The 1,058,255-nt window shown below is 38.9% G+C and overlaps 2 protein-coding genes across 23 annotated transcripts; one reads left to right on the top strand and one right to left on the bottom strand.

Moving 5' to 3' along the window:
- Positions 1-95,816: 95,816 nt before the first annotated feature.
- Positions 95,817-899,102, bottom strand: TRPM3 (transient receptor potential cation channel subfamily M member 3; the record flags this gene model as incomplete). 22 transcript variants are annotated; one of them, XM_082843093.1, is made up of 27 exons in its annotated part: positions 95,817-97,453; positions 107,479-107,611; positions 109,564-109,763; positions 109,884-110,034; positions 149,843-150,017; positions 156,085-156,336; positions 160,812-160,940; positions 167,579-167,719; positions 172,457-172,624; positions 174,789-175,017; positions 175,671-175,960; positions 176,751-176,780; positions 178,147-178,287; positions 178,446-178,481; positions 185,616-185,666; positions 191,508-191,642; positions 193,042-193,142; positions 215,606-215,678; positions 261,608-261,731; positions 282,052-282,226; positions 304,574-304,648; positions 322,344-322,515; positions 336,167-336,291; positions 339,409-339,622; positions 356,547-356,751; positions 358,146-358,225; positions 898,920-899,102. In XM_082843093.1, 27 exons carry the CDS (start codon positions 899,100-899,102, stop codon positions 96,001-96,003), a joined length of 5,241 nt encoding a protein of 1,746 aa, XP_082699219.1. In that variant the 3' UTR covers positions 95,817-96,000. The 22 variants fall into 22 exon arrangements, with proteins under 22 accessions (XP_082699219.1, XP_082699234.1, XP_082699220.1 ...); XM_082843108.1 differs by lacking the exon at positions 898,920-899,102 and adding an exon at positions 609,225-609,401; XM_082843094.1 differs by lacking the exon at positions 304,574-304,648.
- LOC309964275 (transcription and mRNA export factor ENY2-like) lies at positions 306,014-306,431 on the top strand. Its single transcript, XM_082843132.1, has one exon. It carries the CDS (start codon positions 306,079-306,081, stop codon positions 306,382-306,384), a length of 306 nt encoding a protein of 101 aa, XP_082699258.1. The 5' UTR covers positions 306,014-306,078; the 3' UTR covers positions 306,385-306,431.
- Positions 899,103-1,058,255: the final 159,153 nt, after the last annotated feature.

The following is a 1,058,255-nucleotide window of genomic DNA, read 5'->3' as shown; positions in this document are numbered from 1 at the left end:
TTCAAGGAAAAGAGTTTAATTAATTCCTTCTTAGTCTCCTTAGAGGGACTCTTTTTCAGCTCTTCTCCTGGCTCTCTAAGAACTGGGGCGCCCCAGGGCCCTATCCTTTGCCCTTTTCTACATCTATATTCTCTCTTGGTGACTTAATCCACCCTGAAGACATTAATACCTTCTATATGCCAGTGGCTGCCAAATCTTTATCTTCATTCCAGACCTGTCTCAAACGTCACACTTGACTAACCATCTATTCCTCACCTCCACTTGAAGATCTAACAGGCATCTCAAACTTAACATTTTAAAACTGAACTACTGAGTATAACACAGGGAACTATATACTGAATATCTTATAATAACCTATAATGGAAAATAATCTGAAAAAGTATATATATGTGTATAACTGAATCACTTTCCTGTACACTTGAAACTAACACAACATTGTAAGTTAACTATACTTCAATAAAAAGAAATAAAATTGAACTACTGATTATTTCCCCCCACAAAAGGCTCAATTCAAAGACCCCCCCCATCTTAGATAAAGGTACTCCTGTGATTCTGATTGCTCAGGCCAAAAACTAAGGAGTTATTCGGATGCCTCTCTTTAATCTATACCCCACAGCAGATCCATCAGGAGCTCTTGTTAGCTGTATTTTCCAAATACAGCCAGAATCTAGCACTGCTATCACCTTCATCTCTTGTATAGATAACTTCAGTGGTCTTCGGCTGGGCTTCCTGTGTCCACCCCTGCCCTGGTTCCTTTTCTCAACACAGCTGCTAGAGAGCTCTTTTAAAAACACACAACAGGTCACATCTCTCCTCTGCTCAAAACTCCACAGTGATTCCTGTCTTAGGGTGACTGCCGAAGTCCTCACCATGGGGACGGGGCCCATACCATCCACCTGAAAGGTGGCTGTCTGACCTTCTCTCCTTCTTGCACCCCCTGCCTCATTCCGCTCCAGCCACCCTGCCCACCTTGCTCAGCTGGGAACTTTCCAGCCACATTCCTGCCTTAAAACATTCGCAATGGCTCTCCCATCCACCTGGACCCTCTTCTCCAAGATCTCTGCCTGCCTCACTCCCTCACCTCCTCCAAGCCTTGGCGCCAATGTCCCCTTCTAAGCAAGGTCTGCCCTGGCTGTCCTATTTGTACTTGGAACTCCTGCAGTTGCCCTTTTCTTCATTGTCTTCCCATGGCACTTATCATTCCCACATGCTACATACTTTGCTTATTTGTTATATTTGTTGTTTATTATCTGTCTCCTACTAAATACAAGCTCTTTGTTCACTGATGTATTCTTAGTGTCTAGAACAGGGACTGGCAGATAATAAGCTCTCAGTAAATTCTGCTGAATGTAAACAGGGGATAAACAGCTGTAATTCTGTTTGAACCTTGCTATATACCAGGCACTCCAAAATACACTCTGTGTGGTCTTAGTACTCCTGGTTTATAGATGAGGAAATTAAGGTTAAGAGAGAATCAATGACAAATCCAGGCTCACACGGTGGCGAAGCTAGGATTTTAACTCAGTACTCTGAATCCAGAGCGCGTGCTCTTTAGCACTCTATTATCGTGCCCCTGAATATGTAGAAGCTGTAAGGCAACAGTGAGTTCTTTCAGCTGTGGCGAAGCACATTGTGACGTATGCAGATGTCACCTGAGTGTGTGGCAGCCAGGTGGGTCACACAGGCTCCTTCCCTTACTCTAGATGCTCGTGCTGAAGAAAGGGTGAGGGTGATGGGCAAGGACATGGCCATGTATTCAGCTTGCACTACAATATTTTGGCTACTTATGAAGATGCTGAGCATATTTGTAGAACAGAGGCAGCATGGTGCAATAGATTTGTTTCTTGTTCACCATGTATTTTCAACAAAGACTGACTGGAGTCTCTTAATTCAGGACCCAGGTTGCTGGAACAGCCACTATTTGGAATATTCAAGTCATAGTTTCTAATTACATCTCATTTGTCACATCTCATCCATAAAGGGAACAAGAAGAACCATAATCCTTCCATGTGCCCAGATGGCAGAGAGCTAGAAATAGTTGTTGGGCCCATGTCCAGTATTACTGACTATGCTTTTTGTTGGACCAACCCTCTTAATAGATACCAACTATAACTCTGGATAAAATATAACTGGATAAAATTACCTGAGGCTCCTGAAGAGTGAACAAAAGCAGGCAGATAGTGGAAGGGAGTTACATTTGGAAGAAGGGAATGACATGAGGAGAATTTCCTGTTTATTATGGCTTTTAGCTTGTGTGTAGGTCCCAAATTGTACCATTTACAGTGGCTAAAATACTGACAGAAAGGCAACAATCTTACTGGCTTAAAGAGCCAGGGGATAAGTTTTGGGGCACCCACAAATGCTGGTAAGTAAGGGAAGAAACTCCAGAAAAGAGAGAGCTAGAGAGGAGGAGCCCCAAATTCTAGGTATAAACTCTGCCCAAATCTCTGGCTGATCGCTGAATCATACATGCATGCGACAGACTACAAGCACCCCAGGTAAAAAGACACAAGTGACCTGAAATCTGAGCAGCCACTCACTGTAGGGGAAATGGAGTTTTGCCGTTTGAGTTCAGCCAAGTTAACTGTTCATTTAAATGAAAAAAATCAATACTCTTTAGAGGAATATAACAGAATCCACAGTGTTTACAACCTGTTATCCACAGTATCCAGGGCATATTCCAAAGTTACTTGACATATCAAGAAACAGAAAAATATGACCCACTCACATCATAAAAGACAGTCAATGGACAACAACCCCTGGATAACTCAGATGTTGCATATTGCAGATATGAATTTTAAAGCAGCCATTGTACTCATGCTCATGGGCAGAAAGAAAAATATGCTTGTAATGAATGGACAGGAGGTCTCAGTAGAGAAATTGAAACAAACAAAATAAATCAAGTGGAAATTTATAGAATTTAAAAACAGCAGGTAGAAATGAAAAGAGCCAGTGAACTTGATGATATCAATAGAAATTACCCAATCAGAAGACAGAGAGAAAAAAATGGGGAAAAAAAGAGCCTCATGGATGTGTGGGTCAATATCAGAATATCTAATACATGTGTCATTAGAGTCCCAGGAGAAGAGAGAGAGAGAATGGGACAGGCAATGTATTGGAAGAAATAATAGACGTAAAATGACATATTCAAAAAGGTCAGTGAACACTAAGCAGCATTAATACAAAGAAAACCACACCTAAGCACATCATAGTCAAGCTCCTGAAACATAAACACAAAGAGGAAATCATAAAAGCTGCCAGAAAAAAGTCATATTGTATAAAGAGAAATAATGATTTGAATGCCACTGACTTCTCATCAGAAGCAATAAAGACTGGAATACAATGAATGACATCTTTGAGGTACTGAAAGAAAAAACTCCAGTCAAACCAGATTTCTACATCTAGTGAAAATATCCTTCAAGAATGAAGGCAAAATAAAGATAATTTCAGATGAAAGAAAACCAAGAGAATTTGCCACCAGCAGGTCAGCACTACAAGAAATGCTAAAGGAAGTTCTTTGGGATGAAGGAAAATCAACTCTGATAGAGACTCAGCTCTTTAGGAAGGAATAAAGAAAATCAGAAATGGCAAATACGTGGGTAAATATGAAAGACTTAAAACATTTCTTTAAAATACATATTAACTATTTAAGGCAAAAATTATAACATTGTCTTGTGAAGTTCACCATAATGTATGTGTACTACATATAATAATTATAGCATAAAAGATGGGGGAGGGTAAGTGAAGCTCTATATTACAAGATTTTTAAATTTTATGTGAAGTGGTATAATATTAACTCTAAGTAGATATACTGATGTACAGGAAATTAATGACTACATGGTATACCTTCCCAAAGAGTTCACAGTATGGTGGAAGAAGATATATGTCCAAAAAATTACAACATTGTGTGGTATGTGCAAACAAAACAGGCTGTACAAAGACAAAGACCTCTGGGATTCCAAGGAATCAGTAATTAGCCCTCCTTGGGGGGTAGATAAGTAAAGGCTTCATGGTAGAAGTTATATTTGAGCTGGGTTGTGAAGGATGATTAAAAAATACAAGAGGAAGAAAGGCATCCCACACCTGGCATAGATGTGAGGGCAAGATGGTGCGGAATGTGTTTGGGGCACCAAGAGTCATCTAAATTCTTCCTCTGGGAGTGGCAGGAACTATGAACCTGTCAAGAAGGGCCTCAAAGAGAAAGATAACTGTAGGGTAAATATGGAGGATCAACTGAGGCAGAGAGAACCTGGAGGCAGGAAACTAACTGAGAGGTGATTACAAAGAGAGATGGTCACAAAATAGCATCGTCCAAGCTTAGTAACCAACTGAATATTAGGAGGAGTCCACAGTAAGCCCCAGGCTTATGAATGTGGGGACTGGTGCCATTAACTGAGATAGAAAGAAAACACTGGAGGAGTGAATTTGAACATGGGGGCAGAGACTGGAGTAATTAACTTAGTTTTGACACTTTGAGTGTGATGAGCCTGAGGGCCATTGGGTGTCCACCCAATATCAATGCTCCCATTTCTTGGGAGATGGCAGAGTCTGGAAGATCTTCATGCATTCTGTGGCCATGAGGGAAGCCAGCCACAGGGTGAGTTGGACAGACAGAAGTCAGATCAGAGAGTTGGAAAGGAACTGGGGTCTTTGATCCAGTGAGTTAATTACTCAAATTGACCCTAAAGCTTATACAACCTGCGAATTTTCATGGTACAAGAACAAATACGTACTCTATTTTATAAAGCCAGTTTTGTTATGGTGTTTGCAACACAAAGAGCCCAAATGATCTATTTAGACAGAGATGGCCAGTAGGCATTTGGAAAGATAGGACTGGATCTCAGAAGAGTCTCAGGGTTTAGAGAAGTCAATTATCCGTCTAGGTTGAGACTGGGGTTATGGTAGTGGATGAGATTGTCCAGGGAGCAAATGTCAAGGGAAAAGAGAAAATGATGGTGTGCATGCTGAAGTGGAGAAGAGGAGAAAAGGTGTGCCTCAAGAGCCAGAGGGGGGCTTCCCTGGTGGCGCAGTGGTTGAGAATCCACCTGCCGGTGCAGGGGACGTGCGTCCGACCCCTGGTCCAGGAAGACCCCACGTGCCACGGAGTAACTAAGCCCTTGCGCCACAACTACGGAGCCTGCGCTCTAGAGCCCGCGAGCCACAACTACTGAAGCCCGCGCACCTGGAGCCCATGCTCCGCAACAAGAGAAGCCACTGCAGTGAGAGGCCCACACAAAGCAACGAAGAGTAGACCCTGCTCGCCTCAACTAGAGAGAAAGCCCGCGCACAGCAACGAAGACCCAATGCAGCCAAAAATAAAAATAAATTAATTTAAAAAAAAAAAAGAGAGGAAAAGAGGGTCCAGAGAAAGGGAGTTGTTGCCCATGATTAAATAGGATGGGGACTGGATTTAAAAATTAAGAGGTGATGGGGCAGTTTGGTGAGTCACACAGTTCACTTCATAAACAAAAACTACCCCTCCCCTCTCCTTTCTGGCAGAGATCCCTTGATCTCAGAAAACAAAGGCTTATCTCTGCTCTGGAGGTGGGCATGTGACTCGGTTCTGACAACTGGGTATAAGGAGAAGAAATTCTGTTCATTGAGCCATTCAGATCCCCTCACACAGTTGTGTGAGGGTAGGATGTTTAGATCTGTTATGACCATGAGAAGAAGGCCAAGAGGATATCTGAGACCAACCCAGAGCCCTGTCATTGGTTAAGTGCTGAACTGCTAGCAGTGACCTACTTCTGGGCCTGTTTATGAGGAAAATCATAGTGTTTGTGTTTAAGCCACTGCCAGTTGGATGCTCTGTTATTTGCAGCCTAACAGACACATTTAGCAAGAAATGTTTCAATAGATTAGGGGCACATGAATCAAACTCAAATGAGCTGAGGTGTGAACTATAGGTAAACACATATCATCAGAGCCTATGGTGTGGTTTTGCAAGAAGTTGGAAGGTTAAGGGTAAAAGCAGATGTAGGGGTATATGGAGGGAAGGAAAGATGATCGATGATCGGAACATTTTTTCTAGATTGCAAATACTTGAATACGTTTCATCGAGAAGGAGAGAGTGGTTAGGCACAAATTTAAAATATATGAAGGAGGAGATCACCGATCAAACAAGGTACAGAGGGGAAAGTGTCTCGAGAGCCCAGAAGGAAAGTGTAAAGCTCTGTCTTCCTTTGAGGCAGAAAGAAGACTGTGAGCCTGGTTGAAATGCAGAAGTTTGGAGGTGGAAAGAGGAAAGCCCTGGGGAGTTCATGCCTGTTTTCTTTGTGAAGTAGAAACAAGGTAATCTGTGCAATCGAGATGATGGGGAATGTGACAGAGGCCACGGGGAAAGTGGCAAGGGTTTGGAACACCTGTCATCAGAATAAGCCACCTTACTTATATCTCCTTGCACCGTGCCTGGCACATGGCAGGTTCTGTCTGCTGGAAGAATGAATTGACTCAATATGAGTAATAGGATCGTTAAACAGCAACAGCTGCCCAGCTGAGATGGTAAACCATGCATTTGTGGGGCTTTCTTAATAACTTTTATTTCTTGTTACGCAATGAATGTATTTTCGTTGTAAAAGAGTTAAAAAATACAGATAAACTCAAAGAAAAGAAATAAAAATTAATCATACCCCACAAACCCAGAGGTAACCATGGTTAATATTTCAGTATATATTGGTTTTGTCCTCTTTATGCACAGCTATACATTAAAAAAAAATAAAAGCGAGATCAGGCCATACATATTTTTGTATAAACTGTTCTTCAGCTAACAAGTCAGCTGAACAATTTCAGCTAACAATTCTATGAATGTTTTCCACATTATTTTACATTCTTCTACCTTATTATTTAAAATAATTATCTTTTGAATAAGTAAGCATTCACATGGTTCAATTTAAAAAGTTTAAAGGGATATGTAATGAAAAAAACTCTTCCCCAACCCTGTCCTTCAGCTAACTAGTTACCCTTTCCAGAAGCAACTCAGTTTTTTTTTTTTTTAAATCCCTCCGGCGATATTTTATATATATCCAAGAAATACACATATCTTGCCCACATTTTTACACAAATGGTTATATCATAGCAGTGTTCTGCATCTTGCTTTACAAACTTAATAATATATCTTGACGATCACTACAGATCAATACATACAGTTTCCTCACATCTAAGGACTGCCATAGAATTCTAATACAGATGTACCTTAACGAGTCCCCTGCTGCTCAGCATTTAGGTTACTTTGGGTCTTTGGAATTTCAAAAAAGACTACTTTAAATAACCTTTTTTCACTTTCGAGCAATACACTAGAAGGATAAATTTCTTAAGAGTGTAATTCTGGGTTAAAAGCTACGTACGTGCATTTGTAATTTTGATAGATGTCAAACTGCTCTCCCTAGAGTTTGTACCATGTACATGTACAAACTCCGTACAGCAATGTATAAAAGTATAAACTAGCAATGTATAAAAGTGCCTGTTTCTCCACATCTTCATCAATGAGTTGGTTAAAAAGCTGTTTGACCTTTGCCATTCTGATTGATAAAAATGATATTTCAGCCTTTAAATTTTCATTCTCTCATTAGAGGTGAGGTTGAGAACTTTTTCATATGTTTGAGAGCTTTGGATGTTTCCTTTTTTAACCCATAGCTATTGTCTATTTTCTTTTGGACTGTAGGCTTCTTCCCTCTAGAGTCTTTTTATATTAGGATATTAGCCCTTTGTCTTTGGTATGAATCACAAATATTTTTGGCCAATTTGTCATTTGCCTTTTATCTTTGCTTATTGTGTTTTTGCCATGCAGAAGTGTTTTTTTTTGTTATTGTTGTTATATTTATCAGTTTCTTATACTTCTAGATGTTATTTCATAATTTTAAAGTCCTTCCCCATTCATATTATAAAATAATTGTCCCATGGCTTCCTCTAGAGCCCTTATGATTTCATTGATCAATTTTAAATGTTGTTTTTTTTTTTCTGGTGTACTTTGTGAAGTATGTACCCGATTAAAATTTTTCCAAATGATATCTAGCTATTCCAATCCTATGTTTTGATTTTATTTTTTTAAAGATATAATCATGTCATCTCTGAATAAAGAGTTTTTCTTCCTCTTTTTGAGCTTCATACCTTTTATTTCTTTCTCTTACCTCATTGTACTTGCTAAAAAGTCTAGTAAAATGTTGGCTGAAGTAGGGGGAGTGAGCATCTCTGCCTTGTTCTTGATCTTACCTGAGAGCAAACAGGTAAAGGACGAGCTGGCTCTGTGTTGCCAAACTGCTCTCCACAAAGTTTATGACAATTTGAAGTACTTTGCAGTATATGGAGTTGCCTAGGAAACCATAACCATTAAGTATGATGTTAGCTGTAGGTTGTAGATACACTTTATCAGATGGAGAAAGTACGCTTCTATTCCTAGTTTGTTGAGTTTTTATCACGAATTTTGAAAAGTGCTTTTTCTACATCTATGGTGATCGTGTGCTTTTTTTTTGGCCTTTATTCTGTTAATGTGGTGAATTATATTAATTTATTTTTGAATGTTAAGTCAACAGCATTTCTGGAATAAACCACAGTTGGTTATAATTTATTATCTTTTCATATACTGCTTGGTTGTATTTGCTAGTACTTTGTTAAGGATTTTCATATTATTTTCATGAGGGATATTGATCAGTATCCCTCCTACTGGTCTTTCCCTGTAATGTCCTTGCTATGTATTGATCTGAGATACCACTTTAGTCATATACTAAATTTCCATAAATGTTTGAGTCCATTTCTGGATTTTGCATTACATTTTGTTTCATTAATATTTGTCTTTCCTACCTCATTATCATTAATGGATGCATTGTTGGATATCTGGGAATTGGCTTTTTCCAGGTTTCTACTACTACAGACAATGCTGTAATAAAGAGTATTTTGGCTAGATCTTTTCCCACTCCATGATTATATACTTAGTATAAGTCCTTAGAGGTTGAATAGCTGGGTCAAGGAGTAGATATAATTTTAAGAATTTAGCTACTTTTCAACCAGTGTCCCATCAGGAAAATAAAAACCATGGTAATTGTTTCAATCAGGGTACCTAATTTAAGGAATAATTATTATTGTTGGAAGGACTGAAGAAGCAAAAAGCGGAAAGTGAGATAACCCCTACATTAGTAACTGCAAGAAGCCACTACCAACACCAGGATTACAGGAGCAAACAGGAGGAGGTAGTGTTGCGAGAACCCAGGACACTCTCACACCGGACACTGATGAAGACTTGTACTTAACTGTTGAAACCACTCACGCTACTGCTAGAATCACTGCAGGATGCAGGAACCACAGTCACCACCACTGCAGCTGCTGGAACCAAGGGATGCTCCACTGCTTCTGGAGATGGAGCCAGAAGCAGAGGGGGATACAAATGCCTTCTTCCTGCCTGCCTTTCAGGTGCCCCTCCCACCCTACCAATGCCTCCCATTGACTGAACCCAATCAGAAGCAAGATGGCAAAGAAGTCTGGAAAAATAGTTTACAGAGTCCAGCTCCATGTGATACAGAGACACAAGGCCAAGCAAGGTCAGCTTCATGGCCATTCCATCTGTGCAGCTGCACAGGGCTTCATCCTTAGAAGAGCCCCATGCTGTCACTCTTTTGAAATTTGTGTTGAACAAACAGTCTAGCATTTTTGTTTTGCACTGACCCTGCAAATTATGGATTTGGTTCTGCAGAGCCACAGATGGGCAAAAGTGGAGCTGACAGCAAAGAGGAAAATGCCAGGACTGCTACGTGTTGCCAAATTGCTCTCCACAAGTTTATATCAATTTGAACTTAGTACTGTAAAGAGGTGTCTGGGAAACCAACCATAAATTAGTTACAGCACTGATAGGCAAGTTCCTAAGTTTCCCCTGAGCAGTTCCTAACAGTTCCGAAAGCAGAAAAGTTGTCGAACTAGTTCTCTGGCCTCTCAATTCAGAGAGTCAGATTAGTAACCCTCTTTGAGATTTGGTATGTAATTTCCCTACCTCACCCCTTCAAGGAGGAAACAGATCTGACTGGGGAATGTGTTGACTGTGATAAAATTCATTACGTAATTGCTTTTGTATTTGCATATCTGGTCTATCATTACATTTACCTTTTATTGCTCTTCTTTCTATGTCTTGTTGGAGCAGAGAAAAGGGTGAGTCAGATACTTAGCCGCAGTTGGGGTTTTGTGAGGCTCAGCAGGCCGACTTCCAGATGCAGAGCCTCTGGACATGCTCCTGGATGCAGACAGCAGTCTGCACATTGGCCCTGAATAACCCAGCAACAGTATGGGAATGGGGGAGGTGGTCAGAGAAGGGCCTTGAGATTTTGGTATGGTGGTTACATTACAGCAATGACCAGAGCATGCCATGTCACTGAAGGAGGTGGGCAGGTGATGTGGAGAGGAAGTAGAGGGACCTCACAAGGAGCTCAGAACCAATGCTCCAGCCCTTTAGGGACCAAGAAGAGGCCACTCTGGGATAAGACACTTTCAGATATACGCCCCCTATAATCTCCCCTTGTCTGTAGGGGATACATTCTAAGATCCCAGTGGATGCCTGAAACTGTGGATAGTACTAGACACTATATATACTGTATTTTCCTGTACATACATACCTATGATAAAGTTTAATTTATAAATTAGGCACAGTAAGAGATTAACAATAACTAACAAATCAAGAGAAAAATGATAACAATATACTCTAATAAAACATATGTGAATGTGGCCTCCCTCTCAACCTATCTCACTATACAAATTTAATGCATTTTCTATCTGAACTAAGCACTTATCATGCACTGTGGCCGTAACTTTTGCAGTTTGAAGTGCAACAGCAAAACTAGTACAAATTTCTTTTTCCTTCTTCACAATTTCACGAATACAAGATTCGTTCTCAACCATAGACCTTAGCAACGTCAGCAAACGATTTTTAAAAATCGTTTATTTAACTATTAAATCACGAACTTCCACCTTTTCACTTAAAGGAAGCACTTCTGGCTTCTCTTTGGCATATCTGAATGGCCAGCATCACTACTCTTGTGCTTTGGGGCCATTATTAAGTAAAATAAGGGTGACTTGAACACAAGCACTCAGATACCACGTATGATAACCAAGATGGCAGGATACTCCGGACAAAGGCATGATTCATGAATCAGGTGGGATGGAGCGGGACAGCACAAGATTTCATCACGCTACTCAGAATGGCACAGAATTTAAAACTTATGAATTGTTTATTTCTGGAATTTTCCATTTAATATTTTTGGACCCCAGCTTACCGTGGGTAACTGAAACCATGAAAAGCAAAACCTTGGATAAGGGGGACTACCATACCTGCTACAGTTGTCTGAAATGTCCTCCTTAACAATCCATTTCCTGAGCTAGAGCGTGGAGCCCATAAGTAAGTTTTTACAGTTACTCATAAAGGAAGCAAGTCATTCACTCATCATTCATTCATTTTTCAATAGATTGGGCCTCCATATATGCCAGCATTGGCACAAGGGATATAATGGTGAACAGAACACACATGACTACTGTCTTCCCAATCCTATGTTCTAGAAGTGGCGGGGGTGGGAGAGGGGGATAATCAATTGCAATACAGTGTAATTAATGCTATGACAAGAGGATTAAAGGGTGCTACAAATAAAACATAATAGGGGTCCTTCACCTTGTCAGAGCATCAGAGAAGGACTGAGAGCTAAGCTGAGTAGGATTTAGGCAAGCAAGGAGGGGAACTGGGTGGAAGAACGTTCTAGGAAGAAGGAATAGCAAGTATGAAGGTCCTGAAGTGAGAGATCAGGCTACATATAAGGAACTGAAAGTAGTGTAGCCTGAGAAGGCAGGGGTGAAGAGAGGTGAGGCTGGGAAGGACGGCATGGGTCAGATCTTAAATGGCTGTGAATACCCATATGGCTTTTATCCTAAGGTCAATGGCAAGCCATTCAGGTCTCTATCCAGGAAAGAGACATAGACTTGTATTTTAGAAATACCACTCTGCCTGCAGTCTGAAGAATGAATCAAAAGGAGCCAAGATTAGAGGAACGGAAATGAGAGTCCAGGGAACAGATGGAAGTAGCGTGGAATAGGACCGTGGCAAAGGAATGGAGAGAAGTAAGCAGATTCTGGATACAGTTAGGATGAAAAACTGACAAGACTTGGGAATCAGGTTTGGTGGAGAAGGGCAAAGGAGAGGGTAAGGCTGTCTCCTAGGTTAACAGATTCAACAACTGTGGAAAGCAGATTTGTAGGTGAGGATAAAGAATTAGGTTTTGGGGGAACTGACTTTGCAGTGTCTGCGGGACAGTCCAGTGGACAAGCCTAGTAGACAGCTGGCTAATTATTAGCCACTAACTCCTCACCTTAAATTACTTTATTACAGATTAACAACCTAGTTAACTTAAAGTTCTAAAGGAATAGGATACAAGTACTTTTGTTTTGCTGAAGGAGAGAGGGCTAAGTAAAAGCCCTGAACTACCTCCTACCTCAAATTCATATGCCCTCCTAGAGTTCATCCTCCTACCTCTGGCTGACCTAAACTTTCTCCTTGAATCTCTAGTGTAGCACTCTCTCATTGCTTTCCAAGTTGTCTGTTGACTCACCAGTGTCCTTTATCAGATTATGAGTTTGAAGCAGGATCTCTGTTCAATTCATCTTTGGATTTCCAATGCCTTACAGGGTGCCCTGAACAGGGTATACCCATCTCTCACTCAATGACTTTAACTTGTACTGAAAATTCTGCTACTATGTGAAAAGCTATTACATGAAAAAAAATCTCTATTCATTTTAACGGGAAAAATTGTGTTGTATCCCATCCCAAGATACCAAACAACTTTACAGATAAAGAAAAATGTATCAGTTGAACAATGAAAATAAATTTAGTTAAGTAATAAACAGCAATTTGAAAGCTAAATCAATACAGTTTATACATAAAATAATGTATTAAAGGCTTACTGTACTTCTTTATCTTCTTTCTTGTTCAATTTTTCAACACTTTGGAGACTTTTGCACTTACACAGGGTTAAAAATAAAATTATAGCATAGAAAAATACCTCTATGGCAAAATAAAAGTTAAACATGAGAGTGCTTCGAAATATATGGAAATAGTGCATGCACTCAACAGGTAAAAGAGTCATAGATGCTGCGACCTCTTCAGTCCTCTCATTGGGCCCATGTACACAAAACAAAATGTTTGAAGTTTATATAAACATGGCTCACAATTTAAATTGGTTCCAAATAATATTCCCTACAATAAACCTGTGTCAAGAAAATTGCTGAGTGGGTTTTTTGCTTGAAACCCCAGTGAAGAAATATTACTTCTTGTTCATTATTTATTTAGTAAGGTTTTGAGTGAAAAAGTTGTTATATCAAAAATAAAGTGGTATGACCCAGCAATCCCACGGCTGGGCATATACCCAGAGAAAACCATAATTCAAAAAGACACATGCACTCCAATGTTCACTGCAGCACTATTTACAATAGCCAGGTCATGGAAGCAACCTAAATGCCCACTGACAGATGAATGGATAAAGAAGATGTGGTACATATATACAATGGAATATTACACAGCCATAAAAAGGAACGAAACTGGGCCATTTGTAGAGACATGGATGGACCTCGAGACTGTCATACAGAGTGAAGTAAGTCAGAAAGAGAAAAACAAATATCGTATATTAATGCATATATGTGGAATCTAGAAAAATGGTACAGATGAACTGGTTTGCAAGGCAGAAATAGAGACACAGATATACAGAACAAACGTATGGACACCAAGGGGTAAAATGGCGGGGGGTGGTGGTGGGATGAATTGGGAGACTGGGATTGACATATATACACTAATATGTATAAAACAGATAACTAATGAGAACCTGCTGTATAAAAAATACATTTAAAAAAGGAAAATAATAGGGCTTCCCTGGTGGCGCAGTGGTTGAGAGTCCGCCTGCCTATGCAGGGGACGCGGGTTCGTGCCCCGGTCCAGGAAGATCCCACATGCCGCGGAGCAGCTGGGCCCGTGAGCCATGGCCGCTGAGCCTGCGCGTCCGGAGCCTGTGCTCCGCAACGGTAGAGGCCACAACAGTGAGAGGCCCACATACCGGAAAAAAAAAAAAAAAAAAAAAAGGAAAATAATAAAGTGGTATAACTTTTCAAAGGCTGGGATGGTGAAAAGTTGTTAATATGTAAAAGAAAACATGGAAGTTGAATCAATAAACGAATAACTGTAAGGCTCTCTGTCAGTAGGAACCCTTGTTGTATGAGAGAAGCCTGAGAAGACTGGGGAGCAGACGATGGTGGAGGAGGTGAAGGTATGCCCAGAGGAACATGGAGAATTCCAGACACCATTTATTGACCATTTAGTACATGTTAGGTGTAGTGACAAGATGATCTCATTTGAGACTTCATTCTTCCATCTTGTCATTTTGTGGAAAGCTGTATACTGTTCAATCATTAGCCTTTTTCAGTAGTATAATTCCAATGAATCAAATATTTTCTAGGATAGTACTAATTTCAAATATTTTGTTCTATTGTCAGATCATGTGTTTCATACTTTGGAAAATATGGTGCTCACAGGGAGACTATAAAGACCTGGGACAGGGCAAAATAATTTTTTGGTGTGAATGAAAGAAAGGAAGGAAACAACTGTTGGCTGGTATACTTTGGGGTAGAATATTTAACTATGGGGTGTCCTTACTGCTATGCACACAGGTTTTTATGTCTGTTTTAGAATTAACTAGAAATATTTGAAGTAAAGAAGACTAAACTCTCAGGCTTTAAACAACATCCTAACCACTGACTCTTACCTTAAGTCCTGGCCTCCTTGGTTACAAAGTTGGGAAAACAGGAATCTGGGGTGAATGAATGAGTAAGGAATGGAGGGTTCATTCCATCTTATATTTTACTTCATTCATTTATGATGATTCTTCTCCAACTTTTCTACCAAAATATCCTAATAGGCCAGAAGAGTGAACCACTGAGATTCTAAGGGCTTGCCACAAAGAAAAACAGCAATTTCTTGTCATTTCTTTGAAGACTGGTGTTTTATTATAACGACTCAGGAACTTTGTATTGATGCTACATATCTATATGTATTTTAATATAAAAATATAAAAGTTTTTTTTTCTTACCCAAATGTAATGGTAAAATTGTCCCCCCAGAGAGACTGGTTGTATAGTACTTATTCAGTGGCTTTATGTGTAGTTCCCACCGCCATCACTGCCACATGACCACATACTCCTAATTAGGGTGCATATCCTTATGAGTTCAAGGGTAAATTGATCTTTGGAGTTTCGTTTTAATAATTTAAACATGTGTTTACTTACCAACAGTATGTAAACTCTTTCTTTGACTGGAAACCTCAGGGAGGATCTCTCTACCAAACAAAGGGATCGTTAGGCAGTGGGGCAGCTGGGGTAAACCCTGTGATGGCCACTATCACTTCTGATGTTGATCAGGAACACAATTACTGGCAAGGCTAAACAAATGCACTACCCACACACACAAATTTAGGGAGAATATGTGGGACAACACCGAAAGTTGTGAGCCTCCAATCATTAAAAACTCTACAAATAAAAAATGTTGGAGAGGATGTGGAGAAAAGGGAACCCTCCTACACTGTTGGTGGGAATGTAAACTGGTGCAGCCACTATGGTAAACAGTATGAGGTTCCTCAGAAAACTAAAAATAGAACTACCATATGATCCAGCAATCCCACTCCTGGGCATATATCCAGACAAAACTCTAATTCAAAAAGATACATGCACTTCTATGTTCATGGCAGCACTATTCACAATAGCCAAGACATGGAAACAAACTAAATGTTCATCGACAGATGAATGGATAAAGAATATGTGGTATATATATGCAATGGAATACTACTCAGACATAAAAAGGAATGAAATAATGCCATTTGCAGCAACATGGATGCAACTAGAGATTATCATACTAAGTGAAATAAGTCAGAAAGAGAAAGACAAATACCATATGATATCACTTATATGTGGAATCTAAAATATGACACGAACCTATCTACAAAACAGAAACAGATTCACAGACATAGAGAACAGACTTGTGGTTGCCAAGGGGGAGGGACACAATGGGGGACTGGGGTTATCAGATACAAACCATTATATATACGATGGATAAACAACAAAGTCCTACTGTATAGCACAGAGAACTATATTCAATATCCTATGATAAACCACAATGGAAAAGAATACTGAAAAAAAGAATGTATGTAAATGTATAACCGAATCACTTTGCTATACAGCAGAAATTAGCACAACATTGTAAATCAACTATACTTTGATTTAAAAAAATTTTTTAAAAAGAGCATACGGGATGGGGAAAAATAAAATAATATTCACAAAAAGAAAGCTGCAGGCCTCCAAACACAGATTTTGAATCAACATTTGGAACAACATCCCTGTCCCTTCCATAAGGGTTAAATTTTTCCATGTAGACAAAGGCTTTTGTGTTTTGAGGCTTGGTATAAGAATTAGCTGGAGAATTCTGTAAAGATTGTATTGTAAGTTCATCCTCCAATCAGCATCTTTGCTCCAATGATACCGATGATAGATAAAAAATAAAATGAGAAAGTAAAACTACATAGCAATGCTCAAAGGCAAGATAAACATTTGTTGATCAGAAATGGAGCAGAAAGACAAATAGTGAGTAGGCCTGAAGCAGCAGGCCCTGGGTCCAAATCAGGCAGAAGCAGTGAAGAAAGTTTTTGCTTGAAGTGGGGCATTCACACTTAATTAGATGTGAAGAAAGGCTCAAAATAAATATTGTACTTGAGTAGGTAAAGAGAAAATAACAGAGTAAATCCAAAGAAAGTAGAATCAAGAAAATAGTAATTATAAAACTGAAATTAAGTAAAACAGAAAACTAAGAAACAATATAGAGTCTCAACAAAGCCCAAAACTGATTTTTTTTTTTTTTTTTTTTTGGCCACACTGCATGGCATGTAGGATCTTAGTTCCCTGACCAGGGATTGAACCCACGTCCCGTGCATTGGAAGGTGGAGTCTTAACCACTGGACTGCCAGGGAAGTAACCCAAAACTGACTTTTTGAAGAGTTTAATAAAATAGTCAAATTACTGGCAAGATTAATCAAGGGATAAAAGAGAAATGTATAAATAAACAGTATTGTGATCATAGCTATAGACACAGATTTAAAAATTCACAGGTGATGAATATGAGCTAGGTTATGACACTGTATTTTAAAACTTAAATGGAATGGACAATATGCTGGAAAAATAGAATGCACCAAAAAGTGAATCAGGAAGAATTATCAGTAACTATTTAAGATATTGGCTTAGTAATTTTAAAAATCTTCACTTAAATGACACTAAACCCAGATAATTTTACAAACAGGTTTTACTAAATCTTTAAGAAACAGATAATTCCTCCTGTACAAATGTTTTACAGAACATCAAAAGACAGAAAACTGACTACTTCGTTCCTTAAAACCAGAAAAAATATCTTTAAACCTAATATCAGAAATGACATACCATCCCATCTGCCACATTACCATTAGAGGTACATCACTAGGTCCAGCCCACACTAACGGAAGGCATTACACAAAGGTGTGAATACCAGGAGGTGAGGATTACTGGGGGCATCTTGGAGGCTGGCTATCACAATCAGAATATAGGAGAAAATGTTCGTAATTATTCTAATAAATGAAACAAAAACATTAGTTAAAATTTAAAGTATGTTCATGATAAAAGACTTAAATTAGGAATAGAAGGAAAAGTTTTTACATTAATATAAAGTACATTCCAAAAATCGGTAAGAAACATGATACTTAGTGGTGAAATTCTATAAGTAGCAGGTATACTTTCAACAGACTTACAGAAATCAAATCCTATAAATCATTAGTAATCAGCTAAGATATGTAACACTAAAAGATTCCATTTAAAATATCAAACAAAATTGTAAGGTACTTAAGGTTCAATATATGCGCAAGACTGTTCTGGAGAAATATATAAAATGTGTCAAGAGACATAAAGGAAGATCTGAATAAAAGGAGAGATAAACTGGTTTCATGGATGGAATGACTAAATATTTTAAGGATGCCAATTAGTCTAAATTATTCTATAACTTTAAGCCATTCCAAATAAAATCCCTGAGGTAGCTTTGAACAGTGTCAATTTAGTTAGGCAGGAACTCTGTTACCCAGACTTACCTTCACTGAATGGTCCTAGGTTAGGATGAGCCATAGGAAAAGTCTGCGTGAAGATTGGAAGGTGGAGGTAAAGCAGTAGTAATTTTTTATGCTCTGAAGTTCTGTCTAGGGCCAGGCCCTGTTGCAACTCATGAGGTAGCAGCTGCACCAAGTCTGTTGACAATTCTATGGTGAAGGGTGCCAGCTTATCCTGAAAATCATCTGTATCACGGAGGTTGGGGGCAATGAGAGAGAAACAGGTTTGCCCTTGTGGTTTCCTACTTGTCTCTGCTCCGTCCTTTTTTTCTTGTTTCCCTACTACTGGCCTGGTTGACTTCAGGTCCAACACCAGACACAGCCCTAAAAAAAATCCCTATTCTGTATCATTCATAGTGGTTGTGTGTTTCTGATCAATTCCTAATTAATGCAACTCTTAACTAATGCAGTCCCAAAGAGGCATTTCATAGAAATTGACAGGCTGATCTGAAAATTAATTTGGAAGATGAAGAGGCCAAGAACAAGCTAAGAGAATTTTGAAAACTTAAAGAAGGTGGGTGGGGGGAGACTTGCTCTGGCAGATATCAAGACTTATTATACAGCTATTTAATCAAAACAGTATGATACTGGTGGAGTCTAGGCAAAAAGACTAATAGAACAGAACCGAGAGACCTTAAAGACACACAAACATACATGAAAACATAATATATGATAAAGGGGCATTACAAATCAATAGGGAAAATGAACTATTCAACGTTGCTGCTGTGGCATTTGGATATCTTATATGAGAAAGAATTAAAATATATCTCTACATTCCATCATACTAAAAAAATACATTCTAGAATATCTAAAGCTCTAAGTATAAAAAGCAAAACTTTAAAAAGAATTGTAGCAGACTATCATTTAGGATAAGGAAGAATTTCTTAAACAAAGCAAAAATTACAACCATAAATGAAAAATTAATAAACTTAACTATACTAAGAAAAAGAAGAAACTTAGTCTAAGTGATAAAAGACACCAAAAAAACAGAGTTAAAATATAATTATATTTTGGGAGAAGACTTTGCATTACACACAATATACAAAAGATAAGCAAAAAAAAAAAAAACAACAACCCCAAAACAAAAAAAAATCCCCAAAGGATTAGCATCCAGAATACACAAAGAACTCCCGTAAATACCCGAGAAAAAACCTACTAACAAAAGAAAATGGAAAACAAGAAAAGAATACAGACAGGAAATTCATAGAAGATGCTGACCTGAAGGGGAAGATGCTCAGTCTCACCAGTCATCATAGAAATAAAAAGTAAAATTAAAATGAGATATTATCTCATACCCATCAACGAAAATTAGAAGTCAACAATTATAGTGAGGGTGTGGAGAAAAAGGAAACCTCACACACTGTTGGTGAACATAAATTGGGAGGACTGTTACAGAATAATTTGGTAATATCTATGAAAGTTGGAGATATATATACTCTACCACCAAGCATATATCCTAGAGAAACTCTCACAAGGATTTTATTGCAGTGTTGTAGCAGCAAAAAATGAAAACCAAAAATCTATTAAAAGAAAAATGAATAAAAAAATTGAGGGCTATTCAGATAAGGGAATAGCATACAACAACTAACTGAATAAATTAGACCTGTAAGTAGCAATATAAATGAATCTCAAAAGCATAATGTTTAAATTTTAAAAAGCAAGTTTCAGGATCCTATGTACTATCTTTTATGCAAAATTTAAAAACACCCTCAAACAATGCCAGCTACTGTTTATGGACACGTATATATGTAGTAAAAAAATAAATAAAAAGATAGATTTAAAGGGTAAACACGATTTTCCTGATTGTGGTTACTTCTCAGGAAACAGGATCAGAGAAGGGTCCAGATAAGTTTCCAAGTGTAGCTGTAACATTTAGAATAAAGATTTAAAGCTAATACAGTAAAGTATTAACATTTATTAAGTCTGGGTGGTGGGTACTATGGCTTATATTATACTTTCCTACGGTGTGACATTTTTCATAATTAGAGAAAAACAAATACTAGTGGTGCTACAGACTGAATGTTTGTGTCCCCCCCAAATTCATATGTTGAAGCCTTATACTCAAGTGTGATGGTATTTGGAGTTAGGAGGCTTGGGGGGGTAATTAGGTCATGAGAGTGGAGCCTTCACAAATGTGATTAGTGCCCTTACAAGAAGAGAAACAACAGAGATGATCTATTTCTCTGTCAGGTTAAGGATACAGAGAAGGCAGCCATCTGTGAACCAGCAAGAGGGCTCTCACCAGGAATCAAATTGGCCAGCAGGGCAACTTGATCTTGGACTTGCCAGCCTCTAGAACTGTGAGGAAAAAAATGTGTGTTCTTTTTTTTAAACAGATTTTATTTTTATTTTTCAATTTTTAAAATTTTATTTATTTTTGGCTGTGTTGGGTCTTTGCTGCTGCACGCAGGCTTTCTCTAGTTGCAGTAAGCAGGGGCTAATCTTTGTTGCAGTGCATGGGCTTCTCATTGTTGTGGCTTCTCTTGCTGCGAAGCATGGGCTCTAGGCGCGCGGGCTTCAGTAGCTGTGGTTCGCAGGTTCTAGAGCGCAGGCTCAGTAGTTGTGGCGCACAGGCTCAGTTGCTCCGCGGCATGTGGGATCTTCCCAGACCAGGGATCGAACCTGTGTTCTCTGCATTGGCAGGCGGATTCTTAACCACTGCGCAACCAGGGAAGTCCAAAATGTCTGTTCTTTAAGCCACCCAGTCAGTGGTATTTTGTTATGGCAGCCCGAGCTGACTCAGACAAGTGGACAACCTGTGATTCCCCTAGACCTGACTTCTCCCAGAGACGTAGGCTCTGCAGAGAACCTTGGCAGGTGGTCTGATTTTACATCCTGAGGACTTGCTCTGCACACCAGTCCAGAAGGCCTTCATGTGATCTCCCTGTAGCTTCCTTGGCCCAGGGCTGTGTTGCTATGGTCAGCACACGGGCTGACATGACTTTCCTCTCCTTGTAGCCAACAAAACTGCTATCACATCCCATCTCTATTCCTACTGCCTCAGCTCAAAACAATCTGGAACAGAGAACTGTCTCCTTCTCCATGTACCATCTACCTGGCATGTGGATTCCTTGAAAGGTAGATATCTTATTCTCCCCTCTTTGCCTTTTCTTCTTCTCCCTTCTCTGTTTTTGCATTTGCTTCTCTAGTTTCCACACATGACCTTATTGTTTCACTGTGCATCCACTTTGCTCTCTCTGGTCTGTCCCGGTGCTCCATTTTTTTGGATCTGTTTCCTCTGTATTTCTGCCCATTTGTTCCCTCTGCAATTTCCCAATACATGTATGTGAAGACTGGTGAGAGTTTCCCATCCACAAACCAATGGGAAAACCATAGGAATCTCTGAGTATGAGCATTACATGGACAGAAGTAGATCACAATAAATTGCAAACCAACTTCAGCATTGTAGAGTCTTAAAACCCCCAAGACAGTAGCCACTGAAATTCCATATATCTAAGTGAAATTTTATTCAAGGCTTTCTTTCTTTTCTCTCTTTTTTTTATTTTGGCCACACCAGGTGACATGTGGGATCTTAGTTCCCCGACCAGGGATTGAACCTATGCCCTCTGCAACGGAAGCACAGAGTCTTAACCCCTGGACCACCAGAGAAGTCCCTCAAGGCTTTCTTAAGCTTTCAGTTCTATCCAAGGCATTCTACTGATCAGGCCTAAGTGTTTCTCTTCAGTTCATTAGATTAGTGAGAGTTGGGACAAAGATGGAGTAGAAGGCTAATACAGAGGTTCTCCCAGGGATCTACAATGATTATAGCAATCTTCTTTGGATCAGTAAGCAGTGGTCTTCAGTCAGCTCTTAGCCTCTAGCTCCTTGAGTCTAGTGTTTGCAATTGAAAGGTTTATGACTTTTGCCTTGGAGGCACCTTCCATACTGCAAGATCTATAATGGGGTTTTGGATTTGACTGGAGACTAAAAGAATCAACTGACCAGATAAAATTTTATCTTGGTGTTAGGCTGATTTCAATAAATTATAAATTGAAGTAGCCACAAGTAGGCCACCCATGCAGCCCAAGTTCTATGAACAGTGGTTTAAGATGTCAGTATTCTCATAGTTCATATTTCCATGCTGGATCTAATGGAAATTTTACTCAACACAGCCACTTAAGAGGGAATAGCATGTGAGTTATTTTAAAAAGACAGTCTGTCTTCCCTTAACACTTTTATCCTTTTGGTGTTTTATAAGCATCTCTGTCACCTGAAATAGAGGCAAGCATTACCACTCTCATGTCATGGATGAAGAAATGGTGCACAGACATTAATTGACTTTCACCTTGCAGGGCAATGGCTGAGTCATCCAGTGTCACAGGTCTCCTTTTTGCTGCTTATTCTATAGGACAGCATCACCTCGTGGTCAGTGAGTTAAAACTGCTGGGCTCTCCTACGGAGGCAGGCAGTCTGTTGGTGACCTTGAGTGACTTTCATTCTCTCTGGATGCTCATTTTCTTGCTAGAAGTCTGGACAATGAACCCACATTTCTGATTGTATCTTTCTTTTTTAAAATTAGGAATGACGGATTGCCAGTAAATCAGAGGTAAGGGATTCCATACAACATTTAAGCACAGAACCTCCAGGTTGGAAAGGACCTAGAAAGAGCAGCTGTCAGGGTGGCCCTGAAATTTTGCCTTACAGGGGAATTAGTGAAGGAGTTTAAAAACAAACAAACAAAACAGATTCTTGAGCCCATCCTACTGAAATGGAAAATACCAATATGAGGACCAGAATTCTATATTTAAAAAATCACTCCAGGTAGTCTGGTGCAAGTTTAGAAACCATGGCTTAAGTGGAAGCCCTCCAAGTGCACAGGAGAGGGGACATGGTCTGCAGCTGCTGGGGGTCAATGTGCACTGTAAATAAATAAGCAGGGGATCAGAAATGCAACCCATTTAAAAGCAATTGAGCAGATGAAAAGATGGACTGGGCAGAGGTGTGGAAAACCCTGCAGTCTGTTTTTGCCAGTAAGTCCTCCAACTTAAGTATGGAAGGATGCTGAAAAGAGCCCCAAATGGAGTGAGGCTCAGCGTTGACTGGCTGTGTGATACGGGCAAGCCATTCCCCCTCTCTGTGCCTCAGTTTCCTATATGTAAAATGAGACCATGGACTTGTTGATCTATAAGTTGCTCCTACGACATTTTGAGATTTACCTAATGTCCTTTTCGACGTGAACATGCTAATTCTAAATGTTGTCCAGTATCCTAATCTTTTAACATAATGCTTTGTGGACCCAGTGCTTGTCCCACTGTTTTCAAGTCCTCGGTGTCCCCGAGCAGCTGAATGAAAGCTGTGCTCAGCCTCTGAGTCAGTGCAATTGCCCACAGAACTCAAAGCATTCTAAGATGGCTTTCTGCCACCTTAGGCTGGAAAATCAACCTCCAAGAAGGCAAGTTCTAGGGAAGGGAGGCAGAAGCCTAGACTGCAAAGGCATTTGGAAGAAAAGGTGGTTTGGTCTGGAGGAAGGTAAGTATCCTGCCACACACCTCTGCCTCAGGTGAGGGTAATTCTATCTGCTGCTTGCTGATTCAGAAGGTGACCAGAGAAGGTTCCATCAACTGGCAAAGACTGAATGCTTTCCAGTGACCATGCTCATCTTACCCCTGGGCCATGGCTCCTCTTGGCAGGAAAAGCGTGTAATGGTTATAGTTGCTGGCACCAGTGTTAGCTGCTCAGGCCCAAGCTTGGCCAATGAGAGGAGGCTTAGTAGAGAGAGACTTGCATTAGGAGAAGCATCTTGGTAGGCCAGAAATGATCAAGTGTTCACCCTGACTGGAAAGGAACCAAAAGAGAGGAAAGGAACCAAAAGAGAACAGTTTAGGTAAGAGAGCTCAAGGCTGAGGAGGCAAGTGCTAGGTTTTATAGGGTTTTTGTTAGAGTCAATTAAATTCAATGGAGAAAACATCTGCTGAGCACCTACTATGTATCTCAAACTGTGCCAGGATTCAGGAATTCAAAGAGAAACAAGGCAAGGTCCCTTTCTTTAGGTGTTTATAACCTTGTAGAGAAGTTCTCCATAAGAACAGACACAACATATCATTCTAGTGGTGAAGCCATGGCAAGGGAGGAGCTTATAGGGTCTCAGGCAGCAGGAAATGAAGGCAGATAAGGTGACATCTGAGTAGGACTTTGCTTGGAGAAGGGAGTGGACAGCCTTCTAGGCAGAGGAGACAAAATTAGCAAAGGCAAGAAGGTACAGGGAGCAGGTTGGAGGTGCGGGGGCCCTAGGTACACTCGGGAAAGAGGAGGGTGGAGAGGTACAGCTGTAGACCCAGCTAAGGAGCTGGGCTGTGTGTGTGGAGGGGGACTTTAGCAAAGGGGGTCTCTTATCATAGTCATGTTTGTGTTTCAGAAATATTGTTCTGGAAGCAGTACAGAGGATGAGGGGGTGGAGGGCAAGAACAGAACCTGAACACGTATTAGGAGGTCAGGGAAGAAAGGCAGCAGTAGAGAGGCTGCGTCAATTTTGTCCTGGGTCACAGAATGGATCCGGTAGCTGTCTGGATGTGGGCGGTGCATGAGAGGGATGCACAAAGGCTCGTTCTTGGTTTTCTGGCTTGGATAATGGGTTCTGGAGAAACCACTTCTCTCCCTCCTTCCTTCCCTCCCCTAAGTCTGTATCTGTTGGGCTGGGTGGGATTCCACTTTCTGCTTTTATAACAATCATCTCATATAACTCAGAAGCAGGCAGTCGAGGGACACAGTTTAAGGTACAGGGAGTTCTTAGAGGCGCCCATAAGAAGGAAGTACTTAAAAATAAACTTTTGGGGCTTCCCTGGTGGCGCAGTGGTTGAGAGTCCGCCTGCCGATGCAGGGGACACGGGTTCGTGCCCCGGTCGGGGAAGATCCCACATGCCATGGAGCGGCTGGGCCCGTGAGCCATGGCCGCTGAGCCTGTGCGTCCGGAGCCTGTGCTCCACAACGGGAGAGGCCACAACAGTGAGAGGCCCACGTACCGCAAAAAAAAAAAAAAAAACTTTTGTAAACTGTTTTTAGGGACTGTGCATTATATGGACTGTCTATTAATCTTGAAAACAAAATACATAAATAATTGTGAAGCACTCTCACATACTAAGAAGCATACAACATAGGAATGAAAACTCTGTGACTGATCACAAAGCAAATTTTGATGCAGCCATCATGCTGGGCAACACTGCCAGCACCCCAGCAGCCCCTTTCATGTCCTCTTGTCCTGCCACCTACCACCCTCCCCTGCAAAGAGAACCACTCTCCTCATGAAAGTACTTTAAAAAAAACACACATTTGCAAATTAATATGACATAAAAGCAAATCTTATTTTCCCTTTTCCAATACAGGTTAATTCTTCTTCACCTTAGTCTGACTTTAGGGGTCCTGAAACAGTTATTTGGTTCAATACCTACAGTAGTTGCAAAATTGTGATCTGGGCTGCCTGTTGCCCTGTGTCTGTATAAGCTAAGCTGTGGTCTTGATCAATTAATCACCTCTGTAACTTTTTGTAGCTGATACAGCTGTGAGTTTACAGAAAGTCCATTTATCTTGAGAGAGGCATTTGCTTCTGTGTAAACAGTGGTGAGTACCAAACCATTTAAAGGGAGGGAGGAGAAAAGAAAAGAAGTCTGGAATCCTAACATTTACTTATTTAGGTCCTGAGTGTCTTTATAGGCTTGAGGAGCTGTTGTTTTGTTTTGTTTTGTTTTTTAACAGGCTCTTAGAATTACCGGCTCCAGCCACCGCTGATACATCTGACACTTTCATTCATCGCAGAGGGAGTTTTGTATGGAGAGAGGGTCTACCTAGAGGGAAAGGGTGGACGGCGCAGATCTTTGGTCCACTGGAGCAAGCCAGATCAGGAGAGGGGCAGGCAGTGGAGCAAGAGGCATTAGGAAGATTTGGAAAGACCCCAGAATTGGCAAGAAGGCAAGCAGCCCCTACCCCCTCTGCCATCCTGAAGGCAGGCTGGGCCATCCTCTCCAAGTTCATGTCAAGGTTTACGAAGGTCAGTGTGTTTGTGCTGGCCTGGACATTTTCACAAATTGCTCTGTAGTTGTTTTTATTAGTTTTATTCCAGCTGTTGCTCCAGGGCCCTTCTGGCAACCAGGCCTTCCAGGCTGGCTTGGAATGACTTGTTAATTGACTCAAGTCATGAAAAGGTGCCATCTGCTTTGAACTCTTGCCTGTTCCAAGGCTGGACAAATCCCAGGCATGCACCGTAGGAAAAGCCATAATGAGGCTCACACCTCCAAGTTTGCAGCGCCCAGCTCTGTCTGGTCAGGTGTTAAGTGCAGGGGTGAAATGCGAGCCCAGGGTGATGGGTTTGAAGAGTAAACAGGCCCTGAGAATGTGTTTCCTCCTGGGTCCTAAGCGACACCAGGCTTGGGAGGACATTTCACAGCATTCCTGTCAAAACCCTGCAGTTAATAGCATCATGATGTCCCAAATAAACTCACAGATATCAGTTACTCCCTGTGTTTTCACTTCACACCAACTCTCCACAGATGCGTCTCCACTTGGGAAAAACTTGGGAAGAGGCCTCAGTGAGATTTTTCCTGTGAAGCTATTCATTTTATCCCACTTCAGAGAAAATAAGAAAAATCTTAAGGAGGTTTAGAAGAAAGGCCACCTGATGTAAGTGATGTGTACTGCTGTTGAAATACTTTCCCATTTCATATATATTATTTAAAAGTTATGGCAAGGGCAGCATCAATGGACCAAAATAATTATTGACTTTTGTGAAATATCTCCCAATAGTAGCATTTTTTAAAAGTGTTACATCAACTGTAGTGTGAAATTGACTTCTATCTCCTCCAGTATGATGTGTAATCAGACGACCTCTCCTTGATAAATTTTGATGCTTTAAAATGGACCCAAGTTGAAGCATACCTCTTAAAGTTACACCTTAAAGAAGGGGGTCCAGTGTGCTGTTATTTGTGGATCAGGAGAGATGAGTCACTAGTGGAAATCAGAAAATAGAATGTTTTCTGTTAGAAAACATGTTAGAAAGACTGCCTCAAAATGCACCACTAGTGCAGGGTGTGGCAGGTGGGGAGCAGTGACAGACGGAGGAAGAATGAACAGATTTAGGAGACCTATCAACCAAATGCCGTGTGTAGACCCTGTGTGGATCCTCATTTGGACAAACCAAGTGTAAAACAAAACATGAGACAATTGGAGGAAATAAGACAGTGACTGGATACTTGATGACATTAAGGAATTCTTTAAAAAAAATTTTAGGCATGAGAATGGTATCATGATTATGTTAAACAAAAAGAGTTCTCAACTTCTCATCTTTTGGAGATATGTATTGAAGTGTATACAAATGAAATGATACGATGTCTGCAATTTGTTTTAAGATAACCCAAAGGGTCAGGGTGAGGGTTAAGTGTATGGTGAAGGAAGGGAGGCAAGCGATGAAATGCAGTTAGCCTTGAGTTGATAATTGTTGAAGATGAAAGATGGATGCAAGAGTTCTGGGTTTACTGTATTATTCTCTCTACTTCTCTATGTTGAACATTTCCATTATGCAAAGTTAAAAGTGAAAGAACTCAGTGGGCTCTTGGCCCTGTTAGCTTTCTTTGGTAGGGGAGGGAAAAGGTATTAAGGATTTCCTCTGTAATTGGGCATACAATTTTTACCTTTATTAAATTTAGAGTAAAGAAATCTCATTGGGGCTCTTCCTAATCTTATGATTCTTTGATGATACGATTCTGTGAGATTGTGATCAGCTGCTACACCGGTCACAGCCATCATCAGTGGTTGCTCCACACTAGGGTTGGTGGAGGCAGAAAAGGAAGGGATTACTTCCCACTGGGAAGCTGCTGGTTTTTTACTTACAGGAAGTCAGGGACCTTGTCTGAATATTCATGATGGGGTGGGGAGATGTGAAATAACAGAATGTTATGCTTTGGGGAACTTATATAAACGTGGGCCAGGAGAGTAGTTGCAGCTTGTGTAATAAAGCTCATTTTAAAGAAACACAATATTTTAGGCTCAAAAATAATTTGTACCTTGTAGTGGATTTCCAATGCTATCACAACTGTATCAGTTACCCATGTCACGTAACAAATTCCACCAAAGTTCAGTGGATGAAAGCCACAAACGTTTATTATCTCACAGTTTCTGAGGAATCAGGAATCTGGGCCCCAGAAGACACGCTCTTGTCCCCTAACAGCGCTCAAGCAATGGCTGGTAAGATTGGGTCTATAAATCCCCCAGTCCTCTCATCTCTCAAGTGTTCTAGTGCTCTACTTCTTGGGTTCAGCAGTCTTTCTGAATGAGTCCACCCTATTTCTCTACTTCCTGTTTTCCTTTCAGGGGTCAGCATGTAAGAACTTCTCTGCTTCTAGTCTCTGGTGGGGTATAAACATGCTAGTTACCGCTGGCCAGTCCCAAAGTCACTCTGTGCTTGTGGAAAGCTGGACAGACTGTGGCTTGATCTCTGGACATTCATTCATTCAATAAGCCCTCACTGGACACCTACTATGTGCCTATCTTCATGTTAGGCTTTGTAATAACAAAATGAATGAATGAGTAAATGGCCTCAAAAGTTTTGCTTATTAGAAAGCTATAAATAGCACCTGAGTTTCTGGCCATGAACTTTTTGGCTCTCTGCCCTTCATACACAGTTAAACTGAGACTAAAGGAAAGAAAGGCCTTTATTCTTTTACCTGCTGTGTTGTTTTAAAATTTTACCAAATGTACAATGCTCAGAAGAAACCCAGACAGAAAGATATCTATGGTGTCTAAAAATGTACAAATCCATCTCTCTAAGAGCCATGGTCAGGTCAGCAGTCACACCTCCGTCAAGGGTGGGATGCAGACTCTCAACCCTTTAAGGTTTTTAAAGCCACCACATATTATTTTTTAGAATGGTTTTACCTACCCAAGAGTAATGCTCACTAGCCCTTCTTCAGAAGTTGTGCAGTCTTCCACGAGAGACATTTAATTTTAGTTAACTGAATCAGCCATTTACTCTGTTTTTCTAAACCCTCCACCACTCTCAGGCAATCTGAAGAAATCTCTCCCCAAAGGAAACCGTACTTTTGGACACTTCATGTGAGCGCTTTCCGCTGCTGCATTCAGCAGGTCGGCGGGGGCAAATCTCAGGGGTTTGCTGAATGTCTGGCACAATGGGGTGCATAATAAATGCTCCTAAATTCTTATTTGACTAATGGATTGATATAAATCTCATTAGGGCTTGGACTGTGCCTGTGTCCCCCGTACCTGGTGCCTCATACCTTTTAGGTGCTCAACCAAAATGCTGAATGAACACATGAGTAAATCTTACTGGGAACTAACCAGCTTTGTAAATCCAAAAGTCTGCTCTTAGGTCGACTCATTTGATTCCTTTCTAGCTCTGGGCAGTAAAATAAAGCAAGGCTATGACTTTAGGGTAATTTTGCTTATGTTCTGCATCATTTTTGGGAAGAGGGGGAAAAGGTTATCAGGCAGAGGCACTGTTTACCAACCACCAATCTGACCTGCCGCCCATCCCCTATCCTCGGAAAGTGCCACTCCAGCCAAGTCACTGAAGAGAAAAACAAAAACAACCCCCCCCCCCCCAGGTTTCATTGTTACTCCTTTCCCTCATGCAAGAGCGCCATGACTCAAAATCCAGAGGAGTGGCCCAAGGGGCTGTAAACAAAGTGAAACTAGAAAGTTAGGACAGAAGATGACTCTGGAAGAAGAGCACCATTTCTGAGCCATTCTTGGGGACCTCCACTGTCACCTGAAGCCTGGCTTGTGTCTTGGCTCATGCTGGGGAATGCTTACTCCCTACTCATGATGTTCCTTCCATGTGGACAGCCTTTTATTACGGCAACATTCCTGGCCTTTCCATACCCTTTTACTCATCCCTCCCAGGAGAGGCTAGGTGACGTAAGAGAATGATGAGCTTGAGACAGCGAATTGAGTCCTGTGGCTCAGTTTCTCCCTATCCTTGGGACTGGCTGGTCGGCAGGCAGCCCCCATTCTGCTCTGCTCCTGCATCGTCTACATAGAGCAGCCTTCGCCTCGGTTGGGGTTTGTAATCACTCAGTGCTGCCTATGACTGGGTGAGTTAAGTCTGCCTAATTCTGGGATTCAGCATTAGAAAGCTCATTATTACTGCACACCCCAGACACATCTTCCCACCCAGCCTTTCTGAGTAATGTCTTAGTTTCGGCTGCTATAACCAATTATCATAGACATAAATATCAACATTTATTTCTCACAGTTCTGGCGGCTGGGAAGGTCCAAGATCATGGTCAGGTTCTGATGAGGGCCCTCTTCCTGGTTTGCAGGTGGCTGTCCTTTCTCTGTGTCCTCACATGGCATAGGGCAGAGAGAGGAAGCAAGCTCTACCATGTCTCTTCTTATAAGGACACTAATCCCATCTTATATCCCCCCCTCATAAGGCCCCGTCTTCAAATACCATCACATTGGGGATTAGGGTTTCAACATGTGAATTTGGGGGGCACACAGTCAGCCTATAGCAAGCAATAAAGATGGTATTTTCATCTCCATCTCCCTAACTCCTCTATTTCTTGATTGGTTCCAAACTTGGGTGAGGAAGGGATTCCCTCAAATAACAACAGCTGAGGTCTAGTATTTGGGTGTAGGGGTGCTGATGTGGTTGAAAGGACCAGGGACAAGCAGACAATGTTTCTTTGGTTCAGTCTTTAACCAGTTTGCATGGAACAAATCCCAGTTTCTTTCTTTGCGTGCCTGCATCCAAGACTGCTATAGCACATTCCTATAGTTGTCACTCCCTCCCCTACATGAGCTGTACCACTCCACTGTTGCTGTTTTGATGCAGCTGCTGCAGACATTTTTTCCCCAGCATCCACCATATGATAACACCATCAAAGAGAGGGGGGAACTGTAGAACACAGAGCAGGAAGAATGGGCAAAAGCACTCCAAGGAATAGCCCTCTAGGCATCCTTCTTTAAGGCAAACTGACTCTTCTTCAACAAAGCAGATACTCTGAGACTCATGTTTCATTAGGTTAAATTTTTCCAATAAGGCATCTTGGTTCTACATGCAAATAAAAATCTTCTGGAGCCAATCTCAATAGCTGAACGGGCCATGTCTGAATCTGACATATATATGCAATAATGCTATATATAATAATATACACTAATGCTATATATACACATATATCTTAGGATTTAACACTACAGGTGAACATACATATGCACAAAGAAATATGTGTGTACACATACATTTGCTACATATAATAGAACAACTCTTCCCCAATAGCCTTTAAAATTCAAAGTCAACAAAGGTAAGGAAGGGACTGTTTCCATATTTCTGCTGCCCTCCAGGTTAGCTCTCTGAATCAAGCCTCTCTCCCAAATTGGGATTTAATTTCCTTGGAAAGGGAGTATACGGAAGACAAGAAGTTACGGAGCCAGGTCCTTTTCCTGACCACATCACTGGCTGTATGACCTGGAGCATCACCCTCCTGCTTCACTACCTGAATTTCACTGCATAGTAAGCATGGTGGAGGCTGTGCTGTACTGGCTCCTTTAGCTCCAAATAGCCAGTGATTTATAGGTAGCCAGAGGAAGATATGATTGGAGGGAGAAGGTGATGAGGTTTGAAGAAATAGGAAATATGACAGTCCTCATTCACTGGAGAACTATGTGTTATACAATTGGCAAACGACAGGGGTTCAGACATTCCAACTGAATGCACTGCCCATCTCATCAATCAGCGCAAGAATGATATAAGAAACGATGGTCAGTTTTGCACCCTTCAAAAGAAAGGCCTTTATAGGTGTGACAGCTGTAAACAGACTTAGTACAGTGGGGGGTGGGGTGGCGGGAGGGAGGGAGGGAGGGAGGGAGAAGGGCGGGGGAGAGAAAGTGTGGGGGAGGGAGAGAGAGGAGAAAATATGCTGTGTGTGTGTGTTTGGCAGTCTTTTGCATACTGTGAGGGACACAGTGGTGGACCAGCCATGGACCCATCCCAATTGCTTGCCGTCTCTGGCAAGGGAGGTCAGCTATAGGCTCAGGAGAAACTGCTCCCTAAGAGTGGGACAGGTAAAGTGCTATGGAATTTGATAAACTAGAAGTGAAATATAAAACTTCCTTTTTTAGTCAACAAGCATCTACCGTCAGATTCCTTCAGGGGAGGGCCCCATGTAATTCATGTTTGGTTCTCTCACCTTGCTTATGCCACAGAAGCATGATGAATATTTACTGCATGTACTGGCAGCACACATTACTTACAAAACATTGCACTTGAATTGTGGTTAGGCAGGGACATACTTAGAGAACTTTCTTTTTTTGCGGTACGCGGGCCTCTCATTGTTGTGGCCTCTCCCGTTGAGGAGCACAGGCTCCGGACGTGCAGGCCCAGCGGCCATGGCTCACGGGCCCAGCCGCTCCACGGCATGTGGGATCTTCCCGGACCGGGGCATGAACCCGTGTCCCCCGCATCGGCAGGCGGACTCTCAACCACTGCGCCACCAGGGAAGTCCTTAGAGAAGCTTTTGTGCTCATCACAACTCTGTGCTAGAAAGATCTGATTTGAGATGCTTAAACTGCGTTTCTTATGTATTTACCTTGATCTTTTGTGCTTTCTGTTTTCCAGTTCCTAATCATCCAAGCTTTCTCTTTCTCCAAAAACATTCAGATGGCTTAGTCTGATGGAACTGTGACTGTCTTACTAGAAACACAGCACTTTGCAGAGCTTGCTTTGTATAAAATTTCTTTGCTGTCTACCAGTGGCAAACTGACTGTTTCCCAGATACAGGAGTCTAGGCCTTAAGGCTGGAAAGAACATTCTTAAAGTGGGAGAAGCAAAATGGCTCTAGGTTCCTGGTGCACATATTATGCTCTGAGCCATAGCTATTGCTGCTATTATTACTAATTAAAACTACTCATTTAATGTTCATGGCAAATCTCCAAGGTAGGAATTGTGACCTGTAATCTACAAAGGAAGGGACACCCAATTTGATGAAGGTTCTATCACTAATAAAAGGCAGAGCCAGTATTCAGACCAGACTCGAAGATCTTTTCCTTTGTTGGACGAATGATTTAATGAATGGATGACTGGTGATATCACGACATGCACCAGCTGGACTTTCACTAGGAGTTGACCTGATTGTTGATGTTCTGCAATTCTTTTGGTTTCCCCCAAATGTTGGCATGATTCATTATCTAAATTCAAGGTAAGTTATCTGATGGGTCTAAGCCACGGTACTCTGGTAAGTTCATGAAGTCGCTTCTTAACTAAGCATTTTAGTGAAAGAGGCACCATCAATCAATGAACAAATTTAACTCTTTGTATGTTGAGACCTAGGTGCCCACCAAGGTGAATTTATGGAAAGCTGGCATTCAGATACTCTCAAATGCTCATTTTCACTGTTCCTTTCCCCATTCTAACGTGGATAATATGGAGCAGCACTGAGTAAATTTAAGCTCTCCGGGCTCTCTCCTCACTCATGTGGAATGAATGAGCCCAAGGTGAGCACCCAGGAGGCCATGGGGAAGAAAAAAGGGACTGGGGTGGTTTATATCTTGCAAGTCAATGTTTGAAAAATGAGGAGTAACTTATGACTTTTATTTAGAATTTCCTCATTCTTCCTCTTCTTGTTCTGTCGATTTTAAAGTCCTAGGTGTACTTTGTTGTTTTTCCTGATAATACAGGCAGCTAAAATGTGTATCATCCTTAAGGACTTACAGATGAAACTCTGTGGGAGGTGTCATTACTGTCATTTACAGAGGTTCTAAGAGTCTCGGTGCCCAGTCTGGTCCACTGGCTCCAAGTTCAGGGCTTCTCTAGAGTCACAGGGTGTTCTCCTGGAAGCCTCTCCTCTCTTCCCTCCACCCCCACTTAGGGACTGTCACTTGCTTTGGAGGAGCTTTTTTGTGTGTGTGTGTGCTGGGTCTTCGTTTCTGTGCGAGGGCTTTCTCTAGTTGCGGCGAGCGGGGGTCACTCTTCATCGTGGTGCGCGGGCCTCTCACTGTCGCGGCCTCTCTTGTTGCGGAGCACAGGCTCCAGATGCGCAGGCTCAGTAGTTGTGGCTCACGGGCCCAGTTGCTCCGCGGCATGTGGGATCTTCCCAGACCAGGGCTCGAACCCGTGTTCCCTGCACTGGCAGGCAGATTCTCAACCACTGCGCCACCAGGGAAGCCCTGGAGGAGAATTCTTATGTAGAGTTCCTAAAGCTTTGGATTTTCCAGACTGTTCCACAGCCTCTCAGAGATCAGATCACAAGAGTTTGCCCTGAAACACACACAGTGATTTCTGTGCTAGATACTGACTTTTTGGTATTTCCTGCTGGAGCTCTGTCTGGGTGGAGTTCTTTTTGGAAGCACCAGAGTTTTCCTGTCTGTGCAGTTGATTTTGAAAGCCTTAAATAAACTCTGTTGTGATGTGTTCAGAATCATAACAACTCATCAACTATTTATTAAGCACCTACTATGAGCCTGCCACTGTTGTAGCAGCTGGGGATACACTGGTGACCTCAGCAGACCCTGCTTTCAAAGAGCTTTCAGTCGGGTCCAGGACACAGATTAGTAAACAGGCATTTGCCCTCCACGTGGTGAGTGCCATGAAGGACAAAGTCCAGGGTGCTGGAGGTGGGAGGTGCGGTGCAAATAGCAGGGGCTGCGAACCCAGCCTTGGGAGTGGCAGGGCTGGGAGGGGCGGGGGACGGGGTGGGGGGGTGCCAGAGGCTTCGCAGAGCCAGAGCTGGCTAAACTGTATCCTAAATATAAGAAATCAATTTTTATAGAATCTGTTCTCAATTATCGGCATGCAAATAGATGATTCCACTTGGTTTGCAAGAAAACTTTTTTCAAGCCTGCTCTTCAATGGCTTGAGTGTCCCAGCTCCCTCTAGGTACACTGCATGTTAACACAGAGGCACCAACTCTCACAAGGTAGAGGCACCCACTGAGAGAGAACTTGTCTGAAGGAAGGTTTGGGCCCAGGTGAAGCACTGCATTTCCTGCTTGGAATGAGAAGGGAGAAGGGAGGTCAGGCAGGGAAAGTGAAGGGCTTCCCAAGCTTCCAGCAATTCAGGTCTTTATAGGGAACTTCATTATTTCACCTGAATTGTATTTTCAGGAGGCCAAGCAGGCACATCTCTATTCAAATACCAGACAGGCAACAAAACACATTCTAGAGCCACCAGATGTAAATGGTTCGTGGATTATTCCCTTTTTAGATTCTCTGGGCCATTGTTCCCCTCCATTGGTGCAAATAATAATGACCAACTTCTTGCCAAAAGAAAAAAATGGGGGGGTGGCGGATGGGGAACAGTACAAAGGCATCTGCATGTCTGGCCACGTGGAGGTCCCTGAGACTGGTCTTGGATCTACTTCTGATCCCCTGGTCAGGCAATAAAACGCCTATTTGATTTTGAATAAACTTTACTAAGGTATAATTTACATGCAGTAAAACACCCATTTTAAGTAGACCACTCTGTGAGTTTTGACAAATGTATACACTGGTGTAATCAAGACATGGGACATTTTCAACTCCCAAAAGTTTCCTCACGCCTTTCTGCAGCTGCCCCAGCCCCTGCCCCAGGCAATCGCTGACTGGCTTTCTGTCACCACAGATTAATTTTGCCTATTACAGAATTTCCAACATACGAAATCATACCATACACATTCTTTTGCGTCTGCTTTTTTCACCCAGGATAATAGTTCTGAGATTCATTCTTGTTAGTGTATCCATAGTTCACTCCTTTTTATTTAAAATGCTGCTTTTTGAAGTAGCAAACAATTGTTCGGTGTACCACTTAGGAAGATGAGCAGAGCTAGGAAGTCCCTCTGGTATAAAAATTCTATCAACTTGTCCGGGTAACGCAGCCCTGAGAATTGCATCAGGCTGGTACAGATCTCAGTTAAGAAGTAGCCAGGCACGTAAATTTTCAGGAGTCCAGAAGGACAGGGAGAGATGCGGCCTCAGTGAATGATGGGACGTATTACAGAGGATGACGGGGCTATTTGTTCAGTTCTATTATGAGCTCAGCGAAATGTGACAATCCTGGGAAATATAAATATATACTGCTATATTTATACATGTGTTTGTCTCGGGAGACCTGGCGGGGAGTGGTGGGTGGTAGTGCTTCCTTCAGGATTGGAGCAGGCAGAGATGACTGGGCAGAGTAAGCCTGTTCCAGGCCACATCAATGCCTAGTCAATAAACAAGACTTACAAGGAGAGTATTTACTGAGCACTTACTATGTGTCAGGCACTAAGCTCTTATATGCGTTGCTTCCTTTAACCTGTCCCTGTATCCTGTGTGGCAAAGGCTGCCGGTGCTCTGCCCGCATCCCTTCACAGCCTTTCCCCGTATTCCTGCACACTTATCACCATGTGCTATGCTCCCAGCAGCCAGCACCCTGGCTCTGTGTTGGGGGACAGTCCTTGAGCTACTGGAGCCACTCTTGCTTCCCAGCCCAGAGAGCAGAAGTGCCTAGGATTTCACTGGTAACAAAACAGTGCAGGGGGACCAGTGCCCCAGCTCCCAGTGGCACCTATCTTGTCTCCAGTTCTCCCCTCCGTGGCATTTTGCTTCGTCTCAACCTTGCTTGGCCTCCTTCCCTTCATGTTCCCGTTCTTCAGCTTCTCTAGCAGTTTCCCCTGGGGACACTTCCCAATAAACCATGTTCACATGAGTCCTTATCTCAGGATCTGCTTTTGGGGACCCCAAACTTAGACTGTAAAACTTACTACCACTGTTTTACGATCCTTTCCTGCTCTCCCTCCTTGCCTCCCTCCCTTCCTCTCCCTCCCCTCCTCCCTTCCCCCCCTTCTCTCTCTCTCTCTCTCTCTCTCTCTCTCTCTCTCTCTCTCTCCCTCTCTCTCTCTCTCTCTCTCTCTCTCTCTCCCTCCCCTCCTCCCTTCCCCCCCTTCTCTCTCTCTCTCTCCCTCCCCTCCTCCCTTCCCCCCCTTCTCTCTCTCTCTCTCTCTCTCCCCCTCCCCTCCTCCCTTCCCCCCTTCTCTCTCTCTCTCTCTCTCTCTCTCTCTCTCTCTCTCTCTCCCTCCCCTCCTCCCTTCCCCCCCTTCTCTCTCTCTCTCTCTCTCTCTCTCTCTCTCCCTCCCCTCCTCCCTTCCCCCCCTTCTCTCTCTCTCTCTCTCTCTCTCTCTCTCTCCCCCTCCCCTCCTCCCTTCCCCCCCTTCTCTCTCTCTCTCTCTCTCTCTCCCTCCCCTCCTCCCTTCCCCCCCTTCTCTCTCTCTCTCTCTCTCTCTCTCTCTCTCTCCCTCCCCTCCTCCCTTCCCCCCCTTCTCTCTCTCTCTCTCTCTCTCTCTCCCTCCCCTCCTCCCTTCCCCCCCTTCTCTCTCTCTCTCTCTCTCTCTCTCTCTCTCTCTCTCTCTCTCTCTCTCTCGTAGCTATCTCCTACTTATCCTTGAGCTGAAGCCTTGAACTTCACTTTCTCAGGCAGCCTTCCTGGCTCCCCAGTCTCGGTGAACCTCCCTGCTTATGCTCTCAGAACCATCCTTTGTAGCACTTATCTTGATTCTCAGTTTACAATTATCTGTGTGATGATTTCACTAATGACCACCTCCCCTGCCAAACTGCTGGCTCCAGGTCAGGGGCCCTGTCTCTGGTGCTCTTAGTTTTATCTCCAGCACCCTAGCAGAGTTTCTAGAACATAATAATAGTCCAATGAATATTTACTGAATGAATGAATGAGTTGAAGTTCCTTTCAGATGCTACCTGGCCTCTCAGATACTGCTCATCCTCCTAATGGGCCAGAAAAGCATAACGTACAACGTTAAGAGTGACGAAGGTCTCCTGCCCAATTCTGTTCTATCCGGGTACTGAGGGAAGAGCCATATCCAGAGCAAGGTGAGAGTACTTTGCTCTAGGGGACCAAAATTTAGCACCAACTGCAGAGCTGAATCTGGAGGTGGGCCTGGAAGGCTAGGTAGAATTTGAATGGATTATTCAGAGGAAATTTGAATACTATTTTAAAGAAACACAATGTCATTTAAAAACACACACATTCTTGGATCTCTGTACTTCTTAACGAAAGTACAGTTAGTCCCGAGTTCTCATTAGGAAGCCGATAAGCATCTATTTCCTTCTACTCCAGCAGTGATGATTCCCCTGCTACATAAAATTTGCAAACTGCTTTGGAAGCATTTATGGAGAAAGGTGCCATATGAATGTATGAGATTATTGAAATAATTGCTGATTTAGAGATTTCCCATGTGGATACTTAAAATATACCCAGGCACACACATACACTCACACCCCACACTCAGGGTACTTTCTGCTCTGATCGGCAGGGATAAATTCTCCTACCTGCCAGGTGACTGTAAATCAAGAAGTGTGTTTTAACAGTCACCAGCTCTCTGCTTCTGTGTGCTGCTGTCTCAGGCAATCCTTCACCTCCTGGGACACAGGACCTGAAGGATCTTGGCACTTCTCTGCACTGCACATGGGGAGGGGGTGCTTAGCTGCCAGGTAAATATTGACATGCTGTACATGAGCAGTGAATATAAACAACTCAGGATATCCTTAGAAAAGTTCATCTCTGGATCCACCTTCTGTCTCACCAATAGGTAAGAAAATAGAAAATCATGAGTTCCCCAGTTTTTTTTGCCAAATTAAAACAAAATAGTTTTGCAACAATATAAAAGCTGGAAAGTATCTGAGAGTCAATAAATGCTGAAGAAATAGTTCTGACGGTAAACACATGTCCTTATTTCCACAAACACTGGCAACTGGATTAGATTACTGGACTTGCCCCCTCTCACCCTATCCCTCAAAATCCTACCCATCAATGTTTGCTCGGATTAGTGCCAATAAACCAGGCTGTTCTTGTCCAGTACCTTTGCACCTGCTGCTCTCTGTGACTGGACTGGAACGCTTTTCATTAATCCAGGTGGGCCGGGGACACTTTCTGATATTTCAACACCTGGCCCCAGATTAAAGGATCACCTTTAATCTCCTTTATGAAGCTCTTCTTGACAAACTCTCCCACAGCTAGAATTGCCACTTTATCCTGTACAAATGTGACTGCACATATCTATTTAACACAAACACGACTGGGCTCGCTTCAGAAGTTCTGGCTCACACTCTGCACGGTTTGAGGCCATAATCAACACTTCATTGCTACTCAATTGCCCCCTTGTGACCTCTCAAGTCACCTCCCAAAGTATTTTGAGTAATGTATATTTTACAGAAATGCTCACAAGGGAGAAAAGTGGAGGGCTTACATTGAACACAATATGGTGAAACTTCATAAATATCCCCATTAAAAATCTCCGTCATTCCCAAAGCCTTTTCTCGCGTTGCCAGCTGCCTTATCTATCCCCTCTATCTCCTCCACTTCCATGCTCCTCCCACTCCTGGATTCCTCACCACCACCCCAATTCCGGTTAGCAGACTAGCCATTTCAGCCCTTTCTGCTTCATAAATGCACATCCTTGAAATTTTAGATCCTATTCATCAAACAAAGTATCTCTTTGAGATGAATTCTCTTAAAAGGCAATGGTAAAAAACCAAACACATTTCTTCTTCCACTAAAGACTTACAGGTGGGAATCAAGCCTTATCTACCTTTGCAATTTCTATGCAAAATATTTAAAATATTTGTGAAATGAAAGAATATAGCCATAGATTAAAATCCAGAAAGTTCCACTGTAATCATGGTTTTTCTCCTGTTTAAAGATTTTTTTCATGGCTTCTCAAAGCAATGCTTTGGCCAACTGCCATTTCTCCTTGACTTGAGCACTCTGCCCAGCTGTGATGGGCCCTTTCCCCTCAAGCCCACCTGCATTCTCGCCTTCAGGCACTCATTCGGTGGTCTCTCCAGGCCTGGAATTACCTACGCAGTTCATGAGCGTGACTAGTGGTGCATTACCCTCACCCTATTGAAGGCCAAGGTGGATGCAACTGGTCTGCTCCTGTGGGTCCATCCAAGGCCTTCACTCTTCAAGGTTCAGTGCAGGCCTTCACTTCCTAAGGATACGTCACTGAGGTCTCTGGTCCAGGCATAATTCTCTCTCGAGTCCTTAGGGCATGGCTTGAATGCATCCGTGCCAATGGCACTTCATCTTTCAGGCTTTCATTGTTTGGAATTTGGGGCATGAAGCTTTAAGGCCATTCCTCTTCCTAGAATGTGGTCATTAATAGGTCTATATACCAGATTTTTCAGGTTTTTCTCCATTTCCAGACTCGTGGTAGGTTTGTATTTATCTAACCTCTGAAGTTATGTGTGGCTGTTTAATTTGCTTTGGCTAAAGAAATATGAGCAAAACTGACATGAGCCCCTTTAGGGAAGAAGCTCTCAGAGGAAGAAGCAGTAAGAGCTGGTGACTGGTCTTCCCCCCGACACTGGTGGCTGGCAATGCCTGAGATATCTAGTGGACTGTCATGGAAGTCTGATAGAGGACCCAGCTGATTCACAATGGGTATGTGGTGTAAGAACTAAACTGTGTTATGCCATTTAGATTCAGAGGTTGTTTGAATAATTAATAACATAAATAAAAATTAAATAATTGTGTGTTACTGCAGCACAATCTATCCTATCTAGACTATGAGTTCCTTGAAGGCAGCGCTCATGCATAACTCACCTTTCTATCCCCCAGAGAGCACAGCACAATGCCCGATGCATGTTCAATAATTATTGCTGACTGATTACATACACTGAGATAAAGTAAAATATCACAGGTTGGACAGTAGGACTTGGCGTCAGAACTTGGAGACTTCCGTCTCTGAAAAACCAAAATCAATGTACACGATGCTTCCAACAGTGTTCTAAAAAGATCCTTGCATACAGGGAGGCAGACTAGTATAATGAAGGGAGCCTGGGTTTTCAAGCTGGACAAACCTGGGTTCAAGTGCGAGCTCTACCATATACTTGGCTGCATGACCTTGGGCCAGTTATTTAAGCTCTTTGACTCTGGGATAACATCACTAACTACCACACAGGGTTATTATGGGGATTAAATGAGAGAATGTGTGTAAAGCACCTGGCATATAATAAATGGTCAACTAATGTCACTCTCTTAGGCTCTCCTCCCATCAAGTATGTGTGGGTGGGTATGAACTTGGAGCCACTTCCCTTCATTTCTTCTCTCTGAGATCTTGGTTACTTGCCTAAGTCCCTGGATTGATTTAGCTTGGTCTACCTCAGATCCTCAGGGTTTTGCTTTTGCTGTCCCATGCACACTCTGCCCTTTTGAGAAAGTCCATCTGCAGCTGGCTGGAGTTGGCAGGAGCCCTTGGCAAAGGAGGTCCAATGGGGGAAGTGTTTTTGGGACAGGCTGTCTGCTGCGAAAATGTTAAACAGGACCCTTGGTGAGGTGGGTATAGTCAGGGAGGTGATCTCTGTGGGGGAGAGAGAATTCAAGACGTCATGGTACGCAGTTCCAGGGAAGCCCCACCTTGGCCTGGGCCTGGCTCTAATGTCAGATGATTCTTCTACTGAGCCCTGGGATTGTTTCAGTGATGGCAGCAGGGAAGGCTGTGAAATGATCTGCCATGACTGACTCCTTCCCCATGCCAGGGCTTGCTGTGGTGCCCAAGGGCTTGCGTTTTCTTGAACTCCTGGCTCAGTGAGCCTTGTGTTTACAGGTTTATGCACTGCACCTGACTGAGTCCTTGAGGCCACCCCCTCCCCCGCATCGCCAAGTAGAAGCCGTGATGTGGCATGACCAACCACCCCAAAGGTGCTTGTGTAACTTGTTGTTCAAAGTCTTGGCAGGAGCTCTGGTCCTGAAGTGAGAAAGGGTGTTTACATTCTGGAAGAGCAGTCTCGAGAAATGTCTTACATGAAGGCTATTCCCGACCGATCCCTGCCCCCCAGCAGCTTTCTCTGTGGGATGGCTGTGACAGCCACAGAGGTGGTCTGGGACATGGAAGACATGAGCCTGAACATGAAGGAAGGTCGGCTGTGAGGAAGCATCATCAAGCCCCAGGGCGGCCACTGCCCTGTGTAAACTCCATCCCTGGTCAGGGGAGGAAGCTTCCTGAGGACAAGTCTTTTCTTGGCCCGGTGCCTGCTGCAGTGCCTAACACAGAGCACAGTGCTGGGTACAGGTGCTCAACAGACTCCCAGTAAGTCAATAAACTGTGAACTACGTGGGCAAGAAAACATTTGAGAGGACACATTGGTGGAAGTTCTCAACTGACACTCCAGTTAACAGCTTTCTCTGAACAGTACTTAAATTAATAATAACAATGGTTACTATTTATTAAATACCTACTCTATGCCAAGCAAAGGCATATATTGTTTCCTTAAATTCTACAATAGTTCTACAAAACAGGGATTTCTCTCCCCGGTTAACACCTGAGGGAGGGCACAGCGGAGGAGACTCACAGGCACAAAGTCTGAGAATCTCATCTGAGACCACAGAGACAGTAAGCCAGGATTCCAAATTCCTCACATGCACGGAAGCCCCTGCATTCCCACTTGCCATTTCTCTACGCTTCTCCCCCCTACCCCTGCCCAGTTCCCCATCTCTGGGTCCTGCAGCGTCTGCAGGCAAAGGTGACTTTAAAGGAGGCGTGGGGCAGTGATTCTACTCCCCTGCTGCGGGCAGTTGTGCATTCTCTGTTTCTTCCTCTAGCAAATAGGTTGAATCCAGCATGGAAGGAGCACTGGGTTAGCAGCCCCATTCCAGATGTCTGTTTCGTCATCCTGAAGAACACCCACCCACGTTCAGGGCCTTCTAGTACCTCAGTCCCTCAGCCCTCCTGGAGAACCCCCTCTCCTCCCCTCCCACCTTCCACTACTGACACATACAGCTTCTCTATCCTTCCTCCGCTGACTGGCTTCAAGGCCAGGTTTTCATTTCACGAGAACAACCTTGCTACAGGTGTAATTCTGTAGACAGTCCCTGGCACCAAATATGCACTCAATAAATATTTACTGAATTGCATGCTAAATTCTAGACAAAAGAAGAAATGGCTGCAGATCCAGAAAGAAAACTGAAAAGCTGAGGGGTGGGGCAGGGGTGCAAACACCAGCTTGACTCTTTCCTTTCATGGCCTCACTCCCCCTTAGTAGGGAAGCAGCCACGTTATTTAGTGTTAATGCTGTCATTTGATTACAGTAACATCCAAACAGATTGAAAAGCTCCAATCAATGCCAGAGCAGAAGTGCACACGCAGGGGGCTGTTTCCTTGGAAATGTTTCAGCTATAATAACTCTCCAAAGAGAAATATCCAAACAACTTTCCTGACCCTCTGGAGAGAAGAAATAACAATTGGACAGAAAGTCGTGTGTGTGCGTTTGGGGGGCGGGGGGCGCATGCGCGTGTGGCTGCACCTTCTGCGTGTCCTGTCCACGGGGTGCCTTTGACAGCCTGTCTATTCAAATGCTGGGGCCATAGGCTGGTGGCGCAGTGCCTGCTGCCGCGGTGGCTGAGATCACGCTGTTGATTTTGTTTTACAGAGAGCAGCCCAGCCTGTTGTGAAGAGTACAGAATGTTCTCTTCTGTGAACTGAGCTTGAACTTTTCCAACCCACTTTGTTTGAGGAATCATACAGACACAGAGGGGAAAAAACAGGGAAGATAACCCCCAAATTGTTGAAATCATTGTGTTCTCTCTGATTTTGGCCCTGATCATTTGCTTTTCACTGCTTGAAATGAAAAATCCCAAGCATTACAGTTCTCGGAAGAACAAGATGCCTGTGATGTCCTTTCTCTGAGTCAGTACTCCAGCTTCCACTTTGGAAAGGAACAAGCCTGTCACCATCTCTCCTAGATTTATTTATTTCTTTCTTTTTTTCCTCTTAGGCATTCAAGGGACAAAAACAATAAAAGATATTTTCCTGTAGGGAAAGGAAAGGCCTCCTATGCTTGTGACTTCTTTCAGGTGTTCAGGCTATCATGATGTTACAAACAGTGGTCCCCAATTTACTGTATGGCCTGAGAGAATTGATAGTAAGGGTTCTGAGTCATTTGCCTCCACATAAATCACCAACTTGAGACACAACCAATGCTTGGTAAGGTGGTCTGAAATTTCTCTTTGAAAACAATCTTTGCCTGGTCTTAGGGCCGAGCCTCAAATTTGGGGGCACATTGATAAATGGTTTAGGGGGTCTGCTTGGAGGATCTGAATGTGAGACCTCTATAGGATAGGCAGCAGTAGTTTTCCAACTTACTATTTTTTAATAGCAGTAGATTCCTTTCTTTATGCTATAATTAACCAAAACTCACTGGTAAAGCAGAAGAGTACAATTTTGTGAGAGCTGCGTGTCTGAGTCTTCTACTTATGCGTGCACATGTGATAGTGGTCAAGTCATGCCTTGTAAAACTCAGCTGGTGAAAGGGGCTTGTCTTGTATACTTACAGAGTCATTCCTAAGTGTCCAGTGCTACACTGCTATGCCAATCAAAGACATTCTCTCGCATTCACAGCTCCACCTCCTATGTCATAGCTGAGGGGCTGCTGTCTTGTAGATCTTACTCACTGCTCACTGCTGGCAACTGGGAGATTCCTACAAGAGTGTCTTTACTTCTGAAATGATGCTAGTTCCTGGAGGGTCCCTGTGATCTTTTTTTTTTAAAGTCAACATGCCATCAGAATTTTGGTTGATTAGTTCATACATTCTATAAACTCCCATTGAATACTTGGTATGTTTAAGTTATTAGATGGGACTTAGGGGTTGGGAGATGGATAAGATATGTTCACTGCCTTCAGAGAGTTTGTTGTCCACTGGAAGAGGCAGAAATACACACACACACACACACACACACACACAAATACATAATACTGTATACATATGTACTACAAAGGAGGTTGATGTTATGTCCAACGGAAGGACAAGGCTATAAACTGTGAATGTAGAGTATCACAGGAACAAGATGAGGATTCTAATAGGTGGAAGTTCGGTCATGTGCAGTCTAGACAGCAAAAGAATGAAATCATGGATTATCAAATAAGAAATGATGATAGGATACGGTTCAAGATGGCAGAGTAGGATGTGTGCTCACTCCTTCTTGCAAGAGCACCAGAATCACAACTAACTGCTGAACAATCATCGACAGGAAGACACTGGAACACATCAAAAAAGATACCCCACATCCAAAGACAAAGGAGAAGCCACAATGAGACGGTAGGAGGGGCGCAATCACAGTAAAATCAAATCCTATAACCGCTGGGTGGGTAACGCAAAACTTGGAGAACAATTATACCACAGAAATCCACCCACTGGAGGGAAGGTTCTGAGCGCCATGTCAGGCTTCCTAACCTGGGGATCCGGCAACAGGAGGAGGAATTCCCAGAGAATCAGACTTTGAAGGCTAGTGGAATTTGATTGCAGGACTTCGACAGGACTGGGGGAAACAGAGACTCCACTCTTGGAGGGCACACACAAAGTAGTGTGTGAATGAGGACCCAGGATGAAGGAGCAGTGGCCCCATAGGAGACTGAACCAGACCTACATGCTAGTGTTGAAGGGTCTCCTGCAGAGGTGGGGGGTGGCTGTGGTCACCGCAGGGACAAGGACACTGGCAGCAGAAGTTCTGGGAAGTACTCCTTGGTGTAAGCCCTCCAGGAGTCTGCCATTAGCCCCACCAAAGAGCCTGTAGGCTTCCAGTGCTGGGTCACCTCAGGCCAAACAACCAACAGAGAGGGAACCCAGCCCCACCCCATCAGCAGACAAGCAGATTAAAGTTTTACTGGGCTCTGCCCACCAGAGCAACACCCAGCTCTACCCACTACCAGTCCCTCCCATCAGGAAGCTTGCACAAGCCTCTTAGATAGCCTCATCCACCAGAGGACAGACAGCAGAAGCAAGAAGAACTACAATCCTGCAGCCTGTGGAACAAAAACCACATTCACAGAAAGATAGATAAGATGAAAAGACAGAGGGCTATGTACCACATGAAGGAACAAGATAAAGCCCCAGAAAAACAACTAAATGAAGTGGAGGTAGGCAACCTTCCAGAAAAAGAATTCAGAATAATGATAGTGAAGATGATCCAGGACCTTGGAAAAAGAATGGAGGCAAAGATCGAGAAGATGCAAGAAATGTTTAACAAAGACCTAGAAGAATTACGGAACAAACACCAAGAAGAATTTAAGAACAAACAAACAGAGATGAACAATACAATAACTGAAATGAAAAATACACAAGAAGTAATCAATAGCAGAATAACTGAGGCAGAAGAACGGATAAGTGACCCTGAAGACAGAATGGTGGAATTCACTGACACAGAACAAAATAAAGAAAAAGAATGAAAAGAAATGAAGACAGCCTAAGAGACCTCTGGGACAACATTAAACGCAACAACATTCACATTACAGGGGTCCCAGAAGAAGAAGAAAGAAAGGACCCGAGAAAATATTTGAAGAGATTATAGCTGAAAACTTCCCTAGCGTGGGAAAGGAAATAGCCACGCAAGTCCAGGAAGCACAGAGAGTCCCAGGCAAGATAAACCCAAGGATAGATATGCCAAGACACACAGTAATCAAATTGACAAAAATTAAAGACAAAGAAAAATTATTAAAAGCAACAAGGGAAAAATGACAAATAACATACAAGGGAACTCGCATAAGGTTAACAGCTGATTTCTCAGTAGAAACTCTACAAGCCAGAAAGGAGTGGCATGATATATTTAAAGTGATGAAAGGGAAGAACTTAGAACCAAGGTTACTCTACCTGGCAAGGATCTCATTCAGATTCAGCGGAGAAATCAAAAGCTTTACAGGGCTTCCCTGGTGGCGCAGTGGTTGAGAGTCCGTCTGCCGATGCAGGGGACATGGGTTCGTGCCCCGGTCCGGGAGGATCCCACATGCCGAGGAGTGGCTGGGCCCGTGAGCCATGGCTGCTGAGCCTGCGCATCCGGAGCCTGTGCTCCGCAGCGGGAGAGGCCACAACAGTGAGAGGCCCATGTACCACAAAATAAAAAAAAAAAGCTTTACAGACAAGCTAAAGCTAAGAGAATTCAGCACCACCAAACCAGCTCTACGACAAATGCTAAAGGAACTTCTCTAAGTGGGATACACAAGAGAAAAAAAGGACCTACAAGAACAAACCCAAAACAATTAAGAAAATGGTAATAGGAACATACCTATTGATAATTACCTTAAATGCGAATGGACTAAATGCTCCAACTAAAAGACACAGGCTGGCTGAATGGATACAAAAACAAGACCCATATATATGCTGTCTACAAGAGACCCACTTAAGACCTAGGGACCCATACAGACTGAAAGTGAGGGGATGGAAAAAGATATTCATGAAAATAGAAATCAAAAGAAAGCTGGAGTAGCAATACTCTTATCAGATAAAATGGACTTTAAAATAAAGAATGTCACAAGAGACAAGGAAGGTCACTACATAATGATCAAGGGATCAATCCAAGAAAAAGATATAACAATTATAAATATATATGCACCCAGCATAGGAGCACCTCACTACATATGGCAAATGCTAACAGCTATAAAAGAGGAAATAGACAGTAACACAATAATAGTTGGGGACTTTAACACCTCACTTACACCAATGGACAGATCATCCAGACAGAAAATTAATAAGGAAACACAAGCTTTAAATGACACAATAGATCAGATAGATTTAATTGATATTTATAGGACATTCCGTCCGAAAACAGATAATACTTTCTTCTCAAGTGCACACAGAACATTCTCCAGTATAGGTCACATCTTGGGTCACAAATCAAGCTGTGGTAAATTTAAGAAAACTGAAATCATATCAACCATCTTTCTTTTGACCACAACGTTATGAGATTAGAAATCAATTACAGGAAAAAAAATGTAAAATACACAAACACATGGAAGCTAAACAATACATTACTAAATAACCAAGAGATCACTGAAGAAATCAAAGAGGAAATCAAAAAATACCTAGAGTCTGTCATACAGAGTGAAGTAAGTCAGAAAGAGAAAAAATTACTGTATGCTAACACATATAAATGGAACCTAAAAAAAAAATGGTTCTGAAGAACCTAGGGGCAGGACAGGAATAAAGACGCATACGTACAGAATGGACTTAAGGACATGGGAAGGGAGAAGGGTAAGCAGGGACGAAGTGAGAGAGTGGCATGGACATATATACACTACCAAATGTAAAACAGATAGCTAGTGGGAAGCAGCCACATAGCACAGGGAGATCAGCTTGGTGCTTTGGGACCACTTAGAGCAGTGGATAGGGAGGGTGGGAGAGAAACACAAGAGGGAAGAGATATGAGGATATATGTATATGTATAGCTGATTCACTTTGTTATAAAGCTGAAACTAACACACTATTGTAAAGCAATTATACTCCAATAAAGATGTTAAAAAAAAATACCTAGAGACAAATGACAATGAAAAGACAACGATCCAAAACCTGTGGGATGCAGCAAAAGCAGTTCTAAGAGGGAAGTTTATAGCAATACAATCCTACCTCAAGAAACAAGAAACATCTCAAATAAACATCTAACCTTACATCTAAAGGAACTAGAGAAAGAAGAACAAACAAAACCCAAAGTTAGTAGAAGGAAAGAAATCATAAAGATCAGAGCAGAAATAAATGGAAACAATAGCAAAGATCAATAAAACTAAAACCTGGTTCTTTGATAAGATAAACAAAATTGATAAACCTTTAGCCAGACTCATCAAGAAAAAGAGGGAGGGACACAGTTTTTCGAGGCAGGATCCCTCTGTGTTCCCCTTTGCCTGGCAAAGCAGAAAAGCTATCCTTTTCTACTTCGCCCAAAACTCTGTCTCTTAGATTCAGTTTGGCACAGGTGTACAGAGAGGCTGAGCTTTTGGTATCAGGACTCCTGCAGGTCAAGACAGTCTTGAGGGCCATGGCTAGTGAGGGGCAGGGGTCATTAAAGAAATACCGACTCCCATCTTGTTCTGTGCTTTACCCAACCTGAAAAGAAAAAAAATCACCCCTCTGATAAATGCTTATTGAGGGTCTACTCTGGTCTGGGATGCAGGAGGTGGGGGGCTGGGGGGTCAGGCAGGTCAACGAATGATGCATTCTTATGACAAAAAGATGCAGTCGGGGGCGGGGCTGGGGGAACTGTGGCACATGAGAGGCAAGCCCCATCTAAAGGCATCCACTAATAAAAAACGTGTTAAACACGTCCCCTCTGTGTTTTAAACCCCAAGAGTGAATGACTTCTCCCTTTTGGGAGTTTACCATCTAGTGGGGAAAATCAGGTAAGCTACAGACAAATGAGGTGCTATGAGAATATACTGTTTCTCTCTCTAAGTATATATGTATATATACATATATAGAGAGAGGAAGAGAGGTACGGGGGAGGGAGAAATGGGGTGGGGGGAGGGAGAGGGAGACAGGGAGAGAGGAGAGGTGGGAAGTGATGTCTAAATTGAGACCTGAAAGGTGAGTAAGGCTGAAATAGGCACTGGGTGGTGAAGGTAACTGAGATTCCAAAAAAAAAAAAAAAAAGAAAAAGAGGGAGAGAACTCAGATCAATAAACTTAGAAGTGAAAAAGGAGAAGTTACAACAGACACCACAGAAATACAAAGCATCCTAAGAGACAACTACAAGCAACTCTATGCCAATAAAATGGACAACCTGGAAGAAATGGACAAATTCTTAGAGAGGTATAACCTTCCAAGACTGAACCAGGAAGAAATAGAAAATATGAACAGACAAATCATAAGTAATGAAATTGAAACTGTGATTAAATATCTTTCAACAAACAGAAGTCCAGGACCAGATAGCTTCACAGGTGAATTATATCAAACATTTAGGGAAGAGCTAACACCTATCCTTCTCAAACTCTTCCAAAAAATTGCAGAGGAAGGAACACTCCCAAACTCATTCTAGGAGGCCACCATCGCCCTGATACCAAAAGCAGTCAAAGGTACTACAAAAAAAGAAAATACAGACCGACATCACTGACGAAATAGATGCAAAAATCCTCAGCAAAATACTAGCAAACAGAATCCAACAACACATTAAAAGTATCATACACCATGATCAAGTGGGATTTATCCCAGGGATGCAAAGATTCTTCAATATACGCAAATCAATCAATGTGATACACCATATTAACAAATTGAAGAAGAAAAACCATATGATCATCTCAATAGATTCAGGAAAAGCTTTTGACAAAATTCAACACCCATTTATGATAAAAACTCTCCAGAAAGTGGGCACAGAGGGAACCTACCTCAACATAAGAAAGGCCATATACGACAAACCCAAAGCAAACATCATTCTCAATGGTGAAAAACAGAAAGCATTTCCTCTAAGATCAGGAACAAGATAAGGATGTCCACTCTCACCACTATTATTCAACATAGTTTTGGAACTCCTAGCCACAGCAATCAGAGAAGAAAAAGAAATAAAAGGAAAACAAATTGGAAAAGAAAAAGTAAAACTGTCACTGTTTGCAGATGACATGATACTATATATAGAGAATCCTAAAGATGCCACCAGAAAACTACTAGAGCTAATCAATGAATGTGGTAAAGTTTCAGGATACAAAATTAATGTACAGAAATCTCTTGCATTCCTCTACACTAATAACCAAAGATCAGAAAGAGAAATTAAGGAAACAATCCCATTCACCACTGCAACAAAAAGAATAAAATGCCTAGGAATAAACCTACCTCAGGAGGTAAAAGACCTGTACTCAGAAAACTATAAGACACTGATGAAAGAAGTCAAAGAAGACACAAACAGATGGAGAGATATACCATGTTCTCGGATTGGAAGAATCAATATTGTGAAAATGACTATACTACCCAAAGCAATCTACAGATTCAATGCAATCCCTATCAAATTACCAGGGGCAGTTTTTACAGAACTAGAACAAAGAATCTTAAAATTTGTATGGAGACACAAAAGACCCCGACTAGCCAAAGCAGTCTTGAGGGAAAAAAACGGAGCTGGAGGAATCAGACTCCCTAACTTCAGACTATACTACAAAGCTACAGTAATCAAGATAATATGGTACTGGCACAAAAAAAGAAATATAGATCAATGGAACAGGATCGAAAGCCCAGAGATAAACCCACACACCTATGGTCAAGTAATCTATGACAAAGGAGGCAAGGATATACAATGGAGAAAAGACAGTCTCTTCAATAAATGGTGCTGGGAAAACTGGACAGCTACACATAAAAGAATGAAATTAGAACACTCCCTAACACCATACACAAAAATTAACTCCAAATGGATTAAGACCTAAACGTAAGACTGAACACTATAAAACTCTTAGAGGAAAACATAGGAAGAACACTCTTTGACATAAATCACAGCGAGATCTTTTTGACCCACCTCCTAGAGTAATGGAAATAAAAACAAAAATAAACAAATGGGACCTAATCAAACCTAAAAGCTTTTGCACAGCAAAGGAAACTATAAACAAAATAAAAAGACAACCCTCAGAATGGGAGAAAATATTTTCAAATGAATCAATGGACAAAGGATTAATCTCCAAAATACATAAACAGCTCATGCAGCTCAATATTAAAAAAACAAACAACCCAATCCAAAAATGGGCAAAAGACTTAAATAGACATTTCTCCAAAGAAGACATACAGATGGCCAAGAGGCACAGGAAAAGCTGCTCAACATCACTAATTATTAGAGAAATGCAGAGCAAAACTACAATGAGGTATCACCTCACACCAGTTAGAATGGGCATCATCAGAAAATCTAACAATAAATGCTGGAGAGGGTGTGGAGAAAAGGGAACCCTCTTGCACTGTTGGTGGGAATGCAAATTGATACGGCCACTATGGAGCACAGCATAGTTTCCTTAAAAAACTAAAAACAGAATTACCATATGACTCAGCAATCCCACTACTGGCATATACCCGGAGAAAACCATAATTCAAAAAGACACATGCACCCCAATGTTCACTGCAGCACTATTTACAATAGCCAGGTCATGGAAGCAACCCAAATGCCCACTGACAGATGAATGGATAAAGAAGATGTGGTACATATATACAATGGAATATTACTCAGCCGCAAAAAGGAATGAAATTGTGTCATTTGTAGAGAGGTGGATGGACCTAGAGACTGTCATACAGAGTGAAGTAATTCAGAAAGAGAAAAACAAATATCGTATATTAATGCAAATATGTGGAATCTAGAAAAATGGTACAGATGAACTGGTTTTCAAGGCAGAAATAGAGACACAGATGTAGAGAACAAACATATGGACACCAAAGCGGGAAAGTGGGGCGTGGGGTGGTGGTGGTGGTAGGAGGAACTGGGAGATTGGGATTGACATATACATAATAATATGTATAAAATAGATAACTAATAAGATTCTGCTGTATAAAAAAACAAATTAATTAATTTTTAAAAAGAAACAAATCATGAAGAGGGAAGGTCTTTGTGGTTAATAGAACTGTGTACACTATTTGGGTAGTAATGAGTAGTTCTTGTGGCTGAGCAGTTATTGCTAGAGTATGTACGAAGAAGCAAAAAAAAAAAAATAGACTGAGCCTAGATTGGGGATGTCTACTTTTTCATCTCATGCCCACAGCTAGTCTTTTTTGCTGAGTTTGTAGGAAGCCTCAGAATCTTTCTCAACGCAATTCTCCAAAAAGCCACCACTAATCAGCTGGGATTGGCACTTGAGATAAAACCATCTGTCATTCTTTGCTTGGGCCTTAAATCCTATCCTTACACATTTGCATTTTATTTTGTTGTTCTTGGGAAGTTATTGCGTGTTTCTAAGAATCAAGATGATATGAGTGAATGACATGATTCAACCTGGGTTTTTGTAAGGTAGCTGATGGCCATGGGAAGGATCCATGGGAAAGGTGAGACTAGAAACCATGGAAGATCAGTAAGAAGACTACACAAATCATCTAGAATCGTGTGAGTGGGAGGGAAAAGTGGGTTGGACAGATGAAACACTGGGGAGGTAGAAGTGATAGGACTTGGTGATGATAGAGGAAGTAAAGAAGACTTGACAATACTGAGTTTTCTCATTTGGGTTACTGAGAGGCTAGAGGCTGCTATGGTCTGAATGTGTCCCCCAAGATCCATATGTTGAAGTACTAGCTTTCAAAAATGATGGTGTTAGGAGATGGGGTCTTAAGTCATGAGGGTGGAGCCCTCATGAATGAGATTAGTGCCTTAGAAAAGTGACCACCACCAAGAGGGCTCCCTAGTCCTTTCCATCGTATGAGGATACAAGAAGTCTGAGACTTGGAAGAGGGTCCTCACCCAATCATGCTGGCACCATGACCTTGGACTTCCAGCCTCCAGAGCTGTGAGAAATATATTTCTGTTATTTATAAACTATTCAACCTGTGATATTTTGTTATAGCAGCCTGAACAGACTAAGACTAAGACAGGGGCCAAGAGAAGGAATACAGGAAGAGCTTTTTACTTTTTTTTTTAAATAAAGGGAAGATGATACACTATGCTTCAGATAGGTTGAATTTGAGGGATATGGGACATCTTATGGAGAGAACTCGAGCCATCATTTGGAAATACATGTCTGGAGTTAAAAGCTAAAGAAGTAATTCAGGATTCAGCCACATTAAAGGAACCACTGAAAGCCTTGGGAGTTGATGTTATCACCTAGAAAAAGAGCTATGCAGGTCACTTACAGACCTGTGGAAAAGAGGGCCTGATTATACCTTGAGAGACGCTTACACCAGCAGAAAAGCATCCAAGAAATAACACAAGTTTTTTTTTTTTATTCCATTAGTCTTTTATTTTAAACATCTTTGTTGGAGTATAATTGCTTTACAATGGTGTGTTTAGTTTCTGCTTTATAACACAGGTTTTTAACAATATGGGGCACCATTCGTTTAATCTTCTACTCGTGTATCTGATTCTTCTTTAATATAGAAAAGTGACTCACCTGGATGTTACTTGTTTGGTGTCTGTGTGAGAATTAAAGAAAAAAGGTAGTTTTCTCTTGCATATCCTTTAAGGCAGTGTCTCTTATGCTACTGTTGGCTGATCATGTCCCACAATAAGAAATACATTTTACACATACATACTTAATTATGTAACTAAAACAAAGGGCTTTATGGAACAATATCTGCCTGAATCTTCTGCAATTAATGCCATTTTCAATTTTATTCTATTCCATTAAAAAAAAAAAGGCTGGTTGGGTCCCAGTAAGTTGATATCACAACTGCTAATATATGGCTAACTGCACTGTGAAAGACATGGGGATTAAGGGGCTGTGGTTTCTAGAAATCCACTCTCCCTCTAGTGGTTGGCATCTTTCAGGAGAGAACAGAGCTTACTAGTCTCAGCTCAGCCTGAAGACCCCTGGAGAAAAGCTTAACTCCATCTCCAAAGGCCTCCCTTTCCTGTAAGGATTTTTAACTTTGGGAGGAAGCCTAGGTGAATTCTACCAGCAGTGTTGCTTGTTTGGTTGCCAGATGCAAATACGACTATTACTACTGCTGCTCCTGCCGCTGTTGCTAATAATAATAATGACATTTAAAAAAAAACAAATTTATTTATTTTATTTATTTATTTTTGGCTGTGTTGGGTCTTCGTTGCTGCATGCAGACTTTCTCTAGTTGTGGCGAGCGGGGGCTATTCTTCCTTGTGGTGCATGGGCTTCTCTTGTTGCAGAGCATGGGCTCTAGGCGCGTGGGCTCCCGTAGTTGTGGCACGTGGCCTCAGTAGTTGTGGCTCATGGGCTCTAGAGCGCAGGCTCAGTAGTTGTTGCACACAGGCTTAGTTGCTCTGTGGCATGTGGGATCTTCCCAGACCAGGGCTTGAACCCGTGTCCCTTGCGTTGGCAGGCAGATTCTTAACCATTGTGCCACCAGGGAAGCCCAATAATGACATTTATTGAGTCAGGCACTTTACATAACATTGTTAACACAATTCTCATAATAAGTCTCTGAGGAAAGTACAATTGTTACCTCCATTTTACAGATGAGAAATACTGAGGCTAAGGGAGATATGCCCCAGATATGCCCCTGATCATCCAGCCAGTGAATGGTGAAGCTGAGATCCAAACTCAGCTTGCAGAATAGCGAGTGACAGTAAGCTATATTTTCTTTGGTCTACCTGGGCCTCCATGTCATCGCCATCAGTCCCTCGTGTGGCAGGGCTTGGTCTTTTCTCACAGCACTTGTTACTCCTTCTCTCGGTGGAGCCTCCATGCATTTAAAAATTTCTTGAATATAATCAAATATCTGACATGCATTCAGGAAGTGGAGGCAGGAAAGGTAGCAAGAGAGAAAGAGGAAGGGTGGAGCAGGTTGATGAATGGACTTTTGAGGCTGGGTTGCAAACAGCTATCTGAAAGGGTAGAGGCCAGACCTTCATCACCTTTACCTGGCGACAGTGTCTGGACTAATTCCCCGCTTCCATCTTCACCTCTGACAATCCCTCCACCCTCCCCATCTCCACCAGGCTTATCTTTCCAAAGCAGCACTGTCATCCTGCTTCATGCTTCCTGCTGACACTGCCAACTCATCCTGTCCCAAACTGAGTGCTTCCTCCCTCCCTTCAGTGCTACCCTTCAATGCTAACCCTTCTCACCCCACCCTGTGTCTACTCTGCAGATGGTCATTCCAGACTTGTACCTGGCCCCACCCACTATTTCCCCACACAAAGCTCAGTCTGGCAAGTTGTCTCTCTGTCCCTGGATGCGCGGGGCTTGTCTGATCTCAGTGGCTATGCCCTCATTGTGCCCCTGCCTGGAATGCACCTCTACCCCTCCCCTTCTCTATACCTATCCATCCTTCACAACCCAGTTCAGATCTTGCCTCTACCCCTGATCTCTTCTTTTATCTTTGCATCTTTGCTTTTGTATCATCCATTTAGGAACACCACTAAATACTGTAGACTATTTAAATGATTCATGTTTATACTGTTATCCAGATTCATTCATTTATTCATTTTAAAACTATTTATTATTGAATTGCCTATTAAGTTTCAGACACAGGAAATTCAATGACAATGAAGGGCAGAAGAGGTGTCATAACTCCAGCATCCACAAACAGGGCCAGCAGAGTATAGTCCAGAGTTGTTGTTTTTGATACTCAGCTTCCATTCACCTTCTAGGAAAATACTCCAATTATCTTTTGGGCACCTGCTTAAGTATTGGTCCATGTTGGATGAGCAGGGCTGACCTCCCCACCTTGAATGAGGAGTAGGCATATGACAGAGGCCAGTCCAGGCCAGTGAGAGAACTGCATTTCCCTGGTCATAGGTATTGGTTCAGAGATGGTATGTAACTCTGCCTAGGCCACTGGAAATTAACCCCAGGTTTTTGCTAGAACTATCCAAGGATGCTAAGCTGGTTGAACCTGAGCCAGGAACTTCAGGCAATTATTACTGTCACCACTTGTAGAGGGCCTGTCTGAAGATGAAGCCAACGTGGAGGAAATCAGAGTGGAGGGATGGAAAGCGACTGATTCTGGATGACATCTCTGAGGTGCTTAGATCCAGCCACTACTGTACCTTAACATAATAAATTATCTCATTTAGGTCGGTTTCTGTTAAGATTCTGTAATCTACAACTAAAAAGGTTTCCCTAATTAGCCTAGACTGATTCCCATTCCAGTTTAGGTTGGGTTGAGGGTCAGATCAAAGTGAATCTATTGATTTAGCGAGACTAAATGGGTATAGAGGAGCACTGCCTTTTTTCCTGTATAAATCCTTCCCTCATCCCAAGACAAAAGAAATAAAAGCAATAATAAGCAAATGGGACCTAATCAAATGTAGAAGCTTTTGCACAGGAAAGGAAACCATCAACAAAATGAAAAAACAACCTACGGAATGGGAGAAAATATTTGCCAACGACATGACCAACAAGTGGTTAATACGCAAACTATACAAATGTCTCATACATACACACATACATACACAGGAATATTACTGAGCCATAAAAAAGAATGAAATTCTGCCATTTGCAACAATGTGGATGGACCTAGAAGTTATATGCTTCGTAAAATAAGTCAGATAAAGACAAATACTCTATGTTATCACTTACATGTGGAATCTGAAAAATAAAACAAACGAATGTACATAACAAAACAGAAACAGCCTCACAGGTAAAGAGAACAAATTAGCAGTTACCCGCGGGGAGAGGGAATGGGGGAGGGACAAGATTGGGGTATGGGATTAAGAGATACAAACTACTGTGTATAAAATAAATAAGCAACAAGGATATATTGATAGCCATTATTTTGTAATAACTTTAAATGGAATATAATCTTAAAAAATTAAACACTATGCTGTATACCTGAAACTAATATAATACTGTAAACCAACTATACTTCCATTTTTAAGAAGCAAAAAAAAAAAAAACCAAACAACTTTCCAAGTATTTATAATGTGCTGTAGTTTGTATGATCTGACCAGGTCCAGGAAAAAAAAAAAAAAGCTAAATCCAGTCTGTTTAAACAGGTTATCATTGCTTAGAATTTACTTTCTATATGCCATAGAATATGATTTTATAATAAAGAAATTTAGAAAAACTTTGTTTTTTTGAACTGTCATGGGAGGGGGAACATCTTCACCTTGCCCGTTCCACAGGACTGCTGTGTAGCCTAAATGAGATTATGAAGCAGTGTCGGTGCAGGGAGCAGTGCTCTGTAAACCGGGATTTGCAACCTCACACACCTGCCTGGGGCTGGGGAAAGGCAGGTAAGTGCCGGCGAAGCGCAGGATACCAGGCAGCCAGGAGCACAGGCCTGGGCTGAGGCAGGAGTCCTTTCTCAAGGGAAACACTGACCCCACTCTGGCTGATTAATGACAAGTGAATCTGGTCTTAATGTTGCCACAACTTTGGGGGAGAATACACACATTAATATTTGTATGCAGAATCTCTTAGTGTTAAGAACACTGAATGCCAAAAAGCACATTTGAGGACCAGATCATCATTTTATGAACTCTGAAACTGTACAGAGGTGGGAATCTGTTTAAAATCAGGTTTCTTGTTTTTTAGTAAATCACTCCATTTCTACAACTTACTTTTATTCCCATCGTTTTATGGATTGACTCATCTATAGGCTGCTTTGCTAGGGGAAGAAGCATTCCCTATTTTCACAGGCACTAGAAAACATATTAGTTTGTTCTTTGGGAGTTTCCTAAGCTTTAAGGAGTTGACATGCTACGTGGGGAAGATGGCCTGGGCAAGAGCTCTGAGCTGGAAGGAATCATACCTGCTGTATTAAGTGGTTTTCAGTAGTCTGGCAAACCTCTGAACCAGGCTGGCTGGGCCAGGGTCAGGGTCCCTGGGATGGGTCTTGAGGCAAAAGGGAGGAGGGGAGTGTCATGGAGGAACACGGGTCCTGCTCACAATGGCCCTGCTTGTGTCCGGTAAACAGTATCAAGAGAGGCACGAGGGGGCTTCCCTGGTGGCACAGTTGTTGAGAATCCGCCTGCCAATGCAGGGGACACGGGTTCAATCCCTGGTCGGGGAAGATCCCACATGCCGCCGAGCAACTAAGCCCGGGCGCCACAACTACTGAGCCTGTGCTCTAGAACCTGCGAACCACAACTACTGAAGCCCACGCTCCTAGAGCCCGTGCTCCGCAACAAGAAAAGCCACCGCAATGAGAAGGCCGCGCACCGCAACAAGAGTGGCCCCCGCTCGCCACAACTAGAGAAAGCCCGCACACAGCAATGAAGACACAATGCAACCAAAAATAAATTAATTAATTTAAAAAAGAAAAGAGGGCTTCCCTGGTGGCACAGTGGTTGAGAGTCCGCCTGCCGATGCAGGGGACACGGGTTCGTGGCCCGGTCCGGGAAGATCCCACATGCCGCGGAGCGGCTGGGCCCGTGAGCCATGGCCGCTGAGCCTGCGCGTCCGGAGCCTGTGCTCCACAACGGGAGGGGCCACGGCAGTGAGAGGCCCACGTACCGCAAAAAAAAAAAAAAAGGAGAGGCACCAGGTAGAGTATTTAAAGTCAAAGGTAGGAGGTCACTGACAGGAGACTGGAGTTTTGTCACGGGAAAAGGAGGTGCTGAGAGTTAGATTTGAGTGAGACTCATTTGTCTTCATGCTTTTAGAAGCTGCTAGATTTTGAGATGAAATTTTGCCTGTGGGACCAGTTGATATACCCATGATGCTCCCTCATTCTTATGACTTTGGAGCATGCAGAGGGAAAGGAGAAAACCACTGTTTGGACATAAATGTCCTTAATAGAGTTCAGGAGTGATATGAGAAGCTACTAAAACATACAAATGTTAAGCTGATTTATACTGAACTGAATCACACCTTCTGAAGCTTGTTTTCCCACATTTTCTTTGAAAGTATCCTTAGTTCCTTCCCATACTCATTGCACAAGACTGCTTGTAAGCCCTCTTGAGTGTGGAGAAACAGCAGAACTCCTCAAATAAAAACCAAAGAAATATCAAAAGGTTGTAAAAGCAATTTCTTCAAGCTTAAGACATCATATCATCATAATATCTAGAAATAAACAGAAATCAGGGAAGAGGATTTACTGTGGTTAATCCCTTTGTAAAGCAAATGTATCAATAGCATGTGTAGTCTCACCTAAGTTTTTGTGTTTTGTGGATCTGATTTTGGGTTTGCTTAAGGTAGGACACACCTGTGTCCTATCAACACCTCTCCCCCAAAGTGAAGTGACTTTGAAATGAATGAACACGAGTAATTAATTACCACCATCATCAAATTTCCTTTCGACACCATACTATGTGGGTTTTCTATTTTGTGTTTGGAGTCAAATAGAGTCATAGCACATTAGAGTAGAAAGGGACTGTTGATATCCTTCATTCTGTCCTCTTCAACTTGCAGACAAGGACACGGAGGCCCAAAGAGTTAGAGAGATACGCCCAGGGTCACATGATCAAGTAGTGGCTATAATGACACTCTTGGTCTTACCCAACATCCAGTCCCTACTTCTTTCTTTTCAACAGAATTCCAGTTTTGGCATTTATCCTTCCCCAGTGTGATTCAGGGATCACCAACGTGACACCGTTTCCAGATCCAGGGTAGATCCTGGTTAGTCTAAACCAATCAATGCATGGCATGCTCCTGGCAACCACTACTAATCCAGAGGGGAGTACGTGACCTATGGTGCACCAGTAAGACTGAAGGAGAGAAATTATGTCCTTTGCTTGGGGGAGAAGACTCCTTCTCCTGCTTGGAGCCTCCATTACCATTGAGAGGCAACTTTTCACCATCAGGGATCAATCTGATGCAGGTGTCCAAGCACAATTAGAGCACTGCTCAACCTCTACTAAGTGAGTCTGTTCATTATACCACACAATTGCCTCACAATTACTAGTAGCTCAGAATACTCTGCTGGCATCTGGGCAAAAGGAATTTTTCCAACTTTTCCAGGCTGCTGAGTAGAGGTGGTGAGTAGCCAAAGAATGGCACTGAGGGAATTTCTGTAGTTCAGTCTTTGGCCACTGAAACGTTATGCTGGTCCCCAGTGCTGTGAATGGCACTGCCCGCATTTGCATATGGCTAAGGGACAAAAGAGGAAGAAACTACCTGACCTAGGCAAGATATTTTAGTTGCAAGTGACAGATAATGCAATTCAAGCTGTCTAAATAATAAAAGAAATACATGGGCTTAAGTAAAAAGGATCTTGGGCGTGTGACTCACCTACAGGCTCAAATGCTGCCACTAGGACCCTGCCTCTAGTCACTTTTTGGCTGTCCTATCACTCACAGTGTCTTTATTTATTCCCACATTCCACACGGGGGTAAGACTGCAGCCAAAACCCCCAGGCACACCTTCTCTCCTGCTCAGCACCAACAGAAAAGAGATGGGCCTTTCTCCAGTCTCAGGTGAGGCAAATGTCTTAAAAGTTGGAGTGCCCAGTGCGAGGTAGGAACCCTTCGCTCCTCAAGGAGAAGCTCCGGGTTTTGAGTTCCGTCCTGCGGCGGGTCGCGGCGCTAGGGGGTGGGGGTGGGATTTATGGCGAGATTGTGTTTCAGCGTTTCCTACCTGCTTCCAGGCGAGTTTCCTCTCATTTGCCCGATGTGAAGGAGTCGCTCCGCCAGTTTTTAAGTTTTTCTCAGAGGAAATCCTTCCAAACTTCGAATTTGGTGGGTCCCCGACGAGCTCAGGCCCTCCCGCTTCGCCATCTTAAGCCCAACCCCTATGCAAATATATTCTTGACTCTCATTGGCTCTGGTTGGATCACATGCCCTTCCTGAACCAATCACTAGGGCAGTGCCCTGAAGAGCCGGCCCTAAGTTACAAGTCTCTCCCTGGATTGAAGAAAGTGGACTGAGAATGGCAGCAGATACCCTGGGGGGAAATTACTGTTCTGTTTACCCAGAAGACATGCGAATAGGTTCTCGCTGAACAGCTCAATACCTAGAAGCTTTTCTAAATGTGCAGATTTTTTTTGGTTTATATTGTGCAAAGAGCGGAGAATTTGAAATCAGAAAAATGGAGATTTCAGTCCCGGCTCTCTGAGTCTTTCTGGTCTCCACAATTGTTAAATGGGAGAGAATACCTTTACCCAATTTGATCCCTGTGTTGTCCTGAGGCTTGAATGAGATCCTGTATAGGAAAGTACTTTTATAATAAATGTTAAGGGCTAAATCCAAACGAGGGATTGTCGTTGTTATTACTATTACCATCTTTTCTGAATTTTTCCCACTCATGCTCTGATTATGATGCAATGCTCTTTCAGGCAAGGCGTGGAAAGTAAATGCATCATCAGCAACTAGAAAGAATTTGGCCAGGGTTGCTATAAGCATATATAAAATCTCTGTGAGAATCAGAAATAGACCCTTTCCTCCACCTCTGAGTGGTGCAGTTTCCAGGGAACGTGGCTTGGCAGGGGAATAGGATCTTCATGCAGAGAAAAAGCCACCCCTTCCTCTAGGTAGACACCTGCATGCTAGGTTGCATGGCTTGGTGAGGGGAAAGCACACTGGATTTCAACTGTCCCTGCCCCGTTGACAGGAGGGCGGGCAGGCAAGGGTGGAGGGTTGTTCTGTGCAGTGCACAACCTGCACAACTGTACCCTGTGGACCTGACTTTGGTGATGAACCATTGAGGACGTTGAACTCTGAAAGCCTAACTCCTCATTTTCCTGGCAAAGTTCACCTAACCTTCTAAGACCATTTATCAATTTCCCCTTTTCTGCACATTTTCACTTCATGCTGAATGCAGCAGTCTGTGCTGTCTCTTTTAGTTAACTACCCACTAGCAATCCAGATTCTGCTGGCTTTTCAGATGTTCATCGCATCCCACTCCAACTGCAAAGAAGAGAATCCTTCCTTTTAAACCGTCCTGATGAGTGATGTTACAGAGGATAGCTAAGCCTTTAAAATGAGCACAGCACATTCTTTGCCCACAGTTGTCTGTTGCTGGAAAGTCAGATGCTGATTTCTCCGAATTGCTCAGGAAGACGGGATGCAAACACAGGCAGCTTCACCTAGATTGACCACCCGTTTGCTATTCTAAATCCTCCTGGTAACAGCAACTCCGGAAAGAAATTATTTGAACTAGATCCAGCCAGCCTCCAGGGAGCCGGGGAATGCCTTTGTGTTACTATGAGTGAAGGTCTTCCTATTCTAAAAGATTATCTTTCTCTTGTGTGAAAGATGGATAGTTAGAGCCAGCATGAGCTTGCAATGTTGTTGTGACCGTGTTGCCCCTTTCACTTCATCCTTGGTATCTTTTGGGGCACCTGAAATTACAGAAACTTTCCAACGCGATGTGAGCCAGGAGTAACTGGTCACCATGACATCGGTGGTGTGGTTTAGGTAAATTGGGTCTCAGTTTAAAGCATGCTCAGGTGTCTTTTGCCTAGAAAACACCTTTGCTTGACACTGCTGTTCCTCCCTCATCCCTCTTCTTCTTTACCCAGAAAATAGCCTGGTGTGCTATCTGCCATTTTCTCACTGTCTCCTTGCCTCTTTTACTTCCTCCTTCCTCCAAGTAGATGGTTTTTCCATTTGTCTCCCTCTCTCCACAGATCCATTCTCTGCCCCTCTTGGGCTCCTCTGCTCTGGGGTTTCTGGTTGGTTCACCCAATGTGAAGCATGGCAGGAAACTGGAGGGTGTGAGGGCTGTGGGATGAGGTGTGGGCTGCCTCTGACCCTCCATGGCAGCCTCATGAAGGCTCTGGTAGAGGCTGTGTCCCTCTGCAGCCCCAGTTCCTGGTGGGAGGGGTTCCTCCACGGCTCCAGTGTCACCACCCCCTCTCCTGCTCCTTCAGGCACAAGGATGGAAACAGCTTCCAGCAATCATGAGTCTCTGGGTGACTCATTATCTCTTTCTGGCTCCTTTAATCCTGCCTACACCTTATAAAGCCCCTTCGTGAAATTCTTTAGAGTCCAACTTTTTTGAGTGTCCATCTGTTTCCTGCCAGGACACTAACTATACAGCCTTTGTCCTCGCCACTCTTCCAGAAGAGCTCCCTGGCTGGTCACCAGGGACACTCAAAACAGGTACCCAAGAAAACCTCCCTGCTCTTCTTTTTAACCCCTCGTGCTTAGGTTATTTCTCCCTCTTTATCTTCTCCTCTCCTAGATGCTACCCTATCCTCCTTTTCTTCTACCTTTCCACTCATTCTCTGACAAGAACTACTCTAATTGTTTCTTAAGTGGTCCTCTAATTTCCATTCCATCCTGCCCTATCTGGAACATCACCCATTAAAAAATAATATTCCCCAAACCCCTGGAAACAATTTATGGAGCAGTCTCACTCGGGATGGAGACGTTCTGGAGAGCTTCCATCTGCCCCTCTTGATCAATTCCTCCTTCTCCATCATGCTCTGAGTCCTGGGAGACAGACCTTTAGGGAGGTAGCAAAGGGCTCCCTTGCCCTCTAGCCTTCCGCTGGGCTCAGCCAGTTAAGAATCGCTGGCAAGGACTCTAAGGGCAGGAGGAAGATAAGGTTGCGGTATTCATCTCCCAGGCTGCCTCCCAGATGGCCAGAGGGTCGGCAGTGGCTACAGTTCTCTCACATAGACCACAGCCCCCTGCTGGGTAGCCCTTTCTACAGCCACACCTACTTCCTCGCCTTTGGACCTCGGGATGCTAGCATCTCCCTGCTACTGCTAGGCTTAACTTGCCCACCACTTGTAAATAGTCCTGTCCTATTAAACTCTCTTAAATTACCTCCATTTGAAGGTACCATGTGCTTCCTGCTGGGACCCTGACTGGTCCTGAGGCCCCAGTCACTGCTGTCAGTCAAGCTCTGCAGACTTTCCCTCTCCTATCACTGAGGGAGCTCTCATTGTATCCTGGTCATTTCAATTTATCACCACTTAGGTCCAGTCTGGTTAGAAATTTAATCTCATCTCTGACTTAATTCTCATCTCTTCTCTTCCCCTCAGGAATAGGGACCTGAGGGGGAAGGCATGGTGTACTCTTTCCCTTCCTGCCGCCTCTACCAGGCCTCTCCTGTATGCAGGTGCTGGAGGAAGGATGAGGAAAAGGTACGGGTCTCTCTTTTCATAACCAGCTGCTGAGATAGTTTGGTCTTTCTGCCAGTGTCTCTGGCTAATGGAGGCTGTCTATGGAGCAAGAGTTCACATGCTGATTCTTGCAGGTTGGGCTAGGTTATGCTGTGGTAACACATCATTCCCAAATTTAGTAACTTACATCATTAACGACTTACTTCTCTTTCCTGCTACATGTCCACTGCAGGCCACGAGAAGCTCTGCTCACCGGATCACTCGGACGCAGGCTCATGGGACAGCCCTCACCTCCAACACTGTCAGAGCCTACGGCGTGAACAAGAGCTTGCAGAAGATCTTACACCAGGACTGAATCCGGAGGCCTGGAATGACTTCTACTTGCATCTCATTGGCCAGGACTGGTCATGTGGCCCCACCCAACCAGAATGGGAACAGGAAGTACAATCTTACCACGTGCCCAAAAGGAGTGCCCTGAACATTTGCACATTTGGGAGCAGCACTGATGATTACAACAGGGCACCTGTGTGAGTTCTCTAGAAGATTCAGCATGGCCTCCTTCTCTGGCAAGGAGGGTCAAACTCCTGGCTGAAGACCACTGTCCCTCCCCTCACATTACTGGAAGGATTACGTTCCATGGCATCTTCCTTCTGGATCTCCTCCCCTCACAGGCAGCCCTGGGTGATTGACAAGATGGCTGAAGCCCAGCTACTGTTTTTTAAAGAAAAGTATTGTGGTCAAATATACAACATGAAATATGCCAATTTATTTTAAAGTATACAAATGAGTGGTATTTAATACATTCATAGTGTCGTGCAACCATCACCACTATCTAGTTCCCAAACCTTTTTTTTTAAGCATCTTTATTGAAGTATAATTGCTTTACAATGTTGTGTTAGTTTCTGCTGTATAACAAAGCGAATCAGCTATATGTATACATATATCCCCATATCCCCTCCCTCTTGCGTCTCCCTCCCACCTTCCCTATCCCACCCCTCTAGGTGGTCACAAAGCACCGAGCTGATCTCCCTGTGCTATGCAGCTGCTTCCCACTAGCTATCTATTTCACATTTGGTAGTGTATATATGTCCATGCCACTCTCTCACTTCGTCCCAGCTTCCCCTTCCCTCCTCCCCCGTGTCCTCAAGTCCATTCTCTACATCTGCATCTTTATTCCTGTCCTGCCCCTGGGTTCTTCAGAATCATTTTTTTTAGATTCCATATATATGTGTTAGCATACAGTATTTGTTTCTCTCTTTCTGACTTACTTCACTCTGTATGACAGACTCTAGCTCCATCCACCTCACTACAAATAACTCAATTTCATTTATTTTTATGGCTGAGTAATATTCCATTGTATATATGTGCCACGTCTTCTTTATCCACTCATCTGTTGATGGACACTTAGGTTGCTTCCATGTCTTGGCTATTGTATATAGTGCAGTGAACATTGTGGTCCATGACTCTTTTTGAATTATGGTTTTCTCAGGCTATATGCCCAGTAGTGGGATTGCTGGGTCATATGGTAGTTCTATTTTTAGTTTTTTAGTTCCATACTGTTCTCCATAGTGGCTGTCAATTTACATTCCCACCAACAGTGCAAGAGGGTTCCCTTTTCTCCACACCCTCTCCAGCATTTATTATTCGTAGATTTTTTGATGATGGTCATTCTGACCAGTGTGAGGTGATACCTCACTGTAGTTTTGATTTGCATTTCTCTAATGACTAGTGATGTTGAGCATCCTTTCATGTGTTTGTTGGCAATCTGTATATCTTCTTTGGAGAAATGTCTATTTTGGTCTTCTGCCCATTTCTGGGTTGTTTTTTTGATATTGAGCTGCCTGAGCTGCCTGTATATTTTGGAGATGAATCCTTTGTCAGTTGCTTCGTTTACAAATATTTCCTCCCATTCTGAGTGTTGTCTTTTCATCTTGTTTATGATTTCTTTTGCCGTGGTTCCCGAACCTTTTAATCACCCCGAAAGTAGACCCTGTACCCATTAAGCAGTAACTCCCTATTTCTCATATCCTCTAGTTCTTGGTAACCACTAATCTGCTCTCTATGAATTTGCCTATTCTGGGTATTTCACATACATGGAACCATACACTACATGACCTTCTGTGTCTTAAGCACAGCTACTTTTTGAGGTGTCCTGGTGACCACGGGAAGCCCAGGCAGAACTGTGGTACCAAATGGTGGCTGTGCAGGTGCCCCACAGCTGCCTTCTCTCTCCACCTGCTGTCACTCAGATTTCCTTTTCCCTGGCTCAGAGGGAGAGCAGCACCCTGCTGCCTAAGTAGGCAAAGGATGGCTGCCTCCCTGTCTTCCAAGTGCCTCAGTCTCTATGGGAATCCCTCCCAGACACCGGTGGGAGGTGGGGTGGGGAAGAAGGCGTGTCCCTGCTACACGGAGGAGGCAAAGCCACTGTGTCCACATCCCTCCTGACCCCCAGCCCCTCCCCAGTGGAAGTTCTTATACAGCTCTTCAAAGTGGGGGGGATTAGAGTGGAGCCACAGTTAATCAGTTGCGGAAGAGTGTGGTATCTGGCCCATCTTTTTCCTTTATTTTTCACAATATGTGGTACTTAACTGCTGTTGTTTTCAGCTGTGGTCCGAGCGCCAATCCTGCTGCAACAAGAAAGGCCCTAGTTTGATATCTTCTTATACATCATTTTGATAATGTTCCTCTCGCTCCTCGAACTTCCATATCTCACTATTATGAATGGAGAAATTCCAAAGGCTTGTCTTGGCATTCAAGGCTCTCTTTACCCCCCCACCCTTGCCCCTCTGCCCCAGTTATCCTCAATAGGATAGGTCAAAAAGCAGCCCCAGCCCAGAATGTATTCCTCCTTGGCAAACTCCTCTGTGTGCTGTGCCCAGCTTTGTTTTTGTGTTTCTGGTTTAGTTTGTTTCAGTGGGAGGGACTGACTTGTGACTTGGAGGAATTATTCCCAGCCCTGGAGAAATGCCTAGCCCAGAGCTATGGCCACATCCCAGTGCAGTCTGACCTTTCTCAGGATGGCCTAGAGCCACCCTAGACCAGAAATTGCCCTTGGTCATGCAGGCACTTGGAAGTGGGCATGCCCAGTGCCTGCTGCCCCACAGCCTGCAGGGGCTGGGTGCACTCTGTCTCCTTTTAGGATTCCAACTAGCCAACTAGGTCTCCCTACGTCAGACCAGGCTGGCAGCATTCTGTGTTGAGGCAGTCTGACTTTTGCAAATCCCTTGCTCCCCTAAAAGTGAAGGCAGAGGCTAGAGGCACAAGGTGTTTCAAGAAAGTTCGCCACACTCCAGGCTTCCAGGCTTCCATAAGGCCTATGACTTGGCTTGCATCCAGGTGAGGGCGGCCCACTGCCCTCTGTTGTCTAAACATTATCTCTTCACTTCAATAATTCTAAACATTATTCCCCTTCACAAAGACTTCTCACCTAGACCTCTATGGCAACTCTCCAAGAAGCTCTCTTCCTCTAAATTCTCCCCTCCAATCCATTCTCTCTGTGGCTGCTAGATTCATTTTGCTAAAGCCCTGTTGTATCTTGTTATTCCTCCACTCAAAAACCATCAGTGGTTCTTATATCCTGTGGTATAAATAATTAGTTTGTGTAATCAAGGTATCCCGTGCTTAACTCCAGAATGTACAAACCCCATAAATTCTGCCACCCCTCCCTGAGTGCAGGCCTGGGAGCTGAGGAGAAGGAGGGACAATATGTCATATCCCACTCCCAGTTCTGAGGGGTGCCACTTGGGGTGCTGGTTCTGGGATGCTCCTGCCGGTGCCAAACACCCTTTACATTTGGGACCCCCTCTTATCCTAGACTTTCTATCAGGCCCTCTAACAACATGACTTATATGTACCAAAAAAGGGAAGTTCTAGATGAGATAAGAGTAAGCCGGTGATGGCTAGTTCTTGGCACACATGCGATCACATTTCTCCTCCCCTCCCGATAGCAGATGTGACTAATCCACATTTGCCCCGTGAGCCCAATGAAGGCCTCAAAAAACCTTTTCAACACTACTGTAGGCAGCCCCTACCAATCAACTGAACTCAGCAAGTGAGATGAAATCTGTTACCCCTACACCCAGCTCTTCCAGGGAGTGAAACTTTAAACCTTGTCAAGATGGATACAAAGACACGGACAGGCCGCTAAAGTGGACCCACAAGTGGCCAGGGGCTCACTATTGTGGGATAATTGTATTATTTGGAGGTTTAACCACAGTTTTCCCGCTCATTTCATTATGCCCCTAGTCCTTCCCTGAATTCAGGCTAATGACATTCTGCTTCTAGTCTCTTGGTGAATGAATGACTCTGAAAAGGCAGAGAGAGAGCTAAGAGTCTAAACAGACTTTTGAAACTCCTGGCAGAGACTGTACTTTGAGAAAAAAAAAAAGAGAAAAGCTTAAGTTTTGGAGTTTCAAAAGCATGTGTCATAAGGGGACTCAGAGCACAGAGAATATATGATGAGTAGAAAAAAAGAATGAAAACAGGCAAAAAGCAAAAAGCTCTTCAAGCGTGGAAGTCAGAGTGGGGAGAAGAAATATGGGGAGAGGTGGGCCTTTGGGAAGAATTTCTGTGCCCTGCATGGCCTTGGGCCAAGTCTGGGGGAGGAATGATGGCACCCCAGGTAGTTTTGAGAAACTGAGGCACAGGGCATGAAGGTTGAGCCCAAGGAAGTGCCCAGCAGAGTATGGAATATGAAGGTCCTCAGACAAACCCTCTGAGTTTCTTGAAGCCCAGGATAGTGTGAGAACTGCAGCCTGGACCCTGTGCTTCTGAGAGTAGCACAGACGAGGCTCAGGGAGCCAGTGAGCAGGGGGGACCAGAACAATATGGCAGAAGACGGTGGGGGTGGGGACCCCTCTCTGATGCCAGCATGGTGGATGACGACATGGAGGACCTGGCGACACCTTCCCCTGAAATCCTGGGAGCCCTAAAGGAATGCGGATCTCCAGGAATCCTGAACTTACTGAGATTAAAGTCCTGCCATTGAGCAGAGTGGGAGCTGAAAAGGGGAACTTAATCACAGAAAGGAGAGTTATTATACACTGTGGGCACAGTTTAGCTGCTATCTGTATGCGTTACATGTAGAAAGGCTCTCCTCAAACAATGAGGAGGAGGTGACATTCTCTGGCTCTTGACTGTGGCCTGGGAAACATGCCGGTGGTCTCTGGTGGGAAGCGTCCAGCTCACGGCAAGGCTCCCCTGTATCTGTAGCACTGGCTGTGGATCTGGTCCTGCACTCCAGGAAGGAACGGCTGTACGGCCTTGGAGAAGACGCAGGGATGGGCAGCGGTGAGAGAAGCAGGCAAGTTGGCGGGGACAGTGCTGACTCCCAATACAGCTGTGTAGTTATGACTGTGGCCTGGAATGCACGGCGCTGATAGGAGATTTAATCAGAGTCGGCAAGGTGAGGATTTAATCCATGAGGGCCCCATGGATTGTTCGTGAATTCCTGGAGCACTGCAGATATATAAACCAGGCCGACTAAATAAGATTGGAGGGAAGGAAAGATTTTATGGCTCACAGAAGGTAGTGTATTTCTGGGCCTGTTAGCCCTGTAAGAATAGGCAGGTTGGAAATATAAATATTTTAAAGAAGGGGCTAATTTAGGGCTTCTCAACCTTGGCATTATTGCCATTCTGAGTCAGGGAATTATTTGTTCGGAGTGGGGATTCTCGTCCTGAGCATTGGAAGATGTTCAGCAGCATATCTGGCCTCTGCCCATCAGAGGACAGGAGCTCCTCCCCCACCCACCCCTGTTCTGATAACCAGGAATGTGTTCAGATAGTGCCATATGTCTCCTAACATGCAAAATTGCCCCCAGTGGATTAGTTTAATGTTCTCCTCAAATGCAGCATAGACTAGGGGGTCATACAAAAAGAAAGTGGGGTCCATAGTCCAGTAAGTCTGGAAATGCTGAATGAAAACAAGCTAAACAGAGCATTTTATTTGTAGGGCTTCCCAGGTCTGCAATATGCTGTCGGATACATTAAATCTCCAAGAGGGAAGATGTGGCATTAGCGTGCATTCAATACATGCTGGGAATTGCTTTTAGGTACGTTCATGGGCTGTAAACACAAGGGTTAATAACAACAAACGTGTCATTAGTGCTTTACAAGTTAAGTGTTTGCCAAATAGATTTTGCATTTTCCTTATCACAATTCTCCAAGGTAGGTATAATCATCCCTTCTCAGAGGAGAGAGAATCGGGACTCTCTCGATTAAAGTATTTGCCCATGGCCACCCAGCCAAGAGATGGGGAGACTGGGGCTGGAACAGATTTAGATTCTCAGTTCCATATTCTTAACAGGGCTCTGTGCGGCCTCAGGGGCACGGCCCTGCGTTCCTGAAATGAATGTTTAGCCAGGGTCAAAGCACATCCTCACTCTTGGGGACACGGACTCCTTCATATTTACAGTTCTCCTGAGAGACACTGTTAGCTGCATCCACATTTATGCGGGCAAACAGGGGCTTGATGGAAAAATACTGGCTTATCTGTACGGTGAAGAAAGTTTCTTTTCATTACAATTCCTATGTAAAACTTTTTTCTCCTTTCTGAAAATGAGAATTATATAACTGTGTTGTTTTATTTTTCCTTGGTTGCCAGGAAGCTCAGATTCAAACTTTCCATCTTGTCTGACAGTCTTGTGCCCTTTGCCTTTGCTTCTATTAATCATGTATTGTATATACTTATTTATTTATTTATTTATGGCTGTGTTGGGTCTTCGTTTCTGTGCGTGGGCTTTCTCTAGTTGCGGTGAGCGGGGGCCACTCTTCATCGTGGTGCACGGGCCTCTCACTGTCGCCGCCTCTCTTGTTGCGGAGCACAAGCTCCACACGCGCAGGCTCAGTAGTTGTGGCTCACGGGCCCAGTTGCTCCGCGGCATGTGGGATCCTCCCAGACCAGGGCTCGAACCTGTGTCCCCTGCATCGGCAGGCAAACTCTCAACCACTGCGCCACCAGGGAAGCCCCTGTATGTACTTTTATATGGTATGAACACTGACTCAAAGGCTTTGTGGATAAGAAGGGATATAGTAATACATATAATTAATAAATGGAAACTTTTCAAAATATCCACCCCTTAAAAAAAACCCACATTCTTTAAAAATGGTTCCACCTGATTTTATTTTCCTATTATATTGGAAAGCCCATGTGTGGATTGCAGCTAGGAGCAGTTACACTTGAGTGAAAGATAAGTAGCCATCTATATGGGATGATTAGTTTTTTTAAAAAAAATCAAACTGATATTTGCATAGTGTTCTGGGTTTACAAAGCCTTTGCATAGACATTCTCTTATTTGATCTCATCACCTGGCTTCTCCGAGAGCTGCAGCAGTACCATTAATGACTACTCTCATTTGACTGCTGATGAATAAACCCTGGCTCAAATATTTTAGGTGACTTATTTTTGCTTTCTAATGTTACTGGCCCGGACCAGCTAGTGGAAGAGTTTAGGAGTAGATCTGGGTCTTTTGCCTCCAAATGTGCTGTTGGTCTTGAGCAGGGGTGGCAAATCTGTGTTATGTGTAACCCACACATCCCTCCCTTCCCTCTGTCCCCGCCCAGACACACTCCAGGGGCCGAGAGGTGGCAGTTGCAGCCCCAATTGATCTCAGCTCTCTTTTCCCATTGAGCTCAACCCTAACCAGAGTCCTCAATACAGTGCCCCAAACATACCACCAGTGACATGATACAATACATCCCAGGACTAGACATTTTTTTAGAATTTTGTTAAACTCAAAAAATTCTCCAATTGTATGATTGTATACTAGATTAGAAACCCAAGATCATCAAACATGATGGATTTATCTGTAGCATCTGCATGGCAACTTTAAAAGTAGCAGTGTGTTAGTCTGCTTGGGCTGCCATAACAAAATACCATAGACTGGGTGGTTTAAACAACAGAAATTTACCTCTCACAGTTCTGGAGACTAGAAGGCCAAACTCTGGGTATTGGCCAACTTGGTTTCTGGTAAGGGCCCTCTTCCTGACTGGCAGACAGCCCAGATTCTCGCTGTTCTCACGTGGCCTTTCCTTAGTGTGTGGGCATGGAGAGATAGAGAGAGATTTCCCTTTTCCTCTTCTTATAACTCCACAGTCCTATTGGATTAGGACCCTAACTTTATCACCTCTTTTAAACTTATCACCTCCTAAAAGCCCAATCTCCAAGCACAGTCACATTGGGGGTTACGGCTTCAACATACGAACATAGGCAGAAAGTTTAGTCCATAGCAAGCAGATATGTCATTTAGGAGTAATTTTTATTCCCAAGGTTCATTCCAGTCTGGATGTGCTAACTTTTAAATCAGCCATTACTAATGGACTAAAAATAGCATAACCAAACACCTAGAGCAAGTATTATACCTTAAAAAAAATCTGGTTGCTTCAGCTACATGGCACTGAATTCCCTTCTTAGCTGAGACTTGGAATCCTACACTCACAGTAACTGCAAGTCTCGCTCTGGGTCCAAGATTGTGACATAGGCCAATATTACAGGATAGTAGCTATAGAAGCTGTTTGGGAAGGAGGAAAAATGTCTTCTTAAAGGATCACTCAAGCAGAACCCAGTTCTCTGTCCTCATGTACTCCACAATGTCAGGGTTTTGGTTTAAAAACAAACCATTCATTTCTCCAAAGCCTTGCCTTGTGTCTGACTCGCAGAATAAATTAAGAACGATTAAAATCAACATCCTCCTCATTGCACTGTATTGTTCATCATAAATTTGCTTCCTTTACTCTGGTCATAGATGATATAAGATCTCTATTATCATTGATGAAATCACAGCCTAGTGTTCTTCATCTAAGGATTGTTATTTAAGGCCACGTTCTTATTCTTTTTGATCCCATTTTCTTAATTTCATATACATGTGCTAGAAAATGACCAAATGAAAAAGGAATCTTTGGACCACTGATTGACAATCATGGATCATCCTGTTTCCAACCTTTCTCTCCCTCTCTCTTTCTCTCTCTCTCTCTCTCTCTCCCTCTAAGTATAAGGGATCCTGAGCCTTGCACGATAAAGTCACAAATGGAACTAAATTATGCTGAGCAAAAATAACTTCTTTTACTGAGAATTTCCCAGGAGTTTTGATATTTTTGACTCTTACTCACTAAATATGGAAAACATTGAGACACCATGAGAAGCAGGGGAGCTGTTCTGCTTTTTTTAGTCCTTCTTTTAAGAAATCATTTCATCCCTTTAATGCTGTGTTCACAATATATCAGAAATCCCGTCCCTGTACAGAAGTCACAGCCCTTGGCATGGTCACAGTTTCTGGAGATGCTCTCTGAGCTTCCTTTTTTTTTTTTTTTTTTTTGCGGTACGCGGGCCTCTCACTGTTGTGGCCTCTCCCGTTGCGGAGCACAGGCTCCGGATGCGCAGGCTCAGCGGCCATGGCTCACGGGCCCAGCGGCTCCACGGCATGTGGGATCCTCCCGAACCCGTGTCCCCTGCATCGGCAGGTGGACTCTCAACCACTGCGCGACTAGGGAAGCCCTGAGCTTCCATTTTTATATAAAGAGTATATATTTTTATATATATTTTATACAAAGGATTTATATACTTTTATATAAAGAATATATATGAATTATAATTTATATTTTCTAATGGTCTGGGTGTTGTCCAACACATGGAAATGATAGAAATGGACATTTCACAGCATCTTTCATCTTTAAGGAATCAGGTCCCTTTAGACATAATCTCCTCTGTCTCCCATTCAACACAGGTTCAAAGTATTATCCAAATTCAGGGGGTGCATCAGTGGAAATATGGTGGAAAGTATATATATATATATATATATATATATATATATATATATATATATATATATATACACACACACACTTGTGTATAAGGGCTAGGGAGGGAATTTTGTCCTTCCTCATGCTTGTGTAAGATGCTTCCTTATGAAAGAAAGACATGATCAGAAACTTCAGGGTTTATTCTGAGGATATGATTGTGGAAGTCAAGAAGAGGTGGAGCAATGTGAGCAGTTAGGTGGCTCAGCTTCACTGAAAATGGACACATTGTCAATAATCCTTAGGACTCATTAAGAGTTTTAGCAGTTTGACAGAGATGTCAATCCAAGAGCAACCTAGTAACCTGCAATACTCCTGTTTCACATCTTCCCCTGGTGCCATTTAATGCATTTCTCTATCCCTTGTGGCGCATGGTGCGTGCAAATTTATAGTTAGACACAGACATTTGAGTAGATTCTCCTCCTGCCCCCTCCCCCACGGCCCCCACTCTTCCTCCTCTTCCTTTTCTTGGCTAAGACTTCAGAATTGTTCTTGTATTTCTGTTTGGTTATCTCTCCCTTAGGGTTTGAGCCATTGATATTGATTGCCTGGATGCATCAATTCATTGGGGTTGCAAGATGGTAGCAGTCTAATTTTATCCTTCTTTACTGGCTGGAACACATCTATGAAGAGAAACTTTCCCATGTCAACTATTTGGTTGCCTTGACATACAGCTCCTTTGGAAAGCAGAATAAATGCTTGATTCTTTCCTTCTATTTGTTATTTTTCAAGATAATGAGTTGGCTCATTAGCATCTTCCAAAAGTAATCAATGATGATGTTTAAAAAAAAGTCACTATGAAAATATAGATATAAACATATTTGTTGTGTTTTCAATCTCTTAGTATCTTTATCTTTATTGATTGCCAAGTTCTCCCATTTTTGACCAATAGGCTGGTCCTGAGTCTTTGGTATGATCCCAGTGATCTTTGGGAAACTCCTTGCTTTCAGGTATGACAAAATGTTCTAGGCTCATCTTGTACACTTTTGGCTTCAGACCAGAATCAGCAATTTCTCTAAGTCAGCCTGGTTCCTTATAGTGGAAAATGATCTTTAGACTTTACCGTCAGGGGTGCCAGAGGAGTTCGTTAACACTGGCCTGGTCATTGTTTCAAAGTTTTTTAAGAGACAGAGATAGGGAATTTTAATTTCTGTTTTAAAGACACATTATGAATTCAAAGTGAAATTTCAAATTTAAATTCAGTTCTACAGGGTTTTAATTTATCAGCCTTATGTCTGTATCTCCTTTCTCTCATGTTAAAAATTATGATTTCTAATGATACAATATAACTGCTAAATTGCTTTATTCTTGCCCCTCTCAGTCTAAAAATAAAAATACCAACACCACAACCAATAATTTAATGACTAAAATAGGGTCTTTCTTTTTTTTGCAGTTCTGTATCATGAAATGATTTAGATTAGTTCATCTCTATGTGGTTCTGCCACCAACTAGACATATGGTTAGGTTTATTTGCTTTATTCTGCTTCTTACTTCTCAGGTTCTTTCTGTATTATATTAACTTTGTTGTAATTATGCAAAATAGTAAATAGTTCCAAAGTTAAATCTACAAAACAAAGGTATATTCAAGGAAGTCTAGCCTTTTTCCTGTTCCCTCTACCTATTTCTTCCTCTGTCTACAGGTAACATTAAAAAATTGTTTTATTATTCCATTAAAAATTATAAGCAATGTGCATATATCTACTTATATCCTCCTACTTCTTAGATAAATGAAGTCTACCATACACACTTTTTCCCCTTCATGTTTTTTTTTTTTGTATTTAACAATCTATCTTGAAGATTATCCTGAGTAGCATATAGAGATATTCCACATTCCTAAAAGGGCATATTTTTCACTGTATTCATGTACTAACCAAATCTTAACAGTCTTCAGGACCACAAAGGAAAAAACAAGACCCTATTAGAAGAACCTTCCATACACAATTGCTGGAACTGTCAATTGTTGCAACCACTTTGAAAGGCAATTTGACAAAATCCGGAACAGACAAAAGTGTTCTGGCTATAACTCAGCAATTCTCTTTCTAGAGAAACTTAGTGTTGAAGGTGTACAACATCGTTCATACTAGTGTGAATAAAAAAAGAAAACCCTGGGCTTCCCTGGTGGTGCAGTGGTTGGGAGTCTGCCTGCCGATGCGGGGGACACGGGTTCGTGCCCCAGTCCGGGAAGATCCCACATGCCGCAGAGTGGCTGGACCTGTGAGCCATGGCCGCTGAGCCTGCGTGTCTGGAGCCTGTGCTCCGCAACGGGAGAGGCCACAACAGTGAGAGGTCCGCGTACCGCAAAAATAAATAAATAAATAAATAAATAAACTTATATAAAAAAGAAAACTATATAGCAATGAAAAGGAATGAATTAGTTCAATAACAACCATACAAAATCTATGGGATGCAGCAAAAGTAGTTCTTAGAGGGAAGTTCATAGTGATACAGGCCTTCCTCAAAAAACAAGAAAAACCTCAAATAAACAACCTAAACTACCACCTAAAAGAATTAGAAAAAGAACAACAAGCAAAACCTAAAGTCAGAAAAAGGAAGGAAATAATAAAGATCCGAGAGGAAATAAATAAAATAGAGGTTAAGAAAACAATAGAAAAAAATCCATAAAACCAAGAGCTAGTTCTTTGAAAGGGTAAACAAAATTGACAATCCTCTGGCCAGGCTCACCAAGAAGAAAAGAGAGAGGACCCAAATTAGGTCAATATATAACAACAAAGATTTCAAAAACATAATATTAAATTTAAAAAAAACATTATAGAGTCAATCCAGTAACATCATTTATGAAAAATTAAAATCTATGAAATAGTACTGTATGTCATGTATGGCTGCATAAATAGATAGTAACAGTATTAAAACATGAATAAACATCTTTTTTTTCATGAAAGAAGGGAACAGAGAGTTGTACTTTGTAAACTGAAGTGGTTTTATAGTGTTTTTCTCTCTGTTCCTCTGCTTATTGCTCTGCCTTGCCTTTCAGCTTTCCCTGATGATTTAGGATTGATTGATTGATATTTTCACTTTGACTCATCTGTGCCAATGGGTACCAAGAAAAAAGTATTGACCATGGTGGCCAGCAATGCACCCTGGGGGACCAGGGGGAGGAAACAGTGGTAGCTAAAGTAAGACAGAACCCCAAGGCCATAGTTACTTGGTTACCTCTGCAACTTTCCAGAAGGAAGAATATTCTTGTATCAACATGTCAGATCTGTCAAAAGTACACCAAATCAGCTCCTGAAATTGTGAAATATCAGTTACAGTGTTATGTGTTCTATGACAGTGTAAAGTGCAAATTTTTATCATCGTAGAAGACAGAAACAAAAACTGAGCCCTGGGCAATGTTAGGCAGGAGCCACAGTGTTTTGGGTTGGGGGAAACAGTCTTACACCATGAGAAATGAGATTCAGAGCTATAGGACACAAACTGGCAGCCCAGACATTTTTTGTTGAAACTGATTTCGAAAAAATAATTTGTTGAATTTTACTGAAAAATATAAAAAAATGTATTATTGAAAAATTTGTGAACATTTAAGTATTAGAGAAGTAGGTGAGGGAGATTAAGAGGCACAAACTTCCAGTTGCAAAATAAATGAGTCATGGGGATGAAATGTACAGGGTGGGGAATATCGTCAATAAGTATATAGTACCTTTGTATGGTGACAGATGGTAACTAGACTTATCATGGTGATCATTTTGAAATATTATATAGAAATATCAAATCACTATGTTGTGTACCAGGAACTAACACAATGTTGTAGGTCAATCATGCTTCAAAAACAAAGAAACAAGCTCATAGAAAAAGAGATCAAATTTGTGGTTACAAGAGGTAGGGGGTGAAAGAGGAAAGGGGGAATTGGATGAAGGTGGTCAAAAGGCACAAATTTACAGTTATAGGATAACTAAGTACTAGGAATGTAATGTACAACATGATAAACATAATTAATACTGTCGTATGTTATATATGAAAGTTGTTGAGTGTAAATCCTAAGAGGAAAAAATCATCACAAGGAAAAATATTTTTTTTCTATTTCTTTAATTTTGTATCTATATGAGATGATGGGTGTTCACTAAACTTACTGTGGTCATCATTTCATGATGTATGTAAGTCATATCATTATGCCATACACCTTAAACTTACACAGTGCTGTTTGGCAATTATATCTCAATAAAACTGAAAGAAAAAATGTATTATTCGAAAATGTATAAACATTTGTTTTGGAAGATTTCACATAAAAAAAAAATCCAGATTTCTAGAATTTATTGAAAAGAGAGATTTAAGAGAAAAGCTTTGATACCACGGGGCCCACGGTATAGTGAAGTGGAGAGCCGTTGCCTGGAGGTGCTGCCCCCTTTAGGTGGAACATGTGCTCTCCTGCTAACCACAGTCCCCACCTGACAGTGCCACTTATTTACATTACCTGCCTGATTATCAGATTGGTAATGCCTAGTTTAGGGCAGTAGACAATGGCATTTGTATTTTCCCCCTAACACCTTTTCCTCCCTCTTAACATTTTAGTCATGTGTTTCCAAACTAAATACAAACTGAAACTCAAAGGGTGTGCAAGACAGGGCACCTAGGGCCTCACCATCCTTCCTTAGGTCTTTGTGTTTTGGGGAGGGGGCATTGGACAGTGTGATTCAATTAAAATTACGATCGGAAGGTCCTAGAAACCCTGCTTCCTCAGTGGCAGGAATATGACCTTAGAGCTCATTCTTGGTCCTATGTGGCTGTGAAAGATGAGTAGGAATAGCAGAGTGCACCAGGCTGCCAAAAATAATTTTCACAATTCAGAATGCAGACCACTCTCTAATATTTATAACACCCACAGAAACAATTCCCAACGAACTAAGTCAAATTAAGGATTCCTGCTCATCTAGCGAGAAAATAGATTAGAATGCGTCCCAGACTCCGTCCATGCCTATGGCATGGGGATGGGGTGGTGGGAGGGTGAGGGCTCCCCAGATGGTCTCTGTCAGGAGAAAGGGAGGCCCAGCAATAGGCTCAGATAGGTCATTCAACCAAGGGACTCATTTCTGCAGGGCAATCTCTCAGAAGATTTCCTATTCTATGCTGTGGGCGGAGGTGGGTTCAGATGAGTCAGTGCAGACTGAAAGACCCAGATGTGGCTGGACTAAGTAGAACACATGTAACTATAGCTAGACTTTTTCCAAAAAGTGGTCGCATGCATTATGTGAACCTAAGGATGTCGGGAAGAGATGATCCAAGGAATATCCACCACCACCACCAGGTTTCAAATTTCACTTTCTATCTCTGCTTCCTTGCCTGCCCGACATCCCATCATTAGAGTCATTCTTTGTATTCAGGCACTATCCCTAGGCATATCTCTTCTTATATAAATATCTTTTGGAGAGGCATTTAAAAAGCTTAAAAAAAATTACTGCATGTGCCAGGCTGTTTCTTATGCATAAATCATGCTCAAGGTTACATAGCTAGTAAGCGGTCACCAGGATTGGAGCTCCTCTAACTCCAAGTTTATTGCTCCATGCAGTGATTTTCAGTGTATGATCCTGGGACATCTGGGGGTCCTGGAGACTATTTCTGTTGATCTGTGTAATCAGAACTATTTTCTCTTTTTAAATTATACTTTTTAAAATTTTTATTTAATTAATTTATTTTTTGGCTGCGTTGGGTCTTTGTTACTGTGCACGGGCTTTCTCTAGTCGCGGCGGGCGGGGGCTACTCTTCGCTGTGGTGCACGGGCTTCTCCTTGTGGTGCCTTCTCTTGTTGCGGAGCACGGGCTCTAGGCGCGTGGGCTTCAGTAGTTGTGGCACGCAGGCTCAGCAGTTGTGGCTTGCAGGCTCTAGAGCACAGGCTCAGTAGTTGTGGCTCACGGGCTTAGTTGCTCTGCAGCATGTGGGATCTTCCTGGACCAGGGCTAGAACCCGTGTCCCCTGCATTGGCAGGCGGATTCTTAACCACTGCACCACCAGGGAAGTCTCAGAACTATTTTCATAGTAATATTAAGACAGTATTTGCCTTTTTTACTCTCATTCTCTCATGATTGTATGGTGGAGTTTTCCAGAGGCTACATGATAGGTGATATCACAGTGAATCAAATGCAGAAGCAGATTTGAGAATCCAGTTGCCTTCTCTTAAGCCAGACATGAAAGAGGTTTGCAAACATAAAACAATGCTGTTTTTCTTTTTTTTTTTTTTGGTTTTTTTCACTTTGGAGCTTTTTGGAGTCCTCAGTAATTTTGAAGAGCATAAAGCATCCTGAGATCAAACTATCTGAGAACCACTGCTCTGTGGCATAGCTGGTGTGGTGCCTAGCCATCTTCATCAGAGCGTCGGCTGAATTCCTTTTTCACCAAGAAGAAAAGAGAGAGGACCCAAATTAGGTCAGTAAGAAAGGCACTGGGTGTGGGAGTGGGGTGGGGAGAAGGATGGCCTTTGTCCATGGAGGATGCAGACTTAGAAATGAGAAGATAGCATGAAGGTCTTCAGGAGAAGGAGCGGGCGCAGAGAGGGGAGTCAGGAAGAGCTAGGAACGAGACTTTGTCCTTGCGTGGGACTGATCGTTGGTTATTGTGATGTAGTGGCAGGAATCAAGACCTGGTTCAGAAGACTTGCTGGAGCAAAGCCACTTAGAAGTGGTGTGACCTGGGCAAATCACTTATCTTCACTGGGGCTTTAATTTGCTCGGCTGTTGGTTGAACTAAATCAGGATTTTCAACCCAGGATTACTATAGAATAATAGATAATAATATGTATAGCAGTAATTAAAGATAAAATAATAAAGTTGCAAAGTTTGTACACATTTACTTAATAAAAAAATGAAAGCAGATGTAGCACTGTCTCCTATCATAATGTCACTCAACTCACTGGAGTTCAGATGTGCTCTCTTGAATGAGACTACTGCTGGCACAGAATGGCTCAGCCCAGGGAGCAGAAGTCATCATAGCAGAGAAGAGAGGCAAAGAGCCATCGAAAGAGGATAGCTTAGTAAGTTTCTCTTTCAGCTCAAAGTCTCTAGAGGCTAAAACAGTGTTTGATGCCCATCCTGTTGACACATGTTCTTAAAGAACAGAAGAGGGACATACTTAGAAGGAGGGTCAGGAGTTATCAGACTAACCAGCCACACAGACCTGGGATTATTTCTCAACTCTTGTTATGTGATATCTGCGTGTCCTTGAGCAAGAGATATAATCTCTCTAAAAGGGGGATAATAATGCCCACCTCCTAGGGCTGTGGTAGCTGTTCAATGTGAACATGTGTCAAACTGGCTGGCTCAGAGCCAGCACTCAGTAAACACCGGCCCTCTTCTCTTTTATCGAAGTGGGCAAATAGAGAACTGAAAGACAGCACATGGAAAGTTTGTCTTTTTTCGGTGTCTCTTGATGAGAGGGGGTGCTGCCTCACAGGAGTGAGATTAGAGGACTCAGATGCTGAGTAAGAGGGGAAGCAATCTGGCAATGCTGTATCCTGAAGCTGCGCAGGTATGGAGATGCCATGTTGGTGGCCGCTTCCTTCCTGGTGGCCACATGGGAGGTCTCCTCACTCATATCTGCCCCCCTGAGTCTCACTTCCTGGGAGACATCATGGATGAACCACAGCCAGCAAAGACTCTGCTCCCCATTTATCATCTCTGGCTTGCTTAGTGGAGCCATTTGCTTTCCAACAGGTGAGTTGGATGAAATGGATTACATATTGTCAAAATAGAAAGCAATGAGATGTTGTGGTCATTCTTTTGTGATGTGGAAGTGGGAAACATTTAAGCATTTCACCTTAGCTTTACAGCAAGCTCAGGAAATAGATATTCATGACTCCAGGCCTCTCTCCCATTTTACTTATTGACTTTAACACAAAAAGTGCCTTATTCAGGTGTTTTAAAAGAACGACTTTCTTGGCACAAAAGTATTCGGAGAAGATAAACACTGACTAAAACTAAACATCATTTTACAGTACTTTATATAAATAAATATGGTAGGCAGCGATCTGAGAAGTGGTCTGATCTGGGCCAGACATTTGAGGCTGTGCAGGGCCAGTGTTCAACAGTGACACCCTGTGACAACAAGAAGTCATGGCAGCGGCAGACTGATCAGACCTAATTCTCACCTCACTTGAATGTGAAAGTAGGACTGATCCTTTGGATTGAGTAATTCTGGAGGGAGGGAGGGTGCATTTTGCAATCCGCTATGTAATAATTGATTCAGTCAAGGGCTGTATCAATGGTCACTAAAACCGTTAGGTGAAAGGTCGGTGGGGGAACAGCACATTCACGTGTTAGCTAAGTATCACCCCACAGGTTGCTCACGAATTGTGGAGGTAAAATATATCTTTACATTGGCGAGATCTGGTGGTCAAACTTAGCACTACTATTCCTAGCAGAAACACCTGGCATTATGCGTTTCCTGGTGTGGTGTGAAAGTATGTAAGATACTTGTGAAGTATTCCTGCCATAAATGTTTAACCTGAATCTGATAAAGTCTTTAGACCAAGCTTTCAGTTTCCAGGAAATAAAGGGGACAGAGGAGCGTGAACAGGACAAAAGGAAATAATCATACAAATTTAGAGTGTGGGGCGTTCTGTAAGACAATTGGCCAGGACTCTTTGAAAAGTCATTGTTGTGAAAAATTAGTGTTTGCTGGGGCCTTGCTCTAGGCTAAAAGGCTAAAGAGATATGTCAACCAAATGTTATGATTTGGGGAATAAAAATTAGCCACAGAAGTAATTTGGAAACAATTGGGGAAATTTGAATATGGACCAGATATTAGATGGCATTAAGGATTATTGCTTATTTTCTTAGGCATGATAATGGCATTGTGGTTATGGAGGAGAATATCAGTATTCTTAGGACATAAATTTTGAAGTGTGTGTAAGTAAAATGTTTCAATTATTGCAACTTACTTTCATACAGTTTTGGAAAATAATATATACAGAGAGAAAGCACATAGAGCAAAAGGTCAATAATCATTGAACATAGGTAGAGGGTATGAAAGTCTTCACTGTCCTGTACTTTCAACGTTTCTGTATGTTTGAAAATTTTCATAGTTAAGAGTTAGAGGGAAAAAAGAGGGAGTGGGAGACTCAAGAGTTGTAACTTGTCTCAGCTAACAAGATGTGAGGGTTCAAAGAGATATGACAATAGTTGTACTGCATGTTTGTGGGACAGCAGCTCATACCGCTTTAAAAAAAATAGCAGACGAAGCCTGTTCACTTAGAATACCCGACAGAGAGGAAATCTAGTTACGTGTCAACTCCATAAAGTCACGATGAGAAAGGCTGGGTGCTTAGATAGGGGTGGCTTTCTCATCAGCAGACAGTTCTTCATGAGGTGGCGGCAGGAAGCCTGATCTCAAGACATACTGAGGTAATTGAGGAGACCATTGGTGAACCCTCATTTGCAGGCACAGCTTCCAGTTGGAGGGCTGGGGAATCTGTGGTTTGCTGGAGACTTGAAAGTGCACAGATGGCTTGCACTGCCTTCATCGGGAATAGATTGACTGACTTAATTCGGGATCTTTCTGTATCGACTTCAGTGCATTTGTTCAGCAGCTGTGGGGGAGGACGGGTGAGCGTCTGACGCTTGCATGATGGCTCACCCAGCTGTCAGCCTGATTTCTTCTGCAGACAGATGTTTCAAAATGACCCTGTGCTCTCTGCTTTGCCAGGCTCCATGGAGTCTCAGAACTCTAGAGCTGGAGAGACATTTGGTTCTTAACCTGGGTTTCAGAGAGTCTTCCCTTGGTGACTCTGGGTGGCTTTCAGGGCTTCCAGGAGCCCCTTTAAACAGTCTCCCAAATCTAAGCTTTTTTCCCTAAGAAGGGTTCCTAGCTTTCAATAGATCCCATAAGTGGTTATAATTCAAGAAATTTAAGAGCCACTGATCTGGTCCAACTTCTAAGCTCCACATAACAGACAAAGAAACCAAGAGAACAAATTAGGAAAAGAAGCAGTTATTAAAATTTTTGGAAAGTCTGTATACTTTATAGGACTGACCTGGTTTTCTCCCACTGCAGACTGAGCTAATGGCCCGGTAAAACTGGTTGAATGAAACAGAGCCACTAGGGAGCTTTTGCTGTCAGCATAGAAACCCCAAATAGCAGAGACAAGTCTGGTCGAAAACCTTAAGAAGGCAACATAATTTAGGAGCAGCTCCTGCAGTCTCTGGAAGCCAGAGTCATGGGGGGAGACCAGTTAGGTTCTTTTGTGTGGATTACATTTGATCTCTGAGAGAAACTATCATTAAGAAAGATCTCTGTCAACAAATTCCATCCCTCCACCCACCTCCTTTCCCACATGACCCCTCCACCCACTGTCTTAAAAAAATGTGGGTCCCTTGGCAGGATTGACACAAAAGAGGCAAAAGAAAGCTTGATTTTCCTTTTCTTTTTTTGGCTGCACTGCCACGTGGCATGTGGGATCTTAGTTCCCCGACCAGGGATTGAACCTGTGCCCCTTGCAGTGGAAGGGCAGAGCCCTAACCACTGGACCGCCAGGGAAGTCCCTCAGTTTTCTTTCTGAAACAGAGACAGCACTCTATTTGATGAAGCACTGCTGTGCTTACCATATAAGACAGAAAGTTTCTTAATTAAACACTGAGAAGGATAGGGGTGTGTGTTGGGGGGGGATTATTGGAGAATAATTATAACTAAGAGCAATGTCATTTAAGTAATTTTTGAAAGGCTTCAAGCATCTGGGTCCTGGATAGAAGGGCCTGGTGGGTCCTGAGGCTGCCTCATCTCCCCGTCTCAAGATCCTTAACTTAATCACATCTGCAAAGCCTCTTTTGCCATATTAGGTAATATGCATAGGTTCTGGGGATTAGGACGTGAGCATCTTGGAGAGACCACTATTTAGCCTACCACACGAGGAATTTAAAGACACTGATGTTTCTAGACCCCAAAGGTGAACTACAGTCATGTCCCAGGAAGAGTCTAGAATTTTTCTGTTTTCCATAATTGCTTCTGTCTCTGTATTCCTTGTTTCTGTCTTTCTCCTCTGGCTGAGCTGCAGAGGAAGTCAGTCTAGAGGCTAAGATTTCAACGTATAAATTTTGGGGTGGCAAATAAACGTATAAATTTCAACGTATAAGATTTCAACGTATAAGATTTCAACGTATAAGATTTCAACGTATAAGATTTCAACGTATAAATTTTGGGGTGGTCTGTAAGTTATGGTTTCACTAGCCAGAGACTGTCCCCACCCCTACCTCTATTCCAAGTTCCTAAGGAAAAAGCTCTGATTGGCACTCTTGGGTCAATGTCACCTTTCGCCAAAGATGTAGCCAAAACTGTGGCTGAGGGAAAGGGTACAGCTCTTCCACATTGTATAAAACAACTGCCAGCAGGGAGGCATCTCAAAGGATGCTCAGCTGGGCACACAGTGAAAAAGAATCCTCTGGAAAGGATGACTGGTTACTCACCGGGGAATTAAGTTAGAGCTTGACATTTCAAACAGAATGTGCCAGCACTTGGTCAAGTGTTTTTCAAACAGTGAGTATCCATGAAATGTTTCTGGAATTAGGAAGAGTTGTGAAATTTCTTCAAAGTGTCTTTTTATCCAGGGGGTTTTATCTCCTTTTGCCTGGAATCCTGCAGTTCTTCTGACTGTACCTCTCCTTCCTCGGCCATAACATATCTTTACATGTCACATTTTCGCCCAGAATTCTTCAGTCACTTTCTTTTTTATCTCAGAATAAAGTCCAAACTCTAACCTGGCATTTATGTATAAAGTGCCGAGTCACCTTTTCCCCATTCGGGACAGGAGAATAATAATGCCAGATTCACTGATGTACTGAGAAGATTAAGTGAATATTAGGGATTGTTATCCTCTCCCACAAGTCTCCAGCGTGAACCCTCTGCCCTTTCAGGTTGGCTGCCCAGGGCTCTCCCAGTGAGTCTTATGTGTTCTCATGGCTATGCGTTTGTTTTGCCTGGGACTCCAGCCCTGGAAATATCTGACCCTCACCTCCTATCTTTTCAGTCCTGCATATTACTTGCTAGGCTACAAATACTCATTCTTACCTCTTACTTCTAAGGGCATCTCTGCTCTATTCTGTGCAGAGTGTCAGAGTACATTACATAGCCCAATAGCCCAATTTCCTGCCCAAATGTGAAAAACATCCACACGTTGCCTTCCTGGTGGCCATGGTGCTTCTACATGAACACTTTTAGTGTTGATGAGCTAAACTTGGGCTGCTCATCCCTTTTTTTCAGCAGCTCTAATTAAATAACTGCAATGTGTAATTATCTTTTTAGTCACGACAGTCTTGCCTTTTTAATAAAATTTTCAGTTCTTCCAGAGGAACAAAGTACCAGCTGGAAAGGCATTGATTGTACTTGTGCCTACAGTTTCATGACATTAGTAGTTAAACCATTGCTACCACTTTTCTTTTCTTTCACCTTCACCATTTCTTGGGGGGAGAGGACTTGCCATTACAGGGCTTGTGATTATTGTGACCATGCCTAGAGCAGAAATAAGGCAAAGAAAACCCTCTTGATTGATGTCTTTTTTTTTTTAGGCCACAGTGCACGGCATGTGGAATCTTACTTCCCTGACCAGGGATCGATCCCACTCCCCCTGCATTGGAAGCGTGGAGTCTTAACCACTGGACCACCAGGGAAGTCCCTGGTTGATGTCTATTGATACTTAAACCAACTTCACTTAGGCCACTTTAGATTAAACAGTATTTGAATTTTTGAAAAAAAAAAATCTACTGCAAAACTTTTACTCCTTTCTCTCCCTTTTGGTGTATTCTTCCAGTCTTTTTACTATTTATATACAAATATATCCATATCTATACACTTGGTTTAGTTTTTATAAAAATTGGGATTACACTCTATATGCTGCTTTGTATTTCCTTTTAAAAAGACTTAACAATATACCAATGACACTTTTTCATGTCAATGTACAAAGATTTAATTATTTTTAATGGCTCCATGCGGTGGCACAATTGATCTATATTTTTCTCCTATTGATCAACATATTTCCAATTGATTCTTGAATTCTGATCTCTTTACCTTAAAAGATATTAAAAAAGATAGGTGTGTGTGATAGTGTGACCATCACACTCCTATTCACAAATTCGGGTTAAATTTTGCCACCCCAAAATTTATACGTTGAAATCTTAGCCTCTAGCACCTCAGAATTTGACCTTATTAGGGAATAGGGTCATTGTGGACACAATTAGTTGAGATAAGGCCATACTGGGGCGGGATGGGCCCCATACTGGTGTCCTTCTAGAAAGGGAATATTTGAATACAGACCACAGGGAGAACATTCTGTGAGGATGAAGGTAAAGGTCAGGGTGATGCTTCTATCAGCCGAGGAATATGCCAAAGATTGCCAGAAACTCACCAGAAGCAGGAGAGAGGCCTGGAACAGATTCTCCCTCACAGCCCTCAGAAGGAACCTATTCTGCCAATACCAGATCTTGGACTTCCAGCCTCCAGGTCTAGAGTCAATACATTTCGGTTGTTTAAGCCACCCAGTTTGTGCTGTTCTGTTAGGGCAGTCCTAGCAGATTAATACAGTCTGTAAAAAAAAAAATTGTTTAGTGCCTGAGGTAAAGAATACTGGGGCAACAGTTCATGAATTTGAGTGAAGGCCTTTCTAGAGTGTCTGCATTGTGTCATCATGTCTATCCGATGATATATTGTAAGATAATGACTGTGACACAGCCCAAGGCTTCTGGGAAACGGTTCATACTATAAAAAAGTAATGTGCTGTACGTTAGGGCAGAGGCCAAGTTAACGACCAGGGATCAGCCATGGTGAAAAGGAAATAATTACTGAGAACTTTCCACAGACAAGGGTGTGGTAATCCAGGCCTTTCTATGGTAAGCTGTCTTCCGGCTTTTAATCAAATTGGGTAATGTAAAAAAGGAAATGATGATATATTATCTCTAGAGAATTTAGTCTTTCTCTACCTCCATTAACACATCCTTCAAGGAAGCCCCATGTTGGTCTAAATTTGAGATTTTGGCAGCAAATGATGGTTGACCTGATTTTACAGGAAATCTGAGGGCACATGATTGAATATTGTATGTGTTACATAAATGTGCAGAAAGCTATGCCAGCCATTCCATTTTCAAAAAATTGACCAGACAGAGCCAGTGGGAAATGTAAAGATAAAGGTGCTCACTGGAACAAAGCCTCATTCTCAACATCAGGGTCCACGCTGGAGATGCAGCCCGTGAAGCTGGGGCTGCTTAGAGGTTCTAACCAGGATGAAGCACTGTAACATTTGGGTGCTTATCAAATTAACGTTCCCCTTACCTTTAAAAATTATGAATCACTATATTGTACACCTGTAGCTTATACAATATTGTACAGTAACTATGCTTCAATTAAAAAAATAATGTCCCCCTTACGTGGAATATCCTCCTCCTATCGACTAGTTAAACTCCCCTTGTTTTTCAGGGCACATTCTGGTGTAGCCTACCCCATAGGGCCTTCCTTGCCCTGAGCCACAGAGCACTGTCACTCCTCTGAACCTATAGATTCTGACTTTTCATGCTCTATTTCTTAGGCGGCGAAATGGTAATTACAAAACAATATATGATTACACTTTATTACAGTTAGATTTAAAACTCCACAGGGGCAGGGCCTTTGCCTGCTTTATTCACCTTGGCACACTACTGGGCACAGAGTAGGTGCTCAGCAAATATTTTTTAAAATAAAAGACTGTACATATATGTGTTCTGCAATTTCTTTTCCCACTATTATTTGAAGTGAAAATATTCGTGCTGGACAACAACACCCCTTCTCTGCTGGCTAGATATGACCCACAGACCACCAGTTGCAGCCTCTGCTCTACAAGTAATTTATGGAGCCCAAGGCAATTGTCTCTCTGTACCCCAACAATTCTTGGCATGAGAATGGTAGAGATCACATGGTGGCAAATAAATGCACAAGGAAGTCCAAGTCATGTTTTGAACTACTGAGTTTTTTTTTTTATTGCAAAACATTTGTTACAGAAATTTCAGAAAGTTTCTCCCGTAGTATCTGCCAACCTTTGCTTTGAATTATATATCTAAATGAACAAGCTCAAAGTGCGCTGTGAATCCGATAAGAGACCTTTAAAAAAGAACAATTCCTCTAAGGATTTATATATATTTATAATGTCGATAGATATGCAAACCACTGTCTATCTATACACAAAGAACGAAAAGATGTATATATCTTTAAGAAACCCAACTGCAAAATTGTTTATAGGAGTTCATTTAAAAATGATATTTGAATAATTTTCCCCATTATAAACTATGGTTAGAACGTTTACAAATGAGAGTCTAAGTTCTGTGTTATGAAACGGCTGTGAGTACAGTACACTGCATGGACTGTTCTGCACAGCAGGAGCAGCAATAAAAACTCAGGTCAGACACTGTAGTGACAGGAAGCGGACAAGCCTCGATACAATGCTACGGTACTCTTCTTCTGAATCTCCCTCACAAAGATCCTGAGTTTAGGTACAGAATGATGCAGCTAGCAAATATACATGCACATATCATTTGGGAGAACAGAAAGAACCCTGAGTAGGGTGAGTTTCTTTCCCTCCCGCCTCCATTCTCAGTGTATTTTGTGTATATACTCACTAGGTTGGAATCAAGAATATGATCCTGGTTGGCTCTGATTCAGAGGTCCCAAACTATTGCCTCTGGGACTGAAAGCTGCTGGCAGACACGTTTGTTTGGCTACCACAGTGTTTGCACATCTGAAAGTGAATGTCTTTGCAGCAGGACACATGTTCTCTCGTGCCCTACAAACCCAACTCCTTCCTGTTGTCTTTCGCCAGCCCAGTTGACACATTTGTGTTCTGGATCCAGTCCCTCCACATATTTGAGTTTGCAACCCCACAATCTAGATGCAGATGGCCGGTGCTGATGACATGTGAGAAGCTGGGGTGAAGATGTGAGGGTTGGGATTCAGACAGGCAAAGAACTGATGAGGCTGATGCAAACACCAGCCAAGTTAGGAGCATGTGGGGTAGAGTTGCGGGGAGGATGAAAAGTCAGTGGGAAGGTGAGAGCTGGACAAAGTCTGAATGTTTGTAACCACTGTTTCAGTTTACTGTGCCAGTGTCCAGAGGGTATTGAGGTAATAGAAGCAAGAGTCAACTGGTCTGGCAAAAAACACCTTGTGCTGGGCCAAGAGAAAGGAAGAAAGTTAAGGGGGTGAAGAAGGCTATGCATCCAGGCACAAGGCTGGACACCCCTCTGTGTCCCACAGCTCTCAGCAGCCTGCCTGCTCCAGAGGAAGGCCTGGGTCAAGGTTGGCATTGATGCTCATCAGAAAGCCTATGGCCTTCTGGCCACACATGTCCTCTTCACTTCCCAGCACACAACACTGTGTAAATAGGCAATGGCCTGAAGGTTTAATGGGGCCAGCAGACTAGGTAAGTTAGGGGAGGGAAAATTCACCTCACTCTTACCGCCGTCGGGATTACTTGGCCACCGAATTCCTCTCTTAGATGACATGTAGAAACGGTCATGTGTTGATTTCATTATCAGCGATCAGTGCAAGGAATTCATCAGAGAAAAGGTAACACAACTACATTCTCAAACGAATTACAAAAGAAAAGGAAAAAAAATCTTGTTTTCCTTAAATCAGAACAACCCCTCCTTTGGTTGACTCTAATCTGAGAAAGAGACTGTTTGACAGGTAAAAAGAAGTGAAAGCTTAGGCCAGTGCAGGCTGAGAGAAAAGTTCTCTCTACTCGTTGAGAAGCCATCATTTATAAGATGTGTAAATTGTGCAGATTGGTCCCTCTCTTGTCCAGATGTTGAATGGCTTCTAACAATGAAATGGTGATTTCCTTACAAGGCAAACTCTTCAGAGTCACCCAGTGCTCAATCACACACCCAGTCACCCATCTCTCGCCCTCCCCTGGGCCAGGCTCACATAGAAGGTGAAAAAAGCCCCAAGGTAGGAGCGTGGTCATATGTTGTCCACTGGATTCATTCATACTGATATGTGGATTTCTACACTGTCGCGAATGGACTTCTCCCTCTCATCTCTGTTTTAGCAATTTGCACCTAATGGCCCTAAAGAATCAGAAACATGTCTTTCATATATCACAGATGCACCAACACCTAGACCTTGGTAAACCCAAGTGGTATTGGCTAGCTATATCCAGGTCTCGCATAGCTATAGGCCCTGTGGTTAATACTTTAGTCCATATTATTTGTTCAGAGCTTAAAAAAATAATAAAAAATCCTTGGTTGCTTTTTTGTTTTTAATTAAAAAAAACTGGACATAATTCCCAAACAGTGTAAGAAGCCCGACATTTTGAGTGAGTTCCTAAGTGGTTTAAGTGTCACAGCAGGCAACAGTAAAATGTTAAATGCCTTTAAAAAGTCAAAAGAAATGCATAAAGCAGTGCATGCATTTTGTTGCCACAAAATTAAGACTGGATTTGGAGCGGGATTATTTCATTTAAGTCACATTACTATTATTAAAGAATAGTGAGCTATAATGCAATATCTAGAACAAGGATATAACCACCTACACACTAGCATCACTTTATCTAGAAACAAACATATCAGTGTTACTACATGAACATATTTATAAAATACTGTACACTGCTTCCACGTTGGGTTAGCAGATGTAAACAAACACCTAATTCAACTGGAGCTTAAAATACTATTTTCAGTTCATTTGTCATATAGTCTTTTGTATAACATGCCAGTTTGTCTTTCACAGAATCACAACTTGCCTACCACAGCTCACAGGGCTGCTTAGAAGATGCACATCAGCTTATACAAATATTTTACAGTGGTCTACGGGAATGTGAAAAACACAAAGCAGATCAGGAACAAAAGTGCCCATTTCACGAGGATGCTAAATAACATGGAATTGGGAACATCATTAATCCTTGCAACATGTGCTTCTTTATTGAATGTTACAGATTTGTAAATGGTTATAAAGCTGTCCTGTAACGTTCATTAATACAACCACATGCTACAACTATGCTGAGTTAAACACGGGTTACATATATGTTTACATGTGTTTTATAATACAGCATTGCCCCCCACACACTGAATGGTATAGCCTATAGATATAGCATGATTGATGACTGGATAATATTTATTATCATTACAGAAGTTAAACAGCCTAAACATTCAGAAAGATTAGACTGTACAGCCTCAGAAACTAGAATAAATGTGCTATCCAGTTATCTACCATAATATTATCTATAGAAACCATCTTTTAGAATACATTTGAAACATTCAGAAGAAACACATTTTGTGTTCTTGCAAGTACATTTTTCTCATTCGATTATTCTGATATATATTTTTTAAAGGGGGAACTTTCAAAGTGCTATATAATATCCTAGACCTGGAAGCTTAGACTTAAAAAAAAAATCCAGTTCTGTAAAGTGCTGCATTCTGACCCCTAATACACCTTCTGGCTGGAGAAATACTCAAACTAGTCACGGCAATTACACTCAAGCTTTCCAGCTTCACTGAAATCCATTAAGCAGGAGGTTTCTAAGTATAAGTATAAAGTATGTTGGTTAATCAGGAATTTCCATGGTCATTTTCATTAAACATCCTTACTTCTTTTCTTTTTCAAAAGGACTGAGTAATTTAGAACAAATCATGACATATAGTAGTATACAAAAATTGGCACCTTAGAAGCACATGATTAAACCAAAGCTATTTACTTCCTTGAGCGCTCTATGACTTTATTTACATTCCTCAATAACTTGCTGCTCACGGGCTGCTTAATTCACAGAGACAGGTAATTAACGTCTCCTCGATCAGGGACATGGTGAAATAAATGAGCTGGACACAAGCTGACTGTACAAGGCCACAGAATCAATGCCACATCGGTGTGCAGAACACCCAGAAATGGAAAGAAATGGATGGAAACATAATACACATGTAAGTGCACAGGAAAGAAATGGCTCATGAAAGTTACACAGGTTGTGTTTAAAGTCACTTAAATTTGGCTTATATATTTCACACACTTCACAAAAGATGTAAGAACTTCATTTTCATGCACAACAAAAGGACCAGGTAGTCACAAGGTCAGGGCTGCTAAATACTTTGTTTCTCAGGTTCTGCTCGGTTCTCTCCAGAAATCACGATGAATGGAAACACTCATGCTCATAATTTCTTTCCCCTACTTTCAATCTGGTCCAGAATGAGGCCCTGGAGGTGCTGTGATATCCTGCTCTGTGGTCAAACAATAACGATTTCACCTCCTTCTTAGATTCCTCTACAGATTCAGAGAGGCTTCTGGCTTTGTAAATGTGCTCCATACGTAAAACCATCAAAGTGTTAGGATGTAAGTACATCAAACTAGCAAAAGCTAATCTAAGGAACAAAAATAACAAAATCTTGGTTCAAACTCTGGTGCTGAGACTTGGCCTTCCCGAGAGTCACCAAGGAATGGTCTTGAAATGTCAAGTGCCTATTACAACTGCGTTGATTATGAACAAACATGGTTCCTCCTCCTCATTATCAACCAATATGGAACCAGGGGTGCATGAACCCTTTAAGGTATATTGCAACTTTGCATGTATGTACATTTTTTTCTGGGAAGCGGGCCCAGAGCTTTCATTAGATCCTCATAGAGATTCGTGACTCAAGGAAGTTTAAGGGCAACTGATCTATTCTCAAATGTGTGTTCGCTGAGGGGGAAATAGCCAATATGGAGTTCAATAAAAATTTAAGTGTTTCTAGAGCAATTATATATGAGGGACTCTGGTGACTTATTTCTTATTCACTTAAATCCAAGGAGTGAAGAAGGAATTCTTTAATTCTTTATATGTGGCCACATCATTATCTCTACAACTGAAAAGCTTGTTCAGAAGGTTTTGGGTTTTGTTTAACTATTTAAAGGCTAGAGATTTTGTCCATGTACTTACTTGATTTCACATAATGAGACAATTTGGAGTTCATAACTACAGAGAAACAAAAGAGCCAGGTAGTATTTGGGGTCAGAGACATTAAGTCCTTTTCCTTAAAGATCTTTGTTCGCTTTGAAATCAGTGATCCAAATAGGAATCCGAAGATTTCTTTATCCCACTTTAAATCCAGATTCGGATCTAGAAACGTATGCCTATATTCTCGAGTCCATAATACTATCTGGCTTAGACTGGCTTGTCTATTCTGATTGTACTTGGCATAATCGCTTTGTGTAGGAGAAACCAGACTAAATGAGACGTCATGACAGCAAGTGCTTCCGCACAAAAAGGGGCAGAGGGAAGGTAGTGAGTCATGTTCTAGTTTGGTACAAGGAAAAGCTGAGGTCATAGGGATTTAAAAAATTCATAATTTCAACATCTGTCAAAATTTAACATAATGAACTCTTTCAATGGAACTCCTTGGATATTAAAAAATCCTGGTTATATCTCAAGGTGATAGAAAAGTCCAAGCCTTTTAAGAAAGCTCTATATGTCTGTTTATATACTATATATTAACATGTCTCCCTGGGTAAATGCATATATATGTATATAAGCAGCATATACTACAGAACTCTTTACATGTTTATTTGTTTTCTATTTTAGTCTACTGTATCTTTTTTATAACTCTGTGTATAAGAAAAATATTCACGGTAGGCGTACAACTGATGGCTTGGGTTGATACCAAACTCCCAGTCAATTCTAAGGTTATTTATGGTTTTGAAACTTCCTTAAAAAGTGCTTTGGAACATCCCATAAAAAAGATACCAGCCCTTGAAAAACTCCAATTAAATTTACGCTGAGCTCAGATTAAATGGCAAAGCTCTAGGTATGAAAATATCTACATGTAACCAGATATTCATATACAAAATGCTTACGTGATGAGTGGTGCGGAAAATTGGCAGTTACATCCTGGAGGTGTTCAGAAGACATGGTAGACTCATACAAATGATGAAGGTCACACAGCAGCATCACACATGACATGGATGGTGAGAAGATAACAGTATCCCATATGGCAGTTTTAGGTGAGTTCTGCCTACTATTTTTTTAAGTTCACTATTACATATTCAGTGAGTGGCTTCACTGATGACAGGTGAGATACAAAATAAATTAAAAAATATAAAATTATTTAATTACATTCATCCTGAGCTTGCTTGACTATACTTGAATGCCCACTGTTTATAATAAACCACTTGACATCTGTTTTTAACATCAATCCTTCTTTCATTTTGATTGCAATACAAAAAGGCATTTCTTTTCCCTTTATTTTCTTCAAAAAAGATAAAAGCTGTGGCACCAGAAACGAATATATAAGAGACAGGTGAACTATGACTGTTACCTTGTTTTTTCTTTATAATGATCAATTACAGAAGTGTTGGCATGAGAAGGATGTGGGACGTTAGGTAGAACTGCTTGCTGCCGGCTTATACTGAATAAAAAGGATGCTCTTCATCAGTCACCAGTGATGGAGCCAATGTGAAAAGAAAACAGAATTGAAAGTTTAGAATATCTCATTTGTATGCTGGCTATTCTATTTTATTTTTGCAATTTAGCCCTGCATCCTAAAACTCTCGATAACGGTCAGAAATGGAAAGATGACTCCTGGCACGGACAGTGCTTGAAGCCCCATTCATTCCCAGAACTCACGGCTTTCTGAAGTGACTAGTGATACACATTCATCTCAACCCTTCTTCTCCCTCTTTCTTTCCCCTCCCTGCCCATCAAGTGTGAACATGACTTAAATCCCATGTTTGGCACCGGGCCAGAACAAATGCTTTCTTGATCTCTGCCCAAAAGTCACCTTTGAATTAACACCTCCCAAAGCAATATTTGTTTTGCTCAGCTAAGAATAAAGCAGATAAGTTTCAAGAAACGGGAACAGGTGAATTTGGGGGAGAATTTTAGGGCTGGATTCTTGAGCCTCCTGCAAAGCTTACTGGAAGGTTTAGCTGTGTTTGCTTTCAAAGCTGTGGAAAGCGGAGGTTCTGGAGAGTCTCCTCATGGACAGACTGTCCCCTCGGCCCTCTGGCTTGGAGGACTTACTCCTCTGGAAGGGATTTCTCAGGCTTGCTGCGTTCCGCTGCCTGTCGAGCTTGTCACTGATGGAGAAGCTCTTCCTGGTGTGTGCATATGGCACACTTGGCTCCTCTGCTGAGTAGCTGCTGGCACGCTCTAGCTTGGGAACTGTGATGTTGTTGGACAGGGTTCTGTCTGAATTATCACCCTCCTGGGGGCGTATTGCAATGGCGGCTCTCCGGCCCTTGGCCTCATTCTCCTCACTGTCAGAGCTGGGGTGACTCAGTTCTGCTTCTCGTTCGGGATGGCAGCATGATGAGTCCTCCACTTTTCCTCCGAGATCTCCTGGGAAGGTGGCTCTGTCAGCAATCACTTGAGGGGCATTGACACACCTTGTGTCAATACAGTCTGTAATACTTGTGTATTCTGCTGTTTTCACAGGCACCCCAATGTTGGCATAATAGCTCCTCAAAGGAGAAAACATAAAGCTGTGAGATTTCACGATGGGGGCCTCTTCTAGAAGGAAGGGGGTGGTGGCTAGGTAGCGGCTACTTTTGGAACGCTCGATGGTGTGGTACATTGGAGGGTCAGTGTCCCACAGGTTTTGGCATTCCGGGTGGTGGGTATAGTCTGAAGAAAAAGATTTAGTGTCCATGGAGGTGATGTCCTCGAAATCAGTGTTCCGGCTTGGAGGTCTGTCTGTGGGTGCAAGAGTTGCATAGGCACTACTTGAAGGAGCTGTGGAAGATACTGGAGCCGAAAAGCTTGGCTCTCCCAGCCCAAGGATGTTCATGGAATTGTCCAGAGGGTCTATATCACAGTGGAGCTCATCCATGGCAGAGACATAGATGTCTATACATGAAGACGGTCTCCTGGAATCAGGAACAATGGCCAAGGTGTTTGCAGGGGCTGCAGGAGCTTTGGATTCTTTTGCTACAGAGTGGGAACTAGTAGCCCGGTGTAGGCTCAGGGACCTTTCTTTAAAAAGACTCTCCAACTTTTCTATCCCACCTTTGTCTTTCATACTGACTGAATAGAAAGAATGGCTTCGCACACGGGGCATTAGGGTTGGAGAAGTTGGGGACAAGGTCTCCTCACCTGCAGGATCTATACTCTCTTGGAGCTTGAAGGTGTTCCCCTCCTGGCTGTTGAAGCTGCTCTGGCGGACAATGTAGGCTGCGTCTGTGCAGTCTGAGGAGGTCCGCGAGCGGATTTTGTTGGACTCGGCCCGCTCCAGACCCGTCAGGCGCTCCAGGGCTGTAGCCATGCGCCCGATGAGGTCCTCGAGCTGCGCCAGCCGGATGTCCACGGTCTGGAGCGAGGCCCTCATGCAGTGTTCCCTCTCGTTGACTTCCTCCAGCCGCATGGACATGTTCTCCACCCTGGCAGGGAAAAGAGAGCCAGAGTCAGTTGGGGCTGGTTTCTCTGCGGGAGGCTGGAGAGCACAGAGGGGATCAGAGTTGCACCCGGACTCGGTGCCCTCGCTGTCCCACTGGAGGGAAACTAAGGGGGTGGGGACGAGAGGATGGCAGTGACCCTGTCACTGAGAATCACAGAATCTCCACCTTCTGGAGCTGGAAGAGGCTTTAGAGATTATTGAATCCAGCTGTTTTTAGCTACTAAACCCCTTTTCCCTCAGTGAAAATTAATGCTCAATCCTAATAAACAAACACCAAAGTTGAGTAGTTCTTCTTCAAGTAAAGTGGGCCGAAGTCCCACCTTTTCCCACCCTCCTGGCTTCGCTGTGGCTTGGGGCAGGGTTCAATGACCTAAATAAGTATTAGGGTGTTGGCTTATCAGTCACCAACAAAATGAGAATGTTACATTTGGATAACTTTACCCAGACTTTTGTAGTAGAATTGCAGAATGTAGCTATTCTTACTGCAGTGTACATTTAAATTTGTATTCTATGGACTGGGATTATGTTTATTTTGCGTTTATATAATAATCTTTTGTTGTTGTTGTTATTCAAAACAATCCTTTTAGAATGTAGTGCCTCCAAAGGAACTGATATAGCACTGTCACTGGGTCACCTGGAGCTGATCTAATTTAACCGAATCCTTTCATTAATAAAGGAAAATCAAACATCAAGAAATTCAGCCAAGATTACATAGAGTAATTTATGGTAAATTGCTCTGGAGTGGCTATCAATAAATAAATAGTCCTACTCCTCTGTCTCTGTCTCTCTGGGTAGCTGATCACAGATGCTTTATATTACAGTTATTTCTCCAGGTCTTGACCCTCCCCACTGGAAATTCTTAGGTGTGTGACCTGTCTCATATTCCTGTTCCCATTTCTGTGTTGCCAGCCCAATACATGCCAGGTGTCAATAAAGGTTCACTGAGTCAATCACCGTGATGAACTTGATTTCAACTGTCCAATAGGCTGCCTGGCCATTTATTTATAAAGACAGAGACCACACATTTAAAATAAAATTGTGACATATTTTCACCTGCTCAGATTAACTTGGAAGGGACAAACCAAAGCCAAGTTTTGGTTTGAGCTCAAACTTTCACTTTTAGATGCCCAAAGGCAAATCTTTTGGAGAATCTAAATAAGATCCATTCACAACTTTTTTGGGGAGCATAAAGATACTTTTCCAATACTTCCAATATGCACAGCTAATCACTGGCTGCTGACCCTTAAAAGGAACATGGCTGCATGCTTTATGAAGAGCGGTGGGCATCAGAGCTGGGTCCCTCCAGCTGGTGTAGTGGTGGTAGTGATGGCGATGGTGGGTTGACAGTAGCAGTGCCTCTATCAGAGAAGACTGTACATTTCAGTGCCAGAATGAAATGTGAGGCATGTGGTCCCCCTCGCTGAGGAACCTGAGGCCTTTTAAAAGCCTCCTCCTCTGCTGCTGCAGCCTTGGGGCCCATTTCTGCCTCTCTTAGCAACAACCTCCCAACTCATTCTACCTACTCTACTCTTTTACCTCTCAGCTTCCCTTCACTGGTCCAAGGTTCTGGACTGCTCTCGAGAGCCCTGCTTTGGGAACATTTTTTTCTTTTGCTCCTTCCTGCTGCTCCATAGCCAATCCAGAGCCTCCCGGGGTCCAGGCACACTCTGCCATCATGTCCAGGTGTATTTCCAGCAGACTTATAAATCGAGCAATTCTGTGTCTGGCAAACACAATGCTATTCATCCAGCTAACACAGATGATTCAGAAGGAAAATTCAACTTTCCTCTGTTTCACTTTGTTTTGTGGTATAAACATAGCCTGAGAAACAAATTACTTACAATAATAAGTTTGTGTGTCTTACAGACTTACAATTCACTTCTTCACCATCTAGCCTATGGAGTTTTCAAGTATTACAATTTCATTTTTTTTTGGTAATTCAATAAGCTTTGCGTAAGTGGACAAAAATACTTCTTCATTAAAGTCAGGAGAAGGACAGATGGTACATTTCTATAGAATGAGGAGTTTTGTTTGGCATACCCTAGGTACTGGGTCCACCTAGCTTTTTAGTGTTGGCAGAGTAACAAAAGGCAGTATAGTTTTCTTCCTCCCTCTCCTGCCCTTTCCTGGAGCCTGGTGTATACAAGGTCGGTATGGAAAGAGATAAAGATGCTCTCTGAGCATAAATGCATGCGATCATTAGTTTGAGCATGGTGAGCTATCTCCCTGCACTGTGGGGACCCTCCCCTCCCTGTGTCCCACCTCGCTTTAGCCCCAAGATCCAATACTGCAGAGAAAACTAGCAGGCGAGAGGCCAAGCTAAGGCACCAAGAGGCAATTGAAGACTAAGGACTTGGTTGTGGGGAATAAACGGAACCCAGAAACTAAGGAGCCCAAGAGGATGGGAGGAAGAGAGGGGAGGTACAAGGAGGAAGAGGGTCGTCCAGGAAAGCAAGGAGGTGCCCAGTGGAGCCTCAAGAGCAAAGATAAAGAAGCACAGCTCCAGGGGATGGAAGTAGGGGAGGAAAGCCTGCTAGAACAGGGCCAAGGAGCTATTCTTCACCAAATCTTAATTCTCCTGTGGGCTCTGAGGTGCTTTGGAATGTAAGATTTGAATTTAAAAAAAGAAAAAAAAAAAAGGACTGTTTGATCCATTTCCTTTCAGAATTCTAGATGTGTTTAACCACCTAATTATATCATCAATTAGAGCACGGATATAACTGATAGGGGTTTAATGTAGGAGTTATAAAAGAATAAACGTTCCCAGAGTCAAGTTTACATATGCTTGTTCCATAAATAGAGTACTTCTCTTAATCTTTAAAAAAGAATTCTTGAAAAGTTATTTGCAAATGGGCACGCATCACAGATAAAAATAGGTCTGAGGAACAAACCAAGAGTTTCGAGTCATGATTGCAGTTTCTAGGAGCTGACTCTGGTCAAATAAATCAGGAGATAAAATGGAGATAAGGATTATAAGAATTTAAGGATCAATAAGAATTCTTAAGGAGATAGATATGGGAAGTGACTAAGTAAGAAAAGAAAAAGGAACTGTGGAAAGGAAGATGTTGTATGAAGGAACACTTTATTTTTCTTTCTTTCTTTCAAATCTCCAGACCTTGCATGGCTTATTTCAGAATAACTCACAAGGCAATCACAATAGGGACCCAGCAGAACCCTGGAAAGATGTGAGGTGGCTCCTGTTCCCGGGAGGCCAAGAAAGTGACAGCCAGAAGCCCATTAGAGAGGACACAATAGGCTGGTGAAACAAACAAACAAACAAAAACCAGGTAGTAAAACAACCAGCCTCTAACAGCCAATGTGATAAGGAAAAGGGCATTCAAAAGAAGATTCTGGTGGCACAGAAAATTTCAACTTCAATATGTAATTTCTTAAGGATTATTGTATTACCTTCCAGAAATTCATCTTCTTTTCTGATAACCTCAAAATGTAGTTAAAGGAAATATGGTAAAAGGAAAAAGAGAACTGGCAGACCATGCCTGCTCTAAATTTCAAATATTCCCTGGAGTGCTAGCAGTAGAATGGGTGTAGGATGAAGAGCAAAAACAATCCCAGAACGCATGAGCCCAATTGTGGGGACTCTTGCGGGGGGGTGGGGGGGGCAGGGAGGGTATACTGACACAGGTTTTCAGATCAAAGGCAACGATGCAGAGCAGCTAAAGCGAACTCTTGCTTATCCACAGGCTTATCCACCTAATTTGTGAATTATTTAAGTGCTTTAGGCTTATCCACCTAATTTGTGAATTATTTAAGTCCTTTAGGGTCACCTACCCTTCCCTTTGGGCCAGTTATCCTTCTCACTAACTCTGGAACCAAAAAAAGGGAGAAAAGTTTAAACTTGGTTCTATCAATGGAGATATCAAAGATCAGTTTTAGAAAAGGTCATGGTGGCAAGTAGGTGAAGTTCATTTTTTTTGGCTTACATTATTTTTTGGATTATTTATAAATTTCATATATCCTAAGTTATTCCTCTCTCTTTGTTATGAAAAATTATAAGTTGTATATGCTATTAATAGTCATTGTCTAATACGTTTTAGATCCAGGTGAAGTGAAAAAAGGGCATAGAGCCCGTTGGTTTGGGAAAGATAATGTTAGATTAAAAGATGACAGCAAGGAATAATGTATATCCCAGTTGCTCCAATTGTTACTGTCAAGGAGAAAATTCAAACTGAAACTTCTGACAGGTGCGGCCCTGCGGGTGGGTGATGGTGAGGATAAACTGGAAGCTCTAAGTTAGGGGTCTGAGAATCAAATGCCTATAGAAGGGGAGATCAAGTGAGTAGGTGAAGCAGGCAAGGCATAAGAGAACAGAGTCAAGGAGTCTGTGTCAGCAGAGAGCACACGCAGTCCAAAGGCATTTGGAGTGAATTTTAACAGTCATTGCAAGCTCAACACAACAGCCCTCTGTGGGCAGATGCTGCCCATGAGCAACCAGTTTGCAAATTCTGCTTTAAATGAGTTAAAGGAACCAGAAAAGAACTTCCATCTCTGATCAACAGAAAATGTACGTGACCCTTAAAAACCAAAGGGAAGTAAAAAGAAATGCCAGGGACTTCCCTGGTGGTGCAGTGGTTAAGAATCCACCTGCCAATTCAGGGGACATGGGTTCGAGCCCTGGTCTGGGTAGATCCCACATGCCGTGGAGCAACTAAGCCCGTGGGCCACAACTACTGAGCCTGCACCCTAGAGCCCGCAAGCCACAACTACTGAGACCGTGTGCTACAACTACTAAAGCCTGTGTGCCTAGAGCCCATGCTCCATAACAAGAGAAGCCACTGCAATGAGAAACCTGCAAACTGCAACAAAGAGTAGACCCCTGCTCACAGCAACTAGAGAAAGCCCGCGTGCAGCAACAAAGACCCAACGTAGCCAAAATAAACAAATTAATAAAAAAAAAAAGAAGAGAAATTCCAGGAGACTGCAGATAGGAAATGTTTTTTCCTGACATTCAACATTCCTGGATTCTAGGAATTATGGGAGTTTGACATCAATTGTAGGCAGCATTACTGAATGGCTTAGTCGTAGGTAATTAAGCAGATGGTATCTTTTGAGTACTTTAAAGAGACAGGATTAGTTAACACGCAACTACATGGGCTCAATGTTAATCTTGTCTCTCTTTTGATAGTCTAGACTAATAGAGAGACACAGACGTATAATACTTTTGACGAAGTACATTGTGATTTTGGCAGGGAGGTTGACACACTGGAGTGACTAGAGAAATACGGACACCTGGCTGGCTGATTAACCGATGGGCCGATGTCATGAAGAGAGGTAGTTTTTGGAGTCATGCAATATCTTAGTTCTGTCTTGGTTCACCTGATCTGTGCTGGTGACATTTTGGTGGATTATGTTGAAGGCATAGTAGGTATGCTTATCAAGCAAACAATGATATAAAAAGAATAGGATGAAAAATTAATAGACTGATGATAAAATCAGGATCCAAAATTGTCCTTAAAATGTGAGAATAATGAGCCAAAGGGGGAACAACTTAAAGAAAAATTTCACAGCGATGAATGTTAAGTCTTGATTTTAGGTTAAAAACAAACATTTCACAAGAAGAGGTTTGAGGATATTTGAATTAGCTCACGTGAAAAAGCCCTGGTTTTAATTAACTGTAGTCTCACTCTGAACCAAAGACGTGACTTGGCTGCTATGATTGTAATGCAATCTCATAGCAAATAAAATGTATGGATCAAACAATAACTACCAGTTACTGAAAGCATAATACCTCATATATGTTATCTCAATAACTTTTAAGATTCTACAGTTAGGTATTAATACTTCATTTTACAGATGGGGACATAGGTTCAGAGGAGTTAAGTAACTTGTTCAAGGTCACACAGCTGGTTACTGCAGAACTAGTATTAAAATCTTTCCATTATACTGTGTTCTTTCTCTTGTAACATGAAAAGAACTGCTTGTTCTATTGTACTCTATGATTATTAGCCTAGCATATAGTAGATGACAAAAATAGTAAATGAATGAATAAAGGAATTGAATCTAGGCTCTAACTAAAACACAGAATTAAGTTCCATTTAGAGACCACATTTAAAGGGTGACGTTGACAATTTAAAGTGCATACTGAGAAAGTGAGCAGTTTAGTGGGAGACCTGCTGTATGCATGGTAAGTGGTTAAAAGATCTTGGGATATTTAGTTTAGAAAAGACAAAGCAAAGTGGGGAGATCATAGTGATCTTCACCTATGTAAAATACTTTCTCAGAGAGAAATGAATTTAATTTTTTTCTGTATTTATTCATAAGGCTGGTATCTAAGGCAATTTCTCCTCTTTCTAGGAGGTGCTCAAATAGAGGCTGAGTGTAACGACTATGCATTCTTTCAAAGCAAAGTCCTTATATCCCCACCCCAACCCAGGCCCTGCTCAGTACCTGCTTGTCGAAGTGCTGTTGGTCAGGTGTGGGGGAGAAACACTGCTTTGGGTACAAGTAATCTGTATTCACTGACCTCCCGAACTTATTCTGAATGTAAGGTGCCGAATTTTGTATGTTCCACAGTGAATAATTTTGCACCGTCCTCTCCTACTTTAACTTTTATCTTGTCCATCGTATTCTATTCGTGGTCCCCAAAGTGTGGTCCAGAACCAGCATCAGCATCACCTGGGAACTTGTTAGAAATGCAAATTCTCAGGCCCCACCTTAGACATAGTGAATCAGAAACCCGGAGTGGGGACGGATGCCCAGCAACCTATGTAGTAACAAGCCTTCCAGATGATTTTCAGGCCTTCTAAAGTTTGACAACACTGAGTTAGATGTTTCTGGTTGTTCCTGCCTTGGGTGTACACTGGAACTCAATGAGACTGTGTTTTTTGAGGACAGGGCCCTGCCTTATTGTCTGGTATACAGTAAAGATCCAGTATGCATGTACTGAAACAGAACTGAACTAGTTAAAGGATGATGAGCACAGAATTTGATGGAACAAACTCCAAGGATTGGTTATCTTCAGCCAATAGTCAAAAAATCCTCAGAAAAGAAGCCAGTCACCAATGTTGCTTAATAGTTCAGAAATTTGGTTATTTTAATATAATTATCACCAGCTAGATATTGTCCCAAATAAGTGAGGGCACTGGTTACAATCAATTAGCTCATTACATTCTGGAACTGTATTGCTTTAGATACATCATGGTCATTGCCATATAAAAATGGGAAAGTCGGGCTTCCCTGGTGGCGCAGTGGTTGAGAGTCCGCCTGCCGATGCAGGGGACACAGGTTCGTGTCCCAGTCCTGGAAGATCCCACATGCCGCGGAGCGGCTGGGCCCGTGAGCCATGGCCGCTGAGCCTGTGTGTCCGGAGCCTGTGCTCCGCAACAGGAGAGGCCACAACAGTGAGAGGCCCGCGTGCCACAAAAAAAAAAAAAAAAAAAAAGGGAAAGTCAAGGATTTTTCAGGATCAAGTTCCTCCAAGGTGTTAATGATCTCCTGAATATTGTATTGAACCCTATACATACCATTTGGTGACAAAAATATCATTTAATAATGATCCATTTAAATAGACAATTATGGAAGTATATTTGTATTTCTAAAAAGATTCATGCAAATAGAACACGTATAAATAAATTGTATTTTAAAGGTAGTAGCAGGAGGAGAAGCATGGGGCTCACTATGTGAAAAAACCCTTTTCCCAAGTTTTTAGTAGAGCAAAGAACCAGCTCTTAATTTTTCTGATTTCAAATCTCTGTATTGAGGTTATCTAATATGAAGAGAAAATTATAAAATATTTTATATACTATATAGAATGTGCACAGTTAACTTATGTAAATTTAACATATGTATTCAAATGTGTGTTTATACATATTTATCTATTTATCACTCTCTATCCATCTATCTATCCATCTAGCTAGCTAGCTAACGTACAACAGGACAGGTGATTTCACATGCCACTCCACTTAGAAAGGACATGGCCTAGAGAATGTGAGATTGGTAACATGGACCCACTCTTCCCTTGGTTGATTCCCTTATGCACCTCGTGGTGCTTCTATTGTGCTGAGTATAATCCTAGTGTTTAAAGATGTTATTTTCGGGTACAATTACAAATGCAAAACAAACCAAAACTACCACCACCACCAACAAAAGCAAAACCTCAAATAAACACAGACAGAAGCAACAGAAGCAGAATGAGGCCCGGGTTTAAGTTCACTTCTCTGGCACCTGGGCTTGGTCGAGAACTCGTCCTGGTCCTCTAGGCCAGTGTTACTCCAGGAGGTCAGCTAACGCCTGGGACACAGGGAGGGTGCGCCTGCACACTGTCCTGATTTCTGGGAATTGTTCATCTTGGCCATGCTCTGAAGGGTGGGGCTCTGTAACAACCCACAGAAGCATAGGGCCTTGGGGAAGAAGTCTCCTGGAAGCGTTTGTAGGTGTGGGGTGAGAGCCTCAGTTGGAGGTGCTATAGTTCCTTTATGTTTCCATCCAAAAGGAATTGGTGACAAGGTCACAGTTTACATGCCCTGGTGTCTGTAACTCTCATTCTAGTTCCCCAGAAAGAAAGACAAAGACTTCCTTGCATCTTAACACTCCTTCCCCTACCTTTCTTTCCTCCCAGGTCTGTGGTTTTCTGAATCCAAAAAGCATTTCAAACATATGCTTTGGAAATATGTCTGAGCAATGGACAATGTGTCCACAGGGCACAATTTTCTGGGAACCACATGGCTATATGTCCATTAATAAATAGCTGTTTCAAGGCCTCAGCATGAGAGAGATCTTTAGATTTGCAGCTCCTTCCTCTGTTTGCTGGAAAATTGCTTCACACCATATCATCATAAAATGCTCTATTTTGCAATGACAGATGTGTATAAAATCTGTGCATGGCTTTAAACTTTATTAATATTGGCTGAGTACCTATGGATACAATCACTCAATAGCATATGTGTATATATTCACTTATCTAGACTGCATTCTTTAAAGAAATAAAGGGCCAGGGACAGAAAAATGCCATTTGTGTAACTTCTACAGAGCCACTAGAGAAAATGTATGACATGGGTAAGCAGACAAAATGTCATTTCATGAAAACTAGAGGCAACTGACTCAAATCTTAGAAGTCTGAGTCATATATCATCTGAAGTCGTCAGTATATCATCCTTTTCCCATTATTTATAATTTGCTTCTGCCACTTTTATATTGAAAGTGCTTAAAATTTAAAGTTACACTAATGCTTTGTAACACTTGGGGTGTTCTTTAGAAGAGTAGTTCCTAAATGCTGGGTTTTGAGCGCCAGCCTGGAATGAAGTTTGTATTAGTCTACAGCAAAATGGGGAAAATAAGAAAATGTAAGTTCATTTACATAAACTTAGATTTATTAACCTTAAAGGATTCTCTTCTCTTCATTTTGAGATTTTTTTCTTACAGCCCTACTGGTCTACAAAACTATTTGGCCAATGAGATCTAAAATTATATAGTAAGTAAGTAAAAAATCTGCCTTTATTTCTTTGCTTTTATCTTGTTCTATAAGAAGAAAAAACAAAACAATTGGAAAAAAAAAAACCCTCAACCATTATTCTCTCTAATTCACAAGTCTCTTGCTATTGTTTATTCAGAAGGTATTGGGCACCCATATAAGCCAGGCACTAGGACCATCCTCACCTTTGGAGAAGATGCTCAGTGATCTACATGAAACACAAACTTGATGGAGAGCCTTGAGTTGGGCTGGGTCTCTCTTGGTTTATGTCTGGGTCAGAACTTTCCAATTTCTGGTCTGAGCCAGCAACTCTTGCCCTGTCCTGGACTCAACAATCTCTAGTGTCCAGGAAGGCGGCTGCTACTGCCTGCTGGAGAAGTCTAGGGTCTATAAGTCTGGGACTTTGATCTATAGACATTTCAGACAACATTCTGTTCTCTCATAAGCTCGATGATTTCTTGGACAATAAAAATAAGCACAACGGGGTCTCTGTTTTTTTGTGGCCCTGCAAACAAAATCAATTGATAAGGCATGCCATGGTATAAAACCACCCCAGGAGGCATGTACCCATGGGAACACACCTTTCTGAAGTCACTCGTATCCTCTCATCATTGGACGAGTTGAATCGGTCATCCTTTTCTCTGAAATATTCCTCTATGCACTGCTCTTCAAAATCATGTACTTTCTTGAGCTCATCATCAGTTATGAAGAGCTCTGTGGAAAAGAAATGAGAGATATGAGGCAGAGAAGTAAAAGCGATGGCACCTGACTTGTGGGTCGAATGACATTCCTAATCTAACTCAAGGTTAGGGAATGGGGCCCAGATTCTTCACTGAGTCTCAAACTAAATCCAAATCTGGTCAGGCAACTTGTGTCACTGTCCTCTTTCTCTGCGTTAGATTCATTATGGGTCTCTGAAGCTCACCTGAGTATACCTGGTTTACTGCAGAGACCGGTTAGAATTATATATATCGTAAGGACAAAAATGTAGCTAAATAAAGGAAAGGGAAGCTATGCAGAGAATGGAGGTTTCTTAAAAACTCAACTTCTGGGCTGAGGAGTGTGGCAGACAGACATTGTTCATTCACCTTACTAAAAGCCCTTTGCAACCCAAGTTCCCTCTTCCCTCTTCCCACTACTGAGACTGGAAAGCCAAATACACATTTCCAGTGTCCGTTCAAGCTAGCAACAACCATGAGACCCAGTTTGGCTCAAGGAACAAAAAAAACCTGCTGCAGGAAAGGGTTGTGTATTGAGAAGAGATTTTGCTTTCCTGATAAACTGTACGTATGTGGCTGCTTCTTTCTACCTTTTTTCCCCTTCATGCTTCTTTCTGCCCTGAACATGAATGTGATGACTGGAAGTGCAGCAGCTATTTTGCTACCATGAGACAAGACAGTGTGACAAGGAATAGCTGACTGGGGGTCTTTGACTTCAGTGAGTCATTGTTGAGCTCTGGGCTATTTATTTACCTTTTCACTTTTTGTTGTGTGAGAAAAGTAAAACCTTACATATTTGTGTTACTGTTAGTCTGGTTTTCTATTTATAGCTGGTAAACAAATTCATAACTGATTCAGTGGTAGAAAGAGCCCAGTGGAAATCTGAACCTTTTCTCCCCCTGAGCTTTCTACTTGCCTAAATGGGTGTTTCAAATGGAAATAGTGAATTTTGGAATCCTTAACCCCTCTCCAACTTTCCAATTTTAATGTCTCGAAAGAAGTCAGGCATTGCTGTGTCAGAGAAGTTGTTAAAAGCTTCAGACTTAGAGAAGCAGTTGATTATTAAGTGGCTTTGGTTTCAAGCTTTAGTTGCACTAGTGATCACCTGGAGGTAATTCTTGGGCCACAATCCTAGAGGTTCAGTAGATTTAGTGTAGGTGGTCTACCTGACACACTTTGAGAAACCACGGTAGGTTGCTTGTATGGGGGCTGGATTCCCAATGGTTCTTAACTGTGGGTGGTACCCAGGGGATATTTAGGAATCTGCAGGAGCTATTAGTATTCAATGTGTGGAGGCCTGATGTGCTAAATCTCCTGCAATATGTGGAACAATCCTATATAATGAAGAATTATTCCACCCCAATGTCAATCTAATTTCCTTCCAGAAACACTGGGCTAGAAGGTGGTTGGTGGAGGGTCTTTTTTTTTTTTTGTCCTTGGAATCATGGAAAGCAGGACTGGTTTCCTCATGAAGCCATATAGGCACAACTCTTAAGGCTTGGGAAATGTTTAAGACCTAAAAACATGATAGATCCAAAAATGACCATGGAAAATCAAACTTAGTCACCTACAACTCAACTCATGTCAGGATGCTTAAATTATATATACTGCAGCATTGGGAGCATATTAACATGGTTGATATATCTTGTGGTGGGATGTCTGTAAAGTAAGAAGCTTAGAACCTATGAAGGTGCTAAAACAGCCCTGCTGGAGCCTGGTTTTATCTCACTAAGAAAGGTGTGAGGCTAAGAGTGCTCGCTTTAAGCCTCTCCTGTCTCCCTTCCAGCACCATTTCTCATCATGCATACCCTCCCATCCCTCCCAAGTCTTCGGAGCTGTGGGTAGGAAGCAGGAGGACCCAGGTGCCCAGTGGTCCTGCACGACTGCGTATAGACGTGGTGGGGATTTCTGCTCTGTAGTTGCGGGGGGTTGTCACTCAAAGCTTACTCAGGCCATAGTCCCTTTCATCTGGGTCACTCTCGTGTTTTCTCCATCGGCAACACAGGTGCTGGAATATCATGGTCATGTGGCTGAATATGATCAGAGGTGGGGGCAGAACGGGCCTTTCATGGAAAGTCATGATGAGCTGATACCTCTGAAACTTCCACACTTGGTTGGATATTGATTTTACCTCAAAAAATGTATTGCTGAAATAGAGACCAGAGAGAATCAAGTGAGGAAAACCCCTGCTTTCTGGAGCGTCATGCCCCGCTCCTGCCTCAGTCTCCCTACTCCATTCCAAGGGCTCTGAAGAAGGACCCTCTTACTTAAAGACAGCGATGAGGAGGTTGACCAGCAGGATGTTTGCCACTAGGAGGTAGCAGGCCATGATGGCCGGCACGATCCAGGCTCCTGTCTTGCAGGGAGGCAGTTGGATTATTTTACCATCCTCTCGAGTCTCATTCTGTCCACAGGGAGCTGGAGGAAGCACAGGCAAGATGTCAGAAATCGTGTGGCTCTGTGATAGAAACCACAGACGGAGTTGAAGGAGGGGTTTTTACATGAAGGAAAAATACAGCCATCTCAAAACAAACAGAAAAAGGAATTCCAGAAAAGCCAAAACAAACAAACGAAAGCTTCATGAATATCTCTAGGGGCTGTCTCTGCAGAGGGGAGTTGGTTCTGCCAGTCTCCCAAGTTGTCATCTGACACGAAAGAGGTGGGTGGAGCCCCCTGCTGGCTTGCCGAGTCCCTGGGGCACTTAGTGTCCCCCCAAGGAAGCCTGGTGAAGGCTTTCCCAGGGAGCGCAGAAGGGGCAGAGTCTCACTGCCCCGTCAAGTTACTTTCAAAATGTGCTGTGGAGGCCAGAAGCCGACAGCTGTAAGAGCAGCAGCCTCGAGGGGCTATTGACTCGGAATTAACACGGGGCAGCTGTTAATTGCTTCAAGAAACAACCCAGGGACTCTGAGTTAAGGATTTGCTGTCTCAGTGTGGAAGGAACGAAACAGGGCAGCACCTTGGGAAGTATTTAGGGGGACTGTTGCTCAGTGCTCCTGATGGATGGCATTTCATGGGGAGGGGCAGTGAGGGGAGATGGGCCAGGACCCTGGAGCCTGTAGCCACCTGCTTTTTTTCCTGCAGCATTTCCATTCCAAAAATGTGCTTCCAGTGCACAGGGAACAAAACCCAACTGCACTGAATAAATGGGCAAATAGAGAAAAATAAAACATCTGACTGCACAGGGGACCATGTGGGGATCTTTAAAAACTGCCAATGCCCAGCTCCACCCCAGTCAATTGAACCAGAATCTTTGAGGGTGGCCCCGGCATCAACATTTCTTTCAAAATTTCCCAGGTAATTCTCAGGTGCCACTAACATGAGTCTACTGAACTAGAATTAGTCTAGAAACATTATGTGATTTTTGACATGCTCTGAAGTCCAACATACATCTTCTCAATTTATGAGGGTTTTAGTAATATCAGGACACCAAGACTGTTTTTATAGCCAGAAAAAGATGGCCAAAGTGCTTCCTTTGGACCAGCCTGTAAGATGATCAGGTGTTGATGGACTCAGATGTTCTCAAGGAGCCGGCATCTTTTTTGTTGTTGGCAGCTGTGGCACTATGCACCTAAGACAGCCCTGTGAGAGGTTCTGATCATTTCCTCCTTTGGAAGGAAAACCCAATGATAGAGCCCACATTGGCTCCAGGATGAAGTCCAAGCTCTGAGGGTAGCTAGCCTGGTGCCACCTCTTGCTACTTCCCACCTCTCCCTCTGAGCACAAACTGGACCAAGTTTCTTGCAGTTCCTAGAACTGTCATGCCCTCTCTTACTTCCTGAATTTTTTTTTTTTTTTTGCGGTACACGGGCCTCTCACTGCTGTGGCCTCTCCCGTTGCGGAGCACGGGCTCCGGACGCGCAGGCTCAGCGGCCATGGCTCACGGGCCCAGCCGCTCCGCGGCATGTGGGATCTTCCCGGACCGGGGCACAACTCGTGTCCCCTGCATCGGCAGGCGGACTCTCAACCACTGCACCACCAGGGAAGCCCTATTTCCTGATTTTGAGCCATGCTTCTTCTTTCGCTTCCCAAAGGCCCCCTGACACCTTGCTCCCCCCACTCCCATGCTTCACCTGGATGAATCCTATTCACTTTTCAGTGCTTACTTAGCTTTCAGCTAAATTTCTGCTCCTTTCCAGCTGGGACTGGGATAGGTATTGACAAAGATCCTCTGCTTGACCAAACTCCACTCAGGCAGGCTCTTCTGAGCTCTTTTGTGGCCTCAACTTGTGGACTTCCATGCTTGTCTCTGCATTTGTCCAATTTTAGCAAGAATCCTGCTGAGTACGTTTAGCCAGAATCCCCATCCTCAATTTCTAATCACCATCGATATCTAATCAGTTTCCTCATTCTCCACCATCCTCCATCTGAAGTCTGATCACACTGGTCTGTCTTCAGTAAGAATCCATTACGTCAGGTAAGCCAGAACCCCCCTTACTCCTGATGTTTCCTCTTAGTGAACTTCCATCCACTGACCCACACCCAGCTCATGGCTATAAATTTCCTTTTTTTTTATTTCTTCACTCAGAGTCGAGCCCAATCTCTCTCCCCTATTACAGAACACCACTGCAGTAGCCCCCCTTGAACAAAGTCTTCCTTACCATTTTTACCAAATGTCATGAATAATTTTTTCTTTAACAAATAATCTTTTCTTTAGTAATTTTGTCTTCCATATAATCCCAGAACTCCGTTTGCTTGCCCCTTTGGGGGGTTTCTCAGCACTGTATCACTGCTGCCAATTTACTGGGCTCTGTGTCCTACATAAGATTTCCAGTGGTAACATGTCTCTTCATGGTTTCCAATTACCTGGTTCAGTGCATACACACAGCACATCCACACATATCCACACATGAAAACTGTTGAGTGAATAAAGGTCACTAAACACAGTTTGGTTGTTGAGCACTAACATTCCCCACAGCTCTGCAAGCCTACTCATGATGGACAGTTCTAGCTCTAAGCAGTTGCTGGCTCCTTCCTTAGGTTCTTCCCAGAAATCCTGCCCTTGGTCTGGCAAGAAGGCTTCTCAGGCTCAACCAGATACCTGGGTCTCTGACACCCACTTGGCTGCAGGCCTCATGGAATGGCTCACTTTGCTTTTCTCTCCTCATGAAGCTTGCCCAGCCACCCTACCCCCTTCCTCCTGACTTGACCTCCCTTGGGGTTGTCACTCCTGTGCTGCCCTTTTCTTTGGTTCCTGCTCAGATCTCTATGGGGAAGCCGACAAAGAGCAGGAGAAAGAACTGCTTGGGGTAGGGTACAAAGTGCACACAGTTCTTACAGGTGTGATCCCTCATTTCCATTTAATGATGTCATTCTGAGATTTCTCTTTACATTCTGGGAGAACGTAAAATAAACTTGTGTGGCGCAGAGCTCATCCAGCTTTTGACCCCGTATTTAGTGAAGATGCAGACACTTCCTCCACTAGAGAAGAAACCTTCTTCTAGCCTAGAGAAAAACCCAGGGAGAAGAGTAGGTGCTCGCTAGTTTCAAGTGGCCGGTGCGCATTTCCATGGGTCTTCAGATAGTGTCATTAACATGTCTCTAGATCTCTGCTTTATTCCCCTACTAGTTGGAAAATTGGACCAACTCATTACCTTTATACAAGATTTGATTCGATGTCATCATGATTGGCTCTGGGAACTCTCTGCCAATTCTTTGGGTATTAATTTATTCCACCTTCCCCCACCTTTTTTTCATCCTGCCTTTATAGAAGTAGTATTACTTTAGTGGTTAGGAACATGCATTATAATCCGGCAGACCTGGGTTCAAATCCCAATTCCACCATTTTCAAATGATGCGACATTAGCTTACTCCATGAATTTCAGCCTCCTCATCTGTAAAATGGGGTAGTAATAGTATATATGGGGGGAGATTGTCAAAATCATTAAATGAGAATGCATGGAAAGCACTTGGCTCAGTATCTAGCATACAGCACTTAATTAACATTAGTTGGTGTCATGACTGGTATTGTTATTTTGTAATTAATAGACTTGAAGCGTCTCAAGGTTAGGGACTATGTCTTATTCCTCTTTACTTTACAATCACTAAGCATAGCACTTATTCTACAAACATTCATTGAGTGGTTATAATATGCTGGGTACGGGAGATGCTGGGGATTAAAGAGACAGTCCCTGTTGCTAAGGAACTCACAGTTTAGTAGGGGGCACAGAAAGGGAATAGAACGTTGCATTTAACGGGTGACGTGAGCTCTGCTGGGGGCTCTGAAGAAGCACAGCAGAACTGCTGCAGTCCTTCTAGCCTCGGTCACACTGAGCAGGCTGGTACTCAGGATTAGCCTTGAGGACTACCATCTAGACTCTACAGCAACACGTGTAGTATAAGTGAATTAGATGACCCTTGTGATAATGAAAATAAAAACGAACCAGTAAGAAACAGCCTTCATTTGGTAATATCAGCAAAGAGGCAGCGAACATTATATGCAGCAGTTAGTGCAAAACATTGCTTTGTAATGGCTCCTAGTCGTGTCCTTGCTCAGAGCATTTATCTGCACTAGAAAGTGCTATGACTCAAACTTACAGATGTCTACCCCTGATGAAGATGAACTGGGTGCCTGAAAGCCCTGACAAGCAGATTTTGGGATAAGTTATCTGTTATAACTTATATAAGTTATAGTACCAACCAGTATCTGGGGGTTCATATTCCCAGGGAAATACTCCAGGGCACACAAACCCAAGATGGCCCACGGGTGGATGTTTAGGAACGTGTGGGCTGGTGGCTGCCATTGCGCCTCCTCCTTCCCTGCTTTGGAACCTGACACGAGTGGTTTTTCTCCCAACCCTCTTGCAAGAAGTAAATGCACAGTCACCACCACCTCATACCAAGTGACATGTCGTCACCTCCCTCTTTGTTGATGACAGTCAGTGCAGGGTGCCTCTGGTGGATGTTTGGTGGTTCCACCTGCCTAGTATATACATTTCCCCTTCCTCTGCTAAGAGCATCCTGGTTTCCCTTTGTGGAGCTATTCCTCCCTACTCTCAGTCCATGAAGTTTGGGTGAAATGAGCTGCATGCAGTTCCATATTGAGGAAATTAATCAGTGTATTTTATCTCCTGATTGCAGTGATTAGTTCAGGGATGGACATGTGATCCTAGCCTGACCAATCAGAGCCAATGAGCATAAACCTTGGGACTTTTGCTAGAACTTGTATTAAAGAGAAGCTCTTTTTACAATGCGATATAAGTCTACCAAGCAAAGAGAGCCTGCCCAGGAGTGACTCCATCACAGAGAAGAGAAACAGATTCCTGATTCAGCCATGCCTAAAACCAGAATTCTTCAGTTATATGAACCATAAAATTCCTTTTTTCCTTAAGTCAATTTGAATTGGGTTTCTATCACTTGCAGTGAGTCCTGGCTAATACAGTCACCCTTGCCTCCTTGTCCCCTGTCCACGGTCATTAAGGATGTTGATATTTTGTTTCTACCACTCCTGGGAGGCAACATCTGGAGCCTTGGAGTAGCATGAAGAGATTGGAAGAGGCAAATGGCAATGTGAAATCTGACCTGACATCAAGGTTGAATCACAGTTTCAGGGTTTCAGGAGCCAGAGGCTCTGTTGCTCTTTTTTTTCTCCAAACATAGAAGAACTTAAGGGGTCTACACTGCTCAAAGCTCAATTGTCCTCTGACTCAGAAACTAATGATACAGATTTCACTTATTATCAAGTCAGTAGGGTAAACACACTTGGGAAACTGGCCAAAGTTTCCAGCTACTCCCAAAGTGAAGAAAACCTTGCTCTAGAAGCTGATCATAGATAGATTAGGCCAAAGAAGCCCTGGTGTGTGGGGGGGTGCGGGTACAGAGTGTAAAGCCTACATCTATGCAATTATGGTCAAATGAGAAGGGATCAAACATTTGGAAATGCAGATTCTCTACAGTTTATCTACGTGGGTCACAATGACACATCACAAGGCAGAAAGTTGGAAGTGTATTAACGAGTAGAAGTGAAATGGATGACTGGGCTCTAGAACAATGATAGGTTGTGCAGTTATAATCCAGCCAGGTTATGCAGGTCAGAGTAAGAAAGTCCTCCCTTTTCTGTACATGTTCTGGAGAGCAGCCTTCCAATGGCTGAAATTTTTTTTATGATAAATAAATTTTTATAAGAACTAAAATAAGGGTCAACAGAATCCCTCACTAGAACGTAAGCTTCATGTGGAAAAGCATTTTTGTGTGTTTTGTTCACTAAAGAAACAACAGCTATAACACTGCCTGGCACATAGCAGATGCTCAATAAATATTTGCCAAATGAATGCAGGCAGGAATATCACATACTGTACATCTGACCTGCAATGTCAGGCATTTCTGTAAGGGTTACATTCGATCAATTTCACTGGGTCAGTGTTTGTTTTCCTATTTACTTCAAGATCTTAAGTGCCACCATGACCTGCTAATATTAGATGGTTCCTGTAAGAGCAAAAATCTGAAAGAGGGGAAAAAATAGATTCTTGATTATTTGTTTTTGCAATTAACTTGCAAAGGAACATGCCTAGCTTCGGTAAAGGCTATAGAAAATCTCCCTTCTGAATGCTGTTGCATAAATCTCCACGGCACACCAGACATAACACCCCATCTTAAACTCACGGCAGACATTTGGTAATCAATCATTACACTCTTCTGTCAGGTTGTAGCCTTGGAATCCTTTTTACGACAAAACTCCCCAAAGCACGACTAATCAACTGAAGTTGACACAAGAGATGGAAACTTTCTCTTAGTTCTTTCAAAAATGAGAACATGAGGTCTCGGTGAAAGATAATTTCTATACCTCTTTTCAGGATCCTCCTTATGCCCACATGGCCTGGCCTTTGCCCAACCTATACTACCTTGAAGTTGCCCAGGAACAAAAATGGGTCAAATTAGACATCCTGCTTTTCTTAGACCCTGACACTTTTGATGAAGGGCCACCTACATAAGTCCTGGGCTCCTGGACACTGCCCACTGCCCATTTTAAAAGTTACCTTTTAAAATGGATACTTCTGGGACTTCCCTGGTGGTGCAGTGGTTAAGAATCCTCCTGCCAGGGATTCCCTGGTGGCGCAGTGGTTGGGAGTCCGCCTGCCGATGCGGGGGATGCGGGTTTGTGCCCCACTCTGGGAAGATCCCACATGCCGCGGAGCGGCTGAGCCCGTGAGCCGTGGCCGCTGGGCCTGAGCGTCCGGAGCCTGTGCTCCGTAGTGGGAAGGGCCCCAGCAGTGAGAGGCCCGCGTACCGCAAAAAAAAAAAGGCTCGAGAAGAATCCTCCTGCCAATGCAGTGAACATGGATTCAATCCCTGGTCCGGGAAGATCCCACATGCTGTGGGGCAACTAAGCCCATGTACCACAACCACTGAGCCTGCACTCTAGAGCCCACGAGACACAACAATTCAGCCTGTGGGCCACAACTACTGAAGCCCGTGTGCCTAGAGCCCGCGCACCGCAATGAAGAGTAGCCCCCGCTTGCTGCAACTAGAGAAAGCCCACGTGCAGCAACAGAGACCCAACACAGCCAAAAAAACAAAAAAACAAAACTAAATTAAAATGGATACTTCTAGTGGAACTGCTAATCCTAGTTTGTTATTTGGGATCCACTAAAGTGAAGGACAATAGAGATTTGGAATAAATAACTGTGGAAAGCATAGCGTGTGGCAGTCTCTGTGCTGTGTACTTCACATCAGCCATTGCACTTAAGCTTCCTTGCAACTCCATAACAAATGTATTATCCTTGCTACATAGTTGTAGAAACATGCACTGAGGGGTGCAATGCCTTATCTAAGATCACACAACTAATAAGGGAATATGCCAGAACCATTCATTCATCCATCCAAAAAATAATGAGTTCCTGCTACATGCCAGTGGGAATTGGCTCTGGAGATGCACTTATGAATGAAGCAGAAATGGGTCCTCCTCCCCTCTGACCCCAAAGCCTGTATGTATGCCTCTCTATCTCATACAGCCTTTCCAATGTAATATTGCTACTGACTACCTAGCGCAAGCTTCGGTGTAAGGCCCTGTGCTATGAGCCTTACCTATATCACCTTATTTTAATCTTTATAATACTTTGACATGGTGGATTTTATTGCCCCATTTAAAGGTGAAGAAGTGAGGCTCAGAAAATTTTAGTATCTCTGTCAGTTATTTCAGAGACAGTAAGAACAGAATCAGGATGTCCACACAAACCTGTTCAACTGTAAAGTATCTTTTCTCTCTGTGCCTCTGAAGGAAGAGCCAACATGGGGTTGAAAGGAATCTCAACTATGAACAAATGTAAAGACAGATTGATAGACATCTGCATTTTTCTTGTTTCCATCAACACGAATAAAGCCTGAGCTGTTCAGATCATGTACAAATGTATAGAACACTAAAATTCGAAGTGTGGAGAAAGAAATTTGATTCATATAATAGGTACCAGCTGTAGGCACCCACATCCCAAAGATTAGGACACTTGCCCTTTTGATTTTATCCTATAAGGCATGGGGAAAAGAAACATTTGTTTACTTAATACACATACCACACTGTTTCCAAAAAGCATGAGAGATTAAAAACGAAACACCAATATGTGATATAATGAGCATCATCTTTAAAAATATGAAGAAGAAGGATATTTCCAGAAGATCATCTCTTCCTCACCTGGCTGAAGAAACGTCTCAATAGCTTATTCCAAATCACAGGCAATGGAATAAAGAGCTCAGTTAAACATATGACTACATTTATCCTATTTTTTTTAAACAAAGGATTTTCAACTAAAAATCCATCCTGAAAAGCTAAGGAGACAAAGAGGATTTCCCCACCTCATTTTGAAAATCCATACAGTTTGCCATGGAGGATTTAGAATGCCATTACACAGCTCCTGTGGCTTACTCCAAGGAACCAGATAGCTCTGCCTTTTTGGCCTTTTTCCTGACACACTGCTTTCCTTGGCAAGAGAACTGGAGATGCCTCCTTTTGTATGGCTGTATCTATTTAGAAGCTCCTGATCTAAGAGTCCTTGATAACAGTACATCCAGGCAGAAGTCTTCTTTATGTAAGTAAGGGGCTCTTTCTGTTTCTTTTAATAGGCTATAGTCAATGTCCTCTAGAAATGGAGGTCAGGAAGAACAGAGGTAATTGAATACCAGGTAAGCTCCAACTTTGTAGAGTCAAAAGCACCACCCACCAGCTCTTTTACTTCTTTTGTGGTTCATTTCTTTTCCCTTCCCCTGCCCTAAGTGTTGGGCAAGATGCAAGTTGGTAGTGACATGGTACAAAGGCAACCATGAGAAAGGAGTAAGAGGTCTCAGTTCCTCCATCTGTGAATGGAGGGACTTGGACTATTGATATCCCCTACAGTGCACTGCCCACACAACTCAGGAAGTCCAAGATGATTGTGGGATACAGGAACAGCTCACTAAGCAGCACTGAATTGGATAGTGAGAAAGTGATGACCTTTTCAAGCCTCTTTCCATCTTCCTGACTCCATCAGAGAGAATGCGTCAGTTTGAGGATAATATTTCTTTAACACTTCCTTCACATCTGCTAAACTTCCTTTTTAGTAGAGACTGGGCAGGCTGAAGGCTCAAGCATCTGGACAGAATTTCCTAACAATGCGGTGTTTTCATTCTGTTTATTTTATGCTCATTTTCTATTACATCAAATCACACTGATTTTTCAACTTACGGCCATGATGTAAATATTTTTCTTTTCTTTTTCTTTTTTTTTTTTTTTTTTGCGGTACACAGGCCTCTCACTGTTGTGGCCTCTCCCGTTGTGGAGCAGAGGCTCCGGACGCGCAGTCTCAGTGGCCATGGCTCACGGGCCCAGCTGCTCCATGGCATGTGGGATCTTCCCGGACCGGGGCACGAACCCGTGTCCCCTGCATCAGCAGGTGGACTCTCAACCACTGAGCCACCAGGGAAGCCCAATGATGTAAATTTTTAAAAATAAATTAATTTAGGTTTTAAAATTGAGCCAATTGAACTAAAAACATTAAAGAGTGGACAGATGTTACAAAACAGTGAATGGTTTATGTGACTAACTAAAGGTTGGGAAATGCTAGATGATCTCTAAGCCCCATCTAGTCCAGACATTTTATTACTCTATGAATCTAAGAAGAGGAGCAGAAGACCAGAATAAGCCCCAGGCTGGATTATCTATCCCAGGAGCTAACTGTAGGGCACCTATAAAAGCTGTATTCTTTTTATTCCTGTCAGAAAAGCAAACAAATACCTAGCCCCCACTGCACAGCAGAGAACCCAGCCACCACCAAGGGGGAAAAAACTCACCAATGACAGAGCCTTTAACTCTTCACAGGGTTAGGGTTACACATGCTCAGCTTTCAGCTATTTAGGAAACACAATTAAATTAATAAGCTTTGTTTTTTAATCTGGTGAATCAGAAAGCAGGATGTGCAACTACTGAAGCCTGCATGCCTAGAGCCCGTGCTCTGCAACGAGAGAAGCCACCACAAGGAGAAGCCTGGCATTGCAACAAAGAGAAGCCCCTGCTCACCACAACTAGAGAAAGCCCGCACGCGGTAACAAAGACCCAATGCAGCCGCTCCCCACCCCCTAAAAAGAAATACATACATATATATATATATATATATATATATATATATATGAAGCAGGATGTTATAAGCCTAGGTATGTTGTGTGTGAATTGTGGGCGGGGGAGGGGGGAAGGGGAGAACATCCAATTCCCTCTGTTATCTTGGTTCTGTGTTTTAGTTATTCTTAACTTCTAGCTTTACCTAGAGACAAACATGTCATTTATTTGCTGTTATTTGAGAAGGATTCAAAATTCCAACCTTGGTAGTTCATTATTTGGGATCAGGAGTTAGTATCAGTAAGATCCTATACGAATTTTGCCGGCAAAGGATGTGTACCTATACTAGCCTGTTGTACGTGTCAGTGAATTTGTTGCCATGATGCAGCAGATTGATTGCATTAATAGCTCCAATTTCTCTCTCTGTATCCAACCTCCTTTGCCATGTGAGTTGAGAGTTTCATTTCTTTCAATAAACAGATAGGATCTATTTCCTTGCCCCTTGGTTCTGAGTTTAGCCATGTGAGTTTCTTTGGCAATGGGGATGTTAGCAAATGTGACCCATATAGAAGCCTGGAAAAAACCTTGAGTGTTTTTGTTTCCACTCTTCCACTTCAGCCATCACCACGAGGAACATGCTTGAGCTAGTCTTCTGGAGGATGAAACACGGGAACCTCTGCTCCCAGTCATTTCTGCTGTGGGAGCTAAGGTTGTTTTGGATCAGCTGACAGCCAGCTGACTCCCTGGCATATGCCCAAGCCCAGCCAAGACAGCAGAACCATCCAGGCAACCCACAGGCTCCTGAGCTCAATAAATGCTTACAGCGTTAAGCCACTGCCTTCTGGGGTGTGTGTCAAAGATATCTGATATACATGCTCCACTTCCCTTGACCTGCTCACAGCTAGAAGAGGTAGCCCTAGGTCACACAGGTTAACAAACCCTTTCCTAATTTCTTCATCCTCCCCCCTCAATTCAGGTCAAATCCCATCATTACCCAAGGAGCGAGGAGCAAATCCATTGAATGACCAACGGCGAATCAGACTTGGTTTTTAGAAATTAAACTGAGATGCAGAGACTTTTGTTAGGTGATGGCAGGTACTTAACTGAAGATCATATAGAATCAGACCAAGTTAGGTCATTTAAAAGTAAAGCCAGGGACTTCCTTGGTGGCGCAGTGCTTAGGAGTCCGCCTGCCAATGCAGGGGACACGGGTTCAATCCCTGGTCTAGGAAGATCCCACATGCCACGGAACAACTAAGTCCATGCGCCACAACTACTGAGCCTGCACTCTAGAGCCTGCAAACCACAACTACTGAGCCCACGTGCCACAACTACTGAAGCTCGCACGTCCTAGAGCCCATGCGCTGAAACTGAGCCCACATGCTGCAACTACTAAAGCCCGCTTGCTCTAGGGCCTGCGTGCCGCAACTACTGAGCCCGCATGCTGCAACTACTGAAGCCTGCACGCCTGGAGCCTGTGCTCCACAACAGGAGAAGCCACCGCAAGGAGCAGCCCACGTACCACAACGAAGAGTAGCCCCCACTTGCTGCAACTAGAGAAAGCCTGCAGGCAGCAACGAAGATCCAACACCGCCAAGAAAAAAAAAAAAAAAAGGAAAGCAAGCCATCTGAGAGAGGAGAGGGGAAGGAACGGAAGGAAAGCAGACAGAGAGCTAGAGAGCAAGAGAGAATGAGAGAGATGATTGATTGATTGAGCCTGGAAAGAAGTGGAAAGAAGAGCAGACGAGTGGTCATGTCTTCAGATTCTGGCTTCCCAAAACAACTTCCAGCTTCATTTCCAGTCAGTTTATGTCATGCTTTGTTTCCTGTCTTTGAATGTTTTTGAGGTTTCCTCTTAGACACTTACAGTCAATCTTTCTTTATTTAATCTAGTTTGAGTGGGTTTTGTTTTCTTGCAAGCAATGTTTCTCTAGTTGAGGGCACAGCCATTAACACCTTAGAGAGAATCAGCTTCTCAGGCTGGTAGTTTCATCAGAGCAGGCCAAGATCCAGCAGGCTGGGAACTTATGGCAATTAGGGAGGGGGCCGGGGCCGGGGGGGTGGGGGGCGGGAAAGAGGCCCAGGGAAGGGTCGGAAAGGTGGGAATAAAAAGCATTTAACTTACAATTTTACAGAGGGCTCATCTCATTCCTTTTGATATTTGCCTAAGCAAAAATAGGATTAGATAAGCTTTTTTCTGCTTCAAACCAAAAACAAAAACATTCAGAGAAGAAGTCAATAAATGATTTACTCTCCCAGATTTTGTGCTATGTCCACTTCCACTGTAACTCTTGACTGTGACGCTCTTGTACCAACTCCTCATGTTGGAAGAATACACTCTCCAGAGCTACAAGGGCAGAAACAGGTGTCCCTTCCATCCCAGGTGCAGGGAGCGTGATTCCCTTCTCATTGCCTTAACCGGGAAAGGCTTCCCCTGTGGGTCCATTCTACCTGAGCCACCACGCCTCACGTTAAGGAACACTCTTCTTGTTTTTGTTTAAAAAGGGACTGCATAATTTTTCAGAAACCCATATATCTGTCCTGCTGGCTGTATGAAGAGGGAGGAGCCAGGGCCTTCTTCGAGAGGGAGTGTCTTATGAAAAGAAACTAGCAAGCTGACCTCAGGGCTCTTTGCGCTGAGAAGGATCAGTCTAGCGAGCCAGGCTATGCATATCTCTGTGCGGATGTACATCAGGGAAACTAGGCTGGACCAGCTCCACGGAAATGATCCACAGCTCCTGCCAGCTCCCATCGGATTGCGCCCCCGGGATTACAGGACATAAAGGGAAACAATCAATGTGGCCCCTAATATTCAGGAATGTGCTTGTAAGCAAACACAAGCTCCTGCTGACATTATTTACAAATCCCCTGGTAAGTGACAGATAATGCAGGAAATCCATGTGTACTCAGAACTCACGCTCCTGGCTCAGCCTCCCGGCACACAGCCCTCTTGGGCTCCCTTTACTGCCCCCTCCAGACCCCAGGCTCTGTTCTCCCCGCCCTCTCTCTTTTTACTTCAAGGCCCCTCTGCCCACTTGTCTCTGTTTACTGCTAAAATGTGAGCTTTTCACACTTCAACTCCTGCTCTTCAAACAGCAAAGAATCCGGACCATAGTCAGTTTGTGTTCTACTTAAACCTCAACTGCTATGGGCGGGCTCAGATTCCAGGGTCCATCACTTGCTGTCCTGCTGTGAATAGGAGTCCAACTATATGCAGAATATAAACATTATTATTATTATAACAAAAGATTGGGTGACAGTACACCCTCGTACAGTGGACTACCAACTTTTTTCTTTCCCAGAGCAACGCTAGCACACATCAGTGAAAATAAAATAAACACTTTTATCTTGAAAGATTTATCTGTTAAAAATAAGAAACTCAGATGCCAATTAAGTGGAGAAGCAGGATGGGAGGAATAGAAAGGAGCAAGATGGGAAAGGCACTTCGCTGTTAATTGTCGTTTGAATATTTTAAATAATCTCCTTGTTGTACATTTCCTGTTTTGGGATCTATCCATAAGTGACCCATCTTATTAAATCACTCTTTGAAGTCACTAGACACAAGCTACTAATCTTAGTGAGCTCAGTTTGAGTCCTAGACCTGACATTTGCCATCTATGCACGTCATAGAGTACGTCAATTAAAATGTCTAAGCCGGAAAAAGTAACAGTAATGTTAATAGAATATAGTAGTAATAGAAATAATGTTAATAATGATGATGATACATGCCCAGACTCCCTCATCATTCATTCAACAAGTATTTATGAACCCCCTACGATGTGCCAGACACTGTTCTAAGTGTTTGGGATACACCAGTGAATGCTGCATCAGAGATTCCTGTCTTCTTCAGCCTGCATTGGGAGAGGTAGGTGGACAGAAAATAAACAGCAGCATCAAAAATAAGTAAACTAAGTGGTGTGTTAGAAGGTGATAAGTGCTGTAGAAGAAAAGAAAAGTAAGGCAGGGCAAAAAGGATCAGGCGGGTGTGTGGATGCCTGGGAACAGCCATGAGAAGGTGAGACAGGAACAGGCTCCAGTCTTGGATGAGGGAGTTAACCAAGCAGCAATCTGGGGAAAGGGTGTTTGAAGCTGCAGGCAGGGCTAAGGCAAAGGCCCTGGGGCAGAAGTGCTCCTGCTGTGTTCTGTGTCTGCCCTAATGCAGAGGAGAGCAGAGAAGAAAAAAGAGTGCTGAGGGGTGGAGGGAAGTCGAACTTCATGTGGGGCCTATGGAAGGACCTCCCAGGATCCAGTCAGATAATAAGGCATTGCTATTTATTGTAATCCTTATTGGCTGTATTAAAGAAGCTGAGTAATTCCCCTTCATCCATTCCGGCTCCTGCTGGACGGTTTTTTGATTTACTTAGTAAGCCCTCTCTTCGTTATTTCTGTTTTTCCCAATAGACTCCCGATGCCCTTAAATGAAATAGGGACCAACCCTCTGTCCCCAGATGGTGAACTGAAGGCAGCTGAATCCTGGCCCTCCACAATCTGCAATGAACGGTAGCTCTCAGACTCCCTCTGCGTCCACCTACCATAAAGGGATGGAAGGCTAATGCGAACAGGTGCCTGGGCTCACCCTTTCTCTCAATCCTACCCACGTCAACAGCTATCCTCCCTTTATTGGCCAAACAAGCAGCCTGCTGAGGGAAAGCTGATTTCTAATCTAATTTGAGCAAAATCAACTTTTATAAATAGAAGAAGTCCTCACAGTATGAGGCTTGGGGGAGGGAACAAGGTTCTCACTAATGACTTCCGAGCACAATCCAGCTTTTCTCATTGCTGCTAAACTCCTCAGTGGTTGCTGCTTAGTGCAAACTATTTGCTGTACCTGGTGTGTCAAAGAACAATAAGCTTAGGGACAGGCAAAGCCCCTTTGTTCCTTAAGTATCCTAACCTTTCCCCGAGGCAGGAAACCTAACCAAAGGCTGTAGTCAGCAGTTAGTCTGAAAAACTTCTAGGCAGTTTTATTCAACAGTGTGCCTACCCACCACAAAGTATATGCAGAGAAAGGGTGGATTTAAATTCTCATTTCTTTTCTTCATGAAGATACGAAGGTTGTTACTTCTTTTTAAAGTGAAATAGATGGTTTATATAAAATCTGTATTTTTCTCCTGTACCTGGACAAAACTCACACATACAAAGATGTTGCTTTTTTCCACAAATGATCAACTGAGTTGACCGTGTTGATTCATGTATTTGAAAATTGGATGGCTTCACTTTGTCACTGCACAAAGTACAAACTAGTGACATGTGAGAGCCGACATACACACATACACACACAAACACACACACACACACATTTTTTAAAAGTCTTTCCCAATTTTCATAAGCTTATGCCTCACGCAGCTCTACTCTAAGCAATGCTGTGCAGTGGCATTTCCTTTGGCCAAGTTGGTCTCAATAGACCTGTGGGAAAATCTGAAAACTAAACCAAAAAGCAGTATAAAATTGGCTAGTTTCTGGGTCCTACACAGAAAGGAAACAAGTTGGGCTTTTTCCACTGTATCCCTTGCCTAATTGTGAAACAAAGGCTGTTCTCTGGGCTCTGGTGGACCAGCTTGTGGGTTGCAAACTTGGGGAGTTTGTAAGGGAATGTTCTGTCTTTCTTTCTCCGTATCTCATACAACTATTTAGTAAAAAGAGGATAGTTAACATGCAGGCTCTGGGCTGCATGCTCAATGTTGACAGCAGGAGAGAGAGTGGAGAGAAAAGGAAGAAAAGCTAAAAGAAAGTTATGGGGTAAAATCCAGCTTGATTGCTAAGTTAGCTAACAAGATGTAAAGGAACAGTCTCCTACATGCATTTAATGTATGACCTGGCTACAATCAAGTCCAAGTGCAAGATGCAATTCTACTTAAGACGACGTAAAACCAATGTCCGGTGGATTGAGTGTGATCATTGTTCCTTGGGGCCACAACAGAACATGTGGACTTGGACAGACATAAGGCAGATGGCCAGGTTTTTCACTACAACTTTGCAAAGAACAGGGTTGATATGGATCTGATGAAACAAGTTTCAAACTCAAGTACAACAAGCATTTATAATTATACAGCAAACAACTGTGGTTACAAACACCCTAGAGATGGGTGTATCAGATTCTATGCCAGATGCCTTCATATATATTAGCTCATTTGTCATGATAACAAACACAGTTTTTAAAAGATTACTAAGATTATGGAGGCTGATCATAAGACAAAGTGGTGGAAACCCTGCAAGAAACACATTAGAATTTCCCGCCCATTCATTTATTTTTTAGAAATTTCATTTGACAATCAATGAATAAAACACTTGCTATATTTTAGGCATTATTCTGCATGCTTTATAACTTTCAGCTCACAAAAATATGAGAAAAAAAATAAGGTGGTGTCTTAGCTCAAACAGCCATAAAACAAAATACCATAAACTGGGTGGTTTATATAACAGACATTTCTCACAATTCTGGAGGCTAGGAAGTCCAAGATCAAACAGCCAGCTGATCTCTCAGTGATCCCCAGTAAGAGTCCTCAGCTTGGCTTCAGACGGCTGCCTTCTCACTGTGTCCTCATAAGGCAGAGAGAGAGGAAGAAAGCTCTCTGCTGTCTCTTCTTATAAGGGTCCCACCCTTGTGATCTCATCTTATTACCTTCCAAAGGCCCCATCACAGTCACACTGCAGGTTAGGGATTCAACACAAGAATTTTGGGGGGGACACAATTTAGTCCATAACAGGTGGATTCTATTATGTCCATTTTATAGGTGAGTAAACTGAGGCGCAAATAGGCAAGTAACTTGCCCAATGACACACAGCTAGTAAGAGAAAGAGACCTCAGAGCCTGGATTCAAACCTAAGATTCCATCATCTTTACCGCATTGTGCTATTTCTCACGGTGAGGGAGTTGAAAGTTACATTAGAGTCATGAAGGTTTGAATGTCCAGACATCTGTATTTAGACTATCCTTGTGTTTCATTCTTTTGTCTGGGTCAGTGGCTCTCAAGTGGTGATGTCCATAAGTAATACTCTTTCCATGTTATAAAGACTTTTGAGAGTAAGTTGGACCAGAAGTGACTTTTGGCCAACATGCTTACTTTAGAACCACATCTGTGTGGATAATACATTCAGTGTAAATGGAAAATGTATATTTATCACCACAAACATAATGAAAGAAATTTAAAAGCCCAGTTTTTATTTTATTTGTTGTCCAGTGGTGCCTTTGAAAATGAGTAAACTAATATTCTTTGGAAGGGGTATGAATAATTCCAGGCCAGGAAATATCATTTTGAGTGCCCTGGGCAAGGCGCTTCATCCCACAGGCTTGAAGACTCGATTTAAGCCCTTCTTGGGCCTCATTTATCCCAGTTAACTGTGTAAACAGTCTGTTTTTAACCCATGGAAACAGAGATTTCTCCATTTCACTAGAGTGTGTAGATGGGCCCAAGAATAAGCTGTTTGCCTAGGCATAGCTGTTTACACCCACCATGACTGACAGCTTCATTTAACATAGTAGTGTTGGGTTTGCAGTAGGATCTCTGTTGAGAAGAGGCTGAGGACCAAAATAGTGTACAATCAAGGAACAAAACCAAATCTTGTTTTGCTATGTGTTATAAAGAATAGACTATTATTTCATATTACTAGGTGAGTGAAGGAATTGGCTATACTGATGGTTGCCATGGATATACACTGCTCCAGCTGGTCCCACATTACAACAGGAATCAGTGATGTCGAGTCGAGGACTATCAAATGAAGGGATTTGGCTTTACTAACTGGTGGAAGTCTGTGTGTCAGCATCTGAGACCAACAGAGATGTTCACAGTCATGTTTATGTGCTTCAAAATGCAAGAGAATTGCCACTGTTATGGCAGGTACACAGGGCCAAGTGGGCAGAGTGGTGCCAATAATACAGTCCTTGCAGTCTCTTTCATTTAATTAATTAAATGTTCATATGAATTAGTTAATAATTTTTTTATACTTATGCCTTGTTTAGGCCTGGCTCTAGTCTAAGTTATATTTCTGCAGAACTGACCCAGAATATTGACCCACAAACAATGGTTCATGGGACTTAATTTACTCTATTTTGAGATTTAAAGAGATAAAGTTAAGGATGTTTCCATATTTTTGTAGATTTGGTGATCTGAATTATTTAATGCTCAAGATTTAAATTACTTTAGATTCTTAGACTCTTTATTCGTGTGGAATCGTCTTGCTAGGCAATCCATAGCTAGCCTAACTTAAGATATTGTACATGTAAAAATAATAAAACTGCATTTTAAAATATTCTGTAATTCAGATTTGTTGTTGTTTTTTTTTTTTTTTTGCTAATTTGATTCATCTGATAGTTAAACTTAGTAGAGTTGTAGGTCATATTATTAAACGATACTTTAAAAAGTTAACTTGCTGGGGCTTCCCTGGTGGCGCAGTGGTTGAGAGTCCGCCTGCCGATGCAGAGGACACGGGTTCGTGGCCCGGTCCGGGAAGATCCCACATGCCGCGGAGCGGCTGGGCCCGTGAGCCATGGCCGCTGAGCCTGTGCGTCCGGAGCCTGTGCTCCGCAACAGGAGAGACCACAACAGTGAGAGGCCCGTGTACCGCAAAAAAAAAAAAAAAAAAAGTTAATTTGCTGAAGAGCAACATTTGGGTACTTTTTTCTTCTCTGCCTAAGAGAATCTGGGTGTAAATTAAGTAGACTGAACATCGGGCCATTATGACATGACTACTAACTGTTCGATAGAGTAGATCCAAGCACCAAATGTCCACTGAATGGCCAGCCAATCATTTAAGAGTAGGAAGAAGCTAGCCACTTGCAAATAAAATACCTGATTCCAAATAGCTCCAGCATAGAAACATCTGAAATACTTTCTGTAGTCCATCTTCCAGTCCTTCACATTATGTTTCTCTCCTTCTGTTCCATTATCATTCATTCTCTCTTTTACTTCCTTATTTTTGAAGAGACTATGAGGTCAATTTTCTATTCCATCAGAATAACAATGTCATTCATTTTGAGCTGGCCAGAAAATACAATGTCCCCTTCTTGTGTGTCCTTCCAATGCAAAGCCCCTAGCAGCTGTACCGAGGTTTGACAGGAAAAGACTCTCCTCTCCAGATTATTGGGTGATTATCATACCTACCCTCAAGAGTATTGATGCAAAGATAAATGAGTTGTTGATACATGTAAGACTTTAGACAGTGCCAGGTACACAGTGTGCGTTCAGTAAGTGCTGGTCATGTCTATAAGAGGCCCTCTAGCTGGTAGTCTTCCAGTCTAGACTCCTGACCCAGCTGCCAGGGTTCAAAGTTCAGCTCTGCCTCTCAAAATAGCCATACACTTTAGGCAAGTTACTTATTAGGTCAGACCATATGAACTTTCTGAGAGTAGATCATTTTTGACTTACAAAAATGGCAGCTTCACAGGGCTGAACCTAACATGAACCTAATATTCTCTGTGCCTCAGTTTCCTCACCCATTAAAAACAGAGGCAATGGGCTTCCCTGGTGGCGCAGTGGTTAAGAATCCGCCTGCCAATGCAGGGGACATGGGTTCAATCCCTGGTCTGGGAAGATCCCACATGCCACGGAGCAACTAATCCCGTGTGCCACAACTACTGAGGCTGCACTCTAGAGCCTCCAAGCCACAGCTACTGAAGCCCCACATGTCACAACTACTGAAGCCCGCACGCCTAGAGCCCATGCTCCGCAACAAGAGAAGCCACCGCAATGAGAAGCCCGTGCACCGCAACGAAGAGTAGCCCCCGCTCGCCGCAACTAGAGAAAGCCCGTGCATAGCAACGAAGACCCAATGCAGCCATAAATTAATTAATTAATTAATTAATTTTAAAAAGAGGCAATAACCCTACCTCATAGGATTGTTATGGGGAATACATGAGTAAGCATTCATAAAACACGTGGGACAATGCCTGATTACAGAAAGTGCTATTTAAGTATTTACTACTATTATTTTTATTACCCTCACATCTCATTACTGCTTGACACAAACTTTTCTCAAGAATAGCCTGCTTCTGTCAATCAGCCTTTCTGTCTTGCCTGCAATGCCCCTCTCCCTCCTTCAAAGCTTGGTCTCAATTCATGTGATCGACCCCCCCACTCTATTCCATTTCTGTCATGTCTCTTCGCATTTGTTTATTCACTAAGGACAAGTTATTTTACATCAGCTGACAGTGGTTCCCATGTTGTCTTTGTCTTCTTCATATATTGACCCTGGAGTGTGAAGGTCCAGGAAGGTTATGACATTTCTCCTGTTTTAATTGTATCTTTTCATGTGAGGATTATTTTATATCTTTAGAAAAATTAAGTGATCTTTAAATGTGGGACCCCTAATGTCTTCCTATGTTTTTTAAAAAAGACTAAAAAAAAAAACCTTGAATAATGGACATCCACATGCCAAAAGAAATAAACATTGACCTAAATCTCACATCTTATGAAAAATTAATTCAAAATGGGTCACAGATCTAAATGTAAAATGTAAAACCATAAAACTTTTAGAAGAAAACACAGGAGAAAATCTCTGTGACCTTGGATTGGGCAAAGATTTCTTAGAAATGACACCAAAAGCACAACCCATAAAAGAAAAAAAACTGTTAAACTAAACTTCATAAAATGTAGAACTCTTCTCTAAGAAAGACATGGGTAGGAGAATGCAAAGACTACCCACAGACTGGGAGAAAATATTTGCAGAGATAGATCTGACAAAGGACCTGTGTCCAGAATATATAAAGAACTCTTACAACTCAACAACAAGAGAGCAAACAAGTCAATTTAAAATGGGCAAAAGATTTGCAGTCACTTCACCAAAGAAGACCTATGGGTGGCAAATAAGCACATGCAAAGATGCTCAACATCACTAGACACTAGTAAAATGCAAATTAAGACTATAACGAGATATCACCACAAGCCTATCAGAATGGCCAAAATAAAAATGAAACAAAGAGGAAGAAGAACAACAAAAGTGACAATACCAAAGAGGATGTAGAACAATCAGAACTCTCATACATTGCTGGTGGGAATGTAAAATGGTACGATCACTGGGAAAACAGTTTCGCAGTTACTCAAAAAGTTAAACATAGAATTACCACATGACCCAGAAATCTCGGTCCTAGGCATTTATCCCAGAGAAATAAAAATTTATGTTCACACAAAAACTTACACATGAATGTTTACAGCAGCGCTATTCATAACTGCCCCAAACTGGAAGCCACCAGAATATCCATCAACAGGTGAATAAGCAAACTGTGATACATCTATACAATGGAATCCTATTCAGCAATAAAAAGGAATGAACTAATAATACAAATTATTGATATGCAACACCATGGTTTTACTTTCAAGGGCATTTTGCTGAGTGAAAACAGCCAGTCTCAAAAGGTTACACACTATACAACTCCATTTATGTGATATTCTGGAATATAGCTGTCAGGGATTGGGGTCAGGGGGAGTCTGATACAAAGGAGTTTTTTGGGGGTAATGGAATGACTCTGTATCCTCATTGTGGTGCTGGTTACAGAAATCTATGCATGTATTAAGACCCACAGACCTGTATACAATCACCACTACCAAAAGCAGATTTTATTTATTATACGCAGATTAAAAAAATATAGCTCCTTGCTTATTTTGATCCCTAGATCTACCTTGGTCAATAAAGCAGAAACCTGAAAAAAAAAAAACTTGAATAATTTTAGGTTTATAGAAAAGTTGCAAAGGTAGTACAGAAAATTCTTGTGTACCCTTTACTCAGTCTCCTTTAATGTTAAGGTCTTACACAACTATTGTGCATTTGCTGAAATGAAGAAATTTATATACATTGGTATATTACTGTTAACTAAACTCCAGACTTGAGTCAATACTTTATCAGTTTTCCACTAATGTCCTTTTTCTCTTCCAGGACCCCATCCAAGATGCTACGTTGCATCTGGTCATCAAGTCTCCTTAGTCTCCTGGTTTGTGACAATTTCTCAGTCTTCCTTGTTTTTCATGATCTTGACAAAGTTTTGAGGAGTACTGGTCAGGTGTTTTGAAGAATATCACTCAATTTGTGTTTGTCGTATTTCTTTCCCCTCATGATTAGACTGGGGTTATGAAATTTAGGGAAGAATACCACAAAGGTCAAATGTCTGTCTCATCATATTCTACTGAGGGTAAATGACACCCACATGACTTCTCACTGGTGATGTCAACCTTGATATCTCCCTGGGTTATTTAATAAAGTAAAATTTTTACATAGAACTCTCGACATATTAAAGTTCCCAAGAGACTCTTCAAAGATAGTAAGTAGCAAAATTCCTAAAATCATAGTATTTTGAATTACCAAACATGCTTGTTCAGTTGTTATCAATCTTATCAGACCCAACACCTCTTTTTTATAATAAGTATTTTCTACTGCCTCCTTTACTGCTCTGAAATGAAATTTATTGATGGCATAATTTACCTGTATGCAAAATCAGAAAAACCAGAAAAATCAATATAATGTCCTAATTTTAAAATAAAGGGAAAATAAAAAGGCAAGTGAGTTATAATATAATAATAAATATTTCAATATATAAATGCTCAGGTCTGACTATTCCACAAGCCACAGTGAAGTAGTCAGATGTTTACACCTACATGAAGAATCTCCACGTATGAGACAGACACAAATGTAGACTGACAGATGACTCAAGTATAATGGGCAGGATTGTCACTGGTGAGTTGATTTTCTAAAAGGGTGAACAACCCTTGGGAAAGTTCCAAAGCAAACAAAATACCACTGCCGTCAATCTTCATGGTAGTTTCATTCCTGGAAAAATTTACTGCTTATTAAAAACATGCAAAAATATTGTATCTTTAAATGTAAAACAGAGCTAGGCTCAGATAATCATAACCAGGTTTTTCACCTACATGAATGCCTGCAGGAACTCTGGAAAACTGTGTGGGACAGAGAACAATGCTTGATTGTGGGAGTGTCCTGTATATTGCAGGACAGGGGCCCTCCCTGGACTCCACCTACTGAATGCCAGTGGTCCCTCCCAATCAGGGAGGGCAAACAAAAACACTCCTCGAGGGCTTCCTTGGTGGCGCAGTGGTTGAGAGTCCGCCTGCCAATGCAGAGGACACAGGTTCGTGCCCGGTCTGGGAAGATCCCACATGCCGCGGAGCGGCTGGGCCCGTGAGCCATGGCCGCTGAGCCTGCGTGTCCAGAGCCTGTGTTCCACAATGGGAGAGGCCACAACAGTGAGAGGCCCGCGTACTCCCCAAAAAAAACAACAACAAAAAGAAAATATGGAGGCCATGCTGCCCTGTCAAGACCACCACTCAACTAGTTTAAGTCCAATCAATTCAGTCCACAGCAAGGGGCTGGGTTTAGGTCCACGTAGCCAGCATACGAGGGCAAAACTTAGCCTGAAATTCAGGTCTGTGCTCCTGTTCTGCATGATCTGGTGCTTGCTGAGCCCTCAACAGTACCCATGGTAACCGCTGGATTGATGCTGATTGATCAAATCATGCAATTCACATCACATACACAAACACACACTTACATAAGCATGCACACATATATACACCACCACAACCACCACTATCATTACACTATAGCTAAATTCCTGTACCAAACCCTTCAAAGATTTTCCATTAAATGCAAGAGAAAACTCATATCCTTACACTGGCCTAGAAGGCCCTGGACAACTTGACCTTCATCTGCTCTTCAGTTTTTTTTCAAACTATATTTTCCCTTGAATGTTATGCTTCTACCATGCTGGTCTTCTCCCAGTTACTGACAAGAATGACCTCCTTCCTACCTCAGGGCCTTGGCACAGACTATTCCCCCTCCCTGGGTTCTTCTCCTACTCGTTGCTTGGCAAACTCCTACTTATTCTGCATAGCTTAGCTCAAAAAGTCACTTCCTCAGAAAGCCTTTCCCTGAGTCTCCGTGTCTGATGTTCTCATATTACCTCTATTTCTTGAACACACACTTAACAGAGCTTATGATTAAGTATCTGTGTGATTCTATGTTTGTTATCTGATGCCCCCACTCAGATTTTACTCATTACTGTACCCCCAGCACCCATCATAACGCCTGGAACAGAGTAGGTTCTAAACATTTGCTGAATCCACGAATGGATGAGAAATTGTGTTAGCTGTCCAAAATGACTTTTGGGTTGGCTAGAAGGCAGACACAATAGGGCAAACAAGATCGTGGTTTTTCATTATGATCAGTAACAACAGAACCTTGGTTCTATTTTGCTGTAAAGAGAGAGAGGCACACTATTATTTGAGACAGATTGTTTTGGCTTAACTGTTTCAATGGGCTTTGTTTGAAAAGAACACAGTGGAATAGAGGATGCTGGAAAGCACCTTGTTGTTTGGATGACTCAAGGCTCCTGCACCTATTTAGAGCTGGCTTCCCTGCTGGAAGGGAACAGATTTGCAAACTTTGGCTTTATAGGACTCAACCCTACAAGCAACCACACTTCATCCTTTCCCTGTTTACTACCAATAACACCTTATCTCTGATTAGTCCTTGGTATTGTGCCTTTTAAAGTACAAATTTTGGGACTTCCCTGGTGGCACAGTGGTTAAGAATCCACCTGCCAATGCAGGGGACATGGGTTCGAGCCCTGGTCCAGGAAGATCCCACATGCTGCGGAGCAATTAAGCCCATGCGCCACAACTACTGAGCCTGCACTCTAGAGCCCGCAGGCCACAACTACTGAAGCCCGTGCACCTAGAGCCCATGCTCCACAACAAAGAGAAGCCACCGCAATGAGAAGCCCGTGCACCGCAAGGAAGAGTAGCCCCCGCTCGCTTCAACTAGAGAAAGCCCAGGAGCAGCAACAAAGACCCAACGCAGCCAAAAATAAATAAGTAAATAAATAAATAAAGTGCAAATTTTGTTTCATTCTTTCCCAAACTTCCAGTCCTTTGGGTATCACTTGCATTAATTTGGCACATCTGCACATCACCAGGGTTATTATTCATTAATGTTTTCTTTGAACACACCACACCTTGACATTGATGCAGATTTTAGCTTCATCATAAACATTAATATGCATGAACTCCTGTATTTCTTGGGCATATTGTACTCATTGGGGAAAGACTGCTCTTTTTCTTAACAGTGTTCCTGGGGGGAGGTTTACCAAGCCAGACCTCCTTACTGTCCTTAATTTGTTAGGAATACTGAAGCATAGAGAGGTTCACTAACTTGCTCCAGGTCACAGAGTTATCAGAGGTGACAGAACTGGGATTCAGAGTGCCTGGTTCTTGGTTCCATCATGGGCTGTCCCTGCTACAGTAACTCACACCATTCTTAACTGAGTTCTACACGCATACCAGGCACTCATGTGTAAATGTGAACTGCTATGGGACTAATGATCACTCCCCAAAGCAAACTTTTCTGTAAGATTTTTTTTCACTGAGTATGTTATACCCAGTGCACAGTGCTGGTATCTCAGGGCTAACACTTTTAGCTGCCTCTTCCCAGTTTGTAATCTTCTGACCCATCTGTGAACACGTCTCATTTACAAGTGCTGTATTCTTGCTTACATTACTAAGATGTTCACAGTTCTGATGATGGATGCTGAGATGCTCATAGTGACAGGTCAATATCCTCTTGGGAGGTACAATGTGTTATTCACGTGGGTGTCTAACTCATCCATGATGGGTGCTTCTGAGAGCGTCCAAAGTATCACCATCCCGGTGTCGAAGCAACCCTTCAGTGAGGCCAAAGGATGGCTCCAACAGTGGAGGCAGCTCCCTTCCTGATCCTGGAAGCCACCAGCTTCTGGAAGATTCCCTACCCTCCTATCAGCACATGGTGGAGTGCTGTTTCCTGAGTGACTGCAGAGTTGCTGATCTGTTCTTAAATCCAGTCCCTAACTTAGAATTAAGCCACACATTTGAACCCAGGATTTCCAATATGGCATGTTATACCAAACTGAGCTGCTTTAGACCTTAAACTCTAGTCACACTGGCATTCTTTCTGATCCTAGTTAAGCACAACTAATAGATCATTTTTACCACATGGCTTTTGTCCTTGCTGTTCCCTCTGTCTGGAATGTTCTTTCTCCAGTTCTTGCCACACTTGTTTTCATCATTCATATTTCAATACAACCTTATCACTTCAAGGTCTTCCCCTGACCATTCTATGTAAAATTGTACCCTAATTCCTCGCCCCAATGACTCCCTAGCCTACTACTTGGCTTTATTCTCTTTAAGGAACCTATTACTATCCCAAAGTATCTTATTTGTTTACTAATTGTCTACCACCCTCCTGCCCCCAATAGACTATAACTCCCACTAAGGGAAAGATGAGGTCTCTCCTGTGTACCACTTTCTCTCCAGGGCCAAGTAGAGTACTTGATAAGTGGTTGCTAAGTAAATGAATGCATAACTGTGGTCCAGTCACTGGAGCAAGGTGCAGGGGAGAAAGGAGGCCTGTGGAATCAGATGGAAGCAGCCTTCTGTTACAATGTAGAAATGAGGGCACTGACTTAGCAGTTAGACAGGTCTGGGTTCCAATTCCGCCTCTGCAACCCTGGCTGTGTGCCGTAAGGAAGTTATTTAATCTCTGCTCTTTCTGTACATCAACAGTAAATCAGGATTAAGTGGGTTGCAGTATATCCTGTGCCTGGTCTGGTGCCAGCCACTGTAATAGGATCTCAACAAATGTTAATTGACTTCCCTTCACCTAGAAATGCCAGAAGAAACCCATGAAACTCAAGACACAGCCTTTGTAACACACCTGACAGCTAATAAAGCACTCAGGCATCCTTATATTTAGTACAATCTGCTTAAGTGCAACTGCCGTACATTTTTCAAAAAGCAGTGACATTTTCGACATTTGGTTATCTTATGTAGACTCCTGACAGGTTGTATAATCTTAAATCCACTGAAAAGAAGCTAGTCTTTTAGTGCCTGACCTGTTTGATGGAGACGTCCCCCACCCTGTATATTCAATTACTCGCTGTATAATAGAACCCATGCGCCATACACAGTTCCTCTGGTCATTGAACACTATGTTGCTCAGGTGGCATCTGTGACTTTGAAGTACTTGTCAGCAACTGGCTTTCCTGCAACTGTACTGCAACCACTTAGTTCACAGTGGCGTTTTACTTCTAAAGCCCTTGTTCAGAATATTAAAAAGGGCATGCCACACACTCTATTCCTTTGCTTCAAGGACTGTGATTTTGTAAAGCTGGATCCTGTGGTCTACTCAGGAGAGAGTCACTGGCTCCAGCACAATGTTTAAAAATGGTTTTGGGTTTGGTCCAGTGGTGTTAAGTTGGTCAGTAACTGTAACTATTGAGTCTGATCATGGGGAGTGTGGTTCTCCTTCCTGCTTCATCTCAGATGATGAGCTAGACTGATTGAACTGGACAATTTCACAGGACTTCTGAGGTCACTGAAGCCACTTTCTCTGGTCATGCAGGATGATCCTTTCCTATTAAAAAATCACTGACATCTCTCAGATAAAAACTTGGGAAGTGTTGAAGTTTGCTAGATTTTACCTGGATCAGCAAAACACGTGGTGAATTCTGAATGATAAGAACTCTGGGTTCTCCTCATTCTTCACTGCAATGGTAGCTGGATTTATTCCATCCAAAACTGGTCCCCAAGAACAGGTGATGGGACCTACTGGTGTTTGCTAAAAGTGGCTTGTCATGTTGACCATTCTGACACCATAATTGCATGATGTCCTAACTTGGTCTTTGGTCTGAAGATCAAATGAGTGAGCAGAGTGGAGAGAGGTGTGAAACTCTGTAAGCAATGGCAGATGGGGGCCTAGAACACTGTTCCTGGCATCAGGTTGTGAGGACTTGGGATCTTTTCAGATCTGTCCTTTAGGACTTTGCAGATGTTGACGGCAACTACCTTGTGCCATTTTTTTTTTGAGAAGCAACAATAAGTTGAATTTTGGATTCTAATAGACCAGGTTTTCTCAACCTCAGCACTACTGACATTTTGGGTTGCAAGACTTTTTTGCTTGGGAAGTTGTCCTGTGTAGTAGCATCCCTGGCCTCTACCACTAGATGCCAGTAGCATCTTTCAAGTTGTGGCAAACAAAAATACTTCTAAGCAGTGCTAAATGTCCCCTGGGGGTGGGGCTGGGGGGCAAAATTGCCCCCGGTTGAGAAGCAGTGAGGCAGACCTAACTGTGGGAGATCCTGCGGTCACAAGAAAACTTCTTTGAAGGTATTCCAGCTTCTGTTGGCTTTCCCGGGGCTTTTTTAGACATTTGAGTTTCCTGGGAAATAGATTTTTAATGGACCTGAAGATAAATAAAGGATGAACTAAAGGAAAAGGTGAGAGAGGGTGGTACCTGAATGCATGTGACTCCTCTCCTCTGTCTTCCTCTCTCTCTTTTGCATCTGTTAGTCTCTTAGCAGGGAGAGGTGGGGTGTAGGTGAGGAGAAACCTGGCTGAACTGGAGAAGCAGGAGTTGGGAACTCCAGCACCTGCAGCCTGAACTGGGGGGAGCCGGAGGCTTTTAGAACTTCAAGTAGTCCTGATATTTAAATTCAGGCATCAGCAATTTATTGCAGACAGCAGAGAAGATGGTTTTTGGAGGTAAGCCGGGCATCTGCCAGGGCCCTTGGCAAAACTGCAAGGTAGGCATAGCTGTTTCTGCCACCAGCTCTCTTTCCGAGCCTTCCACACACCCCGCCTCACTTTCCCTGCCCTCCAGGCACACAGTCGCCTCATGGTGCCCTCTGGGTGCTCAAAGTCTGCCTCGCCCTCCGTTGGAGCCATCTGCTTCCTTCCTTACCTGCCCCCATTTTAACTTTCCTTCCCTGAATGCTGATTTCAGCTTTTTTGGGGGGTTAAGATGAAAGATTCAAATACTTCACACTAAGGGGAGAAGAGTCAGTAGGTTTAACCCATTCAGGGGATGTTCTGACTCTTCGAAACTTGCTATTTCTCTTTTAAAAGACATTTTGGAACAAAGGGCTTTTCTACGGCTCACCGAGCTTCCCTGAAATGAGCATCATGGTTGTATACTTTCCAGCCACAATATCCCCACTGGCATTCACAACCTGCGAATTCCATAAACTACAGCCTTAACTTAGAAATGAGCTCCACACAAGGTAAGCTGTGCATTTCCCATAAGAAAAGATTCAAATTCCTTAGCCTGTCATACAAAGGCTTTACCATCTACCTTTCTAACCTCTTCTCCATTCATTCACTCAAATATGGTGAAAAAGATGGACACGAACCCCGGCCTTCACCCTCCCAAAATGCATATAGTCCAGTGGGGGATACACATTAAGAAACCAGAAAAAACCAATATGGTGCCATGTGTTAACCCAGGGTAGGTAAAGGAGGCTTGGGAGCACCTTGTAACGGGGATTAACCCTAACTGACCGGTCCAGGGAGGGAGTCTCACTTCTCTGCTGTCTCCACATGCCTACACCTGGCATACCTTGTCACCTCTCTCTAGCTGTGTGCATGATGGTCCCTCTGTCTAGAATGCCCTCTTATGATCTGTCTGGGAAACTCTTAATACCCTTTATGATCCAACTTAACTGTTACCTCCAGGAGAATTTTTCTGGCTGTACTTTGCCTTCTCTTGTTTTCCTGCTTCAACACGTCCCCCTCACCCCACCCCCCCTCAAATAAAAGTATGTTCTTTCCTTTGAGCTAAGTCCTTATACATCACATCTATGGAAATATATACCATACTGATTTGTTTACTTGTCAATCATCCCTATTAAACATTTTTCGAAGCCAAGGCAATAATGTATGTTTCTTTTTAATCCCCAGCTCCTCGCACAGTGCCTGGCACACAGAAGCGCTCAGTAAATGTCACTGAATGAATGAATCCATTCTAACTAGAATCTAGAAAATGTGATAGCAGCCTGTCTGTTTTAGTCCTTTTTATATTACATTGTGAGATATATCATATATACAGAAGAGTCCATAAAACATATATGCCAGTGTAAAATGAAAACCCATGTAATGACAACCCAGGTCAAGAAATAGCCCCTCAGGGCTTCCCTGGTGGCGCAGTGGTTGAGAGTCCGCCTGCCGATGCAGGGGACACGGGTTCGTGCCCCGGTCCGGGAAGATCCCACATGCCGTGGAGCGGCTGGGCCCGTGAGCCATGGCCGCTGAGCCTGCGCGTCTGGAGCCTGTGCTCTGCAACGGGAGAGGCCACAACAGTGAGAGGCCCACGTACCGCAAAAAAAAAAACAAACAAAAAAAACCAACAACAAAAAGAAATAGCCCCTCAGGTTTTAACTCATCAGTGGATGTCATCTACTTGAACTGGGTGTGTCACCATGGCAAGGACTCAAAATTCTATACCCGATCTGAAGTTACTGGGGTCTTCTGCCAAGCATGCCCTCATCTTGAACCTCAGGCCTGATACTCTAGACACCAAATATCTGGCTGAAGGCCAAGCGATTCAGTCAAATGTCACTTGCCAGACAGAGTCTGAAATCTAGCAGCAGGAAGCTCTTCACTCCACTGGACAGTATCTTGTAAAAGATCCTGAGCACCTAACTTCCCCTCCTCACTGAGGCTGCAGGCGTATTTGGATTCTCGTCACATTTGAGAAAAAACAATTAACGTGTAATCTTGCTGGCCCTGTCTGTTGATAGTTAACCTGTGTGGAGGTCAGTCTATTTTTTGGTTGTTGTTGATACAGATCAGTTAAAATCTTGCCACGTTATCAGAAGGGATGTACTCTGCTCTGCTTTGAGTGGAAATCAGCCATCTGCCTCGTTGCGTTTGGTCAGGACACTGTGCTTGTGGAAAGGCCCGTAGTTACAGGATGCATAGCAACCACCTCCAGTGTGGCACAATGTGGAGCTGGCAGGGCTCTCTGGGTCTCATCCAGCCCCACTGCTGGGCTCACACAGCTCTCTCTTCCTTCCTCAGCTGCCCTCAACAACCAAATGCCTACCCTCCCTCCCTCCCTTCTTTTCCTTCCTCTCTCCCTCCCTCCATCCCTCCTCCCTTCTCTCCCTCTCTTCCTTCCTCTCTTCTAGCTACCCAACAATCAATCTCTGCACAGAGTCTAGAATGATGACTTGTTCAATAAATATTTCTTGAATGTGGCTGTAATTCTTTTCTTGAATACAAATTCAGCTAAACTGCAGGAAGTTATCAACTCTAGGATCCCATTTGAGTTCACTTTTCTCTGTGTGTGTGTGTTTGAAGTATGAATCCATGATCACTACATTTAACTTAACCCAAATTTTAAATTCCTTTATAATAAACTTTTCATCCTCTCAATTGAAAATTTTCAAATTCCTTTATATGTATCATTGAAATCTTTTTTTAAATTATCTAAAGCAGGTAACAACCTTACTTTCTTTCTATTCCTTACGTCAAGGGGTTTATTTCATGCACCAACTATTTTCTGAGCACCTACTTTGTGCCAGACAGTTTGAGATGCTGAGGCTACAGTAGGGAACAAGGCAGATGTGTTTCCAGCTCTCACAGAGCTGCTGTTCTGAAGGATTTTTATATACTAGAACTGAGCTGTCCCATAGGGTAGCAATTAGCAATGTGCAGCCCTTTAAATTAAAACTTCAATTAATTAAAATTAAACAAAAATTCAGTTTCTCATTCACACCGGCCACATTTCAAGGGCCTGCTAGCCACGTGTGACTAAAAGTGCAGGACTAGATCAGTTCCACCATCACAGAAGATTCTACTGGACAGGGCTATTCTAGAAGAACTTGCAAGACCTACTACCATTCTGAGACTTTAGGAAATCCCTGCAGCAACACCATGAGATGATTTATTATGATTCCTACACATTTCCTTTGAAACACAGAGATTACATCTAGCATGCCTGGCGCCAATAAGTTTATTTTTATTTGGGGCATCCTGTTTTTACTTACAAGATGGTTAAATCAGTGTGGTGGGATAGCATTATGAAATACTCATTCACATTTCCCGCTTGTTTTGCAAGCAGGTAATGGCTCTGTATCAGGGAAGGAGGGGTTACAAGGCACAACCCAGAGACAGCCTTTGAGTCTCTGGCTGCTTCTGTGGTCCGGATGTACCAGCTCTCAGGACTTTCAAGCATTTGTAGAAGGGGTAACAGAGAGAGGAATTTGGGGAATAGATGAAATTACGCTGGCGGGAGCAAGACTGGAGGGGAGAGGAAAGAAATGTGTGTCTGTGTGTATGTGTGAGGGTGTCTGGGAGTGAACGCCAGCTTGCATGTGCTCTGTGGGCGCAGGCTGCGTGGTTTTCCTGGCAGTTCTTTTGTGGGTAGCAGGACCCCAGAGGGAGCAACTGTCTAGGATTTGGGACTGTGGGGAGACCTCATAAGTCAGCTACACTTGGAGGGTCACACTGACAGGCATAATGGACATTTTAGCAGCAAACTGTGTGGACAGATTACTCAAAACTACAACGTGCTCCCACCCCCAACATTAACCCACCTCAGGGAAGGTAGAGAGGGCTGAGCCTGAGGTCATGATTCTCCCCCAGCATAAGGGGTAGGTGTTCAAAAGAGAAATAAGCAGAATTATAATAAAAAATAAAGTTGATTTTCTGGCAGCCTCTCCATCTGTGATCTGGGAGCCACACCCATTCCTCAGGCACCAGAGCAATCTGTCCCCAACACAATCTTGGAAGCCTGAGCAATGGCCACTCTAGTCTGCCTCTGAGACCTAGATCTCATCAGCCTCATCTGGCCTCTTACGCTACTAGGGCTCCAGTCTCCAGCTGCCTCAAAACTAAGGAAAAGTTATTCCCACCATACCTTTCTTACCTATGATCCTCTATATCTGCAATGCAAACTCCCCTGGTTAACTATCCTGCCTTATGCTACTGTCCTCATGTGATGTTGTGCTTTCTGCCCACTGAATTTTCCCATTTCTCCCTTTCCTCCCTTTCCCCAGAGCCTTCTGGAAAACGCTTACCACTGAACACAAACTCCTCTGCTTTCTTACACTTATCGTAAGAGCAATGCCCCATATTCTTGGCTTAGCTAAACCCATTTTGTAGGAAGACACCACCTCCCTGTAACCTTCTCAAATGGAAATCCCACATTTCCGCTCATCTGCCAGTGTGGTTCCCATAAGTAACGTGTGCATTCTCGCTGACACTCTTTGCCTCTTCTAGACCACTGTTGTTCACTGCTGTGCAAAAAGCCCTTTCTCCTTTGGGTTTCAGATCATCCCGCTCAGTCTTCCCGTCCACCCCCTCTCTTGTCATTATCATGGACACTTCAATATCGGTAAGTGACAAACACAGAAGAACCTAGCTTCACGATGTGGGACCCTGATTCCAGCATATCCTAGAACCCATTCTTATAGCCACTCCTGGACCTTATCATTATCCTAAATTGTTCCACCTCTCCATTTTGAATGCCCGTCTACCATTCTCTGACCACAGCATGTTATCATCACTACTCTCAGGATCCTTAGTCCCCAGTGCCCTTGGTGTTCAGGTTAGAATTCTAGTCCTTTGATTATTCTTTTTTCCTCCTAGGTACTTACCAACATTGTACCTTTATTTTCTTCATCCTCCATCCTAGACCTTATAATGCATAACTTTAAGAACCCTTGCAAGCCTCTTCAAAATCCCTAGGCCCCTTTCTTTCTGCCGTAATGGCACAACAAATCTTCAATCTTGACTTAATCGAACTATTTGTCTTTCCTGATCTGGGCTGCTGAGTCTTGACTGAGAAAACAGACAACCTAACTATGCAAAGAGGCAGCCCTAAGCAATTCTTTGATATGTATGGGTCAGTGACTTTCCTGAGGGGTGATTACAAAACAATACTCTTCTTTTCCAAGCCTCACTGCATGGACACCCCCAGGCCATACATATACAACACTTCTCTCCCTCCCTTTTCCCTGGTAAATGCTTTGCCTTGCTACTCATTTACTCTTAAATCACTGTAATTGATTTTTGCACTCCCCACTGAAATGCAAATTCTCTGGCCAAAGTCACCAGTGACTTTCTAAAGGTCAAACTGAATGGACTCTTTCAAATATTCACCTAGCTGCACTCTTCTCTTGCATTTGATACTGCTGACTCCTCCATTCTCAGTGTTCTGCTCTGGCCTTCTCTTCTCTCTCTACTTGTGCTCTCTGGGAAGCTCACCCACTCCCATGGCTTTGACTGGTGGTAATATTCTTGAACCCCAAATCTGTATCTCCAGTCCAGCTTTTTCTACTTAGCTCCAGAGTTCTATATACAAAATAGTCTTCTTCATAATTTTTTTGGAATTCCAATGGAAACGTCAAGCTCCATCCAAGCCCAAGTGAACAAGTCCCCTTCCCCCCACAGTTCATCCTTCCTGCTCCTCTATCTCAGTAGATGACAGCACTGTTTAGACTGAGCCAGAAACCTTGGAGTGAACTTCATCTCCTCCATCTTAAATCCTCTTCCACTTCCCGCACTCCCACCTTCTGCACCATCTGACTTCCATCCAGGTCCTTCTGACTTTACCTTCCTGAAGTTTTATGCTGCCTATCTTCTCCATCCCAACTGCTACCGCATTAGCTAATGTCCTCCCACCTTCCATCTCCATCCCTTTTATGGACCCTTTACATTTTGCTTGATAGCTCCAACTAAAACATATATCATATCATGGTACTACTCTGAGCAGGGAGGATAACTCCGCTAAGATCTATACTCCTGTCTCTCTTCAGACCCATCTGTCCTGCTTCCTGCCTCCTGCCTCTCACCCTGCAGTCAGCCATATTAAACTACCTGCTGTGCCTGGAACTTTCCATGCTAAGTCTCGGTTTGGAATGTCATTCTTCTCCTTCACACCCCCCCTGCTCCCATCTGTCTAGCAAATATCTACTTAAATTTCAGGGCTCAGCTCAACCTTCCCACTCTTTGCAAGGCTTCATCTACTGTGCTCCTCCTTTCACCCCAGGAAGAACTGACTACTTTCTTTCTGGGGCTCCATCTCCACATATATGGACCACGTCAGTCTGTCGCTCCTGGACTGTAAATTCCTTGAAGACAGTCTCTGTCACATGCATCTCTGTACCTCGATGTTCAGCTCATAGTAGGAACAAAATAAATATTCATTGACTGAGAAATGAACAAATTAAAAATGGAGCCTAACCTGTGAGCAAGGGCTAAAATCAGCATGATGACAGTGGAACAAATGTTGGTTACAACAGTGAAATGAATCATCACAACGGCCTGTCTGCAGATAGTTCTGCTGTTTGTAAGCCCGCTAACCCTCAGGTTGCATTAGTAAACAAGTTGGGTGGGGATTCTCTAGAGTGTAAGCTGACTTTCAGGGACAGAAAATGGGGGTGGTGCCTCATATTGGCTTACTTCCTTAGCAATTTGCAAAAACAAAACCCAGCAAAACAATACCCCCTTTCCCAAAAGTTGGCACAGGCTCGAGTTTGTCTTTTCCAAAATACTTTCCTTCGTCAGGGAACACTCCCCACGCCACAGCTGTCAGGCATAGTGTGCTCTGAATCCATTAGAGAAGGTCAGTCCTGAATACCAAACAGATGCAGAGCCCTGAGTTTCCAGAACTGGAGTCTATGGCTTGAAATGCATAACAACAGTCATCTTCTGTGTTCTTGCTGTTCTAAGCTTCACCATAAGTAGGCATATTTTAGAGACCGGCCTTGAACTATCCTAATTTCCACACCTGAAGTGAGCAACAAATGATTTGAGACAGAAAAGTAATACAGGAGCATGTCTGAGCTTTACATGCCCATGCATGCTCCTTGTTTCCTGACAAAAACAACACTTTAAATCCAGTCAACATCACAGAGACAACAAGCCTATAGAGTTTTTGAACCGCAAAACTTCAGTACTAAATAAACAAATGAGCAAAACCAAATCAAACCAAACAACAACACAAATATCCCTCTTACTCCAGATAACCTATTAATTTCAGATGGAAAGGCCCTAGGCAATAAGGGAAATAAAATGTGATCCATGCATTAGGTAGGTTGGATAGTTAATTTAGGGAGAATAGAAACGGCTAAATAATAAGTTGTCATGGTAGAAAGTAAGTTTTGGACATTCTGCTTCCACATTACTAACCAAACTTGTGAAAATACTCAAGAGAGACAGAAAAAAGGACTAAATTTAGATGCTGATTTAATGTATTCAGTAGCATGATTCATTTTCCCCCTGCCCTGGTACAGCCTGGGGAATCTGTGTGTATGGCAGGCAACGCAAAGATGCCCTGTAAATAAAGGGAAGTCTCATTCATTCAGAGGCTCGAGGAAGCTAGAGACACCCCGTTTTCTCTGCCAACAGAGGTGAACTTCCAAGCACCTCACACACAAAAACGTAGAACCAGATTTCTCAGCTGGCGAAAATCCATCTAATTTTAGCTTTGCCCCCGCCTTGGCATGAATGTGCTGGAAATTTATTCTGCTGTTCCTCTACTCTGAAGTGGCTTTTTTCCCCTCAGGCTCCAGTGGGATCCTGACCAGCTCTCAGAAGCCATGCAACATGGGTCATTTAATGAGATGCCCAGAAGGATATCATCATTCGGTAGCAATGCTTTTAGCAACCTGGAGCCCAAGTCCCCTCACGGTAGCCCAGAGATTGGGTCTTAGAGAGCTAGTATATATAACATAAATACCTGAGATTATTTTGGGCTATGTGGAAAAAACAAAAACCAGAAACCCACCAATCAGACAATGACAGCAGGTTCAATTCCCATCCATTAATCAGAGTGTTAGGCAAAGTGTCTAGAAGAGCAGATCATCACTGTTTCTTCCTGAGTTTCATTATCTGCTGTTTCCAAACACATTCTTGCACTCACTTCTGCTCCCAACACCAAAGCAAATGCTTTAGCCTCTACAGATAATTAAGATTAAGGCTGGATTATCGTTTGTGTTAACCCAACTTGGCTTAGAGGTCAAAGTATATGTCATTTTGTAAATTTACATTCTTTTTTTTTTTCTTTTTTCCTTTTGCTTTTAGTCTTTAAGCACATTTGGAAAGTAACCTTAGAAGTCTCATTCTAGCTTTTTTGGCCTTATTGATAGTCTCTGGGTTTAGGACTAACTACAAGAAAAAAATGGAATGTATATTAAAAATCTGTAGTTGGGTAATATTGCCTCCCAGAAGTGAGGGCATTAAAGCTGTCCTCCCTTCTGAGGTGTGAGACAGATGTTAGTAACCCAGCCCGAGGGCCCCATTATACAGCCATATACACTCATCTTAATTAAGAAAGATTATTTCTGCAAACATGAAATGGGTTTGACAATTTTGCAGCTAAAAACAAGAAGAGTTAGACATGGAGCGCGTGCGTTATGTTAGCAATGAGCTGCTCTGAGAAGGTGTGCGAGGATGGGCAGCACTTGGAGAGGTCCCCACTGGGCACATCCACACGATGGGGCTGGTGGACCCTGGGCAGGGCTGTGGGTCCAGGGGGATATGAGATCCAATCAGCCTGAACACATGCTTCACAAACCAACCTGCACAAGGCACAGAAAGGAGGCAAGACACCGCAGGGCAGCATAAACGATTTGTACCTTTCTCAAATAGCTCGGTACTTGGGTCTCCAGGGCAGTTCTGAATGTCCGGGCAGGGCCATCACCCAATCCCCCTTTGGCCCACTCAGTGCCATGACATGAAGACCAAATCATTTAGAGGACAGGGATGTTCAATGACTTTGCCCAAGTGTAATGACAGGTTTTGGGGCAGCGTCCTATACCCATTTGAGAAAGGACAAATACTCTTTAACACTCTAGACAGAAAACTGGCTGATTTAGCTTAGAACAGTGGCCACCATTGCAGCCAATTTCAGAATATCAAAAAGGAAGGTAAGTGGTCGGGGGGAAGGGTGTCATGAAGGTTACATCCATCCAAGGCTGAGTTGGCTACATACTGGGATATGTGGGATATGGGGTAGAAATTTATTCTCACACACAAAGAGCACCACAGATCTAATTAACAATGTGGGAAATCTCTATTCATACTTCACTCACACAAAACACTGCACTTCCATCTCCAGGGTTTTTTCAAGTTCTAAACTACAATCAGCCCTTCTTTTAAAATAACAATAATAGAACCTCTGATTCAGCCAGATGGTGGTGTTTGTTGCACTAGGCTGGGTTCACAGTACAACATCAATAAATGGCCACTTGTAGACGGACGGACAGAATCCCACTCATAAAGTACACCTACACCTCCCTCCTTCTTCCATCCCAAAATGTTGCACTGTCAAAAGACCCATAGGGGCTTAATTTCATTTGGGGAAAGAAAGGAAAGATAGAAAAAGTAAAATAATGTAAGTGGAAAAGCAATTTCTTGGGGAAAAATAGTACATTTAATCTCTGAGGAGAATGATCATAGGTGGGCTTTTTAAGTGTTGCTTTGCCTTTAGGGACCATTTGAAAAAAGGAATTCAAAAGAGTTTTCCCCAGTCCCTGGAAAGCTGTCTTGGTGAAGGCTGCACATTGTCAAAGATATTCCAACTGGGAGATGGAGTTAAAATTCTTGCTCAGTGAGATGGCTAAGTCTCATGAAATGAGTATTTGTTCCAATTAGGTGTTCCAAAAAACCTTCTTGCCTCAGATAACTCACTGTGAGAAGGAAAGAGTATTTGTTCAAAACCCGTCATGGAAGGGAAAATGAGAGACTGGTGTGTTCTGTGGCCAGTGTACACATGCTCTTCACAGGCCTGTAGGACTCACACTTTTTGGTGCTTTGTCCTTACTTTCCTGGTCTCAGTCCTACCTGGGACTGGCAGGGAGGGGGTGGGGTGGGGGAGATGCTGACTAGTTTCTGTTCCTGTTCTTAATAAGCTATACTACCTAGTTATATAATCCTAATCCATGTCCATAGTCCAGAGCTCAGATGGCTGGCCTGTCAGCAAAAAATGTTAGAAAAATGTTAATTCAACAATGTTGGAAGGATGTTATTTCTAGAGCTAAACTCCTCAGGGAAAATGAGAAATGGTTGCTCCTGGGATTCAACTCCTCCACACTGAAAGATATTTCTTTCCTGATGCTTTCTTCCCAAATAATTTCCCAGTGCCTGGTGTGCCCTGACATTTGATCCAAATAAAATGCTGGAACAGACTCCTAGGACACAACTATCTTCAAACTCTATACAAGAAGGGTGTTTATTACAGAGAATCAGCATCTATTAGGGCATGAAACATCGGGGGCCTGCTGGCACGCGCTCCTCACAATGAATCACTTCATGATATAGATACTATTTTTTTTTCTGGCATTTACAAGCAAGCAACTCATTTTATAACCTAAGGCATTTCCCATACTTTCAGGCAATGAATACTAGCTTCTTTTGAGTCTCAATAGCACATAATTTAAGACACTGGGAAAAGGAGCTGGAGAATAGTTTCCAGTGCAAGGAAAACACCATGCAGATGTTTGCCCTCTTGAATTCTGATGGCGAAATTGAGAATTGTTTATTTGTTCTGAAGTCAAACCCAAGGAATTTATTTTTTAAAGGCTGGGGGCTGGGGTAGGGTGGGGAGTAGTGACATAATATACTCCTAATATTGAAATATTCAACACATGGCCCTAGGATTTTGAATCCCCAAAGAATTTAGACTTTTTTAAATGGTTCATTCTTGATCAAATTTGGCACAACAGATGTCACAGAAAGGACATACCTGAAAAAAACACCTGAGGACTACTTGGCTAAAATTGTATATTCACCTTCTGTAATTGTTTTTTTTCCTCCAAGATAGCAAGCTAGGAATCAGTCCTCTATCTTGAGCCATTTATTGAAAACAAACAAATAAACTTGGAAAAGATATGACCCAAATGAAGTTAAATACCTGACTTTGGTGTATGAGAATCATAAACTTGCTTACGGTCTATCTGGTCTGCAAACACTTCCCCATAAATCATCCAATAGGGCATGTAGAAGATGTTCTTGGCCAATTTCCATGATGGCTCCTCGTTGGGAAACAGGATGGCTTGCCTGGCGACCCCAAAACTCATCAGCACCACCAGCATAATGATGACAAAGTACATCATGTCTATCATCTGGAAGGGTGGGAAAGCAGAGGGAGAAACAAAAGAAAACCAGAATGACTGAGTATTCCTGTGGTGCTGACATTGAAGGAAACCTTTGAAGGAGGTGCACTTTTGAGACTGCTGATAAGGGATGTTGACATAGGGAGCTGTGTTCAGGTAAGAGAACACTTGGTCTATTGAAGCCAATGTCTATACAAGCTTGTCAGTAACTTAAAAATCATTTTTTAAAAAAAGAAAGCACATGCACAGTGGAACCCCTCCATCTTCCGTTGTTTTCTGTGGGACCTAGTCAAGACTAGGCATGAGAGTCATATAACACAGAGGCTTGAGTCTTTATATTAATGCAGTACTAACTTTTTTTCTGCTCCTGGGAAAGGCAAATGCCCTTGCTGGGTCTCTTTCTTCTTAGCAAAACTGGAATTGAGATAGTTGAACTATTTCAACAACTATTGCAATGCTGTAAATTCCCTAAATTCTGAAAGGCTTATGGAGAGCTGAAAAGCTCAAGAAAATAATCATTTGTTAACAAGGCTAGGACAACCCAAATATCCACCTTATACCATCTTATTCTTGTGGCCCCTCCCTCATTGCATGGTATTCTATCACAAACCAGTCTCTCAGAGAACCACTTCTTCTGTGCTTTCTTCTGCAGTGCATCCTATCAGTTATGGAGGGTGTTTTTGTAGGCATTAGAATCAGGTAGCCTAATGGCCCATTCCTGTGTTTGCTGCTGAAATGTTGGATTTTCATCTCGACAGGTTTATAAAATTCTCGACTCCATTCAAGTACAATGTTATCTCTTGTTCCTCTTTATTCCTTTCTTTTTTGCTTGTTTTCATGATACATGTTATCTGGGATCTGTTTCTCACATGCCAAATTACTTTCCTTTTATCACCGAAAGTAGATGAGGATGTACTAACTATTATTTTGCCTGGCCAGAACCCACTGCCTCCTTCTTTCAGAAACAGTTCCCACCCACTTTGGCCCTAAAGGTAGGTGTCTTTTCCAGGCTGGGTTAATCATGGTACCTTGCCCTCTGGCAACAGTGACAGGAGGTAGGCATGTGACACAGACATGCCAACCAGAATTCCTTCTTTGGATTTTTTTTTTTTTTTAACTGAAGCAGGAGAGAGAAGCTCCCTTACTCTCTCTGTAATGATGTGAATTCAGAGTGTCTGAGGCTGAGTCTCCCAATAGAGAAACTGACCAGAGTGAATGAAGCAGCTATTCCGGGGAGAAAGAGTGTGCTGTGATGGTAGTTGGGGGCCTGGCTGCAGTAGCTTTTAAGCCCAGTTCCATCATGCCCTGCTGTAAATCAATCTACCCCTCCTGGGCTTAAGCTAGTTGGAGATTGGTTTCTATCCCTTACATAAAACCACCTAATACAAAAGACTATCTTCCCTTGGATACCAAATTTCCTGAAGGAATGTCCATCCACAAAGAAAGACTGATGATAATTTTATCAATAGTAATGAAGGCTTTAAATTAGTTTTAAAATTTTATTTTGCAAGAATACGTGTCATGGTGCCAGTTATTGGAATTAAAACATTACAGCCTTCCTGTATGCCTTAGGACACTGGGGGCTCAATACATTTTAGGCCAATTAATCAACTTCCAAGGCAACTTAAAAATCTCTCAAGTATTGTCTGACTTTGAAACTAAATAAGAATCTCTCAAAATTTGATGTTCATTTGTATTTGTTCACTGTCCTTAAAAATACATGCTGGTTAATTATTCTTTTCACAACTTAGTGGCCTCCGAACTCTCTTAAAAGTAAACAAGCCAGCTGTGCTGAAACAGTTTTATAGGGAATGTGGGTCTATTTCTCAACCTCTCTCTAAAATTCTTTCATCATTTATTTACAAAAAGTTCTATTAGTGAGAAAACACAAATGGGTCCTTCATGTTATATTTATTTAGACTGATGAAAAGGTGGGTGGGGAGAGGAAGGTGTATACTTATGAGACTTAGGAACTAGTCTGACCCAAGAAAACTCAGCCAGTAAATACAGCAACTGTTCTACTTTCTCAGGACTGTTTTCATTCAGCTTGATTGTAATATCTATTCAAAGGGTCAAAACAACCAAAGAAACATTGTTCCCAAACACTCAACTTTCAACATTTCAAAAGAGTCTTAGCTTCCATACAAAAACTGATATCTGTTGGAGTGAACTGCAGAAACAGGACATTATTAGCGAGAACTGGGACTGGCTACCTCTGTTTTTATTTTTTATTTATTTTTTAATTTACTTATTTATTTATTTTTGGCTGTGTTGGGTCTTCATTGCTGCGTGCAGGCTTTTTCTAGTTGCAGTGAGCGGGGGCTACTCTTCGTTGCAATGCGTGGGCTTCTCATTGCGGTGGCTTCTCTTGTCATGGAGCACAGGCTCTAGGTGTGCGAGCTTCAGTAGTTGCAGCACACGGGCTCAGTAGTTGTGGCTCATGGGCTTTAGAGCACAGGCTCAGTAGTTGTTGTGCACGGGCTTAGTTGCTCCGTGGCATGTGGGATCTTCCCAGACCAGGGATCAAACCCGTGTCCCCTGCATTGGCAGGCGGATTCTCAACCACTGCGCCACCAGGGAAGCCCTGGCTACCTCTGTTTTTAAAGTTAAATTGTCCAATTGGTTCAATATGAAGAGAGCTGATTGTGTCTCATTCTTTCAAATATCCTTTGGTTGGTTTCTATAGAGGAGAGTATATACTATAGCGGTTAAGTATGTGTCCTCAGGTGTCAGAATACCTGAGTTTTCACCTTGACTCTGGTAGTAAAAACAACTAGGTGATCTTGGGCACGTTGCTTGGTCTTGTTTATTTGTAAAGTGGGGATAATAATAATAATGCATATTATTTTTGTAAGGATTAAATGAGATAATGTGTGAAACACTTGATGTGGGTAGTTCTCAGTAAAAGTTTATTATTAGAATTGAAAGGAGGTCAGGCTGTGGAGTCAGATAGATAGGAGTCTGAATCCTTCCTTTGTTCCTTGCCTAGTTTGTTTGTTCAATTATGAAATGAAGATACTAAAACCTATTTCATGGGGTTGTAATGATGATTGACAAGTCTGACATGGTATTTGGCACATAGTAAATGAAACCTATTATTGTTGTTTTTATTCCACATTATATAAGTGAGCTTAGTGCTAGGCTTAGAGACCCATTGAGAAGTGGAATATGAAGAAAAGGGGTTGGAATTCCATTAAGTGATTCTGGATCTGAAGATTAATTGGAATCATACTTGATCAGTATTGAGTCCAGGTACTTTAGCAGCCTGCAGTCCCTAGACCACAGGGCACAGTGAGTTACTTGGCTGTTTAGTACTTAACAGGGGCTCTCTAATGTTGGGGGCTTTCGGTATAAACACATCTGGGCATATTTTGTTAAGCTTCCATCCTGGCAGTCCATCCAGCTCACTGATAATTTCCATAGGCATAGTTTACCTACCTTCTGGATCAGTGACTCTATTACTGAACTAATTATCTTAAAAGCCCCACGAAAGCAAACAAAGCCCCCAAATATACTCATTTTCTACTTATGAATGACTTCACTAATCAGTCAAGAATAAGTTAGAATGTAGAAAAACTGCAGTACAATCTCTCTTGCTCACTCCACGGTAAGGTTTCATTCTCATCAAAACTGGGGATAATTATGCCATTATTAAAAAGATAGATATGAATTTGAAAATAATCTTACTGCATTAGTGTGACTAGTTATTTCAAGTATTTAAATGTGACTCAACCTCTTAAAACTAATATATCTGGCTTGTTTGGGTCTTTCCCAATTTTATTTATTGAAATAAGATAAGGTAATGATCAATTAAGAAAAACAACCAATCAGATAATATATTCACCTAATATACTGGTTCTCTACAGACGGCAATTTGCTCCACAGGGGACATACAGCAATATCTGGAGATGTTTTTGTTGTTGTGAGTGTGTGTGTGTGTGCGTGCGCTCATGCACACACTTTACCGGCACCCAGTGGGTAGAGGCCAGGGATGCTGCTAAACATCCTATGATGCACAGGACAGTCCCCCGCCCCCCAACGAAGAATTATCTAGTCCAAAATAGCAATAGTGTCAAGAATGAGAAAACTTGGCTTAATTTTGCAGCTGTTATAGTTCTTCACTTTCATTGGGTCCATTTGAGAATATATTTGAGAATTTCACATTTGAGAATCTCATAGATGTCTGTCCCCTCCGTCCAGAAAATTCATACATCTACACATTTTTATACATAAATTGTGTGGAAAGCCAACAGATCCTCTCTCCTAAACCTCTTCTATAGACTAAGTGGAGACTCTGCTTTTAGATGTGGAAATTTTCACCACCATCTCAAATTCATTACTAAAGTACAAAGATGATGTAAGAGGTAGTGTTATACAGTAAGATACACATTTGTTTCCTACTCAAAAACCCCCCAAATGAACTGGGATTCAGCTTTGGGTAAGTAACTCAAGCTTATTGAATTCAAGTTTTTCCACTCTAGAGTGGGCTTTGTGATATTTTCCCTAAACAATGCTGGTTTTATAAACACCAAGCTTTTGTACAAAAGGATTAGGAATAGAGCAAATAAGTATGCTCACCGATTTTTCCTTTTTCCATTGTACTTTAACAATGGTAACAGATATAATTTATCAACTACCTACTGTGAGCCAGACACTGTTGACCACTTAACCTGTGTTATTTCTAACTATCACCACAACCTGAAGAGATATGCATTTATTATTACTACTTGGAAATGAGTAAACTGCATCTCAAAGAGGTTAAATAAATTGCTCAAGGTATTATAACCCTTTCCTTTTAGATTCAAAGTCTCCCTCTCTTCGTATGAGTTTGCCAGTGCTTTTGTAGGAAGAGTTTTTGTTATTTAAGACTCATTTTAGTAGAGTTACATATATACACACACACAAAATAATAATAAATATTGATTTGCTGACTGAAAGGTAAGCAGTAATGATGTAAATAGTAAAACCTGAGTGAGAATGATGAAGGATATCTGTGGACCAACTGTTCAACTGTTTCAAGAGCTGATACAATGGGAGTGGAGTGGAGGACATTAGGAATGAGATTTTTCAGTAAGAGCTGTTTGCCATAGTAAAATGGATGTACTTGGCTTTTCCATATATGCCCTGTAAAGGTTAAGTAAGGGGACACACTTAGAAAAGTGGGGTAACTGATAAAAAGCACTGAGCATCAGACTCTGATTCTTCCTCTAGTAAGTTTGGAGAGGGGGCTGATTTACTTGTGCATTTCCCAGGGTTACACCGATGCTGTCCCGTGAGGGCTCAGTCTTTATGGAGAAAGTCTGGAAACTAGTGTATGGTCCAGGAATACCGGAACAAGTCCACAGCCATATGTGGGAAGCGTATTAACTTGGCACTTGGGATTCTTTTTTTAAAAGAATAAGATAAGTGGAAGCATCATTCTGGAACCTAGTTTTCAACAGATATCATTCTCCAGTAATGTAACAAAACACAAAATATATTGACAGAACTTAATGTTCAACTCAAACTCAACCTAACTCAACTCAAATAAACTATGTTTTTTTTCCCCTCTGTGTAGGGAAAGATGTTTTTCTAGAACTTCATTAAGAAAAAAGGAATCTGTTAAAAATTTACAGTGGAGATCCATACCTTCTCCGATATAAAATGTAACTTCTGTGTGAAGGCTTCCCTGACCAACCGTCTCTTTTCTATGCTCCTGAGGTATTTTATACACAACTCTTGTTACAGCAGTCTCACACTGTATGGTAATCACTTCTCTCTTTCTCTCATCATCTACCTTATTAAATGAGTGTCCTTATATACCCAACTCCTACCCAGGTGCCTGGCGCAAAATAGATGATGTTTATAAATATCTGTCAGTAAGTGAATGAGTAAGTGATAGTTAATCCTCCAGTTATGTATTAATAATATATAGATGTAATCAAACTTCTGAACACTCAAAAGGAATTAAAAAATAAAACACCCCCAAGGCCATCTCAGACATTGACAGCAGACCCAAATGAATTATTTCTCTCTTCCTATGATAACCACTCCTTCTCTGAGAACTTGTAACATGGAATCAGAGGACCCTGCTTACCATTTTTCCAATCATCATTACATATGGGCCCAAATACTTGTTCACGCCGAAGATGTCTAATAGACGAATGTACCAATAAATGATGTTCACACAATAGATGACCCTCCCGTCACTCCTGAAGGGCTGGTCTTGGAGACGAAGGATCATTCCAACAGAGAACAGAAGGATGGCTATGAGGTCTGTGACATTCCAGTACTCTTGCAGCCACACCTTTACTTTTTGTAGCAATTTCCCTGGCTCTGACATCAAAATCTAAAAGTCAGGAAAGAGAGTGGGGTTAGGTTTGATTTCTGTCTATATTTTCAGCCCAGTTGCAAAGTGCTTGGTCTGTTAGCTGACATCAGTAGCTTGTTTTGTCTACCTGTATCTACTCATCTGGATGGCCTAAGCTTAGCTCAGTTGTATATAAGCAATTAAGTTTGTTCCTTTGGGATGCCTTACAATTCTAAGACACGCATTAGGGTTTTGCTATAAAATTATTGATTCCTAATACCCTGCAAATCTCTAAAATCCTCCTTCATCTCAGTAAACGGTATCACCATATTGAGCTACTCAGGCCACTAACTTAGGAGGACTCCTTCATTCCTCTTTCATACCCATATCCTCTGCATCAACATGTCCTATTACCTATATTTCCAAATACGACCTAGTCCAACCACTTCTCACCACCTTCACTGTTGCCACTCTATCCTAAGCCCCATTACATTGCCCAGATGATTGCAACAGCCTTCTAACTGGTATCCCTGCCACCGCTGTTGCCTGACCAGCCTCAATGTATTCTCTGAGCAGCACACAGAAAGACCTTTAAAAGCCTAAGCCGTGAGCTGGGTGGTGATTACACAGTTGTATGGGTAGGTAAAAACTCATCAAGCTGTACCCTTATGAGTTGTTCGTTTTCTTACTGGTGAATTATACCTCAATTTAAAAAAGAGAGAGACTTGAGAGACATATGAACAACAGCAAAACTAAAGCAAATTGTGATAACTGAATATTTAAGCCTTCTGATGGCTTCCATTACGAATACAGAAAGATCCAAACTCCTTACGGTGGCCTCATTTCACATCCCACCATATCCTTCCCGTTCACTACCCTGAGGCCATAGTGGTTTGCTCTTAAGCATAACAAATCCATTCTATACTCAGGACATTTGCACTTGTTCCTTTTGTTGGGCATTTTCTTCTCCCAGATTTTTACATGTCTGGGTTCTCCTTATACTCAAGGTCTCCACTCAAATTTCCCCTTCTTAGGAAGAACTTCCTTGACCACCTCCCTGCAGTGGTCTCCACACGCCCAAGCCACTAATACATTATCCTACTCTATTTTTTGAAGATTTTTATCACTATATGGAAATCTTCTGCATGCACGTATACGTGTGCGTACACGTACGCATGCCAGTCTAGCTAGCTAGCTATCATCTATCCATGCATCCCTCTCAACATCCATCCATCTCTCCTCTCATCTATAACTGTAAACTCTGAGGACAGACCCTTTGTTTCCCAGGCCCTGCTACATAACAGACACTCAAGAAATATGTGTTGACTGATTGTTGCAGAGACACCTCATAGCAATTCCCCACTCCCTTGTATATCTTAACTGCTGGGTGGTACTCTGAATTATCTTAAATCTAGAGGGGCTTTTTGCTGCTCCACACTCTATGAAATGAACAGTTGGATAGCAGGAGTTGACACCCATTCTGCACCACAGGATGTGAGGAACCTGCTGAGGCTATACAGTAGGGCTACCTTCACGAATCACTTGTGTTTGCCTCTGAGACTTCCACCTCTTCAAGCCATGACCCACCCCTTTCCCGACTCAGGACCTCTCAAAGGAGAGGAGTGCAAAGACTGGGGCCAGGTCTAATCTACAGCTATTTATTTGAATCCTCACGGTGCCTTTAATAACTTGCCTTGGCCTGAAACATTAAGGAAGGGAGGTTTTAGTGAGTCAGGACTGGGGCTTGGAAGGCTGAGCAAGATACCAGGAGCCACGTGGCAGCCTCATTCTTCATCCTCTAGTGCCTCATTCCTAAACCCTAGCCCTTAGCATGCATCGGAATCACCTGGAGGGCTGGTGAAAACACAGTTGCCTGGGCCCCACCCCTGGAGTTTCTGCTTCAGTATGCCTGTGTGGGGCTTGAGGATTTACATTTCTAAAAGCTCCCAGGTCATGCTGGTGACCACAGGTTGGGAGCCACTGTCCTACCCATGAAGAATTCCTGCAGCAGCTATTGTCCTGATGGCTTCCCACCCAGGCTCCACCTTAACTAGGGGAAAAAACCTGTCTGTGCACAAGCGTACGTGCTGAGGTGGGGAATGCCTTAGAGTTTCTCTAACCCTTTGCCCACACTCGCCTAAGGTTTATAGTATATATGTATATGTATTTTAAATAGTTAAAGTATTTTTCTGAAATCTCAACGTAAAAAGAGATAAAAGCAGAGTGGCTGGGGTGAGGTCTCTCTTAGGATCCCAAGGATCCGGGGAGCGTCTCAGTTTGCAACCTCGCGGGGAGTGGAAAGAGCCGTGGGCCTAGGGCCGGGTCAGTCGGGTTTAAGACCCAGCTCTCCTCTCTAGCTGTGGGACGCAGAAAAATTGCTCAATCCCTCCTGGGTCTTGGTTCCCATACCTGTGCAGTGGAGATGTCTTCACAGCGCGCCACCTCCCTCACGAGTCGCGGGGAGGAGGCCCCACGTGAGAAGCTGCCTACCCGCAGCCGGGGGCAGTTACGCGCTATCACGTGATGACCGGGCTTGTTTGGCTGACTGCGCGAAGTACGTATGCCGGAAGGGGCGGGCCCCGGGAGAAACCACAGAGCCCGCCTATGTCCCCGGAGGCCCGGAAGCCTACAGACTTTCGCCTGTTTTCAGGCTCCTGCGTCTGAGGTCTGGAGGGCCCGCGTGCTGTGAGGAGGCAACAGGCGAGACGCTCGGCGCCTGAGCATGTCCTTAATGGGTTCAGGGACGTGGGGTGAGGGGCCAGGGCGCAACCTCACTGGGCCGAAGGGAAGGTCAGATACTTAGGTGGTCAGTGCCTCCCGCCCCACTGCTTCCTCGGAAACAAGGACTCTTGGTTGACCCCCCGCTGACCCCAGGCTCCAAAGCCTGCTCTCCCCGCTGTTATATGCCGCCTCAGGAGAAATGGATAGCCAGCCTGGAGATTCCTGGCAGCCCGCCGGCTTGGCAGCCTCTTCCAGAACAGTCCGTGGAGTACAGACTGCTCCCTGTCTTCTTCCAGTCTAGTCCCTGGAGAGATTCCAGTCTCCCTGCTCAAGTCTCTCCCTTTTCTGCTTGTCCTGGGGAAGGAATAGGCATCTGGGCTTTAAATCACAAAGCCAGTGAGCTGGCGCTGCACAGCAACAGAGCCCTCAGCAGTTGCGGCCTCAGTTCTCAGAGAGCTACACAAAGACCAAAGCGAATTTATTACTGTTTTCAGTTTACAAATGGGAAATGCACAACAGTGGTCAGGAAGTGGAAGACATTATGAATGGGAAAGCCTAAGAGTAGACAACTAGTTGGAATGAGGCAAAGGCAGCCACTTAAAAAAAAAAAAAAATCCAGTCCCTTATAAAATGGTACTCTCAGGATAGGGGCATGCTGGTTAGAATTTAAATATCCCCAAAGCAGTTAAAAAACCCAAGGAAGGGCTCTAAATATTTATACATGTTTGCTTTTTTAAAAAAAATGATCCCACTTTTTCTCTGGAGAAGAACATTCTAGAGCTAAGCCCTAAGATAGTAAGGCCCTTTTAACCTTAGTAATGAAGGCAAGGGTGAATTTGTGGGTTTGTAGGAATCCTTTTTTCTATGGAGCTCAATATATTTTCCTACTCACTGTAGTACAGCAAGTAGGGTTGTTCCAGAGCTCTCGAGAATGCAGTAGACTTGACAGGGAGTAAGAAATGCAGAGGAATCATTATAACTTACAAGCCTGCCTCCCCTGTGGGCTTGGGAATGGGCTTTGGGAGCTTGTTGGGCAGGGTTGCAGAGCCCTCTGGTGGATTATTGCTTGACTACATTTATTCTAATAGCTCTGAATCTGATGACCCGAGGCTAGCTTTGACTTCAAGTCACAGGAGGATGGCATTTTGATGGCTCCTTTTATGCGATGGCGTTGGGGGGAGAAGAGAGGGACCCAAATCCTCAACCTGAAGGACAAGAAATATGCTCAATTCACTTAGGGCTGGTAGAGAGGCTGGTGCCCAGCAGGGACATAATAAATGTTGAGAAGGAATAAACCAGGGAATAAATTAATGAATGAAAGCATAGTTCCTCCTAGAGCTGCTGAAATGCATTTGCAGAATCATAGGTATTGGTGGACTGTGTCCAAAGAGACACAGAGTAAGGGGTTGCAATGGGAGTTAAAAGTGGAAAATTTAAAGATTAAAAAAAACTTTCTTAAAGTAGAAAAAATTTTAAAGTCATGTTTATCAGGACGAGGAAAGAGAGGTGTAAACAGTGTTGAAGACAACTGGAGGGTTTCTTGGGGTAAGAGATAACTCTAGCAGAAAATAGACTAGATCCCAAGCACGCATAGACTGACAACCCTATAAACACACACTGAAGCCTCCCAGGTCTGTCAGCAGCTGTGGAAGCCAAGTCCTTTATTTCTGTGGCAGTGTTAGAGAAATAGTTTCTGGCTTAACTTGGATCCCGAGTGTTCCATGATCCCCTCTATCCACAGATGTAACTAACCACTGTCTTTCTCCTCTGTTCTCTTTTATGAAAGCAGTTACCTCTCTCATCTTTTCTATTCCCAGGGTGAAAATATAGGAAATGACGATCCATTCCTGGGTGGAAGGCCAGCGCTCCATCTTCACTAACACGATATAGTTGAAGAGCATCAAGTATCCGATGTACGCCAGCTGTAAGGAAACACAATACAGTGCTCTGGCTGCGAAGACCTGGGAGCCCTGCCCTTGCGCCAGGCCACTGTGAGTCAGGACACAACAAGGTCAGCAAGCAGGACTAGGAATTCACGACGAAATGAACTTCTAGGCTCTAAACGATCAAAAGAATTTTAAAAGACTGTGATTTTGAAATAATTTGATATACAATCTTCCTTTTGATCCTTGCGTGTCTCTGCGTCCCAGTACTTTGCTCGTACCTATGTGTCATGATGCACCATTTTGTTTTGCAATTCCCTGTTTCTCGTATTTTCTTGGCTAAAAATGGATCCTCTTTTCTCAGGGGCTGCTCTTGCTCATGCATGAGCCTTGGGTCCTTGAACTAGGACAGCACAGTGAATTTTTGCCTAATGAATGCCAGGTAGATTAAATGTCTGTAAGAAGGAAAGGCAGACACATGTTATACGTGTAAATTGGTCAAACCGACATAAATAATAGCCCGGAATTTCTTGGAGCCCCACTTTAATTCTCTTCTATGTTAATGTCTTCTTTTTTCTCCTATCTTAATGTGCTTGGTTTGGCGGTGCCCTGGGAAGGTTTTACCTCTTATCCCAGGCACTACTTTGCTGCCCTATCCAAGCTGGGATATTCCTTCCTGGTTTCTGCTTCTTTGAACAAAACAAGAGAAGACAAGCAATTTATAGGAAAGAATGAGTCTGTAAGGCCGACTGTGGCTTGGAGTAAGGTTTAATCCTCAGGAGGCACTAGCACTGCAGGTTGAGCCCTGATGGAACTAGCTGAGTTGCTGGATGTCCCAGGAAAACTCCTCAGGGTTCAGGTTTGGTGAATGCCACTGGACAACTCAGGGATGTCTAGATGAGTGGAGTATAGGAGGGCTAGTGAGGTTCTTACATAAGGGGCTGAGGAGCCTCTGGAGAAAAAAACTCATCCTAGGGGCAATGGCATAGAAGTTAAGCCTTTTCTAGGCAAGGCTTCAGGTCGAGTAAGGTACTTGCTGCCTTTAGGGGCCTCAGGGGCTGTGAATAGGAACTAAGAGTGAATTTATTGAACTCTGCACTCTTTGGAGCTTAGGTAGCAAAGAATAGGATATGGTGTGGGCAAAAGGATTGAGACCTTGAGAATTTTGGAGATACCGCATGATTCTGGAGCCCTGGAGGCAGCTTAGAAGGTGGAGAAAGATGCAGCCTGGCTGGGAGACAGGGGAACGGGCGGCCCTGCAGAGCTAGAGAAACACTGCTTTCTCTACTAACGGACCTCTTCCCTTCCCTTTTTCTTTTTTCTTCTGCTTTTTTTCCTTTTTCCTCTTCTTTTCTTTTTCTCTCCCCTTTTCTTTTTCTTCCTGTTTTTTAAATCCCTTTTTCTTTTCTTCTCTTTTTCTTCCTGTTTTATTCCCTTTTCCTTTTTTTATCCTCCCCCTTTCTTTTTACCCTCCCCTTTTCCTTTTTTCCTCCCTTTCCTTTTTTCTTCCTTTTCTCCCCCCTTTTCTTTTTTCCTCCCTTTCCTTCTTTTTTATCCCCCTTTTCTTTTTTCTCCCCCCTTTTCCTTTTTATCCTCCCCCCTTTTCTTTTTTTCTTCTTTTTCTTATTTCTTCCCTTTTCCTTTTTTCCCCCCTTCTCATTTAAAAAAATAAATGAATACATAGGTCCTTAATATGAGTCAAAGGTACTTTCTGAGACACTATTACACTGATGGATTTATAGACACAGAGATATAACTTTTCATCTCTTGAAGGGTGGGCATATATCAGAGTTGAATTGAGATCACGTATGAAAGTGAGACGGCAGCTGCATAGATGCTGGAGGATCAGCAGACCTCCTCCCCATCCTGAGAGATTCACTTTGGTATATGCCCTGCCCAAGGACCACCATTTATAACCATGCCTCAGTTCCTACCCCACCCTCTTCGGGACCATTAGCATGTTGTGAAAAACCTCACCTGAAAAGAGTCTACTCAATGTGAAAGCGTGTAGGATGGTGTTTAGAGTGTAAATCGTTTCATATGGTTCCTGTTTACCATTATACACTGGCATCCACTCTCTAGTCCCTGTGAGTTCTGTATTTTACAAAACACAAGGAAAGGACTTCAGTGGATAAACGGTGAAATATGCTCTTAGCCTCCTTCTGACCTGAAATCCTTCTCTCTTTCTAGTTGCTTCCTTCTCTTCGTTGGACCAAATTCCACTGCTTCCAGTGGGCCTTGTTAACTGCCCAGGTTTTGTCATTTTACTCAGTTCATTACAAAACATTCCAAAGCGTTATCTTCTCTTGTCACAGGTAGGCCCAGTGACACACACACAACTCTTCCAGAACCTCTTCATTTCAGTACTTAAATAACCCCTTCAATCTGCCTCTCTCCTCTGAACACAGGTCTAATGTACTTGTTTGGCAGAAGGACTAATGTTGGTGGAAGGAATGTAGACGCAAAGTCAGTGAAACTTGGATTTAAATCCTGGCTCAAGTACATCCCAGCTGTATCTTTTTGTGTAAAATCACTTCGCCTGCCTGGGCCTCCCTTCTGTGAAATGGAGATGTTTGCTACCGACCCTGCAGAGCTTTCAGAAGGATGGGGGAGGGGAATATGCATCTACCTCCTGATACAGTATAGAGGCCCAATGAATGGTGACTGATATTATTATACACCTCTTTTTTCAAGAAACTTCTATGCCTCTCGCCTCCTCTTACCTCAGTCCTTCCTTCCTTTTTTACCCCCCTTAACTACTCATACCTCTCTTCTTCTTTTTTCTTTTTTAAATTGACCTCATTGCTTATGCCTCCTCCACGAACATCCTTTTTAGCTCCTGCCTATTTTTTAAATCAGTTACTCTACAATGCTTTTCTTTCCATAAACAAGCTACAATATAATATTTTGGGACAACTCTCAAAATACGGACTTCCAAAAATAGGGCTTTAAACATGTTTCAGTGGTACAACAGAGGACTGGATGCTGCCTTGGAAGAAACCTATCTTAGAACTCGCTAACATTCATGGGGCCTTGCTGCAGATAACCCTAACATGAAATGCTTTAATGTGTGTGTGTGTGAATATATATTCACATATACACACACATATATATTCTGTAAGCTTTAACAAGCTGTGTGTAGAATGCCATAGCTTCGAAAAGAAACAGAACCTTGTGATTCTTAAGTTAGTGAGAATCCTATAAGAATTTGTATTTTATTTGCTTATATATTTTTATAAATTTACCATTAACCAAGGTGCCTGACTCCTAAAGTATGAAATGCAAGCACCAAAGCCTGCTGAATCTGCCTGGGGATCCCTGGTGGGGCCTGGCCATCCCCGCTTCTTCCCAGGCCTTTTCCTACTGCCACTAGAGTGTGGAGGGGCCCATCGTGTTAGCAGAGGAAGGAGTCTGTTCCTGCTGGAGAAGCCCAGAGCACACCCGGTGCCCTGTGACCTGGCACCACTTTGCACCTTGAACTGGCATCCTCTCCAGCTGGGCACTTGAAACAGGCCCTCACCACAAACTGGTCTGGGAGCCAGTTGGATCCCTGCCTCCTTTATTCTTGGAACAGAAGAGGACTCAACCTGCTCCTCTGGAAACTTGCTAAGACATGGAAGTGAGGTTATGTGGAAGTGAGGTGTGTCCTACCTTTCAGAACCTTGGGAGTGTAGAAGGGGACACTTTGGGAAATCAAGTTGGGAACTACTCTTACAGAAAAAAACACAACGAAAAGCAAATGAGCCCTTTGATCTAAAGCTGCATTTTACTGTTAAGCATCTCTGCGGACTTTAAAGATTGACACTCCGCATCTCCATTTACTTCTTTGAGGCTTTGTCAATACATATGGATTTCTGAAAATCATTGTGGAAACACAATCAGACATGACTGGAGCATCCAGTCTGATGGGTTTGTGGAGGGTAACCAGTCAGCCATACAGAAGGGAGCTGGACACGTGGGCCCCACTTCTCAAAGGGACAGCCTTACAACCTGCAGTATATGGTACAAGAAAAGCAGTATGCCCCAAGCTTCCCAGACCACAAGACTCACCTGGGAAGCTTGTTAAACAGAACCGCTCGGGCTCCTCCCTGGAGATTTCATTTAGTGGGTCTGTGATAGGGCCAGGAATTTGCATTTCTAACACAATCCCTTATCATCATGGAAGTTTTGGAAATACCAGGCTGAAAACTCAGCCCTTTGTCTAGGGCAGTGGTTCTCATCCCTGGCTACTCATTACAACCACTTGGGAGCTTTGAAATATCCTGATGTCCTGGCTGTGCCCCAGAACAATGTCAACAGAATCCCCAGGAGAAGAACCCAGGGCATCTTTTTAAGTAGATAAACCTATCGATTCAATAGAACTCAGGTTTGTTTTTTTTTAAGCACTCCAGGTGATTCTAATGCGTAGCCAAGGCTTAGAACCACTGGCAAGGCATCTGTGATTTAAAAACATTCTGGGCTAACAAATTGCCTCAGCTGAGTAAATGGGGACTAGAGGAATCAAGGAAGTAAAATTAATACTGAACTCAGACAAAGAAAAAAAGAGATGCCTTGGAAGGGTAAGAGATGCTAGTATTCTATTTGTAAAGGTGATAGATAATTCTTGATACTACTACTGGTTTCTTTCATGCTCTAGATCAGGAGTCTGTAAACATTTTCTGTAAAGGACCAGATTAATTTTTAAGGCTTTGTGGGCCAGATGGTCTCTATCGCAAGTAATCAACTCAACAGTTGTAGCACAAAAGCACCCACACTATAGGTAAATGAATGAGTTTGGCTGTATTCCAGGAAAACTTTTTTATGGACACATGAATTACATGTGAATTTCATGTAATTTTCACGTGTCACAAATTAGTCTTCAGTAGATTTTATTTCAACTCTTTAAAAATGTAAAAAACATTCTTAGCTCACAGGCCACAATAATGGGCAGTGGGCTGGGTCTGGCCTGTTAGCTGTAGTTTGCCAAGCTCTGTCCTAGACAATTAAAGCAGTCTAATATAAGAGAAAGGTAGGTATTCAATAAATGATAGTTTATCATTGTTGCCTGGGTGGATGAATAAAACACTGACCTTTGCTCTGCAATGGGACCAGCCTAGGAATAACAAGTTACATTTATATTGTGCTTACGTGTTCCAGGCCCTGTTCTAAGTGCTTTACATATTTTAACACAGTTAATCTTTACCAAACCTTATAAAGTAGGTACTATTACTATCCCCATCTTAAGAAAACTGGGAACGTAGTGCTAAAGTAACTTGCTTAAGATGACACAATAATAAAGAGGCCCAGACAGGATTTCTACTTAGGCTGTCTGACTGCAAAGTCCATGCTTGCCACCACTCTGTTGTTTTCTGCAAGGTAAAAATAGTGTATATCTGCATGCAATAGATAAATAGAAATGATTTCTGCATGCCTTAGTTATTTTTTGGGGGAGGGGGGAAGGATTTTTTTTAATGCTAATAAATTTAAACTTTAAATTTTTACTTCACTAAAAAGATCATATTTGTATTTTAATAATTTCCCATCCTCTTTGAAGACCAAACTTTAAAGTATTGGTTTTCAACTTGTGGCAGTTTTACCCCACAAGGAGACATTTGGCAATGTCTGGAGACATTTTGGTTTCCTACTTGGGGGCTGGAGACTGCTACTGGCATCTAGTGGACAGAGGCCGGGGATGCTGCTGCGCATGGACAGCCCTCCTCAACAAAGAATTATTCCGCCCCACATGTCAATCGTGCAGAGGCTAGGAAAGCCTGGCTTAGAGCCAGCGTTGAGTGTTAGCATACAGGACCACACAAAAAGGACCTCATCTGGTCATTTGCGTCATCTCGGCCTCAGACTCAGATTATCCTGTTGCTGACTCAAGTGACTGGTGTGGAGCTGGTTGTGAGAAAGGCCAAAAATACAGATGCACTATCTTTCATCTGGCACAGCTCCACCGTTGGCTGGAGAGCAGCAGAGACGACCTGGGTCAAAGCTCACCTTAAGCTTAAAACATCATGAAAAACGGGCAGACGGGCCATTTCTCCCATACGAGCAGGCTATTTCAGGGATAATCTTTTATCTTGTGGGCAGAAAATATTTGCAGGGTGTGCTTACTGGACAGTATTTGCTGTGATTGTAGGTTGCTTTGCATGTTTTTTGCTGCTTTGGTTTGCATGTCGTTTAACGGTGTCAGAGCAAGAAAGGTTGTTTGATGACATACCGGATTGGGAGTAATTACACACTTCTGATCCCCATCTTTAGTGGTTTTCCTTTTAACACTCTGCTCAGCCCTTACCCACCAAATGTCCCCCCAAACCCGGGGCTGGTGTCTAAAATGGGCAACTCTGATCCATTGCTCATCCATCCAGAAAAGGGAAGCGTTTTGTAGAAGGACCTCTACTTCCCTTCTAGACTAGACTCATATTCATCTCACCTCTATTCTGCTAGTTCTCACTTTTACCATTTCCTTTCTTTTCTGCAAGGAGGAGAAATGTAGAAGCTGTGGAAGCTGCCTCACAAACTCCACAAATCTTGCAAAGCTACAGGAAAAAGCAAGGTCACAGAGCCATTATTCCTGCCTGTATGGTCTTTATATAATGACTTGTAGAAGAAACCACCCAGGTGTGTGAGAAACTGACATTGGCTCTTTGTGGCCTTTTCTCCTTTAATAAAAGGAGAAAAGGAAAGATGCTTACAGTGTAGAACCAGAACTTCACGATGGGTGCATTGTAGAATTCATAGATTTTTCTGCCCAGGGGGATTAACCGGTGTCTGCTCTGAACTTCCTCTTCATCCTTCTTCCTGGAGGACTCCCCGTTGTTTCGTCCCAACATTGCCTACAGTGGAAGAGAACCAATACCATCACAGCAGGGTTCTGCAGAACATGTTTCAACGTGTATCTCATTTTATAGATGGGGAAAGTGTGTTCATAGAACCTAACAGCTTTGTTCAGGGCCCCCAGAGATTTAGAGATTGTGCCTTCCCTAAGTGTGCATTTGCATTATACATAGAATCTATGTATCCTTTCCCTGGGATGGAAGGCCTTAGGGATATTTCTTGACCATTCTCTTCTCTTCCAGCCTGGAACCTCTGGAAGATGAGCTGTTGGAAGACACCCAGAGTTCTGAGAGACACAAAGAGCGTAACCTGGAAAGGCCAGGAATCTATCATTCCTCCCAACCCCTCTCTCCCTTTATGTATCGTGAAACAGGCAGGTCTGGGTTCTCTACTCATGCTAACGACTCTTAAGTCAAGGGTAAATTGGACTAGTAATACCTTATTTATCCGAAGGTGTTGAATATTCAAGAGGTTAAGTTATCTGTAGTGCCTGAACTTAGGAATGTCTACCCAACTCCTAGGCATATGCCTCAGTTCCCTGATTTCAAACCCTGTAAAGCCTGAATTACTGCTGGTGCTAGTTTGGTGATTCCTGGGCACACTGCCTTCCTCTGCGTGGCAGAGTCAACCAGATGGGACTGGAAGTCAGGGCTGACCAGAAAAGGCCCTAATCTCCCAAGTTATTACAGGTCTCCTTAAGAATTCACTATTTCCTCCTCATTTCTGACAGGAGAAGCGGCAACAACAATTAAACATCACAAAAAAGGCAGAACTTGAGAAAAAGCGGACACAGAAAGGGACTGGGTCCTACCCTGGACACTTAGAATCTGTGGCACCTTGGGCAACTCTTTTAACCTCTCTGGCACCTTGGGCAACTATTTTAACCTCTCTGAGACTTAGTTTCTTTAACTGTAAAATAAGGGTAGTAACAGCACCTGATAGAGGGTAGGTTTACAAATCAATCGGCATCTGGAACGTAATAAGTGCTCGGTAAAGATTAGCTGGTCTTTAAAGTGAACTAAGACCTTCTCAGGTACTCGTGACTGAAATGATCTAGTTGGGATCTCTCACAAGAAAAAATAAGTATGATATTAGGCACCTATTACAGCACAATTTCTTGGCTTTAATTCTTTCCATATTGTTCTAAGCAAGGTTCCTTCTACAATGTTTGGGAAATGAAATTTTTATTAAGTGTGAGAACAGGGTAAAACCTTATAACTACTGAAGACAGATAAGGATTTGGGAGAAGAAAAAGTATAGGAATATGGGTTTAAAGTTGCAGATCTAATTACCAAAATAATTTACCTTGAAGTTGATAACAGAGACAACAACTAGATAATTCTGGTTTCAAACTACCTTACCCACAATATAGATATATTAGTTTCAACTATTTTTGTCATTGCCTCAAATATCCACTTTACTCAAATATGTAACAATCAACAAATGATTTACCTGTAACCATAGGATTTCGGGAAAGGGTAACTTCCATTCCTTTATGGACTCTCTGGCTGGAAAAGTACCTTGAACTAATGAATAGGTAAGATTCCATACTGTGGCCCATCTAAGAATTTATTTTGATCAGTGAGCTGAGTCAATCTTCGTGATGGATATAGCACACTAGACAGCAATAGGGTTCTATAAATATCGATCATCGACCTCAGGAAACTCTGAAGTTACATGATATTTCTCTTCTATAATTTATAATATATGTAACATAATTATCCTACTTCTATTCTGCTTATTTATATGCTCAATAATACAAGACCATTTGGGTACACAACTAGATGAGAGTAAAGGCAGCTTGGAGGGTTTTAGGCATCTTTGAGAATGGCATCTTGGGGTAACCTCTAGGGACGGTGGCTTTCCCAACAGAGTTGTAACAATGCCCTGGGTCCGTGGAGGCTTTATTAGGAAAAATTCAAGACACTTACCTAGCAAGGCAGGTAAAACAAAGTGAAAAACAGAACAATCTATTTTGCCTTTATTGTTCAAAAATATTTCAAAGTGAGTGCATTTTTAAGAGGCTTGTCTTTCATGGTTTAAGTAAAGCATTTTCGACATTTCATTAATTCCAGCTTAAGCAGCGTAACTTGCTGATTTTGTTGATTTCTTTTCCCAGTAGTCAAACATTTCCTTAGCCTACATTTCTTAAAGCAGATTGTAACAGGGTCAAATACAGACATGACTGCACGACATGGATTTCAGAATCTTTGCTGGCTAGACACAGATGTCAAGTCTGGGAAAGATCCTTTGAGGTGAACTAAGCTATTAAAGGCTACTAAAGTGAAGCAAACTGAGGCTGATATTTCATGTATAATTTTGGAAGGGCCAAGGGAAAATGTTCCATTCCAAGAGAGGATATATTGGTTTAACACAGAAGCTCAAATATCAACGCTATGAAGGGAGTGGAGTTGTCAACAAGCTGTATTCTCCAATCCTGTCTGGGGTGAGCTGAGACCAGTGGTCCAGCAGTAACAGAATTTGTCATTCGGGTGAAAGAAAATGCCACCTTAAAAACAAGTGCTGTCCAACCCTGACTTTGCCAGCCCATAAGTCCTTTCCTTCCTTTCCTTCTCCCTGTTTCAGCCTGTGGAGAATCAGCTCAGGCAGTAACGCTGTTGTGGTGTCTTCTACTTGGGTTCTAAGTAGACAACGGCGGGGGCTATTTGGGAAGTAGACTGCTCTTAGTCCAGAGATGCATCTTTTATTGTGGCTTCTTGAAAGATCAGATCCTCAAAACTCTGGACTGAGCAGGAGAGGCAGCTGCCTCTTTTGTTATCTTCCTTCAGACCCACCAGAAAGATACTGCTTTAGCTTCTGGCTACCTTCCTAGGTTCCTTCTTTGAGCCTTCCTAGGATGTACACCAATGTCAAGGCCATGTCATACTTGACACAGGAGGCCCATGCATCCCTACTGGATTCTTTCTACTACGTGGTGGACCAAACCAGCTGAGCTCCTACATTTGAGACTAGGAAGAAATTCTTTGCATCCCTTAGCTTTATCAGGTAAAAGCATGGCCAGTGGAGTCTGTATGCCTGGGTTCTAATCCTGGCTTTGCAACTAATTAGGTGGGTAACCTTGGACCATTTAACCTCTCTTGAGCCTCAGCTTCCTCATCTATAAAATGGTATAACAATAGTACCTACCTTGTGGGCTTGTTGTGAGGATTCCATGAGTAAGTGTATGGTTAAGCATTTAGCACCATTATAGCAATATTAGCAAACATCTACCATGTGCTAGGCACCAGTCTACATTAGTTACATGCACACTTGTTACATAGTGTACATGTACCTGTGAGCTAGTTATAATAATAATGTCATTGTTCCCATGTTAGAGGTTAAGAAACTGTGCCCAAGGTCCCACAGTGAGTAGGTGACAGGGCAGGATTCTGGCTCCAGAGCGCACACTCTTTACCCCTCTGCTGAAGCATTCAATGAAGATTTGGTATTACTACTACCAATGTTTCTGCTAATGATCAAAATATCATTTCCTATCCTTGAAGGGGTTCAGAGGCCAAAATTATGGTAAGTTCTTTAGGCAAGACAGTCATTTGATCCTGTCATAGAGGAAAGCAGACTCCTCCACTAATTTATACAAGGATCCTGAAACTGAAAGCAAACATAGGACTTGAACTCAGTGAGTCAAAAGCAGTGAATGATTAATCAATCCAAAGAGTGGCCCGATGCATAGCCCCTGTTGTACTTGGGTCTGGGAATGTGCCTGCAAATAGATCTTTAGGAAGGACCTACTGAAGGAAATAGTGTTTATCTGGAGGAAAATCAATTCACAGGGTGGTCCCACTTAGGATAATAATGCCAAGGCCTTTTGTCACCTGAGCAAAACCAATTTTTGTTTTTCCCCAAACAGCTTCTTCTGGCTCGTCACAGTAATTGGTCAGGGTGATGGGGAGGGTGGGGGGTATCCAGGAAGTCCTGTGGAGCTGTTGCCTTATGTCTCCAAAGCTCTGAAGCCTTGTTTGTCCCTTTAATAGCATGTGATGTTTTTAGACTTTGGATACAATCCAGTGGTAGTCATGCTGCTCCAGCAGGGGTTGCAGGAAGCTGTCCCATGCCCAGCTGCCCCATTCCCCCTACAGAACAAACCATCCATGCTCTATAATTATACCAGGAAGAGCTAATAAAAGCCTTCCATACAAACCCCAAAATTCAATTAGTGCTGTATTTGTGAGCCTGACCTCGAAGACAGATAAAGGCTTAGCTTCTGATCAGCACAACGGCTCCAGCTCAGTGGAGCCAGCTGCTCCCAAATCAGATTCCCTTTCCTTCTTCGTGTGCTAAGACTGCCACATCACCTGTTGTTTATAAAGTGTCACCTGTTTGGAAAATTCAGGGTGTCTTGCTTCTGAATTTCGTTGGGTTGTTGAGTGCCACTTACCTGGCTGAAGGATTAGAATCAGTCCCCTTAGTTATGTTATTTGTTCACAGAGAGGACACTTACTTTTTCTTGGCTGCACCATGCGGCATGTGGGACCTTATTAGTTCCCCGACCAGGGATCAAACCTGTGCCCCCTGCATTGGAAGCACAGAGTCTTAACCACTGGACCGCCAGGGAAGTCCCCGAGAGGACACTTTTGTAATAACCTGGTCTCAATACTTAAATGAAAGTACCTGGTGGGAAGCTGACCTCAAGAGTTATTAAATCTTAAGCCATATCCATGGGAGAGGTGGATTAGGGGTTCTCCCCTCTGACAATAACTGAATAGTTTTTTTCTTACTGTCAGTTCCATGTCCTCTTCGTCTTTTTCCTTCGTGGGCTTCTCCGGTTCTTCTTGCTCCTTCTCTTGGAGGTGAATTTCCTGGGCCTGAGTCATATAGGGCATGTCATCTTTGTTCTTGAACTCCAAGCTGAGAATTGAAGGAGGAAGTAGAATTCCCAGAATTACCTAAAGTAATAATAATGATAATAATAATAATCACATTTAAAGGATTCAGATAAGGGTGGTTGCTTAGAATCAGAGAGCCTGGGGGGTGGGGTCTGTGTGTGTGTGATGTGAGGGTGTATGAGTGTTGGGTGTGCCCACAGTGGGGACCTGCATATCGGAATAACTAAGAACATCCATGCTAAGAGGGTCACTTCTGCCCACATGACTGGGAACTGTTAACTGTTAACTCACAGTAGCTCAGTCTGATCTTGGAGAAACAAAGCATCTTACCCAAATACATCTTATCCAATTAACACCTACTTTGCATGAGGGAAACAGAGGAAAAAGATTCTACCCAAGGCAAAAATGGGAAAAAATCCAGATTTCCACTGAGTCACTTGATGGCACTTTGTGAAGTCAGTTCATACTTACATCCACTGGCATTTATTTATTAATATGCCAAGTGGAACTGATTGTGTGTCATCTGGTTATCTCTGTAAAAAATACTGTCCTAAGTTGACCTTGAGAAAGTCCATGTAGGAAAACTGTATTCATTTTAGAGCATCCTCCAGCATTTGCTACTATCCAGCAGAAACCCCCACACACACGTGGGCTCTGTATCACTATGAGAATCCCTCTGCACAAATGCCCCAGGAGGCTCAGCACTGTATTTCTCTCATTATAAACCATATGCTTAAATCTCCACGTGATGACACTAAATTCATTGGCTTTTCTCATGAGAGGGCAATAATTTCATTCTCTATTTCCAGGGACCAAGTTTCTGAATGATAATACTGACATCTGATTTGTGTTCCCTAAATCTTCTCTCACCTCTTCCCTCAGTCCTAAAATGGTTCTGTGTACAAGGCTTCTGAATACAACCCTCCCTGAAGAAAGTATACCAAGGTGAGGGGCTAAGAGAGGCCATGAAGGATAAGTAAAAATGATTCTCAAGTAATGAGGCAGGGACAGTCTGTGCTCGAGTGCCCAGGGACTTGAGAGCAGCTAAGGGAAAGGGGAGAGTGGTGACCCTGACTAAGGGTGCCTGGCAGGCCTGGGAACGCTCAGGTGGCATGCCTGGCAGTCTTCAGGGGACATGACACCCTGTCCTCAGAGCTGAGAGCCAGGCTTGGCATTGTTTGCAGTGTAGTGATGGAATGCCCATGACCCACTTCATGGAACCCTTCTGTGACTCTGGGCCAAGAGCCCACGGAAAGGGTGGAGTGGGGGAGGGTTGCTGGTTCAATCAGGGTGGCCTCAGCAGATTGCTCTGGTCTGGTGGCCCTTTTGTTTTGGGCTGATCTCAGAGTTACCTAGAGCAGGTAGTTCTAGGTAAGTATAAGCCTGGCTGGCTTCAGTTGTAACAGCCACAGACTCTAAACAGATAAAGCATTTTAAAACATTCTTTCCATCTTCCCTTCCCATTTTTTTGGTCTTTTAAAAAATTCTCTCAGTTTAATGTTTTGCTTGTAGAACACTGAAGAAAACAAAAAATCAAAAGCCACTTATTATCCTATTTCTTATACTTTCAACCCCAGGGGTAACCACTACAAACAATTTACTGTGTATCCTTTCTATTTTTTTTAATAAAAAAATGAAGTTGTACAAATAGAACTGTACATGCTTTAACAAAACCAAAGAAATGGACTCAGGCTCTACCTGTTGGTCTGCAACTTGTCTTCCTTCAATGAAGAATAGATCAGGATTATTTAGCAACATCTTTACATATAAATCTATCTCATTTTTATTTCATTTTAAAAATTTCTAAAGTACAGCTGATAAGAGCCAATGTCTCTTTATGGTGCCAAGGAGGGGCCAAGGCGTTCAGGCTCACATGGAGGTGAAAGGTTGCCTAAGTAAGTGTCTCCTGGTGCAGCATGGCTTGTGACAGAGCAAATGATACCTCCTATGGTAACTCTGTGTGACCATCACCTTGGATCTTCTGAGAATATTACTGTCTAGGCATGCCATCTCTAAAGGTTCTGATTTAGCAGAACTTGGGGTAGGCCCTCGTCTCTGTATTCAAAAAAACAACCCATTATACAGAAGATTCTGATGCACAGTTGGGGCTTAGAACCACCCTCCCGAGTTAAGAGAATGCCCACTACCACTGCAGATTTGGCTTGGAAAGCTCCCACCAGCCCTCTGGCCCTCATAGCCAACAGGGCCTTCTGGACTCACTGACCTTGAGGCCTGAGTTCTTGCGCATCCGGAGCCGACCCATCCACATGTCCGTGAGCAACATCTGGCTGCATGTGTGCGCGATGAAGTCACGGTGCTTGGCAGCTACTGCGAGCTGCAGGCATGTGGCGTTGCTCCAGTTCTTCAGCTCATACGTCAGCAGTTTCATGGCCAGCTGCTCATCCTGCTTGTAGGACTGGTCCAGGAGCTCCACGGCCAGTTGGCCAAAGTCCCTGAATGAGAGAATGTGAGGAACTGTCTTTTGGCCATCTTGCAGACTTAGATGATGAAAGTGGGGACCCACTGGCCAAGCCACAAAGGGTGGTTGCTGAGTGGTCTAGTTGTTCCTTATGGGGTCTAGTCTGTTCATTCATTCATTCAGCCAACACCCATTAAGCATCTACTGTGTGCCAGATACCATGTTTAGAACTGGGGGTGTAAGTCAAATGAAGCACAATCCCTGCACTCAAGGCCCCCAGTTCAAGGCATATGGATGTGGAAGGCAGACCCAAAACTCAGAGTGCAGTATGTCTTCTTAAATGTGACAGACCTCAGTTCAGAGCTGGGCCTTGTCAACCACAGGTGTGTGATCTTGGACAGGTTACTTAAATTCTCTGAGTCTCATTTTCTTCAGGTGTAAAGTATGCATCATAAGGGACCTACCTCTTGAGGCAGTTGAGAGGATGAAATGAAATCTATGTATCTGTATGTACCTCTGTATCTAGCACTGTGCACTGTAAATGTTAACTGTTTGTGTCCGCCCTCTGTGTGCACCATTGGGTTGATTCTGTCTCCCCTTGAAGTATTGGATAGCTCAAAAAACCTGTATCTGGGGACCACCTTCCCTTCTCCTCCCCTGACCACGCCATTTGCTAGGCCGTCCAACCTGGAGTTGTGGTTCAGCTCCTGGGAGATGTCATCAACCATGTCATTCTCGGAAGCCTCGTGGGCCATGGCTTTGCAGAGCTTACAGGCCACCAAGGCCTTGGCCATGGCCTCCTCGCCATGCTGCCAGAAGAACAGGGCCATCTTCTGCCGCTTCATCAGGACGGCCCACACCATCAGCTCATGAAAAGGGAAAGGGAAGTGGTTGATCTCAGGGTCATCCAAGTCAATGTCCACCTCTTCTTCACGCTTCTTGGTTGTCTTTCTTCCTCGCCTCAAGGGAACATCATCCTGTAATTTTAGGGAAAAAACACAGAGATGGAGTTAGAAATGAATCCACTCAATTCAGTAAATAGTTCTTGTATGTCTACTACTGGCCCAGCTCTGGAATAGATACAGAAAAAATGAAAAGTCTTTTCCTAGCTTCTATTCTAAAAGAACTCACAAGCCCCTGAATGCCTAACTTTAAAACAAGTTATAATAAATGCATAAGCACAGTCCTATGGGAACATGTCAGTGTTATACTTTAATTTTAGAACAGTATTTTTTAATGGGCTTTTTTTTTTAAACTTTTGTCCATTCTTTTCCTCTACAAGTAGGGTTATTTGTACCTCATGATGGACAGCACTACCCTTTCCACTGAAAGGACAAGGACATCCTATACTTGCAATTGGATATACGATAATAACCACATGAACAGAAGATGGGAGACAGATAATCTATCTTGAGGTTCTGAATACTTCATTAGATGCATTTGTGAAGAATTTCTGGTCTTTGGATCTGTTGCCATTTGTAAACATCCATGAATAGATTTCACTTACTGGAATTTATATGCTTTCTTGGTTTTCAAGTCAGTATTTCAAATAGGATTTATTTTTTTGTTTGCAATGCTAATATAACCCCATGATAGAATTTTCAAAGCTACTGTGACCTGCCCCCTCGACACTGGAAAAAATTTCACCTCCTTATTTTAGAATCATGTACTAAGCTCTACCACTGGAATGACCTTATATATATATATTTTGAAATGTGTAATAAAGAGAATAAACAATTGACACTAATAATTTGAGCAAACACTTACCTCCATTCCCAGCAGTTTCAAGGCTTTGGGCTGTTAAAAAAAATGTTATGCACAAAGTTACATTTCTTTATAGAGGTAAGAAAAGAATCCTAATGTATCTTAAACAGGTAATGGAACAAATCTATTGTACCATACAGCATGTATTCATTTCACTAAATAAAACACCACAGGGGAAACTCTTTATAGAAATTCTAAGAGAATTAGGGATTTAGTGATTTTGGTGAATTACAGAAAATTAGGAAACTGGAGAGGCATAATGAGATTGCCCGAGGGTAGAGCCTGCAGATTTATAATCTCTTTTGTGGACCAAGATTTCTTCCATCATCCTAAAACCATCCCGCTAGGCCGACCTCTCCATGACATCAAGCACTTGAGTGAACAATGAGACATTCAGTCAAACTATGAGATGTTTCCCAAACCTCTGAAAGACCTCTATTATCTGGAGACTTGGGATATTATTCAGAAATACTATATGTTGAGATGCTTCACGCTGGTTATCTCTCTTTGCTGCTGTCCAGTAGAGCAAGGGTGAGTGGGACCAGAGGGGCATGTGCTGACGGCAAAAGGCACTCATGGCATGGAAAGTGTAAGCACACACAGTAGCACCACTGGTGATGCTGGGGATGTGCAAAACAGGCACAGACCAAGACGGAAGAGAAGGCAACTCAGCAAATTATAGAACAAGATGGAACTCGTATAGATAAAAAGCTTTGGGGGGGTCCTCAATAATTTTTTATAAATAGATCCCAAGAGCAAAAACCTTGAAAAGTGATGTGGTAGATAATAAGATTATTTGAATATAATTACTATTCTCTGATCATTAAGGTTCACTTTTTTTTTTTTTGCGGTACGCGGGCCTCTCACTGCTGTGGCCTCTCCCATTGCGGAGCACAGGCTCCAGACGCACAGGCTCAGCGGCCGTGGCTCACGGGCCCAGCCGCTCCGTGGCATGTGGGATCTTCCCGGACCGGGGCACGAACCCGTGTCCCCTGCATCGGCAGGCAGACTCTCAACCACTGCACCACCAGGGAAGCCCAAGGTTCACTTTTTTTAAATGAGAAAAATTACTTTTTTAATATACAAAATGACTTATTTAGAAGTTGAGCATGTCATCTCAATTCATAGCATGTAGAAAAGCTAAAAAAGGTTCACTTTCAATGCCAGTTTCTGGTTTGAATTGGATCTAGTGAGGAAAAGAAAGAAGTGTAACACCCGGCATATTCCTTTTTTTCTTTTTTCTTTTTTCAACAGATTTGATGGCAGAGGGAAGAAGAGGCAGGGCAATTGCCTTGTCATCTGATCTCCCCCTTGGAGATGACAAAGCAGCCGCACTCCAAATCTACTGCACACTAGTCCTCCCCAGAGTCCAGGAAATGGGATTTGCTGCCAGCCTCACCCTCTTGGGGCCAAAGAGATTGTGGTAGAGCGTCCGGAAGCGCTTTCGCGTGTAGTTGCAGCGATAAGCCCCTCCCATCAGGTACTCGATCACCAGGCCGATGTCTATCAGGCTGATTCTGTAGTCTGGGGGCAGGTTCCCCTATCACGGAAGAATGGAACAAACAGACACATCCAAAAGACAGCATGGTTTACTAGGGATTCTATTCCATGTGTTCTGTAACTATTTTAGAGTAAAATAATAATAATAATTAAAAAAGAAACATATGAATGTATTATTATTCTGGTTAATCAATTCACCTTAAAATAGATCCAACCGAAACCTGGATATTCTCGCTTGGAAAGAAGACATAAGTTAAATAAGAAGATGCAGTAATCGTCGGCAATAACAGAAAATCAAAATATTTATTCAAGTCTTCAGCTGGGGAGAAAAAAACACCAGTGTAGCAGAAAGAAACACAAGGCTAGATATGGCAAATTCTACCACTCCCAGCCACTAGGAACTATGTCCCCCAGATACTCCCCCTGGACCCCCTTGCTGCTCTGCCTCTGACCCAGGCCTGTTACTGTCCTCTTGCTGATCATTTATTTCTTCACCCTCACTGAATGAAGACTCCTTCCAGAAGACAATTGTGATTACCAGGGACTGCATCAGGTGAAATATGCTGAGAGCTCAAATATCTTTTATACAAAACTTCTATTAAACTTTTTAAAAAATTGGCACCCTTTTAATAAAAGGACAGCAAGATGGATGTCATGACAAAGTCCTTTATGAACATCCCCTGTGTTTAAAGAGAAAGAGGGGTGAAATAAGAGAAGTTTTATCAACAGAATATTTATTTTCTCAGAATTAAAGAGGTTTTTCATATTTTCTTTCAGAGAATAGTGCTTCTTAAGGACCTAGAGCTATGGTATAAGTTTAATGTTGTACATATAGATGCAAAAACAAGCGTTTTTATTATTATCTGCTCATTACTGGTTTCTACTTCAAAAGGGAACTCTATAGGGTCTGAGAAAATCCTTATTTTGTTAGGTCAAGGAAGAATTAGTTCTGTTTGTGGGAAATTCTGAGCTCACAGTGAGTTCCAAGGGGTACAAATGATCAAGTCTCACTGTCTGGTTTAGTTCCCTGATGCAGAAGTGTGCTCTATACCATGAATGGCAGGGGTACCACACCGTGTTGGAAGCCTGGCACACTGCATTCTTAGATACATTTTGGAGGGGCCTGAGGGCTTTGTCCACTTTGGGGTTTGTCTTTAATGGAGGATCCATCCAGGATGCTGTGTGAGATTCCTGCCACTTCACAGAAGTGGCTCATAATAGTGGTGGTTTTCCAACTTTGTGGCATCTGAACCATCTGAGGAACTTGGTGACAATGCAAAGGTCTGGACCCTATCCTGCTTCGAGTATGAGACTCTATGCACTTTATGAGCTGTCCAGGTGATTCTGAGGTCTACTAAGTAAAGTTCAGGTGGGATTACACAGCAGAATTGGGAAATTCATAGTATATGAATATATCATTATCTCTAGGAAATTAGCTTATGTAGTTTTATTAACTGAAGGTAGGTTTTCAGTTATCCTTATCAGCTTTCCTATGGTCAACAGCAATCACTTGAAAGGGATTCAGGATTACAGGTGGCCCACTGTATCCTGCCATCAAACCTATAACTTCATATTTTTAATTGTTTTATTTATCTTTGTATTCCCAATGCCTGGTGTATGGTAGGCATTCAATTTTTTTTTTTTGGTCAAAAATGTGAATAAGTAAAACACTGAAATTAATCAATGTATTTGGGATCAAGCCTCAGTTTGGGGTTCTTCAGTATTATGTTCTCAGTAACAACTAACTAGTTATAGTTTATGAGTCACTCCTGGGTGGGAAAGCCCCAGCTATCCTCTGGTTATCAAGAAAGACCAATTGTCTGACTTCTTTAAAAGGGAACTTAGAGAAAGATTTATTTTAAGGTGGTAACTTTTTATGTATTGTCCTTTCCATAAACATTAAACTGAATCTAAAAATATTACCTGTGCAACACTTTTTCTCCATTATTTTGGGCAGGTTAACAAGACTGTGCTTTCTGTATTGTCTGGCTCTTACTGGACGGTTAGGCGAGGCTATTATTTCAAGAGTAGAAGAGCCCCAGAGCTTCTCTGGGCACATCTGGGTCAGCCTCATCTCCTGTGCATTTGGCTCCTACACGGATGACCTCCAGAGGAGGCTCACCCGATCGGTGCTATTTTCCTTGGCACTGTGAAGCTGGCAGGGGAAAGAGTACTGGCTGCGAGTCAGTTGCTCTGGACTCTCTCCATCCTTCACAAATCATCCACTTTCCCTCAAGGCCTCAGTTTTCTTCCCAGTAAAAGGGGCTAAACTCCATGCCCTTTACGGTTTGTATTGCTCAAGTACCAGGTTTCAGAAAAATCCCCAAAAGGTTTATTGTGATGCTACTGAACAACAATCATAGTGGGTCTATGAATTTGTGCCTATTTTTAGTCTTGTAACAATTTTCCAAATTTAAAACGTGGGTAATAGTGAGCCTAACACCTGTATATTCCCTTTTGAGAAACGTATGTGTGAACATCAGTTTGAATTCTAAGAACAAGAACCAATATTGCCTGAAGACCAATAGTGAATGGCAATATTTATGCTTTTGAGGTCTCTGTAAGCGTGGGTTGTCAGGAAAGTGGTAATAGTAAAATCCAAAATAAACAAAAATTTTAGAGGGGCAACACTTTTTACAAATGTTCTGCAAACACTGGCAACATTGTTTTGCAAGATTTTATGCAAATTCATAAAGGGCTGATAGGCTTACATACTACCAAAGAAGGTGTTAGAATCTTCTTTTCCTAGAAATTTCTTATATAAAGCTTGATTATTTTGGAGTGATTTTTGTATGATCTGGTCTGAAGTAGGAGAAAAGATTCTGTGACCATTCTGGGTTACTGAGCTTTGAGTGATGGCCTGAAAGGAACTGGCCTGATTTCTGTTTGACTACAAGGGGGGGGGGGCGATGGTCACCTAATACAAGGCAATGAGGGTTCTCTCTCTGTACTTCAATTCATGCTCTGAAAACAGGCAATGTGGACATAGTTACTTCTAAGGTCCTGTCTGTTTCTAAAGGTCCAGTTGTTTGATCACTACGTGGAAGGCTGCTCTTATTTCTATGCTACCAGGTCACTGGCCAAAGACCCCTGTCCAGAGCTTCCAGAGTTGATGCAGTTTCTAATAATCTGCTGGAATTTGGTTAGTAGAGATGGAGGCTTAGAGAAAAGAGAGGGTAAAGGGTTAGACAGGGATGGGCTTGTGCTCATAACATCCACCTCCTTTAAAAAAAAGCAGAGAAAAATGCCTCCTCATATTCCACAAGTAATGTCCAAAAGCCTCTGGAGGAGTCTTCCTTTGCTTGTCTCCTTTTCAAATAGGAAGTCAATATACTGCAGTAATATTCATTCTGCCTGCTGTTTCTGTTATTCCCTGCTCCCCGTTTTTGGTAATTACTTTGGTAACTGGTAAAATCTGGACACTTATTTCCCATTTCATGCCTTAACAACACATAGCAAGTCACAGGATTCAAATAATTTGATCCACAGAATAAAATAGAGAGGCTTGGATCCATGGGTAAGTAAATTTTACAACTTGAAAACATTGTCTCCTTTTTTTTCATGCCATGAGATACTACTCTGAGGCTAAATTTTAATCCATGCCATGCCTAAGGATGTCTTTTAATTAAAAGAATAACTTAAATTCACTTATTAGATCTGCTCTTCTAAATGCACTCTGTTTTTCAGATGTCAGCTCATGATATCACTATCAGATTTCAGCTGTTTAGGAAACTTTTTTTTTCTTTGAAACTCATAACAAGCCTTCAAAGAATACTGTTTCCTTCTGATGTATGCAAGGTATAAAATGATAGCTGGTTGTAAGATTTACCAAGGGAGAGTGGGGAAAAGACCAACCTGGTGAAAATTCATGGGAAAAGAGGACATTCCCTCAGTGTTTGGCATGGCAGTAGACTGGGCAACCAATCTTTTAAAAATTAAGAATTTTGAAAATTTGCATGAATTCAGCAGATGGAGTTATGAAAATGTCCTTTTTTTCCCCAAAGTGTGTCCGAAATGCTTTTTCTTTAAAATTCGGCAAAGCTCTGGGTCTTGATTCCCATATAACTGAATTTTAAGTTATCATAATTTCACCACTACTCTTACATAATACTCAAATATCACCCTTCTTTGGTGGGGAGGGATAATTGAGGCAATCTGAAGTATTAGTACATTTAAGAAAGAAAAACTACTACTTTAAAACATACAGAGGCACAAATTGAGCAGACAGTTAGCTACTAAAATGGCAAGTTAGATTTCATGGAAAAGCGGACAGACTCAGGCCACTCTGGTTTAATATGAGAGCATTGGTACATCCAATGGATTTATGCACAAGAAAGGTTCAGGGAACTGGGTTGGCTGATATTTTAAATTTCTGATTGATACTAACTCTACCTCATTGCTCCTAGATTGCTCCCTTCATATAAATAATTTAAGGTTTTGAAACTAGCTTGGGAGTAATTCTCCACGTTCAGTTCTGTTGGTTTCAAAGGATAGTTGGACTTGGAGATACGCTGGTTAACTTAATGATGGTCTGATAACTCCTAAATGCATTCTCTGGGTTCATTAGTTATTTACATTTTATTTTACAGACATATTATCAAACACTACATTTAAGGTCCCGAACTGTGTTTCTAATTTTTGAACAGCATTCGTTTCATACTAGGGCTTATCACTTACTGATTAATTTTTGTCAATAGATTAAATCAATTAACATGTACATAAAGTCCTATAACCATAAAGCACAAAGCAAGATTTTCTTAGCATTTTAAACCTAGATTTGTAGATTTTGCATATCTTATTGGCATAAACTGTGAGGAAGATGTTTACCAATATTAATTTCTCTCTCATTCACTTCTTAAAAAAAACACAAACAGAAAAACCTCATTTTTAGCTACTTTCATCCATAAAACATAGACACTTACAGCTCCTTTGGCTACCATTGTTATTCTTTCTTGCTCTCCAATAGTCAGACACTCACCTTTATCATAGAAATAAATGGAGTCTGCATTTCCTGCCCCTATTTCTTCCCAAAGGAAGAAACTAAACATAGGCTTTTGTTTCTCCCAACCATATTGGCAGTCTCTTTTCTCAAGAAAAAGGATAAATTTTTCCTAAGCCATTTCAGTACTATCCTGAATGATTTGTTATTTTTTTCCCGCTACTAAGTTAGTAAGTAGATGAATCCTCATATAACTATATTCTTGCTCTAGTATTTGGATCACACTTGAAAGAAAAATAAAACTGCTCCTAACTGATAGTCCTCCCAAATTCTTACCATCCTGTCCTGTCTTGTTAGTCTATATTATTTTTGAGGTATACCTTTAGCTAAGAAGTTAAAGAAAACCCTACCTTAAAAATACTCTAAATGCCTTCCACTAAATGTAAGCAAATGTAAGAGGCAGCTAATGGAACTTCAGAAAAAAGAAAATGATATGCAAAGCAAAGTCCTACGAGGAAGAGAACCTATTAGGAGGGATTTCAATCATTTATATTCATTAAAATCTAACTGCAAAAATCTCTTTGAAAATCAGGCAAGACATTGAGAAGCTTGGTGATGGAGGTAGATGAGTGACTTTATATGAAGGCTTGGCCTGCCCAGTGGCTGGGACTAAGGGACAAAGGCACACAGCTGTCTCTTCAGAAAGCCTCATAATTCCTTCAGTGACACAGACTAGATTAAGGTGAGGGGGATATTTTACTTATTATTTTAGAAAACCTCAAAACATTTTGAGTTTTGAACATGAGCAACAAGTACCTTGGCAAAGAATACATGCTTGGTGTGTACATCTAATCTTCTGAGATACTTCTGTTTAGTTACCAGGAAATTTTACGCCAAGATAAATTAAACAAAATAGGAAGACTTGAGGAAAAGAGAAGTGGGTTTGTTGAGGGCAGGTATGTTTATGGCTTGAAATGAGGCAGACCATGCAAAGGTGTGATCTTGGTAAAATATACAGATGGCATAGCATCTATTTCCCTTGCTTTGAAAGAACTACAGGCTTCACTCACTCACACGGATGAGAAATTTTTCAGTAAGGTTGTGCAGAGGTGGGAGTAAAGTTCCCAAGGCCCTACAGAAGGAGGTTTTTTAGTACTCTTTACTCATTATTAGCAAAGGTCCAGCTGGTTAATAGGTACATTATAATCAGCCCCAGGGCCTTTCGAAGGAAAAATTAGTAAGCGGCTACAGGACACCTAAAGGGTAGTTCTAGCCTATGACTTCCTATGAGATGAAGGAATGGCACTCTACTTTTTACCTCACTTTGTAGCTTTCTCCGAGTATGTCCTATGGAATTTGGCGAAGAATTGCTACCAACTGGTAGGTGGATATACCTGTGTATGTGTGTGCGTGTGTACATGTGTATGTGGTAGGGGAAGCGTCACCATTTATTTTATCCTTTGGTGTTAAAACATCACTTTCTGGGAACCCTGCCAAGCGTTCAGAACTGAAGCTACCTCGGAAAGAGATTTTATGGGGCAGAACAAGCACTTGGTTAAGATGAGATGTAACCTCCCTTTGCCTCATTTTTCTCATCTATAAATGGGAATAACACTATATAGTAAAAAAAAATAAAATAATAACTCTACTTCATATATTTGTTGTGAAGATGAAATGAGCTAAGACACATAGAAGGATTAGTGTCACATACCTAGTCATCACTAAATCCTAGGTACCATTACTTATGATTATGATCATTAAAGGATTTGAGTTCTAATTCTAGCTCCTTACCAACCACTCAGTACAGATCTCACCTCCTTGTGTTTCAACCTCCTCATTTTTAAATTGGGCATAAATCTACTAGATCCAAACCAACTGGCTTTTTCCCCCATCAAATTTGATGATGAATGTGAAAAAATATATTGGAGAAAATAAAGTGTTAGCAGAATGGAATGTATATATATGTTGTAGTCTCTGTTTCTCTGAGACTTTTTGAGCTACGCTTACTATATGCTCTGTGTCATGCTAGATGTGGCGGTGATACACTGTATCAGGAGCTAGTAAATAAATATACCTTTCATGGTCAGTTGGATAGCATGGAAACGAGTTCCCCAAATAGTGAGGAGCACATGAAAAAATACAGGTAATGGCATAAATCCACAAGGCATGGGGGGAAAGCCTAGGGTTCCACTACCCGAAAGCATTATGTCCAATGAAAGCATCTAAAACCATGGAGACTGGCGATAATACTGCAGCTGCATCATAAGCAGAGATGTCAAAGTTAAAAGACATACACGCACACTGTGTCCTGAAATGAGGGGGTCTGGCAGGGACAGGAATACTCTGGCAGCTCATGCAAAACAGGCACTTTCTAATCACAGGAAGCAGTCAAGACAGGGCCTCCGACCTGCAGTTGCGAGGGTTCTTACCTTTTTGACATCCCTGACCAAGTGGTACAATGTGTTTGAGGGCCCATGTCTCTGAAAACAATAAAGAAGAATCAAATGGTTTTGCTAGTCAGGGGCTCTCATTGGCAAGGCAACAAGGATCTGGAAGGAAGGGTTCTGGCTGGCGGAGGGGAAGTTCATTAAGATGAACCTTGTTCTAGTTGCTCAGTTGTACCTGTCTTTTCTAAACAAACACAGTGGCAGGTTTTTGGATTGTGGCTCCTCAAGAAAAAGCATTTGAGGTTCTAGATTCAAACTTTGCAAAGGAGGCCATCAACTCTGTTGACAGCTGGGCCAAAACATCATTCAAGAGGCTAGCTGTGCAGCAGGGGGAGACAAAAGGGCCAGTTTACTGCATTAGAAGTACAATTTGGCACACTGCCAATCACAACTTGTTTATTACCCATAATGAATGAGAAACTGGCTAAAGCAGGGTTTGGCAGACTTTTTCTGTAAATAGCTAGATGGTTAGCATCTTAGACTTCGTGCGCCATACAGTCTTCATTGCAACTGTTCAACTCTGCCATTGTGCAAAAGATCCTTACCGTTGCTTAAGGTAAGAATAAAGTGAAGTGGTTTGCCATTCTCTTGCCTTTCAGGAACAGGAATATCAGATGAAACACAGGATGCCTAGTTAAATCTGAATTCCAGACAGCCAATGAATAACTTCTTTTTTTGTTTTAATTTTCATTCATTTTATTAATTCTTAATGTTGAACTTTTATTTGTCATATTGATGGCCTTTTTTTTTTTTTTTAATCTGTTTTTATTTTTGGCTGTGTTGGGTCTTTGTTGCTGTGTGCAGGCTTTCTCTAGTTGCAGCGAGTGGTGGCTACTCTTTGTTGCGGTGCATGGGCTTCTCACTGTCGTGGCTTCTTTTGCTGCAGAGCATGGGCTCTAGGCACACTGGCTTCAGTACTTGTGGCATGCGGGCTCTAGAGCGCAGGCTCAGTAGTTGTGGTGCACGGGCTTAGTTGCTCCGCAGCATATGGGATCTTCCTGGGCCAGGGATCGAACCCCTGTCCCCTGCATTGGAAGGCGGATTCTTAACCACTGCGCCACCAGGGAAGCCCTGATGGCCTATTTTGTATTTCCTTTTAGTATTCATGTATTTTTTATGTATCAAATTAAAAGTTTTAAATGTAACTATATCTCTTAATCTTTTGATTTACAGCTTCTTTTGCTTTTATGTTTCCTCATCTTTTTTAAATTGAGGTATAATTGACATATATTAGTTCCAGGTGTACAACATAGTGATTCGATATTTGTATATATGGCAAAATGATCATTACAATAAGTCTATTTAATATCTGTCACCATACATAGTTCGTAGATTTTTTTCTTGTGATAAGACCTTAAAGATCTACTCTCTCAGCAACTTTCAAATATGCAATACAATATTATTAACTATAGTCACTGTGCTGTATATTACATCCTCATGACATTTATTTTATAAATAACTTTGGAATTTTGTACATTTTGACCAATAACAATGAATAATTTTGAGTATAAGTATGTCTTGTGCAATATGTGAGACATACTAAAAATTATTTGTTCTTTATCTGAAATTCAAACCTAACTGGGAATTCTGTATTTTTGTTTGCTAAATCTGGTGACTGTTTTGGAAGATCTTGAACAGTGATGGCAAATCCTTAAGCACTGTTGGAACACATTCAAGTATTCAAGACAATCCCTGTGTACCGCCTCAACTACTACTGGCCCCTTCAGGCGGACATACTCATCAGAACTCTTTTTCCACTGAGGGATGCAGTATTGTGTAGGGATTAAACATGCAAACTCTGGAGTCAGAATGCCTGGCTCCAAACCTGACCCTGCTGCTTACCAGCTGTGACCATGGGCAAGCTGCTTAACTGTGACTCAGTCTTGCTATCTATAAAATGAGGATAATACTACCACTTATCTGGTAGGGCTGTTGTGAGGATTAAAATATGAAATGTTTATAAAACTATTAAAATAGTGCTTAGAAAATGTTAGCTATTCTTATCACTGAGGCCATTCACTGTTCCATAATCCTTTTCAAGAGTACTCTAGGGAACGCTGATTAGACTTGACTGGAGTGATGAAATCTATTGGCCTTTCTTGATCTATAACTTTCCTACTTACTTCTTACCAATCATTGGAATAAATCACTCTACTCCCTTGATTCTCTAATTTATATGAAGGTCATTCAACTCTGTGTTTTCATTTATTTATTTTACTGAAAACCCCATTATTATTTTTCCCCAGTTTTATTGAGATAAAATTGACATGTAACATTGTGTAAGTTTAAGGTGTACAATGTGATGACTTGATGCTCGTATATATTGTGAAATGTCTACCACAATAAGGTTAGTTAACATATCCTTCACCTCACTTAATAATCATTTTGCTGTTGTTATGGTGAGAACATTAAAGCTCTGATCTCATAGTAACTTGCAAGTATACAATATAGTACTGTTAACTACAGTCACAATGCTGTATATTAGATCCCTGAAACATATTCATCTTATAACTGAAAGTTTGTATCCTTTGGCCAACATCTCCCCATTTCCCCCACCCCTCAGCCCCAATTTTTTTGAGGAACCTCCATATTGTTTCCTATATTTTGTTCCCTTGTCTAATATTAGTTAACTGTATATGCATGAGTTTATTGCTGGGCTCTTGATTCTGTTCCATTGGTCTATGTGTCTGTTTTTATGCTGATACCGTACTATTTCGATTACTGTATCTTTGTGATATAGTTTGAAATCAAGAAGTGTGATGTCTCCACCTTTGTTCTTCTTTCTCATGATTTCTTTGGCTATTCAGGGTCTTTGGTGTTTCAGTGCAAATTTTAGAAATGTTTTTTTCTATTTCTGTGAAAAATGCCACCAGAATTGCATTGAATCTATATAGATGGTTTTGGGTAGCATGAACATTTTAACAATATTAACACTTCCAGTTCATGAACATGAGATATCTTTCCATTTATTTGTGCCTTCTTCAATTTCTTTTATCAATGTCATAGTTTTTGATATATAGATCTTTCACTTCTTTGGTTAAGTTTATTCCTAAGTATTTTATTGTTTTTGGTGCTGTTGTAAATGGAACTGTTTTATTTCTTTTTCAGATAGTTCATTGTTAGCATACATAAATGCAATTCATTTTTGTATGCTGCTCCTGTATACTGAAACTTACTGAATTTATTAGTTCTAATAGATTTTTTGGTGGAGTCTTTAGGATTTTCTGTATACAAGATGCTGTTATCAGCAAACAGAGACAATTTTCTTTCTTCCTTTTCAATTTGGATAAAAAATTTTTATTGCTTTTTCTCCTTTTATTTTGGCCTAATTTCTCTGGCTACGACTTCCAGTACTATGTTGAATAGGAGTGGTAAGAGTGGGCACAATTTTCTTGTTCCTGATCTCAGAAGGAAAGCTTTCAATCTGTCACCATTGAGTATGACGTTAGCTATGGGTTTGTCATATATGGCCTTTATTACATTGAGGTGTGTTACTTTTATACTCAATTTGTTGAGAGTTTTTACCATGAAAGGATGTTGAATTTTGTCAAATATATTTTCTGCATCCACTGAGATGATCATGATTTTTGTCTTTCATTCTACTAATGTGATGAATCACATTTATTAATTTGTATATGCTGAACCATCCTTGCATCTAGGAAGACTCCCACTTGATCATGGTATACCATCTTTTTAATGTGCTTCAATTTGGTTTGCTAGTATTTTGTTGAGAATTTTTGCATCTATATTCATCAGGAATATTGACCTGTAGTTTTCTTTTCTTGCAGTGTCCTTATCTGGCTTTGCTATTATGGTAATTCTGGCCTCCTAAAATAAGTTTGGGAACATTCCTTCCTCTTCAATTTTTTTTGAAGAATTGGAAAAGAATTGGAGTTAATTCTTTAAATGTTTGGTAGAATTCACCTGTGAAGCCATCTGGTCCTGGGCTTTTCTTTGTTGGGAGGTTTTTGATTCCTGATTCAATCTCCTTACTTGCTATTGGTCCACATGCAGCCTTGGCTGATGGAGTGTACTCATGTAGCTGCAGGGTCTTGCAGTTCTAGGGTCTTGCATTTCCACAGCCGTGGCAGTGTGTGTCAGGCCAGCAGTGTACAGGTGCACAGCCAGAGGTGCTAGCTTTCAGAGTGTGCACAGCAGTGGAGGTCAGCCATGGGGGTCTAGGCTGGGTTCTTGCAATCGTGTAGCCACAGAGGCCTGGGCTGGCTGCTGGTGTGGACCCCAGGCGCCAGCAGGGGTGAGGGGAGAGGGAGTGGTGAGGGGCTTGGGTGACTGGTGTCTATGAATGCAAGTATCTGTAGAGCAAAAGCCAGTGAAATCTGCAGGGCTCTGTGGCAGCTGTGCTGGCTATTGGTTTCTTCACTGGTGAAAAATGCCGGGGTCCTCTGCAGAGCAGGTCCCTGGGAACCGTGGTTACTCAGCCTTCAGCCTGGCTCATACTGTGTTGCTAGCTATCACAGTACGTCTCAGCTTTGCAGGTCTCTGGGCGGGGTGAAACCGAAGTGTGTCCTTTGTGCAGTGCCCTGAAAGGCTCACTGGCTCTCTTTTCCAGTGAGGGGAACTATTTCTAGCTGAGGAGCTTCCTCTTGGCACAGAGCTGTGCTGGCCTCAGGGGACAGGGTGATACAGACACAATGAAGCTGTTCTTCCTCTCCTTTTTGTGTGGTTATTTTCAGATATTTTTTGTTCCACTGTTTTGCTGAAGTTTCTTAATTGAACTCCTGAGCTCTCCTAGAGCTGTCTTTGTCTGTGGATAGCTGTCTAATTGTTGATCTTTGTCGGGGGGGGGGGGGGGGGGGGCGGGGGCGGGGGCGGGGATAGAGGCTGGGTCTACCACTCTGCCATTCTGGCCTATTATTACTGAAAGTCTTAGTATGCGGAACTAAGAAAAATCTGCAAAGAAAACAGAAACGTGGGGTCATTCCGCTAACTTGTTTTCTACTTCCAGCAGTGGGAATGTTACAGAGCCAGGGTGGCACCAGCTAATACCTATCACTGGCTGGGGACAGGCCAACAAGCTCCATCTCATTAGTGCTGTGGGTGGTGGGACAAAGAGGCACTGTGACAAAAGAGGGGAAAACAGTTTCTGAGAAAGAAGCTTTGGTTCAGTACTGCCTTCTTTCTTTACTTAGAAATTTTGTTATCTTGAATAAGCCAATTCTCTTCTTGGCCTCAGTTTCCTCATCTGTAAAATGGGGGAAAACAATATCTACTCTTTAAACTTCATTGTATTTTAGTGAGTATCAGCTCAGAGCTGATGTACTTAACTCACTGGATACTCTCAACAACTTCATAAAGAGTAGGTTTTCTTTTGATTACTTCTTGGTATCCCTAGTGAATGAATTAACAAATCATTATAAAACAAAACAAAACAAATCTTTCTGGGTAACTCCAAACAAGAGGTTTTTACATTTTATCCTATTATAGGGGAATGAATGAACTTCATAGCTCTGAGGATAACAAGATGGTGCAGGATAGTTAATCAGCCTCCTTTGATGCTTGGAGTTAAATCAATCCTCCTCTGCTGATTGCCTCAAACACCCTCTGGGCTTACAGAATAAAGTGTGTTCTAATTTCCAGAGCCGTATGCTTTTGTGTAAGAACCTGAGAACATTACCTTTTGGTGATCACGTAACTTTCTGCTTCTTAGATGCTGACAACTGAGCAGTTAAAACAAGTGGATTCTTGGTGACTTGGTGTTTGTTGTCTATACAGGTCTAAGGGAGCATTTGTGGAAAATGATCCATGCATTTGGAGGGGAGGGCAGGGACTCACAGACGTGTGGGGGGCAGGAGAAGGTAAAACAAACACACACAAAAAGTAGAGAAAATAAAATGTGCCTTAGCTTGGTCCTACCGTATTGTACAATTCCTCTAGTCTGGAGATGGTGAGAAAACGGTGCATGCTTACTCCATTCTCTATGAGTAATTTCACAAAATCCACTCTGTCCAGAACTAGGGCATCCAACATGGCTTGCTCCAGAGACCCCACCTGCAAATCAAGTCAGAGTTAGTCTGACCCAGGGTCTAAGGATGTAGTTCTCTGGCATTCTCCTGAATGGTTTAGAAATGGATGCCTTTGACATCTGGTAAACCTTCAGCACCCCCAGGAACATGCTAGCAAGAGTTTCCCAAACCCACTTCTGGGACAGTCACACTCTCTCCTATGTTTTGGGGCTTGTCTTTGCAAACAGAACACAAGGATCTCTAGTTCCAAAAGCTAATTCTTCCTTGAATCTCTTTTTTTGTTCTAGATTCTGAGAAGGTGCAAGGGTTTACAAGGCTTTCCCTCTTCCAACTCTCTGACCAAACTTCTACAAAACCAGTGAAGTGCCAAAGTGAGTACTTTACTGTCTTCACTGTCATCTTCCTTAGGCTCTAAATTGGACTCCTGGCTGACCTGAGAGGAGGGATCCTAGTAAACAGACCAGAAAGAAGGCTGCTCTTTTTTTTTTTTTAGTTAAGTGATACTACCTTGTCTCCACCTCGCCCATTTCTACACAGAAGCCCAGTAACTATTTAGGTCATTTGGTCTGTTTACTAGGGTTTTATTTAACTTCTTTCACAAAAATTTCCCAGTGTCCAGATTTCTTGACAAATCTTTCCACACTAGCAATTCATTTGCACTAAATGAAGCCAGGGTTTCAATCCTAGGCAGAAGCTCTCTGGGGCAGAGGAAGGGTTAAAAAAGACCTGTACATGAAGGTGTTGCCCTGCAGTGATTCCAGGCACAGAAATCAAATCCCAGACTGTTGGCTGCCTCCTGGGCATACAAGCATACACCACCCAATGGCCAATTTTCCAAGTTTTTATTTTTGGTAGAGCCAGTTGACGGAAACAAACCAAGAACAGTTATATAAAGCTTTCGTTGACTCTGTAGTGTTCTTGGGTTCAGGGAGGACCTGTGCTCAGCCTCCAGGACCAGATGGCACTGGCACGTGGAAGCCTGCTAATTCTGTATCCTAAGGTGCGACCCAGCCCCACACCAGCATGGGGTGCCGCCACATGGCAGCAGAAACCTCCGGGACAACCAGAAACAAACTGCTAACTCTGCTCCTTACTTAGTTTTAATGAACACAATTTTGTCTTATATATATTTTTTCAGGCATATAAAAGAAATGGCATTAGTTGCAGCTAAACATAGCTATCAAAGGCCACTCAGAGAGATGGAAATGTTTGGAACATTTGGAGCTGTGCTTTGTCATATCTTCCACCAGATGACAGTGTTTTCCTAAATATAAGAAAGGAAGCTGAGAATGAGGACAGCTACAAAGGAACATTTCCACCCTAAAGAAAAAGCAGCGGTTTCCTGAGACGCTCTCAGAGATTCCTTAAACAAATACCCTTGCCCAAGCAAGTGGGCTTTTCAGGGGTGACAACATATACTCTACCGGCCACTGTTGCCCATAAATAAAGATCTGGCTGCGGGCGATGTCGACTCTGTTCCAGGCTAAAGCTAAGCTCAGTTGGTCTGGGGCCGAGGCATTGGCTCCTGTGTGTAGATAAGTAGGAGAGAAGAATGAGAGAGAGAAAACAGCACTCAGTTATTATACCAAGAAGACCCACTCCATCGCTCTCCCATCCACCCCCTCTTCCTGGAGAGCAGACTTGGCTGTACAGCAGGGGTTCTCATACTTGGCCCTACTGCCATTTTGAGCAGGATAATTACCATGTCCTATATATTGTAGAATATTTAGCAGCATCTCAGGACCCAGTAGATGCCAACAGCACCTCTCCCACCAAGCCATGACAACCAAAAATATCTCCAGACATTGCCAAACGCCCCCAGGAGTGAAGGGAGACAATATTAACCCAACTGCTGCTCTACAGCTTTGCTAGTCAAGGTGTGGTTCACAGGGCAGCAGCGGCAGCATCACCTGGGCACTTATTAGAAAGGCAGAATCCCAGGCCCCACCCCAGACCTACTAAATTAGAATCTGTATTGCAACAAGATCCCAGGTGATTCCTATACATGTTGAAGTTTGAGAAGCCTGCTCTACAACACATTTTGTTTCTGCTGGCCAATCACTGGTTTCAAGGCATCATTTGAATTATATATTGCATGGTGATGGTGCCCTTGTCAAGAAAGTGAGCCAGCTTTAACACTCTATTGAAAAAGAGTTAAGAAGATCTTTTAAGACAAAGGCAAACAAGTGGCTGAGGTTTACTTTGATTTGTGAGTAGAAACCACTGAACAATTTTTCTGTTTCCCATTATTCTCCAGACTCTGTCACTAGATCTGCACTGTCTACGTGTGGCTATTTAAATCTAAACTAATTAAAATTAAATTAAAACTTTAATTCCTCACTCACAGTAGCCACATTTCAAGTGCTCAATAGTCACATGTGGCTGGTGGCCTTTGAATTGGACAGTGCAAGTACAGAACAGTTCCATCATCACAGAGATGGTTTACTGGGACAGAGCTGGTCTAAATCAATGTATCCTGTCCATAAATGCAACCTGCCAAGCAGTGGGATGTGAGATTGAGAATGAAGAGAAAAATGGGCTACAGTCAGAGGATCTGAGTCTGCCGTTTCACTGCTGTGTGGCACTGGACCTCTCTAAGCCACTGTTTTATCATCTGTAAAATGGGGACAATAAAAGTTATCCTGTTGGGCTTCCCTGGTGGCGCAGTGGTTGAGAGTCCGCCTGCCAATGCAGGGGACAGGGCTTCGTGCCCTGGTCCGGGAGGATCCCACATGCCATGGAGCGGCTGGGCCCGTGAGCCATGGCCGCTGATCCTGCGCGTCCGGAGCCTGTGCTCTGCAACGGGAGAGGCCACAACAGTGAGAGGCCCGCGTACCACAAAAAAAAAAATAATAATAATAAAGTTATCCTGTTTACCCAGCTGAGATGTGAGACTGAAATGGGATTATGTAAATGAACTCACACGTGAACAGGGTTATTTCAATTCATCAATATCTTGGTGCACTGAGCAAGACACATCCCTAAATATTTGCCAGACTTCATGCTGCTGGATGTCCCACCTCCAGGGGAGCAGGATAAAGAGATGACACTCTTTCCTGCATCAGATGTTTTCGAATGGCAAAGTATTAGGCACATCCACATGTTATCATATGTAATGTCCCAAATAATCCTGGGAATCTGGTCTTACTGTCTCCATTTGACAGATGATACTGAGGTCCAGAGAGGTTAAAGATCAAACAGCTACTAACAGAGGGTAAACAGAATAAGCATTCATTATGCCAGAGGTGAGATTCAGACTCAGTGAGTTTTCCCTTCATTTTGTCCCTGCTGATTCCGATGTTTGTGAAGGAAGGAGGGATGGAAAATGCTGATGCTGCCCATTCCTCTGGGTTCTTCATCAGTGGAAGCCCAAAGCAAGGAGCTGGGGATATGGCTGCTGTATCAGTGATTCCCAATCTCTGCTGTACATTAGAATCACCTGGGAAGGTTTTACAATATCCCTGTGCCCTGGTTGCACCTCAAACCAATGGTATCAAGGTGCCTTGGGTGGCAAGCCAGGTGCAGATAGTGTTTAAGATCTCCAGGTGTTTTCAATGTGCAGCAGAGTTTGGGGACCACTGTGCCACATGTTTCTTTCCTCTGCTTACCCTTACCTCTTCTCTCTGGGCTTTGAGATAATGATGTGAAGAATTAGGTAAGTGAAGTGTTCTCTAGATGACCCCTTCTCAAATTTGAGCATGCATACGAATAATCTGGAGAGCTTTTTAAAACACAGATTCTTGGGCCCCACCTCCAAAGATTCTGATTAAGTACGTCTGGGGTGGGACCTGAGTCTCTGTATTTCTAACAAGCTCCCAGGCGATGCTGAGGCTGATGATCTAGGGCCACCCTTTGAATAACAAGGCCCTAGAGAGCTGCAGTGCTATGTTCCCTTCATAGGTCAAAGGGTCAAAGAGCATTTCTATTCTGGTGTCCAGATATTGATGGGTTCAGTATAAATCACATACTTGTAGTAAATTAATTAGGAATTAAATTAATTGGAATGATAAATATTAATTCAGTTTACATAGGGATTTTTCCATTAAGAAAAGTATTTCTTGTCTCCTCAGATAACAGCAGGGACTGCAAGCTCATACCAGGGTAACTGACATGCATAAGTGATAAATAGGAATGTGTCAGAACGTACTGTCAACATTTTGAAGGAGAATGAAAAGTGAAGGCTCAATGGAGTTGCATTTGGAAAGGTAGCACTTTATGCTAACTTCCAGCTAAGGAAGCTTAGCTGCCCTATTGGTCCTTGCTGACCTGCTGTGATGGTTTAATCGTTCCCTTGCCATTTGTATGCCACAAATTTGTATGTCACCCAAGTCAACAGTAGCCACACAAATCTGAACAAGAACACATAGCAGAAAGCAGTCATTGAGGTCAACGTGAGCTGCATGAATGTAATCAGGTAAGTGTCAAATGAAAGCATGAAACTGATGAGTCTTGACTTTTCAAAATATATCACTCAAGATTGGTGCTGGGTGACAGTTTGAATCACTGGTTCTCAGCTAGGGTAACCAACCATTCTAGTTTGCCTGGTATAGTCACAGTGTTAGCACTGAAATTTCTGAATCCTGGGAGACCCCTCAGTCCTGCACAAACCTGGATGGCTGGTCACCCTATGTCTCAACTGTGGATGAACACTGAAATTTCCTGGAGAGTTTAAAATGTACTCATGCCTGGGATGTATCCTCAGAGATTCTGATTTAACTGGTCCTGAGCACTGCAGTTTTAAAAGTTTCTTAACAGCTTTTAAGAACTAGAGGTTCTTAACAGCTTTTAAGAACTAGAGGTTCTTAACGTCATTTACACGTTAGAATTGTGAAGACAACGTTAAGAACCTCGAGTCTAGATATTATATGGTCATTCATTCACTCATTTATTTATTTATGTATCAATTCAAAGATATTGACCTTATGCCTTCTCATACGGCAGGCACTATGCCAGTATGAAGACCAAGGTGAATAAGACAAAATCCTTTGTCTTTTGAGAGCTTACATTCTAGAGAAGGAGAGAGGTCTGTAATTAAATACACTATTTCATGCAATCATTCATTTATCTGCTCAATAGATATTTACTGAATATCTTTGGTGCCAGGAACCGTTTTAGCACTGAATGTCTGGTGGTGAACAAGATATCTAAGGTCACTCTTTTCACATAGCTTACTACTTACTTCTAGTGGAGGAGTGGCACTCAGAAAATAAATGAATAAATGAATTAATAAACAGTGTGTGTAAATGCTATGAAAAAGCAGAACGTTCAGAACGTGTAAGTGCTATGAAGGAGCAGTGTCATTCCCAGGATATATGGGACCTGTGTCTATATAAAGAATTTGAGTCATTCCAAATCAAAGTGGCAGCAACATTCTGGCAACCCATTTCATATGATCCCAGGACAAAAGTATTGTGCCAGTCAGCTGGAGTGATCTGCTGGCCAGGCTGCCCTCCTGAAACCAAGGCTGGACATGGAGCCATTGGATAACCTCATAGCACAAGTCTGGGAGTACTTTGGGGCATCTGGTTGATCCTGTATGGGAAACAGAAGTTTCAAAAATGTCCTGAAGTATTGAAATGGGTCTGGGGTCTATGCAGGTCGTGGTGTCAGCTCAGTCCCTGCCCTCCCCACCGTATGGTACTACAGCCCTAGCTGGTGCGGGATCCCTGGTGGCCATGGAGAAGGCCCTTGAAAGCACAAGTCTAAGGATGGTACTGATAATGATCAGGGTGGTGGAGCTGCTCTGTTAAAATGAGTGAAGAGGAGACCCGCCCAAGAGTAACACTTGAACCGAGACCTAAATGATTAGAAAAAGCCATCATGTGAAGAATTGGGGGGAAAACATTTTGGGAAGAGGAAACATCAAGTGCAAAGGTCCTGACATAGAAATGAAAACAAGTAGGTATAAGACATTAAAATATGGTTTTATTATTTCCTCTTTCTGCAGGTAATCTTCCCTGCATAAGTAATGGCCACAGCTGGTTTTAAGGGATTAGTTCACTAGACAAATGAGAGGAAGAAAAGTGTTCTAGCAAAGGGAATCATGTATGCAAAGATTGGGGAGTTAAATAACTCAGTGAATTTGGAAAATTCATGGGAAGACATTGAAGATTCAATGCTTGGGGTATAGTGTGAGTTAGAAGCAGAGAGAGATGAAGCTAGAATAGAAAAACATAAATAATGTGGAGGAGTTTTGTTTTATCCTGAAGTCATGGAGAAACCACTGGAGGACTCTGTCTCAGAAACAACGCAGTCAGATCTATGACTTAGGAAAATCACTAGAGCAGTGTGAAGGATGGATTGGAAGAGCAGTGGACTGGGGAAGCAGTTAGGAAAGTTTTGCAGCATTCTAGGAAAGGGATAATGAGAACCTGAAGAAGCAGCTTTGATGGAGGGATATTTAGAAAGCAAAATTGATAGGCTTGGGTAAGATTTAAAGTGGGGAGCAAGAGAGAAAGAGAAGTCAAACGTGATCCCCTGTCTCCAGCTTGGGAACCCAACTGAGATTGGCAATGCAAGATAAAACAAACATTTGGGGGCAGAAAAATTTCATTCTTTAAGATGTTGAGCTTAAATGCCTGTGGTATGTCCAGGTGGGAATGACCAGAGGCCACTAGATATTGAGGTCTGCGGCAGGGGAGGGGTCAGGCCTGGAGATACAGATTTGGGAAACATTAGCATGAAGGTGACAAGAAGAAGACAGCAGAAGATGGGTAACTGAAAAACCAATACTTAAAAAGTATGAAAGTAAAGCAAATGTTTAGAAAGAAAGCACACACACACACACAAACAGAGAGATAGGAAGAGAACTGGAGATCATGGTGTCCTAAACTATGGAAAGAGAGGTTCTCAAGAAAGAGGGGACGGGCATTAGGGCAAATTCTGCAAAGAGAGCAAGTGAAAAGATTGGTCTTCCTTCTTCACAACTCTTCTCATTACTGAGCACTAGCTTATGCATCTATTAGTTTATTACTTATTTCCTTCACCAGAATGTAAACTGCAAGAGGTCAGGGACTGAGTCTTCTTTATTCACTGTTGTATTCTTAGAGTCCAAAACAGTGCTTGGCACATAATAGGTGTTTAATAACTATTTTTTGAATGAATAAATGAACCCAAAAGTGTGCACTGGATTTGGCAATTAAGAAGTCCTTGATGAAATCAGTGTGTGCACTGTCAGCAGAGTACGGGAATGGAAGCATGTCTCCGCATGTCTCCTAACTCTTCCCTCAAGGAAATTATGATCTAATAAGAATGGAGGTGGAATGGAATAAAAGGAGAGATATGACAAGTATACAAATCTCTGTATCAAAGAACAAAGTGGTAAGTTCTGTAAAAGCTATACAAATAAGTCTAGAGTACTTCTTGTCAGTTAAGTCAGAGCAACTTTAAGGAGGAAGTAGAATTTTCTGAGAGATGGGGAAGGATGAGGGAGACTTGAACAAACGGAGTTTGTGGTAGGCTGAGTGATGCCCCCATCTCTCAAAGATGTCAACGTCCTGATCCTGGGAACCAGTGAAGCTGTTACTTTATATGGCAGAAAAATTTTGTTGCTGTAATTAAGATTTTGAAATGGGGAGATTGTCCTGGATTATCTGATGGGCCTTATGCAATGCAATCACAAGAGTCCTTAGAAGAGGAACATAGGGGGATCATAGCAGTAGGACATGTGAAAATGAAAGCAACAGAGTGGATTGATGCAAGGTAAGAGCCACAGTCACGGAATGTAGGCAGCCTCTGGAAGCTGAAAATGGCAAGGACATGATTCTCCTCTGAAGCCTCTAGAAGGAATATAACCCTGCTAACACCTTAATTTTAGACTTCTGGCCTCCAGAATTACGAGTACATTTTTGTTATTTTAAGCCACTAAGTTTGTGGTAATTTGTTATGGTACCAATTCTCAAACTTTAATGTGCATATGATTTACCTGGGGATCTTGTTTAAATGGTGATTCTGATTCAGTTGGTCTGGGGTGGGCTCCTAATTATGTCTCTCTAGACAGCAAGCATTAATTAGTTTTCTATTGCAATCATGATAAAATTAGTGCATGGACCCTTTCTCCCTTTCCTTTCCTCCACCATTCAGTTTTAGAATATAAGATTGTATTTTTAGTGTTTTACTCTGTGCTGTCAAATACGCTTATATTTCTTTTACTAATACTTGAATTGTGTCTTAAATTATGTTCCTTAGGCAAAAGGCATAGATATAATAATGGGCAAAAAGCCTACCAACTTTACCTTCACCCTTTTTCCTCCTGTTTTTTTTTTTGTTATGTAAATGAAAGTAACATTTACATTCTGTTCTGTTACTCAAATTCCCATTTTTATTTTTAGTCTTAGTTCTATTAGATTCTAGTATCAATGCTCACAATTAGTGATTTTACCAACCAAGCATCTCTTGGTTGGTAGCTTGAATTCTCCAATAGTTTTTTTTAAGAGGAACTTAAGGGAACAATACTGCCAGGGTTCTAGACTGTTTTAAACTGTTTTGTTTTGCTTTTTCAGTAGTCATTGTAGTTGAATGACATTGGTTCAATATAAAATCTATTCCTCTATGGACTCCTGGCATTGAATGTTACTGTAAGAAGGTCTGAGGCCAGCTTGATTTTCACCTCATAAAAGACTTGATTACTTTTCCTGGTGGCCCAAAGTATCTTTTATTTTTCTTTGATGTTCAGTAACTTTACTAGGATTTTAAGTGTGGGTGTTGAGGATTCTGAATCCATTTTTTTCCTAGCATAACGCGGCCCTTTCAATATCCAGGTCAAAGTTTTAAAAATTTTGAATAAAAAAATTCTTAAATTATATTTTTAAATTAAGTAATTATATTTCAAAATATTTGTTCTGATCCGTTATTTTGGTTGTCTTCTTTGGAGTCACCAAGTATGTTTATGTTGGATCTCTTTTCTATCTTCTATAAATATTTTCCTCATTTCTATTCTTTGTGTCCTGCACTGGGGTTTTCACAATGTGTATTTGATCTTGTACCATTTTCCATTTCTTCTGCAATTCTGTGATAATTTTATTTTTTTCCCCCTTTACTTTATTCCTGAGTGCTATTCACATGTTATCTCCTCTTGCTGCCTCACCTACTCTTACCTGTATTTTGGTATTCCAACTCTGAAGTATTTCTTCATAGATAAGTGCTTCATTGAGATTTAAGTTTTTTAAAGTTCATGGTAAAGTATTTACTCATAATGTTCATCTGTTCCCTGGAAACATTTTTATAGAGTATTAGTCTTCTGTGAATACATTTTGCTCTTTTGTTATTTTTTTCTTAGAATAAATCTTATGCTAATTCCTTTTTTATTATTTATCATTCAGTGAGTTGGGTTATAATGGGCCCAGGGTAGCATTCCAGGCCAGTTATTACTCACAGCTGGAAGGTTTTCTTCCCAGCTACCATGAAGGAAAACTCTCTCCTGCAAACATGGCTTATCTGAATAATTCTGTATGTGGCTCACCTCCTCTACTTATATGTACTAAGTCAGGAACAAGAGGGTCTCCTGCCACCATCCAACTCCCTCTTGTTCTTGCACATGCTGTTCCTGACAAAGGAGAGAACTTTGTACCTTAGGGTGTTCCTCACATCTAGGAATTACATTTTTGTTGGTGCTTTCTGAGGACTGTCACTGCTGGTTTCTCTCTCCTCAGCTTTCACCCTTTCCTCCTACAAATGTCCCACATATACAAATATTTTGGAATTTTTCCTAGTTTACCAAAAATGGAGTTTGTTTGCTGTTGTCTTCCTTTTTCATTATTGATTTTTGAAGCTTTCTAGGAAGATAATGATAAATTTATGTTGGCAGGTCTATACTGGAAGTCCTGAAGGATTTTGTAGGTAGAAGAGTGTTTTGATCAGATCTTTGCACTAGTAGTATTCCTCTAACTGAAGCATAGAAGATGGATAGGAATATGTTCAACAAGAAGCAGGAAGATCCCTTAAGAGGCCATTGCAATAATTCAGATCAAAAGTCCTGAAGGCCTAACGATGCTGACTGAGCAAGGAGGGAAAAGAAGGGATAGACATAAAGGAAATTATGGTGGTAAAAATGTCCAGAATTAACAAGGATTTGCTCGAACAAAGGGAGGAAGAACTTGATGAAGGCTCTGAACCTCGATAGCCAAAAGGATGGCTGTTACATGAACATAAATGGTAGAAATTAGCTTTTTGGGCAAAGAATTTATTTTCATTTATTTATATTTATTTTTATGATAATTAATTTGATTGAATTTGACTACCTAGGGAGCAGGGAGGGAAGCTAGGGTTGGAGGTGAGTCTGGAGGTTATTCATGCACATGTGCTGTTTAAAGTTATGGTACTTTTAAAGTTTGACAGAGGCAGAGTGAAGAAGTAAGAGGGTTTAATGAAAGAAACAAAGGACTAGTCAGAAAGGCAGAATATTCAGTATCTCTGACACCAATGAAAAATAAAAATAACTACCATCATATATACAATTACACGCCAGGCATTTTATATGTATTATCTCATTTAACGCTCACAAAGATCTGTACAGTGAATATCTTTATCCCCAGTTTGCAGATCAGAAAACGGAGGCTCAAAAATTTTGTGAATAGAATATGTAGCTAAGCTTTTTGAGATTTTCAGAACTATAGTACTTACTTTTTAAGGAATTAAGAGGGCTCCTGGAAGTTGTAAAAAAAATGAGAAAGCAGAAAATGGCTATCTTCCCCATATAAAGAACTTTAGAAAACATCTTGTCAACATGTAGCTTCATGTCATGAAATGAACATATTTCCAACAAAATTGGAGTAGGGGCAGAACTGTGTTAGTATTTGTCCACTCTTTCTTACCTTGATTTTGAAGGATCTCTACTCACTAAATGTTATTCATAGTACTTACTACTAAAATCATTTTTAATTTATTTTTTAAAATAGATTTTCTTACTTTGGGGGATCAGAAACAAGATGACCTTGTTATATTTATGATATGACAGTGAAAAAAGCTTTTTAAAGTATACTCAGATTCTATTTTATTCAAATTTTTATCCCTAGTCCAAAACACTTTGTGAGCCCCTCTTATGGGTCAAGAACTGTTGGTTGAACTAAACTGAACACAATGTATTAACCCTCAAAAATTCCATCCCTCTTTCTTTAGGACATACCATATAAACCACCCGAGAAAATGAAGACATGATGCTGCTCAGCCTTTGGAATAATTTTGAATCTGTCAATGTCAGTATGAGCAGAAAACAAAACACTGTGTAACATGTTTTAAGATTTATTATAAGTCCTGTGTTAACAGTTTGTGTGTCTGCTGCTCTGATTTTGAAACACATATGTATATAGATAGAGAAGTTGGCATAAATTTTGTTAAATAAAGCAACTATAAAGTTAAAAAAAAAGAAAAGAAAATAGAGGCTCAGAGAGGTGGATTAACTTGTAGAACTAGGCTTTAAATTGAGGCCTTCCCTCAAAATAGAAAAGAGTTGCAGTAAGAAGAGGATAAAGACGACATCAAGTCACTGAAAGCTGTGTGAATAAATTGGCTGGGATAGAATAAGGAATGTAAGAATCTGCAGAGTGAGTAAGTCAAGAATTTAGAGTGAGTGGAGGGTGAGGAATGCTGGTAGAGAGGCAGGCTACCTTTCAGAGTTTGATGGTTAAATGAGAAAAGTAGGATGCTTCCTTGAGGGTCCTGGTGGAGAGGAGCCAGGTCTTCTTAGGTGACAAGTACCTGGAGCGTGTTTATAGCAGAAGGGAAAAAGCCACTGGTGAGGGAGGCATTGAAAATGTAAGAGGAAAGAGCAAGTGCGTGATGGTTGAGTTCCTGGAGAATGGATGCCAGGGAGTAGTTGGTTTTAGCAAAGAGAGGTCTTCAGGGAGAGGAGGAAAAGCAATGAGGCTGAGTGAAGAAACATATTCATGAGAGGAAAAGAAGGGAGCTTAGATGAACCTAAATACTGTAAGTTAAGTAAGAGGGATACCATCTGCTGTGAGTGAGAGGAAGTGGGGACTTGAAGAGAAGGAAGGAACATGGAGAATGTGTCTGAGGCTGAGGCTTGAAGAATGAAGCAGTTTTGGAGCAGAGTTAGAGCCCACCTGAGGTAAGGCATCCCAAATATGTCATGGCACCAATGGGTACATGTTGCAGGCAATATTTATTTAGGGACTTGAGCATCACTATTAGGGAAAGTTATGTTTTGTTTTGTTTTTTATTACCCTGAGGGTCACTAAACACTTCAGTGGGTTGTAAACAGAGCTGTGGACTCTCTTTGGGAGAGTTTCCAAATAAAAATGTTGGGTGAGTCATTTGACCTGGATAGTTAAGCATGGATAGCTGATGGACTGGGTGGTGGTGGGAGAGGGCAGGAGGTACTGACCTTGCAAGGTCTTAGTAGTGTATTGATTCTGTGATATATAGGATGATGCCGCCCATCCCTATATTAATTGAGGAACATTTCTTCTTGCTGGGATCTTTGGGCCTTTCCTTGTCTTATCTAAAGAATCTTGTCTGGATTAAATATTCTTCCTGGGAATTCTATTCATTTCTATCAATTTACTTTACTGGTAAGTTTTGCAACTAAATGCAGTAAGTCAGTGAAAACCCATCCATCCATTCATTTAAAGACTTCAGATTCTCTACCTACATGAAAACCACAAAGGTGGAAGGAAAGTAGTTGAAAGGCCCTGCCATGTGACTTGGTTGCTAGGATACACCTTCAGTTATCTCTCAGAGTAGAGACATGACCTAGCCTTGTGAGCCTCTCTTAGGAATGCAGCTGCTATATTGAGAAAAAACAAATTAAAGGCTTGAAACACACACATATAAAGTATGTGAGGTCTGTGGATAATTATTCTTTGCTCTATTTTCTTGCCTTGAATGAAAACTATCTCCTCTTGGTAAAAAAAACTTCAGGTAGACTCCCAGGAGAAAGTTAAAAGGAATCAGGAAAAATTGGATTAACTTTAGCTGAAGAAATTTGGATTTGGCTTGTAAGAGAAAACCCAGACAGCTGAGTGAAAGAGCCCTTTGTGGGGAGATGGAGTTTTCTTTCTTGGTTTATCTTTAGTAAATAAGAAAGATAATAATAACTAATATTTCTTTCATGCTTAGCTTGTGCCAGGCACTGTTTCTAAGTGTTAATGTACTGAATTCTCACAACAAGCTCTGAGGTGCCATTATCCTCATTTTACAGATGAGGAAGCTGAGGCACAGAAACTTGTCCAAGGTGAGATGGCTAAGAGGTTCAGAGATGAGATTCAAGCTCAGGCAATCTGGTTTTAAGAGCTGAACTTTTCTTTTTTCTGATTCATAGAAATTTAGAACATCATACCTACAACAAAAAGGGAAGTAGGCAAACAAGTTTTTGCTTCCTTTATCACAAAACAACCCACATTGCATTAATGAAGTAAGCCAGAATATTCTCTAATGCCCTATGATTAGGTTCAAAATTGACAGTAAAATGTTACTTAAAATTCACATATCAGCTTCTTTAATTATTATTATTATTAGTCAAGCCATTTGGGCTTGAGGTTTTATTTATTTATTAAAAACATCTTCCCCCAGTTTTACTGAGATATAATTGACATAAAATGTTGTACTAGTCTTAGGTGTACAATATAAATTTTGTTAACATCTATCACTTCACAGTTACAAATTTTTTTCTTGTGATGAGAACGTTTAAGATCTATTCTATTAGCAACTTTCAGATATAAAATACAGCATTGTTAACTAAAGTCACCATGCTATACATTACCTCCCAAGAACTTACTTATAACTGGAAGTTTGTACCTTTTGACCACATTCACCCATTTCACCTACCCCCACCTCCAACTCCTTGCTGAAATTCTTGATGTCTTCATTTCACTGCCTCTAAGGGCTGACTTTAGAGAAGAGAGCTGGATCCCCAGCTGTTTTCATTTACTCAACAGATTTTTATTGAATTCCAATTCTCCATCAGCCTTTCTTTTAGGCCCTGGGGAAAACAAGGTTGAACCAAAGTTTCTACTCTCAAAGGGAAAAAAAAAAAAAAAATATATATATATATATATATATATATATAAAAAATAAATATAAATAAAATAAATATATATGTAATCTCCTGAGTCCTCCTTTGGATTCTATTATTGAGTCTCTTATTTTGCATAGAGTCCTTAGAAGACTACCTAAGAGTCATGCCAGTTTTTGAAGTGACCCAAAATGAATTCAGTGTTCTTCATTTCCTTTGGAACAGAAAAGATTGGTCCGAAATTGGGCTCCATCCACTCTACCCTACCAGCTCCATTCATTTCAATTATCCCACCTCTACTGCCACCCCTTCCTGATAGTCATAAATAGGAGTTCTCCATTTGAAAGTCTCATGCTGAAACGGAGCAGGACCCTATGGTCCTTTCCCCACCATGTCCACTGCCTGCCTTTCATCTGTAGAAAAACTTTAGTCAAAGAATAAATTTAATCAGAGAAGTGAGAAAATGCAGAAGCAAAGGAAAACAGTCAAACAGGACAAAATAATAAAAGTTTAGTCATTAAGGGACTTCCCTGGTGGCGCAGTGGTTAAGAATCCGCCTGCCAATGCAGGGGACACGGGTTCGAGCCCTGGTCTGGGAAGATCCCACATGCCGTGGAGCAACTAAGCCCATGTGCCACAACTACTAAGCCTGCACTCTAGAGCCCGTGAGCCACAAATACTGAGCCCGCATGCCACAACTACTGAAGCCCACGCGCCTAGAGCCCATGTTCTGCAACAGAGAAGCCACCGCAATGAGAAGCCTGCACACCGCCACAAAGAGTAGACACCGCTCGCCGCAACTAGAGAAAGCCCACGCACAGCAACAAAGACCCAAAGTAGCCAAAAGTAAATAAATAAATTTATTAAAAAAAAAAAAAGTTTAGTCATTAAGCAAAGTCAAGGACCTTTATTTTAGTTCCTCCTCAAGGGCTATAAATAATATTCTGAGTCATATCCTGTGAGCTGTTTTGTAGATACTGAAACCCCCACCAGGTGGAAGAAGTGAACTACATGATGACCAGACTGTAGCCATGACATAAGCTGCCACAATTCTGAGAACTGGGCTCAAAGAAATGGAAACAAACTGACCGGGAACTGAAGACTAACTTTACTGAAAACATCAAGATGACACTGATCAGACCACAGCATGACCAACTTCAAGAGGACTGGCAGAACTGACTGTGCTGTTTCTGCATGTGGCCCCCTCCCTCCGCCTATAAAAGCTCTTGCCCCCTGATTGTCAGTTGCAGGGAGTCCGCCTTTGGGCAGGATTCCACCCTCCCCCACAGTTGCTGGCCTCTGAAATAAAGCAAACTTTCCTTTCCACCAGCCTTGCCTCTTTATCGGCTTCAGAGGGACAAGCAGCCTGACCCCACTTTTGGTAACAATATTGTAAAAATGAATACTTACAGAACAGTGACTTAGATGATATTTTTGTAAAAGGATTCTCTTTTGCAAAAGGGCTTAGTCTTTCCTTAATTAGGAATGTACAAGTGTGTCTAAAGTATGATACAGTTCAAAAGATACAATTTACAAATACATTGTAAGGAAGGTACTGATTGGCTAAAATGTTGCACACCTGTACAGGCAAAAGAAACCCTGTTTGGACATTCTTATATCCTGTTTATTTGGAGGCTCTGATTTTCAGTCTTAATAAGATTTTTAAAAAGTATCTTCTTCTTACAGACTCACAGACTTGGAGAGCAAACTTGTGGTTGCCACAGGGGAAGGGCGGGGAGTACGGATGATAGTTTGGCATTGACACATACACACTGCTATATTTAAAATAGATAGCCAACAGGGACCTACTGTATAGCACAGGGAACGCTGCTCAATGTTCTGTGATAACCTAAATGGGAAAATAATTTGAAAAAGAAAAAAATATATATCTTCTTCTTGATTTTAAATTCCTCTGAAAAAATAATTGGCATACTATTTATTTTGGATTTCTCTAGGCTGTTTATTCAATATAATAGGCTTAGTATTCTGAACTGCAGAGGTGCATTTCAAATGCTGCCTCTATAATAAAACTTCCCCTGAACCCGCAGTCTCTTTCATTTGCACTTTTTTAGCATTTTGTTTACATTTTACATTGGGGTGTGTACTCTACCATATTTTAAGACTTTGAAGACTTCGCAGCACTTAAGATAATGCCTTATAGTAGGTGCCCCAGTGATTAGGCTGTTTATCCCTGATATTACCTGGGGGGCTTGGAAATGTTACTTATCCTCCCAAGACCGAGTGTCTTCATGTTAAACAAGGTCAACAATATCTCCCTCAAGGGATTGAGGATTAAATAGAATAACAAATGAAAAAATTGTTTTGTTAAAGCACTGTGCAAATATTTTGAGTGTCTTACATGTTCCTGACAATAAATTTACCAGGTCAATAATAATATTTTAATAATTTTATCAGGTTAATAATGCCATTGCCGTGTAGACACTCCTGGATGGAGAACAATTACCACACAGAATACCAACTGTATAGTGAAACAGTAATTCTCAGTAACTACTGAGAACAGTAATTCTCAGAATTAAGTACTGATGTCCCTAAATTATCAAGGGCTTATATATATGTCAGAGTTGCCAATGGGTGTTAGGAGTGGTTTTACAAAAAAGGATCTTCCAGTCTCCTCACTGGAGGATGAAGACCCCAGCCACCAGCATGCTGGGAACCAAGTGGAGGGCGAAGGGCTGGGGTCTCAGCATCCAATATCTATTAATTTATTTAGCACCCCCATTGTCAGTTCTATAGCCTAGCCCTCACCTTGCACCTGGTGTCTCCTGGTGCAGAGAATATGTTTTACCCTCTTCGGAGAATAAATCTTTGCTTTTTGATTGGAGAGGGTTTTGGAGTGTACAGGAGTCTAGGGGAGCGGATATGGCATTCTGGCTACTTCTTTAAAAAGGCTCTGTGTGCCCCACTTTTCTGGGCCTTTTGAGCATTTTGAAGTGTAAGTCAGCTTGGTATTAGCTTAGTATTCAGTTTTCTTTGGTGTCTTATTTTCCATTCTTACATTGGCTTTTCATCTTCCAGGCCTAGAAATGGCTTACACCACTTCTGATCACATCCCTTTGGCTGAAGCACAGTCACATGGTCCCAACCTCTCTCGAAGGAAGGCTAGGATATTTAATCTTCAGTGTGCAAGAAGAGAAATCAGTGTGGTGAACACAAAATATTGTTCTGCTCCAATGCTTTTAATAAATAACCAGGGCTTCCCTGGTGGCGCAGTGGTTGAGAGTCCGCCTGCCGATGCAGGGGACACGGGTTCGTGCCCCGGTCCGGGAAGATCCCACATGCCGCGGAGCAGCTGGGCCTGTGAGCCATGGCCGCTGAGCCTGCGCGTCCAAAGCCTGTGCTCCACAACGCGAGAGGCCACAACAGTGAGAGGCTCGCGTACCGCAAAAATAAATAAATACCCTTTACTCTTGTTTTAGAGGGATTCAGTGGAGACTAATAATAGTAGATCCACGTATTCAGTGGACCATATTTAACTAGGAATCTGTATTTTTTTTATACATCAAGGAAAGTTTAGCCACCATTTATTGTTCAGAACATGTAAAAAATGGGGGTAGTCCTTAATATCTGATCCTGGCCATAGAGGTTTAGGATGCAGAGCAAGTGTTCTGGACTCAAATAACTTGAGTTCATGTCCAGACTCCATCAATTTCTAGCTGTGTGACCTTGGCCAAGGCAGCCTGCTTGTGCCTCAGTTTCCTCAAGTGTAAAATGGCTAATACTGACAGTACCTGCCCTACTGTAGTAGTGTGAGAATTAAATTAGTTAATGCTTGTACTATAGTAAGTGCCATATTAGTTGTTATTGTTACATGTTTTACTATTGTTATCACTATTACTTTTGTTATTAATGTAAACTATTCATTTTGGAATCATGCTCTTACCAATCTGCATGGTTATGTAATTCAGAATATTCAATAAGTGATTTAACTAATGGCTGATTCATTGCTCTCAGGCAAGTCAAGGAAGAAAAGGTATAATTCTACAGCACTGCTGGGCAGTCGGCAGTGATGATGTCTTCACAAGCTGAGAGCTGCTCAGGAGCTTTGGGTTTGCAATTAGCTTAACATGCACATGGCTTTGTTTCCGTGCCAATCCTGATGCATGAGGGAGCTGCAGAGTGAAAGGTGTTTACCTTTTGTGTAACAAGAGGCCAAGGATGACGACATGTGCCTCCAGAACTGGCTGCATGATGCAGGGAAGGAGTAACAGACCCGGACATCTGCAGACCTGGATCCCAGTTCCCCTTTGTCTGAACATCAGCAGAGGCCTCTCCCTATCCTAGACCTTTACAGTTCTATCCAGCTTTGTAGTTCTACAATGAGACAATATTACGGACACGGTCATAATCTTGAAAATCTGCTACAAATGGCCTGCCACAGCTGCAGACCTGGGGGCCGATATTCACAGTTCTTGCAAGCATCTGAGCCTACTACACATTGTAACTTGTACTGCTGGTGATTATGGCCCTGGAGCAAAGAACATGGTACTCTCATCTTCTGATTAGAGACATAAGTCCAAGCCCCACTCTCTCACTTACTACCTACATCAAAGGAGCTGAAGAAATCACTCTCTCCTATGAGTTGGCACCAGAACTCTGCTTAGGAAGGAGACTGTCTTTGTTTGTAAAAATACCCTGCATACCATTGTAAAGCAATTATACTCCAATAAAGATGTTTAAAAAAAAAAAAATACCCTGCAAAGCTGCTTAGGGTAGATGAGCCCTTCAGGGCCAGGGCCAAAATGTCAGAGAACAGGGATGAAATGCTCTGTTTGAAGGACTTTGTGTTACTCTTAGAAGGGAGCATGAAGAAGAGAACAGTGGGAGAAGAGGGGGAGAAGACTGTGAGACAGTGTGACATAGGGGAAGTCAAGGGTGAAGGATCCATGGAAAGTCCCTGTGTGAAACAGCCAAAGGACGTCAACATTGGAGCTGCCTGCTGTGCATTATTGAGAACTTCTCTTCCATCCCTACCTACTTTTTTAGAAAAGTCTACTATGTCTGTTAAAAGCTTTGTGTAAGTGAATTTTGCTTTTTGTTTTGAAACTGTGGCAAGGCTGAGTTTTACATTTTGCCTTCTGTGATGAGAAACAGAAATAACACATGTGGAATCAGGAACCTGAAGGCAGGGGTGACCAAGAGAACTTACATCTTCCAGGAATTTGCAGAAATCCTGGGGAGGAATTTTCATTTCTGTGGATCACTGAGTTGAAAGGTTGGAGTCCACCTCAACGAACTTTCAAGGGGTAAGGAGGCCCAGTTTATGGCTAGGTTGTTTATATGACTTTGGCCAGTGACTGATGGGCTTGGGACTAAACTTCACTTCTTTCAATCAGTGGACATTTATTGAATGCTTAGTGTATGTCAAGCATTCTTCCTGGTATTGGGATACGAAGGCAAAGAAGACATAATACTTTTCTTCTGGAAACTTCCTAATTGGAAGGTGGGTGTTGTAATCAGGATGATCACTCTTCCCAGTTTAACCTGGACATTCTTGGTTCATTCTGCTTGTTCTGTCATAATTATCTATACCTCCCACTTTCATGCCCCAGAAGGCCCAGTTTGGAGATAAATAAACTGGCAACCATTCCACAGAGTTGTTATAAAGATTAGATGATAAAACTTATGCGAAAATGCTTTGTGAATTGTAAAACGTTACACAAATAAAAAGATTAAGAGATTTAAGTTCTTTTATTGCATTCTCCTATTAGAGACAAACAGAAATGTCCAAAATTGCTATCTACCATGGTCTCTATCATTGCTCTGAGATCTACTTGGATATGCAAGAAAATAAACTTGCCAGAAAATTAACTTCATTTTAAGGCAGCTTAGCATGTGCTCAATCATTTTCAAGATTAAATTTCTTTTGTGGTCTGTTCTGGTTATTTACATGTATGCTCAAGGGTGTTGTTTTTTCAAATTTATGTGTCCTTTCAAAATTAACATTTTATGATTCTGTTGGATTTTGGACATGGGGGACATCCTAATCCCCTAGGAATTTTTAAAGCCTGTTTTAGAAGGGGAAGAGTATCAACGCACTAAGTGTTCAGTATTTACCATGAAGAAGGCAGAGTGCCTGCCCTCAAAGAGCTTCCACTATAACCATCTCATGCATCCCTTTTAAACCAACCCACATGAGAAAGGTACAATTTCCCTTTTCACAGTTAAGGGAACTGAGGCATACAGAGGTTAAATAATGTGGTCAATTCTACAGCCAGCAAAGAACTAGGATATATATATATATATATATATATATATATATATATATATATATATATATATATATAAACTTATCCCAAAGCCTGTTGATCATTTATTCACGCATCCAACAAATATAACATACTGAATACTGACGGTGTGCCAGGCCCTGTGTATATCGTCATGAGTAAAACAGATATGGTCCCTGTCCTCATTTCTAGTTTGGCATCACCGTCATCATGATCTGTCCAACCATCACTTATTAAACAGAACTTTCCAGGTACTGTTAAGTGCTTTACTTGCATTATTAATTACAACTGTTACAATGACTATAAGTGAGGTATGATAATTGTCTCAATTTTACAGATTGGGAAACCAAGCCTCAATGAAGTAAAGCAATTTGTTCAATCAGGGAGTAGCGATGCTTTGAGTATGGCTGTAATTCTTACCATTATAAGGCCCTTTACTGGTGGTCTCACTGTGGTAAGTACTATTCTGAGGGGTTGGGGTGGTAGTGGAGGATGGGGTGGATGGTGTCTAGTGGGGAAAGCCTGAGACGATTTGGTCTTCCCAGAATCATTTTTTCCTAAGGGATAGACTTTGGTCTTGGGGAAAAAGTGTTAAGAATGTAATCTCCTTTAAAATTTTTGGCAGAAATAATCAAGTACAGACAATTAAAACTGAAAAGGTTATAATGATTATAGTAATAAATAACAATATATAGTAAATAATATTCATAAATTGCATATTTAGGTCTACCTGAAGTGAACTGCATGAGAATGCCTTGGGAGAATGTCTGAACCCTGATTAGTATTCATTTGACCTAGTTTCCATTTTTGTCTACTGAGTGAAGAATTTATTCCACTAAGGTGCATGAGGTGCTTGCATGTGAGGTAAATCTGACACTCTTTGACCCTCAGTACTTCTTTTAATACAACTGCAGAGACGCGTATATTTTTTAGTTGCTTTTGGTCTTCTCAGCACTCTTTCCTCCTCTACTTTCTGGCTACAGAACCTCTTTATTGTGTTGTTGGGAATCTATAACTCTGAGACTCAGATGAAGCTGATCCCATCTTGTATTTCATGCTTACAGGGATTCTCCCATCTTATTTGCCACGGTGATGAATTCAGGGATGGGCACTGAACCAAGGCAAGCAAATCCAAATGCTCCCTGGGACTTCTCATTGTAAGTATGAGGAAAGATGGCTCTTTTGAATTGGGGTTTGCTCAGTGGATTGGATGTGAGCTTGGCACTACTGATCGCTATTTTGCATAACAAGTGTACAGACTAACGTCTAAGAAATGGAGTATAGACCCTGATGACACCGTTTGAGTCCTGCATGCTACTCTGCCTGAACTCACTTCACCCTCAGACTTCCTGGCTGTGTGAACTATTTTATTTCTTTTTGTTTGAACTAGGTTGAACTGTGTTTCTATCACATGTAACTAAAAAAATTTCTGGTTAAGTCAATATTTCACCAGAGGTCTAATCTTTAAAAAGAAAACAAGTGTCAGACTATACTTCTTCTTCCATTACATTAGGTTAAATTGTGTGCATTCTAGTTTCATCATTAAGATATTGTGCGTGCAGCTAAGATCATCTGGCAGCTGAGGGCCGTGGTAAGTGTTCTGAGAGTTTTAAGGAAGTAGAGGTCCTGATCTGTTATCACTCGGATACCCGTGGAGTCAAAGGGGCAAATGCCTGAAATCTCTGTGGCAGTGTAGAGCCAAGAAATCCTGGATGCCCCAAAGACTCATACATGTTTGTAAACAAAACAATAGAAGTGAGGAGACCTGAGTTTAAGGCTTGACTCTGCCACTGATTTGCCTAATGATCTTGAATGTCTTTTAGCCTCTTTGGCCTCAATTTCCAAGTTTGTAAAATGCAAGGGAGTAGCAAGGTGAAAGAGGGTATTGTGGCTTCAGGGTGGCTTTGGGATGAAGTAATAATAAGAGGCCAGTAGCAGACATAGGTCTGGGGGGCCCATGCTAAGGTTCTAATGCTCATGGCCAATCTGCTCCGTGACATCTAAGTTAAAGATTTGGCTAAAGAGGTAAAATGAACCATCAGGAAACAAGTCCATTTGGGGGAGCCTGATTTACAGTCAAAGGACACAAGGAAGATTAAAAGTGGTCTCATACAGAGAAGGGCTTAATAATACTTTTGTTAAGAATCTACGCTGTAAAAAATGCTGGTTGAACTTCATCTCTACCTGAAATATTTCACTGTTCTCCCACAGTTTACCCCCTATGCCCTTTTAAACCTAAAATAAATATGCCACACATTTTGACTTTGGAGATATCTTTGGGACAAAATTTCATCTATTTCCATTGCATAATATTTAATAACTTTGCATTGCATATAAATGATGAAAGTGTCAACATGAATGTCTTTTTTGGCCTTAATAAAGCTATCTAAACAGTTCTGGGTTAAAAAAAAACAATATTAAAAAGAAAGCAATCATGCATGTGTTGTATTAAGCTGCCTACACACAGAAAAAAGGGTGGGAAAGATGGAACACATAATTAGAAATAATTTTTTAATTTTCAAAGCAGAGCCACAGTAAATTCCCATAAAACCTATTCATTAATCATCCAATTTTAAGCAAAGACAGCTTCTCAGTAAACATTCTAGGGTGTTAGTTACTTACGAAATGTATCTGGTGCAGAGAATTATTGGACAGAAACTACTTTAGAATATATGTCAAAATTTTTGTTTTATCAAGGATTAATTAAGCCATTTAAAAATGAGTTATTTAGCAAGACTAATTGTGTATTTATATCAGTACTAGTTTGTGACAATAATTCTGCATTTTCTAGTTAATAGAGTTGGAGGGGCATGCATTCAGAAGTAGTTTAAAAACATTAGATTTTACCCACTTTTATTTCAAATTTAGAGTTTTTTTTTAAAGATACAGTTTTAAAGGAAAATGACTCTGAAAACAGTGATTTTCATTGTTTTGTATGATCTAATCTAATCAATAGCATTCTTACTAGAAATTTTTTCTAAAGTTAGAACATATTGACTATTTCTTTTGGCATTTGAATTTTTATTTTAAACTTTCTTCTTTATAGTCTGAACAAATTAACAAATACATACCTTAAAAAGAGTTCTTTCTCTGCTTAAGAATAGGTAAGTAATTAATTAGTTTATTAATTACTGATAGCATTAATTATGTCTGAAGAAGTGAACTGCAGAAAATAAAATGGTAATTATCTCTGAAATGATTGTATAAGTCCACAGGACATTTGATTTCCTACAAATTGTTTTCTGTTAGTTCTGTATTCATTACATGTCTTACTTAGATTCCCCAGTGGTATTTTGTTTTTTTTTTTTTTTTGCGGTACACGGGCCTCTCACCACTGTGGCCTCTCCCGTTGCGGAGCACAGGCTCCGGACACGCAGGCTCAGCGGCCATGGCTCACGGGCCCAGCCGCTCCACGGCATGTGGGATCTTCCCGGACCGGGGCACGAACCCGTGTCCCCCCCAGGCAGACTCTCAACCACTGTGCCACCAGGGAAGCCCTACATTAGCCTTTTAATTCATATATTTTTATGATTGAATGGACACGGATGAACTGTAGTACACTTAAATTTTATGAAATTGAGTCACACTGTAACAGGTCTATTATAGGGGAATTTAATAGCATTAAAAATGTCTTATAACAGAAGCCCTTATGTTATCAACAATTGGATGTGTCATGGTATCATTTGGAATTATATCCACTCTTAGGAGACATAAGGTTACTGTGTTAATCCATTTAAATTATTTTTGCACTCTCTGGACGTAGCAACTCTTTACCTTTAAGCAAAGCTGTCAGGATGGCTAAATCAATGTCCTGGTGTCCTTCTGATCCCATCCGAAATACTGTAATCTGAAATTTGAGACAAGGTGACCATTAGCAATGCATTTTTTCTCTCAAGAGAAATTAAATCAATGAGACCATATTTGAACACAGACTATCTTAATATCTATAAGGTAGATTCTTAACCACAGGAAAAGCATGCATACCAAGAATTCAATTAGAGGGGTCTGCAACTCATTAAGAGGGAATTGCCTCAGTAGCCTCCAAACAGAAACCAACTTAGATAATTCATTGATTATGGTTACAATCTCTGAAACCAGAGACCAAAGAAAATGTCCCCTTCTACCATTTCAGTTTTAGAATTAAAACTTTCCAGATGTGCAAAAATGTGTAAGCTATAATTTAAACTATGAGGTGAGAAATTAAGTGTTTAAAAATAGCTAGTTAGTATGCCCTTCAGTAAGTGGCCCCACTATGTATGCATGTGTGTGTGCCCCTGTGTGTTTTTGTGTATATGCACGTGTGCAATATAGCCATCACTACACTCTCTCTTCAGCAATAGTTATTCAAGGGTTTCAATATTGTGATGCCTCTAGATCCTTCAATCCTCTCAATAACCTTAAACCTTCTTGAGAATGACTTAGTATCCAGGTTGTAAGAATGAAAAAGCACACAATAAAATAACATTTTTTCCTCTTAATTCTGGTAAGAAAAGTATTCTCTGGGGATGAATGATGGGGAGGAGAGTACAGATGTAGCAGTGAAGGGTTAATACAAGTTGGATTAATATGAAGTCCCCACATCATGCTTAACAATAATGAAGATTTTTTTTCCAAGTCAGATGGAAGCTACTTAAGGAAGCCAAAAGGTTATTTGAATATATACATTGGTTGAATTACTACTGTGATCAACTGCTTTAGACTTCATTTCTTTATTTGTAAACTGGGAAAATAATAGGGCTTCCCTGTTTCTAACCACATAGGAAGTAAACTTTGTAGGATTTGCTAATGTATAATTCTAAGTTTTGCCACCATGATGAAGAGAACAGGTACCTAGAATCACAGTTAAACTGTCAGTTGCCTTAGAAATCCTCTAGTCCACTATCCAGAGACAGAGTATCAGCATCAAGTTAGAAGAACAGCTGTGACTGGAACCAAGATCAGAGATGAGAGGTAGTTCTTCTCTGTTCTGAACTCAGAAGTGCCTTAATTGGGAAGAAAACTTCAGGTCCACTGGAGAAAGAACCAAGGAGCAGAAGTGGAATTTTGGCTAAATCTTCAACTCTTTAAGCCAGGGCTGGTTAGGGTTTGAAAGGTATTACTGTGTGCTGAGCTGGTAGCAAGCTGTGGACTACCAGGATAACATCTCTCATTGTTTTAGAAGAATTCAGAAATTAGGCATCAAACGGAATTCCTTAAACATCTGACCTACTTGTTCTGCAGATGCCTATATTTCACTGCCCAATTAGAGATCCCATTTCAGATGCAAATTCTTCCAAGGTAGCAAATAGATAAATTTACCCTGAAATATAAGAGTATCAGGTTTTCTTAGGAACAGCTTTGAGGAGGGGAAAGGAAGGTTTACAGTGTGGAGCTGCTAAAGGATTTCAGGGTGGGGGTGGTGGAGATGCAGATATGTGTGCTGTTGTTTGTCCAGGGGCCTGAAATAGCATTGTACTCTGGGGCTTCACAGATTTTCTGGAAAACTGGTGTGGAGGGGATGGCTGTCCACCTGTCTGTGGCACCCCATCCCCATGGTGTGCTTAGACTGAAGTACCTAAGGATCCTAGAAAGAGGGAGAGGAAGCACCAAAGGGAGGCTGGAGGATCCAAAGATGAAATTTATTTCATAATTTTCCCTTGAGTTGACCTGAGATATTATGTCTCCATTACTCTAAACTTTTTTTTTTTTGCGGTACGTGGGCCTCTCACTGTTCTGGCCTCTCCCGTTGCAGAGCACAGGCTCCGGACGTGCAGGCTCAGTGGCCATGGCTCACGGGCCCAGCCACTCCGCGGCACGTGGGATCTTCCCGGACTGGGGCACGAACCCATGTCCCCTGCATCGGCAGGCGGACTCTCAACCACTGCGCCACCAGGGAAGCCCTACTCTAAACTTTTTAATTTGAAATTAAAATTTTAAAAATATCAATTACTCAATTTATATGTCTTTCTCAGGAAAAAAAGAAGTCAAACAAGAAAACCAGAGTCGTCTTCTCCTACCACCCCTGGTGTTGGCAAAGATTCAGAAAACCAGGTGTTCTTATTCTTGGTGGGGATGTGAATCGAAATAGTAGTTTTGGAGTATGATAGATTGCTTTAAAATTCCTTGGTTTTTATGTATTATTCTTTAACAGCAATTAGCAAAATATTATTTGCTAATATTTTATTTAGCATCTTTTCAACTATGTAAGTGAGGTTGGTACATGTCACCATTCTTGCCTAGTTTTGGTATTAGAGTTGCACTAACTTTTCAGTATGAATTGGTAATCTTTTAAAATTTACTTATGCCCTAGAACAGTTAGCATAGCAAAGGAATTCTCCTTCCGGTAGGTTTAGTAGGATGAAGCATTTTTAAGGATAGATCACTGATCATCTTTATAAATTTTTCAACAGTTACTAATCAGTTTAGATTTTCTGCTTCTCCTGGACTCAATTTCATATATTCTCCTATGTAATCAAACATTTCATCTAGATTTTCAAATTTATTGGTATACAGTTGTACACAGAATTCTCTTATTACTTAAAAAATCTCTTTTATGTATAGCATTATATGGCAGCTTTTTTGATTCCTCTTTTTCACTTCATCAAAATCATTGTCATATCAAAGAATCAGGTTTTCATTTATCTTTTTATGATCATAACATACTTTATCTACTGTTCTTTTTTGATTTGTATTTTATTTTTTATACAGCACTTTATTAGTTATCTATTTTATACATAGTAGTGTATACATGTCAATCCCAATCTCCCAGTTCATTCCCCCCCTCCCCCCCCCACTTTCCCCCCTTGGTGTCCGTACGTTTGCTCTCTACATCTGTGTCTCTATTTCTGTCTTGCAAATCGGTTCATCTGTTCCATTTTTCTAGATTCCACATATATGCGTTAATGTACAATATCTGCTTTTCTCTTTCTGACTTAACTTCACTCTGTATGACAGTCTCCAGGTCCATCCACGTTTCTACAAATGACCCAATTTCATTCCTTTTTATAGATGAGTAACATTCCATTGTATATATGTACCACAACTTGTTTATTCATTCATCTGTCAAGGGGCATTCAGGTTGCTTCTATGACCTGGCTATTTTAAATAGTGCTGCAATGAACACTGGGGTGCATGTGTCTTTTTCGATTATAGTTTTCTCTGGGTATATGCCCAGTAGTGGAATTGCTGGGTCATATGGTAATTCTATTTTTAGTTTTTTTAAGGAACCTCCATACTGTTCTCCATAGTTGCTGAATCAATTTACATTCCCACCAACAGTGCAAGAGGGTTCCCTTTCCTCCACTCTCTCCAGCATCTGTTTTTTGTAGATTTTCTGATGATGCCCATTCTAACCAGTGTGAGGTGATACCTCATTGTAGTTTTGATTTGCATTTCTCTAATAATTAGTGATGTTGAGCAGCTTTTCAAGTGCCTCTTGGCCATCTGTATGTCTTCTTTGGAGAAATGTCTATTTAGGTCTTCTGCCCATTTTTTGATTGGGTTGTTTTTTTAATATTGAGCTGTATGAGCTGTTTATATATTTTGGAGATTAATTCTTTGTCCATTGCAAATATTTTCTCCCGTTCTGAGGGTTGTCTTTTTGTCTTGTTTTCTTCTTCTTTCTTTAAAAATTTATTTTATTATCTTTGGCTGCCTTGGGTCTTCATTGCTTGAGCGGGCTTTCTCTAGTTGCAGCAAGGGGGAGTTCCCTGCACTGCAGTGCGCGGGCTTCTCATTGTGGTGGCTTCTCTTGTTGCAAAGCATGGGCTCTAAGCACTTGGGCTCAGTAGTTGTGGCACACAGGCTTCAGTAGTTGTGGCTCGCAGGCTCTAGAACACAGGCTCGGTAGTTGTGGCACACGGGATTAGTTGCTCCATGGCATTTGGGATTCTCCTGGACCAGGGCTCGAACCCATGTCCCCTGCATTGGCAGGCAGATTCTTAACCACTACGCCACCAGGGAAGCCCCTCGTCTTGTTTATAGTTTCCTTTGGTGTGCAAAAGCTTTTAAGTTTCATTAAGTCCCATTTGTTTATTTTTGTTTTTATTTCCTCTACTCTAGGAGGTGGGTCAAAAGGGTTTTCATTTTATTGACCAATATTATTATTTAAATTTGAAGTTACTATTCCCTGCTCATTCATTTCTTCTACTTTTGCTTCCTTAACTGCTCTTTTCCTAGAAGTTGACTTCTTGGTCAATTTATTTTCATTCTTTCTTATTTCTAACAAATACATTTAAGATTATGTATCTCACATGTTTTCATATGCATTATGTAGTTTTCATTCACTTTTAAATATATGTAATTTATTTTCTCTTACTTAAAATTGTTTTTAATATTAGAGTGTATATGTACATATATATGTAACATTTTGTAAATGTATTATTTTGTTTGAATAAAGTGTTTATTCTCTATTTGTTGGGTACAGAGTTCAATATTATATATAGATTACATACTAATTTTTGATTCAAATACTCTACATATTTACTTGTTTCTTATTTCTGAGAGGCATGTTAAAATCTCCTATTTTGATTATACATGTCACAATTATTCCTTGAAAGCAAACACTCTTTGCTTTGTATGTTTTGAAGCTTCTTATAAATGTATAAAAGGTTTGTGACAATCTGTTCTTGGTAGACTGAACTTTTAATCAGCATATAATATCTCCTCTTCCTATTTAATGCTGTTGCTTTGTATTATATTTTGTTTTATATTAATATTGTAATTGTCACACATACACTTATGGAGGATTAGGATTTGTCTGGTATATTATTCCATCTGGTTATTTGTCACTTTTCTGTGATCACTTTGTTTTAGGTGTGTATCTTATAAACAGCAAGGCTAGATGTTTTTTCTAAAATTCAAATAAAATCTCTCTCTGAAAGGCAGAAAAGAGTTCAGCTACGTTTAATATGATTATTGATTTTTTTGTCTTATTTCTTCCATCTTACTTTATGTTTTCTAGATTTTCTTATCATTCCCCTTCTACCCCTTTCTTTTCCTTTAAAAATATCATATATTGGGCTTCCCTGGTGGTGCAGTTTAAGCATTCGCCTGTCAATGCAGGGGACATGGGTTCGATCTCTGGTCTGGGAAGATCCTATGTGCTGCAGAGCAACTAAGCCCATGCGCCACAACTACTGAGCCTACATGCCACAACTACTGAAGCCCACGTGCCTAGAGCCCATGCTCCGCCAACAAGAGAAGCCACTGAAATGAGAAGCCCATGCACCACAATGAAGAGTAGCCCCTGCTGCGGCAACTAGAGAAAGCCCGTGTGCAGCTACGAACACTCAACGTAGCCAAAAATAAAAAAAAAATTAATTAATTAAAAAAATCATATATCTGCATAGATAATACATACACATGGCAAAAAAAAATCCCAAGAGTAGAAAGAGATATATGGTGAAAATTAAGTATATCACTTCTGTCTTCAGTTTTCCAGTACCCCTTGACAAAGGCAACCAGTATTATTAGCTGTAGAGATGCTCTACACATATACAGACAGAAATGCATATGCCTCCCTTTCAAACAAGTGGTGGCAAGCTTTACATAGTAGTTTATACTTTGCTCTTTTACACTTGACAATCTATCCTGGAGACCATTCTATTCAACCATGAAGAGATGTGCACCCTTATCTGCTTAGTGCCTAATGTTTCACTACATACCTGTATTTCTATTAATGAACATGTGGGTTGTTTCCAATCTGCTGTCATTATTAACACCACTGCAGGGGATACCCTTGTGCACACATGGCTGAGTATACCTGTAGGATAAAGTTTGTAGATATAGAATTTCTTGGCCCAGTTAATCTGAGAGAAGCTCTTTAATTCATTACCCTGATTCTGCTCCCAGGCCTCTCCTGTTTTCTACCTTTATTTTGATCCTGTATGGTAAGTGAAATAACTTTTAACTTCAAAGTATATATTTTTTCCTATAATTGGAAACTCTAGTTTCTATACCACCTTATTTTTAATTAGACTATAGAGTTTATTTGGATTTCACCAGTTTTTTTTAAACAGATTTATTGCAGTATAATTGCTTTAAAATGGTGTGTTAGTTTCTGCTTTATAAAAAACTGAATCAGCTATACATATACATATACCCCATATCTCCTCCCTCTTGCGTCTCCCTCCCACCCTCCCTATCCCAACACTCTAAGTGGTCACAAAGCACTGAGCTGATCTCCCTGTGCTATGCGGCTGCTTCGCACTAGCTATCTGTTTTACATTTGGTAGTATAAGTCCCTGCCACTCTCTCACTTCATCCCAGCTTAGCCTTTCCCCTCCCCTTGTCCTCAGGTCCATTCTCTACATTTGCGTCTTTATTCCTGCCCTGCCCCTAGGTTCTTCGTAACCATTTTTTTTTTTTTTTACATTCCATATATATGTGTTAGCATATGGTATTTGTTTTTCCCTTTCTGACTTACTTCACTCTGTATGACATACTCTAGGTCCATCCACCTCACTACAAATAACTTAATTTCGTTTCTTTTTATGGCTGAGTAATATTCCATTGTATATATGTGCCACATCTTCTTTATCCATTCATCTGTTCATGGACATTTAGGTTGCTTCCATGTCCTGCCTATTGTAAATAAAGCTGCAATGAACATTGTGGTACATGACTCTTTTTTTTTTTTTTTTTTTTGCGGTACGTGGGCCTCTCACTGTTCTGGCCTCTCCCGTCGCGGAGCACAGGCTCCGGACGCACAGGCCCAGCGGCCATGGCTCACGGGTCCACTTGCTCCGCGGCATGTGGGATCTTCCCGGACCGGGGCACGAACCCGTATCCCCTGCATCGGCAGGCGGACTCTCAACCACTGCGCCACCAGGGAAGCCCCATGACTCTTTTTGAATTATGGTTTACTGAGGGTATATGCCCAGGAGTGGGACTGCTGGGTTATATGGTAGTTCTATTTTAAGTTTTTCAAGGAACCTTCATACTGTTCTCCATAGTGGCTGTATCAATTTACATTCCCACCAACAGTGCAAGAGTGTTCCCTTTTCTCCACACCCTCTCCAGCATTTATTGTTTGTAGATTTTTTGATGATGGCCATTCTGACTGGTGTGAGGTGATAACTCATTGTAGTTTTGATTTGCATTTCTCTAATAATAAGTGATGTTGAGCAGCTTTTCATGTGTTTGTTAGCAATCTGTATATCTTCTTTGGAGAAATGACTATTTAGGTGTTCTGACCATTTTTGGACTGGGTTGGTTGTTTTATTGATATTGAGCTGCATGAGCTGCTTGTAAATTTTGGAGATTAATCCTTTGTCAGTTGCTTAATTTGCAAATATTTTCTCCCATTCTGAGGGTTGTCTTTTCGTCTTGTTTACGGTTTCCTCTGCTGTGCAAAAGGTTTTCACTTTCATTAGGTCACAATTGTTTATTTTTATTTCCATTTCTCTAGGAGGTGGGTCAAAAAGGATCTTTCTGTGATGTATGTCATAGAGTGTTCTGCCTATGTTTTCCTCTAAGAGTTTGATAGTGTCTGGCCTTACATTTAGGTCTTTCATCCATTTTGAGTTTATTTTTGTGTATGGTGTTAGCGAGTTAGGGAGTTCATTCTTTTACATGTAGCTGTGCAGTTTTCCCAGCACCACTTATTGAAGAGGCTGTATATTCTTCTCTCCTTTATCAAAAGTAAGGTGACCATATGTGCGTGGGTTTATCTGTGGGCTTTCTATACTGTTCCATTGTTCTGTATTTCTGTTTTGTGCCAGTACCATACTGTCTTGATTACTGTAGCTTTGTAGTATAATCTGAAGTCAGGGAGCCTGATTCCTCCAGCTCCGTTTTTCTTTCTCAAGATTGCTTTGGCTATTCAGGGTCTTTTGTGTTTCATTACAAATTGTTAAATTTTTTGTTCTAGCTCTGTGAAAAATGCCACTGGTAGTTTCATAGGGATTGCACTGAATCTGTAGATTGCTTTGGGTAGTACAGTCATTTTCACAATGTTGATTCTTCCAATCCAAGAACACGGTATATCTCTCCATCTGTTTGTATCATCTTTAATTTCTTTCATCAGTGTCTTATCGTTTTCTGCATACAGGTCTTTTTATGTCTTTAGGTAGGTTTATTCCTAGGTATTTTTTTCTTTTTGTTGCAGTGGTAAATGGGAGTGTTTCCTTAATTTCACTTTCAGATTTTTCATCATTAGTGTATAGGAATGCCAGAGATTTCTGTGCATTAATTTTGTACCCTGCTGCTTTACCAAATTCATTGATTACCTCTAGTAGTTTTCTGGTAGCATCTTTAGGATTCTCTATGTATAGTATCATGTCATCTGCAAACAGTGACAGTTTTACTTCTTCTTTTCCGATTTGGATTCCTTTTATTTCTTTTTCTTCTCTGACTGCTCTGGCTAAAACTTCCAAAACTATGTTGAATAAGAGTGGTGACAGTGGGCAACCTAGTCTTGTTTCTGATACTAGAGGAAATGGTTTCAGTTTTTCACCACTGAGAACAATGTTGGCTGTGGGTTTGTCATATATGGCCTTTATTATGTTGCGGTAAGTTCCTCTATGCCTGCTTTCTGGAGGGTTTTTATCATAAACTGGTGTTGAATTTTGTTGAAAGCTTTTTCTGCATCTATTGAGATGATAATATGGTTTTTCTCCTTCAAATTGTTAATATGGTGTATCACATTCCTTGCACTCCTGGGATAAACCCCACTTGATCATGGTGTATGGCCCTTTTAATGCACTCTCAGATTCTGTTTGCTAGTAATTTGTTGAGGATTTTTGCATCTATGTTCATCAGTGATATCGGCCTGTAGTTCTCCTTCTCTGTAACATCTTTGGTTTTGATATCAGGGTGATGGTGGCCTCATAGAATGAGTTTGGGAGTGTTCTTCCCTGTGCTATATTTTGGAAGAGTTAGAGAAGGACAGGTGTTAGCTCTTCCCAAAATGTTTAATAGAATTTGCCTGTGAAGCAATCTGGTCCTGGACTTTTGTTTGCTGGAAGACTTTTAACCACAGTCTTAATTTCAGTGCTTGTGACTGGTCTCTTTATATTTTCTATTTCTTTCTGGCTCAGTCTCGGAAGGTCGTGCTTTTCTAAGAATGTGTCCATTTCTTCCATTTTATTGGCATATAGCTGTTTGTAGTAATCTCTCATGATCCTTTGTACTTCTGCAGTGTCAGTTGTTACTCCTCCTTTTTCATTTCTAATTCTATTGATTTCAGTCTTCTCCCTTTTTTTCTTGATGAGTCTGGCTAATGGTTTATCAATTTTGTTTATCTTCTCAAAGAACCAGCTTATAGTTTTATTGATCTTTGTGACTGTTTCCACTGGTGAAAGTGGGGTGTGAAAGTCCCCTACTATGATTGTGTTGCTGCCGATTTCCCCTTTTATGGCTGTTAGCATCTGCCTTATGTATTGAGGTGCTCCTATGTTGGGTGCATATATATTTACAATTTTATATATTCTTCTTGGATTGATCCCTTGATCATTATGTAGTGTCCTTCTTTGTCTCTTGTAATAGTCTATATTCTAAAGTCTCTTTTGTCTGATATAAGAATTGCTACTCCAGCTTTCTTCTGATTTCCATTTGCATGGAATATCTTTCTCCATCCCCTCACTTTCAGTCTGTATGTGTCCCTAGGTCTGAAGTGGGTCTCTTGTAGACAGCATTTATATGGGTCTTGTTTTTGTATCCACTCAGCCAGTCTATGTCTTTTGTTGGAGCATTTAATCCATTTACATTTAACGTAATTATTGATATGTATGTTCCTATTACAATTTTCTTAATTGTTTCGGATTTGTTATTGTAAGTCTTTTCCTTCTCTTGTATTTCCTGCCCAGAGAAGTTCCTTTAGCATTTGCTGTAAAGTTGGTTTGGTGGTGCTGAACTTGCTCAGCTTTTGCTTGTCTGTTAAGGTTTTAATTTCTCTGTCGAATCTGAATGACATCCTTGCTGGGTAGACTAAACTTGGTTGTCGGTTTTTCCCTTTCATCAGTTTAAATATGTCCTGAGTTTCTGCTGAAAGATCAGCTGTTAACCTTATGGGGATTCCCTTGTGTGTTATTTGTTGTTCTTCACTTGCTGCTTTTAATATTTTTTCTTTGTATTTAATTTTTTAAAATTAATTAATTATTTATTTTTGGCTGTGTTGGGTCTTCGTTTCTATGCGAGGGCTTTCTCTAGTTGTGGCAAGCAGGGGCCACTCTTCATCGTGGTGCGTGGGCCTCTCACTATCGCAGCCTCACTTGTTGCAGAGCACAGGCTCCAGACGCGCAGGCTCAGTATTTGTGGCTCACGGGCCTAGTTGCTCCGCAGCATGTGTGATCTTCCCAGACCAGGGCTCGAACCTGTGTCCCCTGCATTAGCAGGCAGATTCTCAACCACTGCGCCACCAGGGATGCCCTGTATTTAATTTTTGATAGTTTGATTATTGTGTGTTGGTGTGTTTCTCCTTGGATTTATCCTGCATGGGACTCCCTGTGCTTCCTGTACTTGATTAACTATTTCCTTTCCCATATTAGGGAAGTTTTTAACTATAATTTCTTCAAATATTTTCTCAGTCCCTTTCTTTTTCTCTTCTTCTTCTGGGACCCCAATAATTTGAATGTTGGTGTGTTTAATGTTGTCCCTGAGGTCTCTGAGACTGTCCTCAATTCTTTTCATTCTTTTTTCTTTATTCTGCTCTGCAGTAGTTATTTCCACTATTTTATCTTCCAGGTCACTTACCTGTTCTTCTGCCTCAGTTATTCTGCTATTGATTCCTTCTAGAGAACTTTTAATTTCATTTATTGTGTTGTTCATTATTGTTTGTTTGCTCTTTAGTTCTTCTAGGTCCTAGCGAAAGCTCTCCCAGAGAACTCCATTTCAATGCTAAGACCTAGCTCCGCTCAGTGCCCAGCAAGCTACAGTGCTGGACACCCTATGCCAAACAACTAGCAAGACAGGAACACAACCCCACCCATTAGCAGAGAGGCTGCCTAAAATCATAATAAGGCCACAGACACCCCAAAACACAACACCAGACGTGGATCTGCCCACCAGAAAGACAAGATCCAGCCTCATCCACCAGAACACAGGCACTAGTCTCCTCCACCAGGAAACCTACACGACCCAGTGAACCAATGTTAGCCACTGGGGAGAGACACCAAAAACAGGGGAACTACAAACATGCAGCCTGCAAAAAGGAGACCCCAAACACAGTAAGATAAGTAAAATGAGAAGACAGAAAAACACACAGCAGATGAAGGAGCAAGATAAAAACCCACCAGACCTAACAAATAAAGAGGAAACAGGCAGTCTACCTGAAAAAGAATTCAGAATAATGATAGTAAAGATGATCCAAAATCTTGGAAATACAATAGAGAAAATGCAAGAAACATTTAACAAGGACCTAGAAGAACTAAAGATGAAACAAGCAACGATGAAAAACACAATAAATGAGATTAAAAATACTCTAGAAGGGATCAATAGCAGAATAACTGAGGCAGAAGAAGGGATAAGTGACCTGGAAGATAAAATAGTGGAAATAACTACTGCAGAGCAGAATAAAGAAAAAAGAATGAAAAGAACTGAGGACAGTCACAGACCTCTGGGACAACATTAAACGCACCAACATTCGAATTATAGGGGCTCCAGAAGAAGAAGAGAAAAAGAAAGGGACTGAGAAAATATTTGAAGAAATTATAGTTGAAAACTTCCCTAATATGGGAAAGGAAATAGTTAAGTCCAGGAAGCACAGAGAGTCCCATACAGGATAAATCCAAGGAGAAACACGCCAAGACACGTATTAATCTAACTGTCAAAAATTAAATACAAAGAAAACATATTAAAAGCAGCAAGGGAAAAACAACAAATAACACACAAGGGAATCCCCATAACGTTAACAGCTGACCTTTCAGCAGAAACTCTGCAAGCCAGAAGGGACAGGCAGGACATATTCAAAGTGATGAAGGAGAAAAACCTACAACCAAGATTACTCTACCCAGCAAGGATCTCATTCAGATTTGATGGAGAAATTAAAAACTACAGACAAGCAAAAGCTGAGAGAGTTCAGCACCACCAAACCAGCTCTACAAAACATGCTAAAGGATCTTCTCTAGGCAAGAAACACATGAGAAGGAAAAGACCTACAACAACAAACCCAGAACAATTAAGAAAACGGGAATAGGGATATACATATCAATAATTACCTTAAATGTAAATGGATTAAATGCTCCCACCAAAACACACAGATTGGCTGAATGGATACAAAAACAAGACCCATATATATGCTGTCTATAAGAGACCCGCTTCAGACCTAGAGACACATACAGACTGAAAGTGAGGGGATGGAAAAAAATATTCCATGCAAATGGAAACCAAAAGAAAGTGGAGTAGCAATTCTCATATCAGACAAAATAGACTTTAAAATAAAGACTATTAGAAGAGACAAAGGCGGCCACTACATAATGATCAAGGGATCGATCCAAGAAGAAGATATAACAATTGTAAATATTTATGCACCCAACATAGGAGCACCTCAATACATAAGGCAAATACTAACAGCCATAAAAGGGGAAATCGACAGTAACACATTCATAGTAGGGGACTTTAACACCCCACTTTCACCAATGGACAGATCATCCAAAATGAAAATAAATAAGGAAACACAAGCTTTAAATGATACATTAAACAAGATGGACTTAATTGACATTTATAGGACATTCCATCCAAAAACAAAAGCATACACATTTTTTTCAAGTGCTCATGGAACTTTCTCCAGGATAGATCATATCTTGGGTCACAAATCAAGCTTTGGTAAATTTAAGAAAATTGAAATTGTATCAAGTATCTTTTCCAACCACAACGCTATGAGACTAGGTATCAATTACAGGAAAAGATCTGTAAAAAATACAAACACATGGAGGCTAAACAATACACTACTTAATAACGAAGTGATCACTGAAGAAATCAAAGAGGAAATCAAAAACTACCTAGAAACAAATGACAATGGAGACACGACCACCCCCAACCTATGGGATGCAGCAAAAGCAGTTCTAAGAGGGAAGTTTATAGCAATACAACCCTACCTTAAGAAACAGGAAACATCTCAAATAAACAACCTAACCTTGCACGTAAAGCAATTACAGAAAGAAGAACAAAAAACCCCCAAAGTTAGCAGAAGGAAAGAAATCATAAAGATCAGATCAGAAATAAATGAAAAAGAAATGAAGGAAACGATAGCAAAGATCAACAAAACTAAAAGCTGTTTCTTTGAGAAGATAAACAAAATTGATAAACCATTAGCCAGACTCATCAAGAAAAAAAGGGAGAAGACTCAAATCAATAGAATTAGAAATGAAAAAGGAGAAGTAACAACTGACACTGCAGAAATACAAAAGATCATGAGAGATTACTACAAGCAACTCTATGCCAATAAAATGGACAACCTGGAAGAAATGGACAAATTCTTAGAAATGCACAACCTGCCAAGACTGAATCAGGAAGACACAGAAAATATGAACAGACCAATCACAAGCACTGAAATTAAACCTGTGATTAAAAATCTTCCAACAAACAAAAGCTCAGGACTAGATGGCTTCATAGGCTAATTCTATCAAACATTTAGAGAAGAGCTAACACGTATCCTTCTCAAACTCTTCCAAAATATAGCAGAGGGAGGAACACTCCCAAACTCATTCTACGAGGCCACCATCACCCTGATACCAAAAGCAGAAAAGGATGCCACAAAGAAAGAAAACTACAGGCCAATATCACTGATGAACATAGATGCAAAAATCCTCAACAAAATACTAGCAAACACAATCCAACAGCACATTAAGAGGATCATACACCATGATCAAGTGGGGTTTATTCCAGGAATGCAAGAATTCTTCCATATATGCAAATCAATCAATGTGATACACCATATTAACAAATTGAAGGAGAAAAACCATATGGTCATTTCAATAGATGCAGAGAAAGCTTTCGACAAAATTCAACACCCATTTATGATAAAAACCCTCCAGAAAGCAGGCATAGAGGGAACTCTCATTAACATAATAAAGGCCATATATGACAAACCCACAGCCAACATCATTCTCAATGGTGAAAAACTGAAAGCATTTCCACTAAGATCAGGAATAAGACAAGGTTGCCCACTCTCACCACTCTTATTCAACATAGTTTTGGAAGTTTTAGCCAGAGCAATCAGAGAAGAAAAAGAAATAAAAGGAATCCAAATCGGAAAAGAAGAAGTAAAGCTGTCACTGTTTGCAGATGACATGATACTATACATAGAGAATCCTAAAGATGCTACCAGAAAACTACTAGAGCTAATCAATGAATTTGGTAAAGCAGCAGGGTACAAAATTAATGCACAGAAATCTCTGGCATACCTATTACACTAGTGATGAAAAATCTGAAAGTGAAATCAAGAAAACACTCCCATTTACCACTGCAACAAAAGGAATAAAATATCTAGGAATAAACCTACCTAAGGAGACAAAAGACCTGTATGCAGAAAATTATAAGACACTGATGAAAAGAAATTAAAGATGATACAAATAGATGGAGAGATATACCATGTTCTTGGATTGGAAGAATCAACATTGTGAAAATGACTGTACTACCCAAAGCAATCTACAGATTCAATGCAATCCCTATCAAACTACCACTGGCATTTTTCACAGAACTAGAACAAAAAATTTCACAATTTGTATGGAAACACAAAAGACCCCGAATAGCCAAAGCAATCTGGAGAACGAAAAACGGAGCTGGATGTATCAGGCTCCCAGACTTCAGACTATACTACAAAGCTACAGTAATCAAGACAGTATGGTACTGGCACAGAAACAGAAATATAGATCAATGCAACAGGATAGAAAGCCCAGAGATAAACCCACGCACATATGGTCACCTTATCTTCGTTAAAGGAGGGAGGAATGTACAGTGGAGAAAGGACAACCTCTTCAATAAGTGGTGGTGGGAAAACTGGACAGGTACATGTAAAAGTATGAGATTAGAACACTCCCTAACACCATACACAAAAAATAAGCTCAAAATGGATTAAAGACCTAAATGTAAGGCCAGAAACTATCAAACTCTTAGAGGAAAATATAGACAGAACACTCTACGACATAAATCACAGCAAGATCCTTTTTGACCCACCTCCTAGAGAAATGGAAATAAAAACAAAAATAATCAAATGAGACCTAATGAAACTTCAAAGGTTTTGCACAGCAAAGGAAACCATAAACAAGACCAAAAGACAACCCTCAGATTGGGAGAAAATATTTTCAAATGAAGCAACTGACAAAGGATTAATCTCCAAAACTTACAAGCAACTCATGCAGCTCAATAACAAAAAAACAAATAACCAAATTCAAAAATGGGCAGAAAACCTAAATAGACATTTTTCCAAAGAAGATATACAGAGTGCCAACAAACACATGAAAGTATGCTCAACATCATTAATCATTAGAGAAATGCAAATCAAAACTACAATGAGATATCATCTCACACTGGTCAGAATGGCCATCATCAAAAATCTAGAAACAATAAATGCTGGAGAGGGTGTGGAGAAAAGGGAACACTCTTGCACTGCTGGTGGGAATGTGAATTGGTACAGCCACTATGGAGAACAATATGGAAGTTCCTTAAAAAACTACAAATAGAACTACCATATGACCCAGCAATCCCACTACTGGGCATATACCCTGAGAAAACCATAATTCAAAAAGAGTCATGTACCAAAATGTTCATTGCAGCTCTATTTACAATAGCCAGGAGATGGAAACAACGTAAGTGTCCATCATCGGATGAATGGATAAAGAAGATGTGGCACATATATACAATGGAATATTACTCAGCCATAAAAAGAAACGAAATTGAGTTATTTGTAGTGGGATGGATGGACCTAGAGTCTGTCATACAGAGTGAAGTAAGTCAGAAAGACAAATACCGTATGCTAACACATATATATGGAATCTAAGAAAAAAATATGTCATGAAGAACCTAGGGGTAAGAAAGGAATAAAGACACAGACCTACTAGAGAATGGACTTGAGGATATGGGGAGGGGGAAGGGTACGCTGTGACAAAGTGAGAGAGTCGCATGGACATATATACACTACCAAATGTAAAATAGATAGCTAGTAGGAAGCAGCTGCATAGCACAGGGAGATCAGCTTGGTGCTTTGTGACCACCTAGAGGGGTGGGATATGGACGGTGGGAGGGAGGGAGATGCAAGAGGGAAGAGATATGGGAACACATGTATATGTATAACTGATTCACTTTGTTATAAAGCAAAAACTAACACACCATTGTAAAGCAATCATACTCCAATAAAAATGTAAAAAAAATAAAAAATAAAAAATAAGAAAGAAAGAAAGAAAGGAAGGAAGGAAGAAAGAAAGAAAGAAAGAAAGAGATGGGGGAGGAAGCAAGGGAGGAAGGAAGAAATAAAATAAAATAAAATGAAATTATTAAAAGAAAAAAGAAAAAAAAAGAAAGAACAACCAAACCAAAAAACAAATGCACCAGTGATAAAAAGCACTCAAAACTATACTTAAAAAAAAAAAAATACGGACACACAGAACCCTAGGACTAATGGTGAAAGCAAAGCTATACAAACAAAATCACACAAAGAAGCATATACATACACACTCATAAAAAGACAAAAAGGAAAAAAAAATATATATCGTTGCTTCCAAAGTCCACCGCCTCAATTTTGGGATGATTTGTTGTCTATTCAGGTATTCCACAGATGCAGGGTACATCAAGTTGATTACGGAGATTTAATCTACTGCTCCTGAGGCTGTTGGGAGAAATATCCCTTTCTGTTCTTTGTTCAACAGCTCCTGGGGTTCACCTTTGCATTTGGCCCTGCCTCTGCATGTAGGTTGCCTGAGGGTGTCTGTACCCTGCCCAGACAGGATGTAGTTAAAGTAGCAGCTGATTAGGGGGCTCTGGCTCACTCAGGCTTGGGGGAGGGAATGGTACAGACTGCTGGAGAGCCTGCGGCGGCAGAGGCTGGCATGACGTTGCAACAGCCTGAGGCGTACCGTGTGCTCTCCTGGGGAAGTTGTCCCTGGATCATGGGACCCTGTCAGTGGCAGGCAGCACAGGGTCCCAGGAGGGGAGGTGTGGATAGTGACCTGTGCTTGCACACAGGCTTCTTGGTAGCTGCAGCAGCAGCCTTAGTGTCTCATGCCCGCCTCTGGTATCCACGCTGACAGCTGCGGCTTGCAGCCGTCTCTGGAGCTCGTTTACGTGGTGCTCTGAAACCCCTCTCCTCACGCACCCCGAAACAAAACAGAAATAGAAAATATAAACAGACCAATCACAAAGCAGTGAAATTGAAACTGTGACTAAAAATCTTCCAACAACCAAAAGCCCAGGACCAGATGGCTTCACAGGTGAATTCCATCAAACATTTAGAGAAGAGCTAATACCTATTCTTCTCAAAGTCTTCCAAAATATAGCAGAGGGAGGAACACTCCCAAACTCATTCTACGAGGCCACTATCACCCTGATACCAAAACAAGACAAAGATGTCACAAAAAAAGAAAACTACAGACCAATATCACTGATGAACATAGATACAAAAATTCTCAACGAAATACTAGCAAACAGAATCCAACAGCACATTAAAAGGACCATACACCATGATCAAGTGGGGTTTATCCCAGGAATGCAAGGATTCTTCCATATATGCAAATCAATCAATGTGATACACCATATTAACAAAATGAAGCATAAAAACCATACGATCACCTCAATAGATGCAGAAAAAGCTTTCAACAAAATTCAACACCAGTTTATGATAAAAACTCTCCAGAAAGTAGGCATAGAGGGAACTTACCGCAACATAATAAAGGCCATATATGACAAACCCACAGCCAACATCATTCTCAATGGTGAAAAACTGAAAGCATTTCCTCTAGTATCAGAAACAAGACTAGGCTGCCCACTGTCACCACTCTTATTCAACATAGTTTTGGAAGTTTTAGCCAGAGCAATCAGAGAAGAAAAAGAAATAAAAGGAATCCAAATCAGAAAAGAAGTAGTAAAACTGTCACTGTTTGCAGATGACATGATACTATATATAGAGAATCCTAAAGATGCTACCAGAAAACTACTAGAGGTAATCAATGAATTTGGTAAAGCAGCAGGGTACAAAATTAATGCACAGAAATCTCTGGCATTCCTATACACTAATGATGAAAAATCTGAAAGTGAAATTAAGGAATCACTCCCATTTACCACTGCAACAAAAAGAAAAAAATACCTAGGAATAAACCTACCTAAAGACATAAAAAGACCTGTATGCAGAAAACGATAAGACACTGATGAAAGAAATTAAAGATGATACAAACAGATGGAGAGATATACCATGTTCTTAGATTGGAAGAATCAACATTGTGAAAATGACTGTACTACCCAAAGCAATCTACAGATTCAGTGCAATCCCTATGAAACTACCAATGGCATTTTTCACAGAACTAGAACAAAAAGTTTCACAATTTGTATGGAAACACAAAAGACCCTGAATCGCCAATGTATTCTTGAGAAAGAAAAATGGAGCTGGAAGAATCAGGCTCCCTGACTTCAGACTATACTACAAAGCTACAGTAATCAAGACAGTATGATACTGGCACAAAAACAGAAATACAGATCAGTGGAACAGGAGAGAAAGCCCAGAGATAAACTCATGCACATATGGCTACTTTATCTTTGATAAAGGAGGCAAGAATATACAATGGAGAGAAAACAGCCTCTTCAATAAGTGGTGCTGGGAAAAATGGACAGCTAAATGTAAAGGAATGAACTCCCTAACTCCCTAACACCATACACAAAAATAAACTCAAAATGGATTAAAGAGTTAAATGTAAGGCCAGACACTATCAAACTCTTAGAGGAAAACATAGGCAGAACACTCTGACATAAATCACAGCACGTTCCTTTGGACCCACCTCCTAGAGAAACTGAAATAAAAACAAAAATAAACAATTGCGACCTAATGAAACCTAAAAGCTTTTGCACAGCAAAGGAAGCCATAAACAAGATGAAAAGACAACCCTCAGAATGGGAGAAAATATTTGCAAATTAAGCAACTGACAAAGGATTAATCTCCAAAATATAGAAGCAGCTCATGCAGCTCAATATCAAAAAAAGAAACCACCCAATCTAAAAATGGGCAGAACACCTAAACAGACGTATTTCCAAAGAAGATATACAGATTGCTAACAAACACATGAAAGGATGCTCAACGTCACTAATCATTAGAGAAATGCAAATCAAAACTCATGAGGTATCACCTCACACCAGTCAGAATGGCCATCATCAAAAAATCTACAAACAATAAATGCTGGAGAGGGTGTGGAGAAAAGGGAACCCTCTTGCACTGTTGGTGGGAATGTAAATTGATACAGCCACTATGGAGAACAGTATGGAGGTTCCTTAAAAAATTAAAAATAGAACTACCATATGACCAGCAATCCCACTCCTGGGCATATACCCTGAGAAAACCATAATTCACAAAGAGTCATGTACCACAATGTTCACTGCAGCACTATTTACAATAGCCAGGACATGGAAGCAACCTAAGTGTCCATGAACAGATGAATGGATAAAGAAGATGTGGCACATATATACTATGGAATATTACTCAGCTATGAAAAGAAACGAAATTGAGTTATTTGTAGTGAGGTAGATGGACCTAGAGTCTGTCATACAGAGTGAAGTAAGTCAGAAAGAGAAAAACAAATACCGTTTGCTAACACATATATATGGAATCAAAAAAAGAAAAACAGTTCTGATGAACCTAGGGGCAGGACAAGGATAACGACACAGACCTAGAAAATGGACTTGAGGATACGCGGAGGGGAGAGGGTAAGCTGGGACGAAGTGAGAGAGTAGCACTGACATAGCTAGTGGGAAGCAGCTGCATAATAGAGGTAGATCAGCTCAGTGCTGTGTGACCACCCAGAGGGGTAGGATAGGGATGGTGGGAGGGAGACGCAAGAAGGAGGGGATATGGGGATATATGTATATGTACAGTTGATTCACTTTGTTATACAACAGAAACTAGCACAACATTGTAAAGCAATTATACTCCAAAAAAGATATTAACTTTAAAAAAAAGAATCAAATGATATAAAATATGTATAAGCACTGTATAAATGTAGGTTATTGTTTTTCTTGCTACTCCTTTCTTTGAGGATAAATATTACATCCATCACCTGTTCTGAGCAAATTGACAAAGACAGTTTTCTTGCCAAGACTAAAAATAAGACACAAGAGAGACTTGGTGTTGCCCAGGAGAACACATATGGCTATTTAAGTTTGCACTTTCCGAGAAAGCTAATAAAATGAAATACTTAAAAAAAAATGAAAGCATTACATATTCATTTGGCTGGAGCACTGTAAAGGGAAGGTAACTAGTGAAGGAAGGTTGGGGCCGAGTTGTGAACCATCCTCAGTGTTAAGGAATTTGGACATAATTCACTATGTACTAGGCCTTGTGCCAAGCACTTTATATATATTACCTTGTGAATCTTCACATCAACGCTGTGAGGCTCTGTGAGATTAGATTAGTACCCAACAGCGCTTAGCTGGTAAATGGCAGAGTCAAGATCAGATCTCAGATCTGCTCAGCTCTAAAGGCTATGCTCTTAGCCTGCTAGGCTATCTTGCTGAAGTCAAATACTGCTGGATGCAAATTAATCTCAGGGTACAAACTGGAGGTGAGGCCCAGCTTCAGGGCTGTTGCAGCAGGTTTAAGGTGAAGTAACAAGGGCCTGGATTAGGATATGGCTGTGTGATGGAGAAGAGGCTCTGTGCGAGGAACATCAAGAAGGATCACAAGGTGGGTTGATTTTCAGGGGTCAAGAGACAGGAAGGAATCAAAGATGACTCTTAATTTTTCAGCCTTGGTGCTGAGAGCATGGGGCTGCTCTTAAGAGAAACGGAAAAGCCAGGAAAAGTGAAGAGTTTTCCATAACTTCTATTCTTTTTGATTCAGAAGTTGAGTATTGGCCAGGGCAGCACATTACAAGGTAGGGGGTGGTTTTCGACAGCGCTCTGCCGGGCAGTGAAACCAAAATGAGTGGAATCCCTGCTGCCCACACGCCCTCGAAATCTTCCCACTGTAAGCCAAAAGATGGGCTCTTTGTTAAAATGCCTTTGACTAGAGCTACACCAAAGCCCTGGGGAGATTCTGAAGAGTAGGGAAAGGGAAGGATTTGGCAAAACTTGAAGCTGTCAACAGCTTTTCAGGTTATAACTGCCACAGAGCAATGTGTATGTACGTGGAGATACCCAGGACTGAGAAAACAGAAGCTCTCATCAAGTTGCTCTCTTTAGAGAGCAAAATTGGAGGCATGTTTTACTTACATCCTATCACGACAATAAGGAGATATGTGCACGTGCACACACATACACACACACACAGTGGTTTTGTGAGTCACATGACTTGGCAATATTAAATATGCTAACTGCCGCCCCAGAAAACAACTCTGTACAATTTGAGTGTGGTTCTCTTGGATGGAAGAATGTACCTTTCAACCAGCATCACCTTTCCCACAAAGAACCCTCAGAAAAATGTTCAGCTTTACATTTACCACTTTCATCAAATGCTTGCAGTATTTACATATTCCTGTTACACTGATTGTACAGTTATATGATGATGTCTATCTTATTTGGAGATATTAAAGAATGATGAATTGTTCTATAGAGGTGAATTTTCTAGTTAAGTATGGGTGATTGCTTGACACCAAATGAAAACAAGTTAGTTCTCTTGGATGGAAACGTTTCTAAAATGAAACAGACACATTTGTCTTCTTAGACAACATTAAATAAAATGAAAATCCATTTATTTTTGGTGTGACTTTGTGATGTTCTCATTCACTGTCAGGAAGGTAGCACTACTTCGTCCTATCGAAATGACCTCAGACCGTTCATGTTCAGAGTTCATGTATCTGCTATTTATTGGTTCCTCACTCCACAGTTTAACTCTTCTCAGAACCATCCTTGAGGCATAAAGGGCAGGAGTACCAGACCAAAACTGAACCGAAGAATGGTGGTTTCTGTGGCATTTAGTGCTTTTGACTGTGTGGGACTTAGTGCAGATTGTCTGATATTAATGACAGCATTCAAATAACTCTCTTTTTTCATTTCTTATTTCCTGGTTCTGCATAGTTGAGGATTCTGTATAAGAGATCTTCAGATAAATTAGACATTGTCATACTTATAGCAGGAAATTTTTCTAATTAATTTTATTTGAACTATTTCTGCTAATCCCTACTAGGGAGTTAAGAATTGAACATGTCTAGCCTCTTAAGGAGAGCAGTTGCTAAGTGACATTAGCACATCTGCCTAAGGTAAGAATAGAAGAAAGCTCTTAATCATAATAACAGCAGCTGTAGTGTGCAAGCACTCCTCTAAACATTGTACATGTACAACTCACTAATCTTCCCAATGACCCTCAGTATTATTATTCTTGTTTTCCAGTAGAGATACCTGAAGCTTAGAAAGGTAAAGTAACTTATTCAAAGTCACATAGCTGGAATTCTCATGGGGTGTGCTCAAACACTACTGTTGAAGGCCTCGCCGCTCATTCTGCTGGACGATTCATCAGAGTTCCCTGGATTTTATGGAGGGACAGAAAGAGAATGAATGGAAGCTGCACTGAGGTCAGAGGTAGTGTCCATATTTGATGTTGATGAAAGAGACAGCATTACTATTCAGTCTTGAACCTCCTCTCTGTTGCTTCGGCGAGAACACTTACTGATTGTCAGCTATGCAAACAGATTTTTATCATTTATCATCAGCTCTTTTAGACTTTGCTTTTTAAATAGAGAATTTCCTAGATGCCCCAAAGTAGAAATAACATGGAATAAAGCAAGCTGCTAAAGAAAGTCAAGTTCCCAAAAATAGGCTTGATAGAACGGCATGGAAAGGCATATATTTTTAGCTAGCAATTATAAAGCTACTGCATTAAACTGAAGTAACAGTGGTGCAAAGTAGAATGTAATTATTTTCTGACCAGCACCTGTCTTTGAGTCTGTCACTTCGTTATTCATTTCTGGACATCAGTGAGAAATATTTCTCTCCTTTTTAATCTCTTCCTTATCAGTCAATTGCAGCGGAACATCCCTTAGCTTGAAAGTTATGTATGGCGAGATGCATGGGAACATTCAAGAAACATTCAAATGTTGAGTCCCTCTCTCATGCAAACACTGCATTTCTTTCAGTTATGTTTTTAGCCTCCCCTTCTCCTTTCTTCCTCATTCCTTCTCTCCTTTCCTTCTTTCCTTCCAAAAATATTAACTAGGAGCCTTTAAAGGGCCAGGCACTGTGCAGGGACACACACACACACACACACCCCACACACACATATTTTCTAGATATTTGTTTCTATGGAATAGGAACTGTAGCTAGGTGAAGCTCAGTTCAAAATTTATAACCTTAAAAACGGCATCATAAGAGTAATTTTATTAGTTAAAAGAGCAAATATCGTTCTTAGATGATGAGAAAAGTGCACCTGGGAGTTTTTCTGGCCATAGTTGTTTAAAATAAGAAACCATATAACATATTAGCAGCTAAATGAAGCTAAATTTAGATGTGTGAAAAAATTACACAATTATGTACTACTCAGTGGGTCCCTGAAATTGTGAATAAAAAGGAAATTAGTGGGTTTATACCAGGTACAATGGATAATTCTAATCCCTTGAAAGAAAGCAGGTTTTATTTTTATTCACCCTTCAGAAAAGAAAAACCTAGTTTTAACTAAATAGTAGAGTGTGTTTGAGGGAATGACACCATTAGTGGCTCTCCATAATTATGTCATCAATCTGAAAAAGCATGTAAGGCCAAGTTTACCCCATATACAGATACTATAATTCTAAGGGTCTAAGACTTGATAAAACTGTGGCAGCCCTAAAATAAATTGGGCAACAGGAAGAATTTTTTTTTCCAAAAGAAGAAATATAATGTGAATGACAAATCCTTTAGTTATTCAAGACAATATTTTATCAAGTATCTCACCATCTTTTAAAAAAGGCCACCAGAAACATGACCACCATGCTACCAGGAACTAATGAGGAAGACAGCCCACAGCCACCAGCATGCCTGATGTTGCAAAGGAGGGGCAGCTCAGGAACATTTCTCCAGGTTGCTTGGTTTTTTGAGTCTATCTGTCAGGCTAGTTCAATTCCTCCAAGAATTCCCAGATGTGACAGGCAGTCACCAGCTTTGCTGGGCATGACAAGTTCCATTTCAAGGAGTTCAGTGTGTATTTTTAAGTAGACTGGCTGCTGTTATGTGCCCAGTCAACTTCAGGTTTCAATTGCTTTTCAAGCACTGCTTCACTGAGCACACTCAGCAATCACAGAACCACCCAGACCAGTGTGACAAAGGCTGGCAGAGAACTGGAAAGTCCCTTAAAGGAAAAGCATATTTTAGCAGCTTTCTAAATCAAGCACCCTAAACATACCTTTTTACAGTGACTGATCCTATACCTTCTGATATGGACAAGGAAAGGAGGCATTTCTGGAACTGGGATAAAATCCAGGGAGAAGACGTCCTCCTTGTCTTTGGTGACTTACTTATGCTGATTTGTGAGAGAATATTAGACATTCCTGTTCTCTAACTCAAATTTTTATTAGGCTTTACCTACAGTTTCTAAAATAGCCAGGTTTTAAAAATTTACAAATGTTTTTACTCGGCATCAAACAAAAGAGGTTGAAAAATGGCATCCTACATTTTACACTCACACCAAGTACACATATTAAACACACACACTCACTATGCAAATGGAATTTTCCAGAACTGTCCCTATTTCAAATGTTCTGCCCAGTTTATAGCTCACATCCAAGGCCACCCTGTCTAGATTTTAGTTCTGAAAATATGGTTTCTGGACCCATATTACCCACTATTATGACTCCAAGAGAGAAAGTCAGATTTTGAGTCAACAGATATTTTCTGAACACCTTCTTCAGATGCAAGGTTGGTGTTTTAATTCAATATCTAGTGAAATCAGAAGACTTTTATTACGTGGGATATGGCATATTATTTTTTCCTGGTTTTCCTTACCAGCACATAATGGACTTATTGCAACCCTCTTTAGTGAAAAACAAAATGCATAGAACCTTTCAGGAAAATGGATTTTTGTAAGTTTCAACATATAATAACATTTATTATTATATAACATCATTGTATTGTGACATTTGACAGTTATATAAATAACGTTATAGACAATGTAATATAATGATATACACCCACATAATATATTAGGCCACTTAACTGGCTCTGCGGCTTCAAGCAAGTCATCTAACTTTTACAAAACAACAACACTAACAATATCATCTTCATAGGTTGTTGTGGGAAAAGTGAATTAACACGTGTAAAGCAGTCAGAAAAGAACTTGGCATATTCTTGGAGAAACTGAACTGGCTTTACAGGTGAGCTAAAAAAACCAAACCAATGAAAAGGTAAGTGCTCAGTAAATGCTGTTGCTATTATTGTTATTATTATTATTTTTGTTTTATTGTTATTACTTAAAGTCCTAGTTATTAGTTATTATTTAAGTTATTATTTAAAGTGCTAGTCCTATTATTTGTTTTATTGTTATTATTTTTGTTTTATTGTTATTATTGTTATTATTTAAAGTCCTAGTTTCCTCATCTGTAAACTGGATGGGTGGATTTAATCTTGACGATCCCTACAGTTTCTTTGTTTTGGTGACCTCTGTTAAAGTCCTTCAATTTTCTATGGAGGGACCAATATCCTAAATCAGTGGATCAGGTTAACATTTAACACAAATGAAAATTTACCCTGAGGTATTAAGAGCTCATGGCAGCAAATGGAAGCATAAGAATAACTGTTTTGTCTTGCTCCATGCAAATAACTTCTGTTTATTTTTTTATAATGCCAGAATGATGAAATGATATTAAGCAGGTAATTTCTCCTGGGGGCTTAAAAACTTGGCCTAGCTTTGAATGCTTTGGGATCCAGGAGGAGAGAGGCCCAGCTCAGCTTTAACAGGGAGTAGAACAGCTTGTCAACTGGTTGTTTTAGCTCCCTGGAGGCTCACTTGTGCTGATACGGTAATTTTATGTTATAAATCTGGGAGAATGTTTGGACAGGCTGATGGCCAGTTGTTCCAACAATTGCTACTGTAAATCCTTCATTCCCCCAAATGGTTGCTCTCTTTCTCAAATATCTTCCTAAGCAGAATAAATGCTAGTCATGGGGGCTATAAACTGCTTAAAATTAGGCTTTGAGCTAGTGAGTATGTCCTCTTTTGAAAAAGAGATTTTTTACCTTACATTACCCTGGATTTAGGCTCCACCAAAATCCAAGGGCTATATTTATTGCACCCAAATGCATTAAAAAAAAGTATTAAAAAATCCTGGTGAGAGACAAAACAGTCAGGAAGGTACAATTTTTCTAGGGAACAACAGTCCAGAGAAGAAAAAGAAAGTTGCTATTCATCAGTAGTTTGATTTCAATGGCATTTTACAAAATCAACCACTTCCGATCAGACATAGATTTACTGGAAATACCCCTTTCAAAAACAAAAGGAAAAGAAAGACAAAAAGATAAATAGAGCATATATGAGAGAAAGAATGAAAGAGGATTCTCTTTGGTGGTTCGAACTGGTTTCTAACATTGTCCCTGATACAGCTTTCGTTGAACATAAAGCATATACTGCACAGTGACCCAAGACCTCTTCAATAATAGGTCACTGTTTTGTTGGTCAATAGCTGGTATGTAAGTAAGCTTGCTGGCTGTATTATACCCAGGAAACAGGAAGCTTACAACGGAACTTTTACCAGGGCCAGCATTATAGCCACATTCATGGAGAATGCAAAATCAAACAAGGTAGGACTGGCAGGGGTACATCAGTGAAAGGCTGCATTCACCACAGATGTCAAGTACAAGCTGGGTCTTCATATTTCTTTTCGTCACGCCATTTCTTGTTATGCTGTGGCTCCTTCACATGGACTGTCTATTTAGGGGACAAAGGTTCTCTAGTAGGTTATATTCCATAATGTCTAAGAATCCATGACACTCACCAAGTCTGCAAATTGCCCAATAAACTGTTTGGACATTAAGTGGATTCAAATTAATTGTATTATATAAACTTCACAAGTGAAAAGGGACAAGTAGTAAAGGTCGTCTCTATATTATCCTCTGTTCAAATGCTGGAATATTCAGTACATGATCATAAACAGCATTCATGTGCAATGTTAATGCTTAGGAAGGGCTTTGTTAAGCAGAGGTGGGGTCGGCATGTTTCTTAATCCAAAGTTTTTTCAAGTGTTCTCAGCAGGGTCATAACACTGATTAACAGGATGACCCCAAAATTTATACTTGCCAAGGCGGATCCCCTACTCAAAGTAGTTTTGAGAATCATGGTGGAGAACCATGGTAGAAGAAGCTGCTAGTAGTACTGAGTCATGTATCCTTATAACCAGACACCTATTCTTTTCTAATAGCATGGCTGGGGGACTTAAGTGCACTATCCATATCTTTTCCCAATAAAACCCAACCTAATGTTTTCAGTGGGGAAATCTCACTGTAACATAATGAATAATTTAATCCTAAAAATGTATACTTACGAATGGTATGAAAAATGCCAATATTTTAATGTTAAATGAAAAATTTTACTTTAGAAATATATGCTTAATTACGTCTCTATTTGAAACAAAATAAATCTAAAAATTTACACATAGAAAAAACATAGAAGGAAACAATAAAAGTCACTGGTGCTTGTGGGGCTGTGGGTGATAGTTTTCCTCCTTTCATTTTTTGGTGGTCTCTAAATTTTCTATAAAAAACATATTTTCAATCAGCAGATATTACTTTCACAATGGAAGAAATAAACAAAATCAAAACTACATTAAAAATTAAAAACTACATTAAAAATTAAGTTTAAGATGATTGTTCACTGAGAGATGTAAAATTAATTTGTAAAAAATAAAAGAATTTGAAATATGAAAAAGTCTTTCTTTGTAAATGAGTCATAGAATAAAAGAAAAGCAGTGCCAGAGGGACTTAGAGATCATCTAGATTGTGTGTTCCATCTGATCAGGTCATTTTAAAGTGAGATTTTTAGGCTGGAGAGTTGAAAGTCTGTTCTTCTCACATTAGAAGAGAGAAGAAGAAAAAACACAAGATTTTTATTCAAACAAGTCTGGATTCAAATCTTAATGCTGTTCCATAACTCTGTGTGCCTTGGGCAAATTACTTAACCTCTCTCAACTTCAGAGAGGGAAGGTGCCAATAATGGCAACTTCTTACTGTGTTTTCAGATTTAAATGAGAGGGAAATATATATACACACATGTATATAACTGCTTAATCATTAAAGCACCCTCAAAATGGCAGCTTTTAACATTATCATTATTATTTGACTTCTTTGATTCCTCGGTGGCCCCCAGGCCAGAAGTATTTTGATGCCATTTCTCTTGGGTTTAGAGGAGAATGAAGATAAGTACTGAAATCTCTGTCCTGTGTCTCCGGTACTGGATAGGATAAATATTTAAGGTCATGGAATATTTTTTTAATGGACAAGTTATTGTGATATCATCTCTTGATCTCCATTGTCCTCCAGCTTCTTCCCCACTTTTTCTTTTCCTTTATTTCAAAATTCTTCACATAGCAGTTTCTACTCACTGTCTCATTCCTTTCAGTCTCATTCTCTTTTTTTTTTTTTTTTTTTTGCGGTAGGCGGGCCTCTCACTGTTGGGGTCTCTCCCGTTGCGGAGCACAGGCTCCGGACGCGCAGGCTCAGCGGCCATGGCTCACGGGCCCAGCCGCTCCGCGGCATGTGGGATCTTCCCGGACCAGGGCACGAACCCGTGTCCCCTGCATCGGCAGGCGGACTCTCAACCACTGCACCACCAGGGAAGCCCTCATTCTCTCTTGAATGTACCCTATTCATAGGATTTTTGCCCACAACGCCACCAAAACCATGCTCCTTAAGGCCACCAGTGTACTCCATCTTGCTAAATCTGGTGGCCGACTTTTAATACTTATAGTACTTGATGCGTTAAATGCACAAGATCATACATTTATTATAATATATATTTCCATGTATTTATTTTATTTTGTCACCAGCAAAGCCCATTAACAAGTCCCCGGAAATAAAAACAGAATCTGGGTAATAAAGTCTAACCTTTTTTCCTTTGTGCTTAGTCTAGTGTCACTTGCTCATAGGGTGCCGCCGGCAGAGGCCTTGCGCCTGGCCCTCCGGGCCAGAGTTCCTAGCACCGAACGTCTGTGCTGACGCCTCAGCTGGGCAGGCTGTGTGCAGAGGCGCTGCGCCCGACACTGCAATTCAAGATGGCGGCAGTGGGCTGTGTGCAGAGGTGCTGCGCCCGGCACTGCTATCTGGAGCCGAAACAGCACAGCCCCGCCAACCTACCAGAACTCCGCTCCCTCCCAGATGACACGATCCCTATAAAGGAGTTCCGCCCACAGCCTGTCAAAAGACCGTGTACTCTAGAGCGTGAGCTCACGCCTCTCCATTCTCTGATCAAAGAATAAAACTTTGCTTTGCTTCTGCACTGAACACGGTCTCGTTGTATTGGCTCAAATGACATTGGGCAGGAGGACCTTTGTTGGGGCCAGACTCGAAAGGGTCAGTACCAATTTCTTTACTATTTCTTCCCTACTGGAGTGTAGGCTGAAATGAGGACAGGTACTGTTGTATCCCTAGCCCCTAGAATAGTGCCTGGCATGTGGCAAGCATACAATAAAGGTTTGTGGAATGAATGAATGCAAAAGTAGTCTGTTCAGCAAAAATCTATTGCAGGTAACAACAGACCCTGAGGGGAATGTGAATGTATGTTCCAAGCTGAAGTCCACCCCATGGATGCCATGGGCAGTTCCTGAGCACATTCTGGACTTCTGTTCAGTGCTTATAATTTGGTGGTATGTGTAATGATTTGGCTTTAAGAGATGCATTTCCCACTTGGATTTTTCTGCAGTGAGCTTCAGTTGCAAATGCCCTTGTTTATGTGTATATGATGTATGCTGTGCCTGGCATCTGCTCTGCTTCCTGCCCCTCCGTGTGCCTGTGCCCACAGGGCATCTGGGAGCTGACTGGCATGTTACAAGGGTTAGAAATTCTCCTCTCTGAGCTCTCTGGTTTATTCTATTGGGAATGAGAAAGCTACCAAGTATTCCTAAGCTGGCAGAGTGACAGAATCAACCCACACAAGGAGATAAAACAGCTGTAGTGGAAATGGAGAGCTTCCGAGGACCAATGAAAGAGGAAGACAAAGAGCTTATGGCTCACGGATGGCAGATGGTTGAGGTCTGGTTAGGAAATGAGTTGTTGAGAAACATTTTATCTTAGGCTGAGTTGGAACATGGGCATTTAAAGCTATGCATAGGCTAGTGACAGTCCTAGCAATCTCAAACTTTATCTATGTCAGGATTGGGGTCCTCTCCTTCAACACCCTGATCCGTTTTTTTTTTTGTCCACAGTAGAACTTGCAAGTTGGTTCTTGCAAGTCCTGAGTTTTGGGGATGCTGGTGGGGGTGTTATCTGGGCCCTGTACCCTTTCCCCAGAGCACTCAGCCCTTCCAAGGGCATCTCTCTGAAGCTGCAGAGGCTGCGTATGGTGCGTTGAGGTCTGCTGCATTGAGGCTCTAGAAATATAAGTACTAAAAGAGGAGATTTCCATGACTGGAAAAGGAGCTTGCCATTCAAAGTGGCTTTCTGACTTCAGTGTTTCTAAAGGCACTATCTGGGACAGAGATTACTTCCCTGTGTCTCCTGCCAATGGATGTGCATGTTTTTGGCAATGTGAAATGGGGGCATGGGGGGAAGGAATGAACAAATAAAAGGAGAGGAAGAAAGATAAATGAGAAGCACTGTTGTTCAATTCTTTGGAAAGATTATTCATCCACCCCAATAATCCCTCTTTTTTCCTTAGAGATAGTGTCACAGAGTGAAAAGAGCAAAAGCTTTGGAATTAGATACATCTATGCTTGAATCCAGACTGTTTCATTATGATGCTGCCTTAGGCAAGAAACCTAATTTCTCAAACCTTAATTTCTTAATCTGTAAAATTGGAGAAATATCTATTACATAGGATTGTTTTGAGTCTTAAATGAAATGTGAGCAAAGTGCCTAGCATAGAGTTTGAAATAGAGCCCACCCTAAATAAGTTTAAAAAGTTATAAAAAAGGCTGGGGGGAGAAAATACGGCATGAGACATGGCAGATGTAGGCCTTGTTTGCTAATGTATTCAGCAAACATTTAAATGGAGCATCTACATTATATCTAAAAATGTGTGACTCGCTGGGCAAGATGGATATGCCTTCATCGAGGCTAAAGTTGCAGATAGACAAAAACACATGCAAACATAAATAAATGAGAGAACTGTCAAATGTGATAAATGCTAATAGGAAACAGCGGAATGAAAGGGGGAACTGCTTTAATAGGGTGTTCAGGGAAGGCTTCCTGGAGGAGGTGATGGTCAAGCTGAGAATGAAGAATAAGAAAGCACCAGCCACATGAAGACTGGAGGGAAAGGTTTCAGGCAAAAGGAAGGATATAAGCAAATGTCTTGAGACCAAAGAAGACACAGGGGTGTTTGACGTACTGAAAGAAGACCAGAGTGGCTGAGATGAGAGACCAGTGCTAGAGCAAGGAGAGAAAAACAGGGTGAAAATATTGGTAGTCATTCCTCCGGAAAATCTTTTTGGAGAGTTGGCCACCTCCTGCCCCTAAATGCTGTGTTGTTAGAGATTTCTCCCTTTGGTTATCATTCTGTCCTCTACAAGTATGGAAACAAAACGATGCCATTTGGTTGAAGTGCAAGTTTGCCCAAATGTTTGAATCATTAGTATTTGACTGTTTCTTGGTGTCGTTAGATGAGAGGATGGTGGGTTTTTGTTAATACTCTATGCTCTGCTGTTCTCCACAACAACCGAAACTGTCCCCCCATTAGCTCAGTAACAGAATTCCTCCAGCCCATTTCCTGGGGAAACCTGGCAAAAGGACTCATACTCCAGACTTTGCATTCATGTAGCGCCTGCTGGAACCTGCTTGGTGGAATTTGTTTTTCCCCTGACCCAGGTCCCCTTGGAGGCCAACCACTGCCAGAAAAACTCAAACTCCATTTCTTGGCTCCCAAGTCAGCCTGCCTCTACCCAGAGGGCTGAGAGCTGTAATGCTCCTCCCCCTGGGTGGAGGCTGCCCTTCCTCCCACCTGGAACTTTATTTCACTCAGATCTGGAGGCTCTGTGTTCCCTGACCTTCAAAACCAGAGCAGTAGACTGAACAGGTGACGACAGTAAAGTAGGAGTGGTAGGAGGAAGCCTGATCAGACCACTTGCTAGCTGAGTGACCTCTAGTCACTCCAAGCAACGTTTCTGTCTGTAAAAATAGGGATGGCATTATTTGCCTCTGCTGTAGGGAAGATAAAATTGCAAAAAGCAACTGGCAAGCTAGGGATGAATTACTCCCTTTCCTCCCTCCTCTTCCACTTCCCTCCTTTCTTCCCTTCCCTCCACCAGTCAGCGACACCTTGAGCCTCTTGTCTTTTATCACTGAATGGCTCGTCCCTGGCATGTGCAGACAGCCCATGATGTGGTGTGAGACCCCAACAGTCATTCTCACCACTGTTATTAGTCATGGCCGAGCGCATGGAGGAGGATGTGATCACAACATTTAAAATCAAGTCCGTTTGGGGCCAGTTTTACTTAATAATTTTCTCTTTCTCTGCCCAGCCCCCTACCAGGCCTGCTCTCATTGTATCAGGATACTTCATTTGCTGGTATCTTTGAAAAAGGAGGAGTTTCACATAAGGCAACTTTTAATTTATTTCACAGGGGTGGGGTCCAGACATCAGCAGTTTTTAAAACTCCCCAGGTGATTCTAATGTGCAGCCAAGGTTGAGAATCACTATTAAGTGGTTTCTTAACACCCCGAGCCTCTATACTTCTGTGAACTATGTATCTATGTTTCTATGAATTAAAAACGAGAAGAAGTAGGGTAAGGAAACTAATGTGGCTGCCATGGGCCAATGCTAAGGCCCACAAGGACAGGGGAAGTGTTAGTCACATCGCTATGGAATGAAGATGACAGACCAGCTCCAGAACAAGGCCTGAGCACTGGCCCTACAGTTGATAGCCATGTGCTGACAACAAACAGTAGAAGTGGGCTGAGAATAAAGAAAATACAAAGGCCAAATGAGAAGGAAAAAGAAAGGAAGTATTATTTAATGTAAAGGAGGAGATTAGTCGGTAAAATATTTAAATTCCCTTTAAGGGAGAAGATGGTCAAGTAAAAACCCAAAGATAAATGATAGAGATAATAGTAGTAGGAGTGCTCTTTATGCAGTGTATGTTTGTCTTCTGATTGGGAAAAATTTTCTCAGGTCAAGTTTTGGGTTTGGGGAAGGCAGATCATGAATTGAGAGAATGATATATTGGGCAACATGTGATCAACACCAGGCTAATGGCCCTGCCTGAAACCTTGGAATTTGATGAATGTATTCATTTACTGAGCCTCACATCCAATAAGAAGCATAAATACTAATATAGAAGGAAGTGTGGGTGAATGAGATCAAATGATAGAAGGTATTTTATACACATTGATTAGCATGGAAGAGAAAGCAGAAAGTATCTGGTGTCAGAAACCTGGTTTACAAATAATCCACACATATAAATAGCCTCTCTAGCTCCTTCCCATTTATCCGCCCCCCCCCGCCCCCGGCAACCCTCCACTCCCCTCTTCCTCCTGCAAACACTGTGGGTCAAAACCAAAACTTACATGTTTGAGTAAAATTGTGGAATCAGAAGTAGAGGAAGTGTCTTACACTGTTGGTGGGAGTGTAAATTGGTGCAGCCACTATGGAAAACATTATGGAGGGTCTTCCAAAAACTAAAAATAGAGTTGCCATTTGATCCAGCAATCCCACTCCTGGGCATACAGCTGGACAAAACTATAGTTTGAAAAGACATACACACCCCTATGTTCATAGCAGCACTATTTACAATAGCTAAGACATGGAAGCAACCTAAGTGTCCATCAACAGATTAATGGATAAAGAAGATGTGGTATATATATATATATATATATATATATATATATACACACACACATATATACACACAATAGAATATTATTCAGCCATAAAAAAGAATGAAATAATGCCATTTGAAGCAACATGGATGGACTTAGAGATTGTCATACTGAGTGAAGTTAAGTCAGAAAAAGACACATACCATATGATATCACTTATATGTGGAATCTAAAATACGACACAAATGAACATATCTACGAAACAGATACAGACTCACAGACATAGAGAACAGACTTGTGGTTGCCAAGGGGGAGGTGGGGTGGGGAAGGGAAAGATTGGGAGTTTGGGGTTAGCAGATGCAAATTAGTATACATAAGATGGATAAACAATGAGGACCTACTATATAGCACAGGGAACTATATGCTATATCCTGTGATAAACCATAATGAAAAAGAATATGAAAAAAGTATATAAACTTAGTCACTTTGCTGTACAGCAGAAATTAACACATTGTAAATCAACTATATTTCAATAAAATTTTTAAAAAAGAGCTGTGAAAAAAAAAAGAAGTGGAGAAAGGGAATAAGCTGGGAAACACCTATTTTGGAGAAGTGATTTTCAAACTTTAGTCCTATGATCTTTAGTTGAATGAACTGTTACTGGAGAAGGGTTACAGAACTAAGATGAATTTAAAACAGAGAAAGGGTGGGCTGGTGTCTGTCATATTCAGCATGTTTTTTATTCTTGCCTTTACCCATCATGAAGATGCTGTAGGAAGCAGAGTTTGGAAATGGTTTGAATATGACAGTTGACATCAGAAGATTTCCAAAAAAGACTCAAAATCCTACCTCTTCATTGCCCTTCCCACCTGTATTTCCCCCTTCATTTGTTATAGTACCTTAAAGTCCCCTAATCAATAATTCCTTTGGTTCAATAAGTTTCCTCTATTGGAAGCTCAAGTATGTTACGGAGGTCAAAGAACTATCACTCCTGCTGCTGGGATTCCAGGTTCCCAGACAAGATGCTCTGCAGGGAGGACTTGGAATTGTAGGAGGTGGGAGATGGGTCACAATGGAGGAACAAGATGGGGATGTCCCAAAGAAGGGAATGACAATCTTTTCCTTCTTTCCTACTACATTTCTTGGTTTCTTGTTCTCAGACTCTTTATAGCAAACCAGAATTTTGCTAAATTATTTACATTGCTTTATGAGAAAATGGATTCTGGGTTGTAAATAGATCCTTGGATCACAGCCCATTTATAAGCTGATGACTTCCTGAGATGCATGACTGACTGTTTTGCATGGAAGAAATTACGTGTACAAACTCTTATTGAGAAATGTGGCGGTTCACACATTTAAAAATTTCTCAGAGTTTAAATATTTATCCAAATGGGATTATCTCTGAGGAACTAAAAGGAATATGAGACAATGTTTATGGCTCCCATGATTCTAATTTGGTTGCTACCACGGAGAGGTCTCTAATGCAGTGGTTCTTAACTCTTTGGGGTTATTTGTACCTTGGGGAATCTGAGAATTGAATGCATTCTTTCCATGAAAGGCATACACACACACACAGAATCTTATGTATATTTTCAGGGGATTCGCAGAACTCCCTAGAGACTTCTAGTTGTTCTTAAACACTAGGCTAAGAATTGTTAGCCTATTGAACTCAGGGAAAACACTAGCTCATGTATTCCTATTTACAACAGAAAAATTCCTATTTGGGAATAGGCTGTAGGGTAGGGGTGAAGAATCCATCCTGGTGCTTGTAGAGCCTACTGCATTTAACATTTGAGAGAGGATTCAAGAGCTTGCACAAAATACAGAAAGATGTATAAGGCACAGTCTTTTTCCTCAAAGAAAATTAGGTATGGAGAGGCTAGAGTATAAGGGACAAGAGTAGTAGTATTGGTAGCTGTGCCTGGAAAGGAGGACTAGATCTGGATCACGGAGGATCCTGAATTCTAGGTTAAGAAACTGCACCTTAATTCTGAAAGCCAGTATGTTCCAGCCTACAGTCATCCTTGTACAATCTTCATCTTTTGGCCATATCTATATCCCAACATGACAATTAGATCTTTTTTTCAAACTGATTCCCCTTTAAAACTTATATTTTTAAAGTCTTAATATATACTTATATTTTGCATTTTATTGTAATCATTTCAAATACATATGCAAAAAACTATATCTCCTAAAATAAAAATATGAATTTGCATTCTACCTAAAATGATCTCATGCAATCAGCAGTAGGTATTCTTCACTTTGGGAAACACTAGAGAGTGCGATGGGGACTTCTGAGTGGGTGGGAGGTTATGTTATGAGAGATGCTCTGTAAAAGGAATCCTTCAGCAGTTGAGTGTCAGTTGGAATGGAGAGCCTGGCGGTGGTGAGACCAAGTAGACACCAATGGTCTAGGTGAACATGGTGAGACCTTAGACCAGGGAGGCAGAGGGAAAATGCAGACTGGAGGTGAGATGGAGTCTTCCTAGAGTTGGAACTCAAACCAATTGTCATGTAAACCATTTAGTAAGTCAGCTCCTAAAGGAATAATATAATACAATAATATGTTTATTTTTGTGCATTATTTATATTTAATTATTTATATTTTAATGCTTGTTATATTTTCCCTTTGCCTTAATCTACTAATATTTAATGAATATGGTTGAAAAAAGTCAGGAGCATTAAAGTTCTATGCATTTTTATTGGTTATGAGAGAATGTGAGACCTGGATAGTGGGGTTAAAAATCAGATGGCGATTTTCTGTATACTTCTCTGGTCTTTCCCAATTTTTTTAATTTTTCTGGTTAGCTGAAAAATAGACATGATTCTTGTCCCATTGCTGTGCAGCTCAAATGACACAAGGAGTGCAACAGACCTTTGTCTATTATAAAGTGTTATTATACATCATTAAATGAAAGGTTATTATGATCAGCTGTCTTGGCAAGGAATTGTGTAAATGACATTTCCTTCAAATTTCTTTTTTATTTCAATGAATATTTTGTGAGAAGACATAGGAGAGTTGATCTCTAACTGGGACTTCTAGTTAGTCTCATTAAGATATTATGCTGGAAAAGAATAATTTCACTTTGCCCTTGATGCAGAAATTTCAAGTGATTTGGACACTGTACTTACATTTTCCTTGTAGGAATATAATGGCTACAGGGACAGAGGGCATTCCAGGAATATCAACCAAAAATGTATTCTTTTATTTTCCTTCCAGGACTCTAAAAATCTACTAAATATTTGTTCAGATTATTCTAGGAATGAAAGAGAAAATTGGCTCCTACTTTAAAGTCATTTTAACTTGGTCATGCCTGCTGTTTTGAATATGGAATCAGCTGAAATATGGTGGAAAGAGCAGAGGACTTGCAGAAAGATGTTCTTGGTTCAAGTCTTGGGGTTGCCACTGACTAAGCTACATGACGTTGGGCCTGTCACTTAAGTCTTTGAGTCTTGGTTTCTCGCTGTAAAATGGAGATTCTAATACTGACCTTAGCAAGGTTGATTGTAGTTTCAAATAAGATGACAAGAAAATTGTCTTCATTAAAAATAAAGTGCTATATAGACATCATCATCATTGTTACAATAAAAGTATTTATTGAATGCTTTACATATGTTAACTCATTTAATCCTTATAATTAACCCCATAACATAAATATTATTATTATCTCAACTTTCTGGAGGAGAAAACTAAAGAGGTTAAATAACTTGCTAATGCCATGTATTAAATGACAGATCTGGGATTTGAAGCCAGGCAAACTGACTCCAAAGCCTTCATCATCCTTATTCCTAGAATAGTGATATTCTATCACCTAAAAGAGTTTCAGAACTTCCAAAAATTAATCAGTAACTCAGTGTGTTTTGAGAACTAATATGAAAACATTTTTAATGGAACAATATTGCTCCTCTATCCTCTTTCCATCGCATTTAAGACGTCTGGATTTAAATTGTTACGATGATAGTCAAATGAACTTAAAAGGAGCTAGGTACAATTCAGCATTGATCTCAAAGAGCATTTCTATTTCTCCCCATACACTGTGTTAGAGAGAACTGTTTTCTAAACTTGATACATGACTTTGACTTTCAGCCGTTTGGCCTAAAAAGCCTTTTTTTCAGCTCTAAGAGGTTTTATTTCCTTCATGACCACGCAAGACCTACTGCACTTGTTTGGCCATTGGTGTTAAACAGGGAAGGCGCAGGCTCACTCCTCTCCTATCACATGCGAGTTTACATATAAATATGTTTCCTCTTTTCTGTCCTCTCTATCTGTGGTGATGAGCAAGGAAGGAAGGCGGAACGGGAAGATGGATGACAAGTGACTCAAGTCAAACTGTGCCCCAGTGACAATTATAACTATCGATAGGACTAGGGAGAAAACAAGGGTAAGAGCAGGTATCTGTGATTGTACTCTGATTAGCATCTGTAGTGACTTGTCACATAACTGTAATGATAGCTGAGGTTACTGAGTATTTCCTAGGAGCCACAAACTGTGCCAACATTCTTTGCATAGGCTGAAACACTCAACTCTCCCAGCATCCCAGGGTGGTGGAGGGGTAACTGGGATCTTCAGGAATATCTCCTACACGATGCTAAGGTATCAATGCGTCAAGGTACGCTAACTGCTCCTGTCTATGGTATTAAGAGTCTTACAAACATCTGTTTTTCTAAGCAAGGAACATCTTGCACTTTGTGGTTCTTCCTCAGATATAGGATACCCATCTGCGAAAGGAGAGGAAACCTGTTTGTTTAGAAGTCATGCTTGCTTGGTTTTTATGAATCTATGAAATGACAAGTAGAGAGTTGTCTCTCAGTTTCCCAAATGTGGTTAGAGAGTTGTGATGGGACATCAGCGTATGCTTTACATATGCCCTCATAAAAGTAATACATCTCCCTGCATTGGAAGGTAGCAGAGTTGGGCCTCCAAAGACTCACCTGTAAGGCACAGAAAACACCCCTCTGTTGCCTTCCCCAGTGTCTAGCGGATATTCATCAGCTCTGGAGCCTGGGACCATCAAGCAGAGGACAAGAAGCCACGTGAGTGATGTCTGGGTACTGCTTGGCCTTGGACTTGGTAGGGCATAGACATAGGGCATGTGAGATCCTCGTGCCAGTTTTAATCTTTTGGTATTGTGATATTTGTCTCATTGTGGTTAGAAAAAAAAAGAATCAAAGCATAATCTGTACCAGTAAGGAAGAAGCTCTAAATGTGGCAGATCCTGGAACACATAGGTATTATTATCACTCTCTTTTAAAGCTGAGGGCCCTGGGGCTCAATGGAAGTTAAGTCTCTTGAGCGCTGAAGCCAGAACTGGAATCCAGGTTTGTCTGCTTCTACAGCTTACTCCTTATAACCACTGCATTGGGATACCTCCCCTAGGTCCAGCAACTTAAGCAGATGGCCCTGAATCAAATCTATGTCCATAAACCATATCTATGATGCCCTAAGGAGACATGCTGCTGTGTTAATGAAATTTTTAGGGCAATTTATGGATACTGAATCTGTATCTTTCTGCCTTAATGTATATTCATCTGAATTCATTCATTCACTCACTCATCCATTAAACAAAGATTTATTGAGCATCTGCTACATATATGCTATGCTACTAAGTACAGCTAGGGATGAGTGAGAATACCGAATTGGACAGAGATTCTGCTCTTAAGAGTTTACATGGGAAGTTAGAGATACACATAAATAACTTAAGGTATAAATGATAAGTACCACAAGAGAGTTGCAAATAAAGGAGTGAGGTGTGCATGTACATGCATGTATTTGCATGTGTTAGGCAACTGGTTACGTCTAAAGAGAGGGTTCTAAACTTGAACAAATTCAGGGAAGTAGGAATTAAAAAAAATGACTGCAAGATTAGTTTGGTTAGTGTAAGGAGTCCATAAAAAAGTGATGGAATGTAAGGCTGGAACTATAAGCAAAACGTTATACTTCATATTCAAATGATTGATGTGATTGGTTCTCTGCTCCAGCAAGAGTACCTGGCATTACTATATAGCAGGGGTCAGCACACCACAGCTTGTGGGTCAAATTTGGTCCACGGCCTGTTTTTCTGTGGCCAGTAAGCTGAGAATGGTTTTTATCTTTTAAAGGTTTGTTTAAAAACAAATAAGCAAACAAACAGAAAAATTATATGACAGAACTGCATATAGTACACAAAACCTAACATACTTACCATCTGCCTCTTTACAGAAAAGTTTGCCAACCTCTGCAGTGTATAAAATGGATTGTTGGTAGGATACTGGATTAGGAGAAACCATGTTAATAGGGAAGAGTGATAGGAAAGGAAGAAAGGGAATGTCTGAGAGCGTGGACTTTGGAAATGAAGGAGCCTGGAGGAAGACAAGGCTTAGTATGTGTAATTTGGGAATTGTCTCAAAATGATAACTGAGGTCAGAATAAGGAATGAAAGGGGAAAGAGCCAAGAACTGATCTTTGTTTTTTTTTGCGTTACGCGGGCCTCTCACTGTTGTGGCCTCTCCCGTTGCGGAGCATAGGCTCCGGACGCGCAGGCTCAGCGGCCATGGCTCACGGGCCCAGACGCTCCGCGGTACATGGGATCTTCCCATACCGGAACACGAACCCGTGTCCCCTGCATTGGCAGGCGGACTCTCAACCACTGTGCCACCAGGGAAGCCCCAAGAACTGATCTTTGATAAACATCTTTTTATAGTGTGGGGAGGAAGAAGGGGAATTAGCAATAGAAAGATATATGAACTGTAAGAGAAATGGCAAGGAAACAGAATCTACAGAGTCTAACATCACTGACTCCTCAGGAATGTAACTTGGAAGAGGGAAGGGGAGTTAACAGCATCAAATGCTACAGAGAAGTTACTGAAAAGGACACAAACCTGATGACCTAATATCTTTGCTTCAGTTTATTCCATTAGCACATTTCTATGTCCTTGGCTTTTCCTTGCCTTAAGGTGCCCTACCCAAGTGAGAATGTGATGATATTGAGATGCTATAGCTTCAGCTGCTAGGACATAATAGTGACCTATTCCTTAAATTTAGCTTCTCAGGTTGCACGTGTCCATCATTTTCCAAAGAAAGGTAGGTAGCAGGTCCCCTCCAACTCTCCCCAAACTACCTCTTCTCTATACCTGTAGACATCCTTGGTAGATTCTTGACATCTGATGTCTTTAAAAAATCAGTTTATCTTCATTCTTGTACATCCTGAATTGACTAGAGATGAATAAAGAGATTGCCCGGTATGACTGAAGACCTAACTGAATTAGAACCAATGACTCAGCTTTGGGAGTGATGGCTTGGACTCTCAACTAGGAGCAGGACAAAGAAAACCACACTCTAAAATATGCTTCCACATGGATGATCTCAAGAATTTGATCTCAGACTAGCAAATTATGGAAAAGCTTGGCATTCAAGTTTGATATGAATAAAGTGATGGTGGTGGGGGGAGCGGAGGGTGACTGTATTTGGAGGTGGGAATGGAATTTAAAGTCTTGGATTTTAGAGCAGCATCAGTCTTGAGTGGAGACATGATCCTCAGGTGTGACTGGGAAGTGGTGGCCAGACGAACAGCACTGGCCCCTAGCAGGTCCAACGGCTGGGAGAGAAGGGTAGCAAATTAGAGGAGCCATCAGTGTGGAAGTGGAAGTAGTGAACTAGGAGCCAGGCGGGTGCCATCCTCCACCATGACTTGTTTAGGGCCACATGTACCATGGGGCTTACACTGCTGAGTCTGACCAGTACCCCATCACTACGGAGTGTCAGGAGCAAAGGTACTGCCCAGCCTGGGACTGGTGGGTTGGAAGTGGTGATGGGGGGAGGCTTCTGCAGGAGCTCCAAGAGGCAGGAGGTGGCACTGTCCTCTGGAACTAAAAGGCTCTGTGGTTTCTACACACGCAATCAGCCTCAGAGTACGCTATACCACTTTTCCTGTCCTGATGTTCTTTATGACCAGATCCCTCTTGAGAGGAAGGAGGTGGAGGGCCACTGATCCGTTACATTTGCCCCCAAATTACTATACTGGCTGGGGACAGTTTTTATGGCTTTACTTTAAATTTTTTCCTCAATAACAATGATGGAATTTAGCTCATGGCTTGGTTTCTAGGAGAATTTATCTTCTCAGAAGGTGACAGGATTTCAGGTGTTTTGACCCAAGTTGGGAAGTAAGCAGAGGAGAAGTGAATTTCTTCAAGAACAATATGAAGTTAGTAGAAAGCACTCACACAAAGGGCCCATCAATGCGTATTTTCCATAAGGTCACACAGCCCAGAGGCCTGGGTTTCACAAGCATCTATAGTGCAGATCTTTATGACATAGTTAATAGGATGCTGGGATGAGAAAGATGTACGATCAGCTCTAGAACCAAATCCCTAAGTTGAATTTGGCAATGAATGGTTAGGTTGACCTCAGGATATGACATCCCACTTCATTTGTAAAGGAAATCAAAAGAAACTTGAAGAGGAACCTTCCTTCACTATCGGTGGAAATGTAAACTGGTGCAGCTACTATGGAGAACAGTATGGAGGTTCCTTAAAAAACTAAAAATAGAACTACCATAGGATCCAGCAATCCCACTCCTGGGCATATATACCCAGAAAAGACAAAAACACTAATTCAAAAAGAAACATGCACCCCAATGTTCATAGCAGCATTATTTATAATAGCCAAGACATGGAAGCAACCTAAGTATACCAAAGAAGATGTGGTATATATATATATACATACATACAAGGGAATATTGCTCAGCCATAAAAAAAGAAAGAAATAATGCCATTTGCAGCAACATGGACAGACCTATAGAATAACATACTAAGTGAAGTAGGTCAGACAGAGAAAGACCAATGTCATATGCTATCACTTATACATGGAATTTAAAAAAATAGGAACTTATTTAAAAACAAAATAGACTCACAGACATAGAAAACAAACTTATGGTTACCAAAGAGGAAAGGGGAGGAGGGATAAATTAGCGATTTGGGACTAACAGATATACAGGACTATATATAAAATAGATAAACCAACAAGGACCTACTGTATAGCACAGGGAACTATATTCAATATCTTGTAATAATGTACAATGGAAAAGAATCTGAAAATTCTTTATATATATATATATATGTATATATATATATAAAAAACTGAATCATTTTGCTGTACACCTGAAACATTGGAAATCAACTGTACTTCAATTTAAAAAAAAGTTGCAAAGAAACTCTGTACCTAATACTTGATGGATTAAATCTCCAGTGGGGGAATAAAAACTCTAGACTACCTAACTGAGAAAAGAAAAGAAAAAAAAAGCAACTTGAAACATGTAAAAGTGAAGAGGAGCTCCCTGTGCAATGCTGCTGTGTGTGCTAAGCCAGGCGGCCTGGACAAGGTACCTGGGCTCTGCAGCAGGACAGACCTAGTGTGGCTCTTCCTGGCTATGCGCACATCTCCTCACCTCCCCAGCCTCAGTTCCCTCCCCTGTTTCTTTCTTTCCCTCCTTGAGAAAAATAATGCCTACCTCCTTCCACCTCCTTTCTAAAGCATCTACTGTCCACACACATAGTCCTTCAAAAATGGAAATTATTTAAATTACATTTATGATTTTAAAAATCCTAATTTCTGTCCAGATGTGGATGGAAATCAGGACAATTTACTGCTTGTTTAGATCACATGTCCTTAGCCTAGAGCTAGGGATACCTCACGTTTCTTAGAATAAATATCTCGCATGAAAATGCAGCTGACCTTACAGCAGGGGCCATGATTAAGCAACAAGATAATTATCAGACAGAAAGAATCCCAGGGAACAGCCCTGTAAAGTACCCAGAAAAGTACATTCAGCCTCATTTGATTTTATGACTTCTAACTGGTTCCTAGAATTTTGAGCCTGACTGCCTTTCTAGGAAACTTGCAGGACTGCTGAAATGCATAGCTCTGGTAAGCTTTCACAGTCATTGGCCTTACCATTGGAAAATCCTTAATCCTCAGTTAGGAGAAAATCCCTGCTGCAAGCATGCAGAAGCTCAGTTCCATGCCCTCCTTGGGAGTGCAGGAAGCACATGGGCTGAAGTGCTGTGAGCTAACTGCCTCCGAGATGGGAGGACGCCAGTGGCACTTTCAGGATTGGCAGAGGCTCTGCTGGGACACCAGCGGTCATGACTGTGAACCCAGTCTGCACGTAGGCTTCTCTCTGCAGGGCGGCCAGACTACTTAGATTGGATACTCAAGGATTAGAGGTGTTGCCCCATTCTCCTCACCTCACTCCTCTCCTCCCAAACCTAGAAGCTGCTGAAAGGCTTTTCACAAAGGCTGTGTGATGCTTTCTGGAGTTGGATCTTGTTTATTTGAATCAAATCTTTTTTTTCTAAATATTTAGTTCCTTAAACTCAGAAACGGACTCTTTCCCTCCATCCTGGCAGCCTCAGTGAGCACCTGTGCGTGCCAGCCACCGTCACATACACAGGGACACCATCATGAGCAAGACAGTTCCAGCCCAGGCCCAGGGAGCTATAGTCTAGTGGGGAGCTGCCTGCAGGCAGCTCTCTCTAGTTCTTCTCCTCACCACCTACCTGCCTGTGATTGAGCCTTTTAGGGTCTGGCCCTGGTACCCCTCTGGAGGAGCTGTGCCCTCCTACGTCTCCGGAGATAATCACTCCAGGATGCCTACGCAGACTTGGAGATCGTCAAAGCCTGAGTGAGGCTACTGCTCAGGTTTGAACTGCTCCTTTGCCTCCCATCAGCAGGTGGGCTCACATGGCCTTTGAGAATAGTCTCCGCTCACTGAGGCCTACCTCAAATCGACCCAGAGTGGGTGATTCACTGCATTTGCTTCAATGAGACAATTTCTGAATAAAAATACTTCCCACAGAGATGAAATACCAATGATATTTTTTTTTTTTTTGCGGTACGCGGGCCTCTCACTGTTGTGGCCTCTCCCGTTGCGGAGCACAGGCTCCGGACACGCCGGCTCAGCGGCCATGGCTCACGGGCCCAGGCGCTCCGCGGCATGTGGGATCCTCCTGGACTGGGGCACGAACCCGTGTCCCCTGCATCGGCAGGTGGACTCCCAACCACTGCGCCACCAGGGAAGCCCACCGATGGTTTTTAGTCTAGTTCCTGATTTACTCATCAGGTGACTTTGGGCTTCTGTAAGGTGAGGATAATAACTGTACCTCTCACATTGGGACAGTCACCAAGATCACGTGAGCTAATACATGGAAAGATCTGGCACCTGCCTACTCCTTCAGTGTTAGCTCAGGTTATTTCTGTGCACCGTAACAGAAGGTCTCTGTGCTGACACACTTCTAAGACATTTTCCCCAGATGTAAGAAATGTTTCAGTAGTTATTGAAGGACACTTCGGAAATTACAGAAATTCCCACCCTTCCTTGGCTACGTTTCTCCATTTTCCACCTGTACAGATGAACAGATCAGCCTGGACCCTGTGTCACTAAGATCATTGATACTAAGCACATCAGTGATTCATGACTCACAAGTCAAGTGAAACTCCAAACCTAACAGAGTATCAACTGAAGCATTTTCCAAGAGGAAAACCCATGTTCTCTCTTCACCTCATTGGGTTGAGGCAATCGGAGCATTCAGGTGAGCTTCAGTAGCAAATGATGCTAGAACCCTGCTGCCCACACTTCATTAGATCCAGGCAGAAAAGTTTCTTAGCTACTGAAGGGAGGAAGCTATAGGGGCCAGTGGAGGCTGAGGATGGTTGTGAGCTTGGCCGGAAAGGAGAAACAGTGGGTGTGTGATTCAAGAAAATGGTTAAACAGACAGAGGGAATGTGGGGAGGTCTCTGCCACCCATGGACACAATGTTACCTACCAATTCCTTCTTCTTCATGCACTCCATGAGGATGATGAACAGGTGCTGAGCTTGGGTTCGAGTGTATGTGAAAGTCTTCTGGATGGTCACCAATAGCTGGTCTCTCAAAGATTCGTTTATAAGTCTGCAGTGAAAAAATGTTGAAAGCGGGTTAACTCATCTCCTATTTAGTACATATTTCTGACAAATATAGAACACGAGAAAGCATTATGAGGATTTACTTTAGATAGGAGTTATTTCTTCCCATATTTTTTTTCTATAGCAGTTATTTTGATTGTGATAATTTTTTTTAAAGTGCGTTTAAAAATAAATCCATTTCAACATCTCAGTACCTAAATGAGTAAAGGAAGAAGATGGATTTAGTTCTTTTTTGGCTCTCCCTTTTTTCTTTCATATGGCATATGTCTAATGCCCTCTTGCTCAAGTGCTGTTATCAAAAAAACACCTTCAATTAATCCTTTGCATCTTGGTAAAAATTTACTATTAATATATTACTTATTTGAAGGAGATTTAAATTTCACCTTCATGTCTAACTGTGGAAAGAAAAATTTTGTCTCAGTAAGGGATTTCTGAGTATCAGTGAGGAGAAATAGGACTTATGTTTCCTCTAAAATCATTCTGTGAAGGTAGTAGCTGATCTGGCCCACAATTCAGGTCCTCACTATTTATGTTGAACTTTTGCTGTGTTGTGTGCCAACAAGCGTCTGACCCATAAAGAGGTATTATATTGACTACTTTATTTAAATATAGTTTTCGTATTATAGAGGAGTGAATTAAAACAAGGAAGGTGCATCATATCAAGTTAAAGCTCAATTATCTCTTGCATGTGGACGAATCACAATTAATTTTAACTCCTTTTCCACGAGCCTGCTGAGAACTGGTCTATTTCTATCAGCCATCAAATAGCAGGAAAGAAAATTCACTTTGTATTAATAGATACTATTCAAAATCAGGAAGATGAAACTTCTCTTAAGGACTAGTGACAAAATTACCATTATTTGCCTAGTACTTTACAGTTTACAAATTGTCTTCACACATGAAGCAACAACAACTCCTAGATAAAATAGTATACTATAATTATTATCTCATTTGGTGCCTACAGAAATTTGATAGACAAGAGATCTGTCCAATTCAGAAGGGAAGGATATTTTAGCCAGAAAGAGCCAGATGCTTAAGGTCACTCAGAAAACAAGTGGCACAGTCAAAACCAGAACCTAGTTCTTCTGATTCCTCGGCCGGTGCTCTTTCCACTACACCATGCTGCCTTGTATTACACCTCGCAATACACCACTGCCTCTCTTTATCACTGTGGCTACTTGAGCAGGAAATTATAAAATTTCCTTTATCTGTTTCTTAAAAGAAAGCAAGATGAGAGGCTTGAGAATGTCTTCATATCACTGACCTGCTGTGCCCCAGGACTGTGTGAAGATTCACCTAGACCCACGAGGCTGGATATTATGGTGGCCCTACTTTGAGGCAGCTGCACTCCCCATGATAGAATTATACCAAGGATCCTGGAATGTCACTCACCTTGATGGAGGATTCGGTTACCCTTTTGGCCCCCCAGGAAGATTTATATCATGAACATATACATTCAGAAAAAGAGAATGATCCAGATAAAGTTGAAAAATGATACCAAATCCTCTCAAGATTACTGAATTATTCTGGAGGACTCTGTACTCTTAGTTGTGAACCACTCTGAAACCAACCATTCATTCATTCATTCAACAATTGCTTAGTGATGTCTATTTAGTGCCAGACACTGTGGTGCATGCCAGGGCTACAGGGATAGATGAGATATACACACTCACAGCCTTCAATGGGCTTACACACCAGTGGAGTAGAAAGACACGATCCAGCAATTCAACTATAATTTACAGTGGTCAAGAAGCAGAGAAGCTTGTGACAGTTGAATACAATCTAATCTAAGGGGTTGGGGCAGACTTCTTTGAGGAAGTGCTCTTTTATCTGAGACTTGAAGAATGGAGGAGCATTTAGCACTTGAAGGGGGTGGGATGGGGGTGGGGCTGGGGGCTAGGTAAGAGCATATTTGGCAAACAAAACCGCATGAATAGGACTAGTTTGGAGAAAATAAAGAAGGCCAGTATGGCTAAAGAACAGAGAGCAAAAGAAAGAATGGAACAAGATGAGGCTGCAGAAGGGGTAAGCAAGGGCAAGATCATGGGAAATTTTCAAGACTGTGTTAGAGATTTGGATTTTTATCCCCCAGGCAAGGAGAACCATTGAAGGATTTAAGTTGGAGAGTAACATGATTACATTTGTGTTGCCAATTAATTTTCTGTAAGAGTCAAGACATGAGCACTCATATCTGGGCATGTGTCTACTTGACAGTCTAGAGGTTTTTGCAATATCAAGTGCACATAAATGTTGTACATGATTAACAACAGAAAAGACTCTCCTGATTAGCCACTTGATAGATCCAATCACTCATCTGCAGGTGTTTAATTTTGACAACAACTCAAAATTTGTTTTCTATTGCCAAACATCTGTAATGAAATCCCAGTTCCCTGAGGTCATTAACGGTTTGAGGGATCTGTCTGTCACTTGTACCCAGTCTGTCACTTTGTAACAATTCAGAAATGATGTACAACTCAGCTGACTGTGGGCTTCAGTGGCTAGGAGAGCTGAAAGACACTAAGCATCTTATACTTTTTAGTCCAATTTTGCAACTGACTGAAATTGTAGCTTTGGTTAAATCATTTAGCAACAAAAACCATGGATTCTACTTCTAGAAGTACAAGAATTCTCTAGGCTGGTGTTTTCCAGAGTGTAGGAAAACTGTCACTGCTGGAGCTGAGATGAATTTAGGTGGAACAAAAGTGATTTGGTCCTTTCAGAGCATTAGGTTATACTCATTAAATATTAAATAACTGTTATTCCTGGTTTACTTCTTTTTCTGTCCTTCTGATTGCATCGAGGACAATTTCATTTTTGATGCTTCTTTGCCTTTCACAGCTCACAAACACTTACAAATCCCCCCTTTTGACAGAGAAATGACAGGTTTTAGGTCCCACACTCTTTGCAGAGAGTTTAATAATATTGTTTTTAAAAAGATACTGTATAATGGTTTGATGTGTTCATAGTGCAGCAGTGTTTATGACACACAATGGGCTTCACAGAGATAATCTTATTTGCTCTTCATAACAATCTGTGAGAAAAGCAGGTATTAATTCCATTTTGCAGAAGAGGAGACTGTGGCCCAAAGAGGTGAAATGATGTGTGCAAAGTCACAAAGCTTGCTCATCTCAGTGCTTCAGTTGGGCCTACTGAATTCAGCCTTCCTTCCATGGTGTTGCTTTTCCTGATTGTAATCTATAAATATGCCTTTCACTTTCCTACTCATCTGCACTGGAGGTAGACATTTGCATGTATTTGTTGTAGGAAATTGCTTTTCCTTTTAGTTACATAGAAAATATCCGAAGGAAATCAGACACGTTTGGAGAAGATAAGGGGAAACTGGTAAATGAGGACAGCGAAAAAGTGCATTTAGTGCACTGAAGATTACATTTGCTTCTAATTTTGCACAAGTATTTTCTATGCTGACCTAGATGATTTCCATTTGGCACAAATTCTTACTGTCTTCTCCACCACACATTTCTTATTTTGTGACTATACTTATGATACTGGGAGGCCTACTTTCTTGAAATTATTACTTTCCTAGCTCTTCGCATATTTTTTTCTGCACAACACTGGAATGATTTAAAAATCTTGACTGTTATATTTAATCATGAACAAAAAATAGAAATAAGTTCATTTTAGATTTCTTTTTAAGGCACTAAAATAGTGACTGAAAATTTCTTGACACCAAAACATGGTCATAGTATTATGTAAAATTTTAGTTTTAGAATTGGGTCTTTGACAAAGGGGTGGCTATTTATGGAAACTGTTAATTTGTGGTTCCATATGTACCGATGCTATTTTTGGTATACTTCAAATTAGAAGGCTTTCTGATTAGGAAGTGTAGTCATTGAAGTGAGGAAAATCTCTACACTACAGCATTTGTGTCTCCATTTAAATGCTGTACTTGTGATCTGAAGCTTTTCAGATGAGTCACAGAGTTATCTGAAATAGGTCAGTGTTCATCCAGTGCTCAGAGTAACCAAAACTTCCCACAGTTTGCTACTAATATTCTGTTCAAATGCTGGCAATTCAACCCACATGTACATATTTTTCTCAAAATGAATTTATCTGCAATGTCAGAGTTTTGTTCCTAGATTTAAAAATTGGAAAACGCATTCAGAATTCAATGGGACTCAAACAGCTAGGCTTAGGCTAATGGCTTTTGAGGAGAGGAGCCCTTCTTATGCCCCCACAGACACTCTCTCTTAACCTATTCAGATACAGTGTGAGAAAATTTTACTTGTATAAATAAAAATGACTGTTAATAATACCACTGTTTGGTACTTACAAAACATCATTTCCCATGGAATCTCTAATGGTCTAAAAAAAAGAAATTTTATCATTTGCTTCAAACCAAAGCAAAGTACTAAATACAACATTAGGGCACAGAAAGTTTACATGTCTTGTCTAAGGTCACAGAGACTGGTATTTTTCTTTTTTTCTCTTCCCTTTCTCCTTCTCTTTCTGCTTTAGTAAAAGTTATCAGTTCTTCCCAAATGGCTGAGGTCACAAGTAGCAGCATGACTCTTCCCAGAGAGGCAGGAGAGCAGCATGAATAAAAGCATCATGGTCACCAGGGCCAGGATGTCTGGAGTTCAAATGTCACTTCTAGCTCTGTGATCTTGTGCAAATTACTTAGTATTTCCAAGTCATATTTTTTGTATATGTAAAATAGGAATTATAATAGTACTTACAGACTTGTGAACGTTAAATGGATTAATCTTTGCAAAATGCTTAGAAAAGTGCCTGACACACAGCAAGTCCTATGTAAACATTTGCTATTATTAGAGCTCAGTCCTACAATGCTCCTTAGGAAAGTGTCACTGACCAGCCCTTCTTGTCAAGTAGCACAACCAGTGGCCAGGGCCTCTGTGTGTAATGCAGAGCTCTCCCCTGGGATCAACAGTGCTCTGTATACCTGGAGAGCCCAGCGGTATAAGGACACTCCAATCCTTATACCACTGGGCTCGCCAGGTGTGCAGTCAGAGAAAAAACTTTCTGACTTCAGAGAGGTCAGAGATCACCATTCTTTCTTACATTTGAGACAGAGATACTTAGATTTGGAGGTTTAATTATAATGGAGCCTTGCAAACATCCCATGCAGGCAGCACCTAAACATTCGTTCACTCATTCATTCAACGAACAATATTGTGTTTACTACGTGCCAGGCACTATGCTAGAGGTACAGAGATGAACACTATTCAGTCCTAGCCTCAAGGAACTCACAGGATTGTGTGTCAACATATTCTGGTCATTTATTAATAGGTAACACACCCCAACCTTAGCAATGTAAAACAGTATTTATTTACTGTGTTGATAATCTTGTGGGCCAAGAATTCAGGCAGAGGTGACTCATGCAAATGGTACTAACAGATCACTAATTGGTTTCTTCTCTATGTCCTCTACTATATTCCCTACGGTGTTGATTGAATGGTTCTCTTACAAGGCAAATAAGATTCTATCATATCCTTCTTAAAACCCTGCAATAGCTTCCCATCACTAGCAAGATAACACCTCAACTTGCATATGGCATTTAAGGCTTAACATGGCCTCTCTCCCAGCTAGGCTCATCCCCTGCAACTCTCTCACACATATTCTATAAAATGCTATTATCGCCCGAACACACCAGACTCTTGCATGCTTCTATGCCCTTGAACTTGCTGTACCTGCTGCTTGCAATGCTCTCTACATCTGATCCCGTCACTCAGGCTCATCATTCATAATTCAGCTCCAAGTCCACCTCCTGTGTGAAAGTCTCTGATTACCACTCTCTTGATGTTCCCATAGCACTGGATACATATTAATTACTACTATTATTATATTGTATGGGAATTATTTGTCTACATATATGTCTCCCTCCAGTAGATTATGAACTCCTTGAAGGAGTGAATGCATCTTCACACTTCCTGTACCTAAGCTCTAGAGAGTACATAGTTCATTGTTGGTTCTAGAAGCGTATCTGTGGATTGACTGAGTGAATGTGTAGCTGCCTACTCATTAGCTACTCTGTGGCAGCTAACCAGGTGGTCTTCCCCATTCCCCTTTGCTCCTCATGCTGGGATGGACTTCAAACCTATTTGGGAGAATGAGAGAAGTGGCATAGGGTTTTGTCCCTCACCCCCCAACAATCTGATTTTCTTGATCGTTTTTCATTCAATCAGATCCATCTCTAAGAAATATTCTAGTTTTTCTTTAAACTCAAAGGGTATTTAGAAATGAATTGGCCACCAAACTCAATAATCTATATTTGGTTCTACTTCTGGAGACTGTTTTCCCCTTTTGAATTGCTTTGTAGCTCATCAGGAGGAGATGCATATTCACTGTGTCTCCCCCATAATGCTTAGGGCAATGTCTTGCCCATAAAAGTGCCCAATAACTATTTAAAGACTTTAAGGACTTCAGTGATATCAAGATAATTCCTTCACATAGATCTTGGTGTTTTTTATGGAAGTAATTACATCACATAAAAATCAACTCACTGTGATAAACTATAATGGAAAAGAATATGAAAAAGAATGATTATATATATATATGTATAACTAAATCACTTTGCTGTACAGTAGAAATTAAAACAAATTGTAAAGCAACTATACTACAATAAACTAAAATTAAAAAGATCAACTCAACATACATCTACATTTTTTCAACTAATTCCATGTCATACATAGAAGGGGTGAGATCAGTTTTGCAATCTTCTATAGAAGATGGAATGTTATAATTAAAGCACTATGATATGGTGCCTTTGTTTGGAATCCACTTCTTTCATTTACTAGTTGAGGGATCTGAGGCTGGTTATTCAATCTCTTTAAGCCTCCATCTCCTTATCTGTTGAAAGAGGGTAGAATGTCTTTGTAGGTTGATGTATTTGGAAAAAGATAAGGTATAGAAAGCACCAAGCACTGTTCTTGGTACGTAGTAGGTGTTCAATAATAAGCAGTTTTTTCTTATTATTAAATACCCCAGGGGCTTTCGCACCTGCAGGGAATCCCAATGATGTGCCCAGCTCAGGGCTGAAGCAAGGTATTGCATATGCAAATTAGCTGGAGGAGACCAATTCTATGGAGGAGGGAAAAACTGCAGTATTTCTATAAAAGTTGGATGGAGCAGGTCTGTGAATGGGATGGAAAAGGCTAAAATTTTTTTAAATTAATTAATTTTATCTTATTTTATTTTTTTGGCTGCGTCGCGTCTTCGTTGCTGCACGCGGGCTTTCCCTAGGTGTGGCAAGTGGGGGTACTCTTCGTTGCAGTGTGTGGGCTTCTCATTGTGGTGGCTTCTCTTGTTGTGGAGCATGGACTCTAGGCACGCAGGCTTCAGTAGTTGTGGCATGTGGGCTCAGTATTTGTGGCTTGGAGTTTCTAGAGCTCAGGCTCTGTAGTTGTGGCGCACAGGCTTAGTTGCTCCACGGCATGTGGGATCTTCCTGGACCAGGGCTCGAACCCGTGTCCCCTGCACTGGCAGGTGGATTCCTAACCACTGCACTACCAGGGAAGCCCAAGACTATAATTCAAAACCACTTAGAAGGGTATCAATGAAGAGAGTTCATTAGCTCTTGTATTATGTTCATCAATGTCATGTAAAAACAAACAAGTGATGCTAAGACACCCTAAAACCACTACTCTAGATAATTTTATGTCATCTTGAAGTCAAACTGCTGTTAGTATCAGAACTGTTACTTGACTATGACCTCCTCCTGAAGCTTATATTTTGATATTTCTAGAGTCTGTGTGATCTAGGAGAAGTGCTAATCCAAAAATTCTATTGAGGAATTTGAAGTTCAGGATAAAGGAATGATACAACTTCAGAACAACCACTTTACAGATGAAGAATCTGAAGCCTGAACAGGTAAACTGACTTGTTAAAGATTACATAGCTGAAAGCATCAGAGCTGGGCTTAGAGAACAAGAGAATAAGAAGGAATAACCTTTGACAATGAATTATACTAACCTAAATACATAGGCTCAGCTCAGTGTAGTAAAGTTAGTGATTTGTTTAAACGATTGGATACAAGAGATTTCTTCTGTTTTATCCCTGAGACAGGATGTTATATATCTTATATGTGAGAAGACTGAGTAATGTGATTTCAAGGATCCACTACTTTCTCAGAGTTACTCCCTTAACTTAGCAGATGCCCCCAAGTTCCTTTTAAAATTAATTAAAAGGCAAACAACTATTTTGCTCAACAATTAGAAGGCCTAACGTGATATTTCATGTTAAACTACTTAGCTATAATTGACTGATATTGATGTTTTTCAGGAAGCACTAGTTGGATAGAAAGTTGGGGAGGATGTGAATGGAATGTAGAAAAGTGACCAAACTACTTTGCCCAAGTTTTACTGTGGATCAACTCCAGGTACAAATGGCCTTTATTAGCTAAGACATGTTAGAAATAGTACCTCTGATCTTGTTTGAGCATCTGGCCTAGAAAAGTTGTTCACCTGGGCTTTTCCTGAGGGTTTCCATCTAGCAATGTGAGGTAGTTAGACGGATCTTAGAGAAGCTGCTTATAATTGGGCAAGATGCACATACCTTGATGGTACAGTCTGCTCTCTGGCAAATTTCACCTGCCACTAACCATAGAGTGATGTGTCTTCCATTCCTTTCTTTCTACTTACCTTCCTACCTACCTATTATCTATCTACCTACCTACCTATCTAATATCTATCTACTTTTTAAAACCCACTCTACAATCCTGAGCCAGATATAGTAAAACAGAAGGCTTAGATACACATACAAAAGGAAACAGAAGGTAGGTGGTGAGGTAGGGTTGAGAGTGGTGCTAAGAGAGGCAGTTAACACCTATTATAAGACAAGCTTTGTGCTGTGCATCTTGTATTTGGCATTTCATAAAGAAAGACAGATTAATCTAAGAAAATCCTAACAAACTCTAACTCCTCGGATGCATGGACTACATGTTATATTACTTACATACTCCTCTCAGTGTTCACGGACGTGTAGACAGAGGCTTTTCCTCTACCTCCTTATCTTGATTCCCCTCACCCTTCTCCTTTTCCCCATAGTATATCACCTTCTAAAATGTTCTACAGGCTTATTTATTATGTATATTACTTATTATCTATCTAACCGTGCTAAAATTTAAAATGTAAGCTCCACAACAGAAGAAATGTTTGTCTATTTGGCTCACAGGTGTGTTTTTGCCCACACCTAGAATAGTGCCTGGAACATGGTAGGTGTCCAAAAATATTGAATGACTGAGTACATAATGTTGGTTGGATGAAAGAATGTAATTTAAAAATGAAGGGAACAATTTCTAATAACATTGGAAATCTGTCAGACTTTCAAGGGCTCCTAGTGTGGTAGAATCCCATTACAGAAATGCCAGAGCTGTGCGAGCTATTAGCCACACGTGGCAATTCAAATTTAAATTTATTACAATTAAATAAAATTTAAAATTCAATTCCTTAGTCACTCTAGCCACAATTCAAGAGCTCACTGCCTATCTGATTGGACGGCAGAGATACAGAACATATCCATCATCACAGAAAGTTCTATTGGATAGCGCTGCTCTTGAGGCAGAGGTGCCAAATCCTCAACCTTGGTCAGGGACTAGCAGGACATTAGGTGAGAAATCCTGAACAGTGTTGGCTGCATCTCTCCAATTCCTATTCTTCTCTTTGCCTTTGGTTATGAATGTGCCCAAGAGTAGAAACTGAATTGTTGCCAGAGGATATGGGGACTGCCACATGGTCAGGTAGCTTCTCTGCTGCCAAAACTGTAAGGAAAACACATCCTCTGATTTCATTCCAAGTGAAATCCCATCAGTGAATATTGCACATAGCCAGGCAAGAGGAATAATCAAACTTTTGTTGTTTTAGGCCCTGTATGAGAGACAGAATCAGAGATGGACTGAGATGTGTAGGCTCCTTGGGCAGGCAAAAACACTGGCACCTCTTCAACTGACATGCTTTAAACGCTGGTCCAACATTTAATTCAAAGGAGAAGTTAACCAGCATGTGAAGCAAGAAGGAGAAGATGGAAGCTGGGTGCAGCTTCCTCTGTTGCTCGGAGTAACTCAGCTCTGGGGCAAGTAAACCTCCTGCAGTTCCTGGGGCCCATTTTCCTAGGAGGCAACATGGTGCAGCTGCTACGAGCAGAGTTTCCAGCCCTAATCTTCTTAGGCAGACCACTCTCTAGCTATGCAATACTGAACTTTCCTAACCTTTCTCTACTCAATTTCCTCATTTATAAAATTGAGATAATTATCATAGCTACCTCACAGCATTTATGAAATAAAGTGTCTAGATCAGGCTCTTGCATGTAGTAGCTTTAAAAAATAGTAATTTCAACTCCTCAAGTATGCTATTGGGGGGAGGGTCAGGGGTGTGGAGGAAAAGGGAGTGGTAAATATCACTTCTCTTTCAAAGTCATTTGTCAAAGTATTCCTTCTAACCCTGTATCTTACTCTATGAGATGTTGGGGCAAATATAATTTTCTCTATTTTTGTATGTATTCTGTGATGAATTAGTTCCTAGCTTTTTGAAAAAGTTATTCTTTTTTCTAATACATTATCCATTGGCAATTGCACTTTGTCCCTCAGTCCGGCTCCAAACAGCACCACCCCACAATAAAGAGCTTCTTGTCCCTCATATCCTATGCATTATGCTTGTGTGAAAAGGCTCATATCATCAGATAACTTAAAGACTGATGTGATTCACAGTGTTGATAAAAAAACTGAGTATTTCTTAAGTATCTTTTAGGCAGATAAGGTTCTTATTTCTCCCCTGGTTTCATAATTCAATGTGCTGCTTGATGCGTGCCTGGTAGCGATATACACAGGCTAGCTAAAAGATTTTGTTTTTATTCAAGAATAAGAATAGGCATCCATGGTATTTTGACTATAAATTTCCTTCTTTGCATCATTGCTAATCTATCACAGTAATCTTTCCAGAGTCCAGATGTGGCCTCAGAATCACTCTCAACACATCATCCTAGGAAGCCACTACTGGTTGATTATTGTTGACACTCAAGATGAAAACTTGTCATCCCTCTACCAGAGATAATAAATCTCAAATATACTGTCAAAGGGTGAAAACCAATAAGATCATAGGGTCAAAGAGCTCCAAATTTTAGGCCTGTCTCTAAGACACTGAACTGTGGTTTCCATGGAGTTAGAAGAACCGATTCTTTATTGCTTACTTAAGACCTTTAGGGGGTCACTGCTCATGGACGGACACTTCATTTACATTGAATAAACCCAGAAAACACAATGAACATGTATATTAACTCTAGGATGGTTGTCCAGCAATTAGGACAATAAAGGACAGGCTTTATTGAAACTGAATGGAGACTTTTCTAGTTTGTACTTTTCAGAAGTACAAACTTGAGTTAACCTTGGAGTCCTACTTTAATGCATCTTTAGTGTTTCTCTGGGTGAAGAAGCTTTTATAAGCAGGTAGTTACTGCTGTAAATAGTTTTCATAAATCCTGTGGCTCATAATCAACATCTGAGAATTGCATGGGGAATCTGAGTGAAATCCATTAAGAACATTCCAAACATTATCTATTATTAATGATCACTGGGTGAGATGTTAATACACTGTATTTTTAGCAGCTGCAGGTTCTAATGTCAGCCAGGTTGATTCAGAATTCATTTCCTCTAAGGTAGAGGAGAGTTTACCAGGAGAGTTTATTATCTGCACCTCATCCAGATAAGTTTTAAATGTATTTGTGGGTTTTAAAGCTCTCATGAGAGAGAAACTATGCATTGGACTTCAGAAAGAAAAATTTCCTAGAAATTAAGTGGGTAAAGAAATGTACATGGACATCTCATGCTAAGGCAGAGAGGCCTATGTCAGCAAGCTGTGCTTGGAGAGCAGTGCAGGGGGACAGTTCAGGGGGGTTTCAGGTAAATGGAAGTTTCACTGAGATGGCTCTAGAGGGACGCTGGGGCCAGAATGCAGAGTCCTGAGTTTAAGTAAAGGAATGTGGACTTAACCTGTAGATTAATGGTCTTCAACTGGGTTCTACAAAGAAGCCCCTGGAATTTTGAGGATGAGCTCCAGAGCTGCTTCAGAACTGCTTTAGTGGGTGAGAACCAGGCAGAGAGAAGGAGGCTAAGCCAGAGGTTCTCAAAGTATGGACCCTGGGCCAACAGTACCCATATCTCCTGGGTGCTCCTTTGAAATGCAAATCACCTGGCTCCAACCAGACTTACTGAATTAGAAAATCTGTGGTGGGGCCGGGCAATTCGTTTTAAGAAGCCCTCTGGGTAGTTTTTTTTTAATGCTAATGGTTTTTTAATTTTTTTTTTTTTGGCTGCACCAGGTCTTAGTTGCAGCACCGGGGATCTTCGCTGTGGCATGCTGGATCTTTTTTTAGTTGTGGCATGCAGACTCTAAGAAGCCCTCTGGGTAATTCTGATGCAAGGTAAAAGTTGAGAACCAGTGGTCTAGGCCTTCCACCCCAGCTTCAACAGAGTAAACCTGTGTCTTGTCTGTTTTATAAATGGCACTTGTACCACAGATTTCATTTGAGAAGGGGTCCAGGGGCTTTAAAGAAGTGAAAATCAATACTAGAGGCAAGTGGGAAATTGGGACTCTTAAATGGTTATCCATTGCAATTGTCAAGTTAAAGGAAGGTGAGGTAATACCTTCTAATGCTGAAGTTAGTGGCCCCAGTGACTGTCAGTGGCTTCTCAAGCAGCTGAGAGCCATCATTCACAACCAACTAGCATTACTTCACTTTTAAGTACTATTGTTTTTCTCATCTGCTTTTCTTTCTCTTTTTAAATTGTTCATACCTTTTGAACTACTCAGAAAATAATTTTCAAGAGAAATAGGGAGGTGAGCTGAATAGCTTTAAGAAATCATATAAATAAAAATACTAACAGAGAAGTCTCCCAGTCCTGTCTAAATGCGTATTTTTATGCTGTATGAAGAGCTATAGCTTGCTCTTCAAGGGAAGAATTTTCAAGTCTGACAGATGTTTGGAACCAAGAACAGCTGTGATAAAGGAAGAAATGAGGAGATTCATGCTAAATACACTTTTCAAGTCAACTGGGTTCCAAAGACAAAGTTTGGCAGAGAGTACAAAGTGTTTGTGGTAACAATGCAATGACTTGTGTGAGTAGAATGCACATGAGGCATAGAAAGTGAAGAAGCTGTTTTTGGAAACACCAGAGAAATATAAAGAGAAATCTAATTTTTATAACCTTTAAAAGAGCTTCTGCAGCCTCACAGATATTGAGAACAGACTTGTGGTTGCCAAGGAGGGGGGATGGGGGAGGGATGGAGTGGGAGTTTGGGATTAGCAGATGCAAATTATTATATATAGGATGGATAAACAACAAAGTCCTACTGTGTAGCACAGGGAACTATATTCAGTATCCTGTAATAAGCCATAATGGAGAAGAATATGAAAAAGAATGTATATACATATGTATAACCGAATCACTTTGTTGTACAGCAGAAATTAACACAACATTGTTAGTCAACTATACTTCAATGAAATAAATTTTTAAAAAGTTTCTGAAAGTGTGGTCCATGGACCACTCTTATTGGAATCATCTGGGGTTTTGGTTTCAAATACAGTTTCCTGCACCCCAGCCCAGCTACACTGAATCGGGATGCTTAGGGGACTTTTTCTTTCACTCTCCAGGTGATTCTCAGGCATGCTGGAATGTGATAACCACATGCTTATTTTGAAAGTTTTCTATATAACAAGTGGCCGAGAGTTAGCTAAGCAAATCTCAGGGGAACACAACTAGTACCTCTGAAGTCTTCACTTGCATTGATGGGGTATCTAAAAATTCTGGGCAGTGGTTCCCTAAAAAGGATTTCTTTACGGTAATGGATTACCCAGCTCTGTGTTTTTCTCATGTTTGCTCCTTATGTTCAAGACCACATTTTCCCAACTTGGAGTTGAGCAATTCTAAAGTAAATTTAATCAATGTAGAGACCTTATCGGCTAATTTATATCAATAAAAGTTTTCACTGGTACTTTCCTCCATGAACTATCTAGATTTTTTTTTTTAAGTCAATGCTTCATTCTCCCCATGTTGGCACACATGGAGGGACCAAATAGCAAACTCTAAGGCAAAAATATTTATTTTATTTTGCACTTTCCTAAATACATGAAGCTACTCTAGCCTTGTGGAACTTGGATACAATGACATAAGTATCCATATAACTATACCTTTATATATTCCACAGAGGGAAAAATCGCAGTAATACTCTCTTTATGAAACTTTCTCCATCTCCTCCAACCTCCGCCTCTTTCTGCCTTTTAGAATTCAGTAACTAACAACTAGTTGAAAATTATTTTCTATTATATTAGTTCAAATGAGATTATACCTCTCCAGGAAAGGCCTAAAACAAGCATTCAAAAAATACTTGGTGATTGATTGATTTGAAAAGTGAGGTTATCAGTCCTACATTTAAGTTTTCACTTAAAATTTAAACACACACCTACATACACATATTATTATCATTTATATATAAGTATATATACTTAATTATATAAAATTAAATTTTATAGTATTAAATTAATATATCAATGAATTTCATTACATTGAATTTGAGTATATATAAATTCAGTTTAATAATATCTATCTATACACACACACCACCACACAAAACACCATACTGTCTCATATAATTTGTCCCTTTACCAGTTTTCCTTCAATCCTACTCAGATTGATTCTTTTTTCTGTGTTGACGTGCATAAAAGAGGTTCGTATGTTAGCTTTTCCTTGATCATTCATACTGACCCTCACTTTATAGTTTTTGATGGAAAAGGGGAAGAGAAGCAATAGAGTTATTATATTGCCATTTTGGGGATAATTAACAAAAATGTTTCCACTGAATAGATTCTCATGAGGAATGCCACACTCAAGTGCTCTGTGCTCTGGTAACACTTTATACATTTATCATAGCATACATGACCTTCTAGCTATCTGTACTCATGCCTGTGTTGGATATCTCCATTTAATCTCCAAAGTCCTCGACAGTGCCACATCCTGCCTGTCCTCTAACAGTTAAATGTTAATTTGGAAAACAGTTTACAAAACCAGCACTTTTTTATAAATAAAGCCACCAGTATTCTGTGCCTGTACAAGATGTTTCCAATTTTTCTTACTTCCCTTCTGAGGTCACAAAACAGAATCCAGTTTTGACATGCTTTTTATAGAAAATTCTAGAAAACAGACAAGGCAAGATGAAATTAACAAAAAATAAAATGGACACTTGAAGTTGGCATGCCTGCTATTGGTTTCCTTCCTTCTCACTTGACATTCCCATTATGTCTAAATCATGCTGGAATACAAACCATCGAGATCAATTACCTTCTTTCAGCAGATCTTACAGAGACAAATGATAGGCCTGTGGCATCCTTCAGCTTTAGCTGGAAATCTCTTGAGCAGCAGAAGGAAAGAGTGGCCACCACACAGAATGATATGCCCTAGGGAATACAGTCTACACCTGGGGTTCTATTTTTTTTTTTTTTTTCTGGTACACGGGCCTCTCACTGCTGTGGCCTCTCCCGTTGCGGAGCACAGGCTCCGTACATGCAGGCTCAGAGGCCATGGCTCACGGACCCAGCCGCTCCGCAACATGTGGATCTTCCTGGACTGGGGCACGAACCCGTCTCCCCTGCATCGGCAGGCAGACTCCCAACCACTGTGCCACCAGGGAAGCCCAACACCTGGGGTTCTAAAATGACTAGTTTTCTGGTGACTTTCTCCTGTCCTTGGTCATTTTGATGTGTATTTGGAGAGAAACAAACTTGTCACATCTCTGGTAGGATACAGTTATATAATCTGAAGCCATGCAGCAAAATTTTCCTTCTTCATTTCTACTTTGTGTTCCATTTATGCCTTTATTTCAGCTAATCCAAAAATGTAGGGACCCTATTAAGCTCCCTTTAAACAGGCAAATCAGACTTTTATTTCATATACAATATTTATCTCCCGTATTCAAGAGCAAGGCTTTGCTCATTTATTCTTCACAATACCTGATGCAAATTCCACTGGCACATAAGGATGTGAAGTCTATTGGTGTTTGCCCCATTAATAACTTTCCAAGTGTTATGACTACTTAAAACTTTAAGGCTTTCTGTTACTGCAAGTTCTGCTTCTTGCCTAGGGTATCTAAAAATGGTAAATCCGGAAGATTATTTTTGGGACAAACTTAAAATAAACATAAGCACTGATAATACAATTTGGATGAATGGGGGTAATCATCTCAGGACTCACATTCATTCAGATGCCTTTTTCATGCTGATGTTTTTCATCTGTGGGTCATTGCTCACTAATTGATAAATGAGGGGCTAGACCACATTTCTCTGCAATCTGAGACTTGGGTTGACAATTATCAAGCAAAGTAATCTCTGACTTCAACTTCAGAAACCTACAGCCGGAAAGGTGCTCCTGACTATGGGTAATGCTGGTCATCTTGGTTAGTCAACACAGCAAAAAGGGGAATCCTAGTATTTAAAAACTGAGGTAGGGCTTCCCTGGTGGCGCAGTGGTTGAGAGTCCGCCTGCCGATGCAGGGGACACAGGTTCGTGCCCCAGTCCGGGAAGATCCCACATGCTGCGGAGCGGCTAGGCCCGTGAGCCATGGCCGCTGAGCCTGCGCGTCCAGAGCCTGTGCTCTGCAATGGGAGAGGCCACAACGGTGAGAGGCCCGCATAAGGCAAAAAAAAAAACCAAAACTGAGGTAACTGAATCTAACGCTACTTAGATAGCATCAATCTATTTATGTCTGCAGTGTTGAGTCATTTGTGATTCAGAAATAATATTTGATAATATTTCTAAAGCAATGAAATTAGGTAGGGAAAGTGACTTGTGACTCATTCTAAACTATGACAGATGAGAAATAGAAAATCCAATATGTCAATAAGGAAAAAAACAAAATTTGACCATTTCTTTCTGGTCGTATAGTCCACAGAACAGAGGTGGGGAGAAAAGATAAAAATAAGAATTTAATTGCAATTGTCTCCTAGTCTATCCAAACCCATTTGCATTGGGAGAGATACAGTCTGACTTTTTCTGCCTCACGTAATCTCATCAACAAAAGTTAATCAGTATTTCCAATGATAATTTGCTTCCAGAGCGATTCCCTTTCAAATTCATATCCTTGGAAGATAGTTAATAACAGGGAATTTAAAGTCAAAATATCAAGTTCACAAAAGTTAAACTACAGGGCTTCCCTGGTGGCGCAGTGGTTGGGAGTCTGCCTGCCGATGCAGGGAACGCAGGTTAGTGCCCTAGTCCGGGAGGATCCTGCATGCCGCGGAGCGGCTGGGCCCATGGGCCATGGCTGCTGGGCCTGCGCCTCCGGAGCCTGTGCTCTGGGACGGGAAAAAAAAGTTAAACTACAAAGTGTGTAAATTCTATTCACTCCTCTAGGATTATAAAATTGAAAAGCTTTACAGCCGAATATAAAAATTTATAGTGCTTGGGCCTATACTATTTAACAACTTATAAATGAACTTAAAATTTAAAAAATCATATTTAAATTACCAAAGTAACTGAAAAATAAGTCAAATCCTGATTCATGTTTAATAAACAGGGTATGTATATTTCCTATGTTCAACAGTATATGTACGATCACACACATTTATTTATATAGATTTGTTTATATGAACATATAGTTATGCGTTTATATTTATTTGCAGTGAAACATGTCTCAACTCTGTTGGACTTTGTTGAAAATCAAAGAAGAAATCCTTATTGATGAATGAAGTCCAGGTGGGCCATTTTTTTCAGGAGCATATAATAAAGCACACTAATGATTTTTAAAATTGGCTGCACATGTGTGGCTGGACAATTTCTTACCAAGGTAAATAAACATGATTAATTCTGGCAGTTATTCAGACGGCACACAGAAACATTCTGAATGCATTTTATCATGTTAAACTTATAACTGCTTTCCTGAAGCAGAGCGTATTTTAATCATAACTTTAAAATATATACATATATATTTAGACTGGCAAATATAATGCTCTTTTTAGTCTTCTATATTCTTAATAACCATTTCTAAATGTTTCTGAAAATTACTGAAGTTTTAATTTTAATAATTCCAAAGATATAAAATTATGTCTTAACTCTATCTTCACACTAGTTACACGCATGAAAGGGCATGGTATTTCTGACTCTTAATTTTGGAGTTGAAGTATGATGGTCTGGGTGTAAGAAAGAAAAGAATCTACATGATGTAGAGTTGATCAGCTTGGATGTTGGTTTACAACCAGCAATGCATCGATTTTACCTTTTTTTGAATATACAGAATAATAAAAAAATTAAATTATAACAGAAAGAGGAAACTGAAGGCAGCTTAAGTATACCTATATATTTAAAAGATAGTATCACTGAAGTACTATATGAGAAACACTAGGGCACATACCACAAAACACATTTCAGTGAATTTTTATAATACACCAGAAATGGCCTGGGATCATGGGCTGTGTGGCCTTGGGAAAGCACTTAATTTCTCTGTGTATCTCTCCCCTAGGTTAAATAATATATAGAGTCTTACCCAGCTCTAAAATGTATAACATTTCTCCTATATTAAAACAGAATCAGGAAAAGCAACTTATCAGAGATTTTAATATTTTTCAAGGTACCCAACCCTAGAGAATGACAAAAAACAAGCACTAGGTCCAGACTTTCATTGTATATAGACCTGGAAACCTGAAATGCTGAGGTTTCTGAAAACGAAATGTGCATTCTGAGTGCAAACTTGTATCTACTTTTTAGGGATACAGCAAAATAATTGCAAGCACTAAAAAGAAAAGAAGCAGCAAAGCTAAAAACAGTGTACATTCTCTAACCTATTTCTGAATAAAGAACCAATTGCTATATTTAAATCAATGAGAACTATGGCTAAAAGCAAAGTATAGTTGAGGATCTCGAACTCTTTTTGGTAACAGACATGCGGACACATAGGCAAATGTGACTGATATTCACTATTAAAGAAGAAGATAACAGTAACTTCATTGAATTTGCCAGTAAGCAAACTCGAACTTGGTGCGTATAAAAATTAGCTTTTTTTCTTTTAGTATCAAAGCTTTAACAGGGCCTAAAGTCACGGTCAATGTTTGCAATGTTAAGCTGAGAGTCTTATGTCTCCAACCATCTTCCTTTCGCATGTCTAAGTTCATGTACTAACCAGGGAAGTGTGCTGTTTTAATGGCTCACCCAGAGTGCTGGGCTGCTGGCAAAGACAAGAGGAGGACTGGGGACAGAGAGGGTATTAAGCTGCCATGCCGAGTCTATTTTAAGTCAGGCTGGGTGAGAGAGAGGTGGAGGAGGGAGTGGCCTGAGTAGGCAAGCTCACCTGTTATTACTATTATTATAATGATATGCTTGTCTACTTACAAGACTTGCTATGAACTCTTTGGGGTAGGAATAGCTTGTTATTCTTTTTCATATCTTAGTGCTTGGCACCCAGTAGACACTTACTGTATATTTATGAAAGGAATGAATAAAAGACCCCCAACTCCTTCGGGGTTTCTTTCTCCCACTACTTTCATGTGTTAGGAGAACTGGTTAGGTTATGAAGTTCCTTATTTAAAACTTCAATTGCTCCCTTGAGTTTTCTTCCTTAAAGTCATTCACACTTTCAGATGAATTACTTTGATCTAATCATCTGCAGGAGTGCCTGCACTTCAGGATTCACTGAGGGGGATCTCAGATTTGGGGGGGAGGGCCATGAAAGGAAGTCCTCCATGGGGTTGGGTACTTTGTACTGTTGAGAGAAGCATCGGGGGTTGCTAGACCAAGGAAAGTGCGTGAGGGGCTCAAGAGCAGGTTACACAGGACAGAGTGGTTACCATTACAGAGAATCTACTTTCCAAGCCAGTCTAGAGGGATCTGATGGGACAGGCCACCAAATGCTTTTGTAAACATTTAGCATTTGTACACACATGGCAGCTTGGGGAAGGTGGTATTTGGAGGTCAAGCCTGGAAGCTGCACATCCTATAGCTTCTCTAGAGTTACTAACCTGTACTGTATGGTCCAGGTTAGCTGTGCTTCATGTGTTAAAACCCAATTCCTGTTTCTCCTCAGTGGGAGGAGGACAAGAGAGAAGGAAAATGAAGAGAACAGAAAGGAGACCACATCCTATGACCCCTCCATTCCCCTAGTTCTCTGTATCATCAGTGTGGACTAGTAGAGCTGTCATGGAATTGCCCACTTCACAGGACATGTAGAATATGTTTCCCTGCTCTTCCCCACCTCCCTCCCATGCCAAATGATCAATCAACTCACACCCTCTCTTCCACGCTTGGAACACAAGCTTAACACTCACAGGTCAACTCTGGGGCCTGGAAAATTACCTACCCGCCTTCTTCTGAATATTTATGCCCAAATGCCAGGATGTCAGATGCCCGTCCACTCCCATCACAGACAACAACTGGCACGGGAGGGGTATCTCGAAGGTATTCCAAGACAATTGAGATCACATTGGGTCCTCCTTCCACAATGAGTGCCACCACTGGAACGCCTTGACCGATTCCTGCATTAAAAAAGGAAAAGAAAAGGAAAAAAAGAGAAAAGAACACAAAGCCAGCAAACCAAAGAAACAAAAAGAGAAACAAAAAGCACAAACTAAAATTACTGAGCATGGGGGAGGGTAACAACATATGAAGGGCTAACATACGGAGCGAAAATGTACAGAAAACCCTTTAGCAGAATTTTCCCACTAGAGAGTCCATTCGACTCTGCCCTCTCCCCGCAACTCCCAGGGTGCCGGGGTTTTAAAGAGCTGATGACTATACCTCACAGGGGAGGCGTAGAGTGAGGAGGGTGGGAAAGGAATTGGTTAGTAGAAGAAGTGCTGGGCCAGCAGCCAAAAGACTGGAAGCTAAATGTGATCTTAAGCAAGTCTCATATGGATCCAAGGGTCAGTTTCCTATATGAAAAATGGGAAGTTAAAAAAATGCCACCTCCCTGAAGTCATCACAGTGCTAAGAAAATGCCTAAATGGTTCTTTTTATTAAAGACTACCAAAATCAGCTGGGGGCATATTTTAACTTGTTGAATCAACCAGTGGCAAAATTAGGGGTCTATCTATTTCTGACCATAGGTGATAAGCTTGATTATGGATTCTTAACACTAGAATAGTTATAATAAATTACTCAGGAGATATGGCAACTGCCCTCTGCCATTATTGTGTCCTTCACTACTGAGGAAGGTGCCAGGCACACGATGGGCAAACATTTTCTGAATTCAGTTGAATTAAGGGATTTCAGCTACTTATGCTGAGCCATAGACATTGCTGTTTTCAAGTAAAAACTGCCCTAACATCAACACTTACGTATGTTCAACCTAACAGAGTAAAGAGAAGTATTAAAAACAAATGTCCATGAGAGACATGATGAGAAAGAAATTAAATTAGTTTTCAAGTGACATCTCAAGTATCATCGTTCATTGAATAAGTTTTTTTGCTCAGTTTGGTACCACACTGTATTTTCTCACTCTATCTTCTCAGAATAGTTAGGAAATTGGGCAGTGCCATAAAAATGAAAGGGTTTTATAAGGTACACAAAGCAGTTATCTTAAAAAATAGAGTCAAGATTCTGTACCACTTCTGTAAATATGAACTGAAAAAAGCCCTTAATCACCTCAGTTCTTCCTTCCTCTTCCCCCTTCTGTTATGGTTTTATCTTTTATCTAGAAACTGCTTCCCTATGAGAAATAACAGTTTGGTGTTTGATTTCTTGCTCCATTAGTAAGAGATTTTATTAGACTTGTGTGACCTGTTTTACTTCTAAAGTATAAGTACATCAGTCTCCTAGGGCCTTATCTCTTATAAGTCAGTGTTTTTCATGGTTTGATTTTCATCTGTAAAGAATGGTCCAAAATGCCAGTTACACAAAAAAAGAGTGCTGTTTTAAATCTACATTTTAAAAATGTAAGAAAATAACAATTGTTGATTAAGGCAAGAAGCCAAGATTTTTTTTTTTTCCCCAGAAGGAACTGGGAGAGAGGGATGACCTGTAGCCCCATCAGAGTTTTCTGTGAATGGGGAGTTTTTGAGAATTACTCCTTCAAATCCAAGGAGAGGGAAGTAAAAGGTCATGCTGTTCTCCTTCGACCCAGAAGCTCTAATGACTCAGACAAAAGGCCACTTTAAAGCTCTGTTGGGGTGTCTATGAAAGAGACACTTTCCCACTGCTATTGTTTATGAGGATTAAGTAAGTTCCTGTTGAAAGGCACGTTAAAGATTAAGGGCTAACTTGAAATGTTAATACAGCACACTTCTTTTGGAGGAGAATTTTCTGACATAAAAAATACCCACCCCTATATGGATTTATGTTCTAATGTGCCTTGGAAAAGAGACTCTTTTCCAAGGCACATTGAAAGTTATTTTATAAAGTATTTTATGTTTAAAGTTTAAACTTAAATGTTTAAAGTGATTTTATAAGGTATTTCCAAAATACTATGCTATTTAGTTTTTCCCTTTGCTTTTCTTTAGCACATGCTCTCATATTGTTTCATGTCAAGGAACAATATGCTATACCTACTGTTTTATACCAGAGGATATCATTTAGACTATTTCTAGGATCTTCTAAGAGAGGCCTTGGCCAAATTCTGATTCTTAAGCACTGATTCTATCAGTGGATCTTTACTCCTACTCACAGACCAACTGTGACCCACTCATGAAGGAAGAAGTCATAGAATGGATCTTCTAGAATGTTCCAGTGATCCAGAGTCTACCAGACAATAGGCAAGATGGCTGGAAAACTCTCCTCTCTTTGAGAGGAAACACAGGTGCAAAGGATCAATTTTCATAGGAAGATTTGAGAGCAATAAGCTGTCAGTTATATTTATCAATAAATCAAATTGTTATAACCTCTAGAAATACAGAAGCATTTAGATGGTCAGATTTCCTATATTTGGAATGAAGCTGTAATTAACTGAAATGATGAAAAGAACTACATTAATTCAGATATATATTCCAGAGCTAAAAACTGGTTGGAGTAAAGTATCAAAATATCATCTATTTTTTCATAAACTGAATATATCCAATATATCTATGCCTCCAAATTCTCTCCCATTTCCTTTAGTGATAATATATGGAAATTTGTTCCATAGACAATGAAAAACCCTTATAGCCTAAAACAAAAGCATTTTTTATTTTCTTAGTTATAGGTGGTAGAGAATCAGGCCGTGCCTAAAAATATGCTTTGTGTAAATTAAACATGCCAATATATGGATATATGGTAACATTAAGCCTTTTTGTCAACACACACACACACACACACACACACACACACACACACACACACCCCCATCACACATATTACCTTTTTTCTGAGAAAAGAAAATGATATCAAATAATTAGTAATGACCTAAAGCAATGGTTCTTAGCCTATTTTTTGGAGACAAGAATCTTTGAAAACTTTTGTGAATCTGATGAAAGCTAATGATCCTTTTCCCAGAAAAATAAATGCTCATAAGGACAGTCACAAAAATGTTTCTATGCATTTCTAAAGTTCATGGATCCCTGAAGCCTATTCATAAAAATCTTGCTAATGGACCCTTACAAAGCCCCACCCTAAATTAAGAACATTGATATACAGTTGGCCCTCTGTATCTGTGGGTTCCACATCCACAAATTCAACCAGCTGTGAAGCGAAAATATTTGAAAAAAATTCCAGAAAGATCCAAAAAGCAAAACTTGAATTTGCCGGGCGCTGGCAACTATTTACATAGCATTTATGTTGTATTAAGTATTATAAGTAATCTAGAGACGATTTAAAGATTTAAAGATTTAAAGTCTGTAGGCTACAATGCAAATACTGCACCATTTTATAGAAGAGACTTCAGCATCTGCAATTTTGGTATCTGTGGGGGTGGGGCTGGAACCAATCCCCCAAGGATACTGAGGGACCACTATATATGCAAAAAGCATCAGTTTGTGTTCTTTTATGAAGCCCACTGAGGCCTCTGAGACAGATTCTAGAATGGATTTTCAAACAAAACTCTATGTCCAGGGAAACTATATCACATTATTACTACCCGGTTACAGTGACTGGCCAAAGTTTCCAAGGTGAAGCACTGTCTATAGGTTATTTCTCCTCCCATCTTTCATTCCTTTCTCTCTTCCTTGTTTTTCTTTATCTCTTCTGTTCACATTTTCTTTTCTAAATTACATTTTAGACGTAGGATATTAAAAAAAAATCTCTAGAGAAAACCACAAATTTACAAATCTGTAGCATATGACATCATTAGTAAAGAAAAAGCATTTTAAAAAACAAGAATGGTATATTCTTTATTAGTGAAATAAACATTTTGGGAATTCACTGCAGATCCAGGTGGATTCATAAGGACCACTACAATTTTCTTTATGCCCACAAAAAAATTTAACATAAATTCCTTTGAAGAGCCTCACAAGTGTAAGCCTTGCTCAGCTGAAACTACTGACCATTCACAAAAAGTAGTTTAGATTTATAGTTTTAAAAAAATATGACTTCTATTGTCACCAAAACGTTCTCATTTTATCTAGGCCCCTCAGAGATCTTTTTGGTCAATACTTGTTCTTTTGGTTTTGGGGAAAGTAGGCTAATTCCTTAGTTGACTGCAGTAATTTTTCATTTTCTACTATAACCAAAAACTTCTTAGAGATTTCCATTAGAATTTAATTTTAGAGCAACGCAGAGTTGCTTACTCAGGAAGAGGCAAGATGTTTGCCCACTTTTTAGTTTTTGTAATTTTGGAACTGGAAGCATTATAGCCTACAAAAATGTGAGCTTGAGTAACGGACTTAGCAACTACATTCTAGAGGATTCCAGGTTGACCTCGGGCTTTCAAATTATAAATTGAACCCCAGTTAATGGTTCTTTGCAGAAGATAACCTCTTAGATGTTTGTCCCATTTTGTTATGACCACTATGCAGTTAAGCCTGGGCTTCCAATAATTCAAATATTGTCAAAATTGGCGTAAACAAAGATTGGGTTGGGTGGGTAAAGAAGGAGGTGGCAGGGAGAGAAGAATGTCTTAAAATTCTGAAAGACCTTTTTCTTCTCTCTCTTTCTGCCAACATGAGACTATAATCTACGATCAGTTCAGCTACTTGTAAAAATATTTGGTGTATTATAGTGAAATGCTTGGATAAACAGAATTTTTTTTTTTTTTTGCAGTACGTGGGTCTCTCACGTACGTGAGCCCGTAGGCCATGGCTCACGGGCCCAGCCGCTCCGCAGCATGTGGGATCTTCCCGGACCGGGACACGAACCCGTGTCCCCTGCAACGGCAGGCGGACTCTCAACCACTGCGCCACCAGGGAAGCCCCGGATAAATAGAATTTTGATCAAACCAAATTAATCCTTTGGTTTACTGTCAACATCATTATATATGATCTAAAATGCCAGTGGGCCTAAGGAATAATTTTTTTGCTGTTGGAAAACGGTTTATATTTACATGGAGATGGAGCATAGAAGATTGATATTTAGCTAAATCTTAATGACCACAGCAACAGATCATGTGATTGTTACAGTACAGGTCATTTAGAAAGAAGGCTTCAAACATTACGTGAGCGATGACTTCTTGAAGATCTTAATCACTTGGAGAATGAGTCTGTCAGTGATGGGTAGGTATTTCTGTTTACCAGCTAAAGCTGTTTAGCAATAACATGAACACAGTTAACACACTGGCCTTGCCAGTTCTGGGATTATGTGATTCTTGATGATTTAGAAGTTTGTTTGGAGAATGCATATGCTTTCAAAGTGTGCATACAGTGAGAATTTGTCAATATATTTTATGTTGCAAAATTTTAAATTTATATTATTAAAATGCGTATATTATTAAAAAGCACTGGGCTTCCTTGGTGGTGCAGTGGTTGAGAGTCCGCCTGCCGTTGCAAGGGACACGGGTTTGTGCCCCGGTCCAGGAGGATCCCACATGCCGCGGAGCGGCTGGGCCCATGCGCCATGGCCGCTGAGCCTGCGCATCCGAAGCCTGTGGTCCGCAACGGGAGAGGCCACAGCAGTGAGAGGCCCGCGTACCGCAAAAAAAAAAAAAGCACTGAACATGTCCCCTTTATCCCATTTCTCATTTGAATAGTCTGGTCTTTGATTCAATGGTTGACTCGACCAATAGATATACTGGTCACCATCTCCTGTATTTGGACTAGAATGGGGCCATAAAAACTCACTAACCCCTTAAGATCTTATATTTTACAAAAAGAACTTTATACAGACCTGGGGGGCATTAACAACTACTGTAGTGATGGGAGAAGAAGCAGTCAAGCTATTTGCCTCATTTTAATGGGCACCAGTTTACTCTCTACTTGAGAAATAGTGGCTGAAGTTTGCATAATACCACGGCTTTTCACAAAAGTTTGAGAATTAGCTTCTTGCTCCCCTTAATGAATCTCTTCTATGGTCAGCAAATTGTGGGATGGATTTATGAAAATTAAATAAAGCTGGTAATCAGCTGTGTTTAACTGACAACACTCGATACTATTCTTATTTATTAAGTTTAAGGTGCTTCTTATAATTAGGAAGATTCCCAGAACATGAATATTCAGGTACAACTGTAGAATATTACTGTATAGAAAGACAATATTTTAATATGCTTTATTTTGGCAAAAAGAAACGTGACTGGAAATCTTTGAGCTACTAAGGAACAGAGTGAGCCCAAGAAAATATCAAGGAATGACATAAGAAAAAAAAATCCATCTCATTTTAACTAGAATGTCTCTTCAGTCTTCAATGGAAGCAGATGTTTTAGATATTGCCTTCATGTTTTAGAGATAGAATACATTATCTGTTCAAGACAACAGAACTATTACTGGAATGTGCCTGATCCCACTTGAAAATGGGTAATAAACCCATTCATTTTAGCAAATCCTGATGATGTATTCAATTGGTAAATGCCAATCCCAGTTCAAACCAATTATGTATATCCTTACTACATTTTTTTTGCCACTATAATTCTGCCCCTAAATGGATTAGAAAAGCATTTGGAAATATAAAATACTGCACAAATTATTAAGCAGTCAAAAGGAAACCACATGCAACAAGATGCTTCACTTTTAGACACTTTTGGTTCTCTAGTGGGGAAGAAATTCCTTGAAAAAGGACTGGGGTCTTTCCCTGAAGCATAAATTTCCAACCCATTGGAGGACTAGGCAGGGGTAAAGATAATGCAAATTGCTTAAATGTCTTTCCTATCATCACCAATCCCTATGGCAACTCCCTTGTCGATATTTAACTTAACAGACCCCATCCATACCAATCTTTCCATATTTAAAGCTAGTGCCAATATTCCAGAATAAACATACATGTATATTTTATCTTGGCAGTTAAAATCTCAGTAAATTTGGCTGAAGATATGAGGTTGTCAAGACGTTGAAGATATAGAGTTTGAATTCATGGAAACATCTCTCTGAGACAATGATAAAAGACCGAAAACAGATGGTGCATAGCATTTCTTACCCTGGGGACTAAGAATGTTAAATCTACTGAATTAATATGGCCAATCCCCTTTTTTTCTGTTTGTTTCCAATGCATTTTTTTCTGTTGTTGAACCAATCTATTTTTCGCATTATCAGTGCTGCAGTTATTTTCTTAGGAATTCAGTACCAGCCCCCACCAGAGGACTATAATTTTGGACACTGCCTTCTTGCTTTGCTTTCCCATGTAGCGATTGAAGGCCAAAGGCCAGAACTGGGGGAGTGGATGAGTGGATTGAATGTAAAAATCTTGAAAGCCAACCAAAGAGGTCACTGTGGCATGTGTACTGGCAACTCCCATCATGTCCTCTCTATCCATACTCGCCTATCAGAGAACGGAACTGTCCGCAGCACAGGAGGGCAGCCTTACTTGGCATCTTTCAAAGCTGATTGGAATGGAGGTAGATTCCAGACCTGCAGTTGGCCAGATTTGCCTTCCTGCACTTTGAATGGAGACCTTGAACCTGAGGTGAGTAACTGAGAGGGACTGGGAGGGCATGAGTATTGGGGAAGTAAAGCCTCTATTAGTGGTGGCTCTGATGGGACCATGTCAGGGTGAATAAACAAGCAAAGAAGTCTGTGTGCAGGAAGAAAAGAAGGGAACTGAGTACATCACAGAGGAGAGATCACGTGGCCTGAGTGAGAGGGAGGGAAAGAGTGTGTGTGTTTGGGGGTGAGAGAGAGAGAGAGCGTGAGAGTGGGAGAGACAGAGGGATTTATTGCCTGGATTATTAGTGACTTTTCAGTTCAAGATACAGTCACTTGGCTGTAGTTCATACAGAGTCCCCTATAGATCAAAGGTAGAAAAGTTTTTTCTGTAAGGGGCTATATAGTAAATATTTTAGGCTTTGTAGGACAATGGGCAAAATAGAGGACATCATGCAGGTACTTATATAACAAGAGAGAAAACAAATTATACAGAATGTTTATGGACAAATTGCAAAACACAACTGAATACATTTTTTTTTGTACTACAGGTCTACTAACGAGAAAAATGGAATTTTCAGATGGAGGCTGAAATTTGAATTTGATGTAGTTTTCATATGTCACAAAACTATTCTTTTATTTTCAAACATTTAAAAATGAAAAAAACCATTCTTAGCCCATGAGCCATATGAAAACAGGGTGGGCCATAGTTTGCAAACCTTCCTCTAAATACATTTCTCTTTATCAAAAATACTCTTTTATATATTTTGAGAGAGTTTCTCTTTACTGCCACCAAACATTCCCCTCCCCAGCCTCACCTCTGCTGACTCCAAGGAAGTCTTCGCCTGTCCTTAACAACATGGAAAGTCCTCAGATGCTCTTTTCTCAGCCTGAGGACCCTCGCAGGAAGACAGTAGTTGAGGGCTCTTTGTAAGAGAAAAATGGAGGATAGCAGAGATTTTTTTTTTTTTTTTTTTTTGAGGTAGGGCCTTTCTTCTTTCAAATTTATTTTATTTTTGGCTGCACTGGGTCTTTGCTGTTGTGCGTGGGCTTTTCTCTAGTTGAGGTGAGCGGGAGCTACTCTTCGTTGCAGTGCACAGGCTTCTCATTGTGGTGGCTTCACTTGTTGTGGAGCACGGGCTCTAGGCGCGCAGGCTCAGTAGTTGTGGCACACGGGCTCTAGAGCGCAGGCTCAGTAGTTGTGGTGCATGGGCTTAGTTGCTCCGCAGCATGTGGGATCTTCTGGGACCAGGAGTCAAACCCGTGTCCCCTGCCTTGGCCACTGCACCACCAGGGAAGCCCTGAGGTAGGGCTTTAAGAGGCAATATTCAGTTCTAAACTGGGTGTAAGCCTACCATCTACACAGTGTCAGGCAGGCCTTGATTTTGGAGCTTAACTGACGCTCATGTGGGAAACCTGGTTACCAGTCATGGTGAGCTGCCCTGCTTCTCTCAGAGAGAAGAGGACTCACTCATGTGGTCGATCAAGGAACTTCACTCAGACAGCAGAAGGGATTCAGATGGTCTTCAGAGAGCTCTAAGCCCAAGAGCAGAGAGAGCAATCCATCCTCTCTGAATACCCTTGGCTCCTGGAGAGTGGCACCCTCTTCTATAAGCCAGCCAGCCTGGGACATTTGCTTGCTCCCCCACTGGCAATGTGGGCCCCAAGACTGGGGTTTTGCCTTGATTTCAGTGGACTTTTCTGGAAGCACTTCTTCATGCAACTCCATGACCATCTCTGCCCTATACTCTGGAAGCCTGGACCTGTCTCACTCAGATGATGACTCTTTTCTTTAGATCATGGGCTGCCTGGCTGGAACTGGGCTGAACCTGTCCTGTCCTGATCTCTGACTCTGATTCCCAGTTCCATGACTGCCTCTATCTTCATTTGTCTGCTGCTTCCTGTTGACCCCTACTTTCTAACTCAGCATGGGTCACTCTAGTCTATTGTACCTCCTTGCTACTGTAAACTCTGACAGCATGTCTAGACATTGTACTACTAACATGGTAGCTGGAACTATGCACATCCTAGAAAGGCATAAATACATCTTGATATGACTTGATAAACCAACAATATATTTTAGAATTCTACACAGTGTCTAATACACAGAGTTGGCACACAATTCATAGCACTGTTTTGAGTAATGAGTTATTTGTCAAGTACTTAGAACAGAGTCTGGCACTTACTGAGAACTATATGGTTAAACAAATATAAAGATTCTTATATATATTTATTAGGTTTGTAAAAGGTTTCTATTTTAACTGTATAAATGATTCATGACGACAAATGCATTTTATGGATTTAAACCAAAAGTATGCTCTGACAAATAAATAATTTGATACACACTTTTCCAAAGTTTGAATATTCTCTCATGCAGACCAGTAATATGCTTAGGAAGGCAAATTCCTTTATCTCCTATCCAAAACACTAAACTTTGGGGTAGGTGATCTTTTTGTCACTCCCCAGATGTCTTTGGGGTAGGTGATCTTTTTGTCACTCCCCAGATGTCTTCTACCAAGGGGCCTCTCTTTGGGGTAGGTGATCTTTTTGTCACTCCCCAGATGTCTTCTACCAAGGGGCCTCTCCTCAGTGCTTCAATGAGCTTAAGTCTCTTGAATTCTGTGGGTTGGACAAAGATGTAAATGCCAAATAACAAAACTCGTAAGTTGACTCCAAGTATATTACATGCTAGTAAACAAACTTAGCTTTTGACTTAATCAATGGAAAACAGTTATTCCCTCATGGCCAGACAGCTCTGATTAAAATGTTCTGCTATTAACGTCCATATGTTTCTAGGACATCCAAGCAACAATCCACGTGAATCGTTTCAAAAGAAAGGGAACGGCCAATGGCATGGGCTGTAAGGCAAGTATTACTCTCATAAAAGGAAAGAGCCAGCGTTTTTTTCTTTGGGGCCATTGTTTGCAGGCTGAATGTTTTAATGTAATTGATCTAAGTCTACAAGAAAACTCGCCCAAACAAAGCTACAGTCTTCTTAGTTTCTGCTCTGTTCAAAACCCACATCAAAAGGCATCCTTGCCTTCTCAAATGTAAGGTAATCAAAGTGATTCTAACTCATTTTACTTTATAATTCCTTGCCCACACTCCCCTATAAATGTGCCAGGATCTAGGTCTACAGCTTGTACAAGATCCTTTGGCTTCTTGGCAAAATTAGTAAGCAGCAGAGCAGCCAGGGGAATTATGATTTGGAAAGACCTAGCCCACAGTGCAGGGCATGGCTGGGTAGGAGAGGTAAATGGTAAGAGAGAGGGAAATGTTGCTGGTAATGGCAAAATTGTATATTAATTTGCCCTTCCAAAATAATTAAAAAAAAAAAAATCTCTGCGTCATTTGAAGGAGACTGCAATTACTTCTCCCTGCACCAAATGTGATAAATTCTATTCCCTCTTTAAGGCATGTTCTTTTTGACTTACTCTTTCTGGAGAACTTATATGCATCCTGCAGTTCCCAGGCTCAAAGTCTTCCTTAGGCCCCTCCCTTTCACCCCCACCAGGCAGAATTAACTATTCTCACTTCTGTGTTCTTATAGCATTTACTTTTCTTAAAAGCCCATGCCAATGAATATACTTTATAAATTTGTCAATCAACTACTATGATATCAAGGAAAAAATTCTCATAGTACCTTACATATCTCTTGAAGTTTTCTCTCATTAATTTACATGTTTGGACATCTCTTTTCTCTGTAGGTAGGTTTATCTTTGTATCCCCAGCATATCATAGAGTGTTCTACATGTAGTTCACTAAAATCTGGGGTACAGAAGGAAGGCAGGATAGTGAATCACCTCAAGTATATCCTGATTGCTCATAGGTTATATGACAATGTAATTATTTCTATAGAAATTTTCAAATGTTTTATGACAGAAGCAATTTTCCCTTAATCAACTGACCTGAGATCCAGGGCACTTAGATCTGATTTAAATTCTCCTGAAATCAGGAGTGATGCCAAATGCCCAGTTTCTGTGCTCACTGGTTTTCCTGTGGACTACTGAGATTGCTTCCTAACTGATTTCTCTGCCTCTCCAACAATCATCACATAACTGCTAGCTATCATCTGTAAATACAGTCTTCTCTGTAACAATATTTAGTGGGTTCCCATTGCTTATAGATAAAAGCCCAAATAATTTTGCATGACAGACAAGGCTCCCCATGTTCTGGACCCAACCTTTATTCACAGCCTCATCCCTCTCTCCAGAACTTTCTGTTCATTCTGATTCTAGTCTCATCCAGACTATCTTCCTTATCCTCCATCTAGGACTATTTTTAAATTTCCCTTTAGCCATCCTAATTTTCAGAGAGGAGTATCTTTCCCTACTCTTGGTTTCATGAGGAGGAATTTTTCCTAAGCAGATCCTTGGGTTTTCTATGCTTTTACTCCTTGGTAGATTTGAGAATAATAACTGGATTTGCCCACTCAGTCTCGCTCTTCTTTCTCTTGGCATCTTCCTGCCTGCAGGAAGCCTGACATCTCCCAAATCCTCCAGGGCCCTGTCCCTGCTGGTGTATGTGGTGGGATGGGGAATGAAGGCTTACTGTGGAATTCTGCCTAATTCTGGGGAGTCAATAATCCCACTTGGTCAACAGTCTAAAAGCCATGTCTGCTAACTTGTCCCCCAACTAAAAATGATATTTTGAGTTCCATCAACTACTTCTTTTATTTCTCAAAGTGTTTAGAACTTGGATGAGGAAAAGAGGTGCTATTTATTGTAGCCCCTCAGAAACCCTAACTCAATCTGCAAAGTCCAGTTCAAATGTTACTAATTCCTGAGGCCCTTCCTAACTCCCTCAGGCAGTATTAATTATTCATTCCTTTGTAGTCCCATTATTTATTTATTTTTCTACATATCCTTTGGCAGTTTTTAAATTCTGCCTTGCTTTAATGAAAGTTTCATCCACTACATTGTAAACTCTTTGGGACAGAAACACCCACACCCCTCTCAGACAACATTCTGGTTTCCATAGTGCCTCATACTTAGAAGGTAGTTCAAATAAATGCTTGTGAAGTAAAATTAGAAGGTACAATGCCTAGGGTCTATACCTTGGGACTAGCACAGCTGAAATGACATGAATAGATGGGTTGTTATAAGGGGACTAAGTATCATACCTCAATACTACTGATGCAAACTGCTGAAAGTGGAGATGACAGCCATTTAAGTGGTCCCTGGTATCCTTTTACAGGCCTTCACTACTGGCCTTAGTGGTGGTCAGAGACCAAGAAAAGAACATGCTGAGTGACCTGGGTGGGTGCTCACACATTGCCTTGTCCATCTGGATTAAGTCTGCAAGAGTCCAGATTCTTAGGAACTTGAATAGCCAATTACAGTTCAGCTGTCTTGTACTTTTAAATTGAAGCCTTATTATTTCTCAGAATTGGACCCAGCTGCAGTGACAACGTGTCCTGGACACTGGGGAGAAAGACGCGAACAAAGGTTTACACTCTTCCCCTTGCTGGAAGGATGTCCGTGAAAGCTATTATTTCCTCCAGTTGAAATAAATAGGGAACTGTATGACTGAAGTAGAAACCTAATTCTGTTCTCTCTGAGGTGATGGATACGTTTTAGCAGCTAACTTGCTGTAGGCCAGGAGTGACCTTCATTCATCACAAAGGTTATTAAAGTTATTAAAATAACTGACTGCCATTATCATGTATGAGACAAAGGAAGGGTACTGACTATTTGGGAGCTGGTAATGGTATTTAATCCAATTTCTGACCAGCGGTTGGGAAAAGCGATACATTTTTATTTGATTATCTGGCATCTTTTCCAAAAGATAATGTGTCCAATCTGATCAAATTTTCACTGTTACTAAATCCTCAGTGAGAAATATGGTGACAATGTCATGGGAAACCTTCTTTCCTCTGGTGTCAAGTTTCCATGTGGAGGGCTCCATTAATGTGACACATCTAGCCCCTTGTCCTTCTCTTGTCTCTATATATAGAATTGAGTAACCTGGTTGGTGGTGACTAATGTCCATGTTTCTTGATTGGATAGGACGAGTCTACTAAAAGTCTCTCAGTGAGGAGGATTTAGCATCCTTTTTCATTTTCCTCTATGGACCAGTGCCAGTCAGTAATATTAGTAAAACTGTTTCTGTAGACCCAAATTTCTCCTCTGGTTGGCTGTCTGAGGGCTGAGGTAAGCAGGCAAACCCATTTGGCCCTCACAATAAGTCATTATCTTCAACTACTTCATCATTAATAAAAGTGATATTTTGATCTCCATCTGCCTAACTCCAGTGTTCAACTCTTGGTCAATTTGAATCTTGTCCTGTCAAGAGTGAGTTATAATTTACTCGACTTCCTCAAGCTCCAACACCATGAATTACAGTGCAGTCACTTTTGTTTCTGGCATTCATTTTGCAGCAGCATCTAACAAACTTGAACCTCTGGTTCAAGTTTGTGAACGTGATCTTATTTTTTAGACGCAAATATGGCCTCTTCTGAAAGACAGTTTTTTCTTAATGTCTTTATAGCTCCTTAAAAGGAAACAACAATTGCCACAGATTTAAAAAAAGCTTATTAAAAATGGAACCCAAACAAGGGGGCTTATGAATTTCTGGGTTGCAGTGAATGATTTCATGTAGTGAAATCCACTCGGCCAACTGACTGAAGACAGTTTCTTATTCCCGTAGGGGAAGTAGCGGCTACGAAGCACCCACCAGGTGCTGGGCACTCAGCCAGGCGAGTTGTATATGCTCACTTAACCTGCTCACCAACCCTATGATAGAGATATTATCATCCCCATTTTACAGTTAAGTAAATTGAGGCACTGAGAGTAAATCACATGTCTGAACAGGGTTTCAGAGACCTATTAGGAAATTCAGAGCCTGCACTCTGCACTCCACTGGCTTGTCTCTCACTAGGGTGACCAGGTGATTTATCATACAAAAACCAGGACATTCTTGCAAGTGAAGAGGTCATCATTAATAATTACTCTGGGATGACAAGGATCAATACAAACCAGAATTATTTACTTTTGGACAAATCTGTACATATGATCACTCTAGGGTCTCAAACTCGTTTCTAGCAGATTTTTTAAAATAGATGCCAATTCTGGATATTTAGAAAGGGGCCTGAGTTTGTTCACGGTTCCTTTGTTCACCTATTCCTGGCTTAAAAAGGCTAAGACTCACTTGTTGCCCCTCTCTGATTCTTGAGATCCAGTTTCCATCCAAATAAATCACAGCTGTTTGTTATCAGAGATATTTCTTCTTCTAGCCACACAGAGGCATGAAGCTCCAGGGAAGGATTAGATCATTAAACAAAGAAAATAGCAACAACAATACAACAGCACCTGCATAAATTCTGTAGGGGGAAAAGATCAATTTAAAGTTTTTCTCATGTTCTAGCATATCCTTGATGGAGTTGGATATAAATGCCTTCTACTTTTCTCTCTTATAAATAAATGTCTCATTACATTCTATCACTTAAGCACACTGGAGTGTCATGATGAAGAATCAGAGACAGTCAAGGCCCAGGGGCAGGGGGGTGGTTAACCTCATTACCCTGCTCTGTTGAGTTGGTGTGAAACAGCCACTTGAGTTATTCCTACTGCTGCCACCAAGAGTCATCTGACATCAATACTCAGTGCTAATACTATCATTCTCGTAAATGGGTTATCCTAATGTTACACAGAAGAGCGTGGCACTCTAAGGACTGCTCTTAAAATCCTGATTCTAACGTGCAAAGAACTAGTTTGAGCATTGAAAATTATCACAAGAAGAAGTGTGTGGAAATGCCCATTTCCAGTTCTCAGCTCTTCTTACCAGTGTGTGCTCTAGTGGGATGGCTCTCAAGCCTAGCATCCTCCAGAATCACCTGGAGGATCAGCTGAAATACACACTGCTGGGCCCCACCCTCAGAGCTTCTGATCAGTAGGTCTAGAATGGGACTTGAGAATGTGCATTTCTAACAAGTTCCCGGATGATGCTATTGCTGCTGGTCCACGGACCACACTCTGAGAACCAACACCCTAGCATAAAACTGTAGGGAGTGGGGACTTTGCACCTGTGAAAAGAAGTGAAATCTAAGATGTGCCCCCTGGAATAAATTAAGATGAAAGCCCATGGAGTAGGACTGAAATGTCCCTGTTATACTTCTAATAGTCTATTGAAGTCTGACTAGGAGTCAGCAAACATTTTCTGTAAGAGGCCAGACAGTAAATATCTTCAGCTTTGCGGGCTAGATGATCTCTGCTGCAAGTTCTCAACTCTGCCACTGTAGCATGAAAGCAGCCAGAGACGGTGCATGAAAGATGGAGCGTGGACACGGCTATATTCCAATAAAGCTTTATTTACAAAGACGAATAATGCACTGGATTTGGCCCACAGGCCATAATTTGCCAACCTTTGAGTCTAACTAATGTGATAAATATGATTCATATATTGCAACATCTGTTAGTATGTTGAGACCAAGTATGCCTATGATCAATTCTCATTGATCAATCCAACCAAGCTGGAAACCTGTGTCAGCCAAGCACTGACACCTGTTTTAGCTGCATGTGATTGGTTGACTATTGCCCGCACCAGAAGATATGCACTCTTCTTGCAATTCAACACCTACAACCGTTTAAAAACCAATGGCCCACCACTTCATCCTAATTCAACAGGGGTTTCACTGCACTGCTGGAAATTACGTATATTTAATTTACTCTCTACTTGGTACTTTGCCTAAAAGTCAATAATATCTTCCTGTGTAGCGGGATCATTGATTATCAGTTAATTCATATTTCATTTTAAATTTGTTTTTTCTTCTCCTTATTTCCAGAAGGCCCACTGGGCTGTCTTTTCTCACAGGAGGTTTACGCTGGTGGCCTGAAGATAAGCTCTCATGATGGTTTTTGTTAAAGAACTAAGCTCGCTGATGCCCTGAAGAGGAGGAGGAGAAAGACAAGTGTATTTGATGGGGAGAGGTGGAAGCGGATGAGATGGGGAGGAAATTATCCAACTCCTGGGACAGGCAGAAAAGACTCGCAACATCCCTGATGGTCAGTGCCCAGGTCTCTCCTTACTTGTCCTGTCAAGAGCATTTGACACAGTTGGCCCCTCCTTCCTCTTGGAAATATGTTCTTTGCTTGGCTTCCAGAGAGCATTCTCCTCTGGTTTCCCTCTCACTTCACTAGCTGCTCCTTCTTTATCTCCTTTGCTGGTCTCTCCTCTGATAGAAGGACTGTCTCGAAGCTCAGTTCTTGGTTCTCTCCTGTCCTGTCCTCTCCTCACACACTACCTTGGTGATCTCATCCACTCACATGGTTTCATATACTGTCGACACACAGACAACTTCCATGTTTATAATTCGAGGCCAAGTATCTCCACCGAACTTCAGTCTCACATAACCGTGCCCCTCTCGACGTCTCCATGCGTGCTCTGAGAGCTCTCAAATCTGACATGTCCAAAGCTAAGCTCCTGACATTGTCCCATCCCTGCCATCCTCATCCCCACAGTCTTCTCCAGACTGGAAAATGGAAACTCCATTCTTCTACTGATCAGCCTCCAAAATCTGGAACCATACCCCACATCCAATTTGATGGTAAATCTTGCCTGGTCTACCTTCATATCATAGTTCAAATTTGACTACTTCTCACCTCAACTGCTACCACCCCCAGTCTAGTTACCATCAGCTTTTGCCTGGATTAGTGCCATTTTCTCTTGACTGGCAACTCTGTTTTCATTCCTGCTCCCAATCTGGACGACTCTCAACTCGGCAGGCACAGCGAGTCTATTGAAACATACAAGACCACTCATTCCTTTGCTCAGAACTCCACAAGCTCCCACCTCCCACAGAGTGAATGTGAAAGTCAGAGGCCTTACAGTCCTGCCTGGCCCTGGCCCTTGTTTCCTCTCTGGCCTCCTCCGCACTCCTCTCCTACTCTTCCGTCCACGTGGTCACACAGGCCTCCTGATGCTCCTCAAACATGCTGCCCACATTCCCACCTCAGCACCTTTTTAATGTTTCCTCTGCTGGAAATGGCCTCCTCCAAAATATCACACAACGTGCCCCCTCATTTCCTCCAAGTCTTGACTCAGATGTCCCCTCTTCAGGGCGTCCTCCCCCACTCTACTGAAAATTGCAGCCCCTTCCCTGCACTTGCCTTTCTGCCTTCTTTGCTTTTTCTCTCTCCCCAGCACTTATCACTATGCAATACACTGTATTTTACTTGTTTGTTCTCTGTCTCCTTCCACTCACATGTAAGCTCCTTAAGGGTGGGATTAGCACAGCCATCTGGTCTGAGGGGGCTGCTGTGAAGTGCCTTTGGGGTGCTGAGTCGGGGCTGCAGAGCCCTGGCCATGGGGATGCCAGCTGCAGTAAAGATACCGCTGGCTTTGCTCGGCCAGGCAGCACCAGAGCCTTCCACCCTGGAGGGACCAAGCAGGCTTGGGCAGTTGTTTTTATCAGTGGTCACCTTGGCTGAGGGAGGTTAAAAGGCTCTTATTCAGTTTTCCAGGTACACCATAAGCGTGAGAGAGGCAGGTAGGGAGAGAGAGAGGACAGTGGGGTGGGGAGAGAAGAGAGGAGAGGAAAGAGGGAGAGAGGTGAGAGGAGAGGAGAGGAAGGGGGGGAGAGAGAAAGAGAGAGAGAGGAAGAGAAGGGGGAGGGAGGGAGCGAAGGAGGGAGGAGGGCAGGGGAGAGAAGGGGAGAGGACAAGGGGAGAGGAGAGAGGAATATGGGGAGAGAGGAGAGGAAGAGGGAGAGAAGAAGAATGACAGAGAGAGGGAGGGAGAGGGAAGGAGGGAGGGGGAAGAAGAGAGAGAGAGAGAGAGAGAGAGAGAGAGAGAGGGAGAGAGAGAGAGAGAGAGAGAGAGAGAGAGAGAGAGAGAGAGAGAGAGAGAGAGAGAGAGAGAGAGAGGGAGGGAGAGGGTGGGAGAGACCTAATAGATAAAGATTGAATTTACCAAAACTAGATGGAAAGGGGGCTTGGAATTGGATTTATTTGAATTAAGGAAAATTGTTACTATGTGACATTTCCTACATACCTAAGTTTATGAACAATAATTCATACTCATAACAACAGTTCTTATTACTTGAATAATGGAAATGAATCAATGGAACAAAACAAACCCTGCTCCACTCAAACCAAGAAAACAGGATAGAAAAATGGAAATACAGGGTGTAATGAACTTTCCACTTCTCCCCAAACTCCACCATGATATCATAATAGATTCTGATGTTAACCAGAGTCAATATGCACTTCCTGTGTTCTCCCTTTGGGAGGACGAAATGCTGCTAATGAGGAAGGGTTCAGCTCAGATCTTTCTGATGACCAGGAAAGCTGACTCTTCAATCCTCAGCCCTCTGTTTTAGCAAAGGTGCACCTGTTTTTCCACCCTGCCTCATTCTACCAGAAATTGCCCACAGAACCCCATGTGGACCCAGAGACGTCAAGGCTCGTTAGCCAACAAGAACTGTTGATTCCTCTGCCTGGGATTTAGGACTTGAGTGTTTGCCTGCAGCGTTGCAGGCATGTGGGACTCTGCGAGGCTTGTGAAATCTGGCCTCCTTGCAGAACAGGGACAGCCTGTTCAGTAAGGGTAAGAGTGCTTGTTGCTTCAGTGATGGATGCCAAAAAAAAAAAAAAGAAGCTGCATGCTTATTTGGCCAGTATTAGGGCACAACATCTCTATTTTTCTCCTATTTCTCAGGGCTTAATGATCTTAAGCTGAGGGTTCAAGTTAAAAGATTTTTATTCTGTTAAAACTTATGACAACTTTATTACTGACATTCTGGGAGCACTACTTCTAATCATTTTCCTAGCCTATATGAAATACAGGCTTACTTCCACTAGTTTAAATGGCTTGAAATGATCCAAACAGTATTTTCAAAGGATGGGCAAATTATTTTAAATCCTGGGAAGGGGCTTTGAAGGGCCCTATGACAATTGCCCTGGCCTGACCCATCTCCAGTGAATTAAAATCTCAGCCTGCTTTTTTAAAAGACCCCTAGAGAATGAGATACCTTATCGTCTCCAAATATATCCTACTGTAAAATTGTTGATTATGGCAGAAAAGCACTCAGTCAGCACAAGTTTTCCCATCTATTTTATGTTTGTCTAACTTTCTAAAGTTAGCTATGCATTTCTACTGAATGGTTGATCCTAATGTAGACTGAAAAGCAGCCATGGGCACTTATCACTTTAGATAAGTGCAGAAAAATCAATACTTATTTCTTTTTCTGTGTAAATGGAAATAATGAAGCCATGATGGCATTGGCTGCTACAAAAATGTATATCCTAGACTCTCTAAATCCACAAGACAGAAATGATTTGACAACAAGCACAAGTCAACAGAAATGCAGTCAAATTTCCAGAATAAACGTTTTTATGCCCATGACAGTTGGAAGTATGCATGATGGTCTTTACCTGTACAGTTCCTATTTATTTATCCTCCCTAAATCTATGTATTATTGTTTTATTATGTGTCCTTTCCATATAGCTTTTAGTTTCTAAACTCTTCTATTACATTTTTACATCAGGCTGGAAACGGGAGTTAAAAATAAGGCCAGAAAACCAAGTATTGATGTTTACAATAAAAATTTATTGAGCACCTACCTACCTGCATGTGTCAGGCACTGTGCTAGATTTGCAGGATGACAAAAGTGAGTATGACTCAGGCTCTGCTCACATGGAGCTCACAATCTACAGGTGGTGAGGGAGGAGGTGCAGGCAGACAACCGCTCTACCAAAGAGGCAATGCTACAACACAGGTTTATACAGAGTGCTGTGGAAACGAGGGTTATGTGGTGAATAACTGAGCCTAAGAGGATCACGTGTGTGTGTGTGTGTGTGTGTGTGTGTGTGTGTGTGTGTGTGTGTGTGTGTGTGTGTGTGTGTGTATGGTTTCTGGTAGTATTTCAGAATAAAGAAGATTTTCAAGCTAGACTTAAGAGTGTAGGTTTTTGCCAATAAGCAGAGTTGGGAGAGGTTGGAATTTCAGCAAATGTCAAAATGGGACAAAAACACATCGAACAGGGCATGTCCTTCAAGAGAAACTGCAAGTAGCTTGGAATGGGTGGGACATAAGGTCCACAGGCATTAGGAAGGAGAGGAAAGCTAGAAAAACAACAAATGAGAAGATATGGAAGGTCTTCCAGTTAGTGAAACAAGGAAGAGACTGAGTCCCACCAAGAAAGTTGCCACCAGAAGGACCTATTAGTTCTGACCAGCAACTGAGACCAAAATGCCAGTCAAACATTTGCAACCCAAATCTTTCTAATCTGAAAGGAGATCTCAGCATTCTTCCCTACGTGTAAAAGAACCTAAGTCTTATCAGAATGGTGGACAGTTACCTGTTTCAGACTCATTTGTTTACAGGAACTGTCCCAGTCCCTGAACAGAGAGTTCCAATGTGGAATGGGGTTCCTTCCTAAAAAAGAGAGAGCTCCTAGCTTGAATTGGAAAATAAGTCAGATAAACAAGACAGGCAAATACCAAGAAACAGGTTTCATTAAATTTGTTCTACTCCTTCAATATTATTCTTTTGACTCCGTTATTTTCTTGATTGACAAGGTGACTTTTCATTAACAAGCGTGGCAAACAGTTCAGTGTCACAGCCAACTTCTGTCAAGCCACTTTATAAAATGAAGAGAGGGCAGATGTTTAAACTGTAACTGTCTTCTTCACACAACCTATCCTTTGAAGGGAAAATTCTTTAAAAGGCAGAAAAACTTCAAACAACACATTCAGTTGAGCGCATCTGGAAAATGGCAAGTTATCACAGTCCAAAGTTAACTGATCATGAATTTGGTATTTGTATTTTGGATGGTCTTCTACTTGATTGGTTGATTCTACCAGTAGTAAAAAGTCTGAATGATTAGGCTGAACATGTTACAGCATCCAAGGAAGACAATGAGATGTTCCTGATATACATGTAACCTGCCCAGAGGAAGTTTCACATCCTTTTCAGGTCACTTGATTTGAATCCGGGGCTGTCAGTCTCTGAGAATATAAATTCACTGTTTCTTACTTCCAGGGCTCCCTGGATGAAGCTCTGCTATGACCTTTAACTTACAGAGTTGTTATTTATCTCATGGAACAGTTATGAGCTCAATGATGGAAAACTTCATGTCATGGTTACCCCAATGCATTGGATGATGGTGCAATGATCAAAAAGATGCCAGTGATGACAATTGAACGTCCCTTTGCCTTCCCAGCCTCCTTCATATATTCTCAGGCATAGGATGACAAAGGGAAGTCCACGAGTCACATGAAGAAAGACTGTAGCCATGGGCACACGATCAGGAGCTCCTCTGCTTGTCTTCGCCCCTACCGCCCATGCCACCACCCTGTCCTGCTTCCTCCTCCTCTTGTTCCTGTGAATTCCTCTACCATCTTGCCACTAACCACTGTCCTCCACCCAAAGTTCTGCTGACGATTATTCCCAGCTGAACCAATACTCAACCCGTGTCTGACACAGAGTTTGTGTTCAAATAGTTGTTGAATGAAATAATGACCCCCAAACCCTCCAAGGTAACAAAATTTTAGCGGAGTGTCTTTTTGAATGAAATAATGCTTCCTTATGTGGGGTGAAAAGAGCAAGGGTTTTGGAATCTTATCAGCCTAGGTTTATACCTGTCTGTACCACTAACTGGATATAAAACAAGGGCTTAACTACTCTGAGATGCCATTTCATCTACTATAAAGAAGGAAGATAATAATTCCTACTTTGAAGGGTTTTTGTGACTATTGAAAGAGACAGTATATATGAAAATGCTAGCACAGTGCCTGGAATATACTTGGACCTCAATAAACGCTCATTTCTCTCTTCTCTGTCTTATGTGGTATTATTATGATGAAAAATAATAGGGAGTAATTAATCTCTGGTACAGTTGGATGTCTTAGAAGAGATAAACAGCAGTCACAGGGAGGGACAGTGTTAGGAATTTGTAAAGGAAATGATTATTTCTATGGTTAATTTTCTTGGTTGGGGTTTAAGAGGAAATTCATGTTGTCCATTAATTATACTTACCAATTGGGTCTAATTGGCAACTACCCCAAAATGAATAAAACAAGCGGGAATCAAGAGAGAAAAACGGCAGGCATCCTGTCAAAAAATAAAATCTTTGAAATTTCTACAACCCAATGGTTGGATTCACATTTTATTAAAGCAGACCAATCTCCCAATTTATAAATGTACACATGTGATGGCAACCCAACTGCATATTCAGACCTACGCAAAGCATCAAACAGCACTCTGTACCAGCTATGCCTTGTCTCACTGCTCCCTCAGATAAATGGGTCCTTAAAATCAACATTCCCTTTGCTGGAGGACATAGCCTTCATTATTCTGTTTCAGCCTAGATAACTGTTGTAGTGGTTAAAGGGTTAAATGAGTTAATCCATGTTAAGTGCTTGTAACAATCCTTGGCACTTAGTAAATCCTCAAGAAATGTTTGTTTTTGTTATACTAACAATAATTATGTCTTCCAAGGCTGAATAAGTACTGGATTCCTCCCTCCCTCCCTTTAAAAACATTTTTTTTTTTCTGATTTCTAGAGATACATGTCTTATTCTCAGGTAATTAGCTACTTCTGACCTAAAAGAAGTACTTTTTCAGAGGCTAATGTACTTAACTTTTCTTTTTAAAAGGGAATTGAAACCAATGCCAATGTGTCACTCAACACAGCTCATGTTATTTACTGAAGAGATCCCCACATTTCCCTCTCTTCTCTCATGGGCCAAGAAAATGACTAATTAGATAGATAGATAGATAGAACCATATATATCTATATCTATCTGTCACATATTATCTCTATCATATACCTCTTTCTATCTGTCTATCTTATCTATCTATCTACCTACCTACCTTTCTATCTATCTTTCAAAAAAAAGTCGTCAAAGACATTTCATTATAACAGGTTTCCTACCAATTCTGGCTATTCTATCCCAAACTGGGAGAGAAATTTAATGGTAAATAATGTCTCTGGAGTTGTTAACTTACTAACAAGCTAGTTTTAGGCTAGATGACTCAGGCGGGATCTCATTTCAAATCTAGGCCTCAGGAGAATCTGCCTCTGCCCCTTTCTGCTCCTTCCCTAAAACAGCATTTACAGAGGGGCCCAGATCCTTGAGTTAGGTCTTCGAGCCCTAGTGTCCTAGAATCAAGCCAGACTTCTAGAGCAGCCACAGCTTGGGGTGGTAGTTGTTGGTTGTTGGTTGGGCAGGGGATAGCTGGTTGGTGAGAGGCATAGTAGGGTCTCACCCCACTTTTCATGAAACATCACTTGGTAATTTCCTCAGTGCCCATAACTTGGCAGGGCTGCCTCTTCATAAGAATGTACTCATTGGGGAAAACACAAAGCAATATCACTTGAAGCACAAAATATAAGGGTTGGTTCTTCTGGATTATCAATAGTTTACAAAATAACAAGCCAAGGAGGGTCTAGGTCCTGGCGGCTGAAGAGTGTGGTAGGTAATGGTCGTCAGCGCAAGGGTCATTTCATCACTGGGAAGGGACAGCCCTTGCCCGCGGTGATGGTGGCTAGCAAGATGAACAAAGATGCACAGATGAGAGAAGCAATTAACCAAAAGTTGATAGAAACTGGAGAAAGAGAATGCCTCAAAGAGTGGCTGAGAGCTAAATTAACTGAATGTGGCTGGAAGGATCAGTTGAAGGCACACTGTAAAGAGGTAATTAAAGGAAAAGGACTAGAACACATTACTGTTGATGACTTGGTGGCTGAAATCACACCAAAAGGCAGAGCCCTGGTACCTGACAGTGTAAAGAAGGAGCTCCTACAAATAATAAGAACATTCCTTGCTCAGCATGCCAGCCTTTAAGATTGAATTAGATTGTGTTGTTTTGTGGTTTTATTTCTGAAAGTAAAACTTGCCAGACTTCCCTGGTGGCACAGTGGTTGGGAATCTGCCTGCCAACGCAGGGGACACGGGTTCGATCCCTGGTCAGGGAAGATCCTGTATGCCGTGGAGCAGCTAGGCCCATGCGCCATAACTGCTGAGCCTGTGTGCCTAGAGCCTGTGCTCCGCAGCGGGAGAGGCCACCGCAATGAGAAGCCCGCGCATCACAATGAAGTGTAGCCCCCACTTGCCACAACTAGAGAAAGCCTGCACGCAGCAACGAAGACCCAACGCAGCGGGGGCGGGGTGGGGGGGAACTTGCCATAAATTAGGAATCGATTTCCCAAAATAAAATCCTTTTTTGTATGATGGTATACAGTTTTCAGTAATGATGCATACAATTGTATTGATTTTTTCCCTAAATGTGTTATTTTAATAAATATCTCATGAATTAAAAAAAAAAGTAACAAGCCAAGAGTAACTACTGTACATTTTCCAGAAAGTTACTAATTAGCACCTTCCTGAGAACATAAATTCAGTTTGGGAGCACACACCTCCCCAGGCCACTCCACCACTTTGTGCAACAATTAGACAGCTTGTTAAATATTAGGAGCAAAACCTCAAAGAGCTGATGACACAAACCCTCCTGGAAATTTACCACAAAAGCGCTTGTTTAAGGAACCAAGCACAAAATTGGCTTAGTTGCGTCTTTCCTGCAGACTGAACAGCACACTGGTATTTTTAGTTTCTTTCTTTCCCCCCACAGTTACCAAGTCCTAATGAACAAAAGTTAAATGACATTTTAGTGCAGATCAACCAGATTTTTGCCGATTTGTTGCACGGCTAAAAATGGAAATGTCTGAACATCCAGTGTCTGTTGATTGTGATTCCAATTCTCTTGATACTTCCTTGCTTACCCTTCAAGATGCAGTGGAGAAATGGTCTCAAGGGGAAAAACTGGAGAAGAAAGGGCTAAGGATTTTGCATCAAATACGCTGATATCCTAAGTGCCCTGCTTTTATTCCTTGCTCAGGTGCCTGGAGAACCTTTTCTTATTTGAGTTCCCCTGGTGCTTTGTTAAACAGAATAAGAGAAGTACCTCCCAAACTAAGGTAATGACAATGCTGAGCAAAGAGTAGCAGTTAGGAGTTTGGAGTCGTGAGTTCAGGTAAAAGCTGTGCCAGTTAATTCACTGTATGAATTTAGGTAGGACACTTGATTGACCTTTTCCAAGTGGGCTTTCCTATCTGGAAAAAGAAGGCAATGAACTAGGTGAAATATATATATATATAAAATACCAATGATAATATATAGTTATGGATATATAGAATCCCATGAGTATGAATAGCTCTGCTTCTGCCCCATCTATATATCTATATCTATGTATACACAATAATGTTCCATTTATCATATTACACTATATTCTATCTTTACATCATTCTATTAAGGAGGGTCAATAAAAGGGAAACAATGAAACATCTATATCTTATCCTTATGATTTTGATGATCGCGTTTCCTAAAGAAACAAACTAAGCCTAGTTCGCATATAGACCTTATTTATATTTGCAGCTGAAATTTTGCTTATGAAGATAGGAAAAACAATTTAATGAAAGTAAAATAAATGTAATTAGACCACATGCTGTGTACTACCTTTCTAAACGTTGAAAGCTTTCACCCGCATGGCTTGCAATCCATTGCCCACATTCCATCTGTCAAAATCTTCCTGAGAATACCTTGACTACACCGCCCCCATGAACATTCCATCCAGAAATGCTTTCTGTCTGAATTCCTGTTGTATTTCGTATCATTCAAGGGCATTTGACACTTGTTGCTGTTTAATGCAGCCCTTTGCATACTGAGAGCCCGTGGAGCACAACAGTTGAGGCATGGACACAGGCAGACTTCTTGGGTCTGCCACTTTTTAGCAGTCTGACCTTGGGGGCTATTACTTGACCTCCTTTGTGCCTCAGTTTTCTTTTTGGCCAATGGGAATAATAATGGTACTCACTTCATGGGGTCGTTGTAAGGATTGAATCAGTTATTCCTTGTAAAGTTTTAGAATAGCATTCAATAGCTAGTTATTGCTAACTTATTTGTAAAACTCTAAGTTCTTCAAGTGCACAATTATGTCTTATTTATCTTGCCACCTCTATAGTGCTTTATATATTGTAGGCACACAAGCAAATACTGGTGGAGTAACAGAAGAACTATCAAGGGGAAAATAACAGAGGGAGCGATCACTACTTATTTTAGATGACAGATATTTTGAGTTCTCGTTCTTGCCATATTTTGAAAAGCTGACGAAATTCTGACATGTATTTTGGCTCCATACAGAGCATCTAAAGAGTACAATGGAGTCAAGAATATAGTGGGAGCCATTTTTTCCAGTGTGAGCATCACAGACAATACTCAGTATGAAATGGCTGTTGAATGAGCTGTGTGTGAGCCTACTCCATCATGGGGAGTAGGATCCAGGGAGAGGGGAGCTGGACTTTGGGGTGCCCAAGAGCCTAATAAAAGGAAAATGAACAATTTAGCTCTACTGAATTGTGCTCATGGTAGAGGTATAGAAGTAGGGCATTTTCAGGATCCCCATTATACTAGGCTACCTGGTTATGGCTAAGGATTGGGAATAAATTTAGGCTATTTTGTCATTTACCAACTCCAAACAGGGAAGATAATTTTGGCTCTGATTCCAGCCACTATCAAATATAAGATTCAAACCTGTTATGTTGTCTTATTGTTTTATACACATCCTTTATATGATTTGAGAATATTATTCTCCATGGCATGTCTTTAACCAGCCTCTTCCATTAGGTCTCCTGACTTGACTCTTTCCTTTTGTCTTAGATGAAGCAAAGAATTGCCAGCAGACTCAGTGAGCAAGAGAAATCAAGGTGTGTCAAACACAGCTGTGTTGGCTCCTTACCCACAGGTCAAGAATGATAAACATACACTTGTGGGAAGAAAGTACTGAACATGGATAGGCTGACTACTTCCAAAAAGTTCTCTTCCTTCATCTATCCTTCCTCCTCTCTCCCTCTCTCCATCCCTCCTTTTCTCTCTCCCTCCCTCCTTCCCTTCCTTCCTTCCTTTTATAAAAGCTATATTTGGTCATTGTCAAAAAACAACACTGAGAGGTTTTTAAAAGGTATTTAGTGGAAAATGTCAGTTCTCATCTTACTTCCCTTACCTCAAAAGTCTCATTCTCTAGAAGCTATAATTGTTCATCTGTGTCCTTTAAGATATTTTGTAAGCATATATACACACACACACATAATTTTAAAAAACATAAATGTGATCATAAACACACAGTTCTACTGTTGTACAATAGGCTTTAACTTAAGAAAAGGACATAAAAACTACCATTGGGTATCTTTCAATAGGAGCCCAAACAGAGCTATTGCATTATCTATAATAACTTCACAGTCTTTCACTGTATGTCTACATATAATTTAATTAGTCACTTATTGGTGAATCTTTGAATTATTTCCATTTTTATTACCATAAACAATATGGCAATAAATATGCATAAAATAAATCCCTAGAAGTAAAATTACAGGGCCAAAAGGTATGTGCATTTAAAATTTAATAGGGGTAGCCAAATTATCTTCCAGATAAGGTTGCCCGTATTTGCACACCCTCCAGTACAGATTTCCATACACACTTATTGACACCAGATATTTTTAAATTCTGTTTTTTGTCAATTTGATAGGTTAAAAAAATTTCATTGTTGTCTTAGCTTTCATTTCTTTAATTTTTTTTTTTTTTTTTTTTGCGGTACGCGGGCCTCTCACTGTTGTGGCCTCTCCCGTTGCGGAGCATAGGCTCCGGACGCGCAGGCTCAGCGGCCATGACTCACGGGCCTAGCCGCTCCGCTGCATGTGGGATCTTCCCGGACCGGGGCACAAACCCATGTCCCTTGCATTGGCAGGCGGACTCTCAACCACCGCGCCACCAGGGAAGCCCCATTTCTTTAATTCTGAGTGAAGTTGAGCATTTGTATTTTCTTCCCCAAGATTTTCCTGTTGATATACTTTGCCCATTTTCTTACAGGATTCTCCTTTAGGATTTGTAGATGCCCTTTGCTTTTTATGTAAATAAGCTCTTTGTCATGGTTGCAAATATCTTCTTTGCTTTCCCAATTGTTCTTTGAATTTATTTATACTATTTTCTAATGGGGTTTCTAAACATTGAATCTATTTTCTACAGAAACTTAGTTTGTCTGAATGGAAAAGTCACAATACCTCTGAGTTTGGTACTATAAAAAGATGAGGGAAAAAGATATAGGCAAGACAGAAACAAGGCCAAGAAACTGTTCTATTCAAAGAATACCCAGAGAGGAAAGGCAAGGTTTATTTTTAAAGTGCCGGCCTGTGGTTTCATTAAATCTGTACGGCAATAGATCCTCGTAGGCTTTATTCACTTAAGATAGAAAAGAAACCCCAACTGCTTTTAGCTCTATCTTTTTGGTTTTACTGAGGAACACAAGCTAAAATCAAAAGAAAAACTAACTAGGGTTGGATCAGTAATACACATGTATCTCAGTCTCTAAAACAAGGTGACCCAGCTCACCATTTGTTAAGAGAAGTTCTACTAATTAATCTTTTTATAATTGTGTCAGGAAATACTCTTAATTATATATTTATAGGCATTCAGAAGGTTTCAAGAGCCTTTCAGCTGTATCTTGCCAAATTATTACTTATCACTTAGGGGTTATAAAATGTAGGAATGTCAAACTGGATAACTGGTATAAAACAGCCTTAAATCCCTCACAAATGCATCTGCTTTCCAGGTCTCCTCAAACGTTTCCTCAACAGAGTCGGAGAGTCGGAGGATGCGCTGTTGCTTTTTTACTCCCTAAGATGGGTTTCTCGTCCTTTTTCCCCAACTGGGCCAAGGCCCAGTTACAACCTTTCCCCCTCAGGAAGGATTTGAGAGGCGAGCAATCTCCATTCTCCTGCCTGTTACCAAGAGTACAGTCCTGTGTAGGTCACATGAGAATTATTTCCTAGGATTTATCTTTGAAAAATTAATATTAAGTACAATGTCACAGAAACACGGAACTGAATCTCTTCTATTTATTTTTAATATTTAGGCATTTAAAGGTAACAAATGATGTGCAAGAAAATATGTGGCTATGGATCCATTATGGAATGTGCACAAATTATGCATAGTAGAGCCTATGCAATTACTTTGAGGCTAGGAGGATCTGTTTGAGTTAACCTAAAAAGTTAACTAAACCAGGATGGTCTAAAGTAATGTATATAATTTTAGACAGCTAGTCTCAAGCCCATTTCAAGGGGAAATTACAATTTCCAGAACCAGTGGAAGACTCTTCAGCTACATATCACTAAGAAACACACACGTGAAGAGTGAAAGGGCATGATATGAAGCATATGCTACAGGAGTCATTTACGGACAAAGCTACTCAATGAACACACTAGAACATGTAGGTGTACCTTATTTATGAATGGCAGGTATGTTTTACCTCATGTGCCAACTCCAGCCAATTCTTAATAACCATCTGTAATGCTATGCTGGAAAGGTGTGGCAAAAAGTGCTGGCTGTACCCTAATATCTATTTTCCTCCTTCATAGTGATAGAATTTTAGCTGTATGCCCAGGATAAAGACTACATTTTTGAATCCCCCTTTTGCTAGGTGTAAATATGTGACCAAATATTGGCACATAGGATGTAAGCCAAAATCCTGTATATGACTTCCTCATTGTGCCTTTAAGGGAACAGGTTATGACTTTTTCCTGATTCCTTCTGAGCAGAATGTAGATGTGACAGTGAGTTCCCGCAGACCATGAAAACAGGGATGTGCAGAGCAAAAGAAAGAAGAAATCTGAGTCCTCAACATTGTGAGGCTACCACAAAAGGCCTGGACTCATGTTCAGAATAACACATGCATAAGGAATAAACTCCTGTCTCATTGAGGCATCCATTGTTTTGAGTCATTGTTACAGCAGCAGAACCTGTGTCTTAATGAATGCAAAATGGTCCTGAGCTGTAACAAGGCTCAGTGGGAAAAGTGTCCCGCTAGGTCTGCAATGTCAATAGTGGGCAAGGGACCTGGTGGTTCCATGCCAACTCTAACCTCTTACTGTATGGCTATCCAACTTACTCCAAAATGGAAAACTTTCCAAGGAAGCTCTGATGTGACTCATGCCTTAGACCTTCCCTTTGTCATATGCCTCCCTCTCTGTGCTATTGTTGACACTCAGGCTTCGTCTCTCTGTATTTGGTATAAATACAAAGAAATGAGACTTACTTAACAGTCATAATAAAAATAAATAATTTATGTAGTATTTATGATACAAATTATTTATTTATATATAAATGACTACAATCCTTTAAAATAGCCTCCCAGGAAGCTACCTGCTTATTTCAATAATGCTGCTGTTGCTAAAATATTTTTGCAATTTTTTGGAAATTGTAAATTCACACATTTCTTATAATAATATGACTGGGTCAAAATCACTAAAATTTGTTTCATGCCAAATCAGCAACTCTTTATTGAGCACTTACTATGCATGACATTAACTCTAGTTTTGGTGTCAGAGAGGTTGGTAAATAGTAAGGATTTAATAGTAAGGATGTCAGTAGTATTCTTTAGATAATCTATGTCAAATTTCCAGGGTAAGTTGGCTTCATAATTTAACAAGAGAAAATTACTAATATGTATAAGGGGTCTATTACAGTCCAGGGAAATGAGAGACATATACTAGAAATGAAATGTGAATTTTTAAAAAGCAATGCTTTATGGCATTTTACATCATGAATTTATTCATTCACTCAAGATTTATATTACTGCCCTGCTCCCTTATTTCCAACATAATTCTCAGTAATATATAGATTAAACATTAGAGGTCTCTTTGTATTCAGTTTCAAACGCTTTATTCTCCTAGAACCTTGGTTTATTAAAATATTCCCTTGGCAATGAATTCTAGTTAGTAGGCTCTCCAGGGGCCTGCAGGTAAAGCAACCACATTTCTGGGCTTCTGTTTCTACCCCCAAATCAGCTAATAACGGTGGACTGTAGGATTTCTCTGAACATCAAGGACTCTGACAGTAGAGCCCCCAGCATTGAGCACATTTCTGGAGTCACTGAGCCTGAAACATACAAAGCAGTGGTGCTAAGAGCAGGTGCTGCCGAAATGGAAATTCTGATTTACTTCTTGAGTCAGTTCTGCCTGTTAAGCAGGTCAGTGTGTCTCTTCAAATGAAAAACAGCTTCCTTGCAGCCATTATGGCAGAAAGGTCAATTCAAGTCCATTTACAGTTTTCAAATAAGCTGAGAGCTCTAACACAGACGATGACTTTGGTCCTCACCCAGAAGAGAACTGATTCAGAGCAAACGAAGTTGGATATAAGGGAGAACTTCCCAACAGCAAGGGATGTTAGGATCTGAAGGACATGTCAGGGCTGACATCCAGCCTATGATGTGGATTGAGGACACTAAAGTCTTCACAGGTTGTTCAATATTTTAAATCTCACTGCTGGCTCACGATTGCTGCTTTTTCTACGTCTTTAGACTAGGACAGAGTATCTTGGAAGTGTGTGGCCCTGCCACATCAGGTGTGGGCTATTGGAAAGATTTGGGGAAAAAAAAAAAGAAAAACAAAACTCAAGGAAACATACAGGGTAGTGTTTCCTAGGGGATGGATTGGCATTTGGTCCAGGCAATTCTGCATATGAAACCGTCCTGCACAAGGTAGAATATTAACATTCCCTCCTCCTCTCTGTGTCATTTGGGAGCACCAGAAATTGTATCAACCAAACCCCTCTGATATTTTAAAATACCTCCTACGGGACGCAGTGTCACCTTAGTTGAAAACTACCACAGCCATGTTTAAGAATTATCACCAAAAAATGGTGGTAATGGAACAAGGATACAGTCATGAGTATTTTTTCTGATTATGGAAATTTCACTGAAACAAAATGCTGTAAATTGATGAGTGTCACATCACAAAGATGATCTTTTTAAAATAAAATGTCCTGGAACCCATAAGACTTTATCACTCTATGGATTAGCCTGTTAATGGGACTCCTACACCAAACAACTCAGCGGAAATCAGAAACATCTGTTCCCATCATAAAGCATAACTTATCAGGGATGACATTCGGTGCTACTGGGTGACATTATTATCGTTATTATTTTTTGTTAGTTTGTGTGAGTAAGCACACAAACAAATATAAATTGGTGTACTGGCTTAGGGACTGCATAACAAAACATCTGTTCTTTTTTCCCAGAGAATTCTAAATAGCAATATCCTCAAATACCAAATTTGATTGTTTTATGAATTCTGTGATCATTTCCGCTACTTGTTTGCTTAGAACTGCCAAGCAGATTTTAATCTACTGCTTTAGAGAAAGTATTCTTTGTGGCTTCATTAGATGAGGCTATGCTCAAATGTCAGTTGTTACTCTGGGGCAAAGAAAATGCAGAGCATCAAATTCTCTTTCAAGAAAACCCTGACAGTGGCAAAAGCAATGGTTACAAAAATCTAAACCTACTCAGACATCCCCATTCATTAGTACTGCAGAATGGGTGTATCTATAATGACTACCATGGGGACAGAGTCTCTTAGACTAGATTTAGTCTGACATAGATTTCACTTTATAATATGAAGATGACAAAGTTGGAAAATTCTAGCCTCATAATGAAATTTCCTACAAAGTTAATGTTCACAAATTAATTAAGATATGTAATCCAAATAAAACTTTGCATTTAGCCAAACCTAAAATAAAATTCAAATACAACGGAGTATAACACTTTCATCAATTAGAGCCCAAAACAAACTAGATTTCTGTCCTCTTCTTCCAATCTCCTTTCTAAACAAAACAGTAAATTATAAGAAGGAAATCTGATATTGGCCCAAATCTAAACTTGACATATAAATCTTATCTTATATATTCGGGACCAATTCACATTTAGCCCAAATTCTAACACCTCCACCAAACAGAGTTCTCTGCAAACTTAACTGACATTCATAATGATTGCTCCAAAACACTAGAATAGCTTGACTCTCTAAAGAAATATGAAATTTTCTCCATTATATTCTTCACTCAAGCAAGAGGAACAACTACAGTTTAGAATATATTTTCAACAATGAAAAAACATGAGTTTTCTGTTTATTGCTGCAATGATCAAGACTTTAAATGAACTACTCTTTAAGAAGTAATGTTAATAGAGGCTTGATAATATGTTTCAGAATATAATTTTGAGTCTCATTTTTTTCTTTGGACCCTTTCTGTAACCCCAGAGATCCATGGCTTTTCCCTAACAAGCAGAGACAGGTTCGCTTTGTGGTAAAGATGTTCTGACAGACATCCTAGACTCTGATGGGCTTCGAATGAAGGTCTGGATCTCAGGTTGGAATCTATGGCAGCCCATCAGGCTATATCAACACAGAACATGGTTTCCCACTAGCGGACCGCTGTGCCACCGAGAAGGCAGGAAGGGAATCAGTGTTTCTGAATTGCCACGTGCCAGAATCCTTTCATAGGTTGACTCATTTAATCACCACACTGTGAAAAATTATCATCCCTGGTTCACAGACACAGAAACAAAGTCTGAGAGAAATACGGTAATTTACCTAAGGTCACAGAGCCATGAAGATCTGAACCCCCAGGTCTCTCTGTTTCTCTCAGCTTATACCACTGGCAAGAGGCAAAGCCTTCCTTTCCCCAAAAGTTATGTTCTTCCCTTCAAACGCTTCCAAGAAAGCCACAATTGCTGGGGATTTTTCTAATCTTCCTTTTTAAGAACTGAAAGGTAATATTTGTTTTAAATATTTTTTGGCCAGCTTAGTGTAGAATTTGGGACAAGAAAAAATGATTATCAAAATTTTAGATAAATTTTAACATGTGATAACATAGTTCTTAATTTTTATTTTTTTGAAAGAATTGTTAAAGGATACCTGGATCAGTATTTTCCATTATGTTGCTACTAAGTTAAGGAAATACTTTAAAAATCTACCTTGCATGTGGCCTATGCAAGTTAAAGAAATGCTTTGGTGCTGAAATAGTTATAGATGAAATGATACACTGTTTGGATTTCTTTCAAACCTACCCGGAAGAAGATGTAGGTGGTTATATACATAAAGGAAACAAGATTGGCTATAGGCTGATAAATATAGAGTCTGGGTGATAGTTACGGGGGTTATTATAATATTCTCTAATTTTTTTGGAAATTTTTTAAAAGCAAAAATGTATGCAGAAAATATGCTTGGGATTTTATAGGTTCATCAGGCTACTTACACGTTACTTTCTGGAGCAGTCCCTTGGTATTCAGTCTTTCTGGAGCAGTCCCTTGGTATTCAGTCTTTCAGGTAACACGTGTTTATTGAACAGTTACTACGTTCCCAGCATTGTGCTAACTTGATTCAACTTATATGAATATGTAAACAACAATAAAATAAATATGAGGAACTGCTTATTATGAACCTTTGTTTACTTAAATGGTTTGAACTTAACATATGTAATGCTTGGCAATACTAACTAAAGGTGTGGGTCACCTTTGATAATTCTCTTAATCACTTCTCTGCACCTTATTCTGATCTTTTAGATGAATGATTTTATGTTCTCGTGAATGGGCACAGATGTGGGTGGGAAAGCACTGCTTTCATCCAGACACTGACAATACTCCTGGGATATAGGTATAAAGAGTACACATAGCCTCACTCCCTTGCCTCTCTCTTCCTCTTTTCTACTTGCCTAGCAAAATCCCAACAGGCTCTCAACCCAAGTCTCTGCCTATTCTACTACTCAAGCTGAACATGCCTGGAAAAAAACACACATCCCTGATGATTCACGCCACTGCAAATTTATGACAAATATCAAGTGGGCAGTCTTACATTTCCCTAGTCAGCTCACTCTCCCAGGCTCTACACTTGTTTTTTCTATTTTCTCCCTAATCTTCTACACCTCTTCCCTTTCCACACTCTTAGCCAATGACCTCCTGTATTATTTTCTTCAGATATAGAAAGCATCTATAAAGAACTACCTGATCTTCCCAGCAGAAAATGTTCCATCCCACCTACATCTGCGCACATAAACTCTGCCTTCCCTCCTGCTACCCAGGATGAAACTCTTCCTGTTCTACCTATGGCCACGTTCTTCATTTGTGCACTGAATCTCATCATCTCCCTCCTTCTCAAGGACTTTGTTTCAACTCCCCAGAGATTAGTCCTCAACTCCCTTTTCTGTAAAAACTTACTCCTTAGGGGCTCCCACTAGCCCCATTCTTTGAAGAATATACTGGTGTCTGTAAGGATGACTGTTCAGCATCCTTGATGTGTCTATTCCTCCCCGTGAATGCTCAACTCAGTAGCAAGTTCTCTTGAGTTCTACCTTCAAAATGTATCTTAGGACCAATATCATATGATTCTACTTATGTGAGGTACCTAGAACAAATTCATAAAGACATGAAGTTGAATCATGGTTACGGGGGCTGAAGGGAGGGAATAAAAGTGTTTAATGTGTACAGAGTTTCAGTTTGGAATGATGAAAAGTTCTGGGGATGGATAGTGGTGATGATTACATAACAATGTAAACGTACTTCATAGCACTGAACGGGGGGGGGGTTAAACTGATAAATTTTATGCTATATATATTTTACCACATTAAAAGAAAGATCAGTTAAGAAAACAGATATGTATAAATTTGAATCCAACCGCTTTTTACTACTTTTATTGCTGTCACCCTAATTCAAAACACTATCATCTCTCACCTGCATTACGGCAATAGCCTACTGAAACATCTACCTGCTTTTAATCTTGCCCCCTGCGTCAGTTGGATCTCTACACACAACAGCAGAGTGATGTTTTAAACCACAAGGGAGATCCTATAACTTGCCAGATCAAAACTCAGTCAGAATAAAATTCAACTCTTTACAAAGGTCGTACTCTTCATCAAATACCTGGGTCTTTGTTCCTGCTTTCACTCCCTCCAGAATGCTCTTTTCAGAGCTGGCTCCCTCACTTCATTCAGGTCTCTGCTCATATATTACACCATACCCAATCATCTAAACTATCCTCCCATCACACACATGTGCATGCATGCAGACATGTGTACCCATGACACATACATATACCCTTCCTCTGCTTTATTTTTAACAGCTCTCTTACTACATATATTTGCCTATTTACTTATTTACTTATTACTCTGCCCCTCTTGACGTAAGCTCAATGAATTATCTACTGCTGCTTTTCTAGACCTTAACCATGACTGGTACATAATAGGAGTTCAAGAAATATTTGTTTGCTAAAGGCATGATGGGGATTGTTTGAGGCTTTGCATGTTAAATTTGAAGTTTAGAAAATTTCAGATGGAAGAGTGTTCCTAAGTGGCTCACATCGGAAAGGATTCTCCTTTAACAGCAAAGAAGTCCTTCAGTAACCAATGACAACACTTCAGTAAGGACTGTTAACAGCAAGAATGAGTGGAGGGAGGGGAAAGTTGAGATAATGGATGCCAGAGTGCTGAGAAAAGTCTAAGATGCTGGTGCTTATAATATTTTATTATTCATAATTGTCATGTTGATGAGAAAGGGCTTAAAGGTCTCTTGAAAATATCCTTCAGAAGATTATGCTATTTATGCAAGAAATAGACTTGTGGAAAGAATCCTATGGTATGCATGTCATCCCTAAGTGATGAAGAGGAATGGCACTTTAATGAGTAAAATGCTGAGTGTATTCAGACACCTCCAGGGTCGTGCTAAGTGTAATAGGTGGTGATAGTATTATTGTGGTATCCTGGTGGAGGGTCTAATTTCAGGAGGCTAAACTGGGGTTTCCCAAAATTGAGTTCCCCTGTTGTATTTTAGATTTCTTAGACTTTTGAAGAGGGAAATTAAGAAGTAGGTGAGATTTTTAGAATTGTTATAGAATAAAATTTTATTTTAATAAGAATTACATTATCACTAATTATGATATAAAGAAAAAAATAGTGTTCAGATTAGAACAGAGAGTTACATTAAAGGTCTATGTTCTTAGTTCTGCTGTTTCTTATTTTAACCAGGTCAACTTTTCCTCCTTTTTTCTCAGTCAGTCCTATTCTGGAGACTTCCAGGTTCTCAGTGGGCACTTTGCTTTACTGCTAACTGAATGGAGATCTCAAGGTCCTGCTCTACTTCCGGAGCCTGGGCCACTCCTTAAGCTCTGAGGCCCTCGCTGCTCCTTCCCTGCTTTGTGGGGTGAATGCAGTAAAAAGAGAAGTAGAACTAATGACTCCTGAGTCTGACTTGGAGGGCGACCTGCAATCTCCATTTGCCTGTGATGGAGGTGGCCCAGGGACATGGGACTTTCAATGCTAAATCTGAGAAAGTCCCTGGGAAACTGGGACAAGTTGGTCACCCTCCCACTACTAAGTTCAAGGACAGAACTGGTAGAAGAGCTAAGGCATGGCATCATTCACTACAGCTTGTGGCAAATTCTTGGCCCTGAGCTTGTAACTTCCTGTGACCTCAGGGATCTCCTCTGGGCATCTTTAACCTTCTTCTTCTTATTTAATTATTTGCACTGAATGGGAGTCTGTGAATTCCTATTAAGCCTCAAATACAGTCCCCAAAACAAAGAGGAAAATTGTGTTTATAAATTATGACGATTGCAATGACTATTTGCCTCTCTCTGCCCCCATCCTGTTCCAGCTACTATCACTTAACCCAACCTAGGGGCTCAGCCTCTGCCCCAGATCCGAGGCCTAATCCTGTTTGTGGACTCGGAACATTTTAGGAGTCTCAAGCCAGCTTCTCTGACCTGGTGCTTCAGCTTGGAACCTGGGTCTGTGTTTATCCCCTACTTTGCGCCCTAGACCCTTGACTGGGATTTCACTTGGCAATGTGTTTGCATGCCACTACCTGCCCTGATGTGCTCGCAAGGGTCCAGTGTCACACGAGTGGCATGAGGCATGTGCCTGGGGTCCTGGATCCTCCAGCATCCCTGATGCCCTGACCACCAGCCTTGGCCTTCTCCTGGACTCTATGCTGCTGGGCTCTGCTCCTCACAGAGGCCCGGCCACTGTCTATGAGCCTCCCCTTCAGGGCAATCCCCACGCATAGCAACTCTGTGAGCTTTGGAGACAGGTGCTTCCCCAGGCACAAAGGTTACAAAACAATGTCCCCTCTGGGATGACTAATTAGAAAAGAATATCCTTTCCTTGGGCACCTATAAGGCACAGGGCTTGGCAGACAGAGCCCTGGCTGGGTTTTAACTCCTGCTGGCACCATCGTAGCTGGGTGTTTAAACTTACACAACCGCACACCTAGCTCTTCTCCTAACACTAACGAATACCTGGCCCAGCTGCCACCAGGACCTGGCACAATGGCATGCTTTGTGTGTCTGGGCAAATTTGGTTTCACTGTTGAGCACTGAACTTGACCCTGCATTTGCTCTTTGTCTACCCTGCTCCCGTCTTCTTCAGCTTTCAGGTTACTCCTATTTAGGCTCATTCTTAACCTGCTGGTGTAAAACAAGTAATGTTGTAGCCTATAAAAACCTAAATGGATAATATTAATGATATGAGTTTTGTCCTTCCTGTCAAATATTATAATAAAATTCAATTTTAGTTTAACAAAACCTACCACCCATTGGCTACAGTGCTTTGTTACTTTGGATCTCTGCTGGTTTCTGGATGCATTTTCTAGTCTTTTCTACTCTTTTTTCCCCAAAAGATGTTTACCTTTGGGTAATCCTGTGTTTTCTCTTTCCAAAGATAGTTGAAGATTCTTAGAAGAGAGTTTTCTAATACAATGTTGACTTCAGGCCTACACCAAAATCTATTATTCCAGAATTCTCTGTGAAAAAGATGAAGGTATGAAACTTGACTGCTTAAACAGCAGTAGCTCCTAAAACGTGGAACCAGAAAAGAGAGTACAGGAAAGAGAAGCTGTGGTCTGATAGGTTGGACATCCTAGCTCTGGGAGGAAGGTGGCAAGAGCAAGCAAGATCCATTTGGGACAGATGCAGAGAAAAGACTGGAGATGAGAAAAGCCATTTGGACAGGCTGAATCATATTACACTGAATTTTTGAAAGCTTATCAAGCCAAAGAGAATCTTTTGTTACTTGGAATTGCAGGCTTTGAAAGTTTAATCAATTAAATCCAAGTTTCCCTGATGGAACATACAATTACCAGAAAGCTTGAGCCTGCCGCGAAGCCATGTGTTACTTTGTGAAAACAAATTGAATTTTATTTTGTGAGGAAGGTCAGTAGATTATTTTCATACCTCTACCACATTTAAATGCAAGCCACTGAGTGTGCTGGGGAGCGTTGCTGTTTTTACAATGCTACCTTCTCATAGTTAAATGTGTACACGATAAATACTGCATAGAACACATAAGTACTTAATAGTATCATTTCAGTGTAACTATGGGCTAAGTATTATGTGGTACCCAAAAATACACACATATATCTAAATATATAGGTATCTAGAGACAGTGAATGAATACATACATAAAATTAAGAGACAGAATTAGTTTCATCAACATGGTTACACATTATGCTTTAGTTTAGACAATGTCAGTTCCCTTGAAATGCCTTCGCACAGCCAGATCTATGCTAAGATCAAAACCTGTTTTTTTTTTCTTTTTTTCTTTTCTTTAGCCACCAAAAATAGCTTAATAAATAGAAAAAAACTTCTCCAGGGTGCTTTTCCTCCTTAGAGTATTGTGTAAAAGATGTAGAAAAAAGTTTGGAAGGAAAAGCTTATCTGCATTTATAAACCCCAGACAGGGTTGAATTTTTCACACATAATAAATGAGCTTGAGTCCACTAATTGTGTAAACACTTATTGCGCCTCCAATCATCCTCCTCTGGATGACTTCCTCTAATTCTAACCACTGGCCCAGTAGAAAGTGATCTATGTTCAAAATCTGCTCAAGTTTTCTCACTTTCAGCCTATTTGAAGGCTGAGTGGGAACAGTAGCCGACTTACTTGTATTTATCTTCTGGAGTGAAATATGCTTTTCCAGTTGTCTCCTAAGTTTCACCTCTGCTCCATACTTTCCGGTGGTCCCATTGTCGGCCAGAATGAAATGAGAATGCATGCTGTTGAGAACAGTGAGCTTGCTCATGGGGTTGGACATGGTCTGATATGGCCGGACAACCTGCAGAATTTCAAAAAAAGGGGCAAAGTCAGAGAAAAGAGTGAAAAATATGAAAAGGAGAACCAGACAGACAGGAATGAGAGAGAGAGAAGGGAAATCAATTCTTTGGTACAGTGAAAGGATAGTCTACATCCTCCTCCTAATACTGTTTTGGGTAGAAGCAAGATTTACAGTAAGTATTCCATTAATTTTCTGGATTCATACAGAAATGAGAGTTTGTGCTTTCACTGTACTCAAAAACTGGCAAGTGAATGTCTGTTTCATTTTGAAGTTGACTGTTTATATGCTGATGAACCAAAAATAATTTTTAAATTTAGCTATTTTGTTTCTTTCTTTCTCCTCTCCTTCATGTCCATACATCTAATAGGCAGAGAAGAGCAACCATGATTCTGGAGTACAGTGGAGGATGGGGAGTGGAGGGTGGAGAATGGGGTCAGGGGTGATCTTCTTTGTCAAGCCCATTCAGCAATCTGAAGGTCTGTTATTTAAACAGACCTTAAGACACCTTAAGGTGTCTTATTAGACACCTTAAGTGGAAATGCTGAATGTAAAATAACTGTATCATGATATAAATAAAAATCAGGTTCACATTGTTCATCTCGTCTTAAATTTTTGTTGTGTTATTTTAATTTCATGGTGAATCAGACTACCTGAAACAGAACAATCCTTAGTATGGTCTTTCAGACTTTTGATCTGAAAAGAAAAACAAAACCTATTGTGCGCCAGTTGCTTTATATACATTATCTATACTCCTTGCAACAATCCTGCAAAGTAGATGTTATGTTTATTTTGTAGATGAAGGAACAGAGATGGAGATTAAGTAGGTTTTACAAGAGTTTACCACGCTCAGAACCAGAAATCACAACCAGGTCTGCCTGATTCCAAAATCTATGCTTATTCATTCCCCTTTCCCAAACTGCTTAGACACAATGGAAACAAGATGACGTGTTGGAAACCTACTCCTAAAACATTTAGGCAGAAATTTCACTCAAGACTATGAAAAGGAACATTTAACCAACTCACTGTTACACGGTGTCCATACAGTTATTTCTGTACTGTATCACTGAAATTGACAAGACAGAAATAAATGCTAAGGGACTTTTATTTCTGTGCCTTTATGCAGTGTATACATTAATTATAGAGTTGAGATGCACTTGTTCATTTTAAGTATATAATAACTCATCAGGCAAAGCTGTAGTTTGCTAAAGGAATTTAGCAAAGTAGTTTGCTAAAGGAATTACAAAGTGATTCAGTAAAGACAGCATCAGTAGAAAAGATCTCATAAAAGCCATATTTTACACCTTGATGCTGATTCAAAACCCCACATTTCTGTATGCCTGGCAAACAGAATCTACTCAATGAATAGTGAATGGATTAATTCAAAAGACTTGAGACAGACATGCTTTTATTAAAAGTTGAAAAATAAAAACCCCCTCTTATCTGAATTGTTTGGGAATTGATCTAATCTAAATTTAAAATGGGTAATTCTGAGCTTTTGAAATATCTTTCAGACCTTTTAATAAATGTCCCTATTTGTTAATATACCATTAATATACCATTAATTCACAGCTTATTCTAGATGGCTCTCATTTATAAAGGAAGCCTATAAATTTGTGATTATTGTTTCCAGTAATCACATGGAGCAGTGTTCAATTACCCCTTTGTCTAGATGAGTGAATGAGAGTACCCCCTGAACTACAGAGAGAGTGGTTGGCTAACCCCATCCTGAGTTCTTTTATCACTGGAAGAGTAGGTTGCTTGTGGTTAAAATTCCCATTTTGCTGTTACGCATTTTTGATCATAAAACATTCATTCTATAACAGAGTGCAAGTTAATAAATATTAATGCTTTGTTGAAAAAGGCTTAGCAGAAAGACTTTCTCCTATTCTTAAAGTACCTCTGCACTGTACTTTTGGATAAAAGAAAAAGCTTTAGTTTACTGTTTTCTCTTTCCTAACGGCAGTTCCCCAAGGCTCCATGCCAAGAAGGAGGGAACCCCAAAACAGTTCTGTGAGGGGCATGGGACAGTGGATTTTCTAGAGGTTAAACTATTTGTGATGGAGAACTCCAGACACTTGTTCTAGATGAGATACGGGGCACGTTTTCGAATTCTTGGGAGCTTAATTAAAGACCACCAGTGAAAGTGATGTTTTCAAACAAATAAAGGAGTGAAAATGATTCTGGGTCAACCTGACTTAATCACCACAATCTGAGAATAAAAGAACACAATTAAATCATCTGACTATATTCTATATATCTGTTTCCCCCACCACAGGATTCTAAGGACATTGGTGCTTCAGCCTTCTGAGTTTTGACCTTCGTTTCTTGTGAAACACGGTGCACCAGCTCTTTGGGAATACGGTACATTTGAATTAATCATGATAAGAGGATCAAGTTTACAGTGTCACTCATGAATTTTAATGTCTTCATCTTACTGCTCCCCATTTCTTTGGATCTTATGTTAAAGTAAGTTAAAGGTAGTTATATTTTGCCAGCGATTTTTTCTGCCGAATAATGGAGGACATAAATCCAAAAAATAAGTTAAATGTCCTAAATTATTTTCCAGTCATCATTGGAGGAAGGTATGTTGAATCCTGGAACAATCATGAACGTTTGAGGCATGGAAATCTCTTTGAATCCCAGTTCTGTCAATGGCTGTGTGAATCTGAGTCTCACATTTTTAATCTGTAAAAGAGAAATGATAAAACCACTTACCTCATGGGGGTTAGATGAGATTATATGTGCAAAGTACCTGGCACCATGCCTGGCTCCTAGTAGGCAATCTACAAATGTGAATTTCTTCTCAAGTCCTGCTTTAGCTTAACAACTATAAACTGATTTTCCAGTTGCAAACTAGTGACCAACATGAAACGATGGGAGACAATTCAGTCACTTTTGTTTTACACAGGGATTTAAATCAATCAATATGAGTAAAGAAAACAAATTTATCAGTTGCCAAAATATGCAAAGTGGGTTTTTTTTGCATGTCCTCCTAGGTCATTTAAGACGGTGATATTCTGGAAATATTTGTTGATTAACTGCAAAGTTGGAAATAACTTCCCAAATACTTCAGAGGAATGCATTTTGGTCTAACTTGTCTACAAAATACACTTAATATTCTTCATAACAAACATACCAGCAGTCTATTTTTGTTCAAGTTACAATTTGCATTTCTACAAAAGATTTGCTGATCTTCCTGTTAAGTTTTTCAAATAGAAAAAAATAATGCCTTTGTATCACATGAATACAAATGAATTTTTCCTTCTGACAAAATTTTAGAGGTAATGTAAAACTTTTATTGTTAAGAGCAAACATAAAAAGGACTTTTTTGGAAATGTGTGTGTGTGTGTCTGTGTGTGTGTGCATGTGCATGTTTGCATAGCAAGAACAATTGTGACCTGTAGGTATACAGATTACTCTAGCACGTTTCTCAGCCAGTGTTTCCTGGGAGAATCAAGCCCTAATGCTCTGCAGTATTCATTGTATGTAATGGATCACCTTCTCTCCTAAGAATATAGGGTGGTCCATGTTATGTACCATCCTTGAGAGAACTGAGAAGAGAGTCATTCAAATAATTTTCTGTGTTTTGTAGCTCAAATGAGGAATCTGGGTTGGGAAAGACTGAATTGTGTCTGAAAGGACTACATATCAAGTGATCTTTCATGATTGGTAACTACATTGGTATCTATACCTAGAAGGGAAATCTGCTTAGAAATGGATTTTAGATACTTAGTATTTCACTCATTAATCTATTGTACACGCTTTGTATTGGCTGATTGGTAAAGCTCTAGTTCTAAGGCCTCTGTGTACCTTGATTTTGCAACAAAGAGGGAATGTAATAGAAGCTGTTCAAGAAGTTAATGAGGTGGAGGGCCTTTATATAAGATATTTGTAGGGCCATTATCATTGCCAGGAGAGAACCAATCTAGAGACACTGCGGAGAAACTGAACATCATTCGTGTGTTGGTGCAGCGTGCTGCGTTTATTTTACTTGGATGGGCTGAAATCGATCATTTGAGAGCTGATCTAGACACCTGCTGGAGTTTTCCTAGCTATTTTCATGCATGTTCTGGTCTCACCCAGGAGTACTTAGTAGGCAGTCAGGAGATGGGACTTCAAGTTCTAGTTCCCCTGACTACTTTTGTGAACTTGGGCAAGTCTTCAAATTTATTCATTCATTCGTTCACACACCCATTCAGAATTTCTCTAGGAAATGTATGTGATAAGTATTGGACTGGCTTGAGGAGACATATAATCTTGCATCTTATCTCAAATAAATATTCAAAATATATTAATCAAAAGAAACTTTTTGGAGGGTGGTTTTCTCATCTGTAAGGTAGAGGATTTGACTATAAATTCTGAAGGCTTTCTACCTCTAAAATTGAGTCTGTACAGTCTGTATTAAAAAATACATTTGCCTTTTCCAAGTTAGCACAGAACAATGACCTTCTGTGTGTGCTGGCCACAAAAAAATTAGTTCGCTCATATCTTGGGGTCTCCTCCATTTTGTGGTGCTTTCCACGACGCAAGGGCAGTTTGGGTATCTGTGACTTCTTTCCTGAACAGAATTGAATTGAGTTAAATCAGGTTTCTGAGTCATCAATCACAGGCCTTCTGCAATCCCAGACGTTATTACCTGGTGAGGTGTGTGTCAACCTGCCCCAGGCAATACCAGGGTAGGGGATGTGTAGCCCACTGAGTCATTCTTTCCCTCCTAATAGCACCATGATTATAATTTAGGCAGGAAGAAAATTAGCATTCTTTGACTACTTACTGTATGCCAGGCACTGTGATAGACACTTTTACATGGATTAATCCATTTAATGCTTATTTTAAAGACAAAACTATAGAGGCTCAGAGAAGTAAAGCGTCTTGACAAGATCTGCCCCACTAACCTCACTGTTTCCTATAAATCGCATGTAGACCTTAAATTCCTTTACAGGGCAGGAGACATTTAGAGGAAAGACAGAGGACCCAGCCTGATTTTAAATTTATAAAGGATATTATGGTTGGTTTTGCTGCTGGACATTTTTGTCAGTGACTCAGCCGGGCATTAAAATCCTGCTGACAGCTGATCAGATTATTTCCAGATGAGTTCTCCAGAACTGTATAGGAGACAGAGGTCAGGAAAGGCACCAGCAGGCAGCAAAATGGGGTTTGTGCTTTGGAGAGAGAGACACAAAAGGAGTGGCAAGGTACTCTTCAGATCAGGCATGTGTTTCTGGGAGGAATGAGGGTATACTGCAGAGAAGTGGGAAACAACCTGTGTCTGAGGTAAAGAAACAAGGGGAATGAGAGAATGAAATAAAAAAAAAAAAGGCACTGTGTATCCTCAAAATCATAGCAAGGCCTGAGCTAGAGGGAACACTGGCTTGTTGTTTCCTATTCAGGAAGCTCAGCTGCAAGTCTAGGTATGAAGCATACCTGCAAGTCTTGTTGTTTCCTATTCAGGAAGCTCAGCTGCAAGTCTAGGTATGAAGCATACCTGCAAGTCTAGGTATGAAGTCATATTGAAACCCAGATGCTGACTCTCAGCTCAGCAATCCAAACAAGAAACCAGCAAACCCAGGGATCCATCTCTAAAGAATGCCCAGATACTTTAGCTGCATGACTCCCACTCAAATCCACAGGAAAACAACTGCATCTTTTTGCAGCACTTTGAAAATGTGTTCTTCACCTCACGGGCTGTAGAGCTGCCCCGTCCACATTTCAGGCTTTCTGCTCGAATAGGCTCGCCTCCCTCTGCCCTGTCCGGAGGTGAACTGTGTACCATTCAGATACAGGGCCTACTGGTTGTGGGAAAAGGCCTTGAGTTCTGAAAGGGGTTACTTGCTTTAGAAATCACCATGTATCAGTGGGGTGATTTTAAAATTTGTTCAGAAATTCTTTGAAAATCTTTCCTTGGTCTGGCTGGATTCAGTGACACACTTCTAAGCAGAATAAAACAGAAGTGATGGTGTGTGGCTTCCAAAACTAGGTCATAAGAGGGTTCCTCTTCACTCTCTCTTGGATCACCTACTCTGGGGGGAGCCAGTTGCCATGTTAATAAGGCAGCCTCCTGGAGAGATCCACATGGTGAAAACTCCTCCCAATAGCCATGTGAGTGAGTCATCTTGGAAGAGGGTACTGTAACCCCATTCAATCCTTCAGATGATGCAGCCCCAACTGACATCCTGACTGTGACCTTACGAGAGACCCCAAGCCAGAACTACCCAGCTAAGCCACTCACAAATTCCTGATCCACAGAAACGGTGATATAATGAATGTTTAAAGTCGTTAAGTTTTGGGGTAATCTGTTATATGGTGATAGATAACTAATATAATACTGCATTATTATTATCTTCTTGGAGACTTCAAAACATATTCTCTTCCCTCTACTCTGGATACACGGATGCATCATAATTTCATGACCTCCATTCTGCCCCATTCTGGTCCTCTAAGCTGCCTGGCATTCCATCCCTAGGCTCTGATCAGTTCTGGTTCCTATTCTACACTGGGGCTATGACTACCATCCTCCACGTTCCTCATACGTCTGACCCCAAACACTATCTCTCCTCATTTGGCAGATGATCTGACTCCTGTGTTTACACATTTGCCAGCTGGATGACCCAAGGCAGGTTATTTACCTTCTGGTCTCAGTGTCTCCATTTGTAAATGGAGATTAATAATGATTATAACTACCTCACTGGGTCATTTTTAGGATTCAATGAGATATAAAACTCATGAAATGATCCACATATGAACTCAAAAAAATGACAGTTGCTCTTATATGGAGAAGTAATATTGCATAATAGGTAAGAATATGATCTGGGGAATTGGATGGCTTAGGTTTACATCCCAGCTACATGATTTATTAGTTATATAACATTGGGCAAGTTACTTAATCTCATTGTGTTTAGTTTCACCATCAGTAAAATGGGAAGGATGATAGTGATACTAAAAATAGCAACTTCTGAGTGCCATTATGAGGATTAAATGACTATCTGTGTAAAGTGCTTAGATGGATGCCGATACTTATTAAACTCTACAATTGTGTTGATATTATCATTGTTGTTATTATTATTTCAGTGATAAATGATAAAACTCCAGCTAAACTTCAAAATCCTGCCATCAACTCTCTGCCTACATATTCTTTCCTCATCTCCTTCGGTTACAAGGGTACAGGTGGTTAATCTCCCCTTTAGCTCTGGACCCCATCACCTCAGGGCCACTCTAGGACTTATTTCATTAATTATCTCCTCTCCAACCCTAACTCCATTTCTACCATAAACTTATAAACAAACTCAGGTCTCTCCCATCTTGAAGAAAAAAATCCCTCAAATTATGGCTCCCTTTGGCTCCTCATGTCCCTTCTCCGCATCCCAGACAAACCTCTAAAAGGTAGTTTCTACTTGCCATCTCTACTTCTTTTTTTTCCTCCTCAACCCATTGAAATATGGCTTGATCCTCCATCATGCTTCTGAAACAGCTCTGACCAGTGATACCAATGATGTCTGTCTTGATCAACTCGATGAACACTTCTAAGTCCTTCTCTTCCTTAGACTCTCAGTTGTACTTGGCATTGCCCTTCACTCAGTCCTTCTAAAACACAGTCTTCCCTTGGCTTCTAAAACACTCCCTGGTTTTGCTCCTCCCTCTTAGCCCTTCCTCTGGTCTCCTTCGCAGGCTGCTTTTCCTCTGCTCAACCGTTAAATATTGGCTATCACCAGGATCCGGGATATCATCAGGCCCTCCTTTTCATCACTCTACATACTCTGCTGTATGTAGTGATCCATCCACTGCAGTGGCTTTAATTATCATCTATATGCAGATATCTTCTGAATCTAAGCGGGTAACCAGATCTTTCTCATTATCCTGCTGGACATTTTCACATAGATATTTCAAAGGAACTTTGAAATCAACATGTCCAAATCCAAACTCAACACTGTGTTTACTGAAACTGTATTACCCATGCAACTGAATGTAGCCCTGAACCTGAGTGTGGTCCAGGTTTAGCTAGCATTGGCTCCTTCATGACTGTAAAGACTTGGGTGGGTCTCCTTGTCTCAACTTCTCCTCTCACATCCTCTGAATATATCGTATCTAACCTAGTCATAGAAGTCTAATAAACTCCATGTAATAACACTCCTGGGAGGTTTTCTAAGCTTACAGTATGAAGTCACATTTGGCTTGCATCTGAAGTAAATGAAAAATGTACTGAGTTGAAAATGACACTAGAATTATCAATTGCATTATTAAACTTGATTTTTCTTGGCTTAAAATATAAAAATGACATCAAAAGAACACTTGCCAATTAAATGTAACAACTCTTAAAGCTTATAAAATTCTGAGAATATATCTACAGCTTAGGGAAGACAGAAGATATTGAACGTCAAGATAATTTAATAACCACATAAGATGATGCTTTGGAAATCTACCTTGTGTTTTCATCCCCAGGCTAAAATGAAAAGTGCTTTTTCTTGTGATCATGCCTAGATTTTTCATTTGCCATGTGTTTCGTTAATCTAAATTTGGGAAAAGACAAATCATAAAGGCTTCATAAACTGTTCAATTACTTGAAACAATTCTGGTCAGATTGTTTTCTAAAGCAAGAATCTAAGTCTGAAATGAGTCATATAAAAATCACAATTCATTGGAATTTCTTTCTTGACCTAACACTGGTGACACTTTCATAATCATCATTCCAGATTGAGAGTATTTAGGGACAAAGAAAAGGGCTCAGGTCACTCTCATTGAGTCTACTTTTGAGTTTAATTTACAGGCATAAGATATCTGCCAGTATCTCAACTAACAATAAAAACATAATATCATTAAATATTTTCTTATATATCACTTGGCATACTATTGGGTTGGACAAAAAGTTCATTCGGGGTTTCCCATAAGATTTTATGGGAAACCCCGAATGAACTTTTTGGCCAACCCAATACTAGTTAAGAGTATGGGCTTTGGAGACAGTGGATCTTGGCTTAGTTTTTTTTTTATGGAATAAAACATATCTCAGCAGGCTAATATATACAATCACAGAGAGCTTCCTCAAATATGAGCTCAATAAATTACAATTACTATTATGATTATGCTCATTGAAGTTGTATAAAATAGAGCAAATGTTTTATAGTCAACTTAGAGATGAAGAAATCAAATCTTATAAAGTTTAAGTGACATGTCAAGGCCTTATGTTCATGCAAAGTATTATGTTAGTGGTTACCATCAAACAAAGAAAACAATTTAATCCCTATTTTTGAGGAGTTTTTAATTAAGTAGGGGAAAAAGACAGTTGTGGGAGAACTACCATCAGGCATATGATATTGCGGGTGAAGTCAGGGAAGCCGTCTTGGTGGAAGGGAGCCTTGAGCTTAGTTTGATGGAAGTATAGGATTACGGGTTGCCATAGAAGAGAAGAGCAGTAGGAATAATATGGAGACATCACAGAGGTGGAGTTAACCTTAAGAGCTGAACAATATTCGTTTTCAGGTCTAATGGCAGGGCAAAAGATTGTTACTATCTCAGTATTCATAGCATTATTCTTCACCAAAGTCTGTTGTTTTTATCTATTAATTGAAAGATTTGGTTAAACAGAGTTGAAGGTATTTAAATTTAAAGAATCAAGGCTAGTTCTATCACTGAGTTGGGAGGATCATGCATCTTTCAAAGGGTTACACAAGAGCCTCTTCTCATTCCACATTTGTTTGTCTCCATCCCCAACGTGTAGAGGCTTCACCATCCACCTCCCAACTTGAGCTGCTACATAAGAAAATAGTTTTATATTCAGATACTTGGTTAAAAAATCCCTCAACTATAGTTACTATAGTATGATCAAGCTCTGTAATATGAGTAGAGATTAAGTTGTGGTAAAGTTGTGAACCAGATATAATTTATCATTATATTTTTTCCATAATGTTTATTTTCCCTGAAGCCTGAATTTCATCATGGCCAATCCATCTCCTCAATATTTATTGAGTACCTACTATGTGTGTGGCTCTAAGTTGAACTCAGAATCCAAAGACACATGCCTCATATCTTTAAAGTCTAGTTAAGAGATCAGACTTGAAAGGAAGTACATTTTTCAGAATATCTAGAAGCACACCCTAGGACAAATTAATCTTTCTTCTTTATTTTTAGGGCTAGTATTTGCCTTTATGGTGTCATTCCAAAGGTATATTCAAATTCTAAGATGAATAGCAACTGTGATGTCTACTACTTCTATCAATAAAATAACTCTAGTAGTACTTGAATTTTCAGCTTCTAAAAGTGCTCATCTGAGAGCCAGCCCCACAGAAACAAAATGATCTATATTTTCTATTGGTTTGGATATAAATCTACTGTAATAAAATATCTGGCATAAGATATAGAGCCTTTCTTTTATCCTTATTTTTTTATTTATTTCAAGTAAATTTCCTGGATTTCCCTTGACATTTACTTTGTGCCACTTCAATCTTATTCTGGAACATAGACATAGACTTGACCAAAAATGCAACAATCCTATTTTTTCAAATGATTGCATTTTGATAGAATTCTGAAGTGGTCAGGATTTTTAATAATATGTTGGTTGTTTTTCTCTGCTACCTGATGTCTGATCCTATAAGGTTTCCTTTTTGATGTTTATAACGTGTGTTTGTTTATATAAAATGTAAGAAAAAGGATAGAAGGTATTAAATCAAGCTAGCTATGGAAATTATTGTAACTACTTAAGAAGCTTACCAGACAACACTTCTGTTTTAATGAATTTTAGGGAGATTTTTACCAGTGACTACATATTTCACTCAAATACTTCTTTTTATGACAGCCTAACATCATATTCCTTTTAAACTATCATTTAAATTATACATTAGAATAATAAACACATATTTAAATGTCCCTCAAACTATGTCATAAATCCTGTATACCAAAAACAGCACTTTTGGGAATTCCCTGGCAGCCCAGTGGTTAGGACTCTTTGCTTTCACTGCCGAGGGCCTGGGTTCAATCCCTGGACAGAGAACTGAGATCCCACAAGCCACGTGGTGCAGCTAAATAAATAAATAGAAAAGAGGAAAGAATCTATAAGAAAGAGAAAATCACGATTGGAAAGTGAATCACCTAAAGAGGTCAGTACACAGATTAAAAAAAAAAATTAAATTAAAAAAACCTCACAAAAAACATCACTTTTGCTCCAAATAATTTACAACTTGAAAAACAAACTCTTATTATATAAGAGCCTGAGAAGTCCTATGTGTATTGTGGTTTCCCAATTTTGGGGGAAAAGCATGCCAGAGTGGTTGAAATTCAACAGATCTTGGTCAAAGATTTACTAAAAAATGAAAATACGATTGTTTTTCCTGTGCTCTCTACAACCTGCCAATTTTACTTCCTCTTCTCGGTCTCTCCGCAAGTTCACTTGGATCTTTGTGAGCCATGGCTTGCCTTTATTAGACCCCTGTGAGCAGGGACAATGAATGTGCACATTTTATTGAACTTATAAGTGGCTTTTTCTGCTCCCTGAACTGGGATCAAGTCTAGTTTTGAAGTCAGACAATGTAAGTAAGTCCCGTTGGCACAGGCATATGTAAGTTCCTATTGGCATAGAACAGGTAAAAAATACAGGGAGAAAGAAAAGAAGAATGAAAAAGAGGAGCACATGAGGAGGTGAAATCAGAGAAAAAAAGCTAGAATTGGAGGAAAATGAATTAGGGGTGATTCACCCAACCCAGCAAGGCAAGTAAATACATAATAAGTATTGTCTTTCCACAATCATACAGAAATAGAAGACAAACAAAATGACACAGAAAGGCAGTAGGCCAGCATTCTCTGCAAATGATTAGGCAACTGAGGTAATTATATGGTTACTCTATCTTGAATAAAGAAATAATCAGCCTTCATTTATTCATAGTTCATCTGCATGAGAAAGTTCCAAAACGGTTTTCCCCCCACAAAATTGAATAATAACAACTCAGGTTTACAAGAGAGATTCTGAAACTATGAACATTTAAAAATGACTTCTGAATCATCATGACATTTTAAATAGTTAATTCATTTGTTAATAAAATGAACTATTAGATGCTCTTGGTATTAGGGGGCATTTTAGCATATTCTAATTCTTTAAGAACTGTATTTGTTCTAGTTCGCAGCTGATATATACTTAAAAGCCAACTTGGAATCTAAGGCAAATATTAACCCAAATACGTTCCATCAAAGACTAGTCCCAGATACTTTGAAAAAATTAGTATTACTTTTCCAGTCGGTTCTGCCAACATAACACTTTGGGAATTGCTGCTTGAGATATTCAATTTTTGTATGATACAAAACAGCAAGTACATTTTAGTTAAGAGAATATTACACTGATAAAACTATCTCATTCCTTATTCTACATATTCTGGATAAATTCGTGTTTCTACATGTAATTTGGAAGCATAGATATGGACATTTCTTATCACTTAAAATAAAGTTATTTATCACTTAAATAAAGTTCTGAAGGATTCAAAGAGTGTTTATTTACTGCTTCCATTTCATGATCTTTGATTTTTAAATTCAAAGTATTTTGCATTGCATTTTAAAAAATTGCACATACTGTGTTGCACTGAAATAAGATGGTTTCATTATACTGCAACACAATAGAAGAAGCAGTTTAGGACCAGTTACTTCTCAACCTCTTTGATTAAAAAAAAAAATTTTTTTTTTTTTGACTCTGACAGACTTCATGTTACTTACAGAGAACTGCGAAGCACATTTATTACTCTATGGCAGGCCTTGATTGGGAATGGAGGATTGTATTGATCTGATATAGAGAAGCATTGATAAATAATTAATTGCTAAAATTATTGGGGACAAAAGAAATAAATAATGCATGGCAATCTGTGTACATAGTCTAACTCATACCAGTGGAATTTTGGAAAGTATTACATAAGGGAAAAAGTCTGGTTGTTAGTAGGAGAGAAAAACCCTAGAAGGTAGGTGGGGAATGACCTGTTTGTGGTTTTAAACAAACGAAAAAGAGACCCTGGAAATAAGACAGTGACTCAGAAAAAATAGGACCAAATTCTCTCTGGCAAAACTGTTGATTGATTGGTCAGTGTGTGGCTCCTGACATCAGAACAGGAAAGAGAGGTTAACAACCTGCTGAGTTTGGTCAAGGGCTTCTGAGTAGCTCCAGAGCAGGAAATAAAGATCCCAACTGTGTCACTCCTCACCCAAGCATTTAGCAAAAGAAAGGCCAACCAGGGAAGCCACAAGTTTGAATGGAAAGAATCTCCCTCTGTAGCCTCCTGTCCTAGGTGAAGGGCACTCAAATAAAGAAGCTGGAGACCTGGGGTGAGGAAAGTCCTCATTTTATGTATCAGTCAATGAATTCAAGCTGTTAATTAATCTTAACATAACTGTGCCAAGAGCACTTGCAAAATTTGATGGGTGATAAAAGACCATTGCTTGATTCAAACCAAGAGGGTAGTTGATAAATCTTACTTAGGACCTTTCCTAATCCTAAGAACTGACACGGAGTTCACATAGATAGATTCTGGAAAATAAATAGTCTCCCATAACTATTCCTAACATCAGTTTCATTTTGGGAGGTGGGGACTGACAGAGTAATCCAGTATGCATAGTTTGAATTCTAATTTTATTTTACTCTTTTGATATCACCTCTATGAGAAGTCACATACAGGGAGCTCCCAGGACTTACATCTCTTCCAATCAGGTCCTCCTGGTTTTCCACAATTCCCCAAGGGGCGATACCTATGGTACATATCTTCCCTCGAGACTTAGATGCATGGTCCTTCAAGGCATCTCCAACATGACGAATAACACCTAAGAGGAAAAAGAGAAGTATTACTCTTGCCTTTTAAAGCAATTACTTTCCATTGATCTAAAGGAAATTGTGGTAACTGTTTTTCCTAAGATTAAATGCACTGAATATAAAGTTTTGACACATTTCTACACGAACTTCACATGTTCAGGAGAGAACATAAACTTGCAGCTCTAATGCCAGATACATTTGCTGGACTTGTATATGAACTCTAGTAATACATTTCTTATTCTATCTCATATGAAAAAAAAGATGTATACAATATCTATAAAAAGAATAAATACAGGGACTTCCCTGGTGGTCCAGTGGTTAGGACTCTGCACTTCCACTGCAAGGGCCATGGGTTCGATCCCTGGTCAGGGAACTAAGATCCTGCAAGCCGCGTGGCCAAAATAATAATAAAACTTCATTTAAAAAAAAAGAATAAATACGATACTTTAAACTTAGAGAATCTTTTCTTGTATTATAAGTATAATGATGTGTTACTATAACTAAGTACTAATACCATGACAATATCCTATAAAAAGCATCATAAATAATATTATATTAAATCTATACCACAGTCTGTGTATGAGTTAGGGTCAGCAAATAGAGTAATTACTTAGTTCAGATTTTGTTAATCTTGATTTCAACTTCTTATTTATGGACACATAATGTGGAGACCCTGCTTGTAAAGAAAATGTTGACATATTCTGTGGAAAATTTATGTTAAAAATACATAAATACACCTTCTTAGACATCATTCTAATTATTTTCCTCTTCTGTCATAATGGCCTTCCCATCACCACGCCTTTCCTCACCATAGTTAAGAGTGAGAAAATTCAGTTTACAAGATGGTAGGGAACTACCTTTTATCTTTTAATAAACCATTTAAATAAGATATAATTTCTAATCTTTTAACTTCTCTCTCAAGTGATCATTTTTATAGAAAATATAAAATACATTCTCTAAGAAAAGATGCTTCCATTTATACTTTAAGGAAAATTCCACCCATTCTTCAAGGAAAAACTCACACCTAGTTCCATCTCCTATATGAAAGCTGAGTTGGATTTGATTTCTTCTCCATTTGAACAGGGTTGCAGTTTGTATATTTTGAATAGTTCAATATGTCACTGAACATATTCTTCTTTGGTTCATCATCACATGTGAGGATGTCTCTGCTCAGAGTAAACTCATTTAGGGGAAGGTTGGAGATCAGCGTCTTACTCTCTTCAGGTGCCAGCACAGAGCGAGGGCTCAGGAACTGGGCACCACTGAACTAACTAAGCACACAAAACACACCAGGCAATTTAATCACAGGAGACAACAGACATGTGTGAACAACTCAATTCTGAAATATTCATAAGATCAAACAGAAAGAGCCTCCTTTAAAAAAAATCAAACAACAGAGTAGTGTAAATAGCCACTAATCCATGCTGAGCTGTGCTGGGAGCATTGGGAAGCATATCAATTTCACTTACTATCTCATCTATGGATCTTCTAAGAGAAAGTACTGATAAAGAAAACCAAATACAAGAGTGAAGGTGTGAATATTAGTGTTAAGTTTTTTCCTATTTATATGCAAAACTCATTTGGGGTCCAGTCCTGGACAAGAAGGTTAACTTCATGGTAGCCCCTCCCTCCATCTGCCACAATTCCGCCTTCACCTTTTACCCAAGCTGAGTGTTCAATCGAACACACTTTGAGTGTTGGATTGAACTCTATGCCTGGAGAGAGGCAGAGGTGAACTCTTTGGTTTACAACATTTACGCTGTTAATTCTTCTTTTGATATTGGATGCATTTCACAAAAGAAGAAAAACAATAAACAATGTTCCAAGTTCCCCCAAACAGAAGATTGGTAAGCATTTCTTTTAGAAACCTTTGAGTTGATCTCCACAGGAGATGCAGGTTATGCCAGGAAAGCAAAAGACTGAATAATTATAGGCAAATGATGCCTGTTAAACTGTGAGTGAAAGTTGGAGCTTAAAGCCTGAACAGCCACGAAATAAAACTGCTCTGTAGATATTTGATCATCACAAAGTAAACAGTAAAGAGCTGGCTGAGCAGGTCATTCTAAGATCATGTCACTATACAGACTGAGTCAGGGTTTCACATGACAACGATGGGCACGGCCAATATGCAGATTTTGCTGTGTAAATGAACCTATATTGTTGTGAGCTGAATGTTCACAACTTCTAGGTATGGAGGAGACTTCTGAGTGCAGGTCTCACTCAGATATCATCTAAACTACAAACAAATGAATAAACAACATTGAGATACATTTTATTTAAAACTAGTTGGTCCAGGGTTATGTTCAGCATGTCCCACTAACTTCAAAGGTGTCCACATGCGCAGACTTTGAGTCTTGAAACAAGTCTGAATTAATTTACTGCAGCATTACCTGTCTCTTCCAATTGGCACTTCTGACTCAGGCTGGGGAAATACATCAAAACATTTACAGCATCCGTTCCATTATCTGCTGCACATTCATAATGTTCTGCAGATAAGCACTTAACTCTAAGTGGGTTTGTAAGAATTGATTTGACAGCTTGCCTGGATCACAATATAGAAACTCATTTGGCAGGTAGAAAAAACTGCTTGGAGTTCAGAGTGGGGTGTGTCTTCTGTTGGTGCAGAGTTGATTCAATGAAATACTTTAAATAATAAACACATGTTACTCCAGACTTTGCTGTCACCCCAGATGGAAAGGGCATTCTGCAAACTCTAAAGCTATTTGCATCAAACTTAAAATCACTTAAAGAACAGAGTCTCCAATTTAGAGCAAAAGTTATTCCTTAAAAAATTACTGGATGTCTATTTGGCAAATTGAGGTATTGAAAATATCCTGTGAAATTCCACTAGTCGTGTTTATAAATTCTGTAGAGTCGAGTATTAAATATCCCAATCTGTTTCTTAAGTGTAAATAATTCTTCTTGGTTGAGAAATGACAGTACAGTTATCATTTAGGTAGAGGAAGGAGAGAGACTCAGTGAAAGGAGCAATAACCAGCAGGTGTGGACACACAGGTGTAGGGGCTGAGGTGGGGGAATGTAAATATATTTAACCTCAGGAGAAAATGACCTTAGTCACAACATTCTCGTGGCCTTATGTTGTCCTTCTCTGTCCCACTTCCAATTACCTGTGTTAACACCTCCAGTGAATATCCATGCTCCAGTTGTCATGGCTGCTTTGATGAGACCTTTCCCAAAGACTTGCTTGAGTTTTGGCTGGAGTTCAAAGTTCTGTAGGCCCCCATGAACTGAGATGAGAAGCTTGGGAAGCTCCAACTGCCATTCCTTGGTCATCAGGTGTAGGAGGAGATCAGGTTTTGTATCGAAAGATACTCGTACGTACTAGAAGAAGGACGACCATTGATTAGGGAGACAGGGCAGGGCTGACTGTGGCTGCTTATCTGATTGCAATGATATGTATAGTTACTTGAAGAAAACGTCTTATAAAAACTAGATTTTTTAAAAGGGGCAAATCAATTGCTTTACCAAAAGAGCCTTCTAGACAAAGGGATTCACCATTTTAAAAGATTTTCTTGAAATTCTGAATGACTACAAATTTTTAAATTATTTAACTTTCTAAAATGCAGTGTAAACACAACTTTCCCTGGGATGGGTTCTTTGCTCAAAGGAAATCGTATTTATATTTTACCAACCTTAAAATTTGTGCAACAGTTCAAATGTTGCTAACATTTTCAATATAAATAATCCCTCTATACCAACTGGACCTAGATATGACTGTTTCTGTGACCCTATTATTTTGAGAGGTTTTGAAAAATTCTACAATTCTACATAATGTAACAAGAATTTTAAAATATGGTAACAGCTGATTATATTTATTTAAATCTAAAAATAACTGCATACCAAATGTTTTCTTTATCTTTCAAAGAAAAGTGACAGAAGTCATTCCAATTATTTTTGTAGAATAGTTGAAAAAAATTGAAGTGCATAGCAGATATCAAGGTATTACCAGATGCAACTGGAAATAAAGTTATGATAAGTATATATAAATAAAATGCTATAAATACATATAATGATAAACATCTATATAACTATATATATATACACACACACATACTCATTTAGGCCTTTAATTATATAAATATTACATTTCTAGCTGGAAACAACTGGAATATTGGGCAAATGCACCTGAAAGCCTTTTGAAATGTATTGCTGAGCTGGCATTAAAAGAGAGAATATTCAGATAGCTAAACAAAGTAGAAGCTGGAATCTCAGGAGGTAAGGAAATACCAAAGCAAGCTTTGGCCTTGAGGCTTTCTCCTGAATCCTGGAAGACCATGAGCATCTGCTTTGGTAGCTTAATGCAGTATGGGGGTGCCTAGGTGCCTAAGGAGAGACCCCACATAAAGCTGGGATACTTCAAAGGGCTCCACTCTCAAGCGTAAGGAAGAAAAATAAATAAGGCTGATGGTCAGAAGAATAGAGCAAGGAAACTTGCCTGCCTCAACCTTGATTCTCAGCAGATGGGAAAAAAAAAATTCTCCTCTGGTTATTTATAAACAAAAGTGGGTCCTCATACAGGTTCTGGTTCACATTCACACTCTCAGTGTGGTTTGAGAAACGTCAGAGTATTTAATATAAGATGGTTCTGGTGGGGTAATGGCTCCAGATAACTCTCAGAAGTAAATGCAAATTCTCTGTGGAGGAATACATCATCAATCCAGGTCTCAAATAATTCCCATGGGAAAATAAGCATTTCATTGTAAAAAAATAAAATCACAAATTACAAAAGGAAGTAAAGCAACATGAATGAGAACCAAAAGACAACGGATAGCAGAATAAGATCCTCAAAGATACTGAAATGTTCAGAGAGAGAATATGAAATAGCTACATTTAATATGTTAAAAAACATAAATGAGAAAATTGAACATATGAATAAAGAACAAGTGATTATAAAAAATGATCACATACATTTGAAAAAGAGTAAAAAAGAGAACTTCTAGAAATTAAAATATAACAATTTAAATGAAAAATACAGGGGATAAATGAAACTACAGATCAGACATGTTAACTATAGATCCAGAAAAATAAGCCAGATGCAGCCTAGAAAAACAGAGGAATTGAAAACATAGAAGAAAATTTGAGAATTTTAGAAGACGCAATCAGAATTCTAGATAGAAATAAAAGAGATAATGTGGAAGAGGCAATACTTGAAGAGATATTGGTTGGGAATTTCTCAGAATTACTAAAAGATACTAATTCTCAGATTCAAGAAGCTCAATGAATCCCAAGCAAGATAAATAAAAAGAAACCCCACGCACAGATACCTCATAGAGAACACCAAAGGGTAGGGGGAAAAGCCTTCAAAAGGAGCTAGAAAAAAAGACAGATTACCTACAAAGAAACAGTCATTAGACTGATGGCTTACTTTCAACAGCAACAATGGATGCCAGAACAGTGTCTTCAATTTGCAAAGAGAAATTATCTGTCAGTGTAGAATTCAGCAAAAATATCTTTCCAAAATGAGAGCATATTATAGACATTTTTAGACTACCAAAACTGAGAATTTACTTCTAGCAGACTTCACTGAAGGAAATTTTAAGATATATGTAGCAGGCAGAAGTTACATGATCCCAGATGGATGATGTGAGATACAAGAAAGAATGGTAAACAAAGATATTAGCACATACAGGGTAAATCTTAAAAAGCACTGGTTGTAAAATATAAAATGATAATAGTGTCTAATATATGGTGGAAAGGGATAGAACTAAAGCACTGGATAATATAGCATATAAATTAGGGAGTAGTAATTAGAGTCAAAGCATTCTAAAGTCTATATATTATGTGGGAGAGAAAAGTTTTAATTTTGGAATTTGTGAAGTATTAATGTTGAAGTTGCATAACCACAAAAAGAATAGACTTGCATGTAATCATACAAACATATGCTTTTGGATGTATAAATAAAAAAGGTTATGCAGGAGATGACAATTTATTGTAATATTTTTTGGATCGGGGAGACCCCACTGTTGCAAAAACCTTAAAAATTATATGTCAATTCTTTTGTTAAAGTATATTTTAAATATATTTAGCAGAAATGTGAGGCACAAACATACAAAATATCAAAGTAGCTTGATAAATTAAGCTGCATAATCAAGAAATACAGAAGAGCTAAAGTTTCTCATACACATATACTAGAAATCCAAAGAAGTGTTAGAATCTAACAAGCTGGTTCTATATTGATTTAATCTACTCAGCAAAAATCAATTCCAGAATGGAAAGAGCATAAAGGTTGGCAATTTTAGCTAAGTACATTATATCAAAAGAATTATATCACTTATTTTACATTTGGTAGTGTATAAAATAAGTGATATAATAGCTAATGGGAAGCAATTGCATAGCACAGGGAGATCAGCTCGGTGCTTTGTGACCACCTAGAGGGGTGGGATAGGGAGGGTGGGAGGGAGGTGCAAGAGGGAGGGGATATGGGGATATCTGTATACATACAGCTGATTCACTCTGTTATACAGCAGAAACTAAGACACCATTGTAAAGCAATTATACTCCAATAAAGATGTTAAAAAAAAGAATTATATTACTTATATCAATAGAATTTAACTAGAGTTTACAATGTGGGAAACCGCATATTTTGTACACGAACTCTCATGTAGAGGGCAAGAACTTTCAGATATCAGCAGAAATCTTCAACAACAACATGTGCTTTTTTTGGAATTTGTGAAGTATTAATGTTGAAGTTGCATAACCACAAGAAGAATAGACTTGCATGTAATCATACAAACATATGCTTTCGGATGTATAAATAAAAAAGGTTATGCAGGAGATGACAATTTATTGTCCAGCCTTGGGGCTGGAGAAAGGGTACTGCAGTGGTAGAAGCAAACACAAGTGTTTCTTAAATAAAAGCTTTTAAAATCATCTATTGTTATATTTATTATCTCATTGAGTGACTGTTTATAAGAAAGCTATCTATATAATGAATGCTATAAAAAAAAGAATAAAATGTTTTCTGTGCCCCTACACTGAACTTATGCTACTTAAGTAGTTAAAATTTGATAGCTTTACTAGATTAAATTTATACCATTTTGAATAATTCTAGAAAGGGATATTTAGTAAAATAAACTAGAACTGAGACTCACAAGGCTTCCAAACTATACAAACCAAGAATGTTCATTGTGGAAGATGCTAAGAAACTGCTTCTCAAATTATTCAGTAACTTTATTTCAGTATCACTTTCTTATTCCTTCAAAAAACCCCAACTAAATAAGAATCCATATTCTTCTAAGGTGAGATATAAATTACACTTCTAAATACAGAAAAACATCTAAAGTATAAAAATCCTTCTAAAATTAAAAAATCCTTCTAAAATCCCCTTGCAAGCCTAGATAGTGGTTCCTAAAATTTCTGAAGAACTGTAAAGCTGTAGTCCCAATGATTAGAGAAGGCTTACATGAGAACAGTAAAATGTTTTGAAAAACAAGAAAAGTCGTGTGATTATGGCTTTTGGAACTTCAAGATGCCTCACTGAGCAATCCTACCTGCACGTTTCATTTAGCCAGGTAAATAATGTGAGATTCTGAGCCACAGGTAGTGTCTGGGAACAGACACACATACATTACTAATTAACTCAATGTGAAAAGATATGGCAATCATACTAAATCACTACAGAGATTGTGTAATAATTTTAGTATGTGTAACCTAGCTAAATAACATATTATGGTGATCTAGTGGGTAAGACTCCACGCTCCCAATGCAGATCCCACATGCTAGCAATGAAGATATTGCACACGTCGCAACTAAGACCTGGCACAGCCAAAATAAAATTAAATAAATAAATAAATAAATAATATTAAAAAATAACATATTATGGAGTTCAATTATTTATGGTAATTAGTAATAATAATTCTAATGCATTTTTTAGGAATAAGTCTCACTTGGTAAATAATTCTCTTTGGGGCTTCTAAAGTTACAACTTACCAATAAGGGACCCAATTTACTGATCATGTAAGCAGTTCACTGGAAAGTGACCAACAAATCTAGTGAATATGTTAAAATTCCTTTTGAACTAGCTTCATCTTTTTCCTAGCTAGGAAACGAAGAAAAGCTTGCTGGTGATCACGAAACACTTGTTACTCACTTAATAAGTGCTCCAGTGGGGGAATGAATGAATGACCTTAGATCACCTTGTCCCTGGTTCTCTGTCTTACAGACGAACAAACAGAGGTATTCAGTGTCTGGCCTGTGTAAGGTCATGTTGCTCATAGGCTCTCTATGCATATTTCTCTCTACTCTCAATTTCTTAACTACTGAGAAAAAACCCCAAACCTACAATCAAATCCCTTGTGTTCCAGGTACATACATACTGTGTGCTTTACATGCATCATTTCATGGACTCCTCCCACTTACGAGGTTGGTGGCATCCACATTTACGGGGGACAGGAAAGAACAGTAAGTTCAACAGCTGTTAAGTGGTGATGACAGGATTCACACCCCAGGTCTGTCTGACTCCAGGTCCTTGCTCTTGACCTCAAAAACATAAATGCCTCCTCTCTCCTTACTTCTCCTTTTCCTTCACTTACAACCAAGCAGTCTGCGAGTCCTAACGATCCATTTCTCAAATGGTGCTCTCATCCAGGCCTTTCCTCCTATTGCTTCAGTTGTTATTTTAAGAATAAATAAGAATGCTCTTTACTAGGATGTCATTTTGGGTTGTGGCAACAGTCCTACTGGTTCCTCTAACCCTGTGTTCTCAATGAGACACTAACAGGCAGATTTCTTTCCCCAATTCCTTTTTGATCATATTATTTCTCAATTCAAATAGTTACATCATACATAAACTCCCATTCTGCCTGTCATGGTCCCCACAATTTGGCCTTACCCTACTCATTTAAGAGGCGTTCCCCCGCTTCTCTCTGTATTTGGCTAATGTTATTCCCCAAGTCCTAGAAAACCGAGTCCCTCCCCTTTCATCTACATAAATCATTCTTGTCTTTCAAGGGCTCTTATTGACTGCTCCTTGGAATGCAAGCTCATGTTGACTCAATATAACTCTCAGTCAAACCCAGTCTAATATATATTTTTTTCCTGTTGTGTCTTGTTTGTGTCAGTTTTATCTCCCTATTTGCAAGATCTTTGAGTGGAGGGATCATGTTTGGTCTGACCTATGATTTTGGATAAGCCTTTCAGTACTGGCTATGATGTAGTTACAATCTTAGAAATAAAAGGGAGTCTAGAAATATCTTAGCAATCATGGGAACTAGAAATACTCTATTTCAGTTCTTCTGCTTTACAGATGACACTGAGACCCAGGGAAGGTGAGTGACTGGGAGTCAGAATTAGTTATCTAGTAATTAACCACTCACCTAACCCATTATTAAAGCTACTGTTACACTGAAAACTCTAGGTTGAGCTGTGCTTCTCAAACTTTAACATGCAAAACTCACCCAGGGGACCTCAAAAATGCAGGTTCTGATTCAGTAGGTATGAGGTGGGACTTGAGGTTTTGCATTTCTAACTAGCTCCCCAGGGACCACAGGAGTAGCAAGGATTACAACTCTTCCCCAGACCAAAGATTCTAAGTGGTCTGTCTAGCGTTTATCACTGGGCCTGAGGGAAGAAAGAACACTCAATATTTTACACAAAAATCAAAGAGAAGAATGGAGGAAATAATGGAAAATTACTCAGGCCATGAGAAGTAGGAAAGTGCAGCCACTGATAAGCTACTCAATTTCAACTACCTAATTTTTTTTCACCAGGACTAATTCTTATACAAAGGAACACATGATTAATGACAGCCCACCCCTGATATCCAGAAACTGATAAATAACATAAATACTGGGTGTCCCTGTTCCTTTAATGTCGGCCATTATTTTAGATTTATTTTTTCCTTCTCTTGGAGAATAAAAGATTTTTTAAAAAAAGGAAGCATTTAAACGAATCAATTTGTTACTTTTTGTATGTTATTGTTTAGCAGCTCAAGGAAACAGTTTAGGGATAAGAGGATAATTAAAACTAAGGGATAAAATGATACTTTATGATTACCTGGAGATTTCAATTCTTAAATTATATTCTTATACCCATAAGAATCAGGTTATTCAGTAATTCTCCCAGTGCTTGTAATATAACAGTTAACTCAGGTGCTGAATCAGCAGCTTCAAGGTCATAAATGGTTGTACCCAGAGCAATTAATCAATTCCTGCTCAAAGGTCAATGTGATTTGAAATTAGGAGCTATTCTGGTTGTCAAGAGAAGCAATTTTGACTGTCCACTTGTGAGCTCATTAATTGCCAAGGGATCACCTTACAAATAACAAGAAATCTTCCTAATGTGTATATTAAATTTTGTTACCTGGGCAGTACTCTGATGTGGTGATGTGTGCTCCTATTTGCAGGTTTCCCAATCACGTGTGGCATCACACTCTAGCAACAGTTACAGTACTGGCACTGTAAGTCACTTGATCAGTTTGAGACCCTCTCTTGTAAAATAAGGGTGATCCTGACCACCACACAGAACACTAAAGATTAAATTCTGGGAAATGCCTGGAACGTTAGAAAAATCAGTATATGTAAATTGGATAAGAGTTACAAGCACTCACATTATAAATGACTTCTGCATACAACAGGATCCAGATAACTTGCCATTAGCTCTTTAATGTCCCCTTCGAAGCAGCCCTTTGTTTCTCAACTCTGAGCTATCAGAGGAGTGACTGGTGCAAGTTATAAAAAGTACCTGTCCAGAGGGAAAATGTTACCTCTGTCTGGCTACCTATCCTATCCTTCTCCCTCATGCCCTTAGCTCCTTACTTTTAATTTCTAGAAATAAATTGAGCTCAAATGAGTTACCCATGCCTGCACTGCGACCATTAGTGCCCCTGCCTGGCAGCAGAAAGCCTGTGTGATGAGCTAATGAGATTCAGAAGAGCATCTAAAGAATGTACTGTATAAAATAGAAGTTAGCTCTACTTGAAATAGTACTATTTGATCTATTCTTAGGTGCTTTGGAGGCCAATGCATACAAGCATGATTTTCACAAAAACACGTACTTTGAATTCCAAACCGCAAACTTACAAATGAAATTTTGCAAGTGAGACTATAAGAGCAAACTAGAGCTTTTCTTTTGTTCGAATGGCAGAGGGCTTTGGTAGCTAAAACTCTTGAGTTTTTGCTTCTTCCAGTTGCTAAATTTATTTTTGTTTAGGAGGTGATTTCACTGCAGTTTTTTCTAAAGCCACTCTAACCTGCCTCATCATTAGAAATGTTACTATTCACTTGTCAAAGTAGAACTCAACCTTACTATGGCCTCACTGCATTAAACTGGTAGAGAGGTGTCACAAACCAGACAGTATCCTTCCCTTTACAACACCCAGGGCGGGTGAAGGCTGGAAAGTGGAGAAGCAGCCATCACTACTTAGAATAGGCTGGGGTTGTTTAATTTAAAATAATAATAATCTTCCTTTGGTATTCTGATCTTGACTTGCTGTGGAGCAATTTGTCTCTGATAATTACTCTGTCACCTTTTCAGCCCTAAATTTTTACTCACATCATTTTGCCCAGCTTTTTAAATGAAAAGGGAAGATATTTACAGAACAATAAATCTGGTTGCACTCTAGGAAATGGTAAATGACAAATCTTTCTAACTCTCACTGTGAAGCCATCTTTAATTTGGGGAAATAACCAATTGGTATATTTCAGTAGTACTTTTTCTGAGTAATGGAACTACTATAGCTAAATTTACTTTAACAGTATTTTCAATGCCTTTCTTCTGAGCCTGTAGTGGGAATTTGTCCCATTTTCCTTTCTGTTGAGATCTGTGACAAGCATCATTTCATTTTCTAATTCTCTGTAGCCCCATTTTAAATGAGTATTTTAAATTAAAGTTGTGGCCAAGGAGAATATGTTGCATCAGACTGCTGAGACCATTTTGCTGATATTAGCTTTCCAAGTCCATGGAGCCGTTGGTTTTGCACCAAATGTTTAATGCTTATGGTGGTTTAATGTATGCAAAAGTTCCCTAGAAAGAAAATATGTGGAATGCAAATGTAAGGTGTCACTGTTATTGGATTCCTAGTTTGATGACCCACAAAACTTTGGGACTGAAAATGCCATTGTAATTTATTCTATATTGTTTTTGTGGTTCTTCAATGTTAGATAACAGGTGCTTCCAGGTGATGGATGCTGATAAGCCAAAGCTAAAGGTTTAGAAATAATATAAAACTTCACTGAGCATATGACCTAGTTGCAGGGGTACTCTATGAATTTTCTGCCAGAATTGCTTTTGTATAAAATTTTCTAGAACAAGATGAGTTTCTTGAGGAATGTCGGTTCTTCCTTCCCTATAGGTCTGTGACTGAGATCAGAAGTTGAAGTGATATTGATACATTCTAGTTTTATTCCCAGCTTCAGAAAGGCTTTCCAAAGGTACTGCCAGTCTAATGGTCTAGAGATTTCAAGGTGGCAACTGGAAAGCAACAGAGCAATTACAAAACCCCTCAAAAACCATACCATGCTATATAAAGCTTCTTAGTTAGCTATAGTCCAGTGATTAGCTATTTTGTTTTGTGAACTGGGATTTATTTAATGTATTTTGTGCATGTCAGTCAGTGATTCCCAGATCAAATCTGTATAATGCAAAGAAAGATAATTTTTAAAAAATCAGATTTAATCCTAAAGCATTTTAAGAGTATAAGGTTGTAGACGTCATGCAGCTGACAGCCTCCCCACCTGCCTGAGTATCTCCTCAGTTTTACCTACTCTCTCTCACACACTCTCTGGTAATGCTCAGAGAAGGCGGCTTACATCCCGGCTGACTCAATCAACAGTTACAGCTCTAAGTGTGAAAATGAAGCACAGGGGTAATTCTCTAAGTTATACAAAAACTGTAATAAGGGGCTCAACCTGATCTAATAAGCTGAGTAAACAGCAAGGGAAAACCCAAAGAGAATTATGTGGGTGACTTGAGAAGTTTAAATACAAGTCCTTAATTAGGTTATACTTACCTGGTCTATAAGTCAGCTCAGCATTAACTGGAAGAGATGATTAGTAAGCAAATAAGAGTCTGTCTAATTAAGTCCAGCACTGCTTACTTTTCTAAATAATTTAATAGACTCAGCCCCAGATAAAGAAGAGTCTTTGAGAAAGGACCCAACAATGTCTGCTGTTGGGCCATTTTGGTATTGCTCTCTCAGTCAGCTTTAAAAGTTACCTGGAACCCAGTCTAGTAAGAAAATGCCTAAACCAGAGCTTTAGTGTCTTAGTACCTTCTTCCTTGGTCCTCATGTTCTGGTTTTTATAAGGCATCTGCATGAACTGCCAGGTTGTTTAACAGCCCAGGAATGGATTTGGGGGGCATGACTTTTTTGGTAAGATGTGGCTTGGTATAGAGAAGAGAGAGGAAAGAATCCTTCACTTACTGTCAACTCTGAATGTCTCTGTTCTGTGTCACAACTTCTTTCTCCGTAAAGTGTGAGAGACGCTGGTTTCACTGCTATCTCGCTGGGGTTTGTCAAGTCTGAGAACTGAGGACAGAATACCACAGAGTCCTGGGAAGGGCTCAGAAAATTGCTCCATTAACCTAGGATATAATTTTACAGAGAGCTCTTCCTGCTTACAGCTTTTGAGTGTAATTAACCTCATCAAATACTAGTGATTTTATAATTCTATTAGAAAGTTTTCAAAACCCTTATAAAGAGTTAGAAACATAATAGTAATTAGCTTCCTTTCAAAACATCTATTATAAGCTGCACCAGGAATACATGACAGAGAAGAAACAGAACTGATGGAAAGTGCTAAGGATCCTGAGTTTGAGAACTATCTTTGTCAAATAATTGGGTGACTCTCAGAAAATAATTTAACCTCTCTGGGCTTGAGTTGCCTCATCTATAAAATAGGTAGAGAGATTAGGATTATTCAGTATTTTTTAAGCCTGGCTGAACAGTAGATTAACTGGGTTAACTTTTAAAACACTTTGGGGACTTCCCTGGTGGTGCAGTGCTTAAGCATCTGCCTGCCAATGCAGGGGACACGGGTTCCAGCCCTGGTCTGGGAAGATCCCACATGCCACGGAGCAACTAATCCTGTGCACCACAACTACTGAGCCTGTGCTCTAGAGCCTGTGAGCTATAACTACTGAGGCCGCAGGCCACAACTACTGAAGCCTGTGCACCTAGAGCCTGTGCTCTGCAACAAGAGAAGCCACCGCAATGAGAAGCCCGCGCACCGCAAAGAACAGTAGCCCCTGTTCACCGCAACTAGAGAAAACCTGCACACAACAACAAAGACCCAATGCAGTCAAAAATAAATAAATAAAATAAATAAATAAAACACTTTGGATGTCCAGGTTCTATATCAGACCAATGAAGAAGACTCTCTGGGAATGACTCCTGGGCATGGGCATTGGCAGTAGCCCCACAGGTTACTGTGAACCTCCAAGTAGAGAACCACTGCATTGATCCCTCAAGGGTTGTTGGTGATCAAAGTCCTGTGACATCATGCTGTACTGTCTATGTGGTAACAGAGATACATATGTGAGATATGGTTCTCACATAGCCCACCACATTTTAATAATGAGTCCCTTTTCTCCAACTGTATCTTCTACCAAACTATGGCAGATTCTGCCTCAAATTGTGTCCAGATCACATCGGCATTTTGAAGACCTAAGTGCTTTATTTTGGGCTGTCTTGAGGGGAAAAGTTAATGTTATATCTTATTTTTTAAAAAATTAATGAAGGTCAAAGTTAATCTGCCCTCTAGAATTTTTTGACCACTTTGTTAAAAATCATTTCAACTTTCAAATATTCTTGTCAGGAGAAGGGGACCAAAGACATATTAAGTTAGTTGACCTGTTTCACTTCAGTCTTGGTGAATATTTAACCATGGCTTCCCCATCTAAAGACTGGCACTCTTTAACAGACAGTAGTTGCTGATTTTTCCCTTTGATGAACTGCATGTCGGTTTGTTGGAGAGAACAAGAGGTAAAGAAGGCACAGGTTGGCACAAAATGACTGTCCTGCCTGATAAAACAAGTCATCTGTCCTATGGATAACTCCACCCCTTTGTCTAGACAGGAGAATCGGAATAATTCAAGGCCAAGTATCCAAAGTGGACAAAATGCTCATTGTGCCTAGATGAACAGTGGGGACTCCCACTTGTTAAATATTGGGTTATAATAAAAAAGAAAAAGTGGCCCTCATTTGGCAGGTTAAGACTCAGAAACAAAGGTTTCCCCTTGAAGTGACTGCTCTGAGACCACCTAGGGCAGGCGAGACCTAGCCTCAGTGCCAGCTTCATGGTCGTGCCACCAGCCCAGCCACACTGCTCAGAAGGGCAGTGTTCAGGGTTTAATGTTCTGCACTTGCTGTCTTGAAATTCCTGACAAATTTACCCTTGAATCCGTGTTTTGGAAGTGAAGGCTGATGGGACAGTGGGGCATGTGCAGAGGGCCTGGAGCCTCGGCTCACACGTCAATCACAGTCGCATGTCCTACCTCCTGCTGCCTCGCCAGAATGGGATTTCATTCATACCCGCTCCTGCCTTTAGTATCCCTGCCAGCCTAGCCTCCCCTCCCCAGCCCTGCCTGGGGCAGCTGACAGGGCCGTGTTCCATCATTACCCTCCATCTCTGGCTGGGACCTGGGTGCAGGCAAGGGCAGGGGCAGGGGCAGGGTCGGGCATGTGGCCTGTAGCACTGGAGGGCAGGGTAAGGATGTCCTTGCCTTGGCCTGGCAGTGCCGCAGTGGGTGGTGTGGGCAACTTTGTGGGGAGCCTCCCCCACTGGATACTGAGCACCCCCAGTGTGGAGATGGCAATCCATTGACGGGTTGGGGCTGTAGTCATGGGAAAGGGGCATAGATTTCCCTACCCCTGCTGAGGGCCTACATTTTCATTTTATACTGGGCTCCACAAATCATGTAGTTGACCTTGCCTAACCTGACTGTCAACAGACAGCTCTGGGCTGGACAGAGCTATGTGGGGCCTGGGGAGGGCTGTCAAGGTTCAATGTCCTAATGTGTTCACTCTTCTGGAACAGAGTGAAAGATCTAGCTGTCTCTTCAAGTTTTTCCTCTACTGTTAGATACCATAATATACACATATCATATAGTAGCTGTGTGACATAGAGAAAATTACTTAACTTTTCTGTGTCTTAGTATGTTATTCTGTCATGCAGGAATAATAATGCTAGTGTCATAAACATGAAATATACAAACACAGATAAGTACTTGGCACAGTGCTGGGCACATAGTAGATATTTAATAAGTTTTAGTTGCCATTATTATTGCGACTGTCATTATTATTTGCTACAGACCCTGAAAACAGTTGCAAAAGTATCTTCATTGATACTTTGAAGGACACATGTTCTAGTAAATTTATTTGGAGATTCAATCTCCAGGGTTCTTAAAAATTTCAAATTCACTAGAAATTTTTAGGAGGGGAAAAATTTCAGGTAGAAGAAAATTGTATAATGAGAAGGAATCTTGGCTTTGTCCATCATAAAAGGCACAAATGCCACACCTACAGTAGCTGTCTAATTTTTGAAGTCTACAGTGAGTAAAGTAGAGAGGATACCAGGTAACAGCTCATTTTCTGTTTTGCTAGAATAAGTGGATACAGGAGGTTGACTCAATGCAGAAGTCAAAGTGTATAATGTGGTGGTTTACAAGCCACATGTCTCCAGTCACTGATGAACTGGTGTCCACAGTGGTAGCCTCCAATTAGTGACTGTCACTAACACCAGTGTATGCAGCCTGGTACTCCTGTGGAAATATGTTAACGTATCTTTGGATTCCTAGGAAGTAAACAAAGCTGCTTCACTGTGCCATTACTATGATTTTCATAAATATATTGAGCACTAGCTGTATACCGGTGATTTTATATTCTCTCTAATCCTTGTAACCATCTCATAAGGAAGACATGCCCACTTTATAAATAAGAAATCTTGAGGCTCAGCTAAGTTAATTGGTTTAGCCAAGACTTTTTTTTTGCGGTACACGGGTCTCTCACTGTTGTGGCCTCTCCCGTTGCAGAGCACAGGCTCCGGACACGCAGGCTCAGCAGCCATGGCTCACGGGCCCAGCTGCTCCGTGGCATGTGGGATCTTCCTGGACCAGGGCACGAACCCGTGTCCCCTGCATTGGCAGGCGGACTCTCAACCACTGCGCCACTGGGGAAGCCCTAACCAAGACTTTTTAACTGGCGGAGAGAGTGAGTGTTTAGACACAGTTCTATATGACTTCAAGATTATGCATTTTATTTTAATTGATTGCAAAGCCTCTCCTGTAAGTATAGTAAGTGAACACTTAGTGGAAGTGATAACATAGCAAACATTAATTTAGCTTTAACACCAGGTACTCTTCTAAGCACTTAATATATATTGACTCACTTAATCCTTGCTACAGCCCTATAAAGCAGGAATTACTATCCTCATTTTGCAGATGAGTAAACTAAGGCACTGGGAAGTTAAATAAACTGGGCCAGATTTTAAACCAGTAAGTGACAGGCCAGACTATAAACAAAGCAATGTGGCTTCAGATTCGGGGCTTAAGAACTAGGTGAAGAAATCAGAACTTCTTGAATTATTATTATTATTATTTTTAAAATTTTTTTAAGGAATTCCTTTATTTTTATTATTTATTTATTTATTTTTGGCTGTGCTGGGTCTTTGTTTCTGTGCAAGGTCTTTCTCTAGTTGTGGCAAGCGGGGGCCACTCTTCATCGTGGTGCGTGGGCCTCTCACTATCGCGGCCTCTCTTGTTGTGGAGCACAGGCTCCAGACGCGCAGGCTCAGTAGTTGTGGCTCACGGGCCTAGTTGCTCCGTGGCATGTGGGATCTTCCCAGACTAGGGCTCGAACCCGTGTCCCCTGCATTGGCAGGCAGATTCTCAACCACTGTGCCACCAGGGAAGCCCCTCTTGAATTATTTCAAAGGGTTAACTGAAAAATTATGACTTGACTTTCTAAAATAATATACCAAGATATGCACCCAAATGTATGTCCTTCAGAGTATTAATCAAAATATTTTTAAAAATTTTCAAAGCCTGAAGCAAACAATAATGATGATAGTAGTACAAATAGCAGTTAAAATTAATTTTACATCTATTATGTGTCCTGGCACTGTGTCAGATGACTTACATATGCCATCTATTTAACATTTATAATGGTAGTATTATTATTCCTAGATAACAATAAATTACTGAGGCCCAGAGAATTTAATTGATGTTTCTCATGTCACACAGCAAATATATGATGGTTCTGGGATAATCTTAGACTGTCTGCATCCAAAACCCACATTCTTCACTTCCAAACTAGTACTCCATTCTTTCAGAATTTTTAGTGGTGGAAAACTTTATCTTCTGAGAACAGACCTGATTTTTAAAAACTAGCAGAAGCCGTTTGTGACAAAGCCCTAAGTTTTTTGAATTTTAGGTACTCGGGATTAACTTCTGATCAAAAACATCATTTGAAGAAAATACAGAGTGCTTTTCTCTCATGATCTATAAATTGTCTGAAAGCAGTCCCCAAAACTTGTTCTGTGCACTCGTGCATCACGGTAATTAGAATCTCCCTAGGTGATGACTTTGGAGGAATGCTCTACTTAAGACCAAATTTATGCTCTATATTTGACAGACACTGCATATTAATGAAGGAAATAATGGCTAAAATGGGCTTGTGGCACCATGCTTACAGGCATCATTTAAGCACCCTATGAAGTCACTGGGTATACTACTCTATAATGATTATTGACCACTAAACCACTTCTTCATCTGCAGCACTTTTCTTATAGGGAGAACTTTCGTGACTTTTAATTAATGCACGGTTCCAGAGGATCCACACTGCATATGGTTCAATCTCATACTGTGAATGGGGACTGTATTGAATTGGGAACCCTTAAGGATCTTGTGTGGGCATATCCAACTCTTAAGTGGATGAGGAAGTTACCAAATCTTCATTTCCCTTGGTTCTGTCCAGGTCAAGACTACCTAACCCTTTCTTTGTTTTCCCCAGGCCTTTCTGGGGGTTGCACATAGCATCCTCCTTTTCAGTATATTGCTCAGAATTAATTTTCTTAGGGAAGAACTGTGAGAATAGCTTGGTCAGCTATTCTTGGTGAAGAAAATACTGCAGTGGGAAGGGGGGGGATGGGGGAAAGGGGAGAGAAGAGGAAAGAGACAAGAGAGGTGGCTTTATTGCACATTTTTAGACTGTAACTGGTGTGAAGTGACTTCCCCTGCATTTTGCAGTATGCTTCTCTAAGAAAAATTTCCTCTCCAAACTCAGAAAGCTCCATGGCATGCCTGAGAACAGTCATCTCCAACTGCTCCACCCTCAACTAACTCTCTCTCTCTCAAAAGTTAGAAGCAAGCTTGTTGGAATACAGCATTTCTAGAATTTCCAAAAACACATGGTAGACTTTCCTCCTGGCAAAATCTGTCAGCCAAGTAGGGAGAGGTCCATGATGAAAGCTAAAATTTAGAAGCAACAGGGCTTCCCTGGTGGCACAGTGGTTGAGAGTCCACCTGCCAATGCAGGGGACACAGGTTTGTGCCCCGGTCCGGGAAGATCCCACATGCCACGGAGCGGCTGGGCCCGTGAGCCATGGCCGCTGAGCCTGCGCGTCCAGAGCCTGTGCTCCGCAGTGGGAGAGGCCACAGCAGTGAGAGGCCTGCGTACCGCAAAAAAAAAAAAAAAAAAAAAAAAAATTTAGAAGCAACAACTCTTAGAAGTAAAATTTGTATACTTCCTAATGTCTCCTTTCCAAAAAAAAAAAAATGCTTTTCATATGGAGCTGTTCTATTGAGAACATTATTGAACGCAGCTGCTTGAAGAAAAAGCACTCAATTTGGATGACAAGATCTCTGTTAGAACAGGGAAGGAAATAGTCTGAGATGATAATTTCTACCTTGAATTGAGAGAAATGCTAGTTACGAACAGAATGAAACAGAGACCTAAAGTTAAGATATTTTTTACCAAAGGAGTTAGAAAAACATGTCTCAATGGATGAGACCCAGAAAATAAAATAATGAACAGTGGATAACTGTAGATAGCTACTTGTTATTATTATTAAAAACAAGAGTCACTGTGTCTGATCTCACACTAATCATTTCAAAAATCCTGAGAGGAAGGTTTGCCCCATTTGACAGAGGAAGAGCAGAGAGGCACAGGAGCAATGCAGTTAGAGCAGGTCACCCAGCCAGGGACTGGCAAAGCTGGGATTCGGCCCAAAGACTAAATCTCCAGCTCTTCACCATTCCTTTGCAGGACTTGAGATAGAATTTGAGAAGTGACTGAATGGTTTCTGATTACCATGGCTTTGTTGGAATGGCCGCCTCCTTGGAACTCAATGGTCCCAAAAGCATCTGTGGGGCTGAGTTGAGTGTGCTTGCTGATGGACCACTTCTCAGACTGGATGTCATTTCGGGAGAGGCGACTTTCATTTTTCTCATTCTGAAGAACTGAGATACTGGGAGTGAGGCCGACATGCTGGCCTATTAAACGCCCGCAGCAACACCTATAACATAAGAGGTCAAAGTGAACCCCTTGTATTAGTGACAACTGTAATACACACTGAAGGCAACCTGCTGGAGAAACCTACAAACCGTAGCAAGCCAGCGAGTCAGTTTTCAGGTGGAAACCATGTGGCCATACCTGGCAAATGGTGAACTCGGGATTTACTTGACATACATTTCTTTTCTTTTCTGGCTCCTCCACATTTTCCTCTAGCTGTATAGGCTGTAACATGCCTCCCATCCTTCTGCACCTACCACCTTTCACACCTGCCACATTGTTCAGGATTGGAACGAAAAGAACGAATGCCATGTAGATTTTTCTACTTCTCACTCCTCCCATCTATCAAATCTTGCACGAAGGACACTGAACAGCTTTGAGGGAAGAATTTTAACAGGTACATTTAAATAAGGACTCTCAATCATATGTGAGTCACAACCTAACTTGTCTTTTCCCAATTGACACTCTCTGTCATATATCCAATTCTGAGAATGAAGATCTGCAGCTGAAGTGTTGCTGAAGAAACAATGAAAAAATTATTCACAAGGTATTTGAAAACAAAATTCGCCCCTCATATCATGAAAATGTCCTTCATACTTTACTACTAGCACTGTTATGACTATTAGCAATAATACTGATACAGAGCTATCATTTATTAAATACTAACAATGTGACATTCATTTTATGAGTAAAATATTATAGTTTTGAAGGTTAGGTAATTTGTTCAAGGTTATACAGCTGGTCTATAGATTCCAGAGTCTATACTTTAAACTACTCCATTATACTGCCTTTTCATAAGGGCATTTCCAGACATTCATATGTTACTTTATCCCAAATGCTTTCCACCTTATATACTGTTGATCTTCAGGAAGGTAAGTAGAATATTGGATAGAAATCTATCCAGTGATTGGATAGAAATCTGAAGGTCTGCAGTCTAATTACTAATCTGCTACGAGTATTTCCTTTAAAAGTCTCTTTTTCACTGCAGCAGAACATTTTGGTAAAAAGTAAGCATTTTGATGAAATGCTGGAAAGGGAAAACCAGTAACCACACTAAATATATATATATGTATATGTGTATAGATATATATATATATCCCATTCATTTATTTTTTTTATATATATATATATATATATATATCCCATTCCTATAGACAGTGATGAATTCCCTTCCCTATGGTGTAGCTTTTATTTTGTACAGGCTCTCAGACAATTAACTGCAGGCATGGCATATTACATGGTGTGTACATATGAGATTGCTTCAAAGATGTCCAGCAACAATTAAAAAATGATCTTTTAACATCTGTTCTCTTGCAATGGATAGTGACTGCTATCATATTTTTGTTCCCATAATTGCTACTTCAAGTTCTTGCTACATTATAGAGACAGCAAGATTACCTATGGGGGTCTTTGGTGCTGGGTATGATGTGAACACATTCTCTTTTATAAAACGCTCTTTCTATCCAGGACTTCTGAGCCTGAAAAAAAACAACAAAAAAAGAAGAAGAAAGGTGAACACAACCTTTAAGCATTTTTGACTAGAAAGCAAAATTTCATAATCACTTAAGAGACTAGTGTATCATAAACTGAATTGAAATTGTGGTTACTTCACACATAAACACTGCATATAACAAAATCAATTATTACCAGAATCTGCTGGTTAGGTTATTTAACATTATAATATGAGAGTTAAAGGAAATGACCATAATAAAAAATGTTAGTAATGAAACTATATACAAGTTCATAGTGACTTTTGAAGAACAGAAAAACAATGCTATTTACAGAGAAAATGAAAGCCATAGAGCAGGATGTTTATAACCCTTTAGTTAACAAGTATTCAGTGGTAGGAAGAAATATATCTAAATAAGCATATGGTTTTCATGGCTGACACTTCCATTATATTTTCCTTATAGAAAGAGAGAAAAACAGTGAGGAAATTACATAATTTGAGCCCTAAACCATCACCATGCTTTTACTAAAATCCAAATTAGCAATGCTTGAATATGGAGGGGAAGAAAGGAAATGGAAACATAGGAAGATAAATGTCTTCATCACAGTCCAAAATTTCACAGGTAATGCCTTTGGAAGGAAGATACCACATTTTTTGGCAACCGACATGCCTTTCAGCATAGCAAACATGGCTTCTTAGAATGAACACTGTTGGGACTGTCCACCCAGAAGCCTGGCCACTGAGATTGGGCTCCCAGAAGGATAAAGGAAGTTTCAACAAACTGTACTATCTTTGTTCCAAAGCAGTGTCCATCCTTCATCCCTTAACCCCTTTTTTTAGCAGGATTTGAAACAGTAGAGGAGCCTCCTACGAAATCCAGTAAGCTACTCAGAAGATTCCTTCTCTAAGCACGTGTTTAAGACAGAAGTTGCTAGAGTAACATGTAATGTTATGTCTACAAGGTATCGTCTTCTCTCTAACCCAGCATCAGGACCAAATTCCTACTTTTAAAATATACAGGACCAAAGTGCAACTAAGCTGTTTACCTGGCCTGTCCCAGTGACCAGTGTTAACTGTTACAAGCCCCTGCTTGTTGGCTGTAATTGATATTGACTCTGCCAGGGACCCAAATGTCTGTATAAGTTGTGCTAAGGTCTGGTTTGCCCTCAACCCCTTAATATTGCACCTGCCTCCTCTCTCACAGTGGAGTCTACGCAAGCATGTAGCACAGAAGGAAGTAGTTGTCTTATATTCATGACAAAGCACATTTTAAAAGTAGCAACGCGGGGGATGCTTGAGGGATACAAAGGACCTGCATCCTGTTTCAGTCATGGTTACAATCAGGTTGCATAATTTCTGAGTGTATAAACATCGTCCAAGTGAAAAGGAGCACCCACCCTGCCACAGAGATCCCTGGGTCCAGGTGGCCCTCTGCACCCTCAAACCACAAAACTAACATTTGCAGTCATTTGTCATCTGGGCATGGAAAAAGCCCCAGTGTCTATTCTTAAAGATTTTTCTTCTCAAATACATATGAAAAACTAGTGGGTTCATCTTTGCAGCAGAAATGAGCTTAGCAGCATAGATAACCAGTCTTTATCTTCGTAAAAAGGCTGTAAGTTAAACTATTCATAGGCTGTGATTTTTCCTAGAAACTGAATAGTTTCTTTGATAACATCTCTTGGCAGATAGATGGTAAAAATATTCCTCACTGGACATCTGAAACCAACTTTTCCTTCACCTTGGGGAGCAGAAAAGGGAGAGCATACTTTCCCTTTTTTTGTGGCCCACGATCTGGGAATTTCAGGGAGTGCTGATCAATACTCATTGAGAGAAAGCAGGAATGGCAGTATCATGTGTAGACAATGACGTTTGCAGTTAGAAAATGTTGTCGTGAATGGGATTCTGCAGCTCGGACAAAGTCGTATAATTTCTCTGATCCTTGGTTTTCCTCACCTATAAAATGGGCACAAACATAATGCCTGACACAGAGTTGTTATCATTATTTAGGTACCAAGTTTTCATCTCAAGAACAGGGACCAGTCCTAGGTTGGTCTGGTACTACAAGTTCAGATAAAGGGTTAGATGATATTACTATGAAACTGCTGTAGCAGATCTGACCTAAATTGATTTCACTTTGCACTGGAGATGATATGCTCCCAGAAGGCCTGGCTGGCCACAAACGAGGTATACAGAAAAGTTACTTAACTTTCCTGAGCTTTTTCTATAACATGAGGGTACCACAGCTACTTTGGAGAGTTGTATTAATCAAAGCAAATGATTCAGAGAAAGCACCTGGCACATAGTAGGCACTCAGTAGTTAATAACAATGCTTAACCTTTATTACGGGTTCATCATGTACCTGGAATTGCGCTGTATACGTATTATCTCCATGGAGCCACACAAGAAGCCCATGAGGGAAGTACTACTATTATGTCCATTTTACCAATGAAAAAATTGAGTCAGAGATGCAGCAGATTAGAAGACAGAGTTTGAACGTGAGCAGTCTGACTCCAGAGTTCACACTCTTACCCACTCTACTCAACTGCCTCTCCAAATTAGGTGTTACTGGTATTAAATACCCTAGATCTGGGCAGTGCCATCTGGGCTTGCCTGGGAGTGCCTTCTAGAGGCATGTCTGGGAACCAGTTCATACCTGCACCTTTCCCCTCCTTATTTCCCCCTTCCAGTCCCCACAAGTGGAGTAATGAACACTCTGCTCTCTGTTCCTCTCTCCTTGGGGTCAAGGATAGAGGTGGGACATTAGGCAGACATCAGAATATAAGAAAGACGTAAAAGAAGTGGGGGGGATCATTATAACGGCTACCCCAAAGAAGTGTAATCACACAGGACGCCCAACTTGAGAATCTCGGGGCCGCAACAAATAGATTAGACTTTTCAAGGGCACCTCCATTATTTCTCTCACTCATGGATCCTGGTTTCAACTTGGAAGGCCCTGGAAGGTGTGTAATAAGAATGACTGCATATGGATTGCCAACTTGTTTGTTAGTCTTTAAGTAATCTGACTTATGTGCAGTTTAGCAACTTAATTACCTTCTCAAAGGTGAAAAGCTACCTCACTGTCAGCAAAGGGATTGAGGATCAGTTTTTATTTCTTATTATTAGCAAACTAACAGTTTCTCTTGCAAAAGCATAGAAAATTTGAGAGGGGAAAATGTAAAAAAATCTTTCCATCATTCATAATTGAGTTGGATTCTCTTTTTGAGAAGAAAAGCATAATATATAACAGGAAGAGTGCACGTATAGCACATGAATTAGGAATTCTACCAAATATCATGCACAATTTACTATGATTTATTGTGGGCTTTGCTTTATTGTGCTTTTATTCAGTCTTCAGTGTGGATGGATATTAGATTTTTAAAATCATTTTCTTGGAGAAGGCATATTTGATGTATAATCATGATTTAACTTGTTCCCTAAACTAATTCCCTTTTCTTTTGTTCAAAGGCTTTGAACTACTCTGTGTGAAGCTTTATACTTGGTTGCAACATCCAGCTAAGTTAGCACAGAATGGCTAACCTTATTGTTAGAAAGAATGAAACAGTTTTGACATGCCATATTTCTAGCTGACCCTTTAATTCTCTTCTAACGCAAAACTTCAGCAGCATGCCTTAAAATCTCTTCTTTCTAAACATGCTTTGGAGGGTTCATGTACTCTTAGAAAAGGTGGCTTCTATCAGCTCTTAGAAAATCACTTTTCTAAAGGTAGAACAGTCACATCACCATGACTGAGTTTGTGAAGGGCTATTTTCTTTCTTGTCTTTCTGCATTATCAGTCATGTGTGATGTGTAATAGGGAACTGTTTTTCAAAGGCTAATAATTAAAGGACATCTTATTCAAAACAAAAATGAGGACATTCACATTTCAAGAAAAGTATAATAACTCTCAAAGAATAAAGTACGTATGAATTTTGAAAGTCAAATATACAGTCAATAAAGCATCAAAATAATTGGAACTGAAAAAAGAAAAAAATATTGTTTCATTTAAGCAGGTTTCAACTCTTTTTCACAAAGACTCTGCTACAAACATTAGTCTCTCAAACTTCTTTGACTCTTCTTACCACCCACTCCCCATTAGCTACAGAATTAAGACCTTCTCCGTGCAACAATGATTTACAAGTACTTACACAGAGTATGTATTAAATCTGTCTACAGAAAGTCTCAGAAACTGCTACTGCAATCTACCCTTTAGCAGGGCAACTTAACAGGACACCAATCCAGTCCAGTAACTGCAAAATTAGAAAAAAAGGAGTCCACTAACTTTATAGGAACAAATAAAGCAAAACTTTACTACATCCCTCATTTTGAGACTCTCAGGTTTAAAAGGTACACTCTGCCCTAATCAGAACAAAACACCAAAGACCCCAAGGTACTGAATGCCTGTGTTCATTTTTACCTTTTGCTTTCCCTCAACATCTCCCTGGCATTCCCTGGGTCTTCCTCTAGATCCCCAGATCCAGTATTGGGAAGTTGAACAAGAAGAAAATGAGCTGAAATCATTTTACCTGAGCATTGACTCTGGGTGGTGGCAAAGGCAGTCCCACGAGCGGCTCTTGTTGCTTTCATTTTGCTGTGTCTGGGGCTGGTCATCCCGTTAATAATGCTCTTATGACCGCCCACTGGAAAAAAAGTCACTTGCCCGGCTCTTCCCCCAAGAGACGTTTCAAGTAAGCAATGAATTTGGGCAGATTAGCCCCTTGGAATGTGCTGCTTTGGGATTAGCCTCACTAAGAATCCCATGGACATTCCCTCGCAGCCCTCAAACACTGCTTGATTTGAACATCTAATCTGACGCCAGAAGAAAAACAAATCCCCGGAGAGATCGGATTTAACTGGCACAAGTCCTGACAGGCTCTCCCCCCTTTTATTTTTCCATTTTCAGAGAGAAGGCTTGTGAAAGTGTGATAAGGTGTTCTGAGTTCTGAAAAGTTCAACTTTGGAAAGCAAATCCTTCTAAAGAAACAGTATATTAATGCTCCGAGTGGTTTGAACACACAAGCGGCATTGTTCATTCCTTCCCAAAGGATGGAATGATAGCATTTCTTTAAAGAGGAACTGCTAAAAACTCTGAATGTTTCAAAAGGATAGCTGGGTCCCTGAATGTGAGCCCAAGGAGAATAAAGTTGGGGTCTGTCAGTAACCTTCCACAACTTCTGAGATGTCAATAAATAATAATAATAAAACTGATCACACTTCTTATCCTGCAGCCCCTCCCCCACTACTGTAAATGTGTGACTAGAAACCTACACTCCCCTGTTCCCCTATTAAAAAAAGATGAGCTGGGACTATTACAGCACATGGATGCAGGCTGAAAGCAGTGGCATTGTGATGTGTTTATCTGGGGCGGGTGGAGGGCAACTTAGAGGTTTTGGCTCACACAGCACAAAAGGGCTCTTTCAAATATCTTCCAAGAATAAGTTTTTTAGATAATAGTAGTTCTTAGCTAGATAAGTGAACGAACTGGGGAAGAAGAGAGCTCAACTTTCAACAAGGCAAAAATACTTTTAAAGAAGTGACTATGTGAACACTTCATCTCCAAAAGACTTTTCTTGCAGATGGAAGTCAGAGCTGAGAGGTGTGTTCATCATCAACTCTGTGGGCTGTGAACCTCTGAGGGCAGTGTTGTTTTGAGCTTCATTTTCCCACAATCTCCTGTCAAAGCACCTAGTATGTGTTATGTGGGCACTCCCTGAGAGTCACAGTGGGAACTGGGTGACTTATTTCTAGCTTGGATCAGATCTATAGCCTTCTCCCTGCCTCTCTGCTGTTTCCAGGATGGATCTCTTTCAAACTCCCCCATCTTCTGGCCTCTCACTTACCAAGGTTTCCCCGGAGACAAGGGGCAACAAACTACTTAGTGACTTTCAAGTGAGGAAACATTACAATAAGCAAAATGCAAATGAATCATCATCAGATTGAGTGTTAGCATTAAACATGAGATGGAGAAGTCCCTTTGACAGTCTTCAGAAGTTGGCTGCAGAATAATACGTAGTGATGGCCTTAATAATGAGGATACCCATCCTTCTATGCAGCTGTAACACTCCTATGCATTTATTCTTAGGGAATCAACAGAGATGTGAGCACACAAAGATGTTCACTGCAGCATTATTTATAATTCAGAAAAACTGGAAAAAAATGAAAATTAATGGGAGGCTAATTAAATTATGGTTCATGCTGTTTGATGACCACAATCAGGTTTCAGAAGACTATTTAATTACAAAGAGAAATATACATTTTCACATTGTTATGTGAGAAAAGCAGGACAAAATTGTAAGTAGAGAACAATTACAAATTTTAAATAGATACAGAGATAACTGGGAATACACTAAAGTGGAAACTGTAGCTAATTTTTATTTTCTTCCTCTTGCTTTTTTATATTTTCCAAAGTTTTCTTCTGTAACCATATATTTATACTCATGAAACTATATTCTATGTGGTCAGAAGATTTCCAGATTTTTTTTCCAGCTGTTAAGCTCGACCTTATGATAATGGGAAGTCACTAGGAAAGAGTAGTTCAGGAAGTGACTTATGAAGAGCTCAGTTAAAAGAGAGGGCTCAGTGGGTAGTATTTGGAAAGGGACGTTCTATAATGTACAGGGTGAGTTTCCTAGGGTATAAAGGCAGGAGAGAGTGAGCGAGCGGAGCAGGGAAGGGAACAGAGAAGAGGAGGAGGAGATGGAAGAAGACCGGGGTGGGGGTGGGGGGGCTGGCTGACAGGCAGGCATCTGAGAGATACTGACCTAGTAGTTTAAGAAATATTTGAAAAATCCAGCTTTCTCATCTTCCTTCTTCACTAGATATTACTTCAGTTCCTCATCTGATTTACTTTAAATCTTGAGTTCAATCAGATCCATACTGAGTCTTTTAAATATTGCCCATGTATTTTTTTTAGCCTTATTCTCACTAGTCTTACTCATTTTTTGTTGCTGTTTTTCTTTTTGCTTATTTTTCCTTCCCAGAGAGAAATATTTGATAGGGAAAAGAATATGAGGCACCTTCTATGAACTTTACACCAAAGACAAAAATACTGTCACCAGAACCACGAGCATTCTATGTCTGTGTGAACAAGGAAGCCTGAGGTAAAATCAGCACAGCATCTCTTTCATATGAGGTCACAGATGATCTTCAGGACTCTTTGATTTAAGAAGGTAATTAGTTCCAAAGAGACTTGTAGCTCTGGGCCACACTGTCCACACAGATCATTTAAACTCCTATGCATTACCCAACAATGCAACTCCAACTCCTGACAGGATATATCATCATCTTGTTTCAGATGTAGTTTAGAAAGAATATACTTTGAATACTAACAAGAGGAAACCACAGTGTAATGCGAACTGTGGTTATTCTTCACTCCTATCTTCATGTAATGGCAGATTACCTTATTCTTTTTTTTTTTTTTTTTGCGGTACGCGGGCCTCTCACTGTTGTTGCCTCTCCCGTTGCGGAGCACAGGCTCCGGATGCGCAGGCCCAGTGGCCATGGCTCACGGGTCCAGCCGCTCCGCGGCATGTGGGATCTTCCCGGACCGGGGCACGAACCCGTGTCCCCTGCATCGGCAGGCGGACTCTCAACCACTGCGCCACCAGGGAAGCCCAGATTACCTTATTCTTCCAATTCATCGTTAAGAAAAAAAGATCACACTTGAATAGAATATACTAAAAAGTTCCCACTAGTACACAACTCAATTTTAAAAAATTAAATCAGATTTTCTACAAGTAGAAACTACACTTTGACATGGATGATTTGTATTCATTTTTATAAAGATGTCCAAAGCATTCCTTTCTGTGATGTCCACATTTAATAACAACAATGACAACAAGAGCATGATATAGAGGAGGAGTCAGTAAACATTTTCTGTAAAGTGCCAGATGGTAAATAATTTAGGCTCTCTGTGGGTCACATGGTCTCCATCACAACATTCAACTCTGCTGTTGCAGCACAAAAGCGCTCATAGGCCAGATATAAACAAATGAGCTTTGCTGCATTCCAGTAAAACAGGCAGTGGGCTGGAACTGGTGTGTACTGGTCAGCCCTTGCTGTAGAGAAAGGGGGTATGTCTGATGGGGCAGCAGGGGCGAGGGGTCATAGTCCTAAAAACCAGGTTTCCATGGCACCACCACTAGCTTGTCTTGGCTCTTCCGTAAGCATGTCAGGCAAGTTCTCAGGTACTTTTGCTTCTGTTGTTCCTTCTACCTGGACAGCTCCATCCTCAGATTGCCCACAACTTGCTCCATCAGCACATTAGGAACACTGACAGGCCCAGACACCCCATCTGAAGGCACACCTGTGTCATCATTCTCTACTCTGTAACTTCCCTCTCTTTTCCTCACAGCTCTTCACATTACCTAGCATTATGCCATGTGTTCATGTATTTATTTTTTGTCTATTTCCCCCACTAGAATGTAAGCTCCTGAGGGCAGTGATTTTATTTTGTTACTGCTGTCACCCCAGCGCCTAGAACTGTGTTTGGGATGTGGTCAGCATACATAGGTGACTTAGGGACAACATTTGATTTACTTGTACATCAATTCCTCACCTGTAAGATGATGACATCAGATGGACCTGTGTTTCCTAAAGGTGGTACCCAGATGCATTTTTCTTTTAACAGTTGGATTTATAATAATATATAATATTTAAGCAATGGCTAAAGCTGTAATTTAATAAATATTATTGCTTGGTGACATACATTTTCTTTTGTGGAGTTATGAAAAAATGAATCCATCAAAAAAATTTAATAAATTAGATTAAAAATGATTTGTAGATAATGATGGTACCACGTAAGCAAATGAAGTTTGGGAAACACAGGACCAATTCTTCTTAAATGTCCCTTTGGCTCCTTGTTTTTATTCTAATGCATGAAAGTAGATGTATTGTGTTCTCTAATATTCAGAATTGCCCTTGACCTATAAAGTAAAACAATGCCAGAGGAACATGACAAAGCCAGCTGCCTCTGGAGCATAATACCACCAACATGGTTTTCCTAAAACAGTCAATCAGGACACCCCCTGGTCAATACCCTTCTTTGGCTCCCCAACCCCAACAAGATCAGATCAGTTCAGTATTTAAAACCTTTCAGGATTTGCCTCTGAAACTATCTGTTCAAATCTCTCAATCTCCCTCTAAATCTTTAAACACATTATGGTCCAGTACACTAGATTATTGATTCTTTCCCTAATGCACCGTGCTGTGCCATACTCCTCAACCTTTGAATATGCTGTCCCATTTGCCTGGAATGCTAGGTTCCTCCTTCTGTACTTAGTAAACACCTGTTTGTTCTTCCTAACTCTGCACAAAATATTGTATTCTTTGACAAGCTCGGCTGGCCACTGCCAGACAAAATGAATCACCACAACTACTGATCCACTTCCATACCTTGCTCACACTTCCATTAGGAGAAAAATCATATAATTTTATAATTATTTGTTTTCATTTCAAGATTTATAATCACCCACTGCCAATTTCTGCTGCAAACACACAGTACTCTGGGTCTATCATGGCGTAACTAGAGTTTCATAGTCTTGCCTAGGACACTCTCCCTTCTTTTTCTATTTTTAACATTGTTTCTGCAGAAATATCAATTTCTCATTCCTAGTTAGTCATCTTTGGGGAATAATTCTTTGTGGGTTATTTATACTAAATTATTTTAATTACTATAATTAGTATATAAATTATTATACAAATTATTTGTACTAAAATCCTCCTTATAGCCCCTAAACTTAAATCATATACACCTTAACGTAAAGTTAAATTAGATTATATTTTTATCACTAGATTTGCAAAAAATTCAATAAACTATGCTTTATAATTATAACTGAAACATCTTTTTTCAGTAGGTCATGCTGTGTAAATTACACTTGAATACAGGCAGAATTTTATATAGATGTACTATGAATATATACGAATGTTAACCTCATAGAATATTTGTAAACAATTTAAAAATATATTTCATGTTTCTTTGGAAAATTGTTTCTTCATTATGAATCAGTTAATTATTGCTTGGCAATAATATATTACATTTATAAAGTATTCTACAGTTCACAAATGCTTCCAAACATAGTATTTTATGCAATACTCACAATAACTCTGTAAGGTAGGTATTATAAAATTCCATTATGCAAATTAAAAACTGGGGTCTACAGAGGTTTAGTCTCATTCCTAAGTTGTACATCAGCTATTGGCTTAGCCTGATAGAGCCAAAGCCCTTGTGCTTCCATAGGGTACAGTGGGTACAGAGAACCCTGCATCCTCTATATTCTATGACTAACCTTAGGAATGCTGAGTCGTCTTTTTCTTCTTTGTGGTGGGATAGGTGCATTTTAATCATTATGATCTTAATAAAGATATACGCACTTCATCAAGCCTAAAAGACTGCTGAAAAATTGAAAAGAGGACATAGGCTTCTATTTCAAAAGTATCCTAATTATGGTCAAGGATTAGACATCTGTTTGAATATAATAGCTATTTCCATACACGGTAACATAAAAACTTAAAAGCTCCACACATACTTTTAGCGACTTCACTGCCTTCATTGACCATAAAACATACCTACATTGGAGCCAGCTCTATAAAACCGGTGTACATCTTAAGAAGATAATAATAGGATAAACTTCACCCAGAGAAGGAGGAAATGAAAGACAAAATTATAAGACTGAGATTGGACATATTCAAGAGCTAGAAAGTTTAAAATGATGGATCATTTGTTAGAAAGCAGCAACAGTGTGACAATGCCAGCATAGAGCAAGTCACCAGGAGGGCTTTTTATATTCCTGGAGACCGCATACATGGGAAATACAACCTTCTTTTCTGTCAAGTAATTGTGGAGCTGGGGCAATGTAATGTCATCCTTTAAGTCCTTAATTCTGTTTAGCTTTCACAATTCATTCCTGCATCATTCTGATTTTGTCAGGAACCAAAGAAATGTGCTGAGTCATGAAATTGGAACATTCTATGTTATGTTGAAACGTGGAGTTTATGTGACAAATGATATCATAGATTCAGAGGCTGATTTTTATTTTGTTTGCCTCTTTTGCCCTGGAAGGATGAAGATGCTAAGAAGAAGGGGACAATGGATAAGTAGTTGTACTTTTATTTGTAATAGAGTTCTCATATGAGGATTAACTACTTAGGAAATCAATGTCTCTTTCTCTCATTTTTATTATTTTTAGTTTCTTTATCATCAGTCCTAATTACCTTAAAGTATTTTGGGTACAGAAACAGACTCATCTTAATCAATGAGTGATTAGTTCAGTTCAAACTCTTTATCCTCACAAAGTATAGACTTAAATTTGGTGCAGGATTTTATTTCTGAAATCCTGATTTTCTTTATCCATTCAAAGGCAGAGCCTAGTGGAAGCATGACTGATTAGGGGGTCCCAAAATATGCATCCTATCCATGTCTTGTTGACACCTAGTCGTGTAAACTTGGGGGAGGACTTAATCTTGGTGATCTCATGGTCAACCCCAGCTCTCAGAGCTGAGGATTCTGGGAATCAGAACCTGACAGCTTTGTCATTAGCTCCTCATTAATGTGTACAAAATAGATGTAGAGGTTTGGTTTTTTTTTTTTTTTTAAAGTAAGAGGGTAGGGGCTTCCCTGGTGGCGCAGTGGTTGAGAATCTGCCTGCTAACGCAGGGGACACGGGTTCGAGCCCTGGTCTGGGAGGATCCCACATGCCGCAGAGCAACTAAGCCCGTGAGCCACAACTACTGAGCCTGCGCATCTGGAGCCTGTGCTCCACAACAAGAGAGGCCGCGATAGTGAGAGGCCCGTGCACCGTGATGAAGAGTGGCCCCCACTTGCCACAACTGGAGAAAGTCCTCGCACAGAAACAAAGACCCAGCACAGCCAAAATAAATTTAAAAAATAATAATAATTTAAAAAAAAATTTTAAATAAATTAAAAAAATAATAAAAAAATAAGAGGGTATTTTAATTTTTACAAATTCATGAAACCACTATTCTTTTGACAACAAATGAAAATGTAGCAGAGCACACAGTTTTGTGCTTACTGAGCACAAAGCACATAAGGAGATTTGAATTAATAAGTAATCCCTGAAAGAATTCTCCCCAGACTCCAACCATTCTTTTTTTTTTTTTTGCGGTACGTGGGCTTCTCACTGCTGTGGCCTCTCCCGCTGCAGAGCACAGGCTCTGGACGAGCAGGCCCAGCGGCCACGGCTCACGGGCCCAGCCGCTCTGCGGCATGTGGGATCCTCCCGGACCGGGGCACAAACCCGTATCCCCTGCATCGGCAGGCAGACTCCCAACCACTGCGCCACCAGGGAAGCCCCCAACCATTCTTAAGAATGCCCCTGGTTTAGCAATCTGGCACACGTGTCAAGTCCTAATTCTGTTTCAATAAGACTTCAAGTATTATTAGGACATTACTGCAATTAATTAATAACTTGACATTTCTATTTCTGCTATCGAGAGAGTTTTCAAGACCAGAACTTGGTGTTCTCTTGCCCTGATTCCCAACCAAAGATAAATCAAATCTTGATGGTCATTCTGGTCAGAGTATGCAGAGTCTGCCCATGATCTGTAATTTTTTTTTAACCTAACAATCAAGAATTACTTAACTGGAGAAACTGAGGCCAAATCAATACCATTTTTATCATCAGAAGTAAGTTATAAGCAGATAGGTCCAGCGATGTTAACGGTAAAGCTATTCCTCTCTCTCTCTGGAAATAAAAAATTATTAGGTATTAAGGTAATGCAGCATAAATGTATTTCTGTCTGATAGTCATCTTTCTCTGTCAAATTACTAGATTTTTAGGTAGAAAATAAAGCCATCCACATAAATTCAGCCTCTGGTTATGTTGTACTAATGTGACAGTTTTAAAGTGGTTCAAGGTTATTAGCTTCCATATATTGTCTATGCCTTTCCTTACATACTCCCTACCAAAGCCTATATCTTTTTGATTTATTCTTACCTTAGTATGTTAATACAAAAAATTTCTCTGAAAGATTTCAGGTCCTGGAAGATACTAATACATTTATTAGCTTTCTTTAAATATATTAATTTAAATTTGATGCACATAGAAATGAACAAAAATTCAGAAGTAGGTGTAAAAAATGTTAGTAGGTAGTGCAAAAATATAGATTTAGTTTTCAAGTTGTATTCCATTGGATGGCAACATGATATTTTCCTCCTGTTTTCTTACCACCTCACCCTTACTCTGATGTAAAGAATTCCATTCTTTGGATATTTGATGCCAAAATGATATTCTGATAGCAAAATTCTTCTGAAGGAAGCTATATTAGTAAAGTTATTTTTAAAAATGGACTGTGCTGGCTTTCTAATTGGTCCCTTTAATTCATTCTCCACCCAGCAACAAGAGCGATCATTTTTTTCTTAATTAATAGACTTTATTTCTTAGAGAAGTTTTAGGTTTAAAGAAAAATTGACCAGAAGTACAAAGAGTTCTCAAATATCCCCTCCCTCCACTTATCCCCATGGTTTCCCATATTATTTAACTCCTTGCACTGCTGTGCTGCATCTATTCCAAATGACGACCCGATACTGATATATTTCCATTAACTAAAATCCACAGTTTACATCAGGGTTCACTCTCTGTGTTGTACAGTTCTATGGTTTTGCCAAATGCATAATATCATGTATCCATCATAGCAGTATCATATAGAATAGTTTTACTGATGATCATTTAAAATGATGTATTAGCTCGTGGCATTCCATCTCCCTTACTCTAAATCACTCAGTGACTCCCAGAATAAAATCGAGATTCCTTAGCAGGCCTCAGAGGCCTTGCACAGTCACATCCCAACTCACTACCTCCAGCCATACCAGCCTTCTTTCAGATCTGCAACTTCTCCACATAAAAGAGATGGAAGAGTAAAAATGTCATGATAGAATTTACTCTTTAATTTGAATACTACTTTTTGAGGGGATACAAATAACATTCATGACCTGGGTGGAGGGGGTTGTGGATCATCTGATGTCCTCATTTCGAATGTAAGTTTTCGTAACACAGATTTGTTTAATTTGATAATGTAGTTTATTTTAAGATTCCTGTTTGGCACATGAGAGATAAGTAGATAATGATTTTGGAAGTCATTAGTAAGACGTTAATCACTGGAAAATCATGGAGCAGAGACCAAGTATCCTGATTCATCTATTAACTTAAACTTCAAACCCTAAGTTTGCTAGAGATCTTAGGTCCTCTCTCCAATATTTAGTAGAAAACTAAGTAAGTTCTTCTGGTGAATGACACCTTGTTTCTAGCTGGTGAGATAACTGCAAAGGAAAATCATAAATACACACACTCACATGAAATTCCTGACTCTGGGACGCGATCCCTTTCATTAGAATACTGTCTGTAACCAGTCATTAAAACTGCCACTACAGGTAAAATCATAAAATATACTGTAATACTGACTTTCACTCACACACACACACACACACAAAATAATAATATATTTCTTTCGTTCAAACAGGTATTTCTTTTCCCTTTTACTTTTTTCTTTGACATACTGATATGTATACTACTGTTAACTACTGCTCTACCTGAGGCCATAGTAGATGAAGAACAAGGATGAAATATGAGACTCACATTAACATACGTGTGTATGTGTTCTGTCTCTCTTCAGATCCTAATGTTATTTAAAAGTCAGTTATTATGAACGTGGGCATGTATTTCTACAAATGTACAAATCTAATATTTCACAGGAGAGAACCAAGTAGAGAAAACACCTTCCTGTGCTTACAGTTCTAACACAGAAGTCTTTAAACAATCATTAAGCATAAGATGTAAACAGAAGCTTAGTCGTACAACTGCTAACTGTACTTCATTAAAGTTGATGCTACCTAGAGCTCTGACTCCAGCCATTACATGGAGAATTTGAAAATGGGCAATCAGAGTTGTAGTCCCTTATTTTAAAATGAATTCTCACAAGCATTCAAGAATATCTGTTGAACACCAACCTTGTACAAAGTTCTTTTAGTTGATGAGGTGGTACAAAACTTTACAAAGACCTCTTATCTGTTTTTTAGTTTATGCTGTGTTCTAGAGCAAAGCTTCTCAAATGATTTGTGGTGAAGGACCATATTAAAAACTTTTTTCGATCTGTTACAAACTCATAGTTTTGTAAAATGCCATGAATTGATTAGGCACTTGGATTTTGTGGCAGTGGCTCTAAAAGTTTCCAGATGTTTACTCTCAATTTTGCTCTTCTCTCATCATTCACAAACAGCTCGTGGGCCAGCATCAGTTTGTGTACCATAAGGCACTACTCGATGAGTCGTCCATGGACCAGCAGCATCAGGGAACCTGTCAGAAATGCAGATTCTTAGGCTCCACCCCAGACCTACCGAATCCGCATCTGCATTTTAATAAGACCCACAGGGGAAAAGCACTGTTCTGCAGGGAAATCAATCAGACGAATGAAAGATTACAATAACATTTAATAATAGCAATAACAGCAAACAGGTTTATAGCCCTTACCGTAAGTATGCATACACTGGTCTAATTATTATCATATATCATCAACTAATCCGATCCTCATAACAAACCTGTGAAGTTAAGTGCTTTTATTATGCTCATTTTGCAGGTAAGGACACCAGATACTAGAGTTTAACCATCTAGTTCAATGTCACACAGCTAGGAAGCAGAATGTAGGAATGAGAATAGCTTCAGGGACATGAGAGAAGTTGAGACTGACAGGGTGCTCAGATGTGGGAAGGATCAACTTTGGACAGGACAGGTATTTGAGCTGGGTCTGGCATATACCTGGCATTCCTAGCATACTTAAATGGTATGGCACTTAAATGATTTTGGTTGCATTTCGCTGAGTTACATAACTTTTGTCCTTCCCTATTTCCATAGTTTCAGGGAGGTGGTTTCAATTTAATTACCTGTTCGCATAACTCTACACTTTTTAAGATTCAGCTCAAATTTTTCTTTCTTCTCCTATTTCCCCTGTTTCCAACTCTACAGTGAAAGTGTTTGTTTCCTTCCTTGAGCTTCCCTATACTTTGTTCTTTCCTGGCCCATTAACACCTTCTGTCCTGATTAACAATGTGCAGCTAGCCTATGTCCTCAGGCTCACGTAGGGAAGGGACCACATCTATTTACTTTTTTACCTTCCTTCTTTCTTCTTTCTTTTCTTTCTTCCTTCCTTCCTTCCTTCCTTTCTTTTTAACATCTTTATTGGAGTATAATTGCTTTACAATGGTGTTAATTTCTGCTTTATAACAAAGTGAATCAGTTATACATATACATATGTTCCCATCTCTTCCCTCTTGCATCTCCCTCCCTCCCACCCCTCTAGGTGGTCACAAAGCACCGAGCTGATCTCCCTGTGCTATGCAGCTGCTTCCCACTAGCTAGCTATTTCACATTTGGTAGTGTATATATGTCCATGCCACTCTCTCACTTTGTCACAGCTTACCCTTCTCCCTCCCCATATCCTCAAGTCCATTCTCTAGTAGGTCTGTGTCTTTATTCCCGTCTTAACCCTAGGTTCTTCATGACCTTTTTTTTTTTTTTCCTTAGAGTCCATATATATGTGTTAGCATACGGTATTTGTTTTTCTCTTTCTGACCTACTTTACTCTGTATGACAGACTCTAGGTCCATCCACCTCAGTACAAATAACTCAATTTCATTTCTTTTTATGGCTGAGTAATATTCCATTGTATATATATATGGGCCACATCTTCTTTATCCATTCATCTGTTGATGGACACTTAGGTTGCTTCCATGTCCTGGCTATTGTAAACAGAGCTGCAATGAACATTGTGGTACATGACTCTTTTTGAATTATGGTTTTCTCAGGGTATATGCCCAGTAGTGGGATTCCTGGGTCGTATGGTAGTTCTATCTGTAGTTTTTTGAGGAAACTCCATACTGTTCTCCATAGTGGCTGTATCAATTTACATTCCCACCAACAGTGCAAGAGTGTTCCCTTTTCTCCACACCCTCTCCAGCATTTATTGTTTCTAGATTTTTTGATGATGGCCACTCTGACCGGTGTGAGATGATATCTCATTGTAGTTTTGATTTGCATCTTTCTTCTTCTTGAACCCCAAGTGCCTGGTACCTCAATAAACCTTTGTTAAAATAATATAAAGTTACCAAGAAAATAGATCGTTCAGCTGCAGGTGGAACGTTCTTTTAGATATTCATTGCTCTCTATTTTCCTAACATGTTCTGCACCAGAACCTTAACATGAACTGTCAAACCTTAAAATATTAGCAAAATATAACTGTCAGACTTAAAGCATTGCCACTGAGTTGACTGATTACACTGATCACGTGCCCATACACACGGTGTTTGTGCACAGAAACACACACACATACTTTTTTTCTGTTGGAATTTGGTAGGCACACACCAAGTTCTACTTTTACCAGTTCTATATTACAAAAACATGCTGGAAAGCACTGAAAAGGGAGAAATATATAAAAATGTAATTCATCGCCACCCTTCCTTTTGTTGGCATTATAGCTTGTTAGTGCATTTTAAGGACAATGGGTTCATAGATCATTCTTGAATGCTTGGACCTTCAAATTAATATTCTGTAGTCTAAGGATAAAAATCTTAGAAAAGTTCTGGATTGTCAAATGCTATTTTGGGGGTATGTAGTCTTTTCTTAATGTCAGTAGATGTCATTATTTAAATTCAGCCATTTGTTAAACAGTATAATTGCCCATCAATTATATTTTACCACTGAATTTAGACATGTTACACCTCCCCTCTGCTCAAAAATTTTCAAGTCTTAGAAACTACAGGCTGATGAAGATGATCTGAAAAATAATTTTAGTCAGCATAATTCAAAATAATAGAGAGGATCAGAACTTTTACTACCTAGGTAGCTTTTAAATGATAGTCCTTGCTAGATTCTGTTTTACCCAGATAGAAAATTCTGCATTTTATACCTTAAAAAAATAAAACCGTGCCAGCAGAATCCTAAATGGATAGATTTTAGTTGGCATTTGCGTGTGTGTGCCCTGGACAGGCTTAAATGATTAATTAGTCCATAAAATTGAGGACAAAATCCTGAAATGCTTTGTTCAGTTTATTTTATGGCTCCCTTTCCTTGTTCTTAGGTGCACAAATCCTACCCTCATCTGTACTGCACTGCTCATTATTTAACATTTAAGAACTAACTGATGAGTTCCTCATGGCATTGTTACTATCAACTTGAGCTTCTGTGCCAGACATCAATACAAATCACTTGGAGAATATCTATGTGAATCCTAAACCACTCAATTAGTGATTCTGTTCTAACAGTCCTCCCTTACCTGGACTGCTTAGAAAAAGAAAGAGGAATGAAATGGTAGCCTGCTGGTGTTCCCTTCTATGACGGGGGACAAAGCATTCCATTGCCTCCGTTTCTCCTTTTGCAAATCTAAAGAATACTTCTCTTATTACCTCGCAAGGGACTGTGGTCTGGATTGATAACATGATGACAACCTTGGATTCTTTAAGTGTCATATGAAGACTTGTTACACAGAATGCTGGCTTGCTGTATGCAGGATAGAACATTCTTTTTAAGCTTTCTTTTTATGGTAATAGGTGGTTGAATTTAAGCAGTTCTAAATTACATTCTTGCTTGACTTATACCTAAATGTCAATTTTCTCTGGATTAAAAAAAGCACTATATGAATTCATGTGACAAAACACACACACACAACACACACAAACACAACCAACTATTAGGAATTTTCTAAGATTTAAGTAACATGGAATTTGATTACACAGTGCATACTGGGGCTCAGCCACAGCAGGCTACAGATACCAGGCAGGCTGATTACGACCTAAGCATTGTTTCAATGTGATTTTGCAAAGGATTTCATTTAATGCAGATTAGTAAGTTTATTAAGCTGTTGATAATTGAAGCCTCTTAGGTTCAGTAGGTACTATCCAGCGAGGTAGATTAGTGGGGTTTAATTTGTTGCTCTCAAATAGCAAACAAAGACTTAGCAGAATAATTACATCTCCTCTGTGGACTAATAAAAGGCGACATCACATTGGTGCTTTTGGCCATTTCTGCATTTTTGCAGTTTCTTTTAGAGCCCTGCCTTTGGAGTTTCCTGCATCTCTCTCAAGTGACACCAAAACCCATCACCTGTGAATTATGTTACTTAGAAATTAAGGTTAGTTACATGCAATGTAAGCCATGAATGGAAAGATTCACGTTAGAGCAAGTTGTGCTCTCTCTACCTTAAGTCAGAACTTTTCCACTATTTCCTAAAATTTTCTGTCTATCCCCTTGTCCAGATTGTAAGTACCTCAAGGGTGGGGGCCGTGTCTCTCATCTGATTCCTTAGCAATTAGTACCATATCTGGCATATCGAGGCACTCAGTCTGTTTGCCTAAAAAACAATGAATTATCTTAAATAATCCAAAGTATGCTCTAAAAATAACATTATCACCAAGTTTTCGAGTTCTAGGAAGTTAGTCTTAGCCAGAGTATAAAGTTGCTGTGTTAGCCAAAAGACTAAGAGTCAACATATGAAAGAGATTGTACGAAAGAGTAAAATGATGATTTATTACCCAATAGATTCTTGGACACACAGAGCATTCAGCCTGTTAGTCGACTAAATAAATTAACTTAGTGTCTTGACATGACCCAGTCCTCACTTTAGTTGATTTGGTTACATGCGTTTGGTGTCATCACAACATGAAGAGACAGAGGCCTCATTCCTCTGGTACTCCTAGGTCTGCCATATTTCTAACAGAGTCACAAACCAGACAGTGAAAAATGCTACACTGGGGGAAGGTGATATAAATAACATTTCTTAACAGGAAATGCCAAAGCTGTTTGGAATGGTTAGAAATAAGTTTCTAGAAATAATCGTGGTATTCTTTCTCTTCCATTCCTGGATATCAGATTATTAGCAAGACTGCAGGTGTGGAGACTCAGGCCTTAGGAATCACTGCTGGTTTCTGTTTTCTCCATTGGCTTTATAGCTACTTTATTTTTTCAGAATGACACCTGAACTTCAAAGTTAGTGAGACATTTTGAGTATTCTGGAACATAGCACCTTCCTCAAAATTAGTTTTAAACTTAATCCCACTCCTATGTCTCCCACTTCATACGACTGATCATGTGAGGTCTACCTTGACTTACTGGTAAGGTTCTCCCTTGCAAGTGACTTTGCAAGATGTTTGGCTGCAGGTCATGGCGACTGTTCCCAATGACTTCACAATATCATAAAGGGCAGAGAAGAATGAAACCTGATTCTGGTCCTTCATTTGAGTGAGCGGTGATTTTGTTTTAGACTGGGTACCGTTTAAACCATGGACCCATTCCTCAAGGACATCCCTAGACATATATGTCCCCTATAACACTTAATATGATAGTAACAAACCTCAAAAGGATAGATATATAAGAGTGCTAAAGCATGGATTATAAAGAAGTACTCAAACCAGTGTGCTTCCTAGAGATCTCAGTTAGTGCCTGCCTGTCCATATGTAGCCATTTTTATCGTGATACCATATCCTCACCTACCCACCCCCCCCCCCGCACCATGGTCATAACTGAATAGACCAGTGGTGGTGTCTGACATCACAGCAAAAAAGTCATAGGCTGGCCACTACCTTTGACTTATGAAGGACCCCAAAGGGAAACTGATCAATCATAGTCCTTTTCTTGGAAATCTGAACTTAGAAACTCAGAGAAAATGAAGCCAGGAACCATGCGGAACTAATGCAGAAAAGTCTTGAGGCAGAGAAAGCTCCAACTAGGTAACAACACTTAGGTATAAGTAGAAATTCAGAGAGGGAAACATGTGCATTATCAGAGTACTCCACAGTGCCCGTGCAGTTAGAAGTAGAAACGCTGTGTATGAGAGAGAAACAAGGTAGCCTATGAGAGACAGAGAGATGGGGAGAGTAGTCCTGCTTCCTGATGATTTTCCCATTCCAATTCTAGTCAATTTCTAGGCTCACAATAATTTCTTCTTCCGTAACATGACTTGAGTGATTCTCATTAGAACAGCTAGGAAAGGTAACAATAAAATCTTATGAGCCAAAAGATACCAAAAAACCTTATTTTTTCATAGTTCACAGATCCAGCTCTCAAGTGCTGTATCTCATTTGCTCTACCTGAGCTCCATGTTGGGAGAAACTGACGTTCAGAGAGGGAGATATGACTTGCTCAAGGTCACACCACTAGCAACTAGCAAAGGCAGAACTAAAGCCAGCTCTTCTGATCCAGACACCTGTGCAATCCAGTCCCATCACACTACCCCCTCCACATGGAAGGCAGAGTCAGCTGGCATCTAAAACAAAGTATTTTCATCTCTGAAAAGGGGCTGATTTGTAGGATAAGTAGAGAGAGGCTGACACATTCTGCTTGTATCAAGGACACAATTCTGTTTGTTATTTTGCTTTTGGAAACAGTTACAGTGTTAGCTCTGACAACCATGAGTCTTGGATGTCCCAACATTTCCCTTAATGGGATTCAGCTAAAGGAACTTAATGGGTGGGCCAAAATGTGCCTTCGGTATTTTAAATAAAAATAAAAGACACATTTCTCATTTTCACCAAGAACTTTATTGAACAACGTATTCACCCTTTTGTTCCACTACCTTCTGCCATTTTTCAGGCAACTTCATAATTCCATCTTCCCAAAACTTTTTATCTTTTTGAGCAAAGAACTGTTCCAGGTGCCTTTTACAGTCTTCCTGGGAATTGAAATTTTTTCCATTAAGATAATTTTGTAAAGACCAAAATAAATGGAAATCCGAAGGTGCAATGTCTGGTGAATACAACGGATGAATCAGAACTTCTCAGCCAAGCTGTAACAGTTTTTGCCTGGTCATCAAAGAAACATGCAGTCTTGCGTTATCCTGATGGAAGATTATGCGTTTTCTATTGACTAATTCTGGACATTTTTCGTTGAGTGCTGCTTTCAGTTGGTCTAATTGGGAGCAGTACTTGTTCAAATTAATTGTTTGGTTTTCTGGAAGGAGCTCATAATATAGGACTCCCTTCCAATCCCACCATATACAAAACATCACCTTCTTTGGATGAAGACCGGCCTTTGGTGTGGTTGGTGGTGCTTCATTTCGCTTGCCCACAATCTCTTCCGTTCCACATTATTGTACAGTATCCACTTCTCATTGCCTGTCACAATTTGTTTTAAAAGTGGAACATTTTCATTACATGTAAGTAGAGAATTGCATGTGGAAATACAGTCAAGAGGGTTTTATTTTTGCTTATATGGAACCCAAACATCAAAGCGATTCACATAACCAAGCTGGTGCAAATGATTTTCAATGCTTGATTTGGACATTTTGAGTATGTCGTCTATCTCTCGTGTAGTATAACGTTGACTGAGCTCAATTACTGTCTTAATTTGATCACTGTCAACTTCAACTGATCTACCTAACTGTGGCGGTTCATCCAGCGAGAAATTTCCATCACGAAACTTCGCAAACCACTTTTGACGTGTTTGATCAGTCACGGCACCTTCTCCATATACTGCACAAATCTTTTTTTTGCGTTTCAGCTGCGTTTTTGCCTTTCTTGAAATAATAGAGAATAGGCCAAAAATGTTGTTTTTCTTTCATCTTCAATATTAAAATGGTTACATAAAAATTCACCAATTTTGATGTCTTTTTTTAAATGCACGCTGATATGACAGCTGTCACATACAACCTAACAAAATTGCTTCGAATGAAGTTAAAGATAACTAAGTGCTACTAAAGCCATCTTATGGAAAAAAACGAACGAACCTTTTGGCCAACCCAATAATTTTCGGCATTTGGGTAGTTGTTTTCTTGGCTATATTGAAAAACATATTTTGGGGATCTTAAGAAATCTAGGGACATGTATTTACAGTGAGATTCATCCCCTTTCAGTCTCCATCCTTTGCTGTTGTTCATAATGAAGAGCTTCCTAGGGTGTTTTCCTGTATTAGGGGTGGTTTACAATGATCACTTGCAGGGACAATGCCCACATGCAAACTCTTTAATTTGCTTTTTTACAACTTATTTTGTACATTCTTTCTGTCTTACAAAAGTTGTGCTAATTCACTGAGGGTCCTTTGGAAAACAGTTACACAAAGAGAAGAAAATAATCTTGACTCGCACCCACAGAAAATAATCTTGACTGCTCTAATCTTGACTCCCACCCACAGAGAACTCTGATAACATGTTGGCATATGTTCTTAGTGGAAAAGTATAGGATACCCCAGAAGCCTACAAGGCAAATGTCTGATTTCTCCCTGGGATACAGTGACCTGGTGAAAGCATGCAGAACTGAATTAACCATTCATCTGAGAATGTGCTGACCAGGCATGTGAGGGCAGAACTAGTGATGGCCCCAGCATGGGGCAGAGTGTGCAAGTGGCATGCGGCAAAGGTGCTCCTTATTACAAGAGAGATGTGGCATTTTATACAAATACCCCAAATAGTTCCTGTATACAGAGGACATAGCTATGCCTTTGTTTTTGCAATATCCTAAATATGCCTGATTTATGCCCCTGCTTCACAGAGCCGGGGTACATGTATTTTGCTACTTTAAGTGACGAAAAAAACTAGGATAATCTTGGAGATAATTATAGCATTCTGATGTATTAGAAAACAAGTTTAAGAATCAATGAAGTGGAACTCCTGCTAAAAGTTATTCCAGGAGTTTGTGAAAAATGTACATTATGGTCTCTTGTTCATAGATTATGCATCTGTAGGTGATAGTGGGTCTCCAGCATCCCAATTTTTAAATAATAACCACAGTTAATTCCGTGAACTACTGTCTGAGCAACACTAAGATTTCCTCTCGGCCACTGGTTGGAATCTGAGTTTCTCGAAGTCGGCTATTTATGTTTATTTGCAAGATGCCAAACCCACTGCCACTGCCTTGGTTAAGTCCTCTCTCTCACTCCAACATCATTACTCTAGGTTTCCTAACAGGCCTCTCTGTTCCCCACTCCCTCACCCTCTTCCATCCTTCACAGTGCCATAAGAAATATCTTCTTAAACCAGAATTCTTTAACCTCAGTACTGTTGACACATGGGGCTTAATAATTCTTTGCTGGGTGTGGGTACTGTCCTGTCCTTGTAGGATGTTTAGCAACATCTATGGGCTGTACTCACTAGAAACCAGTAACATCCCCATCCCTGGTTGTAACAACCAAAATTGTCTCCAGTCATTGCCAAATATCCCTTTGGGGAAAAACAGACCGTGGTGAAAACCACTGCTCTTAAACCTTAGGTCTCTTCTTCTATTGTCTAAATGTTTTACCATGGCATTCAAATACCTATGTGATCTGCCTCCAAAACATGTTTCCAGCCGTGCCTACTGCTAAACTACTCAATGATCCTTGCTCTCCACCAAACTAGGCCATTCTAGTTTACCCAATATCAAGAACCATTGATATTCACAACTCTGTACATTAGCTTCTGCTTTTTCTCAAGCCTTAAGCATCCTTTTCTTTTTTTGCTTGCTTTCCCAGGAAAACCTGACATCTTCAAAGCTTAGCTCAAAATCCACCTTCTCCAAAGTTTTCTTGATTTTCCTAATTATCTCCACTCCTTCCTTGTGTGTACTAGTTTTTTTTTTTTTTTTGCCTCTATCTAGAGCTTATTTATTCAGATTTGTCCCACAACCAATTTTTTGCCCATCTCTTCCCCTCTCAATTGCAAAGACCAGAACGTATTTCTTCCCAAGTCATAAGCACTGAGCATAGAGAAAGCACAAGTTGGCCCTTAATAACTGCACAAATGAATAAAAGTGACATTTAAAGCACACCACAGAGAATAAAAGTTTTTTAATCTATATGTTATAACTGACTCACCAAGAATGATGGAAACAAAATTAAATGTGTGTGCTATAGACCTACAGCATTACATTTTTAGTCAGGATATTATCCATCAACATTTTAGAATATTTAATTTGCAGTAAGCCCTTAACTAAAGTTAACATCAGTAAGAAAAAGTAACCAAACTACTCATAAGCAGCCCCAAATTAAACAAAACCAGTCCCAGACCAACCCATGAGCAATGCTCACTTTAGTGTTTTCCTGCTTTTAATAGATATAAATTATACCTCAAATCACCTTTGAAAAGCACTGATTCAGTAGGTGCTACGTTAGCATCTTTGGTAGAATTATTACAAAGGGAACTCCCAAGAAGTTCTAGGTTTTAGGAATTACTCTATTAATGGATTAACAATCACAGTAATTTACAACAATTAGCTTGTCTCCATTCTCCCCTCATTGCCCTGTGTCCTTACTTTATGCTGTATAACAAATACATCTAGTTGATCCTAAACACCCAATCTCAGCCCAGATCTAAAGTGCCTATTTTGACCACCTTAGCTACCCTGAACTCAGAAGGAGGAGATGGGGACAACAGCTCAAGGGTGAAATGAGGACTACTGAGGAAGATGGTGGCGGCGGAGGTCCTTTGAGAGTTTTTCTTTTTACCTGTAAGGTGTCTTTATTTATCACTAATAACTGGGAGAAGACAAAACCAAAACAAAGTTTTAAAGGAGAGTCATTCTTCTAAATGGAAATCTGTAACTGCATTCTGCCTAAGTTTACCAATATATACTACCTAACTCCTAAGCCATTTGGAGTTCTTTCATATCACCTATGCCCAACTGATCGCGCTCCTGCTTAGAAAGAAAGGGGTCTGAGGATATGAATTCAGGTGACTTAGTTTACATTGTTCCAGGTCTTATTAAGTCCAAATTGTGTCACATCTATACACAGTCTTCCTCCTAATTTCAATGTTGAAGTTACAAAAGGAAAATTGAAGATTATTTAAGTGTTGGGAAGATCTTCAAAGAGCTAATTATTCACTGTCTACACTGTTACTCATCTAAAGTGCTAATAAAACTTAGTGGGAATCAATATAAGGAATATAAACATAAAAATGCTTTCTCTTCCATTTTTAGAGCATTTTAGAATATACAGTGATACAAATCTAACAGGTATAATTTTATACTATAATATTCATGTCAGTATAAATGCCTTCTTTTTATGAATTATTACAGAAGAGAGTTTCCCTGAATATCTGAAATGACAAGAATAAACTTCTGGCAGGAAACTATACGTTTCCCATTTCGGTAGTTATAATTCTTCTCATTTACGTTACATGTGGGTGAGCGAGGCAGCTCATACAAATCTCATATTTTATTGATATCTGGTTTTCTGTGTGTTTCAACATCTGTTTTTCAACTATCAATCCATTTATTCCTTATCACCAGACACTGGTTTCCTCCATTATATCTATGTACATAAACACAACATATTTAACTCTCATATGCAAAAAGACTTACATTTGGGCAGAAGCACAGATATTGTAAAGGTCTATAAAGTACATTGTTCCTTTCCCATAACCATTATATGATGAAAAATAATGTCAACAACTGTGCAACTGCAGTATGAGAAGTGTGAATGCCCTAATTGGTCAACTGGACCAGAATGATGAGTTGTTATTTTTTTTTAAACCAATGTCACTTCTAATCTATTACAATGGTAATGAACAGCCAAGCAGCCTATTTCCCACGGATATCTTCAAAGCTCTACAGATTGCCATTTGAACCATTCTTTAATTGCATCTGGCACAGATTGTAGCATGCTCCATAGAACCAAGAAGGCATATTATTAAGATTTGGCTTTCCCCAAATCACTATAATGATGAGGCTTTCTATCACTAAAGGAAGCTTAGCTTCAATCTTTACTATGAACTATTATAACCACTTAGCACATAGTAGTTGCCTGAAAACTTGAATTTTTATAACAATATTTTCATTTTTAAAAATTTCTTATTGGGCTAATAGGAGTTAAGAGAGTACGTTTTGCTTGTGTGTGTGTGTGTGTGTGTGTGTGTGTGTGTGTGGTTTATCCAATCTTAGATGTAAAATTTTCTGGATAATTAAGATAAAACTGGAAATAACCAGATAGTATATATTCTCCAAAATTTTGCTCAGAAAATTTCTGATTAGGAGATTTTATTTTTGAATTTATTTTTCCATTGACAAATATATGTTTTGCTTTCAACTTTTGCTTATTGTCTTACCTCCACTGTTAATGTACATTACATACCATTTTAAACAATTTCTGTGATAACTGGAAGGGCTGGATGTACCTTACCCTCCCCTTCTGAGGTTGTGACAATCCACTAATATTTTTGTCTAGCTACTTTGGCTCAGCAGAGACACTGACTTGACTCCTGGGCCTAGGATGAGAAGAGGAAGGAGATATGGTTCCCTTGCGCTGACCTTTGCTTAAGTTAAGGAGTGATGATGTCTGTTTTGGAATGGGAAGAGACTGATCAAACGTGGAAGATTGAATATATGCAGTTTTCCTGGTTCTTCTTAAATATTCTCCTACAGTGACAGTAAAGGAACAACAACAAAGGCATAGCCTATGAGGACAGGAGCATGGAGAAGGAACTGGGAACACATGAAGGATGTCAACAACATTTTTGGAAGCTTCAAAGTAGATGAGTGATAACTGATTTAGCTGACGAGGGACTCTTCCAAGCTAAGGGACTGGAAAGGGTGGCATAAGCCAACAACAAAGAAGCTGATTCACTCTGCTGAACCTCAAACAGGCTTAGAAATAGAGACATTGGGGTATTTTTGAAGGCTGGGATGTGGGTGGGGTTGTGAGGCCAAGCCCACAGGGATAATTGGTTGAAAATATTTAAAAGAAGGAGCCAAATTTCCTCCTCCACTCCACAGAGCCAGGAAACTGCCCCCGTCCCACCCAGGCAGAAGACCAGAGGTGTATCTTTTGAGAAGTTGAACCTCAGAGGATTGGGTTCTGGGGCACAGCTGAAACAAGGCATGAGGCACCAGATTGAAAACAAAAATATTGAGTGAAAGTCTACAGACAGACCAGTGAGATCCCAGAAGTCCCTTACCTCTCTCAGCTACACATGGGCAGACTGGCTGAATATCCTCACCACCCTCCCTGATCACTCTTACTCCATTCTGTACCCACTTTTAGGCAGGACATTGGAGGACTTTCCTTTGGAAATACTAAAGAGCACCAAACAGAGACCTAATGATCTTGATTTTGGGGGGGCTCTCCCAACAAAATATTGGGAACCCACTGAAAAGGCCATCAGTCAAAAAAATCCCACCTCAGTACAAATAATTTCCAATTTGCATTTTAGTGCCTCAGTGTTAAATATAATAACAGCCAAGGGTTACCAGGACTTGAAGAAAGCCTCTAATAGGAAAGACAGAGACCATCGAAATCAACAAAGGAAACAGTGCTGAGAACAAGGGGAATGGGTATAAACAATAGTCTCAGAGAGATAAAGAAGCCCCATGCATGAAAGGAGAGAGATGATAACAAAGGGCATTTCAAAAACATCAAGAGATTATTAGAAGCTAAAGATATGATAAAAAACCTTAAAAAAAAAAACCTAAATAGAAGTGCTGGAAGATAAAGGTAAGGTTATTTCTTAGTAAACAGAACAAAGAGGAAAGAGGAGAAAAAAATAAGAAGATCAGAGAATCAGTAGTGAAGGTTTGCAGAAAAAAGAAAATAGAGAACACTAAAGGAGAAAATTATCAAAAATCAATATAAGAAAAGCTTCCAGAATTGCAGAACATAAATTTCCGAACTGAAGGAGCCACTGTGAATGAAGATGGACCTACACCACAGTATAACACTGTAGAATTTCCAAAGACTGAGAAAAAGAGAAGGTTCTATAAGCCTCCTGACAGGGGAAAGTGGGTTTCATAAATAAGATCAAGAGTCTGAAATCTAGAAAGTGGTGGGAGTTACCTCAAAATTGTGAGTGAAAGTAATTCTTAATCAAGTGTAAGAATAGAATAAAGGAATTTTAGGATCTAAACTATCTCAAAATTTAACCTGCTATGCACCCTTTCTTAGAAAGCTACTGGAAAATATGCTCCATAAATATGAGGAAACATGGTATGAAAGAAACAGGGAACCAAACATGGGATAGGAGCAGAGTGAAGTGAGAGGAGGATGGAAATCAAGGGCCAGGTTGAAAAGACAGCTACACAGCACACACAGCACCAGCCATTCCAGACTAGGGCAGAAGCACAGATGGGGAAAACTGGATCCAGACATTTTACAAAGCTGCTGAGGTACCCGAAAACCTGGCTAGAAGTACAAAGAAAATCACGCATATGAAAACAACAAAAACAAACAAACACAGATAACCTTAAATACTGTTCAGGAAACGAGGTTTAATAATCTTGCGTGTCTCGGCAGTGAACAAAGTTTGCATATTCATAAAAAACACTGAATATGGATTGTAAAAAAATTTATCAATGGTCTTTTGGGAGTAAGGGGGAAGAGGAAGTGTATGTTGGGGAAGGAGAGTAAAATAAAATATAAAATATAATAAAATAAAAAAATAAAAAAAATAAATCCTATCTTTCAGGGTAAAAATATCTACTATGAAAAATAAAAAATGTAGACATATAAGCATGTTATTTACAAACAAAGATAAATAACAGGAAAAGACTCTAAAAGAGTGGAAAGTGAATGGGAAGCACGAATGTGGAATGGGAAAGGGACTTAGTTTTGGGGTTAAAGATCTTGTAGTTCTATTTTATTTTTTAAGCTATGTAATAAAATTATGTAATAAAAATTAAATGAACAACTACAACAAAACTTGAGTAGGAGCTTGGCTTGTTAGTTATCCTTCCAGCTCCCCCAGGGTCGTTATTAAAACAAACCTGTATTATGTATTACAAGCCCCTGTGTTAGGCAGTCTCTTAGGCACTATTTCATTCAATGCTAATGACAATTCCATGAGGCAGGCATTTTTGTCCCCACATCCCAGATAAGAGAACTCAGGCTGAGTTACAAAGGCTTGTACAAGGTCAGAGGGCTAGCAAAGTCACACCCTACCATAAGCCTTTTTCACCCTGAGTTCCATGCTCTCATCATATTCTGAAGTTACATTTAATTATATATGGAAGCTTGATTCTAAGAAATTGTTATGGACTGCATGTTTCTTCTAGCCTTCATAGCGTTTCATAATAAAGTGGACATCTAGATGATAACTTTAATCCTTCTTTGGGGGAATTTATTTATAAAGGAAGAGGGACAAAAAAAGCAAGATGTGAGAGGATTCTTTATTTTCAGAATGTATTATCCACACTATTTTAACATCTTGTGCCTTAAACTTTTGAAAGACTATATTTAGAAATTAATTTTTCATGGGAGTAGAGAATTTACTTTTTTAGCCAATAGGGTAGTATACACTATAAAAAGTAAAATGAATTAATAATACCTAATAACTTTCAGAGAAAGAAGCCACTATTATTGTCAGACATTAAGCTAGGCATCTATAAATTGGTGGAAATACCTAGAAACAGGGTAATTTGCTTTTCTTCCTTTACATTAATGGGGTCAGACCTTGAATTTTAAGATTAAAGATAAAGCCAATTTCTGATATTTGATTAATTTCTGGGGAATAGTCTTAGCTATTACTGAGATTGTGCCACTTTTTACTTTTTAAATAATTATCTTCAAAGAAATTCTATGGTTCAATTCAATTCTGGTTACTTCAATCCTTTATGCTTTTGAAATGAAAAAAAAATCCCAAATTAATACACTGCTCCTTCTTCTTTAGATTCAAGCTTTGTATTGGCCTATTTAGCCTCAAAAAAGGGATCAAAAAATTAGCCTATTTGTAAACATTTATGAAAAACTATCATGTTCATAGATGGGAATCTATTCAAGGGATCTACTAAACTTAGGGAATCTATTTCTGCATGTAGATCAAGGGTTTCCAATTAAAGAGACTCTTCTAACTCTTAGTCAATACCAAGATATAAGTGGTTAAAATTGGTAATTGTCATTCCAACGATAGTGTGTAGTGGAACAGAAAAAGGAGACAAGGGAACCCTCCTATACTGTTAGTGGGAATGTGAATTTGTGCAGCCACTATGGAAAACAGTATGGAGGTTCCTCAAAAAACTAAAAATAGAGTTGCCATTGGATCCAGCAATCCCACTCCTGGCATATATCCAGAAAAAAACTATAATTAAAAAAAGATACACACACCCCTATATTCACAGCAGCACTATTTACAATAGCCAAGACATGGAAACAACCTAAATGTCCACTGACAGATGAATGAATAAAGAAGATGTGGTACATATATACAATGGACTATTACTAAGCCATTAAAAGAATGAAATAATGCCATTTACAGCAATACAGGTGAACCTAGAGATTATCATAATAAGCGAAGTAAATCAGAAAGAGAAAGACAAATACCATATGATATCACTTATATGTGGAATCTAAAATACAATACAAATGAACATATCTATGAAACAGAAACAGACTCACAGATATAGAGAACAGACTTGTGGTTGCCAAGGGGGAGAGGGGTGGGGGAGGGAAGGATTGGCAGTTTGGAATTAGCAGATGCAAACTATTATATATAGGATGGCTAAACAACAAGGTCCTACTTTATAGCATAGGGAACTATATTCAATATTCCATGATAAATCACAATGGAAAAGAATATGAAAACGAATATATACATGTATAATTGAATCACTTTGCTGTACAGCAGAAATTAACACATTGTAAATCAACTATACTTCAATAAAATTTGAAAAAAAGAATAACTCAAACAACAAAAAAGAATACTATAGTTTTCTTGTTCTGATGTTACCTTCACATACCTAGAAAAGTCACTTAATTACATGACCATATATGTCAATAAATAAAATTGAGAAAATACCACCCACTGCAACTACTTACAAGGTTATTAATATGCTGCAACATGAGATGGCATTTTAAACAAACACAAGGCACCATCTCTGCACAACCTATTCTGAAAAAGAGGCAACACTGATGATCTATTTCCCCAAAGGACAGTCTCCTGTACCAGATCGCTATTACAATATATTGATGCAGATATTGCCTGGGATAGCAGTAACACATTGGCTAATGAAACTACTCCCCATAGGTCCTCCAAATTGGAAGGGCTGCATAACCATACTGTCAATATTTGCTTGGTGAAGTCACTTAGACCATACCAGCGGCTTGGATCAAAGAGCTGGCTTTGTCACAAGCAACCTTGGTCAACTTTCCTAGCCCAAATTTTCTCATCCATAAAAAGAGATCCCTGTGTGCATCACAAGGTTTTTGTTAGGGTCAAATTAATAAAGAATATGAATGTGTCCTGTACAGGAAGCTCTTTTATAAATGGTAAGGTACCAGAGAAATGTAAGTTATAATGATATGACTAATACAAATAATAATAGCACAGCATAAATATCAAGATGCCCCATGGTGACCACCAGCAGCTTATGGTATATTATGGATATTTTCAGTTGTACCTTGATAACTTTGGGATTAAAAGTACACCTCTTAGACGTGGAACCGTTAGGGCCCTATAAACTTATTTACTGAAAAGGGAAAAGTAATTCATGTAGCTGGAGTCACATTACTGTGCTAGCAAAGCCACCAGCGCCACCCCAAATCCCACACGTGGTCAGATTAAAGGGCTAATGGTAATTAAAGACTGACACACAGTGAATAAGATTAATATTAGAAAAGGATTACATCAAAAAAGATTTACATCAAAGGATTCTTTCTTTTTTCTCCCAGAAAGGCCTGGGATATGAAAGAAGTCTTATGCAAAGCATTCTAAGCCTCTCAGTTATTTTAAAAGAAGCTGAAAAATATGACAAGGTAAGCACAATTTTTCTTCTACTGGAAAATACCAGAAGTTATAATGTGTGTAAGGCTTTATCTCACATATAGGAAATAGCACTATATTGGAGGGAAAATTGGGTCATGGCTGTCTAAGAACTTGGGAATCTTGTTTTGAACAGGTAGAGGACAATACATACAGCAGACAGAATGAAAAAGTGTTCATAAGCCATCCCACCAAATTTCAACACTGATATGTACTCCTTGTTGAGCTACCAAGATATAAGTTTTCTTGTATGGTATCATGTGCAAATGAAGTGGATGCATGTCTATGTTTGCACATTAACAGTCATCTAACTATGATGTATAGCTTTAGAATACACACACACACACGTGTGTGCACACACACATGTCAATCAGGAATATCCAAAACCAAAATAAAAAAGATATGCAGAAAATTACCATAGAAAAAGTCTACTTTGCTTTACAGTAGCTTAAAAGTTGGGAAGTAACTTCATGATAGATAAGCAAAGGTCTCTAATTTAAAAGTGAGGAAAGAGTGGTTCTTCAGAATCACAGCACCAGAATGGGAAAGGAGTTTAGAGACCAAGGAGCTTGGTAAGCTGCAAGGGCCCGGGATTTTCCTTCCAGAGTTGTTTTGAGGCTCAGACGCCATGTATGTGAAGACACTTTGGTAACTGTTACACAAACAAACAAAAGGGAATATTTTCAGTGGCGTTGTCCAGTGACACTGTCAGCTAGGAGCAGTCAAGCTTAGGACCCAGCTGAGTTTTGCCCTGAGCTATGGGGCGAATGGATACCTGGGCAAGGGGGACCACGGGACACCAACTGGGCTTCCTGGGACTGCACCACTTTGGTTTGCTATATTCAGTGTTTGCAACTCATGGAATATCTCTCTATAAATCAAGGTCTGTGCCTTCGGTACAAGAGCCAGGGATACTGTCATCACTTTTCATCCATTTATTTATTCAACAAATGTTCCTTGTGCATCTACCATGTACCACACACCATTTCAGGAACTTGGTTATATAGTATTGACCAAGAAAACGTTGAACATGAGAATAAAATACAAGGTTAGGTGTACTTGAGAATTCTGTAAAGAATAGAAAATGTGGTATTAGGCCTCTCCAGGGCCCTGACCTATATCTGTTTGGGCCATCATATAGAATTGTGATAACGTTACTAACATTTAAATAAGAGTACTTGACATTTTGCTACATAAATGTTAGTAACATCATGTCAATACTACTTCCTACAATAGACCTTCTTGAGGGTCTATATCTTCAAGAAGCTTACATCTCAGGGCTACACTGGTTTAACAGGACCCATGAGAATCCTAAATGAGAAAAAGAGCACAAGTTTTAGAGTCGCAGACAACATCGGCTTGAGTGCTGCCTCTACTGGGTGCTAGGGCCAGGCCTTGGGGAAAGCCTTATCTTTTCAGAGCCTTTATTTCCTCCTGAGCCCAGGGAAGATGATGAGAGTTCCCAGCTCTAAGGTGAACTGAACATCAGATGAGATATTAAAGTGTCAGGTGCTATAAAAACATTAGTAGTATTATGACAATTCTGTATGCCAGTCCAAACACAGGCAGATCTGAGCTTTGCAGAGATCCAGGGCTGCATTTTCTTCTTTATGGAATTCTGAAGTGTACACCACCTTGAATTATGTTCCTATGTTTTGTTTTTGTTTCTGTTTTTGTTTTTTGCGGTACGCGGGCCTCTCACCGTTGTGGCCTCTCCCGCTGCGGAGCACAGCCTCTGGATGCGCAGGCTCAGCGGCCATGGCTCACGGGCCCAGCCGCTCCGCGGCATGTGGGATCCTCCCAGACCGGGGCACGAACCCGTGTCCCCTACATCGGCAGGCGGACTCTCAACCATTGCGCCACCAGGGAAGCCCTGTTCCTATGTTTAATGCTTATTAACTCTGCAAAAGCTTTTTAAAATCCATAATATTTTCTACAACTGGGCAGGACCACCTGGCCCACTCTGAATAGGCTCCTCTATCTACTAAATAGCTTATGTGCCACTGAAAATCTAGAGGAACATATTAACTGCCCAAGCTACTTGAAATGAAACTATATAATTAATATCTGGATGGACTTCTAATTTTTCTTCTCCTTCACATCTGATATTTTAATTAGAATGATCTAATACTACAAACATATCAGTTAGAGATGACTTATGATAACTCCCAGTGTTTATATAGACAAATGGATTACAGAAAATTCCCTGAATTTTTTTAGGCAATTTTCTACTGAATATTATATATGTATTATATACATGTTGTATATATCATACATATGACATGTGCTATATATTCTAATATGTATTTTTATATAATATATGTGTTATATATATTCTAATATATATTTTATATATATTTTAAAAACACTGTGGATAAAATATGTCTAGGATAGTTTCAAAATAATATTAGGAAGGGAGAAAGTGGGTGGTGAAGTCACTGAAGCAAGACTGGCCATGAATTGGTAAGACTGAAGCTGGGTGATGGATAAACAGGGGCTTATTGAATATAGTATAATCCTTTCTATACTTCTGTGTATGTTTCAATTGTGCTAACCTCTATGTTTTTAGGAAAAACTCACCATTTTCAATGAATTTACCACACTACAAGCTATTTTGGGGGAATCTGCACTGAGGATATATTTTAAAGATAGAGAAGAAACTTAGAAAGTTAAATAATATTTATACCTTACAAAAAGAGACAGACCACAGACTAGCCCTCAAAATGCCCCAGAAACTAAAAGGGATAATCTTAAAAGAAACACATCTGGAAGAGATAGCAAATTTGAGTAGAGACAGCAAAAGTATTAGATAACCCTAAATTAAGAATGAGGGGATTATCCGGAAAGTGGCTCTGGTGAAATTTCATCACATAGGGAAAACATCCCCTCTTATAAAATGCATTACTGGTCAAATGGGTCAGACAGCAGGTGGCCTAAATGATCAAAAAGAAACTAAAACAATTATAATTGATGAGTCACAAGAAAGATAATTAGAAATTAAGAATACTTTTGGAGAGAAAGATGAGATGAAGGTCAATACCCATAAAAAGAGATAAAGATTAGAACAGCAGCATTTCATAAAAAGGTTTAGGGTTCAAAAAGTACAAACTTCCAGTTATAAGACAATTAAATACTATGGATGTAATATACAACAAGATGACTATAGCTAACTCACCTCTATGATACATAAGAAAGTTTTTATCCTGAATTCTAAGAGTTCTCATCCCAGAGAAAAGTTTTTTCCTTTTTTCCTTTTCTTTTCTTTTTATTGTAACTTTATCAGAAGATGGATGTTAGCTGAACCTATTGTGGTTATCATTTCATAATATATGTAAATCAAATCATTATGCTGTATGCCTTAAATTTATGCTGTGATGTATGTCAATCGATTATTTCTCAATAAAACTGGAAAAAAAGATATAGTTAAGAAAAAAGGTTTAGGGTGTTACCTTTTGTTTTGTGCTAACCTCTATACTTTTGGGAAAAACTCCCCATTTTCAATGAATTTACCACACTACAATGTTTTTGCCGTGTAAGGTGTCTGCACAGTGGCAAATTTTAGGGATGTGTACTTCTATCTGCTTGTCATGCCTTGCTGGAGTAGGCTACACAGGATAGTTCTATAGCCTAGTGGAAAGTGGTGATTTAATCTTACAAATTTATTTAGCTAAACTGATCACTCAAAGGCTAAAACCCTTCACAATATACCAGGGTCTGGATGAATCTCCTACTTCAGCTACACATACTGATTACACTAATTAGATAGCTGCCATAGCTTCAATTTCTTTTATAAGATACAGACAGTCACAGAAAATAAAGAACCAGATGCTTGAAGACAAAAGGACTCAAAAGTGAATGTACACGAATTATTACACAAAAAGTACTAATTGATTTGTGAATGGATAGAGACAATGAGTACTTTCAATAATAAAAAACAAAAAAACCCCCACAGAGCTGTTTAATCACTACTGATGTTCATTGTGCAGTAAGATATTTGAACATTTATTAATAAAAGCCTAACATGTTCATTGTATGTCATTCTTGGATTGAATTAGGCAGATTTTAATTAAAAGATTACCACTAACAAACAACAATGATGAGATTTGTAGGGACTAATGCCTAAATCAGGAGATTTATGTTTTATTAAAACCAATTCCTCTAGTTTACAATAGTGCTCTACGTGCCAGAGCAGTGTAAAGAACTTCCTAACACCAAAGAGCATTTCAGAGCTAAGCAGACCTTCTAATTTTTTTTGACAGGTGAGAAAACTGAGGTGCACAAGGGAAAGGGTCTAGTTCCAAACCTGATAGCCATTGAATTTTTTTTAACAATTCCTTATGAAGGTCTTTGATTATATTGGACAGTTGCTCCAGAAAGCTCCAGCAAGTCTTGGGGTTAAAAGCTCCAAAAAGTCTAGGCTGAGTTTTGAAGAGGAAATTATTTTCCCAGAGGTAAATTCCTAGAAAAGTTAGACAATCTGTAGGTAAATGTCTACAAATAGGAGAAGGAACTGATTATATTTAGTGAAGGGAAGACTCAGAGTATGTTAATGGTTTGTAAAATTAAACAATGGCTTCTAAAGACAATTCTCTTTATTACTGTGCACCAGCTCACTGGCCATTAATAGCATCTCTTATGAAGGTCAAGGAGAGTCAGATTGATCAATTACAGCAAGGCTGAAGCTGTCTAGGTAGTTGTCATTAAACCAGAGATAATTCAACACAAAATAAAGCACCACTCCAATTTCTGGAGCTTTTCTAGCTCTGGGGATACCCTCTTGAATAAGATCCCTGACAAGTGCTACGAATTGAGCAACTCATTAGAACAGTCTTTATTTTGGTATTGAAGGAACACGAATTCTCACTCAACCACTCCCAATAAGTTTAAAAGTAAATGTTTTTGAAAGATTTACTTGTTTCTTCTTCTACTTCTACCGATTTGAAAGCAGCCTGAGGAGAACAGAAGCTTCTGATAGAATTTGGACTGACTTACTATGAATGAAGGTGGTCCAAATGGCTTTGGGAAATGTGTGCCTAACTGGCAAGCTTGTTACCAATATGCAGCTTGGACAATAGAAATAAATGCACTATCCCTCTGTAGGAAACAGTCAGAGAAAGGAACAGAGCCAAGGCCAGTGCCTGTGTAAAGTGTTCAGAGAACCTGAAATTTGATGCTTCCAGAGAAAGGAGCAGGGCAGGGAAGACAAGAGCAAAGACAGAGACATCAGTGGTACTGGAACGGAAAGCAATAGGGCAACCAAAATTGAAAGAGGGAAGAAAGAGAGAAAGAAAGATTTAATTTTAGAGCATAATACAAACTACCATCACTGAGTGTAAACCTGTTACCACATTTTGTTGTAGCCTTAAAAGATGACTTGTCATTCCTGGAGGTAATCTTACAGTTACTGTTTATTTATTAAAACAGGGTCTCTCAGGCAATCTGATCAGATTCTTCAACAGATCCTCATTGCCTATGGATTTGTGTCCAAACTTCTTACAATCTGAGCTCTCTTCCATCTCTTTCTTTCCTCACCTTCTACTCTGTCTCCACTTCACACCTCACACTTGAGCCACAGAACCACTTCCAAAACCCTAAACTGCTTATATTGGTTCATGTTCCTTGGTTTTTCTTGTATTGTTTGCTGTGGCCAAACTGCTTTTTGTCCCTTCCCCTGCCCCCTTATGAAACTACTGTCTTGCAAAACTCAACTATGCTATACAGTAGGTCCTTGTTGCTAACAACCTAGTTGGGAAAAAAATTTGTAGAAGAATAGATACATGTATATATGTAACTGAATCACTTTGTTGTATACCTGAAACTAACACAACATTGTTAATCAACTATACTCCAATATAAAATAAAAAGTTTAAAAAAACTCAGCTGAATCATTATCTCATCTATGAAGCTTTTCCTTACCTATACCTCAGAGAGAACTGATCACACACTCTTTTGTGCCCCAATGCACCCTCTATAGATGCTTAGACCATAGTAATGATTCCACTTTATGGCATTTGCTTAATTGTGTGTTTATATCTACAAGACTGTGAACTTCTCTGGGTTAGGAACCCTCTTTGCTTTATCACTGTAGAAATAGTTCTTAGCATCCTGTTTGCATATAGATAAGTCACTTAATGTTTGAAGAATATATGAATGAATGGATCAATCAACCAATCACTGGATAAATGTATACTTGAAGAGGCTGGTTTTAATTATACTACTGCAGCATGAAAATTGCTTTAAAATGTCTGCAAAGAATATAAAAACTAGCACTGAATAAACTCTCATTATCCTTTTTTCTTGGACAGAAGAAATATTTCAGAGAATCTCAGGGGTGGAAGGACCCTTAACAATAAATTCATCAAAAAAGAAAAAATCAAGTTCCAATATGGAAATCATAACTTTAATGACATAGATAAAATCAAACTTATTGGAGGTCAAGAAATAAATTTCTAGAAAATCAAATGATATAAGGTACAAGCATGGGTCATGGTTCAAAGATTTCTTGCAGAGATTAAGAAAGTAAAAGGAGGGCTTCCCTAGTGGCGCAGTGGTTGAGAGTCCGCCTGCCGATGCAGGGGACACAGGTTCGTGCCCCGGTCCGGGAAGATCCCACATGCCGCGGAGCGGCTGGGCCCGTGAGCCATGGCCGCTGAGCCTGCGCGTCCGGAGCCTGTGCTCCGCAACGGGAGAGGCCACGACAGTGAGAGGCCCGCGTACCGCAAAAAAAAAAAAAAAAAAAGAAAGTAAAAGAAAAAAAAGAGTAGTGAAATTTGGAATTCAAGGGCACAAACAAGGAATAACAGAAGAAAATGGACACAAGCATTATAAAAATAGGTTATTAAAATTAAAAAGAGAAGCAAATTAAATACCTTACCTCAAAAAGCGCATTCTATACGTTATAGCAAAAAATTGGGGAAGTATCCACAAATATCTTTTAGCAAGAGTTTCTAGTCTTTTCCCACTATAAGTGGATCGTTCACTTGGATCAACCTTTATGCAAACACTCTTTTCATTTTTCTCCAAGTCAAAGTTACTATACAATCTGACAGGGATTCTGATTCTGCTCTAAATTGTGGTCATGGTCATAGGCCTGATAATGAGTGAGAAGGGTCAATCTAGAGGAAGAATCTGTGTCTGGCCTCACAGGCAGGCAACCACGCTACTTTCATAAGGGAGGTTTCCCTTCTGGGCCAGAGACTCTATGAATACTTATGTCTTTGAAGTTTATAAAGAGCTTTTAAAATTATTTTCTATGATATTCTCAGGGAGCAGAGGACAACTTTTCCCCCATTTGTGTTCAACAGAAATCACTGGTTGGTTTGCCTTAACTGTCCTTTGTTTCAGTACTATTTACATACTTCCTTCTTCTTCCACAAGGAACAGGATAGACTAAAATGAAAGTGGCATGAAAAAAGAAAGAAAAATAAGGGTGGAGACCTAAAATGTAACCAGGAATTAGGCAAAAATGCATAGTATAATGACCTACACAATTGTTATGAGTGTGGATATGGTAACACAAATTAAAACCAAAGGAAACACCCTTGATCATTGAGCTCAAAGGGCACATTCATTAATGACCCCATAAGCATTTCCAGATACTACAGAGTCAGTCCTTAGAGAGAAAATCCCCTTGAGGCAGCTCCAAACACCATCAAATAATATGAAGAGGAGGCATGTTTACTTTGTATGAATAAAATTATCAAGATGTAACATTCAGCTTTTTTATTTTTCCTTAACAAGGTAGGTTAAAAAATTTGACTTCAGTTAGCAACATGGTAGATGTTGTGTCCATGGTGGTAAAACATTTTATGGAATTTGAAATATACCGTGAAAAGAACATACTTAGGAATTTTATTATATATCCAGAAATATATTCAACAAATAAATTGAAAATAAAATTTAAGCATCAAAAATTTTAAAAATTAGTTGTTTATAATAGGAGAGGAGCAGCAATATGTGGAGCTGTGAATAATTATTAGACTTTGACAAGTTAAAACATTTGAAGCATCAAAGGTTTAATGTTACTTAATGGCACAGAAGAACAAAAAGAAGGCGAGTTTTGTTTCTAAGTTATTAACTTCCAAGTTACTATCAATTAATGAATGACCCCAGAGAACAATTTATAAGCAAGTTCATGAGAGCATATATTTGTAAATTTTAAACCAGCTGAGGATGTTCATCATCATAATTATGTTTCTATTAAATGTCATTTATTGTGCTTGTTGTAGAATTAGGAAAGATGACATGGGCAGACACCCGTAGCCACACAAAGCAGTCTTTATGTTCTGACATTCTTTTTTCGGGGGGGGGAGGTACGCAGGCCTCTCACTGTTGTGGCCTCTCCCGTTGTGGACGCGCAGGCTCAGCGGCCATGGCTCACGGGCCCAGCCTCTCCGCGGCATGTGGGATCTTCCCGGACCGGGGCACGAACCCGTGTCCCCTGCATCGGCAGGTAGACTCTCAACCACTGCGCCATCAGGGAAGCCCTGTTCTGACATTCTTGTTCTTTGGTGGTTAGGGGAGGAGTCACATAGAATGTGAGGGTCCACATTGAATATCTAGCCAGCAACACACAGCAATTTTTACGTAATTCTCCTTTACAAGGCCTGCTTCTCTCCAATATGTCTAGCTAATAAGAAACCAAATTCACCCCACTGGTGAGCAAATAACACATAGCAAAGGCAGGATGAGAGAAGTTCCAGAAGCAAATAAGCAGATTCTTGCAAGGCTGGTCATGGCTCCAGCTCCAGTTCAGGCATGCCCCTTCATCTCAACATCCCTCACACTCTGCAAAGCTGTGATTATGCTTGACCTCACTGCACTCAAGATCTGGGATGCCTCATTTCTTTTGTGCCTGATACTGTACATATTCAATAAATGCTGACGACTGAATGGGAACTGGTTAAGATCTATTTTGTTACTCTGTGGGCCACTTATTTTAATCTCGGGGAGCATAAGGGAGGGACACAGATTTCAAATTCTGCACAAGACACAAATTCGTTGCATCTGCATGAGACAAGTTAGGGTTAGCTCAGTTCTTCTTCCAATCTTTCACCTGTTATTTGAATAAGAATCATGTCAGCTGCTTTCTTCCTTCTTCCAGAGAAGTTACAATGAGCAAAACGCAGGCCATTCACTCGCTGATTCAGTTTTTGAGGACATTTTCAGCCCCAGGCTGGGAGTTCTAGATGAATGAATGAACAAGTGAATAAATATGTACCTGTGACTTGCACTAGCGATCTTTCAGGGGAAGAGAAAGTTGTTGGCTTGACTGTTATTAGAATAAGTCACAGAACCTTTTGAAAGAGCTCACGGTGTCACGGACAAATAGCAGAGTGACGTAACCTTGTTCCAGCCTCCAGTTTACAGTCTGGGCAGAGGTTGCCCAAGCACGTAAGATGGCTGTAATACAAGCATAGTGTGTCCTGCTGTAAATGTAAAAGAGGAAACGAAGTGGAGGGGGACGTGAAGATGTTATCCACGTAGCTGGCCAGGGGAAAATTACAGCCGGAACTCTTTCCCAGGAAGGAATTCAGAAACCAAATCCAGTACAAAGGAAAGATGACTCCGTGTTGGTTTGTACCTTACTGTCCTTTCCTGTGTTGAAACGTTAACATTTTCAGATATAATGGGTCCTTTTTCCAGGTCATGAAGCACAGACAATGTGCCGGAGGCCTGAACAAAGTTGGCGCATCAGCAGGGTTTTGCACTTAAAACAAAGATCTGAGCTTTCCTGGTTGTTTAAATGAGAGCTGGGGCATTAATACACAGTGAAATGACTGACACATTTTGTGTGGGGATTAGCTCCATTATATGGAAATGCCACGTTGGCACTCCTACACTAACATCCTGGACCTCGTAAAGTGTGAATGGAGGCTTCATCCACCTCCCCCAAAAGATAATTTCCCTTAAAGTACTCTGTTAAAAGTGTTCCTATTAAAAGGGTACTATTTAAAAAAAAAAAGGGAATTTGGCAAAAAGAAAGAGATCACAATGAGGAATCAACATACTTTTTTCCTTAACAAGGGAACTGAAAGACATTTACTTTTTTTGTTGTTTATTTATCATGAAGAAAATGAAAAAGCAAAATGGTGCATATAAAATACTAAAGAGTGATTTAAGGTAAACTCTACCTACAGAATATTGTTTATTAGCTAAAACTACTAAACTAATTAGGGCAAGGATCTATTATAGTTTGCCACAGTTTTGGTCGTATTGCTTGCAAACAGCAGGGTTCTTCATATGTAAGAGGTACATGATAAATGAGTTTGTTTAAATATTGTTCAATTAAAAGTCCATTGTGTATACTCAAGAATAGAAAGGAGAACATGTTTTCTCTGAGATACAGAATTATGTAGGATTTGAAGTTATCATATATTTTCTTTTTTGCTTATTTTTGAAATTAATTAATAAAAATATAAAGATTCTTCGCTTTTCTGGCAAACCTGACCATCCAAAACACAGTCCCAAGCCATAATAATATTTGTTGGCTGAATACATGTTTGATAAAAAAAAACCTAAGAAAGTTTTCTAAAAAGTTACTTCTTTCTAATCAACGAAGTGCAAATTAGGTGCTCAAGGGCCCACCTTCTCTAATTTACTACTTAAACCAACAAGTGTAATACATATTGTGGTTTCCAAAAGCCCAGCAGATTAGAAACAGCCCAGGGAAGAATGTGAAGGAGGAAGAGGGGTAAGAAGGAAGGAACTCAGAGGCAGATAAGAAGTAATCTCAGAAAGCGGAGCAACCTGGGCCCATCTAGGGATGGGGTAAACGGCCAGCATATATTAATGGGCCTGGAGCAGCAATGCCTTTCAACACAAAATGTCACAAAATGACACAGACCTCAAGGAAGGGCTAAATTGGGTTTCACATACTCAGTTTGAAAACACATATTCACAGGGTAATCGAATAGAATATCTTCTCTTCAAAGGTGTTGAAATGAAGTTTGCTAATTTAAAGACATTTTAAAAGAAGACTTAGAGGAGAGCTTTTAATTGACAATTGGCTTTTTTTGAGATTAACAAAATTTGAAAGTAGCTTTTCTAAAATTTTTGCTTATATTCCAGAGTTTAAATTTTTCTTATGGCTGGGGAACCTTTCCTTGTAATGATCCCTGAATCTCATAACATCTGCTTCATTCACAGTGTGGTTTAATGAAGTAGGTAAGCAAAAACTCAATTGTTTTGGTAGGTTTCGGGATATCCTGGGGAGGTGCTAATAATCCTGAAAAGCCATCTCGAGAGCATCGATAACAGACAGACATGGTTCCTGACAATCACTAATTATCCATTTTCCTCCACTAGAATTTCTAAGTCTACAAAAATAATGTAGGTCATATTCTAGAGTAGTATTTTCAAATTTATGCCTTTCATAGCATTATTCCCACAAGTTGTTTCTTAAAATGGTTCTGAAGTTAAGTATGTTCAAGATTGCAGTACACTGTAATCTCCTTCTGGAGATGCCCAATACACATGGACATATTAAAGAGCATAAGTCCTGCAGTAAACAAGCTGTTTAACTTTGTTTAAATCAACATTTCCGAAACAAATTAAAAGTCCCTCTCCTTTGTTTACAGACCAGTAGCAACTCTTAATACCTTGCAGAAGGTACCAAAATGCCTGTGTTGGAATTTTCACTAAGTGTCATTAAAACCAGCTGAAGGGAATGGCCTCTATTTAACTGTAACTATACTATTTTCTCTCAATAAAGTATATTTAATTACTAGGAAGAGTAATATACCACTGTGCAAAAAGACCAACAAGATTTATAGCCATAAACAGAAGCTACAACATTTTATAAATACCTGGACATTAAAAATGCAATGAATAAGCATTTGTCATCTCTGTGATTAATAAATATACCCAAGGGATGATCAATACCAAGACAAAGCATCCTCTACTTCCTGGACCTGGCTTCTGATAAAGTAATCATTTTTTGTTGGAGAATCCTCTGACTTCTCTCATCACAAACAAACTAACAATAACAGCTCACAGGAAGACAGAATACAATTGTGACTTTGTTCTTCCTTCATAACTTAAAGAATCTTTTTTTCTGAATATTTATTTCTGTAATAATATTTAGGGGAAAAGGTCTTGTGAATCAGCAGCTCTGTCCTATTGTATACAAAGAATCCCAGGTAGTAGCCAGGGATTTTGGAGTTTACATCTATCACAGAAAAGAGATGAAGAGGTACAAAAGAAAAGAAAATCTTAAAATGGGAATGACACATAGTTTCATTTTCTGCCATGAGCCTGTGAGGGGGCCAGCTGCATGATTCTTCACTTGGCCTGGGCTCTGAGGAGAGGGTGGAAATCAAAGGTGAAGAGGGCTGGTGACCTCTGGCAGGTGAAGCTAGTGCCATCCCTTTGTTAAATTTCAGGGAAGTAAATGCCAGAAGTGTTTGGGGGAGTTTCTGGAAGTTTGGGGAAGAATCCTCCAGGTTGAGAAACGGTTAGATGGGGATTTTATATATTCAGTTACAGTGGATAAGAATGATGCTTTAAAAAAGTTCAGATACAAGACAGGAAAGGTAGGGTAACTCTGGGATAAATAATGAATTCAATTGGACTAAAACATACCCAAATGTATGAGTTCTGTATACATTTACTATTTACTTTTGAAATTTATATTTCTTTAATTATAGCAGAGCTTTTGAAAACAATAAAATTTTACTCAGATAAATACAGTTGATTCTTGTTAGTCATGGATTCTGTATTTTTTAATTAGCCTACCTATGATAATTTATTTGTAACCCCAAATCAGTACCCATGGCACGTGTTCACAGTCATTCCTGTGCAGAGGGGCAAACACTTTGACTTGCCTGACATGTGTGTTCCCAGCTGAGGTCGAACAAGATGACTCTTGGCTTCCTGTTTCGACTCTCATACTGTAGACTTTTCACGGTCTATTTAGACACATTTTTTACATTTTTGTGCTTTTTGCTGGTGATTTCTTTATTTAAAATATTCCCCTAACATTATTCCTAAGTGTCTTCTAGTGTTCTTGAGTATGCAAAGGCTGTGATTTGCCTTACAGAGAAAATGTGTGTTAGATAAGCTTCATTCAGATATAAGTTATAGTGCTTTGGCTGTGAATTCAATGTTAATGAATAAGCAATATATATTAAATAAGACGTCTTTAAACAGAAACACACATAAATCAAGGTTATGTATTGATCAGTTGATGAAAATGTTATGAGCAGAGGCTCACAGAAAACTAACACTGTATTTCCCCTAGGAGCAATGATCCCATATTTGCTAATTCAGTGTTCCTGGTGACTTTACAGAAAATAATTACAGATAATGAGAATCAACTGATTAAATAATACTTAATTATTTAATACAGATAGGGAGAGTTTCACTTCAGGCAACAGTCCCACCAAGAACAACTATATGAACTGGACAAAATATACATCAAGTTTTGAAGACATTGGAAAGCTGTGAAGGTAACAAGGACTTGTGGAGCCAAGGTCCAGGACAAAAGGGAAGTCCATAGAAGCAAGCACAACAATACTGAAAGAAACTAAAGACCTAAACAAATGGAGGGATACTCCATGTTCACGGACTGGATGATCCAAACATGTGGAAATGTTGAGTCTCCCCAAGCTGATTTGTATTCAATGTGATTTCAATTAAAATCCCAGGGCTCCAAATAGTCAAAACAAGCTTGAAGAAGAACAAATTTGGAGTATCCACACTAGGATATATGAACACTCATTATAAAGTTACAGTAATTAAGGCAACGTGGTACTGGCTCAAGCATAGACAAATAGACCAATGGAATAGAACAGAGGTCCAGACACAGACCCTCACATATGTTGACACTTAATATATGACCAACATGACACCTCAGAGAAGTAGACAAAGGACAAATGATGCTGTGTTAACCACATATCCATATGGGAAAAAAAAATACCCTGATCTCACATCATCAAATGACAATCTCAGCTGGACTGTAGATAAAAATGTGAAATGTGAAATAAAGCTTTGAGAAGACAGTCAAGTACCTTTATATCTTTGGAGTAAGCAAAGATTTCTTCGAACACAGATCATAAACCACAAGCAAGAAAGAATGATTCATTAAAATACATTGAAAATATGAACTTCTGTTAATCAAAAAACTCCATTATAAGAAGTCACGTAATGAAGAAGATATCTGTAATACACATAACCAATTAAGTTTACATATATAAACTCTTTTAAATCAATAATCCAGTTTCCCTAAAATCAACCCTGAGGGAAAAACAAGATAATGCTTTATTGGGGGGTTATAAGTCCAGGGCAGCAAGAGTAAAGGAAAATAGGGAAGAGAGGCAGGGAAAAAGGGAAAGCAAATACCTAGCTACCCCACAGCCTTATAAGAAAACCTAGCTGATTGCTCAGTTTCCAGAGAGGACATAAATACCTAGAGTATGGAAAGGAGGGAAGGAGAAGAATTTGTATGCTGGTTTCCTTCTAGCTCATGTCTTTCACTGTCAAATTTTTATATTTCCAGATTAATTCGCTTGGCCTTTCTAGGGAACCCCTAGGGAGGTGGTGGGAGAAGCCAGATCCTCCATAGTTTGGTAGGGTTGGGATTGGGAACCAGAATTGCTGTAGCCCCAGGCAAGGTGGGCATGAGGGAGGCCATGCTGAAGCCCAGCCCTTATTCTGGGGAAGCCCTAGGCAGTCTGTGGTGTTAAGAAAAAAAAGCAACAGCATTGGCAGCTTGGGCTGTCCACTGATCAAGTAGCTAAGGGCCCAAAAAGTTGGGGTTAGAAGGAGTGAACTGGGTGGAGGGCATATAAATTGGGTTCAATATACAATCTAATAGGAAAGGTGGCAAAGGACTTGATGAGGTCCTGTGAAGATATCCAAATGGCCAAAAAATATTAAAATATATTCAACTTCATTTGTCATTAGGAAAATGAAAATTAAAACCACAATGAAATACCAGTATATTCCCACCCTATGGCTAAAAGTAAAAAGATGGACAATATAGAGTGATGTTGATGATATGAGAATGAAACCCTTGTATGCTGGGTGGAGTATAAATTGCTACAATTTTGAGTGTAAATTGATATAACTACTTGGAATTTCTACTAATGTTGAATATATGTATTCCCTATGACCCAGCTATTCCATTTCTAGGCTAATAGCAACAGAAATGCATACATATGGTCACCAAGGTATGTATAAATCAATGTATACAGTATCATTATTCATAATAGCCCTAAACTGGAAACAACTCCAATTTTTATTAATTATAGAACAGATAAATTAATTGTGGCATGCTGGCACAACAAAATACTATACAGCAGTGAAAAAGAATAAACTACTACATGCAGTATGGTTGACTCTCACCAATATAATGTAAAACAAAATAAGTCTTATGGAAAAGAATACATGATTCCATTTATACAAAGTTTGAAGACAAGTGAAACTAATCACGGTATTCGAAGTCAGGATATGGTTATCTTCAGGAAAAAGGGTATGGATAGTGACTGGGAAGAGGCAAAAATAGAACTTTTAGTGTGCTGTCTGCACCTGGTTGGTAGTTACTTGGGTGTGTTCACTTTGTATCAATTTATTGAGATATATACTTTTAGTTTATGTGCTTTTCTACTTGTTATACTTTAATTTTAAAAATTTCTAAAAATAAAAAGAATAAAACTTGGTAAAATTATAATTGGAAAAATACACCTTAGAAGCTGAATCTTTATCACTTTTATCACTTTCTACTCACTTTTTAACTTCCAGAAATAAAGATTCTGCCATAAAATGCAACCAAAATTGCCAAGCTAAGAATAAGAGTTACCAAATAATAGCTGCTCTCAGCAGTTTGCATACACTTTCTATTTCTATCTTTAAGAAAGTTCCACAAAGTAATTAATAGTATTGCCTGAGCTCTTAACCACTGCAGTCACTGCCAAATGCAATAGATGGCTCTCAGCCCTAAACTGTCCTTGATTTTGTTGCAGCAATGGAAACAGATGACATCCCCCTCCTTGGTGTTCTCATATGTAGACTTCTATTACACTATCTCTAAAGTGTGTTTCGGGAATGGTAGTAGTTGTATTGAATGTTAATGAGATGTACTGTGTCTGAAAAGTGCTCTGTGGCCCAACACGTTGAGAAATTCCTAGATTATATAACTTGAACAATTTTCCTTACCAGAAGACTCCTCAGATGGGGACTCTTCCAGGAAAGAATATATCCTGCAGCATTTGTGAACTTATTTGACAAATGAACCCCATGTGACATCAAATCATAGGAGTACTGTCCAGCAGCAATACTTTGGGGAACATTTTATTAGATCAGTTACTCTTGGTTTTTCTGGCCATTCTTTATTGGTTTCTTTTGCAAGGTCCTGTTTTTCTGACCACCTTTGAAACACTGGTGTTCCCTAAGGCTCCCCTGGATGCCAATAGTCTCCCCTCTGTTGTTTACTTTTCCACTCACCATCTAAAAGTCACCTAGTCCTACTGATTCTAGTTTTAATTAATTAATTTATTTAAATTTTATTCTTTCTTTTTTTTTTTTGGCTGTGTTGGGTCTTCATTGCCACGCAAGGGCTTTCTCTATTTGCAGCAAGCGGGGGCTACTCTTTGCCGCGGTGTGCAGGCTTCTCATTGCAGTGGTTTCTCTTGTTGTGGAGCATGGGCTCTAGGTGTGCAGGCTTCAGTAGTTGTGGCAGGTGGGCTTAGTAGTTGTGGCACACAGGCTAGTTACTCCGCAGCATGTGGGATCCTCCTGGACCATGGCTTGAACCCATGTCCCCTGCACTGGTAGGCGGATTCTTAACCACTGCACCACCAGGGAAGTCCTGATTCTAGTTTTTCAATTTGTCATGAATCTGTCCTCTCCTTTTGGTTCCCATTGTCAATGCAACTGTTTTAGTTCATACCTTCATCTCTTCTTCCTGCAGAACAGCAACAGCCTCCTAGCAAGCCTCATCAAGTCCCATCATCCCATCTCCTCATTTGCTTCCCTACGACTAACAGGTATCTCCTGAATACCCCTCACCAGCCTCACCATCCCTTTTGTCCCTTCTGGACATGGCTAGACCTAGCTTGGAGGGACAAGGGCTGAGTAGCCATGAATGAGGATTGGGATACAAAAATAAAGGAGTTGGCTTGGACTTGAGGAAACAGAATGATGTCTAACCAAAGAGAAGAGTTAGAATAGAGTCATAATAGTCAAAGTGGATTCCTCCATGACTGTCTCAATCAGAAGTTGACGTCAGGACAACCTTTATGGACAATATAGGCAGGAAAAGTCAAAGAGAGGAAGAGGAAGCAAATAAATATTTAAAAGGATTAATGCAATCTTCCCTGAGAATCATTATATTAATTTTTAGTTTTCCAGGAACTTTTAAATTCTCACTTAGTATTTTTTATCCCAAAGGTTAAAAGTTAAGAATGTTTTCTAGAGGTTAAACAGTTTCTCAAAGTTAAAACCACAAAACAAAACAACTCTTTCATGGGTAAAATATTATGTTTGGAAAAAACATTGGTACCTGTTAAAGAATCAAAAACAGCAATTCTGAGGTGTTCTACGAAATTCTAAATAGTTGCCTCAACAGGCTTGATAAAGCAAAGTAACCTCAAACAGCTAAAACAAATTGGAATTTCTTAGTCTAATTTCTCAGACAGAATAGATAGTGGGTGAAGAGAGTGAGGAGACACCAGGGCAGCCCAGCAGAGTAAATGTAAAAACATGTTTGGGCTGCTTATCTGAAAATCAACAGAAGTATTTAGAAAATACTGCTCAGTGAAAGGAGCAGCTGATGGGAAGCCAAAACAAATGTGGACATTGCCCCCTAACAAGTGTTTGAGATTGCAAACTTGGAACGAAAGCCTGGAAAAAACAATAAATAAGGGGAAGGAAAAACAAGCTGAAATGCAATGGGCACCAACTCTGCGGCAGTCACCCATTATGCAAGGTATTTTAGGTTTGCCTCTCTGTCTCTCTTTCTGTCTGTTTCTCTCTCCCTCTCTCTCTCTCAATCTACTCTTCAGGTTTACAAAGTAATTGCAATAGCACACCACAGCTAGAGAGAAGCCTACGCACCACAACAAAGAGCACATGTGCTGCAACGAAAGATCCTACATGCCTCAACAAAGATCCCATTACTGCAGCTAAGACCAGAAGCAGCCAAAAATAAATAAATAAAAAATAAATAAATAAATCTTTGGAAAAAAACAAAGTAATTGCAATACAATTGACATTGAATAAACTACACATATATGAAATGGGTTTTGACATATATATACAAGCATGACACCATTACCATAATTATGATGACATACACTTAACCATTCCCCAAAGTTTTCTTCTCTTCCTTTATAATCCATCCCTTCCCAGGCAACCACTTGTATACATGGGTATCCTACTTATGAGAAGGCATCCTGTAAAATAAAATCTGGGTGGGCAACCTATAAATGTAGAGTAGACATATGCTTACCCTCCCAATGGTGAAATTGTCAAACCCAAAACAAAATGGTAGAAACAGCCATTTTTTCCCCTTTTCAAAATTTGTGAGTGAGTCACTTCCACGTATTTGGTTTTGTTTTCCAGGCCTCTGTTTCTTAGACATGTTTCAGAGGTATGAACTATAAACTTCACCTGTACACAGAGGTGTCCCAATAGTCTTATTTGGTTTACGTAGAAATGATTTACTGTACTCTCTGAGGTTAAAAGTCTTTGGGGGTCAAAAGTCAGTGCTAGAACTAGTACAGAGTATAGTGACCTCCTTTTCCCTGGATTGGTGAAGATCACCCCTGGATTTCACATTTTTCACATCACCACCATTGAGAGTGGGTTAGAGGGAGATATTAAGTAGGAAAAAAGGTCATCAAGTTCATGTACATTTATTTACAATATTCAAATTCAAAGGAGTAGAGGAAAATAGCCACTGCTAAAATTTCCATGATTTTCTATAGCAGAAAAAGACACAAATAACTAATAATCAATGATTTAAAAAAATGAATAGCTTAGTGTTTATCGAGTATTAACTATTCTAAAGCAGGAGGCATAACTCTCCCAGACTTCACACAATACTACAAAGCTATAGTAATCAAAACAGCATGGTACTGGCACAAAAAAAGACATATGGATCAATGGAACAGAATAGAGAGCCTGGAAATAAACACACACACCTATGGTCAATTAATCTTCAACAAAGAGACAAGAATATACAATGGGGAAAAGACAGTCTCTTCAGCAAGTGGTGCTGGGAAAGTTGGACAGCCACATGTAAATCAATTTAATTATAATACACACTCTCACCATATAAAAAAAATAAACTCAAAATGGCTTAAAGACTTAAACATGAGACATGACACCATAAAATTCCTAGAACAGAGCATAGGCAAAACATTCTCTGACATAAATCGTACAAATGTTTTCTTATGTCAGTCTCCCAAGGCAATAGAAATAAAAAGAAAAATAAACAAATGGGACCTAATAAAACTAACAAGCTTTTGCACATCAAAGGAAACCATAAACAAAATGAAAAGACAACCTACAGAATGGGAGAAAATATTTGCAAATGATACAACCGACAAGGGCTTAATTTCCAAAATATACAAAGAGCTCATACAACTCAATAACAAAAAAACAACCCAATCGAAAAATGGGTAGCAGACCTAAATAGATATTTACCCAAACAAGAAATACAAATGGCCAATAAGCACATGAAAAGATGTTCAACATCTCTAATTATTAGAGAAATGTGAATCAAAACGACAATGAGGTACCACCTCACACCAGTCAGAATGGCCATCATTAAAAACTCTACAAATAATAAATGCTGGAAAGGATGTGGAGAAAAGGGAACCCTCCTACACTGTTGGTGGGAATGCAAGTTGGTACAGCCACTATGTTAAACAGTATGGAGGCTCCTCAGAAAACTAAAAATAGAGCTAACATATGACTCAGCAATCTCACTCCTGGGCATATATCCAGATAAAACTCTAATGCAAAAAGATACATGCACCCTTATGTTCATAGCAGCACTATTTACAATGACCAAGACATGGAAACAACCTAAATGTCCGTCAACAGATGAATTGATAAAGAACATGTGGTACATATATACAAAGGAATATTCAGCCATAAAAAGAACGAAATAATGCCATTTGCAGCAATATGGATGTGACCAGAAATTATCATACTAAGTAAAGTAAGCCAGACAGGGAAAGACAAATACCATATGATATCACTTACATGTGCAATCTAACATATGACACAAAGGAACCTAGCTATGAAACAGAAACAGACTCACAGAGACAGAGAACAGGCTTGTGGTTGCCAAGAGGCAGAAGGTTGGGGGAGGGATGAAGTGGGAGGTTGGGGTTAGCAGATGTAACCTATTATATATAGAATGGATAAACAACAAGGTCCTACTGTATAGTACAGGGAACTATATTCAATATCCTATGATAAACCATAATGGAAAACAATATTTAAAAAAGAATGTATACATATGTATAACTGAATCACTTTGCTGTACAGCAAAAATTAACACTTTGTAAATCAACTATACTTCAATAAACAAAGTATTAACTGTTCTAGAGTAGAATGTGTGGTGTCCAGTAGTACCAGCATAAAGACAATAGGCTGTTACTAGACCCATGGATGAATTAGGCTCTTTTAGGTTTAAATCTAATTTCCTAAGTCTCTGTGGTATTCTGAGCATCTAATTGTCTCTCCCAAATTTCCCAGGAGTAAAATATTGACTTGTCTATCAGTCTTAAAAACATAAAACATGTCGAGCTTACAAGTTCTTGCTTTCCTCTATGTGACGGCCAGCGACCACACCTAGACCCCAGTGCACCAACATGTTCTATTGCGCATGAGAAAGACCAGGTCAAAGAATAGAGAAATAAAGTTACAGATTTCTCACCATGTTCCCTGGGCAAAATAACTTAGATCACAGTCTTTAATGATGGCTGCTAAACACCATAATCTGTATCTCTTAGAGTCACTGGAGGTATAATGAGAAAAAAGCGGTGTCAAAATAAACTTCCTATAGAGACAGATGCTGAAGCAGAATAGACACGTGCAGTGTGATGATGAAAGGGCAGGGATCAAGCTGTGGTTACAACTAAATAATGACTATGCTTTTAAAAGTGTGTAAGAATGACTTTACATATTTCTTTGTAATTTTCAAAACATTTAGACCCTCAAGAAAGGAAATGCCATTAGAATATATTTTAATGATTTCTAGTCTTGAAGAAAGTGGTACATCTACAAAAACACCTCTGTTTCAAGTTAAATGGGGCTTGCGTTTGTTTTGAAATCTTCATTCCATTTGGTTGGAACTGACCACCACTACTCAAGCATTTAAGTGACTGTCACTTGCTTTGTTCTAGGATTTGGATGTGGATGAGCCTGTGATTCTTCCTTCTTGTATATGTCTTCATCCATCCCTCATCCCCAGAATAAAATAGAAACCCTTTATTTTAAAGACAGATCAGTGCAGTAAAACCCTTAATCTTGAGCTAACGAAGGAGCACATTGGCTTGGGCATTGTACAAACATAAAATGATGCCATTTGGGGGATGCTCAGAGAGGAGCACCTACTGGATAAAGAGAAAATCAAATATTTCAAGAGAAAAGTCAGCTTTGGGTGTACAGATTATTCATTTGGGCAGTTTTGAGTTTAAAAAATAAATTTCCTAGGTCCCCACTTAAAAACTATGGTGACACATGCTGCGGAGCGGCTGCGCCCGTGAGCCATGGCCGCTGAGCCTGCGCGTCCGGAGCCTGTGCTCCGCAACGGGAGAGACCCCAACAGTGAGAGGCCCGCCTACCGCAAAAAAAAAAAAAAAAAAAATTATGGTGACAAATATGTAATAATTGTTGTACAGTAAGATGATGCTCATGTTTTTCATATGAAGCAGATTTATATTGTTCTACCCAAATTAATGTAGCATTTTCTATAGAAAACCTGAAAACTGTATTATAGATTCAATCCACAATTTATTCAGTCTCTTTGTTCCTTTCCACTTCCATTGCTATTCATTAAATATGAGCCTTCACTGCCTCTTTCTTGGGTGGTTACAATAGTCTCTCAATGGAGCTGACAATAGTTTCTCAAGGGAGCTGTCTGTCTGTCTCTCCACTGCCTTCCCCTTTTCCAATTAATCCTATAAACTATCCTTCCAAAAGAGTAACTTTCCTAAAGCACCAGGTTATCACACTCTCAGTGAAAAATCCCTTAATAGCTACTCATCTGCTAAGAAATAAGTCCGAACTGCTCAGCATGGCAACCAAGGCTCTCCATCATCAGGTTGGAATCTGCTCTCCCAGCCTGACCAGTCACTTTTCTTCAGGAACCTGATGCCACAGTCAAACTGAGCCCTGCTCTAGAAACATGCCTGGCCTCGGCAAGTGACTTCACCATGGGTCAAACCCTGTCCTGGTCTGGAAGGTCTCTTATCCTCCACCCAAACCTCATTATGTATGTTTGTTAGCTTCTTGAAGGCTAGCTCAAGTAGAATTATTTTCATCACTTTCCTCAGCCAGAATTAATCTTACACCTGTCTGCACTCCTGTGCTATTTTGTTCATTTCCCTATTACAGTACTTATATTCTACCTTATCTTTTATTTATGTATGTCCATGACTGATATTTAGTTGTAAAGGTCATATTTAGTTGTAAAGGTCTAACTTGGTGTTCATTTGTCCATCAACTAATGCAGATATTTTTGTGTATATGGGGTCAAAAGTACAGGACAGGCTCTCCCCAGGTTTGACTAAATTGACCTTCAAGAATACAGTTTGCTTTCTCTAATCTGTCACATCAAGTCCAAGGTTAAAAAAAACCTGAAATAATAGACAAAGATATTTACTGTGGATAATAAATTATCCCATGTTCATCATTTGGTGATTACTCAAGAAGGGTAAGGAGCATGTTTTTTTTTTATTACTTCGTTCCTAGTACGTGTTATGAGAGAATTCAATTCTTGTTAGTGAGAAATCAATAAACTTGGGATAAAAGCTTTTCTTCCCCATTGACTACAAGCTTCTTGAAGGCAAAAACTGTGCCGTTCTTATTTGTAGCCTTCACAATGCCTGTGTGCCTTGCACACAGTAGGTACTTACTAAAATTTTGTTTCACCATTTAGTGAGTGGGGTCAGCGCTTTGAAAAGTCTATTAGTTTTATGCGGTGGTAATGAAATAGGAATAATGGAAATAATGAAATGTGGTAATAGAATAGAAACAAAAAATAATGGAAAGTGACAGACCATTTTAAAATGTCAATAATTTTGGAATTTTAAGTCTCCTCTATCAAACTTCTGGCCAGAACTCTAACAAGGAGCTAAAACAGCTGATTTTGGCTTCTCTGTATTTTCCTAAAACTACATATTTGTTAATATCAAAAAAAAAGTGATGAAATACACCATCAAAAAAAATCTCTGAAGGTTAAGGGTAAAAAACATGAAACCTCCAATCTAAATAATCAGATATCTACCCTCAACAGCTTCATAAATAAGAGGAAATATTTATATTCCCAAATATAAAAAATGCCAGAGTATATTTATTTATACTGAATAAATATGAAATGCTTACTATAACATCTTTACTTCTTATTCCATCCTGAACTGATGAAAATTTTGCTGTAGACCAATACTAGGGATTCATTTTTAGCAGACCCCTCAAATACAGGTTGCACACTCTTAGTTCAATATTCCTATTCTCTGTGGACAGAGAAGTGTTGCTGTAAGAGAAAAATGGGCATCAAACACAGATCCAAATCACCTTTTCTTAGTTCTTCCAAATGTTTGATTGCCTTCCCTACTGATTTTCTATTAACAAGTAGATTCATTTCTCTTACATCTGTGTCCTCATCATTTTTTGCCTATTTTATTATTAATTGAACGAATGATTATACTCTTCTATACAAGATGTTCTTGTCTCTCTCTTCCAGTTTTATCACAGTTCTCATTTTAAATTCTGTTTTCCACAATGCACTTAAATAAAATTTTATAATCTGCTTCTCTATTCTATGCTACCTCTAGATTAAAAGGTAGCAGGATATTAAAAGTGAGTACTTCCTGCCTCAGTTTTGCTGAGCTCTAAATGCTGAATTATAAATAATTGCCAACTTCCTTCACGTTGTATAGCAAAATGCTAGCTCATCAGTACAGCATTTGCAAAGAAGCAAGCTCCAGATTGGTACTGTCAGCAATTATCCAGGCCTCCCACTCTCACAATCTACGTAGATCAATATTAAACAGTCCAAGAAACAAAGTATTTGTGGGGAGGGTGTTGAGGTGCTTTGACAATTCTCCACTGGGAAAAGAAGGTTGCTTTTTCCTTAGCCAAGTGATAGATCCAAGTGGGTCAATGAGCAGCCCCCTAGCAGAGTTTGGTAAGTGTCTCTTGGAAGGAAGGCTGGACAGAGAGGGACTGTTTCAAACACTAGCAGAGCCAAGGTCTTCTTGCTCTGTCTTTCTCTCTCTGGTTCTTCTCTCTTGCTTTCTCTGATGAAGCAAGCTGCCATGTTGTGAGTAGCCATGAGGCAAGACCCATATGGCAAGGAACTGAGAGTGGCCTTTGTGCAACAGTCAGCATGAAACTGAATCTTGCCAACAACTACTTGAAAGAGCTTGGATGAGGTTCCCTTCCCAATAAGGCTTTAAGATGAGACAGCAGCCCCAGCCAACACCCTGACTGTGGTTTTGTGGGAGACTCTGAGCCAGAGAAATCAGCAAAGTCATACCTGGATTCTGGAACCACAGAAACTGTGAGATAATAAGTGCTATTGTTTTAAACAACTAAGTTCCAAGATAATTTGTTACATAGCTGTAGATAACAAATACACTTGGGAACCAACTCTGGACCCCATGAATGGGATCTGGTCTGAGAGTGTCTTAAAAAGGGATCTCCTTGCAGAAGAGCATCTGGATTGATGAGTGAAACCCCCCACGAGAGGGATGAACAGTAGAAGAACAAGATACTAGCAGGGAATCTTAAGTAGGCAGCCAGAGGAGGAGAGACACTGCCTGAAGCAAAGAAGTTGGAGAAGACCTTGTTAAGTTGGGGTGGAGAGTATGCTGTAAAGAAACAGCAAAAGTATCCCATGAATGAAAAAGTCTGTATTGTCCAAGCATTATACCAGAGAGCACTGATGCCAAATTGCAACTGTACTAGTCACGTAATTCCCTGGCCACCTGGGCTGGACTGTAACGGGCGTAGTAACAGCAGCTCAGGGACCAGAAAGCTAGGCAAGATAGGAGGGAAGAATTCTCTAACCATGCCCCTTTCCTGCTGCAGGTTTCCAGCAGGCCTGAGCTACTACATGGGAAAAATGTTCACTCCAAATAAGCTTTTAAGTTTTGATATTTGACCAGATGAAACTGGAATTATTTGATAATTTGCTTAGGGTGAATCCTTAAGTGCTTGAAAATGACCACAGGACTCTTTATTACCATAAAATGACTGACGAGAAGATATGTATCCTGCCTGACACTTTGTCCATGGTGGGGACCAGCAGATGCATGAATTGAGTTTACAGTCTTGGCACTGTTGATGGTTTGGGCAGAATAAGTCTTTGTTGTGTGTATGGGGGGCTGGGGGAAATATCCTGTGCAATGTGAGATGTTTAGTAGCATCCCTAACCTCCACCTACTAGATGTCAATAGCATCCCCCCTGTTGCGATAGCCAATAATGACTGGGGACACTGTTAAATGTTCCCTAAGATGGGGTGCAGGATCATCCTTAGCTGAGCACCACTGGTTTAAAGAAAGTGGCAAAAATAATAATTTCTGTACTTCTACCTTGCCAAGCCCAGTTTGATCAATAAGCTGGTTATGGGAATCAGATGGAGAAAGTGGAGGGTAACTCACTGGCTCTCCAGGACCTTGCCTCAAGGAAGTTCTTAGGAAGTGGATTTGCCATCTGGCAATAAGAACTCATAGAATATACATGTCTATGCATGGATTGAAACAATGTTTTCTGACATATAACTCTTAAAAACTAAGCAACCTTTCCCCTTTGCATTAACTACATTCCTTTATAGTCAGTTCTTGGCAAAAGAGACTCAATTCTGAATACATACCATCTCTCCAAATCCTGTCCTCAATCACACACACGTGTGATGCATCATGTTATTAAGGTTTGACTTGGACAATAAAATATTAGGCCTCAAAAAGAAGTTCAATTGGTATGCTGACTGCACAGTTCTGCACGTTTCCTAAAAATTATTGAACAGCCACTTAAAATGAATTAATTTAATGTTAGGTAAATTATACTTTGATAAAGCTGTTAAGGGGTTTAAATAGCAGGAAGTCAGCCCTTATATTTTTGCATCTCTGCAGGTCTTCTAGATATTTATTCGTTCTACTGTATTTGAAGATACGTAATACTTTGCCTTGATTACCATTTTTTCCACTAAATCATTGCTTTCAGAATTTATTACAACTCCTTGAACTTAGCTTGTGGCTAAACCCTCACACACTGATACTGCATTGCTGAGAAAATTTCATTTTGAAAAATTGGAAAGGGAACCGGTCCGCTCATTTTTATTTGATTTCAGTTATTGCTGGGCTGCTAGGTGGTCTCAGGCTCGTTTTTTCTCCACATATTGAGCTTAGATCTCCAAAAGGTTATTTTTCAAAGGGAGATTTTGCAGGTAACCAGCATGTTATATAGAATGTAATATTTGGGGCCTGAGGAAAGAGCATCGACTCTGTAAACACATTCCACAAAAGCTCACCTTCTACGAGCTCAGCTGAAACAGTGCAAATGATCTGCTTGGCAAAGATCATGTCCACCAAGAATAAAAGTGATTGGTCTTTCTGACTTTGGCTTTCTAAATGGATTAGACAATGCAGCCTATGATAATCTATGTTACCTATCCAGGAACAATTAACTGGAGCCTAAAAATTTCTTGATTTATTAATTTGACAATTTGAGTAAACTAATTAATGAAAAAGAAGCCAGGAAAACCTGAAGGTAAGTGTTATTAAGGTAACGACGTGTTTTCATTTTCATGGCATTTTAAACTTTTCAGTACATGTTCATATTTACTATGGCAATTATGCAGGTTTTGTCCGATTTTAAGATGATGGAAGGGATACAAAAAGCAGATGAATTCATCAGGATTACATCAGGAAAACACTAGCCAGGATGCAAGCATTTGCTTCCTGGTCTGCTCCAAGGGTTTCTTAAAACACATTTACTTTTTCTGATAACGAATTAATTCATGTTAATTGTAGAAAAATATGTAAAATATAGAAAGTGCAAAGAAAAAAAGTTACTCATCATCACCTGTCAGTGATGAGAACTCAGTCTCTTATGCCAAGAAATGACCATAAAGTAATGTAGCTAGTACAAAGGGAAAAGGCCTAAGTTCCTAAAGGTCATATGTCAGAAAATCTTTGTTTTCAATCTGTGCATAGATATGTATCTCCTATGAGTTTTTCTTGCCAGATGTCCAATCCACTTCCCAAGAACTTCCTTTAGGCAAAATCCTGGAGAGCCAGTGAGTTACTCTCTACTTCCTCCATTTGATTCCTATAACCAGTTTATTGATCAAACTGGGCTTAGTATATGTACAAGCACAGAAATAACTTCATAATGTTTTTACTACTTGCCGTTAAACCAATGGTTCTCAACCAAGGGTGATTTTTGGCTCTCAGAGGACATTTGGCAATGTCTGAAGATATTTTTGGTTACATCTGGGGGAAGTTCTACTATCGTATCCAGTGGATAGAGGTCAGGGATGCTGCTAAATATCCTCCAACATAGAGGACAGTCTCCCAAAATCCACAACAAATTATATAGTCAACAATGTCAACAGTGTTGACGGTGTTAACAGAGATAACTGCTGTTGACATCTCACTGAGTGTCCGTCAATATCTTTTTTCCTCTCTTGATCCCTTCTTTTCTTTTTCCTTCCAAAAATTATAATCATGCTGGTAATTCACATTCAAATCCCATATTTTTTTACTTATAATTAAATTATAAATATTTCCTCATATCATTATTCTTCAAAATGGGATGTTTAATGCTGCACACTATTCTATCATGGGACTTACGCCTTACTGATATTCATCAGTTTGTATTTCCAGTATTTCAACATCATAAATAATGTTAGTACGAATGTTCTTGACCATAAATCTATTTCCACATCTCTAATGATCTTCTTTGGATGGATTCCTAGAAGCACAATTACTGAGTCAAACTAGATGAATGTTTTTAAAGCTCTTCCTCTTCTTGCCAAATTGCTTTCCCAATTAAGAGTCTCTCCAGCAGTGTATCAGAATACTCAACAGGCCTGCTCTGCTTCTACTGCATCTTGCTGAATTAAAATCTGATATGCTAACACTAACACTTATATCTTATACTCTAATGTGACTTAGAGGGTACAAAGCACTTTAACAACTATTCTTTCAGCTGACTAATGTGAGGTAGGAAGCTTAGGTACTACTACTCACACACCCCAAGACCCATATAAGGAGCTCTTATTTTAAAGAAGTGATCTCAAGGTTACATGGATTAAACAAAAACAAAACCACCAAAAAAACAAAGACAAAAAAAAGATGAAGAAGGCTGAACCAGAACCAAAATCCTATTTTCACTTTGTGCTCTTTCCAATGAACCATAAAACGTCATTATCATTGAAATACCACAATTGCCAGTCCAAAAGATGAATTATTTGAACATGGATATGCATACACTTGAGCCAGTCAGGGATTTTGGTCTTCAGATTCTCCAACACTTGGCTAACATGTGTTTCCCTACCTGCCCCCTTCCAGCAGATGGTGCTGTCTTTCCAACATTTAAATTTGCTACACAGCAAATTTATAACTTGACTGATTTGAGCAGGCCTGCGCACTGATATTATTGAAATTGTTCACAGGTCCAAAACTGAACCTGGAAATGAGACAGCAGACTTCAAATACAAAACCAGTCTTTGCTCAGTGTTTAAAGAAATGTGTTTTCGGGGGTACTGAGGGCAAATAAACGATGACTCACCACCTCATAGCAATGATGTATTAAACCAGACCTTTTTCCTAAAGACACATAGGTAAATGTTTTTGGGGAGGCAGTGGGACTCAGAGGTGGGTCTTAAACAGGGTAGTTATAAAAAGATTACGAGTCATTATACAGACTATATTTTTCTTATGATAGCTTCACAGAAATGTTGGTGGAATATGGATTGGATGGCTGGGATATTAGCAGTGACTCATTTTCCAAAATAATTTAATGTTAAGATAGAAGAAGCAGCACAATATGTCCTTTTAGGCAGCACAATGGAGATAAATTTCTTACTGTCAATACAGGTTAGAAGTTCTCTTCAACACAGTTAGGATTTGGAGGAGAACAGCACCTTTCCTGTTTACAGTGTGGAACCAAGGCCAGTCTCATTTCTCTGAAAACAGCGTCAGTTTAGGTGAGGGATCAGTTTCAGTTAGGCATTTTATGATCCTCTCATAACTAGAAAAGAAAAAGACTTTGAAAAAAATGAAACACCTTAAAGCTTAAAGCTCCCCCCACCTTTAAAAATCAATCTATAAACAGCATATCTCAAACAACTATTATTAATACACACAGAAAAGTCATCCTTCTTTCAAGGAGACCAAAAATGGTCCATAGGCTGCTGGTATAGAGACTGCCGACCAATAATTTTGACAAGAGATCACCTATAATGGTTTCCTTCTCAAATCTGTAACTTGACAAGAAATGGAAATAAATTACAGATGTGGGTTTGGGGGCTTGTGTGATCTTCAGAGTGAGGTGTCCCCAAGACCAAAGTGAGACAAAGCATTTGTAAAATATTTCAAGTCTAGCCCAAACTAATGTATTTGTTCATGAAGTTATCTGTAGATACTACTGTATCTACAGATACAGTATGTATCTATACTGTATGTACCATATTCTTTTGCAAAATCACATGACTACATGTGATTCCATAGAGAGACTCACCAGAAAATGAAAGGTAGGCTCTCCAAAAAGGCAGCATTTGAAAAAGAGGCAGGTAGACAGCAAAGGCAGAGCTACGTTTTAGATCTTAAAACACCCTGGAAAAAAAGCTACAACTTTTTCTTCATGTAGTACTGCTTCAAAGAAACATAGGGGCACTTTTTAACTCAACTCACATCCTGGTCTGGGACTTCAATAATAGAAGTTAACAACCAGAACCATTTTTCTATGACCTATTATTTTTAAGCAGCTTTTGAAATTTTTGTCGTAATTTACTTAGTCTTCTGCACATCCATCTGATGCTGTGTTGCTCCTAAACACACTATAACTGGTGGGAAATATCAGTCCCAAGTGTGCTTAGGGAAGGCATTTTAAGGACTAGATTTTCAAAGTTGTCAGCATCCTTGCAGATTTAAGATCGCAAATACCCACACTGCAAGAACATGTCAACAAAATCTTCCAACCAGAGGAGACCTGTGTTGACAGCTCTCCCTACTGCAGGCATTGGATTTAATCGGAAAATTTCCAGCTTAAAGGTTAAGTGTTAACCTGAAAATGCACCACATCTAAGGAAATTACATTTCAGGTAACATGAAAATTTATTCTAGTATTCTCCACGACTGTCATAGTTGAAGGGCTCAGCCTTACTTATCAGGGTTTTATACTATAAGTTATTACTGACAAACTGAAACATTTTCCTGTTCATCATCACTTTGTATCTGAATTTACTGTACTCTAGTACTTTTCAAGGGATGTTGAGGGGGCCAAAGAAAAGTTCTCTTATTTGGAAGCTTGAGAAAGAATGTCTCCTTACATTTTACGGAAATTCAGATGTACTTTCATGCTATTATGTTCTGCACATAAGAGGTGAAAATACATTAAGCTGCACATAAGACATTACTGAATGCTCCCTGAATGATATTGGTAAATGCCATCCACAAAGTAACTGTCGGACAGTTCTGTAGGCCAACAGACAACATTTAATGAAATTCATAGCATGAGAAAAGGTAAAGGAATCTCAATGAAACTAGGAAAAGCTTAAAGGCATCCAAATCTTCCGTTTTAATTTTGTAACTTAGAGAAGTACATTAAGGTTTTCTCATGGAGATAAGAGAAAATATGTTTTGTTTGTTTGTTTGTTTTTTTTGTGGTACGCAGGCCTCTCACTGCTGTGGCCTCTCCCGTTGCGGGTCACAGGCTCCGGATGCGCAGGCTCAGCGGCCATGGCTCACGGGCCCAGCCGCCCCGCGGCACGTGGGCTCCTCCCGGACCGGGGCACGAGCTCGTGTCCCCTGCATTGGCAAGCGGACTCTCAACCACTGCGCCACCAGGGAAGCCCAGAAAATATGTTTTATTATATACTTTCTTGGGCTGCCAGCTTCCAATGGTTGGTTTAATGATCTCTGCTATTCGCAAGGACTTTCTGAATACTTTTCTCCTGTATTCTTCCTTTCAGTGTTTCTCCAAGGCTTGGGCACAGAGTCTGAGGTGCCCCATTTTATACATAAAAGGGAGATCTGGCAATGTCACAGCACCTGATAGGACCTGCCAGCCAGAGGGCTTTAGGGCAAAACCCTAAAAGCAGGCACAATCAAGTGGGTCTCTTGTCTCCTTTTGGGTATCGTCCATTCCCCCCTAATTTACACTATTTTGTCTATTTTTAGCTTGGGAGCAGCTTTCTCACCTCCCACTAATTAATAGTTTCTAATAGCATTTAAATGCAGTATTTTTCTTTTTATGAGGAGCTTTCCTGAGACATCTCTTAATTCCAAGATAATGAATACACTGCTTGGAAGTGTAGAAACTATTTTGGAGCCTTTAATTCTTTCTGAGTTCTTATGACTTCAAACAAATTGCTCCCATTTTTGCGGGTCATCTGGATATTTAGCTGTTAAGGCAAAATCGGAAGAATGTGAGCTTCGGGGTCAGAGAGATACAACTGGGATGAAATGCCTTTTTTTTTTTTTTTTGTAACTTACTAGGTATGTGACATTAGGAAGGAGCTTTAATATCTTGGAGCCTCCGTTTCTTCATCTGTGAACTGCAGATAATGCTGTCTGCAGGATTGCAGGCTGAAGCTCTATTAGAGATATTCGGACTTGTCTGAATAAACTAGGTCTCCTCACCCCTTTTAAAAAATCACTTTCTCTCTTCAATTCTTACTAAAAGGGTGATCCTAGGAACAGCTGGATTTCATACAGGTGATCTCGACCCTCTGGCCAAAGTGAGACAGCAATGTGGAAACGTGACACCAAGAGAATGCACCTAGGGATTAAGTACGGCCTATTACAGTGTCTTTCTTGAAAATTCAATCTAAAACACACATGCCAAATATAGTTGCGACAATATGGAGCACTGGAACTCTGTGACACTGACTATCAAATGGGGTTGCCTCTCTATTTACTTCACTGGGTCTGGCAGCTGGATCCAAAGGAAACAAGGCAAACCTGAGCCACGGATGACAGGAGGCTCTGAGAAACATGATCTCAGAGAGATGTGGGAGAACAAAGCAGGTACGTGGCAAGATGATGAAGCGAGGATCATGCACCCTCATGAGAGACCTGGCTGACCTTTGCTCCTTGCTCTTGGGTATCTGAGAGGTTGCCCTGACAATTAACCATACAGATGATTAATCATATACATGTTAATTTTTAATAATCAAAAATTCTAGCATGAATGTGTTTCAGTAGCTTGCAACCAAGCTGTCCCTAAGAAAAGCCCTCAGTTCCTGTTCTGGCACAGCACAATGTATGATAAAAATTACTATGATTCCTAGTTGACCAGCCAACAATGGCTTCCTCCACATTCCAGGAAAGACCCAGCACATGTACAGGAAAGAAAGGATTCTACATCCTTGTGGTTTTTCCAGCCATATTCACAAATGGTAGAAAGTAGCCTCTTGGTTTACTTAGTTGATATCTGATAAGTTCCAAGAGTCTTCAAGCATTGACTTCTTTTTTGTATCATCTCTTAAATATAATTCTTCCTCATACTTTTTCATGTCTTTGGAGCCTAAGCTATACGATAATAGTGTTTTACAAAATCACAGATTCTGGATGGCCCTTGAAGACAGTTCTATCCAAAAGCATATGTTCCACTGGGTCCTGGCTGAGTTGCTATGGCTGGCATTGATAACTGGAAAGTCTATTGTTAATACGGTCAGGGAAAAATTGCTTCCTCCCACGGTTTTCTGGCACAGAACCCTTTTCTTACCAAGAGCTTCTCTAAGGGCTTGAACATGCTTAAAGAATTTTTTGTGTTTTGTTTTCTTTAGGACGCACTTTTGCTGTCCTCCTCCCCAGGCCCTCGGTCTAGCCTTTCTTCCCTGTATACAGTTAGAATTAGCCCTCAATATTTCAGCTCTTCAGTCTGTCTGGTACAAGAGAAATTGTGGAAACTTAAGTATCAACCACTGGGTGTACATATGATTTGCTCTTCACAACAATTTTTTGAGGTAGATATTTTTATTCTCATTTTACCTGTGCAGCAACTGAGGCTTAGACAACGTAAAAAGAGAAAGTACAGATTCTAAACATAGTAAACGGTGGAGTTGGGATGCAGTATCCTTGGTTTTCCACAGTTTCTCTTTCTATATTTGTTTAAGGGTGGTGGGAGAAATGAAGAGATCCACAGGAGACAATGCAGGACAGGGGTGGGGTGAGAAAGAACAAATTTATAGATAGAAATATAGTCACATTTGTAAAGTACCTAGCATAATGCCTTACACTGAAAGCATACAGAAAATGGTAGCTATTTAGTATTATCTTTTTCAAAACTGTAGTTCAAGAATTTGTCCATGTTGTCACTTAATGCAGATTATGTAAGTTCCTATGTGAGGATTCAGCAATGCCATGGAAATTGTTTCTCTGAGTGAATTTTTATACTTTCCTTTATCATCATTATGTTTTTCTTACAATTGTTTTTTGATTATTAAAAAATAACATGTATATGATTGACTTATTTCATTTATTTAAATCTTAACATTTAAGCCACAGTGTGTTAATATTTGAATCCACAATAAACAAAAAGTTAAGGATAGAGCAGAGCAGCACACATTCTTATTAATGTTACATTAGGAGGTGTTAAGGAATGAAATGCAGGATTATCAAGGAGCGATGAGGTCCTGTGACATAACTGCGTGGCTGTTTTCTTGTAATGAAATATGATTTCAACTCAATTAACTTAAATATCGAAAGTGGTTTCCATAAATACTTTGGCAAAAGCAAGAAAACTGTTCATTTTAAACAGTTACTAAAACCAAGACAAAATCTTGCCAATGTGTTTGGTTGAGATGTGGGAGTTGGGAGCAGGAAAAGCAGAATAAAGGAAACTAGCTGCAGGAAAAATACAACACACACATTTATATGTATCATATGCAACAGTCAAAGCAGAGAAAATGTAGATAACTTTGAATATTGGGGCTCCAATAACCATATTTTCCAAGCTCTGGATTGGATAAAGAAGCATAATATTCACTTTGCCCCAAAAGTAATTTTTTTTAATGTAAAGAATTGTTTTCTGCCTTTTATGAGTTTTATAAGGATAATAATAAGCAAGGCAGCTTTGGGAAGACAATGTTCAGACTCTGAAGAAACTTATGCTCAATAGGGTTTCTGGTGTAATGATAATTATAGTAAATGCATTTAAATGCATGTATAAGTTATATATTTTAAGAATAATTAGAAATGCATTTGAAAAAACTGTAAGAGTAAATTTTAAAAACTCCTATTTTGTGATTGCACTGAAGAAATATAAAAATGCAAAGGTTATGTAATTTTAAGACAGTGTATTCAGAATCCATTAAGAAAATGCACAAAGAAAACAAGTCCATAATTAAGAAATAAGAATGGCTTCATAAATGTGAGCGCTTGATGACTAAAACTGATTGGAGACAGAACCCAGAAAATAGAGCTATAACAATAAGAGCAATAACAACAATAAAATGAAGTTTGAAGAAAACATTTCATTTAAAGACGTGAAAGGCAGGACTGATCACTATTTCACTCTTTTTGTTTTCTGTGCTATAGTTTTTTTTTTGCAGCATAGAGAATGATCAGAAAGAAATGGAAAAATGAGCTCTCTAAAGAAATGTGTATTTTCTCCAAATGACAAACCTTTTAATATTTTCACCAATGCTTTTTAGATTTGTAAAAAAACTTTAAAATCAAATTTTTGTAATAAACCTTGAAGTTTGTCTATCCCATATATTTGGGAGTTTCTAGGATAACGAGCATAAAATTGAACATTCTACTTGATGCATAAAACTTTTTTTTTTTAAAGCTTTTTAAAAATATTTATTTATTTATTTTTGGCTGCATTGGGTCTTTGTTGCTGTGCACAGGCTCTCTCTAGTTGTGGCGAGTGGGGGCCACTCTTTCTTGCGGTGCACAGCCCTCTCATTGTGGCGGGCTTTCCCATTGCGGAGCACGGGCTCTAGGCGCACGGGCTTCAGTAGTTGTGGCTCGCAGGCTCAGAAGTTGCGGCTCTCGGGCTCTAGAGCGCAGGTTTGGTAGTCGTGGCGCACGGGCTTAGTTGCTCCGACACATGTGGGATCTTCCTGGACCAGGACTTGAACCCATGTCCCCTCCATGGCAGGCAGATTCTTAACCACTGTGCCACCAGGGAAGCCCGCATAAACTCTTTTACTAAACTTAATTCCTAAAGTTACGGAAGCTACAAAACTGCATTCCCCGGCTTCCACTGCTGTACCAACATGCTGGATAATAAAAAAACTTCCCCTGGCTGTCCAAAACATGTATTTGTCAAAATCTTTTTATAAGTGTACCAAAATCCTTGGAATACACAAAGCAGTATCAAGATGTGCTGAGTCCCAGGTAGACTCAGGAATAAAAAAGAAGGCACAGTTGAAAAATCTACAATATGGAAGGATAATGAGAGGATCTGGCAAGAAAACATAACATTTGATGATTCTAGGATTATGCCTGGGAAAATCAAAGAGCATTTCAGGTTTGCTTTATAAGCATAAGTGACAGTATTGGGGAAAAAAATAGGTGTTGGAATCAGCTAGACTTGGGTTCAAACCCCAGTTCTATCATAAGCAATTTATTTAGTCTTTCTTAGCTTCAGTTTCCTCATCACTAAATAGGAATAAAATATCATCTCAGGGCTTCCCTGGTGGCGCAGTGGTTGAGAGTCCGCCTGCCGATGCAGGGGACACGGGTTCATGCCCTGGTCCGGGAAGATCCCACATGCCACAGAGCGGCTGGGCCCATGAGCCATGGCCGCTGAGCCTGTGCTCCGCAACAGGAGAGGCCACAACAGTAAGAGGCCCGCGTACTGCAAAAAAAAAAAAAAAAAAAAAAAAAAAAAAAAAAGATCTCATATGGTTGTGAAGATTAAAATAAATACATGAAATATATATGATGTATGCATTAAATGTACTTGCAATACATTTGTAATATGTTAAGTGTAACTTGCAAAGTTATTATGATGGTGAATTTGGGCTATGTAACTACTCTGAGAGTATCAGTTTTCTCAACTTCTTCATCCTAAAAATGAGGTATTAATAATACCTACCACCATAGACTTGGAAGAATCAAACAGGATAATGTAGGTAAAATGACTACTACAATAAAATTCCTCTTTCCCTCAGAATAAATGTCAAATATCTTTGTTTCTTTTGCCCGTGTGTGTCTGTAATGAGGAGGTGTGCCGCTGAAGTACATGGGAAATGTAATTTACATGTAACTAGTGGGAAATTTAACCTGAGCTTTTATGAATTGTGGCATACAATGACCAGAGAAAACAACTGGGTAATCATGGGCTTATATAAATTTTGTAGGAGAGACACTGGCAGTCTAGAAGACCTTTCCCAAGGTATCAAGTTCTTGGAAAATGAAATGCAAATCCTTACAAAATCCTTCATAGTTGGACCCCAATGTACTTCATCACCTCATCTTCCATCACTTCCCTATGCCCTACTTTGCAACTACACCACAGTCCCCATCCTATCCCTTTCCATCCACTGTTTCTCTTATCTACCTCATTAACTCCCACCCACTCAATGGAAATATTCTTTCCTATGAAGATTTCCCCAATTCTCCAGGCAGATATCTTTTCTAGGCTTATAGAACACTGACATTTTGAACATACCCCCATTTTAATACTTACTGGGTTGTATTTAATTAGTCTGTTAATTGATTTGCCTTCCCCACCAGACTTTGAGCATCTCAGGGGTAAAGGATTCAATCCATTTTTGGAACCACGTTAGTGCTTACTCCAGGCTAGGTACCATGGTGCTCAATAAATGTTAGATGAAGTAAAGAATGAATCCTGGGGATAGTTTTAATGGCAAGGCTGACTTGCACAATTATCTAACATATATATATATATATATATATATATATATATATATATATGAAAAAAATACCATCTAAACAGGAAGTTGTTTACACTTTACAGGTTGCCTGTAAATATACCTAAATTTTGGCCTGTGCATACTGAAAATGCATGATATTATCCATTACCATTTTGCTGCACCTACTTTGCATCTTTCCCTCACCAATGTGTGTCCTACATATTTGTCTGGGTCACTGGCCACTAGGAACTCTGACAAACTAATTATATCTAATAGTCTGATTCCAAGAGTAGGTAGACACTTAAATGTTTTCTGGATGAGACTTAAACATAATCTTGTTTATATTTGTGAACTTTTTAAAAAGAAAAAGATTTTCCCCCCAAGCATGATAAACGCTCCACATCCTAGTATCTCTAGGTATGCTGCTCATTCAAATCAGTAACCCATTTACAAATTTCCTCTAGCGTGCTTCAAAGCTACAAAGATTAGGAAAAGGAGTATTAGTGGTCCAGTTATTGACAGAACAAAAGGCCTGCAAATACTTGTGCATTTATGCACTTCCCTTCCTTCAAAAGCTTTCTGATAATGCCAAAGACACCTGGCATTGCTTTAGCAATAGGATTAACTTTGGCTGCAAAGACATAGGAGAGAGAGCTTTCTTGGGGCGACTGCTCCATGGAAGTAACTTTATAATTTCCAGTATTCAGCCTCCAAGGGTTTAAAACTTGATTGTATGGCATAAATGTACTGTAAGTTCAATAAATGCAGTAAATGAGTAAGTAAATAAATGCCTAACTGTACCAAACTTCAAATGTGAACAACAGTATTGCTTTGCTTTGATTCTATGTTTAGGAACTTCTAAAACAAAGCAAAACAAAAACTGCACTCAACCCCATTCACTAAAATCTGTATGAAGACCTCCAGCCACAGAATTTTCCATTGAGGGAGAGAATTATGTCCATCCTCTGTGAAATTTGGCAAAGAATGAAATTCTGTACTCTATAGCTCTTGACAGAATGTTTAATTAATCCTTTGGGATCAGACAAGGAAATTCAGGTTGAACTGGTAGAAATGGGACACCTCAGCGGGAAAGCAACTGATATATTCAGAGACCACTAATGGGTTAGCGGAGGAGTGGAAATCAGAACTGATAATAGTGTGATCACTACTAGGCTGCTGGGTGATTTGCCTAATGGTTCAGATGAACTGAAAGCTACAACCTTTACCCCTCAAAAGTATTCGTGAGACTTCTGTATCACACAAGTCTCCTCCTATGCTTAGAGTTCTGTTGACTCAGTAAACAGATTTTCATTATGACTCAATGAGATACACAGTCCACCCTCATTATCCGAGAGTTTCATGTCTGCAGATTCAACCAACTGCAAACTGGGTAGGCTGAATATGCGGATGCAGAACAGGGGGATATAGGACCAGCAGACACAGAGGGCCAACTGTATTCATAGTACTACGTAAGCTGTTTTATATAGAAGACTTGAGCATCCACAGATTTTGGTACCAATCTGTGGGGGATTGGCTTCTGGAACCCATCCCCCACGGATACCGAGGGATGACTATGCTCTTTGCTCAGGACGAGAGTTGTTCTTATAGGTGAAGTAAACTAAGATCAACCTCATTTGTACTCAGCTCAGCTAACTCCAGGCTTTAGCATCTAAGAGGAAATTTAAGTAGGATTTCTGTGCCATAACTCACATGTCAAGATCTTCCAGCCTTTAGCTTCCCAGACCATACAAAAGATACATGTCTTATCACCAGTTTTTAATCTCTACTATCTCAAAAGCCTTCGGAAACAAATCAGCCTGTTGCATCAATTACCATACTTTTGTTCAACATTAACACAATGAGGAAATATGTCATGAGCTGAAAATAGTTTTAAAAGAATTAATGAACTTGTTTTATTATACATTTTGATGAAACTTCACCACATGGCATGAGTTGATGAGATAACTTCATAATTATACATTTCAAAATGAAAAAGTTTTAAAAGTGGTTAGTTAAAAGTGGATAGATAGGCATAGAAACAGGCACTAAGCTTGGAATCAGACTTAGGTTTCATGTTATTCTCTCATTTCTCTTCTCAGCTTGGCCACAAACTATCATCTTTGGGCAAATCTGTTAGGTACCTCTCCCTCAGCATAGCCATCTCTAAATGACAAGATTTATTTATGACTTTAAAATCAATCTTTTGAGGATCTAAATTGTAGGAACTATACTGGAATCAGTAAACATGGTAATTTTTTATATTATGTTATTCCATAACATCTTATGGAAAAACCCGAATGAACCTTTTGGCCAACACAATATTTAATTTCATTCTTGCTAAAATAACTTTGCAACATATTACAGACAGAAATGTCCAAAGTTACTGAGACATTACAAATTTTCCTGCGAACAAAGAAACCAAACCAACCAAACAAAAACCCTTAAAAAAATTCACTAACAACATTCTTGAGTTAAAAGAAACTGAATACATAACATAGTCCATTGACTCTTTTGTACAGAAACTTCACCAGAAAAGAAGCCTCGAAGTGTGACTGACTGAAAATGTGGCCATCTCTAAACAGAAATTTGAATGTTTACCAGGTAGACTGTGAAATCCTCTTTCAAAGTTCCTGGGGCAGGAGGGCTCCAGCAATTGTATCCGTGAGCCCTTGTCACTCTCGCAGGTCCTGCAGAAATCAGCTGAGAGCCTAACTAGACTCTCAGACTAAAAGCTATCAATGTTTTGGGAGGGGGTTGCTTCTAAAGAACTCCCTTTACAATTTAATAAAGTTCAGAAATTTGACCTCTTAGTTGATTTCTGAGGATTTGTTCTCGAATATGCTACTTTCCTATGAGAAACCTCTTCTATGATAATTTCTCAGTATATTCTGTCCAGTAAGTAAGCAGAAGTTGGAGACCACTTTCTGGACTTCTAAATGTTCTGGGGTGGGGAAGAGGACCTGGGGCTGCATCACTATAATGGTGTAAGGGAGGGCTGGGCAGAGGGACTAAAGTGCTCTGTGATTTTTGTTGTGAGTTTTGAATTGATGGGTGAGGGTGCATCAAAAAATACAGAGATCTGGACAGATTCCAAAACAGCAATTCAAACATGTAGTAACCATGTCATCCCCACTTCCTCAGGTTCTGTTCCCTTCTCAGTTTACTGAGCCCTGAGCCCACTCTACTCAAGGCACCAATGACTCTCTGTTGCTAACTCCTGCATGCTTTATGGGAGTTACCTTCTATAAGCCCTCCTCACATCTGCCCCTGCTAACCGCAACGTCCTCCTGGGTGCTCTCTCTACCTTTGGTAAATATGTCTCCATTTAATCATGCTTTTCCTTCTATCTCTCTGCTGATTCTTTCTCATTCTTTGCAGATTACCTGTCCTCTGAACATTCTTTAAATAGTGATGCTGCCCATTTTCAGCCCCCTTCATATCATGAAATGTTGCCAATTATCAGTAATATTACTCCTTTCTCCCTCTACCAAGGTGTCTCAGCAGCTGAAATTCCACCATTAGGCATTTGTTTCTTTATGGTTTACCTTGTGTAATGCAATAACTTATGCAAGAGATACCTTATTAAACTACTAATGGGTTAAAGTACACCTGCTTTTCAGAGCCATTCTCCTCTGTGAAAGGTGGAGGCATCACAAATAATGGCTATTTCAAAGCAACTAAGTAAGAAGGGGAAGAGAAGAGTGGAAGGGTGGCACAGAACACTAAAATGAGTTTTGTTTCCTTTACAGTTCTGTTACCAAAATTCTCACCAAAGTTATTGTCTTGATGATAGAACTTTTCAAAGTGAGCAAGAGTATCCACCTCCTCCTGCTTTGCTAATTACCCAAGAGTCCCTGAAACTTCTCTCAGAACTTGATAGTACTTCCCCACCTTTTCTCACATACGTTAATTATTCAGCAAGATTAATGAGTTATCACTTGATTTCAGCAGCACAGCAAATATTAGTCAGCCCAATTGCTTAAAGAAATACAGGATCTGAAAAGCTGCAGAGAGATTTACTTTAATGATTCAAGGAACAGTTTCTTAAGATAAATCAACAAATCCCTAATTGGGTTATAGTGATCAGACACACCCACAAGGGTTGATTTTGCCAGTGAAAGACTGGAAATAAGCTCAAAATGGATTAAAGACCTAAATGTAAGGACAGAAACTATCAAACTCTCAGAGGAAAACATAGGCAGAACACTCTATGACATAAATCACAGCAAGATCCTTTTTGACCCACCTCCTAGAGAAATGGAAATAAAAACAAAAATAAACAAATGGGACCTAATGAACCTTCAAAGCTTTTGCACAGCAAAGGAAACCATAAACAAGACCAAAAGACAACCCTCAGAATGGGAGAAAATATTTGCAAATGAAGCAACTGACAAAGGATTAATCTCTAAAATTTATAAGCAGCTCATGCAGCTCAATAACAAAACAACAAACAACCCAATCCAAAAATGGGCAGAAGACCTAAATAGACGTTTCTCCAAAGAAGATATACAGACTGCCAACAAACACATGAAAGAATGCTCAACTTCATTAATCATTAGAGAAATGCAAATCAAAACTACAATGAGATATCATCTCACATCAGTTAGAATGGCCATCATCAAAAAATCTAGAAACAATAAATGCTGGAAAGGGTGTGGAGAAAAGGGAACCCTCTTGCACTGCTGGTGGGAATGTGAATTGGTTCAGCCACTATGGAGAACAGTATGGAGGTTCCTTAAAAAACTACAAATAGAACTACCATATGACCCAGCAATGCCACTACTGGGCATATACCCCGAGAAAACCATAATTCAGAAGAGTCATGTACCAAAATGTTCATTGCAGCTCTATTTACAATAGTCCGGAGATGGAAACAACCTAAGTGTCCATCATCGGATGAATGGATAAAGAAGATGTGGCACATATATACAATGGAATATTACTCAGCCATAAAAAGAAACAAAATTGAGCTATTTGTAATGAGGTGGATGGACCTAGAGTCTGTCATACAGAGTGAAGTAAGTCAGAAAGAGAAAGACAAATACCGTATGCTAACACATATATATGGAATTTAAGAAAAAAAAGGTCATGAAGAACCTAGGGGTAAGACAGGAATAAAGACACAGACCTACTAGAGAATGGACTTGAGGATATGGGGAGGGAGAAGGGTAAGCTGTGACAAAGTGAGAGAGTGGCATGGACATATATACACTACCAAACGTAAGGTAGATAGCTAGTGGGAAGCAGCCGCATAGCACAGGGAGATCAGCTTGGTGCTTTGTGACCACCTAGAGAGGTGGGATAGGGAGGGTGGGAGGGAGGGAGATGCAAGAGGGAAGAGATATGGGAACATATGTATATGTATAACTGATTCACTTTGTTATAAAGCAGAAACTAACACACCATTGTAAAGCAATTATACTCCAATAAAGATGTTAAAAAAAAGAGAAAGATTGGAAAGAGAAATTTCCTAAGATAAATCCAACTAAAATTTATATTGAGAGAGAGAACAGGAAATCTAAATGAGGGACAGCTCAATCATTTGAATTGAGTGGTGAATTATGAAACAGAACTGCTATAACCTTTTCCAAGCACCTTTATTATTCACTCTTTCTATGGCCCTGGGGAGTCTCTTCTCCTCAATGTACCCATCTATTAAGTAAAATTAATTAATACTGCTAATGACATAAGATGTTGTTCCTCAATGTACCCATCTATTAAGTAAAATTAATTAATACTGCTAATGACATAAGATGTTGTTCCTTGAAGTGTGAAGGTGGCAGGGTCCTTTAGAATTCAGCTTGATGAGGCAGATTCTCCATTATAATTACAGGCAGCTGCTCTAGCTAAAGTTAAGAAGCTAAAGTGAGGAATCCAGATGATATCTCAGTATTTAAAACACACAACACAGGTTCTCAGTTGGGTGGTTTCAACCTTCCTATCATCAATTCAGAATTCCTGCAGGTGCTGGAACCCCGCCCTGTATGGAGCTTTTGAAACTATTCTGGCCAGAATTTATCTGCCAGCTACTATTTTAAAATGCATATAACGTGTCAACTTGTGTAGGACTCATTACAACCTTCTGAATTAGATACAAGTATTATCTTCAGTATATAGAGAGGAAACTTAGACACAAAAAGGTAAAATATTTTGCCTAAGTTCACCAACCTATGAAGTGACAAAGCTGGCATTTAAGCTTGTGTTTTTCATCAGCAAGTTACATTATCTAAGTTTCTTTGAAACTCTGTTAGGATTCCATTGGAATATAAAAACAGCATGATTAGAGAATACTTGGTAGGGAATGGAGACAAGAAAGGGACTCAATCTCAATCTCTTAGTTTTGGTGGTACATCAATTCAAAATTTCTTGAACTATGTGCGAAGTGTGATGCTAGGCAGGGGGTGTTCCTTGCCCTTATGGGGTTTATGGTATGGTGGGGAAACAAAGACATATATAACAAAGGCGGTAAACAAAAATATATAAGAGTATACAATATAAATGGTGTGAAGGAAACAACTGTGAAGCAAATAGAAGACCAAGGCACAGACAGACCTGTTTTTATAAGGTGGCCAGGAAAGGCTTCTCGGAGGAGGTGGCCGTGGAGCTAAGGCTGAAGGATGAGTTAGCAATGAGAAGTTTGGGGACGGAGATGGAGAGTGGAGGGAAGGGAGTGTTTCATGCTGAAGGAGCATGTGTGCAAGGGCTTGAGGAAAGAAGTAGTTTGTATTTGAAAAAATGGAGTACAACCAGCATTGCTGTGTCTTAGTGAGGGACAAAATTAACTCTCTATTTAGAAATCATTGCAGCTTAAGTATTAATTAAGATTCTTCTTTAAAATAATAAATATTTTACGATTTTTAACAGTTTGCATATAAGAAGGCAAGAATGGAATTTGAAAACCATTGTGTAGGGTGGGGCAAAATGTGAAGAGGGTATCAGTGTGATATCTGCCCTGGGTGGATTTTGTTGATGCACAGGCTGATTCAGCAAGGCAAGGGGCACTTCATTAAAGGTGGCAAACTGTCAGCTTTCTATTTACACTGCAAAAGACCCAGAGGGAGTGAATTGTACCAAATGAGCATCTGGATAAGATTTTGTTCCCTTGAATCTCAGGCATCTTCTGAGAACTCATTGGACTCTTTGGAAAATAGATCTGATTACTGTTTATCTTGACTCCACAATTCAGCAAGTACTTTCTATCCCCAAATCTGTTACGTGAAAAAAAAAAATAACCAGTCTCTATCGGTTCCAAAAACAATCAGTAGAGGCCCTTATATTTTGTTCTAAACCTGTAAGTTTTTTCCTCTTAAATCTTACCACATACTGTTTTCAACTTCTCTTTGGATGCCATTTGATTTTTATCTGGGAGACAAATAAATCATGCAGCTCAGTTTGGCAGGCACTAGCAGGAGCAACTGGCCAACCTTTAACTGAGATAGTTTCCAGCAACAGACTTTTGAAAGAGGAGAGACAATCTTCCTTCTTAAAAATCTACCCCAGGACCATTTCTTGACATTCTTTTTAGAGTTAAACTTGGGAATCTCACACAGGCTGTTATGTAGGTTTGTACACACACACACACACATACATACACAGACAAATGAATTAACCATTCAGGTTAGAGAGTCTCAGGCGAAGTAGAGATTGGCAAACAGATTTAGGCCAAAAAATGTACAGAAGTCCAATAGGAGAGGCAAAAGGAAAGGATGGCAAGATTCAGGAAGAAGAGGTGAGCATCTCGACCTTCAACAATCATATTGGCACAATGCACAGATTATTTACAAATCAACTTTGGCTCTTGGAGATCAAAACCTTGTTGGAAAATTCACTGGGCAGGGATTTTCTTCTTTATCAGTGATATCATTTTTTCCACCTTCTTCAGAAATAAAGACTGGTTCTAGGCAGCATATGCCTTCCTTGCCTTCTATCTCCACTGGCATCCCACTGCAATTTCAGAAGCAATGATTTGGGATCAGACTGGGGTTGAGTCCTGGCTCCCACCTGGAGCTCCACCAATGGCTCCAGCATTGCCTTTGGGCAAATTATTGTACTAACCTCTGTAGATCATCTCTAATATGGATGGCTTTGAACAGTGCTTCTCAAATTTCAGTGGAGCTAATGAAGAACACAGAGGTCAAACTAATTAAAGGAGAACAAAGCCTGGGCATTTGTAGTTTCATCAAGTTCTCAGGTGATCCTCATAGTCACCAAAGTTTGAGAACCACTGATTTTGGAGATTAAAGACGAGCTAATATAACAAGTACCTGGCCCACTATACATGTTTTTTAACTGGATCATGTGGTAAAATGGAAAGGAGTTTTTTGTCTTTGTGGAGTCCAAGATCTGAGTCCCTATGTGGGTTCTACTGCCTACTAACTGTGGGAATTTTGCTGAGTCACTTAACTTATGTGACCCATAGTGTCCTCATTTGTTAAACAGGGATGATAATGCCCACATCAAGGGGTCATGAGTTGGATGAGACAAGGTGGCTCACAGGAGGTGACTGACAGATGTTGGCTGAAGAAGAAATCTCTTACCACATTTGGATTTCTTTACATATTTAGAAACTTCTAGACACAAAACTTACATGGCTTAACTCCATGAAAACTTTCTCAAGACTTAGATCACAAATACCATGAATGTAGAAATTGGAAGTATGACTGACACTGCATTTACCCATGATACTCAGTAAAACTTCTGACACAAAATGCTTTGATTACATAACACATAGTTCCTGTATGGTTGGTTTCTTACACCCGTTCAATAACCTGAGTTAACTTTCCCTAAAAGACTGAGGGAATATTTGTTTTACTGGGTTAGGAGTTATTTTTATTGACTGTGTGCAAATCCTCTTATAACCAAAATCCTAGCTAATGGCAAACAAAGGTCATAGTTACTAACCTATGCTTCCAAGTTAAGCCATTTTTTCATTCTATTAAACTCAAAAAAAAAACCCTTACCATTTGGTTAAAAGATTTTGTATAGGCCTCAAAGTCTCTAAAAATGTCTGATACTGAATAATAATGTTATTATGCATGAGTAACTACAATGGTGATGATGATTTCAAAGTAATTTTTTTTGTAAAAAAATTGCCTCCACAGAGTTATACAAGTACCAGAGAAGAAAGCTCAGTCTGGCCTCTGCTCTAGTTGGCAGTACAGAAAAGGAAGTAGTTGGAGGGCTGGAGGTGGATGAATGAAAAGCAGAGAAGAGAAAACATGGAGCAGCATCATGAATGACCACCCTGCTTGAACAATCCTGCCTTCATTAAGCAAAAAGAAAGCCACAAGCCTAAGTGAAAAGCAGCCTTGGAGCAAGGCGTGTGTTTCTCTAACATACCTTTATTTTGTCTTCTGACTTCTGAGTCGGCTCCATCACTTTAGACCACAGAGTCCCCATCCCTCCTTCATTTCCACACTCTCACTTTCCTTATTTTCTCATTCCTTTCTTTCCTTTTTCTCCTTCTCTTTTTCTCTTATCTCTTTTTTTCTTCAAGGAATGAGATCATAAAGGAAGGGTTATTCTAGATTCTCCCTGTAAAGACTTGCCCTTTTCCTTCTCCACAAACACCCCTCATACCTTAATGGGTAAAGGTGGATGATAATGTCTTTTGACACCAATTCAAATTCCTCCATATGGACAGCTTATACCAGCAGTAGATTAACAGACACTTAGTAGAAAAATTATAACTTCATATTTCCCTTCAGTCTTTTCAAAGATTTCTTGATTAAAATGTTCAGGAAGATGACATTAAGCCCTTGAACTTTAAACTTGTAACAATAATCTTTTGTGGTTTGCAAGGAAATGTTTATGCTCATTTATGTTTGGAAGGTTTTATCTTCTTCCATTGCATAGAGACAGATTACTCTGCTCATGGGGGAAAAACCAACAGAAAAGCCTCAATAAAAACTAGGTGAGGGATCAGAAATCAATGTAGGCATGTTCATGTTTTGTATTAAATTGAAAGCAACAACAGAAGCAAGTGCTGTCATTCTTTGGGCCTCATTCGTTTTTTGCTTTAAAGGTATTATGCCTAATTAAAAAGTCTTTCTGCAGGTGAAGCACGGACAGAGGTACTTTTTTAAAAGCTCGCAGTGTATTCTAACGTGCAGCCAAAGTGGAGAAACACTGTTTACAAGAAAGTGAGAAGGCCCAGGAGACTCCACCTTGAATTTCTCAGGACAAAATAGAGTTCCTGCCCCAGCCTTGCTGGTCTCTATCTTACCATTCTGTTTTATTCCTTTTTCATAGCATTAACTTACATTTAAATTATCTTTATATACTTGTCTTGTGTGTTATTTGTGTACGATCACTCTCCTCTCTCAGGAATGTAAGATCTTGTGGACCCAGAACAATATTTGGTACAGGGTAGTTACTCTCTATATATTTGTCAAATAAATACATTTAAATACATTAAACATCAGCTTTCTCATCTTACAATGACCAAAATACTACCTACCCAGCTAGACTGCTGTGATGATTCAGTGAAATCATGGCCACATAAACTAATGTGGATAACGTAAAATGCCAAGAAATGTTATTCTTATTACTACAAAACACTACCCAACCCAAAATGTTTCCCTGTATAGCTCCTGGCTTGAAATTTTCAACATTAGGTTCCTTTATTTGGCTGTGACTGACTATTGTTAAAATGTAAATTCCTTGTTTGGTGGAATAATATTAATTAGATGAGTTATTATCACTTGGCAACCATTAGCAACCCTAAAATATAGAGCAAGGTAATTCTGAATTAAATTTAAAATTGAGGGAGGTTCTGTACTATTCAAGCAGGGCAGCCCTAGTTAGTAAGAACTGCCTGGAGAGGTACAGAGGAAGAGAGAAATGAAGCAGAGTGTTGAGGACACGGGGTCCAATAGGACCAGAAAAGGGAGAGGGAAGTATGTGAATAATAAACTTTGTTGACCCTGAACTAGGAAGATCTTGGGTCAACTCTGGTCGGAAAGGTGGAGCAGACATGCTTTTAGTTAACATTAGTTAAACACCTTGTGAGCTAGACAAATGTCATATACATTTGGCCCTCTTCAGAGGGTTCTGTGGCCGCAGACTCAACCAATCATGGATTTGATCCTTGGTTGGTTGAATCCACGGATGCAGAGGCCAACCGTAAGGGACCTGGGCATCCATATATTTTGGTATCTGCAGGGGGTCACCCGCAAATACCGAGGAATGACTATATTACATCAAATGATATGTTACTTAATCCTTAGTGCAACTTCTGATGTATTATTATGCTGACATTATAAAAGGGAAAATGGTAGTTCATAGATATTAAGTGCCTCCGGAAGCAGAGCAGTGTAGTGGTAAGAACACTGAATTTGTAGAGAGGCAGGCAGAATCGGAAACCCAGCTCCAACATGGACCAGCCACGGGGTCTCTGGCAGGTTACATACATTTCCATGCATCAGTTTCCTCTTCTGTAAAACCGGGGTGATAATAATCATAATTATCTTCCAGGGTGATGATTAAATGCATCACTATTTATAAAGCTCTCAGAATACTGGCACAAGGGTGGGTACTAATCATATACAAGGATGCATAGCTAGTTATTGGGGGCACTAGAATTTCTAAAAGCTATTAAAATTTATGTATAGCTTGATAGATTTTCCCACACTGAAAACACTCATGTAACCAGCATCCAAACCATGGAACAGATTACCAGCACCCAAATACTCTGCTCATGCTCCCTTCCAGTCATATCCCCAAACCCTTCACTACTGACTGTCTGACTTCTAACACACAGAAGAGTCTTTCTTGTTTTTGTAATTTATATAAAAGGAATCACACAATGTATAACCTTTTGTATCTGGCCTCTTCTACTAAACTTTGTATTTGTTGTTATATGTGGATAAAAATCCTTTATTCTTATGGTTGTATGTTATTTTATCTGTAAATTTACCACAACTAATATATCCAATCTACTGCTGATCCACATTTGAGTAGTTCCTAAATTTAAGCTGTTACTAATAGTACTGCTATAAACCTTTCAACAATGCTTTTTGGTGAACATGTATACACATTTTTATTTGGTATATATCTACAAGTGGAATTTCTGGCTCATAAGGTATTAATATAGTCAGCTTTAGAATATAGCGTAAAACAGAGATTAGTTGTAAATAAGTACTCCCCATGAGAATATGGAAAGTCTACTTTGTCTTCTTCATTGCAGCCATTCTCGAGGGGTAGAGTGGTATCTCATCGTGGATTTACTTTGCATTTCCTTGATGACTAATGAAATTAAACACCTATTTATTGGGTATTTGGATATCTTGTATAAAGCAACACCAAGATTTAAACTGAGGTTTTTCTACGTCAAAAGCCTGTGCTCTCTCTTTTTTATTTTATAAATAACTATCCCCACCCTTCATTTTACAAATAACTGCCTCTCTCCAAAGTTTTTCAAAGAATTATAAGTTCCAATTTAGAAATCAAGTGCATTCACTATTTTTATTCTGTATTCACTTTTTTTTCTTTTGTAATTTAGCGAACTATCCTCTGGTAATGGAGGGGAGTAAGGGGGTCTTTTATAAAAGACTGTCTTGTACTTCCCTTTGTTTCCATTCAAAGTGGAATTAGAAAATTATCTTGGCTCTGCAGTCCTGCTCAGCGTTTGGGGGGGGGGAGGGGAAGACAGTAAGGAAGGATGACCTACTTCTGGAGGCTCCATGACATCGTTTTTAGTGACTGCAAGGTGTTTTCATGACATTTATGTTTGAAACTGAGCCAGGGGTGCGTGGGGAGCAGGAAGATTGGGTGTATGTGTGAGAATAATGACAGTACAGCATGTCTGTGAGTATTTTGCAGGAGAATACATGATTGCAGCTTGGGTTTTAAGTTTTACTTTTACTGTTAGCACATACAGGTATACCTAAGTCTCCCATACTTCCTCCAAAGCCTTTTGTAGGGACAGTAAATAGGGAAAAATTACTATTATAAGATATATCTCTTGTAAACACTTAAGTTGTTCCTGCTTTTCTTTATATTTATGAGAATGCACAGAAACACCACCAAACTCCTTAACATAACTTGATTTTATAAATAACAGTATTAGGGCTTCCCTGGTGGCGCAGTGGTTGAGAGTCCGCCTGCCGATGCAGGGGACACGAGTTCGTGCCCCGGTCCGGGCAGATCCCACATGCCACGGAGCGGCTGGGCCTGTGAGCCATGGCCGCTGAGCCTGCGCGTCCGGAGCCTGTGCTCTGCAATGGGAGAGGCCACAACAGGGAGAGGCCCGCGTACCGCAAAAATAAATAAATAAATAACAGTATTAGTATTATCCAGGATACAGCTCCTACATATTTATTCTCAGCCTCAAAAGCCTTTCTTGCCTTCAGATAGAACACTAAACTGTTCTTCATTGTCATAAAAGGGTTCCAGCTAATGAATATACCTTCTTGGCTTACGTTCAAATCACACAGTTTTTCCTCTCCTGGATTTGAAAGAATATTCTTCCTTTAGAATCCTTCTCAAATATAAATTATTTAAAAGAATTTTTTTTTAATCTTGGGAAACACTAGAGAGGTACATTTTTGAATCATTTGTGCCAATGTGAACACTGCAGAAAATAAAATATACTTTAACAGTTCCAACCGTATGCATTCCTTGTCTTTTTCTCTAATGAAACATTAAGCTTGAAAAATAAAGAGGCTTTTGACAGCTGAAATAGGTTTTTTTAACATGCTTTCTGGTTTGGTTATGTCGATAAAAAATTGAAACTGTGACCAGTGGGCTGGGTTGCAGGTTAAAGATGAATGAATCTATTAACAATTGAAGAGACTGTCTTCAAAAACATGGCTTGGGTAGTTGAGAGACTATTAAACAAACATGACCCTTTTAGGAATTTACAAGCAGCAAAGAGTATTTCTGCTGCTCTCAGCAGTTGGTATTCCAGCCACTACTCACAGTAAGTGGCCAGCCCAAAAGATAATCCCTGCTTCCAGTGAATTCACAACATGACATTGGACCTGGAGCCACTTTTGACACAGATTTCCCTGAACTACTTAAACCATCTGCCCTATTGCCAAGAGTGGTAACTAATGCAGGAAGATGCTGACTTTTTTGCTTCAAAGGTATGATCATATTATATCCTTACTACAGACTGATCTACTGTTTTGCTGATTCTGGAATTTTTCTCTATGTTGTGGTTTTAGGGAAAGAAACTGTAATGCTCTTAGCTTAAATTTTCATGACATCTACCTGACTCAGCAATTATACTCAAATTTATTTGTTCTTCAATTAGTATTTAAATATCTACCATAGGCTGAGCATGGAATCAAACCCTGGGCAAGCAGTGTTCTATAAAATAGACATGACCTATGGATTCATGGAGCTCATAGGCCACTGGGGGTGAAGGAGGCAGTAATAAATATGTAGACCATCAGATGTATGTTTTATCAGAACTTTGGTGCTTTGAATGAAATGCACTGCAAGCAATGATAATGAATAACAGAGGTAGGGATTAAGTTAGATACAGTAGTCAGGGAAGGACTTTCTGAGTCTGTAGAATTAATAAGAAGCACATGTAGCAGGAGTACAGTGTCCAAAGAGAAAAGAACAAATTGAAGATGGGTATTTATCATAAGGCAATAAATAGGTAATTGTACAAAAACAATTGCACAGGGCTTCCCTGGTGGCACAGTGGTTGAGAGTCCGCCTGCCGATGCAGGGGACACCGGTTCGTGCCCCAGTCCGGGAAGATCCCACATGCCACGGAGCGGCTGGGCCCGTGAGCCATGGCCGCTGAGCCTGCGTGTCCGGAGCCTGTGCTCCACAACGGGAGAGGCCACAACAGTGAGAGGCCCACGCACCAAAAAAAAAAAAAAACATTGCACAAAGCTATTTATTGTGGCATTGTTTATCATACTGAATGCTAGAAAAATAGCTTCCATGTCCAACAATAAGGGAACTGTTAAATAAAGTTCATGCTTACAATTTTAAATTGTGCATCCATAAAAATAAGATTGAAGATGGATGATAGTGTTGACCAGTGGTTCTAGACATAAATTTAGAGCAAAACTGTCTAGGCTCAAACTGAGGTTCAGCTACTTAGTAGCTATGTGACCTTGGGCAAGTTACATAATTTCTCTGTATTTTAGTTACCTATAAAATGAAGATAATGACAATCTACAATAGGGCTGTTTTGAAATTTACATGAGTTGATATATGTAAAAGACTTAGAAAAGTATCTTTTCACATTAAGGACTATTTTCATCATCATCTACATTTATTGACTGAGAAAGTAGGCCATAATGAAGTTTAAAATGAAGGTTACACAACTACACAAATAGCATATCTAATATATTCTCTAAAAATACCTTTGCATTAAAAAGGACAGAGAATATAATAGAGAATATTAATGGTGGCTATATCTGGATAATTTTTATTTTCTTTTTATTTTCAGTATTATTTGCATTACATTTCTACAATTAGCCTGTATTACTTCTATAATCAAATAAACTAAAAAACTCAATTCACCTTTATAAAAATACATTTTTGTATTTCTATTTTCAAAATCTTCCACTGAAGTGTGATCTTATTTTTTATGTGTGGAATTAAAAGAAACAGAACAATGACAGCAAAAAACCAACCTCGTAGATACAGAGAACAGACTTGTGGTTGCCAGAGATGGGGGTGGGGCATTTGGAAGGTGGGTAAAATGAGGGGGTCAAAAGGTACACACTTCCAGTTATAAAATAAACAAACTGTGGGGACTGAAATTTGCCAAGAGAATAGAACTTAAATGTTCTCACCAAAAAAAAAAAAAAAAAAAAAAAGATAAATATGTGAGGTGATGGATAGGTTAATTAACTAGATGGGGGGAGTTCTTTCAAAATGTGTTTTTAAAAAGAAATGTTTTTCTAATGTGCTGTGCTGAACATGATGCTGAACACTGAGAATACAGTGATAAATATGATGACATTTCTTCCCATAAATAGCTTACAATCTAGTTGAATTAAACAGAAAAGTAATAGTTATATTACTTTAGTCCTGTAGGTGCCAAAAGTGGTCCAATATGTCTGAAAGGCTTCATGGAGGAGGTAACTCATGAGGTGAGTCTGGATAAATAGGTAGGGACAAATGGAATGGTTTAGGTAGGGTGGCACAGTGTTCTAAGAAGATATAGCCACATTTGGAGAGCGTGGTGAGTGTGGACACACACAAGATTCATATGGCTGCAGCTTCAGGGAGAGGGAGTGAGCTAGACTACAGAGGTTGGGGGTGGGAGATGCCATCCTGGAAGGACTTCGACTTCACCATGACAGGGAGTTTGAACTTAATCCTAAAGACAATGAAGGGGAGCCAATGAAGGATTTTAAGGAAATATATTATGAAGATGATACAATGGGTGTTCATAAATGAAAAACAAAAACAGACTCACAGACATAGAAAACAAACTTATGGATATCAAAAGGGAAAGTGGTGGGGGGATAAACTGGGAGTCTGGGAGTAACAGATACACAAGACTATATATAAAACAGATAGCCATTCTGACTGGTGTGAGATGATATCTCATTGTAGTTTTGATTTGCATTTCCCTAATGCTTAATGATGTTGAGCATTCTTTCATGTGTTTGTTGGCAGTCTGTATATCTTCTTTGGGGAAATGTCTGTTCAGGTCTTCTGCCCATTTTTGGATTGGGTTGTTTGTTTTTTTGTTATTGAGCTGCTTGTAAATTTTGGAAATTAATCCTTTGTCAGTTGCTTCATTTGCAAATATTTTCTCCCATTCTGAGGGTTGTCTTTTGGTCTTGTTTATGGTTTCCTTTGCTGTGCAGAAGCTTTGAAGTTTCATCATCAAAAAATCTAGAAACAATAAATGCTGGAGAGGGTGTGGAGAAAAGGGAACACTCTTGCACTGCTGGTGGGAATGTGAATTGGTACAGCCACTATGGAGAACAGTACGGAGGTTCCTTAAAAAACTACAAATAGAACTACCATATGACCCAGCAATGCCACTACTGGGCATATACCCCGAGAAAACCATAATTCAAAAGAGTCATGTACCAAAATGTTCATTGCAGCTCTATTTACAATAGTCCGGAGATGGAAACAACCTAAGTGTCCATCATCGGATGAATGGATAAAGAAGATGTGGCACATATATACAATGGAATATTACTCAGCCATAAAAAGAAACAAAATTGAGCTATTTGTAATGAGGTGGATGGACCTAGAGTCTGTCATACAGAGTGAAGTAAGTCAGAAAGAGAAAGACAAATACCGTATGCTAACACATATATATGGAATTTAAGAAAAAAAAAAATGTCATGAAGAACCTAGGGGTAAGACAGGAATAAAGACACAGACCTACTGGAGAACGGACTTGAGGATATGGGGAGGGGGAAGGGTGAGCTGTGACAAAGCGAGAGAGAGGCATGGACATATATACACTACCAAACGTAAGGTAGATAGCTAGTGGGAAGCAGCTGCATAGCACAGGGATATCAGCTTGGTGCTTTGTGACCGCCTGGAGGGGTGGGATAGGGAGGGTGGGAGGGAGGGAGATGCAAGAGGGAAGAGATATGGGAACATATGTATATGTATAACTGATTCACTTCGTTATAAAGCAGAAACTAACACACCATTGTAAAGCAATTATACCCCAATAAAGATGTTAAAAAAAAACAAAACAGATAAACAACAAGGACCTACTGTAGAGCACAGGGAACTGTATTCAATAGCTTGTAATAAACCTATAATGGAAAAGAATCTGAAAAAGAATATATAAATACATATATAAAACTGAATCACTTTGAATCACTTTGCTATACACCTGGAACTAACATAACTTTGTAAATCAACGACAATTCAATTTTTTAAAAAAAAGTGAAAAAAAAAAAGAGAATGATGCAGGTTTCCAGAAGAAATTCAACATTCTCTTATTTCTAGTAATGGGACTCATCTTCATTTGTGACATGGGAGTCACTGCCTTGGCCAAGCGAGGTCTGCTTTTCTTTCCCATGCCTAAGCTATAGGACAAACTGACTCCCGTTACGGAGTCCATGTGACACGTGGAAGCTCCCCAAAGGCTAACTTGGCACTGCAGTTGGGAAGGATACTAATGCAATTCACTTTGGCCTGACTGATGAGTTGTTCATATGTTGTTTACTAAGATTTGGAAAAAAAAAAATCTGAAATGCTCCCTGTGCCGTCATTGTCTTTCTCTTAAATAGAGATGGCAAAGTCTATGTGGTATTGCAATTTCTATCAAAACCTTCTTAAAGCTGCCTTATTTAAACAATTTAGAAAGTATTTAACTAGCAAAACGGCTTTCTTTTTAAATAATGCCACAGTACAGATGTATTTAAATTCACACCAGAACATGATTTGTAGCTTCAAAAAACCTTTCAAAGAACTCTCTATTTGCTCTTAATAAAGCATTGTCACACACTCGTGGTGTTATTTTTCAAGTGGCTGTGGTAACATTTTTAACTTGGTCCATCAAAAATTGATGGTCAAACCTCCTCAATATTTTCATGGATTTGGGTGATATATTAATTGTAGGCTCCTGACAGTATCACAGAAGGAAAAATAAGCTGGTTGAGAACAAAGAGAACTGAGACCACCTGTTATTACATGGGAATCCTTTGGAAAAGGCATCCTTTTCAGGGAACAGGATTCTTTGAGTTGAAGCACTGAGAATGGGGGTTCCTCCACAGTTACCAGACAGACACATTCTAAAGCAAATGGAATTAACGAAGATGAAGAGAGGAGGAGAAAGCCAACAGCATGCCCCATGAATTGACTGAAATTAAAAATCTGAAAAGGCCTATTAAATCTTATGCAGCCTCTCCAGACTGCACTGAAGTTTGTTCTCATAGCACATATACCTTGTGGTTTATTTAATTTATTTTTCAATTATTCAGCCTTCAAGTTCTCCTGATCTCTTATAAGCACATATTTTGGGGCTTCCCTGGTGGCGCAGTGGTTGAGAGTCCGCCTGCTGATGCAGGAGACACGGGTTTGTGCCCCGGTCTGGGAAGATCCCACATGCCACGGAGCGGCTGGGCCCGTGAGCCATGGCCGCTGAGCCTGCGCATCCGGAGCCTGTGCTCCGCAATGAGAGACGCCACAACAGTGAGAGGCCCACGTACCGCAAAAAAAAACAAAACAAAACATATTATGATTTAACCAACTTAGCTTGTGGAAACAATGACTAGATATTGCATCTCAGGATTCATCCTTAGTAGATGCTTAATGAAGAATTACGTTTGAATAGGTGGAAAGAGAGAATGTCAACAAATAATGATGATAAACTTCTTGAGTAATTTTCAGTTGAATATAAGTAACTCTCTAAATTGGTGAACCATATGACCAAGGTAATCAAAAAAAAAAGAAAAAAGTACATTTGACAACATTCTATTATGCTGTAAATAATCAAATTATGGATTAGAGGAGTTTGGCATGAAATATATATTATGTATGTAAAAGATCAAAGAAAATATAGGTACAACATTAAGAGGTAAACTAAATCTTTTAAAATATAACATATTCTATTTTATTTTATTACATTACTAGCTTCTCCTCACTAAACACACTCTGTAAATGAGGCATATTAAACCATTATGATCCTTCTAGAATTTGAGAAATAGGACAGAATGTGAGTACTGTTGCTTACATACCCAAGGGCAGTGAAGCTCATTGATAATATTTCCATTATACAGTCTGTTCTTGAGTCTCTGCAGTAACTTCCAGGGATATACAGATTTTGCAGAGCTAAAGGAATGTCTTCTGGAAGGGCTGCTTGTTCTTTTCTGTTTCCTAATAGCACTCAACATGACAAATGTTTTGGTAATGAGGATGGAATTCTATTTAAACAAGCAAAACAACTAATACACATTCAAAGAAGCTGTGACTTGTTTCACTGCACTTCAGCCTTCTAGAATTACTGATCAGTTGAACAAAGCTTTCCCCTAAACCTATGGGCTGACTCTGTGCTAAAAATGGCTGCTCTAGGGCAGACCAAAATGCTCAAGGTCAGGAGGCTCCCTGGGATCCACAACCCAAGAAGCCTTGATTCTACCTCCAGAAAACAAATGCAATGCCCTGAAAAGAAAAGCATCATCTCCTAACCATCAATGAACCCAGATTGCTTCCTTAAAAGATTTGCTCACAGTCTTTCAACTAAGATTCTAATATTTGATGGAACTTGTGGCACTAATGAAAGCACACCTTTCTTTAGCAGCAAAGTTCTATTGCTCATCTTATAGCCTGAACCCATAGACAAGGGATGGTCTCACTCCTACAACTACAATTTGTAGAATTCTTAAATGGTGTGTTAGGACATACATATATATATTTTTGTGGTATGCGGGCCTCTCACTGTCGTGGCCTCTCCCGTTGCGGAGCACAGGCTCTGGACGCACAGGCTCAGCGGCCATGGCTCACGGGCCTAGCCGCTCCGCGGCACGTGGGATCCTCCCGGATCGGGGCACAAACCCGTGTCCCCTGCATCGGCAGGCGGACTCTCAACCATTGCGCCACCAGGGAAGCCCAGGACACATTTTTATATGTGGAATTCATAATACAGCTCTTAATAGGGACTTTGGTAATGAAGAGATTCTTGCTAGTGAGATGTCATGGAAATTAAATGAGCAATTTCTAGTAATTGTTCACATTACCTAAGCAGAAGACTCTTGAAAATGTACAATTATAAAGTTCATTTCAGATACACTGATTGTTTCTGAGCACCTCTGATGTACCAATTTTCTGATAGGCACCAGGAGTTTGGAGATGAATAAGACATGGCCAATTTATGGAGGCACTTAAAGTCTGTTCTCCTGAAGGTTAAGTAGCAATTCATCTGAAAGATGAAGGGAGGGAGGGGATTAGGGGAGATAGGAAGCTAGACAGAGGGGTTAGCAGGTGACCATGAGTGTCGGAGGAAATGACAATAGCTTCGTCAGGCTGTAGTGGAGCTGCAGCCTGTGGGAGGTCACTGGAAGATGAATCTGGATAGGCAAGGAGGACCCAGTTACTGAAAGTCCTAGTCAAGTCATGTGAAAAAATCTGAACTTTATCCAGAAAATAAGGGAGAGCCACTGAAGGAATTTTAAAGCAAAGAAGTGACAAAGTTGAACTAAACTCAGCAAAGAAATGATAAAGCATTCAAACCATTTTTCCTGCAACCATGCCAAGTACTAAAAAAAATGGTTTCTCTACTGACCCAAATAACAGAAATAACCTCAAAAATGGGTGCTTCTTTTCTGGTTAAAAGGATATATTGGCTAAAATTGAATACTGGTCCATAGCTCTGGGACCCCAAATGTTTCATGCTTCATTGCTGCTCAACAGAACTTCTATGGCACAAATAAAAGACAAGGTCTATGACAGACCCCCAAATATTCTCTTTTCTTTTCCCATGGTGGGGAGTTTGCCTGACAATGTTTCATGCACTGGTCACCCAATTTCAAAGTGCTTTTGCTTCTCAAGGTCACCTAACCAGCTTAGGCTCTGATGAGAAGGCTGTCATGTTAGCATTTATGATTGGGGCAGGGTGTCCATAGATATTCTTCCAAAGTGAAACCTAGTTCAGTGTGAACCAATCAGCCCTCGAGAAGATTATTGCAGGTAATAATCTTCTTCTGGTCTCAAAAAAAATCAAAGTAGGACACAATACCATTTCCAGAAAAATCTGTGACATTATCAAGCATTTTTATGAGTACATATACACTCTTTTCAGAAATCAGGAAATACATTTTTTGAAAATCCTGATTGTTAGGAAAATAGTTCTATATATGTAGTTTTTTTCAACGCTGTTAGCTGCACAGGGTAGGCCTTGGGCCTAGAATACATTCTCACTGAAAATTAAAAAATCCTCAAAGCCTGTGCTGGACTTGAGAAAGAAGAGCATCTTTCTCTGTTTCAGACTCGATGTGAACTCCTTTGTTCTGCTTAAGTGTATGTGTCATATGGCACCTGGTCAGCTCCACAGCTCTACCTGTCCCTTCCAGGGAGGGGACGGGGTTTCTGTTCTGTGTCACAACTGGGGTGCATGTAGGCACCATGGGTGATGGATGCCAAACTACTGAAGCTGGTATTGCTCTGTCTCTTCTTTATTAAGTAAAACACTATTCCATCCAGTACTTGACATCATTGTGTTTTCCTTGGCAACTCTAATATCAAAATGCAGTACGCAGAAGTGTTTGGACTTCTACTTCTGATAACAGGCAACATATGCCAGGTGCTCAACACTGATTATATGCTAAAATACTTAAAATTACTTTCTAGGCAATAAACATGGCATTATTCAACGCAAAGTGAGATCACCACAGAATTTGGCCAAGAGTCCAAGAATCTAGGTCATAAATTGGCCATCGCTCTTTACCAGGTTCCAAAGGAAATTTATATATACATAACCACTAAACTCCAATGCAGAACTCTCCAGTGAGGTGGAAGAGGCCCTGGGTAGAACCACTATGGCCTAAACAAGGTGGACTGAAAAGACCACAAGCCAGAGTAGAGGGCGCCACTGGGCCCAAGCCCAAATCTCAGCCACACCACTGCAAAGGCTCTCATCCAGGGCCAGTCCAAGAGCTCAAAGAGGAAGATGGAGGAAACATTTTCTGAAACGCCTATAGTAGATTTAGTTTAGAGAAACTTCGGTAGATCTTCTGAGGCTGGGGCATCAGGAACATCCCTGAAGAAATAGCATCCCAAAAAGAAATACACAGAGAAGACCAGGCTTCTTCCAGGAGGAAATGGGCCACCTCTACCCTGGTCACATGGGCACAAAGGTCAGAAGGGAGCAGAAGGAAACCAGAGAGAAAGAGACAACTAGCTACTTCTCCCTAGCATAATGTAAGGAAGTCCATGTACGGAGAGACTGTGACACTCCCTGGTCCCCCTTCCTTCTCTGCCCAGGACAGTGACATTCTCTCCATTACCCCTATAGCTCAATAACCAATGATACATCCTTGAGCATGTCCACCAGGCCTCTTTAGTGGAAGAAGAAAACGCCTTGATCCTGACCCAATATGATTAAAGGATCAGTTGTCAGTGTGTAGAAGGATGTGAGAAGGATAAGGGATTTCCAACTTCCTCCCACTAGAACCCCCCTCAATATCACAGTAACATCCTATTTCCTTATCTCTGAGACTAATCTCTGTACTATGAACAACAGTGACTTGGGAGGGGGCAAGTCTTCCATTGGATGTGTACTTTTTATGTTGCTTTTTTTTTTTGAAAAGCTCTTATTAAATTAATGGTGCAACTCCTAATTGTTGGAAACTTAGAATTGTGGCAATAGTATAACATATGAGAGAGTACAGAAATAGTCTAGTTTCTCACTCTCAAATAATTCTGATTTAACATTTGAGATCCTTGCTTTCTAACTCTAGTCTTTTCATGCAAGTGTTATTAAGGAAATGGCTTTGAAGAGCAGGAGTGTGTCAGCTTGTGTTGTCAACTGCACATCACTCCCATCCTTGGGGAGAAGCCTGGTACCCACACTTCCTGGGATTCCTCGCCCTTTAGGTTCCAATTTGAATTATGCCAGTGGGAATCCTTGCAGGAAAGCTGGAGCACAGAAGAGGAGAAGCCTGCATTCTCCAGCAGCAGCCAGGCAAACACGACAGATGCCTAGAGCAGATTTTGCCTGGGGCTTATTAAGTGAGCAGTGGCAAGTCACTCGGGAATTGCCGGCAATTAAAGATCATCAGCAACAGCTTCTCTGTGTTTCCTGCACTTCTGGAGTTCCTGAAAACCAGCGGCATTCTCCCCCTGACCTTTGTTTCTGCAGCCCTTCCAACAGTTATATCAGCCTCTAATTCCCTATATTACATTCTTTTTTGCTTGAAGTAGAGTGATTGAAAACAAGTGACAATCACATTCTTCTTTTTCCTATGTAACATCCCTCTGCCTTTAGCTATCAAAATTTTTTTAAAGTTAGGGAGTAGTCTTTTTTTGGAGGCTGTTTCTGCACTGCAGAAGACATTACAGGAAGAATGAGGAATATTCTTTGGCTTATTTAGTTCCCTTACCTCATCTAATTATCTTTATTTATATTTATACTTCATACTCCTGTCTTTAGATATCTTCACTATTCCACATGGCTACATAATTATAGTAGCAGTAGCAATTAACATCTCTCTTGTTCTTAACACTTTTAAATTCATATTTATATATTTTATTTCACTTGATCTTCATGGTACTTTTATACCTACAATGGAATGGCATTATATCTTCCTAGTTAACAGGTGGGAAACTTGAAACCCAGAGAAGTGATTTATTTAAGGTCACATAGAAAATCAGGGATTATGCTAGAACCAGAATCCATGATTTCTGACCACTACTATTCCAGGGTGTCTGATAGTACTCTACTAGCTCACTAAGATGGTGACTCTGCATATATCTTTCATGACTGGTGAAAATTTCCTATAGAATGAAGCCTGTGAATTCTGAGTTACCATGTTTCTTTTCTGTGAATAGTCTTTGTCAATTCTTCGAGTCTCATTTTTCAAATTAATATAACAAGCTCAATGGGTAACTGCAAGATCATTGGGGGGCAGCTCCATGATTATTAATTGGCATCTAATATATTTGGTATACTGGAAAAATATAACAATAGTGAGAGTGACAGTGTATCATTATCTCTGACAACCTTTCAGTGGCCATTGCCAATTACTCACTGGTCTAATATCTACTGAATGAGTTTTCATATCAGAGGCACTCCCAGGGTTCTAATTGTACTATTTGGCAGCGTTACTTGAAGGGCATCCAACTGAGAATCAGAAAGATATACATATTTGCTTACTCCAAGATAAGCTTTTCGGAATAAAAAGATAAAGAAATTGGGCAATATTGAGAAGAGCATAGCACATAATATACTTAATATATAAATAAATGCAGAATTTGGACAGCTTTTAGGATTTAATCTTATTTTTTAGTCACATGAATAAATATAGCCAAGACTCTACTTAGAGAAACACACATTTTTCACCTCAGAAAGGTTTGTTAATTAATTCAACATTTCTACCTAAGGATAGTAAATAGAAAAAAAATAAGAAAAATAAATTTGCGGGCTTCCCTGGTGGCGCAGTGGTTAAGAATCCGCCTGCCAATGCAGGGGACAAGGGTTCGAGCCCTGGTCTGGGAAGATCCCACATGCTGAGCAGCAACTAAGCCCGTGTGCCACAACTACTGCGCCTGTGCTCTAGAGCCACAAGCCACAACTACTGAGCCCGCATGCTCCAACTACTAAAGCCCGTACGCCTGGAGCCCATGCTCCACAACAAGAGAAGCCACAGCAATGAGAAGCCCGCGCACCGCAAGGAAGAGTAGCCCCCATTCCCCACAACTAGAGAAAAGCCCGTGCGCAGCAACAGAGACCCCAAAAAAAAAGCAACATATTAGCAAGGCAAATGGAATAGTTGTAGCAAGCTTTTAATGCAAAGATAAAGATGTTGAAAATCTCTAAGAACTTAGCATTGACTAAAGATAGGGATGTATTGATATGTATATGCATTTATATGTATATCATATCTAAATGAATGAAAGTTTTAATGGTTTACTTCTTACATTAAAAATGCTTCTAACTTTTGAAGTTTTATTTTTAAACTGCACTTGTGTATAATTGCAATGACAACATCAATTTAAGAGCAGAACACCTGGCCTGTTTAGACCAGTAAGCACTTAGGAAGTACAGGAACACCTGGCTTCACAGATACTGTGTGTTTTACAAATTGAAGGCTTGTGGCAATGCTGCATTGAGTAAGTTTATCTGCACCATTTTTCCAACAGCATTGGTTCACTTTGTGTCTCCGTGTCACATTTGTTAATTCTTGCAATATTTCAGACTTTTTCATTATTATTATATTTGTTACGATGATCTGTGATCAGTGACTTTGATGTTACTGTTGTAACTGTTTTGGGGCGTGGAAACCGCGCAAATACGACAGCAACTTTAATCCATAAATGTTGAGTGTGTTCTGACTGCTCCACCAACTGGCTGTTTCCCCCATCTATCCCCCACTCCTTGGGCCTCTACTTCCTGAGATACTACTATTTTGAAATTAGGCCAATTAATAATCCTACAATGGCCTCTAAGTGTACAAGTGAAAGGAAGAGTCACATGTCTCTCACTTTAAATCAAAAGCTAGAAATGATTAAGCTTAGTGATCAAAAGCTGAGAGGCTGAAAGCTAGGTCTCTTGCGCCAAACACTTAGCCAAGTTGTGAAGGCAAAGGAAAAGTTCTTGGAGGAAATTATAAGTATTACTCCAGTAAACACACAGATGATAAGAAAGTGAAACAGCCTTATTGCTGATATGGAGAAAGTTCTGATGATCTGGGTAGAAGAGCAAACCAGCCACAGCCACAACATTCCCTGAAGCCAAAGCCTAATCCAGAGCAAGGCCCTAATCCTCTTCAATTCTATGAAGGCTGAGAGAGGTAAGGAAGCTACAGAAGAACAGTTTGGAGCTGGCAGAGGTTGATTCATGAGATTTAAGGAAAGCAGCTACTTCCACAACACAAAAGTGCAACATGAAGCAGCAAGTGCTGATGTAGAAGCTGAAAGTTATCCAGAAGATCTGGCTAAGATCATTAATGAAGGTGGTTACACTAAACAAGATTTTTAATGTAGATGAAACAACCTTCTATTGGAAAAAGATGCCATCTAGGACTTTCATAGCTAAAGAGGAGAAGTCAATGCCTGGCTTCAACGCTTCAAAGGACAGGCTGACTCTCTTGTTAGAGGGTAATGTAGCTGGTGACTTTAAGTTGAAATCAATGCTCATTTACCATTCTGAAAATCCTCATGGGCGCTTAAGAATTACGATCAATCTACTCTGCCTGTGCTCTACAAATGGAACAACAAAACCTGAATGACAGCACATCTGTTTACAACATGGTTTGCTGAACATTTTAAGCTTGCTGTTGATATATACTGCTCAAAAAAACCAGATTCCTGTCAAAATATTCCTGCCTGTTGACAATGCACCTACTCACCCAAGAGCTCTGATAGAGATGTACAGTGAGATTAATGTTGTTTTCATGCCTGCTAACATCATGGAGTCATTTCAACTTTCAAGTCTTTTTATTTAAGAAATACTTTTTGTAAGGCTATAGCTGCCATAGATAGTGATCCCTCTGACGGATCTGGGCAAAGTCTATTGGAAACCTCCTGGGATGTATTTACCATCCTAGAACATTTATGATTCATGGAAGAGATCAAAATATCAACATCAACAAGAGTTTGGAAGAACTTGATTCCAACCCTTATGGATGCCTTGGAGGGGTTTAAGACTTCAGTGGAGAAAATAACTGCAGATGTGGTGGAAATAGCAAGAGAACTAGAATTAGAAGTGGAGCCTAAAGATGTGGCTGAATTGCTGCAATCTCATGGTAAAACTTTAACAGATGAGTAGATGCTTCTTGGATGAGCTAACAAAGTGGTTTCCTGAGATGGAATCTACCCCTGGCGAAGATGCTGTGAAGATTGTTGAAATGACAACAAAGTATTTAGAACAGTACATAAACTTCATTGATAAAACAGTGGCACGGTTTGAGAGGACCGATCCCAATTTTGAAAGAAGTTCTACTGTAGCTAAAAAGCTCTGTAGTATTTCAGGCTACAGAGAAATCATTTGCGAAAGGAATGGTCCATCAATGTGGCAGACTTCACTGTTGTCTTATTTTAAGAAATTTCCACAGTCACTCCAGCCTTCGGCAACCACCACACCCTCATTGTTGAGGAGCCGTCAACTTCACGGCAAGCCCTTCTATCAGCGAAAAAGATTACAACTTCCTGAAGGCTCAGATGATGGTTAGCATTTTTTAGGAATAAAATATTTTTTTTAATTAAGGTATATACATTGTTTTTTTTTTAAGATATAATACTATTGCACACAATAAAGTATAGTGTAAGCATAGCTTTAACATGCCCTGGGAAACCAAAAAATTCATGTGACTTGCTTTATTGCAGTCATCCGGAACTGAACACACATCTCAGAGGTAGGCCTGAGTGTATTACCACTACCCAAGGTGTTTACACTGTTGAGGTGGAAAGCCCTCTGGCAGGACCAAATTCAAACTCCAGTTTTGTCACTCAGTGGTTGTGGAACAATAATGTATTTGGGTAATTTCTTGCAAATCCTTAGTTTCCATATCTGTAAACCTCATACTTTGTTTTAAGATTAAATGAAATGAATATTTAAATTATTTAGCAGAGGCTCATAGTTCATCAATAAATACTCCTCTCAGTTTTTCTAAATCCCACAATAATTCAAATACTTGGCCCAAAGTCTTCAAACCTAGCAGCTACCCTGCTCCCCCTTCCTCCAACTTCCCCAAACATCAACTGGTCCATGGTGTCCACATAAATATATTAAGAAGAGGCAGAATTTTTTCCATTTAGGAAACAGACTTTCCTCTACTACGATATAAAAGTTCCCCTCTAGTTCTTCAGCACTCTTGCCAAGCTTTAGTCTCTGTAAAGGGATGTTACGTAAAAAAGATGGTGGTTTGCTTTCTGAACCCATTTCTGTGGAGATATTCTCTGAGTGCACAGGGAAGAGGGTTTAACAACCAGAAAATTCGGAATACCATGTATGAGACACCTAACTAGACATGGAGCCTGCAACTTCCCAATGAAGCACAGAAAGGGACATTGGGTGGTAGGAGAGCACCGACTTGAGTCACCTTCCCCTTGGGGTCTCTCCTGATTACCACAGTGGCTACCACCTAATGTCAGTGACTCCAAGGCCATGGTCCTCTTCTGTCTTTTGCCTCTCCCACTGCGGAGCACAGGCTCCGGACGTGCAGGCTCAGCGGCCACGGCTCACAGGCCCAGCCGCTCCGTGGCATGTGGGATCCTCCCGAACCGGGGCACAAACCTGTGTCCCCTGCATCGGCAGGCGGACTCTCAACCACTGCGCCACCAGGGAAGCCCTCCTCTTCTGTCTTATACCCCAAGCATGGGAAATGGGTTCAAAAAGGATAGGTTGCTACTGCTTTGTAGTTTGTTTGGTTTTGCTGTATGAGGTGAGGAACTCTTTAAAGGTGGCAAACACGTGCATGAATTCACTAGAGGTCATCGCTCTTGAAAATAATAACACTCCCATACTGAGTTTTTAAGTACAAATGCCTTATTATGTTGTATAGTCATTAGTTGTTTATGCATATGTTTCTATCAATCTAGTATATGTCTAATACTCCAAACCCTGAGTCTTATAATTTCATGCAATATAACAATAATGATGATAATAATAATAATAAACACATCCCTGGACTTATCCTCCTTGGGACCCCATTCTGAAGTCTGAGTACTCTTGATGACTGAAGGGCAAGATGTTCTTGAATGAAGAAAATGGGAAGTATCACTTTTTTCTTTTTTAAAGGAAAAAGAACCAAATAAAAAAAGAGGCATATTCAGTTAGCAGCCAAGGAATACATTCTCCTTAAAAAGCATTCCTCTGCCAAGTTTCTGGCTTCTGTTTGCTGTTGTTTAAAAGGTAAACGCAATTAAGAAAGAAAACAGCAAGTCTTTAAAAGCAATGCTGAATATTTATGTTTTCCCTCGGAGACTTCTGGGCTTATTTCTGAGGATCTTTCTTTGCTATTGAACATCATAATGGTTAAAAGCCACCAAAATAACTCTGCTATACCATTCAGCCTTGGGAAGGGGGAACATGTTCACTTCATAACATCCATCCCTTTCAGATTGTGTTGTAATTCCTCAAAGTCTGAATACCAACATTATAATTTTCTCTCCCGTTGCTGAAAACACACCCTTTTGTTCCAAAAATTCCATGTTATCAAGTCTTACTAGGCAGTTGGGTGCAGCTATCTGATCCCATCTTAATTGCTTTACCCTAGATAAGCAACTACACTGATAACAAGACCCCCAAATGAGTTAATAAACCATTTGGGCTTGCTCACTCCTGAATTATCTGAATTTGTTTGGCCAGAGAGGCAACTCCAGCCTTTGCCTGTATGTCAGTGAGAATTCTAAAAATTTCTCAGGCTGCTGCAAGTATGCTAATTCATTTGATGCTTGGGATTTGGGGATTTTTTTTGTTTTTGCCTAATTTCAAACCCGTGTAGAGCCATAGTTACAGCTAATTCCAATAAAGCAGTGTCTGAACAAAAACTCACTGTGTGTGACAACTTATTTCAAATTTTGGACAATACAGAGAGGGAAAACAATAGAGAGGCAAGTTAATGAATAGCATCTCAGCTCTGCTCTGAACACCATTCAGACTTCCTGTTAATCAGATCACTTCTCCTGGCTGCCACTATGTGACAGTCCCTGCCACCCCAGGAAACAGTCTCTCTGGGAGATCACTGCAGCTTGTATAATAGCCCATCACAGACTACTTTTTAAAAGATCTTCTTAAAGTAGGGAAACCCCCTTGGAACACCTGGATGGTTGTCTGGAGAGGTAACTCCCAGCTCTCTGAATGTCCCATATTTTGAAGTATAATGACAATTACTTAGAAACCAAAATCCTTGCACATCACCCATGCTCTAACAGGAATACTGGGAGGCAGGAAGAGGTGCACGTCTCCTCGGGTGGCCGCTTTCCCATGGCTAGGCAAATATCCATTTGGAACAAGCTTAGGCAGTGTTCACAAGTACAAGTGTAGACAGACATGTGGGTGGTCTGTCACACCCACACATGACTGACATACAGACAGGCAAAGATGACACACCACATGCACACTGTCCAGTGACTGACTCAGCACTCTCTGCACTGGTCTCCTTATCTCTAACCACTTTTCTAACCACTGCTCTCCCTTTTACTCTGTGCTTTGCTCATGTCACTTCCCAGATTGAAATGTTCAATGGTTTCAAGTTGCACCAGGTAAACTTCAAAGCCTATCACTCAAAAACCTCCTCAGCATGGTGCTGAGCGAAATCTACAGAATAATGCCTCCCCCCCCCCCACAGATGTCTGGGTTCTACCCCCCAGATCCTGTGATCATGTTATCTTACCCGGCAAAAGAAACCTTGCACATGTGATTCAGTTAGTGTAGAGATGATACACTTAGAGATAAGCCTGGACAGTTCCAGAGGGCCTAACATAATCACAGGGCCCTTATAAAAGGAAGGCAGGAGGGTCAGAGTCAGAGAAGGAGATGTGATGACATAAACAGAAGCTGGAAAACAGAAGTTGGAATAATATCCTCTGAAGATGGAGAAAGGGGCCAGGAGCCAAGGAAAAGCCAAGGAAACAGATTCTACCCTAGAGTCTACAGAAGGAATGCAGCTCTGCTGACACCCTGATTTTAGCCATAGACCTATTTTGGACTTCCGACCTGCAGACTTTTACATAATACATTTGTGTTATCTGAAGCCACCAAGTTTGCGGTCATTTGTTACAGCAGCAATAGGAAACAAATGCACTCAACCTTCTACCCTCTCTCTTCTCGTCTTCCCGAATCCTTGAGTAAAGCCATGTTTATCAGCCAGGGTGTTTTACAGTCATTCTGCAGATCCTGTTCATGTTCTAGAAGCACCTTCAATCCCACTGCTTGACGGACAGAATGGACTTGAGGACACGGAGAGGGGGAAGGGTAAACTGGGACGAAATGAGAGAGTGGCATGGAAATATATACACTACCAAATGTAAAATAGATAGCTAGTGGGAAGCAGCCACATAGCACAGGGAGATCAGCTCGGTGCTTTGTGACCACCTAGAGGGGTGGCATAGGGAGGGTGGGAGGGAGATGCAAGAGGGAGGAGATATGGGGATATATGTTTATGTATAGCTGATTCACTTTGTTATAAAAGCAGAAAATAACACAACATTGTAAAGAAATTATACTCCAGTAAAGATGTTAAAAAAAAAAATCCCACTGCTTTTCTGACCATGTGATTCCTGCTTTCTCTGAACATCTGTGGTAATTATTCTGAGACCACCTTAAATGTCCTGTTACTCATAGGCACTATTGTTAACATTTCTACTACTGCTTTGAACTAACATTTAACTTTCTGTGATTACACCTTTGTCCTCTTCCCCAACTGAATTTCAAGCACTCTGAGGATGGGGCTTATGTCATATAATTTTTTGTTTTACCCCCCCTAGAATAGTATCGTGCACAAAAAAAATACGAAATAAGTATTGGTTTGACATATTAAATAATGCTGTAAGAAATTTATTACAAAACGTCTTACCAGCAACTTCACAGGATTAAACCTGGCAGTGGTTTTTTACAGGGGCTCTCTAAATTTCTGAAGTAGCATCACGAATGACTCTATAGGGCTGTGATTATTGGTCAATAATGGAAAATAAAGAAATAGGTAAATAGATAAAAAGAAGGAAATGGTAGTAGAACTAGAGAGGGCACTAAAATCCCCAAAAGCACTTTCCTAGATAACATGACATGAGCTCTAGTGCAGGGGTAACACAATAAACATAGATTTAGGTCTTAAATTTTAGGGCTTTTCATGAGGCATATGTGGCCTGTGTCTTCCAAACTCTGTTCACTGAGGACATTTCCTAGTAAGGTTAGAGGGGAGAGTGTAAAACACTTTCTTATTATTTTTTCAACCAAATCTCTCCAATAAGTTGAAATCTACATGTGATAACTTTTCCCAAAGAAGTACAGTAAAAGTGACAGGATCTGTTTGTACCAGGGCCCTGCACATCAGCAGCTAGCCAACATTCTGGAGATGAACTGCCTAGGTTGAAATCCTAACTCCATTTCCTAGAGGCTGGGTAAACTTTCAAGTCTTTCTGGCTTCAGTACCTCATCTCTACAATGGGGATAACAGGAATACCTTCCTCATTCGGCTGTGGTGGGATTAGATGAGATAAAGTATGTGAAGTGATCAGTAGAGGGCCTGGCACATAATGAGTCTTTAGGAAAAACTACTTATAACTATTGTTCTCTCTGAAAACCTGCTTGGGTCACTTCTACAAGCTTCTGGTGCACAAACCAATTGAGCTCATTTGGAGACTAATGGAGAAGGAACAGCTACTCCACAGGAGGAAATGGCATCAGGAAAAGAAGAATTAACTGCCAAGATAAAGGTTCATGTTTTAACTGTAGATCTCAAGGCAAGGTCAGGTCTATCAGACGCTTCCAAATCCAACCCATCCTTGTCACTAGCATTTCTGCATGTTCACCTTGCTGCTTGTGAACATGGAACTAGGGAGGATAAACCACTCCCCTTTTCTCCCAACTAGTTGGTAGCCATGTACTTTCCAAGCTGCAAAATTCCAATATCATTATCGTAACCACAGTATAAGGTAGGTATGATTTCCCCCATTTTACAGATACAGAAATGTGCCTCTGTGAAAGAAGCCAGACACCAAACAATACATATGATTTGATCCTATATACGCATAAAGTTTTAAAAAAGAAAGTACAACACTAAATTGTAGTGTAAGAAGTTAAAAGACTGGTTACTTTAGAGAGGAGAGAGGGGAAGTGATTGGAGGTGGCCTGAGGGGGGATTCTGATGGGCTGGCAATGGCCCACATCTTGGTTTGCCTGGCTACACAAATTTCTTTTGGAGATAATTCATTGAGCTGTATATTGATATTTTGCACATTTTGTGTGTCAACTAAAAGGCTTATAAAAATGAGGTTCTGAGTGGTTAAATAATCTGTCCATGTCCACATGGAAAACGTGTGGAAGAGTACAGATTCACACACTTGTTTCTCAGTGTGGGCACCAAAATCCACAGTCTCCCCCAAGGTCTGCTGCCCTTAAAGAGAGTGAATAAAATATGAGTCTTTTGCATCAATAGTAGGCCATGCTTTGGTCTAGAAAGTTTCTGTCTGGGGTCAGAAAGAAATGTTTTAAAGCAAGATTCTTTTGGTGTTGTTTTAGCTAATGAGGGACAATTATGACATTTAAGATCCTGTTAACTTTATATTCTTTCCTTGGAAAATGTGTTTTCTCTGGCAGTGTCTTTTTTGGGTTAGAGACCTTTCTAATCTTTGTTTTAAATGTCACAAGTGCTTTACTGGCAAATCAGTGAGTACAAATCAATATAATACAGTGATTTCTCAAAGGAAGGTGAAATTTCTGTTCACCTACACCTGTCATACTGAAGTATTCACAATCATTATTTTTAGTCTTATTATTTATCCCAATTATGATTTTATATATATTTTTTCTTGTTTTTTGGCTCTTCTGCTAGACCACAAACCCTAGGATGGCAGAGTGTATACCTAGTACTTGGAACAAAGAATAGGCTCAAAGAAGAGGTTTTGAGTGAATGAATGAATGCTTAAACTAATGAATGAGCTAACAGAGAGGAGACAGAATAAAGTGAGTTTAAAAACTATGAGGCATTCTGGTAAATGACAGAAGTGCGTTTCTTAAGTCAAGGCAACGATCTCACTATCATTGTTTTTTCCTTGTGGTTCCTAATTATTTTTTGGTTTTTGTTTTTTAAATACAGTTGACATACAATATTATGTTTGTTTCAGTTATACTACATAGTGATTTGACATTTACATACATTATGAAATGATCACCATTATGAGTCTAATTACCATCTGTCCCCATATGAAGTTATTTACATTATTATTGACCATATTCCTTATACATCCCTGTGGGTTATTTATTTTTTAACTAGAAGTTTGTACTTCTTAATCCCCTTCACTTCTTTTGCCCAATCTCACTCTCCTCGTCTCTGGCAATCACCTCTTCGTCCTCTGTATGTACGAGTCTGTTTTCATTTTGTTTTCTTTGTCTGTTTTTGTTTTTTAGGTTCCACGTATAATACATGAGATCCTGCACTGTCTTCCTCTGACTTATTTCACTTATTCACTTAGTACCCTCCAGATCCATCTATGTTGTTGCAAGTGGCAAGATTTCATTCTTTTTTATGGCTGAGTAATATTCCAATATATGTGTATGTATATATTTGCACATCTTCTTTATCCATTCATCTATCGATGGGCACTTAAGCTGCTTCCATCTCTCTCATTCTGTTTTATTTACCCACATGACTAATCTGGAGAGCAAGTATTCTGTTCCAGTTACTGTGTAGTTACTACATTCCAGGCTCTGTACGTGCAGTGGGAATAATGTGGTTGAGGAACTCATAGATAAATTTCCAGTTATATTCTGAACTGATCTGTATTATTATAAATAACTCCAGTTTAAGTCAGAGCCACAGGTGTAATTGTTATCCTTGACTAATTTTCAGAAATCATAATTTGAATTTGACTAATGGTATTATGATTAACCACAGGATTTCAAATAAATCACCCTTTGTGTTCCAAAGATTCTGCTTAGGTGGCTAGTTCTATTTTAGAGAAGCATGAGAATTTTCAAAATCAAACCTCTTCTCTTTCCTGTTATATGAAGCCACAGAAATTTACATCAATCTTTATTTCTCTGCCTAATTTAATTTTCTCTCTGTAGACTGAGCACCACATTTAGCTTGTGGTTGTTCTTAAGTTAGTACAGTAAACTAGTGCCTGACACAATCTTTTTGTACCTACACCCCGGTGTGGCTGATCACTCGTTCACCCTCTCCTACCTAACTCCAGCTTCTCCAAGGACAGCTACAGTGCCATACCCTCAAGCTATCCTTTATTTTTTAAAATTCATAGTAGAAGCAGGTCATGGGCATTTTCTTTTAGCACAGATTACATTTCCATTGGTGCATTAGTCAGAGGGCCAAAGGATGGCTCTCTTGTAAGAGCAGCACTGAGCATATTTAGGACATTTTAAACAGAGTAAACACTGTACTTTAATTTCACAACTTTAATAAAAGGGGTCCCAATAATAAGTAAGGTGCTAAATTTCAATTAGGAATGTTGCACTTCATCATTTTTTTTTTTAAAGTGATTCTGCATAGAGACTCACCAATTTCCATATAGCTGGGAAGTGTTACAAATTAAAATCAATCAAGGACTCACACAGGGAGAAGAGCCATTATTTTTTGCAGTTGTATTTTTAAAAAAAGATATATGAGAAATTTAAATGTAAATCCATGTCCAAGTTCAGAAGACTCAAACTGAATATCTGTTTTTGGTAAATAAAATTTCTGTAACTCTGTACTCAGGATTGGATCACAAAGAAGAAAGCAAGAAAGTTAGTTTCCCCTTGTGAATTTCTTCCCAGCTAATGAGGAAATGTTGCCTTTTGTTTTAAAACTGTGGCTTTCTCACAAATTTCAATCTATTCCTATTCAGCTCCATCAAATGCAGAACATTTTAATTCCGCATAATTCTAGTTTCTTAGAGACGACTCTGAAGCCCCAGTTCCTTGGGGACAATCAGTGCTGAGACAGGGCAGAGAACAGAGGGATCCCTATGGCCTAGAGGGGAGGGAGGCTTGGGAAGATTCTGTGAAAGAGAGAAACCTTGACCAGGATTTGAGCGCCTTGAATTTGGATGGCAAGACATAACCCTAAAATTTATTTTTATTTAAAAAATATTCAAGTGGGCAAAGCCCACTTGAGTGATCATATCACTTTATACCAGTATACAAAGGACTTTCATTTGTATCAGCATCTCTCACACTGTGTCCCATGGAAGTTAAGGATGTTAACAGATAAACTCTGAATAAAGAGGTTCTGTGGTCAAAATATTGGGGAAACCCCTAAGTTAAACAAGGTTCAACCATTTCTTTTTAACCTTAAGTAGTTCTCAGCATCATTACAATGTGGATGTACATTGAGAACCTATAAAAGAAAAATATAGTCAGGGTTTTTCAAATTTGTTTTAGCATAAAACCACTTCTCTTGGGATATTTCAAGAGTCTAGTAGTTCCTAAAATGTACCGTGGAGAATGCTGATCCACGTTATGTCATGTGAACTACACAGAAAACAAGTTGGTATCTTTACCCCTTAAATATCTACCTACAGCTATATCTATATAAAGTTTCTTAGAATAGTGCTTGATACATAGTGATGGTAACTATTACCACTACTACTATTATTACTATTCCAAGCTTGAATAGCTAGCATATAATAAGCTTAATTTGAAGCTAGGTCTGCAGGTCTCTACAATATACAGTAAAATCAGTATTCACGTGCTAAACCAGGGTCTCAGTTAAACAGGCGTCCTGAACAACAGAAAGAACATAAGCTCTAGCATCAGACAGAACTGTGTCTAATCCCAGTGGAACAGATCTTTCACTGTGTAACTTGGGTTAAGTCAGGTAAACTCTCCAGATCTCAATTTCCTCATCCATTATATGGAGATGTTAAGACCTGTATTTTTTCATTGAAAAGCTGTTACGAATATTAGGACTAATTTATGTAAAATGTTCCGATCACAGTGATTTTTACAAAATGGTAATCTTCACTAACGAAAACAAATGATGCTGGTTAGGGTCACATTCAGGAAGAGATTGGTTAAGACCCAATATCTTGAATCCAAATCCTGAGCATTTTTCATGCATCAAAGCTGCATCAGAATTCCTTTAAGCAAAAGGAAAATTAAGATTAATTCCTCCGTTAAGTCCACAAAGGCTGCCGGTCACTCCTTCTATATGCCTGTGCTCATTTATTACCATTCAAGGTTTTCCAAAGAGAGCTTTAGTACAGCTGATAGGTTTTTTTTCCCTTGAGGGGTGGGTAGCAATTTCCTTATACTGCTTTAGTCTACTTCTTCCCTGCTACTCTCCTCTCTGTAGTGATTTCTTTCTCCTTTTTGAGCTCACATTATTATCCTGAGCAGCATTTGCTCATCATCTTATGTTCCAACTATATTCACTGCGGTAAGACTGAAGCTAAAAAGAAAGCTGGGAGGAAATGAGGCTACAGTGAATGCTTTTAAGCAGCAAAGCTGATCTGCCTGGCAAATCACTTACAAAATATGCACCGGCTAGAAAGAATGTTGGCACTTGGGAAGCATCCTCATCTTCATCCTCATCATCACTAGCCTTGCTGAATAGTCTCAGCAAAAGAGAACACTGGAATAGTGGTTTATCACCTACAGATCTCATATTTCCACGATACGACATTCAGAATAAAAAAAAACAAACCAAAAACAGAAAGTTGTTTTCCTAACGCATTTGACAAGACTAAATAATCGATATAAAGCTATTTAGAGTTTTCTTCCCCCTTCATGTTATATACTTTTGATGCTGTATTTGCTTATGGGATGCTGCCTCACCCTACCTGGGTATTATATTGTATATAATACATGACACACCTACTGTAATATATTCTAAAATCGGAAAAATACTTAATTATAAAACGTATCTGCCCCAAAGTATTGTGGATCTGTATAATCAAAACACTATAACTTTGTATATTTAAAAGTAGGTTTCCTTCCCCCTTCCACTGACCAATCTCTCCACAACCTAATCTCTCCCCCACTGTATTGAGCTGACCTATAAGACCCTTTCTGCTACCTCAACTGTTGTCAACATGTTGGAATAGTTGAAGCTCGTCATCATAGTGTTCTTGGTCTCCCCTTTTGTGCCTTTCTTTTATTCATTTGGTGATTCTTATTTTTTGCTATTCAGGTATGTGGGCTCTCTACTCACTCCTAGGACCACTCTCCATCCATTACTCTACCAAAACTTGCTTAGAATAATGGTATGGAAAATGGTACCAGAATTTCCATTAGGGAGAAACCTTTTTAGGGGGTAGGGGAATACATTCTTGCAGAAAAGCAAGTGAGAAACCATGAGGAACTCAAGTAAGGAAATGAAGAAGTTAAGCTGTGCTACATGAGAAAATGAGAGACATTTGTGTTTCGGTTCTCAAGAGCCTGGAGAGAAGTACAGGGGAGAGAGAGAGGAACTGAACAAAGAAAAAAACCACTTAGAAACTGCATCATACTGGGACAATTAACAGTGAATATCCCTTGGCCAAAAAAACTCTGGAGGTTAGAGATGTCTAAAATGTGATTTTAGGTTGTTTGTCTGATATATGATGTGACTATTAAAATTTTTGTGAAGTATACTATCCTGGGGATGTTTTATAGAAGAGGAGTTTAGGTGTATGTGTGTGGATCTGTGTGTGTGTGTGTGTGCGCGCGCGAGTGTGTGTAGAAATCAAGGAAGGGCCTGGTTTTCCTGTGTGTCAATATGAGAACAGAGACACTATGTCTAGGTTCCTACAAAAGTAGGAAAAAGTACACTAGGTTCCTACAAAAGTAGGAACCTGAGGGTAGAGTTACCATAAAAGCATCAGTGCCACAGCACACAGAAAAATTAACTCAGTTAACTCAAAACTGACCTAAGACCTAAATGTAAGAACTCTTAGAAGAAAACACAGAGGTCAATCTTTGTGACCCTGGATTAAGCAATGCTTTCTTAGATATCTATCTCAGATAATTAGATAACTAAAGCACAGGTGACAAAAGAAAAAATACATAATTTTGGACTTCATCAAATTTAAAAACTTTTGTGCAGCAAAGCACACCATCAAGACAGTGAAAAGACACCCACAGAATGATGGAAACTATTTTCAAATCATACATCTGATAAGGAACTCGTATCCACAATATATAAAGAAACTTTACAACTCGGTAATAAAAAGACAAATAATCCAATGAAACATGGTAAAAGGACTTGATAGACACTTCTCTGAAGAAGATTTACAAATGACCAATAAATACATGAAAAGGTGCTCAACATCATTAGTCATTAGAGAAATACCCATCAAAACCACATTAAGATACCACTTCACAGCCACTAGGATGGCTATAATGAATAAGGTGGACAATAACAATTGATGGCGAGGATGTGGAGATATTGAAATCCACATACATTGTTGGTGGGAATGTAAAATAGTCCAGCTGCTTTGGAGGCAGTTCCTCAAAATGCTAAAGAGAGTTAACCATATGACCCAACAATTCCTTTCCTAGGTATATGCCCAAGAGAATTGAAAATATATGTTCACATAAAAAAAGTGTACATGGATGTTTATACCAGTATTATTCATTATACAAAATGGAAACAATCCAAAGGCCCATCAGTTGATGTGGTATACCATACAATGGAATTATTCAGCCATAAAAAGGAATGAAGATGTGATACATGCTACAATATGGATGAATCTTGAAAACATTATGGTAAAGTGAAAAAGGCCAGACATAAAAAGCCACATATAATTCCATTTATATAAAATGTTCAGAATAGGCAAATCTACAGAGGCATAAAGTAGATTAGTGTTTGTCAGGGGTAGGATGAGGGGAAATGGGAACTGACTGCTAACTGGTACAGGGTTTCTTTTGGAAATGATGAAAATGTTCCGGATTTAAATAGTGGTGATGGATATACAACTCTGTGAATACACTAGAATCTATTTAACTGTACACTTTTAAAAGGTGAACTGGGACTTCCCTGGCGGTCCAGTGGTTAGGATGCCTTGCTTCCACTGGAGTAGGCATGGGATTGATCCTTGGTTGGGGAACTAATATCCTGCATGCCTCACGGTACGGCCCAAAAAAGGAAAAAAAAAAAAAAAGATGAACTTTTTGGTATGTGAATAATATCTCAACAAAGCTGTTATTTAAAAAGTGCTTTAGGAATTTTTTTTAGATTCTTGAAGAGGGCTTTGGACTTGTATCAGTGCAGAATTTTTTTCTACATCCCAAGGGGCAAGAAACCCCAGATAGTATCTGGCTTATAGTAGTTGTAAGGTTTCATCTGGTAAGCATTATTCAGCTGGGGGCCCAGTATGACCCACCACTATTATTATTTTCTGTGGAAGCTATGATATCGAAAGGATTGGGAGCATGGACTGAGGTTACATATGATCTGCCTTCTCACGTCCTCACTTTAAAAATCTAACCCCTACATAAGATGCCTCATCATTCATATAATGCCTTTGGTTTTTAAAGTACCTTGGTATTTATGCTTTCAATAATTACTATTTCCAATACAAAGATGAAACAATTGGGGCCTAAATGAGATTTTAAGTGACATAGATAAAAAGATGTGGACAGATTCCATATATGGAATGTGAGTCTGCTGAATCATAGTCTAGTCCTCTTTACATCTAACTGTGTACAATTATTTCTTAATTCAAAGGACTGACTTTATCACATCAATGACAGGTTTTGGGTGGTTAATACTAGCAGAGATCTTTTTTCCTTAGTCTTCTTATCATACTGACAAGGACACTGCTTACTTTGCTTATTTAAGCTGAGTTAGCCCAAGTGCAAGGAGGTCTCATTCATTTGTGAAAACATTTAATTTCTAGTAAAAGTGACTCATTCTTATGTAGTCTTCCTACTGGTTTGTATTTATATAAGATTTCAAACCTTATCAGCTATACCTACATGAGAAGGTAGTAACTGTCTGGCAACTAATATCCTCCATTTCATGAGACACTTCTTTTTTAAACCTTATCTAGGAATTTAGGTCATTCTCACTAAACTCAAATTTATAGCATCTTTAAGATAAGATATAAAAAGACCACACTCACGGGAGCTGCTTGTTAGCATTTCTTCCCAATTCCACATCGTGACACCAAATCAGCCATGGTTTTACACCATAGGAATTGGCCAATGATACAAATTAAGGTCTTAATCCCTTCCCCCAACCTGGTTGTTAAACATCATCCATCTGGTTATTAAACATTTACAGCACACCACTGGGTCAAAACTATCTCCCATTGGAAAAAATTCGAAAATTCAGACTAAAGTCACTGAAAAAAGGACTACCAACTGTAACAAAAACTTCACTGAATACAAATTTTAAGATAAAGTTCTTTAAATTGCATAGCCTAGAATTGGTCAATTTCAAAGCTGTGATAAAGTTCCTCACTAACAAACAGGGAATTTTATAAAGTAGTTGATGCCTAAAAGGACAACATTCTGAATAAGTTAGGTGAGTTACTATTCACAAAATGCCTGGCGCATAGTAAGTGAAGTATACTTACACACTTCATAAGTAAAAAGGAATGATACTTACAAAGGTTATTAACTGCCTACCGACCAGAGAAACCAGCAGGCTAATCCCAAAATGTAATCCAGTCACCATGGTTTGAAAGCAAATTCTTTCTCTTTGCACAGCATGATAAATTTCCTGAAACATTTTCACATGTGTAATTTTTCTGATGCATATAATAATTTCCAGATATAAATGAGAAAGGTTTTTTGTGTTTGTTTTTAATAGGAGAAACGTGAAATTTACAAAGGTTAATAAATGTACATAAAGACAAAAATTCAAAATTGATTACAGTTCCATGAGAAAGAAAGACCATTAATTTCTTCAGGAAGCTAAAGATAACTTCTGCAAAGGAGTTGCTGAGTAGAGCCATCTTATAGTATCATGTTACTCCTATTTCAAAATGTATTTTAAGAGTAAGAGATAAGAGATGAATAAAGGATTGTTTAAAGGAAAAAGAACTTGTTACTTGCACCACAGCCATTTCTAGGAAATACCTAGGGGAAAAACCTTTTGTACATCTACAATGTTATGAACACCTCTATGTGCCTTAGAGCACATACATAATACTACCCAGGGCCTTAAGCCAGAATGCATTTTGATTCATATCAGTAAAAAAATAAGTGTTTATATGTACACTTATCTAACACTGAATAGTCACAATTTCTAAAGAAGATTCTCTAATTAGTTGCAGTAGATAAATACCACGTAAGACCTTAGGCCTGGAGAACCTCTCAGGTTCAGCTCAAAGGTTAAAGATGTAAGCTGCATGTTAGGATCACCTAGGAGTTTACTTCAGCTAGCCACCTGCGTTGTCTTGGCCAGCACGGTATCATGGAAGGAACACACTCTCTGGAATCAGATAGGCCAGAATCTTTTAGCTGAACAAACTTGGGCACGTTACCTAACTTCTCTGTGCCAAGAGTCCTCATCTGTAAGAATGTAGATAACAGGTACCTTGAAGATCATAGACCCAAATGATCAAGCACAGTGCCTACGACACTTATTTTAGTATCCCTTCTTTCCATCCCTGCTCTCTAAAGCCTGATCTCCATTCCCAGCCTTAGAATCCAAGGGGACTCTCATTTCACCGTATTCAACATGCACTTTCATTGCAATCACTTCGAGAGAATCAGTCTGCTTCCAGTGTAGAGAAGACTATTCATGGTGAAATTTCCTGGACAATAAGAGGAAGGTGAACACAGATACGCTCTTCACTCCTGGTGCAGAACAACTCAGCATGAGGCATTGTCAAGAAGGAGCAAGGTGAACTGAGTATTATGTCATGAGCTAAAACCTCAGGAAGTGAAGGGTTTGTCTACCGTGAAAGAAAATACAAAACAGGGAAGCTCAACTTCTCCTGCCTAGGAGGTCACGCAGCTAGTGATTTCTCCACCTGATTCGCCAACATCCACACCAGGTGAACGTTCTCACGAGGCCAGGTCACTAGGCAGAATGCGCAAAGTACACACTGAAGTCAAGAGCTTCAAAAGCACCCCAGCCCATCTCAGGTACCACTTATCCAGAGAGAGCTGAGGTGTTCTAAAGCATCGGGCCCAGCCACAAGCACCTGAACATAAAAGATTTCTGGGCCCCAGCCCAGACCTTCTGAATCAGAGGGTTCCTGGAGATTCTTATGTATACTATAATTTGAGAACATCTTCTAAAAGCTCATTTCCTGGGAATTCCCTGGTGGTCCAGTGGTTAGGGCTCCACGCTTCCACTGCAGGGGTTACAGGTTCAGTCTCTGGCAGGGGAACTGAGATACTGCATGCTGTGTGGCATGGCCAAAAATCAATCAATCAATCAAAGCTCATTTCTTTGAAAGTGCTTATGTCTTTAAAAAGGCAGTCTGTGCACTGGTTAAGGGCAAAGAACCTGAGAACCAGATTGCCTGCATTTAACGCTTGGATCCTCACCTTAGTAGCTGTGTGACCTTGGGTAAGTCTCTTAACCACTCTATGCTTCAATTTTCTCTCTGTAAAAAGGTACAAATAATAGTTTTTACCTCACTGGATTATTGTGAGGATTAAATGAGATAATGCATCACTCTACTGGATTCTAGTAAGTCCTTTGTAAATAATAGTTATTAATAATAAAAATTCCTGCCTGAGAATGAAGAAACCTGGGTGCAGCCACAGATGGACAGTGGGCAAGTCTCTGAAAGATTCTTCTGAGTCATGATATTCTTATTTGTGAATCACCATAATGTGATTCTCCTTTAATTCCAGGGATTTTTTTTTTTAAGAGAAAGGCACAGCATTACTTTAATTATGAAGGTCAAAAAAAATTTTTTTTTCTTCCCATCTGCTCCTCAGCTACACCTGAGAGTATAACTTCAGAAAGGATGGATAACTGAATTTTATAACATGGAGAAAGTTAAACTGTTTCTGGTCAAAAAATATTTAACAAATGCATGTGACTAATGTGCACAGGTGAAATGAAAAATGTCTTGGATGCTTCTCAGGGCAGCTGCCTGCTTGGATATTTATGTCTAGTGACCAAAGCAAATGCAATTCAGCCCACTGAGTGTAAGAAAAACCAGCCCCATGCATACTCCACAATCTGTCAATATAGTGTATTTTACTCTTTTGCAGTCAGTTGAAATTGCTCAGAAAATCCCTTTACAGGTTTCTCCCTTCCCAAAACTTATGTTTTTTCTCTTTTTCCAGCAACAATCCTATTTATTTCATGCATCTACGAGAGATGCTTTTAATGCTTTAGAGACATCATCAGGATTCAAGTTATTTCCGATGCCATGGCTTGCATCATAAGTTCCTGAAACACTGCCTCCACGAGGAAATACTGTAGTTCCCATCATGGGGTAAGGCATTTAGCTTAGTGTTAATTTGCCATCAGCATAATTTAAACAACTTCATAAAACATAAATGGCATGAATGGAAACACATTTGTTTTGGTGTCAGATGGCTCTGTTTTATATGAGGAAGGTTGTCTCCTGGCTACATGCTCACTGGGTGCCCTGCCAGTGTCCTCAACATAAAACCTCGGGGTTGGATGTCATCCATATTCCAGGAAAATGAACATAATTGTTCCAAAATGCCACACTCATACCTTTTCCGCAAATGCCAGAGAGAAACAAGTTAAAATGAGACTTTTTCCTCCCTAAGGAAGAAAGAGAATTGGAAGATTGAATGTTATTGCCCTGATGGATATCTTGAGATGAGTCATCTTAAAGGAATACCTTTCTAGAGCAGAAAAGAATTCCAACTAATACAACTACTGCTAAGATTAGGTGTGTAGTACTTCTTGAAACCAGTGATAGGTCAACATACCAAGTCCCCTTTGGGCCAAATGGCTGTTTTTTCAAGCCCATGACTTTCACTTGGCTTTCCTTTTCTCCTGTTACACCTCTCCATTTGCCATTCAATTGCTCACACTTGGGGAGATGTGGGTATGGTAATTTCATTCATCCATTTATCAAATATTTATCATTTGCTTATGTACCATGGATTTTCTACTCATGGTGAATGCAAAGATGAATATGATGTATTGTTAACTTTCTAATTTTAACCCCAGTCATCCTACTGCATTCTGAGGCATCTCTATGAAACATATGATAACCAGTAAAAATCATCATCTTTTGTCAAAAGGATTGTCCCAGGTCTCTCATATCTGCCTGGATTGGTGAAATCAAGGAAGTTAGCCTGTGCTAGCATGTGGAATTTTCTATTTCTCTTACTTTTGACATCTACTGATAGCACTTCAGTTGAAGCTGCCCTTTGCAAGAGGCTTTCTCTCACATTTCACACTAACTCAGAACTCTTGGTCTGCCCCCCATAACCCCGCTCCCCTCTCAGATTTCCCTACCTCAGTTGATGGCTACTCCACTTTTCTGATTCCTTGAGCAAAAAACCTCGAAGCGGGTCCCTGACTCTTCTTCTCTTTCGCTCACACCTCATGTCCAATCTGTCAGGAAATCTCACTTGTCTCTGCCTTCCAAACGTATCTAGAATCTGATCTCTGCTTCCAACCTCTCTGTTACCTCCCTGGCCCAAACTATCATCTTGAGCCCAGATTATGACAGTAGCTTCCCATAAGTCTCCCTCCTTCTACCGTTGCCCTCCTACAGTCTATTTTCAACAAGGCAACCAGAGCATCCGTTTAAAATGCAAGTCAGATCACATCAGTCCTCTTCCCAAATGCCTATAATAGGTCACCACCACTGCAGTCAGAGTAAAAGCCAAGTCCTTAGGAAGACTGAGGCCCCTTTCCCTCTCTGACCTTACCTCCTACACCCCGCTACACACACAGCCAAGCCCCTCTCCACTCCATTCTGTCATACCAGCAGCCTCTTTGCTGGCCCTGAACATGCCCGGTGTGCATTTGCACTGGCATTAGCGGTTCCTTCTGTTCATTTACCCAGAATGCTCTTCCCCCTGGTATCTGCATGGTTGACTCCTTCATCTCTTTTAAGTCTCTGCTGGAAAGTCATCTTCTCCCTGAGGTCTTCCCCGACCACCCTGTCTAAATTGACAACCTTCCTCCCTTTCTCCTCTACCCAGTACATCCCATCCTCCTTATCTGCTCCATGTTTTCTTTCTGCATCACACTCATCCCTTTCTTACATATTACATAACTTATTTCTTATGTCTTTTGTTTAATATATGATACCCCCATGGTTGTGCCATGTAACTAGTTTTTGACAATAAGCTGTGAGCCGAAGTGCAATGTGTCACTTTCAGGTTAGAGCATTTAATTGCCGATGTGAGACACTCTAGAACTCTCTTGCCTCTATATGGAGATCAGCAATGTTTGTGGATGGTGACTTTGGTCTTTGAGTTACTCCAATGAGCAGCACCTTCTCACCCCTTCAAACCATGATAAATATAAAGCATGAGCAAGAAATCAGCCTTTGTCATCTTAAGTCACTGAGATTTTGGGGTTGTTAGCTAGCACAGCATCACCCAAGCTACTTTGACTGATACATGAAAGATGGAGAAATTGCTTGCCTGATGTCACACAGCTAGGAAGTCCAGATATACCTCTCTGGCACACATAACAAATTTCTGAAAGTGTGTTGGAAACACAATGGTATGAAAGTCAAACAATATATCTGCATGCTTTATATTGAGATCCAGTTCCAAGGAACTAAAGCATTTTACAAAACCCTAGATATGGCCTGTGCAGCTGCAGCCTTCTTCAGAATCCAAAAGCTAGTCAACAGGTGAAGACTTTGATAGACAACTAGGCTTATAAGTTATCAGCAGATGCTGGTTAGGTCCATCCAGGCATTTTCCTTTTCCACTGGAAGGGAAACCACTTCAAGCAAATCCCTGATGAACTTCCTTACCAAGCTGCCTTCAGAGCTGAACTGATTATCCCAATGTTTCTCAAACTTCAGCATGGCTCAGAATTACCTGGAGGGCTCGTTAAAATACAAGCTGCTGGGCCCCACCCCCAGTGGGTTTGGGGTAGGCCTCAGAATTTGTATTTCTTATACATTTGCAGATGATTCTGATGATACTGGTCCAGAGACTACACTTGAGAACTAGTGGATTTAACAATAAGCAGCCCAACATCAACTCTTTCGAAAAAGAAAAAACAAACTATATTTATATTAGAGAAAGAATTTAGGGGGTAAGAATTTGATATTTCCAAATCAAATTAGTCATCATGGAAAAAGAACTTTCTTATACGTCTTTTATGGTTTTGAGTTGAGGTAATCATACATCCCCATTTGCTCAGGACATTCCTGGCTTGTGTCTGCTGCCTGACATTTGTCAATAACTCCTCCTTTCTCACAAGTGTCCAGGTTTGGGTGACAAGGTGTATGGCTATTCCATTTAGACTTATTTACATTTTTAATTTACATATGAGAAGAGGTTCTATAACGGTTCCAGGGTTCAGGGCCTCAGGGGTTTTAATCCCACCCAGGTCGAAGTGCTGTGGGGAGGAGAGGGCATAGGGATGTGAGTTAGGAGGATGTGTGGTCCTGGGGGAGGAAAGAGTTCCAGGTCCTCGTTCCTGACCTTAGGACCCCTTTTGGTTTTCATGGGGGTTGGGGGATATGGGTAGGGATGGAGGTGGGAGGGAGGATGTTGAGCCTGGGCTCTCTTTCTCTCCCCCTAACTGGCCAGCACCCTGCAAGAGTTAGGAATCAGCATTGCTCACTGATATATGCAATACAGAATCTGGTGCAAGAAAGGCTTTTGAGGTGCTGATGTATCATGTAGGAAAAAAAGATGCAAGAAAATGGAAGGTCTTAATAGTCCCCCTCCTCCCGACCCTTGTAATGGGAAGAGAACCAGAATTAGTCTTCCTGCTCAATGGCCAATGCCATTTTACATTCCAGGCTGTCTCTGAATGAAGTCTTATAGAGGGCAAACGTGCTTTTTTGCCAACCTTGCTAATACTCTTTTCTGAGGTCCATGTTGCTAGATTGGAGTATCTAATGATTAAAAAGGGTGAGTGCGCAGGGGCACATTTATTCCTCACATGAGGAGAGCCCCACAGGGACCACCCTCTTTCTGAGTCAGAGGGAAGGATTTCTTGATGTAAATTACCATGTGGGTGCGCTGGCCCAGGGAGGAGAATGAAGCATCCTCCCTCCACCTGCTTTTAACAGCAACTAATTACTTTCAGGCTTCTCCTAGGCAGTTTTTCAGCACAATAATTACGGTAGTAGGGAAAGCGCTTTTTCAGCTAAGATGCCATCTAATACCTACTTCTTGATAACTGCCAGTGTCCTTACTTGAAATAATTTATCTGAGTTGAGTTCTACAACTAAAAATGCATACAGCTGGCTACAGCTTTAATTTAATAGAAATGCTATAGAGTGTGAAATATCTACATCTAATTGGCAAAGCCTCTCAATTTTCTGGGGTATTAGATAACTTTACTCCAACCTTGTCCTGTAAAATCCAGAGGTTCCAGTACAGGCATACTTTAGAGATATTCCGGGTTTGGTTCCAGACCACAGCAATGAAGTGAACATTGCAATAAAGCAAGTCACATGAGATTTTTAGTTTTCTAGCGAATATAAAAGTTATGTTTATACTTTATATTGTAGTCTACTAAGTGTACAACAGCACTGTCTAAAAAGATAATGTACATACCTTAATTAAAAATAGTTTATTGCTAAAAACCACTAACCATCATCTGAGCTTTCACTGAGCCATAGTAATTACATTAAAGATTACTGATCACAGATCACCATAACAAATATAATAATAATGAAAATGTCTGAAATATTGCGGGAATTTACCAAAACGTGACACAAAGTGAGCAAATGCTGTTGGAAAAATAGTGCCAAGAGACTTATTCGACAAGGACTGCCACAAACCTTCAATTTGCAAAAAAAAAAAAAAAAAAAAAAAAAGCAGTATCTCTGAAGTGCAGCAAAGCCAAGTGTGATATAATGAAGAATACCTGTATTGCTATATCTGGGTCCCTGGTTTCAGGATACATAAAGAAAAATAGGCAGAAGACATTTGTCATTTCTGTATTAAAAGAAACAGCAAAAATTTACTGGTATTTATTAGGTACTGGCGTCACATAAACACTTTGCTTATTGTAAGTACAGTTAAATTGACAATCCTTGCCTTATGGGAGTTTTATTCTAACAATGGATGACCTAAATTCAACTAACAGTCTTCACAACTGCCGCTACCCACACACACTGCCATAGACTGCTTGGGCTGCCATAACAAAATACAACAGACTGGGTGGTGTAAACAACAGACATTTTTTTTTCACAGTTCTGAAGGACAAAGAGTCCAAGATCAAGGTTCAGGCAGGGTTCAGGTTCTAGTGAGGGTTCTCTTCCTGGCTTGCAGGCTGCCTCCTTCTTGCCGTGTCTTCACGGGGTAGCAGGGAGTGAGGGGTGCGGGATTGGTTGGGCAGAGGATGGGACGTCTCTCTTCCTCTTCTTATAAGGCCAAAATCCTATCAGATTAGGACCCCACCCACATGACCTCACTAAACCTTAACTACCTCCTAAGGACCCTATCTCTAATACAGTCACATGGGGGCTAGAGCTTCAACATATGAATTGGTGGGGTAGGCAATTCAGCCCATAGCATGTGCACATGCTCATGCACACACAGCACACTAAGCCAAGAGCTAATGCTGTGGTGACGGCACCTGTCATTAAATGTTTACACTGAGGGTAACCTTCTTAAATCAGGCCTTGCAGTGTTCTCTGCCAGACTGCTGGAGGGAGGAGAAGTCAGCGTGACCTCTTTTCATTTATCCAGGAAAGGCTTTATGGAGGAACTGGGATTTCTGGACATCTTTGGAGGGCAGAAAGAAAGATTTGAGTGATAACACAGGATAATAAGACCAGAGGGAGCGGTAGCATGAGAGAGATCAGTGTTAGAAGGAAGAAAGATGGGGGCAGTCTGGGAGACTTTTCGTATTTTCTCTTTGCTTTTCTGAAGTGGTTTTAAGGTGGTTTTCCTTCATGTTCCTGAGGAGGGAAGCTAATCAATGTCGGCTATGTGTAGGTGTTCATTTTTCTTTCTCCCTCTGCTCACTTCTGTTGGCTACTCCCGGCGGTTCTAAGGCATCTGTTTCATGTTCTTCTTTTACTCCAGTCTCTATCAAGCTGACTGATTAACTCATCCCTCTACACGCACTCATCTTGTTTCCATCTCCTTTACTTCCCACGTCCAATTTATTTGTTCGCTAGCATCCTGGCCCCTGCCAACACATACCCCCTTCAACTGCCTTACCTTGAGCTTCTCTCTAAAAAAAAGTGGGCAGAAGTGACTAAAAATCAACTGAACTATTTTTTAAATGTGGGAACTCAATCTTTGGGTACTTTGTGCTGTTTTTGCCTAAACTTCGAACTAGATGTTTCACCAGAGATAGGCACACTGCTGTGGCCTTTTCTCTCCTTTTTCCATCCTCCCGTATGTTTTAGGACTCAGGAAAGGCATTATATTCATTTGTTTTAAGAAATCTATCTCAGCAAAAAAAAAAAAAAGAAACCCTACAAGAAACAGAAAAGATAAATATATGAGGTGATGGAAAAGGTGTGTTAATAAACTAGATGGGTGGAGGGGTAATCCTTTTAAAATGCATACATACATCAAATTATCACAATGTACACTTCAAATATCTTACAACTTTATCAATCATACCTCAATAAAGCTGAAATTTTAAAAAACAAAAAATAAATCTAAAGCAATTTCAATACACACATATGTGCGTGCACACACACATGCATGCATACACAAGATGCCTCTTTCCTTGGGTGACTGGAAGCTCAAGAGTCACATCAAATCAGTTGCTTCCTAATTAGCATAAGCTTTGATGAACCTACAATCTGAGTCACTTCTCTGCTCTCCCATCCCCACAGACCTGCTCACTTTTACTGAGAAAGATGACAATGTGATTTGGTCCAGAGCAACGGGAGTCTTGATTTTAGGGCCCTAGTGAATGAAAACAGTTAGTTACCGCTTCTGCAGTTTTACAGCACAGAATGACCTGAAAATGGGAGAGCAAAAGCACCATTAGAGCGATCTCACTGATTTAGGCTACTGTCTCCAGAAAGTTTCCTAATAAATAATGAATACAATGTCTGGGAGTACATGATTAACCCATTAGCAAAGAATGTTTTATTGCCTTACTTGGAAAAGAGATAGAAGCTGTGTCATCTTGGGGAGGTGGGAGCTGTTAGGCAAGGTCTGAGAAAGTAAAGCTGGAAGAGAACCAGGAATTTCCTGAAGATCACTTTCACTGACATCACAATTTTGCCTGAGAAGGTCCTGGGTTCTGGTCCTGACTCCATCATTTCCCAGTAGGGGGACCTCCAGCAAGTCACCTAGTCTCTATAAACCTTAGTTTCCTTGATTGTAAGATGGAGATAAGAATGCTATCTAAATTACATGGTTGTTGGGAGGATGGAGTGTGGAAATGTAGGCAAATATGTAGCACAGTGTCTGGCTTATTGTAAATACTCAAATCATGCTAATAATTATTATTATGTGAGGATGATAGCATCTCTTTCCCCATTCCATTTGAAGCTCGTGCATCTAAGATGTGCAATACAAATTTCAAAAAAGTAATACAAAAGCACAGAAACATCCTAATCTTAGAAAATATTATCTTTATATTATTTCCAAACAAATTGGACTTCACCCAATAAAGCACTAAAAGTATTCTTAGATTTATAAAACACTAATCACTAATTTATAAAACACAAGAGGACATGTGCTAAAGTGCCTTGATATACTGGTGTGACTTGAGCAAACCTTGCAAAGCTTCTTGTTCTTCCTGAAACCTTGGAAGACTGGGGCTATTTCACCATCTAAACCTCACCAAGCCTCAGTTCTGGGTTATATACACTCTCCAGACTAATTTCACCTCACCCATCATGAATGTTCTCTTTTTCCTCTCAGCCCAGCATGGAATCTTTCTGGTCATTATCTCCTCCAAGTCAGTTATACTGTACAACCTCACATTCTTGGATCAATTTACTGATGTGACAAAAAATCAAGATTATAAACTTCAAATGGGCCTTCAACTATGCCTAGCATTTTCCCATCATTTCCCTGGTAAACTACCTCACCTAATTTCCACAGTGACTATTTGAAATATTTCCAATATCATTATATATTTTTCAGAAAATCAAAGATTTCCCAAGGAACTCACTTGAAAATGACAAACCCACTGACCTAGTCAACAGCCCTCATCTTCTTTCCTTTTAGATTAAAGGAGTTCTTCCTTTTTATTGCCTTTGCCTAAGCTTTAATCTCTCTCCAGTCTCCTCAGGAACCTGACATATGACTATTCATTTTCCCCTCGCATATAATCAACCAATACCTTTCAAACAAATCCTTCTTGTCAGCATCTAAACACGCGCAAACCTTAGATATTTTCAAGTAACCCTCTCTGATCCTCACATTCTACCTCAGCCCCCAGCACATTTTCATCTCCCCTCTTCACAGCCAAACTTGTTGAAAGTTCTTTAAATTTTTGGTCTTTCTTTCCTCATCTCTCTTTCTATTCAATCTCCACCAGTCTGGAATCCAGGCTATCACAGTAGCATTTCTGCTAGGAGCACACTGACCTCCACGGTGCTAAATCCACTCAACTCTCATCAGCATTAGATGCTGTCGATCAACTCCTTCTGAAAGCTCTCTTCCCTTGACATCCATGACCTCATGGCCCTTGTTTTTCTCCTATTCCCTTCTCATCCTTTCATACTCTTTTGCAGGCTGATACTGCTTTTTCCAACCATTAGATGTGGGAGTTCCTCCAGGATCGGTTCTAATACCTCATATCTTCTCACTTTGTATATCTCTAGGCAACTTTATCCACCCTTCATAGCTTAGGCCCTTCAGACCAATAAGTCTAAGTGCCTACTTAACACATGTATTTTGATACTTCAAAAGCATCAAACACATCCTATCCAAGATTCATTTTCTTTCATTTCAGCACTTTCTCTCTCATTGAAAGATACCTCTGTGGAAATAAACAAAAAGACGACTCAAATGAGAGCAAGCAAAGACTATTTATTCACAAAAAGGGAGTCAGCCACCATCACCGGTGTTTGGCAGAGACTCAAAGGCAGGGAGAGGAGTGGGGATGCTTTACAGTCAAGAAAAAAGGGCTCCAGGTATGCCCTGATTAGAAGCTGTTGGCATGGGAAAGCTGGACGTGGGCTAACTAGAAGTGGGCCTCCTATGTGATTGGTTAGAGGTATATATTTGGATTCCTCCAGCTGGAGAAAACATAAATGGGAGGTTCACTTCCTGGGCTGGTTGCTGCAGATTATGGGTCAGAGTTCTATTTTATATATGGTCTAGCCATTGTCCATTTGTATATTCAGTCTCTCAACTCCCTCAGTCCGGTCTCGTAAACCAGAAACTAAGGAGGCAATATAGCATGATAATAAGAATGTGAGCTCTGGAATCATACTGTGTTTATATTTCATAGGTCTACCACACATGAGCTCTGTAACTCTGGACAAGGTACTTAAATTTTGTTTTAATTTTCATTTACTTAACCTAAAAATCAGTAGAATGGGAGACTTATCTGACATCGACACAGTTATTGCCTACTCAACAGCCATTATCCACACTTTTCTGAAGTGTTAAAAACGTTTAACTACTGGCTATGTTCTTGGTCCAATGATAATCAGGAACGGTGCATTATAAGTAACAGACCCTAAAAATGAGAATTTGATTGAAGGACGAAAGGAGATGGAGGGTGTTGAGAATTCTGCTATTCCTAGATTGGAAGTTGATAAGCTTTGTCATTCAAGGTCAAAATGCTTGGTTTAGTTATTGCATTACTGCCTTGTAATGAAGACAATTTTACTAACAAGGCTGATGGTAATATAAGGAAAATTCAGCCTACTCATATGTGTTAGCTACAGCCCCGCAGAATTCAGTATAGTATTTTAAATAGAGTCAAACTTGCTAAGAGAAGCTCTCTGTGCCAATAGCCTGAAATTAAAATTAACCAAGACTTCTATAATTTGAAGTCTTGCAGTGTTGGAATAATGGAATTCTCAAACCTGAATTAAATAGAGAGAGAGGTAGGATATACACTTGAGAAAACAGTGGACCTGGCATCTTAATCATTCTCTGCTTGACAAAGGGGAAAAGACTGATGGCAAAAATAAGCTTAAAGGAGGTGTGTTCCCATATCACTGAAGATGCTATTCCATATTTTAACATTAAAATCAAAGCTCTGGGTTTAGCAGAGGAAATGCGCCAGTGACCAGAAGACAGATATTCTTAAGGATTATGTACAAGGAGATTGTTGGCGCTGGTTTTACAATATGGAGCTGCCTGTGGGGAAAAAAAACAGAATGGAAAGCTAGTCATTTTTTATTTCTGAGTACTACACTGCTAAATTTACAACGTGCTTGGCTAAAAATTATCTGTAACAAACCCTACAGTGATTTTGGGGCCCTACAACTCATACTTACAAGAATTATAGTGCTAAAACAATTGGCTCAAAGGAAGGACATTCTACCCAATAAATGTCTCAGATGTCACTCAGAATGACAACAGATAAGAAAGATCCTTCCTTAGGGCAGAACCAGAGATGACCAGAATGACTGACTGATCGCTATCAGAGAGTCCTGACCTTTCCTGTGTAACAGGATATAATATATGCCATATTTCAGTGGGTGTGTTATTTCTCATTTTCCCCCTTTTCTTTTTTTTAATCTTTTAATTTATTTTTAACATCTTTATTGGAGTATAATTGCTTTACAATGGTGTGTTAGTTTCTGCTGTATAACAAAGTGAATCAGCTATACATAAACATATATCCCTTTATCTCTTCCCTCTTGCGTCTCCCCCCCCAACCCTCCCAAAGATGAACTAAATAAATGGGGAGATATTCAGGGAGAGGAAGACTCAGTATTTTCAAGATGTCAGTTTTTCCAACTTGATTTATAAATTTGATGTAATCCCAATAAAAATCTTAGCAAGTTAATATGTGGATCCTAAAGTTTATATGGAGAGGCAGAAGTCCCGGAATAGCCAACACAGTACTGAAGGAGAAAAACCAAGCTGGTAGACTGAAACTGCTGGACTCCAAGACTTACTACAAAGAGGCAGGAATCAAGACAGTATAGTGTTGGTGAAAGAATAGACAAATAGATCAATGAAACAGAAGAGACAGCTCAGAAAGACCTACATACTGTCAACTGATCTTTGACAAAGGAACAAAGGCAATACAATACAGCAAAGACAATCTTTTCAGCAAATGGTGCTAGAAACACTGGACATCCAAATGCAAAAAAAATTGAATCTAGACACAGACTTTACAACTTCCACACAATTAAATCAAATGGATCAAATACCTAAAGTAAAATGCAAAACTATAAAATGCTTAGAAGATAACACAGGAGAAAACTTAGATAACCTTGGGTATGGTGATGGCTTTTTAGATTCAACACCAAAGGCACAGTTCATGAAAGAAATAACTGATAAGTACACTTAATTAAATACAAAACATATGGGTATGCTCTGAAAAAGACACTATCAAAAGAATGAGAAGACAAGTCACAGACTGGGAGAAAATATCTGCAAAAGACACATCTTATAAAGGACAAAATATTCAAAGAATTCTTAAAACTCAACAATAAGAAAACAAACAACCTGATTAAAAAATGGGCCAAAGACACCTCAACAAAGAAGATATATGGATGACAAATAAGCACATGAAAAGATACTCTACATGATATATCATCAGGGAAATTCAAATTAAAACAACAATGAAATACCACAACACACCCAAAGTATGGCCAGAATCCAGAACACTGATAACATCAAATACTGGTGATGGTGTGGAACAACAGGAACTCTCATCCATTGCTGGTCAGAATGCAAAATAGAAGCCACTAAGGAAGACAATCTGGCAGTTTCTCACAAAACTAAATATGTTCTTACCATATGATCCAGTGATCATTCTCCTTGGTACTTACCCAAAGAACTTGAGAACATGTCCACACACAAACCTGCACACAAATGTTTATAGCAACTTTATTCACAATTGTCAAAACTTGGAAGCAACCAAGATGACCTTTAGTAGGTGAACAGATGAACTGTGGTACATCACATGATGGAATATTATTTAGTGATAAAGAGAAATGAGCCATCAAGCCATGAAAAGAATGGAGGAATCTTAAATACATATTACTAAGTGAAAGAAGCCAGTCTGAAAAGGCTATATGCTGTGTGATTCCAACTATGTGACATCCTGGAAAAGGCAAAACTATGGAGACAGTAAAAAGATCAGTGGTTGCTGGGGACTGGGGGTGGAGGGATGAATAGGTGGAGTACAGAGGATTTTTAGAGCAGTGAACTACTCCACGTGATACTATCATGGTGGATTCATGTCATTTTACCAAAGCCACAGAATGTACAACACCAAGAGTGAATTGTCATGTAAACTATGACTTTCAGTGATTACAATGTGTCAACGTAGGTTCATCAATTGTAACAAATGTACCACTTTGGTAGAGAATGTTGATAATGGGGGAGGCTATGCATGAGTTGAGGGCAAGAGATAGATGGAAACGCTCTGTACTTTTCTCTCAATTTTGCTGTGAACCTAAAACTGCTCTAAAAAAATAATAAAGTCTTTTTTAAAGAATGAAATAATGCCATTTGCAGCAACATGGATGGACCTAGAGATTGTCATACTGAGTAAAGTAAGTCAGACAAAGAAAGACGAAATATTATATGATATCGCTTATATGTGGAATTTTAAAAAAGGGTACAAATGAACTTATCTACAAAACAGAAATAAGGGGCTTCCCTGGTGGCGCAGTGGTTGAGAATCTGCCTGCCAATGCAGGGGACACGGGTTCGAGCCCTGGTCTGGGAAGATCCCACATGCCGCGGAGCAACTAGGCCCATGCGCCACAACTACTGAGCCTGTGGTCTAGAGCCCACGAGCCACAACTGCTAAGCCCAAGTGTCACAACTACTGTGCTCTGCAACAAGAGAAGCCACCACAATGAGAAGCCCTGAGAAGCCCGCAAACTGCAACAAAGAGTAGCCCCTGCTCACCACAACTAGAGAAAGCCCGCATGCAGCAACAAAAACCCAAAGCAGCCAAGAAATAAATAAAATAAATAAATAAAGTGTCCAGCTGGATGATTTAAAAAAACAGAAATAGCGTTACAGATGTAGAAAATAAACTTATGGTTATGAGGGGATAAGGTGGGGGAAGGATAAATTGGGAGATTGGGATTGACATATACACACTACTACATATAAAATAGGTAACTAATAAGTACCTACTGTATAGCACAGAACTCAAATCAATACTCTGTAATGGCCTATATGGGAAAAGAATCTTAAAAAAGAGTGGATATATGTATATGTATAACTGATTCACTTTGCTGAACACCTGAAACTAACACAACATTGTAAATCAACTATACTCCAATAAAAATATTTTAAAATAAAGTCTTTTTTAAAAAAGTATACCTGAGCAAATAGAAAGATATACCATGTTCTTGGAAAGAAAGACTCAATATCAAAAAGATGTCAATTCTCAGAAGTCAGTTTATGTATGTAATAAAATTCTGACAGAAGTACCATTTGATTTTTTTCCTGGAGCCAGATAAGTCAGCTACAAAGTAATTTGGAAGAATTAGCAAGCAAAATTTCCAAGAAAACTTAAAAAAATCAATGTTGGGAAGGGGGACACGGGTGGCTAACATATTAAAATATTATATAAGCTTCTACAATTAAAATAGTATGCACTGGTACATGAAGACAGATACAAACCAATAGAACAGGAGAGAAAATTCACAAATAGATCCAAGTACACTTGATAATTTAGAATACTTAAAGACAACTTCTCAAATCAGTGATGTGAAGTGAAATGATGGACTTTTTATCAAGTTGAGACAACTGAGTAAAAGTATGGAAAAAGATAAAATGGGGTGGGTTTCTCACACTGTACACCAAGATAAATTCCACCTAGAGTGTGTCAAAATAGGAAAAACATTTGCAAATTAAATTACAAACAGCTAAATCTGTAACCTATAAAAGCTTCCTCAAAATTTAGAAGAGACCAACAACCCAGTAGAAAAACAAGTAAATAATAGGACCAGGCAGCTCACAGAACAAATAGCCCTAAACATACTAAAAGATGTTCAGCCATACTTTTAACAAGATAGATGTAAAATTAAATATACTGTGATTCTACTTTTCATCTATCAGATTTTCAAAAACCTAAAGTCTGACAATAATCGTCACTGGCCAGGCCAACACAAAACAAACAGCCTTATATGTTGCTAGTGGGGAGGCAAAGAGGTACAGCATACACTATGGAGGGGATTTTGGTGTTTACTGCTGAAATTACACGTGTATTTACCCTTTAACAGAGCAATCCATCTTCTGGGAATCTATTTTGAAGATACACAGGAAGAAATATGAAATGACATGTATGAACAGTTCACTCAATATAACACTACTTGTAATAGCAAAGACTAGAATGTATCTAAATGTCTATCAATGAGGAATTAACTGAATAAATTCTAGTACAGCCATAAACTTAGTGCCATGTACCTCTAAAAAGGAGTGAGGAAGATCTTTTTACATTAGTGATCTTTGGGATATACTGTTAAGCAATAAAAATCTATGGGTAGAAGAGTGTGTATAGCATTCTATCCTTTGTAAGAAAAGAGGAAATAAATACATCTACATATTTGTTTTTATTTTCAGAAGGAAACAGTGTGAGAATAACCTCCAAACTAAAACACATGCCTACCTAAAGAGGAAAGAAGGTAACAGAAGGAGACAGGGATGGAAAGTTTTTCCTTTTGGACATAGCTGTATGAATAGTGATGGCTGGAGCTGCTGCAGCCAGCTTGCAACCATGAGGGGGGCTACCCAAAGCACTATGGTATGCACGGAGATGACAGAATGAACACACAGAATGAACCTGGGTCCCAAATGACATTAGAGCTGATGAATTAATTCAACATCAAAACTGCCCAACCTGCAGACTTTCATTCTACAACATAAGAACATGTTAAGCTGGCATTTCTGTCACCTGAAGCTAAAAGTATACTATGTTACTGTTTAGATACTGTGAAAAATGAGATAATCCACAAAAAAGTTATTTACCAACACATCTCGCACATAGTAAGTATTTAATAAACGTTAGCTAATGTTGTTATTATCCACCTCCTTATTTCCCAACCTATCACCAAAGTCTTCCCATCATCATCTCCTCAGTACCACTGACACCTTTTCTCTTTTCTCCATCCTTGCTGCTATCAGTTACCATAATATCTCCTCTGCACTATGCAGGAAAATACTCACTGCTAATCTTATCATACAGTGAACCTATCTTTCTGCTTCCACCCAACTAAAAACCATTCCTGGCTTTGTTTTTGGGATGAAGATAGAAATCTTTAGCATGGCCTACAACAGTCTTCCATGGCCTCTGCTTAGCTCTTCTGCCTTATTTTCCATTACATTTTCCCTTGCTCCCCGTACTCCAACCATGCTTACCTTATTTCAGTTCCTGGAATAAACTTTGCTCCTTCTCACCACAGAAACTTTGCACATACTGTCCCCACCATCTATGTGGAATGCATGCGAACCATCCCTCCTTCTGAGTTCACTCCTACTCATCCTTTAGCTAAAGTATGGTATTGTCAGGGAAGCCTTTCCAAAAACCCCTGTCCAGATCAAGTTTTTTTGTTATGTGCTATCATAGAAAGTTTCTTTCATCCTTATATTTACTATACATCATTGTAAACAATGATCTCAACAAGACAGAAGTTTTTTGTCTATTCTGACATTAGATACATGGTAGATCATTCCTTCTTCCCTACTTCACATTAAAAAAGAAAGGGGTTGTCAGGGGCTTCCCTGGTGGCACAGTGGTTGAGGGTCCGCCTGCCGATGCAGGGGACACGGGTTCGTGCTCCGGTCCGGCAGGATCCCACATGCTGCGGAGCGGCTGGGCCCGTGAGCCATGGCCGCTGAGCCTGCGCGTCTGGAGCCTGTGCTCCGCGGCGGGAGAGGCCACAATGGTGAGAGGCCCGTGTACCGCAGAAAAAAAAAAAAAAAGAAGGGGGTTGTCAATGTAGCACTTTATTTCCTAAAAGATTCCTCACCTCTAAAGGCATAAATATTTTAGCCCCTGGAGGCTGCATAGCAGAGTAGTATAGGCAACATGGACTTTAAAGTAAGATCTTGATTCGTACCCTGCTCCTGCTGCTGATGAGCTGCATGACCCCGGGGAGTCACCTCTGAGCCTCAGCATTTTTCCTATACAATGGGGACAATGCAGGTTGTAAGGATTTGCCACTATTTGTGTAGAGGGCCTAACAGAGTACCTAGGAGGTGCTATTATGGTTGTTCTTCCTCTCTTCCGTATTACATCCTTCCTTTATTTAAAGTCTATTTCCAGGCAATCCTCAGAAAAATTTCCCCAAATAGCTCCATTCATACTTCAACTCCTTGCATAGCAGGGGTTCATGAGACCCCCTCATAGGATTCTTATAACTGCTCCTTCAAAGCACAGTAATGTTCTGCAGCCCTTAGGTACATGATAAATACTGGTTATGTGGTTATTGGCATCTCTCAAAACAACCTTATCTCATGCTTAAAACTCCCTTGATTTTGAAATTTCCTTTTGAAACTTGAAAAAGACTTCAGAAAGTGGCCTTTTGAAAACTGTTCTCTTATGACATCATACTTTATCTGTTATTGGCACTGGTACCCACACTGCCACTTTTTTTTTTTTTTTTTGGTATCAAACTGACATCTTAAAAATAAATGAGAATGACGCTTAGAGTGAGTAGAAAGGAGACATGATGCAGTGTGAAACAGAAGCTTCCTTTTCTGTTTTTCCTGTTTTGACCTCCTGGATCAACTTTCCCTTAAAACATTACAAATAAAGCTCTTGTGCATATAACATATAATCTGCTTTGGCAGGCATAATAGCATTAATGTACTGGTGCATTTGAGGGGTCATTTTTCTTGCCTGATCCTTCTTATAAATTATGACTCAGACACCCGCTTTCTGCCCCAGATTCCAAAACAGTCAATTCAGGTAAGTCATGTCACCTTATTTGTAAAAGAAAAGACGTTGCTGCTTGGAGATGCAAAACTCCATAAGAACAGCATTTACTTAGTGCCTTATAATTAATAAAGACTTCAGATAAGTTGTGTTTCCTGATCAGACATTTGTTTCCTACTTACACATATTTTTGATGGTGTACAATTGAACTGCCTATATGTAGTAGGCTGAATAATGTCTCCTCTCCCTGCCCTCCCCCAGAAAAGATGTCCACGTGCTAATCCCTGGAACCTGGGAATCTACTACCTTACATGGCGAAAGGGACTTTATAGTGTTAAGAATCTTAAGATGGTGAGATTATTTTGAATTATTTGGGTAAGCCAACATAAACACAAGGGTTCTTATAAGAGGGAGGCAAAAGGGTCAATGTAACAGAAGGTGATGTGACAAGCAGAAAATGGAGTGAGGAATCCACGGGGCAAAATATGCCAACCCCCTCTAAAAGCTGGAAGAGGCAGGGAACAACATTCCATGGAGCCTCCAGAAGGAAAAAGCCTTGCCGACATGTTGATTTTAGCTGCTTAAGATTCCTTTTGGAGTTCTGACTTCCCGAATTGTAAGAGAATGTATTGTATTGTTTTAAGCCACTAAATTTGTGGTAATTTGCCGAAGAAACAATAGGAGGCTAATATGTCATCCACTGTCTCATTTACCTACAGATTATTTGGGGTCATGTGGAGCTCCCTGCACCTGTATCCTAGGTTCCAGCTTTCTGCTGTTGGGTTCTTTATCTCAGATTAAATACACTTTAAGATACAGATGTAAACAATACCCAGCAGATGGCATGGAGTGCCAAAGAACAGATGGGAAAAAAGAAGAAAAAAGTAAAATGAAATGAGATCACGAAGGTCTAATTATGGCATTATTATCTATGGGGCTTAGGGACAGCTTACTGTGGCAGAGGCTGTTGGGGCCAGTACCAGACATTCCTTAAGCTGAAAATGTCATCAGTAACCCTAACATCCAGTGCTGACTAATTTAAGACCTCTTTTGTCGAGTGCCTGGGAAAGAATTTTTTCTTAAAGAGAGATGGATGAAGAGAGGACCTTTCCTTCCCTCCCTTCCTGCTTGGTGTGCCTGATGTCCGGACATGTATACTGAATTTCTGCAGCCATTTTGGAACCATGAGGAAGAGGCCAAGAGAATTCTAAAGTGGGTAACCCAGTGCTCTTACAGCACTGAGCCTCTGAACCAGCCCTGGGGATGCACATTTCCAAACTTTTTGTACAAGCAATGAAATGTCTGTATTTGTTTTTAGTCAGGAATTTATTCTATTACTTTTGGTCAAAAGTATTATAACTAAAATGCTACTTAAAAAATGAAATTTGGCTTCTAAATCCATCCAAAGTACTTGCTAGTAATCTCAGCTCGAGTCAAGTGTTTTCTGAGAACTGACTTTTTCCAGTATTGGGCTCTGGTGGGTATAAAAGTGGGCCAGATATGATCCCTATACTCAAGGAACCTATAATCTAAGCGGGAAAGAGAAACATACTCTATTTGCAATATTATAATTTCGTTACTTATATTTTAATAAATACCCAAAACCCAAAACTTGACTACACATTCATCTCAAGAGGAAGTTTGTTATGATTCAGAATTATCTGGTGCTTTGAGATGTTTTCCCCTTGAACTATATAAATCAAGTCAGACAATTTCCATGTGAGGTCAATATTATGATCCTATTTCACAGGTGAGGAAAGAGAGACCTACAAATGTATGGTGACTGGTCTGCAGTAGCAGCATTCACAAGTGAATTAACCAGATTTTGAAGCAGCACTATTTTTCTTCTACTATATTACTCTGCCTCTTTCTTTAACATTTGTGATTTCCCAAAAATGTAGGCAAATAGAATACAGGCAAATATGCAAAAACAGATGTTTAATCTAGTGGAGCCTCTTCAAATCTCTGGTTTTAGAAAACTCTTCAAAAGAGCACAGGTCACATCAGTCTCTTATTATCTGTAGTTAACCTTCTAGGAGCATCATTTATCCAATAATGGGTCACTATATTCCAACAGAGATTTCTGGATGATGGAAATGTTCTATATTTCTGCTGCATCTTTCCAATATGGTAGCCTCTAGCCACATGTGGCTCTTGGGCATGTGAAATGCAACTAGTGTGACTGAGGAACTGGATTTTTAATTTTATTTAATTCTAATTAATTTACATTTAATCTATTGAACAGTACAGGCACAGATTACAGATCTCATTAATCTTTTTCAGGATGGATGGGTAAAGAAAATGTGGTATATATACAATGGAATCTTATTCAGCCATAAAAAAGAAGGAAATCCTGCCATTTGTGACAACATGGATGGACCTAGAGGGCATTACGCTAAGAGAAAACAGTCATACAGAGAAAGATATATACTGTATGATCTCACTTATATGTGGAATTAAAAAAAAAAACCCCACAGAGGTGGGGTGGGGGAGGGGAGGAGTGGGCAAAATGGGTGAAGGTGGAAGTTTAATGAGAAAAAGAAAAATGTAAGGGTTTGCAACCTTTGTTAATGTAAACCTAGCAAGAATTCCCAAGCACTCAGTTTCCTTATCAACAAAGCTGAAAAATACTATTTTAGCTTCCATAAAGCTGTTTCCAAAAGATGCTTATTTAAAAGTGATGGGAATACATGTGGACACTTCCTTTTTATTTTTAAATTCTCAGCTCATCTCTTCTTCCTTCATCTGCCTCCTTTTCCTACTTTTTCAAATTTAGTTGCATTCAGCTTAAACACCACCATGTCTGTGACTCCCTCAGTCAGTCACAGATAGAAATCCAACTCAAAGAGCTTTAAAGTTTTAAAAAGTCCTACAAGAGAATAGTATATGTCCATTAAACTCCATCAGTGTAATCACATGGACTCAGCAAAATCAACACAACAACGATGACACAACAACAACAAAAGCAAAAAACAAAAACCAACATGTGTTTTTAAAACACAAAATGGGCCCCAAACTTAAGCCAAATACTTGAACTAGTGCTTAACTGAAGAAAGTATGATCTGTTCTATCCCTTTATTTGGTTTCAAAGGTAATTTTGATTTTACGTAATTTTTGCATTTCCTGCTAAATTCTGAACACAGGCTCTGAGTAAGATGCAACTTTCATGTGCTACATTTGATGTAGATGGTAATTGTAATATACTCACTGTTTGGAAAATTCCGTTTAATTCTTCCATTTCTTGTGTCCTTTTCTAAGATCTCTAAAATCTATTATATTCCCCAATATTTTAGGAACCAATATTATTTCTGATGTGAAATGATCAATTTGTTGCCATAGAGATTATGTCCAATGACTAATTCTGGTATTTTTGAAACCTGAAAGCCAGAGACAAGTATATATGATACAATAACTGTCACTAATAAGTCAGAATATATATTCGCACATATATGGTTATATGTGGGTAAACACCCACATATGTTAGTTATGTGTTTTACAAGCAATGAAAATTCTTTGGGAAAAGAACGTATGAAAACAAGATCAGAGAGGCTCTTGCTGTCATATTATCATCCTGAGGCTATAGTCATACATACTGAATAAAATATTGTAATCTAGTAATCTATCAGCTGGAACTTTCCATTAAGTAGTCCTTCTGCACATCAACCAAACAACAAAGATTAATTCTCTGTTGGTTCCTGAAATGTCTTCGGAGTGTTAAAAACTTTTTAACACTATATTAAAATATTCCTATGTTTTAAACTACAGTAAAATTTTATTTCATGGATAATTAATGACTTGTATGTTATGTAAATAACTAATTTAAAAATACTCCAACTATGGTATAGAACAGTGGTTCCCAAATGCCAGACCTGGGATTAGTAAGTAAATTTCATGACAATTTTGTTATCATTCTATGGAGAAGGGTGAAAAATAAGGACCTAAGAGATTATCTCTTATTCTGTATGTTCTTCTAAATTTTTCAGGGTTAAAATATCTGTTCTTCATGTAGGCAAGCTTGTGTTACCCACTGAGATTCTTTGGAATCTCTGGGAAACACTGCTATAGAGCCAGATTTCTTGAATAGTAACTCCTAGACTATGATCTGGGAGGATGGTCTAGAAATTAACATGTTTAACCAGTTTTCCTTGATTCAAATACATCCTAATGTTTGAGAACCACTAGTATGGAGTAAAGTGTACAAACGTTGAATCGACATACTCGGAAGTTTGAAATCTTGCCTTGTCATTTACTAGCTGGGTGACCTAAGATACTTTTAAAGTCTCGCAGCCTTCATTGTCTCCCCTGTAAAATGACTGGGCTTTTAGGAGAATGAAAACATTAATCAGTATAAAGTTTCCAACAGCACTTGGTCCAGAAAAGAAACCCAAGAAAATCAGTTCTCCACCATAGCCTCGTACATGCTAGTTAAGTATTCACCATGCTACTTAAGTGTCCATTATATACCTTGCATATGTATTTTTGGATAGGCAACATTTTAAGATGGTCCTCTCCAAATTCCCAGCCACCAGTTATTCAGTTAAACACAAATCTAGGTATTTCTGTATAGGAATTTTGCTTATGTAATTAAAGTCCCAAATCAGTTGATCTTAAGATGGAAAGATTATTCTGGTGGGTCTGATTTGACTACATGAACCCTTTAAAAACAGAGAGATTTTTCTTGCTGGCTGTCCCACAGGAAGTCAGAGAGATGCACTTAGGCAGGCCTGGAAGAAGACCAACATACATGTTGTGAACTGCCTATGGGGCCACATGGCAAGGACCTGAGAGTAGTTGCTGAGATCAGTCCCCAACTGTCAACCTCAGTGCTACGACTGCAAGGAAATGAAATCTGAAACAACCTAAAGGAGCAAAGGGGGAGATCCTTCCCTAGAGGAGCCTCCAGAGGAGCATGCAGCTGGCCGACATCCTGATATCATCTCTGCCATACCCTGAACAGAGAACCCAGCCTTGCTGTGCCAGACTTCTGACCTACAGAACTGCAAGATAATAAAGTGTTCTTTTAAATCTCTAAATTTGTGATAATTTGTTAGATGACAATAAATATATATATACAACAGAATTGTATTATTGATTGTTTTTAAAAGTTAACATTATTTGAAGAACAAATTCCTCCTCTTGCCTTTTCCACCATATACCTATGCTTGTATCTGTAACAGAAATAAGAAGTGACAGTTCTTATCTTCCAAGGGCCAAATGGAAGGAGAAACAACATATTCATTATTTTGACATATTACCAAGGACTACATAAATGCACATCTCTTTCACTCCATCTCCTTTAGTTTGTTATAAATGCCCTACAGTGAAATAACGTTCCCATCTTGCCCACAGGCTTAGCTAAGAATCTAGAAGTGACAGGAACTGAACTTTTAACTTGAAGAAACAGCAATTCCCAAAGGTTTACAACTGTGAAGAGCTTCCTTCCTTGTTATTGTTGTTGAATTTTCATTTTCTTAGTCCTCCTATATGGTTGGGGGAAGGGAATTGGTACTTTTGGCCATCTGATCTGATCAAGAAGATCAAGATTTTTTTTAAAGTCTTGGGACTTCAGTAAGAACACGCAGCTTTGTATGTTCTTCAAACTAAATCCCAATTGGTTTGGATTATTTAGACCAGGAACTTAGACATTCAACCAAACTCTACCGTCTAAAGTATTTCAAATAAAAATAAATCATGTCTCCAATCTCAATGAGGTCAGATCTAATAGGAGAATAATGATCTCTTTTCCCCTTTTTGTAACCTGAAGCAAGTGTATATAGGAATTTCTACTTGTGTAGGAAACATGTGTGCATTTCCCATGTAGACAATAATACACAACATTTATTAAGCAATTGTATGCCAGATCCTGTGTGGGCACTCTAAGTGTATTAATCTAACTGTCATAACATCTCTTCTAGAAAGGTAGCATAAGTTCTAACATTATGCCTTTTGTACAATGCAGAAACTATATATAGAATATTTAAATAATTTGCCCAAGATCATACAGCTAATAAGTGGAGAAGCTGGAACTCAGAAATTCTGGCTCTTGAGTTGTGTCTATAATGCTTACTCTATTTTGAGATGAGATGTATTACTTCTCTTAGCCGACAAATCTACTGCATGCAAAGTGCAGCCTTCAGCAGAAGACGCAGGACCTTCGTGTCAAAGAATGTTGCCTCTGCTTGGAGAGGCAAAATGCACAGGTGTGAAACAAGGAAACATCTAAAAACCAGTAACTGATTCCAGACCTTTCCCTCTCCTTCACTACTGCTCTTGGCAAGAAAAATGAAGGATACAAAAGCCTACTTTAAAGCTTCTGCCTAGAGCCTAAAAAATTCAGTAAGGCACCATAAAACAAATAGTATACTTTAATATTCAAGTTATGAGATGAATAATAGGTCTTGAAGGTGACTCCCTGGATACCTGTTCCTTTATAACATGTTCTTGGCCGAAAACACCCTGTGCTTGAAATGCTTGTGTTGAAATTAAGGAAGGCACAATTCACCTCTCTTGGTCCTGGGCTTTTGTTACTGTCACGGAAATCAGGATATTAAACTGTGTGTGTGTGTGTGTGTGTACGTGCACACACACGTTGAAAAACAAAACAAAGGCATAAAATGCACAGAAGGGATCTTTTTCCTGGAATCACAATTTAGAACTACTCAGTTTTCTTCCCACCATGTAAGAAATGAGCTTTGTAAAATAGAACTAGCAGGGACCTTCAAGATGGCGGAGGAGTAAGACGTGGAGGTCACCTTCCTCCCCACAAATACATCAGAAATACATCTACATGTGGAACAACTCCTACAGAGCACCTACTGAATGCTGGCAGAAAAACTCAGACTTCCCAAAAGGCAAGAAAATCCTCACGTACCTGGGTAGGGCAAAAGAAAAAAGAGAGACAAAAGAATAGGGACAGGACCTGCCCATCTGGGAGGGAGCTGTGAAGGAGGAAAAGTTTCCACACAATAGGGAGTCCCTTCACTGGTGGAGACAGGGGGGTGGGGTGGGGTGGGGTGGGGTGGGTGGGTGGCGGGGGGTAAGTTTTGGAGCCATGGAGGAGAGCGCAGCAACAGGGGTGCAGAGGGCAAAGTGGAGAGATTCCCGCACAGAGAATCGGGGCCGACCAGCACTCACCTGCCTGAGAGGCTTGTCTGCTCACCCACCGGGATGGGCGTGGGCTGGGAGCTGAGGCTCGGGCTTCGGAGGTCGGTGAAATGGTGAAATACTGAAACCATTTCCTCTAAGACCAGGAGCAAGACAAGGTTGCCCAATCTCACCGCTAGTATTCAACATAGTTTTGGAAGTTTTAGCCACAGAAATCAGAGAAGAAAAAGAAATAAAAGGAATACAAATCGGAAAAGAAGAAATAAAACTGTCACTGTTTGCAGATGACATGATACTATACACAGAGAATCCTAAAGATGCTACCAGAAAACTACTAGAGCTAATCAATGAATTTGGTAAAGTAACAGGATACATAAAATCCTGTTCACAAAATGAATGCACAGAAATCTCTTGCATTCCTATACACTAATGATGAAAAATCTGAAAGAGAAATGAAGGAAACACTCCCATTTACCACTGCAACAAAAAGAACAAAATACCTAGGAATAAACCTACCTAGGGAGACGAAAGACCTGTATACAGAAAACTATAAGACACTGATGAAAGAAATTAAAGATGATACAAACAGATGGAGAGATATACCATGTTCTTGGATTGGAAGAATCAATATTGTGAAAATGACTATACTACCCAAAGCAATCTATAGATTCAATGCAATCTCTATCAAACTACCAACAGCATTTTTCAAAGAACTAGAACAAAAAATTTCAAAATTTGTATGGGAACACAAAAGACCCCAAATAGTCAAAGCAATCTTGAGAAAGAAAAACAGAGCTGGAGAAATCACACTCTCTGACTTCACACTATACGACAAAGCTACAGTAATCAAGACAGTATGGTACTGGCAAAAAGACAGAAATATAGATCAATGGAACAGGATAGAAGGCCCACAGATAAACCCATGCACATATGATCATCTTATCTTTGATAAAGGAGGCAAGAAAACACAATGGAGAAAAGACAGGCTCTTCAATAAATGGTGCTGGGAAAACTGGACAGCTACATGTAAAAGAATGAAATTAGAACACTTCCTAACACCATAACTAAAAATAAACTCAAAATGGATTAAAGACCTAAATGTAAGGCCAGATACTACAAAACTCTTAGAGGAAAACACAGGTAGAACACTCTATGACATAAATCACAGTAAGGTCCTTTTTGACCCACCTCCTAGAGAAACAGAAATAAAAACAAAAATAAACAAATGGGACCTAATGAAACTTAAAAGCTTTTGCACAGCAAAGGAAACCACAAACAAGACGAAAAGACCACTCTCAGAATGGGAGAAAATATTTGCAAATGAAGCAACTGACAAAGGATTATCTCCAAAATATACAAGCAGCTCATGCAGCTCAATATCAAAAAGCAAACAACTCAATCCAAAAATGGATGGAAGACCTAAATAGACATTTCTCCAAAGAAGACATACAGACTGCCAACAAACACATGAAAGGATGCTCAACATCACTAATCATTAGAGAAATGCAAATCAAAACCACAATGAGGTATCACTTCACACCAGTCAGAATTGCCATCATCAAGAAATCTACAAAAATAAGTGCTGCAGAGGGTGTGGAGAAAAGGAAAACCTCTTGCACTCTTGGTGGGAATGTAAGTTGATACAGCCACTATGGAGAAGAGTATGGAGGTTCCTTTAAAAACTAAAAATAGAATTACCATATGATCCAGCAATCCCACTACTGGGCATATACCCTGAGCAAACCATAATTCAAAAAGAGTCATGTACCACAATGTTTGTTGCAGCTCTATTTACAATAGCCAGAACATGGAAGCACCTAAGTGTCATCAACAGATGAATGGATAAAGAAAATATGGCACACATATACCATGGGATATTACTCAGCCATTAAAAGAAACAAATTTGAGTTATTTGTAGTGAGGTGGATAGACCTAGAGTCTGTCATACAGAGTGAAGTAAGTCAGAAAGAGAAAAACAAATACCATATGCTAACACATATATATGGAATCTAAAAGAAAAAAATGGTTCTGATGAACCTAGGGCAGGGTAGGCATAAAGACACAGATGTAGAGAATGGATTTGAGGACACGGGGAGGGGGAAGGGTAAGCTGGGACAAAGTGAGAGAGTAGCATTGACATATATACACTACCAAATGTCAAACAGCTAGTGGGAAGCAGCTGCATAGCACAGGGAAGATCAGCCTGCTGCTTTGTGACCACCTAGAGGGGTGGGATAGGGCAGGTGGGAGGGAGATGCAAGAAGGAGGTGATATGGGGATATATGTATTCATATAGGTGATTCACTTTGTTATACAGCAGAAAATAGTACAACACTGTAAAGCAATTACATTCCAATAAAGATGTTAAAAAAAATAGAAAATAGCACTAGTATAACTTTATCTCTCCAGAAATACTGTGTCTCTGAAACTTACATATCTCAAAGTTAATATAAATTAAATCTTAAATAAGGTAAGGGGGAGCCTATTTATAAGGGACTTGTGATGTATCATTTCTAATAGAAAAATTACCCTTTAAATGATCTATTTTGGAAGTGAATTTGTGCCACATCTGTTTTAAAGGAATTGCTCCCTTCAAGCTTCCTCATCTCTCACTGAACTATGGTAATATCTTTCTAACTGCTTTCCCTGTCTCATCACAAGCCTCACATTCACCCTTATTCTTTCTCACCCCCAAGTTTATTCTCCGTATCACCTATAATAGGGGCTCTATATCTGGACCCATGGATAGAATTCAGTGGTCCATAAGCTTGGATAAAGTATCTTTTTTTTCACTAATCTCAAACCGAAATTCAGCATTTCCTTCTACGATGAAACAAATTTCAGTATTATTTGTAGTGGATGTGAGCTAGTCGCCAAACAAAACCACAGACATTTTCATATCTCACTATAGTTACAGCAAATATCCCCAATAGCATGTAAGTGCACCACCATTCAAAATTATCTTAGTTATTAGACCTCCTCCTAGATCTTATTATTTAGTGCATTTAATAAAGAAGCACATATATAGCTGTATTACAGATTTGTTTCTTTTTTATATTTTGATCACTGTGTTTCAAGTAATTGGTCTCCTTTGAAATTCTATAGGTCTATTTAAAAAACACTTCTGGGGCTTCCCTGGTGGCGCAGTGGTTGAGAGTCCGCCTGCCGATGCAGGGGACGCGGGTTCGTGCCCCGGTCCGGGAAGATCCCACATGCCGCGGAGTGGCTGGGCCCGTGAGCCATGGCCGCTGAGCCTGCGCGTCCGGAGCCTGCGCTCCGCAATGGGAGAGGCCACAACAGTGAGAGGCCCGCATACCGCAAAAAACAAACAAACAAACAAACAAAAAAAAACACTTCTGAGAAGGGATCTCTAGGCTTTCCCAGACAGTTAAAGCAGTCCATGGCACACATACAAGTATTAAGAACCTCTGCTCTGGAAGGATCTTTCTAACGTTTTCATAATGTTACTCCCTTAACTTAAACTTCTTCAGTGGCACCAAGCCATCTCCCTAATAGCATCCAAATCCTTTGTGGTTCACAGAAGACCTTCCATGATCTACATGTCTCCTTCCACTGCCTCGCTGCCTGTGTGTTGATCCTTGTACTCTGCTTTCTATCTGTTCCAAACTGTTTCAAGTTTCCAGATGCACTGAACCATCACAGTTCTCTTTTATCTCTGGGCACACTGTTCTCTCTGATAAAAAGTCTTTCCCTAATTGACTGCTGGTAAATTCAAGACCCAGCTCAAGGGTGAAAAATCAAGAGTTCAGTTTTGGATATGCCAAGTATCCAAGTGGAAATGTCATGTCTGGAATTCTAATGAAAGGTCAGAACTGCGAATGTGGGTTTGGGAGGCAGCAGCACAGAAATGGTCTTTGAAGCTGAGGGACTTGATGAAATCATCTGTGGCATGAGCCCAGACAGAAAAGAGAAAGTGCTCCAGGAGGGCTGGGTATGCTGACCAGCACCTGCACAGTGGTTATTCTCTTTAGATTAGGATCACTTCTCTTTGGGGCAAAATGTGCAAATTCCAAGGGCCCAACCATCAGTGACCCAAAGTTCACACCACAGAGGTGTACTCTGAGTTTTGCACTGAGCAAATGGCTACAGTCAGGGAGGGGGAGAACCAACAGTTACTAGCTGTGTCACCCTGGAAGATTAGTAATAGCTCCTCTATTTCACAGAGAATGTAACTGGTATACAAACAGTCATACAGATCTGAGTTAAAATCCTGACTCCACTCTTTATTGGCTGCATAACCTTGGACAAGATACTTAATGTCTCCCAAATTTCATCAGTAAGTGAAGCTGTAAGGAGAATTAAGTAAAATAATGGATACAAGTCCAATGCCTAGCATATAATAAATGCCCCAAATGCATTAGCTGTTGATATGAAATACCTTGGTCAGTGTTACTAATTCCGTTACTGTGCCTAAGAAATTTACCCAGGTGTACGCAACTCCAAAGCTTGTGATCATTCCGCTGTGCCATGCCACGACTCCTGTGCTTGACAACTACCTGATTTTGGCTCTATCCCTTCTTTCTCTGTTTACTTCTCTAATGCTCCCTAAGAATAATTTTTTAATTTAATTCATTTTTTTTTAATTGGAAAGTGCTGCTTCCAGAAGCTGGCTCTGCCTACTGCTCTCTGGCAGGAAGTATGTAATTTCACATGGCCTTTGTAAATGTGTGCCCAAGGAAACCCAATGTTTCCCCTTTTCCTCCTCCCAGCCCACCTTACTCTCCAGGGGAACCTCACCAGCTTACTAAGCATGCAGGGCTTGCCAGCAAGGCATACAAGCACTGCTCTTTTCCCAGACTGCAGTGAAACATGTGGATTAGCTACATTCCTGCTGACTCTGCTTTCGTTGTGCATTCTATTTAATAAATCTTCAACCACTGTGGATATGAGAAACAAAAAAGATGGGAGACAGTTAATTTATCCCTGAAGATCAATTAGAAACATGGACCCAGTCTAGCATGATCATCTTCAAAACACCTTTTCTTGTTTTCTGCAGAGTGTGCTCTCCAACCCACTTTGTATTTGTACAGGTGATTCATTGGATCCAGGTGGATGCTCCTAATGAACAACCACCACCATCAAGGCAGGTACAGAGGACTCTTGCAGAAATCAGAGCATGTAGGTTTCCACGATTCCTGCTTCCTCCTTTGTATGAGTGTAAATGTGTATGCGTATTTGTGTGTAACCTCATCACATTTTTCTGTCTTACGTTTGGTTGAAAATTGGTCTAGGAGTCTTTATAGTGCAATACATGGGTGCTGACCAGTTTTTAAAGTCATTTTCTAAGGTTAAGGAATCTACTTAACTCTCTTTGAACTGTCTTCATCAGGGTTTCCTAAAAGGATCTACTAAAAAAATACATTTAAATCAGCAGTTCAAGCAAATTTTCTCTAGATCAGGGCAGATGAAAAGTGGAAGAGGGATGGATCACTTACTGCTTTTAACTCTTATCTTTGCAAAAGTGTACAGGTTAGATTATTCCTTTTTTAAAAAAAATTCATCAACTTAATCTCCAAGCCCAACACGCTGTTTCCATTTTTCTTTATATCTCCTTTTGTTTTAGCATTTGTCATCCCTGCCCATCAAGTGTCCTTGTAGCAATCAGGAAAGACATCTGCTAGGATTTCTGACATTTTTCTTCCATTAGTGTGGCAGAATCTGCTAACAAACAGTGCGATGTCGTTTGCCTAGCCATTCGTAATGCCACAACAAGAGCCATTTGTTTTAATTAGCTAGGTCAGAGGTTCCTAGCATCTTTCCAGATGCGTGGGCAAGATGATGAATAAATGTAGCATTCCAGGCTCTTAAAAATTAATTGCTCAAAATAAAGCCCTGCAAAACCCAAGTGCTGTCTGCTTCTATGCACACTGATTTACACACATGCATACTGCTGGACTCATTTACTTAATTGTTCTATCTTGGTGTCCCAACTTTGGTTCCTAATTGCCATAATTTTATGCAATTTCAGGAAGAAACTCTAATCTTGTCCCTTTTTCCTCTATAATTCTCTGGATCCATTAGCTCTATGCATGTCTTTACCGCATCTTTGAAATTGGCTGGGGCTTGTTCACCCCAGGGGACTGAAAACTGCTTAAGGGCAACTACTGTCATATTTACTTTTGTAATCACAGAATCTAGTGTCTTATACATTGAAGGTACTACAATATATTGTTGGATTAATGAAAGGCCCTTCTTAACTTTGGCAGATGAATGGCCACTGATACATTCTCCTTAGAAAAACTAAACACATATCCATAGAAACGGAACCCTGCCTACCATCTGAAGGGATTAAGAACTTTGATCTATAGACACAAACTCACCTTGCTCAGTCTATCTAGAGAGTGAAGTCCTAGGTGGTGAAACGCATAGATCCAATACTGTTGAAAGTCACGGGGAATCTGATAGAGGAATTCTGTCCTCTTGTTCCCTGCTCCACAATGACACCGAAGAACTTGGGCCATCTATGTCTACTGTAAACAAATCCTGATAGTCCAACCAAGTGAACAAGATACCCAGGAGCATTTGTTATGTTGGCTTATGAACGACTGAGCAAACAGGGATGGTAAATATATGGCTCCACTTACATCTACATCCCATGGCCGGAGCACTCAGATTGTATGCAAGGCTAACAATGAATCACTGGCCAAGTCACAATATTAAATCACACTAATTTCTCACATTTAGGTCAGCCCATTGGGTCATTCCTAGTGTACTGAATACTATCTGCTTTAATAGTTTATTTGGGATTTCCTTTTCTTTTCACCTTAACAGTAGCCTCAAGTTTTCTTCTGTTGGGTCGGGTAAATTATCCAGTTAAACTGCCTCCAAAAGATTTAACATGTAGTACCTAGTATCTCAAAGTAACGAGAAATTTGGATTAAATTTCTTCTCATGTTATTCGGCACCCATGACCAGGTAAATGGGAAGAACACTTTTTAGATCTCGGGAGTTGTGGGAAGGTATGCCTTTTTTTCATAAATGAGAGTAAACTTATAATCAGTCATAAATATACCTTTAATGGGGGTTTATGACTCCTGTGTTTTTCTCCTGTGGGCCATATTAGGGTTTCTTTTGCCTTAATCTCTTTAATGCTCTATTGAGTATGGTTTGTTGTTTACACCTTAAGAAGGACTAGATGGACAACATATTTTCCAATTACAGAGCTCAAAACTGTTTTATACCTTCAGTAATGTATATACCCTTTTCTTTTCTTTTTTTCTCCCGTGTCACATTTTTATACTCATTAACCAGAATGCTTTCTTTGGCTTCCTTCCACCTTTTCAAAATCTGATTCTTGCACAGTCTTTCCCAGACTATCATTTCCAATCTGTTTGGAATCTAGTCAATCAGAGTAGATTTTCACCTTCCCCTTAAGAAGGTAGGCTAGCTTCTTTTGAAGGCCACATCATTGATGTCTAGTTCCAGATGATCTTCAGAACACACACACTGTATGGTTAATCTGACAGAATCTTCAGTGTTCATGGTTCCTGGGTATCAATGTTAATTATAATGCACTGTGGATTTCTACTAGTTCTTTTCTTTTCTTTTCTTTTTTTGCATTTCTTGGATGAACTGTTGTGCCCTTTCTGATTTGCTCTGTCTACCTCCTCTGAATTGAGAGTCTTTTATAAGTCTCAACACTGCTCTAATACCAATTTACACAGCACCCAACAAGATCTCCCAAAGCCTCACAATAGAATATCCCACATCCCACAGCCCACATAATAACAAGAAATACCTTGCCCAGGAATTCAACCAAGATGGTGGAGTAGAAGGACATGCTCTCACTCCCTCTTGTGAGAACACCAGAATCACAACTAGCTGCTGGACAGTCATCGACAGGAAGACACTGAAACTCACCAAAAAAGATAAACCACATCCAAAGACAAATGAGAGGCCACAGTGAGACGGTAGGATGGGTGAAATCACAGTAAAATCAAATCCCATAACTGCTGGGTGGGTGACTCACAGACTAGAGAACACTTATAACATAGAAGTCTGCCCACTGGAGTGAAGGTTCTGAGCCCCACATCAGGCTTCCCAACATGGGGGTTGAGCAATGGGAAGAAGAATTCCTAGAGAATCAGACTTTGAAGGCTAGTGGGATTTGTATGCAGGACTTCGACAGGACTGGGGGAAACAGAGACTCCACTCTTGGAGGGCACACACAAAGTAGTGTGCGCATCAGGACCCGGGGGAGGGAGCAGTGACCCCAGAGGAGACTGAATCAGACCTACCTGCTAGTGTTGGAGGGTCTCCTGCAGAGGCGGGGGGCAGCTGTGGCTCACTGTGGGGAGAAGGACACTGGCAGCAGAAGTTCTGGGAAGTACTTCTTGGTGTGAGCCCTCCCAGAGGCCACCATTAGCCCCACCAAAGAGCCAGGTAGGCTCCAGTGTTGGGTTGCCTCAGGCCAAACAACCAACAGGGAGGGAACCCAGCCCCACCCATCAGCAGTCAAGCGGATCAAAATTTTACTCAGCTCTACCCACCACCAGTCCCTCCCATCAGGAAACTTGCACAAGCCTCTTAGATAGCCTCATCCACCAGAGGGCAGACAGCAGAAGCAAGAAAAACTACAATCCTGCAGCCTGTGGAACAGAAACCACATTCAGAAAGATAGGTAAGATGAAAAGGCAGAGGGCTATGTACCAGATGAGGGAACAAGATAAAACCCCAGAAAAACAACTAAATGGAAGTGGAGATAGGCAACCTTCCAGAAAAAGAATTCAGAATAATGATAGTGAAGATGATCCAGAACGTCGGAAAAAGAATGGAGGCAAAGATCGAGAAGATGCAAGAAATGTTTAACAAAGACCTAGAAGAATTAAAGAACAAACAACAGAGATGAACAATACAATTACTGAAATGAAAAATACACTAGAAGGAATCAATAGCAGAATAACTGAGGCAGAAGAATGGATAAGTGACCTGGAAGACAGAATGGTGGAATTCACTGCTGTGGAACAGAATAAAGAAAAAAGAAGGAAAAGAAATGAAGACAGCCTAAGAGACCTCTGGGACAACATTAAACACTTCAACATTCGCATTATAGGGGTCCCAGAAGGAGAAGAGAGACAGAAAGGACCAGAGAAAATATGTGAAGAGATTGTAGTCGAGAACTTCCCTAACATGGGAAAGGAAACAGCCACCCAAGTCCAGGAAGCGGAGAGAGTCCCATACAGGATAAACCCAAGGAAAAACACCCCAAGACACAGAGTAATCAAATTGGCAAAAATTAAAGACAAAGAAAAACTATTGAAAGCAGCAAGGGAAAAACGACAAATAACATACAAGGGAACTCCCATAAGGTTAATAGCTGATTTCTCAGCAGAAACTCTACAAGCCAGAAGGCAGTGGCATGATATACTTAAAGTGATGAAAGGGAAGAAACTACAACCAAGATTACTCTACCCAGCAAGGATCTCATTCAGATTCGATGAAGAAATCGAAAGCTTCACAGACAAGAAAAAGTTAAGAGAATTCAGCACCACCAAACCAGCTCTACAACAAATGCTAAAGGAACTTCTCTAACTGGGAAACACAAAAGAAAAGGACCTACAAAAACAAACCCCAAACAATTAAGAAAATGGTCATAAGAACATACATATCAATAATTACCTTAAACGTGAATGGATTAAATGCTCCAACCAAAAGACACAGGCTTGCTGAATGGATACAAAAACAAAACCCATATGTATGCTGTCTACAAGAGACCCACTTCAGACCTAGGAACACAGACAGACTGAAAGTGAGGGGATGGAAAAAGATATTCCATGCAAATGGAAATCAAAAGAAAGCTGGAGTAGCAATACTCATATCAGATAAAATAGACTTTAAAATAAAGAATATGGGCTTCCCTGGTGGCACAGTGGTTGAGAGTCCGCCTGCCAATGCAGGGGACACGGGTTAGTGCCCCGGTCCGGGAAGATCCTACATGCCATGGAGTGGCTAGGCCTGTGAGCCATGGCCACTGAGCCTGCGTGTCCGGAGCCTGTGCTCTGCAACGGGAGAGGCCACAACAGTGAGAGGCCCGTGTACCGCAAAATAAAATAAAATAAAATAAAATAAAGTAAAATAAAGAATATTACAAGAGACACGGAAGGACACTACATAATGATCAAGGGATCAATCCAAGAAGAAGATATAACAATTATAAATATATATGCACCCAACATACGAGCACCTCAATATATAAGGCAATTGCTAATAGCTATAAAAGGGGAAATCAACAGTAACACAATAATAGTGGGGGACATTAACACCTCACTTACACCAGTGGACAGATCATCCAAAATGAAAATAAATGAGGAAACAGAAGCTTTAAATGAAGCAACAGACCAGATAGATTTAATTGATATTTAGAGGACATTCCATCCAAAAACAGCAGATTGCACTTTCTTCTCAAGTGCACACGGAACATTCTCCAGGATAGATCACATCTTGTGTCACAAATCAAGCCTCAGTAAAGTTAACAAAATTGAAATCATATCAAACATCTTTTCTGACAATACTATGTGATTAGAAATGAATTAAGGAAAAAAAAAAACGTAAGAAACACAAACACATGGAGGCTAAACAGTACATTACTAAATAACCAAGAGATAACTGAAGAAATCAAAGAGGAAATCAAAAAATACCTAGAGACAGATAACAATGAAAACACAACAATCCAAAACCTATGGGATGCAGCAAAAGCAGTTCTATGAGGAAAGTTTACAGCTATACAAGCCTATCTCAAGAAACAAGAAAAACCTCAAATAAACAATCTAACCTTACACCTAAAGGAACTAGAGAAAGAAAAACAAACAAAACCCAAAGTTAGCAGAAGGAAAGAAATAATAACGATCAGAGCAGAGATAAATGAAATAGAAACAAAGAAAACAATAGCAAAGATCAATAAAACTAAAAGCTGGTTCTTTGAGAAGATAAACAAAATTGATAAACCATTAGCCACCCTCATCAAGAAAAAGAGGGAGAGGACTCAAATCAATAAAATGAGAAATGAAAAAGGAGAAGCTACAACATACACCACAGAAATACAAAGCATCCTAAGAGACTACTACAAGCAACTCTATGCCAATAAAATGGACAACCTGGAAGAAATGGACAAATTCTTAGAAAGGTATAAACATCCAAGACTGTACCAGGAAGAAATAGAAAATAGGAACAGACCAATCACAAGTAATGAAGTTGAAACTGTGATTAAAAGTCTTCCAACAAACAAAAGTCCAGGACCAAATGGCTTCACAGGTGAATTCTATCAAACATTTAGAAAAGAGCTAACACCCATCCTTCTCAAACTCTTCCAAAAAATTGCAGAGGAAGGAACACTCCCAAACTCATTCTATGAGGCCATCATTACCCTGATACCAAAACCAGACAAAGATACTACAACAAAAGAAAATTACAGACCAATATCACTGATGAATATAGATGCAAAAATCCTCAATAAAATACTAGCAAACAGAATCCAACAACACATTAAAAGGATCAGACACCATGATCAAATGGGATTTATCCCAGGGATGCAAGGATTCTTCAATATATGCAAATCAATCAATGTGATAAACCATACTAACAAATTGAAGAATAAAAACCATATGATCATCTCAATAGATGCAGAAAAAGCTTCTGACAAAATTCAACACCCATTTATGATAAAAACTCTCCAGAAAATTGGCATAGAGGGAACCTACCTCAACATAATAAAGGCCATATATGACAACCCCACAGCAAACATAATTCTCAATGGTGAAAAAATGAAAGCATTTCCTCTTAAGATCAGGAACAAGACAAGGATGTCCACTCTAACCACTATTATTCAACATAGTTTTGGAAGTCCTAGCCACGGCAATCAGAGAAGAAAAAGAAATAAAAGGAATACAAATTGGAAAAGAAGAAGTAAAACTGTCACTGTTTGCAGATGATATGATACTATACATAGAGTATCCTAAAGATGCCACCAGAAAACTACTAGAGCTAATCAATGAATTTGGTAAAGTTGCAAGATACAAAATTAATGCACAGAAATCTCTTGCAATCCTATACACTAATGATGAAAAATCTGAAAGAGAAATTAAGGAAACGCTCCCATTTACCACTGCAACAAAAAGAATAAAATACCTAGGAATAAACCTACCTAGGGAGACAAAAGACCTGTATGCAGAAAACTATTAAGACACTGATGAAAGAAATTAACAATGATACCAACAGATGGAGAGATATACCATGTTCTTGGATTGGAAGAATCAATATTGTGAAAATGACTATACTACCCAAAGAATCTACAGATTCAATCAATCCCTATCAAATGCCCTACCAATGGCATTTTTTACAGAACTAGAACAAAAAGTCTCAAAATTTGTATGGAGACACAAAAGACCCCGAATAACCAAAGCAGTCTTGAGGGAAAAAAATGGAGCTGGAGGAATCAGACTCCCTGACTTCAGGCTATACTACAAAGCTACAGTAGACAAGACAATATGGTACTGGCATAAAAACAGAAACATAGATCAATGGAACAGGATAAAAGCCCAGAGATAAACCCACGCACCTATGGTCAACTTATCTATGACAAAGGAGGCAAAGATATATAATGGAGAAAAGACAGTCTCTTCAATAAGTGGTGCTGGGAAAACTGGACAGCTACATGTAAAAGAATGAAATTAGAACACTCCCTAACACCATACACAAAAATAAACTCAAAATGGATTCGAGACCTAAATGTAAGACCAGACAGTATAAAACTCTTAGAGGAAAACATAGGCAGAACACTCTTTGACATAAATCACAGCAAGATCTTTTTTGATCTACCTCCTAGAGAAACAGAAATAAAAACAAAAATAAACAAATGGGACCTAATGAAACTTCAAAGCTTTTACACAGCAAAGGAAACCATAAACAAGACGAAAAGACAACCCTCAGAATGAGAGAAAATATTTGCAAACGAATCAGTGGACAAAGGATTAATCTCCAAAATATATAAACAGCTCATGCAGCTCAATATTAAAAAAACAAACAACCCAATCCAAAAATGGGCAGAAGACCTAAATAGACATTTCTCCAAAGAAGACATACAGATGGCCAAGAAGCACATGAAAAGCTGCTCAACATCACTAATTATTAGAGAAATGCAAATCAAAACTACAATGAGGTATCACCTCACACCAGTTAGAATGGGCATCATCAGAAAATCTACAACCAACAAATTCTGGAGAGGGTGTGGAGAAAAGGGAACCCTCTTGCACTGTTGGTGGGAATGTAAATTGATACAGCGTCTATGGAGAACAGTATGGAGGTTCCTTAAAAAACTAAAAATAGAATTACCATATGATCCAGCAATCCCACTACTGGGCATATACCCAGAGAAAACTATAATTCAAAAAGACACATGCACCCCAATGGTCACTGCAGCATTATTTACAATAGCCAGGTCATGGAAGCAACCTAAATGCCCCTGGACAGACGAATGGATAAAGAAGATGTGGTACATATATACAATGGAATATTACTCAGCCATTAAAAGGAACGAAATTGGGTCATATGCTGAGATGTGGATGGATCTAGAGACTGTCATACAGAGTGAAATAAGTCAGAAAGAGAAAAACAAATATTGTATATTAACACATATATGTGGAATGTAGAAAAATGGTACTGATGAACCAGTTTGCAGGGCAGAAGTTGAGACACAGAAGTAGAGAACAAACATATGGACACCAACGGGGGAAAGCAGTGGGGGGTGGGGTTGGGGGTGTGATGAATTGGGTGATTGGGATTGACATGTATACACTGATGTGTATAAAATGGATGACTAATAAGAACCTGCTGTATAAAAAAAAAAATTAAATAAAATTCAAAAAGAAATTCCTTTCCCATATGCCTTCAAGCTTGTTTCTATTGTTTTCAGGTTATCGCTGTTGCTGAAAAATTGTTTTTAATTTTATTCTCTATATAATCCATATATTATGCTTCAATTCTACTTCTTAGTTTCAGTTTTTTACTTACCCTGATGTAACCACTTTTACTGAATTTTACTTGTATCATTATCACTGTTTTTTAGTTGTTTTCTAGTACGTGTTCTTTCACCACTAGCAACTTCTCCCACAAATAGGATACATTATTTACTCTTAGAACTCAGATTACAACACAAACAGTTTCACTAGCGTGGTTTTAGAAGTCCTGGAACTGCATTTCCATTTATTTTGCAATGATGGTCTTCACATCTTCTTCACACTTTTACTTTCTACCTCTTTGTCCCCTGCAGTACTACACAGTGCACTCCTTATTTTCATACTTTCCAGAATTTTTTGTTCCACACTTGCTAGATATAAGGCACTGTGATGGAAGGTAGGCACATTTACGAGACATGATTGTAGCAAAGCCACTTATTTCTGCCTATTGACAGTCACTGCCTTGTGGCTCCTTGGTCACTTCCCATTTCACCTCAAGATGAGTTTTCCATTTTCCTTCAATTCCAGTTGCCTTTCAGAGAAGGGAGCATGCTGGCATGAAAGCACTCAGTAAAGATGAGTCAGAGTATCTGGCCTATCTCCCACAAGGCCTCACTAGAAAGAAATAATTATGAAGGCATTGACCTGGTAATATGCTGTCGATCACACCTGAAGTAGATCGGATGTGTGCTTTCAATTGAATTGATTTTTCCAGCTGTGTGAATGGGGCAGTCTTTGGATGTTTACACTTCTTCATTTGGACTCCTTCCGGCAGTGGTTCATGCCAGAACTTAGCATCATACTTAGAATTTAGTGGGACAGTGATCAGAAATAATAAGCAGAAGTGGTGATACTACCCTGGATGAAACCAGAAAAACTCTTCACTTCTTTTCAAAGGCAAAAGGGTAAAGAGTTAGGTAGGTAATATCAGGGGAAATGAAAGACTGGAAACCCCATTAATAATTATTCCTCTACAATAATGCTTCTTGGCTACCACAAGTAGTATCATGGATTCGGCATACTTTAATTGCCTGTTATTTTCGGCAAGGTGGCATTTTAAGTTTTTGTTCCCTAACTGCAGAATGGATAAATACTGCATCTGACTACTATGCTAATCCAGGATTATTTTTACTCTCCAGCACCTTCCAATGTCACACCAGAGAGAGGGGCAACTCTCTCTGGGCAATCCTCCTACAGACAGTCTAAAATATCCATGCAGGACAGCATTCCTAATGACTTTCAGGAGCATCTGAAACAATCCACAGTGTGGTTCAGCAGAAGTCACTTGGGGGAAATGTGTCCCTTTTCTGTGACTTCAGCATTCGGGCCGCACTTAAAGCCCTCTGCAAGGGAGGGGTGGGGCTGTGCCAAGCCTTTGGCTTCATATCTTCCGACAGCTTGGTGCTTTCCTGACCTCATCCTGAGAAAGCTGTCAGAGGCGGCCCCTGCAGAGACAGCTGGCCCAACTTACCGGTCCTTTCAGGGCAGGGAAGCCCCTCTAGGACAGACAGGAAGCGATCTTTCAGCATAACGTATTCCCATTGGGAGCAAGCAAACAGCTTACTTTTCAGTTCAAAGCAGTGAATTCAAGGCACATAAGTTAGTTTTGGCTCCATGTGACCCTAAAATCAAGTCAAATGGAATGAGTTTACAATTTAGAGCCTTAAGATTCTGTTTGGCTGAACACTGAGGTTAAAGTGTTGAATTCCATCTCATTGTAGTTATTATTTTTTCTTTAGCCATTTCCAAAGTACTGCTAAGTTTTGGAAATAAAATAAAGAAAGTGCTAAATTGGTTTTCAGATCCATGACCGGGCTTTCCTGGTGTAAAAATAATCCCCTGAGCTGTGGTGCTTACATGAAAAATAAATTTTAAAGTGTATCTATAAAACTCAAATAAAATTTCAATCTAGTTGGGATCCAGAGAAACTTAGATTTTGCTTTTTAATTTATTTGACTTTCCTCTTCCAGCTGTCAAACTTATCTAGTTTTATTACTTTTAGAGCTAATTAAACACAGTTCGCTGATTAAATCACATAATCACCTGCCATCATAAAGGAACGGGATCTTGCCCTTTACCTCATTAACCTAGACCCCCTCACACAGTTCATGAGAAGCTGACAATAAAGTGCGTACCTGCTATTTAGTCCACAGGATTGACAACACCCTGAAAAGGGACGTGGGCTGTTTCTCCAGTTCTTTTCATTAGTATGAACAGAATAAAAATCTTCACAGAATCAAGATAAATTATAATCATATTGCAATTTATCAGTCCTGCCACTTTCATAGCAGAAACTGGTATTGGTCTGATAAGTTTTGTTCCTATAAATATAATTCTAGCTAGAAAACAAACAAAATACCTTTTCTTATTAGAAGGGTCTCAACAAATTACATGCAGAATGCAAAGTAATGATTTGGCCTGCTGAATTTCCTCAGATCTACCTAATTGCCTTCCACTCCAATAGATGAAACATTGGTGTAGAACATATTTGAATGGTGGTTGGTGGATGGGTGATTGAGTGAATTCTGATTATTAGTGCTGTTGGAACCCAAAGCCAGTTCTGAGCCACTCCAGTGCCAGGACCTGGGAGTCCAGACTGTGGTAGGTGGTGTGGTATGAGAACCCTTGGGTCTTCCCAAAAGCAATCCCAATCTGGGGGTTATGTCTATAACCAATTCAGCAGTCACTGTGCCTTTTAATTAATTTTATCAACCCTAGGATAACTAACACATAGAGATAAAGAAAAAAATATATACACACATGTCATTTTCCCTTAGATTTTTACATTTGTTTTTTCCATTAAGGTCATTTTAAGCTTAAATATATCTCAGCAAACCTAAGATTTCTGCTACCTCATAGTTCTAGTTTCAAAAGTTATGATATTCTTACTGATCTACATGATTTCGGAACAGGCATACTGAGTTACTTCTAAATGCCTTGGTGCCATGCAATGTCCATTAAGGACAAAAAAGCCAGGAACAATAGAGACATTGTAAAAAATAAAACCAAACACTCTCCTCTTTTTTTGTCCTCCTATAAAAACAGCAAGTCCCTAACCCTGAAAAATTAGCCTTTTTGATGTAGAATCCAAAGCAAAACATCATTCTAATGAAAGGAGGACTGCATTGTTGATCCCCGTGTGTCTAGGCAGCTATTTTGATTTCTAACCCAAGAGGGAGTATGAGACACATGGCATCTATTGTGTGTTGGCAGTAACTCGAAACTTATTCGCTTGTTTCCCCTTTGCTACTCAGTTGGCGGGGGCATATGTGAAAGAGATGGGAGCTGCTCAGGATGGTTCTGTACAACCCCAAGGAAGAAAGGAAACACCTTTGGAATGGCACACAGGCCACAGACCAGGTATTGGGTCTTGGGAGCCCCCTTGTGGTTGACAAGCTAATAGAGATGGAGGAATGAACAATGAAGGGGTGGGAGATGGAGGGTTGCAACCTTGTTTCTACATTCATCTTTTCCGTTTCCGTGCTCCAGGCATACTGACCTTCTCTTAGCTCCCAAATGCACCATTCCCCTCGTTTTTGTTCTTTGTACGTGCTGTTCCCTGTGCTTAGAATACTTTCACCTATCCCATTTGCCTAGTTAACTCTTATCACTCTTCAAAGTTCACCTCTGACATCAATTCAAGGAAGCATTCCCTGACTCCATGTACTAAGTCATTTTATGTACTATATGCCGTAAGCTATCAATCAGTTGCTAGAAATACTTCTCTTCACTGAAACTGGAGCCAGTGGTTTTAGCTTTCAAACTTTAAAAAGGAATCTCAGTCTCCAGGAAACCATCTAATACAAGGGACTACATTTCTTTTTAATGAGAGGTCTCAGAGAAAATGAAAGACCAACTTTTTAGACACACAGCACAATTATTCTACACTGAGGTTTTCACTATTAACTTCATCCATCGTGTTGATCGTTTTTCTGCTTTGACTCTTTTCTCCTTTCATTATACATATCTATTCTCTACCACACCTCAGACACAACAGGCATTCCATGAAGGCTTATTTGGTTAGGATGACCAATTTATTACCATTTAACATTACTTAAATGTAAGCTCAAACTCCAATGAACTACAAAATAAGTAAATGGCATAGCTCTAATTTAAATTATTTTTTATCGTGGACATCCCTTTTGTCCCTCAACTTTTTACTTGAAAAATTTCAAGTCTGATTTTGAGTTGAAATAATAGTATAATGAGCACCTCTATACCTTCAGCTAGATCCGTTCTCCACATATATCCTTTAGAATTACTTGCATACAAGTTGCAGATATCATTACACTTCATCCCCAAACACTTCAGCATGTATCACGTAACAACAAGAATGTTTTCCTACATAACCACAATACCAATATCTCAACCAAGAAATTTAACATGGAAAAGTATGATTTAATATATAGTCTATATTCAAGTTTTCCAAAGATGTCTTTAATAATTGTTGTTGTTGGATCCAGGACTCATTAAAGGATTACTTAACAGCATTTGGTTGTCAAGTCTCTCTAGTCTCTCTTTTTTTTTTTTTTTGCGGTACGCGGGCCTCTCACTGTTGTGGCCTCTCCCACTGCGGAGCACAGGCTCCGGACGCGCAGGCTCAGCGGCCATGGCTCACAGGCCTACCCGCTCCACGGCATGTGGGATCTTCCCGGACCGGGGCACGAACCCGCGTCTCCTGCACCGGCAGGCGAACTCTCAACCATCTAGTCCCTCTTTTAATCTAGAATAAGTCTATTACCTTCATATTTCTTTTTCTGGTTATTCATTATGCTGACATTTTCAAAGAGTCCTAGGGTTAGTTATCTTTAATGATTTTTCCACAAACTGACTTGTCTAACTATAGTTTCAAGGCTAGATTTAGTTTAAATATTTTGAATCCTTTGAATCTTGCTTTTTTTTTTTCCCACTTGACGGTATATCCTGGAAATCATTCCATAGCAGTTCAAAGACATTTTCCTCATTCTTTGTGTTTTCTTATGTTCAGAGTACTTCAGAGTACTATGAGAGTGTCCCCTTACCATTCCACTCTGGAGTTTATCATTTGGGGTCTTTTACATTTGTTTTGTGTTTTCTATCAATTAAATCAGAGCTTTCCTTATGAAAATCTGTTAAGCAAAAAAGAAAGCCAATGAACCAGAGTAGTTTAGTTTAATTCAGTAGAGTTTTAGGTCTATTTTTGTTTTGAATGGAATATCCATGTGTCACACTGAGGAGCAGGTTTTGGACAGTTCCCTACATACTTGCTTCAGAGTAATAATAATAAATCACGAGGGAGGTAAAGAAATTCTGACGACATTGCCAAATGTGAGTATACTGCAGATCTCATCAACATCTCTTTTATATAAACTGTGGTAAAATATACATAACATAAAATGTACCTTTTTAACCATTTTTAAGTGTACAGTTCAGTGGCATTAAGTACATTCACACTGTTCCACAACTATTACCAACATCCATCTCTAGAACTTTTATCACCCTCCCAAACTGACACCCTGGTACTATGTGACTAAAAGAAATATAGTAACTAGAAAAGAACCTAAAAATACATTTTTAGGATTAGTAAGTGAAATCATTTAGTTCATTGGCTAAAGGTCAATATACAAAAATCAATTTATTTCTATATTTCATCAACAGCTAAAAATGAAAATTTAAAAAGTTTCTGTTTATATCAAAAATCTTCAAATACCTAGCAATAATTCTAACAAAAGAAGTAAAAGAAGTGTTAAGAACCCAGAAAACTGAAAAAAATATATTGAGAGGAGGTTTTTAAAGAATTAAATAATTGGGGGGATATGTATTAGATTCATGGGTTGGAATATTGATATTGTAAAGATGTCATATCTCTGCAAATTGATCTATAAACGTCAAAATCCCATGAGAATTTTTTTAAATGATAATCTGATTCTAGAATTTATTTGGAAATTCAAAGGGCCAAGAATAGCCAAAACAATCGTAAACTGGAAGGCTTAAACAACCACATTTCAAGAATCAGTAAAAAGCTAAAGTGTGTGCTGGTACAAAGATAGGTAAATAGAACAATGTAACAGAACAGAGGGGCAGAAACAGACCCACACATCTATGGACACTTGATTATGGCTAAGATTTCACCGTAGAACTTTGGGAAAAGGATGGCCTTTTAAAGAAATGGAACCAAATTAGTGGATATTTATATGGGAAAAATATATTTTGACTCCTACCTCACACCATACACAAAAATTAATTTCAGTAAGTCTAAATATGAAAGGTAAAACAATAAAGCTTCTAGATGAAAATATTATGCAATGTTTCTATAAACTTGGGATAGGCAAATACGTTTTAAAAGGGTCAAAAAACACTAACCAAAACAGAAAAGATTAACTGGATAACATTACAATTCTTTTTGCTCATTTAGACAGTTTTAAAAAAGTGAAAAGCCATAGAATAAATAAAAATAGATTCAAAACCAGAATATTTAAAGAACTAGCCAAAAAATATGAAAAACTATTCAACCTCAATTATTCATCAGGAAAATGCAAATTAAAATTACAATGAGGTAAAAACATCTACTCACCAAACTGGGTAAAATTAAAATAACTGCCAAGCCTAATTGTTAGTGAAGAAATTGATCAAATAGAATTCTCATACATGTTAGTGAGATTACAAACTTAGAAAGACTGTTTAGCAGTATTCATTATACTTGAAAATATTCATATTCTATAACACAGTAATTATACTCCTAACATATACCCAACAGCAAGTTTGTATGTATATACTCAAAGACAGGGAAAAGAAGATTTAAAGCAGCATATCCACAATAGCCAAACTGGAAAAAAATGCCCAATCACAGTTGGAATAAAGACATTGTGGTATTTTACTACAAAAACTACTTTACAGCAACAAAAATAAAAGAATTATTGCTGAATGCAACCACAAAGATGTCTCTCACAAACTTAATGTTAAGAAGCCAGACCAAAAGATTAATATTGTATCTCTCAATTTATATAAAATCCAAAATCAAATAAAACAAATACATATAGTGTTTGAAGTCAGGAAAATGGAGAAGGGCAAGTGATGACTGGGGTGGTGCAAACAAGGTTTTGGGGGTACTGCTAATGTTCTATTTATTGTGAAAATATATCAGGCTATACAGTTATAATCTTTGCTTTTTATGTATGCATATCCTTCAATAAGAAAATTTATTCCAAAAAGATTGATAATATGCAACTCAAGGAATAATAAGAAATGCATCATTCAAGTGTGAAGTAATCTAAAAGGTGACTTAATTTTGACGATGGTGGGGAGAGTCTATTCAACTTGGTATTAGGAACATTTATAATGGGAATGGTCCATAGGGCTATTTGGCAGAGTCAAGAAATTTATGATGAAATATTTACAGTTTTAAAAAGCTAATAATATCTACTGATTTTCAACTTTTCAAATTAGACTACAAAGAAATAAGACAATTATCATTCATTACAAAACAGAATGAAAATGTTGAAAAGTTCAACAATGTATAAGACAACATGAGGTGAAAGAGTTGGGGGAGCAGTACTGTCATCTAACAAAGAGGGAAGTCAAGAGAAGAAGGTTCAGGTATGTCTTTTTAAGGTACACAAATGACCAGTGAACAAACTAAAACTAGTGGCTTAACAATAGCAAAAGGTAGGAGGGAGAGGGAGTGGGGATTGATTTAAGTGAGCTAAGACACTATATATTATAGCAAAAAGTAATGCAAAGCATCGAAAAGCTGATAAATCAAGAGGTAGCAATATATACTATTAAGAAATAAAGGGTAAACCACCAAAAGAAACTAAAATGCAATTATTCACAGATGCTGCCTCCAGGAGGTTGGAATAAGAATGTAAGTGGAGCACGGGCTGTTGTTTTTCATTATAAATTAACATCATAAATTAAATATTAAATAGTTAAAGCAAATCTGAAAAGGAATAAAGTGGGAGGAATCACTCTACCCAAAATCAAGTCTTACTATATGGCTACATTACTCAAGACAATATGGTATTTGTAAAGGGATGTGAACACAGATTAATGGAACTGAATAAAGAACCCAGAAATAGACCCCCACAAATATATCCAACTGATTTTTGACAAGGGTGCAAAAGCAATTTATCAGAAAAGATAGCTTTTTCAAGAAATGATACTAGAGCAATTGGAATCCATAGGCAAAATGAATAAATAAATAGGTGAACCTCAAACTAAACTCACACCTCATATAAAAATTAACACAAAATAGATTATAAACTTAAATTACAAAACATAAAACTATAAAAATTGTAGAAAAGAAAACTGAGAAAAACCACTGAGATCTAGGGCTAGGTAAAGAATTCTTAGTCTTGATACCAACAGCACGATCCCTAAAAGGAAAAATTGATAATTTGGACCTTATCAAAATTTTTAAATTTTGTTCTTTGAAATACTCTGCTACATGATAAAAACACAAGCTACAGAACTGAAGAAAGTATCTGCAAACTACATATCCAGCAAAAGACTATTACTTAGAATACATAAAGATCTGCCAAAACTCAACAGTAAAAAAAAAAAAAAAAAAAACCCAATTAGAAAATTAGCAAAAGAGGTGAACAGACATTTCACAGAAGCAGAAATAAAGATGGCAAATAAGCACATAAAAAGTTGTTCAACATAATTAGACATCAGGAAAATGCAAATTAAAACCACAATGAGCTATAATTATACACCTATCAGAATCACAAAAATTAAAAACAGTAACAGTACTAGATGCTGGTGAGAATGGGGAGAAACCTGGCTCACTCATTTACTGCTACTGGGAATATTAAATGATAGAGTCACTCTGGAAAACAATTTAGCAGTTTCTTGTAGAACTAAGCATCAGCTACCATATAACCCAGTAATATTCTCAGACATTTATCCTAGAGAAATAAAAACTTATGTTTACACAAAGATCTGTGTGTGAATGCTCAAAGCAGCCTTATTCATAACAGCCCAAAGTGGAAACAACCCAGATGTCCTTCAACAGGTGAACTGTTAAACCAACTGTGGAATACTACTCAGCAATAAAAAGGAACGGTTTTTTGATACATGCAACAACTTGGAAGAGTTTCCAAGGTATTACAGTAAGTGAAAGAAGCCAATCCCCCAAAATTACATATAGTAATTTCATTTATAATAAACATTTGGAAGGACAAAATTTAAGTAATGGAGAACAGGATAGTGGTTGCCAAGGTTTAGGAACAGGGAAGGGGAGGTACAGGAGGAAGATGGCGTGGTTATAAAAAGGGCAACACAAAGGATCCCTGTGGTGATAGAACTCTTCCATATCTTGACTATGGTTCAGACACATGAACAGACCCATGTGACAGAACTGTACAGAACTAAGTATACACACACACACACACATACACACAAATGAGTAAAGTAACACTTGGGAAATGTGAATAAGATTGGTGGATTGGATAATGTCAATATCCTGGTTGTGATATTATACTGTGGTTTTGCAAGATGTTACTATGGGGGGAAACCAGATAAAGGATACACAGGATCTCTCTGTATTATTTCTTACAACTGCATGTAAATTTACATTTATCTCAAAACAAAAATGTTTAATTAATTATTGAACACAAAAATATACCTCAGCTATAAACTCAAAGAAAGAATATAGATGTAATGGGTGGACCTAGAGGGCATTATGCTAAGTGAAATAAGTCAGAGAAAGACAAATACCATATGATTTCACTTACATGTGGAATCTAAAAAATAAAACAAATGAACAAACATAACAAAACAGAAACAAAGATACAGAGAACAAACAAGTGGTTGCCAGAGGGGTGGGGGGGGTGAGGGGGATAGAAACAGGTTTCTTTCCTGAGGGAGATTAAGAGATACAAACTTCCAGCTACAAAAATAAATGAGTCATGGGTATGAACTTTACAGTGTGGGGAACACAGTGGATAATTATGTAATGTCTTTGTAGAGTGACAGATGGTAACTAGACTTATAGTGGTGATCATTTTGAAGTGTATAGAAATGCCACATCACTATGCTGTACACCAGGAACTAACATAATGTTGTAGGAAAATTATACTTCAAAAACAAACAAACAAATTCCTAGAAAAAGAGATCAGATTTGTGGTGGTGAGGGGAGGGGAACTGGATGAATGCCGTCAAAAGGTACAAACTTCCAGTACAGCACTGGACATGATAAACATGATTCACATTGCTGTAGGCTATACATAAAAGTTGTTAAGAGAACAAATCCTAAGAGTTCTCATCAAAAGAAAAACATTCTTTTCTATTTCTTTAATTTTGCATTTATATGAAATGATGTTCACTGAACTTACTTTGGTAATAATTTCACGATGTTATGTAAGTCAAACCATTATACTGTACACCTTAACTTTACATAGTACTGTATGTCAATTATATCTCAATAAAACTGGAATAAAAACAAAAAACATATGTGCACACACACAACACACACACAGGACAGAGGTGCAGAGTATCAAAAACTGAGCCGTTATCATTTTCTGGAAAAGAAAAATCAAATTGGATACAGGATATCAAAGAGGTAGAAGTAACTACTGGTTAAGACTGAAACTGAGATTTTAAGGAGGAGGTAACAAGCTTCTACTTAACTAGGGATGAAAATCCAGGGCAAGTATTTCGTGGTGCCTTCTTGAACAGAATACACCCAAAATATACAGTAGAATATAACTGTTGAGTGTGAGCTCTAAACTTGACTGCCTGAGACCCAAAATCAACTCTGTCAATTATTAGCAGGATGACCCTGGGCAAGTTATTGAAACCTCTCTATGCCTCAGGTTCCTTATAATATATGAATCCTATAAGCCTATTATGAGGGCCAAATAAATTAATGTATATAAAAATCTTAGAAGAGTGCCTGATATTCAGTCTTAGCTGATTGTATCATTCATTACCTGATCACAGGGCAACATAAGCTATAATTTTCCTGTGTCTTTCTTATTACTGACTGTGTTTTGATACTTCTACTAACTGAGCTTATGCCACAGCAGCTGGGGAAATTGACACCTCTGCATCTCTGATTTCTAAAGTTGTTTGAAAGCAGGCCAGAGAAGCACAGTATTGTGTAGGTGGCTGCTTACCCATCCAAGTATAAACAATGTTACTTGGAGAGGGAAACCACTTCAATACATCTCCCTCAAACCTGTCCCCCTTTTCCTGACTGATTTCCAATAATATCTTTGTTTTGTGAGTCCAGCCCAAATTAGAGATAATTCTGCGGTTTCTTCACCTTCTCAGCACCAAGCAACCTATTTATTCTCTGACAAAGTACAATGCATCACAAGTAATGAAACACTCATTCCCCAAAGAGAAACTGTAATCATCATTTTCCCGCCCTGCTGGTAAAATTTTTTCCTTATTTTGCAACCCTCTTGACTGATAAAGACTGGCAGGGAGTAATGATCTAGACTGAACTTGTTGGCTCTAAATCCCCTACAGATAGACTTGCTCTGAGTAGTGCAGAAGGAGCTGCTGAAGTAGCCCTGAAGCCTACAGGATGACAGCTGTGAGAATTCCACTCTACGAGAGCCTGAGCTTTACTGGCAAGAATACATGATGCACAGAAAAGGAATAAATATTTATGGGCATGAACTATATGAGGCTCATATTTTCTAATGAACCAGGATATGATCATTTGCAGGGAAAATACCAAGTTGGTGGTATTGGCACATTTCTTCTTTAATAAGGACAAGCACTGACTTAGCAGCCACCGCTGTTGGCATACCATACACAACATGCAGCCAGAGAAACAAAAACAACCACACAGCGGGAACACCAGAATACAGTCCAATTGTATGGCTCCTGTTAATGTCACTGAAGGGTATTTCGTCACATGCAGTGGTTATCCTGTCAATAACTTCAGTAGTTTAATAAGCATGTGGGTTTATCATTTTAACATTCCCTTAATGAAATCCCATTGGAAAGCCACTATTCACACACTCAACTGTTTTCAGCCCCCTTTTTTTGTTTATATTGATGAATACCACCATTGGAGACTACCAGTTCCATATGTTTATTACTTGCAGTATATAGTGATTCTGTCATTTATTTTTATTCAAATTCTTGAATCAAATCCCTTTTAAGAGTTCTGTGTTGGGCTTCCCTGGTGGCACAGTGCTTGAGAGTCCGCCTGCAGATGCAGGGGACACGGGTTCGTGCCCCGGTCCAGGAAGATCCCACATGCCACGGAGCGGCTGGGCCCGTGAGCCATGGCCACTGAGCCTGCACGTCCGGAGCCTGTGCTCTGCAACGGGAGAGGCCACAACAGTAAGAGGCCCGCGTACCGCAAAAAAAAAAAGAGTTCTGTGTTCAAGAATTTGGTTAACAGAGCCATCTCCATCTTGTTTATAATCTTCAAATTTTTACAGGCCTTGCATTTGTTCAGTCCTCACTTCCTCAAATCAAGGGATATATCCATACGCTGATCATTTTAGTTACCACTCACTCAACTTCCTCCATATTCTTCATTCTTTTGTGGAAGTACAGGATCCAGAAATATACCTCTGGCAAGAGTGTATAATGATAATCAGCACAGGATTTTTTTTTTTTCCTTCTGGAAATTTTCCCAGCTTTGCAAGGATGGGGATGAATGGGAAAGGGGAAGCATCTCTGGCTGCAGACACTACTACACTTTGGGAAACAGTCAACCACGGCTTCTAGATTTAAGTCCTCTGTCTAGAACTATATTCTGCAAATTTACTACCTTTCCTTATGAAAGTACATCTGCCATGTCTTACTAGGCCTTCTTGAAATGATCCTTATTAATCTGGCAGCTCATCACCTGGATGAAATTAGCATCATGTATAAATAGAAATATAAGAAATTTCCTCTTCTAGATCGTCTGCGATCACCCTTGTTTACTCTTCTCCTTCTATCGTTTAATCATTCCCTTTTGTTTGTTTTGAAGTTTCTTTCTTATCCAGTTCTTCCAAGTTCTATAGTCATTTTTTAAGTATGAAAACTAATCAAAAGATATTTTTGAAGTCTAAGTACCAAGAAAGATACTTACGCTGTGTGTTGGTATATAATCCTAATGTTTGGAAGAGTAAAATAAATAGGTGAAAGATACAGTCGCATCATCAAAATAGTTTTTCGTGCATAAACTACATCTATTTACAAAGAAAACCTATTATATTGAAATACTAAAACACTAAATATTGTTGAAAAATTAAAGCCAGATATTTGTTATAAAAATATGCAAGCCCTTATTAATATACTAAATATCAAGATCTAGCAGTAGATCTAATAACTTCCATAATTTCTAAGTAGTGATGAATGTAATGATATTTTAAGATATCTATAGCAACTATAAAGTGACATGAAAATATCTGTGAGTTTCAGTGGTGACAAAGTCAGATATTGCTAACAGTACTGTGGTTTGTTGTCTACATTTATAATTGAAGAAACTGCTAAATTTTAGTCAGAGGTTAGTGAATATGAATATGTATATGTTTTTCTATACAAGTTCACAGACCTTATGAATTAAATCCTTGAACCCTTGGGAGTCTGAGGATTCTAGGTAAAGAACTCCTGACCTATAAAATGGCCATCATCAAAAAATCTACAAACAATAAATGCTGGAGAGGGTGTGCAGAAAATGGAACCCTCCTACACTGTTGGTGGGAATGTAAATTGTTGAGAACGGTATGGAGGTTCTTTAAAAAAATAAAAATAGAGCTACCATATGATCCAGCAATCCCACTCCTGGGCATATAGCCAGAGAAAACCATAATCCGAAAAGATACATGCACCCTAATGTTCACTGCAGCTCTATTTACAATAGCCAGGACATGGAAGCAACCTAAATGTCCATCAGCAGAGGAATGGATAAAGAAAATGTGGTACATACATACAATAGAATATTACTCAGCCATAAAAAGAACAAAATAATGCCATTTGCAGCAACATGGATGGACCTAGAGATGGTCATATTGAGTGAAGTCAGACAGAGAAAGACAAATATCATATGATATCACTTACATGTGGAATCTAAAAAAAAAGGCTACTAATGAACTTATCTATAGAACAGAGACAGAGTTACAGATGTAAAAATAAACTTATGGTTACCAGGGGGTAAGCTGGGAGAGAGAGATAAATTGGAAGATTGGGATTGACATATACACACTACTACATATAAAATACATGACTAATAAGGACCTATCGTATAGCACAGGGAACTATACTCAATACTCTGTAATGGTCTATATGTGAAAAGAACCTAAAAAAGAATGGATATATGTATATATATAACAGATTCACTTTGCTATACACCTGAAACACAACATTAAAAAAAAAAAACTCCTGACCTATAATAAGACCAAAATATTCTCATAAAGAGAGAGTGAAAAATAAAATGCTATCAGAAATTAGCTTAATAGTTATGAGGGATTTTTAACATGTTCTATGTATTCACAGATTTCTAGAGCCAAAGATATACAAAATTCAGTATGGAGTAAAAGCTACATACTGAAAGGTGACCAAAATATAAAATGACACCAAATAAAGATGTAAATATTCATCAATAAAAAGTTCAAGATTTACCCATTCCAAATTCAATTACTATGTGAAGATATAATAAAGGAAGAGAAATACCATAATACAGTTTAGACAATCTAAGCTTATGACCAAAAAAAGGAAAATCAACAGATTTTTCATGCATGTATTCTGGGGAACAGTCTTTCAGGAATTAGAAAGTCTTTAAGAATTAAGGTATATAATGATGTGTTATGAGAGAACTTCAGCAAAAAAACTACATTGGTCACTCCATATCCTTACATAGATATGCATTCAAATGTCAATAGATACTATAGATATTGATAATAAACAATAGTCAGACAGATAACTGGAATTCAGAAGAGAATATTTAGTAGGAAAATTAGAGTAGAATTAGGGCTATGACATTACTTTGGTGGGCTGCTTTTATCATTTGAGTCATGTACCAGGATACAGACTGAACTCTTAGCTCAAAGAAGCTACTTCAGGGGTCCAAAAGCCTGAAATTACATGCTGAAGCTTTCTATAAAGACAAGAATGTCTGATTCATGTTCCCTTTCTACTGACTCACCTATCTGTAAATAAAGTATAAAGTCTCTTAGCAAACACAAACAAATGTTAATGAACATTCACTGTGGTCACCTAAGGCTAAGGAGGTATAATTATTTTTAAATTTTTGATCATATTTTCTAAAGTTTGTTCAGTAAACATATTTTATAGTTACAGAAAGTTATTAGAATTATTTAAAAACAATCTGCCATGGGACTTCCCCAGTGGTCCAATGGTAAAGAATCCACCTTCTAATGCAGGGGACATGGGTTTGATTCCTGGTCAGGGAACTAAGATCCCACATGCCGCAGGGCAACTGAGCCCACGCATCACTACTACTGAGCTCGTGCGCCTCAACGAGAGAGCCCACGTGCCCCAAACTACAGAGCCCACGCGCTCTGGAGCCCACACACCACAATTACAGAGCCCATGTGCCCTGGAGCCTGCACGCCACAACTAGAGAGAGAAAACCCGCATGCCACAGCTAGAGAGAAGCCGGCGCACCCCAACGAAGAGCCTGCAACGCACTGCAATGATAAAGATCCCGCATGCCTCAACGAAGATCCCGCGTGTTGCAACTAAGCCACGACACAGCCAAAAAAATAATAAAAAATAAATATTAAAAAAAAAAATCTGCCATGATTTTGTTTTCAGAGGTAACAGAGATGCCTTCTTTGACAAGATGCATTCAATTTCCTTCTAATGACAGAAGCATAAATTTTAATGAAGCTTAGATGGCTAAAATGACACTCAGGTTTTCCTTGACCAATCGGACTAAATGGCATTTTAAAAACACAAAACATTATTTTAGTATAGACAAGATTATTCATTTTGGAATCTTGTGCAGCAATGCGAGCTTGGACATAAAGGGTATATTAAGTTGTAATAGCAAATTCATAAATTCAATGCCCAGGATGTAGTCAATGCTATATTTGGTAGTTTTATCTGGGTTATAAAGACTGAATGAATCTGAAGCCATTTCTCCTAGAGATTTTAATTCTTGCATTTATTATGCTATATTGACATGAAACATATGAAAAGAAATTACATAGGCACAGGGTATTTATTGATCACCACAGAAATTATTTGAGTTGAAGTTTGAATTGTTGAACTCATTAAAATTTTTAATTTATTTCAGCATCTCTGTAGTCTTTCATAGATTACACTTGGGGGCTCCTGCTGCTGCATGCTGAGCACTAAAATGCTGCAACCACACTAAGTCATATGGCCTCATTAAATGTCTGAAAAGTTTAACAAAAATTTTTAACATTATAATTCTCACTTTCAGATGGAAAAAAATACGACAGCTAACAAGAATTTAAATGAGAGATTTCATTTATTCTTTCAACTCACACATATAGATTGAATGCCAAGCAAATTATTATGTGCTAGAGATAGAAAGATGAGCACAACCAACATGGTCTCTGCCCTTTCAGAACTTAAAATCAGATGGCCATAGTAGTAAGAGAGCAGAATTACGGTCAGCTTGATCTGAGTTTGAATATTGGTTCTCCCTCATATTTCTCTCTAAACTTTTCTAAGCTTCAATTTCTTCATTTATAAAAACAGGATAGTGATAACTCCTTTGTCAAGTTTCTCTCAAGAATGAATGCAACGGTGGCGCAGTGGTTAAGAATCCGCCTGCCAATGCAGGGGACACAGGTTGAAGCCCTGGTCTGGGAAGATCCCACATGCTGCGGAGCAACTAAGCCCGTGCACCACCACTACTGAGCTTGCACTCTACAGCCCATGAGCCACAACTACTGAAGTCCGTGTGCCACAACTACTGAAGCCCATGCGCCTAGAGTCCATGCTCCGCAACAAGAGAAACCACTGCAGTGAGAAGCCCACCTACGGTAGCGAAGAGTAGCCCCCACTCACCGCAACCAGAGAAAGCCTGCGGGCAGCAACGAAGACCCAATGCAGCCAAAAATAAATAAATAAATAAATTTTTTAAAAAAAGAATGAATGCAATACATATGAAATACCTAGTATATACTCAGCACATAGTGATACTTAAGAAAGTCAGATGCCTGGCACAATGTAGATACTTTAAGAAAGCATACTCACTATTACTACTTTTGTGGCTGTTGTTGATATTTTTAGTCAGGTTACAAAATACCATGCCAAGTTATGGTCCACTAGGGCCTTGAAACATTCAATTTCTGAGATTCTGAGACATTTACACACTCCCTTTTCATACGTAAACATCTTAACTTCAGGGTCAAGGCTGGAGACACTGGGCTAATCCTACTCTGAATTATGTTTAGCCACTGATTCTTTCATAAAATATATTTCACGAACCATAATTTGAAAACCAATGAAATTTGACACTTCCTAAATATTAACCTAGACGGAAGATACTGGGACCCATCCTTGATGTATTTACTAACACCAAGGTTTTTAAAAATAAATATCAGGTTATAAACCCACCACTAATTTCAACATATTACTGAAATACAGTCTGAATATTGCAGAAGTAAAACAAGCTAATAGGACAAGAGAAAGAAGAGAAGAGATTGCAGAAATGCGGGGTAGGATAAGAAGATAGTCATTCTAAGTCTCCATAAACGTAATAACATTTTAACTAAATAAGGGTGATATAAAAGTGTGACCCATAGATTGAAACAACAATCACCTGTGTCCAATTAACCTCACATCTGAAAATGTGGCATTTATTTTTTTCTACCACAACACCAAGGGGTATGTGTATGAGTGTGTGTGTTTTAAATCTGTTCTATAGCAGTTTTTCCATGAAGATTCCTCCTGTGTAGTACATAGCTATTCATACCATCAACGGTTCTCAGTGTGTATCCCTCTATTAACTTCCTCCCTCTCAGAAGCACTTTACTTATTTGGATTAAATGTAACCTTTCTTTTGGAATTATACTCTATTACTTCCTGGACTCCATTTAGCTATCTATTTATCACCGTCCCATTTACCTTGATTAAACTCCCTGCTTTACTTAGTGCCAATTATTGATTCTAAGCAGAGTCAAACAATCAGATCCTATTTCCATCTGAGTCTTTTGGCACCCGTCTGATACTCCATTCATGAGCCATATCTCCATCTCAAGCAGGCTGGGGCTTGCAGTCTCTGAAGCAAGAAGGAACACAGGAAATAAGGAGAAGGGGTCCTAAACTGCTGGGAAGCCAAACAGACAGAGTTGTTCAAAGAAGCAGGTTGTGGCTGAGAGCAAGGTCACTGGGAGGCTGACTTTAATATCTTCAAAGCCAGGACTCTGAAGCTGCTCTTTCTGGTTCTCATGGTGGCCATGCCCCAGCTCTGCTTGGAATAGCAGAGATCCAGTCAGCACTCAGCTTGGTCAGTAAGTTTGGGTCATCAGCAAAATGATAGAAGGTTTGGTGAGGGCTTTATGCTGACAGATATCATTTATCAAGTGAATGTGTTTCACCAAAATGAGCTTATTATTCCCATGAAGTGGCAAGCCTCATTGTTCTGTTTAGTTGCCCGAAACATGGGAAAAGAAAGGCGAATATTTCATTCTTCCAGTTTAGATATTTCATACTGGATTTTGGGTCACACCTCTATATATGATTCACAGGATTCAATATCTGAGATATTAGAAGTTAAATGGTATACTGGGGCCGAGTGTGCAGTGGTTTGTTTGAGCTGGTTTGCTTCAGTGTAAGAGCTGATTGTGCACATCTCTTCCTAACTGTGCTCAGTGACATCACCTTTGGAGGCTGAAATTGGCCATGATGGGAGAATTTATGCTGGAAATCAACAATGCTACAAATCAGGGTATTTGTATCATTATTTTTTTCCAGAGAGCTTTGCATTGTTAAACATACATCAGCACACTACTCAGTGTGTGTCTGTGTATGTGTGTGCATGCACACATTCTGGAAATTTAGTTTCTGGAAAATTAGTCAAAATAACTTTAAATCTTCCTCTAGCTCACCCATGCATTTAAAAATGGTCAGATATATGTTTCAGCAGCTACAAAATCTCTTAACAGTTTCCTCGTGCTTATTCATTTTTTACAGTGGGAAGTTGGTAACAGTGGACTAATCTCAACCTGTTGGTAATTCCAGCCCACTCTTTCCTTTAGTAGGCCAACCCTTTTGTTGAAGTTAATTAGAATTATTCCAAAAGCTTTTGCAGTTGAGCTCATTTGCTTTTCTTCATTAGTAAAAACTTGGTTAACAAGCACTCAGCTAACTGCACGCATCAAGTAACCAGCAATTTAGAGAGTGCCGCCTGATCAGGAAGAGAAAGATGAAACTACCGAAAAACAAATGAATGCGAACTTTGAAATCTTTCCAGAAAATATTCTAACAACAACAACAACAACAAGAAGCCAGAAACTACTTTTAGAGACTTAGCATATTTCAAGAACAGGCATTAGGAGACACAAATTTGCGAATTCATAAAACATAGTATAAAAATTTACTCCTTCATCAAACTTTATGGGGGCCTGCTATAATTAGGATTTCTCAAAGAAAAAACTCCAGTATCAACACTTGAAGAACTCATCATCTAGTTGGCAGCAGATCACAGATTATAATATTTATTAAATAGAGATAAGTAAGTATACAGGAGGTTTTATAAAGAAATCAGAAAAAAAAGAAAAAAAAATCAGAAATCTATTCTAACTAAATTTATTGTATACCATGTTAAAACTCAACCTGGTGATGGAAATAGTTTTTAAACAATTTTGGGATTTTTTTTTTCAGTTTCTGTAAGAGAGAAAACAAAAATAACCACTAACACTAATTTTATGATCTGGAAAGAGGTTTCAGACTGAATTTTTAAAGTCTCCATCTTCTAAGAAGTTAGATTTCCCTCTTTGCCACATTACCTTTTCACAACTATGGACATTAATTTATTAACCCTCAGCTGATTGAAGGAGTCAGCTAAATACAATACCTTATTCCCTAACCAAACCAGCAACCTGAAGTGTAACTGTAATTGCTTCTTATCCAGATGACAGAAAGCAATTTCAGTGACTGCTTTACTTAATTAGGATGCATGAAGCAGGGACCTCCAGGTCACATCTCTGTAAATTATGCCTCTTCAATTTTCTTGAGAAAGCACTTATGTCTCAGGCACCCTGACATGGTTTTTACTAAGACCATATAAACTCAGTGCAACCAAATTTCACTTATTTGTGGGTATATTATCTATACTGCCTTGTGGCTTTTCCACAGACTCCAGTTCATTTAAACTACTTATTTTTCATTTGATGGGCATTAACTAAAAAGTTAACAGTACAAAGGCTTCACTACACATTTGTTGGCACACTATTTTTTTTTTTTTTTGGCACACTATTTTTGAAGGAACAGGTGAATGCACGAGGGAACTCCCTCAATTTACTTTGCCTGAGGGGAACTCTTCGAAATAGAAGTTTTTGGCCCTATGCCCAGATAAAGAGAATTTTTGAAAGAAGGCTAAGTTTGCATTAGTTTGAAGTAGCTGCCTACCATTATGAAGCAACTTATAAGAATGGCAGCATGGGGAACTTGACAACTCCTTTGTGCCTTGGGGATGTCATTAGGTGGTTCAACAGGAGTTGAGGGACAATAGACACTCAAATATGAGTGAAAACACACATTTCAAAATTAACACAGATTGATCATTTTTAAATTATGCTAAATTTAGGACAATCTAGTACAATATGACTATAAGCATTTATTAAGCATCGATGATGACAGAAAGCTATGATTGAGATACCAAGAAATATGAGACAGAGTTGCTATACTCAGCTCATGACCAGTGACAGCAGCAACAAGAGAAGCATCAGCAATAATGAAAAACTTTAAAAAGCGTCCCACGTGAAAAGGTACGCTATAAACTCTGTATTTGTTTTTTTGTTAGGGGTGTTAACTGAGAATTAACTGTATCTTGATCATCCAGCCGTGTTCAAGTCTTATCATGATTATGTTCAACTTACAATAGTGAGGAGAATTCAACACTTGGATACTTAGGTATGTAAGACTAGCCTAGTTTAAACAATTAGTAGCTACCCCCTAAACCTCAGAGTACGTTTTGGTATCATGGGAAATACTACATTTAAAGTTTGAATATGTAACACAAATCCAGTGTTTTGACTGGATTTAACTTTACTGGGTAGAATCCAAGTGTGTCCTAAAACTCAGTGGAGTCTCATGTGTTCATAAACATTTGTATGTATATACGGGATATGTGTGCATAAAATGTATGGCTTCAAGTGAGACAAGCTCACACATACGTGTGCGTGTGTGCACAGGCAGAAGTGGCCCTTGCCCATTGACTCAGCATAACTTGTCCATTATGAAGTTACAAAACTGCACTTCTTGCTTATTCAAGTCTTCCCACCTTAGTTGACTGTGTGGTTTACCTCATTTCTCAGCTAGCATATGATGTGACAGGCATATGCAGAAGCCTCTCAGTGAAATGGATCACCTCAGATCTAATCAGTCATGTACAGAGCCCACTACTTGTTTAATACAAGCCAGTCTGCTGTTCTTCCCTCCTGCCCACCCACACAGTCCCATCAAGCATGGATGCCACAGGAGAATCCTAATCAAGAAAAACCTGGATAACATCAGTCGTCCTAGAAAACGACATTCATGCATTCAAATAAATGGTGCAGCCTATCATTCTTGCTGCTAATGCTTTTACATACTGTTTCGGTCTTTTTCAGTCAAAATATAGTAGTGCTTACAGATTACAAGGGAAAAGAAATCGACGAGCTGATTTTAATGACCCTACTGAATTTTCAATAGTCTTAGACAGCTTAGTGAGATAAAAGCTGGAGTGACAGAGCATAAAGTGTTTTCAAACAGATTTGTACTGTTCAAGGCCGTGGGCTGTTTTAGTCTTTGGGGAGTTGGAGGAGAAGTAGAGAAGTGCATATCAGGCATTTGAGAATACTTATCCACTAACAATTGCATTTCTGGAGAATGACAGAGTTTGAAGGGATCTGAGATGCCTCCTGTCTTCAAGTTCAAATCCTTATTTTACTGATGAGGAATTAGAGGTTCAAAGAGGGGAAATAATATATTCAATGCTATGGAACAAGTGAACAAAGGGGCATCTGAATTCATCTCTACTGGCCTTAGGTCCAGGAAGTTTTTGCATTACAACATGCTTATTGTATAACCTGAATGAGAATTTTTCTCTTTCTTCCCCTCTCTGCCTTCCTCTCTCTCTCTCCCCTTCCCTCTTGTCTCTTTCTCTTTAACAATATTCCTCCCTCCTTCCTTTCCTCTCCACCTCTTTCCCCTTGTCTTTTTCATTTCCCTCTTTCTCTTTCACCCACCCATCCATCCATCTATTTAACATTTACTGAGCAGCTATTATGTGCCAGGCATAGGGTTAGGGACTAGGGCTTCAGTTGCGTCACTGACCTCATGGAACTTATAGTCTAGTCAGGCACATGGACAGGTCAGGAGAAGCTTTCTGGTGAAGTCATATTCACACTGAGACCTAGGGATAGAAGACAGCCTGTCACAGAATGGGGGTATATAACATTCCAGGCAGAGGACGTGGTTTGTGCTAATGTTCCACAGCAGAAAGCTGCCAGAAGAGGCCACTGGAGGATCTCAGCAGAACTGACACATCAGGCAATGGCAGAAGAGTATTATCTGACTGTCTTCAATGTCATGGGCCCAATTCCCAGCCCAAAATTTCCTCTAAAATATTTTCATTTCTGTATAATTTTGAACTTTGCATTAATAAATCAGGAATAAAAATTTTGAAGTAAACTTAAAAAAAAAGAAATAGAGGAAAATGTGCCTTGCATCATGTTAAAACCCTGTCACCTCAACCATGCAACGTTGGTCTTTTTCTTACCTACACATCCCTGCACCTTTATGAAAGCCAGTGTTGTCAGGGTACTATATGGATTGTGGACTCTGAAATCAGACAAATCATGGAATTTAATCCTGACTCCGAACTTTCTGGTGTTTTGGTCTTGAGCAGATACTTCTATCTCTAAGTTACAGCTTTCTCATGTGCAGAATCAGAATTAAAAACTACCCTCCAGGAAGTACGGAACCGGGTGGTTTTACATGTAAAGAGCCCAGCATAATGCCAGGCATATTAAGTATTCAACAAATATTTAATAAGTGGGTAAAAAGGTATATAACATTGTAAAAGTAAAAGTTTTAAATCATAATATCAATAGATGCTCTTTAATAATATCAACGATTTACAAAAATGTAAATCTATAGTCTCTAGCTAGATACTGCCAGGAATGAAAGAATGTGCTATTTCAAGAAAACATATTGGGTCTGGAAATGCTACATGTGGCCATAAAAGTAGAAAATATCAGTGAGCCTCTTTGGGCCACAGGTATGGTCAACTCAATCTCAAGACTATTCTCATTAACACAAATGAACAAAGATAGGTTCTAATTCTCAGGATTTATGAGTAAGACTCACAAACACTGGAAACGAAATGAAGAGCACTTAACTCTCTGTCTCAGTTTTGTCTTCTGTAAATAGGGATACCACCTCAGAGAGTGGTTTTGGATTAAATGAGAATATATAGACTATTAGTATATCCTGTACCTGGGGCATAATAAGTGATGAATAGATGTCATACTTTTTTATTCATGGTATACAAAGATCACATTTCAAAATACAATATTTGAAATGCTAATACTTGATAATTTTATTATAAGGGCAATAATTTAGAAGTGGATGAACTTTTTTCTCTTCCAATACATCTCACAGGTACTATGAGCATTAATTTTTTGCTATAATTTTCAAGTAAGGGGAAAAGGGAGCAGGAGTCCCTATGCAGGAAAGAGAAAGCCTGTAGCTGTTACAAACAAGCCTTTAAAGGCTTCTAATCTGCTTTCAGTCATTTACAAAATAAGTTTATTGCTTGAGTAAAAGCAAAAGACAAAAAATTCTTTATGTCTTGAAGCAGAAACAAGTCCTGGTGGCCAGAGCTAGAATTCTTCATAAAAATAGTTTATCTCAAAGCACACGATATTTCTCAATATATTTTATAGATAAACATTAGTGGACAAAGCTTTCTCTATAACAGAAGCTTTGAAATGCATAGCTGTTCATCAGCCTGATATTACTTCCCAGACTTTCTCAGCAGTGCTATCCCCACAACATTAACAGTCACAGCTGGGTGTTAGGGATGTTTCCTCATGCTGTATAAAAAACATTATTTCAGGGTGGCATTCTGTAAACTAGAGGCATTCACATAGAGTAGCATCTCTCTGATTACATAATTTTTTAAAACTGCTTTTGACGTGGACTTTAAAAAGCCATCATTTGGCAGCCATCATGGTTATAACTGATTAAAAAGAGTCATCAGTGGATGCTAAAACAAGTAGTATAAACTTTGATTAGTAACAGGATATTTACATAATTGCAAAGTGAAGCAGAGGCAAACAGGAGAAACCTAGTAGGTACTGCCTTAACCTAGTGATGAAAAGGAACATCACCAGCAATGAGAAACAGGCATCAGGTGCCTCCAGATATGATGCACAGGGAAGGACACAATGACACTTCTGTGACAAAAATGTATAACCTGCATATAATCACAAGGAGATATCAGGCAAGATCAAAGATTGAGAGAGTCAGCAAAATAAGTGTCCTAAACTCTTCAAGGTGTCAAGGTCAGGAAAGACAAGGGAAGACTGAGGCACTTCCCCAGGAAGAAGGAAAAATATGGCAAAATCTGAATAAGGTATGTGGATTAGATAATGTTGTACTTGTGTTAATTTCCTGAATTAGATCATTGTCCTATTGTTATGAAAGAGAATGCCCTTGTTAGGGGAAAATACATTGAAGTATTCAAGGGTAAAGTATTTAAGTGTGCCACTACACACACACACACACACACACACACACACACACACACACACACAATCTAATTTAACTCCTGCATCTTCTGTGAGATAGGCATTATTGTTCCCATTTTAGAGCTCAGAAAACTGAAGATCAAAAGTTAAGACAAATTTTTATTTGTCTGGCTTTGTCCCTTCCATTCTCACTTCCTAAAGTATACACCTTAGAATGTTGAAGTTGTTATTTGAAAAAAAGGGGAAGAGTATAATGGTCAAATATGTTTCAGATATATTGCATTAAATGAAATTAATCAACTCAGCCTCTACTGTGCTAATTTATGTCACTACTCTTCTGTTATGCATTATACAGCATTCCCCACATAATGTATACCATGCCACTCAACAGCCACTTAAAAAAAATTGTAGCTATTTTATGTAATTTTGTTTAGTCGCCCAAAGATAGTATTTACTTGAAGAACTCGATGTACCTTACATTTCAGTTTCTTTTACATGTTAAGCAAATAGTAGATATTCAATAAATATCCCATGATTACTGGCAGGGACACACTAAGCCTCTTATACTGTTTCTTTTCTTCTTACAGTATCTCGTGGTATTGAATTTTCATCCCTCCAATTTCCTCTATCTAGGCTAATATTTACATCCAAACTAAGTGACCTTTGGATGTCCTGAAGCTGACTTCTAATCATTAATAGAAGCTTCAGCCTTCTGACACCCTGTGATTACATTTGTGTAACTCTTCATTCTCTTCTTACCCAGGTTAAGAGTCAATTTTGCAAAGAGGAGAGTCCTTAAAAGGTTTTGAATAGGAGATGAAAAATTTAATTTAAGTAAGCATTACATACCTGGCAGTTGGGAAAAATCAAAGGGCCATAAACAGTTCATCAGGAAGCACCATGGTGTTTTAAATTATAAGTAATAAAATCATCGTGTCATGAAGGAAACCACTACACAGACTTTGAAATGACTTTTCTAAACTACGAAAGTTGCATTCTTATTTCTTGGGATTACACACGAGCATGACTGCATTTGGTCCAAAGCACAGGCTTTCTGCCAAGTTCTTGCAGTTTTCTGAGAAACAGAAAATTTGATATCTTTGCAAAACAGATCTTGAGCTTTTAAGCACATAAATGTAAGGATGCACACACTGAGGCATTTTCAAGGCTAAAGTGATGTCTGACATATTCTCCTTATCTTTTAATAGCTAAACTCTTTGCAGACAGCCTCAAACCTAGCTATCCCCCAACTTTGGTAGTTAAGGTGATTGTCACACAACTGGTATATTTTGGACATAAGATGGAATTCGGGGGCAGTTTCTGGCAAGAAGAGATGGAGGAGTTTAGAAGAGGTGACTACACGTAAGGCTACATTTAAGAAGTCTTTGCTACTAGAGCAAGGAGAAAGAAATGGCTATTGGTTATCTTCAGTGTATAGCTAGTCCCTGAGAATCTAATATATATAAGCTACCGTGCTGGGTGCTATGGGAGGAAAATTTAGCCCACAGTCTACTGCCCTTCCCCATCTTCTTTTCATAGGCAAGTATTCTGAACTTGCCTCCATTTGCCACATAGACATCTAGATTATCTTTTATTCCCTTATTCTCTTGCATCTGTTACAATCTTCCATCACTCTATTACAGTGATTCTTGACATATGGTTCCTGGACTAGCACATCTGCACTAGCATCAGCTGGAAATCTGTTAGAAGTGGAAATTTCCGGCCTCACCGTAGATCTACAAAATCGAAATTTTGGCAGAGAGTGGTTAGGGAAGAGAACTGAACAGCCATCTCTGCTGTAACCAGCATTTCAAGAGATTACAACGCACACCACAGTCACAACACTGCCCTCTTGGAACCACTCTCTCAAAGTTCAGTAAGGACCTCTAATTCACCAAATCTAGGGGTCTTACCCTAGCCCTGATCCTTCTTTATCCCTGTACCATTTCACTTCACTGCTTGAGACTTCCTCCTCCCTTGCTTTCTATGGTTGTATTACCCTGACTAATTCTCTTTTTACCTCACACAATTCCTTTATCTCTTTCATTGACATTTTCCCCTATTATCTGGAGTTTTCCATAGTTAAACCTTGCCTCCTTTCACTTCGTACTTCCTTCCATGAGAATCTGATGCATCGCTATGATCTCAATCATTCATTTTAGCCACAGGACTTTAAAAATTTTGTCTTTTATGCAATCTTAACAGAGTCTCCAAGTTTACCTTTCCAATTGCTTGATTAGAAATGCCATCCCTGTGCCCCATGGCTTCTTATAAGGAACACATCAAAACCCAAACACCCAGTCCTTACCACCCCCAAAAGCCCCTGCTCTTCAGCTTTCCTATTTCTCTCCCCAGACTCTGACAAGAAGGCTCAGAGACTCAGACTCATCCTTGTTTTTCAGTCACTCCACAACTGATTACTTGCCAAGTCTTGTTGAGTCTGTTTATATTATTTGCATTTCCATCAACTTCTCAGTAGACCCAGCCTCTAGTCATCTTTCACCTGAGTTTTTTTCTAGTAATTGCTACTAAGTTAATCTCAAGGTTTTGATTGTATCATTATAAAGACATACAATGATTCTCTAATACTTGCCACTACCTCACATATAAAATCTTCATTCATTAGCTTGATACATGAGATTATCTACTACATTACATAACTCCAAACTTCCTTTCCAGGCTTAGTTCATACTGCTCCCTGTTACAGTCTAGCCAAGTTGGGAGACTCTCCATTAAAGACTCTCTGAGCTTCATCACTATTTTGAATATTTCTGTAATTTTATTTTTTAATGCTTTCACTCAACCTAGAATACCATTTCAGTTATCCTCCATGTTTCCTTCTTAGGTAGCCCCCATTAGGACATTATCTTTCCTCCATTTTCACCTTCTTTATACCCTTCTTATCGCAGGTGACACATCTGTAAGTTATTATGATAATGTGTACAATGGCTTCTCTTCTTCGCTCCACTGTAAACTCCTTAAAGACAGGTACTGAGCTGGTCTCTAAGTTTTTCTTTCTCACCTGAGTATCTGAGTACCTAGTGCACAATTTGTCATGCTACAGATGCTTAATAAATATTTTTGAATTGAATAAATTCTGTCTAAAATTTGCCCATAAGATGACTGATGGGTCTTATAAAAGAAGCAACCAAAGAGGAAGGTGGAGGAACAGATAAGGCATAAAGCAAGCAGACAAGAAGTCTTATGACCTAGAGAAACAAAGACTAGAGTATCCTCCAGCAGAGCTCTAAGGAAGTAATGTGGATTTGTTTTCAATTGTGGAGAGTGCTAACTGCAGGCTAAGGGACTCTTAGGGAAGAATACTTGACAGGGGTGCTTCCCATAGAATTTAGCATACTTTGCGCAACATTAGTTCTGAGTAACATGAGTAACTGCTTGCTATTTAAATTGGGGGTTCTATGGTCAAATAATTGAAGAAAATCTGACACATAAAAATGAAAAGGATTCTTTATTGTACCACTTCTTAAATCTTTCATTTACTAATGTATGACCTTCCAGGAGAATCTGCAACTTGTGGTATTTCCTGCACTTATGTGACCAGACATTCTTCTATCATAGAGCATCTTGTAAGAACAGCATTTCTGAGGAACTCATGTTGGGAAACACTTCATGACTGAACCTCTGCAATTTGATATTTTGTGATCTTTTAAATAAGAAACTGGCAATTCTAATATTCAGTACCTTAGAAATGGAAAAAATAAATTAGCTGGCCCATAAAATGGCAAAAAGGGCCCTTCTCTTTCAAGCATCCAAATAATGTTATCTGCTCCACAGTCCCCTCTCCTGAGGATTTCTCAGACTATCAGTTATTTGTTGCCTGTTTCCAGCTCTATCCTCCTCCAACCACCCCTCTTCCCTATTCCCACTTTGTGAAACATGGTTTTTTTTTTTTTTTTTGGAGGGATTTTCTTAGCAATCCAAGCAAGGTGGGAAAAAGAAAATTAACTACACATACAACTCTCAGACTCATAATTTAAAATAGGTTTACCACGGCTTGAAAGTGTTGCTAGAGCAACATATATATCGACCAGATATTTTGCCTGGGGGCACAGAATAAAAAACTGATCAGAATGGAATAGAGTTAATATTCTATCTGGTCTTTGATATTTCAGAGTTGTGGTCCATTTTTTTTCCTAAATGCCATGACATTTACTTATAATACTTTATAAGTATTATAGGTCCTGTGGCTATAATAATACTTTAAATTAATAAGCACCAAATACCACATGACTTTCACACACATGCCAAAATAGGCTTACCCTTGTAATCCCTAAGAACTGCCCCTTGGAATATTTTAAAGGCCAAATGCAAGCTGCATTTGCAGTGTTTAAGGATAATGAATTCCTCAAAACTGTTCTTGTAGGGAAAGAAATCTGTGTGTGTGTGTGTGTGTGTGTGTGTGTGTGTGTGTGTGTGTGTGTGTGTGTGTGTGTGTGTGTGTAAAATCCATTTAATGAAATGCTTTTCCAATAGATGAAGAGGGTCCCAAATTAACCCAAGATAAAAGTTCATATGTGGATATCTTCTGGCAATTTAGAACCAAGATCATTAGAGATTAATAGGAATTACTATATACTGATTATACAGATGTATAAATATGGTATAATCTTTAATCATTCATGGACTTTCAATTATTTTTCTATTATTCCAGTTTTTGTTGGTTTTCTTCTAAACATTCAAATGTTCTAGCCTGAACTGATCATCAGGTAAAAACATCTTAATTTTTTTTTTTTTCCTGAAAGCCTTATGATACACTTTACCTGAATGCCCCAGAATCAGGATCCACCATTAAGAACCTAGGCACAGCACAAATAATGTTGGAAAGAATTCAATCAGTGGCTTGATTTTGTGTAGGGGCTGAAATCTTCTGATACAAAGGAGGCTGTCCCAAACTCCTGCAATTCTGGCTATCCTCTGGATAAGTCAACACCTTGCTCATCTGATTATTTCACTTGAAGAGTATCTGGAGAAGACAGGACCTGGTCTTCTGGTTCGCCACATGCAAAAAACTCATTCTTTCATGATCAGTGAAAGTTGACAACGGCTACAAACTATACAACTGCAAGTTTACAGATATTCAATCACCAGAGAAAATCATTGCTTTCAAAATGGAAGCCTACTGGTTGCATTCCTCCAGAACAAAAGGGTGTCAAGGGCAGAGAATCTGACTTTCATTCACCAATGATTCACCAATGCTTTGTGGAGTGACTGGAACACGGTTATGTGCTTAGTAAGTATTTGTTGAGTGAATAAATGATTTCGTATTTTCTACTCTTGCCATCTCATCATTCAACTTTAGTATAGATATTTAATCTAATATGTTACTGACACTTTTTTTGAAAGGTGAGGAGTAGTATTTTCATTACCCCATCCGCAACAGAGCCTAGACTGTGTTCTGCTCAGAATAGGTGCTCAGGATATTTGTTAAATGAAAGAATGGCTAAAACTATCTTTTAACTTTTTAGAGCATTTAGTTATTGAATTACCTATCTCACTTTATGCCAAAGAACTAAGTAATTCCTCTAGCCTCAACTGCCCAGAAGGTCAGCTTCCATTTAGGGGCAGGCCTGCTGGCCTCAGATCTTTATATCTTTGGGGACAGTTTACTCACTAGCCATCCATGAAGTACCGAACCTTCCCCAAGCAGGAATGCTTGTCGGAGTGTGCTTTCAGCAACAATACTATGGTTCTCACCTACCATAAAATCAGGACAATTCCCTTCGGGTTCTGTTTCCTCTCCAGGTACTTTATGGCTCCAGCCAGCGGGGAGAGCCTTGTCTTCCTCACCTCATTCAATTCTGTGACATGAATCTACCGTGTTTTAGGTATGGGTTAGAATCTGAGCCTTGCACTGGGGCAGGGATGGACAACTGCAGGCAGTCACACCCACACACAGAAACTGGGTGACTGAAAAGCAGTGGCCAATTTTTGAGACGGCCACAGACAGCAAAAATCTCACTTTGATGCTGCTGTGAGAGGAATGTCAAGACAGATTTCCTTGGGGCATTAAGTAACGAAAGGGACTGAAAATCCCTCACTGCTAATGTGAAGGAGACATCTGATTTTTCATCAGGACCCTGAGCTATGGCTCCATTCTGGCCCACGCTAGGCATTATGAGATGAAATCAGATGAAAATTACTCATTTCCTTCAAATCCATATTATTCAATGCCATTTTATAAAATAAAATAGCTTTGACATGATCTTTTACTTCCAGGGAAATAACAATAAATGAGTCTTTCCCCAGAGCAGGCTGAAGACCCTCACTTTCTTCACCACATCTTTGCTGCACTAACACTTTTAGCACCATTCTTGCTGATGTGTCACAGTCGTTGTCAATGACTCCATCTCACTTATCCTTTTTATCACAAGGCACACCTTGGCTCCCTCCCTCCGAGGCTATGCTGACCTGCCTTAATGACTCGATCCTCCTCCAGGCACGTAGCTCCTGTCTTGTACCCAATGACAGCCACGTCAGCCAAAATGCTCAGTCATAACCAGAGTTAAGTACTCATCTTTCAGGGCACGAGAAAACTCTGTAAAATGATGCTCTGTCATGTCCCAATCTGAAATGTGAGTTTTAGTTTCTAAAAACATCATTTTATATGCAGAAACCAAGTTAACCAACTTTTACTTGGTTCATGAGAGGAAAAAGGAAAGGGTGGCCCCAAGGAGCCCAAGCCAGTAAGGAGGCATATGTGTTACCTGGGTTTGAGGGAGGAAGGGAAGAAGTGGCCAAATGAGAGGGTCCTTGAAGCGACTGGCCCTTAGCCAGTTCTACTTTTCCTGGTCATTATAGGTAGATTGTATCTGCCCAGCTGAACTGTCGCTCTTTGAAGGCAGAGGTGGCACTGTGGTGTAATGGAAAAGAGGATAGGTTCTAGAGTTCCAACAGCCCAGGTTAAAAATCCCATTTCCCCCACTTTCCAGCTGTGTGAGTCTGGGAAAATTATCTCACTCTCTGAGACTCAGTTCCCTTATCTGTGACCCAGGGGTTAATAATAACTTCCCTTCAGATCTTCTGTACAACACTGTACCTAGAGTCAACAATAATGTATTGTACACTTAAAATTTGTTAAGCGAGTAGAGCTCATATACAATGGAATATTACTCAGCCATAAAAAGAGTGAAATAATGCCATTTGCAGCATCATGGATGGACCTAGAGATTGTCATACTGAGTGAAGTAAGTCAGACAGAGAAAGACAAATATATGACATCGCTTATATGTGGAATCCAAAAATAAAATGGTACAAATGAACCTATTTACAACACAGAAATAGACTCACAGATGTAGAAAACAAACATGGCCAAGGGGGAAAGGGGGTGGAGGGATAAATTGGGAGATTGGGATTGAAATATACACACTAATATATACAAAACAGATAACTAATAAGGACCTACTGTTTAGCACGGACTCTACTCAATACTCTGTAATGACCTATATGGGAATAGAATCTAAAAAAGAGTGGATATATGTATATGTATAGCTGATTCACTTTGCTGTACAGCAGAAACTAACACAACACTGTAAATCAACTATAGTCCAATAAAAATTAATTTAAAAAAAGAGGGTATAGCTCTTGTTAAATGTTCTTACCACAATATAAAATAAAAGCAAACAAAACAAATCCCCGTCCAGATTTTGTGAGGCTTAAATGGAATACTGTAAAGTAAAATAACGACTGGACTTGGAACACAGAAGGTGCTCAAGAGCCTTAGTAAGTGTAGCCTATAACTATTAATTGTGCCTCCCTCAGTGTCATGCAAATACTAGGAAAACAATGCACATAGGAAATTGTTATATGGGAATTGTGACATTTTCATTATTGTTTTGCTGGTGTAGAGCATGGTGCTTGGGACCTAGGAAGCTCTCAACTAATATTTAGGCACATAAATTAGATTCATCAATTATTTTTTGTGAGACTCATGTAGGTCTCAGATACACCTTGGTAACAGATAAATTAAAAAATAAATAGAAAAAAGTACAATTTGTACCTTTCGGTAGGACGGGGATAAGGCACAATGTTGCTGACAGAAATGGAAGTGTTTCTCAGATGAGTCCTGAAGCTCCTGCCATGTCAGACAGCAAAAACTTGGCTTTCCATAATAAGATTTTCTTTGAACAAAGTATTATACTATAAAGAATCTACTAGGATGGTGATCTTAGCCTCTACTGCTTAACTGATTGGCATTCATTCAGCATGTCTTTGAGCATCCCTACTAAGACTCTAAAATGTGTTTAAGTGCTTTGCAGTTTACAAAATGCATTACTAAATTCATTATCTCATTTCAACACTGCTGTGAGGTCGATAACATCACTCTCCTCCATTATGAAGATCAGGAAGCTGGGAAGCCATGTATCCAAAGATACACAGGTAGTCAGTTATGGAGCTGACACCCGAGCACAAGTATTCTGAGTCCCAAGCCTAGTGTCCCTCCCCCACCTGGGGGGAGCACACTGCCTCACCCACATACCTGCTCAGACTATACTACACAAAAGAAGAGAGAAAGGGAAATGGAGGATTGTTCAGTCTTACTCTGCATTCCAAATGTGCTCCGAATATTGAGGCCAATATGTTGTTTGGCTGTTTCTTTTTACTGTCACCATGGATTACTGAAGAACACAGTTTTGGTGTTCATTTCAGTCTCATCATTATCTAGGGGATAGGAGAGGAAAATCCATTATCACTTAATTTCATCCTCATTAGTGTTCAGGTCTGGCATGTCTTACCTGCTTCTGTACTATATCTCTTAATCAAACATATTCCTGGCATTGGAAGAACTGTATCAGAAGGAGAAGAAAAGCAGGCAGGGTGAAGGAGAAAGTTTAAAGACAGTAAGTGGTTGGTTCTGTATCATGGGGGAGAGTGAAAATTTAGGGCACAACGTGGCTTCATGTTAAGGAACCATGTTTATATGTTCATGGTACATATTATTATCTCCATTTAATACTAAAGGAATGAGATAAGTTAAGAAACTTGGCCAAGGTCACACAGCTAGTAAATGGCAGATCAAGAATTCATACTCATTAATGCAAATCAAGCTAAATTAAATATGTTGTATTTAGAACCCATATCTATTTCTTGGATGCCCACAGGGATGAATCTCGGAATAGCAATTGGGTTTTAGGTGCTAGATCATTCTCATTAGATGATAGCAACTTCCTGAATTGTTGTGTTGAGAAAGGATTCTGAGGTCTTGATCCAAGTCAGGAAAGACTGCCAGTTCCATCAGTTATGTCTACACAGGGTGTGCACACCAGAGTGAGGCCACGAATGCTCCATGCTTCACGACCTTTACTCCACCTATTGACAGCAGAAAATAACTAGTGCTCATCATAATTATTTTACAGTAATTTTAACCTTATAGGTCATACTGAAGGCTTGTTTCCACCTCTACTCACTAGCTTAGCCAGAACACATATAACCTTCTAAAAACACCTACAACTCCAGGTATCTAAGAGTTTGCTGCAAGTGGCCAAGGTACCATCATTTGCTTCCTTCCGTGCACAAAGCAAAACTCAGTTTCACAAGATAAAATGAACTTCCCATAAGTTCATGTGAGGTAGTTATTTCTCTTTTTTACTGAAATGACCGTCAGAAGCTGTACTTTCATGGCAAAAAATCACACTATTACAAAAATACAATAACAAAACAATATTTACACCTACCCAAAGTGCATCTCAGTAACTCTCTTGGCATCAGCGATGCATCTGGAGTTTTATAACACAGAGAAAACTAACGTAACTTTTTTATAGAACCATGCTATGAAAAAGAAAAAAAACTGAGCAGAGAGGGAAGAGGGAAAGTATCTTCCAGTCTAGCAGTAAATCTTGCAATTAAACAACCTGGAAGGGACCTCAAGATCATCTATTTCCAATCCCTGCTGAAGAAAAGTCTCTTCAAAGCTTGAGCCACAACTGACCTCTGCAGATGTCTGTGCAATGCTGGGCCTTTCAAGTTAACTCATCCTGCCTCGTTATCCTCACAATATACAGTGCTGTCCACTCATTTCCTTTCGTATTCATTTAAGTACCTCTTATATCACTCCAGAGATTGTGAAGGGAAAGTGTCCCAAAAGTAAAAAGATTTATTGCTAAATACACACACACAGTTTGTGGCCCTGAGAATTTCAGGTCTTCTTTCAAGGTCACGGTGGCAGAAGATGAGGGTCAACCTGCTGATTGTGTATGAAAACAAGATTATAAAAGAGGTGCAGATGCCACCTACAATTCCACTACCCAATTTTGAAAAATGTGCTATTTTTCAGTTCTTTTAGAGAGGTTATCTGACAATTTGAAAATATTTGAAATTTGAAATATGTAAAATTTTAATTTACGTATCGAATCGCCTCTCAGTGACACGGACTTGGCAAAAGAAGCTTTGTTCTACTGTCTGCTCTGCCTGCACACCCTCCCCAGCCAGCAGCCCTCAGCAGATGTGAGCCAGACAAGGCTGCATAATGGCTGAGATCCCTCCAGCAGATCCCGCATGGGCTAGAAGTACAAAAATCATTACCAAACATCACAAAACAGAGTAAAGGATCCTCAGACAAGGGAGTGTAAGAGCCTCCAACCAACTCAGAGTCAGAGAGAACATGTGGGAGATTCACTGAATTTTAGAGATGCAAGGGACTTGAAATAGTAGCATTAAGGCTTTAAATTCAGTTAGTTGGCTTAAACCCTAGCTCTGCTCATACTAGCTGTGCTAGTATGTCATGGTAGCTGTTACTATCTCCACCAGCCCCTCTGCATTAGAGATGAGGAACTTGGTCAAAGAGGTGAAGTCTTGCCCAAAACAACCCAGTAAGTTGAGTGGATGCTAAGCAAACAAAATGGTCCCCAGGAGGGCAGCAGCCTGATTTTGTTGACTGGCCAAGATGTTTCCCCATGTGCAGAGTTCTGCATCTTCAGTTATTCAGGATGCCTGATATGAAACTTTATTCCCTCTCAGAGGAGGCCACACATGAGCAATGTTCTTTTATAGGTATGAACTCATAAAGTTCACAGAATCTGTTTATTCTGCCCTTGAGGCGGACTGAGGTAGTTGTGCAGTGAAATGAAATTTAATTCAGCTCAGCTTTTGTTTATGTTTACAGTAGCACTGCATACCACTTTTTTACTTTTGTTTTATGCTTCATCTGAAATCATCTGTTCTGTCCAGTCAAACAGGTATTGAGTATCTGTTATGAGGCTAACACTATGCTAGATCTTATGAGCACCAAATATATATATATATAAATATACACACACACACACACACACATACATACATATTGTGGCATCTCCACGGTCCCTATAATAAAGGAACTTACAATTTTAACTAGTGGAGATGCTTCAGATGTACCTTAAAGGTCTGACTGGCAGATATGAAGAAGCAGCATTTGGGGCAGAAGACAGGCTTTGGAGTCAGGTAAACCCAGCTCCATCACTGCTAGTTGTGTGACCTGGGGAAAGCCACTTAACCTCCTCAGCCCCACTTCCAGCCTATAAAATAAAGATAATAACAGTATCTTACAAATATTTCTTACAGAGTTACTGTGGTGATTTGAAAATACATATAAATCACTCCACACAATGCTTGGTAGATACTAAGCACTCGTATCTACAAATGTTTGCTACATATGTAGTTTAAGTAGTGAGTTCAGAACAGATTTGGATTTCCAGTTCATTTGAAACACAAGGTAGGAGGTAAGGTGCTGTTTAGTTATGTTGAAGCCAGAGATTAGGTTGTGCTTAAACCATTTTGGAGGCAGTCTGCTAACTAAATATTCACTTTTTCAAGTGCTGGGTTGAAGAGAGTCACATTTTAAGAAAATTAATCAGGTAAGTGGATGGATTGGAGAGGAAAGAGAATAGTCAAGGAGACTAGTTATAAAAATAATAATCTTGTCAAGAATTAGTGAGAACTTAAGGTAAAGTCCGTACAACAGACATATAAAAATAACAAGGAAGCAGTCTAAGGATAATTAGACACCATTGGAAATAGAGAATAAAATGGAGGAAATTACAGGTGTCTACAAGATTTCAAATATAGTGCTTAGAAAAGTAGAGTATTCAGGGTGAGCAACAGAATCAAGAGGGGAAAGACAAAGGGTCCAATTCCCTATTTTTCAGCAAATATTTTTAAAGTCAGGGCTTGTGAGTAGCAGGAAAACATTCAGTACACATCCTTTCTTAAATCCAAGTGGACTATTTTTCCAAAAAGGCAGCTTCAGATGAATCAGAATGCAAATGCATGCATGTCCAGGCGGTATCGCTTACTGCTTTGTGCTATCTGCTCTGACACCTATTATATAATCTCTAGCCTGGCTGCTTGCTCTCTTAAAGGAATGGATAATGTAGATAGAAGTCATAAGGATTCAGATCTTTATGCCAATTCCTTGAAGATAATATTACATGTGCTGAAGCCACTACAGTTCAATGTGAGCATGTCCTTCTGAGCTTGTGAATGAATGTTGATTTTAATGAATTATTTGGTAGTAATCCAGAATAGCTTCTGTTCTTGACAGAGAGCATGAGTTGAAGGGGACCACACCTTCCTTTTTAGTTCTTCCTAATCCGACAGCTAAGAATCCACCCTCCTTTCTATATACCCTGTATACAAATAACCCTTAGAGCTTTACTTATCATGTATTGAGCGCCTGCTATATGCCAGGCATTGTACAAAGCACTTTAGAACCATTATCTCCTGTTATCCCCTTAGCCTCCCTATCAGGTAATTATCATCCCCATTCTACACAGCAATAGACTGTGACCCAGATGGGCAAAATTGCCCAACGCCACTCCAGCAGCTAGTGGCAGAGTCATGATTCATATCCATCTTAAAGATATATTAAAATAACATGTCTGGGAGTAGAATTGGGACTAGAAAAATTGAAGAAGAATAAATTATATTCCAGTGTTTACAAAGTACTCATTAGCTGTGAAGGGAAATTAAGATACCAATTACAGTGTGCTGCCTCTTGTTGTAATCTTTTCGTAACGTGTTGAAACGATATCTGATTTTATTAATTTTAAAACTTCAGAGAAGGATGATTATTCAACTCTAATCTTTAGGAAACACTGCAAAGATACAGATAATTAGACACTCTTCATTGAAATGAAGATGAAGCTTGTGGTCTAGTCAGCAGGTCATACTGTGTGAATTCTTTTCTTCCAGGAGCAGTTAACAAACATGTGTATGGGCAGAGCTGTGTCTCCCCAAATTCACACGTTGAAGTCCTAACCCTCAGTATCACAGAACGTGACTATATTTGGAGATGGGGCCTTACAGAGGTACTTCAGGTACAATGAGGTCATGAGGGAGGACGATAATCCAGTATGACTGGTGTCTTTACAAGAATAGGAAATTTGGGCGCAGACAAGCACAAAGTGAAGACACAGGGAGAACACGTACATCTGCAAGCCAAGGAGAGAGGCCTCAGAAGAAATTAACCCTGCTGACACCTTGACCTCAGAATTATAGCCTCCAGAATAGTGAGAAAATAAATTTCTGTGTTTAAGCCACCCAGTCTGTGGTACTTTGTTACAGCAAGCCTAGCAAACTAATATAGCATCCTTGGGTTCATCCACACTCCAGAACCTGACCTCCCTTGTGAGGAAAAGCTTATTAGTGCATTGACTAAGATGGACAAAACAGTGACAAGGAAATGCTTTGGAGGCTTGGGAGTTTAGTGACAAAGTGTCCTATTTTAGGTTTCAACAAAATAGAGGAAGAGGATAAACGATTCAGTCTGTACTGTTGTTTTCATTTTACTGTCTCCAGATACCCATGTAATGGGCTCATGAGACCCCTGATGCAGAACTGGATCTCCATGCCCCTCTCACTGCTCCTCCGCTGGACCAGAGGGTCCACGTCACTTTCTCCCTTTCCTCTGAAGGGCCAGAGAGCTGTCAGTCCTTCCTCTCTGAACTTTTAACTGAAAAATCTTTCATGACACTTTCTATACCACTGAGTCTACTTCTGAGTCTAGCCTGGCCTCCCCAATTGTGTCTTCATGTTCTACTTTTGTATCTGAAGCTAGTGTCAGATAATGAAGTGCTCTAAACACAGTCAAATGAACTACTACACTGATGCAGTCTCACAACTTAAATAGTTTTCTGTCTTTATGTCTTATGCTAGATCTCTAGCCTTTGATCTCATCTTTTTGATAATTGTGCCATTTTCTTCTAACAGATCTAAAATACTAAAAGCAATAATTTCTATTTATGGAGTACCTATGATGAGCCTGGCACTTAGTATTATTAGCTCTAATCCTCAAACCTATCCTAAAGGTTAAGTATTAACATTTCCATTTTATTGATGAGACACAAAAGACCATAAAGAGGCCATAATAGAACTGATATCAGAACAAAGGTCGGATAGTAAAGCCCAGACTTTACTCATTGGACATGTGTTTTCTAATTGTGGTCATTCTCATGTCACTATCATAACTTTTACCATATCTGTATACTATCTGTACTATTATCTATTGAACATTTTTCTTTAAATAGCCTCAAATTTTTACCTTAATATTGTCTTAAGCAGTATGCAACAGCTATACTTTTATATAGCTCAGTGAGACAACTATACTTTCAAAATAAGCATTAAAATATATGAATATATGAATATGAATATAACCTTACAACACATTTCACAAGAATATATACTAAAATAAATAAGCACACAAGTCTAGAATAAAATATGATCATCCCTGTACCACCTAAAATTATCTGTGAGTCACCAATAGTATGGGTATCATAGTCTGTGAAATACTGCACTACAAACTGATACCACTTATGAACAAAATAACCCAGGGCATAGCCCAGTGCAAGCCTTGATGCTTTTCCAGAAGCTACTATATACATGTTTTAAGCAAGTTCTGCAGCCACCTGGCAGTAGCTTCAAATCCAGAGCTCTGACTGATGGGTACTGCAGGCTACAATATTTTTGAAGTAACGTGCTCTATTCTCCTGTTTTCTCCTGCTGATTCGTCAGCTGCTCAGTCCCTCTTAATATTAATATGGGAATTAGAAAAACAACCCGGGGCCAGAGGCAGTACAGCTGCCTAGATGTAGGAGGGCTGGCCTTGCAAGGCTAACCGAGTGCACACAGTTCTCGCAGAGGTCAGCCTCCTGACCTCCTTCACAGCCTCCTGACAGGGATAGTGAAGAGATGTCAGGAATGGAGAGCAGCTGGTCCACCTGATGGATCTTGTGCCTGTTTCCAAAAATATCTCCTCCCTGCCTGCCTCTGGAGCCTGAAGCTCTGCTGCAATAAATACATTGCTATGACTTTTTTTTTCAAATTTCAAGAGTCATCTATTAGGCTATAAATAACCTATAGGAGAAATAACACTGTAAGTTACTATTAACTAGTGTTATGCTACTAGCTTCTGGGTGGCAGTTAGGGACATGTGAACAGAAGAGTTGGTTGGGAGATGAAGGGTATGTTAAAGGCTACTGGAAACAAAGTAGGACTGTGTCAAAGAACACTGTCTCCTTCCCTCCTCCAGGCTCCTTGACAGAATCCCTCCCTCCCCCCACTTCCTCTGATCTGGCGTTTTCCTTTGTTGTCAGGCACCCTCTTACCTGGACCAGGAGCTTCTGCAGCAGGGTCCATGCCTCCTGCATGCAAAGGTAGCAGATATGTTTAGCACAAACAAGTCTGTGTGGCCTGGCTATTTTTTAAAAATTTAATAAAATCTTAGACCACATTAACACAAAAGTAGTTTTCAGATCCAGGGAGCTAACATTCTCCCGTGTTGGACTCTAGTCAGAGCGAATGTTTCATGCTCAGTTCTGGCATCATAGTTTAAGTATATCATCTGTGATAGTTACTTTTATGGCAACTTGGTTAGATGACAGTGCCCAGTTATTTCATCAGACACTACTTAGGCATCGCTGTGAAGGTATTTTATAGATGTGGTTAACTTTAAGCAGCTCACCGTTGATAATGTAGGTGGGTGGGCCTCATCTAATCAAGTGAAGGCCTTCAGAGCAAAAACTGAGGTTTCCCAGGAAGAAGAGATTCTGCCTCCAGACTGCAGCATCAGCTCCTGCCTGAGCTTCCTGCTGGGGCCTTCTCTACAGATTCTGGACTTGCCAGTGCTGGCAACTGCATGGGCCAATTCCTTAAAATATATACATACTGGTTCTGCTTCTCTGAAGAACCCTGACTGATACACCACCCAAACGGAGCATGTGTGGGGAGGGAGGCAGCCAAGACTTCAAGCGATCTGGAAACCAGGAAGGTCTGGAAATGACAGTATGTGAGGAGAGGTTGAAGGCACTACAGATATTCAGTCTGGAAGAAGAAGGTCTAAGTGGGATCTGACAGCTGCCTTCATATATTTGAAGGTCCGAAATGCAGAAGAGAGATAGCCGTGTTCTGTGTTGCCCCAGAATACAAAACTGGATCCTAAGGTTAGAAGTTACAGTGGGCAGACGGGCAATCAATAAACACAAGAACTGAAGCAATTGAACTGGATCAGCTCCCAGGGACCAGCTTTCTAAAAGGACTGTGATACGTGGCAGGAGATTAAAAAAGATTCTTCTTGGTTAGGTGAGAGGAGAGAGTATGACCTGGAGGCTCCTATCCAGCTTGACAGTTCCCTGATCAAAGCCACCATTTACTGAGTCCTCCCTGCGTGCCAGACACTGTGCTCAGCACTTAGATATCTGATTTCACAACGTCATCCTCCCAACTTCTAAGGTGGGCTTAGTGCCCTCACTTTAAAGACAGGAAAAATAAGTCTCTTGGAAGCTTAGTAACTGGCCCAAAGTCATCCAGTAAGTAGATTTCAAAGCTAGGTTTCAAACCCAGGCCCACCTGACTCCCCAGACTCCCCTGGGAAGCCACTGTGAAGAGGGCAACTCTCTGTGGAAACACTCTCCTTACCCTGTGATAGAAGGACTCAAAATCTCATGCATGAGGCACAAGTCATTGTCTGTTCGATCCTTAGTACATGCACCCTAATTATATGTTTATCTGCCTTGAGTCCAATGTAGTGAATTCATCTGTGATGAGGCCATGCTTTATTTTTCAGAGCATTAGAAGTGAAAGAATTGTATTCTTTCATTAAACAAACGCTGGTTGTTCACAGGTACTAGTCATCCAGGAATACAGCAACAAACAAGACAGATACGATCCCAGCCCCATCAGATACATACATCTACAGAGAAGGTAAATATTAAATTAAAATGTATTGATGGACCTCCCTGGTGGTACAGTGGTTAAGAATCCACCGGCCAACGCAGGGGACATGGGTTCAAGCCCTGGTCTGGGAAGATCCCACATGCCACGGACCAACTAAGCCCATGTGCCACAACTACCGAGCCTGCGCTATAAAGCCCATGAGCCACAACTACTGAGCCTGCGAGCCACAACTACTGAAGCCCGTGAGCCTTCAGCCTGTGCTCTTCAACAAGAGAGGCCACCGCAATAAGAAGCCCACGCACCACAATGAAGAGTAGCCCCTGTTCGCTGCAACTAGCAAAAGCCCCAGTGCAGCAACGAAGACCCAATGCAGCCAAAAATAAATAAATTAATAAATTTAAAAAAAACCTTACCATTTAAAAAAATGTATTGATAAGTATTTAATTACAATTGTCATCAATACTGAGAAGGAGGACAGAGTGCTCAGAGAGTAACAAGTGGGTCCTTATTTCATCTGGAGGGTCAGGGAAGACATCCCTCAATAAATAATTGCCAGGGTAAGAGCTGAAGGATGTACAGTGCTCAGCCAGGTGCAGTGTACAGCAAGGCCCTGAAATAGGAAACCACTTGGAGCACTGAAGAACTGAAAGAAAGCCAGGGTGCCTGACTTATTAATAAAGAGAGCAGTGGCATCAGATGCAGCTAGAGAGGCGGACAGAAGCCGCTTCATGCAAGGCCATGTAGAATATGTAATTTTCTAAATGAACAAATGAATGCATAAGGACAGAGATAACTTGGTGGCTTGGGACATCCCAATCACATAGTCCTCAATGCAGTTGCACATGGAGGTTGGGTGGTATGTACAAACAGCACAGCAGACCTGAGACTGCTATGCCTAGAAGTCCTGTTTGCAAGGTTGGCCCTTGGCTGGCAACAGGACACCTGGATATTGAGAAGATTCCCACCCTTTCCAGAACTGATGAGAGTGGCTCACTGTGTCTAAACTGTACAAACAATATGGTTTTTGCTGAACACCTGCTTTCTTTCTGGGAGTCTGGAATTCTGGTATGTGCTAGGCAGAGGGTGCCTACATGACTAGTCCGCAGTAAAAACCCTGGGCACTGAGAGTCTAATAAGCTTACATGGTAGACAGTATTTCACAAACATTTTCACAACTACTGCTGGGGGGATTAAGCATGTCCTGTATGACTCTACTGGGAGAAAGCACAGAAGCTTGTATTTAGTTTTCTTTAGACTTTACCCCATGTATCTCATCCTGTTGTTGATTTTGCTTTGTGTCCTTTCCCTGTAACACATCCTAGCCATGAGGATGACTGTATAAGTCTTTTGAGTGTCCCTAGTGAATCACCAAACCTAGTGGGGCAGGGGAGGGTGGTCTTGGGGACCCCTGATACAGGGCTTGTGACCTTGCTGACCCCAAAGCCTATAGTGACCATGTAATCAAAGCTTCCCCTCCAATCACTGAAGAGCTTACAAAGGTGGGTTAGAATGGGCAACTCTCACCTCTGCAGTTGCTTCACGACTCTAAGGTCTGGAAATGTCTACAGTGAGCCACAGCTGGGTAATGAAAATTTAAAGACATATACTAACTTCCAACAAAGATTAATAATAAATATTAAACAACCACCTGCAATCCCCAGTGTCACTGCCCTGCATTTGCCCAGGAACATGGCATCTTACCTTCAGGAGTTCAGAAAACCAATTTCATAATGCTCTATAGCTTTAATTTATCTGCCTTTATTAAAATGCTTGTTGTGCCAATGAGTGTAATAAGGTCATTTTCATTTTATATCTTTATATTAAGCCAGTCAACGTTACGGTCTGAATGGCCTCTTTCTCTTATACTTTCAATTTATTATTCAAAACCTAGGAAACTTAGTCATTTCTTTGTACTTTATATTCTGTTAATTGCAAGAATTATCAATACAAACATACTAGAAAACCACAAAGGCAAATTTTACAAAATATATGCCAACTTCACTATCTCCAATAGAGCAATGCTTAAAACTGGATATTGCTTACTAAATACTTTTGTTTCTTTGAGTAAATGAAAATCCAATATACTTACTCTTCCATTCTCAGAAGAGGAAAACAGCAAATAAAATATTGATGAGATAAGAACTGGCATGGAAGACAAATCTTGCTTTCTAAAGTAAACAACCAAACAACACTACTGGTCTTCTTTCTCTGGAATCCGGCCATCTTACTCACATTATCAAAGCAAGTATAAATTCCTATCACAGCACTTACTCTCCTCCCATGAACTTCCACTTGGAAGAGTCAGAAAGCTCTCAAACTTGACATCTCTGAGGAGCCTGGCACGCTATTCCTATGGAGATTCTCACTGATATAGATCTACAGAACGCCTTCACCTTTGCTGAGTACAGTTAGAATCCTTTTATGAAATCAATATTTACTGGGCACCTACTTCATGTAAAACATGTGCTATGTCCTGAAAGTGACATAGTCCTTGATATCTAGAAACCATCAGCCTTAGGTGTGTAATCACACATTGCAATACAATGAAACAATAGAAAGGCTATGTTGTTAAGTAAGAAATGCAGATTACTATTACGAGTTCAGAAAGGAAAGGACCCTCTGAGGATGTAAACATCTTTACAGGAAGAATCTGCACTGAAATATGAAGTTTGGTGGTATAGAATGCTCCAAGGTGGGAGATCATTTCCGATGGAGTTGATAACGTGCATAGACGCACATTCAGGAGACAATGAGTAGACTAAGGTGGCTGAGGGGAGACTGTGTTTAAGGGAATAATAGACAATAAGGCTGGGTAGGCAGCTGGAGCTGAGGACAGCCTAGAATGCAGTCTAAGAAGGCTGGCATTCATCTTGCTGGTGAGGGAAGACCACCAAAGGTGTCTGTAGAGCAGAGTACTTCTGCTTTCAGTGTGGCATTTGTGGATGCTTCATCTGGAGATGTGGTATAAGAAAGACAAAACTGAAGAGAGGTATGAAAGAGGTTGTAAGTCATTGAAACAGAAATTGGAGAAGGCCTGGAATGGAAGGGCAGCAGAGTATGCCTACTGAAATAAGAAGAGGTCGAATTAGTTTGCAAACATGGGAAACAGAAAAAAAGAAATGGATATGAGAGGCTAAATGACAGCACAGCCAATAAGCACTGGAGACACTTCATGATATGGAGGTCCCATAAATGAAGTTTTAAAAAGTTGGTTTTAATACTACACTCATATAATGTGCTAAAATTCTAATTCATAGCCTTCATTATAATTGTAACAAAATAATTATTAGTGTAATTTGATTTATTGTTATTCTTTTATAGCCCATAAATTTCTGCAGGCTGTGATTGTGTCTCAAGTACCTGGGGTAGGGCGTGGCATACTGCAGTTGTTCAAAAACTGGAATTAATATATAGGCATATTAGGACGAGGGGATAACTTGAAAAAAATGTATGATAAATCAAATTTTAAGCAAGGTGAATTAGAGGTGAAATGTCTAGCAGGAGTAGCTTATTTATAACACATTCAACTACATTTAGGTGGTAAGGCTTGTAAGCAATTGATATATCAGATCTTACATGATATTTGCAGGTGACATTTGTATAAATCTCTGTAATAATGAACTGTACCATATGAATGAGTTTTATTGTCAAAGGTAATAGTTGTTGAAGAATCTCAAAGCTAACAGATGAAGAAAACATGTTCAAGTAGGATTGTCAAGTAAGGGTGACTTTTCATGATAAATTATTGAAATTGCTTCTAACTGGCTTCAATTGCTTTCAACATTATATGTTTTTGAAGCCCCGTTCCCTCTTAAGTCTCCATAGCTTTGAAATCATTCTACACGCAAGTATAAAATTAATCCTTCTTAAACTACCACTTTGACGAATGACTGAATGAATGAATGAGAGCTCTGACCCCTGGGAGATTTAGGAGACCATCAGTGATGCTACTGATGGGCTGCTGCTGACTGGCTAAGTCTTAGGCCACAATCACCAACACAGAATTCTGTGACTCCCGTCACTCACTCCACCTTTCTAAACAATGGGACCACTAACCTCTTCTAAATACTTTGAGAGCATATCATTAAGGGAATTTATTGAAAAAACATTAAAATATCTATTGCTGCTCATAGCAAAATATCACTTATCTAAAAAACATTTGTCTAATCACCTCAACTACCTAAAGCAATCCTGGAACCGAGGAGATTAAGGAAAGTCATCAAAATTCATACAACATGTCTGTGACTGGCACACGGGTAAGAGGAAGAAATGGTATCTGGAAGTGGGATGGATAGTAAGCAAAGAGATCACAAATTCAAACGCAGACACACAAACTGACCCAGGAAGGCAGTCTGGGACTTACATGCAAGGGGAAACTGCTACATATGCACCAATACTTTCTGAGAATTATCAATTGCATGTACAGTGGTGACCCCCTAGCCACCCAGAGTACAGTGCTTTGTTTCAAAAGGGACAGAACTGTATCACATATTTGAGAAATGTTCCTCCCATGTGTTTAAAGTTAGAGAAAACAGCCTTAACACCTTAAAGTTATGAAACTCAGTCTTCTGAAAAAACTTACCCAACTGAAATACTTTATATCCTGATGACAGTAATATCTAAACAAGACTTGACTCTGTGAACTTTATTACTAAAATATTGGCAACCTTGCTTATGGTGCAGCTTGACACTAGAGAAATGTTAAGTTTCCTGAAAGACTAAGGTAGGTTGAGCATCTGATGCTCATACCAACAGATACAGTTTAAAGAAATGAATTCCGTGTAGGTTTTCCAAGGAATTATCCGTTAATTTGAGACTTGAAACTGAAACAAACTCCATGACACAGACCTTCCCAGCCATAAATCTATTCTGAAAATGTTTTGTAAATGGGGTGTTGGCAGATAGGGTGCCATCTTTAAGCTGTGCTGACACTCTTTAGTGACAGCAAGGAACAGAGAGGGTCCCTGATGGCCTTATATGCAGAGCAGGCCATATTTCATGCTGCTCTATCTATAATTAACCACTCTGAGTTTTGGCATAACAGACACACACTGATAGATCATTCCTGAATAGCACTGAAGGCTGTTGCATATTAAATTACTTTGTTTTTTAAAGGTGTCGAAATCAGGGCTGAACATCATTTATTCTTCAGACCACCTATTCCTATGTGGCTTATCCTAAAGCTTTCCCCCCTGCCAGTCTCTCCTGGCCCCTGTTCCCCCTTTTCATTTAATCTCACCATCATGTCCAGTCTTTGTTTACCTCTCTGTACACAAAAGTTAACTCCTACCATTCATCCATTCAAAGTGTCCTCTGGATAATGTTTGAAGGAAAACTGTTTCCTTTTAGGGGTTGGTGCTATGGTGCCACATTTCAACCCAGGAAAGCATTAGAGCAGTTCTGTCAGCCCTTGAAACTCCCACTGTACAAAAGCACTCTGAAGATAGACAAGAATACACCCCAGAGGCCCAAAACCTGACAGCAAATGTCTATAGAAGGATCCCTTCCAATGGTTTGAGACAAAAAAGGGGGCAATGAACTTCTGGGTTTCTTATACTGTGTATAGTATCTTTTAAATAATATTTATTTTCTTTTTGACTATCAAAGTGGCAGATATACTTTGTAGAAAACTGGGAAAACAGAAAAGCACCAAGCAAAAATAAAACTGCATACTGGAGAACTCAGACATAACTACTGTGGACGTTTTAGTGTATAACCATCTTGTCGTTTATCACTGAAAGCGTCTCAATGGTGTTTCTTCATTCTAGGGCTCATGTTGAAGTGCAGAAGTTCCCGGGAACAGAGCCAAGATTACCTTCTCTCACATCTCATGAAAATGTGGATCTGTAAATGATTTGGTGCTCATTCTCCCAGTTGACATTAATCATCATTTCAAAGAAAGAAATGGCATAGCGTAATGATGAACATGGTTGTGGAACCAAACTGCTGGACTTTAAATCCTAGCAGATAAATTAATTTCTTTGTACTTTCTTTTCCTCATAAATAAAATGGGATGGTAAGAACAACAACATATTGAATTACTTTTTTTTAAGGTGGGGAAAATCACAGCTGAACATCATTTATTCTTCTGACCACCTTTTCCTATGTGGCTTATCATAAAGCTTTCCCGCTGCCAGTCTTTCCTGGTCCCTGTCCCCCTTTTCATCTAAATCTCACCATCACGTCCAGTCTTTGTTTCCCTCTCTGTACTCAAAAGTTAACTCCTACAATTCATCCATTCTTAGGGTTCTTTATGCAGTGATTATGAGAATCAAATGAGCTAATATGTAAAGTACTTAGAACAGTGGCTAGCACAAAGTAAGCCGTCAATTAGCATTTTCTATTACAAAGACTGCAAGTCCTGGCAATGGCATGCTCCTTGCCAAGGGCTCTTACTAAGCCACCTTCATATGCTGTTTTCAAAGTCTTGGAGATATCAATCACCAGATATGAAGATTCCCATATTCTGGCCCCATCCCTGCCACAAATATTTATGTGACCTTGGAAAGTCATTGCAATTCTTTGCATCATTGTTTCATCATTGGTAAAATGAAGGCGCTAGGCTATATGGGTGGTCCTTTATCATTCTGAGAAGATCAGAAACTCCTTTGACACAGTACTTTATGATTTTGTGGGGTTTACTGACCTCTGGAAGTTAAAGGGTCCATTCTAGAGGCTCCATGTTAAGAATCCTCACGTTACATGACCTCTCATGGTTCTTCAAGCTCTGGCATTCTGTCGTGGTCAGTCCTACAGAAATGGTCTCATTCTTATAATTCCTGACCTGACTATGGTGGAAACAAGAAAGAAGTGAAAGGTAAGTTCAGGAAGCAGTTCTTCCTCACTGAAGATTTCTCTGTTTTCTGTCTCATTGGAGATTCTAAGAGTTTCCTAATTAAATCCCTTGCACATATTTTCAATTCCTGGTGCACTCAGGATTTGGGACTCCAACAGCACCTATTTATATGCTAATTTGCTACAGAGAACTAAAGTCTTTCTCAATCCCAAAGGCACAAGAGATATTCAGCCTCAAGCTTTGCTGCACCCACTGGCACCTAAGGCAGCCTGTACAGCCAGGGTGCAAAGTGAGCTGGAGAACAAAGCCCAGCCCAAAGCACCACAGGGAACCAGGTGGCAATGGGGTCAGGGAATGCTTCTGACTACCAAGCATGATGCTGTACACAAATACTATACACACCCAGGGACTATCTACAGCTGTGCGTTAGAGTGTGGCTCAGGGATCGCTGCCGCAAACCATCTGGAGTATATGTTCAAATGAGTATTGCCGACCAGAACCTCTATGTTCCACTCTATGTGAATAGCCATGATGGAGTTGGGCTACCTGGGAGAGCTGTGTTCCAGCAACTCACCCCAGACATGCTAATGAGAACTTATGAGAGTGCCGCCCAGGAGTCTGCATTCTCAGAGGCGGCAAATGATTCTCTTGTACTCTGAAGTTGAGAACCTCTGGCATAGGAAAACATACTTGTGAGCATGTGAAGGAAGGAGATTTTCTTAAGAATAGCCAATATTTAGGAACCGATACTATTGCTTCCACCATGGTGATGTAATATGAATCCACCTACCAAACCCTGGAAGATAGAGATCACCGTGGAAGCACTGTAGAAGCTCCTAGAGCCTTGGTTTTCTCTGAAAATCCAGATTAATAATGCCTACTTTAGAGCTGAGGATTTAACTAAACAATGCTCCTCAGACTGGTAAATAAACTCTGACAGATCCACAAAAAAGAAACGATGCAACTCTATGAAAGAATGATGAAGCTGTCTATGTACTCATATCAAAAGCTCTCTAAGACGTCTTATGTAAGAAAAACAAAGTACACCACAGTATATATAGTACGGTATATATTAGGTTGGCCAAAAGGTTCGTTCGGGTTTATGACCCTTTTAGCCAATCCAATATATACCTTTTATATAAGAATGGCAGGGGAGCATGTATTTGCATTTATATTTAAATGCATAAAGACAGTAATAAGAATGGTTACTACAGGGCCTCACATGGTGGGGAGAGATAGGTAGGTAGGAACAGGAAGACCTGTTTACCCAAATTAATTTTTTTAAAAAAGCATGCCTCTTAGTCTCTTCCCCTAACATAAATGTATTCTAAGCAAAGAAAAGTGGATTTAAAGTCACCAGTCTAGTAACTTAATATGCTGTGTTATCATTTTTGTTTAATTTCGATTTTAATGAGTGTTGACCATACAATGATTATATTTCACTCTAACAGTTGCCAAAACTCTCATCACCCAAATCAACTTCCAAATTAAGAGGAAACATATCGGGATGAAGTGTTATGATTAAAATGTATCAGTAATTTGCTCCTGAAATGGGGGTAATGTCCTAGATCAGCAGAAAACAAAATGGAGACGTCTGTAACCTATTGGTCAACTTATTCATGCCGTGGATTTCTGCACTGATTGTTATGCACTCTGTCTACTCCATCAGGTCATGAATGATGCATGGTGCTACAAGAAGTTCAGCCATACAGCTCTGTACTCGGAATGAAACAGAGAAGACTGTTAGAAAGCAGAGAAATATGCTTCACTTTGCTTTTAGCTTTGCACCAGCTTGTGGAACAAATCCATTGCAATTTCTGTAAGCTTTGTTCTCTAAACTCTCTGGGGCCAGATTTCTTATCAGATGTATTTTCTTTTTTTAAAAAAAAATCAAAGCAAAACAAAACCACAGCAAGATATTTTAGAAGGACAACGTTTGCAAAACTCTTGAGTTGCCAGACACGCACTGTCAACTGATACCCATGCAAATAACAACATATTCACCTTTTTTTTTTTTAATAATGAGGTTTGGAGAGGGAGAGAAGAAGAGATATCCAATTCTGAAATTATCTTTGCAGTGTAGCTACTGCCTTTTTATGATACAAATATAAATCTTCGTGTCTAGTTAATATGAACACAAATCTCATTTTCCCCGTCTCACATGCAGCACTCTTCATCCTGGGGAGGGGCTGGACATTTTTCCAACTCAGCTGATGGGCCTGTGATATACAGACTTTTACATATGTCAAAACCATAACTGTTGCTTTAAAAGATTTCTTTCCGGCTCTAAAGCTGACATAGCCCTATGTTGGCAAGGCTCCAGGGGAAAAAACTGAATGGGTAAGGTGAGGCGTCATTACAGAGGGCACTAGAATCTAGGTCAGCTTCAATAACAGAGACAGTGAGGAGTCTCAGGGGTTCTTTAGTCGGGGGTGATGAGTCAGAGACCACTGATTGTGCCCCAGTATATATTTTCTTTTCCTTCTTTTAGCATAGAACATCTATCCCCACAGTCACTTGGTTAGAGGGTTCTCTAGTTTTGTAGCTAGCTTTGTTGTATTAATTAGTCTGAGCCAATAAGATGTGAGTGGCAGTAACATGTGCCATTTCTGGGCTATCTCCTTGCCTTGGCCTACCTCTTTCCCACTTTCTTGGAAAGAGGCAACATTCAAAGCAATGTTTTGAGGATGGCAGAGCTGCTTGCTAGCCCTGGATTGCTACATGAGACAGAAATAAACTCTTTTGCTTGACGCACTATGGTTTTGGGTCTTTGGGTTACAAAAGCATAGCCTGACCTCATATAGGCGCGTGTTTTCAGAAATTAGCTTAGCTAATGAGTAATCAAGAATCGGTAGGGTCACAAAGAATAAAGGATGAGAGGTTGTTAGAAGATTGTAGCCACAGAACTTCAATCATGACAATGACATAAGTGATATTAAACTACCCAGGAAAACCTCTCTTCAAAAATTGACAACACAAGGGGACTTCCCTGGTGGCCCAGTGGATAAGACTCTGCGCTCCCAATGCAGGGGGCCCAGGTTCGATCCCTGGTAAGGAAACTAGATCCCACATGCATGCCGCAACTAAGAGTTCACATGTCACAACTAAGGAGCCCATGTGCCACAACTAAGGAGACGGCGAACCACGACTAAGGAGCCCTGGAGCTGCAACTAAGGAGCCCACCTGCTGCAACTAAGACCCAGCGCAACCAAATAAATAAATACATAATATTTTTTAAAAAAATGTTTAAAAATTTACAACATGAATTGTAACCCAAACTGTACAACCACTGCAACTGATTCCTAATTAAGCAAGACTTAATTAACGCATTATAGCTATATCTTTATCCACAGACTCTGTGGTAGAGTGATTAGATATATAGAATAGGCTGTATCCATAAGAGAATGGGCTTCAGCACCATACAGACCAGGGTTTGAATCCAACTCTGTCACGCACTAAATGTAAGATTTTGGGGCATACACTTAAGTCCTCTGAACCTGCAACGTAAGCGCGGATATTAATACCTACTTGCAGCATGAGGATGCAGGCTAGAGCTTCTAATAGATAACCTGGTTCATGCAGAAGGAATCAACAAATGTCAGGTGTATTTATCTTTCTTCTACTCCGTCAAAGGACATCACAGAGATCTCAGCACCAGGAAAGCAAGAATGAAGGAGGCAAGAAGAAAGAATAGAAAGTGGGATTCCAATTTTTTTTTTTTGGCAATTGATCTCTTGATTAGGTATGATTAATCTCTTAATAATGTAGTAATCTTAGGATTTTTGGCCCAGAATTACAAGACATAACTTCAGAGAGGAACTAATTGACACTAATGTCACAAAACATATCCCCGTCTGACTTCGGAGACCCAAACATTTCAGATCTGTTTCCAGTAGTTTATGGAATGCCTTCATTGATGACAATGTCTACACTGTTTGAGATTTCTCTATTTGCTGTTACAGTTGGTAAGTAGCATTTTATCTTATATTTGCCTATTTCTCTTCCACCTAGAGCATGTCTGTCCATCCATCGCTTCAACAGCTAATACTTACTGAAAAGTTACCATGTGCCAGACTCCCTTCTAAAGCACTGAACATATATTAACCCATTTAATCCTTACAGTAACCCTAGGAGTCGGGTATCATAATTACACAATTCTACAGATAAGAAAAACAAATGACAGATGAATTCAGTTGTTTGCCTGAGATCGCACAGCTCTTGAGTGGCCGAGTCAAGATCTGGTCCCAGGCAGTCCTACTCCAGGGCTCATAAAGTTACACTGTCTCTTCAAGGATTCAGAATAACTTGCAAAAACTAAAACAAAACATAGTATAATGCATAGAAACGAGAAAAAAGTAAAACTATGAACTGAAGACTAAAAAGGGAAATCGAAATAATAAGGGTGAGAATGAAGGAGTGGAGAGAAGGTGAGGCTTAACAGTCAAAAATGTAGGCTTAACGTAGATCCTGTATTTGAGCCAAACTTGTGCCTCTGAACTTCTTGTAGATCAAGACAAAAAGGAAGATCAAATATATGACATGGTTCTCACTATATGGTAAAAGGAAGATTACAGTTTTCAAAAAGAAACATGCTGTATCTTACTATATCTTCAGCTCTGCATTTAATTTCCTGGTTCCAAGCTTGAGAAAATACAGAGGTCTCATCAGTAATTAGCCTCTGACACTGTCTAATTGCTTTAATTTTGCTGGCCAGAGATGCAGCTTCAACTAATGCCCATGTTCTAATATACCCATTTGTATTTTCTTGAATTCTATTTTAAAGTAAAATGTAATGTGTTTCCCTATTCCACTCCACCAATCGTCAATGAACAATAAACCAATTTATTTGGAAAATCTTATTTCTTATATCACGTAATATTAAAGCAGAGAGCTTTGCTTTTCAAGCTGGCAGCTTACATATGGCAGGGACTCCATGATGCACAAATTTAATATATTAAATACTGCTGAGATAATGTTGAAAAAGGAATGCTGAATTTTATAGTGGCACAAAGGCATTTATCATTATCTTGATTTCATTTCCCTAAGAAGCTGTAAAAAGTTGGAAAGTCACTAACCTAAGGAGAAAAATACGCTTCCAGCGTACAAATCTACTCTAATTTAAACTTTCTTTGCTGTACCATTTTTCTTCTATGTAAAGAATACATCTTTTGATTCTATTAATTTGGAGCTTTTAAATAATAATAAATAACTTTAAGAACTACAACATGCTTTTTTTCTTCACCTAAAAGGCTAGCAGCACCATGATTACTGTTAACAATATAATTCAATAGCCTGCAATTAATTCTATTTTAGTAACTACCAGAACAGGCAAGGTATATATAGTTAGCTCTTATTTAAGTTACTGTCTAAATATTATACAATATTTTTCTGCTTATGGGGCAAGCAGTCTGTGCAGCCGTTTCTTGCAGCATTTTAAACTCTGATTAACATGTGAATAAGCCAGTTATTAGGGAGAGGATTTCCCGGTATTGATACTTAACTCCTGTTGATATTAACTCCTGTTAATATAATATTCATCTTATGTTTTAAAGTATATAAGAATATGACTTTTGGTCACTTCACCATTAGAATTTGAGGCGTTAAGTATTTTAATATTTCTTGGCCGTTATGTCACTGGTAAACACTGGCAGCAGGCTCTGGCATCAGATTACCTGTGTCTGCTTCCCCTCCTTAGAAAGTTACTTTCCAGCCTCTCAATTCAGTTACTTCATATCTAAAATGCTGTTAATAAATGTTTCTACCTCACAGGGTTGTTGTAAGGATTAAAAGAGATGACACTTGTGAAGTACTCAGAATAGCACATAGGCACAGAATAGTACATAGCATATTCTCAATAATTATTATTGTTGTCCTTATTACCAAAAAAGTAGGGACCTGGCAAGTTCTGGATTGAATTCAGGAGTACATCATTATATGGTTATTTAAGGATTACCATTACCTGGAAAAGGCTGACTTGAAATGACCCTAATTAAAGCAGGAAAAAACATTTCATTATAAATAATGAGGGTGAAGTTTGAATGGAACCTTACCCAGGAAAAATGACATAAAATTTTGGCAAATTTTGATAAATTCATAAAAATTACTAAAATAACATATGTTATACGTCAAAAAACTAAATTATAATTGCACCCACTGTGTACTGTTGTCCACAGTGAATTAGGCTATTGTTTCTAAGAACAAGTGGCTCTACTGTAATTGTTCTTGTTTTCTGGGTTTTTTGTTTTTGTTTTTGGTGGATGGGAATATAGCTAACTTTCCTAACAAAATTACACGATACTTTGTAGCACCATAATTAAGAGAGCCATTTTGGCAAAAATGTCTATCATCAACTTTTGCACAGGTCTCTCTCAATATTTTGATGTTGAATAATTCACTTCTGAAAAACCTATCCTGTCTTCATCTTCAGATTTCTTTTCTACTTCACCTCTTGATTCAGATGACTCAATCAGATCACCATTTGTTTACGGCTCTGCACAAGATTCAAGCCATTCACAAGCCAACACTGCCTTCAAAGAAATTCCTCATATTAAAGGATTTCCAATGCACTTTGAAGCCAGTTTGCATTGCATTTTGTTCAGTGTTTAAACAGATAAGATGTCAAGTGGAGAGGGTGGTTTGAATGGGGGCTAATTTTATAAGTGGTCAGTTCATTTGTGAATATTTCTATGATATGTTCAACTTTGCTCCCCTATGCAACCTTAATTCCCTTAGAGATTTGGATAATAAATGCTCAAAAGGCAACCACTCGCTCTCCCATACCACTTGATAGACTTAATTTAAAAATACATCTGTTTTATTTTTTTAAATCTGTAAAACTTCCACATTATAAGCCAACCTCATAAAGCCATCTAATGAGTGTCTTGTGGGTCATAAATAAACCATAAATAATATCTAGGCCATTTATTTAAATTTTGAAAAGAAGCAAATATTAAAATTTTTTTCTGCTTTAAGGAAAACTAGCTCTTTTGGCATAAGCTTTATAACAAGATGTCTCAGAACAAAAATATTTTACACTATTTTTAATTGTGATGTTCATGTCAATGAAGAGTCTTCAGAGGTCATATTAACTAGCAAGAAGATAAGTTGTCCCTATAAATGAAAAAACGCAGGGCAGAGATGGAAATCACTGGCACAACTTTAGCCTCAATACTTCATTTTGGTTTTTGTTTTATTGTATAATTGATATATCACTTATATAAAATAAAGTGTCAACTGTACATTTATGTGAAAGAAACTATCAAAAATAAAAAATGATTGGCATGCAGAGGGGTGGAGGAAAGATACATCTAGTGGTGTGCTGGCTTCTAACTGCTCAGGATTGCTACTTGTTCCGCTTTCAGGAACCTTGCAAGTGAGGTGTTTAACTGCTGTCAGCTTGAAATCAGCCATGGGAGAGTATTTACACCATGAAATTAGCACACACTACCAGTCGCGGATTCTGTTTTCTTTCCAGAGCCGGTTGTTAAACATTCACTAGCACATCACAAAATCTTACAATAAAAACAATGGACTAATTTGCTACTGGGTCAAGCAGCCATTCTTAGGAAGAGGAGAAAAGCTTTTATCTGCTCTCAGATGCTTGGACTGGGTGGGGAGTTCCCTGCATCAACCATCAGCTGGAAAAGGGACAGTAGCTCCACACATGGGAAAATCCTCAGGGAGTCACTGAAGATCATAGCTCTGCTGCTCTTAGAGTTCTCCATCTCTTAGTACGATGAACAAAACACTCTCTCTCCTCATCTCAAAAATTTTTGACAGTACTAGCATCTTTTCTTACACCAGAAATCCAGGAGGAGAGGGGAACTCAGTTGGGAGAGGAGAAACACTGGAGACAGGTTACTGTTCCCTCTTCAACCTCATGCAAATTTAGACAAGGTTCTTAATACTTTCACTGTTGAGAATCGCCTGGAGACCTTTAAAAGGTATCAGTGCTTGAGTCCCATCCTGGAACCAGGGGATCACAGCCAAGAACGGACCAGGCACTAGGTGCAGTGTGATTGAGAATCACTTACCAGAATCACTGAATAGAGTAAAAAACAGAATATGAACTCAAAGACAGCAGGGACCTATCTTGCTTACCATCCTGTCCCCAGGAACAGAGGATTCGTACCTTCCACTGCTCCAAAAAGAGGAGACTGCCCTTTTCTGAAATATAAATAAGCATTCCATACATTACAATCACTTGGCTTAAAGAAGTGTTTTTTACACCATCAACAGGTTACATATAGTCTTTCTCCCCTTTCACCCAAGGCTATGAAGTCCAACCCTGTAGTGGTTCCCAGGTCTGGCTAAATATCAGAATCACCTACATACATTATGCACTTGGACAGGAAAACAGAAATTTCTTATCAAATCTCCAGTATTAGAGCCAGGAATGTGCATTTCTAAAATTTCCAAATGACTGTGAAGAACTTCCAGGTTTGAGAACCACTGATTTAAAGGAAGCACTACCAAGCCCACCCGCCCTCTCAAAGACCAGCCAAGGCATTTGGGACAAACATCATAACCTCCTGGGCAGACTGTAGAATTGTGTGACTCCAAGCTTCATCACTCAAGTATTCAGACACTCCTCAATTCCATTTCAGGACACCTCTTTCTCACGGAGATATACACACCCTACTTGAATTCATTTTTCTTTCTACTCTTTCTTCCAACTCTTTCCTTTTTTACCTCAGGAAAACCTTTCCCTCTGATTCATTCCATGAATTACAAAACCAAGGGAGTGCAGAGGACAAAAAAGTAGAAATTAGGATGGATTGGCTAGCTCCGAAAACCCCTGAAGGTTTCCAGAGAAACAGCCAGTACTTTTCAGAATCTCCACAGACCTTTTCATCTTCCTCTAACTAAACCTAGTAGTCTTCAAGTGCAGGCATTCATGGTAAGCTACTCATTTAAATTGACTTGTTTTGTCTTTTGCTTAATTACCTGATCTTACCAGAATATTACTGCCTTCTTTAACCACATATGCACAATTTTTCTGCTACACTGTGGGTGAGATTGCTTTTATATGGTTTAGGAATTGAAACAATTTATGGCAATGTTTCTGTGAGGAAAGGTCCTCTAAGCTCCAGATGGACTTAAAACCAACTTCTGGAATTCAACCCATGGTTAAACAGGGAGCAGCCCGTAAATCAGTTCTTCCTGAATTGTACATAAATGCTATAGGCTGAAGCAGAAAGATATCTGAGGTACAAAAAAATACTATAAACATGAGCCCTCTCCCCACCAACCCCACACGTATCTTAAACCTTCTCACCTGTGCTTCTCTAACACCTGTGCTTTTACCCACAACTGCCTACACTAGTGGACTGGGGACCCCGTCAAGGTAAGACAAGCATGCAGCCTTACTCACCTGTGTCCACTTTCCTCCCCATGACCTCCAGCTCCTTCTCATCCACCTGACACTGCTCAGTACACAACAGGCACAAGTGTTTGAGAAACTGAACTAAACTACTTATTGTTTTTAGATTCCATTTAAATTACTATTTCCTTTATGCTTTTAGTAGAATATATTAATTCAATTCATAGTCATCTACTTTGGTTTTATATCTGTCTTTTTCTATTCAATCACGGTTTTTCAAATGCTAACCAGTCACACAAACTTCTTAGAGTGTTTGGAAACATCACAATTTTTAAGTGCATGTATCTTTCGAGCCAGCAACTCTACCTCTAGAAAATCACCTTACACATGTATGTACATATGTGGGCAAAAACATAGTCATGAGGTTTTTTACAGTGTTGTTTGTAATTGCAAATATCTAGAAAGCATCCTCTTTAGATGATTTGCTACATAAATTAAAATACATCTTTGAAATGGAAATATATGTAGATGTTAAAAAATGAGATCTATTTGTGCTGATAGGTAACTATCTCCTAGATATAATTTTACATGGAAAAAAAAGCAAGATGCAGAATAATATGTAAAGTATCTTCTCAAGTGTATAAACACACACTTTTGTTTATATGTAGCAAATTTCTAGAAAGATACAGAAGGAATTCTTAACAGTAATTGCCTCTTGGGATGGAGAATTTGGAATTAATTATTGGTGATGAGATGTCACAATATTTTTCATTGCATGCTTTCTTGTACTCTTTAAAATTTTTGCCATAAGCTATATTACTTCTTCAATTAATAATTTTTAAAAACAGAAATCACCATAACTAAAAAGAGTTTTAAAGTATTTAGACTTACATGCATATATGTAGGTATAACATTTTGTTAATTAAAAGTCTGCAATGTTAAGATTACCAATAGGCTCTTCCCCTAATCATCTTGCTTCTTTAAATATATGCTGAGAGGATTTCTGCTGGCAGGGCCTAATGGAGGAGCCGGTTATGAAAGCTCATCAATGAGCCTAGAATTTCAGCTAAAATATTTTCCAATAGCACATCAAATTATAGCATAATAAATCCAGGAAGAAATCCAGAATAAGCACAGAAGCTAATACAAAGCAAATAGGTGGCAGAACTACCACCCTTTTTGCCCTGGCACCGGGAAGGCACTACCAAAGGCCAAGGTACACTTTCCCACTGAGCCCCTGGGTCAACTTCAGAATCCTCAAGGTGCTTACTGCCAGCTGAGTAGAATGAAAACCAGTTTTTCCACATCAGGCCTCAACAGTGTACCTTCTCATCCACCTTGAACTCTTGGGGAGGCAGAGAGGAGAAGCCTCTGTGCTGGCCTGGCTAGGGCTCTGTCTGTATAACCCAAATATCTCAAAGAGGAAAGATTTTACTGTGTCCATCAGAGTTGGTGATGGGTTTGTGGGTGTTGTATAGTGGTTTGATACTGTAAACAAAGAATGTTGCCTGCCATTCCGGTAAACAACCAATGTTACCTGTCATCAGCGGCCCACTATGGTGTGCCCTGAGGGTAATTCAGGATGGAGAGAACAGGATACCGGACCTAGTTAAGATGCAAATCAAAGTAGTAATTTCAATGAGCCCAGACTCTTGCATCTTCCCATATATAGAAAACCAATAAAATCATTAACTTGAAATGTCTGGGGGTTTTTTTTGTATAAATTAGCAGTTATCTTTTGATGTTCAACTATATGTTCTTTTTTCCAACAAAAATGCCTATGTATCCTGTCTCATCCCTTATCCCTTACCTCTTTGGAACAGTCCCTCAGAGCTATCTGAAAGGCTGATTCTCTGGGCTATAGCCCTCAGCAAAGTACCCAAATAAAACATAACTCTCAACTTCTAAGTTGTGCATTTTTTTCAGTCGACAGTAGAATTTCAAATCCACTTGTTTTTTATGACGAAAAACTCTAGACTCATTTTTAAAATGAAGTTGTTTTTAAGAGTAAAGTTGTTTTGGTCTAAAAATGAAGTTGTTTTTATAAGTTGTTTTGATATAAAAGTGAAGTTGCATGTGGGGATGTTGTCATCCACACGTGTGGTTGCTGACGAGCACTCAGTAGCTCAGCTGCTGGGGGTGCCATTGGGGCTTATTAATAAGAACATACACAGAGGCAAGTATGGTGATGGGACATTTAGACTATAAATACTCAGAGTTTCTGAGGACCAACTGAGAGTCTTCCATCTGGGCAAGGCGGCTCTTTGCTGTTGCTGATCTAATAGCTCTGGGAAGACCTTGGGGCATTAGCTCCTGCCTTGGTAAAGTCCACTCTTTTACTGGCAGTGATGAAAGCTGTGCAGTTGCCCCATGAAGGAGATCATCTCCCCCAAACCAGCACCATCACTCCCTAGCAACGTGCTCCAACAACAGGGAACTTTCGTTTTTGCCAGCAGCTGGACATCAGCTGATGACTGACTAAGCTGCCTCCCCAGAATACTAACTCATAAAAAGGTACACCTCAACTAAATTTGGACTTATTTCTGTCACCTCCCCTTGCCTAGAAGAACAGTGTAATTATCATCGTTTTAGAGTATGTTACTTCTTTATTGGCTTGTTAAGAGACATTTTCCTGTATGCTATTGGCCTGTGAAATTATAATTTGTACACTGAATCTTTGTTAAATAAAATACTGGCAATACAATCTCAGTCTCTGAGTATAATCTGCCCTGAAACAAAACATTGGATAGAACACCTGAAAAATGAACAAGGTGAAAAAAGAATGTGCTCTCTGGGGGAGGAAAAGTTTATCATCTGTGGACACTGACAAGTTGGGGTTTGGAGTGAAGGAATGATTGAGAGGGTAGCACTCTGAACTGTTCCCTCAGGTTGGCTTCTGTCTCCAAAAACTTGTGTCAGGCTTTGAGGGAAAGGTGTGCTGTGTTAAAGACCAGGCCGAATGAAAACTGTTATCTCTGGAGGACTGTGACCTTAGGTAAGTCAAGGCACCTCCCCAGGCCTCACTTTTCTCTTTGGTAAAGTGCCTGGCTGGGAAGGGATGATTTCGAAAGTTCCATTCAGTCTGCACATTCAGGACTGTACCATTTGGAGATAAGCTGGAAAGTAAATGGTTCTTTATTAAAAATGCATGAGAGTCTTCCCAATAGAGAGTGTAAAGCTTGCTTAGTAGTCAACAATGTTTCTCAGTGAGTCCAGTGGACGTGAAGACTCTCTGCCATCATAAAGTGGTACAAGTCATCTTTCTGTTGGGTTGCACAGGCTTGTCTACCCTCAAATGGACTTTCCATAGTGCCCTCATTACCCGCAGTGGTCCTCTGGTCACCTTGCGAGAGTTCATAAAGACACAAAGGAAATGCTTTGATCTCAAAGATTTGCCATCTAGTCATTGGGATGAGACAACAATACCTCAAAAGATGCTATCACCCTAACAGTGGAAGGAGCAAAAGACAGCTTAGACAGGCTTCAGCCGTATTCTTCATCAGCTCTGACCCCTAAGTCAAACCAAATTAACAGGTATAAAGAACCAGCTTCATGGGTCTGGTCTGCAACCAGTGCTCTAAAGGGGGGCCTACCCTTGGGGGTTAACTCTGCAGCTGCCATCTTGAAATTCTTAGTACTTTTATTTTGAATTTGTGTTCTGTAAGGTCTGATGAGACAATGAAGGATGTGCTGGGCCTTCAGAGCCTAGGCTCAACCATGGTCTCATCTCCCACTCCCTCCTTGGAGCGGACTCTTGGTCATCCCCAACCACAACCCCACCCAGCCACTGCCCTCTCCCCATCTCCCTCCTGCAGGGGCCCTAGGTGCATTCGCTTAGTGAGTTCCCCATGCCTGAGGGAGCACAACATTAAATAACAAATAAAAACCACCATGACAGGTTGAGAGAGAGACCACAGTAGAAAGGAATAAACTTTTTCCTGATTTTTGAGTAAAAGGTCATACATTTTTATTTTGCACTAGACCTAGCAAGTTATGTAACTGGCCTTGTATTTTCACAGTAGGCATGGAAGTCCCTAAAGTCCCTTCTCTCACAGGGTGGCTAAACCCCTTGTATATACACATTCTGGAGTCAATCCTGCACCTGCAAAGGATAAAACCAAGGACCAGGAGCAAGTGAGGGAAGAGACAAGAAATGCCAGGTGGTTGGAGGCAAGACTGGCCCTTCCAGCTTGGCCCTCAGAAAGTCCAGGACACTTCCTCTACTCATACCCTTCTGGGCATGAAGCTAAACTGGTCTTTACCAAACAAAATCTACTCTGCCTTTAAGAGTATAGGGCTTCCCTGGTGGCGCAGTGGTTGAGAGTCTGCCTGCTGATGCAGGGGACATGGGTTCGTGCCCTGGTCCAGGAAGATCCCACATGCCACGGAGCGGCTGGGCCCGTGAGCCACGGCCGCTGAGCCTGCGCATCCGGAGCCTGTGCTCCGCAACGGGAGAGGCTACAACAGTGAGAAGCCCGCGTACCGCAAAAAAAAAAAAAAAAAAAAAAAAAGAGTATAAAGAGGAACAGTGCCTATAAAGCATTAACAAACTACCTGGAAAGATATGATATAATGTCCCAGAGAATGGTAATTAATAGTGAACAAGTGAGGCAATCTATAGAAGTAATTAGGAAGGCACTGCCTGGATTCCACTCCTGCCTCATCTTTCACAGGCTGTGTGACTCTGGACAAGCTGACCTCTTATTTCAGTGTTTTCATCTTTAAACATAGGATAATTAGAATAACTTCTCTAGCAACTGTTGGAAGGATTAAATGCTTAGAACAGTACTCAACACATAAAACTGCTTCACCAGTGTTAAATATAAGGGTTCAAACAAGGGAAGGTTTTGAGGGACTCAGGATAATCGAGGAAAGATTTGTAAGGTGCCAAGACAAAAGTCCTTTACTGAAAATTTGTATGCCATTGCTATGAAAGAACTGTGAGCTTAACATAAGAACTTTTGTTAAGAAGGATCTTTGGTAGAATATCTAGATGAAAATGCCTTACGTCATTTTTATTTGAAAACACACAAACACACACACACACACACACACACACACACACACACACACAGGAGCACTTAGAAATAAGAGACTTAGTTTAACTACATGCTTTGTAAGCTATTTCTGAAATGATTACCAATGGTTTTTCCAAACTCAGAGTCTTGATTTGGTATCAAGCAGTTCTAATAAAAGTGTAAACATCTGTCTTACATTCTGGCTCTTCCTTTAGCTGTACTACCACACTGACTTATTGGAGTTATAATTTCAGATGATTCTGAGTAAGATAACAGCCACATCTGCCTACTCACCAATCTTTTAATTTTTCTCCTAGCAGAACCTTATGTCTGCACAGATGTAACAACATCAACAGATGTTTTAAAATAAATCGTATTGGAAAGAATGCAGCAACAGTGCATCTATCGGGCTTTGAATGTTTTACATGTAATAGACAAGTGTTCCTGAAATACCAATATAGTTAACTGTGTGTTAACAGTTGTATACTCTCAACTAATCCCAGCGCCAATCTCAAGGATCACAAAAATATATCGAATATGCTAAGGGAAATTCCCTTGGTGTTTACTGATGATCATTTGGTTGCTTTGGATTTATAAGTGCTCGCTCCTAATAGTATATGTACAGACTGCCAAACAGCTGATGTCGAAAATAAAAGTTAGGAAACCATTCAAATGACGCCAATTTTCCTTACATCGATGGAATGTTACCTTATTAACAAGGCTGCATAATTTTACTGTTCTATCATGTCTTCTCATGTAATATCTACCAAGACAAGGAACAAAGAGAGGATGACCATAAGGTATGTTAGAGCCATGTTCTAATTTCATTCCAGGTAATTAAAGAGAATCTTTGTTTGGTTTCAAGACATAAATCTCAGACATTGAATGACAGTTCACAAGGTGCCTTAACTTCTCAGAACTTCCCTTTTTATCCTGTATATAAAGAACAAAGTGAACTAGATAATCTATAAAATGCCTTCCAGCTCTAATGGTCTATGATTCTTAGTGGATTATGTGATCTTACATGGCCTGATACCCTGTCAAATCAAGGAAGAAAGAACAGGTCGTTACTGGAATTAAAATGATCTGTGTCACATGCCGTGGAGCGGCTAGGCCCGTGAGCCATGGCCGCTGAGCCTGCGCGTCCGGAGTCTGTGCTCCGCAACGGGAGCGGCCGCAACAGTGAGAGGCCCGTGTACCGAAAAAATAAATAAATAAATAAATAAATTTTTAAAAATGATCTGTGTCAGGGAAAAGAAGTCAAAGGTTAATAATGTAATCACTGAGAGTGTGTTTAACAAGAAGAGTATCTCTGTGGTAGTAAAGGCAAGAAGAGTCATACAAAAACACAGTAAGGTACTAAATTTTACTTCTGTTGTACGAGATTTGGGGATAGCAGGAAGGAACTGAAAAGGCAGGAACAGGACAGATAACATCTTAGAAGACAATCTGAAAACATTCTTTACATGGAGATTTCATATGGAGATGTCTAGCTTGTCCTGAATAGGGAAATCTTTCAAATATCTCTATGTATGTGTTCCAAAGAACAGCCTTCATTTGGATGATATGACAGGTACTGCATTTCATAGAATTCACTGAACACATAAAGGAGGTATGAGTCTGAATTCCAAGTAAATCCCTTAGAATATACATGGATTGAAGTGGCTGAGTGATTGTGTGAGACAGAAATAATTTCCTTAAACTGTAATCAATGTCATTTATTGTTACCACTCATTGAGTGCCAACCATGGATCAGAAACTACACTGGATGATTTACATATATCATCTCATCTAATACTTATAGAATTGCAGGGGGGCAATTTAATATCTTAAACAAATATTCAGAACAGTAAGCCACCTGCTCAAGGTCACAGGGCTGGTAGATAGGAGATTTAAACCCAAGCCTTACTGATTTAAAGCCCATGCTCTTTCCCATTCTGCATCCTGCATCTCTCTGAATCTTACTGGATGAGCCAATCTTAAGAGCTACATATTCTGACGTTGTAAACATCACAATGCTCTGCACACGGCACTTTTTTTGATGGATGGGAACGTATATAAAAAAAGTTAATGTAGCCCTGTGTTTAACGACTATGACTTTACATACTATGTGTTGTTTTTGGACTCAGTAGACTTGTACATTGAAGGGCATGCATGTGTATGTGTATATATGTATGTGTGAGTATGTGTGTGTGTGTGTGTGTGTGTGTGTGTGTGTGTGTGTGTGTGTGTGTATTTTTTTTTAACCAACTTTCCTTCTAATTGGTGGGGTACAATATAATAAACCAATCAATTAATTGTCGGGCATAGGATATTAAAATAATACTTTAGAAAAATTATCTTAGCAGTGGAATCTTGAAGTTGAGTGATGTGGGCCCAGTCTGTGGGGGAGAGAGTGATTCTACAGAGGAAGGAGATTTTTGAGAGAGGGGAAGAAAATGAGCCAGTATTTGACTGAGGACCTACAATGTGCCAATGTTATGCTAGATGCTTCCTGAATATCTCCTTTGTTTCTCATGGGTGAGAAACAGGCTGACTGACTGTAGAATGGATAGTCATATGCAGTGTACACTAATTTTAACAATGGACCACTCAGTATATTTATAAAATGAAAACTGCTCTAAGAATCTATGATTGTACAAGGCATCACAACAGGCAATCGATAATGAACAAGCAGTAACATGAAGGGATCTTGACCACAAATGAGCAAATGTTCTGTGTCACCTACTTCTTGGTTTTAAAAAAGAAGAGATTCATTCTAATTTTCTCCTCCTCTTCTCAGCAACCTTACAAATGGGCAGAAAGTCTGGATTAACCTAATGGGCCACTGACACAAATTCTCAGCAACCTTACAAATGGGCAGAAGGTCTGGATTACCCTAATGGACCCACTGACACAAATTCACAGCTCAGAGTGCGGTGCTCCTCACCATTCAGTCGGTGTCCTTTTCTCTACCTCAGACTGAGAATCTAAATTAAAGAGTTCAAAATCAAAAGACCTGGGTGTCATTATGCATATCCTGTCAGGATAAATGGGAGCTTCAGGCTCATGGAGGTAAGACCTTCTTCTTCTAATTGGCCTGGTTCAGTGTAATATCTCATTGCAGTGCAACTTTTCTATGTGAATTAGCCTTCCTCTCCCCTTACAGAAACTGAAAATGGTGGCCCAAGGAAAGAATCCAGTAGACCACTTTGAAAGTAGACCACTTTGAAACTCATAGGAAGCGAGTTCTCACAGGAAATGTCACGAGTATCTTTTACAGTAATGCCAATTTAATATTCCAGGCAGTGTCAGAACTAGACTAAGGTGAGAGAGGTACAATTTCATGTACTTTCACGGCCCTAAGAATGAGTGCCTCCTATAAATTTACACCCTACTCACCTCACATGCTTTGCCCTGGTACCAGCACTTACTTGAGAAGAGGTGAGGAATTTCTGGGCATTTTATTTCCTTATGAAGATTATCAAGTTTCCTCCTACTTATAAATTCTCTGGCCACTGGCTCTGATGCCTCTGATTCTTGAAAACTTTTAAACAGCTTGTCTCTTCTTTTCTTTGCCTTAAAAACTTTCATTTTCTCCCTGCTGCCTGGGAAATTAAAGCAAGATCCTCACCTCTTACCAAGAACTTCTGACCCAAATCTGACCTTCCAGTCTTATCTGATACCCCATCTCCACTCCTATATCCCATCTGTGCCAAAGAATAGCTTTTAACCTTGCTGCTTCCAGCCTTTTGACCAAGACATTTCTTCCTCTTGGAAGTTTCCTTCAGACTGCTTATACTGTACAATGTTTATATCATGAACTTCAAAGCTTGATTCAAATGCCCCTTCCTCTGAAAGGCCTTTTCAGATCCCACCCATGGCAATTAATTTTGTCCTTCCTTGTTCTACCCCTCTTTCTGTTCACAACATTGAGAGAGCATGTATCTCAGGGATCCTTTATGAAAAACATTATTTACAGTTATATCTGTTCTGTGAATACCGTTTAGACTCCTGGAGGGAAGTGTCCATTTTATTTGTCTCTGTACTCCCACAGAATCCAGCACATGGTGGGCACTCAATATATTTACACTTCACTGCATGACCGGGTACATTCTTTAGTAAAATAAGTGTACATGGATTAATAAGCTTTGGGGGAGAGCAAGCAAGCTAGTACAAGCTCATTTCCTTCTTTTAATCAGCAAAGTAGATTTTAAACATAGGCTGTTGCATGTTTAGGCCAATTCTACTGGGTATAAAGACTAGGAAAACACTTATAACTAATAAATGACTTCAGGGTGAGTACATGGACTAATTGTATTTTGAAAATTACAAACTGCATAAATACAAAGCAAATAAGTATTGGAAGCTCAAATATTTGAAAAGCTCAAAAAACTGTACACATGCTGTTCCTTTTTTTTAAATCGAGGTAACATTGGTTTCTAAGATTATATAAGTTCCATGTGTACAACATTATATTTCAACTTCTGTATACTCTACAGCATGTTCACCATTGAAGGTTTAGTTTTCATCCATCACCATAGGGTTGACTCCCTTTACCCATCTCACCTTTCCCCCACCTTGCCTCCCTGCTGGTAACCACTACTCTATTCTCTGTATCTATGTGTTTGTTTTTGTTTTATTTGTTTATTATATTTATGTTTATTATATTCTACATGTGAGTGAAATCATATGGTATTTGTCTTTCTCCACTTACTTCACTTAGCTTAATACCCTCAAGGTCTATCCAAGTTGCCACAAATGGCAAGATTTCATCTTTTTTTTCCATTATGTATATATATGCATGTATATCCCATTTTCTTTAGGACATGATGTTCTTTGGATTTAAATGTTGCCAGAAAGCAATTGCATCTATGGCTGTAGATCTGCCTTAACCCTTATACTGTTATTCATTCTTTAATCAAGAGGTTACTATGTGTCTCCGTTATGCTTGAGATTGGACTAGTTGCTAGAAATAAAATAAGACCAAAACATGTTCTTCAGTAAGCTCCTGTCAACAATGAGATACAGTTACACCTATCAGGTTACAGTGACTCCATAGTCAATTGTGGAAGAAAAGTAGCTTGAGACAAGTGTTGGTAGAGAGAAGCATTTATGAACCCATGTTATACAGAAGATATAGTATTTGGTTATAGCTGAAAAGAGAAAATGGATTTCAGGATTGAAGCTGTTCAAACAGATTCTGAGTGGGACCTTTAGAAAGCAAGGGAGGAACTTCACTCTACGAAATAAGAACAGAAATATATGGAGTTCTGAATGGGTTTGATATACCACAAAATCTATTATATCATAATTTAAAGACTGATATAAAATATCTTTGGAAGGCAACATAATATAAAGATATAATCTAATTCAGCTTATTATACAAACTAAACTGTATATATATGGTTATCGAAATGTTTCCAAATATATCAACAATGTTTTCCTCTTGTTCTAGACTCAAGCTAACTACCATTACATAATTTCAGAAAGTCCAAAATTTTTCTGTGCTAACCAGAAAGCCAAGTGACACTTCTAGGTATAAGCAGCAGAATTTCCAAGGCATAATGAGGTTTCCTCATTTTCACCTAGCCCAAGGTAACATAATTGGTATGCGGTTGTTGGCAAGGCACTAAATATCCACAACACCACTTCACACAATTTTCCTCTCTTTGAAAGATTCTTCATGCTCTCTTGATTTTGGAACTCACTCCATTCAAACTCGTTATTTGCACTAGTACACTGAGACCAGATGATAAGATTTGTAAGTAGAGAGGTGGAAAGAAAGTGGGAAGAAGGTGTAATGGAAACTTGAGGGGGAAGGAGACAGCTGCTGATACACTGTTCCCTTCTTTCTCTAGTTCATCCTTTCTGAAAAATAATCCCGGCACTATTTCAGCTGCCTTCCAGGGTAAAAGGCAACCTCAACTATCAAGGCAAGTTTATACATCACTGTAAGTGTGTATATGTGTGTGGATAATATACATATGCATTGTATATATACATGTATACATATATAATGTATATATGTATGGTTATATATATATATATGTTATATATACAAACATTTGCTCATAGGTATATATAGTTTTTATATAACTATAAAATGAACTGATTTTTGCAGAAGGGTTTTATAACTCTAAACATGCTATACACAGATACAGCATACATGCAAGAATACATAAATACAGGGCTTTCCAGGTGGCGCAGTGGTTGAGAATCTGCCTGCTAATGCAGGGGACACGGGTTCGAGCCCTTGTCTGGGAGGATCCCACATGCTGCGGAGCAACTAGGCCCGTGAGCCACAACTACTGAGCCTGCGCGTCTGGAGCGTGTGCTCCGCAACAAGAGAGGCCGTGATAGTGAGAGGCCCGCGCACAGCGATGAAGAGTGGCCCCCGCTTGCCACAACTAGAGAAAGCCCTCGCACAGAAATGAAGACCCAACACAGCAAAAATAAATAAATTTTAAAAAAGAATACATAAATACAATACATACTTTTCTTAATATAGCATTTATAGCTCCATATAACTTGTATAGATCTACTTAGGGACAGATAAAAGTAACAGACTATGGCTATGTTATCTGTATCTTCCTTTATATTGATATGACCTGAAAATATTTCTGTCTAGCTAGAGATATCTAGATACTTAAGAGCCAGAAATTCATTTAGGATTTTTTTTTGTTGTCAAATGCATAAAGTCATGTTTCAACAATGATGTGAAAAAAAATAAAAAATAAGTGTAAAATTATGCCATAAATATCACAGAATATTAGAATAAATGAGGTCTTGGAAGCGGTTTCATGTGCCTCCCACTGAATGCAGGGATTTATCCCCGTAATCACTGTCTTCAGCACTCGTTGAAGATGGTTAGGAACGGGAGCTCCCGTCTCACCAGCCAGGCCATCTCAGGAGGTGTCCTGAGCATCTGCTGCGTGCAAGGCCAGATGGGGCACTCTAGAAAGGTTCATGGATGAGGCTGGCAAAGCAATCGTCCTCAAAGAGCTTAAGGCTCAAGTCAGAGATAAGAGCTCTACATTAATAAAGCACAGCACAAGATCCTAAGGCAAGTGTCTTAGTGCTCTGGGAGTTACTGGAAGGGGATACCTCAGTTTGATGGCAGTGGTAAAGGCAATCAAGCAAGGTCTTGTGGAATAAATGGCATTTTAAGCTTTCAAGGATGGGTTGTATTTAGGCATGTAAAGAGAATGGAGAAGCACTGTAGACAGAAGTAACAGAATATGCCAATGGGTAACTGCTAAGAAGTCTTACCTTATCTGCAAACTGTCTTTCTGAAACATCCAACAACCATTCTATGCAGGGTAAGTATAATTCCATATCTGCGAGCCAGTTCTCACAAGTAGAACGGTACAAACTGAATGTGTATCCCCAAAATTCATATGTTAAAACACTAAACCCAGCGTGAGAGTATTTGGAGATGATGGCGTGTTTGGGAGGTTATCAGGTCATGAGAGTGAAGCCGTCACGATGGGATCAGTGCCCTTATATGAAGAGACATGAGAGAGCTTGCTTCCTCTCTCTCTGCTCTCTACCATGTGAGGACACAGAGAAAGGACAGCCATCTGGGAACAAGGAAGAGGATCCTCACCAGAACTCTGCTGGCACCCTGACCTCAAACCTCTAGCCTTTAGAATTGTGAAAAATAAACATTTGTTATTTAGGCCTCCTAGTCTATGGTAATTTGTTATAACAGCCTCAACTAAGACAGAGGCAAAGTCATCATGTCCTTTTTCCTCGATATGAACCTTCTCATCTGCCAATTTCCAGAATCATCACCATCTTGGCCATCTTCTATACCATGCCTTCATGTTTCGGAAGGTCTCCTCTAAAATACGCACTTCTCCAAGACTGAGCATCTTCATTTGTAAAATGAGGATACCTACCTACTTCATGGGATTCCTGAGAAGATTAAGTGAGAATTAAAAGTATTTAGCATAATGTCAGGCATGTAGTAAGTACCAAATACACGTTAGGTACTATTAGTATTACAGTACCTAACTGTGCAATGATTTTAAAAGCTCCAGTAAAACTTTCAAATTCTTGATTTATATCTATAGTAGGAATTTTTTAACACCCCCTCACCCCGTTCTTTTAACAAGTCACAAAAATTTACTGTCACTTTTTACTTTCTAAATTAATTTTTGCTTCATGGCTCTTGACCCTACCTTTTGACTCTGGCTTGATAAGAAACACCTTGAAATATCAAAACTTAAAAATGCTATGCTTGCCATTCCCTTGTAGACAGGACATCTCATTCTTTAGCATTCTGGCAGCTTTTATTACAAAACTTGTCTTGATTGTGGTAAAGGATAGATAAAGAAGGTCGATTTTCTCTTTGTGCCTGTGTGATTGACATCTATTGTTCCAGAATTCCTTTCACCCCACTTCTGGTAATTGAAACTCAAACTTCTGAGGACCCACCCCTCTCTCTGAGTCTCAGTCACTAGTCTTCAGCTGGAGAATCCACCCCAGTTCAGGGCTGGAGCGTGTAATGTAGGTGTAAGCTGGTCAGAGCATCACACTCCCCTTGCAACAATGGTTGGTTTGGATTTGCCATAGGATCTGATCACAGCCTTTGAAACATGATCACATTAAGTCCAGAACTGTTGCCGCCATCTTGGGCCACAAGAGAATGGAAACAATCCAGAGTAAGTGTAATAAAAGATGGAACAACGGAAACCAAATACTAGCGACATTGTCTACTTGAAGCCAAATAGCTCCTTGGATTTTCAGTTACAAGACCCAAAAAATTTACTTTGTGCTTTAAACTGGTTGGCATTGCATTTTCTGTGATTTTCAGCTCACAAAGAGCCACAGCTGATACAAATGAAATCACTCGTTACATGTACTGCTAAAGAAAATCAAGGATATAAACCCTAGAAAAAGGCCAGTTTCCAAGCATTTTCTAGTACTAGAAAGCCCCTGGGAACAGGGAGTTTTGGCTATTGCGAACAGCAAGGATGTATCTGAGCGATGAAGAATTTTGTATGGATGACCCAATTTTAAAACATCATAATAACCTTGATTTGCAGCTATCCAAGCATAAGCATGTATTATGTATATCTCTATACATCTATACCTCTGTATCTGTACCACTTAACCATCAATCACGTCTATCTGTAGATAAAGATACTATCACATCAGTTTAGTATTTTTCATTCTGACAGATGGTAAATCTCTTTTAGAGATCATGTCCTACTTATCTGCAAGGTTCTAGCCTAAAATTTGACATAGGTATTCAATAAATGCTAAAATAAACTATCACATCACACAAATATGAAAAAAATCCCTGGATAAATTGATCGTTTTTGCAAATAGGAATCTATTTAGGTTAGGCCTAAATCATCTATATGGACAGAAGGAATGGCAGGGCTGCCAATGGCTGTGAAACTACAGCACCCCTTTAGCCCAGAGCACCATTCACATAGATTCACTGCACTGGGAATGATGCCCTCTGGAGTTGTGCAGTGAAGTAACTTGAGCAAGCTTTTTAAATTATAGAAAATAAAATAACACTGATTATCTATCTTCACCATAAACATGAGGAGATAATGGACTTATTTAAATTTCAATGTGATTTGTCACAAATTTGTTCCCCTAATGGAAATAAGACCAACTTCTTCACTTACCAAGTATAGACTTTTCTGCTTTCCTTTAACATTTTATAAATTATAAATTAGACTCAATTTGAAATTTCAGGATCTGATTAGGAAGTTATCCACAAATAATGTCAGTATATTTCTTAAGACTGTAATACTGACTTAAGAATAACAAGGGGGCTTCCCTGGTGGCGCAGTGGTTGAGAGTCCACCTGCCGATGCAGGGGAAACGGGTTTGTGCCCCAGTCCGGGAAGATCCCACATGCCGCGGAGCGGCTGGGCCCGTGAGCCATGGACGCCGAGACTGCGTGTCCGGAGCCTGTGCTCCGCAACTGGAGTAGGCCACAACAGTGAGAGGCCCGCGTACCGCAAGAAACAAAAACAAACAAACAAACAAAAAAAAAAGAATAACAAGGGCAAAATAAGTTTTCTACTTCTTTCTGCCCTGATTCTAAATTTCGGAATCTTTAAGACCAATACAGAAGCATTTATTTGAATTGATAAAATCAATGTCCTCGGCTCCTTGAACGTTATTATAATGTATCTTTTACATTAAACACTGTGATAAATTTAATATAAACATTAATTTATTTTAAAATATTTGGTTGCCTCCATTTGCCAAGCACTGTACTAGGTGCTAGGGATGCAAGAATGAAAAAAAAAAAAAGAAGACAAGGTTCTTATTGTTGTATAAACCATCTCTGACAAACATTTAAGACTGGAAAATTGCATTTTCTTCCAGGCCTGTGTACTCTCATTTTATTAGCTTGACTGCTTCTCTATTTCTCTTCCATTTCTAAGTATTATGCTTTACTCTTTTTAGAGAATCCATAGTATTTCATGGAAGAGACAGAAGAGCACAGCAAGAGGAATATAATAGGAAATCAGTTAGTAGTTAACAGCACAGACCAGGTTCAAACCTCAGCTACCATTTCCTACCATTTCCTAGCAGCATGATATCTAATGCTCTAAGCTGTATGTAGAAAGAATGATCTTTTGTCACAGATGTGTTGGGAAAATGAGAGAGATAAATGTATGAAAGGTAGTAAGCACCATGCCTGTCATACAGTAATTGTTCTGTGATACATTAGATGTTGCCATCAAGGCACATTCTAAAAATCAAACTTTGCCTCTGGTTTAATTATATATATTGTTAAAGAAAAAAAATCCATCCTCATAAAGAAGATGTGATATATATATATATACAATGGAATACTACTCAGCCATAAAAAGGAATGAAATAATGCCATTTGCAGCAACATGGATGAACCTAGAGATTATCACACTAAGTGAAGGAAGGTAGAAAGAGAAAGACAAACACCATATATCACTTATATGTGGAAACTAAAATATGACACAAATGAACTTATCTATGAAACAGAAACACACTCACAGGCAAAGAGAAGAGACATGTTGTTTCCAAGGGGGAAGGGAGGTGGGGAAGGGATGGAGTGGGAGGTTGGGGTTAGTAGATGCAAACTATTATATGTAGCATGGATAAACAACAAGGTCTTTCTGTATAGCACAGGGAACTATATTCGGTATCTGGTGATAAACCATAATGGAAAAGAATATAAAAAAGAATGTATATGTGTGTGTGTGTGTGTGTGTGTGTGTGTGTGTGTGTGTAACTGAATCACTTTGGTGTACACCAGAAATTAACACAACACTGTAAATCAACTATACTTCAAAAAAAAAAAAAAGAGAAAAATCCATCCTCAGAATAGAACATATACTTGCAACTCAGAAATGTAACATTGATCTCAATGGATATAGTCAGGGTTTACAGGGAGGACCAGGAAAAGGACAGCCATAAAACTCTCAAGTTTTGGAAGTACACACAGCTCCAGCCAGTAAGGTCCTAAGTCCTCTTAGCATACTCCATCCAAAACAACTACTTCGTATTCAAAAGAGGAACTATATCATCCCTACAGATGAGTATCTACAAAATGGACTGTAATCCAAGCCCTGGGAAATGCCTTGGCTTTTATCTGGAGTAGGGCTCAAAGGACATATTACTTTTTCCTTTTTTGCTTCTTGGACTGAGTTTCTGATTACATTTGGCTGTTAAAATTCATGTGAACAAAAACTCTCCTATTTTCACTAACAAAAGATTTGCTTATTAAATGAGTACAGAAGGGGTCAAACTGACTCCATCATCGTGTATAAGAGATAGAACCATTTTCCAGATTCCCTTCTTTTTCTTCTCTCATAAAAGAACATGGAATTGGAGGGAGGTATGATGTGGGGCATGAAGGGAGAACACTTTACTTATGCTCTTGGACTGTTTAAGTTCTTAACCACAAATTAAAACAAGCAGAAGACAAAAGTAACTCTCCCAATGCAGGAGAATGAGAATTTTCCATTTACATTTATTCTCTTCTAATAGTTATATTAGAAGATATAACTTCTAGCAGAGGATATTTCCACTGCTCACTTAGATAGCTGCCAGAGATATGGAATGGACACCTGAGATTTTCATTAGCATTTAACTTCTCAAGGAATTACAATTCTCCTCTTCCATTTTCAGATAGATCAGTCATAAAAATTAAAGTGGGCCTATGTTTTTCTTTTCTGGAGACCACCATGGCTTTATCCAGTTAAGAGTTTTAAAAAAGGTATTTATCCAAGCAGGATAACTTTCCAAGATTAGCTTTCTTGATTCTGGAGAACCAAATCTGATTTTAAGTCAAGTTAATGTTTCAAAAATAAGTTCATTTGCTCCAATCTAAAAATAGATCGGTGGTTTGAAAAAAAATGTAAATTCCACATAATGTTATAAATGCTTTGCTTCTATCAGAATCAAAACATCAGAGTGTGGTAAACTCTTATTGCAATTTTTTAGATACAGTTGCTTTTCTCTTTCTTTACTAAAAATTGATGTAACTACCCTGCTAGGATCTAAAGGAAGACAACAGTCATACCCATGGTCAAATTTCTAACTGAAAATCATTAGCGTAACCTCAGTCAGGAAACCTGTGAAAAAGCAAAGACTACATACTACATTACCTCTGGGCTCTATGGAACTCTTCCAGAGGTTAAGAGTGAAAACGGGACCCAGCAGATGAGAAGCTTGCAGGATCTCCCACTGATTGTTGGAACCCCCATCCCCTGTGTGCACACACACCCGATTAAAGAAAATGGAGAAGGAGTACAGGAATCCACAATGGCAGTGGCAGATTTTATTTACCTGGAGTGCTGCAATCATTATCTGTAAAAAAAAAACAGTCCTTCATAACTAAATGCTAAATTTCAAAACAGCTGGTGGTCAACTTAATTTGTTTCTGGAGTTTCTGTGAGTGAACTCTCTGGAACTATCTGAGAGGAAACACAAATTTAGAATTCAAACATAATCAGACTTTGTCTCTAGAAGAGAGGCTGGAGTAATCTGTTTGGTTATACCATCTCAGTCACCTCACTGATCACATACATCGTTTTGTCTCAAAACAGCTGGGACCTCAAAGAAGGAGATGGGAGTGGGGATGGGGGGTAGGGACCAACTCCTGTGACCTATTTGGCCAGAGCCCAGGGAACATTTGCAATTTCTATGTCCTTCCTGACTCTGGCAGCTTTTATGGTGTGCTGTCAAAAAGACTCCAAGCATGGATTTGCTTTACAATGTTTGGTTGTTCCTTTTTATAAAAGGCCTCCAAGCTCAGTTAAAACTTTGAAAAGCACAGAAAATATATAAGAAAATATATATTTTCTGTAATTCTGTCATATAGTAATATTATGAACACTTTCAGATATACATACATATACAACTGGCCAACACTTTTTGTACACACAGCCACATATATATACAAATGTATACGTGGTGTAAATGAGGGTATGTTTAATTTGTATGTCTGTATGGTATTTGTTTATACTTAGTATTATGGACACAAAATAAATTTATATATATATATATATATATATATATATATATATATACTTTTTAGTTTCTTGGTTCCAAACTTTTCTGAGCTTAAAAAACACCACGGAGAACTTTCTGACTCTTCTAACGCTGTATTCTCTTTATTCTCAATGCCACCACTGAATATCCTAGAACCAAATATACACCCCATAGGAAAATCAAATTTCCCATTATTCAAGCTCGTGTGCCTCTGCATTTTAGGGCCTGAAAAGAAACAGAGGTCAAAGTGCCCAAAGGTGCCATATATAAAGGAAATGATTATTCCAACGTAACAGGTGACAAAATAACCATTTATGGTTTTGAAAGACATTACCGATAGATAAAATACTTCCAGCTTCATTCAAACCAACAGATGCTGGGGCCAAGGAGTATTCTGGATATACCAGCAGCTGCCAAGTATCACAGATGGCATGAAGACAGAGATGAAGGGAAAGGAAGGGGCATATGATTAAAGCAGTCCAGGAAGGGAAAGATGCAGAGAAGATAGCTCCTCAAACCATCCAGGACTCTCATGAGCATTCTTCTATAAAGAGGAAGAAAAGAAAATGCAAAAATTCACCCAATACCAGCACGGCCTCTTTGATTTGTGCTCAGGCCATGAGCGTTTCATTGTGTAATGATCGCTCTGTAGTCAACACTGGAATATCTGTAATATGTTTACTTATCTCCTATTAGCCCCTTTAATAGGGCCATGGATCATGCAGATGTCCTCACTCTACCAACACAATCCCAAACCAAAAAGTAATGAAAAAGAATAAAAGCAACAACTAAAACAACCGGGTAGAAATCAACAGTTCTCAGTGAACAGAGTGGCACCTCAACACTAATTGATTTAGTGTGTAGGAGTTAAGGAAGTCTGTTTTCACATCATCAGTTAGCTAGCAACCGTTAAAGAGAGATAAAGGAGCAGATATATGTGGGGAAACAAACCAAGCAGGCTGCCTGGCTGTTCATACTGGTGTTTTCTGGTTTAATGCCATCACTCTCATATATATTTAGCTCACTCACACTTTTCATAACGTTAGTAAGTAATGGACATATGCAATGGTGAATACTCCCCTGTCACTCAAACTTTGTTACACAGATTCTTATGGCAGGTGATCGTGGGAACATTACTTAGGCTCTCTGGACCGCAGATTAAAGGATAAAATTGAACCAGATGACCGGTTACATTCTTCTCAGCTCTAGAATTCTACATAATTCCTATTCCCCTGACCACAATAGCCTGGAAGTTGTAAATGTATGGATATAATTTAGCTCAGTTCTCTGTCTCTAACGTCAACCAAAGGATTTCTAATCCTCCTCAAGTCTTATCCAAAGATGTCTTGGACTCCCCTGGAGATTTCAGTGGCCAGGTGAAACCGATGATGGCATCTCACAAGTGTCACCACCTCCAGACCTACCACTCAGGAAGTGATACCCATGCCTCCCTGGGCATCCCTACTTCCTTCTCTCCCAGAGCTGTCAGAGTGGTGCTGCTGCAGGCACCAGGCTGGGCTGCTCAGCTGAGGGGGGAAAGTGCTGTTCCCTACTCCTTAGGCCTCATGCCATGACACTGAAGCCAAAGCAATGTTAGCTGGTGCTTCCAATATCTCAGGTACTTTATAGAAAAGAACTCTCCCATCTCCCCACTATATTTAATTCATAATCCCTGTCTCCTGAAATGCACAGGGTAGGTACAATGCTGTATACCACAACCAACCCTCCTCTCTGGTGTGGGGCCTTTTCAATGATCCAAGCGTATGTATGACTGTACCTCTAGATGAGTTCTTTCCCAAAAAGCCTGGGGCAAGCCCACTGTACCCATTACATACATGCCAGGATAGAAAATGCAACTTGGACTCCAGGAGATCCATGCTATATTTGTCTTATGACTCTAAGCTCCCTTTCCCTCATTCAACATCAAATAGTAATTGTTAATATTTATTGAACATTTACTATGTGTAAAGCCTTAAGTAAGTGCTTTATGTGCATTACTTTATTTAATATTAATAACAACCCTAAGAAGGAGGTATCATCTATTTCCTTTACAGATGAGGAAACTGAGGTTTAAAGAGATTAAGTAATTTACCCAAAGTTTCCAGTGACTGAGATGAGATTTGGACCCAAGCAATGCCTATGATATCCTGCATCCCTGTTGATGTATACTGAGCCTATTATGTGCTGGACAGTGCACTGTAGCCTCGTCCATTATTTTTAACACTGGAAGAAGTTTTATGTGCCTTTATTTTAGAAATTTTACCTGACATAGCAGAGCCTCAGATCTTATTGGCCACACTTCAAGGGACTGGTATATTTCTATGTTTTATCATGTTTTATAAAAATTAATTCCTGGGCTTCCCTGGTGGCGCAGTGGTTGAGAGTCCGCCTGCCGATGCAGGGGACACGGGTTCGTGCCCTGGTCTGGGAAGATCCCACATGCCACGGAGCAGCTGGGCCCGTGAGCCATGGCCGCTGAGCCTGCGCGTCCGGAGCCTGTGCTCTGCAACGGGAGAGGCCCCAACAGTGAGAGGCCCGCGTACCGCAAAAAAAAAAAAAAAAAAAAAAAAAAAAATTAATTCCTTTCTGACTTTCAATTCCTAAGTTTCATATCCTAAATTTTAACTTCTTTGATTTAACCTCTTTGATTAACACATCAGTTAACAAGCAGCCAACTGACTACAATAATCCAAGCATTTTGCTAGCCACTGAAGGAAATTCAAATCTTGAATTTGAAGGAAATTCAAATTCAAGTCTTCATGCTTAATGAATATATAATCCATATAGCAAGAGCCACATAAGCATAAGAAAATAAGAAACCACTGGAAAATTAAAAGCAAAGGATACTCAAGCCTCCAGCCTCATTCCCTTGCCATCAGGAAGCAGTGACCTCTGGAGGCAGAGTCCCAAAGTTCAAGTCCTAGCTCAGCTACAACTGTTCCCTACGTCTAGACTATAAGGTTAAGTTTTGTTTCCTTAACTACAAATGACCAAAATACTACCCCCACTCACAGTGTAGGCTTATGAGTAAGGATTAAATGAAATAATATATGAAAGTACATGACACCTGGCATAGAGCGATCATTTCCTAAATCTTTACTACAATTATCTTAGATGATTAGATCTTTTAAGAGTTTCCAACTTCCTTTTATTCTCCATCAAAATTTTTGTACCTTGAGCCAATCTTTTTTATGTCTTAGAAGATGAAGTGTCTTTACTCACCCACTGATTCATTCAACAAATATTTATTGTGTGTCCACTGTTAGACTTCTCAGCTCCAAGGAAAACTCCTGGCCTGATATTGACTCATTTTTCTTCTTAAATCATGCTTGAATTCTAAATCTTTTCTTTTCTTGCTTTCTGTCATGTATCTAAAAGCTAAATATACCTTTCTTTTGGGACCATGTAAGCACCTGAAGCCAACTCAATATGTTTCCTCTCCTCCACTGCTTATCTTCTTGAAATAGTATACCCACTGCCTCTACTTCCCACTTGTTCATTTACTGATCCATTCAGGAAACATACAAGCATCTGTGACTTCAGTGTAGGTGTTGTGCAATGAAACATGAACCAGGTATGGTCTCTGCTCTTGAGATGGTTGTGGGTATTTTGCCCCTTGAACACCCTGCCATAGATTCTGACTGAGTCACCCTGAACCCTCCAAATCGCTCAGTCCAAGCGTCTTTTCTTAGTCCTCACTGACACCCTCCTTCCAAGGATGCTGATGTAAGAAAACTGCTGAAGCAGTCTCAAACAATTGTTAAGACTGTTTCTAATGTCTGAAGGGAGGGCTGAACTGTGTGTGTATGTGTAACTGAGACAGATATAGAGGAGAAAAGTGGAGAACACAGGTAGCAAGGGATAAGTAATTCCCAAGGAATTAGTTCAAACTCAGTTAAGAAAATCTAAAAATTGGTGCAGGGCTATACTGTCAAAGATGAATATTGTAAAACACTTGTTCCATCAAAAGCAATTTGTATAGGAAATACAATTATTTTCTTCACGGTAATGAAGGTCCAAGACATTACTTTCTATGAGAGAGAGAAGACTGTAAATGCACTCTCTGCAGGCATTCTGACCCAGTTTAGTGACTAGTTTAATATTCAAAGGGTAGATGTGTCCTCTTCACTTTAGGAAGTTTGATGTTCAAAGACAATTTAGGTCACTGGCTCCTGTGGCAGCATTTCCCCTGTGAGAAAGGTACATTTAAGCACCCATCTCTTGTATTATTGATAACAAAACTGGTTAAAAGCCTGCAAAGCCCAACAGCTCTCTCTCTGGGCCTTTCAGAAGCAGCAATTAAATCAAGACTCCAGCTTTCCTTTTAGGGGGATATGTGTGTGTTTTGAGCCAAAATCTGTGAAAGTGGAGTTCTAGTATAAATTTTTCTTTTCAAATGTATTTCAAGCATCCCCTCCATGCCAAAGCAAAATCAGAAATGACATTACTGATTTATTAAGCTTTTGGTTCATAATCTGAACATTTTTGTCTTGGTAGTGAGTGGTATGTGTCCTTTCAAAGGTAAAGCAAAACAAGCACCTTCCCTTCTGCTCCCAACTCTCTTCCCATGAGGTAAGAGAACCACCTATCCTTGAGTCAACCACATTACTTCTATGTCGGTCTAGCTCTACTTGGGATTTCTCAGCACTGGGAATGAATTTTTATTCATTACTGTATTCCTAGTGCCTAGTTCAGACTCTGCCACACAGCTGATTTCTGTAAATGTTTGTTGAATACATTTTCCCCTAAGAACATTTTAGAAACAAGTTCAGATGTAAAATCCAAGCTACTGAACACTGCACATGAAAACCTTCTCATTTCCTGCCCTAATTCCTTCTGCAATGCCTCCTTTTCCCTCCAGCCCACTTTGCTCAGATACACTGATCAACTTCAAATCACTGATCAACTTCAAGTCATCACACATGCCATGCTCACTCACACCACTATGCTTTTCCACATATTCTTTTCTCCACCCGGAATGTCCTTGCCCTCCTTAAAAGATGTTGAAATCAACTTTTAAGATTCATATGAGCCCAATATAACCCATTTTTGATGCCTTTTTCTTCAGGAAAAATTAGTTATTTTGCACAGTGTTCTCTTTTAATACATGGAACATTTTTCTATTATATTTTTTATTAGAAAGCATTATGGTTAATTGTTCATGTGAATTTCTCCCATAAGTTGTTCAGAGCCTAGAATGTATAGAGTATGTCATTTTCATCTTCATATTGCTTACACTTAGCATGGAGCGTGGAATATAGGAAATGCTCAACAATATTTACTGAATTGACTTGAAATTATGAGAACAGCACATATGCTTTGCCCCTTCTGACAAACTAGGACATTTCTCCCCCTCCCAATATTTGTGTTTTAACAGAATTCTGAGGTATAACTAAAAAATTTTAAAAACTAGCCAAAGAAGATTTTAGTTTTAAGTAAAGATATTATTACCTCAAATCCTCTCTGACGTAAGAGGAATGTAAGTAAGTAAAGAGGATAACAGCTTTGGTCATTTAAAAGTAGCTATCCCTAATAAATCACATGCTGAACTGCACTGTTTGAAGTTTTCTCAAACACCTGTATTATTTTTTCCATTGAATCTTGATTGTAACTGATGTAAATACCCCTATTAAATTTTATTACAAAATGAGAATTACTAAGAAGAAAAAGTGAAATAGGAACCTTAGAACAAACTGATGAGTATCTTCTCTCTTATCACCTGAGTATCCTATGAAAACTAGTCTTTCAAGCTGCCGAGGTCAAAATATGGTTATTTGAGAAGCCTTCCAAATAAGGTGAGATTTCAGAAGTCAAAGTTGAATAAAAAATTATGAAATACTGGTATAGTCATTTGTGTCACTGCAATCTTTGATATTTATTTACAAGGACCTCAAAACAAAACCATAAACAAAAACAAAAGCAAAAGCCTGCCCCAAACACAAAGATCTTTCTAACTGCAGAGTCTTGGAAGCTGTTAAGTCTTCAAAAGCACCTGACATGGTCTAAATGTAACTGATTAAGGAACTAGATGTGATGGGCTGGGAAAATAGAGTATGGAAAGATAGTATTTTCTTCTCTTCAGCTCCATGAAATGTAACTATAATCACTATACAAGTTTGTATTTCCAGCACTCAGTATGACAACCCATGTGTAGGAGGCACCTGACAAGCTTGGTGGAAGCAGTGAACACATCACTCAACGAATGACATCCTATGTCCTCTTTCTGAAACGTGGACACTCTCCATCCAAACCAAGCTGCGTGGAATAACTATAGCTCAGAATAATCAGACCCATTCAGCAACTCTTCAAGGGTGACCATCACTACTAATATTGAGACATCCCTAATAGAACAGCCAACACTGTATGAAACTTCCTCATGTTGACTTCAGATGTGTAGATCTATAGCCTACCACATCCTGACTTTCCTTAAAAACCACAAACTAATTGGTTGTTATTTACAATTTGTAGCACTATGTTTCAAAACAACAAAAACATACTGAGTGCTTCTCATATGCCAAGCACTATTCTCAGTACTTGACAGTATACAACACAATGTGTATAAATGTGTATGATTCATTTATTTCTTCTAACTACATTGCAAAGTAATTAATATTATAACTATCCCTGCTTTATCTAATGTCTCTTAATCATAAATTCCTTGCCTGAAAACTGGATAATAATACCTCATTAAAGATTAAATGACAAGATACAAATCATGCATCATGGTTTCTAGCCACAATAATAACTCAATAAAAATTATTTTTCCTCCCCTTCCCCTAGGTTTATCCATACATTTTTTGCTATTGTTATTATTTTTTTAATATGTTTACATGTGAAATTTAACATCACATTACTCAGCAGGGAGATGAAAACTATGATACAGTAAGATACAACTATACACCCAACAGAATGGCTAAACTTTAAAAGAAAGACAATGCTAATTTTGGTGAGAATATGCAGCAACTGAAACTCTCGTATATTGTGTAAAAGGGAGTACAAAATGGTATGGCCATTCTGAAAAACTCTTTGGCAGTTTCTACTAAGGTCAAATATATGCCTACACTATAACACAGCAACTCCAATCTTAGTATATAGCCAACACAAATGAGTGCATAGGTTCACAAGAATGTTTACAGCACCTTTATCCATAGGAACTCGAAGTGGGAAAGAACCCAAATGTCCATTAACAAGAAAAAGGATAAACCAGTTATAGTATTCATACAATGTGATATTACACAGAATGATAGACAAAACAAAATGGATGAATCTCTATGTTGAGTGGAAGAAACCAGACACAAGAGTACACACTGTATGATTCCACTTATTCAAAATTCTAAGTCAGGCAAAACTAATAATAGAGTGATAAAAGCTTTACAGTGGTTACCTTGGGTAGTGCTGGTTGTAATGGTATTAACTGGGAAAGAGCACCAAGAATTCTTTAGAGTGATGTAAACTAACACGCCTTGATAAGGGTAGTGCTCACAGAGGTGATTACATTTCCAAAAAATTATTGAGCTTAGAATGAAAACTCATGAATTTTACTGTATGTAAGTTTACCTCAACTTTAGAAAGTCTTCTGATGTTTGTTCACTTGAGTAGTTCACCTGGTAGAGGCTTTTACAGGATGATGGAGGATGACTGAAATCCCAGAGTAGTCAGTTTAGATTTAAACAATCTTGATGTCCAGAGTTCACTTGTTTGCTAAATGGGGACACATCTGAAGGCACACCTACTCTCTCTACTCAGTGATATGCCATTATTGACAACTACACAGTAAGCTCATTATCCCCTGTGCCTAACATTTTACAGCTGTCCAGAGCAAAAGAAAGATGTTCTGTGTCATAGCTTTTGTTTACTATAATTTTCATAAGGCCATTATCACTCTGGATGAAGACATTTTAAAATGTATAAAACAGGACAAAACATTCCTCCATGATGAGGCAAAGTGAGTTTGCCGGGGCACAAAAAAAAGGAAGAAGGAAAAGAAAAATGAAGAGCTCTCCTACAGTGTAACACTCTTAATAGACCATCCTGCAGCTGCTGAACAATTCCTACATTTAATGATTAATGAATCTGAGTTCGCCTCTGCACTTGCGCAGCTGGGGGCAGTGGTACTATCTACAGAGCTTCTTTGAGGCAGAGGGTGAGGAGGTAGCAGCTTGCACTTCAATGTGAGCAGCCTAAACTGGGCAGACTGTCAAATGAGTATGAGCTGTACACGCCAGAGCAATATAAATACACCCCACACCCACCACCAGAAGTAGTCCCTTAGCTACATGGCACTCCTTTTGGCCCACTTCTCTCCATGACAATCCCTTTACACTTGATACTTCAGCTTCCCTCACGGGAGTGCTCTCCATGAGCTATACTCTCCAGGATCGCCTTGCCTTTGTACATGCCACTCTATCTATCTGGAATATTCTTTCTACCCAACTTCCCATAGGTATCTCTTTCAATATTCAGTTCAGGAGTTACCTTTTCTAGTACCTTCCAGGCTATTATTTGGTGCCCCTTATCTATGTTCACCAATTATCAAACCACAGTATCCCTTCCAATTTGCTTGTCTGTCTCCCTAACTTCATTTTATCACCTTTTGATGGGGAGCCTAGTATTCTTCCTCTCTGAATTTCTAATACCTTTGCACGTTTCTGACACATAGTAATAGATAATTGTAGAATCAATAAGAGTGTGAAGAATGAATAAATGAATGGGGAGAAAAGCTAATTTTATATTCCTGTTTTGATTTGTGAATTGCTTGCTGTACACCTAGAAACAAAACAATACTCACTTTGACAGCATTAAATATCTATGAACTTTTCCCCTTCAAATGAACACTGAGGAAAACAAGAATATTCTGATTAAAACACTAATCTCTCAGACTGAATCTCCTTTAGCATGGTTAATTTTTTTAAAACATAAAACTTTTCTCGTATTTAGTTCACCATCATGTTACTACTTCTAAACAATGTGATATTTTGCTTTTCTCAGGGATATACATTTGGGATGGTGCAATTTCATTCAGTCAGAAGAGCTGACAAACCCCATTAAAAGCTCCATAGGACCTTTCAGCAGTGGTGAAACCCTGAAAAATGGGAGAACCCAAGGAGGCATTTAAGGGGATATTGGAGCCCATCATGCCATCTTGTAGTGGACTCTAAAAAGCATTTCTTCTTGATTCTAATGGAGGAGAGCCTACTATTTTCCCTGGTTCTCTAAGCCCCTTCCTCAGAAGTATTGTCTTTATAGTACACATAAAATCAGGTTCTCTAATTGGAATCCATTTCCTCCTGTTACATACTAGCGAAAAGGTGCAGATTGTTTATCTGCACTTGCAGGATGAAATTTTAGTTTTGGATTGCTTGCTGTAACTTTTGGGCCTGGATGGCTTCCAGAAACATTAAGCTATTGTGTGTGTAGGGGATTCATGCTAAGTGAATTATCCTTGCTAAGATAATCTGCCCCTGCCCACATCACCTACTAGAAGAATGTGTCTAGGTGGCCATATTTATATCAGGTGATTCAATTTCCTTGACCAAAGATATGTAGGCAAGGATGGATATCTGACCAAACCTGAGTCAGGGAGATTCCTCAGGAGAATGGGAGAGACAAATTGGTAAGATGTAAGGAATGCAACAGCAAGATCATATAGAACTACACACTGTGGCAAGTATGAGAGAAATACAGAGTGATAGAGGAAGCTAGTCTACGAAGAAAAATGGGAATACAGAATAGATGGGCTAAAAGAAGCCAAAATGAGAGATTCTAGGGCCCCATTACAGTGAAGCTTGGGTCCCTGTGTTGTCTGGATGTATTTCCATTCCAGTTGCTAGATATCCCAGAGATTAGCCTTAGAAGAAAATCTTTATTTAAGTTAGCATGAGTGGATTTCTGTTATTTGCAAGCAAAGTACAGTTGACCCTTGAACAATAATACAGGAGTTAGGGGCAATGACTCTCCACAAAGTTGAAAATCCACATGTAACTTTAAAGCCAGCCGTCTATATCCACAGTTCCACATCTTTGAATTCAATCAACCTCAGATCACGTAGTACTACAGTATATATTTATTGAAAAAAAAATCCACATATAAATGTACCTGCACAGTTCAAGCCCATGTTGTTACATCTAAAATAATAACTTTAACTGTAACAATCATCTATGCAATGGCCAATTTTATGTGTCAACTTGTCTAGGCCACCGTGCTCTGATATTTGGCTGAACATTATTGTGGGTATTTCTGTAAGGGTGTATTTGGCTGAGACTTACATTTAAATCAATGCTATTTGAGTAAAGCAGACTGCCCCCCATAATGTGAGTGGGCTTCATGTAGTTGGTTGAAGGCCTAAATAGAACAAAAGGCTGACCCTCCCCCAAACAGGATGGAATTCTCCAGAAGACTGACTTTGAAATTCATCGGCAACATCAGTGATTCCTGGTTCTACAGAAGACTGCCTTTGGACTAAAACTGCAGGCCCTTCCTGAGTCTCCAGCCTGCCAGTGTCCATCATCAGATTTTGGATTTGCCAAGCTTCCACAATCATGTAAGCCAATTCCTTAAAATAAATCTTTTTATTCACACACACACACACACACACACACACACAGATGCTTCTGTTTCTTTGGAGAACCCTAACTAATACAACCTACAATAACTACAACGTGTAATTAGCTGCACGTGAATAGTATGTATTACCTAAACCCAAATTATTACAAAAGACATCCTGAATTTTGTTCATTTGCACTGCACCATTTCTGTTTTATTAGGCTGGAAGGGAGGAACTCATATTAACTGAATAGTGGCTATAGAGTATGCCGACACCAAACATATTAATTTCTGAACATAAAGCAATATTTTTATTTAATTTATAATTAAGGAAATTAAAATTTGGAGAAGTTTTCCTATTTTGTCAATGATCATTTTGAGAATATGCCATTTAATTATTTTGGTAGCAAGTACCCAAATGTTCTGCTTGTGTGTATTATCAATGCATGAGTAACGCTATCATCTAGCTGGGTTTCAGATGCAGAGAGAGTGAAGGTGGTGGGGATGGGGCAGACGTAAGGAGCGCGCAACAGAGGGAATTCTGAGCTCGGGAACAGCAAAGTCCAATGATGTGGGTAACCTAGGTGGGTCAATTCTTCAGCTTGAAAGAGGGATAGCCGTGTTTTCTATACTTGTGTCACAGGGTTGCTATGAAGTTCAGTTTGTTTGATGTAAAGCAAAGAACTCTGTAAACTGAAAAGGACTTTTTAAATGTTAAGTTTTAATATCATTTCACTTGTAGTCTCTGCACCTTTCAAAATAGTTTGTGAATAATGACATCTTCTGAAGGACAGAGACATTCAGATTGCTGGAGACAGAAAACAAGCATTCCCTACTAACATTTACTAAATGTGAGCTACATCACGAGATAGTAAGTCTACTCCACACCACTCTCCAGTGAGCATGAGATAACATTATTATAATAAATGATTTACTCTCAGCTCTTTCAAATATCAAACTCATTTTAAAATAAATAGGAGCATGAAATGGCTTTCTATTATTATGAATTAATCTAAGAATATTAGAGCTATAAGGGACCTTAACAATCACCTCATGATTGGCAAACTGCACTCCACAGGCCAATTACCACCTGCCCTCTGTTTGTGTATAGCCAATAAACTAACAATAGTTTTTACATTTAAAACTGGTTGAAAAAATGAAAATAAGAATAATATTTCATGACATGTGACAATTACATGAAATTCAAATTTCAATCTGTCTTAGTCTGTTCAGGCCATTATAACAAAATACCACAGACTGGGCAGGTTATAAACAACAGAAATTTATTGCTCACAATTCTGGAGGATGGAAGCTCAAGATCAGGGCTCTACCGTGGTCAGGGTAGGGCCCTCTTCTAGGGCACAGACTTCTCTTTGCTGGAAGGAGATAGTGAGCTCTCTGGAGCCTCTTTTACAAGGCACCAATACCATTCATAAGGTTTCCACCCTCGTGACTGAAGTACCTCCTGAATGCCCCACCTACTTATACCATCACTTTTGGGGTTAGGATTTCAATATATGGACTTTCAGCACATGAACACTCACCATAGCACAGTGTTCATAAGTAAGTCTAACTGGAACACAACTACATTCATTTGTTATGTATTGTATGTGGCTGCTTTCTCAAACTACAATGGCAAAGCTGAACAGTTGTGACAGACACGGTAACTATATGACCCACAAAGCCACTTTACCATCTGGCCTTTTATAGAAAAAGTTTGCCAACCCTTATCTAACCCAATCCTGTCATTCTATAGAGGAGAAAACTAAAGATAAATCTATTTACTCTAGGTAACTCAGCTAGGATATTAATTAATCAGAATTAGGGCTAAAACCCAGTATTTCTGTCCATTTGATCATGCTCAATTTAATGATTAAAAATTAGCTTTAATTATACTCATCTTTAAATTATGTAGCCTCCTTGTGCTAATGACTAGATTTATCTCAGAATCTTTGCTCACATAAGCTAACATTATACAAAAAATTCATCTTGATGAAGTAAAATATTTTCTTCATTTATTCATTGAAATGAATTTTATATTGTATTATTCTTAAATAGTTCTAAGTAGAAGTTACTGTAGAATAAAATAATGGTAAAAATTAAATATTTTGCTTAACACATCAATCAACTGACACATGCTCTGCTTGTAATTCATAAAGCAGTAATATATGGAAATTCAAACACTTTCAGACAAACTAGCCACATTCAACTTTCTTACAAGAGATGACTGACAACAAGATGAGAAAATAATCCCTTAGCCTTTCTGTGTTTAGTGACTAGAACTTGACCAGCTAATTTCCCAAATGTAAATTGGGATTTAAATGTAAATGTAAATTTCAGTCTTTTATAAAATGAAAAAGGAAGTGTGTCTAAAGTTAAAGCATCCCTTTTACATCACTAGGATGTATCTGTTGGGTTTCCAGTGTAATCAATTACCTATCCTCCATCTTCAAGAGGAAATGTTTAAAAGCAGCACTTCTCAACTGGGGATGATTTTGCCCCCAAAAGGAGATTTGACCATGTGCGTAGACATTTTTGGGTGTCACATGGGATAAACTAAAACTTCTATTTTATACCAGCTATCCGTGATACCTGATATAATAAAATATTTCTATCCATAATATCTGATACAGTTAAATAACCTAATGCTAACAGAAAAACAAATCGTAAGCCACATTTGCCTTTAAATGAAAATGACAAAATACTTCAATATAATTGTCTACGTAATTATCTCTAGACATTAGCCAATGGCATATTTAAAGATTAAAGCAAGAATAGCCTGAGTTTAACAGTGTAGTTTTTCTTCTAATAGTACTTTCTCTAATTCACAGTGTAACCCAGCCAACATTATTGAAAGTAACATATTAAAGTCTCTTAGATCACTAAACTAAGGAATGCCCTTTCTCCAACATAAACAATAGATGAAGTAATTTCAACATCTCACTTTCACTTTCAGTAAATATTTTCAAAGCAGACATCTGGTGCTACCTACTTACAGTTTCTTCCTTGAGTACATATTTTACTCTGCATCACTTTTACTGAGTAATAATTATTAGTTCAATTCCCTAACTAATCTTCCAATTTGGGGAACATATGAAGTATATCAACTCAAGCTCAAAGTATCCTTTAATTAGACAAAAATGCCAAGACCCTATAAAACCATTTGGTTTTTCTAAGCAGTGACTTCAGAGCACTGCATCAAGAGCACAGTTATCCATGCTCTCCAACATTTACCTACTCATCTAGCACCCTAATCATCCTGTGCTCTCTGCTAAATGAGGTACACGGGAAATTGTCTAAGATATGGTTGCTAATTTTAAGAAGCTCCTCAGAGTGAGGTGAAAGAGCTAATAATGCTACAACATGCTAAAAGCGAAGACAGAAATACCCACTGATTTTTATGAATTTTTTTATGAATAAAAGAAGAGCCTAGGGCTTCCCTGGTGGTACAGTGGTTGAGAGTCCGCCTGCCGATGCAGGGGACATGGGTTCGTGCCCTGGTCTGGGAAGATCCCACATGCCGCGGAGTGGCTGGGCCCATGAGCCATGGCCGCTGAGCCTGCGCGTCCGGAGCCTGTGCTCCGCAACAGGAGAGGCCACAACAGTGAGAGGCCCGTGTACCGCAAAAAAAAAAAAAAGAAGAGCCTAATCTGGCTTTAGAGATTCAAGAAATTCTTCTTGAACTCATCCAACTCACTTGAGTTGAGTATTAAAATATGGGCAGGAGTCACGTAGGAGAAGATGTGGTTCAGATTTTCCAGGCAATGGAAATAGCTTGCGCAGAAAGCCCAGCTAAAAGGAATTTCATGATATGAGAAAGGGAAAAACAAAGTATAAAGGCAGAGAAGTAGGCAGAGGACAGATCACAGAGGGTCTTATATACCAATCCAAGGAGCTTAGGATTTTATTCTACAAGAAATGTCAAACATGGCAGTATCCTGGTCTTACCTGCATTTTAAGTGGACCATTCTGGTGGCTGTAGAAAGGATCAATTTGAAGTAGACAGCTGTAGTATTTTGGGCCCAAGAAAAAGAGAGACTGGTCTTGGGAACTAGGAATAGACAGAAGCAGGTGGATCAGAGACATATTTATGAGAAAACATGGCAGAACTGATTGGCTGATTATGTAAGGGATGAGAGCAAACAAAGCAAAAGGCATAAGCCCAAGTTTTCCAGTTTGGGCAACCTGGTGAATGGGTGATTCTAGCAATTGGGAGAAAACAGAGGAAAAGGAGCAGGTGTGAGGGAGCTTGCTTATTTCAGCAATGGCTGAATGACTAGGGAAAAAGTTAGACTCAGTCAGACTTACAACAGGCAGTCTTAGACCATACTTTGAGAAACACTCCTAACTTCCTTCCTTCCATCTATCTATCTATCTTTCTATTTGTCTATCACCTATCTATCATCTAACTATCACCTATCTGTCTGTCTCTCTAAATATTAAACTTTGAAATTCTTTAATTATTTGGGGGAAAAGAAGCAAAAGTTATCAATGCTATCCCTAAACTGCAAACTTCTATGCATGTGCCTCTGAAAATGGAAGTAGAGAAGAGCCAATGGCTGGAACAAAATTCCCAAATGCTTTAAACATAAATTTTATGTGAGACAAGTGTAAAAATTAAACATCTCCGTCTTAGAGGTTTTGTTATATCTGCCCCCACCTTACCCTAGCAATTATATTATTGAATCTTTCTCACAGTGCTCAGGAGCCAAGAAAATTTTGTTCAGCTCAATTTTCCACACTTAATATTTAATACCGGGCATCATTTTAAAAATTCAAATACAAAATTAATTTTCAGTTTGAACATTTTCTTTTTTTTTTTTCCGGTATGCGGGCCTCTCACTGCTGTGGCCTCTCCCGTTGCGGAGCACAGGCTCCGGACGCACAAGCTCAGTAGCCATGGCTCACGGGCCCAGCCGCTCCGCGGCATGTGGGATCTTCCCGGACCGGGGCATGAACCCGTGTCCCCTGCATCGACAGGCGGACTCTCAACCACTGCGCCACCAGGGAAGCCCCTGAACATTCTTTTTCAAATGAAAGCCCTGGATGTTCTATTCCTCCCCCTCCCTGTCCAGAACCTCTTCCTTAGTTTTATAAGGACGTAGGGTAGAGCAGAAAGGGGGCAGGGGTGGGGGGATTATCTCTACTAATGTAGTCATCAGTTATGGCTGCTTTGGCCTTGGTCCCCAAGTGAACTGACCACTGCTCAGTTGGTACTATCACATATTACTGGAATCTAAGGGACATGCACTTGAGGGACCACTGCAATTCCAAGTACCATCATTGGGAAGTTTAAAGGGGGCATAAGCAGGATGCTCCGGAATCTTGACGATGGACACTACCTTTGGGAGCTCTGGTTCACAATCATATCTCTATATAAATTCAGTAGGATAGAAGAATCTAAAATTGTATGTCATGTGCCTGAAAAACATCATGAAAATAATACACAGAGAAATCTCAAATAGATAAATGAAAAAGAAAAAGAATAGAGACAAACATTCCTTCACTTTATGATGTTATATCATCTACAAACCAAGACGGGGCAGCTGAACTCAATTACTTCTCTAGATAAATGATATTTCATGATTAAAAATTTTGAAAACCTGTGAACTGTTCACTTAAAACCCTTTGCTCCCACTGTTAACTAACACATAATCTGTTCTGCCCAGATGCCAGCAAAAGAGAGAGGGCATTTAATTGAGTTTCCTTCCAGCTCAGTTGAATCTACAGCAGTTTTTCTCAGTGTGCGGTCCTTCTAAGGGGTGTTCATACCAGAATCACTAAGAGAGCTTGTTAAAATGAAAATTCCTGGGCCCACAACCTACCTACTGAGTCAGCACCCACAAGGGGTGGACATGAATATCTGCTTTGCTCACAAGCTCCCCAAGTGATTCCTAAGCATTCTTAGCATATCATGTATCATTCACACGTTCCTTCACTCATTTATTTTTCAATAAACATTTACTGAATACATTTTGTGAGCCACAGTCTTTAAAACTCTTTTTCATGTTAGCTAATGGAAATGGAGAAAGGATATGATCTAGTTGTCCGCAGATGAGCTTGGAGCCAGTTGAGATTATACCAACAGACTAAGAGAGGGGGAGGAATGTAAAGCCACTGCTGGAGAGGCAGTGTTCCCCCGCCCGCCTCCCCACCTGCCCCCTGTAGGAAGTCATCTACAGGGAAGGCAGAACCCTTTTCCTTGACACAGACCTTGTCCCACTTTACTGTGACTCCACAAGTCATCCCAGAACCAGATGGTCCTGAGCTTGGACATCCCAGCTATGCCCTTCCTCATTCTGCAGTGACCACACACTTTCATTCTTTACTCCACAATAGTGGGCATCAGAAGACAAAGCTCTCCAGAGAGACAGGTTTCTTGTTGCCTCAGGAATTTCCTTCAGGCTGCCCGAGGAACATTTCACAAAAAGGCAAATCACATGGTCACTGTTCAGCAGTCTGAGTTGAAGCCACCACTTGAAACACACCAGACAGATTTTGTCTCTCCTGGGTTTTAGTTTGGGCACATTTTCTTTTCTTTTTCTTATTTTCTTAAAGGGAATCTGAGGCTGGCATACTGAGATGGAAAGACAGAAGTTTCTTTATTAGTAGTCCTTAAAATTTGCCTAACCACACACTGCATTTTCCTAAAAGCAATTTATTCTTCAAGCTTCCCATCTTTAAGGTGCTTAGTGGAACTGGTCCATAACAAGTTCCCTGACCTCACTTACCACCATTCATAAACATATCTAGATATAATAGGTGTATGTTTCCTCTCTTCCTGTGGGAACTTAATGGCTACTCACCAGCATGTGGTTTAGGAGTGCCTTGTCCTGGCTAAGGAAAAGCTCTGGTGTATTAATATTATTCTACCTGCCATGTAAAGATTCAGAATTTTAGATGTGAAAAGAAGACATTAAAAGTAATAAATTTAACACACAAATTGAAATGAATCTCAACATAATTGTTTTCTAAGAGCTTGAGAATAGCAAAGGGAAGTCAGTTTCTGGAATGCCTGGCATCAACTGTAGAAGACAGACCCAACTTATTTTGTCATCAGGATCTTGCTATGCTTCAGGGACAATACAATGGATATTGGTTACCATGACACGAAATTACAGGAGTAGAAAACATTGGTACTTGGGCAGAATTTGTGATCTGGTAGCCTAACTTGATCACTGCTCTTTCAATTATTTCTCTTGTGTCATACCCAGTTCACCTTCATTTATCCCTCTTTTGCATAATAACATAAAAGAGGGAAAGGAGGGAAAAAAATGAAATGAAACTCTGAGCTTTCTGACTGGATTTCAAAAAATTGGGAATTTACTATGCATTGTTTTATAAGAGCAAAAAAAAAACAATCTAAGAAAACTAGAAGTGATATTTCTGATTATATATTATTTAATCAAAGAGTTCTGCTATCAGGCATCCAATGGGGCTCTTACTCATCGATGACATGAAGTTACATTCCTTACTTTTGTCTTAGTCCCACTAGAATTAGTAACTGGCATACCCTTTCTAGCTCACCAAAGAACCACCAATCAAGAAGTTCTGTCTTTCCTTCTCAGGACCTTTATTCTCAGACACTGGAAACACCACCACTGGGACCATGAGACAGCAAAGTAGGATATCTGAAGGTATCCTAGATTCTTTCTTCCACCACAACTGATCAATTTAACAAGTCCCTATTTATTTTACCTTCATTACTTTTGCCTTAGCCCTGGTCCTCATGAACTCGTCAGGCCTCTAATTTAATCTCTCAGCTTCCAATCCTACCATCTCCCATCCACTCTAGACACTACAGCCAAAGCAATCTATTTAATAGCTGAATCTAGCAATCGCTTCTCTGCTAAGACCCCTTTAATGGCCCTCCCTCATTTTCAGGATCATTGTCAACTGCCTTGGCTTAGCAGACATGATCTAAACTCTGCTGACTGTTCTAGTTCTTCCAGTTTAATGTTCAATACAGATTAATTACTTTTAGCCTCAATAGACTATGTTCTTCCATGCCCACAGAGCATGGCAGCCTTCACCACAGGGAAGCACTGAATCTAAGTCAAGACCTAAACTCTTCATTTTAAAGAGAAGGACACCAAGTTACAGAGAGGTTAAGTAATTTCCCAAGGTCACACAGGTGATTAGGAACATGAAGGAATTAGGACCCAGTGTTTAGGCCTAACCGTCCAAAGTATAATTTATTTAATCTCTTTCTGACATTACTCAAAGTGGCAAAGTCATACTCTTTCTTTGAAAATCATAAAATGATACAGACCATTTGGTCTTCATTAAGAAACTGGCTTAAACATGTGTATCCAAAGTCTGTTACAAGTGCAGAGTTTCCTTTTCCCCAAAGCAATCCACTTTTCAGAAGCCCCTTTACTAAGTCTACCAAGACGTCAATACAAAGAAAGCTCTCTGCTCTAAAGTTGATATTCAAATTCAACAGAAGTAACCAAAATAAAATCTCCCAAATAAAACATCAGAGACAGACCTTACAATGAATATAAAATATGCTAAGAACATTCTATCACTGAAATAAATTAGACTTTTGGAGATTAATAATAAGATGAAATCTTGAAACACATAAGAATGAAGCAAATGACAACTGAAGAGAAACATTTTGGAAAGGGTCCCATTTGAAATGTATCCGTTTGAAAACAGCCTCTGACTTTTGGCTATCATGGTCATGTGCCTGTTCAAAAATTCATTTTCAAATGATATTTCTGAATGCAATCCCAAATTCAAAATGTGAGTTGGTTGGCATGTTCAAAATTTTCTCTGAGACGGACAAAACAACAAATGAGATGTTTTCAGAAGGAATAATAAGTATATTCCACCACTCATTGGGTTTAATTCATGCTTCAGATGCTGGCCTTTCCCTTCTAATTCTTTAGTATCCCGTTTTCATTAGGAAATGGGAAATACAGGAAACAGGATTATGAAGCCATTTCTAAACATTAGCATGGTACTGAAGTAAGTTAGCAAAGAAACACACATTTTCAAGGAAAGGATAGGGAGGGAAATTGTCTTGAGCCCAGTCTGTCAGAAACGGTGAGCGACCTGAGTTTAGTTAAATCTAATCATGCCATCATGTCCTAAACTGCATTTACTGACAAGTCAGGGCATTGGAAAGGGCATATCACACCAGAAAAAGCTTGAAAGAGGAACAAACATTACCTATTGAATAGGAGAACTGGGTTTATTCACTTCCAATTTCAACAGACTCCAGAGAATCCATCCACTATACTACCATGGTTGGGGTAGTGTGGGGGAGAGAATAAGAGACTGAGAGAGGAGGAGGAGAGGCAGAGAACCAGCAGAAAGTACGGAAAGAACAGTAGGATTGCGGTTATTAAATATTTAATTTATAGACTAAACCAGGAAGAACACTGGGCAACAGTTGCAAATGATTACTCAGAAACTTCCCTTCTACTCAAAATGTAAAAGCAGAGCAAGAATACACAGGGACTAGGAAAGCAAAGACAATGACAGCAACAATCCAGAGGGGAAAAAATTACATGGCATTCATATCCAGAATGTTGATAATACAGTAACTCATATACAAAAGCAGCTTTTATTTCTTTCCAAATATTGCTGAAAGAATTTGGTAGCACTTTTTTTTTCTAGTTTGAAATGTGCTCAATATCTGAAGTCTCCTAGGATAGGTATAATCTTTCAAAAAATACAGATGTCATTTGGAAAGAAAGTTCTCAGGTAAAACAAATCCTATCTTGCAGATATTGAGAGAATTGGAAGGATACTCATGAATGCACTTTATTAGAATGAATTGTTATAAAGCACCATGTTAATAAACCATGGTAAGACCGAGCTGTATGCCAACCATGGTATTGGTGTAGTACTGACAATGTCTGCTGGTATATAGCATGGATGGTACTCTCAGCTAAAAAAGATGACAGCTCTTCTAAAAATAAGTAATATACCTCAAAGAGATACTTCTCTGCTGGTTCTGTGACTAGCAAATGATAAATAACATTTCCATTAAAAAAATGAGAGTATTAATGAATAATATATTGAAGGTGGTATACACACACCTGTTTAAAAAATCATTATGTAAGTTAAAAAGCATTACTTTGGGGTAAAGCCAATGAATGATTTAACTGAAAAATGCTTCTTATTGCACATGGAATTGCTAAAGTCAATTTTCTCAGTCATAGTTAGGTTTGACAAGACACTCTTCGCCCCAGACCCTAGATTCAGGAGTAATTCTGGAAAAAAATTTACATTTGTTTGTTGGTTCCCTGGCCTCATTCTTTTTCATGCCCTATCACGCATGTTGTTCCAATACAGCAAAAGCCCTTATATGCAAGGAAACTTCTCTCCCACTCTCAAACCTGCTTTTCCTCCAAAATACTCTTTTAGAAAGGAAGCAAACCACCATCATAACAACAATATGATAGGTGTTTGAACAGTACGTGAGGGTAGCCTTTGAGAAAGTTAATCTCAGTTTGTGCTGAACAGAATAAAGGAAACTCAGACAAGGTAATACTCCATTGTAAGAAGCCACTTAGCTGTACAGAACTAATATTCCACATCAAATTTGACCCAACTAGAACACAGCCTCAGAAAAAAAAATGTTCCAAGTGTAATTTATTCAGGGTTAACTTATTAATCCTCTATTGTGACACTGGACTCAAGGTCCAGTGGTCATTATATCACAGTATCATATTAATATGGAAAAGAGAATTAAGAACTTCACCTTGCCTTTTTAACTCCACATGGATGTGGGAGGAACATCCAGAGATATGCACTTTTCCCAAATAAGTATTACCACATTCTCTTTTCTGAGGGAAAATAATACTTGTTTTCTGCACCTTTCAAATTTTACTTGTATTTCCTTCCCTACAAGGCAGATGATGAAGATGAATTATTATGAAGTTGTGGGGAATTTCTCAGTATCTTTAATGTATTTGCTTCTAGAAAGAGGAGTGCTGCAGACACCAGGTAGCATCCTAGCTCAGGTATATTACCATTCTTTTGTGTAACTCAGCTAGAGAGAAAGCTAGAGGCACACACTCGGTATATATCTAACAATAATTTTCCACTACCGACTTCACTTAAGAGACTAAAATTATCATGCCTTTAAAAAAACAAAAAGTCACCAAAAAAGTCACAATCTGATGAGGCTTGTTCTTTGTCTTTATCTGAGAGACCACCTAAGGACACAGGGCTTTTAAACTAATAAGGAGAATCCTTTGTTCTCCCAGGTTCCATTTAAAGGAAAACTGGGTCGAAAGGCTTCCCCAGGGAGGGAAAAGAATCCAGGAGCCAAACACACAGGAGTAAGAGATTTCACTCCCACCACTGTTCCCACCCTCCCAAAGAAGTTAATTATCTCTATTTTAGGGATTTGGGGTGGGGAGCACTCAGGCAGCCCATTCTCTACCACCACAATCTCATTCTCAAATGTGGCTCAGACCATCCTCCCTCCCTGACACCATGGGGTGAGGGGCGTTTAGAACCTCTCTCCAGCCATGGGCAGCAGAGCCAGTACTACAAGGCATCTATACTCCCCAAAAGGTGTGTCCCAGCCCAAGTGCAAAGTTGGGTATTTAGACCTGCAAAGCACAATGAGAGCCATTCAAAGCAGCAAGTTACAGTACCTTAAGAAGTCTGACAGATGGGAGAAAGGCTGCGTGGCACAGCTTCCGGATGGTCCAGTTTAGGGGTCGAGGAGCATCAGTTTGATTCATGACCCCGTCCAAATTCCACCGGGAAAACCAGAAGCCGCAAACCTGAGCAGTGCCTAGAAAATAAACGGTCCCCCACAGCCCTGGCATCCCATGGTCATCTCCACACCTGAGAATTCCATCAGGGCAAAGGCTTCCTGCAACTTGGGAGACTAGTCAAGTGGCGCTGCCTGAGCCACTGAACCTTCTTAAGAAAGCCACCTCCCCTCTCCCTGCAGCCGTGCTCATGCATACCAAACGTGGCTGAATGGAGGCACACTGCCTGCTGCTTCGGGGAGGGGATGCACGGTTTTGAAGGAGAGGGACAGCCTGCACGGAACAGCCAGCGGTCAGAGTCAGAGCAGCCTGCTCAGAATGTGCGCTCCCTCTCCTGCTCTCCTCCCAGTAAACGCAGGTCAGGCATTGGGGGAGAACCCTGGCCATTTGTTCTGCTCACTTGGTTTGGGGGGGAGCCAGGAGGAGAGCAAAAGGAAACATCAATAAAGCGAGAACGGGGAACTTGCACTTTCTGGTACAAAGCATCTCTGAGGGACTGGAATTAGGCACAGGGGGGAGGGGCTAGGACACAGAAGGAGAAGGGAATGCCTCCGAATGATAAGATAAATACTTTTGATTTATGTGACACAATAAATTGAGAGCTATTGTAAAATGGATCTACAATAAAAGAGATCTCTGTCATGTTCTGGGTTTTTTATTAACTGTGACTGACAGTCCTCACCCTGATATATACATTATATAGATTAGAGGAGGCAGACGGCAGAGAGAGAAGCAAACTAACACACACAGTGGGAGCGGTGAGTTATTCCTTTCATAGAAAGCAGTGTAAACTAATGTATCTTTGGCTTACCTTTTAGAAATGGCAGTTTCTAAATTGGGGGTTATCCCATCCTGAAAAGCCACCTGATACTCTATCTGCAACAAAAGTTTAACCCTTAAGGTGCCACATGGAATGCTTTCTATAAAAGATGGAGTTTCCTGAATTGGGGATACCCACCCCCACCATTTCCTACGGGTAGCTTTAAGAGAGAGTTGCTGCGGTGGTGTGAACAGTCTTTAGGGCTCCTGTGGTGAGAAAGCATAAAGGGGAACTCTCCCAGTTGAAGGCAGTGAGGTGGGTGGGAAGAGGAAGTCACCAGCCCCACGTAAACGCCCCCATCCCGAGGAATCGGACGTCAGTGAGTGCAGCTGACTGACGGCTGCCCAGGAGAACCTTCACATCCTTAGAGCATTTCCAGCTTATTCTTCCTCTTTATGTCCCTCCCTATGACTGTACTGATTTTCAATTTTTAATTAACTAGAAGAGAATGGTAAATCCCAGCTCCATGACTATTATGCATTCTGAAGCAGAAACGGGAGATGTGAGAGCAGATGTGATACACGGAGACGCTGCTGTAATTCAGAATTTGGAGCAACATGGATCCTCCCTGGAGTGTAATATACCTGACACACCACATTACAACTGTATTTCCCTCACAACGGTCCTGTGTTACAGATCTAGGACACTAAGAATTTTTTTTATAGAAAATCTAGTCCATGGGTAGAATCCAGACTATTGACTTGCCTTGTGTAATAAAATTCATGCATCTGATTTCCTTCTATTAACCAATATCACTTTATAGACCCCACTCACACACAGTTGGTTCACTATCTGCCACCATTCTATTTCCAGCAGAGATTAAAGGCAGCTTAAAACAGTAACAGCTAACATGTCTGTGTCAAGCATTGTGCTAGGCACTCTAAATGCATTACGTAAGTTCACATCAACAATAACTCTATGTAGTACATGCTACTGTCATATCCACATTTCACAGATTGAGCAACTGAGGTCTTGAGAAATTCGTAATGAGTAATTAAGAATTAGTAATGTCATAACTAATAAAACTGGGATTTAGACTGAAACCAGTCTACAAGACTATAAAGACAAGCTTATCTTCTTTCCTATTTCTTTCATAGTTATGGCAGCCACAGCATTTAAGCTACTGCTTCAGTTTTCTGGTGATTTAACCCTACATAAGAGTTGAGCTAAAAGACCATGAAGAAAAAATGCTCAGCATTTGTTTCAAATTATTTCTTTGGTTTGACGTTGATATAGTAAATATCATGAATTCTAGAATCAGGCTGCATGGTTCAAACTCTAATTCTGACCCTGGCCTTGGGTAATTTACCGGCCTACTCTGCACCTTAGAGTCCTCATCTGTAAAATGGAGATAAAAATGAACCACACACCTAAGGCTGTGAAGACTAAGTCAGCTAAGAGATCAGTAAAGCACTCAGAACAGTGCCTGGCGTACACTGAGTCTCTTATACCATGATTTATCTTCCAGGTAGCAAGCACTGATGCTGAGGTGGGAACCTGCTGATGATTCCCTTAAGCATGCACAAGTGTATACACTTTTAGTACCAGGTAATGAAGTCAAGCAAGGCAGATTAAACCTGACAGCTCCTTATGAGTTACCATGAGATTAATAAATGGGGTAAAGAGAAAAGTGGGAAACTAAGACAGCAGTATGGATTTCCTCATGCTATACTGCAGAGTGGTATTCATCAGATTGCAAGATGTTGCCTTTGGTTAGGCTACCAGGCACCAACCTCCCTAAGCTATTAAATGCTATTAAGTGGTTGGTTAAAATGCTGAAACACTGCAGTTGACTTTCCCCTGCTCCAACTGTTCCTCACTGTTAAGGGACCCCACAAAAAGGACAGCATCGGGGCTTCCCTGGTGGAGCAGTGGTTGAGAGTCCGCCTGCCGATGCGGGGGACACGGGTTTGTGTCCCGGTCCGGGAAGATCCCACATGCCATGGAGCGGCTGGGCCCGTGAGCCATGGCCGCTGAGCCTGCGCGTCCAGAGCCTGTGCTCTGCAACGGGAGAGGCCACAACAGTGAGAGGCCCGCGTACCGCAAAAAAAAAAAAAAAAAAAAAAAAGGACAGCATCATTCTGAAAACACACAGCCTTTGATCCTCCTAGCCCCCTTAATTTTTACTAAATAACTTTGATCAAAGAGAATAGTTTGGAACTCTGCGGAATGGAGAAGTAGGAGGATTCACAGCCCTCTCTAATGGCAATTAGAAGAGCGAGCACAAAACCTCTGGAGAATTGGAGACTACACAAAAGAAGTAAAGATCAAAGAAGAATGACAGTGCATGAGAGGAGGTTTTTCTTCCATTGTTGGAATAGTTTGGGCCACAACTGTTTGCTATCACAACATCTGAAGCAGTTTTCAGGATCCCACCCTGCTTCAAGAAATGATATTTTCACATGGAATGATGTCTTCCTGGCTTTTAGAGAGGAGTCTAATGAGGAAAGAGCAGAGGGGAGCAAGCCCAGCCCCAGACGTCTGCCTCTCATAAATCCAAAATGCTTGTTTACCAATTTTATGAATGTGGATGTTTACAAAGCTACACAATAAATTCCAACAGACTTAAAAGCCTGACATGACCACATCAGCTTTCAGTATCTCCCAAAATAGCAAGCCCAGTGCATCAAATCTCTGCTCTCTGAAGCCTGCCTTTGAACTAATTTTCTCCTATGCTATGTAAGCCCACTTCCCACTGATCATCTTTGTGTTTTACTTCCTGTCTTAATGATGCTAAATTTAAGAATTATGATAAGATTTGAGCTGTCTCAATGCTGACGACGAGCCACAGTACTGACAGGCTGCCTGCCTTCCTTTTGAAAACCACATTCCCTCTCTTTAAAAAAATCATGGCATCCTCTACATAGCGTTGCTCCACTTTGCACACTGTCTTCCCTTATATTTCTTAGATATACAAGAGGCTGATCCATGGAAACCTAAGAAAACAGAAAGGAAATGACACAGTATACGGGTGGTTCAGTGTTCCAAATTTGCCGCCTAAAATGTGTTTTTAAAATATGCTCCAATGTAATTTTTCACAATGTTGTTAAAACACGGAAATTCATAGGTATCTGACGTTAAATGAACAGATATTTCGAGGCTCTCACAGTGAATGTAGTGTACGTAGTTCAGAAGGACGATACTCAAGCATCCCAGTGAAATAGCAGAAACCAGTCCAAGGGTAAGCTTTTGCAAGATAACTTCATTTGCCTTAATATTTTGTAATTTCAATATCATCACCCTATTTGTTGTGTCTGATAATTCATCACTTTTTTCAGAAAAACACTTGTGTTGTGAGCACTGGCAATTTATCATTTTTATCAAAAAAACATGCTTTTCCTCTCTCTTCGCTTTAACCGCACTCAAATAAAATTTTTAGAAATTTTAGATCCTTCAACAATATTTTCTAAGGTATTAAATCTCTTTATAGATTCCATTGATACAGAACAGTTCTTAATTTAGTTTCAAATATGTTTTCCAAATAGATTAATTTTTTTCTACATTTATGTTTCCCCTTTTGGTATCTTTTATAGATAATAGATTCTAACATACATTAAAATCTATTAAAACCCATGACTCACTCAGTTAAGTAGCTTAAACATTTATGCTGTATAAAATTAAAAGGTCTCAAAATTAGAATAGTTGTCTACTCCACTTCTCCCCGGCTCCTTGAGTGCTATCCCCCCCTCTGCATGCAGTGGCAGGGAGTGGGTGTGTTTCTAAGGCATCCCATTCCACGGGTGGACAGCTCCAGTTGAGAGGAAGTTCTTCCTACAACTAAGATAAAATGTGTCTCCCTGGAACTTCCCAGTCAAGTTTCTCTTCCAGAGAATGTTCTCCCAAAGTATAAAGACAGGCAACAAGCTCCACTCAAACCTCTTCTCCATACTGGACATCTTGGACCTTTGATCCTTCTTCACATGATGGAGTAGCATTATGTAAAAACCCTCTTCATGGTTATAGTCAATATTATGTCATAGGGCACTTTAAGTATAATGGTGTCTAATCCTCTTCAATTACTTCTCATTAAAGGTCCTGTAGGGAGCTCTGAGGGCAAACTCACTAATAATTTAGTTTCTTTAAAAATTTTTCTTCATGAATTAATTAGTTTACTCAACCTATAGTTTAATAACTGACTCCCCCCCGCTCCCTAAGTGAAGTGTGCCATATAGAACCTCTGTTACAAACCGACCTCCACTGTATCTGAAGCCTGAAATGCATGTAATTTCCTCTTTTTTGCCCCTGGAATGGAGGTACTGATAAGCTCCAGCTAATGAGAAGCCATGTTATCTAGAAATGGGCAGGGATTAGTCTGTGTTTCCTTCTCCCTGTCTTTATTTGCTAGCTTTGCAGTCAGATTTAATTCAAACTCAAGTCTTACCTCTCACAGCTGTGTAGCCCTGGGCCGGTTAACCTCCCAGAGTCTTAGTTTCCATGCTGTAAAATGGGGTCTACAGCAGTTTCCACCTCAAGATGTTTGTGAAGATTAAAATCAACTGGCACAGTGCTTATATAGTAAACACACATTTAAGTGTAATTATGATGAATGATGATGATGATTGTTACCTCTTTCACTGAAACCACTGGCATAGTGCTTAAGAGCACAGGCCATACAGCCAACGGCCTGGATTTGAACCCCAGCTTTACCATTTCATGTAGCTTTGGGAAGTTTCTTAACCTTACCATGCTTTAGTTTTTTCATCTGTAACTTGGGGATAATACTACTACCTATGTCAAAGGAATATTGTGAAGTTAATTAGCTAATATATGCAGAACCCTCAAAAGAGGAACCAGCACATGGTAAAAGCTCAAAAAATATTAGTAATTGATTATTAATAATATGACGTCAAATGTACTGTCTTTCCCAAAGCTGCTGCTCTAGGAAAAGCAAAGCAAAACACCTTCATTTCCTCCTTTGCTTGTTCCAGTAAGAGGATAAGCTTCAGAAAACACAGAAGAAAACCACACCTGCCTTTACTTACTGCTTTCCTTTCTGCAGCTGGGAGGAGATCGTATATTCCACTAACAGAGTACAAAGCTTTAATATATAAAATGTTTCAGTTGGAAAACATTAAGGTATATAAGCAGTCTCTGTTTCATCAAAAATAGAAATCACACACACACACACACACACACAAGCGTATAACAAGTATTCAAAGGCCAAGAGCTAAAATACATCCTCATGCAAGCTTTGAAACCCTAATACTTTCATTAACAAAGGGGATTGCTTTTTTGTACAATTCCAAAAACTTTAATGAGTCCATGGAGGCTTATTAAAACTATAGGAATTTGAGATGTGCATTTCTAAACCACTTAATATTTGCATTATTTTAATACTTGCAATACTACTGATTATTGCAGATATTCTCTATTCTGAGCCTAGACATCTCACATACACATATACACACACACACTCAAGTGCACCACATACAGAGAGAATATAGGTATTTTAGAGAATCCTCCATTATGAAAACCACAAATCTGGCCAACTTGGTACAAAACTTGTGAATGAATATCTTTTGGGAGGGGGATTTAAGCAGTGAATCTCCAATTACTGCTTGAATAAACTATGAATTGGAGGGAAGCTCACTATTTCCTTGCTAACAGTGCAGCATAAGTCTGATCTTTTGACTAATCTTTGACTAACTGGATGCTCAAATAAGATACAAGTTCAAGCTCATGCCTCACATATACCTTCTCAAACACCATCTGACTCCCACCCATGAGAGCAGAGAAACTGCCTGAGCTGCACACTCCACCTTGTGCATCTGGGCTTCTGACACTAATGGCTACCACTGTGTTGAACCATAAGGTCTGCTCACCTGGGAAACAGACATGCTGTGATCTGGAAAATCCTCAAAGCAGTAGATCTGCACAAAAGAGGATTTTAACAAAGAAAGCTAATGAAAACCATACTTGCTATCTACTTTTGTCAGCCTACCATAAAATGTATCACTGTTGATGTTTATTCTGAAATCACATCTTTAACAACCATGAGCCTTTCATTTTTATTTTAATTAACAATAGTGGTGGGGATTACACGATTCTAGTGTTTGAGGGACTGGTCCAGTTTTTGTTTTGTTTGTTTTGCTTTTCTTATGAGGCACCATAAAATCAATGCAAAGATGGATTTTGAAATCAGGAAGAACTGGGTTTGAATCCACATTAAGTCACTGGGCAATTTATACAACTTTTATGAATCCTCATCTTTAAAATAAACATACTAGTCAATTATAATAATGTTAAGATGATGATTGACAACTTTGAGCACTTATTATATGCTAAAGTGTGTTAATCCTTCTAAGTGCCTAGCTCATTTAGTTTTCACAACAAACCTATGAGATTTGTAGCATTACTATCTTCATTTTACAGATGGGGAAGTAGTCTCAGAAAACCAAAGGCTCAAAAAAGTTAAGAAACTTGCAGTAAGTCATAATACAAGAAATTTTCACATATTGAGATACAGGGAACTCCCTCTGACTTATACGTGAGTTAATTTGAATTTTATGCTTACTAAAATAGCCTGTTTGTGGCCTATCAAACATACATTGTACATCTGCTTTAATGAAAGAAAAGGGCACATTGACCAGAAATAAAGAATGTCCATGTTAAAAATAAAGATTAAATGCCCCTCTTCCTAGAATGCCAATGCTGGTACTCCTCTGATGATAAGGCTACCTTCCCAGGTGCCAAGGCCATACTGACTCACTGTGTACATGCTGGTCTGTTCTTTTTTTTTTGAAACCCTGAAGAAATGTAACCCCTGAAGAAATGTTTAATGTTCTTTGTTCTGACAAGATATAAAATTGTACTGAAAACCCTGCTTCTCTGGAGCGGTTTCTCAGAGTAATCTGGGAAGCGGGCTTCCAGGCTAATCCTCAGTTTGGCTCAAATAAAACCCTTTCCTATTCTTATTACTGACTATTTACTATTTTTGTCAACAGTCACATGGGTAGTAAATGGACTTGAATCCAGGTCTGATTCTAAAATCTGTGCATCTGGTTCTATAATCTGTGCTGTTCACACTACACCACTACAATTAAAAACAAAAAGATCTATACAAGTTTTTGGTTGCATTCCAAAAGGAAGGTGGTATTTGATCACTGACACAATCTGAAAACAGAAGAAGTAACTTGTGCATCTAACCTTAACGTAAGAATCCTGCAGAGCACAGGAGGACCAATGGTTCTCCCAATAGCTCTGGGTTTCTTTTTTTTGTTTTTTTAATTAATTAGTTTATTTTTATTTATTTATTTTTGGCTGCGTTGGGTCTTCATTGCTCCACATGGGGTTTCTCTAGTTGTGGCAGGCAGGGGCTACTCTTCATTGCGGTGTGCGGGCTTCTCATGGTGGTGGCTTCTCTTGTTGTGGAGCACGGGCTCTAGGCACGAAGGCTTCAGTAGTTGTGGCACGCAGGCTCAGTAGTTGTGGCTCATGGGCTCTAGAGCGCGGGCTCAGTAGTTGTGGTGCACGGGCTTAGCTGCTCCGCAGCATGTGGGATCTTCCCAGCTCTGAGTTTCTTATGTTCTTACAGCTAACATCCACATTCCTTCCCTACTCTCCTGTTCCATCTGGCTGGGGCAGCCTGTCCTGGGCTAGAAGCTTAGGTCTCTCTGGTGAGACAATGATTTCTCCTTATTCATTTGGTATGCCGATATTTTTAACACAAGGCCCGGGACACAGTAGTTATTAAGCAGAAAAATGAATTTTTCTGAAGGATTCACATGATTCTTGCAAACGTGGGATAAGTTCTCCATATACTGAATATATATACATATACATATATGAACTCATTTAATTCTCATTACTATCCTACTTTTATCCCCACGTGCATTTCCTAGATGAGAAAATGGAGGCACAGAAAGGTTAAATACTTATTCAAGTTCACACAGTAAGTTTCAGAGCCACGGTTTTAATTCAAATATAAACTCTTGAGATATTGTGTAATGTTTTATAATATATAAATTAAAAATAAAATCTATTTTAAGGCAATAGAATTAGTTTCATATATTTTAGTTAGATAGCTCATAAAACCAGCAGTCTTCATGACTGAAAGACAATATTCTAGATACTTGGGTAACAAGAAGTTTCAATTATACAAAAAATACACTTGGCCTGATAATTATCATAGTAAGTAAATAACAAAGGTATCTGTGTAATCATATAAAATTATGGTGATTATTCAAAGTTACTTGACCCTTGTATGAAATGTACAAAAGCATCTGGGGAGAAAACAAAATAATACCAAAACTTTACTACTGACCTGAAGCTGTTAAACTAGAAAATTAGGTAGCAAAGAAAAAACTGACTTAACAATAGCTTCTAAATTGGCTAATAAATCAGATTCCGACTGCTGTTATTCTAAATCTAGCCAAAGCCACCCACAGGAGCCTAAACAATACATGTGCTGGCGTGGGGTATCTGGCTGACTGCATGGGACCCCCAGGTGTTCCTGGGAAGCCTTCCCCAATAAGGAAGTGGAGGGATGATAATAGAGGAAAGAACTATAATGTCCTATAGTACCTGAAATTATCTCAAAGCGAAAATCTTAAATTATTATTTTAGAAAATAGGTAGATAGGGACTTCCCTGGTGGTGTAGTGGTTAAGAATCTGCCTGCCAATGCAGTGGACACGGGTTCAATCCCTGGTCCAGGAAGATTCCACATGCCATGGAGTAACTAAGCCCGTGTGTTAAAACTACTGAGCCTGTGCTCTAGAGCTCGCGAGCCACAACTACTGAGGCTGTGCACCACAACTACTGAAGCCCACACGCCCTAGGGCCTGTGAACCACAACTACTGAGCCCACGCACCGCAACTACTGAAGCCCGTGCACTCCAGGGCCCACGTGCCACAACTACTGAGCCCACGTGCTGCAACTACTGAAGCTCACGCACCTAGAGCCCATTCTCCGCAACAAGAGAAGCCACTGCAATGAGAAGCCTGTGCACCACAATGAAGAGTAGCCCCCACTCACCACAACTAGAGAAAGCCTGCACACAGCAATGAAGTCCCAACACAGCCAAAAATAAATTTAAAAAACTTTTTTAAATAAATAAAAACAAGTGACCATTAAAAAAAAAAAGAAAATAAGTAGGTAAGGCTTTAATATGTGTAAGTTTTCTTTGCTTCTTAATTAAATTCTTTGCAATTAAACGGTTCGTTACAGATCAGATGAGAGAATGATCAGTTCGATTCTATGAAAACAATCAGGATTAAAACAGATTAAGGCACCCCCATGAGTAAAACCATCCAGTTCTCCCCAGGGAGTTAGGATAGAGCCCAAAGTCTTCATCTCAGTCTGATCTGATCCTGCTTATTAACTCTCCGTCTTCAACTATGGACCTTTCCGCATTTATCGTGTGTCAGCCATATTGATTTTTTTTTTTAGTTCCTGTATTTCTTCTCACAGGGTATTTACACATAGTGTTGCTTCTTCTCCTCCTAATGCTCTTTTCTCCAGCTCTTCCCAAGATTAGCTCCTTCTCATGCTTCAGGTCTTGCTTAAGTGTAGTCTCCCTGGAGATTCCTTTCTTGATTTCTCTAGCCTTACACTCCATCACCCATTGCAGTTTTTGTTTGAATTCTTTTTACTCTTATCAGAATCTGTAACCATTTAATGATTTGTTTATTTTTTGTCTTCGTCTCCTACTTGATTGTAATTTCTATTAGGACGATTACCAACTATATCCCAGGTCTTACAGAACATCTAGAACATGATGGAAACTCAATCAAAATTTGGTGACTGTACAATGAATAAATAATGAATGAATGACCTAGACATGTTTGTTGTATCCTTTCTTTCAAGTTATTTAAAGTTATTTCATGGTGCTTATCTGCAAACTGGGTTGCACATTTATTGGGTTTCACTGGCTTTTTGTTTCCCCAAATCTTAACTCCATTCCCTTGAAAAGTCTAAGAATTACTTATTAGATATCAAAAAAGTTAATAAAGGGAGTACATTCTTATACTCTAACCTGCTAGTAGAGACCAAGCTCTAAATGTAGAGGGATTTGGAAAAGAGAAAGAGGAAAGGGGGAAAGTATAGATATCAGGACCTGGAAATAACTCATGCTAGAGAATTCAATCATTTACCACTTGTGACAGTCTAGTCCATACTCAAACATCTCCCATGATAGCAATTTATTAGGGCTTAACTTAATGTCAGAATATACCTTTACGAAGGCAGTCCTCTATTTCACATAAAGGCAAATCTCCTTTTGAAGGAGACAGGTACACTGACCTACACATCAGCAATAATAATCATACTCACAATAATAATTAAGACAGAAACTGATACACATGCTTCACAAAGTAGTTTAACAAGCATATTCTAATTTGTTATCCATAATGATGCTGAAGTATAGGTAAGGAAAATGTTATTTTTAACCTCATCTTAGAGATGAGCAAACTGAGAATCAGAAGATGTAGATGACTTATCCAGACTCTCCAGCCTCAGTATTTCTTCTTTTCATTATGCCCCATCACCTCTTCACCCCTGGGTTAATTCTTGGAGTGAACCACATACTGAATATTCTTTCAAAATAAAATCCTTAGAACAAAAAAATGGCCTATATAAGCAGCATGGATCTCAAAATGATATATGAAATTCTAGAGAGGACAAACAACAGCGACAGAAAGAACAGAGACTGCCAGTAATTGTGTGAGGATAGAACTGACTGCAAAAGGACATGAGGAATTTTTTAGGGTGATGAAAATGTTCTATATCTTGAATGTAATGCCAGTTACTCAACTGCATATAATTACTGCAATTCATCAAACCATACAATTAGTGAATTTTTTGTATGTAATAAAGCTGGGGAAAATATATTTTTTCCCTGATTATAAAAAAGAACTTTTCAATACAAAATTTTTTAATTCATAGGAGTATCAAAAATTAAAAATGTCTATAATTTCACTACCCATAAATAACTATTGATGTGACTTAAAAAATTTTATCAAGTATTTTAGGAATTATACTTGATATATAACTTAATATGATGATATCATAAATTGACCTCCATGTTATCAAATATTCTTAGAAATTATAATATTAAATTGGTATATAGAATTTTATTGTGTGTTTTTTTTTTTTAATTTATTTATTTATTTTTTTGCGGTACTCGGGCCTCTCACTGCTGTGGCCTCTCCTGCCGCGGAGCACAGGCTCCGGACGCGCAGGCTCAGCGGCCATGGCTCACGGGCCCAGCCACTCTGCGGCATGCGGGATCCTCCCGGACCGGGGAACGAATGCGTATCCCCTGCATCGGCAGGCGGCAGGCGGACTCCCAACCACTGCGCCACCAGGGAAGCCCTATTGTGTTATTTTATTCACTGCAAGTTATCAGCCTGATTCCATTTTCATTGTAATAAATAATTCTATCTATATATAAACTTCCTCATACATTTTTGTGCACATCTCTGATCATTTCCTTAAGATACAATTAGGTTGAAGGATAACTGGTTCATAAGTGATGAATATTTTTTTAGGTTCTTGATAGGTATTTCCAAATTGTTATTCAGAAAAATGTACCATTTTACATGCCCTTCAGCAATAGATAAAAATGTCATTACTGAATGATTTACAAAACCAGGTATATCATTAATATACCAAGTCGATCACAGAAAAAGAAGTGTATTGTGCACTCACTGAGTAACTTATAAAGCTCCATTTTTCCTGTTGCCAATTGTAATTCTTCTAGTAAATTGCTTCTTCTTTGTAATAGAGTTTTATTTTTCCTCTTAATCCATAACAGCTCTTTTTATACTAAAGGTATTAACCCGTCGTCAGATGAGTTATTATTTTTACAGTTTTCCACTTTTTTTTTTTTATCAATATATTTTGGCTGTGCTGCGAGGCATGTGGGATCTTAGTGCCCTGATGAGGGTACGAACCCGCACCCCCCTGCAGTGGAAGCATGTAGTCTTAACCACTGGACAGCCAGGGAAGTCCCTCCACTTGTCTTTTAATTTTATGTTCTTTTTGTTAACTTATAAAATTTTTTTAACATTTATACATTCAAATCTAGCAGTCATTTCCTTTGTAGCTCCCATCATACACGTTAGGCTAAAGGAAGGCCATCCCTGACCCAGGTTCCAATAAATACTCATTTATACATTCTTATAGCTGTTCCATAGTCCGTTAGCATCTCAACACCATCTCTGGTCCATTCACCTTCCTTTGTGACCTCATTATTTTGCGTACTATTTATAAAAGCCTGTGTGTGTAAAAGCACACATGCACGCCTGTCTCAAATTCTTCTTTCTCATTATATTTAAACTATTTGGAGTAACATTTCTTTGCTGATACTTAACGAAACTACAATCCTATATCACTCTTTTTATTAGAGGCCCATCCAAATGGTGTGATAAAATTCCTTAAACAGCAACTGTGACTAAAGGGATCTTCTGTTCTATGATATAATCCACAATCTGTTCTAAATGAAGTTTATTGCTTCATATTTTCAAAATAGTATTAAGGCTTCTTTTCTCTCCCACAATCACTATCTCCATAGAATAAAAGGATCCAAATGCCATGAAATCTCTGTCATCCCAGTCTCTGATAGATGCAATCCTGCAGATTCAATGTGGCTATGATCTCTGCCACAAAAATGACTGGTAAAAGCAATGAGTGAATTGAATGTACCTTATTGGATGGCTACTGAATAAATGTAACACGGATTTCTGAGTTTGCCAGAACTTAAGCCACTAGATACTTCGAGGATCAGAGTCAATACCTCAAACTAAGCTCTCTGGACTAGCAGCCAGAAAATGGAGAACATCTGTTTCTAAGAGCTGTCAACTGGTAGCAAACCAGTTGGGGAAAAATCCAACTTGAAAACTCACTAAACCTTAACAATAGGAAAGATGGGCAAGAGGCAAAATGACAAAGAAGAAAGTCAACAAAAGGAACTCATCGTAACACAACCTTATAAAAACATACTTAGCTAAATCCAAAATTTCTGGAATTATCAATTATGACAATTTTTAGTCTCTTCGAATTATGTGACTCCTTAAGCATTCATCTGTAAGGTCATCTTCCGTTGGCATCTTTCCCATACACTGGACAGCAAATTTTCAGTCACCCTTTAGCTATTTCCCTCTGCAACACAAATCTGCCATCTGTCACCTCCAGTTCTGATTGGGGTTAGAGAGGAGGGCGAGAAGCAGAAGCCACAGAGACGTGATTACGTAGAATGGGAGTAGTATGGAAGCCAAGGCAGCTGGATTCTTCTCCAGGCTGTACCACTAAGTAGGAGTGGGGAATTTTGTGATGGCACCCCCCTCATCTGGATCCAGGATAATGGTATAAAATAAGAGTGACGGTCATGAAAAGATGTTCAACATTGCTAACTATTAGAGAAATGCAAATAAAAATTACAATGAGGTACCACTTAGCACCAGTCAGAATGGCCATCATTAAAAAAATCTACAAAGAACAAATGCTGGAGAGGGTGTGGAGAAAAGCAAACCCTTCTACATTGTTGGTGGGAATGTAAATTGGTGCAGCCATTATGGAAAACAGAATGATAGCTCCGCAAAAAAACAAAACTAGAGTTGCCATATGATTCAGCAATCTCACTCCTGGGAACATATCTGGACAAAACTATAATTCAAAAAGGTACACGCACCACTATATTCATAGCAGCACTATTTACAACAGCCAAGACATGGAAGCAACTTAAATGTCCATGAATGGATAAAGAAGATGTGGTACATATATACAATGGAGTATTACTCGGCCATAAAAAAGAATGAAATAATGCCATTTGCAGCTACAGGGATGGACCTAGAGATTATCATACTAAGTGAAGTAAGTCAGACAGAGAAAGACAAATACCATACAATATCACTTATATATGGAATCTAAAATATGACACAAATGAACTTATCTGTGAAACAGAAACAGACTCACAGACATAGAGAACAGACTTGTGGTTGCCAAGGGGGAGGGTGGATGGTAGAGGGATGGATTGGTAGTTTGGGATTAGCAGATACAAACTATTATATATAGAATGTATAAACAACAAGGTCCTACTATATAGCACAGGGGAGTACATTCAATATCCTGTGATAAACCATAATGGAAAAGAATATGGAAAATAATGTATATACTTATGTATAACTGAATCACTTTGCTATACAGGAGAAATTAACACAACATTGTAAATCAACCATACTTCAATAAAATAAATTTTAAAATATAATAAGAGTGATGTTGATGCTGTGCTGAGTTTTTTCCAGAGCTAACATTTTAGATTTTAATACTAATTCCTTCCTAGATAGTTTCCATCTATTTCATTGTGCCACAAATAAATCATTTTCAGCATTACCCATTTTGAATAAAAAGTGAATACTGCCTAACATTTACTATAGGGTCTGTGTAATAGGACAGCCTCATAAACTCACCCAGAGCCAACTGGCATCACAGATATAATTGGAGAGTTTTATTCTACTGGAGTTTATGCTATGAAATATCTGGGCCGGATATACCTCAGCATATGCTTATCTTCAGGAAAAAAGAAAAACATCAACAAGTTTTAGATGTCTTAATTTTTCTCAGTAAAATAGAGCAGAATTTTAAGGGCTGTTAACATAATACAAATACTACATATTGTTTGCTGAGGAATTACATAAATATCTATCCCTAGGTCTAGAATCTGTTTGGTGCCACACTTGCAGCCTAACCCTGAATTTAAGATTTTAGCAAATTTATGAAGACACCATTTAAAAGTGATATAATTAACATTTACCAACTCACTGGACAGATTTGTTAATCTAACCACCCTCTGAATGTCTGCTATGTGCCCAGAACTCTGCCAGGTGCTGAGGATATAAAACGATTAGTATATAGTCCACACAATGATGACATAAGCACATTACTTGAGAAAACAAGCAGTTCACATAGCATGGTAAGTGCCAGACTAAAGGCAAGACCGGACAGAGACAGCCTCCTAGACAAACTCAAGACATAAATTCTTTACGTAGTGGCTCAAGAAGGGCTAATCATTTAAACCTTACTTTGGAGTAAGGTGAGTGTCACGTGGGGAATGATTTAAGATTGCTAGGCCCAGCCTCTCCTCTATTGCCCTGATTTGTTCAGCTCTAACACCAAATATGGATGCTCCATCTGGTAACGCAAAAGTGTCACAGGTAACTAGACTCATATACCTGAGAAGGTAGTTTGGGACTAGGATCACTTTGCAACTGTAATCTACTTCCTGGGGATTTTTATTCTTCAACCCTACTTACTTTTCAATCAAATCTTCCCAACCACATACCTTAGTCTCCTTAAAAGGAGCTCTAATAAATGTAATATCCTCCTCCTTGGGACATTTCCAGTGTTATATATGTCTAAGGAAATCAAATGCCCATTACAGAACAGGGACCAGGTAGGTACTCCCAGGTTTGCTCCTTAATCCAGATCTAGATAGGGCTACACACAAAATGCTAAAGGGAGCATCTCGGGGTGGCCTCTCAGTCTGGAGCACAGAGAGAAACGCAATTTCTGGAAGCAAAAGAGTTTGGCAAATTTAGCCACAGATATGAGAGTAAGATAGCACTCTGGTAAAGGCAAAGAAGTAAGAGGCCCCATGGTACTTTCTGAATATAAGAAGTGTTGTATAGCACAACAACAGGCTGGGGGTGGATGGGGACAGTTTGAACTAAGATGTTTGAACTGTATCATTAAATTGGATGGGGTGGGAGAGGTTTTAAGGTTTTGTGATCAGGATTGTGTTTTAGAAAATGACTCTACTATCCGTAGAAAACAGATCAGAGTGGGGCAAAACAAGAGGAAGGAAAGCAAACCATGTCAATTATAGAAAATTATTAGTTCTTCAGTTTTTAGTGGTTGATACCAAATTTTCCTTTAACTTCTAGACCCAAAGGTAAAATTTTCTTATAGAATGGAGGTAAACATAATGTTCCAAGCATGTGCTTCATAATGCAAGAAGTTATTTTTTATGTTGTGGCTTTTCCTTAAAACTCAATTTAAAAAACTACTGAAATTCACACAAAATAGACAAAGATATTACTTCAAAGAAATAAAGATGAAATGCCCCCATTTTCACAGCTTCAGACTAAGGCAAAATTCTATTACATCTGATATAGCTTCTCCTCTGTTAAAAAAAAAAAAAACGGGTATCAAATAAAAATCTAATAGTCTAACAAATATCAAGTGAATAGATGACCTTAAGCACTTAAGTAAATACTTAAGACAAGCCTGTCTGAGCATAACACAGTAACATGAAGAAATGATAACTGAGTTTTGAAGATTCATTAGTGGGATTACAGGCAATATACATATTTGGCAACTGTGTCAACATAAACTTTGGTAAAATGGCTAAGCAATTCCAATTATTTTAATCCTTTTTTTAAAAAGATGGTTATCTTATTTCTCTTTAATTTTCCACGTGGAGAAGCACATGACTTTGAGCTGTAATCCTCATCAGTTCCTTACTTTTGACATGTCACTGAAGGACTCATATGCAATAGATTCAAGTTCTGCAAAATGTCCAAAAGGAAGCTTCAGGCTTGGATGACACATTTCAAGTATTATTTTTAGGAAAGTAACCTTTTTACATCATTTAAACAGTTGAAAATCTATGTTCAAGGAACTTTTGCAGTTAGAAATAGACAACGAAACTTTGGAAAGAGGAAGTATTAGAAATCAAGAAAAAATAAAAATGAAGCATGGCAACAAAAACCTCCTTTCTCAAACTCTCACACCTGGTTCCACATCAAAGGTCTCTCCTATTTCCTTCTCCTCCCAGCTTTCTCTTAGTTTATATTTGTTTCCAGTCATCTGAGGAGAAAACTAGTGCTTTTCTGTTCCCAGGCAGGTGATCCTGTGCTAACACTAAGGTTGCCTGAACTCAGGATACAGAGAATGATGCAATGCATAAATATTACTTTTAATTTGTTCTGGGGTTTTAAATGAAAAATTTGTCTTCCAATTGATTTTTTAGTACTTACATAAACTTCTAATTGGAAATCAGCATTTTCCAAGCATTCTCTCTTTATCTTTTATCTTTTTTTTTTTTCAGTTTGCTTCACTTAAAAATAATAGAATGAACCACTGAACTGTATACTTCAAATGGGTGAATTTTATGGTATAAAAATTATATCTTAATAAAACTTTTTAAAAAAGAAACCATACAGCATACAAATAATAACAGGTCTGGGTTTTAGTGCCATTTTCCTAATACTTCAACCATTTATTAAACGGAAATCACATCAGGTTTCCCTGGGGAGATACTCTCCCTCTAATTGGGCTTCTGATCCTTCCGTATACCTGTGACATATATTTCAAATAGTCATGTATGTTTCTGCTTGCTCCAATATAAAAATTGATTTTAAAATGTGATTATTTGCTTTTCTACTTAGAAACATGAAAAATACTATTGTTCAAGGCTTCTGACTTTGCAAGTTATACTAGTATATAACTTGTTTAATATAAAAGACTAGTGATTAGGACATTGAAAGAGGTCTCCTAATTTGCTAGCATAAAAACTGTGATGTAGATTTTATTACTTTCATCTTTCTGTCTCTTCTCTAGAGGTCATTTTTGTTTGTTTTGTTAACCTCTTTGGTATTCTTACTTGATTCCCTGAATACATGCTATTTAATCTTCCCCAAATGCTGTCCTCTCTTACTACAATTCATGTTGTAACTGAAATAAGTGATGTCCTCAAAGATTAAATTGATGAGAATAGCATATAACATGAGTTTTCCCATTAGCTAAACAGTCCACATAGAAATGGCTGTGTGGCAAGTTATTACCTCAAGAGGTCCTCTGCAATGAAAATTTTATTAGTTGTGAAGCTCTGAGGTAAAATTTAACCTTAATTCCTGAGAATATTAAAAATAATTAAAACAAAAGTTTCCATTCATCTTAACTGATATGTTAGAAAAACCACTGTTTACATTTCAGTCTTGAAAACAGGAAAAAATGACTTCTCTTAGTTGGCAATTTACACAAATCAGAGTAGGGGTGTGATAAAGAAAGGGTAGGGGTAGGATAATACTAAGAGGAGAACAATAGTAATGTCTGAGTTTGTAAATAATTTATAAAAATAATTCTAAGTGGTAGAAAGGAATCTATATTCCCTTGGAAAACCTTTAATAATACTGGATTTATTCTCTTCAATGCATTCCAGAGTAGTTATAATAATAACTGTAATATGTATCAAATAAGTATTCAATAATAACAATAATAATAGTAATAATAACAACATCAAATCTGTGCCAGGCATGGTGCTAAGCAGTAATAATCCTTACAACAAAAGTGACATATACTCTTGGCTGGCAAGTCAGTTCCCATTCTTAACCACTTTCTTATTTGTCCTTCTGCTGGAAAGGCTAAGAAAAAGATACTTGTTTTCTAAGCCTCCCTCACCTTTAGTTCTTGTCAAAAAGGGAAAGAACTGATGTGCGTGTTAGGGGAAAGATTTCCCTTTATGAAAAACAAGAAAGGCACCAAGTTCTCTTGCAGCCCCTATGCCAAGCCACTTACTGTCCCTCTACTTGTTCCCTACCTTTGGGATGCTGTCATTTGAGAAGGGGAGGCCTGGAGCTATAACAATCATCTTGAAGCCATGAGTCAAAAGACAGACAGACATGGCATCCAGGGCCTTCATATCCTGAGCTGTTGAGCCAACCTACAATCTACTACCTCTGAGACTTCTACTTATACTATATAATTAAGTGCCTTTAGTATTTAAGCAGCTAGTAAGTCTTCTGTTACTTGCAGCTTTATGCATTAGAATAAACAGCCCTATGAAGCAAATTATGGATGAAGAGACTGAAGGACAGAAAAGCTGACCTCCCCAAAGTCACACAGCTAGGAAGTGGCAGAGACATGATTTCAACCCAGGCACTTTGTCTCCAGTGTCTTAAATCACTGCTCTACAACACCTTTCATTTCCAAAGGAAATTGCATGGTGTTTGAAAACAGAGTTACTTCCCTTTTCTTCTCATCCTCCTAATATTTTCCAATTCTACCTCTTTTAATCTCCTCTTCTTCCTCAATGTGGCATCCTGACATCTACTCAAGTTTGGTCCTTTGTGCCACCCTAGAATAATGTTTGAAAGTATTTTAATGTTATGGTACCTTTAAAGCCAACAGGCACATAACATTCCTCAATGACTGCTCTAAATTAGCATATTTTTCATTCTTTCATTCATCCATCCATCAATCCACCCAAACATTTACTGACCTTCCACTATGGCCTGGCCCTGAGATACGAGTAACAGGACTAGTGTCTAACAGTTGAATCATACATGCACTTATACAGGAAAATACTGTATTTTAACATATTGTATAAACAGATTACAATGAAAAGCATAATAAAATAAATGTAAACAAGCTATGATTTTAGCAGAGGAATAAAGCAACTGGCTCTGTCTGCGGTCATCTCAGGGGTTCAAGAGGGTGTGCTTGAGCTGGACTATATCATATTCAAATGTAATTAGTTTCTATGCTCAGAAGTATGCAGATTACACCCTTGACGTCGAACTCATTTGTCACGTGTTCAGTAATGTTTAAATGTAAAAATTATATATATCCCATTTTTACCTTTTTATATTTACAAGATCCAAAATCAAGTACACTGAACATGATAGATTTAACTTTGACATGTAAAATTAAAATTTCCACAGAAACTTAAGAAACCTAGACTATTAGCATGTTCTTAAGCTTCTGGTTCTTAATCTGCTATTTTCAACAATTTAATCAGTTGTATTAAAAGTACTAAAATTTACCAATGCACTTAGCTTCAGACATCTTTATAAATAGCATCTAGTTGACTGGGATTCTGATATCATCGCACATTTTACAAATACTTTGAGTACTTAATGTAAACACAAAAAATACTAAAACTCATATTTAAGATGGATTTTCATGTTCAAAATGATTGTAACAAACTGTGAACACCTAGTTTTTAATTTGGGGATGGATATAACCCTGCCTTTTGACCTCTGATTCTGATTCTATTCTTTTTCCGATGATTTCAAGTAGGTCTTTCTTCACTCATGTTTTCAAGACATCCTTTTTTTCCATGCATTATTTATTGAGTTAAAGGGACTTTTCAAACACAAACCTGGAATATTCTGAGTTAATGAGATTACTTGGACAACATCTGACCGTGTGAATCTGCAATAAAACATGACAGTGTTTGAAGCATATCTGTGAGGTCTTGAACAATGGAATTAATAATATTACTACCACTTACAATAAATTTTTATTACATTTCATAGGCTGACTACATTTTTTTATATACCATTTTCACTCATGTTTGTAATTCTGTTAGTTGCTCTCCTGCAAAATCCCAATTATGTTGGCATGACCTTTTGATTTCCCATGAAATGAAGCTGCTTCATCCACAATAACATCTTTAATACCCTGTTACTATACTTGTATTTTGATGGTTTCTGAAATTCCATTCACTGGGTCTGTAATACAGTCAAGGTCCTTATCTGTGAAGGATATCATCAAAAACACCAGTATATAATATCTGAATGTTTTCAAAACTGAACAGAAAGGGTTTTGTTACCACTGCAGGATTTCTATATTAAGCTTTACCTTTGTTATATATATATATATATATATACACTTAATGTTGACTAGTGTCAAAACACTAAATTTGGAGTCCAAAGGGTAGAATTCTTTCTTTAATGTTTGTGACACTGGACCAGGCATCAATCTCTCTAGACCTCCAGTTTCCTATTTCTCAAGAGAAGAGCTTAAGCTGGGACATTTCTTGACAGCGCATCTCTAAAATGCCTTTGGACATGGTGGCCACTTGTTCTGAAATGTCTTAAATATTTGAGGTTGAACTCCCTCCAAAACAAACCCTGGAACAAGAATTTGAGCCCAAGCAGTTTGTTTGGTAGTTATCCCAGGAAACAAAGAAGGAAAGAAGAAATTGAAACCAGTTAGGGGAAAGACAATGAGGATGTTAAGTTACCACAGTGAGTACCTGGAGCTTCATTTCACTGGGATGCTTTGTATGATGTCGAACCTACTTCCCAGAGTTATCCTACCCAAAGGCTGAGGGAGCCAGGGCATTTGTACACCAACGCCTGTCAGTCACTGGTTGGGGGCTACTGAGGGGGGAGAGTTCTATTCACCAGCACTTCCATACTGCCATGCAGGGCTCTAGAAGCCAGCATTATCAAGCAAAGAGATACAGATGTGAGGAATTTTATGCTGAGGCAAAGTGCACTGAAAATGGGTTGAAAGGACATAGGTGGAATCTACTACACCACTCCTTCCCATGCTCCTCTCCCAATCTACCTGGCAGACTTGTAATCATCCTCTGAACTAGCTCAAATGTTATATCATCTGTGCACAGCTTCCCTTGACTCCCGAGCTCTGTCATACCACATACATCATTATAGGAATCATTGCACTGCATGCCTATCTCCACTAAACTCTAAGTTTTTTCTATCTCTAGCTTAGTAGTCTACCTACATCTATTTGAGCAATGCTATTGGGTAAGCCTGTGGTTCTTTTGTAAAAATTTAGCGTTCACCAAGCTGTCTCTTACCTCATTTCTGTGAGGAAACAGAGCATGCAGAAATTACTACAGTTGCTTATGCCAAATACCCATCCCTGTCTGTAACTCAAATTATTTAGACATTGAAACAGTGGAACAGTTTATGCTGACATTTTAATGTTATCAAATTCATAACACCAAAAACTTGGTGAGCCACGCTGGAAAATTCATCCAGCAGTAGCAGCTCCAACAAGCATATATTGAATGTCTACCTAATATGTTTAAGGCTCTGTGCTGCTTAAGACTTTTCCATTTTTCTATATATTTTATATGTATAATTTAACCTGAGATCAAATCAGATGTTTAATTTTTAATATTAAAATCAGATTATCAAAAAACACCAAGTTAATTTGAGCACACTAACTTTAACAAAGGTAACATTCTCAGATTTATTGTTCACTGATAATTTATAAAAAAGAAGCTTGCCTTGCAATTTATATTAAAGTTGTCTCTTCTGCCTATGTGAAGATGCATTTTTCACGCACTGTCAGATTCTGTTACTTTATATAAATAGTACCCAATCTTCAAAGCAGTTTTGTATTTTTCCACTGGTAGAACCTTGTCCCATTAGCTATTATATTAGTTAATAGAGCTGGCTTTTAAAAATATGTATTCTAAACTTCTTTTCATATTTGTCAGTTATCAAACAAAATGTATATTTTCTCTGTTATGTTTCACCAAAATATCCCTTACTTTATGGCCAACCCTGTGGGGAAAAAAAAGTACAAAAATGAGTTAGAGTTCTAAATTTCATAAGGTTCATGATTTTTAAACTTCCGTGTACCTAGCAGCAGTATGTTTTATCCAAGCAAGTTACTTCAACAAAGTTTCATCTGATCATTTTAATTTTAGTCTTACGCAATCTTGGTCTACTCAAACAAACTAAAAAAACCTTTCCCAATTCTTTTTATCTAACTCTTTGCTCCTGGGCAACCTGACCTATACTGTTTCCACCTACCCATCCATTCATTCTCTTTCCCCTACTTTCTTAGGTATCAATGTGCTTTTTGGACTTCCCTGGTGGTCAAGTGGTTAAGATTCTGTGTTCCCAACTCAGGGGACATGGGTTCGAATACTGGTCAGGGAACTAAGATCCCACATGCCGCATGGCACGGCCAAAACAAACAAACAAAAAAACCCAAAAATATAATTGTTTCAATGTGTTTTTTGCTTCTAGCCTGTTTTTAGTAATTGTTATTGTACCCTTAAAAGGCAAAGCACAGGGAGATTTGCTGACTCTTTTTAGGGCGAGCTAGGGTTTTATTTTTTTTCCCCTCTGGGTCAATTAAATTTCTATGAGCTCCCTAGTGAGTTGGTCTGACACATTATAATAAGCATTATTCTGAGGGTTATATATAGACCTGACTTGACATATCAGCCAGAGAAAGGAAAGGCAGCAAAAGTCAACCTAGACTGCTGATCAGTCATTTTGACACAAAGTTTAAACTATGCCCTTTGGCAATATAATGTCTTTAGAGAAAAAAAAAATCAAAAGAAAAACAAGGAGCAATATGCTTAATAAAATAACCTTAGTGAAAACGAAAATGAACCTCAATTACAGCAGCAGTTTTTTGGATTACACTACATTACATACTAAAAATAAACAGGTAGTTTTGTAATAAATGTATGAAGTAAGTTTCTTCATGTATGTATCCATGACAACCTATGTTTACATGTTTGAGTTTCAAATAGCTATGTTACCAGGAATATGTAAATTATTTAAAACACTGTAATAAGATAAAATTATGTTTCCATAAACATCCATTAGCTATTAGTCCAGCAAAAAATCTTTACAGCAAATCAAAATTATGAAAAGTTTTGATTATCATTCTTAATGAGAAACTAGAAAAGCTGTTTAATATCATAATTATAATGAAGACCAAAGAGTCAAGGGTCACATATCCTTCAGACTACTGTGAAGTCAAAAAGGATATGAAAATATGAGAAAATGTAAATGCTATCTTAGATACCAGATGGAACTCCATTTGGAAATCTGATAGGGCAACTTCCCTAGAGGTGATATACTCCAGAGGAGAATAACAATAGAAAAATGACTGAATGTGGGCATTCAGGCAAGGACTTCTGCTACTCTTTCCTTTTTCCAGTAAGAGATGTAGGTTCCTTTAGATATGGGACTTTGAGAATGGATTCTGGAATACTCTATAAGTTAAGAAAGCACTAAATACCACGTCATGATTTTGTATTTTCTCAGCCAACTTTGAGAGCCCTAGTAAAATGCTGTGAAGCCTGGAGGTGACCTGCAGGAAAAAAACTGCATTTCTGGGAAAAGAAAACAGACATAATATGAAGAATGGACAGAACGAGCATTCCAAAGTCTAGTTTTTCATGTAAAATCCTAATTTTAGTTTTGTGTAATCAAAAAGGAAACGTATACTACTGTTAATATATTATTATGAGTAACATATCAAAAAAAGCATTGAAAGAAACATAGCTTAAAATATGGAACTTAGGGCTTCCCTGGTGGCACACTGGTAGAGAATCCGCCTGCCAATGCAGGGGACACGGGTTCGAGCCCTGGTCCAGGAAGATCCCATGTGGCGTGGAGCAACTAAGGCCGTGTGCCACAACTACTGAGGCTGCACTCTAGAGCCTGGGAGCCACAACTGCTGAGCCCATGTGACACAACTACTGAAGCCTAAGCACCTGGAGCCCATGCTCCGCAACAAGAGAAGCCACTGCCACGGGAAGCCCTCGCACCACTACGAAGTATAGCCCCCACTTGCCACAACTAGAGAAAGCCTGCATACAACAACAAAGACCCAATGCAGCCAAAATTAAATTAATTAATTTAAAAAATATGGAATTTAAATTTCAGATTAAAATTTTCTAACAGAGGAAGAATTAATATTGTTAGAATGGCCATACTATCCAAAGCAAGCTAGATTTAATGTGATCTCTATCAAATTACCCATGACAGGAATTCCCTGGTGGTGCAGTGGTTGGGAATCTGCCTGCCAATGCAGGGGACACAGATTCGAGCCCTGGGCCAGGAAGATCCCACATGTCGCAGAGCAACTAAGCCCGTGCACCACAACTACTGAGCCTGCCCTCTGGAGCCCCCAAGCCACAACTGCTGAAGCCCACACACCTAGAGCCTATACTCCGCAACAAGAGAAAGCCACCACAATAAGAGGCCCGCGCACTGCAACAGAGTGGCCCCCACTCGCCACAACTGGAGAAAGCCCGCATGCAGCAATGAAGACCCAATGCAGCCAAAAATAAATAAATTAACTAATTAAAAAAAAAATTACCCATGACATTTTTCACAGAACTAAAACAAATAATCCTAAAATTTATATGGAGCCGTAAAAGACCCAGAATTGCCAAAGAAATCATGAGGAAAAAGAACAAATCAAGACGCATAACCCTCCCAGACTTCAGACAATACTACAAAGCTACAGTAATCAAAACAGCATGATACTGGCACAAAACCAGACATATGGATCAATGGAACAGAATAGAGACCCCATAAATAAACCCATACACCTATGGTCAATTAATCTTCGACAAAGGAGGCAAAAATATACAATGGGGAAAAGGCAGTCTCTTCAGCAAGTGGTGTTAGGAAATTTGGACAGCCGTATGTAAATCAATTAAGTTAGATCATACCCTCACACCATACACAATAATAAACTCAAAATGGCTTTAAGACTTAAATATAAGACATGACACCATAAAACTCCTAGAAGAGAACATAGGCAAAACATCTTCTGACACAGGATACAATATTTTCAACAAGGAGATAACCCCATGATTTCTTGTTTAATACTCAATAGAGCTTAAAAACAAGAATTCATTAAATGATTCTCCTTATAAGACATTACAATGTTGCAGATAGAGCAAAAGTTTCCCTTGCCCACTCCAACATCCACCATATCCATTTTTATCAGTTTAGTCTGTATCCTCAGAACTCCTTTTTCTTCATGTTTACAAAGAGAAGATGGATAGAGAGAGGATAGATGGATTAATGAATAGGTAGATATATAGCCTCTTCTATAGATGTAGGTATAAAAATAACAGATTGATGAGTGGATATGTGGGTAAATGAATAGACACAGAAGTAGTTTATATATAGTTCAAAATAATTGAGTCCTTTTATGTATGGTTGTATGTGTTTGCATCATGTTCCACTTGCTTATCAATACATTGTAGTGCTCCTTTAAGTGTCAGGATATATTGATCCATCTGTTTTTAAATGCTAAATAGTTCCACTGAAGTGGATGTATCATCATTCATCTATGGATGAATTTTTTTTTTCTTTTATAATCCTATGGATTTTTTTTCTTTTCTCTTTTACAATCTACACAATGATACAATAACAATCAACCCCAGGCCTTTCAAACTCAGCACCTGACTTATATATACCCTAAAGGACACTGCTGATTATAGGAAATGAGGCATCACCCATGTCCTTGGAAACTTGAAAGCACATGCTTTCTCTTGAAGATCTCAGCAGCTGGAAGCCTTGCATAATTTATTAATATTCCTTCATAATGAACAAACATTTGTTTCATAACTGTCTCATGCAACACACTGTTCCTAACTCTCAGATAAAAAAACTGAGTAGACTTATTTCATGCCTTTAAGGAGTTCATAGTTTATTGAAAACAATAATTGTGAGAGGAATATATATCACATACACATAATTATTGACAAATTATTGTATGTCAGGCACTTTGCGAAGTCCTTTACCTATGTTACCTCATTTAATCTTCATAAGGACCCTTCACATCATTCCCATTTTACAGATCAGATTAAGAGCCTAATGTCACACAGTTAATAAGGCTCAGAGATGCAATTTGTCTCTAATCCCTCTGTCTACAAATCATAAGTTTATAAACATTTCATAAACTACACCTAGAATAAATGAAAATTTTAAAATTTTCTTGTATTGAGTGAGAACTGATTAGAAAGTAAAGGTGCAGCAAGAAGGACATGCCACAGGCCTGACTTATTAATGATGGTCACAGGGAGGCCACAGACTTTGGGTAATGGATATTGGATGCTTAAGAATCCCTAAGCCCAGGAAATACCAAACACGCCACAGAGCCCCCACTTAGTTCCATGTACTTCCCAAAGTTCCCATGGATTTGGTCTCTGTAGACAACTGCTTCCATAGATTCTTGGAATATATGGGAGGTATTTTATATATCTGTGTTTCTCCAATTCACAATGCTCAACAAATGTTTGTTGAATAAAATAAAGAATTAAAATATGTAACATACCTTTAGCTGTACCTTAGGAAACAGAAAAGCCTAGAAATTACTGTAAAGATTCATAGTGCATTGCAAGGCATGGGTTAATTTGCTCCTGCTTTAAAATCTTCATGTGTTAAAAATAGACCTTGGAACCTTTAGAACAGAAATTCCATACAGAAACTACTAAAATAGTAGTTCAAATACTAAACAGGAGTTCAGATAACTATTTTTCTTTAAAACAAAATACACACCTGTCATTAAATACTCCCCCTGACCTCCCCACACACACCCAGAACAATAAAAATTGTGCTGGCTGGTTAATGGAAAGCAAATTCAACTGTTTTTCCTCATAATGGAACTTTTCCCCAGAGCTTCTCTGAAGTCCTAGGCCCATACTTGACAGAAACCCTCAAGAGATCTGAACTGAGAATCACTCAGTGATTCTTTTCAACCAACCTCCAGTCTGAATGGAAATCAAGTTAAGATAGCATTTTGGAATTTAGCCTGTTTCAAGTGCTCTAATCACATAACTGACTGAAAAAATAACTTCGTTTGCTGCCAATCCTGCTGATTCAAGTTCTCAGAGACAGAAAATGCTGCCTCTGGACAAAGGTAGGTACACAACTCATATCTTAGACCAGCCGGAAAAAGTGGCAACACTATAAACAGGGCCCTTACAAGCGGTACTTATTATGTGGCACTTTCTGACCAACACTTCATTTTCCAGGGATCTACAAATATGCTCCCTTTCCCTTCTACCTTGACAAAAATCTATACAGGTCCAGAGTCACCTCATCAAGAAGCTTGCCTTAAAAAATTTAGTCCAACAATGTTCCCTCTCCTTCTCCCTACCATATTTCATTTGGAACTAAATTACCAATTCTCAAACAGAAGTGACAGGGAGTGGTGGAATTGTCTAATGTTTAAAAATCTTCTCAAGTAAATATGACAGTTGTACTCCCATTTGAGAAAAACTGTTATAGGCAGAAGCACCGTATTTTTCTTGAGTCCTTAGGATATAAGTAATTTCACAGAACTAAACTTTTTAATCAGCTAAAATTACCAGATGTTTAAAATATTAGACTAATATAATTAATACTAATTAATATAATTAATCAGTAGAGGGATATTTATAAACAAATTTACATTTGCCTGAATTTTTATAAATAACATTGAAAGTAGTTTACATTTTTCTTAACACCCTGGGACATGGTAATGTATATCATTATCACATGACATGCTACAATAATGTTTTTAGATACAACTGAGGTATATTGGATGTTGTTTTGAAATGCTTTGTTATGGAGGGAATTTATTTTAGATTTTTATGATTTTTAAAAATCTCCTCTCTTGTCCTTCTGTCAACTGTTCACACGATTCTCCGGAGCAGAATATATAACTAGCACATAGTACAGTGATACCTGGGAAGATCTTAGGAAAAGCATGAACCAAGAATTTTACTCCCAACTAAGCAATCATTTGAGTATAAAGGCCACAGAAAAACACTTCTGAACATATAAGAACTCAGAGATCATTGTTCCAAGAAAGCTTTCTTGAAGGAGTTTGAAATTTCTTGAAAGTCAGAAGCTAAATTGCAGCTGAAGAAGAGGAAAATGGAGTAAGAACAGCAAATGCAGAGGCTACTGAAGCCATCTAATTCTAGGATAAAGAAAAAATGCAACCCTGTGGCCATTATGGTAATAGAAATATGAAATGTAAAAATAATATAACTACCAAAACTTAAATGAGAAAGGAGACGGTAGTAGATGTATGCTGATATTCTCTCTTTTTAGAGCTGGAGATTCAAAATGCATCATATACAGCTGATAAATCAAATAACAGAAAGAGAAGATATTCAGAGATATAATTTAAATTTCAGGACTAGTAAAAATGTAATCACCCAAAATTGTGAAGGGAATGACAGGAGGGAAGGCAAGTGAGACAAAGTGAAAGTATACTAATTTAAAGACCGCATACAGAGGAGGGCCAATAAATTGTCTAAAGAAATAGAAGGAGCACATATAGCACTAAATATAGTGACAGAATCAGGCCACACAAATTGGTCTTATATATAATTGTAAAAAGAATTTCCTTGTCTATTGAAAGATAGATATTCTTGAAAGCAAAACAGCTATATGTGGTACACAAGAGATATACTTAAAACAAGGTGATTAGGGATGGTTGAAAATGGAAGGGTGAGCAAAGGTATTCGAAGAAATGTAAACAAAAGAGGTTTAAGGGTTTATGAACTAGTACCAAATACATTAAATTCAGGGCCATAAACATTAAATAAAAACAAAGAAAGCATTCAATGATGGTGATAATGATTTCAACCAACTGAAGGTTTACAGCTATGATATCTGTGAATCAAATAACATTAAAATCCATAAAGCAAAGACTAGTGGAAACAAAGAGATATAGATGGAATCACATCAGTGATAGGGAATTTGAATTCCTTTCCCCCACTCACAAAAGAGCAAGTAGAACAGAAATAAACAAGGTCTTCTTATACTTAAGGGACAAAATTAACAAGGTAATTGATATAAATTTCTATAATCTTTAAACAAACAAAATAACTTCTTTTGAAGTAATAACAGAATAGCCGCAAAAAAATTAACCAAGTATTAGGCCATTTAGAAAACCTAAATAAATCTCCCCTAAATATAATTAGTACAGATACATGTGAGTTAAAGAGGAAATAAATTTAAAATTACACAATACTTAGCAAACACAGATAATGAAATTTATCTTAAAAATGGCAAGAAATAGCTAAAGTCAGGTTTAAGAGAAAAATTTAGTCTTAAAATGTTTATGTAATAATGAAAAAGAAAATTACTGAAGAATAATTATCCAGGTAATACATAAGAATTTTCAAACAGAAGAGGAAAATGAAACTACGCAATACAAAAAAGAAAAAAAACACAGTAAAGAGAAATGAAAACCAAATAATTAGAATACAGAAATGTTGTAGAATTAATTTAAAATACAAAAGATGAGTCTTTTTTAAAACTACAATTGAATAAACAATAAACACAAGCAAGGAAAAGTGGGAGATGTAGACACACACATACATACATGCACACGGTGAACGGGGAAATAATCCCAACAGAGGAAATTAGAATAAGAGACTGCTATTATTTTCAGCAATTTGAAAATGAATTTGAAAATCTGTATAAAATGTATGGTTAACTAGGAAAATATAATTTTACAAAAATGGAGCTAGAGTGGTAAGAGATGAATAGGTAGAGCCCAGAGGATTTTAGGGCAGTGAAAATACTCTGTGTAATATTATAATGATGAATACATGTCATTATACATTTGTCCAAACCCACTGAAATGTACAGCACCAAGAACCCTAAGGTGAACTATGATGATGTATCAATGTAGCTTCATCCTTGGTGAAAAAATGTACCATTCTGGTGAATGATCTTGTTAACAGGTGAGGCTATGTGTGTATGAGAGCAGAGGGTTTCTATACCATCCTCTCAATTTTATTGTAAAATTAAAACTGCTCTAAAAAAAATAAAGCCTTTATAAAACCACTGACCTAAATAAGCAGAATATATAAATATCTTAATTGGTGAAAATAAAATCCAGGAAACACAGAAGAGTGATTCCTCTACCCCCTCTTATACCTTTAAGCACAAGTCTCAGATTTTCCCAGGAGAAAAAAGTCTATAAAGAGTAAATAGCTCTGATACCATATCAAATTTGAAAGTACAGATACCTCCAAAACTATTGAGACAGTTCCAAAGCATTAAAAAAGAAGAAAATCTTTTAATTTATATGAATTTAGTATAACATGGATGCCAAAATCCAATGAAATAGCCTCCCACTAAAATCACAAATGAATAACACTTAAGAAAATAGATGCACAACTACCCAAAGCAATCTATAGATTCAATGCAATCCCTATCAAACTACCACTGGCATTTTTCACAGAACTAGAACAAAAAATTTCGCAATTTGTATGGAAACACAAAAGACCCCGAATAGCCAAAGCAATCTTGAGAACAAAAAAAGGACCGGAGGAATCAGGCTCCCTGACTTCAGACTATACTACAAAGCTACAGTTATCAAGACGGTATGGTACTGGCACAAAAACAGAAAGATAGATCAATGGAACAGGATAGAAAGCCCAGAGATAAACCCATGCACATATGGACACCTTATCTTTGATAAAGGTGGCAGGAATGTACAGTGGAGAAAGGACAGCCTCTTCAATAAGTGGTGCTGGGAAAACTGGACAGGTATATGTAAAAGTATGAGATTAGATCACTCCCTAACACCATACACAAAAATAAGCTCAAAATGGATTAAAGACCTAAATATAAGGCCAGAAACTATCAAACTCTTAGAGGAAAACATAGGCAGAACACTTTATGACATAAATCACAGCAAGATTCTTTCTGACCCACCTCCTAGAGCAATGGAAATAAAAACAAAAATAAACAAATGGGACCTAATGAAACTTCAAAGCTTTTGCACAGCAAAGGAAACCATAAACAAGACCAAAAGACAACCCTCAGAATGGGAGAAAATATTTGCAAATGAAGCAACTGACAAAGGATTAATCTCCAAAATTTACAAGCAGCTCATGCAGCTCAATAACAAAAAAACAAACAACCCAATCCAAAAACGGGCAGAAGACCTAAACAGACATTTCTCCAAAGAAGATATACAGACTGCCAACAAACACATGAAAGAATGCTCAACATCATTAATCATTAGAGAAATGCAAATCAAAACTACAATGAGATATCATCTCACACCAGTCAGAATGGCCATCATCAAAAAATCTAGAAACAATAAATGCTGGAGAGGGTGTGGAGAAAAGGGAACCCTCTTGCACTGCTGGTGGGAATGTGAATTGGTTCAGCCACTATGGAGAACAGTATGGAGGTTCCTTAAAAAACTACAAATAGAACTACCATATGACCCAGCAATCCCACTACTGGGCATATACCCTGAGAAAACCAAAATTCAAAAAGAGTCATGTACCAAAATGTTCATTGCAGCTCTATTTACAATAGCCCGGAGATGGAAACAACCTAAGTGCCCATCATCGGATGAATGGATAAAGAAGACGTGGCACATATATACAATGGAATATTACTCAGCCATAAAAAGAAACGAAATTGAGCTATTTGTAATGAGGTGGATAGACCTAGAGTCTGTCATACACAGTGAAGTAAGTCAGAAAGAAAAAGACAAATACCGTATGCTAACACATATATATGGAATTTAAGAAAAAAAAAATGTCATGAAGAACCTAGGGGTAAGGCAGGAATAAAGACGCAGACCTCCTAGAGAACGGACTTGAGGTTATGGGGAGGGGGAAGGGTGAGCTGTGACGGGGCGAGAGAGAGTCATGGACATATACACACTAACAAACGTAGTAAGGTAGATAGCTAGTGGGAAGCAGCCGCATGGCACAGGGATATTGGCTCGGTGCTTTGTGACAGCCTGGAGGGGTGGGATAGGGAGGGTGGGAGGGAGGGAGACGCAAGAGGGAAGAGATATGGGAACATATGTATATGTATAACTGATTCACTTTGTTATAAAGCAGAAACTAACACACCATTGTAAAGCAATTATACCCCAATAAAAATGTTAAAAAAAAAAATAGATGCACAAATCTTAAATACAACTGCAACATATATTTTAGACCTATACCAAGCTGTTTATTTAATTCATGTGGAAAATAAATGTGTACAAAAAGGAAATTTTTAGAAAAGAATTCTAATGAAGAAGAGGGGGTGGAATGAAAACTAGTTTTATTATAAATCTACTGCTTCTAAAATATTGTGATGAAAGAAAGAAAGATGGAACAGAACAGAGTCTAGACATAAAACCAAATAAATGTGGGACTTTAGTTTATGATGTAAGTGGCATGTAGGAGAACTAGATTAAAAATTGAGACAACTAGGAAATCACATGGGAAAAACTAAGGTTGGATATCTATCTCATAACAAAATAAATTCCAGATAAAACCCTACAAACAAATAAGAGAGAGAAAGAGAGTGAGTGAGGTGGGGAGGGAGGGGGGGGGGGGGAGAGAGAGAGAGAGAGACAGAGGGGGGGGGTTATGTGTGTGTTGGGGGGGAGAATTTGCAATGAGAAGTCATCAAATTAAAGATTCATAAATTGAATAGGTAAAAAAGAATCTAAATTTTCTTCATGACAAAACATATCACTAAATTGCTTCAAGACAAATGACAAATGAGGAAAAATATTTGCAAACCCTATCACAAAGGCATAGGTTTTCCAATATGGAAAGAGTTTCAACAAATCAGAAAAGAACAATCTAAGATTTAAAAAAAGAACAGAAAATACACAGAGCATTCATAGAAAATGAAATATAAATAACTTCAAATGTTCTTATTTGTAACAAGAGCTGTGTAAATTAAACGTGTTCAGATACCATTTTTCACCCATCAGGTTGGTAAAGATCTAAAAGCTTGATGTGAAGAATTATGTATCTTCTCAAGCCCCTGATGAGAGTGTAAATTAATACAACTTCTATGAAAGACAATTTGGCTGTCTTTATCAAAAATAAAAAATGCAATAAAATGTGCAATTTTACTGCTAGGTATTTACTCTACAGAGTATTCACCCAAACGCTCAATGACATGGACACAGACATTCTTTGCATCATTGTTTATAGCAGCAAAAGTTTGGAAACAGCATAAATTTCCATCCATAGGAGAATGGTTGACTACATTATATAAATCCAAATAAAAGGAATTTACTATCCCTTAAAAAGTAAAAGGCAATTCTATACACACTAATATGGAATGGGCTCCCAGTGGGAAAAAAAAAAAGGTTGAAAACAACCATGCTTCTATTATTACAAAATTATGTGTTAAACTCTCGTGTGACTGTTCTGAGGTTTTTGCTTTAACTATCTGCCATCAGCAACTGAAAAATGTACATTATAAAAACCACTCTGTGATATATCTGCCTTTCCTTTCAAAAGAGGTATAAGAACTATGGCTTGTTGGCTTCCCTGGTGGCGCAGTGTAACTTGGAGATTTCTCAAGTCAAGGCCACGGCTAAAAACCAAGTTACTTTAGAGGGTATATGTTACGTATTCTCAAAAAAGGGGCTGGATGTTGACTGCCTTGTACCTTGCTCCTCAGGACTTAACGACCTAACAAATTTCTTTACAACAGTATTGTACTTATATGAGTAAATCATTATTAAAAGGTTTGAATCTCAAGGAAATACTTAAATGGGAGAGCAAATACACCTTTAACACGCCCCCGCTCAAAAAACTTCTATTTTCCGGGCTTCCCTGGTGGCGCAGTGGTTGAGAGTCCGCCTGCCGATGCAAGGGACACGGGTTCGTGCCCCGGTCCGGGAAGATCCCACATCCCACATGCCGCGGAGCGGCTGAGCCCGTGAGCCATGGCCGCTGAGCCTGTGCGTCCGGAGCCTGTGCTCCGCAACAGGAGAGGCCACAACAGTGAGAGGCCCGCGTACCGCAAAAAAAAACCCAAGAAACAAAAGTTCTGTTTTCCATTTAACTGGATCATTAATGTCCAATGAAAGTAATATAAACAAGTGAGAACTTTATTTTATGAATTCCAACCCATTATATTGCCGATGAACAGAAATACAGAGGGGAGGGCCAGCAGAATTAGATATAGTCTGTCCTCACAATGGAGTGATCACCACTGACTCTTCCTGACCTTACTGCTGCCCAAGAAGGTTGAGGCCATCTGGGGAGTAGAATTGGTACTCAACTCTCCTTTATTAGCTCATCTGTCCTATTAGGACAGAGATTAGAGCTCTCAAAATGATAACAAGATCCCCAGTTAAGTAACTTTTAGATGACTGTATACATTCATTTGAACTCTTCAAAAAGGACCTATTCCACATCAGGCACTTACCTGGTAGACTCAAAGAATAAAACAGTGCAATGACCTTACCCTGCAGAAAGTCTAGTAAAAGAGATATCAGGTTGATAAGAAAGTCAACATAATACTAAACTTAGAGACCTGAGAAAGAGCTCCTGTCACAATGGCCAATGACTACCATTTATACAGTCATAGCAGCATTTTACCTCATGGAATCTTTATAACGCCCTTGTGAAGTTGGCATTATCAGGGCGGTCACTGGCAATACTGAGCCCACAGAAAGTAGAACCATCAGATCATCTTGGTAATGTGCCTCAGGTGCAGGTATCAGTAACAATATTTGTCACATGGTAGCTTCCTGTTTTAATTACTCTTTCTTGCTAATTAGGTACTAAGCTCAGTGCATATGCTGTCAATATGCAAATGTTACATTATTTTAAATGACATCATTAAAATTTCAATTTTTAAAAGGTTTGTACTCCCTTAACATTGGTGCCTTGGGACACACCCTTCCCTGTTTAGTTCACTTCACTGTACTTTTTATCTCAGGGTAATTTTGCAGCTAAGCCAAAGGAGGGTCAGGGATATTCTGTCACTTCCCCTAGAGCCCTGGCTCATAAGCAGTAGTGAGACTTGTACCCTGTTAGACCTGACTGAAGTCTGTGCTTTTTCACTACATTCCCATAGGAGTTGGAATTCTATACCGCTAAAATGGGACCCAACAAGTATAATAAGCACCTTCATTTCTTCTTGTAATTTAGCAACCTGATTTACTTGCACATAGTCAAATAAAATATTTTCTTTCAAATTCCTTTAATGTTTCACAATTTGAGGTTTATGTAGCCATTTTTCTGTAAGGCCAATGTTAAAAACACCAGCAGTAAATTTAGTTTGGCACTGTGAGAGCGAACCTGAGGGAAGCTACAATGGCAAAGTTCAAGTCTTAAACAGCAAAAACAAAAACAAAAAAAACTTTGGAGCTTATTTTCCTTGAATTCTCCAAGTAAATGTTATTCTATTTTAGATAGATCCACAGAAAAACTTTAGCTTCAAATTGGGACTTCAAATGATTGCTTATGCCTTAGATCTCTTATCCAGTGATATTTTGCATTTATATTATACATATATAATTATTAATATATTTAAAACATGTATTTTTAGCCTTTATACGTACAAAGCAAAACACTTCTCGAAAAAACACCAAAAGATACAAGAGCAAACCTTTCACTACATTTGCTAGAAAGGCAGAGCATGTAAGCTACACTGCAATTACTGAGGGAAGACAGAGTTCCACATTTACTTCTCCTATTTCAGCCCCAGTTTCCCTGATGTAAAATAAAGTGATTGAACTAAACGGTACGTAAGTCTTCTTCACATTTAGAGATTCTTAAGTCTATTGCTACTTTCAAGCTAACCAACCTTATAATCAGCAGCAGGTCAAAAGATACTTGCATGGGATGAAACCCAACTGACCTCCCTCCTTCAAAATATTCTAACTGAAGAAAACTTCCCCATCTCACATTAAGTACTAAGCCAATGTCAATCAAGAAGTGAACTTTCTTTTATATTATTCTAAGAACTTGCTTCAGCGGTTTCTAAGAACTGCCATCCTGAATAAGCAGACAAAGGCCAAGAGTTATGAGGTATTTTAATAACTCCCTGTTATCCAAGTTCCCATTTTTAGAAACTCAACTTTCCCAAATATCAATAGTTTTATTTTATCCAAAGAATATTGTGCCAAGGTTATCAAAGAAAAGAATGATACAGTCTAGGATTCAAAATCAAGATTCCCTTCAAAATGGTACAGACTTGCAGAACTACATCCAGTGTACTAATCACATACTCAAAAAGCATTACCTTAGACTTTTATTTTTGCTGGATAGTCTAAAAAACTAGACTTGCTACGTATCAGAGATGTCAATTTATTGCAAAACACAATTAATATTTTCCAGAAACATGGTTTTATCATCAAGTAAGAGTCACAATCCCAGCTACGAATGAAGGCTTTATCAAATCACCTTTATTTTAAACTGAATTCAGAATACCTCTACCTGTGTACCAGGTGTGTTCTTTTTCCAGTTATCTAGGAAGTAAGGTACACAGAATTTGTGTTCAAAGTTGGGAGAGTCAGTTTAGCTTATAAACAGATGGACTAATCAAAAATCTATGCTAAATTTTCACCGTTCATTCATTCATTCAACAGACATTTATTGAGTACTTACCCTATGCCAAACTCCACTCCTTGTGCTAGGGATAGACACATGTTAAAACAAGACAGACAAGATCTCCGTTTACATTTTGCAAGGAAGCCAACAAAAAACAAATGAAAATAAGACAATTTCAGGAAACTAAGTGTTTTAATGAAAACCTTTAAAAACAATGAGATAAAAAATCGGGGGAGGTATTTTGGGAGACACTCACAGTCTCTCTAAAGGAACAACAGAGTGGAAACCTTAATAAAGAGAAGAAACCATCCAGGCAAAGCTTCAAAGTATTGCAGGCCAACTGCAAAGACCCTGAGGCTAAAATGAGCTTGGCTCATCCTGAGATTTAACGTTTGTAGATAATACAACTGATTGTATATTTTATTTTAATAGTTCAAATATATTAAAAATTAAACTTGAAACAAAATTGAAGTATTTCCACTGAACGCTACTGTCTTACAAGACACAGTCTGCCCTAAATAAATGCATCTATATCTCGGCTACACATTAACATCAATTATAGGGCAATTAAAAAAAAAACCAGTGTCCAGGTCCCACCCAAGACCAATTGAATCAGAATCTCAGGATGTTTTAAAATTGCACAGATAATTTTAATACAAAATGAGAGTTGAAAGCCATTGTTCTAAGTTAATCTAGAAACTGCCATATCTAGTAACCAGACTGTGTGTTGGCATTCTTCTCCCTAGTGGTCAACCCTAGGCTGATGTTTGTTAGTTCAGGTACATTGGGAGTTTGAGAAAGGCCATGGCGTCTGCTGGTTGAGGTCCTGAATTCTGCAGTCAGATCATTCCTGGTTTGAATACTGTCATCAGACTTGGGCAAGTCATTAAATTCTTAAGCCTTTGTTTCTTTATACAGAATATAAGTATACCACCAGTATATACATTGTTCATCAGCTTATCACTGCACCAGATACATAGTAACTGATCAGTATATACCAACTATAATTATTAATAATTAAATGATTAGCCTAGTCTTTTAATCTACTTTTTTTTTAAAGCAAGTCAAATTTCTTGCTCTCTTTTATAGATTTAAATGAGAAGAACTGATTGTGCTTAGGTTGCTGCCCATATAATCCCATATGATGTTATTAAATGCTTTTCAAGTTATGAGAAAGATAAAATTGTACTTAAATTTCTAAATTACTCATCACCGTACTTAAGAAAACTTGCTATAATAAGCATTCTTCAGGATTCTTAAGAGACTTGTAGACTTATTCTTAATATAGGATCAAGAAAATTTCACCCTGTTAAAAATTTGCAAACCCTTATGCAAGAATGCTAGATGTCACTTGTGAACGCATTCCAAATTGCTTTGGAAAGAAAAATGATCACAGCTTGATGTCATAATAAGCATCTTCAAGACAATCATTCTCCAAGGCCAAATCACTTGAAAGTGCTCTAAGTCATAACCCTTGTTACAAAGGGGCTTCCATGAAAATTGTGTCCAAGAATGTCAAAGTCCAGTATAATTTCCATAAAGCATATCTGATCAAATATTTAAATGTTTGACTTCTACCTGCTTCCCACACACATGGATGAGTGAGGGCTTCCCTGACTGCAATAATCCACATTGGACACACACTTTCTTAGACTCCAGGTTTATTTTCCAAATATAAATAGAAGATGAATAACAGTACATTATAAACAAAAAGCATAACACCTACACAATGCTGAGGGAACATTTTGGTTTGCTGAGCTAACAAATGTTACAGTTCTGAAGGCAAAGAATATTTTGCCTAAACAAATAGCAAAGTATCACAACTTAAAAATGTCAGAAGCAAATTACCATAAATGTGTCTATAATGCTATCTAAACATCTTTAAAAGTATTACCTTTTACTTCAAAAAGTTTTAAAGGCTATAACTATTAATTTCAAAAAATGTTAGTTTCTACTACTTTCTATCCTACAGTCACCTACAGTATCCTACAGTATCATTTACCCAACTCTTGCCTCTTTCATAGTCAGAGCAAGATAAAATTAAACCAAGGGCACCCTCTAAGGAATCTTATTACACTACAAAGATAATATCAATTAAAATCTATCAATTAAAATCTATAAGTCAAATGTATTAATGGAATACATATACATCTATATGTATTCCATTAATACATTTTTTTCAGAAACTTAAAACTCTAATCAAAGTTCAGTAATTGGCCAAGCTATTAGCTTACAAATGCTTTGCTACATCATTCTTGTTTTTAAGTATGACCAGGACACAAGAACTATAGATCTGTGATGGCCTAATATTTAAGTACAATATTTGAGGGTAGATAGCAAGTAATAAAGGAATTGGGTTAAAGATATGCTATTTTTAGTTATTCTTTCATGGATAGGAGGAATCAAGTAGTTTTGTAAAAGAAGACCTAAGCTGAAGAGCACACAGATTGTTGAAACTGAAATAATTAAATTATTTCAAAAACTATGAGGACAGATTGTCAAAAAAATTTTGCATTTGGTACCACAGAACATTTGACTGGGTTAAATGAGGTTAACACAACTTGCCATGCAAGACTGGTTGTGAACTTTTCTAATTGAAACCTAATTATAATATTACACAGGGAGCAATACATGCAATCTTAAAGTTGTGACATAGCTTGGACTATTAATCCTTGATATAAAAATACGCTCTGCCAACCACACAAAGAAAAGGTCTTACATTCAACTAGCAAAAACGGAAAGCTTACTTAGTCCAAAATATGCCCTTATTCAATTCTGCCAACAACTCTGCAAGGTAGCCATGAATCCTCACTTTATAGATCAGGAAATGAAAGCTCAAAACTGTACAGTAACTTGACCGAAGTCATACCATTCATAGAGGGAAGGTAGCATTTGAATCCACGACTTTTAAATGCCTACTACCTAAATTAGTCTAGGATACCATATCGGGCAGAGATAAACACCCAGTAGCTACTACCCTATTAACAATTTATTCCTTCTCCGGACTCTAGCTACATATGGTTCAAAGGGAATTAAAAAGAAGACGACAATTCAATCATGTGGAAATTACAAAGGATTTGGGGTCAGAGCAATATGAACTAATATTACAACACCACAACGAATAGACTGTTAACTTGGGCAGAATTATTTTACCTCTGTAAGCTTCAGGTAACTCTTGAAAATTTGACTAAAAATCTCTGTCTTATAGAGTCATTGTAAGGATAGGAAATAAAGTATAGTGCAAACAGTAGTGAACACAATGGGCCAGAGAGGGCCATTAACACAAAAACTATGTTTTTGTACATCCTTGCTGTAGATAGAGTCACGTGAAGAAAGGCTTGACTACATCATCTCTGTTAATTAAAGAGGAAACCCAAATGTCATTATGTTGAATAAAACATATCAAGCATGGGCTTCCCTGGTGGCGCAGTGGTTGAGAGTCCGCCTGCCGATGCAGGGGACACGGGTTCATGCCCCGGTCCGAGAAGATCCCACATGCTGCGGAGCGGCTGGGCCCGTGAGCCATGGCCGCTGAGCCTGCGCGTCCGGAGCCTGTGCTCCGCAACGGGAGAGGCCGCAACAGTGAGAGGCTCGTGTACCGCAAAAAAAAAAAAAAAAAAAAAACACCATATCAAGCATGCATACTTCAATATCTGGCCAAAGAAAATACATATACGCTTTTTTAAAAATCCTAATGAACCTAAAACCTATAAACATATTTTCTCTCCATCTTTCGTTTTTAAGAAACTTATTAACAGAATTTTTTTTTCTTTTTTTTTGTCTGAGCTGCTTGTCACGCGGGATCTCAGTTCCCCAACCAAGGATGGAAGCTGCGCTCCCTGCAGTGGAAAAGTGGAGTCTTAACCACTAGACCGCCAGGGAAGTCCCAAGAAACTCATTTCATAACTACCGTCTTTCTTTCTAAAAATTCCCTTTGAATATATATATACATTTTTTTTTTTTTCGTTATGCGGGTCTCTCACTGTTGCGGCCTCTCCCGTTGCGGAGCACAGGCTCCGGACACGCAGGCTCAGCGGCCATGGCTCACGGGCCCAGCCGCTCCGCGGCATGTGGGACCTTCCCGGACCGGCGCACGAACCGGTGTCCCCTGCATCGGCAGGCGGACTCTCAACCACTGCGCCACGCAGGGAAGCCCCCCTTTGAATATTTTTGAAGTCAAAATTTTCCACTGAAAAATAACCCCTACCTGTTATATCGAAGGCAACATGAGAGTACCTCAGAGCCCGGTATTTTTTCCATAAGCTTCTTTGCCGTAAACGCTTGTCTCAAGCATTTTGCCGCAAAACCAATTGGCCGTAAGGCAATTTTGCCGTGAAAGATACAATTGGTTGACAGTTTTTGGTTCAACAGTTTGGTTTCAACTGGTTGAAATACATTAGCATTTCTTCCAGTTAGCGACGTTACGGATGGCTTTGTCCACCTGACAGATGAGGATGATTTGCCTCAAGAGTTGGTTTCTTATTTTGAAACACACTACATTGGAGGAGAAAGAGGCCAGGGCCTCCAAGGTGCAGAGTTGAATGCAGATTCCTACAGGACTTTAGAATGTCTGTCAACGGACATGTGACAATATGCCAAGAACAAACAACAATGTAGAAGGCTTTCACAATGCAATACAAAGCTCAGGTACAAATATACATCCTAGTATTTGGAAACTGATACCTCTCAATGAAAATATTGGCAAAAAAGAAAAAGTGTGATGCCAGATAAGGACATGAATCAACAAGCAAAAAAAAAATGCAGAAAATACTAGGAGGAAATACTTGGAAGACAAGTGCTTAGGTACAACCCACAAAATAAAATCAGTTATTTATGCAGAACTGCCATGAATCAACACATTTTAAATGTATTCAAATATTTTATATTTCACAAGTTTTTAAACTTTGTTATTCATTTCTCATATTTCACTACGTCCTTTTAAATGTCCCTCTTTTATTTTTTGTTACTGTATCTTTTATGGAAAAACTGCCTTACAGCCAATTAGTTATGTGGTGAAAATGTTTGCAGCAAAGATGCTTGCACGAAAGTATTTAGAACCATGTCAATCATGGGGGACATGTAACAATCAGAAGTACTGCTTCCTTACTATTTGAAGTCTAGCAAAATCATCTCCCTTCCAGAGATCTGTATGGTTGAGTCAAAAAATGTGAAATAAAATAGACTATGTTGATTCCATACACTGTGCTATGAATAGATGAATCACTACATCCCTTCCAGGGAACACTGCCTCCATGTTTTCTTTGAGATTCCAAAACTGTGGAACTGTTAGAGTGTTTGGGGAAAATATTGGCAGAGGAAGCAAGAAAGGTCCTAAACCTTCGATTAGAACCTATAGGACACATCCCCACCTGCATCACACACCACTTTACCTGACTGTGTCTTCTACTTCTCTCCTCTGCACTCAGCTCCAGTTACACTGGTGTCCAAGTCATTCCTTGAACAAACCAAGCACACTTTGGCCTCATCGCTCTCTTCCTGGAGCATTCTCCCCTAAGAGATCTGAATGTTTCTCTCCCTAATCCCTTTCCAGACTTTGCTCAAAGGTCACTTTCTCAATGAATTATGCTTGGACCACCCAATTTAAAATGTTAACTTGCGTCCTATACGGCACTACAATCCCCCTTACCCTGCTTTTTCTTTTTTTAAAAATCACATTACCACTTATCAAATCCTTTATAACTTTCCTATTATGATTATGGCTTATCATTTCTCTCTCTCCACTTGCACATAGTAAGTGCTCAAGGTTTGCTGAATGTGGAATGCAGAGCATGTTCTGCCACATAGGGCATTTCCTTACCATGCATCCTGACACCTCTGCGCCAACCCAACCTATTCACCATTCTCCTTGCTCTCCCTAACTTCCATGTTTTCCCTCTGAACATATTTTAACTACAGTGGTCTCCGTACTTCACTTCCACTTGTCAGAATCCAACTGTCTTCAAAGCCTGCTCAAGTTCCACCTCCTCTGTGAAGTCTTCCCAGATTCCACTAGGGAGGATCAAATCCTCTTTTCTTCTTTCCCATTATAACTGGACCTTAGTTACAGCATTCACCACAGTTATTTGTGCATCTCTTTTTCAGGCTGTTCAAGAAGCTCTCTAGTCTTCTAAAAATTGTCTATATATTCCTCTTAGAGCCTAGCATAGTGCCTGACCCTTTATAGTCACTCAACTATATGTATGAGAGTGAACTGGCCATAACTTTCTGGTTTTATTTTTTTACTAGACAAAATATTAGATATAAGTAAGCCTTATACTTTGTAGAGAAAGGTACTTAACTACTGCCAACTCAGTGCAAATAGATTTGGTCTGCTGAAATATGAGATTTCCAACTTAGTGGCATTTTACTGAGCAAAGAGGCAACACTAGGAACTCATTATTTCCCCCGTGATGCTTATGCAAAATTATATTTATCTTCCCCATAAAATAAATGGAAATTTTACTTTCTGGCTTGGTAGTCTTGGTTTTATAAATATCCTTCGATTTAGTTATTATGAGTTTCAATGCTTCCTTAGGAAGAAATCACAACTGCTTTCATGGAATCCAAGTCCTTCTCCATCTCTTGGTTACCTCTGGTTTGGCCTCATCTTCTACCATGTCCTAACACAACATCCTTCACTCCAGCCATAATCAAACCTGATTTCAGAGCTAATCTGAGTTCCATGGACCCAGGAGAGTCAATGAAATCCTTTTAGAGCTCTATGACCCCCTGAACTTTTAACGTTTGTGAGTATATGAGTATGTGCATTTTCCTTGAGAGAGGACTACATCAGATTCTCAAGGGGCCCACAATTCCAAGGAGATGAAGAAACACTCACTCTACTTCCTGTTCCCTGCTGTATTATACCCTTAAATAAACCCTTGGCTTTGCAGAGAATATATTAGGGGCTTTGGTGGGTTGAAAATGCTCTAAATGTGGTAAAACTGAAAGGAAGAAGAGTTTCAAGGATGTAGACTCAAGAAACAGTCACTGAGAACTTGCTGAGTATCTGGTACCATGCTAAGGAGAAGGTGAATAGGGGAGCCTCTGATTACTCAGCCTCTAGGGGAAAGGGAGACTGTTTTAGGAAAAAGGCTTAGACTTTAAGAAAGATACTATATTCCAGGAAATGATTCCAAAAGGACATTCTTAGTAATTTAATATGCTGCACAGAGATGAGTGAAATACCTAAAAGTTTGCTATATTCACGTTACTGAGTATATGCAGATGTCAGAAGATCTTTTAAAACAATGTTATTAGAAGGAAGTAGCTGCATTGGGGATTAGAGCAAGATTAGTTCATAATAAAATATAATACTTCTGACTTTCTCATGACCTATAGGTTCCTTATCTACTGTATAATAATAATTGACAGTCATAACAATGAATAAAGGACAGAAAAACAATGTAGACTGAATCATTTGGACTACAATATTTTGTAGCACATATTTTATTATATCCTTATTCAATAGAATGGGCATACTTTACATGGCATAACTAGCTTTACACAATATTAATTGAAATATGTAATTAGCAAGAATGCAACTGCCCTCCAAACATGCGAAAGAGTATTTTAAAATAGAAATAACATTACGTAAATGAAATTGTTCAGAGGAATCACTTGTATTTTTAAATAAGAAAAATTCTTCTGTTTTAATTTTCTTATTATATTTCACCCATTCATTAATATATTAATCATTTAATAAACAATTATTGATTACCTCCTATGTACTGAGCTAGGTTTGGGGGAGATAAAGTAAATAGGTTTGGACTTAGTGTAAGAGACAGAAAAGTAAATAGACTATTCCAGAAGGGTATGATAAGCATTAAGGCAGAGATATATGTGTATTCGAGGCTGTAGGAACACAAAGGAAGAGCATCTATGTTAAGCTGAGGGGTCAGAGAAGGTTTCCTTGGGGAGGTGATGCTTCACATGGGTCTTACAAACAGGTGCGAAACATTAAGGTACATGGCACATTTAGGAAATGCCATGTTTGCTATTGCTGGAGTGATGAATACATGTTAGAAGGCAAAAGAATAAATGTTAGAGCTAAGCAGAGGCTAGGTTACAAGGTTTCATGTTACATGTTACCAGGTTACATGTTCATGCTAATGAGATAACTCTTTGTTCTAAAGGGAATGGACATCAATGACAAGGTTTACCCAGGGAAGTGATATGATCAGAACAGCACCTCAGAAGCTCCCTCCAAGGCCACAGTATGAAGAACAGATTGAAGGGAGGTAAGACTGGAAAGAAAATAATTATTCAGAAACAGTTGTAATGATTTGGGAGAGAAAAGATGCAGCTCTGCACTAAGGCAGGAGCAATGGTGATGAAAAAGAAAGATAGAGGGGGAAAAGAAGAGGGAGAAGCAAAGAGGGAGAGAGTGGTTGATGCTGACTTAGAAGGTGGAAATGGTAGGATGTGGTGAAGAAGGTGGAAATGGTAGGATCTGGTGACTGAATGGGAATGACAGAGAAGGCTGGGTGGAGTGGGTAAACAGTGGTGCCATTTACCAGATGGGCAATGTCGAAGAGGAAAATTTGGATGATGATGAGTTTGAAGTGCTTGTGAAATAACCAAATTGAAATGAGTGAACAGTTGTTACGTGTCTAGAGACCAGTAGAGAGGCCAAAACAAGAGATAGAAATTTGGGGATTTTAAGTAGAGATGTATCAGTTGAAGTCATGGGCATGGATAAGCGTGTTTAAGAATGTAAGGTAGGGACTTCCCTGGTGGTCCAGTGGTTAAGACTCTGTACTTCCAATGCAGAGGGCCGAGGTTCGATCCCTGGTCAGGGAACTAGATCCCACATGCCGCAACTAAGAGCCCGCATGCCGCAATTAAAGATCCCACATGCTGCAACTAAAAAAAAGATGCCACATGCTACAACCAGAAAGGTCTCACATGCCGCAGCGAAGATCTCGCAAGCGGCAACAAAGATCCTGCGTGCCGCAACTGAGGCCCAGCGCAGCCGGATAAGTAAATAAATAAATAAATAATTTTAAAAAATAGAATGTAAGGTAAGGTAACTAGAGGGTCAGAGCCTGAGTCCTGAAGAAACACATTATTAAGGGAGTGGGTGGCTAAAGATAGATTTGTAAAGATGACAGAAATAACAGTTTATTTAAAAAATAAATTTTTATTTATTATTAAAAGAGAAACCACAAATCCTGGAAAGAAGGATTCTGGAAACCAAAGAAAAAGATTTTAAGTAGCAGAGAATGTTCAACATTGCAAAAATCAATAGGATTATCAGGAAGTATAATGACAGAATTGTAGCTACTGGATTTGGCCATATGGAGGTCAATAGTCTCTGTGACCAGAGGAATCTCACCAGAGAATCCAAAATCCAGCACTAAGCTAACCATAACCGTAACTCTAACCCTAATCCTAACCCCATCAGTGTGTATCTACAATATAATATACATATTAAAAAGTCCAGGTTTATACTGTGAGCAAGACAGGTGCACAGACCACAAGTGATCATAGGAACTCTGAAAACAGGAGAGCCAGATGGCCCCAGAGTTTTCTGCTTCTGCTACTCCCAACAGACCTGCTCAGAGACTAGCTGAACTAAGGTTCAAAGCAGTCAGGGTTCTTTCCATCAAGTCACAGAGGCCAACCAGCTTAAGCACAAAGCATGCTGGGATAGGTCATGGTATCAAAGGACAAGCTGAACAACCAGAAAGGCAGGAACCAGGGCAGCCTCAGGGCCAATATCTCAAAAGACAATTCACCATTTTACCAGCTGACTGAATGGCCACTTCATTTAAGCCTGGATTGCTGAAAGTCAATCCACCAAATAACAAGTTCACTGAATCTACTTGTTTCTTTTTCCTCTTTTAAATTGGAGTGTAGTTGCTTTACAATGTTGTGTTAGTTTCTGCAGTACAACGAAGTGAATCAGCTATACGTATACATATATCCTCTCCCTCTTGGACCTCCCTCCCACCCCACCCACCATCCCACCCATCTAGGTCACCACAGAGCACCAAGCAGAGCTCCCTGTGCTATACAGCAGGTTCCCACTAGCTATCCGTTTTACACATGGCAGTGCACATACGTCAATCCCATTCTCCCTATTCATTCCCCTCTCCCCTCCCCACGTCCACACATCCATTCTCTACATCTGCGTTCTCTATTCCTTCCCTGCAAATAGGTTCATCTGTACCATTTTTCTAGATTCCACATATATGAATATACGATATTTGTATGGTACATATATACATTGGAATATTACTCAGCCATAAAAAAGGAACGAAATTGGGTCATTTGTAGAGACGTGGATGGACCTAGAGTCTGTCATACAGAGTGAAGTAAGTCAGAAAGGGAAATACTTGCTTCTTTTAACAATTTGAAATGGTTTACAGAAATGTGTATTGGATGGGGTAGAGATAAGAGCTTGTGAAAAATTTATGCCATGTTTTAGCTGACCAGTTTTCTTTCTTTTTCTCCATTAGAGCATTGTCAAGAGAGTTGAATTTGCCCCAGATACCCATTGTTAGAACTGCAGGGAGCTGGCCAGAGAAGGGGTAGAGGGCAAAGAACACACAGCAGGAAGAGAGCAGAGAAGAGACTCAGTGTACCTCAGAGCTGGTGCAGTGGACAGACTGAGGGGAAAATGAGTGGGTGGAGAACGAGGGGCAGAGCTGGAGACAGAGGAGGAGAGGGAAGGGGAGTATGAGAGATATGGTCTGAAAAGCATCTGTTTAAATCTGGGAGAAGATCATCAGTGATTTTAAGGAGATGCAAGGCGAGAACAATGGACTTCATCGTTCTGAACTCTGATTTTTATTTTCTTACCAACAAAGAGATACCAGATAGCATCTGAGACTAGATAACCAATATGGTTTGAACTTTTTAAACTTACTTTTACAAACATATCTAATATATTCAGGGACAGTCACTCATTAAGTAACTGTTCTGACTCATCTTTAGAAGGAATTGTTTTAATGTTCTCAATTCTTTCGGGACTAATTTTTGCTTATATTTAATCTATAAAGTTTCATATTCACTGAGTTCAACAATAATTTATGAAGTTGCATGCATAAATAATAATCTGATTTTTCTCTTAAGTAAAATAATTCACTTAAATTAAAATTTAATATGTTCCTTCACATACTAAATCAGACTGAGCAAATTATCCCTGTTTCTAATTAACTTTACCAACACCTGTTCACAGTAAGGCCATATGCTTGTGACGAGGACAGTCAGTATTGATAAAACCTCAGAGCCAGGCTGCCTGGGTTCCAACCCCAGCTTCATCGCTTATCAGCTGTGTGACTTTCAGCAAGTTACTTAACCACTCCATAACCTATTTTCACAAGCTAAATTGCAGCAATAACAATACCGGCCTCGTAGGGTTTGTGAGGATTAAATGCATAAATATATATAAATCTTTTAGAACAGTGCCTGACCTAAAAAGTAAGCACCATTTACTCTTTTTACTATTATTCTTACCATTTTGATATCAATTTTATTGTTAAAGTGGTAGTTAGAAGGGATGAAAAAGCTGCAATATATGGTTTCTGCCTCAAAGTAGCTTAAAATTCATGGAAGAGAGAGACTGTCTCACACACACACACACACACACACCCTAACAGCATGTTGAGAGGGACCTTTTATATTACAGGGAGGGCGCAATACTGTACTAACAACAAGCCCCCCAGATATGTTCCTCTTCTCAGAGAGGCAGAGCAGCTACCAGAGCCCCCATTCACTAACTTTTTCTCTGTCCTCTATTCCCCCAAGTGCATAGATAAACGATCCTGAGGGTCAGCCTTAGACTTAATGGCTATGCACTCTTTGTAGTTAGAGGTTACTCATGCCTGTCCCAACCATAAGAGAAAGGCAAGAATAATTTTTTGCTAAAGCCAAGCATGTCAGGGGAGGAGGAGACTCATGTACAGCAGTCGGTGAGGAAACCTGGCTGGCTGATTCCTGAGCTGGAGTTGAGAACAGTGAGAAAGTTCTCAGGTGAGGTCAATATCCACCCCCTGAAATGTAGGATAATAATAAATATAGAACCTGGTGCCCATTTCTGGGCTAGGGTTGTCCGAAAGCAGAAAGGTCTTCAGAGTAGTCTATTGTCAGCAAGTCTTAAAAGGACTAATGTCCATTACACTTGTGAAGAAAAATGGTGGGGCAGCCCCTTCTAAGTTCCCAGAGGCCATCAGAGGGGACAGAAGAAGCCTATGACTCCTGTGGCCCCATATGAAAGAGCAAGGAAGACAGAGGAAGGGCAGAGACAGATGAGGAAGTACCAGAAGGAACTGGGAACATGGCCTTCTGGAAGCACTCAAGGGAAACTAGCTGTCTTTCTCTGCAGGAGTTGTCAGCAATAGAGGTCATCCAAAGGAGGATGAACAAAGCCCTCACTCCCCCACCCCCACCCAAATGTAACATCTACATGAAGACCATTCTCTGAGTAGATCACAGATGGAATCAGAGCAGCTTAGTTACAGACAAGCTTTGCTTCCACTATTCCTCTCTCTCCCTCTTTCAAGAGACTGGACCTTGAAAAGGAAGAGGTAATGAAGATCTAAAAGGCAGACCCTCCTACTCTCCAAAGTCCAAGTAGCCAAGATCACAATCTGCAGCTGGGGGGAGGGAAGAAAACAATGAAATCAGATATGATATTAGAAGTTAAACAGAATTAGACTAACTATAATAAACCAAAGTGAGCAGAAAGTGATGGTGACTGGCCAAAATGGACTGGAAGGAAACAGGAAATTCAACGAACACAGTAGGTTGACAACTGTGGCTAAAGAAATAAAAATATAATGTTTCCATGTTAGTATATTCTTTTTTTTTAATTAATTTATTTATTTTTGGCTGCATTGGGTCTTCGTTGCTGAGCATGGGTTTTCTCTAGTTGCGGTGAGCGGGGACTACTCTTCGTTGTGGTGCGCGGGCTTCTCATTGTCCTGGCTTCTCTTGTTGCAGAGCACCGGCTCTAAGCGTGCAGGCTTCAGTAGTTGTGGCGCACAGGCTTAGTTGCTCCGTGGCATGTGGGATCTTCCCCGGCCAGGGCTCGAACCCGTGTCCCCTGCATTGGCAGGCGGATTCTTAACCACTGTGCCACGAGGGAAGCCCTGTATATTCTTTAAAACAGTGTTTTGAAGAGAAGAATTAAAAGGACTCACGGACCATCAACGTATAGGCGCAAAAGTGAAACTTAAATATATCTTTTCATCATAAAAAAGTAAATTTAGCCATGCTATCAAGCATAAAATATTTGGAAATTGACTATTTAAGACAGCAACAATGTAAAATAATGTGTTGCACAGATTGAAGGTTCATACAAATGACTGGAATCATACACTGATTAATTTAAATTGATTAAAGGAATTATGGTGAATAACATGGAAATACCCCAGGTACTGTCCACATCACTTTAATCTCTTCTCATCATCTTGTTTGAGAAAAATGAGGTAAATTGCAGAAGGGATTCAAGAACTCCATTGAATATTCCAATATTATACCAAGTATCACAGTTGGTCTCTAAAATATAGTTGGTCCACATTTTTTCTTTAAATGTTTTATGCTGTTTCAATGATTTTTGTTTTCAAGTTTCCCCCTTATATCAGAGAGATCATCATTTTACGCTCTTATGCCAAACTATATTTCTCAACCAATACATATGTACTAGGCTCTCTCAAATATCTGGCACCACAAGGAATAAAACAAATCTAAAATAAAAAGAAAAGCAAAAATAAAATTTATTTATTACAGCTATTATTTCAAAAATTTGAATCAAATGAAAGACATTATTTGGGCTAGTCAGTGGTTGTTATAAAGCCACTGATTAAAAGGCAGTAGAACAATATCCAGATAATTCTGAAAAAAGATGTATTCATTTCAGTCTGACCTACCTGGATGATTTCCTCATTTATTTATCTTACCTCCCTCATGTGTTTTTCCTCAAGGACACTGAGTATGGTAAAAAGATATTATCTTTTATTTAAAATTCATTGTTATTTTTCTCTGCTATGCCCATACTTTATTCTAGAACACAAGAGTGAACTTACCAGAATAATACCTCCTTTGTCCATAAAACCAATGAAAGAACCAATTATCTCCTGCCCCCCCCCCGCCAAAAAGATAAAACAAACAAACAAAAAACAAAAAACATACACACACTTCTTTCTCTCATGACACATTTCATTTTGGATTATTTATAGATATCACTTTTCCACATAGTGACAATACATTCCTCAATTCAATATAGTCTTCTACTCCATGCAGAAGTTAATTTTGAACCTAATTAGCAGTTTTCAGAATTCTGAGAACTATATGCTCATGGTTGAGGTTTCAATTAAAACTCCCTAGTAACTTCACCCCTTGCACAAGTTGAGTTGAGTAAGAGTTTTTTGTTTTTGTTTTTTTAATGTTTTCCCTGCTGAGCTATGAGATATTTACCCAAACTTTCCCAATAAGCAAATTATGGAGGGAATCATGACAGCATAATTTTTTTAAAACTCTAACAACATTCTAGCTTCACTCTGCAGAAGAAAAAATTGAGAAATTAGAAGGGGTAAGTGGAGGGCAGGATGTGGGAGAATGGAGGAAATAAAACAATACTTTTTATTAGGTACATGGTTATCGCACCAACAGCTGCACAATACCATGACAAACAGGCTGCTATGGAATTGTTTTTGTTGAAGCTAAAAATAAGTGCACTATGACATACCTCATTTAGAAGAAAAAATATTGTTATCATCTTACAGAGAATACAAAAATAGATTGCCAAAAAATGGTATTTTAATGGGCAAAGCAAACCAAATTATCAGCTACCATCCATCACTGTATACTATTTATTCGTGTTGTTTATATGGCTTTGAAGCCACCAAGACACTTCTGCTTCCAAATGGCATACAGACTACAATGATTCTGAAAATAAAACTTATGTGCTGTCTTCCCTGTGGTCTAGTTTTCACTCACTTGGATTTCTAAGTATCCAGAGGGTAAATTAAGACAGATCCTACGCTATCTGTCCTCTCCCAATCCAGGCCCCATATTCCACTTGTGTGGAGAGGATGAGACAGCAGTGGGTATTACACGGGGATCTAGAGTTTAAGCAAGAGTTTAAGTCAGAGCCTTGCTTCACTGTTGTTTGCCACTTCAACATCTCCAACACCTTTCTTTAACCCTGACCTTCCTTCTACATGGATTCTCCTATGCCATTGGCAATGAGTTACTTCCTGGAATGTTGTCATTATTTTAATAATATCGTTCTTTTTATTTTTCAAGGGTCACAGAATATGTATACAAGAACAAGAAAGTAACTTAAATGAGTGAAGATGCCTGGTTAAAGTTCCACAAACACATTTTTTTTTGCATTTGATATATAAAAGTATGTGTCAGTGGCACAAGGAAATAAGCTACTTCCACTTTTTGCATGAAATAAACTGCCCTCTCCAGTCATTTTTCATTTCCCTATAATTGACAAAACCAGGGATACAAGGAAGTACTTCTCCACAATAAGAGAATACAGTGGAAGAGCAGAGATGCATTGGACCTCCACATTAGGGAGACAATGAAGAGTGGTGACGACTGTGGTCTATGGGGAGTGGATATCTGTATAAATGAAGTAATTGCTACTAAGCCCCACTGATTTTTACCATGTCGTAAAGCGGATCATCTGTTGGATTTCAAAACAAGTTTTAAAGAAAACTTGTAAAGCTGAATTCTTATGTGAAATCTTCCAATTTCATTTGTTAAATAAAAAACAATTTTTCCAAGTAGTATGCTTTCTAAATAAAGCACATCTGCAGGTCAAAGACCCCAGTTTGCAAGGCTTGCTCTTCATGTTCACCAGTGGCTGGAAACAGGACCCCCCAGATCTCTTCTATGTAAGAGAAAATTGGAAACGCAGACTTGAAAGGGGAGAGTATGTAGGTGAATGTTGTTTATATGCAATAGACAAATGATGTGCAGAATGAGGCCACGCATACTGATCAAGGGTGGATTAGGAAAGTCACCTAAAACCTATTTCTAAAAATAAAAAAATATTTTAACCTATTTAAGAGGCATGCACCCTAATCAGTTATTCTGTTAGACAAACAGATTTGCTATCTAATTGATATTACTAAACCTATGGATTTTTCTTCTCTGCCTTCCTCCCAATTGGGGAGGAAGGCAGAGAAGAAAAATATACAGTGATATAAAAATCTAATTTCAACCTTTATTGCTGAATTTCTAACTTTTGGTGGCAAGTGTGGAGGAGGAGGGGAGAGATGCACAACAGAAGTAAGAGGGGGAAAGACCTAGAGGAGAAACTGGAGTTGGTAGAGTTTTCAAAAGATTCTCCAGTACTTGTTCCATAAAGTTAATGAGTCAGGGGAATAAGGTGATAATGGCCAATGAACAAGATTACAGCAGATAGAGAAAGGGACGGGGAATAGATGGGGTCAGAAGGGTACAAGGCTCTTAGAAAATGGAAACCCTGGTATTTTGGATCAGGAGTCAGAATTGGGGAGAAAGACTGGACTGCTACACCTATGAGTCAGGATATGTAACAACAGTGTGAGTTAAGCATAGGTCTTTAGAGACATCATTAAGGTATGAATTTTACAAAGAGGTTCCATTCAACTTCTTTCTTTCCTTTTCACTAATAAAATAAACCTTTACTCTGTAATTACTATGGGTGGAGAATTAAGTTACAGTTTCTGTCTCTAAAATACTTACAGTGTGTTAGGGGACAGAATCATAAATAGAAAGGAACAATAATGTAATAGTTGAGGCATAGGGTACTATGGGAGAAGCACCCAAGGCTGCTGTGTACTGCTGTTCAGGCTGTGAGCTGCGTAAATCTGGGAGGTGGCACTCACGTAGACTGGAAGTAAATGGCATCCCCTGGAACTGCATAACGTGGCAGCTTCTAACATCAAAATGAGAATAGTATGGCATCATAGAAGGCTTTTTTGAGGAAGCTGCTTCTGGACTAAATCTTAAAAGTATCAGAAGAGGGGCTTCCCTGGTGGCGCAGTGGTCGAGAGTCCACCTGCCGATGTAGGGGACACGGGTTCATGCCCCGGTCCGGGAGGATCCCAAGTGCCGTGGAGCGGCTGGGCCCGTGAGCCATGGCCGCTGGGCCTGTGAGTCTGGAGCCTGTGCATCTGCAGCCTGTGCGTCCGGAGCCTGTGCTCCGCAACGGGGAGAAGCCACAACAGTGAGAGGCCCGCGTACCGCAAAAAAAAAAAAAATGTATCAGAAGAATTTAGCTACACAGATACTTGTTGGGAGAGAGACGGAGGGGAACAGGGATGACCTCATTCCTGTGAGATGAATGTGTTAAAAAAAAAAATAGACTACAAGTCCTTAAGAGTTTCATCATTGTTATGCTTAAAGGACATTTGCCACCAAATAACAAGTCATATCTTTAGTTGTGAAGTCTCAGAGAAGAACAATCAAAGCTTTCTCATTGTAGCCCAGATTGACTGAATGTGAGGTACGTAAAAGAACTCCCCAAACAGAATAGCTAAGTAGGTTCTTCTCATTGAACTAAAGCGGATTGAATCAGGGTACAGCATAAGAAACACAAAAACTAAAGATGGTGTAAAGTTTCGCAAGGACATCATACATGGAAAACAGAGGTATCTAAAGGGCAAAGGTATTTACAAAATATTAATACGTGACAAAGTAGAAAGTCACATAGATGTGGGAAGGAAGGAACAGCTGGTAGACATGGTTTTTCTGCAAACCATGTCTTCCTCCTCTGAACACCTTTTGACTGGACCACCCACTTGTCAATGATACCCAGTTGCTTTTATAATTGTTGTTCTCTCTTCATAACTAGACTTGTAAGTGCCTTGTCTCATAACTGCATTTTCCATAGTGCCTCGAGCATCAACCCGTGCCTTGAATATATGTTGATGATGAATATGAATAGAAAACAATGGCATCACAACTGCTTTCTGCTATGTGAGTTGTGTAACACCACCCTATGCAACCACCACCATGCAGTCTTTAGGAGTGCCATCAGTGTGTAGGAATCTTTGCATTTCCAGAAAGAATCTACTTATACTGAAAAGGATTAGTGATCAAAGTTGACTTCCCTGAACATATTATAGTATAACTGGAGAAAGGCATCGTGTCTTATTCCCTATAGCCCACTTCCTAAATCCTCATTTCACACGTTCCTTTTCCTCCAGTCCCTTCACCCAGCCTCCTCCTACTGGGGTTTCCCATACTGGGGGAATATACCGGGGCAATATATTTATCATTTTTCCCTGATCGTCCTTCTCTGCCCCTAATACTGCTACCACTTTCTTATGCATCACAATTTAACTTTGCCCCAGATTCTTCAAATTTCCATACAAACACTTTGGAACAGTTTAAAAGGACTTTCCTGTTCCAAACACCCATTTTCCTTGGTAGAGTCTTTTTTTTTTTTTTGCGGTACCCAGGCCTCTCACTGCTGTGGCCTCTCCCGCCATGGAGCACAGGCTCTGGACGCGCAGGCTCAGCAGCCATGGCTCATGGGCCCAGCCGCTCCATGGCATGTGGGATCTTCCTGGACCGGGGCATGAACCCGTGTCCCCTGCACTGGCAGGCGGACTCTCAACCACTGCGCCACCAGGAGAGCCCCCTTGGTAAGTCTTATAAGTAAGTTTTCCTAATTACAGAAAAATAAGGACAGCTAGAGAAACAAAGAATGCAGGAGGTAAACTGTAAATGATGGGGTTCAGTACATACTGTCCCAAAATATGTCACCTTAGTATGTTGAATACCGTAAGCTGAGGGAGTTTAAGAAAACAGTAGAAGCAGGAAGGTCACTCTGACCTTTCCCTACAACTTCTCCCCTGAAACAGGTTATGACTACAGAACCTCACATGTGAGAGGTATAGATGAGGATGGTATAGATAAGGATGCTCCTCTATACCAGGAAAGGAGCATCCTTATCTCTGGAGACAAAGGATGCCCAGAAGAATCCGAACAAACAGGTCTTGCTAATTTTTCCCCAGATTACTACACTTACCTCATACTCTTTGACCTATCATATCTCTCCACGTCTCACCACTCTTCATCAAACCTAGCATAAAAATACTCAGGGCTAATTGTTTCTTTGGGTCTCTATTTCCTTATGAAGGCTCCCATATCACATAAAACTTACATTAAATAAATGTGCATGTTCTCCTGTTAATCTGTCTTTGCCAGTTTAATATTCAGATCTAGCCAGGAACCCTAAGAGAAAAGAGGAAAACTTTTTCCCCTCCTATGGAACATATATGGAAAGGCAGTATATTTACCTTAGAATCTTACATTTGGTGGTGATGAAAGAAACAAGTTATACTTTGCAAAAATGCTATTCCTTAAAACGTAGTTGGCAAGTATCTCCCTACATTTGGGAGAAGGTAGGTCCATGGCTGTGCACTGATGGAGGTGTCTGGGTTCTTTATGGAAAATTCCATGGGGTGCTGAGGGGAGAGAAAGATTACTACCTGCCTGTAAACGAGCTTTGGAGACAAGCATGTCACAAATTGTCCAAATGTTTTTTTTCTACCTTCATTCAAGGTAAGAATGATATTGAAACAGCTGGAGGACAGCATGAGTCAACTTTTAATTTGTTTTTAGATGTACTACCTAGGAAGACCAATTTATTTCCGGAAATTACTGTTCTTACTTGTGAGTTTTTACTTGTAAAAATACAATGAATTTGATCAGCAAATAACTGACATGATCTGGGCAGTGCATTACATTATAAATTGCTAAAAATAAAATCATTCTACATTCACTGTACTCCAAGATAAACCAGATCACAATAATCATCTGCAATACAATGTACTTCCTATGAAGGAAAATATTTCATAATCTACAGAAGTGATAACTGAGTCTGCATATGATTATTTTGGCACCAAGTCAAAAGAGTATGATTCCGCCAGTATTATATTTCTTCCCTCAAAAATTAAAATAAAATAAATTTGGAAATGAAAAGCCATTTGGAAAAAAATGTCAAAGGGGAAAGGCTTTGGAAAAAGATAACTGATTAACTTTTAGACAAGCTAAATGGAAGCAAGCATAGGAAAATTAAGTTGGAATGTCCAGTAGGCCTTTGAAAATAGAGCTGTAACTCTAGAGAGAGATTTGTATGGAGACATATCTTGGGGCATCATGAAAATACAGTTGATAGTTGGAACTGGGGAATGCCAAGCAAAGAACCAGGAGGGAAAAGTATCAAGGATAAACTTTTTTTAAAATATATTTATATTTAAAGTCTAAAGGGTAAAAAGGAGCTATCAGGTAACAGGAGGAAAACAGGGCAGGACTATTTATTGGGCAGAATCCGGATAAAGCAAGTTTAGAAGTCAGAGTCCGAGAACATTAAGAGATGCTGCTGATGAAGGTGATGCAGCCATCAGGTGAGGACCACCCATTCTAACAGCTCAACAGAAGGAACAAAGCCATGTTTGAGTACTAAGATTAGAGAGCGAGGCCAAGAAAAACACATTTGGCTGTTTTGTTTTCAGATACCGAGGGCTAATCTTGCTTAAAAGCAGAAGAGGAGCAGCTGGGGCTACTGGGATTGGATGAGAGACCGAGAGCCTTGAAGCAGTCATTAAGAGAATGGCAGGTGGGCCAAATACCATGGGGACAGGGAGTTTAGGGAGAAGAGGACTGGGAGGAAGGACGCAACCAATGGAGGTAAACATGACGGAAGATGCAGAGCAGCTCCTGCCAGACTGTAATGATCTTAGCCATGAATTTGGAAGTGAGGGAAGGCAGGACTGGGATTCAAAGAAGAGAAAAAAGGTCACAAGTAGCCTCTGGGAGAGTAAGGTTAGGATTGCACAGAAGAGAAGTAAATGTCTTGCAGAGCTGCAATGATAGTCAAACTGCATTTGTGTGAACCTGTAATAGGCTCGGCCTGTACAATTCTATGCTTCTCTCCCATCAAGCCTGGCAGTTGAGGAGCAGAAGAGCAGAGAACATAAGCTGAAACAGTTGCAGGCGTTATCAGTGCATTTGGGAAACAATGGGGCAGACCAAGGGAAATGTGGGTAGAAAAAATAAATTTCTAATATAATGAAGACTAGAGGTAAAAGAGAGGGAGGAGTGTGATGAGCTGGCAGGCAGCCAGTGATGTAGATGTGACAGGCAGGCTGGTCTCAGTGGTGGTAGGCTGTGAGGATGGTATAACAGGGAAAGAAAGAGGACCAAGAAGAGATCTCTGAAGCAAAGCAATACTCATTGTACTTAGTGTCTGGGCTGCTGCCAAGTAGCTGTGCTATCAAAGAAGGCATAAAGCCAGGTAATGGAGGAATCAAATGGCTTTTAACGTAGAAATTGAAATTATCAAAAGGTAAAGGACACGGATAGGAGAGGCATTAAAAATCTAAGCCATGAGGAGAAATACCGGAAGGTATGAAAAGCAATCAGCACACTGAACACCCAAGTTTTCACACACATAGACAGGATTCAGTGTCATTCATGCATTAGGAGACCCAGCTATTGCCACACACAAATACTCAACTTAAAAAAGACCCAAACGATATTATAAATATTCTTAAAGTTACTAAACCCGGACCCCAAATGTCACTGGGTTTTTAGAATTTAGCTCTTGCCTCCTCTGCCTCTGGGACTAGCACACTAAGGCTTAGTTTTTAGTCATATGGAAGCACCACATAGGGTTATCCTAATTGACTTTTATGAGGTTTTCATTTTTTGTTTGCCTTAAGTTCCTTAAGCTAACAGGGAGATTGTATTTTTGTACCACAATGGAAAGGATAGTTTGGAACAAAAATGCTTCTAACGAACCTGCCTTTGCTAACAGAAAATGTTTTATATTAAACCAAGATATGATCTTAAACTCAGTATAAGAATTATTCAGCTTGGTAATTTTTGGAATTCATTTTCCTCTAGATAAGATTTTTATCATATAGCCACACTGTAGAAAGAGTGCAATAAACCTACACATGGCAAATGTAGCAATGGGTAATATATGATTTACAGTGTATTACTGCAGTTATATTGATAAGACTTGCAAGGAGGAATTCTTATGCATGTGTTATACATATTTACAGCTTAAAATACAACAGAGTGAAGAATATTACAGAAAGTGGGTAGGTAAATTCAATATGTTTTATTTTAGGTAGTATAAACATAATAATATGTTTCTCATAGTAGTTTAATATAAAAGCTTCTGTATAGAGTAGGTTACACACCCAGGCAATTTATAGTGAAATGAGGAAAAAGAGATGGTAACTATGTGATGGGGGTAGAGGTGGTAACTAACCTATGATGGTAATCATTTTGCAACATTTACATGTATCAAATCAACATGTATACCTTAAGCTTACATAATGTTATGTGTCAATTATATGTCAATAATGCTGGAAATAAATAAAATCAAAAGGAGTATAAAAACAAAATATAATTTCTCTCACTCTGTAAGACTGTAGGCACCTTTTCTTTTTAGACATTATGTTACTGGTATTAGAAGACAGTATTTAAAGAAATAATCACTTAAGAGTAGGCAAATTATAAGATGAAAATATGCATGAAGAGGAAATAGCAATTTTATAAGATTTATTCAGTTTCTAAGAATATTTCCCAAATAAATACAAGACATAAATATTATAGCATCCATAACTATATCAGAGTCATCATCCCTTTGTCCTTGCTATTCCAAGCTGCTGTTAAAAATGCCTTCATCCTTCACTCTGAAACCCTGACAGGCAAAGGCTGCTTTCTTATTTCAAAGGAATTACTTCTAGGAAGTCAAGGTAATTAACCTATTTTATTCCCTCAGTGACACTGCAGCTGCTGTGGAGCCTAGATTCTAAAAATTAACTTTTGTTTAAAAATATTTTAAGAGGACAGTTTAAACTTTTATTAATAGAAATTTCATACATTAGAATGATGAACTAGATAAAGGAGAACTTCCAGAAAATATTGAACCTTGATTTTCCTTAGTTCTTAATCCCAGCATTTCCCCTGCTTTCAAGGAATTGATAACCCAGTTTAGGAGAAAAAGAGAACACACTTGAAACAGAGAACAATTTGATGTGAAATGCAGTGTGCCAGCTAACCATGCATTGTTAGTTCCAAAGTGAGGGCCTGGACTGGACTAGTTAGACTGAGCCTAAAAGAAGTGATAGGATGAGCCTATCATCAAGAGGGAAAGGGAAAGGCAGGGGCCATCACCATTCATGATTCTAAAGGGAGTTATTTGACATCAAACATTTATTTGTCCAGCAAAATAGCAAAATGTACACCATATTCAAAGTTGCAGGCAAAGAGAGTGCCCCATATTCCTGTTTTTTGTTCTTGACGTTGCTTTGCTTTATTAAGAACCAAATCCCAATGCATATTATGTGAAATAAAATGGAGAATCTGCTAATTTTTGGTGAATTTGATCAGTTTAGATAATTTTGAACAAGTCAGTTTTTAATGGCATCTACTTAGTAAATACTGAGACCATAAAACAAAACTGTCCTGAAGGAGGCAAGGCAGTAAGGAAACCAGACTCTACACTTTTTCCAAAGGGGCAGGATGCTGACTTAGCTGAAGACAGCTGTGATTTGTAGTGATCCAGAAGTGCTTTACTTGTCATACCAATTAAACATCACCAACATATATTCCCATTTGGGGAATTTTTTTTTCCATAAGCATCCTGTGTAAACAAAATTTTAAAATCATAATGAGACTTCCTAATCAAATCTGCCTCCCAGAATAGGAAGTAAATTTTAGTGGCTCACCTGGCCATAGCAGCAGGACTCACCATATGGCATTAATGTGTGTGGGATGCTGGTGTTCGTCGTTGTAGGAGATTGCTTTGTTGGAACTACCATGTTGGAAATCATCTCTCTCTCAGTAGAATATAATAGATTTTACATTACACAACAGAAGGGGAGATCTTTATCATCCATCTTTCTTAGAAAGGGACATCATTTCCAATGTTCTTCAAATTCAGTTCATCTGAATAGGAATTTAACCTGGATATAATTCCCTAAGGTGTGTGGGCCATGACCTGACCCCATTTCTTTCAAAAGAAAGAAACTTACACTCTGTTAAGTACTACACTTAGTGAGAAATGTGAGTTGCAATACCTCACATGGGAATCCATAACAGACATTCTAAGGTCAGATTAATTTCTGAAAACATGTCCTATTGGATATAAAGGAAGGAGGCGGAGTGGCTATATGCTCCCCACTAAAACTAGTAGTGAGTGGCAGATGTCCTAGACCACGTGTTCTCTTTGTTGCCTAATGAATTCTGAAAATTTTTACCAAAAAGAAGAAAGCATAAATCCCTAGGAATTTCTCTCTTGTGTAAAATAAGATTTGACCCCAGCTAAAACGTCTAAATCCCAAGATTAGGCAGTTAGAGTAAATAAAAGACTAATAGTTCTTCTAGAGAGGCCTTTCATCTCCCCCCAAATTCTGGCATATTGGATTTTCTAATTATAGGATAGAAGTACTCTTTAAAGGTTTGGCATTTCAGTCCTCTGTGAATTAAGCTGCTAGAATAGAAGCAAGCAGTTCATAGAGGCTCTAGTGTTTACTTCCATCATGCTAATTTAGTCACAGGGGGTTGACAAGACTGCCCTTACCTGAGGACCCAGATGCTTCAGAAATTGGATTCATTTCCATTAAAATTAATGTAATATGCCTTTTTTTTTAATACTCCTACTTTATAGAGCAAGAAAGAGCTTGTGATCTTCCTGAGAACAAAGGCATTATCCCAGTCATTCACCATTCAGACTATCTAAGGTTCTCTTTTAAATTGGATGGAAACTGATCTTCTATTACCACATCCCTCTACAACTTGGAACCCTATAAGTAAAAGCATGTACGCATTTTTTCTACTCCAACTCCTGTTTTAATCAAAATACTTTTGTTATTTTTCAAAAGAATAATGGAGTCAGTAACTGCTATTTTCTTTTGATGCAGAAAAAACCTAGCTCTTCAAACCACAAGATGACCAACAAGCTCTTAGGTCAACTTACTTTACTAAAAATAAAACAGAGAATAGGAAATGCATAGCCTAAATAATAACTAAATGATAACAAGAAGAATATATCGTGTTTATTAAACTTAGTATTAGACATTATGTGAAATACTATATGAAGTATTTTACAATCACTATCATGTTTAATCCTCCCTATGAGATAAATACTATAATATTGCATTTCTACAGATCAGTTTTTCTTTCTGAAACTTACAAACGAAATGTCAAACTTACCATTGTCCTTTAGCAATAAGAGGTCATTTTTCACTGCTATATTCTTGTATCTTGCCATACACATTCACTCATGTGGGATTGCTAGAGCTGAACTAGCTGCTGAGTAATCCTTAGATATAACTTTTGCTCAAATGTCTGGCCCCAGGTAACAATTTAAAGATTATCTCACAGTGGTCAACATAAAGCACAGTTTAAGATTACCCTCTCAGTGTCTCCTGTACCACCTGCATCATAATCACCCAATGTGTTTGTAAAAGTACAAATTCCTGAGCCACTTCATACAGAACCTGAATCAATGGGGGCATGGAGATCTGCATGTTTGACAAGCCCCACAGGCCATTTTTAAGCACACTGAATGATGAAATCCACAACATCTACATGATTCATGCCCTGTACTCTCTTTTGCCTATCATCCTCAGCTTTCTTGTTTCTTTTTTATATGGACCATATTTTACCAGACTCAGACAAGCATATAACAGGCACTTTGAGTGTGTGTTAAATAAACGTTCATTTGTTTTTCTTTCCACACCTAAATATAATTTGGTACTAAGATTTCAGAGATGACTAAGTTGAAGTCATAGCAGAGACTAGGAAAGAAAACAACTATTAGGGGGGTTGTGTGATAAATATTGCTAATCTATCAGGCCACACATAATAGTGATGTAAATACTTCCGGTCACATTGAATTTCCCTCCTCAAAAGATAGTCACAGGAAGAAGAGTAGCTCTCCAGGATTCCAAGGCTTTGAAAGGAATCTGGATTCCTCTGAGTCTTTAAATATTTCTACATGGCCAAGTAAATCTGATCATTTCTTTTTTTAAATTTATCTTAACATGGCAGGTAAACCTCAATGAAGAAAATGGTCCTAAATTTATACATATCTATCAAAAACATAAAGGAGTCAATTTGTCCTAAAAGATATTTTTAGCAACTCTGAAGCTTATTTGATCGAATTAAACATAACAAAACACAAAATAGTATAATGGCTTACTTATATGACCAAAAATGCTCACTACTGAAAAGTTTTAAAACAAGCAGTTCATTCCATCAAGGAATCGAATGATTTTACGCATTCCTCAAGTGGGGTAAAAAAAGACATTTATTTATCTGGTGATATTACAGATAGAATGTACCTGGCAAGGCAGTAAATAGAGAATTTAGTAAATAGAAGGATATATTATGAGATTATCCATCACTCACCACTTGGGTGACCCAAAATCAAATAAGTATTCAGGATCCAGGACCTATTGATGTGCACCTGAATTAGATCGGCACAGTCCACCAGCCCTGCAACGTCAAGTCCAAGGCATTTACTGTGCTTTCTCATTCTCAGCACCACCTGTTCATCTTCTCCCAGATTCTTTAAGGATAATAAAAGTAAGCAAGGGCTTCCCTGGTGGCACAGTGGTTGAGAGTCCGCCTGCCGATGCAGGGGACGCGCAGGCTCAGCGACCATGGCTCACGGGCCCAGCCGCTCTGCGGCATGTGGGATCCTCCCAGACTGGGGCACGAACCCGTGTCCCCTGCTTTGCCAGGTGGACTCTCAACCACTGCGCCACCAGGGAAGCCCCTCCTGTCTTGCTGACCCAATCTTTATCCTTATGCTTACTTCAGTCTCTGATCCATTAAAAAAATCACTAGTGCAAGTAAGGATCTGACACCAGCTTTTGTATGCTCATCCAATTAATTCCATGCATTGCACATTCCCGAAGAATCTACACTTAGGTTCTATTTCTAATGAAGAAGTTTGTTTCATTCTCACACACACACACACACACACACACACACACAAAAGTGGAGAAAGTAAAAGACTGTCAACACACACACACAAACAGACACACAGATTACAACAGCAGTTATCAAGATACAGGATGACTGCCTTAAGATTTGTTGGTCTTTCATAACAAGTAGATATGAAAGTACATACACTGATGGGTAAACAAATGTTCAGAGAAACCAAGTGACTTTTCAAAGACTGTGCTCTCGAACGAACCACAGGGAACTTTTGGGGTGGAAAACTTGCTGTGGGGAAGCTACAACTACAGTAATAAAAATTCATTGTACAACTGGTACATGTAAGGAAAGAGGAGACATTATGAAAGAAATCAATTCAGAGCAACCCTGGGTACAAAACTTAGAACAACCACAGCTGTTTCATTTCTACCCTTTACTTCTCTGCTTCTCACCACTGAAAGCATAATCCTATCCGACCTAAAGCAAAGATATTAACCTGTAGAAATTCCAAAAGTATCTATATATTTTATGTGGAATGACCACCGCCACCACCACCAACAAAAAACAGAAACAACAACAACAACACAAAACCCAAAGAAGCTTGTTTTAGAAGTACAGATAGACCCTCTACGCTTCCTGCTAAGCTGTTTGGACCAGTGGGGAATAAACCCAATCACTGACATACACCTGGCTTCTCTTACTCAGACACTAATTAGGACAGACTTCAGACAAAGGCTCTTGGGGAGTAACCTTCTGCCCTGCACAACTCACAGAGAGGGAATGCACGAGAATTCACATGTACCTCTGAAGCATCCATCATGTGCCAGGCTCCAGGCTCCATCCTCCGTGTTACATGTGTGGACTAATATGCCATTAGGTATTAGTCTAAATATTTTACAGATTAGGACACTGAGGCTCATAGAGATAAGGTAACTCATCCCTGGGATCACTAACCACTCTGAGTATCAGGAATACTTTGCAGAGAAAACAGCACGTGCATGTGAAAAGCATCACAATCTCGCATTCATGGGAAAATCATTCTAATTAAATGCTTTAGTTCCTAGGTTATTTACTATATTAACAACATTGCAGAGATTAACTAACCAATGATTTAAACTATTTTCTAACTGCAAACTTAGAAAAATCTAAGTAATTATATTATAAAGGCCACCCAAGCCTCTACTTCTCCTTAAATTCATATCCTCTCTGTCTTTAGACTGTATGTTTTTTGAGGGCAAGTTCTTTGCCTACCTTAACTTCCTATCTCCAAGGCATTTTGTTTGCAAATCATCCCTCAGAAAGGCAACTGATTAATGTCCAATGATGAACTATGTCTGACTGAGAGAATATATAAACGAATCATGGAACTATGTGGTCAGCCCAGACCAAGATTAGGAATGAGATCTATTAAAATCCTATAAAAATTTGTAATATTCCTAAATGGAAATATATTAAGGGCAGAATTTGCTATTAATTGGTATACTTAGCTCCTTTTAAAAATAATAGATTTGAATGTCTATAAAATCTTCAAGCCTTTCTCGCCTGCATTGCTGCTTGACTAATGTTTTGTATAAGAAGATGAGCTAGCAAAAGTCTAACCATCTCATTCTACCTCAGCTGGGTCTACGAGCAAATCTGAGAATGCCACAGGGTTTTTAACACATCTCATAAACATGTTTTCCCCTATCAGTTAAAAACTCTTCTTAAAAATCATCTGCAATAGTGCATAATACTTTCTCATGCAGGCATACAGTTCTGGGCCAGTTTTAATTAAAAGATAAGGTTGATTTATAATTACTAGTACCTTTGCATACCAATAATTAGCTCACTTAATTGTTAACAGTTCTATAGAGCAGATAAAACAAGCCTTTGGCTATCTTTATAACAGTACTATTGTGCTCGGCAGATCTCTTCTCATAGATCAAATAAAGTTAAACTTTAGTTCAATTTAAGTTAAATTATTCCCTCATTTCTAATTAGTCAATCTACATGCTAGAGGTTATATGCTGGCATCACAATCTTTGTTTCCACATAGTTTGCTCCAACTGAACTACCTTTCAACACACAGTATGAAGTTTCCTCTTCCCTCCAGGAAATTCCCAGTCACAACAGCAACAAATTCTTGCTCACCTCTTATTTCACCTCTTATTGTTCTAGGCCTACAGGCTAGAAGAAGGAAGGAAGGAGAAGGAGGAAAGATGTGCTCTCTTGGTCATCCTAACCAGGCATATATACACATTGTACCACTCAAGTGGGAAACACAGAACCGTCTTAGGGAGAAAATCATAACAAAATCAAGTGACTTTTTTAAACCTAATGTTCATTTTTATTAAAAAAAAAAGCAACATGCTCTTCATAAAGTTAAAATACTCAAATGATATAGAAGAATATTATGCAAAACTTAAAAGCTCCCCTCCCTGCTTCCCTATTACCCAAAGCGGACCACTCCTAATTTTGTTATTTCTTCAGGCATTTTCCAAGAATATAAGATCATACAAGGGCACATACTTTTTACACCACAAAAAGGAATATATTTTACATGTTATTCTACAATACCCTCTTCTCTGAACATACCATCTCTCCTCACGTCCATATACATACAAACCTTTACATATATATAGACAGAGATATGGTTAAGTTAACCAGTATTCAATTATATAGTTATAATAATTTAACATTTCTCTCTCAACGAACATTTAGTTTGCTTCCATTTTTTCTATTATAAACCACTGCAATCAACATCTGTATACACCTTCCTTTGGACACAAATGCAAGTATACCTATACAATAACTTTCTAGAAAAGGAAGTACCGAATAAAAGTTTTGCACCATTTTAATTTTAATGAGAAACCTCTAAAGCTATACCAGTTTACACTCCTGGCAGCACAGTGTGAGAGTGCACGTTCCCCCACATCCTTGCCCATACCAGGTACCATCAACATCTTCATCTTTTCCAATCTGATCAGGAAAAGGGAAGTTCTTAATTTAAAACATCCTATCGACACAACAGCAGGGCCATCTATAGTTGACATGCATAGGCCAACCATGTCCCTCGATAGGTTTCTATCCCTGTAACAAGTCAGTACAAGCAATTTCATATTTTCTCTCCTTGTTTAATCTGCTAGATGATACTTTTGATGTTACCATGTGATATTTATTATTATAATGCTGCATAGTAGAAACTCCTAATTGTAGACTTTGAAGTGCGCTGGGAGACAGGATCTTAGAGAGCCCAGGAGCTAGGGGAAAAGTGCCTGTCTCTCAAACATCTACAGAACTGCTCTCAGCCCACTTCTGAGCACGGTCTGCAGACACCCCAGTATATTCCGTCATGACCCAGGAGCCACCATGCTACCTCACCTGCACATGAACCTATGTAGCTACTCACTAGCTTTGTGCCAGTGAACAAGCTACTCAACATCCCTACGCTTTGCTTTCTTCTTCTGTAAACTATACATAATAAATGATACTTATCTCTTAAAATTTATGTTAAATTATATAAATAATGTATACAAAGTAATAGGCACAGCACTTAGCATACAGTAAATGTATAAAATTTATATTTTTATATTACTGTGCTTTTTTTGCACACATGTCCACCAAGAAAAAAAGGACCTATTTTACAAATTCAAGAAAGGAAGAGACTGATTGCTCTCTTCCCCAAACTTTGAGCATGTAATACCTAGAAGTGTTTTTTTTTGTTGTCTTTTTGGCTGCGTCACGTGGAATGTGGGATCTTACCCTGACCAGGGATCAAACCTGTGACCCCTGCAGTGGAAGCACTGAGTCTTAACCACTGGACCACCAGGGAAGTCCCCTAGAAGTGGTTTCAAATCAATCTGTGCCAACACCATGCCAGTAAGGATGCTTCCAAAAATCAGGTAATCAGCAACAGCCTCTCTCTGGTGTCCAGGATTTCTGGGATTCCTGGGGTGTCCAGGATTTTTAAATCTTTTATCTCCAAGAGTTTACATATCAACAGACATATATAGTGCTTCCACTCACATGCACTATTCATATAAAAATCCATCCGTGGCCCACAATAACTAGGAAAGAATTTGCAAAATCAGCAGAGGATTTTTTTCTCCTCTTGGCTGATTTTGGTGTCATTTTTATACACTTTAAGTTACAAATTGATTTCCCCAATGGCCATAAGGGATGTAAGAATTTGAAAGAGTAAATCTAACACCTTGCCCTTTGCCTTGACTTTTGTATTAAAGGTACATGGGCTTGGCTGTGTTGACAGTTCAGTACATAAAGCAGGAGCAGTAATCACATCATGTCATTTTGCACAGTTGCTCAATATAAACAAGGCAGCAGTGGTACTGAAATCCCGTTTGACTTGGGATCTACAAGTGATATCTAATATGCTGAACAAAGCAGCTCAGTCCAGTTTACCTCTAAAGAACTTGCACAAATATCTAAGTACTAAGCATTCAGTTAATATCTGTTGAGTAAGCGCCCATCCTTTTCATATTCTCACCAATGAAGGTACTCCCACACATATCCGAGTATCAAACTGAAGAAACTCTTGCCACAGAAATTTAATGGAATTAGCTCAAAGACAACAATCCTCTTTGCACATCCAATTATTTTATTTAATGTATGAAATATCTGAAAACATTCAAGACTTCCAGGCATCTGAGACCTCTCTATAAGAGGGGATGGGTAGGATAATGAAGGGAAAGGGAATGGGTAAAGGGAATGTTCAACAGTTTATAAACTCCTACAGGTAATGTCGTATATTCCATACATTTATAACATGCACTTCCTTATGAAGTCTCCACATCTACCTAAACACAGAAGACCACAGTATCATTTTTCTGGGACATCAAGCTTGAAAAAAAGCCACGCAGCCAGCCACCTTGCCCCTCTGATCTAGTCCACCTGTTATACACCACAGTGATCATGATATTCCCTGGGCAAGACTCTCCACAACCTATAGAACATGCCCAAATTCCCAGACTGGCATTGAAACCCTTTCACAGATTGTCTCCCAACCAAGCACCTGGATACATTTCTTACTATTCCACTAAATATAAGCTTCAATCCAGGGAAGAGCAATTCTTATTTACTGAGCTCTTATTACATACACACCCTGCACTGTTTAATAGCTGAGATAAATCTTCTTATTTATTCTTCTCATTTATTCCTTACAACTGCCCTGAGAGGGAGCCTTTTTCTTTTTTTATATATATATTTAGAGATGAAGAAACTTAAGCCTAAAATGATAAGGTAACTTTTCTAAGGCCATACAGAACAAAAATAACATTGCCAGTGTTTGAATACGTATTCCAAGCCTTCTTAAACCTAAAGCTGTATTGAATAGGCCTGTAATTTCTGACTTCAACACTTGTCTCTGTCCTCAGTGACAGCGTGGTGTAGGGTACATAGTAGTCACTCAATAGATTTTTGTTGAATAAATAAAACAAGATCCTGTGGGTTTTGTCTGTTTGCTTTTTGACTATGTTGGAAATGCCCATCTACCTACCTACAACCTTCAACCCCTTTCTCAAGTTCACATTCTTCCATAATGCTTTCCATAATGCTTAGCAGCTCACCTCAATCTCTCCTTAAATCATGGTCTATACTAGAAAATCATAATTAATACACAAATTCCCTGTAACATTTATGTATTTGTTGTCCTTCTGTTTCACTTATTTTTATTCTCATGGTCTCATTAATTCTTAAACTTTGAATTCTTTACACCATCTAGCTTAATGTCTGGCCCCCAGTGATAACTGATACAGGCATTTTCTGTGCTGGACTACTTGCCTGTAACTATGAGATAAAAACTGTAAGTATTGCTGTTTTGACAATTTGGAGCACTTCTTTTTCACATGTAAACATTGTATCCTTTGTTATGGACAAACTATTATTTTAACTTTAATCTGTATTTGTTTCCTTAAGAAACAACTGAATAGCAAATTTCTGAACCCACCACATCATCAAGGATCAGAGAACTGAAGTGTGAATTCAGCTGCTGGGAGCCTTGGCCTCAGGGTAATACAGTATCTGTGAGACACAGTACCTTTCCCTTTTCTGACCTGGAGGGCTGGTGAGAAGGTGCCTTTGACTGCTTTATTCCCTCACATAGAAATGAATGCAACATTCTGATAGATTTGTTACTTTATTGTGCTGACTTTTCAGTAGTGGAATAAAAAAAATTTTTTTAAGAAAAATGTATTTAATATACGGTAACATTTATTTCTAAGCTAAAGGAAGACACTATCTTAAATCTATTTTTTTAATCTTTATGTAAATATAGCAAAAGCACAAATTATTGAACAGAAATTCCAATGGGTATCATGGTGATTCTCTCCTTTTTAGAGCATTTTTAATGTTCTCTTCTTCCAAATCTAGGCTTCAGGCTGGGGATGGGGCTGAAATAAGGCATGAGGTTTCTGTCTCTGAAAGCAATTTGGCAGTTTAAGGTCCAGGCTAAAGGAGACTAGTAAATGAATGAAAGTTTCTTTAAAAGAATTTATAACAGATGGCCAATAGGCACATGAAAAGACACTCAATACTGCTTATTATTAGAGAAATGCAAATCAAAACTACAAAGAGGTATCACCTCATACAAGTCAGAATGGCCATCATCAGAAAGTCTACAAACAAGAAATGCTGGGGAGGGTATGAAGAAAAAGGAATCCTCCTCCACTGTTGATGGGAATGTAAATTGATACAGCCACTATAGAGAAGAGTATGGAGGTTCCTTAAAGAACTAGAAATGGAGTTACCATATGATCCAGCAATCCCACTCCTGGGTATATATCTGGAGAAAACCATGGTTTGAAAGGCTACATGCACCCCAATGTTCATCGCAGTGCTGTTTATAATAGCCAAGATGTGGAAGCAACCTAAATGTCCATTGACAGATGAATAGATAAAGAAGATGTGGTACATATATACGATGGAATAATAGTCATTAAAAAGAATGAAATAATGCTATTTGCAGCAACATGGATGGATCTGGAGATTACCATACTAAGTGAAGTTAAGTCAGACAGAGAAAGACAAATACCATATGATATCACTTATATGCAGAATCTAAAATAATGATACAAATGAACTTATTTACAAAACAGAAATAGACTCACAGACATAGAAAACAAACTTAGGGGAAAGGGGGGGAGGATAAATTAGGAATTCGTTATTAACAGATACACATTACTATATATAAAAAAGATAACCAACAAGGACCTACTGTATAGCACAGGGAACTATATTCAATATCTTGTAATAACCTATAATAGAAAAGACTGTGAAAAAGAATAGATAGATATATTTTACAAGTATAGTTGATGCTGAAATTGTCTCATTTTATTGAAGGGGTGATATTTTTTGCAATTTTTGTAACTTGGTAGTTGTAATTTTGTGATTTTCGTAACCGGTAGCTTCAATCAGGTTCCCCTCTCCCTCACTTTGTTTCTGCTAAATTAGAAAATTGAACTTACAATTACAGATCACTGAAATTTTTAGTAAGTGATTATTGGCTCTAATAGTTCAGGATTTCTCATGGGAAGGGGGTGAGAATGTTCCATGTATGGGAGGAAGAGTGAAATAGAGATATGGTGACCAAGAGGATCAATGGTGACAGAGACTATGTGCTCAATAAATCCTTCTCTTCTTCCTTAACAAACACACAGCTACACCATGTTTCCCAACTTCCTGTTAGGTGTGGCCCTGTTGCTGAATTCTAGCTAACAGAATTGGACAAAAGAATGCATTCTACTTCCAAACCCCGTCAGTCCATGAAAACCCCCTTCAGGCGATTGGCTGGTTGGAGTGAATATGGCCCCCAAGGTGAGCCTTGGTGTAAAACTGATGACAGTGAAATCACAAGACAGAGAGAGCCTGGGCCCTGAATTACTGTTTGGAGAAGAGGTACCCAACCAGGGACACCCTCACTGAACTCTGACACGTGTGAGAGAGAAACTCCTATTGTGCTAAACCACTAAATGTATCTGCCACATCAGCAAGCTTTACCTTAACTAATATACATGCATTAGAAAATATTTTTAGAGTAGGACCAGCTGTATATGGATCATATTAAAAGTATACAGTTGGAAGTGTGCTGAAGTTACTTAGAAAAAAAAGAAAACACTTTGATTTCAATTAGTTCTGAGAACTCAGCTAGACTTGAAAAGGGGATCAAATGTTACCAAACTATATACAACAATATCAAAAAAAACCCCCAAAACAACAAACAAAAACCACCAAGAATAATCACCCTGAACCAATTTCTAAGTAGGTAATTCACTAGGAGCAATGACATGTATATTACCCATAGAAACATTGACACCCTATGTGTTATTTCATTGAGTTAACTAAAAAGAAGCAATTTATAATAGGCACCGACTGTCACTTTAAAGACTACTATAAAAGATACATGCATTTAAAAAATTCCCACAAAATAGTGTTCTGTATCTTATTTGCTCTACTTGTGGTGTATTTATTTGGCTTCCCAATTTCTTGATCTTTAATATATGTTTCTTTCCTTTCTTTTATTTTTTAATTGTTTTCTTTCTTTTCTTTTTTTTTTTTTTTTTTTTTTTTTTGCCGTACGCAGGCCTCTCACTGCTGTGGCCTCTCCCGTTGCGGAGCACAGGCTCTGGATGCACAGGCTCAGCGGCCATGGCTCACGGGCCCAGCCGCTCCGCAGCATGTGGGATCTTCCCGGACCGGGGCACGAACCCGTGTCCCCTGCATCGGCAGGCAGACTCTCAACCACTGCGCCGCCAGGGAAGCCCTCCCTTCCCTTCTTTTTTAATACTTCATTTCAGATAGTATTGAAATAACAGAAAGCAAAAAAAAAAAAAAAAAATTACTTCATACTCACATCCTCAATTGCATTGTTGAAAATCTTTATCATCCTTTGGTCCTTGTTCATGTGCATATTTGATATTTACATTTTTACCCTAGTATCATAGGTGGAGTTTTATAGTCTACATTTTCTGTTTACAAATGTCATGTGTATTTCACCAGATTGCCTCCTTTTTCCCTATATATTGACCTATCCTGCTGCTGTCACCTCACCCCACCTCCACCCCAAATCATCCCCAATATTTGGTTTCCTCATTGACAGCTGGCAATTAAATTCCTGCTAAACCAAATAAGTATCAGATACATTAAGAGGGAGCTTTTCTTTTCCTTAAATTTTATTTAATAATACTTATAAGACTTTTATATATTTCTAAAGAAAACTAAGATATGAACAGGGGATTAAACCATTGTTTATGCATACACGTGACACTGCACAGCACTTTGTTATGAGGCAGGATGGATCACAGGTTAGGTCCTTGTGTATATCTCACAAGAGAACTCGATTATTAACATTTTAAAAGGATCTTGTTATAGAGTTTTCCAGCACAGACTTCATAGGCAGATAGAGATCCCAGGCTGTTATTTTTAACACTTTCTGACTTTTGCTTTGTGCTTGCTCTGAGTGTCTTTCCAGGTATAGCGTGGCAGGTACATATAAGCCTCATGGGGAAGACTGATGGGCCCAGGTACTCAGTTGGACAATGTAGGATTATGTGTCAGTTCTTGGTTGTAACACTTTAGCAAAGAATCATTTTTAAGAGCTCAGACTGTGCAGCCAGACTGCTCAGATCTGAATGCCAACTATGCCACTGACAATGTCCTTTCCTCCTTTGTACCCTCATTTGTGAGATGAATCTAATGGTATAGCTGACCTCATAAATGTGTTGTGAGGGTTAAATTAGAAAATGTATGTGAATAGCTTAAAACAGTGTCTGATACATAATAGGTATTCGAAAAATGTTCTCTATGTAAGGACATTATAAATATTGAATTATGCATTTCTTTTTGTAAAAGAGAAATCCCCAAATAGGCAAGTAATACTATGGTAGGCCCACTGCAGTGACTGTATGAAAACAGTATCAATTATTTAAGGCCAAGTTACAAATTGGTGGCCTGCAGGTTGGCCCCCAGAAGTGTTTGGTTTAGCCAGTATAGATATATAGCTGGTTCTGCTTCTCTGGTTGACACTGATACATACTCTCTGAGGAAGGTCTAGCTCCAGAGAAGCAGAAAGCTTTGGAGCACGACAGAGCTGTTTAGAATGCTGGCTTCACCAGTGACACTTTAGTGTCACTCTGGGCACATTTATTAACCTTTCTTGGCTTCCTTCTCCCTTATCTGCAAATCTGAAAAATACCCCCTTACTGGACCATCGTGGCTCATAATGCATATTCAGTATTATTGTTACCCCCACCTTTCCCTTTTAACATGTTTCAGTAAGCTGCAGCCAAACCTACCATTCCTAATTTTGTACCAAAATGCAACAGACACAAATTCCAGTCTATGCGTTTATCTTCTCATGTGTTTATTCAGCCAAAATTACGTCTCAAAGTCTCAGTAGGGGCTGGGTAAAACTGAGTGCTAATGATATTAGAAAGGCAGAATAACCCTGGAGACAGATTGTCTGGTTTGAAATCCCAGCTCTGCTATCAACTATATTAGCTGTGTGACCCTGGGCATGTTGCTTGACCTCTCTGTGTCCCAATTTCCTCATCTGTAAAACAGCAATTATAGTTGTGTCTACCTCTGAGGGTTGTTGTGTGATTAAAGGAATTAATACACCTATGGTACTTTGGATAGTGCTTGGTACAGTGTGAAGAGCATTATGAAAGTATCAGCTAACATCAACTATCATCATCTTAAATGCAATTTGGTGCCACAGATAGCAGTAGAATTGTTACTAATACCATTTCAAAGATTTGAGTATAAAAGGAGGGAAAAGATCACCTCTATGAAAATACATATTAGTCTTTATTCTCAAAGCTTAAAAATAAAGCTACTCATTGAGTTCAAAATGAATTTAACTTGTTCTACTTTGCTTGAATTTATGAGTGTCCTGCCCAGGTTTTTCTTAGTGGGGTAGACAGTGGTTGAGGAGGAATAGGGCTGGACAGGAGGGTGAGGAAGATGGAATGGCACCCATGTCGTTTGTCGGGCAAACACTTTTAAAATAAAATTATATGCAATGCTGTGTGAAACGTTAAAACACAGTAGGGATTGTCTGAGGACAAAATAAAGGTATATTACTAATTATGCATTTTCTTAAAAAATATGCTGATACATTTTGAACTACATACTGTGTAGTTTGAATGATATCAGCTCAAGAAGTAATTACTCATCCTTCTCAAATTCACATTTCATGTAGCATTAAAAGTGATTCATTCACGTGAATTAACAAATATCTCTTACCTAAGACTGCAAATGAACAAACTGAACCATCTCCTGGTAGTTTCCATGAGAAATTACAGGAATCCTTGTGTTTGCACACTACGGTTTCAGTAAAAATAAGAGTGTGAAAGAGTTACCTCAGCGGAAGGAAACAGCAAACGAAGCCCTGCTTCCATTCTAAGAACACTCTTTCAGGAACTTGAAAGGAAAATGGAGTTTTAAGATGAAGGATACTGGACAGCTGGGGTAAAGAGAAAGCTTACCAAGTAAAATAAATTCAATAGTCCCCCCCCTCACCCACTGTTTCACTTTCTGCATTTTCAGTTATCCATGGTCAACTGAGATCCAAAAATATTTAGTGGAAAATTCCAGAAATAAACAATTCATAAGCTTTAAGTTGCACACTGTTCTGAGTAGCAGTGCTGAAATCTTGCGCAGTCACACTCCGCCATGCCCGGGATGTGAAATCATCTCTTTGTCCAGCCTATTCCTCCCATTAGTCACTTAGCAGCCACCTCGGTTATCAGATCCATTGTCACAGCATCACAGTACCTGTGTTCAAGTCACCCTTATTTCACTTAATAACGGCCCCAAAGCACAAGAGTAGTGATGCTGGCAATTCAGATATGCCAAAGAGAAGCAGTAAAGTGCTTCCTTTAAGTGAAAAGGTGGAAGTTCCTGATTTAATAAGGAAAGAAAAAAAATCGTATGCTGAGGTTGCTAAGATCTAGGGTCAGAATGAATCTTCTATCTGTGAAACTGTGCTAGTTTTGCTGTCACACCTCAAGGGAAAAGAAATTTGTGCTAGTTTTGCTGTCACACCTCAAACTACAAGTTACAGCCACAGTGTGTGATTAAGTGCTTAGTTAAGATGGAAAACACATTAAATTTGTATGATAAGATATTCTGAAAGATAGAGAGAGAGAGATCACATTCACAAACTTCTATTACAGTATATTGTTATAATGGTTCTATTTTATTATTAGTTCAGTGTTCAGGAGTCACCTGTATAGAGTTGGGTACTATGTGAAGTTTCAGGCATCCGCTGGGGGTCCTGGACCATATCCCCTGCAGATAAGGGGGAACTAATGTACACAAGTTTGCCAAAAGCCTTGTAGGGCAAAAATGGTTTATGTAGGTACCAAAAGGTTTCTCTAACTTACCTCAAAGAATAATTCATGACCCCGAAGCTGTCTCAAAGATGGTCTTACTGGGATGTTCTTCTTTTCAGCAGTTGAAATGGGTACAGAAGTTAAATAAGAAGACTGAAGAAGTAGCTACCAGTATAAAATAAAGTGTTGATCTTTTAAATCCATGCTATATACTTGGAAACTGATTAGGAATGATAGTTTCCTTCCTTGAAATTTTATGGAATAAGCAGCTGATTTCTGCTAAAATTTCTTTTTCTTAAGTAAAAGGATTAAGACACTATAAAGATATCTAACATGCTATTAACAATTACAGACCTACTTTCTGGAATAAATAATACATCTCTTATGTATCTTACCTCTTTTAAATGAAAAAAATATACTGAGATGCTTCAATAGTGTGCCCAATTAAGTCAAATTGGTCATTATTCCCTAAATTGATTTTTGGCATAAAAGATAAATGTGAAATATTCAACATATATTTTGTAATAAATATTACATATCATTTGGTTAATTCTTCAGTGGGAAATTTGGCACTTTATAGTGTGGTACTATAAAATTTCCATACAGTAATGGATAGTGTAATCACAGAAACTCCCTGAATCAGTTATTGTTCAAAATGAGAATGAACTTTAGAGTATCTTTAAATATGTCACAGAAAACCCGTTGGTCTATTTTAATGCCTTTCAACAGATCTTCATTGCCCTTTTGAAAAAAATCAATATGAAAGAACAAAAAGAGTTGATGCATGTCAAGTGTTTTAAATTTTCATCAGTTCTCCAATATAGCTTAAATTTTTATTTTTCCTTAACTGCTCCAAAATTATGCTGATCCATTCTTTGATAGGAATTGTTTCCTTATTACCAAAGCCTCCCTTTCTTAGGTCCACACTTGACCAATAGAGTAAGGCATCTTATATCAGAAGGGATAAGGAGGAGGGAGGGCAGTTAACAAAACAGGAAAAGGCCAAAATTATTTCAATTTTGTTCTTCCATTTCTAGCCCTGAAAAGTACAAGGAATGAGCTCCTGAAAAAACAATTTTGGTGTTTTTCCAGAAAAACGGCGTAGACACAACACATTTGTATTTTAAGCTAATTAATTTGATCTGGCATGCCTATCTAACCAGTAATTGATATTGACCTTTGCTGGAACTGACCACTGAATAATAGCACAAAATGATATTGCTGGGGTAAGGGGAAAGGTGAGAACACAACTTACTGTTGCAGTTTAAAATTTTCATTTTAAACAAAACATTCACAAAATATAGCAATAATTTAGGTATTAAAAAGTTTTGGAAACACTGAGTGAAATGCTAGACCTTGACTTTCATCCTTTACCTAAAACCTGGAATAAAAGTCAATAGAAAACATTACTGCAGTAGAAGATATACAAACATTTGGTGGTGGTGGTGCATGTGTTAAGAATAAATAGTTCAAATTGCTTTATAAAGGCCTAATTTGGTTTGCATTCATTAACACTGACTGTGAGGTCAGTTTCCAAGAAAGAACCAAGAATTTACTTGGGTCTTTGAAGTCAATCAAATTTATTAATCCTATAATTAACATGAAAAAAATTTTAATTATCTCATCAGAAATACTTACCATCATAGAAGTACATCTCATGGTCAAAATAACATCTCTAAATATTTTTATGATATCTGCTAAACTAGGCACTACAGTTCTCCCTTTATTGTCCTATTTTCCAAGGTAAAAATTGAAATGGCCAGGAAAATATAAACATAAATGTAACCCTCAGTGATTTAAAAGTTCCTATGAAGTTTTATTACATATCTTGGAAACCCTAGTAAACCTAAAATCTGTCCAGTTGTGAAAATATCAAGACTTTTAGTAGTGGTCCCTGAAACTATTTTCTTGTGAAGAATTTAAATGCATATATCTTAGCCCATCCAGACATAACGTAAATCATGAAACTTCAATCCTTTTAATTATTCATGTGCCATAGCTAGAAAGTGAATTCTAGCTGATGTTAGAGTGGGAAAGAATAATTAGCAAATTGATGCCCCCATTTCTATTTTGCATAATGGTTGCTAAAACTAACTGCTTGCTTTTTTAAGGAGCAAGCTTATAATTTCTCAATATTAGGAAGTGAACATTCACATTTTCATAAGCAAAGTTTATTCATTTCTTAAGTTTTAACTCTTGTCTAAGGGAGCCAGTTCCAAAAGTAGTTTTTTGAGTTAAAACATCTAACCAAATCAAGGGAATTTAAACTGGAGAAACAGAGATAGAGTTAGGGACAGAGATAGAGGAGAAAGAGGGAGAGAGGAGAGGAAGAGAATTTGACACTCTTGAACAAGAGAATCAAGAACCCATTGTCTTTCTGTCAATCTCAAGAACACATTGTCTCCTCTAACATGAATATAAATCAACTGGACAAAAAGAAAAAAACTTTTTCAAAATAATCTCAAGCAAAACAATACCTGGTAGTGGAGCCCATCTTATTTGCTCCCCTACATCTACCAAATATGTACTGTTGGCGCACAAAGAACAATAGTGAGCTTGGCAAAAGCTGTGGGAGAGGCTAAGTACACCTGCTGATGGAGGAGGAGGGGAACTGTCCATGGTGGGGAGGCAAACTGCTGCCTACAGGCCAGATTCCACTCACTGTCTGGTTTTGTATGCACATGAGATAAGAATAAGTTTTACATTCTAAAATGGTTGAAAAGCATCAAATAAAGAATACTTCACAACACAAACATTGCATGAAATTTAAATGTCAGTGTCCATCAATAAAGTTTTATAGGAGCACAGCCATGTAAATCTGTTAACATTTTGTCTCTGGCCGCTTTTGCACTACAATGGCAAAGTTTAACAGTTATGACCAAGATTGTGTGGTGCACAAATCCTAAAATATTTCCTAGCTGAGCCTTTACAGATAAAAGTTTGCCGACCACTAAACTAGATATTCGCTTTATTTCTTTCTTTGTTTTATTACATTTAAGCTCAGAATAAATAACTATTATAAACATGAATTATAAACTCTTATAAACATAAAGGAATATGACACAGATGGGAAACATCAGTTCTTGAGGCTACTAGGAAGTGGGAGTGCATTCAAGAGATATTACAAAGATCTCCAACTTTTAAATTCTGACCAGAAGTCAAGAACGCCTCATTTTTTCTGACACCACAAACACACAATGGAACCTGTTTGCCACAGTAGAGCCTGGTGCAAATTTATATTTACTTTGAAAACTTAAGTCTTGTTAAAAAGGAGACAGCAGGCCCCAAATGGAGTCACTTGTGCTAAATCCCACGTTAGCAAACAAAGACTTAATATCTAACCTAACTGCAGTCCCTCCCGTTATGTAACATTTAACCCATCAACCTGGAATTACCTAGTCAGCACTAGTAAGGATAATCTGTTCCCCTTTGGAGGGTGACCTTCTCTGAAAGAATGCATTCCTTGCTAATAACTTCCTATTTTTCAACCTCTTTCCACCTTTAAAAACCTTTCCTTTTCTACAGCTTGGCTTCTTCATGACTGTCATAAGTCTATCATTGTTTATGACAGATTTTATTGTTATTTATCTGTCCACTGTTGCCAACAACACACACACACAGGAAACCTTCAAAACTGTAAGCTCCATGAGGATAGGAAATATGCCTTATTCATGCTTAATACAGATGCCTGACAAAAAGTTGTGGTTCATAAAGTATCTGCTGAACGACTAATATCCCTGAACATAGCTCATATTTTCATTAGAAAGCAACATTTTTGAAAAAACCTTACTTCTTAATGTATCTTAAGACAGTGAATTTGGCTTGCATTGGAGGAGACAATTGAAAAGTAGTCATTTCAAACAAGCATGCCAATAAACCAACAGTGAAGACAAATACCATTGTTTCCTGGCATCTGTTTGTATTATTACAATAGGCATTCTCTGTCACCTCCTCTGTGAAAGCCTCCAAAGTTAAGTTAGACTGGGGGCTCCGCTTTGCAATTCATTTTTGCCCAGGATCACGAGTTTAATGCTAGGATTCATGGAATTACAGAAATTTTTAACGCCTCTTATTTTTCAGCTTAAGAGATTCCTTCAAGAAGCAATCAGTTAATTTTTTTTTTGCTTTGATCTTGTCTTAACTAAATGTATTATTGGACCACTACCAATGGATGCACTAACTTTTCTTGACATTCAAATAGTAGTCCAAAGCAAGACTACTATTAAGAAATTGGCAAAAAAAAAAAAAAAAAAGAAAAAGAAATTGGCAAATTTAAGAGGCAGGTTTACTTCAGTGTGAAATAAAATTGAATGGAATCTCTAAAGTACTCAGTTCCACTTTGGGAAAGAACTGAAGACTTTTGTTTGGTGGTTTTAATTGCATAAGGCACTTGCTCATGTACTGTTTAATAGAGTTTTCCATGGCTTTTCTTTTTTTATTTTTAATGTCAGGATGAATAGGCATTTCAGTGCAAAACAAAGGAAGTTAATATTGCTAAGTAGCAGGGACACCTCAAAGTTATTTGCAACATATGGGAATGTCTACCCCTGGTGGGCTCACAGGATGGGAAAGTAGAGGCACATGTTATACTGAGGATGGATCAGAAGTTAATAGGCTGAAGCCAGCAGAGGTCTGCAAAAAAGGGTCCAGTGGGCATCTATCGTGAAAGCTAATAATTTGATTGCTTTAAGTGAGAACTTATACCTTGACTGTAACTGAAGCATAAAATTACTGACAGAATTTTGCTCTCAGCTAAGGGGACCTGTAAAAATTCTTGGTTGTTTAATAACAGATGTGATTTTATTAAAAGGTAATTACTACAAACAATTAACTAACAATACTAATCATTCTTCTACTCATTTGTGCACATCTTAGAATGAGTTGATCTCACAGATACCTGTCAAACAGATTAAAATGGATTCCGAGGTATTTATGCTTATTTGTCTCATATTTTGTCTAGTTCTTGGTGAGTTACGGTAAACGAATCAAAGATTATAAATCACTTTCATATTGCAATTGCCTTAAAGGGCTAATCCAATTATTATACTTTAATCTACATAAAATAATAAATATAGCTCTTTTCTTTGGCACAAGGCTTGAAATTATGCTTTGGACCTTTGTGTTCACATTCCAGTACACAGGCCCATAATGCCTTTTAGACACATGTACAGGGAAAGGTAACTAATGTGTTAATTATTCTATAGGGCTGAATGGAAAGTGAAGAGCTAAGCAAAGAACATGTTTGCATTGAACCCAGTATACATGGAATATTTAAATTTATTTAGATCCTCTTCCCTGTAAATTCTTTTAAAGAAATGATGAATCTCTATCTTACTAGGAGCTCAATACTTGTCTGTAGCATTGAACTGAATATGAGTTTTCAAGCCTTACCCCTTGGGGAAGAGCAAATACTTCCTCACTGACACCCAAGAAAATTTACTTCATGAAAATATTCAATAAGCACACCCTAGCCGTACTTTGTGAGATCAGCTTTGTGCATGCATATTCTTTGGGCCTCTCTTAGAACACTGTCTCTCCTACGGACTCTAGACAGTGTAACGGAGTTCATGGTCATACTTTTAACAAAGACATGCCACGCAACAGTCATCCTGTTACACTTTTACAGGCACTAAAGAATGTGTGTCAAGGGTAGGGAGAGAAAACTGAGGAATGTTTCATATGTGTCCTCTATGATCAAGTAAAGAGTTAAGCAGAGCAGTCTTCTGCCCAGACACCTTCATCACTCCTCTCTGAAGTCAGAATTTATGTCCATGGTATTTTGTACATTATTATTCTTATAATATGCATAATACACATTTACTGATTAATTAATGCCATTTAATAACATATCAGGCTAAGGATGAATGGAAAACTTGTGACATCTAAAGGTTTAAAGCAATGGTTTTGAGGTTTAGATTAAAATCTAGCTCTCCTAACTAAATCCAATGTTCTTTGGGCCAGATCATTCTGCTTCCCAAGCCAGACAGCTCACTTGGGAACGAAGCCAGCACACTTGGCGTCAGAGGAACAATGCTTTAAGCAGCAGTGTGTCCCGACCACAGTGTCCTCTCCAGGGCTCTTCTGCTGGACTGTACTTGACAGCAGCCTCTCTACCACCTAACTTATAACCCTGGAGCCACTAGAACCTGGAAAAGGAGGAACCACTGTTTCCATCCAAACATTTCCTTTCCAAACTACAAATTAGTCCACTTGGATCACAGACTGTTGGAATTATTTATAAATAAATTTTTCCAATAAGAACAGGATGGCTTTGCTTAACTGATTTTCATCATCTATTAACAAATTTTATATAAGGCAAAATAAGAGAAGAGATACGTGGTTATTTACATTTCATTTACATTTCTAACTTTCCCCATCCACATAATCCCACTGTATCCAGGGAATTTTCAGAAGTGGAACAGGGCATGTGAATTGTCTGTTCATTCCTCGTCACTGCAAATATACATAGACTTAATACTAACGACAAAAAGAACACACATATAGTACTTCTTACATGTCAGCACTCTACAAATATTGACTCATTTAATCAAACAGTAACATAACCAACACCATGTATAAGGTAGATATACTTTTATAACCATTTCCAGATAAATAGATTGAAATGTAGTGTAGTTAAATAACTCACCTAAGGTCACCCAGCTAGTAAGCAGTAGTGTCAGGCTTTGCACCCAATCTAGCTCCTGAGTCCCTGTTTATAACCACTAAGTTATACTGCTAAAGCTCTTCGTCATCTATAAAATTTGCCAAGGAATATCACCAACAGTGAATTTTAATTCCCAGCATAGATATTTCAGTGTTTCATTTGGCTACCTGATATGCTTTTGGTCCTTCTTATAGACGTTTACCCATTCTCTCATTCATTAAACACACATTTGTTGAGCACATACTATACACAAGCGTTGTGCTTAGAGTTGGGGATACAAGGATGGACAACACTGTTTGCAATCTACTGGGAAAGGCAGGCTCATAATTCCAATACATGCTGCATAATCTGTTCAAAGTGCTATAGGAGCACAGAAAGTGGTGACTGTTTGCCAAGGCAAGGAAACTTTTACACAGTGAGTGATAATTTAATCGAGTCTAAAAGGATGAGAAACATTGACTGGTGGTTTCCTGGCTATGTTATGACTTCACTCAAAACTTTCCAGGGAGAACAGGCTGTATTTCTATTTCTTTGCAGTGGATTTATTTAAATGAACCAAGTCAAAAAAATGTTGGTAAGAGAGTAAATTAATTCATGGGTCTGAATTATGGTTATTTAAGCACCTTCCAAAATATTTAGAGCATGCATACAGTGCCATCAACTTGACACAAAATAGCACACATCAGTGTATTCTCTAATCTCTAAAATTGCGTACATATTTCTGATGTTCTTTATAGTTAGCTATAGCGGGGTTTGATGATACTCTGTGCTATTTAAATCTATAGCTTAAGTTTTCAAGGGATACGTTAAGCCAGCCTAGTCATTCTTAAATATTTATATCACTAACAGGGAAAAGTAGCTGCCATCCAAGAAACCAATAAAATTGTCCTGAATTGAGAAAAGAAACTGTTGTCATCTACTACTAACTGAGGATAACTAAAAATCACGTACTCTTGCACACTTATTTTTCCATCATGCTTCTTGACACAAGTATTTAAGCATATGCTACAAGATATCACATACATTTTTCCAGTCTCAACAACTGTGTCTTAGATTCTGAAATATGTGAACAACATTAGTGTGGGAGTTGGGAACCAGGGAATCTTGGGTAAATTTAAGCAATTCAGTTTGCCCAACAGAGGATGTGGGACAATGAACACACATCAGAGTGTCTTAAATTTCCATCTATGGGTGGCCTTCAAGGATCTACAAACTGCCTGATATTGTGTACAAAACTGTGTGTAAGTGGTCAAAGCTACATTTGTCCAGGACTGATTTTTATTAAAATCTTTGTATTTCCTTTCTCCACCTCCCCCAAAAGGTTAAAAACCATCAGGCTAACAGTTATCACTAGTGAGAAAGAAGGTGATATCAGGTCTCCATTGTTTCAGAATTCATTGCTTATTGTATATATTTTTGCCTGGTTCACTGTACAATAAAATGTACACATGAAGTTCCCTGTTTGAAAGCTTCTCCAGTATTGCTTTAAAAAAACAGGAAAAAAAAACCCAAAACTGAACACAAAAGGTCAACCATCGTTTAAGAAGAATCACTAATCTCACATTTGACACCAGCCACCGTATATCAAGGCCATGTCTACACTATGTGAGATTAGAAAATCCTGCCCTGGGGATATTAAGAGAATTGATAGTAGATATCATTACTTCCTTCTTTGTCCACTGTCCTGAATATTATCATGCAGTGCTTTTTAATTTTGAGAAAGTCTGATTTTTTTTTTTTTTTGGTACTCAGTTTACCAACTGACCTAAATAGGTAAGTTAAGGAAGAAAAACTGATCCCACACCACCTGCTCCCAATAGCCTTTAATTTATTAGCTAATTCAAGGGCCAACTGAAATTTTCTTAGTTTATGCCCTGTTCTGAGATTTCAACACAACTTCAGACATTTAGGACCGTCACAGGAAGCAGTACAACTTAGCAACAAAAGAATATGAGCTTTGGTCTCAGACAGCCCCAGTTCCTACCCCAGCTCTGCCTCTCACAAACTATGTTCCTTTGAACAATGCATTCGTTAGCCTTTCTCAGCCACTCTCTCCTTATAAAATGGTCTTAATAACATACTTCACAGGTTCTGAAGAGTAAATAAGATAATATGTGTTTGCACACAAAAATCTGTGATTACCCAACAAAATCAAAAAGTGCTCTCAAGGGAAAGCTAACAAACTTATCGGCACCGCCCTGTGCCCACACCACATCCTTCTGTGCTCCCACAGCACTGCTATCTGGCCATTTACTGAAAAAGTTGGTTGACCTCTGTCCTAGAGCAGGGCAACAGAAACACAGTGTAATTTTCAATTTTAAATGTTATATAATATAGGTATTATATAAACATACATAATTTTACATTTTTACTAGCCATATTAAAAAAGTAAAACAGACTTTAATGTTTTATTTAGTCCAACATATTTAAAAGCATTAAACATTATTAGTGAGAGATTTTACTTTCTTTTGAACCAGCCACATTGCCAGTACTCGGTAGCCACGTGTGGCTGCCATATTGCACAGTTCCATTCTAAAGGTCCACATGTGCCAGTGGCATCATGAGGATAAAAGTGGCTGTGTGATCAGACTTTGGCCATGTCACTGATCTCAACATAGGCAGATTACCTCAGCGAACCCCGTCAGGCAATGGATAACTCGGGAGACACTGTGAGATAAATCAGGGAACAAAAACCCGGCAAGATTAAAAGCAAGAAAGTTAGAATATGCCTGAGGGAAAAGGATGAAGGGACATAATAGCCCCAGAAGACGAAGCTGCCCAGAGCTGCAACAAGTAAGTGTGTATGCACAGTTGCTTGCAGTTTAATAAAATGTCCACTTCCCTACCACTTAGGTTTGAAATAATTCTTACATCTGTTATATCCTTAAAGGATCATTAGCTTCTGAAAGGAAAAAGCTATGTTACATTCATCTTCTTATGTGATTATGGTACCCACCACACTGCTTGGCCCTTAGTTTGTGCTTGATATATATTAGTTGAAGCAGTATACTGTCGATAAATGGATAGAGAATAAAAAATTGTCTGCATGAATGACTTAAAATACAATAATGAACCAGTTTTCAGTGACTGATAACAGTTTCAATCTCCCCAGGATGCTTAGAGTTTAATAAGTATCAGAGTCCAAAAGCTAAAGAAATCAAGTTCCATTGACTAAAAGCAAACATTCTGTTAACTGAAGTCACCCTTTACTCTTTTGGTTGGTTGTTTTGGGAGGGGCAGTGGGGAGTCCTGACCATAAGTCACCCATATGTATTATTTCCAATAATTAAGACAGGCAATTATAGCAAAGTAACTTAATACAAAGGTGCTTCTAGACCAACTCAGCCAATTTCTGTCCCAAATTTTGCACTCAAAAAGTTGACTTGGTCGAGATTGCTCATGCTCTTACTCTGAGTAAATTAGGGGCCTGATCAGCATAGCTTTCAGGCAGTGAGATTCAAAATTGGACATGAACTGAAGACAACCTAAGGGTACAGCCAAGCTTCCAAGATTTGGGGGATTGCAAATGCAGTTCTGTCACTTCTCAAGCCTAGTGTCTCTAACGCACATATTTCTGTTTTGGCTTCTGTGTTGTCTTTCTTCCACATTTGAAAGGCAAACTTCAAACTGCTCATATCACAGGGAAGTATTTGTTGCAGAACAGGAGAAAATATTTATTTATTGCTTTCCAGTTTTACTAGATTTCAGAGCCACAGGTTAACCAGTATTAGCTAAATTTCCCCAAGAGTGACACAGAGTAAAAAGCAGTGTTCTTCTACGGAATATGGCAGCTACTTAACCTCTCCAGTGTAGAGGCGTTTTGATCAGGACAGTAAAGACTATATCCATACATTGTAATGGGTAATTAAAATATATTAAGATAGAATAGGAACTATACTCATAACTATGATGGTTAGGTGTCAACTTGACTGGGCTACTGGGCCACCTAGACATTTGGTCAAACGTGATTCTGGTTGTATCTGTCAGTGTGTTTCTGGAAAAGATGAACATTTAAATCTGTAGGCCTGAATGGAACAGAACGAGAGTTCTTTCCACCTGACTGCTTTCAGTCAGTGGGCTGCAGTAGGCTGAACAGTGGCCCACCAAAGGGACCCATGTCCTCATCCCCAGAACCTGTAAATATGTTACTCTACATGACAAAAGAAGTTTCGCAGGTGTGATGAAGTTAAGGATCTTGAGATGAGTGGATGAGCCTGGATTTTTCAAGTAGACCTAATGTAATCACAAGGGTTCTTATTACAGGAAAGCAGGAGGGTCAGAGTCAGAGAAGGAGATGGGATGATAGAAGCGGAGAGGTAGAGAGTGTGAGAGAGAAAGAGGTAGAGAGTGAGATTAGAAGATGCTGTCATCTCTGTTTGAAGATGGAGGGTAGATCTGTGAGCCAAGAAATTGAGGCAGTTGCTAGAAGATAGAAAAGGCAAGGAAACAGATTCTCCTCTAGAGCCTCCAGAAGGAACATGACCCTGCCAACTTATTTTAGGATTTCTGGCCTCCAGAACTGCAAGAGAATAATGTGTGCTTTGTTAAGCCATTAAGTTGGTGGTCAAACAGCAGGGATAGGAAACTAATACATACATATTATATAAACACAATTACATTTGAATAATAGATTTAAAAATCAGGTATTATTTAAATGTTACATTTATAGTAGTCCTTTCAAGGAGCTCAACCCAAAGTACTCCAAAGGCACTGTGTTCCACTGGAGACTTAAAAGATGTCTGTTAGTTATAAGCTACCATATTTTACAAATTAAAAATAAATAGCCTTAGAGAACAGGATTTCAAGCAAATGTTGATACCAAGTGGAGTGGATGCTAAGAAGGAAAAGAATATAGCAAATATAAAGAATCTGAGCTTCCAATCTAGAATAAGACTAGAACCAGCATTGTTTGTACTTCTTGCATGTTAGTCTGGCCTGTGCTAGGTATCTTATTGCACTAGTATAACAACCTGCCAAGAGCACACTATTGATCAGTAAAGTGTGGAACCAGAGGTTAAACTGAAGCTGATATGACTCCAATGTGCATGTTATCAATGCTCTACCATCCTGCTTCCCATGTACTCACCATGAGAAGATTGCCTGTTCATTTTCCTTACCCTGTCCATTTCCTGATGCATATTCTAATGCATTTATAAATTGGATTCAGTGTCAAGGTACCTATTCTTTAACTTGTGCCATCTCTCTTCCTGGCCTACAACTTAAGTTTGTCTCTTCTCCCTGCACTGTAGTGCCTTGCCCCTCTGCTTTGGTGTGCTAACTCTCTAGCCCCCATTATCACACCACTGTGTTGGGGGAACATGGTGTTCACCTTGCTTCCATGAGCAGACTCTATCAGCTGTCTGTCTTCAGCCTCTATCAAGGAGTGACCTGCCTCCAGCCCCAGACTCTGTCTGGGGTTACATGTGTAAGTGCCATATGTAGCCCAGAAAAGGCAAGCCAGAGTCTTCATTTTACCATCCTGCTTTACTTTCCAACAGGATACATAATCCTTACCTAAAAGAGCATAGGACAACTGAATTAACAAACCTAGTAAACCTATAAAACCTAGATAAGAGGGGATATCCTTTCAAATCAAATCAATTTTATTTCCTTCTTTTAAAATTCAAAAGGAGCATGTCAACCCCACAGCCAACATCGTTCTCAATGGGGAAAAACTGAAACCAGTTCTTCAAAGATCAGGAACAAGACAAGGTTGCCCACTCTCACCACTATCATTCAACATAGTTTTGGAAGTTTTAGCCACAGCAATCAGAGAAGAAAAAGAAATAAAAGGAATTCAAATTGGAAAAGAAGAAGTAAAGCTGTCACTGCTTGCAGATGACATGACAGTGTAAACAGAGAATCCTAAAGATGCTACCAGAAAACCACTAGAGTTAATCAATGAATTTGGTAGAGTAGCAGGATACAAACTTAATTCACAGAAATCTCTTGCATTCCTATACACTAATTTTGAAATATCTGAAAGAGAAATTAAGGAAACACTCCCATTTACCATTGCAACAAAAAGAATAAAATACCTAGGAATAAACCTACCTAAGGAGGCAAAAGACCTATAGGCAGAAAACTATAAGACACTGATGAAAGAAATTAAAGATAATACAAACAGATCGAGAGATATACCATGTTCTTGGATTGGAAGAATCAACATTGTGAAAATGACTTTACTACCCAATGACTATACTACAGGTTCAATGAAATCCCTATCAAACTACCACTGGCATTTTTCACAGAACTACAACAAAAAATTGTACCATTTGTATGGAAACACAAAAGACCCCGAATAGCCAAAGCAATCTTGAGAAAGAAAAACAGAGCTGGAGGAATCATGCTCCCTGACTTCAGACTATACTATAAAGCTACAATAACCAAGACAGTGTGGTACTGGCACAAAAACAGAAATATAGATCAATGGAACAGGATAGAAAGCCCAGAGATAAAGCCACACACACATGGTCACGTTATCTTTGATAAAGGAGACCAGAGTATACAATGGAGAAAAGACAGCCTCTTCAATAAGTGGTGCTGGGAAAACTGGACAGCTACATGTAAAAGAATGAAACTGGAACACTCCCTAACACCATACACAAAAATAACTCAAAATGGATTAAAGACCTAAATGTAAGGCCAGACACTATAAAACTCTTAGAGGAGAACATCGGCAGAACACTCTATGACATAAATCACAGTAAGGTCCTTTTTGACCCACTTCCTAGAGACAGGGAAATAAAAACAAAAATTAACAAATGGGACCTAATGAAATTTAAGAGCACAGCAAAGGAAACCATAAACAAGATGAAAAGACAACCCTCAGAATGGGAGAAAGTATTTGCAAATGAAACAACTGCCAAATGATTAATCACCAAAATTTACAAGCAACTTATGTAGCTCAATATGAAAAAAACAAACAACTCAATCAAAAACTGGGCAGAAGACCAAAATAGACTTGTCTCCAAAGAAGATATACAGATTGCCAACAAACACATGAAAGGATGCTCAACATCACTAATCATTAGGGAAATGCAAATCAAAACTAGAATGAGGTAACATCTCACACCAGTCAGAATGGACATCATCAAAATATCTACAAACAATAAATGCTGGAGAGGGTGTGGAGAAAAGGGAACCCTCTTGCACTGCTGGTGAGAATGTAAATTGATACAGCCACTATGGAGAATAGTATGGAGGTTCCTTAAAAAACTAAAAATAGAACTACCATATGACCCAGCAATCCCACTGCTGGGCATATACCCTGAGAAAACCATAATTCAAAAAGATACGTGTACCACAATGTTCACTGCAGCACTATTGACAATAGCCAGGACATGGAATCAACCTGAATGTCCATCGACAGATGAATGGATAAAGAAGATGTGGTACATATATACAATGGAATATTACTCCGCCATAAAAAGAAACGAAATTGAGTTATTTGTAGTGAGGCGGATGGACCTAGAGTCTGTCATACAGAGTGAAGAAAGTCAGAAAGAGAAAAACAAATACCATATGCTAACACATATATATGGAATCTAAAAAAAAAAAATGGTTCTGATGAACCTAGGGGCAGGACAAATAAAGAACACAGACGTAGAGAATGGACTTGAAAACATGGGGAGGGGGAAGTGTAAGCTGGGACGAAGTGAGAGAGTAACATTGACATATATACAGTACCAAATGTAAAATAGATCACTAGTGGGAAGCAGCTGCATGGCACAGGGAGATCAGCTTTGCAATGACCTATAGGGATGGGATAAGGAGGGTGGGAGGGAGACGCAAGAGGGAGGGGATATAGGGATATACGTATGCATATAGCTGATTCACTTTGTTATACAGCAGACACTAACACAACACTGTAAAGCAATTATACTCCAATAAAGATGTTACAAAAATTCAAAAGGAGCATTATCAATCCATATTAACTTTATCAGACTCCATGCGTTCATTTTATAAAAGCTGCAATCACTTATAGCCAACAGACATCTCATTTGTCTCCAAATTACACTTTGATAATTCAGGTTGAGTTTCAATACCAAATACTCATATTTCAATCAACATATCTGCTTTAATTATATGCAGATATCTTCATTTGCTCCTTTCTTGGTATAAGTAGTATATGCAAAAGTAAAAGGCATGTTAAAATGGGAGAGAGTCTTATTTTACTTTGCAAAGGCATCATTTATGCCATAAAAACAAAACCATCATCTTATACATCATCCCATGGGAAAGCAGCTTTGATAATTTTGGAAAAGCACTATACAAATTCTAGGAAATCGCAGAAATAATTGCCACCTTCCAAATTAAACTAAACTCATGTGAACATGTGTTTTAAATTACAGGTAATACACTGTAGGTGTTATTATTAGCATTAGAAGGTCTTTCAGAGTTTTTAAGAACCTCAACTTTCAAGACCCTAGCCAAATATTCAGTTAGCCCTTTTAAATGTCATTCTAGGCTTCGGATTTCTTTTGCAGTGAAGCTCAAAAGTCTTTTCCTTTAATTCATACTGAATGAAACCCCACTGATCAACTTTGAAATTCGCAAGAAGGAATATGCTATCTTGGTGAGTCCTTTCTCCTTTAATTATTATACTAATTACCTATCATTATGTAATAAATTACCTTCAGATTTGCAGATATAAATAAAAAGAAGTAACTGGAAAAGTTTAGGAAGAGCAGTGGTATATAAGCAAATAATCTTATTTCACTTAATAAGAATCAAAAGAAAGGTACTATTCATTCTTCAACTGCTGTTTCCCAATTCATCCCTAGAAGATTTTCTGGAGGTTTAAGTTATCACACTTCATGTCATAAGAGTAGTCATACAATACACAATTCAATTGATGGTTCAATTGGAGGAAAATAAGCAGCACTCTTAATTCTGTTAAAACAAAGGCAGGTGGCATTCAATTAGCTATGATGACTTTCATAATTTGAACTCTCCACATATATGACACCCTAGTCACAAACATTAATTAAGTCCCCTCAGGATAGAGGCAGGATCATATATCTTATGTCTTATAGCAATTACCTAACTAGAATGCTCAATAATTGTTCACAATATGCCAATGTGTTTCTCCCTACAGCAAGTTTTGTGCAAAACTTTTCGTACATTCCGAGCAAAAAAAAAAAATTCTGTATATAAAAGTTGCTAAATGTTCAAATAGTTTAATTCTGAGCTATACCAGAAATGGATACAATTAGGCTGTGTGGTTTTCACACTTCCTGATTCACGAACTTGACCTATCTAAAGCCTTCTTAGTATATTCATGAATCAAATATTCTTTGCTTTTCTCTGAATGAGGTGATGATAGTGTGAACATAGTTCTAGAGCATGTCCAATATGACTTTGACATTTGTCTAAATCATATCCTTTCAAAATACTTCCCTCTTGGGATTTTAGGTAGTATTTCTTCATCCAGGTACACTGTTTCAGAAACCTGCTTCAATTTCTTACAAAGCGGCTGGGGGAGGAGGTATGGGTAGCAATAGAAAGTCCAAATTTTATACTTTTATTTATTAGGTGGTCTGGAAGATGAACTTCATTGTAAAGTCTTTAGGCACTTCTGATAGGATTTAATTCTTTAGGTTTTGATGCCATTTTCAATATAAAGATGAATCTCCCAAGCAAAAGATTAGAAGACTACCAAAAAGTGATTGGCAGATCTTTCACCTTCATATTCCCCATTGGGACATGTAGGTTATACCTATCAAATTTCTAATGGCTCATTACAATAAAGGGTTAGCAGAAATTCAACATGTTTTTCAAAGTAACACATTTTCTGCATTTCCATAATACATTTCTATGAAAAATAAAAGCAGTAGCAGCATTAAATTATTAATATAACCATTTTCTCCTCAGTAAACCTACTTTTATTCCAACTCACATGGATCATGAACAATGTCTGCCAAAGATGATGCCCAGTATTTCAGGAAGTCAGTCTGGCTTCCTTCTCCATATATCATTCCCTAAAGTCAGGTAAAATGACAACTATCTCTCCCTATCCAAGTGTTACACAATGATGTAAATTAAATTATCAGCTCAACCACAGGAAAAACATTCAAAGTGAAACCAGGCTCTGATGTCCTCCTTGATTTTGTCCTCAGTTAATTCTGACCATTTTGCGCCTTTATTTCTCGGGTTTCAGTTCTTAAGTTCCCATGCTCCAATATCTACTGACTGTTTAAGGAAGCCCTCTTTCTGGAGTTATGATTAAATGAAGGTACCATGAATATAAAATTTGGCATTACACATCTTTATTCTTCAAGGGCCGTTTACTCATAAACTCAACGTACCTCTAATCAGTAGAACTTTAAGCAATGAAAGTATGTGAGATTGTCAAGAAAACTTAGGGAAAGGTGGATCTTCTTGGTGCTACTTAAATCACAACTCACAGTCATCTACTCTTTCTTGTAGAAGGGTATTGGGCTCTCTTTTTCCCTAGCACACCTCAAAAATATTAACGTTACTTTTGAAGAACACTTCTGAAAAACTTCCAACCCTTGTTCTAAGAGATATTAATATTCTCTTTGACATGGCCCCCTACCAACTGTACAATGTGGTACAAAATATCTCAGATTAGAATATTCTAAAATATATATGGTTGTATTGTGTCAAATGCACTTCTCTTCTTGAGATGGCCTTCCCTACCTCCTTCCCTTGAAGAAGGGAAAAAAATGACAGAATTTTACAAATCTCGTGCTACAAATCCAATGTGGAATTTTTAATATTTCATGCAGTAAAATTTAACCATATTAATACATTTTTATTTATAGCATTTCTCATACCAGAATTGCAGAATAGGTTTACTACCACTACTATTAGTATATTTTGAAAAGTTTCTCACAGATAAACATTTCAAAGTGCACAGCTCTTGCAATTCAAACATCTTCAGAACACTTCTAAATCACTGAAATATTAAATTACAATCACTATAGTTCAATGTTCTATAGGAAAACATACAACTACATTGATCCATGAATTTGTCATTCAAAAATCATCAAATAAATATTTTGAAGAAAATAAACTTCACTAAAAAGTAGCATAAATTTAAAACAAAATCACCTTTCTACATCAAAAGTCATGAATCAAAAGAGGGATTGAATTAGTTACAGGAAGTATTTGCATGTTTCCTTTGATATAAACTCAGAATATAATTCAACAGGAAATATAATATACTTATTCATTCCTTAGGATGATAATATACTATGCATTTCTTAGAATAAGTTATTGATGGCCTGTTTTTTTCTTTTTAGTTAAATAGGAAAGAGGAAAATATGTTTTCATGCAATTTATCAACTCCAAGTCCTTAAATATGCCAAATATAAAAGTTATGCACTGAAACTATATAATATCACCAAGATTCAGCCTCATGGATTGGGGTTTTCAAAGATTACTTTGCCTATTTAGATCTTTGTTAGAAGAGGGATTTCATTGTATTTAGAAAATGGAATTAATTAGGGCAGCCTGTGGAATTTATTCACATTTGCTATGTAAGAATTTATTCGCTTAAAAGGTTTCATTCTTTTGTCAAGGATTAGCTGAAGAGAACTTTATAGCATCTAAATATAGCTCAGAGGAATAATTTAGTGCATCTTGAAATTCATTACATAAATGTAAAGTTTTTTTCCCATTGGAACTGGATGAGCCTTACATATACCAATTTTTGCACCTGTTTCAGATTCTTTTTTGGAAATTTATTTTGTAAATTTAAAAATAATTTTCTACAGACACTGAATAATTATTTGGATTCTTTTAGGGAAATGTTAAGTTATTGTCATACTCTTCAAAATAAACATCAGGGGAAAAGAGATTGGCCAGATTACAAATTCCTGGAGGGCAAGAATTAGGTCATAGTCATCTTTTTATCCCTGGCATCCCATTTACTGAGTAAGCAATAACAAGTGTTATCTTGAATGAGTGAACGAATAAATGCATTGTAAATCTAGCCATGACTTTTAGCCAATGGGATGCATTATTTTTACCATACGACTTTACCCATTAGTTTAACATCTTTTATCTAAGTCTACATTTACTCTAATATAGATAGTTTCTGAAAGTGTCAATATAAGTTTAAATGTTTGCATTAAACACCCAGAATTAAACAACAACAATAACAACAAGTGTATTTTTTCATTTTGGGAACCAAAAACAAATTGAAAAAAAAACAATTTCTTGTGCTTAATGCTTTTACAAAAACATTTTTAGTGTTTAAGGTAGAGTTGGAGAAGGAATAGAGGAAAGAAAAAAGAGAGAGAAAGGACACAAGAGTGAGAAAGGGAGGGAGGAATACCAACATTTTTGAGAAAAAGCAAAATAAAACAAAACAGAAGTCTGTAGCCTACCCATTGTAGGATTAGGTCTGCTACAAGGAATTCATAGTAATATCTAGGTCATGCCAGGAATAACATTTTAATTGAACGTTTTTGGTTCCTAGAAGGATACCAAATTTTCTGGGTTGAAAATTTCCTACAATGTAGATTCTGCTTTATATTATTAGTTGATCATTAGAACTTTTCTGAATATTGTGTCTTTGTTAAACTATTTCTTTTATTTCCAAAGATATAAAAAGCTTTTAAAATGCTCTAAGTTTCTTAGATTCCAAGGGAAATGCAAATGGAGGAAAATACCTCAAAATGATTGCTTTGTAAGATTTAAAGTTAATAGCAGAATACATTCCTTCACCTACATGCACAGTTCTTCAAACAGACCTTGAACCTCAGGCAATCACACACTCACCAGTTCTCTTGTTTCACACCTTTAAATTTAAAATCCTCTTCAGTGGTAATGATGGCAAAGCTGCTAGAGCTCTTTCTGCTTATACCCTCATAGCTCTTTTCACTATAGTTCTGGTGGCCTTTTCTTAACCGTATCTAGCCAGAAAATTCAATTGGTTCAACACTTTAAAAATAATTCTGGTTTGAAGCCTGGGTTCATGTAAAAATGCTTTACAGAATATACTGGAATTCTATTATGCAATGTATGAATGCCTCATAAGCTTACTAATTTGATATGCTATGAAATCTAAACTCAACTGGAAAAAAACAAGTTATAGAAATAAACATTATGTATGGAGACTCATTTTAAAAGTAAAGGTTTAAGAAACGGACTTTGTGCAAATTAGTGTTGATTTAAAATATTCTTAAGCGAAAATCCATCTCATGTGACTTTATTCAGGACATTCATTTCATCAGACATCCAGCAGCAATGCTCATTTCAACACTGAGCACACAGAATCAGGATGACTCAGATATACATTGCTTTTGGAAGGAGACTTTAAGACAAAAGCATCTCTCACATTTGCATATGTGTCAACTTGGGAAATCACTGCCTCTCAACAGCTTTAAATAGTTTTTTTGCGGCAGACAGATGTGGAAAGCAATATTTCAGGCATAAGTCTCCATTGTCCTTCAGCAGCACAAGGTACTGGGCTATGTACAGAGGGTGGCTGTGATACAGACTAGAAGCCACAAAGAAATCGAGGCATCTCCAGCTTAGGTCACTAAATCCTCAGAGGCAGTTTGTTCACTGGCAAATGATCCACAGGACCCACAGGATGAGTTTCAGCTCTAAAAGGCTGACCCTGTGAAATGATCAGTTAGCTGAGGAAGTGTATGATTCCCCGTAGCCAAACACCCTCTATAACTGTATAGCCCTGCTCTGAAAAGTCTAGATCCTTAATGGGTTAAATAGAGAAAATGACCTATTCATTTAAGATTGACTTTTGTTAACAGAACAACATTTCAATGAAGGAATTTAGATCTTGATGCAATTCCATTCCTGGGTATATATCCAAAAGAAATGAAAACGCTAATTTGAAAAGATATATGCACCCCAATGTGCACAGCAGCACTATTCACAATAGCCAAGATGTGGAAGCAACCTAAATGTCCATCAGACAGATGAACGGATAAAGAAGATGTGGTGTACACACACACACACACACACACACACACACACACACACAGGAATATTACACAGCCATAAAAAAGAATGAAATTCTGCCATTTGCAGCAACATAGATGGACCTAGAGAATATTATGGTTAGTGAAGTAAGTCAAACAGAGAAAGACAAATGCTGTATGATATCACTTATATGTAGAATCTAAAAAGTAATGCAAATGCATTTATATAGGAAAACAGAAATAGACTCACAGATATAGAAAACAAACTAGTGGTTACCAGTGGGGAGAGGGAAGGGGGGCAGGGGCAAGACAGGGGGATGAAATTAAGAGATACAAACTACTGTATATAAAACAGATAAGCAACAAGGATATATTGTACAGCACAGGGAATCACAGCTATTATCTTATAATAACTTTTATTTTTTTGTAATAACTTTCAAAGGAATGTAAACTGTCAAAGCACTGAATCACTACGCTGTACACCTGAAATTAATATTGTAAATCAACTATACTTCAATAAAAACAGAAATCAATTTAAGTTGGCTACCTAAAAATTTAATTCTACAGTATTCAATTCAGAACCTGACAAAGAAAAATAATTCTATATTATCATCATTGCTGTTATTTATTGCTCTTATTACTGATATTAATGCTGATGTTACTTTTTATAATTATTATTAGTTCTACTTCTATTACTATGACCATTGTTATCATTACCACAACTACTCTTTGCCTGGGCCTTCAGTAATAGCCTCCCCACTAATTTTACTAGCTCTACTCTAATACTTTCATTATCCATCATTGCCTTCATCACTTTTATCATCCATTCTCCATACTGCAACCAGACTGAGCTTTCAAAAGTATGAATGAGACCTAATTCAAAAAGACACAAGCACCCCAATGTTCATTGCAGCACTATTTACAATAGTCAGGTCATGGAAGCAACCTAAATGCCCATTGACAGACGAATGGATAAAGAAGATGTGGTACATGTATACAATGGAATATTACTCAGCCATAAAAAGGAACGAAATTGGGTCATTTGTAGAGATGTGGATGGATCTAGAGACTGTCATACAGATGAAGTAAGTCAGAAAGAGAAAAACAAATATCATATATTAACACATATATGTAGAATCTAGAAAAATGGTACAGATGAACCGGTTTGCAGGGCAGAAATGGAGACACAGATGTAGACAACAAATGTATGGACACCAAGGGGGGAAAGTGGTGGGGGTAGGGGTGGTGGTGTGATGAACTGGGAGATTGGGATTGACATATATACACTAATATGTACAAAATGGATAACTAATAAGAACCTGCTGTATAAAAAAATAAATTAAATTCAAAAAAAATTAAAAAGTATGAATGAGACCTTATCACACCTCTGCTGAAAGTCCTCCAGTAATTGCCCATCTGCTCAAAGTAAAATGCAAGCTGCTGATCCTGTTAAATATGAATAATCTTGTCCCTGTTTACCAATATCATACCACACTAGTGTAGCTGGGGTACAGGGGAAGGCACAGCTCATTGTACACTGGCCCTCAATGCCCCCAATCTTACTGAACTAATTTGGGTCCCAGAACCTTTGCACCTGCTGTTCCCACCACCTGGAATTCTCACGCCCCAGCCTTTGTGTGGAGCTTCCTGACAGCTACTGTCATTTCCATTGTTCAGATGTCACCTCCTGATGGAGTGCTTTCCTGGATGCCCAGTGCTGTGCTATCACTCTCTAGATTATCATCTCATCTTTTTATTGCTTTTGGCATAACTTGCAATTTTTCTGTTCAAGTTTTCACTGTCTCTCTAAGATATAAACTTCATGAGGGCAGGAATCTTGTCTGTTTTCACATAAAACTGTGATTAATCCATTGTAAGTACTCAATAAAAATATTTTGAACAAACAAAGGAGGAATAAATTATTATTAATGGGAGCTTGTATTTACTGATCACTTACTAAGAACCAATGTGCTATGATTACATTATCATAATTAATCTGCAGTGTCAGACTGTAAGGGAAGAAGTGTTAATTATCTCAGTTTTATAGCCTATAACATATGCAAGGCTTAGGGAGGAAGACAAATGGGGACCCAGACACTTTGAGTCCAAATACTCAAAAGTTATAAACCAAGCTAATAAACTGTTACATAAAATACGTTCTCTACTCTTATCTTGGCAATATAACATCATAAAACACGTAAGATCAGGCTTGAATTTTTTAATTCCTCGGATTCCACACAAGGATGCAGAGATATGGGAAAAGATCATTCTGGACCCCCACCCCCCAGCCTACCTCCCTTATCTCCCACCCTAGGCCATGTCCCATACTGCAAGGGTCTGTGGACAGCACAGCTCCCATGTCCAAGCTCAGTCCCTGCCCCATCAAATAGCTCTCCCTGGAGGACACTTTGTTCCTGTGGTCTATCCATGGGAAGACAGGTGAGGAGAGAGGCCTTTGCAGGACCTGGAAGTGGGTACAAGGTCATGTGCATAAAAGGCCTCAGGAATCCAGAAGCATGTTCTAAAAGTGAGATACAGGCTCCGGGTAAGAACATCCTTTTGGTGGCATGAACTCTTCATCTTGTGAAGAAAGGTGTGGCCAGAGGAAAAGCAGAGCTTTCTAAAGCAGGGACCCCTTTCACCCGAGTCTAAAACTAAAACTAAGACTCAAAAGTTGGAGCCTTAAAAGAGTGAGTGGCAGTTTGATTTCAAATCCAGCCATTCTGATTGCAATACCCATGCTTTTAAGCACTCTGACAACCATTTCAAATCACAGTTAACATAGAAAATGACAATGTTTGTAATGCATATTGGGGTAAATCATTCAAGGTACCCTAAGCCCTGTCATGCTGCTTTGAATGCTAAGACGATCAGTATTTAGACATATCAAAGATCATTTGAGGCAAACCAGTGCATTGAATACTAGAAAGTTGAACACTGTGCTTTACTTTTCATTGTAAATGCCATGAAATTATAAAGATCACATCAAAATGTAAGCCAGACTATTTGAATAACAGGTAATTTCATTCCAGCAAATGTTACTGAGTTCTTGCTTTGTACAAAGCACTCTGCTAAGTGCTTGGGGCAGGGAAGTGAGAATAGCTACAAAGATAAATCAGATATAGTCACAATCTTCAAAAGATGTGTCATTCATGGAGGAAAATACAAATGTACTATTGGATACAATAAAAAGCAGGATAAGTGAAGTGATTTGATAGCACTATAAGAAATTTAGTTTAGGAGTACAGGGAATGTTGGGTTAATTCTCAACGAAGGATCAAGAGAAGGAGTTTATGAAACTCCAGATGGCATTTGAAGTGGATCTTGAAAGGTAAGTAGGACTTCAGTAGTTCAGGTTGGTGGGGAGGACTTCCTGGGTTGCTAGAATAACATGAGCAGAGGCAGGACAGTCAGAGTGACTGGTACATCGTGGGCAAGTCCAAGGTGGGTAGAATGAAGAATACTCTGGGAGAAGATGTTGGAAAAGTAGTTTTATGTCAGACTAAGCAAGAGTATGAATGAAATGTGAAGACATTTGAATTTTATCTTTAGACCACAGGGAGGCACTGATGAATTTTGTTGAGGCAGGGAGTAACGTAATTTTAATTGTTTTGAGAACATAGCTGAAGGAATTCGTAAGAAGAATAAATTAGTAGTGCCAAGGATGTGCAGATGAGCTAGGTTTTACACAGGGCAGTAGTGGTGGAAATGCAAAGAATTTGATAGAATTATGGAAAAGTTGAATAAACTGGGATGAGTAATCACTTGATGAGGGGCTCCCAATAGGGGCTGACAATGATTTGGAAGTGTGTAGCCTGGACAACTAGAAGGATAGTGGCTAAAGGCTCGGGAGACAGGAATAAATGTTATCAAATACATGGGTTTGGAATTTATGTTGGAAAAGAGGAGGGCTCAACTTCCCCAGAGAGGGAAAGAATGGAAAAGAGATTTACAGAAAAGAAGTGATAAGGACATCTCATGAAGTTAATAAAGAATGGCTCGTATTTTCTCAGTGAAGCAGAATCCAAGATCATCAGTTGAGAAGGAAGGGATTAGAGTAGGGCTGGGGTTTTAAATAGTTTTAAAACTTTTAAAATTATGGGACTTGAATGAGGGTTGGGAAATGGATTGCTGAATAATTTGGACCCTTATTTGGTTGCCTAATGTACCCTTTACTTGATCCACTGATAGGTGGAGAAGTAAATTCAATAAAAGTTCTAACACTAAAATGGTTTTGCCGGAATGTTTTATGTTCTTCTCTAGAGTTTGTAGATACTTAAATGATTTTTTTTTAATTTTCAAAGTATTTATATTTTAGAAACAATTAGAAAAAAGGCATGTTTGTCATATCTGCAAATAAGACTGATCATATTTTGGATTTGTGAATGGATGAAATCAATGAAAACGAGTAGAACAGTGAACAGAGAGTTGTGTACAAACTAAATAAAATTACTTAAGGTGCTTCCCCTTTACACGTTTTAGCATATGGTTCTGGAAAATGAGATGTTTCCCCAAGCCCTTCAGTCTTGGCAATAATATAAAATGGATTGAGATTTTCAACTAAAAGGAAAAAAAGAAGAGTAAACAATGGCTTTAATGAAAAGCACCCAGAATTGAATTGGCCCTATTTAATAGCCATTTAGACAAATAGCTGGTTTCACAATATTAACTGACATTTGCCTACAATACTATCAATCTAATTTTAGGGAGTAAATAATAACGGGATTTATTTTGTCATCTCAAAATTGGCCCCTGTAAATTCACACAGTTCTAATTTATCTACCCTAATATAAGGAAGATTTAATTGTAAGACACTTTAATTAGTGCTCTCTCTGTACTTGGTAGTTAGTTGCTACCATTTCAGCCTCTTCAGGTTTTATGTGCATCCTGCAATTCTAGTGTACTGCAAAGCAAATACAGATCACCAAAAGGTTACCTCTCAGAATACTTAATAAAGATAAAACATAGCAAAATAGAAACTCTATTTCAAATGCCAGACTACTGCACAACTCGATTAAAGGAACATAATCTGAGCTCCAAGAACCTAAAATTATTTCAGTACGAGACAACAGTGGCAGCAGGAAGGAATGAGTGATACCTGAGGAGAAGAATAGAAATTGGCACCTCATTGCATGTGGGGGTCAAAGTCCAAAGTGTCCAGCCCAGGTGACCTGGAGAAGGACTGGAATGACAAGAGCTCAAGGAGTCAGAAAAGAAAAGAATCAAAAACACTAGCGGAGGAAATAGGAAGGGAGGAGAGGTATTCCATACTTGAAAATGAGAGGGAAGGAGGAAAGACTCAGAAATGACAAAGGGAGGATCAACCTATGAGCTGACCTTTATTTTCTCAGGGATACAAGGTAATCAGCCCAGTGTGAGGGAACAGCTGCTGTGGGAAACCGGCTAGTGGAATACAGGATAGATTCCCTTCTCCTGCCTGATAATTACTGATGGTCTAGAATCACCATTCCTGGCAGAAATACGAAATCCAACATTTATGAACTAGGGTTTAAAACAAGGAGGCCCAGAACCCCAAGTCTTCATTTTATAAATACTCTATTTTACTAGCTAGAGTGAAGATTTTAAAGCTGCTATAATAGCGAAATATTTGAGGGAATAAATAGGAGACCAGTTTTTCCTGAGCTGACAGCACAATCTCAAAGGCTAATGGATCATCATTCCCAAAGGGTCCACGAGCCAAGAACATTACAACTACTGAGATTTTAAGCAAACTCTCCCTCTTATCTGATTACCGAATTTTTCCAAGCTCTCCCACACCTCCACCAAGTGAGAAAGAAAAAGGTAGGGCACCAGAAATTACCCTAAGCCCATCCACCCTTCTTGTCTGTTTCTCACTGGAAAATTCTCCCCTCCACTATGTGACTCAGTGGTAAACTAAATAGTCTGAGCCATCATGGAAATCAAATTGCTTTGCAGAGGAAATAGCAGGAATGGATTGGTTTAGAAAGGAGTATACATACAACAAGTTCTGGCCAATGAGACCTGAGGGAGTTGCCTGCAGGACCTCTGGGTATGGTTAAACATCATCTTTTTTTCTCTGGACATTCTGGTGTTTGAATGTGGCTTCTGGAAAGATACAATCATCTATTAACCGTGAAGGGACAAGCCAGAAGACAATGCTGACAGGTTGGGAATGCTAGAAGGGGAAGACAGAAAGGATATCTGTCAGGTTCTATGTTAACCAACCCTGGAAACATCACACCTCAGCCCTCTCTTCTATATGAAATAACACATTTTTTCTTACATGTTACTTTAAGTTTTTGTTTGTTGTTAGTTGAAGCAAATCCCATCTTAACTGATTTAAAGGGGTGGTGCATAGGAGAAAGCTCCTATTCTCAGCTAATTACCAATGTCTCTCATTTTCTGATTGATTCTCCCATTCAGCAAAGGTACTTTTAAAACTTATTATTATTTTTAAATTTATTTTTGGCTGCATTGGGTCTTCGCTGCTCCGCGCGGGCTTTCTCTAGTTGTGGTGCACGGGCTTCTGGTTGCAGTGTTCTCTTGTTCTGGAGCACTGGCTCTAGGTGCATAGGCTTCAGTAGTTGTGGTGCACGAGCTTAGTTGCTCTGTGGCATGTCAGATCTTCCTGGACCAGTGATCGAACCTGTGTCCCCTGCAGTGGCAGGCAGATTCCTAACCACTGCACCACCAGGGAAGTCCCCAAGGCACTTTTAACAGAGCCCTGGTCTGTGTTATAATGCACATCCAATTATTGTTATGCACTTACATAGCTCCCTAGGGTTGTCAACTTCCCTAAACACCAACATTTTGAAAGAGCCCTCAAGATCATAAATACAAGTTCTGTGAATTGTGGAAAAAAAGAGCCTTATAGCACAAAGTACAAAGAAAAGCCATTTGAGGATACACAGATAAAATCTTCATGAGGGAAGAATATGAAAACAGATTTATTTCAAAGCAGATCAACCCTAATGAGCTTTAAGATGTTTATGATTTGCTTTTAAACAGTAGGCAATGCAAATAATGTTTCATGTGGAATACACTCTCTGACTTAAAAACAGCATTTGCAAAACTTGGTCATTTATTTGCAAACTGCTGGTTAATAGCTAAACTTATCTGGAGCATCTTTTTTTTTTAACATAAATCTTTATTGGAGTAAAATTGCTTCACAATACTGTGTTAGTTTTTGTTGTACGCTGAAGTGAATCAGCCACATGCATACACATGTCCCCATATGCCCTCCCTCTTGAGCCTCCCTCCCACCCTCCCTATCCCACCCCTCTAGGTCATCACAAAGCACCAAGCTGATCTCCCTGTGCTATGCTGCTGCTTCCCACTAGCTATTTTACATTCGGTATAGTGTATACATGTCGATGCTACTCTCACTTCGCCCCAGCTTCTCCCTCCCACTCCGTGTCCCCAAGTCCATTCTCTATGTCTACATCTTTACTCCTGACCAGCAACTAGGTTCATCAGTACCATTTTTTTTAGATTCCATACATATGTGTTAACATACGGTATTTGTTTTTCTCTTTCTGACTTACTTCACTTTGTATGACAGACTCTAGGTCCATCCACCTCACTACAAATAACTCAATTTTGTTTCTTTTTTTTTGGCGGTACGTGGGCCTCTCACTGTTGTGGCCTCTCCCGTTGCGGAGCACAGGTTCCAGACGTGCAGGCTCAGCAGCCATGGCTCACGGGCCCAGCCGCTCCACGGCATGTGGGATCTTCCTGGACTGGGGCACGAACCCGTGTCCCCTGCATCGGCAGGCGGACTCTCAACCACTGCACCACCAGGGAAGCCCCTCGTTTCTTTTTATGGCTGAGCAATATTCCATTGTATGTATGTGTCATATCTTCTTTGTTCATTTATCTGTCAATGGACATCCATGTCCTGGCTATTGTAAATAGTGCTGCAGTGAACATTGTGGCACATGTCTCTTTCTGAACTATGGTTTTCTCTGGGTATATGTCCAGTAGTGGGATTGCTGGGTCATATGGCAGTTCTATTTTTAGTTTTTTAAGGAACCTCCATATTGTTTTCCATAGCAGTTGTATCAGTTTACATTCCCAACAGTGCAGGAGGGTTCCCTTTTCTCCACACCCTTTCCAGCATTTACTACTTCTAGATTTTTTGATAATGGCCGTTGTGACTGACGTGAGGTGATACCTCATTGTAGTTTTGATATGCATTTCTCTAATAATCACTGATCCTGACCATCTTTTCATGTGCCTCTTGGCTATCTGTATGTCTCCTTGGTGAAATGTCTATTTAGGTCTTCTGCCCATTTTTTAATTGGATTGTTTGTTTTTTAATACTGAGCTCCATGAGCTGTTTGGATATTTTGGAGATTAATCCTTTGTCTGTTGTTTCACTTGCAAATATTTTCTCCCATTCTGAGGGTTGTCTTTTTGTCTTTTTTATGGTTTCCTTTGCTGTGCAAAAGCTTTTAAGTTTGATTAAGTTCCATTTGTTTATTTTTGTTTTTATTTTCGCTACTCTAGGAGGTGGGTCTAAAAAGATCTTGCTGTGGTTTATGTCAAAGAGTGTTTTTCCTATGTTTTCCTCTAAGAGTTTTATAGTGTCTGGTCTTACATTTAGGTCTTTAATCCATTTGGAGTTTACTTTTGTGAAAGGTGTTAGGTAGTGTCCTAATAACATTCTTTTATACGTAGCTGTCCAGTTTTCCCAGCACCACTTATGAAGAGGCTGTCTTTCCTCCATTGTATACTCTGGCCTCCTTTATCGTAAATTAGGTGACCATATGTGTGTGAGTTTATCTCTGGGCATTCTATCCTGTACCATTGATCTATATTTCTGTTTTTGTGCCAGTACCATCCTGTCTCGATTACTGTAGCTTTATAGTATAGTTTGAAGTCAGGAAGCCTGATTCCTCCAACTCTGTTTTTCTTTCTCAAGATTGCATTGGCTTTTCATGGTCTTTTGTGTTTCCATACAAATTGTAAAATTTTTTGTTCTAATTCTGTGAAGAATGACTTTGGTAGTTTGATAGGGATTGCATTGAATCTGTAGATTGCTTTGGGTAGTATAGTCATCTTCACAATATTGAGTCTTCCAATCCAAGAACATGGTATATTTCTCCATCTGTTTATGTCATCTTTGATTTCTTTCATCAGTGTTTTATAGTTTTCTGAGTACAAGTCTTCTGCCTCCTTAGGCAGGTGTATTCCTAGGTATTTTATTCTTTTTGTTGCAGTGGTATATGGGAGTGTTTCCTTAATTTCTCTTTCTGATTTTTCATTGTTGGTGTATAGGAATGCCAGAGATTTCTGTGCATTAACTTTGTATCCTGCAATCTTGCAAAATTCATTGATTAGTTCTAGTAGCTTTCTGGTGGCATCTTTAGGATTTTCTATTTATAGTATCATGTCATCAGCGAACAGTGAAAGTTTTATTTCTTCTTTTCCAATTTCTATTCCTTTTATTTCTTTTTCTTCTCTGACTGCTGTGGCTAGGACTTCCAAAACTATGTTGAATAAGAGTGGCGAGAGTGGACATCCTTGTCTTGTTCCTGATCTTAGTGGAAATGCTTTCAGTTTTTCACCATTGAGTATGATGCGTGCTTTGCATTTGTCATATATGGCCTTTATTATGTTGAGATAGGTTCCCTCTATGCCAATTTTCTGGAGAGTTTTCATCATAAACGGGTGTTGAATTTTGTCTGAAGTTTTTCTGCATCTATTGAGATGATCATATGGTTTTTATTCCTTAATTTGTTAATGTGGTGTATCACACTGATTGATTTGCGTATACTGAAGAATCCTCGCATCCCTGGTATAAATCCCACTTGCTCATGGTATATGATCCTTTTAATGTGTTGTTGGATTCTGTTTGCTAGTATTTTGTTCAGGATTTTTGCATCTATGTTCATCAGTGACATTGGTCTATAATTTTCTTTTTATGTAATATCTTTTCCTGGTTTTGGTATCAGGGTGATGGTGGCTTCGTAGAATGAATTTGGGAATGTTTCTCCCTCTGCAATTTTTTTGGAAGAGTTTGACAAGGATGGGTGTTAGTTCTCTAAATGTTTGATAGAATTTGCCTGTGAAGCCATCTGGTCCTGGACTTTTGTTTGTTGGATGATTTTTTTTTTCCTTCGGTACGCAGGCTTCTCACTGTTGTGGCCTCTCCCGCTGCGGAGCACACGCTCCAGACGCGCAGGCTCAACGGCCATGCTCACAGGCCCAGCCGCTCCGCGGCATGTGGGATCTTCCCAGCCCGGGGCACGAACCCGTGTCCCCTGCATCGGCAGGCGGACTCTCAACCACTGCACCACCAGGAAGCCCTGTTGGAAGATTTTTAATTACAGTTTCTATTTCATTGCTTGTGATAGGTCTGTTTATATTTTCTAATTCTTCCTGGTTCAGTCTTGTAAAATTGTACCTTTACAAGAATATGTCCATTTCAGCGAGGTTGTCCATTTTATTGGCATATAGTTGCTTGTAGTAGACTCTTATAATCCTTTGTATTTTTGTGGTGTCAGTTGTGATTTCTCCTTTTTCATTTCTAATTTTATTGATTTGTGTCCTCTCCCTTGTTTTCTTGATGAGTCTGGCTAAGGGTTTATCAATTTTGTTTATCTTCTCAAAGAACCAGCTTTTAGTTTTATTGATCTTTGCTATTGCTTTCTTCATTTCTATTTCATTTATTTCTGCTCTGATCTTTATGATTTATTTCCTTCTACTGACTTTGGGTTTTCTTTGTTCTTCTTTCTCTAGTTCTTTTAAGTGTAGGGTTAGATTGTTTATTTGAGATTTTTCTTGTTTCTTGAGGTGAGGCTGAATTGCTATAAACTTCCCTCTTAGAACTGCTTTTGCTGCATCCCAGAGGTTTTGTGTCATTGTGCTTTTATTGTCATTTGTTTCTATGTATTTTTTAATTTCTTCTTTGATTTCTTCAGTGATCTCTTGGTTATTTAGTAGCGTATTGTTGAGCCTCCACCTGTTTATATTCTTTACAGTTTTTTTCCTGTAATTGATATCTAGTCTCATAGCACTGTGGTCGGAAAAGATACTTGACATGATTTCAGTTTTCTCAAATTAACCAAGGCTTGATTTGTGATCCAAGATGTGATCTATCCTGGAGAATGTTGCTTGTGCACTTGAGAAGAAGTGTATTCTGCCACTTTTGGTTGGAATATTCTATCAATATCAATTAAATCTATCTGGTCTATTGTGTCATTTAAAGCTTGTGTTTCCTTATTTATTTCCTGCTTGGATGATCTGTCCATTGGTGTAAGTGGGGTGTTAAAGTCCCCTACTATTATTGTGTTACTGTCGATTTCTCCTTTCATGGTTGTTAGCATTTGCCTTATGTGTTGAGGTGCTCCTATGTTGGGTGCATAAACATTTATAATTGTTGTATCTTCTTCTTGGATTGATTCTTTGATCATTATGTAGTGTCCCTCCTTATCTCTTGTAACAGTCTTTATTTTAAATTCTATTTTATCTGTTACGAGTATTGCTACTCCAGCTTTCTTTTGATTTCCATTTTCATGGAGTATCTTTTTCCATCCCCTCACTTTCAGTCTGTATGTGTCCCTAGGTCTAAAGTGGGTCTCTTGTAGACAGCATATATAGGGGTCTTGTTTTTGTATCCATTCAGCCAGTCTGTGTCTTTTGGTTGGGGCATTTAATCCACTTACATTCAAGGTTATTATCAGTATGTATATTCCTATTACCATTTTCTTAATTGTTTTGGGTTTGTTTTTGTGGGTCTTTTTCTTCTCTTGTGTTTCCTGCCTAGAGAAGTTTCTTTAGCATTTGTTGTAAAGCTGGTTGGTGGTGCTGAATTCTCTTAGCTTTTGCTTGTCTGAAAATGTTTTGACTTCTCCATCAAATCTGAATGAGATCCTTGCTGGGTAGAGTAATCTTGGTTGTAGATTTTTCTCTTTCATCACTTTATGTATCTCCTGCCACTCCCTTTTGGCCTGCAAAGTTTCTGCTGAAAAATCAGCTGATAACCTTATGGGAATTCCTTTGCATGTTATCTTTTGCTTTTCCCTTGCTGCTTTTACTATTTTTTCTTTGAATTTAATTTTTGTTAGTTTGATTAATATGTGTCTTGGTGTGTTTTTCCTAGGGTTTATCCTGTATGGGACTCTCTGTGCTTCCTGGACTTGGTGACTATTTCCTTTCCCATGTTAGGGAAGTTTTCGACTATAATCCCTTCAAATATTTTCTCAGTCCCTTTCTTTTTCTCTTCTTCTTCTGGGACCCCTATAATTCAAATGTTGGTGTGTTTAGTGTTGTCCCAGAGGTGTCTGAGACTGTCCTCAATTCTTTTCATTCTTTTTCTTTATTCTGCTCCTTGACAGTTATTTCCACCATCTTGTCTTCCAGATCACTTATTCATTCTTCTGCCTCAGTTATTCTGTTATTGATTCTTTCTAGTGCATTTTTCATTTCAGTTATTGTGTTATTCATCTCTGTTTGTTTGTTCTTTAGTTCTCTTCTAGATCTTTGTTAAACATTTCTTGTATTTTCTCAATCCATGCCTCCATTCTATTTCTGAGATTCTGGATCATCTTTACTATCATTACTCTGAATTCTTTTTCAGGTAGATTGCCTATTTTTTCTTCATTTATTTGGTCCTGTAGGCTTTTACCTTGCCTACAAGGTAGGCATTCAGATGCTCCTTCATCTGTGACATCTTTTTTTGCCATCTCATTTTTTTTTTTTTTTTTTTTAATGAGTGGGATTGTGTTCCTGTCTTACTGGCTGTTTGGCCTGAGGCTTTCAACACTGGAGTTTGTAGGCTGCTGGGTAGACCTGGGTCTTTGTGCTTAGATGAGGACCTCCATGAGACCTCACTCCGATGGATATTCCCTGGGGTATGAGGTTCTCTGTTAGTCCAGTGGTTTGGACTCAGAGCTCCCACTGCAGGAGCTTCGGCCTGAGCCCTGGCTCAAGAACCAAGATCCCACAAGCCGTGTGGGGTAGCAAAAAAAAAAAGAGAGGGCTTCCCTGGTGGTGAAGTGGTTGAGAGTCCGCCTGCCGATGCAGGGGACGCAGGTTCGTGCCCCGGTCTGGGAAGATCCCACATGCCGCAGAGCGGCTGGGCCTGTGAGCCATGGCCGCTGAGCCTGCACGTCTGGAGCCTGTGCTCCACAGCGGGAGAGGCCACAACGGTGAGAGGCTTGCGTACCGCAAAAAAAAAAAAAAGAGAGAGAGACAATAACAAAGAAAAAATAAAATTAGACTAGGAAACTAACAGATATGTTAGAAAGAATATAAAAATAAAAATATAGATGAATCAACAACTGGAAGGTACAACAGTACCACCATAGTAAAAAAGAGGAGGAGGGAGAAGAAAAAAAATGGGGGGGGGGATAAAAAGGCCTTGGCTGTGGAGAGCGGGGCCTAAGCAAGGGCAAAGTTTGGACAGTGGGTGGGGCCAATGCTCAGGACCCACAGGGCTGGAAAAGGCCCTGGGGGCTGTGGAGGGTGGGACTTAGGCTCAAGGAACAGAAGGGGCCCAGGCGTGCCCCCCACCCCTGGTCTCAGACGGTGGGGGACCTCACCTGGGAGCCCAGCAGGCTTCCTTAGCTCGAGTGGGTGGGGCAAATGCCCTCCTCTCCTCTCCTGTGAAGTACCTTTAAAATGCTTGAAAGAGTGACCCCTGAAAGTATGATACCCCAAAGCTTCACTTTATATAATGGCCTTATGAGAATTTTGGTTGACAAGTCAAATATGTTAACGAGAAAATATCCTGAGAGGAAAAATTACCAGCCCTTAAAAATACATACACACACACACACAGACACACACACACACACACACACACACACATATACATACTTTAAAAGGTTAATTTGCCTGCAAACACTATAAAATCAAAGTCTAAATTACACTGGAATGCTGATGTAGTTCTACATTTTGCCCTAATTTTTTTTTTAATCAGGAATTTTTAATAGGCCAAAGAGGTGTAAACAGTCTATATTTTCCTATGAAGGGCAGAGCTTAAAGCCCCTATATGGAATCATAATATTATAGTTCAATAACGTGATGCTATTGTACAAGCTAATCCTAAAGCCTTTCAACAAAAACATCATTTGCTCACACACATTTTTTCCATTATAAATATGCATGTGTGTGTGTATATATATAAAATATATATATATATATAATTTTCTCATAATGTTTAAAGAATCCTATGCAGCTTTCTGTTGCCTTTAAAATACAAGAAAAAAATTCTTCTTTAAAGTACATTTTAAACAATTAGAGTGGAAATTTTTCACAATGAATATCTTTCAAAGGAATGTCCTAAAGACCTTCTCTTTAGGGATATATGCATGACTAGCATTGCACGTGGGAGTCCATGTGATAGGGAAGAACTGCAGGAGGAAAGCGGTGCAGACAGGGAACACAAAAGGAATCAAGATGAGTGGGTCAAGAGTTCTTGAAAACAATGAAGAGATGCCATCAAGTGGCTGAATAAAGAATTCTTTTTGAAGTGGGAAAGTTTTCCCATACACTGCCATCTGGTGGCCAATATTGAGAATCATTTTAGACTGATAAAACTATACAATGTGAATACCGGTCTTTCACGTGGTCCATAGTTTAAGGCTTGGTAACTCCCCACTGCCATTAACAGAGTAAACCCCATTAACAACACTGATTATTTAACTTAGAGTAATGACAGATTCATAAGGAATATTAATAATGGATTATCAGCCGCAATTCTATGGTGGAGAGGGAGTATGTTTAAAATTATTACATCTGGTTTAATAAATGATGTTTAAGGAATTTTACTACAATAAATTCAAATTGAGAAGATGATTACATGTATTTAACCTTGAAGCTATACTTTTTTAAAATTGAGTAATCAAATGTTTACTTTTCCTTCCCATACCTATTGGCAAGCTATTGGTAGGATCATATGTTTTTATTATTATTATTATTGCCCTTGTTTTCCTTTTTTGCTTTTTACCTGAACTAGACCTTGATTAATTCATTTCCATCTTTAAAAAAAATATTTCTTTAAAATCTTCGTTGAACTGGGCACTGATCTAGGTAATGGTTATACAACGGTGACCAAAACAGACATTTATCCTGCCCTTAAGAAGCTTATATGTAATCTAGTGTAGGGATAAACACTTGAAGAGATGTATTTGTCTACGCATTCAAAGTATACACTATTTCTTGTGCCTTGTTCAAGGATATATTAGTGAACAAAATAGACAAGGATCCTACTTTCACGTAATGCTTTGAAGTGTAATGGAGGAAGTGAATAAATGTAAATAAGGACCTTTTCTAGGCAGTGACATTTAAGCTGTGATGTAAAACATGAGAAGGAGCCAGCAGAGTGCCGTGCGGGAGCCAAGAGCAGAGGGACAGAACTGAAGGTGCATATGAAATGGTCCTAAGATAGGGAAAAAGGCAGAATAACTGGAAGGAAGAATGGAAGGCAAGAGAGGGTATTCTTGCATTTTTAGAGGAAGTTTCCTGTTACTGTTTTGTTTGAAGAGAAAACTGAATTTGAGAACAATCTACTAAAACCATATCACAGCTTTCTACCAGCTTTATTAATACTAGAGGATGACACTTTTTTTTTTTTTCTTTTGGCAGTATGCAGGCCTCTCGCTGTTGTGGCCTCTTCTGTTGCAGAGCACAGCCTCCGGACGGGCAGGCTCACTGGCCATGGCTCATGGGCCCAGCCACTCTGCGGCACGTGGGATCCTCCCAGACCGGGGCACGAACCTGTGTCCCCTGCATCGGCAGGCGGACTCTCAACCACTACGCCACCAGGGAAGCCCAAGGATGACACTTTTGACCTGCAAATATTCCTGATATATATTATTGTGCTCAGGAAATGAGAAAGACAAAGGGTTGATGTTCGTTTTTCTTCATTCACCAGTTATAATTCTTCACTTTCTCATCTGAACTCCCCTATTACAGCACTAATCTTACCTTCTGATGACTTAGCTTGGTTATTTAGTGCTCATCTTCCCTACAAGATGATAAGTACTTGAGAGTAAACACTGTCTTCTTCATTGTTTACAGTCCCACAATACTGTCCTTTATACTTGGTAGCTATACAATAAATACTTAACTAAATAAAATTTTACATATAATACTATTTCATTGTAACACAGAAATTTAATTTTTAAAATTAGAACATTCGCCTCCACAAAGGAAAACTCAGATACAAGCTAATTTTATTTTGAGTTTCTTTATTCTGTTAGCTTTTCTAACTTAAAAGAAAAACATTATTCTTTCACATATTCTAATTATAGTCAATGGAGGTAGAACACATGATTTTTCATTAACTCTACTGTTCAGCTCTTTAAACAAGGGAAACACAGTATTTTAGGGTAAAAATAGTTTTTCTTGGGAATTTATGTGACATTCTGAGTTCAGTTCATTGTCTTTAAAGTGATGACACTGCCTGATGTTGACTTTGCTTATTTCACATTTCTCAAAATGATGAAAGTCTATGATATTGACCACCTCTGTCAAGATGACTCGCCACATCAACACAGAACAGTGCTGTGAAAGTCGCACACCAGGACCAACTTCTTCCAGCATAAAATTGTGCAATTTTATTGGGAGCAGGTTCTTATAACTAAAATCAATGACTTTCCTGCATCTATGGGGCTGAGAGGGGCCTCACCTCCCAGGGAATGTATCTAACACAGGAGAAACAGCTCTGAAATAATCCAGAGATGCCTTTCATCACAGAAGTTCCCTGAGTTCTTCACTCCGAACTTGGTTCTGCATTCTTGGAGCTTGCGTGGCACCACGGACTTACCTCTACGAAATTACACTTGAACTCTATACAGTAATGATTTATTTCATATACCTGTCTTCCTTACCACAATGTAAGTCCAGAAGGGCAATTTCTTATTTATTTTTGTATCCCCAGGATCTGATTAATTGTAAGATGTTCAACACATGTGTGATGGATAAAGAAAAAGAGATTTCAGCACTAATTGAACGTTTCCTGACTCAAAGGCAAGTTTTCACTTCATAGTAAGCAGGAAACAATACATTCTGCTTTAGGTCAGTAATTTTCAACCTGGGGCAATTTTGGCCTCCAGGGGGCATCTGCCAATATTTGGAGATATTTTTAGTTGTCACAACTGGGCGGGCCAGGGGTTGTGTTACTGTCATCTAGTTGGTAGAGGACAGAAATGTTGCTAAACATTACGCAATGCACAGAACAGCCGCCTACAACAATGCATTATATGGTCCAAAATGTCAATAGCGCCAAGATTGAGACATCCTCCTTTAGGTTAAAGTTTCAATTACTTTTCATACATATCAAAATGAAACAGCAGCCACCAAATTTATCCTCCTAGAAGCTGCTTTGGTTTTACCCAAAGTCTTATGATCTATCAAAACAGTATTTTTAAGAGGTTGAACGCAAAAGCACTTTAGCATTCTGGCCTTGTATACCCTTAGATAGTTTGTAAAGCTTTATGTGTGGATCGTGCTTAAGTAAAATACACGGTAGGATAGGGAGGGTGGGAGGGAGGGAGACGCAAGAGGGAGGAGATATGGGAACATATGTATATATGTGACTGATTCACTTTGTTGTGGAGCGGAAGCTAACACCATTGTAAAGCAATTATACTCCAATAAAGATGTAAAATAAATAAATAAATAAATAAATAAAATATAAAGTGGAGACTCAACTTGAAAATCCCCTGAGCAGACAAACCATTTAAGCCATGTAAGCAAAACTAAATCATAAGCAAAATTTAATTTAGGTAAACACTGGTAAATGTTTCTGGCAATCAAAAGAAATTAAAGTCGTCTTCCTTAAAGTACAAGATAAACACTTTTAACCAATCTCCTTCCTTCTAGAAATTCTCACTGTAATAACCAATCTTTATAAAGGTTAACCAACTTCCTCATTTTCACTTTACAAGCCATTCTGTAAGCTTCACATCAGTTTGGGGTTTGAAAGCTCCCAGTTCATGAACTCTTCTTATGTGCACAATAAATTATTAACAAATACTATTTTGCTGATCTGGTTTTAATTTTTACTGTTGCTGGATTTGATCTAACAATGGTAAGCTCAAATCTCATGCAGCCTCTAAAGTGCAGAGGAGGTAAGGGCAAGGAGAAAAGATAAACTATCCCTCCTACCTCTCCTTCAGATAAGGTTGGCTGAAGCTTCCCAAGTATCAAAAGAAAGCCCCTCCCTCCTTCATAGATAGCCCTCATCCCAGCAAAGGCACACCCTGGTGGCTGATTTCGGTAGCCCTGGAGTTGTGCCCTTCCTTTAGCCAGCCCAACTGAGTCCACAAAAGGATTACGTCAAAGTCCTTACAGCTACCACCAATCCATCTCTGGGCCTGCTCTAAGCAAACACGACCAGAAGCTACTACTGTGACCACCTCTGTTCACGTCTGTCTTCCCATTGCCTCATCTCTCAGTTAACCTGCTTCCAAAAATGGTAAAGTTTTCTGTTGTTTTTTAACAAAATTTTAAATGCTCACTTTAAAGAAAATGCTAAGTGGTGAGTCAATAATATGTGGTCTTCTGTACTAGGAAACGAAAACGAATGAAAATTTAAGAAGAATGCTTTAGATTCATCTTGCAAAACTTTTACAAGATGGTGATCCACCATCACCCCCAATGGCTGGCCAAGCATTTGCCCACCCTGCCCCAATTTACAAACACCACCCGTCTCTTCCTAAATCATTCCTTGATACCCTCTCCATGTATCTCTGTAAAACATCAGTTAGTGTAAAAATTACTTAAAAGACGTATGCTCTACACAAATGAAAGGTAAAGAGACAAAAGCTTGACAATATGATTTTGCCTGCTGATCTTAAAGTCTACTTTGCTTTATTTCTCTAGTCTTATGTGAGTTGTATTTTTAAACATGACTAAAAACATACCTTTGCAACTTAGAAAAAGTAAATTTTTGGTTCTTGTGACCCTGGGCAAGTCTTTTACCCTGTTCCAGCATCATTTTCTTCCGTGTAATAATATGGGTTCTATTTGCCCCTTTTAATTGTAAAAACTCTAATGTTATTATTCTGAGTAAATTTACTCTCTGAATATACTTTGTCCTGAGATAAAGCCAACTCTGCTATTTGCTTCTTACAGAGAGCTGTTGCCACAATTATCTTGATTTCAAAAATGAATGATCTATATAGCTAAGCAAGAGTGAGTTGTTAAATCAAAAGGGGGGAAACCCTATTTATTGTTTCTCCTTTGATCTCTTTCTAAGATCTGAGATGTGACATATTCAATAATGATTCCAGCCTCTCTGAAGGCCATTCTGTTCTTTTCTCTTTTATTCAGAGATATGGTGATCAGGAAAGCAGAAAAAAAGTAGGAAGTAACCTTCAATGTTACAAATGCTTACCATTTGATTTGAGAACATCATTGTTAGTAGACAAAGGCACTGGTATTCACATGCTGTTTCTGCTGAAAATGTTTTCATGTCTGAAGTTGCCATGTATTAATCAGCAAACACAGTCTTGCCTCTGTGATTTCATTAGAGTCTTAACTTGATTACACTGTATGTCTCTCCTCTGACAATAGGGTGTCCATTTACCTCTACAGAAGCACCATTCCTTTTCTTACTCAGCATCAATCATGGACCAGATGCCAGGACACAGGATCAAAGAATACTGACCATTAAGGAACCCCTAGTCTGGTACAGAAGGGGGACTATATACAAATATTTTATTTTTAATAAAATTTGATTAGAACTACAAGAGAGATAAGTACCAGCAAGTATGGAGGAGAAAGAGACTGACTGCTTGGGTCGGTCCAGGAACATTTACAGAGTAGGTGTCATTTGTACCCCATCCCTCATCTTGAAGGATAAAGAGGAGTGCATCCAGCAGGCAAGGTAAGAGAAAATATTTCAGGTAGAGAGAGAGCAGTGCATGTAAGGCATAACTATTAATACACAGGACATTGGGTCTAAATATAGTTTGACAGGATCAGAACAAAAAGTGTGTGTGCAAGAGCAGTAAATGGAGCTAAGGTGATACCAGGAGGCTGACCGTAGAAGTTCTTATAAGTTATGTTAAGGAATTTGTGCCTTATCTTACAGGTTAATGTGGATTTGGAGAGGCAAATAAAATGGTATTTCACAAAGTCCATTCCGAAGGACATCAGCCCTCTCTGTACTATACCCCAGCCCCCCTCCAAAAAGTTTTTGGTCAGTACAGTTTAGGAAAAATTACACATTAAAACACCATTTTGGGGACTTCCCTGGTGGTCCAGTGGTTAAGACTCTGCACTTCCACTGCAGGAGGCGTGGGTTTGATACCTGGTCAGGGAATTAAGATCCCACATGCCGCAAGGCCAAAAATTTTTTTTGAATTAAATTAAAATAAAAATATTTTTTAAAACACCCTTTGGATATCATAATGTATAAATCCCCAAAGCCCTGATAAATCTTACGATGAAGAATCATGTTTCAACATGATTTAACCCAGAATTTCCCAAATGTAACATCTTTAACATCCTTCAGAATGAATATGTGCAGAGCAATATGGGAAGTGTCTGGCACTGTAATTAAATTTGCATTTTAGAAGAGTTGCTTTAAGGTCATCTTCTAAGGTAATTTATTAGACACTAGAGGAAGAAACAGGTAGGAAAGTGCTATAATGGTACAGATGAAAACGACAAGTTCTTTAATAGGATAGCAAAAGATTTAGGGGAGAGACTTCTGAGAGTGTGGTAACTGACTGGATGGGAGGTGGGTACTGTGTAAGGAAGATGAGGAGAAGATGGACCCTGTGTTATCAAACAGGGTAACTTAATACGTGGTGGGGTCATCTGATAAAAGAGGGAAATAAGAGCAAGTTGGGAGCAAATAATGATCTTGTGCTGATGTGGTGAAAATCTTCATGCCATGAGCTCAATGGCTGGTCAATAATACCATGTGACAGTGATGACTAAATTATTACATATGAAATATGTTTCATCATAATAGCAAAGGTATGGGTCTGATTGAGCTATTTGAGACATATTTTATTTACATATTTATATATACAAACTTATCTAAATGGAGTTGACTTACATCAAGAGAAATTATTTATAGAAATCCTCAGGAAAATACTTTCATAAAACCTGTAATCACAAATGAATGCATTTGTACTAAGTCTGCACCTGAATGCTTGCTGATTTTTAAATCTGAGATAAGCAGAGTGCTGGTGAGTCTTCTGATAATATCATTTGACAGTCAATACTCCTCCATTCCAGTTAATATCCTAGCAACTGAGTGAACTGTTTTAATTTTCATCCAGAGGTCTTATGGCTTCACTTCTGAGAATGAAGTGGTATTTCTTTATAAGAGACATAAAATTGGGGGTAGTGTAATATGGTCACTATGTGTTAAACTGCTCTATGGAATGACTTGCTTATACTCATTCAATAAGTATTTACACCTCGAGAACACACATCTGAAGATTTTCACCATCTAAAAGCATTAAGGCTTACATTTTCCAAGAATGATATTTTATTTTATTAATATCATAAGTGGTTTCTTATCCAATCAAAACTGAATGAATGGCTAAAATTATGGAAACAAACTTATAATAAGGCTTAAAACTTCATAATCACATTTTCTAAGTAAATTACACGGCACTCATTAATGTACCAAGTGCTGCTGTCGGATCTTTGCACGTATTGACTCATTTAATTCCTACCATAACAGTATCAAGTAGGTGCTGTTATTAATCCTGCTCTATAGATGGTCAAACTGAAGTTAGGTAGGGTGTCCAAGTTCATGCAGCAAAGTTGGGACTTGAACCCAGGCAAACTGGCTAAGAGTTTGAGCTCTTGACCCCCTGGCCATCACTTATTTGTACTTGTCTAGCATTAACCTTTCAAGCAGGTGTCCCCACTGTTCCCATGAATTCTTTTTATTGTAGGAAATCTATCCATCTAGTTTTTGTATCTATCCATGATCTGGATTTTTTACACTGAGAAAAAGTTTCCTCTTATTTCTTATTTTCTTATTCAAAAATAAATGACTTTCATGATAACGATAAATTGGTATTTACCTTGCAGAACTTTCACTTTGAATTTCTATCCCTTGAAGTAATGTTTTTATATTTTAATTAATTACATCAATACTCCTAAATATACCAACTCATTAAGATCTTTGTGTGATTGCTGACTTCCAGGTACCATGGTCATTGCATTACATGCATCATCATATTTAATCTTCCCAACATCCACAGATTATTTTACAGATGAGAAATCTGAGAATCAAAGGGGTAAAGAAATTTTCCCTGGTCTCAGCATCCAGAAAGTTGTCCTCTTAAAAAATTACAGCAGCACTATTTACAATAGTCAAAACATGGAAGCAACCCAAGTGCCCATAAACAGACGATTGGCTTAAGAAGATGTGGTGTATGTGTGTGTGTATGTATATAAAATGGAGTATTACTCAGCCATAAAAAAATATGCCATTTGCAGCAAGGTGGATGGACCTAGAGAATATTAGGCTTAGTGAAATAAGTCATATAGAAAGACAAATACTACATGATATCACTTGTATGTGGAATCTAAAAATAATACAAATTAATCTATATACAAAACAGAAATTCACAGTCATAGAAAACAAACTTATGGTTACCAAAGGGGAGAGTGAGGGGAGGAAGAGACAAATTAGGAGTATGGGATTTACAGATACAAACTACTACCTATAAAATAGACAATAAGCAACAAGGATTTACTGTGTAGCACAGAGAATTATATCTAACATCTTGTAATAACCTATAATGGAATATAGTCTGCAAAGAAAAATGAATCATTATGCTGTACACATGTACACCTGAATCACTATGCTGTACACAATATTGTAAACAAAATATACTGCAATTTTTAAAAATTACAGACTTCTTACTATTTTAGGGATCAAGGTGGCTTTGTAAACTTATTTCCTGGTGATATTTGTAGTTGGGTACCTGACCTCAATTTTATTTTAAAACTACATTTGTAAGAACTTTAGTGGACTTAAGGAAAACAGGAAAAAACTAAAAATCACTATAATCCTACATTTCACACTGACTAGCATTGTCTTTTTTCTCTTCTTTCTAAAACTATAATATTGATTTCACTTAACATTATGTCATGTGTTTTTATAATTATCATTTTTAATGGGTACATCTTATTTTACTTAGTCGACATTATAACTTAGTTAACTTTCTTCCAAACATCTGGACTTAGTTTGTTCACAATTAAAAAATACTTTAAAAAAGTTACAGTAGCTGGAGGACCTTCAAAGTGGCGGAGGAGTAAGACATGGAGATCACCTTCCTCCCCACAGATACGTCAAAAATACACCTACATGTGGAACAACTCCTACAGAACACCTACTGAATGCTGGCAGAAGACCTCAGACCTCCCAAAAGGCAAGAAAATCCCCTGGTACCTGGGTAGGGCAAAAGAAAAAAGAACAAACAGAGACAAAAGAATAGGGACAGGACCTGCACCTCTGGGAGGGAGCCGTGAAGAAGGAAAGGTTTCCACACACTAGGAAGCACCTTCACTGGCGGAGATGGGGGTGGCAGGGGGGAAGCTTCAGAGGCATGGAGGAGAGCGCAGCAACAGGGGTTCAGAGGGCAAAGCGGAGAGATTCCCGCACAGAAGACGGGTGCCGACCAGCACTCACCAGCCCGAGAGGCTTGTCTGCTCACCCGCCGGGGCGGGCGGGGCTGGAAGCTGAGGCTCGCGCTTCGGTCGGACTCCAGGGAGAGGACTGGGGTTGGCGGCGTGAACACAGCCTGAAGGGGGCTACTGCGCCACAGCTAGCCGGGAGAGAGTCTGGGAGAAAGTGTGGAGCTGCTGAAGAGGCAGGAGGCCATGGTTTCGGGGTGCGCGAGGAGAGGAGATTCAGAGCACCGCCTAAACGAGCTTCAGAGACAGGCGCAAGCCGCGGCTATCAGCGCGGACCCCAAAGACGGGCATGAAATGCTAAGGCTGCTAAGCAGCCACCAAGAATCCTGTGTGCGAGCACAGGTCACTATCCACACACACCCTCCTGTGCAGCCCGCCACTGCCAGGGTCCCGTGATCCAGGAACAACTTCCCCGGGAGAACGCACGGCGCGCCTCAGGCTGGTGCAACGTCACGCTGGCCTCTGCCGCTGCAAGCTCGCCCCACATTCCATACCCCACCCTCCCCCCCAGCCTGAGTGAACCAGAGCTCCCCAATCAGCTGCTCCTTTAACCCCGTCCTGTCTGAGCGAAGAACAGACGCCCTCCGGCGACCTACACGCAGAGGCGGAGCCAAATCCAAAGCTGAGCCCTGGGAGCTGTGAGAACAAAGAAAAGAAAGGGAAATCCCTCCCAGCAGCCTCAGGAGCAGTATATTAAAGATCCACAATCAACTTGATGTACCCTGCATCTGTGGAATACCTGAATAGACAACGAATCACCCCAAAACTGAGGTGGTGGATTTGGGGAGCAACTGTAGACTTGGGGTTTGCTGTATGCAACTGACTAGTTTCTGACTTATATGTTTATCTTAGTTTAGTTTTTAGCGCCTGTTATCATTGGTGGATTTGTTTATTTGTTTGGTTTCTCTCTTTTTTTTATTACTTTTTTATTTTAATAATATTTTTTTAATTTTTTATTTTAATTATTTTATTTTACTTTATTTCTCCTTCTTCTTTTTTGTCCATTTTGTTCTGAGCCGTGTGACTGACAGGGTCCTGGTGCTCCAGCTGGGTATCAGGCCTGAGCCTCACAGGTGGGAGAGCCAAGTTCAGGACATAGGACCACCAGAGACCTCCTGGCCCCACGTAATATCAATCAGCGAGACCTCTCCCAGAGATCTCTGTCTCAATGCTAAGACCCAGCTCCACTCAACGACCAGCAAGCTCCAGTGCTGGACACCTTATGCCAAACAACTAGCATGACAGGAACACAACACCACACATTAGCAGAGAGGCTGCTTAAAATCATAATAAGGCCACAGACACCTCAAAACACACCACCCGACTCGGTCCTGCCCACCAGAAAGACAATATCCAGCCTCATCCACCAGAACACAGGCACCAGTCCCCTCTACCAGGAAGTTTACACAACCCACTTAACCAACCTTACCCACTGGGGGCAGACACCAAAACCAACAGGAACGACAAACCTGCAGCCTGTGAAAAGGAGACCCCAAACACAGTAAGGTAAGCAAAATGAGAAAACAGAGAAATACACAGCAGATGAAGGAGCAAGGTAAAAACCCACCAGACCAAACAAATGAAGAGGAAATAGGCAGTCTACCTAAAAAACAATTCAGAGTAATGATAGAAAAGATGATCCAAAATCTTGATAATAGAATGGAGAAAATAAAAGAAACATTTAACAAGGACCTAGAAGAATTAAAGAGGAAACAAACAATGATGAACAACACAATAAATGAAATTAAAAATTCTCTAGAAGAAATCAATAGCAGAATATCTGAGGTAGAAGAACGGATAAGTGACGGGAAGATAAAATAGTGGAAATAACTACTGCAGAGCACAATAAAGAAAAAAGAATGAAAAGAATTGGGGACACTCTCAGAGACCTCTCGATAACATTAAAGGCACCAACATTTGAATTACAGGGGTCCCAGAAGAAGAAGAGAAAAAGAAACAGACTGAGAAAATATTTGAAGAGATTATAGTTGAAAACTTCCCTAATATGGGAAAGGAAATAGTCAATCAAGTCCAGGAAGCACAGAGTCCCATAAGGATAAATACAAGGAGAAACACACCAAGCCACATATTAATCAAACTATCAAAAATTAAATACAAAGAAAAAATATTAACAGCAGCAAGGGAAAAACAACAAATAACATACAAGGGAATCCCCATAAGGTCAACAGCTGCTCTTTCAGCAGACACTCTGCAAGCCATAAGGGAGTGGCAGGACATATTTAAAGTGATGAAAGGGAAAAGCCTACACCAAGATTATCCAGCAAGGGTCTCATTCAGATTTGATGGAGAAATTAAAAACTTTTCAGACAAGCAAAAGTTAAGAGAATTCAGCACCACCGAACCAGCTCTACAACAAATGCTAAAGGAACTTCTCTAGGCAAGAAACACAAGAGAAGGAAAAAGACCTACAAAAACAAACCCAAAACAATTCATAAAATGGTACTAGGAACATACATATCGATAATTACCTTAAATGTAAATCGATTGAATGCTCCAACCAAAAGACACAGACTGGCTGAATGGATACAAAAAGAAGACCCCTATATATGCTGTCTACAAGAGACCCACTTCAGACCTAGGGACACATACAGACTGAAAGTGAGGGGGTGTAAAAAGATATTCCATGCAAATGGAAATCAGAAGAAAGCTGGAGTAGCAATTCTCATATCAGACAAAATAGACTGTAAAATAAAGACTATTACAAGAGACAAAGGAGGACACTACATAATGATCAAGGGATCAATCCAAGAAGAAGAAATAACAATTGTAAAAATTTATGCACCCAACACAGGAGCACCTCAATACACAGGCAAATGCTAACAGCCATAAAAGGGGAAATCAACAGTAACACAATAATAGTATTGTGTTAAATAATAGTTTAAGTGGGGACTTAAACACCCCACTTTCACCAATGGACAGATCATCCAAAATGAAAATAAATAAGGAGAAACAAGCTTTAAATGACACATTAAACAAGATTGACTTAATTGATATTTATAGGACATTACAACCAAAAAAAGCATAATACACTTTCTTCTCAAGTGCACAAGGAACATTCACCAGGATATATCATATCTTGGGTCACAAATCAAGGCTTGGTAAATTTAAGAAAATTAATGTTGTATCAAGTATCTTTTCTGACCACAATGCTATGAGACTAGGTATCAATTACAGGAAAAAAACTAAAAAATACAAACACATGGCTGAACAATACGCTAATAAATAACCAAGAGATCACGGAAGAAATCAAAGAGGAAATCAAAAAATACCTAGAAACAAATGACAATGAATACACGATGACCCAAAACCTATGGGAGGCAGCAAAAGCAGTTCTAAGAGGGAAGTTTATAGCAATACAATCCTACCTCAAGAAACAAGAAGAATCTCAAATAAACAACCTAACCTTACATATAAAGCAATTTGAGAAAGAAGAACAAAAAAACACCAAAGTTAGCAGAAGGAAAGAAATCATAAAGATCAGACCAGAAATAAATGAAAAAGAAATAAAGGAAACAGTAGCAAAAATCAATAAAACTAAGAGCTGGTTCTTTGAGAAGATAAACAAAATTGATAACCCATTAGCCAGACTCATCAAGAAAAAAAGGAGAAGGCTCAAATCAACAGAATTAGAAATGAAAAAGGAGAAATAACAACTGACACTGCAGAAATACAAAGGATCATGAGAGATTACTACAAGCAACTCTATGCCAATGAAGTGGACAACCTGGAAGAAAAGGACAAATTCTTAGAAAAGCACAGCCTTCTGAGACTGAACAAGGAAGAGACAGAAAATATAAGCAGACCAATCACAAGCACTGAAATTGAAACTGTGATTAAAAATCTTCCAACAAACAAAAGCCCAGGACCAGATGGCTTCACAGGCTAATTCTATCAAACATTTAGAGAAGAGCTAACACATACCCTTCTCAAACTCTTCCAAAATATAGCAGAGGGAGGAACACTCCCAGTATCATTCTATGAGGCCACCATCACCCTGATACCAAAATCAGACACAGATGTCACAAAAAAAGAAAACTACAGGCCAATATCACTGATGAACAGAGATGTGAAAATCCACAACAAAATACCAGCAAATAGAATTCAGCAGCACATTAAAAGGATCATAAACCATGATTAAGTGGGGTCTATCCCAGGAATGCAAGGATTCATCAATATATGCAAATCAATCAATGTGATACACCATATTAACAAATTGAAGGAGAAAAACCATATGATCATCTCAATAGACACAGAAAAAGCTTTTGACAAAATTCAACACACATTTATGATAAAAACGCTCCAGAAAGTAGGCATAGAGGGAAGCTACCTCAACATAATAAAGGCCATATATGACAAACTCACAGCCAACATCATTATCAATGGAGCAACATTGAAACCATTTCCACTAAGATCAGGAACAAGACAAGGTTGTCCACTCTCACCACTATTATTCAACATAGTTTTGGAAGTTTTAGCCATAGCAATCAGAGATGGAAAAGAAAGAAAAGGAATCCAAATCAGAAAAGAAGAAATAAAACTGTCACTGTTTGCAGATGACATGACACTATACATACAGAATCCTAAAGATGCTACCAGAAAACTACTAGAGCTAATCAATGAATTTTGTTAAGTAGCAGGATACAAAATTAATGCACAGAAATCTCTTGCATTCCTATACACTAATGGTGAAAAATCTGAAAGAGAAATTAAGGAAACATTCCCATTTACCATTGCAACAAAAAGAGTAAAATACCTAGGAATAAACCTACCTAAGGAGACAAAAGACCTATAGGCAGAAAACTATAAGAAACTGATGAAAGAAATTAAAGATGATACAAATAGATGGAGAGATATACCATGGTCTTGGACTGGAAGAATCAGTATTGTGAAAATGACTATACTACCCAAAGCAATCTACAGATTCAATGCAATCCCTATCAAACTACCAATGGCATTTTTCACAGAACTACAACAAAAAATTGTACCATTTGTATGGAAACACAAAAGACCCTGAATAGCCAAAGCAATCTTGAAAAAGAAAAACGGAGCTGGTGGAATCAGGCTCCCGGACTTCAGACTATACTACAAAGCTACAGTAATCAAGACAGTATGGTACTGGCACAAAAACAGAAATATAGATCAATGGAACAGGATAGAAAGCCCAGAGATAAAGCCACACACACATGGTCACGTTATCTTTGATAAAGGAGACCAGAGTATACAATGGAGAAAAGACAGCCTCTTCAATAAGTGGTGCTGGGAAAACTGGACAGCTACATGTAAAAGAATGAAACTGGAACACTCCTTAACACCATACACAAAAATAAGCTCAAAATGGATTAAAGACCTAAATGTAAGGCCAGACACTATAAAACTCTTAGAGGAAAACATCGGCAGAACACTCTATGACATAAATCACAGTAAGGTCCTTTTTGACCCACCTCCTAGAGAAAGGGAAATAAAAACAAAAATAAACAAATGGGACCTAATGAAACTTAAGAGCACAGCAAAGGAAACCATAAACAAGATGAAAAGACAACCCTCAGAATGGGAGAAAGTATTTGCAAATGAAGCAACTAACAAAGGATTAATCTCCAAAATTTACTAGCAGCTCATACAGCTCAATATCAAAAAAACAACCCATTCCAAAAATGGGCAGAAGACCTAAATAGACATTTCTCCAAAGAAGATATACAGATTGCCCATAAACACATGAAAGGATGCTCAACATCACTAATCATTAGAGAAATGCAAATCAAAACTACAATGAGGTATCATCTCACACCAGTCAGAATGGCCATCATCAAAAAATCTAGAAACAATAAATGCTGGAGAGGGTGTGGAGAAAAGGGAACACTCTTGCACTGTTGGTGGGAATGTAAATTGGTACAGCCACTATGGAGAACAGTATGGAGGTTCCTTAAAAACTAAAAATGGAACTACCATATGACCCAGCAATCCCACTGCTGGGCATATACCCTGAGAAAACCATAATTCAAAAAGAGTCATGTACCAAAATGTTCATTGCAGCACTATTTACAGTAGCCAGGATATGGAAGCAACCTAAGTGTCCATCGACAGATGAATGGATAAAGAAGATGTGGCACATATATACAATGGAATATTACTCAGCTATAAAAAGAAACAAAATTGTTATTTGTAGTGAGGTGGATGGACCTAGAGTCTGTCATAGAGAGTGAAGTAAGTCAGAAAGAGAAAAACAAATACCATATGCTAACACATATATATGGAATCTAAAAAAAAAAAAAAAAAGGTTCTGATGAACCTAGGAGCAGGACAGGAATAAAGACGCAGACCTAGAGAATGGACTTGAACATATGGGGAGGGGGAAGGGTAAGCTGGGACAAAGTGAGAGAGTGGCATGGATATATATACACGATCAAATGTAAAATAGATAGCTAGTGGGAAGCAGCTGCATAGCACAGGGAGATGAGTCGGTGCTTTGTGACCACCTAGAGGTGTGGCTTAGGGGGTGGGAGGGAGATGCAAGAGGGAGGGGATATGGGGATATAGGTATACGTATAGCTGATTCACTTTGTTATACAGCAGAAACTAACACAACAATGTAAAGCAATCATACTCCAATAAAGATGTTTAAAAAAATTTTTTAATAAAAAATAAAAGTTACAGTAACTAAATCTATGCATATTTTTTTCTTCTTTGGGGTTAATTCTATAAAATTAAACTTTAAAAATGAGCAGGAGATGATGCAGTCAAAAGACTGCATATTTTGCTTGAAATTTACTTCCAAGAGCATGAGAAAAAAAAGTCCCAAAAGATAAGATGACTTCTGGGCCTACAACTATCTATTCCATCTTTCAATTCTTTGAGCCATAATTCTCATGGCCCTTATCACAGATCTCCATGGCACTGTCAGTTAACATGTATGCCTGTGATGAGACATTCCTTAGGCTAAGTGATCTTGTCTTATTTATCTTCTCTAATACTCTTAGCACTTAGATTATTCTGCATAGAAGAGATAAGCAAAGCTGTGTGTTAATTCTGGCATAATCACAGTGAGTCCAGAAATACTGTGCCCATGAATATGTACAAGGGTGACAGAACCAGCCAAGGGAATAACCACCCCAGATCTCAAACATGCAACCCTCTCCCCCTGTTCAGATTTGAACTAATCCCTAACTCCTTGTTCTGGCTCACACAATTAATGCTGTTACCTTTGACCCAACTGTTAAGATTCTGAAGTAACAGGAGAAGGTAAAGGAAACAAAAGTGAGAAAGAAAAGGGTAAAGAGCTGAATAAGGAAAAGCAGTGTGGGATGGTATGTCGGTCTAGAGGGTAGAGAGGAGAACTCATATTGCTAAGAGTGGGCTTGACCTCCCTTACCTTCTCTACTGCCTGCTATCCCCAGGAAACAACAAAGTGAATGCTGTTTCCACAGTCACATTAAGTGATCCAAAGGAAAGTCCCCAAATCAGCATAGGAATAGCCCTCCTCTTAGAAGAAAATAATAGATGAGGCTTACAGTAATGAGGCTGTACCATTTGCAGTCTCTATGTGAGCTTTGCATTCACTTATTTGATCCTTACAAAACCCCTATGAGGGGAGAACCACTATCGCCCATTTTGCAGATGTGGAAACTGAGGCTAGGAAAGTTTGGGTGACTTGTTCAAGGTTGCCCTTGAATGGAGCCTCAGTAAGAATCCAGACAAGTGTACTTCAGACCTGCACGCATATCCATCGTGCCTCTCTGCCTTTCCTTAAGCTTCATTTCTGTCTTCCTTTCTTCCCACATTATAGAAGTGTTCCATCTTCTAGCCTTTGTGTCCCAAAGCAGAGATTTCTATGGTAAGGTATATTTTGAAAATCCACTTCATTCCAAATTAAAAAAAAAATTCTTAGAAGTATGTTGGTTGTGTGTGGGCGTATCATTTCCATTAGTACTAGAGAAAAGAATGTTTAAATCTTACCACAAGGTGTTTTAACAAAGAAATACATTTAATTTGGATGATAGCAAAGAAAGATATTTTTATAATATGCAACACTCACACCCACTCGGCTCTCTTAAGTCCAAGTGTGGGATCTTTATTATTTCAATATGAATTAAGGGAAAACATGAATTAGAACTTCTCTGACACAAAGAAAAAGGTTAATAAAGCCATTCTCATATGCTACTTATAAAATGTCTTTTTAAAATATAAAAAATTATTTTGTAATTTTAAATTTTCTTTGAGCATAATGATACCAAGATGTCCTATGGTAGTCACACAGACTATCATCCTGGGTTATCTTTCTGACATTAACTTCCTCATGCAGCTTATTAAACTTGTTTTCTCTCACATCCTTTAGAAGAGAGAATCATTTGGATAAGAGATGGAACTATAAATTAGTAAGACTGATTTTTAAAAGCCTTCTTTGAAATGAGTGACATTTGGGGAGGTGTAAGTGAATGTGTGTGCTAAATAGCTATTGCTTTATTGTCCTGTCTGAGTACATACATCAAGTTAACTGAGTTCAAGACACCTTTGATTTCAGTTTCACTAATTTTCTAATCCCTCCTCACCTACCTCATATGTTTTTAAAAGATGCTCAAAGCTCTTTAACTGATTTCACTCCTCCATGATACGTAGCCTAGGGCTATTCATAAGTTTATTACAAGTGCTCAAGCATCAAGGACAAATCCCCTTGGTATTAAAAAACAACATCTTTTGTGTATTCACATTTTTCTTTCTAATACCCAACAGTTGGCTGAGTTAATTGGCTATTTACTGCTGTAGTTCTTCCTTTACACGGTCACCTCTCCTAACCAGTGACTATTCTCCTCCTCTCTCACCATTTTTTCCCCATATGCTAAATTCAAGTGACCCACTCAATTAAAATTCAAAACTGTTGCGGTTATTATCAACTTATGTTGCACCGTGATTTCTCTTTGAATATAAGTAACTTATCATACCATTCAGTGTCAATCAACGTGCTGTGCTTGTCCCCTCTCAGGCTAGAGAAAAGGGAATGGTTGTCTCTCAATAGTGCCAACACTGAGTGCTTGAGGCCTATCAGGCCTCTCAAACCTAGGGACTCTACTGCAGCCAAACACAGAATCCTAAGATATTTGCTATTTCCTGGACATTTTCATATCCTAGCTCACCCCTTTGAATTCCACTGACAGGACTAGTAAACTGAAGCCCATCTAGAGCCCTGCCTCCATTTCGTCCTGCTCTCAAAATTATGTGATCTGGGCACTGAAACCTGGAGAATAATTTATCTGAAGATGTCAAAATAAAGTTGAGGGCTGTAAACACAGACTAACCTTGTAACTTTTATATCATGAAGGAATGAGAAAAAATAGTGATCTAAACCTTGATGTTCCAGCAAGAAAGGACAAAATCATTTTTTAATCGCTGATACAAACAATGCATCACTCTATTCGTATTTTATCCTGCTGTTTTCTCTTTCTCTGCCTTTGTCTCTCCAGTAATTCCTTCTAGGAGTCCTCTCCTTCCTTTTATCTCTCTTTCTCTCCCTTCCTAACTCTCTCCATAAATCACAGAATGAGCACAGAAGCATAAACAAAGATTGTTTTAGTGTGTTCTGTATTTTTATTAATGAATAAAATTTGAATCCTTTGAATATCATATCTTTCTCCCTCCCCAAGAAAAGTCATGTCAAAAGTAAATTTTACTTCCACATAACTCAAACTTTAGAAAAAAGCAAGAAACCTAACTCTGTCCATCTTTTATGGCAAATTCATCCACGGAGAGTGCCCGAGAGGCGGTTCTACCCACCTGGAGCTTGATCTCTCTCCCCCATCCTGGCCTACTTGTCCTTCTCCCCATGTCCCATTCTCTTTGCCTGACTACCTTATCCTTTAAAATTCAACTTAACTGTCACCTCCTTAGGAAGGCCTCCTAAGGGCCCCCACTAGGTTAACACCCTGGGCTTCCCTGGTGGCGCAGTGGTTGAGAGTCTGCCTGCCGATGCAGGGGACATGGGTTCATGCCCCGGTCCGGGAAGATCCCACATGCCGCGGAGCGGCTGGGTCCGGAGCCTGTGCTCCGCAACAGGAGAGGCCACAGCAGTGAGAGGCCCACGTACCGCAAAAAGTTAACACCCTAACCACTACTACATGCTCTAACAACCCAGAATATTACTTTATGGTATTTATCAAAAGGATAGTAGACAAATTATTCATGTAATCATGTTTGTCTTCCCTTCTAGACTGGAAGCAACATGAGGGTAATATGCTTCTGTCTCATTTATCACTGTACCCAGCACAGTGACTTCACATAGAGAGAGCTCCATAGATGATTGCTGAATTCATGAATAAACACATACACAGATAAGTAAACACATGATAATTTCCCTAAGGACTCTGTACTGCAGCTGCTTCCTGTCACTCCCCCAGGCACAGAGAAATTCAAAAGTCCCAGGGAGGCGCCTCACTCAGACTCTATTCATCATCTCTGCCATTCCTCCCCTCAGAGGACCTAAAACTCCACAGCCCGTATCCCACTTTAAATGCCAAGGCTCACTCTTTCTGTGTGATTAATTATACTTACTTTTTAGAATGCCCAGAGATGTGAGTCGGCATTTGTTTACTGCCACATAATCTAAATAAATGGACATGACAGAAGATGAACTTGCGAGTATCATGTTTGATAATGTTCCCAGTGGGTGATAAATGATGATATGAGAACAATCATCACACAAATAATATGAGCCTCTGATCTTCCTGACTGTTGCTACCAAAGCTTGTAGGGTGTATAAGAAAAGTCAGGAATTACTTTCCATCTCAGTGGATTTAAAATCCCTTGAGATCAGTCACCCTGAAGTTGTTCCTTTTCTTGAAGCTGTTACAAGATTCTGATGAGCAAAGGACACAGAAGCATATTTGCTTGATAACACTGAAATACTTTATATTGATTACTTAAAATGATTTTGGGCTGACTGGTTAAGATAAATATTTATGAGCCTATGATACATCAGAGACTATGAATTGAATTACATCATTAAGAAATTATGGTACTTAGAACTAAATGCTCTTTGCAGAGACCTGAATGTCCTAGCATGGGTTTATGGTGGGAATTGGAGATAGATCTGCTTATAGGGATCAGAGAAGGCTTCTCAGGGGAAGTGATATTTGTATTGAACTTTGAAAGAGAAATATAAATTCATGACAGAAGTAAGGTTAGAGGACATTTCAGGCAGAGCAAACCACAGGAACAAGGAGTGAAGACAGCCAAGTACATGGCATACTTATCGGTGACTAACAGCATAGGGTGTAGGGTGTGGGCACAGGTGGAGAGTGAACCAAGATGTGGGTTTTCAGTTCCACAATGCAGGTACATTCCAACTGTTAGAAATATTTAAATAATAAAGACACGCAAAATTTAGTAGATTTGTATTTGAGGAGCTGGTACATTATATGCAAGTCAAAAGTTCCTGTTCTTAAGTAAAAAGAAGGAAATGTAAGCAGTGAAGAGATAAGAATGTCACATCAAACCATTAGACCTGGAGCAAAGGTTAATTTTGTGTACATAATCAGGATCAGAGACTATGAACTTTTTTTTTTTGCAGTACGCGGGCCACTCACTGCTATGGCCTCTCCTGTTGTGGAGAACAGGCTCCGGACGTGCAGGCTCAGTGGCCATGGCTCACGGGCCCAGCCTCTCCGCAGCATGTGGGATCTTCCCAGACCAGGGCACGAACCCGTGTCCCCTGCATCGGCAGGCGGACTCTCAACCACTGCACCGCCAGGGAAGCCCCGACTATGAACATTTTCATGTGCATAAAATACATTCTATTACTGTTGAAATGTTTTGAGGGGCATGGCAGGTAGTTAAGAAAAACTGTATACATCCCTCCTCCAAGTCAGTGAACCATGGCCAGAATCTCGGCACCCGCACAGAGCAACAGAGCAGAATAATCTCATTTAAAATAAAATGCTGTGTTTTCTCTGTAGGTTAGAACCACCTTCTAAAGGGCAAGACATCACTGGCCAGTGAGCTGAGAGGGTGGGGCATGGTGTCAAGAGAAGAAAGAGCTATTCTTTTATGTCTGAAGTGAATTTTCTAAAAATGAGAACATTTTTAGAAAATTTTCCTGCTTTTTAACAGCACAAAAAAGAACTGGAGAAATCGGAGTGAATGACATTCTATCTGGCAAACAAAGGGGAAAACACCCAACTGCTTCAGCAGGAATTCAACCTGACCTTTGAAACATTTATAAAATACCTCAATAGGTATATTCCTGCCTGAAATTCCCTGTGGGTTTTGGTTCCTATAAATGGTCGGGGTCAAAAGTACAGCCTCCTTTTGATGACAGAATAGAGAGTTTGGGCTAATTCAGAGACGCTCACACTTTATGCTTAAATCTCTGGATCAATTTTGTTCTATTACTCAACAGAGTTGAATAAATACACGTCACATCTTTGATGCATTTGCACAGTATGACCATCAAGAGTCAAAGTCGAAAGTCTTAGTCAAACTCATTCTCTTCAGTATTACAATTTTTCAGGGCCAATTCAGTTCTTCAAAGTGTACTTTTGTTCAACACATACTCATGTGATTTGGTTATTCCTCTGCTTAAAACCTGCCAACAATTTCTCCCCACATTCAGAATATATTCCAAACCCCTGTAAGGTCCTATGTAATCTGGCCCTTGTTCTTTGGACTCGTCTTATGCAACTCTCCCATTTACTCAATCTAGCCTTGTATCTATTCCTTGAAAATACCAAGTATTCTCTGCCTCAGTGTCATACGAACTGTTGCTCCTGCCAGCTGGGATGCCCTCCCCCTGAGCATTCGTCTAACAGATTTTTTCTAATTATTCTGGCCTGAGTTCAGCTATCCCTTCCTGTGGTAACCAGCATCCAAAATGTCCCCCCACCCCACAAATGATCCTCACATCCTGGTATTCACACCTTTATAGTAGTGTCCTCAAGCATTAAACTGTGTGACCAACAGCACAGAAAGTGGTATCATGCGACTTCCAAGGCTAAGAAATATATCGCTACTCTGCTTTGCCCTCTTGGATCATTTGTTTGGGGAAAATCAGTCAACATGTCACAAGAACACTCATGTGCTCTTATGGAAGGATCCACAGGGGAAGGAACTGAGGCCTCCTGCCAACAGTAGTGGGAGTGAGCTATCTTGGAAGCAGATTCTCTAGCCCCAGTCAAGTTTTCAGATGGTTGCAATCCCCTAAGAGACCCTGAGATAGAACTACCCATTTTAGTCATCACTGAATTCCTGTCTAACAAAAATCATGTGATACAATAAATGTTTTTGAGCTGTTAGATGTGGGGTGATATGTTACACAGCAATAATAACTATTATGTCTTCTCATATAGGTCTCCCCTGACATATAATCCAAGACTCTACACATTATAAGACCCTGTCACATTTTATGAAATTACTCCATTTTATTTTCTTTCTTCCACTTATCCATAGCTTATTGTCTTGTTCATTTTTATTTTGTTTAGTGTTTGTCTCCCCATCACTGGAATGTAAGGGTTTTTTTTAGGGTTTTTTTTTTTTGGGTGGGTGGGGGCACGCCATGCAGCATGAGGGATCTTAGTTCCCCGACTAGGGATCGAACCCATGCCCCCTGCACTGGAAGCGGGAGTCTTAACCACTGGACCACCAGGGAAGTCCTGGAATGTAAGCTTCTTGAAGGCAGAAACTTTATCTGCCCGATTTACCAATGTTTATGCCAAGAATTGGGTCAACTAGAGTAGATGCTCCATAGATACCTGTGGAGAGAATAACTTAGCCCTCTGTGAAAATTTGATTTCACTTTTTTCTCCAAAGGCATATAAGAGGTTGGTGAGTTGAATCCTTCTCCCAACCTATGTGGTGGCTCAGATTCCATCCAAGAGTGAGAAGTATTTGAACCCAGCCAAGAAGAGGAACCAGGGGCTCAGTTATCCCTCGAGCAAAACTGCACATTCTGAACTGCAGAAAGGGTAAAAATTTTTGTTTTGTCTTATTTTGTGTGATAGCCACTATTTAGGGAAGATTTTAGGGCAGAGAATATGGAGATCTAGTAGAAATGTACATGATGTAGAGAAGAAGGTTTTTTTTAAGCAAGAACCAACTGGGGAAAATATTAGAGGACCAGAGCTAAGGTAGAAGAGATGATCATCAGAAAAAAAAAGAAAAAAGGAAAAAGAAAAATATGATGAGGTGGAAAACAATTCAAACAAATGTCATAGAGGTAATCTTTTGGCTGTCTTTAGACCTTCTAAAAGATTTGTACCCAAGTTGTCCAAAGCAGTTTCAAAGAGCCAAGGCAGGGAAAACTGCTCTATATCCAGCCACTTTCTCTGTTAAATAAAACATCCTTTTTTAAACTTCTACATAATATGTATATGGTTTAAGACTTCACCAGTAGGTAGTAGGTGTGGCATATACAATTCCACGACCAAAAATAGGGGTAAAAGATCTACACACATCCAGCATGCATGCACATGCAAATAGCATGTACTTTCATGTGGTTTTCCCCAAACTTTCAGTGGAGAAAACTAGATCTGTTTCTTGGCTTCATTTTAGAAAGCGCTTTCAGCCTCTCTGGTTTAGTCCTGCCATCTGTACAAAGTCACAGCCGCAGAACGTGTCTGTTTAATCAGAGCTCTCAAAAATGAAGCAACATTATACCCCCTCACACCCTCACATACTTGCAATGCATTCCTGTGTGTGTGACTTCCCAATCGTGCGGCAGTGGGAAGTATAATGGCATTCGTGTACCTACAAAGACACAAACCATCCAGTGTGTCTAATTCCAATCAAAATTTTAAGAGGAAATAAAATACAGTTCTCCTAAATTTGATGTGCAGAGTATTTTCCATGTAGTTAAGAGAGAAATTTTGCAGGGAGTGGAGCTATTGGAGTTTTGAATAAACATATTAACCCTATAATTTACAATAAGTGCTAGTAATAAAATGAGTCCCAGTTGACAAGTATAAAAAAGTATGAGTATTTTTCCCTTTTTCCTACCTGAGAACAAAATTGACAAAGAATTTCCCTATATTCAAAATTATTAAGCCTATTTTAGTTCCAAAACCTAACTACTGAATTAAGAGAATCACAGTTGGAAAGGGTCTCTTATCTTTTGACTTAATATATTTTCTGGATTTCTCCACCATGGATGCAACTTAGCACCAGCTTATCATGGTCATGGGTAAAGGAAATGTAGGTCATTCTTACAACAAGGAAAAGGAGAGTGGGCTTCTGAGAGACCATGATAAGTGAGGAATACAAGTTCCACTTAAGAGGCAGAAGAAGAGTGTCTGGTTGTGGAAAAAACAAAAGCAAAAGTTAAAAATAAAATAAAAGAATCAGAAGGGGCTCCCAGAGGGACCTGGTTTGATTCGGAAAATGACTAAACAGGCAAACACACCTCTCAATGGGAGGTGTCACTATTGTCTCCAGGAGCCCTAGAAACGAAGTCCCAAACACACTGAGTCATTTTTCCACTTGATGCACAGTAACAGAAGCTGTCTCCTTCAATCAAAAGACATGAGAGAAAGGGGTGAACAGGAGTGTGATGGGAGGAGGAAAAGGATAAAGATCTATTCATTCTCTATCCCTGGGGGGCCAAACTAGTGGCTCTCATCCGTTGTCTTATGAAGAGCAGACCTGTACCACTTATCCCAGCCTTGTTTTGCCAGCTGGATCATCTGAGACATAATTTTGGGTAACAGAGGGAATACCTTTTAATTCACAACTTAGAAAGCTAAGAGCTGTGCTTCAAAGGAATCTTGGCAAATGAACCCTGCAGGCAGTAAACTGAATGAGAGAGCATCCTATTCAAACAGTGCCTGGGTATGGAAGAGAAGTGTTTGATTTTTCTCTCTCTCTCTTTTTTAATTTTCAGTGATGAAGACATCAAGAAAGTAGAAGTGGCATAGAAAGAAACGGACATTTCTAAAAGGTGATTACAACTTCACATAGCTAGATTCTAAACAATAAAAAAATTTTAAGTTAAAAATACAAAACCTTGTACATTGATGTAAGGGGTATAAAAATAATGAAAGTCTATTTGGCAATATAGTGCACAAAGCCCAAATAAGCCAATATGTACTAACCACTTTTCCTAGAGACATACCAAGTATTTATGTATTTATGTACTTATGTATTAGCTCATTTATTAATTTACTAACTCATCCATGTATTTATTCATTCAATAAATACTTAAGGAGCTTGGGAAGTACAAAGATGAAACAGACTCAGAAGTGTATAATCTAATGAAAAGATTAAATGCACCTGTATCCAGCAGACCAAGCTCACATGCTTGGTCTACTTGGTTAGACTTTATTCCTCAAGTCTAACACTGTGCAATTAGCCCATTTGTAATAGGAATCATACAAATTTAAAATTTCATATTATATATTTTATCATTTTATATGATCATCTATTATAGAGTCATAGTATTTATTCATAATTATGCTCTATGTAGAGAGAGCTCAGATGTACATTTCTAGGAAAGCAAAGAGCCAGGATCTAAAAAATTTACATGAATTTATAAGATAGAAATGATATTGAAGCATGTTTAATTCCCTAACAATAATTTTACATGACCACAATCTTAAAGTTAAAAGGGAAAAATCAAAATCTGACTTGTTCTATGTCCCCCTTCACCATCAGAGACATGTTCAGTTCCGTCTATACAGTCCTTCAACAGTGGTTACTAGAGCAAAGCCACAATCACTGCATTGTGGTATTGACAACAAACATGACAACACGTTATCAGAAGAAAGGAAGGATGGCCCTGCCATCTGACTTCTCACCACCAATCCTGTCTTCCTGTCTTCTATTACCTTTCATCTCTTATCACAGGAACAGGGAGATAGCATTGGCAAGCCAAGTTGATATCAATAAATGATAACTTGATAAAGTATCACTATGCCTTGCATTTTTCCCTGTTAGCATTGTCATTAGGATGTCAGTAAAGTTATACATTAAAAGTTTACAATATCAAAAGGAAGACTTTATGTAATTCTGGGAACTTTACAAGGTTTACTATTAATCTACTCTCTAAAGTGCCAATTAAGCATGTTGTGCCCATAATGGGTTTGGAACTCTTGGGGGAGATGATGAATCTCTAAAAAAACATTTCAAGTTTCTGCATCTTTTTCATGTTTGTGCCCGGAGCAAAGCCTGGCTTACTCTGCCCAAGAGGCACGTCCACTAGCCATGATGAAACATGTTTTCTAGGCCAACCAACATCCCAGTTATAGCCTACACATTGTTCCCCGAGATGCTCCCCCCTGAGTTAACCTGTGTGTCCCAACTCTAGTTCCTGACAATATAGGATATGCCATCTCTTATCTCTGAGCAAATGTAAGAATAACATATGTCCATGGCTACAATCAACATATTTCTTCATCTGTAACCAATGGTTTCTGTATAATGTTCATTCTCTCCTTCCCTGGAGCTGTGAATAAACTATCTCCCTTGTCCATATTCACCCAAGCAACAGGCTGCTCCTGTGACTCAGGGCACTTTCACTGAGACAGGGGTGTGTCAACCAGAGGTGCTCCTAGATTTGTTATGCCTGGGGTTGACTTCTAAAGCCTCCAAGTGGATTTCAGGAGGATGAATGTCTACTACACAGAAAGCCTTCTTTATGTCAGGACCAGCACCACGTATTCTGTTTTTATTTGGGATGGAACTGAGTGGTTTTACTGAGTGAGACTTCAGAGGCTCTGGGGTTTTTTTTCTTTTTTTTAGAATGAGACATTTGTGTAGTACAATTGTCCTGTTTTTTTTTTCTATCACTTACACTTACCTAGTAAAGTACTGGTAAAAGAGCAACCAGGTCCCTCATATATTTATTGGGACAGTTAAATGGAACTGCAAGCACCCTGTCACCTTCCTTCCTCCAGGAAATGCTGCAATGACTAGTTAATCTGTCACCCATTGTGTTGCTCTCTAATAGGGAGAATTTTTGCAAAGGAATTCCTTAAGAAATTGTCCACTGAGAGAGCTGGAAAATGCTCTGACGATATTTTCCTCACTGGAAAAAGTGTCATTTTCTTGAATCTATTCACTATGTAGTGGGAATGTACCTTAGTCTACAAACTTAGATGTACAAGAAATAACATTTTATTTTTCTCTGATAGAAATTAATTTTTACTTTAAGGTCCTAATATGCTTTGTGGCAGAAATATAAATTTAAGCTGGCATTCTCTCCTTTGCCTCCAGTGATTTATCTCAACTTAGGGGCCTACACAATATTAAGATCTAGTGCAGACAGAGAGAGCCCATCTGATTCTCAATGTTGAAATACTGAAAGTATCCCTTGAGTTTGCGAAGAAAGGCAAAGATGCATGTTATCACCCCTTCTGTTTGCCCTTGTTTTTAAGTTCTTAGCAGTAAGACAAGGAAAAAATAAAGGCATAAGAATTAGAAAAGGAAAAACAAAATTATCTTTATTCACCATGATATGATAATGGTTGTAGACAATAAAAAAAAGATTCAAACAACAAATTACTGACTTTTAACACACTTAGCAAAATTACTGGATATAAAAATCAGTGCACACAAACAAACTTGAATTTCTATTCACTGGCAACAAAATTTAGAAAATGACAACTTAAAAATAAGTCACCACTTAGAGTAGCATAAAAAATCACATGCAAAATCTCTATGGTGAAATTATAATATTTTATTGAAAGACATAAAAGAATAATTTAAAAAGTAGAAATATTATATTAACAGACTGGAATACTCAGTATTGCAAAAATATTATTTGATCAAAAATTTATCTATAAATTCAATTCCAATCAAAATCTCAACTATGGGGGTGTGTGTGTGTGTGTGTTTTATATGTGACACTTGAAAAACTGATTCTAAAATATATAAGGAATTTCAAGGTTCCAATAATTGCTAATATACTAATGAAGAAGAGGAATAATATCATGGGACTTGACTACCAGATACTAAACTTTATTATAAAGCCATATTAATAAAGGTAATCAAGTATTGGAACAGGGATCAACAAATAGAGCAACCAACCAAAATAGAGAGCCTGGAAATACAATGATGACTGCACAGTCAAAATATATGACTGAGATGATAATACAGATGGAGAAAGAATGAACTTTTTAAAATAAATTGTACTGGGACAACTGACTACATATGTGGGAAGAAAAAAATCCCCTTCTAGGCCATACAGATAAATCAATTCCTGATGAATTAAGCACTTAAATGTAAAAGACAAGATTTTAGAAGCAATTTAGGAAAGATTTATTTTTTCTTTACCTTAGGAGATAGAAAATTATTCCTTAAACAAGGCACAGAATGGGCAAATTATGAAGGGAAAAAATTGGTAAATACAATTATATTTTTAAAAGAAATACAAAATGTAATTAATATAAAATATATATAAATATAAGAATAAAATAATGTAAATAAATATACAAGCTATAAATTTGGATAAGACACTTAAAACACGTAATCAAAGGGTTACTATGCAGTGTATATAAAGAACTCTATGAATTAATAAGACAAAGTCAAACAACACTATTGAAAAATGGGAAAGAGGAATGAACATGAATTCAAAATAGAAGAAACAAATGGCCCCAAAGCGTATTGAAAAATATTAACCTTTTCAGTAATCAAGGGAGTGTAAATTAAAAGCACAATGAGATACAATTCATGCCCACAATGTTGGCAAAAATGTAAATGTAGGGTAATACTAAGTGTTGCCATGAATATACACAGAGGATTCTCATCCATTGAAACTAGGTATGATAATGGGTAAAACTACTTTGGAAAATCATGTAGGCAAGTTGAACTTGTTGCCTAGACTATGATTCAGAAAATTCATTACTAGGTATTTACCCTGGAAAAAATTCTCACACATGTGCACCAGGAAATACGTATATTTACATTTATGCTGCTTGAAATAGCAATAAAACTGGAAAACCCCTATGTGTTCCTCAAAAGAAAATGGAAAAATAGTTGTGATATATCCATACTATGAAATACTATGTTGCCATGAAAAAGAAAGAATGTAAGTTGCATTCATCAAATAGATACATTTCAAAAATATAACGTTGAACGATAGAATCAAATCACCTAAAACTTCATGTGGTATGATTTTATTGTAATTACCTAAATTACAAAACCAGATAACTAAACAATATAATATGTCAGAATTCCTAGAAAGGTTGTTTTCTAAAAGTTATCAAGAAAAGTAAGGGAATAATTAACACAATAGTATTCAGGATAATGACCCTCCCCACAAAGGCCTGCACAGAAAAAAGATGAGAGTAAGATGGAAATGGTAAATAAATTTCTTGCTTTGAGTAAAGTATATAGAGATATGCATTTCTTTATTGATTTAAACTTCATGTTTTCCTGTGCCTTTTCATATGTAGTCATTATTCCTCAATAACAAACTTTTAAAATTTTTGCCTTCTAAAAAGTTTATTTGTAAAGCAATTATACTGCAATAAAGATGTGAAAAAATTAATTAATTAAAATAAAAATAAATAAAAAGAGTTTATGATTAACTATACTTGATGTAAAAGACAACATTTATGAGAGGAAAGTTTTGGAAAAGTTAGTGTGATAAATCAAAGTAGCATGACTGGATTTGGTGATTTTTTTTTTCACACAGGCTTGAAAAAGAAAGATGTGGTCAGCAAAGAACAGTACAAAGTGGGAAATTCTAAAGTCTATGAATGAGGTTAATGGCCTACAATATGTTTATGATCAGGTAAAATGCAGAGCATCTCCCCAAATAGAAAATGCCTACAGTCCAGCCTGAATATAATGATATGACTCTTCTAATTACATTTTTTTCAACAAACATCTAGCCTATATTTAAGTAAAATGAACAGTAAAATATTCAAATAGGAAAACACTTCATCATGGTGTAATACACATGCACATGAAATAGTTAAACACTGCACTCAACAGATGGGTTTCAGGAAAAGGATGTAGAGACAAGATCAGAGACTAGCAATGTAGGGAAGGAGGTTATTTTGAAAATATAAAAAGGAAAATAAATTAGAAGGAAAGAAAAAGGAAGAGAGATCTAATTAGAAAGAGTGTAGGATCACAATGCAATTCAGCACATTTCGTTCTCATGGTCCTATTATGTGTATCAGTGGTGCGCTGAAAAGGCTACTTGCATGTATATCACGTCAGCTATAAAAATAACGACTCTATTCCTTGATCCGTGGGAAACTCCTGCTCAAGCAGTTTAATTCAGGTAAAAGGAACATTAATTGGAAATTTATTATGAGGCAGCCAGTATCTTGGATCCTAGGACTTGGAAGTAAACAAAATGTGGTCACAGATTGGAGGTGGAGAAATCAACAATCCCAGTAAATGTCGTAAATTTCAGGGGAGAAGGATATACATAGTCCCACCAAAGCACAGAACATTAGCACCAAACCAAGCTAAGGGGGTCAGAGGAGGCTTCCCAGAGGGGGCAACTCCTAAGCTGAAGCTAAACAGAGTTAAGGAAGGGTATGAACACCACTGTATTAGAACAAAAGCAAAAGGCACCAAATCAGATAAAAGCAGTCCATGTTAGAAGAGAGAGTTTTTAATACACTAAGGAGTAATAAAGTACTTATTTTCAAAAAAACACAATTTTTAAAGGATTATATAGGTTATTAGGCATGAGAAAAAAAGTACATATGAAACAATATAATCTGGGGTGAGTACAAACTCTTAAGTCATAAACTATTTAGGTTGAACCATTTGTAATTTCTATATTATTTTTTAACCATGATTGAAGTACAGAAACAGCAACAGCATATGGTTCAACTTGATATAAAGAAATAGATCTGACCAGAAATAAGAACCTGGAAACATATATGACAAGAGCGTTAATGATTACATACTAACATATCCATATGTGACATATATAGAAATCTTACTTATCAATAAGAAAAGTAAAGCCTCAAAAGAAAAACGGCTAAGAGACAAGAAGAAGCTATGCACAACAAGTAAACCTAGAGATAGTTCATCTCAATAGTAACCAAAGAAATGCAAGTTAAAACAGTAAGATGCTACTTTTTGGACATCAGATTGGCAAAGATTACACTTATTTCTCGATTTTTCTTCTCACTAAACTTATCCCGCTTCAACACAAAAAACACCCGATGACCATTTCTGTGTATTATTTTCTTCCAGTTTCTCCAAATTGCTGAATACCCCGTAGTGGAAATGAAAGTTAGAAGTAACTTAGTTTCTTTAACAGATTGTCCTTTACCACAAGTAGTTCCTTTGCCCCAGCTACTAAGCTCAAAATGTTCACACAGGCAGAAGAGGGCAACCCCTTCCTGTGAAAGTATTAACAGCTGGAGTGTTACTCACTGGGTAAAAAATATACTATGGAAAAAAAAAAGAAAACCCCAAATATGGACAGTTACACAACAGAGCTCAAAGGTATGTTGGCTAATTGAGATTTACCAAGGCAATTCAGAGTGTAGTTAAATATTTGTCTACCTGGAACTTTAGAAAAATGCAGTATTTTTAAAGGAAAACCAAAATCTAGACTTAAAAGGAAAACTTTATCTAACTGAAAAAAATTAAAATTGTCTCTTTTTACCAAACATGTGTGTTGGTGACCAGTGTCTCAGAAGGGCGTCAAGCCTCTGAGGAGGTCTGGTATGACACGGGAGACTGATGGGTACTCAGTGACTTCCTAGGAAGAACAGCGGTGGGAACATTTGCAAGTATTGGTCGCCCCGATGCTCAGAAAACAAATCTCTGAGAACAGAGTCTAGGTGGTGGGACTCAAGCTAGACAGGGAGAGGTGGTTCTGGGAGCAGTGCTGATTCATACTTTGTCAAATGCACCAATACCCAGCATGGATGGAAATAACCCCCAAGTTCCTGAAAGAGGGGTGTGTAGGAAAAAGTAAATAATGGAGTCAAATAAGGCTTTACCATCAGGTTTGCTTTAAGAGACAGATTCAGGGCACTCAGTATTCCAATTCCAACTCAATCCTGCCAAAGCTTTCGTGCAGATCCGTGAAGGCGCCGGATTTTACTCCCCTTGGCTAAGGGACTTTGTACGTGGTGTTCTCACGGCCTGAAAAGCAACCCTCCATCTTCCCCTCACACAAATACACAAACACATAAATTAAAAGGCTGATTCCTTTCCTTCTTCCAATCTCAGGAAAAATGGTACACTTTCTAGGAGGAGTCCCCTGACCACCATGTCTTATTATTCTCTATTTCAGAAGTCTCTTTGCTTCCTTCATAGAACTTATCAGATTCACTTGAGTGGTTACATGTTTATGTTGTTTGTTTCTCTTCCCCCTATCCAGACAATAAGCTCCATGCAGGCAAGGACCATGTATGTCTTACCACTGTGCCCCCAAGCACCTGGCACAGTGCCTGACACATAATGTGTTCTCAATATAGATCTGCTGAAATGATCAGTGAATACACTGGGGGAAAAAGCACCACTACAGACAAAATCAGGACCCCAAAAGAGAAATTGAGTGGTGTATCAATATGATAAAGACCTATCCTGGTTTGTTGTAACCTTACCAGGTTAACCTACACCATAGACGAAGCCAAGAAGGCAGCAGCAACTCAGGACACAGGGGACAGAGGAGAGGCAAACTTCAGCAGGGACAGTAATAGAACCAGAATGACCTTTAAAAAGAGTACAAAAGCACCCTCAGGGGCTTCCCTGGTGGCGCAGTGGTTGAGAGTCTGCCTGCCAATGCAGGGGACACGGGTTCGAGCCCTGGTCTGTGAGGATCCCACATGCCGCGGAGCAACTGGGCCCGTGAGCCACAACTACTGAGCCTGCGCGTCTGGAGCCTGTACTCCACAATGAGAGGCCGCGACAGTGAGAGGCCCGCGCACCGCGATGAAGAGTGGCCCCACCCACCGCAAATGAAGAAAGCCCTCGCACAGAAACGAAGACCCAACACAGCCAAAAATAATAAATAAATAAATAAAATAAAAAAGCTGACGCAGCCACAGATAAAATAAAAATAAATTAAAAAAATAAAAAGCACCCTGAGACTCTTAAAGGATCAGGAACAAACTTGGGTCCCCTTATCTCCAAAACACTCACCTCCACCTAGCATACTATTCATTATTTACCTATTTTATTTTCTAGAATAAAGCTCCAGGGGAATGCATTTCTTCATTGCTGTCTCCCCACATAGATAACTGGTATGTACTCAAATATTTAATGATTGCATGAATTCTCCTGCTGGGGGTTTTAAAAAAAGTCTTTTTTAATTGTCACTTTTGTTATCTACATCTCTTTGATTGTAGTTTTCTAAGCTGGGGAAGTGTGCTTTTCATATTATTCTAGAATTTGCTGGATCTATGAGCCATCATATTGTTCATATCCCGTTAAAGCCATTAAAAAGACAGGAAAACCACGTTTAAGTGTACATGAACATTCTCAACCATAGTAAGGTACATCTAAATGTGAAAAGAGTAATTATACAGAGTTCCGCTCACCCCAAGGGGTTGAGAGTGTGGTACTATTTTTAAAACAAGAGGTATGCCAAAGCACTACAAAGTCTGTGTGTATTTGTGTTTGAAGCCTCAAGTAGAGTTGGGATTTTTAGAAGTCTGTTGCTTGGAAACATCTGTTAGCACCATCTGTATAGGAATTCAACATCAAAAGTAGCAGCCCGCTCTTTCTTGTTTGAGGCTCACCAACAGGATAACTTATAACCTGTTGTATCAGTGTTCTTATCTAAGGAATACTAACACCCTGCCCCCACCCCCTGTGAAGTAACTCAGGTACTTCAGACTGAGCCTAAGACTCCGTCTGATTATAGGGTATAATCAGACTCTACATGTGGCTGATGTGACCAGACACCTTTAGGTCACTTTCAGGTGTTCTTATTCAAGGAGGCAGTGTGTGGTGTGCTGGACGGCCAGCACTGCCATCTGCCCTCAGCTGCTGAGAGTGTCTGTTCCCTCCCCCGGGGCACTGCCAGACAGCAGCCCTCCCAACCCACAGACCATTCCTTTGTAGTGTCACTTTCAGGCCACCTTTCCTCTTCTCTGGTGTTCCCTAAGCTTCCACATTCTGACCCTTCCACTTTTAGCAAGAATTCCTGTCTTAGAAATTGTATCTACTCCTATATATAGATTTTTAACATCTTTATTGGAGTATAATTGCTTTACAATGGTGTGTTAGTTTCTGCTTTATAACAAAGCAAATCAGCTATACATATACATACATCTCCATATCTCCTCCCTCTTGCGTCTCCCTCCCGTCTCCCTCCCTCCCACCCTCCCTATCCCACCCCTCTAGTTGGTCACAAAGCACCGAGCTGATCTCCCTGTGCTATGCGGCTGCTTCCCACTAGCTATCTATTTTACGTTTGGTAGTGTATATATGTCCATGCCACTCTCTCACTTCATCCCAGCTTACCCTTCCCCCTCCCTGTGTCCTCAAGTCCATGATCTAGTATGTCTGTGTCTTTATTCCTGTCTTACCCCTAGGTACTTCATAACCTTTTTTTTTTTTCCTTAGATTCCATATATATGTTTTAGCATACGGTATTTGTTTTTCTCTTTCTGACTTACTTCACTCTGTATGACAGACTCTAGGTCTATCCACCTCATTACAAATAGCTCAATTTCATTTCTTTTTATGGCTGAGTAATATTCCATTGTATATATGTGCCACATCTTCTTTATCCATTCATCTGTTGATGGACACTTAGGTTGCTTCCATGTCCTGGCTATTGTAAATAGAGTTGCAATGAACATTTTGGTACAGGACTCTTTTTGAATTATGGTTTTCTCATACTCCTATATTTTTAAAATTTAATTTTTATTGAGGTATCACTGGTTTATGATATTATCTAAGTTTCATGTGCATAACATTATGTCTCTACTTCTGTATACATTACAGAGTGCTCATCACCAAAAATTTAGTTTTCATTTGTCACCATACAGCTGATCCCCTTTACCCATTTTGCCCTCTCCCACCCCACCCCTTTCCTTCTGGTAACCACTACTCTGTTCTCTGTATCTATGTGTTTGTTTTTGTTTGGTTTGTTCATTTATTTGGGAGTTATGTTTGTTTTTTTACATTCCACATACGAGTGAAATCATACAGTATTTGTCTTTCTCCGTCTGACTTACTTCACCCTGGCGTAATACCCTCAAGGTCCATCCATGTTGTCACAGATGGCAAGGTTTCATCTTTTTTTTATGGCTGTCTACTCCATTTTTAACTACCACCACTATTCAGAAGTTTAAGATTCCAAGCTGAGTGCACTTTCTAATACACCAACATCTATGTGAGTACAGTTATTGTCTTCCGAAGTTTGTGTTTTATAATCCAATCTGTATTCCTTCTTTTTTAATGCATTAATCTATCACATGCTCCAGTGGGTTCCTCAAAGTCTTCTGACAGGGAGATAATATATCAGGAAGCCAAACTGCTTGGGTATGAGCCCTGGTTTGCCACTTGCTAGCTAAATTACCCTGGGCAATTTCTTTAACCTTTACGGCCCTTAGTTTTCTCATCTGCAGTACACCAGCCTCAATGGGCTGTCGTAAGGATAAAAGGGAAATAATACAGGAGAAGCATAAGCACTATACTAATACACAGACCAGTGCCTGATATATTAAAAACCAAACAAAAAGGCTAGCCATTATTACCTTAGATTTTAAATTGGAATACATTATCTTTGAGAAAATAAAATCAACTTATATTTCTATATAAAAATAGCTAGTGATTCTGGTTAAAAGTCCAGGGTTTTTAATACTTCAGGTAGCTTGCCTCAATGTTTATGAAGACAGAGAAGTTCAATTTAAGTTTTTCTTTAAAATCAGCCATCCTTACGTGTAAAGAAAACATGAAGAACACAACTCCTGACCTGTCTAATGGAAAAGGAGACTGGACGAGACGGCCTTACAAGTTCTTTTTCGGCTCTCGTCTCTCTGAATCTGATTCCAAAAAACTCTGTACTGTTTTATTAGTTTACGGTCCTTTTGAGTGGTGAGACTGCATATTTCGGGCGATAAAGAAGCACATTATATGCTTAAAACCCATTCACAAATTCAACTATTTGAAAAAGTAAACTTATCTATAAATCATTATCTAGGAACTTTTTAGTATAGAAAACTCTGTGACTTAGTAACTTTACTTGGCACTTTAATTTTTAAGAAAGAGCTTGCAATTGAGCACAAAACCACAAATCTATATCCCCTTTAATTCAAGGAAACAGTCAAAACTGGATTGCTTATTTTGTTTCAGAAAATGGACTTTTTAAGGCCCTAGTTTGAGTGGGAAATGTCTTTTGTTATTGTTTTTGCACTTCAAGACTGAATCAATCTTATTGCATTGTACTTGGCAGGTTCTGGCTCCCACTTTTCAGATCTTCAAGCCAATTTGCAAATTCCAACATTTCTGCTTATGAGATTCATCTACCTCTAGAGTTACCAATGGATAAGCAAAGTTGAATATGCTGATCACTAAAATACTCTCCTCAGGTTAATGAAGGCAAAGTTATTTACTAACCTTTACTAACTTTGTACTTTACCATACTCAAGTAAGATTTTATAGGTTAAAGACTAATGTGTTATACATTACTTAGCACATATAGTTCTGAACTCAGCTAGGGAATAGAAGAATAGTCATTCTGAGAAATGCTATAAAGGCTGGATTAACTAATTCTAAGAAAGAAAGAATTAAGTCTGAATTTTGTATTGTACTTAAAAACTATATTATAATTTTGTCCAAACTTTTATAGACTAAAAATCTGTAATTCCCAAACATTTAAAAAAATATATTCTCCATAATTTATATTTTATTTAAAATCAGCAAAAACAGAATCCAGTAAATACAGAGGTGGATCCACCATGAATTTCATGAGGTTTAGGTGATAAGGGAGGAATCCTAGTTGTGTTTACATGTTTGCCGGTTTTTGTAAAACTTAAATAAGGTATTTTGCATTTTCTTCTAAAAGGGGCCCCTAAGTTGTATAAGCTTTAGGCCCCACTAACCCAAACCCAATCCTGCCTGGGTATGCATCATTTATCTGAAGGCTAGAAATAATCCTATTTTTCCAGGCTTGCAGTTCAAATTACCTGCATACTTACCATCACCCACTAGAGGGCGCCAGCTACATTATGTAAAAAGAGGCTCCGTGCCTCTTGTCTTTCTATTCTTTTTTGTGTACCCAGACAAGCAAGGAAACACTGAGCAAACAGTCTAACTCTCAGAGTTGAAAAGGTGCCTATTAGACCGTACTGCGTACAGCTGCCATCAAGAGATTGATGTGGCAGAAATGTCTTGCTCTGTTCTGCAGTTGCCAACCCTGTCCTTGGCAAACTCAGAGTGAAGCAAGGCCCAGCATGCCCTTAAGTTTAACAAAGTTGAATGAAAGGCCATTTCATCCCAGGGCTACTTAGTCAAAATCAAATAATGCCAGTGCTGTTTGGTCCAAATCTCTCAAGTGCTCAGACATCATACGAGGCTCTCTCTGCTGAGAACAAGCGCCAACACCACCAGTTTCTATGCACATTTAGCTTGCTCCTGCTGCTTTCTGTAGCCTAACTTCCCAGCTGGGGTTTGTACCAAATTTCAAAATCAAGTCTCACGGAGCAATGCCAACTAGACGCCCTTTGACAGTCACCCTGCAGGTGCAAATTACCATTATGCCCATAATTTCAAAATAGTAATGATATCCATTTTACAAAAGCAGAAGATTGATAATGCCACAGACAAAATTATTCATATTTGCTTGCAATTTTCCTTCAAATATTTATTTCTTCCAATGCAAAAAGCCATGCGACTGTCAGAAAAGAATGGCCCTATGTCAACACTTCTAGAGACCTATAAGCCACAAGACCAAGGGCCCTGCATCTATGAGAAGGTTATGAGAAGGTTTAACGATGTCCCCTAAGCTCCTAAGAATCCCCTTTCATAAGCTCTTCCTATGGGTAGGAAGGTGTGGTAACCACTGAAATGCTGTGTCATCAGATTAGAGATAGTTTAATAGCTTCACAATCAATTTGTTGATAAATCATGATTAACAGTTCAGGAAACTCATATTAGACAACAGTAATTCAAATTAAGCTAAGCCAAGGGAGGACATGTAATTTATTCAGATTTGTGATCTGTTTATTGCAAGAAGCCAGAATCTTGCTGTGATCTGCCCTTCATGTGCAAAGCTCACTTTTCAGAGGGAAAATCTCTTCCCAGAGAATCCAGACCTTAATACATTTAATCCTTAATCCCTTACTAATCAAACTAGCTTTTGTGGCCATTTGAGTTATGTGTGGAAGGCTGAGACAGGAAAAGAGACTTTCACTGGCATAGATAGCTTAAGCAAGGGAATAGCAGCAACTTTACAGGGAGAAGAAACAAAATGAAACAGAAGTCAATATGGTAAATCCTATTCAATTGCACCTGGAATACTGTTAGTAAAAATCACGTATTAAATGATCCAGCCCTGGTCAGCTTCTCAGATTTCATATAGTACCAGTCTATGTGCCTTGTTTGTTATGTTCCAGCTACAATGGCCTTCTTCTTGTTTTTCAAAATGCCAACCTCTTTCCCCTGCCTGATTGTTCTTCTCTCATATCCTCACATGCTTGGCTTCTCCTCATTGTTTAACTCAAAGCTCGAATATCACCTCTTACCAAGGCCTTCCCTCCACCTTAGTCAAAGTGATCCTTCCCATCCCACATCCATTAATGACTGCATAGCACTTACCACTATTTATAATCCATTGTAATTTACTTGTTTATTTTCCAGTCTCTCTTAAGCAGATGTAAATTCCATGAGAACAGGGCCTTGTATCTCTTGTTCACTGACATGCATACCCTAGGACCTAGAACTTTTCTTTTAGGTGCTTTTTTTTTTTTTTTTAGGTGCTTAATGAATACTTGTTAAATGAATGAATTAGGGATATGATTATTCTCAAAAACTTAATATATATTGAATAATTAACATAAGAAAACCATTTCAGGATACCCACCCTCTAGAGATTTACCACCTAATTTGAGAAATACAGTACTGAGAAAAACAATACCTGGATGCATTGTACAAATGTCAAGAGGAAGAATTATAGGCATTCAGGGAAGAGACGATGACTTGCTTTTCCTTCCTGAGTCTCAGAAATCTTGGAATATGCACCATTGTGCTTTCGTGGCTGCATATCAAACAGATTTTAAAACTGGAAGTCACTATAGGGTTGGCACACAAACTCCACCTTATGTGGAGTATAGAAAAAACACTAACCTGGGTACAAAAATCTACATGTGCTCCTGGTAATAGACAAGATGTTTTTGAATGCTGATCAACCTCAGAAAAGTGGGAACATGACAAGTGTAGGTTCTCAATTTGGGGGATAGGCAGGAAGGCCTTCAAAATTCAGTTGCTGGATTTCAGTGCATAAAAAGGCTAAAATTTCAGAATCATAGAACATGTTGTCACTGACTCAGAAAAATTAGACTGGCCTATTAATACTTTACATTAATCACAAATGTATATCCAACTGAATAAACTATTTGATTTCTCACAGCAGCTATATGAGACAGACACATTTATTATTTTCATTAAATTCATTTAATAAATGAGGAAATGGTGGTTAGAGAGGTTAAGAAAGGCATCCAATGTCACCTGTATAATAAGAACTGGCATTTTAACTCTAGAAGCCAGCTCTGCAGGCAAGGTCACATTGCTGAGAAGTCCTCTGCCAATTTGCTTATTTACAGGTACTGCCAAGGATGGGTACCTATGGCCCTGAACTTAAACTTTCTAACAGATAGAAGGCCTATGTTAACTGTCTGTTTTCTGTGACCAAGTCCAATCCTAAGTATTTGTTAAATTGGTTTATCCTTTGTTGGCTGGATGGAAACTTTATAAGATTTGCTATTTCCTGAAAATGAAGGGTTTTTCCCCCCATCATTCCTCATTCTAAATGCCTGAAATTTTATCTAAATTATGAAATCAGAAAGAGAGATACCTTGGGGATAGGAGAAGACATGTTAGCACAGGAACAACTTCTAAATCTACAATGCCATCCATAGTATATGTTATTTTCTGTATGTAGAGCTAAAATTGTTTGATTATTAGCAAAATAAAAATTTATGATGCTATTTATCCATAGCTTTAAATTGTTTAACATATATTTGTATATGTTAAACACATGTATATGCAGAGAGACACAAACACACAAACAATAAAAATAAAGCTCATCTGAATATAAAAAGAAGTTCTCTAGTGAAAACTATGACATTTACCTTACAGTATTATGGCAGGCTAGTTTTAAACACACACACAGACATCTTTATAATACAGAACTAAAAATGATAGATTTTTAAAAATTAATTTCAGTGCAGGGCTGAGTTGATGGAGAAATGAAGAGAATTCATTGAAGGAGAGAAATGACAAGAAAGGATGAATTCAGAGAGGTAAGATAGCACTGAAGCCAGTGTTTACTCTGGGAGTATCAGCCAAACCACAGCTCCCCAGAGCCTGGTTTTTTGAAGACTGCATGACCAGAAAATACAGGGGAAAAGCTTAAGGCCTAAGTATATAGGAGGTCAGACAGAAGACCAGTGTACACATAGCTGGAATCTCTTAAGTGTTTGAGAGAAAAATAAAACCTCCTGCAGAGGGCAACAGTGGGTATCATCCCTTCATGCTCTTAACTATAGGTGGGAATGAGAGAAAAACTTTTCCCTGAGACTTTCTAGTCCCACATCTGTTGTACAACCTGATTCCCTCAAGAATCCCTAATGTATACATTTACTTTAAAGAGGGACGGATGAGTAGTGTCTCTAACACCACACACAAAGCAAACTCAAATCCTCTCTAGAGGAACACACTGTAAAACCAGGCCTGAGAGAATTTCCACAGGTGAAGTTCCAAGGAACAGGAAGCTCATAAGAAAAAAGTTAACAAAACATGTAAGGCAGCAGTAGACTCAAACAGTCAGCAGAAAACACAAACTGCAGGGGCAGTCCTGTAAAACCCAGAAATATTTAGCATCTATAAATGCTTTCAGTGCAACAAATAGAAGATGACACTGAGAGTATCTCAAAGGAAAAAGAGACCTTCAAAAATGAACCACAGAGGGCTTCCCTTGCAGCGCAGTGGTTAAGAATCCGCCTGCAAATGCAAGGGACACGGGTTCAAGCCATGGTCAGGGAAGATCCCACATGCCGCAGAGCAACTAAGCCTGTGTGCCACAACTACTGAGTCTGCACTCTAGAGCCTGTGTGCCACAACTACTGAAGCCCACGCACCTAGAGCCCGTGCTCCACAACAGGAGAAGCCACTGCAATGAGAAGACCGCGCACCACAATGAAGAATAGCCCCCACTTGTTGCAACTAGAGAAAGCCCACGCACAGCAACAAAGACCCAACACAGCCAAATAAAAAAATAAATTTATTTTTTTTAAAAAAACAATTAACCACAGAGTTTTGCAAAAGAAAGCAATAAAACTCCTAGAGATAAAAACCTATAATAGAAATCAAAACCTTAATAAATGAGTTTAACAGGAGGTTGAGCAAAGCTGACAAAAAATTTGTGAAACTAAAAGATAAATCTAAAGAAATTACTCTAATGTAGCACTGAGGGGCAAAATATAAAAGAGGCTAAAAGGCTAGAGAATAGAATGAGAAACAGCAACACAGATCTATTCAAAGTTCACAAAAAAGAAGAAAGACAAAATGGGACAGAGGAAATATTTGAAGAGATAATAACTTAGTATTTCTAAGATAGTGATTTATATATTGAAGAAGTTCAAGATATCCCATGAATAAACAACAAGAGATACATACTTAAATATGTCATAGTGAAATTTCAGAATACCATAAACAAAGAAAATAGATTTAAAATAAAAATCTACATTGAATGATGATTTTTACATGCAATAGTGGAAACCAGTAGTTGGAATAATACTTTCAAAATACTGAGAGAGAAAAAGTCAACCAAGAACGTCCAGTGTAATGAGGGTGGAATAAAGATTTACAGACCAATTGATAGAAACAGTGTTTAGAATCAAGAGACTCTCTCTATAGGCCCTTCTAAAGCTTATATGTTAGAAAAAAGAAAATGATCTCAAAAGGAATATATAAGATTCAAGAAATGATGAAGAAAGGAAATTTGCAACCATATGTGTGACACTGTATATAATAATAATAATACACGCCTTAAAAAAAAGGAAGAATCAAAATACTGATCCCTTTAAAAAATAAATTAATTAAGCTAGTGAAAAAAAATGCATGCCTTATTTCTGGTGTTAAAAGAATCAAAATATAGATAAAAGCTAGGACAATTATACAAGTCAGAAAGAAAATACTAACTAAATCATTCTAAAATCCTTTTATTATTTGGGTGGATAATAAAATATGGATTAACATTAGACTCTGATAAATATGCATTTAAAGTGTACTGACCTAAAAGAATAGACAAAGCATACATAAATTCTAAACTCAAGGAAGAGAATAATGGAATGAGAAAATAATTCTGGAAAAAAAAGACAAGTGAAAAAATATATACAAACACAAGTAATATGTTAGAAATGAAGACAAATACACCTGAAATATTCAACATAAATGAACTAAATCTCCAATTAATAAAAAATATCAGATGGTTCAAAAAAGATAAAATTTACATATGTGTTTACAAAGACATAAAAAGTTAAAAGAAAAAAGGCAACAAAAGTTATATTAGTAAAATACTACTTGAACCAAGCTAATGCAATTTATTATTACTAATCATAATAGAGTAAGGTAAAATCTTAGCAGAGGTAAAAGTTTGTCACTATCTATTGGTAAGTTGTTTAACTTACCAAGAATATGTAACAATTTCAAATTTCTATGAACCTCAAAAACACAAAAGGAAAAATATAGAAACATGAAAATGACAAATCTGCCATGATAGTGGGAAGTTCTGATATACTTCACTTATGAAGTATAACTGATACTATAAAGGAATATTAACAAAATTGGTGAAAACAGTAAAGCCTTGAATAACATAATTAGAACCCTGATCTGATGGACAATCATTAATTGAAGAGTATGTATTCTCGAGTTCACATGAGGCATTTAAGGAAAACTGATCACAATGTAGGACAAAGAAAATCTCACCGTATTTCAGAGGATCAGTGTCATATAGATCATGTTCTCTTACTATAAACAAGGTAGAAACAAATAATAGAAGGGATAAAAAGAGGTGGAAGACAAATAGAGCAAATAGAATAAGGAGGAGAAAGAAAAACAGAAATTAAAGAAACACACTTCTAAATAGCACATGTATAAAATAAAGCATAATGAAAATAAAGAAATCCTTAAAACTCAAAGATGATAAAAATACAATGTATCAAAACTTATAAAGTACACTTAGAAGGAAAAGTATAGAATGCATATATGTACACATATACATGGTTAAAATAGGCTAAGGAATTTAAGAAGTTGTAAAAAAGGGAAGTCATTTTTTTAAAGCTGGCAGTAAAAAAACAACATAATTAAAAGCAGAAATAGAAAATAAAGAATGGAAAATAGAAAAAAAAGATACAGTAGAAAGGATTAGAGAAGACAAATTTTTTAGTTTTTAATGGCTAATAAAACTGAGTAATCTCCAGAAAAAGACAGGTTTTTTAAGAAAGAAAGGCACAAATAAACAATTTTAGGACTAAAAGAAACAATTTAAAAGATAAGAGGACATTATAAACAACAAAATACAATTAAATATGAAAACAAAGTAGAAAGGACAAAGTCTTAGAACTGTACAAATTATTAGTCCTGAGTCAAGAAGAGAGAAAATTTGAATGCTAATAACACCTTAAAAAAAAAAAAGACAGCTATAAAAAAAAATCTTCTTTTCAAGAAAACATTATACCCAGAGCATTTTAAAAGCAAGTTCTACAAATCCTCAAGGAATCAATAATCTCGTATTTATTAATCTTAGGTAACAGAAAGCAAAGAAACAATCTCCAAATAATTTTATGAGTAACTTTTGACACTGAAACCAGACAAGCAGATAGGAAAGAAAAATATCAGACCAATGCTAATTGTAGAAATAAAAGTATTCTAGAGATTATCATACTAAGTGAAGTCAGACAGAAAAAGATAAATATCACGTGATATCACTTATATATGGAATCTAAAAAAAGATGATACAAATGAACTTACTTACAAGACAAAAGTAGACTCACAGACATAGAAAACATGGTTACCAAAGCGGAAAGGGCAAAGAGGGATAAATTGGGAATTTGAGATTAACAGATACACACTACTACATAAAATAGATAAACAAGGACCTACTGTATAGCACAGGGAACCATATTCAATATCTTGTAATAATCTATAATGGAAAAGAATATATACACACATATATATATACACACAAACATACATATATATATATAAAACTGAATCACTTTGTTGTAAACCTTAATCATTGTAAATCAACCATACTTCAGTAACTAAATAAATAATAAAAGTATTTAAAATAGTATGACAAACACAGCAATGCACAGAAAAACCCTAAATTTTTATGACCAGATTATGTTTCTCTCAAGAATGTAAAGTTGGTTGAACATTAGAAATCAGAAACATACTTCATATTAACAGTTCAAAGGGAAAAAAATCTACATATTCATCTTGATTAACGGGTAAAAGCACTCTATAAAATTCAGCATCCCTTCATAATAAATTATTTAAAAACTAGAAATCAAAGAACTTTCTTATCTTGAAAAGTATACCTACAAAAAAATTCGAGCAAACATCTTATTCAGTGGTGAAATATCAAAATCATTCCTTTTGAATTTACATTAAAAAAAATGCCCACTATCACTTCTATTCAACAGTACCTTTGATTTTTGAATCAGTGGAATAAGTAAAAAAAAAAAAACAAAAAAAACAAATGGTTTGTAAATTAAGAAATAAAACTTCTATTATTTCAGGATAACATCATTGTATGTATAGAAAACTTAAGCATTTCCTAATTATCAAAATTAATAAAAGTACATTGCTTTTTAATAGAAGAAATTAGAAAATACAATTTGAAAACACATCATTTACAAATCCAAAAGATGAGGTACCTAGAAAAAATTTTCATATAAAGATGTGCAAATTCTTTATGTAGGAAGTACAAACTTTTATTGAAAAACCCTAAGGGAGAGCTAAATAAATGGAGAGAGATGCTATTTTTATGGATAGAAATACCCAATGTTGTAAAGGTATCAACCCCCTTCCCCAAATTGATCTACACTTTCAATGCAATTTCAATAAAAATCCCAATGGGACGTTTTATAGGACTTGACAGAATGATTCTAAATATCTTCATGTAGGAGTCAAGAAGATGATAAAAAAAGGTTAGCCCTATCAGTTATTAAGACTTATTATAAAGCTAGAGCAATTTTAAAACTATAGCATTATCCCAGGGATAGACAAATAGGCCAACAAAATGAGAATGAGAGCTCAGAAACAAACTCATGCATAATTGGAGACTTGATATATGATAGAGGTGGTAATGCACATCTGTGGGAAATGTACACATTATTCAATAAATTATGCCTGAATAATTACAAATTCACATGAAAATACAAGATTCCTTCCTTGGAATTCATACAAAAATCTATTCAAGGACTTTAATGTGAAGAGTTAAACATTAAGGGTTTTTGGAAAAGGTAGGAGAATATCTTTATTACATCAATATGGAGAATGTCGTATGTGCCAATTTTTAGAAAAGGAAAATACTGGTAAATTCAACGATATTAAAATTTAAAATTCTGTTTATCAAAAGGAATCATGAAATGACAATCCAAATAATTGGGAAAAGGTGTTTGTTGTACATATGACAAAGTAGTACCTAGAATATGTAAAAAGAACTCATAAATCAATAAGACAAATACAAAAAAAAACCCACAAATAAACATTTCTTAGAAGAGAAAATGGGAATGTCAAATAAGTATATGTAAGGATGATCAGTGACTTTAGTAAGCAAAGAAATGCAAATTAAAGTCTCAAGGAGATACCATTTCACACTTGCCAAACTGGCAAAACTTGAAAGCCTGACAGTCTTCCTGACAATGTTCAGGAAAACAGAAAGCCCCATGAATTTTTGTGTACCACTGGAGGGAAATGAAACTTGATATAATCACTTTGGAAAGCAAGTTGGTATTAACAAAGGAGAGCTGAATATGAGAACATCCTATGACAGAGTCATCCAATTCTAGGTATAAACCTTAGAAAAACCCTTGCACACATGTACTAACAAGCATAAGAAATTGTCCAAAAACAAACAAACAAACAAAAAAAAGAAATTGTCCACAGCAACCCTGTTCATAATAGCAAATAACTGTAAACAGTTCAAATCAACAAGATGGAGGAGAAATAAATTATGATTTATTCACACAATGGAATTCTGTACTAAAGTGAGCCTGACTGAATCACAGTTGTATTCATCAACATGGATGAATTTCAAACACATAATATAAAGTGAAAAAGCAAGTCACCAAACAATATATACAGTATGATTCCATTTGTATGAAGTGAACAAAAATAGGCAGAACTAAACGTATATTGTTTAGGGATATAAAGGAAAGCAAAGAAATGATTATTACCAAATTCTGTAAATAGAGGGGGGCACACAGGGAATGTCAATGGTACTGATCATGTTCTATTTTTATAACCTGGATGGTGAATAAAGATGCTTATTTGTTATTGTTTAAACTATATATATATATACATATATATACATATGTGTATATATGTATATAAATGCTCATGTTACACACGTTTGTACATATGATATATCTCAACACTTTTCATTGTGTACAATTTGATCAGTAACATAGGTACCTGAATATGAATCTTGCTAATTCAGTATGCAAATAACATGAAGCTCAGAAGGGTAGAATATGGATTAGGTATGGAAAATGATACATAATTATGGTCAGCGCTTTCAGCTTGGAAATAAAAAATTTTAATTACATTAGGATTTAAAGTAGACTGAGTATAACACTATAGAATGAGAACTCAATCCAAATGTTGGATCGTAGAAGAGGTGAAAAAATATAGATGATTAGCTATATCTTAAACATTTTAAATGATTACAGGATAATGAATTAATTCCATCATAGGTTCAAATCTGTTCTTGTGGTTTCCTTCCTCTTTAAAAAGAATTATTTGTATGGAGTATGAAATATATATAATGTCTCTTAAAACTTACATGCTGAATAAATTTTACCATAGAAGTTGGTGACATAGTGAGAGACATCCTGGACCTGACTCTGCTTCTTTGCACCCTCCAGATATTAGGGGGAAGGGGAGTCTCTTGAGCCTCTTTCTCAGTACCTCTGAGGGGACAGAACAGGAAAATGAGGAAGTGGCATAAAAATACTAAGGAATACTAAGGGCAGATACTAAGCAGCTTCCATCTGCTAAGTACTTAATTCAGCTGCTTTATGTGTAGTTTCTCTTTTAACCTTCAAAACAAGCTTGCGAGATGGGTACCATTAGACCCTCAAGCAAAACTTCATTCAGTCATTAAATATATACTTAAATGGAAATAATAAAATTTATTTTAAATGCCCATGAACAAGACTTGCAAGATCTCTACCCCCGTGCAGCTTTACTTTCTGGTGAAGGATGGAAAAATAAACACATAAACAAATTAAAAAATTCAGAGAGTGTGTTGGGGGCTACTACAGTGATGGCAGATTGTCTTTCTGAGAAGGTAACACTGCACTCAGACCAGAATAGAGACAGGAACCAGGCATATAAAAATCTGTGGAATGGGGAAGATGGCGGAAGAGTAAGACGCGGAGATCACCTTCCTCCCCACAGATACACCAGAAATACATCTACATGTGGAACAACTCCTACAGAACACCTACTGAAGGCTGGCAGAAGACCTCAGACCTCCCAAAAGGCAAGAAACTCCCCATGTACCTGGGTAGGGCAAAAGAAAAAAAGAAAAAACAGAGACAAAAGAATAGGGACGGCACCTGCACCAGTGGGAGGGAGCTGTGAAGGAGGAAAAGTTTCCACACACTAGGAAGCCCCTTCGCGGGCGGAGACTGCGGGAGGCGGAGGGGGGAGCTTCGAAGCCGCGGAGGAGTGCACAGCAACGGGTGCGGAGGGCAAAGCGGGGAGATTCCCGCACAGAGGATCGGTGCCGACCGGCACTCACCAGCCCGAGAGGCTTGTCTGCTCACCCGCCGGGGCGGGCGGGGCTGCGAGCTGAGGCCGGAGCGCAGGGAGAGGACTGGGGTTGGCGGCTTGAACATAGCCTGAAGGGGTTAGTGCACCACAGCTAGCCGGGAGGGAGTCCGGGGAAAAGCCTGCACCTGCCGAAGAGGCAGGAGACTTTTCCTTCCCTCTTTGTTTCCTGGGGCGTGAGGAGAGGAGTTTAAGAACGCTGCTTAAAGGAACTCCAGAGACGGGCGCGAGCCGCGGCTGAAAGCGCGGAATCCAGAGACGGGCGCGAGCCACGGCTGAAAGCGCGGAATCCAGAGACGGGCGCGAGCCGCGGCTGAAAGCGCGGAATCCAGAGACGGGCGCGAGCCGCGGCTAAAAGCGCGGACCCCAGAGGCGGGCGGGAGGCGTTAAGGCTGCTGCTGCCGCCACCAAGGGGCCTGTGTGCGAGCACAGGTCACTCTCCACACCCCTCTTCCGCGGAGCCTGTGCAGCCCGCCACTGCCAGGTTCCCGGGATCCAGGGACAACTTCCCCAGGAGAGCGCACAGCGCGCCTCAGGCTGGTGCAAAGTCATGCCGGCCTTTGCCACCGCAGGCCCGCCCCGCACTCTGTGCCCCTCCGTCCCCGCCGGCCTGAGTGCGCCAGAGCCCCCAATCAGCGGCTCTTTTAACCCCGTCCTGTCTGAGCAAAGAACAGACGCCCTCCAGCGACCTACACGCAGTGGCAGGGCCAAATCCAAAGCTGAGCCCTGGGAGCTGTGAGAACAAAGAAGAGAGAAAGGGAAATCTCTCCCAGCTGAGCCTCAGAAGCAGCGGATTAAAGCTCCACAATCAACTTGATGTACCCTGCATCTGTGGAATACCTGAATAGACAACCAATCATCCCAAATTAAGGAAGTGGACTTTAGGAGCAAGATCTATGATTTTTTCCCTTTTCCTCTTTTTGTGAATGTGTATGTGTATGCTTCTGTGTGAGATCTTGTCTGTATAGTCTTGCTTCCACCATTTGTCCTAGGGTTCTATCCGTCCATGGTTTTTTTTTTTAATTTTTTTTCTTAATAATTAATTTTAATAACATTATTATACTTTACCTTCTTTCTTTCTTTCTTTCTTTCTTTCTTTCTTTCTTTCCGTCCTTCCTTCCCTCCTTTAGACAACGAATCATCCCAAATTGAGGAGGTGGTCTCTGACAGCAAGATTTAGGATTTTTCCCCATTTACCTCTTTTAGTGAGGGTGTATGTGTATGCTTCTGTGTAAGATTTTGTCTGTATAGCTTTGCTTCCAACATTTGTCCTAAGGTTCTATCCGTCCCTTTTTTTTTTTCTAAATAAGAATTTTTTAATTCAATAACTTTATTATACTTTATTTTATTTTACTGTATCTTCTTTCTTTCTGTCTTTTTTCCTTCTTTCCCTCCTTCCTTCCTTCCTCCCTCCCTCCTTTCTTTCCTTCTTGCCTTCTTTCCTTCTTTCTTTCTTTCTTCCTTCCTTCCTACCCACCTTTCCTTCTTTCTTTCCTCATACTTCTACTAATTCCCTCTACTTTTTCTCCCTTTTATCCTGAGCCGTGTGGATGAAAAGCTTTTGGTGCTCCAGCCAGGAGGCAGGGCTCTGCCTCTGAGGTAGGAGAGCCAACCTCAGGACACTGGTCAACAAGAGACCTCCCAGCTCCACATAATATCAAACGGCGAAAATCTCCCAGAGACCTCCATCTTAACACCAGCACCCAGCTTCACTCAACGACCAGCAAGCCACAGTGCTGGAAAACCTATGCCAAACAACTAGCAAAACAGGAACACAACCCCACCCATTAGCAGAGAGGCTGCCTAAAATCATAATAAGGCCACAGACACCCCCAAACACACCACCAGACGTGAACCTGCCCACTAGAGAGACAAGATCCAGCCTCATCCACCACAACACAGGCACTAGTCCCCTCCACCAGGAAGCCTACACAACCCACTGAACCAACCTTAGCCACTGGAGACAGACATCAAAAACAGGAGGAACTACGAACCTGCAGCCTGCAAAAAGGAGACCCCAAACACAGTAAGATAAGCAAAATGAGAAGACAGAAAAACACACAGCAGATAAAGGAGCAAGATAATGCACCAAACCTAACAAATGAAGAGGAAATAGGCAGTCTACCTGAAAGAGAATTCAGCATAATGATAGTAAGGTTGATCCGAAATCTTGGAGATAGAATGGACAATAGATTGGACAAAATGCAAGAATCAGTTAACAAGGACCTAGAAGAACTAAAGATGAAACAAGCAACGATGAACAACACAATAAATGAAATTAAAAGTACTCTAGATGGGATCAATAGCAGAATAACTGAGACAGAAGAACGGATAAGTGACCTGGAAGATAAAATAGTGGAAATAACTACTGCAGAGCAGAATAAAGAAAAAAGAATGAAAAGAACTGAGGACAGTCTCAGAGACCTCTGGGACAACATTAAACGCACCAACATTCGAATTATAGGGGTTCCAGAAGAAGAAGAGAAAAAGAAAGGGACTGAGAAAATATTTGAAGAGATTATAGTTGAAAACTTCCCTAATATGGGAAAGGAAATAGTTAATCAAGTCCAGGAAGCACAGAGAGTCCCATACAGGATAAATCCAAGGAGAAATACTCCAAGACACATATTAATCAAACTGTCAAAAATTAAATACAAAGAAAGCATATTAAAAGCAGCAAGGGAAAAACAACAAATAACACGTAAGGGAATCCCCATAAGGTTAACAGCTGATCTCTCAGCAGAAACCCTACAAGCCAGAAGGGAGTGGCAGGACATACTGAAAGTGATGAAGGAGAAAAACCTGCAGCCAAGACTACTCTACCCAGCAAGGATCTCATTCAGATTTGATGGAGAAATCAAAACCTTTACAGACAAGCAAAAGCTGAGAGAGTTCAGCACCACCAAACCAGCTTTACAACAAATGCTAAAGGATCTTCTCTAGGCAAGAAACACAAGAGAAGGAAAAGACCTATAATAACGAACCCAAAACAATTTAGAAAATGGGAATAGGAACATACATATCGATAATTACCTTAAATGTAAATGGACTAAACGCTCCCACCAAAAGACACAGATTAGCTGAATGGATACAAAAACAAGACCCTTACATATGCTGTTTACAAGAGACCCACTTCAGACCTAGAGACACATACAGACTGAAAGTAAGGGGATGGAAAAAGATATTCCATACAAATGGAAACCAAAAGAAAGCTGGAGTAGCAATTCTCATATCAGACAAAATAGACTTTAAAATAAGGACTATTAAAAGAGACAAAGAAGGACACTACATAATGAGCAAGGGATCGATCCAAGAAGAAGATATAACAATTGTAAATATTTATGCACCCAACATAGGAGCACCTCAATACATAAGGCAAATACTAACAGCCATAAAAGGGGAAATCGACAGTAACACATTCATAGTAGGGGACTTAAACACCCCACTTTCACCCATGGACAGATCATCCAAAATGAAAATAAATAAGGAAACACAAGCTTTAAATGATACATTAAACAAGATGGACTTAATTGATATTTATAGGACACTCCATCCAAAAACAACAGAATACACATTTTTCTCAAGTGCTCATGGAACATTCTACAGGATAGATCATATCTTAGGTCACAAATCAAGCCTTGGTAAATTTAAGAAAATTGAAATTGTATCAAGTATCTTTTCTGACCACAATGCCATGAGACTAGGTATCAATTACAGGAAAAGATCTGTAAAAAATACAAACACATGGAGGCTAAACAATACACTACTTAATAATGAAGTGATCACTGAAGAAATCAAAGAGGAAATCAAAAAATACCTAGAAACAAATGAAAGTGGAGACACAACGACCCAAAACCTGTGGGATGCAGCAAAAGCAGTTCTAAGGGGGAAGTTTATAGCAATACAAGCCCACCTTAAGAAGCAGGAAACATCTCGAATAAACAACCTAACCTTGCACCTCAAGCAATTAGAGAAAGAAGAACAAAAAAACCCCAAAGCTAGCAGAAGGAAAGAAATCATAAAAATCAGATCAGAAATAAATGAAAAAGAAATGAAAGAAACAATAGCAAAGATCAATGAAACTAAAAGCTGGTTCTTTGAGAAGATAAACAAAATAGATAAACCACTAGCCAGACTCATCAAGAAAAAAAGGGAGAAGACTCAAATCAATAGAATTAGAAATGAAAAAGGAGAGGTAACAACTGACACTGCAGAAATAAAAGAGATCATAAGAGATTACTACAAGCAACTCTATGCCAATAAAATGGACAATCTGGAAGAAATGGACAAATTCTTAGAAATGCACAACCTGCCAAGACTGAATCAGGAAGAAATAGAAAATATGAACAGACCAATCACAAGCACTGAAATTGCAACTGTGATTAAAAATCTTCCAACAAAGAAAAGCCCAGGACCAGATGGTTTCACAGGCGAATTCTATCAAACATTTAGAGAAGAGCTAACACCTATCCTTCTCAAACTCTTCCAAAATATAGCAGAGGGAGGAACACTCCCAAACTCATTCTACGAGGCCACCATCACCTTGATACCAAAACCAGACAAGGATGTCACAAAGAAAGAAAACTACAGGCCAATATCACTGATGAACATAGATGCAAAAATCCTCAACAAAATACTAGCAAACAGAATCCAACAGCACATTAAAAGGATCATACACCATGATCAAGTGGGGTTTATTCCAGGAATGCAAGGATTCTTCAATATACGCAAATCTATCAATGTGATAAACCATATTAACAAATTGAAGGAGAAAAACCATATGATCATCTCAATAGATGCAGAGAAAGCTTTTGACAAAATTCAACACCCATTTATGATAAAAACCCTGCAGAAAGTAGGCATAGAGGGAACTTTCTTCAACATAATAAAGGCCATATATGACAAGCCCACAGCAGACATCATCCTCAGTGGTGAAAAACTGAAAGCATTTCCACTAAGATCAGGAACAAGACAAGGTTGCCCACTCTCACCACTATTATTCAACATAGTTTTGGAAGTTTTAGCCACAGCAATCAGAGAAGAAAAGGAAATAAAAGGAATCCAAATTGGAAAAGAAGAAGTAAAGCTTTCACTGTTTGCAGATGACATGATCCTATACATAGAGAACCCTAAAGATGCTACCAGAAAACTACTAGAGCTAATCAATGAATTTGGTAAAGTGGCAGGATACAAAATTAATGCACAGAAATCTCTGGCATTCCTATATACTAATGATGAAAAATCTGAAAGTGAAATCAAGAAAACATTCCCATTTACCACTGCAACAAAAAGAATAAAATATCTAGGAATAAACCTACCTAAGGAGACAAAAGACCTGTATGCAGAAAATTATAAGACACTGATGAAAGAAATTAAAGATGATACAAATAGATGGAGAGATATACCATGTTCTTGGATTGGAAGAATCAACATTGTGAAAATGACTCTACTACCCAAAGCAATCTATAGATTCAATGCAATCCCTATCAAACTACCACTGGCATTTTTCACAGAACTAGAACAAAAAAATTCACAATTTGTATGGAAACACAAAAGACCCCGAATAGCCAAAGCAATCTTGAGAACGAAAAAAGGAACTGGAGGAATCAGGCTCCCTGACTTCAGACTATACTATAAAGCTACAGTTATCAAGACGGTATGGTACTGGCACAAAAACAGAAAGATAGATCAATGGAACAGGATAGAAAGCCCAGAGATAAACCCATGCACATATGGACACCTTATCTTTGATAAAGGTGGCAGTAATGTACAGTGGAGAAAGGACAGCCTCTTCAATAAGTGGTGCTGGGAAAACTGGACAGGTACATGTAAAAGTATGAGATTAGATCACTCCCTAACACCATACACAAAAATAAGCTCAAAATGGATTAAAGACCTAAATGTAAGGCCAGAAACTATCAAACTCTTAGAGGAAAACATAGGCAGAACACTTTATGACATAAATCACAGCAAGATCCTGTCTGACCCACCTCCTAGAGTAATGGAAATAAAAACAAAAATAAACAAATGGGACCTAATGAAGCTTCAAAGCTTTTGCACAGCAAAGGAAACCATAAACAAGACCAAAAGACAACCCTCAGAATGGGAGAAAATATTTGCAAATGAAGCAACTGACAAAGGATTAATCTCCAAAATTTACAAGCAGCTCATGCAGCTCAATAACAAGAAAACAAACAACCCAATCCAAAAATGGGCAGAAGACCTAAACAGACATTTCTCCAAAGAAGATATACAGACTGCCAACAAACACATGAAAGAATGCTCAACATCATTAATCATTAGAGAAATGCAAATCAAAACTACAATGAGATATCATCTCACACCAGTCAGAATGGCCATCATCAAAAAATCTAGAAACAATAAATGCTGGAGAGGGTGTGGAGAAAAGGGAACACTCTTGCACTGCTGGTGGGAATGTGAATTGGTTCAGCCACTATGGAGAACAGTATGGAGATTCCTTAAAAAACTACAAATAGAACTACCATATGACCCAGCAATCCCACTACTGGGCATATACCCTGAGAAAACCAAAATTCAAAAAGAGTCATGTACCAAAATGTTCATTGCAGCTGTATTTACAATAGCCCGGAGATGGAAACAACCTAAGTGCCCGTCATCGGATGAATGGATAAAGAAGATGTGGCACATATATACAATGGAATATTACTCAGCCATAAAAAGAAACGAAATTGAGCTATTTGTAATGAGGTGGATAGACCTAGAGTCTGTCATACAGAGTGAAGTAAGTCAGAAAGAAAAAGACAAATACCGTATGCTAACACATATATATGGAATTTAAGAAAAAAAATGTCATGAAGAACCTAGGGGTAAAGCAGGAATAAAGACGCAGACCTCCTAGAGAACGGACTTGAGGTTATGGGGAGGGGGAAGGGTGAGCTGTGACAGGGCGAGAGAGAGTCATGGACATATACACACTAACAAACGTAGTAAGGTAGATAGCTAGTGGGAAGCAGCCGCATGGCACAGGGATATTGGCTTGGTGCTTTGTGACAGCCTGGAGGGGTGGGATAGGGAGGGTGGGAGGGAGGGAGACGCAACAGCGAAGACATATGGGAACATATGTTTATGTATGACTGATTCACTTTGTTATAAAGCAGAAACTAACACACCATTGTAAAGCAATTATACCCCAATAAAGATGTTAAAAAAAAAATCTGTGGAATGAATACTGTAGGCAAAAAGAACATCAAATACAAAAGACCAAGGTAAGAACAAACTTTCTGTGTTTCGCCAGGATGTCCAAAGCACTGGGAATGAAGGGGATGAGATTAGGGAGGCAGCTAGGGACTCTGAAGATCATGGTTAGATGTCTGGATTTTATTCTAATGCAATGGGGCCCTAGGCAAATTCTTTGATGTAAGTTTTAAAGAAGCACTCTAGTTGCTACTGATAAAGGGACTATGGGGGATCACAAATCATTAGATGGTTATTGCAGGATTCCAGGGAAGAGATGGTGGTGGCTTGCACTGTGATAATATTAATAAATATCTCAAAAGAACAGGTTTTGAGATATAATTTGAAGGATATTTTGAAGCTAGAGGACAAAGAACTTACTAATTGGCCTCCTAAGTTTGGGGCCTGCACTACTGACTGAAGGCTAATGCCATTTATTGAGATGGCAAACACTATGGAGAGGAGAAATTTTAAGGAGATAAAAATTTAACAATGCGTGAACCTGAGATGAAACTCTTTCCATTCCTTCTCAATATCTCCAGGAGAGAAGTCTGCAGGTTCCCTTAGCAATCATCACTATCATCATAGTAGTAGTAACGTTTGTTGAAAACTTCTTATGTACCAGCCCCTGCTCCTGGTCTGAGCCCTACAATGTAGGTACTATCATCATGTCCATTTAACTGATGATAGAAAATGAAGCACTGAGCTTCTTAACTTGTCCCAGTTCTCAAGGCGAGTAAGTGGCAGAGGCAGGGCTGAATTTTGAATCCAAGCAGTCTGGTTCCATTATCTTTATTCTGGACCACTTGACTGCAATAATTTCATGGTTTACTTAGCACGCCTAGAATGTAATTGACCCTCACATATAATAAAAGGTGAAAGGCATAGCTCAGCAGACTTACAGAGCTGGCTACCAACTCATCTGATCTCGAATTATTTTTTGGAAACATAGCATCGAAATGTTTACAGTTGGGATTTAGAAATACTCTAGTCCAGAGTGGTCAGTCCATGGTATGTCAATGAACTGTGTCACCAAAAAAGTTCTTTTAAGACAGTGAGTAAAATAAACCTATCTTTACTGAAGGATACTTTGAGTCTTTAATATAATAATGTGTATTATGAATCTCTAAGAGGAATATAGGATGTATTATATGCTGAACTTATTTGATCTAGAATAAAGGATTTGTTTGGTTTTGTTGCTTGTTTGTTTTGCATGATATCAGGAAATATAATCCGTAGACCCAGCTGGATCAATCCAACAGATCAGGAAACTCATGCACTGAGCTAAGTGACCTTTCTAAGCCCCAGGGGTAGAATATGAGTTTATGGCCCTGTGGACAATAAATTTGATCCTCCAAATTATCATGGAACAAGAAAGGACTTTAGAAATAATCTGATCATATATTTTTTTCTTACTTAGATGAGGAAATCAGGGTTCACAGTTTTAAGTTTGTTCAGCAGCAGTAATGCTTAGTATGGTACTTCACTAATCCTGACACCACCATCTACTCCTTTTTGTTTTAGTTTTGTTTCTCTCAATATTAGGAATTCAAAGCCTAAACAGATGCCCTATCTCTGCTTGGCCAGGGCCCAAGACCAAACTGCAGGTAGCAACACAGGAAAGACCTTCCAATGTCACCTCTACGATCTTTCTACACTTCCCTCTAGCTCAAAACAGGCCACCTTCAGGGTATTTGCGTCACTAAAGCAAGGTGTTTCCACCTGCAGAATAAATATGAGTATTTTTATAGAACCCTCCCTTTTAAGGAAAAAAAGACACAGAAGCAAAAAGCAATATGGGAATAAGAATCAATTCAAATTATAGCCCACATTGTCCTACTTTTCTAGGTAAGGCAAACAACTCAGTATTTTATTCTTCCCATTTTCACAAATGTTAATACCAGATAAATCTTTGTCCAAAGATAAGTAAAAAATAAAAAGATACTATTGGATTTGATTTCTTAATGTCCTCCTTGAACTTAGAAAACTTATTTCTACTCATGACTGGTACTTCGTAATGCACACCTTCTGAAGGATGAAAACCACTGATTTTGCTTGCAGAGTAGAGGAAAGGCTGATGAGACAGACTCAAAATATCTGACTTCAAGTTTTCACATTGCCACTAACTAGCTGAACTACCTTAAGCAAGTTAACCAACACTAGGACTCTTAAGACTATTAGAGCTCTCAGATTCTAAGTCTGTATCTGTTTTGACTGAGATGATGTTAATTTTAAGAACAAATATCATTGTGCTTAATTTAATCACCAAAACTTCACTGCATACTTACCATGTGCCAGGCACTGTGCTAAGTGCCAGTACATGTTAATTTGATTTCAACAACTCTCTTAATATATATTAGGTACTAATATTATCCCAACCTTATAGATAAGGAATTTGAAACCTAGAAATGTAATAAGCATGAATGGTACTACTTCTTCATTTTAAGGTCAGAAAAATGATTTTGAAGGACTGTGCCTGCCATACCTTGCCATGGAGTTTGAATTTTAATTTTTGACCAGATATGCGAAAAGTTTTTTGGTTTGCAGCACTCTTAGTGTCAGTACTTTTTTTCATTGAGACTCTAGGCCAAAAGAGATAAATAACAGTTCTCTTTAAGTAGTTATGTCTAAAAAAACCCAATAAATAGTTATGTCCTAAAACTTAGTAGCCATTTGAAAACATAATACACATAAATTTAAAAGAAAATTAACATTTTTATTTCATCCTTAAGTAGCCACATTACTTACCAATGGGACATTCTTGCTTGGGCACTGCACATCTTCACAGATTTTGGAATCAGATTGAACACTGCCACCTTTTTTGTTTTACATTGTTTTTTTACACAATGCTTGTTTTACATCACAGCAACCACTGAAAACTCAGCTTTGTAAAATATGACATCATCAAAAGGAATGGAGCCAATCTAATGTTGAAACTGAACTACCTCGAGCTATTACAGAGGGTGTTTAAGGGATAGATTGCTTTGTTTCCCACAAATATTTAAAATATCCCATGGTACTGATGTGAGTTAACTGCCATGCCTGGGGTGCCTTAGCACACAGTTTGGGAACCACGGCTATAGTCAATGAGGAACCATGGAAAGATGTGAAGCAGGAGAATGACATGATTCCGATGTACTCTCTAAAAAGATCACCCTGGCAGCTGGCTGGAGAAAGGATGGAGATGCCAAAACTGGAGACAAAGGGATAGTTCAGATATGGCTTCAGTATTCCAGGAGTAAATTCTGGGTGATATTAAACCACAGAAAATCTCTGAAACAGCCTCTTTAATGGGATTATTATATTAGAGAAAATTTTTAAAAAATCATTCATAAAAATTCACTATCAGAGTGTAAATAAGGATAAGTGGCAGAGGGAAAGGAAAGAGGATGTGGGCTGAGGTTATTTCACTGTATCCTTGTGAAACATGCATTTTTGGGCTTCCCTGGTGATGCAGTGGTTAAGAATCCACCTGCCAGTGCAGGGGACATGGGTTCGAGCCCTGGTACAGGAAGATCCCACATGCCGCGGAGCAGCTAGGCCTGTGTGCCACAACTACTGAGGCCCGCATGTCTGGAACCCGTGCTCCGCAACAAGAGAAGCCACTGCCGTGAGAAGCCCACGCACCACGAGAAGAGCAGCCCCTGCTCGCCACAACTGGAGAAAGCCCGTGCACAGCAACAAAGACCCAACGCAGCCAGAGAATAAATAAATAAAATAAATAAATTTATAAAAAAGAAATGGCTTGTGTGTTTCTGCCCTTCTTTACTATGAACCATTAGAGATAATTGCCATAGCTTTGGAATAATAGAGCAAATTCCAAATATACATTTATTTTTGTTTTATATATATAATTTAGTGTCACAATGAACTCCTACATAGTAGGTTTTTTAATTGCTTTCTATGTAACTGTAGTTTTAAAAACCTACACAGTTAAAAAATAAACCATAGTTGTTTAAATCACACAGTGAGAATAAGGGTCATTGCAGATACTCCTTAATATGTCTGGGATCATAGAAATTTGCCAATAAATATTAGTAAATATTTTATGCATCCTCATTACATACTATTTTACGATCAAATTGAAAAGCCAACAGACTATTTGAGTAAATAGGGCTATCTGATATGAAAGTCCAAAACCCACCAAAATAGTCTCTGAAACAATACTGGACAAAATCATTATGTAAGATCTGCAGCACATAAGCTTATTTGAAGTAGTAATATCAAATAATTCTGAAATGTTATTTGATATAATTTCATTTATTTAATTATTGCTAACCCTCAGTCTGTGCTCCCTAAAGCTGAGGTATCGGTTGGTTCAGGAGAAAGGCAGAATCCAGCAGAGAAAATAAAATTATACTCTACTTTTGAATTCCAAAAAAGGCTCTTAATGTCCATTTTAAAGATGACACTTGTGAGAGCAAAAGCTTTTATTTTGTAAGAGCCAGGCATTGTTGCAAGGATGCATTCAGAAGACCAATGAGTCAAAGCTGGAATATTCAACACAGAGATAAATAAGGTCAACTGCAGAATACGGAAAAAAAAAAAAATTTTTTTTTAACCAAAAAAAGGTATTTTTAAAGCTGTTTACAAGCTGTATTGCAGAATGAAGAGAGTGTAAAATGAGAAGTCTAGCATTAAGATACTGCCTGTGTCCCTGAGAAACCCTGGATGGGGTGAAGATGACGGTCCAAGGGGAAATTGTATAAACTACAGATAGATTGAAGGGGAAGTTAGAGAGGGATTGTGCCCTGGCTCCTATCTGGGGCCCTGAGAGGAGAATACCTGGTGGCCAAAGTGAAGTTAAAGTAGACGCTTACAGAGTTGCTGAACTTTGAGGTCTGATTCTATCACAGACTCCAGGGACACTAGCAGTGGTGCTGACCACTACTCAGAGGTGAATAAATCTGCTTACCTTACCCACAGTGGCCAGAAGGAGACTCAAGACATCCTGAACACTCCACCCATTCCATCTCACTACTATAAGGTTCGATAAGCTTTCCCCTCTTTCTCAAGACAAGGAAAGAGAAAGGGGATGGTAGGAAACAATCCAGGACCTTATCTAAAGACAAAATTGTATAAAGGAAGAAAACAAATTATTTTGAAAAAGTAAAAGTTTATTTTCCCCCACCATCAGCAGAAATGGGAGCTCATGATCAAATCGAGTTCAATTACAGAAAACAAAGTCAAGTTTCTGTACATGTACATCCTACAGTGTAAATCCCAATAGATGACAGTGCTTTCCTAGGGGTTAACTTTTGAACACTGGCGGAAGAGAGTAGCAGAAATGTTCAATAAGAATCTCTAGAGAAGTAGAAGGTTGGCAAGAAGCCCAGTGGATACATATAAAAGATGTGGAGACTATCCTCATCCAGGGGTCTTAATCCCATGTTTTTTGGCATATCACTATTAAGTTTTTAGCTCAGCAATGAGAAGAAGAGATGAGCTCCTTGAGGAAGAGAGGAGAGGAATGGTCACCCTATAGAAGAAAGCTCAACCCTTACCTAGAGTTGGGCAAAATTAAATCTAAGAGCCTAACTTGTTTCACTAGCTTATTAAAATAAAAAGAGACAGAAATTTTTATTATCAAGACCAAGAGAAAAGGTAGAATATAATGATTTTTATATTATTTTAAATGGGTTTTTAACAGAAATACTGAAGGAAAGCAAAATTATGCTTTATGGTCATTATACTACAATGATTATTCAAAGGTTGTTTTTGTGCATTATAAAAACAACCAAACAAAATGCTCACAGATCTATACAAAAACACACACATAAAAACACCTGTAAAGACTGAGACACACACATTTTGGGAACCACTATAGAAAATTCCTACCTTGAAGAAACTGAACACATAATTGATGCAACAAGTTGAGCCTAATGGACTTAAACTAAACTATACATTTACATAATGATATTATATAGTTATATAATCATATCATAACCTTGTTAAATTAACATATCAAGATAAGAATAATTAGAGTTCTCCAGGTATGGTTTTGATTTTGGTTTTGTTTTTTCACATGGACTTTATTTCTTCCAAACTAGCACTGACTTTGAAAAACTACAGTAGCCTGCTTGGTGCACCCACTTCATTCAATGGAGGGTAAAGTTCCAAAACGCTTTTTGTTCAGGGAAATGAGAAGTCTGTATTGCAAGGACTGGTTTAAGCTGTAAATAAGCACAGTCTCACAAGGCATCAGCCATATGATCATTAGAATGAAGATTTACAAACTTCAAAGAAATCCGCCCTAGCTTTTATTGTGAAGGTAATCCTTTAATTAAATCAAGTTCCATTTTTAATTAAGCCTAAATGAATTATTGCCAAGAATCCACATTAAAAATAGTGCCTAATAGACATATCACGCCACCATGTAAAAATGAAAGACAGTACTAAAAACTAGGTCAACAATCATATTTGCACAAGTTATTTTTTTTAGAGCAGGACTCTGACCTGCAATGTTCTCCACTGACACATTTTAATACTTTAGAATAAAGTACAAAAGTAATGTAGACATGTGGTGAATTCATGTGTAGACACAATGGAGTTACATATGATTTGTTTGATTTGGTTCTGTGGCTTGGGTGAATATCCAGTTTTGATCATGGCATCCTCTCCCCACACAGAGGATTCCAAGAGCTTCTTAGACCCCATCAACACCACAAAAAACAGCTCCCACTTATAGAGCACTTTTTAGCAGGCACTATGCTGGGGACTTGGGCCTCCTCATATCTGATCTTGCAATATCCTTGTGAGACAGGGATTATTCCTAACCATTTTACAGATAAGAAAACTAAGGCTGGGAGTGACCAAGCAATTTGCCCAACCTACTCTGCTAGTAATAGTAATACAGATATGTCTGTGAAGGCCTTGCTCTTCTTATCACACTAGCAAGAGAGGCATGAACATTTGGTACAGTGAGAAAGCCAATGTACATACCTGTTTTAAAAGGTATAATTATGATTAAAATACATTCAGAATTCTGCAGGATCAGGTCAAGAACCAAGATTTGGGAACTCCTAAGGTTCACTGGGTTTGAAGATGCTCTTTAGACATTTTTGGTAAAAAATAACCTTTCCAGGAATGGCGAGCCTCATAAAATGATGACTGAATTTATCATACCAGGGGAGTATAATGCAGAGAACTGCCCATAAAGATCTAATTTATTTTAGGCCTGCTTATGCTGTGGTTGCTATTTTTCTTCAATTTAAGGGTCTGGTAAATAAAATTACAGGAAAATATAATGAAAAATATCAGCAAAGATGGAGCTCTTTGAAGCTCACTGATACAGCTAGGAGCAACTAAAGTGACATATTTGATACAAATATAGTTTTTGTTTAACAAAATTAAATTGCCATATAATTTAATGGGCTCCAATGTAACTAACAGCACAACCCCCCAAAAATACTTCAGTCTGTAAAAAAAAGAAGGTTCACAGTGGATTTGACAGTTATTATTTAGCCTGCTAGGGAAGCCGAGGTTAATGAAGTAGCTAACAGCTGAGCTCAGAGAAAAGGCAACCTCTGCCCAGAGCAGCCATGCTATCTAGAGTCGTACACTGTAATCATCAAAGCAGTGGTCTTCAAAGTATGGTTCCAAAACCAGTAGCATCAGCATCCCCTGGGAACCTGTTGGAAATGTAAATTCTTAGGCCCCCAACCCAGGCTTACTCAATCATAAATTCTAGCAGTGGGACCCAGCAATCTCCAACAGGCTTTGCAGGTGATGTTGATGCAGGCCAAAATTTGAGAACCACTAACCTAGGGAGATTTGAGAATATAACAAGACCAGGTTCCACCCGTGGAGCATCAGATTTAATTAGTCTGGGGTGGGAGTTGGGGGTCCAAGCATTCAGCCTCTCACCTCGAAGTTGCCTAGGATTTTTTGATGTCTCAGCCACAGCTAAGAATCACTGGCCTGTTTCTTTTAAGATTTGTTCCAAATGGTAGCCTTCCCAGAAAATAATACAGAAAAAATATCTGGCTGAACTGAATATACTTATGCTTTCCCTCTCTCAGTAATTCTGACCTCCAGAGAGTTCAATTACTAGGTCCATGCCTGACAAATGGCAGCTCCAGTAAGTAACATCATAATAACAAGGAAATCATAAGCAGCTTCCAGGATGGGCCTCATGATTCAACTGTCTTAGAAGATAACACCAGATACAGAAAGACAAGGAAAAGACAGACACCACACTTTCAACCAAACAATCCAAGAACCCGTATTTGGACTATATGAGGTACAGGCTCTGGGGTTCCCCAGTCACCATCCCCGTCAACATGCCAGGAAGTTTGGAAGTGCAGAAACGGCTTCCATTGATTGCCACAGAAATCTTAAAGGATAAGGATCTCAAGTGGCTCCTACAACTGTCAATTAATAGAACCTGAAGATCAGTGCTGGCCCTATGAAAAAATACTTTATAATATTTATTCAACATTTGTATTTTATTTTATTCAAAGAAGAACTCTAACACACACACCAAAAGAACATCATTTCCCACTATCAGAGACAAAGGTACAAAAACAGGTTAGTGGGAAAATGAGAATTAAAGATCCTAGACCTAAGGATCCAAAATGTAGTTCCCAGACCAGCAGCAATCAACACCAGCAGGGAACTTGTTTGAAATGCTAATTCTCAGGTCCCATTCCACACCTACTGATCAAAAGCTCTGGGGGTGGGCCTGGCAATCTGTGTTTTAACAAATCATCCCAGATGATTCTGATGTGCACTGAAGTTTGAGAACCACTGCTCTCCAGATATAACATCAATCTTTGTCTAGCCAGCCAAAGGAGAACATATTTTTCTCCCCAAATTCTCTCCAAGAACCAACTTGGTGAAAAGGCCATATGGCAGATTATGTGAGCTGTTTAGATCATGGTGGTAACAAGAGGAAGACAAGATTTCCATATCAACAAGCCACAGGATGAGTCAACAGTGCAAAGATCTGTTCCAACGCCTCAGACCTGACTGATGTTAGTCCCTACACTTCTCATCTTCCCCACTAAGCCCTGCCAGAGTCTATAGAATATGCCTGCCCCTGGTAAGAGCTGATTTAATGTTACCATAGAGTCACTCATTATCAAATCTCTTTGGCCAGTAGTCTAAATCTGACCACGTGCCTTAAGTCTAGCGCCTTGACCTTATTTTTGAGACAAGGCATCTTTTGTAACTGAATCCGGATCCTGCTTATTTTATAGCCAATAACAGATTCTTTCTGAAATGATGCAATACGGTCAACTGCTTATGCAGCCTCAATAGATTTGCCTTAGACCAAAACATATGAACTGCCACCCTGCTGGCCAGATTTAGTCTGTGAGCAGAAAAAGCTCACAGATGTGTTCTTTGGCTTGCAATGTTGATGTACACTGAGTCTTTTTTTTAAATTGAATTGCCAATATATAAATACTGAGTGACTTCATACGCAAATCTGAATCTCTGTCTTCTGAAATATCCAAAAAATATGGCAATGATTGGATCTACATTCCTGCATGGTAACCAAAGGCCAAGGTTGAAGAGCAGCTGCCATGGTATAGTCTACAAATGTTGATTGTCTTTTATTATCACCCTAGTGCTAGGTTTTCATACAATAAAGTAAAAAGTGAAATATTTCTTGTGCTGAGCTCTATCAAAATTGGCCAAACCAAAGATAGGCCCAAGCCAAAAACAGACCCAAATGTATTTTAATAAAAACACAGGAAAACATTTTTTTTTTGGCAGGGGGCTGGGTAGAAGAACAAAGCATTCCTATACATTTAATATGTAAGCAAATTGTTGGCTTTGAAAAAATACTACTGAAGACACAATTATGAAAAAAAAACCTGGTCAGCTTTACTCATTTGCACTACCTATCAGGACCCCATAGATATTTCATAAAATAGGGGTTGCAAATAAACATAACTGTCTTAAACCACTGACACTTCATTAAGGCACTGGTTCGCAGCCTTGGCTGCATATTGATATCCCTTGTGGATATTTAAAAATAATGATGCCTGGGTCCACCTCCAGAGATTCCATTTTAATTGCTCTGTCATGGCCTGGGTGTCAGGAATTCTTAAGCACTCTAAGGTGACGCTCATGTGCAGTCAGGCTTGAGACTCATTCTACAGAATACGTGAGGACATAGAATATGAGCTCTCAGACTAGGTTTTAGAAATTCCAAAGAGCTAGTGTGGTCCTGCTTTCTCTCTTTCTTCAGATCATGGTGACTATTCTTCACAGCTGTATCATCTTATTACGAGGATTTACCTTATTTATGTATGCCAGTATTATTTCTTTTGGAAATTTCTTTATGCAATCATGGCTTATTCCTGATCAGAATGTCTCTTTGCAATTTTCTCTAACTGTAAGGAGAACATCCAAGAAAAGTGCCTCATGTATACTAGATATTCCCATTCTGCATTTCAAATTGATAGTTTAATCCTCTTGTAGGGCTTTATGGTTGCCATTAATAAAAAGGATGTTTGATTGTCATGCATATACATAATTGTTTTAAGTGCATAGTCTCTTAAGCAAAAATGCACAGGAGCCTTGCTTTGCTACTTGCTATTACCATAAACATATTTGGTCCGTTATAGTTTAGAAGGTGGAAAGAAACATTCTGGTTACTGAGATCTTATCATAATCCTGCAGTCTAAATTCTGGACTGAACAGGAAATCCATGCAGATCTGTTAACTTTCCAGTTACATGACTGGACCATCTATCTCTCCTTTCTTACAAGTTCTTGCTAGACTCAACAGCCATGACTTCTGTTGGCCTCCAGGGCCTACATTTGTAACTGGCACCACTCAGCAGTGAAAACCCTACCTGAATTGAATGAGGAACATCCATATGAACACTTTTTTTCATTTTTTGCTTAGTTTCATATTTTTATAAGTAATAAACAGACATAGTCAATTTGGAAAGTTTCCCTTTTTCTCTCAATTTAAAGTTTATTCTTTTTATATTACAAAATCCAATTTGGCAAACAGAGTGGGATATATATATAAGCACTATTCTACTATCTATTAAGTTTTCTCTATATTTTTTTTCAAATATAGAGATAGTTAAAAAAACTTCAAGTATCTATTCAAGGATATTTTGATATTCTCTATATTGTATCACTGTCACTGTCCATAAAAGACTCCCTTGACATTACAATGAAACATAATTTAACAATTCATTTATTGTTCACTAGTTTGCTACCAATATTCTTACTAAATGTTGCTGTGCTAAACATTTCATGCATCTTTAAGTCTAATGATTTTGGCTTTATCATCATTTAGATTAATCTGGGATGCCAGAGTGGGATTACTGGGCCAAAGGCTATGCACACTTCAGTGAATATTGATAATTGTTGAAGTTAGTTTTATGTGGACTGGTTGCAGCAGTACATGGGACTAGTGGTTTCATGGCAACCTCATCAGGAGAAACCATTTTCTTATTTTTTTAAAAATTTCTTTTAGCTTTGTTCTTTTAATTTTTCCTAATATAATAATGCTTTGATCTTTCTGTTTTCATGTTTATTTTTCAATATAGCCCCTCTTTTATGAATCTTATGTTAGACTTGGTCCTTTATCTACTTGATTAAATACTTTTCTTACCAAATTAGATATTTACATAATACATTTATTTTATAAATACATTATATATTTATATATTACTAATATAAATATATTGTCTTTTGAAAAATTCTATTTGCTCTTAACATTTCTCATGTATTGTACTTAGTTACCTAATTATTTTGGTTCCTTAGGGTGCCTACCTTTTTTAAAAAGTTATTTAATTAAATTTGTTAATTTTTTTCCTTTTAAACTTCTTCTGGAACTTTTAAATTCAGATTATTTTTTCAACTAAGAGCTAACACTCAATTTTATTATTTTTTCTTATTTATGTATTTATTTTAATTTAATTCTTTGGAAATTATTGTAGTAAATTGTACAAAATGTGCATCTAACTAAATTTGTCACCCAACTGACCACCATTTATTTAAAACTGTTTTTATCTAAAACTTTTACTCATATTTTAATAATTAAATGCTTAAGGTTTATGTAAGCCTCAATATACTTTAACATCCTTGCCTCTCAAAATCAATAAAAATAATTTATACTTAGTCTATATGAAAGTACGATAACTGAGAAATATTTATCTCAGAAAAAAAAAGATTACTTGTTTTTACACATTGTCACCATCTGAGCATAGAGAATTATTTGAGATTTTCTCAGCATGAATCCAGTAGAACCGAGGGGAAGATTAATAAGGTTGTTTAGACATATAATTTAAACACCGATTTGTGATTACTACATTTATCTGGTCTTATTAGCACATTCAGTCAGAATGTATAGTTGTCAAAACTATTTAATGATCAGTTATTTCATTAAAATTCCTCTCCTAAAGGTAGTATTTAACACCCTTAAATTAAAGAACCTAGTCATTTTATTTTCTGAGGCCAGTTGGAGATTAGGTAGGACTTGTTCTGGCTCAGAATAAAAATTATTTTACACTTCAGCAAAGTAATGGGGGGCTTTGACATAAACAGTACTTCTGTGCTCTGTAACTGAAGCTCAAAGACAGACCATGAAACCACAGAAGCAGAAAACCAAGGTAAACTTTCAATGAAAAGGTATACAGACCAATGGGCTTCAGACCGATTTTCCCAGTCTTTAGGAACATAAGATTATGAAGCCCATTCTAATGAACTGAGATCTTGTACTGGTATTAAATTATATACTTCCCTAAATATTTCTCTTTCAAGTTTACCAGAGACTATTTTGTTCTAGCATCAAGCGACATCGTACTATAAGATTGACTGGCACTCTTGTCTGGTCAATATTTGAAGATCCTGCTACATGTTCCAAAGCATCACAGGAGTCACCTTATGAAACAGAACTTAGTGTGAGAGATAGAAACATCAACATCTGAAACTCACTTTTAATTTTTTAATGGGCATTGAATAACATAGCTTCCTCAGATTATGTATCCTTTTCAAAAGGACTCACAACAAACACTCTAGACTATTGCCCATTTCCTTACAGCTATAATTTTAGGACATCTAAACTTTCTGAGGTGAGTTTAATAAATATTCCACTTTTGTGTTATATTCGTGGCAAAATTTCTATTTGTTTCATGAACAGTCTTAATACAAACAGGCTCAAAGTAATAATAAACATTTTTCATATTTTTTCCATAAAGATACCAATGTAATACTTTCATTTTCAATGAATGCAAAATAGACATTTCCCAGCACAAATGGTTAAAGACAAATTCATTTTAATTACTTAGTAGACACAAAGTATTCCAGCCATCACTGTAAACACGTATCACTCAAAAATAAAGTGTGCTTGGCAAGATCCACCAAACTTCATTTTTCGAATGCTGGATCTGTCATTATTTTCTTGATTTTACAACTCTGTAATTCTGAAATAATGTACAAAGGAATAACAAACACACTGTATTTAATAATACTTCAGGGGAAAACATAACTCGAATATTTAATTCATTGTTTCGATTTTCTTAGAATGACATTCTTCCTACAACCTTTATACTGACATGTTAATTTGCAACTAAAATATACATTCATTTTCTTCAAAATATCATGGCAGAGTTGACAAATATTACAGCAAAAAATTCCCTCAGCATACTTTTTTACTTTCTGAAGGTGATTTACGGAATTTAAAATTGAACGAAGGATTTCTATCATTCAGCCCATAAACCAAATTATGAAAGAACTTTATAATGGAGAACAAAACTTTAAAAAGAATTTCTTTCATAAAAGAAAGAGTATAACATATATTAAGGTAGATAGCAAAAATGCTATACTACTGATATTTTTAACTATAAAAATAAAATATAAAATTAAAATTCAGATCATAGGTATAATCTATCATTCAATATGCTACAGGGAAACAAGAAAAAGCCAAAAGAATAAGGCAGAACCCTAAATCAAAGTATGGCAATCTCTGAAATTAATGGAGGTAAGAATCAACATACAATAGCTGGAATTCATTGCAAACTATACCATTATTTTCAGATAGTTTATTTTTTAGAGGAAGATCTGTCTCCAGGAGTCAGCAGAACTAACTCATAGTAAAATTAAACAAATTTGAAACATACTATAATCTTGGAAATAGAAACCAACATTTCATGAAGGATGATTTCATGACAGTATGTTTCAGTAACCTTACACAATCTAGAGAAAGGAGAGGTAGGTCAAAAAAAAATTTAAGGAAAGATCTGAGCAACATCTCTTATTATAATAGAAAAATTCCTAGAGGGGCAAAGGGCAAATTATCAGGCTCCTCTAACTGGAAAGAAATATCTATTAATATTCAATTCCCATTGGTCTAATTTCATAGCCTCCAAGAAAGTTTCCTATCTATAGTTTGGCCACTAGAGTACATCTACTCACCCAAAGGGAGTGTCTTGTATAACTGATCCAGTTATTGTACTAAATGTAGCTCCCACTGTAAATTAATGAGTGGGCATTAAGACTTATAAATCAGTCTCTTGTGACTTTGGCTAATACAAATCAATCTTTCAGGCTGTATCACCTCTAGCTGAACAGACATGCTCTGAGATTTCAAGCATAGAACAATATTTTGAATAACTTTCTTTACCAAAATGTTGGCACCAAGGAAGGCTAAACCTGAAACAGCTTGATGTGTTTATCTTTATCACAGAGCCAGTCAAATAAGAGGTGAAATAAGAGATACAATTTTCAAAATTTTAAGAAATTATAATAAATCATTGAAACAGTTTCTAATCTGATATTGATTTAACTTCTCAATCTGTTCCTCAATTGAGTTTTATTCCTCAATATAAATTTCTACTAAAAATTATTAGAAAAATTACTCCAGAACTGTGGTGAACAGAAACCACAATGTTACACTTTTTCTTTCTTCATCTCTTTTTCCTTACATACTTTTTGGAGAGTGACTTTAAAGAAAACACACACACACACAAAAGAAAATATAATGTCATTCTGATAATTATTTCATGTCTATCCTTGCACAAATGAGTAGTTTAAAACTTGTATACAAATACGTACAGTGAAACCAAATTGTCACTAGGAAAGTGTATTTTTCTGTAAATTCATTTTTTCAACACAATTTAAGCTCTTTAGGATATGAGAGGATATGAGTCTAGTTAAAAAAACTCTAATACCTTCTTTTAGTTTCAAAGTAGTATCTCTTCAAGACACTGTGGTATTAGTCAAAGAATAGACAAATTGACCCGTGGAAGAGAACAGAGAGCCCAGAAATATGCATAAATATAGTCAAATTTGCATAAATATAGTCAACTGGTCTTTGACAAGAGGAAAGGCAATACAATGGAGAAAAGATAGTCTCTTCAGAAAATGGTGCTGGAACAATTGGACATCCACATGCAATAAAATGTATCTAGACACAGACCTTATACCTTACACAAAAATTAATTCAATGTGGATCACAGACTAAATGTAAAATGCAAAACCATAAGGCACCTAGAAAATAACATAGGAGAGAATCTAGATGACCTTAAGTACAGCGATGATCTTTTAGATACAACATCAAAGGCACGACCCATGAAAGAAATAATTGATAAGCTGGGCTTCATAAAAACTTCTGTTATGTGAAAGACACTGCTAAGAGAATGAGAAGACAAGCTACAAACTGGGAGAAAATATTTGCAAAAGACATATCCGATCAAAGGCCATTATCCAAAATACACAAAAAACTCTTAAAAGTCAACAATAAGAAAACAAACAATCCAATTAAAAATGGGCCAAAGGTCTGGACACCTCATCAAAGAAGATATAGCGATGACAAAAAGCTTATTGAAAAGATGCACCAAGTCATATGTCAATAAAGAACTTCAAGTTAAAACGCACTTAACAGAATGGCCAAAATCCAACACATGGACAACACCAAATGCTGATGAGGATGTGGAGCAACAAGAACCCTCATTCACTGTCGGTGAGAATGCAAGATGATACAGTCACTTAGGAAGACAGTTTGTTGGTTTCTTATAAAACCAAATATAGTCGTACTATATGATCCAGTGATCATGCTCCATGGAATTTACCTAGAAGATTTGAAAACTTACATCTACACAAAAACCTGCACACATTTATAGCAGCTTTTTTTTAAATTACCAAAACTCAGAAGCAACCAAGATGACTTTCAGTAGGTGAACAAACAAAAAAACTGTGCTCCATTCAGACAATGGAATATTATTCAGCGCCAAGAAGAAACAAGCTATCAAAGAGGAAAAGACATGGAACAAACTTAAGCGCACATTACTAAGTGGAAGAATTAATGTGAAAAGGCTACATGCTGTATGATTTCAATTATATAACATTCTGTAAAAGGCAAAGCTATGGAGACAGTAAAAAGGTCAGTGTTTGCCAGGGGTTAAAGAAAGGGAGCAATGAATAGGCAGAGCACAGAGGATGTTTAGGGCAGTGAAACTCTTCTCTGCATACAATAATGGTAGATACATATCATTATATATATGTATAACACCCAGATTGAACCCTAATGTAAACTATGGACTCTGGGTAATAATGTTGTGTCAATGTAGCTTTATCGATTGTAACAAATTTACCACTCTGGTGTGGGATGATGATGGTGGGGAGAGGGGGGTTGTATTTATGTGGGGGAAAGGGGTATAAAGAAATATGGGAACTCTCCATACTTCCTGTTCAATTTTGTTGTGAGCCTAAAACTGCTCTGACAAAGTCTATTTAAAAGAAATAAAACACTAAGAATTTAAAAAGTAATATATTTATGAATTTACATAATCTAACTCATTGCTTACTGATATTAATCCCTAAATATAGTACTTTAATAGCTTTAAAAAGGATGAACTGACACCTGATAGCTGGTTTCCAAATTTCTACATGACCTGTGTGGTTCTTTAGACAGAGCTAATATTATATCAAAGGAAATTACAAAAAGTAGAACATAGCAAATGCATTAATATACTATTCATATTTTACTTCAAAATTACATAATTGACTTATGATTGTTTCTACAAACATTTTAATGTCTAAAACATGTGCCTTATATGACTCTTGACATGCCTTTTCTTGATTCATTATAGTTGAAAAACTGTTGCACAACTTTGCTTATTATTTTTTCCTATTGTTAAAATAACATGATAATTAGGTGTACAGTCACCATCTGATTTCTACTAGCTTTAATCTAAACAGAAGGATCACTGAATCAATTAACTTGCAGTAATATTAAGTCTCATCTGGCCAGGAAGATCTTTTGTTTCCTCACTGGTCACTTGAGAATACTCATAAAATCTTCTGCTTTTTTTTTTTCTCATCATGGAAACTTATTTGTTTTTCTGCTTGTAAGTGTTGGAAAAAATACAATGAAGAAGAAAAAAAAAAACAGCAATAAACCAGAATTCCCCAGGCAAACACTGTTAACATTTAAGCAGTTATGTTTAGAATTTTATGCAATTTCATAATTAAGAAAAATCATATCCCCAACTTTCCATCTTGTTTTTAAAATATTAAAGGTTTTTTGTTGTATCACTATTAACTCTTTATAAACATCAGTGTTAAAGACTAAGGATATCACATTGAGGTACAATCATTTTCTTGTTGCTGGGCATTATGATGTAATCAACACCTTTTCACAGTAAAGCCTGCCTATATTTTAAGTTCCCCCATAGGTGATTTTCTAAATGATACCATACTGGCCTTAAAGATAAAATATATCTGTGATAAATACACCATGAACACAATTATATTATTTTTTATCACATACAAAGATCACATAGATCTGCATCCTTTTCATCAAACATATTTTCCACATATTCCTGCCTTCCTTACTCCACAACACATAAGAGGTTTTTATCCCCTTTCAGTAGCCTGTGTGATAATTCCTTTTATTCTCTAGTTTCAACTTCAGTCCACATTATTGAAGTTCTTTTAAAATAAGGAAAAATGATTTGGGCCCCACATTCTATCCTGTTAACCCCTGATGATTATAAGGAAGGGAGCAACAGATAGGGAAGCAGGAGTCCTCCGAGAAATCGCATGGGAGTCAATAAGACAGGAAGATCCGAGCTGAAGTATAACCATGCCCTGTCACCATGCAGAGAGCATGGCTGACTTCAAAGTCCATCTGTTCCTGGAGAAGATTCATAACTTGGAAGTGAGGCCTTCGGTTAAAGGAGTAGATGGCTCACACAACTATAACAAGAATGGCTCCTTGACTTGAAGGCTTTTCTGATTTGGGGCCCTGGGATACTTTGGGGAATCCTGTAAACCTGTCAGTGTCACCGGTTTTGAGGGAGCTGCCTTTCTTTTCGGTACACAGTGCCTTCTATTTAAGGAGAGGAATCAGAAAAATGGGTCTCAAGGTTCAGGAAGGAAGCATAGAGACAATGGGAAGAACAAACCTTTGGAGTCAAGTGTACGTGAGTTCAAGTCAGGCTTTATTGCCTAGGGTATGTTTGACAAAATTCTTGGCCACTGTAAGTTTCATTTCTCTTTCTTGGATAATAACTAAAGTTGTGGCAATACATGTAAAGCATGAAGCAGTGTACCTAGTACACAGTTGGTGGTAAGAAGCATTCATTCCCTTCCCTGCCTCCAGTGGCCTCGACTTCACTCAATCTTTCCCATTTCTCCTCCAAGGCTCAAGGAAGAGTGAAATCAAGCAAAGTCTGGATTCTTTCTAGGTGTCTAGCCCACTCCAGGAGGTGGAATAAGAGAGTTATACAAGTAAATATGGTGTTGATTTACAACTACATAGAGTTAACTTTAAAAAACAGACCAAATAGTTCTACTGCACAGTTCAGCTATTTGTTATATGTAAAACCAGTTTTTCCTTATAAAGATCAGAGAGCATTTTTTAAACATTCTACATATTTAAAGCTGAGGAATTTCCCATGACACACAAAATTATCTTTCCACTCTGTCTGGATCTCTGCTTCACTCACCTGTCACTGATTTTATAGCCTGAGCTCTAAATTTCAAACTACAATTAATTTTAAGACCATCAAATCTAGCTATATTTACAGCTATCTATTAGATTCAACTGAATACTAATTTTATCCAGCCCATTTATTAAAATCAATTTTAAAAAAGAAAAATACAGTTTGAAAGGATTGTGTAAGGAATTAAAGGTATTTAATCAACTAAAACAAAAAGAAGTGTTTTTAAAAGATTATCCAGCAGTGTTTTTAAAAGATTCCTGAAGTATAATCTGCCTTTCCTTATCAACTGAGTTTTATGAAAACTGGAATTTTTTTGTTTTGCTAATTTAAAAGCTAGAACTAATCTTGCACTCCTATTGATGTTCACATATCAGTTTTATCTATTTAAGTAAAAAACATCTTCTAAATGTTTAATCTTCTTTATCTTTAATACATCCTAAGCAAGAAACTCTAGGTTTAAAAATGGTATTAACCTAGCTTTTCTTTTACACTAGTAATTGTCAACTCATTCTCATAAATGTTTGCTACAGAACTTCAAGTACCTAAGTGATGGAGTTGTATCTGCTACCAGATTAAAAAACAGATGACAGAACAGGCCCATTCGTGTAATTAGCTTATTTAAATATTGACTGAACAAAGAGGATTGCTTTTTACGTGCAAAGTGTGGCAACTCCTAACTCAAAGTGCTATCCTGATGCCTGATTTTCTATCTGTTGATAATTTTTTTCATTTGTTGACTCTTCTGTTGAAGACCACATCAATAGATACTCTCCAAAACATATCCATTAATTCAATCTCTCCCTGCCCTTGTTTTAGTCCTTAACTGTTCTAGAATTTCACCCATATGGGAGGCAGAATAATGGCCTCCCAAAGATGTCTATGCCCTGATCCTTGAAACCTGTGACTATGCTAAAAGACTATGTGACTATGCAACTAAAAGAGTTGCAAAGGTGACGCTGCAGATGCAACTAAGGTTGAGAACCTTGAGAAAGGGAGATTATCCTAAATTATGCAGGTGGGCTCAAGCCTAATCACATGACTCCTTAAAAGAACATTTCTGGCTGAGATAAGAGTCAGAGGTTACAGAGAGATTCTATCTTGCTATTTTTGAAGATGGAGGGAGGAGGACATGAGCCAAGGAATACAGGGCAGCTCTCTAGAAGCTGAAAAGGGCAAGGAAATGGATACTCCCCTAGAGCCTCTAGAAGGAAACACAGCATTGCTAACACCTTGGTTTTAGCCCAGCAAAACCTGCATCAGACTTCTGACCTACAGAACCCTAAGGTAATAAGTTTTTATTGTTTTAAGCCACTAAGGTAGTGTGAGTTTGTTATGGCAGCAACAGAAAACTGATACAAACTCAAAAGCTTTTGCACAGCAAAGGAAACCATAAACAAAACGAAAAGACAACCCACAGAATGGGAGAAAATATTTGCAAAGGATGCAACCACTAAGGTTGCGACCCACTGATATGTTAAATGAATGTTGGCCTGTGAATTTGTCCAGATATTTCACATCTGGAGAAATCATTCAAATGATTCACACAATCAGATGATCATGTCATAGTTGTTGGGATGAAATATTGTTATTCAAAATATTTCTTGTAAGATGGCAGTAAATTTGTTAAGCATCTTCATATATAACTAGCTAGTCAACCTGATACATTACGCTACAAATGACATCTCAGCCAGTCATATTACCTCAGGTTACAGAAGAGTTAGACTATGCCAGCATGTTCTGTGTGAGTGAGGTGGTTACAATGAAAATGTCAAGTCCTCTCTCATGAACAACATTTTAGGAACAAGCCATAAAAAAAGCAGTTAGTTTTTTCCAATTTATATTTTATGAGGTTAATGGAGACGATTAAAAATAAACTACACTAGATAGACATTTAGCCCAGGATTGCATGTAAAAGCACCATATCAACCAGTTAATTATTCTTTATTTTTTGGCTGACCTCTAAGTTCTGATATATTTTCTAAATGATGAGTTGCACAGTTAAGCAATTCTTCCTAGATTCCATCATTTCCAAAGTAAACAAAAAACAAACAAAAAAAGCCAAAAAACAACAAAAAAAATTTTCTTAAGGCAAATCACAAATTAAGTACATTGACTTGATAAAAAGAAGTAGTTAGTTCAAGTTAAAGGTAATAGTTCATCTAAAAAACTGTGTGTTTGCTGACAGAAAGCTCTGCCACTCCATTCACATTTTTTGCAATATTTCTAACTCTTTTTTGCCTTTTATAATAAAAAAAAGGTGATACATTCTAAATGTCAAGACTGGATGGATATTAAATATACTTCAACATTTGGGAACACAGTTATTTTTTCTCCTCTGCAGTTCAAGCTAATTTGTCCTGTTTTCACACCCCAGTAATTTAAACACACTGTGGTCTCTATTCATTCTTCAGAGATACCATTTCATCAGCCTTCATGTCTTATAGCACGATTGGGACCTAAGTCCTTGAAATGAGTTGGAGTGGATGTAAAGGGGAACAGCTGTAGATTCAGGAATACTAGCTGCCAAACACTTCAACTTACCCAATATCCATTAACCCCTAAACAGAAGTCTTTACACTTTACCTATCAATTTTTGATTTTGATTCTCACATTATACTTTGAAGGAAGTAGTGTTATCCACATTTTTTCAGATGACAAAATTTATCTGAATCTTATCCAAGTTTACTAAACTAGTAAGGGTTTTACTAGATATGGTTTGCTGTCTGTACCCTTCCCAACAAAAACTACTAAACTGATCAGGCATGGATATTTGACCCCAAACAACCCATGAGATTGTCTTGAAAATCTGAACCAAGATACAAAGAGACTGTTGTCAGTTGGATGAGGCATCAAAAATCAAAGTCCACACTGTAGTCTGAAGGATGAAAAAATGACTTTGTTAAGCCATATCAAATATGAGCAAGCCAAAGAAAATGATTAAGAAAATAAAATGAAGTTGACACACTGAGATCAGAGGGAAAACATGAAAGGAACCATGCAACCTAGAAGAGATAAAGAATCTTGTACCTGGCTTTCCAATTCTGATTCCCATGAGGTCTGGCTGTACTTTACTTCCTGATCTTGGATGACAATGAAATTGACTACTAGAGACAATGAATGCCTCTGCTTAAGCTAGCTAGAGTGGGCTCTGTCACAATCCAAACTGCCTTGACTAAAAAACAGAGACCTAACTGGAACCATCATGCTCTGGATTTTATTCCCACAGCTCTTTGTCATGCACAAAATTGTGAATTTGCTCTTCCTTATGGAATCTATTTCTTTGATAGCCTTAAATAGTGTCAGAATGTGCTCACTGGTATAACTTTCTATTCAATTTCTATATAGAGATATATAGATTTATTGTTGTTTTATTTATTAATATAATAGAATTATTATATATATAAACAATTAGGAAAATAATAATCGGGAAATAATTAGGGAAAATATGTAAATGAAAAGAGTCTTGGAAAACACAGGTCTCTTGAATATGTGATCCAAACTCATGGAATTTTCTGCAACCCAAACCATAAATGCAGACCTTCCCTAGCACAAAATTTTAAAACAGGCTTCCACATGACTGTGAAACAGGACTAATATCAACAGAAGCCAATTTCTACATTTAGAGCTGTGAAATAAAAATTCATAGTTTATGGCAAGACAAGAAAAATTTAAATAAAAAAATTTCTCTGCCCTTTGGGCTCCTCTATCCCCTTCACTGTGCGTCACATACCTGTGGTATGCATCAAACAAACTTACCCATCAGCAGAAATACCTGCTCAACCATAAAGAGCAACATTCTCCTAGCACCAACAAGACAACTCCTTTAAAGATAATGCTCCTTCTTGATCTTGTAAGTGGTCTCATGACCTACCACTTTGTACTTGCAGATCTGGATTGTGTGAACTGTCAATAACACATCATTTAACGTACAGTCCTCCGTCTCGAAAAACTTATATAACTGCTTTGACTTCTAACGGGTAGAATAGTTCTTGGAGCTTTCTGAGAGGTTGTTACCGGGTTATAATCCTCAATTTGGCTCAAATAAAATTTTCTATTTTTTTCTTAGATCGACGGATTAATTTTTCATCGACAGAGCTGATATGGTAAGAAAAGGTGTTGACGTGTCTTCGAGCACCAGTTTATTATCACATGTCATCTTTGAAGGCTACTGGCATATGTGTGACCTTTTTTTCCCCACATATATGCTTGTTAAGTCCTCACAAAAATCTTGGGAGGAAAGTGTCCCCCCATTTCATAGGTGAGGAAATTAAGGCTCAGAGAGAGCAAATGTCAAGTCTAGAATCACAGAAATTTTAAATTATAAAACTAAGAATTGAAGAAACCATCACATAACTTCAAATACATCTTTGCCCGTATGTGAGAGAGGACAAGACACATTTTTGAAGAACTGCCTTTCACATAACAGGTAATTAACTTTGTTAATGAATGAAAGAATTGCTTAGGCAGAAAGATCATGGCAATAACCAAGTCAACAAAGCTGCAACTTCTCCCTTCTTTGTTCTCAAAGATGCCAGCCATATTCTCATATTCTCTCTCTCTCTCTCACACACACACGCACGCACACAAGCACACAGTGATCCAGATGCTGCCACATACTTCATTAAATGGGCATGGTAACTTGATGATTTTCCTTGGGGATTTTATCTCTCTCACTCTGCTTATATTTTTAATTGCTAACCATAACTAAATTCACTTAGGAATTTTAAACATTTGTGGCCAGCTTGGGCAGAATCTAAGACTATCATTTCAGAAGATATTTCTACTATAGCAGAAGTCCATTCTAAAGATCAGATTCCAGCCATATGATAAATATTGCATGGTACTTGACTTATATATTTCCTTCAATTCAATAGTATTTGCCCATGTGAGAAAATATCTTTACTTCTCAGGTTTTAAAGTGTTAAAATATAGTCATTGTATTTTATTACCATAATATTGTTGTTCAAGTATTTGGTAACTGTGGGCAAGAGCACATGTAGTAATTGAACCAACAAATTGAGGCTATCAAACAAAATATTCTGCATTCCTAAGAATGACATTTATTGATAACAGGTCAGACGGAATCACGGAACATCCAACTAGAGAAGAACCAAGAAACCATTTTATACAATGTTTCCATTTTAGATGAGGAAACTAAAGCTTTCCCAGGTGACTGGCAGGTTGGTAATGCTTACTGGGTGCTCTTTACATTGCAATTATTTCTTTAGCTGACTATGAGCTTGGGACTATGCATTTCACTCATTTTGTATCCAAAGCACCCAACAACTTACTTGGCTCAGCATGAGTGTGCTATTAAGTATTGTTTGAATGAGTCAAGAATCTGTAAAATGCAACTCAAACTCCTCAAGCATGAGTTAAAGCAAAGGCAAATAAGGAGATGATTGTTATTTTAATGCAATTTTTACCATGGTTGATGCTGTGATGGTGTGTTCCTGACTGGCTGGCAAAGCAGCCCAAGAACATTCTTTTGTGACAGGGAAGATCAACAGGAGAAATAGACAACTGGAGCTTTCCCAAACCCAGAAATATCTTCACATCCTTAGTAACTCTGAGCCCTGGTAATGGATGAGGGTCCCCTCTCATGACCTCCTCTGACCCAGCAGACAAGAAACAGGGCTAGTGTCCCTGGTGTGGCTCCCAAGTCCTGGTCCTCCTGAGGGCACACAGTAGGAAAACAAGCTATCTACAACTCTCTCACTCCAGGTGCCCAACACACTGATGATGAATTCACCTGGCATGATGACATCAGGACTGCCTCTCTAGATAAGGCTCCATGGCCAGACCAATTGTGTGTGCTATTGGCAGAGCATCTACTACTATGGAAAACTCTCCTCCGTTACAGATCCAAGATTTTACACTGAGACTAGGACCTGCTGTTTGTAGTTATGTTACTACTTCATCTTCCTTGGACCACAGCATTTGCTTTCTTGTGGTACTGAGGCTGGAGGTCTCAGCTTTTATTAAGGGGATGCCGAAGATTTGATATCAAAGTTGGGATTTTGTTTAAATGTTACAAGGGTCAAAAGATCATTGAAAAAAAGGTGAGTGTGGAAAGCAATGGACAACCATCCAATGGTGGTACTTCTGGGGATGTCTAAGCACCTAGCATGCTAGAACAAGCTAACTGATCAGCCACACCATACACTCTGCCTCCCCAGCTAATGTTGCCTCCAGCAGAGATGTATTGGCTTTCCAGGGATACAGAAGGATTTTTATCCGCAATAAGAGTCACATTTACAGCTTCTGAGACAAAATTCACCAGATAAATATGAAATATGATATTAACACTATAACCAAATGGAAGAGTGCAGAACAAGTCATCCACTGGTTTCCAAACCAAAAGCTATAAATCAGTGTTTCAAAAGGTTTAAATAATGTAGCCTGGTTTTTAATTCTGTGTACCTTAAAGAAAACACACACTGTTCCAAGGTTCCCTCAACTCTTCTTTTATCTCTCCAACAACCTCTAAATTCCCATCAGAAGTTAGCTTTGCTTTGGAAACAATCTGCACCTACTAACATCTTCCTAAGAGGTTCTACCAATGTTTTAAAAATGCTGTAATGTATTAATCATTATCTCTTCCCTGCTTCCAAAAAGGATGTAAGGGGAATCAGTTCATGAGTGTCAGCTACGCGTGGTATTTAACATTAAGTAGCACAATGGGAATGCAGCCCTTCAAGGAGCAGTCCTCCTGTCTGAAGCTGTGCTGGCTGCTCTACAGCACTGCTGAGGTGGATTTATTTGGGAGTGATGATGAGTCTCTGAATATCAAAAAGAGTGGGAATGACTACAGATGCATTAGCCAAGGAAAAGATATGCTTTGCTGAGTAAAAACTACCTAAGTGACCAGAATGAAGAGGCCAAAGGGTCCTCAATCCCCTATCTATATTCTGGCTTCTCTTTCATCTTTGTTACCTCTCTGGAAGCCCAACTTGTCAGGTTTGTGGGTAGGGTGTCTAACTGGGACACCTCATATTTCACCCTGATCTTCTCCTCACCTCTATCAGGCCATGGGGTATCAAATGAGCAAGAGCTCAACATGTGACTGAGATGGAGCGTCTCTGAAATTCTGAGCCAAGGGGAAAAATCTTTTTAACTAATTTACTAATATTCAAGAACTGATTGACCACAAGAGTCTAAAGATTGCCAGTAACTACTACTGGCTGGGTGACTGCAATTAGGTTTCATGCAAGCAGGTTTTGAATTCCTCTACAATTGCTATTGGGGAAGAATATGATCAAATAATTAAGAGGTTCAAGTTTAATTCCAGGAGAATTTGAAAGATTACTAAAAAAAAAATGAAAAATAGGTATGAATCAAATATCCATGTCCAAGCAATTAATGTTAAATTCCCACCCAGTACTTCTTTGACAAACATGAAACATTGTTACAGAATGAAAATTGCTATTAGTAAAAATATTCAGGCAGTCCACAAAAATATCCATTTTTTACTCTGTCTCCCAATTCTGAAGAAAACCTTGGTGGATAGGAGTCCAGGATACTGATTTCTATTGCTAGATCTATTCCTAGCCCTGTAACCTAGGACAAGTCATTTAAGATCTTTTGGTATATTTCCTCATCTTTCCAATGTGCATAGCAATACCTGTTACAACATTAGCTTATCATGAAAAATTCATATCTATGATAATGTATATAAAGCTGGTTTCAAAATGCAAAAGATTATTCAGCTGATTTGTTATTTTTATTATGTCTCATGCATTGCATTATAGCACAGATCTCATTTATATTTTAACGCTACCTTGAACGCTGTCAGACTAAGAAATGCATCCCTATCGCCATGCCCCAGAGGCCAAGACCTTCCATACTCACATATGGACAACTCTAAATGCCAGCAAAGTGTAACTATCAATAGTTTGAACACAGCAGGTTTTAAAACTCAGCTCTGGTGCATATGGGCAAGGCATTAACTTCTCTGATCCTCAGTTTCCTCATATGTAAAAGAGAGGTGACAACAGAGCTGTTATGAGGATAAAACAGGTTAAGGCAAGAAAAGTACCTGACACTACTGAATAAAAGTTAGCCACTATTTGTTATCTTGGGTTTTGCAGCATCCATGAAGAGTATCAACAGCAAGAACTCCCAGAACTGTGATAAAGTTATTCTTAATTTCTACTGCCTTGATTTTTCACCCTTATTTCATGTATGTTTATCTCATCTCTTAAGTTAGCATCTGGAGAAACATGACTGGGTCTTATTTTCTATATTTTGTACAGCATCTAATATGAGTTAAAACATACAGTAGTCAGAATAAAAAAGTTTTAATTATCTGATGATTCTTCAATACGTCAGTTGGTCAAGAAGAGTTGGGTACATAGTCTCCCAAAGCCATATAGCTGAGCTGAGCCTTGGGGATACAGCAAAGGGCTCAAAGTGGCCAAGGAGATTCAACTCCAGAAGCTGTATTTTATATACGTTATAACGTGGAGATCTGAATGAAATTGAAATTGGGTAAAAGGGGAAGAATTAAAGAGGAGTTGAAAACCATTGCCATGGGTAATCAAAATGATATGCCACCTTAAAGACAAATCAATACACACCTTAGATATCTTGCATCAAACCACTTATCTCTAAATACTAGAGTGATCTTCATCTATACTCTTCCTGCATTCTGAGGAAAAGAGATATATGCACGGGGCTTCCCTGGTGGCACAGTGATTGAGAGTCCGCCTGCCGATGCAGGGGGCGCGGGTTCGTGCCCCGGTCCGGGAGGATCCCGCATGCCGCGTGGGCCCGTGGGCCATGGCCGCTGGGCCTGCGCGTCCGGAGCCTGTGCTCCGGGGCGGGAGAGGCTACGGCGGTGAGATGCCCGCGTACCACAAGAAAAAAAAAAAAGAGAGAGAGATGCACGACCCCAGAATTTGGGGGATACTGTCTCCCTATATAAAAAGGTAAAAATGTGTTTTATAGTCCTGAATTTTTTAAACGAGCATTCCTGAGCACCTACTATGTGCTGATCATCAAATACCTCAAACACAAGTATTCATAAACCTTTATACACATATAGAAAACTTTTTGGAAGCATCATATTCCGAGTTTTAATTTGAAGGAGTTGTTGGAGGTAAGCTGGCACACCAGGAAAAAACAGTGAGAAAAAAAGACCCATATTTAGAAAGACAATAGAAGAAAGCTAACCCCTCACAAATCATAGCTTGGTAGCAGCTGTAGCACAGTTCCCAACATAGCACCCAAAAATACACTCTTTATGCACAGTCCTAGTGCATCCTTCATGCAGGCAACTCACATCTGTCAGACCACAAACAGGAACATCTCACTAATGCTGGCTAATCAGAGCAATAATTGTAGTCTGGATTTCTGAAAAACTAAATTGCAGAATTTTTTTATGTTATGTAGTTTAATTACTTAAGGACACACAGTAACTCAATTAGTCTAACAAAAGGTTTTTAGTTCAGTGTGGGACCTGCTTTAATGAGAGAAAAGTGTTTTTTATAGTCATTGTATTAATTCATACATAAATGGCATTCCCAAAATTCAGAATCTTATACTAATTAGTTGCACTAATAGAAGGATAATGAGCATTATTTACTGAATACCAGTCACTTACCAAGTATTATATTACTAATGATCACAACATCCCTGAAATCTTAGAATTTATTATTGCCAATATTTTTGTAATACTGGGAAATTCTCAATATGGTGTAACAGAAAGAGCCCAGAATACATTTCTGATTTCTCCATCTCATAGAAGCAGGAACAAAGGTGATGGGTATCTCGAAAGCTAACACTGAGGCATGTGCTAAAGGCTGCAGTGGATACAAGGATGTGGAGGGGAAGTGTGAGAAGAAAGAAAACCATCCCAACTGTCCATCCAAATAGGCGAATTTATAAAACTTCTTATAAAAACAAATATATTCAGATTGGAAAAGGGAAATCTGAGAATAGGATTCCGCCTGTATTAGAAGTATTGATTGACGAGATAATAACACACCTATTTGAACACCAGAGTACCAGCAAGTCTTCAACTTTTAATAGGTGGGCTTCTAAAATTTCAACTCTAAGCTAGCATTTAGAACATACTTTACTGTAGCAAAGGATTATAAATGGCAGTTGGATTCCCATATCCATGTACAAATGCCTGTCACTAATTATCTGCCATTTCAGATAGAACTCGAGAGTTTCAACCAGGAGGCTGCTAATACCCCCAGTTCTAGTGGTGGCCTCCTCCTGAGGGGCTTTTTATGACTGTCAGGGGGGTTAGCATGAAAGACGGGATGAGGCAAATTCTTTTGGGTACCAGGTTCCTTAACCACATGGCACATCTATAGATAATACAATAAAGCCATTTCCATATTGGAGTGGTAAATGGAGTGAAATAAAAACAAATACTATGCAACAGAAATGTATCAAAAAAAGTTATACTGTGAACTCTTAAAATATCTATGTTTAAAAGCACAATAAACTTTTCATTAATGTTCGGATAAACTAGCCACATATTTATTTTGATGCATAAGTAATAAATATCCTTGAAGAATACAGACTTATAATAAATATGATTAACATTTGATTTGCTAGCATTGTTACTACATATAGCTGCCACAATTCTCTACTAAATTCTACCCGAAGGGGGGATAAATACCTAAGAGGAATCTCAGGAGATCTAAGCATATTTTTTATGTTTCTTATCATTAAAGTAATATCCTAAAAATAGTAATAAATAAACATGGTAAATAAAATAAGTATTTAGATAAGTTACTGTGTAGACAAAGTGTTTATAAAATAAACTCTACAGGTCAGGGAATAGCAAATTCTGGTTAATTGAATATGGTAGTCAGGTAACATAATAATACATCTGGGTAACTGATAATCTCTTCAAGGTATAAACTATACTATGAATATTAAATCTTGGAGATTAAAAAAGACACTTCAGAAGCTTGCTGCACCTCCGAGTTTGTATTTTAAATATGCCGCTCCACTGTATCTTTTATTCTAAATGGCTATTCTATGATTTTGTTTAGGAATAATACAGCTTTTACTGGAAATATCTCTTGCTAAAGTTTCTTTAACCTAAAAGAAAATTATTCCACATCAGTAGCTTTGAATGTTATTTGTTTATGCTTTTTAGGAGTGAAACTCTTTGCTCAAGTGAATTCTTACACAGTACTGTAATTGAGCTAAAAGTGGCATTTTATTAACATAAGTTCATGTTTTAAAAAATTTACTTATAAAGTCAATGAGAATACATTGATACATTGATCTGATAAACCCAAAAATGTGAAATCAGAGTATTAAAGTTACAGTGTTATATCAACTTCATCATCAATTTATTAATATATTTTAGTTGCACAATTTCATGAAGAGCTTGCTTCATACCATTCTACCTAAATGCTTCATACCACTGAGCATTCATGCAGAATTTCACAGAACTTTTTAAAAAAAAATCAATGCAGTGTCACAAGCTTCTAATTAATAACACATTTAGAATACTTTAAAATGTATGTGCAAATGAAGCCTTACTGGTTTCTAAATGTGACAACTTTTACTAAATACCTCTAGTAGGTTTACTTAAACAGTTTTTAAATTATTGAAATATCTGTATTAATAAAGTTTAATTCAAAATTTGGAGAATACCTAAAGAACTTCTGAAAAACTAAGTGGTATATTTTAAACAGCTAGTCTATATTAAATCTGGTCCTTTTCAAATCTACTATTCTGACTTCATGTGGTTATTTTGTCTCCACAGAGCAGAGAAGGGAAGAATTTGGAACTGTGGAAAACACCTCTACAAAAAAGATTGTGATTCCTGTTTAATGTCATTGTCACTAACTCAACTGCATGTAGAATCTCAGTAGGGAACATAAAAAGGTTAAGGGGACTGGACAAGGTCAGCTCTGGACCAGAGAGTTCATGACCCACTCATAAGGAGCCCGTCGCGACTCAGCTCTAACACATGCCTGTATTGTGAAAACTCATGAACAGGAAGCAATGGATGACTTTTAAAACAGCTCACGACAGCATTCATTCCCTTGAGTAATGCCCTCCCTTTGAGCGTGGGCTGGACATAGTGACTTGTGTCCAGTGGGGAAAAAAAAAAAGCAAAAGTGTCTGGATGGGGCTTCCCTGGTGGCGCAGTGGTTGAGAGTCCGCCTGCCGATGCAGGGGACACGGGTTCGTGCCCCGGCCCGGGAAGATCCCACATGCCGCGGGGCGCCTGGGCGCGTGAGCCATGGCCGCTGAGCCTGCGCGTCCGGAGCCTGTGCTCCGCAACGGGAGAGGCCACAACAGTGAGAGGCCCGCGTACCGCAAAAAAAAAAAAAAAAAAAAAAAAAGTGTCTGGATGGCATTTCCAAGATTAGGTTACAAAAGATGGTGACTTTAGTCCTGCTGGTACTCTCTCTCTCTCTTCTTATTTTTGTTCTGACGAAGCAAACTGCCGTGTGATGAGCTGCCCTATGGAGATGCCCACATGAAAAGGAACCGACGGAGGCCTTAAACCTACATCCCCTGAGAAGCTCAATGCTTCCAACCACCTTGGCAGTGAGCCTGGATGATCCTCCCAGTGGAATCTTAACAATGGCTGCAATCCGAGTACACACCTTGAGTACAGCTTCGTGAGAGGCCCTGAGCCAGAGGGGCCAGTCAAGCTGCACCTGGATTCCTGACCCACAGAAACTGACATAACAAACATTGTTGCGTTAAACAGCTAATGCAGAGTGTCACCAGATTTTCCAATTTTTCCAAAGTAGCTGGAAATTCAGATTCATGTGTGTGAAATCTCCTAACTTTTAAAACTTGAAGACCAATTCATTTAATAGATAAATATGTAGCCACATCTGAATGCTAGAGGGGATTACAAATTTCCAGTTTCTGATACACTAACAAGGGAAATGCCAGAGATGATGACCAAAAGTGAACACGCATTGATAAGACCTTAAATCAATCAAAGCTCTAATATTAAAGCTGCTTAAAATTTGGCTCATGTGTTTCTACCGAATGGTAATAAGCAAGCAGGAAAGTAAACCCAAGGGATTATTCTTTCCTTTTTAAATTTAAAAACCTATACTATGGTTAATATACATGAGTTCCTAACTGCTAGGAAAAAGAGGCCAATTTCTAATATAAAAATGTACTCAGGGATATAAGTCATACTAAAATATTTTAAGACAGAATGTTTCTATAAATTTGTGCCACAGAATTACCATAGCATCATCTGCTTTCATATGGATGATGGTTAATCCCATTTTACTCACTTTCAACATTTCATCTATCACTTCGATGAGCATGAATCCCAAATATGCATTTCATCCCTGGCCAGATCCTTAAACTACAATCCTTTATCTCGAATTGTATTTTCTCTTAGCTATTCTATTTCTTATTCAACACTCATTTTTCTCCTCAAATTGCCTCCCCATTGCACTACTCCAGCATAGCCATTTTCATCCACTTACCAAGTCAAATTATTCTTTATTTTATTTCTTTAATCTAATTATCTTAAACATTACTGCCTTTATATTTCTACAAGAATGACAGCAGGTTCAAACCCTCACCAACTAACACCCTAATTACTATGTCATTTTCTTCTATTCATCTTTTTCTTTCCAACTGTTCACCCTTTTATTAATTTATACTATACATACATACATACCAATATCGAACTCTTTAAAATGTCACTGAATATCAATTGTTGATGATAATATAATAGAATTTTGCCCCATATTACAAAATGCAATCACAACTGAATTTTTAACCACCATAACAGGATGAAATGAACTATAAGATATTAGGAAGGAGATTATGGATAACCAAAAATTATGGATAACAGCAACTATAATCAATTTTAGTGACATGAAAGCATATTAATAAGTTTGCAGACATGAGTCACAGTCATGGCTCACTGGGGACTTGTAGTTAGCTCTGCTTTTTGGCAAGGTTTGCTATTTAGCATAGATTATCACAGATTTCATTGAACCTAAACCCTCCCCTAAAACCCTGGGTAGAAGTTTGGCAAATCAATTTCTTTTTTTTTGGGGGGGGGTGCGCTGTACGCGGGCCTCTCACTGCTGTGGCCTCTCCCATTGCGGAGCACAGGCTCCGAACACGCAGGCTCAGTGGCCATGGCTCATGGGCCCAGCCACTCTGCGGCATGTGGGATCTTCCCGGGCCGGGGCACGAACCCGTGTCCCCTGCATCGGCAGGCGGACTCTCAACCACTGCGCCACCAGGGAAGCCCAAAACACACCTTTTATAATCTTCCCATTATATGACTCATACCAACACTTTATAACTTGATGAAGCTGCATATGAAAGTATCTCCTCACCATTGACATGAAACAATTCTGAAGACAATTGCCAAAATTAAATTCACCACTTTTCCATTTGAAATAATGAGAAAGAAATCATAAGTTAGTCTGTATTATGCTCTAGGACCAATAAACTGGGTTACTTGAAAGAACAAGCAAATAACCATTTTTTAAATGAGTTTCTCTCTTACAGACATACCATATACTTTCCAAGTCTTCACATTAAATTTATAAACATGAGGAACATCTTGGAAAGGTCTATTATCAAGTAGAAGCTAACAAATACAACATTCGTAAACTAGTTTGGGGTTGCAGTACAAAATATCTTTAACCCTTTTAGAAGTGGCAACATATGGTACTCTTTGACTTCAGATTCTGCATATAAACAACATAAAATCAAGAGAGGGGTTTACCAAAGTCAGGCAAATTACCATGGGTTCAGTGAGACTGATCAGTACAGGAGAAAACAGTCAAGGTAGTTACTCCTCAAAACCACCAATCAGGGCTTCCCTGGTGGCACAGTGGTTGAGAGTCCACCTGCCGATGCAGGGGACACGGGTTCGTGCCCCGGGCTGGGAAGATCCCACATGCCGCGGAGCGGCTAGGCCCGTGAGCCATGGCCACTGAGCCTGTGCCTCCGGAGCCTGGCTCTACAACGGGAGAGGCCACAACAGTGAGAGGCCCGCGTACCGCAAAAAAAAAAAAAAACAACTACCAATCAATTCATTAAAAACAGCCAAACTTAGTTGCAGCATGCGAACTTCTTAGTTGCAACATGTGGGCTTCTTAGTTGCAGCATGCAAACTCTTAGTTGTGGCATGCATGCGGGATCTAGTTCCCCGACCAGGGACCACAGGCCTCAACTAAGACCCGGCACAGCCAAAATGTAGATAAGTAAATAATTTAAAAAAAAAAAAAACAAAAAAACAGCCAAACTGTTGGCTTATTACCACACTCCAAGAAGACTACTTCTGGCAATCTAGCTTTGAAAAATGACCAGAAAATAATAAAAGTCATTTCTCACACCTAGGAAGTACCAATAAAATAGGTAGGGAAGTGTGGTAAAATGGAACAAGCACACACTGTGGAGTTAATTCCACTGGGATTAATCTTGGTTCTGTATTTCTGGATTCAAGTAATGGCAGAGTCATTGTATCAGACTATATTGTATCCTGCCGATAACGATAAAAAAACTAAGTAAAATATTTTTAACGTGTTTGGAGGTACTGGAAAGCGGCTGAAAAATAGATGGGAACTGGACAGAATCCATCCCTTGAAAAAAGAAATGACACTGAATGAGATCCACATGAATACAGCTTTTCCTCTGCAAGCACAGTCCATTCTTTCCACAGCAAGGGCTAGAACTCAAGCAGAAAACGGTAATCTTAATGAAGTGAAGAGTCCAATGTCAGAGTTTGGGGTTGCCAGAAAAACTATAAATCAAGGAGGAAACTCCCTGAGAGGAGGGAGCTAAAATGTAGAGAGTCCCAAAATCTGCATAAAATTTTCTCAAAAAAAAAGAAATTTTCTCTCAAGATGTTTGGGTGACTTCTAACTGCACTGTACATGATTAAAGGCAAGACCCCAAACAGCCCAAGGAAAAAAAAAAAAACACAGAATACTGAAAGAACTACTATACTAAGTCAGAGGGGCTTAGTAAACACCTCAGCCATTCCACTGAAGGTCTCAGTTTACCTGAGGAGTATAAATCATATTCCATGACTAAGATGTTCCTTAGATTAAGGGAAAAACTGATATAGGGCCACTCCAACAAAACCTAAAACCAAGCCTCCAGAAAATAAAGGTGATCTGCCAGTAATGTAAGGGCTTGTGAGAACAACCCTCAACACTCTTCAGAGGGATATGACAGAACCCAAATCTCTTCAGTGTGTCATATGTAATGCCCTGTATATTATCAGAGAAAAAAATATGACTCCTGGTCAAGAGAAAAAAGGTCAATATAAACAGATCCACTGACAAGGCAGACTTTGGAATTAACATACAAGAATTAGAAAACAAAAAAGAACAGTTGATCAATGTTAAACTCCAAGAAAAGATGAATTTATGAGTAAAGAGATGGGGATTTCAGGAGAGAGATGAAAACTATAAAAGAAACCAATGGAAATCCTAGAACTGAAAAAAAAAAGCACTGTCTGAAATAAAATATTCAATTGGTAGCCAAAAAGCCTTTGAAAATATTCAACAGTTATTTCTAATAAAACCCTTGATGAAGAATGGATGGATACTTTCTTACACACACACACACACACACACACACACACACACACACACACACACACTCCCATCCCTACCTCAGTCTTGGAGTCAGCATTTTACTTGATGAGGAAACAGCATAAACACTCCCATTAAGATCAATAACAGAGCAAGGATTCTAATACCCACTATCTCCAAAACTATTTAACATTGTACTGGATGTATTAACTAATGCAATTAGACAAGAGAAAAGAAGAGATAAAACTATCTTTATTTGTAAGTAACATACCACTACACCAAGAAACACCTAGAGAATCAATGTTAAGACTAGCTCAAATTATAAAAGAATTAGACAAGGTAGCAGATACAAAATTAGCAAGCAAAAATCAATATCCTTTATATAACAAATAATAACTAAGAAGATAAAATGGAAGAGAAAACAATTCACAGTAGCAACAATAAAGATAAATACTCGGAAATGAACTTAGCCAGTTAACTTCAAAACCTTTATGAAGTAAATTATAAAAACACCCAAAAAACATATAAACAGAGACTTGTGTAAATGGAAAACATCCCTTTTATTGGTTTTAAAGTCTTAATAGCATCAGGATGTAAGTTTTCTCAAAGTTAACTCAAAAACTTAATTTGATCACAATAAAAATCTTTTTGCCCTGGGGCTAGACAAGTTGACACTACAGTTTAAGTGGAAAAAATAGATATGCAATAAAAACTGGGAAAACAGTGAAAAAAAGAGCTCTGAGGAAAATCTAGCTCTACCTGATATTTAGGCATACTACAAAGCCTCCAAAATTAAAGCAGTGTGTGTACTGGTGCATGAACAGACAAACCAATAAAACAGAACAGAAAGCCTTGAAATAGACCTAACAACTTATGGAAATTTAGCATATTATAAAGGTTGCATCTCAAACCACTGGGGCAAAACATACTCAAGTAAATAGTATTGGGATTATTGTATAGCCATGTAGAAAAAGGTAACATTGGGTCTACCGAATCAATTCCTCATACCACATACTAGAATAAACTCCAAACATAAGTGATCTAAACTTTAAAAATACAACTGCCAATATTAGAAGGGGAAAAATGAGTGAATTCTTCTGTAACCTAAGTGTAAGAAAAGTTCTCAAACTATAACTCAAAAATCTATATTCAATAAAATTATAGATTGATAACCTTGACTACTATATACAAATAAAATGATTTACATGGCAAAAAATACCATATTAAGAGAATGAAAAAGGCTGCCGACAGACTGGGAGAAAATACTTACAAATCACATTTTTGACAAAAAACATATATCCAAAATATATAAAGAACTCTCAAAATTCAATAGTAAGAAAAGAAACAAAGCAATTTTTAAAATGGGATTTTATTTTGTTGACTTGGGTTTCTCCTTCAAGTGCATGAAGTTACCACCTCTGTCATCTAACCTACAAATCATTTGCCAAAATTTATGTCACCCAAATTTAACAAACATTTATATCACTCAAATTTAACACAATGTGTCTTCTGGTGAGACCATTTGAAAGATCAATGATAACTGATATTGAAGATATTTTGGGGAGAGGATGATAGATATCAATATGGCCTAATCACCATATGGACCTATCTCCATGCTCATGAAACAAATATTTCTAAAATTTTCTGAATTAGGAATGGCTAAAAACAGGCTTTTTAAAATTTAGAATTCAAGACTGAAAAGACCCAGAGTGTGACAGGATCTGATTGGGTGACCATTTCTTACAATAAATAATTCTTTGAAGGTGAATCTGCTGGGCAATCCTGAAGAAGCTGATATGAAAATATTTTCCTGTAGATACCTACCAATTTACTGGCCTCTAACAAATTCACTGGACCTAGAAAATATTAAGTTACGGAGTATGACCAGAGCTTCAGCTTTATTATGGCTCACTGGCTCCTCTCCATTTAGAAAGTCATCATTAGTTCCAATTGTAAGCTTAGGCACACAATGTTCAAGTTGTAATTAGATTCACACAAATTTAGTTATTGCAATGTTGTGTTTTTCTTTAATCTTCCTGAAAAATGGCTGTATACCTTAGATGATCATTGAAAACATGGAGGAAGGAGGCAGCTATAAATGGCAAAGATTGAATAATTTAAGTTATAGGTATAATTAGTCATGAACTTGATAGGTTGCTTCTAATTTAAATGCCTATCAATAGGAGAATAAATAAATCATTGTCTTTTTAGATTGTGAAATACTATAAAGCAATGAAAATGAATGAAGTAGTGATACACACCAATAGTGATAGATCTTCAAAGTGTAATGTTGGGCTAAAAAAAAAAAGTTGTGGAAAGATATGTATAGGAAGCTATGATTTTAAAAATGTTTTAAAATGTCCAAATTACTATATATTTTTAGGGTCATACACTTACATAGAAAAATATTTTTAAATGCCCTAGATGTTATCATTTACTATGTAAGGGTATAACTATAAAATATGTAGTAATTTGGACATTTTAAAACATTATTTAAATTGAACACCAACTGAAACTGAACACCAAGTTCAATAAGAAGTGTTATGGGAGGGGTTGGGTGATAAAAAGAAGGGAGAAGGAAGTGAAATCAGGAAGATTTTTAAAGTGAATAGGATACATATAGGTGTTCATTATATTATTTTTACCCTTTTATATATTAGAAAAGTTCCATAATACGAAAGAAAAAAATCAGTAAGTTTTTTAAAGAAAAGTGACTTAAGAACTTCTCCCGTGAATACTTTGAAAGTGACTCAAATACAGTATAACTTCAGAGATTTTTTTCACTAGATTACATAATGAACCTTTTTCCTAGAAAGAATAGCATAAAGATGTCACTGAGACAACCAAAACTGATGGTCCCATTTATATTCCTTTACGGTTTTTTGTTGATAAGAATGGGATAAGCTATCACAGCATTTGGCCTATGACATTAAAGCAAAATATCTACAAATGTTGTAACAAAACTAACAGACACTTGCCACATGGTTCGCATGTGAGAGAGGGCACCTAAATGAACACCACTCATCATGTGACTTAACTCTGCCACAAGTCTTTGAGAATGAAATACTTCCCCAAATACAGTTTTTCAAACAAGAAGAAAAAAGGTTCTCTCATGTTGCTTCAGCAACTCCTTGAACTTATGCCCTCTGGCTGTTCCAAGCCACTCCCAGAATGCCCTCAGAAGGTCCAGCCTTTGTCTGTCTCAAACACGACCCAAATCCACCCAGAGCAGGAAGCTACCTTGGAGGTTGTAATCTCTGGCATCCAACCAGGTTCTTTACCTGCGCTTTTCCAAAATGATTCAGAACCTCCAGGAAGGACCTTAGAATATGTGGGGTTCCTGAAGCCAAAAACCTAAAACTCAGGGTTCACAAACCAGCCTGACATTCAAACCACTCTGTTCACACTATAAATGCCCAGGCCCACACCTGCCAAATCAGAATCTCAAGTGAAACTTAAGCTGCTACGTCAGCACCTGTCCAAAGTTTAAGGGCTAGCTCTAGATTCTTCTCACTTGTTCTCTCTGCTACGAACAGTTTTCTCTCTTTACCTTCTTTCTTCTCCCTTCACTGGTGTGCATCCTTCAATGTACAACTTGAATGTTACTTCTGGGATGATCTCCGTACACACACACACACACACACGTTCTTAACTGTACCTGGTCCCATATCAGCACTTCTTGCACTGTATTCTAAGTGCTGTCTAACTCTGTGCTCCTCTACTACACTGAAAATACTGTGATGGCAGGAACTGGGCTCCTCTTGGTCACAATTATATCTTTAGTGTCTAGAACAGTGACTGGCACTCAGCAAGTGCACAGTAGATGAATGTTTAGTAAATAAGCGAATGCATATATCTAAGTGAAGTCCAAGGGCATTATGAAACCCTGGCTTTTCCCTGACCTAATGTCTATGTATTTATCCATGGCAGGAATTATGATAAAGGAGCAAGGTACAAAGCCTCAACAGTCAGGCCACCTTATCACTAGCTGTGTCATTTCGGGCAACTTCTGTAGTTCCATCTCCTTTTCTAGGACTGTATGCAGATTAATTGCAGAGAAAACAGAACAGTGTCTGTTAATAAGTATTTATTTTTACACTCAGTAAATATATTATTTTTTCCTATGTTTGCTGTACGGCAGTTCTGATACCAAACCTGAGATACCCCTCCTTACAAACATTTGGCAGTTTTAGGAAAGAAAGCTTTCCCCCAATGTTGAGGACTGCCTCTTTGCCGTGAATCACTGACCACGTATATTGATGAACAGAAAGATGAAAATGCCCTTAATCATAGTACTTCACAGCTAGAAAGGAATTTAGGAAATACCTGTTTCAATTTTAAAGAAAATGAGTGATTTGCCTAAGCCATAAATGATTGGTGACAAAGCTTGGCCTAGAACCCAGCTCTTCTCTCTCCCAGTCTTTCCACTCCATCTCCTGGCCTCTCATTTTGATTAACTGCTGACTTCCTTAAGATCTAGGCCACTCACCATAGGCCATAGCTATGGCCCTTCTGTTATTTCCACATGCTTCACCCTCTCTACTTCTGAAATACTGTGTCATTTTCTGCTGACATTTGAGATTTTCATGCATGAAAGTTCTCATCGCCACCAATTCCCAGCCCCCAAAACTGGGAGATTGGCAATCGGGAAATACACAGTCAAGCTGTAGAAGGCCACAGAGGAGGGTTCAGGAAGATTCATCCTATAATAAGAGATGGCCCTAGATAAAGGTGGTTTTCAGATGCCCCCATCTCAATGACTGTATCATGCCACTTGGCAGATCCTAAGCATACTCCCTGCATCCCAACCACCCACATACTGGTTAGGTATGCAGTATTCTTGTGATGTTGCTACCACTTTGATTTATGGATTCAGTGTCATCCTTTACACTAAACTCATGACCCAAACCCCATGGAACTGACTCATGGATACTTTAAACAAGCTTCTGATGGGGCATCCTTCTTAACCCCAAAGGCATTTATTTCTATGCATTTCCCACAGCTTATTTATCCAAATATAATTCATTTTAAACTGCAGAATTTAATCACAAAGCAATGTTATTTTAAAAGATACCTGAGTATTAATTAACCAAAAGATACAGCTTGTCAACTTTTCAATTAATCCTGAATTTTTTTTATCATTAGTTTATACAGTCATTGTTTGTAATTAAACTGTGTTCTTTGTAGTAAATCCTCAATCTTGAGACATCCCTGGCACCAAAATGTCTTATCTTACTTATTTCTAATTTATCTTCTGTTATAATCACCACCAAGAGAACACACATATCCTACACAAAACGCTCCAGTTAGGTAAAAGACGTCGTTTTTATTTCTGCCCCTATGCTCACAAAAGCCCTGATTCACTTCCTTCCATGAGGTGGCAGACATAGGTAGAAATGCAGAGGCATCAAACTACTGAGACTATAAATAATATCTTTGTGTTCTTTTCCCAAATAGTATCCCTCTGCTATTCATACATTCTTAGCAGGTCAGTATGGTTAACATCCATAGTCAAGTCTTAGTTCTTTGAGCTGCTAACCTTTCTTAAACTCCTAGCTATTTCTGAAAAGAAGTGTCTCCTCTTCAAATTTCAAAGAGCAGTGCAGCCATCGCTAGTGCCCTTTGCCATATATTTCCATGTCTCTTCCTTTCTAACCTCATGGTCTAATTGTACTTCATGGCCCTTGTTGAGGGTTGAATTTATCCTCCCAAAAGATATGTCCAAATCCAATCCCTAGTACCTGTGAATGTGACTATTTGGAAAAAGCATCTTTGCAGAAGTAATACTGGATTAAGGTGGGCACTAATCCACTGACTACTGTTCTTATAAGAAAAGGGAAATTTAGACACAGATTCTGGACCCACACAGGGAAGAATCCCATGTGAAGACAGAGGCAGAGATTAGAGTGATGTTTCTACAAGAGAAGAAGATTGTTGGTGACCACCAAAAGCTAGGAGAGAGGCATGGAGCAGATTCTTACTCAGACCTTCAGAAGAAACCAATCCTACCAACACCTGGATTTCAGACTTCTAGCCGAAATCTGTGAGAGTAAACTGCTCTTTCTTTAAGCCACCTAGTTTGTAGTAATTGTTATGGCAGCTGTAGGAAACTAATATGGCCCTTTTATGGCTATTTGGGGCTATGTGACTATTTTTCTTCAATAAGCTGTAAGGAGAAGTGCATGTATTACTTACAGGAAAAGCAATTTACTGCTGATGTGAGACGCTCCAGAATCTCTCATTCCCTCATACAATGGGTCCCTAAAATCCTACAATGGACATGGACACACAGCATGAGCTAAACAAAACCTTTGTCTCTGCAAACCACTTATAGTTAGGATATTTTTATCACAGCATAATGGAGGCTATCCTGGTTTTCCTAGGGGCTACACTTACTATAAGCCTTTGAAAGGAGAGAATACACTGAAAAAAAATTAAGATTTTTAATGGAGAGCTAACACATTAAAGTCCAAATGATCTAAACTACGGCACTTAGAAAAAGCACACTTTAGGAAAAACAAAATCTGCCAGTTACGAGCTCATTAGGCATCAATGTGTTCTCACTCCTGGAGAAAACCCCTAATTGTGAAATTTCAGGCAATAACCAGCAAGTGGGTCTCTCTGCCACACATGAAATCATGCCAAGTAAGTGACTACCCATTCAGCCAATGAAAACAGCTACACTGGCCCAGAAGATCATGTACTTTTAACTGAACTCTTTTCATGGGAGGTCTGTGACCCAGGAAATTCAGAGGTTAATTGTGTCTATACTATAGGATAGTAGCATAGAGAAGTGATTAGGAAGATGTACTTGAATTCAAATCTCAGGTTCTTTCCACCTTTATGGGCATGTTACTTCACTTGGCTAGACCTCAGTTTTCACAGCTATAGAATGGGGATAACAATTTCATTAGGTTGCTATGGGAATTAAATGAGATAATCCATGGGAACTGCTTGAGTCAGTGTCCAGCACATAGTAGATTCTCAGTCGATGCTCGAGATGCTCAATTGTTACTTATGAACAATGTAACTTTTTAACATAGCACAAAACCCAGAGACTTTCTACCACTTTGTTTATCATGCATATTTATTTCTTAATCTTTCTTACTCCTTCTGTATCCCAACCCTGAGCCCCAAGGAGAGAGGCTAGTGGAAGGGCAGGAACCACATGATTGGACCAAATGGAGACAAGAAAATTCTTCCAGAGCAGTTGGCAAACCATGTTGTTGATGGCACCCGTGAAAAACAAAATAGTGAACAGGGACAACAGGATGTATATGAACAGAGAGCCCACCCTCCAGCATACCACTGCATTTAGGATTACCACAATGCTAGGTTTGCTATGGAAGGAAATTGTTTGTTTTTTTTGCGGTACCCGGGCCTCTCACTGCTGTGGCCTCTCCCGCCGCGGAGCACAGGCTCCGGACGCGCAGGCCCAGCGGCCACGGCCCACGGGCCCAGCCGCTCCGCGGCACGTGGGATCCCCCAGGACCGGGGCACGAACCCGTGTCCCCTGCATCGGCAGGCGGACTCTCAACCACTGTGCCACCAGGGAAGCCCAGGAGCCTGTGCTCCGTGGCGGGAGAGGCCACAGCAGCGAGAGGCCCGCGTACCGCAAAAAAAAAATAAATAAAAAAATAAAAAGAACACACTACTCAGTTAAAATTGATTTCTTTGACTCATTTTCAAACATCACAAGCTTTACTTCTTGCTGCATTACCAATATTTTCTGTGTAGTCTGTTATTTCTAAAGAAGCAAATGGTACATGTAAAGATACAATTTCATGTCATTTATCTTCAAACCAAAATGTAGTATTTCCTAAAAAGCATGTTCACTTTCTTCAAGTGCCACTTGCTCAAACAGTGAGAGATGTGTAACGTGACAATGAACCAAGCTCAGGAGTTCCAAATGCAAAGCTAAGCAGACACGTTTTATTGTGCTGACATTCATAACAACTCTGTCACTCACAAAGACAGCACTACTGTGCGCTCACTTTGGCTTGAATTTGCATCCATCAACATTTTCTGGCCTAGTCTCTAAGAACAGCATGCACTTGCCAGCTGTTTTGTTGGAACTGGGAACACTGTCTGTATTGTGATGTCACACACCAAAACTGACTGACCTTCTCTGAAATACAAATCATGCCCTCAGTTCACTGGAACTAGGCTCAAAGCAGGCTTAACTGCTTCATACTCAAGTGATATGCTATCTTTGAAAGAAAAAAAATTTTTTTAATCATTATAAAGAGATCCAGAGTCAAATAACTATTCAGTTCTAAAGCTTTTCCCATGAACCTGTGATGAAGGAAAGTGATTCCAAAAGCATTTGGAAAGCAATTTGAAAGATAATACTCTGTTGCAAACAAATTTCAGTTTATCAAAATGGGCTAGATTACTCACTCCACATTTCTGTCCCATATCCTAATGCAACAAGGGCCTTGGGGAGTAGGAAAAAGTGTCAAAACAAATGAATACAGTGGAGGTAAAATATTTGTTGTATTTTAAGAGAATACAATACTTCCTCAACAGAACCTAATTACTGACAAGAAGGTAGCAGGCATTTTATCTTCAATAAACTAGATAAATTTGCGCTCAAATCTCACTTTTGGCAAAACAGTCTGAAAGTTCAGTAATTACCAGAACATCCATTTAATTTGTTATTAAACATTATAATTCCCAACAGTGTTTGTTGTTATTGTTGTTTTCTCTTTTTCTTCTTTTCTTTATCTAAACAATTCACTCATTGGTAGGGATTAATGAGGCCAAGGTTATAGGCTCAATCCCCACATGGTTCTGTTAACTCTACATCACTTTCAAGAGCACAGACACTTAAGCCTAAAACAATCTTTTAGAAAATGTGCATTATCTGTCCCGCAGGGCCAAGTGAGATGCACAGCTAGACAAACACAACCCACCACCAGTAAGGCAAAACAACTAAAGGAGACATATACACTATTGATACTAGGTATAAAATAGGTAACTAATGAGAACCTACTGTATAGCACAGGGAACTCTGCTCAATGCTCTGTGGTGACCTAAATGGGAAGGAAATCCAAAAAAAGAAGGGATATATGTATACATATAGCTGACTCATTTTGCTGTACAGTAGAAACTAACATAACATTGTAAGTCAACTATATTCCAATAAAAATTAATTAAAATAAACTAAAGGAGTCTACCCTAGAGATTGTGGGTTAGAATATACTCCAAAATGAAGGGCTCCAAGCATCCCTATTTGCTCAAGCTTTCTGTTCTCTTCAGGTTAAATGGACCATAAACAGAAATGTTTTACAATCTACTGACAATCCCTCTAATTACAAGATATTTCAAATTTCAGATCCTAAATGTAAAGGTACTGAAAATAGAAAATAGGGTGTGGTCAGAAGACCAGAAAGAACAGATAACAAAGCAAGGTGAATGGGGAAGTCAGCAGAAGTTTTAAAACTGGGATGTGACATCTCTCTTTTACCAAGTATCTGATCATAAGGGAAGGAAATAAAACTGACAGATCTAGAATTTTTTTTCATGGAAGAACAAAGTTTTTAATACAGAGATAAAACAATTTTTCAAAGAGGAGTAAACGCAGAAGACTTTCCCTATCATATGTGAAGTCATATAACAAATACACAGAATTTACAAGAGCACAGTTCTGGAACAATAACAGATAAATAGAACAAGGAAATATAGTATAGAATACAGAAACAGAAGCATTTACACGGGAACTTAGAATGTGTCAATCTGGAAAGAATGAACTATTTAGTAAATAGTGCTGGGGAAATTAGTTCTATATATGGAAGAACATAAAATTAGATTAATACTACATATCAAATTCAAAAGTTAAATCCAAATAGACCAAAGATATAAATGTGGAAGGGGGAAAAAATCATAAAAACTACTAGAAGAAAATGTAGGACAATATATTTGTGACTTTGGTGTCACAAAGACTTCTTCAAGCAGACCTGTAATGCACAAGTCATTAAGAAGAACATTTATAGGCTATGTTTTATGGAAATGGCATACCTTTGGGAATTATCATGGCTTGTAACACACAGATGCTACTGCTAAAGGAATGTACAGATATAGCCTGTAATTCCCAAACTTTCTGCCAGCAGCAGTTATACCTCAGGCCTTTTAAATTTTTCTAAAAATAATTTATGACTTTTAAACATCAAAATAAATTTAAATCACTCTATTGACCATTTGTTTAAGAATACAGTCATATTTCTTTTGATGATATGGTGCCTCATTGAGCCTTGAAATGAAGGCTAGGTGTCATTTACCTAAATGTTAAGAACTGGGGTTAGGGGAGGAGTAATTATATCAATTATCCTATTCTACCCAAAGAAAGAGAATTAGGGGATAACAATCAATATGCAGAAGAAAGAGGAGGCTTAGTGCTTGAATGTGAAGCAATAAATCTGTTAGAATTTAAACAATCCACTTGGTGAAGAGTCAAGAAATGGTTAGTAAGGAAAAAGGGAAACATTTTGTGAGCTATATATCTGTGATCAAGTATAGCTGCACCCATGAAGAAAGGAAATCTTGAACAGAAGTCACTGAAACCTTGACAGAAAATTCTGAAATGCACCTAAGTAAATGCTTTTATTCTAAGATATAAATAATTTTAAACCCACTGCATTAACTTGTCAATTTAATTGCTGGAGACAAATTTTATGGTTAACCTCCCATAGTTCTTATTATGCCAATATTTAAATTTTTAACTTGTATATTCTTAATAATTTTCTCTTTCGGTGCATATTTCCATCCTAGAGTTTCACATTAAGAAGAAAATTTCATTATTTTCAGGACTCAGGCTAATAGAAGGGGCACACAGGGAGTATTTCTTGGTTCCTAAGCAAGAGTGTCAAGATGGCTCATGAGGGGATTCCCTGGTGGCGCAGTGGTTGAGAGTCCACCTGCCGATGCAGGGCACACGGGTTCGTGCCCCGGTCCGGGAGGATCCCACATGCTGCGGAGCGGCGGGGCCCGTGAGTCATGGCAGCTGGGCCTGCGCGTCCGGAGCCTGTACTCCACGGCGGGAGAGGCCACAACAGTGAGAGGCCCGCGTACCGCAAAAAAAAAAAAAAAAAAGATGGCTCATGAAAGATGTTAAAATTTTAAATTAGGCACCACCCTCGATTTTGGTCACAACACAAATGCCTTCGATGTCTTAATGGTTTTAATCCACTTCAGAAATCTTCATGGCTATTTCTACCCATGGATTCTTCCATAGAAGCCTTTGCAATTTAGGGCCTTGGAGACCCAACTTAATGTCCTTAACACTTATATTTAATAGCTCACACTAAGGAGGGAAACTACCCTTACTCTGTATGAAGCCTTTAATAGGGAAACAAACCTAACTTTCGATTCTGAAGGCCTTTGTTTTACTTTTTAAATTCAAACATCTCATCAGTTGGCATATTTTCTAGGCACACTATAAGAAAATGCTTTTGTTGTTAAAAGCAAATTCTTAATTTCCATGTTGTCAATATCTGGCTGCTTTAATTCATTTCTTTGGCTGGTTACTAAGTCTCTCGCGTTCTGATATATTCTTTATGAGTGAGTACTAGAAATATGCTAAATTTCTTCTTATTTCCTACTTTCTTCTCCCATAGGAGAGCTATCTTTTAGAAATTAAAAAAAAGTACTTAAAATGTGGTAATGATATTTTAAGAAGTCCATTTTCCTTCCCTCTAAATCCAATTTTATATTGACTGACTTAGGGCATCTCAGCTGGGCAGCTCAAAGACTGATCCCAAGGAATAAAGCTGCTCAGATTTTGAAAGAAGCCAGCACTCTGTGTTACCATCAGAAAAATCATAATTGAGGATCTTACATAACATACCAATGACTGAACAAGTACGGAGATACAACTGTCCCCTTGCCTCCAAAAGAAGTTCCCTGGAAACAGGTTGAATCACAGGGACATAAAATCTGTTTGCCATCCATGTTTCACTTTTTAGAAAAAGTTAAGAACTTCAGTAAGAAATGCAGAACTAGAGGTGCGGCATAGCAGAGGGATCACAAATAAAGGCTTTGGAGCTCAATATGGAGACGATAGGGCATGATGCTTATAATAATGGTTTCTGAAACCAAACCATCTGTATTCAGATTCTGCGTGTTACATCCTACCTGTGTGACCTGGAGTTTAAGATACTTCAACTCTCTGTGACTCAATTTCCCCAACAATAAAATGGGAAAAATAAAGAGTAGCTATCTGTAAAGTTGCTGTATAAATTCAAATAGAATGATCTATATAGAATACTACTACAAGATAAGATGCATGAGAGCAGGGATTTGGGGCTTTACTTATTGCTACATTCCAGCAGCTAGAACAGTACCTGGCACTTAGTAGGAATTCAATACACATTTATTAAATAAAGGAGAAAGAATGAACAATGTTGGTGGAAAAGTAGCTGACACATAGCTAGAATAATTGTTGGTTGTTATTTTCATCAGTATTGTTCTTATCATCATATTTGTCCTAATCTTAACTTTCTAGCTGTGTAACCATAAGGTAGTTATTTAACCTCTAATTTCCTGCTGGATTTTAGAAAGTACTATGAGATAGTGGTAAATGTCCTGGCCTAAGAGTCAGGGATCAGGAGTCCAGTTCTAACTCAACCACACACAATTATTTAACCTTGGACAAGTCTCTACCATTTTGGTAATCAATGAACTGATAGAATGGTATGATAAATATCACAGTTTTGCTATTAACATTTCTGGGTACAAAGATCACAAGAGCTAAAACAATGAATAAAAATTTTATGAATTTCAAAATGGTATCTTAATTTCACTGAAATCAGCTTTAAAATAAATTAGAATTTCCCCATAAATTATTGGATTAGGTATTATAGTTGGATGTAAAAGGGTAACAAAAGCTCATTCAATTTCTAAATTTAATCTAAATTGAAAACCACAATCGAAATACTGTGAACTCACTTTAAAAAAAAAAAAAGAAAGCTGCTCTCACAAACTTGCATTCTAGTAGATGATTCACTAATAGGATAGTTTCATATACCAACTCTGAGAGACTGTATGATTGCATAGCGTCATCATAACATCATCTCTTTGGAATCAGACAACACAGCCTAGTTGTAGTTTTCTGTACATTCAGAGTTTTCTAATTTAGAAGAATTTCTAATTTAGGAGATTCAATAGCCAGAGCCCAGCACAACATCATTTTATATCACAACACTTTTAACTGTAGCAGTGGAGTTTGTAGAAAAATGCTCCAGAAAAATAGTCAGGAAGAAAGCAAATTGCCAACATGTTTAAAATTGTGGGAGCTAGAGGATAGATATGTGAGGAGTAATTATACTATCTTCTTTTGGGTATATTAGAAATTTTTCATAATAATTTTTTAAAAATTAGACATTGACAAATCTTAACTCTAATGTAACTTTTAAATGAGCCTTGCATTTCCAAAAACTGATAAATATATGAAAATGTCCCTATGATGTTTTGAAAGATCACAGAATAATAAATTTAACTCTCAATCAAAGATCTTCAGCAAAATGAAAGGGACAAGTTAGAGACAGAGGAAACAAAAGGGACGGGAAAAATTTATCCAAAAACACTACCTCCCTGAGGTGGAAATACTTATGGCAGGAACTGGTTCATGTGCAGTCCTTGTGGTTGACCATACCAAAATTGTTGATTAGACAGTGGTAGCTATAGAAGTTTTACGTACAAGGGGCTCAGGTATAGCAAGCTAGCTGGAAAAGAGAGCAAGTTTTTCTCTTACATATGTGTTGCACCCAAGCTCACTCTTTTGACCAGATTGCTTACTTATTGGTGGTTATTCCTATGGCACTGCCACAGCAATGGAGAAATTCTGGTATGTAAAAATGGCTTTCTTTGTTTCTAGTGACTATGAATTATTCTTTATGAAATTCTTCCAATTTTTTTCAAAGTCTACACTACTCTACAACTTCTACCCAAAAGGTGACACTAATTAAACTGGATTTATTGTTGAGTTGAAAGACTAGTCATTTCTCCCTAATCAGTTTCAAATATATTTGAAAAATAAAACATTTTCATTGTTTTTTTTTCCTGCAGTCCAATGGAAGCAAGTGTGCAAAAAGACATGAAAGAGATTACAGAATCACAGGATGTTCAAGTTGAAGCTTTTTCATTTTGCCAGCGAAAGATCCAAGGTTCAGCTAGGAGGCGATTTGCTTCAAGATCATCACACCTTACTTAAAGCCACATTGGGATGGGGCCTTGGACAAACTCCCCTAGTGCTCTTCACCGCATGAATGATGCCCATGGATAAGGCCACACACGTATATATGGATGGCTGGAGAAACTTCAGGCAAGGTTCCTCCATCCCCCGTCTAGGCCTGTTCACAGCCTGAACATCTTTCATTTCAGAGAAGGCTTCTTAAAGGTTGCCTTGTTCAGGAGTAAAGAATTACAAACCCAGTTCCCCTGGGAGGAGGTGTGCCCGTAGCCATTAAGTCAGCCCAGAACAAAGGATACTGACCTTGGGAAGGGCAGGGTCCAGTGAATAGGAAGTCAAAAGTGCTCACTTCAGGGCTTTCTTCAGAACAGCAAGAAGAGTTGTAGAACAGGAAGCTGTGACTGGATCCAAGAAAAACTGTCAACTTGACTATTTCCCCTGTGGCTGGCCCTGAAGGACTTTACTCTTATCTATTTAAAGCAAATTTCAGCAAGGGTAGCCCTTGTACTCACACATTCTAAAAATACGAGTTGAAATTAAAGTTTCAAACTACCAACATCCAGAATGACCCTCTCTCTTTAATATTACTGCCTGTCTCTATGACTACAGATAAACCTCCTGAACATAATGGATAACAATTCTTGAAACTTAATTAAACACATTTTCTTTAACATAATAAATTAGATCTAAAGTTTCAAATTAAACAGTACCTGTATCTACTAAAGTTGAGTGACTTGGGAACATAGATTATGGCTCTAGTTAACAACTGCATAAAATTTAGGCCAGAATTTATAAAGATAATAATAATAACCATCTTAGGAATTAAGCTTAGTAAGCATGGGTTTGGGAAAACACACTGGCATTTCATTGGAATTGCTTAAGATCATAAAGAGCAATTCTTTCATTTAAAACAAGCAAGCTAAAAAAGCAAAATCTTCTTCAGAACAATACTTTGAAAACAAGAAGCCTTGCCAGTACTATGACTGAGAAACCAGAAATGTTGATTTTATTCATTTTACTACCTGTACTACTTACTCCTGAGGGATCATTCTGATAAAATTTTCATATGGCAAAATTTCTGCATGTGGGTTCTGCTAGAACTTAAATAACTACTGGAAAGTTATATCAAGGGAAACACTCAGCTAAATAAGAGGATACCTGCCATCACTTCCAGGTTAATAACACCATTCTACCATCCTTTACTGGTATGATCATGGAATAACTAATTTTGTCTTAAGTCCTGTCTATACTAGATATATAAGCAGTCCACCAGCCAATAGACCTGGGGTTGTGCTTTTTATTTTTATGTTACAAACCAAATTGAGAGATTATAGTTACCATTAATTGAGCCCTTGCTCTATGCTAAGCATGTAGTATATGCTTACATTATCTTAATTGACCCAGAAATTACTATCAGATGGCTATTATTATTATAATAATTATTACTGTAGAGATGGGGAAAGAGAAGGTTGGTGATATTTACTTGTACAAGTAAATATGTAGCAGGGCCAGAACTAGAACAGTCAGGGTAACTCTGAAATCTTGGTCCCCAGCACTACAGTGACTGCTTCTCATGCAGATGCCCATACATATTGCTTAAATGTAATGTGCCATGAAAATGCTCTCCACAGAATTTAGATTAAGAGCTTGTTAAATAAATACTCTTGATTCCATCAAGTTCATCTATTTTTAAATTAAAGGAATAAAACACAGAACTCCAAAGCTGTGCTCCAGAAAACCACATAGCAATGACAACTCCAAAATGTTGGCATAGGTTCTTAAGTCCAATAAGAACATATAAAATTCACTGTGTTTGTAAAGCTAACTTCATTTGTATTCACTACTAACTGAAGAAAATTTCAATGATCATCACCATCTTTCCTGGCTTGGGTAATTTTATCCTTAAAAAAAGGTGCCCATGCCATGTCACGAATAAGAGAGCAAAAATGGTCACTCAAATCAAATGCCTTTCAGTTGACTAGTTTGCTCACCCTATTTGCAAATGTTTAATGTGATAGATTGCTTTGAGTCCTGAATCAGTAACAAAAATGATACCATGTAGACAAGAGCTACTGTATGCTGATACTTTATACCTCATTATTATATCCAAACAAACCCTAGGTAGAGAAGAGAAAACTGAGGGTTGCCATAGTTAACTAATGTGTCCAGGGACACACAATTAATAAACAGCAGAGGTGCGATTTGAACCCAAGCCCCCATCATTTTAATGTCATTCCATTTTCATGTCAACACACTGCCCCATGTGGTTTCATTATGTTCTATTTTTTCAACTCGAGTTGCTTTTCGTTTGAAACAACTCTTCTGTCCCTAGCCATCTTCATAAAATACACTTGTTGGAACTAGAAGCTCATAAGCATAAAAAGTAAAAATGTATTTTTGTAACAATCTCTTTTTCTAAGCTAACTTATTCTCACCCATCACTTCTCAGCCTACAACATACCTCCTCTGGGAATTCTTTCCTGATCCCTGAACAGGACCCCGACACATGTTCCCATAGCTCCCATGCACTACCAGAATACATCACACCAGAATTAACTGCTACTCTCTGTGAGAGTAGACCCTGAACATGGCTTAGACCCCACTGTGTGCCCAGGCCTAGCACGTACAATAATGTACAAAAATATTTATGAAATAAATGGATGAAATAATATGCTAACCTTGTGGTACTGAAGTTCATTTGAATCCTGAAAGCTGTTTATTTGTTAATGCCAACCAGGAAAAATAATAGAACTGGAAAAAAGATTTAGTGCTATCTCGTAGTAGGATAGTAAGACATCTTTATGCAAAAAATAAATAAATAAGAAGCAGAGCACATGGAATATGACCAAGAAAAAATAAAGTATTGGGCTCCCATATACAAAGAGAACATCGTCCATTCCTGGGGCAGCCTTAATATTTCTGTTCACCACTATTAGAATACAGCAATTCCAAAAACAATATTGAAAACTAATTCCTTAATCACTTAAGGAAACCTGAGCACTCAAAGATATGAGACACATGCAGTCATCATTTATCTTTGCCTAATTAAATGGGATATTTTTCTGAACATTTTCAGCCACTAATTGGTCAGGGTAAAACGTGTGTGGTGGGCAGATTACCTTAACACATCTGCCTTTGGCAGTGTCCGTGCAAAAGGGAGAGAGTCATTAGAAGAAGCTTGGCTAATTTGTTTGCTTATCGCAGAACCGACTGCTTATTCCTAAGGACTATAACAATTATAAATCCTATTAGAACTTAACGTGAGGTTCAGAGCTAAACTGGGACAAAGAAGTGATTTTAAAATCTTCACAAATCCTAGGAGAGGGAAGGTGGTAAGGATCCTATGGATGAGACAATAAAAGAATATTTATACCTACAGCTTGAGAGTAGTGTGTGGGTCTCATTAAATAAAATGTCTTTTACCATCCTGGGTGACTGAAGTTACTGACCCAGGGTACTAAAAGTGACGACAGAGAAGGCTACATTTAAGAAAACCATGAACTGTGAATCACTAAAGATCTACTCAGACACAGGAATACATCCCTCTTCTTTTTAACTGAATAATCACATGAATGTTCATAGACATTTGCCTGGGGGAAAAGAATCTATTTTTCAGAAAAGAAATAGAATAATAAGATACAATCTTATTTCTCATTAGAATCTGCTCATTTTAACAATGTAGACCTACTGACAAAAAAAGAAAGACCTGGTATTAGTGACACCAGGTCAGAAAGGAAAAGGAAAAGAAAAAGAAAAGGTACAGAAGGAAATAAGCTAACTGATAGGGGATATAAGAGAAGAAGAGCTGATTACTCCTTGAGGTCACTGCAGACAACAGGCAAAGACCCCTCTTCCCACTCCATTCCATGACCCTGGGTCCCTGGAATAAATGAGCAAATGGAGTCTACCAAAAACGTCCCACCACTGGTTCCTAATGAATTGCTTTTTTACATTAAATCACATAATAGCATGGTTTGTTTTTTTTAACGTTTTTATTGGAGTATGATTGCTTTACAATGGTGTGTTAGTTTCTGCTTTGTAACAAAGTGAATCAGTTATACATACACATATATCCCCCTATCTCTTCCTTCTTGCATCTCCTCCCTCCCACGCTCCCTATTCCACCCTTCTAGCTGGTCACAAAGCACCGAGCTGATCTCCCTGTGCTATGCGACTGCGTCCCACTAGCTATCTGTTTTACGTTTGGTAGTGTTTATATGTCCATATATACACTACCACTCTCTCACTTTGTCCCAGCTTACCCTTCCCCCTCCCCGTGTCCTCAAGTCCAGTCTCTAGTAGGTCTGTGTCTTTATTCCCATCTTGCCCCTAGGTTCTTCATGATTTTTTTTTTAGATTCCATATATATATATGTGTTAGCATACGGTAATTGTTGTTCTCTTTCTGATCTACTTCACTCTGTATAACAGACTCTGGGTCCATCCACCTCACTACAAATAACTCAATTTCGTTTCTTTTTATGGCTGAGTAATATTCCATTGTATATATGTGCCACATCTTCTTTATCCATTCATCTGTTGATGGACAACTAGGTTGCTTCCATGTCCTGGCTATTGTAAATAGAGCTTCAATGAACATTGTGGTACATGACTCTCTTTGAATTATGATTTTCTCAGGGTATATATGACCAGTACTGGGATTGCTGGGTCATATGGTAGTTCTATTTTTAGTTTTTTAAGGAATCTCCATACTGTTCTCCTTAGTGGCTGTATCAATTTACATTCCCACCAACAGTGTATGAGGGTTCCCTTTTCTCCACACCCTCTCCAGCATTTACTGTTTGTAGATTTTTTGATGATGGCCATTCTGACTGGTGTGAGATGATATCTCATTGTAGTTTTGATTTGCCTTTCTCTAATGATTAGTGATGTTGAGCATTCTTTCATGTGCTTGTTGGCAATCTGTATATCTTCTTTGGAGAAATGTCTATTTAGGTCTTCTGCCCATTTTTGAATTGGGTTGTTTGTTTTTTTGATATTGAGCTGCATGAGCTGCTTGTAAATTTTGGAGATTAATCCTTTGGTAGTTGTTTCATTTGCAAATATTTTCTCCCATTCTGAGGGGTGTCTTTTCATCTTGTTTATGGTTTCCTTTGCTGTGCAAAAGCTTTTAAGTTTCATTAGGTCCCATTTGTTTATTTCTGTTTTTATTTCCATTTCTCTAGGAGGTGGGTCAAAAAGGATCTTGCTGTGATTTGTCATAGAATGTTCTGCCTATGTTTTCCTCTAAGAGTTTGACAGTGTCTAGCCTTACATTTAGGTCTTTAATCCATTTTGAGTTTATTTTTGTGTATGGTGTTAGGGAGTGTTCTAATTTCATTCTTTTACATGTAGCTGTCCAGTTTTCCCAGCACCACTTATTGAAGAGGCTCTCTTTTCTCCATTGTATATTCTTGCCTCCTTTATCAAAGATAAGGTGACCATATGTGCGTGGATTTCTCTGGGCTTTCTATCCTGTTCCATTGGTCTATATTTCTGTTTTTGTGCCAGTACCATACTGTCTTGATTACTGTAGCTTTGTAGTATAGTCTGAAGTCCGGGAGCCTGATTCCTCCAGCTCCGTTTTTCTTTCTTGAGAAATAGCATGGTTTTGAGTTTTGTTTTCCTACTAAGGAAACCCCAGACCCCATGTAGAGGCCATAGGGATATTTTTTCTATTTTCAATGTCCAGGTGACATATTGATCTTCATATTATTTCTCTCATCCTGTAATGTTACTTTTCACTTCATTTCACTCAAGACATCACTTTAGAGTCTAAAATTCCCCCAACAGAAACATGAACTGGGCTAGCTATAGCAGTAGAATTGATAACAACCTAAGCATTATGATTTTAGGGATTCTGAACGGTGTGACTTAACAAAGAACTGTCTCTTGAAGAGCTAGTGGCATCTGCCATTTATTTAGTTAGGATCCCTCCTCGGTATGTGGGGGTGGGAAAAGTTGCACCGTGATGTAAATAAGACATGAAGGATTTGGGCCCAAACAAGCCTAGATTTCCACCCATTTCCATGCACTTTCTAAGTGTGTGACTTTGAGCTCATTTTTCAAAGCCCAGTTTTTTTCAACTGTGGAAACAGGAATAATGTCCAACTTCATTCAACAAATATGCATGTAATACCTATTGTTATAAATACAGAGAAACGGTAGCAAACAAAACAAAGGTCATATCCTCATCGGACTACCATTTTAGTTGATGTGACAGAATATTAACAAACATATGATCAATATTGGATATAACACCAATGTGATAAATGATATAAAACATACTGAAATAGAAAAGGGGGATAAAGGGTGCCATGCTATCTAAAATCTTTTGGAAGGTCTTTTGGAGGTTACACTGGAACTATAATGTGACTAAAGTGAGGTGAAAGCTGTTAAAAGAGCTTTCCAAAGATTAACCGTTATACAAATTTTTACAAATAAAGGAACTAGTACGTCAACGCTTAGCACCTAGTAAGCACTCAAACACAGTGTCAGAACAAAACTATAAGTTTATTTCTTTTCTATTAAGGCCCATGTTATTAAAATACTCAAGTGTTATTACTTGTACAAAAGCACGCACAAGCACCTTACCATGGACAGCTTTATCCTCTTACTGTTTCCTTGCAAAACAGGAGAAATGGAGTTAGAGAACCTAAAGGAATGACACTTTGTGATGGTACCAGGGAAAAGAGCAGGGAGGTGGATGGGGCTTAAGACACACACTGGCCGAGGAAGGGAAGGACCATGTTAGGCTCAGCAGCTCAGCAGACAGCCTGGAGTCTTGTGGAACAAGCATGAAGAGAGGCTGAGGTGGTGTGGGGAGGACAGAAGGAAATATGGGGTCCACACCTGAGCCCACCTATGTGACCAACTTGCTTAGGACTTGACCTTATAGAGTCACTGTAATTCTCTTTGTATTTTAAGGGCACAGGGCCAGGTGCTGTCTTAAAGTATTATCTCCAAGAGAGCATTCTCCTACGAATAATTTATTCCATAGGGCAGTGGGTCATGAGAAGAAGTTTCTTTCTAATGCAGATTAGATTACTCTCTAGTAGAAATAATTTCGCAGTGGTGAATCTGCACATTCTGAAATTTAAAAGATCATTACAAATTCAAATAGACTTCTTATAGATGAGATTCCACCAACTGAAAGAAGTGGAAGATTTTTACAAGGCGAATGAACCTATTTAATTGACTGTTTCAAAGTGCCAGGCAGACAGAGGGCATTAGCTTGTATATGATGAATAGAATTCATAAGGGATTTCCTGCAGATTTTTTTTTAGAACTGTCTTGTTCTAACAAGATGGATAAACAAAATAAAGTGATCATAAGAAAAACATTCAGTGCAATCTCAGAATCAAATTTTCTTCCTTAAAACAACAGTTTGAAAAATCTGGGGATATTAGCAATGCTTTACCCCAGGCTAAGAGCACAACTCGAAAAGGATGTATATAAACAATGAAAAGAGACTACACACAGTAAAGCATTTTGGAACATGTTGCATAATAACAGCTGACCCCTCTGGAGTGTTTGCCTCCGTTCGAGGTGCTGGGGATAAGGCCATTAATCCTCAGGAGAACTCAATGATGAAGATTTTATTTTCATCTCCATTTGGAAGATAGGGAAATGGAAATTTTCTGAAGTTCAATAAGCTGTCTATAGTTTACACAATAAAAGTTTATAACATTTTGTGACGTTCTGATCAGAGACAGTCACGTAGCAGAAAAACAGTAATAGGAGGAGAAAGAAGACCTGAGCTCTAGTTACAGTTTCACTACTCTCCCCCAGCCTGTTTTCTCATCCAAAAAGATCTAGTGCAGGTACAAACTCACCAAAACCATTAAATAAAAGGATAAAGGCAAAAGTGCTCTGTAGGGCTTCCCTGGTGGCACAGTGGTTGAGAGTCTGCCTGCCGATGCAGGGAACACGGGTTCGTGCCCCGGTCCGGGAAGATCCCACATGCCGCGTGAGCGGCTGGGCCCGTGAGCCATGGCCACTGAGCTTGGCATGTCCGGAGCCTGTGCTCCGCAACGGGAGAGGCCACAAGAGTGAGAGGCCCGCATACAGCAAAAAAAAAAAAAAAAAAGTGCTCTGTAAACAGATGAGAACAGACATGAGGAATTAGCAATTTCTCCATGTTGCTAAATTACTGGCAGAATACCCATGGGGAATTTGTCACATCTCCTGGGGAATATGTGCTATTAGTGTCTGCCCAGGTCCTGGGCAAATGTTCAGTTACTCTTAGGATGGTCTGAGGTTGCTTTTTTAACATCCTCCTAATAGATATGTTTCTCCTACTTTGAATGTCTTAAATACCTGGTCTTTCTACTTGCTGTCATAGTATCTTCCTCTGAGTGTGTGTGTGTGGGTGTCTGTGTGTGTGTTAGGTTAACTGACTTAAGAACTATCCGTAACCAGGGATGGATCTGCAACCATTAAAGAGAGGACCAAGATTTTAGATGTGCCACTCTGACCTTAAAATAATTTTCTTTGGTAAAATGTGATGAAGACTCCCAACAGCGCTATTCCCTCTGATTGTGAGTACAACTGTAGAAGCTGATTTAGACCTTCTGATTACTTGTTTGACAGCTACAGAGTTTATCCATTAGCTCAGGGGAGCTACTGCTACCTTGAAACTTTTACTGACAAACTGAGGATTACAATAATCCTCAGTCACCTGGCCAAACTCCAGGCCTGAACTCCCATGTGAACCCTAGTGACAACAAGGAAATTTTTATCCCAAAGCCTATAGGAAAAAAGCTCCATGATTGGATTTTTTTTTTTTTGATACCTAAGGAGTAAAGCAGTGCTCCAACCAGTAGATGGGAAGCCCTGACAACAAGGACCCCGTCTATCTTGTTTAATTGTGTTTGCCCAGTGTGGAGCAGAAGGCCTACATTTAGTGATGTGGTCTGGAAAATGTTTATTAAATTAATAAATGAATAGACCTGCAATAAAATGTGTATGTATATCTAGGGGAAGGGTCCTTTGCATCTATACTATACAGAGCTCCTGAAAGTACATAAGTTGAGTCTAAAAAGAAAAAAAGGAAAAAAGAGGAAAGAAGGCAAAGAAATATTATAGCTAGCTAGAGTCCCATATGTACTCTAGGGTAATTCATAAATAATACATGAATATTTTTATTATCTATGCCATGACTTTTTCCAATAAAGTTTAGAGACACAGATCATAGGAATTCCTACAACTCTCAATCGTCCTAAGTTCTGTGTGTCCTGGAGTTTCCTGCTTAATAGCATTAATCAAATCACATAATGTTGTAACCTACTACAATGGGAAGCATGAGTATTTACACTGCATATCGCAGACATGACATGCATCTTTAGCAAGAGGTGCCACAAAATATACACATATGTGGCCCTGTGTACTTTAAACCACACTGTTAGTTTAACTGACTCACTTATTTTTTCTTCTTCTTTTCACTTTCATTTTAATTTTCTCTTTGAAAAGAATTTCAGTAGCTAAATTTGCTGGTTGGTTACCTTGCTAGTTCATTGGCTATCTAGATAATGCCTGCTTGCAGTAGTCACAGGAATACAATCTAATGGCAGCCAGAGAATAAAAACCTATATAACCATATTTATAACCATATTCTCATGTAAATAAAGGTTTTAAAATTTCGTATTTGTAGACTTCAGGTAGTATTTACTAATCCACTGTCCTTTAAAAAAGGGAAATAAGGTCAGCAAAAATTTTTTTTACCCATTAATTACTAGGATCTTAAAGCTAGAAGAAAATTTAAAGTTAAAAGAGGTTTAAGAATCACAAGTTCAACTAACCGAAGCCATTTCATCATGAAGAAACCAACTCACTACAACACAACAAAGTAAAATCATAGTTGGTCACCCCAAGAAGTGCTTTGGAAAAAGTAACACAGTATGAGGATTATAAGGTCCCACCTACCACTTTCATACATGCTAAATACAAGCTAAAGTGTTTTATTTCATGGAAGCCTTCTCTTATTTTAATGGAATCTCTAATTTTAAGAAATTTCCTCCTCCCCCGCAAAAAAAAAACACCCACTGAGCCTACAGTACAACCTGCATAGACGTATCAGTAAGTCCCTTTAACAACGTATAACAAAAAGTTCCAATAATTTCAAGCTAAGAGAAAAGAAAGCATAATTATCAAATTCTAAAGACGTTTGGTTTGGTAATACAGTACAAATAAACATCACATTTTTTAATATAAAAAGGATTTTCATTTACGCAAATAACAACTTTTAAAATTCCCGTATACTTTATTATCTCATATACCTAGAGTATTGCTTTGGGAACATTCACAAATTCCTCACCAGGAACTGGAAAATGCACTACATGCAGCTGTTATAGGAATATCCATATACCTGTTTTTAGAGTCTTATCACTTTACCCTGTTGTAGGGATCCTCTGATTTTTCTTCCTAACAATGATGTTATTCTTCATTGTAGGCATTGTATACTTTAGGTCAAAATATATAATATGATACTAGATTTTGAGTCAAGATTTTAGGTTACCTTTAAGATTTTTCTTACTATTGAAATGCTACTGCCTCATAAAAATTGTTAAACTATCCTTTGATATGTAGAAATATAAGATCATGACTCACCAATTACTGTTATTATTGCTCCTCTAAAGCATATAACTTTCAACACTCTGTCTTTTTGGGCCAAAAGTTTCACTTAATTAGTAAAATTTAAATAGCACTTTAAAGATGACATATTAATTTTAATCTATGTTTTTCTAGATGTCATAGCATTGAAATAAAGTTTCTTTCTGGTCCCTTATAAATTAAATTTCATTAGTACCCTAAGCAGAGCTCCAAATACCCACCAATTTCAATATCACGCTAAAATGAGCTTAATCTTCCATTATTCCATATTAGTATTAAGGTTCTAAAACAACAAATCAAAATAGGTAATGCTTAATATGTGGTATTATTTATAATACCTTTGTTGTATAATTGTCTCTAGCTTTAATATAATTGCTTCGAATAATTTTAGTGATTTACTGTTCTGAAATGTTCTTTCACACCTAAGTTTAGGCAATAAAATGCTTTGGCTCTGGTTCATGAAAAGAATCAAATATTTCCTATATGATCCATAACAAAACAACCAGATACATACTAAAACAAGCAAGCTAGACAATTTGTAATAATGGACTTCTGTTGAATCCACTCAATTTTTCAGAATAAAATATTAAGTGAAAATAAAATGTATGACAAGCAGAAATTCCCACCCCAAAAAACAGGCCAATAAAGAAATCACAACAGAAATTTAAAAAGTGGTAAACTGAATAATAAAAATAGGACATACCAAAACATGTAGGATATAGAAAAAACCATGCTTACTGGGGATATAGTCTTAAAAATATGTATATTACCAAAATAGCTAAAAATCAATAAACTATCCATCTTAACTTAGAAAAAGAAATACAAATTAAATCCTTTAAAAAGGTAAAAGGAAAAAAATAATGAAAATGAAAGCAGAGAACACAGATGAATGAAATGAGGATAAACATAAAAAGAGAAATTAACTTTGTTTTTCTGAAAGATCTAATAAAATTTCTAGTAATGCTAATCAAAAGACAAAGAGGGAAAATACTAAGTCTAATACCAGGAATTTAAAAAGGGATAATACTCTATACATTTAAAAAATAAGAGGCTATTATGATCTTTATGCCAATATACTTGAAAATATAAATAAAAGGACACATTTGTTTAAAAAAATCAAAACTTAGAGAAACTAAATGAAGACAGACAATATACTAGTGCTACATCTAGGGGGATATACTAGTGCTACATCTAGAGTAGGCTAGTGGGGGATTTCTGACTTGCTGATAATGGTCTTGATTGGGGTTATGGTTACACAAATGTGTTCTTTGTGAATATTCAATCAGTCTCTACACCTATAATTTGTTGTTTGTTCACATATATTATACTGCAATAAAACATTTCTTTAAAAAATTATATAACTAGATACTTCCTGACAAGAGTGCAATCTCTTTCCCCAAACTCACAGATAGTAATTTCTAACACTGAGTGGTGAGGGGGTGGGAGTTATAGTAAAAAATCTGAATTAAACTAAATGAAATCTGGAAAAAATAAACTTTTATATTTCATTTTCATTTAGGATTATGGGAGATCAGACAAAATATAACAGAATTCTAAGGCCAACTCTTGCAACTTTGAGAAAACAACTTTCCCCTCCAAGTGATTTACATGAAACTCCTTAATAGAGTAAGATTTAAAATCTACAACACTGTTTCATAATTATCAGTAAATGGCTACATAAGCAATTTTCCAAAAGTTCTATATTTATAGCATGTTTTAAATGATGTCTTAACTTTACTCATTTCTTGTCAGTACAGTAGGAATATAAATGTTCTATTTTACCCAAGTTGTTAGGATTAAATAGGAAAATGCATATAGAACTAATAAAACAGTGCCTGCCACATAGTAAGGGCTCAATAATTGCTTGCTATTTTATCATCATCATTATCACCTTTATCATTAGAATCATAACTCCTTTTTTCCATATTTAAATGCATACATCCAGGTTCTAGTCATCAAAAATAGGTAATATGATTTACATTCAGTGCTATTTGAATTTAATGACATGCTAAGAAAACCGAAAATTTTGAAATTCTGTGTTTCTATTCACAAAGGCACAGTGAATCATGGATTGAAAATTTATGTATCTGTTTAATATTTAAGTTAAATTTGAAAGTGTTTTCTATTTTCAATGCTATTTATGAAATGTAATCTTCATCTATATCACTGCAATTAAGATTCTCTCAAAGAATGGAATTTAAAATTTAAAAGTCTATAAAAATTGCATAATAGCTACCAATTGCATAATAGCTACCAATTATCATATATCTACTATTTGCTATGAAGGTGTTTCTCTGAGTACTACACAACTGAAAAATGGCTCAAATAATTAAGGAAATTACACAAATGCGAACAACTGATACATGACAGAAATGAGTTTCAAACCACTTTTTGGAGATGCCAAGTCATTTTTTTATTTCCACCCTGCTACACTGCCTCGTACTGATAAAATATTTAAATATAATAGCCATTTATTAGAAATTCCTATCAACCAAAGATATTTTGGTAACAGATTATTATAATAAACCTGAGATATATGGGCATTAAAACATTCTAATTATTCTTTAACCTCAGAGACGGAGTATTAACCACTATCCAAAGATAATCATTTGAGTCATTTGACAAGAAGGAAATAATCATATGGAGGTTCTCATCTAAGTTTCTTTAGACCAAATCTCAAGTTTAAGCTTAATATGAAATATTGGTTCCATTGAATTGCTTGTATTCAGTAGCCAAAATTTTGATGTGACCCTGACCAGAACCAGCTCATCATAAGGTAGATCTATAATAAATCACCATGCCCATTACTTTTCATCTGTTAAAGAGTTTCTATTTTTGATTTTCTATTTTCTATTATCCTTCTATAAGTGGGGTTAGTGTGTACCTCTTTTATGTAAAGTTTTTATTGAAGTATAACGTACATATAGAAAAGCATACATATATACAGAAAAGTATACAAATCATTAGAGTATAAGGTTTATTTTTAACTAAGTAAACACATCAACATGACCAATATTTATGTGAACAACACCTAGATATAAAAACAGAACATTACTAGTCTCCCATTGATTACTTTTGCCTGTTTGCATTGTATCAGACCATTTATATAACATTCACATACTATTTTGTATCTGGCTTCCTTCACTCAACATTTTGTTTGTGAGACACAGCTACTGGGTTGGCCAAAAAGTGCCTTCAGTTTTTAAGTAAAAATAAAAGACACATTTTTCAATTTCACCAAGAACTTTATTGAACAACGTATTCACCCTTTTGCTCCACTACCTTCTGCCATTTTTCAGGCAACTGCATAACTCCATCTTCCCAAAACTTTTTACCTTTTTGAGCAAAGAACTGTTCCAGGTGCCTTTTACAGTCTTCCAGGGAATTGAAATTTTTTCCATTAAGAAAATTTTGTAAAGACCGAAATAAATGGAAATCCAAAGGTGCAATGTCTGGTGAGTATGGCAGATGAATCAGAACTTCCTATCCAAGCTGTAACAGTTTTTGCCTGGTCGTCAAAGAAACATGCGGTCTTGCGTTATCCTGATGGAAGATTATGCATTTTCTGTTGACTAATTCTGGACATTTTTTGTTGAGTGCTGCTTTTAGTTGGTCTAATTGGGAGCAGTACTTGTTCAAATTAATCATTTGGTTTTCTGGAAAGACCTCATAATACAGGACTCCCTTCCAATCCCACCACATACACAATATCACCTTCTTTGGATGAAGACCGGCCTTGGCGGTGGTGCTTCATTTTGCTTGCCCCACGATCTCTTCCATTCCACATTATTGTACAGTATTCACTTTTCATTGCCTGTCACAATTTTAAAAACGGAACGTTTTCATTACATTTTAGTAGAGAATTGCATGCAAAAATACGGTCAAGAAGGTTTTTTCGCTGAACTTACGTGGAACCCAAACATCAAAGCAATTAACATAACCAAGCTGGTGCCAATGATTTTCAACACTTGATTTGGATATTTTGAGTATGTCGGCTATCTCCCAGGGTATAATGTTGATTGTTCTCAATTTGATGGCTATCAACTTCAAATGGTCTATCCAACCGTGGAACATTGTCCGGTGAGAAATCTCCAGTACGAAACTTCACAAACCACTTTTGACATGTTTGATCAGTCACAGCACCTTCTTCATACACTGCATGAATCTTTTCTTGTGTTTCAGTTGCATTTTTACCTTTCTTGAAATAATAAAGCATAATATGCTGAAAATGTTGCTTTTCTTCTTCCATCTTCAATATTAAAATGGCTACACAAAAATTCACCAATTTCAATGTCTTTTTTTAAATGCACGCTGATATGACAGCTGTCGCATACAATCTAACAAAATTATTTCGAATGAAATTAAAGACAAGTAAGTGCTACTAGAGCCATCTTATGGAAAAAAACCGAATGAACCTTTTGGCCAACCCAATATGTTGTCCATGTAGCTGCAGCCCTTTTTTTTCATTGCTATATAATATTCAACTGTATGAAATTACCACAATATATTTATCCATTCTATTATTAATGGATATTTGGATTGTCAAGTGACATTATTCAAAAAATAAAAAGCAAGTTTCACAGTGGGCGAACATATTTGCCATACACAGGTCTAAATGACTCATATCCAGAATATATGAATAACTCAAATCAAAAATAAAAAGATAGGGCTTCCCTGGTGGCGCAGTGGTTGGGAGTCCGCCTGACGATGCAGGGGACACGGGTTCATGCCCCGGTCTGGGAAGATCCCACATGCCGCAGAGCGGCGGGCCCGTGAGCCATGGCCGCTGAGCCTGGGCGTCCAGAGCCTGTGCTCCGCCTCGGGAGAGGCCACAACAGTGACAGGCCCGCGTACCGCAAAAAAAAAAAAAAAAAAAAAAAAAAAAGATAACCTTATAGAAATACGAACAAAAGACTTAAAACAGGTACTTCAAAAAATATGCAAATAGTCAATAAACATGTCAAAAGGACTTATAGTTTCACTAAGCATCAGGGTGATACAAATTAAAACATAAGATATTACTATACACAGACTGAAATGGCTAAAGTGGAAAAAAACTGAAAATACCAAGTACTGGCAAGAAAATGGAACAATTAGAATTTAGGCACACTGCTGATACAACCACTTTGTAAATTGGTGTAACTACTTTAAAAAACTATTTAGCAAAAGTGTTCATAGTTGCACCATCTGTAATATTCCTTATTTAATAATGCTATAGTTAGAGCCATCCAAGGCACTGAAAACCTTTGCCATAATTTTCTTGATTTGGGCAAAATGGAAATGCTATTCAGTCAAACACTGAATACCTAATAAGTCGTAGACATTGTACCAGGTTCTGAGGATATAAGACTCCAACTTAGTTCTTCCCTCATATTTTCATGCTGAGATGCTTCCTCTTGCTGCCCTTTGGAAACTTTGGGCGATGTTTCTATGTTGTCACTATTCAAATTATCAAAACATTAGACTATAACTTTAACGATGCCCTTTTGAGTGAATATCTTCAAATACCATCTATGTAAAATTTTAACAAGTTGTTTGTTAAAAAATTCCCTTTGCTAGAACTTAGGCATGTCCATCTTTGCTTTAGATACTATTACAGCATTAGATATTACTAAATAATAATATACAGTGTGTACAACTATCGCTGAAACACAGTCAATGGTGTAATTTAGATATATCTTTGTTCTTAAAAGTCTAATGATAGTAAAATTAGAACTGCTATGTGATATGAATGTGAAGATATTAATATTAAAGGAACAAATTTTAAGTAGCAAAAATAATTGTCTTATTTTTTAAATTCCATTTTAGGTACAGTATTGCATCACAGAAATTTACAACTACTTGGGGTGACTTAAAGGACATGGAAGTAAGACCATGTTTCTCTTTCTTTATCATATAATACTTAATATTTTGACTTTTTAATTTTTTTCAAAATGTTGGAGTTTTGTTTTGTTTTTTAATCACTAAGCACATTGTTTATTTTTTCTTTTCTTTTTTTTTTATTGGAGTAAAATTGCTTTACAATGTTATGTTTCTGCTGTACAATGAAGTGAATCAGCTATATGTATACCTATATCCCCCTCCCTCTTGGACCTCCCTCCCATCCCACCCCACACATCTAGGTCATCAGAGCTCCCTGTGCTATACTGCAAGTTCCCACTAGTTATTTTACACATGGTAGTGTTTATGTCAAACCTAATCTCCTGATTCATCCCACCCTCCACATCCCCACCTTGTCCACATGCCCGTTCTCTATGTCTACATCCCTATTCCTGCCGGGCAAATAGGTTCATCTGTACCATTTTTCTAGATTCCATATATATATGTTAATATATGATATTCGGTTTTCTCTTTCTGGCTTACTTCACTCTGTATGACAGACTCTAGGTCCATCCACATCTTTACAAATGACACAATTTTGTTCCTTATTATGGCTAATATTACATTGTATATATGCACCACATCTTCTTGATCCATTCATCTATCATTGGACATTTAGGTTGTTTCCATGTCCTGGCTATTGTAAATAGTGCTGCAGTGAACGTTGGGGTACATGTCTTTTTGAATCATGGTTTTGCCATATGCATATGCATATGCCCAGCAGTGGGACTGCTGGGTCATATGGTAGTTCTATTTTTAGTTTAAGGAACCTCCATACTGTTCTCCATAGTGGCTGTATCAATTTAGATAAATGTAAAATATCAAGTGGCATATTTATGAGAATATAAATGATATAAATGCTTAATCATATCTTTATGACATGACAGAACAGATCTTCAGGTCTTATGCAAATATAAAGAGCATTATTTGGAATAATATTTTAAATATTATCAATTTTTCTAAGACAAGATAATGATTGCCCAGGTTTGTAAAAGCAATGCATTAATTTTCACTGCTTTCACAATCCTTCAACATAGTCAATTTATTAATATGTGTAGATTCAAGAAGTACAAATCTTTTTTTTTTTTTTTTTTTTGCGGTATGCGGGCCTCTCACTCTTGTGGCCTCTCCCGTTGCGGAGCACAGGCTCCAGACACGCAGGCTCAGCGGCCATGGCTCATGGGCCCAGCTGCTCCGCGGCATGTGGGATCTTCCCGGACTGGGGCACGAACCCGTGTCCCCTGCATCGGCAGGCGGACTCTCAACCACTGCGCCACCAGGGAAGCCCAAGAAGTACAAATCTTGATTTAGGTTAGTGTCCAACACTCCCAAAATTAGAAAGGACTGTCATTTTTCCTCAATGTGCAGTGGTCTTCTTGGTTATTTGCCTAGGGAAATTCTTCTTTCCAGGAAAAGACAGGTTTATAAAATATCATTGATGTTCTTTGTGCTTCACACAGTAAGTCCTTGGCCATTCCAATCCCAAAGGATAATACATACAAGGCAGAAGAAGAATATATGAAATAGCACGTAAACACTTTAAATCTTGTCCTATGTTATGAGAAATTATGCATGCTTTTGATTTTGTAATATTATCAACTAGAAGACAAAGAATCCCAACTCTCAGCACCACAATTAAGAATGGAAAAGTTCAAACTTTATTTCATCTTTGTCAATCATTTCATTGCCTAAGGAGGGAGGCAGGTCATTTTGACCCTGGAGAAGCAGTAACCAACTTCAGTTCACAGGGCTGAACCATGGATCAACCTCCCTAAAGCACCCCCTTCTAAGAAAGACAATTCTTCCCAGGGAAAGAACTTTCATCAGCAAAAAGCTGAGAAACCAGTACTGTATGGCCAATATCTGGTTATTATTACTGAACATTCTATTACATAAAAAATAAGTGACTTTACTAAAAACAAAAATTCCATTCTTCCTGAGTTTTGTCTCTTGGATTTCTAAATCTTTCACTCACTACATCATAAATAAAACCTACTTAGTAACTTAGGGCCTGACAGGGAGAATGCACTCCCCGATCTTTGGCCAAGACGACTCTGAAGCACTCAACATCTCAACTCAGAACTGCTTAAAACTTACAAGGGAAGAAGTTATTATGCATCTTGCCCCTAGGTACGAGGGAATAGAAGATTGAAGAATGAAAAGCTGGAACTATCTTGTAACCCACTGGAAAGATGTTACACACACAGGTTTAGATAAGTAGAGTCAGGTCAGTCCCCAGGTTGAAATAAGGACCAACCACGACTAAAGAAATGTAAGACATAATCACTGCCCTTAAGCCTCATGCATATGGAATGATACCAGATGACCTCAGACAGCATAAAATAGTGTTGCATTATGTGGTAGAGACTAGAACACTCAGCCATCAATAAACACGAGCATAGAAAAAAATTCTTAGAAGAATGAAAGTTGGAATTAAATCTTAAAGAGCTAGTAACAGTCAGATGGGGAAACAGAGAAGATGATCATCCCAGACATAAGGATGAATATTATCAAAACCACAGAGGTAGAAGAGAGCAGGTGAGTACATCCCCAAAGAAAACAGAGTAGGAAGACATAGGAGTCCTGTAAGTATGGTCAAGTCAGAACCTGGCCATTTCATGGGGCCGGGTAAGGCCCCATGTGTCATTTAGTACTCTCAGTGATTAAGTGGGACTCTAGGCAACTACCAAGTTCAAAGTTGAAAAAATATTTGTGGCTGAATTGAAAAATATATGGCACTGAAGTATTATTATTATTGAATGCTTCATATTTGTCAGCATACAAGTGCTCAGGACAACATAATGATGTAGCCACTATTAACCACAACTTACAGGTAAGGAAACTGAGGCTCACAGAAACAAGCAAATTCACTCTAACAAGCAAATTAAAATGTGAAAGTAGGTATGTCTATTTCAGAGCCCACACAATTCATTATGTTACACGGTTTTCTCTAATATTGGGATGGCTTTAGTTCTTGGACAGAGGGATTATTAAATATTCTAAGTTCCTCATCCTTCCTATTTGTCCCCAACAACTAGAGAAGAGGCTGGGTTCAGTAAATGCTGAGTGATTCTACAGTTTTTGAGCACCTCCTCTCTACTTAGACCTGACCTCACAGTGCTGACAGATCCCACAGGAGAGAGGAGAAAATAAACAATCACAGTATTCTGTGACGCATGCCACGGTTGATTGAATAAATGAATGGATGGATAAATAAATGTGTGCTCTTTAACACAATTAAGTATTTGAAACTGGTTTTGGTTAAGAACATTGCTTTAGTGTCTGACTTTATTTTGAATCCCACTTCTGTCATTTATTACCTACGCAGCCTTGTGTAAGTAATTTCTCAAAACTCCAGTTTATTCATCCATAAAATGAGGATCAAAAAGCCTAGGAGTTACAGGGTCCCTATTCAGGTTAAGTGAAGTCATGTATGTAAAGCACTCAGTGCAGTATCTGACATTGAGTAAGCACTCAATAAATTGCTGTCATTCTGGTGTTAGAAGTGGTAGTGTCCTGTGGTCTAAAGTCTAGACAGACCTGCGTTTCCGTGCCACTAGGCACAAGCACTAACAAGTTTGAACATGAACAAATGTCTACCTTTCTCACTGTTCATGAATGTATACAATTACCACACTGGTCAGTGAATTCAAGAAAACCAATTCATAGTTTCTATAGACTTGGAACTCGAAATACTTGTGTAAGTTTACAAGAAGCTAAGTATGTATAACTCATGGAGCCAATCTAAAGATTCAGTTATTAAACTGAGTCCTTGAAAGGAACTACTTGCTTCACACCTAGGGGGAAATGAGTCATGGACTAGAAAAGTCAATGAGAATTTTAGTTAATTAAACTTTTGAAATGGTTGCTTCTCTAACCCTCCATAAAAACCTGACTGAGTGCTTAACTGATAAATAAAAGGACAGGCTCCACTTCATTTATAGGGTTTACTGTGCAGCAGCTGCATGTGAAAAACCTTTCCATTTATTATTTTCTTCTAAGTTCACATTTTACAGATAAGGAAACTGAGGCGCTAATGTTAAAAATCCAAACCACTCTACAAGAAAATGGTAAAACCAAGATGTGAATTTGTGTTTTTGTTCTTTTTACTCTAAGTACCGTGGTATTTAGAATTGAATTTAAACAGTAAGAGAGGGAAAAAAAAAATCCACACATAAGATTATATAAGGGAGAACTAACAGAAAATGCTTGCCTTGCGTAGACCCAGCAAAAGCACCAGATGAACCCTGAAATGAGTGATATCCTGATTTTTCTTGTTTGAAAATCTTAAAAAAAAAACCACCTCAAAACAGTTATGGAACTTTTATGTCTGTAAAGCCATAGTTTTTGCAGTTTATCCCATATTGCTTTTAATGCCCTTTAGTCTCTCGAATACACATTTTTCTTTCTCAATTAAATCTTTAGCTCTTTAAAGGACAAAGCAATGTTTCATACTTCCTTTTTCACCTTTACTCAGAAATGACCATATGCATTTTATTTATCAATTCACTGAGAGTTGATATTACATATTGTCTCAAAGTAGAGAACATGAAAATAGTGTCTGATAATCCTTTTCAGTTCTACAGTACTGATCTTTAAAAAAGGGGACTTTTTTAGCTTACTTTGTATAAACCCCAAATAATATTGTATATTATATATGGATACTAGATAAATGACTATCAACAATGATGAAATAGAACTCATTTTAAAAAGACATTCATCAATATTCTGTATTACTATTCAGTTTTGCTTTTTTAAAAAAAACAGAGCATGAAAAGATTTCTCTAACATTTTACATCAATATTTACAACACTATTAACCCAAACTACTATACATACATGTATGTTGTGATATTTTTAAATCAAGCTAATTTTTATTCTTGACACTTTTAAATGTCTCACTTCTGGTAGTGCTGGATATCTTGTATTTGCCCCTCCAGATTCATTTTCCACCCTTCTTTTCCCTGTTCTGTGCCGTTGGCAATTGACCTTCAGAGACTATTTGCTTCTTTTGCCTTCTGACCTCTGTTGGGATCAGCCGATGGGAAACACGAATGAGAGATTGAGAAGGGTGGAAAATGCGTTCGGGGTGTTTACTCTCAGCTCCTGCTCTATTAGGCTGCTCCAAGTTAGTTATCTGTGTCCTTCTACAAAAGTGCAGCAGCTCCTCTCTCCAAGTTCTGGGATTGCCTTCTTGTCCTGGTTAGCCTAAATGCTTCCAGCTAGTACCAGCCCAGAGAATACTATCCCTTTTTCCTCAACCCTGTTTACAGTTTCATAAATTTTACATTTCCTCACTAATACAAACAAATCAATCTTACCAAGCAGGTCTCAAAAAATGGTTACACAAGCATCTGCCCATGAAATGAAAACAAAATGTGTTCACCAAGTGTTTTAAACCTTAGGCATAAAGCCAGTGTTTTTTTCTATGGTTGAATCGATCCTTAACTAACACTATGTATATGAGTCCTTAATTATGCACACAACACACTAACCACATGGTCTGTTTCCCTAGTGCTTACATTAGAGATTACAAAATGCAGCAACAACGAAAATTCGCCAAGAGCTCTTAGAAATCGAAGCATAAGAACTTGAGTAGTAATTAGTCTTGAGCATTCTTTTATTCTATGACTGCTGTAATAAATCCTGTCTCTCTGATACAACAGGAGGAAAGCTTTAATACATCATGCATTCTGGCTGTTGATTTATGTTCAGAAACAAGTTAAATAACTGTAGTTATTTTCACATTTGGAGGCACTGCTCTCTGAAATAAATGTTGAAATTTAAAAGTAAATACATTCGAAAAATCTGTTACTCTTTGGGTTCTTTATCTCAGACATGCTGCCAAAGGAGTTATTTGTACGTCAGTAACCCCTTTTGTAATACCAATATTCAAGAATGTTACTTTCTCAAATATTGGAACAAATGGAATTCCTTATTTTGACTATGTATTTTTTAGGGAAATAATAATAGAAAAATATATTGATTTGGCAAGGATTTTCTTCTAAAATAACCCAACAGGCTTTTAAAACAAAATCTCATGAGCGTACATTTCCCCATTCACAGTGCTGTCGTCATGGAGACCAATCTCTGGCACATTTGATGGTGTAGCGTACACATCTTTTTAGCCCGAAAATTCCGTTGTTGCCATGGAAACTGCCAGTCACTAGCCTTTCTATTCCTTGACTCTCCCATAGATACCACTGAATTTTCCGCTATGATTTTCTTAGGCTTTAGCAGTCTTAGGGCTTTCTGGCAATGCCAGAAAGAAAAAAAAAAAGAAAAAGAAAACAAAGAAAAAACACTGTTGGTATCTTGTACCTAAATGTAACAATTTTAGTCATTGAATGCTGTGCAATGAACACAGTATGAGCAAGAATTCATTTTAATACAATCCCAGGTGAGCCTTAAAACTGCTCAGGAGTTCTCAATATTGTTAAATAAAAGATTTATAATGTCATTTAAGAAGAATCAACAGTTATAAAAGGCATTAAGTCTTCAGTTAATAAAAATCTCTTGAATAATGGAGAAGAAAAGTTGATATAATAGAATTTGAAGTCTAACCCCTTTGGCAAAATGTAACCAAGGAATTATAAAATTTTGAATCTCTTGAGATAATGGGGACACAGTTATCGTCCATTCCATTTCGGGAGTGAAACTAAACTCTTCCTTTGATAAAAGGAAAGACAAAGAAAATATCTAAAAACTTTGAGCAGCACACGGAGAGCCCTAAATTTGGATTATGGAAGTTTGTCCTTGAAGTCCCAGAGAATGGTTCCAGAATATAAGGAGGTAGAATATTATCTCCACATTTGTCTCTGCAGTATTCTCAAAATATCAATCTAGAAAAATCAATTTTTCTGAAAAAGAAGTTATTTCTTTAATAACTATTTAGGAAAAAACCCAATTTGAATGTATATGAAACATAGTACCCAACATGATCTATATGCATAGATCTAAAGGTGGCAACCCAGAGGGTAAACTGGATTTACAGAGTTTATTAACTAGCCTGGCATATTCTTTATTTAAACTAGAAGCTTACATTTAAAAATCAGGAGTTGACACAAAGATTCAGATTTCCAGCTTCTCTTAAAATACTGGAATATCTGAAAACTCGGAGTCTGCACTACTGCATGGCTACTATTCAGTTTGCCACAATCCCTGCCATTCCCAATCACTTTACAACCAAACTGTGATGCTCAAGTTAAATGACTAGCCCTATCTACAATAAAAACATACTAGTCACTACACTGACATTCACAGATTATCTGTTATTTTTAAGTAATTCTTAGAATATATAGGCATATAAATCAGTAAGAAATGGTGGCTGATTGGACTACCACCACTTGGAACTTACAAGGGAAAGAGGGGAACTAAGAATGACTGAGATTTCTGGGTTGGTGGAGATAAAGGGGAAGAGTGGTACACTACTACCTAAAATAGAGAATACAGGAAGAGGATACATTCAGAGGGGCAGAGGTAACAGAATTAATAAGCATAAATCTAGAATCATTGGCTTTATAGTACCTGTGCAATATTGAGGTTCAGATACATCAGGTAGCCAATTGGATATTGGGAGTGTGTGTATATATATAGCTAACCTTTATTAATTTTCATGCTGCTAGTAATGGTAATCCCTAGAAAATTATACTACATAATATTGTTCATCATGATACTATCACTCAATATATACTTGGCCTGTAGCTTAAGCCATGGATAAGGACTCAGTTTATAGGAATAACTTAAATATTTTAAAACCTGGGAACTTACAGAATTTCTGAAGAAAATGACAATAGAAAATTTATAGAAAATATTCTATAAATTCAATTTGATTCTTAGTTGACCATGTGGCTTGACTGACAGACATATACACAAAGTAAAAACGTTTACTTTTCTAGTGAGAGCACCATTTCTCCAGTGGCACTGAGAGCACACAGCTGAATAACAATCAGAATACTGGAAAATGTACTTGTAGGCTGCTTTTCCCAGAGACAGCATTTACTCAACTGATGGTTCCTACACTCATTAAGGTTACCTTACACATCAGAATGACTAGTGTTGGAGGAGGTCATCAAGAGGACGTGACTACTGGTTGACCCACGAGCTGGACTCTGGCAATCGAGGCTCCTCACCCCATCACTTGTCCTTGGGATATATATTCCTACTGTTCCCATGCTAGCAGCCATTTCAAGGACATAGCCTTGAAAGAATAAGGTGTTGCTGAGACCATCTGGGTTGAATATATGACTAAACTCAGTTCAGAAGCTTCCTAAACAGCTTCAGCAACCACTGAATTGTAGACCACCAGACACCAAAGAGCTGACAGTTGCCAAACATCATGCTAAACATGATTCTGAATTCTAAGTCTTCATGGTCACATGAAATCAGATATTAGAACCTAATCTTTGATTGATAACAAATAATCTGTGAGGGATATCTATCAGGGAAGGACCCAGTGTGGGCAGATCCAAAGATAAGTAGAAGTGACAGGGTTCTAAATACCATCTTTATTTTTACCAATAACCATGGTATTTTACATCCATAAATTGAGTCTATGAAGAGGGTTCTTAAACTACAAGGAAATAGGATAGACTTTGAATCCTTATGAAAAGTAATATTAGTGCCACAACTTTCCAAGTTAAATATTTGATAACTATATACATCACTTTTAGTATAGTTGGAAAAATAGGGAAAAGAAAAAGGTAGCATTCTTTAGAAACATTAATTTTTATTGTTTTCATTAAATATTACTTGTGTCTTATTAAAATATGTATAATATTACAAAATACGAGAAGTGAAATAATTTAGATAAGGCATAACAATGCCTGACACATAGTAGTCAAGACTACCTACCAGCAGCTACTTCTACTATAAAAGTTTTCTAAAAACCAAAGCACCGTCTCCAGAGATAACCGCTACTAGCACTGAAATGCACATGCAGGCACACACAGATACAAACACATATAACTCTTCTCTCATTGGATAAAAATAAGATCATACTTTAGATACTATGTTGTAAAATGTTTTTCCACTCAATCCTACATTGTAAACATATTTTTCATATATATAACATACACATATATATTCACCTATATTCTCCAAAAACTTTTCCATTGCCAAATAATATTTTTTGGACAGCTCCAGTTCTAAGAAGTTGAAGGATTCTTTTCCTTTCTTCAAAGAAGCCACAGAAATCAAGGGCTCGTTAGTCAGCGATTTCTGTGCCACTGTCTGGAAGATTTTGGCAGCACCCATCTTACATAGCTAGAAGAGAACACGACGACCCACCTTCTACATGAAGAACCAGGAGGGGAAAACCTTGCCTTTGGGCTTTTTTTGTCATACTTTTAATTTTTACAAGCTTACACAGAAACACACATAGGTACACAAAATTTAGAGGAATAAAAAAAGTCAAAGTGCATCATCTTTTTTCAAAAAAGTATGAAGTCTGGCTATTTAATTATGTCTGTCTGAGAGAATCAAATTAAGTCTGGGCTATGAGAAAGACTTAAAATAAAAATTGAACAAATGAGAAGGAAAGCTTGCCACAAATCCCTCCCCACAAAATTTCTGAGATAAAACCTTAGAGTACATACATGGCACTTGGTATATTATCTTGGCCTCATAATATGGGATATGTGTAGGAAAGCCAATGGCAGTATGAAAAATCCCTTAAGGAACATGTAAGTCATTTGCCGCTGAAGCAGAAATTAATCCATGCTCCTGCCCCATCCACCTATTGCAGCCTAGAGAATAGCTGACACAGTATATTAGGGTCTACAGGCACATTTTACTAGCCTCTAAATTCTCCACATATACCAGTCAAGGGAGACTTTATCTTCAGAGCAAAGTCATTTAAAACTCAAGAACAAAAAAAGAATTTGTGTCTTTAATTTCCCTAATGTGGCTTCAGCTTCCCAGGAGAGATTACTCTTAACAGTTTGAGGAAATGCACATTTGCAGTCCAGAGCCCAGGGATCAACAGTCTACTGTTTTTCAGAGAAATCAAAATGAGGATTCTGGGGACTTGAACTGCTGTGAATATATTTGGCCACTTGAAAAGTCTTATCGTGCTGTAAGAACTATAGCAAAGCAACAGCTTCTTAGAGCAAAAAAGGAAAACAAAATGTTACGTGATAAAAATAAGAGATAATCTCGACCCTATATAAAATTCAAACAACCCATCTAGAAGACTTAATATTTTAGACAAGACAGCATTGACTATATATACACACACACAGATAGACATGTATACACACACAGATAGACATGTATACACACATACATACATTCATCTACATTCTCCATATGAGATGGATAAATAGATCTCACTGGCACACAGAAGAGAACAAGAGGTAAAACTATTAGGAGCCCATTTATTTAAAGGAAGAAAGGAAATGACAGGGAGAAAGGAATGAGTGTCCTGGAGAAAGGAATGAGTGTACTATGTCGAGAGTATTAAGTTTCCCTTGTTTATGTGCATAACAAACAACTAAATAACTTTCTTCATCTCAATCAACAATTGAACTTGGCTGTTGTTATCTGAGCAGCACTTATATTTCTAGGAGTTGTCTAAATTTCAGCTTCAGTCACTTGCATATCTTTAAATTCTGACCATTCGAAATGGAGAACACAATCATTGGTTTGGCTAAAGACAGGACTCTCCTTTCTACCAGCTCCATAAATAAGAATCAGTAGTCCTCTTTTAGACACAGTTTAAGCTGGCAAATTACCTTGAGGTGACCACCTAACAGACTCTTCCTCCATCCTGATTGTACATGCACCACTTTAGATCTAGACATTCACTAATTAGATGTCAGTCAGTCATGGATTCTGCAAACATACACTGAACCCTACCCTACTATGGACCAGGCACCATGCTTGGCCCTGTAGTGATGGTGGTAAATTAAACTGACATGGTCACGGTACTGGAGATTTAAATCTAGTGAAGGAGGAGATAATAAACACTGAAGTACATGGTTGCTTTTCACTGCAGTTGTGGTTACATGCTACGAGGGAGAAAGCAGAGTCCTGGGAGAACTGTCCTCATTGAGTATGGGGAAGACTATAGTTCGAGCAAAGATTAAAAGATAACCTCGAGTTGTCTAGAACAGAGGGAACAGCAGTATAATGAAGAGGTAAAAGGTGTTGAACACAAGGCCAGAGAGATTCGGCAGATCCAAATGAATAACATATGAATAAATAAAAAAGCAAACATTCCCCATAGCCTTGATGACTACAAATTACCCTCATTTATCATCAACATACTCCCTAAGACCATCCCTGCCTGAAGATCAAAAGGAAGGAAACCAACATGAGCATCTATTACATGCTAGGCACCATCCTTGGCCTCTTGATGTATATTCTCTTATTTGATCCTCCCAACAAACCTGTGAGGGGTATTATTACCATTATTTCTATTTCATACAGTAGAAAACTGAGGTTAAAAAGATGAAGTGACTTGTTCAGAACCCGAAATCAAGTTCAGATAACTGATTCTACAATAATACAAAAGCAACTACATCTATCTACCTCTTTATTTCTTGAAGAAAAAAAATTTATACATAGGTAAAATATATAAAATGATTCTCCTATGATATTACCTTTCCTCAAAACTTTTCCTATTATAAGTATAGGTTAATAATGGTTATTATTCATATACTTAGATTAAAATGACTTTTTAAAATTCTAATTCATGAATATAATGGTCAAGCTTTATTAAATGTTACTGGAATTTTTCCACATGAAGGATGATAAATAAATCAACCTATACAATTAAAAAATTCATTTTAGGAAGTTTCATAAGTTTGCAAATTTAAAAATCAAATTTGATTTTTCTTATGTTGAACTGTTTGAAATTGTTAATATTCAACCATTTGGACCAACACAAATAACAATTTCATATGGTTCAACCTGATATTTGTTGCACTCATGCTGAATGTAAGGCATTCTTGTGGCATGAAGAACTTGTAAAACATTTCTAGCTCCTACATACCCAGTGCTGAAGATACTGGGTATAATAGTTAAACATCTTTGCAAATGTAATCATTAAATCCATAGACATTTTAAAGCAGTACCTAATTTCCAACTGAAGGAGATAAAACAGTAAGTTCAGAGAAGGAAGAGAATTTAAAGATATAAGTCATTTCCATGGGCTAGAGTGATTTGGAAAATCATTAAAGAAAAAAATCAGTGGGATTTGAACAAGTTCATAGGGATTGCAAACTCAAATGCTGACAAGGGCCTGGGTGGGAACTAAAAGGAAAAGCCTTTTTAAAAAAATATGACGAGAGAATTTAGGGTAACTGCAGTGAATGAGAGCATATGTGCCCCACATTCAGGTGTTCAAGTTTAATTTAAAAACAACATTGTACCTGCTAAACAAGACATATCTTCAGAAGTGAGTCAGGACCCGTAACTGATAGTCTGAACTTTGGTTATGGAGAAAATGGGAAAGAGCCTACTAACAGAAACACAAAGGCAAAGACATGAAGACAGGGAAATCAAGGCATTTGTCATAGGATAAAGTATAGGCCAATTTCGTTAGAACAAAGAGTGCATTTAAGGACATGAAAGGAGTTAAGTTAACCAGAAAGAAGGTTGAGCCAAGGTCTGGAAGGCCCTCAATCCAAGACTAAGTTTAAACTACAACTTGAATTTCCCCAAATGTGCCTTGGCTCAGTGTCAGTCTTTATTCTTATTCTCCCTGTTTTCAAAGCCTATTGCCCCATTTCTCCCTCATCTATATCCCATTCATTCTTTCAGTTCTGGCTTTAACAAGCCTTCCTTACTTCTCTCAGTCAGAGGGAAACATCAGCACTCTCCTCTCAAATTCACTATAACTTTCTACCTCTCAAAATTTAGAGCACCTTCTATCTAGCATTATAGTTAACTATGCACATCTTGGTTTTCCTACTGAACAATTTCTTGAGTGACTATATCTATATCACATTTGTACGCTATATAACATGGAGAAAGGCATTTAAGACATGTTAGTTGAATAATTATTCACTTGAAAGCACTTTACCCTCTAGGAAATGGGAAAGCCATTAAGCGTTTTAGAGTACATGTGTAATGTGGTCAAAGTAATATTCTAGAACATGATTTGGTAGGAATATAGAATACAGAAAGGAAACCAATCTAGGACATAAATTATTGTCCTGGATTAGGCCAGTAGTAGTCGGAATTAAAAGGAGGAAGTGATTTGTTTTCTAGGAGGAATTAGGATACCATAGTTCTAAACGGCCAGTGAGATGAAGGTGTCAAAGATGACCGGGCAGTTGAGTCTGGGGGGACTGAAATAATGTAGCAGTAAGAAAAGGAGAGACAGATTCAAGCCAAGGGAGTGAGATAAATGAATTAACTTTTAAATCTGTTGAAGTTTCTATGGCAATAAAACAGCCAAGGGGAAGCACAGAGTTAAGTTTGAGAACACCACTTTCTAGGTATTTCTATAGATACTGAATAGCATAATATGGGGTGAAATGCTCCACGTATTGAGAAAATAGTATCCATTTTCATTCTTGTGTTCCAGAATTTGGCCTAGGTTGAAAAGAATAAAACAGATGAGATTGTGATGGGGCAAGAAATGAAAAAGGAGATGCTGGTAAGTGCTACTTAAGGGTGTTTGGGGGGGAGAGTTGCAATAGAGCTTAACTTAAGGATGCAATGTCAAACAGAAGGAACAAAAACACCTGAAGGAAAAGTGGGAAGTCACCAACAAAAATCTGGATACTACCCAATTCTGCAGCAAATAAGCAGTGCTCAGAGAAAAAGCCTTATCTCTAGACTCTTTGGAAATGTGGACTTTAGTTCTTCCTACGTTAATAACTTAGAGACTCTTCATATCCCTTCCAACACTACACAGCCAGTTCCATCAATAAACAGGTTCTGGTACAATGGCCTGGAAAAAGCGAACTCTAGATGGCCTCAGGGTTCAGAACAGTTGGCAATAGCACACCACACAGCACACTCATGTCATTAAGTTCCACTGAGACCACCAAGTGACAGACATCTCAACAGTGGCATTCATTCTTCCCCTGACATTTCCCGCATTTGAGAGAAAGTTTATGCTGAAAAATAGGAGTTTGTAATCCAATATTTATATTTCCTTAAAGGACCCACAAAGAGTCTTCAGGTGGTCTAGAAATTTTCTGAGCATATACATATATGCCTTTTTTTGAGGGGAGATCCACTGACTTCCTTAGGCCCTCAAAGAGATGTAGGATGCAAGAAATTAAGAACCATTGCTAAAAGAAAAAAAAAATCAATGACACCTACTTGCCAGGATTCATTTAACATGAGAAGTTTCATAGAACTGATAATAGACAAAATGTACTACAACTGACTCAGTCATTCATATTAAATATTCTATTGATGCATGACAAATATGCTTATGAAGAGTTCAATATATATGTAAAATACTTTCAACAGAACTTTAAGTGGGAAAAAAGCAGGAAACTACATTGTATGTATGAACCATAGAAAACATTGAGAAAATATCCCTCATTATTGAGGTTATAATTTTTAGTTTTTTCTTCCCCACAATGTTTGGTGTCCTCTAAATTTTCTTAAGTAAGCATGTATTGCTTTATCCTTTTTAGACTTAATCTGTACATGTGTACATAATTTATAAAGATACATGGAGAGTACAGGCTTCCAGAATTAAAAGTGAAGATATTTTCCCTGTGTAGGTATATCAGCCAAAAATGATTAGTCCCAAAACTCACCAATTTCAGAAAATTATATTTTATTGGTGTCTATGTTGTCCTCACACATCCCAGTCTTTTAAATTATGTATGATCTACCTATCTCACACATGATTTTCTCTAACCTAAAAAAAGGTTTCTCCTGGGTGACTGAAAAACTCATTTCGAAATAACTTCAAGAGAAAAATCCAACCTATCCTTTAAAAATACTCAAGTCTACACCTTCTAAAATATGTTACAGTGTGAATAAATAAACCTCTACTTCCTGTTACTTGGCATCATAAACTCTGCCTGGGAAAGCCAAAATCAGGACCATCCATAAGAGGATGGCATGTTCCACAGTGGTTCCCAACCAAGGGCAGCACAGCACCCATGCAAGTGTTTTGGACCTGTGTAGGGTGCTTTGATTACACTGTAACTGGAATACTGCTGTCATTTAGTACCCAAGGACCAGGGATGCTAAATATCCTGCAATGACCAGAGCGGTCTCTCATGATGAAGAGCCGTACTGCCAAAATGCCAACAGCACTTCTACTGAGAAACACTAAGCCTTTGTCTGTGTTCTTCCCATACACTCTTATTCTCCTATGGGGCTCAAGTCCAAATCCATCTTCTCTATGAAACTTCCCCCAAACACTTCATTCGCATCCCTTCTCTGTATCTCCATCTCTTGTACTCAGTTTGGTACTTATGTTTTTTATATAAGGATTAACAATTTCATATATAAATGCTTTGCATTCCTAAACAGAACCTTGAGGTCCTGAGTGTGTGTTCACCTAGGAAAATTCTGAGTACTATCATCTAGGAAATGCTAAACTCTATGTCAACAAATCAGAATACGTTATATAGAAAAAGGTCAAATACTGCAAAAACTTCAGACTTTCTAGGAAGAGTTATTTTTAAAGAAACAAGCACATGTTGAGCTTAACTGTTAACCTTAACTTGGTATAACTGACAATAGCAGTACTGTGCTGAGGTAATACTGGTACCACAGTAGATGATCAAACATTAACTGTTTCCCTTTCTGATTTTTCTAGCTGCTAGAAAATTAATGAAAGCTTACTTCAACATTTGGATTAGACATCTTGATTAAGGTCTTAAACTCTAGGTTAGTTCATTCTTTATCATTATGATCAGAAGAACTTATTAGGTTCATGTGCTGGGCAAGCTTCATACCAATTAAAATTGACCTAAGGTTTTTTAGTAGGGGGTCAAGGAGAGAGAGCCTTGAAGCAAAAGATGGGAACAAAGAAGAAATTGCATGCTTTGGAAAAGACACAGCTGGAGGGAAAAGTAATGCCCCTCTTTAACTGGTAAAGATTTAGTGGGAGAAATGGAATTACAGAATTAATGTAAATTTTTAGAAGCTGACAGTCTGAAAGCAGGGGGAACAATTTCCACTGGGTGTGAATTTGGGGAATGAACAAGGGTAAGAGTGGGAACCAAAAAAAAAAAATCAAGTGAAGAAAATGTTCAGGAAGACCACCTAGAAAAGCAAAAATCGAAAAAAAAATGAGAATAGTAAAAGTTAACAAAAGTAAGAGGATTACGTTGAAGAAGAGTTTGGTAATTTGGTCTTAATTCCATGACCAGTGGAAAACAACTCCTAGAGCCATAAAATGGATTCAAGCAGGCTGGTAATAGAAATAACTTTGCAAATTGTTTTCTGCTCTGGCTCATGATATTTAGAATTAATCACAGACTGTTTAGCAGATATACTTTTCCTATATTTAACTTTATACATTGTTTTTTAAGAACTACTGTTTAAAAAGATACTCTTGGGGTACACGTTTATACATCAGTAATGATTATGGTCATCAAAGCACAGTTTTATTTAACCACTTTTAAGAGTCCAGAGAGTGATACAGTTTGGTCTTAAACAGCTGTAAAACAATCATAATTTACAGAAACTTTGATTTCGTTTTCATTTAAAGCAATAGGTTTGTTGCTACGGGACAGAATATTTTAAAGTCAGAGGGCCAGTTTTATATGTGAGTCATCCTATTATGCCCTTACACTTGGGAAATTCCAATCATAGGAGTATGAGCTCAGAAGATAGATGTTTAAGAACCATGTCTAGGAAATTAAAATCAATCTTTGGAACAAAATCCTTCTGTAAGAAAAAGAATACAACATATACAGTTGAATAAAAACATACACAAGCTCTGTTTTGCCAATGTTTACATCTAATTTATGTTAATTAGGCAGGAAAAATAGTTTCATATCACAAATAAAATAGAAGCTGTGTCTCCAATGTAGAAAATTCAATAACATTCATGTAGTACAATAAGATATTTCTAAATAAAATAGTACAGTTGGTAACCAGGATAAAACCGTGCTCGTCCAATGATGAAATGTGTCTCAATTTAGAGAAGGACCACTTTTCAAGCTACTATTATTTCCTTTACAGCCAGAAGAGTACAGCCTTTATCTGGAGGGTGGCCAGGGATAATAGGTTTTGTTTATAAGGCATATATTTTCTAATACTATTCTACTGTCTGTTTTATAAGACCTTTAGGTATAACCACTCTTCGATTTTTGCTTCTCCTTTTTACTCTATAGTCTTTCTGAATCAAATAATCTTATAAACCATACCTTAATAACTGTGATTTCTGATACCCTAAGGTCTGTTGATTATTACATAAAACGTCACAATGAATGTTTGTTAGATTAAACCTAAAAAAATAAAAAAAAACCCTCTGTCCCCCATAGTTCTCTGATACCTTTTTTCAGAAGCACAAGGAATGACAAAAGAGTTAAATCCCTGGCATTAAACATCTGCCCAGGGCCTTCCCTGGTGGCGCAGTGGTTAAGAATCCACCTGCCAATGCAGGGGACACAGGTTCAAGCCCTGGTCCAGGAAGATCCCACATGCAGTGGAGCAACTAAGGCCGTGCAACACAACTACGGAGCCTGCGCCCTAGAGCCCGTAAGCCACAACTACTGAGCCCACGTGCCACAACTACTGAAGCCGGCACACCTAGAGCCCGTGCTCCACAACAAGAGAAGCCACCGCAATGAGAAGCTTGCGCACTGCAACGAAAGAATAGCCCCCGCTCGCCGCAACTAGCTAAAGCCCGCGCACAGCAACGAAGACCCAACAAGCCAAAATTAAATAAATTTTTAAAAAAATCTGCCCACCTAAATTAGAGGAGTTTGAAATGAAATTGTGGAAGAGGATTATGCAATTTGAAATGCAGTGACCTGAACTCATGAGTCTAATATTACAATGCATTTTTAGAACTCATTTTTACATCATAAAGAAAAAGACTGAAAAAGATGGAGAACCTATAAGATATACTCCAGAATACTGAGTCCATCAAACCTCATCAACTCCACATTACAGATTCTTTAAATTGGCAAAAATTGCTTTCAAATGTAGGTCTGAACATTGCCTGATAAATAGAATGGATTCTTTACTAAGACAAACTCCCATCCAAACAGGTTAGATTTTCAATCAAAACATGCATGCTCCCAGCAACTTTATCCAGTTTATCCAACATAGACTCTGCCCATTTATTTACTCAGCAACCATGTATGAAGTGCATCACCTGTGTCAGGCACTGGCATAAGACTGTTGAGTTGACCAACACTGGTCTGTGTCGTGATAAGCTTCATGATACATTTAATTACACTTGATACTCTCACATAGTATTAATTTTTCTTTACAAGTTCAAGGATCTCTCCTTTGAAAAGGTTTTCTTTAGGCCAGAGTACTGTTGAGGGAAAAGCTTTAGGATAACAGTAAAAAGGCACGTTCTGGTCCCAGCTGCATCTGTTAGCCCATTACCCTGAGCAAGCAGTTTAGCTTTTTGAGTCTCTCTTCGTATATAAAATAAGGCTCATACATGGCCCTATTCTCCAAGAAGGTTGTTACAATGAGTAAATAAGGTGCTACGTGTACAGATCTTTGACTTAAGATGGGGTTACATCCCAATAAACTCATCATAAATTGAAAATAAAGTCAAAAAAGCATTTAATACACTTACCTACTGAACATCACACCTTAGCCTGGCCTACCTTAAAGGCACTCAGAACACTTAAATTAGGCTACAGTTGGGCAAAAATCATCCAACACAAAGCTCATTTTATAATAAACTGTTGATTATCCAAAGTAATCTAGCGAATACTATACTGAAAGGGAAAAACTGAATTTTTTTTTATAGTAATGAATCTTTATTTTATTTTTGGCTGCGTGGGGTCTTTGTTGCTGCGCACAGGCTTCTCACTGCAGTGGCTTCTCTTGTTGTGGAGCACGGGCTCTAGGCGTGCAGGCTTCAGTAGTTGTGGTGCACAGGCTCAGTAGTTGTGGCACGCGGGTTTAGTTGCTCCGTGGTATGTGGGATCTTCCAGGACCAGGGATCGAACCCGTGTCCCTGCACTGACAGGTGGATTCTTAACCACTGGGCCACCAGGGAAGTCCCTGAATGGTTCTAAATATCAGTTGTTGACCTCATGATAGCATTGGCTAACTGGAAGCTGCATTGTACCTCAGATTGCTAGCCTGAAAAAAAGATCGAAATCCAAAATCTGAAGTACGGTTTTTACTCAATGCGCATCACTTTCTCACTACAGTAAAGTCAAAAAACTGTAAGTCAAACCATCGTAAGCCAGGGACCATCTGTACTTTGAGTCTGTAAATCACTACACAAATGTAAAGTGAGAAATGTGAGGAACGTCCTCATAAAACAAAGGCCACATGGCATGAACAGGCAACTGATAATATAATCCATAAATGTTAGGAAACTGTTCAATTTCATAAATAAGAGAAATGAAGGCTTTAAAATTCTCCTTTTATTCATTAAACAGAAAGAGAACAATCTCAAAAGTGATAATATTTATCAAGGGCATTAACAATACCCATAATTTGCCTTTAAATAGAAGAATTTTGGCCATAAGCTTTGCCTCAATTCTAAAACAATAATATTTACCATTTAAGAACACCCAAATATGTACAGAAACATCTGTGTTCAAGAAGCTTCATAGCAGCAATTTTATAAGGAAAAATATGGCAACAACCTAAATGCACAAAAACAAGGGATGTTAAAATAATATAGTATAATTGTAAGCAGGAATATAATGAAGCCATTAACCATCAGGACTTCGAAGACTATTTAATGTGGAAATAAGCAGAGGGGATTGTCCTTGTCAACACCCAGCATACAGCTGAGAATTTTCAAAGCACTGGGAGCTGAGTGGAGAGTAAACAGACAAACTCGCTGCTTCAAGGAGCTTAGAGTCGAAGTGGAAATAACTAGATAAATTGTAGATTTCATATGGTTACAGTGATTGTAGTTATGTTATGTATTATATGTATTCAAATAAAGAATACAAGGAAATCTAAAGTGAGAACAATGTTATCTTCAGATAATTAGAAAACAGGTGTTAATTTTACTCCTATACTTTATTTGCCAGAGCTCTTAACAAGGAAAAAGACAAACTTTATAACCTGGTGGCGCAGTGGTTGGGAGTCCACCTGCCAATGCAGGGATACGGGTTCGTGCCCTGGTCCGGGAGGATCCCACATGCCGCGGAGCGGCTGGGCCCATGAGCCATGGCGGCTGAGCCTGCGCGTCCAGAGCCTGTGCTCCTCAACGGGAGAGGCCACAGCAGTGAGAGGCCCGTGTACGGCAAAAAAAAAAAAAAAAAACATTCAAAGAAGGGGTTTCTAATTTTCATTAAAAAAAAAGATCACATATTCATTAAGAATCAATGATATAGCCACTAACCTCTGCTTTCAAGAAACTTAGAGTTCCATTTAATTGAAACAAATGGACATAGAGTAGGATAAAGATGAGAAAAGGATATCAGAGTAGGCTGGGGTAGTTAGGGGATGTGGGGAACTGGAGGGGTTCAGAGGGCACCCAGGATTCATATGAGCAGACAGAGAAAAGGCAAGCAGATGGGGGACATGGTTTTGGCAGGCCTAAGGGGCAGTAAATAATTCATCTGTTGGGAATAGTGGGGTTTTTTTTAAAAACAACTTTATTTATTATATCTTCTATGTATAAATACTATATTATTTAAGGTATATAACAATGTTTTGATATATGCATACATTGTGCAAAGATCACAATCAAGCTAAATAACTTATTACCTCTACATAGTTACAATTGTGTGTGTGTGTGTTTTCCAGTATACAATACAGTACTGTTAACTATTTTCACCGTGCTGTATGCTAGATCTCCAGAACTCATTCCTCTTGTATAACTTTGTACCTTATTTTCTCTTTTCCCTGCCAGCCCTGGCAACTACCATTCTACCCTCTACTTCTATGAGTTAGACAAGAGATATCTGCACTCCATGTTCACTGCAGCATTATTTCCCAATAGCTGAGATATAAAAATAGTGCTTTAAGTTAGGTGAAAGAGAAAATTGAGGGTTGGACAGACAGGATGGAGCTAGATTTTAGCAGTCTTAAAAGCAGAGTTGAGGGCTTCCCTGGTGGCACAGTGGTTGAGAGTCTGCCTGCCGATGCAGGGGACACGGGTTCATGCCCCGGTCCGGGAAGATCCCACATGCCACGGAGCGGCTGGGCCCATGAGCCATGGCCGCTGAGCCTGCGCGTCCGGAGCGTGTGCTCTGCAACGGGAGAGGCCACAACAGTGAGAGGCCAGCGTACCGCAAAAAATTAATTAATTAATTTTAAAAAAAAAAAAAAGCAGAGTTGAAGAGTTTGCTCTTGATGATGTGCATAGCAAGGATTCATTGAATATTCTGGAACAGATAATGATATCCTGAAAGCAGAAGTAATACACAGGGTGGTTAGAGAGTAATCAGAGAATGGGAAATGAGCTGTAAGGCTGAAGTGCTAAAGAGATGAACTTGAGTGATGACAGCTATAATGGGGAGGAAGGCAAAGCCCCTGTTTGTCATTTCAAAACAGTCTTTGAAAAGATTGACACAGCCTAAGATTCCTTAGGCTAAGTCAAAATAAAGCTTAGACTCAAATCTGACCACAGACAATTGAATAACTGAAGAATTATTTCAAGTAAATGACTTAACCAGCTGAACAGCCGTTAGGAGGAAGAGGCAAAAATCGAAATTTCAAGTTAATATTATCTCCTCAGATCACTCTCATGGGTTACTAGGAGAAAGAGTTCTAAAAGGGCACACCCTTCATGATCAATATGTAAGCAATAAAGTTATGGCTAGCCTACATACCAGAATTGTTTCAGCCACCTTTTAACCAGCAAGGTTGAAATGGAGAAATGAACACTCAAACAAATTGTCATCAACTGCTTATCACAAATTAGAATCAGCATGCAAGTCTACATAGTCTGTCACTTTGCTGCTTACATATGCCAAAATAAATTTAAATCCAAAGCTATTTTAGATATTGGATTCATTTTTATGTGTCAAGATAACTTAATGAAAATTTGAAAAGATGCCACAAAACCTTGCTGCTTCAGTAGTCAACAATAAGAAATGTACACAATCTCCTGAAATTGGAGATGATAGAAAATTATCAAATTTAAGATATCTGGTTTGCCATCTTCTCCAGATAATTCTTTGATAATTTTGGTAACCCCTATCTTTAACCTCCTCCCTACTCAGCTATGTTGAAGATGCCCTAAGGGCTTGTATGGATGTATCAAAGGTCCATGGTATTTCTTCTACCTACTTCAACAATCTTATAGGACAGGTACTTCCAAAGCATACAATCAACACTCACTTTCCAAATTTTTCCCCACATCATTAAATTTAAAATTGCACTTAACTGAATCACCCCATTACTAAGAAATGAACAAACAGTTTTTATTAAATTGTTTCACTTCAATGGCCTCTGAAAGTTGTACTCTTTTATAGGGAAAATACTTTACAGCAAACAGAAAGGAGTCGTATATGCCGATTTCATGTTATCTATAAGACAGAGGCCACGCCTTTTGAAAGTATGAGCCATGCTGATTTGGCCTCAATTTGAACCTTACACTAATCTTATCAGGTTAGGCCAGATTTTGTAAAGAGCAAATGAATCACAAAGTCAGTGCACAGCATCTTGTTAATGAGATTCATCCATTTCCACAAGAAACATTAATGAGACTTCTCTGCCCTTGGAAAGGTATAAAAAGCCAGAAAAGACAAGATGTAATCCCTGCTCTCACATTTCTCAGTCTTATGAGAGACAGAGAGACAAATAATTTCCTGAGGGCTCATCTAGAAGAGCACCCACCTCAGACTGGGAGCTTCCAGAGAACTTTCCAGAAAGGGGGTTGGCAAAATATGCCTACAAGTAAAACCAGCTCACTTGTTTTGTGAGAAAGCTTTATTGGAATATAGCCTCAATTATTCCTTCGATTACTGTCATGTCTGCTTTCATGGTACAATGGCAGCATTAAGTAATTGCTATGGATATCACATACCACACCCTAAAATAGGCCCTGTCTGGCCCTTTGCAAGAAACAAAAACAAAAAAAACTTGCCAACTCTTGTTCTAGAGAAAGAGGCTATGGAGGATTTGGAGATAGGATTTGGCCATCCTGGAAGGGAACCACGTGCACAGATAGCAGAGTGACAAAAAAATTGGTTGTTTCAAAGGAAACTGTTTGTGGCTCAGAGTAGCTAGAACACAGAGTGTGCTTGGGGAGTGGGGAGGAATGTGGCTAGAGGGATAACCATGGACCAGATTACAAAGCACTTCATGCGTAGGTAGTTGAAAAAATGTTAATAATGACTACCATTTTTTAGTGTTTGCTTTTTGCCAGGTACTACTCTACTAATCCTTTCACATTCATTACCTCATTTAAGTTTCACAACAGTCCTGTGAAGTAAAACTATAACCTTCATTTGATAAGTGAGTAAATGGATGCAGAGAGAACGGAACTGAGGTTACATAGCTAATGAATGACAGAGGAGAGGTCTGAACCCAGGCGGTATAACTCCTATAGCTCTATACCACTAGTAAGGCAAGTATGAAGCAGTTATCACCACAAAGTCTTCGGGAGATGCGATCCAAAGAGGTAGGACTTATGGAACCCCACAGACTCCTATAGGATAAAGGACACGTGCATTTTCCTAATAAGAATTAGGAACCCACAGGAATAAGACTTAAAGGAATTTAGAGCATGTCAGCAAGTTGGTGCTTCCTAATGACCAACTGGGAATATTTCTCCTTTCAAAATCCTGAAAATGCAGGGTATATGAAATTCTGACATAGAGAAGCAGAGTAAGCTAATGAAAAGAACAGTTTTAGAATCAGAAATGTCCAGTTTTTGTTCAACTAGTAAACCTCTTATAAGTTCAATTACACAGAAAACTAGATATCAGAGTTTCAGCATCCTCATATATAAAATTAGGACCATAATACACACAACCCAGGGTGACTGTGAGAATGATAGAAACATCTGATATCTAAGATATCTAGATAGAAATATCTAAGTGTGCAGCACCATGCCTAACACAAAGTAGTAGCTCAATAATGCTAGCTTTTCTTGTTGGATTTTTAAGGATAAAAGAGTGTCCAACACATAAGAAATAAACAGGTGTTCAATGATTGTTTGTTACATTAATAGACTTTCATTAGGAAATAAATTTAGCTAATATCAACCTTAATCAGATGCATTCCACTTGAGCAACGTAGCATAACATGGGAATATTCTGACTTTGAAATTATTCCAGTTGCCTTTCTCTTACCCATCTTTCATCACTCCCTTTCCTACAATTCAATTACTCACCAATTTCTTTCAAAGCTACCTTATGAAATCTTAAATCTCTCCTCCCTTTCTTGTCCTTATGTCAGGTAGATCCTGGTCATCTCTTGACTGGACTGGTGCTATCACCTTCTGAAGGCTTTAGCTGTATCAGTCTCTTCCTCTCCTCCAGCCTGTTCTCGAAACTGACCAATGGGTGTCTTAAAATGATGCCACTGGTCATCTTAGAACCTCCAATGGCTCCTTGTTGTATGGAGACTGAATTCTGAACTTTTTCACACAACCCCCAAGATGCATCCTTACCTGGCTCCCATCTAACTACCCTGCCTCAATTTCTGCCACCTCCCCACAAAATAGATTCATCGGCCCTTGTCGTGTTCGACACCTAGAAAATCTTTCTAGGCCTAAACCAAATATCTCTGTGCTTTGTAAGGCCCTCCAACTTATCCAGGCAGCATTGGTACATGACCCTTCCAGCTCTTGCAGTACTTTGTACATATCTACATGTTGGTATTCCTGTATTGTACTATAATTAACATGCATGGGTCACACCTAAACTGTGGGTACCTCTAAATTGGAGGTTTCTTTTCATTTGACTTCATATCGTCCACACTTGGTATATTTATCTAATTACTAGTAAATATCTGTCGACTGGCAAATGTAGTGATAATTACTCCTTGTCTTACTGTCTACACAGATTCTACCATCATATAAAAACAACTTCATTCTGAGTCTACTAGAAATTAGCACTTCCTTACCATATGTATGGCCCTGTCCTGTGCCCAGTGGAATATACAAAGTCAAAAAGAAATAGGATCTTTCCTCCTGTGCTAAATTCTAGGAATTTAGGAAAGGGCACAAATAATCATTAGACATTGGGTTTAGAATAGGTGGAGACACACACCAGCTGCTCACATCCTCCCAATTCCCAGAGGTAGTTCAACAGTAGTAGATAATTGGTAGGTTTTCTTTCCATGTAAACAACATCTTATCCTGAAACTTCAACCATAAACATGGATTTTTTTTCCTGCTTGTCAATGTTATACAAATAGATTTGTGTCTTTTCCTTTTGGAAAATGAGAGGAGGACAAAAGTAAGCTTAAACCACTCTAACCACCATAAGTTCAGAGAGCTCTGTTGGAAAAATTTTGTTTGCTTTGTACATACTGAGATCTAATTATAATTGCTTTATAATAAAAATGTCCTTTCATGCATTTCATCTCCTTCTGATGATTCCTTTTTTCACACTGCTATGCAAAATTATCAACTCTATTTGTCTTTATTCTCTGTACCAGGCATGCTTCAAAGAACAGTAATTAATAGTTGGCAGATGACAACTAATACATATTCAAGACGAAAATATATTTTAAAGGATGCCAAAGGCTAAGAAAAAATCTCTGTACCTATTCTTCATTGCCTCACACCTAAGTGCATAAATACTCAAAAGGTAACAGAGGAAAACAAGAAAAATAAAGCCTTCCATTACTGAATACAGTGTCATTATTTTAACACAGTAAGAAGTTGGTAAATAGCTCCCCTTATAAAAAAAAAGATCCAACCTTGTCTATTTTGTTTACTGTAGTATTCCTAGCACCTAGCACAATGCCTGGGATATAGGCAGTGCTTACTATTTGTTGAATTAAAGAGATGAATGTAGAGCATGGAAGAAGGCACACAATATGGCCTCTGTCTACAGAGATATAGTTTGTAGAAAAGAAAAATGTAAGTAAAAGTAGACCAAAATTTTCCTCAAGGAATAAGAGGACATTCAGATATATTAGAAAGGGGTAACTCCAAGGGAAGAAAACATCAGAGAATTAACTTAAACATTTCCAACATCAGCATTTAGCTAGAGCCTGCCTTCCTAAATAAGAAAACCATTTACATCAATTTACCAAGAGAAAAAATACAACACACACCACACATAAATACACATACACAGGAAGCAAAAATTAGTTTTGTTTTGACATAAAGAAAATGGAAATTCTGTCCATGGAAAAAATGTAGCTGAAACTTCTCCAGATATTTAGAGTGACCTGAAATCAACACAACCCAAATGTGTTTGTTTTGTTCCACCGTTTTTGTTACAGTCACGTCATTTGTGTCACTACCTTTATGAACCATAACAAACAGTTTCCATTGGATTAGGGGACTTTGTTTCGAGGTATTTAGTCCTCTTTAAAAACGGAAATAATGGTATTGATTGAGGGATCAAGGACTGAACTCAAAGACAATAAAGTGGTCAGGAGTTTTAGAACTCAGACTTTAGGGCTGCAGGTTTAGAGAAATGATTAGGTTTGATGTGAGGAATTTGAGGGCCAGTTTGGAAGTTGCAAAGAAACTCTGATCCACACTGAAGGAAAAACTTTTGTTGGTCATATGCATTGAATATGGCCTACTTATTAATTTGTTTGAGTGTGGTCATGGCTTAAATTCATCAAACTGGCTATTATCTCCTATATGGTTTATATCTAGTTCAGACCCTGAAAATCAGTAATTCATATTGTTAAACATTTAGTATGTGCCAGTCCTAAGTGCTTCTTACAGTTCATCTAACTTAACTTTTAAAAGTATGAGATAATTTCTATTTCTTTTTTATAGATGAGAAGAAAATAGACTTTGGTAGCTGAGATTAAATAATTTTCTCAAGGTCATAAAATTAGTAAGTAGTCACAATGTGATTTGTATGCATACGGGCAGGCCCCCCAAACTACACCCTTAACAAGCCTCTCAACCTTGTACGGGGCTCTTTATATTTGCTCAATGGATGAATGAATAGTGCATACTCTTCACTGGCTTGTATACTGTCTGCTCACTTTTCACTCTTCTGTACTTCACCACACCTCATCAATGGACACTATTCTAAAAATGGCTTCCCAAGAATGACCCTTTGCTTTGTAATATTCATAAGGCTAAACTGAAATATAACCTTCTAATTTTGCTGTGTAAAAATAAAATTTAATTTGTCCTATTGTACTGCAATTGTTGTAGCTCCATTCTTTATGATGTATAGGGTAGCTCTGACCTCTCACACAGAAGCAGCATGTTCTGTGGCCTACAAGGCTAAAAGATATTGTTAAAATGAAAAAAAATATTATACCATTTGAGGGAAGATGTCAGCATCTAAGTGAAACCATGGAAATGAAATTTTAATATGATGGATTTTTTTTCCTACATCAATGCCTTATTACAAGAATCATTTCATCATAACAATAGGCTGTTATCATTTTATGTTGTGAAACAGAGTTGATATTGCCACTCTTAACAGCTTATTCATTGATTACCTTTTTACTTCCTTTCCCAAAAGGAAAAAAAATAGACATGGGATATGGTGAACTAGCTTTAAAAAACTGAAATGCCGTTATTCTCTTGAACAGATATTTTTAAAAGTTCTACTCTATCAGATGGTCTGTATACAGCAATCACATTTTCTGAATCAAAAATTTAGCATGTAATACACACATTGGTTAACAACAGGACTGAATATTTTAAATTAATACTATCAGTGAAATTCTCAGGTTCACAATACACGGCATAGTATCACATAGGTCTTGTGCTCAAAATCTTTACTACTGTAATGGAGACACAGGACACTAACTCATAAGGCAGAGAAAACCTAAGATTCTTCTGATTATTGTAAATGACAACAGACAGTGTGTTATACAACAGAAATAGTCTTTTTTGGGGTAAATAAGTAATATATTTAAACTACTAAATGTGTAGGAAAGACCATATGTGCTTTGAAATGACAGGAAAAAGAGCAATATAATCGGCATAGCAAGCTTCATTTTTTAGGTCTTTGCAGTAGCCTGAATAATGACATTCAAAGATATGAGGTCCTAATTAATCTCTGGAATCTGTACATGTTACCTCATTTGAAAAAAGGGTCGTTGCAGATGTGATTCTGGATTATCTGAGTGGGCCCTAAATGAAGTCACAAGTCTGTCTAGGTCAGAGAGAAATCTGACCTAGACAGAAGAGAACATGGCCATGGAAGCAAGGATTGGAGTGATGTGGCCACAAGCCAAGGAATGCCTAGAGCCACCAGAACCTGGAAAAGACAAGGAACAGATGCTCCTCTAAAGACTTTGCAGGAAGTACGGCCCTGTTGACACCTTGATTTCAGCTAGTGATACTAATTTCAGATTTCTGGTCGCCAGAACTACAAGAAAATTAATTTCTGTTGTCTTTGTGGTTGTTATATTAGCCACAAGAAACTGATACAGTCATAATTAAGTTTCAATATGATATAATTATCTAATTATTATTCTTCAAACATATATAAAAATATTTTTCTACTTATCTAGACCTGTTAAAGACAACCTAATAAGAAAAACTTTTTCCTAAATTATAAATAGAAGTATTAAGGGTGCTACCAAAATATGCTTTTAAGGAGGTAAACATTCAAGTTTCAGAACTATTAAAAAAAATGCAAACAGACTTAAATTATAAACCTCCACTGCTACGTATGGCCATTAAACTCTTAATGTGGAAGTTAATTGACTCCAGCTTACAAAATGCTTCACCTACTTTCTACTGCTGCCTCACTGGGAGAGTTTTCTATACCCTGCCTCTCCCAAATGGGTATCCAAGAGACTCTTTGTGAGGTTCTCACCTATAATAGCCTCTCTAGATTTATAGTGAATGGATTTTTAAAAATATAAGCACTGAAAATGAAATCATGTTAGAAAAGTAAAAATTTAAAGGAATTGTGAGGAGACTGTTTCCTGAAAAACTTACTTTGAAATTGCATTAAAAGAACAGATGGTAGAACACTGAATTTCTATTATTACCTGAGGCCTCAGGAAAACATTTAATAATCCTGTTATAATATCCCAATGATTTTTTTTTTGCTAAGGTATTACTTTCTATTAGCTGACAGGAAGGCTGAGTATCACCATACCAATAAATGCGTTTTTAATATGCTTTTATTTCACAAAGAAAGAACCTAGTCATTTTACCTACAGAATCAAAGTATTGCTTGGGATTTGTTTGGCACCTGTTAAAAGATACAAGTCCATGGAGACGATTTCACAACACATAACTTAAAGCAGGTGTTTAAGAAAGCAGGGGAGAAATTAACACATGGTTTCTTACCATTTTAATAAAACATAATAAAATATTGAGTTAAGTATGTTAAAATTATCATTTTATATTTGATAAATGAGTTTGGATTGGTTGACAATTACCACCTAGCATAAATTTTTTTGCTGTTGCTGTTTTAACATTTTTTCCCCAAACTAGTAGCACAAGCTACTTAAAGATATGAGGACTTGTCTAACTCTTGTTCCATAATAAAAGATTATTTAATAGTGGAAAATATATTTGGTTTCTTGGATAACTTCCCCATCCTATATTACTGTAAATAGATGGGAATTTTGATTTAAAATTCTCAAAAAAGCACTATACTTTTAAAAATATAACAATTAAGTGCCTTGTGATGTTTCCATTTTAATTAGTCATATTTCAAATTGGCTTGTAAAACAAAAAGACAGTATCCACCTACATTTTGCCAGTGTTATTGAGGTATAACTTACATACAATAAAATGCACTCATTTTAAAAGTACATGTCAATGAGTTTTAACAAAATTATACACCTGGGAAACTACCACTGTGAGATACAAAACATTTCTACCACCCCCACAAGCTTCCTTGTGCCCCCTTCCCAAACACCTTAACTCCCATCCCTAGGCAACCCCTGCTCTGCTATCGATTTTTTTTTTTCTGGAATCTCATATAAGTGAGAGCATACGATATGTACTCTTCTGTTCTTTCCTTCTTTCACTCAACATATTTTTAGGATTTAACCATGCAATTTTATATATCAGTTCATTTCTTTTTATTGCTAAATATTCTATTATATGGATATACCACAATTTGTTTATTAATTCACCTATTAGTGGACATTTGGGGGTGTTTCCAGTTTAAGGCTCTTACAAATAAAGCTGCTATGAACATTCAAGTGATAGTCTTTGGGGGGTGATATTTTTGTAGGGAAGACAGCAAAATATGGTAAGTGTATGTTTAATTTTATGAGAAACTGTCAAACTGTTTTCTGAAGTGCTGTATCTGTTTATATTCTCAGTAACAAATATGGGAGTTTCACTTGCTTTATGTCCTTACCAAAATTGGGTACTGTCAATCTTAATTTAGTCATTCTGTTTGGTGTGTAGTTGTATCTCATTGCGGTTTTAATTTACATTTTCCAGATAAACTAGTGATAATGAGCATCTTTTCGTGTGTTTATTAGCCATTTCTATATGTTTCTTTGTGAAGTCCCTGTTCAAATCTTTCAGTGAATAGTCCATTTGTTGAAAGATATCTACCCACACTAACACAATTCCCACCCCATAAACACTCAACAGTGACTGAATAAATGACTTGGTATTCCAAAGTATTACCTCATAATCCTATGACATTAATGTCCTAATCTAAGTTAGTGGATAAAGAATCTACAGGAAACAGGTATTAGAAACACATGCGAGAGGGCATAAAAGAAGTAAAGTGCCAACAAAATGGAAATATTAAAGAACACAGCATGCTGGGTTCTTTTATCTCACATGGACATGTAAACAAGAAGTACTCTAAGAAAATGACTTCATAGTTTAGGAGGAGACATGATTACTTTGAAATCCAAGTATCAAACAATTTCACACCCATCTCTATCTAACCATTGACTTACCTCAACTTTGAGGTAAGATTTTTTTAATTTTCACTTCAAAACACATTAGTTGCCTGCACTAGATGAACCATTTCTCTTTATCATGCTCTGTTACTGTCAGCAGAGGGCCTGAAGAAAAAAAAAATTTTAAGTTTCTAAAAAGACTAAAAACTTTTCTTTGGTGAGAAGGGCATATGGAAAGGGGGAAAAGGAATGGGAATTAAATATTAAAAATATAACAATTAATTGGAAATATTTTTTTAAAAGGATAAGCAATTGTTTTAATTAGCTTTAATAATATGCTTTAAAAGAACCAATATTTGATGGAACATCATGAGGGAATATTTGAGTCCAAGCAATGATTTCTACCACACTGACACTGGGAATGATCTTGTGTTGGTTTTGGGGTGGCAAGCAACAGAAAGAGATTCCAGCAAACTCAAAGTAAAGGGAATTTATTGAAAGGATATCAGGGACTCCCAGAGTCTCCAGGAGGCTTCAGAACCTGGAAAAGAGGAAGCAAGGCCACTTCAGATTAAGGAAGCTGGAAGCTCTGCAGTGCTCTCAGCAGGAACAGTCAAATCAAGACATGCCTCTGCTGAGATGGAGTAACCTCAGCCTCTAGCACTCTCATTGTTCATGCTGCAAAAAGGGAGCCTCTAACCTTGCCTGTGCTTTAGGTCTCATACCTGCCCCCACGACCAGGTATTGGTGGGCCACTCACTACAGCCCTAGGTGACTGTATCTAGGGGGAAAGGGTATTCATGTGTTGTTAGGAAATAGAAAAAGGTCCTGAGAATTCAGGAACTAATCAATCTCCCCTAATGACCTCAGGCAAGTTAAATATCTTAATCTATAAAACTCTGAGAATGGCCCCTCCTCCCCAACTGAAAGGTTTCTAAAAGGCTCTAATAATACAATATATGTACATAAGTACTTTGAAAACCATAGGCACCTAGCAAATGTTACCGTTCCGTTACACTGATATGAACTTAAAGAGGACATATGAAAACACATAGCAGTGAATGTAAACCTAAGGTAAAGAAAACTAAAAAGCTATCATAAAATGTAAAACCTCAGAGCTATTATGGGTTTTGCTCATCTTAATATAGCATCTACTTCCTAGGGCAATTTCTCTTCCAAAGTAATTTATAGAACTCATAATAGAAAAGGCCTTATTGACAGGATTTAATGCAGTACAATCATTATTTATGGTAGTAGTAATGTGTGGATATTTGTATTATAAAAAGACTTTGAATTTAAAAATTTTTCCCAAAGGACCAAGAAATCCAATGACAGTTTAGATAAGATTGAGAAATGTCCAATGTATACACCAGCGGTGTTTTTGTTTGTATGTTGGTAGGCTTCTCTTCGCCTGAGGAATAATTTATTTCTGAGCATGCTGAAAAAATCAGTCAGGTATCAAGTCAGTTAATTTATTTTGGCCATAAATCTTGAATTCTCTTAATTTTCATAATTGGATAATAGCAAAAGAGATCAAAACATTTGCAATAAAAATTTATAACCAGAAATACATGTCACAAAACGTGTTTCCTTAAAAGTTCTAATATAACAATGTTAAGGTAGTTAATGTCATTGAACTGTACACTTAAAAGTGACAAAATGATAAATTTTATGTTATATATTTTACCACAATAAAAAAGTAAAAATACATTAAAAAGTTGATATAAAAAAATCTCATTTTGGCTTATTTCCTTTCCATAATATGTGAGACCAATGGTTTCTGTTCTATAATGAAGGTCAGAATAAGGGTAACAAATGCTCGTATCTTGGTTCAGATACATATTTAAGATATAATTCTGATACTCACCGAACATTAAACCTCCTAAGTTTCAATGAAATCCAACAAAACTATTCTTTTAATCAAATTATGAATTGTTATTAATAGTCAACCAATCACTGGGATTTCCCACAGGTACTCCACGCTTCCAATGCAGGGGGCATGGGTTCAATCCCTGGTAGGGGAACTAAGATCCCACATGCCATGTGGCACAGCCAAAAAATAAAATTTAAAAAACAATAGTCAACCAATCACAGTCCAATTGGTCATACATTCTTACATTTAAAATGTTCTGCTACATGGAAAGATGCTCAACAACACTAATTATTAGAAATGCAAATCAAAACTACAATGAGGTATCACCTCATAACAGTAAGAATGGCTATCATCCAAAAGTCTACAAACAGTAAATGCTGGAGAGAATGTGGAGAAAAGGGAACCCTCCTACACTGTTGGTGAGGATGTAAATTGGTACAACCACTATGGAGAACAGCATGGAGGTTCCTCAAACTAAAAATAGAACTACCATATGAACCAGCAATCCCACTCCTGGGCGTATATACAAAGAAAACCATAATTCAAAAAGATACATGCACCCCAATGTTCATTACAGCACTATTTACAATAGCCAAGACATGGAAGCAACCTAAATGTCCATTGATAGAGGAATGGATAAAGATGTGGTACATATATATAATGGAATATTACTCAGCCGTTAAAAAGAATGAAATAATGCCATTTGCAGTAACATGGATGGGCCTAGAGATTACCATACTAAGTAAAGACAGAGAAAGACAAATATCATGATATCACTTATATGTGGAATCTAAAAAGATGGTACAAATGAACCTATTTACAAAACAGAAATATAGAGTCACAGATGTAGAAAACAAACTTATGGTTACCTGGGGTAAAGAGGGGGGAGGGATAAATTGGGAGACTGGGATTGACATATACACAGTACTATGTATAAAACAGATAACTAATGAGGACCTACTGTATAGCATAGGGAACCCTACTCAGTACTCTGTAATGAACTTTATGGGAATAGAATCTAAAAAAGATTGGATATATGTATTGGGTTGGCCAAAAACTTCGTTCAGGTTTTTCTGTAACAGCCTACAGCAAAACACGAATGAACTTTCTGGCCAACCCGATATAACCGATTCATTTGGCTGTACAGCAGAGACTAACACAACATTGTAAATCAACTATACTTCAATAAAAATTTTTTTAAAAGTAGGACTTCCCTGGTGGTGCAGTGGTTAAAAATCCACCTGCCAACACAGGGGACACAGGTTTGAGCCCTGGTCTGGGAAGATCCCACATGCTGCAGAGCAACTAAGCCCCCGCGCCACAACTACTGAAGCCTGTGTGCCTAGAGCCCATGCTCCGCACGCAACAAGAGAAGCCACTGCAATGAGAAGCCCATGCACCACAATAAAAAGCAGCCCCCGCTCACCGCAACTAGAGAAAGCCCACACACAGCAATGAAGACCCAACGCAGCCAAAAATAAAATAAAATAAATTTATTTTTTAAAAAATAGATAACCAACAAGGACCTACTGTATAGCACAGGGAACTCTACTCAATATTCTGTAATAACCTCTATGGGAAAAGAATGTGAAAAAGAATGGATATATGTATATGTATAACTGAATCACTTTGCTGTACACCTGAAACTAACACAACATTGTAAATTAACTATACTCTAATATAAAATAAAAATTAAATTAAAGAGAATAAAATAAAGGGTTCTGCTGCATGTCATTTTAAATAAGTTTTCATAGTTTCCATGTTTAAAATCTTTATAAACATTAGCTACCATCTTTGTCTTACATTACTCTTCATAACGAGGAGAGAACCTGCAGGAATCTGAGACATCACCAGGTGGGTGGTGTGGGTGGGAAGTCTGGTAAGGAGGGGACTGGAAAAGCAGAGAATTAGAGAGGTAAATGAAGGAAAACCAAGGACAGGAATGCTACACAGACTTGCTCTGTTGCCCACTTCCTCCCGTAAAGGGCCACCTAATTAACTGAACAAATGTGTCTTATATAAACCCCTTTTTCTTTCAGGATGATGTTTAGAGCAAATATGTCAAGCACAGACTCTGAAGGGAATACTGGAGCAAATATCACAGAGGTATGATAATACGACTACTAACTTAGGAAGGAACCATGACCATTCTGACATCATACTAAAAGGAAAATATGAAAAAAAGGAATCAGTATCTCAGATGCTGAAGGAAAATGTGGCAGATTATCTCTACACTTATAAATAGACACTCACAGCAAGCAATGCCATCTGTATGTATTATTTAAGGCAATGGTTTTCCATCCTTTTGACTTGGGTCACCTTCTGCCTATGAGACCCCTCAATCTGCATTCACTACTGGACCCAGTAGCAAAAGTTACGACCACTTGACCACACGCCTAGTTCCAAGGAATCCCAACAGACATTTTATGAAAACCTGGGATTTCACCAAGTAGTTTGAAAAAAAAAAAATCACTGTTTCCTTATACTTTAGGTAACATAATTTGAAGATTTTTCTAGTAGCATATCTCCAAAGGCTTCAAGGGAGCTAAAAACATTTCCATGATCACTGAAATTAAAAAGGGAGTCCAAATGAGACACATTTGGCTGAACCCATGTCATATTGCTATGCTTGGCTTCTTACAGTTAGCTTTTGAAGATTATTCAGCTGATAAAATACATTAATTTTCCAGTATCTCCGAATCTTTGAGACAACTACATATTATAGCAACTCATAAGTTTTTGTTCAGTGGAGATTTAAGAATAATTTTTAAACCTTTGGTTTTATCAGCTCACCCCACATACCCAGTGATATGGGTAATCTTTGAAGTGCCCCCCACATTCATTACCACATCAATATGCAATATCTACAAAGCAAAAACTGCTCTAATTCCTATCCCAGTAAACTGAACAAATCAATTCTATGACAATCCTCTATATAGCTGATTAAGAGTTTCGTTCAGTTCCTAGCACTTTCATTTCAGTCTCTCATCACTTGCTCACCAAAGCAGAAAACCTGGAGCAAAACTCCATTCCCTGCTGTGAGCAAGTCGCTTTCATTACCATTAAACTTACTTCTCCTGTTCATAGAAGATTTTCACTCCTTGACAGACGAAATTATACGAAATAAACAGGAAAGATCCAGTAAGGATGGCCATAAAACTCTTTCAATAGGATTTCTAAAATATTCTATTTATTATTATAATTTTTTTTTTTTTTTTTTTTTTACAAACTACCCTTTAAAAACCAATCGGAATTTGCCACTTTGTTTTCAAGATTCATCCTTTCAGACTATTTGGGAATGTGACCAGAATACAGGAGAAGCAAACACTGCACCTAAACAATAAATAAACCTGGCATTTTTGAGTAACCATTCCTTTGTTCTCTAGGAGTTATTCATTGTCACCATTCTCTACAAAACAGTCTTCCAGAACTAAAGCCTGGCACCATAAAAGTAGTTTAAGTCTGTTTTCTCTCAATATTTTATGCTCATTACTGAGCTTTTGTGAATAGAAAACAGTATCATGTTCTTCTAGAAATAAAAACAATGTTTTTGCTTTTAGTGTTTTGTTTTTTATATTTTGGCTATGGAATTTAAGAAGTATATATTTGAAAAAATCTCAAAGGATAATTCAGGATGTTAACATTATAGAGCAATGACAGCCTTGCCTAAGCCATTGAATAATATTTTTCTGCTATTTCTGACAGTTTTTCTTCCTAAATCTTAGCCTCAGCTCCCAATTTCTTAACCCAGAGAAACAATGTTTTTTTTCTGATGAGGCTAAAATTATTAAAATGTCAACCAAGGCTTCATGTAATTAACCTACTTCCTTCATCGGCCTTTCTTCCAAATCCAGTAATGTTTCCACTTTGTCTGGGACAAGGTGACAGAAAGGGCTGCATGAAATCGGGCTGGCTGAGCTTCTGGACCTTGAGTGCTCCCAGTGAGAGTAAGTACACCTCAACAGTTTTCCAGCTTTCCAGGGTCTGCCTTTTGGTTTCCACCCAGAGCTCATATCATTTGCATTCTTAATGAGGCCTTATAGACCACCATCAACTTTACAATCATACGGTTTCTTATAGATAATTCAATACACACTCTTCCGTGAAGAAATCTTATTTCTTTACTCTTTTTTATCCCAATTCAGCAACCCTAGGTCTGATATGCATTTGCGCTCCTTCCTATACTGTTCAGAAACAGTCATTTTGTGCCTTATGGCAAACCATCTACCAATTCTTAAGATAGCTGGTTCAAATTTCCATTTTTTTCCTACTACAACATTTTAGAAAACTCCTCTGGATGACACTTAAGCCAAGATACTGTGTAAGGGGTCAGGTAAATTAGGCATGTTCTCTTTCTCTGGGAGCTGACAAGCCAAGGAGAGAAAAAAATATACAAAACAGGTTAAATAATCCAAATACAAGCAATATCATAAGGGAGGACATAGTTCAAATGTTAGGTTTACCCTGCTGGCCACTTATCTCAGTGAGTCACTCTGCTTTTCTGCATAATTTTATAGATCCCCTCAGCCTTCTCTATGACTTTGTGTTTAACAAGCATCCCTTCTCTCCATCATTATTCTTTCCCTCTATGTGGTATCATTCCTATCAGCACACAAACATGCCCTGGTATTATTCATCCTAAAAGAAAAAAGAAAAGTACCTTGACTGCATATGCCCTCTTAAATGCCCATACCCTTTTTTTCCCACTCCTTTGTACATTAAACTTCTCAAAATATTGAGTATACACCCTGTCTCCACTACTTCACACCTCATTCCTCAGCCTACTCCACTCTGGCTCCTGTCCCCATTACTGTAACAAAACTGCTCTTAGCAAATTCACAACAATCTAAATTGCCAAGCCAAATACAATGGGCTCTTTGGTATCCTCATCTTCCTTGACCAATCTCTGCAGCATTCAACCCTCCTGGTCACTTCTCCCTTCCTGAAAGATCTTCTCTTGGCCTCTGTAACATAAGAGGTTATATACATCTCTCTGGTTGTTCTGTTTCCTTGGATGGTCCCTCTACTAAATAGATCCACAGGGGTCTTTTCTGGACTCCCTTATCTATGTACTGTCATGCTACTCATCATTCATTCCCAGGGCTTTAATATTGATACCATCTATAAACAGATAACACCTGGATTATCTCTAATTCTGACCTCTCCTCTAAACTCCAGTCACATATATTCAACTAACCAACTTGATACCCTCATCTCAAAATCAGCATGTTCAAAACTGGACTTCTCACTCTCCTCCAAAGCCTGTTTTCCTCCAGGTCTTCATGATTTCTGGAATATTACCATCCACCCAGTTGCCCAAGCCCAAAACCTGGGATCCATTCTTGATTCATCTGTCTCTCTTCACACTCACACAAATCCCAATTGCAAATTCAATTGCTCCTACCACCAGAATACATTAGAAAATCAATTTCTTCCTACCTCCACTGTCACAAACCTAGTCCATGCCATTATCATTTCTCACTGGGTTTTGCACAGTAGCCTCGCACTTCCTCTTCTGTCCCTCTTCCAACTATTGTATGCAAAGCATCTGGAGATATTTTAGCAATATCCATCAGCACACATCATTTCTGTACTTAAAAGTCTTCAATGGTTTCCCATTACGCTTAGAATAAAATCCAGACTTCTGACTCTCACCCACAAAGGGCTACGTTCCGGTCCTATGTTCCTCCCCAATTTCATCTCCTACCACTCTCTACCTCATTCTCTAGTAGTCTTACTGGTCTTCTTTCAGTTCCTGAAACACACCGAAGTCTTTCCTGCTTAAGAAGCTTTGCACGTGTTGCTCTCTCCAACTTGACTTCTCTTCCCCTAACTAGATTTTCCTCACCTGTAGATCGTAGCGTTGCAATGCCACCTCTTCAGAGAGGCTTTCCCTGGCCTCCCTCCAAGGCCATACCTCTTGTGCCAGTTATTTTCTTCCATCACACTTCGCATTTCACAATTATGTTTTCATCTACTTTACTGGCTGTGTCTCCCACTAGACTGTGACCTGCACAAACACCAGCACCTAGGACACTGCCTAGCACTTTATAAGCAGTCAACAAACCTTTAATGAATTTGTCAGTTTTATACGAATATGAGAAATGACACACTCATACTGGTGAGATCAATAATCTCTCCAGCCCTACCAACTCTTTTTTTTATTTAGAATTTTTAAAAATTGTCTACCCTATGCCATGTGCTGCCATAGAGAGTTTCATCTGTTCCCTAACTTGTTTTTCTCAATGGATTTTCAAAGTAGGGATTATTCAACAAACTGTACATATCAAGAAACTGGGGAGCAAAAGTATATCCCTCAAAATGACAGTGTCAGGGATGGAATTCAAATCTAGCTCTAACTCCAAATCTCTTGAAGCCCCTTTGCCTCTACACCCAGAGCTGGCTTCACGGATGTGAGACCGGGTTAGTCTCACAGGGTCCCACACTTCGTTTAATACTTTCCTGTTGCAGTCTTGAAATCTTAGTAATTTCTGAACATGGGCCTCACATTTTCGTTTTGCCCTGGGCTCCACAAATTATGCAGCTGCTCCTGCCTGTACCACAGATTTTGTTGTGAAGAGATTCCTAAATTTATTTCTACTAGCTTGGCATTTTCTTACTGGGAAGAATTTAGAATCTAAGTACGCTGAGTGATTTACCATGGTATTCACAGTTGTAAGACATTTACTAGCATTAAAGAAAAGAAATTCCCAGACCTACTGCCAAAGGTAATTCACTATTTTGTTTTCTGTGTCTTTAAAAATGCTTGCTAATCTCCTTTTCACGTCTGTCGTTAAATCTGATCTCATCCTTGAAAAAAAGATTTCCTTCGCACATCCACTTTTTCCAATTCCATGAAACTAGATTGTTTTAGAAGTTCTTAGTCTTTGGCCTATAAATTATATTTTCCTTGTTAAGCCATTATTCACAAACTTACTAAAACCACAAACAACTGAATTGGTTGAATATACCTTAGAGCAATAACGTTGCCTTACTCACCATATTTTTTTTATTTTTAAGGTCACTGATTCTATCCCATACCATGAAGTCTTCCAGATTCCATTAATGAAAATCATATTGCTTACCTGTCCGGCTGTCACCCACATCCTACTCTGAAGTTCTTATAAGTTATGGCTCCAAAAGCGCAATGCCCAGACCAGCAGCTGCCATTACATCCGGGAGCTTGTTCAAAATGCAAGTTCTCAGACCACGCCTCAGGTCTATTTATTTAGAAACACCGGAAGTTAAGGTCCGCTGGAAGTTACAGCCCACCGGAAGGTGGTTTAACAAGCCCTCCAGGTGATTCTGATATGTGCTAACATTGAGACCCACCATCACAGATAATACTTATAAAAATAGTAGTATCCAAATATGGGTTATCATCTAAATCACGTGAGGATCTCATCAAATTATTGTTTTTCCAGCCTTGTCACAGAGACAGAAAGCCCACAGGCAAGGTGTGGCCAGTCTAGCAGTCTACAGTTTCAAACAGTTCGCAGGTGATCCTAATGGCCAGCAGATTTGGGAACACTTCTCCAATGCTGTGGTATTTACAATCAGTTACACATTTCAATGAACTGCTTTCCTATTTCACAGTTAAGTTCCTTCAGAATTCCTGGATAGATTTTTTGTTTGTTTTAAATCTCACTGATGTATCTCTACAGAGCTTTCAACAAATTTAATCTAAAACTACTTGTTCTGATGCTTCTGGCATGTTTCAGCAGCCAATTTACAAGAGAAACAAGCCTAAAAGTCTTGCTCAGTGAAAAACACAAAACAGAGACACACACACAAAAAACAAAAGCAATAATGAAAACAAATTTATACTGTCTTATGGTTTCTTTTAACCCTTGAGCACATATTTAATACATTATAATCATCCAATTGCCCCCGGTTTCAATAATTGGCTTCTTCATTTAATATAAAGATTATTTTTTAAAAAAGAAAAAATAATATAAAGAATATTTTGAAGCAGATTTAATGAGCTCTTTATTGAGGACAACTATGTGCACAGTACTGTACCTCACTGGCTAATCACCTTTTCACCCTAGCCAAAAGCCACAGGAAAACTGAGATGAGAAAATACTTTGACTAATGTGTATCTTCACCATCCTCCCCAACTGATTCTGCCCAAACTTCCTTTTATATTCTTCAGAAGGATAAAAGTAAACTTTGTTTCTGATAGGTCATCTGTCAATCTTTGTTCCATACTTCAGGAAAGTGATGGGAGAAGATTTTAAAAAGAATTTTTTAAATTGCTCCACGTTTTCTTTCAATCTCACCATTCTTTAAGAGTACAGAATACAGAGCCAGGCATCCTGATTTCAAACCTAAATTCCATGGCATTGGGCAAGTTACTGTATATCTCTATGCCTTGGTTTCCTCTCCCATAAAATGGGTACAATGAGGTTGTTATATGGAGGAAATTATTCAATACATGTAAGTCTCACAGAACAGTTCCTGGCACATGAAGTTCAACACGTGTAACTGTTATTAACATTCCCATGTCAATGCTCTTTTCATTTTAATCTGCTCTTTGTAGTTTGAATCTGCAAGCCCACATTTATGTGTATCCTAGAGCCCAAGTCCATGTCATCCTGCCTCCAACAAAACATCTTTCTGTCCTATTCTTGATTTTCTACAATAGTTACAGTCCATACTATAAAGTCTCAAATTGTTTTCAATTTCCTGTGTCATTCTCTAGTGCTACACATCTTCCCAATTCATGGTGTGACAGGAATGTTGTGGACATCAGTTTGGAGTCAGACAGACCTGGGTTCAAATCAGATTTTATCTCCTTCCCCTTTCGTCCTGGCTCATTCTGCTCCAGCGTCTTTGGTTGAACACATCAGACATTCCTCTGCCTCAGGACACTTGTACCTGCTGTTCCCTCTGCCTGGAATGTTCTTCCCCAGGTATCTCCATGGCTTGTTTCCTCACTTCATCTTGACATCTGCCTAAGAGCACCAATCAGAGAGGCTTCCCCTCTAGCTAAAATAGCACCCTCACTCATTCTTTACCTCCTGGCCTTGTTTTATTTTTTCCTCATAGTACTTATAATCACTAGACATTTTATTACATATTTACATGCTTGTTTGTGTATCTTCTGTCAGCCCTCACTAGAATATAAGCTCCAGGAGGGATGCTTACCTAATCAGGTTGTTGTGTGAACTGAATGAGATAGCATGTATAAAGTATAAAGCCTTCATAAATATTTTTAAAAAAGCCTAACAAAGTGCTGAACATACAGCAAATGTTCATTTTCTCCCTTTCTTCACGATAACAAGCAAAGAGGGTGGGCACATTGCCTCTCTTGTATCTCGACCACCACCATCATCCCCCACAATCAGTATCCCAGATATCTGAGAAGAATGGATGGAAACTTCAATTTTATGGTCATTATTTAGATTTACAACAAATGTCAGCATATCCTAATTAGATTTTAAAAACGCTTGGTTGTGAAAATATAGGCATATACTTCTTACACACACACAGAGTAACATTAAATAAGAATGCTTGTGAAAAGGGTTCTTTTGATTGTTTTTTTCCCTAGTTAATCAACAACTCATTTTCTGTCACCCATTTTTATTGAACATCTCTCTTCCTGATCTTAACGCAGCTTATTGCCTTAGTAAGTAGGAAGCACGGAACACAAACCCATCTTTCTCTTATGTCTGAGTACAACACCTTGGCTCAGGGTCATTATTATGGACTCCAATTCCATTTGATTTAAGATATTAACGATTCGGTACATTGGCCTGACTCTACTCTGACCTCAAGACAAACCAAGGTAATTACTTTCTCAAATTAAACTCCCAGGAAAGGTTCTTATTTATCTCTTATTTGTCACATTTTTCTAACACACACACACACACACACACACACACACTCACACACACACAGAACGTATTTAACAAGGGTTCTGTACTCAAGTTTCACTTGAAATTATAGTTTTCTAAATCTGGTTCTGTTTGACATCACAAAAATGAAATAACCAGAGTTTATTTAAAACTTGAAAGAATAAGTAAATGATTCAACATATTTTGGAAAATAAAGGAAATAAAGTATCACAATCATGTAAATGCAACTATATTGCCCTATTCTCACCCAACAACAGTAAGAGAAGTAGCAACAATAACAAGTTACCATGTTTTTGCTTTTCCATTCAATAGTTTATACCTGGGACTAAGCTTGTTGGCAGGACTGTTAACAATACAGTTTAATTGCTTTCATTACTCAGTGCTGCTCTGACTTAGTCTCACTACCCATAGTGACCTTTAAGCCACCTCCAAGAACAAATCACCCTTGTGAGGGAAGAGACATACATAAACTTTGTTTATGCTTTTTAAATCATCTTATCCCTAACTCACAAGTCAGCAGAGTATTGAAAAAAAATTAATGGATGGTTGCATTTGAATTCTATGTCTACCATTTCCCAGTTACCCTGGTAAGAACTGACTTGACTTCTTTGAAATTCTGTTTCTTCATCTGTGCTTTGGGCATCCAAATCAATCCTACATCAGAATAATGTACAGAAGATTACATAAGAGATCACTGAAAGTGCCTGGTATTTAAAAATACCAAAATAATGTTTATTTTTCTTCCTTTCTTCACCCTTTTTCTGTCCAAGGTATGAAACACCTAAGTCTAGAGCATTTTCACTATGTTCTCTCATTTACTCCACATACAAGTACTGAGTTTCCACAACATGCCAGGCACTGTGCAAAATGTGGGGCTACACTGGTAAATAAAATACAAACCTCATCCTAAAGGAGATCCTAAACAAAAGGACTAAATTATACTCTAGGCACATTTAAGGTTATATTTGACAATCAGACATTTTCCCCAGGAAGAAATAATTCCCAGCTATCCAAAGGTTTTACAATGTGTAGGATTCACAAACTATGCAGTAATACAATATCCTGTGAATTACCTCACTGCCCAGATCAATGCAGGACCGTGATGTTATCATACCAGCTTAGTCGTCTATCTCCATCAGTGGACCCAAAGGCACCAGTCATACAAGGTACAGTATAGTCACACATTTTTTTCCCTCCCTTCCCCTAAGTGTACTTAATGGGTAATGAGACAAAAGTAGGACTTAGCCATTATTTATCACTGGTTCCTTCTGCATTCATTTTTCAAAGTCTATTCACCTGGAGTATGTGATTTTCATAACATGATTTAAGCTCTTCTTTTAGTTACTGTTACCACTGCATTCTATAGTTACATCCGATAACGTGATGCACCTTTCAAACAATGAGCTCTTTTTGTATCTGTAATTCAAATCATTCCCACTTTGTCCTAGGCTCTAGTAATTTGAATCATTATTGTTTATCTTTTAAAGAAAACTAATTTCATTTAGTGCTAGGGTATCTAATACTTTTAAATACTTAAAAACCCACATTCCCACAAAATGGCTGTCAATAACTCCGAAAAAAGGAAAGCAATTTTAAACTTTATCTTTTTGTTAAAAATGTGTCTTTACATGGGGGGTCAACTTTGTGATATAAAGTCCAAACAAATGGAAATAGATCTTATTCTGAAACTGGCACCCACATTGGACAATGGGCTGGTGACAAATGTCTGTCAGGTCCAATTCTGCTACTTCCCCTCAATAATTCCTGAAGGTTTTATTTTATGACAGACTTTATAAAGTCAAGGAAAAGGGAATAAAACGGAGTTTACTCACCAATATTACCTTAAACCTAATCACACATATAAGCTGCAATCATTAATAGTAACAATAATACGTAGCTATAACCACAGGAAAACCCTTAGTTAGGAATGATAGAAGGAAATGTCTTTATCTTGAGTCAAGGTCCAGATCTTTTGTCTTCATCTTGGTCCTTTTGCCTTTTATAGTGATCATATAACAATATATAAATGTATCAAATTAACATGTTGTATACCTTAAATGTATCCAAGGTTATAGTCAAATATATTTCAATAAAAATAGAAATAGGAACATTTTTAGAAAGAGAGACTCAATTTCTCACCCTATTTGACCTTAGCATTTTGAAGACTCTACCTATTACTATGTCCTCACTTGGTGCTAATTATTCATCCTTCTCTCTTTTCTATTAACAGTGATTTATAAAAATTATCTATTGTTACAATGATTATTGAATAAAGGAGACAAGCACTTACATGAATAATCAGATGTACTCAAATAACGGGAAAAAACATTAAGAGCCCTATTTAAAAAGTAGTTGTAACTCAAAATTTCAAGTTAAGGGTTATTTTCATTCATTTAAAAAAATCAATAAAATATTTACAAACTAGTAAAAACTGCTTTTTGAAACATCTACATAGAAAAAGTTTTGCCATTTTCAGCAACCTGGATGGACTTGGAGGGTATTATGCTAAGTGAAATGTCAGACATAAAGATAAATACTGTATGATATCGCTTATATGTGGAATCTAAAAAATACAACAAACTAGTAAATATAACATAAAAGGAGCAGACTCACAGATCTAGAGAACAAACTAGTGGTTATGGGGGGGCTGGGGGGGCGGAATACAGAGGTAGGGGAATGGGAGGTACAAACTACTGGGTATTAGACAGGCTCAAGAATGTATTGTACAACACGGGGAATATAGCCAATATTCTGTAATAACTGTAAGTGGAAAGTAACCTTTAAAAATTGTATAAAAGTTTAAAAAAATTTTTTAAAGAAAATACTAATTAAAGATATCCCCAAAATCATTTTACCTGTACAGCTTCAAGTCTGTGGATCAAAAACTGAAAGTTCCACCATGGGTCCAATCAACTGATTTTCTCAACCATTTGACAAGTCTTACCAAGCTTTTTAGCAGACTAATAATATAATTAAGGCAATTTTAATATACTCATGAGTAACAGTCATAATATATCATTTATGTATAATTGCTAACTATATACCTAATATGTTACAGTAAATATATCATGTTATATGCCAACTTATAGTTTCATCCCTCCCACCAATCACAAGTAAGTCTTTTTCACATTTCTTTCTCCTGTAGCATTTGAGGCTTTATCTTGTACAGAGTGGGTGCTCATTAAAATGTATGTCAAAACAAAACATTCATATCCCCAAATCTACTGAATATCCACTGGTAGGAAAGGTAATTTTCACTTCTATAGTTTTCACTGTGAATTCAACATTCAGAAAACAAAAGAGTATAAGTTTCAGTTATGCAGGATGAATAAGCTCTGGAAATCTAATGTGCAGCATGGTGCCTATGGTTAACAATACTGTACTACGTACTTGAAATTTGCTAAGAGAGTACATCTTAAATGTTCGCACCATAAAAACAGAAAGGTAACTATGTGAAGTGACGGATATGTTAACTAGCTTGATTGTGGTAATCATTTCACAATGTATACTATATCAAAACATCATGTTATATACTTTAAATATATATAATGTTTGTCAAAAGAGAGGGTCAGAGAAAGCATTGTGATGATAGAAGCAGGGGTCAATGACAGACAACTTTGCTGCCTTCGATGTGAAAGAGAAAGGAGCCGGGAGCCAAGGAATGTTGTCATCTGCTAGAAGCTGGAAAGGGCAAGGAAATGGACTCTCCCCTTGAGATTACAGAAAGGAACACAGCCCTGTCAATACCTTGATTTTTGTCTAGAGAAACCCATATCAGACTTCCGAACTACATAACTGTAAGATAATATAAATTCATGTCGCTTTAAGCCACTAAGTTTGTAGTAATTTTTTATGGCGGCAGCAGAAACCTAACACAATGCCCAGGGTTTTTTTAAATACTGAGAGCAAAAGCCTTAATACAGAATCAGTTTGACAATATGTTTTTACATATTCCATTTCTTAATGACAGTTTAATTGGCCTCCATAATAAACGGCCAAGTATTTTCTGATGGTTAACCAAACACAGTGACCCAATTAAAATCTAAGGCTTGACAGTAAACTAAGAGATCAATGCCACCATATAGCTCCTATTATTATTATTAGCTCAGCTTTTTAAAAACTGTCTCTCCCAAATATTTATCTTGACTTTATGGTATGAATTATAACTCAAAGTAAGCAAATCGTTGATGCAGTGGTTCCTATCTATAAAATTTCAGCTAATAAATGAAAAAGGAAAGATAGAATTGTATATTATCATTTTGCAATGCCCTAATAAAGCAATGGATCTTAGTCAGGGATCAACAAACTCCAGCTAAGGGCCAGATCCAGTCTGTGGCTTGATTTTTTCTTGGCCTGTGAGCTAAGAATGATTTTTACATTCTTAAATGGTAAAAAAAACTAAAAGAAGAATAGTATTTCATGACATATAAAAAATTATATGAAATTCAAATTTCAGTGTTTATTTATAAAGTTGCATGGGAACACAGCCATGTCCACTTATTTATATAATGTCTATGGCTCCTCTGGGGCTATAATAGCAGGGTTGAGTAGTTCTAAGAGACCTTATGGTGCACAAAACCTAAAATGTTCACTATTTGGATTTTACATAAAATGTCTGCCAACACCTGCTCTAGACAATGATCATCAATGGTAGCTAATACCTAAAATGAGAGGCAACCAGAATATCTATGCAGGATCCTCGCCAAAAAAGTCAAAACCGATCAAGGCTCCTGATCAAACTACCAGTTCACAGGAAATACAATGGACAGAGGAAAATGTAAGATTAACACCACTGGGATGTATTCTGAAAAATATATAATGTAGGAAACTCTACAGGACAAATAAATTTCTTTGAAAAATAATTTTCAACAGAAAAACAGGAGACCTGGACAGGAAACTTATAGACTGAAAAACACAAATAACTGTAATGTGTAAATTACAGCTGTATTCTGATTCAAACAAACCGTGAGTAGAAAACAGAATTATGAGATCATTAAGGAAATGTGATCCCAATTTAATATATGTGGGTATTAGGAAATTATTAATTTGTTTAAACTTCATAATGGTATTGCAGTTTTGTTTTGATAAGGGGTCCTTATTTTTCAGATATTTATTAAAAGTAATATGATATCTGGAATTTGCAAATAATCTAGTGAAGACGGAAAAAACAGGAAATAGGGGTATATAAATGAAATACGATTTGTCATGTTTTGATAATTGTTGAAGCTGGATTATGGGTAAATGTGGTTATTACACTATTCCCTCTAGTGTTGTATATGTTTGGATTTTCCTTAATAAAGGTATTTTAAAAAGCATTCTTTCCCAAAAATCTTGAGGTTCATGAAGATAACAATTTTATAATCATAATTTGTTTCAAAACATAAAGAACCCAATGGTAAAAATACCAAAAGCAAAGAGTATCCTGTATTTCAATATGGTACAGATTTCACATTTTATTTCTAAAAATGTCAATAAATTTACCTTCAGTAAAAACACAGAATAATGGACATTTCAAGGACGAGAATCAACTGTGGAAAACAATCATCTTGGAGAAGACAAGCTGACTTTATTTTCCGAAGCACTTTCAAAACCAGCAGCCCAATACAAATGATCATTAGCCTTATATTACCTCTTGTCTGTAAACAACATTTTAATTTCAAGAGAATTAAAGATTATAAACACTTCCCCATCAAACAAAGTCTTATTTGTTGTAAGACCTCTGATTAATACCGAGAGTTAGGTAACATCCATTTAACAAGTAGCTCTTGCAGACACTGAAATAGCTACACACATCAATACACTTAACATTCACAATTCATCCTGGAGACAGGTATTCCCATCCTCATTTTACGATAAAGGACTGAGACACAGAAAGATAAAGCTGCAAAACCAGTTAATGACCTGAGCCAGACTGGAAATCAAGTCTGTCTAATCTGAATGTCAGTCCAGTATTAAAGAAGGCCAGCACCTTCAACTCCTTGCAAATTCTGGATCTGTTCAGAGATAAGGAGCTGGACAAGCTTGACCTTTCTCTAGGGAAGAAGCCCTGGTCCTTATATCTTCCAAAGAGCAAGGTCAGTTCCTGAGTTTATATCCTGTTTTTGCAAGTTAAGGACCAAAGAGACAAGTACAAAGATTTTCATTGAATATTGTTTGTAATAGCTGAAAAAAATAAGGAAATAAACTAAAATTTTGCCAGTAGAGAAATGACTAAATTACCTGTGGTACAAACAGACTGAAATAATATGCAACATCTATTTCTAACTCCTTGATATACCTCAAAAAATACAATGTTGAATGAAAAAAAGCAAATTGCAAAAGTATACTATACATTCACGTAAAAGTTTTTAAACATACAGAACCATACTATTTACACATAGTTATGAATAAATATGTAGTAGAGATTTTTTAAAATAAACCTATATGAGAAGAATGAACCTCAAGTTCAGAATAATTCTTACCTTCGGGAAAGGAATCAAGAGAATGGTAAGCGGATATTTTAGCTGTGTCTGTAGCAGTTTACTCTTAAAAAGATATAAAGAATATACGGCAAATTGTTAACCTTGGTTTAATGTGTATTATGAGTATGTGAGTTCTTTTCATAGTATTTTCTATTTTTGCCTATTTGGGCCAATTTAAATTTTAAATAAAAATAAATACAATAATTACTTTTTCTTTATTAGGAAAAAAAAAGAACACAAGTGAATCTTAAACGGTGGGAAAGGAAGAAGGAATCCTCCTGATAGAACTGGGGAGAAAACTGAGAGAGGCTAGGGTTCCAATCTAGATCTGCTTGCTTCCAAAGCCACCATACTGTTCTCTAAAATCAATTCAGATTGTCCATAGAACTTTCCAAGTAGAGATGAACTGCATTCAAATTGAGCCTGTTGGGAACACTTACCCAAAAGAGTTGTCCCTCCTAATCTCACCATTATAAAGTTCATTCCCAAGGAAGTCCTAGAAAAATCAATGCTTGTGGAGGACAAAACCTACTGATTATCACTGTGAATGTGTTCCGTTTTGTGTGACTATTCTGTGGTTGAAGTTCTGGTATTCTACAGAGGCATTTTAAATAAATATACAGTCCCATGACATTGTATGCAGGGACTGGCAGCTTGCCATGTCAACTCAACTAAGATAACCATCCTCAGGAAAACTGATGTACTGATTCCCACCTTGTTGAGATCTGAGGAATTTCCCACATCTCTTGAGGTATTTGGTGAGATCAAAGAATTCAGGTACTTAGAGAGGTCAAAGATACAAAGTAGCATTTCAGCAATCTATTAATTATTAACAAACAATAGTTTCCCAGAAATACATATATTTGCGTGATAATTTTGAATTATTCACTAACACTATAGACTAAATATGTACTAAGTAAAACCTGCAAAATAATCAACGATCGGGTCCAATTTCCACCAAGCAAGTCCCTAAGACAAAGAGGGTAGAGCCAGGATTGAACATGAGGGAAAACAGATCTTTAACCCTCCCATTAAGCAAATCCCAACTCCTCCAAATGTATAAACTAGTTTCATCGCTTTTCTCTCTTCTTACTTGTTTAAACCCTCCTTCTCTAATAGGTTCTTCACCCAGCAAACAGAAAGCTCAAATTTCTCCCATCTTGAAAAAAAAAGAAAAATTGCCTGTATTTCTTTTTTCCCTCATAGCTAAGAACCTAAAGTCTACCTCATATTAATCAAAAAGCACCATTTTACAATTAATTGGTCACTTTATTCATTGAACAAATATTTGAGTGCTTAGTACACACCAGGCACTATTCAAGGCATCTGGATAAATCAGTGAACAAAACAAAGATCCCCACTTTTGATTACAGTCTAGCTGAAGTCAGGCAATAGATAATAAATTCTGTGATGCCTGGCACATACTGATTACTACCTATGTGTTTTGTGTTGTTGCTGTGTCATCGCTGTTACTTCTCTGTCTCATCTGCTGTGCAGTCAGGCATCGACCCTCATGAGTCTGTTAAAATGACTGAGAAAGGAATTACTGCCCTCTTTCCAAACTGCCAAAGCCAAGCAACTCTTTTTCTTCCTCATCTTTTGAGAATCAGGCACCAAGTCTAGGATGCTTCTTATCTAAATTTTCCATCACTATCCATTAAGAGGCACTGACTACTTTAATCTTTGCTCCACTGTATTCTGACCATGAAGCTAGTCTATGTATAACCCTGTCTTGTTGCTTTGCACATCTCTGTCTTGTGTTAAACCATTAGTTCTATTGAGGAAGTTGTTCAGTACCTACCATGGTGCCTAACACTTCCTAAGTACTCAATGAATGTTAGCGGAATAAAAGTTTCTTTAAACATTGTTCTCTATAATCCTTTCATATTTGCTCTAACAGCCCCCCATTTGGCTTTGCAAATGAAAGAAACAAAAAGTAAAGCCAATGCACAGACCAGCACAGCTGGTCAGAACAAATGAATATGTTTTGCTACTATTTATAAATGATTTTTAATGATTCAATTCTTTTTCAAGATCTCAATAAATGATGGCAGAAGAAACTGCTGTAATATATTTGGGAATAACTGAAAACATGTTTAAAACCATCCCCATACAAGGATATTTTTCCTCCTCAAAACTTAAAATATTGAATTACCTGCCACCTAATACCATGGCCCTCAAATTAAAGATGAAACTAAATTAAATTAAATTTTTAATTCACTGTGATTGATGAGAAAAAGCTTGTTAGTTATATTAATTACTAGAAAAAGAATTCAGAAATGCTTAAACAAAATAGACGATTCTCAGAAAATGGCTTTTTTTCCCCAACAAAAAATCACAATAACAAGAACATATAGCCATATTCCTAAGTGATACAACATTGTCCCTTTTTTTATTTTTTCAACACAGGGAGTAAAAGGCAGTAGACAAAAATCAACCTGTCAAGAAATGGTTTATTCAGTAATGGACTCACTACAGGGGATTTGTTCTGCTTTCACCAGCGAGCCCTTTGTGTAACAAGAACAAACTATTAAGGGTTTAATGACACTGCAATAGCATATTAGACACTGAAAAAGGAAATGAGGATTCTTTTCACCAAGTTGCTGTTGTTTCTACGGCCACCATGGGATCTACCATTCACACAACCCTCAAATGGGCAATCGATTGGGAAATGAGTTTTTCTGACTTTAGCCCTGCCTTTGACTCAGCTTTCTCTCATTTATTTTAAGATCTTGTAGAACCCAGCTTTTGGCAGGAACAACTGGAAGTCACTTGCTCCAAAAGAGACAAGTCAGCCTCAGAAACGGAACCAGGTTTGTTCATGGAATCCCCCCTGCGCACACAGCATCTCAAACAGCTGTGGGAGTAGTGAATGTGGTACCAGCTGAACGGTTCTCGTCTACTTCTCAGGACTGCTGTTTCATAGACTCACTGCTGCTTCTATACGCTCTTAGCTGCCCTCTTGTCTGCACAAGGTGTGATGTTCTGTGGTGGGCACCTGCTGATGAGGGTAATTATAGCATTAGTGGAAGCAAGCATGACATCTAAGATTGAAAAACAACCATCATTTGACTCCCTCAGAACTGCTTCTTTTTCTTTTGCAAGAGGTTACTCAGAGATTAAATTAAATCTGCCTCTATTTGAAAACAAGCCTTTAAATAGTTGTATAAATGGACTAGAGGAGGAAATCGCCTTTCAAAATTAAAAGTACTGTTATATGCGCAGGTGAGCATTTGATATTGTAACACCAGACAGCACTTGCTGACTCAACTTTCAATAGATTTCCATATATTTCTGTGTGGGTGGAATTAAAACAAATAATAGGAATAACAAGAACAATACTTCAAGGAGAAATATGAAATCCAGATCTTATAGAATGGAGGCAAAGAAGTTTTAAATTACTTTTATGCTTATTAACCAATTCAACAGAGACATTACATAAAACATTAATATCCAGAAACTTCATTTCATATCCAAAATTCAAATATATAACTTTCATATTAATTTAACTGTAAACTTGATATAAAATTCTTTACATTTACTAAAAAAAAAAAAACCAGTATTTTTAGATTTTAAAAAATAATCCATGATGCACTTTCAGAGAGGAACAAATTCCAAGGAATGAATATGATTAAATCCTGCTTCACTCTATCAGAATTTTATGATTTGGGGTATATTTTGAGTATTGTAGCTTACTGGATTAAAGCTTTCATTGTCAACCATGAAGTCTAAAAATAAGTGGAGAGGAGAGTGTTTCTTGAATTAGAAAAATGAAAAAAAAAAAAAACTTTTCAAATCAGCAAGGATTGATTTGTCTGACACACCCAGGACTGTGGTCCAGAAATTGAAAACATGCCCTTTAAATGCCACTGTTAGGACTCAGAACAGCTGCCTGTCCTCCAGCTATTGCACAGGGTAGTGCTGCTTCTGCAGAATAGAAGCAGACCTCAGAGAGCTGGGGCAGGGGTGGCACACACTGTCCTAATGTGGGCCTGCCGTAATCTGTAAAGACTATCAGGAGACCATTTTCTGCGTACCAAAGGGATTGCCAGGAATGTGACTTTTTGATTTCTAATAGCAGCATTAAAATCATGGGACCAGCCCAGCCTCTAAGATATTTCTAAGAAAACCCCAACATATTTAGTGATAGGTAGGAAATCTAACTGCCAAGGTTGATTCAAACACACCTCCTCTATACTTCACACACAAAATCACCATGACTCAGATCACAGAAGAAAAGTACTTCTGGATAACCAAGAATATAGCAGACCTCTCTTTGCTGAAGAAAATCTCCCCCATTATCCATGATGTATGCCTGCTTTGTTGTTAGTGAAAATGGAAAATAATGCAATCATTCCCATTGGGGACAGAGTCACAGGTTGTATCTTTCCCTGGGAACAACTTTAACTGGAAGTAATTTCAAGACTCTAACTAAAGCAGAGAAGAGAGCAACAAAGGCCACATTATTAAAACAACCATATAATCATTTTACATTCTCAAAAGAAAGAAGACAGAAAGATGTTAGAAAGCTTCCATGTTTTATTAACTAATTTTTTCCACATTTATCTATTTTGTCTTCAAAGGAAAGAGTAAAATCCTTATACGATTTTTATCAGGATGGATACCACAATATTTCTGCGTACAACACAAAATGAATAAGATCCAAAGCCACATCACAGAATATCTTATTTATTCATAAGAATAAATAAAAAGCAGTATTAATCAAATTAACTACTTTAATCTCTTCCTAATATCTATAATTTGAGCTATTTTTTACATGAAATACAGTGAAAGTTGAAAATAGCACCAGCTCACTTTAAGAGGGAGTCAAACATCTTACCTTAAAGATTAAAAACTTTTATAAGCATATCTGTTGCAAACATTATTATTGCTTCCCTCCTGTTTGCATAAATAAGTTGGATGTCTTACTTACAAATGAAGTAGAAAGTCTTTGTTATGAATTAATGGAATCAAACCTTGGTTAAAAACAATCATCCCAGCTCCAACATTTACAAAACCTCATTATATTTGTTTTAAAAATTCTGATAATTAAAATCACAGCTAGGAGCACTTATTAGACTTTTTTAAAACAAAATCAATATCAAACTTGCCATGCAATGTGAGAATAAGCACAGGCTTTTGCCATAACTGGTTTTTAGCTGAATTACTAATGTTGCAATTAACAAGTACTACAGAGAAATATAGCATCATCATCACCCTTAGTAGACATGGTTACTTTTCCAGATGTCTTCTGGTTGTCATGGTATCTATTATGTCCTCTTTCTCTCACATTTTTATTCTAGCTAACAGACCTGCAAGCTATTTAATCTAACTTACAGTTTTATGAAGATTTTATATGTTCCTGATATAGACTCTGAATGTATCTGTTGAACAAAATCAAAGAAGTTACTTAAATTTATATTTACACTTTCTGTTAAAAAGGGGATAAAATTAATTCGTAGTTCACATAATTGATAGAAACCAAAATCAATTAATTTTATATGTTCTACATAATTTATTTCAGAAAAAACCTATCTTCAGAATATTTTCCTTTTTAAAATATTTTCAAGTCTACATTTCTAGAAAAATAATATTTTAATGGCTGAAATAAAATTAATTGCATTTTAAGTGTTCTATATCCATATTTTTATTAAAAACCTACCCATTCAACACACTAAATATTAAAATAGTTCAAATAAATATCTAATAACATTTTCTGCTAGTAGTTTTTGTGAACAAGCAAACAACATAAACACAAATACCAAAAAATGGTATGCATTTATATTTTACTCTTTTGAAGGAATATTTTAGACATCCTGCTTTTTAGGGATTAATTTTTGTCCTGCAATGATGACCTTTCAAAAACAGAACAGGGTAACATTATTCGTGCTATACAATGTTTATGTACCATCCTTTTTTAAAAAAATGAATTCAATTTCTCTTCACTATACAATCTCTGCTGTCAACTCCTCTGGATGTAAAACATAAATACACACACCCTGATGTTCTCAGTGATGTCTTGGTAGTTAAAGTGGTGTACCCTTCTTCCCTAGGAGCAACAGGAGGGCTCTGCACTCTCTTCTAGAACAGTGTTCTCTCCCTCTAGGCTGAAGGAAAACATAATATTTAAATACTAAAAATGCAAATGCGGCTGAAGTTTTTATCAACTGTACTTCTCTACACACATACGATGCCTATATTAATTTCGCTTGAGTGCTTTTATTGCACTAATTAGACACTGAAAAGGAGCTGGCACATGGGAAAACTTTTCTGAACGCTGTATATGTTAACAGTCAGATTATAAACACCTGGGATATTCTTGCTATTCTCTGCGTGTAAATGACTCTGCAAACAACTAAATGCACCTATTAACATAGTGGGGGTGTGTGATGGAAAAGAGCAAGTGTTAAGAGTAAAAATATGGCATGCCCTTCTTATTCCGCCCTCATTCAGCGGATGCCTAGTACCTTTGAACACTCTGCACAGGCAGACCCTCGGGACGTATGCGAGTCACAACAACACACTCGACAACATCTCCCACGTCCCATTAATTGCAAAAATCTAATGATCTCACAGTGAGCCCTCGCCTCTCGAACATGTTTTCCATTTTTTGCAGAGACACCAGAGATGTCAGGAGACCCTCCCCTAGCTGAGGAAAGGAAAGTCGTTCCTTCTTGCCCCTCCTCACAGACCCCAACACTTTCATTAGAAGCGGCTCCACAAGTTCCTGGCTTGAGCCTCTAAGGAGGCAAGTTCAGCACCATGGAAAGGGCTCGAGTCGCGTGCAGAGGGGGAAGACACCAGGGGCTCTCCCCCAGCCACTCACCAGCGTCTGCTGCGACGGGAGTCCCGAGCGCTTGGTGGATCCCTGCTTGGAACTTAACCTTTTCCACGACTCGGCAAACCTGCCCCGGCTGGCGCTCCGGCTGCGCCTGCGGCTCTCCGCGCTGTCCTCGCGGTCCTCGCAGCCCCGCTCCATTTCGGCCGCGTCTCTCCACTTCTTCCCCATGCTAAGTTCGCCTCGCTCGGCCGGGCAACACCCCGGCGTCGAGCGCTCTCGCTCGCTCCTCAAGCCGCCGGGTCGCACTCCCGCCTGCACGTAGCTCACTGTTGGCGCCGCCTTTTTGCCTCCGCCGGCTCCGGCCACAGCCCTGCTGCACTCCGTTACCGCCGCCGCTGCCACCAGGCTGCGCTTGAGCCCGCGACTGGCCAAACTGGGGGCTGGGGCTGCGAGCGCCACCTGCGCCCGAGACAGCTTCCTTTTGCGCCCCCCAAACTGCTCTCCACCCGCGGCCGCCGCCTTCCCTGGGGGGAGGGGGGGCACGGCCCACACCTGGGGCTATTGATGCGCCGCTGGGTAGCTACCTCCAGTCACCCCGCCCCGCCCAGTCCCCCAGGCCTGGAGATCAACCTCACCCCACCACGAGCTGCAGGTGCAAGCCTGGGTTACCCACACTGGGTGGGTGGAGACTCCAGTTGGCTTGGAGAAAGACTGGAAACGTATAACTTTGTTCTTCCTTTTCTCTTTCTTCCCCTTCTCCCCTGTGCAGCAACAACTGTCTCCCAAGTATCCCTGGGGAAAGTAAAGCTTCGTCTCCTTGTCAGACGCCACGCTAATTCCTTCTCACGCCTGGTTAGACTAACCTACTTGTTCTCAAACTTGGCTGCACACTGGAGTTTACCTAAGGAAAAAAAATTTTTTAATGCTGATATTCCTCAGACTCTAATTTAATTGGCCTGGCTGTAGCCTGGGAATCAGGATAGTTAAAAGCTCCCCGGGTGATTCTTGCTGTTCGAACCGCAATTAAGAGCCTTCAAGGACCTGAACTATAGGGACAGGGCAGAGGAGGATCCTTGGAAGGGATAGAGGGTTGATACTTCTTAAATCAACACACTTCTCTCTCCGAGGTGGGAATGGGTATTCAGTTTACCCTTTCACTCCTGGGGCAAGGGTGGTACAGCCGTTAAGCAGTGAGGATGATGATGTTTGAGCTTCTGTTTGTTGTACATTCTTTGACACCTCCACCTCCGCCTGTGTTCATGCATCTGCCTCTGCTCATCAGAAGGAAAGCCAGCAGTCTCTCATCAGTTTTGTGTTAGTTATTTTACCAGATTGAGCTGTCCTCATATTCAGAAATGTCCTTGATCAGATGAGAGAAGGCCGTAGGGGGCATCATAAATTTACAAAAACTGAAACAATGACCTTACTCATTACTAAAGGGAAGGAGACCTAAACTCGCTCCTAGTTGAAAAGGGCTGTCTGGTTGCTTAACTGTTGCAACAGCAACAGATGTATTTTCATTTCTTTCTGAAATCAAGCATTCTCCCTCCTATTTGAGTAATTCCAGGTCTTCCCAGGAGGAAAAGGTGAAAAGGGAATAAGAGGGAAGGAGAGAGAGTGAGAAATGCTGTGGGAAAATTGGTGTTGTGGTGCCAGTTATGAAAAGCATAATTTGATTTGTCAGTGGTCAGTCTGATTAAGCAGAGGTTTTGGAATTGGCTAGTTCACAGGAATGGAATACAGAGCCCTAATATCCCACAGCTGTGCACCTGTATGTAGTGTTACATTAATATTAATCTTGTCATTTTAAGCAAAGCGACTCACAGAGCATACTTTCTACCTTTTTAAACAATCCTCTGTGTCCAGAAATCACACACCCATATTAAATAAAATGAGACTCTAAACAATGTTTGCAACACACAATGCCATTTAATGAGAAAACCACAGGCTCCATTCTGCGTTTTCACACTTCCTATCTAGGTTCATGGATTTGAAATTATTAGTGACATTTCATGGAAATATAATAATTCAGCCCAGATTCCTCCCCCTGACAAAAATAAATCAAAATGATTATGCATAGTTTACAAATTAGACAAGTATGAGAACTAAATACCAATTAGGGAGTAGAATAAAAGTCAATAAATTATGATAAAGTAAATATTTACCTTTTCCTTTAGTTGTCAATGAAGGGAAATATAGGTGAGAACACCCTAGAAGATGAAAAGCCTGTGTGCCAACTTGGATGACTTGAAAGTTCATTCTTTAGGTGTAATGATAAAATCCCTGAAAAGGAGCTACGAGGGGCCTTCACAGATATATCAAGGCACATAAAATCCAAGAATGCTCACCTCACAGAGCCACAAGCCCCTGGCTCACCTGCATCTGCCTATTAAGGGGAAAATAACCCTGCTATCAATCAATGGTATCTGTCATGAACGATGGTACCAGCACATCCATGAGCATTCAGAGCAACTGATGAGTTTTTTAAACACACTTAGAAAAATTTAATGATGAGTTTTGATTGCATATGTCATTTTTTTTAGCTGTTTGGTCTGAAAATGAGCTTTCAATTGCCCTTATCTTAGAGCAATTTTTTTTTTTTTTTTTTTTTTTTTTTTTGCGGTACGCGGGCCTCTCACTGTTGTGGCCTCTCCCACTGCAGAGCACAGGCTCCGGACGTGCAGGCTCAGTGGCCATGGCTCACGGGCCCAGCCGCTCCGCGGCATGTGAGATCTTCCCGGACCGGGGCACGAACCCGTGTCCCATGCATCGGCAGGTGGACTCTTAGAGCAATATTTTTAAAGCCTTGTCTGAAGACCATCTCTGCATTTCTTTTTGCACTTGACAAGGACCAAAAATGTCTGGGAACTGTACAAGAGGCTAAATTAGACATGATTATAAGCAAGCAGAAAATCGACCCCTTCCTCTTCTGATGTTCATTTGTCTTTTTTCAAGTTCCCTAATAGCCAGGAACTGGAAAACTATGTTAAATGTCTATCATATTTCTCACAAACTTAGCAGAGCATAGAAGCATCAAAACTAAGAACACGTTTAAAATCACCAGCATTGAAATTCTGGGAGCAGGCTTAGAAGCCATTTCCAGAGCACCTTAACTTTCCCAGAAGAGTCACCACAGTTACAAAGGTGGATGTTAATACATTAAAAAGGTAAACGGGAAGTATGACATAAACCTTTTTTTCTCCATTGCTTCTTGGCATTAAAGGATGTGAATATAAATAAAGATTAAGGCAAAATTACTTATATTGTTAAATAATAGATTTTCTACATAAAATTTTAAAAATTTTATGCATGAATCAATCAAAATATAATATTGTGAAGTGTTCTGGAAAGAGAACTTCAAGTAGGACTCAAAAAAATTTTTTTCAAGAAAATATTAGATGCCAAAGGTCATCTGTTAGCCCTAGGTGCTCTATGAACACACATGGTCCTACTAGCCTGTTGAGTCTATTATGAGTCTATAATCAGAAGAAACTCTCTCCAAATCCCATTTGCTCTGGGTCACATGGCCATGCACTGTATTGCAGGAGAGTTAACAGTAAATATATTTTCCTTTGGTTATTTCTAGTTATTTCCTTTGGTTATTTTCCTTTGGTTAGTTCTAGGCATGCCCTGGGACTAAGTAGATCAAGCAAAGTGTGAGAGGGGAGAGTAAACATAGAGAAAGTGACGAAAACTACAAAGCCATGTTTGGTCCACAATTTCTCCTCACAAAATAAGAGAATATGAACCACATTTCATCAATTTTAACACTCTCAATTTTTTACATTTTAACCTCCCTGAAATCGGGATGCTTTTTATGATAGATGGTATCTCAAATTCAGACTAATACGTTTTACTGAATCATAGAGATTTACAGTGAGATAGACACTTAGAGGTCTGTCCGTAGAAACCCAACAAGCTATCATTCATCCTCTGCCTAAACATTCAGTCTGCAGCATTAGATATCTTCTTTCTCATAAGCAGGACATTTCCTTACTAAACAATTTTAAGCATTAGAAGCTCATCCTTATAAACTAAGCTGAAACCCATGCCTTCTACCCTTATTTCAAATTCTAGAGTCACCCTAATTTAACATATGTTCTTTTCTTCATAGTCATCAGGTCTTGAAGATGGCCTTTACAAGCTTCCTAACTTTTATCTTCTCTTAAGTTAAACAATATCTGGTTCCTTTTGTCACATCCTCACACACATGGAGGAGCAAAGTCAGAACTGGCATTCTAGCATACTAAGAAATTTGAAAATGGTGAGTGTGAAATGAATTTGGAGCCAACTGCTTTGTGAATTCACTAAAAGCTTAATCACTATGACTAGACTCACAGTGAAGTGGGATTAGTCAATACCCCTGAAGCAGGAGATAGGATGTGTTTAGTTATGATTAGATTCCCTTCAGTAGATATGAGGCTGATTCTCACACAAGCCAAACAAATGTGAGAGCTGAAACAATTACTCCTGTAATTCGAGCAAAAAGATCTCCCAAAGCCCACGACTGTTAATGAAGAAAAGGAGCAGTAGGGTTATCCTGGTTATATAAGTTTGCCATCTATGTGGATGAAATTCTCTGGGGATCCCCTCCTGAAAACAATGTCATATCTTTCCTGAAATACCAGCTGCTACAGCTGGTACACACCCAAGTCCTCCCTGCAGGAGTCATTGCAGGTCAGAGAATCTAGCTGCATATCTGCACTGTTTCTTTTCTTCCTTCCTCCCTCCCTCCCTTCCTTCCTTTCTTCTTTCTCCTCTCTCTCTCTCTCTTCCACTCTCCTTTCCCCCTTCCTTCTTTCCTATTCTTAATTTTTCTGTAGACCATTTCCTCAACATAAAACAAAATCCTCCAATTGCCCAGTAAACACATTATGATTTGTAGAAATTTTTAGTATAAACCCTCTTTATCTTTCATTGATGTATTTGCATAAAAACACTTTTCCCTCTTTCTCAATCTACATGGTTTTTTAAAATTTTATTTCAAAATTAAAAGATCATGACTAAAGTAAGTTGTATAAGAATTATAAAAATAAATTAATAGAATTGAAAATAATTTAATGATTAAAACTGGGGAAAAAGGGAGAGAGAACAAAAAAAGGAAAGCGTAAGTGAACTAAATTCTTATCTATTATAAAATAATGTCTAAGATTTTTAAATATTAATATAATACTAGCAACAGAATGGCTAAAATTCTATAGATAGAAAATTTAAGCAGACAAAAAAATACCAAGTGTTGCCAAGGATGTGGAGCAACTGGAACCCTCACACTGCTAGTGGGAGTATACTGGTACAACTATTTTGGAGAACTATTTTGCACTGTCTACTAAAGCTGATGATATACATACTATGACCCTGCAATTCTACTCCAAGGTATATACCCAACAGAAATGCATGCACATGATCAATAAAATAAGGAAAAAACAGTCACAGCAGCACTATATGTAAAAGTCCCAAACTAGAAACTACACAAATGCCCATCAGCATAAATATGGATATATAAGTTTTGGAATAGTATACAGTAACAAGAATGAATGAATCACTGTTACATGCAAAACCATGGATGAAGTAATAAGAATAATGTAGTGTAGACAAATGTAAAAATAAGAATAATAAAGTAGAAAAAATACAAAAGTTCACTTCCACCAAATTGCTCTACAGTTATCATTAATATCTCTATTTTAAAGAAATGAAACTGGAAATTAGATGCTACATGATGGATGTGGTTTATGTAAAGAGGTAAATCAGAGGTTCAATGACTAGTACCATTGTCAAAGAAAAGACTTTATCCTTGTATCAAAAACAGTAAATAAATATAATGTTTTAAGTTAAAATACGTTATTTAAGCTTAACTGACTTTTCAACTGATATAGGATTCAGCCATCCCCAGGAGGAACTGGTCTTGCTGACAGTCAAAGAAATTGGTAGCTACCCATCTAGAAGGGACACATGTTTTCTCAAACTGCTTTTCTGACACCATGGATACCTGAACTTTTGTAATTCCACTACTTTTCTTCTTTAAAAATGCCACTCCTTCTTCAATGAGTAATCCTTTAAATTTTATCACTCATTAGCACCTTTCTAAAGTCAAGATTTTTTTAGGTGTGTAGCAAGAACTCCAGGAGACTGGGAGAGGATACACAGATGTGGTAAGGTGAGGTACAGAATGCAGCACCTGCAGGTTTCTAAAGGGAAACTATTGTTTCCTTCCTCCTCCTGAGTTAGACCACTAAAACAGAAGGCAATCATTTCTTCTAAAGTCCAGTTATTTCTGTTTGTCCAGTATAAAGAGCAAGAAAACATCAAAGGTCAGCTTCAAAATGAACACAGGGTCTAATCACTAGAGGAAGACTTTACTTTTTCTCCTTTTGAATTTTTAAGAAAGTATGAATATCTAAAAGCACCACACAGGTCAATAAAACTATTCAGTAATGTCCTACACAGTTAGGTCCAGCACTTAAACACGTTTAGTTTCCTAAATGTAAGTGTATTAAATGGCTTTATGAAACTAAAATTTTAAACTGCCCACTTGAATAATTTTGTGCAATTTTGTCCTTTTCTGCAAAAGGACAAGTAGTGTCATCTACTCCAATACAAAACAGAGTGAAAAGGGAACATGTAAGTGACCATGCAAAACTCCCATATTTCTTAAAGACACAATTTCTATTCACACTGGAAAAGAATTATTCAAATGTGATTTTTGAATTTGAGCATATTAATTAGAATCCTATTAAGCATTTTTCACTACTCAAAACAGAACAAATTTGTGCATTTTCCCCCCAAAGTATAAAGGTGAATGAAGTGAAAGCAATTAGTTAAACAAGAAACAGCAGCTTAGTAACCTTTTCATCTTTGATGTATTTCAAAGTTAATTTCCTCCAACTCATGCAAAATCATTATGGGGGCTTGAGAAGAGTCTGAAGGCAGAGGCTCAATGAACGAACTAAAACTCTCAAGTGCTTCACATTTCTCCTTTGACTTCCACAAAAGAAACAAAGCCAACAAGATGCTAAAAATGAGACAAGCTATTGTCATTGACACAATGTATTCCATTACAAATTACCTTTGCCTGGTGAATGGGCTCTTAAGAGGTTCAGTAGATACTCCAATGCCTACTATAACACTTGAGACTAAAAGATGGTTTGTATTAAATTGGGTTAAAAGAAATATATGTACCAAATAATGTAGAGTTATGCCATTTAGCTGAAAAGAAAGTTGGTCTGATTGTCTGAAAGGTATGAATTATGTTGCAACAATGAAAGGACTTACATGTCCAGTTTGGTGGCTTGAAAACAAAATTCATCACTGTTGAAACTACAAGAAGATGTAAAGCACTGCCAAACTGGTTAAAATAAAAACTTAACCAAAATGAGAATGCAAATGGGAAAGTCATAGTGCTCTAAACGCTTCTTTTCTGTTAAGGCTTTATTGACAAATGTTTCTTCTACCTAAAGGTGAACATTTAAGTGATTTTTAAGATCTCTAACAACAAGATGCCTCAGTATTTGTTCACTGGTTAGTTAGCTTCACTTCTTACTTTCTACCAGTATTTTTCAACCAGACCTAACGTGGAGTCATGGCAAACACATGAAGCACTCCTGTTCATTACTTCCATCATACTCACTAATACAGATGGATGCTACAAACTGTTCACCTGTGTGAACAACTTTGCAAGATGGTTGAAAGTTTCTAGCCAGCTTTTCTATGCATGTATAGAAATCTATGTATCTGTCATGACCACATTCTTTCCAAATTACTTTATGAAGTAAAGTAAACACACTGATTAAGATCATGGCAGTAATTTTAGTTTCAAGTGTCAACAATTTATTCATGTAGTATTCAAAAGTGTCCCTAAAAGTCCAAGTAGGATACGAGAAACTAAAACATTAATAACAATCATATTAAAATGGTTAACATTTATTAAGCACTTACTATGTGCCAGGCTTTTAGGGACAGGGACTTTAACATCTCACTTACACCAATAGACAGATCATCCACACAGAAAATTAATTAAGGAAACACAAGCTTTAAATGACACAATAGACCAGATAGATTTAATTGATATTTATAGCACATTCCATCCAAAAACAGCAGGTAAAATTTTCAAGTGCACACAGAACATTCTCCAGGACATATCACATTGTGGGTCACAAATCAAGCCTCGGTAAATTTAAGAAAATTGAAATCATATCAAGCACCTTTTCTGACCACAACACTATGAGATTAGAAATCAATTACAGGGAAAAGAAACGTAAAAAGCACAAACACATGGAAGCTAAACAATACATTACTAAATAACCAAGAGATCACTGAAGAAATCAAAGAGGAAATCAAAAAATAGCTAGAGACAAATTACAACAAAAACATGACGATCCAAAACCTATGGGATGCAGCATAAGAGGGAAGTTTATAGCAATACAAGCCAACCAAGCCTACAAGAAACAAGAAAAATCTCAAATAAACAATCTAACCTTACACCTAAAGAAAGCAGAGAAAGAACAAACAAAACCCAAAGTTAACAGAAGGAAAGAAATCATAAAGATCAGAGCAGAAATAAATGAAATAGAAACAAAGAAGGCAATAGCAAAGATCAATAAAACTAAAATCTAGTTCTTTCAAAAGATAAACAAAATTGACAAACCTTTAGCCAGACTCATCAAGAAAAAGAGGGAGAGGACTCAAATCAATAAAATGAGAAATAAAAAAGGAGAAGTTACAACGGACACCGCAGAAATACAAAGCACCCTAAGATACTACTACAAGCAACTCTATGCCAGTAAAATGGACAACCTGGAAAAAATGGACAAATCCTTAGAAAGCTATAACCTTCCAAGACTGAACCAGGAAGAAATAGAAAATATGAACAGACCAATCACAAGTAATAAAATTGAAACTGTGTTTAAACATCTCCCAACAAACAAAAGTCAAGGACCAGATGGCTTCACAGGTGAATTCTATCAAACATTGAGAGAAGAGCTAACACCCATCCTTCTCAAACTCTTCCAAAACAATTGCAGAGGAATGAACGCTCCCAACCTCATTCGATGAGGCCAACATCACCCTGATACCAAAGCCAGACAAAGACACTACAACAAAAGAAAATGACAGACCAATATCACTGACGAACATAGATGCAAAAATCCTCAACAAAATACTAGCAAACAGAACCCAACAACACATTAAAAGGATCATACACCATGATCAAGTGGGATTTATCCGAGGGATGCAAGGATTCTTCAATATATGCAAATCAATTAATTTGATACACCATATTAACAAATTGAAGAATAAAAGCCATATGATCATCTCAACAGATGAGGAAAAAGCTACTGACAAAATTCAACACCCATTTATGATAAAAACTCTCCAGAAAGTGGGCACAGAGCAAACCTACCTCAACATAATAAAGGCCATATATGACAAACCCACAGCAAACATCATTCTCAATGGTGAAAAACTGAAAGCATTTCCTCTAAGATCAAGAACAAGACAAGGATGTCCACTCTCACCACTATTATTCAACATAGTTTCAGAAGTTCTAGCCATAGCAATCAGAGAATTAAAAGGAATACAAATTGGAAAAAAGGAAGTAAAACTGTCACTGTTTGCAGATGACATGATACTATACATAGAGAATCCTAAAGATGCCAACAGAAAACTACTAGAGCTAATCAATGAATTTGGTAAAGTTGCAGAATACAAAATTAATGCACAGAAATCTCTTGCATTCTTATACACTAATGATGAAAAATCTGAAAGAGAAATTAAGGAAATGCTCCCATTTACCACTGAAACAAAAAGAATAAAATACCTAGGAATAAACCTATCTAGGGAGACAAAACACCTGTATGCAGAAAACTATAAGACACTGTTGAAAGAAATTAAAGATGATACCAACAAATGGAGAGATATACCATGTTCTTGGATTGGAAGAATCAATATTGTGAAAATGACTATACTACCTGAAGCAATCTACAGATTCAATGCAATCCCTATCAAATTACCAATAGCATTTTTTACAGAACTAAAACAAAAAAATCTTAAAATTTCTATGTAGACACAAAAGACTCCGAATAGCCAAAGCAGTCTTAAGGGGAAAAAATGGAGGTGGAGGAATCAGACTCCCTGACTTCAGACTATACTACAAAGCTACAGTAATCAAGACAATATGGTACTGGCACAAAAACAGAAATACAGATGAATGGAACAGGATAGAAAACCCAGAAATAAACCCACGCACCTATGGTCGACTAATCTATGACAAAGGAGACAGGGATATACAGTGGAGAAAAGACAGTCTCTTCAATAAGTGGTGCTGGGAAAACTGGACAGCTACATGTAAAAGAATGAAATTAGAACACTCCCTAACACCATAAACAAAAATAAACTCAAAGTGGATTAGAGACCTAAATGTAAGACTGGACACCATAAAACTCTTAGAGGAAAACATAGGAAGAACAGTCTTTGACATAAATCACAGCAAGATCTTTGATCCATCTCCTAGAGTAATGGAAATAAAAACAAAAATAAACAAATGGGACCTAACGAAGCTTAAAAGCTTTTTGAAAGCAAAGGAAACTACAAACAAGACAAAAAGACAACCCTCAGAATGGGAAAAAATATTTGCAAATGAATCATCGGACAAAGGATTAATCTCCAAAATATACAAACAGCTCATGCAGCTCAATATTAAAAAAACAACCCAATCAAAAAATGGGCAGAAGACCTAAATAGACATTTCTCCAAAGAGGACATACAGATGGCCAAGAAGCACACAAAAAGCTGCTCAACATCACTAACTATTAGAGAAATGGAAATCAAAACTACAATGAGGTATCACCTCATACTAGTTAGAATGGGCATCATCAGAAAATCTACAAACACAAATGCTGGAGAGGGTGTGGGGAAAGGGAACCCTCTTGCACTGTTGGTGACAATGTAAATTGATACAGTCACTATGGAGAACAGTATGGAGGCTCCTTATAAAACTAAAAAGAGAATTACCATATGACCTAGCAATCCCACTACTGGGCATATACCTAGAGAAAACCATAATTCAAAAAGACACATGCACCCCAATGTTCATCGCAGCACTATTTACAATAGCCAGGTCATGGAAGCAGCCTAAATGCCCATTGACAGACGAATGGATAAAGCAGATGTGGTACATATATGCAATGGAATATTACTCAGCCATAAAAAGGAACGAAATTGGGTCATTTGTAGAGATGTGCATGAATGTACAGACTGTCAGACAGAGTGAAGTATGTTAGAAAGAGAAAAACAAATATTGCACATTAACACATATATGTGGAGCCCAGATAAATGGTACAGATGAGCGAGTTTGCAGGGCAGAAATAGAGACCCAGATGTAGAGAACAAACGTATGGACACCAAGTGGGGAAAGCAGTGGGGGGTGGTGGTGGGGTTGGTGGTGTGATGAATTGGGAGATTGGGATTGACATGTGTACACTGATGTGTATAAGATGGATGACTAATAAGAACCTGCTGTATAAATAAATAAATAAAATTCAAAAAAAAATTATGAGGCACAGAAAATAGTACAATTCAGGAGTCTTGGTATTTGCTAGAGAGATAAGGAACTTGGGCAAATTATCCTGCACATTCTCCCTTCTCCTCTATTTTGATATCAGAATGCTGAAAAAAATCCAGCTAAAACAAATTTAAAACATGAAAAGAAGTAAAAAACTGATGATGTTTACCCCACCACATTGGCTTGGTTGTGGTGGAGGCAAGGAAATTGTGGGTTGAGGTACAGTAAGAGCCCTCAGTTATTTTAAAAAATAATCATCGGTGGGTAGAGCTGCCACCTCCCCACCAACTGCCTCCATGACTCATGGCCCATTCCCCATCAGCCCTGGGGAGCAAGTATGGGGGTGGCTGGGTGATAGACCTTATGTAGTATTCAGTTGTTAGCTTACAAGTTTGGCTAGCAATCCAGCTGGTGAGAAGTGTTTCCCGAAGCACTGAAATGCCTGATAATGTCATCCTGGATTAGGCCAAAATCAAACAGCAGATAAAATAGTAGAAACTTATACAAATAAAGCATATCATCATCATTATCATTCATAACCCCTAGCACCATCACTGCTGTTGTACGGGAAATGAGAAATCAAGAACTGGGTGGCTTTTCTCCATTAAATAAATTGCCAGCATTTGCCTTACAGCAGTTTCAATATGTATATTTATATCTGTTGCAACTATTTTCCGCCATACTCTCACAGGGCTATTGGGAAAATTTTAAATTGATTATGTAAGCGAAAAGGGAAACAATATACAGGTGCCAGACATTATTTTAAAATGTGGAGATTGGTTCAAGACTGGAGAGTAAAAGGACGTGTGCTCACTCCCTCTTGCGAGGGCACCCGAATCACAACTAGCTGCTGAACAGTCATCAACAGTAAGACACTGGAACTCACCAAAAAAGATACCCCACATCCAAAGACAAAGTAGAAGCACAATGAGACAGTAGGAGGGGTGCAATCACAATAAAATCAAATCTCATAACCACTGGGTGGGTGACTCACAAAATGGAGAAGAACTATACCACAGAAGTTCACCCCCGGGAGTGAAGGTTCTGAGCCCCACATCAGGCTTCCCAACCTGGGGGTCCGGCAACAGAAGGAGGAATTCCCAGAGAATCAGATTTTGAAGGCTAGTGGGATTTGATTGCAGGACTTCCAACAGCACTGAGGGAAATAGAGACTCCACTCTTGGAGGGCACACACAAAGTAGTGTGCACATCGGGACCCAGGTGGAAGGAGCAGTGACCCCACAGGAGACAAAACTAGACCTACCTGCTAGTGTTGGAGGGTCTCCTGCAGAGGTGGGGGGTGGCTGTGTCTCACCGTGAGGACAAGGACACTGGCAGCAGAAGTTCTGGGAAGTACTCTTTGCCGTGAGCCCTCCCGGAGTCTGCCATTAGCCCCACCAAAGAGACTGTAGCTTCCATTGCTGGGTCGCCTCAGCCAAACAGCCAACCAGGAGGGAACTCAGCCCCACCCATGAGCGAGCAAGCAGATTATAAAGTTTTACTGAGCTCTACCTAAGAGAGCAACACCCAGCTCTACCCACCACCAGTCCCTCCCATCAGGAAATGTGCACAAGCCTCTTAGATAACCTCATCCACCAGAGGGCAGAAAGCAGAAGCAATAAGAACTAAAATCCTGCAGCCTGTGGAATGAAAACCACATTCACAGAAAGATACAAAAAATGAAAGAGCAGAGGACTGTGTAACAGATGAAGGAACAAGATAAAACCCCAGAAAAACAACAAAATGAAGCGGAGATAGACAATCTTCCAGAAAAAGAGTTCAGAATAATAATAGGGAAGATGATCCAGGACCTCGGAAAAAGAATGCAGGTAAAGACTGAGAAGATGCAAGAAATGTTGAACAAAGACCTAGAAGAATTAAAGAACAAACAGAGATGAACAACACAATAACTAAAATGAAAAATACACTAGCAGGAATCAGTAGCAGAAGAACAGATAAGTGACCTGAAAGACAGAATGGTGGAATTCATTGCCATGGAACAGAATAAAGAAAAAGAATGGAAAGAAATGAAGACAGCCTAAGAGACCTCTGGGACAACATTAAATGCACCAACATTTGCATTATAGGGGTACCAGAAGGAGAAGAGAGAAAGGACACGAAAAAATATCTGAAGAGAGTATAGTTAAAAACTTCCCTGTGTGTCCTCGGAAAGTTGCTGAGGCTCTCCAAACTGCAGTTTCTTACTCTTTAATACAGATGAGAGGATGAGATTAAGTGTGTGCTCCGCTGTGCTTTGCGCGGTGCCTGGTTACATAGGAAATACTCCATAAATATTAGTTGTTTACTATTGTTATTTTTTTGTTTGAACTTTTCAATTTTGTTTATTTTTTTATACAGCAGGTTCTTATTAATTCTCCATTTTATACATATTAGTGTATACATGTCATTCCCAATCTCCCTATTCATCACACCACCACCACCGCATAATGCCCTCAAGGTCCATTCATGTTCTCACAAATGGCCAGATATCGTTCTTTTATATGGCCGAATAATATTCCATTATATATACATGCCACATCTTCTTTATCCATTTAACCATTGATGGACACTTACGTTGTTTGCATATCTTGGCTATTGTAAATAATGCTGCAATGAATGTTGGGGGTGCATGTACCTTTTTGAGTTAGTGTTTTTGTTTTCTTTGGATAAATACCCAGGGTTGGAATTGCTGGATCATATGGTAATTTTTAATTTTTTGAGGAACATCCATACTGTTTTCCATAGTGGCTGCATGAACTTACACTCCTACCAACAGTGTACAAGGGCTTCCTTTTCTCTACCTCCTTGTCAACATTTGTTATTTCTAGTCTTTGATAACAGCTATTCTAACAGGTGTGAGGGGATAGTTCATTGTGGTTTTGGTCTGCATTTCCCTGATGATTAATGATATAAAGCATATTTTCATATACTTTTTGGCCATATGTATGTCCTCTTTGGGAAAGTCTAATTAGATCTTCTGTCCATTTTTAAATCAGAGAGTTTATGTTTTGGTATTGAGTTGTATGAGTTCTTTAAATATTTTGGACATTAGTCCCTTATCAGATATATGATTTGTAAATATTTTCTCCCATAAAGTAGGCTGCATTTTCATTGCATTCCTTTGCTGTGCAGAAGGTTTTTAGTTTAATGCAGTCCCACTTGTTTATTTTTGCTTTTGTTGCCTTTGCTTTTGGTATCAGATTCAAAAAATCATCACCAAGACCTATGTCAAAGAGCTTACCACCTGTGTTTTCTTCTAGGAGTTTTACAGTTTCAGGTCTTATGTTCAGCCTCTAATCCATTTTGATTTAATATTCATGTATGGTGTAACACAGCAGTCCAGTTTCATTCTTCTACATGTGGCTGTCCAATTTTCCCAACACTATTTACTGAAGAGAATATCTTTTCCTCATAGTATATTCTTGGCTCCTTTGTGGCAAATTAATTGACCATAAATGAGTGGGCTTACTTCTGGACTCTCTGTTCTGTTCCATTGATCTATGTGTCTGTTTTTATACCAATACCGTACTGTTTTAATTACAACAGTTTTGTAATATAGTTTGAAATCAGGGCACATGATGCCTCCAGCTTTGTTCTTCTTTCTCAAGATTGTTTTGGCTATTCAGGGTCTTTATGGTTCCATACAAATGTTAGGATTGTTTGTTCTATTTCTGTGAAAAAATGTTGTTGGAATTTTGGTAAGGATTTCATTGAATCTGTAGATTTATTTGGGTAGTATGGACATTTTAACAATATTAATTCTTGCAATTCTTTTTTTTTTAATTTATTTATTTATTTTTGGCTGTGTTGGGTCTTCGTTTCTGTGCGAGGGCTTCCTCTAGTTGTGGCAAGCAGGGGTCACTCTTCATCGCAGTGCGCGCGGGCCTCTCACTATCACAGCCTCTCTTGTTGCGGAGCACAGGCTCCAGACGCACAGGCTCAGTAGTTGTGGCTCACGGGCCTAGTTGCTCCACGGCATGTGGGATCTTCCCAGAACAGGGCTCGAACCCGTGTCTCCTGCATTAGCAGGCAGATTCTCAACCACTGCACCACCAGGGAAGCCCAAATCTTCCAATTCATGAGCATGGAATATCTTTCCATTTATTTGTGTCTTCTTCAATTTCTTTCATTAATGTCTTGTAGTTTTCAATATACAGGTCTTTCACCTCTTCGGTTAAATTTATTCCTAGGTATTTTATTCTTTTTAATGCAATTGTAAATGGGACTGCTTTCTTATTTTTTCAGATAGTTTTTTATTAGCATATAGAAATGCAATAAATTCTTGTGTATTGATTTTGTATTCTGCAACTTTGCTGAATTCGTTTATTAGTTCTAACAGTTTTAATCATAATTTCTTTTTTTTATTTTATTTTATTTATTTATGTTTGGCTGCATCAGGTCTTCGTTGCTGTGCATGGGCTTTCTCTAGTTGCGACGAGCACGGGCTTCTCATTGTGGTGGCTTCTCTTGTTGCGGAGCACGGGCTCTAGACACATGGGCTTCAGTAGTTGTGGCACGTGGGCTCAGTAGTTGTAGCTCACCAGCTCTAGAGCACAGGCTCAGTAGTTGTGGTGCATGGGTTTAGTTGCTCCATGGCATGTGGGATCTTCCCGGATCAAGGATCGAACCCATGTGCCCTGCAATGGCAGGCGGTTTCTTAACCACTGCACCACCAGGGAAATCCCATGATTTCTTTTTTATAGCGTTTATTTAGATGTATGCCATGCAAATCTGAGTGTGCTAAAATAAAACAGACATATAACTAAAGAGATATGTAGTAAGAGAACTTTCCATTGTGCAATTTGTTGCTGAAAGTCTCAAGAAAAAAAAAATGTAACAGAACATACTGATTTTAAATTGCCTATAACACCTTTCATCTGAAGCTTTCAAAGCATGTTACAAATTTATCTATCCCATAAATAATCATGGGTAGAAAGAGAAATGAGAAAAATAGATGCAGATCCAGGACTTTTGCCCTTTTCCCATTATATTATCATTTCTTGGATGACACAGCAGTAATCTGATCAACCTCAAGAAAAAAAATCCCCCAAAAGACTGTCATGCTGAAGTGTAAAAGATGACGACAGCTATTTTATAATGGGAACTTGAGGGCAAAGAACATATGAATTTTTTAAGGAGCTCTCAGAAAGTTAACTACTTAACGAAACGTCTCCGTACTTTTATTATTCCTATTGCTACTGATAATGTTGTTGCTTTAAATTGTAATACCCTGCTCTACAGTTTAAAAAGAATTCTCAAATACATTTTTACTTAATCCTGAGAACAATCTTATGTGGTATGTGGGCAGGTATTACCTTCATTGGATGGATGGAAAAACTAGAGTTTAAAGGAGTTGTATCCCTTGCCTAGAAGCATATACCTAACAGTAAGTGAGAAAACAATTTTAAACTACTCAGTAGAACGTAATTGTTGTGTACATAGGTTCAGGAATCAGGCTGCCTGAGTTCAATCCTCAACTCTGCCACTTGATAAGTTACTGAATATCTCAGTATCTCAGTTTCCTCATATAAAAAGTAAGTATAATGAAAGGATTGTTATTAAGGTTAAATTTAAAGTATATAAAGCAGTATGTAGCATATGGCAGATACTCAAAGAAGTTAGCTCTTTTTATATTCTAATAACTCATTTTTGCTCTAGATTTTTTTAGTCTTCATGCCTGTGGTGTCACAAATTCCTTCTAAAGGGCACAGCCCTACTTACCCACAGCCCCAGCACTGGGAAGCCATCGATGGATGATGGATTAGACAAGGATAAAGGCACTTGACATAAATACAACAAGTCCACTGTACACAGATGAGCTGGGCCAATCTTATTCTCAGGCAATTTGTATTCTGGAAATGGTGAACAAATTAAGTAGTTTGAAGATAGGCCAATTTTTTTTTTTTAATGTCATGAAGGGGAGAAGTAGAGTTGGAATTATGAGGGATAAAGGCACCATGAGATAGAAGGAAAGAGTTTGGGCTTATCTTCTTGGTTCCTAACTTCTCATCTCCATTCTATTTAAAGTTTTAAAATACTTTCCAATATGGTTTTCCAAAGGCATGTGGGTCAAGTGTGGCCCTCATCTCAGTCCTTTTAAGACATTTGAGGCCAGTTACTCTTTTTAGCAGTGTCTATGTTTTCCTAAGTCTACTCCACTCAGCTCTCTCATCTACTGACTTCATTGTTTCCATTTTACTTACTGTATGCCTGTTACTTCTGAATCATAATTTCTGTCACTTCATAACTCCATCTTGTCTCATAAGCACCAAAAACTTTGTCTTATTAACCATTCAATTATTGAAGGAATGAATGAATAAATTAATTTATTATGTATGTTTATTTAGAGCACCCCGCTCTTATGAACACCAAAGGCAGTGCTTGTGTGGTCTAGTAACAGGGATATTGAGAAGGATCCCCTATCCTTCCTCCCGTGACCCTCCATCTGGGAGAATAAATTTTGTCTTCTACAAAGTTATAAGGTGCTTTCCTGAGAGCAGATTTTGAAAACTGAATGGCATTAGAGATCCAAAGAAGACAACACAGTGTGAAGAGAGTTACTAGAAGAAAAGATAAACTGAAGGCCCTTCAAGCCACCATATACCTGCTGATAGTTCTCCTCCATCATGTGTTGCTAAGTGAGTAAACTGTCTTCCATTCAGCTCTGTGTCTCCGATTTTTGAGTTTTTGGTTGTTAGGTCAGAAACGTGTTATTACTTTGTAGCAAATAATTTAGCAAGGAATAATTTTGGTTTTAGAAGTTCAGTGTTATAGAGCAATAGTTATAGAGAAAAATCTATTTTTGCAATTTAAAGGCTCTGCAGTAAGTATTCATTAAAAATTTCCTATCCAAAATATTTGCTTTTGCATGAGAAATGAACCACTCAAGCGCAGGGGTCTCTACAGGCAATCAGGGAAGTCAAGTCAGGCAGTGTGGATTATATATTATGAATTATTTGTCATTTCATTTATTCATGTATTGAATACCTACCATAAGCAGGTCAACATGCTAGTTGCTTAATTACTAGGAATGGCATGAAGAGAATGTCCCCACTGCCAGCCTATAAGATTCTTGAAACCAGAATTTGTATATTGTATCCCCAGGACCTAGCACAGTGCCTGGTGGAGGGTTGGAATTCTTTATATATTTTCTGAAAAGAAGGAGGTATGTAATAAAGGCAGACCACACTCCTGAGAACTACACAGCCCATCATTTTATTCAAAACGGTAGAAAGAGGAGAATCTTACCAAGTCCATTTGGTTGACGAGGCTAATTTTCCTATAAGTTGTATCTTTTCCTGCTACCCCTATCTCCATCAGAGTGTGCAGAGGTAGTCTCTGAGCACTGGCCACCCATCATTCTTAGCCCAGAGAGGATCGCCATCTTATTGATGACTGCCCTGAATGAATATTCTGAAGGCTCATTTTCTATACTGGTGCTTTCAAAAGTAATGTTTAAGTTTACCATTTTAAAAGAAGAATATTTGCAAGCCCAGATGAGGCTTTTTCTGAAGATGCAATGAGCCACTTGGATGAATATTATATGTGAATTCAGCTAAGTGTTCAAAGAAAATCTCCCTGAAGAATCAAGCTAAGTTGATCTTCCAGCCATCCTTCATGTAGATGAGCCGTATGTAGCTTTTCCTTGCCCCTATTTACTTTTTAAGCCTATACAACTGAACAATTCCCAAATTAGTGTGTTTCTTAAAAAAGAATGGTCAGGTCTAGGGAGCAGCTCATGTTGTACTTAAGCTAGTAAATTAGGGCTCTGTTTAAATAGTGCACTCATTCTTTACATCAGAGATATGAAATGATAAAATGAAAATGATGGATATTTTTAATAATAAATTTTGATCTTATAAGATGGTTTAAAATCCTCTCCCTAAGTAAGTACCGACTAAATAAATGAGGCATTGACTCAACAACTCAGTACGCAGACAGACTATCAAACAATGATCTAGAAAACTACAAATGGATTATAAAAATTGTGCCATCATCACTTTATAAGTCTACATGATTTCTTACTAATAACCTTAAAATATTTATAAATTTGGTTAAATATTATTTACTTGACTTCTATCATTACCATTGTTAAGTCTCTTGTCTGGTCTACTATAATAACTCCCTGATTACATCTACATATATACACCCACACACATGCATACTTTCTATTCAGTCATATTTCAGTAACTGACTATACCATGACCCATTTGCACAATTTAGAAACTTGCAAGTCATCTTTGAGGCCTCCCTTTTCTCCATCCCATATATCCTATCAATCCCCAAATCCTGACAATCTCATCCATCTGCTTTAATCTATCCCCGCCTGACTGGATTATTACCACAGCCTCTGAATAGATCTCCTTACTTCCATTTTTAGTCCCTTCCAACCCATTCTGCTCACTAAAGCAAGATTAAAGCTTCTAAAATGAAAATCTGATCATACAGTTTCTCTGCTTGAAACCCATAATGACGCTCTTTTCGCCTTTTGATAAAGTTAAAACTTTTAACATGCCTATAATGTGTTTCTGCCTACTCCTCCACATTACTACTTTCCACTCTCTCCTTTTTCATTCTATACTCCAGCTATATTGAATGTTTTCTGGGTCCTGGCGGGCTCAGTGAATGGTATTGGTCACTTCTGGTTGTCTGTACATGTCATTCCCTTGCCTACAACACTCTCTACCCTCTTATTTGCCCTGGTAATGCCTATACATCCCTCAAGTCTCAGCTGAAATGTAAGTCCTCTAGTAAGTCTCTGATATTTTCCCTGACCTCAGAGAAGGTTGTTCTCCCTTGTCATAGGTTCTGTGTCTCCTTCCACTGTACATATTTCATTGAGTTGTATTTCCTTGTTTAATTAGCTGCCATCTTTGCCAGGTTACAAGCTTTGAAGAGCAGAGGCATTTTCCATCTCTCTTTCCATTTTAACCCCTTCATCGAACACATAGCCAGGCACTTAATAATGTTACATAAATGAACACATGCCTGCCAGAATAGCTCTCCCAGAGTACAGCTTTCCCTTCAACAAAAGCATTTTAGCAGATTCAGAAGAAAGATCCAATAGATTTACCTAGGCTATTGCCTTTGAGCCACCTCATATACTGTGTTTCTAGAAAATTCTACGTTCCCCACACCTAATCTTCACTTTTCTGCTTATTTCCTTTTTTCATGCTGAAATACTAGTCCTGAGCATCTCTAGCTGTTAAATCCTATCCATCATTCAGCAGCTAACCAAGGACTATTCACATTTTCAATTATTATTATTTCCTCCTCCTACAAGTTCAATCTCTTGTCACTCCATGCAAGACTAACTCTCTCTCCTATAACACTTAGTACATTTTTGATAATATATGCCACATTCTGCTTTGCACTGTAGTTAACTGTCTGTACATTTGCTATAGAAATAAACTGTAAGTTCCCTGTAGCATATTTTGTTTTCTGTACATCTGTCTTCTCTAACAAATGAGATCCTTAGAGAAGGAACGATGCCTCTTTCATTCATATCCTATAGCTAGTATAGTGCCTGGGGCATTGTACAGGTAGTGGGAGAGTAGAAAGTGAAGGCATTTCAGAGTCAGACATATTTGGATATTTGATATTGATCATGTTACTTAATATATGTCAACCTTGGTTTTCTCATTTGTAAAATGGGGATTAAAGGGCTGCTGTGAGTTAAATGAAGTAATATTTCTAAATGCTTTATCGTTTAATAAATATTAAGAATTTATTATGCATCATTAATTTGTTCAACAAATATTAATAAAGCACCTACCACGTGGCAGGCACTGCTGTGGGTGCTTGAGCGGCATCATTGAACAAAAGAGACAAAGATCTCCACACTTGTGAAGCTTACATTCTAATGGGAGAAAAGACAATAAACATAATAAATCAGTAAATTTCATGGTATATTAAATGGTGATAAATGCCATAGAACAAATAGCACAGAGGAGGGGAGAAGGAGTTCAGAAATGCTAGGGATGGGTGGGAGTCATTATAACAATAAATAGGGCAGCCCAGATAGACCTTACTGAGAAGGTAATAGAGACAAATTTGAGCAAAGACTCAAAGACGTGAAGAAGGTGAGTGAGAGAGTGATCTATGTGGATATATGGAGAAATAGTGTTCCAGGCAAAGTGAACAAACAGCCAATATAAAGGCCTACGTGCAAACATGATGAGTATATTGCAGCAAGAGCCAGTGATTGTGTGGACATGGCAAAGCAAGGAGGAGAGGAACAAGACATGAGGCCAGAGAGGCAACGAGAAGTCACCTCTTACAGGGTTTTGCAGTCCACTGTAAGAACTTTGGCTTTTACTCAAAATAGTGTTGAACCAAAGAGTCACATGGCCTGATTTATATTTTCGCAGGATCCCTTTGGCTACTATGTCGAAAACAGACAGTAGGGGACAGGAGTGGAAGCATGGATATGAGACAATTGGCCATAACTCAAGAGAGGTTAGACAGAGTATGTTGAATCAGGGTGGTAGGAGTGAAAGTGGCCAGAGTCTGGATATAGGTTAAAGACACAGGTAACAGCATTTCTAACAGATTGGATGAGGGGTATGGGAGAAAGAAAGAAGTCAAAGATGACCCACTATTTTTTTACTTGAACGTCTGGAAGGATTTGTTCAGCATTAGTTGAGATGGGAATACTGAAAGTCGAGTAGGTTAGGGGAGATTAAAAGTTCAATTTCAACATGTTAAGTTTGAGATGTCTTTTAGACATCTGTATGGAGGTGTTGAGTGGCTATATGAGTCTGAAGTTAGGAACTGTTGTCTGGGCTGAAAATACAGATTTAGAATTGTGGGCATATAATGGTATTTAAAGCCACAAGCCACAGGAATGATATGGTGGCAAATGAAAAGCTTCTGCAGGTGGGAAGCTTACAGTCTAGGGACGGAACATAGTAACTACTCACAGAGTATCTGTCCTTTTCCCCAAACAGTGCTCCTCAGTGTATGCTTTGTAGAGCATTAGCATTAGCACTCCCTGGGGACACTGTTAAAAATATACATTTCTGGGCCTCATTCCTAATCCAATGAATTAGAAATTCTGAGGGTGGATCCTGAGAACACTTTACATAAGCCTTTCAGGTGATACTTCCATGTGATATTTGAGAACTACCCTAATGGGACCTTAAATATTTATTGAACTCATTCACATTTTTAGGTTTTAATTTCTATTTACTGACAATGTGACACTCATCAGTTCAATGTGATTTCATTTCTAATCATAATTGTGAGGCTGAATTTCAATCCATATCTTACATATTAGTGCTAATATTTCCAAGCTGTTGAGTATCACACTGTGAAAGCTCAAATGATGGATGGCAGGGAAAAAACCCAAGTGGTTCCCTGATCCTAACTTCCTCTGCTAGCATGGGGAGAGAACACCGGCATTATACAGTGTGCCAGCAAGAGGGAAGAGAATCAGGGTTTGGTTTTTTGTTTTTCTTTTCCTTGTTTTCTTTGTCCTGGGCTCTCCATGGGAGGCAAGGCCAAATGATTTCTCAGAGGTCCTCCCAGTTATATCATTCCATGATTTCCTCCCCTGAGGTTTCTACAAGGAGCACTGTGGAAATCATCACCTACAGCCAAGGGTGATCGCTCACACAAGCACACAGTTTCAATTTCCAGCCCAGGGCATTCAGACACAGTCTGTAGCTAAGTGGGCAATCCCAGGGGCTTCATGCAGCCACCACCAGACACAAATAGCCTGGCCACAGCCTGTTGCTGGCCCTTCAAAGAAAATGCGAAGTTTTTTTCCAAGAAACCTGTGAATATGTGAGCCAGGAGGACAGAACAAGAGAGTAGAGGATCAGAGGTATTTTGAACTGAAGTTGGTTATGCTTTACCAAAGAGTTTGTGTTAATGCAACCAGCATCTCAGTCCCTACCTTGCCAAGCTCTATTCAGCTCGAAGAGTGAAAACTTTTTATCTTCAGCGTTAGTTCCAACCTAATTCATATCTGATCAGGAATAAGTTTTGCTCCTCCAGGAAGTGAACCCTGGTTACCTACAGGTCCACAGAATTGCAAGTTTCCCTTACCCTCTTTTTACTTTGCCCCAATTTATGATGGGATTCTGGTATAATTAGCATCCCCATTCCTTCAAAGGGCAAGAACCCTGTCTCCAAAGTCAGTTGGTATGGATGGGATAGGGAAAGGAAGGATAGAGCCAAGCCTGCCATGCTGCCTATCTTTTGTCCCAGCCTTCTCTCCTGGAAGATTAGACCTCGTCCTCAATACCTCTGGCTGATGGCTAGAAGCCTCTGCTGTATTTGCCAATCCCCTGGAACCACAGTGTTTCACTCATCAGCTTTGATCATCACTCCCTTGCTGAAAATGACTCTATTATGTCCCACTAAAGCAACAGTTCTAAACTTGGGGGTATATCAGAATCACCTGAAATGCTTGAGAAAACACAGGTTACTAGGCCCCACCCCCAGCGTTTCTGACTTAGTAGGTATGAGAAGAGCTAGAGGGGCTGCGTTTTGAGCAAGATGCCAGTGATTTCAGTCTGAGGACACACTTTGAGAACATCTGCATAGAAAACTAGATCACTTAAATCTGGAAAGAAGCCTATGTGTAGCTTGTGTTTGAGGGCATAGATAGATAATTAATAAAGTTAATATTTATTAAGGGTATTGTGTTAAATACTTGACACTTTTCACTTACCTCACAACCACCCTATAAATTGAGTATTGTTGTTATTAATAATACAATATTAATGTTCCCATATTACTTGGGAATTTTGGCTTAGCAAGTTCATATACACAGTAGATGGTGGAGTTTGGTCCTGACTCCTCAGATGTCACTTTTTTGGTAACAACTACATGTATTTCCCTATATGTTGTACTTCTGCTACTCTCTGCTGGTCAATGCTACAGTCAGGAGCCAAGGCAAGCCCCCCAATCCTGCTCACTCACCAGTTCCTCCCCTCCTCAACCATCAGTGCTGTCAAGGTCTCAACATGCCTCAAAGACAGACTCACCCAAGTTATGACCATGCTCTGTTCTTCAGGATTTCCACAGCAACAAAATAATCAATAAACATGCCCACAATGCAAATCATTTAATTTAGTTACCACACATTAAACCACTGAATGAACCAATATAACTTAATATTAGCCACAGCTGTATGAATGTAGTAACTGCTCCATTGACAGACCTCTGGCATACTGCCTGTCTTTGGGGTACATGCTATAGTTCAGCAGCTGGAAGCGTAGACATTCCTCATCCTGACTGCCCAGTTCCTTTGAGTGTTGAACACACAGCCCTATCCATTGTAAGCTACATGTATTTAAACCTACCAAAATATAATAGCAAATTAAAGGACAGAGGCTGCTAGGGAGGCACCCAGGATGAGAGGAGGGAATCTCCAGGTCAAGCAAAACATGATGGAGAGGGGGAGGCAACCATGTTATTCTTCAAAGGAGTCTATCATAATCAAAGTGTATATTAAGGATCTGAGATGAAATTATTATAGTTTGAGCCCAAGTAGATTTAAATATGGTGAAATTGTCAACTTGTACTTTTTTGAGGACAGAATCTGTGTTTGAGTCACCTCTCCCTCTACAATCTTGAATTATGTTTGCACATATTAGGGACAAGTAAAAATCTAGTGAGTGAAGAAGGTAAGGGAAGAAAATGAAAGGGAAGGGAAGGAAAGAGAAGAAAAAAAAGAAAGGAAAAAAAGAAAATGGAAGACAGAAAGGATATTGTTGTAGCCATTGGCAAGGTTTTCATTAAATCACCGAAGTAAAAAACACACTTCTTCTCCAAAATTACCTTGACATCAAAACCAGGTAAGGACACCACAAAAAAAGAAAACTACAGGCCAATATCCCTAATGAACATAGTTTCAAAAATCTGTAACAAAATATTAGCAAACCAAATTCAACAATACATTAAAAAGATTGATCATACACTATGATCAAGTGGGATTTATTCCAGAGATGTAAAGATGTTTCAAAATCTGTAAATCAATCAATGTGATACATCACATTAACAAAACAAAGGATAAAATCATGTGGTCATCTTAATAGACGCAGAAAAAGTATTTAACAAAATTCAACAGCCATTTATGATAAAAATTCTCAAAAAGTGGATATAGAAGGAACATGCCTCAACACAATATAGGCCCTATAGGACAAGACCACAGCTAACATTATACTCAATGATGAAAATCTGAAAGCTTTTCTTCTAAGATCAGGAACAAGACAGCGATGCCCACTTTTATTCAACATAGTATTGGAAGTCCTAGCCAGAGGAATAAGACAAGAAAAAGAAATAAAAATCATTCAAATTGGAAAGGAAGAAGTAAAACTATCACTGTTTGCAGATGACATGATTTTACATACAAAAAACTAAAAGGACTCCACCAAAAAACTTTTGAACTAATAAACAATTTTGGTAAAGTTTCACAACACAAAATCAATATACAAAAATTTGTCATATTTCTGTACAACTAATAACAAACTACCTGAGAGGGAAATTTTTTTAATTCCATTTACAAGTGCATCAAAAAGAATAAAATACCTAGGAATAAATTTAATCAAGGAGTTAAAAGACTTGTACTCTGAAAACTATAAGAAAATGAAGAAGGAAACTGAAGATAATACAAATAAATGGAGAGATATTCTGTATTCATGAACTGGAAGAATTTATATTGTTAAAGTGTCCATACTACCCAAAGTGATCTACAGATTCAGTGCAATCCCTATCAAAATTTCACATGCATTTTTCAGAGAAACAGAGCAAACAATCCTAAGATTTGTATGGAACCACAAAAGACCCTGAACAGCCAAAGCAATCTTGTGAAAGAAGAACAAAGCTGGTGGTATCATGCTCCCTGATTTCAAACTATATTATAAAGCTATTATAATTAAAACAGTATGGCACTGGCATAAAAACAGACATGTAGCTCAATGGAACAGAATAGGAGCTCAGAAATAAACCCATGCATATATGGTCACCTAAGTTACAACAAAGGAGCCAAGAATATACAACAGGAAAAGGAAAGTCTCTTCAATAAATGGCTTTGGGAAAACTGAACAGCCAAATGCAGGAGAGAATGAAACTAGACCACTATCTTACACCATTCACAAAAATTAACTCAAAGTGGATTAAGGGCTTGTATGTAAGATCTGAAACCATAAGACTCCTAGAAGAAAGCATAGGCAGTAAACTCCTTGACACAGGTCTTGGCAGTGATCTTTTGAATCTGACTCTAAAAGAAAAAGCAACAAGTGCAAAAATAAATAAGTGAGACTACATCAAACTGAAAAGCTCCTGCATAGCAAAGGAACTCTTCAAAAAAATGAAAAGTCAACCTACTCAATGGGAGAAAATATTTGCAAATCATATATCTGATAAGGGGCTAATACCCAAAATATATAGCTGGTCCCCAACTTACGATGGTTCAACTTACAATTTTTCATTTTTATGATGGTGTGAAAGCAATATGCATTCAGTAGAAACCATACTTCGAATTTTGAATTTTTATCTTTTCCCAAGCTAGCAATATGTGGTATGATATTATCTCATGATGCTGGGCAGAGAAAGCAAGCTGCAGCTCCCAGTTAGCCATGCAATCACAAGGGTAAACAACTGATACAGTTACAACCATTGTGAATGCATGCAATCATTCTGCTTTTTACATTCAGTACAGTATTCAATAATTTACATGAGATATTCAACACTATTATAAAACAGGCTTTGTGTTAGACGATTTTACCCAACTACAGGCTAATGTAAGTGTTCTGAGCACATTTAAGGTAGGCTAGGCTAGGCTAAGGTATGATGATCAGTAGGTTAGGTGTATAAAATGCATTTTCAACTTAGAATATTTTCACCTTACCATGGGTTTATCAGACATAACCCTATCATAAGTCGAGATAAAGCTGTATAAATATTTATATATATATACATATATATATGAATATATATACATATATATGTATATATATAATGGACCATTAGTCATAGAGAAGAAGGAAATCTTGCCATTTGTGACAACATGGATGGATCTCAAGGGCATTATGATAACTGCAATAAGTCAGACAGTGAAAGACAAATACTGTATGATTTCACTATATATGAAATCTGAAAAACAAAACAAATGAAATGAAACTCATAGATACAGACAGCAGATTGGTGGTTGCCAGAGGGGAGAGGGATAGGGAGGGTGGGAAAAATGGGTGAAGAGGGTCAAGAGGTACAAACTTCCAGTTATAAAATAAATACACATGGGGATGTAATGTACAGCATGGTGACTATAATCAGTAAGATGGTATTGCACATTTGAAAGTTGCTGAGAGTAAATCTTAAAAGTTCTCATCACAAGACAAAAATATTGTAACTTGGTATCATGATAGATGGTAACTAGACTTATTGTGGTCATCATTTCACAATGTATACAGATATCAAATCATTATGTTGCATACATGAAACTAATGCAATGTTATATGTCAATTATACTTCAATAAAAATGTAAACAAAAGAAAACACAACACTGCCTCTTCTAAGCCATCCTGTCTCCTTTTTGCCTATGCTGATTATGTCTCTCCTTTTCAAGATTTATACTATAGTAAAGGTTTTCTTTCCTCTAATACACCTAACCAACTTCTATTTCAGTCAATTAGATTAAAGTTGTATATTCAGAGCCTGTCTTCATCACTTTTAACAAAAAATAGATACTATTCATCTCTGGATACATTGTAAAGCACGTCTTTTATCCTTGCCATCTCTCAGCAGCCTACCACTGCTCTCTACTTTTCTACCATTGCAATCCCTGAAAAATGTTCATTACATAGAATACTAGGTATAGGTCAATGTAGTTCTCCAGGAAGAGAAGCAAAAGAAAAGAAACCTTACTTCTTGTTAAATGCTTGTTAGTGTGAAAGCACAATAGATTTGTTGAGTTCTTTGGTTTTGTTTTGTTTTTTAATAAACCAGAGGTAAGGTCAGCCTACACTGGATGTGAATTTGTTTTCTAACCAAGTAATGAGTCACTCTAAATAGGAACATTAATTTATTTGCACTTATCAGGGTGGGAGGATGGGGACAGGTGTATCACCTAAAAGTAATGATCAGGAGGAACTTCTATGAAAAAGTTAATACAGGCAATCCTGCCTTATAACTTTGTCAGAAATAAAAATTCAGGAACTTTGTGTCACATGTGAATGGAGAAAATTGCATTATAATGTAACTCACTTCTTGTTTTATTTATACCTAACACAATAAATGGCTCCCCTGAGGATGGTGAACCAGAGCAACAGCATCACTGGGGAACTTGTTAGAAACGCAGATTCTCAGAGCCCACCTCATACCTACCAGATCAGAAACTCTGGGGAGGAGGAGACTCAGCACTCTGTGTTTTACCAAACCCTCCAAGCCATCCTGATTCATCCTAAAGTTTAAGAAGCACTGCTTAACGAGTTCTACTTTTATAAAGAATGAAGTATCAATCAACCTTAATGTGAGTTAATTAGGTGTGTGCGGCTTTATCTGTCTGGCTAGTGTTAGCAGCTCTGTTGATTCTTAATAAAGGATGTACAGACCAGGAGGTGATCTAGCTAGAAAGCTCTGTGATGGAGCCAAGGCCACTGAGTTCAACAATATGACCGGCCACCAGATGGCTGTTTCAGCCTTCCAACTTCATCTGACAACATCCATGACCCAGGACTGAGGAACTCTAAGAAACATCTTCACGTGTGGGCTGACTGCCAGCCACCTGGTTTTGATTTTGCCATGGAATAAAAATGAAGCAATTAGCTTCCTGTTGCTAAATGGACTTCTCCTGATGCTTCTTACCCATGTATTTTTCCCCTGTTGAGCCTTGCTGTGATTAATTTGGAGTTTTATTTTCCCACCCTGCATTCTACATTCTTAATAAATACAAAGATGGCTCTGTTGGAAGGATCTGAAGCTACAAACACCACACCACCCGATATCTGTCCAACACTGAGCTGCCCAGATCTAATATCACAGCCCCCAAAACTCACAAAAATAAATCTCTCTCAAGTTCTTTTCCATTTATTTATTTAGATACTTCTCCCAGATATTAATTCTTTCTAATCTGTTTTATTTATGTTATGATAAAGAAATCATTCTTGCTGAAGAAGAGACTGATACTTACTTTATTTCTTCAATAAGATAGAGGATTGGCAAAATATGGATACAGGCTTTTTACTTCTTTATATCTATTTCTCTACTTTTAACCATAACATGCAGAAGTAAAAATATTATCAACATACCATTGTGGGGATAACCTGTAAAAATATTAATTCCATAAAATATTACCCTTGGTCCTCAAATATGCATTGATTTCATCCACCTCTGGCATTTTCAGACATACCTCTTTTTTCCAACATTTTTACTCTTAGATTCTGACCCTTCCTGCCTTTGCAGCATATTTCAATGCAAAGTCATAACTCTAAAATGATAAAAATAAGTTTCATGCTTGACTGTAAAATCAGCCTCAGTATTTCAGAGTCGTAACTCCTATGTACACATATCTATGTCTTTGTATAGCAATATTCTCCAAGTAAATCATGTTTCCATTAGTTTCTATGGAGTGTGTGTGTGTTTATGAGGATAATTCCCCAAACAGGCAGCCCTATGATGTCCCAATTCAAGCACTTTTCAACAAGGGCTAAAAGTAATAACAACATAGCCCTACTCTTCTACTCTTGAAGAATTCATGTCATCGGCACATTCAGGTACAAGAGGACTCTTTCCTGAGAAAACTGGGCAGCTAATTTTCTGAGATTGTGGTGCTGGGAATCATCTATAATCAAAACGTTTGATTAAACTAATGCCTAAATGAATTAAGAATATTTGAATGAAGTGATGAATAAATGGAATACTGGCAGCTGAATTTGTTGCTATGGGCAGAGGCCTCCCTGGACAGTATCTTGAAATAGTTTGAGTATTTTCTTGCATTTCTAACAGTGCTGTCCTGCTTCATAATACCTACTCACAGCGCTCCCAGGGTTGGCTGCTCAGAACTCTCGCTCTCTCCTAAACCCCCGCCCCCTTCTGCTGCAGTGTCTTTCCATGGGCAGCCTTCCTTAGAGTAAACACAAGCGTAAAGTAATGTATAAAGTTCAAGACATTCTATGACACCTAATCCAGACCAAGCCTGACTCCTGCCTCTGAGCCATAGGATGCCAAGGATCAGTCAGGTATGAAAGAATATCTTCCTTCCCAGGACATTGAGGAGAAAGTTACTTTCAAAGAAGAAATTCCCTTCACCTTAGTTGATGGGTACAAAATGGAAACAACTGAGAGGAAGTGAAGGCAGGGAATAAAAATGTCTTCATTCTGCCATGGGAGAGATTAAAAGACTAAAATGATGGGGAGAAAAGTGTGAGAATGAATTACGTTACCTTGGAGGCCAAAGACAAATAGCCTACCAGAAAGGTACTTAGAATTTGGCTACAGAAAACCAAATAAAACAATATTAAAATAGATTCCCATAAAAATCTTTTGATTTCATTTTTTGTTCTTGGTGTATAAACCAGTATTTACATGTTATAAAAACACGTGTATTAAAAGGTTCAAAATTAAGAGGTTCTGGGCTTCCCTGGGGGCGCAGTGGTTGAGAGCCTGCCTGCCAATGCAGGGGACACGGGTTCGTGCCCCGGTCTGGGAAGATCCCACATGCCGCGGAGTGGCTGGGCCCGTGAGCCATGGCCGTTGAGCCTGTGCGTCCGGAGCCTGTGCTCCACAACGGGAGAGGCCACAACAGTGAGAGGCCCGCGTACCGCAAAAAAAAAAAAAAAAAAAAAATTAAGAGGTTCTGAATTATCAATTCCTTGAAACAGAAGAACAATTTCCTTTCAAGTTTAAAGTAATACAGTAAAATCTAGAACCCACCAGAAATACCTTATTAATATCAAATGTCATGTTACCGAATATTCACTTGGAGATGCTGTTCCTTTTAAAATCTTTCAGATGAGAAAAGGACAGAAACCCAGACTTAGAGAGAAACTGAAAATAAAGATTTTTGTTCCAAAGTAGCAGAGTTGACACTCTTGATGATGGTGGTCTTTTGACTTCAACAGATCATAATAAAGTCCTATCATCTTTACCCCATCTCCATAACTCTGCTCAAGTCAGTGAGCAAAGAAATCATGTAAAAAGTGCATGAGAAATAAGCTGAGAGCATCAGCTGTGACGTTTATCTGGACCCCTCCAGGGATTTTGGTCATGGCTTTCTCCACCTAATCTTAACACAGGTCTAATGATCCTAAGAAGAGAGGCTCTAGGCAAGTTGTCACTTTTAAATTAATCTGCTTTCAGGCAGAGAAGTTCCTATAAAATATTATTACTGTTTTCATTTCTGGTTCCCAGTGAAAAATAATGCAAGACTGGTTTTCTCTGCACATTCTTCCAAAACATGCAAGACGTAAGAACTTTCACATGTTCTAGACTATGAATTCTTAAAATACATACTTATAAATACCTATATATTATGTAGACAACATGGAAATGCGTGGAGAACGTTGTTGTTGGAGACCGAAATACTGGGTCTGGGTACCAGCTCCAGCGCCGTATGATGGGAGTGAATTTTTGACTTCTCTGAGCTTTAGTTTTCAGATTTATAGGAATGCTTCCCATTCCCACTTGGCTTGGTTGTCACAAGGCTCTAATAGTGAGGAATAACCTGTGAAATCACTTCATACCTTATAGAATGTATAGAAATTACAGTATTACTATGCTTACTTCTCACTTATGTTCATGTTTTGTTCACGTAAGAGTGTCAGGATTTTTTATAGTACTTGTGTCTCTTTGACGTATGTCTTTTGTTGTTGGTTAAACCTTATTTAAGATCCTCACATTAGAATATATGATCAATTAATCAAACCCTTTGGTAAATCCTTTATAAAGCATTTGCTTGGTTTTAAATCTAGTTTTTCTCACAGTCTGCTTAATGCAGGATAATCTAAGATTTATTATTAAAGCAGGTTTCCTCAACCTCAGCACTACTGACATTTTGGGCTAGATCATTCTTTGTTGTAGGGACTGTCCTGTGCATTGTACAATGTTCAACAGCATCCCTGGCTTCTACCCAGGAGATGCCAGTAGCAACCCCCCCTGTGCGCGCGCGCGCACACACACACACACACACACACACACACACACACACACACACATTCAGTTGTGACAACTGAAAACATCTCCAGACATCGCCAAAGGGCACACCTGGGAAGCAACACTGCCCCTGTTTGAGAACCACAGCTCTGGAAGCAGAGTATGTAGAGAAAGGAGGGGAAAAGATTTGAAGAGGATTTAGGAATCCTGGATTCTAACCCAACCCCAGCCCTGCCTCTGGCTCTGCAAGCTTGAGCAATTTACTAACTTTTCTGAGCATGTTTCCACATCTGCATGAAGCAGTTGGACAGATAACCTTTAAGAGACCTCCCAGCTCCAATGTTCTATAGCTTCTGTGTATTCATTTACTGATTTTCTCCATGAATAGATTTGTCTTTTCAAGAAACTGAGACTTTATGTCTTTTATGTTACAAGAAGGACAGCTTCAATGTTATTAATGTACACTTCATAAAGGCTTTTTATTTGGCTGGCATAATTATGTTTCCACAATTCCATGTTTGTGTTCCACAGTTCCTACAGCTGGCACCTCATCTAATCCACTGCATTTCTAAGAAAAGAGGAGGAACCCACATAAGTAGACCTGGAAGGAGAGTGATCTCCTAGGTAACTATATACTTCTTGTCTGGTTATTAATTGTGCTTCCTTTTATCTAAAACATCCATTTGTTGCTAGCTGTGAGTCAAACTTCTAAAGAAAAGATTATATTCTGCATCACTTTGAACCAATTCTTTTCTCCAAAAGAAAATACCAAAATAAACCAACAACTTTGCTGGTTGACTTCAGGGGCAATACGAAAAAGGTCTAACATTTTTTTTCCCACTCAAAGATAATGCTCAAAAATGAGAGACACGTAGTCCCCACCTTAAAGTACTAAGACTTTATGAATTACCCACAGTGAATCTCCCACAATGATCCTACTTCAATGACAATAAAACCCTTCTCCAGTTTGACCTCAGAATCTGCTGTTAATGGGGTCTCGGTCCTTCTTTCCCTTCTCTAAGCTTGTCCCTCATTGCCACAGCCCCATTCTCTGCAGGAACACTACCCCAGTAAGAATCAGAAGGCCATGGAGTGATAAACCTCCAGCCCAAGGAACCTGTGGTGAGTTAGGATTGAGAGTCCTGGGCTCTGGATAATACAGAGATCCAAGGACATGTGACAGGGTGATTAGGGTTGATTTGGTCTGGGCTACATTGTAGGTTCCATCATGTCTGATGAAGGGACTTAAGAACCTAACTTCTATTTACATCATTTTGTCTATGAGTATAGTTATTCAAAGTTCTAAACTACCTACTGATATTAGAATTTTAAAAATCTATGAAGATTTAAATAAGAATGGAATTGATCAAATAATAATAGGATTTACATTTTTTAATCCATAAAGAAAAATTGGGCTTTAACCTACAAATAAGTTTGGAAGATCTTTGTGTAAGCACAAAGATCTTCTACTTTCAAAATAGCTCCTAAAAATATACCACTGGTATATATTAAAAAAAACAAGAAAAAGAAAATGCATTCCTCCCATTTCCCCTCCATGAAAAGCTAATGTTATTTTCCTTTCTAAAGTGTAATTGAAATGTTCTCAAGACCAGTTACTTCATTGGACAGTTTCCTTTTACAGTTAAGACCATTCCCTCAGATTAATCTTGAGAAAACTTGGCTTATTTTCATGTGCAATGACAATTACACCTTACTGTGCTTTTGAGATGTACTTTATGAAGCAAAGAGGCCATAGTGAATGTCCATTTTCAAATGGAATAACAATTCCATTTTGCCCAGGTTTTACCAGATTATTAGGCATTGTGTCTACCATGAATCATTACCACAAACTTTGCCATATTAGGTAGGGACCAGTGACTGGAAGGCCCTCTAACGATGTCCCCTCCCTGATGTTCTGGATAAAATCTACTCCAGACTTGTGACTCCTCTCAGTGGAATCAAGCCTTACTACTCACAAATAATATAAGGGTCACCTGAGGGAAAAAATTCATTCTAGGTTCTCACTGGCATCTGCTGTGACCTGCAGTCCTGCACTCTCCTCTTCGTGCTTCAGTTGTTAATTATGATCTCCTCTGGCCTCTTTAAATATATCAGCACTACATGTGTGAATTTTAGCAAAAGCATCCCTAACATTAAAGGGTTTCCCTTGTTTCTAGATTATGTCTCTTATGCTAATATAAGCAGATCACATGGCACCTCACAAAGAAAATAAAGACAATTTCATTTCATTCCACTGCAGTGTGGTAGGCAAGAATAGCACTAGGCAAAATTATGAGATAGATAAATATCTTTAATTCCTGCTACCCTTCCACACCTATGTTCCTTTTGTAAGTGATTCCTGCCTTTAGCATCTCAGGGTTCTCAGTTAATCCTGGTCCTTCTGCTACAAAGAAGCTGATTAATGTACTCATATTGAATCATCCTGTATATTTGAGGATTCAACCACAGTTGAAAGTTTTAAATACAAAGGAATGAATTGGTAATGGTGGAATTTCAACTCTAAACTACGTATTACTTGAGGAGATTTAGATTTCACCATCTAGACTGCACCTCCACATAAGTGTAGCAATGGTTTTAAGATGCAGGCAGGCTTCCCAAAGAGGATCTAAGGCAGCTTTCAAGATTTCTTCTCATCCTACTAAATTCAGTAGCCAGAAACAGTCAGGAGCCTATGTCAGTCTCATTCCTCCCTGTCCAGACCTAAAAGCTGAGTGGGATCTGAGAATGATGGGAAGGGTGATATAATTCTGGCTCGTATCATGTTTTCAACTGCAAGAACTCCATACTGCAGTCCCCCTTAGATAGACTTGGACAATCCTGGGAACAACCATCATATGACTAAAGGGCCTCCTGGAGAAGATAGCATGTGTGCAGGACTCTACTAGCTGGAAGAACATGATTCCGCGGCAGGAGAGAAGATGGCTGTAACTGTTACCAATGATGGGATGAGTGAGGAAAGGTGTGAGAGTTAGGGGAAAATACCTTTTATGCCAATCTTCAGCTTTCAAACAGTAGAAGATCTGGGCATTTCAGGCCAGCTGGATGCCTTCTACACCCAGATTACACTAACACATACCTCATCTTTCAAGAGCAGGGAGACAATAATGGAGTGGGGGACTGGACCATTCCTTCCTGCCAATGAAGAAAGCCACTGAGGACACGGCCTGCCCCAGCACTCAGTGTCCTTCTATGCCAGGGCAATGCCAGGGCAAGTTTTGCTAAGTCAGGGTATTTCTTCCTCATTTTGGTAACAGAAAACTGACTGTAGAACTTACTGTATCTTCCTATTGTTTTGGCTGAACAGAGAATTTAAACCAAGTTGTTAGTTTAATCATAGCAAGTAACCAAGATTTTATACATTTTTTATTTGTACTATTTTCTCTCAATCTTGACTTCTTACTCAAATTGTTTTTAAATCTTCCTTACTTTTTATTGTTTGCTTGTTTATAATATGTTATTTTTAAATCTATCTTTATCTTAAGCTATTTCTACTTCAGGTCTTTTGTGTAATAAACCAGGGGATACATCCCGACACCAAGATGGTAAGACATGTCACCCTGTATCTATGTGAGACAGTTCTGCTCTTTATCACAAAGGTCCAACGACGTCTATATCAAAGCGTGAGCTCATGACCACCTTAAAAAGCATCCCCTGTGGGATTTACTTTAAATGCTGATTTTCAGTCTCGTTCAAGATATACTGAATCAGAAACTCTAAGGTGGGTCCTGGGGATCTAAAGTTTTAATAAGCAACCTTGAATATACTTATTATCAATTCAAGTTAGAGAACCAATGATACGAGGGAAAAATATCTTTCTCTCCTGCATGCATAGTATGTCACAGACAAAAGTTAAAGAACGTTAGTATTAGGGACATGAATTGAAATTTGGAGGACTGGTTGTGCCTTACATTGCTTTACCATCCAAGTATCATGGAATTCCTTAATATAAGTTTAATTAGATCTCCAGCTTCTACAAATTCTGTATCCCAACTAGCATTAAGATATTCATAAGGATGCAAGGGTTAGTTGAATGTTTCAACAACTTATAAAATTGAAATGACTCATTTTGTAACCTGTCAGTGAAGAGTACCTGTATGTTTACAAAAAATTCAAGAGATCACAATGTTCCTGGCCAGAGTATAACCCTTTCCACTGTTGGCAGGTATAGATCATCTGCCAATGTTCTTCCTATCTCCAAAAGCATTTCTCCCTAGGGAACCATGCCCATGCTTCATTTGCATGATGCCATAATTTGGATCAAATTAGTTCCAATGGTGGCGATGGTCTGGTACCATTATTTGCAAACCAAGTGGTTTTTGCTTACCTGTTTTATAAAGACAATGAATTTCTGAAATTAGAATTAACAGACTGGGACACCCTACCAAGAACTGAATATTTATACTAATTATGTCTTTATTTTCATTTAGTGTTTAGGTAACATGAGTGAGAAAATGTTTATTTGCTCCCAAATAGAGACACAAACACTAATTAAAGAGGAAAAGGTGAAATGTTATTTCAGTCAAAGGATGATTTAGTCTAATAACATTTAGGGCATTTGTAGCCAATGGAAATATCTCAGACTAAGAATGCTATTACTTTAAAATCATTTAATGCTCTTATCTGCCGATCATTCATTCATTTGTACTCTGTTATCACCAACTTGATGATCCCATTCAAAGCCAGCTGAATCTGTGTCTTGCACATTATGCCAGAAAATTCATTGTAATCCTGTATGCTAAACTTATTCATACTGCTAGATCATCAGTCTGTTAAAAGTCAAACCTTAAGTGAAATGGCAGACTAGAGTTTATTACTTCATGAGTCTCCTCTATAAGCTATCAAGGTCATTTTCAGGCTTTCCTCAAGCAGCAGAGTAGAATGTGGTAACTGGGTAAAATTTGATATGCTAAATGGAATTCATTGGACCCTTAATTTATCCAAGAGTCCTTATGTGAACTTATCAGCCTCTTCACAGACTGAATGGTGAGAAATAACTGCAATGTCTGCTAAAGGTATCCTACTTGGAAAAAAAATTTCTGTGTTCTGTCCCTCTCCACTCCTACTTGTGCAATTTCTATTCTTCCACTCTATTAATTTTACTCACTTTCTTGGCAATTTGGCTTCAGAAAATTCAGCATACAGGTTGGCCTAACGAAGAATAATTGCACTAATAACTAATATTTGGGCCTCCAAATGAAGACAAATGCAGCTAATCTGAGCCCAACACACAGTGAAAAGCCAAGCTCAATCAGACCTACTGCTTGAAACAGTTACCCAGCCAAGTTCAGCCTTGATCATATGACTCCCAGCCAACTCACAGACGTGAGAATTAATGAAAGCTTTTAGGTTTTAGCATTCAGGTTTATTACACAGCAATAGCTGACTGATACAGGGATCTTCTATGAAGTATGGCAATTTGCCTAACAGTAGACTTCCCAATAGACATGATGGCATTTGGCTTCAACCAGCATCATCTGTTAATCCACAATATATGATGGCCAGAGGGAAAAGGAGTTTGCTGAACATGTAAGGACCCTCCCTGGACCAAACGGTTTGAGTCACATCTGGCTGAGACGCAAGCAATGGTCCCCAAACTGTAATAATGGCTATAATTAAATATCCAAGAACATGTGAAAATTTTGTCATCACTGAGCTATCACTATAAAGATAGGAAAATATCTCACAATAGGCAGTGTAATCACTTAACCTCTCTGGGTCACTTTTTTTCAACTTCAAAATGAGATCAACAATAATACCTACCTTAGAGGATTGTTATGAAACACATTTCATGAAGTTAAACATACAACTACTATATAACCTAGTCATTCCACTTTTAGGTATTTATCCAAGAAAAATAAAAATATATATCCATACAAAGATTTGTACAGTTCATAGCAACTTTCTTTGTAAAAGCCAAAAACTGGAAGCAACCCAAGTGCCCATCAACAGATGAATAAAGAAATTGTATTACATCATACAACAGAATATTACTTAGCAATGAAAAAGAATGACATACAACAACACAGATAAATCTCAAAGTAATTATGCTAGGTGAAAAAAGCCAGACTGACAAAGTACATATTGTATGATTGCATGTATATAAAGCTCTAGAAAATGCACTAATCATAGTGACAGAAAGCAGATCAATGGTTGCATGGGGATAGGGTTGGGGGAAGGGCTGAGGGGAGGAGTGTGAAAAAGGTATTACAAAAGGGCAGGAGGAAACTTAAGTGCTAACAGGAAAATGTGATGGAACAATGGTAAATTTTGCCTACTTAGAATGGCCAGGACTAGTGCTTCTCAGTCTTTAACAGTGCACACAAGTCACTTGGGTATCTTCTTAAAATGCAGATTCTGATTCAGTAGACCTGGGGTGGCGCTGCCCACACTGCTTTCAAGGTGGGTGAGTGGACAGATGGATGGATGCCCATGCTGCTATCGGGGGATCCAAGCTGGAGTAGCAAGGCGCTAGAACCACTTCTCAATGTGGTTGTCTATTATATTCACCTATGGAGTTTCAAAAAAAAAAATCACTGATGCCTGAAGATTCTGATTTAACTGATTTGGGGTGATTCCAGGGAATTGGTATTGTTTCAAAAGCTTCCCAGGTAATTCTAATATGCAGCTGAAGTAAAAAACCACTGGCTTAGGCTGTGATTGAAGCTATACAGATGGCATCTCCATGAGCTAAACTGTGTGCAAAAGAAGCACATGTCACTTTCCTCAGAGGTTAATAGTCCTGATAATTATAATAACAGTATGCTTGAAACAAGACTATTGTTTACAAAACCAAATCTGGCTCATATCTATTAGGTATTCCTATAATGCCACCCAACTCCGTGGTTACAAAGGAATTTTTCTTCATAGCTACCCCCAGGGAACTCCATAGCACAGCATGACTCTGTTTTCCTTCCTCTTTCTTCCCCTTTACTCCCAGAGCCTCCTGTTGTCTCACCATCCTTAGGGCTCCCTGTTGTGGCCTCGTATCAGTGCCAAGCTGATCATTTATCCCAATATTCCCTCTTCAAATAAAATGAACATTTCTAGCACTTCAGCTGACAGGAATTGTTCTGTGTATCAATCAGAATTCAGTCAGAAAAACTGCAGCCACTCCACATTTTCCAAATTTGGAAATAGAGACATACATAGCCATCGGAAGTGTTGAGAGAACAAAGGGGTAGGAAAGCTGCCACCAATGAGCTCAACCTATGGCCCTTTTGTTGGAAAGTGGCTGTGAATCTCCAAAACTTCTGAAATGCTCCCACCAGCTTTCTCAGCCTTTGCCATGAAGTGAGTGGTTCTCAAGGAATTACCTAGAAGCTGCTTGGAACTGCTTGTTGGGGCACACATCTGTCCACTGCTGCACAGGGAAAAGAATGGTCTCTCCTTCTCCTCTTCCTTCTAACCTCCCACAAGTGGCTTTCATTGGCAGACCCTAACTAAGATCCCTATGACAAAGGGGATTCTGGGAAACATGGTTCCTTGCATTTAGAAGTGGTGGGGATACTGACTTGATAACATATAATGCAGCACATGCTGAATATTTTCCATCTGTGTCCTCAGATCCAATGTCCACGCTTACCTACTTACCCTAAGCCCTTGGAGGCTCCCTTGTCTCTGGCTACTGGTTGGACTTGGCTAATTGGAAGTACCAGAAAAAGTAGGAAGACAGCGAAGCCAGGGAATGTCTTGCCCAGGATCCCTCCCTGTCAAGTTGTCACAGGTTGGATGTGTCCCTCTCCACGAGGTCACAGCTCCTGTCAGAAGGCTGCCTCTATACAGCAACTTTGGGTAACAGGTAAATGCTTCCTCCCATTGCTCCTTCAGTCAAAGGAAGGTAAGACACTTTTTGGTTTCCCTAAGCCCTTTTTCCTTTTATTAAATGCTCTTCAGTTACTCCACATGTTTCTTGCTAGGTCTCTGACTCACAGATTAAAGGCTAGAAAAATGAATGAGGAAGGAGGGGAGGGGGAGTGAGGGGGTCTTTCCCAATTTAAGAGGAGGGGCATCAAAACACCCTTCCAGGGGGCTTCCCTGGTGGCGCAGTGGTTGAGAGTCTGCCTGCCGATGCAGGGGACGTAGGTTCGTGCCCCGGTCCGGGAGGATCCCACATGCCACGGAGCGCCTGGGCCCGTGAGCCATGGCTGCTGAGCCTGCGCGTCCGGAGCCTGTGCTCCGCAACGGAAGAGGCCACAGCAGTGAGAGGCCCGTGTACCACAAAGAAAAAAAAAAAAAAACCCTTCCATCAGAGATAAAGGCATCAAGATTGTACATGCCAACTCTTATGTGACAGCAACAAATTTCTCTAGGAGAGAATGCTCATTGCTTACCTTTGTTTTGGTTTTCCATCTTATCAAAAGAACAAACAAAAAACATTGTTTAAAAAAAAAAAGAACGCGACTTATGCTTCCAAATTTAGGTAGCAATATTCATGTTTCAGCTTCTATCAGATTTCTGACAGTTAATAATTCATGTATTCCTCAGTTTCATCAGGACTGCATTGTGATATGGGAGCAAAATAATCTGGGGTTCGCAGAAGCTTATACAAAGTATAACAAATTATTAATTTTACATAATTTGATTAAATGATACTTTAAACATCATTTCTGGTCATATGTATAACATGGTATTTTACACATTGAAAACATTCAACAAATGGTTATTAGAAAAATTAATATGAGTCAATATATTAGTAAAAAAATGATGTCCATAACTGTAATGGCTCCAAAGTACGAGATATTATGTTATCTTCTGAATAATCGAAGAAGGGCCAAACATATGTTCCACTAATCAAGATATTTTTTCTCAGAGCATCTTACTTTCTAACCATGGCTATTACAGAGAAATTGCTATATATAGAATTTTGTAGTAATGAACAAAATATACTTGGGGGCAGAAAAATCAGATGAATAGTAGTACTGACAAATAAAAAATACCTCATATTTACAAAATGTCTTTTTTTTTGTTGTCCTGAATCATCACCCTTGTTATAGGAAGCAAACTGACTTAGACATATGATGATGTTAAAAACTCCTCTATTTCAGCATATTCTCTGGAACATTTACTATCTCTAACTACGCTGCAGAGAAGTCATCTGCCCTGACTTATGGGCTCATTAGAAACCAGCAGTAATGGCTCCAGAGTTGAATCCCTTTGATTCATTATTCAGTATTGGTATATTTTGGTATAAAGAATCATAGGCATTTGAAACCTCTCTTTGAAATGAAAAATACCCAGAGTTTTTACTAGTGTTCAGCCATCTATTCAAATGTGTGCCCTTCTTAAGAGATTTAAAAGTAACCTATGTAAATGAAAAATAGTATTTTTAAGATTTTTTTTCTCTTTGGATTATGTTTTGTTAGGAAGATCCTTGGATACTGAATTTGTTACTGGTCTTTAGTATACTCTGTTCCAACTACTTAACTCAAAAAGCACATCCTCGGGCTTCCCTGGTGGCACGGTGGTGGTTGAGAGTCTGCCTGCCGATGCAGGGGACACGGGTTCGTGCCCTGGTCAGGGAAGATCCCACATGCCGCGGAGCGGCTGGGCCCGTGAGCCATGGCTGCTGAGCCTGTGTGTCCGGAGCCTGTGCTCCGCAACGGGAGAGGCCACAGCGTTGAGAGGCCCGCATACCACAAAAAAAAAAAAAGAAAAAAAACAGCTGATAAACTAGACCACAGAAGTTCTATAACATGGAAATAATATTGCTACCATATTTTTCAATGGATTAAAATAGTAAGTCAAATAGGGCCTGGGAGTCAATTAACATCAAGTGCCAATATGTAAACATTGTTATAGGCCAAAATGGGAAAATAGGCAATGCAGTCTTGCTTTCAACAAATAGATACGTGTTTTCATGAAAATCGTATTTTTTTCTTTAAATAATATACACATTGACAATAACTTTGACTCACTCACTATCATTAAGATATATATTTGGAATGTCCAAAGATAGATAATTTTATAGGTGATCAAATAATCATTTTGTAGATAAGCACAAGGGAAAAAATAAGTCAACCCAAGAGCCAAGGCTTGATTATTATTTTTCCTCTTGGTATTGAAAATTTTATTAAAATGAAATTCTATTTGGTTATCTGAAAACGAGTGATATTCATGTCCAAGGAAATATACTAGTAAAGAACTCATTAGTCATGTTTAAATGTGACTAAAAGAAGGCATAGGGTAGGAGTGGACACTTGAAGGAAGAAAACAGAAATGAGCTTCCTGATTTTTAAAGGCTTTAGTTTAAGGGCAGGTCCCTTCCATCATCATGCTGACAGAAACCTGCAGTTTTACTGGCTTGATAAAGAGAGAGATTTCAGGGCAACCACAGTTGGAAAGTGAGGAGAGACGTTCCAGAAAGAAGAGAACCAGAAAAGAGATAGCCCCAAATTTGGTATAAAAACTCTGCCCAAATCTCTCACTGACCTATAAAATTCTAATAATCTGGGAAGACTCCAAGCAGCTCAGCTAAAGCTAATAAAACTAACCTGAGACTTAGCTTCTGCCCACACAGGGGAAGCTGAGTTGAAAATATGAGTTCAGTCCATTTAAATGTCTGCTAGAACAAAATGGAAAAAGAATAAACAAACAAAAAACACTGCAGAGAAACATAATAAAATGTAGAGTCTCTGTAACATACAACCACAATTTGCTGGATACAATCTATAATCACTAGATTTATGAAGAATCCAAAAAATATGGCCCATATTCAAGGGAAAAGGTAATCACTAAAGACAGATCTCCAAATAATCCAGATATTTGAATTAGCAGAAAGGGTTTTGAAAACAGCTCTTCTAACTATCCTCAAAAATTAAAATCTATCAATCAAGGCAATAAACTATCAAATAAAATTTGTTTATCTCCTCTCTTGAGAAAAATAACTTTGCTATGATCTGAAAGACCAGATTCGGGTTTAGAATTCTTGAACTCCTTGAAGTTTTAGTCCAGAATGCAACAGCCAACCCCTGGAGAGCATGGCAACACCCTGGCTGCATTCATGCAGCTTCCTTCTTATCACCCTCAGTTTCATCCCACACCTCAAGGTGCCCCATCTCCCTACTGTGTACACAGCAGCTTACGAGTCCACTTGGGGTTTGCACACCACGGATAGTCCATGCTCAGGAAGATACACTGGGGATAAATCTAAGCAAGTTTGGGAAGCTGGCTGGGGACTCTGAATGCAGAGAATTCCAAGGCCCTGAGTACCCAGTCTGTAGTGTAGAAGAGGTTACAGGCTCTGGGTGAGCATGTCCCCTTTGCTCCTCAGGCTCTTGCCTCTTAGGAAAGGACACAGCCAAAGGAGGGTCAGAAGAGATCCTTTTAAGGGTAAGATGAAGGGCAAGGGCCCATGGGCCCAGGCGGAAAAGTGGTACTGGTCATAGAAGACCTTGGGATTTGGATTAAGACAGAAAAGTTTCCAGCTCTGGATCTTCTACTTGCTAGTTACATGACCTTGAGCAATTAATTTAATCTCTACAACTCCACATCCAAAAAACAGGAATAATAAACACCCAAGTGCTTTGCAAATATTAAATAAGATCATGTTCTCTGTGCACAAAATAAACTTTCAGTTAATTTTGGCTACTATCATTGTTTTTGTTTTTCTCATGGTTATTGCTATTATAATTTATTATTGTATTTCCACAGATCTGTACAAATTACATATCTGAATGGTTTTAAAGTATAAGCTGTTAATTTATAAGACCTATATAACATCTTTTTTAAATTTAAGAACTACTGTGGTATTTGAACTGAAAGTGAGACTTTCAAATTCTTCTTAGCTACCAGATAATGAATAATGCACAAGTTCTTGCAATCATCCATAATGAATGAGAATGCTTACATCCACTGAATGTCTATTAAATGCCAGGCTTTGGGCATAAACCTCTAGATAAGAGTATTTCATTTAATGTCCTTAATAAATGAAACAGGAATTTTCCCCATCTTACAGATAAGCAAACTGAGGTTCAGAGAGGTTTAACATACCCATGGTCCCACTGTTAATAAGTAGGCATATTGAGATTCAAATCAAGCAGCCTCCATGATTTTTGATTCAAGTCATTTGAAAATTGCTACCTGTTTTTAGAAATGCCCTTTATCATACACACAATTTAAGGAAAGTAAAGCTATTCTGTTTTCAGATCCTTTCAGGTCATGCTCTCAAGTTCACAGAGCATGAGTAAATAATTTCCTTTTATACATTACGTGAAGATATTAATTACCTTTAAATGCACAGCATAACTCTATTATTTCCTATGTGCACATGGATAAGGTCCAAAGACAATCTTCAGAAATCAGCAATCATGAAAAGAGAAGTAATGTCATCAAAATGGTGACACAGTTTGTTCCTGACTTCGATCTCTCTCACAGAAGGTCAACTAGCAACCCTTCACAGGCAAGGCGCCACTGTGGGGACTTCCCTGGTGGCGCACCACTGTGGGGACTTCCCTGGTGGCGCAGTGGTTAAGACTCCGCACTCCCAATACAGGGGGCCCAGATTTGATCCCTGGTCTAAGAACTAGATCCCACATGCATGCCACAACTAAGGAGCCCATGAGCCGCAACTAAGGAGCCCACCTGCCTCAACTAAGACATAAATAAATAGATTAGATAGATAGATAGATAGACACCAGTGTGAAAATCCCAGAACCTGGGGCCCCCAGGACCACAGAGTCAGAGAAGGACTGCATTAGAAAGGTAAGAGGAGTGCACTTTGACTGCACCACCTCTGTCCCAGACTAGCACAGTGCCATATGAGGGAAACCCCACCTCAACCCTGGCCTAAGGTCTCTCTAGTGGGGAAAGAGAGCCCAAAGTGGACAACCAGGTTCCCCTCCTGGGGTGCTTCCCAGGAGGCCCATTCAGGACTCACCTCACAGGGAATACTAGGGGAATCTATGGAGCTCAACACTGGTGATCAGACAGAGACAGAGAAGGGGCCAAAGCTTACAGCAACTAGCGCTCAGACTATGATGGACAACCTTCCCGCTTGCAGCGGTGCCAAAGCAGACTTCCCAGCCAGTGATTCTGCCCATCTGCAGAGTTGAGCTGGTGGCCCTCTCTGGTCAGGTAGCTCAGTTGGCAGTTCTGCCTGACTTGGATCCCCAGCCAATGAGCTGTACCAGCTATGGAGCCACCCAGCAGCCAGCAGCCCTGCCCAACTGTTGAGGGTAACCTCTGGTCTCACACAATCAGCAAGCCTGAACAGTGGTGCTGACTAGCCTTGGAACCCAGCCTACAAACCCGATCCAGCAGCAGAACCCAGCCTATGGCCATGCCTGATTGCTGTGCACAGCCAGGCAGGTAAGCCAGAGAGTGAACCCACCCAGTTGCAGAGCATAGTCTGAAGTCCCACTCAACCAGGGAGTGCAGACACTGACCCAGCCTAACCACAGAGCAGTCTCGAGCCCTACCCAACTGGAGGGTACAGTCAGAGGCCCTACCCAACCAGAGAGCCCAGCCAGCAACATTTCCCAACAGTGGAGCACAGCCTGTGGCCCTGCCTGATCACACAGAGTACAGCCTAAGGCCCTGTCTGACTGAGAAGCTTGGCCTGTGACCCTGCCTGAACACGGAATCCAGTCAGCAGCACCATCTAGTTGAGGAGCACAGCCTGATGACCCAGTTGACCGTGAGTAATTATGGAGCATATCCTGCAGTCCTGCCAAACTGCAGAATCCAAAGAGTGGCACCGCCCTGCTAGGAAACACTGCCTGACCAGAAGTGATTGCAGAGCCCAGCTAGTGGCTCCACCTGACCATAGAACACCGTCAGCCCCATCGAACTAGGGAATCCATCAGCATCTACTTGAATAGGCCCAACCAACCACAGAGCAGAGCCAGTGGCAACCCCCACTGACCTCCAAGCATGAGCAGTGACCTTACCCAACTAGAAACCCTGATAGCAAGCCCTGCCTACCCATGAACACTATAAGCTGACCCATCCAGTACACCAAACTGAGCTGACTGGTGAAGGTCTTTCCCTGATGAAGTGAGCCTGCAAGTTCTAAAAATACTCAAGAATACTCAACAGAGAATACTATACCTGGAAAAGCTGTCCTTCAAGTATGGAGAAATAAACACTTTCTCAAACAAACAAAAACTGAGGGAATTAATCACCACTAAACAAGCCTTACAAGAAATGCTAAAGGGAGATCTTCAAGCTGAAATGAAAAGATAATTAACATGGTAAAAACATATGCATGTGTAAAACTCACCAGTAAAGGTAAATACGTAGTAAAAGTTACATTCTCTAATATTGTAATAATGGTGAATGAATCACAATTCTAGTTTAAAAGTTAAAAAACAAACATGTTAAAAACTATATATTAATTATTTATTGGATACACAATATAAATTAAAAAAATATTGTAACATCAAACCTTAAATGTGAGGGGGGAGAGAAGAAAAAATATTGTTTCTGTATTCTATCAAAGTTAAGTTATTATCAACTTAAAACAGCAAGTTATAACTATAAAATATTTTATGTAAGTTTCATGATAACCACAAAGGAAAAATCTGTAGTAAATACATAAAAGATTATGATAAAGAAATCAAAGCATACTACCCCCAAAGTCATCAAATCACAAAGGAAGACAGCAAGAGAAGAAGCAAGGAACAAAGGATCAGAAAACAATGAAAATGGCAATAGCAAGTTCTTACCTATCAATAATTACCTTAAATGTAAATCAATTAAATTCTCTAATCAAAAGACACAAAATGGCTGAACAGGTTTTTTAATTTAAAAATTAAAAAACAAGATCCAATGATTTGCTGCCTACAAGAGACTTTAGCTTTAAGGATACACATAGGCTGAGAGTGAAGGGATGGAAAATGATATTCCAAGCAAGTGGTAACCAAAAGACAGCAGGGGTGGCCATGCTTATATCAGAAAAAAATAGACTTTAAGCTAAAAGTGGTCACAAGAGTCAAAAAAGTCATAATATAATGATAAAGGGATCAATTCAGCAAGAAGATACAATAATTGTAAATATATATGCACTCAACATCAGTACATCTACATATATAAAGCAAATACTAACAACTAAGAGGAGAAATAAATAGCAATACCATAGTAATTGGAGACTTTGATACCCCACTCTCAACAATGGACAGATCATCTGGACAGAATCAATAAGGGAACAGCAGATCTGAACAACACTATACCAAATGGGCTTAACAGACATACAAAGAACATCCAACAGCAGCAGAATACATACCCTTCTGGTGAGTGCATGAAACATGTTCTAGGATAGATCATATGTTAGGCCACAAAACAAGTATCAACAAATTCAAGAAGATAAAAATTATATCAAGTATCTGTTTTGACCACATGGTATGAAAGTAAAAATCTATAACAAAAAGAAAGCTGGGGGCTTCCCTGGTGGCACAGTGGTTGAGAGTCCGCCTGCCGATGCAGGGGACACGGGTTCGTGCCCTGGTCCAGGAGGATCCCACATGCCGCAGAGCGGCTGGGCCCGTGGGCCATGGCCGCTGGGCCTGCGTGTCCGGAGCCTGTGCTCTGCAACGGGAGAGACCACAACAGTGACAGGCCCACGTACCACACACACAAAAAAAAAAATCTGGAAAATACACAAAGGCATGGAAATTAAACAACATTCCTGAACAACCAATGATCAAAGAAGAAATCAAAAGGGAAATTTAAAAAATCTTAACAACAAACAAAAATGGAACAGAGCATAACAAAACTTACGGGATACAGCAAAAGCAGTTACAAGAGGAAAGTTTATAGCTATAAACACATACATCAAGAAAAAAGAAAGACCTCAAATAAACAACCTGACATTATACCTCAAGGAATTAAAAAAAGAACAAAGTCCAAAATCAGCAGAAATAAGGAAATAAAAAAGATTAGAGCAGAAATTAGTGGAATAAAGAATAGGAAAAAAATAGAAAAGATTAACAAAATTAAAAATTGGTTCTTTGAAAATATAAACAAAATTAACAAATCTTAGGTAGACTAACCAAGAGAAAAAGAGAGAGAGCCCAAAAGAGGAGACATTACAATTGATTCCACACAAATACAAATGATCATAAGAGACTACTATGAACAATTATGCAGCAATAAATTAGACAACCTAGAAGAAATGGATACTTTCTTAGAAACCTACAAGCTACCAAGACTGAATCATGAAGAAAAAGAAAATCTGAACAGATCAATAACAAGCAAGGAGATCAAATCAGTATTAAAAAAACTCCCAACAACAAAAAAAGCCCAGAACCAGATGGTTTCACTGGTGAATTCTACTAAATACTTGAAAAAAACTTAACACCAATTCTTCTCAAACACTTCCAAAAAACTGAAGAGAAGGGAACACTCCCAAACTCATTTAGAAGGCCAGATTACTCTGATACGAAAGCTAGATAAGGACAGTACAAGAAAAGAAAACAAGCCAATATCCCTGATAAATACAGATGCAAATTTTCTCAACAAAATGAACAATAAATGCTGGAGAGGGTGTGGAGAAAAGGAAACCCTCCTATACTGTTGGTGGGAATGTAAATTGGTACAGCCACTATGGAGAACAGTATGGAGGTTCCTTAAAAAACTAAAAATAGAACTACCATATAATCCAGCAATTCCACTCCTGGGCATATATCTGGAGAAAACCATGGTTCAAAAGTATACATGCACCCCAATGTTAATTACCGTGCTGTTTACAATAGCCAAGGCATTGAAGCAACCTAAATGCCCATCTATAGACAAATGGATAAAGAAGATGTGATACATATATACAATGGAATATTACTCAGCCATTAAAAAGAATGAAATAATGGCATTTGCAGCAACATGGATGGACCTGGAGATTATCATACTAAGTGAAGTAAGTCAGACAGAGAAAGATAAATATATGATATCATTTATATGCGGAATCTTAAAAAAATGATACAAGTGAACTTATTTACAAAACAGACTCACAGATGTAGAGAACAAACTTATGGTTACTGGGGGGGAAGGGTGAGGAAGAAGGATAGATTGGGAGTTTGGGATTGACATGTACACACTGCTATATTTAAAATAGATAACCAACAAGGACCTACTATATAGTACAGGGAACTCTGCTCAATATTCTATAATAACCTAAATGGGAAAAGAATTTGAAAAAGAATAGATACATGTATCAGTATATGTATAACTGAATCACTCTGCTGTACACCTGAAACTAAGACAACATTGTTAATCAACTATACTCCAATATAAAATGAAAATTAAAAAATAAAATAAGCTACAAGGATATATTATACAGCACAGGAAATACAGCCAATATTTTATAATAACTATAAGTGGAATATAACCTTTAAAAATTGTAAATCATTATATTGTACATCTGTAACATATAATATTGTACATCAACTATATTTCAATAAAATAAATAAGGAAAAATAAATGATACATCACATTAACAAAATGAAAGATAAAAATCACATGATCATCTCAATAGAAGCAGAAAAAGTGTTTGACCAAATTCAACACCCTTTCATGATAAAAGCTCTCAACAAATTGATTATAGAAAGAACATCCCCAACATAATAAAGACCATATACAACAAGCCCACAGCTAACATCATACTCAATGGTGAAACTCTGTAAAATTTTCCTGTAAGATTATGAATAAGACAAGAATGCCACTTTCACCACTCTTATTCAACATAGTACTGGAAGTCCTAGCCACAGCACTCAGGCAAGAAAAGGAAATAAAGGCATCCAAATCATAAAAGAAGAACTAAAATTGTCTCTGTTTGCAGAAGGCATGATCTTATATATAAAAAACCCTAAAGACCTCACCAAAAAACTGTTAGAACTAATCAATTCTGTAAAGTTGCAGGATACAACATTAACATACAATAATCAGTAGTGTTTCTATATAAAAATAACAAACTATCTGCAATAGAAACAAAGAAAATTCTATTCACAATATCATCAAAAATAATAAAATACTTAAGAATAAATTTAACCAAAGAGGTGAAAGATCTGTATAGTGAAAACTATGACACTGATGAAAGAAACTGAAGATTCAAATAAATGGAAAGATATCCCAAGTTCATGGATTGAAAGAATTAATAATGTTAAAATATCCATATTATCCAAAGGCATCCTTAGGTTCAATGCAATCCCTATCAAATTTTTAAGAGCATTTTTCACAGAAACAGAAATGACAATCCTAAAATTTGTATGGAACAACAAAAGGCCCTGAATAGCCAAAGCAATCCTAAGAAAGAAGAACAAAGTTAGAGGCATCCCACTTCCTGACTTCAAACTAAACTACAAAGCTATAGTTATCAAAACATTATCATACCATCATAAAAACAGACAGTCCATAGATCAATAGAATGGAATCAAGAGCCCAGAAATAAATCCATTCATATACAGTCAACTAATATTTGACTAGGGATCCGATAATACTCAGTGGGGAAAAGATTAATGTTGAAATTGGGATTGGTGTTCAATTAATGTTGAAATTGGGATTGGTGTTGGGAAATATGGATATTTGCAGCAGTAAAGAGAGGAAAGGTCCAGAACACTCCAAAGTTCTAACTGTCCAGAAGTACAGAGTACACTCAGGGCCTGCATTAAACTCCCCTTTATTTATCTGCCTCACTCTGTCTCTAAAACACAATAGGCACCATATCACATCTATTATTCTTATGACTTGTCTGTTACATGCTGTCTAACAATTTAATACAGCTTGTCCTGTTTGTTTCTTTTTTGGTTTTTGGTTTGCACATCTTGCTAGTCTAACTAGAATACAGGACTCCTATTGCAAGTACTTTGACCCAAACCGCCCTTGTATCATGTATGGTTTCTTCATATGCCCACTGAATAGTGGAGCTAACAGTCAAAAATTCCAATTGAGAAAAGCACTTAGCCAAATAAGAAATCAAAAGCAACTCCATCTGGGGACTTCCCCAGTGGTCCAATCCCTGGTCAGGGAGCTAAGATCGCACATGCCTCAGGGCCAAAAAACCAAAACATAAAACAGAAGCAATATTGTAACAAATTCAACAAACACTTTAAAAATGGTCCACAATAAAATATAAAAAAAAAGGCAACTCCATCTGATCTACTTTCCTATGCCTCTTGGCTTCCTGATTTTCTCAGAATTCTATGTTTACTCACTTCCTTGCTTACTTATTTATATCCTTTCTCTCCCACCAGATTTTATGCTCTAGGAAGAAAGAGATAGGTCTATTTTGTTCACCACTGTTTTCTCAGACTATAACAGAGTGACCTAGTTCAAAGTGAGCACTGATCACATATTTGTTGAATTAAGAGAATGGATGGATAAAAGGGCTCTGATGTCATTTTCTGTATGCAAATTTCTGAATTCCCTTAAGCCCAACAATAGGGGCGTACTAGAAGGAATGTGATCTCTTATTCTGCCAGCTGTGATTGTGGCTTATGGGAATTTTTCAGATGCAAGGGTATTTAAGAACTATTTTGGGGGTTATAGGGAATGAGAAAGAGTGGGCTGGGATAATGACCTGACAGTTGGGCACCAGTATATTCAACAGAGACCTTACTTCAAACTATGCATTTACTAAACCACTTGTGCTGAAATTTGGCTTGTGAGGCCTTGAGTGAATTTTTTCCTCTTCCTACATTTTTTTAAACTTGTTTAATGCATGTGCTTTTTGAACTGGAGGAAAAAAGTCATAATTGTTCAGAGTATTACTGAGCACCTACTACATGCTCAGTTCGGTGACAGGCAGAATTGGGAAGACAAAGAAAGTAAGAGGCGTGGCTCCTGCCAAAAAGGAACTCACAATTTAGTTCTAGCCTTAGAATGGTCCAAGGCTATATTTAGTTGTTTGTATTGCTGAGATCTCTGCAGGGCTTTCTCCTCTTTTATATCAGCATTGGTCTAAAATTGATTCAAACTCAGTTTGGTAGTGTAGAAGCTGCAGAACCCAGGCAAATAGCCAAGAAGTCTCTCATATTTGCAAAACTGAAAGGCAGACTACTCAGATCTGTAAAGAAAATCTGGGGCATATTATTTGCAGATCCTAGGAGCAAAGAGAATTCTTGAAAAGGGATTATGATGATTAATGTTTTTTTTAAAGATATGACTGCTTTCTGGTTTAAAAAATGTTCTTTGAGTGATATCCTCATTTTTCAAGTGAAACTTCATGTTAATTCATATTGAATTGGCAGCTTTAAAATCCACGGCTCATTTGATAAGAAAGCTGTTCCATCTGTAGCAGCTCTGTCTTTGAGTAGCAGAAACCCAAGGGTTTCTAAGGAGTGACAGGATAATACATTGTTACTTGGAGAGAAGGAAATACAGTTGGAGAAAGAGCAGTGCAGCCATGACAGTGAGCTTTCTGCTTGCCAGTGGTGAGTGAAAAATTAGATGCCAGCACCCTTAAACTGTTGTTATTATAGAGGACAGGATGCTTCTCCTGCAGCTGCAAACTAATGCTTCAGAAGGCTACATTGCTTTGACTGGATAATAACTGCTAAAAATAGAAAGATGTGAAATATCATAAATGATGACAAAAACAGCTATGGAGAATCCTACAGAGTTGAGAGGTGATGTTGACATAGCAGTTTACATCTTTTGAAGTTGGTAAATAAGAGTCTTCTTTCTGTGAAAAAAAATATCTATAAAGGTAGAACAGTAGGAAATGTAGGCTTTTCTTTCCTTAGCAATGGAAGAAGTCTGTTTTATACAACTCTCCCTGCGGGTCCTCAAGGAAGCTGAGCAGAGGTAGGACTGTGATGTAGGTGAAGAATGAAGGACACTGAAAAATGGAATATCCCTGACCCTACACATCTGCTAAGATGTGTTAAGCCAGTTTTTCCTTTTATTCTTGAAACTAACTATGACAGTACTATTTGAATCCAAATATTTGTAGACTCCAGTGATGGAAATGAGCAATTTAATTGAAATACCTTTAAACAATAGAAGCATAAGTGCATGTGTGTCTAAAGGACATTTTCATCATATGATAGCACATTATGACAGAAAGCCACGCCCTTATCACAGAGAAGGAATCAGGCCTTCTTGTTTGCAATGACAACAGGACCCATCTGTGGGTCAAAAACAGAATCAGGACATTTAGGTATACTTGTGGAAGACCTTTACATCTGGCATACCAAGAATTCGATCTATTTTGATTCTCCTAAGGCTGTTAAAAATGCAGGTTTTCATAAGCATTAACAGCTAAAGCTCAAACATTACAGCCAACTTCAGTTAAAATAAGTAATAATTAAAATAAATTATTTTATTTAGTAAGATAAAATTTTTAGAATGAAATTTTGCCATTTGCAACAACATGGATGGACTTGGAAGGCATTACACTAAGTGGAATAAGTCAGGCAGAGAAAGACAAACACTGTATGTTATCACTTATATGCAGAATCTAAAAAAATACAATAAACTAGTGAATATAACAAAAAAGAAACAGACTCACAGATATAGAGAACAAATTAGTGGTTACCAATGGAGAGAGCGGAAGGAGGAGGGGCAAGATAGGGGTAGGGGATTAAGAGGTATGAACTATTAGGTATTATAAAGTAAGTTATAAAGATATATTGTACAACATGGGAATATAGTCAATATTTAATAATAACTATAAATTAAGTATAATCTTAAAAAATTGTGAATCACTATATTCTACATCTGTAACTTATATAATATTGTACAGCAACTATACACTTCAATAAAAATAATAAAATAAAGACCTATTTAAACTGTAAAAAAAATTTTTTTATTAAAAGCCATGTTAGATACATTAAACCTGTAAACAGAATTGTGGTTTTCTTTCTTGCTTTTCTCTCATAAAATGTGAGGACAATAGTTAATGACAGAAAGGATTCACCTAAAACATATTCTCTTCATTTTTAAATTATTAGACTCACAATAAGAGACAAGGAAGGATTGTTTTTGTTTTGTTGCTGTTGTTCAGTTGCTTAGTGTTTTGATTTAGTTTAATTTGAAAAGTGGTTAAGAGGAGAAAATATAAGTGAGTTTTGGATCCCTAAAAACATATGAATGTTGCCTTGTTTGGTTGGTATAGGGAGAACCTCTGATGCCCCTAATCCCAAGAAATAAATTAGCACTTGTCAAAACAAAAATGAAGGCCTTCCTACCCCCAGAGTATCTGACCACACAGCCTCCCTCAGCACTTGTTTCTAGAAATGATATACCTATTTTCATGTCTGCAAATCTCTACTGAGAGACCCAGTCCAAATAATTCAGATATTCAAATGTCAGCTCTTGGGGGACGTGAAAGGAACTGTTTTCATTTTCAGTTTCCACTGCACATTTGTCCTCCACTCAACCTTTTTGAGATCAGTAGGCAGTCTGCAGGGTACAATCAGAAATGAAAACCCATCCAGAACATGGAGAAATGCATGTTGGACCAAGGAAACAGCACAGGGAATATCTACTGAATTCTCCAGCATTTAGCATGTGTAATTTTTCAGTAAGGAATGTGCATTAGGGAATATGGAAGGCCAGAATTTCTCCCTCTATACTCCTTCTTTTTTTAAACCATAAACAGAGTTCTCTTTGACTGAGTTTAGAGGGGCTTCAAGAACAGAGGCCATAGGAGGCCAGTGTTGGCTCCAAATTCTAACCATAAGGATTGTCCAACATTTGCATTCACTCAGCCTCACTTGAAATCTCTGGTTCTGGAAAGAAAAAAGAACTTGACAATCTGGTTAACATCTGGTTTTCTGGCAGCAACTTAAAACTTTGCTGCAGCTCTCAGTTTTAAGACATTGTGGAACTCCCTGTAGATAGTGCCTGATCTTGGAAAGTTTAATGAAGCAGATGGCTCTCTTAAATAGAAAAATCTAACTGCAGGAGGCAAACACCCAACAAGCTCCCTCAAAGGAGCAATTGTTCTATTCTCCAACATCCACTCTGCCAACACCATAGGAAATCACTTTACAACTTGTTACCAACTTTCTAAAAAATGAAATAATATTAAAGACCAAAGTAGTCAATTACAGCCTTTTATCTCATTTCTCAATCTCTTGGTTATCAGCATCTTCTATAACTTTTTCTTAAAGAAATTCAAATTTCTTCCTTATCTAGAGTCTTCCCCCATCCAGGATAAAGATTTTATTTAATATTATTTTCCTTCAAAACAAGGGAGCACCCATTTAAACTTCTGTTCCTCAGAACCACCTTCTATTCTAAGGTTTTATATCATTTCAATCAATTATTTTCATTAATACATCAACAAATCCCTCATGGCTTAGGATGCACACATCAGGAAGTGCCTCATAATAAGATGTTGTGTAGTAAATAAATGCCTCTCTGTTCACAACTCCTTCTAGAACCTCAAAGGAACAACTTAGCAACTGTGACTAATACCTTAAATCAACCACAAATACTCTGAACACCATATTTTTCTCCTGTACGGAGGAGAAGAGAAGATATATGCCTTCCCACTTGGCATAAGAATGAAATTCTAGTACCTACAGCATGAGAAAAACTACCTGTAGTCCCTTAGAATGTCAGCTTCCGGTTGTTTCAATATTTACTGAGAACCTACGTGGCAGAACTGTGCTTATTGCTGGACATACAAATAGTGAATGAGAAAACACGGATCCTGCCTCACACAGCTTATAGTCTAATGATTTCCCAATCCCTCAACCACATTCTACTGTGAAAATACGATAGATGAAGCACACGTGTCACACACTGCCAGAGGTGAATTCAAAATTATAGGCAATTCTCACTGTGCTATCCCAAACTCCACCTATTTTCTTCCCACTAAGGAAAATGTTGAAATTCAAATGAATAAGAGTGACATCTTTATAAACATAACTTTGAATGTACTCTTAAATTTTAAAAGGGCTTCATAAACATTGGATCTTTATGATTAATAATGAATTACTGGAAACAAATAATTAACCCCTCACAAATTATGATGGGATTCCAGGGTATCTACATTGGGCTTGAGAACCACAGCTCTAGTTTCTACTTCTTTAAAACTACTTTAGGGCTTCCCTGGTGGTGCAGTGGTTGGGAGTCTGCCTGCCGATGCGGGGGACGCCGGTTCATGCCCCGGTCTGGGAATCCCACATGCCGCAGAGCGGCTGGGCCTGTGACCCATGGCCGCTGAGCCTGCGCGTCTGGAGCCTGTGCTCCGCAATGGGAGAGGCCCATGTACTGCAAAAAAAAAAAAAAAAACCAAAAAAAAAACTGCTTTATAGGTTAAAATCAGTTTTACTCCCAACATCTCATTCAACTTTTATAAACATCTTGTAAGATAAGTGGGGCATGCATTATTAGCCCCATTTTATTGATAAGGAAATTATGGCTCAAGTCACTCAACTAGACAGTAGCTAATTCTCTTGTAAGTTCTTGTGGCTCCAGATGACATGCTCTTATACTAATGTGAGAGTTAGCCATATATATCTTCCAGGTAACAAAAAATTACATAGTGAGGGCTTTACAAGCATGAATAACTACAACTGAAACACTGACATCAGAGAAAGTGGAGAACAGAACTCTGAGGAATTTGATAGTTGTCTCCATGCTGTATAAACTAGGTCTAGAGCATATGTATGGTGCCCAACTTCATCCAGATTAATACATCTACAAAACAAGTCAATCATTTCCTCTCTTTTGCCCCCTTCAATGTTAGAGAATGCCCACATCCTCCTCTCAGGTCATCACTTAGCCCATTCCTGCTGCAGAGATAGCAAGCTTCTCTGAGCACTGCTAGCTGGACCAGAGTAGAAACGGGACCCAAGCTAGGCCAATCAGATTCTCATTCTCTGAAATTTGACTGTTGGATATGTAAAACATGTAAAGTCAGGGCTGAAGTGGCCATGCTTAAGATATGAATGATGATGAGCAAACAGAAAATCAGACTATAAAGAGAAACAGAGAAGGATAAAATAGAAACACACACAAAAAGAGAGGAGAGGGTCCAGAGAGAGAAAAAAATAGCAAAAAATAAATAAATGTTTCACTCGCTGTACATTCCCATACGAGGCACTAGTCCTCTGTGAGTCCAAACAGTATGTCTTGTCCTTTGAGACACTCCTGTATCCTTCCAGTAAATTTCCTTTTCTTCTTCTCCTTCTCCTCCTCCTCCTTTTTTTAACTTCATTCAGTTGAAGTAGATGTCTGTTTCTTGTAACTAAGAAATAGTTAAGGCTATCTATAAATGCCTGTTTTCCAGACCAGCAAGGCTAGAATACTTTCTTTCATTCTCAGGTTCCAAACTTTAGGGAAGACCAAGGCCATTTGTAAGTAGAGTCCATACCCACTCTTTGGTTTAAGATAAATCTGCCCTCCCCGAAAATTCTGCCCCCCTCCAAATTTTGTTGCTCTACATTCTATAATCCCAGAAATCTATTATTCATACTTCCTAGGTTTACAGCCTAGGTCAGCCTCCTCATCAAACATTTGTGATGAACCCAAATCTTTTATTCCAATAGCTTTTTCCCTTCTTAATTTTAAACTTTACCAGTTTAATTCTTTCATTCTTTCCTACCGCCAATTTCTGTAGGGGATATGGGGCACCATTTACTCTGTCTCATATCATTGTATTTCTTCTTATTTCATTAAATAGCCTTCAAAATTGTCAAAATCAACATTGACTTTTGGCCAATATAAAGTAGAACTTCCCTAGTACATAGGGCAGGTATAACTATGACACTATATTAGTCACTATTTTTTGCTACCAAAAATACAAGTCCTACTCAAATTGATTAAGGAAAGGGAGGAACTTATTGGTTCACATGACTATGGAAAAGACAGTAAACAAAGTGCCAGTAGGACTTCTTCATTTTTTTTTAATTTTTTTTTTTTGATGTGGACCATTTTTTTTAAGTCTTTACTGAATGTGTTACAATATTGCTTCTGTTTTATGTTTTGGTTTTTTGGCCGTGAGGCATGTGGGATCTTAGCTCCCCAACCTGGGATTAAACCTGCACCCGCTGCATTAGAAGGCAAAGTCTTAACCACTGGACCACCAGGGAAGTCCCTAGAAGGATTTTTTCATTTTTAATCTCTACTATTTTTCTGCCTGATGTTTTCATTTTCTCCTCTCACAGAAGGGTCTTCTCCACATGACAAAGCACCTAGCCACTGAGAGCATCTAAGCTTCACAGTTTCCCCTATGCAGAAGGCTGAATTATTTTCTGCACTTGGAAAACTCCCAGGGAAGAACTCTTATTGGCTTCGTTTGGATCAGGTATTCACCTGTCAGCCAACTGTGACAAGGAAAGGCACGGTGCTGACTGGATTGGCGGCTTCCATCAGAACCACATGGTTGGAATAGGGATAGGGGCAGTACTCCTCAAAGAAGAGGAAGTATGCCAGCAATTCCACTTCTGGGTATGGACCCAAAAGAACTGAAAGCAGGGTCTTGAAGTGATAGTTGTACACCCCTGTTCATAGCAGTATTATCAACAATAGCCAAAAGGCAGAAGCAATGTAAGTGCCCACTGATGAATGAATAGAAAAATAGAATGTGGTCTATGCATACAATGGAATATTATTCAACCTTAAAAAGGAAGGAAATTCTGACACATGGTACAACACAGATGAATCTTGAGGACATTTTGCTAAGTGAAATGTCAGTCACAAAAATATAAATACTGTGTGATTCCACTTACATGAAGTACCTAGAGTGGTCAAATTCATAGAGATAGAAACTAGAATGGTGACTGCCAGGGACGGGGAGGACAAGGGGATGGGAAGTTGTTGTTTAATGGATATGGAGTTTCAGTTTGCAAGATAAAAAGAGCTCTGACAATAATATGAACATACTTAAACTACCACTATATTCTTTAAAATGGTTAAGATGGTAAATTTTAAACAATTTTTAAATTTATTTTTTTAACTGATAAAACATACTTAATATAAAATTTACCATCTTAACCATTTTAAAGAGTACAGTTTAGTGGTAGTTTAAGTATGTTAAAAAAAATGTTTAAAAAGAAGAGGAAGTACTATTCCCAGAAGGACAGGGTGACAGTCAGATGAAACAACCTAGGCCACTGCAGTTAGAGGTGGGGAGGAAGACTGTTTATCCTAGCAGTAATGGGAAAGATTGCAGGGATGAGTGAGCAAAGAAACCATGGTGTTACCCTAAGGAATGAAAAGAATCTTGTCTAGAATAATCACACACAACCAGAATGGACAGGAAAGAAAAATGCAGCAAAGCTACCAACAACAGCTTCATAGAGATCTACAGCTTATAACTATAAGCCAGGGACCATTCTTCTGGCATGCGGGGGGTGGGGGGAAAAGAATTTAACATAAGTTCCAATTGCATTCACAAGTTTGACTTCTTTAAAATACACTTTTAAAAAACTGAATAAAAACCAAATGCAGGATAGCAATATTAAGAAAAGCTGAAGATATCCTAACTCTACAACTCAGTAATTCCACTCCTAAATATATATCTTAGAAAAACTCTTACCCATAATTACCAGATAACATGATCCAGGAATCTCTCTAGCAATGTTACTTGCAATAAGAAAACATGAAATCAACTCAAAATGTCTCTTGACAGAATGGTTAAATGAATAGTGGAGAGTTTTTTTTCATACAATGGAATACTATGTAGTAGTGAAAATAAACGAACTACAAGCTACCCACATTTACATGAAGCATAATGTTGAGCAAAATAAACAGAATACATATTTATTTATATAAAGTTCAAATCCTGCATGCTCAAAAATCGTTTATGGAAACACGCAGATATAAAGTAAAGCTTTAAATCCCACTACTGGGCATATACCCTGAGAAAACCATAATTCAAAAAGAGTCATATACCACAATGCTCATTGTAGATCTATCTACAATAGCCAAGACATGGAAGCAACCTAAGTGTCCATCGACAGATGGATAAAGAAGATGTGGTACATATATACAATGGAATATTACTCAGTTATAAAAAGAAATGAAATTGAGTTATTTGTAGTGAGGTGGATGGACCTAGAGTCTGTCATACAGAGTAAAGAAAGTCAGAAAGAGAAAAACAAATACCATATGCCAGCACATATATATGGAATCTAAAAAAACAAAAAAATGGTTCTGAAGAAACTACGGGCAGGACAGGAATAAAGACGCAGACATAGAGAATGGACTTGAGGACACGGGGAGGGGGAAGGATAAGCTGGGACAAAGTGAGAGAGTGGCATGGACATATATACACTACCAAATGTAAAATAGATAGCTAGTGGGAAGCAGCCACATAGCACAGGGAGATCAGCTCGGTGCTTTGTGACCACCTAGAGGGGTGGGATAGGGAGGGTGGGAGGGAGACGCAAGAGGGAGGCGATATGGGGATATATGTATATGTATAGGTGATTCACTCTGTTATAAAGCAGAAACTAACACACCATTGTAAAGCAATTAGACTCTAATAAAAGTGTTATAAATAAAGCTTTAAAGAAAAGCAAGAGATGGTAATAGCTTTCAGAATAGAAGCTATCTCTGAGTAGATGGATGGGAGGGGTTTTAAGAAAGGACATGCAAAGGACTTAGAAGGTACTGATCTATTTCTTAAGCTAGTTGGTGATTACACAGGTGTTCAATTTATTATTAGTCTAAATGGTACATAAACGTTACACATATACATTATACGACCTTTTAGGATACAGTTTATAGCAAAATGTGTTCTTAGAAAGCTAAATAAAGAGAGTTCTTTTTCACATGTCTCACTGTGCTGACGCTGTAGGACCATATTACTATTTAAAAGACACTGGACTACAGGGTGTGTTTGAAATCAGCTACCCAATATTGAAATGTGCAACAAACAAGGATAGATTTTAGTTTGCATTTGTCTCTTCAATGCATTTGTGTTTTTATATTATCTTCTGACACTCAGAAGACAGAAGAAGAAAAAACATAATGGAAAAAATTATCTGGGAGGAAAAGTTAACATTTAAACATATTGCCCAATAGGCAGGTAGAATTATGCATCTGCACAATTCACAATAAAGTTCTACATGAGCAGCTGAGAAAAAAGAAACAAATATGGAGCTGGAGATCTGATAAAAATACATCCTCATTTCAGTGCTTTATGCTTGCAAAGGGTGGTTCAAATCACAGCTCCTCGTAGGTTATATAAAGCCTTACCCCATGAGTGAAAATATTTCTGATTAGAACACTCCCCAGGTTACCTACTGTGTTCTGTTTATTCAGCTTATTTCAAACATTTGCAGGGGAGGGGGCACAACATTTACACAGAGAAAAAAGACGAAAGCTGTGACGTGGACTTCTGGCTTGACTTGGCAAATTGGAACAGGCCCATGGATATAATACCCAGATATTAAAGTTCATGGACACTGAATTTGTCTCTTTCAACCAAGTAGGGTGATTAATCACTGCTGAGATTTTTGACATATGGTCCTGGACTAGTTGACCTTTGCTGGAACTTAATATGTGTTTCAAAAGGTCTCCACATAAGGGGATTAAAAAATAAGTAAACTAGTGGCTTATATATGCTATTCAGAGTGATGGGTATCTAGAAAATGTCCTTTATCAACCTCTGAGCAGCAAGAGACTTTATCAATCATTCAATTTGAAAAGGAGCATTCTCTCCCACAATAGAGGTAGGACAGATTTCATACATAGTCCTTGGGCATTTAAAAGAAAAGGTTTCGTACACAAGAGCTGTCATCTGTTTTTTCTTTCAAAAGAATATAAGTGGGAAAACATGCGGGGGATATGGTTTATACAACATCTGTTCCCTCTGAGTCTCTCTGAGGCCACAGAAAATTATCCAAGAATATTGGATACCAAAGGGAAAACAAAATTGGTGACCTCACACAACCCAAAATAAAGACAGAACATGTACAAAATAGTATCTGTAGGAAAAATTAATTTGAAGCCTATGTTCTTTTTGGCAGGGCCACAGACATGAACGATAGCACAGGAAAAAATTACTCAGAACTATATAAATGAACTTCACTGTACACAGCTTTAAAAAAAGTTCCAACAGTTGCAAAACAAAACAAAAAGCAATTCAAAAATTGTCCAAGACCACAGTTCCCAATCATCAAGTCTGCCCAAAGAGAAGAGGCCAATATGGAAACATTGTGTGGGTTAGATTACAGGACCTTCCTTTTGGAATATCTCCTCAATACCTATTCAACACTCAGGCAACATTTATTATTTGCTCCTAAATACAGTTTTCTGAAGTTAAGCTCTCTAATGATTTGTCCTATTAAACTACCTAGAAACATATCTGTACACAGATGACAGAGAGGACCTTTTAAATTTAACAAGATGTATTTTGTTATCTTTGTATGTCACAATTCACACAAGAGAGGAAAATGCAAACAGATTCTACTTAACAGAACCTTTCTTTGGATGAAACGAGCTCATCCATTTGGAAGCTCTGATCGAGGTGAAAACAGGAAGTGACGTCCTTTAAAATACCTTAGAAATGATTATAAATAACAGTGATCTGAGAGGGTCAGAAAAGAGAAGTTTTCCTAATCAATAAGTAACTTTAGAAATTATGATCCTAACAAGGTTCCAATGTGATTTTTTATGTCAGTGTTCTACCCAGCAGAGACCTTCCCTGGAACCTAAAAGTGCTATGAAATGGTGGAAACTAATGGGGTGAATATTTTTAATTACATAATTTTTTTTTACAGCCCCTCAGCTCTCCTTTCTATTGGAATTAGAACACAGAGAGATACAAGGCACCTGTGCAGAGGTAGTTTAGAGACAAACTGTGAATTGTCACTGTCCCAACACTTATTTTTGTTGTATATAATTCTTCTTTAACACTCCACTCTTCTATAGTCAGAAAGACATCCTCTTTCCCCAACTCCCTACATTTACCAAAAGGTAAGTGCTCTAATGACCCCCTACTGATGGCTTTCTGCTGTATCAACTTTATAAACTACTTAACCCAACTCAATCCATGCACTGACAGCAAATTGACTTTGTCCCAAGGTCCTATTCTAATTAATTGGTAATGCCTCCTGTAGCATGTAATGGCAAAGATTCTAAGGCCCAATCGAGATTCAGTGGCAAAGAATACCACAGCTGATTTGCAGGAGTAGAGGATGGTTACCATATATGCCATGCATTTGTCATCCTTATGCAAATGTTACTCCTCCCAGATGCTACAATTCTATAACTTTCTTTTAACACAGTTTCACCAGACAAGTTCTTTATCCAAAAGCATAATTCTGAAAGGAGAGAGCTCAGTCCTGTAGCTACTTGATGGAGGAGAATATATGGGGTGGACTCAACTTTGCAGAACTTCTCAGTTCACCTTACATAGAAAGCAACTGCAATGAGTTAAGAAACAAGGAAGTATAGGGCTTCCCTGGTGACACAGTGGTTAAGAATCCACCTGCCAATGCAGGGGACACAGGTTTGAGCCCTGGTCCGGGAAGATCCCACATGCCATGGAGCAACTAAGCCCGTGCACCACAACTACTGAGCCTGCGCTCTAGAGCCCACAAGCCACAACTACTGAGCCCGTGTGCCACAACTACTGAAGCCCACAGGCCTAGAGCCTATGCTCCGCAACAAGAGAAGCCACCTCAATGAGAAGCCCGCACACCGCAATGAAGACTAGCCCCCACTCGCCTCAACTAGAGAAAGCCTGCGCCCGGCAACGAAGACCCAATGCAGGCAAAAATAAAATAAATAAAATAAATAAAATTTTTTTTTTAAAAAAAGGAAGTATAAAAGGCACACTTCTTATATGTTTGTTTTAAATAATAGTTCTCTTCCGCTAATGGTGGCCTGAAAGGAAACCAACAACAGTCTAGGCAGCATTGTAATGTGGTAGAAGACAGCCGTGTTGACCTTACATATGCATAAAGGCATGTAAGGTTTGGAGTACAAGATATAGTCTAGTGCCAATAAAAACATGGATACATAAAACAGCACTTCTCTTTATATAAAAGTATTTTTAAAGGTGAGATGACTATGCCCTTTGTAAATGGGGCCTCTCTAATAAAACAAAGATAGAGTCAGACCAAATCATTGCCATGAGTTTAGAAGTAAATGGACTCAGAACCAAGGAACAGCCAGTTTGCCTCAGAACTGTGCAGTGCTTTCAGAAGGGAGGGGGCCTTCCTACTTCCTCCACCTCCCCTCCATCCCCTATTCCCTGTAATACAAAGCATTTACAAAGACAAGTGGAAATGTGGATTCGCTGCCTGTTGTAAACTTTAAATGGCCTTGGCTCACTTCTAGTATGTCCTAGAATATTCTAGATAGTCTAGAAGATGTTCCTGCCAATCTCTCTCAGTAGCTGCAAGTTTTTCTTCTGGCTAAGGACTATTTTTAACCTCTTAATACATATCCAGCTCTTCTTTCAGGTTCTATGGCTAAACTTTCCTCTCCTCCATATCCCATAATCAGTATTTCTCTCCTTCTATATTATGTTGTCTCTAATAAAAAATGAGAGTCAGGCTAAAATTACTCTGGTATCCTTCATCCATTCTATTGGATATCTGAAGACCATCAGATTTCTTATAGGCTAGAGATCACCTTCTAAAGCTTAGGGTAGGGAAGGTTAACAGAATTGAGAAGCACCCCATGTTCCTCTTTCTTGATCCTTTTTCTCTTAAACTTCATAAAAACTTACATGGAAACTGATAAGACAAAGCCTTTCCAACGTGTCAGAGAGCTAGGATGTTTTCTTTCCTATTACTTTGAAAATGTACACCCACCCTTATCCTAGAAGATCCTTAAGAATAATTCTAATCATGGTCTCAGGCTCAGGGATTGAGAAAGTATTTTTGGTTAAGTAGGTCCTTCTGTAATATCAGATTACTCCAAAAGGAAGGTGTTTTCTCCACCATCTCTGAGATCAGCCCATCGTTAAATATTTTCAGAACTTTACAGTGGAAGACAGTGAGCCTCAGCAGAGTCAGGAAATTCAAAAAGGATCTCAAAAAATGTGACCCAGTACTGTTTTTTTTAAGGACAGCCATTCAGACAGAAATCTAAATGCTCTGGAAAACTGATGCTGCATATATGTCACACTGAAAGGAAGACAGGCAGAATTCAATTACTATTCACCAAAATCCTCTAATGAGATAAATGTAAAAGGGGTCTATTCAAGTAGGGAAAGGCAGGAGATGGTTTTTTTAGAAAAAGATCAAACAACTTTCTATGACTTAAAAATCCCTCATGACCTTGTCACTCTCTACCTTGATCTCCCTATCTGCCAACACTCTTCCATATACATCACACACAGGATTCTAGTGGTTCTGTTCTCTCAGGACTCTGAATCTTTGCAGATTCTGTTCCTCTTCTTTGGGCAGCTCCCACTTCCAGCTAACTGCCAGTCATTCAAGGACCAAGGAGCACATTCACAGGGAAACCTTCCTGACCTTCTTTTCTTTTCAGGCCTGGCCTTTGAACATGCATCCCTAGTGCTCTCTAGTAATTTGGAGAGTATTGAGTGTCTTTTCTCACCAAACTTAAAATCTTGATGGTAGGAAGCATTCATTTTTTTCTTTCCAGCCATAACCCACAACTAAGCACCTAAGAGACCTGAAATAATATTTATTGAGGAAAAACAGTGTAACTATTTAACAGATGTAAGAATGAATGTTTAAGTAAATAGCTGAATCCAAAGGACAAAATAATGGAAGATGTTTTTACAGCAAGTTGGGCTGCAATGCAGAGAAGTGGGTTCAGGAAACTAGTATTGGATTTAATTATATATAAGGCGTTTGCAGGAAGACAACCTAGTTCCTGGCAGAGCTGGGGCATTAAGCAGGGCTTCAGTCAAAAAATGACATGGCAGAAACTGGAGTCCTCAGTAACCAGAGAAGGAGAGTAAAAAGAAGTTGATCATAAAGTTAGAAGTGGTCAGGCTGTTGTCACCCTACAGAACAGGACAAGGAGTCAGTCATAGTGAACCCAATAATAAGCAGTCATAGCAGGAACTCAATAAATGGAGAATTAGGCTACCAAGTTTGGAGTGAGACCAAGAGCAAGACTGACTTGATGCTGTACTGGTAAATTATGCACGGTGGGCTCCCTATGTGACCCTCACCTTTCTAAGATTAAAAGGAGGGCTGCCCTCTAGAGCCTGAAGTGGAACTGCAGTCAGAAATGTGCACCAACCACACTCAACCTCCTAGGACTGAGGGATTTAAAAGGACAGAGAGTGAAGAGGGCATTAACGCTTTTATCATTGTTTATTTTATAAATATCTGCCATACCCATCCCTATTAGCCCAGAATACTATTAGTGCTTTTATTTCTTTTCTAGTGGATATTCATCATCATAATCCCATTTTGGAAACGGCTCTTCCTCTACCTCAAAGAGCCTTGCTTCCCCCCCCCCCCGAATGAAGGTGAACATGTGACCCAGACTGGGCAATCAGATTACATCATCCCTCTAGGCAAAGTGGTTATTCAAAGATGGGCACCAAATCCAGGTAAAGCTGATCAGAGTTCCTCTACTAGATTTTGCTGAAATTCCTAGCAGAAAGAATAATGTAAGCCTAGATCAGTCAGTGGCCAGCCATCTTTGCCTCTTCATGGAAAGAGTCTTCTTAAACATTAAGCTAACACAGAGAAAACCAGAGTTGAGAAAGACCAATTCTCATTGGCATCAATTGTACGCCAGCATCCAGTTGTGCCTCAGTCTTGGATTACTATATTTACTTAAATAATAAAATACTTTATTTTTGCTTAAAATAAGCTGTTTTGAGTTCTTGTTACCTGCTACCAGAAAACAAAAACAAAAACACTTATTGAACTTTCTCCAATAAAATAACATGCAAAACATCTAGCAGAGTGTCTGGCCCAGAAGAGCCCTCATATTAGTTCCCTTTCCCCCATTCACAAAATCCTCATGCCCACTTTTCTTCCTTCAGCTTAGGGTATCCTTTTATCAACAATATATCTGTGTTAAGAACTCTCTTGTACATGAAAAACAGAAATATTTTTAGAAAAGAATTCTCAGCTCTCTCAAGGAATTTGTATTTTCTTAGATGATGAAGATCTCCATAGTCAGAGTTTATCCCAGGCATCTAGATTTCATGAGGAAAAGATAAGAAACTGATTATTCTCCTGGAACAAAATATTCCTTCAACATTTTTATCAATACTAGGCATACATTCTCCTTTAACATTTCAAATGTTTCAGGTATTTGTTTCACCGAAAAAGGGATAATTTTCTTGTTCAGATTATTTTGGGGGTTGCTGTCTGAAGCAGATGAGTTAAGATAAGAACTCTAAAATGTAATCACATCTTCAGGATCCAAGGTTTAGTAACAATTAATAGACTCAGGTGGAAAAGATTTTTATTAATGTATTCCATAGTCTAGTCTTCATTTTTAAGATAAGTTTACTATATACAAGTAAATATATAGCCACTAGAAAAGCTGGATTTGTTTATATTGCTAAGTAAAATGTAAGACTATAAATAGAATAAGCTAAATCACAATACTAACCCAATATTTGGGAAGTCACTACCACATGGTCTTTTACTTCTTAAAATATGACCCTTTTATAAATAAGGATAATATTTCTTCTGACAGGAAATTCTCTTATAAAGAAAAAAAATCAGAGCAAAATTAGAGCAGGACAAAGAACTCTGGTAAGTGCCACAGAAAGAAAAAGAATCTATAAACAGTTTTAAAATAATAATACAAGAGAATTGTAATACTAGATACATAATACCAGGAATGTCACATGATCCTTTACAAATAAACCATACAATAATAATGTAGCAATAGTGTTAGCTAACACATATTATTAATATATGTCAGGCACTGTTTTGAGAACTTTACATAAATAAATTCATTTTATCCTCACAATAGCTCTATGGGATAGGTACTTTTGTTATTCTCATTCACAGATGAGGAAACTAAGGCACAGAGAAGTTAAATAACTTTCCCAAGGTCACACAGATAATTGGTGTCAGAGCTGAAACTAGGCTAAGAATGTAAACTGAAACTTTAGAAAGGGAGAAATCTCCATAGGTCTGAGTAGTTTAAGAGACATAATGGAGGGGAAAAACATGAGACAGTCCTCAAAGGATAAACAGGATATGGCAAGTAGGCATTAGAAAATGCCACGGTGAAGGAAAAGTGCATTGCATGCTTAGAGAACAGTGATTTGACCAGGTTGCCTGGAGCAACAGCATCACAAGATCACAAGCAATGGGAGGGCAGGGACCAACCATTCCTTACCAGTCCATGGCACATGATAGATGCCTACTAAATATTTTTGAATGAATGAATGAATACTACTAGATGCAGGGAAGTAGTTGGCATGAAGGCAAAAGGTTAAATTAGGGTCATATTTTAGAATCTCTTTGAAGGAAATCTAGCCTAGCAGTTACATTCATAGTCTCTGGAATCAGGTAGATCAGCTTCAAATCGCAGCTCTACCATTTATGCGCTGTGTGATCTTCAGACTATTACTCAAACTCTCTGAGCTTCTCTTTCCTTCTCTATAAAAGGGACAATAGTATCTACCATATAGGATTATTGTGAGGAATAAACAGAACAATGTACATACACAGCCCTTAGTATCTGGTAAATACTGAATAAATGGTAGCTACTTTTGATTGGTAAGCTAAGTAGTTTACCTATCAACTATTGGTAAAATGAGTCACTGAGCCACTGAAGGGGTGTAAATGATGAAGCAGGCACTCAAAAGAGATTAATCTGAAGAGGCAGAATGAAGTGGAGGGGGGACACATGGGAACAGAGACTGCTTAATGTGTTATTACAAGAGTCCAATGAAATAAGTGTCTGAATCTAGTCAGTGGCAGCAGAAATAGAAAAACTGGAACAAAACTCATGGTTAAAACAATTTTATGTAATTTCCCCTGTTGTGTATTGAACTAACATTCTAGTTTATTAAGTTAGGACTTCTATGAGAAATATTTGTTAAAAACTCATTGTAACCATTAATATTAAGTGCTAAGTTGATAGCCCAAAAAAAGATAGGTGGAGAAATCCTACACAAATATTAATATCTAATGTGCCAATCACCTTTTCCATTTGTAGACTCATCTATTTCAGTCAAATTACACTACTTGTACCCAATCCTTCACCTTTTGATAGCATGCAAAATTGTGACAGTTGTTTACCTTCTAATGGTGTATGTATTATTTTAGAAGGTTTTATGGACTTTTGTGAAAAATTACTAGTTTGGGAGCTGAAGAAAAATTTTTGAAGCCTGACACCGTGGGTTAAGTCTGTGCCAGAGTACATTTTAATTATAATGCAGTTTTAGGTTACCTATGGTAGCAGTGTCATCATAATTAGCTCTGTCAAATGTTCAAAAATAATTTTTGTAAATTACTCATTTAACTTGTTTTCATCTTGCATATAGAGACATTCTTTAATTAGGCATGAGTCAACTAACTGTTTCACAGGCTAATTTGCTGATATGAGTAGAGTTTATACAAGAAGCAGAGTGCAACCCTGGAAGATGCTTTTTATAAACCTTCCAGCCTTGCAGAAATGCTCTTGAGTGTTGCCTTCTTCAGCATGGACACGATTTCCACATGTGGTGAACTACTCTTGTCAAAGTCAAACAGAATAATATATGGGAAGGTGCCATTTCCAACTAAGAATCCACAAAAATATAAGCCACTTTTTGTAGATTTTATTGTCAAATACCAAAGGTACATTAGCATTGCTGACCTGATCAGAGAGAACTGACTTTTTCAGAAGCATCCAGAGATATAGACTAAGAATTGGGTTAAGAATTCCTATTTGCCCAAAAATAAGCTTGCCTCTATGTTTATGTAATTACAATGTTCATGTCTGTGATAACCCCTTTGTGCAGGTGAGCAAGCCACCACAAAAAGCAGCCCCACCTGGCCCTCCGTACCCTTTCTTGTTCCAAAGCAGCAGGCCCTTTTCTTGAACCTATTCTTTTATGTTTCCTTACCTTCAAGTTCCCAGAACTGGACAAAACTCACCAGTTTCATTTTTTCTAGTTTGAGTTTAAGAATTGCAAAGAAGACTAAATGGATCATTCCCATCATAATTTTCTTTCCTGTGTAAACCTGATTTTATTCTTCTGTGCATTGACCAGTAAGACTGATGTCCAATTTCCTCAAGAAATTTTTCAATCACCTTCCTTTTTGTTCATCTCTATCATTGTATTAAGATTCACTGAAGAACAAAATAAGACAAAACAGTAATCTTTTAGGTACAAGGAAAAATTTGCCAATCTAATAAAGATCTAATTAGATTGACAACCATGGCTTGGGTATAAATTCTAATATCCTATGAATAGAAACTTATCTCATGGCCTCATCCAAAGCCTTCATGTTGCACCAAATATTAAAGCAATTTACTTTCCTACTGTTAAGAAAAAATGCCGTCACAAAAAAAAATTTTTTTTTCAAAAGAGAAAGGAAAGAAATGTACTTCATAGTTACCAAATAGGAAATAAAGGGGGGAAAGTGTATATGCTTTGGAATAAATTGCCCTTACCAAGTTTCCCAGAAATAAGTATACTCGAGCCCTGACAAACCCAAGCACAAATGAAGTGTCTGGACCAGGACATTTGAGTTGCCTGACTGGACAAGAAGGTGGGGTCTTCCTTTCAGGTACCTTCTCTAGCATGGGATTTCTTCATTTGAAGAGACACTGGGCCCACAGTGGGTCCACATGTGTGGAACAGGAAGGCTGCATTTGAAAATACATGACAGCCACTGTGGATAACACAGCAACTGTGAGGCAGGAGGCCAGGACAGTGAACATCATGAAGCTTCAATGCAAACACTTCAAATGGTCTTCAAAGATTATTGCTAAAAAAAAATCATAAAAACTATGTACCATCTATACTTTTAAGTTAATATTTAAACATCGTTATATGTTTAATAGTCGCCTCAGGTGTAATTCATGGCATATATTAAAATGCATATGACTTAAATATTTGTTTTTTCAAAACCTCAGAACTGAATATTTAGCTCATTTGATTTAGAGAAAATATGTCATATTAACCTGATAGGTAACGTCGGTCCTCATTGTCAAATCCATCACCCAAATCAGATTTATTTTTCATCCTAAAAAGCCAGGTTTCATTTTCATTTTAAATAAGTGTATTACTACACATGCCTGTGACAACCAGGTCACTTCTGAATTCCTATTCTAAGATAGAGTGAGAGAGAGAAGCCACAGGGACTCGCCATGAGTTTACTGCATGATGACATAAGGTGCCACTGCCTCACCACCTATTTCTTACTGAAAACGTCTTTGCCTTACTCTAACTATTTATTCCCTATGGAGTTATGGATTCTCAACTGTCCCTTTGTTTGGCATCCAGAAATCTACCCAACTTAGGGTCATTCACCACAGTAAGAATCAGCATGGGGAAGAGGTTTGCCTTCCTTTCATAAAATGAGAGAAGTGTAATGTGACCATACAATGCAGTTTTATCCAAAATAACCCCAGTTCACACTTGCTGCCTCACCATAATTATTAAAATAGTTCCCTCATTCACTCTCAAAAGTGTTCCAGTTTGAATGATAATTACATGGTAACCCAAGAAAGGGCAATCGTGGAGGGCAGGATTGTAGAAATCCAACAAACCTCAGGCCCACCAGTATTAGGGGAAAGTACATATGAATGTTAAGAGTCTGGGATGTCTTCATGCTCCCCCAGTGTGTGTGAACCCCCATGTGAAGACAGCTACTTTGGAACACTGTTCTACCTGACCAGAACTTTTGCTCTGAAATTTTTCTACACCAGACCTAAAATTATGAACAAAGTACAACTATAACCCAAGCCCATGCCAAGGCCCATTATTTATTGAGAATCACTTGGAAGTCACTCTGTTGTTATCCCTGAGATGAAATAACACCCAAAGTCTTTTGCCAGAACCCAAGGATGACAGAGTCACTCAAGACCCAAACACCTCCTACTCAATAATGCTATCCATAATGACTAAGTAGGCACTCCCTGCACATTTGTTTTTAAACTGTTTCTAGGCAGAGTCCACTGCCAAAATCCACATGGATCCACCTCCCCAGAGATCAAGGCTCCTCACAGGCACACACTGCAGGAGCATAAGTCTTCTGTGTGCAGAGAGAACATTCAGCATCTGTAAGCACTGGTGTCAAAATGGAGGCAGGCAGAAAAGAAACGCTGACGAGGAGTCCAAACCAATGTCAGCGTATCTTGGTTTGGAGTTTCTTCATCTTTGCCACAGAGAAAATGGGCCGCCTAGATGAGATGATGATACTAGAAAAGCAACTTCCTATCCAGAATGGTCTTCCATGACCCTACAAGCCATCACAACTTACATATACATTGCCACAGGCCACGCGCTCACCCCAGCACATCCATTCTGCCCGTGACCAAAGAGTGATCAACAAGTCAGAACACACACCTCCTCCCAACACACAAAAATACAAGCACACATTGTTATAGAGGGGTTGCTGTGGTATTATCAAAAAACACCATCAAGCTGGAATCCCAGAGAAGCAGAAATGTGCTCTGGCCGTGCCCCTGGCTGGCTGGCTGTCTTTGGGAGACTGAGTTAGCCTCTCAGACTATCAGTTCCCCCATCAGTGGCAGAGGTGTAGTCATGCCCATTTTGGAGGGTGTTGTGTCGTGTCCATGAAGTGGTTTGTAGTCAAGTACTCTGCAGTCTGAGCAAGACGGCATAATTCCAGAGTTTTCTTAATCATGCACGTGACTCCTTCTGGCTCCATCAGAGCATGCCTCCTGCCTTTGATGAATGGTGGACAGTCGCTGGTTGGTTAGTGACCTCTTTGTTCGCTGAAATATGTTTTGGAAAAGCTCTAACTCAAATAGGATGGACTTAAGAACATTATGCAATGGACTAATTTGCAAAAGCCACCATGAGGCTCTTCACTGAATGTACAGATTTGAGGACCCTGTAAGAAGTTCCTGGGATACCCCTGACCTATTACTTTTGACTTTAGTTATGGGCTTTTGTATTGGAGACATTTTGTGGGAGATACTCTGCTAGAACAATGTTTTACTATAAGGAAATTCTGCATCGTAATAAATATAATACCCCAGAACAGATACAAAAATCCCCAGGCCCTACCTTAGAGCTTCTGATTCTAAAAACATAAAAAGGAGAGTAGTAATCTGTATTTACAGTGTATTTACAGACACTGTTATTCCTAACAACAGGCAAATTGGACATACATTGCCCTAGGGAATGGCAAATTAAAATAGTCACACTGAAACCTGTGGTGGGTGACTTTAGATGGGTGACTAAATTTGGCTAATGTAAAATAGCAAAACATGAAAGAGAAAAGTCAAGTCACCAACTGGTGGTCCTCAATGAAAGGTCTGAGATCATCTATCATAGTTAACTAGGAATGAGATAGAGAAGCATCAGGAATGGCTGTCCAGTTAATGCTTCCTCTAACAGCAACTGCATGGATTGCTCTGGTGTGGTATTGAATAAAAAAAAAAAACTTCAAACAAATATTCATCATAACCATATTTCATGAGCTCCAAATGTTGCTTGAGAAGAGGAGGTAACATATACTAGGCCAACAGATACAGCTGTCCAAGTTATACACTGCACAATTTAAGGGTTGCCATTCACTTTGATAATGGTAGAATGAAATCCCTCATACAATCCCTAGAGTTACATGGTGCAAAATCTGTACAAGCCTACTTAGTAACCCTGCATGAAGTGGGAGAGTACCATGAAACCCACACATTTCTAGAACCTGAAGACAAAAGTGTCACGCTTATTTTGCACTAATTTTTACGTAGAATATTTAAAATATCATTTTTTAATTTGTAAATTTGCTTTCAAACTGATACTTCAAAGCTACGGGATATCAATAATAGAAGGAAATAAAATTGGAAAAAAATTCTTAAACAATGTACCTGCTTTACTTGAAGAGTGAACTAAAAGGAAATTTAGAATCTGAGTTACCTAGTTGAAGACAGCATTGGTTGGAGAAAGGTGTCTAGATGTTGACCAGACAGGAAAGCTACAGATGTAAGAATCGCTGGTGGTGCCTGGCACATAGTGGGGGCTCCATCCACTCATTCAAGTGTTTATGTTCTCAATAAACTGGTTTGTGAGCATGTATTTTGTGTTCCTGGCTTTCCTCTCTGATGCACTGCAGCTCCTCGTCCTTGGCCAGAAGCATGCACAGAGTACCTTCAGCCTTTACTTGAACCCTTAAGCCTCCCTTCCTACTTTCAGCTTTATGGACAGCCTTCCTGTCTATTCCAGTTTCAAAGGCAGGACCCCAAATAAAGCATTATGGAACCACTTGAAACCTAAAAGAAATAAAGATAAACTCCAAAGAAGGAATACTAGTTACATTATAAAACTGCAACAACCACACAGGCATAGCCATCAGAAGCAGAAGCCTATGAAATTTTAGCAGGTTGATTCTTCATAGCTATTTGCAAGACTATATTGTAGTATTATAGCACATTTTCCCATCTGCTCTTAGCACCACAGTGTGAAAGCCTACATAACCACAAGGCAGAGCCCCTAGATATAATCAAAGCTAAATTTGAGCTCAAAGAAAAAAAGGCCACAGTAACTGATTTTACATTAGAAAGAAGTCTTAAATGAAAATTGTCTGCTGATAATTCTTGGCAGACTCTGATTTTGTGCATGCATTTATACAATTATATAGCCTCTGATTATTAATGAAAAAATTTGTTTTACATGAAAATATCATTATGCCTTCCTGTTAGTTTAAAATGGTGATTCTATTTAGGGGTGAACAAATATTTCAAAATGTCTTTAATCTAACTCTACACAGTTTATTAATTGAACTACCAAAGACCTGATTCTATGTCATTGTTTTCAATATCTACATTAGGAAGTCCATGGAATTTTGAAATCAGAAAATGACAGTCTGTCATCAGTATTTAGAACACAACTACTAGAGAGAGAGCTGTGAAGCCTGGGATATATTTAAGATCAGGGTTGGGAGCAATGAAAAGAAGATTGGGAATGACCAAGAAACAGAAGACAGAATCCCTGACAAATATATGTGAAATCTAGCTATAGACCCAGACCACCGAGTCATGAAGCAGCACATCTGCAGTACAATCATAACTACTAGTATTCATTAATGTCATACAGAAGAGAGGTGTGGCTCTAAGGTGTAAACAGCAACAACAGGGAGCAGCAGGCACTGTTTACATGTGGTAACTGACAACCTTAACTCACAATGTATAGTTGAGGAAACAAAAGCTCAGAAAACCAAGTATCAATATGTAAATGGCTGTTAAAATTTTAACCAAGTCTGCCTGACTTCACTGCTTATGCTCTGTCCACTAGACAATACTACCTACCCTAAACATGAGTGAACTGTAACCAGGTATTAAAGGAATTAATGCACAGGCAGAGCCCACAGAAGGCAGAAGAACAGACAAATTGGTTTATGTGATACAGAAGTTTGGGGGAGGTAGGCTGCCGCAGCTGATTGGCAGGGGCTGTTACTGCAATCAAGCAGAGGGCACTGGGTAACACTTACAGCTGCCCTGCTTATCACAGTCTTCACATACTCTCTCAATGCCTATTCACAGCCCTGCTGGGCATGATATCCACAGCCTTGGCTGTACATTTGCAATCACCTGGAAAGGAAAACTTTTTAAAACTATAAATGCCTGAACAAAACACCCAAGAATTCTCAATAAATCCAGCTGGGGTGAATCTCAGGTATTGATGTGATTTTTAAAAATTGTTCAGGTGATTCTGATACACGTCCAAGGTTGAGACACACTGACCTCAGCATAACGTTTTTAAACTATGGTTCAAAACACTGGTGTTCAAAAGAAGGGAAAGGATAGCTTTCAACCCAATTTTCAAAGGGAAGCAATGGGATAATGAGTAAAACATTACTAAGTCAATCTCTCATGAGTTTTCTTCACCCTTTGGTTGCTGCTACCACTTGTTTATAATATAATCTCATATGAGATTATGTGTGATTGAGCTCCAAAGATACGTTTAATAATTCTAAGTTTGTTTTATTGTTATTATGCTGTGCCACAAAGAACTCTCCAGTGTTCAGGTCCTCAGCCACCTGAATAAGTTTGGGAGCCAGCACTGCAGCACCTTGCAGGTAGGAGGAGGCTATGAGGAGGCTAAATTGTGGAAATGGTGGGGGGATGGTCTGTACACAAAAGACAAAGGAGAAGGATACAAAACTGAACTAGTACACCTTACAACTCTCAGGGAAGCACTATGAATATCAGAAGTTCAGAGTGCCATTTGGTTGCTCACCTCTCAAAAGAGACTTTTCCACAAAATGCCTAAATGGCACCACTCAATTCACCAAGAGTTGTCAGGTCTTTCGTAAGGGAATTCTCATAATGAGGTGAATGAAAAAGAGAATAGAATTGTGTGATTTTTATGGCTCGATGGCTAAAGATTGATGCAAAGACCCACACTTAAAAGGATATATTTTGCTTCTGCTCATACTACCTTTACGTCAATTCTAGGAAACTCAGTTTCTGTAAGCATATGCCAAAGCAATAATTTTATCTGTAGATTCTGACGGTACGTCTGACTGATTAGAAGCTTCATTCTCAATGCTAAAAATAATGTAGATGGGAAAGGGCACTAAAAGTAGTAACAGCCACAAAGGTTAAGGAAAGAAATAAGGAGAGAAACCACAGAGTTATTTGTTTCTTGCTAAAATATTACACATTTTTCTTTTTGCCTTTACAACATCAGCCTGCTTTTGTGGTTCTGTGTGCTTCATATCATTGACTTAATAAATATAGAACGTATTTGCCAAATGACTGACAGGGAACTGACATTTCTTGTTTTTTTCTTTCCTCTGAAGCTTGATAAATGTCACATGCAATGCTTTGACCATATTATACTCACTTATCTTTCAAGAAAGATATTTCTCAGTATTCTGTGCTCTACATTAATAAGAAAGGTCTCATAAGTGAAGGAGATTCTGCCAATTAAAGAACTGTTTTCTAGCTTCCACTACCAGAGATCTCTATGGTCTTTTTAACCACATGCTTCATACAGTATCTTTTGAGAAAAAGTAAGATGATATTTCCCATCACTTCTCTATTGTGCTGTTTAGCATTTACCATTTTATAAAAGTCCCCACCTCAACTTGAACAGAAATTAAACTTGCAATTTTAATATACCTCCATTAGGCAAGGCTGCCTCCATCATATAATTCAAATCACATGGTAAAGTGGCCTACCACAAATATGGAAGACTCTAGTCAGATCTCCCTCATAAAAGGATAGGTTTTTTTACTTGTTAAAAATATAAAATTTGGCAAATTAAAAAAAATTTTGATTAAATGAGCATCATTTTAAAATCGGTATTAGAAAGCAATTTTTAAAGAAGTTTAACCATCAGAAAAATGTAAATCAAAACCACAATGAGCTATCACCCCACACCTGTCAGAATGGCTATCATCAAAAAGTCTACAAATAATAAATGTTGGCAAGGATGTGGAGAAAAGGGAACCCTAGTACACTGTTGGTGGGAATGTAAATTGGTGCAGCCACTATGGAAAACAGAATGGAGATTCCTCAAAAAACTAAAAATAAAACTACCATATGATTCAACAATTCTACTCCTGGGTATATATCCAAAGAAAAAGAAACCACTAACTTGAAAAGATGCATGCACCCCAATGTTCATAGCAGCATTATTTACAATACCCAAGATATGGAAGCAACCTAACTGTCCATCAACAGATGAATGGATAAAGAAGACATGGTATATAAATACAGTGGAATATTACTCAGCCATAAAAAAATGAAATTCTGCCTTTCCAACAACATGGATGAACCTAGAGAGTTAGTGAAATAAGTCAAACAAGGAAAGGCAAATAATGTATGTTATCACTTATATGCGGAATTAAAAAAATAAAACGAATGAATATAGCAAAACTGAAACAGACTTACAGATATAAAGAGCAAGTCACCAGTGGGGAGAAGGAAGAGGGAGGGGCAAGACAGGGGTACAGGATTAAAAGGTACAAACTACTATACATAAAATAAATAAGCTACAAGGATATATTGTACAGCACAGGGAATATTGGCAATATATTATAATAACTTTAAATGGAGTATAATCTATAAAAATATTGAATCACTATGTTGTACACCTGAAACTAATATAATATTGTACATCAACTGTACTTCAATACAAAAATAAAATGAAATACAGTTTTTTAAATAAAGAAGTTTAATATGCTTCTCATTGGTACATAAGGTTTCCTTTAACCACACACACTCTGAGCTTTTCTTAGCTTGTAGTGAAATGCTCTTCCAGGAAGTTGGTCCTAAACTTTCAGTGAGGTTTAAATCAGTTGACCTCAAGCTGCCTCTCACTCTCAGCCAAGTTTCTCTTCAATGAGCAGTTAAAAGTCTAAGCGCTTCACCTAGGTTACATACTTAAAATGTAAAACCTTACTTACCTTTCCCCTGTTTGTGAATTCTGTTTTTTATTTATTTCCTTTCTAGGTATTGAAGAAAAAATGGCCATGAGATAAATAATTAAAGAGAACCCAACCAACCCACTCAATATCACCAGCTTTCCTGAAAAGGACACATAATATTGTTAGCAGCCACATCCACCATCTATTCGACTTTTCAAAAATCTCAAACTATCTTTTATAATAGCTGTACTTCTGTGACATCGCTTCCCATTTGCAAAAGCTGCAACTCGACACCCTTCAACATAATTTCCAGAGTTTTTGCTTAAAGGCTTATATGCATGTTAAACAGCATTGTTACAGGCTTTTTATCAAAGCCCCAAATGGTTTCACTGCTACTTCTATAGTATTTACAGACAGGAAGAAAGTAAGAAAATCAATATATCCAAAGCCACAGACTAAAGTCAAACTAAACCCAGAGAAAAAAATCACCTAAAAAATACCTTTTTCCAAGGTCAGTTGTCAAGAGGATTAACAATAATCATGTTATACAAACCTTTCTTGAACACATAGTATCTATAAGCAGCTCTAGGGTTATCTGTTCTGGCATACTTTCCAGAACCTCCCCAGGTCAAGTTTAGAACTCTGCCTACCTTCTCTCCTAACATGTGTGTGCCAAATGGTATTTATCATATCATACTGTTATTGTGGGGTTACTAACAGTTGTGAGCTACTTGATGTTAGGAACCCTAAAATCATAACAATTTGCTTTCTCTGCCCTCCCGGGACACTATTAAATACTGTTTCCTTTGCAAATCACTCACTTCTCTACATACATATGACTTAATTCACACAGTTTATTTTATCCATAAATATACATATTTTTAAGTCTCAAATCAGCAGAATTTAATAGCTTATGACTCTTCTCCTAGCTATTATTTATCTTAGTTTATTGTTTTCAGTAGCATACCAAGATGACATGTGATATGTTTACTTGTGAGTGTCAATATATTTAACCATTCTTTTGCCTTGTGAACAAAATTTTAGTTGAAAAACATAAACATAGGTACAAATGATTGAATTTTATATCATTAGATTTTATCACTGACTTACTTACATACAAATATTTCTTTGCTATAAATTATCAGCTCTAGGTCAAGATCTTCCCCACAATCTGGAAACCATTTATACCTCTTAGCTCAACTTTAAAAGCACAATGCTTTGGGCTTCCCTGGTGGCGCAGTGGTTGAGAGTCTGCCTGCCGATGCAGGGGACGCAGGTTCATGCCCCAGTCCGGGAGGATCCCACATGCTGTGGAGCAACTCAGGCCGTGCGCCACAACTACTGAGCCTGCGCATCCGGAGCCTGTGCTCCGCAACGGGAGAGGCCACAACAGTGAGAGGCCTGCATACCGCAAAAAAAATAAAAATAAATTTAAAAAAAAAAAGCACAATGCTTTGAACTGCCTTTGTTAATGATGACAATAATGACAATGACCAACAATAATATTGAAGAACTGATGACCTCTTATTTTCAAAACTCAGGAAATGTCCTAAAAACTTTCCTCCATAGCTATTATACCTACATTCATCATTTAGTATTATTAGACCAGTCATATTACATATCAGTTCTGCATTAACCTGGGTACACTGGATAAACTAAACTAGACAGTCGAATCTTAGCCATCCAGGTTAATTTCTTCCACATGAAACTCTTTGTAAAATACCAAGTAAAAAAAAATCTATTGCATGAAGGTGAGGAGTGGGAGGAAGGTGTATTTCATCTCCTTTCAAAGTATCTGAAGCACAAAGTGATGACTCCTGAAACACCTAAAGCAATGATTCTCAAAGTTTACCTGGAGATGCCTGTTGCAAGGGCATCCTAGGGCCTTACCTCCAGCAATTATTATTTTGCTCCCACTTTGATAAACACTGATAGAGACAAGCTGCAAAATGAGATTGGAGCAGGAGGGAATCTACATAAGTTACAAACTAAATCAGCCACCTTAAAAAAAGTGTCCATAAAAAAAAAAAAAAAGTGTCCATCGACAGATGAATGGATAAAGATGTGGCACATATACACAATGGAATATTACTCAGCCATAAAAAAAACGAAATTGAGTTATTTGTAGTGAGGTGGATGGACCTAGAGTCTGTCATACAAAATAAAGTAAGTCAGAAAGAGAAAAAAAAAATACCGTATGCTAACACATATATATGGAATCTAAAAAAAAAAAAAACTGGTTCCGAAGAACCTAGGAGCAGGACAGGAATAAAGGCACACATGTAGAGAATGGACTTGAGGACACAGGGAGGGGAAGGGTAAGCTGGGACGAAGTGAGAGAGTGGCATGGACAAATATACACTACCAAATGTAAAATAGATAGCTAGTAGGAAGCAGCCACATAGCACAGGGAGATCAGCTCGGTGCTTTGTGACTACCTAGAGGGGTGGGATAGGGAGGGTGAGAGAGAGACACAAGAGGGAGGAGATATGGGGATATATGTATATGTATAGCTGATTCACGTTGTTATAAAGCAGAAATTAACACACCATTGTAAAGCAATTATACTCCAATAAAGATGTTAAAAATAAATAAATAAAATAAACAATGTCCTAACTGGGAAGCTGCCTGAGAATCAAAAAAAGAAAAAAGAAAGAAAAAGTGAAAGGATGGCTCAATCCCACACTCAATTTTAACTTTCCTATTTGGTATAAATTCTATAAAAGGTAAGGTCATGACAGACAAATGACAAGAAATGAAAATCTGGTCTGGATAAAACAGTAGCCATGGTTTAGCAGATTATGCAACACCACCCAACAGGGCTTGCTGTAAATCAATAATCTCAAAGGGATTTTCTCTTCAAATGCCACCAGATCAAATGGCACTCAGAAAATAGTTTGCCTGTGAAATTTTAGCCTCTCTGCAACAATACTGATTTCCACATTTGCCAAACTGTCAATTTAAAAATGGCAAGGTCTCCCAAAGTTTACAAAAAAGGTTTTATTAATGAATTTTAGCACACATCAACTGCATCCAAAGAAACTAACAGAAATGGAATTGACCTACAAAGAATACAGGAATGAGAAAATAATTTGGACATTTTCCCACAAAATTCCCAACTCAAATCTATACATAATCCAGGGTTCTACACAATTCATATCCTTTTAATTATGCAAGTCAGGAACTTTTCTCCAGTTCTTTGGAAACTTATTAAAAGAAAAAGATATCCTTGGTGTATGTTTTATTTTCTGTGTACTAAAACAAACCTACATTGTTATTTTAGCAACTGTGACTGAAAGAACAACCTAAATCAGTTCCTATTCTATTCGCTTCCTGAATCATCATCACTTCCAAATATCTGTTCTTTGGATAGCTACATATCTGAAAATTTTGCTTTCAAGGAGATGCTTAGGAACTCTGAGGTAAAGAAGCAGCACACCCAGACACTCATGTCTACAAGGAGTGAATATGCTATGAAAACAATTGTGTGCTAGTGCTCAGGTTGCACAGATTCCTATCTTTCCACACCTACTCCAGGCCACTGTCAACAACCTATTCTCTCAAAACTACAATGAGATACCACCTAACCCTGGTCAGAATGGCCATCATCAAAAAGTCTACAAATAACAAATGATGGAGAGGGTGTGGAGAAAAGGGAACCCTCCTACATTGTTGGTGGGAGTGTAAATTGGTCAACCGCTATGGAGAACAGTATGGAGGTTCCTCAAAAAACTAAGAATAGAGTTGCATATGATTCAGCAATCCTACTCCTGGGCATTTATCCGGACAAAACTATAATTCAAAAAGATACATGCACCCCTATGATCACAGCATCTCTATTCACAATAGCCAAGACATGGAAACAACCTAAATGTCCATCAACAGATCAATGGATAAAGAAAATGTGGTATATGTGTGTGTGTGTGTGTGTGTGTATATATATATATATATATATATATATACTGGAATACTACTCAGCCATAGAAAATAATGAAATAATGCCATTTGCAACAATATGGATGGACCTAGAGATTACCATACTAAGTGAAGTCAGAAAGAGAAGGACAAATACCATATGGTATCTCTTATATGTAGAATCTAAAATATGACACAAACAAACTCATCTACGAAACAGAAACAGACTCAAAGACATAGAGAACAGACTTGTGGTTGCCCAGGGGGAGGGGAAGTGGAGGAAGAATGGACTGGGAGTTTGGGGTTAGCGGATCCAAGCTAATGTATAGAGAATGGGCAAACAACAAGGTCCTACTGTATAGCACAGAGAACTATAGTCAACATCCTGTAATAAACTTAATGGAAAAGAATATTAAAAAGAATGTATATATATGTATAATCTAATCACTTTGCTGTATAGCGGAAATTAACACAATACTGTAAATCAACTATACATTAATAAAATAATTTTTTAAAAAAACTTATCCTCCTAATGCTTTAAAAAAAAATTAAGGCAACTACTCCCATTAGGCTCAAACAGTTACAGTATTTAGCCGAAGATGCTCAAGTTATTTGTTATGTTTATGTGATTTTAACTTCACATAGAAATCTAAATTGAGAACAAAGCCTCAATGGTAGTGACCATGGCCTAAACATTCGAAATGGGTTTATACTATTTCTTTTGTTTTAGAAATTATGGAATCTCTAGTAGGAAAAATTTCATGGCAAACTGCTTCATTGATTTACCTAAAAATGAAACTTAAGGTTGCAATGCAGAGGCCTGTTATAAATTGTCTGAGGTTTACGAGTGTGCATAGTTTAAACATATCATTTAATAACTTACTTAAGTTTTCATCTCCTACCTGTGTGCAAATTTTCCCCATCATCTAATCCAGGACAAACATCACATCTCCTATTCCGCACTCAACACAATTTTCTATATTCGGGGTGGCTGATTTAACATGAAGTCAATTTCCTAAACAGAGTTTTGTTCCTTAAACATCTAATGCCCCTGATTACGTTGCATTCCTTTTTCCTCTAAATTATAAGAGAGAGAGTTTAAGGATGATTTTACTTTTCTAAGACTACTTAAATCCAAAGAGAAAAGGCAAACTTATTGCAAAACCAAAGAGAAGTAAAGCCCTAAGTTTTTTATTGTGTTTTCACAATTAAAATACCATGGAGATAAATCTTGAGAGTCCCCAATGACAACAAGCCGAAATGGCATTAGATATGGAATACCACCTTAATATGCAAAGATATTTCCTTAGTTGTCAGTTGTAAGAAGTAGTTATTAATCTAAGAGCACCAAGATAAAACTAGTCAGCTTGTAAGCCTAATGTGTGTGTGTGAGACCTTTACCCAAATCCAAATTAAGTTACTTTCAAAAATATCCTCCCCCCAAAGTTGCTTTTGTTTGCAGATTCTAAGAGCCATTTAAAATATTATTAAATTCTAATTTATAGGGTATGTATCAAATAAAAAATATAACTGTCAGAAATTAGCACAAAATGAATTCTGATTTGATATTTTTAAATATCCCAACAACTTGTGTATTTATACAAAAAAAAGTGTCAAATCTACTTGTTTCATTAGTTTTTCTGTAATGGTTTGCTCTATTATGTATACATTTCACATTTAACTTAATATTCTCTGAAGACAAAGCTTTTGTATTGTCTTTGACCTTTTAAAGTATGCACATATACACACAAACACATGCAGAAATTTTTATGCACTAAGACAAAATATTGGGTATGTCATATAAAATACTCTTAAGAGTCATAATTACTCACATTATGACCTGTCATATACTTTTTTAAAAAGTATGTAATGAGTGAGATCACCAATGACAGGTAGAGAAAAGGGCTACACGGAAAAGCCTTTAAGACTAAAAATTATTTTAAATTACTGGGACAGGCACAATAATGTAGAGAATGCCTTCAGCTCATCTTCCAATGATTTAAAAACTGCTGATGCCTCAAAGAAATATTCAGAACAATATTGTGCTTGGAGGGGGTTTTATTTTATTTTTCATTTTGTACTGCATCCATCTGGAACAAATCTCCCTGGGTGTGTTACATCTTGAAAACACAATTAAAAACATTAATCAGATCTGGCCCACCAGATCACATAACCTTGGTTGCCCAGCACTCTCTGACATTCTCTAACTAGAGCAAGGGGGAAAATTGTTGAGATTATAAGAGTTGTTTCAGGTGTGGTTTTTGGTATGGCTATTCCAGGAAGGAAGAAATTCTCGGTGACTAAGCAATCCTTGTCTCTTTACCACAATACCTAACCAACCTGTGTGTGATAAACTAAAAGGGACTGTCACTGAGACTTCAATTCAAAAGGAAAATAGAACTATCGATATCTTCTCATTAGATACCTTCACTAAGTAAGAAAAAGCAAATAAAAGGAGAGGCACGAAAGACCCCAATTATATTGTTGGCACACAAATGAATACAAAACTTTTTTAGTTGTTTTTCTCTTCTTAGTTAAGGATAATTTTCTTTTTTTTCATTATTATCAATAAATATTATATACAGATTATTTTTAAGTCAAACAAAAATCACTCACAATCCCATGATCTCAGCATCCAGAGGATAGCCAGATTATCTTCCTTCTGGTATTTTTAAAATATATCTGTTATCTAACAGAATTGCACTCAATTTCAATAAAAAAAAGAATTCAGCCAGGTGTTTGCCGACAGACAAGGAGGCAAGGAGACCCCCTTGACCTCACTCTTGGTCAGCTGGGCTCTGGTCACATTCCTTTCTCAGTTTTGCTGCTAGGACGTAGACTGATTCACACAGCTCCCATCCCAATTTCCAGGGTCTAGTCACACTTGCACCATGGTTCTGCTGGCCTTGGTATTTCTCCTACCTACACAGCCTGGGTTTCTGATGCTCTAAAGATAAGGCCACCACTAGGACATGCAAGGTCTTTGTATGAAACACAAACACACACACACGCACAACTACACAATTTCAAAAAGGCACTGTTCCTTTTTGAGACAGCCTCCATCTGCCCTGTTCATTTGGGGCACAAACTGCACTGCCCAGCTCAGGTAGCCCTGGCCGAAGAGATAGAGTAACACCCTCAACTCCATAAGTACTGCTCCTGGGCTTCTCCCAGTCTCTCAGCCTGCCTGCAAAGCTGTACTGAGTGATGCAGGCCACCACCAACATCGTCAGTGTTCCATCCTCTTTCTCCACAGCTGTTTATGTGGTCTACCACCTCTGACAATTTTAGAAAGAGAAATACTAATATTTGGGAGAGGCAAAGACAGAGTACTTTGGCTTCCTCAAAAGCAGCACCCAGTAAAGAGATGGAAACCCAGTTCCCTGTTTAGTATAGACAGTGAGGTTGTAAATTAAGAGTCAAATACAAGAAAAAGTATAAAGTGGATTTCTTCCTATTTTCTAGTCACACTGAACCTTGTGTTACAGATATTTTCTAGCTCAGTGAAATTTCTCCCAGATCCTAGCAATAGGTTGACTGTCAGCAGTGGTCTTTGGAAGTATAATGAATTCATCCTTTAAAGTGCCTTCCTAAGAATTTTAGTGTGAGCTAGGAAACTGTTGCATCAGGGACTGCTAGCCAAATGTTAATTTAAGCTAATAGCTAATAATTAATATTTAAAAATCCATCATCCCCTGCTAATTTTATAACCCACCTAAAACCATAGACCTCAGCTGACACTACTATTGCTATATTAGAGGTAGTAGTATCAGAAGTACCTTGAGAATTTTAATAAAGACAAATATCCCTCTTGCTTGCAAATATACAAGTGGGAGGAAAAGTGTTCTAAATGATTTGTAAAGGAGACTCTTTGCAAGGTGCTCCGTTGATGTATTAATGGCATATTAAGTCTTTTAAATGAATCTTTGTAGAACTCAATCAATATATTAGCTATAATAATAGGTGTTTCCAATGTTTATCACCAAAATTAAAATGAAGGTGTTGAAATCACTCAAAGAGCCTCTTTTATCCATTTCCAAATGAAACATTCCATTTTGAGAAGTGAAAACACATTTGTAGAATAGGGAAGAGCCAGTGTTTTCAATACTGCATTGTACCAAGGAAATCCTGTTGTATCCACTTACTATAAAATGAACCTTTAAATGTCAACAAATGAATATTTTAAAGAATTATGGCTTATCCATTTAACAGACTATCATATATTAACTTAAAAATAGCCAAGAGTGCTTAAAAATAATTAATGTTTTATGGGAAAAATCAAAATATAGTTTGTACACATTATGACTCCACTTTTTAAATTATACATGCTTTATAATAATAAATACACCATAATATTTAATAGTTCTCTCTGCCTATTGAGACTGACTGGTTTTTATAACTGTTTTTGTACTCTTCTACATCTTCTAATTTAACTACAATGAACATGTACCATGTTTAAAAATTTTTTCCAAAAGTAACATGTATTTTACTTTGAATTAAAAGACATCTTGATGAAGTTTCCAACTCCAAAGTACCTTGTGAAATACATACCCCAGTCAATGTCTAATGAAATTAACTAGAGGCTTTATTTTACAAATTGGCTGGCTTTACTTTATAAATGTAAATTAAAAGACGAAAACTTAAACATATACCATTGGGTACTGAAATAAGAAAAAGGGTAGCATTTTACATAGAAGGCCAAAGATGGACAATCACAGTTTCTTTCCAACAGTCAAATCATATTCCAATTACCAAATTAAAATGTTTGTGAATTACTCCTCAAATTTGAGGAGAAACAAATAAAATGGCTTTTTGATGAATAGGTATAAACTGTTTTTAAAGTTTCATTTCCAGAAATTCTATACACATAGTTTAAAAACTAGAGTTTCTCTTGCAATTAGATGTGTACACGTATTCACTTGCCTTCTGTTGGAGAACCAACCAATGCTATAGCTCAGCACTTTTACAAGAACTTGAAAGTATACCTGAATGAGGACCTCATTTGTAATTCCCCTCGTAAGCTGCCTGGTATGAAGATGAAATGAAAAACCTACCTTTGGGGGATCCTGTCCTCAAACCTACCTTTTATGGAGCTATCGTCTTAGAGGCTAAGAAAATGAAAATCAGGTCAATGGAAGAAAAAAATACATCAAGGAGGTTAGGACTTATAGGAGGAAGACATCAATATCCATGGTCAACTGTGATTTAGAATTATGATGATGACAGCAGTGTTTGATGTTTAACCTTTATACATTATTTAATTCAAGAGCTTCTTCCACACTCAATTCCTCCTTCCCCCTCCTCAGCAAGCCCCTTAAAGCTGTCAAAGGAAGATTCAAACTTGACCAAAATGACAAATTATTAAATAGTTCTCAATTAAATTTGTGGATTAAAATGATTTCAGGTGGAAATTAATTTTCAGATATATTATTTTAACAAGAAAACAAAGTTAACTGAAAGCAACTAATCAGTTTAGAGAATAGAAAAAAAAACTCAGAATAATCAAGATAGATTTTTTTCATGCTTACAAACATCATCAACAACAATCGAAATGTACCATAGAACACATTTGCCATGTTAGTTCTATCCCTTTAGCATATTTAAAATTTTTCTGATGCAAAATAGAGAAGTGAGAGGGATCAAGAAGTCATTTAAAGCATGTCAAATTAAAGAAAAATAACTTTAAAGTACAAACCATTTACAAACCAGCCATTTCCCAATTCTGGTCAAAATAAAATTAAAACTGCAACTTAAAAAATATAATGTTTATGATTTTTGTGTTCAGAAAATTGGAATATTCAAATACTATCACTTACTTTTTCTATTGCAATCTACAATAAGTAATTTTACATTCTTTTACAAATAAATAGAAATTTTAAGAAAATTAACAACTGCTAAGGTACTGATAGAAATAATTAACCATTTTTTTGCCCCAATCACTGGAATCTAAGCTATTTAAAATACTGCAACGTACATTGAAAAGAATATGCCAGTTATTTTCCCTTCACAATGTCTTTATATTTTAAGACATAACTTCAAATTTGGAAACTGAGATCAATCTTCATCTCACACCAAGTACTGAAATTACTGAATGCTTTGTAACATATCTTTGTTTCTCGCTACAAAATTGACAATTAATAGGCAATCAATCATATCACCGTATCATTCTACTAAATAAATATTTTCAACCATGCCCTTGACTCCTACCACCCGAAACAGAAATACAACCTCAGGGCTCACTGCACTAACACATTCTCCACAGGATCATCAATGAGGACACTTAATGAACTTTTCACAGTTCAAACGAGTTTAATAGACCTAATCCTCTTCTGCAACTTCCTTCTAAAGTTTTCTAACAAATCTCCATCAAGGATCAAGCCAGGAAGAACACTTTGGTGTCCTAAATTTAAAAGGCTCCTTTGATCTCCTACACCACTTAGCAGCTGCATTTCTGTACACTTAAAAGAAACACGAAACTCACCAGATTTGTTTGTTTGTTTTTCATTTGGGCAACCTTCAAACAGAGGAAACTACAGTGACTCCAGCTGTCTCCTCATATCCTTCTGCCAAATCCAGGAGGTGTGACAGGTGCAGGCGAGCGCAGCCGGCGTGCGGAGCAGGACTGAGGGGTCGGGAGCCGCCGGGGCGGGGCAGGGGGGAAAGCCCAGGCAGGAGCCTGCCACAGGTTGGGGCAGCGATTGGCTTTGGGCGGCTCTGTCTTCTAGCTTTGCCTCCAGTGGCGTGGTGAGTTAGCAAATGACGGCTAACTCCTGTGCTCCAAGGGCTGACTCCTAATGAAAGCCCCAGTACTCCTGTGTCCACTGTGGAGCTGAATCAATGCAAAGAGGAAAAGCTGGATTAATCAAACATTCCTTCATGCAGTCACACCAAAGGCCACCTACAACAAAGGAAATCATTTCTTCGTTTCCTAATGGGATGATAATGACTCCGGCCCTCACCTTACACTGTCTGTGTAGTGCATTGATTATTAATACTCCACAAAATGTTTTCTGACCCAGGTCCTATTTATAGCAGAAGTCTCCTTTGTTTACAGCACCTTGTGGGATCAGGAGGGAATATACCATTTACCCTGCAGAGCTGGGGCTTTGCCTCCGGAAGGCTCATCTCTTAAACTAAATATAAATATGAACCATGATGCTTCATATTAGTAACAACGTGCAATAAAACGAATAGTGGCTGCATCCTTGTTCACTTTTCTCTTTTATGCATGAGTGAGTGCACAGATTAAGATGAACCTGATGAACCACCAGCATCCTGATGCTGATGAGGTGCTACCTTCTGACGTAAGAGTCTCACTTGGGGAATGTACACAGTTCTCTCCAGAGGTGCTAAAAGTTTGTTTTCCTATATTGTGCAATGCTCCAGAAATAGAGACAGGGCTCACATCTAATCCAACTTTCACATTCCTGAAATGTTTCTGAAAATAAAATTCTCATTTCCTTTTTTGTGACTTTAGCTATGTTTTGCTTCTCAATTTCACAATGAAATTTCTGAAAAGCAATGATGATCCTCATACAATTTTTTAAGCGCCTTTCTCAAATTAGACCTCTTCTTGCCTTCTTAAATTAAAATCCGAGGGTGCTGATTTTAATGGACTTTTTTGGAGGCGAGGGGGAGAGGATGATAATACCAAAGCTAAATAAATGAAGTAAGTGGGCCAGATTAAAATATATGATGATAATATGCAGTATATTTGATAGGGGTAAAAATCCTATAGCAAATTAACATCAACATTAGCCAGGAGGTGTTAGTATCAAGACCTTAAAGAGATCTTGAACAGGCCATCACGTCACATATGAGGTCACTGAAGCCCCCAAAGGTTGTATGACTTGTTTGATGCCCCATAGCAAGTTCACTTGTTCATGAGGAATGAACCCAGGTATCCTATGTTCCAGAGCTGCGCTCTTTCCATAACATCGTGGTTTGTACTTGTTAAGTATTGCATTCATTTTCTTTTGTTGCATAAGAAGTTACCACACAGGTAATGGCTTAAAACAACAGACATTTCTTATCTCATACAAGTTTCTATGGGTCTGGAGTCCACGCAATGCCTAGCTGGATCCTCTGTCCAGAGTCTCAGAGGTGTCAGCCAGCCTGCATTTCTTTTTGGAGCTCAGGTTTTTCTTCCAAGTGCATGTGGTTGTTGGCAGAATTTATCTCCTTGTGGTTGCAGAACTGAAGGCCCTATTTTTCTTGATAACTGTCAGCTGGGGGCCACTCTTAGCAACTAGAGGCCACCCACAGCTGTGGCCCTCTCACAACTTGGCAACTTACTCCTCCATATGGACCAGCAAGAGAATCTCTCCCCAGTCCACTAAGACAGTCTTATGTAATGTAATGCAATCATGCGACTGACTATCCCATCACCTTTGCCATAATCTATTGGCTAGAAGCAAGTCCCAAGTTTTGCCTCCATTCAAGGGGATAGGATTATGCAAGGCCATGACTCATAGGGGGTCATCTTAGAATCTTGCCTACCACAAGCATAATTTAAGAACTAAAAGCACCGGGGCTTCCCTGGTGGCACAGTGGTTGAGAGTCTGCCTGCTGATGCAGGGGACACGGGTTCGAGCCCTGGTCCGGGAGGATCCCACATGCCGCGGAGCAACTGGGCCCGTGAGCCACAAGTACTGAGCCTGCGCGTCTGGAGCCTGTGCTCCACGAGAGGCCGCGACGGTGAGAGGCCCACGCACCGCGATGAAGAGTGGCCCCCGCTTGCCACACTGGAGAAAGCCCTCTCACAGAAGCGAAGACCCAACACAGCAAAAATAATAAAATTAATTAATTAATAAAAAAAGACTTTGTTTAAAAACATGGTCTCAGAACTTTAAAAAAAAAAAAAGAAGTAAAAGCACCGACATATATGTGCAACAGTCCTGCCACTTCCTATTAGCTACTGTTACAAGACTAGTTGCATCAAGGATTTCTGTTCATTGTTTGCACCTTCACCTTAGTCTGCTCAGGCTGCTGTAACAAAATACCACAGACTGGGCGAGTTAAACAACAACGGTTTATTTCTCACAGTTCTGGAGGCTGGGAAGTCTAAGATCAAGGTGCCAGCAGATTCAGTGTCTGGCGAGGGCCCTTTTCCTGGCTTCTAGCTGTACTCTCACATGGCAGAGAGAGAATGCTTCTGTCTCTTCCTCTTTTTATAAGAGCATTAATTACATCATGAGGGCCCCACTCTCATGACCTAATCTAACTCTAATTACCTCTCAAAAAACCCACCTCCAAATGCTATCACATTGGAGGTTAGGGATTCAACATACGAATTTTGGGAGGACACAAACACTCAGCCTATATCAACCTTACAGTTTGGTTCTTTTTCTGTTTCTTTCACCGTAGTAGCCTGAAGCTGTGAGGTCTTTTTATTTTTGTCAGTTGTCTTATTTCTTTAGCTCACAGGCTGAGAAAATTCTTGATCGTGGACTATCTTAAGGATCAGCCTATTTTACTTGAAACAGGAGGCATCTAATAGGGCTGAGTCTTCTTTTGATGCCATGCATTTGGGAGGTACCCAAATGATTTCACAAATGGATAGCATTTAGCCAAGCAGAAATTGGGAAAAAATAAATGGTATGTTGACAACCAGAGGAGAAATTTTCACCATTTGGTATGAGCAGCTTTACAGACATCCATGGCTAGGACTTGGATGAGTGTTGAGTTTTTGGAAGGAGCTAGGAAAACACTTGCTTAGCAGCATTTGTGATATAATAGAAAGGAAAAAAATGGAATTTGAGATTAAGGTCTGGATTAAGTGTCACAACTAGCTCTATGACTTTTGGCAAGTCAATGAAGACCTCTGATTCCTTCTTCCACATACTGTATATAAATACAGGGATAATAATATCTTTTCAGGTTACTGATGAGAAGCAGATGAGAATATGAATGAGAAAACAGCATCTTAGCAATCACTTTAGCATAAGGAGAATAAATTCACTTTGGGATAAGATCAGAATTTGGTTTAGGTTATGTTGGCCACAGGCCAGGGTTGATATGTTATTTGATTGAGTCAGATCTGTAGAATCTAAAAGTTATACATATGTAAGGTATTACATACTATTTAAATTTATTTGGTGTGTTATAAATTGCAAAATTCATTCAAGCTTAGTATAAGAATTAAAACAACGCATAATAAAAGGATAAAGATGTAATCCCATCCTTGTTCCATTCCCACCTCCTAAAATATGCAATATTAAGACTAGTATGTACTTTTCCATGCCTATTCCCTTGCCCATGTTTGTGTATAAATATATACATATATGTGGAGAAACATATACACACAAATATAAGTGATTATTTACTTGTTTTAACAAAAACAGAATCATATTATACAAAGCACTCTGTAAATTAAAACTTGACAGAGTATCATGGGCCATTCATATAAGGCAGTATACATAAAACTACATTTATTCTCTTTCCCCCTAATTTCTGTATGTGAATTTGTGTGTGTTTATTTGGATATCGCACATCTACTTTTTAGTCTAGATATTTTTATCCTTGCTTTCCATCTATCATCTTTCCTTTGCCCCCAAACCTATCACCACCCCTCCAGGTAACCCATGTTAAAATTTACTGTGTATCTCTCTAATCATATATACACACATACACCCAGTCACTTATATGGGAGAGTCGTTACTGTTTTATAAGAATTAGATTGTATTATACATATTTCTCCAAATCTTTGTTTGCTTAGTCAACAGTATTTCCTAGAAATCCATCCATCCAAGATGACTGATACAGGTCTAGTTCATTCCTTTTAATAGATGAATAACTTTCCATGCTGTGGGTTTGTCATAATTTACTTAACTATTATGAACAATATGACAATAAATACTATTATTTATATTTCCTTTTGTAGTTGACATTTTATTTCCATGGAATACATTTCTATAAGAGGAATTGATAAGACAACAGATATGTATATTTTTCTTTAATTTTAGTAGGCCTTACCACGTCTCTTTCCAAAAGGATGTCACAAATCCTATCATCAGCATATGAATGTATTCTTTCATGTGTGTGTCCCCCAAGACAGGACTTTACATTTCCATGTTTGTTTAATTTTATCAGTCTAAGGTCAGTAAATTGATATATCAACTTTTCATGCATTTACTGAGCACATACTTTTTCCATATTTCTACTAGTTTATTTGTCTTAACCAAGTTTTAAGTGATGTGTGTATAATTATGGATATAAACCCTTTGTCTTTTGTATTACTTTTTCTAAATGTATCATTTATTACTTTGATTATGCTATCACATATCATAACTGTTAAGTTTTTTTTTTAATTTATTTATTTATTTTTGGCTGCTTTGGGTCTTCGTTGCTGGGTGCTGGCATTCTTTGTTGCAGCAAGCAGGGGCTACTCTTCGTTGCGGTGCGCGGGCTTTCTCACTGCGGTGGCTTCTCTTGTTGCGGAGCACGGGCTCTAGGCACGTGGGCTTCAGCAACTTTGGCTCACAGGCTCTAGAGCGCAGGCTCAGTAGTTGTGGCACACAGACTTAGTTGCTCCGTGGCATGTGGGATCTTCCCAGACCAGGGCTCGGACCCATGTCCCCTGCACTGGCAGGCAGTTTCTTAATCACTACACCACCAGGGAAGCCCACATATCATAACTGTTTTTAACTTTGAATAAATATAACTACATTTTTCTTTTATAGGTCTGAGTTTCCAGTCTTGATTATGCATTTCTCTCCCACTGCTCTATGTAGTCTAGGTTTTCTTGCAAAAATTTTTTTTTCAAGACACATAGGTTGGGCTCCAATGTTTACAGTTATCAGGGGAACTACTTTTTAGATCAAATTTGGAATATTTTTTTCAAGAGAAGTTAAAGTAATTAACTGTGGCCCAAAATATCTCAATAGAATATTTTTTTTCAAATAGATTTATACTTTCCCAAGGTTTTTTTGTTTCTTGTTTTTTGCGGTACACGGGCCTCTCACTGTTGTGGCCTCTCCCGTTGCGGAGCACGGGCTCCGGACGCGCAGGCTCAGCGGCCATGGCTCACGGGCCCAGCCACTCCGCGGCATGTGGGATCTTCCCGGACCGGGGCACGAACCCGCGTCCCCTGCAACGGCAGGCGGACTCTCAACCACTGCATCACCAGGGAAGCCCCCAAGGCTTTTTATTTTATTTTTTATATTTTTATTGGAGTATAGTTGATTCACAATGTTGTGTTAGTTTCAGGTGTAAGCAAACTGAAACAGTTATACTATACATACATCCACTCTTTTTTTAGATTCTTTTCCCTATAGGCCATTACAGAGTATTGAATATTAGTTATCTATTTCACATATAGTAGTGTGTATATGTCAATCCTAATCTCCCAGTTTATCCCTCCCCCCACTTACCCCCAGTAACCATATGTCTGTTTTCTACATCTGTGACTGTTTGTTTTGTAAATAAGCTCATTTGTACCGTTTTAGATTCCACACATAAGCAATATCATATGATATTTGTCTTTCTCTGTCTGACTTAGTTCACTCAATGACAATCTCTAGGTTCATCCATGTTGCTGCCAATGGCATTATTTTGTTCTTTTTTATGGCTGAGTAATATTCCATTGTATATATGTACCACAGCTTCTTTATCCGTTCCTCTGTCGATGGACATTTAGGTTACTTCCATGCCCTGGCTATTGTAAACAGTGCTGCAATGAACATTGTGGTACATGTATCTTTTCGAATTACGGTTTTCTCTGGATATATGCTCAGGAGTGGGGTCATATGGTAGTTCTATTTTCAGTTTTTTAAGGAACCTCCATATTGTTCTCCATAGTGCCTGTGTCAATTTACATTCCCACCAACAGTGCAAGAGGGTTCCCTTTTCTCCACACCCGCTCCACCATTTATTGTTTGTAGATTTTTTGATGATGGCCACTTTAACCAGTGTGAGGTGATACCTCATTGTAGTTCTGATTTGCATTTCTCTAATAATTAGTGATGCTGAGCATCTTTTCATGTGCTTTTTAGCCATCTGTATGTCTTCTTTGGAGAAATGTCTATTTAGATCTTCTGCCCATTTTTTGATTTGGGTTGCTTGTTTTTATGATATTGAGCTACATGAGCTGTTTGTATATTTTGGAGATTAATTTCTTGTCAGTTGCTTCGTTTGCAAATATTTTCCCCCATTCTGAGGGTTGTCTTTTTATTTATGGTTCCTTTGCTATGCAAAACTTTTAAGTATAATTAGATCCCATTTGTTTATTTTTATTTTTATTTTCATTATTCTAGGAGGTGGATCGAAAAACAACTTGCTGCAATTTATGTCAAAAAGTGTTCTGCCTATGTTTTCCTCTAAGAGTTTTATAGTGTCTGGCCTTACATTTAGGTCTTTAATCCATTTGGAGTTTATTTTTGTGTACGGTGTTAGGGAGTGTTCTAATTTCAATCTTTTACATGTAGTTGTCTAGTTTTCCCAGCACCACTTATTGAGGGGACTTTATTTGTTTGTATGAATATTTGCATTCCCATCTTTAATCATCATAGAGACCTAGCTTCTGATTTCTAAATTCATTCTGATTACTAGGACAAATTCCTAAAACCAAACATTCAGTGTTGGACTGATTCATTTTTCTCCTTTCTACAAGCCTGACAGAAATCTTACAATTCTGACTGTCTGATGTTTTACCCTCATTTTCAATATATTCAAAACAGTCATTTCTAAAACTCTTTCATTGGTTTTAAGTGATTAAAGTGTAATTCAAAATTTTTCTTTCCACCATATCATGGCATAAATATAATAACTGCTTTCATTTATTCACTGCACAGAAGGATAATGTATTGAGATATTAAAATGGGCTTTGTTTCTGCTGCAGCAGAACACAAGAGGTGCCCCACAGAAAGTAGAAATATTCTGATATCAGTCTCCCTTCCTGGCTTTTATTCTTAAAATGTGAACTTCCTGAGATTATGTTGGGTTGTCCCAGAGGAGGATGGGGGGTGGAGGAGAAGGAGCATCACTGGGTGAGGAAGGGGAGACACAGAGTCATCTGCCGGGCTGCGCGTTTAGTGAGACTGGACCCTACCCGCTGCCTCCCACGTAGGGAATCTGGGCTGGAAGCTCCCAAGTTCTAGTGTCAGTCAACAAAGTCCCCAAGCCTAGACGCAGCACAGAGTCATGTGAAATGGCCATTTGAGAGTGGCATGAACTTCCAAATATTTTAGCAATTAAGGGCCTCCAACCCTAACCCTTTCTTTACCCTAGGCAAACAAGGAAATCCATGACTAAGGTTGGAGTTTGAACAAATCTGACCGAAGAAGAAAGCTCCAAAGAGATTAATACCAGCTTAAAAAACAATACTGTGGCCCTTATTTATACTTTTTAATTTCTTGAGGTATGCCAAGTTCTTTACATAAATGAAGTCTTCTTTAAAGGTGATAACCCTGTGAGTATGGTACTGTTCTTCTCCAGATGAAGAAATTTATATTAGTTCATCCAATATCGCATTGCTGGTGCGTGGCTGAATTATAGTCAAAACCCAGATTTAAAGTGTGGACTTTTAACCATTTTTCTCTATTGCTTCAAGATGACATAAATAAAAGCATTTTGTAAACTATAAAGCTTTATATAAATATAACACAAATGCAATATAACTTTTAACTACAAATGTAGTAGGATATTTTTTATATTGAATTTCCTTCCCTACCTGCCCTTATCCACCTCTCTTCTTTGAACTTGTTATCCTTTCCACCAGTAAAGCTGAGCCATGAACACAAGGCTAACTTCCCTGGATAAAGGGAAGACAGATACCTCCTATAACAAAGAAGTCATTGCTTGGCTTTGAGTTTCAAATAAAATGTTTTTATACCCAGAGGAAAAATAATCCTCCGAAAGCTAAAATGCTTTTGATTAGTCAGAGCTAGGCACTAAAGTGAAAGGAGGTTATATTTTGAATTGCAAAAAACACCAAGTTTAGAGCACTGAGCTCAAAGAGTTTGCAAAATTAGGTCATAAAGTAGAGAAGGAAGAGAAGGATTTAATTGATGTGAGACCGGGGTGGGTCACTGAGACAAGTTTCCAACACCCTATTCTCTGAGCCTTAGCTGCAGGGAGTGTGAAATAATAGGACACCCAAGGAGGCTTGGCAGAATAATAAAGAAAGTCAGCTGGGCCCGGCTTTCCAGGGAATACCTGGAAAGAGTATAAGCTGCCTCAAGGGAGCTTGGCATTCAGCCTGCCAATGCAAGGACATGGTGCTTAGGTGATAAAAATAGCACCTGTGGATTGGCCCAGGGGAGCCTGAGGGATGCACACATTCTGAGGTGGTGCAGAGAAGGCAGCCAAAGTTTTCTGGGCTTTGTAGAGGCCAGGATTTCTTGTGAACCAGAAAAGACCCAAGTTTGAGATAAGGAAGCTACAAAATGTAAGATCCTCAAGATCACAAGCATGGCAGAACCTGGACATCATCAAGGCTTCCAGGTGATGCTCAGCAACCCACGCAGGTGCCAAACAGGATAACCATGGCCAGGCAGGACCGCAGTGGGATCCAGGGGTCAGAAGATGGCGGCAAAGCAGATGCTCCCCTCCTCGTAAGAAACAGCACTCAAACCACCCAAATATAGACCACCCTCTCCATGAAAAAGAAAAGCTTTCTTTCCTCAAAGAGACTGAGTTAACATGGAAGAGACTAAGTCGTAAACGGAAAATTGCTGAGTGACCTTTAAAAGCCAAGTAAGGGCACAACAGTCCACTGTACATCAAGTGTCACTTGATTTATATCACTCAGTATCACTTGATATTTGAGTCACAATGTGAATATTCAGATCTGACTAAACTACATTTCCTATTAAATAACCATTTCCTGTTGTAGTGTCTTTGAGGACTATAACAGAAGATACTCTGTCACCAATGGAAGCATCCACCTTTGGCTCACTGTAATGAAAGCTGTAACCTCTCTTTTGCAATCTAATTCCAAAACAGTTAATCATTCCTTAAATATATAGAGTGCCTATGTGCCAGGCTCTGTAGTCATACTGAAGATACAGTGGTGACAAGACAGAAATGATTGTTTCCCTCATGGAGCTTACAAACCAGCAGGAAGAAATACATAAAGATGCTTAGTGGTCCAGTGTGGTAACTGTTACAATGGGAGGGCACCAGCAGCTATGAAAAAGCATAAACAGGCCAGTTTGAGCACAGGATAGGTATAAGGCAGTAAGGGAGCTCTTGGCTGAGCCCTAGAGGGAAAATCAGTCCCTGATAGGAGGTGATATGGGGGTGTGGGTGGGGGGACTGCTCTGGCAGTAAAAACAGCAGGTGCAAGGGCTGGAACTATATGCGAACATGTGATACTCAGTTTGGCTAGAACATATCTATGTGTGCAGATTTTTCTTTCTTTTAAATGGCATCTTTGCAGATGAATCACTAAAATCTTAAAGCTCCACTCTCCAGGATCCATAAATGTTACCTTGAGTTTCTTAGGCAAGGCTTCTCCTATTCTCTTGACATTATTCCAACTGCACAGTCCTCATAGCCCAACCTTGAGTTCAGTCATTCTAAGATCAAAATGGGATAATGGAGGGCAGGAAGTTAGCTGTCAAGACATTAAAGAATCGACCTCCCCAGGTATGCTCTATAAATATGGCCATGGTGAATAATAATATAAATAATGCCTATTGTCAGAGGTTCAAAAATGTTCTCAATTCATGGAGTCCTTAGTGTCTTCGGAATTTTTTCATGGCTCCTCTAGGCAGAGACATATCTAAAAATTCCACTTACTAAAGTAGTTAGGACACAGAAACTGCCAAGATATCAAAAAGGAATGTAGCACAATCTAATGTTGAATCTGTGAACTACCTTGAGCTAGTATTGCATGTGGTGTCCAACAGATATCACGTATTGCTGTGTTAACCTCAAAAAATTTAAAATATCCTGCAAGGTCTCTGTGAGTTTGCTGCAGCACTGTGCGATACCTTGCTGCAGATCTAACACAACACATATGTGCCTCAGATCCACAGCTTGCCTTTCTCCAGCTCTGCTCAGTCTTTCAGAAGAGCTGACTTCTTTAGGTGCCCTTATCAACTGACTTACAGCAAGGGAGATTGGACTGTCTACTTTGGAGTGGGGCAGAGTGGGGAGGAAACAGGTTATTCTCCCATTCTCTCTATGCTCATGTAGCAGAGAGTTTGGTAGCAAGAGTCTTCTCCACAACCCCACCTCTGACCAGACAGCTGACTGTGGTCCTAGCTCCTGTCAGGTGAAAGCTGGTCCACCAGGCTCTTGTGAGACTTGCCCCCTCCCTCTGTCTTCCAGACTAGCAGTATGTGGTAGGTAGCTTCTAAAACAGCCTCCAATGATATTCACTGCTATGGGTTGACTTGTGTCCCCCACAAAAAAGATGTATTCAACTCCTAACCCTCAGAGCCTGTGAATGTGACCTTATTTGAAGATAAGGGTTTGCAGATATAGTCAAGGTGAGATCATCAAGTTGAGGGTGGACCCTAATCCAATACAGCTGCCATCCTTATACAAAAGCAAAAATATAGAGAAAGACAAACACAAACACAGGGAGAACATCATGTGAAGATGAAGGCAGAAATTGGCGTGATGCAGCTACAAGACAAGGAGTGCTAAAGATTGCCAGCAAATCACCAAAAGCTAGGAGAGTAGCATGGAACTCAGTCTCCCTCACCACCCCCAGAAGGAAACAACCCTGCTGACACCTTGATCTCAGACTTCTACACTCCAGAAATGAGAGACAATAAGCTTCTGTTAAACCACCCAGTTTGTAGTATTGTACTTTGTTGCCGCAGCCCTAGCAAACTAATATACATACTTCTAGTATTCTCACACTTGTATAATCCTCCCCCCCTTTGAGTGTGGGCTGGACTTTGTGACTCACTTATAATAAATAGAAAACAGCAGAAGTGATGGGATATCATTTCAGATATAAAAAGACTGGGGCATGAGTGAAATAGGTGAGGGAGATTAAAAGGTACCAACTTCCAGTTACAAAATAAATTAGTCAGGGGAATGAAGTGTACAGCATGGGGAATATAGTCAATAACATTGTAATGTCTTTATATGGCAAAAGATGGTAACTAGATTTACCATGGTGATGATTTTGTAATATACAGAAATATCAAAACACTATGTTGTGTGCCTGGAACTAACATACTGTTGTAGGTCAATTATACTTCAATAAATATATTTTTTAAAAGACTGGGACTCTATCTTGAGTGCACTCTTTCCCTCTCACAGACCACTTGCTTTAGGGGAAGCCAGCTGCCGTGACATAAGGGAACCCGGTGGAGAGACTCACATGGCAAGAGACTGGAGCCTACCAACCTTCACCTAAGTGAACGTGGAAGTGGATGCCTCATCTTAGTCAAGCACCCATAGGTAAGACAGCAACCCCAGCTAATAACTTGACTGTAAGTTCATGAGGGAATCTGAGCCAGAGGTAAACATCTAAACCACACTAATATTCCCAACCCTCAAAACTGTATGAGATAATAATTTTGTGGTAACTTTATGGACAATTTGTTACACAGCAACAGATAATTAATATAGGATGGTAATGACTTCCTGCTGTTAATTCCCAGATTACCTAAGTGTCCCCCATTTGGTTTCTCAGCTTTTCTATCACCTGTTTAGCCAATCTGGTATTAAATCTCCTGTTTTAAACTCAGAGTAGTTTCTATTTGGAGCCTGGCTGATACTTATACACAATATCACACATTCTAAGGTACAGAAATAATATAGCTGCTAAACAGTATCCATATTTGTTTTATACAGACAAAGGTAAGCTTCATCTGAGAATTTTAATGAACATTCCAATAAATCAGAACACAACAGCCCCTGCTCTTTTTCTTGTAGCCAATGGCCTGAAGGTAGTGTTTCATGGTAAAGAATGTTAATTTCTACCTTGATTCATCAAAAACGTCTTGAAATAACTGTCAGTGAGAAAGAGGTAGCATTTCTAAGGTCATCCCAGGCTCTTGGACATAGAGGAAGTGAACATTTATTATTTATGTACTGTCACAGCTATGTAGTCATAAACAATAGCTGACATTCCACATGTCAATTCTGAATTCCAAAGAGCTTAATAGAAAACTCACAACTTAACGCCAACTCCAATTCCCTTAATTTCTAGAGCAGCAGTTTCTATTTAGCAGGTTTCCCAACAATTTGAAATAAAGAAGAAAAAGATTTTGTTTTGTCTGTATTATTCATCTAAAAAGGTACTGAGGGACATTTATCTCTTCTTCAAAATCCTTATGTCTAAGAGCTTGCATGGGGACTCTGCAAACTGTATGGCTTTCTGAAATATTTCTGTGGGTTATGCATCTGCCTATGATCACTCTTGTTCATTTTCTCAGACTCCCAATCTGTGTGCTTCAATTCCTGGGGAGTCTGACTACAAATCAGAATATTGCATTATACATGCAGGGGTCACAATTAGAAAGTTTTCTCAATTATAATTAATTATCTGTTTGCATTTTATCATAGAAGCCACCAGACTACATTCTTGGTTCTATGGGCCTATATATATAAAATAGTTGGTTGAAACTTTGTGTTTGGGGAGGGTAGACAGAAGTGGAGGATTCTGAAGAGTAGGTGATGGTTGTGGTGGTGATTTTTTAGGACAATTTATACATCTGAGGGCCTTGAAAATATCTGCAGGTGTGGGGTATTTGTGAGCAAACCTTGGGAGCAAAGAACCCTCTACTAGCTATTCCTGCTTTACATAAAAATTATGCCTTCTCACTGAGCCACAATGAGTGCAATGTGATGCTCTGATATGTTCAAATGATGAGCTACCTAAGAATGAAATAAGCTGTGGGCACAATAGCCTCCAGTGATAAGAGGAACGTGATTCGCTATTTACAATAGCCAGGACATGGAAGCAACCTAAGTGTCCATCAACAGATGAATGGATAAAGAAGATGTGGCACATATATACAGTGGAATATTACTCAGCCATAAAAGGAAACAAAATTGAGTTATTTGTAGTGAGGTGGATGGACCTAGAGTCTGTCATACGAGTGAAGTAAGTCAGAAAAGAGAAAAACAAATACCGTATGCTAACACATATATATGGAATCTAAAAAAAATGGTTCTAATGAACCTAGGGGCAGGACAGGAATAAAGACGCAGACGTAGAGAATGGACTTGAGGACATGGGGAGGGGGAAGGCTAAGCTGGGATGAAGTGAGACAGTGGCACTGATATATATATACACTACCAAATGTAAAACAGATAGCTAGTGGGAAGCAGCTGCATAGCACAGGGAGATCAGCTCGGTGCTTTCTGACCACCTAGAGGGGTGGGATAGGGAGGGTGGGAGGGAGGCGCAAGACGGAGGGGATATGGGGATATACGTATACATATAGCTGATTCACTTTGTTATAGAGCAGAAACTAACACAACATTGTAAAGCAATTATACTCCAATAAAGATGTAAAAAAAATTTTTTTTAATAAAAAGAGGAATGTGATTCGAACCTCAGAAAAATCAGTGAGGAAAAATGAGCTGCTCCTACACCTCTATTATTGCTCGTTTTTCACTAAGAATGGCCTCTGGTACTATTTGTGTGCCTTTAGCCACTTGGGATTCAGAATCTCCCTCAACATTTTAGAAAGCCCACAGCTAGCAGCAGCATCTCAGCAGAGGTAAGGACTGACTAGTTTATATTGCTTGTTCAGGAGATTTTTTTTCTACCTCTTTTGTAGGCATCAAAGAGATTGAAATGATTTCGGCTAATTCATTTTCAAAAGGTAAACATTAGCATAGTTAGTCCATTCAGCTATGTGTCCATTCCAGGCTGGCTCCCAGAAAGACAGGAACACTTTGGTCACTCTTTACAGGTACTCTCAAACAAACAGACAAGAAAATAGTGAATTTTAACAAATAAGTAGCCTCTCACATATATGAAGTATCACTCAAATTTAACATGTGTTTTGCAAGGACAGAGCACAACCATGATATCTTTAAGGGAGAAAAGTATGTTGGAAATAAATAAATGAAACTCAAGGGTAGTGTATAATATTTTTGTTTATCCCAAAGCTTTTTACTAGTGGCAAAAATTATCATTGCTTTCATATTCTTTATGCCATCATCATGTAATCTGCATATAATAAAGGCAATAGAAAAAATAATGAATTTGGAGCACCACTCTGTTTAATGCATCAGGGTTAAAAGTTGTGAATGTTAAAGACATTAATTTTAAGATCTTAGTTGTTTACCTAAGTTTTTCCAATACTTTGAAGGCAAAGAGAAGATTACCTATATTTAAATGATGGTTAAAAACAATTGTGCTTATGGATTTTGTTGCCTCAAGTAAAGCAAGAGCTATAAGGTATATAAAAGCAATTACCACTCTGCCCTAAGGAAGTCATAGGCCAGCAAGGTAGAAGAGTCCAGAATTGCTATAAGTGGACACTTTTTAATCAGTCTCAGAAGCAATGCTGAAAGCTCAGCAGAAAGAGAGGATAAGGAAATGAAAAAGCCTCGCCTCTAAAATTCATATTACCCCCAGTTGGAAATAATACTGTGAATTTCCACATCACATGACCACACATTATACAAGCAAGGTTGTGGGAGTTAGACCAACTGGGTTCCTAATGTGCATTACATGAATTTTTATGTCTGTCCTTGAGCAAGTTACTTAACTTCTCCCAGCCACAGTTTCCACATCTGTAAAATGATGATAATGTAATAATCCTCCCATGGAAATCTCAAGACTACATTAAAGACTACACATACAGCGTTTAACCCTGGAAGCTAAAAACTGTTGTTTGTATAATAAATAAAACTATTTTCCAATAGAAAAACAAAACATTCAGCAGCATATATGATTTTCATATTGCCCAATATTTGGATATTATCACACTTTTGCTCATCTCTATTAACACTGATAATTAGAAGTTACATTTACAGTTTAAAAGTTGCAAAAATGCATAACCTTTAAATCCTCTTTGAAGTAAGGAACTTAATGATATGCATCCCACTCATCAATATTTTAATGTATATAGTAACCAACTCATACCACCTACACAAATAATCTCACAGTTAGCATGCCACAGGTCATCCACGTGTGATGAGAAAAAAAATCAAATTAAATCTATAAATTACTGCCATCTTTAAATAGATTGTATTTTGCAACATCACAGTATCACTTCTGATGTGATACTTCTGAAAAGAGGGAAATACTGGCCTGAGGAAGCAGGTCCTTCTCCTTCTGGCCATAAACTAGATTCATAAGTAAAATAAGACATCTGCACTCTGATGCTTTAAAAACATATAATTGGCTAAAAAATCAAAAAGAGGTCAAGGGCTTCCCTGGTGGCACAGTGGTTAAGAATCCGCCTGCCGGGCTTCCCTGGTGGTGCAGTGGTTGAGAGTCCGCCTGCCGATGCAGGGGACGCAGGTTCGTGCCCCGGTCCGGGAAGATCCCACATGCCGCGGAGCTGCTGGGCCCGTGAGCCATGGCTGCTGAGCCTGTGCGTCCGGAGCCTGTGCTTCGCAACAGGAGAGGCCACAACAGTGAGAGGCCCGTGTACTGCAAAAAAAAAAAAAAAAAAAAAGAATCCGCCTGCCAAGGTAGGGGACACAGGTTTGAGCCCTGGTCCGGGAAGATCCCACATGCCATGGAGCAACTAAGCCCGTGCACCACAACTACTGAGCCTGCACTCTAGAGCCCGTGAGCCACAACCACTGAGCCCGCATGCCACAACTACTGAAGTCCGCATGCCTAGAGCCCATGCTCTGCAACAAGAGAAGCCACCGCAATGAGAAGCCCACACACCGCAATGAAGAGTAGCCCCCGCTCACTGCAACTAGATAAAGCCTGCATGCAGCAATGAAGACCCAACCACAGCCAAAAATAAATAATTTTAAAAAAAGAAAAAGAAAAGAGGTCAAAAGCCTCCCACTCAACCCGTAAAACAAGTATAAAACTGGGGGAAAAAAATCCAAAACAATAACCTCTGGCCTCTGGAAATTAACTAACGGCAGACAACAAATTAAGAAGCATTTATTCATGAAAATCAGCTGAACTTTGGGTAAGAGGAGTGGAATTATGCAGCCTTTTTGCCTAGGGCTGCTCCCCCATTCCATTTCTGAATCCCCCAGTTTGTCAATGCAGTAGGATTACAAAAGCAAGGCTGACCTTGAAAACCAGCAATTTTCTGCCAGTGCAGGAAGACCTGATTTGGGACAGAAGGTAAAAACCCACACCCAGAAAGGCTGTTAGTAAAAGAGGCAAATGCAGTAGAAAAAGAATAGGGCAAATCTACAGCTCTGCTAGCTTGAGATTGAAGTACAGTTGGGGGAAGCAGGAGACCAACCAGAAAGTTAATAGGGAAAATCTGAAAATGAGAGAGCCATACAAGAGCTAGATAAGCTCTCCACACATCTCTGGGTGACTACGAAACTAAACGTGTGCAAGGGAAATTTGAGATAGTCTCGTGGTAAATAAAAGTTAAGGCAGATAATAATTACGTGAACTTTGAACATGCTACCAAACATACATACTGATCCATCAGCAGAGGGTGGAAGATAATGGGGTTAAGGTGTTTGAGTACAACCTCAGCCCAAATCATTGGCTATCAACTGAGACATGAAGACACAGGGACAGCCATTAGGAAGCTAGAGTAGAAATAAAAATAAGAACTTAAAAACTGCCACATACCACAGGAAAGATTCTGCAGATTAAGTCCAAGTTACAAAATACAAAATAAAGCTTTTTGTCAATGGAAAAAATGAAAATACAGAGGTGCTTCAAAATATTATCCAAAATGTGCAGTTTTCAACAAAAAATTACAAGACATGCAAATAAACAGGAAAGTAGGACCCATACTCAGGTCAGAAAAAGAACAGTGAAAAAAAAAATAAACTAAGTCTATATTTGTCTATAAATAAACTGTCTAAATTTGTCCTTGTCGTGAGAACTCAGGATTTACTCTCTTAACAACTTTCCTATATAACATACAACAGCATTAATCATATTTATCATGTTGTACTGTACATCCCTAGTACTTATTTACCTTGTAACTGGAAATTTGTACCTTTTGACTGTCTTCATCCAGGTCCTGCACCCCACTCTGCACTTTTGGTAACCACAAATCTGATCTCTTTTTCTATGAGTTTATTTGTTTGTTTTTGAAGTATAATTGACCTACAATACTATGTTAGTTCCTGGTACAAAACATATTGATTCAATATTTCTATGCATCTCAAAATTATCACTGCAATAAGGCTAGTTACCATTTGACATCATAGAAAGATATTACATAATTATTGACTATAGACTATATTCCCCATACTGCACATTTCATATCCATGACTCATTTATTTTGCCACTAGAAATTTGTACCTCTTAAACCTGTTTCTCTCCTCCCCTCTGGTAACCACCTGTTTGTTTTCTGTATCTATGACTCTGTTCCTATTGTCATTTGTTTTATTTTTTAGATTTCACATAAAAGTGAAGTCATATGGTATTTGTCTTTCTCTGTCTGATTGATTTTGTTTACCATAATACACTCTGGGTCCACACATGTTGTCTCAAATAGCAAGATTTCTTTTTTTTTTTTTTTTTTTTCGGTACGTGGGCCTCTCACCATTGTGGCCTCTCCCATTGCTGAGCACAGGCTCCGGACATGCAGGCTCACCGGCCATGGCTCACGGACCCAGCCACTCCGCGGCATGTGGGATCTTCCCAGACCAGGGCACGAATCCCTGTCCCCTGCATCGGCAGGCGGACTCTCAACCACTGCGCCACCAGGGAAGCCCAGATTTCACTATTTTTTATGGCTGATTAATATTCCATTATATATAAATATATGTATATGTGTGTATATGTGTGTGTGTGTGTATACATATATATATATGTATATATTACATCTTTGTCCATTCATCTATTGATGGTCGTTTAGGTTAGCAGACTAGAACTTTGAAGCAGCTAATATAAATATTTCAAAGTATTAAGGAAACCATGTTTAAAGAATTAAAGGAGAATATGATGAGAATGACTCAACAAACAAGTAATCTCAGTAGAGAAGTAGAAACAATAAAAAGAACCAAATGGAAATTTTAAAGTTGAAATGAATGACTGAAATGAAACATTCAGTAGACAGGCTCAACAGCATATTTGAGATGACAGAATTAAAAAATCAGTGAATTTAAAGAAAAGTCAATGGAAATTATCCAATCTGAGGAATAAAAAACAAAAGAGGAAAAATGATTAAAATCTCAGAAACTTGTGGGACAACACCAAGTGTACCAACATATGTATAAGATAAGTCACAGAAGAAGAAGAGAGAGAGAGATGGAATAAAAAAATTATTTGAAGAAATGAGTGAAACTTCCTTAATTTGATTTTTAAAAATAACATTAATCTAACAATCCAAGAAGCTCAATGAACACCAAGTACTATTAACACAGAGATCTACATCTTGACATGTCACAGTCAAAATGCTGAAAGTCAAAGACAAACATAAAAATATCCAAAACAGTAGGAGAAAAATGACTCATCACGTACAGAGAACAATACAACTAATGGCTGACTTCTGATCAGAAATAAGATAGCCCACAGGGCAATGGAATGACATAATATACTGAAATAAAAAAACTGTCAACCAAGAAATCTATATCTAGCAAAACTATCCTTCAAAAATGAATAAAGACATTCCAAGGAAATAAAGACATTCCAAGATAAATAAAAATTCAGAAAAACTGTTGCTAGTAAACCTGCCTTATAAGAAATGCTAAATGTTGCCATGTTGCCATTTGCAGCAACATGGATGAACCTGGAGGGTATTATGCTAAGTGAAATAAGTCAGACAGAGAAAGACAAATACTGTATGATATCACTTATATGTGGAATCTAAAAAGTACAGCAAACTAGTGAAAATAAACAAAAAGAATCAGACTCACAAACTAGTGGTTAACAGTGGGAAGAGGGAGAGGAGGTGCAATATAGGGGTGGGGAATGGAGGTTCAAACTACTGGGTGTAAGACAGGCTACAAGGATCTATTGTACAACACAGGGAATATAGCCAATATTTTGTAATAACTGTAAATGGAGTGTAACCTTTAAAAATTGTATAAAAAATAAAATAAAATAATAAAACTTTAAAACAAAAATTTTTTAATCCTAAAGGTAATCTTTTACACTGAAAGCAAATGACACCAGAGATAACTGAAATACACTGGAATAAATAAAGAGTACTAGAATTGATAAATACATATGATAAGAACAAAAGGCTATATGAGGAATTCCCTGGCAGTCCAGTGCTTAGGACTCCACGTTTCCACTGCAGCAGTCATGCGTTCAATCCCTGGTCGGGGAACTAAGATCCCACAAGCTGCATGGTGCAGCCAAAAAAAGAAAAAGAAAAGGTAAATATATTTTTTATTTTCCTCTCAATTTATTTTAAAAACATAAGATTATATAAAGCAGTAATAACAACACTGCATTATAGGGATTAATGCACAACATATATGACAATATTAGTACAATGGCTTTGTTGGAACAAAGTTTCTACATTTTACCAGTACTGAGTCAGTATTAACCTGAGTAGACTGTGATAAGTTCAGATGCATGTTGTAATCCCTAGAGTAACAACTAAGAATATAACTCAAAAAAAAATTTAACTAACAGAGAAGTTGCAATGGTACACAAAAAGCTTTGTTTAACACAAAAGAAGACATTAAAGAGAAACAAAAAAACAAAACAACATGAGACATATGCAAAACAAATAGCAAAATGGAAGATGTAAATCCAAATATATTGATAATTACATTAAATGTGAATAAACTAAATACTTTAATTAAAAGACAGAGATTGTCAGACAGGACAAAAACCAAGATCCAATGAGATGCTGTCTACAGGAGACAAACTTTACATTCAAATCCACAAGCAGGTTGAAAATAAAAGGATGAAAAAAAGATACACCATACAAGTAGTAACTTTAGAAGAGCTGGAGTGACTATATGAATATCAGACAAACTAGACATTAAAACAATAAATATTACTAAAGCTAAAGAGGAACATTTAATAATGATAAAAGAGTCAATACATCAAGAAGATATAAATGTATACACACCTAAAAACACATAGTAATGAAAGAAAGAAACAAGTATAGATTTCAAGGTAGCCTCACTTACTGATTCCTTACATTTTCTGCTCTCTGAGTTCAGGGACTAAATTAATACAGTTTTGAAATATAAATTCACAGGGAGTTACACAGATAGTACAGAGACATCTTGTGTACTCTTCACCTAGTTCCCCCATAGGTTAGATCTTACGCAATTATAGTACAATATCAAAACCAGGAAATTGATATAGGTATAATGTGTGTTTATAATTCTATGTCATTTCATCACATGACTAGAACTGTGTAACCACTGCCACAATCAAAATAAAAGACTATTCCATCACCACAAGTATCCCCCTCATGCTACCCCTTAAGGCCATACCTACTCCCTTCTCCCCACCAACCCTAACCCCTAACAACCATCAACTGGTTCTCTACCTTTATAATTTTGTCACTTTAAGAATTTTATATGAATAAAATCATACAGTGTGAGAAATTGAGACTGGCTTTCTTTTATTCAGCATGAGATACTTCCAAGTTGTTCTATCACTAGCTTGTTCCTTTTTCATTGAGTAATATTCATGGGATAGATATATCAGAGTTTGTTTAATGATTCATGTATTGTAAGACATTTTGTTTCCAGTTTGGGGGTATTACAAATAAATCTACTATGAACCACTGTATACAATTTTTTTCTAAGGACAAAAATTTTCATTTAACTGGAAAAATATGCACAAATGTGATTACTAGATTATATAGTAAGGGTATATTTCATTTTTTCAAGAAACTACCAAAAAAAAACAAAAAAAAAACAAACAAAAAAAAGAAACTACCGAACTATTTCCAGAATGGCTATACCATATTACATTCTCAACAGTGATTTAGAGTCCAGTTTGTTAGTATCCTTGCCAGCATTTGGTGTTCTTACAATTTTTTATTTCAGCTGTTCTAATGGGTATGGAGTAATATCTCACTGTGGTCTTAATGTTCATTTCCTTAAGGGCAAAGGATGTTTTACATCTTTTCATGTGCTGATTTGCCATTTGTTTATCCTCTTAGGTGAAATGACTCTTGATGGTTTTTGCCCACATTCTAATCAAATTTCTTGTTTTCTATTACTGCTGAATTTTGAGAGTCCATTACAAATTCTAGATATGACTCCTTTATTGGATATGTAGTTTGCAAATATTTAAATGTAAAATATAAAACTTTTGGAAGAAAACATGAGAGAAAATCTTTGGAACCTAGGGATTGATCAAGAGCTCTTGGACATACCAAAAAGCACCATTTGCTTTGTGACCACCTAGAGGGGTGGGGTAGGGAGGAGATATGGGGATGTATGTATATGTATAGCTGATTCACTTTGTTATACAGCAGAAACTAACACACCATTGTAAAGCAGTTATACTCTAACAAAGATGTTAAAAAGAAATTTTTTTAAGCATCATTAATAAAAGAAAAAAATCAATAAATTTTCACCAAAATTTTTAAATGTTGCTTCGTGAAAGACCCTGTTAAGAGAAATGTTAAGAAAATGGAATGGGAATGCTGTGAGAAGCAGGTATGAAATACCATGTGCTGTGTACATTTAAGTTTATGATCTATTTTGAGTTAATTTTTGTATGACATATAAGATTTAGGTTGATTTTTTTTTTGACTATTGACATCCAGTTGTTCTAACAATACAAAAAACTATCATTCCTCCATCTAAGTGCTTTTGTACACTTGTTAAAAATCAGTTGAGCATACTTTTGTTTGGGTGTATTTCTGGGTTCTCTGTTCCATTCCATTGGTCTAAGTATCTATCCCTCTGCCAACCACACAGTCGTGATTACCATAGTTTTATAATGTCTTGAAATAAAGTAGGATGATTCCCCCCACTTTGTTCTTATTTTTCAAAAATTTTTTAGCTATTTTAGTTCCTTTGCCTCTCCATATAAAACTCAGAATGATCTTGTCTATTTCTATAAAATACCTTGCCAGTTAATACAGTTCTAGGGGCTAGAATACAGTCCCTTGTACAGTTAATACAGTTCATTAAGTGCATATAGGATTCATCAAGGTCTCCTTCTGCCTAAATAGTCATGCCTATGTGACCCCATACCCAACTGTTTGAAATCTGGAGTGAACACCTGACTCAGAGGTAAACCCTATATTGACTGACTGTAACTTAAAGCCTAGAACAAAAAGCGAAAATCTGGCCAATTGGGATCATCTTCTTGGTATTTGAATTAGGAAATAAAAATGCTGTGGTCAGCTGCAGAAGTTGAAGAGAAAACAAATGAAGGGCAGTGTGAGATGGAGTTGGCATGCTGCAAGCCAAAACCATGGACAAGACAATCTTATGGTAAAGAAGAATGACAAAACTCTGAGTAAGCAAAAAAGTCACTTTAAGGAAAGTGAGAAGAAAAAAAGAACAGGATTGATGTGACAAGCAAGGATGAGATACCAGATAATGTAAATTGAATGCTGTACCCCCAAAAGATATGTTTAAATATTAACCCCTGGTACCTCAGAACGTGACCTTATTTGGGAATAGGGTCTTTGCAGATGTAATCAAGTTAAGTTAAAGTCATACTGGATTAGAGTGGGTCCTAATCCGGTTTGGTGATTTTATATAAGAAGAGATAAATTTGGTTTTTTGTTTGTTTGTTTAATTTTATTTATTTCTGGCTGTGTTGGGTCTTTGTTGCTGCATGCGGGCTTTCTCTAGCTGCGGTGAGTGGGGGCTACTCCTCGTTGCGGTGCGTGGGCTTCTCATTGCGGTGGCTTCTCTTGTTGTGGAGCATGGGCTCTAGGCGTGTGGGCTTCAGTAGTTGCAGCACGCAAGCTTCAGTAGTTGTGGTGCATAAGCTCAGTAGTTGTGGCTCGCGGGCTCTAGAGCACAGGCTCAGTAGTTGTGGTGCACTGGCTTAGTTGCTCTGCAGCATGTGGGATCTTCCCAGAACAGGATCAAACCTGTGTCCCCTGCATTGGCAGGCAGATTCTTAACCACTGCGCCACCAGGGAAGTCCCAGGCCAGTACACTTTAAAGCAGGGCTGGTAAATTACAGCCTATGGGCCAAATTTGGCCATAACCTGTTTTTATATGGCCCTCACACCTAAGTACAGTCTTTACATTTTTAAATGTCTAAAAAAAAAAGTAAGAAGAAGATATGTTTTGCGACACATGAAATTATGTGAATTTCACATTTCAGTGCCCATAAATAAAATCCTATGGGAACACAGCCACACTTATTCATTTACATACTGTCTATGGATGCTTTTACGCTCTAACGGCAGAGTTGAGTAGTTGTGATAGATACCATAGTACACACAAAGCCAAAAACATTCACTATCTGGCCCTTTATAGAAAGTTGGCCAAGTCTTATTTTAGAGAATTCAGTTAGATAGTAAGTTTTCTTGATTTTAATCTTTACATTATGAGGGTTTTACCCATCCATACTTTGGTTGAACAGGAGTAGTTGCAGGAGGCACTCATTCCAGTAGACATGTGGTTCCAAGTTACAGCCATGCCTGCCATTATATGTGTATTTGCACCTTGAACAAAAACTCAGTCCCCCTAAGAGCTAAAAAGTTTATTTTACAGTGATTTGTCTTAAATCTACTGAGTATACAAATTACTATTTCGCCTGTCGTCATGTTTTCTTCTTTTTTAAAATGGTATAAAAGAGCATGGCTTATTTTGATATATCTCACATACAATTATGTTATCAAACAAAACTGCCCCACTGATCATTTTTGTAACATAATTGTGTCATTGCTTTTGAAATACAACTACAACATCTTTCTGGGACACAACAGACCTTCAGAACAAAGACAGATGTGGATGTAGATCACAAGGTGAATTAGTAAAAAAGGTACAGTAAATCATTAATATTTTTAAATATACGCCCATGTTTAAGCTTCCACATCTTCCTTCCAAAAACCAAATATTTTCACCGCATTTAATATGACAGTCTCGTACTTTAAAAATCTGACTGTATAAATTAAGAAAATCTTTCTACTATTCTTGCCCCTCAATACGATGAAGTTTTCATATAATATTCATTCTTACTTGTGTTTTCTTCTTATAGACTCCTTTTATTACCAATCAACTTTGGTATTTCCCACAAGCTTTCTTTTTCTTCCTCTAAAGCTCAAATAACAGTAAACGATAAATGTAACGATAAATGATAAACAGTAAACGATAAATTATCATAAAATGATAATTGTTGCTCCTGGCACCATTTGCCTAATTCAAAACAAATACCCAGTTGTACTTTTAAAATTCAGGCCCCCAAACAAAAACTACTGAAAGAGTTTCAGAATTCTTTATTAATGAAAAAAATTTCAAATGCTCCTGGGGGACTATAATATTGAGCAAGATACCCAGTCTCCTTATACTTGAATCCCAAATATCCAAACTATCAAATTATAGAAACGAAAAGCTATATATGGTTTTTACTATGTATGGCTATATATGGCTCTTACTGGTTATTTACTTGGCTACAGTTGAGAGAGATTTCTTTTATTTCAATTTACCATGAGCATTTCTTCTTAAAATAAGAAAACGAAATTTAATGGAACTAAATTTGGCACAGTTCCTAGCATATAATAGGCACACGATATATATTTTTTCAATGAGCAAAAGTAATTGTAATAAATTATTATTTAGTAGTTTTTTATCTCTCCAAAGCATTTTTCCATTTTCACACTTTACCTATCCCTGAGAGATACACAGGTAGGTTTTCTCAAAGATTACACAGGTAGATACCTCAAAAAATATACCTGCCAGACCTCTGTCAAAGCCCCATAGGGCTGTTTCATTAGACACAGTCTGGTGAATATTAGAAGCTACAATTTCAAGTGTCTGGCAAAAGAGTAGGCTCGAATGTGTCAATTACCTAAGAAGGAAAAGGAACTGGACCTTCTGGAAGAGGTCTGGGTCCATGAAGCTACTAAATGCCCCGAAGTACCATTTTTATTCTAGGGAAACTAAATAAACATATTAATGCAACAAATGGCAAGTTAGCAAGTAATATAACAATTCACCTCAGTAATTAATCTTGAGCCGGTGTCAGGAATAGAGATAGCCATGATTACCTACCCCTGATTTCACACACATCACCCCCCTCCTTAGAGAAGAATCTGCCACCTAAATCCCTGGAAAGTGCAGCCCTATGTATAAAGGCATCTTGTTTCACTGGCCATAGCCGATTGGTTTAGGGATGGATATCTGACTCAAAATGGATTGTTCATATTCATTTAAACATGAGGAACTGGGACACGGAGTATTGTGACCATTTGGTTTTGGCTTTTTGGGCTGCCCAGAATCTAAATACCCTTCTTAGGTTTGAGGAATTTCCCACCTTATGAGACTTGGTGGAAGGGACAGCCTTCTTTTTACTATAGAGCCTGAAAGTTCCTGATACTTGCTTTCCCAGCCTCCTGTGCAGCCAAGGAATTGGCACATGACCTAGGCTTGACCAATCAGAAGTACCTGCCCTGGATTTTGAATTGGAAGCTAGTGATGCACAGTTGTAGGGACACTAGAGAATCTTACTTCAAGGGGGCCAGGATGGGCAGCAGTAGAAGTAGCAATACAGTTAAGTCCCCTACATACAAACATTCAAGTTGCAACTTTCAAAGATGAGAACCTGCCCCTGTATGCCAGCTGCTGTACTGTACTACTGTACTTTTCAAGGTACTGTACTGCAAGATTAAAAATGCTTTATTTTTTGTGTTTGTTTTTTATGTATTTGTGTGAAAAGTATTATAAACCTATTACAGTACAGCACCATAGAGCCTATTGTGTTAGTTGGGTACCTAGGCTAACTTTGTTGGACTTAACGAACACACTCTCGGAATGGAACTCGCTCATATGCAGGGGACTTACTGTATTTAATCCAGTGCCCCCAGGGTCAGTGGTCTAAGCCCTAGTCAGGTCTAGTACTTGGCAGCAGTAGTGTCCTCACAGGGCCTGCTCTGTGGCTCTGGTTCTGGCTATGACGTCCCCTGTTTCCTGCCCATTTGCCAACAGTTTCCAACAATTCTGTGAGCTCCCCAGTATCCCCCAGTAAATTCCTTTTCTGCTTAAATTAGCCATGGTGGTTTCTGATGCTTACAATTAAGAAGAGTGACTGATATACAGAGTCCAGGTCAGCTGGCTGCCAACATGAGACTATAAAATAGGGAAATTGTAGAACTGAAGCTGCCGTTTGGAGATGGCCATGATAGGCTATGCCAGCAGCACAAGACAGTCTACAGATGTTCCAAGAAAAGCAGACAGCAAATACAATGACGTTCCAGAAAGAAAAGTACAGAAAGAGAAAGAGAGTTTGCACCCTGACAATATTTCCAAATCCCCGTCCCATAAGAACAGGCCACACTTCATTTCCTACCTGTGGACTGCCTTGAAATCCCCTGTTGTATCCTTAAAATGAATCCTTCATTTTTTTTTAAGCTGATTCATTTTACTCAGTTTTATTCCTTGCAACCAAATGTACCCTGATTGAGTTAGCCAGATAAGTAGTAGATTGTAACTATCTAGGAATATGGAAAATAGCACAACTGGGACATGGAGGAACTTAGGGGACAAACCATAAGAGGAATCTCTCTCCCTTTCTACTCACAGTAGTTATTGATGACTCTACCTTCAATTCAGGGGTGCTGCAAACATCATGTGCATGTATTGTTGTACTCAAACTTATGAATTAGCAGGTTTTTATACTACTCAGTATACATGAAAATCACTAGGTCATAGCTATATACTGCCCAAAATAACAGAGAAAGATTTAACTATAAATTGAGGGCTGAGAAAGCTTCTCCTAAAACAAAAACAATTATAACATCACGTAAGAACCATCTGTCAAGATAGGGCCTGAATTACAGAGAAGATTGTGGCAAGGCCTGCTGACAGATGGAGAATCAGATCCACCCTGGGAGGAATGTGGAGAGCTGGCTCTTATAGCCCAGGCTTCTGGCCATCCCTCACACATCACGACTACATTATGACTACTCCCAAACATGAACAAAAACTTTGAGAAAGCCACCCAAGATGGGCTGACTGCAGCTTAGAATCCTATGGGAGACAATACCACAGTCCACTCACTGCCTGAACCAGAGAGTGCTCAATTCTGTCCTATCCCAGGGAGGGTGTCAGAAACCAAAGACAGGTAATCTGCTCTCCCCCTCTACCATCTGCCCTTTTCTGCCTTCTGATCTTTTATTCATTTTCCAGGTTAACTAACTTCGGAAATGATGAAAACCCTCTAGAGAAGCCACGTTGCTCTTGTTCTCAGAGTGTTCCTAAGGGACTTTAAGCAAAGTTGCCTCCTATCAAGGAAAGCTAAAGAATGATCATTCCAGTTTTGAAAATCAAAGCAAAAATACCAATGTTGTGGGAAATTCATAAGAATGACAGTGACAAGACCTAAAGCCTGAGCAAACCACAGATCTCTATAAGTCAGTTTTTTCTCACTGGTAAAAATCTGTAAAATACTTCCAATTTGGAGATTCTGGGAATCCAAGATTAACTGTTGAAACTTTGGAAAATCTCATAATGTCTCTGTACAACTAACATAAAAATAGCTCTGTTTACCTCAATGGTTTGTTGCAAGAATCAAAGGAATTAAGTGTGAGAGTGGTTTCAAAGATGTGTAGTACTAAACAGTCACAAAGCATTATCATTACAGGGCTAGTGCTAATATTTGTAGACATAGTTACCACTATTGATATCTTTATCAAATTATCAGAATCTAGGACCTGATCTTTGTAGATCATAATTAAATGCTGCCATTTACATAATGCCCTTAGAACCAGTGTTCCATGGTAAGTACTCTGTAAGCATGCACTCTTTTATTAGGATGATGATTACCAGGAGTAGTAGTGGTGATGGTTACCTTAATTCTTATCATTATTTGAAAATAATGAAGTAATGGGATGGAGTCTTTGGCTTTATGGTACTATATAACTTTCTTATAATAGTAACTCAAGTGTTTGGGAATTATTAATCCCCTAATGCTGTCAGCTGTGATTACCTTTACTGGCATTTTATACCCAAGAGGGCACTGTCTCACTACCACCTTGAGACCCAGATTCAACACAGCTGCTGCCAGCAGACCAATGACTACTGTTACATTTGGTTAAGACCCGTTCTCAAAGTTTATTTTACATCAGCCTCTCCTAACAGCCCCAAGGTCATATATTTCTTTTAAATTAAAATGAAAGAGAATTTTTGCAGAATTTCACGGCAGCTCTAAGGCATCACTAAACCCAATTGGGGGAATCACTGCCTAATAATTAAGTAATATTGAAGACAGTCAAAAAGCTTTCTCATGTCATCCTAGAAAGTCTCAAAGCACAGTCTACATACATAACAAGTGATAAATTTTATACTCCATCATAGCCACAAAACTAACCCATATCACAGCCTGCTACAGCAAACGGGCACTTCATGGGTGTCCCAGGGCCCAGCCACTGAAACAAGTCCAAAGTTAGTTTCGCCTGATGGCAATACTAGCATTCAACTGTCACCCTCTCCTTATATTAGCATGCTGTGATTATTCCCAGCAGTGGACCTGGGCCTCCATGGTAACGCTCTTCAGGGAGCTGGGGAAGCTCTTTAATTATTAAAATGAATAATTCTTACCAACACATTTAATTGGGAAATATTACGTTAAAGGGGCACTAATGGAACGGCTCTGCGAATCGAGCGGTATGACAGAGGATGCTTTTTGATGTGAATTTTAGCAATACTCTCCTTATCCCATCACACCATGCATTATTTAGTTGCTTTAAAAAAAAATCTATCATTTCATTTCTAAGTGGAGATGGAATTATTGAACTCGCAAAAGCAAAGCTTTGAATTACTCCCATGTGTCTGAACCATTACCAACTCACAAAAATCAGACACAGTGAAGCGTCATGTTATCTCTGACTCTAGGAAATCAACCAAAAAATACCCTGAACATTACATCAGCCAGTTAATACAGAGTCAGGTTAGCTTTACAGAAGGATAGCTGTAGTATTTCCTTTCTTGACAAAAAAAAATTCAGATATTGAAAGTATTCATCTAACGTCACCATGGAAATCTTAAGCATTTTGCCATATTTATACACTGTTATCTCAATGTGTATTTCTCTGTGTATTATGTATTCTCAGAGAAATGAGACTCACCCCAGAGAGAGATAGAACTCAATCTTATTATTAACTTGTCACATGAAAAGACAGATAATTTAAGCCTTCTGACATGTTTCCCTTAATGTTCTTTATAAAGAAAGTTTTCATCATTGAAGAAGAAAAGAAAAATACAGGACGAGAATTCTCATTCAATCTCTTCATTTTGAGTAGATCACAAAGCTGTTTCTATGAGGGAGAAAATGATAAAAGATAATAACACTGGAAAACTAAAGAATGGAAGGCAAACATATTTATCCACTGGCAAGAAGCTGTGTAATCAACAGAAATTTCACCCTTCAACTTGTAAGCATATTCTCTGGAAGTAGGATGTTGCTGATACTAGGTTTAAGGATTCCAAGAATTTTTTTTTTTTAAGCTAAAAGAAGCTACTTCGGTTCGGGAACTCTATTTAGAGCTTTTTGTACATTCAGTTTAATTAATGTTAAGATTTCATAAGCTTTGAGTGATGATAAATATCTCACATGCTGCCTACAAGAAAGATGATGCTATACATCTTCCTAAAGCTCCAAGGGTCACTGGCACACCACCCTTGGGCCCTCAGAGAGCTAGAAAGATCTCATGGGAGAATGGTGAGAGCGGCTGTTAGTGTTCCCCTGACCTTGGCTGGTTCTCCTGCCCACCTCCTGCCCACCCGTACACATCTGTGGGTCCTGGGATTCTTGCTCCTCGTCTCCTTTCTCATCCCACACCAGTTTGCCCCTGATGAATTTCCACTTAGCGATTAAAAAGCATGACCCAATGCACTCTTCAGATGATACAAATATCAAATTACATGCTGTCTCCAAATTCCTTAGCCACATTTCCAGATTCTCTAGCTTTCTAAACCACCCTTCTTGCTTCGCTGTCTCTGTCAGGCTGCCTGGTCCCCTAACACTGGAGGAAAATCAAAGAGCTGCTTGACTGGAAAGGGGTAATTACTATCAGTGACATTTCCATTAGGAAGTTTCCTACTGAGCTGTTCTCATCTTAATACCAAATACTCATATTAATGTCCCTCCCCAACTCAGCTCCCTACACTAATTTTTAAAATTAAAATTCTAATGATTTATAATGAATGACTGCTCACTGTCAGGCTGTAAAACCAATGACTCAAGGGCACGTAAATGACATGTGTGTCTAACCACCTAGACTTCCATGTGCCTCATCTTAACTGTTTGGTCCATATCACACCTCACCGTTTGATATACATCATATGATAGCCTTCAGCAGTTGTCAGTTGTTTAATAGTACACGCAGCATAGGATACATGTAAGCAAATAGAACGGTGGTTTCAAACTTGCTTTAGCAGCAACCCTACTTTCAGATGAAATCTTACATTAAATAAGTATAAAGGCATTATTTATTAACATAAATTCATTAGCATAATTTGATGTATAACATCATATACATAACAATTTTATTAAGTCAGTAAGTTTATTTTAATGAAAAGAAAAAAAGCAGAAATCGGGGCTTAAATGAGAATTAAATTATACATTAACCTCAACATTCAATTTATCTGCATAATTTTTTTGCTTCTTTGCATAGATAAACTATTTCTGATAGTTTGCTTTGTGTTCTAAAGCTATTCTTCAATTTGACAGAAATGGCAATGGTTTCATTCCAAGGCCTACAGGGCATCAAGATAACCTGGCACTCTAAGTTGTTTTTTTAAGTGGTCCTTAATGTATTAAAATTTGGTATATAACACACATGAGTTATTTCATGTGGCTTGTTTACGTGTTATTTTATTATAGTTTTAATAGTTGAACTGTATTTTTAAATGAAATCTGGAGCACACATTTAAGAAATCACTAAAACACAGCCATGGAACACTAGGGCTCTGTAGAACACAGTTTGAAAACACCACTGACACAAATTTGATCTATGTTTACGAAGAAACAAGTAACTAAAGAGATAAGGAAAAGGTTAACTTGGAGAAGGCTGTGGCAGTTACTAATGGTAACCTCTTAACTCCCTCAGCACTTTCTTGTATTCCTATCCCAGTGCTGATTCCACTCTCCTTGCATTGCAAGAAGTTGAGCATGTCTGTCCCCTCCAGGAGATGATACACAACTGAAGGTAGAGGACTGCTGATAGGGACTGGATTGTGTCGCTTTAAAATTCGTACATTGAATCCTGAATCCCCATGTGACTATATTTGAGATAAGCCCTTTAAGAAGGTAATTAAAGTTAAATGAGGTCATAAGGGTGGGGCCGTAATCCAATAAGGCTAGTGTCCTTATAAGAAGAGGAAGAAACACCAGATATCTCTCTCTCTCTCCCTTTCTCTCCTTTTCTCTTTCTCTTTTTCTTTCTTTCTCTCTGTGTACTTGCAGAGGACAGGTCATGTGAGGCTACAGCTATAAGTCAGCCATCTACAAGCCAGGAAGAAAGGCTTCCCAAGAAACAAATATTGCTAGCACCTTGATCTTGGACTTTCAGCCTCCATAAGTTTGGGAAAATAAATTTCTGTTGTTTAAGCCATCCAGCCTGTGGTATTGCGACACGGCAGCCCAAGCAGACTAACACAATCATGAAACAAACATCCAGAAAAAATATTGTTAAAATGAACACAATAAAGGGAATGTCCTTTCTATCATCGTGAAGTCATCTAAATTTGATGCACTACAAAATGCTCAGTAGGATCACTCCGTAAGGACTGTCTATATTCTTCTGCCTGAGTAAAAGTCAAGCTTTTGGCATTCAGGATTTAAAGCATGGGTATCCATGGATTTGAAGGAATCCCGGCTTTATCTAATAGTTCTTTGTCCCCAGAGCTCATAGTACAGGGTTTTGTACATACTTTTAAGCAAGTTACATGTTAAATTGGGAAAAGACATCTTAGACTTTTCAAAACTAATCCATTTAGTTTTTACATCATTGCTTATCCTAGTTTCTTTATCTTTATTCTTATTATTCTTCTAATAAGAACCTGCTGTATAGCATAGAGATCTCCAGTTTGCTGTAGAGTAGAAACTAATACAACACTGTAAAACAACTATACCCCAATTAGAAAAAAAAGAATTTGAACCCAGACCCCATACTCTTTTTTTTTTTAAATAAATTCATTTATTTATTTTTGGCTGCCTTGGGTCCTCATTGCTGTGCACAGGCTTCCTCTATTTGCAGCGAGCAGGGGATGCTCTTCGTTGCGGTGCACGGGCTTCTCATTGCGGTGGCTTCTCTTGTTGCGGAGCACAGGCTCCAGGCGCGCAGGCTTCAGTAGTTGTGGAACGCAGGCTCAGTAGTTGTGGCACACAGGCTTAGTTGCTCCATGGCATATGAGATCTTCCCAGACCAGGGCTCGAACCCGTGTACCCTGCATTGGCAGGTGGATTCTTAACCACTGTGCCACCAGGGAAGTCCTCTCCATACACATTTTGAGGATGATGAGATTTCTTCTTTGGATGCTACTCTAGGTGATTCTTCAAAGCTCCGCCCTTCCTCTGAGTCTGCCGGCTGCAACTGCCTCTCCCTTATTCTGCAAGGCTTCTTCCTAGACCTTGTGTATGTGAATTATCTCTACTCAACCATAGTCCAGGGATGGTCTGCCTGGGCTTGGTATTGTCAGCGGGGAGGCTGCACACAATGACTCATGGTCCTGCTCTCTAGCCACTCCTGCCCAGCCTCAGTCCAGTCCCTGATTTCACTCTAGCAAGCATAAAGGAGCAATATTTGGTATTATCTGCTCTGGGCTTTTTAGTTTCCCTTTTCAGGCTGCAGTCAGGCCCTCCAGGTTTATGTCTTGGGGTAGGACAACTACAGGAGAACAACAAAGAAGAGTCCTGTCTCAGCTCTCTCCGTAAGGAGATCTAAAGCTCTCAGCACAGGAAATACATTGACAGGGATGCTTCTGAGTCTCAAAAACTGGGTTTTAAGGACCAACAAGCAAAGTTTATCTTATAAATAAAAGCCAGTTCTCAGGCTCAAGTTTGATTAAAAGAACAAAGTAAAAGTAAGAAAGTTAAGCCCTGCTAAGTGTCCCCTACAAGTGCCCACCTCTCTTGGGACAGATCTCAGGAGAGGGACAGTAAACTCCCAGAATACAGTGGGGCTTCAAAAGCAGAAAGGACCCTAAAGCTGTACCCCAAGACTCTTATACAAGTCTGTGGTGGTATGAGAGAACTAAAATTTTCCTGTATTCCCAAAAGGATGTCAAAGTGGTTAAAAAAGGCTTGCAGACTGAGCGGCTCCTTGCAAACAGGAACAAGTGTACCCTGAATGTCCTGACACTGACATTCACTGAATGACACTGAAGGTCAGTGGGCACAGATGTGAAAGACAAAAGTCCAAATGGGATGAGTTAAATCTCCTATCAATCAAAGGGACAGCTGCCAATGCCAGGGGACAGGACTCCCCCCGACCCCACCACAGTAAGCCCCTGGATTTAAGCCCCTGGAACTGAGAAAAGAAGAGAGAAAATAAACTCGACTTTGTGGTGTTGGGGGTCAGGGAGAAGTTAGAAGACCAGAATTGTCTGGATTGAAACCTGAAATAACTGAAATTAGCAAAAAATGACGGAGATTAAGTGTTCTGTCATTAGGCAGACACATCTTTTAATAAAGACAAGACGTGTTACAGAAAAACTGAACAGTTATTTGCACACCTGGTTAAAGATTCAAACTCCCTCATAGGTTTTGGGGGTGGGTCTAGGTCTGTGTGGTACAAGGATATCTTCCTGTTATCCCCATATTATGTTCTCTGATATATATATATTTATATATATACACCAGTATTTCTGGTACTATACCAGAAATAGTACATGAACTCCCAACATACAAGGCTAAGTTCTTTCCCTCTGACTCACACCCATGCCACCAAACAGACAGACTAGCAGTACTATTTGAAAGGCCCTGCCAGCATACACTGTACCTCTTTAGAGGCCAGGCTCTGCCTAAAGAGAGAGAGAGAGACATGGCACAAAGTGGGCTTAGGAGGGCTGCTTCTAGCCCACTAAGCACTTTTTCTTTGCAAATTAGAAAAAAGATGCCTGCTATGCCAGGTACTCTTGTGCAGTAAACAACCTGCCCAACTGTACACAGTGGTTGGAAAGTGAGATATTTAATCTATTTTCTTCACAAACAAGAGCTAGAAGGAGAGATGCTCATTTACTGGTTGTATTAGCCCTGGCACTACAAATAAGGAGCAAATGTGGAAGAAACATATGTTTTTCTGCCTTTTTGTCAGATCGTCTTTCTTTTATGAAGTAGCATCATAGTAGAACGTGCTAATTTTTTTTAATTCAATTAATCCATCTGCAAATGTCTTTTAATTAACATCAACTCCTGGCCAGATACTGGGTTTAGTTGTTCTTGATAAATGCAGATGTTTTGGCCACAGAAACCCTATGCAGATGGCATTCAGACTCAACGTATCCCTTACCTCTCTCCACAGAGCTTCTAGCTCCTAAGCTAAGTCAGCAGAGACAAATAGAGAGGATAAATTACCACTGTGCTCTCCCACAGTCCTTCCAGTGTTTTGCAGATGCTGTATGTACTGATTCTTAAAGCTGTTTTTAGTATTTTCTGGAGATCCAGCATGCATGTAAAATAGCCCCAGGTGGCCATCCCTAAGCAAATCATGTAAATTCACCAAGCCTCAGATTGCTCATAATCAAAATGGGTACAATATCCACCCTGTAAGATTTTGTGAGGTTTTGTGACCTGGCACATGGTGAGAACATTTAGTACAATGCCTGGCACAGTGAATGTGTATGTACCTTAGTGTCATGAGCCTGTGATTACGATGAGGTCACACTGCCAATGAGAATGCAAATTTCCCTGGCACATGCCACATCTGTGTCATGCAGGAGCTGCAGATCCATTTCAGAGATGTGTGTGGTTAATTGTGGGAAATCCTGGAGGCGTCCCTGTGATTACATTTAGCATTCATATAATTTCCATCAGGGATTCCTCACTTAAGCCTGCTACTTGCAGAGTCCCTTAAGGGCTGGACCTCCCCACAGCCTCTATTGTAGATTCCACCGGAATTATATTGGTATCTGTGCTCCTGAAACAACAAGCCATCATGGGCTAAAGTAAGCACTGTATTCCTACTGCCTACTGAGCAAAAGAAGGCCATCGTATCACCAGTTTCATTGTACCCCTTCTTCACAAAGCAACTCCTACAGTTTGCAGGGACACCAACTGCCCTTGTTTTCTCAGGACTATCCTAGGATTGGCTTTGAAAACCCCACATCCCCTGGAAATCCTCAGTTCCAGGCAAACTGGAACCATCAGTCATCCTAAGTTTCAGACATCAGACCCATGAAGCCCTCAAGGAAACAGACACCATTCTCTCTTCTCCAACCTCCTCCTGCCCCAGCTCCATCCCATCTATGTTTGCTCCTAATAAACAAACATAAACCAGTATTAGTTTCCTATTAATGCCTAACAAATTGCCATGAGCTTAGTGGTATAAAACAATACGCATTCATTATCTCATTGTTTCTGTAGATCAGGAATCTGAGTGTCTCCCTTGGGATCTCTGCTCAGGGTCTTCTGTAGTGGAAATCAAGGCATCAGCCAGCCTGAGTTCTCATCTGAAGGCTCTGGGGGAAAATCCACTTGTAAGCTCATTCAGGTTGTTAGCAAAATTCGGTTCTTTGTGGTTACAGGACTGAGGTCTCCATTTCCTTGCTGGTTGTCGGTTGAGAGCCACTCTCAGCTCCTAGAAGCCACCTGTATTCCTTGCCATGTGGCCCCGTCCATATTAAAAGCCCCCAATAGGAAATCTCCCTTGCATCAAATCCCTCACACTTCCAATCTCTTCATGGAGAACCTAGTCCCTTCCAAGGGCTCATGTGAATAAGTGGGGTCCACCCAGGATTTCCCTTTCTCAAAGTCAAGTGAGACATATAACTCATATAACATATAACTCAATCATGGAGTAATAGCTCATCATATTTAAAGGTTTCACCCACTCTCAGGGAAAGGAGGTTATACGAGGGTGAGGGTCAGTGGGGTTCATCTTAGGATTCTGCCCACCACAGCTCCTTTCCCCAAGTATATCAGAAGTTGCAAAGAGATGGTGGATGAGAGCAAGGCCCCAGCAACTCACCAGATACATCCAGACAGTCTCATTTGAGCTTCTTAAGATCAACCATGTCTTTGAAACATTCATGTATTCCTTCTCATGGAACGAATACTTATTGAAGGGCTATTATGAGCTTGGCACTGTGTCAAGTGCTGGAGATCCATGATGAACGAGAGATATATGATCCTTGCCCTTGTCTAGTGGGGAAAAATTAATCAAATAAACATAAAATGTGAAATTGTGTGTTTGACCAGTGTGAAAAATGTGAGGTATACAGTGCTATGAGATCCTATAAAAGGAGGACTTTACCTCATCCAGATAAAAGAGCAGGGACATCGATTGCTGGCTGCCCACCAAAATCCACTCTCAATTTCTATCACAGAAGAAGGCACAGGGCTATCCAACTGCACTGCATTCCCCAGCTTTTTTTCACCGTTAGGGGTGGCAATGTGACAAAGTCCTCCAATGAGTACAAGTCAATTGGTGCCACTTTCAGGCCTGGGCCATTAAACTCATTGTCATTCCTACAAGTGACAAAAGCATGACCCAGAGCAACCACAAGTCACGTGTTGAGGATGGCAGAGCCACAGTCAGCCTAAGTCCTTGAATGACTGCATGGAGAGAATCTACCCCCACCACCTGATCACTACCACTATCACCATTAAAACCACTCTGGACTGTTATGTGGGAAGGAAAAAACCTTCTCTTTTTTTGAGCCGTTACTTTTAGGTCTATTGTTTTAGCAGTTTAGCTTTCCCCTAGTAATACAGACCTACATGCTGCAGGTAAAATAAAACATAACACTTTCTTATCTTACATTCATATAAAGTGTCTCTGAAAGGCTTTCACATCTAGTAGGAGATTTAATTCTCTCAATAACCCTGTAAGACAAGTAACAGGACATCTATTACTATACCACCTGCCAGATGAGGCAGAGGAATTAGTGACTTAGAGAGGCTCCCATACCTCATTAGTCACTTCTGGGATCTCTGCCTCTGGCTCACCATTTGGATTTGGACAAGCCATTCCTTTCTTTCTTCATTTGTAGGATATGGTTATTCCTGTTTTCCCAACTCAGAGGAAAAAATTCCATGTGCCTTGTCTGTAAAATACTCTAGCAGAAAGACAACACAAATAAGATACTCAGTTCCATAAGTTAGGTATGCAGGAGAGATATTGACGATTCCTTCTTAATTATTTACTCTTCAATATCTTGGGTCCACTGGAAACAAATTGCTATGTAAAACTATAGGCTACTAAGTTACTCTTGGTCTTTGATCCCTAAATTTTAACAACTGAGGTAATTGCATCCTTGGTCTGATTTTTGGTGGAGTCCTTTTGATTTCATTTACTTACCTGTATACATTATCAGAAAATATACCTTTCAAAATCTTTCATTCACTCATGTTCACAAAAATTTACGAGCATTTACTGTGCAAAAGTCACTGCGCTAGGCAATGGGTATCCAATAGTAAAAACTGCAGGCACAGTCCCTGCCCTCAAGATTAGTCTAGGGCTTCCCTGGTGGCGCAGTGGTTGAGAGTCCGCCTGCCGATGCAGGGGACACGGGTTCGTGCCCCCGTCCGGGAAGATCCCACATGCCACGGAGAGGCTGGGCCCGTGAGCCATGGCCGATGAGCCTGCGCGTCTGGAGCCTGTGCTCCGCAACGGGAGAGGCCACAACAGTGAGAGGCCACCACAAAAAAAAAAAAAAAAGAAGAAGATTAGTCTAATCAAGATAGAAGATAAGAAACCAGAAAAGATGCAATTTTATATGATTACAAATAGTTGTAGATGCAAAAAAGGAACTGAGCAATAAAGATGACGAGAACTGAAACTGAGTCTACTGAACAAGCCAAGGTTAGGATTATTCACAGAAGTATTATTTCCAAGCTGCTAAGATAGCCTATTTTTGGCTCCTGGACGCTTGAGTAGTTTTGCTTTGCTTCTAGGAAGTTTAGAGCTACAGTACATTTGGTACATTGCTATAGTAAATGGCCAAACTAGGGTTCCTAATTCAGGTATTTTTCTACTCCTTTTAAATTGTTTCTGCTTTATTTCCTTTTTCTGGTGGGAAAGGATAGAAGGAAAGAGGGAGGGAGGGACGGAGGGAGAGAGTGAAGAAGAAAGGAAGGGAGGAAAGAAGGGAACACAGTTATAAGTGAGAATCTTGCTCTTTTGCACCCAACATTCTGATCACCTGTCGTCAGGCCCTGACTGGGAGACTAGATGTGATGTGGGCACTGAGCCAAACTGAGAGATACTTCTGTTCAAGGTCAAGGATGCCCCAGAAGTATTATAATTTGAGAAAACTATATCCTTGCCCTGAAAGCTGAAGTAGAAATAGTGGCCCTGCTACCACAGTTCTGCTTCCACAAAACCTGCTCTATGTCCCCAAACAAGATGGCAGAAGAGTTGGTAAAATCTGAGGGCCAGGATGAGGAGGGAAATAATTTTAGCAAAGGAAAACAGGAGAACGTTTATTGAGTGTTTATTACATGCTTATTATATGTTCTAAGTGTTTTCATGACCATTCTGTCATTAAATCCTCACAACCTTATGGGTCCACAGTCTTCTCTGAGCATCCCCCCAGCCTGCACCTCCCGGCCCAGAAAGGTTAGGGTCTAACGCCATGCTTCCCCATAAAGTTCCCTGCATCTCTAAACCCAAAAGGCAGAGGTAAGCCCCCCATATAGCTAGCCTGGTCATTTTACACACACCAATTCCCACATTTAATTAATGAAAAGCTTACCAGAAATTAGGCTGAAATTTTTGCCAGATCATAGGCTCAGAGCCATATGGCAATGAGAATAAAACCATAGGGCTACGCATTTTAATCCCAATCTTTTTTGCAATCTCCTGCTCATGCAATTTTTTAAGCCAGAAGATATAGCTTTGATGTCCCTGGCTCCCTACACATCTATGAGACACACCAGCATAGAGGTGAAACCTTGAGGGAACTTAGACCCAAAACATTTAACAACAGAACATATGGCTTTCCTGAAGCAGAGTGGCACTGTGACATGTGTCATTACAAACTAAACAGGCTGTAATCTGCTACAGCTGCTATAGAACAGCCTGTCTCTCTTGGCTTTTGACATCCTCTGTTCATGAATTAACTATTCAGGGGGATTTAGGTATGGAAACCTGACAGCTTCTGAAGTGAAAGAGGCTTCTTAAGGAAAACTAAAAAGCAGATGCTGGGCTGAGTACTCATTATATTTAGCTATTTTGTTGGTTAATATTACAGTCATTTCTTTATCAGTCATAGAAACATCAGCATATCTATACTGAAGGATCACAACTTTGTATATACAGCTTTGGGGGGAAATGATACTTTCTCGTCTGGGGAGGAATCTCCAGATATACAGCTAGGAAAAGCGTAGGTCCTCAGCAGTTATATGCTTCTCTCCACCACCACCATCACATCACTACCACCACCCCCTTCACCTCTCACCAAGGTCTGTTTTAGATGCTTTCGGGTGCTCCTGTAACAATGGCCTATCATAGTATTTTCACTCTGTTGTAACTCCCTCTTTACTTGCCACCACCCTTGCTAATATGGAAGGTCAGTGAAGACAGAAGTCACATTAATATTGCTGACCACTGTATTCCCAACACCTCTCACAGAACCTGACATATAACAGACCCTCCATGAGGATTTGTTGAATGGAAAATAAATTCCTTCTACTCTTACATTAGATTTCTTCTTTCCTTTTGCACACTTTCCCCAGCCTTGGTGTGTGCTTCCTGGCCTCAGACTTTATTGTCCCCAGTTGGTACCTCACAAATGAATTTTGTCAAAATCCGTATTTGCTTCATACATGCATTAACTGCAAAAGAAGCACACTTGCAATGCACGTGCAATAGAAGAGTGGGTTTGTTCATCACAGCCTGGGTGGAAGGAAGATTCTTCTGTCCTTGAGACCATAGAGAAACAGCAATATTTTAGAATCAGCTAACATCTTAAAACATTATTGTTCCAAGGACTTCTTCCTCTGCCTAAATCACACTGCTAAATTCCTTCTCCATATGACTTTTTCTAAGTTTTATTTTATGATATAAAAGTAGCTACTGCTCATTGTTAGAAGAAAAAAGATACAAAAAGTGAAAACAAGAAGAATACTGAAACTTCCCCTGGTGCCAATGTCCACACGGGCACTATTAGCATGTTTCCCTCTGACTTTTTACTCTGTTCTTTCGCGGTACAGTTATATAATGTAATACCTGTCCCTTAAATATTGTGGGTTTTTCCTAGGATTCTGTCATCTTTTCCCTCTTTTCTCATTTTACATACTGTCCCTGTCTTCTCTATTTACTACCAAGGCTTCAGGTACCCTACTTGTTATTTAAACGCACTCAGAGTTGAGTTGAACTGAACTGAATTGAATTGCCACTCTCCCCTCCTTCTCTTTAAGACCTAGCCAATGGAGTATGCACACAGAGATCACTGGCCAAATAAAACTTGCTGTTTACTACGGCATTAGCAAAGCAGAGCTCTAGTGAAAGCTAGAATGGGAAATATAGCTCAGGCTCAAGGTCTTAGTGAGACCCACTGCTTCCCAGCCTTCAGACCTAAGACTCAGCTATGCCTGGAGTTAGTAAGCAATAAAGGCCAGCGCTGCACAGCAACCCCACATCCACTTACATATCTACCCACATGGATGAGAATCAGAGAGAGGCCTGCCTCATCAGCCCCAACACAGATGAACAGAGAGACAGCCACAGACAGAGCAAGCTCAACATGAAAGCTTTTTTCTGAGCTTACCTGAGTTTGCAGTCCCCCACCTGACAACCAGTCTGACCCATGGGGGAAGATCAGAGAAAGGGAATAACCATACTTCACACAAGGGGAAAGTCCTTGACAATCTAACCTGCCAGCAGCAAGGATGCCGAAAGCAAATGAAAGAAGAGGACATGCCATTAATAACATTCACCACTAATACAGTGGCTCAGCCCACAGTTAAAATGCAGTCCATTAACTTCAAATTCTGAGCTACTGATGAACCTTTTCTCCCTCCCTTAGTGAGGAGTAAACAAAGGGATGTAAGAAGAGACGAAGCACCCTCCCTAGTATTTCCTCAAATAGTCCAATTATCTATGGGCTACAGCTACACTAAACAGAAAACAGTGCTTACCAAAATTCACCTGGCACATAGTAAATACTCCATAGATATTTGTTGACTAAATAAATAAATGACTCCTGCATCTGCATCTGCATCTCCAGTCCAGATCCCTGTCATGAACTCCAGACCTACATATAGCCATATGGCCTATAGCCATCCCATCTTAATAAATGGAACCATTATTCAAGTCATCATCTTTCAACTCTGCATAACTCTCTCTCTCCATTAAGCATGGATCACCTGAAAAAGAAATTAATTTTATTACCCAGTAGTTAGTCGTATGCGCTCTCGCTCTCTCTCTCTCTCTCTCTCTCTCTCTCTCTCTCTCTCTCTCTCTCTCGTCCCCACTCCCTTTTCCTCTCTCTAGAGTGAGAATACTATCTAGTAGTCAGTCTCTCTCTCTCACTGTCTCTTTCATGTTTCTAAGGACAAGCAGGCAAAAAGAAATTTGGCTTATTCAAAGGAATTTATCTATACTTTTCCTTTTCCTCTCTCTAGAGAGAGAATACTATCTAGTAGTCAGTCTCTCTCTCTCACTGTCTCTTTCATGTTTCTAAGGACAAGCAGGCAAAAAGAAATTTGGCTTATTCAAAGGAATTTATCTATACTTTTGCTGTCCAAGAAACATTCCTTGAAGACAACAAAGGTTGAGCTCCCTTTTTATTGCCTTCACTGTATTCCCTTACTTGACAGGTAATTTGCCTGCAAACTTTCCTCTTCATATCTTATGAATTACCTTTGTCAGATATTTAATTCAAGTATATAAAATTATCTTTTTTATGAAGACCCCAGCCAAAAAAGAAAACCTCCTTAGATGTTGTTTCTTACATACACTGCATTTCTTAAGCAAACTGAAATTACTCTGCAACTGTTTCTAGTATTAAACTGGTTAAAATCATCTCCCATTGCCTTATTATTCCATGTACTTTTTCTTGGCTTTAAAGTATTGGAAATCATCATTAACTACTGAATTATCAATCAAGAAAAAGCACTATTTTCTCTGTGATATGAAACTTTAAAAGGAATGTTAATAACTCTTTTTTATACAATATAAAAACATCTCATTTCCTCTGCAAGTCCTCTGAAAATAGCCAAAACTCAAAGTATCAACATGAAAGACCCATATCAACACCAATATCTTCATCGTACTTTATATACATATTTTTTAATTTGCCAACCAGTGCTCATCTTAGCAAGAGTCTGGATAACTATTTACAGAACATCTTATAGTTCACTGGTCTGATTTTGCTAGAAGTGGCTCACAAATGTATAGCATGACAAGGAATTCAAATAAAACAATTAGGTATGGTATCAAACAGTGCTTGAACTGAAAGAAAACAGGTATGAAACCAAGGCCTGACTGTAAAAATAAATTAACAAATGAAATGTGTACAGAATGTAGAAACAAAATGTTGGCCCTACTATAAGACTATTGTAGAAGGGGACATAACATTCATGTATTTCTTCTCGATTATTAGAGAAGAATACGATTTCTGCCCAGGAAGGACCTCAGAATATTCCTCCACTGGCTCACAGCAATACTTCCCTGCATTTTATTTTAACTAGAATATTTGAATAACCAAAAATATTCCATCTATCTACATTATGGAAATTAATAATTTTTACTCTGTAAACTAGTTCTTGGCATTTTCAGGCATTATCCCTCTTTTTTTATTATCTGGCCCTACATAAAACTATTAAAGTAATTCTTTTTAGGATTGGGTATTTTTTCTGAGGAAAGTATTTGTAATGACTTCTTTTTAACTTATGAATTTATTCAAATTAAATATAGGCAGGCAGGGTCATCTCTGGAATATGAAATGCTTGAAAAGTTCATATTCTATGGAGTTAGAGATCTGTCTTCCAGTTGTGAATCTACCACTTCTCAGCTGGGTGACCTTGAGTAAATCCTGTTTTCTGACCTGCAATTTTTTCAGTTGCAAAATAGAGATGATGATAATATCTACCTCATAAAATTTTGGTGAAAATTTAATAAAATTATAAATGTAATGAGGCAAACACAGCTCCGAGCACATGTAGACATCCAATAAATGTTATTTTCAAAGAAAATACAAATGAATAATTTTACATCTTCAAATGAGGAATGCCTTTCCATGCTTAGTGCAAAGTCAGAAACTATGAATGAAAACATTGAAATTTTATTAGTTCATATTATTAATGTAAATATTAATTATGAAAACAATTATGTTTTATTTTCATAAAACAAAGATTTTTTAATAACAAAAAGATTTCAATCAAGGCTATAAGAAAACACCTAGAGAAAAATGTTTGCAACATATGTACCAGGAAAAGGGTAAATATGCATAGTGCATCAAGTTCTTATAAATCAGCACAAAACAGAAAGAAAAATGGGTAAAGAATATGAATAGGCATCAAAGAAAAACAGGGCCAATAAACATATGAACAGATGTTCAGCCTCACTGGTAATCAAAGAAAGGCAAATAAAACAACAGATTGGCTATAATTTAAAAGATGGGCAAAACCCAGTATTTGTGTTTAGGCAGTAGGCTTCTCTCATACATGTCTGGTAAGTATGTTGATTGACTGAATCTTTTTGAAGAGCTCTTTGGTGATATGTATCAAAATTTAAAGGACTACTCTTTGTTTTTGTTTTTTTTTTGGATATGCTATATAGGTATTATTTCCACAATCAGACCCAAAAAAGAAGCTATTTTCATTTTGTAAAATTAAAATACAGTTGACCTTTGAACAACGCAGGGGTTAGGGGCACTGACCCCAACACAGTCGAAAATCCATGTTTAACTTTACAGTCAGCCCTCTGTATCCACAGTTTCTTATCCATGCATTCAACCAACCACAGATTGTGTAGTACTGTAGTACACACTTACTGAAAAAAATCCACATATAAGTGAACCCGAGCATCTCAAACCCAAGCTGTTCAAGGGTCAACTGTAGTTTCTTCCCTTCTTCTCAGGATTGTTATGAGAATGAAATTACATTCTCTTCTAAATAAGATGTCAGACAGTCTTACAGGGAGTGGTCATAGCAGTAATGACTACTGACATCCATGTAGTACCTCATGGATTGCAAACTACTGCCACTTATCTTAATTCTCACAACTGCTGGACGTAAAGATAGCTGAAACTACCACTACTCCATTATGAATAGTTAGGAGCCTTGAGACACTTTTTATCCCCAAGTGGCATCAGGCATTGCCCCACAGACTGTCGAAAAGTGGAAAGGGGGCCAAAATTCTGGATCCTGGAACCATCTTCTCCACTGGCCACCCCCTAGGGGCTGCTCAACTGTCAGTAAATTAGTACCTGCACAGCATTTTCAGGCCCTTTTGCCTATCATTCCTTCGCCTACTGCAATAAATTACATAAAAGAGACTGCTTGCCATCTGTTGACTATTAAAGAGACTCTCTCTCCTCACTGTAAGTTTGTGACATTAGTCTTTTTCTTTTCAAGCTCCTTATCAGACCTGTCCATGGAATGTAAGAATTGCCCCTTCTCCCCATAAGGCCCAAATTTTACATACTTATCTATGACCACATCAGAAATTGTGATGCACAAAACTATAATTGGGCGAACTGCCCTGTAGTGATCCCAGACCCCAAATTCATAAAACCTCTACCCCTGCCCCCACATTCCCTCACTCCCTTCACCCTCCCACCCCTGCCACCGTACCAACCCCCCCAACCTCCCCCATCACACTTGTCAGGCCACCTTCCTATATTAGGTACCCAACATCATTATCCTCTTTCCCTCAAACAACACTTTTTAAGAAAGAATCAGAGAAAAAAATTCACAAGCCTTCTGAAACTCATTCGCCATAGGATAAATGATGCTAACAACTATAGCATTTCATAACCATGGAATCAAAAGGTAAAATAATAAGGTCACTTTAAGTAGGATTTCACAGTATTCAAATATTGGAAAAATATTAAGGCAAGAAGCTATTTTCTGACATCACATTAATAATGGTGGTGCCGACAGGAATAAAGACGCAGACATAGAGAATGGACTTGAGGACACAGGGAGGGGGAAGGGTAAGCTGGGACGAAGTGAGAGAGTGGCATGGACATATATACACTACCAAATGTAAAATAGATAGCTAGTGGGAAGCCGCCGCATAGCACAGGGAGACCAGCTCAGTGCTTTGTGACCACCTAGAGGGCTGGGATAGGGAGGGTAAGAGGGAGATGCAAGAGGGAGGAGATATGGGGACATATGTATATGTATAGCTGATTCACTTTGTAATAAAGCAGGAACTAACACACCATTGTAAAGCAATTATACTCCAGTAAAGATGTTAAAAATAATAATAATAATAATAATGGTGGTGCTGATTAACATATGTCCAGAGCACCTGGGCCCAGATTTAACCAGATACAGGTACCTGAATACTGTTTATCAGTATGTCCTGAAGGTTAGGAAATTTTTCTGAAATACATTATAAACTTCTATGTGGGACCTTAAACCTCACTAGCAATTGTTTGACTGTTAAGGCTGATATGACCATTATGTTTGCCTAGAATATTCTGGAAAGCCTTAAGAGACTTATAATTTTTTTTAGAGGCTTAGAAAAGAATATGCCAGGTGGCCAAGATGGTGGAGTAGGAAGACCCTGAGCTCACCTCCTCCCACAAGCACACCAAAATTACAACTATTTCAGAGCAACTATCTATGAGAACAACCTGAAGATTAGCAGGAAATTTTTCTACAACTAAAATTTCTACAATTTGCCGGAAAATTTTCTACATATAAAGAAGGAACCACAGTAAGACTGGCAGGAGGGGCAGAGATGCAGTATAGTCAAGACTCGTACCCCTAGGTAAGTGACACACAAATGGGAAGATAATCACAATTGAAAATGTTCTCCCCAAGGAACGAGGGGTTTGAGCCCCACGCTGGGGTCCCCAACCCAGAGGTCCTGCACCAGGAAGATAAGCCTCCAGAATGGCTGGCCCTGCATACATGAGAGCCACAAGAAACACAGACTCAGCTCTTAAAAGGCACATGCAAAATCTCACATGCTCTGAGTCCCAGCACAAAGACTGGGACTTTGAAAGGAGCCTGGTTCGGATCCACTTGCTGATCTTGGAGAGCCTCCCAGAGAGGCAGAAGGCAACTGTGACTCCTCTGGGGACATAGACACTTGCAGCAGCCATTTGAGGGAGCTTATTCTACCATGAGGACACTGGTGCTGACAAGGGCCAATTTGGATTCTTCCCTCTAGCTTATTCATGCTGGAGGATTACCCATCCACCACTAGGCCAGCACCAGGTCTAGGACCCCTCAGGCCATGCAGCCAGCCATGCTGGAGAATGCCCAACCCACCAGTGGGCTGGCAGCCACAACATGAGGCAGGGCCTGGCAGCCAACTGGGCTGGGAGTTAGCCCTGCCTACCAGTGCACCCAGAGTATTCAGCGCTGCCACAACAAAAGGGTTCATGAAGCCCACAAAGGGGACACCCCTAAAGCATAAAGCTCTGTTGACTAGAGGGGAGTGTGTTGCTGGGCCCCATAGGATGTTTTGTACACAGTGTCACCTCTCCAACAATCAGAAAATGTAACTGATCTACCTAACACATAGAAATAAAATAGAGAGACATAAAGAACAAAGTGATGGTTATCAGTGGTGAGAGAGAAGGGGAGAGGGGTAGGGATTAAGAGGTACAAACTATTATTATGTATAAAATAAACAAGCTATAAGGATATACTGTACAACACAGGGAATATAGCCAATATTTTATAATAACTAAAAAAATAAATAAAAGAAATAAACAGAGAATTAGGCAAAATGAGGAGACAGAGATATGTGTCTCAAAAGATGAAACAAGGGGCTTCCCTGGTGGCGCAGTGGTTGAGAGTCCGCCTGCTGATGCAGGGGACACGGGTTTGTGCCCCAGTCCGGGAAGATCCCACATGCCGCGGAGCGGCTGGGCCCATGAGCCATGGCCGCTGAACCTGTGCATCGGGAGCCTGTGCTCCGCAACAGGAGAGGCCACAACAGTGAGAGGCCCGCATACCGCAAAAAAAAAAAAAAAAAAAAATAGTGAAAAGATGAAACAAGATAAAATCGCAAAAGAACTAAGTAAGTGAAATGGAAATAAGCAATCTACCCAATAAAGAGTTCAAGGTGATGATCATAAATATGCTCAATGAACTCACAAGAATGGACGAACACAGTGAGAAATTTAACAAAGTATTACAAAATATAAAGAACAACTGAACAGTGATGAAGAATACAATAACTGAAATGAAAAATATACTAGAAGGAATCAACAATAGTCTAAATGAGGGAATTCCCTGGCAGTCCAGTGGTTACGACTCCATGCTTCCACTGCAGGGGGCCCGGGTTCACTCGCTAGTAAGGGAACTAAGATCCTGCAAGCCGTGTGGCAAAAAAAAAAAAAAAAAAAAAAAGACTAAATGATACAGATAAACAGATCAGTGAACTAGAAGACATAGTAGTAGAAATCACCCAAGCTGAGCAGAAAGAAGAAAAACAGAATCTTTCTAAATAAGGATAGTTTAAGATTTTAAGATCTACAAAAAAGATTTTTTTTTCTGGGACAATATCAAACATACTAATATTTACATTATAGTGGTCCCAGAAGAAAAGAGAGACAGAAATGGGCAGAGAACTAATTTAAAGATGATAGATAAAAACTTCCCTGACCTGGAAAAAGAAACAGACATCCAGGTCCAGGAAACACAGAGAGTCCCAAACAAGATCAATCCAAAGAGGCCCACACCAAGACATAATTAAAATGGTGAAAATTAAAGATAAAAGAATCTTAAAAGCAGCAAGAAAAAAGTAACAAGTTCTTCACAAGGGAACTACCATAAGGCCATCAGCTGACTTTTTAGCAGAAATTTTGCAGGCCAGAAGGTAGTGGCACAATATACTCAAAGTAATGAAAGGAAAACAAACCTACAGCCAAGAATACTCCACCCAGCAAGGCTATCATTCAGATTTGAAGGAGAAATAATCTTACAGACAAGCAAAAGCTAAAAGAATTCAGCACCACTAAACTGGCTTTACAAGAAATGTTAAAGGGACTTCTCTAAGCAGAAAAGAAATGACCACAACTACAATTATGAAAATTATGGGCATATATATAGTAAAGACAGTAGATCAACCACTAATAAAGCTAGTAGGGAGGTTAAAAGACAAAAGTAGTAAACTCATCTATATCCATAATATCCACATTCATTCATAAATATATATGTTCTTATATATGAACCTCATGGTAATCACAAACCAAAAACCTATGATAGATACAGACACACAACAGAGACAGGAATCCAAAAATAACACTAAAAAATCATCATCAAATTACAAGAGAGCAAAAGAAGAAGAAGGAACAAAGAACTACCAAAACAACCTGAAAACAATTAACAAAACTGCAATAAGTACATACTTATCAATAATTACATTAAATGTAAATGGACTAAATGCTCCAATCAAAAGACACAGAGTGGCTGAATGGATAAAAAAACAAGGCCCATATGTGTAATGCCTACAAGAGTGTCACTTCAGATCTAAAGACAGGCACAGATTGAAAGTGAGAGGCTGGAAAAAAATATTCCATGCAAATGGAAATGAAGGCTGGGGCACCAATATTTATATCAGACAAAATAGACTTTAAAACAAAGACTGTAACAAGAGACAAAGAAATACACGACATAATGATCAAGGGATCAATCCAATAAGAAGTCATAACAATTATAAATACATATGCATCCAACATAGGGGCATCTAAATACATAAAGCAAATATTAACAGGAATAAGTGAGAAATTGACAGTAACACAATAATAGTAAACGACTTTAACACCTCACTGACATCAATGAACAGATAATCAACACAGAAATTCAATAAAGAAACACTGGCCTTAAATAACGCATTAGATGAGATGGAAATATATATATGTATGAATATGTATACGTATGGAATGTGTACATACATTCCAGCCACAAGCAGCAGAATACACATTCTTTTCAAGTACACACGGGACATTCTCCAGAATATGCTAGGACACAAAACAAGCCTCAGTAAATTTAAGAAAATTTAAGTCATATCAAGCATCTTTTCTAACCACAAGGCTATGAAACTAGAAATCAACTACAAGAAAAACAGCAAAACACACACACACGTGGAGGCTAAACAATGTGCTACTAAACAAACAGTGGGTCACTGAAAAATTCAAGAGGAAATGAAAAAATAACTGGAGGGACTGCAGTGTCATTCACCCCACTTATGTACACAGCCCACCTGAGCTGAGGTGTTGGCAGCAGCCACTCCGCACTAGGAACTCCAGTCGGAGGAGCCGGATGTGAGGCCTTTGCACATGGCCCTCTGTGAGCAAGTGAAACCCAACTAAGCAAAAGGAACAAAAAAGAAAAAAGCCATCTCAAGCTGTGACTATTTTCAAGGCTACTGTTTTTCTCTGTGGAACACTGCCTTTGGGGCAAAACAAGGAAGCAGCAGATGGCACTAATGTGCAGTGCAGAAGGAGAGCCACTGCAGGCCAGCTTCTCCAACTCTGAAGGCACTCCAGCTGTGTGGCTGACGGGGTCTTGGTGCTCCCGCACGATGACAGGCCTAAGCCTCTGAGGTGGGAGAGCTAAGTTCAGGACATTGGACCCCCAGAGACCTCCTGGCTCCACGGAATATCAATCCACGAGAGTATTCCCAGAGATCTCCATCTCAACGCTAAGACCAACTCCACTCAACAAAGAGCAAGCTCCAGTGCTGGAAACCCGATGCCAAACAACTAGCAAGAAGGGTACACAACCACACCCATCAGCGGAGAGGCTGCCTAAAATCATACTAACTTCACAGACACCCCAAAACACACCACAGGATGCGGTCCAGCCCACCAGAAAGAAAGGATCCAGCTCCGCCCACCAGGACACAGGCACCAGTCCCCTCAACCAGGAAGCCTACACAGCCCACTGAACCAACCTTACCCACTAGGGGCAGACACAAAAAACAACGGGAACTACGAACCTGCAGCCTGTGAAAAAGAGACCCCAAACATGGTAAGTTAAACAAAATGAGAGGACACAGAAATATGCAGCAGATGAAGGAGCAAGGTAAAAACCCACAAGAACAAACAAATGAAGAGGAAATAGGCAGTCTATCTGAAAAAGGATTCAGAGTAATGACAGTAAAGATGATCCAAAGTCATAGAAATAGAATGGAGAAAATAGAAGAAACGTTTAACAAGGACCTAGAAGAACTAAAGAGAAAACAAACAATAATGAACAACGCAATAAATGAAATTTAAAATTCTCTAGAAGGAATCGATAGCAGAATAACTGAGGCAGAAGAACGGATAAGTGATCTGGAAGATAAAATAGTGGAAATAACTACCACAGAGCAGAAAAAAAAAAAAAGAATAAAAAGAATTGAGGATGGTCTCAGGGACCTCTGGGACAACATTAAACATCCCAACATTCAAATTATAGGGGTCCCAGAAGAAGAGAAGAAAAAGAAAAGGACTCAGAAAATATTTGAAGAGATTATATTTGAAAACTTCCCTAATATGGAAAAGGAAATACTCAAGTCCAAGAAGTGTAGAGAATCCCACACAGGATAAATCCAAGGAGAAACATGCCAAGACACATATTAATCAAGCTATCAAAAATTAAATACAAAGAAAAACAATTAAAACCAGCAAGGGAAAAGCAACAAATAACATACAAGGGAATCCCCATAAGATTAACAACTGATCGTTCAGCAGAAACTCTGCAAGCCAGAAGGGAGTGGCAGGATATATTTAAAGCAATGAAAGGGAAAAAAACTAAAATGAAGATTACTCTACCTAGCAAGGATCTCATTCAGATTGGACAGACAAATTAAAACCTTTACAGACAAGCAAAAGGTAAGAGAATTCAGCACCACCAGAGCAGCTTTACAACAAATGCTAAAGGAACTGCTCTAGGCAGGAAACACAAGAAAAGGAAAACACCTAAAAAAACAAACCCAAAACAATTAAGAAAATGGTAAAAGGAACATACACATCGATAATTACCTTAAATGTAAATGGATTAAACACTCCACCCAAAAGACACAGACTGGCTTAATGGATACAAAAACAGGACCCCTATATATGCTGTCTACAAGAGACCCATTTCAGACCTAGGGACACATACAGACTGAAAGCCAGGGGATGGAAAAAGAAATTCCATGCAAATAGAAATCAAAAGAAAGCTGGAGTAGCAATTCTCATATCAGACAAAAGAGACTTTAAAATAAAGACTATTACAAGAGACAAAGGACATTACATAATGATCAATGGATCAATCCAAGAAGAAGACATAACAACTATAAATATTTATGCACCCAACATAAGAGCACCTCAATACATAATGCAAATGTTAACAGCCATAAAAAGGGAAATCAACAGTAACACAACAATAGTAGGGGACATTAACACCCCACTTTCACCAGTGGCCAGATCAACCAAAATGAAAATAAATAAGGAAACACAAGTTTTAAATGATACACTAAACAAGATGGACTTAATTGATATTTATGTGACATTCCATCCAAAAACAACAGACTACACTTCCTTCTCAAGGGTTCATGGAACATTCTCCAGGACAGATGGTATCTTGGGTCAGAAATCAAGCCTTGGTAAATTTAAGACAATTGAAATCATATTAAGTATCTTTTCTGACCACAACACTATGAGACTAGATAGCAATTACAGGAAAAAACTTTAAAAATACAAACACATGGAGGCAAAACAGTATGCTACTAAATAACCAAGAGATCCCTAAAGGAATCAAAGAGGAAATCAAAAAATATGTAGAAACAAATGACAATGGGGGCTTCCCTGGTGGTGCAGTGGTTGAGAGTCCACCTGCCGATGCAGGGGACACAGGTTCGTGCCCCAGTCCGGGAAGATCCCACATGCCACAGAGCGGCTGGGCCCATGAGCCATGGCCACTGAGCCTGCACGTCCAGAGCCTGTGCTCCGCAACGGGAGAGGCCACAACAGTGAGAGGCTCACGTACCGCAAAAAAAAAAAAAAAAGACAATGAAAACATGATAGCCCAAAACCTATGGGACACAGCAAAAGCAGTTCTAAGAGGGAAGTATATAACAATACAATCTTACCTCAGGAAACAAGAAAAATCTCAAATAAACAACTTAACCTTACAGCTAAAGCAATTAGAGAAAGAACAACAACAACAAAAAACCCAAAGTTAGTAGAAGGAAAGAAATCATAAACATCAGATCAGAAATAAATGAAAAAGAAATGAAGGAAACAACAGCAAAGATCAATAAAACTAAAAGCTGCTTCTTTGAGAAGATAAAATTGATAAACCATTAGCCAGACTCATCAAGAAAAAAAGGGAGAAGACTCAAGTCTACAGAGTAAGAAATGAAAAAGAAGAACTAACAACTGACACTACAGAAATACAAAGGATCATGAGAGCTTACTACAAGTAACTATATGCCAATAAAATAGACAACCACAACCTGGAAGAAATGGACAATTTTTTAGAAAAGCACAACCTTCCGAGACTGAACCAGGAAGAAATAGAAAATATAATCAGGTCAATCACAAGCATTGAAATTGGGATTGTGATTAAAAATCTTCCAACAAACATAAGCCCAGGGCCAGGTGGCTTCACAGGAGAATTCTATCAAACATTTAGAGAAGCGCTAACACCTATTCTTCTCAAACTCTTCCAAAATATAGCAGAGGGAGGAACATTCCCAAAGTCATTCTATGAGGCCACCATCACCCTGATACCAAAACCAGACAGAGATGTCACAAAGAAAGAAAACTACAGCTCAATATCACTGATGAATATAAATGCAAAAATCCTCAACAAAATACTAGTAAACAGAATCCAAGAGCACGTTAAAAGGATCATACATCATGATCAAGTGGGGTTTATCCCAGGAAAGCAAGGATTCTTCAACATATGCAAATCAATCAATGTGACACACCATATTAACAAACTGAAGGATAAAAACCATATGATAATCTCAATAGATGCAGGAAAAGCTTTTGTCAAAATTCAACACCCATTTATGATAAAAACCCTCCAGAAAGTAGGCACAGAGGGAACCTACCTCAGTATAATAAAGGCTATATATAACAAACCCACAGCCAACATCATTCTCAATGGTGAAAAACTGAAACCACTTCCACTAAGATCATGAACAAGACAAGGTTGCCCACTCTCACCACTATTATTCAACACAGTTTTGAAAGTTTTAGCCACAGCAATCAGAGACAAAAAAGAAATAAAAGGAATATAAATCGGAAAAGAAGAAGCAAAACTGTCACTGTTTGCAGATGACGATACTATACATAGAGAATCTTAGAGATGCTACCAGAAAAACTAGAGGTAATCAATGAATTTGGTAAAGTAGCAGGATACAAAATTAATGCACAGAAATCTGTTGCATTCCTATACACTAAAGATGAGAAATCTGAAAGAGAAATTATGGAAACACTACCATTTACCACTGCAACAAAAAGAATAAAATACCTAGGAATAAATCGACCTAGGGAGACAAAAGACCTGTGTGCAGAAAACTATAAGACACTGATGAAAGAAATTAAAGATGATACAAACAGATGGAGAGATGTACCGTGTTCTTAGATTGGAAGAATCAACATTGTGAAAATGACTATACTACCCAAAGCAATCTGCAGATTCAATGCAATCCCTATCAAACTACCAATGGCATTTTTCACAGAACTAGAACAAAAAATTTCATAATTTGTATGGAAATAGGAAAGACCCCAAATAGCCAAAGCAATCTTGAGAAAGAAAAATGGAGCTGGAGGAATCAGGCTCCCTGACTTCAGACTATACTACAAAGCTACAGTAATCAAGACAGTATGGTACTGGCACAAAAATAAAAATATAGATCAATGGAACAGGATAGAAAGCCCAGGGATAAACCCACACACATATGGTCATGGTCAGCCTATCTTTGATAAAGGAGGCAAGAGTATACAATGGAGAAGAGACAGCCTCTTCAATAAGTGGTGCTGGGAAAACTGGACAGCTACATGTAAAAGAATGAAATTAGAACACTTCCTAACACCATACACAAAAATAAACTCAAAATGTATTAAAGACCTAACTGTAAGGCCAGACACTATCAAACTCTTAGAGGAAAACATAGGCAGAACACTCCATGACATAGATCACAGCAAGATCCTTTTTGACCCACCTCCTAGAGAAATGGAAAAAAAAACAAAAATAAATGAATCGGACCTAATGAAACTTAAAAGCTTTTGCACAGCAAAGGAAACCATAAACAAGACGAAAAGACAACCCTCAGAATGGGAGAAAATATTTGCAAACAAAGCAACTGATAAAGGATTAATCTCCAAAATATACAAGCAGCTCATGCAGCTCAATATCAAATAAAACAACCCAATCCAAAAATGGGCAGAAGGGGCTTCCCTGGTGGCGCGGTGGTTGAGAGCCTGCCTGCCGATTCAGGGGACACGGGTTCGTGCTCCGGTCCGGGAGGATCCCATATGCCACGGAGCAGCTGGGCCCGTGAGCCATGGCCGCTGAGCCTGCACGCCCGGAGCCTGTGCTCTGCAACGGGAGAGGCCGCAACAGTGAGAGGCCCGCGTACCGCAAAAAAAAAAAAAAAAAAAAAATGGGCAGAAGACCTAAACAGACATTTCTCCAAAGAAGATATACAGACTGCCAACACACACGTGAAAGGATGCTCAACCACACAAATCATTAGAGAAATGCAAATCAAAACTACAATGAGGTATCACCTCACACCAGTCAGAATGGCCATCACCAAAAAATATACAAACAATAAATGCTGGAGAGGGTGTGGAGAAAAAGGAACCCTCTTACACTGTTGGTGGAATGTAAATTGATACAGGCACTATGGAGGACAGTATGCAGGTTCCTTAAAAAACTAAAAATAGAATTACCATACGACCCAGCAATCCCACTACTGGGCATATATCCTGAGAAAACCATAATTCAAAAAGAGTCATATACCACAATGTTCACTGCAGCACTATTTACAATAGCCAGGACATGGAAGCAACCTAAGTGTCCATCGAAAGATGAATGGTTAAAGAAGATGTGGCACATATATATAATGGAATATTACTCAGCCATAAAAAGAAACAAAATTGAGTTATTTGTAGTGAGGTGGATGGACCCAGAGTCTGTCATACAGAGTGAAGTAAGTCAGAAAGAGAAAAAGAAACACCATATGCTAACACATATATATGGAATCTAAAAAAAAAAAAAATGTTTCTGAAGAACCTAGGGGCAGGACAGGAATAAAGACACAGATGTAGAGAATGGACTTGAGGACACGGGGAGGGGGGCGGGTAAGCTGGGACGAAGTGAGAGAGTGGCATGGACAAATATACACTACCAAATGTAAAGTAGATAGCTAGTGGGAAGCATCCGCATAGCACAGGGAGATCAGCTTGTGCTTTGTGATCACCTAGAGGGATGGGGTAGGGAGGCTGGGAGGGAGAGGCAAGAGGGAGGGGATATGGGGATATACGTATATGTATAGCTGATTCACTTTGTTATACAGCAGCAACTAACACAACAATGTAAAGCAATTATACTCTAATAAAGTTGTTAAAAAAAAATACCTGGAGGCAAATGAAAATGGAAACACAATGATCCAAAATCTATAGTGTGCAGCAAAAGCAGCTCTAAGAGGGAAGTTTATAGCAATACGAGCCTATCTCAGGAAACAAGAAAAATACCAAATAAACAAACAAACCTTACACCTAAAGGAACTAGAGAAAGAAGAACAAACAAAACACAAAATTAGTAGAGGAAAGAAATAATACAGAAAATAGCAGAAATAAAATAGAAACCAAAAAAAAAATAGAAATGATCAGTGAAACTAAAAGCTGGTTCCTTAAAGAGATAAATAAAACTGATAAACATACAGCCAGACTCATTACAAAAAGAGAGGATCCAAAAAATAATATCGGGGCTTCCCTAGTGGCGCAGTGGTTGAGAATCTGCCTGCTAATGCAGGGGACACAGGTTCGAGCCCTGGTCTGGGAGGATCCCACATGCCATGGAGCAACTAGGCCTGTGAGCCACAACTACTAAGCCTGCGCGTCTGGAGCCTGTGCTCCACAACAAGAGAGGCAGCTACAGTGAGAGGCCCGTGCACCACGATGAAGAGTGGCCCCCGCTTGCCACAACTGGAGAAAGCCCTTGCACAGAAACGAAGACCCAACACAGCAAAAATAAATAAATAAATTTAAAACAAAAACAAAAAATAATATCAGAAATACAAAAAAGAGAAGTTACAACTGACACCACAGAAATAAAAAAAGATCATGAGAGATTATTATGAAGAATTATATGTCAATACAGTGGACAACCTAGAAGAAATGGATATGTTTTTAGAAATGTACAATATCCCTAAACTAAATCAGGATGAAATAGAAAATATAAACAGATGAATTACTAGTAATGAAATTGAATCAGTAATTAAAAAAGAAAAAACTTCCCAAGAAACAACAGTCCAGAACCAGAGAGCTGCACAGGTGAATTCTACCAAACATTTAAAGAACAGTTAACACCCATCCTTCTCAAACTATTCCAAAAAATTGAAGAGAAAGGAATGTTTCTGAACTCATTCTATGAGGCCAGCATCACCCTGACACCAAAACAAGACAAAGACACCACACAAAAAAGAAAACTACAGGCCTATATCACTGATGAACACAGAAGCAAAAATCCTTAACAAAATATTAGCAAACTGAATTCAGCAATACCTTAAAAGGATCATACCATGATCAACTGAGATTTATCCCACAGATGCAAGGATTTTTCAATATCCACAAATCAATCAATATGATATACCACATTAACAAATTAAGGAATAAAAATCACATGATAATCTCAATAGAAGCAGAAAACGCTTCTGACAAAATTCAACATCCATTTATGATAAAAAACCTCTCAACAAAGTGGGTATAGAGGGAATATAACTCAACACAATAAAGACTATACAAGACAAACCTACATTCAACATCATACTCAATGTTAAAAAGCTAAAAGCATTTCCTCTAAGATCAGGAACAAGATAAGGATGCCCACTCTCACCACTTTTATTCAGCATAATATTGGAGTTCCTAGCCAATAGCAATCAGAAAAGAAAAAGAAATAAAAGGAATCCAAATTGGAAAGGAAGAAGTAAAACTGTCACTGTTTGCAGATGACATGATACTATATACATAGACTATCCTAAAGATACCACCAAAAACTATTAGAATTAATAAATTAATTCAGTAAAGTTGCAGGATACAAAATTAAAATACAGAAAATGTTGCATTTCCATACACTAACAATAAACTATCTGAAAGAGGAATGGAGTTTACAACTCCATCCAAAAGAATAAAATACCTAATAATAAATCTAACCACGTAGGTAAAAGATCTTTATACTGAAAACTATAAGACACTGAAAGAAATAACTGAAGATGACACAAACAAATGGAAAGATACACTGTGCTTATGCACTGGAAGAATTAATATTGTTAAAATGACCATACTACCCAAGGCAACGTACAGATCCAATGCAACCACTATCAAAATACCAATGGCATTTTTCACAGAACTAGAACAAATAACTCTAAAATTTGTATGGAAACACAAAAGACCACAAATAGCCAAAACAATCTTGAGAAAGAAGAGAAAAACTGGAGGTATCGGGACTTCCCTGGTGGTCCAGTGGTTAAGACTACACACTTCCAATGAAGTGGGGGGGCATAGATTCAATCGCTGGTCAGGGAACTAAGATCCCACATGCCACATGGTGCAGTAAAAAAATAACCCAAAAAACAAACAAAAAAAAAAAACGGAGGTATCATGATGCCTGATTTCAGACTATACTAAAAAGCTACAGTTATCAAAATAGTATGGGGATTTCCCTGGTGGTCCAGTGGTTGAGAATTCACCTTTCAGTGTTGGGGGTGTGGGTTTGATCCCTGGTTGGGGAGTTAAGATCCCACATGCCTCACAGCCAATAAACCAAAACATAAAACAGAAGCAGTATTGTAACAAATTCAATAAAGACTTTAAAAAAATGATCCACATCAAAAAAAAAAAAAATCTAAACAAACAAACAAACAAAAATGGTATGAAACTGACATAAAACCAGACACATAGATCAATGGGACTGAATAGAGAGCCCAGAAATGAACCCACACTTATATGGACAATTAATCTACAACAAAGGAGGCAAGAACATACAATGGGTAAAAGACAGCCTCTTCAATAAGTGGTGTTGGGAAAACCGGACAGCTACATGCAAAAGAATCACACTGGACTACTTTCTCACAACATATACAAAAGTAAATTCAAAATTGACTAAAGACTTAAATGTAAGATCTGAAACCATAAAACTCCTAGAAGAAAATATAGGTAGTACGCTCTTTAACATGCATCTTCGTAATATTTTTTTGGAATGTCTCCTCAGGCAAGGGAAACAAAAACAAAAATAAACAAATGGGACTAGATCAAACTAAAAAGGTTTTGCACAGCAAAGGAAACTGTCAACAAAATGAAAAGGCAATCTACTGAATGGGAGAAGATACTTGCAAATGACATATCTGATAAGAGGGTAATATCCAAAACACATGAAAAACTCAGACAACTCAACATCAAAAAACAAACAACCCAATTAAAAATGGGTAGAAGACCTGAATGAGCACTTTTCCAAAGAAGACATACAGATGGCCAACAGGCACATGAAATGATGCTCAACACTATCAATCATCAATGAAATGCAAATCAAAACCACAATGAGATATTACCTCACACCTCTCAGAATAATTATTATCAAAAAGACAACAAATTACAAGTGTTGGTGAGCATGTGGAGAAAAGGGAACCCTTGTGCATGTTAGTGGGAATGTAAGTTGGTACAGCCACTATGGAAAATTATATGGAGGTTTCTCAAAAAATTAAAAATGAAATTAGTATGTGATCCAGTAATTCCACTTCCAGGTATTTTTTCAAAAAACAAAAAACACTAATTTGAAAAGGTATATGCGTCCCTATGTTCCGCAATGGGATAGGCCACAACAGTGAGAGACCCGCATACCGCAAAAAAAAAAAAAGATATATAGTCCCCATTGTATCCCCATATCATTCACACAAAAATAAACACAATTGTGTGTGAGGTTGGGGAAGGGGGCCCGGGTGGGCGGGGGGCGGGAATGATATCTCTTGCCTAGTAAGATGACAGAAGTAGGAGGTAGGTAAATAATGTGGCATGTGACTTAGAGCAGGCATTCTTCCATCCTGATCTGGCAGCAAACCTTTCTCCCTCATGATAAGTGCAGGCTCCATCCTGCTTTCAAGCCCGGGCCACTTTGGGCCACTAGAAACTGAACAGTTCTCCAAACTAGACAATAAACCAACTACTGCTTTCAATTACTCATTAAAAGTGCACTGTTAAGTAGAAAGAGTATGTTCAGTGACTGACCCAAAGAAGAATCTTCCCTAAGGAAATTCTGAATAGGATTTTCTAACAGCACAGCCAAAGAGAAGTTCTAGGCAAAGCAGGCTGTGATTAGCAAAAAAAAAAAAGAAGGAGGAAAATCTCATGGTTTGGGTTTCAAAACTGTCTATGTGCCATTTAATACAATAACATATTGCCAAAAGCAGTCAGGCTATGGAAAGCATGACCTGTAATCATTAAAAACAGAGATTATGTCTTCTCCATTCTCAACAATTTTAAATTTAGGACAGATGACATGACTAGCCTCATCCCAGCCAAGTTAGAGAGGTTTTGTCTTTCCCCTCTCATTCTTCCTAGAGTATGATTTTCTAGGAACTAAAATCTTTACAAATGTAATTGATCCAACCAATCAGAGTTGCCAACTGGTTCTGAGCCGAAGGCCATGTCCAGGGAGTTCCATAAACTTTGTGTAGTGCCAAATACATGATTCTGGTCTCTAAACTTTCACAGTATGCTTTGACAATGGCTAGACAAAGGGAAAATTGTTATTCTAGTTAAAGCAATTGTTCCATGGAGCCCGAGGCTTGTGGAAGAACGATGACTAGATGGAAAAACATAGATTCTGACTTCTTGGGTATGACATGGACCAAGGCACTATATGGGGCACAACAAACAGCTTTCAAGGCATTCTGCCTGCTGAGCAAATGGAACAAAGCTACAGAACCATGAAGCTGGGAGTCAAGACTCATAAATTAATTCTGGTATCATATTTGATTCACTCCTGCCAAGTTTTGCTAAACATCACCATCCAATACCACATAAATGTTTGGAAATGCTTTAATTAATATGTCCTGTGACTATATATTTTCCCCTTTTTTTGGAAAGGCCAAAAGAGCTTAGTCACCAATATTGTTGGAAAGGAACAAAAGTTGGAATGCTAAAACAGAAAATACTTCAAATATCATTGTGTGGCTGTTTAAGCCAAGCTTGGTCTTCTATGTTTTGTCCAAGTTAATATTAAATGCAGTTTCTTTTTTCTGAGCACATGGTCTAATGGGGAGGCAATCTTAAAAAGAAGTATTAATTGAGAACCATGGAGCAATGTAGTACCATGCCTACCTTGCAAAGTAAAAATAGGCAAATGAGATTTAGCATGTGCCTTTGTGAATGTGTGATTCCTATATTCAAGTTAAATGTATTTAGCATATATGACAGGACAAGAGAGCCATAATCCTTGACTTCACAGGGCACACAGAATAGTGGAAATGACTAATTAAACAAGCTATTACAAAGCACTGTTATATGTGTCATGCAAGAAGAAGACAGGGATGGTGTGGGAGCACAAATGGGCACCTAACAGGAGCTTAGAAAGTCAGGAAAGACTTTCTAGAAGAAGCTGAAGCCTGAATAATAAATAGCCTTTTTGAGATAAAACAGGAATACTCCCAGTTTTAGAGAAGATTACACTGATGAGGGTAGGTGTTTGTTTGTGGCTTGTTATTATTCATCCACCAATTCTGCAAATATTTATTGAATGCACACTGCATTTCAGGTATATAGTAAAAGACATTCCCTTCTTAATTTTATTATAATAGTAGTAATAGTATAGTATCGAAGATAACTATCTAATAAGTTATAGATGATGTGTTTATTAATTTTGTCTTTCATTCAACAAACACTAGGTTGAATGCCTAGGACAGATAGCTAATATTTCTCAGGTTGTTGATATAAAAGGAAGTCAAAATCAGGCAAAGCCTCTGCCTACATCTGAAGTCAGTTCAGCTGGCTAGATATTTATTCATTGTACTTCAATCCTTTGTGCTACTGAAGCATGGTGATTTTAAAATACAGTTACGAAGTTCTGTCAGGGATCTATGATTCTACTCACTCCATTCATATAGAATACTAACTGTGTAACATAATATTAATAATTTTTGTGGGGTCTATATATAGTTTAGTCTATATATAGTTCATTCCCTACAGCCCCTTAATTAAGAGATAGAAGTATTTGGCCTGAATAGTATTTTTAGAAATAGAAATTTCACATAATTTTCTCTTGATAACATTGGGTTTCTCTTGAAAGACTTGAAAATCTAGCAATATTTGCCTGTTTTCACAAGGCAACAACTGGCTGGTGTTGAGAAGCAGCTACCCCTTTAAAATGCTAATGTGCCACAGCTGCAACCCCTTCCTATTGTCTTACACGTGGCCCACTTCTATCATTTACATGACTTGGCTGATACCTCTGGGCAGGTAAGTTTGTGACCTATGTCCTACATCTATGCTACTCAAAGTAAAGTCCACAGACAAGCAGAATCAGTGATACCTAGAAGTATGGGATAAATGTAAATTCTCAAGCCTTACTACAGACCTACTTTGAAAAAAGAAAAAGAGCTAGAGTTTCAACCTAGTTTTCCTCTCCCATAGCCAGTTTTCCCTTAAGGATCCTTACAAAGGATGGCTTAAGCCTTACTTAGTAAGGCTCTCAAGCCTTATTACAGACCAATCTCTGAGAATGGGGTCCAGGAATCTGTGTCTTAACATAGTCTCTTATTCATATTTATGTCCTATGTGAAACTCTATGTTAGCAGTTGCTTTTAGAATTTACTTAGCTACCAGAAAGCTCAGACACTAAGCTTGTGGATCTTTCCTAAGGTAACCGTATGGTCCACACACCTCTATTCTATTCCCCCTTATTACTCACTGCCCCTTTGCTTTTTACCTCCTATTGAAACTTATTGTTTTCTGGACACCAACATTCTGGGGTTTTTTTAATATCGAAATTTTATTGATATTTGTTTCTTTTATTGTACATATTTCTTGAAAACAATCTGAAATCCATTATATAGTGAAATGAAGGTATAAATAGATAAACTGGTTCTGAAGTTTGACTGCCTTGGTTTAAATCTTTGCTCTTCCATGTACTGGCCATGTGACCATAGATGAATCACTTAATGATTCTGAGCTTTCATAATCTCTTAAATGGGAGTAATATTTGTACTTCATAGGATAGGGCTGTTTTTGGAGTTATATCAAATCATTCATGAAAAGCAAGTAGCATATGTCAGCTGCAAAAACTCTATGCAGGAATTATCAAATAAGAATTTACTGTCCCTCAAAAAACATCAACTTGAGGTGGTCCAAGGCAACATCTCCACAGTGTCATTGGTTGTCCCAAGTTAGTTCTTTTTCTCTGCTCTGCCAGCCTCAGTGAGTGGGGCCCTCAACCTCATTGTCTCCCTGTGGCCTCAAGATGTAACTCTACCTCTATCCTCATCTGAACCTTCTGATCAAAACGCAGAACAAGGAAGTGACAAGAAGAAAGAGGAAGCAGCACTATTATTGCTTTTCCAGAAATCACCCAAGACATCTACTTTCTTTTCCTTGGTCAGAGCTGTGTCACATCACCACTTCTAGCTGCAAGAATGCTAGTTTTTAGCAGGGCACATTAGGACTTTGTCAGGAAAATGGGAGAAAAGATATTGTGTCGAGGGACTTCCCTGGTGGCGCAGTGGTTAAGAATCCGCCTGTCAATGCAGAGGACATGGGTTTGATCCCTGGTCCAGGAAGATCCCACATGCCGCGGAGCAACTAAGCCCGTGCGCCACAACTACTGAGCCTGCGCTCTAGAGCCCGCGAGCCACAATTACTGAGCCCACATGCTGCAACTACTGAAGCCCGCGCGCCTAGAGCCCATGCTCCGCAACAAGAGAAGCCACCACAATGAAAAGCCTGTGCACCACAATGAAGAGTAGCCCCTGCTCGCCACAACTAGAGAAAGCCTGCATGCAGCAGCAAAGACCCAATGCAGCCAAAAAAGAAAAAAAGAAAAAAAAAAGATATTGTGTTGATAACCAGCATCCTCTGTCATATAAAGGTTCAATATATGTTAATTATTTTATTTACAAACACACAAAACTAAGAGATCAATTATATACACCTGAAAAAGCTCTCCAGTTGAATGTTCCTATGCAGTCTTACATTGTTCAGGATACTTATAAAATCACCAGTAACAATAATAATAGCTACTGGGTATGTCCAGGCACTAAAATATTTTTATACATTATTACATTTAATCTTGACAATATTTTTATAGACAGCTATTCATACATATACCCATTACACTGATGTGGAAACCCATGTTTCAAAAAGATAATAACTTGCCCAAACTTAGATAGGCAGTAAACGGAATAGTCAGAATTTGGACTCAAGTCAGACTCAATTCAAAAACCTCTGTTCTAAATTCCTCTTTCTAAAGGTCATGTCTTTTCCTTCCAAAAAGAATATTTACTATTTCTTATCAAAGTGAGCCAGACCATCATTACCCCCTGAGCAGTTTTTTGCCCAAACATTTCTCTCCTAGGCAGAATACATTTCTCATTAAAATATGGTCCACAGGGCTTCCCTGGTGGCGCAGTGGTTGAGAGTCCACCTGCCGATGCAGGAGACACGGGTTCGTGCCCCGGTCCGGGAAGATCCCACATGCCGGAGCGGCTGGGCCCGTGAGCCATGGCCGATGAGCCTGTGCATCCGGAGCCTGTGCTCCACAACGGGAGAGGCCACAACAGTGAGAGGCCCGCGTACAGCAAAAAAAAAAAAAAAAAAATATGGTCCACAGTTCCTCCTCACTGCCTGAACAATGTTCTTGAGTAGGTGTGGGTTTTTTCATGTTTCTTTTTCAGGCATTGAAACATATAGTCACCCCTTAGCTCTTGGCCTTAGCCAAATACCACGTCGCTCCTATTAGAGACACTGAAGCTCGCAGAGATGCATTCTAATACTATTTTTGCAGAAATACTGTAGATCTTTTTTCAACCCTCAGACCTAAGAAGAATGTGAGAAAATGGCATGTGGGAGGACAAGAGCCCCTTGCAGTTTATTTGAGAAGACAAATTGCTTTTTCACAGAAGATGAAAGATTACCAGAAAACAGCATTCACTGCTAAACACACTTCAATGTTAGGATGGTTACAAAGGAATTGGCATACCATTGGAAAAACAAATTCCAGAAGGACCACAGAGGGAGACAAGTGGCTACAGCCTGTCAACCTGTGCTATGATTTTCTCCTTGCTGTGAAAGCAATAACAAAGTCCTGAGCTATTCAACTAGATCTTAGAGAACTGAGAAACATACATAGGCTTGAAAAAAGAAAAAGAGCTAGAGTTTCAACCTAGTTTTCCTCTCCCATAGCCAGTTTTCCCTTAAGGATCCTTACAAAGGATGGCTTATCCTTATAGTCAGCAAATGAGGCATTCAGGTCCAATAACATACTTCTAATGGGCAGCTCCTTAAAATAGAAGGATGATACTTTTGTGTGTCTCTCATAGAATGAAGTTAGAATAATGAATTGTTTCCCCACAGAGACTCAGTTAATAACTCTAGATTATATTCCCCAAATAGAGGGTCTTTCTGAGTATTTAAACTGGGTAACAAAAGACCAGACTGACAATCTTACATATTTAAGTCTTCAGTTATTTTTCATTAGACTTCATGGAAGCTGCAGAAGATACTACAGATTGGTACACTCAACACCCACCTCAGGTTCTTTCTAGTATGCGCCTTCATGTGCTAAAAAGCTAGTATCTACATCAGCCAGGTTCTCTTGTAGAAATTTACAAGGTTCTCTTATAGAAATATATTTCAAAGACTTAAAATATATAACAAATTTTTTGGTACCAATTTTAAATACAGTTTTATTTAAGGCATTGCATTTTCCACTTATAAAACAGTGCTTATGAAGTGCAATGTTATTTCCTTTCCCGGTGCACATTTTCCATATTCAAGTATCAAGAATGCCCCGTTATTTACTATAGCAGCTGAAATTTAAAACTGCCATGGAATTTGCTACAAATTTGGGTCCTGCAATGTTCTGTGTGGAACAATGCTAAATCTATGCTCAGGTTGGCTTATTCAACCTCTTCAATGGTGGGCCTAGAGGAGGCATCACCAGATGGAGAAGCTCCACCACCAGGGAAACCCCCAGGCATTCCTCCTAGCATGCCTCCTGCACTCTGGTACAGCTTGGTAATGATGGGGTTGCAGACTTTTTCCAGCTCTTTCTGCTGATGTTCAAATTCCTCCTTCTCTGCAGTCTAGTTCTTATCAAGCCAGCTAATGATTTCACACTTGTCAAGAATCTTCTATTTGTCCTTATTGTTGATCTTGCCTTGAAGTTTTTCACCTTCAACAGTTGTTTTCATGTTGAATACATAGGATTCAAGTAAATTCTTGGAAGATACCTTGTCCTGCTTCTTGTAGAAGAAAATGTTACAACATTCTCTTGTAGAAATACCTTTTAGAGACTTGTAATGCATAACCAATGGTAGGTGGCAGCCCCAAAGGGAGATCAGAACTTTTGACAAGAAGAGGCATTTGGCTTTCCTGCAGTAACTGTGGCTGAGGTTCTACTCTCATGCCACTAATATCATAAATGTCAAGGAGCATGCAACAACAACAGGAAAGTTTCCATTAAAACAATCCCAAGGTGGTTTAGAGTTTCTCTACACTTATGTTTTTCCTGATTGTACAGTATATCCAAACTTAGCTCCCTGGCCCTCCTACAAATTTGGCATGTTACATAATGCTCTAAAATTAATCACTTTCTGTATAAACAACTTAAAGTAGATTCTGTTGTCTGCGACTAATAATACTGGTCCATATGGGAATTTGTACTGGAAATGCTTACAAAAAGTGGATCCTTTAAGGAAATGGGAATTTAATGTTGGTTATTGTGTTAGCCTGCTTCGATTGCCATAATAAAATAACAAAAACTGGGTGTTTAAACAACAGATTTATGTTCTCCAAGTTCTAGAATTTGGAGGGTCCAAGATCAAGGTGCCAGTCAATTTGGTTCCTTGGTGAAGGCCCTCTTCCTGGCTTGCAGAGAGCTTCTGTCTCACTGTGTCCTCACATGGCAGAGAGAGAGAGAGACAGCGAGAGAGAAAGATCTGGTCCCTCTTCTTATAAGAACACTAATCCCATCATGGCAACTCCACCCTCATGACCTCACCTAAAACTAATTACGGTCCAAAAACCCCACCTCCAAATAACATCTACACTGGGATTAGGGCTTCAACACATGAGTTTTTTTGTTTGTTTGTTTGAGAGGGAGGAAGGGAGGGAATATAAACATTCAGTCCATATCAGTTATCTATTCTAATTAGGTGTGAAGTCAGTCAGTGCTGGTTAGCATTAGAGGTTGGAGCACTAATTATCTAATGAGTTTCCATGGAATTCAGGGTCAAATTGTCACTGTGGTCCCCATGAATGAAGAAACTACTAAAGGCTTTCATAGGCCAGGTTAGTGCTATGAAAAGCTATTCTGAAGAACATCGTGCATACAATGATCATGTTGGAAGTAGGCTAGCTATTTCTAACTGTGCTGGAGAGCTTTAACAAAGAAAATGACATGCTTGGGCTTTTAAATTCTTGGCCAAAGGCACAGTCAGAGAAACATGACTTCCCTAATACGGACATTACCTCTTGCAGCTGCTGGGCAGATGTAGCCCAGAAACTGCAAGGTCTGATCCTATTGATTACTAAATTATAATATAAGGTCAATTCCAACCTCACTCAAAAGTCTTATATGAGAGTTAGGGCACTCATTTGCAAAGAGTAAGACCTCAAAAATAGAAAGAGGGAAATGGGGGGAATTTGGAAGACTTCAAGTTACCCATTCTCTTAAACCCCACTGAGTCTCTCTTATCAGCAAAAGCAGCCTTTACTGCATAAGACTTCTGCTGCCTCACTTGAAGACTTTATCATGTTACTTTAAAAGGAGTTGTCTGAAGTCAGGGAGCATGATTCCTTCAGCTCCGTCTTCTTTTTCAAGACTGTTTTGGCTATTCAGGGTCTTTTGTGTTTCCAAACAAATTTTAGAATTTTGTTCTCTGTACTACAAAGCTACAGCAATCAAAACAATATGGTACTGCCACAGAAACAGACATATAGATCAATGAAACAAAAGAGAAAACCCAGAAATAAACCCACACACTTATGATCAATCTACAGTTAATCAACAACAAAGGAGGCAAGAATATACAATGGAGAAAAGACAGTCTTTTCAAATAAGTGGTGCTGGGAAAACTGGACAGCTACACGTAAAAGAAAGACAAATACCATATGCTAACACATATACAGGGAATTTAAGAACAAAAAATGTCATGAAGAACCTAGGGGTAAGACAGGAATAAAGACACAGACCTACTAGAGAATGGACTTCAGGATATGGGGAGGGGGAAGGGTAAGCTGTGACAAAGCAAGAGAGTGGCATGGACATATATACACTACCAAACGTAAAACAGATACCTAGTGGGAAGCAGCCGCATGGCACAGGGAGATCAGCTCGGTGCTTTGTGACCACCTAGAGGGGTGGGATAGGGAGGGTGGGAGGGAGGGAGACGCAAGAGGGAAGAGATATGGGAACATATGTATAACTGATTCACTTTGTTATAAAGCAGAAACTAACACACCATTGTAAACCAATTATACTCCAATAAAGATGTAAAAAAAAAAGGAATTGACAGAAAAAAAAGAATGAAATTAGAATTCTCTAACACCATGTACAAAAATAAACTCAAAATGGATTAAAGACCTAAAGTTCAAACCCATGTCATTCAAGGGTCAACTATAGTTGTAGGGCAAAGAATTCTGCCAACTGACTCTTGGAGGGCTCATGCCAAGGAGTACTTCCCAGAACTTCTGCTGCCAGTATCCTTGTCCCACGGTGAGCCACAAGAGACCCTCTAACACTAGCAGACATGTGTATGACATAATCTTCGTGCTCCAGCCTAGTGTCAGGCCTGAGGCTCTGAGGTGGGAGAGCCGAGTTCAGGACATTGGACCACCAGAGACCTCCCGGCCCCATCTAATATTAATCAGCAAGAGCTCTCCCAGAGATCTCCATCTCAACACTAAGACCCAGCTCCACCCAACGGCCAGCAAGCTCCAGTGCTGGACGCCCCATGCCAAACAACTAGCAAGACAGGAACACAACCCCACACATCAGCAGACAGGCTGCCTAAAATCATAATAAGCTCACAGACACCCCAAAACACACCACCGGACGCAGCCCTGCCCACCAGAGACACAAGATCCGGCCCCACCCACCAGAACACAGACACCAGTCCCCTCTACCATGAAGCCTACACAAGCCACTGAACCAACCTCACCACCCGGGAAGACAACAAAACCAATGCGAACTATGAACCTGCAGCCTGCGAAAAAGAGACCCCCAAAACAGTAAGTTAAACAAAATGAGAAGACAGAGAAATATGCATCAGATGAAGGAGCAAGGTAAAAACCTACCAGACCAAACAAATGAAGAAGAAATAGGCTGTCTACCTGAAAAAGATTTCAGAGTAATGATAGTAAAGATGATCCAAAATCTTGTAAATAGATAGGAGAAAATACAAGAAATGTTTAACAAGGACTTAGAAGAACTAAACAGCAAACAAACAATGATGAACACCACAATAAATGAAATTAAAAGTTCTCTAGAAGGAATCAATAGCAGAATAACTGAGACAGAAGAACGGATAAGTGACCTGGAAGATAAAATAGTGGAAATAATGACTACAGAGCAGAAAAAAGAAAAAAGAATGAAAAAAACTGAGGACAGTCTCAGAGACCTCT

This window comes from Leucopleurus acutus (genome assembly GCF_964270905.1).
Source record: "Leucopleurus acutus genome assembly, chromosome: 7".
In the NCBI taxonomy this organism is placed as follows: Eukaryota; Metazoa; Chordata; class Mammalia; order Artiodactyla; family Delphinidae; genus Leucopleurus; species Leucopleurus acutus.
The sequence above is the reverse complement of the archived record's forward strand: the minus strand, read 5'-3'. Positions and strand labels throughout refer to the sequence as shown.

Coding starts and splice junctions, on each gene's coding strand:
- LOC309964275 (XM_082843132.1), top strand. CDS start 306,079: ATGGTGGCTAGCAAGATGAACAAAGATGCACAGATGAGAGAAGCAATT.